We start from the raw sequence: 1,153,433 nt of genomic DNA, 5'->3' as shown, positions 1-1,153,433 counted from the left end.
ACTTTGATGGAACTTGACGTCTGATTAGATGAAGGTTAAACCTCTTCTGCTACTCCATGGTTTAATCTTAAAATTTACTTTACTAATCCTGGATATCCATGTATGTTGGCTGTCAAAACGCCCTGGAAATCACAGAGAACATACACATGACACAGAGTAGATCAAGGCATCCTTTTGAGATGCCTTGATTTACCTATTAGCTATGAGGCCAAAATGAGCCGCACAGGATGACTTCACATGCCCTAACAGATATGTTTGAGATGTGTGTGCCACCAGAGGTCTATGTTGATTTGTGCATACTAACAGGTACAAGAGAGTCATGTTGAACAACCACCATGTCATGTTATGGTACGCACACATCTGCTGTATGAACTTGAGTCCGGAAGGATATGTTTTGCATGGGCACAGAACCATTATACAATAGTTTTTGAATCATATGTTTCTTTTTTTTAAGTAAGATGTATGTTTATTACATCTAACAAATCATGTCGTTCTAATCATTTTTGTGTTCATGAGACCAGCTTGGCTAGCCAAAAAGGGGCCTGGTTTATTCCAAGGAGGGATCCATTTGCTATTGGCATGCATCACCATATTTGGAAATATGGAAGGGTAACTTGTACTCCGGATGTAGGTATGCATTCATACAAGTTAAGCTGTGCATTAATTGCCACATTCTGCCACTCTGACCTGGAATGCATCAGTGCATGATACCTTGGCTGGATTCAGCTTGCATTGAGACCTCGCGTCTGTGTAAAGGTTGCATGATCAGACTCTTTGTGGTGTGTTTTGACATTCAGATATAAAATGTTGTTAGAGGAGCTAACCTATTGTTTGTATCTGAGTGCAACACAATAACATGATATGAGACATCCGTTCTTGGCCCATTTTCAAAATCGCCTAGTGGGGCTTCTGTGGCAGCATTGCTAACAGATAGACATCTTATACTGCCATGTTTGTGTATTTTCCAGTGATATGTGTGCTGTGATGTGTCACAATGTTTTTATATTTGCCTATGTCAATTGTGTGGGTTGGACTGGGTTCCCATGCACATACTATGTCCTCAGCGGACAGGCATCAGACTATGAGTTAATTCTATTATCCTTCACAAGTATGTGGCTGTACAAAGGGGTAGCTGAACAACACACAGATGGTAATTGGACAATATTTACTTTTACACATGTTTTGTAAGTGTTTTGTTATCTGACATTATTTACAATGCAACATAACACAATATCATGAGCTGTAGAAAATTGCCATATTATTACAATAGTTGGTTGTGATCTGTATTCCCAACAGATCTGTATTTGCTACAGGTCATTGGCATGGACACTATTTTAGTTTACAAGTTGTTGTCCAGCCCTGTTTGTTACGCATTGCTACACACCTTTGTTGTGTTCCAATGACTAGCAGATCTGATTAAATGTTTTAGTGGTTTACAGTAACTTGGAAGAAAGAATGCTTACACATTGTAAGTGGTACAAAATATTTTTTATTATTACTCTTTTGTCAGGTAGACAGTACATTTGTCATTGGCTTGAGTAGTCTTATGCATCTGTGAACAAAATTACTCACAATTAATCTCTCCATTGTGTCCCGGCAATTGATGAGAGATTTTGATGTTGGCCCTAGTCTCCCTCATCAGGGCATTCCTGCTCCACATTTTCCTCATCTCGTGGGACTTTGGTAGGCACACAGATATCATGCAGAATGCAGCAAACCAGGATGATTTTACAGACAATGGGGGGGAAGTAGCACACTCTCCCCCCGGTCAAATCAAGACACCTAGGGTCTGATTTATACTTTTTTAGTGCCGCATTAGCGTCATTTTTGGACGCAAAAGTGGAGCAAACTTACAAAATACAATTATATTTTGTCAGTTTGCACCGCTTTTGCGTCAAATATAATGCAAATATGGCGCTCAAAAAGTATAAATCAGGCCCCTAAAGCATGATTTGAGAAGTCCAAAAGTCTGCTCGACAATGGACCAGGTCCTTCTGAGGGCATGATTGTAGTTGCGCTGTGCCTTCATCTGGGGCTGTGCATTTGGGGTCATGACATATGGCTGCTGACTATATTTTTGGTCAGCTGTAAAGACAGGAGGGTAACAATCAGACATTGTTCATAATGGTTGCTGTGCCCACATTAAATTACATACTATTTTATGTCCTGATTGGCTCAATCACTTTTCACACAGCACAGGAGGTGTACTGACATTGTTTGACATACACACACTTTAATTTGTGTTATTAGTGACACTGTACCACACATACAAGTGTACTGGCCTTGGTGTTACACTTATTGTTTGTCTAACTTCTGAGTACCAATGCCGTGACTGTGGTGAGTCATTAATCTTATGGATATTCAGTTAGCAATTGAGCAAACACACTTCTAAAGTATTTCTTTTTGGGACTTATGCTGACATTTCTCACCTCACACATGTCAAAATATTCAAAAATTGGCAAGTGTTGCTGATGTTGTCCCATTCATTCACACATATTTAGATGTGACAGTAGTGGTTACTGTTGTTCATTTGATACTGCCATGGAGAGTTTATAAGCACGTCATTGTGCTACATGATAGTCTACACATGGCAGTTTACTGTTTTCACTGTGTTAACAGAACAAAACTTGAGAGATGTTTTTGAGTTTTGCGCTGTCCAGTGCAACTGTCAAACTCTCAAAACTAGCTTGCCTCACTTATTGAACACAGTGTTGGAAACATTTTGCTACATGATGCATTGTTGTGGATTTGCCTTCAGCACTTGCAGTCAATTGGCAGCAATACACCAAGACACACAAATTATGGAAATGGTGAATGTGTGGCTGCATGCTCTATGAGCTAAACCTTGTGCCCAAGGGCCTACCTTTCTGCACATTGTGAAGTCTTGGATGACTGTTTGATTAGGTTTTTGTATACAAAATGGAGCAGACACAGAATGGCAGATGTGTGAATATGTTGAGTGACGTACTTTCCCAGGGTGCACATGTGCTGGGCTTGGTCAAATATTTGATCATCTTTAGGTTTCACAGGTATTGGATACATGACATGCCTTGTGGCCATGGGAGTTTCCCATGGACGTGCAGACATCAAAAACAGAGGTCCTTCCTTCAACCCAGTATTGTAACACAGCATTTTACATGTGGGTGCATTGCTGAGGATCTTTCCACCCTTTTGAGGCACACACAGGGACTCCTTTCCAGGATGTTGCCACAGGACAGCACAGAGAGTCACTTAGCTGCACTGCCCTGCATTAAATGCAAGGGCATGAATGTGTCATATTATTGAAATACGGCGTGTTTCTTCTACATGCACAATATCACAGATTGATGAATGGCGGCAGCACATGTCCCCTTGCACCATGGTACAGGTGTGTCTTCATTGTGGACTCACTTTTATATGCCATAAGGGAAACCTTCATGTATATGGACAAACAAGGTAGGCTTACGGCACTTTGCATGTGTGCTGCTTAATGCAGCACACAGATGAAGAGTAACTAATGATAAAAATTAAGTTATGTTGTCCTTGTTACATCTCCATGGGGGAGCCATATAATTGTGGAAAATGTGCAGTTCATCATGTCCTTGTACATCTGGGAAAGTATCAAATGCAGTAGGTGTTGCATAGATAAACTCAACATGAGGCCCATGTGACACATTCTTGATGCAGAGTAAGGTAACGCAGCACTTTGCACTGTCTTGCCTTTGTCCATATCTATGAGTTAATGCCAAGGCACACAGGGTGACTTTGCGTAGCCTCATATTTACGACTGGGATACCTGCGTCACCAGAGCATCTTAGAAATGGTGTAAAAGCAGAAATCTCGGCTATATTGTTACGCCTAACTAGAATTCGTATTCCATGCATGAGGTCGATGAACCGACACAGATCTGCTTTAGAGCATAAGCATCAAATCAAATATCAAACAACACCAAATACATTGTCAATTCGAACACAAATGACCACACCAGTTTATTAAAAAGTTAATACATTTATTCCCCTATATTAACAAAGCTAGGGTCACGAAAATTATTCTCAAGGACAATTGATACTTGTAAAGAGCAAATATAGGCTGATTTAATTGATTAATCAAACGCAACTTAATTAATACCATGAATATGATCATCTCAATAGAGAAAACACAAATCAACAACAATAAAATCTGAGCAACAGTAATTGAATATATTGGAATCAACAAGTAGAATAATCAACAACCAATTATGAGCATGAGAGAAAAAAACACCTCACCAACCACTAATCAGCATTAGCATGTTGGACTTCATGCAAAAGATTTAGAAACACAAATTTAGAAAAATAACTAACTATGGTACTAATAAAATAAGCAGCAGTTCTACTACCTGTAAAACAAAAACAAAGTAAAAGACTTTCACGAGGAGAGGCACCTATCCTAAGGAGACAGCAAAATAATTTTGCTTCAGCAGGGGGACGGCAGCATCAGCATCAGAACAGGAACAGGATAAGGGGGAACGGTTTATAAGTTTGGACGATAAGTTTACTAAACCATTAAAGCATTAGTTCAGTATTGAGCAGATGTAATAAACTCAGAAAATAATAAACACCAGAATGTCAATAGACTATCTGGCAAAAGTATGAAGTGAAGTCTCTGGAACCCAGGAAAGTAATGAGCAAAAATGAGCAAAATGAGCCACGAAACTCTAATTCCCTAACATTATATTAAACGTATTTCCTTAGTTTTCATGTAGGCCTCACGTTAGCTGGTGGCCAAATTAAGAAACCACATTCTACATAATATATCAAATTTAACATGTAATACTCTATATATGGAAATATAAGCATGACTACGCACAAGGAAAATATTAATACAGAAACTACGCACTCTCAATGGACACCCCAGCAGTACAGGCTTCTTGTACATGAGGCCCACAGTTGTTTTACAGATATTGACATGTGTGAGTTGCAGGGTTATATTGCACATGCGCCATGTGTTAGTTTGCAAGTATGATGTATGCACCTGCTACATTTACACTGCCTCATTCACCCAACCCAAATATGACTAAATTGAGCAACATGATTGTCTGTAATGAGGTGAGTCATGTGCCTGAAATTACTGACCAACCAGTAGGCCATTCCGATATCGCCCGTTCGGAAGCACTCGTTTTTGATGGGATGTCGGAAGACGTATTCATCATGAGCACTTCCAGGGTACTTTGCCAGCACATTTATGAACATCCCCAGATTGTCAACTGTGGCCTGCATGTTGATGGAATATGTGTGCTTCTGGTTTCGGTACAGTTGGAAGGTAGCTGCAGGCGGTACCAGTTGCACATGGGTGCAGTCCATTGCCCCCATCACATGTGGAAGCCCATCAATGGCACAGAAGCCCTGCTTCTTTTCCAGTTGTTCCTGCTGTGTGTTGGGGAACATGAGGCACTGTGTTGTTAGGCTGATGATGACATCAAGGATGGAGGGGATGAATGCAGAAATTTATGGCTGCAATATTCCTGCCAATCTGGCTGTTGTGGTTTGGAATGAACCAGTATTAGACAGTTTGATGTTTTTTTAATTGATGTTCAACTCCTGGTTAATCTCAACTATGTCCAAGTTCCTACAGCCTGTGACAGAGGGATTTCGTCCCTGCTGAGTTGGTAAGCCTTACTTTATAAACCAATATTTAACTGAGATCGTGCTCTACCAAAGGTGGTAGCGAGAGGATAGTTTACGTATTGAGAAAGTAGATCTGTATTAATTGCCCTGGTTTACTTAGAAAGACAGAGGAGCTGTCCTGATATAGAGAGATTCCCAAGCTTGAAGACTGACCGAGTGTTTCTAAGGCAGATGGAGAATTGGAGATGTAAGTATTAATAGGGTTATGCATCCCTGTTGTTTTGGTTATTGTGGATTTATTCAAGTACGGCTGTATGCATGATGAATGACGTAATGATACTTATGTGCTTGTTGTCGAGAAGTTGAAGAGGTTATCGAACTAAGCAGTCTTAGGATAAAGAAATAAGAGTTGATTTATGGTTTTCTTGTCTGTGAAAGATTTGTGGGAAGGTCGTGAGGTACTGTTGTCTGCACAATTGAAATAGGGACTGTAACGTTTTGTTGTGAATGTACTATTATTGATTAATGTTACTAGAACCTAATGCGCAAAGGTGACGCTGCACTGATTAGGGTGATTTCCCACTGGCCGAGATTTCGTTCACATGTCTGAACATCCTTTTGAGTGAGGAAAAGTCAGAGGGTGTAGAAACCTAAATTTTCCGGTTGCTGAATTGTTCTTTTTTTTTTTCTTTAGAAGAGCTGACAAAGGCTGACATTTTATGTTGCACTGAGTTGTAGAACTGTAGCTTGTGTGCTTACAGAGAAATTGCAAAGGAGGGTGAACAGCTGCAAGCAGACAGTTGTTGCATCATATTTTGCCGCTCTGAGATTTAACAGTTTTTGTGAAACACTGCACAGTGATTGGTTAGTCTGTGTGAAGAGTTGCATAGTGGTTGGTTGATTGGTGTGAAGAGACTCACTGACATTGGTAGATGTGCTTATGAGTTTGGTGGCCTGACTGCAAGACAGCCGTGGTAGAGGCCGCCAAAAGTCCGCCATGTTGGCGGTCACACAGACTGCCGTTCTACGAGTTATATAGCCAGGACTGGCAAAACCAAGCCAAATAAACGACACTGTCAGGACTCAGGAGGACAGGAAGGAGGTGGTCCAACCACCAGCACTGCCAGTCAATCTACCACTGAGCTTATTATGAGTCACAAATCACAATGGCGGTTATTCCATGACGGTCCCCCAATGGCGGTCTAAACCAAGGCGGTTCGCGGTCATTTCCATACAGCACAACAACACATTGGATGGATTAGAAAACAACACAGCTGTCATATATACACACTGGACACACCCACAAACCACAGTATAAAACAGACCCCTTCATAAACCACAGTCCATTGCAACTACTACGTCACACACAGACATACAGAGGCCAGATACAAAACCCAAAACAAAAATTAGGCACCCCGCCAATTTTCTCAACCACATATCCCACAACCGCACAATACACATACCACTCACAATAGCACCTCTACATCCCATGTTATAGTCATTAGCCCCTCACCACACAGCACCTACACCCCATCTCTTAACATTTGTCTTGTATCCAACCACCATGTCCCCACAAAAACATCCAAGTTTCACAGATGATGTGTTAAGAGTTATGGTGGATGAAATAATCAGAGTTCAGCCTTAACTCTTTAGAGCACAAATCCAGCAGACCACTATTGCTAGGAAAATGGAAATGTGGCAAAGGAGAGTTGACAGGGTCACTTCAGTAAGCAGCTATCCAGGTACAAGATAGGACATCAGGAAGAGGTGGAATGACCTCAGGCAGAATGTGCGTTCCATGGCCACCAGGCACCAACTGGCGGTACACAAAACTGGCTGTGGTCCGCACCTCCTCCCCCACAGTTCACATCATGGGAAGAGAAGGTCCTGGATATACTGCATCCAGAGGGACTGACAGCAATACCTGAGGGAGTGGAGTTGGGTAAGTCCATACACCAACAATGTCCCCTAATTGTATTTGCATGCATGCCCATTGATCACCGTTTGCCAAATTCACTTTCACACCACTCACCACCCCTATGTATAACTGTCCAAAGACTCCTGTCTGTAATTTCACATGTAGAGAGAACTCACCTGGGGGAACAGTATCTGGGTGTGATGTGGGTCCTTTTGCAAGGACTGATAGCACTACAACTCCCAGCAGGCACTGTTTCACCAGAAACAAAATCACAGCTATGTACCAATTTGTAATAGCCATGCTCAGAAACATAACAATCGAGGCTACTCAAATGAATAGTTCATATCAGTATACATGGTGGGAATAGGACACGCAATGACAACAATGTACTGGACAGCTGCCTCTACAAAACCACTTGCATACTGCTATAACTGTGTCCTCTGCTACACTGTCCCTTTTAACTCCCATCACCCATAGAACTGTGCTCACCTGTGGGGTTGATAAATGTATAGTCTGTGGGCATAGGGAACCTAATGCCAGGAATGCTAAGGACAGCTGCTACTACTGTGTCGACTGATACTCTGGCCCTTCTAACTCCAATCACCCGCAGAACTGTACTCACCTGGGGAAATAGCACATATATATGCAATGTGGTGTAACTTGACTCATATAGCCAGGTAGAATGGTCAATTCAAATATAATGTACACAGCAGTGTCCACCTGGGAATGTGAAGCTGCCTGTAAACTTAAGGACGTTGTTTATCCAACTGAGAGGTAGCATGAAAACGATGATGCTCCACTACTGCCAAGATGTAGGCCTATGAACAGAAATTCAAGTGCCAAAATAGCCAGACTTCCAGTAGCAGGGTGACCTGAAATAAAATCCCCTGAAACACCAAGGGCAGCATCGTGATCGAAAGCTGAGGTCCCTGTCACATAAGGGCATCAAGCAAGGCCAACCTGTACATGTCCCAAATCATAACTAACTGTTAGGAAAGGGTGACACATGTCAACATACAAGCAGTAACAGTCTGTTTCGCATCTTCAAAAGGTCTACCTGCCACTGGGACCATTCAATCCACTCCTGAGACAGCTACTTCCCCTCTGGATGAACTCAATGAGGAAACCACTCCTGGCTGTGTGGATACTGAGGACGAATCTGGCCCATCTGGGGAACCTGGTTAGATGACAACTCTCTCTCTCTTACCCTGCCCTCATCAACGCCTCCCAGCCCTGTTGCATTGACAACACAGGCAACCAGACGCACCCAAACCTGTGTCCAGAGAACAGTTACCACCATCTTGTGCTCCCCAGTCCAGGTACTGGAGTCACAACTCCAAATCCCTGACAATAATGGACCTGGCACTAGTGGCAATGGTCAAACTGTGCCAAGAGCACAGGCACGTAGGGGTAGAGGGCATGGGAGGGATGGTGTGGATCAGCGACATGAGGCTGCCAGGGGCAGTTCTGACCAGGACATAATCTCCCAAGCCTTGGTAGCATACCAACAATCCCAAAGCGTGATGGGCCAGGTACTTGCGTGATGAGGGAGATCCAACAGAAGCCAAGGGACTACCACCAGGAGGTCATGCAACAGTGTTCAGCCCTCAATGGCTATGTGGCCTCCCTCACCGGGGTGCTGAAAGACAATAACAACACCATGAGCAGGGATAGACAACAACACCACGTCCCTCCCATTGAACATGTCACACCAGCCCCATTACCTCTGTAGTAACCAGTGGAAGGGAGGCCTTGCCAGGGGAAATATCTGCCTTAGACACCCCTGCCACTGTAGCTGGAGAACCCCCCGCAAGTGTGGATGTCCACCAAGACAACCAGGAGGTGCAGCTGCCAAGATACCAACCACTGCGAGGAAGTAACATCTGACTGATAGAACCCTTTTGTCTGCCACAGATGCACCCTGATGACGTTTCTTAAATAACTTCCATTTTCCATGATAGTGGGACACTGGAGTAGGGACTTCAAATGTTGTGGCTGCTACTCTAATGATCACATCCACCATGACTGATCCCTTCACTGTTTGACATTTTTGTTTCACTTATCAGCCTAATATCCTGTGCAGAAACAAATAAACACTACAAAAACACCACCTATGTATTGTGATCATTTTTCACCAATTTGAGTGAATGTTTGTGAACTGTTTTAAATCCTCCTGATTGAAACATAAGTAGGAGATGTCATGAGGGACATGTCACAAGTAATGCCATGCTGAGGATCCCTAACAACATAAATACCAAAGTCTAAATCTTCATAAAAACACCTTCATTACACTGTGCAGCACGTAGGCAGCACAATTGTCAGGCCTGTCATAGTCACGTCTGTCCAAATAATGTACACTTTAGCTCAGGTATCTGTGAGTACCATCCCACTAGTCAATGAAGTCATGGACATGTCAGGCTGTGTCCAACTGAATAGGTCAACAGAATTATTGGTTTTGTCATCAGCTCCACCCTTATCACATAACTATGCCATGCCTAGCAAAACGAAATACCCCATCAAACAGCCAGAGAACAGTACTGCAGTCCCTAGTCAGAGGTCATTCCACTTACAATAACCAGACATCCGTGGACATGTGACACACTTATGTCAGGGTTGTGCCACAGGCAATGTGGCCTGCAATGAGGGAACACAGTGACAGCTACATACCTGTCACAGAGGATAATTGTCAACACAATGTGAAGGTAGAGGGAATGGTTTGCACTGGATTACATGTGACAGGGACACAAAATCACAAAAAGTAACCTTTTTCTACCCACTTAACATGACAAACAAGTTCATTCTGTAGCACAGGTGTCTGCCCTCCAACTGTCCTGACAGCCTGGGCATGGAACTCATAAAGCCCAATTTGTTATAACAAAGTACCTGCATCAATCCACGTCCACTTCACATGTCAGACCAGCTCCATCCATCTTCCAATGACACAACTCAGATATGTCCACTTGAGGATGGCATAGTGAAGAGACCTTTGAGGGATAAAGTGTAACCTTAGAATGTTAGCTAGGTGAAGGCATACTTGGCCTACAAGTTACCATGACATTTTGTTTGTTAACTTAGACTGTGCTTTGCAATGTCCCAAACTAAGGTGTTCCTCACGAAAGTCTCAAGTGCAAGTCAGTGAAACCTTGAAAATGTCTGCTGCATACGTGCATAGCATCATATGACCTGTCAGATGATCACACAGAGACCCTTCACATACAGCCATGTACCCCTCGGAATCAGTGAAATCACAGATCATCACATACTTACACTCAGGTGAGGTATTGATTTTTGAGATTAGCCTGTATGTCTCCACCTTGATCCACATCACTGTCATCCCCATTTGGCATATCTGCAATCTTACCTGACGGCACTGCTAGCTCCTCCTCATCTGGCATGTATGATATATGTCACCTCAGGGCAAGATGGTGAAGCATGCGGCAGGCCACAATGATGTGACACACTTTAGCAAGTGAGTAGAGGAGGGCTCCACAAGACTTATTGATAGAGAAAAATCTTGACTTCAGGAGGCAAAAAGCCCACTCCACGACACACCCTGTCCTTCCATGAGCCTCATTGAAGCGGACTTCCCCTGGCGTGATTGGGTTCCTCACTGGTGTCAACAACCAGGACAGTTTGGGTATGCATAGTCCCCTGTAGGGAAATGCAACATGGGTACAAACATAAGTTCCGGGCATCATCGCCTGTGGCAGCAGACATAGCATACTAACACACATAACATGTGTGACTCACCAACCAGCCAGGCCCTCTCTGGGTACAGTTGTGTCATCAGTTGGGGAATAGCGATATTCCGCATGATAAGGCATCATGGACTGACGCGGGGTACCGGGCACATACTTGGGACATGTAGAGGTTCACCAAACAGACTACCTGGACATTTATGGAATGGAAGCTTTTCCTGTTCTGATAGACCTGTTCATTGTCATGTGGAGGACCTAAGGCTACATGGGTACTATCTATAGATCCCATTACATGTGGGATTTGTGCCAAACCATAGAACTCTTCCTTCACATGGGCAAAATCCTCACCTTTAGGAAAACTGATGTAGCTGTCCAAGTGTTTTAACAATGCAGATAGTACATCTTTCAAGACAAGACTAAACATAGGCTGGGACATCCCTGCAGTTAGGGTCACTGTGTTTTGGAAAGAACCTGTAGCCAGGAAATGCAGCAAATATATGACTTGCAAAATGGGTGGTATGCAATTTAGATGCCTGATGGCAGACATGAGATCTGGTTCCAAATGATAACAGAGATCCTTGATTGCATGCCTATCCAGGCGGTAAGTTTGTATCATATGACGATTCTCTATTGTTTGCAAAATTGCCAGTGGACGGTACACAGGAGGTTGTCTCACTCTTCTTATGCCAGAAAAAATATGTGAGAGGAAGTAAGGAGGTATTACCATCAATCATTGTGTAATTTGTATGTGACAATACATTATTCACATAAAAACATTGACCTGCCAATTGAAACAGTGTAAATATGTCACACATGACATACAGATGGAATCAGTGACACCATACTGACATTTCTACACATTGACCAAATAAACAGATATATCCATGACATCATACCACAGCGACAATTTATTTAAGTTTACATTAGACATTGGCTGTGATTAATTACCCAATACATATCAGCCCATGGGCGAGAGGGTGGTGACAGTACCCCCCTCGATTTCTCTCACATGAGCATGCCAACATTACAATATGACCCAGCTATCTGTAAATACACATATTTCTAGTCAAGGCCAACACAAATGTGCAGGACGTAGTACTGTTTAATATGTTGTGATGCATCAAATATTCCTTTTTACCACCATGTAAAGGCATTAAAATGGCGACTGCCTGACGTACTCCACTGGACAATGTTAAACGACTGCGACCGCCGGCGGAAGTCATCATGTCAGTAGGCATCTGCTACCACAGCAGACATAACCATTGGATAACATTGCTACCTATGTCAGTCCTTGGCCAATGGCAGTGTCTGCCAGTGGTGACAGTCATGATCGTGGAAGAAGTGAGAGCCATCTCCTGCAGAATCTCTTACTTGACCCCTGACACTGCTGCCAGCAAGACCTCCAGAACTGCAGCTGCTGTGTACTGCCTCTGGGAGCGATCATGCCACGTCCTACAGGTTAAAGGGCTGCTGCCTTCTCACAAGATGAGCTGGGGAAGCTTGTGGGGGAGATCTCCCCCTGTATGGACAGCTCTTTGGTGCACCAGAGGAGCAAGTAAAAACGCCATGTGCATTTCTGTTACAGTTGCTCACCTCCAACAATAGTTAGTCCTGCCCAGGCATATGGGTTAAAAGTTAGATTGTGCCATGTAATCCCTGTAGATGCTAACAGTGTGCATACATGGTAGGGTTATGTGCATGTAACTACGTGAGGTGACATGTTTGGAGTCCAGACACAACATGTGAAGTAAACAATGACTGTTCTCTGACCCACCATGGAAATGATACACATATGTAGCTAAGGTGTGTGATGGGCACCCTTATGGTGTGTGTGTGCAGTGATTTCCCTCTATCCAATGACTACTATGTGCCACAGGTGGGCAGGATTTTCTTGACAAGTTCTAAGTATCTTGTTGACATTAGTTTTATATGACACTGACTGTACTTGTGTGGAACCTGTGTACATGATTTCCTTTCTTGTCTTCTGCGTCCTTGCAGGTCAACACCATCAGAAGAAGGGTGTTTGGCCTTGCCATCACCTAGAAGGTGTGGACCCTGGGTGTCCTCAGCCAGCGGAGAAACCACTGTCAAAGGGTTGGGAGGACCTAAGATGTGGGGCATGGAAGATCGCAGCAGTCCAGCTGGGGCTGTCCTCCCAACGAGGACCATGACCCCACTAATGGCTCACATTTTGTCAGTGGCCTACCCTGAGTAGGATGGCCGTTTGAAGGCAGCATGGCAGCCACAAGCAGGTAAGTGCAGTCCTAACTCAAGTTTGACCACTTACAGGTGAATGAGTGTTGGTGTGAATCTGTGGGAAGTGTCACAGTTGCACACATGCACACAACATCCATTTAAAAGCATTTTTTACTTACCTCAACTGCTGGGGGGGCATATTCTAGCTAACTGTACTCCATTTTTATTATACTAATAATGAATAATATGTTATTATTCACTATTAGCATCATAAAAATAGACACACAACAAGGAGATTGCAGACCCAACTGATGTTCATTAGGACAAGCTTCTCCTGTGTTTCTGGCATTGATTTTGCCACCAATGAGGCCGGAGGTTGCTAATGCAGTGCCAGGGGTCAGAAGCGCCAAGCCAGGGGTCTCAGCTGTGACCCCTGGTGACCCGCAATTGACACCCTTTGTGGATATATCTAAGAAAAGCAGTTACATTGAGTTATGTAGGGTGATCAAGTAGTCCATTCAAAAGGATGCAGATGGATTTTATCAAAATGCCTGTGTGTAACTGGTTGAGATATGTCCTGGTTATAGTGTGCATTTTCTTTAGATGGGTGGAAGCCTACCCAACACACAGATAGGACAGTCACAATATAGCAAAACTACTTTTGTGAGAAGTAATACCTAGATACGGATTGCTGGTTTCTCTGGAGTCAGATCATGAGACTCATTTTAACAATAAAGTCCTGAGGAAGCTGTGTGCAGCTTTACAAGTAGAGCAGAGATTTCATTGTATTTATCATCTGAGATAACATTGTACTTATCGTCCTGAAGCATCTGGGATAGTTGAACAGCTAAACAGAACCATAAAATTCTGTTGGTGAAAGTCTATGCATCCACTTCATTGAATAGGCCTGATGCTTTGCCCTTGATGTTAATGAGCCTTCAAATTACATCTGACAGGAAGAAATGACTATCACTGCATGAAATATTGATGGGGGGTGCAATGAGATTGCCTACTGTACCTGAGGATGCACTTGTAAACATTACAGATGACATGATACTCGGTTACTGCAACGGATTGGCTGATGTGGTGTGTTCTGTTTCTCGACAGGCTGAAGCTGTCATTGCAAATCCGCATCAATGTCACAACCTCAACCCCAGTGTGAAAAATTGGGTTGTTGGTTGACTGGGGAGTGAGCCCTGGTCAAGCAACAGCCACAATCCCTTGAAAGGTGAACCACAAAAGGTCACTAAATTAACCTGTGCTTACGCCTGGGTAACTAGGCACAAAAAGCAGTCAGGCTAAACTTAGAGTCAACGTGTTAAGTATTTATGGAGTACACAAACAGCAACATAATGAAACCACAACACAATAAAAATCCCAAACCAATTTAGAAAAATAGAGAAAATGTTAATAAATTATTTGACACCAAAACCATCAAAATCCAATCACTAAAACCGGAGGTATGAATTTTGAAAATTTAAGGTTCAAAATAGCAAGTCCTCAGTTTTAGAAAATAGCCACCAGGGCAGCTTTAGCACCACAACCAAAGGTCCAGGAGTGTGTAGAGATCTCTTGGGTGTGCAAGACTCACTCAGGCTAGGTCCAGATGCAGGGTTAAGATGCTGGGAGCCTGTTATGTCCCTGTGGCTCAAAAGAGGAAACCAGCTGAACGAGCCCTTGAAGTCACTTCTGAAGACCTAGGTATAGGTGGTGATGTAGGGCTCTGCTGCAGTGCTGGTCTCTGAAGGTAATAAGCAGGCTCCAGGCAGCAGAAGCAGTACTTCCAAACACAGCAGCAGCCTAGCATAGTGCACAACAGGTCACAACAGGAGACAGTCCCCTGAGAGTACTTCCACAGGTCCAGTAGTGAACTGAGGAGCAGGTCTGAGAGTCCAAATTTTATACCGTGGTACCCTTGTCCCTAGAAGTTGGGAGAAGTTTCCAGAAGAGTCCTCTAAATTCTAGGAATTCCCTGACTCCCCTGCACTGGCTCCTCGCTGGCTGCACTGCCAATGCAGGGTCATTAAGCATATTGTGGGATGGTAGAGCAAAGCCCATTCAGTTGCAAGTGGGGCTGTGCTTAGCTCCGCCCCCCCATCAAGTCAGTTAATGGCCCATTCAGGCTCTGCTAATCCCCCTATTGTGGGACTCTCTATGGTGCATTCACAAAGTCCCAACTGCCACTTACACCCAGTCATGTGACCCAAGGCATATTATAGGCACAGAGGGCTAAGGGCAGCAAAATGCCAACTTTTTAAAAGTGATATTTTCAAACTTGCAATGACAAATCTGACTTTACCATTAAAGAGGGTTTATCATTACAAGTTTATAGGTACCAAACATGACCTATGTACCACCTCTGGTTTAGGAATTACAGCTTATTATTTTGAATAGGGAATCCCAAATGTTACTCTATGGGAGGGATAGTCCTCTCAGTAGTGAGAAAACACATTTTAGAGTTTTGTCACTACTAGGACATGGGAAAATAAAAAGTGCATGTCCTACCTTTTAACTACTCAGCACCCTGCCCTATGGGCTACCTAAGGCTTACCTTAGAGGTGACGTATATGTAATAAAAGTGGAGTTTAAGGCTTGTCAAGGGGTTTTAAATGCCAAGTCAACATTGCAGTGGGACACTGCCTTCAGGCTTCAATGGCAGACCTGGGACACATTTAAGGGGCTACTTAAGTGGGTGGCACAATAAGTGCTGCAGACCGACTAGCAGGATTTAATTTACAGGCCCTGTGTATATGTTATACCACTCTACAAGGGACTTATATGTAAATTAAATATGCCAATCAGGTATATGCCAATCTGACCATGTTGGGGGGAGAGAGCACATGCACTTTAGCACTGGTCAGCAGTGGTAAAGTGCAGAGTCCTAAGGCCAACACAGCAAAAATCCAGACAAAATGGAGGCAAGCAGGCAAAAAGTTTGGGGGAAGACCACCCTAAGGCTGACAGGTTTAACACCCTTTGACTAGGTGCTGATACAAAAGCATATAAGAATGTCCTATCTGTAGCTGAGGTGGAAAATGCCCCTATTGAGTGATCTGAACCATGAACACTGCTGTTAAATGTGCCAGAGCACCAAACTAGGTGCATGCATTACATATCCATAGAACAAGAGATATGTATGAAGAAATAATGTTCTTTAACACAGAATCTAAAGCATTGGTGACTGTACCACAGCAAGCTGTACAAGAACAAGGAAAAATACCACACGCAGTAGAACAGCAAGGAGGCTAAAGGGGTGAAGAACTGCACAGGTTCATCAGTCCAGTTTCCTAAAATCTCACTAAGTGGCATTGCAACTTTTGGTAAAGAAAAAAGAGAAGCAAGAGCTCCACCTGAAGTGACAGTTGTTTAAACACCAGAACAAAAAGAAGAGACATGTGAAGGGACAAGTACTGGATCAAGAAGAGTCACTTACAATGCTGAATAGCCAAAACCTATGGTCAGAAGAAAATGAGGCCAAATGTGTCAGTTGGACGCATGCCGCCAACAATTGCTGAGGAGACAGAATCAAGTGGTATAAGTAACACAGAAGGAGAAGATCAACAGACATCCAGGAGATCAAAAAGAGTGAGACTACTTTGTTGGAGGTATTCTGCACCTGAATGGACTCACTACGTGAAACAAATATCAGATTTGATTGATTTGAGTAAAGAGCTGCCAGAACCACCTTTATGCTATGTTAAGGCTCTAAATTGGGAAAAGCTGTTGAAAACAATTTCTGAAACAAAAAAAAGTTGTCTGGATAACTTTATTGAATGAGAAATGCAATAGACTGAAATAGAAATTCATAGGGTGGTAAACAAAAAAAATTAAGAGGATGTCAATAGGCCCAAGGATGCAGTAGAAGAGTAGGGATCACATTTTAGGAGAAGACAGAGTATGGTTAAGGATGATTATAGGAAGATTGCTGTAAATAAAGCCGAAAAGAACTAACTGAACTAAAAGAAAATACTTATTTGAAAAGCGGTTTGTGCAATAATTAACTTTTAACACAAACTCCTTACACTTTTGCTATTACACTTTTCCTTTGAAGGGATCTGTCTTTAGACAAACATGTTTTATAACTATAGTTAGAAGCAAAATTATTATAGGTGTTACATTTTTAGTAGTAGTATTATAAATAGCAATAGCACTGGTGATATGCTTTATACCAGAGAAGGAAAAATCTGTATTTTCATTTACCGACATGACATCTGCACATGCCATAGATGAGGATAAATTGAAAGCCTTATTTGTAGATTACATGAAAGAAGATTACACAACAAATGTTTGTTCTAGATTAGTTCAAGAACATACACAAGCTGTAGACTCAAAGGATTGTTATGTTTGTGCGCACGTATCTTCATTGGCAATGGAGGAAGCAGCATATAATCACATACCTTTGTTGTATGTTATTATATGTAGTACTTTGCTTAGCTTAGTTTATAATTATTTTTAAAAAATGATCCCTAAATAGGTAAAAAAAAATTATATGTGCATACGGTAGAACAATCAAACCCTTATGCACAGTCCAATCAACACAAGATATATTTTATTAGCAATTAGGTTACACAAAGAAATATAAGTGGAAAAACATGTTAAATAAGAATAGACTAAGGCAAATTTGTGACAAAAATAAATACATCTGATAAGTCACAACTCAACAAAAACTCAACATAGCCCTTATACTTGTAATGAGCAATTCACATGGGGTCAAGGTGTCAAAGTCGATGACATTTCAGTCCTTTTAGCAATACTAGGATCATCATCGGGACTAAAATAAAAATAAGCCTGAGGACAGTTGATATGGAAGGGAAACTACATTAATACGGACTAACAATGAGCAATAAAAAGTTCAAAAGCGGTGCTACCATAATAGAGGACACAACCAATGAACTTAATAGGAGGACAAAGGCGAAAATAACACCGTCATGTCAACCAACAAGGAGAATCAGGATAGGGCAATGCCAATGTCATTGCCCGACCCCGAGACAGAAGAGATTACACATTGCACACAGTAAGAACAGAGATTAATATTTTGTGGAAAATGTTTGGAGAAAGGATGAAGATGAATATAGAAGGAACAGTACTTATCCAAAATTTAAAATAGACAAAAGACAAAAAAGAAACATTTGTGTTTTCAGAAGAAGAAATCAACTTAAAAAGAGACCTGTAATTATTAGTAATTGTGAACACATTTGAATTATCAAGAGGTTCACGGCAATTTTACAAGGTGACAAACCAGTTGTTCCAGGAGTTTATTTTATGTGTGGATAAGACACTTATTTCAAATTACTTGCTGATTGGGAGGGCACTTGCTTTTTAGCTTTGCTTTTTCCAAAGAAGTATCATGTGTAAAGTATAGATGCTTTAACAATGACACCAGCACACAGACACAAATGTGGTTTTAGTGAAGGAATACAATTAGGGGTGTTGTGTAGCCATTTTAGGTATAGCTTCATGCACAATATTTTAGCAGATTAGGCCTGTCACTGTGCACTTTAACCTAGATATATTTTATTCAGCTTTGTTTATTTTTTTAACAATAGCCACTTTTGCGGTCTTGTTTTATTTATTTCTATCTCGCTGTTTTTGCTTAGGCCAGCACTACGTTCTCAAACAAGACATTCTTGTTCATCCTGTGCTTCTTTCAAGGCTGCAGTAAGATAGGTTTCTGGTGAATGTGGTAAAAGTTCTGTCTCTGGTGTTCATAGAAAAACACACATCCTTACCTAGGGACAGTTTCTCAGAACATCAGCTGTTTTATTATATAAACACTTCCCTGTCCCTTACACGTTAGAGGGAGATTCCAGCCAGAGGACCACGACTGTATGCTGATTGCTGATTGCTGAACGCTTCGCTATAGCTGCTTATGCAGACTTCAGGCCTTTGCTCAAGTATGGGGGATAATTTCTTCCCAGGGGAACCTGAAGGGCAGAACTAGAGCATAATATGCTGTGCTCTATTATAGCCTAGGTAGGAATTAGTCTATTTACTCTAGTGACAATATGGTAGCATTATTTCTATGCTTCACTCTCCTTATCACCATTCTAATTCTGTCTTGCTGTATCGTCCTAGTTATTGCAGTACGTGCTTTGTTATCTAAGATGCAGTCGCTTCATTAAAACCCCATTAAAACATATGCTGCCTCTGTTTGTCATTGTGTATGTGAGACTAATGTAACTGAGAGAAAACGGATGAGACCTGAGTCACTACGATTTCCTTGCGGAGTCAATTGTGTCATGCGCTTGCATGCCCAATCATCCCTGCTCTTGAGTAGAGATGAGGCACTGCTAGTTAGCCGGAGCAAAACCCAGATTAGGGTGACAGGTGCCATCTGTAGTGGGTTAAGACTCAGGGGGTCATTCCAACCCTGGCGGTCGGTGTTAAAGCGGCGGCCAAACCGCCAACAGGCAGGCGGTCAAAAAAATTGAATTCTGACCCTGGCGGAAACCGCCACCACAGACCGCCACTTTAACACTCCGACCGCCACGGCGGGATAAACAAACAGCGCGTCGGTCACCGGCAACAGACAGGCGGGAGACAATGTACCGCCCACCCTATCACAACTCACCAATCCGCCACCTTGTCCGGGGCAGGAGCCCGCTGATAAAAACACGGCGGAAACAGACTACGAACGGGAAAACGCTCACCTCTACACACTCCACGAGGAATCTGGACAGCATGGAACCAGAACTACACATCCTACCAGCTATTGTCTACCTGCTCCTCTACCAGGAGCACGAACGCCGGCGCAGAAGACAACGGTGAATACTGCACCTACGATACAGGGGAGGGGGGAGGAGAAAAGATTACGGGCACACACATACGCGACACACCCACCCTCACCCACAACTACCTACACATCAATGCAGGGCAACAACTCAGAGTGACACCCCACAAACCCCCCGGAAGAATGCCAAGACAAAATAAAATGATCATGAAATTCAAATATATTGTAAGGCTAAGTAAAAAATAATTTCCAACATCTATAACTATATACACATATGTAAATTGTCCTGTCCAAATTGGGTTTCAGTCATTGTACGTGGGCCAATGGGCCTCAACACATGGGCAAAGCCCACACAGGAGACCCAAATCCATTGGAGAGAACACTGCAGGGGCATCAGATAGAAAAACTACAGGCACCTCAGGGGGAAGGGAAGGGGCGGCACCTCAGCCACATGAGTCCACGACGCCAGATCCACGAGGGGCCTCCATGGCCACTGTCCCATCCTGGGGAGTGCAAAGCCACAGTCTCACAAGTCTCTACAGTGGGTGGCTTGCCCACTGTTACATCCTGGGGAGTGCAAAGCCACAGTCTCACAAGTCTCTACAGTGGGTGGCTTGCCCACTGTGCCATCCTGGGGAGTGCAAAGCCACAGTCTCACAAGTCTCTACAGTGGGTGGCTTGCCCACTGTGCCATCCTGGGAGTGCAAAGCCACAGTCTCTCAAGTGGATTACAGACTCCACTGGTACTGGAGGAGGCATGGTGCCCAGAGTGCATCGTGCAGCCCTGCCCGACACAGATCCGGGCCTGCCCCTTCTGCCAATGGGCCAGCGGTGCTTGACTTGAAGGGCCCAGCGGAGCGGTGCTTGAGATGAAGGGCCCAGCGCAGCGGTGCTTGAGATGAAGGGCCCAGCGGAGCGGTGCTTGAGACGGCGGTGCCCAGTGGAGCGGTGCTTGAGATGAAGGACCCAGCGGAGCGGTGCTTGAGATGAAGGGCCCAGCGGAGCGGTGCTTGAGACGGCGGTGCCCAGCGGAGCGGTGCTTGAGATGAAGGGCCCAGCGGAGCGGTGCTTGTCTTGAAGGGCCCTGTTCAGCAGTGCTTGTCTTGAAGGGCCCTGTTCAGCGGTGCTTGTCTTGAAGGGCCCTGTTCAGCGGTGCTTGTCTTGAAGGGCCCTTTTCAGCGGTGCTTGTCTTGAAGGGCCCTGTTCAGCGGTGCTTGTCTTGAAGGGCCCTGTTCAGCGGTTCTTGAGACGGCGGTGCCCTGTTCAGCGGTGCTTGTCTTGAAGGGCCCTGTTCAGCGGTTCTTGACTTGTGTCTCCAGGGCACCATATCCGGCCAATATATGGAGTTCACTCGCCATCCGACTTCTCGCTTGCGGGGCCCTCCTGTGCTGGAGTCCCAGGTCCGTGGGTGTCCTCCTTCACACCCGGAATGGGGCTGGTGGGGCCCTCCTGGGCAGCTCGCCTGCTGCCGGACTTGTCGGCCGTGCTGCCCTTGCCATCCTTCCGTGATTCTCTGTGGCCCTTGCCTCCCTTTGTAGATGTGCCAGGTGGCACCCCACTTCCTGACGGTGCCAGGGTAGTGCCTTTGGAGGCTGCCGTCTCTGGCCTCTCGCGCCGGGCCTTGCCTTTCTTGTTTTTTTCCCCAGGGGGTGGGCTGGCTGTCCCTTTACTGCTGGCCGATGTAGCTGCCCTTGAAGGTGGTGGACTCCAATATCCCTGTACTATGGTCCTTGTAGGTCCAGGGGTTGTGGTGGCTGAGGTGCTGATTGGACTCTTACGAGATGGAGGGGGTGGGTCAGGTGATGGAAAGAGGTTAATTTTGGACAGGAAAAACTTTTAGGAGCAGTGGGAAGGGTAGGTGCAGTGGGTATGGGAGTGGAGGAAGAGGATGTGGTTGTAGGAGAGTCAAGTGTGGTGTCTTTGGGTGCAGGTGCTTGTGACGGAGGCTGTCGTGAGGTGGATGGCTGTTGGGTGGGTGGCTGCCTGCGTTTGTGTGGTTTGGAAGAGGGGGTGACAGACACACTGGGAGAGGACACAGGGGACGTGTAAATGGCAGTGGGGGTGGTGACTGCACGTGTGCGGAGTGTTCTGGTGGGTGTGCTGGTGATGGACGTAGTGGCTGATGATGTTGTGCATGCAAGTGTGAGTGGAGACGTCACAGGGAGGGAGGAGGGAGACGAGGAGGAGGGGGACACAGAGGAGGCAGTGGCTGTTGGTATGTCTGCATGTGGCTGTTGCTTGTGTGAATGCTTGTGTGATTTGTGGTGCTTATGTCTGGATGAGCTGCCCTTGGGTGTTGAGGTGTGTGCAGGCTGGTCTGTAGGTGTGTCTGGGATAGGCAGAGGAACAGGGGAGTGGGACTGGGTGGAGGAAGTTGGAGGAGGGAGGCAGGAGACAGGGACAATGGCTGCCGTCAGTGCTGAGGCCAGAGCGTTGAATGATCGCTGATGGGCAGCCTGACCCGAATGAATGCCCTCCAGGTATGCATTGCTCCAGTGCACCTCCCTTTCTACCCCCTGGATGGCATTCAAAAGGGTAGACTGCCCAACAGTGAGCGTCCTGAGGAGGTCAATGACCTCCTCACTGAGGGCAGCAGGGGTAACTGGGGCAGGGCCTGAGGTGCCTGGGGCGAAGGAGATGCCCGCCTTCGTGTGCGAGCGGGCACGGGGCGAACGCTGAGGGGCTGCTTGGAGGGCGGAGCTGGTGCGCTGGGTGGCGGCTGTACCTGTTGTTGCGGTGGGCACGGATGTTGCCGCCACCACAAGGGAGCTCCCTTCCGAGGACGTGTCTGTGTCGCTGATGTCTCCACGTGTCCCCGTTGTGGAGCTCCCCTCGCCCTCCGTCTCACTGGTGAACTCCGAGTCGGTTGCATGGCCCTCCAGGGCCATGTGAGATGCAGCTCCCTCGTGCTCCGATGCCACTTCTCCTCCGCCTGATGATGCTAATGCACACATGAACAGGAAGAGCAGCAGAAAAAGGGGGGGGGAAATAAAGACATGTTGAGTGCATGCATTGGCAACACAGTTGCCGGAGAGGACAGACACAGAAGCCCCCTGCACTACGCCGCGCACTTGGGGTACACTACTCAATCATTGGGACTTGGCCTACAAGCCTATGGACGACAACTGCACACATAGGTGACACAGGGCCATGGATAGCTGAACTTGGCACCCTACAGAGGTGGGGGGCGGGGGCACAGGGCCATGCCTTACGGAGGGGCCTAGCCTACAGAAATCGCCCTGGTCTAGGGATACCCACAGCCCTCCTCCCCCACCCAGACACCTCCACTGCGCGCTAAGATAGCAGAATGTGCTGGTACTCACCCCCTTGTGTCTGCTGTGATGTCCTCACACGCCCATCCAAATCTGGGTAGGCCACCGCCAGGATCCGAGACATCAGGGGGGTCAATTGACGAGTGGCACCCCTCCTACGTTGGGAGGCCATCCCCAGCAGAGCCTCCGCGGTCTTCCTGCTCCCGCGGCGGATGTCCTCCCACCTCTTGCGGCAGTGGGTGCCCCGTCTGTTGTGGACCCCCAGGGTCCGGACGTCCTTGGCGATGGCACGCCAAAGGTCGATTTTGTGATGGGCACTGACCTATGTCACATGTACAGGGGGAGAAATAACATTGTCATAATTTTCTGCATGCTCGATGTGAGTGGCCCCCCATCCCCACCCTTGCCATGTGGCACATGCTCTCATCCGTCGTTTGATGCATGCCTCAATCGCTCCCCTCCCCACCATCTTTCATCCACCGACTCAACACAGGCATTGCCCCCAAAGCATGCTCCCAGTGTACTTACCTGTTGGTCTGGAGGACCGTAGAGTAGCGCATACTGGGGGAGGGCCCCATCTACGAGTTTCTCCAATTCTTCAGAAGTGAAGGCAGGGGCCCTTTCCCCAGTCGCAGCAGCCATTGTATCTTCCAGACCGAGGTCACAGCAGCACTTGCAGTATAGGTCCTCTCCTGTGGATGATCAGGTCTCGAGTGATTAAGCAGATAGAAAATGGCGGTCACGTCCGTGGCGGTGCGTACCGCGGCGGTGCGTACCACGACCGCCGGCGCACTTCGTCATTGGCTCCTGAAACCCAAACGGTTCAATGTTAACCAATGCGGCTTTGCGCCGCGGTCTTCGACCGCCTACCGCCATGTTGTGCCACACCAGCGCATTGACCTCACATCCCACTGTCGCACTTCACAGGTCAGGCAGCCGCCATTTCAAGGGCCCGCATGGCTTAATTTCTACTGCGTCACACATGCCTAGGCCTTGCATCGACACTCATACAAGCCATTCAATGCATAGAGAATCGTGTACTGTGCAAGCTGTGGGAACGTACCTGTGGGTTGATTGACTCTGTGCTCGCTGTTGTCCTTCCTAGGCATCGTCCGCTGGGACTTGCGAGGAGATGGAGGAATGTTCCCGTGTGCAGACCGCTGGTGGACCTGTCGACAATGGAGGAACGACATGTCATTCTGACATACAGGCTTGACCGAGCCACTATACAGGAACTGTGTGCCCAGCTGGAGGCAGACCTGATGTCACCCATCCGCCAACCCACAGGGATCCCCCCTCTAGTGCAGGTGCTGTCAGTACTCCATTTTTTGGCAAGTGGGTCATTTCAAACAACAGTGGCCATTTCATCAGGGATGTCTCAGCCTATGTTTATAAAGGTGTTGTCCAGAGTGTTGTCTGCCCTGCTCAAACACATGCGGAGATACATCGTTTTCCCTGAGGTGGGGGATTTGCCTACAGTGAAGGGTGATTTCTATGCCCTTGGACATATTCCCAACATCATTGGTGCCATTGATGGGACACATGTGGCTTTGGTACCCCCCAGAGAAAGTGAACAGGTGTACAGGAACAGAAAAAGTTATCATTCCATGAATGTCCAGGTGGTCTGTTTGGCTGACCAGTACATCTCCCATGTAAATGCCAAGTTCCCTTGGTCAGTGCATGACGCGTACATCATGCGAAATAGCAGCATCCCTTATGTGATGGAACTACTTCAGAGACACCGTGTGTGGCTAATTGGTGACTCTGGTTACCCCAACCTGCCCTGGCTACTGATCCCAGTGAGGAATCCCAGGACAAGGGCAGAGGAACGGTACAATGAGGCCCATGGGCAGACTAGGAGGGTGATTGAGCGGACCTTCGGCCTCCTGAAGGCCAGGTTTAGGTGCCTGCATATGACAGGTGGATCCCTAATGTACTCACCAAAGAAGGTGTGCCAGATCATCGTGGCCTGCTGTATGCTTCACAACCTGGCTTTGCGACGCCAGGTGCCTTTCCTGCAGGAGGATGGTCCAGATGGTGGTGTTGTGGCAGCTGTGGAGCCTGCGGAGAGTGAAGAGGAGGAAGACAAAGAGGACGACACAGACAACAGGGACACAGTGATACAGCAGTATTTTCAATAACACACAGGTAAGAATCAACACCGGCATTTTACATTTACTTACCTTCTCCTGCCTCTCTACTGTCTGTCCTTTTCACCCAGTGTATGCTAACAGAGTTGTGACTTTCCCTTCCAATTTCAGAGATGTGGGCCCCACTGCGTGACCTCTGCTTTGTTTGCCCATGGACTACAGCTGTGTGACAGTGGTATGTTGGCATCACAATGTAACTGGTCATTTTGGCACGTTTATGTCTAATACATATTTTAAAAAATACAGGCAGACTCCAGATTATTTGTGTGCAATAAGGGTGTTTATTAAAGTGCTCAATTTTGGGACATGGTTGAAAATCGGTGATGGGTGATGGTGGAGGAATGTCCATGGCAGAGTCCAGATTTTCAGTCTCACAGGTGCATTGTCCATATGCCTGTGGAAGGTGGAGCAGGGGCAGTTTAAGGTTGGACAGGGTGACAATGTGGGACAGTGGGATGACATCAGGGGGTATCCTTTCCTGGCGGGGGTCTTGGCATCCTACTCTGTCTTCTTCCTAGATCTCAGGCCACGCTTGCGGGGTGGTTCTTCTTCTGCAGGAGGTGGGGTTCTGGTGGCCTGTTCTTGTGTCGGGGCCTCCTGTCCACTAGCGCCGGCGGAGGTGGTAGCCTGTTCCTGGTCAATGCTAGTGACAGGGGCCCTTTGTGGTGACACATGGTCCCGCAATGTGGTGACAATCTGGTTGAGAGCCACAACGATGGTGCCCATTGCGGAACTAATGTTTCTCAGTTCTTCCCTGAACCCCATAAACTTCCTCCTGCAGTACCTGGATCTCCTGGAACCTGGCCAGGACCGTCGCCATCGTCTCCTGGGAGTGGTGGTATGCTCCCATGATGGAGGTGAGGGCCTCGTGGAGAGTGGGTTCCCTGGGTCTGCCCCCCCCCCTGTCGCACAGCAGCCCTCCCAGTTCCCCTGTTTCCCTGGGCCTCTGTCCCCTGGACCGTGTGCCCACTACCACTGCCCCCAGGTCCCTGTTGTTGTTGGGGTGGTGGGTTAACCTGGGTGCCCTGTAGTGGTGGACACACCGCTGATTGACTTGTCCTGGAGACAGAGGCATGGGCCCGCTGGGTGGGTGCTGTGCTGATGTTCCCAGAGGGGGGTAGGTCTGCTGTGGCCTGTGGCTGTCTGAGGGGAACCGACTGTCCCGAGGTCCCCGATGGGCCGGGCTGGTCATCTGGGTCCAGGGAGACAGAGCTGCTGTCATCACTGGGGGCCTCTTCTGGGGGTGGAATGGACATTTCTGGACCCTCCTGGGCGGTGTGGTGGCATTCGGGTCCTGCAGGGGTATAAGAGTATGGTTATTGCTTCTGTGTGTGCCATAGCGTGCAATGGGTGGGTGCCCGTGTACCCCAGTGCTGGCATTCCTTTGTGGGGGCTGTTGTGACAGTGGTTTGTGGGGGAGATGGGTATGTGCAGTGGGCATGCTTAGGTGATGGGTGTCGATGGTTTGTGGTGGCATGCAGGGTTTGGTGTTGGGATGGGTGGGTTGTGATGGTGAGACATTAGCAGGGAGGATGTGTGATGGGGGTGGGGGGGAGGGTGGAGGTATGAGTTGGCATGCTGGTGGGTGGGGGGGATGAAGTAGTTGAGATTAGACTTACCAGAGTCCATTCCTCCGCCTACTCCAGCGAGGCCCTCAGGATGCAGGATGTTCAAGACTTGCTCCTCCCATGCTGTAAATTCTGGGGGAGTAGGTGGGGGTCCGCCGCCAGTCTTCTGCACTGCGATGTTGCGCCTTGATACCATGGAACGCACCTTCCCCCGTAGGTCGTTCCACCGCTTCCTGATGTCGTCCCGATTTCGTGGATGCTGTCCCACAGCGTTGACCCTGTCCACTATTCTTTGCAATAGCTCCATCTTCCTGGCAATGGTGGTGTGCTGCACCTGTGTCCCGAAGAGCTGGGGCTCTACCCGAACTATTTCCTCCACCATGACCCTGAGTTCTGCGTCTGAGAACCTTGGGTGTCTTGGGGGTGCCATGGGGTGGTGTGGATGAGGTGTGGGGTAATGTTTGCGGTGATGAGTGTGGTGAGTGTGGTGGTGTGTGGTGTTTTGTGCGTGGTTGTTGTGTGGGTGATGGTGTAGTGTGCCTCTGTGTGATGGTGTTCTCTATTCTATGCTGTCTCTCTCTGGGCTTCGTCTCTGATTTGTGGTCATAGGGGTTTGTGGGTGATGTGGGTGGGTGTTTTATATTGGATTGGGTGTGTGGGAGTGTTGTGTGTATGTGTATCAGGTGTGTGTATTTCAAATTGTCCAATGTGGCTGTGTTTTGTAAGTGTGTGTGTATTTTGACCGCGGCGGTGTGTACCGCCAATGGAATACCGCGGTTGAAAGACCGCCGCGTGGATTCGTGGGTCGTAATGGAATGGGCGTATTTCTGTTGGCGTGACAGTGGAGGTTTGGTCTTCGCCAGTTTAACGCTGGCCGTTGGTGTGGCGGACTTTTGTGGATGTCGGGTTTTTGGCGGTTTGCCTCTTGAGGGTCAGAATGACCGTGGCGGTTTACCGCGACCGCGGCGGTGTTGTGGCGGCCTTCTGACCGGCAGTAAGCACCTTTTACCGCCGAGGTCAGAATGACCCCCTTAGTCTCCCATACTGCAGGCGATTCTGCTGCTCAAATCCAGTAGTCTAATTAGATTGATGAGAGCCTACGCGACAGGTGAAGACATTTTTGGTGCAATTACCCCATCTGAAGGAGTGATTTTAAATGATGAAAAGATTAGAAAACTTTCAACAGTAGTGGACAAATTAGGAACTAGTACTTCAGGTGCTTTACTGGATGATAACACAGAAATAGTAGTAATTAGATCAATTATTTTGCAAAATTCATTAGCATTAGACATTTTACTCACAGAAAAAGACAGCAAGCCTATATTAGATTTCGGCTGTTGGGTTACACCATCACAACGGTGAAAGGTAACCCATGTGCTGAAATATAAATCCCATTATTTCCTATGGGATTTATATTTTGGTGGACAGGCTATCCTTCACCGTTGGGACGGAGTAAAACGCCCGCTGAAATCTAAATCAGGCCCAGAGTCTGCAAGATGCTGAAATCTCAGCTTTGTTGCACTTCTATTTAAGACGAGAGAAAGAAAATGTTAAAGTACACGAGAAACATTACTGACCTGAAACCTGATTTGGAATCATTACAAACCTCTAGTGTATTAGAAAGTTTTGGCAAAGGATTTTCTCCAATTGGCAACAGGTTTGCAACAGCTGAAAGAGGAATCCTCAAAGCAATACTAGTACCCATATTAATTTTTGGAGTTTGTTCGCTGACATCATTAGCCGTTTTCAAAGCTATCAAATGTTATCTGAAAAAGAGAACGAACAGAGAGAAACCGTTAGATATAGAGACAATTAGAATTGAATGATCAAATCAATAGAGAGTTAAAAAGCTGAAAGAATCTGTGAGTCTGAAAAGAAAAAGGAAAGACTTAAGTAAGGTGAGAGTGACCTTTAAAAATTAATTTGTAAGGAATTTATGATGGTTGGAAACTATCAAAAGGCGATGGTTCCAGAAGCATTTCAAAATACTGAAAATTAATGCAAAAACATGTACAATTTTTAAGTAGACATTAGACGAAAATGTAATGTCTTTTAATCCAATTAACGGGAGTAGGCTGTCACATTTACACATATTAAGCTTGTATAGCTGAAATTGCACTTTTCTGCAAAAGCTGATCTAGAATGGGAAATGTTAAACTTTCCACAAGCTTACATACTGAAATACTATGAAAATTATAATTCATTGTAAAAGAAGTTAGTTTTGACCTTCCTATTTGCATATTTTTCATAGGATATAACAATGTATTGAAATCTTTTAGACTAACTTTGCAAAATGTTTCTAATCATAAAATGGCTTGGTATAGGGAATCAATAGGGAGAAGATCGTTTTAGTAAAATGATGTAAAATTTTAACCATGAAACTGCAATTTTCTTAAGCAAAGTGAATGATGAGAACCTTCATGTATTTATACAATGTATTTGATAAAAATGATTAATTTAAACATTGTTGTCTATGAAGGTTAACAGCTTAATTAAATCGGCCTCCAAAACTGTGATTTGATATACAATAGAGCTGAAGATTCTCAGGACTAAGGGCCAGATTCAGAGTTCGGTGGGCAGGTTACTCAGTCACAAACATAACTGATATCCTGTCCCCAATATTACAAGTATATGACATCAAATGGCACTTGTAATATGGCAGGCGGGGGTATCTGTCATATTTGTGACTAAGTAACCTGTCTGCCGAACTCTAAATCAGGCTCAAAGTCTTTCAACTAGTTAAGAAACAAAAGCCTGCGTGCATGAACATTTTTGATAGGAGGAAATTTAATACATTAGTTTACTGCCACAAGGTGTTGGGAAGGAAACGTCTTCTGCATGGTTATGGGTGTGCACCCCTGCCCTGAGTGCCCAACTGTACTGATGTCAGGATCCCTAATTCTGATTTTTGTTGTCATAGGCAAACATGGATTCTATATGTGCATGGTGACATAGGCCTGTCTCACGAATTGCAGTCTTGTTGGTCCAGGAGGGGTGCCCAAAGTTCTACCCTCATAGTGGTGGAAGACTTTTACCTGCACCAGGAGTTAAGCAGCACAAGCGTGGTGGTGGCAGCATACCATGTAGTGAGCAGTAGTAGTGAACAGGTCCTTTTAAACCTGTGTCACTGGATTGAGACCTACAGGGTCACTCATTTTTAAAGCTTAACTCACCCTTGCCCTACAGAGGGTTGTTGTGATGTAATGCATCTCCACTGGGTGTATGTGTGCCCGGGAAGGGTGCAATATAAGGATAATGCAGTACTGGGCAGTGCATGTATGTTGAATGCATTTTTTTGGATGTATGTATTCCTATGAGCGGTACAGTACATAAGGGATACAATGCTGTGCGGTGCATGCAAAGCTAATGTATGTGCTGGATGTGTGTGTGCCTATGAATTGTACAGTACATGGAGGATACAGTATTGTGCAGTGTGTGTGTACACATGGTGTGTGGGTGCCTGTTGGTGGTACAATACACGGAGGGCCCTGGAGTTCCATTTTGGGAGTTCCAGGCCTGTATGGTGAAACATGAAGTAGAGGTAGGGAGATCCCCCCAGAGAGGGAAACGGCCTTTTCTACGCAGCCAGAGAAACGCATAGGGTAGCCATGCAAGCGTTACCACGCTTGCCTGAACCACGCATGTCCATGAACCATGCAAATGTGTGGTTAAGGTACCAAGCATATGCACAGTGTAGGCACACAGCAGGAGCACCCGGGAGTGGAACGCGGCTGGCGAGCAGGTAAGTGTGGCTGGGGCGGGTGGGGTGATATTTAAGGACAGGACAGGGTAGGTTTTAGAGTTCAGGGCGGGGTGGGGGTCGGGTCATTTTTAGGACAGAGTGGGGTAGATTTTAGGGTTCAGGGTGGGGGATCAAGTTTTTAGGACTGAGTGGGTAGGTTTTAGGTTTTAGGGTGGGGTCAGGGTAGTTGTTTTTAGGACAAGGCAGGGTAGGTTTTAGGGTTTAGGGCGGGGTTGGCATAGCTTTTAGGACACAGTAGGATAGTTTTAAGGACAGGGTAGGTTTTAGGGTGTAGGGCGGGGTCGGGGTCATTTTTAGGACAGGGCGGGGTAGGTTTTAGAGTTCAGGGTGGGGCAGGGGTCTGGGTAGTTTTTAGTATAGGGTGGGGTCGTTTTTTTAGGACAGGGTGGGTTTTAGGGTGGGCGGGGGGGTCAGAGTTGTTTTACTGACAGCGTGGGGTAGGTCTTAGGGTTCGGGGCAGAGGCGGGACGTGGGGTAGTTTCTATGACTGGGCGGGGTAGTTTTTAGTACAGGGTGGGTAGGTTTTAGGGTTCATGGCAGGTGTTCGGGGTAGTTTTTAGGACAGGGCGGGCTAATTCATTTATCATGTTGTTTTATCTATGTTATTGTGTTATCTTCAGTTATTAACTTTAGAGATTTCGATAAATGCTGCTACATTTTCACCAAAAAGCAGCAGATGCTTTTAAGGTTCCTGTGACAAGCAACCATTATCCACTGACCAAAGAAATAAAATTCCCCTACTCCAACTCTTCAACTATTTATGTCACCCGGTCAGCCTAAAAGGGTGGCGGTGATTTGTGCTAGATTAGAGCTTTGAGTGCTCACTCCTGAAAAATAACAGCCCCTTTGTGAAATTATATAATATGCGATATTTTTCTCTTTGTCTTTTCAGCTGGCCTCTTACAACAAAAATGTAATCCGTCTCCTTTGCATGCTCTCATTTAGGATGGACACAGATATTGCTTTAACTATTACAATTACTTCCCCTAAAAAAAGACCAGAGCTCTAGGCCTTGTTGCTTCTTCTGTCGTAAACAGCCTGCAGACAAGACCTTCCTTGCACGTACCTATGATTCAGTAGCCTGTCCGAACGCAGTTACATACCCTAAATAACCCACCAAAAAAAAGAAAATAAATATTGACATCTTCTATGTCTGGGAACCATTCCATCACATTAGGTAAAATATATGTTTTTAGTTGCTCTCTGTGGGATATACATTGTTTCTCCCCGCCTCTTTCAGTTCACCCTAATATTTAAACGTCCTTTCTTTTCTTCATTCAGGAAGGCTTAATTCTATTCTGTTGTTATTTTTTTAGGTTGTTCTTCAAGAGGTCAATTTTCTCCGAGTCTCCCACAATACTTCTGCTTTGCTTCTCATGTAGCAATTACAGCACTTTTGTGTGGGTAGTTTTCTCGTAAAGACCTATTTTCTTGAGAATGTGTTATGCCACAATTACATACCATTTACTTGTACGAGAAGATGGATCACACTATTCTTACACTCGTGAAAAGCATGAGTTAGCCTCACTGATTGAAATAGCGACATGTGCAAGTTACAGTACAATTTGATTTGTTTTTCTGAATCTTCAAAAACATTGACATCACACATGGAAAGTGATTAAACAGAGTAATGCGTTTAGCTCTATTGTATGAGGGGGCATGGTGCAGATATATTCCTGGGGCCCAGTGAATACAATATGTGTATGGTGAGTCATTATGCTCTATTAAATGACATAGAGCTGGGTGTATGCCACCTCGCCGGTGTCTGACTGCACAGTCTGTGACTGAGCGACCTTGACTGTACTTGCTGGGCAAGGGCAGAAAACGTATCATTCTCACAAAGAACTTCAGTGACTCACACAAAGTCTATCTAGCCTGTACTGGTACACTGATGCAGCTCATAATTCACCAACGCAAGTATCTGGAAACCGTTTGGGGAGGGGTCAAAAGGTCATCCTTGGGTAGCACTTCCGTAAAGTGAAACATGCAACGTTAGGGCTGCCTCAGTGTCCCCGTTTTGTGAACTTGGCGAAGGCGGATAGCAGCGTGGTAAATCCTTGTGAGCAGTGCTTAATTTGTAAATAAAAAGCTCTCCTTTAAACATGCGGCTGCTGCAATGAAAAGTGCGAGCACATAATACTGAGGCAGGAGCGTAATCCTGAAGCCACCTCGGGCCTCTTCAGTCCATTTATAGCCACTCGCTGCCCCTTCAGCTCACTCTGTCAGCTTCCTGCTTTTCCTCTTTCTGACACTTTTTCGTTTTTCTCTTCCTCCGTTTTTCCCACGTTTCTTTTGCTCGCAGTAAATGCTTGAGACAGAAAACTAAGCACCCGCCTCAGAAATAAGTGCCGGTGCTCCGCACCGGAAACAACAAGCACAAATTAAGCACTGCTTGTGAGTTCAGCACAGCTGGTAATCTGATTGTTCAAGGCAGCATCGCCTGCCAGGTGAGGTCCTGCAAACCTCATCCAGTGGGGAGGAGGGATAACATTGCAGGTAAATTGTGGATTTAATGTCAAGTATTCAGGATAGCTTCGGGTGCCACGTGGCCCAGTTATTTCAATGGAAATGTAGGGGAGCACTGCCATCACACATTTTCAATTGAAGGTTTATCAGTGCAGGAAGGTTTTCAGATCCTTCATGTGTGCATAGTGTGCATCAGTTGTGTCTGCAGGGTCTGAGGCACATTGCTCCAGCCTCGCAGCCCCAATACCATTGGAGTTCTGCATCCATGCTGTTTTCCTTTCTTCATCATCTGGCAGATTAGAGGTGCTTTGGTTTAAGTGGAGGTTTCTCGCTGGCGTGTAAACAGGATCAAACATCTGAGAGCAACGGAAGCCTTTCCCTGTAAACGTTCTTTGGAAATGTAGAGCATCTTGAATATCTACGCCTCACGGAGAGCCAATGAAGTGCCTTCTGGCCTGGAGTGATATCTTCACTTTAGCATAATAATAGGCACAGTCTCGCTGCTTTCTTGAAGTGCAAGAGAGGAGGAGAGAGAGAGGTACGGGGAGGGAGATCGAGATGCCAGTAGCAAAAAATGTAAATATGATTAATAAGAGAGTGGAGGTTATATAGAGCATTTAACCCAGAGGCTGTAGAGTGTTGATGGCATAATAAAGGGAATATGAGAGGAGGGGACAGAATGGAAAGGAGTAGAATAGAAACTAGAAAGGAGCATCTTTTTGGATAAAAAGTAAAGAAAAGGGATACAGTTAGGACAAGGAGGATGAGGCAAATTTAAGTTGATGGAAAGATTGATTATTGGAGGGCCACAGGATCACCCTTCAGGGTTTGGATGAATTTTCAAGAAAAGGGTGGTTATTACTCAAGATTGATTTTACAATACTGGCTGAAAATGGTGTAGACAATAATTGTCAGGTCGTCACAATCAATCTGCCATGAGCAAACTCTACAGGCTGATATTCCTCAGAATAACAAAGAACTGCTGAATGAAGTGAATACTGCAGATCTACATTATATTGCATAGGGCCTCTAAACCGAGGAACATTTTGTGATAATGTGAGAAGTATATTTTTTGGTACACTGTAATTTTATTTGGAAATCATTTTCGGTGCAAATCATGAATCCACGAGCAAAGTTGTTATGGGATTCGAGAAAAAAACGATATTTTTTAGACTTGTAAATTGTGTATCGTTGCTTATTTACCAGTGTTAAAGGAAGCTCTGACGTGTTTTGCTTTTATTAATGTATAAAATATGCATTAACTAGACAATACAAATGGAACAAAACCAATTTGGGCTCAGAGGGAAGTACCCAGGAGCTATGCAAAACAGAAAAAAAGGAACTCTAGAATCCAATGGCGGAACAAGTTCCTCTGCAAATTTAACATGGCTGAAAAGGGCCAGCTTCCCCTTCTGCAATGTCTATGTCCACTAGAACATTTCCAAGCCTTATGCTTGTTTGTAGCTGGGGCACATTATGTACTATAGTAAATTTTTATGTTTATTCTCTATTGTGCAGTCTATTGAGTGCACTTTCAATTACAAAGAATAGATAGCTACTGAATGCCTAATATTGGACTCATTCACTAAGCTGTTTTTCTCTGATAAAGAACTTGTAATTGTAAAGGTTTACTGTTTTGCAGTGTAAAATGGATACAATGCATGAACATGTGCATCTTTAGTTTCTAAATATCAAATTTACATGACTACATATAATGCATATATTTCCCAAAACTGGCACATCTTGACCGCACAGAGTCTACATAACATTTCCAATGCCAAGCAGGAGCAAAACTGGAAATTTCCTTGACCAATTGCTTCTGTTTGTCAGATACTATTGAACAAATGACATACCAATGTCATACCCAATGATCATGTAAAGAAGGTTTAGGGTAACTAACACAAATGTACATCAAATAAATAGATTTACATTTTCAATTACATGTAAAATGGTAGAGTATAAATCAACCCCCACCAGTGAAATATGTTTCATTACTACTAAATTGTGAAAGTCCTAAAAAGTAATTAAATGGGTGTTTACATGGACAAAATTACATGATGGCATAACATAATTGCACCTTCTCTACACCACACAAACCAGTGGAATACTTCTGTTACGGTCAATGGAGCTTGGTGGGCTGTGGAACAGCTATATGTAAGAAACTTGGGCATTAGGTGGGAGGGGCGGAAGTCCCACTTAAATAATAAACACAGTCCTTGTCAGGGTGAACCACTAAAGTCACCAAATCAACGTGTGCTGGCTTGGCACAAAAGCAATCAGGCTTACCTTAGAGGCAATGTGTAAAGTACTTATGCAGCACAAAAACAGTCACAGATTGAAAACACAACAGCTGGTCGTCACTGGAGCTTCACCTTGCTTGAACGTCGCAGACAGCTGCTATCTCCCACTGGAGCTTTGCCTTGATGGCCATTATGGGCGACTGATTCTTGCCAAGAAGAAATCACTGTGTTAGTGAGGAGCCCAAACTTAAGGATTTTCAGCTTTTCATGAGAAGGAATTCATACACTGATGACAGCCATGGATCCAGGAGCTGGTGGGCACTTTTTGGGGATCAGGACTCACTCCATGAGAGGCCAGCAGTAGGGCTCAAGCAGGTCTAGGCAGGTTCAGTTGGAGCTGGTCAGGGTAGCCTGGGCTCAAGGCAAGCAGGTCCATTCTTCCTTCTTCAGTCAGCAGGGCAGTTCCTCTTACTCAGAATGTAGGACAGGCCTTCTTCTGTATCTTCCATAGGTTCAGGAGTATTCTGATGAGAGGTTCTGAAGGTTCCATTTTTAAACATTGTGCCAGACTGTGTCTGGGTAATTCCGTGATATACCCTCAACATTGGTTCTTGTCAGTTCTTCCCCTATTCTTGGCTCCAGACTGTCTATGGTGACAAATGCAAGGGCATGCCTGGTGCCAGGTACCTCTGTGTGTGGTGCAGGGAGAGTCCTTTGAAATACTCCTCCCCAGCCATCCTGTCAGGGAGGCCCTCTTCCCTCTCACGTAGGCTTCCTTTGTCTCACTGTCTAGATACACAAACACAAGAAGACAACCATTCACAGTTATGTAACTCTGGACACATGCAGAAATCACATTTGGTTTAGGGCAGAATAATGCCAACCTACTAAAAGTGACATTTTCATAATAATTACTTAAAATCTGACTTTTCTACTAAACAGGAATGTAAATTACAATTCATTGGAGTGTAAACTGTCTTTCTACAGCTGCTCCACATAAGAAGTTAGCACTTATTAAGTGTAATAAGGTAACACTGTATTATTCTATGGGTGAGATAGCCTTGCAGCAGTGAAAAACGACCTCAGGAGTGTTTTACTAGCAGTAGATGTAAAACGTAAGTACACATGTCCTACTTTTTAAATATCATGCACCCCGGATATGTGCTGCCTTTACGGTCTTATAAGATAGGTTTAGGCCTCGTAAAAGGTTAATTGTGTATCACAATTTAGAGCCACAAAGTTTATTTGCTCTGTGTTAATTACTGGCATTCAGCATTTGTAGATTAACCTCATTGCACAAGCTTGGTGCTTGCTGAAGAACTGTTTTGTCGCTGATGTGTTTCTCACCATAGAAATTAACGTTCTGCTTCAGGTACTGTGCTTACAACTTACGATGCCATACATAGGTAAGTTGATTAAATGCAACAATGTAAGCGGACTGTATACTGCTTCATGCGTTGGCAACTGTGTTGACATGGCAATGGAAAATCCATAGATGTACTGCCTTCGTACTGTGGAGATTCTGTGGCAGTCAGTGGCCCTTGTTTCATTTTGCAAGTTCAGTCCAAATCAAGAAGAGTGAAATGTTGTAGAACATTGCCATTGGTTTTCATGAACCATTACGACTATTAAGTCTGTTTTCCTCCGACATGCTTTTTGTAGCAAGCAAAGTGTGCTACATTTGATAATAACACACAATGTTGTATGCAGCCAGAGAGTTTTGTCCTTGATGTCGTTTGCTTCATTGTAGGCACCTGAGCATTTATTTCCACAGTGCATGAATGAGCATTTATCTCAACAGTGCCAGGTCATGAATGTACTTATGAATACCTTGTTGCACACTGGATCTAGGCGCAAGGCGCATGGGGACAAGTACTACATTCATAATGGAAGTTTTAAACGGCCCATAATGAAATGTTGCCATTTTAAAATCTTTCTCCCCTCCAAAAGTCAATACTTACAGTTATCTTTAAAATATGCTTTCCATAATTTTGTGGTTTATTTATGAAGCATTTCCACTCCAGTAAATTCCGAGACCCCAAACCAACCTCAATCTCTCCCTTCAGATATCCTCCTCTTTTTCCAGACCCACGGCCTAGTAAATCCTCTTTATAATATAGGCATAGGGTGAATCACAAAGAGTATTTACTGTTAAAGTGGCCAGAGAATAACAGCATATAATTATTATTTACAACTTTTGCACTGATCAAGTCTACTTGTAGCTAGCAACGTGTATTTAAGATGGCCAAAGACTGACTTTCAATATTTTTTACTTTGTTATAAAAAATAAGCTATTATATTACTGAGCCTGCGAGTGGGTTATAATGGTTGTATGCAGTTTTCTGGCTCCTCACTTTGTATTTTGTTTGGCTGCTGTCTCTCAGCTTCAATCCTTCACCATTTTTGAAGCAGTGCACAGCAAACATATGGAAACTGCTGACAAGACTAATGGCTGTGAAGTGAATGTACGTGTAACATTCACTAATATAAGCTGTATGTCTTAGACTTGCAGCATTAGAGCAACATCCAACCTGAATCATGTGTAAATATGGAGATGTCCTGAGAACTACTAGTGTCCCCTGTGAAACATGTGCAACATCACGAGTGAAAGAAACAGCCCTGAGGCAGAGCCTAAGTCATAAACATGCTAGTAACTAAGAAATAGGGACATCAACATCTGGTATATTTTGCTTGCAAACTGAGAAAATGCACGAACGTAGGGACTAGGGCCTTGTTTAGAGTTTAACGGATGTGATACTTTGTCACAAACGTGGCGGATGTTGCGTCCTCCAGGGCCGGCCTGGGAACAAAAATCAGCCCTGGCAAAAATGCTTAAACCAGTCCTGCTCCTTTACTCCTCTCTAATCTCTCTCTATCCTTCTTCCTTTCTCTCTCCCTCCTCTCTTTCATCTCTCATGCCTCTCTTTCCTGCTGTAGTTACTCGGGGGAGCTGGAGAAAGTGGCAGAGGCACCAGCAGCAGACCTCTGCGTAAAAAAATCTGCCTCCTGGGGAAGTGCTTGATGCAATAAAGAAGCAGTCCGGCCCCACCATTCAACATATTACAAGTGCATTATAATCTATGGTACTTGTCATACCTCTGACCTGATATCTGTCGTGTGTTGACGAAGTATTCCTTCTGCCAGAATCTAAATAAGGCCCCTACTTCGGAACACTTTCGCAGCTATGCAATCAGAGCAGGGCAGCGGTCTCTCATGTGACAGTGGTCACATAGTAGAGTTCCATGTGACATGTCCAGTCTGGCCATTATATTGGAGGACATGACTCTCTACATGCTCCTTTCTGGTCACATAAACACACCCCAACTGGCACCAAAGTCTGAATGACACAGATGAGCGATGGGGCACTTAGAGAAACCACATAATCAGGCACGGTACAAAGTGAAAATTGAGGTTAAAATGTCCGTGCCATGACCCATGCATATTAGAATCCTAAAATGGCAACCGTAGGCAGAGTGAGCATAAAGGTAAAGCTTCACCAACACATGCAAGACATATTGAAAATAACGTGCTATTGTTAGAAGGCAATTCCAAGAAGCTGTGATGTGAAGGATGTTATTGTGTGATGGATGACTGAATAAATACCACAAACAGTAGAGACAGGAGAAAGGCAGCCATACTTAGACCAGCTAGGTTACCATAGAACCTGGGGAAGAAATCTGCATGCAGGTTGAGTGAACAAACAAAAGAGTTGTGCAAAAGAAGGCACGGTGGTGCAACAAGCCAATGAGACACCCAAGTGAACAGCTTTACAGTACTGGAAAAGCCATCTTCCAAAATAGCTTGTTAATAATTGTGCATTTCCTAAACATTGACTCCATAGAAATCAATATTTAAGAAATACTAAATGATTTGTATGCATTTACTAATTTCCTAAAGTAGCAACCACAATTAGAAAATCGCCATTAGGAAATCACATGACATTTGTTCCAATGGACCGGGTTTGCATTTGGGAAATGCAAAACCAAGAATGGCCATGGACAATAGGCCCCCTTTGATGCATCCCAAAAATAGTGGTGCACTTGTAAAGCACACATATGCCCTAGGGGCTTGTGTGATCTCTATTGCACTTTAAAATAACATCTTTGGGTGTTTTTTTTTTAATTGCACATGGTTACTCATCGACTTAGAGTCGATTATAATCACATTTCCTAAATGCCCAATTTGCATTTAGGAAATGTTTGTACATGTGCTTTGGAAATAGCAACTAGGAAATCCATATTTGCGACTTCCTATTTGGGAATAATAAAATGCGATTTCTAAAAGGTTGAAATCGCATTTTGCGATTCCCTAACTGGCTTTGTCCATCTCAAAAACCCATTTAGCATTTCTTAACGGCCCGACTCGGACCGTTGAGAAATGCAAAATGGTTTTGTACATCTGGCCCTTAGAGAATTGTTGAAAAGTAGAAGGATATCATACACTAGTCAAATTTTACTGAGTATGAGCTTGTAAGCCAATCTGAAAGAGGTTGACAGAAAGAAAGCACATTGATGCAAAAGTTTATCACTCACAGAAGAAAAAGGACATTGTACCAGCTTGGTAGTACAGCTCACTTAAAAGATATGCTGGTTAGTGGGTCGCTGTCCAGGCCTGTTGGGCCAGATCTTCCTATAGATACACTGTCTAGAGGGTCACTGTCTAGGACTGTTAGGCCAGATTCTTCTGTAGATATTTTGACTAGAGGGTCACTGTCCAGGTCTGCTGAGACAGATACTCCTATAGATATACCGGCTAATACAGAATATTAAAATTCACAGCAGGTGCTGCCATCACTTAGTGAATAGTGCTAATTCTTTTCAGTATACTTTTATGGTAACAGGACCAGCACTTCTCACCAGCTTACCAAATCTGTAATGGCAGAATGCAAATATATCTTAGCAGGGCTATAGGAAAATGCCTCTTTTTTCCTGATCATCCATATTTTTTTAGACTGATACTGCTGCTTCCTTTTTTAATCTGCACTTGGATTCTGCTAACCAGGCCACAACCCCTTAACATGTCACAATTGGCTATATTCCTAAGTGGCATATTTGCTGTTCCTCTAAGTCATTAGTATATGGTACAACATGCACCCAGGGCCTGTAAGTTAAATGTCACTAGTAGACTGCATCACACATGCGTTACCAATAGAGTGACCTTGCAAAATATAACTGCAGGCCTACTAGTGTAGTCTTTCAGTGCAGTTTTAAAACTGCAATTTCGACCTATCAAAATAACCACTTTTGTCAGGCCTGAAGCCTCCTTTTAATATTATTAAGTCATCCCTATGTAGATCTTAATGCCCAATAAGGCAGGATGTATGGTATTTAAAAGAAGGATTTGTAAACACTAGAATGTAAAACATGTTATTACAGTGACAAGGCCCCAAACACTATTTTCACGGTGGCAGGGTTAGCTGTTGCATAGGAAAGCTTTGGGATATAGCCGTAATATTAATTAATATTATTTCCACTTAAGAAACAGCTACTGAGTTAAATTTTGGACTTTTAAAAATATTTATTACAAACTAAATCCATTGGTAAAATTGGATTTATGACAAAATATTTTGCAAAAGGTACTTTTACAAAGTCACCTTTGACCTGCCTAAAGGATCTAAAAGCTCATTTGCATAAGCTTTCAACTGTCATCTAGGAGCAGAATACCCCTTTTATGAGGTGTGAACTTTCTCCTAGAGCTAAGCCAAATGCCTTGGGTGTAGGGAGGTGTTCTGTTACTCTGTCAGAATGACCATATGAGCAGTGCCCTGGAACTTAATTAGCTCCAAAGAGGCCTACCCTTTCAAAGGCAAATGTAGCTAACACCTAGGCATGCTGGTTCATTTGTTCCTCTAATGAGCCTGACACTAATCCCAGTGGGAGAAGAGTTGCCCCCAGAACCGGTTTTGAGTGACCACAGAGGAGGGGTTGCTCATGTCCCTGGCCACACCTCTAGGCACAGAAGCTCTGTACAGGGAAAGAAAGGTTCTGCCTTGTTGGATTTAGGTACTGAGGAGCACTGTGGGATTGTTTCCAATCGGGCACACGGGAACTGCTGCAAACACAGGTAAGGTTAGCCCTGGGACATTTTTTCCTGTTGGTTACGGAGGGACCAGGAGTCAACCTCACCCAGAGGCTATTGCCAACACAAATGTGCCACCCCTGGGAACCCTCTTCAGAATGCTATTGAACCTGTGGAAGACAGAAGAAGGACTGCACTAGCTATTGACAGCTTTGATGATATCTCTATGGGTTGGATCGCCCCCTTACACACAGAACAAAGAAGTGAACTCTAAGGATCAGTTGGCAGCCCTGGTGAGCCACAGAGACACAAAAGCTACTAGAAGTCGCCTTTCCTGGAAGATACCAGTTGAACCATTTAAACTGGACCTGCCCTGGACCCTACTGGTGGTTTCTGCTGGACTGGGTACTGGCCCCCAACTATTGTTCAGTAGATCCTGGAACCCTAGACTGTTGTCAGCGTCCTTCTCCTTCCTAACCCTAAATTTTGGGACTTGAAACGTTTTGCTCATCTTTTGCCTGCAGAACTGTTGAGGGGTCAGGACCAAACCTCCAAGCCAATCTGACGAGAGTGCATTGCTAGTGGGCCTGATGATGCTGCAGCTCCTGCTACATTCTCCTCTAAACACAGGAATCCATTGGCGTGAGCCCTCCTTGGTTCCTAACTGCCATTTCATTGGTGCCGCTGTCGAAGCAGAGCTGATCTATGCCACAGACATTCAGGACATGAATTTTGAAATTCTCCTACGTGAGCTTTTCCCACATAACGCAACGTTTTTGCTAAGGCTCCATCTTGATACTGGAATTAATAGAAGTGCAGCCCCCTTCCCTCAGCACCTGACCACTGCCGTCTTCACTGAAAATGTTGTGTAGCCATTTTAGTTATAGCTTCACACATGTTATTTTATCAAACTAGGCCTGCCGCTGTGCACTTTAACCTAGACATATTTTATTCAGCTTGGTTTTATTATTTCAACAATAGCCACATTTGCTGTCTTGTTTTATTTTCTCTATCTAGCTTTTCTTTGCCTAGGCCAGCACTGCGTTCTTAAACAAAACATTTCTTTCACTCTGTGCTTTCCTCAAGGCTGCAGTAAGATAGGTTCTTGGCAAACGTGGTAACGCTTTGTCTCTAGTGTTCATATAAACATTTACTATTATGTGGGGATCCTTTCTTGGAACATCAGCTCTTTTATTATAAAAACACTACTTTGGCCCATGTAGGGAGATTCCAGCCAGATGGCCACGACTGTATGCTGATTGCTGAATGCTTCGCTGCAGCTGCTTATGTAGACTACAGGCCTCTTGCTCAGGTATGAGGGATGATGTCTTCCCAGGGGAACCTGAAGGGCAGAATTAGAGCTTAACATGCTGTGCTCTAACATAGCATATGTAGGAGCTATTTTAACGATCCTAGTGACAATATGGTAGCGTTATTTTTCAGTTTCACTCTCCTTGTCACAATTTTAATCCTGTCATGCTTCATCGTCCTAGTTATTGCATTACATGCTTTATTATCTAAGATGCAGTTACTTCAATAAAACCCTATTTAATTATATTCTGCCTCTGATTGTCCTTGTATATGTGAGACTAATATAACTGAGAGAAACAGATGGGATCTGAGTGACCACGATTTCCCTGAGGAGTCAATTGTGTCATGCGCTCAGTTGCCCAATCATCCCTGCTCTGGGTGGAGATGAAGCACTGCTGGTTAGCCGGAACAAAACCCGGATTAGGCCGACAGGTGTCACCTGTAGTGGGTTCAGACTCAGTCCCCCACAGTGCAAGTGATTCTGCCACCCAAATCCAGTAGTCTCATTAGGATAATGAGAGCCTACGCAACAAAGGCAAGTGACACCTGACACCAGGGGGTAATTTTTCCACCTAGACAAACCTGGTCTCTGTACATGACCCGTGCTCCATCACTGTCGGCCTTAAGTTGCACCTAGGTACCGGTCAAGTGCAGCCAGATGACTGCAGTTGATGCACTATTTTCATTTAAAACTTCATATATCTGGTTTCTCTTATTGCTTTTTTATTGTTTTGGTGTCCTTTTGTTGATTGAAATATTCTCTATTTTTATAAATTGGGATTTTTATTATGTAGTATTTTCAACATTTTAACTGTTTTGATACTTCTAAATGCTTTACACATTTCCTTAAGTTAAGCCTGTCTGCTGCATGCCATAGCTACCAGGTGTCGAGCTTAGGTTTAAGTTACTGAAATGTTCACTGAGCCTAATAAGAATAGTGACATTATTACTTGGTGTGGTCTACCATCCACCCCAACTAATAATCCACTTTATCACAAGGGTCAACATATCCTTTATTTGGGCATGATCAACACTTCTCTCTCAGGGAGTCTGCAGTACCTTTCATGGACAGTAGCAGCCTTTCGTAGCTTGTCTATTATACTTTCAGTGGCCAATACAAATGCTGTTTACTCACTGTATGTACCATTGCAGCATTCTAGCATATCATAGCAGTGTAGGAATGCTTCTGTTTTAGACTAGCAAAACATTGAAGCAGGGCTGCAATAATTTTCATGGAAACATAAAACACATCTCAGGAGGACAGCCAAACAGTTTAGGGAAAATCAGCAGTTTCAGCAGGATCACCATGACCTTAATGGGACTTCATTAGCATTTGTCTTCAAGGCTGTAATACATTTTATGGGCCACAAATTGTTAACAGGGATACCAATTTATCTGAAGAGTATTGACAATTATCAGCATGATTACTATTATTTTATTGGACATACCCAGCTCTTTTTAAAACATCAATTATACTTTTCTTATACTTTACAGATGTTTTTCAACATGGTTAGTTTGATATGAAAACATGGTGCTATACATTTCGAGTTTTTTTGCAGGAAATTGCTTCTTCCTGCACAAAAACAATCCTACATGGAAACAGGCTCTCTTGCAGCATGGTGCAAGGGTTACTGCATTGGTGCTAGGCTGCCAAAATGGTGCCAGCATAGGGGGAAAGGGCAGGAACGGGCCGTATTGTATAGATACGGCACATTCCTGCACTTTCCCTTTGATGAAGGGCAGCGCAGGAAGGTGACTTGCTGCGCTGCCCTGCATCATAAAATTGTATATATGCCCCCAATTTCATGACTTGCTGCGCTGCCCTGCATCATAAAATTGTAAATATGCCCCCAATTTCATAGCATTTTCTGTCTTCAATGATGTCCTGCAACAATACTATCCTACGTCCATTTAGCAATGCTATTCTGCAACACTTTTATACTTAATAATTTTGCGCTTCAACACCAGCCTTCTCCAACCTGAAACTTTGCTAATGTTTCATGTTCTTGCCAAGCCTCTTGGTCTTCATCATGTGTTCCCTGGATAAAGGTGCAGGGATACCTGAGTGAAAAATCTATGTTTCTGGGTAGCATCTCAACACCTATATCTGGGGGTTATGAGACATTTCCTCAAGCAAGAGGAATACCGTGCAGACAGGGAATACCTGGTCTAATTCAATGTTTTTCCCATACCACTGCAAATAACATGCCACAATCTGCACAAATTTGCCACCTGATCACAGCTGCTAGGGGGGTGGGGGAACAGTGCATGTTTTGCTGCAGTCGGAAGGAGCTTTCCTTGCACCCAAATGCAGTAGGATGTGGCTGAGTGGAGGTCGGGCGCAGCAGCTGCTCACGACTCGCAACTCCTCTTTTCTTGTCCAGGCATGGTATCTCTGGGCCAGGACTTATAGGGGCCGGAGTCTGTGGAACCAATGAATCCCGATCTGGAGAAGCAGAGAACCCCAGAATGGTATTCCTTCAGGAGATCCTGCTCCCAGTAAATAGCAAAGAGGCCCCTACTGGAACCAAAGGCACAGTGCACACAAAGCAATCACGTAAACAGATATTGATAGTGTTTCAAAATAGATAATTTTCAACTTCTTCTGATCAGTATATTTCTCTGTTCTAGGTCCAGGAATAACCTTGGCTTTGTCATTATTAGTTTGAGGAGGTATTGTAACAAAGCAACATTTTAATAAGTACAGAACCCATCAAGCTTGCCTCATATTTAACACACCAGGGGCCAGATGTAGCAAAGGGTTTTTTTCCATTCTGTGTCAATGGGAAAATGTGTTCGTACATATGGCCCCAGATGTATTGTTTTAAAAGTTTTCTCAGCTGACCACTCACAGCCCTCCAACTATTGTTTCCAGTGTAAGCAGGGTTCTTTAATGACTTGCACCATTCACTCGCCCAGAAAGGACTAGCACTAGAAACAACGCTACATCTTCAAGTAATGAGTTAACAGTGTTTCACTGGCAAACTCTGAGGTAAGAATGCGTACACCTAGCTCATGAAATAATCTAATTGGTTTGACAAGTGAACAGAATACTCTCTTACTTGTGCTACCAGTGTTTTTTTTTCACTCACAGAAAGAATGGCTTTATTTTAATTTTAAAAAGTAAATGGTTGATTCGAAAATAAATCTTCTGTATCATGTACCATGGCATGCATCTCGGAATGTCTTTTATGGGCTTGGGTGACATCCAATCCAAAACTGCTTATAAATGACTTCTATCTGTTGCAAGCTTTCCAAGTGAAATGACGTAAAACATATCTCTACTCACTGAGCCCAAAGTGCACATTTGTCGTGTTTATCCTGTAACCGCTCCGCGCATAGTAATTGCCCTGCCATAATTCATTCATTATGTGTGTTTATTTTGGACTAATTAGTCCATAAAACAGCAAACAACCAAGAAGATAAATTCCCGTTGTTTTACAAGTCTGAAACTAATACATAACAATAAAGGTTAGAATGAGTAAACCATTAAATGTACTTTCTAAAACAGCTTTAAAATCCTACAATACAAACTTCATGGTAAACTTACGAATGCCTTAATCAGACTCAATAAGAAAGCGTTATTCCCTTGCACTTTAAGAATATAGTTACAGTGCTTTGTGACATTCATCATAAAGTTTGCAACAACTCATCGGACAAAAGGTGCGAAGATTAAGCATCAATATTTCTTAGCATAACGTATTGTTCTGTCCTTGATGTCTCAAGTAGGAATATTTTTGCCTGAGTTATATATAAACAGAACAAAATGAAAAATGTAATCCCGATTCTACTGATAGAACACAAAAATGAAAGACCAAAGATTTATCCAGGAAGTTTGCGAGCCAGTAAAGAAACCCTGATTGGGTGAAGGGGGCCAGCTCAAACCACAGACCCCTATTTTGGTGTGGAAAAGGCCACTTTATTGATAACAGGTGCGCATCACAGAATGCAAACCTAGGCCTTTGTCTATACAAATCTAAATCTCACTATACACAAACCACCTAAAGTCACGGATTCCCACCTCTAAAGTACCAGTCCCCCTTTTACATATTCATCCTACAACTTCTTAACTCCTATCCTGCTGTTAATATTTGAACCTTTTAACTCTCCTACCATGTAACCTACATCTATTACTATCTAGCTATCTACATTCCTCTGTCCTCATTTTTTATTCCTTGATTTCTCCATATTTAACTTTTTATTGACACACCCCAATTCTCCTGTTCACCTATGGCAGCAACAATAACCTTGCTCTAGAATCACATCAATTTGACTGCGAACCGCCACGCACCTGCTTCAAGAGACAATAAAACATATGACCCCTGCGCACCTGAAACCACTTAAAGCTAGCCAAACCTAAAAAAAATATGTGACCAAGATGCCCAATTAATGGGGGGGGCTGAGGGGAGAGAAACAATTACCGCACTGTCACAGGACATATTTAGACTCCGACTGCGCCGATTGTGCGTCAAACATTTTGACGCACAATCAGCGCAATCATTGCCCCGTATTTAAACTTTGACGCCCGAGCCCACGGAAGACAAAAATTCCGCTGTGTGCATAATTTTTTGGATGCGGCAACCCGCCTTGAGTATATGCAAGGTAGGCGTTCCCGTCCAAAAAATGGCTTAAAGGGCCGTGCGTCGTATTTATGCTTTCGGGCAAAAATGAAGCACGGCCGGGAGGCGGAGCTAGAAAATGACGCACAGCCCGATTTGCGTAAAAAATTAACGCTTGGGTCAGGGCAGGCGTTAAAATGGGGCAAACACACCTGTATTTAATCAGAACACACAGAACAAACAGCAGAGCAGCAGAGCAGCAGCAGGGAGCCATGGAGGTGATTCTAATACAGCGTGCACGCAGACGCAGAGCCCAGCAGCAACAACAGCAGCTACAACAACACCAGCAGGGACCCCAAAGGCAGCACAGAAGGCAGGAGAGGATATTCCGCCCAAGAACAACCCTTCAGGGCCTCAGGAAACACGACATCATACAGAGGTACCGGTTGAACTGGCAGGCCATTCAGCAGCTGCTGCGAAACATTGAACAGCAGGTGGCCCCCACTTTGGTGACACCCCGCACCATCCCAACAGAAACAAAGCTGCTTGCCGTACTTCACATGCTGGCAAGTGGCTCTTTCCAAACAACTGGTGCCCTGGTTGGCGGAATATCACAACCATCATTCTCCGCCTTTTTGGGATGCCATCATTCGACTGACACCCCGCCACATCTGCTTCCCTAACACACTGCAGAAGCAGCAGGAAACAAAACAGGGGTTCTACGCAATCAGTGGCTTCCCACACGTCCTTGGTGCAATCGACTGCACACATGTATGCCTTGTGCCACCTGCTGCAACTGAACACCTCTACCGCAACAGGAAGCACACACATTCCATCAACGTGCAGGCCATAGTCGATCACTAGGGATTGATCACCAACATCGTGGCTAAATATCCTGGGAGTGTACATGACTCATACATCTTCCGTCACTGCACCATCAATGAACACTTCCAGGATGGACGGTATGGCAATGGACTACTTGCTGGTAAGTACAAAAACCTACTTATATTCACACTGCACAGCAACCCTCTAGGACACACAACACATACACCACAACAGCAACATGTCAACAGGAACACATTGAGGTCCTGACATCACTAGCCATGTTTCTTAAGTCACCATTCAACCTGTCACACATCGGAAATTACTGTACAGCCTAATGTTAAGACGTTAATGAGTGTGGTTGCCTAAATGTCACCTTGCAAATTGTAAGTGTCCCAATGACCTTTACATTAATACATTGCATACGTTTCAAGGTATGGGATGTCCAGGGTACTTTGATATGAATGTGTTAACAACACTGGTAACTTTAACTGTGCATGGAACTATCATCTCACCCGCAGGGAAGACACACGGACACCTGTATCACAAGTCACAATGCTAGGGAGGGCACACTGTACTGCAAATCCCAAAACATACTGCTGACAAACGGTTAGCATGCAAACACTCATTCAGCCAAGGAAACAACACAATGCAGATGGTACAGCCTACAAGCATAGGATGTCACATTAGTACACAAAAGAGTCACAGACAACACAAGACAACTACTGCCATGAAAGGTCTTTTCAATAGTGCCAGCTACATCAACATGATCCCTTTCATTTTCTCTTGCAGCTGATCAGGGGTATGGCATCCAGCCATGGATCATGACACCATTTGGCAACCCAAGTACAGCTGCAGAGCGTGCCTACAACGAGGCCCATAGGAGGACACGCAGCATTGTCGAGCGGACTTTCGGCATCCTCAAGTCAAGGTTTCGCTGCCTCGACATCACTGGTGGTAGCCTCTTATATTCCCCCGAGATGGTCTGTAGGATCATCCTCACATGTGCAATATTGCACAACATTTGCATCAGAAGAAACATTCCCCTCCTGGAACCAGAGCCACACATGCCTGAAGAGGAGGAAGATGAGGATGCTGGCCTGCAACAGGAGGGGGAACTACAGAACACAGCTGCTGGTATACGCAGGCGGCAACAGATTGTAAATAATTTCTTCTGAATATGATCACCTTCACCACTTTAGTTAACTAATTTAAATAAACAGCTATTCTAATCACCATACCATGGTCTGGCTATTCCTTTTTGCACACCTTCATCTCTACTTATCAGAATAAGAGTGTTGCCTCATGGAGCATTGCTGAGATACTGAGTAGGACACAGAACATCCCAGAGCTAATTTGATGCCTAACATACAATGGTCACATACACACACACTCTTAATGACATATATCATGTACATATCTCCTTTGAAGGCCAATAGCAGAGGACCACAACTATTTCACACATACATGTTGAAAGCAAGGTCCAACGCAGCATATGGCACACAACTATGACACCATCACTCAATAAGGGGAAAACAAGCCTCATACATGAGGCAGTCAATGTGCTTTGGCATCACTAACAGGAATGTCTGACAAGACCCTTGACAGCAGTTAGTCCAACTGCATCCAATATTTGCAAGGAATATCTGTGACTAGAGTTCCATAGAAGCAGAACATAGACAGCACAAGTGCCACACATATGACATACATTGCGCACATGACATTCCATGCACATGTCAGCCCATTTCCTAACTCCTGACACACCCATGCACCTGGTCACAACCCACCTGTCGGAAGAGGTCCCTGGAATACCAAGATGTGTACCCTGATAATACCTCCTCTACACACACAGACCAACATTAGCAAACCAGTGTGCTACACCCTTTCCTAAGGTATGCCATTGTCATATAACATCTCACTGCATGGACGTCAGGTCAATTTATACACTGTCTTCTAGTTTCAAGGCCCTGTTAGCACATGTAGATTGCTTCCCCTTGTGAAAATGTCTGTTGGCCCTTAGAATGCAAGTCTCACCTACAGGACTGGTGAGAAACAGATGTAGCCCACACCTGTGATCACCTCCATGCCCACCACCCATTTAAAAAAGCACTGCCCCTGATGATGCCTGGAACAGCATAGAAGTTGCCATTATGTCAAATACACCGTCAGCCATTGATACTAATTAAGCCGTGTAACACAGCCCTTGGGTTCATTTGTCACCTTCAAAAACACAGGACATACACAGTTTGACATGTCAACTGTCTAGTTTGTCCTCCAAACAGTCTCAGTCAGACCACTGATTATGTAACTTGTCCAGTAGCTGGCTCCTGAATCACCTTGCATTCTGTCAGCCTGACTGACAACTGTCTGTGCGTCACACTAAAGTATCCCTGTGTCTACATATGAACCACACGTGCGTAAAAAAACCTCCCATTCATCAGGGGGCATTGGGCATGGGCTTCTTCCATGCATACCCAAATACATTGTATAGCATCATATGCCTTTTAACTGTGCCATTTGAGTTACATCCTCTTGGAAATGCAAAATCCATGGCCCATCCCTTGTCTGGGTTGCATATATGCTTGAATGACAAAGTGTGACAGTGTCCCAGGGTCATAGGCAGGGATTGGGTCTGGGGGTTTCAGCACAACCAGCAACCTCTGATGATGTCCGTGAATAATACACAAATGTCAAAACCATGACAGTTCACACACAGCATCACAGTGCACACAACATAGTGATGGGCCGTGTGTGGTAAATAGCTGTGAGAATAAACAGCACAGAGGCTATGATGTTCCCAGATGCAGTGGGAAGTGCAGAGGCCAACCTGTGTACAAATGTTGTAATGACACCTGCCGGAACATGACAATTGAGACATTATCTCACTCAGCACACCAAGGTTGCCCTGTTGACTGTCACATTACATGTCTTTAGTGACAGGGTGTGACCATCCACATGTTGGTTCACATGTTCACATCTACTTTACTCACATTGATCAACCAAGGATACTCAGTAGTTACAGGAATAGCTGCCACTGACTCATGATGAGTCCTGGTCCGAACTGTGACAAATTACACCCCAAACAATCTACAGGATCATCATTGGACCACACACATGAACAAGACACCTATGTGCAATTGATCACTGGAAATATGTGGACACGTGCTGTCTTGTATGCTGGTCCACCACAGCCACTTGATAGTTGGCGCTTACTTCTATGGCCTCAACTCTTGTGTCATCATCCATATGAGATTCACCCTTGTCTGTCTGTGCAAACAACATGGTACCCACTTCCTCAATGCATGTGTATGACTCACTGTGGGATTCATCAACTAGTGCCTAGGAAGCTCTTACCAATACTCTAGGACATAGGATGTAGAAAATGTGGACCACTGACATGAACATGCGTCTGCCATCCATCTGGTGCATGCTATGTCACATGTGGTGTCTACGTGACCCTAAAACTTGGAAGTATACTTCACGGGTGTTGTTACATGTATGACCAACACATGCCCTTGCTCATTCCAAATTTGACTTGCATCTTAGGGTTGGACACATGGACGTCACATTCATACAACCATATGTACAATAATGCTTCATGTGATATACACACACACTTGGTCAACCAACACATTAGTTGTCAAAGCACACACTTTGAGCCAAAGGCATTTAGGTATTGTGCGTCACATTGCTATCCTCTCCTCATGACAAACATGCACAATGTGTGCCACACATATATGTAGGCCACACTTATGACCATCTATGACATCAGCCAACAGTGAACATACAGTGAAGGGTGCAGTGGATGATGTTCCGCTGCAGTATGATGTCACACATGTGAACATACACCATCAACACCATACTGTCTTCAATTAGCCAATCTCTGATGTGTTCCAAATGTAAAATAACCCAAAAACAAGTAAAAATGCCTCAAACCAATTAATGCACTATAATTTTGACGTCCCTAGCTGTGTGCGTCATTTTTTGTTTACCAAAACTGTATTTGCGTAATTGTTTTTGACGCACAGGAGTGAAATTTAGCCCGCATCCAGATATTTGTACAGTCCATGTATCATTATGTGGATGCGGGTTAATATTCACGTCTGTGCGTCAAAAAAAATGACGCAAATACAGTTTTGTGCAACAAAAAATGACGCATATCGCGAAAAAGGTGGGACTTTTCATACAGGAAGTGATGTAATAGGATATTCTGTTTACAGATCATGTACAGTGGGTGTACTTTCACTTTCACTTTGCAGTCTATGATCCTTCTAGACTGTGGCTGTGTAGAGAGTGTTGTCCAGAGAATTAGTGCTGTATTTGTTCTGTGTGCTATCTGTAAAGTCCTTTTGTGAATTAAATATTGTTTGTGTATACTGTACTACTGTGTTTTGTCTACATTTGTCCATTTATCTTGTGTAGTTCTTGTTTGTGGGAGTCTCTTGTGGGTAGTGTTAGTTTGGGGATAGTTGGGCTCTTTTAGTGTTTAGGTTTACTTTATTTCTGTCTTTTTACACCTACTTTCACCCTTTTCCCCTTTCTATTTCTTTTACCCCTATTCCTTATCTTCAACTATAAGTATGTCTGGTAGGCCACGTCTTGGCAGGATGGGGGAAGAGGAGTTGGGGGGCTTCATCTGGCTGGTGACACATTTCTTGCAGCTCATGATCCAGGCAGGGTCATACAGGGGTACCCGACAGAGGCACACAGAATCCGGTGGGGAAAGGTGCTGCATCACCTGCAGCGTGTGTGTTCCAGCCAGAGGAGTGACCACCAGCTGAAGCACCGGTGGGCTGACCTCATCACCAGGGAGCAGGATCTCTTGGACCACCTGGGAATCATGATTGGTGGCACTGTTGGTGAGTACGACAATTGTTAATGTGCACGATTAAATGCTCTGTAGTGACATCAGGGGATTAGTGCAATGTCTGCCAGCTAACTTGATGACTGTGTGTAATGCTGGGGAAATATAAGGGGATCATTGATGCACTATGACAAGAATCACAATTGCTAGCTGTCAGGAAGCACGTGCTCAGCAAACTTACAGGTAACTTTACAATGAAGGAAATTGGTGTGGCCTTTTTGTCAGCACAGCTAACAAAATAGGAGCCAATCATGTCTATATAGGGTATTATTGACAGAGAAGTACAGATGTACCAACATTTAGGCCAACTATGTTGACACAATTGCTAGACTGACTTTAGAATCACTACATGAGGCTGAAAATGAGTGCTGCCTTCACGTCAAATGATAATAGCAAAGTGGCTCAAACGTTTGTCTCATGTTAATCTGGTGAGTGTGGAAGGAAAGCGTTCACAGAAGTACTATGAATGTGTGGGATTATTTGGTTTCTTGATCTTTTTGGATACATGTCAGTTCAGGATTTTAAAACATTGTGAAAAGGTGTAAGGTGCCCTCAGCTAACATCTTAAGATGTTTGTTGGAATTAGTTGAGCCACAATCCAAATATGGATGGCAGTCCAAGTGTATGCACATGGCTTCACGTCTCCATGGTTAGTGCAAATCACCATAGCTGGGCCACAGCAATTGACTATACTGTAACAACAGGATGGCTTACAGGAGTCCCTGCCCCTCCCTCTGTACATTGGGCCTATGTGCAATAAATGTGTCATGGCCACAAGGCATGTTTGACTGGTAATGCAGTCCTCAAGTAACCAGGCGTTGGATGTTTCTCTTGGATGCACATGATAAGACGATTACACTCCATATGTTTTCGTGCTCACCAATTAAGGAGCAAGTTTGCAACCACATGATAGCTAGGGCCAATGTATGTGTGCAGATATGTGTTTAACTGTCACAGGAGACCCATGCTATGTACAAGTTGGCCGTGAAATATCAGATGCAGTACCATCATGTCTGAATGGCTGCCATGTCCTTATTCAGCCTACACATTGTAAATTATCATGAAATTGTTGCACTGTGCACATATTTTTAGCACATTTCTTCCTTCCATACCTTACAGGTGGACCGGCACCCTACACTGTGGGAGAGGTGGTGACATTTGAGGACCCCGACCACTCCAGTAAGTGTTGATATGTCTGTTATGTGTTGTGTTTGCTGGTTATGGACTCATGTGAGTTGGATGCATAGCAAGGTGTGATGCGTTGGGCAAGTTTTTCACTTGTTCCATGAGTGGGAATGCAGTTCTCACATGTTTTGAGTTTGCCAATGCGTATCCAATGGTATCATGTAGGGATTGTAGGACATCCCTGTAGGCCCCACTGTGAGTATAGGGGATAGTCATGTGTCTGACACTTGTATCACCAACAGTCGCACTGGAAGTCATCCCCTATTTAGTCAGCCTGTCAGACCTACATTCTCTAAGATTGGTGGAGCTAACAGCTTCCCAATAGACATCTGCTTCACTATTTACCTACGTTAGTTTGAAACAGTAGGTAATCTATTATGATCCTCATACATCAATTGTGACACAGTTCGGCATATTACTTATTTGTATGTTAACTCAGACACCTTCATTTATGCAGTTTTTTTAGTGTTTACTTAGATTAGTGTGGCATGTTTATTGTGTTATTTTTGCATGTTTACAACACTTTGAGGCCACTATTTGATGACTTAGTTATTCCCTGAGGAAGTATTCTTCTGTCCAACACAGCATGATGGTGTATGGTTTCTCACTTCATGAGATTTGTCCCTCAGGATGGGCAGAGTATGATGCAATCATGGTCACTGTGCAGATTTCTCTAACTACATAATATCAGGACAGTTGTATTGAGAAGCTACGTAATTTGACACTAGGCACATTTCAGTTATCTACTGCACAGTTGATATGTCACATTACCCAGAGACAGATTTGTTGTGTAAGTGCTATTTATTGAAAAGTGCTGTAGTGCTATCTGTACATTGTCCATGATTGTGAGTCCATTATAGTGACATCTTCCATTGTGATCCAACACAAGGGTTTACCAAAATGCTTTTGTCATGCTGGGGTTGCTGTTTCAGACAGTGCAGAGGGACAGACTTAGCCAATGAGTAGGCGAGAGAATCACTGGGCTGGGTGACAAGATATACAGTGGTTAGCAGCACAGTGCTTGAGTACAGTTGTTGTAAGACTGTCATGTTTCAAAACGCAGGACTTTGGTAATAGTTGGCCATGTGGCAGGGACTAGTGCTTCCGGGTACTTTTCCTTGTGAATGTGATCTGTTCCATGTCTTCTTCTTCTGATGTGTGTGTTGCCTGCTTTGTCCTTGTTGTTGTTGGTTGTGAAGGGGCAACACACACCTCAGTGTTAGAAGACGTGGAGTCATACATCCCAGTCGCTGCTCCCTGTGAAGGTCTTAAGGGCAGTACTGCTGCAAGGAGGGCCTGCTGGTTCTTGAGAATAGCAGCCACATCACGATGGCCGGCAGCCAGGTCGGCCCTGAGGGGTTCAATGTTGCATTCGTGCACGCGTTGACAGGATTGCTGTTGTAGGTGTTGGGTCAACTGTATTACAGCTGTGCTGATTTCCTTCTGGGTTTTCTGCAGTTCCTGAAAGATAGATGTTAGGGCTTGCATAGCTGCTGCCTGATCTGCAGATGACATCATGCACGAACGCACCCCCTCTAGGCTGGCTGCCATGTTTTGCATCCCCACCCGCACCTCCTTGGCCAGCTCCCGCTGTACTCCCACTACAGTTCTCTCAAAGCTGGTGCCAGTGTCGTCTGAGTCCTCAGCTGTTTTGGAGCTGGCAGGTCTTACAATTGGGGTGGTGGGTGGTTCCTCTGCGATGGCTGCTTGTTCTGTGCTCCTCCTTGTGACAGAAGGTGGGGTCTGGAGGGTTTCAAGGACCTTTTGGATAGTCTCCTGGGGAATGTTTATCGGCTCGTCATCCATGTCATCAGGGAAATCTGGGACAGGCATATCGGCAGGAGATCCATCTTCCTCTGCAATGAAACAGGGTAAAATTAGTGTGTCTGTGTTGTGGCAATTTTGATGTGACGTGCCTGCCTTTTGATTAATTCACTTTGTGATCTTGTTTTGTGTTAAAATCTGCAGTGCTTCAGATGGGCATTGTTTCAGGCCTATGGCCCACCTGTGTGTCACATGTATGTTATTGAGTTATTGAGTTATTAGACTTGTCAGCCTCATCGCCTATAGAATTCCCACCTTCTTTTCCTACTCCGTGTACATCCATTCTCATGGTGAGACCTTTCACTGGCTGTGGGTGTTCTGATGGCCCTGGCAGCACACTTAACAATCTGGACCTGCCCCAATCCCTGATCGTTCACATCGACTTAAATGTAATTGACATGTGGCATATCCTATGCATGGCAATGTTATGATCCAATATGGATGTTGACATTGTTAATAGGTCCTGCTGATGTTGGGTAATGTGTGTTACATTGGATTGCCCTGATAGTCGTATCAGTGTCCTATTTCCTCCTCTGACTGTGCAGGTGTATTTCAGTGACCAGTTACATGTGTCCCCTCCTCTATGCTGTTGTCTGAGGAGTATGACATTTGGGATGTTGCCTTCTTACCCAGGCACAGGATGGACCCTGACATATGCAGCATGGGTGTGTCCTTAGTGCTGTGTCGCTCCTATTGTTGTTTACTTTGGCTGATGTTTGTGACAACTATGGGCATTGACATTTGAGTGTACTGGGGCCTTTGTCTTGTTTCTGGGGATTGTTGCAGATGTCATCCTCAACCCTCTAATTTAGGTGTGTATGATCCATGGGGACGTTACTGCCATTGGCTACTTGAGCTGCACACAGATCAGAGGTGGTAGTGGCAACTGTTGTCGCAGTTACATTGCAGTTGTCGGTTTGGCTAGATGATTGCTAATAGGGCCCTAGTTAATGTAGGAGGTATGTTGGCTGACGAGTGCCAGGATGTAAGTTTGACGTAGTGGCCTTCCCTCCTGTCGTGGCTTTCCCTTTGCTCCATCGTTGGCATGACAGCATGCCCCCATGGGACTGTTGTTGGTGTAGTGTAATGGTGTGCCCCAGCTTCTGTCTGTGCAGGCCATGCCCCAATGCAATGCCCCTTTACCCATGCCACTCCATGTATATGTTGACTTCCATGCATTTTGTGGTCGGTATCCCCCCCCCCCGCTTGCAGTTAACATTAGTGCATTTTAATTCCCCATGCGACTTACCCTGCATGTGCGTTGTCTCCTGGTAGTCTGCGCTGTCCTGTCCTTGAATCCCTGTGACGATCTCCTCAGGGATGACGTCTGCGACCATCTCCTCCATGTGGTCCAGGGCCTCCTGGTGTGCTGGACTCCCCCCTCCAGTCTGCAGTGCTGCCTTCCTGTTTCTTGCCATCTTTTCCTTGGTCCTGCGTTTGCAGTCATGCCAGTGTTTCTTGCACTCGATGACTGTTCTGCGTACTTCAGCCACACTGTTAATCTTGTTGACAATTTGTTGCCATATTGCCTCTCTCCTACTGATTGGCAACTTTGATGTGACAAACAGTTGGTGTTGGTGTTCTGTCACCTCTTTAATCAGAATTTCCTGCTCCTCTGCACTAAAGCGACACTTTCTTTTCTTCTTAAAAGTGTCCTGGTTCTTGTGTGGCTCCTCCTGGCTGGTTCCTGGTCTGCTGTCATCTTCCTGGGGTCTGTAGTGGTGTCTGGGATCCATTTTGGCTCTCCTCTGGTGAAATGGCTGTGTTCGCTGTGTTTTTTGACGTCAAAGAAAACGGCGAATATCCGGTTTGCGTTGTCGTAAATCGACCCACAGTCATTTCCGCCGCGTTAACGTCGTTTTCCTTTACAACTTGACGCCGCGGTGTGCGTCAAAAATAATGACTCCCACCTGTTGTTTGCGCTGACGTGCGTCAAAGTATAAATATGACGCCCGCATGGCGCACCAAAATGGCGTTAGCCGGCGGTAATATTTTTGAAGCACACCTGCGCCGGCGCAGTTTTGCGTCAAAAAGTATAAATATGGGCCTCAAACTTTCTAAAAGAGGGTGCCAGCCACAAAATGGCCGTACTTATACATGGGCTGTCTGCCTAAAAGAGGGAAGCCCAAACACAGCCCACCTATAACCAGGGCTGAAAGACTAATCCAATCACCCCGGGGGGCAGACCTCCCTCCCAATGGCTGCCCCCCAAAATCCAGTGTGAACCAGGCATCAAATGAATGAAGGGAGAATTAAGCTCCTCTCATTTCAAATGTTATGCTTCGCAGTTCTTAAATCAAAATACAAAATCATTTTAGGACTAGAAGAGGCATTGGTCATCTTTGGATTATCAGCACAGGAGTACTAGGTTCCTTTAATCAATACTTTATGTAACTAATGTGCTTAAGCTTATCGCAGAGATATTCAAGTCTGTTGTTATGAAGCAAGTGTCTCATGTTTGCTAACTGGTGCAGATGTTATTGTTCCTTTGTCTCTAAGAGATGTATTGAAACTTCTGTCAATAGCCTTACAAGAAGGTGGTCCATAAGCGGACCTAGGTGGCAATATGCTTTCCATAGAATAAGCGGCCTGCAAGCCCCTAGATGAGCAAAAGCTGTTAGGCCTATATTTATACCTGGTTTGTGCTGAATTAGTGTCATATTTAAAAAAAACTCATTCAGCACAAACCTAACTCCATATTTCTACTTTGGCACTAGACACGTCTAGTGCCAAAGTTATGGAATTTACGTCATTTTCTGGAGAGGAAAACCTACCTTGCGTCAATGAGATGCAAGATAGGCGTTCCCGTCCAGAAAAGGACGATATGGCCTTTGTGCCATATTTATACCCCCTTTATAAATCCAGCATAGGGGGATGGGGGCCTTAAATAATGGAGCTAAGCTTGCTTAGTGCCATTATTTAAGGCCTTGGTATGGGCAGGCGTAAGGGGATCTGTAGGCAGATTTCCATGGTCAGAGACCATGGAATTTGCCCACAGGTACCCTTTCCTGTCCCCAGGGGCACCCCCACCCACCCCTACCCACACCAGGAAGTCACCTAAGGATGGGGGACCTATACAAGGTAAGTCCGAGTAAGTATTTTTCTTTTTTTTTTCAAACACCACTCAGGGGCCCTGACTTGGGGCCCCCTGCACGGCGCTAGTCCCAATGGCCATGCCCAGGGGACATTTGCCCAGTCATAACAGTTGTTGTTAAATATGTGATCAGGATAATCAGTGATTTCCAAAGGCAACAGCTAAAAACTTGAGAAGCCTGGATAAAGCAATTGTAACAATGCCCAGGTATATATAGGATTGAAACATTTTTTTTGGCTTCATTTTCTGCAAACACAGTCTCTTGAAAAAGTTTAAATTTGAAGGGCAGTTTGACTAAAAGCCTCACTGTTTGTGACAGCTGATTAACCTTGTCCAGTTCCTGTAATAATAGTCAACAGCAGGTAAGAAGCATCCGGAATTACTTCCTTAATGGGCACATTTATGAAAAGGGATGTTTTGGGAAAATTAACCTTTCAGTCTTGTAGTGGATCTTAGCATAAGTATCTGAGTGCAAAATCTGCAATAGGTCAGCCACCAATAGGTTTATGAAACAAGGATTTTAAATCTAAAAACGAACTGATAGAAATGAGGGAAAATCGGCTTCTCTTCTGGTTCATTTTCAGCGTGCTTTGTGCTAAAAAAAAAAATATTACCTCAAAGTGATGAATCATAAAATGTCACCTAAAATTATACCATAAGCTGCTCAGCAGAATTTAGTGATAAATTGCTAATGATTCACCATTTCTCCAGCTTTAAACAGCTTTTTATAAAAGAGACTGGAACACAAGATTAGACCCTGCATAAACAATTTCCAGATTGTTTTTGAGCATCCAGCAAGAGATGCATTATGAAATTCCTCAATAATTTATCTTACATGGTTTTTATTATCTTTAATTAGATAATTTAATTTAGCACATTGTTCTGCCATATTAGGTAAGACATCAGATTGCCCCTGATGAATCCTAATGGAGTTTGACAACTCTACTTGCAGGCCTATTATTATATTTCAGACTAAAGGATGTGCATTGCAACATATTGAAGTTGTTTACACCAAAGGTATTTTAAAACAACACACTTTAAAATACACATTACACTATAACAGCTGATAGGAGAATGCTAACTGCAGATAAATAAATTATCTCAATAAATGAAGCTATGAATACAGACATACTATTTTTCACTGATAATATCACAATACATATATTCCAAAATTATTCAGTGTCACAATGCACCGTAATACCACAGGGTCAAAAACACGGAATGTCAAGTTATGATACCCAAAATTGCGAATTCCACATCTGCTGGCACACCCAGTTAACAATAAATTACAAACACAAATCTGTCTCTTCAAGAAATAATATCCCACCTTCCATTTCTGAAATCAATTCCAGTTTGGTCTTCCTGCAACCTTCCTTAAACCTGCTGAAAGATTGCAAAGATAATACAGAGCAAAATAGTGACTTCAACTAAACCCAACATAGAAACATGTAACTTAGGGCCAGATGTAGCAAAGGGTTTGCGCCTCGCAAACGGCGAAAATCGCCGTTTGCGAGGCGCAAAAGCCTCTTTGCTATTCAGAAATGCATATTGCGAGTCGGGACCGACTCGCAATATGCATTTCAGAATCACAAATAGGAAGGGGTGTTCCCTTCCTATTTGCGTTTCGGAGTGGAATGCAATTCCATTTGCGACCGCATATGCGGTCGCAAATGGAGTCGCAGTTACCATCCACTTGAAGTGGATGGTAACCCACTCGCAAATTGGAAGGGGTCCCATTTGTGAATGGACCCACAAATATTTTTTCAGAGCAGGGAGTGGTCCAAGGGACCACTCCCTGCCCTGAAAAAATACCGAAACTAAAGGTTTCGTTTTTTTTTTTAAGTGCAGCTCGTTTTCCTTTAAGGAAAACGGGTTACACTTAAAAAAAAAAAACTGCTTTATTTAAAAGCAGTCACGAACATGGAGGTCTGCTGACTACAGCAGGCCTCCATGTTTGCGAGTGCCCATAGTCGCTATGGGGCCGCAATTTGCGACCCACCTCATTAATATTAATGAGGTGGGTCTTTGCGACCCCATACCGACTCGCAGACGGTGTCTGAGACACCGTTCTGCATACCAATTTGCGAGTTGCAAATTGCGAGTCGGAAGGACTCGCAATTTGCAACTCGCAAATTGGATTTTTGCTACATCTGGCCCTTAATCTCATCTGAATCTACCCTAACAACTGCACTCTTGCAATACACTGACAACAATAACAGGCAAGAAAGGATCATGCTGGTAGCCCCAGGCAGCGAAAGGTCACTAACACAGACATATTCCCTATCAGGATCACATAACAGCCTTCTGGATCCATCCATTACTCAATGATACAGATCACAATGCAGAACCTCTTCCACCTAGCCTTGATCTTCACAGATGCTATAAAAGGTCTGACTAACAAACCTAGCTCTATAAGATGCTCCTTACAAAATTCATCCAAAAATAACACCTATTGTATAGTTAAACACACGAAAATTCTTGACCAAATGTCTCTACTTACTTCTTAGAAGCATCACCTCCATATCTCCCCTTCTGTGCCGTGGATGTAATGGTTACGTCCTGCGGCACAGTGCTCGTGTGCCCAGGACGTAACCATTATGTCCTGGGCACAGAGCCCAGAGGGAGCGCTAGCGCTTCCTCTGTGGGGTTCCTCCCCCACCCCCCCAAGGCAGGGATGGAAGGGGAAGCCCTTCCCCTTCCATCCCCGACCCCCCACCCCCCGTGACGTCAGCGCGCGACTATCACAGAGGCCTCCTCCCATCGCGCTGGAAGCTCAGCTTCCAGCGCGATCGGAAGAGAAATGCTGAGCATTTCTCTTCCGATCACGTGGAGGAGGCCTGAGAAGCTTCAAAGGGAAGGAAAGGAATTTCCTTCCCTTTGAATACTCTCAGAGCATTTCAAAAGCCGGATTGTAAAGCAATCCGGCTTTTGAAATGCCCACTAGACACCAGGGATTCATTCATTACAGGAAATTGGCATAAGGGAAGCGACCCCTTGGGCAAGGGTCGCTCCCCAGGGGGGCATTTTTTTAAGGCCTTTTCTGCCCCCCGGGGGCAGAAACCTCTAGGGACCAGGGATCATTTTTTTTGGGGGGGGGGTTTAAGAGGTGGGGAGCGACCCCTTAGGCAAGGGTCGCTCCCCTAGGGGGCAAATTATATTTAGGCCATTTCTGCCCCCCTTGGGAGCAGATTGGCCTATTTTTATGAGGCCAATCTTCCCCCAAGGGGGAAAGAAACCACTAGACACCAGGGAGTTTTTTTTTTTCCATGAATTTCATGCAAGGGGAGTGACCCCTTAGGCAAGGGTCGTTCCCCTGGGGGGCAAATGTATTTTAGGCCATTTCTGTCCCCCTGGGGGCAGATCAGCCTATTTCAGGTCAATCTGCCCCCAAGGGGGGCAGAAACCACTAGGCACCGGGGATCTTTTTTTTTGCGCCAATGTCACGCAAGGGGAGCGACCCCGTAGGCAAGGGTCGCTCCCCGGGGGGGCAAATTTATTTTAGGTCATTTCTTTTTGTTTGTTTGTTTCTTGAGATGGGGAGCAACCTATTAGGCAAGGGTCACTCCCCTGGGGGGCAAATTGTATTTAGACCATTTCTGGCCCCCTCGGGGGCAGATCGGATGATTTTAGGTCAATCTGCCCCCAAGGGGGGCAGAAACCACTAGGCACAGGGGATCTTTTTTTTTGTGCCAATGTCACGCAAGGGAAGCGACTCCGTAGGCAAGGGTCACTCCCCAGGGAGGGGGGTGGGGGGCAATTTTTTTTAGGCCATTTATGCCCCCCCTGGGGGCAGATCGGCCTATTGTTATTAGGCCGATCTGCCCCCAGCGGGGGCAGAAGCTTCTAGGTGCCAGGGATACATTTTTGGGGGATTTTTGTTTTTGTTTTGTTTTGTTTTTTAGAGGTGGGGAGCGACCCCTTAGGCAAGGGTCGCTCCCCGGGGGGGGGGGGGAATTTATTTTAGGCCTTTTATCGGCCTATTGTTATTAGGCCGATCTGCCCCCAGGTGTGGCAGAAACCTCTAGAGACGTGGTTCCCAACCTGTGGTCCGGGGACCCCTGGGGGTCCGCAAAGCCTCTTCAGAGGGTAAGCGAATGCTTAGAAAATTAAATAATATTAACAGATTAGGTACCCAGCTTTCTATAATGACTCAGTGGGTGGTCCCCAGATTCCAATAATGATTCAGAGGGGGTCCCCGGATCCCAGCAAAGATGAATTAGTGGTCCACAGAAGTCAAAAGGTTGGGAACCACTGCTCTAGGCACCAGGGATAAAAATATATTTTATTTTTTTAGAGGTGGGGAGTGACCCCTTAGTCAAGGGTCGCACCCGTGGGGGGCATATTGTATTTAGACCATTTCTGCCCCAGCCGATTTTTGTTAGGCCAATCTGCCCCCATGGGGGCAGAAACCTCTTAGGCACCAGGGATTGGAGTGTGTGTGTATGCGTGTGTTTTCTTTAGGGGGGCAGCCCCTTGGGTAAGGGTCGCTCCCCATGGGGGCACATTACTGTTGGCCATATCAGCCCCCCATTGGGGGCAGATGGGCCTATTCTTGGAAGGCCCATCTGCCCCCAAGGGGGGGCAGAAAGCCCACCAGAGGCCAGGGAAGTTTTTTTTTTTTTTAAATAAGAGGGTGGGGGTATGGCCATACCCCCACCCCAAATAAATAGGGCCAAAGTTGTTCTGCCCACCAGTGGGCAGATGGGGCAATTTCCCCTGAATCACACCCCGGGGGGGCAGAAAGTGGACTAGATGCCAGGGAATTTTTTAAAAACAAAAAATATTGGGGTGGTGGCTACCAACCAGTATGAGCCTGGTTACGCCCCGACCTCAACTGAAGGGGGTAACAGTCTTTCAGCTCTCCCCCGCACTCTAAAACATCTTATCCCACAGCAAGCAAGAAGACATTTGATTATTTTGAGCTTTAGTTTTATATTTGGGCCATGAGAGCTTGGCTTACTCTCAAAATCATCCCACTTGGAATGGTGAGGGCTGCACTTTATGGACTTTGGGACGCTGCCATGTAGAAAAACCACAAGACCTAGACACATCTGAAAGCTAAACATCTGGGTGATTCCAGGGTGGTGTGTTTCACATGCACCCCACACCATTTTTGTACCCACAATCCCCTGCAAACCTCCAACTTTGCTGGAAATCACACATTTTTCCCACGTTTTTGTGATGGAACCTTCCGGAATCTGCAGGAATCCACAAAATTCCTACCACCCAGCATTGTCTCATCTATACCGCTAAAAATTCTGCTGCACTTGTCAGCCTAAAAATGTTTTTTTGCAAACTGCTCTTTTGGATGCCCTTTGTTCCCCCTCAATATCGACATGTTTTTGGCTCTTCCCTTTCACAAGCACTTGGCCCACCTACACAAATGAGGTATCATTTTTACTGGGAGACTGAGGGGAACATAGGGTGGTATGAAATGTGTCCCAGTGCGGTGATCCCACATAGAAATGTGGGAAAAATGTGATTTTTTAGCTAAATGTGAGGTTTGCTGAGGATTGTGGGTAAGAAAACATTGGGGGATCCACGCAAGTCACACCTCACTGGACTCCCTCAGGTGTCTAGTTTTCAGAAATGTCTGGGTTTGGTAGGTTTCGCTAGAAGGCTGCTGAGCCCAGGACCAAAAACGCAGATGCCCCCCTGCAAAATTGTATTTGATAATTTTGATGTGTCCAGATAGTGTTTTGGGGAATTTCCTTTCGCGGGCAGTAGGCCCACCCACAAAAGTGAGGTACCATTTTTATCGGGAGACTTGGGGGGAACGCTGCATGGAAGGAAATTTGTGGCTCCTCTCTGATTCTAGAACTTTCTGTCACCGAAATGAGAGGAAAAAGTGTTTTTTTGGCCAAATTTTGAGGTTTGCAAAAGATTCTGGATAACAGAACCTGGTCAGAGCCAAACAAGTCACCCCATTTTGGATTCCCCTAGGTGTCTAGTTTTCAAAAATGCGCTGGTTTGCCAGGTTTCTCCAGGTGCTGGCTGAGCTAGAGGCCACAATCCACAGGTAGGCACTTTGTAGAAAACACCTCTGTTTTCTGTGAAAAAATGTCATGTGTCCACGTTGTGTTTTGGGCCATTTCCTTTAGTGGGCGCTAGGCCTACCCACACAAGTGAGATACCATTTTTATCGGGAGACTTGGGGGAACGCTGGGTGGAAGGACATTTGTGGCTCCTCTCAGATTCCAGAACTTTCTGTCACCGAAATGAGAGGAAAAAGTATTTTTTTTGCCAAATTTTGAGGTTTGCAAAGGATTCTGGGTAACAGAACCTGGTCAGAGCCCCACAAGTCACCCCATATTGGATTCCCCTAGGTGTCTAGTTTTCAAAAATGCGCTGGTTTGCTAGGTTTCCCCAGGTGCCAGCTGAGCTAGAGGCCAAAATCCACAGGTAGGCACTTTGTAAAAAAACAGCTCTGTTTTCTTTGTGAAAATGTGATGTGTCCACATTGTGTTTTGGGGCATTTCCTGTCGCGGGTGCTAGGCCTATCCACGCAAGTGAGGTACCATTTTTATCGGGAGACGTGGGGGAACACAGAATAGCAAAAAAAGTGTTATTTCCCCTTGTCTTTCTCTACATTTGTTCCTTACAAATGTAAGACAGTGTGTAAAAAAGACATCTATTTGAGAAATGCCCTGTAATTCACATGCTAGTATGGGCACCCCGGAATTCAGAGATGTGCAAATAACCACTGCTTCTCAACACCTTATCTTGTGGCCATTTTGGAAATACAAAGGTTTTCTTGATACCTATTTTTCACTTTTTATATTTCAGCAAATGAATTGCTGTATACCCGGTATAGAATAAAAGCCCATTGCAAGTTGCAGCTCATTTATTGGCTCTGGGTACATAGGGTTCTTGATGAACCTACAAGCCCTATATATCCGCGCAACCAGAGGAGTCCAGTGGACGTAAAGGTATATTGCTTTCAAAAATCTGACATCGCAGGAAAAAGTTACAGAGTAAAACGTGGAGAAAAATGGCTGTTTTTTTACCTCAATTTCAATATTTGTTTAATTCAGCTGTTATTTTCTGTAGGAAACACTTGTAGGATCTACACAAATGACCCCTTGCTGAATTCAGATTTTTGTCCACTTTTCAGAAATGTTTAGCTTTCTGGGATCCAGCATTGGTTTCTCACCCATTTCAGTCACTAACTGGAAGGACGATGAAAGCACAAAAAGTAGTAAAAATGGGGTGTGTCCCAGTAAAATGTAAAAATTGTATTGAAAAATGGGGTTTTCTAATTCAAGTCTGCCTGTTCCTAAAAGCTGGGTATATGCTGATCTTGCCACCGCAAACCCTTTGTGATGCCGTTTTCAGGGAAAAAAACAAGAGCCGCCTTCTGCAGCCCTTTTTTCAAATTGTTTTGAAAAAAACAAAATGTTCACTATATTTTGGCTAATTTCTTGGTCTCCTTCAGGGGAAACCACAAAGTCTGGGTAGCACTAGAATCCCTAGGATGTTGGAAAAAAAGGATGCAAATTTGGCGTGGGTAGCTTATGTGAACAAAAGATTATGAGGGCCTAAGCGTGAACTGCCCCAAATAGCCAAAAAAATGATCGGCACAGGAGGGGAAAAGGCCTGGCAGCGAAGGGGTAAAAGTGATGACAAAAGAGGCGCCTGATTCATGTCAGCCTGCCAACCAAATAAATCAAACCATTTATCCACAACCATCACAGCATCCATTGCGTCATATTGAACAGAAACCTCTAACTGGTCCATGGCTTGCACAGTCAATTCATCCAGCCATTGACAGGACGATTCCTGAAGGATATAAATTAGCGAAAATAAAACAAACAAACCAGATGCAGATTAGCTTTCATTTACAGAAAATACATTGAATATACTTTGCTTGCACTGCCCACAACGTATCCTTTGACTATCTGCTGAATGCTTCCTCCACTGCAGAACATATAGCTCTTTCATATAAACCATCACAGACACTCTTACACCTAAATGCAAAAAAAGTAAGAAAAAAAACAATGGTTCCTGTACGGACCTAAACACAAAAAGATAAAGCCTGTACTCATTAGAAATCAAACAGAGGTCGCAGCCCACACCAGCTGTAAGCAAACATTTAAATCAACAAAGGGAAACATGCAAAATAATGATCTAACACTGAAGCTGCTTTCTTCCAAGACTGAATTAAAGTAGCAAACATCAAACCAGAAAACTGCTCTAAATCGTTACACCTACGCCTTCTTTAACCTTTCTATAAAACCTTCTCTGCTACAGGGTCCCAACGAAATCCAAAATCTTTGATCATATGATACACAAAATATGTAGCAACATTGAAAAGCACAAAGACCTGATGTCCAAGTGACATTAATATCAACGAAAAGCACCAATAAGGTAGCTGGACACCCTTCAAGGCTTTCCAAGGGGGATATGTAAGAATAATTGCCTCAGCCAAATATCAGCTCCAAGTCTAACTAAATCAGTAATCACCTCCCTCTATCCAACAATGAGATTATTGTACTTGCCTCCTGTGACAAAGGTAATGGTAATTTCTCCAAAAAAGAGGGAACTAATCATTCCGATAATTAAAAGCTCTAATGGCAATGGAAATTCCCATCCTTTTGCTCGTCTACCCTTGTATTTAAAAAGCTGGAGAAGAGTGTAGCTAAACAAGTGATTTAATTGATCAATAAAATCACTTAATTAACTATCAAACTGATTTTTGCTCAGGGATAAGGACTGAGACGACAGCACTCGGCCTTAATAATGATGCTTACTGATTGCTGTATAAAAATGAAACTTGTCTCCTAATCTTGCTTGCCTTTTCGGCAGCATTCGATATGGTCAACAAAAACATACTGATGCACACGCTGTTCTCACCTCTTGATATGGATCGCATTTAGCCCATGCGTTTCTATGATTGCTGCCAAACAATCTGTTCTTATTTAAACTGTTAGCCCTCAGTATGCTGTAATACATATTCAGCCTTCTAAAAGTGCAATATGGGGTGGCCTTATGCTGGTGGCCTGCAACCCAATATGCATTCCATAGTCTATGGCAGTAGCCTTGGTAGTCCATCCTCTGCCACTTGTAGCACATCTACAATGCCCATCTATCATGACCCTCTGTGGTGGAGACTTCTACCAAAGCCACAGTGTGATTACTAAGAGACTCTAGGTAGTCATGCAATGCAAGGCCTTGCAGCACAGAGGCACCTGATGTTTTACTGGCCTCAGCAACAGAGGCATGGCTGTTGAATTGTGACTTGAGTGGAGATGGCTGAGGCTTCATCCTGCACCATTCCTCTCCCTCAGGCATTGCTTCACGCTGTTGCAGCAGATGGACACTGGACGAAGGCTCCTTTTTCATTATTGGCCCCTGGGCTCCTCACTGAATCTTCAGCACTCCTCAATGCATCACATGCCCTCTCCAAGTCCCAAGGAAATTGAGTTTGGGCCATAAAGCATGTCACAGTCTACAGCAGTTGTGGCCATCTTTATTCTTTTGCCTGGCCCACTGACTATACAGTGATGAGAAAACAGCAACCTTAAGGCAGCGCTTGTAAGAAACCTTGCAAAAACCCACATCTCCCATCTTCAGTGCATGTCCTGACTGCTTCAAATCAGCCTTTTAACTATTTCTCTACATATAAATATAATCCGATTTTAACACATTCACTGTCAAAATTATTATGCATGTATGTATGCCTCGCTAAATATAATGCCTATATTGGTATTAGTTTGTCACTATAATTTAGGGCATTTATTTAATGTTGGTAATGAATAAGTGAATATGATTGCATTTATTATATAATCAAGTACTGAACATTTTCATACGGCTTGAGCTTTTTTCTGTATTTTGCGCATTGTTCGGATGAAATTATGCTTTGAAGCTATCAGAGGACACCAATGTTGTAGAGAAATACAAGGACGTGCTGAACACGTCGGGCCAGATTTACAAAAGTAACTTACACGTTTGAGTAATTTAGACTTTTGAGTGAGTTCACTACATTTTGCTTGTTCACAAAATCAATGTGTAAGTTAGCACTTAAAAAATAGTATGTTGAGCACCACACATTGCCAACCACTATTATTGTAAGAAAACTCACATAGAACATAATGGAGGTGGGGAATTAAAATAAACCCCCAAAGATCAAAATATGAATACATATAATGTAATGTTTAAAATATAAAACATGGTACATATTTATTATTCAAGTATAAAATACGTGAATACCCTACTTTGAATGTAAACATTAATGCAGCAATACTTTTATCAACATATAGCTAAATTAATATTAATTAGTTCTAAACATCACTTTTAATAATTATTCATGGATAATAGACATTTTGTTTCTTCAAGAGGGAATTTTTTTTTAATTGAACTTTAGAAAACATTTTTAATTTAATTTATTTCCATTAATTAAAGATTTATGTAACAATTAAGTTAATTCTTCTGTAGCATTCTTTTAAATTCTGTTCTACAAAAAATATAAACTGAATGTATAATAATATTTATCATAAAAGTATTTTAATATTTAATTTTCAGTTGAATAAACATTTTTTCATATACCATGCAGGGATCTCTGCCTCAACTGCAAAAAAATAAATCCCCATCTAAGGTAAAAAAAATATCACAATCTTTCCAAGTATCTCTTTTCTCTTTTGGGGATATGTGGCGGTCTTAAATCATGCACCCAAAGATTATTGTGAAAGTGATGGGTCCAGCTCCACATGAGATTCTTAGATTTTGACAAGTTCAACTGTAAGTGGTTGCACATACTCACATATCCACTGTCAATTGCCAGGATCCTAACCCACAGCTGTTCTGATATCTCCAGTTTGAGGAAGACCAGGCTATCCTTTACTCTGCATAACTGTAGCAGGTGAGGTTGAAGGATGTGATCATGTCTGGGAGACACATGTGTGAGCCAGGAGTTGACTAGCAATGGTGACAACTTGAGGGACACTTGCATTGAAAAACAAAGAGCAGCACCGGAAATTAGGAAGGGTGATAAATTGAGACATTTCGAGAACATGCAACCTTTCTAGGGCAGTAGGTTGAGACCATTAAATTATTAAGGTTGGTGGTGAACCCCTCATCAGAACCTGACATCGCCATAGCCAACCCAGAAGGCTACAAAATCACCCGTAGAGACCGCATAAACAAACCAGGAGGAGGTATCGCCATACTACACAAAAACAACATCAAAATCTACACCAATGATACCCTAGACAACGCAGACCACCTACACTTTCTAATACACATCAACGCCAACACCACCCTTAGAGGAACCCTCATTTACAGACCACCAGGACCCCACCCCCCATTCTGCGACACCATTGCAGATACCATCAGCTCCCATGCCCTCACCTCCGCAGACTACATACTCCTTGGTGACCTCAACTTTCACCTGGAAAGCACCCACGACTGCAACTCCACAGCCCTGCTGGACAACCTCACAAACCTCGGCCTAAAGCAACTGGTTACCTCACCCACTTACTCAGCCGGACACACACTTGACGCCATTATCACCTCCATCAGCCACATCACCTTCACACACACCACCGAGCTCCACTTGACTGACCAACACTGCGTCCACTTCTCCTTCATGAAACCCCCCCACCCACAACAAACAACACTCTACACCCTACCGCAAGTGGAACAAGATCTCCAAAGAACACCTGATCGCCAACCCACACAGGCTCCACCTCCCATCACCAACGACCCCAACACCGCTGCCCACAACCTCACACAATGGCTAACAACCTGTGCAGACTCCCTCACCCCATTGAAAACAAACAACAACACCCGCACCGTCAAAACCGCCCCCTGGTTCACCACAGAACTCCAGGCTTTCAAACGAGAATGCCACAAAACTGAGAAAGCCTAGCACCAAAAACCCTCAATGAGCAACTTCTCCACCCTCAAAACAGCTATGCGCAAACACCACCAACTCATCCGGACCACCAAACGGTCCTTCTACTAAGAACGCATAGTAAACAATACACACAACAGCAAAGAGCTCTTTGCCATCGTCAAAGAACTCACCAAACCCAAATCCAGCACCATCGACCCTCCAGACTCCCAAAACTTCTGCAACTCCCTCTCCAACTACTTCCACCACAAAATCGCAGACATACACAACAGCTTCACATCATCAGCACCCACCATGACCACCACCGACACAACCAATAACACAACACCCTCCCGCACCAGCCAACTACACACCTGTACCCCCTCTAACGATGAAGAAATAGGCAATACCATGAACTCCATCCACTCAGGCTCCCCAACATACCCTTGCCCCCACCACCTTTTCAACAACGCCAGCCAAATCATCGCACCACAGCTCCGCGCCATCATCAACAGTTCCTTTGACACCGCTACCTTCCCAGACCTTCGGAAGCACGCCGAAGTCAACGCTCCCCTCAAAAAAAAACAAAGCATACCCGGAAGACCTCACAAACTACTGTCCCTTCTCCCCTTCCCTGCAAAGTTCGCTGAGAAGATAGTTAACGCTCAACTGTCTCACTTCCTAGAAGAAAACAACATACTCAACGCCTCCCAGTCTGGATTCTGCAAGAACCACAGCACTGAGACCGCCCTCATCGCCTGCACAGATGACATCAGGACTAGAGTGGACAAAGGCGAGGCCATTGCCCTCATCCTCCTAGACCTCTCTGCAGCCTTCGACACTGTATGCCACCAAAACCTCTGCGCATGCCTTTTTGACACCGAATTCGACACAAGGCCCTGGACTGGCTCACCTCCTTCCTTGCCGAAAGAACCCAAAGAGTTCACCTCCCCTCCTTTCCGGTCTCTAGCCACAAAGATCATCTGCGGGGTCGCCCAAGGATCCTTCCTCAGCCCCACCCTCTTGAACATCTACATGGCCCCTCTAGCCAACATCCTCCGCCCCCACGGAATCACCATCATCACATACGCCGACGACACCCAGCTCATCACCTTCCTCACCAGGGACCCAGCCACCGCCAAGTTAAACCTGCAAGCCGGACTACTCGACATTGCCAAATGGATGACAGCAAGCCACCTCAAACTAAACTCAAACAAAACAGAAATCATCATCTTCGGCTCCAACAAGACGGTATGGAGCGACTACTGGTGGTCCACCTCCCTTGGACCACCCCCTACACCCACCTCCCATGCACGCAACCTTGGCATCGTTCTAGACTCATCTCTCTCCATGACCCAACAAATCCACGCCATATCATCCTCATGCTTCAACAGCCTTCGCATGCTACGCAAGACTTTCAAATCGATTCCTTTAGAAACAAGAAGAACAGTCACCCACGCCCTCATCAGCAGCAGACTGGACTACGGCAAAGCCCTCTACGCAGGGACCACAGCCAAGCTCCAAAGAAAACTCCAGCGACTACAGAACGCAACCGCACGCCTCATCCTCAACCTCCCTCGTCACAAACACATATCCGCCCACCTCTGATCCCTACACTGGCTGCCCATCCACAAAAGGATCATCTTCAAAGTCCTCGTCCATGCTCACAAAGCCCTCCACAACACTGGAATGGCCTACCTCAAGGAACGAGTAAACTTCCATATACCAACCCGACAGCTCCGCTCTGCCGACCTCGCCCTCGCTAGAGTCCCCCGCATCCAACGCTCCACCTCTGGCGGCAGATCCTTCTCCCACCTCGCCGCCAAGACCTGGAACTCCCTCCCCACCTACCTACGCAAGACCCAGGACCTCCTATCCTTCAGAAAGCACCTTCAAACATGGCTTTTTGAGCAGTAACTGGCAACCCCCCCCCCCCACAGCGTTTGAGACCCTAACGGGTGAGTTGTGCGCTTAAGAAATTATTTGATTGATTGATTGATTGTATTATGTCAAAGGCAGAAGAGAGATCAATCAGTAGGAGAGTGGTGTCTCACAAGTTGTGCAGTTGAGGTCAGCCCAGTTGAAGAGGGTACCATGCTACAGCCAGAGCAGAATCCTTTTCTGCAGTCTGAATGTATGTTTTTTACCTTAAGGATGTCAGGCATCTATGCGATCATTGATCTATAGATAAATTTGGTTTAGGCAGATCTATTTGAGATCTGAATTAAGAGGCATGTGCTCGGTACAGGCCTTTATTCTTGAGGGCTGTTATGATATATAAGGTTGAGGGCACTGTGAAAGATGGCACAGAAGTAGAATACCTAATGATAAAACTAGCATGGGAGGGATTTCTGAGTGAGCCAGCTGTGCCACTGGAGATTGAACTGTGCAAGAGCATTGGCTGAGAACAGGTTAAAGAAGAGAAATCTAGGGTGTTGCAAGCTTGTGGTTTGCGTGGTTGGTATTCTTTGGGGGACTGGAGGTATCTATGGTAGACATAAAGACAAAGGTGTCCTTGTTAACTATTGTACAAACATGTAACCATCAATCCATTGTTCCTAGCTAAAGAGGTCCCATAAGATATTTATGCAGGATAGAATCATTTATTTCAGCAAATACTCCATTCCACATGTCAGAAGAAAACATTCAACACAGTACCACAGGAAAAAAAAACTATAAAGCAAGTCATCTATTTCTCAAGGCAGTTAATGTGTCCAGACCTCCCTATTTCTCAAGGTCTTGCAATTCAGATGTTAATGGTATTTTGCCATCCTTGCCATCCCCTGATGCCAGCTAATGGTGCTGGCCAAAGTGTGAGCTCCTTTCCGGTTTATCCATATTGTGCACCTCTGTGTACTATTAAATGCTTGAACTCCCCAGACAATTAACACAGAGATTTATGTTCTCAATACAATACAAGTCCTGAATCCTTCTCCCTGCAGGGAACTGTGGTTAATGGTAAGAACCCCATATTCTCATTCCCGAGGGCACCACCTCAGCAAGGTATCTCACACTATAAAGCCCACGTCTGACTGTTCACATTTATAGAGCTCTTAAAGGAAATAGGAATAACTTGTCTATCATCCTTGAGCATGGGCAAATGGTATTCATAGTTATGACCATGCTGTCTAATGGAATTCCAAATGGAACCAGGGAGAAATAAACCTCGTCATCTGTTTTGTCAGTGTGAGTCTTGCATTATTTATATTTTATTGTTATCTTTTTCTCTATTACCACGTAATGCGTTAATAGGCATCAGACTCCAAATTCAAATCAACATCTTCTTTTCTTTTTGTGTGCAAAGTACTTAGTACAATAGCCCTCAGACCAACAAAGCCTGTATATTCACTTATAGCTGTGCTTCACAAAAGAAGAGCACTGTGGTAGTTGGCTATGGTTTGGTTTAACAAAGGGAGAAGGCACAAGGAAATCAAGTTAATTTTATTATTGAGATATTATTAATCCATGCTTGAATTTCAAAGACTTTTAAAGCATAGTCTCACATACATTGTCCACTCCTTTATTCTAGGCCAAGATGTGGTAGAATCTCCTGTTAATCTGCTTCATTTCACCCAGAAAACGTACCACCACCTATTGGCCTCAGGGTAACATGAGTAAAGTATTAGGACTAGATGAATCAAGAATAAAGAAAATGCTAAACAAAGGCCTGAGGCGGGTGTTGGCACAATGTGATTTCTGCCCAGTGCTGTGAATGTCAAATTGAAGAAATTCATTATAGAGCAGGTAAACGGCAGGAGTAGTAACTAAGACTCTCTTAACCTCTTCTCAGCTGTAGTGGCCTTTACTTCCTAGTGGTCCAGCTGGTAACTATCTCTATACTACTATACTCTTTGTGGGGACGTTTGTAGAAATAGGCCAAACAAGGTTCTATCATGGCCTTGCGTATGAAAGTGAGAAATTGAAAAGCAAATGATCTCAATTCCTGATGGAGTAGTTCCAGGATATAGCAGACAGTGTGCATTCCAAAGGTGATGGGGACGGGGGCCCATGCACTGCCCATGCCATAAGCCCATGGGTATTGGCAGTGCAGAGGCCCCCATGTGGTCCCCAGCACTGCCTTTCCCCCAGCCTTTTTTAATGATAGGGACCCCATGGTTGAGCACACTCTGACCGCAGCCACCCCATCGGAACTCATGATCCTGGTGGTGGCAGCGGTCCCCTGGTGGTCAGACTTCCAGGGTCATAATTTGGCAATTGGGACCGCCTGGCATGCGGCAGTCTCACGCCATCATTGGTTTGGCGGTTCTCGGACTGTCAAACTCAAAATGAGGCCCTATCTAAGGAAATCTCACTGCTTGAAGTAACAGGTGCATTTGAGGACTCCAATTTGAATGAAGCAGTGGGGCCCGACGATATTGGCCCAAATGATCTTTTCAAAGTACAGAATAAAGAACCAAGGCTGTTGCCCAAAATAGTATTGACTTGGTTGACCATGAGAAGAGTCCCAGTTTATGAAAAGAAATCACTCAATCTTAATTCCCAAAAATGTACCAATTGATGAACTACAAATAGGCAATAGGAGAACGATTACAATTGGTACAGCATTCATGAAGTTCCTCACAAAAATACTTACCAAAAGACTCAACTCATTCATTGACCTCTATACGAGACAAAAAGGCTTCATGAAAGTTAGGGGGTGTCTTGAAAATTTGACGTTACTTCAAAACATAATTACAGGGGCACAAAAGAATAGACACTCACTTACAGTGATGTTCATAGACATCTTTAAAGCTTTTGACTCTGTCAGCCATGGTCATATTTTACGGAGTCTCGAAAGACACAGAGTTCCGTCGTACATAAGAGATCTAATTAAAGAATTCTATACAAATTCAGCAACATATTTTGAGGATAAAAACAACAAATCTACACCAGAAATAGCAAAGTAAACTGGAGTAAAACAAGGAGACTCTTTAGCTCCACTGTTGTTTAATATTGCCCTGGACTCTCTAATATGTGATCTTCAAAAAAACAGCAAGGACTTTGCATTTGGATCCAATTAACTTATCGAGCAAACCACTGCTTTTGCCTTTGCCGATGATTTTGCAGTACTCGGCAACACATGGGAATTAATAAAAAAAATATTGAAATATTCAGCAAGACAACAGGTCTCAAACTAAATGTAGAGAAGACACATGTTTTTTTTCATTAGCCACAATAAAGATACAATCCTGGTGAATAACTGTAAACCATGACAATTCTGAAAATAAAATATTGAAAGCATTCATCCAGGTGACAGTGAGACATACCTTGGATTGAACTTTAATCCCCACACTGGTCATACAGGAAACAGCAAAGTAAATGAGGTCCTAACAGGTTGGGCTCAAAAACCTAAAAAACTTCCACTCAAGTCCACACAAAAGGTTTAAATACTATGCCAATTTCTGGTTCCTAAGCTGTCATTTAAACTGTAAATGACAGGCACAGAAGTAAAAACTCTAATCGCTCTGGATCAGATAATTAGGAAATATATCAAACATTTTCTACACCTACCTGCATACATATGTGGTGGTCTCCTCTATTCCAAAAGAATAAATGGGGGCCCTAAATGTAACTAAGCTATGTACAACAATAGAACTAAACAAAATCTTCTCTATCTTAGAGAAACACCAGATTTATACATAGCCCACTCCTACATGTATGCAGGTGAAATAATAAATGACAAAATTGATAAAGCCATCAAAACCAAAAATTAAACATTTTTGGCAGTAGAGATGGTAAGGATGGGCCTTGAATAGTCTTGTGAGTGAGCCTCTTATTGTACTCTGGTGTGGATGGAATGTCAATGCAGTTTCTATATCATTGGAATCGTGATTACATTTTGTTGAAAAAGTCAGCAGAGCAGAGACATGGATGACTCACTTGATGGGGGCAATGCATGTTTTCCAACTTCAGAATATATTTCCTAAATATCTAAGGTACAAGCCTGGATAACGACAAAAGAAAACAGCCCAACTGGTGAGTGTTTTGTAATGATATATTTGATTCCTTCCACAACCAACAAATCAGTTCAGTTTCTATGATGCTGAGGATGCTGTAGGATCTTAGATGCTCAGGAACATGATGTACATAGACTTGCCCACAGTACAGTCATGGTATGTGTCTCTTCTATCTACAGTCAATGTGAGCAATAATTTGGCATGAATGGGGGGATAATATCCCAAACATGGTCCTTTCATAGTAAGTGTGTAAGCAGGGTATCTGCAGCACTTCAGATATACAATACATTGTGAAAGAGAACCAAAACATTTGGGAAGAGATCTACAAATATTTTGCGCTGGGTTAGCGTCACAAAAGTGTTTGTTGATTATGCACAAATGGTGCATTGACATGGAGCTTTCCATTGGACACTCTTGAGCATAGGAGACATGGGGGGTCATTCTGACCCTGGCGGTAATTACCGCCATGGCGGAGGTCGGCGGTAGCACCGCCAATAGGCTGGCGGTGCACCGCTGGGCATTCTGACCTCGGCGGTTCAGCCGCGGCCAGAAACGGAAAGTCGGCGGTGTACCGCCGACTTCCCGCTGCCCTTGAGAATCCTCCATGGCGGCGGAGCACGCTCCGCCGCCATGGGGATTCTGACACCCCCTGCCGCCATCCTGTTCCTGGCGGGTCTCCCGCCAGGAACAGGATGGCGGTAGGGGGTGCCGCGGGGCCCCTGGGGGCCCCTGCAGTGCCCATGCCAATGGCATGGGCACTGCAGGGGCCCCCGTAAGAGGGCCCCACAAAGAATTTCAGTGTCTGCTTTGCAGACACTGAAATTCGCGACGGGTGCAACTGCACCCGTCGCACCTTCCCACTCCGCCGGCTCTATTCTGAGCCGGCGTCCTCGTGGGAAGGGTGTTTCCCGCTGGGCTGGCGGGCGGACTTTCGGCGGTCGCCCGCCAGCCCAGTGGGAAAACCAGAATGACCGCCGCGGTCTTTTGACCGAGGAGCGGTCTTTCGGCGGGAACCGCTTGGCGGGCGGCGAATGCGGTCCGCCGCGGTCAGAATCACCCCCATGGTCTGTCTGCAGAATGCTGAGTGATATTATAGTAGCCTAAAGATGAGTGGCGTAAACTTTACTCAAAGGTTTTGCCTTGTTTTGTTATCGGTAAAAATTTAATAAAAAGAAGTTTGAGAAAAAACAGTTGAGCTAGTTATGCTGATTAAAGGGACCCTTCAATCCCTGTTTGGTAAAAATATAGGGTAAAGTGGCTTAAGCTGTGGGAGGATGGATATCGCCTTTTTTTTGTCCTTGATTTTTGCGGAGCTTTAATGCGCCTAATTTAACTTGATATATTTTTTAGGAGTTTTCACGCTTCTTTAAACTTTTGGCTCTCTGTGTTAGTGGTGCAGATTCATCACCACGCTCGCCACTCTCTTCGTTATCACCCCTGCCCTTCAGATTGTTATTTTTAGCGCAAGAATTATCCATTTTGCTCTGTTCTATCAGACTAATTTCAGTGACTTTATCTGTCTCCCCTCGGTAATCGTTCTGTGTATTTTCCTGCATTGTGCCCAGTTTGTTGGGGTTACCTAATTCCATCTCAGCCATCCTGCTCCTTTGCATGTTTGAGCCATTGCCTCATTGGTCCTCCAGATCATCAAATAGTGTTGCGAGTATAGTTGGTAGTGTTGCCCATTTTTCCACTTTGTCTGGGCAGAGACAGCCCTGTTCTGTGACCTTCTTTTCGATTTTGCTGATTTTTTCAATCTTCTTCCCCATTTCAGACATGGTGTGCACCATTATCTGCAAAGTCTCCATCTGGATTTCCAATTTATCAGATTGCCATGTCAAGGCGTTTGTAGCATCCATCAGTGAAGAGTTTATGGATCTTAATACCTTGACCTGTTTGTGGAACAGGTCCATGGGATGTTGAGTGGAGGTTGTCTGTAGAAGAACTGAAACAACGAGGTGAGCAGATGTCCATACATCCGTGGCGTTCTCTTTCCTAGTTTTAAAACTGAAAAAAGTGCAGAGAGGTGTCCCAGTCTAGCCCCCCGGCTAAGCTTGTGTCCTGGGGAGATCTACTAAGGGTCTGGCCACCTCCAAATTGTGGACAAACACCTGATGTACTCGCACCATGATTGGCCCACTTTTGTGTGCTCTATCATCTGGGGGGGGAGGGGCATGACATCCTTATTGCAACTGTGGCTTGCCATATAGTCCAAATTTCTCAGTAGTTGGTACCTAGAAACTAAAGGCGACACCTCTATAATAGTGCTCATATCCCTGATCTTTATGCAGAGGCTCAGACCCCCTCCAGCCTCTTGTCAATGAGGGGCTGACGTAGATGATGGAATTCTTGGGGGTGCATCACTGGAGACTGGAGTCCCCTTCTCTTTGATCAAGAAGTATGGGGTTATTTCACCCACTGCCTTTCAATCAGTGTTTGAGTTTTTTCTACTCCTCCTTGATGGATCATCAGGAGCCGTAGCTCTTACCACTTGGCATTGAGGCTTGGGCTCCTGAAGTTTTAGGGCCTCCTCTTTGTTTCTTGATGAGTGGTTTTCTCCAGTCTGTGACTCAGACTTGCACTGGCGCTGTACATAGGACCCCTTCTTTGCCTTCTGCCTCATCATCCCCGCTGTTGTCCTGCAGGTGAAGACCATGTATGACAGTCTCCATCCCCTCGACAGTCTATCATAGCGATTCTTATGTGACTTTTCTTCTGGCAGTTTGGTGTGCCTTTGATTTGCATCATCTGAGCTTCTCTATTTATGTTTTGGGACGTTTGCGTTGCCGTCAGGATTTTCAATTACCAGCAGTTCCCAATTTCTGACTGTTACACCACCCTAATTCATAAGGAGTTGCATCATCCAGGATTGCGTTGGGCGGAGCAGAGCAGGTTGGTACAGATGCAAGTTTGGCAGGCTTATCCTCTTCTGTTAGGGGTTTGTAGCAGGCATATGTAGGGCTGTCCCTCGTTGTGTTCTCAGCAGCATTCGCAGCAGCATTTTTCCTCCCTTTTCCAAGCTTATGTGACTTTATGTGCATGAACAGGCGGACTGGCAGCAGATGAACTTGGCCAGGGCTAGGGGGCAAGGAGGAACGGGCAGCCTATTGCTTCCAGACTCCAAGCCCCCAAACCTGCTTCAGCACCTGCTTGCTTTAGATTGCTTTTGAATATGCTGTGTGCTGCTTTGCTTGCTTTATGTTGTTTGGTTCTTTGAGCTGCTTTGGGTGCTTTGTGAGCTGCTTCTGCCAGACCTTAAGCTAACCATCAGGCTTGGACCTTGGACCTTGTGCCTTGCTCCTCCCCGGGGCCTCCACGGTCAGGTGAACTCCCCCGCTTACCAGGTTGCAATACACTGCATTTTTCTCAGCCTTCGCTGCTCCGTTCTCACTTCCACACTTGCGCTCTCCACTGCTGTGGTACCCTGGGCTGTACAGGCTCTGCGGGCTCGTGGTCTACCCAGAGGCCCAACACGGGGGGCAGCACTTGGGGGTGGCCGTCTGTGGCACGGACAAAACAGCGAGGAATACCTAGGCTTTAGCTCTGGTTCCAGGCTCCGATAGTTTCCAGCTCTCTGTCTGTAGTGTGTCTGTGGCCTGCAGTGTGGGGCATACCTTTATGGCTCTATTCAATGTTTTCTAATTGGCCTTGAGAGAAAGCTCAAAAAACTAAAAAAATGTAATCCACTGGACATTGTTCTTTAGGCATACTCATACCAAAGATATAAAAACAAGCCTTGTTTACTGTAATGAACCACCTTGACCGCTCTGTGGTGACTTTTTCCCCCAGATGTGCACTCCTGTACATCCTCTGGCCAGGCGTGGCCAGAGGCTACAAAATAAAGGGGTTGTAGACCGCAGGACGTGTAACACCCACACAGCAATGTGTGTGGAGTGCCAAATGCTTATTTATCCTTCTCTGCCTCCCTCTGTTGAAGTAGCATTTACATTTCTATAGCAAAATTCATTGTCATTTTAGAAACACAGATGAATTATAATGTGTACCCTGGGTGGAAGGTTGGTAACTGGGCAGCCAATAGGAATGTTTCCTTTGCAGGCAATAACTACTGGCATGAGCTTGTAATGTAGTGATATGAGGTTGCAGTTCTCTTTTTTGGTGGTGTGGGGTGATCCCACCTCTGGTGAACCAAAGCTTGACTTCACCCATTTCAAAAACATTTTTGCCTACAGCTTTGTGGCATATGAGCTTACTTATCCTCAGCAAGTGAATGTTGGGCAGAGGAGCATCACCCCGCCTGCAGCGAACGCCGCAGATAAACGAACAGAATAATAAAATTGTCATTACCATTTTTATGGGCGAGCACAAAGCGCTCCATCCATTCTGTAATCTCTCTTTGGGCTTCAAACCATGCCCATGTCACGTCAGTCACTTACATTGGTTTGTGGGCTTGCCTTTTAAAATCAGCTTGCTTTCATTTGTGAAAGGCATGCATACTTCATGCCTTTTCCAGTGTTTAGCCCACCTACACAGCACCGGTAAACTGCTAAAAAACATACAAAGCTCGATGTTTTCAGCCTGGGATCTGGACTACTTTATCTGTTTATTTTCCACGCAGCGTGATCGTGCTGCATTTTATTTACAACGCTAATAGCTCTAACTCTAGCAAATGCGTGACCCGTTGCATTGAACATGCTTGTGTTATTGTGTGAGCTGCAGTGCCGGCCCGTGCTGCGGTTACAGCATATATGTGAGGGTCGGGCCTGCGATAGCAGCATGATGACTGCTGCCAGTGCACATGTCAGATGGGCCTGCTGTCTACAAACAGCCTATCCGACATGGGCACTGTAAACCCAGCAATCCCAGAGCTGTGAAACAGATGGGGGATTGCTGGTACAGGCCCCCAGCCTCAAAAAGAGCGCTGGGTTAGCCTGCTCTGACCAATCCTGTAGCTGCGCCTATGCTGAAAACAGCATAAGAGCAGCTCCAGGATTGGCTGTTGGCATGATAAGAAGTCCTAAGACACCTTCCTGTTTATCACTCGGGACTCGAGAAGGAAAGACACAGCATGGGTGAATCTTTTCGCCATCGCGCACAACCCATTCCAACGTTTTTAGCTAATACTAGCTGCCAATGTAAAGCACAATGTGACAAAGTTAAGGTTTTTTTTTCTGTACTAGTGGTTAGCCAAGGCGCTCTGTACTGGTGCACAGCTGACAGAAAATCTGTTCTCTCATCACTGCTGGAGTGTGCCAACTCTGCCAAACCCCCAATTTGGTGAGAATTAAAGTAAGCGTAAGTGCTGGAGATTTAGTTGGAAAAACAACGTATTGGCTTATTCATTTTCTCTACTTCTCTCTGGTGATCGGGTTGACTCCCCCATCACAAGAAGCATTGTGCGAGGCAGGCATGGCATGCGGTGCATGCTAAGAGACTGTCGATTGAGTTTTGAGGGACTTCACGTGGGCCTGCAATATGACACCAGAGAGACTGAACAGCATGACGGGTACCATTTGTGGCAGGTGAATAGATACAGCTCCTGCTTCCACCACTGATTCGCTGCACTTTGCATCTTTTAAGTGGAGTGTCCATGGCTTTGCCAAAAGCCCTCAATCTATTAGCTGTAGGGCAGCAATGGCTGTAAATGAACAGTCCTTTCTTCATTGTCCTCATCTGTGGCTTATGTATAATTGCAGCAGTGGTAATTAACAGCTGCTTTTGTCCAGTGCTGAGGGCAATAACCTTTAATGAATGAAGCGCATTACATACTCAAAATTAAAGCAAAGTTTGAATAATCTCTACCAATGCTCATTTGCTGAAAAAATGAACATTTATTAATTGTTTCCTAGAATGCCATCTGGTGAAATTGTTCATGTTATATAACTAAATTCGATTGCACAGCATGTATTTGCTGCCGCATTGTCTTTTAAATTAGAGGTGTTGCTAAATAGCATTTTAGATATATAGCTCAATCCGTAACGAGGGAACAATCAGGTGCAGCTCTATTGCCTCCACAATGTTTGATACTGCGGGCCGCAATATTTTGCTGGTGGTCTTATGTTGCACCATTCGGAATAGAGGGCCGTAAATTGGAACGAATGCACTAATTGAGCATGCTGGCTATCACCTATCCTATGGTGCACAAATGCTTACCGTGGGCTTCTTTTCACAAAAATGTCGCAATGCTTTAACTGGCAAACTTCTGGTGAGAAAAAACCGTGGGCTGTGGTAATTGCCCCAAGACTTAGAACCCCAAATCAGGGGAACGTTTCTCTTTGTGTTAGGTTGAATAAATATTTTCATATTATTAACAAAGTCAATATAGATATTATGCTGTCTTAACTGACGAGTGTTTAACACTATGGCCTGATTACAACTTTGGTGGAGGGGGTTAATCCGTCCCAAATGTGACGGATATCCCGCCCACCGTATTACGAGTCCATTATATCCTATGGAACTCGTAATACGGTGGGCGGGATATCCGTCACATTTGGGATGGATTAACCCCCTCCTTCAAAGTTGTAATCAGGCCCTATTTGTTTATTATTCTGTTCATTACATAGTAGGACTAATAGTGTTGTACTTAATATTGGTTGTTTCAAACACAGTATATTATAACTGAGTGACATTTCAAGAACCAATATTTCTTGTTTCAAAGACACAAAAGTGTTATCTGACACATCCATGAACTGATGGTATCTATGAAGCCTGAGGAGGGGGACCAAACATTTCACGTTTCAAAAAAGAAATATGAAAATGTGTTACCTTTGTTGAGTATTTAATGTATGCGCAATGTATGGTGCCAGTGGCTGAATGGATGAATAGTCATTTCCACTGACTGAACTCTGACAAAACTAAGGTCCTAATGTTTGGCAGGGCCTCATGCTGGTCACCTTCCTGGTGGCCCAACTGTTTGAGGTCGTGTTCCAATCCTGTTACACAATTTTCGAGTCATTTTTTATGCTAATTTCTCCTGCAAGGTTCATATTCAGAAGCTTACTGTGACCCGCTATCTGATTATGAAGCTACTCAAAAAGGCCCTCCCTCTTATTCCCATTGAGTTCAGGCAACCATTCCAGTCACTTGTTACAAGTAGATTGGCTATTGCAATGCTTTATATTTTGCCTTCCCCTCTGTCTTACATCTAAACTACAAATTATTCAAAATGCAGCTGCACGTTTAGTGCTCAACATTCCTAAAGATCCAAGTACATCTGGGCATCTTAAATCACTTCATTGGCTTACAATGCAGCAAAAATGTCTTTCTAAGCTTTCTGGTTTAGTCACAAGCCCATATATGAGACCTTGCATAAAAATAATTATGTTGTTTTACTTTTCTTGAGGTACATTCCTGTTCGATCAATTTTGCTTCTGTTCCTAAGTAAGGTAAAGAATTGCTGGGTGATTGGTCTTTTGTGGTAATTACAGCTAAACCTTGGAACTCTTTTCTTCCAGATAGTGGGGTGGAAACACATATTCTCAGGTTTTGGAAATCTTTAAAAACACATTTTGTCCAATAGAATGTTTATTTCTGTTTTTGCTCCTTTATTTCAGATGGCAGCACCAGGATAGCCTTGGATAGACTTGCACTCTGTAATCAATCATAATCAATCAATCATGGTCAGCGAGGACATGTCAGGTTGCATATCTCTTTTCTAGATGCCTTGTGCTGCCACTTCTGGAAGCAGTCAATTCCGAACTTTTGAGTGATCTCGTTTGTTGTAGATGGCAACTCAGTGATGGCAGCTGATATTGGGTGGATCTAGGTGGGAATTTATCATCTCCGTTCCAGCACTCCACTTAAGCTTCTAGGATTTACAGGCTTACGAAAATCTAGTAGCTATAACATATGATACCAGAAAATCTCCTAGCAGTGCTTCCTGCTTGATACTCATGTTTGTGGCTGGTATGACAGACCACCAAACCATGTTATGCATGCAGCAAAAAATGACTGCTGCTGTCCTGAGTCATTTCACCCAAGGTATCTCTTTCCCAGACCTAGGATTTCATTCTGAAGTTGGAAGGGGGAGGAGCGAAAGTAATTTCTAGAAACTACTATCTACTTCTCTAACGCATATATCATATAAATAAAACAGAGGACAAAGATAAATGATGGCAGGGAGCTGTATTAACTCCATCTAGATCCATCTGTCATCACTTGGATCTGCACTGGGGAACCCAAGAGAGTAGAACAGTCCTTTCTAGAGTTCTTTTGGAAAGTGAAGGATGCCAAGTTAAGTTTTCTTGGGACTTCTTCCACTTGACATCTGAAATCATGTGTTCAGTGGAAAATGGCAAGTGCGTGCACTCTGTAAACTGAGAACTAACAATAGTGTTCAATCTAAAAGCTGAAAAAGGTTTGTAAATTAGAAACTGACAAGGATATACAAACTGACAACTGGAAAGGGTGGAAAAACTGGAAAGTGTCACACGTACAAAATACGAAATGGCAGGGTGTGCAAATTGGGAACTGGGAAGGTGTGATGACTTTAAACTGTATAACTTTAGCTCTCATTGATTTGTCAACTATGAAGTAAGAAATATGTGCAAAATGTTGGCGTGTCTGTACAAACCCGGAAATAAGGGTATGCAAACTGGAAAATCACAAGGGTTACAAAGTGTGAACTAGTGGGTGTTCAAGCTAGCAGGTGTGTACAAACCTTAATCAATCAAGGATATGCAAACTATAACATAAGAAGCGTGGGAAAGCTGAGAACCAGTAAGGGTGTAGAAGTGGGAAGTGGCAGCACTGTAAACTGGCAAGGCTGTACAGTTGAAGTCTGGGAGGTATGTGCAACGTGGTCTCTTTCAATGTGTGCTAAGTGGAAAAAGGATTGAAAATGGGAAATGATGAGGGTGTGCAAACTGGTCAGTGGCATGATCGCGCAAATAGGCAAATGTTTGTAAATTGAGAATTGATCGATGTGGGTAAACAGAGAACTGATAATGGTGTGAAAACTTGAACCTGGCTAGAGAGAAGAAACTTGAAACTAGTACTGCTATTCAACATCAGACTGGAAATATTATGCAAATGAACAGTTATTAAAACCGGTTAATCTGCATCAATTAACTGATTCCCACAAATATGACATAATTGATTGAGCAGACTACAACTCCCATGGAATCCTAAACAGCTTTAGAATATTTTTATCATAAGCTATGACAAAGCATCTTTCACATATTACTGTGATCAAAATGTTGTAACGAAATGCACGTTTGGAGAAGAAAGTCACACATATACGGCCTCATTACGAGGCTGGTGGTCTTCAGACCACCAGACCCACGGTGGTAGTCAGAACTGTGCTGCTGTGGTGGTCCGACTGCCACATAAAGACCCTGGCTGTCAGACCGCCAGGGTTCTGCCATCACCGCCGGGATCCATGATCCTGACAGCCATGCAGTGGCAGAGATCGTAATCCACCAGTGCAGCAGTGCATGCAGCGCTGCCTTTAGGATTATGACCTCATTCCCCGCCAGCCTTTTTATGGTGGTTTTACTGCCATGAGAAAGCTGGTGGAGTACAGGTGCAGTGGGCCACAGGGGGGCCCCTGCACTGCCCATGGTCTTGGCATTGGCAGTGCAGGTTCCCCCTGCCCAGCACTGTCACATTGTTCACCGTCTGCTGTACAGACAGTGAACATTGCGAGGGTGCTGGTGCACCCTGCAGGCTACAACATTACCGCCAGCTCGATTACGAGCAGGGGACAATGCTCTAGCCTGTTAGGCTGACGGGCGGAAAGTGAGGTTTCTACCTGCTGGTCTAGCAGGAAACTCCCAATAGGTCTGTTGGAGTGGTCGCTGCTATGGAGTTTGGCCGACAGGCTTTCCTGTCCGCCAAACCCAAAATAAGTTCATACAATTTCAAATAAACAGGGTTACAGTGGTGTGTGATGTGGTTCAACCCATAATCCAAACATATGCATGGGTAAGCTAAAGCCAGGAACTAAAAAAAAATACTGCAACTTTTAACAATTATTATATGAAGGGGTACAGTGTATAAACAATGTCTGTCTAATCAATGCAGTCCTGTGCGGCCCTGGATGATTTTTGTACTAAACTACTCTGCCAAGTAACTAAATTACCTGGAATTGAGGCATGTGAGGGGCCCTAAAATGGTCATCCTTAGTCTGCTTCCATTCGTTTTGTGTGTCTGGCACTATTGCCTCCGAAGATCGATTGGATGATCATTGGACTGTGTGATAGGGACCATGCCCACTTGGTGTTAGGCTTGAAGTCTGAACCTCCATTATAATTTCTCCTTTCTAGTAGTTGTTATGTAGTTTGCTACATATTAAATGGATAAGCATTTTTGGATGTGTGTTTATGTAGTGTCTTTTCTTTCTAACTCCAGTGGTGTGCTGTAATGGTTTCTTGTATTCAAACTACCCTTTGTGAATGGTTGCTTATTGTTCTAACTGAAAATTAATTAAAGTTTTAAAAAACATAATACAGGGTTACTGGAGTGTGGTCCATATCTTGTATTATAGCTTTAATTAATCCGTGTCAAACATAATTAGAACCTCAGATTTCTCTAGCACACTTTAGGGAACCCTATCCAGATAGATACTTCTGAAGTTTTAAATTGTCTAGAGAAAATTAATGCGATATAGTAACACATCTACGGTTGATTAGTAAACACTAATTGCAAATGCAAACATTAGGACATCTTAATGAACATTCCAACCGTTCATGTAAAGGTACAATATAATGAAAAAGAATTACAAATTGTGGTATTGTGATAATATTGAAATATGGATCTAATTTGCCCTCTTATTATAAAATGGTGCATTTACAAGCCGAGTATATGTTCCTAAATTACATCGTTATATTTCTGTAAAACTCCTTTAACTAATACAAAGAAAAACTATTGCATCATTTATTTATTGATGTTTTCAGTTATTTCATTTTTTTATTACGTTTGAGCAGACAAGAGCATTATAAGACATGACCAGGGAGGCCTCGATGTCCCTGGGGTAAAACGGACCCTCCATCCTGCCCATGGCCACCAGGCATACCATTGAGGTAGCCTGAGACCACTTTTGGAGTTGAGATTGAAAGACCGCAGGCTCTGTATTTTATTGTACACACGAAAACAAGTTTTCACCAAAAAATTGCACAGTAACCACTGTCATATTTACATGCTTGTTACAAGGAAAACCTATCCTTGACAGTTCCTCAAATATATAGAAGTCACCTAACCATATCTAATTCATTATATGCAGCCTAAAACACAGTTTCTGAGTGACATCATGACTGGCTCGGTGACGCTCCACACTTCAGCTTCCCCAGCCCAGAGTGGGAGCCTCCTCATGGGAGGGACCCACCTTACCTTTCTGAGAGTTCTCCTGCAGGGATCCCAGCTGGCCTTAGGATACCTACCTTGTTCACCGCCTGCACCCACCTTCTTCATCCCCCAAAGGGCCTGTGCTAGGTTGCTCCCACTGCGCCTGCACAGGTGGCTGACAGGTAAGGACTGCGTGTCAGAGACAACTCCCAGACCCAGCCCCAGCCCCATTGCCTTGCTGGCAGCACCGCTTTGAGGTTCCTGTGATGCAGATGTTTTGACCAATTGTTTTGCTGGTAAACGGGATGCTGTATGAGACAAGAAGAGTCGACGCCACTTATGACCTCACCCCAGATAAAATGCGACAAGTCTGTATCCAAATCACACACACACTTAACTTGAAACTCTGGAGAAGAAAACGTTAGACATGAAAATTCCCGTTTAACAGCACAAATAAGCGTGGTTTTACACCTGAAAGGAAAAAAACTTAAATACTGCCGTACAGTACCCAAAACCACATACAACGCAAATGAACTCTCTTAGCAATACAACACTCCATAAGCCCCCTGCCCTGGGGATGGTGGTGGAGAAAACAAGGACTCAGCCTGTGCAGCTCATGAAGGGCAGAGATGCGAGGGCCGGTAGCAGAGACGTTGACATCACAAGGTCGATCTACAGAGCAGTGCGGCTGCAACGGGAGCGAAGCAAAGAGGCCAGCTCCACGCCGTGCTACCCCTCTTAAAGACGGGGACCATGAGCCTCTAATACATAGGAGTCACCTAACCATATCTATTTTGTTCCTGTGCAACCGAAAACATTAAAAAACAGTTCCTGAGTGAGATCATGACTGGCTCAGTGACCCTCCCTCTTGCACCACCCAGTCCAGAGGCTGGGAGTCTCTTTATGGGAGGGCCCCACCTACCATGTTTAGCATTTCTTTTGTGGGGGGCAGCTGCCTCTAGGATACCTACCTTTGGCACCCCCTGCACTCCCCTTCTTCTTCCTCAAAGGGCCTGTGCTAGGTTGTGCCCACTCTGCCTGCATGGGTGGCTGACACGTAAGGACCGCATGTCAGTAACCGCCTTAGCCTATGTGCCACTGCAACTTCTTTATGCCTTGCTAGCAGCACCCCTTTGAGGTTCCTGCGATGCTGAATTTTTGACCCGCTGTTCAGCTACAACAAACCATGCCTCTGGGGAGAAGTGGTCCTGCCAATCATGACCTCACCTGCCACAGGCCAGCATCGTTCATATACTAGGTGCATTGGCACAGCCACGCCAGACAATTCTTCAGAAACAGTGAGTGTCTTCCTAGAACAAGTGTACACTATCTTGCAAGAAAAACCCTCGCCCTTGATGCAACCATAAGGTATAGCAGACAAACTGCCTGTAGTCAATAATTTTGCTACTTTCCTGGTTAGATGCTTCGTAGACTCATTGAGGCCCTGACAGACTTATCGCTTCTCAAATTCATTCTGGGTACAATGTGAGCCCATGCTATCGTAGCTCCAGGGTACCTTTTTATCAGCCAACCCACCTCTAAAAATTGCAATTTAATTCAAGTTTTTGCACCCTAGGGTGGCCAAATAATTGCCACCTCCTAGGTCGGAAGCGTCTGTGGCAGCAATCTATCCAGTGATGAGCTCAAGTCAGCTATGCAGAGGCCTCCTTGCCCGCAGAAGGTTAGACAAAATCCGGCCCTTCTGGCCCCTGTTGCGTAGTCTCCAACTGCATAGCACTCCTTTGCATGCTTCACATAGGAATGAACCAACACCAAAACTTCCTTGACAGATCATGTTTGCACGTTGACAGGAGAGAATGGATGATCAAGCAACAGCATCTCTTTAGCTTGTCCTCTTCCCATGTTGTCAGGAGTGTATCACAAAATGAATAGCAAAGGATTAATGTCAGGTCATCACAACATGTTTAACTTCATATATCGCTTATAACTAATAACTATCAGATTTCCACCTTTCTATTGTTAGAAATAGGGTCTCTAATTGGCAGTGGTTTTCACCTTGTCCTAGTAGGGACACTCACTATAGTCAGGGTAAGGGAGTCACACAGCTAAGATAATCTCTGCTCACACCCTTGGTAGCTTCGCATGAGCAATCACACACACCCCCACACACACACTCAGGCCCTCATTACAACTTTGACGGGCGGCGGAGGCCCCCCGCCAAAGTTGCGCCGCAGGAATACCGCACTGCGGTCTGAAGACCGCGGCCAGCATTCTGAGTTTCCCGCTGGGTGGGCGGGCGGCCGCCTTAAGGCCGCCCGCCAGCCCAGCGGGAAACAACCTTCCCACGAGGACGCCGGCTCGGAATCGAGCCGGCGGAGTGGGAAGGTGCGACGGGTGCAGTGGCACCCGTCGCGTATTTCACTGTCTGCAATGCAGACAGTGAAATACAGAGCGGGGCCCTCTTACGGGGGCCCCTGCAGTGCCCATGCCATTGGCATGGGCACTGCAGGGGCCCCCAGGGGCCCCGCGACACCCCCTACCGCCATCCTGTTCCTGGCGGGCGAACCGCCAGGAACAGGATGGCGGTAGGGGGTGTCAGAATCCCCTCGGCGGCGCAGCAAGCTGCGCCGCCTTGGAGGATTCAAAGGGGCAGCGGGAAACTGGCGGGAGACCGCCAGTTTCCCCCTTCTGACCGCGGCCAAACCGCCGCGGTCAGAATGCCCTGCGGGGCACCGCCGGCCTGTCGGCGGTGCTCCCGCGTCCAGCGGCCCTGGCGGTTGCAAACCGCCAAGGTCGTAATGAGGGCCTCTATCTTTCTCTCTCTCTCTCTCTCTCTCTCTCTCTCTCTCTCTCTCTCTTTCTCTCTCTCTCTCTCTCTCTAGTACAGTAAAAAGACTATGAAATACTCCTTACCAGTTTGGACAAATAACCAATAAAAACAAGACCAAAATGACAAAAATCCAACATACGCAATTTAAGCTATCACTTTTAAAAGTTTAAGCAAGTTTAGTCCATTGAAATTAATGGATGCGTTTATTTTAGGGCAAAGTACCTTAGATGAATCAAAAATCAAAGATGAGAACAGGTGCAGAGAAGGTGAGGCACCGGTAAAGCAAATGTTGCGTTGGTTCCTTACTGCCAGGGGAGGTCATGTGTGGGGTCTTTACTGTTGCCAGGAGGTGATGCGTCCGTTCCTTACTGTCAGGGGAGGTGATGTGTCGGTTTCCAGACACGCAGCCTCAGTTTGCTACTGCGGTTTGATGTTGATGAAGTAATTGGTGCCCAGGGACAATGCTTTGACAATCCAGATGTGCTGTGTTCGTCTACAGTGGTGAAGCAGACCCTGCATCGATTCTCCAGTGGCAGTGCAGGTGCTGCATCGGATCCTTCCAGTGATGCGTGAATTTACTCCAACACTGGGAGTCAATGCATGGATTGTCTCCTTAAGATCACCAGAACTCATTTCCAAGGGCCCAGAGACTGGATTTGTCCCGTCTGACAAGTCAGGACTCTCAGCAAGAGAGCCCAGGTGCTGGCAGGTGAAGCCTTTGATGGCCCTGAGATTTCTTAGCAGGAGGCAAGCTCAGTTCAGGCCCTTCGAAAACCTTGGAAAGCAGGATGTAGAAAGCAAAGTCCAGTCCTTTCACTCCCAGGACCGAAGCAGCAGGTCAGCACAACAGACCAACATGCAAAGCGGCAGTCCCTCCTACAACATCCAGCTCTTCGTCCCTGAAGAATGCTCTCAGTCCAGAAGTGTTCTAACTACGTGATGTCAGAGGTCCAGTACATATACCTATTTCTGTCTTTAAAGTAGGCAAACGTCAAAGAGAAGTCTTTGTAGTGCACAGTACCCTGTCTTTCCCTGACCTGACCCCAGACACACTCCAAGGGATTGGGGACGGCTTTGTGTGAGGATAGGCACAGCCCTATTCAGGTGTGAGTATCAGTTCCTCCCACCACTCTAGCTCAGGAAGACCCATTGGCCTCGTGATGGGCCATCAGGATATGCAGGGCACACCTCAGCTCCCTTTGTGTGACTGTCTAGAGTGAATGCACAAATAGCTCAACTGTCATCCTGACCCAGACATGTATTCAGCAGATGGGTAGAGGCAGAGAATGGTTAAGCAACAACATGCCCACTTTCTAAAAGTGGCATTTTCACACTTACAATTCAAAAACCAACTTCACCAAAAGATGTATTTTTAAATTGTGAGTTCAGAGACCCCAAACACAATATCTCTATCTGCTCCCAATGGGAAATTACACATGAAAGATATTTCAAGGCAATCCCTATGTTAGCTTAAGTGAGCAATAGGTCTTGCAATAGTGAAAAACTAAATGAGTGGTATTTCACTATCAGGACATGTAAAGCACACCATGACATGTCCTGCCTTTTAAATACACTGCACCTTGACTGTTGGGCTGCTTGGGACTACCTTAGGGGTGACCTACAGGTAATAAGAGGCAAGGTTTGGACCTGGCATGTGGGTACAAGTGCCACATCGACATGGCAGTTTAAAACTGCACACACAGATACTACAATGGCAGGCCTGATACATGTTTGTGGGGCTACGTATGTGGATGGTATAATCAGTGCTGCAGGCCCACTAGGAGCATTTGATTAACAGGCTCTGGAAACACACTGTGCACTGTACTAGGGGCACACTAGTAAGTAAAATATGCCAATCATGGATAAACCAATCACCAATACAATTTAGATAGGGAGCACTTGCACTCTAACACTGCTTAGCAGTGGTAGAGTGCCCAGAGTCCAGAAACCAGCAAAAACAATATTCAGCACAGGAGGTCAGAAGCGAAAAGAGAAGGGGAACCATGACAAGAGCTGTCAGGTCTAACACCTTCACTTGGACCGCTTGTCCATCCAGTCCTATGTCTGTCGGGGCTGTAGCTGCCCTGAGCCTGAAGGAGTGGGGGCTGTGCTCCGCAGGGCCCATCCCTGCCAAAGCCAGAGTCATACTGAGGACTTTGGCAAATTGAAACTTAGTCAGGGGCGTTCCATCCTTGTGAATGAATAGAGGTCCTTCCACCCCTTTTGGGCAGTGAGCAATAGAGGCCTGCAGGTTCCGCAGTGGGCAGCACTTATTGCCCTGCATCCTGTGCCGGAAAATATATTCTCTACCTGTCCGGTCAGTTTTTGAGCAAGTGATGGTTACTGCTAGTGAGCCGTTTGACCATCCAATATCCTCCACCTGCAAACCACCCTGTTTGCCAGAATATCACGGACTGGTTGCAGAACTCGTCTGCCCAAGTTGAGAGACCAACCAAAATGGGGAAGAGTTCTAGGAAACCTATATTTGCCACCAGCCCTGACTCCACCAAGTCTGCTGGCCAACACTGGGGACACCACGGAGTGCCTATGATGGTGCCAATACCTATTCTGTCTGGGGAATCTGAAAAAGAAACTGCCCCCCCCACTTAGTATTGGTAGGACAGAAACACTGACATCTTTCAAAAATACCACCTAAATTCCCATGTCCTGTCGCACCTCACTTGACGACCTTGTGTGATGGTGCATCTGTTACAGACCAGACACAGCCTGTGCAATGGACCTGGAAAATGGCCGACCCATAGGAATGATGTGCAATGCAAAATTCAGCTGTCCTACTAGTACCTGCAGTTAATGCAGCATCACTTTCTTAACTTCAGGACATTCTTTCAGGGCCCTTGTAAATGCTCTGACCTTCTCCTGAGGGAGCCTGGACACTCCTGCCTTGGAATCCAACTCTATTTCGAGAATTTAATTGTTGAGACCGGGCCACATGTTTTTGCTTGAGCTAAAGGCATCCCAAACCTGTCCATTGATACTTGAAATGCTTCTGAGGCATCCCCACATCCTTTTGTGTCTGGGGGGCTCAGAAAAAAGGAAATCATCTAGATAATGTAACACTCACTAGTGCCACGTCCTCTGCCAGGGGACATGCATTTTTTCAAAGTAAAAAGAGCCATCAATTTGCAAACCTAACAAATAAAAGTAATCCGGATGAACCAGCAGCAGCCTAAATGCTGATTCTTTATCAGCCTTAGCTAGCAATGTTCCAGGTCCCAGTTCCTGGAGCATCTTGAAGGCCTGATCTAGTGAAGCATACTTGACTGAGAACAGTGCCTCAGCAATGGCCTCATTGACCATCTGTACCCTAGGTGCTGACAGATTATGGAACAGGTGATACTCCCCTGGATCTGTTTTTGGCACCACCCCAAAGGGGAACATACAAAACCCTCTAGTGGGATGGAGTCAAATGGACCTGCCTCCCTCCCCAAGTTCTTTTCTTTCTGGATCTTCTTCTTGGCCACGTTAAGATTAGCCTGCATTGACTATTGTTTTTTGCAAATGGAACCCCTACACAGCCCACCATAGGGATTCTGAAACCATATTTAAAACATTCATTCAGTAACTGTGCTGCAGCTGCATTGCTGTATGCTTTCCACCATGTCACTATTGTCCACCAACTCACTGAGGAGGGGGCCTTAACCAACAAGGGCCGTTCATTCATGCTTCTTTGGACCCCTGTCTTTTGACCTCTTAAAACACTTGGACTCGGGGTGCGAGAGGAGGCCACAGAAGGAGCAGCATTGCATAAACATGCACGTCCCATGAGTTATAGAACATGACCTTTTGTTAAAGTCCTGGCATGACCCCTGCATTGCTCCTCACCCCGTGTGGGTAGTTGCACCTGATGCCCCCCACTGAAAGGGCTGACTAGTGGCAGTCTCCCTCTTCTGCAACCTCATGAAATGCAATCAAGTATTCACTTCAATCTGATCCCATGCCAGAGTAGGCCTACTTGACTTTGTCCTGTTAAATTCCTTATTGTAATCTCTCCAAACCGTACCCCCAAACTCATCATGTGCACACAGTATTCTATTCTGATACTAAGCTAATTGAGTTCCCAATGTAGGAATTCTCTCACCCATAATGGACTGAAATTTTTTAAAACCCTTGACCCAATGAAGCAAGGTTTCTTCCACCTTTTTCTTGTATGGCCAATGTGCACCACCCTAGAATGTGACCATTCTATACACCGCTTACTCTCCTCCCTTTCAAAATTATCAGAAATGAGTTTGCATATCTCAATATAACTCTCTTTCCAAATCTTCTCCTTTACTTTTACTGGTACATACCTGGCCAATTGGTCATGTTCAGAATGCACATCCCCCAAACTGATGTTCAGTAATGGCGCATCCGTACCTCCTGGCGTAGACTCCTTGGTAGGTGGCGGGACCACAAATGCCACCTGCGCAGCCTGAGCCAAACCACCTGCATTTTGGGTATTTGTAACTAATGGCCTCTGTGCCCCCTGCATAACTAGTGCCGACCCACCAGCAGCTACTTCAGGTGATCCACCCATCCCAACCTAAAGACCTTATCTACATTGCCCACTGGAACTTCCCAGATGGGTCACCAGCTTCCCAGCCTTGTCAACATTATCATCCTTCACCACTCCATCCAAAGGGGGGAAGATATCATCTCAACCTTTGACAACCAGGGCAAAACACTAGCAAGAAGTGCTCAGACCTAAGTGTGAAGTCCTCACAGGCTTGTTCAAAGGAGATTAAAAAAAAACAGCAGGCTACAGGTCCCCCAACAGATTGCAACCAGCATCCCTCCAAGCCAAAAAAGACATGTTTTCCATCATTTGCCACATCAGCACCAGAATCCATATTGGGAGTTCTCGGTAGAATGGGGCTTACTTAATTTCCACTTAAATGAAACGTTGACATATTTGCGCTGTTAGATATGGGGACTTTGGTTGGCAGTCAGGTTACCCCCTGCAAGGACCCTCACTCTAGTCAGGGTGAAGGCGAAACATACCTGGTTAACCCCCGCTCATTCCTTTGGTGGATTGGCACAAGCAGAAAGGCTTAACTCAGAAGCAATGTGTAAAGTATTTGTACCAACACACACAGTAATATAGTGAAAACACCACAAAATGGAAACCACACCAGAATAGAAAAATAGGCAATATTTATCTAAATCAAACAAGACCAAAACAACAGAAATTCAACATACACAAGTCAAGATATGAATGTTCAAAAGAAGAAGAGTCTTGCTCCATAGAAAACAATGAAAATGTTGATTTTACACCAAGTACCTGGTTTGCATCAGAAACAAAGCTGCACGGGTGAGCATGCATCAGAAAAGTCAGTGATGCAATGATTCCTTACTCACAAGTGAGGCCGTGCGTCATTTCTTCTCTGGTTGGGTAGGCGATGTGTTGTTTTTCTCCCTTGCATGAGAGCGATGCGTCAATTTCCAGACAGGGCACCTCAGATCCATGCAGGTTCACGATGACTTTGATGCTCAGTGACGATGCGTGTGAAATCTGGTCACACGGTGTTGGAAAACCATGCTGTGTGGGGTTTGCGTTGTTATTAGCAGCTGCGAGTGGGTGTTGCGTTGTTTCTCCAGCCGCGATGCATCGATCTCCCAGCTGCGATGCAGGGGGGGCGTTGGTTTCAGTCGCAAAGCGGGTGGCGCATCGTTTATCAGCCCTGTTGCAGATGGTGTGTTGCAAATTTCCCCCAACCGTTTTTTGTGTGTGGATTTTAGCACTTGTTCTGCCAACTTCAGCTTTCCAGGGCACAGGGACTGGATAGGGTACCACTTGGCAGGAGTCTCAGCAGAGAGTCCAGGTGCTGACAAAAGAAGTCTTTGATGGCCCTGAGACTTCAAAACAGGAGGCAAGCTCAGTTCAAGCAATTGGAGATTCTGCTCAAGCAGGCATGGACAACAAAGACCAGTCTTTGCCCCCTTTCACAGGTGGATGCAGCAGCTGCAGGATAGCCCAATTGTTAGAAATGGGGTCTCTAGTTGGCAATCAGTTTGCACCCTGTCCAAGAAGCAACCTTCACTGTAGTCAGGATAAGGGAGATACCCACTCAGATAACCCCTGCTCACCCCCAAGGTAGATTGGCACGAGCAGCCAAGCTTAACTCAGAAGCAATGTGTAAAGCATTTGCACATAACACACAGTAACACCGTGAAAACACTACAGAAGGACACCACACCAGTTTTAGAAAAATAGCCAATATTTAAACAAGGCCAAAACGATAAAAATCTGACATACAGTAATAAAAATATGAATTTTGCAAGATTTAACTTAAAAATACAGTTCCTTGAAGTCGATAGCTCCACCTGGGGTTATCACAGAATCGTGATCAACAAAACCAACAGTTCAGGCCGGCTGCAGTGTTGTGGGCCAGCTACGGTGTTGGGAAGACCCACAAACAGTACCTTTGGATTTGCAGGGCATTGTGATTCTCGCGGTGAGGTAGAGCGGCGTCGCTGTGTCTGTTCTGGAATCAGTGAGGGGATCGGTGGGCCCTTGAAGTCACACGCGTTGCGGATCGACCTCTGGGCTGATGAAGTCAGGAGCGCAGCGTGGATGGCGTCGGGGCTGGGGTGCGACTCACAGGTCATGGTGCAGGCATCGGTTCGGTGATGCCGTCCAGTAGCGTCAGTGAGACCAGGGCTGCAGTGTGAAGTGGGGCGGTGTGACGTTCAGTGTCACCAGGTCACAGTGCAGGCAGCGGTGTCGTCATTGCTAAAGCACTGTTGTCGGTAGGCCCAAGCTCTGGGAGGCGTCTACAGACACGGTGCAGACAGGGACATCTGTTGATGACACTGGAGTCGATGGTGCTGGCATCGGTGGACTGGGGCTGCGGTGCGGGATGGATGGTGCTTCGTACACCTCACAAGCGGTGTCTGCAGGCCACAGTGCAAGCAGCGGCGCCGGTGTCAGCAGGAGCGGCGGCGGCAGGGATACCCAGGCTGCGGTGTGAGCAGGCAATCCTGGAGTGCGGGGCCCACAGGTCGCAGTGCAAGCAGCAGCTTGGTGAAGTTGTCCGATGACGGTGTCGGTGAGACCAGGGTCGGGGTGTGAAGCGCAGCAGTGCAGATCCGTGCGCCATCAGCATGTCACAGTGCAGGCCAGCAGCCTTGTTGACGCGTTGAGGTGATTTTTCTCCTTGAACAGCACAAACCACTTAGTTCCTAGTGCTGTAGGCAGATGAAACTAAAGTCTTTGATATCCCTGAAACTTCCAACAAGAGGCAAGCTCTACCCCAAGCCCTTGGAGAACTTTCTCAAGCAGGATACACAGCAAAGTTCCCCCTTTGCTCTCTTTTAAGGCAGAAGCAGCAACTGAAGGCCAACACATCAAAGGGACAGTACTCCTCCTCGAGCTCTTCATCTCTTCTCCTTTGCAGAGGTTCCTCTTGATTCCAGAAAGATTCTGAAGTCGGGGGTTTTGGGTCCACTACTTATACCCCTTTCTGCCTTTGCAGTAGGCCTACTCCAAAGGAAAGTCTCTGTTGTTGCCAAGATCCTGCCTTGCCCAGGCCTGGCCCCAGGCACACACCAGGAGGTTGGAAACTGCATTGTGTGAGGGAGACACCTTTCAGGTATAGGCGGCCTCTCCTCCCTCCACTCTATCCTAGATGGCCCATCAGGATATGCAGGCTACACCCCAGCTCACTTTGTGTCACTGTCTAGAGGAGAGGTGCAGCCCAACTTTCAAATTGACCCAGACGGGGAATCCACAAACAAGCAGAGGCACAGAATGGTTTAAACAAGACAATGCCCACTTTCTAAAAGTGGCACTTTCAAACTAACAATCTAAAAACCAACTTTACTAAAAGATGTATTTTTAAATTGTGAGTTCAGAGATCCCAAACTCTAAATTTCTATCTGCTCTCAAAGTGAAACTGCACTTTAAGGATATTTAAAAGTAGCCCCCATGTTACCCTATGAAGGATAGGCCGTGCAACAGTGAAAAATTAATTTGGCAGTATTTCACTGTTAGGACATGTAAAACACAGTAGTACTTGTCCCACCTTTAACATATACTGCACCCTGCACTTAGGGCTACCTAGGGCCTACCTTAGAGGTGCCTTACATGTAGTTAAAGGGAAGGTTTGGGCCTGGCAAGTGGGTACACTTACCAGGTCGAATTGGCAGTTTAAGACTGCACACACAGACACAGCAGTGAAAGGTCTGAGACATGTGCACAGAGCTATTCATGTGGGTGGCACAACCAGTGCTGCAGGCCCTGGGCACCTCTAGTGCACTTTACTAGGGACTTACTAGTATCTGAAATATGCCAGTCATGGAAAAGCCAATTACACATACACTTTACACAGAGGCACTTGCACTTTAGAACTGGTCAGCAGTGGTAAAGTGCCCTGAGTGCCAAAAACAGCTAAACAGAATCCAGCACACAGTCAAAACATGAGAAGCAGAGGCAAAAAAGACATGGGAGAGCACACAGATGATGCCAGGTCTAACAAGCACTGTCTAACAAACAATATTATGCACGTCCCTAGCAACTCCCGCTCCTTCCATTAGCCCCACTGGTAGTTGATCTGCAGCTGCCAACCCTGCTACTAGGCACTTCTCCCAGATGTCATCTACATCCAACCACCTAGCGGCATGTTTTAAATGTGCAGCATAATAATACAAGCCAAGTCTCAGCACCTCTAAGCCCCCTTCTTCATACTGTCAGGTCAATGTGGCCGAGGCCACCCTGCTTTGGTGACTGGCCCACAGTAATCAAATAAGAATTGTGTTCAGTTACTTAAACACCTTCCTGGGTATGGAACAGAGCATGTTCTGCAGTGTATAAAAGCAACGCGGCAACAGCACTTTTTTGGCCACTGCCAGTCTGCCCATCAATAATAGCGGCAATGTGTTCCAGACAGCCACTGACTTCCGTAGGGCATCAAGGACCCTATCCATATTGTAAAATTGTTGCTGTTTCTTGGTATGGGTCATCTGCATCCCCAGGTATTGTAAGTGTGTCAACTCACAACACAGTTCCAGGGAGGGGAGGCGGTCCAGTGGCGTACCAAAGAGGGTAGCCAGAGGGAACAGCAGAGATTTATTTTGATTGAGGTGGAGTCCAGACAGGTCTCCAAACTCATCTAGTAGTTGCAACAGTATAGGCAGCGCTACCGACGGGAAAGCAAGATAGAAGAGCATGTCATCCGCATACAGCGATATTATGTGGTGGATGTTTCCCAGGCTTATGCCCCAGTCCCACAGCCTCTGATGCATTCAGATCACCAGGGGTTCTATTGCTAGTGCAAACAGGAGCGGTGATAGGGGTCATCCTTGTCATGTCCCCCACTCCACTGCCCACACCTCTGACCAGCTTCAACACACTCACGTTCAGGCACTGGGGTCGGTGTAGAGCAGCCACACACAACCCCGGAGCTGAAGGCCAAATCCCACTACTGTAAAGACTTCAATTAGGCAGCCTCAGTCCACTGTGTGGAAGTCCTTTTCTAGTTCAATGGAGATCAGCTCCTCATCATAAAGCTCCACTTCATGAAGGACATGGGCAAGATGTCTAAGGTTCATGCCAGTATTCAGGCCAAGTACGAACCCTCACTGGTGTTCGTCTACCAGCTGGGATGTGTGGTGCCAGGTGGTTGCAAGTGATTTCCAACATATTTTCACATCCGCGTTGATGATAGTGAGCGGGCGATAGGCTCCGGGGTCAGGCTTGTTACCACCCAGTTTGGGGAACATACAAATCTATCCCTCCCTCATGGATGGAGGCAGAACCCTGCTTTCCTGTGCCTCTAGTAGGACCTCAAGTAGACCCTCCTTAACTGTCGATGAGAACCTGTGATAGAACTTGGTAGGAAAGCCATCACTGCCAGGCGTCTTTGCCCGTGTAAGCATACTCAACACTGAACGTAGTTCATCCAAGCTAATCAGAGCGTCTAGGGAATCACCAGCCATAGGTGTGAGTCTTGGAAGGCCCAGACTCTCTAAGAATGGAAACTAGTGAGTCACCATTATTCCGGGGACCACAGCATATATTCACTGCAAATGCTGTTGAAATACACCCACTGTTCTAGCCCCGGTTGCAACACTGGTGCCATCCAGCAATAGTAGGCATGTCGTTTATTGTGGTGGGTGCCCCCTACGGAGTACACAGGGAAGCAGGGGGCCCAACCTATCCCCCTCCCTGTGTAGTCTCTGCCTATATTGTTTAGGTGTGTATTTATCCAACCTGTCCCATATGTCCAATATCCATCTACCTGCAGCGTGTGTCAGGGTGTAATTGCTCTCCCATCTGCAGTGAGGCCAGCCCGCCATCCTCCCTGCCTAGCCTCTGCTGAAGCTGACTATGCACTCCACAAGGTAAGGCCATACATGTACCCCTCATCACTGCTTTTAGGGCCTCCCATTCCTTGGCCCTGCTGGTTGTGGTACCTCAGTTAACTGCCAGGTAATTTGACAATGCGTGTGATAGTATCTCCCTTCTGTTGGAATCCTCCAGAATGTCAGCCAACCTAGTCCAGGACCTGGCCTCTCGTGCAGGCTCTCACCACTTTACTACACAACTGACAGGGAAAAGATCCAACAGCAAGCGTGCCAGGTGAGTCACCTCAATCTATTCCCCCTGTGGGAATCCTGCTACCGGTATCCTAGCCAGTCTACTGTGTGTTGATGCATGCCAGAATAACAGGTGTATACACACTGTGCAAGGTGGCTCAGATGCCAATATCATCAATGCACATGTTCCGCATCACTCTATATAGTGCCGTTGTCATTAAGGGTTTAGTGCCCGCCCTAGTGGATGCCCTGTCCAAGTCAGAGTCCAGTATGCAGTTGAAGTCTCCCAGTCACAGCAGTAGCATGTCTGCATCTTCTATTAACAGGTCTTGGATATTGTGGAAAAAGGTGGGGGTCATGATGGTTCAAGGAATAGGTATTTAGGGGTTCTTTTTGACCCTGGCGGTCCGAGACCGCCGCGGCTAAAATGACGGAAGCACCGCCAACAGGCTGGCGGTGCTTCGCCACGGTCGCACTGCCGGGGCCGGTGGTATTCCACCACTTTTGCCCCAGCGGTGATAATCCGCCTGGGCAGCGCTGCTTGCAGCGCTGCCCAGGGGATTATGAGTCCCCGACCTGCAGCCTTTTTCTGGCGGTATGAACCGCCAGGAAAAGGCTGGCGGTACAGGGAGTCGTGGGGCCCCTGGGGGCCCCTGCACTGCCCATGCCACTGGCACTGGCATGGGCAGTGCAGGGGCCCCCTGACAGGGCCCCATGCGGCTTTTCACTGTCTGCTATGCAGACAGTGAAAAGCGCGACGGGTGCAACTGCACCCGTCGCACGAACGCAACACCGCCGTTTGGAGCCGGCTCCCATGTTGCGGCCCAGCGGGGATGTCCAAATGGGCACTGCAGGAGTGTGCCTGCATTGGCGGCCGCCCGGCGGTTACAGCTTGGCGGGCAGCGGTAGCCGCCCGCTAAAGTTGAAATGACCACCTTAGTGTGCTCAGGTCCTGTCCGTCCAAGGTCCCTCACAACATGACAAACCGACCAACCGCATCAGCCTCCATATACGTGAGGGAGAACGGTGACCCCCGGAGCAACCCAGATTAATGTGTCCCTGGCGTATATTGAGTAGAGGGAATGAAATACTTGTCCTCACCATCTCTTGGCTAGGTGTGTGGTTCCTCTAGGCAGGCTATGGTGATTTTGTGTCTTTTAAAAAATGTAAGGACCTGAACCACTTGGTGTATGTCCCTAGTCCTCTGACGTTCCACATCAGGAGTCTGAGATCAGCCCCTGTCATAGTTCAGGGCATTGTGTAGGGGCCTCCCACATCCCCGCTGTGGTATGGCCCCCTCTGATTGCTGCAAACCTTGAAACTTAATAAACCCCTCTCCCCTCCCACGGACAAACATGGGGCCAGATTTATACTTTTTCACGCAAAACTGTGTTAGTGAAGTTTTGCATGAAAAAGTATAGCGCAGGCTAGCGCCATTACAAGATGCCGGCCGGGCGGCATGTTTATGGACTGGCACTAGCCCATGCTAATGCCCTGTTAGCGTCCTTGGAAAGGGCGCTAAAAGGGCTGGGGAGGTGTAGGGGAAACGGGGCTACACTGTTTAGCGGAAGAAAAATTGCCTCTAAGCAGTGTAGTGCCATTTTCTGGTGCACAACCCCCATGGACATGGCTCCTGTCTTCGTAAAGACAGGAGCCATGTCCACCATGGTGGGCCCCAAGTCCCACTTGTAGGCCCCAAGTCCCAGCTGTGTGCAGGGGGCCCCAAGTCAGGGCCCTGAGTGGGGTAATAGAAAAAAATATATATACTTAGCTGGGATGGGTCCCCCGTCCTGTGGTGTCCCTCTGGTGTGTGTGGGGATGGGTAGAGGTGTCTCTGGGGCTAGGGAAGGGCACCTGTGGGCACTTTCCATGGTCTCCGACCATGGAAATATGCATACACGTCCCCTGATGCCTTCCCATACCCAGGCGTTAAATAATGGCGCTAAGCAAGCTTAGCGCCAATATTTAAGGCCCCCATCCCCCGTGCTGGATTTTAGCACGGGGATAATTATGGTGCAAAAGCCATATCATCCTTTTCTGGATGGGAACACCTAACATGCATCTCATTGATGTAAGGTAGGTTTTCACATCCAGAAAACACCGTTAACTCCATAACTTTGGCGCTAGACGTGTCTAGCGCCAAAGTATAAATATGGAGTTAGGTTTGCGCTGAATCAGCATAAAAAAAGTTAGGCTAATTCAGCGCAAACCGAGTATAAATATGGGTAATTCATCCCAGAGCCTGCTCTCCCAGCAACCCCTGTGTGAAAGCTAATTCAAATCAGCATGCCATCGTGCTCCAGTAGGCAGCACAACAAAATCTGGTGTCCCATGGGTGTACAATGCAGTTATGCCACGCACCATCTCCTCCAGCCACTTCTCATATTCCCCGGAGCATTCACCGGATACACCAACATACTATCCATTGGATACTGATGTCCATTGTTCCATTCAGGCATCACCACTTCCCACCTCTGGGGCAACCAGGGTGTCAGGCACAAAGTCCAGCGTGGGGCTTGAGGCCCTGTCTCAGTTCACTCAGTTGCTGGCAGCATGTTGACATCCTGCACGATCCTGTGTCTCTGTTGCACTGAGCTGGATGGTGCACTCCTCATAGACCGTGACCCTCTTTCCTAGCGATGTGGGGTTGGGATTCTTCTCTGGCCTGGTGGTTGAGATGTGACCCACCCCCAGCGAGTGCCCTAACACAGCTTTTTGCTGTGTCCAGAGTATGGTGGCATCACCTCTCCTCGGATTTCTAACCATTCCCACACCCCCTGGCCTGTCGAAGAAGTGTGCCTTGCCTTGGACTGGGACCTTCACTTTCACCGGGTACAGTAGCATATACTGTAGTTGGAGCGCCCTCAGTTTTTGTTTAACTGTAAGGAAGGATTGCGTTGCTCCTGCACCTGTTCAGTGTGGTCTGGACAAATAGTTATCTTGCTGTTGCCAAAGAGTGGGTCCGGCCGCTTTGTGGGCCTCTTGAAGGATGCAGACCCTGTAGCAATAGTTGAGGATTTTGGCTATAATGGCCCTCAGTGAGATCCCCAGAGGCAGCACCAGTGCTTGTGCCCTCTTTCCACTACAAAGACATTGGAGAGCTCTGCCAGTTTGAGTTCAGTGCACACCCAATACTCAAAGAGCTTTTCAGCGGAGCGTCCCTCTGTTAGCCGGTGTCTTACGAGCAACCGGTTGTCTGTGTTACTGCACGCTTAGAAGAATACGCATTTCAAGGCTTATCATGGCCTACTACTTGAGACATAATACTGTATGTCTACATTAAAATATTCACTGCTGTGCCATACATTGTTTTCACAGCCACAGCTTGGCTTCTGATTTCTATGGGGACATAAAAATGACTCAATAAAGTATATGCTTCCTATTAGCCTTACTAAAGTCCGGAGGACAAAACAGGTGACGGCTGCTGTATTGCTGTGGACTTCACTGTTATGACTATTTGGAATAAATCAGCACGTCTACTTACCTTGGATCAATTATTTACTGGACTGTAAATGTGACTTTTACAGTTTGCTCTGGTGATCGGATATAATCAATCAACACTGTCTCTATCTTGTGTTCTAGTGCGGTTCTGGATCCCTGTATTGCTGCCAGTATTTTGGCTCAGGAGGGCTCTGCGCCTCTCCTCCGGTGAGTTCCCCACATCAATAGTTCCCGTTTGCCATGCTATTCTTTGAGTTGGGTGGCGCAGTGTGGTGTATTGGATTATGGTGTTAGCAGGATTTGAGCAAGCTGACTTATCTTTGCCGATGGTGCGCTATGAGGAACAGTCCCCCTCCTCCAGACCACAGATGAAGCAAGCACCCACTATCTCGTATGCCTCCAGGATGCAGAACTATACCTACATCTCTCCCGCTGCTTCACCAGCTGCAGGCACCCAAAGGCCCAGACGATAGCAGTGCCCTTCAGTGTCTTTGGTCCTGACATAGGCTCAGGTGAGTGCCAGCCACAGGCCCCCACGGGAACTCTCTGGTCTGTCCATCCAAGAGCACAGGCAGAACTCTAAGAAAGTTCAACTCCACTGGTTCACAATGACATTGTGTTGGGGCCCTCCGGGGCAGTTGTCACACGGGCAGTCAACATGCAGGCAGTGGGGTAATGTGCCTGTGACCCCTCCAGTAACAATTAAGGGGTGTAACCAGGACCCTGCTGGGGATGTCCAAACAGGAGGCACTGACAGGAGCTGGCACCCGAACACCATCCAGTGGAGCGCACCGATGTTGCAACAGGATCACCACAGTGGCAATCACGTGCCCCCCACCAATCCTCAGGGGTCTGCATCCACCCGTTAAGCTGCAGCCACCCACGATCTCAGGGGGCCAGGGATAATGCTTATATCGCTATCACAGCTGAGGGGTGGACCCCCTCACGGGCTGCGGACCAAACCGCCACTGGGGCACCTTCACAGTACACCGCACAAGAACTGCCCACAGGCCCATGACCCACAGGTCTGTGGATTGGGAGAGAGACTTCCTGGGCCCCCTATGGGCATGTCATCCACTTCAGAACACTGCGGCCCCCCATCTGGTTCTGTACTTGTTAGGGATTGTCCCACTGGCAGCATCTCTGGCCCTCCACCGGTTGCCGTCTGGGAGTCACAGCAGCATGGTTGGGGTGCGCCCTGAGGGGTGTGCCTCAGTAATGTGCTAGCGGTTTGCCTCAACAGCTATGGTCCTGCTCCTCTCTGACGTCTCACTAAGCTGGTAGTTTGGGCACTCTAGCCCTAAGGTGAATACCTGCGCTCCCATTTCAGGAGCCTCCACCCCGTCGGGAGCTCTGATTACCACAGTGCGGGTGGAGTGAAGACCAGGACTACCCTGCTATCACTGGTGAACCCAACAGACTCGAGCCAGTTGCTCCACATTCGCCAGGCCACCTCACTTATCCATCCAGCACCAGCCAATCCCTAGGATAGTCGCGGGGTCTACCAGGGGGTTCTCTGGGCCTCCAACGTGTATTTAGGCCAGCTGTGAAGGCCTGTCATCGGTCTTTCGCCACTCCTCGCAGCCGCAACATACCTTCATGCGCATGGCATAGGCCTCATCCGGGTCTCTAGGGTGGTCTGCTCCATTTGCACAGGGCAGATCTCTCAGCTGCTGCCTCTCATCACAGTACTACAGGATTCTGGCACCACACACTTTCCGCTACTCTGGGACAGTATACTTTCTTGTGTGATTATCAGGACTTTGCAGGATTAGAAAGCAATAAATTAAAGGGCTGGCCGGGAGCTCAGAGGCTTATGATGTCCTGTCAACCATGTTGCCTGGCCACAAAGTGTTTATGCTGTTCTAAACCACCTTTGGATTACTGCAGGCTACCACACAATCCTCCTACACTGACTTATCTCCATAGTTGCTGAATGTCAGGACATGAAGAAAAAAGAGCACTCGGTGTTACAAAAAAAGCCCCCCTCTCTTTCTGCAATTTACCAATGATCCATAGCTGCAGAAAAAAGACCCCCTGACTCCTTGTCCATTGCAAGAAGTCATAAACTGCAAGAAACAACACTCGGGCCACAAGCAAATCCCCTCTCACTTATGTTGAATCAGAATCTGCCAGAAACAAGCACTTGGCCACAAAGCATAATTCAATACAAATGGGCCTCAACTGCCCTCTTTGCCCCTCTTTCCATGTCACAATAACGCCCAAATGCTACCAGCCTCTTGAATGCCCTCCAGAGCCGCCATCAAATTTTGGGTCAGACAAGAAACAAGGACTAAGTCCATGTGGCTCCTGAAGGGCAGAGATGTGAGGGCTGTTTGCAGAGCTGCGGGCGTAATGGGGTCTGTAGATGGCATGATAAGGCTGCTATGTGGAACAGAGCAAAGAGGCCAGCTGCACGCTGTGCTGCCCTTTTTAAAGGTGGGGCCTCCGCACTGCTGGCCAGTCGTATATTAATTAACATAAGTGGCTTATATACTGACTGAAAGCAGGTGTGATTGTGAGGGTCTGGTGTGTGGTTAAGCTACTGCAGATTTGGCTTAAGGAAGACTGACTTGTACAACTTATTGGTGGTTCCCGAAGCAGTGGGTATGGCAAGCACTCAACATCTCAGAAAGCCCTCACTCCCTTTTTCCACTCAATCTCCCTCCAAAATGAAAGAATAGGGTGATTGAGATGATGAGGACAAGGAGAACTCGAATAGATAGAAGACTGCTCTGCAGACATGGATGTTGGCCCCAGTTGCATTTCTTGGATGAGATGAGTCTCTGTCACTGGCCACTTTTCTGGAGATCCTCTTAAGTACTGCCTTGTGCCATGCAGTTGCCACTTCACTAGAGATGTTCTTAAGCATTGCCTTGAGCCTACAACGGGTCGGACCACTGAACATCAAAACAGATTAATTTAAGTTACCAAGGCTCATGGGAAAACCAAATGGAAATCCTCCTGTGCTGTTTTTAGTTCTAGACTTTTAGAGACAGTTTATTTCTGGTCATAGTCTTATCAAAACCAGTGCCATTATGCAAGCAATCAAAATGAAAAGGAAAAATCTTCCAACTTCTTTCTACACAAATTCAAAAGGGAACAAGGTTCCCTCAGATGTTGTGAACAGTCCCCAAAATTACTAAAAATTACTCTTGAGTCTTAGTCGGAAAGCACATATTGTGTTCTCAATGACTTTCCCATTGAAGGTAATAACAAAGTTGACCACGGTACATGTGAGTTGTCATTAGTTCTTGCAGATTCATGGGAAGTGTGACATGCAACATTTAAACTTTGTTTATTTTTTTGAGAAGAGAAGAGTCCAGGCCAGAAATAGCCTAAGAGGACCACTTTTAAGATGGATCTCACAAATGATGCTCTGGTCTTCTGGTTATAGGACAGCTCTGGGTGTCATATTTCACTGAAAATAATTTCGGTTTCGGGGATAATGTGTTCCTTTGTTGGTACATATTTTGCAGATAGTGCTTCTGTGGTCAGTTGTGGCCTCCTCTGCCTTCTGCAACCTAATCTAAAGTGCCCCAAACAGATAATCCAGGTACCAGTGCTAAGAACTCCTTGGGAGGCTTGATTAGAGGGCAGTCAAACATTGGTGAGCCAGAGATGTGTAAGAGTGATATAAGATAAAAATGCACACTATGACATATCCTCAGTCACAGAAAATGCCCTGCTGTCCAGGAATGCTGCACTCATGCATTGTATCGAGTGATTGATGGTCCAGCGGGACATACATATACATGCTAATTTCGACTTTGTAACATGAAACATTGCATGTCCTCTTGCAGCATGTATTCTTGGTTTCTCATGCATCCTGTGATGACCTAGCTAATTGTGGATTTCTTATCAGTATAATTCATAGATGGCCATAGATGGCCCAATGGTCCATGATCAAGGACGGGACATAAAGGACCATCCAAGGAGTCCCACCAAGGCAGACAAAAGGTGAGAGAACCTTAATCAGTTCCATAAATGTCTTACACACAGACCTGAGTGATAACATTGGAACTGTACAAGCAGTGGTGAACGTGGCTAAGCAGGAACTGAAAGGCTTGGCAGTTTGAGTTTTTTATATTTAAAAATAACTAACCTCATGCTAGCAATATGCAGGTGGGTGTTGGAGAGCCAGTTACAGAGGCTACGTCTATGCTGGAGGCTGGCTTCCTTTGCTGATTGTGCAGCTCAGATGAAGGTGAAAGTAGAGATTACCAGAATTGAGCTACTGGAATGCCAAAGGCAGGGGCTTACTTCAGAGTGCTAGGGCTCCAATCTACAGCCACGTAGAGGTTGCAAAGGGTCAACACAGTCCTTTGAAGAATGTCTCTAAGCTATTCCAGAGCAATTCAAGACAATTCACCACAAGTTGGATGGTGACAGTAGTGCTACAAAATACATAATAGAGGCCAAAGTCTTTGAGCAGTGATCCAGAGGAAATCTGTGGCTCGTTTTACCTCTTTCCAGACCTGAGCCTTGATACACCAGCCTGAAGGAAGGCAGTGGTTCATATGAAAAAGGAGATGGTGCTAAAGTAGTTTGTGGCCTCGGTATGGTTTTCAGCAAAACTCAGAATGGAACGTTAAGAGACACAATGGTGGTCATTCTGACCTCGGCGGTAAAAGGCGCCTACCGCCGGTCAGAAATCCTCCATAATCCCGCCGCGGTCGCGGAAACCCGCCACGGTCATTCTGACCCGCAGAAGGCAAACCTCCGAAAATACGACCGCCACAACAGACCGCCAGACCTGCGGTCGGCGGAAAGGTGGAGGTGACCAAACCTCCACCGCCACGCCAACAGAAATACGCCCATGCCATTACGACCCACGAATCCACGCGGCGGTCATTCAAACGCGGTATTCCATTGGCGGGACACACCGGCGCGGTCAGAATACACACAAACGAACAAAACTCACCCACATTGGACGATTTGAATCCCACACACCTGATACACATACACACACCACTCCCACACACACAATACAATATAAAACACCCACCCACATCACCCACAAACCCCTACGCTAAAAAATTCGTAAAGAAGGCAAGAGCGAGACACCAGCATCCAAAACATAACAGCCACAGCCACTCAACACCATCACCCACACACTATCCACACACAAAACAACACACACCACCACACTCAACTCACTTAAATACACATACTCCACCCCACACATCATACACACCACCCCATGGCACCCCAAAGACAACCCCGCTTCACAGACGAAGAACTCAGGGTTATGGTGGAGGAAATCGTTCGTGTAGAGCCCCAGCTGTTCGGCACACAGATACAATACACCAGCATTGCCCGGAGGACGGAGCTATGGCAGAGGATTGTCGACAGGGTGAACGCAGTGGGACAGCACCCCAGAAATCGGGAAGACATCAGGAAGCGATGGAACGACCTACGGGGGAAGGTGCGTTCCATGGTATCCAGGCACAACATCGCCGTGCAGAAGACTGGCGGAGGACCCCCACCTCAACCCCCACAATTCACATCATGGGAGGAGGAAGTCTTGAACATCCTGCATCCTGACGGCCTCGCAGGAGTCGGCGGAGGAATGGATACTGGTAAGTTGAAGCTTCAATACTGCTTCCCCCCCACCTGCATGCCAAATCAGACCCCAACCCTCACCCCCATCCTCGAACCCCACCCTCACCCCCACCCCCACCCTCACCCCCACCCTCACCCCCACCACCATCCTCACCCCCACCACCATCCTCACCCCCACCCCCAGCACACCTATTCCCCGCCAATGTCTCACCATCACAACCCACACATCCCAAAACCTAGGCCTGCATGCGTCCACTAAGCATGGACACCCATCACCAAAGCATGCCCAATGCATATACACATCCCCCCCACAAGCCACCCTCACCAAAGCCCCCACACACGAATGCCAGCACTTGGGGACACGGGAACCCACAGATACACCCATATGCCACACATTGAAACTATAACCATACCTCTATACCCCTGCAGGACCCGACCGTCAACACACCGCGGCGGAGGGGCCAGAATTATCCACACCCCCCACCCAAGAGGCCGTCAGCGATGACAGCAGCTCTGTCGATCTGGACACCGATGACCAGCCCGGACCATCGGGGACCTCTGGACAGTCGGTTCCCCTCACACAGGCACAGGCCACTATAGACCCTAACCCCTCTGGGAACACCAGCACAGCTCCCACCCAGCGGGCCCATGCCTCTGTCTCCAGGGCGCGTCAATCTGCGGTGTGTCTACCACTACAGGGCACCCAGGATAACCCACCACCCCAACAACAACAGGGACCTGGGGGCAGTGGTAGTGGGCACACCAGCCAGGGGGCAGAGGCCCAGGGAAACAGGGCAACTCGGTGGGCAGCTGTGCGACAGGGGGGGGAGGAGAGGCCCAGGGAACCCACTCTCCACGAGGTCCTCACCACCATCATGGGAGCATACAACCGCTCCCAGGAGACGATGGCGACGGTACTGGCCCGGTTCCAGGAGATCCAGGTGCTGCAGGAGGAACACTATCGGGGGTACAGGGAGGACATCCGAGCCATCAACACCACCCTGGTTACCATGGTAGGGCTGCTGCAGGACCTCGTAAACAGCAGGGCGGACACTGAACAACACCCAAGGGCCCCTGCCACTAGCCTGGACCAAGAACAGCCATCCACCTCCGCCGGCGCTAGTGGACAGGAGGCCCCCGCACAGCAGCAGCCCACCAGACCCCCACCTCCTGCAGGAGAAGAACCACCCCGCAAGAGGGCCCTGAGATCTCGCAAGACAGAGTAGGATGTCAAGACCCCCGCCAGCAATGGATACCACCTGATGTCATCCCACTGTCCCACATTGTCACCCTATCCATCCTCGAACTGCCCATGCTCCATCTCTCCACAGGCCTCTGGACAATGCACCTGTGTGACTGTTACTCTGGACTCTGCCATGGACATTCCTTCACCATAGCCCCCACCCACTTGAAACCACCCATCCCATTTTGAGCACTTCAATAAACACCTATTTTGCACCAAAATATCAGGAGTCTGGCTGTGATTTCAATAGATTGTAATTGACATGACAGTGCAAATATGTCCTTGTACATGGTGAAGTCAACAAACAGCTGCCACAAAGCTGTAGTCCATGGGGAAACGAAGCACAGGACTCGTAGTGGGGACCCCAGATCTGAAATAGGGAGGGAAAAGCCAAAACTCAGTCATCATACACTGGGGCAAATAGACAGGCAGCAGAGATGCTGCAGAGTAGTTAACATTTACTAAATTATCTTTGAAATGTTACCTGTGTCCTATTGGAAGTACTGTTCAATGATTCTGTCCCTGTTGTCTGTTTCAGCCCCGTCGTCTTCCTCCTCGTCACTCTCCACAGATTCCACAGCTGCCACAACACCACCATCTGGACCATCCTCCTGCAGGAAAGGCACCTGGCGTCGCAAAGCCAGGTTGTGAAGCATGCAGCAGGCCACGATGATGTGACACACCTTCTTAGGTGAGTACATTAGGGATCCACCGGTCATATGCAGGCAGCGAAACCTGGCCTTTAGGAGGCCAAAGGTGCGTTCGATCACCCTCCTAGTACGCCCATGGGCCTCATTGTACCGTTCCTCTGCCCTGGTCCGGGGATTCCTTACTGGGGTCAGTAGCCACGACAGGTTGGGGTACCCAGAGTCCCCCACTAGCCATACACGGTGTCTCTGTAGCTGTTCCATCACGTAAGGGATGCTGCTATTCCTCAGGATGTAGGCGTCATGCACTGACCCTGGGAATTTGGCATTTACATGCGAGATGTACTGGTCAGCCAAACACACCACCTGGATGTTCATTGAATGGTAACTTTTTCTGTTCCTGTACACCTGCTCCCTGTCTCTTGGGGGAACCAAAGCCACATGGGTCCCATCAATGGCACCAATTACGTTGGGAATATGTCCAAGGGCGTAGAAATCACCCTTCACTGTAGCCAATTCGCCCACCTCAGGGAAAATGATGTAGTTCCTCACGGATTTCATCAGGGCAGACAACACTCTGGATAACACCTTTGAAAACATGGGCTGAGACATCCCGGAAGCAATTCCCACGGTTGTCTGAAATGACCCACTTGCCAAGAAATGGAGTACTGACATGACCTGCACCAGAGGGGGAATCCCTGTGGGTTGGCGGATGGGGGACATCAGGTCGGGCTCCAGCCGGGCACACAGTTCATGGATAGTGGCACGGTTAAGACGGTAGGTCAGGATAATGTGGCGTTCTTCCATTGTCGACAGGTCCACCAGCGGTCGGTACACAGGAGGATTCATCCGTCTCCTCGCCCAACCCAGCGGACGGTGCCTAGGAAGGACAACATGGAGCACACAGTCAGGCAACCCACAGGTACGTACTCACAGCTAGCACAGTATACGATTCTCTATGCAGTGAATGGCGTGTCTGAGTGGCTATGCAAGGCCTAGGCCTGTGTGACGCAGTTGAAATTGAGCCATGTGGGCCCTGGAAATGGCGGCTGCCTGACCTGTGAAGTGTGACAATGGGATGTGAGGTCAATGCGCTGGCGTGGCACACCGCGGCGGGCGGCGGGCGAAGACCGCGGCGCGAAGCCGCATTGGTTAACATTGAAGCCTATGGGTTTCAGGAGCCAATGGCGAAGGGCGCCGGCGGTGGCGGGACGCACCGCCGCGGTACGCACCGCCGCGGACGTGACCGCCATTTTCTATCTACTTATCCACTTGCGACTTGAACTTTCACAGGAGAGGACCTATACTGCAAGTGTTGCTGTGACCTCGGTCTGGAAGGGACAATGGCTGCTGCGACTGGGGAAAGGGCCCCTGCCTTCACTGGAGAGGAGTTGGAGAAACTTGTGGATGGGGTCCTCCCCCAGTATGCGCTACTCTACGGTCCTCCAGACCAACAAGTGAGTTTAATTCTATCTGGATTTGGGGCCACTGGCTGGCTTGGGGGCCTGGCGGGGATGGGGGGCATGTTGGGGCTGGCGGGGGGCCTGGCGGGGATGGGGGGCATGTTGGGGCTGGCGGGGGGCCTGGCGGGGGGCCTGGCGGGGATGGGGGGCATGTTGGGCATGGCGGGGGGCCTGGCGGGGATGGGGGGCATGTTGGGCATGGCGGGGGGCCTGGCGGGGATGGGGGGCATGTTGGGCATGGCGGGGGGCCTGGCGGGGGGCCTGGCGGGGATGGGGGGCATGTTGGGCATGGCGGGGGGCCTGGCGGGGGGCCTGGCGGGGATGGGGGGCATGTTGGGCCTGGCGGGGGGCCTGGCGGGGAGGGGGGGCATGTTGGGCATGGCGGGGGGCCTGGCGGGGATGGGGGGCATGTTGGGCATGGCGGGGGGCCTGGCGGGGGGCCTGGCGGGGATGGGGGGCATGTTGGGCCTGGCGGGGGGCCTGGCGGGGATGGGGGGCATGTTGGGCATGGCGGGGGGCCTGGCGGGGGGCCTGGCGGGGATGGGGGGCATGTTGGGCATGGCGGGGGGCCTGGCGGGGATGGGGGGCATGTTGGGCATGGCGGGGGGCCTGGCGGGGGGCCTGGCGGGGATGGGGGGCATGTTGGGCCTGGCGGGGGGCCTGGCGGGGATGGGGGGCGTTGGGCCACTGGAAAGGAAAATGCTGAGTAACTTGAACGTGGTATTTCTCCCTCCCTGTACGTGTCACATAGGTCCGCGCCCATGAGAAGATCGGGATTTGGCGTGCCATCGCCAAGGAAGTCCGGGCCCTGGGGGTCCACCATCGACGGGGCACCCACTGCCGCAAGAGGTGGGAGGACATCCGCCGCGGGACCAAGAAGACCGCCGAGTCTCTGCTGGGGATGGCCTCCCAACGTAGGCGGGGTGCCTGCCGTCAACTGAGCCCCCTGATGTTCCGGATCCTGGCGGTGGCCTACCCTGATTTGGATGGGCGCGTGAGGGCAGCACAGCAGACACAAGGGGGTGAGTCCAAGCATTATCTACTCTGTTGTTGCGCAGTGGAGGTGTCTGGGTGGGGGAGGAGGGCTGTGGGTCCCACTAGGCCAGGGCGATATCTGTAGGCTGGGCACCCCCGTAAGCCCCTGTGTCCCCAGCCACCACCCTCAGTAGTGTGTCAGTACAGCCATCCCTGGGCCGTGTCATCCATGGGTGCAGTTGTCAACTCTAGGCGTGTAGGGCATGTTCCACGGAATGCGTAGCGGACCCCAAGTGCGCAACTTAGTGCAGGGGGCATCTGTGTCTGTCATGTCCGCTAACTGTACCGGAGATCCATGTAATCAATATCCCTTTATTTCTCTCTCCCCCCCCCTTTTTGTTTGTCTTTCTGTGCTTGTGTGCATCAGCATCATCAGGCGGAGGAGAAGTGGCATTGGGGCAGGAGGGAGCTGCATCTCACATGGCCCAGGAGGGCCATGCCACAGAGTCAGACTGGACCAGTGAGACGGAGGGCGAGGGGAGCTCCACGACGGGGACGACTGGACCCTGCAGCGACACGGACACGTCCTCGGAAGGGGGCTCCCTTGCGGGGGTGGCACCATCCGTGCCCCCCGCCATTACAGGTACAGCCGCCACCCAGCGCACCATCTCCGCCCTCCCAGCAGCCCCTCAGCGTTCGCCCCGTGCCCGCTCTGCCAGGAAGCCGGGCATCTCCTTCGCCCCAGGCACCTCAGGCCCTGCCCCTGTTACCCCCGCTGCCCTCAGTGAGGAGGTCATTGACCTCCTCCGAACGCTCATTGTTGGGCAGACTACCCTTTTGAATGCCATCCAGGGGGTGGAGAGGGAGGTTCATCGCAGCAATGCGTACCTGGAGGGCATTCATTCGGGTCAGGCTGCCCATCAGCGATCGTTCCAGGCTCTGGCCTCAGCACTGACGGCAGCCATTGTCCCTGTCTCCTGCCTGCCTCTACTAACTCCCTCCTCCCAGTCTCCTGTTCCTCTGCCTGTCCCACCCACACCATCAGACCAGCCTGCACACACCTCAACACCCAAGAGAAGCTCATCCAAACATAAGCACCACAGATCACGCAGACATTCACACACGCAACATTCCGATGCAGACATGCCAACAGTCACTACCACCTCTGTGACCCCCACCTCCTCGTCTCCCTCCTCCCTCCCTGTGACGTCTACACTCACACCTCCATTCACCTCACCATCAGCCAGTGTTTCCATCACCAGCACACCCTCCACTCCAGTCCGCACACGTGCAGTCACCACCCCCACTGCCATTTACACGTCCCCTGTGTCCTCTCCCACTGTGTCTGTCACCCCCTCTTCCACACCACACAAACGCAGCCACCCACCCACCCAACAGCCATCCACCTCACGACAGCCTATCCCTCCTGCACCTGCACCCAAAGACAGCAAACGTGACTCACCTACAACCACATCCTCTCCCTCCACTCCCATTCCCACTGTACCTACCACTCTCCATTGTCCCAAGAAGCTCTTCCTCGCCACTACTAACTTCTTTCCTGACCCTGAGCCCCCCCCTCCTTCTCGTCGGGGTAAGAAGAGCACCTCAGCCACCACCAGCCCTGCAGCCCCCTTGACAAGGGTGCAGGGGTATTGGAGCCCGCCAGCCCGCATGTCTGGATCTTCGCCCAGCAGCAAGGGGACAGCCAGCCCACCCCCTGGGAAGAGGAGCAGAAGGCGGAAGGGGCGCCGCAGGAGCCCGCCTTCTACATCCCCCCCGGACACCACCCAGAGACAGTCACCAGCCACAGCTCCAAAGGGAGGAAAGGGCCACAGGCCGACGACTAAGGAGGGCAAGGGCAGCAAGTTGGAGAGGTCAGGCAGCAGGCCTGCTGCCCAGGAGGAGCCCACAACCCCCATAGCCGCTGCCCCGGGAGGAACCGGCACAGCTGCCCCGGGAGAGCCCACCAGCCCCATAGCCGCTGCCCAGGGAGGACCCAGCCCAGCTGGCCAGGAGGGCCCCACCACCCACAGCCCAGGTGGGCAGTGAAGGAGCACCATCCCCGCTGCCCAGGAGGGCACCACCAGGCATTTAGCAGTTGGCCATAGACCGTCCGCCGTCTCAAGAACCGCTGAACTGGGCCCTTCAAGGCAAGAACCGCTGAACTGGGCCCCGCCGTCTCAAGAACCGCTGAACTGGGCCCTTCAAGGCAAGAACCGCTGAACTGGGCCCCGCCGTCTCAAGAACCGCTGAACTGGGCCCCGCCGTCTCAAGAACCGCTGAACTGGGCCCCGCCGTCTCAAGAACCGCTGAACTGGGCCCCGCCGTCTCAAGAACCGCTGAACTGGGCCCTTCAAGGCAAGAACCGCTGAACTGGGCCCCGCCGTCTCAAGAACCGCTGAACTGGGCCCCGCCGTCTCAAGAACCACTGAACTGGGCCCTTCAAGGCAAGAACCGCTGAACTGGGCCCTTCAAGGCAAGAACCGCTGAACTGGGCCCTTCAAGGCAAGAACCGCTGAACTGGGCCCCGCCGTCTCAAGAACCGCTGAACTGGGCCCCGCCGTCTCAAGAACCGCTGAACTGGGCCCTTCAAGGCAAGAACCGCTGAACTGGGCCCCGCCGTCTCAAGAACCGCTGAACTGGGCCCTTCAAGGCAAGAACCGCTGAACTGTGCCCCGCCGTCTCAAGAACCGCTGAACTGGGCCCTTCAAGGCAAGAACCGCTGAACTGGGCCCCGCCGTCTCAAGAACCGCTGAACTGGGCCCCGCTGTCTCAAGAACCGCTGAACTGGGCCCTTCAAGGCAAGAACCGCTGAACTGGGCCCTTCAAGGCAAGAACCGCTGAACTGGGCCCCGCCGTCTCAAGAACCGCTGAACTGGGCCCCGCCGTCTCAAGAACCGCTGAACTGGGCCCTTCAAGGCAAGAACCGCTGAACTGGGCCCCGCCGTCTCAAGAACCGCTGAACTGGGCCCCGCCGTCTCAAGAACCGCTGAACTGGGCCCTTCAAGGCAAGAACCGCTGAACTGGGCCCCGCCGTCTCAAGAACCGCTGAACTGGGCCCCGCCGTCTCAAGAACCGCTGAACTGGGCCCCGCCGTCTCAAGAACCGCTGAACTGGGCCCCGCCGTCTCAAGAACCGCTGAACTGGGCCCTTCAAGGCAAGAACCGCTGAACTGGGCCCTTCAAGGCAAGAACCGCTGAACTGGGCCCCGCCGTCTCAAGAACCGCTGAACTGGGCCCTTCAAGGCAAGAACCGCTGAACTGGGCCCCGCCGTCTCAAGAACCGCTGAACTGGGCCCCGCCGTCTCAAGAACCGCTGAACTGGGCCCCGCCGTCTCAAGAACCGCTGAACTGGGCCCTTCAAGGCAAGAACCGCTGAACTGGGCCCCGCCGTCTCAAGAACCGCTGAACTGGGCCCCGCCGTCTCAAGAACCACTGAACTGGGCCCTTCAAGGCAAGAACCGCTGAACTGGGCCCTTCAAGGCAAGAACCGCTGAACTGGGCCCCGCCGTCTCAAGAACCGCTGAACTGGGCCCCGCCGTCTCAAGAACCGCTGAACTGGGCCCTTCAAGGCAAGAACCGCTGAACTGGGCCCCGCCGTCTCAAGAACCGCTGAACTGGGCCCTTCAAGGCAAGAACCGCTGAACTGGGCCCCGCCGTCTCAAGAACCGCTGAACTGGGCCCTTCAAGGCAAGAACCGCTGAACTGGGCCCCGCCGTCTCAAGAACCGCTGAACTGGGCCCCGCCGTCTCAAGAACCGCTGAACTGGGCCCCGCCGTCTCAAGAACCGCTGAACTGGGCCCCGCCGTCTCAAGAACCGCTGAACTGGGCCCTTCAAGGCAAGAACCGCTGAACTGGGCCCCGCCGTCTCAAGAACCGCTGAACTGGGCCCTTCAAGGCAAGAACCGCTGAACTGGGCCCTTCAAGGCAAGAACCGCTGAACTGGGCCCCGCCGTCTCAAGAACCGCTGAACTGGGCCCCGCCGTCTCAAGAACCGCTGAACTGGGCCCTTCAAGGCAAGAACCGCTGAACTGGGCCCCGCCGTCTCAAGAACCGCTGAACTGGGCCCCGCCGTCTCAAGAACCACTGAACTGGGCCCTTCAAGGCAAGAACCGCTGAACTGGGCCCCGCCGTCTCAAGAACCGCTGAACTGGGCCCTTCAGGGCAAGAACCGCTGGCCCTTTGGCAGACGTGGCAGGGCAGGATCTATCTCGGGCAGGGCTGCAGGATGTCCTCTGGCCAACTTGCCTCCTCCAGTGGCAGTGGGGTCTGTTATGGACTGTATGGACTGTGGCTTTGCTCTCCCCAGGATGGCCCAGTGGGCAGGCCACCCACTGTATGGACTGTTTGGACTGTGGCTTTGCTCTCCCCAGGATGGCCCAGTGGGCAGGCCACCCACTGTATGGACTGTTTGGACTGTGGCTTTGCTCTCCCCAGGATGGCCCAGTGGGCAGGCCACCCACTGTATGGACTGTATGGACTGTGGCTTTGCTCTCCCCAGGATGGCCCAGTGGGCAGGCCACCCACTGTATGGACTGTATGGACTGTGGCTTTGCTCTCCCCAGGATGGCCCAGTGGTCATGGAGTCCCCTCGTGGATCTGGCGTCGTGTACTCAAGTGGCTGAGGTGCCCCCCCTTCCCTTCCCCCTGAGGTGCCTGTCCTATTTTCTTTCTGATGCCCCTGCAGTGTTCTCTCCGTGGAGTTCTTGTCGTGGGACTGGGCCTTGCCCCTTTGCACAGGACCCCTGTGATCCACGGACAGTGGTTGGACTACATTTAGTAGCTGTATATATTTTGTACATAGTTTATTTATTTTTTGGGATTAATGGCGTACATATTTCAATATATCTGCCCGTTTATGATCTCTTCTTTTGGTCTTTGCATTATTTCGGAGGGGGGTGGTTTGTGGGTTGTGACAGTGATCTGTGGGAATGCATTGATGTGTGTGTTGTAGTGGGTGTGGGTGGGTGGGTGTGTGCCGGTAATCTTTTCCCTCCCCTGTGTCGTAGGTGCAGTACTCACCGATGTCTTCCGCGCCGCCGGGCGTGCTCCTGGTATATGAGGAGGAATAGGAGTGCGGGGATGACCTGTAACTCTGGCTCCATACTGCCGGAATCTCGCGTGGAGTGCGTAGAGGTGAGCGTTTTCCCGTTCGTAGTCTGTTTCCGCCGTGTTCTTATCGGCGGTGCTCCCGCCCCGGAAAAGGTGGCAGATTGGTGGGTCGTAATAGGGTGGGCGGTACTTTGTCTGCCGCCGGGCTGTTGGCGGGAACCGCCGCGCTGTTTGTTTGTACCGCTGTGGCGGTCGGAGTGTTAAGTTGGCGGGCTGTGTTGGCGGTTCCCGCCAGGGTCAAAATTGCATATCTTAGACCGCCGGCCTGTTGGCGGCTTGGCCGCCGCTTTATCACCGACCGCCAGGGTCAGAATGAGGGCCAATATGTCTCCACATAAAATGAATCATCCAAAGCATTCAATGAGTATCTGAACTTAGCACATGGGTAATTTATTAATTTAGCCGATTCTGATTACAACATGGGATGCGTTTTCAGGGGACAAGGAGGGTAATTGGCTCCTGAGTGGGATGGAGTACAGTTTCCTACTCCAGCGAAAGGTGAAGGATAGACGCTCATGGGAAAGGGATCTCATAGCATCATCAACATGTTGTTGTTTTTGCCGTTCTCTTGTCTCAGCTTCCTTTTCTTTTTCCTTAGCCTCATTACAAGGGATGCTGAGTTCTCTTTCCTGTGGGAGAGATGGTTTATCTAAGAGGTCAAACTTACTGTGTGTATTTAATGTGGTAGTACAAAGGGTACAATTGGTTTCTTCTCGTCGCAGAGGCGTTTATTAAAATGAAAGCATGGTCTCATCTATGAAATTTTGATCTTCATCGTTATTTCTCTACTTTGACAAACAAAAAAAATATTCACCACCATAGTGCCTCACTACCACTTTTACCGAAGCATAGCGTTGTCCAATCACTCTTTTAACTGAGGAACCTTAACATGTATCCCTTTTAATCCACTGCTGGACCTGAGGACCAGTCTGACACTACATCTTCTGTGACTTTCATGTTTTCTTTTTTGTCTCGTAGGCACCCACTAAAATACACCCCTTGTAGCAGGATCCCCTGATTCCAATATCACTCTTGCTTTAAGTTTCTCCTCACACTGGAACATAACTGAAGCAGTACAGGCAGCACTGTCTGCATCTCAAGAGATACAACGAATACAATATTTATTCTAAGACACGCAGTCTATGAATATATATCTAAACACAAACACTTTTAGGGTTATAGTACTTTTCATTCCTTACATTAAATTCTAGTAGGATAAATAAAAAATAAAATATATTAAAATGCAAATTGTTATCACATCCACACATTATTCTAGACATGCTTAAATATCATTTTTGAAATATGAGGGCAAATACTCTGGAGATACGTTTGGATAACCCACGTAAAAGGCTGAGTGATGCACTAAATTACGCCAAACCTGAGGCCTTCGGTTTAAAAACACTGCAAGAGTTTTTCCATATAAACAGTATACATTTATGTTGTACTTACATTTCTGACACCCATGCTTATATGCGAACATTAGCATTGGAAACCGTGATGTTAATGAAGATAAAATATGTGGGTTGAATAGTACGAAATTCCTGTAATTTCCTTTTGTGTAGTTATGCAAAATGTTGGAAAAATTGCACAAAATTACATGAAAAGCAACTCTAGAATTTCCCTCCATATTTTAGTGTGAAATGCATTCTCGCGTCGTTTTTTAGGTTTACATCTGTTTCATTGATTTTAGCAAAGAAAACCAACAATACAAATCAAAGCTTATATGCATAAACAGGAGAGGAAGGAAGAGATGGTAATAAAGGAAGGGGAGTTGGAAAGGGGGTACGGAAGGCAGCAGGTAAATCACACTCAGCATGCCTCAAGGATGATAGATACTATACAGTCTGACATACGAGGACAGTGTCACATTCAGGAATGAGCCGTAGAATCACCACTTCGATTGTGGTATACTGTGTGAGGCGGAGGACCCACAGGAACATCGGACAGTATAATTCTAGACATTCTTAGGACAGGAGGTGTATACATGGCCCCCAGGTTTTGTCAAATAGAGGTAGCTTATGTTCAGCCACTGTAGTCAGTTTCTCCATTCCCAAGAGACCCTATAGTTTGTGCCACCAGTCCAATCTCTTCTGTACAATATCTGTCCCCCATTTGGCCAGGATAAATTGTTTGGCTGCGCAGAGTACAATGGTGATGGCCAGGTCCGAGCCGAGCACAATGGGTACATTAGTGCATTATGAAGACCCAGTAATGGGTAGCTAGGAAAGCGAGGAATGTCTGTTTCATACATCTCATTGATGTCCGCAGTGCCCCTGACCAAACAGGCTGCATCTTGGGCAGTGCCAAAGAATTTGAGTTACTGTCCCACATTGACCACAGTGACCACAGTGCCTCCTGCAATTGCCGTTTCCACCTAGCCAGCTGTGCAGGCATGTAGTACCAGTAGTGAAAGATTTTCAACAATGTCTCTTTACCACCAATACTACCAGTGTCGATGCTTTGGTTTCTTGAGTTGCAGCACCACACTCACCTCCAAGGGCCCAGGACTGGATTTGGTATCACTTAACAGAGCAGGACTAAAAGCAAAGAAGCCCAGGTGCTGGTAGCAAGATGGAGGTGAAGTCTTTGATGTCCCTGAGTCTTCAGAACCAGGAGGCAAGTTCCGTCAGGCCCTTTGAGAAACTTTAGGTTGCAGGATGTAGAGAGTTAAGTCCAGTCCTCTCACTCTCAGGCAAGAAGCAGCAGGCAGCAGGCCAACACAGCAAAGCACACAGAAAAGTGGTAGTCGTTCGTGGCAGCAACGCAGTCCTGCTTCTTGGCAGAATGTCTTCAGTCCAGACATGTTCTGAGTATACGGTGGCAGAGGTCCAGTACTTATACCTAAAAAGTCCTTTGATGTAGGGGTGACTTCAAAGGAACTCTTCGAAGTTCAAAAGGATCTCTTTCAATCCAGCCCTGGCTCCAGACTACCAGTAGGGGGTAAATCAGCCCTATGTGTGAGGGCAGGACACAACCTGTTCATATGTAAATGTGAACGACTTCTCCCTCTCTCTGCCCAGGAAGACTCTCAGTATGCAGATGTGTCCTCTGTCACACCCAGCTCTTCCTGTCTTATGGCTATTTAGAGAGAATCCCCATTTGTAGCTGTCACCTAAACCCATATGTTTGTTCAGAGACAGGCTAATGCACAGATTGGTTAAAGTAAGAAAAATCCAACTTTCTAAAAGTGGCATTTCCAGACCTGCAATCTAAAAACCAACGTTACCAAACAATGTATTTTTAAATTATGAGTCCAGTGTCACCAAACTCCACACTTCCATATTTTCCCAACTGGAAATTACACTTAAAAGATGTTTTAAGGTAACCCCAAAGTTAGTCTATGGGAGAGATAGTCCTTGCAATAGTGAAAAAACAAATGTAAGAGTTTTTTACTATCTGTACATGTTACACTTGTCCAACTTTTTAAAAACATAGCATCCTGCCCTTTGGGCTAACTAGGGCCTACCTTCTGGGTGACTTACATGTAATAAAAAGGAAGGTTTTGGGCCAGGTAAGTGGGTACACTTGCCAGGTCAAAATGTCAGATTTAAAACTTCACACATAGACTCTGCAGTGGTAGGCCTAATACATGTTTGAAAGGCTACTGTAGTGGGTGGCACAATCAGTGCTGCAGGTCTACTAATAGCATTTGATTTACATACGCTTGGCACACATAGTGCACTTTACTAGGGACTTACTAGTAAATCAAACATGCCAACCATGGAGAGGCCCACATAGAGCACATGCACTTTAGCACTTGTCAGCAGTGAAAAAGAGAAGAGTTCTAAAGCCAGCAAAAGTTCAGCACATAGAGCCTGATTACGACTTCAGTGGAGAGGATTACTCCATCCCAAATGTGACGAATCTCCGACCCGCGGTATTACGAGTTTCATAGGATATAATGGACTCGTAATTCGGTGGGCGGGATATCCACCACATTTAGGATGGAGTAATCCCCTCTGCCGAAGTCAGAATCAGGCCTATAGTCAAAATAGGTCAGAAACCAAAACGTCAGAGGAAAGCACGCCAAAAGAACCCAGATCTAACATCAACAATAGATTGTGCTGACAGTGCATGCACAATGTTCACGCAAAAACAATAGTAATAACAAAGGAAATTAATCATCCCGGTTCAACAATGTTCCATCCATTTTCATTTAAGTTCATTCACACAAGCGTACAGATGTTTCAGGCTAATGGAAAGGCCAGATTGTTTTTTGGTAGTTTGGTCCAGTAAACAGCATTTAGCAGGCATACGTCTGTTCCAGGGGAATGATGTGCGGAGTTCAGTAGTAGAAAGATTATTTGGGGAAACTGATTACTGTAAGGCACCAGAGACTGTTTTTCTGTGCCTTGATATGATGGAAGTTGTGATACCAGTGCTTAATTTCCGATTAAATAAAATATAAGTACATGGGCAAAATGTTTTACATAAGAAACAACTGGCAGTTCTGCTGAATTCAACTAATCTGAATACCAAATTTGTCTCATTTTGATTCCTGCTCAGCCCTCATTCCTTCTCCGTTTTGCACTTCCTGTAACTTTATCTTACTCTTAATGGTGCTCTATTATCCCGTATTTTTCTCCGACATTATTCTGCTATATTTCTCCTTATCCTTTTCTGCGTTTATCTATTTTGACCTAGGTTGATGTCTGATGATGAGAATAAATTCCAGTGCCCAAAAATGAGTTCCTGTATCCACCACCTGCAGGCACCTGCGCAAATTAAGCCCTTGTGATGATGGTTGAAGTTACCAGTCTTTCGATGCAGTACTATTTCTTTTGAGAATACCTGTATTTTCACTCTCTCTGATTACTGGGACTATGGCAAAGTATCTAAAAATACACTGTCACCGAAGGTTCAAGGACCAAGTTAAAATAGTAAGGCCCATATTTATACTTTTTGATGCAAAACTGTGCAAACGCAGTTTTGCATTAAAAAGTATAGAGCTGGCTTGTGTCATTCCAAAGTGCCAGCTGGGCACTAAATTTCTGGAATCCTGCAAGCCAGCGCAAAGGGTGGGCTAACGTCTGGGAAAATGACTTTAGCAGGGTGGGGGTGGCGGTATGGAGGAAGGGCGTTTTGCACCAAAAAATGGTGTTAGTCTGGTTAGAGGCAAAAAAAATGCCTCTAAGCAGCCTAGCGTCATTTCTTGATGCAAAACCATCCATGCCACATGACACCTGTCTTATGAAAGACAGGAGTCATGCCCACCACCTTAATAGCCGGCAAGGGTCAAGTGGACAATAGGGGACAAGGGTCGTCTGGGCATGGCCATTGCACCCAATGCCATGTAGGGGGGCCCATTTCAGGGTCCCCAGTGGCACTTTAATTCTTTTTTTAAATACTTACATATACTTACCCTACTTACCTGGGATGGGGTCCCCCCATCCTCTGGTGTCCATCTGGTGTGGGTGTTCCTGGGGCTTAGTGTGGGTACCTGTTGGCTCTTTCCATGGTTTCTGACCATGGGAATGGGTCCACAGGTCCCCTAACCCCTGCCCTGACTCAGGCGTTAAATAATGGCGATAAGCAGGCTTAGCGCCATTATTTAGGCATGCCTCCCTCCCGTGCACCATTTTTGCACAAGAGGATAAATAAAGTGCTAGGGCCTTAGAGTAATTTTTTTGCTGGGAACACCTACCTTGCATCTCATTGACGAAAGGTAGTTTCATACATCCAAAAAATGACGTTAACTCCAATATTTGCACTAGCGTCAAAATATAAATATGAAGTTAAGTTTGCGCTCAATTAGCATAAAATAATTACGCTAATTTAGTGCAACACAGTATAAATATGGGCCTAACTAAGCCTATTTTTGAACAGACAAATTCCAGGTAATAGTAATTGAAATGTTTATGGTGAGTTTTTACCACGTTTTCTGTTGTGGAGTATTTTGACTATGTATATGTTAGCTAAATCTCGGGGGTTCTTGGTTTTAATTATCTGTATTTATTGATTATGCTATTTATTGTTAATGAGTTATTAATCTGTAAAATAAACTTTCTGCTACCACACGTGTGCACATCAGGAGCTGGCACATAAAGAGAAGCAGACCACACATTCAAACATCAAATTGAAAGTCAGAGAGGGGTTTCTGGGTGCTCTCCAGCTTCTGTACACACACTGTGCTGGTGCTTTTTTCTGTTGCTTGATGCCTTTGCAGGCCATTCATCCTGCAGCGCTAGTTAGTAACACTGGGACAGCCAGTTTAAAAAACACAGAGGATAGACTGTACTGGTGTGAGTTGAAATAGAGATGAGCAGAGGCAACATGGTGTAATGTCATAGAAATAAGAAACAATAAATAATTGCTTTTATCCAAGACAAATGTGTAACAACATGGTCTGGTGGATTACCTTTGAAGCATGCGCATAAGTAAATGATTATTGTACTTAGGAACATGGAGTCTCCATGATGGTCCCATCCATTGATTGCAACAGAGGACAGAGACATCAAATCCCAGTAGCTCAAGGTGAATTTAAACTAGTGATATTTTCCAATATATAGAACATAGTGCTAATTCAAGAACCCAGAGGTTCATTCACGGCAACTGTGACATATTACATATATTATGGTCATGCCAGAATTTGAAAATATTCTGAACAGAAGTGTGAGATTCATCGATAGAACTATTCAATGAAGACTTATCAACATCGTTGCGTATGGTCAAGGTCTGCATATTGTGGAGTGGAAATTATCTTTAGTTCTTACAGGCTGAATGTTGGCAGGAATAATAAAATAATGGCAACTCGTGAGAAATTCATTTAGAGGCTCAAAGATCAGTTGGCAGCCGATTTTTGACAGTTTCCACCCAGTAAAACATCCTTACACTTTGTACAAGATTCTGGCATTCAAGAGCAAAATAAGAAGATGACTTCACCCTGCCTTATGATTAAAAAAATACACTCTATAGTTTGTTGACCGAATAACATCAAGCATATATTGACCCTGGAGGTATTGATGTGTGTTTTAAAGGCATATTGAATAATTAAAAACAACTCACAATATATTTCAATGAATAATATATATATAAATTCAAACGTTTAAATAAATATCTATTATTGTTTTTTCAATCCAAACTATTCTATGTTGCGAAGCATTGTGGCTCCACCTGGCATGTGTGTACTATGCCTACTGGAAGCTAGCAATTAGTAAAATGATTTGCAAAACACATTACCCTGTGCAGAAGCTGGGCTTCCAGGCTGCTCCCCTGAGGAGAGCAGTACAGTAAACAGGACTACCCAAGAGTGCCCTCTGGTGTAGGATGTAGGAGACGCAGGAAGAGACGGTGGAGGAGTCGGACACTGGTTGGGGGAGGGAGCGAGGAGGACGCGGTATGGGCTGTTTGTGGGACAGGCAGTGGCAGCGGTCATGGTGAGTGAGGAGAGTGGGGGAATTTGGGGGTTTGGGGTGTGGGATCAGGAGGGCTCCAGAGGGTGATGAGGGGCTGGGGGGTTCTGCGTCAGCGGCTGGCTGAGCTGAGTGATCTGTCCAGTGGCGGTGTTGTGTGGTGGTGAGGGGAAAGTGTGGTGCGGTGAGGTGAGGTCAGCAGAGGTCGGCGCAGGGTTCATTTTTAATTTGCATGGAGCTGTGTGGAGCGGCACAGAGTGCAGGGTTGGTGGGCTTAGTGGGTCTTGAGCGTGCTTTTGGAGCATGTTGGAGCAGGTTGTATGGGTAGTCCACCATATCCGCCACACATCAGGTGCTCTGTGCACCCAGGCACTCGCCCGGGTCACACATTTCCCACACTGTAAACCTTGGTCCCTGTGCCTCTCTACTAACGACCTCACTCTTTGATTTACTTTCTGCTTCACCTTTGCTTTGCTTTGCTTCTCCTTCAACCCCCACCTGCTGCCCTCACATTGCCCGCCACGCCACACACCTCAAGCCACACCCGCACCCCCTCCCCGTGCTTCGCTCTCTGCCCTGTCCTGTCCTCCCACCCCTTTCCTCCCCCTCTTCCCTCTGTCCATCCGTTCCACTTCCCCACCTCCTGCCACCCCATTTCGCTGCTGCACCACTTGGGGTAGTTCCTGGCAGTTTAGGAGACCTGAGACGCACACTCCATCCCCCGTCATCGCATCGTTCGCTCCCCCAGGCCAGAAGCAGGCCAATTCAGCAGGAGACCATGCGACAGGGGATCCCTCGACTGGCCCATCCATCAGAGGTGAGAGTGGTTGTTCCAGGTAATAGCGAGTGCACCAGGTCCACATGGAAGCAGCCCATCTAGGTCTGGGTGCGGCTTGTGAGTGACCTGAGTGAGGACTCACCTCCTGTCCTAGAGCTAAAGATCCATCTGTATTTTGCCTCCAACAACCTCAAGATACCAGGCACAATGGAGTTTGAGTTACCAGAGAAACCTGAGACCGATTCCCCAAGTCATCATGAGATCTGGTTGAGTCAGGATTCTTCCAGAGGGCAAAACTAGGACCCAAAGACCCCAAAGGAGGGCGCAAAGGAAAGGGAATTGTTCCACACCAGGAGCACAAAACAGCGGACTCAACCAACTGGCACTGCCTCTTACTCCTCTTCAGGTGTACCTTAAGAAGTCAGGAAGCATAAATAAGTTTGCATTTTTAAAAGATCCAACTGCTGCCATTTTTTCAAATCCTGACAACATTGAGGGCCTTCCGGCACCACTGCTCCCGCAAATATTGGGTTCAGTGCAGATGTGGCAGGATGCATCAGGCAATAAAAACTCAACAAGAACTTTCACTTTCCCAACAGCCTTGATCCAGCATTTTGAGCCGGAATCGCCCCTTCAGGAGGCTTTAGAGGCGTAAACTGCTGTAGGACACAACGTAAACTTAGTCCGCAAGCAACCAAACAGCCCCCGGGATATGAGTAACGCAACAGCGCATAAGAACCTTCAGGTGAGTAGCACCCTGATCATGACTCAGGATCATGCTCCGGCGCAAAAAATTCCTCAAGGCGACATGCAATAGTACATGACAGTCAATCTATGCACAACTCAGTTTCCAATCACTCTCAGAAACGTAACAGAGTCATTCAATGACCCCGTGTTTGCTGGAACTTGCCAACAGTCAACTCCCATGTAACAAATGACAAAACCCTAGTTGAAGCATTGGACCTGAAAATGTTTGACTTGTAAAACACTAAAGAACAGTACCTGAGCCCATCACAACTGTCCGAGAAGGCTAATCAAATTCCAGCCGTACTGCAACAAGAAAGAATTTCCAACTCGGTAATTGAAGTCTCAAGTGACTTGAGCGAATTACAAGATATAGGTGCAATGGATCTTAGCAACTTGGATACTCCAGTCACTAACAACAGCCCTCCAGATGGAAGCAACACAAACAGCGAAACTCTCCCTAGAAGCCATCTTCCAGCTGAATTTTCCAGCTGCAAGTTGGGGGAATCTCGCCTGGCTACACGCCTCTCTTCTAAACACCCTCCACACTTCAATGATAGTCCTCAACATGCAATCAGACAAACTAGGTTTACAAATTGACCTAATGAATGTTATATCCACTCACATTGCAGAAATTAATTGAAAACTGGATATGTTGGCCATCTGGCCACTGGTTCCCAGGCTAATGTGGAAGATCCCTGCAAATGTGGACCGATCATCGACAAATTGAGTACGCTACCAAATATTTGTTAGAAAAATTAAAGACAAATAAGAGTAACATTTTTACTCCCAAAAATCCTAAACAAGGACTATGCTACTCAGCACTTCTGCAAAAGAAACTAGGAGCACTGCCAAAGAAAGATTACTGCTCAAGCTGTCCAATAAAAAACAGGGCAAATGCTCAGGGCACAACTTCTGTGCAAATGATGACCCAAAAGGTTGGAGTAGGCCACCTATAGCCTCAGGCACTCCAGATTTTGTTCATGCCAATGCAATGGGGACACAGATGGAAAAATCAGTGTTGACAAACTCAAATTGTACAGACGAATTTACACAGATGGGAAAAACAGCGTTGACTAATCCAAATTGTACAGATGAACTTACAGCACCAATACACAAATGTCCATCTAAAAGGCAAAAAAAAAACGAGCCAGAAAGGCAAGGAAAAAAACATATAGTAAACATATAGTAAAGACAGTAGTGGCAACTTTTACCCCATATTTTCGGCACAATCAAAGCCACAAACATGTATCTCCTGTTCCTCAAACAATCCCCAGGTTTCAAATTATGCGAAAATTACAAGGGCAGGGTTCAGTTCAGTTAATCTCTGACAACATACAATCTGCTGCCCCCCCCCCCCCCACTATCTGCAAAGCACAAATTGCACCGTCCAGACCTGAGAGATGTGGAGCTCATGGATCTGACTTCAGGTTAGGGGTGTACAATGTCAGCACCAGAAAACATGTTAGCACATATAGGTTGCGAAAAACCTGAGATGCATCCAGTTACCCAACTATCCATGCAGGTCCTTCCAGGGATGCCAGTAGCATTAGTACCGAAGTTAAAGGATGCTTTGCAGACAGTGGCATTGGGGGACAATCTGTTTCTTGGGAATCTGAGGCAGTCGGTGCATCCAAGGCCATCCACACAAGTTGACTTCTTGCAACTCGCAGCTATCCGTCCAGCTGCCACAATGGGCAATTCTCCAAGAGCCAAGTCACATTCACGGAACAACAGCAATGCAGAACAAATACAGCCTATTTGTCAGTCCAGCAAATCATCCCCCATAGCAAATCATCCACAGTCCAGCACTGAGATCGCTTGTTGGGAAAATATTTCAGAAACAAGCCTAAACTTGAACTACCCCTCCAAGGTGGTAACAATTAGTAATGAACACGGGCTAACAACCACAATATTTGCGTTACAGAATACACAAACTCTGACGACCGAAGTACAAAATAAGACTTCCTTAACCAGTCAAGTTGACATGCCTATGACAGTCTCACACACCAAACAGCGAGAGGGCGATCAGCCAAGAAAGCCAACACCACACAGAATAATGCATTACTCCCTTTAACCTCAGCACAGCCATTACTCAGAAAATCTGAAAATGGGTGGGAATCAAGGCAGGTCATTCTAACTTCACAAAATACATCACAGGGCCAACAAGACTGCTTGAACTTGCCTGCAGTGGAAGTGTGGGCCACCTTACTAATTCCGTTATCTTCGCTCTGTGCTATGCGCCAATCACCAACACAAAATCGGTTGGTGTCCTCAAGTCTATCAGAGAAAACTTTAAAATTAAGAAAGGAACTGAGGCACGAACTCAGAGTAACAAAAAAAGGTCCTTTCACAGAATCTACATGTGCCCAAATAAAGGCCCTTCGAAAAAACTATAAAAGTCAGGTATGGCATCAGCGCATTAAGATAGAGGACAACTTCTGGCTTAAATTACTCTATAGCTCAAAAATGGCAAATTCCAGGGCCTTTTCGGCCACAGTCAACGGCATTGACCAGCAGTCAAGAGTAATTAATTATTCATCAATTCCCGAAAATAAATGGGCGGATTACCTGGCCAACATCTTTTCTAAACAAGACTTACCTGAAGCAAATTCACACCTGAAGGAGCCTGCAAGTCCTAAGGAGCTCTGTCAGATCGATGTTGGATACAGCGCTAAGGCAGTCTCCCACATAATTAGGAGGGGGCTTAGGGATGGTGCCCCGAGCCCCAATGGCCTCCCACAGGCAATATTTAAGGCTGATCCAGAGTACTGGTCAATTTCACTGGCAATCCTTTACACTGAAGTAAAGGGCAATATAGCCATACCTGGCAGTTGGAGAGGATCTATTATCAATCCAATATTTAAAGGGGTGACAAAACAAATCCAGCCAACTACAGACTGATTGCTGTAATTGACATTGAGGCCAAATACTTCGCCTCGCTGATCTTGGATGATCTGCTCCACTAGTCCAAATCAAACAACCTTGCCCCCTGAACCAAACCGGCTTCCGGAAGGGTTACGGCACAATGATCAATATTCTTGCACTAAGTGACATTGCCGACAAAGCAAAACACCTAAAGAAAAAGCTACATCTATGCTTTGTAGACTTTAAAAGCGCCTTTGATCGGGTGGACAGAGAAATTCTTTGGTGCAAATTGCGATGCTGGGGCCTGCAGAAACGGCTTCTCTGTAGCATTGAAATGCTATTTGACAAAACCTGGGTGCAGATCAAGGTAGCAGATAGTACAAAAGTTTCAAGGAGGACTCCAACAAATATAGGCTTAAAAACAAGGATGTGTTCTCGCCCCGCACCTTTTTAACCTTTTTATTGCTGACTTCTGCCCAAAGCTAGACACGACCAACTCACAGTCTCCGAGGATGGGGAACCTGCTCATATCACACCTCTCATATGCGGATTACCTTGTTTTATTGCACCACACGAAAATAGGGCTACAGTAGCTAGTTAGCACCCTGGGCAATTTTGCAATGTCAAACAAATTAGAAATCAATACTACGAAGACAAAAACCATGTCCATAGGATACCTCTCTGACTCTGTAAATAAAATTAACTTGTGCGGCATTAGCCTAGAAGAGACTCGCTGTTATAAATATTTGGGTTTTACTATAGACAACAAGGCTAACCTTGAGCCGCAAAATCGCTCAGAAATGCAAAGCGCTGACATTCGCTTTTTTGCGCCCTAGCCAAAAGGTTAAAAGGGCCTTCATACAAACCTTTACTGTCTGTCATGTCGGCAAAATTCCTATCAGCCACTACATATGGAAGCGCAGCACTATACGGGAAAGACGCTTCGCTCCTGGATCAGCAAGAAATAAAAATCTACAAACAAGTTTTCAATCTTCCGCGTACTGCTTCCGCTGCCCAAGCTAGGCTTAAAAATGGCCTTAAACAACAACAGCTGGACAGGAAAGTACATATGATAAAGACCTGGTACAAAATAAGAGGAAACAACACCAGCCCTTTAGTCGTGGCTTTATGGAATTCAGTAAGCAATGAGTCAAAGTCAGTACATAACAGTTACTTGAAGTATTCGCTGTACATAACAGGTACTTGCAGTACTCGCTGCAAGAGACACAAATGACAAACCTACTGGACTCTAATATGTCATATCCCCTTCTGTGCCGTGTGTTAAAAAAGGAAATTAATCTGCAATCTTTGCTAGATGATAAAATCAAATTTGCACGACGCTCGCATGCCTGGCTTCTCATGCATACTTGCACTACCCTGGCACCATCGCAATATCTGACTTCAACATTTTCAGTACATGTCAAATGCCACCTGTTTGCGATACGGCTAGGGTTCATTCCATCAAGAGCAGATCAACCTCTGTGGAAGAATGGGGGAGAAACATCAGGCAGGCTATGCAATTCTGCCGGGGAGGACATGGTCCATCTGATCTGCATCTGCCCGGCCTTAAGAGAAGCACATCGCAAACTGCAGAAACCAGTTTTTAGTACAAATGGGAAACGCTCTTGTCGGCAAACAGTAATGAAAATGTTTGATTCAACTGACCTGCAGATAATCTGTAGACTTGTTAAATTTCTGTCTGTACAGACCAAATGCCTAAACTAGCAACCTGTGACTGTTACCATACCATAAAGATTTGGTTCATGCCCTGGAAAAATGCAGAACCAGGCAGATTGAAAAGTTTGCTCTTTTTAATAATTATTCAGTTACTCTTATTATTGTTTTAGTATAAATTCAAAAATTTTATAGTGGACATTGAATCTTAATTGTGTTTAGTTTTATCAAATATTGCTATCCCCCATATGTTGTTAGGCTGGCAACATAAGGGCAGCTTTTAAATGTCTAGCTGTGATAATTATGTAATTAGTTGACTGTTTTTCCAAGACTTTAATTAATCATGCAAATAAATATATAAACATATGGTAGCATTACCCTATGCAATCAACTATTGTAGTTCTTTAGACACTTCAATGTTTGTTAAATTTGGAACTGGGTTTAATTGCTGGAATGAGAAAATTACTACAGTAAATAGGCAAACTAGACAAGTTGTCCCGCATTATATTTAATGGCAATAAGTACAATGTATAGTTTATTGAATTTAAGGGTAACCTCCCCCTTTTTAGGTTAAACTTTTGAAGTTTCAAATAAGGAAAATATATTGAACTATATTATGAGAATGAAGTAAAAATGCAATCACCAACATCGGTGCAAATTGCTCAGAACACCAATTCTCCTTGACCTGCCTGCAACATATTACACCATGGATCAGGAAATGCTTTTGAAGTGCCTAAAGAAGGAGTCTGTGATCTCTAGAATTGCTTTTCAATTATGTTGGCCTTTTTGTCGAGTCAAAATCAGTAGTTAGTTCCTTATTGGAATCTGTGAAACCTGCGCATGCAGTGTCCCAAAGGAATCCGTACTATCTCTATTTTTCTTTAACATATACATGAGATTTCGAACCCAGCTGGGCTTGCCCCTTCATGCACAGTTTACCCTCAATTCACTAATGTTCCTCTATTCCTTTGGTTCATTTAAAAAGCGTTATTCATACTGCATGAGCAATGAACAAGTGGAGTCCTTTACTGAAATGTGCCACACTTTTTTGCAATGTGCCGCAATGTCCATTGTCCAGGGTAATCTGAAGATAAATCTTAAAACATATTTAATTGCAAAGGTCTGGGAAAAAACTGTAAGGCCTGTTTAGAAATATTACAGTACGTAAAGGAATGCTCATACAGTCCTCTTTTACATCCTTTCATGCCTTTGTGAACTGCCCCAATGCATCTATGATAGGAATATTCATATACAGTTAGTACAAATTGAAATGACAATGCCTTCTTGGCAACTTTACTAATAGAGAGGTGGACATTTCAGGACCAAATAACAAAGGCACATAAGAGTATGTAAAAGAGTACTTGTGTAGTATCACTTTCCATACTCCTAAATACTTTTATGAATTGGCTTCAAGATGGTTGCTGAATAATGATATTATCAGAGGCTCCTACAGGAGTTTCTTAATTTTTGGCTACTCTGAATGATATTCAGAATGACATGTCTTCAGTGCTTTCCTGAATCATGTATGGTTTTCGTCCTCCGAGGCAACTGTTGCTACCAAATGTAATCCTTTACAGAATTATTGTGACCCCTGTTGATTTGGATTTTCTTATTCTTGGTTTTAGTATGTAATTTACATAGGGCAGTGTCAGCATATGAGTTATGCCTATCTTATAAGGGCCCTAATACTATACACTGGACCTTTTCTCCAGAATGCCCTGTGAGGCAAAAACAGAACCTTTGTCAATTATCATAGGCACTTGGAGCCAGAGCACCAACAAAACATACTAACAACTTTATTCTATGTCTATTGAAGAGAGCTAACTGCATATGCAGATTGGAGCTGGTGTTTGACCTTAGCAGAAACATGCCGTTATAGCTCTGAATGAGGTCGCCCCAGTGTGTACTTTTCTGGGACAGCCAGTTGTTCTCTGAACTGCCTCTTCAATAGCCAGATGTACTCAATCTGCACCGCAGGATTTAATTTCCATGAAGGTGATAACACTGGACCCGAAGACAGCTGGCCAGCTATATAGAACAAATATAGGACAGAAATCCACACTGGCAACAAATCCATTTGCAGATATCTTTGATCATGCACTACAATGCTCTCCTGATTCCACATTTGCCACCTGCTGGTTAGAAAGAAAATATATTTGTTGGCTGAGTCAAATCATAACCATACAAAAGATACATTTTGAAGCGCCAAGTTAACAGTCCCATGTGGACCCATGTAGCACTTAGCAGCTTAGTAATTAGGTAAATCCTATATGGTTCCACATTCACCAATTGGTCACTGTCATTGTGAATAATTGGCAGACAGCTGAGCAGTGTGTTGCTCGGGAGATGATGTTCCACTATATCAAAGGCAGGTAGCTTGTTCATTAGTAAGAGGACTGCCTAGAGTGTCTTGTTCCAACCCCATGTTTCTCTAAGAAGTTTTAGTTCAATGTCTGTCCTCTTAACAAGGCTTGTAGCAGGTCTTGAACCTCTGTTTTCAGTGCCTTATATTTAAGGAATACAGTATGGTGATGTTAGCTGATTCATGGGACATTTGTATTGTAGGTTTACATTCAGAGGATATGACACCTTACACAAAGCAGTTAGTTAATAATGGTGGCCACCGCTGATGTGTTTTTTTAATCCAATTAATTCCTGTTAACGTCAGATAAGTTTCATGCCTGAAGGTTGCTATTTCTAGCGAGATAATGTTCCTAGCTATGTCATTCCTATTCATGGACTCAAACCTTAAGAGGCTCTGGAGTGCACCAACTAAAATGAATGAAAAACCCAGTAAGGGATATGAACACGTCTTCATAAGAGCAAAATAAGTTATTAAACTAACCCTCAGTTTTGTATTTCTTTCAATAAATATATAGTACTGTCTCTGGGCTTGCTGCACTCAGAGAGGATATATGGATTCTTATCTGTTTTTTAGCTGTGAAATAGAAGACATCCACTTACAGACTTACAGCGGGTGTGATACAGATGGCTGGTAGTGCAAAATACTTCAATATCTGGAAAAATGCTCAACCTAGAGTAGATTCCACCTGCTGAATTTGCTCTCCCATGCCATCGCTATTTTAGACGAAATTTCACCATTGTATTGTCCTCTGAATTTAGTATTTCCTACGGAAACATAGGATTTTCCTTATGACCAATGCTAAATTAGGCTCTTAACATAATAAAAATAAAGAGAATGAAAATAATTCCTTGTCAATTTTAACTTATATTTTCATTACACACCTTAGACCCTGCAACCTTTTGTACACTAAAATATGTATATCATGCAAGAGCTTTGTTTACAACTCACACAGAAAATCAAAATAAGAAATAGACATAGGATGCTCTGATAATCTCTGCATTAGTGGCAATGATAAAATAAGAGATCAAATATTCAAGAATGATATAAGATAATGAGAATGAGAGTCCCTCTAATGCCCCAGGTGCAGCCCATGGCAGGCTAATTTGTTTCGGGGACCGCTGTCTGCAGGGGCTATTTAGAGACCCAAACCCAAAAAGGATGGTAATAAATGTCTTGACGTAGCATATATACTGCTCAAGAGGAATATAGCAAGGATGTGGAAAAAAGAGAAGCCCATCCTAAGACAGATGGGCGAATGAAGTTATAAAATGGCCTAAATTTGAAAGCACTGCACTTAATGGGGAGTATAAGAGGAGTGTAAGGAGGCGTCCTATTGCACATCTATGGGGTGAGGTAGTAGAAGCCTCTGAAGGCCAATCCGGTGGAAGGAAAGCAGAGGAGGTGGATGGGAGGGGTGGGGCCCACGGACAAGCAAGAGTGTAGAGCACAGGTGTAGGAAACGTTGAAGTGCCTATTAAGACAAGAACAGGAAGACATCAACTAAAGCAACCACATGTACTAAACGAATATAACACACGAGCCAACCATCGTTTTGTAAAGGATTTATTTTGAAACCCTAGCGGAAATCTAATTACTGAAACAGATGGTACATGGAAGGGAAATTAACATGTGATACTATACATTTAGTAGATATACAGAAGTGCATGATATTGTAATACCAAAATGCTAAAATCAATAAATATCTGTTTAAAAAAAGAGGCGTGATAGACCTGCATGACCTGGGGCCAAAACGGAACGTGGAGTTCTCTAGATACTGCCTCCGATTTTGCCAGGTGAGATAAGTTACTAAATATTGTTTTTAATAAAATGCAAAATTATGGTGTCTGGCGTCATCTAGTGGTGTGGCCACACAAGCTGAATCATTATTGATGAAGATGACAATCTTAGTTTCAGTTAAATTAAGCAAATGCTACTGATGGAGAGTAGACCCTGCAAAGTGCGAATCTGGGGAACAATGCTCCTAATGCCCTTCTAGTAACAGACATCCCTGAACTTTTCTGTTTCAGATCAGCTTGTGTGCATTGCATAATAGTAAAATGTGTATCGTGAACTCATTGTAAACTCCCTATCCCAGGCTCTTCATGTGTGCGTCCTGTAAACAACCCCCATAGTCTTGGTCTATTTAAATTAGCAAAAATGTATATGACCTCCTGGACTAAAATTATGACTAAATAGCATGAGATTTTTCTCCCAAAAGCTACATTTGTGAAATACATAAGTGTTTGTCGCACTGGAAAGGATACAATCATGATAACAGGTGAAAGAAAACAAAATGTTGATGTCTCTGGATTGACTGCTCAATGCAATGTCTCTTTGTGGTCCAAAATATGAGTGAGGATTCTGTGCACAGCATCAAATCCAAAGAATGAGTCAATTAAAAACAATGAAAATAAAAATCGAAGGCTTCAATCCTGTGTTGGAACATCCGATGAAAAAGTATACATGAGTAAGATATAAGCCTCTGTTAATAAGCACGGATATATTTAGTTAGATACTATATTCATATCCTGTGGCAATGAGGTAATAATTTATAATCACGGGTCTTTTCGTCTAGACCCTTCTTAATGCCCTATTGAGTTAGGCTGATCAATACAGCCTCTATCCACTTAGGGAGCGCCTGTTTCACGGTCCATCCCTGCAATCAGAAGAGAGAGAGAGCTTCTGTCAGGGCAGGTCCTTTCATGCCAACACCACTCCACAGATTGCTAGCACTTTTTTACCCTTGGAACTCCCAAACCTCCTTGCTACTATATGTTAGGGTTGTGCACCATTCCCAATTGTTCTCAGGTGCTGCAGATAGACGAGGGAGAGCTTCTTTCTACCGCCATCTGGAGTTGTTTTGCACCATAGATTGGCAAGGGGTGGAGCTTTCCACTGACAGCCTGTCCTCCCTGCCTGCTCACTGGTGAAAATCAGTGTTGTCGGCCTGTCAGCTCTGCCTCTCTTTAGGACTCATATTCACTTGTTTTCCTTATGTTGTTATGTATATAGCGACAATGTTGTTTTATTACATCACCTGCTGTGGGAGCCAAACTAACCCTAATCTAACATAGGAGAATCATACTCCTCCAAAATAGTGCATTCATGCCTGCCTGGAAACACAACACTAGTTAGATTTACCAGCTGGTAAGTATAGCTAGAGTATTATGAAACTGGTCATGTCTATCAGCCCCTCTTTATAGCACTTGGGTAGGTATATCCTCAAACTGTGAGCATCTAGTTCTTGGTCCTATTTGGGAGACACATGTATATCATCTCAAAGCAACTTTATTTCAAGAAGTTGTATATTGATTATCAAATCAAATCAAATCATAAACATTTATAAAGCGCGCTACTCACCCGTGCGGGTCTCAAGGCGCTAGGAAGGGGTTACTGCTGCTCGAAAAGCCAGGTCTTGAGTAGTCTCCGGAATGCGGAGTGGTCCTGGGTGGTCCTGAGGATGGTGGGGAGGGTGTTCCAAGTCTTGGCCGCCAGGTAGGAGAAGGACCTCCCACCCACCGTGGAGCAGCGGATTCGAGGGACGGCGGTGAGAGCGAGGCTGGTGGAGCGGAGAAGACGGGTGGGAGCGTAGAAGCTGAGGCGGCGGTTGAGGTATTCTGGTCCCTTGTTGTGGAGGGCTTTGTGTGCGTGGGTGAGGAGTCGGAAGGTGATCCTTTTGCTGACGGGAAGCCAGTGCAGGTGTCTCAGGTGTGCGGAGATGTGGCTGTTGCGGGGTATGTTGAGGATGAGGCAGGCGGAGGCGTTTTGAATTTGTTGCAGACGTTTCTGGAGTTTAGCGGTGGTTCCTGCGTATAGGGTGTTGCCGTAGTCCAGGCGGCTCGTGACGAGGGCGTGGGTCACGGTCTTTCTGGTGTCGGCAGGGATCCAACGGAAGATCTTCCGGAGCATGCGGAGGGTGAGGAAGCAGGAGGATGATACGGCGTTGACTTGTTTGGTCATGGTGAGAAGTGGGTCCAGGATGAAACCGAGGTTGCGTGCGTGGTCTGAGGGGGTCGGTGCAGTGCCAAGGGCCGTGGGCCACCAGGAGTCATCCCAGGAGGTCGGGGTGTTTCCGAGGATGAGGACTTCAGTTTTGTCTGAGTTCAGTTTCAGACGGCTTAGTTTCATCCAGTCTGCGACGTCTTTCATTCCGTCTTGCAGGTTGGTCTTGGCGCTGGTGGGGTCCTTGGTGAGGGAAAGTATCAGCTGGGTGTCGTCGGCGTAGGAGGTGATGATGATGCTGTGTTTGCGTTCGATGTCGGCGAGGGGGCTCATGTAGACATTGAAGAGAGTCGGGCTGAGCGAGGAGCCTTGTGGGACGCCGCAGATGATTTCGGTGGGGTTTGAGCGGAAAGGTGGGAGGTAGACTCTTTGGGAGCAGTTGGAAAGGAAGGAGGTGATCCAGTCTAGGGCCTGTCCTTGGATCCCGGTGGAGCGGAGGCGGGTTATTAGGGTGCGGTGGTAGACGGTGTCGAAGGCAGCCGAGAGGTCGAGGAGGATGAGGGCGACTGTTTCTCCGTTGTCCATCAGGGTTCTGATGTCGTCTGTGACTGAGATGAGGGCGGTTTCTGTGCTGTGGTTGGCTCGGAAACCGGACTGAGAGGGGTCGAGAAGGTTGTTGTCTTCAAGGAAGTTGGTAAGCTGCTTGTTGACGGTCTCCTCTATGACTTTGGCAGGGAAGGGGAGGAGCGAGATGGGGCGGAAGTTCTTCAGGTCGCTTGGGTCAGCCGTAGGTTTCTTTAGTAGGGCGTTGACTTCAGCGTGTTTCCAGCTCTCGGGGAAGGTAGCAGATGAAAAGGAGCTGTTGATGATGGTCTGGAGGTGCGGAGCGATGATGTCGTCAGCTTTGTTGAAGATAAAGTGTGGGCAGTGGTCCGAGGGGGCACCGGAGTGGATGGAGTTCATGGTGGCTTTGGTCTCTTCTGTGTTGATGTGGGTCCAGGCATTGAGGGTGATGGCTGGGGTTGTGGGTTCTGTGGTGGTCGGCTGGGTCTGGTGTCCGAAGCTGTCGTGTAGGTCAGTGATCTTACGATGGAAGAAGGTGGCGAGGGAGTTGCAAAGGTCTTGTGAGGGTGTGATGGCGTTGGCGTTGGGGTTGGAGAGCTCTTTTACGATGTTGAAGAGTTCTCTGCTGTTATGGCTGTTTTTGTCCAGTCTGTCTGTGAAGAAATTCCTTTTGGCGGCGCGGATCAGGTGGTGGTGTTCGCGGGTAGCATTCTTGAGGGCAGTCATGTTATCTGCGGTGTGGTCCTTACGCCAGGCTTTCTCGAGAGTGCGGCAGGTTTTCTTTGATTCCTTAAGGGTGTCAGTGAACCAGGGAGGTTTTTTGGTGTTGGTCTGTCTTGGGAGGTGTCTGAGGGGAGCGAGGTTGTCAGCGCAGTTGGTGATCCAGTTCGTGAGGCTGAGGGCTGCGTCGTTGGGGTCGGAGGAGAAGGTGGGTTGGTTGTCGATGAGAGTGGAGAGAAGCTGTTCTTCGGGGATTTTGTTCCACTGTCGACGTGGGATGGGTTGTGTGCAGAGGTGGCAAGTCTCGCGTCGGAAGGTGAAGTGGACACATCTGTGGTCGGTCCAGTGTAGAGCGGAGGAGTGGCTGAAGGATACGTGGTTGCTGGCGGAGAAGATGGGGTCGAGCGTGTGTCCGGCAATGTGGGTGGGGGTGTTCACCAGTTGCTTGAGACCGAGGTTGGCGAGGTTGTCGAGCAGGGCAGTGGTGTTGGGGTCGTTGTTCTGTTCCAGATGGAAGTTGAGGTCGCCGAGGAGGATGTAGTCCGGCGAGGCAAGGGCGTGCGGGGAGATGAAGTCGGTGATGGAGTCGCTGAAGAGGGCGCGCAGTCTGGGGGGACGGTAGATGAGAGATCCTCTGAGGGTGGTCCTGGGGTCTGTGCGGATCTGGAAGTGCAAGTGTTCGGCGGCGAGGGGGGTGTCTTCGGTGGAGGTGGTGACGTTGATGGAGTCCTTGAAGACGATGGCGATTCCTCCTCCTACTTGGTTGGTGCGGTCTTTCCTGGAAATCTTGTAGCCTTCGGGGATGGCTATGGCGATGTCGGGGGCCGAGGAGGCGTTCATCCAGGTCTCAGTGATGAAGACGACGTCTGGTGCGGTGGAGTCCAGGAGGTCCCAGAGTTCAACGGCGTGCTTGTGGACGGAGCGTGCGTTGATCAGGATGCATTTGAGGCCGGCGCGTGGGCTGGCGGACGTGGTGGTTTCGTGGTGGAAGGTAAGTTTGCAGGTGTGACATACGAAGGGTCCGTGGGTAAGTTTCGGGTTGGCTTGGAAGCAGGTGCTGGAGCGCCCCGGGTTGAGGGCGTGGAGGGTGATGGGGTCGTAGCGGTGCAGCGGGGTTTGGGAGTGCTGGGAGCCAGGGGTCGTGGCGCTGGGCGCGGGCCAGGCACGGACGGGCGCAGACGGGCTTGCCTTTGGTGCGCCTTCGGCGCACCAGCGGCGCGCCCGCTATGAGCGGCTGCCATAAGAGGGAGGAGGTGGGGAGGGGTCAGCTGGGGGCGGGGGACGGGAGTGGGGCGACGAATGGGAGCTGGGGGGGTGGGGGCGTGCAGGAGGTGGCGGTGGGAAAGCGGAGGGAGGGGGGTCAGGTAGAGGGGAGAAAAGATAGGGGAGGGGGGGTTAAGGGTGGCGGGGAGTTAGGAAGAAAGATAGGAAGATAGGGGACGGGGGTTACAGAGGTTGAGGCGAGTGAGGGAGAGAGATAGAAGGATAGAAAGATAGGAAGATAGGGGGGTTACAGAGGAGGTGGCGAGTGAGGGAGAAAGATAGGAAGATAGGGGGGTTACAGAGGGGGTGGTGAGTGAGGGAGGTCAAAGAGAAGAGTCAGGAGCGGGAGAGCAGACGAGAGAAGATCCAAGAAGAAGGTAAAGAAGAAGAGGAGCAGAAGAGCAGAAGAGAGAAGATCCAAGAAGAAGGTAAAGAAGAAGAGGAGCAGAAGAGCAGACGAGAGAAGAGCCAAGAAGACGGTGGAGAAGAAGAGGAGCGAAGAGCAGAAGAAAGAAGAGCCAAGGAGAAGGAAAAAGAAGAAGAGGAGTGACGAGCAGCAGAGAGAAGAGCCAAGAAGACGGTGAAGAAGAAGAGGAGCAGAGGAGAGAAGAGCCCAGAAGAAGGACACAGAAGAAGAAAGCACACGCAGGTCGCGGTGCAGAAGAGAGAGAAAGAAGCACAGATGGAGTACACAGAAGAAGAACACAGATGAAGACAGACGAAAGAACACGCAGGACGGGGTGCAGGGAAGAAAGAAGAACACAGATGAAGAGTACAGATGAAGAGCACAGAGGAAGATCAAAGATGAAGAAAAGAAGCAGGAGAGGAGGTGAGTAGCGCGGGGCAGGGCGAGGGGCTGGGCGGTGGGGGGGTACTTACTGTGATTTTACATTAGGTATGCATTGTTATTTGATTGATGACAATCAAATAAAATATTTAACTACAAGTGGTGTAGTGTCTGGTGTTTTGGTGTAGGATGCAAGAGAGTAAGTTAAAGATAATGCAAAGAAACCCTATGTACCAGTTGAAAAAGCAGAGGGAACAGTTTCCATACTGTTCACCAACTACTCTGGTTGGTCAGGGTCTTCATGTCAGATAGAAGACCTTTGGAAAAATAAGAGCAGCTATTAAAATATCATCTCAATTAAAAAGAAACAGAATATACTTCAAATCAGTGGCGGTCGGTAATTTTAGGAGGGACACACAGACACACACACACACACACATCCATTCACAACACTGATGATCAAATATTCAAACATACAAGAACGCACCAAACATTAATTTAAAAAAAAAGAACACACACTTACCTCCAGCTCTGCCTCAGAGGTTCCAGAATGGTTGGGACTGCTGCCTTCCCTCACTGGTTAACCTAAGGTCAGCCAATGAGGGAAGGCAGTAGTCCCAATTCGTCACAGAGTGGGATGGGGTCAGTGAGACTGCTGACCCCACCCCACTCTGTGACGAGGTGTCACTGACTGACACTCAGGCCTTGGCACTTTAGGGCTTAAAACGGAGGCTTCCAAATCCAAAGCAATCAGTGATGTTCCCCCTCGTCATGAGGTGGAGGGCCTCGAGGCGCCTTTGCTAGGCTAAAGAGTTCACACCCACAGGGCTGTAACTTCTTCAGCCCAGTAAAGTTCAGCTCAGGCAGCTGGGAGTCTGCTCAAATAGCGCATGTCCAGCTCCTGGCTGCCTGACCTGAAAATGAAGACTGTCTGTGAGACTGACCTTTGCTCAGCCTGACAGACACTCTTCTTGAGGGGCTAAAGGTGAGGGCGTGGCCCCTCAGCCTTAAAGGAAGGGCTGTGGCTGCTTCAAATGCTTCAGAATGTTTGAGAGGTGAACAACCACAGAAGTGTTGAAAACGGCATGTCTCTATAAAAGACACCTCAATGACCATAAATATTTTTTACAAAAAAAAAAAGGAAAAATTAATTAGTTGTGACCTGTAAGGTTTCTTATTTTTTCATTTAATTGTTCTCAACACTATTTTATGAGGAGACTAATTGCAACGAAAGAATGCATACTGACTTTTATTGCTCAACTATTTCGACTCTCTACAAACTCTACATAGTCAATGTTAGACCATGCAAAAACTTCCTTACCTTACATTTAAAGTTAAGGGTTCCTGAGATTGAATAATCTATACACAATTTTCTACAGTCTAATTTTGATCCCTGCCTACTTCAGGGCTTCCCCTGCACATCTGTCCACAATGTTTATTGGTGAACGAAATTGTTTCCATTATCACATGATATGTGATGTTGTATGGTATTTGCCTGGTAAATATAGTAAATATTTGCTTTTATCTAAAGTGTGACATCGAGGGAAAAGCACGCATGATTTGAAAATAATTTAATTTAATTTAATGAACAACCCTTACAGGTAACGACTAATCTATGTTTTCTATTTTTGAATGCTTGTCTATTTATGATCAGTGAAAGTCTTCTTATAGTTATGTTATGGATTAGGGTCAGAACACCCCACTGCATGTCAAATTCAACCAGGTCCCTGACTATACATACTAAACTGCAAGTGGTCATGCCCAAGGCATTAAATCGATAGTGCCTTGACTCCTTAAATTTTAGTCTGATTTTAACACCGCTGTCCTTGGCCATTGCTACCTAGGAAGGGGAGACAGAGAAAATATCAAACTAACATAAAGAAGACAGTTTATCAGCTGATTTCCAATCAGTATTTCCTCTTTGCAGGGGAATTGAAATTGCAGGGGAATTGAAATTGCAGGGGAATTGAAATCGACGTTGCTCAAACAACTTTTGTCTGTACGTCCAGTGACCTGGTGTGGTTGCAGTTATACTTGTAGGTGAGATGATGACAAGTCAGAGCAGAGGAATTTCTTTCTGGCAGGACAGCAGTCAAATGTGAAGTTTTACACAGAATTAAGCCTTCTTCACTTTCCCATGTAACACATCTTGTTTAACATATCTTTGTTCTCTGACCCGGTGGTTTGAAAATATTAGTGAGTGAATGAATAATTTATGCATCTGTAGTGCAACAGACTAATAAGAGTTGGATGTTTTGCCTTGTGTTTTCCCGGTTTCTTTGACTTATTTCTCTCACCCCACAATTACCATTTATATTGCTACCATCCAGTTACATGATTATATACTTGTCTTCTTGTATGTTCACTATAGCATTTCTGTTCTAAATATTCATGGATCCATTAAATACAAAACTCAAACAACTTTTGATCTCCTCCATGAACTAGGCTCAGGTGCACTATTCACAAATGTTCTATAAACATGTGTGGCTTGCTGTAACATTCATTCCAATAAATGCAATCACCAGGGGTCTGCAGAATAAGCAGCTGGGAGCCAGTGGGGTATTTAACATTACAGAGGAATCTGACAAAAGTTGTTTTCTGTTGAGACATTCTGCCTTTGCAGGATTTAATGCTTTAATTATAATAGAGCCTTCCAATTTTAAATCTATCTACCAGAATCTCTGAGATTCTTTTCTTCTCTACTGTTGTGCACATAATTACCCACAGTTAATTTGAGATATTGTGCAAAATACAGATTGGAAAATATAGATTGGAAATTCTAAGTGTAAAAACAGTGATAATAAAATTTAAAATTAAATTATAACCTACAATAAATAATGATAGGCACGAATAGAACATTTTATTGAGCCATCTATGTGTAGCCTACAATATTTGTTTGATAAAAAATATTGTATTTTTCTCCAAAGGAAACATTTTATTGCATTGTGAACTGAAGAAAATCTATATGTTTTCTTGTATAGAAAATTCTACCTTAACATATAACACACCTGGAACTTCATTGCTAAACTTGCAACATGGCCAATGAGAAATTACTTTTATTTCAAATGAAGAACTTTTTGTTCCATTTAGAACCTGATGCTTCTCTTTGTGATCTCATTTGTAATACCCATTGCTAGGTTATGTTGACAATGAAAACGTATGCAGTACGTGCTCCCAAACACAAACTCAACAAGTCTATACACAATGCTTTCATGAGCCAAATAGCACAAATTTGTTCAGCATAACTAAATCAGATGGCTTACTGTCAGATAGAAGCTCAAAGTGGTGTATGTCACAATTACAGCACTACTTCTGCATTGTATATTTGTACAAGTGAGTGTTAGTCAAGAAGTTACATACTCAATACACATACCTTTTCATAACATGTTCAAAAGAAAAGTACTCAAACAGAAAAGTTAATAATGTTTTTATTATTTAATTCTACTCTTTCCTTTGATTTTTTTTAAATATTATTTTACAAATGTAACATTATTAAAATTTTACCATTGTTAAATATATAACAACCATGCACAGTACAATGTCACGTTCACATTTGTTTTAGTAGTGAATCTTTGTTTTCGAGATAGCTCTCCCTGATTACATAATACATGTATTGCTATGTTTTATAAGTATGAATGCTATAATCTGTGGAAGTGTTGTATTGTATTAAATAGCATTTAACCAATAACACATGTATTTTTGAATAACACAATGGTAACTGAATCACTATACCGTATATGAAGACTATGACACTGTACTAGCTCATTTAAAACACAATTAAAATGGAACCACATACTCATTAGATGCTCCCAGTGAAGCAAAGCTGATGAAAAAAAAATGGAATTGGGATGATCAGGAAAAGAAATGAAAGATATATAAGACATACACAATACTGTGTAGGACCTTGAAATAGACATAAAAACAAGGCTGACAACACAATGTAATGGCTCATTTAAAAAAACAATTGTTTGTCTTCATTTGAATGTAGGTACACTTTTGTATAAAAAAAAATAATGGTATACAGAAATGTATTACATCATGTAAATATGTAACAAACCATATTAACAATGTTAGCTCAGACACTACTTATACACATCACTGTCCATAGAATATAAATACATGGCTTAACAAATATGTACAATGTAGTATACATTTTCTTTTGTTTTAAGTACACACTTTTTGCACCTGCAAAACAGTTATTGAAAACGTATAATAGTTGTTAGTTGTTAAACTATATTAATGCTTCTTTATTTTAATTGTAGTAACTTATAAACTGTTTAACTCTGTAGGAGAAAAGGCACCTGAAACAAAATGCTTCAGGATTCCGCATTGTTCTGATTAATGTTATGATGCAAAATACCAATAGCTCTCCAAATGAAAGAAGCTATCAAATTCTGCTTTTTTGTTATTCTTTACAGAGAGGTGCTTTAATCACCAATAAATTACAAAAATGTCACAAAAATGAAATGATAAATTGAGTTTATGCCTTACGGGACATGCTTTCCTTCCTGGCTAACTTCAGTATGCTCGCCTGTTTTTGGAGCCCTGTACAGACATTTTAAAAAAAGGAAATGTCCAGCAACTCAAAAAGAATAAAATGTTGACCTCCTCATGATTACAAGTAATATCTATTTTCTTTTGGACATTTTGTACTTTGTACTCTGGAGCTGTGCGCTTATGCTTCTCATGCTGCTCTGCCTGTGGACTCAACAGCAATAATGTTCATGAATATGTAAATCCTGCATGCATAACCACAAGCAAATTTGCATGAAGCTTGCTGCTAAGAGGAGCGCCAAAATTTTTTCATCTCGTCTATGAAAAATAATGACATCATCTTTCTTAAATGCTCAGGCAAATTTTAAAATAATCAAGGCACGACAAAGCCGCACATGCTAGAAAGCTGCAGATGCTTAAATGCCTTTTTTTTTTAAAATGTGTATTGTGTTCATGTTTACAATGGATGGAGTACATACAGTTTCGTTGGGTTTTCTTTTAATGATACATCTGATTTCTTACACTCCCACAATGACTGAAAAAAGGTTTTCTAAGTTAATGAGGAGCTTGTTAATTGCTTCAACAAATGAAAGTGCCACCTATGAGGTATTTTGCACAACATAAATAATATACTTGTTTTGTGAAATAAATTGAGTGTTTTCATTGTTTAAATAAGCAGGCAATCTCATGCATACTAACATGATGTGCAGATTTCTACGACTCAGGTACGACTCAGCGAATGTTAATACTTCAGCTTCGAAGCTGTAAGCAGTCTGATGTAAGAATGAGAAACAAACAAGATCATTAATGGTGATGGGACTTATAACAATACATATGCGTATTCCACTGCACATCATTTGAACCTGCACTGCTGACAAGGTCTTACAGAACACTGTGCCCAGTGCATCTATTATGTCACTGCTGTGAAAAGCAGCCTGCTGATTGGTCACTTTCTACATCACATAATGCTGACTGGTTATAAAGGACCTGTCTAGGAGAAACCCTGTAGGTGTTCCATTGTCTGGTAAAGTTGATATGGCTGCCTGATTTTTGCAGAAGGTTAGACAGATCAGCTGCATACACGGCATAAATGTTTCTCTTCCTCTTCATGCAGGATTTTCCCTAAGCCCCGATCTTATTGGCTAACTCAACATTAATGTTAATTATTTTTGCTTGCCTGTGAAAAAATGACTTGATCATGAATTGTTATGCGGTACCATTGTCAAACTGGGAGGTGAAATCTTTTCAGGAGATAGGAACAGCAATTGAAGATCTGGAAATTTAAGGTAAACACACAAGATTTATTTTCATTTTTAATTATCTAATGATATTTCTTTGGATATCAGAAAATGTTGTGTACAAAAAAATCAGTACTCTAAAAAGCCGAAAAGTAATTTGCAGTCTGTGCGCCTAGTTACACTGCTTAGTTTTAGCGAATAGGCTTTTTGAAAATTTATTTTCGTTTTCTTTTCTTGTAATATAGACGGATCTAATCGTGAAGTCTGGGCTTGTTGCCAATGACTGGTATTTCACGCCAGCGACCGCCTTACAGACAAGAACTGTGGGAAGCAGGAGGGAAACTCTCCTAGGGTGCCAACGCCATGGAGACACAGCTGGGCTGAACAAGATTCACTTGAAGCGACAACAAGAAAGGGAGAATAGAGTCTGACTCGACCACTGCCCTGGCTGGCAGTAACTAAGAGAGCCGGCAGCCAATCGTGCCATGCTGCAGTGCTCAAGACCAGCGTTGCATCTTAGCCAATCAGTGACATCATTGGTGAGAAACTCATTTACATCATGCTGTAATGAACGTTGTCTAACATATTTTTTTCCTACAGATTAGTTCCCACCATTAATTATTCTGCTTGCATAATTTGCAGTGCTCTGTGCAAATAGGCATCTATGTTCTCAGCGATTGGGCTTAGGCGTACCTTATCTATAGAGGCGGATTTGATATTAATGCCTTTGTTAGCACCTTATGTACCTAACAATCCTTGCCTTAGTTAATATTCGCTTTAGACCATTACAAATTTTATTGTCTGCATGAAATAATAGGAAACATTGGATTATGTTTGAAAATGTTCAGAATTTATACAATCGCTAGACCACAGACTACCACAAAGAGCTGCAGAGAATAGGCATCTTCTGAAGAATTATTGTCCACGCAGCAGTTATAATTCTTCTGAATACGATTCTCACAACCGCTCTCTGGACACCGTTTCTTCTTGAGGCTCCATGCGCCTCTGTCACAACCAGTTGTAGTATGGCAATGTCATCTTTCATTCTTTTCTTTTTACCCACTTTCAGGCATATGCCATTTGATTAATAAATAGGACTGGGCTTCACTCTGTATAAATATTCTCCCCACCTCCCAGTTCACATTGTGCACAATCTCCTTGATGTGCATCCATTTGCCCAAGGAATGGAACCAAAGTAAAGGGGGGGGGGGCTACAGTTAACCTCATCGCACTGAGTACGGTTTTTGCCGATGCTGCAGTGGATGTGCTCAACATTTTTAATTCAAAATTAAGAACCGTTGTCTTTGAATATCAAGTTTTCTGTGTAAAAGTTTTGAAAAATATTAATAAAAAAATATATAGTATTTTTGTATTACTTGAGTCTTTTCAAAATGATGCTGCAATTTTCTCTTAACCTTTTTGGAAAACTAGAAACTAGAACTGTATTCAAGTCTGTGTTGATCTTTTTAGTAATTTTTGGTAACACTGGTGAAATCTAAGGTTATTAAAGAAACGGGTCCTGCTACATATAGCTGAATTTAGGCATAAGGAAATTAAGTGGTGTATTTCATTAAAAAATTGTAATAAGAAAAAAATGAGAAAAAGAAATCGATCAGTTATCATTTTTCTTAAGTAGTAGTAAAGCCATAAATAGGGAGTTTGTTCCGGGTGAGGCTTGGGCATTGTTCTCCATTTGCTTTATGAAAATTCGGTTGAATAATCGACCATGCAGTGGCCTTGAAAAGAACAGAGGGGTTCAGTACAGACCCCCAGCTCTTTCAGTGCGCCTCGCATGCCCGTCGCTTCATCAGTATTCTCTGTTCGGCTGCTCGGCTAAAGCCACTGTCTCTCCTGCTGCAGATCTTATCCTGTAATTGTAATCATGCGTAATAATATATTAGCCTAATGGGCCCCTCTTTCAGTAGAAGAGTGGTTTCATACATTTGGCTCCAAGAACAGACCTGGCTTTTTGCCAGTTCGTAGCCATTATTCACACAAGCAATCACCAGACCTCTGGAAGAAAAAACATCTGCACAAATGCTGATGCCAAAAGATATGCACCCCTCTACATAATGGTGGTGGGGGGGGGGGGCTCTTAAAAACGTAGTTCACGAAAAAGGACTGCATATACATTATATCTTTTGACGTTTTATAGGGTGCGCGATGAAAGAAAAGCGATTGGGAAATCCATTGTGGACTGATCTGACTGAAGAGAAAGAAATTCTCTTCTTTTCAGCTCGGCACGTTCATGCCTGGAAAGTGCCTTATTATGTCGCAGTTTCTCAAAGAATTGAGAATTGTGTTATTGCCCTGGAACGTGTGTTCGTTTTCACAGCCCTAATCTTCGTAGGTCCTCTCATGCCTGAAGAAACGCCCAGAACGCTCTCTTGGGGCGGGAGCCGCCCTTTGACCTTTACCCATTGGCTAGCAGCGCCGGGATTTTGTTCGACTGCGGTGAATGCTGCATCCTGATTAGGCGGCAGCGGGCGCCACTGCAGCGGTGACCAACAGGACCGCGTCCAAAGACTTCACTGGTTGCCGCAGGGACGAATGAGGAAGAGATATGGCTAAATTAATAATTGTGCTTACATTATAAAATATTTTTGATCCGTTTGCAATGAAGACTATATAACCACAATGGAGAACTGTACATAGGTTAGTATCAACAAATCAGTTGTATTACACAGCAAAAATTAGAAGTGGCATCATAGACAACAAAGGCAGTGCTGGAGTTTTATGTGATGTCACTCTAAATGCCAAGGTGGAAAACATGTAATTAAGGGGTTTTTAAACTGAACTTCGTGTTGTAGGGTTTGTTTGTATATTCTGAAGTATAACGTTTATTTTGGAGCGTTCAGCAAGGGGCAGGCATCCGCGTGAATGATTTTGTGATGTAACCTGCGAGGCGCCAGTCTTTAAGGTGCCTAGAGGGTTTATACAACATGGTGCAAGTTTCATTAATATGCTGTCGGTATCATTGCCAGAAAGCCGAATTCACTTAGTAAGTCAGAATTTATACAATGACTATTTATGAGACATCATCCCAAGCAGCCAAATCTAAGAGGCGCAACTGTTATTTACAAAAATTAATTGGTTATCATTAAAATGCCTAGAGTGAGACATACTAGTGAAGAGATCGTCAATAATGTTTTAATTCTGTCATGCAATTGCAATTAAGCACACAATGCCTGATTAATAAACGTTTTCCTTTCTGAAAAAAACTTGCAGCTGGATACAGTGAAAAACTAAACATAAAAAATGTGATACTTTGTCAAAATGTGCATATATTTGCATGTAGAGATACCATTCACACAAGTAAAATATCTGCCAAGTATCCACAGATATTCCCAGAGCTCTAAGTGATACCTTGTGGATATTCCCAAGAGAATGCTCAGGTGTAGAGCAATCCAAATGAAGTAAAGATTACAGAATCATACCCTTGTGGGCATTCACAAATATTCGATAGCTCTCCCAGGCTTGTTTGTGTTTCAAAAGTTAATTCCCAGTGTGTTATTGGTCCACAAACTTTGACGAAGTGCACGAAAGTCACCTCACTTGGAAAAAAATAATTCTGTGAAACATCACCAATTTCCCAAACCTATGCAGCACATTTTCTGCACCAACTCCCACTCATGTTGCTATTGTAGACCATTACAGAGTTCTAATGACAGAGATGTCTACTGCATCGTATACAGGTGTGCCCACCTGCCCTGAGTGCCCACTGTGTGAATATCTGGTTTTCCTTCATTTTTGTTCTGGCCCTGGCATCATACTATCCTAATGTGAGTGCAGAGCCCTAAGCGTATCCTTGACTATGCGAGGTCCAGGACCTGTCCTGTGATCTGGATGATGTGCACCAAGTGTACCCTCTGAGTGGAAAGAGGACTACTAACACTGTCCTGAGTATAGCACATAAAACGGGGCTGGACGCAACCATGCAATACGATAATAACATCCAGGAATTGTAAAATGTGGTAAATCACTTGTGAGGGCCTCAAAGCACTGAATTGTAGGCACGGATAAATTGAGTGATTTGCCCAGAATCACAGGATGTTGAGCTGACATCACTACTCTAACCTGGCTCCCCCAGCTCCGAAGTCAGCAGCTCAGGCCGTTATACCACATACTCTCCCCCTCCAGACATTTTTCATTGAGGCAGTGAAGTTGCCTGACTGGACTACTCACGTAATATTTAGCTTTTATGTAAATGTCCAGAAACGTGTGCTGACATTCAGCGTGTATGTCAGATGCATGTATAGCGCACAGGACTCTTTTTGAGTCTGAGTACTTAAATCAGTGGGATCAATCTCGTATGATCCTGGTTTACCATTTTAACAAGATGGATGAGTAGGACAGCTTCCCCAGCCAGAGGAAGTGTACAGCCTGAATTTCTCTGGCTGGAGGATAGAGATTCCGACACTAAAATAAGCAGAATGGATCTAGGGTTGCCTTTAGATTTCTGATGAAGACTTTGTTATCAAGGTGCTGCTAATTTGGTGGGTGCTGGGTGTAAAGGGAGGGAAGAAGGGGGGACTACAGTGTCTGCTGTTCCAGTTAAGGACAGTACTGTGTCAGGCCTCCCTTTTTGTCTTTTCCAGATTACTGCTTCAGGTGGGCTGGTAACAGCCAGGTGAAGAAATCTCTCACTTCATTGGGCTCAACTTTTGGCTGCTACAGTATAGAGACAGCCCCAGTGCTACTTGCTGTGAGAAAAATTACTTTAGTCAAAGGTTGTGTCTGGGACACTTGAAAGAGACTCACCTCAAATCGATTCCAAATACTCAAAGGATTGCTGTGCCACCACAGCTGGTATCTGCTTGATAGCAAGCCTGCCAGGGGTGAGTGAGAATCACATGAAGTCTGTACTATCTGCTAGAAGAGCTGTGGTTCTGCCTAGTGCGTAGAGGCCTGCCTGCTGAGAGATGAAAGGAGCCTATATACCCTTGCAAAGTAAGATACTGTCGAAGGGGCGAAGTCCAGAGTGTTGCTGGTTGGAGGAACACCCAAAGAAGGCATACAATCGGAGAGAAAAGCCTGGTACTACCCATGCTGGAGCGGATCTCTTAGTCTCTCTGTTGTTCCTGGTGTGAACCACTACAATTGCAGTGAGGCCAGGAGTGGCCTAATTGGGTTACACATGCCATGAGGATCACAGCAGCCCAAAGAGTGATATAAGTACTGGCAGGATCACAGTGGCCACTCAGGTCTGCAACTGCTGTGAGGTTCACAGAGGGCTTACTCTATTATGGGGTTAACCTAGACCAAATGGGGCTACACCAGCTGTGGAGTTCACCTTGGTCCAGTCAGTCTCCAACAACCGTTGAGCTCACATCTGCACAGTCAGGGCTGCCTCGGTCTCCTCAGCTGAATGGGCCTACATCTGCTGAGCCAGTGCCCACATGAGTACTTGTAACTCTGAGCGGCATTGGATTCATATAGGCAGCCGCATATAGGCAGCAGGCCATTCCAGGCCCCTTCCGTGGTCTACAAGTGACTACAGTTGAGAGCCATGGGCCTCTGCCTGCAATGAAATATAGCAACTGTATTTGTGATAGCTGAACTTGAGGGACTGTAAAGTGAAATCCTACCTGCTACACCACAAGGAGTAAGAACTTGAGCACATGTTTGAACTAAATATGTATTTAACTTTGTAGGGCATGCATCATCTGCAATTGAGCCTTACTCTATAATTACTGGGAGACAAGTTCATCTTGGATCACCCAGTTAAGAGACAGCGCAGCGGGGGAAAGGGGTGTAACAGCAAAAGAAAGTAATGACCAAGTTCACTGCCCTGTATGTTGGACTGGATTGTGAAGTACTGAGTAACACTGTGAAATTAAAAAAGTACTTTATTTTCTAAAACAAGACTAGCACTGGGATGGACATTGAAATTATTGGATTATTGGTGAGTTCTGAGCTCATGCACCATCCTCCTCCTCCCTGAGAAGTCAGTGACTGCTCGCCCGCAATAAACTGACAGTCAAGTGCGGAAAAGGGTATACTTCACCCAGTTTGCAGAGTCACAGTAGGACTGACTCCAGGACATCAGTGGCAAATTACCTCAGCTAACAGAGTTGGCCCCCAGCAGCCCCTGCCTGCACTGAGGCCCACCTAAGTGGAGTCTGATAATCTGCATGAAGAGCTCCTCGTGCACATGAACAGCTGCACATTGTATTACTGCATTTGTGAGCAGCAGTCTACCTCACTGCACTGTAATTGTGTTGACATATTTTGAGGGAGAGGCCTCAGAGCAATCTCAAAATTGGAAGCAGACTCAGCTTCACTCATCCTTGTGGGATGGAGTAAACACCCCTGAACTAATATGTGCACATTTTCCCTAATGCAGACCCAGGATGCAAACCGATGACCAAGCAGCCTGTATCAACATAAAGAGTATCTGCATCAATGTCGGAGGGGTCCTGTTGCAACAGAGAGGAGTAGTACTGGATTGCAAATTTTAACTTTCACACACCAATAGTCAGACCATTGAATTTCCCTGAGTATACTGTATGCACTCTTTTCATACCCCTAGCCCCGTGAGTGTACAAAATGTCTGCCACTTCATATGTGGGGGGCTTTCTGCACTTCTATGATGCATGTTCTGTAATAGATCAATGAACCAGAGCGTCCACACTTACTGGTATACATAGAGCATTTTTTCAAAGATCCTGACCCACTGCTGAAACATGCCCTAGTTTCAGGATATCCATTACATTTAGTTTTCCAGAAGAATAAATTGCATCTGCTGGCTTGAACGTCTGAGCCTGGGCCTTCAAGTCATCTCCAGAACTTGGGCTGGCTGCTGGAACTACAGGTGCTCCTGCATAATAATTAGGTGTTGACAACTTGTAAACATTCAAAAAGTTCCATTCTACTTTCAAACAACCTATTCATCAAACACTAATGTACTTAAAGTGCCAAAAATATTTTTTTAAATGCAAACAGTATATCTAACAAACTAGATAAGCAGACATTACCCAAGTATACATCTCCTCTCTTGCAACCCTAAAAAACAAGTTAAAGTGCAAATAGTGCTCATCCATCCCTTTTATTAAGCTAGCTGATTTTCCTATAAACTATCTCAATTCCAGCAGCATCTTGTACTTTAGTACGTTCCCCAAAGAGCCCTCTTACTCCTCCATAAACCTCCTCCATCAGCCGAGTCCTAGTCTAGCCAAACACCTCCCACATCATATTAAATCTCTGAATGGCCCCCACTCATTTGGCATAAGCCTCCTCAAAAGTCCAAGTGCTGATCATTTTACTATGCCAATGCGCATAAGTGGGAGCCCCTCCCGTTTTCCAACTTTGAAGGATCAAAGAACACACCACTGCTACTGCTATGGAAAAGAAATATTGACTATATTTAGTTAGATGATAAATTTCATAGCCTGACCCAAAGAGTGCCAGCATTGATCAAGAAGGGAATCCTACTCGCAAGATTTCACAAATTGCTAGAAAAACCTCTTCTCAAAAAATTTGGAGCGCTGGACATTCATAAAAGAAATGAACCCATCCTCCCCCATTTACCAATCCACATCGGGAATACCAATCCGGACATGAGGATATCATTTTATGCAACCTTGGTGGTGTAACAAGCTGCCCAATGAGATGGGAACGCCATTCTCTTGAAGTTGGTTGCTCAAATGGACCTATAGCCTATCTCTGAGCAGTATTACCGCTCTTTGATACCATAGCTACAATTTTCTAGTTGGTACACCTTAAGCAATAGGTCAGGAAGTGTAGCCTCACCCATGTGTTGGTGTAGTAATCTGTACCAATTACCTACACCTTTCAACTTTTTTTAAATATAAATGATGGGCAATATCATGCACTTTTTCTTTCACTGGGGTATAATTAGTCTTCAAAAAAGTGGATATCTGAAGGAAGCTGAACCACAATGGAATAATCTGACCGCAAATTGTTGGATTAATGTATCCCACATTATCAGATTTGAGTCTTTGTAATAATCCCTACATTTACTAAATCCTAGATCCTGCCATGTCTACACTGACTTACTGGAAAGATTCAGTCCCCAAAATTCACCATCCGACAGCAGTGTATTTACATTGGAATTTCCCAAATGTTAAAAAAGATTTGCAGAGGAGAAGCAAGTATCAGAAGGGTCTTATACGGCATTTTCTTGGAGAGTTTGGCCTTCCTAGGAAAAATGGGTAAACGTAGGTGGCTCTTCCCAGCCATGCCACTCATTAAAAATGATCACAGACTGAGTTGTTTACTAATATGGGGACCGCCTGACCAACTAAGGCAGCTTGATAATATGTTTTAAAATGTGGCAAAGCCAGAACCCCCCGGCCTATGATCTAGTTGCAAAGTTGACATTGGTTGTTTTTTGCCAGATAAAGCTTCAAATTATAGTGTCTACCTCATTAAAATAAGCACCCAGAATTTTGACAGGGAGATTTGATAAGAGGAATAAAAACAAAGGGAGAATAGACATTTTCATTAATGCTACTATGCCCATCTTTCCAACAGTTCTTTAGTTTTGGCAAGGGTTGCGCTATAATTTAATGAGAATAACTGTGAAAAATCATCTGTCACATAATACCTTGCAGGTCACTGTGGAACCTTCTGTAGGTCGAGAGAAAGCTCAGTGCAAGGCACATTAAATAAGAAGACTTCAGTCTTAGCTTGGTTAACATAATAACCTATTTGCGTGAAACAATCAGTTTCGTTCATAGCATTCATAATATTGCGAACTTCATCTTTTAAATATAGAATCACATCATGAGCGAACAGCTTGATTTTAGCCATCCCCTCCAAAGATGGTAAAATCATCTGTCTCCAAAGGATCCTGGAGGCCAGGGGCTCCAAAATAAAGAAAAAAAGTAGTAGTGAAAGAGGGCAGCCGTGGCAGTTGCCTCGCTTGATAGTAACCACCCCGCCTCGTCAGTGTTGATAATGCTTTTAGCATCAGCTCCCTGATAAAGCCTCTGAATCATCTTGATAACTAACGTCAGGATACCAAACTTGCCCAAAATATAAAAAAGAGCCCCCCAATTAACAAGGTCAAAAGCCTTTTCTATGTCTATCACAGGCATAACTGCTTTTTCCTTTTTAACAGAGAAATAATTGATAGCTTGCATCAATTGATGGCTATTCGTAGCCATAAGCTTTCCTGGCAAAAAAACACTATTCTGGTCAGGATGGATTACTGACTGTGCACATGACGTGAACCATATCTTCCCAAACTTTCATGGAAAGTTTATAATCAGCATTGAATAAGCTTATGAGGCGGTAGGAGCTAGGGTTTGTAGAATCCTTACCCTGTTTAAAAAGCTGATCACAACTGACTCTTTAAAACTTTTAGGAATAGCCTCTCCTGCTTGAATACTGTGAAAGAGGGTTAGGGGTAATGGCAACAGTTCCTGTAAGAAAGTTTTATATACTTCTATAGGAATTCTGTCCTCTCCACAACCTTAACATTAGCCATGTTATTAAGGGCTGTAGTAATATTTTGAGGCAATATTATTCCAAGTAATCTATCTTTATGAGTATCCAGGATTCATGGGAGCTATGGCTCCTCAAAATACCTTTCCAACTCAGACTCAGAGACCATCTCTGCTTCCTCTTAAATATGTTTATAACTCTTTAAAAGACGTCTGCAGTTCTGGTAGATTCTGTCTCAAGGGTCCCGGCAATGGGATCTCTAATTTTATTAACCAGTTGTTTAGTTTCTTCAGGAGTTAGCCGTCCTAGCCAGGAATTTCCCCACCTGCTGACTATCTTCATAGAGTTTCTGCTGGTACGCCCTTCCTCTTGCTATTTCCTCGAAAAAGAAAAAAATCCCTTAATTTCTGCTCTGCTTTGTGCACCTGATCCTGAAATGTCTGATAGATTAATGTAAAAGAGAAATGCCCTGCTAACCCCCGTAGGCATCTCCGAGCATCCTCTAAGGCTCCCTGACGCTCCTGAATCCTGACCATCTTAGCCTGACTCTGTTTTGCCTTATACGCAATAACCCACCAGCTAAAAGTAGCTTTAAAAGCTTCCCAAACTGAGAACAATGGAGCTGAATTACCATAAATCATAAAAAATGTGTGAATAAATTGCTTAGCATCCTCCACCCATGTCTGGTCCGAGAGCAATACCCTGTCAAATTGTCACAGAGGCCGGGGCCTTGGTTTAATATCTAAAATTAAGTTTAAATAAACTATTGAATGGTCTGAAAAAGGATTCACTGTTATCTCAATAATGTCCTTCCCCAGCATTAGTGCAGGGGAGGCTTCTAATAAAATAAAATAAATAAATATAAACTATGTTTATTATGGTTTTATTGTAAAAGGGGTGGGGCCAGGGGTGATGACAGGGACGGAGGGGGAGTGCACTGCACACACCCTCAGTGTGCAATTATGTTTGGCCGGTCATCTTGGGACCGGCCAAACACACATGCGCACAGGGCTCTCTTCAATCCTGTACTGTGATGCCGGGTGGAGAGAGCCAGCAGAGGCTCCCACTCTGCCTCGGAGCACCCAGCCAGGGCGCTCTGTCCCATCCTAATGCTACTTTCATGCCAGCAGCATGAAAGCAGCATTAGGATCGGCCGCAGGGCAGGCTTGGAGCCTGTGCCTGCAAGTATTGGAGCCAGAGGAGCAGAGCGTCGCGTTGCAGCGAAGAAGGTAAGTTTTTTGTTAATTTTTATTTTTTTTCCCCCAGTGAGCTACTACCGCATTAGTGGAACAAAAAAATATCTAGCTGAGGGTGTGTCAGAAATCTTGGAGTAGTAAGTATATTGGGAAAATCTGAGAAGAGCTGCCCACCACATATCTTCTAATGCTAGGTCTTGTTCAATTATGGCCATCGATTTGACAGTTCTGGGTTTTGCTTGTCTCCTATCATTATTAGAAGTATCAAGGCTCAAACATTGAACAAAATTAAAATTCCCACCTAAAACGAGAGCACCAACTGCCTGAAAAAAACAGATTGTATATTTGTTGCAAAGCCTCTGTGTCATCTACTATAGGCACATAGTAATTACAGAGATTAAGGGTCTCCCCTGGTATACTCACTGCAACCCAGATCCACCTGTCCTTATGATCCCTAACTATTGACTTCATCTCCCAGGGAACTGACCTTGAAAGCAATGTAGCCACCCCTGACTTCGCCACCACTGCAGAGGAATAAAAAACAGCCGATATAGTGTGTTTCCTGTAAATAGATCACCTCGGGATTAAAAGAAGCAAGCCATTTCAATAGTGCTCCTGCCTTCTGCTTGTTCAACAGCCCATTCATATTACGTGTAATAATTTTTATGGCCCCTCCCTCCCCTTGCAAAAATCAAGCCTCCTGCTGAATATACATTGCCTTGGTGCAACTACCATTTTCCAGTCAGAGCATGTGTGATGTTAATGGAAAGGCATGACGAGATAAGTCACTCTGCATATACTTAAATCACAATCTCAGCTGTAGATAAGTCTAGAGATTGGACTACAGCAGGATAAGCCAGACATTGCTTTTGTTTGCCTCTATTAATCATGTATATGCCTAATTTTTGTTATTTCTAAGTGCAGACTGTTTTATGGGTAAGTGGACTTGTTTTTACTGTTGATTTTCCTGATATTACTACAAACATTACCTGCAGCAAACACAATGCATGCAGTTCCCCCATACCTTGCAAAATACTCATACAGTGTGTCTTTACAAGTTCAGATCTTGGCTGATTCACAAATGTGGGGAACATTTTTAGCTATTTGGTCTGCTAACAGGGGACACTTTTATTTTGGTGCTTGGCCTATTTTTTGCCGCAGCCCATCCCTGGGTGCAGCTTGGTTTCAGTTAAATTGGCAGTAGTTAGACTCAAGCTCCCACCAAGCAAAAGCAAACACTCTGCTTTAAACAAGTGGGAGCTGTCAAACTGCTCCTGCTTGCTAAAATTTGAGTTTTCATCTCTTTTCCTGCCCACTGTCAAGGAAAGTGATGAAACCATCGCTCCTGGAAGCAGGCAGCTGCTATTTAAAGCAGCTCCCTGCCTCCTGGAGCAATGCCGGCTCCGGCAGGTGACAGGACCCGACTGGGACCACAGAGGCCTTGAGGCTCCCCCTACAGGCCCAAAAGCATTTACCTCATCAAAGTGTGTTTTCTATGCAGTTCCACCTTGTGAAGTTATTTGATGAAGATACTTAGACCTCACATCAGTTGGTGTGATTTCCCCTGTCTTTTTTGCTTCTTACCTCCTGTTTTGACTGTGTGCAGCATTTCGTTTTTGCTGGTCTTAGGACTCTGAGCACTTTACCACTGCTAACCCGTGCTAAAGTGCATGTGTTAACTGTGTACATTTTATTGGGGATTGGTTTATCCATGATTGGCATGTTTGTTTTACTAGTAAGTCTCTAGTATAGTGTACCATGTGTGCCCAGGGCTTGTAAGTAAAATGCCACCAGTGGGCCTGCAACACTGATTGTGCCACCCACATGAGTAGCCCTGTAAACCTGCCTCAGACCTGCCACTGCAGAGTTTGTGTGGGCAGTTCTAACTGCCATTTTGACCTGGCAAGTACACCCACTTGCCAGGCCCAAACCTTCCCTTTTACTACATGTAAGTCATCCCAAAGTTAGGCCCAAGGCAGCCCTGTGAGAGGATTACAGTACATTTAAAAGGCAGGACATGTACTGGTGTGTTTTACATGTACAGATAGTGAAATACTGCTAAATTCAATTTTCACTATTGTAAGGCCTATCTCCCCCATGAGGTACCACAGTGATAGCCTTGAAATATATTTCAAGTGTAATTTCCCATTAGGAGCATATGGAGATATGGAGTCTTTGGTGGGGTTGATTTTTAAATTGTAAGTTTCAAAATGCAATTTTTAGAAATTGGGCATTAACTTGCTTAACCATTCAGTGCCTCTGCCTGTCCGTGGCCTGTCTGTGGAATACACATCTGGGTCAGGATGACAGTTGGGTTGTTTGTGAATTACCTCTGGGCAGTCACACAAAGGGAGCTGAGGTGTGCCCTGCATACCCTGATGGGTCTTTCTGGGCTAGAGTGATGGGAGGAGCTTACACTTGCACCTGAATAGGGCTGTGCCTGTCCTTACTCAAAGCAGTCTCCAACCCTCTGGAGTATGCCTGGGGCCAGGACATGAAAGACAGGGTCTTGTGCACTACAAAGGCTTCTCTTTGAAGCTTGCCTACTTCAAAGACAGAAATGGGTATAAGTACTGGACCTCTGACCCAACTTAGAACACTTCAGGACTGAAGACATTCTGACAGGAAGAGCTAGATTCTGTAGGAAAGACTACCACTCTGCCTGTTATTTTGTTGTGCTGGCCTGCTGCTTGGTGCTTCAGTCCTGGGAGTGAAGTGACTGGACTTTGCTTTCTACATCCTGCTTTACAAAGGTTCTCCAAGGGTTTGAACTGAGCTTGCCTCCTATTAAGAAGTCTCAGGGGCACCAAAGACTTCATCTGCCAGTGCCTGGGCTCTTCTACGGGGGGCCTGACTTGCCAAGTGGTACCAACTTCTGTCCCTGGGCCCTTGGAAGTGTAAGCTTGTGACCTGGAGGACAAAATCCATGTACTGATGCGCTGCAGCAGAAATATTGACGCAGCGCCTGTCCCACGGCTGGAGAATCAGCACAGTGCCTGTCTCACTGCTGCAGAAAAGATACATTGGCTGTTTCAAGCAGTTCCATCAATAGTGTGTGCCTGGATTTTCAGTGCATCGTCCTTGGAGTATCAATTTCTCACTGCCCCCGCACCGCAGTAAGGAACCGAGGATGTGTGTCCGGAAGTCAAAGCATTGCCTTTCCTGTGAGGAAACAATCGATGCATTACCTCCTCTGCCAGTAAGGAACTGTTGCATCGCCTCTCCTGCGTGTAAAGATTCAACACATCACCTCCCCTACACAGTAAGGAACCGACGCATCACTTTGCTTTTGAGCACCTCACCTCCCTTTGGCCCACAGCTTTGTTTTTGATGCATCCCGGGTACTGTGTGGTAAAAAGATACAATCACTGTTTCCTATGGATTAAGACTCATTTCAACCTTTAAAAAGTTACATCTTTACTTGTGTATGTTGGATTTTTGTTGTTTTGGTCTTGGCTTCATCAGATAAATATTGGCTAGTATTTTTACTGTGTTACTGTGTGTGTGTGTGTGTGTGTGTACAAATACTTTGCACATTGCCTCTGAGATAAGCCTAACTGCTTGAGCCAAGCTACAAAGCAGGACAATAGGGTTTATGTTAGTTGTGTTACTCCCTTACCCTGACTGGAGTAAAGGTCCCTACTTAGACAGGGTGCAAACCACTCAAGAAACAATCACATTGGCAAAGGTATGGGCACATAAGGTCACTGAAGACATTTCCTTTGCATCCTTTGCATCCTTTACGCAGCTGTAGGGTAGGAGATGCACTCATGGACGTCACTTAGGGGTCACCAGGAATAGCAGCTGCGACCCCTAGCTCGTCCCTTGCAACCCCGGCTACTGCCTTTGCGACCCCTGGCCTCAGAGGTTGTAAAATCTGTGTCAAAAGCACAGGAGCATCTCACATTTCCGGTGTCCACTCCAAACTCATTTTCTGCTCATTTTTATTACAATAATAGTGAATAACAACCTTTCCCCACTATTAGTGTAGTAAAAGGTGGAGTAGCTGAATCTGGAACAGACCTTCACTGAAATTTAAGATAAGAAAAATAAAATAGCTTTAAATGTAAGTTGTATGCATGCATGTGGGTGGGAGTGAATTTGTCCGAGAGAAGAGACAGTGTTTACATGTTCGAGCCTTTGTGTTTGCGTGTGGAATCATGTGTGTGTGTATCTGTGAGTGAGTGAGTAAATATAAGTGAGTAAGAGTGAGTGAGAGAATGTGAAAATGAAGGAGTGCAAGTGAGTGCCGAGCAAGTCTGAGTGTAAGTGAGTGTAAGTGTAATAAAGTCATACATCTGCTGCTGCCATGCCTCCATCGTACATGGATTAGGTACATTCCAGGAATGCAATGCACAGGACTTGGTTGGCCCAAAGAAAATACCTTATCTTGCCTTGGATCTCATCAAACCATTGTTGGGGGAATTCATATGGGTAATTTTGTTGTAGTTGTGCCCATTCTTTGGAGGTCCAATGTCAGCTGGCACATCAGCGGGGCAAGATTCAAGGAACAGGTAGGCTCCGGTAACAGTGATATATGCACAGCAAGGTACTGGGAACTCAGTCGACGGATTGGTGTCTTTGCCTACCAGTTCGTAGTCCCTGGTGGGCCCATTACTGGTACTAAAAGGGATTTTGTCCAGTATACCTGCAGCCCTGATGCCCACCCATACTGAGTAAGCATTTAAAGAATACACATCTTCTGCATAGAGGGCAATACGATCCTCTACCCCTTCAACCTACCAAAAGCCCTCAAACTGTGCATCAGATTGCACCCACATTGCCAAGGTCTCAATGGCCAGAGCAAACAATAAAGGAGATAGGGGGCAACCCTGCCTTGTACCCCTCTCTTTTTGAGGGTATAGGAAATAGTGCTGTTCGCCCACACTGTTTCTTGGGGTGCGCATAAAGCAGTTGTAGATATGTAATAAATTCTGGCCCAAAACCCATGTGATGTAAGACACCCCACCGAAAGTCCCAGTCTATCAAACTAAATTCCTTTTCAAAACCAATTAGGAAAAACACATTATCCCCTCGTAGGTGCTCCCTATGAGCTATCACGGTTTGGGTTCTGAGTACACAATGTCTGGTACTCATGCTGTGAAATAAAGCCAAATTGGGGGGGCGGGGCATGATGCTGATGGAGTGAGAGGTGTCTCTCCGAGCTCCCGGCCACACTCTGCCATCCAGCCCCAACCTGACAGAAGTCCAGCTGGTCTTGCCTTTCAGTTACTGCTTCCCCTGGCTACAGGAGTGTTCCGCATCAGGGAGGAAGCAGTGGATGCGTGGGGGCACATGAACCACGATGCGCTTCACAGAGCTGGCTGCTGGTGCAGAGACTGACCACAGATGTTACGGGTCAGAGTGGGAGCCACCTTCAGGGAGGCCAGACCATGCTGCTACAGCCCACTGGTGTTACGAGTGGGCCACCCTGCTATCCTGAACTGTGCATGGGTGCAGTCCTTGCCCTCCTTTCCTCTGGCTTGTCAGGGTCCCTGGGCCAGGCGAAACGCAGCTGGGATTCATGGGCAGGCACTGACCTACTCTGCATTGGCACATCCTTCTTTCCAGTGTCAGCGGATCGGCCCACCATGTCATTGCAGTGGTGGGTATCCAGTGGGGTCTTGGAGGGGCGAGTATTCTCTAGGCTGCTGTGCCTGAGTGTTGGGGCCGGAGTGCCTAACCCTGCTGCCCTCACCTGGGTCCCTGATGGTTCTGGACCCTTGCTTTCAGCTGCATTCCTGAAGGATTGCTTACGTTCACCAGAATTGCAGCTGTGGAAGGGGTTGGGGTGCCCGGTGGTGCCACAGGCAGACAGGACCTCCAGGTGATTCCCTTTGCTTCGGATGGTGGCATTCCCTCCCTCCTGTGTTGGAGAGGACTAGAACTGTGAGTGAAGGGGGCTCACATTGGGGAGTCCATTGACGCCCCATAGCCTCCAGTAACTGTGGTCTTGTGCCCCCCAGGGGGTCTGGTGCTGAGACTACTGTTTCCTTGTTCTTCCTGGGCCTGGCCCTCATTGTGGTTTGTGACCCCCACCATTGCAATAGTCACACCATCATGGGCACGCATTGCAAATGGCGGAACCCTTTTCGTGAATCCAGGAACACTACTGCTCCAGCGGAGATTGGTGCTGCAAGCACATCTGGGCCTTTGGGAAGGCTCCATCAGTCACTCTTGAGCCTATTATTTAAGACGCTAGGGAGGCCCTGGAACTCAAAATAGACACTGTTGTGGTGGATATTGGAATCCTCAGTGATGACCAGTAAAAAATGTCTGTGAAACTCTCTACCAATGAAAAGTCTTTCACTGACTTGTGGCCTGCTACTGGGGCACTAAAGGGCCAAGTGCTGGAGACTGAAGAGAGGTTATGTAAACTGAGTAGAGGGTTGAACACGCTAAGGGGCTGATCCAAAGGGATAACATATGCCTGGTGGGACTGCTGGAACAAATTAATGGTACAGACATTACTGTTTTCCTGGAAGGATGGATATGACACAAAATTGTCCCAGATGGCCTGCCCCCTTTCTGTGCTCTGGAGAGAGCGCATAGGGTCCCAGCTCAACTGCCACTACCGGGGTGCCTCTGAGACCACTGATGGCTAAACTGTTAAACTGTCAGGATGGAGACCACATCCTGAGACAGGCGTGGCGGGCAGGGACATTGATAACCACAAAGTGATGCTGTTTCCGAACTTTACTTTGGCTTTGCAGAAACAGTGTGCATCCTTCCTGGAGGTTAACAAATGCCTTTGCCAGATGAAGATCCATGCTGTTTCTTGTGAACCTTCGGCTCTTCGTCAGTGCGGGTGCACAATACTTTACCAGTCCGTAGGATGTGTGGGGTTGGATTGACCTGCAGTGGCAGGATGCTACGGCCTTGCCCCTGGACAGCAGGCGGGGCATGAGTGGTGGCAGAGTCTGCAGCATCAAATCAGAGGTATATTCCCTCCAAGCCCCAGTGACAACAAGACCAACAGTGAGGAGTGGCAGCAGCTGCGAATATAGCAAATTCTCTGGGCGAGCTGAGATAGATGGTACCCTCAGACCTAAGGCATGCTGCATTTATGGATCCTGGGTTGGACTCCGTGATGAATTTGGAGCCGGACCAAGAACTTCCTCACATCACTCCAAGGTCGAGGATGGCATTATTTAACACTACCTAACCATTGCCACACTGTGTGCCTCTGCATTGGATGCTGATGGGTGCTACGCTATGTCCAGTGGGGACTTCCTCCTCTAAGGGGGGTAGCAGGGTGGACAGCCTTGCCTCTAAACATTGCTTGTCTGAGCCGGATGGTGAGTAGTGGGGTCCAGGGGTAGTAGTGACTACGGTTCATGCTAACCCCACTGCTAGCTTCAGAGGGGGCCTTCACCACAACAGTTTTTTTTTTTTTTCTTATTTAGTTTGGATAGGGAGGGTGTTACCTTATTGTCCTAGGGGGTGAGGAGGATAATGTTGGATATTGTTTTGTTTAAGACTTTGTCTGTTGTCCGGTGATGGCATCTGTCTAGAACTGAAAGGGGAAGAAGGTATATAGCTCTGGGTACTGCCTTTGTTGTGCACAAAGTGACCTTTATATATACTCATGGCAGGGGACTACATGCACTATACATTTATATCCTGGAATGTTTGGAGCCGTAATAGTATGGCTAAGCGGTAAAAAGTGCAGGCTTATTTGAAACCGAGGAGTATGAACCTCGCTCACTTGTAGGGGACTCATTTGACTGAAGCTGATGGGGCCGCCCTCCATAAGCAGGGGCAGGGCCAATCATAATGCATGGCCTACTCAGCGTTTGCAAGGGGGTACTTATATTGGGGCATCCTGCGGTTCCTTTCCAAGTTCTGTTGACCCAGCAGGGTGCTTTGTACTCCTTAAAGGATGTCTGGGAGGTGGGGACATTACCCTTGTGAATGTATGTGCTCCCAATTCTGACCAGGAGCACTTCCTAGATAGTATCTCTCAGGTAATTGCATTACATATGCCTTGTGTGCTGGTTGTTAGAGGGGATTTTAATGGACTTGTCGGTCTTCAGCTAGACCACTCCCACCTTCCTCTGCCTGGGGCTCTGATTGTTCTGTTGGGTGCCTGGTGCAGAAGTTTGGAGATTGCCAGAAGTACTGTAGACTGGTGGACACATGGCAGGTGATTCACCCACAGACTCATGACTATTACTACTTCTCTGCACAACATGAGCTCTATGTTTGACTCAACACCTTCCTCTGTATGCCGGATGTATGTGTGGCAATTGTCCAGTCTGAATATTTAGCTAGAACTATCTCAGATCACAACCATATGGTCATAACCCTAGCTGGGGTCAAGTCCCCCACCAGTATTCCTAGTTGGCGCTTGAAGGTTGAACCCCTGGAAGATCAGGTGTTTCGCCACACCACAGGTGAGGGAGTTTGGACTTATTTTGAGGACACTGCTGGCAGAACCACCTGTGTCTTACAGGGATGGGATGCTTTTAAGACGGTGATCATGGGGCAGTGTATTGCAACACTGGTGGGGGTACGCAGCACATTAGTGTCAGAGGTTAACACTGCGGAAGAGATCCTATGAGCTGGAGAGAAATCTGCCTGAGCACCAGGATTTGCAAACTGCTAGAAGAGAGGGGATGGCTAGCAGAGAAGGTAGAGTGCCTCCGGTGCTTTGACTACATGGAACATATGGTGAAAATTCACGGGGAGAAGGACAAATCAGGGGCAATGCTGACATGGTTGGCAAATGCCGTTAGAGGAGGTTTGTAGAAATTGGAAATAGACAATGCAAAGGGGACCCACGTTGATGAGTAGGATGCCATTAATTAGTTTTTTAGGTGCTATTACGCAGACTTGTATGCCAATCCACACTGTGATAATGGTCGGGGGTTCGGGACTTTTTACATAATTTGCCATTGCCGACTTTCACTCAGGAGATGAGCAGTGACTTAACCCTCCAGGAAATTGCACTGGCAGTTAAAAGCACTGCCCGGGGAAAGATCTCTGGCAGCGACGGGCTCCCGGTGTGTTTTATCGAACATATATGGAACTCCAGGAGCAGCGTTTGGTGGAGGTTTTTGGGTGGTGCGGTGTGACTGTTCCTTACTGACTTTGGCTAATGAGGCATTGATAGTGCTGTGATTGAAGTCCAGGTGTGGTCATCATGATGTCAAGGCATATAGGCCCCTATCGATGTTAAATGAAGACCACTTGGTGCTGAGTATAGTGTTGGCACCTCGCCTATTACCATATATGCCTCACCTAATAAATGTGGACCAAGCAGTTTTATACAGGGCCAAAATTCCAGGTTAAACATATGGCGGTTAGTGGCTATGTTGCTATATTCTCCGAATATCACCACAGACGCCTTGGACATGTTCGTTGACATTGAGAAGGCTTTTGATAGTCTAGACTGGTCCATTTATACACTGTGATGAAACAGATGGGCCTAAGCCACTGGTTTATAGCATGGATGCGATTGCTATATTTCAACCCTACAGCGGGAGTCAAGACTGACTGAGTGATTTGTGGTGCATAACAGGTGGAGTTAGGCAGTCAGCAGGGCTACCTGTTGTCCACACTGTTGTTTACCATTGCTGTGGAGCATTTGGTAAGTGCAGAAGGAATGGGCTGTTCATATGTGGGAGTGATCAGTTGTAGCTTGTTGCATCATATTGTATGTGGATGATATGTCATTCTTCCTCAGGGATAGGTGCATGAATCCTGACAAGGCCATACAGATCCTCAATCGCTTTGGGATCTTGTCAGCCCTCAAGGGTAACTGGCAGAAGACTAACTTGTTTTTGACTCACCCGGATCTTGATGCCCCCCCAGTTACTCAAAGGGTAGCATGGGAGCCCCTCACATTTGAGTACCTTGGTGCCCCTGTAAACAGAACATGGTGGAGGGTAACATAGGGTGGCCTGGTGGAGGGTAACATAGGGTGGCTATACCATCGCTGTGAGCGATGTCAGGTTTCTGGAAGAGTCTTTCACTGTTGGTGTCTAGGAGAGTGGCAATTGCTAAAATCACCATTTCCATGGCTCCTACACTTGTTTGGTGCCCTGTTGGTTATTTGGGCTAGGGCAACCTTTTGTAAATTTGGCTCCCTCCTTACTGGTCCATTGTTAGGCATTGGATAGTGCTTACTAAGCTTCAGCGACTGGTGACTGAGGGGCCTGGTGGCCCCAGATCTCGAGTCCTACTATCTTGCAGACCAGAGCCAGTGGGGATGGCGCAGTGGGTTAACATGAAGAGAACAGGGGTGGCCTAGGACGTCACTGAGGACCCACAATACTGGTGGTTTGCTCAATTGCTCCTGGAGTCCCATTGGGTAAAGGCATCACCAGGTGACCTATGAGGGTGACCTAATACTGCTGGACACGTTGGCTGCAAAAAACTATACCACCGAACCCATATTCCCCTGATGTAACATTGTGATGGCTGTCCACCCTTCACCTACTGCATCACCGAAGCAACCTAGCTGAATGGGCAGAGCTAGATGTTGTGCAGTTGAGTGACGTATTTAGGGCTGGGGTATTGTTTTCCTTTCCGATTTTTGGTGTGCCCTGGGGTCACTTCCTGTTGTACAGAGTGCTGGTGGCCGCACTGAGCCGACATTGATCCTGTGATCTGGTCGAACCTATGAATCATCTGGGTTGCCATTTTATTTGTACCAATTAAAGTGGAGTATAATCGTCTCTCTGGCCTCTACTGGTCCCTGAGAACTGATATGGAGGCACCTCTGGCTGCCCTAAAAGATTTGTGGGACACTGATGTATGGGCACCCATTGCAGAGGAGGCTTGATTGAAGATGCTGGAGCATGCACTGAAAGTATCCAGGAATGCAAGATTCACATTGATCAGCGTCTATATTTTACATATGGCATACCTCACACTAGAGAAAATTATTAGATTCTTCCCTACTGCCCAGGTAACGTGCCCCAGGTGTGTATCATTTGGTGCAGGGTTGCTACATATGATTTGGAACTGCCCACAGCGTACTGGGGAGCTGCAGTTGATCTTGTCAATGATAAGACAGGCCGCAGCATTTCCTTGTCATCATTGGTATGACTCCTGGGGCTATTCCTGTGCATGGCTAAATCCAAGGTGACGTCCACATTTTTGGACCTCTGCCTTATCCCAGCTAAACAGCAGATTACCCTCAATTCGAAGTCAGCTTTAGGGCCCACACTTGCTAGGTGGGTCAGGGAACTGACTCAGTGGGGGAGCACGAGAGCATTGCGCTCATTACGGAGCTTAAGAGGGGCCAAGGTTCCATGGAGGTGGCTAGAGCATGGGAGGGTCTGGTAGCGGACCTTTGACAGTGACTCAGTCCCAGGGGGTGAAGATACAGTTGAATCACAGCCACCAGCGGAGTAACACCCTCGATGAGATGACTCACTATTTCCTAGGGACTCCTTGTGTACCTGCCAGTGAGCATTTTCCCTCCCTCAGGGTTCGTCAGACCTACAGCAGGGGCCTATAGAGCCATAGGACTTTACAAGCAAATTGTTTGTCCTTTGCCCTGTACTTTCACTTTCACCTAGTCAGTCATCACTACAGCCAGCATGGGTTAGATTAGAGGTGGGGGGTGTTAGAGGGAACGGGTTATTACTGGAAGTATGACCGGGTCGTTGGCCTTTATTTGGGAGGGTAGCAGCTACACTAGGAGAGGTATTAATCCTGTGTACACCAGTATTCTGTTTGCTGTTGGATGCTTAGGACCTCCCAACTTACCACTGTAGCTCTGCAGTATTGTTTCTGAAAATGGCAATTACATTTATTTACAGCCACATGGATCAGGTAGAGCATCTCACGAATAAGGCGGTTGGCCAGCACTTTGTCATAAAATTTGAGATCACAATGTATGACTGATATTGGGTGGTGTGAGGTGCAGTCGTCCAGAGCTTCCCCCTCTTTATTTAAAACCACTATTGTGGTCAGATCTAACCCATCAGGCATATGGTTGACGGCCGTTGCTTCGTTGTACATATCCAAAAGAAGCAGAGAGAAGAGGGCCTTTACGTATTGCCTGCTTGCTTGTCAGTTAATGCAGCTTCTACCTCCTGTCTTGTGAGGGACTATTCCATGTCTCTTCTGCTGGAAGCAGTCAAGTGCACCATGGGTAGATTTGCGATAAGGAGAGTCAGAGACTCCCTTCTGGGCTGCTTACTTCTGCCATACAAATGTCCATAATAGCCTGCAAAGGTGTTAGCTATGCCCCATGCTTCTACTGCCATTCCCCCAGCTGAGATCGCTACTGAAGAGATCCCTCTCGTCTCAGTCTCCTCTGTGGCTAGCTAATATAGTAATTTGATGAACTTATTTCCTCACTCATAAAACTGACTTGGGGCACAGTTACCTCAGGGAAATCTTATTGACTAGGAGCTGATGATCCCCTGTGACATCTCCACTCCACTTCTGATCCAGCTGCCCAATGCATGTTTCTAAATCTACCACCTGCTGCAATGTTTGATGGTCTAATGCACTAATATGAAACCTTACCACAAGTGGCAGCCGGTAATTTTAGGAGGGAGGAGGGCAGGCGGGCAGCACACTCACACTTATTCATTCACACATGCAATCACGCACACCCATTCACAACACTGATCAACATTCAAACATACATGCGCACAAAACATTCATTTAAAAAACACACACACACTTACCTTCAACGCAGAGGTCCCAGGAGGGATTGGGACTGCTGCCTTCCCTCTCTGGCTGACCTTAGGTCAGCCAGAGAGGGAAGGCAGCAGTCCCAACTTCTTCACAGAGTGGGATGGGGTCAGTGAGACTTCTAACCCCACCCCACTCTGTGATGAGGTGTTACTGATTGACACTCGCCCTAGGCGCTTCTGGGCTTAAACCTGAAGCGCCCAGGTCGAAGTCAATTGGTGACGCTTCCCCTTGTCACAGAGGGGAAGGGCCTCGAGACACCTTTGCTGAGCTGAGGGGGTCACGCCCATAGGAGCTGTGACCTCTTCATCCCAGCAAAGTTCAGCTCAGGCAGCCAAAAAGTTGCGCAAATCACACATGTCTCGCTCCTGGCTGCCTGATCTGAACATGAAGAGTGTCTGTCAGGCTGACCTTTGCTCATGCTCACTCTTCATGAGGGGGCAAAAGGTAGGGGGCATGGCCCCTCCTGCCTAAAGGACGGTCCGTGGCTGCTTACCACCCCCACATATATGCCTTAGCGGCCTCCCAGAGAGTCCCAGTGGATGCAACTGTGCCTTTGTTCAAGTCCATGAATGCAGTTAGTTCCTGCAACAGGCTATGAACCTCATCCGTGTTTGCTAGGTGTGATGCGCACAATTGCCATATTGCTTGTGAGCTAGAAGGAGACCCACAGCTTCGCCACCATGGGTGAATGACCCGAGATCCCTCTAGGAAGTGTATATGCTCTAGTTGTCTGGGTCATTTCTGTAGCTGGTATAAAACGTTAGTCTAGACGCGAGAGCATTTTATGTGCTGCCGAAGTGTGTGTTGAATGCCTTCTGCCTCGTTGCCAAACAGGCCACACGTTGCATAGCCGGAGGCCTGCTGTCCAGGTTTTGGGACTGGCCACCTTTCACGGGAAGGAGGTCGGATTGTGTTGATTTGAAACTGTCCTCGCATGGGGTCATGACCATATTAAAGGCCCATATGGGTCTGTAGGGCATCTCTTATTGCCTCTTTTAGATTTTCTGTATTTAATAAAGGATTACTAGAAGGGTTACAATGAGCATTCTCTACAAACATGCCAGGAACTAAAGAATGCTAATTGGTAAATTCTGAAGTGATGTATATGATCGTAAGATTTATGTACATTTTGCTTTGATAACAGCTTATATTTTATATAACACACTTTTTCCGTGTCTGTGCACTGTTAATAACAGATGCTACTATTACTCAATTCAAGGTAATGAATTTACTGAACTCTGGGAGGATTGACAACAGGACTGCCCCGGCCGAGATTCGAACTCGTGACCTGCCAATGACATCTTTGTGATAGTGGTATATTGGCAAGTCAACCTAGGCAGTGCTTGCGTGCCTCTATTGGGTATTAGGTGACTCGAGAGGACGGTTTGCTCCCAGGTTGTTAGTGGGATTAAAGACTCAAGAATGTCCACTAATCAGACAGCGGGATCCCTCCTCGCACTATGGGGCGCTGAGCACATACACGCTTGGTTTGGGCCTGCAGTCAGCTGACTGGAATGTGACTGGCCGGAGTTCACAGGAGTAACATGATAGGGTAGCCGCCTGTCAGTGGTTTGAAGGCCTAGCAGCTGCTTCGTACATCCATTAAGTGCATGAAAGTTGTTACTGAACATGCGATTGACGTTAAAAAGGGTGAGAGGGTGTTGACATGGACATGGTAAATAAACGACGGCTAGAGCTTTCATTTTTTATTTCTTTTTATTTTTAACAGATGTATGAAGATTCCACAACTCTTCGGGACACGTGAGTCGCCATTAATTTTTATACAGAAAACGGGTGTGACAGCATAAGCTGGTTGTGACGGGAACCCTTCTATTAAACAGCAAAGTTACTGTCCATATTATAACAATGTAATTTTCTTGTGTAATGTTTGGGGGCAAACTTAAAACTATTTATAAATATAAGGAAGACGGTTCATCAATAAAATAAAAATGCAGCAGCCTAACGACTACTAAATGCCGAGATTTCTGATCGTTTTTTATTTACAAATCTTGCCGAGTAAAAAATCTATAACTTTCCTATTTTTTGTGGGTATGTTTGCTTTCCCTAAACTTCTCCTGTAGATTTGGAATCACAGAGTTAGGACAAGTGTACTTTCTGATGGAAGACAGTTTTGCATGCTATCGCCGAAAATAAATGGGGGAGGTTGGAGTGATTTTTCCGTGTAACGTGCACACTTACACCTAGTTTTTAGCCGATAGTTTGGAAATGTAGTTATTGTGTGGGAAAGCAATACAAATGTAAGTAATGTGTGTGAATACTCAAAAAGTTAGAACTTCGTGGGAATTCCCAACCTTTACAATGGTCACTCCCTAGAAAATGCCCATGTTCCAAAAGCTGGTAATTTCTAGCTCACCCATTTTCCAAATTGCCATGTACATTCTATGGAATGGGAAGCTCTGCAGTGCCTGAATCTGTCAATCGTGATCTTGGAATTCTGGGTATAAATGGCACAAATGTAAATCTAAATGAGATCTCATATTTATTTAATTAATGCTTGAGTCACAATATCTGCTATGACTTTTTATCCTAAAATTAAAAAGCATTCTTTTAATTATAAAACTGGGAAATCAAATGGCGTTGTAAGAAGGTAATTAGGCTGAGGGAACTCGTTTCTTTTTGCAAAATATCAGGCTTCAACGTGAACTTTACAAAATCTTGTGGAAAGGAAATAGTTGACCCACGCAGTAGCCTAGAACCACTTGTTAACCTTAGTGTAGTATAATCACAGTGTAGTATATTGTTTATTTAAGACTGAATGGCATCCTTAGAAACTGTTTAAAACCAACTCCAGGAATGATACATTTATTTACTATGTCAATATGATGTTGTTTGATGTAGAATTTGAGAGAAACTTAAAAAAATAAGTTTTAAATTAAACGTTACTTGCAATATTAATTCTTATCCATAAGCAATTTAACTATACAGTTATATCTGCTGCTGTACCGATGGCCTTATTAGAATACTTTGGCATTTCATTCCTTGGATTAATCAGTTTCATAAGTTTCGTACAACACCTAGGACCTTATTTAGAGTTTACCGGATGGGATGCTCTGTCAAACCATGGAGGGTATCCTGTCCATCGTATTACAAGAGACGTATGCTAGAATGCACTTGTAATATGGCGGACAGGATATTTGCTATTTTTACTATGTGACGGAATACCTTGTCTGTCAAACTCTAAATAAGGTCCTTAATCAACATCCACAAAAATTATTTCACAACAGTGGTTCAACAGTGATCAGTACGTAAGTACAACACCATATAGGTCAATCTACAGGGAAAGGTATGGTAGGTAAATGTTTGTTTATTGGGCAGTTAATCCATAAACATCGATTAAGACAAGGATACAATACAATCAGTATCAAAAAGTCACCTAATGCAACAAAAATTTACATAGCGAGTTATGAACGTGACATACTTAAGAATAAATAAAACAGAGATACAAATAAAATAGGCTAGTCAATCCCAATATCTCATCATATGCACATAGCGCATATAGTTCGGCAACTAAAACATATACGATTACGCGTAAAATGCAAAATAGTGAACATGTGGGATGGGCACATAAAGTGCAGTTCATGCAGCAATAAAAAAAGAAAATCTTCATTTGACTTCCCATTAATAATCGCCCCCAGCCAGCCAGTGTCCATCACCTAGCATATAGGCTGACGTGTACCCTAAACAGGAAACACACGGTGTACACCACCTAGCACATAAGCTGACATATAGCCTAAAAATGAGATAACTTTATGAAAAAATGATGATACGAGTTATAGCAAAGTCATAGGCAAGTACATGTTAGATCCAGCATTTTAGCATGTGCATTTAGTGCACATTGTGCGACCATTGATCTACCAGTTTGGTGCCTGAATAATAATAATAAAGTGCTTTCTAGTGCTCAGCCTGATGGGATAGGAGCCTATGAAGCATCCAGGACCCTAGCAACCTATCAGTTACGAATACTTATGACTTGTCCGGGCACCCAGTTGCCATTCGTCTGACCTCCCCCCCCTTTGTGGCATACAACAGATTTGGTGAACAACTTAAACATTTCCAGGAATTGTGTCAGTCTAATGTTCATATAGCCTGGAAGGGAAACAAAGTAATGAATAAATAATAATCCAAAATATAATAAATCATAAGCATGTACATGTCCATCCCAGCTTTTTGTGGTGTGCAAATAGTGCAAATTGTGCAAATCAAGCAACCATTAATCTTTTCGATGGTGCCTCAAAAATAATAATAAGGTGCTTACTAGTGCTCAACCTGATGCAACCCATCAGGTGCGAATACATATGACTTATCTTATCTGGGGACCCAAAAGCCATTCCCCCTCTCCCCTTATTAGCACACAATGGCCTTGGTGAGCGCGTGGAAAATTTCAAAGAACTGTGTCAGTCTAATATTTAACCTTGTGTCTTGGATCCAGTCACTCCACCAAAGCTGATCTGGATGACCTGAACCCTAAGTTATTAAATTATTTTTTCAGCAGACTGCTTTGCTGAGTGGCCAGTGCGGGCAGATACATATGATATGCTGTAACATCAATTCTACCTTGTGACATAGACGGCATTTCTTATCCCCAATTTGGCCCTCTGGTCTCCATTTGGGGCAAAGATCTAATGTTGAAATATCCCCCAGTCTTAGTGCCAAGAGTTTCTTTTCTATTTTCCAATGATAGGTGGCTTCCAGGAGAGGTGACACTTTCACAACTATATAAGATTTTCAGAACGAACTAGCCACCCATGGGACCACTTCACCACCTGGTATTTGTCAGCTATTCCACTTTGCATTTTCTCAGATTTATTAACAGCCTTTTTAAAGGCAGAGATGGATATGCTGCGTTTCCATAGGTTGCCCGGGTCAAGCGTCTCAAGACTTTCCTCAAGAAAATATTGGTACTTGGCATTCCCTCATTTTATATTGATTTTGGCCCAAACTAAATTGGCCAGCGTACCCTCAGCGTCTGTCCTCAGTTTGTGGCAGCTTTTAGCAAACGCCACAGGCCTGTCAAGTGACTACTTCGTTAGTGAAAACTCCAACCTTACCTGGGCAGGCAATGCAAATTTTTATTAATTCCTCTCCTATCTTATCCTTTCGGGTGTTGGGGGCAAACTCTTTTGCAGTAGATGCCCCGCAACTTCCACATGCTCCTTGCTTGGCTACTGGAAGAGGTTAGGGTTAATTTTTCCCAAAACTAACCGTTACAATGGATGATAAGTGTTTTTTTTATGTGGAGCACATTCCCTACAGGCCTTTCTATCAGTGCCGCTTTCCCCTTGGGATTAACATATATGTTTACAAGAGTCAAGGATTGGTGCAAACGCTGGGACCACTCATCCAGTCACACAACTAGAAGGCCTGGATCTTCAGTGTGAAGTTCTGTACTCTCTATTAGCAAGTTAATGGTAATGTAAATTGCAAGGCCACCCTTTGCCCTGCCAAAAATGCGACTTTTCTCTGCCGGTTTCCTGAATTGCTTCTATCTAATTAGTGGTATACTGTCTTGGGACCAGGTTTCCTTGAGCATTATTATGTCAAATGTATATAAGAATTGCAGATCCTCAGGATCCTCGGCCTTTATTGAAAGCCTACCTATGTACCAGGAACAAATGGTCAGTTCTTCCTGTGCAGAGGCAACCGGTAGTTACGCTACTCAGTCTCTACAGTTTCCCTTTTTGAGCTAATACTGATGGCAACCAACACCAGTTACTTTGACTTTAATGATTTATCATTACCTTCTGCTGTTGGAATGATCACTCCTCTCCTCCTATCACGTACATTTTTACAGTATGCTGAGCTGATACATATTTAGGGCCAGATGTACATAATTACTGAATTGCAACTCGCAAATTGCGAGTCCGAGAGACTCGCAATTTGTGAGTCGCAATTCAGTATGCAGGATGGTGTCCCTGACACCATCTGCGACTGGCAAGGGGGTTGCAAAGGCCCACCTCATTAATATGCAACTCGCAGCACTCACAGGGATGGTGGCCTGCTGGAGACAGCAGACCACCATGTCTGTGACTGCTTTTAAATAAAGCAGTTTTTTTTTTTTGTAATGCAGCCTGTTTTCCTTAAAGGAAAACGAGATGCATTACGGAGCAGGCAGTGGTGTATGGACCACTGCCTGCTCTGAAAAAATGTTTTCCATGCCATTCACAAAGGGGAAGGGGTCCCATAGAGACCCCTTCCCTTTTGCGAATGGGTTACCTTTTGCGGTCACAAAGCAATGCAGCATCGCGCTGCGACTCGCAATTAGGAAGGGGAACACCCCTTCCCAATTGCGACTCGCAAAACGAGGATTGGGCATCGCAATGTGGTTTTTGCACGTCGCAAACAGCGAAATTCGCTGTTTGCGACGTGCAAAAACTTTGTTACATCTGGCCCTTAGTGTGGTCTGAAACAGGAGGGCCCCCAATTGCTCCTAATAATACAGATCCAATGGTACCTGTCTATTTATCAGGCTGCTGCTCATCTACTAGTGGGTGGCGATATCTATCCTCCGGGTATGTTATTACTTCGATGCCCCATGATTTCATCAGCTTTTTCCTCTAAAAATGGTATGTTTGCATGCAATGTGTTGGGCTTGTGTTCATTTCTTTTTTATATTTCAAAAGGCTGAGCAGCACTGGTAATTGATTGTGCCATCCATAGGTTAAATGAGCAAAACATGCCTGCTGTACCACTCTGAAAATACGTGTAAACCAATAAGGCGTCGAACTGTAAGTTGTTGTCACTTTCATTTGGCTACTGAGGTGACAGAAAAGTGGGTTTTAGAATAATAAAATTATCTTATGACAATCAAATTAATAAGTACCAGAATGGAGAATTCTTAGTCATCATTAAATCCAGGGTTAGGGACGGGAAATAGGATGGAAGTCATAAAAAAGAGAAACTAAGGGCCAGATGTAGCAATCTCCGAATTTGCGATTCGGAAATTGCGACACCGTCTGCGAATCGCTATGGGGTCGCAAAGACCCACCTCATTAATGTTAATGAGGTGGGTCGCATTTTGCAACCCCATAGCAATTCCCTGCACTCACAGGGATGGTGGACTGCTGGAGACAGCAGACCTCCATGTCTGTGACTGATTTTTAAATAAAGCAGTTTTTTTTTTGTATTGGAGCCTGTTTTCCTTAACCCCTTCTGTGCCGCGGATGTAATGGTTACGTCCTGCAGCACAGTGCTGCTGTGCCCAGGACGTAACCATTACGTCCTAGGCACACAGCCCAAAGGGAGCGCTAGCGCTCCCTCTGTGGGGTTCCCCTCCACCCCACCAAGTCAGGGATGGAAGGGGAAGCCCTTCCCCTTCCACCCCCGTCCCCCCCCTGTGACGTCAGCACACGAGCGCGCGCTGATTGTCACAATGCCTCCTCCTTCGCGCTGGAAGCTCTGCTTCCAGCGCGTTGATCGGAAGAGAAATGCAAAGCATTTCTCTTCCGATCACGTTGAGGAGGCAGAGAGGCTTCAACGGGAAGGAAATGTATTTCCTTCCCTTTGAAGTCTCTCTCTGCATTATGGCAGCCGGATTGAAAGCAATCCGGCTGTCAAAACGCCCACTAGACACCAGGGATGTCTTTTTTGAAAAGGAAACTGACATAAGGGAGCGACCCCTTGGGCAAGGGTCACTCCCAGGGGGGGCATTTTTTTAAGGCCTTTTCTGCCCCCCGGTGGCAGAAACCTCTAGGCACTAGGGATAATTTCTTTGTTTTTGTTTATTTTTTTGTTTTAGGTGTGGGGAGCGACCCCTTAGGCAAGGGTCGCTCCCATAGGGGGGAAATTATATTTAGGCCATTTCTGCCCCCCTAGAAACCACTAGACACCAGGGAGGTTTTTTTTTTGTTCATGAATTTCAGGTAAGGGAAGTGACCCCTTAGGCAAGGGTCGTTCCCCTGGGGGGCAAATTTATTTTAGGCAGATCTGCCCCCAAAGGGGGCAGAAACCACTAGGCACCAGGGATTTTTGTTGTTGTTGTTGTTTTACAGATGGGGAGCGACCCCTTAGGCAAGGGTCGCTCCCCTGGAGGGGCAAATTGTATTTAGGCCATTTCTGCCCGCTTTGGGGGCAGATCGGCCGATTTTAGGTCAGTCCAAGGGGGGGCAGAAACCACTAGGCACCAGGGATCTTTTTTTTTGCGGAGTCACGGCAGGGGAGCGACCTTGTAGGCAACGGTCGCTCCCCGGGGGGTGGCAAATTTATTTCATGCCATTTCTGCCCCCCGCGGGCAGATGGGCCTATTGGTATTAGGCCAATCTGCCCCCAGGGGGGGCAGAAACCTCTAGGCGCCAGGGCAAATTATTATTATTTTTTTTTTAGTTTTTTTTTTTTAGAGATGGGGAGCGACCCCTTACGGAAGGGTCGCTCCCCTGGAGGGGTAAATTGTATTTAGGCCATTTCTGCCCACTTTGGGGGCAGATCAGCCGATTTTAGGTCAATCTGCCCCCAAGGGGAGCAGAAACCACTAGGCACCAGGGATTTTTTTTTTGCGCCGTCACGCAAGGAGAGCGACCCCATAGGCAAGGGTCGCTCACCTGGGAGGGGTGGGGGGAGGAAATTAATTTTAGGCCATTTCTGCCCCCCCTGGGGGCAGATTGGCCTATTGTTATTAGGTGATCTGCCCCCGGGGGGCAGAAACCTCTAGGCGCCAGGGCTAATTTTTTGTTGTGTTTTTTTTTTGTTGGTTTGTTTGTTTTTTAGAGATGGGGAGCGACCCCTTAGGCAAGGGTCGCTCCCCTGGAGGGGCAAATTGTATTTAGACCATTTCTGCCCCCCTTGGGGGCGAACTGGCCGATTTTAGGTGAATCTGTCCCCAAGGGGGTCAGAAACCACTAGGCACTGGGGATCTTTTTTTGTGCCGTCACGCAAGGGGCGCGACCCCGTAGGCAAGGGTCGCTCCCCGGGGGGGCAGGGGGTGGGGGGCAAATTTATTTTAGGCCATTTTTGCCCCCCCTGAGGCCTGCTGAGCTAGAGGCCAAAATCCACAGGTAGGCACTTTGCAAAAAACACCTCTTCTGTAAAAAAATTTGATGTGTCTACGTTTAGTTTTGGGCCATTTCCTTTTGTGGGCGCTGGGCCTACCCACACAAGTGAGGTACCATTTTTATCAGGAGACTTGGGGGAACATAGAATATCAAAACAAGTGTTATTGCCCCTTGTCTTTCTCTACATTTTTTCCTTCCAAATATAACAGAGTGTGTAAAAAAGACCTCTATTTGAGAAATGCCCTGTAATTCACATGCTAGTATGGGCACCCCGGAATTAAGCGATGTGCAAATAACCACTGCTCCTCAACACCTTATCTTGTGCCCATTTTGGAAACACAAAGGTTTTCTTGATAGCTATTTTTTACTGTTTATATTTCAGCAAATGAATTGCTGTGTACCCGGTATAGAATGAAAACCCAAGGCAGGGTGCAGGTCATTTATTGGCTCTGGGTACCTAGAGTTCTTGATAAACCTACAAGCCCTATATATCCCCGCAACCAGAAGAGTCCAGCAGACATAACGGTATATTGCTTCAAAAAATCTGACATTGCAGGAAAAAGTTACAGAGTAAAACGTAGAGAAAAATAGCAGATTTTTTTCACCTCAATTTCAATATTTTATTTTTTCAGTTGTTGTTTTCTGTAGGAAACCCTTGTAGGATCTACACAAATTACCCCTTGCTGAATTCAGAATTTTGTCTACTTTTCAGAAATGTTTCGGTTTCTGGGATCCAGCATAGGTTTCATGCCCATTTCTGTCACTGACTGGAAGGAGGCTGAAAGCACAAAAAATCGTAAAAATGGGGCATGTCCCAGTAAAATGGCAAAATTGTGTTGAAAAATTGGGTTTTCTGATTCAAGTCTGCCTATTCCTGAAAGCTGGGAAGCTGGTGATTTTAGCACCGCAAACCCTGTGTTGATGCCATTTTCAGGGAAAAAAACACAAGCCTTCTTCTGCAGCCCCTTTTTCCCATTTAAAAAAAAAAAAAAAGAAATTCTCCCTGTATTTTGGCTAATTTCTTGGCCTCCTTCTGGGGAATCCACAAAGTCTGGGTACCTCTAGAATCCCTAGGATGTTGGAAAAAAAGGATGCAAATTTGGCGTGGGTAGCTTATGTGAACAAAGAGTTATGAGGGCCTAAGCGCGAAATGCCCCAAATAGCCAAAAAATGGCTCGGCACAGGAGGGGGAAAAGGCCTGGCAGCGAAGGGGTTAAAGGAAAACGAGTTGCAATACAAAAAAAATAACTAAACCATTTGGTTTCTTTTTTTCAGAGTAGGCAGTGGTCCAAAATGGGAATGATTATCGCGATGTGCATTTTGCATGGCGCAAACTGCGATTTTCGCAGTTTGCACCATACAAAATGCTACCTACATCTGGCCCTAAATGTGGAAATCTACATTTCTGCTTATTTACTAATGCAGAGTGCTTCAGTAAATATTGGCCAGTGAAAATATATGATGTCATTAAAAGCTATCAGGTTCTTCGATCCCGAGTACTACTGGGAATGTTTCTAAGTCACCCCGCCCCAAAAGCTGTGAATCCAAAGATATAAGGGAACATGCAACAATAGATTCAAAACTTTTTTTTTTAATTAGGGCTTTTTAAAACGAGTCATCTATATGCAACAGAATGCATGTCTATGAAGGACATTTGTAAACAAATTTAATTACATTGCAATATAACATGGAACATCTACGTATCAATAGTGTTAATGATTTGAACGTATATTTCTAAGAACTCTTCAATGTATAATGTATTACTATGCCCTCATTTTTAAAAACTGTTTTTTTAATTAAGTATAGAAAGGTCATGATGTTTTCTCAAAATTTCGAATTATTTACCATTGTGCCGCTGGCATTTTGGAGGTATTTTGAAAAGGTAACACCACATAATCTTTGTTGTTAACATATACCTAATTGTAAATATTATTGATTGGATTACAAAACATTTTTGATTGGCTCTATTTCATGTCCTTGTAGTTAAGCAGAGCCTGCTGCAAACACCTTTTACCTTCGTGTTATGAAAGCATGTTTCTGGTGGTAGGAATATGTTTGAGCATTTGTTGTGCACTCTTTGTTGCAATTATGCTTTCTCCTGTTCTTTTGTGTGGTGTGTTTGGGGCTGCATTATTGGAATGTGATGTTTTTGTGTTCTAATGTGGCTTTTGCATTGCATTCTGTTTTGACATGTTAGTTTTGTTGCACACTTTTCTGTTTTAATAGAATTCTGATGTTGCTATACATACGTGATTGTATTATAGTCTGTTGTTTAATGTAGCTATGCCAACAAATGCTGCTACAATTCCACCCAAAAGAAGCATAAGTCTTTAAAGCTCCTGTGACAAACATAATTGACAACTGTCTAAGGTGATAAAATAGCGCCCCTCCAGCCCTTTAACGAATCACAACAGCAGTTAGCCGAAAACAGTGCCAGACACCCTGTCTTAAATTAGCACTTGTAGAGCTCAATTTATGTAAAATGGCTGTTTGATTCTGTAACCACGTGTGAGCAATAGGAAAAGAGAACCTTTGTCCACCGGGCCACTGAAATGACAACATTCCAAGTCTTTAATGTCTTTGATGTGATGATCAAAGCCTAAACATAGCTTTGAGATCTCCGTGAGGTCGGTTCATTCTATGGCAAAACAAAATACAGACTTATTAATTAGTATATTATTAATTAATTGATTAATTTGGACAGCCATTGACTTGTTGAAGCATTAGCAAGATATACAGTGAAAATGCAATTTGTTGAGAGCTAATATGGCTGGGGGTTAAGGAGGAAACATGTTTGTGGGAGTAGGGTTAATCCAACCCCGCATCCTAATTTATGAATTATTTTGGTAAAACAGGGCTTGCCCTGCAGCCTATTACCTTTCTTTCATACAAAATATCATCCATTTGAAAATGATTTAAAAATATTGCAATCCGAAACATAAGTTAACAGTACCATTTGAAGCATCCGAGGTTGTCCTACAGTCTATTTTTAAAAACCTGGCTCTCAAGTGCCGTTTTAGGACTGGGCAGTTAAATGAATGTGCCATTTGTTGAATACATTTGCAAAACTCACAACTGATGTCTTCTTGTAGTTTCCTTCATAAACCATCATTTCACCCATTTGGAGACATTCCTGTCGGAAGATTTATCATGCACATGCTTAATGTCTCCTTGCAAATAGCCCTGAGGTACAATAGCATTTTCGCTTTTTTGTGGTCATCATCACAGGCGACAGACGTCAAATCGAAGTGCAACATAAACAGTTGTTGGTAAAACTTTTTTTCAAAACAGTATTATTAAGGCACTTTTATGAAAATGTAATTTGATAGATACTTCTTGTAGCTCCTCAGCATTATTCACAGTCTTGCAGCTCCTTTGTTAAAAGCAAAAGCTTGATTTTTCTTGACATTTGGCGCTACGAGTGCTTTATATCAATGACCTGAAAAGGAAGCTTCCAGTGCTGCTTATAGAACATACAAATACTGTTTTAGTGGCCCACGCTCTTCATATAGTACTCATACCATTCCTAAATCCAGCCTTAATTCTGCGAATGCTAGTGTTTATTTAATTGGTAATAAATTATTGTACAATGTATTGTGTCGTATTGCAACATTTATTTAGCACTTACTGCCCCTGTGTGGCATGCTGAAGTGCTCAGCAATATGGGCCTGCATGCAACAACGTGCAGAGTGTGTGGTTAGATGGGTGTTGTATTTCTTTTGATCCTATGTGAAAAGTGTTTCCCTGTCGTGCTTGAGGAACACTGAGGTGCAGTTGTCAGGTCGTGGAAGAAAGCGCCTAATAGCGTGGTGGGTGAAGTGGTGTGAAATATCGACATATAAATGATCGTTTTCAGTAAACCGGAAGCTTTGAGCAACTCTGCAGGTCCCTTTATGGAGTTTCTCATGATCCTATTCCTCTTAGTTGGCTACTGCATTGGGTTGTTCATTTTACTATATTTTTTAAGTTTATGGTCCTGAGTAGGCATAGGTAGGAGGGGGAAGTCGTGGATAGATCTGATGAGATGGGGTTTGTTACTATCATCTCCTATCTGGTTATCCTCATGAGATGTCAAGACACAGTCATAGTATGTGGCATTTTCGGACCTGCAGCGGTGGTCTAAATTAAAGTCATCGGTCCAATGGAATGTGACAGATAACTTCACTTATTCCATAGCTTTTGGGATTGTTGATGAGTGATTTATTGATGTAGTCCTGTACAGTATTGGGTGATGGCCGTGACCCTTAACAGTTTTGTTTTATGCGTGAATAAAAGTGTAAAGCAGCATAAGGGAATTATTATGTAGCCTGTATGAACTACAATTGGCTGCCCTACCCACTGAGTGTTAAGGTATTAGTATTAGTGTGTGCCAGGAGGGTTCTATACAAATGGACATTACTGCATACTACTAAAGCTAGGCATAGGTTGGCTCAGTGCTTAATTTACAAAAAAGAATGAGACATGATGCCCAAAGCTTTGATGAAAAGCCTGCGGCCGGTGCTATTAAATGTCAGCATGCCAAAAACCAAGACTTAGTAGTCTTGAATCCACCCAAGGCCTCTTTAATCCACTGCCTGACACCCCCTTCCCCTTTATCTCACTCCTGCATGCCCCTGCTTTCTCCTTTTCTGATGGTGTATCACTATTTCTCTTGCTCCGTCTTTCACGTTTGTGTGTTTTTACCTCTCTTGTTCCCGGGAAATTTCTGATGTGGAAAAACAAGTGTTGCTCCCCAAAATTGAGTGCTGGTGGCCTCCACCAGGGACCACCATCTCGAATTAAGCACAGGGTCAGCCCTTCATTACTTAACTGGACGTAGAAAGTAGTATGCTGATTGTGTTGCATACAATCTGTACATTTGATTTCAATCCATGAAGCAGCACCTGATACACTTTGACTCGTATTTCTTCTGAAGTGCTGATATGCCTTTTTGAGCAATCACAAAATATTATGTGCCATGACCTAACTTCAATATTTTAGCCTTTTGATTTACAGCAGCCTGGTTTGGCTATAAAGTATCAAAGCAAGTCCTCACACTCTTTTCTTATTTGGCCCATTTACAACCCTGTCCTCTCCTCCCCTCTCTCCAACAGGAATTTAAATGAAGGAGAAGGAAGAGCGAGTCACAGAAGTTTCCCCACGTAAGATATAAGGACAAACCACTCTTCAGGATGTTTCTGAAGTATTCCACCTTCAGTGTTCAGGAGTTAAGAAGTTAGATACTTTTTAAGTGGATTTGTAAGTCATATTCAACCAAGTTTGAATGAAAAAGAGACCTCAAATAAGGGACATTGATGCCAAAAACTTCATGAGATAAAACTGGAGCAGCTGCATGCAAAAGTGTCTGTTCATTCTTGATCTTGGATTTCCTTCTCTTGACACCTTGGTGTGCTATGCCAGCAACTTAGGGGAATCTGAGTGCAGTGAAGACAACACCCATTAAGGTTAGAGTTGATGATTCCTGCATTGTGATGCTTTTTTTAAAAGTGTGATGGAGAGTATTCATATACTTGCATATACAAAGCCTGGCAGGGATCTCTAAATGAATAAATAAATACTTTTTAAGCTCAAACATTCACCTCCAAGTGACATCATGGCCCTAAAAGCAGGAAATATGTCATCAAGGATCACAAACTGTGAGGTAGTTAATAAATAAAAAGAAAGTCTCCTGAGCTGTCATGAAGGCCTTATATAATTTAATTGTTCCAATTCCTGAAAGAGTATTTATCTGAGACTCCATAGCAAGATTGGTATCTAGATGAACACCAAGAGACTTAACCTTAGATGATAATGCAGGCGTGTGTCCTAAGAAACTACTCCAAATGGAGCCTTACATCTATAAGGCTGATTTCCTGCTAATTAAATTGCTGTATTGTTCTTTTTTTTCCATTAGTTTTGCAGAAAAATAAAATCAAAGTGTACCACAACTTTGGCTGCAAAGGCTGCTCATTCGAGCGCTAGGCAGTTAGCATCATAACAGCCAATCCACTGTAAGTTGGATGCGTTTCCCATTCCACAAACTTGTAAAAAGTCCTACATATACACAGACAGAGTCTCATATGCCCACCTTGAGACCATATCAGTTAATTTGGCCCCTATAATGAGTCCAGGGTGTCCATAACCGCTCAGATTTCTGTGGGACTCGTATTTTTTCTACACCAGTTTCTCCATAGCTGCACAGTAGCCCAGGCCACTGACCCACTCCTGCAACGGCGGTGCCCTCTCACCAGTCCAATGCTTTGCCAGATCTCTGTTGGCTACAATGTAGGCCATAGCAATAAGGAGTCATGTGGCTACCCCAGTAGATCCATAAATCACAACAGCACAACCTTGGGGTCCATGGGTAGAGGCTGGCCCAACACCCACCCAATCGGTAAAATTCCAAAAATCGCTGTTTTGTTAACGTTCAATGGCAGGAAATTAAGGGATATCCAAGACTGAAGTGCAATTATACAGGAAATTAGACGTTCACCTAATCATGGAGCTTGTAGATCTAACTTGGCAATCAGTTGTACATCACCAGCACAAGAAATGACTTTGCAGCTAAAAGATTTGATGAGTAGCATTAAAGGATGAATATTTATGTTAACGAAGGCTGGCAAAAGAAATGAGCTCTGAGGGACACAACAGCACATCTCCTGTGAAACCAAACAAAATGGGGTCAGCACTCTCCGTTTGTGAGTTAGAGGACAGTACTCTCCAATCCTTCATTGGCTAGATGCTCAATTAAGAGGTTGTGGGCCACAGTGCCAAATGCAGAAGATAAATCTAGTAATATACTTGTTGCTGCATCACCTTCATTTACAATTATACGGAGCTCACCTAAAGTGAAAACCGTCACTGCTTTTGTGCTTCTTCCCAGGCAAAACCCAGCTACCAATCATCCAAAAGTGCTGTCAACTGCTTGTCTTCAAGCCTTTCATGTTTTTTTTTTTAAATAGGCACATGTGTGATACTCCTGTAGTTTTCCATGCTAGCAAGATTTCTCTTTCTGAGGAAGGGTTTTACAACAGCTCTCTCCAGTCACCAGTGAGTAACCAGTTCCCCAGAGACACGTCAATCAACTTAGTAATAGCCAGAACCACCAAAGATGCCTATATGTGGCCATCCTCCGCCAGTGGAGCACAGCCCAGAACCCGTACCTATTCCTGAAATCAGAAGATCAGAATATGCTTCTCTATCCCCTCACGTTCACATGAGATTGTGGGTGAAATTGACAAGCATCACCTTCCTGCATTCAAAGTTTTCTTTGGGTTCTAAATTTACAACGTTCATGAGTTCCAAACTTTTTCTCATCCTTTAGGGACAGTTGCATTTCGGCCTGAAAAAATCCCAATGAAAGAAATAATCCATTTATCATAAGAAGACTATATTAGTCAAAGGTTATTTCAACACCTAGTTCCCCAATCATACTAAATGTCCATATTTGACTACCAAATTCAGAAGCTCCTCTCAATTTTCTTACTAACACTATGTGTGAACCACAAAAGTAAAGTACACAAGCCATCTTTCTTCTCATAAATGTAGACACCATGGACGTATGGCTCCTTATTGGCTGACTAAACAAGGAAGTTGGTGTTTCTTTTTTTCAAAAAAGTTCATGAAACACTACTCCCCGAAATTTCCGAAAAAGTGAATCAGGAAAGCAAACGTCAGCCAGACACCATTGTTTTGAAAGGCAGAATTAGAAAATATGTGGTCTTCCATGGTACTTAACAATGGGGTAATCAATCAATCAATCAATCAATCACTGCATTTGTAAAGTGCGCTACATACCCGCGAGGGTCTCAAGGCGCTGGGGAGGGGGGGTGCTACTGGTCGAAGAGCCAGGTCTTGAGGAGTCTTCTGAAGGCCAGCAGGTCCTGGGTCTGTCGTAGGATGGTGGGGAGAGTGTTCCAGGTCTTGGCGGCGAGGTAGGAGAAGGATCTGCCGCCGGCGGTGGTTTTTCGGATGCGGGGGACTGTGGTGAGGGCGAGGTTGGCTGAGTGGAGGCTTCGGGTGGGTGTGTGGAAGCTGAGTCGGTTGTTGAGGTAGGTGGGTCCGGTGTTGTGCAGTGCTTTGTGTGCGTTGATAAGGAGCTTGAAGGTGATCCTTTTGTTGACGGGGAGCCAGTGCAGGCCTCTCAGGTGGAGTGTGATGTGGCTGCGGCGGGGGACATCGAGGATGAGTCGGGCAGAGGCGTTCTGGATGCGTTGGAGTCTTCTCAGGAGCTGTTTGTAGTTCCTGAGTAGAGGGCGTTCCTGTAGTCGAGTCTGTTGGTGATGCGTGCCTGGGTAACGGTTTTCCTCGTGTCGAGGGGGATCCATTTGAAGATCCTGCGGAGCATACGGAGGGTGTTGAAGCAGGACGCGGAGACGGCGTTGACTTGCCTGGTCATGGAGAGAGTGGAGTCGAGGTTGACCCCCAGGTTGCGTGCATGGTCCGTGGGTTCCGGGGCTGTGCCTAGTGACGTGGGCCACCAAGAGTCGTCCCAGGCTGATGGGGTGGGTCTGAGAATGAGGACCTCCGTCTTGTCTGAGTTCAGCTTCAGTCTGCTGTCCTTCATCCAGTCGGCTACGGCCTTCATTCCTCAGTGGAAGTTAGCTTTGGCGGTGTGGGGTTCTTTGGTGAGGGATATGATCAGCTGGGTGTCGTCGGCGTAGGAGATGATGTTGAGGTTGTGTTGTCGAGCGACGTGGGCGAGGGGGGCCATGTAGATATTGAACAGTGTCGGGCTGAGGGAGGATCCCTGTGGGACGCCGCAGATGATCTCGGTGGTTTTGGAGCGGAAGGGTGGGAGGCGGACGCTCTGGGTTCTGCCGGAGAGGAAGGATGTGGTCCAGGCCAGGGCCTTCTCTTGGATACCGGCGTCATGGAGGCGTGCTGATAGGGTGCGGTGGCAGACCGTGTCAAAGGCTGCTGATAGGTCCAGGAGGATGAGGGCGGCTGTTTCTCCTTTGTCCATCAGGGTCCGGATGTCTCAGTGGCGGCGATGAGGGCGGTCTCGGTGCTGTGGTTACTGCGAAAACTGGATTGGGAAGGGTCCAGGATGTTGTTAACTTCGAGGTAGCGGGTCAGCTGTTTGTTGACAATCTTCTCGGTCACTTTTGCCGGGAAAGGGAGCAGGGAGATGGGACGGAAGTTCTTGAGGTCCTTGGGGTCCGCCTTGGACTTCTTCAGAAGGGCGTTGATCTCGGCGTGCTTCCAGCTTTCTGGGAAGGTTGCTGTCTCGAAGGAACAGTTGATTGTTTTCCGGAGGTGGGGCGCGATGGTTGCGCTGGCTTTGTTGAAGACGTGGTGAGGGCAGGGGTCCGATGGGGATCCGGAGTGGATGGAGTTCATGGTTTTGATGGTGTCTGCGTCGCTGACGCTGGACCAGGCGGTCAGGCGAATGGTGCGAGTGGTAGTCGCAGGGGTGGTGGACTCGGTGGTGGGTGCGGGGGGTCGGAGTTGAAGCTGTTGTGGATGTCGGTGATCTTGCGGTGGAAGAAGGTGTCCAGGGAGTCGCACAGGTCTTGAGATGGCGGGATGTCGTTGGTGTTGGAGCTGGTGTTGGAGAGTTCTTTCTCGATGCTGAAGAGCTCTTTGGTGTTGTGTGCGTTGTTGTCTAGGCGGTCCTTGAAGGCGGTCTTCTTGGCGGTCCTGATGAGTTGGTGGTGTCTGCGGGTGGTGCTCTTGAGGGCTGTGTGGTTGTCTGGTGTTCGGTCGTGGAGCCATTTCTTCTCCAGCTTCCGACAGGTGTGCTTGGAGATCCGGAGGTCCTCTGTGAACCAGGCGGCTTTCTTGTTGGTGTGGTTGGTTGTAGTGGTCTTGAGAGGGGTGAGGGTGTTGGCGCAGTCGTTGATCCACTGTGTGAGGTTGGTTGCGGCGGTGTCTGGGTCGGTGGGGTCAGTGGGTGGTCTCAGGGCGAGGGCGGCAGTCAGTTGGTCCTCGGTGACTTTGCCCCAGCAGCGGCGTGGTAGCTGTTGGGTGCGGTGGTGTGTGGTGGGTTTTCTGAAGGTGAAGTGGACGCATCTGTGGTCGGTCCAGTGTGGTTCGGTGGTGTGCTTGAAGGAGACGTGGGGGCTTGCGGAGAAGATGGGGTCGAGCGTGTGTCCAGCGGTGTGAGTAGGTGTCGTTACGAGCTGTTTAAGTCCAAGGCTGGCGAGGTTGTCGATCAGGGCGGTGGAGTTGGCGTCGTTGTTGTCCTCGAGGTGGAAGTTCAGGTCCCCGAGGAGGATGTAGTCCGTGGAAGCGAGGGCGTGGGTGCTGATGAGGTCGGCGATAGTGTCACTGAACTGTGGGCGGGGTCCGGGAGGTCTGTAGATGAGAGTTCCTCTGAGGGTGGTGTTGGGGTCGGTGTGGATCTGGAAGTGCATGTGCTCGGCGGTGGTGAGGGTGTCGTCGGTGTTCGTTGAGATTTTGATGGAGTCTTTGTGGATGATGGCGATTCCTCCTCCCACTCCGTTGGTGCGGTCTCTGCGGGAGATCTTGTAGCCCTGTGGCATGGCTATGGCGATGTCTGGTGCCGAGGTGGCGTTCAGACAGGTCTCCGTCAGGAAGGTGACGTCGGGGGCGGTGGAGTCTGGGAGGTCCCAGAGTTCGATGGCGTGCTTGCGAGCGGAGCGGGTGTTGAGGAGGATGCAGCGGAGGTGGTTGGGTTCTCTGGCTGGTGGTGTGGAGGGTTGGATGCTGGTGAATCTGCAGTTCCGGCAGGTGAAAGGCCCCTGGGTGCGTTTCGGGGTGGCCCGGTAGCAGGGGTGGTCTCGTCTGGTGTTGAGTGCGTGGAGGGTGCTTGCGTCGTAGTGCAGTATGGCATTGCAGGGGTGCGGGTTCCAGGGGTTCTGGTGCTGGGTGCGGTCCAGGCGCGGACGGGCGCAGACGGGTTTGCCTTTGGTGCGCCTTTGGCGCGCCAGCGGCGCGCCCGCTGCACGCAGCCGCTTCGCGGCCTCCATATGAGGGCAGAGGGAGGGAGGAGCCGGTGGGAGCGGGGCGTCCAATGGGAGTGAAGGGGGCGGGGCAGCAGGGGCTCAGCGGCGGGGGAAAAACCAGGGGAAAACCAGAGGAAAAAACGGCGGGAAAAGACGACGGGAGAGGGACAACAGAGCACAGGGGTACAGAAAGCAAAACACAGGGGCACAGAATGAAAAAACAAAGTGGCACAGAAGCCAAGCGCAGGGGTACAGAATAAAAAAGGGAGCGAGTAGTTAGGCGGCAAAAGTGGCAACGGAGGTTCAACCCACAGGGGGCTGCGTGGCAGATGGGGGGTGCGACCTGCCTGGTGACATGGCTGCATCTCTCATGTTAGCAAGGGGAACACCTATTGGGATGGCCAAACGATCAGAAGCAGGCAAGGACAGGAAACTTTCACACATCTAGTTGTGTGTTAAATTGCCTCATACTCAGGTGACCCAGTAGAAGTATTCTGGCTCCACAGGTGCTGCAAATATTTAAAAATTAAGGAAGGCCTGCTAGAAAGCTCAGACTCCTGGGGAGCTCCAAGAAAAATACAGAAACTGTATATTAAGTCATTTCATTTGCTGATAGGTTTTTCGGGTGTACAGAAGTAGACAATTGAAAGGTATAGGGTTTCCAAAGTGGCCCGTAGAAACAGGTTGGGCCCTTACCATGTCTGCAATTATTATGTCCACTAGTGACAGAAATCGTGGATGTCACTATTTGCATCCATTATCCAAAAACTAAGGATAACCAGTTGAACATGTGTGTTGGTTGACTTTTGCTACAGTCAAGCTTCTGCATGAGGGAGTATCATATATTGAGCAATTTGGCACAAAGAAAGAAAGAAAGAAAGAAAGAAAGAAAGAACCATCATTCCAAATGAAATGTTTCTGTGGGAGAAGGCTACATGACAGTTGCTCCATGTTTACAATTTTATTTAAAAAATGCATAAAGTACCAATATTCCAGAATCTCCACTGATTAGTCAATCCGTATGATAAAGGTGTGGCTTCAACAGGAAGCTGTACAAGACCAGAAACTATATAATACTAATAGTTGTCTTGGGGTCCTGACATTGATATCTGCCTTGAGTCAAACAATCATGTAGTACAACGTGTACAGAGTACAGATCTAATTATGACATTCATATATCTGATATTGCCAGACTCTTGCCATTTAGGAGAATATTCCATATTTGGTGTTCAGTGATATTCAGCATTTCTTTAAAAGTACCATAAAAATAATGGCCCATATTTATACTTTTTTTGCGCCGCATTCAGCGGTGCAAAAAAAGTATAAATATGGGCCAATGTGTTTATATCTCCAGCTAGTAGAAAGATGCTGACGCACAGGTTGCACAAATATCCCTGAATGTGCCAGACAGATTATAAAATATGTATGTGTGCACAACAATGCAACACAAACGAGGAAAGTATTTGATAAATCTTATAGCTAAATTGTGAAAAAGGTTGTGGTAGAGGGATATGTAAACACAAAGTCAGTGGAAGGTTGAGGACAACTAGGATCAATACACAAACAAGAGAAGAGAGGATGCCCTGCTTTTGCCAATTATTTGTAAGGAAACTGCAAAATATAGTGTATATGCCCTAGGTGACTAATTGAAATATTAGTTACACATTTTTATGACCCTACTTTTGTGTCCTTAATTGAGTGTACAAGTGGTCCACACGACCAGCCTACATATCTACGGTTTGCCTTAATTTGAGTGTCATCTTGGAGGTAATACAGGGAAAATGTGGGTGTAAGGTAAACATATCCATTTGAGTATTACCCACACATCAATCAACTCATAGCTATATTGGAATATTATTATCTTCAACATTATTTCACCAATCATAAATAGGAAAATGCTAATGAGCAATGCACTTGAGACAAATTTGTCATATGTGAAAATGAAATGGAGATCATTGTATAGACACTGGAATTAAAGCAACATTGAGCTTATTTGAACATTTAAATTCAGTGTTTGTGTTTATAGTAATTCTATACTCTGTGGGAAGAGAAACATACAGTTATGACACTAGCTCGTGTTAAGCAGTGACAGTAACAAAACACAGCTTTGCCCCCGAATCTGTGACATTGATGTAATTAGACAAAATAACATCTCCATAATCACTATCCCATGTCTACACCTATTGTGGCGCAAATTAGGTCCCATTAATAAGTATTATTGAAACCCTCCTTAAACAATAATAAGCTTTTTTTTACATACATTTTCTATTGACTATTAATGCCACGTATACTAAGTAGTTAAAGCAGTGTATGCTTATGGGACACCTATGTCCCATTTTGTACAGTTATGTAAAGTATGTTAATACAGATGCAAGTTTCTCTTTTCAGAACCATGATAATGTTTGAGTCGTTGATCCCATTAAAAAGAGAACGGCGTAACAATGAGATCTCAACAGGGTTTTCTATAGAATTCATTTTAAATTAATGAGCTGACATAGGGTCTTTTTCGACTCTTTTTCATACTGTTACACATAAGGTTGTGGTATTTCTGTCACACAAAAATGGCAGGATCACATTTTGGTGGGTTAGCAAGGTTTGTTGATTGCTCATGTGAGATGTGAAGCATTCTTCAGCACATATAAGCAGTTATGAACATTATGACCAACTAAAACTCTATGAATCATTGCTGTTCTTTAAAATATTATGTCATTTCTGGTCTTTAAATGGCTGCCATACATTTTGTGAGTCAGAAAAAAATGTATTTCAATATTTTTAGCAATTAAAGGCTGTGGGGTGGGAGTGAGAAGGTTTCAGGGTGAATTTGTAAATGAGAGTCTTGCTCTTCGGTCATCTGAAAAGCGGTGGAATGGAAGGTACTAATGGCCGGTATTTGTCTCTCTGACATACTGGGATAGTTCAACACTAGCCTAATCCTTCATTTTCTTGTCAATTAAATAGGTATCTTTATGCACTGGTTCACTTATCTGTTACTCTTGGTGTGTTAATGTTAGTGCTTAAAAATCGTTTTGTTCCAGCACATAAAGGACCATTGAAGCTGCGCATTTTTTAAGACTCCGAGACTGCCAATTTTGCAATTAGTCTGAGAATGGCACCAAAGATCTGTTCCCACAGGAATTACTTATTCCTGAAATGGTCGCCAAGGAAGGAACTTGGAGAAAAAACATTTCCACCATTTGCTTATTACCGGACATGTTCCTCTGAGTACATTGCGTGCAGCTGCACAGTCCGAACAATGTTACAGTATCATGGAATTAACATGATTCCATAGAGCACCAGAGAACTTCTTTGGTGTTGTATCTTAGCAATGTGCGTACGTTATTCTTGTGACTGAAGGCATTTCACATCATTGAGTAACTCTATGAATCTGTACCTATTGTGTGTTCACTTTACAGGCTGTTGGCCCTGTAGATAGTTTGCATTCCAGATTCTATACAATGGCGCGTGGTAAGCATAATTGCAAATACAACTATTCTTCATGCTCTGATAGTCCCATCAAATTTAAAGACTACTTTGAGGATATTCATTAAATCCGATTCTTAACTTAAAAAATTGAAACAGGAATACCAATGATACCTGATTGCTCAGATCAAGTCCCATGTTCCCTCTATCTACTCTATATCAAAAGGCAAGGACAAAGGGAGAATGGATTTTAAACATAATGACAAGTTGATATCAGAAATTTCTAGGCCCTTTAGAAAGCTTTTCCTGCATGGCATGAGTGGTTCATTAAAACCTATATGTTCTGTTGTTTTTGTAGTCTGGCACCTTGAATCCCTGTTGGATCTCACAAGGGAGCATGGAATACCAACAGGTCATGTCAAGGCATATGACAGACTCGTGAGGACCCTGCACTAAACATGGTACGAGGACACAACACCTGAACTACCCACATTTGCAGTACACAAGCTGCTGCTTTTGCTCGGCACTTTACAGAGTCCTCACAAATGAGTTTAGAAGGTGGGAGCTGGACATTGGGAGGGACGTAAAGGAAAGTGTTTGAGACTCAACATTAAGCCACCTACCTGAAACATCCAGCAATGCGAGATTTAAAATAGCAACATTTCCATTTTGTACATAGAACGCCCCGGGCTCCCAAATGCTAATCAAACATGTATCTGGTCATGGTACTGGACTGTAAGAAATGTAGATAAACCACAAAAAAGGGAGAGTTACCTTTGTGTGCCAAAAGGGACAGGGTTACACCATCAACTAAAAACTATTTCCCTTTTGTGATTATCTTTCTCATAAACCGTTTCTTAAAGAATCAAAACATACCTTCCTATTAATCCAATTAAACATCCAAAGCCAAAATAAAATCTCTCTCTGTCCAAAACAATACTATTTATTATTCGAAATTAAAAGCACAGCAATTGCATATACAAAAAATACATTCCATAAATAAAACAATCTGTTACATTCATATAGTGTTCAAATACATAACTGATTTTATATGAACATCAATTCTCTTCAAATATCTGTCGGAGTGGAATTTCGGTGGGATCAGATATGGTTCACACCACCTTTACCACTTAAGGCTATTCATCATTTATGAGTGTAAATTTACTACACGGTGCACCCTTATATCCTTCCATCCCCTCAATTTAGGGTTTTGGGTTGGCTCGAAAGCACAAAAGGTTGTTTACCGTGTAAGAAGACAGAAATTGGCAAAGTGCTCTATCTAGTTTGAGCCTCTGGACAGCTTGAAAAAGTTTTCTCATCCCATCCATGCGTATCTCTGGCTTGGTGCAGAGAGATCCGGAGTTGAACATCTGAAGAATTTGCTGTTTCTCTCACAATTGCCATTCCCGAGATGTCCTCAGAGAAGGTAAAGCAACATCAGAGGTTTTTTAACATCTAGGCAATTGTGCTATTGATACCGATTCTACTTAAAATGTTTACACTTTAGTTTCCAATATGCTGAGCAATGTTTAAGCAAGTGAGTTATCTAGTCCAGTCACTGGGTGTTAAAGATTGTTGAGTCATGTAATACAGTTGCAGGATTTCTAGAAAAGGAGGATATTTCCTTTCTGGAGAATCAGAAGGAGGAGAGGGTTAGAGAAGGCTTTTGAAGGGTCTTTGTTCCACTTTCTGGATGCACACACCCTGGCAAAATGTGCAAGACAGTCTGTCTCTTAGGACTAGTATTACATGATTTCACTGGTTAGGCTTTTTAATGTTCTAGTGAAACTGCAGACAAGAGATAGTTGGATAAACACGTGACAGTTCAACACAGTTCCAGAGCCAGTACGATAAACTGCAATCCTGTTGCTGTTCGAAAAAACAAAAACTCTCCAAAGAAAAGAGGATGCTTCTACTGTAGAAACACAAGACAAGTATAAGGCAGAGTTATGGAGAAATACTGGAGGAAGGTTAAAAGGAAGGCTGTTTGCACAACACATGGTTCCATGAATAAACCAGGGTGTATGTACCCACAAAGGAATCTCTTGTTAGAATTTCCAACCCTTTGATGATAATGCACATGCTTCCTGATAAAGTGTTTGTCAGGCATATCCAAACATCTTGATACTCATTACATGTGGGTAGCAATAGCTGAATACTCCAGTGTGTGCACAGATGTTTGTCAAGCACTTGTCCATGCACTGTTGTCTCTCACTGACCCTCCAGGGGCCAAACAGTAGTTGGCACCAACATGCATATCATCTCTCTTCCCCTGATTAGAATGACACTTGCAATGTAGCCTGAGTCCAAAAGTTGCAAATTATATAGATGGAGTACCCTGTCCCCTAAACCGATGTTCCACAAGCCTTTTATAGGGTCCGGAGGGCCACCAGCTACCTGTTAATGGAGCCCCAGTTGACTCCATTAACAGACAGATTCCTTCAGTGGCATGATGGAGTAGGGGCTGTCAAAGGAGGGGAATTACACCGCTCCATATTTAGGGTGGCTTGTGTGATGTCTTTTTTCCTCTTTGCCACTGTCAGGGAAAACCTGGCAATGAGGGTGAAATGAAAAAACAAATAATGACCTCCAAATCAAAGAAAAAACCTCCCTCATAGTGGGGATCTTCAGCTATTTGTCTTTCAATAACAAACTCCCCATTTAGGAGTTTGTGTTTGAAAAATAAAAGCTTGGGTAAATGTAGTAAAAGGCCATCGAAACTGATGATGGCTGACCATCAAACATTATGTTTCTCACCAGGTTTCCTATCATGGTGCAGAGAGGACCCCTGGGTAAACAGTGATCTCTAAATCCTACAGTTGATAGTCCATCAGGTTGGCAGATGTAATGTCCTCTGACACCCTGACAGAGTGTACTCCACCCACCAAATTTTAGCTCAGACCCTAAGGCCCTGATTTGTACTTTTTGGTGCAAAACTGCACTAACGCAGTTTTGCACCAAAAAGCTTAGCTCCAGCTTGCACCATTTCGGTGCACCAGCTGGGCACCATATTTATGGAATGGTGCCCGGCCGGTGCACAGAAATGGTGCAAAGGGAAGGCTAGCATAAAAAAAGGATGTTAGTCGGGTGGGGCTGGTGGTATGGAGAAGGGGGTTTTGCACCAAAAAATGACATCAGGCAGGTAAGAGTAAAAACAAAATGACTCTAACCTGCCTACAGTAATTTTCGGATGCAAAACGATGCATATCACATGACTCCTGTCTTAGAAAAGACAGGAGTCATGTCCACCACCCCAATGGCCAGCACAGGGGACGAGGGCCCCCTGGGCATGGCCATTGCACCCAGTTCCATGTAGGGGGGCCCATTTCAGGGCCCCCAATGGCACTTAAAACAAAAACTTACCTGTACTTACCTATACTTACCTGGGATGGGGTACCCCATCCTCCGCTGTCCCTCTGGTGTGGGTGGGGGTGTCCCTGGGGCCTGGGCAGGGCACCTGTGGACTTATTCCATGGTGTTTCACCATGGAAATAGGCCCACAGGTCCCCTAAAGCCTGCCCTGACCCAGGCGTTAAAAAATGGTGCAAAGCAAGCTTTGCACCATTTTTTGACCCCTCCTCCGTCCTGTGCATGATTTTAGCACAGGGGATAAATATGGCACTAAGGCCATAGAGTCATTTTTTGAACAGGAATGCCTACTTTGCATCTCATTGACGCTCAGTAGGTTTCCACGTCCAAAAAATGACTTTAACTCCATAAATTTGGTGCTAGATAAAGTATAAATATGGGGTTAGTTTTCCACCGAATTTACATAAAAAACAATTACGCAAATTCAACACAAAACAAGTATAAATATGCCCCACAGTCCCATCTGAAGATGTTGCTGCAACATGAAGTAACACAGAAGATATTAACTTTTCCTGTGACTGCTTATTTTTTTTTTTTTAATAAATTGTAAAACCATTAAGGTCTCATGTGAAACACCTCCAGATGATCCTATTTCCCATCTATATGACATTACATGAGTTTAGACTCACAAAAGCTTATTTGCATCCTCGCTGTTCTGTCAACATCTAAAATCAAGAGAAGGGCTATTTGAAATGGTTCATATGTTAGGATCTTTTGGCATTAGGACCTCCTTCCTCGCACCATTTTCTTCCAAAGACAGCAAATTATTCCAACAGATTTTTCAAGTGACACCTTGCTCAGTATTCAGGCTACAGCAGCAAGCTGGTTATCTCCAATGCTTTAAGGCCTTCTGAGACTGACCCTGACATTTCTCTTCACCAAATAATTACCAAGTATTTTGTTGACAACTCTTTGGTCTCTTCCTGCTTATTTTAATTGTTGAGATTTGAAGAACTTATGTTGATGAGTCGAAAAATAAACAGGGGGCTTGTAACCTGTCTGAGCCACAGAAATGGTTCCAAGACCCCAGGCCCAAAGAGCTTTGCCTGGGCCACAAAGGCCTCCATCGATCAATTTAGCTCCAAGCTAACAGGATGTTGGACCACTGCCAATGCAGTAAGTTAAATGAAGAACAAAAAAAAGGTCATTAAGTAAGGAAGTGTGCTTGCGAGGACAAGAATGTACTTTCTGTACTGCCCATCCATGATTACTGGTCTAAGAGGCTGTGTCTTTATCCGTGGCCCTCTTAGGTTAGCTGGAGGCATCCATGCAGGTAAACATAAGTCACTCAGCTCCTCACCACTCTGAAAGCACTAACAGCAGCAAGATCTACATTGGAAGTTGGAAGTGAAGCTGCAACTCTATGTCGAAGATCAGGGAGTTTGACCTTTTCACACAGACAGTCTGAGTCTGTACATTCCCTGGCTCCAAAGGTTTCAGTCAATCATGTTACAGCAAAATTTCCATCCTAAGACAGGAGTTGGGCAAGGCCCTCCCCCCTGACAGAAATGAAGCAGTCCCTTCCTGCGTACAGATTACCTGGTTCACCTTCCAGGGGGTGCTGTATTGAGAAACCCTACAATTTCCCTCCAAATTGCCTTGAAAAACTGGGAACATCAAAGCTAGAAGTGTGAATTGAGTTGTCACCAATAGGCAGTACTCTTGATCCATCTTGCAAACATTAGTCTTAGATAAATGAATGTTCACAAATATCTACAGGTAACCTCCCCCATCAACAAGTACACTGGCAGTGTTTGAGAAGAATGTACTGTATGCACAATGTACGATCATCGTGATCAATTCTAAAAGTTATACTCATAATGTTTATAAACATTCCATTATTTATTTGAATGCTTTCTTGAGTGTCGGCTTGTGTTGGGAGCCACTTCTTAGATTGCATTTTCGCAAGGTGTTTGACATTAATCCTAATTCCATCCCAATAAAAATGACAGGCCGTTCATTGTTAATGACCAGTCACGATTGCCTACATGATATACATTTGGAATCTCCCTTTATGGTTTCTTTGCACTATAGGGCTCTGTAGCTTGAGGAGGGGTGGAGATCTGGATACTCCAAGATACAATGGGAAAGCCTCTTTGAAAGTCTCATTTCCATTTTCTTCTTGAACGAGGTCAGGAAAACACAGTTCCTAGGTCTGAGGTGAGTAGGTACAGAATGCGTACCCAACACTCTGATTAACCTCCCTTCATGATTTTTGCAATGGAACCTAGTTTGTGAAAGCACGTTTGCATTGCTTAAACTTAGGTAATCGTTGGACATGTAAGGTGGAAAAATAGCCCCAAGAACACAAATTGTGCTTCCCTCTTTCTTTCACCCATCTTTGTTTGTCATCCTTCAAACCCCCTGTCTCTCACATATCTGGCTGACATTCTAAACTCCCTCAGGCACCTTCTCTGAAGATGATGTCTTATCCATGTCTTTCATGGAAGCTCTTTCCAGAGAGGTTCTGTCACCCCTAGTCTACACTGTCAAGACATCACTCACTCAGGCAGCTCTCTAGAAGCTCTCACTCCTGAGAACCATGCCATGAAAAACAATATGTTCTTATACCTAACCAAGTAGATATCCATAAATGCGTGTCATTTATGGTCCTCGAATGTTATCCGGAACTAATTGGGTTATTTTATACTAGAAATCTGTTTATTGAGATTTTTTCATGACATGAAACAAGACATGGTTTCAAAGTGAATTCTACAGCGCTTACACATAGCATGTCACTTTAGCAAGCGCCACAACAGGAATGCTATGATATGGAGTTAGAAACAGCTGATGTGGAAGACATTACAGGTATTGGCAACCAGCTAGTGTACATGTCATGGAACAACTAACAACAAAACGAAGAAAGCAACAAGTACCAGGACATGATGCGTCCTCTGAAGAGACAAGCCCATGCTACATCACCTGGGGGGTGGGGGGTGTGAGTTGGGACCATCCCAGGGGATGTGATTTGAGCTTGGGTGGGGTAAGCAGGTATGTTCAGTTTAGGTGAGATGGTTAGTTAGCTGCCAGGCACGCATGACATTTTTATTCATGTGAGCCTGTTTGTGGGATGACTGCTCCATTGCTACCACATTCCAGAGCAGGCGCGGCCTGTCCTTTAGGGCGGAAGGGCCACGCACCCCCACCTTTTGCCCCTCATGAAGAGTGCCAGTCAGGCTGAACAAAGGTCAGCCAGGCAGACACTCTTCATGTTCAGGTCAGGCAGCCAGGAGCAGACATGCACGATTGACTCCTGGCTGTCTGAGCTGAACTTTGCTGGGCTGAAGAGGTAACAGCTCCTATGAGCATGACCTCCCCGGCACAGCAAAGGTGCCTCGAGGCCCTCCCCCGGGTGATGAGGGAAGCATCACCCATTGACTTCACCATGGGCGCTTCAGGTTTAAGCCCTGAAGCGCCCAGGGCAAGTGTCAATCAGTGACACCTCGTCACAGAGTGGGGTGTGATCAGCAAACTCGGATGTGGTCAGAAAGCTCACTGACCCCATCCCACTCTGTGACGAAGTTGGGACTGCTTGCCTTCGGTCAGCCAGTGAGGGAAGGCAGCAGTCCCAACCCTCTGGGACCTTCGAGGCTGAAGGTAAGTGTGTGTGTGTGTGATCTTTTTAAATGAATGTTTAGTGCGTGCGTGCATGTTTGAATGCTGATGAGTGTTAATGGATGTGCGTGCATGGGTGTGTGTGAAAGAATGAGTGGGAGTGTGCTTCCTGCCCGCCCCCCTCCCTCCTAAAACTGCCGGCCGCCACCGTTCCAGAGATGCATGAACCGGGGGCTACAGGAGGAGCTCTGGGTTTCTTCCATGCAAGGGATATGAGCTGTTTTGAAGTGCCTAACATATGATTAATAAGCCACCAGTCTGCATGTGTAATAGCTTCAAGATTAAGGGGTCGTCTGACTAATATGACTGTGAGATTGGACGCAGGAATTGGAAATCCTACAGTGCGTTTTATGTGCCAAAGAATCTCCTTCCAATATATTGTGATATTTTTTATGTTGGTTCTCCAATAACTTCCATGTCAGAGAGAGATAAAAGTTTATGTTTTAATGCTGACCTTAAAGCATCAGATGTGCACAATCTGGCAGTAGTAAAATAGTTCTATTAGTATTTTATATTGTGTTTCAACACAAAGAAGGCTAGGTAAGAAACAATATTTTCTAGCTTTTACATTTGAACGTTTTAATTCTATAAAAGACACAGGTGATCTTTATGCATTCTCTCTCTCAAACCACAGTAGCCATTAAACACACAATAAAACACTGCAAAACCCAGGAGCGTTTGAAATAACCAAAAACAATGAACCACCAATCTAAATCCAGACAGGTCTCTCTTTGCCTGACTGTGTTGCAAATCTCTTATTGTGATTTCACTGCAGCGTTTTCACAACTATTTTTTACTCCAAGGTGTTCTGGGCCTAGTCATGTTTCCCAGGCAACCAGTCAGCTTTGTATCTGACAAACATGAAAAGAAAAATACAAATTAGGGTAAATAGGGAGATAAGGTGGCATGAGTGGAATTGGGGTATTGTATGCTGAATGTGCTGTGAAATACGCTGTCAATTCAGGAACTCAGTGATGTACCATGCTCTCTCTGCTCAGAACCCTGGTGATGTATCATTCTCTATCATGATCTCTCTGCTAACGGAGTCAGGAATCTTATGCTAGTTTCCTTTTTTGGATCCGGCAGAATGGCAGAGGGAAAGAGAGAGATGGGGGTGGGGATGCGGGAAGGATCTAGAGCAGAGGTATCCAACCTTTTCTATTATGAGAGCTACTTGTTGTTAATGAAAGTCATCCTGAGCTACTAATATTACTGATGCTGTAACAGTAGCCAAAACATACAGGATTATATTAGTGGCAGCCATGTGCAAGATTACCAGTAGTGAACAGCTTTGTGCAACAGGCACGGTTGACAGCAATAATGTGAAAAGTGATTTGTTGATTTAGAGTAACTTTACATGAGTAATACATAGCTTAAATGTTCCTGGCCCCAAGGTAATAATATTAGTAATAAATATCCTAGTGCTACATTATTTATCGGTCAAACATCAACTTTAAATATATTTTCAAAATTCAGAGACTTTCCCCCAAATGTTGGTGTACATATATTAATTCAGCCAAGCAAAGCTTCAAAATGAGTGGGCTAGGCTGCACACAGGACAGCTACTGATGGGTCGCTCATGAGCTACTCGTTGGAGAAGCCTGATCTAGAGATTTTGTTTACTGTTAGGAGAGAGGGAGCAGCACATATCAGTGTCACTCTGTTATGTGAAAAAGGCTGCTTTATTGAAACAGGAGCACAATAACAAACGTTTTCATGACCAACTGCCTTGCAAAACTAGAATCTCACTATACATCAAGTAAATTAACCAATAATCCAGCCCCACCGCTACTGTCTCACCCACATGTCCCACAACTGCCTGATTTATTTACAGTGCATTTCAACAGTTTTCCACCTTCTATTTTCCCCTACAGCATATGACTGAAAGTATGAACCTCTAAGCATCCAAGCTTCATAACATTGACCCTGAACTTCTTGCCTACCCTCCCTTTGCACATGGTTTCCCAACCGTCAACACCAACCAAACTTCTGTCAAATCCTGCCACACTTTCCAGTCGCCGCCCAGAAAAAAGGAGCCTGGTAAATGTTTCTGCCCCCTCAGCCCCACTCTTCATGTCTCACTACTGTGCAACTTGACCTCCTAATGCTCAGTGTTCTTGATAACACTTCCCTCAATTCCAGCAAATACATTTCCATCCCGACACGTGACAAATGGACTCCATCTCCCTGTAAGAACTCCAGCTCCACGAAAGAATTCCTGGGTCTCAAACTTGATGTCTGAATGAGAAATACACCCAAAACCAAGTTGCCTGCAAAAACAAGACATTTCCAGATTCACTTTCCTCCATGCCCTATCTATGTCCAAGGGCTTGCTTGCCAATCTTCAACACATCCTGGGCATGAACTCCATCCATCTAACAAAACAACCGGCCCATCTAGTTGCAACTAATCTCTTTTCATTGACCTCATAAGTACTACACTCTTTTCCTTCACCAGATAATTTTCCCGAGATGTAAAACCAGCATATTTGGGCACCTACTGCCCTCTAACATAATATTCAAACATTGCAACAACTCACACCAGTACATACCCCTTTTTCCCCTCTATGTTATCGGAAACATATCCTGCTGAAAACCCAAATTCACCCTAAAACCCCTTTGTCGTGCTTGACTTTCCACCCATTGATGAAAGAATGACCACCACCCAAATGGCCACATCCTCCACTGCAAGGAAAGAAAAATGCAGTAAAAAATCAAACAGCATGGGCCGCAGCACTACCCCAACTCCCAAATTCCACACATAAAGACTATAGCAATTAGAAGACCAGCACCTCAGCCGGATAATATCTTCATACACCCAGCTTTTATTTCCTGCTTATGACCATGCCCCAATACAAAAGAATGGGTACTGAAAACTGCTGGAGGCACCCCAATAGCCCAAAGCACTTTGCGGAGAACTGTTAACAGGTAAAAAGACATAGGGCCTGATTACAACTTGGGAGGAGGGTGTTAATCCATCCCAAATGTGACGGATATCCTACCCACCGTATTATGAGTTCCGTAGGATATAATGGACTCGTAATACGGCCGGTGGTATATCGGTCACATTTGGGATGGATTAACACCCTCCTCCAAAGTTGTAATCAGCCCCATAATCTTTGCCCCAGACTGATGTTTGAAAACCAAACCGCTGCCCCTCCCTGCAGCGAATAGCCCTTGTTTCGCCCTATCTTACAGGACAATGCACAGCCCCCTGTATAGTGTGTAGGATTACTTTCTTCCCCTGAGCTCGTCGGTCCATTTTGGAATGCTGGAGCCATATCTCCTGCCTACCTCCCCTCCTGGAAACATACTCCCACCTGACCCCTTTCTAACCCCTGCCACTCAATAATTCTAACACACAGAAAGCACTGAAACACATCCATGACATAAGTGCAGAAATCAAACAAGTCCTCACAGGATCCCTGCATACCTGTGGCAGCTGCTGTAAAACTGAGCAAAATGAGATCAAAGATAGTGGTTCCCTGGTCTTGCCCTAAGTGTCCCTATTCTTGTACCCACCCCTCCAGCAACTTGTGTACCAAATCAGTCACTTAAGGGGCATAGCCTCAGAACAGTTTCGCCATAAATGCGACAGTAATGGTAACCCTTGACAAACCCTTCTTGAATAGATCCAGCATGAACTGAACCACATCCTCGGCCTGCATCCAAATCTCCCCCCGGCGCCCCATAAACCAAAAATTCCACCCATGCCTGACCGTGGGTTTTTCGAGTCGACTCTGTGAGGGACTCTACCACCATCTGCAACATCCTGCATTGCCTGTGGATCGCAACTTCTCCAGCATGGGCGTCAGGTCTCTGTAGGCATCCTTGGCCAACCCACAGAATGAGACAAAGCATCCGCAATGCAATTGTCCAAACCCAGCACATGTTGCCCCTTGAAACAGATGTCATGTCACAAGCAGCTCAACACAAAAACCCTCAGTAATTTCAAAACGTGTTCAACCCTTGCCGATTGCTTCCTGTGCACCAGCTCTTTCCCCCACACAATGACTGCTACTACCAGTGAAAACAGTTCTAAAAAAGCTATGCTCCTGCCTCTGAGCATCCACTGCTCCGGCCCCATCTCTGCACACCACCTACCCTTCCAGTACACTCCTAACCCCGCACCCCCAGCGGCATCTGAAAAAACCTTCACATTCCGGTTCAAGTCATCCTGTTGCGCTAAAGGTATCCTATTAAAGGGCTGCAGGAAGAAATCCCACATCCGCAGGTCTTCCTTAACCCCTGCTGAGAGCCACGCATGCTGAGGCTGCAGAGACAAACCCCAAAGTGCCAGCCCTAATCTCCTACAAAAGGTTCTACCCGCCCTAACTACCCTGCATGCAAAGTTCAGGTAACCCAGTAAAACTGAAACTCTCTCACTTTCATCTTTTCCCTCACCAGCATATCAGTCAACAGCTTCAGCATTGTTTTTTGTTTCTCTTGTGGCAAACACACTGTCATCCTTTGGGAGATCAATCTCTATGCCCAAAACATTCAATACTGCTACCGGGCCTACCATTTTCACTAGTGCCAAAGAAACCCCCAAGTCCTCCATGAGCTCCTGGAATCTTACCAGCAGCTGCTGGCACTCCACCGAGCCATGTGCCCCCACAAAAAAGAAATCATCCAAAGAATGCGTCACAAGTTGATGTCCTGTCTGCTGTGTAAACAGCCATTGCAGTAATGAGCTGAAGCATTCGAACAGCGCACATGATATGGAGCACCCCATGAGAAGTGCCTTTCCTATGTACCACTGCCCCACAAAATGTACACCCAATGTACCGGCAGCAGTCAAAAAGCTGACATCATGTCACTCTTTGCCATTAAAGCTCCCGGACCGTCACTAGTGACATTGCCACATCTACTGAGGAGTATGACACAGAGGCCATCTCTTCTGAAATGAAATTGTTCACCGATTCCCCCCTCCTTCTGGCCAGGACAAATGTTGTATTAGGTGAAACTGTCCCTGCTCCTTTTTGGGCACCACCCCTATCAGGGATACAATCAAGTCTTGCATAGGGCAATCATCGAAGGGGCCCTCCATCCTGCCCTCCAAAACCTCCTTATCCAGTTTGCCTTACACTGCCGGTTTGTGCTCTTTAGCGAAACGCAGATTGTCTTCCGCCACCTGATACACAGCCCCATGTATCTCTGTCGGAAACCCCACCTGAAACCTTCCCATAGAACTTTCGCCTCCTCCATACAACTGTAGAAACCCAGCCAGTACTCCAATTTGTCCAACTTAACCAGAGAACAAGCCATTTGTACCAGATCTCTGTGTCCCCTCCCCCCCCTGTTGCTGTATGACCGCTGCTGCTGCTGGGAACTCTGCCCTCTAAAGTGTGGTTGCCACTGTCCTGAGGTCTGACCCTGCTTCCCAGGCCCGTGCCGAAAAAATGGATAAGGGCATACTGGCCTAAACGTTTGGAGCACTCGTTGTGAAACTTACAGTACTCACAAATGCACATCCCTTTATTGAAATCCCAGTAGGTGCCCCCTGAACGTTTCTAGTTTTTGAATGCAGACCCCTCCCCTCCCCATGTGGGGCGCCCTCGAAAGGAGTAATGCACAATCGACAAACCACTTGCTTATAGATCGTCTTTCCTGATTTTGATGCCCCCATGGTGTGTTGCACAGATCTGAGTCTAAATCTTCCCACTTCGCCTCAGAATCCCACAACAGGTGCACATAAACTCCCAATCATACTGCACCCATGGCTACACAGCACTCCAGAAATTATTCACAGTAAATGCTGGCATACATTAAGAATGGTGCAGTCCAATTTGCAATTGTCAGGGGCTCTTTCGGTTGATTGGCGAGCCTGTACTCTTTTTCCTTCGACCCCTCCTTGGGGCGCACCTCCCTGTGCAGGGGTTTCAGCATTTCCACATAAACCCCTTCCACATTTTCTCTTTTGCAGCCAACATTAAATGGCCCCCTAGTGGTTTTGTGACCCGCATGTAAGGTAACTTCTTGATCTTGAGTTCCTTGTTCTCTAACCACCCCCTTTCTCTTCTGCTTTCCCATCTGACCCTCCCTCACCATCTGAGCTTTTTTTCCTCGCTGTCACTTGTTATCTTCTTAGACCCTTGTTCACTCTGTCACTGTGTTCAAGCCCACACCCACATCCATGACATATCTTCCTTTTCACAGCCTCACTCTCACACCTCTCCCTGATCCACTCTAGCATCCATCCCATGAACACCATCACTGGACCACAACCAGCTGCCTGGTCCTCACCTGGCTCCAAGGTCAGTGCCCATATTGCTGCTTGCTGCCTCACCAGGGGCCTCTGGATCTCTGCCTCCCTGTTTGGTCAGGTCCTGGTTGCCTGCAACAGACTTAACAAAACATTAGTTGTACCCCCTGTACTGGGCCCTTGTTGCCAATGCCGGTCCTTCATCCTGGACCTCTCCCTCTTCAAGGCTTTTAACATCATAATCCACCAGCGTGACCCCCAGCAGGTCATCCCCACGGTTAGAAATGGGGTCTTTGATTGGCAGTCAGGTTATACCCTGTACAAGCAAGGACCCTCACTCTAGTCAGGGTAAAAGAGAATCACCCTCAGCTAACACCCGCTCACCCCCTTGGTAGCTTGGCATGAGCAGTAGGCTTAACTTCAGAGTGCTAGGTGTAAAGTATATGTACCTGGTCTGCAGCCTGCTACTGCAAACCCTCCAAAGTAGGGCATGTCCTCTGTGCTGCACAGAATGCTTCTCTGGTGGGCCCCCTTCCTGCTGCCACTGCAACAGCTCAGGGACCTCACCCAGTTCAGCCACCTCTTCCGCTGTAGGCTCCAGGGCGTCACCCTCAGGCTCTGCATCCTCCCGGACCGTGGGAACCTCTGGGGCCGGTTTCCCCCACCCCCTGCCTCTTCTTGGCAGTCCTCTGGGCCACTGTTTCAGGCTCCAGGGGCTCTTGACCACCCTGACGGGCTGCCATTGACCGGGTGGATATGCATACCCACCCAGTTAGACCCAACATCTCTAAGTGACTGTGGTCCATCTTCTTCCAAGGGGAATCCTCCAGGTCATTGCCTAGCAAATAATCTACAGGCATGGTTGGATTCACAGCTACCTTCAAGGGACCTGAGACCCTCCCCACCATTCAAAGAGAACCTGCGCCACTCTGCACAGGCGCTCTGAATTGTCCACTGCAACTACTTAGTGAAGTACCCGGGGATTAATCTGCTCTTCAGACACCAGCTGACTCTTCACTGTAGTCACACTGGCTCCTGTGTCTCTCAGAGCCTCCACCCCTTGTCCATTGATGGTCACCCACTGCCTTTACTTCTTAGTGTTCTCAGGCAAGAGGGTTCTCTGGACCATCTCACTGTCCCCTAGTGAGACAAGGGACATCTCAGCTGGCTCCCACCCACCTGGAACCAACTCCTCCCCAAGCTTCACACTCGCCAAACCTTGGGATGGCACACCAGTGGGTGCCGATGTACTCTTGGGGCATTTAGGTTTCCCCTCATATGATCCACCTGGTCACATGCATAGCACTTACCTGGGGGACCACCTGCCACTGGCTTCCCTTTGGAGAACCATGGCTTCTTCTCACTGGGGAGATGGGAACCCTAAACATGGGAATCAGTTTAGGGCCCTTTAGAGAACTCCCCCTGTTTACCTTTACCCCCCTTTCTTCTGAGAGGGACCCTGCCCACCCTTGGCGTGGTCTCCCCATACCTCTTTTGGACCATGGTGCTCTCCCAGCGGTCCACATCCTGTGCAAGTTTCCTGAGATCAGTCAGCTTGTTGTCAATCAGGTGCTGGCGCAGCTCTGGAAAACATAAACTGTACAAGTGCTCCCAAGCAATCAGATTTTAAAGCCCCTCATACATAGTTACCTTACTGCCTCTCACCCAACCATCCAGTGACCTGCCATAAGAATCAACACATTACAACCTTGTTTGGGATTCCTTCTTATAGGACCTAAACGTATCCTTATACTGCTCAGGGGTGAGACCATACCTTGTGAGTAGGGCATCCTTCATGATAGTGTAGGTGAGATTCTGAGCCTCCCCTAAGGCTGTCAGTGTATCCCCCCCTCTACCTCAAAGTACTTCTGCAGACCGCCCCCCAATGAGCAGACTCATACCCCTTAAACCACAAGTATATGTCATCCTCCCTTTTGTAATCCTTCACAAGATCTTTAGGAATGTGCACCCTCCTCTCAGGCTGCACTGTGATGTGGCTGCTACCATCCCTACTAGACTGGCTCCTCTGATCCAGCTCCCTCAAGCAGAGCTCATGAGCCAACAACAACTTTTTCTCCTGTATGGCCATCCTCATTTTCTCCAACTCCCTCTGGGGCTCCCTCTATGCCTGTCTGTCCTGCAAATCTTCAGGGCGCAGACGCTTAGATGAGACACTGCTACCTCTCCTTGGACATAACAAGCCCACCCGCAATACCGTTGTGTATGGAATGCTCTTCCTCGTCCTCTCCTCCTCATCCTCTGTGTGCCCTTCAGTGCTCTTGGCTGTCATCCAGGCCCTCAGCACCTTTTGCAGTTCCTCCTTCATGGATGAGCTCTTAATGGGACAGTCAAAACTTTTACAGAACTGTTTCAACTGAACCTTTATATAGCTCTCTAACTTCTCTAGATCAAAAGCAGCTCCAACTGATGCATCTCCAGATTGGGACATGTTGAAAAGTCATCAAAAGTGCAAAGTTCCAAAAGGCAGAAAACAAGTTCCCAATGGAGTTCAGAACTTAATCAAAAATTACCACAAAAATGGATGCAGGGAAAAATCCAAGAAAAAGAGAAAAAGCAAAAATCACAAGACAAGTAGTATGTGGTCACGTAGTGGTCTGCACTCAAAACAGTAGTGTACATTAATCACTGTATGTCAAGTACAAATACAAGTCCAATCCCATCGCTGCTGCCAATGTTAGAAATGGGGTCTTTGGTTGGCAGTTAGGTTACCCCCTGTCCAAGCAGGGACCCTCACTCTAGTCAGGGTAAAAGAGGAGCACCCTCAGCTAACCCCTGCTCACCTCCTTGGTAGCTTGGCATGAGCAGTAGGCTCAACTTCAGAGCTCAAGGTGTAAAGTATTTGTACCAACACACACAGTAACTTATTGAAAACACTACAAAATGACACAACACACGTTTAGAATAATAGAAAATATTTATCTCAACAAAACAAGACCAAAACGACAAAAATCCACAATACACAAGTCAAGTTATCACTAAGAATGCAAAGAAAGTCTTCATGTAAGTTTAAACATGTCATTAACACTGTTAGCGTGAAAATGTACCATGGATGCATCAAAAATAACCCCACACGGTCGAGTGTGCGTCAAAAAGGTCTTGTGATGCATCGATTTCACTCACGAGCGCAACCTTGCGTCATTTCTCCTTTAGTCGGGTCGACGTGCAACATTTCTTCTCTCCACAGGAGAGCGATGCGTTGATCCGGTCAACACTCTCGGGTCTGGGCAGGCCTTGCGTCGTTTTTGCAAGCACATCAGTGTCTGCATCAGAAATTCAGCCGCACGATGGTCTGAAAACCACGGAGCGCAGGTTGCGATCTCACCAGCCTCCGTTAGCGATGCTTTGTATTGTTTCTCCAGCCGTGTTTCTCCAGCCGCAGGTGTTGATCTTCCAGTCGCGTTGCAGGCGAGCGTCAATTTTCAGCCGCAAAGCCGGCGATGCATCGATTTTTCAGCGGTGTCTTTTGGCGGCCGTCGCCACAGAAGTAGGTGGCATTTACCACCAAAGTTATAATGTGGGCCTTTGTCTGCTTGCACTCCTTTCATGTTGCTCCATTCAGAGCCAAGACATATTCTCCCCATCCCCTCTGCAGCATGCATTTGGCTTTGCAAAATTAGTCCAGCGGGCGGTTCCCCATAATCCACCGACTGTGCTCCATTCCTCCATTCTCCTGGGGCCCAGCTATAAGCGTCGTACCATTCCAGCCCGCCTCCTCCACACTTAGTCTCATCCCCCTAAGCTGCCAGGGACAGGTCAATGTACATTGCATTCTTCTCTGCCTCACACGCTCCTTTCTTAGGCCCTGGCCTTGGGAACAGCTCCACTGATGTCTCCTGAATCCCCTCTGCCTTTCTACCTGCTGCTCCACATCTTCTTCTTCCTTTGCACTCTGAGCTGCTGTGCTGATGAAAGCTCCACCGCATGCTGCCTTGCCTCCTTTCTGCATGTGCACTGGCCCACTCCCACTAAAGGTGCTCTACCCTGCCTAGCTGTACACGGTGCCACTCCCCTTTTCACTGGACGGCCAGTGGCACTAACCCTCACTGCATCTTCCTCAGCTGCTCACCATGTATGTGGCAGCAAGCGTGCTGCCACAGCTGCAGCTATCAGAGCAGATGCTCGTTGGGTTGGTCGGGCTACTCCCAGTGACACCTCAACACTCACCAACAGGTCAAGGCGCAGAGTCTCCTTAAGAAGCTGCATCGCCTCGGCCACCTTATCAACAACTGCTGCCATGTTCCCAAGTGAGTGGTGCACTCACTTGGAAGTGTGAAAACAATATCTCACATATACAGGCCACGAGATCTGAAAAATCGCTGCCAATATGCCTCTCTGCCACCAGTCACCAGGTCACCTTAATCTAAAATGGTGGCAAGGAGCCCAAAGCGATCCACTATATAGTCTTGGGCTACAATGGACAATAAATGTAGCCTGAACCAAAATGCAAGTCATGTACTTCACCACCCTCCCAATCTGCCCACAGGGCAGATCTCCCTGTGGCCAGCTGCCCCTCAAACCCTCTTTGTCCTGTCTCTGCTGGATACCTATATTCTGAGTGGGATGGGGTACTCTCTGATAGATGCGGAAAATAAGAGAACCCTGTTGTTAATTCCCAGTGTGAGGGGGTAGTGTTTCATTCCGTACATCTGGAACTTGTCTGTAAGGTATAATTCCTGGTTGTACTCTGTGTCAGTTACACACCTTTTCTGTTCTAAAAAAAAAATCTTGCAACTTAGAGTAAGCCTATGGGGACTGCTTATGTAGGGGAAAAAAGCTATAAACTGTTGGGGATCTGTTCAAGGACTCAGTTTTGTTCGGGTTGGTAGGTTATTTACCTGTTATCAAAATAATGTTTACTTACTAAGAATTCATTTGTCTTTTTCGGTGTAGTGATTCACTTATTATTTACAGTCATAGATGGCGTGCTGTTTACTTACTCTTCTATTGCTTGAACATGTGGTGCAATGTTAATGTTTACGTAATTGCTTGTAATTTTCACACATTATTCCCAGGAGGGTAGATTAATATATGTACAGTGGAAGGTGTTCATGTTTCACATAATGTATGCAAAGACAAATTTGTAATGATCATATCTCAGCAGCATTTCCCTTATTGCCCTGTGCTGTGAAGGAGCATTTTGTTTGTTGGTGCAGTATTCAGGTTACACTCCATGCACGGGCTTACATTTGATTACATTTCAGTTTGTTTAGGTTCAATTTAGTTTCTGACTTATTTTGCTGTGTCAAGATTGCACTGCATATTTTGAATACCTGCTGTATTAGTTGTAGATGGTATTATGTAGTTGCTGTTTGTCGTGTTTATGAGAGAGAGGCGATATGAATTTGGTAACAAATGTGTGGGACAATAGGCTCCTCAGTTCCTGAAGCCTCTTAGGGCACCGGAGTTGACTAGTGCCTACATAGAAAATACATGTTACAAGGTACCCAGGTAACAAATAGGTGCCACACACCCAGGATATCAAACAGGTAAGGTGAGCTCTGGTGTAAAAGTCTTAAGTGATGCTAGTACCTGGGGGTGCAAGAGAAACCAGCAACACAACAAGATGATGGATGGAGTGCTGAAACGTTTCACACACTCACCCCAAGTCATAGATCTGGGTTAAATCTATTGTTATTTTGCTCACCATGCCACAGGGAGTGTTTGACAAGTTTCAGCTCTCCGTCCATCATCCTTTTGAGTTGCTAATGTTGCCCTAAGTGGCAAGTGTATGCCGAGATGTGGGTCCCTTGCTCACTGTGCCACTGATGAGGGGTGATACCCCAAAACTGGTACCAGGATGCTTGTTGCCAGTCAAGGGAGGACCTGGCATTTCGGGCTTGACTATTCCCATGGAGAGCAGGGTCAAGACTGATTTGCAGATGGCTGGGTCCAATCTGCGGTGGCATGGTGAGCAAAAGAACAATGGATTAAACCCAGATTTACAACTGCGGGTGAGCGTTTGAAAGTTTCAGCACTCTGTCCATCATCCTTTTGTGTTGCTAAAGTTGCCCTAAGTGGCCAGGGTATGCCCAGACATGGGGCTCTTGCTCACTGCGCTACTGGATTCAAGCTAGCCTGGCTGATGAGGGGAATACCCCAAAACTGGTCCAAGGATGCTTGTCCAGGGAGGACCAGGACTGGCAGTTCGGGCTGGACTTTTCCAATGGGGAGTAAGGTGAAGACTGATTTGCATATTGCTTGGTCCAAACTGGGGTAGCATGGTGAGCAAAAAAAATAATGGATTAAACCCAGATCTGTGACTGGAGGTGAGTGTTTGAAAAGTTTCAGCACTCCGTCCATCATCCTTTGGTGTACAAGAAGCCCCAGAACACAAGCTGTTGCAAGCATGCATGAAGCAGAAAGGATAAAAAGTTGCAAGATAAAATATTGTAATTGGTTCTGTATATTCAGTCACTGAGGGATATGAGGTATCCAGGTACAGGTGGCCTTACCATACACCAAATAGTTTCAAGGGATCAGAGATGTCAGGTGTCATTTATGTTAGAAATGTGGGTTGTCCCTAGGAGCGATGCATTGTGCTTGGTAGCTGTAATTGGCGTTTCTTGGGGTGTAGATAGTTTAAGCTATTTTGTGGATCTTACTGGTGCCTGGGTGACGTTTGTAAAGTATAGGTGTATTTTTACTTACTGCATAGTGCCTGCAACTTACCTGTAATGTACTGTGGCCCCTAAAGAAGCTCCACCGCTACACCTGACTTGAGCAGTTGTAATCTTTCAATGTAAATCCATATCTACTAATGTTAGTATGTAGGGATTTGTATGAAAATCCATAGGTGGTTTCATGGGAAGATCTATATACCACCCTTAGTACACCCACATCAAACAAAATAACACAAAGTAGTGAACGGAGTTGTGAACTTCAGCACAAAACAATATTTTTGCTGGAAAGTAAACCCCAATTCAGCACTTTGCACCAGCTTGTGCCACTTTTGTGACTAAAATCCAGCCAAAGATATTAGTTTTTCTGCCCTGACTTCAGGAGAACTTACCTATACCTCAATTTTGTTCTTTCCAGGGATGAAGCGTTTGCCCTTTAGACTTCAAGAGCTTCCTGAGATCATAAAGGTTCACAAGATAAGCCACGATGTGAATCCATAGAGCTCAGTATGGTAGCACACTGTACGTAAATGCAATTTATTCATCCAACTAAGGACAACTAAATGTGCAAGCTCCTGGCTGACTCAGCTGAGCTTTGCTGGGCAGTTCACAGCTCTTGTGGGGGACCTCCTCACCTCAGCAAAGATCCTCCAGGCCCTCCCCCTCCTAATGAGGGAGACTATCAGTGATAGCCTCATATCTGGGTGCTTCATGTTTAAGCCTGAAGTACTCAGGGCAGAGTGTCTATCACTGACACCTCATCACAGAATGGGTGGTGTCAGCAGCAGTCTCTCTGACCCCCCCATACTCTGTGACATGGTAGGGACGGCTGTTTCCCCACATTGGCTGGCCTAATGTCAGCCAATGAGGGGAGGCAGCAGTCCCACCCTCCTGGCATGCTGTGGCTTCTCTTCCTAAGAGCTGCAGCAGATAAGTGTTGTTTTTTCTTGACTGGGGCATGTGTGTATGTATAAATGTATGTTTCTTGAGTGAGTGTTGTGAATGAATGTGTCTGCATGTCAATGCATTGGAGTAAGGGAGTGTGCATGTGCGTGTGCACCTCCTCACTCCAAACACCCTCTCATTTGTACTTACTGGCTGCCACTGTCTTGGTCAATATGACATTTTTAAGTGTGGTGCTTTGCCTATTTTCAATGGTTCAGGAAAATACTCTTTTGCAAGGGTAGAGTTTATGACTAGCACTCATGTTCTGAGAGGTTAAAAGAAGCTTTCCACTAACTAAAATAATAATCACAGTGAGTACACTTCTCAAATGCCTATCACGTGGGGTACTAGACAAGGATACCCCTTGTCCTCGCCTTTCTTCTCCTTAACAATGGAGCCCTTTATCCAAAGGGTGCAGAATAATCCAGCCAACAATGGGTTCAGGGAGTAGCGTTTGACAGAGAAAACACTCAAGCAACCCTAGAACAAAATGGCCTCACATTGTTATGCAGTTCCTACTATTATCATAGGACTACATGACGTCCCACTTTAGGTGCCATGTTATGTGGTTCCTATTATGACAATAAGACTGCATATCAATACAACAGAACTATGAAATGTGGGAGACTAAGCCCGTCCATATTATCAGAAACTGTTGGCCTAATTCCTGGCTAGGTCACTGTGCCTCACCTAAACCCCAAACTGACCAGGGTGGAAGGTGATTGTGACAACCTGAACATGACACTCTGACTCCCCAGGAAAGTCATGGAAACAGATCTTACCCTTTTGTTTATCATGCATGCATGCCTAGGTGAGACACAAAGAGATGTGAGATAAGTTTTTAAATACATTTATTGAAACAATCGCAATCTAGCATAAAGCAAATGAGCTGCGATAATAATTCAAACGAAACAAAGCAAAGTAATCAGTATTATAAACATGGTAAACAAGATAATCCAACCATGGTGTATGTGATTCTAGATGGTCTAGATGTTCCAGACGTTCCTGCTTAACCCTAAGACTATACTCAAGAGCATTGCAGGTGTACCCTTCAGTCTAGCCTGATCTAAGAGATTAACCCAAGCCTCATACCTGAACACAGTGTCAGGAGTCGGCTTGTGGTGTAAGTGGCAATCCTCTCAGAGGGTGGTAGGTTAGCACCAGTTGAACATCATTCATCCCAGGACGGTCATGGCTGGAATGCCCTCTACCCCTCCTGAGTCAGTGCATCACTTATATAAGAAAATCATACTACATAGGAAGCATAGTCCTGATGCACTGCTGTGTCTGGGTGTTAGAAGCTGTTGCCTGAACAGGCAACATAAACTAGCATATCATGTACAGTGTTCTTAGCCTTGGACATAAAGTACTGATCACATGTCGTGCAAAGGCTTACTAAACAAGCAACGCATTCTCTATATCCCAAGAATAAAAGTCAGCTCATAAAATATTTAAAAATTCATTGCTAAAAGCAGCCTAACTAAAACGAATAAAATATGAAATGTAAAACGAGGCTAAATGAAAACTAAAACAGAGGGACCAACATGGGGTCCAAGAGGCCCTCACAACAATATGGGCACAAGGATCTATTTAATACCTGGGCATCAATCTACCAAGTCCCATGAAAAATCCATTTCAATGCAACATTTCTCTCCCTCACCTCCTTTGAACCCTATCCCTAATGCTGGGGTAGGCTGGAGATCTCCTGGCTAGGCCGGATGACCTTGGTGAAAATGAACTTCTTGCCAAGGTTCATATACACAGTACAAACTCTGCCCCTCAGACTTTCTAAAGATCCACAGATTAAATTTAAAAAAAAGTTTCTTTCTTTTGTATGGATGGATCGACCTTCCAGAAAGCCCAGGGAAACACTATTCAAAAATACAACTGAAGGCAACCTAGGCTTCCTGAACATCAGATCTTACATCATGGCTACACAGATTCACCCAGCCATGAACTGGAATCATAATCCAGGGAACAAAGGCTGTGTTGAAGTTGAACACATTTTTCTGAAACCCCATTTAACATCATTCATTGACTACCACAGAGGGCCTGGTCTTGGCAAGCAACCTATGTTAAGAACAACCCTTACACTCAGGGACGGCTTTAGCACCGGTGGGTCCCGGTGCGACAATCATTTTTGGTGCCAGTCCCCCTGTGACCTCCTTCTCGGATTCCCTCACTACCACAAGGCAAAAATGCCACTCATCACTCTATACCCAATCCAAGACCTACGGACTGACTGGCACCTGTGGTGGAAGGACGAGTTCTGACTCACCCAACTGTACACTGGGTGGGCTCAAGTGAAGTAGGTGACGGCAATAAAGAAGTCACCACAATCAAAAAGATATTTGGGGTCAAAAGTTAATAACATAGTTACAGCAAGTACACATAGACCTAGGTCCTAAAACTAAGCATAGCTATATAACACAATGAGGAAGAGGTCTAGTACCCGAAATATCAGAAGACATATGGAATGAAATTTGGCAGAGTGCAGCAAAAACCTCTACCTGCGTTTCGCATAAAGAAAATGCAAAAAAGGTGGCTGTCCGGTTGTATCGCTCTTCTACTTGACTGCATGCAATGTTTGGCAGCCTGGACAGTTTTTGGAAAAATTGCGGCGAGAGAGGTACAGTTTCGACATGTGGTGGTTGTGCAGGTTCACTCAGGCATACTGGAAGGAAATTCTCTCACAAATAAGGGGCATTTTTTGCTTCCAATCCCCAGGGCACCCCTAACGATACTCCTAGGTGACCCTGGAGAGAACAGCTCATACCCACTAACCACACTAAGAGGTAAACTAATCTCACATCTGCTAGTTTCTGCGCAACCAGCTCTGGCTCAATTTTGGAAGCAACCAATCACTCCAGCCATGCATGTGTAGTGGCGAAAAGCATGGACTATTTTGACTGATGGCAAATGTATATATTAGACGAGACAAATTTGAAGCCACCTGGCTCCCTTTGAAAACCTTCATGCAGAGACAAAGTCATGGAAACCAACCCAATGTATGTACCTGAATTGATTCGAAAGGCGGATCGCATCTAACAGCTATCCGCATCAGGCAGCGCATCAGATACTTTTTCCTCTTCTTAAAATATTTGAAATCATTCAGCCTGTGACTTCCCCAGTGCATGCCGTAGCCTAAGTGTCGCGGGTGCTGATTCATGATAGTAAATAACATCGAAGGCATGTTAAAAGAGCAATGTAACAGTAGTAAAAGTTTCAAAATAAAGTGGGTAAAGAACAGATCTTCCAAAGTTGCTGTCAAATGGTAACATTGGATATGTGTTTTCAAGTTTCCGTTGACTTTTCAAAAAATAATTTCTGCGGTGGGCAGAGTTGGAACCATTTTTCACGACTTCATGATCAAGAAAGTTTTTGTGGGAGCAGAAATACTGTCTGTGATATGATTTATTTTATATGTAATTGTAATTGTATTTATATAGCGCTTAGTACCCCTGAAGAGGCATCAAATCGCTTTTTGGTGAGAAGCATGCTACCCTTGAACCCAAGAGGAACTAGTGGTGGATTAGTATAGGGAAATATGAGTACAGTATTAGTAGTGGAGTTAGAGGAGGGAAGAGCTTAGGCAGGGGTATTTTGGAGATCAAAGTAGTAGAATGGGTTTGGGATGAGTGAGAGTGGGGATGGAAGATAGATATACGTAAAGTAGTTAAAGGAACGTGGCCCATTTTTTAGAGGTGCTTAGAAGATGAAGCGGGCATTATGCTTCATTGTGAGAGAACAGGGCTGATTGCAGAGGCCCCCTAACTTTTTGCCTTTCCGCTTTTTGCTGGTGTTTTCCTGACTCTGATGTTGCCCTGGGTACTGCTAACCAGTCCCAGGGCCTGTGCTCTGTGTAAAATCAGTATGCAAATTAGGCTAATTATAATTGGCTAAGTCAACCTACCTATAAGTCCCTAGTATATGGTAGGGCATGGAGGTTTAGGGACCCCAGCATAGGTAGTGCCCCCATAGGTGCACTGCTGAGGTGCCAATGCCATTTTAAAGGCAGGCCTGCCTTGCTGGCTGCTTTTAAATTAAAGTTACATGCAAATTCGACTTTGGAATTAAAAGTAGTTCCAAAGTCTTAAACTACCTTATTTTTACATATACGTCACCCCTAAGGTGTGCCCTATGTGCTCCTAGGGCTGGGTGCCATGTAACTATAAGCAGGGACCTTATAAAAATAGTTTTATAAGCCCTGGTGAGGTAAAACTGCCAAATTCATTTTTCCCTCATTGTAGTGAATGGCCTCCATAGACTAGAATGGGGAGACTTAATTTTAATTTTAAAAGTCCCCTCAAGTAGCAGATACCAGAAGTATGGTATCAAATTAATTGTTATAATAAATCCTACAACTTCCAGTTGTTGGCTTTAATATAACTTGTTCAGGTAACTGGTCTTCAAAGGCAGAGAAGGACATTTGGAGCAACCCAGCAACACCCTCACATCCTGCAAGCCCAGACAATTAGGTGTCCCCTTGATTAGATTAGGAGAGGGCAGGAGAGGGGTGTGTTTAGGATTTTTAGCCACACCAGTGGGTGGGCTCAGCCAGATGTAACCTCCAAAAAATCACTTTCAGCCATGATGGATTTTTGAGGAATTTTGCTCCCTGGGATTGATTTTTGCCACACTTCCAGGAAGTGGTCATCACAGGGGGAAGGACCCTCCACCTGATTGGAGAACCAGGACCCCCCTGTTTTTCACCCAGGAGCAGGGATAAACCTGGCTGACCTGCACCCACACCTCAGATCCCTATCAGATTCCAACAAGGAAGAACTACAGGCGAAGAAGGACTGCCCTGCTGGACCCCTGACCTGCACCTGGACACTGCACTCTGGAGGACTGCACCAGCTGCACACTTTGGCTTCACCACTAAAAGGACTTTACCTGTCTTCTACTGCTTCAAGAAGGGACTCCCTGTGTGCTACAGGTACAAAGGAGCTGCCCAGAGTCCCCTGCATCAAGTCCTGCAAGCAGAGCCCAGCTGACCAGCGTCCAGTGGCCATTGAGGATTCTGACCAGGTACATTCTGGGAATTTTAGTCTCAACTCCCAAGGAGCAACTCAGAGCTTCAGGAACCTCAGATCAAGTTGTGGACACTTCAAGGACACAAAAAGGACCTCTGGAAGAAGATCCAGAAGTTTGGAGACGTTTGGAGCAACTACATAAGTTGAAGAGGTGCATTGTGGGAGTTGTGTTCACAGATGCCAAGAGGCACACCAGAGCCTCTGAACCCTCGGCTGGTGCTGTGGACCACTTTCCTGAATCAAACACTTCCGAAAGTAAGTGTGACAGTGTTACCTCGTGGGTGGCCTGAACTCTGGACTTTGTTCCTTTCCAGTGTGACCTTTTTTTTTTTAACCCTTTGAGCGCTAGTTGCTTCTATGCGCTAGAAAGCATTAATTCTTTAAAAATTTCTATCTCCAGTTCCCCGTATCCGATTCTATTCGTTTTGGTGTCATTTTAAAGATACAAATATAATCTATTTTAATAAATTGATTTTGGATTTTTAAACTGTTTCCTGTGTTTTATTTGATTACTGTTTTGTGATGTTTGAATGCTTTACGCTTTGTCTCCTAAGTTAAGCCTTGTCTCTCGTTGCCAAGCTACCAAGGGTTGAGCTGGGTTTAATTTACTGAGACCTGACTGGACCTAAGTGGAGGTTGTTGGCCTATTGCTAAGTGTAGGTACTTACCTGCCCTTACCAATAACCCATTTTCCAACATTCATACTGCAGTGAACTATTAAAAACTGAACTCTCAAACAGTGCACAGCATTTTCCACTGACTTAGGATGTAGATGTACTTGGAACATGTAATATTTATTTTGTAATTTTATTTTGCATCTCACTCTTGTATTCAAAGGTGTGTTATTTTTGTTGGCCGTGGTTGAAATACCTGGGGAACCACATGCCCCTTGAGATCAGACAGGCAATGTTTTAGGGAAAGTGATGCAGGATCTTCTACCATGTCTAGAATTCCTTTACAGGAATTGACCACAAGTGTTCAAATATTGCTCTCAATATTTAAGGTGGAAAGTGATGTCTAAATAGAGACTAGTCAAGTTCAAGGAATACTTTTCTATAGTAGTAATATAACAAAAGGTCACACGAAGTAAACAGCATTGATGTCCATACATTTATATAGATGTAAATGCCTATATGTTGATGCATTTCCAGCCACTAATAAATATGATCGGATAAACCTCTTAGACCCATTTTCTGTTCATTTTCACATCGATATAACTGACATTGTTGCATGTGGTCCTTTCTGGAGAGGACGTCACCTGGTAGTTTGGGACAAACTGTTCCCACGAGGAGCACAGTTGGTGTTGATTTGCATAGGGCTGGCCTTTTTCTACAGTGAGCAAAGAAATGATGGACTGGAATGCGGTCTGGAGGGATTGCCAGTGGCTTAGATTAATTCAAGCATTCCTTCCATCAACTTTTTGTTGTTTGACATTGTTGCATCCACTTTCAGATGCTGGAGTGGCCACACGTCCGTTTATTTTGCTAGTTTTCAGCTGTGATGCTCAGAAAGCCCATTGTGACTTTCAAGCAAAGTTTATAGTGGGTCCAATGTTTCATGTACTCTAACATCAAAACAGCCAACATGTGTTTCGTCACAACAGTGACTTTCTCAAGGCTGTGAAAATACAAATTTTGCATGACAAAAATTACTATCATGTTATTTGTCACTAAGAGAGTTTCTTTAAAAAGAACAGGGAGCAAAACACCAAGAAAAGACGCAAAAAGGTAGAATCCCGAAGAAGTTTTTTTGCAGGAAAAGTTAGTATCAAAACTTGCAGATAACATGCCACATATTGTGGAGTGACTAGAATGAAAAACAGGTGAAAAGAAAGTATTTTTAGAAATGCCACAGGATCGAGCAAGAACCTTTAAGAAACTGTGCAGAAGACGAGGGAGATACCACCAATCCCTTGAATGGGGAAATCAAAAAAGCTTGTCAGAAAACCAAGAATTTAACAGCTCATTAGGTGATACTGTTGGGTACAGCGAGGTGAGTCTTACCGCATTTATATTCTGTTGCCACTAAGCATTAATTATAGGTCCCAAACTAAGGGGGTCATTCTGACGTCGGCGGTAAAAGGCTCCTACCGCCGGTCAGAAGACCGCCATTCTACCACCGCGGCCGCGGAAAGCCGCCATGGTCATTCTGACCAACAACTGCCAAGCCGCCAAAAACCCGACATCCACGGAAGGCAGCCTCATCAGCGGGCAGCGATAACCTGGAGATGACCAAACCTCCACCGCCACGCCAACACAAACACGCCCATGCCATTACGACCCACCAATCCACGCGGCGGTCTTTCAGCCGCGGTATTCCATTGGCGGTACACACCGCCGCGGTCAAAATACACACCCAGGCTCCAAAACCCAGCCACATTGGACAATTTGAAATACACACACCTGATACACATACAAACACCACTCCCACACATCCAAGCAACTATAAAACACACACCCACATCACCCACAAACCCCCACTAGTTGGAAATCGGAGAGAAGGCGAGAGAGAGAGAACATCAATCTAAAACCCCAACACACACAGGAACCCAACATCATCAACCACACCACATCTACGCACACATCACCACACACCACCACTCACATCACCGCAAACACCACCCCACACCTCATCCACACCACCCCATGGCACCCCAAAGACACCCCAGGTTTTCTGACCAAGAACTCCGGGTCATGGTGGAGGAAATCATAAGGGTAGAGCCCCAGCTCTTCGGCACACAGGTGCAACACATCACAATAGCCAGGAAGGCGGAGCTATGGCAGAGGATTGTCGACAGGGTCAACGCGGTGGGACAGCATCCCAGAAACCGGGAAGACATCAGAAAGCACTGGAACGACCTACGGGGGAAGGTACGGTCGATGGTCTCCAGACACAACATCGCTGTGCAGAGGACTGGCGGCGGACCACCACCCACCCCTCCCAAATTCACAGCATGGGAGCAAGAGGTCCTCAACATCCTGCATCCTGCGGGCCTCGCTGGAGTAGGCGGAGGAATGGACTCTGGTAAGTCTAGTCTCAACTACTCCCCCCCCCAACCACCAGCATGCCAACCCACACCCCCACCCTCACCCCCAACCCCCCAGCACACAGCCTCCCTGCCAATGTCTCACCAGCACAACCCACCCAACCCAAAACCAAACCCTGAATGCCAACACAAACCATGGACACCCATCACCTATGCATGACCACTGCACATACCCATCCCCCCCACAAACCACCCTCACAACTCCTGCCACAAGGGGATGCCAGCACTGGGGGACAAGGGCACCCACAAATCGCACACCATGGAACACACAGAAGCAATAACCATACTCTTTCACCCCTGCAGGGCCCGAACGCCAACACACCGGCCAGGAGGGTCCAGATATGTCCATCCCACCCCCAGAACAGGCCCGCAGTGAGGACAGCAGCTCTGTCGACCTGGAACCTGATGACCAGCCCGGACCCTCGGGGACCTCTGGACAGTCGGTTCCCCACACACAGACACAGGCCACAGCAGACCTAACCCCCTCTGGGAATATCAGCACCGCTCCCACCCAGCGGGCCCATGCCTCTGTCTCCAGGACAGGTCAATCAGCGGTGTGTCCCCCACTACAGGGCACCCAGGCTGACCCAACACCCCAACAACAACAGGGACCTGGGGGCAGTGGTAGCGGGCACACCGTCCAGGGGACAGAGGCCCGGGGAAACAGGGCAACTGGGAGGGCTGCAGTGCGACAGGGGGGGGAGGACAGGCCCAGGGAACCGACTCTCCAAGAGGCCCTCACCACCATCATGGGAGCATACCACCGCTCCCAGGAGACGATGGCGACGGTAATGGCCAGGTTCCAGGAGATCCAGGCACAGCAGGAGGAACGGTACATGGGGTACAGAGAGGAGCTCAGGAACATCGTCCAGGCCCTGAACCTAATAGTCACCACATTGCGGGACCATGTGGCACCCCAAAGGGCCCCTGTCCCCAGCCCGGACCAGGAACAGCCTACCACCTCCGCCGGCGCTAGTGGACAGGAGGCCCCCACACAACGACGGGCCACCAGAACCCCACCTCCTGCTGAAGATCAACCACCCCGCAAGAGGAGCCTGAGATCACAAAGGAAGACAGAGTAGGATGCCAAGACCCCCGCCAGCCTAAGATCCCCCCGGATGTCATTCCACTGTCCCACATCGTCACCCTGTCCAACCTTGAACTGCCCCTGCTCCATCCTTCCACAGGCATATGGACAATGCACCTGTGCGAGCGAGAACTGGACTCTGCCATGGACATCACTCCACCCCCACCCATCACCGTTTTACTATCATGGACCTATATGTAGCACTTTAAATAAATCACTTATTGCACATAAAACACTCAGGAGTCTGCTTGTATTCTTAACAAATGTATTATGCATAACGGGTCAAAAACGTGCAGTTACTTTGGGATGACAACATACCAATGTCAATTTGCTTTACTCCATTGCCGAACAAACCAGATGTCACGCAGTGGGTCATACAGCTCTGAAAAGCCAAGGGAAAGTCACAATTCAGTTGAAAGGAACTGGGGGGAAACACAGAAAGTAGAGATGCAGGAGGCCAGAAGGAAATGTAAAATGACGTGAGGGATTCTTACCTGGGTGCTACTGAAAATACTGTTGTATGACCGTGTCCCTGTTGTCCGTGTCGTCCCCGTCGTCTTCCTCCTCTTCACTCTCCACAGGCTCCACAGCTGCTACAACACCACCATCTGGACCATCCTCATGCAGAAAAGGCACCTGGCGCCGCAATGCAAGATTGTGAAGCATACAGCAGGCCACGATGATCTGGCACACCTTCTTTGGTGAGTACATGAGGGATCCCCCTGTTATATGCAGGCACCTAAACCTGGCCTTCAGGAGGCCGAAGGTCCTTTTTATGATCCTCCTAGATCGCCCATGGGCCTCATTGTACCGTTCCTCTGCCCTGGTCCGGGGATTCCTCACTGGGGTCAGTAGCCACGGCAGGTTGGGGTAACCAGAGTCACCAATTAGCCACACACGGTGTCTCTGTAGCTGTTCCATCACATAGGGGATGCTGCTATTTCGCATAACATACGCGTCATGCACTGACCCAGGGAACTTGGCATTTACATGGGAGATGTACTGGTCAGCCAAACAGACCACCTGGACATTCATAGAATGGTAACTTTTCCTGTTTCTGTACACCTGCTCATCCTCTTTTGGGGGTACTAAGGCCACATGGGTCCCATCAATGGCACCAATGATGTTGGGGATATGTCCAAGGGCATAGAAGTCAGCCTTCACAGTGGCCAAATCACTCTCCTCTGGGAAAATTATGTAGCTCCGCATGTATTTCGTCAGGGCAGACAACACTCTGGACAAAATCTTAGAAAACATAGGCTGAGACATCCCTGATGACATGGCCACTGTTGTCTGAAAAGACCCACTTGCCAAGAAATGGAGGACTGACAGAACCTGCACCAGAGGGGGAATTCCTGTGGGTTGGCGGATGGGGGACATCAGTGCTGGCTCCAGCTGGGCACACAGTTCATGTATAGTGGCTCGGTCAAGTCGGTAGCGAAGTATTATATGACGTTCCTCCATTGTCGACAGGTCCACCAGCGGTCAGTACACAGGAGGATTCATCCTTCTCCTCGCAAGTCCCAGCGGACGGTGCCTAGGAAGGACAACATGGAGCACAGAGTCAAACAACCCACAGGTACGTAACTACAGCTTGCACAGTACACGATTGTCAATGCATTGAATGGCTTGTATGAGTGGCAATGCAAGGCCTAGGCCTGTGTGACGCAGTAGTAATTAAGCCCTGTGGCCCCTGGTAATGGCGCCTGCCTGACCTGAGAAGTGTGACAATGGGATGTGAGGTCAATGCGCTGGCGTGACACACCGTGGCGGTAGGCTGTCGAAGACCGCGGCGCAAAGCCGCATTGGTTAACATCGAACCCTATGGGTTTCACGGGCCAATGACTAGCTGCGACGGCGGTCGCGGAACGCACCGCGGCGGTACGCGCCGCCGCGGGCGTGACCGCCATTTTCTATCGGATTAATCACTCGAGACCTGATCATCCACAGGAGAGGACCTATACTGCAAGTGCTGCTGTGACCTCGGTCTGGGAGATACAATGGCTGCTGCGACTGGGGAAAGGGCCCCTGCCTTCACGACAGAAGAATTGGAGAAACTTGTGGATGGGGTCCTGCCCCAGTATGCGCGACTCTACGGTCCTCCAGACCAACAGGTAAGTACACTGTGTGCACGTTGCATGGGCTATGCCTGGGGTGTGTATGGTGGATGTAAGATGGTGGGGTGGGGAGCGAATGAGGAGTGCAAGGCACGACAGATGAGAGCATGTGCCACATGGCAAGGTTGGGGAGGGGGGGACAATCGCATCTATCATGCGGAAAATTGATGATATTTTAATTTCCACCCTGTACATGTCAAATAGGTCAGCGCCCATCAGAAGATCGACATTTGGCGTGCCATCGCCAAGGAAGTCCGGACCCTGGGGGTCCACAACAGACGGGGCACCCACTGCCGCAAGAGGTGGGAGGAGATCTGCCGCGGGACCAGGAGGACCGCCGAGTCACTGCTGGGGATGGCCTCCCAACCTAGGAGGGGTGCCAGCCGTACCCTGACCCCCCTGATGTCCCGGATCCTGGCGGTGGCCTACCCCGATTTGGATGGGCGCGTGACGACATCACAGCAGACACAAGGGGGTGAGTACCAGCACATTCAGCTATCTTTACACGCAGTGGAGGCGTCTGGGTGGGGGTAGAGGGCTGTGGGTGACATTAGGCCAGGGCGCTTTCTGTAGTGTAGTCCCCTCCTTTAGGCATGGCCCTGTGCCCCCGCCCCGAACCTCCTGTACGGTGCCAGGTACAGCTAGCCATGGTCCTGCATCACCCATGTGCGCGTTTGTTGTCCCTAGACCTGTTGGCCCAGTCACAAGTACTCAGTAGTGTACCCCGATTGCGCGGCTTAGTGCATGAGGCTCCTTTGTCTGTCCTCTCCGCCAACGGTGTTGACAATGCATGTACTCAACCTTTTATTATGTCTCCCCCCACCCTTTTACTTTGTCTTCTTGTGCATGTGTGCTTCAGCATCATCAGGCGGAGGAGACTTGGCACCGGAGCACGAGGGAGCTGCGACTCACAAGGCCCCGGTGGGCCATGGCACAGACACCGAGGCCACCAGTGATACGGAGGGCGAGGGGAGCTTCACAACGGGGACCCGTGGTGAAACCAGCGACACCGACACGTCCTCAGAAGGGAGCTCCCTAGTGGTGGTGGCAACATACGTGCCCCCGCCTCTACAGGTACAGCCGCCACCCAGCGCACCAGCTCCGCCCTCCCAGCAGCCCCTCAGCCTACGCTCCGTGCCCGCTCGCCCAAGAAGGCGGGCGTCTCCTTCGCCCCAGGCACCTCAGGCCCTGCCACTGTTACCCCTGCTGCCCTCAGTGAGGAGGTCATTGATCTCCTGAGGACCATCATTGTTGGGCAGACTACCCTTTTGAATGCCATCCAGGGGGTAGAGAGGGAGGTGCATCGTAGCAATGCATACCTGGAGGGCATTCATTCGGGTCAGTCTGCCCATCAACGATCGTTCAATTCTCTGGCCTCAGCACTGACGGCAGCCATTGTCCCTGTTTCCAGCCTCCCTCTTCTAACTGCCTCCACCCTGTCTCTGTCTCCTGTTCCTCTGCCTATCCCATCCACACCATCAGACCAGCCTGCACACACCTCAACACCCAAGGGCAGCTCTTCCAGACATAAGCACCACAGATCACACAAACATTCATCCAAGCAACACCCAGATGCAGACATGCCAACAGCCACTACACCTCTGTGTCCCCCACCTCCTCGTCTCCCTCCTCCCTCCCTGTGACGTCGCCACTCACACCTGCATGCACACCACCAACAGCCAGGACACCCATCACCAGCACACCCTCCAGTACAGTCCGCACACGTGCAGTCACCACCCCCACTGCCGTTTACACGTCCCCTGTGTCCTCTCCCACTGTGTCTGTCACCCCCTCTTCCAAGACACACAAACGCAGGCAGCCACCCACCCAACAGCCAACCACCTCACGACAGCCTCCAGTCCATGCACCTTCACCCAAGGACAGCACACCTGACTCTCCTACAACCACCTCCTCTTCCTCCACTCCCATAACCACTGCACCTACCTTTTACCTTGGTCCTAAAAAGTGTTACCTGTCCCATCTTGACCTCTTTCCCTCACCTGACGCACCCCCTCCATCTGCTAAGAGTCCCAAGAGCACCTCAGCCACCACCAGCCCGGGTTCACGTGTCAGCGTCGTCCATGGATTTTGGAGTCCCCCCTTTGCCAGCAGTGAGACATCGGTCAGCAGCAAGGGGACAGCCAGCCCCCCCCCCCTGGAAAGAGGACCCGGAAAGTGAGGGGCCGCCGCGGGAGGAGTGCCACGGCTGCCCCCAAGGACCAAAGTTCGGACACTTCACCTGCCACAACATCCAGGGGAGGCAAGGCCCAGAGAGCCACAGCGAAGGAGGGCAAGGGCAGCAGGGCGGAGAAGTCAGGCAGCAGGAGCGCGGACCAGGAGGGCCCCACAAGCCCCTTCCCGGGTGTGAGGGAGGACACCCAAGGGCTCAGGACACCGTCACCGAAGGGTCCAGCAACTGCACGGTCGGAGGGCGACTGAGCAGGGAGTCCTGCCCAGGTCAGACTCCCTGGAATTACAGGCCAGGCACCTCTGAAGAGGGCCCGCCGTCCTGAAAGGCACCGCTGAAGAGGGCCCCGCCGTGCAGGAAGGCACCACCGAAGAGGGCCCTGCCGTGCAGGAAGGCACCGCTGAAGAGGGCCCGCCGTCCTGAAAGGCACCGCTGAAGAGGGCCCTGCCGTCCTGAAAGGCACCGCTGAAGAGGGCCCCGCCGTCCTGAAAGGCACCGCTGAAGAGGGCCCCGCCATGCAGGAAGGCACCGCTGAAGAGGGCCCCGCCGTCCTGAAAGGCACCGCTGAAGAGGGCCCCGCCGTGCAGGAAGGCACCGCTGAAGAGGGCCCCGCCGTCCTGAAAGGCACCGCTGAAGAGGGCCCCGCCGTCCTGAAAGGCACCGCTGAAGAGGGCCCTGCCAAGACAGGCCCCGCTCCGCTGGGCCCCGCCGTCTCAAGCACCGGTCCGCTGGGCCCTTCCTGTCAAGCACCGCTCCGCTGGGCCCTTCATCTCAAGCACCGCTCCGCTGGGCCCTTCATCTCAGGCACCGCTCCGCTGGGCCCTTCATCTCAAGCACCGCTCCGCTGGGCCCTTCATCTCAAGCACCGCTCCGCTGGGCCCTTCATCTCAGGCACCGCTCCGCTGGGCCCCGCCGTCTCAGGCACCGCTCCGCTGGGCCCTTCATCTCAAGCACCGCTCCGCTGGGCCCTTCATCTCAAGCACCGCTCCGCTGGGCCCTTCATCTCAGGCACCGCTCCGCTGGGCCCCGCCGTCTCAAGCACCGCTCCGCTGGGCCCTTCATCTCAGGCACCGCTCCGCTGGGCCCGCCGTCTCAAGCACCGCTCCGCTGGGCCCTTCATCTCAAGCACCGCTCCGCTGGGCCCTTCATCTCAAGCACCGCTCCGCTGGGCCCTTCATCTCAAGCACCGCTCCGCTGGGCCCCGCCGTCTCAAGCACCGCTCCGCTGGGCCCTTCATCTCAGGCACCGCTCCGCTGGGCCCTTCATCTCAAGCACCGCTCCGCTGGGCCCTTCATCTCAAGCACCGCTCCGCAGGGCCCTTCATCTCAGGCACCGCTCCGCTGGGCCCTTCATCTCAAGCACCGCTCCGCTGGGCCCTTCCTGTCAAGCACCGCTCCGCTGGGCCCTTCATCTCAGGCACCGCTCCGCTGGGCCCCGCCGTCTCATGCACCGCTGGGCCAATGACTGTGCCGGTTCTGTGTCGTGCTAATGTTCACGCCTCACTCAGCCCACCCTGCCTCCTCCATTGCCTGTGGAGACTGTTATCCACTTGATGGACTGTGACTTTGCACTCCCCAGGATATGACAGTGGGCAAGCCACCCACTGTAGAGACTTGAGAGACTGTGGCTTTGCATTCCCCAGGATATGACAGTGGGCAAGCCACCCACTGTAGAGACTTGAGAGACTGTGGCTTTGCACTCCCCAGGATATGACAGTGGGCAAGCCACCCACTGTAGAGACTTGAGAGACTGTGGCTTTGCACTCCCCAGGATTGGACGGTGGGCATGGTGGCCCCTTCTTGGATCTGGCGTCGTGGACTCATGTGGCTGTGGTGCCCCCCATTCCCTTCCCCCTGAAGTGCCTGTAGTTTTGTCATGTGATGCCCCTGCAGTGTTCTCTCCAACGGACTCAGGTCTCGTTTGTGGGCTTTGCCCATGTGTTGATACACTTCGGCCCACGGACATTTGCATTTTCTGTGACTGTGCGGGACTTTCTGCCTCTATTTCTCGGTCACGCAATGTTTACATTAGATAATATTTCCATCATTTTCCTATTTTGCCATGTCTTCAATGAACCTATTTTGTACATAAATGTTGTTTCTCACTTGTATCATATCTTTTCGTTATTCCGGGGGGTTTGGGTGGGGTCACTTTGACTTGGTGCTCTGCATTGGTGTGTAGATAGTTGGGGGGTGGGTGTGATGCGTATGTGTGTGCCCGTAACCCTTCCTCCTCCCCCCCTCCCCTGTGTCGTAGGTGCGGTACTCACCGTTGTCGTCTGCGCCGGAGTTCGTGCTCGTGGTAGATGAGCAGGTAGACGAGAGCGGGTAGGATGTGTAATTCGGGCTCCATGCTGTCCTCCGTCCTCGTGGAGTGTATAGAGGTGAGCGTTTTCCCGTTCGTAGTCTGTTTCCGCCGTGTTTTTATCGGCGGGGCTCCCGCCCCGGATCAGGTGGCGGATTGGTGAGTTGTGATAGGGTGGGCGGTACTTTGTCTGCCGCCTGCCTGTTGGCGGTGACCGCCACGCTGTTTGTCTGTCCCGCCGTGGCGGTCGGAGTGGTAAAGTGGCGGGCTGTGTTGGCGGTTCCCGCCAGGGTCAGAATTCCATTTTTTGAACCGCCAGCCTGTTGGCGGATTGGCCGCCTCTTTATCACCGACCGCCAGGGTCAGAATGACCCCCTAAGTCTTGGATCATCAATGTATGAGTCTGTCACTATGCATTGCTATGCTGACAGTAGAAAATTGCAGGTGTCACTAATGATATAACAAGATGTGAAAAACATCAACTGCAAAAAATAAACCTTAGAAGGAAAAATTGACTAATGGTATTTTGGAAGGAAGTGTAACTCTCCAAGTAGATAAATATTGAGGTTGCATTAAAAGATATCATCCCCTCAAAAATCGAAAGAGTATTCATGGTTGTTCAGAAATAGGTAGGAATCCATGGTAAGCTCCACACCTGAGAATGAGTGACCAACAACTGATTGGTGTCAAAATGGGTCATATATTAGTGGTATTAAAAACAACAATTTAGTAAATTGCGAAAGAAACTGTCATGTTGCTAACCTGTATGGTGTGTTTCCATAGTCCGATCAAGTTGTTCTGAGATGGATAATGAAGGACTCCGAAATAGCATGTGTGGCGCAAGCCATATATGATATAGCTGGTAAGTCGTACAGTGCAGTACACTCACAAATACCATATTGGGTCAAGTGAGGTACGTTTACTTAACCTTAGCTCAACTCTGGATAGCTGTGGCTTCGAGCATTAAGGCTTAGTAAAGGAACAATGTGTAACGCTTTTAACTGCACCAAACAACACAAAAAGAAAGTCACAAGGCAAGAAAGAAACAAGACGCCAATTTGTAAACGTAGAGCTGAATTTTTATAATTCTTTTGAGACCTTAATCATCAAAATCTGCCAGAGGGATTCAAAGATACAGATTTTAGAAATAATAAAGAACTTTTATATCAACCACAAACAGGCATTGGCCAAGATCCAAACTTTACAGAATGACCGCCATAGACAGCAATGGATTGGTCCTGATACCGAGGGATGCAGGGTCAAAGATGCTCAAGGATACTCCTGATGCCGTGTGGTCGATGGGGGTGAAGTCCAGTTGAGTCCTCGGTCCACAAGTGAGTGGGGGTGACTCTGTCCACGGATCTCGGGGTCCCAAAAAGTTATCTATGCAGGGTTCCAAGGGCTGCTGATGCAGACCTTTCGCCTTTGCGACACAATGGTCACAATGCAAATTTTTGCTGGAGGCTGGTTTCCCTCTCGGTTGACAATTTTGGTCACAACCAACAACCACAGTTCCAGCAGACATGTGTGCATCATTTGGCTGTCTCCGAATAGTCCTCTGGACTGCCGGCCTCCGATAGCTGCAGAACGTCTGCAGTGATTACCAGATATGCAACTTGGGCTCTTTCAGCTTTAATGTCCCCAATGCCAAAGCTTACCCTTGGAGTCTCTGCTTCAGACTGGGACTGGGAATCAGCTCTTACCCAAGCCAGGCAGGCAGATCAGGGTCCAAACTCTGCTAGCTCAAAATGCAACAGGTGCAGTCGCTCTGGTGTTGCATACTCTCTTTGTGCACTTCCAACGGGTGCACAGTAGTTTTCTTCTAATCCTCCTTCCAAGTCCAGCAAGTACTGAGGGTAAAAGTGCCAAGGGTGCCATATTTAACACAGAAAAGTGACCTGAGGGGACAATGTGGTCAATAGGCAATGGACTACCAGGTCCCCTCCCACCTAGTGATGACGTTCCTGTGATCTTTGGCATCTGGCTATCCCAGAATGCCACATTCTTGCCCCTTTCAAGATAGCACAATCCTTACCCAGGTGCCAGGAGCAAGATAGCCCACCTTCGAGGTGTGGCTACCTGAGGGCAAAACACCCATGGTAAAATGGAGGCGAGTTTTCACTCTCTGGTCCTGTCTCCATGATGTCTACAGGAACAAAAGGCATCCTATTAAAGGGTGTTGAGTCGGCCGGCCCATCAAAGGCGACTTCCCCTTTGAAGCACGCCTCTTGGCTAACTCCTGAGTGACTATCCTAGCAGAAGAGGTGACACATCGCTGCTGCAGCACTGCCTTGTACCTGAGTCTGGAAGTTGTTCACACATCTTCCCAGGTGGTCAGAAGCATGTCTTTGTGGGTATGCCTTTGCAAGGCCACTGGACAAGAAAAGCACAGAGTGGCAACTTTCTAAAAGTTGCCTACCTTTAATAGTGACACTAATTTCGACCTGGGCATCAGGTTGCATTTAATGTCACAATTAATTTGATATCTTACATGACCCAGTATGGTAATCCCAGTCAAAGGTTAGCAAGGTTGTCATGCCACCCTGTAACTCTGTATTAGCCAATGGGTCTACGAACTGTACTTACAGCAAAAAGACAATTTAGAAGTGTTGCTACCAAGACATATTGTGAAATACATGTCTTACTTAGCAAAATATTGTCCCCTGCCATAGGACTCTATAGATCTTCCATAGGGTGGACTTACATATAATGTTAAGAGATAGGGTGGCTTTGCTATTGGTTTAAATGGCAAAGTCGGACTGACAGTAAAAACACTGCCCTTCCAGTCTACAGTAGCATGCTGGGAGCCATTTTGTAACTTTTCACATGAAGGGAGGCACAAACAGTGCTGCTGCCCTGAGTGGACACTCTGGGCCTGATTACAACTTTGGAGGAGGTGTAAATCCGTCCCAAAAGTGACGGTAAAGTGACGGATATACCAGCAGCCATATTACGAGTCCATTATATCCTATGGAACTCGTAATACGGCTGGTGGTATATCCGTCACATTTGGGACGGATTAACACCTCCTCCAAAGTTGTAATCAGGCCCTCTGTCTTACCTGCCCTGGGTACCATGTACTAGGGACTTCTAAGTAAGCCAGGCCTTGCCAATTCGGTGTTTCTAATTCAAAATGCAATGTGTATAGGGTTAAACACCAGCACTGAGGTCTGGTTAGCAGGCCTCAGTGCACTCTCCGAATCAAGAAACCAGCAGTATCAATCCAAAAATGTGAGGGGTGAATGTGCAAAAAGAGGTATTTCCTTACAGTGCAGAAAAATAGAAAAGGGGCTGAAGCAATAACATGTAAAGGATATGAGTAGCGTCGCCATGTTGGAGAGGGACGGAATAAATATGCTGAAAAAGTACTGACACCATTGTGTGTACACATTACAAGTATTGTCGCCATGTTAGAGAGAGACAAATAATAAATGAAGTAACAGACTATGGCCCTCATTACGACCCAGGCAGATGGCGGTATTTTGGAGAAAAGTACTCCCAACAGGCTGGCGGTACTCCTCCCCAAAATATTACATTGCCTGTTTGGCTCAAGCCAAACCACCAATGTACCAGTCTGTCCGCCAGGGCTGTAACAGCCCCCGAGCGGGAGACTTCAGTTTCCAGCCAGGCGGACCTCACTGTCCCACCTGAGGGATTATGACCCCGCCTACCGCCATGGTTTTCGTGGCTTCCTCACCGCCACGAAAACCTTGACGGTAGGCACTATCAATGACAGGGAATTCTGTCCCTGTCACTGATAGGAGTCTAATGCCAGCCCCCCGCCCCCTCCCCTGAGTCCTCCCCCACCTGCCCACCCCAAGCTCCCCACGACAGACACACACATTCACGTACCATCATACACACCCATACACACACTCATATCCACATGCATCCACACATACTTACATTCATACAAGCGCCCACGCATTCACACAACACAACATACACGCACACTCACGACCATGCATGCACATACGCATTCCACACACCACACACCCGCATGCATGCACACACAAACATACACACACACACAACACCCACTACCCCCTCCCATGTCGGAGCACCCGACTTACCTGTTGTGAGGGGGTCCTCGGGCAGGAGACAGGACAGGGCGCTGCTGCCAGCAACAGCGTCCGCCAGCAGAACACCGCCAGGCCATATCATGTGTCATGATATGGTCTGCGGCGGTCTACTGGCGTGGCACTGCTGCTGGCAGCAGCGCCACCTTACCACCATCCGCCACTACGGCCGCAGCCAGAATTCCGCCATCCTTCTGCCGGAATTCCGGCTACATCATAATATGGCGGATGGCAGGTAGCCGCAGCGACTGTCTTTTGGCGGCCGTCCGCAGCGGTAGGCAGTCTATACCGCCATTGTCATAATGAGGGTCTATGTCTATTAATTAAGGAGCCAGGAACTAGATTGAAACAAAAATGCAATTCCAAAATTATTGCAAATCAGACCAGTAGTGAGTATCATCTCCATGTTGGAGAAGGGCAGAAAAATTATACATAGAAGAAGGACTGGAGCCATTGTATGTAAGCAATATGAGTACCGTCGCCATTTTGGAGAGAGCCAAAAAGTAAATGAAGTAAACTAAGGATGTTGTCACCTAAGAAGTCAAAAAGGGGTTGGGTTGTACACCAATGGAACTGCAATCAAAAGTTAGCCCCTTTCCAAATGCAGGGACTAACCCAAGGGTTGGTCTAATGAGGGATCTACAAGCCTTTAAGTACTATAGTAAGACACGTACCGGGAGTGAGTGAATGAACTTTCGGACACTGCTTCTCAAAACTATGTGGCGCTCATTTGAAGAAACCTCTTACAGAAATAATAGAAGCTTACACCATTGGCCACTGATCATTAGGGAAGAGACAGAAATTAAAAAAAAAAAAATCTTCAAAAATCACAATGGAAAACCAATTGCTATTATTTAATCAAAGACTCTTAGCAGAGCAACTGGCAACAATGTTTCCAAATACAAGACTAGATTGCAACCGTAGATGGCTGATTGGAAGACTGTAGTCGTTTTAAAGCATCCCACTCAGCTTCTATGTTGTCAGGCAATGATCAGACAGAGCTAGCAGAGAAGAATGGGGGAAGAGGATCATTGGAGATCAAGGGGAAGAACTAGGAATTCTACTGTTGTGATGTTTGTCAGCAATTTAAAAAAAAGAAACCAGAGCCATACATGAGCAATCAGGATTATCTATATTGCGTGTCTCTTTAACTTCCAAAGACCCAAGAGGAGAAGATAGATCAGAGAGGAGCCACAGATGAGCCAGGATTGACGACGTATGCATTGGTCTAACTTCCTGAGAGGCAGGAAATGTACTGCATGGTTGACAGATACTGTCCCACCAGGAGAAGCTCCATGCAGTGAACCTGCTATTGATGAGGTGAGAACCTTGCTTAATTGATCAGGAAGCCCATTCTCTGTCCACATGAAATATACTTGTATCAGAGATAGATGTGTTTTGTTCAACTGAAAATGTAACCAGAAACACCTATTAAAATGAGACATCTCATGTTCATGTAGCGATTCAGGTAACTCTTGGCCACCTCATGGCCAGAGATAATTAAAACTATCCGTTGTTGAAGTGGGTGAAGAAGGTACTGAGTGACCATGGCCTCCTCCTATGAAGTTCCTCTCATTGATGAACTGATTTGAGGTCCTCAGATATCTTTCCTAATGAAGAGAGTGGTACATTAACATTTCTCTAGATGCCTCAAACTGCAATCTATCATTATGGCCTAAGGTTCAGGGAGCCCCATTCTAAAAGTGGCTTGTCCCCAGACACACACAAATACAAAGTAACTCCCTTGAGTTACAAAATGTAGACCTCTCTATCTGGCATGTAAAGGAGGGCCCATGCTCAGCTGCAGCAAGGCAATGGCAAACTGCAACCATTGAGTTGCCAAAGTCAGCAATCCGAGCCTCTTCTCAAGCCAAAGAAGAGCAGATCAAACATGAGAATCCATACCATATAACCCCTAGTAGTAGCAGGGCTGCAGAGGCACACAAAAGCCTCAACAAGAGGCCATGAGACAGGAAGCCAATGCACAAATTCTAAAAGACCAGCAACAGGCACACAGGAAGCCCATGCCCAAAACCCCAAACACCAGCCGGAAGCACTTAGGAAGACCAGCCAGAAAAATGAGGGGCACTCACCTGATCTCAAGTGATAGGAACCCTTGAGCGTCACCCAGAGCAGAAACACCCAACCACATGCCCAGCAGGAGCATACGGAGGATTTCCCACTTTCATTCTCCACAGTATTGGTCGATGGCAGAACCCCACTTCTATTGATGGAAACTCACAGTAGTTCAAAGGAGAGCAACCTCAAGCCCAGTCCAGGCCCATCAGGATGCCAGAAAAGGGCCAGCTAAACTCTGGAACCAGCACTACACAGCCCAAAGCCAGCACAGCAGAGAGGCATGGGTATACACATTGTCAACTGAACCCAGGGCACAAGCCTACCAGAGGCCTAAGGAGTGAACACAAAATTGGAACACAACACACAAACTGCTGCCGGAAAGAAGAAAAAGAGAAAATACCCAAACAGTGCAAACTCCCATCCAGATACAGGAAGCACAGGGCGAATGCCTTTCAGGGGAGATAGACAAAGAAAAAGATTCTAGGTAGATGTGGTCCTTTGGATGCACATCGGGAGGGAGAGGAGTCTATAGAGCCTATTCACAAACTGTTTTGTAGGACGTTTAGTAACACTTAGAGGTAGGCAAGCCAACACATTTTACAGAAAGACCCAAACCAGCGCTGAGCCAAGATTCTGCCTCAGCACTTAGAGCCCACACACAAGCCGAGCCCTGAAAATGTAAATCACCCATCAAACATCTCATAAAATATGATAAAGTCTCTCCAAAATTCAAAATGTATTTCTTCAACATGGGGAAGCTTTGACATTGATACGTCACAGTATAGCACTGCACTGTGAAATACTTGTTAAAAATGAAAGTTTTTAAGCATGAAACATTAGTGAACTAAGAGGGTAGACAGTTGTCATGTAAACTCTGTACATGGCCCAGTTTATTGTACAGCAACATTATAGTCTATTAAATCAAACATAATAAGTTTTGGTACGGCTGGTATTCTGAACTCACATATTTGATAGTGCTTTCATATACGATAATGAAGCAAAGATTTTGGTGAAATAAAATATTTACCTGAGATTACGTTATTTAAGTGGGTAAACCACAATTTAACCAGGTTTTCTAGTTTCACTTTGTACAAATCAGCCAGTATATGAATATTTATTTTCATTCCTTATCTTGATTCTTCCTTTTTACCTCTTTCTGCAATTGTTATATAGTGCAAACTTGACCTGAAGGTAGTAGAGCACATTACGGGAGCCCTCAGTTACATTACAGAAGGTCACATCCAGTGTTGATAGGTACAGAAAGATTATGTGATTTGCCCAGAATCACAGGATATTCAGCTGATGCTGAGACTCAAACCTGGTTCCCTAGTTCCAAAGTCAGCAGCTCTGCTGCAACACCACATCCTCAGTAGAGCAAGGGTGCAGGCAGAAGCTATATTTAGGCTTGGCTTGTCATGGGCTCGAAGTTCCAACAGTACCTTGGGCTGAGCCGGAACTAGACTTCAGGCTCAAGCCTGGCATGAGCTTTCAGTGGCTCACCCACCTGTGGTAGTACTACAATAATACAACTCACATACCACACTAAGGCATTCACAAACTTCCAAGCAGAGCTCTCTGCATCCGCCACTCCTATTTGTTCTGTGCAGCGATCTCCACCCTGACTGCAGAGTTATCGGCACATTGATGCATATATTTTTGTTTTAAATGTGAGAGGGACAGGCGGCTGGAAAATAAGGAATACTCACTACTAAATGGGAAAGGTAAGGAGGAGTTAAGGAGGGCTCTAGGGGAACAAAGACCCACCCACAAAAGTATAACAATTGATATTCACAAACTGCACTTCTAAAGGTACTACAGCTGAAAGACGGCCCAAACAGTAGCAAATATACTTCAGCTCAGCCTTGGAGTACATCCATTACCACACATGGTCAACCACTGGTATTGAAAAACACTCCCATTGAAAACAATGAAATCAGCAAATAACTATAAATATACAAGGTAAAGTAAAGGAACTTTTTTGACTTTTGTATTTACAAATTACTGAAAGTGTATGAAATGCTGTGTAACATATATGTTTTTTTTTCATTTCCCAGTCTCTCTATATTTTGAAATACAATCCTGATGAATTTTACAAGCATACATTTTTGTAAGATCATATTATTTTCTTAAAAGCAAATATTTTTGAGTAATAGAACAAGGATGATTATTTTAATTTTTTTATTTGCATTGTTTTTCCTTTAACAGCAAATACCATTGAATTATATAACAAGGTTAAAAAACGTGCAACACTCCTTGTAATGAAACAAATTTTGATCTGAACTCCACCACCCTTCTCTAGCTGAAACACATGTTATGTACAACCAATCACAGCCAGGCTTACCACAAATAAGTGAATTCACACAACAAACAACTATGTTAGAGGCCATGTTTTTTGCTTTGCCCCTCATTTTGGAGATTGATATCTGTGGAGGAGAAAAGAGGGGGTTTACAGGCAAAGGATCAACATCTCTGGGACCTCCAGGGAAGCTGGCATTGCCGGATACCACTTCTCACCTGATGTGATCCTTGACATGGCTGTAATCTGGGAGCAGGAGCTAGATTGACCTACAACCCACTCCCAGACTGTGCCAGCCTACATCAAAATTCTGGCTGCACTGCATTTCATGGTCGTTGGATCTTTCCAAAGGGTCACTTCTGACAATGTGGACATCTCACATGCAAGCCAGCCTCTACACTTGCATCAGGTACTGAGATGTATCAACAGAAGAGTGTACTAGTTTATCACCATGCTACAGATACTGGTGGAAAGAAAAAGAGTGTAAGGGAAGTCTGTGCCTTTGCCATTTCCCTCATGTATTCGGTGCCATTGACTGCACCCATGTGGCACTTCAACTTCCTCACCACACACCATGCCTTTACCGGAACTGACACCGCTGCCACTCCATTAATGTGCAAGCTGTCTGTTATGCCAAGGACTGCTTCATTGATGTGTACTCTGCTTTTCCTGGCAGCACACACAACAGCTACGTCCTATAAAAGTAATCTCTCACAAGTTGCTTGGTTGCTGGGAATTTCAGTGACAGCTGGCTTTTCAGTAAGTGACAACGCCTCACACTGGGGCTACATGTGCATTTTAGGGTTGCATCTCTGACATACTCAATAATCAGTACAACTCAGTACACACATATTACCCTCACATCCACTGCATGGTGATAGGCGTAATGTATTAAATTTATATCATAGCCCCCCATTTTAAATATTTCACATGTCCTTCTTGCTGGTGATAGGGGGTTTGCTCTCTCACCCTATCTCGTCACACCCTACAGACATCCAACCACACTACCTCAACAGAGGTACAATAGGACACACATATGTATAGAAGCCATAATTGAAAGTACTTTTGGGGTACTTAGGTCATGATTCAGATGCATTTACAGTACAAGAGGTTGATGGTGTACTCCCCAGGTTTTGTGTTGAAGACTGTTGACCCTTTCGTGTGTTGCACAACATCACCATGCAATAGAGCTTTCATATAGATCTTCACCCTGATCTACACCCATGTATGATGGGTGGTGTTTCCAAAGTATCTGCAGATCCACCAAGTATAGAGAGAAGAATTATGTTCAATGGATATTGTCTATCTATAAAGGTCATCATGACCACAAATGCTGACACGTCAGAGATACATAGAAGAAAGAAAAAACAAACATCAATAATAGATATTTTACATTTTGATATGCATAAAAGATTGAGATAAATGAGTTCTTCACAGGTTTCATGACAAGATGCAGAAGTTAACCCCATAGGTTCCCAGGCTTACCTGATCTACGGATCGCAGAGGGCCAGGATGTCCCCTGATGTCATTGGTGTTCATATACTCAAGGTGGGTAATGGGGATGGTTGCATTATCAAAGGTGATAGAGGAAAGACACATATACATGAGGAGTAAGTCACTGTAAATCATACATGAAGATAACATTTATTTGGCTTTAATACTCATTTTGAGACCCATAAAGTTTGCTTTCCAGCAAGTTAAGACAAAGCCTAACAGATTACTTATAGTGCTACAATGGCGAGTCTAAGGTCAATTTTCTGAGACAATTCATAACAGCTAAAACAATAGCATTATATATTGAGAATGGTGTGAGGAGGGATGTGTGACAAAAGAGATCTAACTACCCTGTCAGTAATACATAAAGTGGGTAGATCCAAAGGCAAAAGAGTTGACATTCAACTTACCAGTGTCTGCCATCCTTTTTCTGTGAAGTGCCATTTCTGGTTGTGGTGCATTGCTAGGAATGGAAGTTGTAATTGTAGTGGTTGGGACAACAACAAAGGGCTCTAAAAAGGTTCAAATAGGAGGAACCTTGCAGCTTCAATTAAACAAATATGACTAGCAAGAATAACTTACTGTATGGAGGTGGAAAGAACATCTATGAGAGGGAGAGGCTACCTGAGAAAGTTTGTAAAAGTATGGGCAAGCTGGGTTTATCATGGCGTGGATTCCAAGTCTCAGGTTACTCCTGGAATCAAACCTATAGAGTCTATGCATTAATACACAGGCTAAGCAAAGATGGGATTGGCCGAGAGAAGGAGAAATCAAGGGTGTACATGACTGACATCAACAATGAGTGTTGTGTGCTCATGCACTTACCAATCCTACCCCCACTGTACTGATCATTTGTACCACTGATATAGCGTATTGTTTATTGTTATTTGATGATATAAAATAAAAATGACAAATACAGTTTAAAAAATGATAAATACAGTTTAAAATATAAGTATGTATATGTAAACATAGTACTGTAACAACATAAATACCAAGGTTGCATTTAACTACATTTAAAAGCCATTTCAAACCTCATTGTCAAATATGGTGTGAAGATTTTCTCTATAGTGTGTTAGTCAGACTGCAGCCATAAGGACATACTTGTGAGTGGTGCTGGGTTGTTTTGCAAGACCTGCACAGTGTGGTGCCCTGCTGAACTTGCAATGACTTGTGCCCCAGCTGAAGCTACCAATCTTCTCAAAACAGTGGCTATATGAAGAGTATAAAAAATAATTAATTGCATACCATGTTGGATTTTATAAGGCATGTATAAGAGGGTGTTTTAGAGTTGGAGGGGTATACTTGTCATGTGTGTCTAATAATACAGATATGAGCCCCTCTTCCCGTGCCTCAAAGACACCCCAGGGACCCCATCCCCAGAGCGGACTATTCAATGAAGAGCAGGGGGGTGCCTGGCCATCCTTCCTGAGCCTGCTTAGGCCACGGGGTCCCCATCACCAGCACCAAATTTCCTTTTAAAGGAGAGAAGGTCAGGTCTGCATACCCCCCCCACACCCCCCCCCCACCCCCATCTGGATACTGGTCCCCGGGACCTCATCCACCAGGGTGCAATATTTCACAGCATCCCAAGGAGCTCACCCTTGGGACACTGTCGTGCCCTGCCCGGGAGAGGTCGGGCATACCCTACCTGCACTTTTCCAGGCAGGGAACAGAGCTTTGCTCCAGCCAGACGGGAGCAAAGAAAAGGTGCCAGCTTCTACCAGCACCTACTACTGTATTTAGATCTATGGCTGTTCAACCACCTTCCGCATCGACAGAATGTACTCTGTCGTGCTAGCTGTATCTGGCAGCCGGCATGGCCGACTACAATGCTGCCGAGTATTATTCCATCACCATCAGGATGGCACCATTGCACGAACCATATTTAGAAAACACAGTCATTCTGGAGGTGTACCAGCGGCAGTCCCATGACGGCGGGAGTCTGTGCGGGACTGGTTCAGCATTGTAATATGGCTGGAGCAAATATTGCAAGAGGTAGAATGACCTGCGGGGAGCAGTCCATTCCCTGGCCTTCAAGTGTCACCAGGAGGCCCAGAGGACTGGTGGTGGTTCTCCCAGCCCCCTAGTACAACTATTTCCCTGGGAAGAGAAGGGCTTGCAGATCCTACATCCCAAACGCTTGACAGGAATCCCCAGGGGAGTGGAGACAGGTAAGTAACACCTATGTATGTCTCACTAATCACAAATGGAGTCCTTGACTTTAAGTTAGCTGTTCTGAATGGTTCTAGATATCTATTAAAACATATATATGTAAACTTCAGTTTCAAAAATATCTTGTGCTATCCAAATTAGAAGCATCATGGTTGTTTTTCCATATTTAACAATGAACACTATATATTGTCAGATTGTGTGTTGTTCTCCATGGAGAACACCTTATATTTGCCCAGGCCCTTGCTTTATCTCAATGTAGGTTGATGTATGTCAAAAAACAGGTTCTGGTGGTGTGGTCTGGCCACGAACAATGATGGGTCACCTGACTTGGGAGCTCTGTGCAAGGACGAGCTCCAGGCGGAGATGGAGGCAGCGGGGGGTCATGCTGACACATGAGCGTCACTGGGCCTCGCAACTGTTGTAGCACGTCTGCGAACTAGATAGACGGGCCCGGTCCCCTCTCGGGCTGCATTACACCATGGCGACGAGAGGTGAGGTGACTGAGACCTTCCTGCGAAGTGTGCACCGGGCTGGCGTGCTGGCTGAGGCCGGCACAGAGCTCGGGGAAGACGTGCTTTGGACTCAGTGTCCCCCCGCCCTGACTGCACGGTGACTCCACTAGCCTAAATCGGACTGACACCCGAGAGCTTCCCTGATGCCCTGATGGTGCCTACTATGAGGAAGCAACCCTGAGTATAAACATGTAGAGCGGACAGCGGAACTATGCGCACACGAGGCTGCCCCATTGAGGAGGCTCAGTTCCTGCATGTCCATGCCACTGGGCAAGGAGGCAATCGATCCAGAAGAGAGGGGGGGAACACGACTGCGGTAGTGGAGCAGAGGGGGAGAGATACAGAAGCGGAGCCTTCTACCCCCCTTCATCCTCGTATTTTTCAATGCCAGCGTAGGGGGGAGCGCGGAGGGGACCTCCTCTCCCCCCTCCCTGCCCCCTAATACACCCTCAATGCTAGACGCCTGTGACCACCATCATTAGATGCCTTAAGGGGATACCCCCTCATCCACTCAATTTATATCTACGGCGGGGGTGGAGGGGGACACCTGCATCAAGATGCTGGAGTGGGCCCTAAGGAGAGTCAGAAGAGCCCCCTCCCTGACCCCCCATAAACATATTCATTTTTACCTTATGAAGCACTGCATCTGAGGTGGAGATTCTCCCGCCCTCCTCTCTCTCTTTGCTCAGCTGTATCACCACCCTCTCTGTGCCACAATGAAGTGCACCCACGGAGAGAAGGTCACAGAGAACGGGGGTTATCATGGACAGGCATGCACTTTAGCGCAGGGACGGCCGTGAAGCAGGCCCATATCACATTGGATCATTAACTCTGTGCCCCCGTACCCTTTTTCTGATCCTATTTCTTCAAATTTAACACGGACCTCTGATGCCATTACTGTAAAGTCTAGCGAGACGCAGGGCAGAGTGATAAGCTGCTAAGACAACCCCTCCCCTACACTGGTATCCTTGCAGCTAGCTGTGGAGGTATCGGGGCCAGCCCCTCCTCCGCTCCTCCATTCTCCCCCCCCCCAGCAGGGGGGAGGGTTTGGAGGGTTAGGGGTGGGAGTTAGGGGTGGGGGGGAATGGGGCGATGCAGATTGGAGGGGAACAGATTAGAATGGGTTTAACATTAATGGTAGGAAACATAAGCATTCTGGCCCTTTCTTTTGCCCCTCCACAGGGAATGTTCTCATTCTCTAATAACTGACACCGCTGTCGCCGGCTTTCAAACATCACTCTTGTACTCTAGAGTGATGCATGCCTCCACTAAGGGTATGAGCGGCAGGATCCCACCCTGCGCTCGACCACTACGGATTATATCCTGGAATGCAATGGTCCATCCCATTATGTGAAAAGAAAGAAGGTGCTATCCTACTTGCAGTAAAAAAAAGTGGACGTAGCTCTTCTTCAGGAGATGCAGCTCGATGCAGCTGAATCCAGTAAGTTATGGCGCGACTGGGTGGGGAAGGCGATATTTAGTTGCTGTGTGACACCTAGGCCACAGGGCAGCTGAACCCTACGGAGATGTAGAGTGGTGATTTTGATTCGCAAGACACTGCCAGTGACGCTGATCAAAACAAGGTCAGACCCTGAGGGGAGGTATGTTTTCACAAAATTAAAGGTAGGGGACTCCTCACTATGCGTTGGTTCCATATATACACCCAAAGGCCCCAAAAAGCTGTTCTTCCTTCACATTACCTGTCTGCTTATGGAGATAGGCGCCTCCCGTAATGTTATAGGAGGAGACTGGAACTTGGCTCGAGGCGCAGTGCTAGACAGAACAGGGCCCATGGATGTATGTAATAACCAGGACAGAGCCATTCTCAAAGGCATGTCCCTAGATCATGAGTTAGTGGATCATTGGAGACTAATGCATCAAACCAATAAGGAGTACACATTTCTGTCGCAGGTCCATGGGACCCAGTCCCACCTGGATTACTTCCTGGTGTCACAAAGTTTGGAGGCTAAGGTACAGGATTCTCGTATGCTGGAGGGAGGCCTATCGGATAACTCCCCTATACTGTTAATGGTTAATACAGGACTTACCTCACCGGGCCGAAAACCCTGGCACTTTCCTGTACACTATTACCGCACCCTTCGTGGCAAAACACTACTAGTGATGCACCTTACCACGTATATGTGAGATAATAAAGATACGGTCTCCTCTCAAAGGATCCTGTGGGCGGTGGCAAAGGTGACTCTGCGTGGACAGATGATGAGAGATGCAGCACAGTCCAATAAATAATGCTTAGCACTTAGCACGTCAAGTGGAACTAGAGCGTAGTACTGCACGCCTCACCCAACTGTATACAGTCAGCCAACTATACCAAATCGTCACCAATTCGAACAAGCCTGCATGGCCCTTAATGAGCTCCACACTTCCCAGGCTGAACATGCCCTACAATGTATGCAAGAAAGGCACTACAAGCAGGGGGAAAAAGCTTGTCGACTCTTAGCGGCTCAGCTCCGACAGAGAGCAGCAGCTCAGGCCATCGCAGCTATCATATCTGGCAACGGGGAGGTCATTAGCCGGCTGCAGGACATTGTGAATGAGTTTGTGACTTTTTACCAATGTTTATACACCTCGGAGGAGGCAATGAATTTGGAGCGAGTGGACGATGTCCTGGACAGAGCACACCTCCCCTGCTTTTCAACTGAGGGCCAAACCCTACTAGAAGAGGAGATAAGTAAGGCTGAAATAGCACAAACCATCTCTAACCTCCCTTATCATAATCAGTACGACAGGACGAATTTCCTGCAGAATTTTATAAATAGGCAGGTATGGAAGTGGTCGATTCCCAGTATGAGGCCTTCCGGGAGGCAGACCAGGAAGGGACATTAGGTGCAATCTCGAATTAGGCAGTGATCGCAGTACTACCAAAACCCGGGAGAGACTCCCCTCTATTGTGGCAATTATCGACCCATATTACTGCTGAACGGTGATATCAAAATTCTGGCCAGTGTCTTAGTGGCGCGGTTGCGCAAAGTTATCCCATCCTTAATACATCAAAACACAGGTAGGATTTGTCCTAGGATGCACCTTTGGAAATCACCTAAGAACTCTCTCACATACACTATGGGAAGCCAGGGACATGCCAGCTGAGGCTATAGCCTTATCTCTAGATGCAAAAAAAGTGTTTGATCACATAGATTGGGGATATTTCTTTACAACCTTGCGAAAATTGGGACTAGGTGAACAATTCATAGCAGAAATACACCTACTGAACTATAGCCCCTGGGCACGGGTTAATTGTTGGGGAATTCTCTCAGATCCTTTTCCCATTCCCAGGAGAACGACACAGGGCTGCAGTTAGCGTATATGCTCCCTGACACTCTGGACCCACCACAATGGGTCATAACGGGACGCTCTCACACCAGGGAGGACTTAGAGGCAAATTTGGTACTTATACTATGAACGCCCGCTCTTCTACACAGCTCATCAAACCGATGCTGAAAGCAATGTGAGTAGGATGGTGTAGAGCGCATTGGCTCTTAGGAGTAAACCCACTTTTTCATGACGAGCTCCTATTTGGGGAAAGTAAGGCATACGGATCAGAGGACGATCTCTATTTTGGGTGCAATGAAGCGTGGCGGGCATAGACACACTAGACCAAATCATTGAGAATGGAGAGCTGAAACTGTTTGAGCGCCTACAAGGAGACTTTGGCCTCCACCCCAATCAAGCTTGGCGATACCTACAACTCAAATACTGCCTGCATAGCAGTATGGGAGCAACCACATGGGTATTACAATCATACCCATATTGTTTTCTATCTCAAAACATGGGGCCACCTCAAGGTCGTGATGGCGGGTATTTACAATGTCCTCACACAACACCTCTACACACAACACCTCCTTGAAGCTCTACACCTTAAATGGCAACTATGCCCCCAAACGGACCTAGAAGTAGAGAGCTGGGCAGCGACAATGATGACCCTAGATAAAGGCCTCCGAGAAGCCCAACTGAAGTTTTGCCTTTTTAAAATAATTCATGATTGGTATTGGACCCCAATAAAGCTGCAGAGGGTAGGGCTACTCCAAGATGCGGAATGCTGGTGGTGCACGGAAACCAAATGTGAATGTCCATCGGTTCCACCCCTCTAGAATACCTTCTGTGCCACTCTTGCAACTTCGATGACACTAGAGACACCGCTCTCTCCCTCACTTATACTGATCCACGACATGGAACAGCTTCGAGACCTATCTCAGCCACAACAGCGCCTGTTACCTACGGCCCTAGCGACAGCCAAGATATGCGTGCTACGAAATTGGAGATCCCCTGCACCCTCCACCCTGGAAGAATTTATGATAGCAATGTTCCGGACTGCTGCCTTTGAACTCCCCATAAACAATATGCAGGATCAAGCCACCCTTTTTCAGCAAGTGTGGGCACCCTTTCTTACTGACACTCCACAGGGAGTTCATTACTTAACTCCCAGCTTCCCTGTAAACCTCTCACGATTACTGACACAAAACGCACTCACCCCCTCCCCCCATGTACCCATCCCATCCTTTCTCCTATTCCCATCCCCCGACCCCACTAGCACCTTCCTAAGCAGGGCACTGAGTGCCCTTCTTCACCTTTTTTCGTCGTCCCTTCACATCTTACTTTCTCATCTTCTTGCATCCCGCTTACTCACTCTTCTGTCTCCCTACCTCCTCCATCATACAAACATCTTTCCCCGTCTCCTCATCCCCCTTTCCCAAATCCAGCCTTATCTTACCCTAGCCCAGTGTCAACTCGCACAGCTTCCCTGAGTCCTTCCCCCTCTCCCCCTTCCCCTCCAGCCCCCCTTCACCGAAGCACTATCTACAGTAGCTTGCCTCTCCCAACAACCCAGGCATCTTTTCTCTGACCTGCATGAAATCACTTTTGTGGATGATCACACCTTCCTCTTATTCATAACAAACTATTCATATCACCTCAATAATAATATGCTCTGTCTTTTTGTTCCCTGCTTATTAAAGACACACTTCCCTAGATCAAAACCATACTCTACATTTTTCAACCCTACTGTGCACTACACTAAAACGCAATGCCTACTGCTGCAGAGTGAGTTTTATAGTCACTGTTTATACTACTTGCCCAAGGGGTCATGCCTACCACGCCTCCAGCCCAAGTGGGATTGCCCTCCACAGTCTCTCCTCCTACCACAATCGGTGAGCATGTTGTAAGTGTCATTCTAATTGCCTCGGAAGTGTGATTCACTGTCCAATGGTAAACATACTCACTCCTCCCTCCCCTACACAAGCGAATGGACATCCATACGACAAAATACCGTCCCTACTCCTAGCGCTTAAGCAAACCAAGGAGACAAAACCATTATCCCGCCTGATCACCCTCTGATCTGCCAGATGTTGAAAGTGACACAGAAACTCAAAAAGAAGTGCTAAATAAGTCTCTGAATTGTTGAAATGCAATAGGAAAAGGAGTTGCATGAAAACCAAATATCTGTATCCTCTAGAACAGATGCATTGATATGTATAGCATGTGCCTTCATTCCTCACATGAAGGTATGGGCGATTGTGACCCTACTCCTCTTTGTGCAAGAAACCTAGCCCTCTCCTTTTCATTTCTTTCTTCTTCCTTTCCTGTCCCCCACCATCCTTGCTATCCTAACCTGTCCGACTTAGCTGTTGAGATACAAATGTTCTTTATATGACAGCCACAGAAACAATGAGGCAAAATGTTCAATGTACTTGTATATTTTAGCATTTTCTCAATAAAAAATTACAACACAAAAAAGCAGGTTCCAAAATCCATCCATGTGCACCTGAAGGTAAAGAGCTTGTGTTATCTCAACACATTCACATTATACACATATGTGTGTACATATCGTAAATGTGTGTTCATTTTCGCAGTATTAATTTATATAGGTATGGGTTACTCACTTTTTCACACGTACTGGCAATAGTGTTTACAAATGACTACAATTACCATGATGCCCTGCTTTTGTCTCTGCAAAACAATAGTGCAATGTGATGTAGCTCAGCATCCCTTTTCTTCCACATATGCACAAAATTCAAAGCTTTAAGTAGTTGTCATTCACATTTCATGGTATGTATGAACATTTCACATGCTGTGTTGATCCAGTATGTTGTCACCTTATTGTCACGAAATGTAATTGATCTACGTGCTTGCATAAATTATAGTTTGTGGATTCAAAGGTTTCCAAACCTGTTCTGAGGCAAGCTGATTATAAGTAGTATTGATACACAATTTACTTTGCAGTGTTCATATGATGCCCAGTGCCATTTAGTCCAAGATGTTGTGCCATGGTTTGTTTTTTAGGCTGCTAGGCCTTGAAATGGCTCAGCTCTCGAACCTCCTCTCTACTGTGTTGCGTTGCATGTTTGGTACATGAAAAGCACACTTTCTAAAGTACATTTTAAATTTCAGGACATCTCTCCATCATTGTTATTGAAGTTTGCATCTGTGTACATTAACCTGCACGAGTAAAAAGTTAAATATCACACAAAGGCCTAAACATTCCATTAGACATCATATATTTTTAGGTTGCTTCATTTATAGCTGAAGAAACATTTGAGGTACAAGAAAGACCTTCAATGTCATTTTTTGTATTCCATATTAGCTCCAACACCCAAGACCAGTGGTCCTCTATCTGCAACCGAAGACACCTCCACTCCAGGCCAGGATCAAGCCTTCAGTGAGGACACCACTCCTGAAAGTCCGGCTGATGAGGGAATGCCTGGTCCATTTGTTCTGTCTGGGCAGAGAGCCCCCGTGAGTCACACTCAGCCCACACCTACACATCCCACCCCAGTTGCTACAGCAACTCAGCTTCTGGATACCTCCACTTCCTGTGTCCAGAGGAACACAACTCCCATCTTGAGTCATCTCAGTCCTGGCTACTGTTGAGCAGCCACCAACACCTCCACGTGTGCCAGGACCCAGTGTGATGGGACACACTGCCTCATGGGCGCAGAGTGCTGGGGGGTAGGAGGCATGGGAGGGAATCAGTGGGCCAGCAAAATTAGGCCACTGGCATCATTGTCACCCAGACCACCATTGACAGAGTCTTGGAAGCACTACAACAGTCCGAAGATGTGATGGGCCAGGCCCTAACAGAGATCCGGGACCTTAAGCAGGTGCAGAGGGAGCACACTGTTGAGCTAAAGAATCACAACTCCAATGTGTGCTCCTTGATTGGTGTGATGTTTGACATTCATCATCATATGTGCAGGGCTTTTCCTGTACTTAACCCTGTGTGGTTCTTCAACATCAGGACAAAATATGCCTTCCTTAGCCACACACAGGTAGGCCCTGCCACAACAGGAAACTGCTTCACCCACCCCTGTCCCTGTACATGTGACTCCCCTTCCAGTCCACCCCCACCCCCAGAGAGGGGAAATTTAGCCAGACCAGCAGGAGAGGATGGCAAGACATCCACCACCACCTCAAAGAGATGCCAGACCTAATGTCCTCCAGTGTGTGCAATCTATTGCACTCATTTGTTTCAAAATAAATGCAGATAAAACAAAGTCGAAGACTGGTGTAGTATTTATTGTGGTAATTCCTTTTCTATCTCTTCCATACACCATAGTTTGTTAAAGATGTCAAACAATATGATTCAAAAACAAATAATAGATACCAACTTGGTTATGTGTTTCCCATTTATAAAAAACATGGAAAAAGAAACAATGAAGTCACAATGTATTGGTGTCATACATTTGTAGGCAACACGTTTTTGACAATATCAAAGATGATTTTCACAAATCATGCATAACCTAAACATTCTGTGCCTTTTAGAAGCTGACACTCCAGAACCTTGGCATAATGGAAAAAAGGGAATATTTAAAAAAAAAAAAAAATTAAATAGGCAAACTATTATTGATTCTTCACCTCAGCTGGATCCATAATCCTACCCTCACAATAGAAATCCTACATCAATAACACCAATAGTCTCCATCATGGCGGCAACAAAAAATGAGGCCACATGACCATTTCAGGACACTGTGGCAGTATCTGGTGCAGTGCCACAACCATTATTCAGTGGTGTGCTACAAAAAGTTCCTTCGCCTATGAGGAGATACAGCTTCCTACACTTAACACAAAATGAAGATTTAGCCAGTGTGAAGTGAGACCAGTATGCTATGGCTTGAGATATACATGTGGTCACAACAAGCTAAGCAGCGCATATTGCCTTGGTGGCAACATCCAACAGAAAACAGATCTGATACAATCGTAAGAACTTCCATTTAATCACAGTGCAAGTTGTCTCTGTACAAGAATTGTCCATCCAAAGTGAATGTCTGCCCCAGGATCAACCCATGTTCCCTTTGAACTTTCCAACAGAAACATATCACTGCAAATGTCACAACTTTGAAATATCCAAATGAAGATGACATGGTGATGATTTCTAGTAAAGAATCACAAGGGAAAATTAATTATTTCACATAGGAAATTTGATCTAAATGATAAGGTAGGAGGACATGTATACTTAGCACAAGGAAAGATAATCCATGTCAATAAACATAGTAGTCAATGTAGGGAAACTTTGATCTACAAAGATCTTTGCCTTGCACCTTCCTGAACTGATCAATCCTATTAAATTACTATCACAGACTGATATGTTCAGTATATCACAAGTTGTTCTGACACTGGTTGTTACAATATGAAAGGGTACACTTACACTCAGGGGAAGAAGTGGTCAATAACATCTTGACGTAGGTCAGTTCCTTCTTCTTCACCAGTGGGTCTTCACTGTCTCCATCCTCTGTAATGATTGGGATTAGAATGTTCTGTCACAGTGCAATGTTGTGCAGCATCCAGCAGATTTGGCACACTTTATCAAGTGAGTAGAGGAGGGCTCCACCGATCTTGTTCAGACTCTGAAATCTGTTGCCCATCAGGAGCCTAAAAGCCCACTCCACTGGCCTCCGTGTTCTTCCAGGGGCCTCACTGAAGCCGACCTCCCCTGGAGTTGTTGGATTCCTCAGTGGTGCTGTTGGGCTTTGCCCTTTTTGAAGGGTCATCCCCAGACTTTTTGCCTCCTTCCTCCTCTATTTTTTCTGACCTGGTTTTGTTGGCTTTAGGCCTCTGGGCACTTTACCATTGCTAACCAGATTTGCTGAAGTCCTGTGATATTGTGAGCCCCAAGTGCTGTGTCACCAATGTCCGTAACACCTGACTTCGTTGCAGCGCCGGTAGCCCCATGGTGTGACCATGACCCCAAGAGGTTGCCTGATGCATCCTGACCCGCTGTATTCATCAACCCCGCCAGATGGTAAGGAACCAATGCCTCACACCGATGCTGCTTCACCTCCCCTGCTCTACAGTAAGGAACCCACGCCACACCTAATGCAGCGATGCCTCATGTCCCCAACTTCGTGCACCGGCTTGTTCCTCGTTACCAAAGGTACTGTACCCTGGGGGTCTATGCGACTCCATGACCGGCAACACCTTCCTCGCAAGTGATGTTGGATTGTTGGGAATGACTCTGTCAAGGACACGTTGATAGCCCAAGTTGGTGCTATTGTGTTTCTAAGCGCTATACTGAAGTTTAATCTTTGAAAATGTGTATCTTTGCTTGTGTATGTTAGATTTTTGTTGTTCTGGTCTTGTTTTACTCAGATAAATATTGGCTATTTTTCTAAACTGGTCTTGAGTGCTTTTGTGGTGCTTTCCATGTGTTACTGGTGTGTTTGTACAAATATGTTACACGTTGCCTCTGAGATAAGCCTGACTGCTTGTGCCAAGCTACCAAGTGGGTGAGGAGGGGTTATCTGAGCTGCGTATTTCCCTTACCCTGACTAGACTGAGGGTCCCTACTTGGAAAGGGTGTAAACTGACTGCAAAGCCATTGTACATTCCTAAACTAGGATTAAAGCAAATTGTCCTCAAGTCATATTGTACTTACCAACAAGCCAGGCCATTTAAGGTTCAAGTTGTGACATTTGTGGGGGTATGGTGCTGTTCGGTAGTACAAAGGAAATATGTGTTGACCCTGGAAAGCGGGCACACACACATTTGAGATGTGCAAATCTGGTAAGCAGACAACTTGCACACGGATGGAATGGAAGTTCTTCCAATTGCTGAAGACCTGTTTCCTGGCATGTAGTGGCACCAAGGCAATATGAGTGCCATTAATTGCCCCAGCCACATGTGGTAGACCACCCAAAGCATAACATTCTCCCTTCACATTGACCAAATCATGTTGTCTTGGAAACTGAATTAAGCTGTTGATGTGTCTCATCATTGAAGCAAGGCCTTCTTGTAGCAAACCACTGAAAATTGGCTCTGACATGCCTCCAGATACTGCCAAAGTGTATTAAAAAGATTCAGTGGCCACAAAATGAAGTTTCCACCATGGTGGCAAAGTTTGTAAATGGTCTGAAGACTTGAGGACATCTTCATCTACCTATTCCTGGGTTCATATGTCTGCATGGAAGGAAAATAGACTATCACTTAAAATGGTCACACAATACTCTCACAGTCATCACACATCCTATGTCTAGGTTAGATTAGTGATCTTATTGTTTCATATGTACATGAATTTTAAACATTTTTCAGCTTCAAATCTCAGGGGTGGCAACGCTTAGCGAAGATGAGGTATAAACATCAGAAACGAGTGCCATTCGAGCATAAGAGACCAACCAACTACTAGGAGACAGAATGAGTGACCCTAATACGGAGCTTCCCACACACCCCATAGTCACCTGGCACACACCCAGTAAAGACACTGACAACAGGTGACTGAATCCATAGTAGAACGGAGTAGGATCCTCCTGACCTGCAAGAAGAAACCACACGGAGAACAGGTGAGTGGGTGCTTGTGGCAGCCTTTATTCTTCCTTTGTATACATGTAGTGGATGTCCACTCCATGCCTCCCAGTATATATAGTCAGCCCCTCACTGACTGGAAGTGGTGCCGGGTTCTTGGTCTGGTCAGCAGGCAGTGGATGCGTGGTCCTAATTGCTCATTCTGACAAACAGTAACACAAGAAACCTGGAGATCGCTTATAAGGCGGATGTAGTTATAAAGTTGTAGTTTAGTAACATTGAAATGATTAAGATACTTATTCCAATACGGCATGCATGTATTCTGGAAAGGAACTGACGCCCCTAACCTTAAAAGAAACACAAACTACTGTAGGAATGATAAACATGTGTAACTTACTAGTGCGCTAATACTCACTTTAGAACAATACGATCCAAACAATACTATGAATGTTTTAGAAATAAACGATTGACCTTTTGTTCCATTACCCTGTGAGAAAAGGGCTTTGTAATAACTTGGAAGTTGATGGATATACTGTTTTTGTATACTTGAAATGCCAATAAAGAAAATGTTTTTTTTTTAATTCTAACTGTTTACATCTGACATTTTTTTTTTTACAAATAATGTATAAATAATACATTTGAGATGTATTATTTGCACATTTTTAAAAAACATTTTTTTACAATTACCGTCAACAGAAGTATAACATACACCGAGGCACTTTCAATGTCAAACATAGTAACAGTTCACTTTTTAATGTTTCATATTTTGGCAAAAAACAATGTACGTATCTGACATTGGTATACAAATTAGCCACCATTTTGAGTGCTGGTGACACACAAACAATTTAAAAATACACAGCTTCACATCCTAAAATGGTGGGTGCCTGACTTTGCCATCAGAGCACTGGCTATCTGACGGCTGGCAGTGGAAGTTGACAGCGTAGTAGGTGTAACACTCCACAATGGACATTACCATAGGTTAGCATGTGTGATGTGTAATGGCTAAGCACAAAAGCCAATGGTTGTGCCCATCTCCATTGCGGAGTGCGTATTCCATGTACTTGTATGCAGCATCTGGAAAATATCTCACTTGCTTCCTAACACTGCAGCCAACAAAACACCTCCTTGAATTTTGCTGCTGTTTCTGCACTCTGGGAGCCAGGATGCCGGGCAAAGCAGGTGATAGCGCCCTTGCCTTTTCCCCTGAGGAATTAGAACTTCTCACCAGGGAGGTCCGGCCCCGTACAGCCAGCTGTCTGGGAACCCAAAGGAACAGGTACATGTTTGAGTGGGAAATGTTTGTGAAAGTAGCTTGCTTCACCATTGTACACACGTGTATTTGTCCCTTTATGTTCATGAGTAAAAAGTTGTTATTGGAATGTAGTGAACTGAATGATTTACCTGGGTACAGAATGTTGCTTGGCAGTGTTAGAAATGTCTATACATTGAAATGAAAAGTCACCTGAAAGAATAAGCTGTATTTTCAGTTCATTTTACTCACAGTTCCAAATGTAATTGGGCAAACTGTAGGGCCCTTACTTCCAGTGGCCAGTAGAAATGGAAGTTTATTTCACATAGATGTTGAGTATCCCATCTTGAAAAGTCAACATCAGGCCCAAAACGGGAATGTGAATATATTTTTGCTCTGTACTGAATTTGGTTAGTAATGTATCAAGGCCTATGTATTTACTCATGCTGTCAAGCCATTTGTCAATCCACCACAAAAATATTTGAGTAATTATGTTCGCCAACATAGGTATGTACATAGCACGTAATACATTGCTAAGCTAGTGCAGGACAGATTCCACATGATATGTGGTACAATTGAAATATACTTTAGTTACTTGAAATAAATGTTACGATTGTGAAATGGTCAGACAAAGTAAACAGGCTTTCAGTTCATAGACATCTTGGTAAACATTGCAGTATGTGTGGACACACATTGATACCTATGTAACTTTTGGTGAATGTACATGATGCAGATTATTTGATCTTGTAAACACACTGTGCAGATGTATTTCTGGTTAGTGTGAGCTTTGGGGACATAAGTTCAGTATTCCAAATAACAAAGCCCTAGCAATCAGAGGAGTGAAACAGTTCCTGCAGGGAAATAAAAGTGGATCAGAAAAAAGGGCATACATGATATAGGAGCTAGCATGGGGAATTTCTAGACTGTGAGCAAATGGTTTGTGGAATTCTTCCCTAAACCAATCAATCAATCAATCAGTGGTTTGTGAAGCGCACTACTCACCCGGAAGGGTCTCCAGGCGCTGGGGGGGAGGTGGCGGGGAGTGGGTGCTTCTGAGGTCTTGAGGTGCTTCCTGAAGGTCAGGAGGTCCTGGGTCAGACGTAGGTTGACGGGGAAGGAGTTCCAGGTTTTGGCGGCAAGGTGGCAGAAGGATCTGCTGCCGGATGTGGTACGGTGAATGCGGGGGACGGTTGCGAGAGTGAGGTTGGCGGAGCAGAGCTGGCGTGTAGGGATGTGGAAGTTGAGATGCTCATTGAGGTAGGCCGGTCCGGCGTCGTGGAGAGCTTTGTGAGCGTGGATCAGCAGCTTGAAGATGATCCTTTTGTTGACAGGGAGCCAGTGGAGGTCTCTGAGGTGGGCTGAGATGTGTTCGTGGTGAGGGAGGTTGAGGATGAGTCGTGTGAGGCGTTCTGGATGTGCTGGAGTTTCTTCTGGAGCTTGGCCGTTGTTCCCGCATAGAGGGCGTTGCCGTAGTCCAGTCTGCTACTGACGAGGGCATGGGTGACCGTTCTTCTGGTTTCCACGGGGATCCATCTGAAGGTCTTGCGGAGCATGCAAAGGGTGTTGTAGCATGAGGATGAGATGGCGTTGACTTGCTGGGTCATGGAGAGCGAGGAATCCAGTATGAAGCCGAGGTTGCATGCATGGGTGGTGGGCCTTGGAGCTGGCCCCAGGGTGCAGGCCTCCAGGAGTCGTCCCATGCTGATCTGTTTGGGGACATAAGTTCAGTATTGCAAATAACAAAGCCCTAGCAATCAGAAGAGTGAAACAGTTAATGCAGGGAAATAAAAGTGGATAAGAAAAAAGGGCATACATGATATAGGAGCTAGCATGGGGAATTTCTAGACTGTGAGCAAATGGTTTGTGGAATTCTTCCCTAAACCAATCAATCAATCAGTGATTTGTTAAGCGCACTACTCACCCGTAAGGGTCTCAAGGCGCTGGGGGGGAGGTGGCGGGGGTGGGTGCTACTGAGGCCTTCAGGTACTTCCTGAAGGTTAGGAGGTCCTGGGTCAGACGTAGGTTGACGGGGAAGGAGTTCCAGGTTTTGGCGGCAAGGTGGCAGAAGGATCTGCTGCCGGATGTGGTGCGGTGAATGCGGGGGACGGTTGCGAGGGTGAGGTTGTCGGAGCAGAGCTGGCGTGTAGGGTTGTGGAAGTTGAAATGCTCATTGAGGTAGGCCGGTCCGGCGTCGTGGAGAGCTTTGTGAGCATGGATCAGGAGCTTGAAGATGACCCTTTTGTTGACAGGGAGCCAGTGGAGGTGTCTGAGGTGGGCTGAGATGTGTTCGTGGTGAGGGAGGTTGAGGATGAGTCGTATGAGGTGTTCTGGATGTGCTGGAGTTTCTTCTGGAGCTTGGCCGTTGTTCCCACGTAGAGGGCGTTGCCGTAGTCCAGTCTGCTACTGACGAGGGCATGGGTGACGTTCTTCTGGTTTCCACGGGGATCCATCTGAAGGTCTTGTGGAGCATGCAAAGGGTGTTGTAGCATGATGATGAGATGGCGTTGACTTGCTGGGTCATGGAGAGCGAGGAATCCAGTATGAAGCCGAGGTTGCGTGCGTGGGTGGTGGGCTTTGGAGCCGGCCCCAGGGTGGCAGGCCACCAGGAGTCATCCCATGCTGATCTGTTGGGGCCGAAGATGATGATCTCAGTCTTCTCCGAGTTCAGCTTGAGGCGACTTTCTTTCAGTTGGCAATGGCGTGAAGTCCGGTGTGGAGGTTGTTCTTAGCGGTTGCGGGGTCCTTCGTGAGAGAGAGGATGAGCTGAGTGTCGTCTGCGTAGGAGATGATGTTGAGGCCGTGGGGTCAGACAATGTTGGCGAGCGGAGCCATGTAGACATTGAATAGGGTGGGGCTGAGTGAGGATCCCTGGGGAACTCCACAGATGGTTTTGGTGGCCTTGGACAGGAACTGGGGAGGCGGACTCTCTGGGTTCTTCCAGAGAGGACGGAAGTGACCCAGTCCAGAGCTCTGTGGCGAATTCCAGCGTTGGTGAGGTGTGTGCGAAGGGTGTGGTGACAGACGGTGTCGAAGGCTGCAGAAATGTCAAGGAGGATGAGGGCAATGATTTCCCCTTTGTCGAGCCTGCTCCTGATGTTGTCTGTGCAGGCGATGAGGGCATGCATCTGATGATAAAGGAGCCAATTTGTGGGGCTTAAAGCCTGTGTGAAATATGTAGACTTGAAAAATATTTGGTGGTAAAGTTCATTTTTATTTCTATTTACATAGATACACTCAAACGATTGTATCTGTGTTTTCAGCAGCATCTGGGCAAAGCAAAAGTGACATTGGCCACATAGGTGGAGAAAAAGCTGGGCACTGTGGTTCTTGTGCAGACACCACTGACACCGAGATCCAGCACCACAGAGGGTGCCACAGTGGCCACCAGTGATTCATCATCATCTTCGGAGGCTCTCCACAAAAGACCAGTCCCTAGTGATGGCAGACCCGACTGTGACATTACTACCTGCATCGTTGTCCACCACCCACATTCCCTTCTCCACCCTCCCTCTTGTTCCCCCTCAGTTGGCTGTACCTGCCCCCCTAAAAGGGGTGGCATCACCTGTGCTGCAGGCATCCCCCACCTTCTCCCAGGCTGCACTCGGTGAGGAGGCTATTGACCTCTTGCAGACTATCTTTGTAGGCCAGACTGTACTACTGAAGGCTATCCAGGGGCTTAGTGGCCAAATGACACAAATGCTAGCTTACCTGTATGACATACACAGTGTCATGTTTGGCCTACAAAGGTCATTCCAAGGCCTGGGTTCCTCACTGACCGCAGCCTCCCACCCATCCCAGCTTCGTGCCCCAACTCCGACCCCTTCCCCATCCCAAATCCCAAATCCCTATTCCCGGCCCTATCCAAAGCAGACTCACTCCTTTACATGCACCTCCTCCAAAACACACACAAGCAGAACATCCACACATAAACACAGACACAGTACAAAACACAGACACAAACATAAACATACAGACCCACACTCACCACCACCGCAGACATACCCACAGACACCCCAACCACCACAACACCCACATGCCTAGACACCACCACCAAACCCACTGACACCACACCCACCATCACACAAATGTGCACAACCACCATCACCACACCTGAAGCCACCACACTCATCAGCACACAAACATACTCAACCACCACCACTATACCCGGAGACACCACACCCACCACCACGCAAAAATCCACAACCACCACCACACACATGCACCAGCACATCTGCAGGCACCACAACCACACACAACACCGCTACACCACACCCATCCACACAAAAACATACATTAAACATTACATACACTGTATACAAACACTCACCCGAACAACAGACACCCAGAAAGAAACACAAACCAAAACTTACACCATATACAACAGATCCACATGCAACTGCACCATCAACAGACACACACTGCCTCTCCATCTACCTTCCAACCCAAATTCCATGCCAACCACCCTACCCCGTTTCCCTTGGAAGACTTTTTTATTTGCCCTGGCAGTGAACCTTTCCACATCCCAAGCCACAGAAAATTGACAGCGGGACCATTACCGCCGAAATCTAAATCAGGACCTAAGTCTCCTGGGTCATTACATTGATGACCTCAGAAGACCTTACAAATTGTTTTAACACACTCCTGGTTAGAGCTCTATGCTCTTCACCTGGAGTGCAGAACTTTCTAGTGGATGATCATGTGTGGGGAGCCCCCTGCACGTGTGGGCACTAACTGTGCACAATGCAAAAAAATAGAAATCTACAGAAACAAATCAAAGCTTAAAGTGAGATTATCAATGATGTCATTGAACATGTTATGAATGATGTAATATGTGGGGTTATTAGCAGTGTATGGTGAGGGTGAAAGATATAGTTAGTTTACGGCATGAGTTATATTTACATGAGATAATGTAACTGGTGAATTTCAGTGGTTTTGTTCATTTAAAACTGTATGTTTTAACTGACATTTTCACCAAACTATAATGTCCCTTTAACCTTTGTATTTTTAATGAATTTCTGAGGTTTTCTTTTTAATACATAGTAAGAAATGATTACCATACTTAACTATAACATCACTTTCAACTTTATTTTTTTCAGTGAATTTCTAGTTTTTTTTTATTATAAGTTAATATTTTATCACCATAGGCAATGCCAACCCCATGCTGCGCAAGGCCTGGCCTTGAGTCCAAACCCTCACGGGTAGCCAACCCTACACAGCACGTAGCCTTCAGCCATGTGCAGCATGAGGTTGGGTATAGGTCAGGCCCTGCGCCTTCCTTCCCCGGGTGCCTACATCCCCTCTGTGCACAAGCCATTCATAGCAGGAAGATGGGCACAGGGCCTGACACCTAAACTTCTGTAAGTGCAAATGTCTGAATATAGGAGTTGTATTTTAAGTAAGGCAGATCTACTGACTTCAAAGGGTCAGAGCACCAAAAAGCGGACATATTGACTTTATGGAGTGTCAGAATATCAATATATATGAAGCACATGTCTTTGTCAAAACATGACCAATAATTATAATAAAATGTATATTTCATTACTCCTCACAGTTCAGTGTTTAATAAAAGTGGTTGTCTTTAAAAAAATGTATAAAGCTTGAAATAAATGATCCATAAGTCTTTCATTTTTTTTAGCATTTTTCAAACTACAAAGTGAAGCTATAGAATGGACCACAAGGACGCTCTGCACACCAGCTAAAAAGCATAGAGTCGCAGCCAGGAGTGCTTTAAAAAAATATGGTAAGCTCTCCTGCGTTCATGGGTTTAATGACTCAGGAGACTTACTGTTTTTTTGGTAATGTTGCTGAGTGGCTGCTGCACTCCCTGCAGCACCGCCCACACCATTAAATAAAATGCTTAGTGGTGCCCCTGCCCCTTCTAGGGACACCACAAGGCTCTAAAATAACACAGGGCATTATGGGGTGCTGGTTGCAAGGAGCAGTAAATCATAAAAAATAATATATATATTTTTTTAATTTATATTTCGGGTGACATGTGCTCACCCACCTTGTATCTTTATTTTTTGTTGAAAGCCATTGGGGGGAGCCCCATGGACCACCTGGCCTCACTGTCGTCCCTGTCAGCACCTCTGCCAGCACTCATCCTGTGTGGTGGTAGGAACCACCAAAACACCAAATCTTTTTTCTTTTTAAGAAATATTGGGGCCATCTTCAAAATACCTCACCAAGGCTTACCGAGCCAACAATGGCCCATGGAACCCAGTCTCCCACAAATGAACTTTATTTAAATGGGAGTAGGGTGTGCAGCCCCCCCTTTCTGAGCCCACACTAGTCCAGTGGATTCCATCCCCCAGTGCCATAGTTAATTTAAAGTGGGGGCATCGTGGGGCCCCCTCCCTGAGCAAACACTGGACCTGTTAACCCATCCCCTGGGATACATTTATTTAAAGGGGTAATGCAGTGCAGCCCCCCTCCCTGAGCCAACACTAGCCCTGGGGATGCCATTCCCGCAGCCAACATTGGTCCCGGGGACCACATCCTCTTGTGCCTAAGATGAGTGCCCTGGTGCCCACCTGGGGTACCCACAACATACAACAGTGGGGGCTGTGGGAGAGCCACAGGGTACCCGTGCGCTGACAGATGCCCTGCATGCACCCATCCAGGGTGCAGTGGGAGCTGGCTTTGTAGTGGGAGAAAGTTTTTTCTCAACTCCCGCTGGAAGGAGCAATCTCTGTTTCTCTACCCACAAGGGTGCAAGCAGGGACAAAAATGTGTGTTGCCACAAGGCAGGAGCATTTTTGCAGCTCTGGGTAGGGGCACACATTTTTTTTCCCTTCCCACAAGAGTGCGGGCAGGGAATTAGTGTACAGGGGGAGTCCCTGGGACACAACAACTGAGGTGGTCACATGGGGTCCCTGGGACCTTTGAGGCTCAGGGAGAGGTGCCATGCCTCCTTACCAATTATTTTAAAGATGGCCCTCAGGGTGAGTTCCCCAGGGCTTCAGACAGGCTTGGTGAGGGGAGCCGTTTGCCCCCCTCACCATTATTATTTTAAAGATGGTACAGGGGTTGGGGTCATCTAGGGCCTCAGAGAGGCTGGGGAGAGGGGGGCACAAGCCCTCCCCTCTAAAATTGATCACATTGCCCCCGGGCCGTGGCCTACCCAGGGTTTTTTGTTAGTTTTAAAGCAGATTTGTGGATCCACTGTAAATCTGAGGTAACATTTTGAAAGAAATATGTTTCTTTCCAGGTGGGGGGTTCCCCCACCATGCCTAAGGGGGGCAGGGTAAAGTTTTTTACTGAGACAAGGGACTGAGTCCTATGATGGTTGCCACCACATTGTTGTCATACTCCCTCACAAATTAAAACAACAGCGTCCATGCTCTTTTGTCAGTAAAGGATCACAAGGCAAACATTGCTGTTGCTGCAATTTCTTTCTTCGAGAGAGACCTCATTCTCCCATCTTTTGTTGCCCATTCAATTGCTGCCTTGAACTAAGTTGATGCTATATATGTACATTGTATGCTGAAGTGCTCAAAAGGAATACTAGACAAACATTGCTGTTTCTACATTTTCTTTCTTCCAGGGAGACCTCGTACTGTCATCTCTTGTTGCTCATTTAATTGCTGCCTTGTATCAAGTTGATGCCACATATGTGTATTGTATACTGAAGCTTGTAGCTAATTGTAATGCAGAACGTTGCATCTCCACCTTTCTTTCTTTCCACTCCTGGAGAACATCCCATCAAATGGGTAAAATGGAAAAAGGTTTTTGAAAGATATGCCAGGGTTTGTGGTACATCCTTAAGTAATGAAAGAAGAACAGCATTGTTGCTTCACTGTTTGGGAACAGAGGGTCAAGAAATCTTTGATCATCTTCCCGATCTTCCAGATAGTGAAGCTATCAGTCTCGATGAATATGAGATATGCATTAGAAAGTTAGACCTTCATTATCTCCCCAAGGTTAGTACTATCCTAGAAAGGTACTACTTTGGCAAGAGGCAACAAATGGAGGGTGAAACTGTTGAAAATTATGTTACAGAATTGAGGCGTTTAGCGTCTTCATGTAAGTTTGGATCAACTTTGGAGGAAAGGATTTGTGACCAATTCATGTTGGGTTGTAATATTGAAAAAGGACGCGACGAATTATGGTTATTAGATGATCCTCAAATTGATCAAGTGGTATCACTTGCTAAGAGAATTGAGCACTCCCTTAAATGTGTCCAAGTTGTCAAAAGTAGTGATTCAACAGATATCAATGTGGTTGGTAGTACAAACTTTAAACCTAACAAGTTTTCTGGCAGAGAAACAACTGGTACTAGTAGAAAGAAATGTTATAGATGCAGCAGAGAAGGCCACTTAGCAAACAGCAAACTTTGTCCAGCTATTAATAGTTCTTGTCTATTTTGCAAGAAGAAAGGACATTTTTCAGCTGTTTGCAATCTAAAAAGATCTAAGCAGACACTGAGTGTCATTGATGATCACTCTAATGAGGTCAATGATGACTCAGACTTTGCGTGTGGCCAAATAGTTCTACAGGTTTCAGAGAAGAGTTTGGGTGGGCCTCTAGATTATATCACTGTAGAAGGAAGAAAAACTAAGGTGTTATTTGACTCGGGGGCAAAGATTACTATAGTCTCTAACACATTTTATCAGAATGAGTTAAAAGGTAAAGTCAAATTGTTGCGGCCAGATATCACCCCGTGTGCTTATGGTGGTGAGCCAATAAATCTTCATGGATATTTTGTTGGATTAATTGAATATAACGACGTTACGCTTCAGGGAAGATTTATGTATCTAAAAAGGGGGATAGTATTATAAGCTGGTGGCACCAGAAAGAGCTGGGAGTGATGCTTGACCCTAACATTTCTCCCCCTATTATATTAAGACCACTACAGAAGTCTGCAGAGGGAAGCATTATGTCTGCTTCTGTTCTTTCAGAGGAATTACACAAAGAGTTTGATAAGGTCTTCAGTGGTAAAATCGGGTGCAGGAAAGGGTACTCCCATAAAATCAATCTACTTCCAGGTGCTGTGCCTTACTGCAGTAAGGTTAGGAACGTTCCTTTTGCGGTGAAGGATGAATTACGTTCTGAACTTGAGAAGTTGAAAGGTCAAGGTGTCATTGAGGAAGTGGAGGGGACTGATTGGTTGTCCCCTATTGTTATTGCTCAAAAATCTAATGACAGCATTAGGCTTTGTGTGGACCTACGTAGGCTTAACAAGAATGTGGTTGTAGACAAATACTCGCTTCCTAATATATCTGAATTGTTGGCTATGGTGTCAGGGGCCAAGGTTTTCTCCACGATCGATCTAACCTCAGCCTATCACCAGATAAAACTAGACGAATCTTGCAGGGACCTGACAGAATTTATTACTCCTTTTGGAACGTACATATTTACTCGTCTTCCTTTCGGTCTGACCTCTGCTTCTGCATCTGTATTTCAGAGGGCTATGGAACAGGTATTAAGAGGAATTAGTGGTGTCTTCGTTTACCAAGATGACATTTTGGTGTATGGTAAAAACAATTGTGAGCACAATAAGACTCTCAGGAGAGTCTTAAGTAGAATTTCTGAGCATAATTTAACCATTAAGGCTGAGAAGTGTAAGTTTGCGGTTGATACAATTGACTACCTAGGTCATACCATTACTGGAGGTGGATTGATACCTAAGAAAGATCTTGTTGACACCATTCGTGGTTTGGCCTCACCCGCATCCAAAGAGGAACTTATGAGGTTTCTAGGAATGGCAGAGTACTACAATAAGTTTGTTAAAGATTTTGCTAGTTCTTGCTACAATATGAGACTCTTACTAAAAAAGGGCAAAGAATTTGTGTGGAATGACAATTGTGAGAAGGAATTTGTCGCACTAAAGAATAGTCTGTCTAATGCTCCCAAACTAAAAAACGTTGATCCTACCTGACAATCTATTCTAACAACCGATGCTAGTGGTAAAGGCTTAGGTGCAGTATTACAACAAGGTGTGTGTTGTCCTGAGAACACTATTGTGTTTATTTCTAGAAGCTTGAAGGTAGCAGAAACTAAGTATTCAGTGATAGAGAGAGACGCTCTAGCGGTATTTCGGGCGATTAAAAAATTAAAGAAGTTTCTGTGGGGTAGGTCCTTTGTAGTGAAAACTGATCATAAACCTTTATGTGAAATCTTTAATTCCAAAGGTATGGAAGCGGTGTCGAGCAGGGTCACTAGGTGGATAATAGCTTTGCAGGAGTATGACTTCATGGTGAAGTATGTTCCAGGTTCAGACACCTATTCTGCTGATGTCTTATCCAGATTAGTGCCACCTGCTTCATCTAATCCTGATGAGCCTAGTTTGGATGGGGAGTTGGAAGAGTGTGTGAAGTAGATTACGAAACTATTTCTGAATAAAGGTGGTGTGATGAGACCAAATCGGACATGGTTTTACAGGAGGTGATGAAGTTAATACAGACAGGTTGGAGAAGTAAAACCCAAGGTAGTGAAAGATGTGGAGCATTCTGGTGTGTGAGGGATCAATTGGCAGTAGATCATGATTTACTTCTTAGAGGTACGAGGTTGATACCTCCGTCCAGTGTGAGGAATCAGTTAATTGATCGTGCACATAGTAGTCATTTGGGCATGTCCAAAACCAAGGAAAGGCTGCGGTCATCCTATTGGTGGCCCGGCATGGATATTCAAGTTGAGAGGGTGGTTCTGGATTGTGTGCACTTTGCGATAAGCGAAAAAGCCATGAAACCCAGGGTACAGCCTATGTTGATAAGAAGTAAGCCTAAAGGACCATGGGAGGATATAACTTTGGACATTGTGGGTCCTATACATAGTGGAGGATCAACTGATTATATCATTGTGGTGGTCGACATGTATTCGAGATGGCCTGAAATCTGCTTCACCAAAGGCATTGAAACAGAGAAAGTAATTGCTTTTCTCAAAGACTTGATAACTAAGGAGGGCATTCCTAGCACACTTCTTACCGATAATGGTGTTCAATTGGTTTCAAAAGAAATGGAGAGTTTTCTTAGGGGGTGTGGTATCAAACACATATTGTGTGCTTTATATCACCTTGAATGTCATGGTTTAGTCGAAAGGTTTAACCGTGTCATTAAAGAAACAATCACCATGGCTAAAGACAGTCAGCTGAATTGGTAATAAGAAGTGATGAAAAAGATAGCTGTGTATAGACACACTCCTCATACCACCACGGGTCAAACGCCTTTTGTTCTATTTCGAGGAAGAAGAGGCAATACGGTTCTTGAGCCGAAGTGGGTCAATGAATTTTTGAGTGGAAAAAGGGAGAATGTTACAGATGTTAATTGGAGAGGTAAGGAACAAGAGAAATCCATAATAAGCAAACAAAATTTTGACAGAAAGAACTCTGTGAAAAAAACTGTCGTCAAAATAGGTGATTGGGTCATGATCAATAGTTCTTAAAGGTTATGGGAAGAAGTTATCATCTCCTATGAAAGTCCTGAAACTCTTCACCAATGCGGTGAAGACTGAAGATGGTCGAATTTGGAATTTAAATAGAGTCGTCAGATTTTGTGGCAACAACGTGGACTTGGAAAATTTCAAAACACGACAAAGTAGAAGCTTGCATTCTCCGGAGGATGAAGTTTCAACAAAATCTAAAAGGATTGTTAAGGTGCCTTCTCATCTTAAAGACTATGGGGGTCATTATGACCCTAGCGGAAGGCGGTAAAGCGGCGGTAAGACAGCCAACAGGCTGGAGGTCTTTTTTTTGGTATTATGACCATGGCGGTTACTACCATGGTCATCTGCCGGTTCTCCGTTCCGCCCGCCAGGGCGCAGGCGACCGCAGGGCTGGAGACCTGGGTCTCCAGCCCGGCGGCCGGCACTATACCGCCGGCAGTATTTTGACCCGGCTGACCGCCATGGATTTCATGGCGGTTTGAAACCGCCATGAAATCCATGGTGGTAAGCACTATCAGTGCCAGGGAATTCCTTCCCTGGCACTGATAGGGGTCTCCCCCACCCCCCACCCTGACTCCCTCCCCTACACCCCCCTCGCCCCTGCCACCCCCCAAAGGTGGCAGGGCCCCCCTCCCCACCCCAACCCCCAACATCACATAACTCACACTCACACGGCACGCACGCAGGCACCACCAACACACACACACCGACATACATGCCAACATCCAGACACACAGTCAGACACGCACACCCACATACAAACATACACTCACACATCCATACAGACATACCCACAGACATACACGCACTCATTCCCAAAACACGCAACACCCCCGCAAGCATACACGCACTCACACACCCCCTCTACATACACAGATGCACACCCCCATGCACCCATACAACACACAACACCCCCCACCCCCATCCCCTAACGGACGATCGGCTTACCTGTTCCGTCGATCCTCCGGGAGGGGACGGGAGCCATGGGGGCTGCTCTGCCGACACCACACCGCCAACAGAATACCGTGATTCGGTGGGCGGTGTTCTGTTGGCGTGGCGGTGGAGGTGGAGCAACCTCCACTTCCCCGCCGCCCGCCAGTATGGCTGTTGGCGGCTCTCCGTCGGAAAAAGGACGGAGAGCAGCCAACAGTCATAATACGCCGAGCGGCAAACCGCCACTACTGGCGGTCTTCCGCACGGCGGTCCCTCGGCGGTCTTGTAAAAAGACCGCTGAGGTTGTAATGACCACCTATATTTTGACCTGAAAGGTCTAAATGTAAATATTTGTATATCAAGTTATAGAATGTACTTTACTCTTTATAAATGTTTGTTTTCCTGTTGTTTCCTTTGTTAATTCAAATGGGAGGGAGATGTGTTGTATTGGATGTATTCATGTTTCTCATGGCTCAGAACTTTCATCTGTAGCCATGGTTTTAGAGCTTGGAATCTTGGGGTTGCTAGGAGCAGGAGGCAAGGAGCTTCAGAGGGAGAGAGATGTTGAGGACTGGAGGTTGGGATGTTTATATGTCTTGATTGTATCTTCTGTTTCTGCCATTAAAATTGAAATAAACGACTTCCTTTTGTGGACTTCATGCTACATTACACAGATGTACACCAAATGACAAAGGTCTAGCTTCCCGACAAATTTGGTGACATTCTCTTCAATCGTATTGGTGGTAGCTGTCATTTACTTTTGTATGGAAAAATGAATGGGAGAAGCACATTTTGGGGCCCCTCCTTCTTCACAGCCCTCAGTATGGATCACCCTAAACATCAGAGGAAGGAGCTGAGGTGAAAGAAATTATTTTTGGAAAGTTTTGTGAAGATTTGTCAAAGTTGAAAGCAAACCAAAGAGGGGGAGAGAATGGGAGGAAGAGACGGGGGAGTGAGGGAGGGAAGAATATATATTTGTCTTACTTGTCCGAAAGAGGCAGCCCATATAACAGGTGAGGTTGCACTGTGGAAAGGATAGCCTTCTCAGTGGTGGTGAGATGCAGAGAAGATGGGATCCAGTTAGCTCTCCAGGAACAGTTTCAGACAGCAGAATCCTTGAGATTTTTCACCCACCTCCTCCCATCTTGCCACTTCCTTTTAATATCCCTGTGGTTACTTCCTCTTCCCCAATCCATTAAAAGAGTCTGTCACCTCCTACCATAAGATTCCCCTATGTGCTCCACTGAGGTTGAATGGAGAAAGTCCATGTAGCTTCTATTTAATGTTTTATCCCAAATTTGACTACAAGGGCTGTTTCTTCATCAGTGAAATGTATCTTCACCTTCAGAATGTGGTGGCTGCAGCATCTGAAAGTTGAAGAGGACAACTCAGATCCTATGGCGTGGGAAGTGTTTATGCTGCTGGAAGGGAATGGCTGTCAACTATGTATGACTTGTTTCAGGAGTACATAATTCTCCTATCCCCTTTCATGCGGAGGTTTAAGCCCTGGTGACAGAATTTTGCATGTTGGGTACAGAGGTCTTTGCCTCAAGTGCAGAGGTCTCCCTGTAAGTGTGAGAAACGTAAAATACAGTCATAAAGTTACTTGTAGTAGCTTTATGGTAATACATTACCTTTATTTTGACTCCACCCCCTAAGCTGAGGGTATGGAGGTATATAAATTTGCCTTTGTGAATCTGTCTACAGGGTGTGATCACACCTCCTCCTGTAAGGTCTCAAATGAGAAAGTGATGATGGACAAATGACCGGTTTCCTGGTTGGCATGTTTGGCCCTGAGCACTGTTATAAATTGCTTGTTTTTTAATAATACTAGGACCCAGATGTATCTACTTTTTGTGAATGGATTTTAATTAATAAATCAATTCTCATAATACCCATTCAAAGCCAGTCGCAATCCGACCTACCTCACGAAGATTAATGTGGCAGGTCGCAAAGTACAACTAATTCCGATTCAAGACCACCGCAGAGATGGTAACCTTCTAAAGTCAGCTGATCATCATATCTGTGCTCCCTTTCAAATAATATAAACTTTTAATGCTTTAATCCTTAACGAAAATGGGTCTGCTTCTCAAATGAAAAGTTCACTTTTTTAATAAACTTTGCTTGAGGGTTGGCAGCGGTCCTGTGAATTACTGCCTACTCTTCAGCAATTTTTTTTAACATTCACGCCCTGTTTGGAATGTCTGTAACTTTCCGATGGTTTGCAACCAAAATTGCACTCGCAAACCATTGATACATCTGATACCGAATTGCAATTGGGAAGGGAAGCCCTAAACAGGTCACTTCCACATTGTGATTGAGTATCCAGTTGTAAACCCAGTTTGTGATTTGGTAAGCATTCACTGAATCACAAAATTGGTTTAGAAAATACCAAAAAGCCATTTTGCTGTTGCAAACTCTCTAAATTGGCAAATTATAGAGTACGTGACCATAAAATGGCTTAGTATATCAGGCCCTATAGCTCTATCACTTACTGAAATAAATCACTCCTTCTCAATTTGTTACCGACTGTGGTGATCTAAGGTAAAGACAAACAATTTCTGCTTCTGCAGCAGAGCAAAAGCATGTCTAGACATGTTGTGACTGTCAAGCTCCACCAGAAAATGCATTAAAGGGCAGCTTTATTTGTGGACTGAGAGATGAAACCAGGTAAGATGCTTGAGGATAGCGAATCTCGCATGTTGAACAGATTGCATTAGCCAAAGAAATTGCAAATAGAAACTCTTGAATTTAATGGAACTCAAGTGCCATCTGTTTGCTTTTTGTGTAAACCCAAAGTACTGCAAAACCTCAAAAGTTAATCAAAGCTGTACAATGCTCATGAGCCATCATTATAGGTTATAAAAAGGTGAACTTGTGTTAAAAGGATTTCATACATTTTCTTTGTATTTCTGAACTTCAACATGTTTCTGAAACTTTTATGCTACGTTGTATTAAGAAAAACAAGCAGAAAAACATAAGTGGACGTTCAAGCTACTCAGCACCACATTTAGTAAAAAGCTCCAGCAGTCAACCAAATGTTACATATATTTTACAGTGCGAAGCATCTGAGCGTTTAAAGCAGGGTTTCACAATGTTGGTGCAGGAGGGCCTGCTCTATCTCTGAATTTCAGGATATCCAGAGGTAATCAATTTACATACAAGTGGAAATGTAAATTATTTATATAATCATTTGTTATCCTACAGTTCTGCCATGGTTCTGGCCCACATTGACCAACGTTGGACTCCACCAGAGTAGGAGTGACTCATGGGCCATTGGTAGCTTCTGGTGAGAAACAAGTTTGCATGCTAGCCATCTCCTCTGCTAAATGGGGTTACTAAATGGGTGTCGCATAACATACAGTGTTTCAATGTGAAGGAAGACTGGGAGAGGGACCTGACTTACATGAGACAATGTATTGGGGATGTGTAGGTCAAACTATGTACCAAAAACTTTAAATTAATCAAATATACCCATAAAAGCCACTAATGTAATGAGAATCCTATTGACAAAGACTTTTGTTGTCCCAAATCACAAATCTTTCATCACAGACTCAGGCTAAGTTGATTTTTTGACCACCAATTCTACTTGATTAAATCTCCAAGTATGTCAAATTTTCTGCAACTGTTAATGTAGGTGGGAGAGCCAGGAAAGAGGTGGTTAGTTGAGTGTCATGGATATATGGCATGCAAGAAGGTTACTGCGACCACAAAGTGGAAGATTTGTGGGTTTCCACACACACTTATGGCCCTTCCCAGCACTGGAATCACATCTACAATTACTTTTACAGAAGCGAGAAGTAAGTGTTTTCCAAAGTGGGAAAGGGTGCTCAACCCTACCATATTTCAGCAGGTCTTGGGTTGTGAAAATCCCTTCCCAAGTAGAAGAAATGTACAATAAGAAAGTTATATGTGTTAATCTTCATGTCAATTAAACCCACTCCAGATTACTGTTGCAAATCCTCAGGAGTATGTATAGGCCAGTGAGGCCATATCCTTCAGTATATGTCCATGTGTAATCCTGAGGATATTTGTGAAGCCCTTACAATTCAGAAATCTATAAGGATTTATTATTGATAGATTTTCTACTTCTTTGAAAATCAGACCCTTGATAATATTAGTACTATGATGCTCACACAGGTTTTTTTTTAGCCTTCTCAAAGTTAAGTGACTTTTCATAAGAATCTGTTTTGATAATGTCAAAGACAAGCACATAGGATACATACATACATACTCTTGAGGATTTCCAACAGGGCAGTGCTCTCTACTAAGTTTATGTTAAGGTCTTGAAGTCCACAGTAAAGTGAAAATTGATCCTGAATAGATTGACTGAGTTAGGAGCTTCAATTATTCTGTTTTAAATTACACATTTCATTGGAGGGTTGGACAGAGGGTGAAGACCACTTCCTCACACACCTTTTTATTTTATTCTATTTATTTTTTAAATCCCATGTTCATTTTAAATTATCAAAAAAGGTTAACATAATAAGGAGGCCGTGAGTATATAAGGTCACCTATACTGGAAACAACTATCTTAGTGCATGCCACTAATGATCACCTGATAACTTTTTTCAATTACACCTCACAGAACTGGCATAAAGAGAGAAAAGTTATCAAAATCCATGGTCCAGGTATTACTTCTTTAAGCCTAACTTGTGTTAACATTTGTATGCATCATAGAGAATTGGGCTGCAAATTTTATTTAAAACTCCACATGGTATACTATAGCCTGTTTTGGAACCCAATGCCTCTACAGTCGGCCAAAAAAGTAGAAATGTACACCATAGCCAAGATTGTCTAACAATGCAATTGCCTACAGCAGATTCACATGTCTATCATGCAGTCGGTGAAGGCTAGCTCTTGTATGGCAGATCCCTGTCCTTTTAAACATGTTACAATGTGATAGACCCTTATATTGGGAAGATTATCAATTGTTCACTCAAAGAGGGCATTATTCAAGCTGCTTACAGGAACATTAGATTACCCTCTCCTGAAAAGGTGGAGCTGTATGTTATTGCACCCTTTAAATACTTCTTGGTTTCTAAGGTTCTAGAATATCAGTTGTAATCCAGATTCAGGAATATCTAGTGCTGAATAGGATCGCTGGAGATGGACAATCAGGTTTTCCCCCTGTATATGTATTTGGATGGAGTTGATTGTTGTATATTCTGCCGTTCTGAACAATGTTGATGTTAGGTAATCAGCGCTTTTGTTGCTGTTGGTTTTTTCAGCAAATATTGTTTTCCTCCGCCACCCTACACTGTTGCTGAAACTAGTTGGGATGTCGGGCTTGGTGAGATAATTATGAATTGGTTGGACTCTTTTCTCTTCAAAAGAAAGCAAGGGATATGGACGAGTTGTCTGCTAAGATAATGATGGTATAACCAGAAGCACCAAAGGGATTCTTCTTTAAAGGGATCTTCTTTCTAGCATACATCTTCTGCTATTACATCAGCTATTGGTTAGCCTGAGGGTTAGTTTTCAGAACGGTGCTGGTGACAGCCAAGTGGCGCTGCAGTTGTCCAAAGATCATGAGGCATATAGACTGAAAGCAGCAAAAATGTTTAAGGTTATCCAAGAATAGATCATGAAGAGCTGACTTTCTTTGAATGTTTCTAAGCTTGAGTTTTTGATTTTGGGCTCTGATCACTGGCAAAACAAATTTAGAGTAGTACATCACTTTTTCCACACAGTTTGTCAAGCAATTCAGTCAAAGACCTGCCAAACACTCTTGTGGTGTGCTTTGATGAATGCTTGTTGATGAACGGTCAGGTCAATAAGATCATCTAGCCGTCCAAAAAACTTCTTAATCTTTTTTGCAAAAACTCACTATCTTCCATATTAATAAAATCGAACTGTGAGATGGCTGTTTTCTAAATTAGGTTATGGTAATGCTTTGTTGGCAGGGACTTTGAAATCTTATATAAAAAAAATATAGATCCAAAAAATTAAGCTGTATGAGCATCTGTAATCTACCTAAGGCAGATCTTGTTTCTGTATCCTGCTGGGACTTCATTGGCAACATATTGCTTCTCATATCAAATTAAGACTATGACTTCACCTCAGAATCTGAACTATAGGTCTTCCACTGCTTTTTTTGAAGCAGAGTGTTACTTTGTGTTGCCCCATAAGAAATCTGATATCAAATGGGAAATATGTAAGCTTGTTAGAAAAAGCACAGGACATATGTCACTCCTGGATATTGCAAACTCATCGTGGAACTCATTAGTGGAGGACCTTACAGTAATCTATAATCATCTACTGTTCAGGAAAGCCCTAAAACATGTTTGCAGAGATTCTGCAGATCTTCCTTCTTGGAGCAGCTTTTTCGCACTTTATCACTTATTGATTTGAACAGAGTGGTCCTGGAAGCTGAGTAACTCAGGGTTCACTTCTACACACAAAAGCTTATGAAATCACCACAAATTACTTTATGACTAATGAGACATGAGGTGCCACATGGGATTCTTTTTTGTGAGGTCAGCAATGCAGTTATCTTGTGTAAAACTGAAATCAGAACTAAGTCAGTGGTGGCCTGGGCCGCCCAATTTACAACATTCTTCCTACACATTTTTTTGTTTCACTTTTGACTTGTGATATGATCTCTGTTTAGGAAGCCTTACTTTCCCTCTGAGGAAGGTTCAGGAAACCCAGCTGCTCCCGAAGTCTGCTGCCCATGTGTGAATTCAATTAGAAATTATGTTAGGGTTTATGCTTCAGTAGCTCTTCAGAACATTAGAAGTGGTTGCTGATATCCAGTGGGCCAGTGGTGCTAACTAAAGGTAGTCTCTGGCATTGCAAGTAATATCCCTGCGTGAGACCGACGTCAGGCATGCCACTCTTTACCTGTCCTCAAACGGTGAGGTTGGTTAAACAAGCCTTACTGAACCCAACACAACTGTTTCAAAAATGGGAAAATGTAGGGTCAGCACCCCAGTGGTCCTTTTTTATTGTTAGTGTGCATTTTGACTGTAAAAAAGCATCTTTTTATTTACCAATCCAAGTGGTGTCTGCCATCTTGGATTGGTAAACTATAAAAAGGAAAATAGCTTATGTGTTATTCTGTAAGCATATGTAAGCATGATGGCACGAGGACTTGTTTGTAGAAAAAGATGACCAACAAAAGTGTTCACATCATTGCAGCTCTATAGTGTTTTATTTTTGCAGATGCTGTTCAGCATCAGCAAAAAGCATTTTGCCGATGCTGCACAAGACCAAGAGTCTGAAAATGACAAAGCCAATAAATTCAATAGGTGAGACTTATTCCCTTACAAATGCCTGTCTCCCACTCTATTTCGCTTTATTTTCAGTCTGACTCAAACCATTTCCTTCTAGTAACCTCCTTTCTATGTCTCTCAGTACTGTAACTGCTGAGAGCCAGACCTCCTCCATCACTCCGACCTCTCTATCCTTTAATCAATTCCATGGATCACCTCAATATTCTGTCTGAGCCACATCACACAGAGTAAGCACTGCAAGTGTTAATTTAAGACACTGTCTCTGCCACTGTTTTGGCCTGACTGATGTCTTAAATATTTGAAGAGCTGGAGCAGAGGTATTTTACTTCTTAAAACAGTGGTAAATGTTTGCTTGTTACAGGAACCTGCTGGAAATGTATAATTGCTTGACAAAGCTGAAGTAAACTATAGAACTTAACAGAATAACATACTCTAAGCAATATAACACAAAGAAAATGGATCAGGGCAAAATACAACTGTCAAAACAGAACACAACAACCACAATACAACACAACATCACATTGGAATGGAGCATAAGAATACAGCGGCACGAAAATAAAACAACTGAACATCACCACCACAACAAAATGGCATAGAGCATATCTGCACCAACATTCTTGTCACACATTACCACCTTTAGACCCGGCTTTCATAACATGGTGGTAAAATGTGTTTGCACTGTCTTAACTTACCACCAAGGACGTGAAAGAGTCCCAGACACAAATGCTGTGTGAGGTGGCCCACTATCTTCGTTATCCATCCTGGCTCTCTCCCTTTCACTAAAGGTTTAATACTAAACTGAAATGTTGAAATATTATCAGCATCTACACTACCTTTTCCGTTACATACTACTATTCCAACCAAAAGCAAATGTTAAAGACTGGAGAAGGGGAAATCGATTATACACAACACTATTAGCGAGTGTGCGACTTAGGTTTGTTTTAATGCCACTGCTGCTTCTCTAAACCATTTCCAGTTTGTAGGATGCTATTGCCGAGTGCTGGGCATGGCAGCGGCTCCAAGATAAGCTCCAAGCACAGGTGGTAGTAGCGCCACAGACATGCCATTGATATCATTGCCACTTGGTGTCCCTGCAGAAAACAATGGCAGTGGAATTTTACTGTCACCGTATGGCTAGCAGAATGTGCTGCCTCTGCAGTATCAAGGCACAACCTGACACTGTGCATAACGTGCACAATTGTAGGGCACTGTGTATAGTGTCTTAAGTTAAAGAGGGACATGTAAATGGTTCACTTTAAAAAGAGCATATTTACATTGCTCTGCTCTTGCCACGTGTTAAGGAGGCGGTGAAGACCTGGACCCACTGCCCCTTTCCTTGCTAGGCTGTTCAACGATCTTTAAAATGGTCTCATTTCCATGCATGGTCTACCAGATGCAGAACTTTCCCTACCCCATCTCTATTGCATTGTTTCGACAAGTTGATGTAATCTTGAAATATTTCTTATGGGACGGTGTCCAGCTCGCATAGCTATACGCAATTGCTTTCAGTCTACATATTGTGGTGGCATCGTGTCAGCAGACATACATTTGTATTACATGGCGTCATATCTCCTGGTTATTAATGATTGGTGTTATAATTCTCAAGATGATCCTGCATACGGAATTAAGAGGTGGGTTATGGGTCACCCATCACTATCAGACCTCCTCTATAGTGGACGTGGGCTATCCTCTCTCCCCTCGGCTATGCAGGTCATCATATCTTTCTAAAGATGCTCCTTACTGCTGATGAGGTGGTGGGGAAACTAACGTGCTCCACACCTTTGTGGAGGGGTATATATCTCCATCAGTGGCCTCACTCAGAGGGTTCCAATGATGGGATGACATCAGGATATCTACACAGGACAATGTCATGTGACAATGACAATGTCATGAAAGGCATGGTCTTGAAATCATTTCAGGATCAACAAACTGACTTCCATCTACATCATAGCCAGTTCTTCAGTTATCTTTGGTTCCGCCATGCCATTACTCCTTTTATCGGTGGTCTTACTGAACTCCCTGACTTTAATCCAATGCAGGGCAATCTACTGATGGGCGATTTAAAGACACATAAGATCACACAGATTTATCGATCTCTAGTTACAAACAGCCCCACTACATTATCTACATTACAAGCAGCATGGCAGAAAGACTGAGGTCCCCTAGACGCTGAGGAGTGGACAGAGGCCCTGGAGGCCCCACAGTAGGTGGCCATCTCCTCTCATCTCCTCTTGATCCAAATTAGGTATTTACACAGAGTATATTACACTAGACATCGCCTTTGGGATATGGGAGTCGTGGACTCTCCCCTCTGACTTCGCTGTGGTAGAGCACGTTCCTTCACACTGTATGGAGTTGTGGATCACTGCAGCAGTTCTGGAGCGGTGTGCCATCATGCCTTTTGGAGGTGCTCTCTTGGGATATTCCCCTAGACCCCAAACTCATTCTTCTGCACATCACAGATGGATTGGGGGAAATCGATATAAGCATCATTTATTGCTTTTAGGGCTTAGCGTAGCAAAGTGTAATATTGCGAAATCATGGAAAGCGACAACTCCACCTATGGTGGATGCCTGGAAAAAGGGGTCGACCACTGTATGGGCCTTGAGATAGCAGTATTCCAGGCTCGCTGCTGCCCACAGAAACACCAGAAGAAATGGCAACTTAGTGCTGACTATAGGGGACTGGTTTTGGCCCCAATAAGCTCGGCAGTGCCCCACTTAGATGCCGATATTCAAGTATGTAATGTCCTGCTGTTAAAGACTCTATGTCACTAGCATAATATAAGTGTATGGTAGTGGGTTGGGATTGACAGCTGAGGGGGCCAGAGGGACAGTGCCATATCTACTGTATGTTTACCTGTTGCTTTTGGGTATTTACCCTTCAATTAATGTATCATGGGCCGTCCTGGCTCCTGTATAGTGTCAAAACCCAATAAAATATGTTAAAAAAGAGCATATTTTGCATAAAAATGCTGAGTTTATTTTTGCAGAATTCTTTTAATATGGTGCAGTTTTCACCAAAATAGTGTATATAAAACGTCAATCATTACTCTCCAATCTACAAAGTTTTTTGCATCAAAGCAAGGTTATAAGATTGAGGTAGACATGTTAAGATACAGAGCTACTGCCTGCAGCTCTTGCCAAGATCATAGAAGCAGCTGCTTAAACTCCTCAGCTACTTTACCCACTCCAGGTTACTTCTAAAACCAAAAGAAGGGTTTGGGAACAGGGACTAAAAATTCCAGATAGCCATTGGGACAACTTCTGGCATCCCACTTGGATTTTGCTTTTAATAATGTAAACTTTATATTTGTATAAATAGCTAAACATGGCACTTCCATCATTTAAAATCACTGTAAACTACAGATGCTACTGTTTACAATACTCAATTAACCAAGGAAGGAAGGAAAGCTAAGTTAGTCTTGCTGGAATGCAAATTCATGACCTCCAAAACATAGTATTGTGTTGGTCGTGAGCGTTCAGTCCAGTGAGTCATCCTCCTGTAGTATTTTATTTAATTTCTCAATTTTTTTTACTAGGTGTTGAAATTTAACAGCAAGTGCCGTGTTTTTGCACCTACGGCACGATCCATAATTGCAATGAGCACCCCATATTCACCTTGCCTCAACCCCAAAAGAAATGACTCAGGCTCCCTGACAGAAGGTGTCACATAGTATATCAACAAAGAGTTACAGGGAAGATGATACAAATCTTCCCAGACAGTTTCTTTCCTTTACCCGCTGGATATTCTGAAAAAAAGTAACCCCGTTATCCTCCACTGGAGCAGACACACCATGTTTTAGAACCTCTGGAATAAAAAGTCACAAGTAGTACCTCCACAAATCTTCAAATTGTAAATGAGTTCACCTGACATTACTAGTTAGACGTTTTAAGTGCTAGAATGTTCCAGATCCTCCTATGCTACTGGGTTTGTGAAGGAGGTTCCATCTTTATCCACTGAAGCTTAGCAGCTCCTATAAACTGCCACATAAGATACATACCAGATCTAATCATATACTTATATCCAGGTTGGTCTCAAACCTAACATCAAGGCTCCTTTGTCTAAGAGACAGGAATATCCCAAATTGTCTTTAAATTCTTTTGACACAGCTTCCAAGACTATCAATGCTTTAGGTCATTACCACCATATATGAATAGAACCTCCCTTCTCAGTGTATCGTCTCCGGTATACGTCAATGCTGAAGAAAACATATGGTGCAATCTGATTTGTGTAGAATGTCAATACGGATAACTTTGTAATTTATCATACAGTTTCAAATAGAAGCCGACCTTTTACGTATATCTGCCTTAATTAATATCCACATCCAATGGAACTATCTACTAGTTCAATATTTTGTCCCAAAACTACATAGAGGACCATCTAGGAGAAGGGAACGAATGTGCATAAAGCACACATATTCTTGAAACATTGCTCTTAGAGCCCATTCATCTAGGCAACAGAGATTCCAAAGGATGTCTCTTTCTAGTGGCTGCTCGTTTCACCTTAGGGTGGAGAATCCAAAGTCTCAGACAGGGCTATTGTATCCTTTCTGTCTCATGTAGACAACAATCCCATTTACATTGCATATGCGATTTGATGGTGTCCTCCTGAAATAGGTGTGCAAGCGTTTTACAGTTCCTTTCTCTCTATTTTTAAAGCAACTCTTCTCTAAAGCGAGATAAACCTATAGATGAAATATATTGAAGTGTCTAGAGATGGGAAGGTAGGGAGAGCCAGTCATACTGCCAACCTGTTCCATATTTACAGCAGACTGTCTCTGCCCCAACCAAACCAGGCCCCAGAAAGATCTGCCTATTATGGCATGATCCCTCATCACCAAGGGCTTGTGACTTTGAGGGCAGGGGCAATACAGCATAATTGTAACTCTGGCTGTCTCATAATACCAGAAGATAGGAGATAGAAGAGTAATAAGCTAATGGAAATGTCCTGTGTCACATGTGTCCTTGATCCCTATTCTGCAGAAGCGTCTTCAGTTAACAAATTGGTTGGTATGCCAACAATTTCCTCCAAACTGCACCTCTCTTCATGGGAACATTAAGATCTTTTTCTTTTTAGAGGTACACATTTCATCAGAATATAACAGCACTTATCAGTTTCCGGGAAAAAAATCTCCATCCCACCAGTATTCACAACATAGTCCTACTGTAGAGCACAACTGTGTATCCCTTTGTCCCCCAAGGTGTAAACATTCAGTGCATTCTAGTTCCAAGTATGCCCCCAACCAAAAACAAGCCTACCCAAACACACAACTGCAAATCTAAAAACCCAAATTTTGAGCATGCTACTAAAATACAACAGAAAAATTATCCCACTACTCAGGAGAGACAAGAGGTATCCCAGATTTCCCAAACAATATCTCCCAGTCTCCAAGAGAGCCCAAGTTACTGTCGTAGTTGGGCCTGAAAGCAAAAGAAGAAAACAGCACCCCTTCCATTCCATGCATCTTATCTTCAAATGTAACAAAATGTAGATCATTACTACCGCCCCCCCAGTCAGATCCAAATCACCAACCCCAAAATACAAAATGGGGTCAGTACCACATGTTACAGGAAGCAGCTACATGACCCATCCATGGAACTCTGTACAAGGGTTTGCAAAGATTTCCATCAGTATCTAGGTTGTAGTGCAGCCGTCTCACTAGCACTGTCCCAGCTACGCTTCCCTTGGGACCCAAATCATCCTCTCCAAGTCTCTAATTTGTAACGATCTTTACAGTGTTTCATACTTGTGCTGCACCCACTCCTTTCCCTCTGAGCCACTATCTTTTGCAGCCATCAGTGGTTCTTTTGTCTAAAGCATTTGAGTATACAGTAGTACCAGGCCAATCATGTGCACCGTCACCTACAGAAAGGTCAGGTACTACTATCTTTGCTGCCTCCAGTCTAAGTCCAGGAGCATAGGCTACACCAACAGGATAGGTCTAGATGCATTGCACTTTCTCTGTTCTAGGTTTCTCCATTATTGGTATAAAGGACAACCTTCTCCAAAATGTTGCCTGTGAAATGTGTTAGAAATGGTACAGGAATTTTTTTTTAAAGATTCCTCCTCTTTTTCCGTAGTGACTGCAATATCTCTTCCTTTCTAGAACCAGATTTGATACTGCAGCTGTTGTTTGTGATCAACCAAAAAAAGAGTTTGCTGAATACTACTGAGAGAATGTTACATGCTTCAGCCACATGTTGGCACTCCTGAGTACAGGATTCGATTGGACAGATGCTGTATGCTTCCACTGAAAAGAGTGCAACTTCTGACGTGTGGCTTATACTCAATACAGCAGATTTGATTTGCTTATGGTGGGAAGCTAATGATTCTGACAATGGGCCTGATCTTTTTATTATGAAATGTTACAATAAAGGCAGTAGGCCTGACATATTTGTTGTGAAAAGGAATATTAGCATCAATTGATTTAAGGATGGATTTTTATCACTCTATTAAAACCTGTAAAGAAGGATTTTGTTACATAGAATCTCATAGATTACTGGGGTAGGTAAAGATATTTGTGTTGATTACCCCATAACAAACTGTGGTTATAGAAGATTTGTCCTGTGAGAATCTTTGTTGCGCCCTCTTAGGATATATAAACCTTTGGTTAGCCAACTGTAATTTTGTGTGCCTAATGGCTGCCTTTTGGGAACGTTTACACTTAAAACAGTAGGGCTAAATTGGTTATTGTGACAAGAAAAGGCCTGATTGGCGCAATTGCACAATTTATGTCAGATGACATATTATTGTGAAAGGTTATGACAAAGGAAGTAGACCTGACAGTTGTAAAAAAAAAAAAGTGTTAACGTCAATAGACAATTAAGGATGGATTATTATTACACTGTGTTGAAGGCAGTATTTTGTTACTTATAATCTCACAGATTGTTGTAATAGGAAGGCAAGGGTTTTGGTGTTGGCCACCCACTCTGACAAACTCTCAGGGTTTTCACTGTGATGATTCTTGTTAAGCCCTATTGAGAGGGGTTGTGTATCATTTTGCAACTGTAGTTTTCTACATATTTGTAATTTTACAACTATATGCATGATAGTTGCCAGTTTACTTCCACTTATATAGGCCTGTGTTGGTTATGGTGTAAAGCCAGTGGTAAAGGCAATAGGCCTTATCTGTTCACTGGGAAAAGTCATGCTATACTCTATAGATTTGATATGTTTGAAATGAAAAGGTATGTCAAAGCAGGTAGGCATGAACTACTTATTATGAAAGCATGTGCTAAAGGTGATAGGCTTTCAAGGGTGGATTGTTATTACACTGCACTAAAACCTGTAGGTATGTAGGTATTTTTTATACAGAATCTTGCAGATTACCGCAGTGAGCAAGGGCTTTGGTGTTGGTGATCCACTTGAACAAACCATGAAGGCAGAAGATTTGCACTATGGCAATCCTTATTAGGCTCTATTAGTAGGGATTGTATATAGTTTAGACAACAGTAATCATGTACATATACAGGTAATTGTACTGATAACGCGTCCCTTTATAACTAATTTATACACTCGGGGACTCGTTTTAGGCCACTGAATTTTTTGACCCTGATTGAAGACACCTTAGGACGAGATAGCTAATCAACATGTCAATCAATATATCAATAACGTCATCAATATTTATGATAACAAGGCAATTCACTTTAGTCAAAGACATTAATAAATTCAAGACACCACCATGACCTTTCAGTCATGAATAACCACACCAGTTTAGTGCGATTTTGTGATATTTATTCTCTATTGATTACAATTCTATTAGCAAATTTATTAGTCTCAGCAGCAATAAGCTCATCAACATTATCATAATTTGGCAACTCGAATAAGATTTCATCAAAGCAAGAATTATGAGAATTAGAACATAACACAACATCAACATAGGTAACCTTAGCAGAATAACATTAGTGCATTATTCAACAAAGCATAGATTCAGTCATTTGTCTATTTGCATTCATTTAGTGAACCCCTTAACTATCCACAAATTAGCATTGGCATGTTGGGCTTCATGCAAAACAATTTAGCAACATCAATTTGGAAAAACCTCTAACTATGGTCTCTGTCAAAAGAAGCAGTTGGTACCTAGAAAGGAAAAGCAAACAGACAATTACAATATCATTGTCATATAGTTACCCTCCGTATTGGGTCAGCATACAGACTCTGTCTTCGTCTTCAGGACATCAGGTGATTCACCATCAGTCAGGAACTCAGCTCGGCTTGGGCAGGTAGGGCAAAGGGATACTTCCCTCATAAGGAGGTAAAGTATAAATGACCAATATAAGGATTTAGGATGGTTCTAAGTAAAATTAGCAAGTCACTAAGCAAAGTGACAAAGGCGGTCATTCTGACCGCGGCGGGCGGCGGTCGCCGCCCGCCATGCGTTCACCACCAAATGGCCGATCTGCGGTCAGGAGACCGCGGATGCTTTTCTGGCTTTCCCGCTGGGCCGGCGAGCGACCACCAAAAGGCCGCCCGCCGGCCCAGCGGGAAAGCCCCTGCAACATAGATGCCGGCTCCGAATGGAGCCGGCGGTCTTGCAGGGGTGCGACGGGTGCAGTTGCACCCGTCGCGATTTTCACTGTCTGCAAAGCAGACAGTGAAAATCTTCATGGGGCCCTGTTAGGGGGCCCCTGCACTGCCCATGCCAGTGGCATGGGCAGTGCAGGGGCCCCCAGGGGCCCTACGACACCCGTTCCCGCCATCCTGGTTCTGGCGGTGTAAACCGCCAGAAACAGGCTGGCGGGAAGGGGGTCGGAATCCCCATGGCGGCGCTGCAAGCAGCGCCGCCATGGAGGATTCCCTGGGCCAGGGGAAAACCGGCGGGAAACCGCTGGTTCCCCTTTTCTGACCACGGCTTTACCGCCGCGGTCAGAATGGCCCTGGAAGCACCGCCAGCCTGTTGGCGGTGCTTCCGTGGTCCCTGGCCCTGGCGGTCATGGACCGCCAGGGTCTGAATGACCCCCAAAGTGTCTGGGTCATAGCAAATCGCATCAGCATCTCCCTAACTAACTAACTTATTTCCGTGTGTCAAGGGGTTTTATCCCTTTTTCGGTGTCCATTACCCTAAAGGTTCATTGGTTAATGGGTTGCACCCCACTATCTCCCTCCAATAGAATTGCAATTATCTCATCAAATGTGTCACCCCATAACAGTTCTCACGTAGTTTATTGGTCCTTGTGATTGACGTCTTCAGGAGGTAGAATGTCCGGTATGATTTCATCCTCTCGTGGTTCTTTGCACATCTTCAGTCAGTGGCTCCATTGTCTGTACCGATTTAGGCGACCTTGTACCTGACAGTAATCTACACTGTTGCATTCAGCTAAAATGTTTCTACAAGCACGTTGAATTTCATGAGAACGGTCTACTACATTTACATTCATCTCTCAGCTTTTAGAAAAACAAGAGTTCATGTCCTTCAGCGAGTCAGCACACTGCACGTTAGAAAAACACATTTAATATGAGAGCCAGGCAGCTAGGCCTCAACTCATGCTAACTAAGACCTAATGATTTATTAGCAAAACTTTAGCATAAAACCTTTAATTATTAGTATAAAACCATACATTATCATAACATTATATTATTATTAGTCATTTTATTTAGTCCCCGTATATATTGGCGGCCACTCCCCGTGGGCACATTTCAAGCACGCGTTATTGCAAAATACTTTAACACATTTTCTATGCAGCATTATTACACATTAGTTCATAAACATTTCATGTCAATATTGATTATATAAGCTACGCTCTCTCAGTCCCTCCTCTGATGACACTTGTCATCACACAAAACCTATCCCTTCACAACCTTTCATTTCCTTCAGGGTTCGCATTTCAATGTTTTCTTCCCTATGTGATTTTTCCCATATTTCTTTAAACATTTTCTACTTTTCTTTTTCTTCTTTTCTTTTATTTCGTTTTGCCAAACTTCTCTTGATTCTTTTATTAATTTTGCATGAGTCCCACAGTCCCAATGGACAAATTAGAACAATCAGTATACCCCCTATTATTTTTGCAAATACCCCGTTCCAAATATTACTAAACCAGTTACCTACTTTGGTGATTCCTTTCCCAACTTTTTCCCACACTCCAGGTTCTTTCAATTCTTTCAAATCTGCACTGTCTCTTGTTAAGTTAGTAAGCATACCTTTTTACTATTATCCGGAATAAATATACAACAATGGCGCTCATTAAGCATCCTACAGACTCCGCCACTCTTTGCTAAAAGAATATCTAAAGCAAGCCGGTTTTGAAGAGTCATAGCTCTTTCCGCAGCAAGTTCAGTATCCATCAGGAGTATAGCCCCTGTGAAGTTTGTCAGCATGTTATCCACAATAGTAGACAGCTTTCAAATCTTTATGGAGTTTAAGATAACCCCTACTGAAGGAATTATGGCTCCAAATATGTCACCTGATGTAATTCAGACATTTTAGGTAGTTGCTTTATGTCATCAATCTGGTAGATCTATGGAAAAGCTATTCCCAAAAATCATGCCCCATGCCAGTCTTTAGGAAGACGGTAATAAGCATTAAGCCCACATACATAATAGATCCCAGGGATCGCTGGATCCTGTCCATTTAACATGAATGTCCACTTACTCTGAAGCAAAAACACATGCCTACACTCACTCGTTCCCACAAACAAAGTGTCAAGCTCAGATTTTAGCCTATATTTTCAAAGTCTACCTACATGCAATGCGTCTATAGCTAATTTACCTTGTGTCTTTATTGCGGTGTAAGCATAATCATTTGCAAATGTGCGTTTTTCTAAACCCTTTTCTAGCCTTTCTTTCAGCGCTTTGCGCCTATCATCAGTGTGATCTAAGAAGCTTTTTGCTACAGGTGTTAGCAAACAAGTTAGATTATTGCGGTGCGCATAGGCTGTCCCAAATGTTAATGTTGGCTTAAAGAAACCCCTAACTAACTTTATGCTGTGTTCTTTTAGCTAATTTGTTTAGAAACTCAATTACAGGCACAAAAGAAAACACTACATCCAAGTTAGAGTAAAAATATTGCACATGTTCTTAATGATAGAATCTTGTTAATAGCAAACTACAGCTTATCCCGTAAGTTAATGGCAAACTATGATAAGTAACCCCTTCTTGTACTTTGTGCACACATAACAATTTCTCGCATCCATCGTGTCAACGTACTAATTCAGCAAGCTATAGAAATCATTAGTAGATAGCTCCCCCTTTGAATTAGTACCCTCATGCAAGTATTTAGTATCCCGCTCAAACTTTTCCCACGGTGTTAGTGTAGCAGTTTCAGGAGTTGAAGCATTGTTAGTCACTTTCATATCCACCAATGGCATCCCCACAATCACACTTATAATTATTATCGCACATATAACTCCCACACCTACAACCAAACATGCACGAGTCCTACTCTGACTACTATTATCTCTAGCGTAGCTTGTGATTTGTAAACAATCAGAAGGTAGATTAATACAAAGCAAACAATCAACTTGAGGACAATATAAAACTCTTTTTTTCCCCCCAATGCAAAGTCTCTTTTTTCCAGCAAGTATTTACAGCGTTTCACTCACTCCAGGACCCTTTTGTCGAATCAAGTTTAGCAGCATGTCATAATCGGTTTTTCAGAGTCAAATCAGGTTAACAGTGTCACATCAGGTAATTTATCAGTCTCTTTCCTCAGCTTTTCAGCTTTCAATCTTAGTTTAATTTCAACTTTAACACAGTTTCTTTCTAAGGTTGAATTCAGGTGCCGTAGTATTGACCTGGAACCTCTCGATCAAAACAGAACGCCAAGAATTCTTGTTGCCATTCAGCTGATGTTGCGTACACCCATTCAGGACCTGCGTATCTTCTGTTTGCAACTCTTTTTCTTTTCAGTTTGCGGTCAGCCTGCAACTCTCCTTCACTGAAATCTTCCTTTCTGGTTGTATCAACTTATTCCTCTATTACGTCATTAGGGATCACTTTCTTCCTTGCAGCTTGTGATTCCGGCCAGTTATCTCCTTTAAGCGTTTTCTTTCTCCTTGGCCTTTCAGGACGTTGAACAGCTCCCTCCTCTTGTGCTATGGTGTTCCCTCTTGATGGACCTGCAAGCGGCTCAGGAGGAGTCAAAATACCTTGACTTCCTTCTGCCTCACTTCCTTTGCCTTCAGGGTCTGTTATGGGCTCAACTTCAAAACCGTATCCGTCTGCTTCTGGGAGAACCTCTCCTTGTCTCGGTTCCCCTGTTGCCTCAGCTGAGATAAGCTCACTGTCACCTATCTGGAACTCGTTTACTGTTTGAGTGGCTAAGCCATCCTCAGCAGGCTCTCCTTCAGTCTCAGTTCCCCTTTGATTTCTCTCCGGCCCTGAGACTTCCTTCTCTGCAGCTGTTGTTTTGGACAATTCAAGTTCCTCATCAGTTGGTCACGTCACATTCTTTGTGTGACTGGCATGTATCCAATTCAGAAGACCTGCACATTTCACAGCTGTGGTAGTTGTCAGTGTTACTTGGCACAGCCCCTTCCAACGTGGCTCCAAACACGACTTCCTCACATGTTTCTTGACAACAACCCAGTCACCGGCTTTCAGGATGTGAGCTGGATCACTTATCGGTGGCAGTGTGGTAGCCTCCACCTGGTGAGAGAAAGAGCGGACCACGTCAGCCAGACCCTTGCAGTAGTCCAGCACCATATCATCCGTGATATTCACAAGAGCATTTGCAGGCACTGCGGGCAATCTCATAGCTCGACCCATTAGAATCTCGTGGGAAGACAGTCCTGTTTTCTTGTCGGGTATGTTTCTGATTGACATCAGCACTAAGGGCAATGCATCTGGCCACTTCAAATTGGTAGCTGCGCACATTTTTGCCATTCTCAATTTCAGGGTACCATTCATCTGTTCCACTAGTCCTGATGCTTCAGGGCGATAGCTACAGTGCAACTTCTGTTCAATGTTCAATGCGGAACACAAGAGCTTAATCAACTCATTGTCGAAGTGTCTGCCCCTATCTGATTCTAAAGAGATCAGAAACCCGAAACGTGGTATTAGCTCCCTAAGCAGCAACTTTGCTACTGTGAGGCTGTCATTTCTACGTGTAGGGTAAGCTTCAATCCAGTGGCTGAAAACACACACAATCACAAACACATACCTCAAGCCTCCACACACAGGCATCTCAATAAAATCCATCTGCATCCTGCTAAATGGACCACCAGCTCTCCCTATGTGGCTCAAATTCACCACAGTTCCTTTTCCTGCATTCATCTGCTGAAAGATGATACACCTGTGACAGATAACTTCTGCAGCTTGTCTGAATTTGGGATTGAACCAATCAATTTTGAACAACCTGATCATTGCGTCTCTCCCAAGATGTGCTTGTCCATGATAAAACCTCGCAAACTGTGACAAAAGACTGTTTGGCAAAACCATTTTCCCCTCGTCTGAGTCATAAGATCTCTGTACACATTGCATTTTCTGCCAGGAGCATTTCTCCTCCTTGCTGGCATGTCCCTGCAAAGAATTTAACTCATCTAATGTGTCATCCACCCTTAATGCATACCCTGTGCATGTTTCATTCTCAGTTTCAGGTAACAATTCCCACTGATCTTGAAATGATATAGAGTTCAATGCACAAAACCTCGCGACTTGATCTGCATATCCATTTCCCATTGACACAAAGTCTTGTGACTTAACATGGGCATTGCATTTCACCACGGCAATTTCAAGAGGTAACTGAATCACATGCAACAAATCCTTAATTTTCTCGCCATTTTTCAGTGGAGAACCAGAAGAGGTCATGAAACCCCTCTGTGACCATAGCTGGCCAAAATCATGTTCAATTCCAAATCCATTTCTGCTGTCAGTATAGATAGTGACTTTCCGGTCTTCAGCTGTGTGGCATGCCTTAGTAAGAACAATTAATTCAGCCACTTGAGCAGAGTACACCGGTGCTTGTACACACAGCATATCCAGCTCTCAGTACTCCTACTGCATCTCTCAGGCATGAGCCATCAACAAACATAACGTAATCATTTTCCTCTAATTGGGCATCTTTAATGTCAGGTCTTGGTTTGGTGCACAGATCTGTTACCTCAAGACAATCATGTTCGACTTCCTCAGCATCATCAATGTTCACATTTCCAATAGGAAGCAAAGTTGCCGGGTTCAATACAGTACATCGTTTCAGGGAAACATTTGGTGACCCCAGAATAACTGTTTCATATCTGGTAAGCCGTGCATTTGTCATGTGTTGTGTCTTAGTTTGGGTCAACAGGATTTCAACCGAATGAGGGACCATCACTATACCTTCACACTGAGTGAGGCTTTGACAAACTGCTGCAACTGCACGCAAACAACCTGGTAAGGCTGCTGCGACTGGGTCCAAAGTAGCTGAAAAATATGCTACTGGGCGATTTGCACCTCCATGGACCTGTGTCAAGACCGACAAAGAACAGGCATCACGTTCATGACAAAACAGTACAAATGGCTTTGTGTAATCAGGCATACCTAAAGCTGGTACCCTGCTCATACTTTCCCTCAATTCCATGAATGCCTTTAACTCTGTCTCGGGCATGGTTATAGTACCCGGGTCATCCGGTACTTCCTTAACTGTCAACTTCATTAAAGGTTTAGAGATAATCGAGAAGTTGGGGATCCACTGACGACAGTAGCCCACCATTCCCAGGAACATCCTGACATCTCTTTTTGTTGTCGGGGATTCATCTGCAGTATGGCTGTCACTCTTTCTTTGGATATCCTTCTAGACCCCTTCTCAATCAAGTGGCCCAAGTACTTTACTTCTTTCTGGCAGTATTGCAGCTTCTTAGTTGACACTTTGGGCCAGGGTGGAGGCCGGCTGACCGCGGTCGCCCAGCCGGGTCCGGCGGTTTCCCGCCGGATTTCCCCCGGCTGGGGGAATCCTCCATGGCGGCGCTGTTTTCACCCCCAGAAACAGGATGGCGGGAACGGGTGTCGTGGGGCCCCTGGGGGCCCCTGCACTGCCCATGGCATGGCAGTGCAGGGGCCCCCTAACAGGGCCCCATAAAGATTTTCACTGTCTGCTTAGCAGACAGTGAAAATCGCGATGGGTGCAACTGCACCCGTCGCACCCCTGCAACTCCGCCGGCTCCATTCGGAGCCGGCTTCATTGTTGCAGGGCCTTTCCCGCTGGGCTGGCGGGCGCTCCTTTGGCGGGCGCCCGCCGGCCCAGCGGGAAAGCCAGAATGGCCTCCGCGGTCTTTTGACCGCGGAGCGGCCAAGTGGCGGTTCCCGCCCGGCGGGCGGCACCCGCCGCCCGCCGAAGTTAGAATGAGGGGCTTTATGTCCATTCTTTCCAAAATTATTGAGCAAGGCAATTGTGTCATACCTGCAGTCATCTTTTGTCCTGGACGCAATTACCAAATCATCAATGTACTGCACTAGAACTGAAAGGCAATTCTAGTGACTCCAAATCCTTCTTCAATATCTGATTGAAGATGGAAGGTGACTCAGAAAACCCTTGAGGAATTCTGCACCAACTGTACACCTTATCCAGAAATTTGAAACTGAAGAGAAACTGGCTATCCTCATGAAGAGGCACCGAAAAGAATGCTTGTGACAGATCCACAACTGTGAACCACTCTGCATCACATGGAACCTGGAACATAATCACTGCTGGATTTGGCACTATGGGGCAACACTTTACCACAATCTAATTTATTTTCCTCAGGTCTTGAACAATTCGAACCTTCCCACAAGGCTTTTTCAGACACATTATTGGTGAGTTACACGGACTGCTTAATACTTCTTTCAGAACTCCTTGCTTTATAAAATCTGCAATTATCTGCGTCACTTGTATAAGGACATCTTGTGCCATGTGGTACTGCGGTACCTGAGGAAACACTGCATTTGGCTTCACCTCTACCTTGACCGGCTATACTCCTTTTATTAGCCCTACTTCCTTTCCTGTCAGGTCCCACACTTTCTCTGTCACTGTTCCCTGCAAATCGGCTGGTAAGTCATTCACTGTGAGCATTGGGAATAAGGTTATCAAAGGGTATTCCTCATTTGCCATTTTCGTCTCTATCTCAGAGATCTGAACATCGTCCCCCTCATCATCACTGTTTGTCTGCACCTCAATCCCTTCATTGGAACAGGTAATTGAGCACCTTGTCTTGCACAGTAAGGGGGTGATTCTAACCCTGGCGGTCGGTGATAAAGCGGCGGCCAACCCGCCAACAGGCCGGCGGTCCAAAACATGGAATTCTGACCCTGGCGGCAACCGCCAACACAGCCCGCCACATTAACACTCCGACCGCCACCGCGGTACAGACAAACAGCGCGGCGGTCACCGCCAACAGGCAGGCGGCAGACAATGTACCGGCCACAGTATTACAACTCACCAATCCGCCACCTTTTCCGGGGCGGGGGCCCCGCCGATAAAAACACGGCGGAAACAGACTACGGACGGGAAAACGCTCACCAAAACACACTCCACGAGTACGGAGGACAGCATGGAACCCGAATTAAACATCCTACCTGCACTCGTCTACCTGCTCATCTACCACGAGTACGAACTCCGGCGCAGACGACAACGGTGAGTACTGCACCTACGACACACGGGAGGGGGAGGAGGAAAGGTTACGTGCACACACATATGCGACCCCCACGCCCCCAAACTATGTACACACCAATGCAGAGCAACAATGCACAGTGACACCACCCAAACCCCCCTGAAAAATGCAAAGACATAATTAAATTGTGAACCAAAATTTTATATAAAAAATAGACTCTGAGATGTATCGGCAACTATGCAAAATATCCATAACAAAATAATACTATACACACTGCCATGGAGAACCGAGGCAATTAGTCCGCTACATCAAAGTCAAATGGAACAGTCCGTGGGCTACAGTGTAGCGACACAAGGGCAAAGCCCACACAGGAGACCTGAGTCCTTTGGAGAGAACACTGCAGGGGCATCTGATGAAAATACTACAGGCACCTCAGGGGGAAGGGAAGGGAAGGGGGCACCACAGCCACATGAGTCCACGACGCAAGATCCACGAAGGGGCCACCATGCCCACTGTGCCATCCTGGGGAGTGCAAAGCCACAGTCTCTCAAGTCTCTACAGTGGGTGGGTTGCCCACTGTGCCATCCTGGGGAGTGCAAAGCCACAGTCTCTCAAGTCTCTACAGTGGGTGGGTTGCCCACTGTGCCATCCTGGGGAGTGCAAAGCCACAGTCTCTCAAGTGGATAACAGCCTCCACTGGTCAAGGAGGAGGCATGGTGGGCACAGTGAACCATAAACAGTGCTTGAGATGAAGGGGCCCAGCGGAGCGGTGCTTGAGAAGAAGGGGCCCAGCGGAGCGGTGCTTGAGAAGAAGGGGCCCAGCGGAGCGGTGCTTGACAGGAAGGCCCCAGCGGAGCGGTGCTTGAGACGGCGGGGCCCAGCGGAGCGGTGCTTGAGACGGCGGGGCCCAGCGGAGCGGTGCTTGAGAAGAAGGGGCCCAGCGGAGCGGTGCTTGACACGGCGGGGCCCAGCGGAGCGGTGCTTGAGACGGCGGGGCCCAGCGGAGCGGTGCTTGAGATGAAGGGGCCCAGCGGAGCGGTGCTTGAGATGAAGGGGCCCAGCGGAGCGGTGCTTGAGAAGAAGGGGCCCAGCGGAGCGGTGCTTGACAGGAAGGGCCCAGCGGAGCGGTGCTTGAGATGAAGGGGCCCAGTGGAGCGGTGCTTGAGATGAAGGGGCCCAGCGGAGCGGTGCTTGAGAAGAAGGGGCCCAGCGGAGCGGTGCTTGAGACGGCGGGGCCCAGCGGAGCGGTGCTTGAGATGGCGGGGCCCAGCGGTGCGGTGCTTGAGATGAAGGGGCCCAGCGGAGCGGTGCTTGAGATGAAGGGGCCCAGCGGAGCGGTGCTTGAGATGAAGGGGCCCAGCGGAGCGGTGCTTGAGAAGAAGGGGCCCAGCGGAGCGGTGCTTGAGACGGCGGGGCCCAGCGGAGCGGTGCTTGAGATGAAGGGGCCTAGCGGAGCGGTGCTTGAGAAGAAGGGGCCCAGCGGAGCGGTGCTTGACAGGAAGGGCCCAGCGGAGCGGTGCTTGAGACGGCGGGGCCCAGCGGAGCGGTGCTTGAGATGAAGGGGCCCAGCGGAGCGGTGCTTGAGATGAAGGGGCCCAGCGGAGCGGTGCTTGAGACGGCGGGGCCCAGCGGAGTGGTGCTTGAGACGGCGGGGCCCAGCGGAGCGGTGCTTGAGATGAAGGGGCCCAGCGGAGCGGTGCTTGAGACGGCGGGGCCCAGCGGAGCGGTGCTTGAGACGGCGGGGCCCAGCGGAGCGGTGCTTGAGACGGCGGGGCCCAGCGGAGCGGTGCTTGACAGGAAGGGCCCAGCGGAGCGGTGCTCTTCTGCACGGTGGGCCCTGTTCAGCGGTGCCTATCTTCACGGCGGGCCCTGTTCAGCGGTGCTCTTCTGCACGGCGGGCCCTGTTTAGCGGTGCTCCTCTGCACGGCGGGCCCTGTTCAGCGGTGCTCTTCTGCACGGCGGGCCCTGTTCAGCGGTGCTCTTCTGCACGGCGGGCCCTGTTCAGCGGTGCTCTTCTGCACGGCGGGCCCTGTTCAGCGGTGCTCCTCTGCACGGCGGGCCCTGTTCAGCGGTGCTCTTCTGCACTGCGGGCCCTGTTCAGCGGTGCTCCTCTGCACGGCGGGCCCTGTTCAGCGGTGCCTATCTTCACGGCGTGCCCTGTTCAGCGGTGCCTATCTTCATGGCGGGCCCTGTTCAGCGGTGCCTATCTTCACGGCGGGCCCTGTTCAGCGGTGCTCTTCTGCACGGCGGGACCTGTTCAGCGGTGCTCCTCTGCACGGCGGGCCCTGTTCAGCGGTGCTCTTCTGCACGGCGGGCCCTGTTCAGCGGTGCACATCCAGTAGGTTCAAGGGAGCCAGACCTGGCCTGGACTCCGTGCTCAGACGCCCTCCGGCCGTGATGTTCCTGGGCCCTTCGGTGACGGAGTCCTGGGCCCTTTGGTGTCCTCCTTTACAGCTGGGATGTGGCATGTGGGGCCCACCTGCTCCGCGCTCCTGCTGGCTGACGTCTCCGCCCTGCTGCCCTTACGCTCCTTAGATGGGGCTCTCGGGCCCTTGCCTCCCCTAGACGTTGTGGCTGGTGAAGTGGGCGAACTCTGCTCCTTGGGGGCAGCCGTGTCAGTCTTCGCACGGCGGCCCTTGTGTTTCCTGGTCCTCTTGCCGGGGGGGGGGCTGGATGTGTCCTTGCTGCTGATGGAGGTGTCACTGCTGGCAAAGGGTGGGCTCCAGAACCCATGCACAACAGTGACACCCGAAGTTGGGCTGGTGGTGGCTGTGGTGCTCTTGGGACTCTTTGCAGATGGAGGGGGTAGGTCATCGGAGGGGAAGAGGTCAAGATTAGCCAGGAAAACTTTTTTAGGGCCAAGGTAAAAGGTAGGAGAAGTGGAGATGGAAGTGGAGGAAGAGGATGTGGTTGTAGGAGAGTCAGGTGTGCTGTCATTGGGTGAAGGTGCAGGTGCTGTAGGCTGCTGTGAGGTGGATGTCTGTTGGGTGGGTGTCTGCCTGCGTTTGTGTGTCTTGGAAGGGGTGGTGACAGACACAGTGGGAGAGGACACAGGGGACGTGTAAATGGCAGTGGGGGTGGTGACTGCACGCGTGCGGACTGTACAGGAGGGTGTGGTGGTGATGGAAGCACTGGCTGATGTTGGTGTGCATGCAGGTGTGAGTGTCGACGTCACAGGGAGGGAGGAGGGAGACGAGGAGGAGGGGGACACAGGGGTGGTAGTGACTGTTGGGATGTCTGCATCTGTGTGTTGCTTGGGTGAGTGTTTGTGGGATCTGTGGTGCTTGTGTCTGGATGAGCTGCCCTTGGGTGTTGAGGTGTGTGCAGGCTGGTCAGATGGTGTGGATGGGATAGGCTGAGGAACAGGAGACAGAGACAGGGTGGAGGCAGTCAGAAGAGGGAGGCTGGAAACAGGGACAATGGCTGCCGTCAGTGCTGAGGCCAGAGCATTGAACGATCGTTGATGGGCAGCCTGACCCGAATGAATGCCCTCCAGGTAGGCATTGCTCTGATGCACCTCCCTTTCTACCCCCTGGATGGCATTCAAAAGGGTAGTCTGCCCAACAATGAGTGTCCTGAGGAGATCAATGACCTCCTCACTGAGGGCAGCAGGGGTAACAGGGGCAGGGGCTGAGGTGCCTGGGGCGAAGGAGACGCCCACCTTCCTGGGTGAGCGGGCACGGAGCGTAGGCTGAGGGGCTGCTGGGAGGGCGGGGCTGGTGCGCTGGGTGGCGACTGTACCTGTAGGGGCGGGGGGCCCGGATGTTGCCGCCACCGCTAGGGAGCTCCCATCCGAGGACGTGTCGCTGTCGCTGCTCTCACCAGCGGTCCCCGTTGTGGTGCTCCCCTCGCCCTCTGGCTCACTTGGGCCCTCAGTGTCTGTTCCTGTGCCCACCGGGGCCTTGTGGCTTGCAGCTCCCTCGTGCTCCGATGCCAAATCTCCTCCGCCTGATGATGCTAATGCACACATGCACAAGAAGATGAAGAAGAAGGGTGGGGGGAGAAAGAGAAGACCTGGTTGAGTGCATGCAATGTCAACACCGTTGGCGGAGAGGACAGACACAGGAGCCGCATGCACTAAGCCGCACATTCGGGGCACACTACTCAGTACTTCTGACTCGGACAACAGGTCAGGAGACGACAAACGCGCACATGTGTGAGGCTGGACCATCAATAGCTGGACTTGTCACCCTACGGAGGTGGGGGCCGGGAGCACAGGGCCATGCCTAAGGGAGAGGACTACACTACAGAAAGCGCCCTGGCCTAATGTCACCCCCAACCCTCCTCCCCCACCCAGACGCCTCCACTGCGCAGAAAGATAGCTGAATGTGCTGATACTCACCCCCTTGTGTCTGCTGTGATGCTCTCAAGCGCCCATCCAAATCAGGGTAGGCCACCGCCAGGATCCGGGACATCAGGGGGGTCAGGGTACGACTGGCACCCCTCCTAGGTTGGGAGGCCATCTCCAGCAGTGACTCGGTGGTCTTCCTGGTTCCGCGGCGGATGTCCTCCCACCTCTTGCGGCAGTGGGTGCCCCGTCTGACGTGGACCCCCAGGGCCCGGACTTCCTTGGCGATGGCACGCCAAATCCCGACTTTCTGATGGGCGCTGACCTATGTGACATGTACAGGGTGGGAAGGAAACATTCATCAACTTACTGCATGTTAGATGTGATTGGCCCCCCCTCCCCAACCTTGCAATATAGCACTTGCTCTCATCTGTCGTGCGTTGCACTCCTCATTCGCCCCCCACCCCACCAACTTACATCCACCCCACTCCACACAGGCATCGCCCATTCCATGTGCACCCGGTGTACTCACCTGTTGGTCTGGAGGACCGTAGAGTAACGCATACTGGGGGAGGACCCCATCCACGAGCTTCTCCAACTCTTCAGACGTGAAGGCAGGGGCCCTTTCCCCAGTCGCAGCAGCCATTGTCACTTCCAGACCGAGTTCACAGCAGCACTTGCAGTATAGGTCCTCTCCTGTGGATGATCAGGTCTCGAGTGATTAAGCAGATAGAAAATGGCGGTCACGCCCGCGGCGGTACGTACCGCGGCCGCCGGCGCACATCGTCATTGGCTCCTGAAACCCATAGGCTTCAATGTTATCCAATGCGGCTCCGTATAGCGGTCTTCGACCGCCTACCGCCACGGTGTGCTCCGCCAGCGCAGTGACCTCACATCCCATTGTCCCACTTCACAGGTCAGGCAGCCGCCATTTCAAGGGCCCACATGGCATAATCTCTACTGCGACACACAGGCCTAGGCCTGGCATTGCCACACATACACGCCTTTCAATACCTATATAACCGTGTGCCATGCAAGCAGTGGTGAACATACCAGTGATTATCTTGACTCTGTGCTCCATGTTGTCCTTCCTAGGCACCGTCCGCTGGGATTTGCGAGGAGAAGGATGAATCCTCGCGTGTACCGACCGCTGGTGGACCTGTCGACAATGGAAGAACGCCACATCATACTACGATACCGACTTGACCGTGCCACTATCCATGAACTGTGTGCCCAGCTGGAGCCAGCCCTGATGTCCCCCATCCGCCAACCCACAGGAATTCCCCCTCTGGTGCAGGTGCTGTCAGTCCTCCATTTTCTTGCAAGTGGCTCATTCCAGACAACAGTGGCCATGTCATCTGGAATGTCTCAGCCAATGTTTTCTAAGGTTTTGTCTAGAGTGTTGTCTGCCCTGACGAAACACATGCGGAGTTACATTACATTCCCAGAGGAGGTTGATTTGCCCACTGTGAAGGGTGATTTTTATGCCCTTGGACATATTCCCAACATAATTGGTGCCATTGATGGGACCCATGTAGCCTTAGTCCCCCCAAAAGACGATGAGCAGGTGTACAGAAACAGGAAGAGTTACCATTCTATGAACGTCCAGGTGGTCTGTTTGGCTGACCAGTACATCTCCCACGTGAATGCAATGTTCCCTGGTTCAGTGCATGACGCGTATGTGATGCGTAATAGCAGCATCCCTTATGTGATGGAACAGCTACAGAGACAACGTGTGTGGCTAATAGGTGACTCTGGTTACCCCAACCTGCCTTGGCTATTGACCCCAGTGAGGAATCCCCGGACCAGGGCTGAGGAACGGTACAATGAGGCCCATGGGCGAACTAGGAGGATCATAGAAAGGACCTTTGGGGTTCTGAAGGCCAGGTTTAGGTGTCTGCATATGACAGGGGGATCCCTGATGTACTCACCAAAGAAGGTGTGCCAGATCATCGTGGCCTGCTGTATGCTTCACAATCTGGCATTGCGACGTCAGGTGCCTTTCCTGCAGGAGGATGGTCCAGATGGTGGTGTTGAAGCAGCTGTAGAGCCTGTGGAGAGTGAAGAGGAGGAAGACTCAGAGGACGACCCAGACAACAGGGACAGAGTTATCCAACAGTATTTTCAGTAGCACACAGGTAAGAATCACACACGCCATTTTAATTTTCCTGAATGCCTAGTTTTTCTCAACTTTGTCTATGACCCCCCAGTTATTTGAAACTGATGTTTGATTCTCCCTTCCCTTTTCAGTGCTGTATGACCCACTGCGTGACTTCTGCTTGGTTAGCCCATGGACTAATGCTTATTGATCTCGGTATGTGTTCAGCACAAAGTTTACAGAACATAATTGATCGGTAATGTGTTTTACATTTGTAAATAATACAGCCTGACTCCAGCATGATTTCAGTGCATTGAGTGATTTATTTTAGGTGCTAGATAATGGTACATGATATTCACACGGTGATGGGTGGGGGTGGAGTAATGTCCATGGCAGAGTCCAGTTCTCAGTCTCACAGGTGCATTGTCCATATGCCTGTGGAAGGATGGAGCAGGGGCAGTTCAAGGTTGGACAGGGTGGCAATGTGGGACAGTGGGATGACTTCAGGGGGTATCTCATGCTGGCGGGGGTCTTGACATCCTACTCTGTCTTTTTTTTGGATCTCAGGCTCCTCTTGCGGGGTGGTTGTTTTTCAGCAGGAGGTGGGGTTCTGGTGGCCTGTCGTTGTGGTGGGGCCTCCTGTCCACTAGCGCCGGCGGAGGTGGTAGCCTGTTCCTGGTCCGGGCTAGTGACAGGGGCCCTGTGTGGTGCCACATGGTCCCGCAACGTGTCTTCTATCCGGTGGAGGGCCTGGACTATGCTCCCCATGGCGGTAGAGATGTTGGTGAGATGATTGTTGAACCCTATGTAGCGTTCCTCCTGCTGTGCCTGGATCTCCTGGAACCTGGCCAGTACCGTCGCCATCGTCTCTTGTGAGCGGTGGTAGGCTGCCATGATGGTGGTGAGGGCCTCTTGGAGAGTCGGTTCCCTGGGCCTCTCCTCCCCCCCCGTCGCATAGCAGCCCTCCGAGTTGCCCTGTTTCCCCCGGACTCTGTCCACTGGACGGTGTGCCCACTACCACTGTCCCCAGGTCCCTGTTGTTGTTGGGGTGGTGGGTTAGCCTGGGGCCCTGTAGTGGCAGACACACCGCTGATTGACCTGTCCTAGAGACAGAGCCATGGGCCCGCTGGGTGGGAGCTGTGCTGTTGTTCCCAGAGGGGGTTGGGTCTGCTGTGGCCTGTGTGTGGGGAACCGACTGTCCAGAGGTCCCCGATGGTCCGGGCTGGTCGTCAGGTTCCAGGTCGACAGAGCTGCTGTCATCACTGGGTGCCTCTTCCGGGGGGGGGGGGTGGACATTTCTGGACCCTCCTGGCCGGTGTGTTGGCGTTCGGGTCCTGCATGGGGTAAGAGAGTATGGTTATTGTTTCTGTGTGTGCTATTGTGTGCGATTTATGGGTGCCCTTGTCCCCCAGTGCTGTCATTCCCTTGGGGGAGGTGTTGTGGGGGTGTTTGGGGGGGGGGTATGTGCAGTGGTCATGCTTAGGTGATGGGTGTCCATAGTTTGTGGTGGCATGCAGGGGTTGGTGTTGGGTGGGTTGTGCTGGGGAGACATTCTCAGGGAGGATGTGTGATGGGGGGTTGGGGGTGAGGGTGGTGGTGGGGGTTGGCATGCTGGGGGGGGTGAAGTAGTTGAGATTGTACTTACCAGAGTCCATTCCTCCGTGTACTCCAGCGAGGCCATCAGGATGCAGGATGTTTAGTACCTCTTGGTCCCATGCTGTGAATTCGGGTGGAGTGGGTGGGGGTCCCCCGCCAGTCTTCTGCACTGCGATGTTATGTCGCGAGACCATCGAGCGCACCTTTCCCCGTAAGTCGTTCCAACGTTTGCGGATGTCCTCTCGATTTCTGGGATGCTGTCCCACCGCGTTTACCCTGTCCACGATCCGCTGCCATAGCTTCGCCTTCCTGGCTATAGTGGTGTGCTGCACCTGTGAGCCGAAGAGCTGGGGTTCGACTCTTATGATCTCCTCCACCATGACCCGGAGTTCTTGGTCCGAAAAGCGTGGGTGCCTTTGGGGTGCCATGGGGTGGTGTGGATGAGGTGTGGGGTGGTGTATATGGTGAAGAGTGTGTTGGTGTGTGGTGCTTTGTGCTTCTATGTGGTGTGTGTGATGGTGTAGTGTGCCTCTGTGTGATGTAGCTCTCTATTCTGTGATGTGTCTCTCTCTCCTTCGTCTATGATCTTCGGTCGTAGGGGTTTGTGGGTGATGTGGGTGTGTGTTTTATAGTTGGTTGGATGTGTGGGAGTGTTGTTTGTATGTGTGTCAGGTGTGTGTATTTCAAATTGTCCAATGTGGCTGGGTTTTGGAGCTGTGTGTGTATTTTGACCGCGGCGGTGTGTCCCGCCAATGGAATACCGCGGTTGAAAGACCGCCGCGTGGATTCGTGGGTCAGAATGGCATGGGCGTGTTTGTGTTGGCGTGACGGTGGAGGTTTGGTCATCTCCAGTTTTCCGCGGCCCGCTGATGAGGCGGCCTTCCTTGGATGTCGGGATTTTGGCGGTTTCGCCGTTGTGGGTCAGAATGACCGTGGCGGTTTACCGCAGCCGCGGCGGTAGAATGGCGGACTTCTGACCGGCGGTAAGGGCCTTTTACCGCTGAGGTCAGAATGACCCCCTAAGTCTCTTCCCAGTAGGGATACGGGACTCGAATCACAGACTACAAATTTATGTAACTCCTGGAAGTTACCAATCTCGACTTGAACCGGATCTGTAATCGGGTTTATCAGGAACTGATTTGCTACTCCTACCACCCTTATGGTACGCCCCGAAAGTGGCAACTTTGGACCTTCTGCACTTCTGACTGTGGAGCGTGTAGCTCCTGTGTTAACCAGGAATGAAACCTTATGTCCCATCACCTTTCCCTTTTAGGGACTCCTCTGATCTACTTCTAGGGACGCTGCAAGCCTCCACTCCTCACTGTCTGAACAATCATCCGACCATTCATCGTTTATTCCATCCTCACCACGCAATGGGAATTGTTGTACTGTTATTTTGACTCATTGTTTGACCTGTGACCTGTTGAGGAAGCATCACCTGTTGCTCTCCCATCGGAGCTAATGGTATCTGCATTTGCTGTCTAGGTACCATGGGAATCTGCTGTTGTACTTGTTGCACCTTGTTGCACCTGTGCTGGTTGGACACGCGGCATTTGTATCTGCTGCATGGGCTGTAACCCCTGCATCTGAACCATGTTATTCTGGAAGTTCTGATTTTGTCCCCTTATTTTTGGACCCCTAACATTTTGAAATGTACCGACATCATTGCTTTGTTGAACAACACCATCCTGCACCACCATTGGACATTCCCGCTTCCAGTCCCCCCCACCCCCGCACGCGTGACATAGCGACACCTTTTTCATCCCATGCACATTATTTTGAACCACAACGGTATTCAAATCTGGAACACGGTTCACAAAGCCTCCACGACCTCGTCCTCTTGGCTGAGCCTGAAACATTCCATATCCCTGCCTGCCCTGCCTTAATCTGCATCACCATCACTTTCTCCTTCAACTTTCTCTGTTTCAGTTCAATCTCGTCACTACAGTATTTGGCATACTGCAACACCTCATCAATCGGCTTTGCTTGCCAACAGATCAAATGATTCTTAATCATCTGACTAATCTCTGGTCTCAGCCCTTCAACAAATCTGAACACAAGGTGATTCATGTCTTTCGGTTCTATGACTTCAGTGCCACTATAGTGTTTGAATGCTTTCAACAATCTCTCATAATAAGCATCGACTCTTTAGCCTCCTGTGAGGTTCGATCAATTTTCTGCCAATCAGTAACCTTTGGTGACGCTTTCTGCTTCAGGAACTCAATCACTTTATGAAAATACTTCATCACCTCTTGTGATGGTGATCCAGTAACCTTATCCCTTGCGGGCTCCTCTGTTGGCCAGGCCACATCTCTCTTGCACTCAAGCCATAAGTCGGGTGGAACTATAATCTCAAACAGGATATTCAATTCCTCCCAGAGACATTTCGCAAGCTTCACAAACCTATCCGTCTGCTGATACCATTCTATCGGCTTCTCCCTCAACCTGGGATAATCATTTGTGAATGAGAGCATGTCACCTCTAGACCACGGTACATGAACTAGAACCCCTCCAGCTGTTTCTCTCATTGGTAACATTTTTATTGTTCCCATGTTTGGTGCGGTTTTAGCCTGCTTTGGTTCCGGACCATCACCTTTCTCTTTATCTCTCATCTTTGCCCATCTGCCTTCCCATTATTCTAAGGCTCCCCAAATCTGAGCACTTTGCAGTATCTCTTTAAGATGTGCTTTCATTCCAGTAGATCTCATGTGTTCGAAGTCTTTAGGCTCAAAGTCTAACCTGTAGCTCCTCTTCAGATGCTTAGTATTTTCTCTGTCTATACCATCTTTATCCGCCAGGTTTGCCAACCTCTGATGCACTTTGCTCACTTCTCTAGTTATTTTAGGGCACAAATACCTCAATTCTGCCTCTGTGTATGACTCCAATCTATTCACTCCCATTGTCCCTTCTACTAGTTCTGCGGCTTCCCCACCCAGTCTCACAAAATTCAGATACTCATCTCTTTCTGACCTTTCCGTAGTCACTGCAGTAGCCTGTGGAGTGTTAAGCTTGTCTAACCACTCATTCAGTTGTTGCACTGTCAAGCCCTGCAACAAGACATTTCCAGACTGCACCATTGGTGTCTGTGTCATATTTGTACTCATTACCTTTGGGGTTAGCGTACCTAACCCTGCTTGCCTCATAGTCATAAAAGGAACTTTGACTTCCCTGTGCTATTCCCTGCAGGTTTCCGATAGACCCTCCTCTTATCGCCTCTTGGGTCATTACCCTCTGATCACATACGCCATGTTTTCCTTGTGCATACAGCGGTACTGGTGGACTGACAGTAATTGCCAATGATATAGCAGCTGGTGACTGTCCAAGTCCGAAACCCTGCGATGCATTAGCTCCCATAGCTTGATTCATCATGGGTGCTGTAGCTACTGACTGTGATCCTACAACAGAAGTGTAATTTGGAACCATCTGTTGCTGCGGCTGGGGCAGCAATTGTGGAGTTGGTTCAATCTGCACTAGCTTTGATCTAGTGTATACTGGATCAGGCGGCACCATCAGGCTCGTAGTTGTTTCTAGTACTGGGACATCTGGAGAGAGCCTCTGAACCGGCGGAGGTTGCAATTGTATCTGCGTATCTGGCGCAGTGGGTACACTGACACCATTCTGTATCAAAACTGTATCACTCGTCTGCACTGTATTTGTAATTCCCTTACTTTGTGTCAGATCTTCAGGACCCGCACTAGTGCTCTGTGTATTGTCAGTTATGGCATATGGTGGCGGGCAATCATGTAATAACTGATTAAGAAACTCTTCATCATCTGAGTCATCTTCATCTACCCAAGACCTCTGGGTCTCCTTTGTCTTACTAGAGCCCTTGTCTGTTTTACAAGTGGCTTTCTTTCCCTGTGTCTCATCTTCTTGAGTGATTGCCGGAAACAATTTAAGTCCGTCAACTATTCCCCTTCTCCACATCCTGGTCTCGTTATCCCATCTAGCCTCAGCTAAAGCCTTCCCTGCTCTTTTCATTCCCCTTTCAAATTTCTGCTGTCTCTGTCGAATGGCCATTAAATCCCAGATTGCTAATGCCTCATACTGAGCTGGACTAGGAGGCGGTTTTTGTATACTTAACATCCACCGCAAATTCTCCAAAATTCTTGTATTAAACGTTCCATACTCCGGAAACGCTAAACATCCCTCCTTCTCTGTCAATTTGCACCACTGTTTTAACCAAAGACATGGCGCGACTCCCTTTTCCTCCATTACAATATAAGCTGGTGTACCCTCAGGCGGTGGAGGCTCCCCTTCATTTGCTGCAATAAATGTATCTCCCCTCAAGGCACACTCTAAAGCATTGAAAAACTTCATTTTTGTGTATTTTATTTGGCTTAAAATCTAATCAGGAAGTGACTTTAATTCCCAGAACACTCTTAACCCACCTTTCTCAACCAATTGCCTCTCACGGACGGCTGCCAATCCAATTGTGACCTCCCTCAGCAACTGACCTATCCCAGCACGGCTCAAATTACATCACACTCACACACACTGCAGCTGACAAAGCCTTGAGGCTTGTCCTCCTCACACAAAACTAATGCAATATATTGCGAGCACCTTTACCAACAAAAACTCAAATTTGCCGATTTACTACAGGAAGGGTACACAATCGCTTCAGAACTTTACAGAGATTTCACTTGAAGCCTTGGCCGCTACTGTCTCCTTCTCAGCTCCAGCACTTGCAAGCAGAATTCGACCCACAAATCCTACTCTCGACTTGTCAAGGGTTTGTTCTAGTGCACTTTAGAACTTGCCAAATCTCCATCGAAGGTTTCATTCACACAATTTTGACTCAAACTCGACTTGTCAACCACGTCCGATTGACCTATTAAACCGCACAAATTACAACATAAACCCAAGTGTCTCCTACACTTGTCAATATACTCCGGAGTCTTAGACCACGACGGGTCCGTACATTACCAACCAACCACGTGGATAATTTTTTAGCACAAAGCGCCACACTCACATGAAGTTCGACGACTTCCCTACTCTCATACTGCGGAGTACGCCCACTCCTACTAAAACAACATTACCTGGCCTAAATTCATACAAACCTCACAAATCACCTGCAATATGCAAAAGCTGAGCAAGCGCAAATTCTTCACCACACATACTAGAACGCCGAGAACATACCCAACTCACTTAAGCAGGCTCCGAGATTCCGGGAAAGTCATGGTGAATTTAGAAACACATAATACCTCCAATTTGCATTATCTCGAAAAACAAATCTAAACAATGATCCTCCGTCCTAGGGCCCCCAAAGAGCCAAACTGAACTCTGCCACCAGAAGTGATAATGCATCCCTTTATAACTAATTTATACACTCGGGGACTCGTTCTAGGCCAATGAATCTTTTGACCCTGATTGAAGACACCTTAGGACGAGATAGCTAATCAACATGTCAATCAATATATCAATAACGTCATCGTCCTGTTTTAGGAGAGATTGTATTTTGATATGCCATCTGAAATTTTGTATACTTTTGCAATTTTATTACTAAATGTTTGATGGTTGCCTTGTGGAAAAGCTCATACTCAGTACAGTAGGCCCGAGTTGGTTACTGTAGCAAGCCAACAATAAGAGTTACAGGCCTGATTGGTGCACTGGGAAACGTTATGTCAGATGCCATAGGTCTGATATGTTTATTATGTAAAGTTCAAATAAAGGCAGAAGGCCGGATTTATTTGCTATGCAACATATATGCTAAGGCAATAGGCAGATTGCTTTGAACAGTGTTAAATCCAACCCTCACGTATTTTGTTACATGAAATCTCATAGATCAGATTTGCAGGAAAGAATAAGGGTGTGGGTTATCTATTATGACAAAACCTAGGGGTAGAAGATTTGCACTGTAATAATTCTTGCAGGAGTCTCTTCTGGGGTCCTGACAGGCTTAGCTGTCTGACAGAATCGAGTAATAAAGAAAAATCAATAACTAATACATACATCCAGAAATCAAAATATAGGCCTGTATCCATGTAGATACATACACGGCCTATGGTTCAGCCCTCTACTGTGATTGGTCTTTCTGAATGTTCCATCCATGACAGTGTACTAAATGGGATAATGGTTCATTCCACATCAGCTATTGGCTATTTTGCCCTGTGCACAATGGCATATTCTGACCACATGTGCACACCACCTAAAAATGAGTGTCAGGGTTGGTTGTCCAGAACTTTAGTTTTCAACTTTCACTTTTTATTGTTTCCCCTTCATATTTTTGCTTCTCCTCTTTTTATTTTCATTTTTCTTAAGAGAATACTACAGTTTCCAATGCAGTGCTAACAAGGCTTTTGTTTGCTGCTCATTTCATCTGCAGTGTGTTGCATCACTTGTGGCAGTCCCCACTAAATGAGGGTGACCATTATGGAATGTTGTTGTCAATAGTGTATCATTGTTTTACCATTCCAAGATTGCCAACAAGTTGGTTCTTACATGGTGGCCATGAAGGAACTTTAAAAGAATAATAAACTCCACTGCAAGACCCACACACGCTGCAATGTTTAGTTTTATTAGTGCAAGCATATGCCTGCTATGTTTGGATGGCAGCACGTTTTCTTTTTTCTACATGTATCCTTTTAATTTATGTTGCATTTTTTGTTGAGTTTGTATGCGTTATATACTGTTGCGTCGCTGGGTTAGTGGATGGATGAAGGGATCCAAAGTAACCCACGAAGAATTGGTGAATTGTACTCTAAGTAATGAATCCCTGAGTAGGTCGACAGCAGCATTCTGAACTAACTTAAGATGACTAAGTAGTTTGTCAAGAAGATCTTGATTGCATCCATTGCCAAACTTTAATCACATAAGTGCAAATGCGTTTACAACAGGTACATGGAGGTCATGGCAATGAGAGGGAGCAGGTTTTTTCATAGTTTATGGTACCAAAAGCAGTTGTCTACTACCTTTGTTACTTGGGAATCAATTTTTAGTTCCACATCAATAGTTGCGTACTCCTTTGGAAAGAGGCGGGCATGAGGCGATTATATCTGGCCTGATTGAACATGGAAGTACAGATGTTGCATTTCTGACTATTAGGTATTCCGTCTTAGAGGTATCAAACTTGAGAAAAAACTTAGCAATACACTTTTGTATAATAAAATGAATGAGGGTCCATGTTGACACAGATGTAGAACTGTTAACATAAATGCCTAAACTGACGTTGGAGAAAAATGATCTCAGTATCATTTGACGTCTGGGACCCCTTATGTCCTGGTTTCAGGTTTTGGTTCAAAAGCTGGCAGTGTGACATATTCAGTTTGATTCATTAGAAAGGAGGTGAAGCAATTTAATTATTGGTGGTCACAAAGTTATTTCTCAGGACAGGATATCAGTAAAGCATGATGAATTGTATCAAATCTAGCAGATAGATCTAAGAGAAAGAGTGCAGCTGCCTCACCCCTATCTGCCTTCCATCTGAGATCATCCAGCACAGATGTAATTACCATCTATGTGCTGTACCATGCTTTAAAACCTGTGTGCTGGGAGGAATGTAGAATAGATTGTGTTCCTGCAAATTCCTGAAATCAGTTGAAGACTAATGTTTCCAATCTTTTTGACATAAAGGAACAAAATTGCATGGTAGTCATTTGGGTCTAATTCTGCCAAAGTAGTTTTTTTCCAATAGAGGTTTTACCAGAGCAGTTTTAAAGCAGGAAGGAACTTCCCCTTCCTTTAGTGATAGATTGAATAAGGAAACTATTTTAGTAGAAATGGTGGAGCTATCTGTTTATTACTGCCATCACGAAAGCTTCCTTACGTGAAACTGAGGGTTTTGCTTTCTCAATAGTCGCAATTATCTCAGCAGATAAAAATTCCTTACAAGAAGGCATTCTTAGTAGTACTGTTCTCCTGAGAGTTAGTACCTTCAGCCTTGATGATCTAATCTGGTATTAGCTCGCTGCTTACTCTATTCCAGACACCTAAACCCATATTTTTCAAGGTTTTGCTTTGCCCCTGCGCAGGAGAGGGGGCGCTAGGGCGAGGCAAAACCTAAGTGAGATTTATCACCCCACGCAAGGCCACCTTACATGACCTTACATGGCTTCATAAATCTAGACCAGCCATATAATGATGTAGCCTAAACCCCACGGTGGAAAACACCGCCAGCGGTAAGCCTGGCTGTGGCAGTGTTTTCCTATTTGCCAGGGCAGCGCTGCCCTCCGGATAATGATACCCATTCCGCCAGCCTTTTCCTGGCGGTGTAAACCGCCACGAAAGACTGGCGGAATGGGTGTCTTGGGGTGATGTTGGGGCCCCGTGCAGTGCCCTGTCGCGCAGGTCAGTGCCCGATTTCCGGGCAGTGATCTGCACGACGGGTGCTGCTGCACCCACCGCACACCAACATTGGCGGCAGCTCCATTTGCAGCCGCCGTCAATGTTAAAGCCCTGTTCTCTGCTGGGCCGGTGGCCGGAAACACTGTTTCCGCCTGCCGGTCCAGCAAGGAAAACATTATACAGCCAGCGGGGGGCCGTCGCGCTGGCGGGCTTCAGTTGCTTGCCAGCACTGATCTCAGTGGTTTTTACCGCCGAGATCATAATGAGGGCCTAAGTGTGGCTTTCAGTGTCCTCTCCTGCTTGCCCCTTGAATCTCTCCAAGTACATATCCCATTCCAGAGAGATGATTGTTTTGTGCAACCCCCTGTACTCCTCTCTGCACAAAGCACTACTGTCTGCCAATCGCCACTCAGTTACCTCCACTTTGCAGTGCGTTGTTTGTGGGGGATATGAGGATTTCCAACACCTCATTATGGAACATCTAGCTAGCAACAAGGCAAGGTCTGTGAAGCGGGTGGATACTTTGTCTTTCTTGGCCCGGGACGACAGCCCTAGTATGTTAGCTTCCAGTGTTTGCCAGTAGGAGTGTCCAGTTAGGTCTGTGAGTGAGTGTGATATTTCTAGCCAAACGTTGGGCAACATTGGGCAGTGCCATAACGTGTAAAAAGTCATCGTCAAGTCGGTGACTGCGAGGGCACTTTACTTCTGCATTCGGAACCATTTTATTTAACCTATGCAGAACGAGATAAGCCCTATGAAATATGGAGAATTGGATGAACTTAAATCTATAATTTCTTGAAACACCTTTGGAGGCTGTCAGGAGAAACTTCCATTCAGTGTCAGGGAATACACGGCCTAGATCTGCCTCCCATAAAGTGCGAAGTGCAGTTAGGGGTATACCCAAATTTGCCCTCATGCCACGATACAGCCACGAACCAAATGGCTACTATGACCCATGGTATGCAGCACCCATAAGAATTCAAATGTGGTGGGTTCAATCCTGTCTGGAGCCCTGTATTTTCAGACCTAACGCACTTTGCCTGCATGTACTAAAAACAAGGAGTCAGGCAGTCCATGTGTGTGTGTGGAAAGTCCAAGTGTGTCATCAATGTGCTGTTTGCAAACAGTGCGAAGACTGTCAAAGGTCCAGACTGTTTCCAGGCCCCTAGACGTTGCGCTGGTAGTTTGCCCAGTGCCAGGGGTAGACCCTGCAAGGGTATATTTAGGGAATAGGGGATGGAGGTGTTCGTGTATCGTAGTGACATGTGGCAGTATGTTAGGGCCACAAGTAGTAATAAAGAGATCTTATGGGGAGCCACCGTTCCCGGGCAGAGAAGTATGTATAACTTTCCGCTGAGCACCTGGTGGAACGTGAATCCATTTTGTATAAATTATGTCCAGCAACCCAGTAGGCCAGCCATTTCAGCTGACCTGCAGTACAATATGCTTTAAAGTCTGGGCCTCCCATACCCACTCCAGCATGAGTAGCTGTAACTTTGCCAGACCCACTCTGCGGCGCCAATCCCCCAAGCCAATTGAATCAACAGGTCTCAAAACAATAAAGCTGGGATCATCACTGGTAAGTTAACAAAGTAGTATAGTAGCCTGGGAAGAAGAACCATCGTTGCCAGTGCCAGTCTGCCTGCCACTGAAAGAGGTAGCATGGTCCAAAAGCTAATTTGGGGCCTTAGAGAGTTAATCGTCCATGTAAGGTTTCCATCCAACACGTCTTGTCTGTCACTGTATATATAAACTCCCTGGTAGCGAAACATACGTGCTGCCACCGGATTCGAGATATCTCCAAACTCCAGTGCCTCCAGCTCCAGGTCAGTTGTTATTGCAGATGCACAGGATTTATCCACATTAATCAGGAGGCCAGACAGCTGACTGAACTCAGACATCCTACTCACTACTTTCGACAAGTCTCTGCTTAGGTCCCTTTGATATAACATCATATCATCCGCATAGAGTGATACAGCCTGGGTCCCATCCTTCACTGGAATACCCCATTCTATAGCCTCTTGATGTAACAGCTGTGCTATGGGTTCAATCACCAACACAATAACAGAGCCAACAGTGGGCACCACTGTTGTGTGCCTCGGGAAATCGTGTAGGGTTCCAAGATACAGCCTCCTGTCTTTGCCCTCACCATGGATTGGGAATATAATAGTCTCTGGTATACCCTAGGGGGCTAGGGAAGCGAACATGACATGAAGTCCCAGCCTAAAGTATCGAACGCATGACGGATATCTAGAGACAGACATCCAGCATAGGGACTATGGTCATGAGAATCATGCATTCTGTGTAATAGGCGGCGTATATTTAGGGAAGTATTTTGCTACCATACAAAACTGCTTTGATCTGCATGTAGTAATTGTGGTAGTTGAGGGAGTAACCGTTGCACTAAGATCTTACTCAATATTTTAAACCTGGTGTTCAATAGAGACAATGGCCTATAAGAAGAAAGCTCAAATATGGCTTGCCCGGCTTTAACAGTGATGTAACAATAGCCTGTCTCATTGTAGGGGGTTAATAGCCGGCCTGAAGTGAGGATAAGCATCATTCCTCCAGTTGTAGGGCCAATCCACTCATGTATGTAGAGTAAAACTCAATCGGGAGCCTGTCTGAGACAGGTGTTTGTTGCAGGCCAATTCCCTAATTGCACCTCTAATCTCACTTGCTGAGATTTTGGCACATAGGTGGTCATTCCGACCCTGGCGGTCTAAGACCGCCAGGGCCGCGGGCAACGGAAGCACCGCCAACAGACTGGCGGTGCTTCAGTGCCCATTCTGACCGCGGCGGTAAAGCTGCGGTCAGAAAAGGGGATCCGGCGGTTTCCCGCCGGATTTCCCCTGGCTGGGCTGAACCTCCATGGCGGCGCTGCAAGCAGTGCCGCCATGGGAATTCCGACCCCCTTCCCGCCAGCCTGTTTCTGCCGGTTTTGACCGCCAGGAACAGGATGGCAGGAACGGGTGTCGTAGGCCCCCTAACAGGGCCCCAGTATGATTTTCACTGTCTGCATAGCAGACAGTGAAAATCGCGACGGGTGCAACTGCACCCGTCGCACCCCTGCAACACCGCCGGCTCCATTCGGAGCCGGCCTCTGTGTTGCAGGGCCTTTCCCGCTGGGCCGGCGGGCGCTCCCTTGGCGGGCGCCCGCCGGCCCAGTGTGAAAGTCAGAATGGCCGCTGCGGTCTTCTGACCGCGGATCGGCCATTTGGCGGTTCCCGCCCGCCCGGGTCAGAATGACCCCCATAGTGCTTCTTGATCCTGTGCAGCTAGTCTAGGTAAACGTATGCCACTCTTGTAAGTGTCCAGTCTTTCGGGTGTCTGGGGGGCAGGAGCAGCATAAAGGTATGCATAAAACTCACGAAAAGCAATATTAATGTCTAGTTGCATAGAGACTATGCCTCGAGTCAGAGAGCGTATTGTAAGTACTAGGGTTGGGGACTGGGCGTGGCGTTATAATCGAGCTGTCTGCTCCAGTGTGTGTTGTTTGTAGGTAGGATCAAAGGTTAATTATTCTCAATCTTTCTAGGCCTTCTGCATGTTCTATCCTTTTTGGCAGCTTCATCTCTAGTCACGGCTTGCTCTATTTTTGTCATTTGGTGTTCTACTCTTTTTAGGGCCTGAAGTGCTTTGTGCCGAGTTCCCACCAATGTGCCTATGGAGGCGCCATGAATCACCACTTTGAATGCTTCCCATACATGGAGAGTGGACGAGGCTGTCCCTGAATTCTCAGTAAAGTAAGAGTCAATGGTGTTATTCAGTGATTCCCTAAAGTCTATGTCCTCTTAGTAGGTAGGCTGTAGTCTCCAGGTGGGTATGGGTGTTGTTTTTTCCCCATCTTAAAGACATCTCTAATGGATTGTGGTCAGATAAAGTCTTCACAAGGTATGTAACATGTGTGATGTTGGGTTGGAGTTGCAGGGAGCACAGGAATCTGTTGATGCATGTGTGGAGCATGTGTGGCAAGGAGCAAAAGGAGTATTTTTGTAGGCCTATATTAGGGGATCACCATGGGTCTGCTAAGGACCATCCTGCTGCCCAACTCTTTAGGGCTGCCGCTTGGCGGGCCAGCGTTGTTCTGGGCAGAGGGGGGTGGGAGCGACCTAAGGAGGTGTCCAATACTGCATTACAATACCCTCCCTGAACCCAATCCATTAGCACAGTTGCTAGATGTGCACAGTATTTCTCCTACTCCGTATTAGGCAATACAAACAGCCTAGAACTAGTGGCTCGCCTTCCAGAGTGCCCCTGACAAATACATATCTACTGTGTGTGTCTATGCGTGTCTCCTGTGCTGCGAAAGGAAGTCCCGTATGAAGCCAGATAGCAGGTCCTCGGGCATAAGCCAAGTAGGTCGTATAAAAAAGTTGCCCACTCCATTTCCTTTGTAATTTTTCAGCCTCAGTTGCCAAGAGGTGGGTTTCCTGTAAGTATACTATGTGTGTGTGTCTTCTATGTAATTGGGCCAGTATTCTATCTCATTTGTGTAATGTGCCCAGCACCCTCAAGTTCCAAGTTCAAATGCTATAAGAGACTACAACTGTTGCCATTGTGTAATGAACCGTTTGTAGTGTAACTGGGGCCCTGTGATTAGAACTCTATAGTCATATATTATAGTAGTGGTGTCTGCAATGTGCACATAAACATAATAACCAAATTCTCGGTCCAGGGTTATTTTGACGTTCAACCAAACTATATATCTATATCTTTATATATCTATATCTCTATATATTTCTCTCTCTATATATATACACAATGTTCAACATTATACATAACAAACAACTTGTGTCTATGCACATTTAGTGGTTGTAAGCTGAACCCCTTACTGGCTCCATTTCACTCCGATGAAGTTGTAAATCTCTATTTGCAGTGAGGCCTCCGGGCCCATGCCCCCACCAAAACCACTATAAGGGACTATGGACATGACTATAAAACTATAACAGAACTATAATAGATCTAAACTTAATTGAGAGCAGTCAGCCCTCCCGGGCTACTTCCACTTCTACGAAGATTCGTACACATATGTGGGCATATACAAGCTGTGGCCAGTTCCGGAAAGAAAAACTCGACTTGCCAGTATGATGTGTAGGTAGTCAAGAATCATAGCTCGTCAGCAGTTTGGGGTGTAATAGAAGGAAATAGTGCCATGCTGCCCATAAAGTCAGAGTCAGATTCACTGTCCTGTGATGATCTGGAACTAATTAGGTTGGGGTTAGCACAGAGCTGGGAGGCCAATCTAGTGGCTTCAATGGGTCCCAGCAGCTCCTGCTGATGGGAAGGAGTCGCTTCCCGAGCTGCGTTGTTGGACACCTCTCAACAGCATTGTCATCCCCTTCTCTCCGGTTTGGGGCGATCATGCGTCCTGCATTCCAATTTGGCTATGTCTGGAAAATTCTTGTCGAGCCACTCACGTGCCACCTCCGGGAATTCAAAGAAGCTGGCTCATTTTTAATGGATGACCCTGAGTCTCTCCAGGAAGAGCAGAGTGTAGAAGAGGCTAGCTTGTTGCAGGCGTCGCTTTAATTCTTGGAATGAGGCCTGACGGCATTGTACCAGAATTGTGTAATCCTGAGAAAGGGAGATGTTTGCGTTGTTTAGTAATATTGGAGATTTTTCACGAGCTGCCCTAAGTAGGACATCACGGTCTCTATAGTTTAATTTTTGGGACACCAGCAATCTGGGAGGGGCTCCCAAGATTGGCTTTTTAGTGGGTACTAGATGGCCCTCTTGACTACAAATATCTCTGGAAGACCTTCTGGCACGACGTGGTGCTGAGCCATTGTTTAATATACTACATCGTGTCTGGCCCTCAGCGCCCTCTGGCCTATGATTCGAATGTAGTGCCTTCTAGCACAACCTTCTGCATCATCTGCCCATTCCTAAAGGAGTTCGACTTGATGTTTTAGTGTGATGATCTGAATGGCTTGATCTTCCTTAGCGGGTTCCAGGACTGAAGTACTTCTTTCAGTCATCTTGACTCTCTCTGCCAACTTGCGGTGCTCATCCTTGAGTAAGGAGATGTCTGTGGTAAATTACTCCCAGACTCTGTTCGATAGCAGCACAAGAGTCTTTTATGTCCTTCAGAATAAGGTCAGGTTTGTCCAGAGGTGGCGTGTCACCGGGGGAGGAATACAGGATTCAGGGGCTGTGCCGAAGTACGTTCTGAGGCCGGAGAGCCAGAATGTGTTTGAGGGCCCTGGGTTCCTGTCCTGGATTTAGTCCTCTCCATCACCTCAGCCAAACAAGATGATGTCTCCTCTAAGTATGTGGTCCAAATGATTACTATATCTGTGACAGGAACTGATTGACTATGCCTTACACTGTCCACTGTACATTAGGCCTGGATATAGAGGGTATGGCTAGGCGTATTTCTGTTTTTTAGGTGTCCCTGGACAGGTCACCACCTCCTCCCAAGAGGTCCCTACCGCCCAAACAAGTGCTCATTTTGTAGGCCAACTAGCCCACGTGTCCTCACAGGGCAATCATAGGCCACACCAGTGATGTAAGTGGGATGCGTTGCTAGCTCGCTACAAATCCAGTTCATTATGTGCGCTATGAAATTGAATTGCAACTTTCAGGCTTCCGTCCGAGACCCCCAGTCCATAGCCCCCCTCTGAGAAGGGGAATCTCACTGTCTCTCCTCACTGTGGCACTCTGCTGCTCTTTGTCATGCGAGCGATTGGGAGCAGTCTCGCGTCAGGTGTGAGAACTGAGAAGGCCTGCCTTACTGCCCCTGCCGGCAGGCTGGCTCTACAATAGCTAAGTTCAAGGTGAGGAGCAGGGCGGCAGAGCAGCGCCCCTAGTGCAGGCCCGCCCGCTCCCACTCACCTCAATAGAAGGCAGTCAGTTGGTCCACAAAATCAGACTCAATCATTCTCCCCAGCTGGGGAAAGGACAGCCCTCACCGAAGCGCAGCTGTTCCTTGGCAAGGCTTCACTGTCCACCTCTCTGACCTCTGAGTGCGGATGTCGTGCTATTGCTGCCGCTCGGGTTGACGCAAAGAGGCACATCCTAGCAGCCTTACATGGCAATACAGCAAAGGCACAACGTAATGTGATAGCAGAGCCAGGACACAGCAGGGCCGTGAGAGCCCAGGGGACTACTGTTCCTTATTATTAGAGGCGATATCCAAAAATCAGTGTAGGATTAACGTGGATTGCAGGGGCATAGCCTTAGAGCCTCGCCACTATGCATCCGCTATCTTCAACGTCAAGCCCCGCCCCCATGTATGTGCCAGGCCACAGTTTCAACTTACACTAGGTGCTCTCTTGACTCTGGACAAAGCTATGCTTCTCAGATGAGCTTGAATAAGAACAAAGCACATGAGTCAGGAGCTGCTTATACTTTTTCAAGGTTGGCTTGGATGTTTTTTTACCAACCCAAAGCTGTAATACTGTGCCTGGAATAGTAAAATGATGTTGTCATTTTTTAGCTTGAATAGCAATATACATTAACAAAAACGCCTACTCCATGCACTGCCTATACCCTTTCATAGTACATCAATTATATCATCTGAAATTAGAGCATTTATCACAGCACTTTTGACATCGCAAATCAGATAATTTGTCACAACACAGTCCATAGTATAGAAGTGCTCTAGTTCTGATAATTTGAAGGTGGTGCGTAAATTATAAAATTAAGGTATAAAATAATTTTAGAATTTGCAATGTGTGTGTAGTTTAAGTTTAGTTTGTATGGGAAGAATTAATAAAGATATAGCAATTTAAAGGTGGTGCGTAAATTATACATTTAAGGTATAACTATAACTTTAGAATTTGTAATGTTTGTGTAGTTTAAGTTTGGTCTGTACTGAAAAATAAATAAAGTTTCCTAACTATAACTAACTTTTAACCTTTGCTTTTTCATTGAATTTCAATACTTTTGTTTTTATTTTTAATAAGAAAGTGTTTGAAATCATAGAGGCCAGTGTAGCCGAGTGGACGTTCACTATGTGGAGTGTTGTAGAGTACAGTGGAGGAGAGTGTTGCACAGTGTAGCTTCATAGAGTGTAGTGTTGTAGAGTGCAGTGTCGTAGCTTATAGTGGAGTAAAGTCTGATAGACTGGAGTGGTGTCTCACAAAGTGCAGTGGCATGTAGTGCAGTAGAGTGGAGTGGCATAGCTTAGCGTCAAGTAAAGTGCCATAAATTGGAGTGGGGTTTCGTAGAGTACAGTGGAGTGCTATGTTGTAAAGTGTTGGTAAGTGTTATAGAGTGGAGTAGAGTGTTGTACAGAGGAGTGTACTGGGATAGAGTGGAGTACAGAGTTGTACACTGGGGTGTACGAGAATACAGTGAAGTACAATCTCGTAGAGTGCTATATAGTGCCATATAGTGTACTGAATTTTGTCCAGTGGAGTTGCATAGAGTCGAGGAGAGTATCATAGAGTGGAGCGGTGCAGAATGGTGTGTCGAATGGAGGCATAGAATGGGGTAACATAAGTGTCGTAGAGTGCAGTCTAGTGGAGTGGTGTAACATAGAGTGGAGTAAAGTGTCATAGGCTGGAGTGCTGTTTTTAGAGTATAGTGCGTAGAGGTCCGTACTATAAAGTGGATTGAAGTGTCACAGAGTGGAGTGGCATGTCATACAGTGGAATGGTGTGGCATGTTGTAGAGCATCAGAAACTGATGTAGAATGGAGTAGACTGGAGTGGCACAGAGAGGAATACAGTGTTGTACTGTGGTGTGACGTAGGAAACAGTAGAGTGTGGCAGAATTTGGTAGAATGGAGTGGCATAGTAAGTTGTAGAGTCGATTGTTACAGAGTGGAGTGGTGTCAGTGATGTCATAAATGATGTTATAGACCACGTCATGAGCGATGCAATATTTGAGGTCATTAGCAGTGCATTTTGAGGGCATAAAGTTATAGTTAGTTCTGCTAACTATAACCGGTGAATTTCTGTAGTTTTTTTTAGTTCAAAACGTTAATGTTGTCACTGACATATTCACCTAACAATAACGTCACTTCAACCTTTTTTTATCAAGTGATTTTCTAAGGTTTTTTTTATACAAAAACAGATCTTCTTATCACGCCTAACTGAAACATTATTTTAACCTTTGTTTTTTTCAGTGAATTTCTAAGGTTTTTTTTCTTTTTTTAAGCAAAAACAGATCTTTTATTAAACCTAACTATAACGTTTCTTTAACCTAGGGTTTTCTAATGTAAAGTAATTTTTATTTGCCATATGTAAAGCCAGCCCCACACTGCGCACAGTCTTTGGCGATGCGCAGTTGCTGTTTGGCCCTGTGGGCAACCCACTCCGGAATTAGACATCCCCCCAAGCAACCAACCCAAACCTGAATACAGCCTTTCTTGCCTGGAGTGGGGATGTCTGCCCCACGAACACCCAAAACCACGCTAAGCATGACCTTTGGTCCTGCATGTCGTGGGATTGGCCATAGGATCTTGCTTGCAGCCAGCCCTGCCTCCAATTCCCCACAGGCAGCCAACTCCACACTGTGAACGGCCTTTGGCCATGCATAGCAAGTCGTTGGCCACAAAACTTGGCTTGCCACCAGGCCCTGTGCTTCCCTCATTCCTCATGGCCAAAACACATATAGTAAGGTCTATATTTCACTCTCTGACTACCTTGTTTTGAACTTTTACAGATGGTGAGTCTCATCAACTGAGTCTCACTAATGATAAATTCTGTTGAAATTAAATGAGAGGGCTAATCACCATTGTCTGCCTTTTAAAATAAGGTATGCTGCTGCACAGCTGGGTAACAGGCTCTGGGCTGGTTACAAATGAACACATGAGCACATTTGTGTGCACAAGTATGTTGTGTACTACCATCTAGCTCAAGAAGCCTGTTGCAGAAAGAACCCTTCATTGGTCCTGACCTGGTGGAGACTTTATAATATGAGTAAGCAAGTCGGTTGTCCTTACAGAAAGACTGTGTGCTCACTGGCTTATACCATATGGGTGAAATCTGCTCCACCACACAGTTACAGTTTTGCCATTCTTAGGCTAGATATACTGATCAGGTATCAATTTTAGTGTAAACATGTACAGCAAGTGTAGATTCAATGTCACTTTTGTGATAATTGTGGTCCTTAAGGCACTTTAACAATTGTCATATTTCCCTGGCTCAGCCATACTATATTCCAGGCCTGCTGGACCACAGTGATTAGTAATTACTCTGCTGGCCAAAAGGAGAATCAAAGGCCTTCCCTCACAATAGAGTCATTAACAATGCTTGGCCCCAGTGCTATAAATTGGCTGATACTGTCTTGAGTAGCTTCTCTTTGATAATTTGAAAAGCGAGAGTACCTGCACTTCTCAGCACTGCTGCAACAGAAGTACTAGTACTTCTCAGGAGCACACACTGTGGGAAGAGAATACCACCACATCTATATTTTCAGTTAAAGCTCTGCTTAGCCCAGTCCCTGGGAAAGGAACGGATGGCAAGGAAACCTGCATGTGCTACTTAACTGTTCGCACTGTGGAAACTTTGGCAAGCCCAAGCTCACAGAAAGAATTGAGGAAGGCCAGATCGCTACAGCCAAACACAGTAGGGGCTACTCTTTGAAGTTTTGGTGGTTCAGGTTTAGGGAACTTGTATCAGTTGGGGGTGGAGCTGAGGCTCCCGGGGAAAGTCATTTCCATAGACCATGCTAAACCTCCATGTTGAAAAGTCTCAGAGTGCTGTGCAGGAGAGTTCGGAAAAGGGTGGTGTTGGACCTGGCCCTTTCTACAGGGTTATCCCTAGAACTTTTGCCTTCTTCCTCCTATTTTTGTTGACCTGCTTTTGTTGGCTTTAGGACTCTGGGCACTTTACCACTACTGACCAGTGCTAAAGTGCCTAAGCTCTCTGTCTAAAATGTATTGGTGATTAGTTTCTCCATGGTTGGCATATTTGATTTACTAGTAAGTCCCTAGTACAGCGCACAGTGCGTGCCCAGGGCCTGTAAAATCAAATGCTACTAGTTGGCCTGCACCACTGATTGTGCCACCCACATGAGTAGCCACGTACATATGACTCAGGTCTGCCATTGCAGTGTCTGTGACTACAGTTTTGAATTGCCATTCTGACTTAGCAAGTGCACACACTTGCCAGTCCTGAAGATTCCCTTTTATTACCTGTGAATCTCCCCTAAGGTTGGCCCAAGGCAGCCGGTGCACAGATTGTAGTGTAATTAAAAGGTAGGACATGTACTGGTGTGTTTTACATGCCCTGCTAGTGAAATACTGCTAATTTTGATTTCACAATTGCAAGGCCTATCTCTCCCTTAGGGTAACATGGGGATTGCCTTGAAATATCTTTTAAGTGTAATTCCCCTTTGGGAGCAGTTAGATATTTGGAGTTTGGGGTCTCTGGAATCACAATTCAAAAATATATCTTTTGGTGAAGTTTGTTTTTGAATAGTAAATTTGAAAATGTCACAGTTAGAATGTGGGCATTTTCTTCCTTAACCATTCTATGCCTCTGCCTGTCGGCTGAATACACGTCTGGGTCAGGATGACAATTGGGCTGTTTGTGCATTCATTCTATACAGTCACACAAAGGGAGCTGAGGTGTGCTCTGCATAGCCTGATGGCCCATCACCAGGCTGATGGGTCTTCCTGAGCTAGAGAAGTGGGAGGAGCTTACACTTGCAACTGAATATGGCTGTGCCTGACCTCACACAAAGCAACCTCAAACCTCCTGGAGTGTGTCTGGGACCAGGACAGGGAAAGGCAGGGCCCTGTGCACTGCATAGACTTCTTTTTGAAGTTCGCCTACTTCAAAGACAGACATGGGTATAAGGACTGGACCTCTGACATCCCATAGTTAGAATCCTTCTGGACTGAGAAACTTTTGCCAGGAAGAAGAGCTGGATGCTGTAGGAGGGATTGCCACTTTGCCTGTTGCTTTGTTGTGCTGGCCTGCTGCTTGCTGCTTCTGTCCTGGGAGTGAAAGAACTGGACTTGCCTTCTACATCCTGCTTCAAAATGTTCTCCAAGGGCTTGGACTGAGCTTGCCTCGTGTTAGGAAGTCTCAGGCATATCAAAGACTTTACCTGCCAGCACCTTGACTCTCTTGCTGAGAGTCCTGACTGTCAAATCCAGTTCCTGGGACCATGGGAGTGAGTTCTGATGCACCAAGGAAGAAAGTAGTGCATCGACTTCCAGAACAACTTTGAAACTGGTGCCGCTGTCTCACTCTGCACCGCTGCGTGCGCCGGACCTGTGGTGCCCACTGAGCGTAACAACTGCTACCTACAACGCAGGCCTGATGCCACCGCAGCACCTCTGAAGTCCCACCACAGTGTGAGTGCAGAGTGTTGTGTCACCAACGTCCATGGCACCCGACTCTGACTTCACTGCTGCACCTGTGGCCCCATGGTGTGATTACGACACTGCGAAGTTGATGCCTCACATCATGACCTGCTGGATTAATTGATCCTGTCTTGTCGTACGGAACAGCTGCCTTTCTGCCAAAGCCGCATCACCTTCCCTGGAGCCATAAGGAACTGATGCCTCACCTCCCCCACCTAGCAGTAAGAAACTGACGCCTTACCTCCCCAGTGGAAGTATGAAACTGACGCCACCCCAGCTCCAGCAACGACTCACCTCCCTGACGCCGTGAAACATCTTTGTTTCCACCTCGTTTTCCAAAGTACTGTAATCGCAGACTACATGACTCTGTGGCCGGCTGCTCTCCTTCGCAAGTGGTGCCAGACTGTTAGAAGTGGCTCCATCAAGCCATTTTGATAGCCCTAGTTGGAGCTATTGTGTTTCTAAGCGCTATGCTACATTTAATCCTTGCAAATTCATATCTTTGCTTCTGCATGTTGGATTTTTGTTGTTTTAGTCTTGTTTTTCTCAGATATATATTGCCTATGTTGCTATGGAGAACTTTTGTGGTGTTTTCTCTGTGTTACTGTCTGTGTGTGTACAAACACTTTACCCATTGCCTCTGAGATAAGCCTAACTGCTTGAGCCAAGCCACCATGGGAGTGAGCAGGGATTATTTTAGCTGTGTGACTCCCTTACCCTGATGACTAGAATGAGGGCCCCTACTTGGACAGGGTGCAAACCACTGCACACTAGAGACCCCTTCTCTAAGAGGTGGAGTGATTGGACAGAGGTGGCAACCATCCAGAACTTTCCACCCTCACATAAAAACCCCTGCACAAGGAGAGACACTTGAAAAGACGCTCAATCTGGGGCTACATTGCCAGAATTATGCCCATCTGGAAGGAAGAAGGCACATGAGCCTTTGCAAGGATGGACTTTGGGGCTCTGAAACTTCAGCTGGCATTGGCTTTCAGAACTAAGATAGGTCTCTCCTGGTGGCACAGGCCCCTGTTTCCCCCCTGTAGGACAATAGGGGTAATGGATCTTTTGGGGACCCTGGAGGGCTCCTCTGAGACTTCAGTGAACTGGCCCTTAACTTTGTTAACACACAGGGGCCTTGCAAATAGCCAGGAGTCTGTGAAACATGGGGCGTGCAGCAGGGAGGGTGTTCTGCTTGATGGCCATGGATGGATTTTGGATGGTGCCACCCCAGGCAGAGGACATGACTCACAAGGGAGCATCAAGATCAGGCTCACCAAAAAAGGTAACCTTTAAATCCCAGGAGGCCTGAACAGAATGCTCCTGGTGGCTAGAGTCAGCCACCAGGAGAAAATGAGAGCAGAATGAGACCAATATCATTACAATCAACCCTAGAGTGCTGGGGATAAAACACCTCTGTGGCTCGGTTCCCAGAGGGTCTGAGCAGGAAACTGAGTGAGTAGTGACCCACTATGGAACTCTAATGTTCCCCCAAGGAGGGCCAAGCCCACTGGGACAAACGCAACCTCCTGTTACATTTATCATAGGTAGGGGCCTATGTGAGCCCCATCTGAATCACCCTTGGCCCTGGGGACCCCATTTCCCCGTGAAGATTGTCTAGGGGGACCTCTTCTCACACGACAGAAGGCAGAAAGAGTCAGGCATCTCCAGAACATTTCCCTTGAGGAAATGGTAAGTTGCAGCACAAGGCCAGATGAGTAACAAATTAAAGCACTCCAGCAAACAGCAAAGCCACTTATTTAAAAATCACCACTTGGAGGAAAGGAGCACCCTAAAATCCTCTGCAGTATTCCCAAAATTTGCCTACTTGTGTTCTGTGGTCCCCAAAGAGGGGCAGGGGCATAACCAATGTTGTTGTAGTTTATTTAGGGGGACGTATCTTAGACAAGGAAAGCAGGGAGATTTTGATCGGCCCATCACATATCCTTCCTCTCAATACTTAAAGAAATAAAAAATGTGGCATTCCATAGTATTATCCATGGCCTAACAGTCAAGCAAGGTTTAAGTGAGAGGCATTCTATACACTGTGTCCTAATGTGTGACACACATTTTTATTTGAGGCATCCCTAAATTTGGATTTTGAACACTTTCCCACCTAGGTGGCATGCTTCATCATTGGTTTCAGCTCCACACTAAGTGGGAACTGCAATTCCTAGTGGACCCCACACCCCAAAAAAGGAGGGGGGGACTTTCAAAGTAAGATCTTTTCACTGCCTTCATTTGTGGTATGTGCATCAGTGATGTGGTGGGCAACTGTGTGCAACAGGTGAAGTAATAGTGAGCTTTTAAAATTGAAATCCCACATGCACCTGCTTTATTCCATGGGAATTCATGAATAATTCAGTGGTTCAAAACCATCCGATGTAGACTCACGTTGAATAGACCTGATGGACTTAGAACACAAGGACACACAATAATTATCAAATTATACCATCTGCCCAACAAACGTGAGTCACATTCTGCAGTAATGTTTTAGTTTCAATAATTAGGCAACATTCAGGATGTACTTGTCTCATACTTATGCCCACAAAAAATGTTTTTGTATTCACACCAACGGTAGAACAAACATTGTGAGTCTTGGGCAAGTGCTTAATATAGTTCTACGGGTGACAAAGTGCATGCATAGCTCGCAATTTATGCATACTTGAGGGCACACTTACTCTACTCGAAAAAGATCTATGGCCTCTATAGGACTCTGATAGAGTAAGGCGAACCTTTTAGTCAAAAGACATGGTAGGTGGAAAAGTAAAAGTCGTAAACCCTTTAGGGCTAGGGAGCAGTAAGGAAATCACCCAGGACACCGATATACAGCATCCAGCCCCACTTAGTGTATCCCTGGGACAACCAGTCTTGTTATCTACTCTTGCTCCCCAGTTCCAAATTGTAGTATGAGGCAGGCTGGGGAGATGTGTATATCCCATAAGAAACCCTCATTATATAGCGGAAAGACAGGTGACTCCCATGTAGGCATGTGGTGTTGAAACGTATAGGTACAGTACTCTGACCTTGGTGCCCATCTTGGAAAGGTGAACTGATTTTCATATATTCAGTTGAAAAGTAACTGAAGTCAAATATAAACAAGACAATGGGAGACAGGACTCAAATAATGGTGTCATAGGTAAACAATGAAACAGTGCAGAGCATTTCTTCTAGCACTTTTTTCAACTGTATTGACTCTCAGCGTTAGAAGAAATACTCTGCACAGTCTCATTGATTAACTATACAAGATGCTATGAGCCATCACTGTAGGAGGCTGGACTGGCTTGTAGTGAGTACCAAGGGGTACTTGCACCTTGCACCAGGCCCAGTTATCCCTTATTAGTGTATAGGGTGTCTAGCAGCTTAGGCTGATAGATAATGGTAGCTTAGCAAAGCAGCTCAGGCTGAACTAGGAGACGTGTGAAGCTACTACAGTACCACCTAGTGTCATATGCACAATATCATAAGAAAACACAATACACAGTTATACTAAAAATAAAGGTACTTTATTTTTATGACAATATGCCAAAGTATCTTAGAGTGTACCCTCAGTGAGAGGATAGGAAATATACACAAGATATATATACACAATAGCAAAAATATGCAGTATAGTCTTAGAAAACAGTGCAAACAATGTATAGTTACAATAGGATGCAATGGGGAAACATAGGGATAGGGGCAACACAAACCATATACTCCAAAAGTGGAATGTGAACCACGAATGGACCCCAAACCTATGTGACCTTGTAGAGGGTCGCTGGGACTATCAGAAAATAGTGAGAGTTAGAAAAATAACCCTCCCCAAGACCCTGAAAAGTGAGTGCAAAGTGCACCAAAGTTCCCCTAAGGACAAAATAGTCGTGTTAGAGGGAAAATGCAAGGAAAACACAAATCAGCAATGCAACAACGATGGATTCCTGACTGAGGGTACCTGTGGAACAAGGGGACCAAGTCCAAAAGTTACAAGCAGCTCGGAGATGGGCAGATGCCCAAGAAATGCCAGCGGTTGGTGCAAAGAAGCTCTTACTAGGCTGAAGAACTGTGAATACTGCAGGAACGACAAGGGCTAGAGACTTCCCCTTTGGAGGATGGATCCCCCACGCCTTGGAGAGTCGTACAGAAGTGTTTTCCCGCCGGATGGACGCCAACAAGCCTTGCTACACGCAAATCGTGCGTTTGGCGTTTTTGGACGCTGCTGGGACCCAGGAGGGACCAGGAGGTCGCAACTTGGACCTGCAGAGAGAGGGGACGTCGAGCAAGACAAAGAGCCCTCACTGAAGCAGGTAGCACCCGGAGAAGTGCCAGAAACAGGCACTACGAGGATGCGTGAAACGGTGCTCGCCGAAGTTGCACAAAGGAGTCCCACGTCGCCGGAGACCAACTTAGAAAGTCGTGTAATGCAGGTTAGAGTGCCGTGGACCCAGGCTTGGCTGTGCACGAAGGATTTCCGCCGGAAGTGCACAGGGGCCGGAGTAGCTTGCAAAGTCGCGGTTCCCAGCAATGCAGCCCAGCGAGGTGAGGCAAGGACTTACCTCCACCAAACTTGGGCTGAAGAGTCACTGGACTGTGGCGGTCACTTGGACGGTGTCGCTGGATTCGAGGGACCTCGCTCGTCGTGCTGAGAGGAGACCCAAGGGACCGGAAATGCAGCTTTTTGGTACCTGCGGTTGCAGGGGGAAGATTCCGTCGACCCACGGGAGATTTCTTCGGAGCTTCTGGTGCAGAGAGGAGGCAGACTACCCCCACAGCATGCACAAGCAGGAAAACAGTCGAGAAGGCGGCAGGATCAGCGTTACAGAGTTGCAGTAGTCGTCTTTGCTACTATGTTGCAGGTTTGCAGGCTTCCAGCGCGGTCAGCGGTCGATTCCTTATCAGAAGGTGAAGAGGGAGATGCAGAGGAACTCGGCTGAGCTCATGCATTCGTTATCTACAGTTTCCCCAGAGACAGAGACCCTAAATAGCCAGAAAAGAGGGTTTGGCTACCTAGGAGAGAGGAAAGGCTACTAACACCTGAAGGAGCCTATCACAAGGAGTCTCTGACGTCACCTGGTGGCACTGGCCACTCAGAGCAGTCCAGTGTGCCAGCAGCACCTCTGTTTCCAAGATGGCAGAGGTCTGGAGCACACTGGAGGAGCTCTGGACACCTCCCAGGGGAGGTGCAGGTCAGGGGAGTGGTCACTCCCCTTTCCTTTGTCCAGTTTCGCGCCAGAGCAGGGGCTAAGGGGTCCCTGAACCGGTGTAGACTGGCTTATGCAGAATTGGGCACACCTGTGCCCAACAAAGCATTTCCAGAGGCTGGGGGAGGCTACTCCTCCCCTGCCTTCACACCATTTTCCAAAGGGAGAGGGTGTCACACCCTCTCTCAGAGGAAGTTCTTTGTTCTGCCATCCTGGGCCAGGCCTGGCTGGACCCCAGGAGGGCAGCTGCCTGTCTGAGGGGTTGGCAGCAGCAGCAGCTGCAGAGAAACCCCAGGAAGGGCAGTCTGGCAGTACCAGGGTCTGTGCTACAGACCACTGGGATCATGGAATTGTACCAACAATGCCAGGATGGCATAGAGGGGGCAATTCCATGATCATAAACATGTTACATGGCCATATTCGGAGTTACCATGGTGAAGCTACATATAGGTAGTGACCTATATGTAGTGCACGCGTGTAATGGTGTCCCCGCACTCACAAAGTTCAGTGAATTGGCTCTGAACAATGTGGGGGCACCTTGGCTAGTGCCAGGGTGCCCTCACACTAAGTAACTTTGCACCTAACCTTTACCAGGTAAAGGTTAGACATATAGGTGACTTATAAGTTACTTAAGTGCAGTGTAAAATGGCTGTGAAATAACGTGGACGTTATTTCACTCAGGTTGCAGTGGCAGGCCTGTGTAAGAATTGTCAGAGCTCCCTATGGGTGGCAAAAGAAATGCTGCAGCCCATAGGGATCTCCTGGAACCCCAATACCCTGGGTACCTCAGTACCATATACTAGGGAATTATAAGGGTGTTCCAGTAAGCCAATGTAAATTGGTAAAAATGGTCACTAGCCTGTTAGTGACAATTTGAAAGTAATGAGAGAGCATAACCACTGAGGTTCTGGTTAGCAGAGCCTCAGTGAGACAGTTAGGCACCACACAGGGAACATATACATGCACACCTATGAGCACTGGGGCCCTGTGTGACAGGGTCCCAGTGACACATACATATAGGCCACAAACCTATGAGCACTGGGGTCCTGACTAGCAGGATCCCAGTGACACATAACAACCATACTGAAAACATGGTGTTTTCACTATGAGCACTGAGGCCTGGCCATCAGGATCCCAGTGAGACAGTGAAAACAGTGACAAACACCCTGACATACACTCACAAACAGGCCAAAAGTGGGGGTAACAAGGCTAGAAAGAGGCTACCTTCTCACACAACCCCCCCCCAAACGAAGGACAATAAGGCTAACCTTGGCCAGTTGAGACTTTATTGTCTAAGTGGTGATAAGTAGAGAGTAGCTCTGCAATAGACTGGTTACTCCCTTTATCATCCACTATATGGTTACTTCCCTGTGGGGATGTAAACCACCCTGTTTTAAGTTTTTTAGCTAAGCAACAATGTGAAGATGTATTTTCAGAGTTTCTATCAGTAAGTTTTAGGTTAGAGCAGTGGGAATTGTCCACTGAACCTATTTGTAGTGATGGAAATGCCAGACAGGGATGCTGTCTCAGAAAAGCCATAGCTGGGCAAAAACTTTGTCCATCTGGCTGGAAGAGAGAACAGGGATGCTGTTTCTCTTGAGTTGGAGCAGGGCAGGGATGCTGTCCTATGAGCTCCACACTAGGGCAGGGATGCTGTCCTAAGTGTTGTGAGGTAGTGCAGGGTTTCTGCACTAAAGTTTCTCTGGGAGGGTTGGAGGGATGCTCCATGTTAACTAAAATGGTGCTGTTTTTCTCACCAATGTTAGTTATCCCACAGAGAGGTACTTCCACCTCAGGGAGTCCAGCTTTGCCAGCTGATGATTCCCTTGGAACAGGTGCCACCCCAGGAGAGGTTTCTCCCACCACAGGAATAGTATCCTGAATGGTAGGGTGGTTAGGGGATACTGTGATACCCTTTTTACCTGTTGATGGAGAGGGATCCTGAGTTTTCAGGCCTTCTCTCCTTTGCTTTTTCATTTCACTTGAAATGAGAGGGAACAATTCCTCAGGGATGCCCAGCATGGCTGCATGGGCATAAAACTCTACATCAGCCCAACCTGAGGCCTCTAGGTCATTACCTAAGAGACAGTCTACAGGTAAGCTAGGTGATACCACCACCTGCTTAGGGCCAGTAACTCCACCCCAACTAAACTGAATTATAGCTAAGGGAAGAAACTTAGTGGAGTTATGGACATCAATAATCTTATACTGTTGTCCAATGATGTGTTGTTCAGGAGGCACTAGGTTTTCAGTCACCAAAGTGAAACTGGCACCTGTGTCCCTGTAGGCCAAGGCCTCAACACCATTTATTGAAACTGTCTGCCTGTACTTATCCATTGTAAGGGGACAAGCAGCCAGTGTGGCAAGGCCAATGCCACTAGGTGTGACAGAAACTGTCTTGGGACTGATTACATCAGTTTCCACTATGGACCCATAAGTGAACCCAACTACACCCTTTGCTTGACTGTTGCCAGCAGTCCCACCACTAGTACCACTACTGCTAGGGGCACTAGAGCTTGATGTATTAGTGGTGGTAGGCTCAGGGGGTTTACCTGGACAGGACTTATCCCCTGGCCTATGGCCTCTGTTTTTACACACAAAGCACCAAGGCTTTTTAATGTGTGCAGGTTGGGAAGAAGAGGAAGAATTTGTTTTATCCCCACCCTCTGAAGAGTGTTTAAGATTTGAAGTGGGATCTTTGGTTTTACCCTTATCCCCATGCTTATCTTGAGATTTTTCACCATCTTTCTTCTTATTGCCATCTTTGTCACCCCCTGTATGAACTTTTCTGTTCACCCTTGTTCTGACCCATTTGTCTGCCTTCTTTCCCAATTCTTGGGGAGAGGTCAGAACAGAGTCTACCAGGTACTGGTGCAACAAATCAGACACACAATTATTAAGTATATGCTCTCTCAGGATTGTGTTATACAGGCTTTCATAATCAGTAACTTTACTGCCATGTAACCACCCCTCCAAGGCCTTCACTGAATGGTCAATGAAATCAACCCAGTCTTGTGAAGACTCCTTTTTGGTCTCTCTGAACTTTATCCTGTACTGTTCAGTGGTTAAGCCATAACCATCCAGGAGTGCATTCTTAAGAACTGTAAAATTATTGGCATCATTTTCTTTCACAGTAAGGAGCCTATCCCTACCTTTTCCACTAAATGATAGCCATAGGATAGCAGCCCACTGCCTTTGAGGGACATCCTGTACAGCACAGGCCCTCTCAAGTGCAGCAAACCACTTGTTAATGTCATCCCCCTCCTTATAAGGGGGAACTATCTTGTGCAGATTCCTGGAATCATGCTCTTTTGCAGGATGACTATGGGGAATACTGCTGCTGCCACCATGGGTATCTAAACCCAACTTCTGTCTTTCCCTCTCTATTTCTAAAGACTGTCTATCCAAATCCAGCTGTTGCTTCTTGAGCTTCAGTCTGGTTTGTTCCACTCTCAATCTATTGAGCTCCCTTTCTAACAATCTGTCATCAGGGTGGGTGGGAGGGACATTTCTAGATACAGAGGTATGATGGGAATGAACAGAAGGAGACCTGTCCCTTACAGAGGGCACCCTAACAGCTTGGCTACCAGCATAATGTGAGATCACATCATCAGTATGGTGTGATTCAACCTCTGTACCAACTATGCTAGACTGTCTAGTAATGGGCAGGCTGAGAAGTTTCTTTCCTGAACCTTTTCCTGGGGGAGTCCCTGGATCAGATTGAGAACCATTAGCTACTTTTTCTACAGATTGGGCACTTATGGCCTTATCCTGTACTCTAAGCATATTAATTAACAGTTCTAAGGAAGGATTCTTCCCTACACTCAAACCTCTCTCTATGCAGAGACTCATTGCTCCTTTCCAGCTAAGGTGATCATATGCAAGTTTGGACAGTTCAACATTTTGGCCTGTGCCAGACATTTTTAGAGAGAGTTAAAGTGATAGACAAAGAGAAAAAAGTTTTCAGAACTTTTTTTAAAGACAGAAAAAAACTTTTTAAACTTTTAAGAACTTTTTGAAAGTTTAGTAGTACTTTTCAGCACTTAGAAAAGAGTGAAAAGAGGAAATGCAAAACTTTTTGGCTATGTGTATATACACTGACCTTGTTTTGTATATTTTTCTCTTATGAAAAGTACAATGACAAGAGTGGTAAGTAGTCTCAAGCACTTATCCCACCACTGCACAACCAATGTAGGAGGCTGGACTGGCTTGTAGTGAGTACCAAGGGGTACTTGCACCTTGCACCAGGCCCAGTTATCCCTTATTAGTGTATAGGGTGTCTAGCAGCTTAGGCTGATAGATAATGGTAGCTTAGCAAAGCAGCTCAGGCTGAACTAGGAGACGTGTGAAGCTACTACAGTACCACCTAGTGTCATATGCACAATATCATAAGAAAACACAATACACAGTTATACTAAAAATAAAGGTACTTTATTTTTATGACAATATGCCAAAGTATCTTAGAGTGTACCCTCAGTGAGAGGATAGGAAATATACACAAGATATATATACACAATAGCAAAAATATGCAGTATAGTCTTAGAAAACAGTGCAAACAATGTATAGTTACAATAGGATGCAATGGGGAAACATAGGGATAGGGGCAACACAAACCATATACTCCAAAAGTGGAATGTGAACCACGAATGGACCCCAAACCTATGTGACCTTGTAGAGGGTCGCTGGGACTATCAGAAAATAGTGAGAGTTAGAAAAATAACCCTCCCCAAGACCCTGAAAAGTGAGTGCAAAGTGCACCAAAGTTCCCCTAAGGACAAAATAGTCGTGTTAGAGGGAAAATGCAAGGAAAACACAAATCAGCAATGCAACAACGATGGATTCCTGACTGAGGGTACCTGTGGAACAAGGGGACCAAGTCCAAAAGTTACAAGCAGCTCGGAGATGGGCAGATGCCCAAGAAATGCCAGCGGTTGGTGCAAAGAAGCTCTTACTAGGCTGAAGAACTGTGAATACTGCAGGAACGACAAGGGCTAGAGACTTCCCCTTTGGAGGATGGATCCCCCACGCCTTGGAGAGTCGTACAGAAGTGTTTTCCCGCCGGATGGACGCCAACAAGCCTTGCTACACGCAAATCGTACGTTTGGCGTTTTTGGACGCTGCTGGGACCCAGGAGGGACCAGGAGGTCGCAACTTGGACCTGCAGAGAGAGGGGACGTCGAGCAAGACAAAGAGCCCTCACTGAAGCAGGTAGCACCCGGAGAAGTGCCAGAAACAGGCACTACGAGGATGCGTGAAACGGTGCTCGCCGAAGTTGCACAAAGGAGTCCCACGTCGCCGGAGACCAACTTAGAAAGTCGTGCAATGCAGGTTAGAGTGCCGTGGACCCAGGCTTGGCTGTGCACGAAGGATTTCCGCCGGAAGTGCACAGGGGCCGGAGTAGCTTGCAAAGTCGCGGTTCCCAGCAATGCAGCCCAGCGAGGTGAGGCAAGGACTTACCTCCACCAAACTTGGGCTGAAGAGTCACTGGACTGTGGCGGTCACTTGGACGGTGTCGCTGGATTCGAGGGACCTCGCTCGTCGTGCTGAGAGGAGACCCAAGGGACCGGAAATGCAGCTTTTTGGTACCTGCGGTTGCAGGGGGAAGATTCCGTCGACCCACGGGAGATTTCTTCGGAGCTTCTGGTGCAGAGAGGAGGCAGACTACCCCCACAGCATGCACAAGCAGGAAAACAGTCGAGAAGGCGGCAGGATCAGCGTTACAGAGTTGCAGTAGTCGTCTTTGCTACTATGTTGCAGGTTTGCAGGCTTCCAGCGCGGTCAGCGGTCGATTCCTTATCAGAAGGTGAAGAGGGAGATGCAGAGGAACTCGGCTGAGCTCATGCATTCGTTATCTACAGTTTCCCCAGAGACAGAGACCCTAAATAGCCAGAAAAGAGGGTTTGGCTACCTAGGAGAGAGGAAAGGCTACTAACACCTGAAGGAGCCTATCACAAGGAGTCTCTGACGTCACCTGGTGGCACTGGCCACTCAGAGCAGTCCAGTGTGCCAGCAGCACCTCTGTTTCCAAGATGGCAGAGGTCTGGAGCACACTGGAGGAGCTCTGGACACCTCCCAGGGGAGGTGCAGGTCAGGGGAGTGGTCACTCCCCTTTCCTTTGTCCAGTTTCGCGCCAGAGCAGGGGCTAAGGGGTCCCTGAACCGGTGTAGACTGGCTTATGCAGAATTGGGCACACCTGTGCCCAACAAAGCATTTCCAGAGGCTGGGGGAGGCTACTCCTCCCCTGCCTTCACACCATTTTCCAAAGGGAGAGGGTGTCACACCCTCTCTCAGAGGAAGTTCTTTGTTCTGCCATCCTGGGCCAGGCCTGGCTGGACCCCAGGAGGGCAGCTGCCTGTCTGAGGGGTTGGCAGCAGCAGCAGCTGCAGAGAAACCCCAGGAAGGGCAGTCTGGCAGTACCAGGGTCTGTGCTACAGACCACTGGGATCATGGAATTGTACCAACAATGCCAGGATGGCATAGAGGGGGCAATTCCATGATCATAAACATGTTACATGGCCATATTCGGAGTTACCATGGTGAAGCTACATATAGGTAGTGACCTATATGTAGTGCACGCGTGTAATGGTGTCCCCGCACTCACAAAGTTCAGTGAATTGGCTCTGAACAATGTGGGGGCACCTTGGCTAGTGCCAGGGTGCCCTCACACTAAGTAACTTTGCACCTAACCTTTACCAGGTAAAGGTTAGACATATAGGTGACTTATAAGTTACTTAAGTGCAGTGTAAAATGGCTGTGAAATAACGTGGACGTTATTTCACTCAGGTTGCAGTGGCAGGCCTGTGTAAGAATTGTCAGAGCTCCCTATGGGTGGCAAAAGAAATGCTGCAGCCCATAGGGATCTCCTGGAACCCCAATACCCTGGGTACCTCAGTACCATATACTAGGGAATTATAAGGGTGTTCCAGTAAGCCAATGTAAATTGGTAAAAATGGTCACTAGCCTGTTAGTGACAATTTGAAAGTAATGAGAGAGCATAACCACTGAGGTTCTGGTTAGCAGAGCCTCAGTGAGACAGTTAGGCACCACACAGGGAACATATACATGCACACCTATGAGCACTGGGGCCCTGTGTGACAGGGTCCCAGTGACACATACATATAGGCCACAAACCTATGAGCACTGGGGTCCTGACTAGCAGGATCCCAGTGACACATAACAACCATACTGAAAACATGGTGTTTTCACTATGAGCACTGAGGCCTGGCCATCAGGATCCCAGTGAGACAGTGAAAACAGTGACAAACACCCTGACATACACTCACAAACAGGCCAAAAGTGGGGGTAACAAGGCTAGAAAGAGGCTACCTTCTCACAATCACCCAAAATAATGGTGTTTTAGTTAATTAATGAGACAGTACTGAGTATTTATTCTAGCACTTTTTCCACTATATTGCCTCTCAGTGATAGAAGAAATACTCAGCACTGTCTCATTGATTAAATTTGACACCATTATTTGGGTGTTGTCTCCCATTGTCTTGTTTATATTTGAATCAGGGAACTATGTTCTAACAACATGTGACTATGTGGGAGTCGCCTGTCCTGCTCTTTCCTTGAAGCTGTTCTCCATGCCAGTCTATTCATTCAATATTGTGCTTTTCAGGTATTTGTCTGCAAAGCACGGTATGTCAGAGGAACTTCTCTGTTGTTTGAGGCTTCTCCCTAGCCTTGGGGAGAACAGCAATAGGTTTTGTTCTGGTCCTCTAGAATTCAATCTCCTCGTTGGTGGTGCTGCAGAGCTTTAGGACGAGATTAAGGAAGTTATGAGATACTGACTTTTATAGGGCAAAGCAGTACTCAATGCAAGGGATATGTCATAGGCCAGATATCTCAAGTGTGGTTGAATTATTCCTTAGAAGATGGGTAGATGGCAGCCAAAACTGTTTCAGACAGGCACTGTAGCAAAGTTGGTCTCTAGGCTCAATGTACACTGCAGGCCAGAAACTTGACCATGGTGAAAGTGCCCACGGCTGTCTAACGTGCAGATTCTGAGGACAAGTAAACTGGCAATGCCTTAACTTCGATGATGGAAAACCCATTTTGTTTGAAATGCAGTATATACCAGATGAGGACACTTTTATAAAGTGCATGATATTGAAGCATGCAAAACATATTACTGTCAGACAGTACACATTAATTGGTACAGTGATGACAAAACAAAAGTTGAAAGTCTTAAAGATTCTATGGTTTTGCATATAGTTCCTATTCAGAATCACATCCCTCTAAACAACTGCTCAAGTTTACTGATTATTAAAATGTATAAAAAATTAGAAACTTTGTCAGTTTAATCTCGAGCTTTCAGCTTCGATTACACGTTATGCTGGGTCAAAAGACATATATAGTGGTCTCAGCGAAAGAATCATTGTTGCTCATAAGTCTTACAAGGCCTATAAGTCATTTTACCAAATGGTATGAAGCATAATTGCAGAACATGAAGGATTATTTACAGGTGGAGAAAGTTCAAGATGGTTGCAACCTACCCAGAAGTGGGCATCCCAGCAAATGTTTGGTATGTTTGTGTATTATGCATCACACAAAAGGGTCAGGGGACAAACGAAGTCCAAGTCTTAAAGGGCGGGGACTTTCAAGACAGTAAGTAGAGGGTGAAAGCTTCCTTCAAGAATTTTATTTTCAGTACTCTTTTCAAGGCTAGCCGAGCTGCCACGGTTCTGAGGCAAATGTCAAAATCATTCAACAGGGAGATTCCCTGACCTACTATGTCTCTCCCTTATAGTTCTTATTTTTGTATTTCAGTGTATAAATTAGATTAGTGTTGTTTTATCAGAGCGGATACAAGGAGCACCGTGCAGGTAAACTTCTGAAGGTAGGGAGGACTCGCTCCTTGATACGATTTGTACATTGTACAGAGGACCTTGAAATTGATTCTTTGTGGTACAGGGAGCTGGTATCATTGCCTTAATACTGAAGTGATATGCTCCTGTCTAAGTAAATTTATGTATGGTTTTGCATTTTGGTTCTGAATCTTCTGGAGTTTGGTTTGTTTTCTTTGCAGCACCCTAATATATTGAATTGCTGTAGTAAAAGTAAATGTTGGTAGGATTAGGACTCCTTTCAATTCTATCTTCTTGTTAGTTAGTTAGAAGCAATAGCAAAATATTTCTAATTCTCATCAAGAGGAAGTTGGTATGCTCTATGGTGCATATCTGGAAACTGAAAGAGTGTTCTTGATTGAAACATTCTCCCGGGTTCTTAACTTTATTTACTGATTTTGGCACACTTCAGGAGAAACTTAATGGGTTTCACTAAAATGGTCTGTAGACACCTCTTCCTATGGTACAGGACAAAAGGAATTAGCCACTTGCGTCTAGCAAATGAAGGTTTACTTTAGATGTGGTGCTTGCCCAGCAAATTCTAGCTGTCTACTTAGGGAACAATATAAAAAGCATGAGCTTCTCCGAATAGTCTTGAGCTGCAAGGCCCACACAGCAGAAAACAAGACAGGGCAGGTAGGTCAGAACATACAACACTGAGGAAGAATATCCCAGTTATCACACCCCGGTCAAGGGGCCACAGACCCTTTGGCTGTTAGGCCTGTGTGCCATTGGTGTCCAGGGGCCCATACTACTATTGCTCTGTAAATTGGGCAAAAAACACAGTTTCCACACTTGACTCTCAGATTAGAGAGGGCGAGCAGTCAAAGGCTTCACAGAGAGGTAGTGTATGGGTCAGATTCTCAAAACTCGACAGTCAAAAAACAGATAATAAATCACTGCCCAGCCAAAGCTTGTCTTTTTTGTAAAATAAAATGTTTTTAACATCACAGCAGTACGGAATAGTACACAATTAGATAAATGTAAGAACACAAGGTTAAATGATCTCAGCCGTATCTCAGCCTTATGCTTTTAATGAAGAGCTACACCATCTACAGTGACCTACACCCTGCCATAAGGGGTCCACAAATTCTTTGGTGACAACCCTTCAAGTTGAGTTGGGCAATATTAGCATAGGTACAAGCTTCATACCTCAGCCAATTGTAGGTCAGCTCGGCCAGCTCTTAGCCCACAGTGTTTCAACCATAAGTACAACTACCTATTGTGGCTTTTCGTGGTTAGTGTTGCAGTCTTTCAGTTTCTAGAAACTGGACCTTACATTAACCTCAGCAGCAGTTCCGCTCCTCTCGATCAGACCTCTGTGGCTATCAGCGTGCAAGCCAGACTGGCAGATGCATGCCTTCTGCAACTGCTGCCCCCAGATGGGGGTGCTCTGCTTCGGCAGACGCTGCCTCTGGGCCACACTGGTGGGTACTCGTCTTTAGCGGTGGTGGCCTCTGGGCTAGGACAAATCTGCTTCAGTGGTGCCAGCTTCTCTGAGGTTGTAAGTCGCAAGGGGAACAAAAATCATTCAGGCTGCATGGATGCCAATTGGCACATTTCTTCACTTAATTAATCAGAAGAAACATCATGTGCTGGATGACAAGGTAACCCCTCACAACACAAGTCAGTTCTGGTATTGCTGCCATTTAGCAGTCAACTTCTTCTGATTGCTCCAGACACCAGAAACATGGAAGGGCTTTTCTTTCAGGGCAGCTTCTTTTTGTGCAGCCTCAGGTACTCTCCTTCCCTCCCAGAACAGGCAGACAGATTTCCAAGTGTTTTTTTTAATTTTTTTGTTTTAGCTGCTCCCACTTGGCAGCCAGCGTCTGGTTATTCTACACACCAGGAACACTGAAGGGCTTCTCCTTCTGGGGCGCCGGGTACTCTCCTTCCCTCCCTAAGCAGACAGGCAGATTTCTAAGTGCTATGCAGACATACAGCATCACCAACAAGCTGTGTAAGATTCACATGATATCCATCCCTTCATAGCTATGGCACTGGCTACCATGCAAAGTAATGGCTCTCTAACATATAGTGATGATGATGGTGGTATCAAGTCTGAGTATGCAAAACAAGGCCACAATGAAGTGTTAAGATTCTACACCTGGCTATCATTGATGTTCCTGGCATATCATCCAAGAACAGATAAAAAGGCAAGACCTACCTCGAAACTTCCCCACCTTTAACAACAAAATGTGCTGGCTCACCCCCTCTCCCCTGCAATCATTCAAATAGCAAGGCCCAGGAAAATATGATCAGCAAGCACTTGCTCAACAGTCCTCTCAAAATTTCAAAGAGCAGCCTTGTCTCAACCCTTTGTCACTTCAGTGTCTGAGTTGCCACTCTCTAACTTCAGGAATGTAAACAATACAAGGCTACGGTCTGGCAGGAAACTGTCTCCACCTGCCGTCTTGTGCTATGCTAAACCATGGGCCATCCAAAATGGATGTACCCTACTGGTTCCAACAAAAACGCCTCACACTGCACACAATCACACTGTTTTGTATGTGGCACACATCTACAATGTACCCACTCACTTGACACACAGGTTTAATAGCAATGGAAGGGTTGAGGTGCACATTAAAATGGAACGTTTGACGAAATAGGGCGCCTGGGCCATGCATCTTTAGGAGAAAGAAAAAAGATCTGATTAGGACTATTAATCGTAATGCATTATATTAAAGTACTTATATGGCCCTTACAACCCCTATGTGTGGTGCTGGGATGATTTCCGTCTTTAGTAGCATACTAAGAGGTAATTATCATTGAAATGGAGTGAAGGGGTCAGAGATCTGCTTCAATAGATCGTGTTACAGCCCTCCTTTGCTCAATTGCCATTATCAGATGCCACTTTAAGAGATTTGCTATGACGTACTATCTTATTGTCTTCCTTTTGTCATTATAGAATGTCAATGCTCAGATTATGTGACAATTTAAAACCTTCACTGCAGCCTCTGTTAGAGTTCTCAGTTGAACAAATAACACACAGAGTATGGGGTATCACATGGGTACAAAATGAAATTAAATTGTACTGGACCGTCTGTATCTCCCGGAATTCTGGACCTATATGTGTGCTGAATGTGGTTGTCAGAAGGGGCTAAGGGGAGTTTCTCCTTACAGACTAGGTGGTCCCACACACTATGTAGTGTCATGCTTCATCATATGACGACCTACCCCCATCCAAGTAGGACAGTACCACCTGGACGGACTCAACCTTGTTGTTAAAAGAACTTGAAGAGAGTGTGGAGATAAAGTTTATCTTTATAGGATCAGGATCCAGTTGTACTATAGAGAGTCTAAAATAACCTAATCAATCACCTGTGTAATAGTACACCTTTATTTGCAGTGATTGTTGGTGAGATTAAAAACAGAACGGGACGCTTCTAGAGAATAATGACTCGAAGAGTCATCAATAAATCACATTCCTCAGTTGACCAGCAATTTGTGGCAAATCTCTTTGGTCTCAGCAGGCTGTCAGGTTAGTACTGAGTGGTTACTTAAGTGTACTTCTCTAGCCTGTGTCTGTGGCTGCAGGGGATTCCACAAATAATGGTATTCTGCAACCACTGCTTCATGTCAACAGCCCAGGACACCAACAGTAGTCTTAAGTCATCAAAAAGGCCATGCTTGGTGCGTCCTTCCAGGCCGAAAAAAAACAAAACATTTCTGGACCTGGACAGCACCAGAGACAGGCCTAGGAGCTAGCACGTTTGTTAGATTAGCATGTTAGCTGGGCTGGCAAGACATCAGGAAACCAGTTTAAAGTGACATTGGGTCAATGAAGGCAGCAGTACATGACTGCATACTATGCAGGGGACATTGCTGTTCCAACACCACCAGACTTTGTCTCAACATAGGGAGACATTGGGGAAGTGGGGCAAAGGTTGGAGACAAAGAGTTAAGGGGTAATGTAATGACACAGTGACATAGACTCTTGAGAGAGTATGCTGTTTGATCAAACTTAGTATGCAGGGGTAAATTCTGGGATGTCTAATCTATGTATCATGAGTGGAATGTTTCCATCAATTCATACCTTTAATAAGTGGACTGGCGGTGGAACCGGTTAGAAGTAAAGAACAGGCTTGTTGATGTGGAAATTCCCCTTTATAAAGTAATGGTTGATTTTATATAAGTTAGCTGACAATTATGTTGTATGATTAATTTCCATTACCTGCCCCCTAAAGTTCTAAGTAGCAGTGTTTTGTTCTGAGCAAACTATTCATCATTAGAAAAGACACCTGAGTTTTTGTTCCCATTCACCTTGACAAACTACTGCTAAACCACAATGCATTGTTTAACCGATGCATGAAGTTTCACAGATCAGGCTGAACGGAGGGCATGGTGCTGTGTCATGAGACTGAATGGGTAGAATGGACGAGCATACATCTATAGGTCATAGTTAATTAAATTGTTTTTAATAAATCATCATTCACTTTCTAAGTACATTATGCCCTCTTCATCCGCCATTTCTTAATTGGCCGTTATGCCATCTATACAAAATAAATCTTAATTTTATTAAGCGCTGTTTAATCATAAATATTTTGTATTGGTGTCCAGGGTCTTTCTTCCATATTACATGTTTGTTTTGTTTGTAGGAGGGCAATGCAAACACACTTACCCTCTTGTGTTTTCTTTCTCAAAATATTTGCTTTAAATATGTACATATGTTAAAGCTTGGGGAACTGAAAGTGATCACTCACTCACAGGTGACTGGAGTGCAGTATCTCTCAGAAACCACACTCTGAGAGACTGTTCTTGAGCTCGCCTCAGCCATGGGATTGCATGTAAGACAGTAGGTTGCTTATGTTTCCACTAGTATTAAAAAAGGTTATAGCAAGATGAACCCTGGGTACTTTATTTTGCTTGTATAGCGGGGAGCTTCTGGACAATTGAAATAAGCCAGGGAATGGTCTTCTCTGTGTTAAAATCAATGCCAATAAAAACAGGTGGAATGGTACATGTTAGGTATTTATTTCATGAGCAGTGATACTTATTAAATATTAGAAAATGCTTTGTGAATCAGACCTCCAGAGTCGTGTAATTCACACCTACACCTGGAGTAAGGCACACCTGCTCATAGAGGAATCTTTCTGAATCTATCCCACAGCCCTACCTCGCTAGGTGGGCAGGGGAGTACTTTGCATATACTATGAAGAATACAAGTTACATGGTAGTAAACAGTAGTATACAGAGTTGAAGAGGATAGCTTTGAAAAAGAGAGTCAGCTATACAAGAAGATCACGAAAAGGTGCACTGCCTGGGCCTTCCGGGTGGATAGCAAGTTTAGATCACCACAGTGCTTCAGTTAGGAGTTTCCCGAATCTTGTGTTTGCAGAAGGCCTCGTTTCAGGTTTTTGATTTTCTCAATTGCAGAAGGCCAAGAAGGTGTGATTTGCTCTTAATTTCTCTCTGGGCTTGTTGTATATTCACGCTAACATTATCGACCTACTTTCACTGAATGTCTTCTACAGCGAAAAAGATGATGATAGATAGTGGATGTATTTTTTAGAGCACTTCGGTCTTCAGTTAAACTCACTTAAGGGAATATTTAAAATACGTGTGTCTTATAGGGTTGTAAAAAAGTAACTTTATATAATCGTTCCCCTTTGTGCTCCTGTGCAACTATAAATGTATTAGGAATTTAAGCTACAGTTAAACAGTATGATAAATTCATGTTGGTGAACCACTTACTCCGAAACTAACCCGCCAAATGTGAAGTGATTAGTGGTGGATGAACGTATTTGGCAGAATGAGGAATAGGCAAAATCGCTTATGGAAGAACTTGAGATACAAAAACTGGGGAAAGTCATTCCGCAGACGATTTTAATTTTTTTTTTCTTTGTGGGTCTTTTTAATTCAATTGTAGCGGACGCAAATAAGAATGTTTTTTTTTTTTTTTTGGGCGGGGGGGGGGGGGGTCCACATACTGCAGTATGAAAAAAGTGTTTCCTCCTGCACTAGTAAAGAACCACCCGAGAGGGACACCTTTATTTAGCCATCAGTGCCAAGGGCAGTAAATTGATAGGAACATTATCATAGTTTGCAATGTCTCGGCTTCAGTTTACTAAATCGCAGAAAATGTAGTTAACATACATATTTTGCGCTACTGCATATTCAGTCATGTTACAAGAAGTTGTTTTTATTGAAGTGAAATGTTAAACTTGAAAAACAAATGGCTACTGAGTGGATACACTGCAGCAACCAGGCCCTCGAATATGTCTCGTTTACAAAATGTTTGTGAAATACATTTTCGCCTGATGAACCCTGAAGGCACACCCAGCATTCTCCTATGTTGGGTGACCCCGGGTCGCAAGTAATGGCTTCAAGCTAATTGATCGAGAAAGGCTTGCCTGACTGGGCCCCTTGGAGTCCTCCCTGCACATTCCTAAATTCTGTGAAGGCGGCAGCTTTTGCTCGTGGAGGGGTGGAGGGAGGGGGTGCCTCTCTGAGTGCAGATGATACGCAGTTTCCTTGTGGTAAGCTCTGCTTCTCTCCTCCCATTCTCACTAAGCGCTCCTTAGCCAGGACACTGGCAGCTCAAAAGCCTGGGAAAGCAGAAATAAAAAAAAATGCGATTTCGGTTTTTATTGACCCGAAAGAACAAATTGCCTGCTCCGGGCAGCAGGGAGCTTATGGAAATTTCTATTGCAACTTTAGCAAAGTGCACAGCTGCAGAATGCAGAAAGTGGGCTCGAGATTGACAGGCAAATAAGCCAGTTCATTGAAAGAGAGAGGCCTCTGTTTGGCAGGCTTTCAGCGGGCGAAGAACCTGCAGGCAGCACGTAAGGCCGGGGACAGACCTGAAAACAGACTCACTCCAAGCAACTGGTCCTCCGCGCGGCGCGGTGAGTCAACCCATCCGATGCTTACTAAACACCCCGACCTGTTTTTGCACTGTGGTGGTACCGGTGGCAGGAAGAGGCAGCAGTGTGTCGAGCTGTTGCTCTGTTTACATTTTTGTGGGGTGGTTGGTGGGTTCTCCGAGTCCGCGCGCAATGCAGCAGCGGGTGTTGTTTAAAAGTGGGACTCCTCGGGAACAGAAGGAGACGAGTCTCCCTTCCCCTGCAGCGGCCTGCGCAGCCGCCGCCGCCTTATCTGGGAGCGCTGGCCGCCGGCAGCATGAAGCGAGCTTTGTGTTTGAATTCTTGGCAAAGCGAGGGGTCAGGGCCTGGGAGCTATCTGCCTGCCAGCAAGACTTATTGCTGTTTTTTTCTATTTTTTTTTTCAGCCTAAAAATAGAATAAAGGGCTCTATTATCTTATTTTACGATTAAAAGCTCTCAAATAAAATTGTTTAGGGTCCATTAATTCATTCTAATGTGTGCTATTGTGTAAGGTTTAAAATTGAGAAGGGTCTGGTGCACTCAGCATAGCCACTTTTTATATTTTGTTGGAAACATGGATATTTTGTGTTTTTTTGATGCTGTCGTAAGTTTTCCCTTTTTTCGAAAGCATGTCAGTGTACAGCATTCTACACCCGTGTTTGCATAACATAATGGTGGAACAAAGTGAAACTAGGCTAATTTCTTGTGAAAACCGCATAGGCGGTGGGACAGGTCCACACACGGAAAAGCTGCGGTCTTATGCCGTCATTAAAACGCATTCCAAGTCCTGCTTTTTGTAATGCTCATGCATAAATGTAATACATCACCTCAGCCGGTGCTTGCAACCGTAGGGACACTAAGCATTTGGGACATATTTACAAAAAGTAATCAGAGTGCGTTTGGAACACAAATGATATGAAAATCAGATGAAGTGGAATTTGAAATGACAGAGCTGAATAAAAATCCTTCAGTTGCATTCTTTTTCAAATATATCTTAAATAAATATTGTTTTTACAATTCCTCTTGAATAAATACAGGTGGGGTAGACCCGGTGTGGTTTTCAGTTTGCACTGTAGAGAAAGTATAATCAGGGTTTGACTCTGCAACAGAACTGTATGCATAGTAAGAATCAGGCGCAGAAATGTTTTTCGGGGTTATTTCACGTTTATATTGCACCTTGTTTTAGTATTAGATTTGAATGGTCTGTGATTATATTGTATAAGCAGTGGCCTCGTTTGAAATGCCAAAAGCCGTGTTTAGGATTTCATTCTTTTCAGAACACGTTTGTTATTGGACAAATCGTGCTAAAATACACCCACTAATGTAGAACATCAGTAGTAGAGATGTTGTGAAGATGTGTCTGATGTTGGAACAAGAGGAGCTCAAGACCAGCTCATGCATTTTGTGTCTTTTTTTTAAGTGTTTGAAGCTAGGGATCCCAGAGGGTTGCTTAAGTTCAAGGCTGTGGTTAACCTTTGTGGGGCCTCTTTCTAAGTTATCAGTCCAGTTTTTCCCTAAAGCAGGCCGCTTCTTCTTCAAATACGAGTTTCAGGAAATGTAGTTCTGCAAATTAAGTGCATTTGTTGGTAACTGCTTATTTTAACTCTACTGAAGAACAGGCGTATGCACTAGACTCACACAAGGCCACATAATTACCCAGAAGTTTAAACACTGCAAGTTTAATCAATACCCCTTTTGTCATTACCTATGCTCATTATCTCAAAAGCCACTGACATTTACTGTTTTCAAACACAGGCTAACTTTATTTAATTTTTCTATGTAGCTATACCATTCTAAATATTTGTAAGATTGCTTTTTAACGCTCTGCGCTCGCTTGTCTGCAGTTCATGTGACTCCATGTTTAGGGAAGTGCTTGAAAACCTTTCACTTTCTCCATTTTACTAAAGTGCATTAGCATGCAAAGACTCAATATTATGTTCCTATTAGCTTATGTTTTTTTACCTTTTCAGCACTGTACTCTTATGTCCAAGAAAGTTAATAGCATTTAAGGAATTCAACGTGAACATATGGGGGAGAATTGATCCTAAGGAGTGGTTTAGGTTTTAGAAAGCCTCTAGGGAAAATGTACTGGTTGACATTATTACTATGTTCTATATGCAGGGCCACTAGAATTAGGCAACTCTGTGGATGCTGTGTTTTAAGCATAATTATGAATTTGCTTCATCTGCCACATAATCTGTAATCGGCTGTTTAATCTACCGGTGTTAACAAAAATGTTTTTAGATCAAACTGAGCAAAAGTTACTTCATACGTTGCCGCACAGTGAAAGGCCATTTGCAAAGGTTCATTACCTTTCAGTTGCTTATTGCAGTATCTAGGTGTTAAAATGCTACTAATGAAACCTTTTCAGAGACAGTGTTACAATGTGTACAAATGACAAAATAACGATAATGAAGGAACCGTCCCATTTTATGCCACATAATTTGCCTTTTGTTGCCACATAATTTAGTCAACCCTGCTGAATAATTTGTTCCTCCTCTGTTCCATAGTTCCAGTGACCCTGTCTCTATGCTTCCTTGTCTTCATATATCTGTTTTATCCATGTGGAGTGGTAATTGAAGTTAGACAACACATAAGTACGCGAGTGTTACTTACTAAAGCACCCAAATGCTCAGTATACATAATCGATTTAAAAGTATTACGAATGCGAAGGGAGGACTCCAAGGGGCCAATCTAATTACAGACACTTAGAATAAGATGCTTCCAGGACCACTTGCATATAAATTCAAAACCTTCCCTACTAAAACGTCTGTATCTGCTGTTGGCCTGAGGTCTCTTGTGATTAATTTAAAAAGTCCCCATTGTATAGGCTCTATTAGTCCTTTAGAATACAGATTAATCACAACATTGCTTAACCTGGATGCCACAACTGTGATTTAACTGTGATTTTCACTGAGTTGCATACTGTTACTTAGGGCCCCATTGGCAGGACTTTTTGGACACTTTGGTTAATATTAGGTGATCAGAAAGTTTTCACTGTGCTGAGGCAAATTCTCGGTTGGTTGATTTTCATCATTGTTAATTATGGAAAAGAGGTGGGAAATGGGTGGATTAAGGGACGCGTACGTGGCTGGCCATTGGCAATGTTGGGAAGACTCACAACGTCAGTATGTTGCACTTTTCAACAAACCTTGCTAATGACATGGGCCACATTAAAAGTGCACTTGAAGTCATTAAAAAAAGGTTTTAGTAAGGGGGAATATAGGGTGCGAAAGAGCCATGAACACCCCTATATTTTTCAGTAATCTTGGAGGGAGAGGGGGAGCTTCTCAGCATTAAACCATACTAGCAGGCACTTTTTATCCTAACTGAAAACCTGTGAAATATATGCCAGCAAGCAATCTGCCAGATTATCACCATAGGAAATCAGGGTATGCCTGGAAATCTATGATGCTTCTAGATTTGAAAAAGCATTCCATGGGATTTTGTGACTCCCCCAAAATGCATGAGCCAACACCAGTTAAGGATTACATATCTGTTAATTTATGGCCCAGATCTCACAATATTACATGGTTTCTAATGTCTAGATTTTCCAAGTACTTTTGGCAAATGTCTTAATGTTGAAGAATTCAACCAAGGATTCTCTTATTCTTTGTGTGCCCCCCTGTGAAATGTGTCCCTCGCCACTTCAGAAGGGTAAATTGAAGTAACTTAAGCAAAATAATACTTTAGAGACATTATTGATTTCTTTATGTATTTGAAAAAGCTAGTTTATGCTTTCTCAATTTACACATTTTCTTGGTATATTTACCTTTGAGAGGAAATTTCATTGGACTTTGATTTGAAACGTTGGGCTGTCACTCCATGCTCTACAACTAACCAAAGGAAATAATATTTTAAAGAATGAGATGAACATTCATGGTGGTATTCGGTGCATGCAAATCTTATGATAAAATGTTAAACACGTTTTTTATGCGTTCAGGGTATGCTGGCTTTCAATAAAAACTAAACAGATTGTTGAGCATCCGATTTACTTTTTAAAAATGTATCATTATAGACACATACAACGATCTTGCAGCGTTGAGACTCAGGATTTTTAAAAGTATATCTTGCATCATCTTGGTTGCAAAAATTTTCACAAAAATGTATTTACACTAGGCAGCTCGGTCCCTAGTTTACACCAAGGTGTAAAGAGCAGGAGGTGCAAAGGTAAGGCATGATATCATTTAAGAATTTGGTAATTAACATTTTAAGAAGGCATCAAGTGGGGTTTACTATTAAATGAATTTGGAATTTTACAATAAAAGACACATTTATATTTAAAAAAATGAATTCCGAGTAGTCACTTTTCCATCTATATACATTTTGTATCTATTTTAGCCCTCGGGTGTACGTAGGCGAAACGATGCTGTAGTTGTAGTTGAAAGGGGCACGAAGGAGGGGATAGGGGTTTCCCGCTACAAAATATGTAATCACCTCAGCGTGATAGGCTCCGACCTATCCAGCTGTGGAGGAAAAAAGTAGCAGCCTCGAGACCTTCTCGTCCGCTCGTCTCGTTCTTTTTCACTGCAACGCGATTTTACGTATTTTTGCAAACCCTCACAGAATGGATTTCCTAGTTTACATCCTCAAAATGGCGCGCGCACCCCGGAGCATCACGAGTGAAACTGATGTAATGTAAGTTATTAACAAAATATGGTGCTAACACACAGGGCTTGTCTAGTAGAAGACGAGAGATAGAAGTTGTTCTTGAAAACAGGATGACAGATATGGAAGAAAGCTCTCGCTCCGACACATTTGCTGATAGATTTTTCGGCGCCGGCTCACTTACTAGAGTTTGGAATGCACACAGCACCCCTCCCCGACAAAACGTGGTCTGTGGAAAGGCATTTTAAGCCAACTTGCGCCCAAAACATTAAATTAGAAATGACTCTAAGTAGCTGAAAAATATACAAACTTCATAGCAAGGGAGAGAGGGAGAAAGCTTGCACATATGTGGGATTTCTAGTCAAACATAAAACAGAGCACTGACGATGGTGGCTGTTTTCTACCACGAGCTCAACGAGGCTTTAGGATTCAGAATTAATATTTCTGAAGTATTTAGAAGGATAACATGCGGAATCGACCCTGCCAGGATTTATATTTATGACACGAAGACTATGCACAGACCTCAGAGGCAAGTTCTCAGTCGCTGAGCTATCTAACTGGCTTTTTCTTTAATCCACATTTAAAAATGACCGCTTTAAAAATAGGTCGTGCTTCATAGATTAGCAACTCTTTTTATGCCAGTGTTTCACCTTATTTGAAATATGTATGTCACATTATTAAAGGCGTTTATCTGCAATAGAATGCTGTAACGTCATTAGTTAAAACATGTTAATAATTTGTCATGGCACATCACACAACTAACACTAAAAAGATCTTCACGATGTAATTCCTGAAACCTGGCAGTGTGAATTTGGACAGATTACTTTGGTATAAATAGAATCTGATCGACAAAAAGGCAGCCTCCAACATGTTATCCCAAAGGATGTTGGAAATTGTATTTCCAAGGTGGCAACCTAACTTCATAGTTTCTTTCAGTTTCTTTTGGGGAACATTGCTTCCGGCACCATGGAGTGCCTGCTTGTAGGCAAGTCAAGCTACTGGACGACATGTCATACATGTTCCTGGAGAATCTGACTGGCAGATTTATGGAAAGTGGCGCTGCATCGAGTACAGCACCACTTTCCCTGTGCCCCGCTACCGCCACCTTGTGTGCGCCGTATTTAAAATGCAGCGCACATTGGCGCAGGGTAGGGGGCAATAGCGTCATTCAATGTGACTCCATTGATGTACTCCGCAGGAGTAGCGCCAAAATGTTGGTGCTACTCATGCAGAGTGCATAGGGGCCCATTTTATATAATGGAAGCCCCCTTTTAGCGCCTGCTCCGGGCAGGTGTTAAAAGTGCTGTAAAAAAATGGCGCAAGGAAATCTTATAGATTTCCTTGCGCCATTTTTCCGGCTCCCCTAACGGGGGTATGCCCCTTTGCATACAATATGCCTGGAGCAGGCATAATGTAGTGCAAAGGGTTACAGAGTGGCACAATTGATGCATTGCGCCACTCTGTAAATACGGTGCAGGGATTTCGGCCTCGTTGGGCCACATTAGGGGCAAAGATAATGACGCTAATGTGTTACAAGGTGGCGCTAGGGGATTATAAATATGCCCCTTAATTTGAAACCAGGCTGAAAACGTTCTAGGACTAAGATAAGTATACATTTGTGAGCCGGTGTTCATGCATTCAGTACTGCAGCGTCTGGTTCATGAATTGTGCACCCTTCCTGGTAATACTGTATTTAGCAGTGCAAGTACTGGTGTGTATGGAATTCTTGACATTCATCCCTTTGGATGCACTAATGCGCTTGCAGCCTGTGGAGCTCCTTGCTCTCTGAGTCCTGAAGTTCGTGAGGCAGGGGTAGACATCAGCTCTATGAGTGGGAGGCAGCTTTGAGGTGCTGTCAGTCCTGGAGTGCCATTTCTGACAACAAAGACCCCTTACTCTTACCATACCATTCTTTTTTTTTTAACCTTGATATTTCATTTTCAGCTTATAATACATAACTAGCAGCATTGGAAGTTGTATACGTATTTTTCTTCCCACAACATGTCAGGGGTTTTTAATAGTACATCACCTGTCAATCCTGAATTTTGTTGATTCCAAGTTTCAGATAGGCATTGCATAATTATCACAAATTCAAACCCTCCCACATTTTTCGGGGGTTTAGCTCCCCTCACCATACCATAAGGTACTTTAGGGTAATCATGTATAAAAATAAGAATAATAGTCTTTTTCCGAACGACACTTCCAAGATGTGAAGAGTGTGTGGGAGTGCATCATAAAGCAGGAGTCTCTACTGCCAGACATCTTCCCTTAAGTAATAGGTTCCTAAGGTGTCAAATGATGATAATTACTAGCATTTAGACCTCTTGTAGGTTGTTAGCGGCTCATCCTTTGCTTCAGGTACATTGACTCCAACTACCATGAAAGTGAAACATACAGATGTGATTGTACAAAGTTTGATGTTTTCAGAGAATCAAGTGTATCCTTACATATTTTGTGTTGTAATCTGATTTTTTTTAACTGTAAATTATCCGCACTAGTACGTCATTTGTTTCCTTTATTGTATTGGTGTTCCCTTGTTTTCATTATCAGATGACTAGGAATAGGTATTGACCCTTGTCCAACAAATGGACACGGGGAACCAGGTGTAAGGCCTATGTGGTGTATGCACATTCAGCCTTTTTGGAGCAACCAGCCTCTTACAAGGGGCATATTGAGGGACACATTGAAAAATGCTGGAGGAATAAGGTCTTCCACAGAACCAGAAAATATGAATGGATTGGTTACAAACACTGCAGTAATTTGGTTGGTTAGTGTGTTACAGGTAAGGTTGCTTGGGGTTGCTGATTTGACCCGGTGCACAGGGAAACAATTAGATGTGCTTAGCCAAGATAGTCTGAGAATGGAAAAAAGAAGAATAGTTATGGTTTTGGCATTTGCATAGTGCATATTCTGCCATTAACACGGTCACATAGGTCAAGTCATTTAGTTCTATCAATAAACCCTAAGGAGAGCAGACAAGAAGGCTTGTGGTAGCAACACAATGTCAGTGCTTGAGCTTTTCAGAAAGAACCTAACTGTGTGGCTACTTCTCACAATACATTTTGCAAATGTCCAAAGAGACGTCCACAGAGAGGTGGATTTAGTGAAGGTCTTGCCCTCATGATTGCTGTTCTACTTTTGTGGGTCTCTGAAGCCACAAGAGGACACCATCATGAAACCTGATATTTAGTGCAGATAATGTTCTAGTGAGTGGACTGTTTTTTTAACTGCCAGAAATTGAGGAGATGGCTAATTACCTCCTTTTTTGTATGACAAAGCCTCCCCTCAAGCTCCTCCTTTGGTAAGAAACCTCATCAGAGCCAACTGAAGTTGAGGATCTGGACTTGAAGATCCAGATAATTCCAGATAATTACTGAGTTTCGTGGCAGAATGAAAAACAAACTCCTGAAGAGTCATTAAGGTTTATAAGTCTGTTGAAAAATATTAAAAATATGAAGTATTTTAAGTGCTGTAATGCAGGCAATGCTTGAGGACGTTTCTAAGAGGAACTATTAATCTATGCTTTATCTATACTATTCAGTTTTTTAATTCTTTCATTGGAAGGTATTATCCTAAAGAAGCAATATGAATTATAGGTATTCACAGCCATTAAAAATAAATCTTGTTTCTCAGCGATGTGGTATCAGTATGGGAGATTTCCTCCAACCCCAAAATTTAATCTCAGACAATTTTATTCCAAACAAAGAGATCAATAGAAAGTCTGTGCTAATGTAGTACCGTCCATGGGCCTTGGGGAACCAGAAGGAATTAGAGGAATGATGAATAACAAATGGCCAGCTTCCCTTCTTTCTCTGTTCCTTATGGCTCAGGTGATGCTGTACTGTAACTAATCTACCTCAGCCCTGGCTCTTGTTCTTTGTATAGACTTGTGAGTGAAAGCAGATCTCTGCTGTACTTCTCAATTCTGAGAAGGCTGTGACACGCATCACAACTGCTTCTTGCACCCTAAAAGAGTTCAGAGAGCACAAGTGTCAAACAAGCAGTGGCAAGGCCAATAGGTCTGGTGTTGGCCGCCTGCCTTTTGGCAGTTCATGTTTTGTCACAGTTTTTGCAAAATGTTATTGTTTGGGAAGTTGCTGGACCATCATCAATATAAACAAAACATTGGCTAAAGGCAAAAATGTTGTTTTGGTCTCAAAAGCAGAAATTGCCATAGTACTCCCTGGCACTGGAGGGAACTTCTTTGTGTATTGATGCGCTCCTTGTGAAAGTGGAGCAAGCAATGGATTAAGTGGGGTGGCACATTGCTCCTTGATGGATTCTGCAGTGGGTGGAATTCAAATGTGAATAACAGAACCACTGACTAATGAATGAAGTCTGGCTGAAAACCCCTATAGGTAACTATATTATACAAATAATTTTAGTAAAATGGAAAGGTCTGGGCTTACACAGACTTAAAAAAGCCAGTCATTCTGGCATTGGCAGCCAGTAAAGAAAGGAAACAAAGAGGAAGTCATGAAAAAGAAGGGCAAGAAATAATGAAGGAAAAGGAAAAGAAGGAGGGAAAGAAAGATAGAGGAAGTCAAGAAAGAAAAAGAAAATTTAAAGAACGAAAAAGGAAAGAAGCAAGAAGGAACAAAAGAAGACAAGAAAGAGGAGCAAAAGAAAGACCAGTGATAAAGAAAGAAAAGAGGAGTAAAAGAAGAGGAAGAAAGATTGAAAGGAAGAAATAGGAAAGAAGCAAAGAGAGAAAGAATGAAAGAAGGAAAGAATACAAGCAAAATAAAGAAAGAACATAAAAGAAGGATGGAAAGATAGATATGGTTGCAAAGATAGAGCACCCTCATGAGGTTATTTTCAGAGTTCATGTGAACATTTGATATAATCTGAAAAAGCAGCAGTCAGGTGATCAAATGCCATTTCAAATGAAGTTTAAAACAGAATTGACAAGAGAAAGCAACTGATAAAGTTGGACTGTGCCTTATGCTGTCATCTGGTAGAAAGCGTCCTGCTATCACACCAGGCTCTACAAACAAAGACAATACTAAAGTAGTAATAAAGTTAAAACAAAAACACTACCACTAAAGGGAACTACCTTGTGTGTGAATGTGCTTTTTGTGAAAGGGCTAAAATCACTCAAAATGAAGTTAGCCAATGGCTGAAGTTGACTAACACATTGCCCTATGCCATATGCTGTAGTGGACAGAAGCAAAATGTGAATGACACAGGAACAGACCAATGGATGAAAAGAGGTGGCTGTGAGCTCCTTTATGTAATACATTATATATAAAAGTTTAGTAAAATCAAGAGGTCTTGCCTAACACCAGACCAAAAAAGGAGTGGGATGGAAGGCCAAAGTGAGGGTGAGGGGTGTGGTAGGGCAGTCAGTCATATTGTAATATTTGGGAAGAGTGTGTTATTATAGTAGATCTTGGAGTGGGATTAGACATAATTTTTTTCATAAAGAAGGAAGATAGAAAGCCCAGAAGAGGGGACGAGCATATGGTCCAAGTAAGACTTTTTTCACCCAGTGCAGTTGATCCCTCGGGTCAGTTTATGGAGGGCTTCCTCTAGAGGGTCTTACACAACATAACTTTGTGCATGGGTTAGGGATTGATAAAAGTGGGGCGCAGTTCCATGGGGAATCCAATGGTGGAGTACAGCATGAAATACTTATAATGTCACATGCAATGACTCAGTGGGAAACAACCCTTGTATTTAAACCTGTTCCATCAGTATTGCTTTATGGATTGGCACCTTTCTTTATTTTGTAGGGATCTTTCTGACCCAATTCCTGCGTTGTTGCTGTACTGATACCAGTGTAGAGGTATGTTAAAGATCTGAGATACCGAGGCATTTGGGTATGTTCACTGCTTTTTTGGATGGTGAGAGATTGCTTTTAACTTACCCTTCCTTAAAAGAGCTTCAGAATAACCAAATCTACAAAGACCCAGAATCTAATTTCTACCATTTTGGGAAAGGCTGGTGAATTATCTCTTGTATATTAGCTAGAGCAACACAATCCCATTACAACATCCTCTGTTGTATCTGCCTAAGATTGCTCATGTACCTAGCACAAAGGGATAGAAAGTTTTTTCTGAGGAAGCCAGTACAACACATTTGGACCTGGTTGTATAAGGTAAGGGGATATGATGCAAAGAATCCAGTATAATGCCACTGTTTGAATTTGGAAATGTTGGTATCTATAGTCGTCCAGTATCCCCCAGTTACATTGTATTATGTTTTCATTTGAATATAGGATGATGGCTATAATTTAGTGTATATGGAAATTACATTGTTTTTAAAATATAGACGTCGGCTAGACAGAAGTCCTTTTTGCTGTCCATTATTAATCTAAGGTTTTGTACTCTTCCAACTGGGCTGGAGGCTACCATCCAAGGCTGTTGGCCATGAACATATGAATGTTCGAGGTTGTATATTACCTGCCACTGAAATCCCAGTTGATGCTATATACAAGTAGTACTGCTAGGCTTAACTGTATGTTAGTCATTTATGACTAGCCTTAGGGGCATAACTGGCCACTTTCAAACGTAGCGCCAACTACGCTTCATGACCGATGTGCAGGTACATGGCATGATGGTGAACAACAACTTCCAGAGGCCACATATACACATCAAACATAGTATGGGGATCTGCAGCCAGCTTATCCCGTTGGAGTGTACTGTTTAAGAATGGCATAATCCATAAGTGGGACCTACCTGACACTGTCATAAACACTTCTCATTCTGCTCCACAAAAATTGTCAACTAAGTCTAAGACACATAACAAGTCTAGAAATACCAAAGCTGGTGGCATTTCCTCCTCTACTGCTGTAAATTGTTAGCTGATAAGATAGCCTTAGTAATGACAGCCAGTTGTAAGACACTGAATGAATACATATTTTATAAGCTCTTAATTGTCATTTTTATTTAAGTCTTATATAACATTACTAAACTGAAGGTATTGGATTAGTTTATGATAAATATATGTACATATGAACAACACTCAAAGGTGGTAGATGAACTAACTGACAGTTTTATTTAGGTAAATACAATTTTCAAGTAAATGGAGTATGATAGATATGAGTAATAAAGGTTTGGTCTATATACAATTGAAGAAATGGCTGAAGAAGAAACATTAATTGTGGTCGGTAGTTCAGTAGTTAGTGATGTAGCCCTGAGTTTTCTTTGAAGATTTTTTTAACAGGTACCTGAAAGATAATGAGATGCAAAGCACAGTTTTCAGGGAGACTTAGGCAAGATTGTGGGAGCTATGCTTGAGAAAACATTTGCAGAAGTTCCCACTGTTTATTAAACACTGAATAGTGATTCTGGAAACGTTTTTGTAAAAAATGTGGGCACCTGTTTTATGGCAGGTCGTTAAGTTTTTGGAATCTTATGGCCATAAATTTTATACAGCATAATTTCAATGTGATGCAGAATTTAATGATGAGCTAAAACTAGTCTTTCGGGTGTCAGAAATGTGGTCAAATATGCATAAGTTTGCAATGAAATGAGCTGACGTGAACAGCTATAGTGAAAGGAAAGTTGAAACAGTTGGACATAGCTGTTTAAAGTACTTTAATGGAGTCAAGTCTGGCTAATGGATTAAACCATAAAGGGTAGTTCGGAGGAATGAATGATGGATTTGAAATCTTAATAGATTTTAATATTTTGGACTGCATTTTTACTCACGATGCAATTACTAAGAGGGACCAATCATAGATACACAGTCTTGACTCCATCCTGAAACGGACAGTCAAAACAAAAAACGAGGGATGGGTTAATAGATACAGCATTTGTAGTTCAGAACTCACAGAGACAGGAATGAGTGCTGAGATAATCAGGTGAATTGTTGTGCCCACTGGCTGCTTCGTTCATTTCAGGATCTCTGCAAACTGAATGGTCTATTTTATTTTATGCTACTTGCCTACTTGCCTAGCTTTGTGGTGTTGACTCTAGAAGGTTTACTCCTCTTCCATAGATTGTTCTTTTCTATTGTGTGGTATGTTGGCCTGGCCAAAGTGTGAAGTTGCTGTTAAAGAGAGGAAATGTGATCTTCCTGCTATAAAGAAATCTGTGTGACTGTACCCATTTGTTGTGGTTCTATTCTAGCACATCTGTTACTTAAAGAAGACCACCACAGAAATTGATCCCTCAGTTTGTTACAATAGAAAGAAACAAAAGCGGTTGAGTGAACTTTCAATGTACCCTAAAAATCAGCACCTTCAGATTTTCCTAGGTGGCGGCCATGGCTCCAACTTGAAACCCATTTGTGAGTCTCAGGGAACTGGTTCTAGAGGTCTTCCAGAGAGTATCCCAAACTTAAAAATGTGAAAACTAACAATGTTTTCCCTGTATTATTCTCACAGGTTCTACAACTTAAGGATTATCAATTTAACCAGAAGTTTAGAAAGACAGAGTCAGGCCCAACAACGTCAATTAAATGTGACCACTCTGCACCTAACATGGACAAGAAGGATTTACAGCGAAGGGGAAGAGTAGAGGGCAAGAACTTTGAAAAATGCATGCAGTCATCATTTCTAACTGAATAAGTGGAAATAGAATGGAGATAAAAGGAATGTTTGCAACATAACTAGAGAGAGGGCGGGAAGATTAACAACTTTTTTTCTGCACCTATTGCCTTGTTTCTAAGTTTACCCATATTAATAAATTGGATTGGAGGATGGACTAGGCTGGATGGCCGCTAAACATAAAGGTTTAAAAAAAAATCCTCATTCCTGAGAGGTAACCGAAAAGTCATTGTGATCAAAGTATGTGGAAATTGATATTTTCCTAAACCTTTATTTGAATTGCATAATTTGTTTCCTACAACACTCCAACTTGTATGAAGTTGTAAGACTGAGAGTAAGACTGTTTGTCCCAGTTCACATGTATAGCACACATTCTCATTTGAAAGGTCTCTGTCTCTTCTATTAATCCTTGCATCAGTTTTATATTATGGGCCTGATTCTAACTTTGGAGGACGGTGTTAAACCGTCCCAAAAGTGGCGGATATACCACCTACCGTATTACGAGTTCCATAGGATATAATGGACTCGTAATACGGTAGGTGGTATATCCGCCACTTTTGGGACGGTTTAACACCGTCCTCGAAAGTTAGAATCAGGCCCTATGTATTCCAAATACTTCTATTTGATTTATGGGTGGCATTATCTGATTTCTAAGTTCTTTCCTTTCTATTCAGCTTTGTTTGAACTAACGTGCCCGTCTGTGAAAAATGTTCAGGTAGCTGGAAATATTTGATAAATACTTTAAATTACTCTTATATTTCCACCAGGACAGTGTCGTTCTTGTCTGACATTTTGAAGTACAGTTTTGTGCAATTAGCATATTGTTGAATGTTGACTCCTTTGGTTTTCAGAAAGTCTCTTAGCGGTTCTCTGTTACTCTTTGAAATGTTTTTGAAAAATTGAGCCGTAGTGCACGAGGCATGATCAAGAGGATTCCTTATGTACAAGTTGAATGTGGTCTTTGACAGACAGTGTGAACTACTCATGGATGTTTGCCATGATTTCTCAAACAACAGGGCAGAGTTCAAATCAGTATACCATAATCAAGTTTGTCAAAAGTCACTGACATACCCAGAGGGTGAGCTTGCAAGAGTCTCCATCATAAGGCGTGGAGACGGCATTGCCAATCACTTGTTTTTAATTTTATTAAATGCCTACTGTAGTGCCCAACATTAGTCCACAAATGCCAGACCCATAACAGATTTTCAGGATGCACACATATGTACGTTATGACTTTGCATAATTTACATAGCAAGCACTTATTTTGTTAATCTACTATAGATCCACTCTCATGGATCAACGTTGGACAAACATGATCTCATATTTTTCTTATTTCTCAAATACGCATACCTTGTTTTCAACATGGATTACGTTATTGGTCACTGGTTCCTTTAATTTGCTTCTGAATTGAAGAATTCTGCTTCATTACTCTGTGAATAAAATTTTCGAACTGGCTTTCTGGTTTGTGGTTGGTGCTCAGATGATTTGTAGAAAGCAAGTTTTTAATGTTATTTTCTGAAATAAATAGGTTAAAGCGTTGGGCTGGTGTGTATGATACAGAGAACATGTTCTTAAGGTGTGGGCCTGGAATACAGAATATTGTGACCAAAATAGGTAACATGTTTCAGGTAACGTTTGTATAGTTTTTTTATACCTAATTCCAAATATATGTACCTTAATGTTGTATATATCGTCAAGGTTTGTAGCTATGCAGTTAAAAGTGATACATCTATGCTTCCCTACATGCACTTACATCCTCGATATTTTGATTTTCAATATTTTGCTCACAAGATTGTAGTTTTTCGATATTCTACACCAGGGGTCATCATAATGGGGGTGCCCCCCCGAGCGGGGCCTCAAGTGATCCCTGGGGGGGTGCCAGGCTCTGGCCAAAAAAAACATTATTATACAGATAACTGTGCTTTGTGTTAAGCAGAAACATGTTATTGCATTTTTAGGGTCGAGCCTGCGTTGCATGCGCTCACGCATGCGTATCGCAGCAGGACTCTTTTGTATTTAGAAAAGGTCTCGGAGCCCTGTCTACTTCACGTCAGTGTTTTTTATTGGTTCGTGGGCTTGCCTAATAAAATCTGCTTGCTTTCATTAGTCGAAGGCATGCATACGTCATGCCTTTTCTGGTGGCTAGCCCTCCTCGAGCGCAGCGACCAAGTACAGAAAACATGCTAGGCTCGCTGTTTTCCATTGGGCTTGTGGACTACTTTTTCTGTAATTTACGAGCGCGATCTCGCTTGGCAGAAGTCGAGCGCTTTACATTGTTAATTTCACTTTTTCGGGTTGTGTACATAAATGCACTTTTGCCCGATAGGTGAAAAGTCGGGTTAGGAGTTTACAACGCGATCAGCTCTAACATGAGCAAACGCGAGACCCGTTGCATTGTAAATGCTTGTTTAAAATGGTAACAGTACTTAACTGCAATGTTTAAATAAGTCTAGAAATATTTAAACATTGCCATCTTAATAAAATAATTGTGAAAAATTCAGAGGTGGGCAATGATTTTTATTTTTCAACTGGTGAGGCGCAACATCAAAAGTTTGAAAACCACTGTTCTGTACTTAATAATCCAAACTACACCCTGTTCTGTAGCTAGATTACTAGAATGTATGTGCTTTTCTGTTGCATAATTAATAGACTTTGGTACAGTGTGTGGGTTTTTTTTGTAACAGATTTTATTGGTTTTCTGCAACACGAATCATTGAAGTTATGCCAACTTTGACAATCTCTGTTACATATTTACCGTAAAGGCATAACAGTTGTCCTTAGAACATCATAATCTCATTCTGTACTCTCCTCCCACCTCCCACCTCCCCCCATCGTGCCACTTGATAAATTGTCATGTGATGGCAGTATAGTTAATAAGTAATCCCCTTTGTGTAAGCAAATCTGGAGACCCCACAGGTTGACCATATGATCTGGTAGCATTCAGTAGGGTCATCTGTTTTAATAGGTGCTGTGGTAGGGGGGCTAACCATTCAAGGAACGAGTCTCCTCTAGGGGGGGCCCACCGACGTTCCTGGTGATGAAGTTTCCAGGTGTGTTACATAGTCCACCAGTGCCTTCCAGGCCCTGGCCAGTTCCATTGACCCATGGACACATCTGGCTTCTTCGAGCAGCACTGCGCATTCAGATCCCACCCATCACAACACTTTGCTTTGCCACACTCCCACCCGGCCCCCTTTTGGAGCCTTCCAATTTTGTGCGACTTCTTGTTTTGCATGGATGAAAGATAGGTCTTGGAACCTACTCATGGTTTTGGTTTTAGCAGTGTGTTGGAACCAGTTCAGTAGGCAGTGTTGCAGAGTTATGGTGACCTCCCTCTGGCAGTATTGGCGAGCACACCAGTGATTTCCTCCCAGTAGGAGGTAAGCATTGGGCAACACCAAAATATATGTATAAATTCTACTTCCTCCTCCCCGCACGGGCACCTGGCACTTGTATTAAAGTATCTATTGATCCATCTGGGAGTGAAATATGCCCTGTGTATCATGTAAAAATGTATAAGTTTAAAGTGGCGTTCTTTGATATTTTGGGTAGTCTTTCCAATATTTCTGCCCAATCTCTTTCAGATATGGGGTTCCCCATATCTTCTCCCACCGGGCTCGGAGTGTAGTCAGGGGTTGCAACATGTCCTTTCTTATAGGCTTATTAAGGCAAGTGACGACCCTAAAAGTCCCAGACAACATAACAGTGTATTGGCAGGTCTTGTGGTGTTGTGGTTCTGTCATGCTTGTACTCCAGTGTTTGCATACCGCAGTCGTCACAGCACCATGGAGTAAAAAGTGCCCTCCAAGTAAATCATGTTCTGCTCAAAACTCCTCTAATGGGAGGAGTCCCTCAGTACCGAACATGTCACCCATCATGGACGCTTCGGCGGCTACCCACTCCGCTAGTTCATGCCAATCTCTTCCATGCTGTAGCAATTCTAGGAGTGCCATTGGTATATCCGGTTAGTAAGGTACTCTTGCATATGTTTTCTGCAGACAGCGAGTCCAGCAGCATCGCAGCAACTGGAAATCGGCTGTATTATCCATGTCAGGGCACTTAAGTCTTATTAGCTCTTTAATGAATCTGTGGTTGTCAGGGACAGTATGATCCATCTCACGTCCTTGCTTCAGTCTGCCCGGCACTCACTGCTTCAACCACTGGAGCTGTGCTGCTAGATAAGACTCCAGAGTCGGGAACAGATAGGCCCTCTGTCTCTCACAGGCCTCTGCAAGGTGGCCAGGGCCATTCGTCTGCGGCCCGATCCCAAAATAATGGTTGAGATAAGTAGGTCTATCTCCCTTAACAGAGCTCGGAGAATCCATACCGGTAACACCATGAACTAGCATAGCAGCCACAGGACCATTACCATTTTTAATAGTGTGACACAGCCCACGACTGACAGGGGGAATGTCTTCCAGAAATCAATACTCTTTTTAAGATCCCGGCTCGCCTTTCCGACATTCCCCTCAAGTAAGTCAGTGGGGTATTGAAAAGTCCAAACACCCATGCCCTGCAAACAGCAAGGCTCCCATTACAACCCTTTGAGTGCCCTCGGAGGTTCACGACCTGACAACGTGGGGAATAGATGCAACTTTTGCCAATTAACTCTCAGCCTGGAGAAAAATCCAAATTGGTCTAGCAGCCCACCAATGCCCTCCAGGGCAACTGCTGTATCATGTAAAAAAATCATGAGATCATCACCATAGAGGGCAATGTGATGGGTCTGTCCACCGCACTCTATGCCCTGGTAGGTGTTCTCAGTTCTGGCATAACTGGCCAGGGGCTCCATACCCAGGGAGAACAAAAGGATCAATGAAGGGCACCCCTTCCGAGTCCCCAACCCACCCGATGACACTCCAGTACTGATTGCCCCATATGGGCTCTGGCAGTGGGATCCCCATATAACAGCCTGGTCTGGTCACAAAGTCATGACCTAGGTGGAAGGGCTTTATGATGGCTTAGAGAAAGGCCCATTCCAGGCTGTCAAAAGCTCTTCTCTATATCTACCGCTAAGATCACTGCCTACGTTTGGTCATATCTGTCAGCTTCCAACAGTGTTAGAAGTCTCCATACATTAGGTACTGTGTTGTGGCCGGGAATGAACCCTTCCCCATCAGGATGTATGAGCTTGAGCATGTGGGGGAGGATTCTGGTGGCAAGGATCTGGCTGAGGATCTTATAATCGATGTTTAGTATCGATAGTGGTTGATAGGCATTTTTGTAGTGGGCCAGTTTCCCTGGTTTTAGCAGTGGGACTATTAGGAGCTTGTGACTGGAGGGTGGTAAAAAGTCCTTATTTTTAGCTGTGTTATAGAGAGCCACTAGTTTGGTAGCCAGCTCCTCCACCTAGGCATCATTTAGTTCTACTGGAAGTCCCATCAGTTCCTGGCATTTTGCCCCGGGCTATGGCTTTTATAGCCGCTCTAATCTCTGACAGAGTGATCACCCTTCCAAGCTCTTCTGCCTCCCCAGGTGACACTGCTGGGAAAGGTAAAGGCACCAGGAAATCATAAATTTTGGCCTCAGATTGGTCAAACGTGCTCCTTTATAGGTTGGAGTAACACTTATAGAATTCCTGATTAATATCCACTTGTTGGTAAAGTCTTGTACCCCAACCGGTTTCTATCATGACTATAATGGAGCCCCGCTTTGATGAATTCGCCAGCCAGGCTAAGAGCAAGCCAGTGTGGTCCTGCTCTGCTATTACCCTGGTCTTGTAGTCAAAACACTTCAGACTGTCTATTTGCTCTGTAGCATTTTCCTTATCTTCCAATAATTCTGGTTGTACATCACGGTGGTCTGGTCTAAACAGCTCAACTCTCCACAATGCCTCTTCAGAGGACAAGATATCAACCAATAGAGTGTGTCCCATTCCCATTGACTCAGCTGTGCACCTGCCCTGAAGCATGACCTTGGAAGCTTCCCACTCGACCTGAGGGGACAAGGCCATGCCAGCATTCTCCTCGAAGTACTGTTGAAGGCTGCCTCCCACGGGATCCTGAAAGACCGGGTCTTCTAGAGACTCTGGTTTCAAGTTCGACATCATGATGCAGGGTAGCGTCCAATTCAAAATCAGCATTATTGAATTAGGGCCTGATATGGTCCTGGATAATTATTCAATTGCCCATATCGAGCAGTGAATGTCTAGCATGAGGACGAACACATCCAAATGCACATGGAGGTCATGTAGAGTCGAGAAGAAGGAGTACTCTAGCTTATGTGGGCATATGAAACACTGGGAATCAAGAAATCCCCATGCCACCTTCCAGGCAGAGAATACTCAGGCTACTCTTAAGAAGGGGGAGCCTCTCAGTGGGGGTGGGAATTATCAAGTGCAAGATCAGCTATACAGTTGGCTGTTAGGTGTGTTTCCTATAAGAGTGCTATCTGGACCCCTCGCCTACTGAGGTGTGAAAATACTTTATATCTCTTATCCATGGTGTGCATCCCACTAATATTCCAGAATAAAAATTTGCAACTCATGGGGGTTGCCATCTCATGCATCTAAAGACAGCTAGTGAATGCCACCAGATCCTGATCTCACACATACAGATTGCCATCTGACATTAGAACAATGAGTAAATCATCCATAGGGCACGACTCAGAAAACTTTCCTCAACAGATAAACAGCAAACAACCCAGCTCCCGCACCCCAGGACAAGCAGGTGAGCTCCCCCCTTCCAAACCGGCCGTCAAAATGCAGGCACTTTAATAATAGTGAAAATAGCTCAAGTCTTACATCATGGTGTCCACTTCATATGAGTTCATCAGCATTGCCAGGTGTTACTTTAGGCCAGTGGTTCCCAACCTGTGGTCCGGGGACCCCTGGGGGTCCGCAAAGCCTTCTCAGGGGGTCCGCGAGAGCCTAGAAAATTGAAAAATATTAACAAATATTGACAAATTAGGTCCCCAGCTTCCAGTAATGACTCAGACGGGGGTCCCCGGATTCCCATGATGATTCAGTGGGGTTCCATTAATGTTAAAGTGGGGGTCCACAGAAATCAAAAGGTTGGGAACCACTGCTTTAGGCAACTTAGAATCAGAATCGGTGGATGAGCTAGTTCCTTGCTCCAAGTCTGAGTCTTGGACATCCTCCTCCTCCTTGGTCGAGGTGGGGCTCATACCTCTGCCGCTAATTGCTACTACTACCTCCACCGCTTTCTGCTGTTGTCACTGGGCCTCATCCCCCAAAGGGATAACCCTATGAGTGTTCCTGTCTCTGGGCTTTAGGCCTCTGTGCCTGGGATTCCAACACAGGGAATTCTGGCTAGGACCAGTTTGTGGGTGGAGGTCAATTCATTCCCATACCCCCTGGGGGGCTGAAAGAACTGCACCCGGTCTGGGGTTGCGACCTGCAATATGACAGGGAACATCATAGCGCAGGTTAAGCCGATTTGTCAAAGATGTCACTTTGCATAGGAAAGTTGCCTCTGCACTTCCTTAGTGAAGTCTGGAACGATCATGATTTTATTGTTGCCCACTTCCATATCTCTTCTTATGTCTGGCCTGGGCCAGGATATGATACCAGTAATGCAGCAGCCTGGCAACCACTGGTCGCGGCAGCACCCCGGCAATGGGGTCGTCCGGGAACCCTATGAGCCATCTCCAGAACGTAAAAGGATGAGAGACTCTCAGGGGCCACCTTGTCTCACAGCCATCGTTCCAAGTATGTCAACCTGTTGCTCCCCTCCACTCATTCCAGCAAACCTAGAACTTGGATGTTATTCCTCTGCGACCTGTTTTCGGCGTCCTCTGCACAACTTTCTCTGCCATGAGTGTGAGTCATTAGCGCCAGGTTACCAAGCCTGAGGGGATCTTTGTTATTGCCCTTTTGGCTATAGTGACCCTTTCGGCCAGGCATCAATGGTCATCTTTCAAGATACGCCGATCTGCTTCCCGCGTATAAATCTTCATCTCCAGTACTTCTCTGGAAGCAGTGATGGCCTTCTTCCTGGTCACCTTACCCATGGTAGCTATCGAAGAGCGAGAGTTATAGATGTTAGGGTAGATGCCCACAGTGCCACAGCTCCAGCACAGCGGGTGCCCCAGCACTCATATGCTGATTGGGGTCGTGCGTAGGTCGCCCATGCCAGCTGTCACAGCGCAAAGTAAGAGAGGTAAATGAGCCAGTCAAGGTACCTCCTGTCTTATTGCAGGCCACCCAGTCCCAGAAAAAGCTGTGTTTGAAGTAGTGGTTAGGTCTACTAGAGATGCTGCCCCACTCAGTTAGGGCCAAGCAGGACACCACTCAAAGCCATCGCCATGGGGAGCTCTAGCGCTCTTTTCAAAAGGCAAAGCAGCCACACCTTTGGTCCCCAATTAGTGTCTGAGGGTTCGGGCAGAAGCAGGGGACAGGCACACTTACTTACAGTTCTACAAACACAGGGTAAACCAGGATCACCAGTGCTCCTCAGTTCACAGCAACAGTCTGCCCTGCCCTATCTCAGCTTCAGGCACAGGTAGTGGCTCCCAGTAAGTGCCCTCTTCACAGGGGACCCAGTCATCAGCCCAACACTTCGCACTGCCCCAGTCCCTACAGTATGGACATTCAAGCACCATCACAAAAGTCTCTGTGCAGTAACTTCTTCTGTTGTAGCACTCACCAGCTTGTGGCCCAGTAGCTGTGTCTAGATCGGGGGCCCACAGGGGTAATCAAAGCATCACTTGAGCTGTGCAGTGGACGGCTGCCAGCCAGTGCCCCAGCACCAAGTAGTGGCAGTTCTGTTGCCCTCATCACACATCGATCTCCTTTGGAATGTCCAGGAATTGCCTCTGGAACCACACACTCATAGGGTGGGTGCAGTCATAGAGGGTAAAGCAGCCGGGCCTCCTAGCAGAGCCGTGCAACAACTTGCCCTGCACATCTCTACAGGCCGTCCACTGCGGACCGGCGCTGCCGCAGGCAGGTTCGTTGTTGTCGCACGTGAAGGAGGGCCAATCAATTCACTAAGCCCTCTGGTTTATAGGTCAGAGCGTCAGCTGCTTCGGGTCCCGACACACAGGCTGAGAGTCTGCTCCTGCTGTGACTCGACTCCACCCCCGTCCTGCACCACTCCAAGCAGCACTTTGCGGCCTGCAGCTATTGCCTTCTTGGGGTCACTACCGGGGCACCTGCTCCCAGTCATTTCTCACAATAATTATGCATTTAAGGCCTGAGTTTTGGCTTCTCCACAGCCCTCAGTCGCTGCCCGCAGCTGCCATTTTGAAGGCTACATGAGCATAGTTGACTTCTCAAGTGAGTGGTGAGGTCCGGGCAGGCTCCTCCGGGTCACTGCGTGGCACGGGCGGGGGAACAGTGAGGCACAGAACTGACTTCAGGGTCCCCCAAGCCTCACATTGTCTGCAGGATGTTAATGAATAAGGGTTTGCCTGCAGAGCTTCGAAGGAGCACTTCTTACATCATCCCCACCTCGCCATGCCCCCCTGGTTCAGTGGGTGTTGGGAGTAGCCAAGAATATTATTTAATGTAGTTATTGAGGTAGTTTTTTTTTCTATAGACCTGCTAGTGTATAAGGCAGAGTGGCCTTGTAGTTGGAGAAATAATCCAAGTATTATTTTCAAATGTCAGTCTGGCCTGGCTTCTGAATCATTCAGAAAGTAAAGAGCTGATGTTTTGCTGCCTGTGTTACAAGGTGTTAGTGTAAGAGAGGCGATAGTTAATGAAAGTCCTGATTTAAATAATATACTCCCGACGTATAAAAGTAGGGGTAAAACGCAAAGACTGTGTAGTATTGATAACTGAGCAGGTCTGGGCATTCGCTGTCTTTTTAAAGATGAATACAACTCCTTGGCATTTAACTTTGGTGCTTGGTGTAAATGACTGACCAGTATCACCTGTAGGGATTGACAGTCTATTGTATGGTTCTGTGGGTCATTACTTCTGGTTTGAAGCAATTAGGATTCTGTAGCATTGTCCTTGTGGCAATCCATGATTTTACTAGGCGGTGGGAGGGGTAGCCTGTGAAGAGTACAGGTGATGTGAAGTATCCTTGCATATCTCCACTAAATACTTAGCAGATGGAATAGTCTTGAAGTTTCTGGTAATATTTGTTTCCATGAATTGCTTGGAGGCTGGTGGGATGTAGAAGTAATGCATAATAATGACATGTAAGACCGACTAGAACCTCTAAACTGCATTTATGAAGAGTTATCAGTGTGCTAAGAAGCTTGCATATGTTAAGATTGTATGGTGACTTGGTGTTACTTGGCAAGGAACATCTGTAGATTTGTGAAAATGACTTTTGTGGGAGGTTGTTTCTAAAATAAATTTGTAGATGCTTCTCTATTACCATTGATTTGTGTGATTTTGTTGTTATGATGTGAGACAGTGTGTTGCATAAATTTAACATGTTTTAAAAATAGGATGGCTTGTAGAGAGAGCCATTGTTAGTCTTTCAGAGTGAACTAAGTTGCTCAGGACTGTTGACTGGTTGAGCAGTGAAATGGAGTGCCATTCTCGCAATAGTCAGTTTGTCAGTTGGAAGTCCTAAGAGAAGGGTATTGCCATCATCTTTGTGGGATACGACCATTACCCACGCAGATGCATTGATGTTGGAGGGAGTTTTTTTCAAATTATACATTTTCTTGGCATAGTTGTGGTTAAATATAAAACCCAGTTCAGGGATTAGGGAAGGGTATGAAGCACTGTAGGTCTAGAAACGTAAGTCATGCTTGGATGTGGATACTGTATTTGCTGCTGTTGAAGCACTGTAGATCCATGGCTGTAAGCTGTTTTTGGATTTGGACGTTTATTTACCACTTTCGACTACCACAAATTGCTAGAGGAGTTCAGTTTGAAAGAGACTGTGAGGTGGATCAGGAAAGAAAATGTTAACATTTAAGTTTGGATAAGATAAAGGCTAGACCATGATGGATATACTTTAGGGAAAGTACTTTGACACAGACGTGCTTGCACAATTATATGGATGTACTGTTATCCTTTACTCTGCACTTAAGACATCCAGAGTTTTCATGCACTGATTGAATAGAGTTGGAATATGATGGAGCCATGTAAGTCTACACATCTGATATAAAATGAAATACCCGATGGATGTGCGTAGAATACCAGCAGAGCTATGCAGCCACATCACACGTGTGGCACAAGGATGCAGACAAGAGTTTTATGACTGACTGTGTTGAATGAGGTGGGTGTATCCTTTAGGATGTCTAGGTATAAATTCCCTCTGCCTAATGTCAATGAGTATCTTAGCATGCCTGCGTGTATTTGAGTGATTTACATTTCTCATCTGGGACTGACACCTGACTGGTAGCTTTGGAGAAGGTGAATTTGGTCTCTGTGAGCCTCGAATTCACTTTCATATATTTAGAAGGTAGGATGAATAAGGTGATGGCTGCTAGATCATTTAGTCTGAGAGTATTTAGGATCTGCTTCTGCTATGGAGCTGATGGTTTGGGTTTGATATTTTTGTGAGGAACAGGTGCGTGTATGTTGGTGTAAGCAAGCAATGATTGTTTAGTGTGGTCATCAGGCTGTGACTATCTTGTGTTGTGAAGTCAGAGACTGGACACTGCAAGTGATTCAACTGGGAAGTTTTTAAAGGACCCTAACCAGCTTTTGATGGGTTGTTCTTAGTGCAGAATTAAAGAGCTGTAAGTGCAAGATCTGACAAATGAAAATGGAAGTGTACAGAGGCACATTTGGCAAATTTGAAGGGCATAGGTCAATGTGTTGCAGCTTTACTTATTTGTTAATGAGTTCATTGTCAAGCAAGGTGAAATTATGGAAGAATTAATTCATGCTTTTTGAGGCGAGGTGAGGAGATTGAAATCTCTAAGGGGATATTAGAGGTTCTAATGATACTTGCTTGTTGTAGATATGAATAATTAAACTGTTCAAGATGCATGTGTGAGATTTCAAAAGCAAAGATGTTTTGTGATTTCGTTAGGTTTTTGTTAACACAGTCTTTCTGTTGCAGACATTAGAAATTGGTTAGCCAGGGTGGGGTTTCGGAATATTGATGAGAGAATATTGAGGTCACACTACAGCATGACCTGAATATTGGGTACCAATATATATATATATTTTCTATATACCTAATTGCACAAATACATACCTGATAATATATATATAGGAGAATCACTGAATCCCCGCTTAAGTTAAACAACAATTTGCATGTTCCTGTGCTATTAAAAACACCCCCAGGGTGGCCAGTGCCTGGGGGTGCGCACATTAATTAATTAAGGGGAGGAGGGCACATGGCCTGGGGCTGACATTTTAATAAGGGGAAGGGGAGAGTGCAGCAATTGTACAGGACTTACTCAGTTGCTGAGAAACCTCAAGGCAGAGGCAGCAAACGCTTTAGAAATCCTCACATAGCTGTTTCTTAAAGGGCTCTGTAATGAAAAGTCTACTCAGCTATGTAATGTAATGTTATACACCCGAGAAAAGCTATTAATGAGGAAGTTACAGAATGTAGATGTTTTTGTCTCACAGAAGTACGCCTTCATTTAGTTTATAGGCACGTGAAAGGCAAGTTCTAGTGGGGTAGTGATGCAAGCAGATACTGCCTGTTGTAGATGGAGGCACTCTGGTCATGAAGGAAACACAGATGGCACTGCATACAGGTCTGGGGTGGACGCAGGTGGACGGAGTACCCCCACTGGTTTTAAAGGGGAGACTCTGTTCCTCCTACCAGAGTTCAGAGGGGCTTAGAAGTGTCACCACTTTGTGCCTCAGTACTGCAGCAGCAGCATTTACAAACCCAGTGTGTAGTCTGGCCTAAAGTTGTGTTAAAGCCTTCCTTCCCACTGCAGCATCCTCTTTACTAGTCAAGAAGGCCTAGTAGGGGTTACCTTTGAATCTCTTATCCGAGATGTTTCTGGGAACTTCATATCATTAACCCTTTCATCATCTAATGAACTGATGTGCAGCACTTTTGTGCTTTGGAGCTGGTACAGAACATCAGCAGAAAACAAATAAGCCTTAGCACCAAGTAGTTTTATTGTTAAGAACAAAACACCCAGCAGATTTGTTGATTCTCTGATTGCCATTTAAAAACGTTATAACAAATTACATTCCACCGTTTACAAATTGTGTCCCTTTCCATCATTTCTAAGCTCAGTTACCCATTGAAATGGGGAAAATCTATACCAAATGTATAAAATATTAAAACAAAAAAACATTTCATATCTTTGTGAATAACTTAACTTGTTTTTCTATGTTAAAGGGTATGACTTTACTTATTCTGACACCACTTCCTGGATGTCATTCTGAATTACGTATGCTGATTAGTTCCTGCACTATTTCTCTTAGAACTTGTGTCCTGCCCGCAAATGATGGCTACTGGCTGCGGGGCACCTCCAAGTCAGCAGACCAGCAGAGCCAAATAGCTAGTTAGTGGAGTGTACGGTCTTTGGGACCTTGAGATGAGTCATAGGTTGAAAAGGAGGCGAGTACCCTGAAACTATGACTCCAAAATAAGCATTGGAAACTTGGTGTCCATAGGTGGATGCAGGATGAGCAGCAGAGAAAGATAGGTAGATGAGTGCAGGTGGTGCCGAGGAGGGAGTACACAGTTGAAGCTGGAACTCTCTTTCTTATACACTATAAGGAAAAACTCTACACCATGCTCAAGCCAACAGGCATTATGGCACACATGTACAAAAAGCAAATTATATAATCCCCTTTGAAACAGATCTGGAAGGAAAGATGAGCCTCCTTTTCTTGGCACACATCTGAAATATTTTGCCATTTTATGTGCTACTGCTCTCCTAGATATCAAAAAAGTAAAATAATAACAACACCAATGGCTCCCCTAACTGTGCTTCGATGTGCCATGCACTTTTTAAAATGTGCTTGTCATCGCTTGATTAAGAGACATTTCACACCTTCAGCTTTGCAAGCAAGAGTAAAATCTAAATTTGTTTCTACAAAACCAAACCATATTTAGGTAAAGACACGTTGAACACCAGGGGTTTTATTCCAGTAAGCGCCCCTTGGCGCAGCGGATGTCTGTGCCTGCTTTATGCACCCGTTGGGCACTTGGCATTATAGAAGCGGCTGCACACGCTGGTGTGCCCCTTCTGTAATACTGAATGTGCTAGTGCACATGTAGCTCCAGCACTGTCGTGAGAGGGCGCTTCCTTATTTGTATGGCACAGTGGCCCCATGCAAATGAGGAAATCACTTTGCCTCTGCGCCTGTTACAGACGCAGGCACAGAGGCAAACATCCCCTTAGGAGGCGCACTGAAAGTGCACCACAAACAGATGGCGCACTGTCCTGATGACAGACAGACATCTCCCTGCAGGCGGGTGCAGTCACTCACTACACCCACCTGCAAGGGGATCTCAGTCTAATCGCTCTTCATAGAGGAAGCAGGTTGCCGCCTGCACTATGAAGCACAAAGCAGCTTTGAAGCAGCCGCTCCATATTTCACTCGAATGTGCTGCCCTCAGGGCATGGGTCTGCAGGTGGCCTGAGGCAGCACGTTCATCATAATATGGCGCACTCTCCCTGTTTGCACCTGGCGCACCTATTGAAAAGGGCACGTGCCGCAAACAGGTAAGTGCGACCTATTAGTAATACAGGCCCAGATGTTTGTTCATCGAAGTCTAAATATTGAAGTTGAAGTTTATATGTGACTCTGGAACTTGATCCAATACTGAATCAATACTATTGTGCTGTGATTTAGGGAAGAAATATTTATTCCATTGACCAAAGGGTATTGTCACTGTGATGCTTTTTTTTTATATAAGCTTTTCAAACGTATGTATATTCCATCCTCATATAGTGAAGGTAAAGTAGTGCCGCTGAGACAGACCGTCTCCTTGTTCATTCCAACAGTCAATGCCATTGGCAGTTCATGGTGACATTATTTCATTGCGCAGCAACTTTTATTTTATACATTTGTGCATGTGACAGCAGTTTTTCTGGTTTTTAATGCTGCCTTTGCGCAGCCACATTTCTTTCATAAATTGAAACATATGAGTAGGCGTTTTTCTAGTTTTTAATTCTGCTTTTCATATTAGCCTACGTTAGCTAACTCTTAAAGGCCTTGTTGAATCTTCCTTTTTTAGGTCACATTTGCGTTTATATTTCATTGCCTGGCAACCAGTTTCTGATGCGCAGTTTACATGAATAATGAACACAGGACCTTTGAAATGATCTGAGGGGCACCTAAGCAAAAATATTAAATGAATGTGCAGTCCATTAAAGCGAACCAAAAAAGTTTTTGCAAATGTATGAATTAAAACCTATGACAAATAGCGTTGTGGACCAATATTGTCCCCTTTACATGATGCAGAGTACAGCTGATATCGTGTTTGATGATAATTCCGTTTTGTGGATGAGCTACTGTCTTTTGTGTACCACCAACCCGGCTATTTCTATTTGGCGCATTAGAAGATATGAAGGCGGGTATGTCTTTTTTTTTATTTTGTTGTGAAACGAGGATATTGATTCACTTTTTTTTAAGATACCTAATGGTTCACTCAGAATAGGCTTGTCCACGTTGATGATAGGTGTGTTTTATTTACTTCACAGCGCTCTCCATCAGCTAAATTTGACTCTTGAACACATGATTCATTTGTCTACACAGAATTTGATTTGGGAAAGTAAAGCCCCTCGTAGTGTTTCTGTGCTTTTTCTACCCAGCCTTTCACCCTTGCTCACAGGTTGTTCAGGGCTACTTAAATCTGTCCTGGGGACTGGCTTACATCAGTGGTTCTGTTGCTGAAAGGATCATTACTGACTTATTTTGCCCCAACCCTTTTAAAATGGAAACCACCACTGCTGTTGAGGCAATCCAAAAATAACTTGCGTTTTCAGAGCTGCTTATTATTTTCAATGAGGAAAAAAATGAGGATCCATCAATCAGGACTTGTAAAGCGTGGCTAATCAGCCATAGGGTCTCAAGGCACTGAATGAAGGTGTTGAAGAGCCAGGACTTGAAGTTCTTCCTGAACTGCTTCAGTGATGCGGTCTGCCTGAGCTTGAGGGGAAGTGCGTTCCATGTCCGGGCTGCTAGGTAAAAGAAGGATCATCCTCCTGCTGTACTTTTCCGGATCTTGGGGACTGCTGCAAGGGTGAGCTGGGAGGAACGGAGACATCCGTTGGGTGCATAGAAGGTGAGGCGGTGGTTGAAGTATGCTGGCCCTTTGTTGTGCAGTGCCTTGAAGGTGTGAATCAGGCGTTTGTATGTGATGCACTTGTTGACTGGGACCCAGTGTAGGTCTCTGAGGTGGGAGGAGATTCCGCTGTGCAAGGGGATGTCCCGGATGAGTCTGGCTGCTGTTTTCTGGACTCCTAGTCTTGATTGAAGTTTCTTGGTAATGCCGACATATAGTGCTTTTCCATAGTCCAGTTTGCTGGTGATGAGTACGTGGGTAACCGTCTTCCTCGTGTCGGGGGGAATCCCTTTGAAGATCTTCCGCAGGAAATGGAGGGTGTGGAAGCTTGATTAGGAGATGGCTTTAACTTGGCGGGTCATCGATAGAGTGGAGTCCAGGATGATGCCCTGTTTGCGCGCCTGATCCGTGGGGGCATTACCAAGTGCAGTGGGCCACCAGGAGTCATTCCAGGCAGAAGGGGTAGAGCCGATCACGAGGATCTCTGTCTTGTCTGAGTTGATCTTGAGGCAGCTGGCCTCTGCTCTCATCCCGTTGTGGAAGTTCCTCTTGGCTTGCGCAGAGTACTCGGATGAAAATTATGGCAGACTATATATTTCCACGTTTGTAATTTGGGTTTGTGTGTCTGGGCATTATTTTCCATTTCTGTGCAGCTATCATGGCATAGGGTGACTACCTCACAATGACATATAGAGGTGTGCTTGTATATTTATTCACCTACTCATTTACTTCATTTCTCCCTCATCCTGGGTGTTTTATGGAACCGTGTTCACATCCCCAGAGATCGCAAAAAGTAATACTTGTTCCTCGGGTTTAAATACAGTGAACAAGCTTCTGCTCCTGTCTTGGCCAAAGAAGTTCCAGTTATCTGTTTTCCTTCTGTATTATCTTACACAATGTAGGGATATTGTCTGACACCTAAATTTAGGTCCCTCTGTCACATTGCAGCGCAGACTTTAATCAGTGACTGATTACAGTAATTTAGTTTGATTTAACTGTAGTTCGAACATAATAGTGTAAAAAGCAATTTGTAAGAAAACAATTGGTGAGATGGGAAATTAGTTTGAAAAGAAGTTAAAACAGTTAGGGTCAGGGTAAGGCTTGGGTAGGGAATAAGGTTTACAGCTAACAGTAGTTTCAGTCTGAGTTAGAGTAAGTGGTTAAAGTTGGGGTGAAAGTTAGATTTAGGACAGTGCAACTGGAATTATGCAGAAGGGGAGAACCAAATTATGCAGCAAGGAAAGGCAAATTATGCTACATAATGTTGCACATTTTTGATAGTATTACTTAGTAATTTTGTAATTTTTACACAAAGTAATAGTGTTTGGGTACATATTTCACCTCATTAGTAACGGTTTAACAATGATTTAACAACTAAATACATAAATAAGCAACCTTTGTGAAGGGTCTTTCAATGCACACAAACACATATTGCCCCGATCCGTCTGAGCTAGAAACAAAGGGCCATATTTATACTCTGTTTGCGCCAGATTTGCGTCGTTTTTTTTAACGCAAATTCGACGCAAAACGAACTCCATATTTATACTTTGGCGTTAGACGTGTCTAGCGCCAAAGTTCATGGAGTTTGCGTCATTTTTTAGCGTGGACACCTACCTTGCGTTAATGATATGCAAGGTAGGCGTTCCCGTCTAAAAAATGACTCCGAGGCATGTGCGCCGTATTTACACTCACGTGCAAAAATGACGCACGGGAGTGGGCGGTTCCAAAAAAATGACGTCTAGCCGCGTTAGCGTCATTTTTTAACGCCTGCTCAGGGCAGGCGTTAAGGGACCTGTGGGCTCGGAAGGAGCCCAGAGGTGCCCTCCCATGCCCCAGGGACACCCCCTGCCACCCTTGCCCACCCCAGGAGGACGCCCAAGGATGGAGGGACCCACCCCTGGGACATTAAGGTAAGTGCTGGTAAGTATTTTTATTTATTTTTTGTGGCATAGGGGTGCCTGATTTGTGCCCCCCTACATGCCACTATGCCCAATGACCATGCCCAGGGGACAAAAGTCCCCTGGGCATGGGCATTGAGCAAGGGGGCATGACTCCTGTCTTTGCTAAGACAGGAGTCATGTTAATGGCGTCTGGGCGTAAAAAAAAAATGGCACAAATCGGGTTGAGGCGATAATTTTGCCTCAGCCTGACTTGCCCCATTTTTTGACGCCCAAGCTCCATTTTCCCCTACGCCGGCGCTGCCTGGTGTGTGTCATTTTTTTTGATGCACACCACTCCGCAGCGCCGGCTAACGTCATTGAATAAATACGGCGCCCGCATGGCGCTTCAGAATGGCGTTAGCCAGCGTTAAATTTTTTCACGCACAACTGCGTTGGCGCAGTTGTGCGTCGAAAAGTATAAATATGGCCCAAAATGTTTTAGTATGAGGGACAGGATCAGGATTAGGCTTGCTGAAAGAGTTTAAGGTCACAGATAAGGTTAGGGCAGTGTTTTAAATATTTGGATAATTACACCAGACAGTTACCCACAGTACTCTAATTAGGAAGAGAGAGTATCAATACTTCTTACTACCCCTGCAGTACTTTTAATCAGAGAGTACTCATATTTCTCAGTAGCAAACAGGTATTGAGAGACAGTGAGTACCTGCACTTTTATATTTCCATTTCAAGCATTGGATTAGCTTAGATTTAAAGGGTGACAGAGGTGAACAAGAACATCATTGAACTGCATGTACATTGAAATAAAATGATGTGGAATAAATGTGCTTTTTTAACAGAAGTGGGCATTACACCATTTGCAATTTACTAGCTGTTTCTTGTCCCAGTTCCCTACAACTCTTCACTTAAAATCAATCCTAGTTCTAGTTTCAGCTTTATTTCGGTAAAACAATACCATAAAAGCATACTGACAAAATTCTTACATTTCTAAAAGGAACAAAGACACTTTTTAAGAGAAAAAAAAGACAAAAAAACCACTAAAAACAGATCGAGACCAGAGCTCCCTCAGGGCCATACAATACAAATAGGCAAATTATGGGTATAAATGTTATTAAAAATCAACAATTAATCAATAAAACACTATAAAATATACAGTACACATCATCATGCAAATAACCATATAAATATTATAAAATTTTATAAAATACCCCTAAAATATAAACCTTTATACAAAAAACAGTTAAAATTGCTATTTTACTAGTAGTAGCATTAACTATGGACTAGCTCAAAAAGTGACCATTATGAAAATAGGATATATGCTTTTGAATGATTATTTGCCTCCAGTAGGCTCAAGTTGCCTCTACAATCTTAGCAATATAGATACCATCATCACGTGAGGGGTTATTTGACTAATTTTTAAGAGATGATTAACAGTCCCTAGGGCCCAACGATTCCTTTCTTTCTTGCGTGCCTATATTACTTAGAGGTCATATACGATCAAGTAATGCAAAAAGGCACATTGTTCTAGCAGCAGCTAATATTCACTTAACTACTAGAAACAAGTTATCTGATGTTGGTCTTAAAAACAGTAAAAAAAAAGTCGATTACAGTATTTCATTTGTAAGACCCATAAAATTTACCTCCCGTGCCATCAGGCACTTGTTTGCCTAACTAAGAGGAGATTTTTTGGGATAAAAGTAGATAAATATCAGAATCCAGGAACAAGTTTCATAAGTGACAATGATCATTCTAGGTAACTTAATCAACCTCCCAGTAACTACGGTCCTCCCGGGCATAGACAATGTCCCCTGGGCTAGATATATCCTTAGCTGATTGTGGGTCCCAAGGCCATTGAATTGCAGAGGGTGACTCCCAATTATCGATTTCAGGACCATAGGTTGACTTTGGGAGTTTTGCCTGAATTAAAGCGCCTACAACCTCAGGCCCGCCTTGTCTCTGATGAATGAAATTGCTATTAAGAACCGGCTTAGACCAAAAACAACATATGGTATCGAGCTGGATCTCAAGAATCTGGCAGCTTCATTGTAGTTCCTGATTCCAACGTTCCTGCAGATGGGTCGGATCCATTTCTTCCTTAGTTTATCGTAGGCAATGCAATTTAGAAGGACATGATCCGTCGTTTCTGGTGTCTCCATATTACATAGCTCGCAGGTCGCCTCATGATTACTCCCATTCAGGAGGCCCCATTTAAAGGTAAAAGCCTTGACCTGGAGAATCCCATATCGATACTTCATAAATAAAACTTTTGCTCGTCTAGGTTGAATAGTATCGATCCATTCCTCAGCGCTCGGTAGTGGTTTAAAATCCAGAAAACTTAAGCTTAGTCTACCTGAATCCTTGCTATGAAAAGGACTATTAAAGATGAAGTCCCAAAATACTTGCTTTAGTCGGATCTTTGATTGGGTTGTGAGAATATGCGGTTCATCCCAATAGAATTTCAGCCCTAAATTGTAAAAGCTTTGCCTGATATAATGAAGCCACGGGAGGGAAATAGTCTTGTCCAAGCCCATGATCTCAATTAATGCTTGCCTGTATTGGATCAGTTCAGAGGTTGTCCAAAGTCTACACCAGTAGAGCAGGGGCCTCAGGGCTGCCAATTTGCCTATTTGTTTCATATTAGTGTCATAGGCTAAGGGAATCAACGGAGTGGATGGAGGGAGGCCCAATACCCCCCTCATGAAATTATTTTCCTGAGTGGCCAATGGAGTTAGTTTTGTGAATCCCCAGAGTTCTGCGCCATACAGAGCAGCGGCCTGTGCTTTGCACCTATAGATCTCGAATACTGGTGACACAGTGCTCGACCTTGAACATTTGTAATTTTTACTAATTGCCATGGAGCTATGAGTTAAGGAAATAGCAGCTTTGTTGATGTGCGGCGCCCATGACAATTTGGCATCAAGCAGTATCCCTAGGTAGTTGAAATTTTTAACTCGTTCCAGTGCCTGCCCTCTAATCCAAATGTTTCTCTTGAGTGCTTTGTGAGGGTTAACAGTTAAGTATTTAGTCTTGTTTGCATTTATTTCTAACCCCTTCAAGCTGCAATACTCACAGAATTTATCTAGTAGAGTTTGCAGGCCCATTGGAGTTTGAGACAATAGGATGGTGTCATCTGCAAAAAGGAGGGCGGGGACTGGATCATCATTCAATCTTGGTGAGTCGTGGTTACTTTGTTTCAGATGATGAACCAGATCATTGATGTATAATGAGAAAAGTGTTGGGGCGAGCACACAGCCCTGTCTCACCCCCCTCTTGATAGGTATTGGGTCTGTCAACTCTCCTTTTGGCCCCCACCGGACCTTTGCGAATGTATTTTCATGTAGCCTCTCCAGCTGGCCCAGGAGGTTCCCTGGCATGCCCTGGTTTCCTAATGCTGCCCACAAGGAGTCTCTCGGCACCAGATCAAAGGCTGCGCGCAGGTCCACAAACGCGATATACAGGTGGCCTTTCTTTAGTCTAGTGTATTTCCATATTATTGTCAATAGCCTAAAGGCCTGGTCAACTGTACTGGTCTGTTGTCTAAAGCCTGCTTGGTATATAGACATTATGCTGTTCTCTTCTATCCAGGTATTGATTCTATTCAGGATCTGTCTAGCATAAATTGTTTGTGTGACGTCTATGAGGCTAATTGGTCTGTAGTTCCCTGGGTCTTCCCTGGACCCTTTTTTGTGGATTGGGATTATTTCTGCCCCTGTCCATGTCTCGGGCATTAGGCCTCCCCTTGCTATAGCGTTATTTAGAAGGTTTAGATAAGGTGCCCAGATTTCTATGCTATGTTTGAACAAATCCCCCGGGATCTTATCCAAACCGGGGGCTTTTCCTGGCTTGATTGCTTCAATGGCAATCACCGTCTCCTCCAGACTAAACTGTAACTCGGGTAAAATACCCCAAGTAACTGGGGTTTTATGTCTTGAGGGATAAAAATCGAAGGTGGGGGGGTCAGAGTAAAGATATGTAAAGTAGTTAACCCATGTTTTGGGGTCTATGTGATGGTCTGTAGTAAATATCCCCTCTTTGCTACCATGGGTAACTATTTTCCAGAAGGTCCTTGCATCATTGCTTTTTGCTGCTACCAGCAGGTCTTGCCATTTTTGGTCCTCCCAGTTGCGTTGGGCAGTAGCCAGCGTTTTCTTATAACTGGCCCTTGCCTGCTATACGGCTAATTGATTTTTTTGCTTTAGTGCCTCTACCAGTACTCTTTTCCTCACTCTACATTTGATAGTATACCATGGACTGTTAGGGGTGGTTTGGGCCTTCTCCTTTTTGTGCTTATTCTGTAGCTGTTTGGTCAGGACAGGTCTTAACATAGTGCTCAATGAATGGTGGATAGCCGTAATAGGAATGTCACTAGGTTTATTCTCTGCATAAGGCTCCAAGAGATCAGAAAATATGTTGTAAATATTTATCATAGTGACATGATTGCCTAGTATTACTGGCCATTTTACAACCCTTCTGTTGTTACTGAGGGTGGGTTGTAACTCCACCTTATCCTGTTCTATATATTTCGAGTCCAAACCTAAGAAGTGTGCCTTGAATTCAATTATTAGCGGGAAGTGATCGCTATCCCTTCTTTTATCAATTTTAAAGGTCGCTAGTCTTTCCCATGTGTTTATACTATGCAGAATGTAATCTATTTTTGAAGTTGAGTTGCCTCTCTGGAAAGTAACCAGATTAAGGCCGACTTCACCCACTCTGCCATTGCATGCCCTCAGTCCATGGTTTAATGTAAGGCTCATGATTTGCAATGCGGCCACTGTGCCTGGGACAGTTTTTTCTATTGTTAGGTAAGGAATTGTTCTCATTCGGTCTTCCTCTTCTGCTAAATGTTCGAATCCAGTTATAGGTTCATAATTACAATTAAGGTCACCCCCTATCATAATTGTCTCACCTACTGGAATTTTTTTGAGCAGGTCGTCTAGTAGAGTTATTTCAGGAGACTCCACGTTTGACTTTCTAGGTCTTATATATACATTAAACAAGTGGGTTATTATCTTATTTTTTTTCCCCATTATCAACCATAAAATGTCCTCCGACTCAGTGGCTTGCATGCGTATCTCAACATTCAATGAGATCTTCGCCCATACAACCAACCCCCCAGACGGTCTCCCTCTGGCAGCTGAAGTTGCACTGATAAAGTAGGTTTTATATCCTACTTTATACAGTGGTTCTTTAAACCACGTCTCCTGGAAGAGACAGACATGGTGTCGATCAATATAGTCCTGCCATTCGGGTCTATAAGCTTATTTTTTAAGCCAGCTACATTCCATGAAATCATGGTGATAGGACCCCTTCCGTTTAGGCTTGTGGCATTGAAAGTATGGCTCGGATAAGTTGTTAAATTTTTCCTACCATACAAAAGCTCCACTGCGCTCCCTGCCCCTATAGCATGAAGATCATTCCCTTCATGGGGCTCCCCTACTATTGCGTCCCCATTGGGTTCCACTTGTGCCTGATCTATCTGGATGAGTCAATCTACTCTCTCAAGGTTTGAATCATAATTTCTCTTTTGCAGTCCCTCATTGTGATTGAGTTTATGCCTTTGTACTCGAAGTTTGGTAATTAATGGATCCAAGCTAAACCTCATGGCATTGGAATTAGGGGCGGGGGTTCTCTGTTCCATGTCAATCAAACCTCTGATTAATCTTCCATCCTTGAGTGTTAATGCAATAACGTCAAGTTGCCCCCTCTCTCCAGGGATTCTTTCTGCCCCCCTAATATCTGATCGAATTATGGATAAACAGTGTCTTTTGGCCCTAATCCAATGTATAAGCTTGTTTTTTAAGGAGTCCTCATCTTCTCTGCTATTTAAGGGCAATTTTGGAACATTTAACAGATGAACAACATTGGTCCTAGTAGGAAACCTATCCTCCTCAGAGTATGGATTCCATATAGTGTTTTTGTAATAATCATTAGATACTTGGGGATAGGAGTTCAGAGTAAGTTCCAAATTTCCTTTTTGGGGACCTTTTACCAAACGGAGATCTCTTTGTGGTTTCCCTGTTCCTTGGCATAAGTTACTATCATTTCTTCTCTGGGAATTGCGTGAACCAATATGTTCCACATTGACCCCTATCGTGCATCCCTGTGGTTGTTGTGCAATCTTAGCTGTAGCTGGGGTAAGGTTAGGGTTAGTAATCAAATTTTGAGGATATGTGGGTCTACCTTGTAGATGGAGTGATATGGGGGGGGACTCCCTTTCGCATTGGCCTCTATAGGTACCCCTACCCCCCTCCTTTTCCACAATATCTGTTAAGGTTCTTACTTCAAGTTTCAAATCCCTAACTTCCTGGATTAATCCGGTGATTAGATCATAAAGGTCTACTATAGATCTTGTTTTATTTTTTAGAGGGTTCCCTGATTCTGAATTGAGAGGAGTGGTCCTTTCACTATCTAGCTGTACAGTTGGGATAAATGGGTGTAATTCATCCACGGGTTCCCCCTCTTGTGCATTCTGTATGTTACTACTATCGAGTTCTGCCAGGACTGCATATTTATTGGAGCACCTAACTTCGCACTCCTGAATATGGCCCTTCTTCCTACCATTATCAATGGTGCATAGGTGTATGGGTCTAGTTGCAGCAACCCTAGGGCTATCAGTCCTGACATCAGATGGTGCCTCCCCCTCTTGCTGGGAAACAATCTCTATCGCTTTATCTTCCACTGGTTTGATTTTCTTCGCGTAATAGGAGGTAATCTTTTTGTCGGGACCCTCCCGAATAGTGGTCCTACTGCATAGTAGTGATTCTACCTCCTCGATAAGATCGTCTATTTCAGCTATTGTGCAGTTCTCACCCGCATTCCTAAGTTTTTTTACAGAATTCATCTTCCCCCTTGGGGGTTCTGATGCCTTGCGTTTTCCCATGGATTAAGCTGCCTAAATAGTGCTTTGGCTCTGTGAACCAGTCCCCAATATGTAATTATAAAGGAGAGTAGGAGAAGGGCTGGTAGGGATAGACCTATTTAGTACAATTATCTTCACATATAAGAACGATAGCTATATGTTTTCCACTATAAATATAAGCAGACCTCTTGCCAGTATAAAAAGGCAGAGGCCCAGCCTGGCCCCACTCCAATATTTATCGGGTAATGGAAAGAGCGTCGCAACAATAGGTGGAGAATACGGTCCAAAGGCCCTCTATAAAAGGACCTATTTAGGAGTAAGTATCAACACAGTACCTTCAGGCAGCCATACGTGTAGATTGGCATGTCCATGCAACTTTGGATGAATGTCAGGGGGGTGGCCCTGCCCTGCCTCTTCCTGGCAATGACGGGCAAGGACGGGCCCGCCCTTGGCCCGGGCTTTGCCCGGGCGCGTCCCGCGCGGCGGGAGCGCGATAAGAAATTTAAAGGGCTCCTGCCCTCGACACGCCTCCCGGGACCTCCTTGCGCTTCCCGCGACGGCGGGAGCGCGATAAGAAATTTAAAGGGCTCCTGCCCTCGACATGCCTCCAGGGACCTCCTTGCGCTTCCCGCGACGGCGGGAGCGCGATAAGAAATTTAAAGGGCTCCTGCCCTCGACACGCCTCCCGGGACCTCCTTGCGCTTCCTACCTTATCCATCACTAGCATGCAGTCCTGCATGTTCATAGATTTGTTTTCTCCTCGTGGGTCCTAGAGGAACTGATCCTGTCACCACTGTCTTCTAGTTCACTTCATTCTGCTTTTTTCAAGAATGGAGAGAAAGTGATTCATTATGGGAGAGACCATTTTCATCTTTTCCTATTTATCTTGTTTGTGTTTTTGCCCTTGTTGAATTTGAGGTATTTTGGTGGCTTTGGGAAAATTACTTTACCTGTTGTCTCCTCGGGCATTTTCTTCAACATTAAGTAGTTTTGGCCTTTAGCGAGTCTGCCGTAGAGGTGTGGTAGCTGCTGCACAGGGAGTCTGCATCTGAAGCTGCTGAAACTGTGTGCTCCTGGGCCTCACCTCCAACAATATGTTACAGAACATTCATAACAAAAGTATAGTACAAAAGTAAAGAGTGTTCAAATTAACATCACAAATCAGCTAATTGTAAATCTTTAGACCCCTATGGGCCAGATGTACGAAGATACTGTTCAGAAAAGTAATTGAAAAATGCAATTCTACTTTTTGCCACCAATATCTTATTTTGTGAACTGACCTATGTACTAATAGGTCGGTTTGCAAAATACTGAATCTTGAATGATCTACAAGAGTTTGTATGCAGGTATGAGTGGGTGTGTGAGTGGTTCTGTGATTTATGTAATCAGTGATGTAATTTGAAATCAGTGATGTCACTGACCATATCATGAGTGATGTAATATGTGAAGTCATAAGCAGTGCATTACTGGGGCACAAGTTATAGTTAGCTCATCCATGTATGGCTTCTCAAGGGGGGGCCGCGCAGCCTCCCTCCAATATTATAGCCTCGGGAGGTGGTGGTCCCCGGGGCCAGGGGGCCCCAACAGACAACCTATTTGTTTTAAAATTAGCCCCGGGGAGGTGGCAGTCCCGGGGCTGTGGATGGACCGGGTGACCCCCCTGCATTCTATATATTTACTGCCTCGGGGAGGTGTCAGTCTCCAGTGCTGTGGGGGGCCGAGTCCCCCCCTCAACATTTCCTAAGTTTACAGCCCCGGGGAGGTGGCTGCCCCTGGGCTGCGGGGGGAGGGGGAGAAGGGTCACTCAGCCCCCGCATTATTTTGATGAAGTGCCCCAGGAAGGTGGTGGTCCTGGGGCTGTGGGGGGCCATGTGCCCCTGAATTATTTCCATTCAGCCCCCGCATTCCATATAATTAGTGCCCCAAGGAGGTGGTGGTCCCTGGCGGACTGCGGGGGGCAAGTGCCCCCCTCATTATTTACAGTTAGTGCCCCCTAAGCCCCGAAAAGGTGGTGGTCCCTAGAGCTGCAGGGGGCCGTCTGTCCCTCGCATTATTTTGATGAAGTGCCCTGGGGAGGTGGAGGTCCCCGGGGCTGTGCTCCCCCCATATAGAAAATGTAAATGCCCCTGGGACCTGGCCCACCCGGGGGCTTGTAAAAAACAAGCTCGGGAGCCTGCGTTTGATTTTGTTTCCCCAAATATTCACAACGTTGTTGCGAATTTGCTAAACATATAAAAAATATATTTTATTTTGCTCTGGGGGTCCCACTGGGACCCTACACCAGAGCTAAGGGGTCAGAGTGACTCTACCCTGGCCCCTTTTTTTTAATTAACTTTTTTGTGGGCAAGATGACTGCCAACACTTCCTGGTTTGAAGTGTTGGCAGCTAATTAGAGCTGTACATTTCCCTGCACAAGCTTGTTACTTTTCTCAAAATTGTCACAAAGGACCCGCGGCTAAAGATATACAAATTTGTTTTCCCTTTAATATCTCCAAAACTACTGGACAGATTAACATCAAATAAGTGAAAGCGTAATCTGTGTACCTATAGTTAGCTTTCTGTCAAATTTGGTGTAATTCCACCCAGCGGTTTGGGCTGTTGTCGTGTTCAAAGGTCCTATATGAATTAACATGGGAAACGCATTTTTTTTTACACACTTTTTTTCTCGGCCGCCGCTTGACAGATCACCTTGAAAGGTTCCATGCACAACAAGAAGCACTGGGGCACTTTTTGGGGCAGTTTGGTGAAGATTCGACAAACACTGCCAAAGATATAGGCAAGTCAAAAAACACTTCTTCTACGGAAACATGGTCCTAATTATAACTACCTAGTGGCAACTGCCACTAGGTAATATATATATATTTATATATATTTAGATATATATATATTTTTTTTTTTTCGTTCAGTGAGAATTGGCAATAGCACCGGAACACTGTCTATTCCTCCTGAAGCTCCCGCCCCTTCCCAAAGGACACATGATTCAAAGGTTACACTGCCACTTTGGGAATCATTTACCACTCCAGCTTGTGAGTTGATAACTTATAAATGGTTTGCAACCGGATTTATGGTTGCAAAAACATTGGTACACATGGTACTAAATTGCAGTTTTGGAAGGAATGCCTGAAAAACGCCCTTTCAAAATTGCCGTTCAGTGAAAAAACTGTAAACTTCATACTTGTATAGCACACTTTTACCCTGCAAGTTGGGCTTCTTGGCGCTGTATGCATACCACTGTGGAACCCTTCCTGGCTTTCCCTGTGAAGTGCCTACTCCTGGGCACCCCCAAGGTGAAGCCAGGCATCCCAGCACTGTTGGGGCTGTTGTGGAGATTAAGCAAGCTATTGCCCAGAGTTACACCCATGATTAGAATGGCACTGAGGTGAGAATTATCAGGTCTGAGGAAATTGAGCCCAAGACCCACCGAGGCAGGAGTTGGACCCTGGTCCCAGGACAGACCTCTGCATCAGGGTCTGCCGCTCTAACCATTGAGCCACACTTCTCCACTTAACCAATTTTAAACCCATTTTTGGAGTCAGTAAACTGACTTCTAAAATAGGCTTAATGCATAAGAAATCGTTTTTTAGCAATCTTCCAACTTAGCGAATAGGAAGGTTTGTAACCATTAAACGTTTAGTACATCTGACTGGATATTATGGCCCTCATTAGGGCTTCAGAAGTCTTTTTTCAAGACCGCTGAAGCCACTGCAGCAAGCATACCACCAGTGCTGGCGGTATGCTGGCTGCCCTATTAGGAGTTTTCAGCTGAGGCAGCGGGTGAAGTGGGCATTTCCGCCCGCTGGCCCAGTGGAAAACTCACCACAACATATCGATTACGAGCTGGCGGCAATGTTGTGTGGTGCATCGGGTGTGACAGCACTCGTCACGCATTTCACTGCCCGTAATGCACGACAGGGCCCATGGGGCCGACGACACACCGTTTCTGCCAGCCTTTGCATGGTGGTGAGACCGCCATGCAAATGCTGGAAGAAAGGGGACTCATAATCCCCATGGCATACGCTGCTTACAGCGCTGCCCTGTGGATTGTGACCACGTAGACTGCAAGGCAGTTGACAGACGGCATCCTGGTGGTGCCGGCAGTCGGACCGTGGCCCATCTGCCATGGTCATAACAGGGCGGTCGGACTTCAGACTGCCACACTCGTAATGAGGCCCTATGTCTCAAACATGAGTTTTCTGAACATGTAACGGTCAGCTGGAGATTTTTACCTTGGTAACTTGTGGGGTGGGAAATAGTGAAGAGGAGAAAGTTGTTTGAGTCAATAGTAATCAAAATATTTATACTTTTTATGCTGTCAATAATATTCTGTTTTAGATTGGATAAAAATTTAAATGGGCTCTTTGTCACAGAAGCAGAAAAAAGTGCAACATAATCATACATGGTTGTAATTTCCAAATGCATTAAAAATGTGTTGTGTTACCATTAGTTAACACTTCAACCACACCTTCACCCAGTCGTGCACAGCAAATCAATTTGACCAGCTGTCAAGCGTCTTGAGGCTCCCTCAAGGGGTATGAAAACAATAGTACATCACACAGCGATTATTTTAGTTTGATAGATAAATAATGGGCTTTGTCAAAACAGCATGCAAAAATATAAAGGCTTATTGAGATTATTGGCACTATGGACAGGATATGTATGCATATATCAGTGCATTCAAATCAGGATAATAGGTTTAGCATGAGTTTCAGGTCATGTTGAAGTAAGACAAACATAAACCGACATATTAAGAATAAACAAAACGCGCATGTCCATGTTAGAAATACAGAGCAGGTAAAAAGCGAAAACGGTTAGGGCAACAGTGATCATGCTGCCCTTCTGCAATTACGAGCTATATTGTTTTGAAACACTTCATGAAATAATGAAACTGGTTTGGTTATGTTGTTTTGTAATATGTGCATAGTTCTGGTACAGCAAACCTTTCACTAACTCCTTGACATCATTTGAGGACTCAGAGCGCAGGCTGCCGTCTGCAGGTTTTTGTCAGGGGCATACACCTTCCACCAGACCCATTTCAGATTGGCCATCATCTTGTTGTCCCATTGACACTCCATCACTGTTCCTTATGCTTTCCTTGTACCAGCCTTTGCTCCAGCTATTCTAATAATTAGAAGCTGTGATGGGTGATCGAACGTGTGAGATAAAATGATAATCACAGTTTGTACTCCTGCACCTTTGTCACCTCTCATGTTGTGTTTGATAACAGCTTGTACAGATTCCCTCTGCTTCATACACTCAGTGCTGAAATTTCCATAAGCTTTCCAAGCATGAATATCACAAATGTCCTGGTGGGAGTAATCAGTGTAGTATTTTCTAGATTGAGGGCTACAGACATATGATCTGCAAGATTTATCGGGCACATTCTCATCTGTGTAAGAGATTCAGTTGTCAGAGATAAAATAATCATGTTGAGTGCATACTTTATGATTTAAGTTGTGATAACTATAGGACAAGTCATTGAGATGCTGCTTGTGGCAGACATCAACTAGCTCCATAGTTGTGCATAGTTCTTGTATATCTCATAGTGTTAGACCCTGTCCTCATTATATGTGGGAGAGAGCAACCAAGACTGGCCACTGCATACAATATATGAGTCATCAAATCTAGTAAGCTACAACTTCAGCAGAGTCCAGAACCTCACACCGTCAGAGTGTGTGAATAGAGTTATTGTTCTGTAGAATTAATGTTATATGCCTGCAGAGCTAAAGTGATCCAGTGCCCAGTCAACATTGATAAGTTAATTAAAGCAATAATTGATGCTCCCTTAATGTGCTTTGGTCAGATATAAATAAGAGGAGTCGTGAACATCTAGTTTCTCTGACGTTGGGCCCATTTCTCCAGTCATCTGCAGATGAGTTGCCATATCACAGAGGTTTTTGCACTGGTGTAAAATTATATAGCAAATTGTTAATGGTTGCATAATGCTGAATGGAGCAAACAAATTCTACTCTAATAGGGGTAAACCACATAACATTTGCACCATGGCAAAACTGAAGGAAATGTATTCTGAAACCATATGTGACATAGGCCTCCCCTGAGGTACACAAGATTCCAGTCGACATGTTTAAATCTGAATTTACAATCTGGGACACTAACTGCTTGTCCTGTTCAGTGCTTTTATTCAAAGTGGTTCTGTTCCACCTACATGACTTGGGCAAGAAATAGTTCCCATCCATGAAAAAGGTTTGGAGGTACAGACTGGCATATTATAGGCCCATTAGACTTTTTGACAATATTCAAAAAGTCTTTGGACACATATTATTAATTTGTATTGAATGCTGGATTATCTGTAATAATAAACATTTGCGCATTCAGGTGGGATTCCACAATGGAATCACTTCTATAAATCAAGCTTTTAAATTACACTTTTAAGTGAGAATTACTTGAAACTAAGATGAGATTGACATTTATTTGACCTCAAATTGACTTTTGATAGCTTTCTGTGTAAATGTCTTTAGGATGCCTGGCACTCCGTTCAGATGCCACCAGATTTGCTTTACATTTTAATCTGGTTCCGTAAGGACAACTTTGCTAGAGTATAATGGATCCCAAATGGGAAAATGACTAAACCTATCCCATTAAATCATGTCATTCACTGCAACTGTGTTTTGCACACACCATACACACTGTGTTAATCAGCGGTGTGATGGGCCGTTTAAATACTTGTATCAGTTATGCTCCAACCTTGGGAGGTTGTAGGATCACTACTCTCTTATTTGCAAAAGACACTTCATCAGAATCTTTTAAATTCTTATCAGAATTCAGAATCAAAATTATTGCACAGGGAGTGGGCTAATCATTAATAAAACCCCAATTGATTACATTTTACCTATAGAACCATTTTTGTGGTAGGTTAACTCCTAATAACACACATCTGGAATGTCCTTCACACTTTAATTACTTTTGTGCAAGATTCAGCCATAATGGGAAGTGTGCCAATCAAGTACATACGAGCAAAACTCTCCTCTTCCAGAGTAGTAGATACTTTTGCAAATAATGTGGGTGTTCAAGCCATTTCACCAGTGACAACAGTATACATAGAACAGGCCTTTAAGGAATCCACCTGCAGTAGAGAAATTGTGAGATATGGAAATACCAGTGTGCATACGCTACAGAGAATAGATTTTTGAAAACACTAATGGCACTCCCCCAGAGCATACCTAATGTGGCTAACTACTTTAAACTGGAGTTAACATCCATTGAAAATATCATCATTCTCAATGATGAATATTGGATTTTTTTTTATAGGGGAATGCTGACCTGGAAATTTACAGATTTGCATTAAAATATTGTTCTACTTCTAAAAGGTAGTGACAACGAAAGATAGCTGAATTTCTCTATCCCCGTCTGGTGAAAATGAAAGGAGGACAATGATTATTTGAAGCTCGCACATAAAAAAGTGGAGGGAGTACATGATCTTGAGACACCCAAACCTGGGCTGGCTAACAGACCAGTATCTCATGCTCAAGAATTGTCTAGCTATGAGCACTGTTTAGGTCTTTTGGACCCTCAACACACTAAGAGACTGATCTTTTTCTGTTTATGGATATTAACATAAGCCGACCTAGCAAAAATGTGGGCTTTGCATCAGCACCGAATTGCAGTTTACATTTGCCTTTTACAGCAGAAACTGAGCGGATTTTTTTGTTTTTCTGCCTTTTTTTATAAGAAGCTTAAATAGAGTAAATATTTAGCGTTGTGGAAGAGGTAGACTGGAATAAATGAGTATGAGGTATATAAATCTGCCACCTCCTCACTTGTAATTTTTGCAGTCTCGACATATCTGTCCTCAGCCTCGCCACTGTGCTCCAGGGATGTTACTTTAATCTATGAGCAGACAGCTCAGGTGATGTACATCTAAGAATGCGGACATTCGTTTATCTTTTAGGCATACTTATGACCTATCAGTGCTTGCTTGCTCCAAAGTTATTCTATAGAAGGTCTATCATATAATAATATAAGTATATAAACGTGCGTTTATATATACACACATATATATATATATATATATATATATATATATAGAGTATGTTGTATAGAATACATTTGGATTGGACTGTAAGGCTGCATCAACGGAAGTGATAACGTAATGCACATTACACCAGCCAACATGAAAATATAGAAAAGTAATGTTTTCATTGCTTTCTACATCTTAAACTTTTACCATAGCCACTCAGGCAAAAGTTGATTGAGTTGCCTGCTGAATACTGCTAAGCGCGATCGATTGGCATTGTCAGTTCTTGTTTTGTACCAGTTCGTATTTATGGTTACATTTGAATTTGTGTTCAGAAAGATCAAAGAGGCTGTTGCACTCATACTTCTCTTGCTCTCTGAAGATATCTCTGGCAGTTCCTGTTGATGTTTCTGTGAGGCTCTAGCTGTGACGACTTGAAAGGAAGCATGAACATGCCCAGTGGCACTTAAATATGGAAGCTAACCTTAAGCTTTCTTTTACCCTTAGAGCTGGATTTTCAAATTCAGCAGAGCTTTTGACACATTCAATTTTCCACTTAATGGTGCAGATACACACAAGTTCTCTAGGTGCCTTGCGTTCAAGCCCTTTGGATTAGGTAAGAATTTTTAGATTTTTAGATTTCTCTCATGTGCACTATAAAAGCTCCTTCTGCAGTGTTGCTTTTTTTTTAGATGTATCTGCAGTGGGATGTTTAGTTTTGCTTTGATTTCCTCTGTGCATCCAGAATAATGATTGCAAGCCCATTGTTTTCATTATCAAATGAAAAACATCCATTTACAGCTTCTTTTAGTTCCCAGACATGTTTTGCAGGGGTAAATGAAGTGGACTGTTTCACCTGTCGGTTGGCTGGCTGAGGGGTGTAATTGCTACATTGTACGCAGTACAACCAGGGTCGGCTCCTTCGCAGTGGCTAAGGGGCGACAACGCCCTGGCTGAGCCAGCAGATGAAAAATAAAACAATAGCATGCTATTGTTTTATTTTTCATCCTTTTTTTCTTCTGCTGGCTTAGCCAGCAGAGTGCACAGGGATGGGTGGGGCTGGGCCACAGGAGGTGGGAGAGGGAGGAGGAGAGAGTGCACTAAGTGCGCATGTGTGTTTGGCTGGCTGTCTGATGCCGGCCAAACACACATGCGCACTTAGGTTTCTCCAGCCCGGCTGTGCACACAGCTGGGCTGGAGAAACAGCACAGACCCCAGGCTTGTGTCATAGCAGCACTACGAGCCACTCAGACCAATCCTGATGCTGCTTATATGCTATGCTTAGCTTGTAAGCAGCGCCAAGATTGCTGAGGAGCATGTGCTGGTGTCCCAGCGAATGTTGGAACACCACAAGAGCAGCGAGGCGGCTCGATGTGATGGGAGATGGGTGGCACATGGGAAACAGTGTTTTTTTTTTAATGTTATTTTCTCCATTGCCCCCCTTGACATAAGCAGCAGCCGCTGCTGAGTACCACCCCTATTCTCTTGATGACTTTGTATCCTCCATCTTCTTTCTGTATTTCTTTCATAAGACCTGTATCCCCTGTACTCTTGACTTGAAGTCTGAAAAAGATATCAGGACTCTGGACACAGCATAAATTCCCAATACTTACTCAAAGTCCAATTGCTGGTGTCAACCATGGGGTCTATGCTATTCATCGCTAGGGTTATTGTGATCCTTGGGATACTCATGCTCTTGACATGATTCAGTCCCAGGCCGAGGATCAGATATATTTAGTGCTGGTGTCAGTAGTTCTTTAGAGCCATAAACTGTATTATTGTTTCTTCCACTGAATCTTTGTCCTTGGGAGTCACAAGGTGCAGGCGTGAGAAGGAGGGCGTAAGTGAGGGTTGCTAGGCTTGCTTTCAAGATAAACACTTTTCTCTAAAGTTTCACTAAATGGATTACAGCCATCTTAAATGTGAGTAACATGTGCCCTTATGAGTCATCTTCAGAACATTTCAAAAACACAACCCTGCCTCTCATATCACCCACAGGAACTAATTGAGAACTGTGAAAGTGGAATTAGCAGTGGTCATAACCAAATAAACATCAGCAGCGGTCATAACAATTGTATCATAAAGTATGAAACATGGGGATGGAGCATAAACTGTAGAAAGGGTTTATATTTGTCTGGTTTATCACACTCCTAGGATGGCCCTAGTAAAAATCACCACCACGTCTGTGTTTACTTTGACAACATGTGATCATCATTACAGAAGGGAACAGAGCTCTGCTCTAGAGGCAGTGGTTGACAACTCTATCTGGGCCTCCAGGTGCTCTGCCTCCTGTTTGAGACGTGTGTAATTTATTCTCTCTGGCAGCCAGTCAAGCTGGCAGAGAGAGCATAGCTGATGACCACCAAAGGTCCACTGCAGTCAATACGAATCCTATGCCACAAAACCCAGAAGTCACTAAACTCATGAGAGCCTCTCAACTTCAGGAACTGAGTGGTGCCCCCCTTTTGTATGTGGATGCATATTACTGCAACTTCTCTTTTGCTGTACCTCTCCACTTCTTTCTCATTGGACTCAGAGTCATGTTTTTGTACAACTTATTAAGATAGTGGGACTGCTCTTTGTCTCAAAATGCTGCAAGCAGCACTACAGCTGTCACATACCATGTGATGAAAACAGTACTGCTGCGTCACACTTTCAGTAATATGTGTGCAGCTGCTTTCCCAGTCTTTCTTTAGGTATCTTCCTTGGAGGGCTACTTCATCCTTGGGCGCCTAGTCACAAGCTGAATTTTGTTGTGCGCTTAGCAGTGCTATGTGCTGATAAAGCCCAAGAAGGTATCAAGGACTGGGTGGTTTTATTGGGCAGGGTCATCCATCCAGAGGAGATACATTTGCCCTTGCCATCAGAAGATTAATGGTCTTCGGACCCAGCTCATGTGTAGCATGACTATGTTCTTACCCCTTTAATACGCTGGGTGGGATGGACTTATTCTAAATGTTATGTTCATTTGACTGCAATGTGAGAATTGAACCCTTACTGTGGTGTTTTGGAATGCAGTACATTGTTTGGTATCTGCTGGTGCCAGTTTGTATTTGATAAACCAATAAAATATTTATTTATTAAATGTTTAGTAGTACTACAGTAGTACAACCAATGTACTACAAAATGCTTTTCATAAACATACAACTGGAGGTCTAGGGGAGGTGCTTTGTAAGGAATAAGGAGAGGTTAAGGAAGGGCATGGGGTTGTTTAAGTAAGGACATGCACCCACCCACAAAAGAATAAGACCATTGGTGTTCACAAGCCGCACTTCTATACTCACTACAGCCACAAATGACCCAAAGTGGTAGTAATTGTACCCCAGCTCAGAGTTCGAGTAAGCCCAGGTCCACACTTGACCAAACATTGGTACTACAACATCTTCCTATATATAATATTGGAGGCAGAAGCTTAAACCCATAAGAATTATTGTTAAATTAAATAAACGTACTTTAACTTTTTTTAAATATATATAAAATTACTTTAATGTTACAAAATTTAATTTAAACAAATAATAATTATTAGCTCAAGTTTAGTTTATTCAGTCACATTATGGCCATAAAATACATTTACACACATAAACAATAAATATAGTACACAATATAAAATACATCATGGAAATTTTGGGATATAACAATAATTGTAATTCATATTATTCTCCAACCAATGCAGTAATAGGGCACTGGAGCAGGAATTTGTAATACAATCTCTCATTAGTGCATTTTAAAAACTGTCCATCATTAAAGTGCAGGCCCATACGTTTATCAACTGGTATAACAATAATGATCAACAATTAATGATATCCATCTAATACTTCAGGCTTACAGAAAAAACTGAAATGTTTAAGAAAAATAAGTATCTGCAGCTTCCCTAAAGTCAAAAGCAATAATCTATACATACAATAACCTTTAATAGCAATCTTAAAAACTAACCAATGTGAAAAATACATGAATTTAAAATTATCAGTTTTCATAAAGCTATTAATCAGCTTTTAATATTTTACATCTAACGCTCCAAGCATGCAATAAATACCTTGATACTGGGAACACAACCCACTCTGTGTTTTCATAGCTTAGTATGTGAATAGTGTCTGTGAGTCGAATTATAGAATGCAGCTGGCAGACTGGGATTACCCATGTCCTCCTAGTTTTCGCATAGACAATACAAAAACATTAAAATGTTCCACAGATTCAGTGTCAGATTCACATGCCAGACTTGATGATGTAACGGAACCCATCTGCCATTTGCTTCTGATAGCATTCACAGGCAAGATTCCCTATCTAACTGTTAAGAAAATAGATCCTGCTGGGGGGACAGGGGGTTCTGTCCGTTCCATAAACTGTTCAAAGACCAAAAGTGCCCCGTTAAAGTGCCATGGATTGGTGTTGGCAACCAGCTTTCCAGGGTATATTCCTAATATCTATTCTACAACTGAACTACCATTCCTCTGGTCAAACTCTTCAGGTTATCTCAGGCTTCACGAAGGCCTAATATGTAATTGTTAGTTTATTGCACAGTGAGTTAATAACTCTTTAAATTTAAAAATAATTGCACTTCATTGTTTGTTAAAAAAAAATGAAATTAATGAAAACGAATGCTATTCATAAATTTAAGTAATGCTTACAACATAAATAATAAATATAATTTTTATACTTCAGTTTTTTATTTAAATCTTAAGAAAAAGAATGTAAATGACTATATTAAAAATTATTAAATACTTAATTAGATTTAAGCTAATCATATTGTAGCTTTTTAGTTTGTTGTGCATGTAAAATAAATATTTCAAATTAATTTATAACAATATTTAACAATAAGGTATTTTTACTTTATTTTTTAAGTTTAGTACATTTTTAAACTTTTCTGTATACTTTACCAATCAGGGATCTCCGCCCCATTGATGGAGACCTCCTCCTGCATGTGAACATTTCCAAGTAGTAACTTTGCATTTGTAAATTAGGCTCCACAACTTTGCTTGTAGTAAATATGCAAATGTAACTTTACCTTTGTGCATAGGGACCTTATTGTTTGTTTAAAGACTGTTTGTAATGCTGCTGTCACAATGGGTCTGTGCATTGTTATCTTTCACTACTGCCTGTCGTTAAAGCTGACAATGGCAGTAATACCGCTGCAGTCCTGTTCCTGTACAGCTGGTGCAGATAGCACTGACGCTACCCTACTGTATGCATACTGTGGCTCTCATACTATTTCTTTTCTATATGTATCTTTATGTTTCCAACTATCCAACATGATAGCAACACACTTATTCACCAAATAGCTCATTATACAGTATACAAAACTCCGGAGTCATTTTTACACTGCCAGCATCTGCACAAGTAAGCTTATATATACAACCTGGATATTCAGAGGAGGTCATCCCTCCCCCAATTCTGCATTCATCCCCTACATCTGTAAACTTCTGCACTTGGTTTACAATGGGAATATATCCATCTGTCAGCTGTTTCGTTATTCCTGCTTTTTCACATTGCAGTGGCAGAGGATCGGGAACCTCACCCCTCCCTCCCGTTACTCCTCTTCTGATCTAGATAATGCAGGCATTACTTTATATCTCACATATCAGCATCTTCAATATTATCAACCAAATCATTTATTATTTTTGCACAGTCCCTTAGGTCCTCTTCTATTCTCCCACCTGTCCTAATCAGTTTCAAGCGTAGTTCTTCTGCTAGCAACCACTTCATCATCTCTATGCTGCAGCTTAACATTGTAGGTCCCATTTAGACAACCAATGTATCGCTATCCGATGTTTAGTCAGTAACAGTCCAAGGGTTACAAATTTGTTTTGCACTCTTCCTTGTTTGTGTATAGGTATTACACCCAATGATGATTACATTTGACATTCATCACCTGTGTAAGCTGTGTCACCGCCTCTACCCAATACACCAGTAGTACCCTGAACATCAAGGTCATGTGTAGGAATGTTGCCTCCCATTCACTGCATTTTTGGCACTTCGGGTTTCTGTGGAGGTATATTATATGTAGTCTAGTTGGTGCAAGTTATGTACTGTGCCAATAATGAAAATGTGGCAGCTTGAATCTGGCATTGCTTGCTATACTTTGTACCTGTGTGCAAGCCCTCACCCATTCTACATCCTTTAGAGAAGTCTGTAGGTCTCTATCCCATGCTTGCCTTGCATTGACTATAGTCAGTGATCTATCCGCTTTCAGTGCCTTATAAGTACGTGAAACAAATCCCCAATCCTGTCCCCATTCTAACAGCAAGTCCATCATGGGGTAAATATTTGGCGCAGCTAGTTAACTGATGAAGACCTTCCTAGATGTGCAAGCACTGTAGGAATAGCCCAGCACTACCCCAAAGGTGTCTTGTGACTCATCAAATGATAAAAGTGTATCCCCAGGGTATTCGTCTCCCAATATTAGGCCTCTACCCTCCCTCCAAACTGCCAGTGACATGGTGTCATGTAGCTGATGGAACAACTTCAGCTGCTCAATTGGTAGGGATCTGCTTAAAGGAAGATGTGTCAGCACCCTCTTGACCGCAAGTTCCCATGCCGCAGCAGCCCATAGGACTACCTGGGGGGTGCCATTAGCTGATTTGTGCCCCTCATTAAGAAATTGGCAGAATTCTGGTCCGCCCAACGAGCCTGTTTTCCCCAGTTCAGGTCTTCTTCACACCATTTAGCTGCATGTTGGAGCTGTGTAGCAATGTAGTAGAGCTCCAAGTCAGGAAAGCTCAACTTGCCCACTTTATTGATTCCCCAAGGCTGCATTCTCTGTCTCAGTCATTTGGTCAGTGGTTCCACCACAAAAGCAAACAGCAGTGGGGACAGAGGATATCTCTGCCTGGTTTCTCCCTTTACATTCCATCTCTGAGATTTTACTACCCGATCTAACCCCTGGCACATGGTCCCTGTAAAAGAGCCTAATCCAGCTCACAAATATAGGGCCAAACCCACCCTTTTAAGGACCTGAATTATGTACTGCCAGCTGAGGGAGTGAGATGCCTTTTCAATATCAAGGGCCACGAAGGTGCATTCCAAAGGGGATTCCTCCATAGAGGTTATGAAATGTCTCAGGCTTCTAAGGTTCATATTGATCCTCGTGTATTATGGTCCAAACTCTGGTCAGCAATCTATTAGCTAGTATTTTGGAGAGTACCTTGATATCCACATTTAGCATGGATAAATATCCATAAAAGTTGAGCTCTATTGAATCTTTATCAGGTTTAGGTACATTGACTGTGATAACCTCCCCCCTCAAGGTCTCTGACATGGCTGCCTTCGGCTTGACCTCAAGTTGATATACTTCCAGAGGTTTGTCCTCTACCATACCTGTGAACACCTGGTAGAACTCCGGAGGGAACAAGTTCCCACCAGGGGTTATTCCCATTGGGACAGTCATCATATAGTAATGATCAGTTCCTCTCTAGTGATCTCTGGCTCCAGCTTTTCTCTGTCATCTTGAAACACTCTCAGGAAATCAAGGAGCTCCAGGAATGCCTCGGTCCTTTATCATGATGTCTCAGTGCCCCAGAGTGTTGATGAACTGGCATCACTTATTTTACTGTGCTTGACTACACAATTTACTAGTAAAGTAAAAGTACACATCCATTATTTTACTTAATATGAATATTGTGTTGGAGTGTAAACGTGATCTTGAATGAATAGCAACAATTGATTAGAAAACAATTCTGATCACAATAAAAAAAAACATTAAGGGCCTGATTATGACTTCAGCTGAGGGTATTACTCTGTCTCAAATGTGACGGATATCCCGCCCTCTGAATTACGAGTCCATTATACCCTATGGAACTCGTAATATGGCGGGCGGGATATCTGTAACATTTGGGACGGAGTAATCCTCTCTGCCAAAGTTGTAAACAGGCCCTAAGTCCATTCATGGGACAGCTTATGCTTTTTTCAGCCTCACCAATCTTTTTTACAGAATGAACAGAAATGGTAAACACCTCCACAAGTCGAACTATTTCAGACAGTTTACTTCACCCCCATCTAGGAATGCCCTGCATTGTTATTACGCTTAATAGATTTGCTCTGCTTTGACAAATATATCCGAGTTGTTTTCCAAAAAAATGGAAAATGGTTTTCTGTTAAATAAATTCTACTGCTTTATTACAATCAATGTTTTATAGAAAAGTCACAGATGAACACACATTTTAGAGTTGAAAGTGTAAAGTCATTTCAGTTCTCGTGACTTTATTTGGGTCATTCTGCAGCAAATGTGGAACTGTGCATATTACAGTCACTGCTACTGATTTGCTCCTTAAAATGAATTACGTGTACCCCATTCTCCCTTCTAGGAACTGATGCACTATAATAAGAAAGAGCGATGAACCTAGACTAGACTACATAACAGGATGATAGTAACATCTCTGCAATAGAGGCACAAAAAAACAAGCATTTTGCAATGCAGTGGGTCTCGCGTTTGCTCGAGTTTGAGCTATTAGCGTTGTAAATTACTAACTGGACTTTTCTTGCCACACAAACTTAAAATAAACAGTAAAACAGTTGACATAAGCGAGCCAATTCAAAGCACTGCAGTGAGAGGGACGGAGACCCACAAGAGGAAAAACAAGTCCGCTAGCAGTCAAAGTTAACGGCAGAGGTGCGATTATCCAAGTGACAGGTTCGGTCCCCACAGTGGTAACAAAACCGCCCTTAGGAGGGACAAACATAATGCATTTACCAATGAAAAGAAAGGATTTTTGAAAGGCAAGCCCATGAACCAGTGGTGGGCGTGGTTAAAAGCCCAGATACATAACAACCTGTTGGAAAAGCAATGCTTGCGTGCTCCTACGCTCAACCTAAAAACATTGGGACCAATAATGTGCAACAATGTGTTTAGTGTAGTAGTTATTCTATAGATTGATCAGGGTTTTTACAAGTCATTAATGTTTTTATATTTATTGAGTGTCAAGATAGACTGCAGTATAAACTGTTTATTAATGTGCTTTGACTTGGGTACAGCATTTATAACCATTTTGTTTGGTGCAGATATGTAAAGAATATTCTCTAGCAAGATGTTGGGAAGCATAGGCGTACCCTGATATTCTGTCCTGAATGAAATATTTAATACTTAACAAGTACTTTTAATATACCAGCAAGCATATACTGGTATGTTTCTGCGTTCTTTGTGATTCCTGGTCTCATTTCTATTAAAGCACCTTAAAACAATGCATCAACATTTTGTAACAAGGTAAAATGTGCACAATACTCCATGTTTACAAGCTGTTTTAAGGTTGTGCATTAAGGGCTATTTTCCAGTACAATTGTAGGAGAATGAAGGCGATTTTATAAAGTGCAAAGCGATCAAACAGCCTGACTTTAATAAATAATGACCATCTAATTTCCTGTCTAAGTCCAACCTGTATGTACTCTCAGAGCTATGTAATAAGTATTCTTAGTGGTTAGAGTATTTTTACACTAATACTTTGTCTCTTGTCAGATTTATGTTTTGGGCTGCAGGCTTGGTCATTTTTAGGTTGAGCCTACTAGGCAGCAAATGCGCTGTCTTCTGGGCAGCATATTGTGGCTCCTCAACAACATAGAATGGCTCGGAGCAAGCCAGTTAGTTATCATTGGCTGGCTTTCCGTGTCACTCTCATTTGCCTGCTTCTTATTCGTGCCGCACCTTGTCAATCTTGTGATTGTCCTTCCCATGGTTCAATCTCTTGGGTGGCTGGCACTTCTGCATCCACTGCTTGATTTTGAAGCACTACTTTTATCTTTTGTGTTGAGCACTTCATCCGAGTGCATGTGTTTTCAAGCTGTCTCCCTCATGGACTCCTCTACTTCTGCATTGCTCTCTGTTGCCTGCCCCTTGCCCTGTTTCTCTCACCCATGGGCTTCTCCCCATTGACTCCCCCCACCCGCACCCTCTCTGTTACTTTCCCATACCTCCCTCCCAACCGCGTGTTTCACTCCGGTTTGTTTTTAGTTACTGATCCAATTCAGATCGGTACAGTTGAATACCATGGGTAGCTAAGGCCACAGTTATTGAGGTGATCACTCCCCACAATTAGTCCCTAAATTAGTACTACATAGAGGTGCTCTTTGTTCTGGTACCAAGCCGTCAAATGTACTTCTGCTTCCAATTCCCGCAGCAAAATCCAAATTTACATTTGAATCGAGCACCCTCCTTTCTTAATTCAGTGTTAAAAAATCATGATAGTCCACTTACTGAGTTTATATTGCATATTACAAAACCCAACAGCCAACGCATTTCATTACAATTCTTGGAACTTCTTCAGGGCTGCAGGACAGATTAAAAAAAAAATAGATCTATAAATATGTTTAGAAGCAACATACACAGTATGTCTTACAATTAAAAATCATACACATAACATATGCTTTATTTTGTCTGCTAAAAAATCAAGAAGAAGAATTTAACTCATTCTGGACTACTTTACAGAGAAAAACAGAACGTGACTAAACTTATTAAATGTAACCATATGTGCAAATCAACAATTCACAAATATATGCACAAGTTACAATTGATTTAATTTTCACAAAAACTTCTGGAAAATTGAAGTACAATGATGTGCTAGGCGGCATATGTTATAGATTTCCCTTATTCTTGTTACAGTGAAATTATTAACCCACTGGGCATGCCTCTTCCTCTCACAATGTTTGAAATATTTCAATTTGCGTACTGTAAAAAGTGTGTTGATTCTTTACATGTTCCAAACAAGCTGGTACACATATATCACTTTACACTTCTTTATTGTATCCAAATATAGGTTGCAGTTGCTAAACAAAATACATTCATTATCAAAAAGCGTAATTGGCCCACAATTTTTTATCTTAGAGTGTGTGTAAACATCCACCCATTAAATACGCAAGTCCCCATTTCAATTGTACATACCCCCTCCAAACAAGCAACCTCTAGGTAATTACCATCAGGACAACTTTTCTGATTTTCAAGAAAACAAATTGCATACTATCATGTCAGTATTGTATAATGAACCGTGACTTCACATCCAAATTCTATTATCCCAACATAACATACATGCACGTACATCATCCAAATAGCCAAAATGGTGGCTCCAACAAATCATTTAAAAAAGAGGAGGGACAGGGAGACTTAACCGGTCCTGTGCACAGTCTCCCAATTCATAGTCTGCAATACTTATAAGTATACTGTTCTGAGATAGAAGAACTCAATTAGACCCTTCTTCTTGATATGGATCAACTGGGCACTTTTGTGCTTAAAAGCAAGAGCCCTCACACACGCAAATGGGTGTTATGCTTCATCATCAGGCCTGCTCCATGTTGGGCCGGTGCTGCAATGCCCAACGGGCTCCACAAGGGGGCTCTTTACTGGAGATCTTTTGATGAGTGCCTTTGATGGGTAGAGGAATAGATTTAGTCCTGCAAATAAAGGGTGTTAAGGATTGGAAAGTGTGTGTTAAAATTGGCTATAGGCCCTAAAACATCTACGTTTATTACTCCTTGAAGGGACTATGGGCCAGATGTAGCAAAGGGTTTTACCCATTCTGTGTCTATGGGAAAATGTGTTCGTACATATGGCCCCATGTCCTTACCGGAATAAATCAATTCCTATACAAACAGTATTTATGTCTCCCCACATAAGGACTACTTATCATACAGTTAAAACTTCAAAGAGGTTAACTGCTCGAGAAATAGATTCAGACTGGTAACTAAAAAGAATAATTTTGCACAGTTGTGCATTGGTGGTCCATGCGCCTACAAAATGATTCGGACAGCCGGTGCCAAGACATTATTTCATTTCCTTAGCCATGAATTGGAGATACTGTGCAGTTTGACAAAAAAACTATTGGCTAACCCAGAAGGTCTCAAAGGCCAAACCTATTGGTTTTGCCAATAGTTGTGTATTTGTGTCTCCCTTCCCTAGCTTAGCTACACTTGTGACCTCCTGCTTAATTCTGGTGCAGCAGCAGTGTGGTATTCTTAGCCCTCTTGTGAGACCTTCACAAACCAGTTATCATGTGGCAGAGAACATATATTCTCAGGTACACTCGGTCTGTGCTGCCATTGTCTCTAATAGCTAGCCTCACAGCTTCCCATTGGTCCTTGGTGGGGCGTCCCCTGAACAACCTCCAGTACCTGTGGGCAGCTGCGTTAAAGAGTTTTTTGCTTTATTTTTTTTTAGTAATCAAGGTTGCTGTGAAGCGCAGATAAAAAACATTTCCAAAGCCAGTAGGTCACAATGCTGAAGCCTCTAGGCCTTGCCAATGCTTGTTTACAACTGCTAGTATGTTGAGATCCTTTCCTGTCCCACGGTTGATCTTGCACACACCTCCAACACAACCCAACATTACACCATTGGATGATCCAGCAAAGTTATTAAATGGAACATTCCATAGCTCCAGTTGCTTTTTTAAACAACCATGTTACAATTAATATTATATCTTTAATATATCTTCTGAGAATGTAAACAATCAGTTCTGCAAGGTTTCTCCAGTGAACTCATCTCCGAGTCGCTGAAAGGTATGTGTCTGTTTTATGTGGCTTTCATGAACATATGGATTTAACTTACAACATTAGTTAACATTACTAATTATCACTTTGACTTAAATATTCCCTTTGCTTCCTCAATGGGTTATCTATTAGAGCCTATTGTTTGAATCCAGATCCTAAACTACAGCCTCTAATTGCTTCACACCTCAACCACAAGGCCTTCAATTAAAATGAGCTAGGGCACTCGTTTTAATGCATTTGAGCTCTATGATATCCACAAACACCCAGTTGGCATTCTGGCATTACTGGGACATTTTGGTAAGCTTCAAGCAGACAGTGCCACAGTGTGCAAAACCCATTTTTCTGAAACTATTTTTCCCACTAAGTGCATACATCCCATAAGCAATTTCACTGTATGTCTGATATCACTACAAGGTGCCATGTGACTATATTAGAGGTGTCTTTTGTGGATTTGCTTGCTCTCTAGACATCCTTCACTTGTGTGCAGAAGTGAAATGCTGCAGTGAAAAGACCTTGTAGCTCATTGACTTCTTGCTTTACCACCGTAAATCGTAAATAATGAAGTACTATTACTTGTGCTTTCTATATTGTAGTAGTGTTTTAGAGGATTGTAGAGCTGGATTATCTTTCTGCATCTTACAGAAGGGCAGTTGATGCATCTTCTTAACTGAGTAACCTCTGCTGAATCCTCCTTATTTCCCTCTGGGTGTCCTGAGTGTACTATGTGTCAGGATTGTTAGCTTGACACTGCATGCGAATTAGCTGGTTCGATGTAACAAAATGGGCAGATTTGGGACGGTGCCTCAAAGAGATTATTTACCACTGTTAGTGCCGGGGTTAAGGTGGGTGTATTGTGTCAGGTATTCTCATTGTCACTCTGTAGAATGCTTACACCCCAAAGGTATCTCCTCATAGATGCTCCCATTACAAGAATAAATGATAAGGCTACATATATATAACTGCGTAAGAAGGCATTTTAATCCCTTTTGCATTCTGACTTCCAGATCCTGTTCAAAAACAGAAAATGCTTGTATATCCCAGGACAGGCCTGGTTTACAGAGGACTGAGGTCCAAAATTGATGCAGCCTCTGCTACCTAAGTGAATGCATTACTTCAGTGTTGACAACCCATCTTCTATTGTGGCTGGTGTGTCAGAGACATGCCCTAAGAATGGCACTAGGCGAAACCTGGCTTGATACATCTGCAACTCCTTCGGAGCTAAATTCTCTGTAAGAAAAGTGGGTTATTGGTTTAGGAGAGTGGAAGCCCCACTCAGGCAACAACCACAATCCTTGTCAGAGTGAACCAGAAATGTCACTAAATTAACCTGTGTTTAACCCTCTGGAGCTTGGCACAAAATTAGTCAGGCTTAACATTGAGGCAATTTGTAAAGTATTTATGCAGCACACAAACAATAAGAAAATGAAAATACAACACAAGAAAAAATCTAGTCCAATTTAGATCAATAAAGTACATTTTAATCAATAAAATGATACCAGTATGAAAAAAATCCAATCAGTAAGACCAGAGATATGCAATTTCAGTTTTTAGTGCAAATAGAACGTAAAACCACAAAGTGCTACTCACGGTCGTCTGGTTGCGCTAGACTGGTAGAAAGTCACAAGTGCAGCACGGGACGGATACAGGGATACTGGGACCAAGTTAGTCCTGCTGGAGAGTTATCTTCTGAGTTCAGCGCAAAGAGATACGTTCTTGCTGGAGGAGGCCGTGAGGACCAAGTTGAGCGTCACAGATGGTTGTCAGTGTAGCACGTAGAGCAGGCCAGGCGTTGCAGATTGATGTCACTGTAGTGACAAGAGCTGGTTGGGCGTCGCAGGCGGTTGTTGCAGTAGTTTCAAATTGAGGGTCACAGTGGGATGTTGTTGCTATAGCGTGAAGAAGGGCTGTTGTGTTGTCGGTCATCAGTGGTGGTTGCTGAAGTGCAAAGAGCAGGTCTCTTTTATACTGGGGCTTTGCATTGGTAGTCATTGTGGGCATCAGAGTCTCAATGCAAATGTGCCCATTCAGGGCCTCAAAGATCCCAAACTTCAGGATTTTTACTTTGTCTTTCAGAGGAATACACTCTGACGCCAGACAAGGGTCCAGGACCTGAGGAGACTCCTCTTGGGGATCAGGGACTCACTCCAGCATAGGCCAGGAAAGCCTAGTTGCAGCTTGTCAGCTGGGCAGTTCAAGGAAGGCGTTTGAAGCCTGCTGCATTCCTGTAGCTCACGTAGGAGGTCAGCCGTCTGAGCCTTGAAGCCACTCTGGGTTAGCCTGGGATGAAGGTAATCAGGTCCAGTCTTCTTTCCAGGCAGCAAGGCAGTCCTCAGCAGCAGGGCAATCCTCTGGCAGCAGGACAGTCCTTCTGTCTCCTACAAGTCCAGGATTGTGCTGAAGAGTGGCTTTGGGCGTCCAATTTTATACCTCGTGCCGGCCTTTGTGTGAGGGGATAATCTGTCCTACCCCCACATCTGGTTCTAGAAAATTCTCTCCCTTCCCTGTCAAGGCTAACTGTCTTGTGTGACAAAAGGCAGGGCAGGCCTTGTATCAGGGTATTTTGTGTGTGTAGGAGGCAAAACCCTTTGAGGTGTAGGTGGGGTGGGGTACTGATCTTCCCAATCATCCTTCCAGGATGGACCATCCTTGCCCACACCTAAGCCTCCTTTGTGTTACTGTCGGAAAGCAATAGACAAACCCCAACAGCAGAACAATTCGCATTCATGTGACCCAAGATATTTTCAGAAGGCACAATTGGTTGAGACAAGAAAACATCAACTTTCTAAAAAGTGGTATTTTCAGAATTGTGACTTAAAATACAACTTTACCATTAAAGAGAATTTTAAATTTCAATTAATTTGATTGTAAAGTATATTTCTATTTGCTCCCAATCCAGAGCTAGCATTTTTTTAATGTAATAGGGTAACCCAGTGTTAGTCAATGGGAGAGCTAGGTCTTACAACAGTGAAAAATGACTGTAGAAGTTTTTCACTGCCAGGACATGTACAACTTACATACACATGTCCTACTTTTTGAGTACAATGCAACCTGCCCTATGGGCCTTTAGGGTCGACCTTAGCAGTGACCTATAGATATTTAAAAAAGGATGGTTTAGGCCTGGCAAAAGATGTATTTTGCTAGGGTAAAATAGTAGTTTAAAACTGCACAGGCATTAGGCATGTTTTAAAAGGCTACATAAGTGGATGACACCATGAGTGCTGCAGGCCTATTAGTAGCATTTAATTTGCAGGCCTTGGGTACATGTAGTACCATTTATTAGGGACTTGCAGGTAAATCTGATGTGCCAATTAGATGTAGGCCAATTTTACCATGTTTAAAGGAGAGAAAATATGCACTTTAGCACTGGTTAGCAGTAGTAAAGTGCACAGAATCCTAAGCCAACAAAAATGAATTCCGCTAAACAGGTGTAGTGAAGACAAAAAGTGTTTTGAAGAACACCACACCACTATGTTAGGTCTGATGCTCTCCTCACCTTTTGAACCTTGATTCTTGGTGTAGTCTGTATATACTTAGCAGGAGCAACATCAAATTAATCTAGGTTTTCCAGCCAGATGGATGCTCTTGATTCCTCAGATAAAGTATTTAACCTTACTTCCTTCCTGGATAAAACACTCCCCCTATGCCTTTGGTGGAAGATGTAGAAATGTTATTCAGATACCCTTCAGTGCCGCCCTTACGTAGAGTTTTGTTTGGCCTTTGTTTTGTGGGAAGGAACCTTACTCTTTCATTCCTGGGGCATATGTACATGTGTAGCTCCCAGATCCAACAAGACACCCTTCCTACTACTCCCCCTGCTGCTACTAAATCTTTTGAGGTCACTACTCTTGATGGCAGTCCCTAGAAAGGCTTCCTTGCATTCAGCAAGGTACTCTCTGATATCTCTGAAGAACTGCTCCTAGTAGACTCCTGATTCTTACTCCATCCATGATTCTAACACCAGCAGTGTCCTGCATTTCCACCTCATTGTCTACCTTTATTTCCAGAACTTTCAAGATGTCTGGTTTACAGTTGGAGGCCAGGTGAGAAGTCCTGGGTAAAATAGGCAGAATTCCGTCATTGTGATGAGTTTTCAAAATGAAGAAAGTCAGATTGATGAGACTTCTTTTTGTAGAAATGTCACAGTGGTGATGTACCTTTCCCAAAAAAATAGGATGTTTTCATACAAAATGTATAAAAGACCTCCAGTACCACGAAAAAGAGATTGCTGTAGTCTTTCTTTCATGTCTACTGTAGCTCGGTAGGCAAGAAGAGAAAGGCATCACAGGAAGAAGGAAGAGGCGAGCATGATGAAGGGAAAAGACTGGTGAATAAAGGATAAAGTGTGGTGTGGGTAGCTTTGGGGAGGTTGTAAGAAGTTTTCAAGAAAAAACATGGGGGTAAAATAGAAGATGGAGCAGCAGGGGTGAGGGGAAAACAATGGAGAGGTATCATAGGTAAAAGGGTGGACTCCTTCCTCTAAAGTACAAAAACAAAACAGTATGAAGAAATACATTTTTCTTCAAAGAAAGGCTTTCAACAAGTTGGTTTCGTCAACCAGGTGAAAGCAATTATTAAAGAAAACTTTGTCAACAATGGTTCAACAAAAAATAATTATTTTCTTTGGGTTAGTTTAGCACCAAAATCACACACAGCCCAGGTAGGTATTGTGATGCTTAGGCCTAAAGATAGAGTCCACTGGATTTTCCTGTCCTGTCACTTATCAGAGCACAGCATGCCGCACCTGGTTGGCTACCAAGGAGACCTACTTCTCTCAAATTTTATCTCTTATCTTCTTCACATAGCAGTCCATATACTTAATGTAACCACATGACATACACTACCTACCTTATTAGGGTTACTAACAAGACAATCATTGTAACACTTAATTACCAAAAGACCCTAAAATCAGTGTGACTAAGGAGCTGGAACCTTTTTAGATGTACTGCAGTTGCTAACCTTGTTGGGTGTACTGCAGTTGGTTTGAGGGAAGAGGCCTGCTAGCTGACCAGATGAGCTTTTAAAGAGTAACCTGATAGAGAATGTCATCTAGATCACAACTGTCCAGGATGGACAAATAACTGACACCATCTGGAAGGTCCTAATAGGGGTTGCCCTGCTGGGCAAAATTCTTGAAATCGCTTGTAAAATGGAGTAGTGGTTGTCAAGATATTGTGTTTTGAAGATTTTCTTTTTGTGAGACTTTGTTATGCATGCCCTGGTCCCCTGAAGCCAAGGTACAATCCACAACCCTACACAGTCACCTGTGAGCAAGCAGAGCAGGAGGAAGAGGCAGCGACATGCCCCGGACTGTAGCAGGATAGGGAGAATTACTCACATCCAAGGTCTCTTAGGAATGAGAGTTCAAATGTCTGGTTTAAAAGGGCACCTGCTTTAAACCACTCATTGGAGCCAAGCTTTTGTAAATGTCCTGGAAGTGTGTGATCAAAGGCATTGTGGGTGTCAAGAAGGTTCCTAGGCAACCAGTTTTAACAAAATTCAAGCCATTGCCCCAGCATAGAAAAAATATTTCTGGGTAAAATTTGTTTAGCTTTCAGATCAATTCGTATTGTTTGTGTTTAATATTGTTAGGCAAGGCTGGAAGAAAGGTTATCTCTGTAGTGATAAACTAATGCGAATGATTGTGTTGTTACCAAAGTCAATAGATTTGAATATCATTTATTATAAAATGATTTGTTAAAGACCGTAGGCATTGCTTTTGAATTTTGAAAACCTAGTGACAAAGTCTGTAGGTTACTTGTATGAGTGGAAGATCAAATGCTAATTCAAGGATCATTGCTCCTTTTGCATGTTAGGGACTACCGGCAAGCAGTTTGTCACTAGGAACCTTGCAGATAACAGAAATATCTAGGGTTAGGGGTTAGTTCTCCTGCTAGGTGTTTGATTTGCTTTGCATGCTTGTTATTCTTTGATGACCCACTTTTAAAGGGAATTGTTATAAAGAACCTATTTGATGTTTGATATACTGTTGTGACAGTTGTGTGTTCTAAAGAAAACGAGGTACACTGTTCCAAACAAGAAGAGGAAGAAAAGGGAGACCTAATATGACAGGAGCGAGAACCCTCAAGCATCTCATTGGATGACTGGTTTCATCATTGGGAAAGCTCCTCGTTAAGCCGGTGCTGCAATGTCTAACGGGCTCCCCAAGGGGGGCTCTTAACTGTATTGCTCGAATAGATGAAATTAGATCATATGAATGAGTAACCAAATTCAGGTACTCAAGCAACAGTGGAGAGAATGAAATCGTAAAATTGGTTATCTTTCAAATAGTATTAATCACAAGTTTTAATCAGTGCTAATAAGATGGAGACCAAGATTAAAAACGGAGTGAGAGTCAAAGGGTGAGTGGTGATGCTCACGTGCTCTCAACAATTAAACAGGAGGAATAAACCAATTATGGCGCCTCTAGTCTACAGGTCAAAAAAAAAAAAATCAGGAGCGAGAACCCTCAAGCATCTCATTGGATGACTGGTTTCATCATTGGGAAAGCTCCTCGTTAAGCCGGTGCTGCAATCCCCAACGGGCTCCCCAAGGGGGGCTCTTAACCGTATTGCTCGAATAGATGGCATTAGATCATATGAATGAGTAACCAAATTCAGGTACTCAGGCAACAGTGGAGAGAATGAAATCGTAAAATTGGTTATCCATCAAATAGTATTAATCATAAGTTTTAATCAGTGCTAATAAGATGGAGACCAAGATTAAAAACGGAGTGAGAGTCAAAGGGTGAGTGGTGATGCTCACGTGCTCTCAACAATTAAACAGGAGGAATAAACCAATTATGGCGCCTCTAGTCTACAGGTCTACATGTTTCGCGTCTAGTGGTCCAGCCGGATCCATTGACGCTTCATCAGGACCAAAAATGCTCTTACAACTTCTCACAAAAAATATATAATGACCCTACTCGGGAAAGAAATACAAAACAGTCACTTACTTTTATCTACATGCTATGTCAAATAAGGTCGCCCTAAAAATAAAAATAAAAATGGAAAACGTGTAGTATAAGGTACATTCAACATTGTGAATATAGTACTTTAGTGCATAATTAGCGTAAAGGTGTGAAACAAATAGGCTTCCAATCCCCGGTATCAGGATAGAGCTCCTAGGAATCGCATGCCAGGTACTGGAGCTGACATTCTATGTATAGGTAGTCATAAAAGAAATAATAATGATCACAGTAATTATCACATAAATATGGAAGTGTACACCCAAAGTGAAGTGTCTCCCCTAGTCGTCTGATACTTTTATAAGGACTAAGATCCATACTCATGCCAACTCTTTCACCATCCGGTGAATTAATAGTCGAAATACATTAATATTGTCATCTATGTAACGTTTCCATAATCTTATGTTACTTTGAAAAGGATTTGATTGTGGCAAAATGTGTTTTTTCTCAAAGTCAAACATATATAAACAAGCTAAGCTAGGCGCAAACGTACTACCCATTGATGTACCCCGAATCTGATGAAAGAATTGTTCTTCAAATTCAAAGTAATTTTCTGTTAAAGCCAGTGCTGCGCACTGCATAATGACAGAAATGGGTGTAGACAAGGGTGTGGAATCATGGCACTAATTTTACTGTTAGCCAAGTGCCCTTACGTTCCGACTGGTGCCGAAAAAACACACTTTTTGTATTAACGTGTTGGCCGAGCCCAGCATTATTGATATTGGGACGACGTTCCAACGATCATAGACAAATGGTTCTAAGCTCTCTATAGCAACTGGTTTGGCACTAGATTTTCGACAATAGTCGAGTGTCTTTGTGAGTGTATTGTTTTTTTAGGGGGTCTGGCTGGACACACACTTTTACTATTGACAACAGTGCAATCGATTTTTAATGACAATATTAATGTATTTCGACTATTAATCCACCGGATGGTGAAAGAGTTGGCATGAGTATGGATCTTAGTCCTTATAAAAGTATCAGACGACTAGGGGCGACACTTCACTTTGGGTGTACACTTCCATATTTGTGTGATAATTACTGTGATCATTATTATTTCTTTTATGACTACCTATACATAGAATGTCAGCTCCAGTACATGGCATGCGATTCCTAGGAGCTCTATCCTGATACCGGGGATGGTAAGCCTATTTGTTTCACACCTTTACGCTAATTATGCACTAAAGTACTATATTCACAATGTTGAATGTACCTTGTACTACACGTTTTCCATTTTTATTTTTATTTTTAGGGCGACCTTATTTGACATAGCAAGTAGATAAAAGTAAGTGACTGTTTTGTATTTCTTTCCCGAGTAGGGTCATTATATATTTTTTGGGGAGAAGTTGTAAGAGCATTTTTGGTCCTGATGAAGCGTCAATGGATCCGGCTGGACCACTAGACGCGAAACATGTAGACCTGTAGACTAGAGGCGCCATAATTGGTTTATTCCTCCTGTTTAATTGTTGAGAGCACGTGAGCATCACCACTCACCCTTTGACTCTCACTCAGTTTTTAATCTTGGTCTCCATCTTATTAGCACTGATTAAAACTTATGATTAATACTATTTGATGGATAACCAATTTTACGATTTCATTCTCTCCACTGTTGCTTGAGTACCTGAATTTGGTTACTCATTCATATGATCTAATTCCATCTATTCGAGCAATACGGTTAAGAGCCCCCCTTGGGGAGCCCGTTAGGCATTGCAGCACCGGCTTAACGAGGAGCTTTCCCAATGATGAAACCAGTCATACAATGAGATGCTTGAGGGTTCTCGCTCCTGTCATATTAGGTCTCCCTTTTCTTCCTCTTCTTGTTTGGAACAGTGTACCTCGTTTTCTTTAGAACACGTTTTGGGAGACTGTACACTGGACCATTAACCTCCCGGTCCCTCCCCTTTGGTTTTGTGACAGTTGTGTGTTCTGTACCTATTTGTAATTTTAGCTGTAGAATTTAGTTGTGCGTGCGTTAAGGTACTTAAAAAGTAAACTTCATGACTGGACTGTAAGTTATTGTATTTTATTAGGTCTGCAGCTAGACAAGACCTTTTGATTTTCTAAAACACTTATAATATACTTACAGATAGGGGCTTTCAGCCACCTCTCTACATACATTGGTCTGTTGTTGTCATTCACATTTTCCTTCTGCCCACTAGAGCTTAAATCAGCCTACTTAAGCCACTGGTTAACTTCACTTTGAGTAACTGCATTTTGCTGTCTCACAAGGAGCACATCCGCTCACAAGATAGTTCCCTTCAGTAGCCGTGTTTTTGTTGTTTTTACTTTATAATTACTTTACTGTTGCCTTGTGTTTAAAGCCTGATGTGATAGCAGGCCACTTCTGATGCACATTCCATCTTTATCAGATCCCAGCTCCTGCCAATACTGCTGTAAATTCCTTTTGGAGTGTTTTGCTTTCATGACTGCTGTTATTTCACAACACACCAGAGTGTGTCCATTTGAAACTGTTTGTATTGTTAACCTCTTTTGACATTTTTTCTTTCTCTTCTTCTCTTTTTCTTTCCTGCTTCATTTCCTTTTTTTGTTTCTTCCTTTATTTCTTCTTTCATTCTTTCTCTTTCTTGCCTTTCTATCTCTTCTGTTTCTTCCTTTCTCTTTCTCTTTCCTTCTTTTTTCTTTCTTTCTCTTTCTTTTAATTTGTGCCTTCTTTCATTATTTTTTCTCTTTACTTCTCTATGATCTTTCATTCTCTCTTTCTTTTTCTTTCTTTCTTGCCTTCTTTCATTGTTGCCTTCCTTTATCCTTTCAGACTACTTTCTTTCTCTTTCCTTCTTTTTTCATCCTTTCCTTCTTGCCTTTCTATCTCTTTTGTTTCTTACTTTCTCTTTCCTTTCTTCTTTCTTTCATTTTTTCTTTCTTTCTGTTGCCTTTCATTATTACTTTCTTTCATTTCTTCCTTCATCCTCCCTTTCTTCCTTTACTTATTTCCTCTATTCTTTCTTTCTTTCTTTCTTTCTTTCTTTCTTTCTTTCTTTCTTTCTTTCTTTCTTTCTTTCTTTCTTAGTGTGGCACAATGGTTAGATCGGCAGACCCTGATGCAGAGATTTGGCCCAGGACCAGGGTTCAAGTCCCGCCTCTGCAGGTCTTGGGCTAAATTCCCTTGGCCGAGATAATTCTCGCCTCTGGCCTAATCTAATTAATGGGTCCCACTCTGTAACTCTGGGCAATAGCTTGCTTAATCTCCACAACGGCCCCAACAGCGCTTGGATGCCTGGCTTCACTCTGGGGGTGTCCAGGAGGGGTTCCATAGCGGTATGCGTACAACGCCTTGAGACCCTAACGGGTGAGTAGTGCGCTATACAAGTGCAAAGTTTACAGTTTCTCTCTCTTTCTTTCTTTCCTTCTCCAATACTAGCTGATTTACTTTTTATGTAGCACCATTCAGCACCATGGAATACTATGACATTGTGTGTGTGTTTTCTTTAAACTAATAAAATGTGTGTGCATGTAGAGATTTTTTTTTAGATTTATGAGGGCCCAGCATAATCCAAAACAAAAATGTTTAGCAGAAACCAGGACAAAACAAGAATTGGCAAAAGACTGGTAGTCATGGTTGATGTGTGCTAAACCTCAAGGCTTTGCCAGTGTTTGCTATGTACGTTTCTGGGTGTTCAGTTTCCAACCACATGACCTAATCTAACATATAGGACTGTACCCTGGAAGCCAGTGGTAAACGACCTTAGTTCACAGAATTGAAATCCAGTGATCCATGGATGCCCTTGGGCCACCAAATCAATCTTCACGTGAGCCTTATGATCCCCTTCAAAAATATGAAACCCATGTGATTATGAAAACGTTAATAATTCAGTGAATTCTATTGATTTCTTCTGTTCAATATTTAATCATTAAATAATTTAAAACAAGTTCAACATTAAATTAAACACCCAAGCGAAGAGTACTGTTGTGTCTGAAATTAATAAAGTTTGTTTGTTTAGAGCACTATTCTGCATGAACATATAGCGCACAAAGCCACTTTGCACACAACCTTAATATGACATCTTAACAATGGTCTTGTTGTTCAAGATAAGGGGTAAAATAAACATTAGCAATTGTCAGGGTCTAACAATTTTTGGATAGGTGGACACCCAAAGTTTCTTGTGAATTGTCACACACAAACCTTCTTACACCCTTATCTGTTTTCAGGTCAAGAACTGTTATTCTCAAGTTCACTGTTCATCATGTTAATTGTCCCCATTCTCTTCAAAAGGCTACTGCTGCCCCCATAAAGTGCCCTGAAAATAGCATTTTGTCCTCCTACTCCTCTTAATTAGCCCACTTCTTCTGGAGATTGCACTGCTCTTCAACAAGCCTGGTCCTCTCATCGTGACATCATCCTTTTTAAGTCTGCATTGAAACTGGCCCTGAGAAACCTTTTGTTGTATTTCCCTTCATTACTTGAAATTCAAAAACAGAGGACTATATTCAATGAGGAGCTTTGGTGCTGCTGTGGAATCTCGTGTGATGCAAAAGTACATGCGACTGTGTAAGGAGGCTGCTGTGAACTAAATCTTGTCTGTGCTGCTGGGAGGTGCTTCAGCTGAGGTTTTTCGTGAGCAGACTATTCATAGAAAAAAACACGAATAAATGGATGTTTATTCCTACCTTTTTTTTTATCTTGGCTTACAGTTAAAATTGTTTGTCAAATATGTTGGTAAACCACATCTCAATCGATTAGTCCAGATGAAACAATGGTACTATTTGCAGCCAAGTGATTTCATGTGTCCTGATTTTAATTTTGCTTTGTAATCTTTATATACCAGTGCCCCACACTCTTCTTTCCCAGAAACCAACCCCCCTTCCTCCACACTCCCCACCCCCTGTTCCCCTTCAGATAATCAACTCTCCTCTTTCGAAATGCCTGGCTGTGGCCATGAACCTAGTATGAACCTAGTATGTAACACCTCCTATTGGCCATTAACCTAGTATGTAACACATCCTATCCTATTGTCTATGAAAGGAATACACCCCTCTGTGGGACTTAAGTGCATGTTACATTAAAAAGTTGAAAGAAGCCTAGAAATATCACTAATCATCCTGCTAATATTTATCCATACCAAGTACCATCATACATATTGCACATGATGTCCTCAGATATATTTATTCCCTCTGGTGCTTTAGAGATCATGGGTGAATTGATTTATCACCCGCGGATAATGTAGATAAGGTGTACAAAAATAGTGTTTGCCTGCAAATTAAGCTTTTATGAAATACTAGCTGGACCGTATTATTAGTTGCTGAGTTACTGAGATGGAAACAAAGTTTTCAGACTTTCGTCCCATTCTCTGGGGGCATTGGGACAAATTCTGACATAGGCATCATTATTTGATTAATACTGGTAATTAAATGGAAAAGAGGGTGCTAAAAAGTGCATTGACATGGGATAATGTACATCAAGATAAAAGTTGCCCTGAAAACTATAGAGTCCATTCCTTGTGAATCAAACCTTGCTTCAATGAATAGCTTTTTACCAGCTTCACATCTGCCTGCATAATTTCTGATGCAGCACATTAATTTGCTAAGTAACAGTCTAGTTAAAATAGGAGTTTTTTCTCGCCCATTTTCTGTTTCTTGTTAATGTGTTCCCAAACCCATGTTGGAAATGTAAGTGAAATGGGTGGCTGTGGTATAGACGTTGCCACACTTCCCACAAGTGACAGGTATTAAGGTCAACTCTAGACAAAGGGCTCAGCGTGTAGTGACACTGAGCCACCAAAGCAGTGACCAACAAGTGTAGGGGCAACCCCTGCATAAACACAACCAAAATGTTCTACTTGGAGCATCTCACAAATGCCTTCAAAATTGCCCAATGCCGCCGTTTGATTATATTAGAATAACGCAGTGCACTAGTAGATTAAGATGTTTTTATTCCAGAAGAAACACAGGCAGCCAACTTTCTCAAGGCTACAAAATTAACATCAGAAAAAAAAAAAAATAAGTATGTACATAATTAATTATACAAAAAGGGACCTTAAACAAATCCCCAGCACTCCATTGTGTAAACTCAGACGTGGCAACTGCCTAGGCCCCTTTTGTGATACTTCTCCCTCTGGCACATCTGCTCAAGGCAATATTGTTTCACTTACCACTTTCTATTCGTTTTTGTTTTTATTCCATGCAAGTTACATTGTTGTGTCCGATGGAGAGGCCATATTTTTATCTCCAACATGCCCTGTTTACACTTCAGTTCGCATTACTCACGAAGAAATCCATCATGGTGCTGTGTTTTTCTGCCTGGGCACTTCCCAGCATGAGAACAGTGTCCTTTCTTCATAGCTACTATCCGCTTCTATTTAACTTTCCATAACGGCGGGGCCGAGCTTGCTGTTACCACCCACACTTAGGGCTAGATGTATCAAAGGGTTTTACCCATTTTGTATCCATGGGAAAATGTGTTCGAACATATGGCCCTTAGACACTGCAGGTCCATGGCATATCTGCGTTCGGCTGGTTTCACTCTAGCATTTTACTCTATTGGTGCACTTCAAAATATTGTAATTTTGATACTTAGTACTTGCGCTTTCATTTTATAGACCTTGGGGACCTACCATGGTTTCCCTTTCTCTTATACTTCTGGCTGGGTACGAACGGCTTTTCTAAAAAATTGTGATATTGCCTAGAGAAGCCTTTTCCATCCTTTCAGGTATGCGTATTACCCTGCGCACACAATTGTACGCTCCTGATATATGTTTGCATAGTATCCTGGATATGCTGGCTATGCTTATACACTTCACCCATTTCCACCCCCACCAACCCCTTTTTTCTTTATACCCCACACAAGATGCATACTCTGGCATGTTGGTGACGTTAATCCCGCTCCACCAAATGTGCTGCTCGCGCAGCTACACTATGCGCATGTGCATACAGGTGATTTTACCAACTGATTACTTTTGTTGTTGACAGCACCGCTCTTGACTGCACTTTGCATGGGTGGCTTCCATTCAGTTTACTTATGCACTTGGGGGTGGTGAACTTACCACTCTTTTCTTCTCTCTTTATGGTCATAGGTCCTCTGTACTACCCACACCAGATGTGGTGCGATGGGCTCTGACAGTATATGGTGATAGCTGCTTCTCTGTTGCCTCGTTTGAGTTTTCACAATGTGGTGCAGGTGAATTGGTTAAGGTCATTTTTTGTGTATTAAATTAAGTGCATAATTAAAAAGTATTAAACGTCATGGCAGTTTAAAAAAAAAAAAAAACACCATTTATGGTCAAAGGTGAATTAGACCAGCAGTTACTACCACTGTGTTGACTTTCTTTTCATAGTTTTAAATCCTGTGTTTAGTTTACATTTCAAATAAGTGAAAGGCAGTTTCAATTGCTAGCAGCCAATCGTGATGGTGTTAGCCCACCAAGTGTTGGGTCCATTTAAAAGGGAAAGCGGCCTTTGTGTGCCCTGTGTAAACAGTAAGACCTGCTTGTCTGGTGATTGATTGGCGACTAATGGAGCGCTGTTTACCGTGTGTCCTCTGATGTCACCGCGCCTTGTAGAGCACCTAGGAATGATGCACCACCGTGCTTATTCATTATTTAGGCACAGGTGAATTCATTATTTAGGCACAGATTTCACAGCAGACGTGAAGATTCTTTTTCACGTGTATATGGATGTATAGGAGGAAACTTAAATAGAGCATACTTTTTGGCTTAGAACACAGCTGCCCAATTCAAGACATCAGTTAGTTAATATGCATTTATGTATCCATGGGCAGCCTTTAGTGTGTGTGAGCTGGCCCACGAATTATGTACAAATTTGGTGCCCTTGTCTGATTTTTCCTGTTTTTACCAACTTTCAATACTTACACAATTAACGAGTGGGAGGGGGGGTTGCCAAATTTGGTTTCACCCAAGGTGCTTTTTGAGCAAAGGCCAGGTCTGTATGTATCCGTAGGGACCAATAAAATCGTGGGTTATCGGGTGACCAAGTCATGCAACGACTTAGTGAGTACCTCTGCATTTAAAACTAAATTGTGCGGAATAATAATTGATTAACTGCAAAATATGCTGCACATTTTGCAGCAACATCATATATGGATTTTGACATATTTGTATAAATAGTGGGATATATGGATATAAAATGGATTGTAAGCCTCTAAAAATACCTAGGACAGTGGTTCACAACCTTTTGACTTCGGTGGACCCCCACTTTATCATCACTGGAATCCGGGGACCCCCACTGAATCATTACTGGAATCCGGGGACCCCCCCATTAAGTTATTACTGAAAGCTGGGGACCTAATCTGTTAATATTATTTAATTTTCTAAGCAGTCGCGGACCCCTATGGGTCCCCGGACCACAAGTTGGGAACCACTGACCTAGGATGTTGTGGCGTGGAGCAGTGTTCCCTCCACCCACCCACACAATCAAAGGAAATATTCAACATTTTGAAAACTTAAGACTGCAAGTAATTTATATTTTAACAGAAATATATCAAGAGGCGTCATATGTATAAAATAACATTCACAACTTGTGTGCCAAAACATTGGTGATATTTGTAGCCTAATTTATTTTGAGACTGTTTAAGCCATGTTGCTTTCTGCACCCTTTTGAGTAACAGCATTGGGCCCACAAACGTCCTACCGTGCAGCCCAGACCCGCAAATCCAAGTACTGGTGGCCACCAGTGTGGCACAGCAGCCTTTCAGACCCAAGCAACAGTCTGTTTAACATGCTATTCACCAACCTATACTGATTTTTAACTTATTGAAGGTGTCAGTACTTTAAAAAGAGGAAAAGCATGTGCAAAATCATCCACAAAAGTCTTAACTAAATAAATATAAAGAAATGCTGATGTACTGAAGCTGGGTGGAGTGTAATGACACTGTATTCCTAGTGAACTCCAGATGCATTCTATTGCTGCTGGTGCACCCACTGTTTGTGGAAATGTACAGAATAGTGAGTTAGCACATTTGCAAACACGTAAATCCGGATAAGTCTGTATAAATGTCTTTAGGAACTGTTATGCCTGTTATGACTTATTTTTTAATCGTGCTTGCAGACACGCAAGTCATGCTTGTAATTGCACAAATTGTTAATTAATTGATTCAAATTTGTTAGAGTAGCATGTGGTTTGCCTTCCTATGTGTTGGGCTAGCTATCCTAAGGATCAATGTAGCTGGGAAACGTTTCATGCTCTTATCGTTACAGTGTTTCATCTAGTGCAGTTCTCAAATGAAAGGGAGATAGCGGAATTCTATTGTATTTCTGTGGTATGTATATACTCCTTTACATACCTCGTATGAGGTCTTTATCTGGGTAGCCAATTGTGTTTAACAGCGCTTCATACCACTGGTGAGGTCGTGAAGTGTACTGATTTGTATCGGGGTCTTACGCACCTTTCAGAATGCATGGTTGGAAGGGTGTTGTTTGTACTTAGGCCTATATGGGTTATGTTGGATGAGGCATGTAAAGTTTGAATGATTTGGTGGAAGCACAGTGCACTTAATGTGGCTGACACAAAAGGGCAGGGCGTTGCGGAAAGTGTAATAATAGTGCTGTCATGCATATAGGTACTTATCAAATTTATGTCGCACAGCATCAGCTGTACAATTAGCTGATGAAGGGCATCAGTTGGATTCATTAAGGTATAATTCAATTAAGTAGAATAAATGTAGTCAATCATTTGGTGGCACTATTAAGCCACAAAAGAGGCACTATTAACAGTTCATCCAGGAGCGACAGAGACCCAGCTCATTGCACCTATTGTTGTGGTCACCAAGAGAGTACAATATGGAATCAATCTGTTAGCAACTAAGGGTCCATGCATTGAAGGCTTTGTTAAACCACCAAATGAGTCCTGTATGGAATGCGCCCCAGAGCGACAGAGGGCCAGCTTATTGAAGCCACTATTAAACCCCAAAAAAGATTGCTTATTTAGTCTAAGGTGCGAACTCAGAGCCTGGCCACAGTGTGTATTTTATGAAGTCCTCCCACTGACAAAAGAGGGTCCACCTCCGAGGCAATCTGGCTCATTACATTACATTATTAAATGTTACTTCATTAGCTAGGCTTTGGGTAACCTCCCTTGGAATGCGATGCATTTGGAGGCAAGGAAAACTGATGTGCGGACGCCCCTGCTAAGTAGGAGTGCTCATGACTGCTGCCCTCTTGAACTGCTGTTCTATAACACCCAGTGCTTAATTTGTTAAAGAATAAGTGCCGGGCAGAAAGTTTTTCTCAGAATACCGATGCTGGTGCAGCCAAATATCAGGATTGCTGAGTACTAAGGCGGCATAGTCTTGATTCCACCTCTTGCTGCTTTCATTTACCACCCTACATGCCCTTCATCTTCATCTCACAATTTAAGTTCTTTTACATCCCTACTCTCTGCCTTAGTCACTGTCCTACTATATTTCTCGTCTTCCTTCTTTCCACTTTTTCTGCCTTTCTCTTTTTCAGTCTGGGTCAAAATCTGATGATGAAAAATAAGTCCTGTGCCCAGAAATGTGTGCCAGTAGACCTCATCTCCCACCACTGGCTCAAATAAAGCAGCAGTGGAACCTTATCTTATCCATCTCAGATATGGGCATACCCTAGGCTTGTAGTTGGAAGGGACTACATGAAAACGTACCCTCAGGTTTCTCTCCTCAGTCACTCCTCTTTGTCTCAGACTTATACTCCTCTCCCTTGTATCCTTGTGTATCTCTTACTAACTTTTTTCCTCTTCAATCATTGTGTCCTTCCACTTCCACTAAACCCTCACACATGCTGTTCTTTAACTAGAATCCACACACATTCTCCTCTCATTTTCCTTCTCCTTTTACTAACACCATCCCCCGTCATCCACCTGCTCTCCCCTCTCAATTACACTCTCATTCCTCCTTCTCAGTCACTTACCCTCACTCATTCCTCTGAGGTGTGATTCTGTCTGTCTCCATCAACTTATATTGAAATAAAGACATTCTTTTCAGGAAGGAGGCGGGTAGGACAGCATCATTGTTTGCCTAAATAGTGAAAAAATATCTGGGTGAATTTCAACAGTATTTGCTACCAGACCCTTATAACACCAATGAAATCACTCCGGCAAATCTGACAAATCCGTTCCAACCCTTATGGCCAGGAACGTTTAATATGCCCTTTCTCACACCTCCCACAAAGACTCCAGCACAATCTCACTCATTACTCCTACCTCAGCCCAGCACCAGATGGTCTTCGAAGTGCAAGCCTGTCACTGCTCTCTCCCCTTACACTCTCAGGCCCCTGGGGATTTCAGTCTACCCCTCCCCCCCAACCCAGCAAGAAAGTCCCCTCAATTTGAACATTTCTCAGTATATGAGCCCCATATGATCACCATCCATGCAAGAACTGAAATACATTAGATCAGTGGGGCGCAAACTCTGACCACCACTGGCAGGCACATAAACATACAGTACCCTCTTTCACCACCTCCGGCAGCAGCGAGAAGATGTGGTCCATCCAGTGTTTTGGGAGCAGAGGAGACTCACAGGGGAACCTCAGAATCACAAAACCCACCAAAACGGCATGCAAAGATGCCTATGCGGGAATTATATCCCAGAGAGGCCGGGACTAAGTCATGCAAAATTGCTGTCTCACGGGCACACCAGATGACCAGAGAGTCATACCTGCACTTTGATGGATGGTGCAGCAGAAAGGATAGCTAAGGGAGGGGGCTCACTGTGTGGCAGGCCTGGAGCTGCCATGTGGCACCTTCAGTGGAGATGAGTTATGGCTGCCAAACATGACCTAGTCCAGCCAAACTGCAGAGAGCAATCTGGTGAATAAATCTGGTGCCTCCTCTGTGTGGGGAAGGCTGGGGTTGTAGGAGAGAGAGGATATAAAGTTGGAGCCACCATCCTCCATATTACCTCTTCTTCTTGGCCTGACACCAAATAACACAGCAGAACTCTGTCCAGGACACCCAAAATGGGAACATGACAGAAGGAGGATAAAGGATGATTTATATATTTTTTTAAGTAAATAAAGAGGGACTCCTTTAGATTGGTTAGTCCTCGGGATAGCGCCACTCAGAGGTTTTTAGCTGGTGGCCGTCTTGGGTGTCATCAATGTTTGCTGGGGGTTTATCCACGTTTGCTGTTGAGGCATTGTACAGTAAAGTGGTGTAGTGAACTGGACTTAGATTTGAATGATAGCCCATGCTTCTATTAATCTACTTCATAAAGCCTGTTTGCTGTTAGAATGAAAAAAGACTTGTGGGTTCTGGCACTTGGATGAGTTCTAAAAATTCAACGATGCTCGACAGCTTTCATATCTAACTCCTGACCTTTGCACCTCCCAGAAACCATTGTTCAGTCTTATCCTTTTGATGTACAGATAGTGTTATATATGGGATTGTCTGTCAATTTAGAGTGCAGAGAAATAGTAAGTGGTTGCCATTCAATTAATCTGTGCAAACTCTATAATGCTTTCGGAGTTGCGATTGCATGTGTGTCCATGATTCCAATTTATAGAGTATTTTGTGGGAGAAAACTATTGGGTTGCTAAGAAGGTAAGATATAAATAGAACTGGGCTTCTTGAATCCGACATCTAATTACCAAAGGAGCCTAGTGCACATATATAGCGTCAGTATGTACAACGTGAGCTTGTGAAGTAGTTCAATGGGCTGTGTGCCCGCACACCGGCATATCCAGGGTCTATTATTCAAGTGTCTACAAACACTCTAGCGTGTGCTATGCACTACCCATTTGGTTGTTACTTCTATACAGCAATTAGATGTGAGAAATAGATCTGTATCATCCCCAAGCACCTTCACTTGCAGAGTCCTTGTGTGATTAGGAAAAGGTATACAGATATTTTCTGACGAAATTAAATAGTACATTTTCAATGTTATGCAAAGTCTGCAGGCAGGCAGTGAATGCTCATTTTAATTTCATCAAGAGTTATGGTGATTTAAGGTAGTTTCATGATTTAGGATGCGTTGTCACTAATGTCTCTTTGTACGCCGAGTTTACAGCTGGAAATATGGATAATAAAAGATTTTTTCTGAGTAGGCAAAAGTTTCATAAAGCACGGTTTGTATAGCCACGATAATGATGGCATTGATCTGCTAAACACGAATGCGTTAATGGTTTCATTTGAAAAGACCTTTAGATCTGATACGCCTAATCCCTGAATTCGCGTTGTTTCCCATACCGGAACAAAGTGACCGTTCTCCGGGGTCAAAGGGTCAAGCGGCTGTCTCGATGGGTGTTGCTAAGGGTCACAGAGCTTTCTGAATATTGAAATGGAGATGTTTACGTGAAAAACGTGGGAAACGTTTTTAAAAGTCTTATGTCATTCCAATTGTATATCTTGCTCACTCGTTTTTCAGAATTCACTTAAGGAGAATAGAAACGTGTTCACACCAAATACAGTATCTCTGACGTCATTCGCACCTCTATCTGCCTATCTTAAATGTCGAAATGACACGAAAGGATGACTGCGTGGGTGCTGGGTGTGGGTATAAATTTAGAATACTCTTAAGAGCTTAGAATGTTGTGGAAGGAAGAACATTGTTCTGTAAAATCTGTATTTGGAACACTGGTTTAAAGGAATATGCAGTGAACATTCTCTACATATATTAAAGCATTTTAAATAAAATTGAAACATTTAAAAATTAAATTGTGAACCGTTAACGTGCCAAACCCCTCCGTAGCACTCATGTTGTTTGCAACTTTGCTTTGAAATGTTTAATTTCATAGTTTTTACAATATTCACAAACTCGTTGCGTTATATAGTCTTAATAATGAAATGCATTCGAACTCAAGACACCCAGGGCACCACATTTTTGAGCAGGAGTGGTCAGCTCACTGAGCCACAGTTGCAGTCAAATAGATATGATATCATTCCTAGTGTTTAATTGGACTGAAAAGGAAATTCATCCTGATGTCCAAAAGGGCTCTCTTTCAGATGAGTTATTGATGTCTATTTGTATACCTCCGTGCATGTATGTTGTAAATGGTTTCTAATAGAAGACTGTGGCCCAGATTTATACTTGTTTGCGCCAAATTTGTGTCATTTTTTTTAATGCAAATTCAGTGTAAACCTAACTCCAAATGTATACTTTGGCGCTAGACCCGTCTCGCGCCAACGTTTTGGAGTTAAAGTAATTTTTTGCTTGCGGGAAACTACCTTGCATCAATGAGATGCAAGGTAGGCGTTCCTGTGCAAAAAATGATGATATTGCCTTAGCGCCATATTTATCCCCCGTGCTTAAATCACGCATGGGGAAAGGGGGCCTTAAATAATGGTGCTAAGCTTGCTTAGCGCCATTATTTAATGCCTGGGTCAGGGCAGGCGTTAGGGGACCTGTGGGCCTATTTCCATGGTCAGAGGGCCTACAGATGACCTTCCCTATCCCCAGGAACACCTCCACCCACACCAGAGGGACACCACAGGATGGGGGGACCCCATCCCAGGTAAGTAAGGTAAGTACAGGTAATTAATTGTTATTTTATTTTAAAACTGCCATAGGGGGGCCTAACTTGGGCCCTCCTACATGGCACTGGGCCCAATATAAAAAAAATGACGCTAGTCTGGTTAGAGGCTTTTTTATGTCTCTGACCATACTAGCGTCGTCCTTTGACACACAACCTTCTGTTCCCCCTACGCCTCCCCTACCCTGCTAGCGTCCTTTTTCACAACGCTAGCCAGGCCTTACCACCGGCTACCGACATTTCATTAATATGACTACCGGTGTCTTGGAATGGCGCTAACCGGCGGTATACTTTTTCACGCAAAACTGCGTTAGCGCAGTTTTGCATGAAAAAGTATAAATCTGGGCCTGTGTGTTAAAACTGATGCAACTTAGAAAGCTTAGTAACATGTAAAACTTGGAGTATATTCCACTGTTCGTGGTCTGCCACGGTGGATCAATTGAAAAGCAATTTACTTCTGTATGTAGTACAATTTAGATATCACTTATCATGCAGTACATCACAAAACTGTGAGCAAAGACCGTAAATTAATTGTGCTGATGCGCAACCCTTTGTTAAGTACAAGTTGGAGGCGGCTCTTTCTTATTACATCATGTTTGGCTTATGCAAATGGGATGCAAAGAAAGGGCTCTCCATTTTGTGAAAGTGACCTATGCAGTGACCCGCGGGCACCCTTTGTAGGATATCAGAGGAGTTAACATTTGTCTTGGGGTGGATTAATGTAAAGCTTCCCCAGGTTATTAGGCGTTTTTTGTTTACTCTTGGCGAGACTGCTAAACCTTACTAAAGCTGCTCCTGTTTTTTACGCGTTTGTTGTTTGCTTAGGGTGAGACAGGTAAAGTCATTGCCAGGCTGCACTTTGAAGTGGAGATGACCCTGTACGCGGAGAGAGTTCTCACATGTGCACATATGGATTCCAAGCTGTTTTCACTCCTTAATGGCTAAAAGGAAGGGTGTGCTTCACCCTTATCCAGTCTAAACCACCACGGGAGCACACGGCGTCATCTTGCTGTCCGGGAGTTTGAGTTGGAATTTTCATTGTTTAATTTGCATCAATGCTTAGAACTTGCCTTTGAGTGAGTGACTAAGATCACGTGTAAAGCATACACATTTTCTTGTTTTCCCCATGTGATTAGTTATTTATATGTGAATTTCGCGCGTATGTCTTTTTGGGTATGTTTTATTTTCTTAAGTCAGGAATGTTTGTATTTTTATCTTTTTTCTATTTTTATTCTTGACTTTTCACTCTTGAATTTTGCTTTTCTCTTCTGTCCCAGAACCAATTCCTCACTGAGACGGATTATTTTTTTCATTTTTTTTTTTTTTTTTTTTTGCTTGACTTATTTATCTCTTCTGTCGCAGAAGCCCTTTGCATGGTAACTAATGAGAGGCATTTTGGGGTCTGTCCCTTAGTTACTACTGTGAGTCTACCCATCTGCGCGGTTGAAACTTCGTATAGTAAATAGGCCTGGCTGAAAGGGTTGAACAACAGTTGAAGCTTATTTTCCTCTATTTTTATCAAACTTGGTTCCTATTATAATGAAAAAATCATTTTTGATAAACGTATCGAATTTTGGATGTGCACTATGGTTCAGCTACTCCTAAATGCGTTAATATCTAAATTCTGATGTCTTTTTAGCTTCTTTGGTCCATCTGAGAACCACTGTCTGGTTTTAGCCTCCAGATTGCCAGGTATTTTTTATAGAGTCAGTGTGATAATATCCAAATTCTTGGTTTTCCACTAGGGATTCTGTGTGGTGTGGTACTTTCTTAAGAAACTACATTCTTCAGTAAATGGGTCATGCATGTCCTGGCAGAGGGAAGTCGCAGACATGGAGTTTTGGGGGGAACAACATTTTCCACCACGTGTGGCTCCTCCGCAAGGGCAAAGGATCGTCGCCCAACTGGCCAAAAACCAGCAGCTGAAAAATTTATAATATTTTACAATGGTTTTATTTTTCAGTTGCTGGCTCAGGCAGCATGTGCAGGGGAGAGCCCGGGCTGGTCCATGGGAGGGTGGAGGAGTAGTGAATTAGAGTGCACTAGGTGCGCATGTCAGTTTGACCAGCCGTCTTAGGCCAGCCAAACTGACATGTGCACTTAGGTTTCTCCAACTCGGCTGTGTTGCACTGAGTTGGAGAAACAGCACAGACTCCAGTGCACTGTCTTAGTAGCAGACCAAGCCACTCAAACCAATCCTGGTGCTGCTCTCCTGCTAGGTATAGCATGAAAACAGCGCCAGGATTGTGTGGGGAGTCTGTGCTGGTGTCTCAGGGACTGCTGGGACACCCACACCATTGGGAGGGAAGAGGAGTGAGGCGGTCTGCTGCGGCAGAGAGGTGTTTTTTTTTTCATTTTAGTGTCCCTTCGTCCCCCCTTGAGATTTATGGTGGCCGCCACTGCTTTCCACTGTTATAAGGGTGACCTTAACACAAGGTACCTGTTCTGTAAGGAGTATGAAACATGAGTCAGCACTCACGATGTTCTGCAAAATAACCCCATCAGTTAGGAGTCTCTCAATTTAGTTCATCCCAAATGTCAACCCCTTAGGCATTAAATTACCTAGTGGTGGCCCGTGCAACTCTCGCTGGGATGCGGAAATGCCATAAGCCCATCTGCCTAAGCTGTACAGCTGTTGAGGATTTCTTTTTGTCCTGAATGATTCCCACTGTTCCTTGCAAGGGGATGGGGAGGGAGAGCTGGTAATATTCATACCCTTACATATCAACCTACAGAGCCCTTAACACCCCATGCTTTTGGGAGCTCAGATCCCCTTGCGGCCATGGTGACCATGCCTTACTAGCCACTGGAGGCATACATTGGCTATTTTATGGACACAGCCATTGGGAAACACTGAGAGATTGTCCTTTACGGGCAAAGTGACTAGCCACCTAACTACTAGGACAGATAGATGCAAGTTATGAGCAATTTAAAAAATTGAGTCACAAAGCTCTTTCTGAGAATAAGTATGTTTTACGTCAGCCATATTTGAGAAGTACACCTGAGTAGCTATGTCAGCGTCAAAAAAATACTGGGAGCTGGAGTAGATTAGCCATTAACTAGTTATACAAATGCTCTCCTGCCACAACCACCGCTGCAAATCACTAGTTGAAAGTGTGCAGTGAAAAGGACGTCCTACCAGGCTGCCTCAGACTTCAGGATCCACGTTTGCAGTAAGTAGTTGTATTTTACACCAAGCTTGTTTGTGACTTAAGAATCTCCTGGAGTAAGCCATGTTTACTCATGAAAAGCAAAGTTTTTTGATTCATCAGAAGTAAGCATGTCTTACTCCTGTGGAAACATGAGGAAGTCACATTAATTACAGAAAATGCTTTGTGAATGAGGTGAAAAGTTAAGCGTCATTCACATTTAAACCGTAGTGAGATGCAACTGTTAATAGAACATTGTTTATGAATTGGGCCCTAAAAGTTTTGGTAGAATCGTGCATACATATTGTTATTGCAGGATGAGCAGAACAGAAAATTGCTGGCATGTTCTTTTGGCATGTTACATTTGAATTGTTCAACATGCCAAGGGTTACAGGCTGTCATTTCAGTCATTTTAAGATATGCAAGGTGCTTTTCCACACCTCTAAGATGGCCGACTGAGGCCCTGGTTTGGAAAGTCACACGTGTGCAGGTTGTACGTGGAGGCAGATATGGAGCGCATTTTAGGAACTCAAGCCACAGCCGGACCTTTCTTCAGAGAAGCTGTCTCCCGTCCACACCCACGGGATGGAGGCAGCAGCTGAGGAATGCAAAGCCGGCCGTCTGATCTCGCCCTCCTTGTGATTCGCTTGCAGTTCACGCTGCTTTTGCTGTCTGCAGAATAATGAAAAGCCAAGTCAACCGCAGAGGATTTGAACCCGCAGACCACAGCCTGGCAGGAAGCCAGCGAGCTCGTGTTAAGACGCCGGGGGTAGCATGCTGTCGAACTGGCGGGCGAAACACTGAGAGAAACATACGCTATTTATGTAAGGAGGAATTCTGTTGAGGTCGTTCGAGAAACTTCTGCAGCCTGGGTATGGTAAATACTTTCATCTGATTTCCTGCGTTGACCAGTAGAAAACGTCAGGGCTTCATAAAAGTAGTCGCGGTTTTTATTGTCAAAAATACTCCTATTTCGTCCCAGCTTGTTTCGGTCGTACTGCATTTTTGCAGTAAAGCACCTTATTTTTATAAACGCGAGACAAAACGCGTTAATCTCTTCTAACAGTTTTCAAAGACCGAGCCTTCCTTTAAGGCAAATACCGCGACTCTCGAACCGAATTAATAATGCCTGGGACTTGAAACACAAGGAGGAGACATTTGAAATGCATGTTTCATAAATACTTGGTGTATGATTTGAGCCTTGTTCCAACGTCTGGTGATGTTAGCAGAGCAGCGCAACTTGCAATGGCGCACCAGGTGGAGTGGCACCAGGCCCAAATGACTTGAAGCACCCTCTGAACGCTCTTTATTGTTGTATTTTGCTGCTCATCCAGTGGACAGGGGCCCATTATCCATACCTGTTCAAGGGAGCACGACCACAGGATCATCTCACGGCACTTGGTAGTGCCCTCAACTCTGTGACCACACTGGAGTTCGTCACCATCTTCAGTTTGCTCTTCTCTTTTGTCCCCACCACCTGTGTTTTGCTTCCATTTGTTCATTCATCACATAGGAAAAGCATGAGTTTTACTTTGGATATGTTGATCACGTGGTTTGGGTGTATTTGAGGTGACATGTTTGCATCAGCTAAAACTTTGAATCAGGTGAATGCTCACTATTTTTAGGTTGGGGTATGGTGGGGGCTGAGGAGGATGTTCGGTTTGTGCTAGAGAATATCATGAACAGTTCTATGCATACCTTTGTACCCCAGGCCTCTGAGCCTCTGGTCTCTTTGGCATGCATTGTTATTTATTTGGCTGGAGATAATGTGAATTGGGAACTAACGTCAGAAACTGTCAGGCTTATTTATTTATTGGTGTTATAAGTTCTAGCAGCCTTTCACGCACGCACAGCAATCCACACTTATTTTTAAAGGCTCTACTGTAAAAATTTTTATTGCTGACTAACTTAAACATAACTGCAGAAATCAATACAACTGTAGCAATAGCTTAAGCAAAAAAATGTATTAAAAAATCTGCACCACGTCATCATACATGGTGCATTTTTAAGAATCCCTACGTTCCAAATATTTAAGCATCAAAAGTAATGCAATAATGAGAGTCATCATTCCAGTAGAATCAACACATTTTTATGCGAGTACTTTGCTTTCCAGTTTGTAGGTTACTCTGCCTGACAAGGCTAAATAAATTATGTCTCTGTTCGGGGTGTAATTTGAGCATGTGGTACGCAGGTGGTACGCACCAGCACTCATTTTTGCGATCTGGCACTTATTATTCATTAGCAGAGTTTCATCAAGAGCAGAAGAGAGAAAACACAAAAGGGGGCAAGAAAGATGAAAACAGAAAAACAGTGACAAAGTTTGAAATCAAGCATGAAAAAGAACCTAAAAGAGTGAGATACAGGGGCAGAGAGTGTCTGGTGATGGATTAGAGTCCTGAGGTGGCATTAAGACTACGTGGCACCCTGATTTTCGATAATGCCGACCATAGGCTTCTGAGCAAAATGTTTGGCCCCAGCACTTATTCTTTTACAAACTAGGCTGTGTCTCTATTAGCAAATATGTTATGAGAATGGCCACTGGAATTCTGCACCCCTGCCTATTTTTGCATAATTATTGGTTTGCCACATTTGCCACATAATCCTTCACCTGCTGTATAGTCTGCAGCTTGCAAGAAAAAACAATTGTTTCTGACTCAAACGGATCAAAAGTTACTAAAAACGGTGACGTGTTTGCACGCAGTGAATGGCCCTTCACAAATTAACTGGTCATTTTTCAGTTGCTTTTTTGTTTATTTAATTGTTAGGCTGGTTTTAAGGAGGTGAAATCTTTGCCCAGGCAGTATTACCATGTGAAAAAATGACAAAATAATGAAGTAATACTATCAAAAAATATTCTGCATTGGCACATAATTTAGTCAACCTGACACATAATTTGGTGCGCCCCTGCTGCATAATTCCAGTGGCCCTGGGAATGAGACGCACAGCCCAGATGTCTTTGAATATCACAAGTCGGAGCCATGCAGCCCTCCTGCCTGGAATGCTCAAGTTTTAATCTCTGTTACCAAGAGGGCTGTGAAAAGCTCTAATAAACTATTCAAAGTGCTTTTTGTGACCAAGATGAGAGAAATAACAAGAGAATTCCATTGTTCGCTCTTGTCGAAGCCTAAAACTATTAAGCTTTTCCCTAAGCCCTGTTTCACTAAATGAACACACAAATGAAGCAGCTAAATTGAAACTATCAAAACCCACAATAAATGTTATGCACATTTTTGTATAGCAATGAAATTGAATGCATCAGCGGTTTCAACCGAATAATGACTTGTAGGGCCTAAACAGATAAGTAAATGCATAATGAGGGTAGGTGGGCAGTGCTTAATTTGATGCAGTGGTTGCAGGTTGGCCCACCAACACTCATTTTTGGAAACCAGCAGTTGTTTTTCCACATCAGACTTTAACCTGGAGCTAAAAGAGAGAAAAAGATAAAAGGGAGGGTTAAAAAGACAAATTTGGAAAAGCAGTCACAAAGCAGTGATGACGAGGAACCTAACAAAGTGACGTAACACGGGCAGGGAGTGTCTGGTGGTGGCTGAAAGAGTTATTCAGTGGAATCAAGACTACACATCCCGGTATTAGGTACCCTTGACTTTCGATAGTGCTAACCGCAGGCTTCTGGGTAAATCTTTGGGTCCAGGCGCTTATTCTTTTACAAATTAAGCACTGGGGGGGCACTAAAAGACATATAAGTAAACTATATGAAAGTACGTTTGTGGTAAAGTAAAACCCACCTTTTAAGGAAAAGCCTTGAGGGAATTAGCAGTTGAGAAAGGTGTAAATGAAGCTCTGAGGTAGAAAGGTGCACACAAAAGGTACATTCTATGGAGAAAGTAAGCAGGCGTAGTTTCAGAAAATTCATGGCATTTGGATCCTGCCACCGTTGCTGCTCGAGATGAAACCCTTTGAATGATTTCCTAACATGTACTAGTGAGCACATTCAGTATACTAGTATGGCTACAACACAAGATAACACTTACATTTGTATTGATTAACCAGTGCAGAAACCACATTTGCAGCAACTGACTGGTGTAAAATGGTGCTTGCAAGGACACAATAGTAGGTTGAGCAGTTGTTTGCATATATTGATCCATTAGTCAGTGCAAAATTGTACTGCTTCAGTGCAAGAGTATATGATCAGGCTGGACTTACGAGGTAACAGATCAGCATAGGTTGTTATTCAAAGTAGCTTCCTATATAAAACGTTTGCAGTGTGTCCTTTGCAGTGTGCCTGTTTCTGGTAATATATATATATGCATAATAATACTCATATATCTGTTTGAATGCTAGGACTGAATCATGATACCACTGGTGCCACTTTAACCTAAATATTCAGTTAAGAAGCGTACTTAAACCGGAAAATAATTAAAGAAAAGAAAAATATTATGACAATAGGGGCAGACTGTGTGGAATTTTGAGTACGATTTGACCACTGGCAGCTCTATTTTTATACATACATTTGTTTCTGAATTTTTGTATACTGCACACCAGGCTGGATGCCCAAAGGAAGTGCAGTTGACATGCTTGAACTATTAGCTACAATGCATGAATGGCAGAATGTTGTGTTTCAGACACAGCATTTACAAGTATGCTGCATTTCTCATATTTCTTCAGCAGAGGGCCAACAATCGTTTACGTCTGGGCGCGTTCAAGTTCATACATTACGTATATCAATCAATTTGTGCATAGAAATTTACAGGTATAATTTAAACATTTCCAAATAGGGTAGCTAGATGTAAATCTGCTTTATAGAAGGAGTCATACCAGCCACTTGACGCAAAGGTTGTGAGTGGCTAGTGGAGTGGTGAGACTTGGGGTGTTTCTTTTTTTTTTTTTTTGTAAAAGGAGGATCTTCAATCCTCAGCGAACAATTAAAGAAGATGACTCAGGAAATCAAAAGTTTGGTTAAGGAGTTGGGGGAGGTTCAAATGAGAGGAGTACAGTATGAGATTGTTCAGATGCTGGCCTTATTATTATTATAGAAACCTGGGTAGTCTAGGAGTTGGATGTTTGCTTCAGGGGAGTAGGTTCTACTATATTGTCAGCTATTCTTCTAGATATGCTAGTCGTTTCTGTTTGATTTCCTTGTGATAGAAGCATGGTAGATTAAGAATGATTTGAGCTTGAAGTGGGAACCATTGTAGTTAGATTAGTATGGATTGATGCAATCATAATGCTTGGCTTATAAATTGTGGTGGATGATATCATTGAAGGGTTTCTTTGAAAATAACTTTAAATGAGCAGAGTGAACGCTAACAAGGGATGGATATCAGTGTTTTTTCACAAGTTGAGTTCAAGTGAATTAGGACTTCAACCACAGTTGTAAAATGAGGTGGGAAAATGCTGTTTTTAGTTTCTTTTATTGATGGCCATTTTTGTTGTGTTTTTGATGGAGACACCTTGGGAGAGGTTGAAATTTTAAATGAATCACGACAATGTCGCCTAAGAGACTTTACTTTAGAATGTGGGTTGGTGAATAACACGAAGAGTCAATGTTGGGTTTGGTGTCTGTTTTTTGTGGGCAATAAGGAGCATGTTAACTGTTGAGGAGTAAAGCTGCATGTGGTATCAAGTGAGCCCATCTGCATTGGTGGTATGACATTACCTGAGTGTCTGGATTTACTGCAAACAAAGTGCTCATTGTGCCCTAAAGTATCACCTTAAACTTGTTACAGAATGTTGAAGATTAAAAGTCATTATTTTGTTTCTACATGCAAATTGTACTGTCCCTGCTAACGACGGCGTTACTTTAAAGCTATCAAGATGCTCACTTCCTCAGGGATAGATCAGGCATAGTGTTCCTTTCAAGAAGGGCAGGATGAACAAATATAACAGAAGTACAGTTCAGTGTAGCTGAAAATATAGAGATACAATCTCAGGCTTGTGCATTGCCCTGTTCTTGGCACTACGTAAGTTCTCACTGGAGCACCTCACTGGCTTTAACACAGGAAGTGGAGTCGCAGGTTGCTATTGGACGGTCCCCAGCAGTATCGGAAGATCCTCAATTTTGTACCTTAATTGGTAACACCATGAACCTTCTGTGCTACATTTAAAGTTCCCAGATACCACAGCAGTAGAAATAACCTGCATTCAAGCTGTGCTGGTGTGTACACATGGCAGACCAGGGCAGGCAAGCGGCTCCATCTTTCTAACATTGGATGCCGTCTGCATATGGGGCGTTTGCTTGTATACCACAATGGGCAAATAAAGAAGCAGGTTTGGAGCATGTTTTCCTATCTCTCTTGGTTTAACTTTTTTTTTTTTTTTAAATGTGCTCATTCATTGGCTTATTTGTGAACTGGCCACTCTCTGCATCCCCATTCTTTCTCCTACTTTAACTTCCTTGTGAGTTCCATATCATATACTTCTTGCTTTCATTTGCTTGTGCTCCTTGCTCCTAAATTATGGAATAAGCTCGCGATTCAGGTTAGAAGTGTTACAACTCTGTTCTCGTTGAAGACACTGTTGAAAAAACATAAGATCACTGGTTAACTAACAATGATTGTAAGATGTTCTTTTTCTTTCTTGAATCTTGAAACTTGTCTTCTTTGCTTTGGAGAAAAACACTATTATACCTAATAAAAAATAAACATCACACTGATGTTGCAGGGCAACCACGTATTTTTATTTGATTCCAAAGTGTTATGTTTTTATGGGTAGAATCTGTTGTTTTAATCTTCCCACTCCCGCTTATCTTTATTGTTCACTCACTTGCTCCCCCGTAACTCGTTTTTTCTCTTTATCCATCTTACTTTGGCAACCTCCCTCTTGTTTTCAGTCTACTCTTGTTCCTCATTGTCCTTTTCTCCTTTTGCCAGCCCTTCTGGTATACATCCTCCACCTACTTCCACCGTGACTAATTGGAATCGCGCCAATATTGTTCCATTTCTTTTTCCTAACATTGCAAAATACCAGTGGATAGACAGAAGCTGTTCATGTTTTTTTTGCCAGTCAGTTTTCTTCTCATGACATTTTGACTCATGATTTCAAACGTAATTATAACACACAGTTCAGTTTTTAAGCAGGTTAGATTTGTTAAAATATTTGCCTAGTAGTGAAAAGCCTTTCAGTATTTTTTTTCAGATGTCCCAAATAAGTTGTGCTGTACAGTCCATTTAAGAATCACGAGGGCCTTCTCAACCCTCCTGCTTTCACTTCTACATATGGCTAGCATGCTTAGACTCATGAACGTTTAGCTGTTAATTTGTGTCTTTCTTGCTTGTTTCTATTCTGCTTTGTTAAGATTTTGTTCTTTCTCCAACATCAGCTTGAACCTTTTTTTGCACCCTTCAGTGACATTTACTTGAGTCCACGCACCGATCTTGTTCATGGTCCACAATTGTGTCCCAGTTCTAATAACTTCCAGCAAAAGTATCCCTGCTGCTTCACATTGAATGGAGGGCCTATTGAGAAGCATTGACCACAGTGACAGGGTGGGACCATATTATGAGCAGACATGAAACGTACTGACTTAGGTTTTTTCTAGGTTAATATGGGATACTGTGTTGTTCGTTCATGACATCATTTAAAAGATGTCGTGTACAGCCTCTTGGACCATGTGACTGAAAGAAAATGAATGTGAGACTATCTACCTCTTCTTAAACAGAACATAACAGCTATATTTCTAGAGCACACCTTCATCCCCGAGGAGACTGTAAGTACCATTGACGGATAACCTCAGTGTTGTTTCTGAACTCAGTAGTAATCATTTAGTCTACTTTGGAAGGATAAAAGTTGAGTAAACCCACCCACAATTTAATATTTGATCCATGCAGAAGATGCATTAACCTGCTTAGGTACCAGGCTCTGTCTCTCAATAATTGGATATGGACCTCTTCTAACAGATTACTTTTCACAGGCTACACTAGTATTAATGCTTCTGTACACTACTCCTGTAGAATAACAGGCACCAGCAAAGCCACTACATCCAGGTTTAAAACATGAATGTAAGCACATTAAAGCCAGACAGAGAAATGAAAAGTTGAAAAGTATGAAAAGTATTGAAGAAGAATAGGGGCTGAGGAACACCCATGCAAAGAGAGAGGTGTGAAGGAAGAACACAAGAGGTTGGAGAATGTAGGGAAAGTAAGAGGTAGTAACGAGGATCACACCACGGAAAGATGGAATACTAGGATAGAGGAACATTAGATGGTGGTGGATGGGCGGAGGTGATGAGTGCATAGTGGAAAAAAGAAGAGATGGGTGGGACAGCATAACACACAGGAGAAAGCCAGCAGTAGAAAACAGAGAGGGTTACAGATATAAAGTAGTCCATCATCCAGTTCACTGCAAACACTGGAGTGGAGGCAGAAGTATACATCCAAACTGCCTCTCGCAATAGGTGAGAGTCGAATACTTCACTGAGCCAAGATTTGATTCACAAAGTGCCAAGCCAATGGCGGAAAGAATCTGGTTGAAGAAAGCCAATGGTTGAAAGAGGTGGACTAACACTCCATTAGATATCTATTGGTGGCAGAAGGTCTGTTTGCCAGCTGCACAGTCAAGACCTTGACCTAAATAAAAAAGGGTAACCTTAAAAACAGACAGTTTTTCTGTCACTCCTGGGGCATGTTCACATAAAGTGTGATGGGTATATAAATCAGCACAAATTACCATTGACTCTATTTTGTGCACAGCTATTGTGCTTCTCCACATATAAGAGGCTGTGCTGTGTTGCTTTACTGCAATTTGAAGGCATACAATGAGTTTGTTTGCCAGCCATTACTAAAGGGGGTGTTATCCTATTGAAGTTTTATTTCAATGCAAATGAAGGATTCCCAACTTCTGCAATGGCATGTTGCATTACACAACATGCACTGGAAGTGTGAGTGCTGCTTATAGAAGAGCCACAAATGTAGAACATCCCATGTGGGTAAAATGTGCAATCCCATACAGGAGGTTTGACAGTGAGTCCTTCACAGGAACAGAGAGCTAAAGCTATTCTTTGCCTCTTTCTTGAAATCATTTACTAAAGATGTATGTTATGTTATGTTGTATTGATTTGTATATCACACTAATCACCTGAGAGGGTATCCAGGCACTTGGTCAGGTGTGTAGGTGTGTAAGTGTGAGGTGCTCAAGGTGCTTCTACGAAGAGCCACGTCTTAAGGTTCTTGTAGAACTCAAGAAGTTAGGAGGAGGTTCTGATGTATTGAGGGAGGTCATTCCATGTCTTGAGTGCAATGTAGGAGAATGCCCAACCTCCAGTTTTGCTTTTGTGAATGCGGGGAATGTGTGCAAGTGAGAGTGAGTCAGAGCGTAGGTGTCTGGTGGGTTGGTGAAAGAGTATGTGGCTGTTCAGGTAAACTGGTCCTATATTTTGGAGGGCTTTGTATGAGTATGTGATAAGTTTGAATTGGCTGTGCTTATGAACGGGGAGCCAGTGAAGCTTCTTGAGGTGCGGTGTGACGTGGGTGTGGCATGGGAGGTCGAATATGTGTCTTGCAGCAGTGTTCTGGATGGTCTGGAGTCTCTGTAGAAGTTGTGTGGAGATTCTGTCGTAGAGAGTTTTGCTGTAGTCCAGCCTGCTGGTGATAAGTGCTTGCGTGACATTCCTGTTGGTGTTCTGAGGCAACCAGTTGAGACCTTTCATAAGATGCATATCATGTGGAAGCAGGAGGTGCACATTGTGTTGACTTGAGCTGTCATGTTAAGCTTGTCCTCTAGGGTGATCCCTAGATTTCTTGCGTCGTCTGTGGGTGTAGGTGTTGTTCCTACCTCTGACGCCTACCAGGTGCAGTCCTATGGGGAGGTCTTCTTGCCAAAGACCATTACTTCTGTCTTGTCAGAGTTGAGCTGCCCGCATTTGGCTCACAACCAGTCTGTTACCATGGTCATGTAGTTGGTGAAGTGGGTCCTGGTGGTTGTCTTGACTGTCACAGAGAGGATGAGTTGGCAGTGTCATCGGCTTAGGAGATGATGCCTTGTGATCAGATGGTTTTGGCGAGCAGTGTCTTGTATATGTTGAAACGGGTGGGGCTGAGGGAAGATCCCTGTGGGACTCCGTATGGTCTCTGATGTGAAGGGAAAGAGCCTGACCTTTTGGGTTCTTCCTGTGAGGAAGGAACAGATACATTTTAGAGCAGATCCTTGTATGCCATTCTTGTGACAACTTCTGATGAGGGTGTTAAGGGAGGTTGTGTTGAAGGCAGTGGAAAGGTGAAGCAGAATGAGAGCCGCTGTTTCTCCTCGGCCACAATGAGTGCTGTTTTGGTGCTGTGGTTCTTTCTGGATCCTGATTGAGTGTTGTTGAGAAGATGGTGAAGTTCGAGGAGGGTTGTGAGTTGCTTGTTGATGACCTCCTTACTCACTTTGACTAGATAGGGGAGCAGGGAGATTGGTTGAAAGTTGCTTAGTTGATTCGGGTTGGCTGCAGGCTCCTTGCGGATGCCGTTCATTTCTGCATGTTTCCATTCACCTGGAAAAGTGGTAGACGTGATGGAAGTATTGATGTGCGTCAGAGTGGTGCTGATTAGTGATGTTGCCAGGCTGTAGATGCAGAGGGGCATGAGTCTTTTTGGGGCCCTGAGTGGATGGTCATGTGATTGCTGCTGTTTCATTTCTGTTAAGGGTTGTCCATTCAGTCAGGTGGCCGTCTTGATTGGTGATGGCTAGGTTAGCAACAAGTTCTCTGGTGTTGAGTTGTTGTGTGAAGTTGCTGTAAATGTTGGCAATTTTGCTGTGGAAGAAGTTGGATAGATTGTTAGAGTGTTGTTCGGAGGCAGCGATGTTGTTGACAGTGGCTAAGGGTAAGGTGAAATCCTTAACGATCGAGAAAATCTCCTTGCAGCTGTTGGAGCTTCCTGTGGTACTGTCCACAAATGCCTTTTCCTTGGTGGCTCTTATTTGCTGGGGATATTTTTTAAAGTCATACAAGCAACTGAAATAGTGAATGCCGTAGTGAAACACCTGAGGATGCACTCTTTTAACCCTTACCAAGAACGATCTGGCCACCCACCCTTTGATCTAATGGCAAGGATATGTATACCACAACTCCTAATTTCTGGTTGGTGATAAGTCGTAACACACCTGCTAATGTATAGTGATAACCCAGCACCAGAAGTTAGCGGTCAGGGAGACAAGGAGCACATGGAAAATGAGTGAAGTATTAGCAGGACCACAAAGTCTTAAACAATAGGAGCAAGTAATTCACACAAGAAACAGGACTGGACTAGCAACCATTTCGATATAAGCCCCACCCACTTACTCTCTCTTTCCATTCTTTCTTAGTCCCTCTCTCTCTCGCTCTCTCTCCCTCTATCGTTATGTAGCCACTGTGCCTGATGCCATAGACACTGAGGAGTCAATGACATGGGGTTGGCAGTCAAGCTTAAAAAAAACGTCCTTAAGTGGCTAGAGCCCACACACAACACCTGAGGAAATTCCTGATGAAGTAAATAGCCAGTCCAACCCTGACTGGGCAAACAGTTTCGAATGCTCTCGGCATTAGATGCCACAATTACATTAACGTTGTGGCATGAGTCCTGGTACACCAAAAGATTACCCTTTTGTTTGGGCCAGCACAACACCAATCTTGTAAGTTTCAAACAGCACCGAAGGACTTTGGAAGAAGTTATTGTCCTTTATCGAATTAGCTTAAAACAACACAGACACATCTGATTTGGAAAATGGGTTAATTAATACTGTGTTTGAAAACAGGTAGGTTTGCATTCATTTTTGCATATTCAATTATTTTAGAAGCTTCAGAAAAAGCTATTTTTCCAAAAGCCTTGTGCCATCAGTAGAGGTGCAGCACACTGTGCAATTTATTTGGGAAAAGTTGGTGAACATGATGTATAATTAAACTTTGTGTATAAAATTTGATATGCTTGTATCTAATGTAACTTTTTTGTCACAAGAGAGTATATCGTCCATAAAAAGTGTAGCATGCCAATAGTCAGGTGACTAGTTCAAGCAGAAAGCGTTAAGTTAAAACACAGTTTCGGTCATATTTTTGGCTGACTGGTGCTCCAACAGTTGAGGAGTTGGAGTTCTGCTATTTTACCACCTTAGACAGTGATTGCACAACAGGAGAACTTTCAAAGCGTGTGCTGCTTTTGACTGGAAAAATAGCAGCATTTGTTAACATATCTAAAGCAAACAATTGAACATAATACAATAATATATACACAAAGCATCATGGAACAATTAAAACATAACAGACATATCACAAACAAACATTCAAAACAGACCGTAATAAAACAACCACAGTACAAGAGAACAGAGCTACATTGCAACAATCCAGCACAAAGCACATCAACACTACAATAAAATGCCACACTACAAATGTGCACAAACCTTCTTGGCACTTATTCCTGGCTCCAGTGTCCTGTTTTTATAATACGGTGATAAAAGTTATTGGGATACTGTAAAATTGTTTTGCCGTCACTAACAGGGCTTGTATGAAAAAGGAAAGTATAATGTGTCCTGCCTCAATCCTCTTCTGATCTCTACAGAATTTTTTGGCGAATCAATGGGTGTTTGCCAAATCCCTGTCCAATCGATAACATTTTAAATTACTTAGTAGTTGGCTGTTGACCTGATTTCAATAGGCCTAAACCATACTTGTAAACGTCCAATCTTTTATTGGGCATTGAATACTGGGGTTATTTTATATGCAGTACTCATTTGGCATTTACGGTGACTGTGAAAAAGAGTGCCAAAATGATTTGGTCAGGATCATTTGAAGTTGGAAGGCGAGGCAAGAATGTGGTCTCCTAGTTCCAAAATCTAGGTTACAGACACTAGTACATACTTTACCTCAATGTCAAATATGAATATTTGACGCAGTTGCACTGCATTATATTCCCTTAAATAATTTTAAGAGACCCTTTTAGACCTTAATAGTGTATGATTAGTAATGTACAGTCTCCAGCATTTAAGGGAGTAAGATGCTGTTTTTTCCTAGCATTTAATGCGCCACCGGCTGCTTGTTAAAGGCATAGGGCTTTCTTATTTGGTAAAGACAGGAATTAAAGAATTAGGGTATCTAATGAATTTGCCTCTGTCCTACTTCAGATACAACAGATGTGAAAAAGTGGCATGTACCAAGCTTTTGTTCAAAGAAGCCTGGGAATCGGGTAGGGAAAGTGCTGAACTGCCTTTTATTCTACACTCTAGGAGCCATTCAAGGAAGGGTCGAGCTTGAGAACAGTGAGGTTTCAAAGAGCTTTTTAACACCAGGATTTAGAAGCAGATGAAGAGCTCAGCCTCCTCCCATGCTGAGTTACGCTCTCCTGTCATTATTGAAAAACTCAAAATGATAACAAATCCGAATTATCGGACAAGAAATGTATTCCAAAATGCAGTAGACATTTTTATAAGTTGGAAAAATGCTGGTGTGGGATATGGAATGCTTGTCTAACAATTTTTTTACTTCACTTTTCTAGATTGTGGGGGAATGCTTTCTGCTTAGCTGACAACCATGGCAGACAGCCTGAAAGTCGACTGGTAAGTCAAAGTCTCTTGTTTTTACTGTCTATATGACTCAATTAGTCTAAAGCCCATAACTCTAATAAAAGAAGTAGCTGCTTTGTCAGACTATCTTTCATATTTTAGTTTACTATACAAAGAGGAAAGTTGTTTTTGTGTTTCCTTGGTACTTTCACAAGGGACAATTACTGTAAGTCAGCACGCATTAGACTAATACCAAACATTTTGCATCTGTAATGTTTTAAATTGGAATAACTTTTGCCTGAAGATCTGAAGCGAGGAGCACAGTTTTCTCAGAATTTAAAATGCATCTTCACAAATCTGTTTCCCTTAATTGCTGCTGTCATAGCAGCAGCAACACCTGCATTCCTGTACGTGCTGCAAGAATTCCATGGAAGCACAATCTTTTCCCCATTGGTACATTACTTAGTAATTGTGACACACTGCATAAGGTGCTTTCTGGTATAAGCAGTGGTGCACATCATGTCAACAGAAATAACCCTTTTATTTTACTGCACCTTATGACGATTTAGAGGACGCGGATCACACCCTTTGAGAAGTGTCCTTTTATGCAGACTGACAGCAGCACAACATTCATGATATGCTTAGTCCAAGACATACATAAGTGTATTTAGTGTGAAAAATTGAGTTTAAAAGGAGGCTTCTGACTGACATTCTTTTACTCTACTCAATTTGATGAGGGATCTAGCATGATATGAAAATATTGCTGCACATCAACTGGTATGCAGACCTACTGCGCGCGAGAAAAAGGGGACAACTCCCCCAATAATGCTTGTTCCTGTCTTGGCAAAACGCATGTCCAGTAGAATACTATTTGTCGAAGAAATGTTTTTTTATTTGCACTCAAAAACTATGTATGCATGTCAACGTAGACAATTTTCGAACTATACCCAAGGTAAATCCTTTTTTGTGATACATCCTTTGTAGTAATGATTTTGTATATGCATTACATGTCATACAATTGCATCCTTTTCCCATTACATATCGTATGATTGCATCACTCTCCATAGCAAATAGAAAATTATGACATTACCTAATTTGCTAATGCATTTTGGGCAACGGGTGCCCGTCGACAGGGAGAAAAAGCTACAAAAGATTTGTTAACAAATATGTTAAAAAAGCAAACAAAACCTAACAGTCGAAACCACCACCGTTTGTAGGATGCCAGTGTGACTTTAAGATTAACTCCATCCAAAAAAAACTAGGACCCATATTAATGAAAAATTATACACAACTGCGCAGTTGTGCGTCAAAAATTGTAGAGCAAGCTACCGCCATTCCTTAGAGCCATTTGTGTGCCATATTAAATGACCCACGATGGCGCTAAGGAATGGCTAACGTCATGAAAAATGACATTAGCCAGGACAGGATGGCGATAGAAAAAAATGGCGCTAGGCAGATTAGCTGCAAAATAAATCCCAAAAAGCAGCCAAAAGATTATCCTGTCTAACTTTAGAAAGGAGTCATTATCACAACCCCAGTACCCACCACTGGGGACCAGTGTCTCCAGGACAACCCCAACAGACCCAGTGCCAGCCAGGGGGCCTCATGTAAGTGGTCCCCGGTGGCACCTAACAGTAAAACACATATACTTACCTAAACGTATCTGGGAGGGCTCCCTCCTCCAGTAGTGCCCCTGTGGTGTGGGTGATGCTGGGGTGGGCATCTATGTGCCCAAAATAGGGACACCATGGTGGAATCCATGGTGTTTCCCTTTGAAAATGTGCCTAACTGCACTTTAATGCCTGGTCTGACCAGGCATTAAGATTTTGACTCCAATCGGGCTTAGTGTCATTTTCTGGGTCTGCTATCTAGGTGCACCTAATTTTAGCATCAGGAGGTAAGTATGGTGCTAGCGTCATTTTTAGGGCGGGTGAAATAATAGAACTGTGATGGAACTCTTCAGATAGAAGATCATTCTTCTGAAGTGATTACTGCTGCAGGTATTATTAAAGCCAAACAAGAGATATCTGACAGGTGAAACATATAACAAATCTTCCATTACATCCCCATCAGGATCACAACCCCTCCAACCATCCTGTAATTCAAAAGGCAGTAAGACTAATGTCTTCAGAGAGCACTACCATCTTACATAACAGGAACACACTTGTTACTTGCCTAACTACAGATGATCTTGAATCATAAATCTGGCATCTCACCTGCTGTTCAGCACTTTGTTGCTTGCCGCTTCGATGTGCTCTATATGTACCCTTTAAATCAATCAATCAGTTTTTATAAAGTGCAACTACTCACCCATGAGGGTCTCACAGCGCTGGTAGTGTGGTATGGTGACTGATGGACTTTGTCTGAGATGTGTGGACAGGTTGTTCCAGCTCTTAGCTGTGAGGTAGGCGAAAGATCTTCCTCTGGGGATGGTTTTCCGGATGTGTGGGATGGTGGCTAGCACCTACTGGGGGGAGCAGAGGGGTCTGGCGGGGTTATGGAATGAGATGCAATGGTTCAAGTAGGCCAGTCCGGTGTTGTGAAAGGCCTTGTAGGTGTGGGTGAGTAGTTTGAAGTTGATTAGCTTCTCCACTGGGAGCCAATGAAGGATCCTCAGGTTTTGGGAGATGTGTTCGTGGCAGGGGAAGTTCAGGACGAGTCTAGCGGCGGTGTTTTGGATGAGTTGTGGTTTCCTGATATTCTTTGATGTGGTGCCAGCATAGAGTGCGTTGCCGTAGTCGAGCTTGCTTGTGACTAGGGCGTGGTTGATTATCTTGTGGCAGTCAACTGGGATCCATTTGAAGATTTTGCGTAGTTGGGATAGGGTGTGCCAGCAGGAAGAGGTGACTGCATTTACTTGTCAGGTCATTGATAGGGAAGAGTCGAGTATGATTCCTAGCTTGCGGGCGTGGTCAGTCTGAGTAGGTGGTGCGCTGAGGAATGTGGACCACCAGTAGTCGTCCCAGGCTGAAGTAGATTTTTTGAAGATGATGAGCTCGGTCTTGTCTGAGTTGAGCTTGAGGCAGCTCTCCCTCATCCGGCGGCAATGGCTTTCAATCCGGTGTGAAAGTTCCTCTTAGCTTTGTCCGGGACTTCAGTGAGGGATATGATGAGTTGTGTATCATCGGCGTATGAAATGATGTTCACTCCGTGGTCTCTGACGATGGCTGCAAGCAGGGCCATGTAGATCTTGAAGAGCATTGGGCTCAGGGAGGATCCCTGAGGGACTCCGCAGCTGACTCCTATTGGTTTGTATATGAAAGGTGGGAGCCTGACTCTCTGTGTTTTTCCGGTGAGGAAGGAGTGAATCCATTGCAAGGCTTTTCCGCGGATTCCTGTGTCGTGGAGTCTGGTGCATAAAGTGCTGTGGGAGACCGCGTCGAAGGCTTCTGAGAGGTTGAGGAGTATGAGTGCTGCAGTGTGGCCATGGTCGAGGAGTGTGCAGATGTCATCGGTGGCTGCAAGAAGAGCTGTCTCCATGCTGTGGTTGCTGCTGAAGCCAGACTGAGAGGTATACAGAGAGTTGTTTCCTCTGAGAATTGTCGCAGCTGTGAATTTATGGCTTTTTCCAGGGCTTTGGCAGGGTAGGGTAGCAGCGAGATGGGCCAGAAATTCTTGAGCTCTGATGGGTTGGCTTTGGGTTTCTTCAGGAGGGGGCGGACTTCGCCGTGTTTCCAATCTTAGGGGAAGGTGGCTGTTTGGATAGAGCAGGTCAGAATCTTGCGGAGTTTGGGGGTGATGGATGCACTGGCTTTGTTGTAGATGTGGTGAAGACATGGGTCTGTGGGAGCTCCGGAGTGAATACTGTTCATGATGATTTCAGTCTCTTCTGTGGTGAGAGTGGCCCATCTGTGGATGGTTTGGGTGAGTTCTAGGGGGCTGGGTCAGTCGTAGTTTCTAATGCTGGGTTGGTTCTGTGGGAGAAAGCTGTCATGGATGTCCTCAATCTTGTGGTGGAAGAAAGTGGCCAATTTGTCACAGTAGTCTTGCAACGGCGGATGTTGGTGACTTCGGATGGAGGATTGGTGAATTAGTTGATTACCGTGAAGAGTTCTCTCGTGTTGTGCGGGGAGGTGTTGATGCGTTCACAAAGTGTTGCTTTTTTTTTGCATTCTTGATGCGTTGGTGATGGGTGGCAGTGGCGGCTCTGAAGGAGGCGAGGTCTTCTCTGGATTTGCTGTTTCTCCATTTCTTCTCTAGGCGCCTGCAGGCGCATTTGGATTCTTGGAGTTTGGTGGTGAACCAGCTGGCTTTTTTTGGGATGCACTTGACCGAAGTTGATCAGAAGGGGGCTAAAGAGTTGGCGCATTCGGTGATCCAGGAGTTGAGGTTGCGTGCTGTGGCATTGGAATCGTTGGTGGGTGGTGGGGGTGATTTGGCAACCATCGTGGTGAGTTGCTCTTCAGTGTCTTCATTCCATTTCCTGTGGGGGGCCTGGAGCACAGGGAGGCGGCTGTTGGGTACAGTGATGGCAAAGTGTAGTCAGTGATGGTCGGTCCATTCCGGAGTGGAGATATTCTTGATGGTAATGCATTTCTTGAGGTGAAAATGGGGTCTAAGGTGTGTCGATGAAGGCTGGGAGGGGGCCGGGCATTCTGTAGACCAGGGTGCCACAGAGGGAGGAGTTGTGAGTGGCGTGGATCAGGAAGTGTAGGTATTCCATTGTGGTGCAGTGTTCCTCCGTGTTGACCGTGATGCGGAGTGAGGACTTGTGTACGATGGCCAGTCCGGATGGGAGGGCCGGTCCTTCCTTGGGATGTTGTAGCCGTCTGGGATTGCGATGTCTGGTCCGGAGGTAGGGTTGGTCCAGGTCTCGGTTAGGAATGCGATGTCTGGATGGGCGGAGTCGATCAGGTCCCTAAGTTCGGTGTTGTGCTAATGGAAGGAGCGTATATTCAGAAGGAGGCAGTTGATGAGGTTGTGGCGGGTGGCGGTGGTTTCAGGTTTGGGTTGTTCCGGTTGTTTGTTGTGGCTGAAACGGAGGTTGCAGTTCTGGCAGGAAAAAGTTCCCTGGGTGTCCTTAGGAGATGTGGTGCATGAGGCGTTGAGACTTCTGGTGTTGAGGTGGTGAAGGGTCTTGGCGTCGTAATGGAGGGCAGCTAGGGAATGGCTTATCGGAGATTCGAGGTTCCTGGTGCTGGGTGCGGACGGGCTTGCTTTTGGCGCGCCTTCGGTGCCCCAGCAGCACAGCCACACTGCAGCCACTAATAATAACAAGAGGTATGCTGGGAGGCGGGAGGGTGGGAAAAGTACTTCGAGGGGGGCAGGGCCGCGGGGCAGCAGCAGCGCAGGAGGGAGAGGGTAACAGAAGAGACAGAAAACTAAGAGAAGGGACCAAAAAAAGAAAAACGGAGTAAAACAGAGGTAAAAGGCAGAAGTATAAAAGCAAGAGTAAGAAGAGGCAGAGAGAGACAGAAGATACTTACTTGTAGATGGCCACTAGATCACCAGGAAGGAGGCACAGTCAGGAGCCTGCGGGTGGACGAGGGCCTCAAACTGAGAGTCAGGCAGGCTCTCAGTTCGTTCCCAAGGCAGAGACAGCATGAGGAGCTGGGGAGGGCAACAGACGCTGACCGGGAGGTCAGTAGAGTCGCAGTGTATACAAATAGATTACTGCAAGTCCAGTAACTATCATCATATATCACAAGCTGAAAATCCATTGTAAGTCCAATATGTACATTATGGAGGTAAGCTGGTCCACAGTCAGACGTCACATCAATGCTGCAGTAATTTCTTACACTCCTTATTCTGTATTAATGTTTCAGTTTGATTTCTGTCCATTAAGTGTAGACTCTGACTTTGGATGGATTTGCCCCCTCTCAGTCCACCAGATTTGCCACTTACGCCCACCTTTCTCCAGTTGGTCATATTCTTTCTGTATTCTTTCTGTATGCATCCCCCTTTTCTTGAGAATGTGGCCCCCTGTTAAGAGGGATGAGATGATTTTCGATAAGCAAACTGATTGGGTGCAACACCAGACTATCATGGTCAGAATATTATCTGGTCCAAAATATCATCAACAATAATATTGCACAATTTGAGTTACAGGTAGAATATCTACACCCTTTGAGAAAATATATTTGTAAACGTTGTTTAGGGCACAATATATATGTCTTGCCACCACTGATCGATATTTATACTCCAGTTGCCGAAGCCCTGCAGAGCTTACAGAATATGAAGACTGACATTGATATTAATATTTCTTATAAAGCGCGTGAATACCAATCTGCATCTTGGTGCTAAAGCTGCAGAAATGGGAGGAAGCAGAGAAACAAAGCCAATTGCTGGAATCAGTAAAATGATTACAAACCGGAAAACAACCAAGTCGTGAGGAGCTTTCTAAAACACAACAAATTTGACTGGATTTTTAGATGAAGAGGTAGCTTATTCCATATTTAAGATGAGATGGGGAAAAAAGCTCCTCCCTCCCCAGCAACTTCTTCTGAATCTTGTGAAATGAAGAGACTTAGAAGAAGCTGAAATATCTTTGAAGAAAAAGAATTGTATGGAAATGATCATGTTTACATTTTATAGTATAAAACATTATCTTGTATCTTTCCATCTTTCTCTTTCAACAATTACCTTCATTACATTAAATATGTTTGGACACTTTCCTGGTAAAGAGATCCACCATCATTGTGTGTGATACATGCAGTGCTCTGGGGCATTTGTAGTTTACAATAAACTTATTAAAACCTGTTTAGTTCATTCGTTTTTAAGAAAGTCTTGTGTTAAAAAAAAACTAACACTATTTTCGAGCGACTTAAATCTAAAATTTGCATTGACTTTTGGCTTTATTCTTCATATTCTGTGTAGTCTATGTGTTACATTGTCATTCCCCTGCATGGTCTCCTCAACCACTGAAGTAGACATCCTATTTAATCATCTCATGAACATTTAAATAACAAGCATTTACATATCAATTAGAGCTGTAGCAGTGCAAGAGAACTTTACTGTGGGTGTTAATGTGGTGCTGAGCACTGGTAATGCATTATATTGTGGGTTGGGTATTCTGGGGGTTGTAGTTCAATGCTAGGGCATGATATTGGGTTGTTGCATGGTGGTAGTGCATTGAGACGGAGATGGTGTTATAGGAGGGAGGACTGTTATACTGGGTGGTAGTCAGGTTGTAATGTGCTAGTAGCTGGATGTACAGTGCTGAGAAGTTGAATTTTTTATTGGGGCGTCTTCACAGCACGAGTCTGCAGTAATGTAAGGCTGGCAATATTGAGCTGTAGTGTGCTGGTGGTGAAGATGAGATGTGTGAGTGCTTATGAAGATAGTGCACTTCTAGGTACTATTTCAGTGGTGTGAGGTGGTGATGCAGTAGCATTTGGTAATTCTGTGGTTATGGTAGGTAGCATTATGGTGCATTAGTGGAAGTCAGATTGCGGTTGATAGAGAAAATATGGGTAGTTGTGCGTAAGTAGTGATGCGGGTGTATAAGCTTTAGGGAAAGAGCAGTGCAGCAAGAGTTATTGCAGTGATGGGGATTGCAGTACTGTAACGTGTGGGTTGTCATGGTATATCTAGGTTGGTAAATGTGATGGAATGGGTGGCTCGCTAGAAGTGGAGGTGATAGTCTGGTGTATGATTTGGAAGTATAGAAGCTTGATTGACAGCATGATTTTGGTGATACTGTGGGAGGTATTGCTGCCCTGATGTAGGAACTGTGATGCTCAGTGTTGGTGCTGCTATACTAGAAGGAGGGTGATATCGATTCTGCAGCAATTCCTTTCTTTATGACTGTTCCTGATTTTACCTTCCTTCAACACAACCCTGTTTATTTTCCTCCTCTTTTTCTGTGTTCCTGAACTCACAACCTAAGAATAATTTTTGATTCTGCTCTCTTTTTCTTGTCACATGTCTGCCTCTGCTCATACTATTCATACCACATATGTAAAACCCCCCTTTTATAACCTGTTTTATTGCTAAACTCCTTATCACAAGCCTTGACTTTTCTCGATTGGTCTAATGTTATATTCTTCTTTTTGGTCTCCAAATCTGCTTCTTACCATGCTTCAATCAATGTTTGATAGCTCTATTTCTATTTTCCAGTTCCTCCTGACTGGACATATCTCCCCCTTTGTCATTTATCTTAACTTGGTGCCCCTTCGCTCTCACCTCTGTTTCATTTTCTGTGAACTACTTTGAACTATGGTCATGGGCATGCCCTTTGTGCACCAACGAAGGGTGTGTCGACTTCTTGCAGCAACAGCAACCTCAGTTAACACATCCAAAGTGCCTCCCTCTCTTTGTCGAGAAAGGTACTGGTGATGCCCTCAGAAACTGCAGAGTGTTGATTTATCAACCAAATTTATTACTACCACGAAAATAATTGTATGCGTTTACGCTGACCCGCAGGCTTGCTCACACATAGTGTGGTGTAATTTTCCAGGTTCATTTACGTGAACACCAACCTTGACGTAATCAATGCAAGTGAAAAACATAATATAATGTAAAATATAATTCATTGAATTAACATTGACCCCAATACTCAACATCTCAATTACAACGCATTCATTTACTCACAACTGATGAAATGTAAATTCATGCCTTCATGTAATCACAGGTCGCTGTCCATGAATAGTGGAAGCACATATTCCAACGCCAAGTGGGTGTGCAATACTTCATGTACTAACCATTTCCTGGATCGTTCATAATCTACAACACCTTATTTCATAATAATCCCTAGTGCGTGAAAATAATGTCATATGTTGGATGTTAATAGAGGAGCTCATACTCATGCTCACTGATAGCAGGATGTTAGAAAAAGCCTCCATACTCTCCCAAGCTGATCCACAGGACATGCATTCCTGGTGTCTCAACTAATTAAACCACCCATGGTGATCTCAAAACTAAATCAATATTACAGAACAAGCCTCAGGTTCTAAGGGGGGATCACCTATAAGTGCGCGTACAAATCCTCCTTGGTATTGTGACCATTAGGAGTCTTGGAATTCAATTCCAAGATATACCTGGACTGAAGCTGTCTCAGTTTCATTTCTCTGTCACCTCCTCTACTATTGAGGGGGGCAGCATCAATGACAAAATACTTAAACAAATCTGCATTACTCTGGTGTCTGTCCTGGAAGTTCCCGGCAGCTGGATATATCTCCTTGTGTACTGGGTGTACAGTTCTATTAACATACATCAACTTACACGGGCATTGTAGGGCATACACTGCACAGTCAGTTTTGCAATGATAGCTGTCAGATATTGGTTTACTTTTTTTGGCCAAAAGGTGTCTTGAAAGATGACATGTTGACCCCATGCCTACATGCCTTACATCTCCCACATTTTCTGAACCCCTTCTGATTACTCAGCCATGTGGTCCAAATTGGCTTGCTGCATTGATCTTGCCTTTCTGAATGTTATCCCTGGTCTGTTGGGTGCTACCTTCCCTAAGAATGGATTGTTCTTGATTAGATGCCAATATTTGTAAAGGATCTATCTTATTGCCCCTTCTTGTCTGCTGTATTTAGTGATAAATCTGAACTGGGTGTCCGTATTGTCTTGTTTCTTTGCTTTAGGTTCTCTGGACTTCTTAAATAACACCTGCTCCCTGGATTTCATTCTAGCTCTTCTTTTGGCAACCTCAATAATTGTTTGTTAATATTCTCTAACCAGGAATCTGCTTGTCAGCTCTTCTAAGGCTTTGTCTTCTTCTGCAGCCTCACTGCAATTTCATTTAACTCTCAGACTTTCTCCATATGGAATGCTCCTTACCAAGTTACGGGGATGAAAACTTGAAGCATGTAAAACTTAATTTCCTGAGGAAGGTTTCTCAAACAGTTTAGGCTGCAGTCTGTTGTTCTTTATGTATAAAGTAAGGTCTAGGAAATTCACCTCTGAGCAACTGATCGTATTGGTAAACTTTAAATTAACATTGTTGTTATTAATCTTATCAAGGAATGTTTTGGCACTGATTTCTGTGCCTCTCCATATAAAAAAAAAGGTCTTCTCCATATGGTACTCTGCCCACTCCATATGCTCCTTCTGGACCACCGGCTCCTCCCACCCGCCCAAATGGAGATTAGCATAGCTGGGAGTGAAGCAGGTGCCCATCGCAGTGCTGCATTTTTAATGAAACAACTCATTGATGAACAGAAAAAAATTGCTTTCAAGGCACCTTAGTATCACTACTAGTAACATTTGCGTATGTTTCCATAGCTTGATCAGTCTTGCTCCCAAAAAAAGTCTCATGGCTCTAAGGTCATCAGAATATTGTTTACTGGTATACAAAGCTGTTACATCTATAGTAATCATCATGTAATCCTGTTCCCAGGGTACATCATAAAACTTTCTAAGGAAATCCCCTGTGTCTTGTTTATATGAGGGCAAATATTTCACAAAATCATGTAGGAAGAAATAAACATATTTCAAAGTATTTTCAAAAGCAATCCCAATTGTAGAAATAATTGGTGCCCGGGAGGGTTGTTTTTATCTTATTGAATATTAGGAATTAAATACATGATAAGTTTTGTTGAAAGCTCAACTTTAAGAAATCAGTATTCTTCATAACTTATCAGGCCTGAACCACGCCAGTCAACCATTTGTAAATTGAAATCTCTATGCACATTCTTCATGATGGTTGGAGACACTCTATAACACGCTGTCATTCATTTGTCTAAATGCTTCCTGCATGCACTTTACTTTAAGTCACAACACCAACTTACCCCCTTTATCAGGGTTCCTAATGATACAATCAGTGTCTGTTTTCAACTTTTCCATCAACAAATAATATTCTGTGCCATACTTCCTTTATTAGTCCTCTTGTTGACGTCAGTGTACTATTTCTTTAATTCTTCCACTACTAATTTGCTGAAAGTAGTGCATCCTTTGGCATAGACGGTAAAAAGTTAGACTTTGGCTTAAAAAATATAGTTGCTTCAACACAGATGTTTATGTTTTGATCCTCACTGGCTGTGTCCACAGTAATTGTTTAATTGAACCCAAGATTTTCATTTTCAAGCTCCTGTATAACCATCATCAAGTCCATGTCCACAACGTTTAGGCTGATTTGTTCAGTGTTTGTTGCTGGCCTATATTTATCTTTTTGTTGGGCTGCAATAAGAAAAACGTTTTCAATTTTATTGTCCATATAAATTTGTATAAGTTGATTTTGGTTTGTGCATAATGCATATCCCATGGAGGGCAAGAGGATAGCTCCAGTTGGAGCATCTTCTCTTGTTTAGAAGATAGTTGAATGTCTGTTAAATTAACAATTGCATTATTGCTGTCCCTTTTAATTGCAGTTTTTTGCCCTATGCTGCTTGCTTCCCCTTGCTTTGTGGTATGTTTTTTTGTGGGGTCCGTCTTCTTTTTTTTCTTCTCCTCTTCCTCTTTGTTGTCTTGGTGGATACCAAGGCCACAGGTTGAACCTGTGGTCTTGTCTTAAAAAATACAGTTCTTCCACTACGGAGGGAGCACTGACCTCCATTGGCCCAGAATCTTCCAATTCTGCATCTACCTCATAACTGGGGACACTACTATGCTCATGCAGTTGCTCTTCACCCCCTCAGTTCCTATCGGACATGCGTTGATGACGTAAATTGTCGACTTTCTTCGCAAAATCGAAAATTTGCCCACGTTCGTAATCTATGTTATCTCTCTTAAATTTCAGTGTTTTCCTCGCCTTGATTGAATCTTCCAACTTTGTCAATCGTACTTTAAGCTCACTAATGAATTTCTCAATACCCTTGAGATCTTTCTCCTTAGTTAGATCAGACTGAATGTTTTTGTTTTCCAGTATTATTTTCTTTCTATCTAACTCATCATATTTAATCAAAATGCCCATCATCCGTCATGATGATTCATTGTTATTTTCTGCCTGTTCCTTCAGCATATCAGAATTGGGATTCTCATAGCTAGGTTCCACTAGTATTCTCAAACCATGATGGACTCTTACATCTTCCAAATATCGTTGCAGTGATTTGCTTTTCCACCACTTACAAACCTCACTTCTTTTCGATTTCTCCAAACGATTCAATTTAGACATCAAATCATTGCCACTGACTGCTGCTGCTCCTCCATCATTGCTATCACCAGGCACTGAATCACCATTGTCAAACACTCTCAGTGCTTCCTCCTCTCTCTTCCGAACCTCGGTGGCTGACATGCTATCAAAGTTTGTAACTGTAGTTCTTCGTTTTTTGCTCCCGCACTCTGAAATGCTCCCTGTGTATTCGCACTGCAAAATCAACACTGTATTCTATTCACTTCAAGCTTCCTGCTGGAATACTGTGCTTGACAACACCACAACAGATTACTTCCTCATGTTGCTGGTTTCAGGTGTCCCGCAGTGAACAGAGCTATCAGTTTCACAATGCATCCGTTACCCCCTTCTCCCACTGTGCTTCTTCGTGCAGTGTTACCTGGAAAGGAGCTTGGTCCGCCGCAGGCCCTCCGACTCTCCGGTTCCCATTTCCTCAAACCAGCACTTCTCCTCCTTTGACAATGGCGGGGGACTCAATGGCAAAACATCTTCTCAAAAAATTGCTGCCTTCGTCGTGCACCAACGAAGGGTGCGCCGCCTTCTTGTGGAGACAGCAACCTCCGTTAACACATCCAAAGTGCCTCCCTCTATTTTGTCAAGAAAAGCGCTGGCGATGCACACAGAAACTGCAGAGTGTTGACTTATCAACCAAATTTATTGCTGACACCTAATAACCATCTTATGCCTTTGAGCTGACCCACAGCCTTGCTCATTTTCCCAGTACATTTACTTGAACACCAACTGTGACGTAATCAATGCAAGTGAAAAACGTCCAGGATCATGCTTCATTAATTACTGAAGATAGAAAATTATTTTTAAATTACACATATCCATAATGTAAAACAGAATTAATTGAATTAACATTGTCCCGCATGGCTTTTCATCTTATTGTAAACTTCCAATACTCAACATCTCAATTACAACGCATTAATTTACTTGCAATTGATGAAATGTAAGTTCATGCCTTCATGTAATCATGTATGCAAAGCTGTTACATCTATAGTAGTCAAAGTATCCCATAGATCTTTCTAAGGAAATACCCAGTATCTTCTATATATGAGGGCAAATGTTTCACAAAATCACGTAGGAAAAATCAATATATTTCAAGGTATTTTCAAAAGCGCTCCCAATTGTTTGGGCGCCCTAGAGGGCTGTCTTTATCTTAATCTTTAATGAAATGAAGTGTTGTAGATTATTAGGGATCCAGGAATGGTTAGTACATTGGGTATTGTACACGCACTTGGGGTTGAGATATGTTCTTTCAGTCTTCATGCACAGGGACTGTTAGAAATGGGGCAGTCGGTTAGCACCCTGTCCCAGTAGGGACCCTCACTCTAGTCAGGATAAGGGAGATACCCAGCTCAGATAACTCCTTCTCTTTCCCTCGGTAGCTTGGCACGAGCAGTCAGGCTTATCTCAGAAGCAATGTGTACAGCATTTGCACATAACACACAGTAATACAGTGAAAACACTACAAAAAGACACCACACCAGTTTTAGAAAAGTAGCCAATATTTATCTGTGTAAAACAAGACCAAAACAAGAAAAATCCAAAATACAGTTATGAAGAGATGAATTCGGCAAGAATTAACTTCCTTGAAGTCGATAGCTCTGTCTGGGGCTATCACAGCATCGTGAACAACAGATCCAACAGTTCAGGCCATCCGCGGTGTTGCGGGCCAGCTACATTGTCGGGAAGACCTGCAAACAGTACCTTATAAATGCAGGGCGTCGTGATCCTCACGATGAGGTCCGGAGTGCGGCATCGATTGCGTGGATAGCGTCAGGGCTGTGGTGTGAAGCGGGACAATTCTACGTGTGGTGCCCACAGGTCATGGTGCAGGCAGCAACTCAGTGACGGCGCCCTGAGGTGTCAGTGAGACCAGGGCTGCGGTGTGAAGGGGGCAGTATGACGTGTGGTGACTCCAGGTAATGTTGCAGGCAGTGGTACCTGTTAACGACACTGGAGTTGATGGCACTGGCGTCGGTGGACTGGGGCTGCACTGTGGGACGATGCATTGTGTATCTCATGAGCGGTGTCCTCAGGCCATGGTGCAGGCAGCGGCGTCAGTGTCAGCATGGAGTGTCGTCATCGGGGATGCCACGGCTGCGATGTGAGCAAGGCGATGCAGTGTGCGGGCCCACTGGTCACGGTGCAAGCAGCGGCTCGGTGAGGGCGTCAGGTGACGTCGTCGGTGAGTCCAGGGTTGCGGTCCGACATGGGGCACGACTCCATGTGGCGTCAGTCATGTCACGGTGCAGGCAGCAGCATTGTTGACGGCATCACAGTGTTTTTTTCTTCTGTTGCAGCACTAAACACACAGTTCCCAGTGTTGTAGGCAGATGAAACTGAAGTCTTTGATATCCCTTAGACTTCAACAGAAGGCAAGCTGTACTCCAAGCCCTTAGTGAAACGTCACAAGCAGGATACACAGGAAAGTCCAGTCTTAACCCTCTTTAAAGCAGAAGCAGCAACTGCAGGCCAACTCAGCAAAACACACACAGCAAAGGGGCAGTACTCCTCCTCCAGCTCTTCAGCTCTTCTTGGCAGACGTTCCTCTTGATCCAGATGTATTCTACCTGTCTGGGGTTTTGGGTCTACTATTTATACCAGTTCTAGCCTTTGAAGTAGGCAAACTTCAAAGGAAAGTCTCTGTTGTTCACATGATCCTGCCTTGCCCAGGCCTGGCCCCAGGCACACTCCAGGGGGTCGGAGACTGCATTGTCTGAGCACAGACACAACCCTTTCAGGTGTAAGTGTTAGCTCCTCCCTCCCCACTCTAGCCCAGGAGACTCATCAGGATATGCAGGCTATACCCCAGCTCCCTTTGTGTCCCTGTCTTGAGGGAATTCACAACAGCCCAACTGTCAGTTTGAACCAGACGTGGAATGCACAAGCGGGCAGAGGCACAGAATGGTTTAAGCAAGAAAATGGCCACTTTCTAAAAGCTACATTTTTAAACTGACAATCTAAAAAAAAACTTTACCAAAAGGTGTATTTTGAAATTGTGAGCTCAGACACCCCAAACTCCACATCTCAATCTGCTCCCAATGGTAAACCACACTTAAAAGATATTTAAAGGCAGTATCCATGTTAAACTATGAGAGAGATAGGCCTTGCAGCAGTGAAAACCGAATTTGGCTGTATTTCACTGTCAGGAAATATAAAACACATCACTACATGTCCTACCTTTAACATACACTGCACCCTTCCCATGGGGCTACCTAGGGCCTACCTTGGGGGTGCCTTACATATACAAAAAGGTAAAGTTTTGGCCTGGCTAGTGGATACACTTGCCAGGTCGAATTGGCAGTTTAAAACTGCACAAACAGACGCTGCAGTGGCAGGTCTGAGCCATGTTTACAGGACTACTCATGTGGGTCGCACAATCAGTGCTGCAGGCCCACTAGTAGCATTTGAGTTACAAGCCCTGGACATGCATAGTGCATTTTACTAGGGACGTATGAGTAAATCAAATATGCCAATCATGGATAAACCAATCACCAATACAATTTACATGGGGAGCCCTTGCACTTTAGCACTGATCAGTGGTAAAGTGCGCAGAGATAATAAACCATGAAAAACAGAGTCAAGTATACTATAAAAAGAGGAGGTCAGAAGGCAAAAAGACAGGGAAAACACACCAAAATATGGCAGGTCTAACATTTAGGGGGTCATTCCGACCCTGGCGGTAAAACCCGCCAGGGCCGTGAACGACGGAAAGCACCGCCAACAGGCTGGCGGTACTTTCCTGCCCATTCTGACCGCGGCGGTAAAACCTCCATGGCGGCGCTGCTTGGATTCCGACCCCCTTCCCGCCAGCCTGTTTCTGGCGGTTATTACCGCCAGGAACAGGATGGCGGGAACGTGTGTCGTGGGGACCCTGGGGCCACTGGCATGGGCAGTGCAGGGGCCCCCTAACAGGGCCCCATCATGATTTTCACTGTCTGCATAGCAGACAGTGAAAATCGCGACGGGTGCAACTGCACCCGTCGCACCCCTGCAACACCGCCGGCTCCATTCGGAGCCGGCTTCTGTGTTGCAGGGCCTTTCCCGCTGGGAAGGCGGGCGCTCCCTTGGCGGGCGCCCGCCGGCCCAGCGGGAAAGTCAGAATGGCCTCCGCGGTCTTTTGACCGCGGAGCGGGCAAGTGGCGGTTCCCGCCAGGAGGGCGGTGCCCGCCGCCCGCCGGGGTCGGAGTGACCCCCTTAGTATTCATTTGGATGAGTATCATTTTCTGGACATAATCTTTGGTGTCCATTAATATAATCCCACCTCTTTTGTCACTACTCTTTATTGTGTTGTCTTTATTACATGACAAAGCTTCTAGGGCTGCCTCTTCCTGTGTCTCCAAATTGAAATCAGGCTTAAGGATAAATCTAGTAGCCCCCTGCAGTTTATTTTACAGCACTCTCTCAAAGATGAACACTTCCGGACCCAGCTGTTTTAAAGTTGGAGTAAACGTATGTACAAAATCTAGGCACACGTCTTCTTGCATATCTTGTAGATACAATTAAATTCAGTCCCAACAAAGTCCAAAATTTTTTCTTTATTTCTTCTTATTAGTATCACTCCAGCCAAAGCCAACACGTGTTTCATCTGGGGTGTGTTGCCCCACGACTTCATCAGGGCTTATTGCAGCTGTGAACAACACATAGTGGCTCATTCTGAGCCCGGCGGGTGGCGGGAGCCGCCCGCCTGGAGGGAGCCGCCAAATGACCGCACCGCGGTCAAAAGACCGCGGCGGGCATTCAGACATTTCCTATGGGCCGGCGGGCGCTCTCCAAAAGAGCGCCCGCCGGCCCAGAGGAAATGCCCCTGCAACGAGGACGCCGGCTCAGAATTGAGCCGGCGTAGTTGCAGGGGTGCGACGGGTGCAGTTTGCACCCGTCGCGTATTTCAGTGTCTGCATTGCAGACACTGAAATACACAGTGGGGCCCTCTTATGGGGGCCCCTGCAGTGCCCATGCCATTGGCATGGGCACTGCAGGGGCCCCCAGGGGCCCCGCGGCACCCCCTACCGCCATCCTGTTCCTGGCGGGAGACCCGCCAGGAACCGGATGGCGGTAGGGGGTGTCAGAATCCCCATGGCGGCGGGAAGTCGGCGGGAGACCGCCGACTTTCCGCTTCTGACCGCGGCTGAACAACCGCGGTCAGAATGCTCGTGGGAGCACCGCCAGCCTGTTGGCGGTGCTCCCGTGGTCGGGTGCTCCCGTGGTCGGTGGCCCTGGCGGCCACCGGCCGCCAGGGTCAGAATGACCCCCATAATGTATATTCTTTAATACATTGTCCAAATTAATATCTAAGTGCCACCAACCAGTTTTGTGCTGTAACATTGATCACTTAGGGCCAGATGTAGCAAACAGTTTGCACGTTGCAAACAGCGAATTTCATTGTTTGCGACGTGCAAACTGCACTTGGCAATGCACAAAACCCCTTTTGCGATTCAGTAACCTGGTTACCGAATCGCAAAATGGGTTTGCGAGTCGCAATTAGGAAGGGGAGTCCCCTTCCTAATTGCGAGTCGCAGTGCAATGCCAGATTGCTTTGTGACCGCGAACGCGGTTGCAAAGCAATCGCAGTTTGCACCCATTTGAAATGGGTGGTAACCCATTCGCAAAAGGGAAGGGGTCCCTATGGGACCCCTTCCCCTTTGTGAATGGAACTGCAAACATTTTTTCAGAGCAGGCAGTGGTCCACTACCTGCTCTGAAAAAATGAAACGAAAACGTTTCATTTTTTAGTTTTGTAATGCATCTCGTTTTCCTTTAAGGAAAACAGGCTGCATTACAAAAAAAAAAAAAAACTTTATTTCAAAGCAGTCACAGACATGGAGTGCCGCGAGTCTCAAGGGGGTCGCAAATTGCGACCCACATCATTAATATTAATGAGGTGGGCCTTTGCGACCCCCTTGCGAGTCGCAGATGGTGTCAGGGACACCATCCTACATTCCAATTTGCGAGTCGCAAATTGCGAGTCGCTCTGACTCGCAATTTGCAAATCGCAAATTGGAATATACCTACATCTGGCCCCTAATGTACATTAGGTGGAGACCTAGCATTACATTATTTCTTCATACATTGCCTTAGTTCCGCCACATGTGGTATTTCAATCTCTTCATATTCTGTCTTTCAAGCTATCTCACCCAGGTGTAAACTGCATTCACTCCCAAATGAGCTTATAACCCCATTTATGGAGATCTACTGAAAAGATTTGTGTAGAATCTGTGTTCTGCAAACATCCCCTCTACCTATCTTTAATTGTTACCTCTCCTGTCTGGTATTCCTCGTGTGGTATTGTTTCGTCCGTAGTATCTATGTTGCGATTACCGATCTACTCCTTTTGTTATACAGTTCTTAAAAAATATCTAATCTTAAGTTGACGAATGGTACTACCTACATATATTCGTTTACACTTGCAAACCAACATGTATATTACATATGTCGTATTACAGTTTATGTATGTTTGGATTGTATATTTATTATCTCCAAATTCATGAAAGTCTTTTATCGCTCGCCATATCCATTTGCACATTCCACAACTTCCACATTTGAAAAAGCCTTTATTATGGGTGTCAAGCCAATTAATTTCCCTTCTTCCAATAGGATAACTGGGACATAGAATATTACTCAACGTTTTCCCTCTATGGTAGGATGCCTTCGGTTTTAACCTAATATACTTCTTCAATGTCTGATCTTGTAGTAAAATGCCCCAATGTCTCCTCATACTTTTCATTAATAAGGCAGAGTTTTCTGTGTAGTCCAAAATTATTCTTATTTTCTCTTCCCTATCTTTAATCCTAGTCTTTGTCTCTAAGGGTTGTTGTCGGGGTATTTGGATTGCCTTACTCAAGGACTTATTCACAAGTTCTGCCTTGTATCCTCTCGCTATGAAGCGTCTTTCCATATCTTGTATACATTCCATAAAGTCTTTGTCTCTGCTACAACTCCGTCTCGCTCTTAACATTTCTCCATATGGTATAGCTTCTATCTGGCATATCGGATGTGCACTTGTAGCATGCAGTATTGAATTGCAGGATGTCTGTTTGCGATATAGTTTGCTCTCTATCTTATTATTCTCTATATATAGTTCTATATCTCAGAACTCTATACGTGTCAAACTATGTTGGTATATAAATTTAATATTCACCTCATTACTGTTCAGATAGTCACAAATTTCTTCTGTTTTTCCAAATTACCTGTCCATATCATAAAACAGTCATCTATGTATCTTCCCCAATAAAGGATATATGTGTGCCACTCTGCCGCTCCCCGTCCCCAAACCCAACTCTCTTGAAACCATCCCATACACAGGTTAGTGTACGAGGGAGAAAATCTCGACCCCATCACCACTCCCTGTTTTTGTCTGTACCATTCGTTATTAAAGAGAAAATAGTTATGTTGGAGAATAAGGTCCATCATCTCTAATAACATTTCAGTATGCTCCATCAAACTTGCTGATCTTCTATATAATATGTGTTTCATTGCCTGAATTCCTGATTCATATCTAATACTAGTATATAAGGCCACCAAATCGAGTGTCACCATTATCATATTTGGTTCCCAGTTTATGGGGGTCATTCTGACCTTGGCGGTCCATGACCGCCATGGCGGAGTGCGGCGTAAGCACCGCCAACAGGCTGGCGGTGCTTCCTGGGCGATTCTGACCGCGGCGGTAAAGCCGCGGTCGGAAAAGGGGAGCCAGCGGGCTCCCGCCGGTTTCCCGCTGGCCCAGGGAACCCACCATGGCGGCGCTGCTTGCAGCACCGCCATGGGGATTCCGACCCCCTTACCGCCAGCCTGTTCCTGGCGGTGTCCACCGCCGGAACCAGGATGGCGGGAACGGGTGCCGTGGGGCCCCTAGGGGGCCCCTGCACTGCCCATGCCACTGGCATGGGCAGTGCAGGGGCCCCCTAACAGGGCCCCACAAAGATTTTCACTGTCTGCTTAGCAGACAGTGAAAATCGCGACGGGTGCCACTGCACCCGTCGCACCCCTTCAACTCTGCCGGCTCCATTCCGAGCCGGCTTCATTGTTGAAGGGGCTGTCCCGCTGGGCCGGCTGCCGGTCTTCTGGCGGTCGCCTGCCGGCCCAGCGGGAAAGCCGGAATGACCGCCGCGGTCTTTTGACCGCAGTGCGGTCTTTCGGCGGGAACCGCTTGGCGGGCGGCGACCGCCGCGGTTAGAATGACCGCCCATATCTCCAAGCATACTTAATAAATGTTTCGTATCTCTGATATATGATGGAAGGTTCTCCACCAGAGGTTGCAAAAATATGTCTACAAATTGTGATATCCTTTCTGTAGGACCCGCAATCCCCGATACTATCGGTCTTCCTGGAGGAAATGGAAGATTTTTGTGTATTTTGGGGAGGGTACAAAAACAAGGAAATCTCGAACGATCCACCTGTAAGTACATATATTCATCCTCGTCTAATATACAATTATCATACCACATTTTCAACATCCTATTGATCTTATTAATTAAATTCAACATAGGATTATTTCTCAATTTCTCATAACATTCTACATTATTTAGTTGTGTATAGATTTCTTCATCATAGTTACAACGATTCATGATCACAATATTTCCACCTGCTTTTCTTCATATTTATCTGTTTGTTTTTGTCTAGATCTTCACATACCAATTTGTAAAAGACATCTATATTGTTATCAGTAGCTTGTTTGGGTATCCATGTTGATTTTAATTTAAGACCACTAGTTATATGTACATCTGATACAATATTCAATTCCTGTAATATTCTTGAGGTGGTAATGGGGAATTCCGTTATCGACAACAAAGCTACTGTATCCTTTATGTCTTGTATTGATAATTCACTCTGTGACCTCCTATATAGTGATAAATCCCTACTCTCATCTCATTTGTTACACAATTCAAAATATTTCTTAAGTTTCAATCTTCTCACAAATTTGAATAAATCAATTTTAGATTGACAGACATCTTCCTTATTTGTGGGACAGAATCCCAATCCTCTATTTAAAACTGTGACCAGATCAGGTGTTAGAACTTTATTTGATAGGTTTATTACAACATTCTCTTGTTCTGTAGGAAAAACTACACTTTCCTCGAACGATCTTGTTTTCATGCCCATATGTTGCTCTTGTGTTCTTTCCTCTCTTCCCTCTTCTGGTTTTCTTTCTCGATCCTTTCTCGTATTTTGTTCCCGATTGCCTTGCTTTATCCTCCACATTTCTTGAAAAAAATCGTTCTTACTTGTAGTCGAAGTTAAAGTGTGTGTCTCAGTATTTTCTGCTTCACTATCACTTGTAGACGGAATACTTCTTGATGTTGCTGTTGAACTGATTGAAGTTGTGGATTGTACTCTAGATATCGTTCCCTGAATCAAGTGATCATATTTTCTAGAGAACGTAAATACCCTACCGTTTAGATAGTCTTGTTTATCTCTCTTAAGTTTTCTTGCTTATCTCCTCTTGAAACCTAGTCATGATATTATTAAGAATATCATAATTCTTTTCTGTCACAGTTTTTAAATCAAGCTCTTCTATTTCCTTCTCCAATGTATTTGTTAGAAATGGGGTCTTTGGTTGACAGTCAGGTTACCCCCTGTTCAAGCAAGGACCCTCACTCTAGTCAGGGTAAAAGAGAATCACCCTCAGCTAACCCTTGCTTACCCCCTTGGTAGCTTGGCAGAGCAGTAGGATTAACTTCAGAGTGCTAGGTGTAAAGTATTTGTACCAACACACACAGTAACTTAATGAAAACACTACAAAATGACACAACCCCAGTTTAGAAAAATAGGAAATATTTATCTAAACAAAACAAGACCAAAACTACAAAGATCCAGCATACACAAGTCAAGTTATCAATAAAAATGCAAAAAGAGTCTTTAAGTAGTTTTAAACACACACTAGCGCTGCTAGAGTAAAAATGTACTTGGTGTGCGTCAAAAATAACCCCGCACGGGCGGGTGTGCGTCAAAAATAACTCCGTACGGCGATACATGAGTCAAAAATCCACCCGCATGATGATCTGAAAATCCCGCAGCGCAGGTTGTGATCTCCCAGCCTCTGTCAGCGTTGCTGCGCGTCGTTTCTCCTGCTCCGTGCGTCGATTTTTCGGTCGCGTTTCCTGCGAGCGTCGTTTCTCAGCTGCGGAGCCGGCGGTCCTTCGTTTTTTCAGCCGCAGAACAGATGTGCGTCAATCTTTTCCTCGCACGCCGCTCTGTGCGTGGATTTTCTTGTCTTTAGGCTGCCAAGTTCTCCTTTCAGGGTCCCAGGAACTGGATGGGCACCACAGGGCAGAGTAGGAGTCTCTCCAGAGACTCCACGTGCTGGCAGAGAGAAGTCTTTGCTGTCCCTGAGACTTCAAACAACAGGAGGCAAGCTCTAGATCAAGCCCTTGGAGATTTCTTCTCAAGATGGAAGGCACACAAAGTCCAGTCTTAGCCCTCTTACTCTGGCAGAAGCAGCAACTGCAGGATAGCTCCACAAAGCACAGTCACAGGCAGGGCAGCTCTTCTTCCTCAGCTTTTCAGCTCTTCTCCAGGCAGAGGTTCCTCTTGGTTCCAGAAGTGTTTCTAAAGTCTGTGGTTTTGGGTGCCCTTCTTATACCCAGTTTCTTCTTTGAAGTAGGCTTACTTCAACGTAAAGTCTCTTTGGAATGTGAAATCCTGCCTTGCCCAGGCCAGGCCCCAGACACTCACCAGGGGGTTGGAGACTGCATTGTGTGAGGGCAGGCACAGCCCATTCAGGTGCGAGTGACCTCTCCTCTCCTCCCTCCTAGCACAGATGGCTCATCAGGATATGCGGGCTACACCCCAGCTCCCTTTGTGTCACTGTCTAGTGTGAGGTGCAACCAGCCCAACTGTCAAACTGACTCAGACATGGAATCCGCAAACAGGCAGAGTCACAGAAATGGTATAAGCAAGAAAATGCTCACTTTCTAAAAGTGGCATTTTAAAACGCACAATCTTAAAATCAACTTCACTAAAAGATGCTTTTTTAAATTGTGAGCTCAGAGACACCAAACTCCATATGTCCATCCGCTACCAAAGGGAATCTACACTTTAATCAGATTTAAAGGTAGCCCCCATGTTAACCTATGAGAGGGACATGCCTTGCAACAGTGAAAAACGAATTTAGCAATATTTCACTGTCAGGACATATAAAACACATTACTATATGTCCTACCTTAACCATACACTGTACCCTGACCTTGGGGCTACCTAGGGCCTACCTTAGGGGTGTCTGACATGTAAGAAAAGGGAAGGTTTAGGCCTGGCAAGGGGGTACACTTGCCAAGTCGAATTTACAGCTAAAACTGCACACACAGACACTGCAATGGCAGGTCTGAGTCATGATTACAGAGCTACTTATGTGGGTGGCACAACCAGTGCTGCAGGCCCACTAGTAGCATTTGATTTACAGGCCCTGGCACCTCTAGTGCACTTTACTAGGGACTTACTAGTAAATCAAATATGCCAAACATGGATAAACCAATCACATACACATTTTGTAAAGGAGCACTTGCACGTTAGCACTGGTTAGCAGTGGTAAAGTGCCCAGAGTAACAAAAACAGCAAAATAAGAGTACAGCACACATCAACAACCTGGGGAACAGAGGCAAAAAGTTAAGGGAGACCACGCCAAGGATGAAAAGTCTAACACATGTCCCCCCCAGCTGAAAGTGGGGAGCAACTACCCACCTCATGGGAGTTCTCATTACTAAGGCGGAAGAACCTGGACAGACCATCAGCATTGGCGTGTTCTGTACCAGGACGGCGTTCCACCGTAAAGTCCATCCCCTGTAGGGAAATGGACCACCTCAACAGTTTTGGATTCTCACCCCTCATCTGCATTAACCATCTGAGGGGCCTGTGGTCGGTCTGAACTCGGAAGTGAGTCCCAAACAAGTATGGTCTTAGCTTCTTCAGTGCCCAGACCACAGCAAACGCTTCACGTTCTATGGCACTCCACCTACATTCCCTGGGTAGTAACCTCCTGCTAATGAAGGCTACGGGTTGATCTAGGCCCTCTTCATTAAGCTGTGAGAGTACTGCTCCAATACCATGCTCTGAGGCGTCTGTTTGCACAACAAACTCCTTGGAGTAGTCAGGTGCCATCAGCACAGGTGCTGTGCACATGGCAGCCTTCAGGGCATCAAAAGCATTCTGGCAAGCCTCTGTCCAGATCACTTTCCTGGGTTGCTTCTTAGAAGTCAACTCAGTTAAGGGGGTAACAATGGTACCATATCCCTTAACAAACCTCCTGTAATATCCTGTGAGACCTAAAAAGTCTGGGTCTTGGGAGGCTCCCAAGCCAGAATCGTGTCAATCTTAGGCTGTAGGGGTGCCACCTGGCTACTCCCCACCTGGTGTCCTAAGTACACCACAGAACCCTGCCCTATTTTGCACTTGCTCGCCTTAATAGTGAGGCCTGCCTTCTGCAGGGCCTCTAACACTCGCCAGAGGTGTTTCAGGTGTTCCTCCCATGTGGAACTAAACACAGCAATGTCATCCAGGTAGGTGGCACTGAACTCATCCAGTCCTGCCAACACCTGGTTGACCAACCTCTGAAAGGTGGCAGGGGCATTCTTCATCCTAAATGGCATCACTTTAAATTGAAAGTGTCCATCTGGTGTAGGGAATGCTGACCTCTCCTTGGCCCCCTCAGTTAAGGCAATCTGCCAGTACCCAGATGTTAAATTAAACGTACTGAGGTATTTGGCAGCTCCTAACCAGTCAATGAGCTCATCAGCTCGGGTGATGGGGTGTGCGTCAGTCTTGCTGACCGCATTGAGTCCCCGGTAGTCCACACAGAACCTGAGTTCTGGGGTGGCACCAGGTGCAGCAGCCTTTGGGACCAATACCACTGGGCTGGCCCAAGGACTGCTGGAGTGCTCAATAACCTCTAGGGTAAGCATTTTGGATACCTCATCCTTAATGCATGCCCTGACCCTGTCAGTCACCCTGTAAACCTTCTGTTTAATAGGTGTACTGTCCCCAGTGTCCACATCATGTGTGCACAAGTGTGTGACTCCTGGGATCAGGGAAAACAGTGAGGAAAACTGTCCCAACCTGTGGCGACAGTCACCTTGCTGCTCCTCAGTCAGGGATGGGGAGAGGATCACTCCCTCCATTGACCGATCTTTTTCTCCTGCAGACAGGAGGTCAGGAAGAGGCTCACTCTCCTCCTCTACCCCATCATCTGTCGCAAGGAGCATGGACAGTTCAGTCCGCTCAAAGTGAGGTTTGAGGCGGTTTACATGCAGGACCCTTAAAGGGTTCCTTGGAGACCGCAAGTCCACCAGGTAGGTGACTTCACTCTTGCGCTCCACCACCTCAAATGGCCCAGTCCACTTATCCTGGAGCGCCCTAGGCTCCACTGGTGCCATCACCCACACTTTTTGACCAGGTTGAAACTCGACCAGAGTGGCATTCTGGTCATACCACCGTTTCATATCCTCCTGGCTTGCTTCCAGGTTCCCCTGAGCGAGACTCCTGAGGCGGGCAGTCTGGTTTCTCAAAGCCAGCATGTAACTGAATACATCCTGGGGGGGTTTACTAGGAGCTTTCTCCAAAGCTTCCTTAACCAGACTCAAAGGTCCCCTCACAGGGTGGCCATAAATCAGCTCAAAGGGACTAAACCCAAGTCCCTTTTGAGGCACCTCCCTGTAAGCAAACAGAAGGCATGGCAAGAGGACGTCCCACTTCCGCCTCAAGGGCTACGACAGGCCCATGATCATGCCTTTTAAGGTGCGGTTGAATCTCTCAACCAGACCATTACTTTGGGGGTGGTAAGGGGTGGTGAACTTGTAGGTCACCCCACACTCCTTCCACAGAGACTTCATATACGTGGATATGAAGTTGGTACCCCTATCAGATACCACTTCCTTGGGGAACCCCATGCGGGTAAAACCCCCCATCAAAGCACGACCCACCACAGGGAAAGTGATTGATCGCAAAGGAATGGCTTCTGGGTACCGGGTGGCATGGTCCACCAAGACCAGGATAAACCTGTTGCCCATGGCTGTCTTGGGATCCAGAGGCCCCACAATGTCAATGCCTACCCTCTCAAAGGGAGTACTGACAACAGGCAAAGGTTAGAGGGGAGCCTTACATTTCCTCCCACTCTTGCCACTTGGCTGACAAGTCTGACAAGACCTGCAATGTGCATCTGAGTGCCTGCGCATTAGGGGCCAGTAAAAGTGGGTGACAAGCCTCTCAGAGGTCTTGTCCTGCCCCAAATGTCCAACTAAAGGCACATCATGAGCCAGCCCCAGTAGGAAGGCCCTGAAGCACTGGGGTACCACCAGCACACGGGCTGACCCAGGCTCAGGAACCTTAGGCTCGCTATACAGGAGGTCATCCTCCCAATAAATCAGGTGTGATCCTGGCTTCTTGCCAGCCGCCTGGTCTGCAGCCTGCTGCCGCAAACCGTCCAAAGTAGGGCATGTCTTCTGTGCTGCACAGAATGCTTCCCTGGTGGGCCCCCCTTCCTGCTGCCACTGCGACAGCTCAGGGACCTCCCCCAGTTCAGCCACCTGTTACCCTGTAGGCTCCAGGGCGTCACCCTCAGGCTCCGCCTCCTCCCGGACCGTGGGAACTTCTGGGGCCGGTTTCCCGCACCCCCTGCCCTTCCTCTTCTTGGCAGTCCCCTGGGCCACTGTTTCAGGCTCCAGGGGCTCTTGATTACCCTGACGGGCTGCCATTGAGCGGGTGGATACGCACCCCCACCCAGGCAGACCCAACATCTCCAAGTGAGACCTGTGTTCCACCTCCTTCCAAGGGGAATCCTCCAGGTCATTGCCTAGCGAACAATCAACAGGCATGGTTGGACTCACAGCTACCTTCAGGGAACCTGAAACCCCCCCCCATTCAAAGGGAACCTGCGCCACTTTGCACAGGCGCTCTGAGTTGTCCATTGCAACTACTTGGTGAAGTACCCGGGGATCAATCTGCTCTTCAGACACCAGCTGATTCCTCACTGTAGTCACACTGGCTCCTGTGTCTCTCAGAGCCTCCACCCTCTGTCCATTAATGGTCACCCACTGCCTGTACTTCTTAGTGTTTTCAGGCACGAGGGTTCTCTGGACCATCTCACTGTCCCCTAGTGAGACAAGGGTCATCTCAGCTGGTTCCCACCCACCTGAAACCAACTCCTCCCCAAGCGCTACACTGGCCAAACCCTGGGACGTCGCACCAGTGGGTGCCGGTGTACTTTTGGGGCATTTGGGGTCCCCCCTCACATGACCCACCTGGTCACATGCATAGCACTTACGTGGGGGACCACCTGCCAAAGGCTTCCCTTTGGAGAACCATGGCTTCTTTTCACTGGGGGGTTGGGAATCCTTACCCTGGGAATCAGTTTGGGGCCCTTTAGAGAACGCCCCCTGTTTGCCCTTACCCCCCACTTTCTTCTGAGAGGGACCCTGCCCACCCTTGGAGTGGTCTCCCCCATACCTCTTTTGGACCCTGGTGCTCTCCCAGCGGTCCGCTTCCTGTGCAAGCTTCCTGGGGTCAGTCAGCTTGCTGTCAATCAGGTGTCGGCGCAGCTCTGGAAAACATAAACTGTACAAGTGCTCCCAAGCAATCAGATTGTAAAGCCCCTCATACATAGTTACCTTACTGCCCTTCACCCAAACATCCAGTGACGTGCAATAAGAATCAACACATTCCAACCATGTTTGGGATTCCTTCTTCTTCTAGGACCTAAACTTATCCTTGTACTGCTCAGGGGTAAGACCATACCTTGTAAGCAAGGCATCCTTCATGTTAGAGTAGGTGAGATTCTGAGCATCCCCTAAGGCTGTCAGTGTATCCCTCCCCTCTACCTCAAAGTGCTTCCACAGACCCGCCCCCCAATGAGCTTCAGGGGCCAGATTCATGTGGAGAGCAGACTCATACCCCTTGAACCACAAGTATATGTCATCCTCCCTCTTGTAATCTTTCACAAGGTCTTTAGTAATTTGCACCCTCCTCTCAGGCTGCACTGTAAGGTTGCTGCCACCATCTCTACTGGACTGGCTTCTATGATCCATCTCTTTCAAGCTAAGCTCATGAGCCATCACTAACTTCCTCTCCTCAAGGGCTAACCTCCTCTGCTCCAATTGGTACTCCCTTTCTGCCTGTCTGTCCTGTAACTCCTCAGGTGTCAGACCCTTGGGTGAGACACTGCTACCTGCCCTGGAGACCTTCTCCCTGGACATAACAGGCCCACCCACAATACCATTGTGTACTGAACACTCTACCTCATCCTCCTCATCTCCCTCATCCTCTGTGTGCCCTTCAGTGCCCTTGGCTGTCACCCAGGCACTCAGCGCCTTTTGCAGCTCCTCCTTCCTGGATGAGCTCTTAATGGGACAGTCAAAACTTTTACAGAACTGCTTCAACTGAGCTTTGGTATAACTCTCCAATTTATCAAGGTCAAAGTCAGCTCCAACTGATGCATCCCCAGCATGGGACATGATGAAGATTCAAAAACGAGTGCAAAAGTCCAAAGGCAGAAAAACAAGTTCCCAAATGAAGTTCCAAAGAAAGTCAATCAAGTAATCAGCGAAAAAAAAAAAATGGAAGTAGAACAAAAACAGTCCCAAAGAGAAAAAAATCAAAAGATCACCAAACAAGTAGTATGTGGTCACGTAGTGGTCTGAACTCAAACAGTAGTGTACACTTACTCACTGTATGTCAAGTACAAATACAAGTCCAAATCCCAACCGCTGATCACCAATGTTAGAAATGGGGTCTTTGGTTGACAGTCAGGTTACCCCCTGTTCAAGCAAGGACCCTCACTCTAGTCAGGGTAAAAGAGAATCTCCCTCAGCTAACCCCTGCTTACCCCCTTGGTAGCTTGGCAGAGCAGTAGGCTTAACTTCAGAGTGCTAGGTGTAAAGTATTTGTACCAACACACACAGTAACTTAATGAAAACACTACAAAATGACACAACACCAGTTTAGAAAAATAGGAAATATTTATCTAAACAAAACAAGACCAATACGACAAAAATCCAGCATACACAAGTCAAGTTATCAATAAAAATGCAAAAGGAGTCTTTAAGTAGTTTTAAACACACACTAGCGCTGCTAGAGTGAAAATGTACCTGGTGTGCATCAAAAATAACCCCGCACGGGCAGGTGTGCATCAAAAATAACTCCGCACGGCAGTACTTGAGTCAAAAATCCAGCCGCAAGATGATCAGAAAATCCCGCAGCGCAGGTTGTGATCTCCCAGCCTCCGTCAGCAATGCTGCGCGTTGTTTCTCCTGCTCCGTGCGTCGATTTTTCGGTCGCGTTTCCTGCGAGCGTCGTTTCTCAGCTGCGGAGCCGGCGGCGTGTCGTTTTTTCAGCCGCAGATCGGATTTGCGTCAATCTTTTCCCCGCACAACGCTCTGTGCATGGATTTTCTTGTCTTTAGGCTGCCAACTTCTCCTTTCAGGGTCCCAGGAACTGGATGGGCACCACAGGGCATAGTAGGAGTCTCTCCAGAGACTCCAGGTGCTGGCAGAGAGAAGTCTTTGCTGTCCCTGAGACTTCAAACAATAGGAGGCAAGCTCTAGATCAAGCCCTTGGAGATTTCTTCTCAAGATGGAAGGCACACAAAGTCCAGTCTTTGCCCTCTTACTCTGGCAGAAGCAGCAACTGCAGGATAGCTCCACAAAGCACAGTCACAGGCAGGGCAGCTCTTCTTCCTCAGCTATTCAGCTCTTCTCCAGGCAGAGGTTCCTCTTGGTTCCAGAAGTGTTTCTAAAGTCTGTGGTTTTGGGTGCCCTTCTTATACCCAGTTTCTCCTTTGAAGTAGGCCTACTTCAAAGCAAAGTCTCTTTGGAATGTGAAATCCTGCCTTGCCCAGGCCAGGCCCCAGACACTCAACAGGGGGTTGGAGACTGCATTGTGTGAGGGCAGGCACAGCCCTTTCAGGTGCGAGTGACCACTCCTCCCCTCCCTCCTAGCACAGATGGCTCATCAGGATATGCGGGCTACACCCCAGCTCCCTTTGTGTCACTGTCTAGTGTGAGGTGCAACCAGCCCAACTGTCAAACTGACCCAGACAGGGAATCCACAAACAGGCAGAGTCACAGAAATGGTATAAGCAAGAACATGCTCACTTTCTAAAAGTGGCATTTTCAAACGCACAATCTTAAAATCAACTTTACTAAAAGATGTATTTTTAAATTGTGAGCTCAGAGACCCCAAACTCCACATGTCCATCCGCTCCCAAAGTGAATCTACACTTTAATCAGATTTAAAGGTAGCCCCCATGTTAACCTATGAGAGGGACATGCCTTGCAACAGTGAAAAACAAATTTAGCAATATTTCACTGTCAGGACATATAAAACTTATTACTATATGTCCCACCTTAACCATACACTGCACCCTGCCCTTGGGGCTACCTAGGGCCTACCTAAGGGGTGTCTGACATGTAAGAAAAGGGAAGATTTAGGCCTGGCAAGGGGGTACACTTGCCAAGTCGATTTTACAGCTAAAACTGCACACACAGACACTGCAATGGCAGGTCTGAGTCATGATTACAGAGCTACTTATGTGGGTGCACAACCAGTGCTGCAGGCCCACTAGTAGCATTTGATTTACAGGCCCTGGCACCTCTAGTGCACTTTACTAGGGACTTATTAGTAAATCAAATATGCCAATCATGGATAAACCAATCACATACACATTTTGTAAAGGAGCACTTGCACTTTAGCACTGGTTAGCAGTGGTAAAGTGCCCAGAGTAACAAAAACAGCAAAATCAGAGTACAGCACACATCAACAACCTGGGGAACAGAGGCAAAAAGTTAATGGACACCACGCCAAGGATTAAAAGTCTAACAGTATTGATCTCTATTTGTAATTTCTGAACTTTCCTATCTGCAGTCTCTGTTAAAATATCCATTAATTTCAAAGAGTTAGATTTCAATTCTTCATCCCATTGTATCAGTAGATCAGTGTCTAAATCAGCATAGGTGGGAAAAATATGCGACCTAAGACCCCTCGGTATTCTATTTAGTTTTTTATATTGTTTTAAAGTCGCACTGTCCGACGATTTAGACATTTCATTCTTTTTTAACCTTTCTAATCTAATACATTTCTCTTGTAGGCCTTCTTTTCTTAGCTGATCTCCACCTTTAATAACTTGTCTAACTATATGTCCACTATTTAAATTCTTAAATAGTTCCTCTGCTAACTTGTCTCTACCTGTTTTTTCACTCATTGTGTATATTTGTATCTAAATGATCACCTTTGAAATTTCAACAAGAAAGGGGGCAGCCTCTTCTAGTAAGTATTATTATGACAAGATTGGGGTGGTAAAATGGAGAATTGGCGCTCACCTTTACAAAGTATGTTATAGTTTTGTGCGAATCAAATCTTATTAACAACAGACGGTGCTCTTGCAAGGTCTCTCCCCTTATAAAACCTTGAGAGTTCGACAGTCCGAGGATTGTTAACCTTATATGTGCAAAATCTAGGCACACTTCTTCTTACAAATCTTGTAGATACAATTAAATTCATTCCTAACAAAGTCCACAAATTCTTCTTTATTTCTTCTTATTAGAATCACTCCAGCCAAAGCCAACACGTGTTTCATCTGGGGTTTGTTGCCCCACGACTTCCTCATGGCTTATTGCAGCTGTGAACAACACATAGGGGGTGATCCGCCGCCCGCCAGAGTTCCCCCCTCCAGAATACCGCACCGCGGTCGTAAGACCGCTGCGGTGATTCTGGCTTTTCCACTGGGCTGGCGGGCGACCGCCAAAAGGCCGCCCGCCAGCCTAGTGGAAAACAACCTTCCCACGAGGACGCCGGCTCTGAATGGAGCCGGCGGAGTGGGAAGGTGCGACGGGTGCAGTTGCACCCGTCGCGAATTTCACTGTCTGCAATGCAGACAGTGAAATTCAAAGTGGGGCCCTCTTACAGGGGCCCCTGCAGTGCCCATGCCATTGGCATGGGCACTGCAGGGGCCCCCAGGGGCCCCACGACACCCCATACCGCCATCCTGTTCCTGGCGGCAGAGCCGCCAGGAACAGGATGGCAGTATGGGGTGTCAGAATCCCCATGGCGGCGCAGCGAGTTGCGCCGCCATGGAGGATTCTTTTGGGCAGCGGAAAACCGGCGTGAGACCGCCGGTTTTCTTCTTCTGACTGCGGCCAAACCGCCACGGTCAGAATGCCCTGCGGGGCACCGCCAGCCTGTTGGCGGTGCTCCCGCCAACCCTGGCCCCGGCGGTCCATGACCGCCGGGGTCAGAATGACCCCCATAATGTATATTCTTTAATACATTGTCCAAATTAATATCTACGTGCCACCAACCAGTTTTGTGTTGTAACATTGATCACATAATGTTGGAGTAAACGTAGAAGGAAGGGAAAGGCCTAAACTCTTGTTGTCTCTAGTGTCTTGATTGTCCATGTCAGTAAAACCTTTTTTAACCGTATCTTTCTAAAGAAGGATCGGAGGTCTTGATGTAACTCAAATCTATATGCATTGGTGATAGGGACAAAAGACAAGCCTTTAGATAAAAGGTAGGTGGTAGCCCCATCTACCTCCATTTGGGAGAGATTGAAGATAAATATGTAATTTATTGTCTCAGTACTGTCAGTTTCTCTTTTTTAGGTATTGGTATCCATTGTCCTGAGGATGATAACCCCCCCAATAGTGGGGTTGATACTGAGATCTAAGGGTCTCCTGCGCCCCTCTCTGTCCTAACAAAAAGCAGGGGAGCTCATCATGGGCCCCTGTTCATAGGTAAGCCTCTTTCCTGTGTCGTCAGACTGGTTGGAACACCCTTCAATGTCTGATTCTGAAGTGTCTCACCCATATTAATTCTCAGATAAGGAAGGGTAGACTCCTGTGTAAAATAGCAGATTTTTTTCTCAGTGTGTCCGTCTTCTTCTTGATCAAGTACTCAATTAAGGAAGTGAGGTCATTTTCTATCCCCTCTAGCTTAATTTCTAGCTTCCTCCTGCACACAGTCTTTCTTATGCTTGTCTTTTAGTTCCAAAGATTCCATTGATTAATGCTAATTCACCAATTCCCTCATTGTCTCTACGATCAACCTCATCCAGTCATGAGAACATCTGTTCCTTTTCAGAGACCCTTTTTCCAAAAATGTACTCTCCTGTACAAAAATGCCTGGTATATTCTGGAATCTGAGCCCCTGTGGTTCGGTTCCTGCCTTCAAATATTGTAAAATAAAGTCCCAATGGGACTCTATTCTTTTTACCTTCTTTCTCAAAAACTGAAGTTTATTCCAATCCCCAAGCTGGATTGGAAGAGGTGAACTGATTATCAAACATAGTTTGATTCCCTAGAAGTTTAGGATATTCCTCATTACTTAAACCGAATGATTTCAGCAATTCCATTGCTTTTCCTTGCACATAACAACTACAGTCATGATCTCACATGCACGCCACAGTGATGATTATCAAACTATGCACGCTAAGAATACCCAGGGATGGAGGATAGTTTTTCCCTGTAAAACTAAAATGGTACCACACAGACAAGCCGTAAAGTAAATAAAGACAAAGTACCTCCTGTATTGATAGGGTACTAGGGCAGGGAAATTACAAATTCGTGAAAACACACCCGTCTAACCCTCCTGCATTTAAACCTTACCAATTAATTTATGCCAAGCACCCTTAGACATGCAATAAAAACACATAGATAGGCACCCAACCACATAGGCACCCAACGAATGAATGTAAATGAATTAATTGTGTAATCATTTAAGAAATATTTGTGGTCCACAGCCATTACACAACCTTGGAATAAATTGTTATGTCATTTTATGAAATGTATATGACCAAGATGTATTGAAGAAAAGATTGGTAAAGTATCATTAACTATTTGATATTATTGTTCCTGTTTCATTCATTAACTTGTGAGACAATACTTCGGATGTGTTTTTATTGAATGTAAGGGTGTTTGGTTGTGACGATTGAAGTTTGTGAATTAACTGCAAGTGAGAATGTAGGTTTGTGTTTTAATTATTAATTTGAGTTGCAGGGTTTGATTTATTACGTCTTTATTATAGAGATTAAGAACCATTAAATTTGCTTTTGTTAAAATGTGCAATTGTTACTGCGCTACTAATGGAAATTAATATTTATGTGTCTATATAAAATTAATATAAAAATGAATTATGAAAAAATAAAAAATAATGTGCAATAAAATTTATCTATGAAAAATGTAACCTTTTAAGCGTGATATATATGGGAATTGGCAAGGCTTAAATGCAGGAGGGTTAAACAGGAGTGTTTTTGTTAATATGCCAAAAACCTGTCAGAGATGGAGAGTTGTGTAGATGATCACTTCTTCATTGTTCCTTCTCTAATATGAAAGTTCATCATCAAAGAACGAATTGGATTTATTAGCGCAATGAAACTGAAGCTAAAAAGCAAAAGATGTTGTAACCTAAACTGCTGGTGTGTCTACGTGTCTGCACCATACAAATAGAACCAGTAGAGATGATCAAGGCAGACAGTTTGAAAATAATGGCCTCCCTTATTCAGGTTGTGAGGATGCTTGTTGCCCATAACCAGGGAATTCCAGGTCATGTGGCAATCTTCGACACCATTCAGAGATGCGTAATTAAACTTAACACCACACATATCATAGTTGAGGGTGTGAGGAACTTGGCAAACGTCCATGTATGCAAGACTATGAAGAAAGAATCAACAGTTTCCCTATTCATCAAGAGCCTGCTGTGGCTTAGAGACAAAGTGGGTTATAGCTTAGTTTGTGCACAACATTTCTACTTAGCAAGATGTGTGAGTATTCTAGAATTGCGGCAAGATAGACACTATCATATTAGTGTATGGTTAGAATTATTTGGGCAAATGTTTAAAGAAGAGCTGAAACCACCAAAACATATAAACTATCTTGAAACTATGGCTTACAGTCTCCACTTCTGGTTATTTAGTGCCTACATATGGCAATATTAAGCACTGAAAAGAAATCAACCTCACTCTTTCATGGACTTCGTACACCTACATTTTCTTTTGAAGATTTACTTTAAGCCCGAGTGTATCTATCCAAAAGTGTCTAACTAAAAGATCTATGTTATATATTGCTCAGTTGGTATTTCTTCTAGAATGTGCTGTGAAATTGTTCTCTTCTTGAATGTACTCTCCTCTTAAAAGTGCTCTGAACTTGTTCTTAGCTTCAACTGCAGAGTATGTTATGATCCCCTGTCCCAGACTGTGCAATCTTGTTTTAAAAAGCCCGAAATAAATGTGAAACTTCGAAAGATGAAATAATAAAGATGAGTGTGGGTAAGGCAGGAAAAATATACCCCACCGTTTATTTAATAAGAAGATAACTTTTTCTCACAGTAGCAAATAAAGGCCAGTATTTAGTAAAATACCCAGAGGCGACAATGTTTGACTTTCAAATCATGTGAATGATTGCATGACCAATCATACAAATAGTCTTAAAGATTGCTTCGTCTGATAGACACATCTTCCTACAGATTCCTCACCTTAAGACTATCCTACCTGAAGACAGATTGGTGTGCAAACACTTTCCCCCATCAGTAGCTCAGCAGCACCAATAGGTGGGTCCATGCTATTTCAACTGCAATGGCGTCTGCCGGATATGAGGACACATTATATAAATGTCATCTTTAAAAGTGTAGTGGTAACCAATGAAGTGGATGTAATATTATTGTAATTCTCAAAATATTTTCATGCACATTTAGTGGACAAGAGAGGGCTTTCCAGAAATGAGACAGAAGCTGAAGATCCAGAATCCAATTTATGTATTCATTTATTAATTTTGTAAAGTTGTAAGTATAACTTCTAGGTTACAAAAGTTCAATTGAGTTGGTTATAGAGGCATATAGACAAAATAAGGAGTAACCTAGACCGATTGGGTGGATAGTAAATGGGTTTGATTTTCTTTAGTCATAACCCATGTGTCTGAGCAGTGTTCATTTGAAGGCTAGTATAAATAGTTTAGTTTTCAAATGTTTCCTAAACTGCATGTGATTAAGTTTAGATTTGAGGTTGTTGTTGTGGGCATTCTACATATTTTGTCCTTTGATTTCAAAGGATCTGCCTCCTTTGATTCACCCATTGTTGGTTGATCAGGGCAAATGCTCCTTGAAACTCAACAGAACTTTCTGAAAGGTGTGTAGCGAGGTACCAAATTCTGCAAGCCTACCAGACCCCTTGCCCAATTGCAAACTATAGATGTTGTGGAAAACCTTAAATTTAATTCTGACACCAACTGGGAGCCAGTAGAGTGCTTCGATGTAGATTCAGTATGGTCGAGCGCGCAGATGTTTAAGCACAATCTAGTTCTCTAGCCTTTGTAGTGTGATAATGAGGTGGGACCAGTACAATTGATGACTCAGCAAATCAATGCCATATCATCCTCCTGCTTCAAAACTCTCTGCATGCTACGCAAGACTTTCAAATGGATTCCCCTAGAAACAACGTCACCCATGCCCTCATAAGCAGCAGACTGGACTACGGCAATGCCCTCTACGCAGGGACCACAGCCAAACTTCTGAGAAAACTCCAGCGCATCCAGAACGCAGCCGCACGTCTCACCTTCAACCTCCCTCATCACAAACACATCTACGCCCACCTCAGATCCCCACACTGGCTGCCCATCAACAAAAGGATCATCTTCAAAATCCTAATCCACGCTCACAAAGCTCTCCACAACACCGGACCGGCCTACCTCAACGACCGCATCAACTGCCACAACCCAACTCGACAGCTCCGCTCTGCTGACCTTGCAACAGTCCTCTGCATCCAACGCACCACCTCCGGCGGCAGATCCTTCTCCCACCTCACTGCCAAGACCTGAAACTCCCTCCCCACCCACCTACACAAGACCCAGGACCTCCTAACTTTCAAAAAGTACCTCAAAACTTGGCTTTTTTAGCAGTAATCCCTCCCCCCCAGCACCTTGAGACCCAATCGGGTGAGTCGCATGCTTAATAAATTTGATTGATTGATTGATTGATTGACAGACAGTAGTCCACACATGCTATGACAAAAGATCTTGTCAAATCCACCCGTTGCTAGACGTAGAGCAGTGGTGGGATATTTCAGAGTAAGGAGAGCTGGAGATTGGTATCCTTAACAGAAGTATCAAGGAAAGATCTGAGTCAAATTAGAGGTCTTATAGGAACACAGGCAGTCCTTCAAATGTCCAGGCGGCCCACCTCTTGGGCGATTTTGGCCCCGCCCAGCCGTGTCACGTGGGCGCCCTCCAGGGCACCTAGTCACCACCATTGGGGACCGTAGACGGGAGCCTCAAGGCACCTGCAGTCGCACCAAGCTCCCGCCTCCTGCGATAGCCTGCATTGATGTCACAGGCAGGGAACTGCTAAAGCTGCAGCTCCTTGTCTGTGAGAGCAATTGTTGGAACCTCCGCTTCCGGCAAGTAAAAGCTGTTTGACAGCTCTCGCTTCTGGAACCAGAGAGTCATATTTCTGTCTTTTTATAGCACACCCATGCGTTTATGTTCCATTATGACTCAGATATTGCTCGCGATTTGAACTGACACACAAATGTTGTTCGTTGTTCATAAAGGTTTGAGACTCCTGGATTATTGGGTCTGGACCAGACAATTTAAAAGTGTTGGCCCTGCTAAAGGAGATGTAAATTGTGCAGTGTCGAAGTTGGCATCGGCTCACCCCTTAGTCTGTGGGCCTTGTGGGCATGACTCTATACCCAGGGGGTGAAAGTACTTCAGCAAGGAGTTGTAAACATAGTTGGCCTGGAAGCACTATTGGCTTGGTGTGTTTCCTGGCTTTCTTCATTTATATACAGCCTTAGGATGAGTCAGGTGGGAGGAGGTGGGCTGGAAAAGGCTGACGGGTTCCCATGTAGATGCAGAGTGGACGTCTGAATCTTCAAACAATGTTCTTGAAGCAATGAAAAGGGATTATTGCCTAATGTTTTTTCACAAAGGTACAAAGATAGCTTTGATCCGCCGAGATATGGACCTGAGCAGTGGGATGAGGCATGGAGCTCTTTATTTTCTTTAGACAAAGTGCAAAGGAAACAGTCTGCTTTTAAGTGCAATAGCTACCATTAGAGCAGCCGATGCAGTGGCACCATAGACCAAGGCTTTAAAGTACCCACCACTCCCATATTATGGAACTTTTATTGCCCAAGATGGGACTGGATGCCCATTTGCCGTGCTAGTGTAAGCATGCCCTGGCCCCCTGGAAATGCTAGTACTGCTTCAGATCCTGGAGCAGTGGCCCAGGGAAGAGAGGAGTGCTCATTTTTTTCAACAGGGCAGCGAGCCTGCGTGGACATCTGAACTTGGAGAGAAGGCTTGTCCAAAAGGGTTGAAAAGAGGAAAGGAGACACCTTGCTTCACAGGACTATTGCTGTAATTGGTGCAGCAGGTGCATTGGCACCATAGCCCGTGGTTGAAGGTCTCCACTACCCCAAATTATAGATGTTTTACTACCCAAAAGGGGAAAGGGGCACATTTTGATTGCTTGTATTAGAGCCCAGAGCACCCTTGCTGGGCCAGTGTTTCTTCATTGCTTGAAACGATGGCCCAGTAGATGGGGAAGATGGATGCAGAGGAGACAACTAAGCATGTGCTTCAGGCAGATGGCCAAGGGGATGTGACAAGATGTGGAGGCCCGTTTTTTGCTTATTAAAATGAGAGAGGAGACAGCCTGATTCCGAGGGCAGTAGCTATCTTAGTGCAGAAAGTGTGGTGGCATTGAGGCCTAAGGGTGTGAGAGACCTATTGCACTCCAACTATGGCTGGCATATTTCAGAAAAAGATTGTTGGGGGCATTTTCCTAGCTATCATTAGGGCTTTGGGCACCCTTGCCACGGAGAGAAAGTGAGATGTAGGAACTCATTTATTTAATTCTCCAAAGGTCACAGTCTGCCTGCTCAGGGAGTGGAGTGATGGCCAGCTGGATGAGGGGCAAAAAGAGGCATAGGAGACAGCCTGCTTCTCAGGTGCTTAGCTATCATTATTGCAGCAAGTACACTTTCATTGGGGCCAAGGAGTGTGAGAGGTACTGCACCTCAGTTATGTGGAGGGTGTTCTTTTGGCCGGATTCAGTTTTTGATTAATATATATGCCCTTTTGCATCTTTCACATTTAGATTGAATAGGGACCTCATAAAATGTACCCATGCAGTGATTTACTACGCCCGCCCCTTCCCCAGTCCTTCCCTTCCCATCACCCTCTTCCTTACCATAAAGGTCTGGTGAATGGACTGACTTCAAAACATTGTGATTAGAGGGTGGAGGGAAGTGCTTGGAACAAAAAAGTTTGAAGATCTATGATGTGCTAAAGGATGTACAGTTTTCCATAGTTTAGTAGTGGACTGACGTATAGTTTGTTTGAGCTCAGTGTTATTAACTGTGGAGTAGACAATGTTGTGGTTACTAGTGATCTTGAGAAGAGACAGAAGGGGTTCTTTGCACGTATCATGATGAATGTCTCTTGATATGGTCATTTTGTAAGTTGTTTTATGCTTTATTTGCCTAGATAAAGATGGAACCAGAGAGAGAGGTGTTCAGAGGAGTGTCTAAGCATGGTTTGTGATCTGCCGGATTGATTTGATATTGCTATTAAATGGCTGGGATGAAAACTGGATTCAGGTGGGTTTAAGAGGCTGCTTCTAATGAGGTGGGATTGCAGCCCTGCTACCCTTGATTTCTTAGGAATTGTGCATGGTGGTTCAGTAGTGGTGAGTTTTTGGTTCTTGCAATTTTTGTCATCGAAGGTGGAGAAGGGACATGTCAATGCTGTCTTTGACACTGCACAATATACATTCCCTCTGGAGAGCCCACTGGCACCTCTGTGCCTGTTGCTACAGATAGGCACAATTAAATATATTGGCCAGCATGTACCCTAACCTGAGTCGTCACAACAGCTACCAGTAAGTCTGTGGAACTGGATTTTTTAGCCCAATGCTCAATTGAGTCTCAAACTGGTGGCTGTAGCAGTCTGATGGAAGGACAATACCATCTTCTCTCCCTAAAATTACAGCCTGGGTATGTTTAAGTCTTATACTTTCTTTGATAACACTGATACAATGGAGTCAAATAAAGGTAGCTGTCTGAACAATTCTCAGAAACTTCAGCGATACCCCTCCTTCCTTAAAAAATCCTCCTTGGATCACTCTTGAAGTCAAAATGAATTTTAAGATGGCTTGTAACAACTTTTTTGATCTGCACCTCTGGCACGGAAAGACCTAGTCTCCTCTCTTCACGAAAAACAAATTTGTGGATGCTTGATAATTTAATAGTGGAACTCAGAAATCTTTTATACAAGCTAGAGCGGTTTCTTACCTTTGGAACGCTTCCCAGGTCGCCCTCAGATGTTCAGGGAACCTTCTCCGAGTCTTGAAAAATTACTTTCAGCTTTTTCTGGGCAGGCTTGGGCCTTCATTCTGTTGACCCCCTCTCTGCTAGATCCTGTGTTTTACACTCTCTCTCTCTCTTAGTTTCTCTGGGCCTTTTGCAGTTCACTAAACCTATGCCCCTAGTTCATCATGATAAGTTTCCCCTTCTCACACTTCTCAAATTCTACTCTAATTCACCTCCCATCTCGTTTTCTCCCACTTCTTTGCTTTATTACACCTTCACTCCCTCTTTCCTGATTGCCTCTCCCCATGATCCTCCGTGTCTTTCATGTCTTCACATTTCTTTGGTCTTTCTAAACAGACTTATCTGGATCTTGTAAGCACCAGTCATATATTCTCCTTGTTATTTTGGCTTTCTTCGTTAATATATATTGGTCCGAAGACGTTGTTTTCCTTGGACGTTTCTCTGCTGATTTCATGCTGTCACTCCAAGATGGTTCTTTGTAATGGATGTCATGCTTCTTCGTGTTCTCTCCCTTTACTGAAGTCTTACTGGGAGTGTAGCGCTTTATAAAAATGTAAAGTAATGATGAACAGTTCACTCTCAAAAGTTCATCTAAATTTGAGCAGATTGTTAGCCCCTTAAACATCCCAGAAAAGAAACATTAGGTTTGTACCGGAAGCAGAGGTTCACCTTCTCTCCCCTTTACCTGAACCAGAATCGAGGCATTCAGTGTATAGTTCTAATGGATTTTAATTCACTTTTAGTACTTTGGGGTTTTTGATCGTGCACTGAGGGGAAAAGCTATGACTGCTTCTAGATATAAATCCCATTTGGCGCCGATACAGTCCTTTCATTCATGGAGCAAACTCCTCTTACCCACGTTGACCTGGACTAATTCATGGCCTGTGTCATCGCTCGGCATATTCACAGCAGGAGACAGAAACTGCCTTATGAAAAAGTAAACATAATTTGTTGATTCCGGGAACTTTGTTTAAATAGAAACCATTCCGGTGTTTCAATAACCTGAAAATGCAGTGTAATAGATCCACATAAAGATACAGTATATTAAGTGATCACTTCATATTACTCGTGTGTACCATTTCCTGTAACAATCCTCGAGTTTTTTTGTCCGTGGTACTTTACAACTTTAATGCAAAAAGGTGGGCTATATGTATGTATTTCAAATCATAGCTGCAAATCATTACATAAAACATACCAGTGTCTGTATGCGAGTGAAAGCGCTCATTAGTTATCAAGGTAAAGCACCATTTAACCCCAAATTTTGCAGTCCTGGTTCAGGGGGCAGACCAAGGCAAAGCTTACTGTTGCAGAAAGGATCAAGAGAGGAACCACTCTACTTTGTGTGAAGCACTGGGTAGGTACTAGTAGACATTTGGAAAGCTTCAAAATAAACAAGCATTTGTAATGCAGTGGGTCTCGTGTTTGCTTGAGTTAGAGCTATTAGCGGTGTACATTCCTAACTGGACTTTTCTTGCCATATAAACTGAAAATGAAAAGTAAAACAGTTGGCATAAGCAAGTCAGTTCAAAGCGTCATGGCTGCCATGAACGTGAGCGCGAAGGAGGGGAACAAAAGGAAAAAGAAGTTTGCTTGCAGTCAAACATATCGGCAGTCGGGCAATTATCCATGTAAGAGGGTCGTCCCCAAGGCGATAACAAAAAAGCCCCAAGGCGGAACAAACAAACCATTTACCAACGTCATCAAAGGATTTTTCAAAGGCAAGCCCACGAACGAGTAAAAATGATGGGTGTGAAGTGGGTGTGGTTAAAAGCCACATAGATACCAACACTTCGGAAAAGCAGCGTTTGCGAGCTGCTATGCTTATTTTAATAAGCCTGTAAAATTGCAAGCCTGGTCTTCTGAGACTTTGATGATGGAATGCGCTTACAAGCTAAAATTTTAAAATGTTCTTCTGGTATGTGTTAATGTACAAAGGTACAGAACCACACCGGTAACTGTGCCATTTCAGTATCTTTTTGAGCTGTTATTGTAAGGTTTCCTTGGCTTTTTGCTCTTTTGGCAGAGTTTGTTGGACCCCACAAACTGCAGAGCAGATGTTTCGCAGATCCCTCATTTAACATCTCTCTGCAAGCCTAGCGGCGTGTATTTATTTTTTACGATTGAAAAGGTTCACAAACATGTGTATGTAACCTTTGTAGTGACTGATCGCAATCTTTGTAACATGCACATAAGAAGTGATTTGCAAACACTGCTGACACTTGGTTCCATGTTTGAGAACTGGTGTGGCGGGTGGAAAAGGTTGCTGCCAGTGTGGCCGCCTTTCCGCTGGCCCCATTACGAGTTCCCCGCTGGGTTTGCGGGTGAGCCGCCTGATGACCCAGCAGGGAACAGCCCACAACATTGACACTGGCTCATAATTGAACCAACAGCAATATTGAGGTGCGTAAAATGCAACAGGAACCGTTGCGCTTTTCACTGTCTGCAAGTCCATGGGGCTTCCTGCACCCCATCTCCGCCAGCTTTTACATGGTGGTGCAGCCACCATGTAAAATCTGGTAGAGAGGGGGGACGTAATCCCCAGGGCGGTGCTGGTGGTCCGACCGTGGCGCAACCGCCATGCTCATAATGTGGCGGTCAGACTGCCACCAAATCGGTAGGACTATTGCTTTGCTGACGGTCAGACCGTAATGAGGCCCATACTGATTTGAACTGACTGCAGGATGAATGTGTCTGAAACTGACTGATTCAAGTGCAGATGCGCTGAGCTATGACTGATTTTTAGAGCGCACTCTGTCTGCACCACCTTTAATTATTCATTGACTGTGCATGTTACAGTTGTCCAGGACTTGGTTGTCTTGCTAGATTGGTGGATTAAAATGAAAGTCACAAGTGTAGCATGAAACAAACCTTTTTTGTCATTGGGACTTTAATCCACTTATGTGGTTCAGCCATGGTCTGACCCCAGTGATGATCATAGCTGGTTTCAGCAAGTGTGGAGCCACTTACACAGGATCACTGGGGCCCTCACGTAGTGAGATAGCCCCATTTTGGGTGACCAACACCTCTAGGCATAAGCTTGGGTGGTAAAATTATACTACTGGAGCCAATTGATCCCTTTTATGAACTTCAGTACACTATTGTTGTCTTTTGCACATCACCAGTTACATTGCCAATCATTTGCCATTACTTTCATTTTGTTCTTGCCATGTTTTCACGTGTTTCCTAGCACTGGATGTGCAAACAAAAAGTTAGCATATTCATAACAAAGTATCCATTATGGCAGGGAAACTGTGAATCCTCCATTCCTCTGTGTTGCGCTCTAATCTCCAGCTATTATTTACAATAATCTACGGCTTGCAAACACTGCTTAACCATTTCAAAGGTTTCCCTAAGGTTACCATAACTTAATTGTTGTGGTATTGTGCTTTCTGTTGCTGAATTCTGCCAGGATTCTGTCATTTGTCAGGATCATCTAATGACTATGTACCGTTTATAGTATGTAGAGCCAGGATTGCTTGGCTCACTTCCAAATTGTTTTATGCTATTGCATAGGATACTGTGTAGTGTACTTTCTGTGATGTACAATTTGTACTTTATATATACTTATAGTTTCTTGAGTTTAACTTTTATTACAGAATTGCAGACCTGCCCTTTCCTACTTCCCTTCCACTAGGCCCGAGTCTTCATCTGTGCCTACTTGGAGAACTAGAGATTTTAGTAAGGCTAACTGTCTGTGGTGGACCCAGTACCTGTTTCATGCTCAGTATGGACTCCATAGTATGCTCCCATTTACAATGCTTAATGGCCCCGCAGTTGCTATCTGCACTCCTATCTCTGCTGCATTTAAGTTGTTTTATATTACATATTCCTATAAAGGCCCTTGTGATTCACTAGAATGATCTGTTTTAAGGGCCAGTTCACACAGGCTTGATGGCAACCCAAGTTGACATGACTAGCCTGTAAATTAAAAAAAAGTGTGTGTGTTTGGCCTGTAGCAGGTTGGTGGACGTCAGGAATCCCCTAGAGCCACCTTTGTTGTGAATTGCATCATGATGGACTAAGAAGATAGACCACTTTGCTCCTCTGCTTTTGTGTATTTTCTGCATTTACTTTGTACACTGTTGCTTGTTTGGTTTATCCGTGGTCACTTACTTTTATGCTACAAGATTAAAAGAGCAAAGTATTATATTTGATGTTGCGCGCAGAACAGGATCTGTGTGCCATATTTGGACCAAATTGCAACGCAACAAAGTACACAACAGTAGCTAAGCTTCATGTCCCAAGCCTCGCTTAGTGCAGTTGTTTCTTCTGAGTGGGGAAAAAGGCATCAGTGCTAAAAGTATGTCATTTACAAGGAGAGAAGTTCAGAAGGAAGCAATAACTGAGTAAAAAATGTCTCATTCAGTTCTACTAGCGTGAAAGATAATTTAAACCCATCCCTTTGAGTGATAGTTCTGTACACCCATGGCCATTACAACTAAAACATGGGCAAACAAAGTGCCCTTTGAGAATGCTTAAGCAGTTGCTATGTCATATGTGTTGGCTTATGGTTGTGGAGACAATGTTGTTGCAAATTTTTGTTGAACGAACAGGGACATAAATATTGGCACAAGAACTGTGCATTATAGTTGCCATTCCACCTTCCATTTAAGTTACCCCCTTCTCTCCATACTACACATTGTAGCACCATCTTGTTGACACAAAGTGCCAGCTGGAGGATGCACCACCACTAATGCCTTCACTTCCCTTGAAACCCAGTAGCCGTATGAATGTAACAGGTAGCCCTCTCTTCCCAACCTTTATTAACAAATTTAAGTGATGGCGCAGATCTAAGTAGTGGAGCCTGAGATATGGCGTAGGAGTTATATTTCCTTTTCATTACTCTTTCTCTAGCACAAAATGTTTTGCTAAGATTAATAGTATTCAAAATATTCCCTAATCCTGCATTCTGGTATTAAGACTAGGAGCTAAGCATGTTAGAGATACGTAATCATACACCTGTTGATGAAATGAAAAATTCTCAGCACTGGAGGATGTTTTTCTCTAAATACTGGATTGGAATTTGTAGATTACTGTGCTGATTATTATATTTTACATCCATCCCCTTTGAAATAATGCCAGACTATTCGGTTTCATAGATCTTTCTTCTCATCTAGTGTAAGTGCAGGAAATTTATTTAAGTTATTATTGTTAAAAATACATATTGGTTTAAATTGTGAGTGAGTGGATCAGCAAAAGACTCAGTAATTATGAAATTTGGAAGGCATGTATGACACCAAATGCCCAGTTAGAAAAACCAACACACACAACTACACACCTACACCATTAACTACGCATGACAACAACATGTAATTTGTTTGCAAAAAAGTTCAGAAGGTGTCACAATGGGGCTAGCTAATTCCTGAAATTTTCAGGGTTGCTATTTGCAATTAACCAATGGATGCCTGGAGCCCATAACTGTATCTTCGACCTAACTACTTGATTGATTTTCCTGTGTAGCATAGTTGTAAGCCACATCCCTTTGCACTTCTATGATTGTCCAACATGCAGTGCTATAATAGCACTTTTAAATATTAGCTCAAATGTCTAGAAGAAGATAGCTTAACAGAATTGTCAAATGTATTTTTGGATTTACATTAACCGTGAATTGTAATGTAGGAAAAGCATCAGCAAAGCAAATAGATTTGACCTGCCAAGCTTCTAGTGCTTTTTCTATGTATTTCTTGGAAACAGATGTCAAGGACATTAACAGTTTAAAAGTAATAACAATATTATTACTGCTGCCTTGTAACGGAGGCATGCAAACCTTTGCAAAAATAATGCCAGATGTTTGACAACAGAAAGAGGATTACTCACCTTGTTGAAAAGGTATTTGTAGATGCATACAAATAGGAAGAAAATATTATATGTTTAATTAGATTGGATAGTGAGAAGGCTTTTGACTGAGTGAGCTGGGCCTTCATGCAGGAAGTGATGTAGAGGGTGGTAGAGGAAAACATTTGTAAGAATGCTCGTGGCTTGTTACCAAATCCAGAGTAGTAGTGTAACAATAGTCCTTGCAGCCAGTGCGGGCCCCACAGTGCGAGGGGGTTCCTGATCTCAAGGGGACCCCCTCAGCACAGCTCGCACTGCACTGGCCCTTAGCCTGAGAGCTACTGACTGGGTCTGGGGGTAGAGGGCCCCTCCATGTACTTTGCAGGGAAGCCCTCTCAAGTTTTGTTACGCCGCTGATCCAAAGTTCTGGTTAACATGGTGCTATTGCCATGGTCCGAACAATAGCAAGGGGTTTCAATGTCTACACTCTTCTTTGTTTTGGCAATAGAACCTCTGGCATTTATCTGTGCAATTTCTGCATTAATAAAGGGGATGTTGAGACACATAGCACCGTATATTGTTATTTGTAGATGATGTGAAGGGAGTCACTACTTTCAGGAGGGGCAGGCTGTGAGAAAATTGGATGCAAGGTGACTGCGGACAATCAATCCTACTGACGATCAATCTGAGCCAAGAGGAAAGCTTATTGAAGACCCTCACACCCTTTAAAAAAAATCAAAAGCTCAGTAAAATACCTGAAGTGTATTTAATTAAGGCTATATGGGAAACAATATCCCCTCATTAATTAGTACCATCCAGAAGGATCTATGGAAATGGAAACACTTTTACATACCTTTGATGGGCAGAGTAGCGGGAATACAATGAATATAGTCCCAAATTTTTTGTACTGTTCAGACTCTTCCAATTTGTGTTCACAAGGATGGCTTCAGCAGATTCTGAAAAGTTTGATTGGCTTTTTATGGTAGGGGAAGGTCTCAGAACTGTTCTTTAAAAATAAACATGAAAGCTTTCCCAAGACCCAGAGTGCTGGGATTCATGGATATTGGAAACTATTATAAGGCTGCCCAACTTGACATAGTGATTGAATGAACATAAAGCTAATAAAACTTGGCACATCTGGGCAAAGCAGTAGTAGGCCACACTGGTTGAGGTATGGTTTTGTCCACTAAACACAGCTGACCACAAAGAATATATTTTAGCCAAACCACAAGCGCTTTCTGGAGTTACTGTACTTAGTGGCAAACTCGAAGGGGCTCACGATCCAGCCCCCCCTTAACGCACAAGCCGCTAAAATGAACTCCCCAAGGTAGAAGCACTTAGAGATGGGCCAATCCGTGGGTGAATGCTATAAAAAAGAACTTTCTCAATAGCATATTGCCTATGTGTAAATGCCAGTTGTAAAAGAATGAATATTTACGTTGAGGCTTAACATTGTTTCACCAGAGATTTCCTTTGTCCAATTGCCATAAAAGAGTAGCTCATTCATGTAAGGTATTTCCCTGCCTGTCACTGCCCTTCCCACATCACTGGTGAGAGGCCATGGCAGATCATTATAGCACAAATCTTATTAAGCACATTGTTGCCAGCTATAGGCTGAGTAGACCTAGTAGAATTTCTTATGTGCCTGTTTCTTACGGGACACCGGGAAAGCATTCAGGTTGCCCTTGACCTCCTACACCTGCCAGGTATTGTGGGGGAAGGCAGTTGTTGTTATAGACATTAGCCACAATGTTCCACGAGTGTGTTTGGAATAAAGAAAATCATTAAACAATGCACAAGGATTTAAGGTACGGGGGTCTGGCATCTCCTATAGTTTGAAAAATGCCACAAAGCTCTGTGGGACTTCTTCTGCCCCACAGAGCATGGTAGAAGAATGCTTGGAAAGGAACGGGGTTAGAGCCTCTGAAGAAGCAGCATCCTCTAAGTTTGTCTTTTTTAATCCTGAGGTTCACAGTCACTGGGAGAGATAAACAAAACCTCAATATTATTGTGACATGTAAAGAAACCATTGTGTTGGTGATGGTGTAATGTGTGCATGAGCAGAGCATAGCATATATGGAAAGTAAACTTGTGTAGATAGCTCCACTGTGGAATTTATTCTTGTTTTAGTTTTTTTGTCATTGAAACCTTACTACTATATGTGTCTGCCGACACTGTCCACCTCTTTCAACACAACCTTAACAAAATCATAACTAATGGCCTGATTTAGACTTTGGTAGACAGGGTACTCAACACAAGCCATTGACATGTCAGAGTACCCTTTTACCAAATTGATGGTCCTCCTGCTCTACATAGGGTTGGGCAGACTGTCGTTTCCAAAGGCGCCTCTGATTATTCTGCCAGCTGAAACCTAACACTGACTTGGGGCCCTTGGAGTAGGTTCATCAGAACATTTGCCCTATTAAGAGCTTATGGTCTGATGTACTTTTCCTCCTGCTTGCATCCCTCAACAGAAAAAAATGGCCCTTACACCCTGATAGAACATTCCTAGTGTGTCTATGTCATTAGTTTTGTTTTTCAAGAACAAACTCACACTTTGCAGTTTATTTTTTTAAATAAAAAGGTTTGCTCAGCGGCCACCTGATACATAACAGCCATTCACCAAACTTTAGTGTCTTCAGAGGTAAACACGGTGACAGCGGCTCCTCTGGAGGCACAGAGATCTCCACATGGCCAGTTGAGATCCCAAAAAATGATGGGCAGTATTCCACCTAATGTGCCAACCTGACGATTGGTGAGTGTCCTCCAATGCTCAAAATAACACCCTGTGTTTTTTTCAAGACTGTGCACTTGCCCCTGTTCTGTTTTACATTAAGGTTGACCTACTAGATGAACTCCTACTTAAGTATTGGGTGCTCTTTCAACAACACACCGTTGAAACACAGTTAGTTTTAAAAATAGATTACCAAATCTTAACTACCTGCCTATCTGAAATACAAACCTATATGAAAAATACAAAACCAAATCTTGAATTCCAGAAAACGGTATTTACTGTTCTTTGAGACAAGCAAATTACAACCTCCTTATCACCTAGACGGAACACCTGATCAAAATATGATTATACCTGTAATAATTATTTGGAGAAAAACTTGGTTAACGACCCATTGCCTAACTTAGACACCCACAGAAAGTCATTTGCAGGGAGCACCAGCTACCACCTCAGATGGTTACGTAACTTCAAACCTTTCCTTCTCTGATCAGATTTGAAGATGTTATGCAAAACCATGTACTTGTCCAGAATCAAAGGCAGTAATTCTTTATTCAAAGGCCTCTGCAAGACTCCGCTTGTTTCAGTAAAAGCAGTTCTGCACTACACTGCCCATCTCATCTTTAGAACTAAAATATTCAATCCGGTCACGCCAGTCATTGATTCACTAAAATGGCTGTCACGTAAGGCATAGAGCACAATCAATATCACTTTCTACTACTCATGGATACCCCGAAATGCCTCACAAGCAAGATGTTCTTAGTTGGAGGACGCAAAGACCTACACAGTAAGGTTTCCTCATGCCTCAATCGCACCAAATTCAAGAAAATCCCCACCTCAAAGTGTGCCGTCTCCAGTAGAGCTCCACATTTTAAAACTGCCTTCTACCTTAGATGCGCTTGGTCCCTTAATCGGATTAATCAAATTGAACCTCAATAATCATTTAGTACCTGAATGCTAACGGAATGCTTTAGTTACTCTGCCTTCTGTTAAATCATGCAGACAAGACTGTTCTGCAGCTCAGCTGAAACCTCTGAAGGTACTCTTTATTGCATGCACATTTACAGCTATAGCTGTTATTTTTGGGAAAGTTCATAATGCCAGCTGTGTACCAATCTGGCACCCATTTCATTGGAACAAGATTGAATAAAATGCATACTAAAATCAATTGGAACTTATTTTTTGATTTGCTAATTCCTTTGGTGTAGTTTTATGAGTCTGCATACAACTTGACAGACCCTTGAAGCGTCCAGCTATAATTCATTATTTCATATTTTGCGCAGAATCATTAAAGGGGTGTAAAATTATCAGTTGCACCCATTTTTAGTCGCATACATTTTTTATCTGTCTGCTGTGGTAAACATTATTTAACCGAATTGCTACAAACATGGCCAGAAGATAGACTTTTGCTCTAAGTAGACCTATCTTGTGACTTGGGTACATGTGTTCAGTAGTTTTCAAGATGTTCGTGTTACAAAAAAGTGCTTCAGTGGCTTTGAAAGGTTACATTTTTATTATCCGAATCGAGGAGAATCGGAAGATGAAGATAAACAAAAATGAATGGGATTGGAAGAGGAAGCATGTTTTCCCTTTCTGCTGTTCGGTAGGATCCATGTGATCGGGGGGGATGGCCCTGCCTGCCGACTTTTGCCACAGCTGTCCTTCTGTTTTCTGTGCCTACTTCCGGGCTGCATGTAGCAGGGACAGTGTGAAAGGGGCCGAGACTTATACTTTGGCCACCCGGGGAATCAGGGAATCGGGGAGAGTTACCGGGGAACAGATCCTGACTACAACCATGCATAGTTGTGAAGACAAGTGCATTTCAACTTTGTGTAATCATTTTTAGAATTTAGATAAGTCAACTAGTGTAGAATTGGTGAGGGTATTTTGACAGTTGATAAGTAAGATCCTCTGCACAAGTAAGAGAAAATACCCTCTGCCATTCAGGGTCGTGGGGGGCTAGCCCGTGCTGCTCGGCAGGTGCACTCGAGCGATTGTTGGCCGCAGGAAGTACTTATTGAAAGGACCTTGATGCAGAGGAGAACATCCAGTATATGGCTGCAGAATAGCATTAGTTTTACCTTCTGTCGATCCGCTGTGGGCAGCAGTGAGTAAACTCGAGCTGGCAGCCAGCCACAAGGCTGGGACATTCTGTGGTTTGAAATCCGGAAATGTCACTGTAATTCATGAAAGGCATAGACCTCCTACTTTCCCAACTTAGTGGATGACGTTTTTTGTTTATTTTGCACACCCATAACCTACCTTTAATTTTAAAAAGAAATATTTTGCAGCGTGTTAACCTTAGATTCAGATGAAGGACTTTTAGATATTGTGACATGCTCACTCCCAAAATACTTGCAGATCCAGCATTGCAGGAGAAAAACATTTAGAGGGATTAAACAAGTTGTTGGTAGAAACGCACAAATCCAGGATGTGGAAGGATATGAGATGGGCCCCCTCCAAAAAATAAAAAATGGCACAACAGTTTACGTGAATGCAAAAGGAGATGTGCAGTGTTTGAGGTACTTCACAGGCTACTTGAAAAGGAATAAGAAAAAGGGACTAACGTGCGGAGGGGGCATGATTTGACTTGGTTTGCCAGCATTCAAATTTTCAGTGCTTGTGGGGCCTGAACTACAAAAGATCTATAGCCTACTCTTATTTACCTGAATTTTGGGACCATTAGTAGATTTGGAGAATTACATTGTAACCGCCTCCCTGGGACATAGGGTTTAAACTTCTCATTCAGGAATAGAAGTGTGCACCCTGGAGTGACCAGCGGTATAAGATGAGCACTTTCAGGAGTCGGGGGAGGGGAGGTAGGAAATAGTTTTCCTTATTATATATCCATCGTACTTGCCCAAGGGCTGGCATGTGTTGGCTTAATTCCAGCATCTCTCCAGTCTTCTGAGGCCATTGTTCACTGAGGTTCCTCCTTTGGGCACTTGTTGAATTTCAGGAAACGGAGTCCCACACAAATGACACCAAAGAATGTGGCAGCTGCCTTGGTATCATGATCACAATACCAATCATAATAAAGGGGCATCATTCAGGTGCCATGGGGGTGGTAAAATTACTGATGACATCCCTTTCCCGAATACTGGGCAATGTCAAAGATGCATGATGGAGTGAAACCTACCTTCCACTTGCTTTGGGGAGGGTGCAAAAGGCATTAAAACCCTCCTAGTCATGGTAGAGGGTGGCTGAAATGTAGTCTGAAGGGGTATAATATCCTCTGCAAAATTAAAGTAAATAACTGATTCTCTGTGGGGGTTTCTATCCCACAGAGCATTAAAAGATGTTTATTCTAAAAAAAAAAAACTTTTTGTGGCTTAGATCTTTTTAAAACAATTTTAACATGTGAGGAGGTTAAACATCACAATGGGATTGTTTTCTTTTATTTTGTAGAAACCTACTTGGTAAGGGAATGGACCCGAGTCTAAATCTGAGCTACCATTGAAGCTCATTACTGCAATTGATGTTCAACATTTTTTAGAACAGGTGAGTCTCCTTGCTGCCTTGTGCTATTGATGCCCATTCTTACTTTGGGACTTTGATGCTGTTTAGTTGAGGGGCTATTGAAACTGGTTGCTGCTTGGGGCCATTGATCTTTATTACTGCCCTAGCCGCTGAGACTCTTTACTGCCTAAGGCCATTGGTATACCTTACTACTCTGGGCTACTAATGCTTCTTAATGCTGGGCACTTGAGGCATATGATTGCGTGGGGTGTTTGCGTTTATTATCACCTGGGGCAGCAGTGGGTGGGACGAACCATCAGGAAAAGCCTCCCTGCAGCTTGGTCAGATCCTGACTGGATGGGAATGTTTACAAGGCACTCAACACTTTAACAGTAGATATGCACAACGACGTCTGTTAAAAAGCAATAATCAGAAAATAAGTTCTACATATTTAGAAATACAATAGTATAAACTATCCATGCAATTCTATCGACTGCAATGTGATTTTTTATTACAGTTGTTGAGGAAAGGGAGCTGTGTTCTGGCCCACCTAATGCCCCTATCTCACCCCATCCTCAGCAATAGTACTAGCAAATTACACTAGGCACATATACTTTATATATTATAATGTGTTTGTTTTTTACATTTACTGCAAGGCCTCTGTGGTGAAGTGAGTTCTCAAGCAGCTTTTATTTCCCTTTTTCGATATTTCTTTTCAACCATATTGTGCACGGAGTTACCAGGGGAAATATGATAAATATGTTTTACTTGTGAACTACCACAATGGTCTTTTCCTTGCAGTGTAAAAGATTCAGCCCTGGTTTCCGCACAGCACTTGCAGCTTTTTATTGAGGGTGCTAACATTTAAAATCTTGGCACGTTTAGGTCCTGTGGTTAAGCATGTTATCACTAAGAGACTGATTTAATTTGCAGAATGCACTTAAGGAATTCGGCCCTGGTGATGAAAAAGCAAATTTTGACCTCCGTGAATACAAAATCAATTACAGTATAATACAATAAAGGGGCAGCCTCAGGGTTTTGTTCAAAAACATGTTCCTAGATTTCTGTTTAGTGGTAATGAAACCACAAAAAAACATACACATGTAAACCAATGAAACAACTCTTAGCTAACGGTGTTGAGCGCCATTGTATTTTTAAGAGAATGACCAAAACCAACAGGCCACAATTATTCATTGCTACACTACGTGACTAATTGTGGCAGCTAATAAATCTGACAAACCAGCAACTCCAACCACAAACCTTCAGCGTAGGGTGCAGAGGTGCGCTGCCCAAATACAACTGCACAAAAGTGACCACAGGCAACCCGAAAATAAAAATAAAACAAAGGCTGCTTTGAAGAACGATTGTTTCGCTCGCTATTAAAGCAACAGTTTGAGGAAATACGACCAAATAGCTGCCGGCTTTGGAACAGGACACCTAGTTTGCAGTCTTGGTGATTTCTCTGCAGCTTCTGATTTTGGGCAAATAAATTTATCTCCCCATGCCTTAAAAAAAAAAAAGCTGACCGTGTGTAGTGTAATTTGGTGCTCATGTAATGCACTCTCAACACCAGAGGAGATGTGGCTTAACTACCAGAACCACCGACTTTGATACTGGGGACCCAGTTTGAGTTACTACATGGCAAAACATCTTGTGATTCTGGGCAAATCACTTAGGGCCTGATTTCATCACCTGTTACTCCGTCACAAATATGGTGGATATCCCGTCCTCTGTATTACAAGTATATTTTATCAAATGAACGATATCGGTCCCGTTTGTGACAGACTGACCCATCCACCAAACTCTAAAACAGGCCTTTAACCTCCCTTTAATTTCTGCAAGCTTAAAACAAAAGTCATACATAGGGACCTCCAGCTGAGATGGAAATTATTTATTGCTGAAATGTTTTGGGATGTGATCTAACATCACTGATTCTACAGCTTCACGGTTAGAGGTGGGAGAGCCACTGAAAGCTCTAGCTAGATTGCAGACTTTCTCTCTTCTCGAGGTCCTCTTGGAACCTCGTGCCCAAAACAAACTGAGTTTTCAGAGGAGGTGATGTGGCTCATTGGCCACAACTGCCTACCATGTAGCTTGGGGATTCAGGTTCCAAATCTCAGTGTCAGCTCAGCATCCTGTTGGCAAACCTTCCTGTGCGAAAACAAAATAAACATAGTCTGTGTCTCTTATGAAGCACTCTTATGTCCTTGTTCATGGTTCATGCTATGTAAAACTGCCATAAAATACATGCATTGGCAAAGCAGCTGCTCAGTATGGCTGAAAGTTGGTGGCGTAGAGGAGATTGGTGTTGAGTGTCCTCGAGTGAAATTGCGAAGACTGGAGTGGCATAGAGTGTTGTGTATTGGAGTGGCATTGAGTGGAGTCTTGTAGAGTAGAGTACAGTGGAGTGGAGTGGTGCAGAGTAGAATGGCACATAGTAGAGTGACATAGAGTATAGTGGTGTAGAATGCATTGATGAGTAAATTAAAGTGGCATAGAGTGCAGTGGTACAGAGTAGATTAGAGTGCTGTACAGTGGATTGGTGTAGAGTGCAGGGGTATAGAGTTGAATGTTACACAGTAAAGTGCATTGGCTAAGAGTGTATTGATATAGAATGTAGTGGCGTAGAGTTGAGTGTTACAGAGTAAAGTGCATCATCGTGGAGTGTATTGACATAGAGTGCAGTGTTGCAGTGTGGCGTAGAGTGGACTTTTGCAGAGTAGATTAGAGTTGCGTAGACTGGAGTGGTATGGAGTGCAGTGGTAAAGAGTGCATTGGTGTAGTGTAGAGTGATGTAGAGTGCATTGGCACAGAGTAGATAGGCACAGAGTGAAGAGGCAATAGAGTGCAGTTGGTTAGAGTGGAGTAGAGTGCAGTGGCGTGGAGTGGTACAGAGTGCAGTAGCTTGCAGTGGCATAGAGTACAGTGGCATGGAATGATGTAAAAGTAAAGTGGTGCAGAGTAGAGTGCAATGGTGTGCAGCAGTCCAGAGTAAAGTAGAGTGGAGTATGCATAGTTTGGTTGCACACTGCTGTTACAGACAACGCATTTTTAATTGAAATGACCATTACTTCTGAGCTATACAGCACACAAACGATAATGTGTGAAAGTCGCATCACCTACTGTATTGATTTGTTTTGCTCACATTAAAGTATTTGTTTCCAGCACACTTCAGAATTAACAAAAATGTGTTTCATTTGTGCTTTTATAATTCTGATATATTCTGAAATACATGCACTGCTCATTTAAATATTGTTTGGTAGAAAACAACTGTTTCCTACCCCCAGTATCCAGCAATATTGACACATAAAGCCTCTCACTTTGAAGTCCGAGAAAGAAAAGTAAACACCATGCTCACTCAGAAGACAAAGCCTGACATTTGACCTAGGTTTTTGAATGCACAGCAAATGTAAAAAGATAAGAACAACATGTACAAGTCTGTTTACAGAAAGGAGCACTAGTGGAAGAATACACGGGGAGTTGGTGTGAAAAGGCTTTGGACCTTGGGAGGGACAAACTCACCATGGACAGCATAAAAAAGCCAGCAAATAGAAAGTCAGAAATTGTGAGTTACAAACCCCTAAACCAATGGTAATCAATGGATGGAATGCATTCCCAGGGAAGCTTTCTGAATGCCCCCAAGATGTCTTTAGCTAACCAGAACAGCAGTCAGTCTGAAAGACTTTGACCTTGAAATGTATTCTGCATGCCACTCACGCTCTAATCTCCTCCAGTTGAACAAAACTATAAGCTTTGGTGCTTGAAAGAGATACTGATTTAGTGACTGAATTGCACCGCGTGAAAATGGAAAATCTGGCTCAAGCTGGTTTCCCTGCTTGACTAAATTGTGTGATTCTAGGCAAATACTTTATTTCACTGAGCCTCCCTTTTCTTAATCTTCACATACGTGAGTGCCTTCAAATACACAAGTCCAGCATGTGCCCTGTACAAAAAAACTCTCATGTTTGATTTAATAGCCTATAATATTGCTACATGTATAATAAGAATCTAGGCCACATATAGGGTGCACATGGAAACTGACTTGCCTCCTACTTTACTAATAGCATCATTATCAGGGCAGGGACAGGAATGTTTCTCAATTCATATTTAGAAACTGTCACATTTAATAAATACTTCTCAGTGCAAAAATAAAATCTGATGTATGAAGGTAAAACAGTACCTTTTTGATTTTTGAAAACACCTTATTATATTCTAACATGATGTATGTTGTATGGTTTATATGCCAGATATTTTCAAGGCTAGTCTCATCCAAAGACTCTTAGAGATAAAGCCTACCCTTCACTCGACTCTGGCTTGGCCCTCCCTGTTAATTTGTTGACTCTCGTACATCGATGCTTTGCATAGTTATCGTCTTGGAATGCCGTATCCTTTGCAGACCCATGATCTTGGTTGTGCTACTTCAAGTGCTCTACTTTTTTTTGTGAAAGAGTTTTTATTTTTTATTTCATCAGACAGAATTATGCCATCGGGTAAGTACGGTTATGGAGAATCAATCTGTACATGTGCACCCACACCCAAGTTATTCATACCTTTTTATCTAACAGTATTAATGATCACTGATAAAGTTATCACAGAAAATGATGATGAGCTTCCGTGGAATCCTTGAATTTCTTTTGCCTGCCCCATATCCTAGTAGTTTTCCAGAGACGAAATTGGCAACATTATTTTGCCATAATTCAAACACTGTGGGTCATGACTACCATGATTCTAGCAATAGCTCACAGAAGTACCACATGCTTACCCCTACATATGCTATGCAGGAGCATTATTGTGGCACTTAAGGGTACAGGGCATTTCAAAGTCATCACCAGGTAATTTGTAACATTTTACTTGGCCATTTTACTTGGCCATCACAAATGAGGGGGGGCAGCAGGAGCATTATGGCCCAGACCCTGGGCTTTCCTAGGCCGTGCAGTGCTTTAGTAAAATGTATTTATATGTTTTTTAATTTTAAAGAAGTCTGTCATCTTCATTCATAACGAAGAAGCTTATGTGACCACGCCACTTCATGTTGCCAAGTACCATGTTTTCGCTTTATAAACAGACAGAGGCACTACATAGCAAGAAATACTGCATGCACCCGAATCTGTGTGATTAGGAACTGGAAAATCAGGTTTGACTGTGACCCAGGCTTTAAGATTCCATGTAAGTTTCTTTATGTTTTGCAATCCGTAGGGAAATTGTATCCACAACATTTTACCTAAAGTGCTTACATGGAAAAATGTCCTAAACAGTATTGGCATTTACCAATTATTGCATGAAAATAATAATAATAACAACAGTAATGAAATAATAATAATAATAATAGTAGTAGTAATAATAATAATAATAATAATAATAATAATAATGATAATAATATTAATATAACATTTCAAATGTTGGTATTGTTATGATTGTTGTTTTTGGTATTGTCACCCTTATCATCAATGTGATTGTTATTGCTGTAGCGTCCTCCCCAGTCTGGGTACACGCTAATGACTACACCACACATGGAGCTGTAAATCATACTTCATCATATTCCTCTGTGTGTCCCTGTAAACTGCAACATTCTAATCCAAGCTTTAGGAGTCCGAAAGGTTCCATTCTAAAACATGCAAGACACTATGGGGGTCATTCTGACCCTGGCGCCAGGGCCACCGACCACGGGAGCACCGCCAACAGGCTGGCGGTGCTCCAACGAGCATTCTGACCGCGGCGGTTCAGCCGCGGTCAGAAGCGGAAAGTCAGCGGTCTCCCGCTGACTTTCCGCTGCTCGTTTGAATCCTCCATGGCTGCGGAGCGCGCTCCGCAGCCATGAGGATTCTGACCCCCCCTACCGCCATCCTGTTCATGGCGGGAAAGCCGCCATGAACAGGATGGCGGTAGGGGGGGTCGCGGGGCCCCTGGGGGCCCCTGCCGTGCCCATGCCAATGGCATGGGCACGGCAGGGGCCCCCGTAAGAGGGCCCCGCAAAGTATTTCAGTGTCTGCCTTGCAGACGCTGAAATACGCGACGGGTGCCACTGCACCCGTCGCACCTTCCCACTCCGCCGGCTCGATTACGAGCCGGCATCCTCGTGGAAGGGAGTTTTTCCCTGGGCTGGCGGGCGGTCTTTTGGAGACCGCCCGCCAGCCCAGGGAAAAACTCATAATACCCTCCGCGGTCTTCTGACCGCGGAGCGGTATAATGGGGGCGGAATTCTGGCGGGTGGCCTCCGCCGCCCGCCAGAATCAGAATCACCCCCTATATCTCCCACTTTGTTAAGTAAAAAATTGCAATTTCTAGAGAATTCAGTATATATATACCTATGTATATCTACATCTATATGTATCCTACTGGCGGTCGCCAGTAGATAGCTATAGTGAGGACCTAGTTTCCAGTGGAAAAGCATTTTTTGTTTTGCCAATAACTGAGGTGCCATTTTCCGAATCTACACAAAATTTTCAAAATTAATAGAACAGTCAGTTTAGCTGCTGTCTTGAAAGTTTTGCTGTGATCCGTTAAGAGGGTGCCGAGAAAAATGGAGGGTTCCCAAAATGTGTTTTTCCCCCGCATTTTTCCATAGGGTCTTTAGACATGCCTACAGCCCGAACTGCTGGACAGAATTACACCAAATTCGACAGGAAGCTAGAGGTTGGTGTGCAGACTGTGCTTTTTGTGATTTGGTGTAAATCCGTTCAGTAGTTTTGGAGATATTTAAGGGAAAATAATGTAGTTATCTAAGGACTCAGATCGTCCGTGGATCCAACAGTCCCCATGCTCATATCTGATTGGCTCCCAACAATTCAACCAGGAAGTGTTGGCAGCCATTTTCGGGCTAGGCTTCAGCTGAATCCCAAAACAAACCACAACAAAAATACATTAACCCCTTAGCCTTGGTCCCGGGGTCCCTCTAGGAGCACCAGAGAAAAAAAGTGTATATTTTTAAAATTTGCCACAAAATCCACAGTGGATCAGCAGATTTTGCCGAAAATGTTTAAAAAAAAGCAAAGCAAGGTCTCCCGTGCTTGTTAATAATTTTGCCCCTGGGTGAGCCAGGTCCCTGGGCCCCCCTCATAGGGCTCTTAAAAGCCCCAGGGACCACCACCTCCCGGGGCCAACCTGTGCTAAAGGAAGAAAGGGGGCCAAGCGGTCCCCCTCCTGGAGCCAATTATAGCCCTGTGGACCACCATCTCCCACTGCCAGCTCCTGCTATCTCCTGAGGTGCCCACCCTCGGGATGTAGCAAGGTGCTTTTGCTTGATCAGAGCTGTGACATCTCGTGCCAATGAAAAGCAAACACTGCTTTCAGCAAGTGGGAGCTGTAAAAGTGCTACTGCTTGTTGGAAGTGGAGTTTTTATTTATTTCCCTGGGCAAGGAAAGGGATGGAAGTATTGTTCCCGCAAGCAGGAAGCTGTATTTGCAGCAGATCTCTGTGTGCAGGAGCAATGCTGGCTCCAGTGCTTAATTTGTAAACTAAAACATGTGGGTGCTCAAAGCTCTCCTTTGAAACATGTGGCTGCTGCAATTAAATGTGCAGGCACAGAATACTGAGGCAGCATAATCCTAAAGCCATTTCAGGCCTCTTTAATCCATTTACACCCACTCCCTGTCCCTTCAGCTCACTCTTGCAGCTTTCTGCCTTCTCCCTTTGGGATGCTTTTTCATTTTTCTCTTCCTCTGTCTTTCCCATATGTGTCTTTTGCTCACAGTAAATGCCTGATGCTATAAAATAAGTGCTGGACCTAAAAAATAAGTGCCAGTGCCCCCCACTTCAAACCACTGGTTTAAATTAAGCACTGACCGGCTCTCACAGGAGGGAGGCCGGCTGGGACTGCGGGGACCTTGATGCTCCCTGTGGTCCCTGAAATTTATTGAAAAATGAATACATCCAGCCCTGTGTATTTACCTTAGATAAATACAGAGGGCAGGACTCATTGTGACACAATGCTTATCTCACAGAAATTAAATCTCAACGAGAAGCGCTATAAACAAAGCAGGTGCCCATTTTGAATCTCCTTTTCTGTAAAGTACTAATCCTAATTTCTTGTTCACGTTCAAGGCAAAGCAAGTATTTTTTTCTGCATTTCCAACTTGAAAAGGTATCTGTATCACTTGATGGAGGTGTGATGAGTCTGTTCTTCTTGTAATCGGCTGCTGAGACCAGACATCGTGTTTTCTCTTTTAAAAACTGCAAGTATGTAACACGGACTAAAAGCCCTGCCATTTTGGCCCCACTACATATACATTAGTGGTACTCAACATCTTCCCACCATTTTCCCAGGATAATGGACAGCTTACTAAAAGGATCCCCTCCCTCAAAGGCTGTGCGTGGCATGTGGTTGTGTAGTTATAGGGGTGGGCCAGGCCCTGCGGTCAGTCCCCGCCACACACGCCAAAGGCCATGTGTGGCACAGGGTTGAGTGGTTAAAGGGGTTTGGCCACAGGCCATGCAGCCAACCCTCAGTCATGAGCAGCAGTGTTTGGATTAACATAAAGTAATTAAAATTACTTTTTTTAACCACTTTTTATTTATTTTCTTATAGTACAAACTACAATATGGCCATGACAACATAGAAATGTAGTCAACAGTAATGTATATGTTCCCAGAGGGTCCAAACATTCTAAGTAGTGGCATTTGTCACAACAGGAGACATTGGTTCAGTTTTTACATAATAAAAAACATTAATTAAAACATATTGATTTGGCAAATCATAACAGATATGCAGTCACTCAAGTAACTAAAATGGCTTAACATTAAAAATTGCATAGAAATTCACTGAAAAAAAACAATGGTTACAGGGACATTATAGTTAGGAAATAGAATTTAAAAAACATAGAAATTCTATTTCTGTGTGGGATCACGTACCGGGACAAATGTCCGACCACTGAACGTTCCCCTCAGTCTCCCAGTAAAAATTATACCTCACTTGTGTAGGTGGGCCAAGTGCCTGTGACAAGAAAAAGCCAAAAACATGTTGAAATTGAGGGGGAACCAAAGCGGGTCCAAAAGGGCAGTTTGAAAAAACACATTTTTCATTTTTAGGCTGACAAGTGCAGCAGAATTTTTATCGGTATAGATGAGACAATGTTGGGTGGTAGGAATTTTGTGGATTCTTGCAGATTCCAGAAGGTTCCATCACAAAAATGTGGGAAAAATGTGTGATTTCCAGCAAAGTTGGAGGTTTGCAGGGCATTGTGGGTAAGAAAATGGTGTGGGTGCATGTGAAGCACACCACCCTGGAATCAACCAGATGTTTAGTTTTCAGATGTGTCTAGGTCTTGTGGATTTTTCTACATGGCAGCGTCCTAAAGTCAAAAAAGTGCAGCCCTCACCATTCCAAGTGGGACGATTTTGAAAGTTACCAAGCTCTCATGGCCCAAATATAATTCAAAACCCCAAATAATCAAATGTCCTCTTTCTTGCTGTGGAATAAGATGTTTTAGTGTGCGGGAGGAGAGCTGAAAGACTGTTACCCCCTTCAGTTGGGGTGGGGGCATAACCAGGCCCATACTGGTTGGTAGCCACCACCCCACTATTTTTTTCTTTAAATCCCTGACATCTAGTAGACTTTCTCCCCTCCCCCCCCCCCGGTGGGCAGAACAGCTTTGGCACCATTTATTTGGGGTGCGGGTATGGCCATTTGCACGCTGACATCATCAGATGTCAATGGGGGGATGCGATTTCCCTTCCATCCCCGACTGAAGGGTGTGGGCCGGGTGCAGGATGAGCTGGTCTCGTCCTGGCCACATGGGAACAGGCTAGGACGAGACCAGCTCACCCCAGGCACCCTGAGGGTTAATTGCTAATTCAGTTTCTGACTGAACAGAACACCTGTTCTTTGTCCACTCACCAGAACGGTAGAGTAAAATCTAAAAATAGCTGGATCTCATAAAGTAAAACTGGCCATAGGGACTGGTCAAGTAGATTTTTCGAGCCCTGTATATATATATATATATATATATATATATATATATATATATATATATATATATACACACACACAAAGTATATATATATATATATATATATATATATATATATATATATACACCTACACACAACTGTATCTCTTAGATCAGTCTTCTTGGTGCTTTGATCATACGACCAGAGTTGGTTACTGTAAGCTGTCTTCTTCAGTGTCTGGAATTTTTATAGTTGATAAGGAGTCAGCAGCAGTCACTGAATTTTCAAAGTCAGTCTTTCTTTCACCCTTTTGAGTTGAAAACTGTTGAAACACAGGCCTAAATGGAGGAGAGACTCTCGTAACAGACTTTCCAGGGTGCTGGGCAGTCACCATGTGTCCTTTAGAGGAGACCACTTGGAAAGGTTCAGCATTGTAGGGAGCATCAGATTTTCTTTTATGCATCTGTCGGACGATCACCAAATCTCCTTTTCTAAATGAGATGTCCTTTGATGTTGCCTCTTGTCTGCATAAGCTTTCATTAACTGCTTGTTAACCAAGTCCCTTCTGTGAATCATGTTTTCACTTTTGTACTTTTTGGTGGTCCGTTGAGGTGACTTGTTTGTCATTGCTCTCCTAAACATTGGAGTCAGAGGACTTTCACCTGTGGCCGAGTGAGGTGTTGTACAATAAGCTTTGTAGAATAGAATTCAATACTGTTTTCAAACTGAGCTTCTTAAGAATTGCACGCTGTACTGCTTTCTTTAGTGTGCTCATAAAACACTCAACAAGTTAATTGGACTGTGGCCATAAAGGTGTACTCTTTTGATGCTTGATGTTCAGCTGCTCCAAGAACTCTTTGAATGCTTTACTATTAAGGGGTGGGCCATTATCAGACTTCATAATGGCTGGAATGCCCCATGTCTAAAATATTCCATCCAGTTTTTCAATAACTCGTTCATGAGTTGTAGATGGGAGATCTTTTACCAAAGGGAAAACGTGAGCATTAATCTAAAATCACCATTAGATGATGTCCATTATCAAGTGGAGCAAAGAAATCAATGGATATTATCTCCCATGCATGTCTAGGGAGTTCTGACATGTTCTGAGTATGTTGAGTAACATTGATTGACAGGCAATTGCATATGTGACAGGCCTTGAGTTCCTTTTCAACCCTTTCGTGTAGGTATGGAAACCAGACTCCGTCTCAGAGACCTCTCTTATGACAACGTCCCACAATGTCCTTGAGTCACTTCATTCACTTTCTGTCTCAGACTCTCCGGAATCGGTATTCTTGACCCTCGCAGTATACAGGAGTGTAGCTCAGTCAGTGAGATTAGGGGTGTGTGAATCTCACATTTCCCAGTGAAACAAATTGGAAAAACAAAACAGGCATAGAAGACCCGATTCTGGGCCCCCAGACACAACTGCTGAGTCAAGACTGCATTTGTTTGGCGGGGGTATCACACCCCAAACAACTCCCTTGAAGCTATGCCCCTGCCGGTATAACTCCTTCCTGAGTTACGGACAATTCATCTTTGAAATTTTTCTATTTTTTATATTCACCATCATTATGAAGAGGTAGAATGTGTTTGTTCCACGACTGATGTGCAGTTATGTCCTTTAACTTCAGCAGGTCACTATCATGGTTCATAACAGTCACAATCTGGGCTAATTATATAGCAGCTGGTTTACTTGAATTGACAATGAAATTAATGTAGACCTCGGCCGTCTTAGATGGAGTACCATGACATTGTATAGACACTCTCGGAAAGTAGTCAGCAGGATTCTGATCTTTTCCTGGACAATGTACAGTTGTGCAATCATACTCTTGTAATCGTAGTCCCCATTGTTCAATGCGAGGAGACATCTTGGCTCTTGAATTGCCAAAGATGGTCATCAGACCTTGATGATCAGTTACCAGTGTGAAAGGCTTTCTATACAGGAACACATGAAAATGTTCACATGCCCATACAAGAGCCAAACTTTCTTTCCCAGGTTGTGAGTAAGCACGTTCTGCCTGGAACAAACTTCTACTAGCATATCCACAATATGCCATTGAGCATTTGGGCATCCATTAACCTGTGCAAGGATAGTGCCTATCCAACTGGACTAGAATTAACCAAAAAATATGTATGAAGCTTTGGATTGAAGTATGCCATTTCAGAACCATTTTCAATGGCATGTTTGATTCTTTTGAAACTTTTCTCACATTCTTGTGACCATTGAAAATAAACTTTCTTCTTCATTAAATCACTTGCCATGCCAAGAAAAGAACACAGCATTGAAACATCTTGTGGGGGATCAGCATTTGGCATAGCTTGTACTGTTGCAGGATCAGGCATCATACCCCCATCAGAAACGATAAGGCCAAAGAATTTCAGTTTTCTCTTGTTGAGCTCACATTTGTTTGCATTTAAAGTCAAACCTGCATCATTGAGTAATTGACATTCTTGTGTGAGAGCATTCTCCCACTCGTTCTGTGTATCTTCAAAAACTCAAATGTCATTGCTGTAGTTGAATGCATTTACAACAGGCTGTATGCTAGGACGAATGATGTATTGGAAAGGCTCTGCAGCCAATGGCACACCAAAACGAAGTCTCTTGTATCTAAACACACCAGCATGTGTAGAAAAGGTTGTAATATACATGCTGCTTTCTCCAAATTACAACTGATAGTAACCTTTATTTAAGTCAAGTTGAGAAAATACCTTGGCACCATACAATTGCGTTATCATGTCAGCAATGTGTGGCCCTGGATGCCGTTGTCATTCATTTGCTTTGTTTGCCTGACGTATGTCACTGCATATGCACACAGCTCTTTTCCTGTCCTTTTTAGGCCCTACTACAGTAAGAGAAACCCATGATGTTGGACCAGTGGAACACTCAATAATGTCATGCTTAAGTAATGAATCAAGTTTTCCAACAGCTTCTTGTAAATGAAAAGAAATTTGTGTATGTCTCTGAGCAGCCGGACGGACCTCTTTATTAATTTGCAGTTTTACTTTCATAGTCTTTAGAGTTCCTACACCATGAAACAATGAAGGGAATTGACTTACTACTTTGTGATGAGCATTCATGTTGTAATTCACAGAAATCAGCCCCATATCAGCAGCTGCGTTGAAACTGAGCAAACAAGTACTTGATGCTGTACCTTAAAGCACATGGATCGGTGCTTGTACCTTTGTTTTCCTATGCTTTACTGGTGTTACAAATGAACCTTGACATTTTATAGGCTTCAATGCAGCCCAAGTATACTCTTTGTTCTTCAACACCGTAAGCCACGGTAATGGAGATAGTTCATTGTATTTCTCTTCAGGCATTATGTTTATCGATGCACCACTGTCAATAATCATTGGATATTGTTTGTGTGATTTGGTTGCTTTGGCATGACGACTTTTCTTTGACTGGCATTTTTCTTCACATGCGACCAATCCGACGTGCACGTTTCTTTGAAGTATACATTGACATGGTACAGTCACTTTCCTCACTTTTACTTATTATTGAGGCAGTGGACCTGTTTGACGATGATTTAGATGACGATCGACTTGGTTTACTGTCCATTTGACTCAACTGATGCCGACACTTGGCCTTGTGAGCATGTATCGAACATTGCTTCTGGAACAAATTGGCTGCCACTTTGACTTTGCACCATGACACACTTTCTTCATCCTTCGCTATACACACTGTTATAAAATGTTTCTCTTTCCCACTGCCTTTACATTTTTTGTCAAATGGTGGGGCACTTTCCTTTGTGTGCAAACAAAAATCCACATCTAAAGCAACTTTTTTTTATGTGTAGACATCACTTTGTGTCCTTTTTTTTGCTTTGGATTACTCATCACACTCATGACTGACTCATCTCCAGCCTCCATGTTGGCAGCTTGTCTCTCAGCACACTCCTCTGCTCTGGTATCCATCAGCACTAAGCATTTGTCTCAGCATTCGTCGTCTGAATGAATCCGACAAACATCCATCACTAACTCTAAGACGCATGGCTTCTTCATCATTAAATTAATTGAACTTACAATGTTTGTTGAATGCATCAAGTCTTTCCACAAATTCATCGATTATTTCTCCAATGACGTTTGGAACTGGATTGAACTTGAGATTCAGCGCATTTTTAATCTGACAGTATGTGACTTCTCGTCAGTTATCAGCATTTTCTTTGTGACTTCTTTCACACCATCATCAGCATTTTGAGATATTTGAGAATCTTCCTGTTATCATTCTCCTCAAATGCATCAATGAAATCTTCAAATGTCTCTATCTAAGCAGTCCATCTGTCACCAATATTTTGCTATTTGGCAGCATTGAAAGGTGGTGGTAGTTTCAGGAAGGCGGAAGCATTGTAACTGTTCATGGGAGTGGCTGGCAGTGAGAGTGGAGCTTTGTCGGGTGCCCTTGGCTGTCCCTGGGAATCTGCATCATCAGTGAGGTCCAACAATGGTTCGGCCTCTAGGTCATCCAGGGCAGTCTTTGAAGTTTTGACCACCTTCTCCATCTTCTCCATCGAAGCCCCGTCAATCGCGGAGACCTCTGGAGTTGTTCTGAGCCTCCACCTGGCAGCTTTGATGACGTGCCGCTTCAGGTATTGGGCAGCTCAGTAAGCACAGCTTGGGTCTCCCTGGCTGATGCTGAGGTTCTTACACTCCACTTATCAAGACTCTGGTAAGTGTAATAACAGTATGCTTCCTTTTACTTGTTCTCTCTGCCAGTGTAATTATCCACAACTGTATGCGGTAAGATATGATTTTCCTTGACTGCACTTTGTAGGCCTTTTTATATCCAGCTTCAGCTTTAATGATCCGTACAGTGTATATCTTTATTTTGCATAGCTGCATGGTACCTTATAGTAGGGTCTTGATCGTAGCTTCTTGACCAACAATGCATAGACTTCTTAGTAAAGGCCCTCTTTCCATTTCAAATGCTCCACTCTGGCTGGAGTTGCACTTTGACTCCACATATGCTAGCTGTCGACACAGCACTTCGACTAAGGCACACATGGCACACACAAACAGTTGTTTGGACCACTGCAAACTCTCCAGGAGAGCACTTTCTCCTTTGGGTTCCTTATACCCTTTCTCATCGCCAGTTGTAAGGTACTCCCCATCCTGGGTACCCGCCAATGACTACGCCACATACTGAGCTGTAAATCACGTCTTTATTACTTTGTATATGCCTGTGAACTGCAACATTCTAAACCAAGTTTTCATTGTGTTCTGTTCTAGCTATTATGTCACACTCATACAGAGTCAGTTAGGAGTTAGAAAGGTTCCCTTCTAAAACATGCAAGACACTACAAATCACTATTATGGTTGATATTATTAGTATTATTACTCCTAATATTGGTATGCTAACATCTACAGCAAACAGGACTTACTGTCAAAAGTAAATTGACCAGTAGACATTGTACTCTGAAGTATTTAGTCATGAATATCCTCATACTCAGGAGAAAGGAGCACAATGCTCTTAATAGTAGAGGAGGTTGGTGTCCCCTGGAAGGAAAATAAGTGAATTGGGAATTCCCTGATACATTGCTACTTTAGAAGTGTGTAGGTGGGTGTATTTCACTAATTAAATTTACTGAGACGGATGGTGAGTTGCATACATGGTGATGCCTCAACCAGTGCCCCTGGGCAATTAAGTAGACATGGTAGGTGGGAATCCTTCGCCAGCACATGCTTCTGGAAGGTCATGTGCACAAAAGGATGGGGCAGAAACAGGAAGCAAATGCCAGGGAGTCTCAAGGGCAGGTAAAGTCAACCTTCTCTAACTGGTTGCTCTCTGAAAGAGGGACTATGGTGGGCTTCTTCTTTCTCCCACCACAGAGGCATTTTAGGAGATGAGAAAAAGTGGCCCTTTGCCCAGGGCCCTCACCTTTCAGGGGGAACCTGGGAAAGTGAAAGTTTTGTCTGTATTACGTCAGTCTTTTTCTCTACCTCAACCTTTAACCCATAATTAAATATTGTTTAGCATCATGGGCCTTAAATTATCCAAAAATGGGTGAACACATTTAAAGTTGTTCCGAACAGGGGTTCCCAAACTATTTTTTACCCGGGACCCCAAAATCCTTAGGATAACACTTTCACCAGAAAGAGAGAGAGTTGCAGGGGGTGTATTCAAATGCTGGTGATGGCCATTCCTCCTGTTAACTGCCTATTGATAGAAGGAGCAGTAAGGGGATTTTCCTGCGTGATGGGAAGAAGGGAGAGTATGTGCCTACAGTAGAAGGGAGAACGAAGAGGTATACCCCTACTGGGGGCTGCATAGAAGGGGAACAGGTGAAGAAGATTGCAAAAGTGTAGTGCCCTTAGAGCAAAGCAGTAGATGGGGATTTTTATGCCATTTTCAGTGGGAAGAAGGAGAATTCCTCCGGTGCAGTGATGCTAGTGACAGGAGCTCTAATGGGGTTCACCCAGATGGTCCCATATCAACTCCTCCCTAGAATTGGATTGCCTAATTAGTCTTTAATTTCATTCCCTAGTTTTAAAGTCATCTAACTGTTTTCTTGTTCTCTTTACTGTCAACAGAATAATAAAAGATTGAGTCAACCGTGCCAAGTTACAAAGTCATAATATTACCCACTCAAAAGAATGATTTATATTAAACTTTGACAGGGTAAAACACAATGTCCACTTCCTGTAGTTTGGAACAGCAACCTTTTGACTCACACTGTTTCTTTGTTGACACGTTATTTTAGCAGCATTGTCATCAGTTTGTTTTCCTTCAGGGATCCACTTCCTGTTCTGAGTTAATTTTGCAACTAAGTATTTTTACCTAATTTGTATGGTTGCTGAACACCTTGTGGACTAGGCGTCAGCGTGCTTAACGGTGGGGGGATGAATTGACATAATCTCAGGTTATTCCTCTGATGCTGTTTGTGTGTTAGTTATGTCATGCTGCCACAATTTAGTCATATCAGTTACCTTGCTTTTACTTACGTTTGAAAATCACTGCTCACTTGTAATCGAAAGTCATTATTACCTCGTCGGTCGTCTTCCTTATCCCAGTCCTCACGATATAAGCTCTGCAGTTACAGGAGTACAGTCCTAACCTATACTCATGAATTTAAAAATCTACCTGATTACATAGCTGAGCCATTAAAATCCCCTTCCTGTACTGTTTTCATAAAGTGGGGTTAACCTCCCCTGGACCTATTCTTTCAGTTACTTCAGTACGGTAGAGATTCATCTGTGCTAAAGCAACTTATTTATTTGTTTTTATGGTTTGTATTGAGATAAGCATATAGGCCTAGTCTAGTAGCCTTCCTTTGCTATATACCTTTTGCTAATTTTTAGGGTTGAGCCTGCGAGAGCAAGCACCAGCGAATGCGTCTCCCTTGAAAGACAGTGTTGTATACAAGAAGGGCTTAGAGCCCGCCCATTCCTTTACCGTTTGTTGGCTCCACATCATTCTTCTTTGTAATCTGCATAATTGGCTCATACAGCCGAAATGTCATTTCTGTTCCTCTCTGTGGAGCAGGAACCAAGCACAGTCAGCTGCTCCCAACTTGATTTTGGTACTATTTTTCTTTGTTGATGCTTGCCTCTCCTCGCTCCCCCATTGTTGCTTGCATTTTTCTGCTTTTTGCTGACGTGTAGAGTGCGAACTTGCCCGAAGGTGTTGTAGCTTGCATGAGCACAGGTCGAGTTGCCATGCAAGTGCTGATTTTTCAATGTAAACTTTTTTAAATTTGTTTCAGTTTGGTATATTAAAACTCGACTTGCAGGTTTTGCAACTCTTCACATGAACCCCAATTACATTCCTGAAGGTCACAGTCACGTTTTCTTTTATGCACAGGCACACAAAGTGATTTGCCCAGAATCAGAAGATGTTGAGCCAACACCGAGACTCGAACATGGTTGCCCGCATTCCCAAGTCAGCATTTCTGGCAGTAGCAACACTTCCTCTCCTTTTCGATACATCTTCTATCTCGATGGCTTTCCCTGCTTTGAAGATTGTGAAAGGGCCCTGGTAATGGGTGATGTGTTCCCAGCAATAAATGCAGATTAGGCAGCTAATTTAACACCCCCGATTCCCCATCTCCCTTTCCTGTTTCCAATCATCTGAGGAGCGGAGGAGTAGGGGCAAACGGAAGGGGGAACAGTAGCCCACAGGCTGCAAAGCTCCTAGCCACGGCATTTACAACAAGCACTGGCAAAGCCAGTAGTCTCACCTACAAGAGATCTATTGCTGTTCAACATAGCGTAAAAATATTGACAAAGTCAATGGATCTTGTATAGGAAAGACCTTTTGGCTTTGCCAATGCTTGTTTTCTCTTGTGACCTGTGTGTAGAGACCCAAGTGTTGATGGTCTTTGACTGTCCTGGTTGCCGGGAATCTAACTAACAAATGAGTGCCACCACTTCCACCCTGCAAACAGCGGTGATGCACAATATCAGAAATGATAGAAATAATTTTTTCGAAATAACAAACAGCAGGACCACAACTCCTGGCTCCAATGTAGCAGCCGTGCAGTGAGACTTCTATTGCGTGTGGCTTTGTCATATGTAAACAGGTCTATGAGAAGCCCTCCTTGATTTTCTGTGATTGGTTGTGAGGAGCATGAGTGGAATGCCAATATGGAGCATAGGAAGCTCTTCAGTAATGCGAGGCACGTGGACATATTTCATCTCGGGAAGGGATGCCCCATCATTCTAGAGACTCTGCCCAGCTGTCTGGTCAGCCTCCAATTAAATTGTTGCAGTCTATAACAAAAAAGAAATGGAAGCTGCTTTTCAAGCAAGGAAGGGCCCTCCTTCTTCCAAGATGACCCCTGACCAGTACTGAGATACAGCTGCAGAAAAGGTAGATCACAAGTGCAGATATGTGCAGGGGACAGAGTTAACAAGTGATCAGACACTTGCATAGTAATTTCCCCTGCAAGTCCCTGCTGTCCAGGATGACGAGGAGGATATCTTATCGTAGTACAGGTAAAAGGAGCTTGATTTTTTGCCAGTTCATAAGGTCATACGAGGCATCCTTTCTAGAGAATAGTGAGTTGTCAAGAATACTAGTTTTCCATGATTCCATGATTCCATTCTAGGACATACCCCCTGAATGGATTTCAGGGTGAATTGCGGGGTTGGTCAGGGTTATTTCCTTATGGCTGGTATGTCTCGCCAGGGATCCATTATTCCAGGAGCTACAGCTACATCAGTTGCAAAAGATTAGAAGGATTGAAGGTGCCATTAAAAAGTATTATACTTAGGGCCACTAAAATTATGCAATTCTGCGGCCACTATGCAATATGTTGCATAATTTGCCTTTTCTTGCTGCATAATTTAGTCAGCCCTGCTGCATGATTTGTTGTAACCTGCTACATAATTTCAGTAGAACTGCTGCAACCAATTTTAGCTTGTGAGCACAAACCTGTATGACCTATACTGTTCAGTTGCTTCTTCAAATCTTTCAAGCATCAGCAGAGGAACTGCAGCAAGAGAAAGCTAATGTACTTACTAATGCTCTGTGATGGAACAGCAGGGCAGACTTTTATCTAATATATGATTTATAGACCTCTGTGCAGCTGCCTGTGCCTCAGATTCAGCGATTGCAAAACCGAATCTGGGCGAGGCTGTGGAGAGCAAACAACTCTCAAAAGGCCTTATTGAGTCATCTCCTTTTTAATGGAGTGAAAATGTTTGATCCTTGGCAGGAAGATCTTTTATAGAAACCACTGAAGAATCAAAAGTTGGTAGCACCAGTTTGCCCTCCTTCTAAAGGTAGAGGTTTCGGTTTTCACTGTGCTTTTGAGACACACTTGCATCATCTAAGGGGTCTAGTTAGACCTTCATTGACCAGAGAAGCTTCTGCAGTGACATGTTCCAGGTCCTGCCTGATATTTCTTCCCCCTGTTCTGCCTGTAATCTTTTCCCCTGCCCTCCAATATCATGACTATGCCTAGAGAGTTGGGGAGGCCACCCACATTTCATTGGAGTCTGGCAAACCCCAGTAACAGATGCCTAATTTCTTCAAAAGTAGAAAGTGATTATAGCTTCAACTTTCTATACCCTCCAAAGGACATTTTTGTTGGGACTCTCACCCCTAGTTGTCCACTCCTTCGTCGAGGGCTGATAACAGGTACTCAGAATTTACTCCCCAAAGGGACAGTGATTCCCTTGTGAGAGGAAGAGAAGGGCCATGGATTTTATTACTTGATCTTTCTGGTACATCATGAACTTGACAAAAGTCAATGCTTTCCTCCTGTAACAATGGTTCAGGATGGTCACCCTTCAAAATACCTCTCATTGCTCCAGGACTTGTTTCTGGCCTGTCAGACACTGATTTACAGCTCTTGTTCATCCAGATTCATTTATTTGTCATGGGGTCAGTTTTCTGTGCTTCCATTCAGACTAGGTTTGGCCCCAAAAATGTTTACCAAAGTGCAGGCACTTTTGCTGGGAAGCCTTGCTCCGTGGTTGTTGGTTTTCCCATACCAAGATGGCTGGTGCTTAGACATTTTCGAAAGGTGTGGAGGCAGTTGTTGTGGTATGCAACACAGTAACAAAGCACACATTTCTGTTCACGATCATCAGTTCCAATGTGCATTTTGCAGACCGAATCTACAAGCTGTTTTTCTTCTCCTACCCCCTCCCAAAACCAGAGAAATTGATGTCCCTGTTGAGGGATCTTCTCCAATATCATGTGGCACTTGTGAGACAGCGGTTGAGTGTTCAGGGACACATGACTGCTTCTCGTTTATTGATCCTTTGGGCCTGATTGCTTCTGCCCCCCCAATGAATCATCTTCTCGTTGAGACCCAAAAATAAAGAACTTAGCAGTTTCTCAGATGCTACAGTGGTGGTTAAGTCCTGCCCATCTGGTGAGAGGAGCTCTCTGCGATCTACCTCGCCCTCTGGTTACGATGACAGATGCCAGTAGAAGGGGAGGGGGTGGGGAGCAACATTACAGTAGCAAGCAGTTCAGGATTGTTGGTTGCTGCAGGAGTTGGAAACTTCTTCCAACTAGAGGGAACTAGTGGCAGTATAAAAAGGCCCTTCTGTCTTTTGTTCGTCTTCTCCAGAACCCAGACTGGTCATGTTCTTACAGTCAGGCTGCACACGCTTACATAAACCATTTGGGGGGCTCCAGGGTGCTGAGGCTAATCCACCTAGCAGAGTTGATAGGGATCAGGACAGAGGAGAATTTACTTTCTCTGTCTGTGATTTATCTTCTGGGAACAGAGAACGGGCAAGCAGACAATTCAAATCTGATTTTATTTTTCTGAGTGTCCCTGTGTCTCTGTCCTCATCTTTTTTAGTTAATTCAGGGGAGGTTTAGTGCAATGTTATTGGATCCTACAGAATTCTCTCCTTCCCAGGATTGCTCTCTCCATCCACTTCTGCTGGACTGGGGAGATGGATGCAATGAACTTGGGGTGGCCCAGTTAACCGCTAGATGCTTTCACTCCCTTTCCTCTGTTCAGCATGGTGCTTTGCAAGATTAAGAATGAGTAAACTAAGGCTCTGTCGGGGGCCCAAGGATTGGGCCGACACTGTGGTTGCCATTACTTCAGCAACTAGTGGTTCAGCTTTCCTGAATCTTCATGATCTTTGCATCTCCTCCCAGTTGCCCTTAGCTGTTGGGAATATCTCTCTATTGTCATCTATGAGGACATGGAAATTGAGAAGTTGAGGCTGAAGACTTTGTGTTGCTCTACTGAAAGTTTTCCTTCCAAACAGACGTTTAGGAGAAACTCGACGTTTACACAAGACACAGAAAACATTTTGATTTTTGGTGTGCTTTTAGTGCAGGCTACCTCTTGTGAGAAAGAAACATTCTGGTATTCTTTAGAGACAATATCCTTTTAGGACTTGCTGTTTCAGTTATGTAATCAGTGGGCTGTCAGCAAAGTAATAAGGATTTCTAGTCTTTCTGTCCTTGATGTTCTAGCTGCCTGTCTTCTGAAAAGCTTATTTTTGAAACAATGCGTTGCACACCCCAGCTCCATCCTCGAATCTTACTCTAGCACTTAATATGTTTCAGGAGTACTCTTTTGAACCCCTTCAGTCTGTCCCTTTGAAATGCATTACAAATTCGGTTAATGAAGAGCGCATTTCATGAGGACAGTGATGAGGAAGAATAGAACACAGAGTAATGAAGATTATTGGGAAGTAATCTGAGCATTTAATCACACCAGGTATAAAAATAGTCTGAAAATGATTGTGTGCCATTTTTTCTTTTATTTTTCACTGACCATAAACTTAGCACACATATTTTGGTTTACAAGATTTGTTATACACAATATCTATGGACCTTATTCACAAATGTATATTTGGTCATAAATGTACATTTGTGGCTGAATTTACTTTTTTTATGTCTGCCTGGAATTCACAAAGTGATTCCTGGCACACATAAACCCATTTAGGAGGGTGGAGATCTCTACTTTGAGTGCTGAGATCTTATCCGTAAATCCTGCTTAAGCCGTGGGAACAGGTGTTCCAAGGCATGGTTTACCTTGGAAGTTTGGGAATGCCCAGAAACATTTATGTTTCTGGGCATTAGCAAACTCCGCTCTAATCTTTACCACCCTGGAAAGTGACAGAGATTTAATCAAGCACATTGTTGGAGTACCTCTCCTTCCAGGGTGAGAAGGGGAACGGATCATCCCCAGAGCTAAGGGCACATAGGGGAAGGATTTTCTTCATGGGAAAAATAATATGCACAGGTCATACTATTAGCCCTGTGTGGAGTTTTCCACTATGGAGAACTTTGGACAGTGGAAACAGGATCCTGTTGAAAAAGACACATGACCTTCCTAGGACTGTGCCTGGAAACCCGCACTTTTGTGTAATTTTTCCGGTATAACCCTGTGATTGTTTTTAAATATTAGAAAGTAGGAAATTTACTCTGAAGGGGAGGCATGAGCCTAATGAGTTACTGTATGAGCTTTCATAGCGCCAAACATTTGATCAAAGAAGCAAGTAACGTTTATATATTTCCAGGATGAAGCCAAAGACATTATGTGCACATGTAATACTTAAAGTATTTGCTTAAGAAGGGAGCATCTCCAATAGAAAGTCCAAGTGGAGCAAGGCTCACTGTCCACCAGTTTGGGTGGACACATACAGAGGTGGTGATGACGCACACCATGTGGTAACTAAGTATTTGTTCCGATTATCCTGCTGATGCTAAATCATTCTAGTTTTGTACCGACCGACCAACCGAAAGGCGGAGCTGAATTGAGAATGGACTCTCAGTGGTTTTTACGTATTATGTTGTGTACTGTTATAAACAGGGGCAGATACGGATCTGTACATGGACGTGTGGTTATTTTTTCATGTAGTTCTTCTTGCCAGATGTCTAAATGTGAAGTACGTACCCAAAAGGTGTTTTGAGAAGTGCAAATCTGGTTTAAATTGATTCCATCCATTGCTAAGTTTGTATTCCACATAAAGTGTTCAACCTCACTGGCAGGGAAAGCACTTAGTAATGATACGCCCTGTCCCTGCTCCCTCAACAGCATGCAGAGGCCCTCCCACTTCCCGCCACCTCGTAGGAAGACTGACTTTCATGCCCCCTGCCTCTCTCCAGACAGGACTTTTGTCTCAGCTCTTGTACTCTCCATATTTGAATGTTCACCTCCTCGTGGCATTTAACCAGATAGTCCTACGGTTTTCATTCTGTCAGCAGATCAGGCTTGTGATGACTGGCGCTTCTCTACCCTGGTCCTACTGCAAGGCATACCATCTCACTATTCCACCAGGGTCTCCAGGACAGATGAATGGCGCTTTTACTCGAAGTGCCCTCCTGGGTTCTGACATTTGGCTTTGCCTGAGGAACCCGCTGAGGCCATTCACTGGACTGTATTTGAATAGGCACTAGACCTCAGCATAATTCAAGTTGCCATTCAAAAGAAAATGTAATGCTGCTTTGCCTAGAGGGACTTCCATGTCCAATCAGGCAAGACTAATTTCACCCAAGATGGGTCTACATTTTATTAAGACTGGGCCCAACTTGCCATTGACTAACAAAAACATTTTCCCTTTCGTGCTTGCTAATCTCTTTACACCTCCATTGGACACATCAACATTATATACAAATGCGTACACATTTTGGGCAAAATACAACAATATTAGAAAAACACAGTCTCTGGCTCACTATACTTCAAAGGATTATCAATTATTCTGCAGTTAAAAATAATATATATTCCATACATAAATGTAAAAAACACATTCATTAGTCGAAAATGACTTCATGCAGGACAAATTCTTTTTTGATAAAATAATTTTAATTAGTGCAGTTGTTGAAAAGGGAAATTTATTAATGTGCTTGAATATGATGTGTATGTATGAGGCCCTGGGTTCCTCTTTTGAAGACCCCTCGTTCGGCCTTACCTTTACCTCGCTCTGAGGTGCTGCTTCAGGGCCTCTTCTATGCTGCACAGGTGGAATTGATTAGGATGGGTGGACTTCCGTTGATCTGCTTCATTTATCCTTAAGACTTTTAACTTCAACTGTGGTGGCTGTTTGTTTTGAGAGCAGCGTATATTCAGTGCATAAACTGAATTGTATTGGTGCCATGCTGTTGTTCCTGTTAGGACCCGCTCGAGGTCCGAGTGGTGTAACAAAACTTGAGGAGGTCCCCGTGCAAACTACCTGGAGTGAGCTCCCTCTCACCTGGACCCAGTCAGAGGCCTTCCGTTCGTGCACAGTGTACTGTGCGGAGGGGGCCCCAAGCTCCACGCCCCTCACCCCGGCACTGCGGGGGCCTTTGTTACTCCACTGCGAGGTCCTGTGGCTCTGCTCTTAAGTTTGTAGTACACAGCTCTGGGAGTAATAATTTTTGGACCCATCTTGCTGTCCTATCGGACCTTTCTACAAGGGAGAAGCCAGAAAAATAAATAAGCCCCACTTTGACCCATATATAGCAATAAATGCGTAAGTAAAGTGAACAATCCCTACCCTTCCTATGAAGCGTCATAGGAAACGTACCTCTGCTGGGGAAAATTTGTAGAAAATGATGCAGAATGATGACAATTATAGCATGATTTTAAAGGAATTTGGTCAAAAAGTACACATTTGCCTGTATTGACCTATTTCTCTCATTCATCCTTTAAATCCTCTTTCTTTCTTTTTGTGCTTCTTTATTTCCTTCTTTCCATCATCTTTTTTCGTTTTTGTGTGTTTCATTCTTTCTTACCATCTTCCTTTCCTTCTGTCTATTCTTCCCTCATTTCATTAGTTTTTCTAGCTTTCTAGCCTACTTTATATCTATTTATTCTTATGTCACACGTTCTTTGCTTCTTTTTGTACTCCTTCCACTCTATTCTTTAACTTCTTTCTCTCAATCACCTTTTTGTGTCGCATTTCTTCTTTGTTCTTTCGTCATGTTTTTCTGCCTACCTTTCATTTTCCTTTGTTATTTCTTTGATCGTTCCTTTGCTTCTTTCCACCCTCCATTCTCTCTTTTCTCCCCCCCTTAGCTTCTTTTACACCTTTTCTCCTTATTTCATGTGTTCATTTGTACCCTCTTTCCTTCATGCTTCCTTTTTCCATAATTCATTATTTGCATTTTCCTTGCTTTCCTTTGCATTGTCTCACTCAATTGACCTCTAACTTTCTTGTCATTTTAATCTTGTGTCTTTTTCTCTGTCACGGTTTTTAGCTGCTTTTAGGTTTTCTTTTTGTCCCACCCACAGCTGTGTTATCATCGTTTATTCTTCTGGAACATATAAGTTTGAACCTCTGACTTGTGGTGACCTGCGAGCCAAAGTTAAATGGATCATTTAACAATTTAATTTGCTCCGGGACCACCCAAGCTTAAGCTGGTATAGCTGGTGGTTCACTACTCCCTTGCCTTTCTACAAGGTGTGTGACTTCTGACTTGCCCCCAGCTCTAACTTCGAATTTTGGGCCAAATGTCTTAGGCTGTGTTTGTGGCTTTGCATTTGATGCCCCTAGAGGGCGCTTATTTTCTGTACACATCCTTTTTTATTAAATGTTCTTATTAATACAACTTCGGTCTGAGTTTATAGTTTTTCCACGGTTTTTATGATGCTAGATAGTAGCAATAAAAACAAATTATTTCCCTCTCTGCCTTCCTCCTCCCAAACTGTCTTCTCCTCGGTTTGCAAACACAATGAATAATAATACACTCCACAGTCTATCAGTATAAGAGCAAACAACAATATGTTCAGCAGTGCTGCCTTCCAGTGAGTGGCATTCCTAGACCGCGGCCATAGCCATTTCCCTTGCTTTCCCCAGCCTCCATGCTGCAGTCGGATGTCCAGTTGGTGGTACAGTGAGCACTGCTTCTGAGTCAGACCTTTAGCTATCCAAAGTGGCTCTCTATTGGCGTTCACTCTGTGGAGTTTCTGTGCACCCTTTTCAACTCTGTTGGATTACAGATATTGTGCATAATATGAGGTTTACTCCCTCAACTGATTGTACTTTCGCCGCATGCACGTATTAAGGCTCCCAGTTTTCCGTTTTTACCGATTTTTACAGATAAATACAGATGGAAAACATTGTGTTTCCTGTCTGTATTTAATTTTGAAAGTTGAAAAATACTGAAAATTGTGCTTCTTGTGAGTGACTCTCCATGTGTCTTTTGTGTATTCCTGGCCAACACCTGAGCAGATAGACAGCATGGCGAGCTCAAACAGAATGAAAATTCCTGAAATATAAGCATATGTTAATGTATGTATGAATTGTAATGATAACATCTACTTGTGGGTATAATGTTTTGTTATATTTGGCAGCTTAATTTGCTAAAACTCATAGGCATTTAAGTATGACTCTATATCATCAGTCAAATAAATGTGGAAATATACCATTTTACAGCTTCATTTATTCTCAAATCACAAAAAATATATACGGATGTGTAACAGTAAGACGTCCAGAAAATAAAAATGGATAAATACAGATGGAAATGTTAAAAAAATAAACGCCATAAAACCGGTAGCCCGAATGATGATCTAGTGCTGCTTTTTTACAGTGCCTTGTGACTGAGAATTTCCGCTCGTGCTTTGGACAATGAACTTCATACTTTAAATGTCCCCTTGCTTGGTAAGAGCTAGTATCCCTTTTGGGTAGAATTTCTTGTAGTCTTGCTCATGCCCTCGCCATCCACTCTCTGGGTCATGTAGCTCTGTAGCACATTTGTACTGACTGAAGACCTTCTGCATCCAGGCCTCTCTTTCATTTCAGCGGGCTTGGTCCAAAGTCCATTCAGTGGTGCTGGAACTATTTTCAGAGTGTGGGTGCCGCTGTTAATGTTACATCAGTAAAGCCATAGTGATTGTGAAAAATCTAAGATTTACACCAAAAACAAGTGTAGCAAATGTACCACGCCAATGCAGCAGGATAGTGGTAAGGGTGTGCTATGTAGCCAGTGGTGCATTTTTGAATACTATTGTGTTTTTTGTTGAAGTGGCCACTTAATTTGCAAAAACTTACAGTTTTACTAATAAAATTATATAGCACCCAAACGGTAATGTCTGAAGATCGGTTTTCAGCACATATTTATCATTTAGGCATCTCCAATAAAGTGTCTTGATTTGTTTTGATCCTAGAAAAATCTTAGTTTTCATTACACTTCAGAATTACAAAACAAATGTGCTTCATTAATTCTCTCCTAATTGCTTATATATTTTGAAGTATGTGTGTAGTTCACAGGTGTTTACATGTTAATGTATGTTAGAAAAAATAACTTACATCCTTTTCTTTCACTTCCTGTACCCCAGCAAGATTGTCACATAGGTCACGTTTACAAAGTCCTCTCACTTTGCAGTCAGAGAAATAAATGTAAAAGCAGCAATTTGTCAGAAAGCATTGCATGGCATTTGACCTATGTCTTTGAGCGCTCAGCAAATGTGACAAGATAAACACAAAATCTAAAGGCATGTTTATTTTCTCATTCACATTCTGAACTCCAAATTGGATATTTGTGGGGCTGCTACAGCAACCCAACAATCCCTCCTTCAAGTGCCTCTGATTGAATCTGGCTTTTGCCTAGAACTCTACTGGTCTGGTGGGTGCTGTTTTCTTAATGTTTCTTTTCCTTCATGTTCAGAGATTGTGACCAACCCATACTGCCTGGACATCCATGAGCTTCAATAGTGGTAGTCTTCAGGAAAGTTTTTCCTTCCTTTTACCCCTTTTGTGGGTCCTGATGATCCAGGCATGTGCTGCCATCCCTTTCATTTAGGCCAGAAAAACGGGGAACAACAACACACCATTCAGGTAATTCTGCTGCTGTCTTTAGGTATTCTTCCCTTTAAATGTTGTTGAGGGGCTCTTTTTTCTTACCAAGTCTTGCAAAAGTCCCCTAGAATGATATTTGTGCTCTGATGGATCTCCACTTGGCAATAATGGGACAGTGCTTCCTCCACCCTTAAGGGGTGTAGGGACACCAGGACTACTTGCGGGTCTGACACAGAGATACTGCATTCCCATCCACCTGGCCCCCTATTTGGCTGCTAAACCTGGGGTCTGTTCTGAAACCACTTTTAGCAATCATTGTCACATTTCCCAAATAGTTAACACATTCTCATAGGTGAATAAACTCACTATTCATGTGGCATTAGTAGAGGGAGATATGGGTCATACGCCAACCATAGTGTTTATTTCCTCTTGGGGCAGTGACTTGAGTTTGCACAGCAGCTTTCAGTGTCCAGCTTCTATTCTTCACCAGCTGTGCATTTAGTGACTTGCTCTTCATGTGTACGTCCACTGAATGGTTCTCCTAGTCTTCTGAGAGTGAGATGTTGAAGCCACTGAGGGTTGGTTCTCACCTCTCCAGTAGGATGTGGACACACACTGAGGTATGTTGACATTCCCTCCTCCTAATGATACCTTTAATTTCCTGGTTTAGTTCGTCAATGTTTCATTTTAATTTTTTCTACAAAATTCAAGACAGAAGGATCAAGCATTTTCTAGGAGGTCTCATAGCTAAATCCAGAACCTTGCCCCATTAACTGCAGGAGTAATTTTGAAGCTGAAGGAGAATAGTGTTTTTCCACCTCCTTTTCATATGAGAGAGACAGTGAGGTTCCCTCCGTTCTCCATGGGTAATATGATATCCCTACTCACAGCTTGCGCTAATCGCATGAAATTTCAAGACTTCCTGCAACCTCTACAGTGGTTCCCCCAATGAACTTGGGGAAACCAACAACACCTCATAGTTCTCTTCCCTGATAATCTATTTTTGCTTCTCATTTATCTAGTCTAGTGGAGTTTAACTTCACAAGGTTTCCCACTCAGGAGCCACTTCATTTCATTCTGCATTGGTGTTACTCTGACTCTTGTTTTCTGCTTTTTTGCAACTTTTGAATGAGCTTTTTAATTTATGGTATGGCAAACCTCTTTGGGCCTGATTTAGAGTTTGGCCGAGAGATTACTTCGTCACAATAGTGATGGATATCCCCTCCACCAAAATATAAATCCCATAGGATATAATGGGATTCTTATTTCGGCAGACGGGATATCCGTCGCCATTGTGATGGAGTAACCCCTCTGCCAAACTCTAAATCAGGGCCTTTGTCTGCTTCCATAACCTTTTCTACTACCTTCACCACACTTCAAAGCAAGACTGTTATGGGAACTGTTTTTCCACCAATTCTTTGGTTCTCCTGTTACTATTGCGGACTTGATCTAAAGCTATTTTTTAAATTTTCTATAGATGGAGGCAATTCACAGAATTGGGCGTAACAGCTATTTTAAAATAGTGATTTCCAGGTGCATTTTCTTACACGGTTAGTAAAATTACTAAGGCATGAGGGAATGTTTTTAGTGGTTGCTACTAGGCTTTTTAAATGGAACCAACCTTTACACCATTATTCCAAATCGCATGACATTCATAAACACTTAAAACAAATCTAATTTTGTTTACCATACCAGTCTGAGTAAGAAAGTTAGCAACAGCAAAGTAAAATGAGACATCACTAATAACCACAGACAGCATAATCAGTAATACCCCATTAGTCGGTATTAGCAACAATAACCTTCCAAGCAGTAAAACCAACATTGATCCATCAAGCTGTATGAAAAAATATAGTTACAAGCAGTAAGAACAATATGGAACATGGCTAAGTCACATATTAGTTATTCGGTATAGCAAGCTCTCCCCGCACATACTGCTGTGTGCATGCATATGCCCTGAAGCTTTCCCCTACTATCGAACCCTTCAGCACCAATCTCTTGTCACCTTGACGTAACTTACCATTTATGTTTGCTTACACTATTTTCCCAGATGCTTTTCCCCTTGAAGCCCTCTTGAATTAGCTTAGCACCATCACATCATATGTGCAGCCAGTACCATTCCTCATGTACTATCTTGTCAGTTATATCCTAGCAACTTTCCCTCAGATTTTTCTCAACTCTGCATGTAACGTTTTGAATCAAAACAGGACTATGTTAATTCCTTGTTGATGTTAGGTCAATATAATGACGACCATTGAGTTGGTTATTAGTAACATCTGCAGGCAGGTCGCTCCCCGCTCCGCCATCCGCGCCACCTCCACTCCTTATTTTATTCTTCCTTTTCCCCACTGCTGCGTCCCCTGCGGCCCCTCCCGCATCCCCCCTCCCCCCTCCTCCTCACCGTTTTAGATTGCCTTTTTTCCTTGCCTTTTTTCCCGCCGCTGCGTCCCCTGCAGCCCCTCCCGCCTCCCCCCTCCTCCTCACCGTTTTAGATTGCCTTTTTTCCTTGCCTTTTTTCCCGCCGCTGCGTCCCCTGCAGCCCCTCCCGCGTCCCCCCTCCTCCTCACCATTTTAGATTGCCTTTTTTCCTTGCCTTTTTTCCCGCCGCTGCGTCCAATGCGGCCCCTCCCGTCTCCCCCCTCCTCCTCACCGTTTTAGATTGCCTTTTTTCCTTGCCTTTTTTCCCGCCGCTGCGTCCCCTGTGGCCCCTCCCACCTCCCCCCTCCTCCTCACCGTTTTAGATTGCCTTTTTTCCTTGCCTTTTTTCCCGCCGCTGCGTCCCCTGCGGCCTCTCCCGCCTCCCGCCTCCTCCTCACCGTTTTAGATTGCCTTTTTCCTTGCCTTTTTCCCCGCCGCTGTATCCCCTGCGGCCCCACCACCCCAGTCTTCCCATTCGACAAGCCCACCTTCCTCCCAGTTGCCACTCCCACCCTCCCCTCCTCTTATGGCAGCCTTGGCGCGGTAACAGGGAGCAACTTTTGACCCTGCTTCTGCAGGCAGGTCGCTCCCCGCTCCGCCATCCGCACCACCTCCACTCCTTATTTTATTCTTCCTTTTCCCCACCGTCTTAGATTGCCTTTTTTCCTGCTGCTGCGTCCCCTGCAGCCTCTCCCACCTCCCCCCTCCTCCTCACAGTTTTAGATTGCCTTTTTTCCTTGCCTTTTTTCCCGCTGCTGTGTCACCTGCGGCCCCTCCCACCTCCCCCCTCCTCCTCACTGTTTTAGATTGCCTTTTTTCCTTGCCTTTTTTCCTGCTGCTGCGTCCCCTGCGGCCCCTCCCGCCTCCCCCTCCTCCTCACCATTTTAGATGGCCTTTTTTCCTTGCCTTTTTTCCCACCGCTGCGTCCCCTGCGGCCCCTCCCGCCTCCCCGCTCCTCCTCACCGTTTTAGATTGCCTTTTTCCTTGCCTTTTTCCATGCCGCTACGGACCTGTGCCCCACCACCCAAGCCTTTCCATTCGACAAGCCCTCTCTCCTCCCAGCTGCCACTCCCACTCCCACTCCCACTCTCCCCTCCTCTTATGGCAGCCACGGCGCGGCCGCGCCGCTGGCGCGCAAAAGGCAAGCCCGTCGGCGCACTTCCGCGCCAAGACCCCGCCCAGCGTCAGTTCCCCTGGCCCTCTCAGATACACCTACTCCCCCCTCACCCTCCACTCTCTCAACCCAGGCCCCCGCCCCACATGCACCCCATCTAGCCCCACACACACTCATGGTCCCTTCACCTGCCACACCTGTCATTTCTCCTGCTCCTCATTCCTCACACCACACACCAACTATAGCGACCCCACCTTCAACAAACACAACACCCCCAACACAAGACTCACCCGCTCTGCCCCCACCAGCCAACCCCGCTGCACCCCAGCCCACAACCAGAACACACCCTGCAACAACACCCTCACGCACCACACCAACACCACCCACCACAACCACCTCAACTGCCTGCTCCTCAACACCCGCTCCCTCCACAAACATGCCATAGAACTCTGGGACCTCATCACATCACACTCACCTGACATCGCCTTCCTCATGGAAACCTGGACCAACCCCTCCTCAGAACCCGACATAGCCATCGCCACCCCCAAGGGATACAAACTCCAACGCAAAGACCGCCTCAACAGGCCAGGTGGTGGTATCGCCGTCCTACACAGAGACACCATCAAAGTCACCACCAGCTCCCAAGACACTATCAACAACACAGAACACATGCACTTCCTGATCCACATCAACAACAACTCCACCCTCAGCAGTACATTGATCTACAGACCACCAGGACCACGCCCCACCTTCTGCGACACCATCGCCGACACCATCAGCTCGCACGCCCTCACCTCCACAGACTACATCCTCCTCTGTGATTTCAACTTTCACTTAGAAAACCTACAAGACCACAACTCTACCTCCCTCATAGACAACCTCACCAATCTCGGACTCAAACAACTGGTCACTGCACCCACCCACTCAGCAGGACACACGCTCAAAGCTATTTTCACCGCAAGCCAAAACATAGCCTACACCCACACCACCGAACTCCTCTGGACTGACCACCACTGCGTCCACTTCTCCTTCACCAAACCCCCCACACACTACCATCAACACACCACACCCTACCGCATGTGGGACAAGATCCCCACAGAACGACTAAACTCCCAGCTGGCCCATAAACCTCCCCCATGCCAACAACCCCAACATAGGAGCACACAACCTCTCCAAATGGATCACCACCTGCGCAGACACACTAGCCCCCCTCAGAAAACACATCGCCACCCGCAACATCAAGAACGCCCCATGGTTCACCTCTGAACTCCAAGACTCCAAGCGCAAATGCCGCCAAGCTGAGAAAATATGGCTGATAGAACCTTCTACAACCAACTTCTCCACCCTCAAAACCACCATTCGCACCCATCACCAACTCATATGCACCGCCAAAAGAGATCACTACAAGACACGCCTTGACAACAACTCTCAAAACAGCAAAGAACTCTTCACCATCATTAATGAACTCGCCAAACCCAAAGCCAGCAACATAGACCCCTCACACACACAGCCCCTGTGTGACGCCCTCTCCAACCACTTCCTCCACAAAATCCTGGACATCCACAACAGCTTCATACCACACACACCCACCACACACACCCCTCACTCACCGAACCCAACCCTCACTCTTCACCCCCCCCCCCACCACTCTCTCCACCTGGACCCCCACCACACACGAAGAAACGGAAAAAAACATGAACTCCATCCACTCCGGAACCCCCTCCGACCCCTGCCACATCGCATCTACAACAAAGCCAGCCCAACCATCGCCCCCATACTCTACAACATAATCAACTCCTCTTTCGACTTTTCCACCTACCCAGACCCCTGGAAGCACGTGGAAATCACCGCTCTCCTAAAACAAACCCAAGCCGACCTGGAGATCCTCTCCAACTACCGCCCCATCTTCCTCCTCCCTTTACCCGCCAAGGTTGCCGAGAAATTAGTCAACGCCCGCCTATCCCACTTCCTCGAAGCAAACAACACTCTTAACCTCTCACAATCCGGGTTCCGCAAGAACCACAGCACGGAAACCGCCCTCATCGCATGCACTGACGACATCAGGACCAAAGTCGACAAAGGCGAGACCGTCGCACTCATCCTCCTAGACCTCTCCGCAGCCTTTGACACCATCTGCCACCACACACTCCGCACACGCCTCCACAACATAGTTATTCGCCACAAAGCCTTAGACTGGCTCACCTCTTTCCTCACCAACCGGAACCAGAGAGTCCACCTTCCACCCTTCCACTCCAACACTACCAAGATCACCTGCGGAGTCCCCTAAGGGTCCTCCCTCAGCCCCACACTCTTCAACATCTACATGATCCCCCTAGCCAACATCCTCCGAGCACACGGAATCACTATCCTCTCCTATGCAGATGACACCCAACTCATCCTCTCCCTCACCCGCAACCCCACCACCGCCAAAACCAACCTACACGCTGCTCTCCTCGACACCGCCAACTGGATGACCACTAACCACCTCAAGGTCAACTCCAACAAAACCGAGATCATCATCTTCGGCCCCAACAAAACCACATGGGACGACTCCTGGTGGCCCACCGCCCTGGGCCCCGCACCCTCCCCCGCAAACCACGCACACAACCTCGGCATCATCCTGGACCCCTCCCTCTCCATGACACAGCACATCAATGCTCTAACCTCCTCCTGCTTCCACACACTCTGCACTCTAAAAAAATCCTTCAAATGGATTCCCTCAGAGACCAGGAAGACAGTCACCCACGCACTCATCAGCAGCAGACTGGACTACGGTAACGCCCTTTATGCCGGCACCACACTCAAACTTAAACGCAAACTCCAGAGAATCCAAAACACAGCCACACGCCTCGTCCTTGGTTTCTCCGCCACGAACGAATCTCACCACACCTAAAATCCCTTCACTGGCTCCCGATAGACTAGAGAATCACATTCAAGATCCTCATCCACGCACACAAATCCCTCCACAACACCGGCCCAACCTACCTCAACAAAAGAGTGAACTTCCACACTCCCACACGCAACCTCCGATCAGCCGACCTCGCACTAGCCACAGTCCCCCGCATCCAACGCACCACCACAGGAGGCAGGTCCTTCTCCTACCTCGCCCCCAAAACCTGGAACACCCTCCCCACCAACCTTTGCAAAACCAAAGACCTCCTGCTCTTCAGAAAGAACCTCAAGACATGGTTGTTCGATCAGTGACCCTCCCTGCCCTCCCCTTGTTTTTTCTCTCCCCCCCAGCGCCTTGAGACCCTGACGGGTGAGTAGCGCGCTCTACAAACTTTTTTGATTGATTGATTGAACATCTGTTACTTACAGTATCACATACGTTCTAAATATTTGGAGGCTTATTTAGAAGCCCTTGCACCATCAGTGTGTCACTTTTTCTGATGCCCCGGCGGCACATAGTGCAGGTCCATATCTACAAGGCCACCCAAAGCCACTTTGCTTGCTTTTCATGGCCTTGTATATATGGTGTAAGGCAATGCAGTGCAAATTACTGTGTTGCCTTACACTGTGTCAGTAAGGCGTTCCATGGGTGTTGCATTGGGTTTTCCCACGCAACATCCATGAGTTTTGGCACATTCCCAGATCTACAAGGCATTGTAAACCTGGGAATACATCAAAATCTTATGCCTCCCCAAAGGAGGTGCAACGAGGAGAAATATCTTTATTTCTTCTCGTTTTTTTCCTCTTTCTATGTGTGCTGCATTCTGCATTGTGCAGCACACATAGAAAGAAGAAAAAACCTCCATGAATTATTATTTTTTTCTAGTAAGGTGTCACTTCCTGCACAGAAACAATCCTGTCTGCGATGCAGACATACTTGCTCCATGGTGCAAGAGTGCCTTCATCGATGCTAGGCAGCCCAGGGGTAGAAGAGAGAAATGTGTTGTATCTTGTAGATGCAGCGTATTTCTGCCCTTTCCCTGTGACACAGGGCAGCACAGCTAGGTTTCTGGCTGCGCTGTGCTGCCCTGCACCTGGGGCTTGTTAATAAGCCTTTTGGTTTCAGCATATGGAGCACCTGCAAGTGAGGGGCGAAGGCACACAGCAGTCCCAAGGCTATTACTGTATAATTTGCAAGTAGTTAACAATATTGTGACTTATTTTCATGGGGACTTTGCGAGTGGTTATGTGTGTACCCTGCAGTGGGAATCTGGGGATCTCCTTGCATGATATACTTCTGGGTTGGGTGTTAGGCAAAGTACCATGAGATGACAGAGCCTGCGGAACAAGATGTGCAAGTGCTGTGGTTTGTTGGCCTTTTTCTGAGATATTTTTATGGATTTGATTATTTTTATTTGTAGTAATTTCATTTTGTGCTGGAAACAGATGTTCTACTTCCTTCTTTCTTGTCTGGCCTAATTTCAAAACAGACCACACAATCCTTTGTTCAGTACATTTAAAACTGATACCACAACTGCCTAAATGTGCCTCTAACCTGCCTCAAACCTGCCTCTAACTTGAATCACAAAGTCCAGTTCCAAAAGAGACCACATATCCTTAGGCTGCTCCATTTATGAATTAGTTTCACTGGCCCCAAAATTACCAACTTTGCCTCTAACCTTGGGCTATCTGATGACCAACGATTTCACATCTATTAAGTCTGGCAGTAGAAGGTACCTCAGTACATGCTTGGTATGCAGCTGTTTGTCCTTGCACATGATGTACCAGGTTTACCAATCCTTGGCAAGCCTCGAGCAGACTTGGGCAGGGGTACCCTGGCCAGGGCTTCTGATTGTCCTGCTCAATTCTAGGTGTAGTGCCATGCAGGGGTGGGAGGCCACAACTCTCAGGTCGTGGGACACCATACCGTTCATGAATAAACATCTCCATAACCCTGAAGCTGTGTCTCCTTCAGTTGTTACCACTGCTGGTGTATGACAATTGAGATAAATGTTATACTTGTGATATTTTTAATTCCAGCACCTATGTAAATTCAATTACATTATTGTAATTACATCTCCCAACCCCCCAAAATCATATTATGCATATTCTTAATGTTATGCTGCAGTTCTTTTACTGAATTTCTTTCATACATTACCATCTTGTTAGCTCTACACCAAGTTATTTTTTTATTTCTTCTCAGCTGAAGACATTACCATTTATGTCCCTTTTACTTGGTGATAATCATAAAAACCCTGTATGCACTAGAAAACCATACAAAAAGGTCCCAACTGGCTGTCCCTTCCTAAACCCTATCTATACCATGGATCAAGGTCAGACAAGAGAGTAGGATAGATGGAAGGACAGGGCCTCCCTCTACCTTTTCCTGATCCTTAATTGAGGCAACAGGGATGTGGAATTCCTATTTTCTGGGACATATTGTTAGGGGTCAAGGGCAACACGTTTTCATGCTTATTTTGTCCTTGGGACATGTAGGCCTAACCCCCCCCAGCACAAACCCTTAGACTGCGACCTTACAGAGAAGGAAACTTCTCTTCTTAATGCTGTTCAAACTTGTATTTATGGCTCATTAATGAAAAGCCTTCATTATTAGGGTGAGCTCTGTAGATAAACGTTTTAAGGTCACAATGAACAGTGGTTCCAGTTAAAACAAATTACACATATGTTTGAAAGGTTTATCAATATGAGGCTAAGTATAATGCTTCCAGACTGCTCTCTGATTAGATGAAAAATTTTGCATAAGCTTGTAAGTAAGAGTGATGATTCTTTGCTTTCAAAATAAAATGTTCAGAAAAAAATGCAAGTAGGAAAAAACCATTTTACTACTATGAAATTTTAGGTGCTATTCCTTTAAAGCGTCATTTAGTAAAATGTGTTCATGCATGCTAGTATTTCCTAAAAATATTCCTAATCAAAAATCAGTCTAACCATTTTCAACAAGATTATGGGAAGCATGAAAATAATTAATAAGCACGGTCAAAGCCAACCGATCCAACATTTTTTGTGAGTCTTTTGGGTTCGTCAATGTGTGTCGTTTTAACATGACTTTTGTAACACTTCATTGTTGTGGGAACTGCCAGGCCCTCGCCATTGTGACAAACACTGGCAAAAAGAAAAAAAATGTTTTTGGTCTCAAAAAGCACACATTACCACCAGTGGCATAACAAAGGCCCCGCAGTCTCCCTCCATGGGGCCCCTCAGCACAGCACCTGCCCTGAGTGAGCCTGATGGGGGGCGGGCTCCATGTTCTCTGCGGGGGGCTCCAGTTTTGTTACACCACTGATTGCCACAGCAGTTCCTAGAACTGAGCTAAACTACTTTATGTGGCAATATGCTCCTTGTGGAAGAGCAGAATGCGATCACTCACAGTAAAACCAGCTGATAGAAAGAGAAATAGAAGTTTAATAAAAACAAAATGTCTTTGTTAACGCCATACCCAATTAGGGACCCAATTCTTAAAGAAAGTCACAAAAGTGCACCAATGGTATGTCTTTGAATTAGTGGCTTTCATGAATTCATAAGAATGTTCTAATTTGTGCTCAGCAGAACCTCTGAAGTGCAGCACAGTAGCAGGAGATGCTTACAGTTTGTACCTTGTTAGCTTTCTGTTGTCTTGCATTCCCCTCCTTTAAAGCCCTCCACCTTCAGGTCCTCTCACCACTTTGTGCCCACTGCAGAAAGCCCAAAACGGGGCACTCCCCACAGTTTGAAGACCACTTACCTAGAATCTTTGGAAGCTGCACCAAATCTAATAATCTGAGGAATGACTGTGGAAACCACTTTGGGAAAAGCCATCTTGCACTTGATGTGCAGCTAATAAATCAGCTTCTAAAGCGCCAGGACCCTATTTGCAATATAGACATTGAAGGCAGAAGCCTCAGGCAGGGTGGAGAACAGAGCAGTGCCTACATTCCATGAGTCACATGACTGGTCACTGCTAATGGGCACAACCTTTTGAAAGAAAGAACGCTCAAAGGCCCTTCAGTTATGACCTGAACAGATTTGACAGAAGGGCTTAAAGTGTTTCCAATGGTGAAGAATGGCCCTGTTGGAAGGGAAAATCATTCCATCGATTTCCAGAAAATGGGACTCATAGCCCCTATATGGGAAGGCTAAATAGAAAGGGTAAGCTCCAGCCTCTGGAAGACTTTAATTGTCACCCACTGGACCCTCATCGAAGCTCTAGAAAGCCCCAATAGAAAAACATCACTCAAAATAAAAGAGACTGCACAGCATCACAGTCCAGTGGGGACAACCACATCCTGAAGACCAAGCTTGTTAATTCTCACCGGTACATGTCATGTGTGAAGGGTTGATAGCCTGTTAGCTCTACTGCTGTTGCTGTGCCCATCAAAGGGGCTTCTATTGAAGGTCTGACCCACAAATTTCTTAAGAGTCCCAAGTTGTTGTGATCCCACAGTTGGAGGCACACTTTTAGCAGGACGTCAGCTGGGATAAAAAAAAGATGATGACCCCATTCACAAAGGTACATTTACACATGTAGATTTACTCACATGAATATTTACTCTTACACTTTGGAATAACTTTACTAATATTGGCTTGTCAATATTTCCAGTTGTAAAGTTATTCCAAAGTGTAGACATGACCTTATACCTGAAACCAGGATGTGAAGCCAAATTTACTTGTGTAAAGTTACTATTAGTAAGTTTACATGTGTAGGCAGGAGTTTTCGTCACTGGGGCAGAGATCTCCCTATCATAAAGTGAGGGGAAAAGTAAAAATGTTTATTAAACATTAAAATTATTCAGTAAAAATATTTTAATGCTACATATTAATGTAATATAACTATATATATATTTTAAACCTAGAACAAAAAGGTTACATCACTATTATATTCAAATGTATTAAAATGATTAAATTAAAATATATTTAAGGTGTAACTATTTATTTAGAGATTTAATTTAAAAAATCCCACTTACTCTAAAACATATTTTGATTTAATATTTATTAAAATTACTAAAAGATATGTTCAGAATGAATTTAAATTAATTTACCTTTTTCTGCGCAAAAATATGTTGCATTTATTTTAACATTTTGAAAGGTGTGTTTAAAACATTGTAATAAAACATTATTTCGTTTTTAATTCTGTATACATTTTTAACATTAAACTAAATAAAATGCATATACATGTTTTATTTTAAGTACTTGCCTCGGTTATTTTCAGTGGAAGGTTACTGCAGTTCCAGTGATGGGCCATGTGTGGTGCTGGATATATTCCAGGTCTGAGCTGAAGAACCTATATGACTGTTTGAGGGCCTTTTTGGCTGTAATCACTTTAAAAGTGCAGAAAGGGGCTAACTCCTTTGTGGGTCTGTTTGTTCCTCCCTTAACCACTTATTATCTCCTCATTAAGCCTCACTATGCCCCTCCCATTTTATAGAAAATATAGCACATTTCCAGCCTCTCCCCTGTCCCGCTCATATTTACAACAAAAATGTAACCATATGTGTGCAGAGATCTATGTAATCAGAGCAGAGAACTCCTTAGAGAAAAGACAGGAGAGGTGGAGGCAGACATCTCCACCTGAAGGTTTGTGAATAACATTAGTAGTACAGGAATAGTACTACTGGAGTACTACGGTAGTACTGCTAAACACTAAAAAACTGTCTCACAAGCAATATGCTCGTGCTTGTGCATGCTGTCGCAGGCTTGACCCCAAAAATAAGGCATTGCTAGGAGGATGTAAACTTTTGGATAGTTGTAAACTGTGCCACCATGAGACCAACATCCTAATCCCCCCTCGTGGACCCTGCTTTTGGAATTGACAGTGAGACTAAGTCAGTGCCAGCTTGTCTCTTCCAGCTCTGCCACTACGTATGGGCTGTGACAGTAGGAATATGCACGTACATTTACATAAAAGAACACTCAAATCAGCAATTGCAGCAACCTTCAATATACTTGCTTACGTCTTTGTGGGACGCTGAAGCATTTGCCTACATGGGTAGCATACCTCCCCGTGTATGATGTGCAGTGAGTAGGATGTTGTCTTTGATTTGATCCTATGTGGGAAGTGTTTCTATGTTGTGCAGTGGTAACCAACACTCCCCCCGCGCCCCAGCGCGGTTATCTTGTTATGTGACACAGCGCTTAGCAGTGTGGGGCACAGCTCCTAGCAGTGTGAGACGCAGCGCTTAGCAGTGTGGTGGATGAAGCAGTGTGAGTGACAGGCACGCAGTTGTCGACTTTCTTCCTTGCGAGATAATTTCTGAAACTATTCCATAGGTCAACATTCTTCCTAGCTTATTCCACAGACCGAGCAAAATTGATAATTCCTTTTCCCCTCTCAGAGTGTCATCCATTCATAATTTTCCTGCAGCATAATTTTTGTCACATTGGAAGCACACAGATGGACACTTGCCACGCGCATGCTCCCCTGCACTGCCTTGAGCCATGAAGAGGCTATTGTCAGTGACTGGATACTTAACTGAACAGTAATGCGGTGTGGGGCGAGTATTCCTGTCATTATTGTAATATTTCTGACCCGGGGTCATCTTTCCCCTGGATGACCATGTGCAGGGCCCTCTGGCTGGCAGACTGGGCCATTGTCCACTCGGCCTTGCTGCAAGTCATTGTTTGCCCGGACTGACCTTGGGTCACTTTTTCCTCGCGCCTGCTCCGGGTCACCACTTTCCCATGCTTTTCATAGGCCATTCATTTCTATTAGTATTTGTCTCCTCCTCATCTCTTGACTCGGCCCTGCTGCCGTTGACAGGCTATGGATTATATTTCTCTGCTTGGGTTATAATGTGCAGCGCTGTCCCCTGGGCCTTGGGTTTCTGTCACTGCACATGCATCCTTCTTGCTTGTGCTGTGCCCTGCTTCTTTGCTCTGTCCCATATACTCATAATGATGGCCTCCCATGGGACACCTTCGGGCACTCTTAGTTTACTGCAATCAGACTTTGTCTCACCGAAAGGCATGTTTGTGGTTCTGTGTCTAGCCAATGTCTCCGTTGCATGTCTGACTTACAGCTGCACATCATTGCTCTTGGCAGCATCCTCTTTGTCTCTCTTCATTTGGGTTGTTCTTTGCCTAGTTATCGCATGGCATTATCCTGTTTTAAAAAACTTTTTTCCATTCATTTTCAACGTCAACCAGCCATGCAGCACATACAGCACGAAGGTCACAGCACATAGCCAACATCAAATGGGACATTGCATTGTAGTATCAATAGCAGGTTCACAGGAGCCAAGTGTTCAGTCACATGACATTCTCCTTAGTTTTTGCTACTCCTGTTGAAAAATGTGGTTTGTTGGCAAAGCACTGAAATAAGGAGACTCGTGTTCTAATCAAAGCCCCCTCATACCTTTCCCAAATGTAATAAAATGTATATAAAATAGTTGCCATCTGGTGCACATAGAGCTCTCTGTGACAATGAGGGACAAAGCCACATTATTTCTGTTAAAGTATTCAGTAGTGTGAAAAGTGTATTTAAAAACTGTTATATTATCGGCAAGTGTATATCGCCTTCAACACTTAGTATGACATCAAAGTGCTTCTGAATCTACTCACCATTTTGGTATGGTAATGGAATTAATTCCCATTGATTGGTTATGTGTGGTATTTGGTTGTGTATGGTTGATAGAGATTTGTTAAACGCCTCGTAAGGCTTTGTGCTAGGTACTTTTGAAAATAAAATAGTTTGATCCTGCTAATGATCTTTGCAGTGTGGTATGTCTCCGAATGGTTGTGCTGAAGAACTTTGTTGTTTTTCAAAGAGCCGATTTTCCATGGCCCATCCTACCCAGATTGTTTTCTAGGCAGCATCACTGCAAGGCAAATAGCTATGATGAGATGCTCACATAAGAGTGTGATACACCTAAGTAACTTAATCTGAATTACTTTAAACTGTATGATGGTGTAGGGAAGTATTGTGTTGGCAGCTATAATGTTTTGATGTTATTTTTGTGCACATTAAAGTGCTAGAGGATCTGTCTAGTGCAGTGGTTTTTAACCTTGTGACTTGTGTGAACGCCACTTAATCACTACTGGAATCCAGGGACCCCCACTGAATCATTATTGGAGTCCGGAAACCCCCAGTGAATCATTATTGTAGTTGGGGGACCCCGGCCTAAGCAATGTTGATAATATGAACTGCAAACAAAACACAAAAATACAGAAGCAAGCATTTATCAAACAAATATACAAGTGCTGAAATATTTTATTTAATTCACAAACAAATATAAAACAAAATCAAAGTTGTAATTTGAATGGAAGGTTAGAGCTTTTCTAAACTCGGTTGTAGACACTATCTTCCATACTACATTCTCTTTGATGCACTAGCAGTGCTCCACAAATCAGTCTGAGGATACCAACTTAATTTTTAGTCTCCAATTTCAAATTCCTTCACATTTACAGAAATGTTTAAAACGTTCAAATGTATATTATGCTTCTTTATTTATATACATTTTACTAATTTCTTATTATTTAATTTTCTAAGCTGACGCTCTGAGTATGTATCGCCAGGGGTTCCCAGACCACAGGTTAAGAACTCCAGGCCCAATGTGTTCTGCTTGAGAGCAGCCAATTATACATGCACATGGAAACATGTTGTGATTAGCGAGTGTTGTGTCGAAGGTAATGTTGAGGGTTTTATGCTAGCAGAAGATGGCACAGTATACCAATGGGGTAGTTGACTGGTCTGTGTTTGATCTTCAGTGATATCAGTAGCATACTATGGTGGGAGAGATAAAACAATGGTTGGGTGTGTTTGAGTCTGTTGGTCTCTGTTTGTTTGTCTTTCAACCTGTCGGTCTGATCATGGAAACTGTGCAAGTCGAGATTTAAAAAAGTAGTTTGTTATAGAGATGTGACGCACGGGAGCATTTCAGGGGAGTGGGAGACTGGCATTTCCTCCCCACATAGCAATGTCTGCACTCAGACCACAGCTAGTTGCCTCTTCCAGATCAGAGGGAGATGGCAGAGGTTACAACTGTCTAGGATATGTACCTTATATAAACGTGACATGGTACATGAGCTTTATAATTGTGGCTGCTGGAGTGCTATGCAGAAGTAACACATAAAGTATGTGATCAGAGACAAAGGGCCTCATTAAGACCTTGGCGGAAGGGATTACTCCGTCCCAAACATGACGGATATTCCGCCCACCTTACTACAAGTTCCATTATATCCTGAGGAACTTGTAAAATGGCGGACGGGACCCCCACTGAGTCATTACTATAAGCGGGGGATCAAATATGTTAAAATTGTTTAATTTTCAAAGCAGTTGCGGACCCCCTAAGAAGGCTTTGTGGACCCCCAGGTGTCCACGGACCACAGGTTGGGAACCACTGCACTAAAACATGTAAATGGACATTTTGTACTCTGCCATTGACTGCCTCAAACAGCACTGTTGCTAAATTATTTTACACAAATGCCCAGGTTCGTTGTTTCTGTTGATTGTGATTAAGTGTGAGCTCTTGGTCTATTTCCAAAAAAAAGTATAAGCCTTTGTGGAGAACTAGATGCCCGTTGTTTGTGTAGTTTATGCTGCAGTATCGAAAAGATCTCCTGTGAGAGCGCTGCTTGCATAGACATTCTTTGTTGCTGTACCCATTTTTAATGAGATATGACAGACCAGTGCTTCAGAATAGTGAGGATAGATGACAGTACCCAAGGAACACCCCATACACTGAGATGTGCCAGTTTGAAGAGGACCTTTATTGGTCAAGAAATCTTACAAAGCTCAGTCAGAGAGGGCAGAGCTCCCTCGTACTGCAGCCCTGAATTCCACTCTCAGCTGGGATGTCAGGAGTGTCCATGGTATATATTCTTTCAAATATTGCAGTAGCACCATTCCTCCTCCTGCCCGTATGAGGCATTTGTCAAGATATTGCTGATGGTTTATTTTGACAAGAAAATTGAATAAATGGTGGGAAATAATTTCTTCATTCTTCTGCTGGTTTCCATTTGTTGAATGTACTCATAGTTCCATGCTCTGCCACCTCTACCGAGCATGCCAAGGCATTTCAAGCTTGCACAGCGATATATCTTTGACCAGATTGTCTCGACTCCCGAAAATAATATTTTCACAAATATTCGAGAACTTAAGTTATAATAGTAACTTAATAACTATTCCTCAAATACTTGGACTCCTTTCCAAGTCTCTACTCCTATTTCCATGGGAAGCATAGAAATACATCTTCTTCCAGGAGGTATGGTCATACGGTGTTCGTTTACATCAAGTCAGGGCTATCATAACAATGTTGTATTTTGGTTTGACATTAGCTAAGACCTTTTGATTTTAAAAATGTTATCTATGTATAATATACCTATTTATTGGGCTTTCAGCCACCCCTCTCAATCCTTTGGTCTATTGTTGTGGCATTCACACTTTTATTCTACCCACTACAGCTTTCAGCTTAGGGCAGCTCAGCTGGTCAGCCCACTTCAGCCACTGGCTAACTTCACTGTGGGTGATATCATTCTGTTCTTTTATAAGGTGCTCATAACACAGAGTAGTTCCTTTTATGCTAGAGACTTCACTGGAAGTCTGTGCTGCTTGAGACCCAAAATATTTCTGCATATAGACAATTTTTAGGTCGAGCATTGCATGCGCTGCTTTTCCGGCGTGTTGGTGGGTATCTGGGTTTTTAACAACGCCCACCTCACGCCCATCACTACCACTCGTTACTGGGCTTGCCCTTCAAAAATCCTTTGATTACATTGGTAAATGGTTTACCTTTGTCCCTCCTTGGGGAGGTTTTGTTACTGCCTTGGTCATCGCCCCTGTTACATGGCTAATTGCACTTTTGCTGTTAAGTTTAACTGCGAGCGAACTTCTTTTCCTTTTGTGTATCTCTTCACCTGATGCTCATGGCGGCCGTGGCGCTGTGAATCGGCTCCCTAACTTTCAATTTTCAATTTATGTGACAAGAAAAGTCGGGTTAGGAGTTTATAACGCTAATAGCTCTAGCTCGAGCAGATGCGAGACCCATTGCATTGCAAATGCTTGTTTTATCTATTGGTGAGAGCACCTCCCCTTAAATAAGGTTCTACAAAACCAATTTTGAAACAATCAGGTACTGGCAAATCCAAAAGGCTGGCAGCCAACATCATACTTGCTGCCTCAGCCAGTGCTTGTTTGAACATTTGACAAATCGCATGTCAGTAAAAAGCAAAACGAACTTTGCTTCGGAGAGCGCGGGAAGCCCCTTTTACTTCTGAATTTTCACCGTGGGTGCACAACCAGCTAATCACTGGCCGCACAATTTTCTTTTCTGAAAATCTTTAGGTCGACATTTTGTAAACTTTTCAATATGGTGAGAAATCAACACACCAGGGCCTCCTAGGGTTCTGATTTTTTAACCTCATATTTATTTTGGAATGTTTTCTGCTTTTAGAATGACAACCATCAAAGCAGTAGTTTTTAACAGTATAAAACCATAATTTGCAGTCCTCCGATGTATTTTTGTTAATGTAGGTGTCTGCAATATATTAATTTCCCTTTGCTCTGTATCTGAGGTTTCACTACACCAAGTTACGTACAATACATAAAATAAATGTTCGTACAACAACATATGTTCCTAATAACCGATGTCTTGAATTCAGTGTTAGCAAAACTATGACAGAAAATAGCACATTTTTAAGGGCTAGTTGGAAGTAAAATCTGGCATATTTCATATGCATTGTTTGTAGTAGAGGAATACTACAACAGTTTGTTTATCTGTTTATTTCTTGTTGTTTCTACAGTACAACATTGCACGCAAGGCTGTGTCAGCTGTGATTGCTGCACCCACGACCCACTACGGTCAAACGAAAGTGAACCGCCCAGGCCCACGGTAAGTGCCTACACCTTTCCGCCATTTTTAATTTAAAAAAGGAGCAATGTTTTATACTACATAAAAGAGAAAAAAATGTACACACTGTTCTTTGCAAAGGAAGACAAATGAAAAATAAAAAATGTCATTTAGTGACTTCAGTTGCAAATCTCTGTAGACGCTGCTTGTACATGAGGACGAGCTAGCATGTCCGATGCTTGGCTTTCAGCCTTATATGTGATAATATTAAACATATTTGTATGCTAGCCGGCTGTCAGCTGACCTGTCAAATCATTGGTCATACAACGCATTCATGGCCTAGTGGATGTGTGGTTGTTGTGGTGAATTCATAATAAGATGTTGGTATATTGTGTTCGCTATGTGTATTGAACCCGATGATGTTGTGTGAATTTGGGTAGATTTGATGCTAGAAGGTGTTTTGACTGTCACTGACTGCACAGGCGGTAGACAGGGTTTTTAAGTGAGTGTGAAGCTGAAATATATGTCCATACAACAGCAGAACATCTCCAGCAGGCGAGTCCACCAATCCTGTTTTGTATTAACATTGTCCCCTCAATTTACAAAACACCACTCTCTGTGGATCCGCCTTCAGTCTCGGAGTCGATATCTGATCTGTGCTCATTACCCAGTATTGCCTGTTCCTGAACGGTTAAATATTGAGATGTGTCTAATGTTCCATTTCTCCTTGGTGAGGGTGGTTCGTGGGGTACCGCTGTTTCCTGCACCTGCTTCTCCTTCCACGCAGGCCAGTGATGTCCTTGCTGTCGGCGTCGTTCATCTCCGGGGACTCCGTTGAGTTATGAATCTCTCAGTGTCGGTGCCATTGACAATCAGTGCGCCTGTAGCTGGAGAGGTCTCCCTGGGGAGCATCTGATGAGACCAGAGAGGACAGTCTAGACGTTGTGGCCCTGGGGTTAATAAGCTGCGTGTGGAGGGAGATATTGCCTTTGGGTTGAGGCAGATAGCAAGGGGGCTTGGAAGCTCCCCATTCTCGTGTTTCCATGGCCATTGCAGCAAAAAACACTTTATGGCAAAAAAAGACCCTGGTGTTTGAAGTGAAATATTTAGATTTTTTGCGTGCCATTCAGTTATTTCCAATATAATTATTTGTAACATTTTTTAACATTCAGTGTAGGTCATGAGTTTGAAAAAAAAAAAGTATTTCCCTTGTTTTTCCTTTGCTGTTCAATCATACATTCATTGCTTTCATATTAAGGAGAGTTTGCTCCCAGTAAAAATGTGTCCTATTAAGGTGCCGCTTTTAGTTGCTGTACCGTCTCTGCAGCTTAACGCATGTGCAGGTCCTTCCACCTTACTCATGTACCGTGTGCACGTGGTCTGACTTGCCTCTCTTCTATGTCTGATGCTGCATCGATGCGCTGTGTGTAGACAGAACACCTTCCCTTTGTAACTCTACTCTTTTCTGGGTGTTGTCTTTGATTCTTAGTGAATGCACTCAACCCTATCCAGCATACTGATGCTGTCCTTACGGGGCCGTGTGTCGAGAGCATCTTCTCCCTCTCCAGTGTGTTGTATGTCGAATCCATCCTCGGCAGTAGGGCTCGTCTCTCTTCTTGTGGGCCATCTTGCGGTGAGGAGAATGCGCCCACCCTTTCCATCTCACTGATGCTACAGTCATGGACCATATGCATACATTATCAGTTGTCTCATCCGTGGTGTGTACGTCTCCTCCGTTCCGGAGCTGCAGTCATACATTACAAAATGCCTCGTCTGTGGGGTACAGTGTTATCTTTGTCAGCATTCTCTAATGAGACGTCTCCTCAATTCCCAAGTGTGTAGTCCTGTACCACATGGACACTATCGTCTGCCTCTAACTTGGTGATTTTCCATTTGTAATGCTGCATTTATGAACAATATCCCCAGCAGTATATTCTTATACCTGCAGCTCCTCTGGTGTGCACCTCCCCTCCATTTCCGATGGTGCAGTCCTGGACCACACGCACACAGCATCTTCTTATCTGCCTCTTGTGTTGTACATATCCCTTTAGTTGTTGATGCCGTTGTAGATACTGAATAGCTGGATACATGCGCACAGGATGGTATCATTTGCGTTTTGTGCGGTACATGCCTCTCCATGGTGGTGCAGTCCTGGCCCACACGCACACCGCATCCTATTCTCCGCTGCTCTTGTGTGGCGCTCATCCCTTTCTCTGTTTTAGGCACTAAATAGCTCGATACATGCGCACAGGAAGGTATAATTTGTCTTTTGTGGGGTACATGCTTCTCCGTGATGGTGCAGTCCTGGACCACACGCACACAGCATCTTCTTATCTGCCTCTTGTGTTGTACATGTCCCTTTAGTTGTTGATGCCGTTGTAGATACTGAATAGCTGGATACATGCGCACAGGATGGTATCATTTGCGTTATGTGCGGGACATGCTTCTCCGTCATGGTGCAGTCCTGGCCCACAAGCACGCAGCATCTTATTCTCTGCTTCTCTTGTGTGGCGCACACCCCTTCGCCGTTTTAGGCACTGAATAGCTCGATACATGCGCACAGGAAGGTATCATTTGCCTTTTGTGCGGTACATGCTTCTCCGTGATGGTGCAGTCCTGGACCACACGCACGCAGCATCTTATTCTCCGCTTCTCTTGTGTGGCGCACACACCTTCGCTGTTTTCCGCACTGCAAAGCTGAACACATGCACACAGCATAGATTAATCTGCCTCCACGCGCTATACGCGCCTGCGGTCCTATGCTTGCACACTGACCGCAAGTTCAGCCCTCCCCTGTGGTTTCTTATGTTTTTTCGGCCGCACTGTGTCTGCTGCTTAGTGAATGCACGTAACCCTTTCCAGTCTGTGGGAGGTGACTTCCTCCCAATTACCGAGCGGCACGGGGCCCTTGTTCCCATGTGCTGGGGAGGGATTGTGCGTTTGTTTTACCCTGTATATAGCCAGTGGGTGTCTTTTTGTCGGGACCACTGGGGTGCATTCTAATTCGGAAATAGTCTTAATTAAACGTTTTCTGTGCCGAGGCCGCCGGCCTCCTTTGTGGCTGCCGGCAGCACACCCCACGACAAAGGAGGAAGACACATATTTACAGAAGAACAAAAGATTTCCAAGAGGGTCTCAGAAGTATGTTTGTCCTTGATGAGTGCCTTTTAATGGCATTACAGACCCCTTAAAGCTCCCCTTCCAAGCCATTCTCCTGCTGAGAGTGCGTGTAACCAATAGTCGCTTATTTGTTCCGGTGACAAAGAGGGGGCCGCACTTTCAACAGCTGACACGGAGGTGCACAACTGCGGGGCGTTCTCGTCTGGGGGGCGGAGCCTTTGCTAAATTTCAAGTTGGTTTCTCATTTTAGCAAACCAGCACCCTGCAACACCTGATTCAGCAGTCTGGCAGTGAGCCGAGCATGCGGGCCAACATATTATTTACCGCGAATGGTATGTGCAGCTCAGTGAAACACGTGTCAATGAAACATTTGCCCAGAGCCTGCCGACTTCATTTTTTAAACCGAAGCAGACGGTCATTTATTTATTCCGTGATGAAATACCGGAATGTGAATTTCAAATATAGGGGGAAAAAGGTGCTACGTGTGTTTAAGTGTAATAACATCACTAAAGTCTACCTTTGTATTACCACAGCCGCTGTGGTGTATCAGTTGTCCTCGCGCTGAAAAATCACTCTTGTTAAATTTAAATGAAGATTTATTCTGAATCAGTTGCTTCAATTCTGTGAAGTTTTTTTGGGTTCAAAATAAACATAAAATATGCAGCCTCACGTATCACGCGGATGACGTGTGCCGCTGTATAATAGATTGACGATGTATTACAGAATTTTACCACCCACAATAAATTGTTGCTCCGTGGTAAGACTTTCTTCCAAAGGGACATTTATATATACACCGAAAGGCAATCATTCAATTTCACTGACGCACATTGGGAGACCGGGGTGGGTTCGCTGCTTCTTGTAAAGATGCTGTTTAGCGTTTTTCATGTTTATGGCTTATTAGAAACGTTCTTTCGTTTAAGGTAAAATACACCATTAAGCCTGATCTCCGTAACCAACAGGTGGCCAGTACGCACAGACGGTGTTTGTCAGATGGTGTAATATTGGAGGTACACTGCTCAGACGGAGTGCAAGCTCGCATGTTTATTGCACGGCACAGCTAGTCAGCGACTGAAATTAGTATATTGGATTATCTGCGTTTTCCAGTTTATATTGTAATTTAGGGTCTCTCGTTTTGTTATTATCGTTTCGTATGGTTTAATTGATGTACATGACTCCGTCAGCCATCGAGCATAGTAAAAAAACAAAATGAAAAGAATTAAAAATGCGTTAGAAATTCCTCAGTTTCAGAAACAAATGATTCGACGTTTTACATTCCGAACCCTTTAAAATATGTGAAACTGCCCGGACTGACCCTTGAAGAGTTTACAGAGCTAGACTTTAGCCCTGCTCTACTCATTAAATTGGATGGGGGTAGAAGTGACTTGGGGGGGGGTATGGAAGGAGGTGGGGGAGCACTGGTGGAATCAATTCCTCCGAGAGAGAGATAGAGAGAGAGAGAGAGCATAACTTTGTGCTACAATTCTTCCGTTTCCTCTGTTTCTTTCTCGTCTGTAACTTATGAAAATGTTTGTGCAGAAGGGGATTCTGTGGTCGGCAGTCTTTTTGTGCATGAATGGAGCAGAACGCTTTCAAACTGCTGGTCCATGGGAGCGGTTCTGTGAGTTTGTCATTTTCACGTGGTTGTGACAGGAGCGTTTTGTATAAAAAAAATCTGAAGATTTGCTGGAAACTAAAGAAAGGAGCCAATATTACCATTTTATTTGCACCAACATATTTTCGTTGAATTTGTAATGCTAGCGTCGCATAGCCCTAAAAGTAAGATTATTCATCAGAGGTTTTGCTTTTTATTTTTTTAAAGAGTGAGTAGACCAGTAGACATAAGAGGAAATCTTTTTAAATTGGTTATATTTCTCTTTTAATAAACCGATAGAAGTTATTTTATTATTTCCTCAATAAATTCTAGCAAATTAAAGAATTTAAATGTTTTATTTGAACTAAATTATTTCATTTTGAATTAACATCGCACTCCTATAGCTAGCGCTTTGGTTGTGTGCATTTAATGTGCCAGTCAAGTGGCTTTTTTGTAACAAATGACTCACTAAATGATCTAAAAAACGAATCGAACCGTAACAAAATAGAGCAGGTATGTACGTTGTGATGTTATTGCGTATTGGTGAAGGGATAAGCATTTGTGTCCTACATTTCAGAACACTCCTGCATTTGGAAAGAAGGATGCTTAACCCTCTTCGGTGGTTGTTGTGTCTCCTGTAAATAAGATTTTGGAGAACGAGCAACAGGTGGTGCTGTGCCGAGACGTAGCCCGATACCTGTCTCTGCCATACTAAGGTGTGGGGGGGGGAGGGGGGAGCATAGCATTGACTGCGATTACCAGGTGGTGCACCCTTTGCTAACCATTGAGTCTGTTCAATGAATGGAATGGATCTTAGTAGAACCCCCTCCCCGTATGTGGTACCTGTCTCCAGTGAACACTGCACAGTGACCATGAACACACATCACACTGCCAAGTAGTACACGCATAGTAAGGTGACCGCCGGGTTTTGTCTTGGTGTGTATTTCTTATTTTTATGGTGTATGCTGTATTAATTCCATACTTATAACAAAGGTTTGCCCTCTATATAAATTAGTATATTACGACGACTGTAGGCACATTTTGGTGGGTACTGACTCCGGACTGTGAAGGGCCGTCATAGTCTGAAGCTGCGCGTCAGCACGTATTCCAGTCTGATTTATGAGCCCCACAAAGGCACTCATCTCTCAGTGTTAGACCAGGGGAAGGAAAATGTTCACATCCTATGAAACAAAAGTCCGTTCTGCTCCAAAACAATCAAAATGGTAGAGGAAACGAAGCTAACAAAATACTTGTCAGAGGAGAAGGAAAAGACGAGATGGGGTATACTTTAAGAATATTTTCGGCCATTCGCATTTGTTTTCGGCCAAGCTTCCATTTCATCAACTTCTTTTCTAAAAACATTTATTCGGTTTCTTTCATATCCACAGATAATGGTATCAGACATCTTAAAACATCACATGATGTTGCTCTTCTCGCATTTCAAGTGATAACGTCTGACATTTAGCCAAACTCTTATCAAAAGCCTTCCGTCTACAGAGTGTTCCGTCTCTGGAGATATCACTGCAACGGCCAATTGAAAAAAATATTCCATATTTTAATTTAAATTATGGAATTAAACTGATGCAGACACTTGTTTTAGGAGCTGTTTTAATGTGCATCGGAAGGCATGTTATACCCACACCCACACCCACACCCACACACACTGTATATGTATAAGCAGGTGAATACAAATTAAATGACACCTTTATAGCTAGAAGCTCGGCGTGCCTGCCCTTGCCTAAAGTAATTGATTTTGTAGTTTTTGTTAAATGACAGTTTATGCATTTTTTCTGCATAGCTTTCACTGTGCTCAGAGTTAACAATCTGCTCGAGTTGATTGCATCTATCTAATTCCAATTACCCCTTAAGAAGTATAACAACATATATAGTAAAGATCCCTCACCTGATTTTTGAAAATCGTTTGCCGTAATATACATTTGTATAGTACTTTAAATGCAATCCACTTATGTTTTATCAGCATATCATTTCTGGTGCACCTTTGGGGTGGGGAACTGATTGAATCCTTTTATGTTTGAACGCTAAATCGCTCTAATTATAGTTTAATATTCCCACATTACTGTCTTTAGATAGATTTTTAGTATTTCTTTTCTTTCACAGTTTTAAAGAATTGTCACTCTACTGCATTATTAGGTTCCATCCAAATGCATACACGGAGGCTGAAGAAATTAATTTCAGACAGCATTCACTTGCTTGTTACAATCATTAGGTGCAGCCTTTTTGAAAACACTTTAAAATATTTTGATCAGTGTCTGTCATGGGTTTTACTCATTTCCATGTTCAGGAGTATTTAAATATATTGAATATTTTTGTTGCAGAAGAAACAGGTGAAGATTTTGTGTTACAAATAATTATTGTTTTTCTAAAACAATATTTGCCACCAATACTTGAATTAAATGTACTTGTACTCCTTGCATTTTGTAGATTTCGTTGACACACTAAACGCTGCAATCTGACATATGGAGATGTCTCTCTTACATATGTTTTAATAACCACACTTTAATAACCACACTTACTCTAAGACGTGTTTCATGCTACAAGACAATTACAGAACAGTCCTGGCACAGTTAATGCGTCTTCCTTTTGTTTGCTGAAGGTTAATCATATGAATGATGATTGTTCACCTAAGTCTAGAGTCTCTAGACAAACACAAATTACCTCTCAGCCATTTCTCCAGATATGTAGAAAGAAGTATGGATCTGTACAGTTCTTTTTTATTCTCCACATTCTATGGAAAACGTAGACACCAGTTCTGAAAGGGTGAGATTTAGTTGGCAAAATATAACAATGACTGAGATGCAAAGTAGCAGGAGTAAACATATGTGTTATGTTTAATATTTGTAAATCAAGGCGATTTGTAAAAAGGTCAGGGTTGTTAGAGATGTTTTCAGTATATTGTACTGAAATTTTCCACCTAGGAAGATTGGAGTGGTTAGTCGCGTAAGTAGAAGGCTAAGTTGAGATTTCACACTTCTTTCAAGGAAATTAAATATGTGTGTAGCATTTCATATTCTCGAGCAGTACTCTATGTATTAATACACCAACATGGAAAACAGTCACCAGTCAGAGTTTATGCTGATAAATACACTAAAGTGTGGCAACATGGAAATTTTACAAAGCTAAGATCAGGGAAAGCCATTAACTCCACTTCCTTGTGTAGGTGTAACTCAGTACCACACTGCACCACACAGAGACATACCAAAACTAATACAACGCGCCATCCCCTATTGAAAGTAAGGCAGACAAGGTTGCTGATAGTGGCGCAAACAAAAGTGCATTAGTGGTAGTCTGTGGTGCATCTTATTTCCTGCATGTGGCATCAGTCTGCCATTCTGTCTTCGCTGTTGCTTGCATTGTCTCTGGATTACCACAAGTCGCGACTCAATGCCGAGTGCTCAGACTTTGCATACCCCCTTTCTTCCCTCTTCCACCCCGGACAGCACACATCACCATGTTTTTCCTTGCCACACTGCTCTTCTTAATGGTTGGTTATTGCTAAAAGAAATTAAAGTGTGGGTTTGTTGAAGGAAATGTTGGACTTGTTGTTGCATACTTTTCTGTAATGTGGATAGCTGCTAGCAGGAGGTTATTTATTTTTTATAGCATATTATTATTATTATTACATACTCTGTCATTGATGATAGATAGTTCCTGGGGGCAAAGAGGCTGGATTTGGGTCAAGGAGGGTTCAAGATTATCACATGAATAGGAATGTCCCTTAAGAGGATGTCAGAGGTGGTGATGGTCATTTAACAGTAGAGCCCTCTGCATGGTATTATTCGTGTGAGATATCCGTGGTCATATTTGCAATTGCTTGTTTTTAATTTTAGTTTTTCGTGTATTGCAAATTATACCTTTTAGGATGTCCCTATTCTCTGACATGCAGTGTCTTATTTTTTACAGAACGTGAATTGAAAAACAGTACTTCAGTTTTCCTTAAGCACACAATCTTAATTTCACATATTTAATCATTAGTAGTTCCCAAGTAAAGCAATCATTTCGATTTTTGTTATTATTCCCTGTGTAACAAATGGTGTTTATTTAAGTCAGTTTTTTAATTAACGTTTGTTGCATATAAGTGTGTTTTCTGAAATTACTCTTGCATGGACAACTTCCAACTGGCAAATCACAAGCATAATTTAAAAAAAACTCTTTTAGAACTTAACCAATGAGATTTTGAGCTAAGATGAGAATAAATCCTTCCTTAAACTTAAATAATTGACAGTACTTTGATGAAACTTTAGAAATACTTTTGTGAAAGCATTACTATGCATTAATATAAATATGTATACTGCGTAATCAGTTTAATTATCATTTTGTCTGATCATTAAAACATTATTTTCAACGAATTAAAATACAGAAGGAATATTTAATTCCATACGTATGATCAGAAATTGGCTAAACCCATATGGCAAAAATGGTACAAATGCTACCACCAAAGTTCTGGCTATATTATCAGTGCTGAATATGTGATGTTGGCTGCAGGATGTGGGCTCCAAATTGCATTTTTGTGAACGAGGACTCACCAGTCTTTGACTACGGCTAAGAAAGAAATCCAAAAATGGGAGAAAACTGGAGAACGAGAATGATAGGGAAACACAGACAAAGGGAGAAAGCAGGGGGTGAAGAAGCGAAGGGAGCTAAGGAGACAGGTAGGATGTAATGAGTGGTTTAATGAAGATGTGAGGGGTAAAATCAAGAATGAACACAATTTACATTCAGCAGCAACCTTGGTGGGCTTCTTAGAAAGACCTTTAGCCTCTATAGTTTGGGGCATATGCTACTAGGAATTGGCGTAGGGCATCACTGCAAATCTTTCTTCTCTGCCCTACGCCAATTCGAAAGGGCAGACATGCACTGTATTTACAAAATACATTGAATGTCTGTCCTTTCCCCTGTGCTCGCACACAAATTACTGCCTATTGCCAAAAGCAGACACCTTGCACCATGGTGCAGGGTGTCTGTGTTGTTGACAGGATTGATTTTGTGCAGGAAAGGACACTTTCTTTCACAAAAACAATCCAGAGAGGCACTTTCCTTTTTCTATGTGTGCTGCAGAATGCAGAGTGCAGCATACACAGAAAGAGGAAACGAGTAGAAATAAAGATGTTTCTCCTCGTTGCGCCTGCCCTGGGGAGGCGTAACGTTTTGACACATTCTCAGATTTATAGATTCCTGTAAATCTGGAAATGCGTCAAAACCCATGGGTGTTGCATGGGAGCACCCACCACAACATCCATGGTATGCCCCTCTAACGCAGTGTAATGCAACGCAGCGACTTGCGCTGCATCGTCTTACTTCATATCTACGAGGCCATGAAAAGCCACGCAAAGTGGCTTTGCCGGGCCATGTAGATATGGGTTTGCACTGTACGCCGCCGGTGGGTCACAAAAAGTGACGCACTGGCGGCGCATGGGCTTGTTAATATGCACCTTTGTTTTTAACAAACGAATCACGAGCAATGCAGTTACACTCTTAAGGATGTACTCAAGGATGACTTTCAGTTATAGAAGAAACACTTTCACACTTAAATAACATTATTATATTTTATTATTAACTGTCAAGAAAGTGTGTTACATTTTCTGATGAAATCTAAATCCCAGTTTCCCTGCTTATTTAAGAGTAGATTTAGGCATAGGCATATCATGCTAGGGTAGGCTTACATGGTGTTCCAGTGTGGCTGGGTCCCAGTAATAGTAGTAAATGATGAGCAGTGTCTTTATCCAGGCCTTAACAGATCAGCTATGGAGAACTGGAAATGCAGAGCTATGGGTCAGATCTCTACAATTCAGTTAACATAATCACACCTATCCTTCTAAACCATCAACAATTTTGAACCTCTAGTGTTGAATTCCAGCTGCATCCATGATCAGCTTGGCATCAGTGTTTCTCAGTTTTGAAGGCATACCTTTTTCAGACAAAGCAAGAGGTTTGAGGATTAGAGATTTTGCTGTTGGCCACAAGTTAATCAAATCTCATCTTTATTTTCTTTTGCACAGACACCACTAACTTCAAGCTCTGTGTCTGCTAAACACCTGAAAGACCATCAAACAACTTGTAGTATGTGTCATGTCTATTTGTCTTCAGCCTGTTCCTTTAAGTGAGTTGATATAACTTTGCATAAAATGTCTTTCTCCAGTCAATTATAGTATCCATTCATCACTGAAAAATAATTGTAATTGATTTATATAACATTGGTTGTCAAGTAGAATATTGATGTTATCTATTCAGTCACAACTGTGGGTGTCAAGAGCATGGCAAACAATGTTGTATACAAGTGTAGTAGACTAAGGGACCTATAACAGGCCTGGTCTTTAGAGAAATGTACCTCTTTCAAAATAGTTCTGACTTTCCTCACAAGAGAAGCAAGATATTAATAATTATAAACTTCTTTACTGGCCCAATTAACAAAAGTGCCATGGGAAAAGGTAGAAATGTACTCCTGTAGGGTTCCTCATAAGCTAGGGGTACATTTTCCAATTTTAGGAATTCACAGAGAATTCCAGAAGTAATAGCAAAAAGTACCAATTATGATGGTCCAAACCACACCACTAATTGATTACAGCACTTTAGAGAGTGAACCACAATGCCACATTCATTTTAGTTTCCTAGAGAGGGGCTGAATCATTTGACAACAATGATGTGTGTTGGTTCGGTTATGGTTGTCGCTCTTTCTCTTGATCAACACTAGAAGCATGGAATACTCTGTACAGATGATTCCTTGTCTGAAATGCCTGTGTGTTTACTATCCTCGGCAGCCCCCCACTTGGACATAGGTCAGACTGCCACTGTGCCTGCAATGGTTTGGAGGTGAACTAAATTTAAACCATGGCAATATGGTCTGCCTGTTTGGGCGAATGTTACAACTACTATGTGTTTGACATTGGGTTACTGGTGGATGGTGATACAACAGATCTTGCTTTATTGTTCATTTGTTCTTGTATGTTAGAAAACCTTTTATAAATAAAAAAAAAAGAATTTCCAGGTCCAATCTGGCACCTGGAGAATATTCTTCTGTGAGGAATCTGTGGTTAGATAGAATATTCAACAGAAAGAGTGTAATTGAAGGTAGTAACTTGTCCATTTCAGACACCAAGAATGGGAATTTCAGTGCCTCTGATCAGTGGTGGTTGACACATTTTCTAAAACCCTTCTTATTTATCACAGCCCTCATTTTATGACAGCCATCTTTTCTACTCATGCACAACATAGGAACGTGGTGTGTAGTGAATGATTCTTCTTTGTACACAATTGTGAGAAGGGCCACATAAATGTGATGTTGAAAAGGGATTCTGATCTTGCGGTCTCTGGCAGACATCTCTTAAATTTACAGTTGGCTTTTTTTTACCAGCTACGTTCTTGGAAAATATGAACTTCTTTGGCCAGAATGTCTAAATGAATTCTTAGGAGTTGTCACACCATCAAAATCTTTGCCAGGAACAGATAGTTGAAAGTGTTTGGGTGCTCATTCACACAACTAAATCTTAATTTATTTTGATAAGTAGTGGGAACAGTTTCATTGGGATTTAATATAATCATTCACATCTGCTTGAATGACGTTTTCAAGTTTTTATCTTTATTTTACAGTTATAGGATTATTTTAACTTTTTAAATGATGTTACAATGTTATCTTGGTAAAAGGTCAAGTCTTTTAGGCCAGTGGTTCCCAACCTTTTGACTTCTGTAGACTCCCACGTTTTCATTACTGGAACTTGGGGACCCCCACTAAATCATTATTGGAAACCAGGGACTCCCCACTGAGCCGTTACTGGAATCCGGGGGCCCAGGCCTAAAGATTGTTGATGATTTGAACTCCAAAACAGTACACCAAAAATTCAGAAGCTAGCATTCCATCAAACATACACAAATGATAACATATTTTGTTTAATTTTCAAATGAATAAAAAAAAAATGTTAATAGGAATTTTGGAGCTTTTCTGAATTAAATTGAAGCAACACATTGTCCATACTATATTCTGTTTGCACTGCTCCCACAAATCAATCTAGGGATACAAATTCAAATTACTTGACATTTACAGTATGTTTTTAAATTTTCAGTTATACATTTACCCACTTTATTTGTATTCATTTTATTGATCTGTTAATATTAGTTAATTTTCTAAGCAGTCATGGACCCCCTTAGGAGGCTTCGCAGACCACGGGTTCAGAACTACTGTTCTAGACTTATCCGAGTTACAGGCTGCTTCATGCCTCTAATGCCACTCTTCTACATTTAATTAAAGGACATCTTAGGAACTTTCATAACATACATACATTTAAAAGCAGATTTGAAGATATTGCTTTACATAGCTAGACTGACAGCAGAGTGATTGATTCTATTAGTTTTTGGATCTGTGCAAAATAACATTAATTTTGATTTTAGGGACAGGTCTTGGTTCAGATGAATCTGTAACTTGGCAGTTTGGTGCCCATCAGAAAAAACTGTTATTATTAAAATCGAAGGAAGGATTACAACAACACAAATACCTTATTGGGAGCATAGATTTTAGCCCATCTGTACAAGGGATGTTATTTTTTAATCTTAAAAATGTTTTTGCTTAACTTCTTAATTTTAAGTTACATTTTTACCACACTTTTCTTCTTTGAAGGTTGATGAATGGATAACTCACCATCAAAATCTTCCTTCTGCCTTGATTGCAGAGTATGTACATGAACGATCTAGGTCTCGCCTTCAAAGACAGCTTTAGCTGGCGGTTGCTGAAGACATTTTGTGGACAAAACTCACAGTTACTGTGGTCTTTGATTTAGCATATTGCTTACCATTGGTTGTCAATCTAATCATTCTCATTCGTTTTTGCTTCTTATTTGTTGCTTTTCGTTCCTCTGCACATGTTTGTCCCTCTCCTGAAACATAGTTTCTTTGACATCCTTTTGATTGGATGACTTATAACCTTCCATTGCTTACGTTACATGGAATTACTTTTTTCTGCACTTTATTGAAATACATGTATTGCTCCCTCTTGTATATTTCCACTTTGTCTGTTTCTTTTCCACCCCTTTCTGTCTGGCGTTTTTGGCTTATATTTTATTTTTCTCCTCCCTCCCTACCTCAAGCTGCTCTGTTGCTCGCCTGCCCCCTTTCCTGTCCCTTTACACCTCCTGTTGACTTCTCCGACCCCTCCCATGCTTCTTCCTTGTCCTTTTTCTCAAGGTCTTTTAAAAAAATATATTTGTTTTTTCTTTAAAAAAATGGTCTTCACAGCTGCTATATTCTGCCAGGCCACTCCGTTTTCAAAATGCACTTTTGAGCACATTTAAATTATCTTTTTTGTTTATTGCTCCAAGATTAGTGTCCACTATCTTGGAATCGTAAATAAAAAAAGGCAGATGTCCCATGCCATATGTGTGCATGTATGGTGATGCATGCACACGTATATTTCATTGTGCTGGGCTATTGTAGCGCATTGAAGCATACACTTGAATGCGTTATGACCTATTGTTGCGTTCACATCATCAGTCTTTTGCTTGCTGGTGCTGTATATTGGTATAAAGCATTTTTCCCTTTTTACGGATAATGAACAGCAATGGTAATAAGCATTGGCAAAGCCAATAGTTCTGATTTGGCAACCAAAAGGTGCGTTCTATCGGTTTTGCCAGTGCTTGTAAAGTATTGGCATAATTGGCATTTTTAATCCACCAATGCAAAATGTATTGTAATAATACAAAAAACTGCTGTAGGACAGGTTGACTCATGCACTTCCTCCAGCCTGTCCCAGGTGTAAATGAATGTCTGTTGCAATGCTTCTCATTGCATCTTGTTGCGTCACACTTTTCTGAAGGTATGTTATAGCAATTTCTTTGATGTTCGTGAACGCTGTGGTTTGTAGATAGAGCGGCAACCCAAACCTGACCCCTCCTGAAGCACCCTACAATGAATATCATGTCTGAAGAATGCTTTGAAAGGGGTCACATCTTCACTAACCATCCACCAGTTTAAAGGTTGCCACTAGCTTTGTCACAAAATGTAAAAACAAAAGTCCCCCAAATATAACTGAATATGAAATCAAAGCGAGCCCAGTGCTTCCCTCCAAGTAGTGCAAGAACAGTTTATACACATATGCTTTTTTTGTAGTATTTATTTAATTCCTATCTTCATATCTGACCATTGAATACCTAAAGTGTACAGGGAATCATATATTTGGCTGTAAGAAACATATGAGCCTTATAGGAGCCCCAGATCATTGAAACAATGTCTGTTACAGTGTGGCACACTTACCCTAAGTAAAACAAGCACTGGCTTTGGCATTAGGCCTGACATTGTCCGTAGAACTGTTGGCTTTGCCAATAATGTTTTTATTTGCTGTAGTTTATAATTAGTTTACTATTTCAAGGAACCAAAATATAGGCCAGCTTAGAAAAGCAAACTAATGATAATGTGTAGGAAAAAGCATTCTAAGATGGCTGTCGGTGCATGCGTGTGACTCCATGTGGAGAGGCAGGTGTCCATGTTTGAATGGTTTTTACAATACTTTCTTAATAATAAAGAATGGGAAAATCCCTTCAAAGATGGCATCCACAACAGTGCTTGTTTTGGATGGAGCACACTGCTAGCAGCAATGAAGGACCAGGTGGCAGTAAAGAGGAACTGCCTGAGCCGTTGCAAAAGTAAAAGATAAAAATAAATACAAAATACTATGTAAGAGGAAAACAAATATTTTTCTAAAGAAAGAAGACTTTAGTCACCAGCACTAACTCTAAAGAGGACCATTTTTGAGGATGAAGTGCACATTTTCCCCACTTGAATTCCATACGTCTCTGTGAGGGGCGCCAGTGGCTGAAGAGGGCTGACTTTTAACCCTTTCCTGTAGATAGAGTTGCGCGGAAGAAAAATGTGAATGTCAATTTAACAGGCCAATGAATGAAGAACACTGACCAAAAGCCCCTACATGTATCTGTATTATATTTTTGTTTAAAAAACAGTAGGCTGGTGAGACAGCTAAAGCAGTTTCAAAGGTCAAACCCCAAAAATGGCACTCATGAAGCCATCAGAAATTATATAATTTCTAAGTTATGTACCCTGTTGCAGTGATTATATATAAGAGCCCATTATAAGGTGTTTCAGGAAATAGCACCTAACTTTCAGATACTGCAGTCTCCACCTCTGGTTGCCTCATGGCAAGTATGTTACGCTCATCCAGTACTGCTTATGCTAGCTTTTTGGAATAGTTTATGTCCATTTTTAGCAGCAAATGCTCAGCTACAAGATCCAGTGTGCAAAGTTTGCAACCAGCACCCTAGAAGCTACACGCGCTTGACAATAAACAATGTGCCCCACTTTCACATTGCTCACTTTCGCACTGCTTTTTCTATATTACTCAGATGTTACACACTTTTTGTGTAATTTTCTGTTTTCTGAGGTGAAAACCATACGTGACTGGGAATTACTTTTTAGGTCTGGCTTAAGAGAAACATTAGCAGGTCTCCAAGCACATGTAATCACAAAAAACAAGCAAAGGAAATACAGAGAGAGAGGGGTTTTGGCTCAGCTCACGATTTGATATTCATTATGGAAATTTGAATGGGTAGACATTGTATTAGCCCATCTATGAAGTGGACGCCGATCACCTTGTAAAATACTTTTGGAAGGTTGTTTGAATGGTGTAATCCTGTGACAAATACAGTAGGAAGTGGTGTTACCTTGTGATTTGTCTGACAAATGCATTAGTAAGGGTATTTACATTGTGGACTCTGAGAAGTACATTAGGAAGGAGTTTTACATTGTTTAACACTGAGATGCCTTCTTACTCAGATAACTAGTAAAGGAAGGACTATTGAGTCTGTTTTTAATGTATACATTGTATGGTATTTAGTTGTGTGTGAATAAAAGTACATTATCTTTTTTTTAAAGTAAAAGTGCTGGATGAACTTTGACTTATTTATTGTGTTATTGTGTGCTTTGCTTCAGTTCTGAATTTTTAACCTGCACTGCCTTCCTGAGTAAGACTTGGTCTGCACTGCTTCACTACCCGAAGGTCAAGGGCTGCAGGAGCATACTTGGCTCTCACCTTGGGCCCAGTGGAAAGGCGGCCACAGGGCACCAGAGGTGAAAGACTGTAATTGTCACAATTGGAGCCCAGCAACCCCTGATTGCCCTGGGACCCACCAAACTAGTCTCCTCATTCCCACTTGAACTGCAGTGGTTGTACACTGTCATTGTTCTTTGCTCCCAGAAGACAACAGCCTGGTATTGTCTATCTTTCCCAGATACCCAGACGTTGCACTACAAGCTCCAAAAGCAGCAATTGTGATTGCCACTGAAAACACAGCAGTAGGTGCCATGCTGCCTTTACTAGCAGCAGCAGCAGGGCTCAGGTGTAAATGCAACCAGTTGTGGCCATTATGTAGGGATCAGTGATCCATGTGGGGGCTGGTAGGCGGGAAGGTGTGCCTTTCCAGTTGGAGAAAGAAGACCATCAAGGCTCACAAACATAGGAATAGGACACTACTTAAAAACAATAATTAGAGTGTTTGTTCAAGAGTAACACTAGTCTATCCTGAAATAAGCATCTGCAAAGCCAATGAGTCTCGCCTATACAAGAGCTATTGGCTTTGGCAGTGTGTTTTGCCATGTTGTACATCAGTGTGGCTGCTGTTCAGCATGGCTAAAAAGTTAGTGGCATAGAGTGTCAGAGTGGAGTGAGGGGAGTAAAGTGTCACAGACTGGATTTGTTGGAGTGTTGTAAAATTGAAAGGGGGAGTAGAATGTCGTAGAGTTGAGTAGAGGGGAGTAGCATTCATTGGTTCAGTGGCAGAGAGTGTCGTAGAGTGGAGTGGAATAGGGTGGACTGGAGTGGATTGAAGTAGCGGGGTGGATTGAATTGGAGTAGAGTGGCGTGGATTGGATTGAAGTAGAGAGGGGTGGATTGAGTACAGTGCAGTGGAGTGGATTGAATTGGAGTGGGGTGAATTGAAATAGGGTGAAGCGGATTGGATTGGGATGGATTCAAGTGGGGTGGATTAGATGGGGTAGGTGGTTTGGACTGAAGTGATAGGGGTGGGGTGGGTGAGGGTGGATTGGGTGGGGTAGATTGGATTGGTGGAGTGGGGTGGATTAGATGGGACTGGAGTTGGGGGATTGGATTGGTGTGGGTGGAATGGATTCACTGGGTTGGAGTGTAGTGGATTGGGCTGGGCTGGATTGGAATGGGGTGGACTGAACTGGGATGGGGTGGAGTGTATTGGATTGGGATAGAGTGTGGTAGGTTGGAGTGAGTAGGATGGATTAGGAGGGGGTGGATTGGAGTGGAGTGGATTGAAATGCAGTGGGGTGGGGTGGGGTGGATTGGATTGGGGTTGGTGGACTGCAGTGGGATGGAGTGGGGTGGGGTGGATTGGAGTGATAGGACTGGGGTGGAGGAAAGTGTGTTGGATTGGATTGGGGTGGACAGGATTGGGGTGGATTGGAGTGGGGTGGATTGGATTGAGGTGGATTGCTTTGAAGTGGGGTGGATTCGAGTAGGGAGGTGGATAGACTGGAGTGAGGTGGAGTGAACAGGGATGGGGTGGGGTGGATTGGAGTGGGGTGTATTGTAGTGGGGTAGATTGTAGTGGATTGGCCTGGGGTGGAGTGGATTAGACTGGGGTGAATTGGATTGAAGTGGGGTAAAATGGAAGGATTGGATTGGAGTGTGGTGGACTGAACTCGGATGGGGTGGATTGGATTGGGGTAGGATGGGGTGGATTGATTTGGAGTGGGGTGGATTGGGGTGCATTGTAGAGGGGTGGAGTGGATTGAAATGGGGTGTGGTGGATTGGGATGGGGTGGCCTCAAGGGTGGAGTGGATTGGAATGGCGTGGGGTGGATTGGGGTGGGGTGGGCTGGAGTGGGGTGGATCAGATTGGGGTGGATCAGTTTGGTGTGGGGTGGATTGGAGTGAAGTGGGGTGGATTGGAATGAGTAAGGTGGATTCGGTGGGGTGGATTGCATTGAGTGGTGGATTGGATTGGGGTGGACTGTATAGGGGTGGGGTTGATTGGGATGGGTGGATTGGAGTGGGGTTGGGTGGGTTGGATTGAAGTGGAGTGGAGTGGATTGGATTGGAGTGGGGAGATTGGATTGATATGGGGTGGATTGCAATGGTGTGGGGTGGATGATTTGGAGAGGGATGGATGGGATTGGAGTGGGATAGAGTAAGGTATTTTTGAGTGGGGTAGATTGGACTGGTGTATGGTGGATTAATCTGGACTGGCTTGGACTGGAGTGGGTGGATTAAAGTGGATTGTATTCGAGTGGGATGGATTGGGGTGTTGTGGGTGGACTTGATTGAAGTGGGGTGAATTGGAATGGGTGGATTGTATTGTATTGGACTGGAGTGGGGTGGGTTGGATTGGAGTAGGGTGGCTTGGATGGAGTGGAGTCGGGTGGGTTGGTTTCATTGGGTTGGAGTGGGGTGGATCAGACTAGAGTGGGGTGGATTGGACGGTAGTGAATTAAATTGGATTGGATTGGGGTGAGGTATATTGGATTGGAATGGGGTGTATTGGCCTGGGCTGGATTGGGGTGGATTGGATTAGTGTGGGGTGGATTGTGGTGGATCGGAGTGGGGTGAATTGGGATGGAATGAAGTGGATTGTATTGGGGTGAGGTGAGGTGGATTGGTTTGGAGTGGTGCGAATTGGAGTGGGGCTGATTGTTTTGGATTTGAGTGGGTTGTTTGGGATTGGAGTGGGGCAGGGTAGAGTGGGGCACCCTGTTTAGGATTACAGTGGGGCACATTGAAGTGGGACAGATTGGATTGGGGCAGATTCAAATGGATGGGAGAGGGGTAGATTGATGTGGGGAAGATTGTTTTGGATTGGAGTGGGGCAGATTGTTTTAGATTGGAGAGGGATGGGATGTTTTGGATTGGAATGGGGCCGATTGAAGTGGGGAAGATTGCTTCAGATTGGAGTGGGGCAGATTTGAATGGGGAGGATTGGGGTGGGGCAGATTGGAGTGGGGCAGATTGTAGTAGGGTCGATTGAAGTGGGGTGGATTGGTTTGGAGCGGGGTCGATTGGATTGGAGTGGGCTGGTAAAATCACAGTTACACCAGTCTGAATTGGAGTAATGCCGAGTTGTAGGTATGCAAATCACAACAGTCTTCTAAAGAAGGCCTCCTTTACTGTGTTCCACAAACCTCAAAGCCTCTTTTCTTCTGGAAGGCAAGAATGAACATGTCATTGTGCTGCTTCATATCCCTGGTGTCAGTGCTTAATTTGAGCTGGTGAACGTAGGTGGGGCCCAATGGCTCTTTTCATCATCAAATGGTGACCCACAGCAAGAGAGGGAAAAACACAAACGGAGGAAAGGAGGAGGAAGAGACAGGTAGAAATCAGTGAGAAAGGGAGAAGGCAGAGATAAAACACAACATTCAAAGGTGAGATAAAGAGTATTTTGATGAACCAATGCATTTCGCTCCACCTGCAATATTTAGAGCAGACTTAATAATGAAGGCCCTACAACCTGTTTAATGAGGAGAAATAATTACAATTAGGGTCAGGAATAGGATGTAACTTTCTCAAAACAGAACCAATGTGTGAGAGGATTGGACCTGGGGAACTAAGAGGTACTTGTCAATCCTTGGGACATACTCCCTAGACCTTAGTCGCTTAGGTACCACTGACCACCTTTCTGAAATGGCATGAACCACTTTATTGGGCTCTGACACTCAGTGGACGGTACAGATGAGCAGTAGAGGCCTATTCTTGGAGGGTAATTTACGAACTCAAATTCAGGTGGCACATACAAAGCACACAATAATTTCAGTGTCCATTCAGTGCTACTACTTTATAGAAAATATATAGGACCTTTTAACATTAAAATGATTGGGGTGAGGTGGATTGCATTGGAGTGGGGTGCATTGTTTTAGATTAGAGTGGGGCAGATGGTTTTGGATTGGAATAAGGCAGATTGGAGTGGGGCAGATTGTATAGGGTGGATTGGATTAGAGTGGGGTGGATTGGGTTGGAGTGGGGTGGACTAGATTGGGGTGAGGTGGATTGGATTGTAGTGGGGTGTATTGTTCTTAATTGGAGTGGGACAGATTGGAGTGAGACAGATAGTTATGGATTGGAGTGCGGCAGATTGTAGTGGGTGGTTTGGAGTGAGGCAGATTGTTTTGGATTTGAGTGGGGCAGATTGGAGGGGGGCAGATTTGAGTGGGACAGATTATTTTGGTTTAAGGTGGGGTAGATTGGCGTGAGACGGATTTGAGTGGGACAGATTGTTTTCGATTAAGGTGGGGCAGATTGGAGTGTGGGGAATTGGACTGGGGAAGATTGTTTTGGATTGGAGTTGGGCACATTGGGGTGGGGTAGATGGGAGTGGGGTATTTGTTTTTGGACTAGAGTAGGGCATATTGTTTTGGAACAGAGTGGGTCAGATTGGAGTGTGACAGATTGTTTTGGATTGGAATGGGGCGAACTGGAATAGGGCAGATTAGATTGGGGTGGGTTGGGAGGATTGGATTGGGGTGAGTGGTTTGGATTGGAGTGGGGTGAATTGTTGAGGGGTGGATTGGAGTGGGGCAGATTGGAATGGGGTTGATTGGGGTGTACTGCACAAATATGTGTTAAAGCATTTCAGAAATTACACATATTCAAACAACAATATTGCTTTTCAATATTTAGAACAAGATAAACATCATATTTTCAGAGCAGCGCCCAGGAGCAAAAATCAAAAGAAAACATGAGTGTAAAGTGAGGAAAGACGACTTGGCAAAATAAAAGAAAGTTCCCTATTAAAAATAAAACTTTGGAATTTTGTTTGTCCTGATGGGCACGTTTTTGCCAGTCACAAGCCTTCTGTTTGCAGTTCGATAGAAGTTAAAAAGAACAAAATAGTACCTCAATCATGTCAGGAGCAGCAGATATGCACTGATTAAATTGAATCAATCAGGGATTGGTCCCTGCTCCTCAGAGAGGAACAGAAATGATGGTTGGCCTGCAGTCTGTCAGTGACGAATTACGAGGCAAGAAAGAAGAGTGCCATGCAAGCTAACAAATGGTAAGCGACAGGCGGGCTCCAAGCCCTTTAAAGTACACAACACAGTCTTGCAAGCGAGACACGTGCACTTGCAGGCTCGACCCTAAAAACAAGAGCAACTGTTAAAGCCTTTATTGGTGGCAAAAAAAAAAAAAAAATACCCTGAACTCTCACAACTCAACAGTCATACTCTACTGGAAGCACTCTCACCTCTTTCATAGCATACCAGTAACACACTATTAGAAGCATTTATACACCCCTCATATACTAGAAATCTTGCCCTGTCAAAAACACCCCAGGACCCATGAGAGCAATAGTCTCTAATACCCCTCACAAACGATTTTAACACATTTCTGTCAGCACTCAGATCCCTTGGAGAATAGCAGGCTACCACTACTAACAGCACTCTCATATTAACAGTCTCACACCACTCACAGATGTGGTTTCACACACTACCAACAGCACATATACTTTCCTCACAAAATAGCAGTCTGGCACCAGTGAAAGCAGTTTCACAGCCCTCAAAAACTAGCAGCAAAGCCAATTGATCCAGCTGGCTACTGATCCTGTCTCTATATTTTTGTCAAGTTTGTGTGTGGTATTGAGGATTGGCGAGGGGTTGAATGCAAGAATTAGTCAATGGGTGCACTGATATATGCATAATTGCAAGAATGAGTGGTTGAGAACATGGATAATGAGTGATGGAAATCATGAATGAGAGACTGCATGTGTGGAAGTTTCCAGGCACTTTCTTGTATAAACTTGATCCTTCCACTTTGACAGTGCTTGCAGTGCAGACAAAGGATGGCCAATAGGTACAAGAAGCATTGGCACAGCCAATAGATCTTGCCTATGCAAGAGCTATTGGTTTTGCCAGTGCGTTTGAGCCATGCTGTACAGCAGCGTGGCTGCTGTTCTGCAGGGCTAAACGTTAGTGGCGTAGAGGAGAGTGGCATGGAGTGTCATAGAGTGGTATGGTGAAGAGTGGAATAGAGTGCTGTAGAGCAGAGTGGTAGAGAGTTTTGTGTATTGAAGTGGCATAGTGTGGAGTCGTGTGGAGTGACATACACTGGAGTTTCACAGAGTAGAGTGGACTGGTGTAGAATGCATTGGTGTAGAGTGTTACAGAGCATAGTGGCATAGATTGCAGTGACATTGAATTCAGGGACGTACAATGCAATGGTGTAGATTAGACTGGTGCATAGTAGAGTGGAGCAGAGTAGAGTAGTGAAGAGTAGAGTGCTGTAGTGTAGAGTGGCGAAGAGTAGAGTGGTGTAGAGCAGTGGTCCCCAACCTTTCGTCGTCGGTGGACCCCCCCTTAATCATTACTGCAACCTGGGGACCCCCACTGAATCATTATTGAAATTTGGGGTCCGCCTCTGAGCCATTACTAGAAGCCAGGGACCCTGGCCCAAACATTGTTGATGATGTAAAATGCAGAACAATACACAAAATATACAGAAACAGGCATTCATCAAACACATACACAAATAATAACACATTTTATTTAGTTTGCAAACAAATATAATAATATATAATTAATAGGAAGGTTGGAGCTTTTCTAAATTCAGTTGAAGCCACACATCACCTATACTATATTCTGTTTGGTGCACCTGCGCTGCTCCCATGAATCAATCTGAAGGTACTAATTACATTTTTAGCCTCCAATTTCAAATTCCTTGACATTTAAAGTATGTTTTAAAATGTTCACTTGTACATTTACCCTCTTTATTTATATACACATTATTAGTCTGTTAATATTATTTTTTTATAAGCAGTTGCAGACCCCCTGAGGAAGCTTTGCAGAACCCCAGGGGTCCTCGGACCTCAGGTTGAGAACCACTGGCATTGAGTGCAGTGGCACAGAGTTGTGCAGAGAACAGTAGCATAGAATGGTACAGATTTCAGTATAGTGCCATAAAGTGCAGTGGCATAGAGTTGAGTAGTGCAGAGTAGAGTGGCGTAGAGATCTGTGGCGTAGAGTACAGTGTTGCAGATTAGAGTGTCAGAGTTCATTGGTGTAGAATGGAGAAGAGTGGCTTAGAGAGCAGAGGCGTAGAGTACAGTGATGCAGAGTAGAGTGCAATGGCATAGAATGCAGTGGCATAGAGTGGAGTGGTGCAGAATGGAGTAGAGTGGCGTAGAGTAGATTGTTTCAGAGTAGAGTGAAGTGTTGTAGAGTGGTGCAGGGTAGAGTGCAGTTACTTAGAGTGGCACAGAGTGTAATGGGATAGAGTAAAGTGGTGTAGAGTGCAGTGGCATAGAGTGCAGTGGTGCAGGGTAGATTAGAGTGGTGTACATTGGACTGAGACAGAGTGCAGAGGCATAGAGTTGAGTGTTACAATCTAAAGTACATTGGTGTGCAGTGTATTGGCATAGAGTACAGTGGCGTAGAGTACAGTGGCATACAGTGGAGTAGTGCCTAGACTGGAGTGGTGTAGTGTGCAGTGGCGAAGAGTGCAGTGGTGTAGAGTGGTGCAGAGTAGAGTGGAGTGGCGAAGAGTGAAGTATTCATGGTGTTGTAGCACACTGCCATTACAAACAACACATTTTCAAGTGAAATGACCATTACATTTTGCACAGACATACAGTTTTACTACTAAAACTATACAGTGCACAGACAAAAAAGTGTGGAAATTGCATCGCCAAGTACAATGATTTGTTGTACACCTAAGATCAAGCGGGTGATTGGGATACATGGCTCTCTCAATAAGTTTCCACTGTAAGGACAGCAATCATAGCAACTGGTGCTCAAGAAGGGAGGAAAACCTCCCCAGTTTCCTCAATTAATCGTAATGTTTTATTAGCTTCAAGCACACATTAATTAGGCCATGGAGTGTTCATACATGATAGTTCCAGCTTTAATTCTTTATCTCAAATATTCAAACCACTTCCATGTGAAGTCAGCAAATCAGTCAATATCTCTCAATTAATGTCTCCTTATTCATAGATCACATAAAAGAGTTTATAGGTTTCAATATGCAAGTCAATGCCAACACGTGTTTCATCAATGCTGCAAAAGTAGCAGCTGACTTCTTCAGGGCTAATACTTGTTGTCACACTTCAGATATAGCAAAAAATGTGCTTCATTTCTGTTCCTAATTATGATATATTCTGAAATACTTATACAGTTCATTTAAATGTTGTTGCGTGGTAGAAAACAACTCTTCCTTACCCCCAGTGGGCAGCAAGATTATAACATAAATCCTCTCACTTTGAAGTCAGAGAAAGAAAAGTGAACAAGCACCCTCGGAAGCCCCTGACATTTGACCTTGGTCTTTGATTGCACAGCAAATGTGACAAGATAAGAACAAGATTTATAGGCCTGTTTACAGAAAGGGAGCACTCTGAATGATAATGTAAATAAGGTTTGGGCAAGGGAAGGTACACACTCAAGCTGGACAGCCTGAAACAAGTAATGTCAGCAAATGGTAAGCAGCAAAAGATGAGTTACAAACCACGCAGCCAATGGTAAGCAATGGGCAGAATGACTTCCTAGGTCAGCTTTCTGAATATCCCCAAGATGTCTTCAACAAACGAGACAGCTGCGCTGTCTGGTAGGGTGTGACCTAAAAATGGCCCTGTCTTTGATCTTTCATCTCAAATATTACATTTTGATACTAAAGCTGTGCATGATGTTCCTTTCACAACACATGGCGTCTACCTGAGGAACAAATTAAGCTTTTCCAGAATATTGATAGTTGAAACTGGGTGAGCCGTAAACATTAGAACATAAGGAGTTTCATGGAGTTCATAAAGAATATTAGTGAGCGCTCACAAAATGTGATAGATGGCCTGGCTAAATTGCGGTGTGCTGCAGAGTCTAAAGTGGAAGAGTTGTAGCAGGTGCTCCTACTTAGCTTTTGGTCTCTTGGACTTCCCGGAGTGGGCAGGTATGTGATACATTAAAAGGCATCTCTGCCACTTGCATGTCTTGCAGGTGATTCAGTGTAAAGCATAAAGAGAGAATGCAAATATTTTAAGGGCAAGTTTTCATTTAACTTTCTCTCTGACATCGTGTCTTCTCTCTCCGTCTCAAAGACAGGTGAAGGTCAAAGCATACTACTTTCAGGTGATAGAGCAATTGAGGGCACCTGCAGCACCTACATCCGTGATTGTCATTTCATGATCCTTGCCTTCTCCCAGGGCTTCTTCTTACCTATGTAGTGCATTGCGTGGTCTGACCCAATGACGAGTCTCAAGGGTACTCCGCAGGTTCAAACCAGGATTGGGTCCAGGGCTGGCAACATAGTCCAAAACCTGTCTGACATTTTTGAGATGGCTCTAGATGTGGTTACCTGCCAAGTAAATGTTTAAGTTGCAGTTGTTAAACAAGTGTCCCAACTGTGAGTAAAATAACCCCTAGCAGTTTTCAGACAATACCCAAGTATACTCGGTCAAATTAAGATGACACTCTTTGGGTGCCGAAAGAGTCTCAGAACCCTGAGGGCACCTATTCTCTTTCCGGTAATACCTGGCAGATTAAACATTACTCTGTGTAACCCATCCATCCTCCCTGGACTAAGCCACTCTCTTCTCTCACAATCCCTTAGAAGCCACTCCTGTTCTGCTTGTCAAGTTTAGAAGTGCCATCTTGAAAGCAGTAGGCAAAGCATGTTTCTTACATGTGATAAAATAAGCCAGGAACCTGTTTCTGCCACTCTTACGATAAAAATCACAGAGCACCTCAAGGAAATATGAAAAAGAAGTTACCATAAAAGAATGTTATTAACCTATCTGCATTGCTGCACAAAAATCCATTCTCCAATTAAAATTCCACGAGCTACCACGTTGCATGCTTGCTAGTCCTGCTCATATCACTTGATACATTGACAAGCTGCATCTTGAGTGGAATCAACAAGCTTGTGCAGTCATGCGTACTACTCCAATTTTTAGGACCATAATGCTGAAAATGAAGGCATCCATCCACAACAGTGGCTCTATTATGCAGAACTGGCTTGAAGTGAATATACCAGAATCAAGCACCTATTGGGCACTACAACTGCATTTTAAAAAGTCATGATAAGATCCCTCAGGATGCGAAATGTGCAAGTAGTATTAATGTTGGTACTGGGTTATTGTTCCCATGGAAATGACAAAAACTATTTTGTTGAAGCATTGGGTCATGGCAGCAAAGAGAGGGTGCAGATACATACTGAATTTTCTTGGTAGTGTCAACCCCATAAGAAGCTGAAGACTTGGCTTTTTAAGTAGTCCCACTAGGCCTTAGGTATGCCTAGACTCACACCTTCTCGAGCCAGAATACCTCCCGGGTAACAATGGGCTTTACAAATCTGCATAACATAAAGCTACACCCAAATCCATGTTTAGGATTTCATGGAGTAGAAAAGGTCAGCCGGCTGGGCTGACAGATTCTGTAACTGCAAACTCCTGATTCTGGCTCATTAGGGAGAACAAAGAGCTTACCAGGGTGGTTGTAGACAAGGGCTCTACCATTTCTGTGGCGACGCCAAAACATTGAGCCCTATTCACAACGGTAAGATACACTTTTGAGAAAGTTTTCTCTTTGTAATAAGTTTACTGCTTTTGGTATTCACAAACTCTGAGTGTAAACTTACTACAAAAGTGTAGGTTAAATGTCTCCACCCCCACAGTACTTGCAGTTGGCTCACTCTTGTGTGGGTGGGTGACATCCCTCCATAAACCTGTCCCTGACTCTCCCTAAACCTCTCTTACTCCTCCCTAATCCCATCCCCTTTAGTAGTAAGGCTGCCCTTTACCCACCCACTCCACTGTGTCCCTCCCTCCATTATTACCAAAATCTATACTTGCATGTATGGACACTCCGCAGTCTGGGTGGATAACCCTACACATTCCAGTATAGACGAAACGTACACTTTGTAGTACATTTGTACGATTTGTAGTACTACGGAATGCAGTTTCTAATTCAGGCCCATTATGTTCAGTAAACATAGTCTAGTGAGACAATATTAATACAGACCTGCTATATCTCAGTGAGGTTGTTCATTCCTGTCGAGGCTGGGGGAAAGTGACCCCGCATGAATGTCACTTTTTGAGATTAATTCAAGAATTCCTTCCATCACCTTGTTGTTCGTTACTGTAAGATGCGAGTTATACACCATTGACTATACCATGTTGCACTGTTTCACTTACTATGTGTGGTGACAATGTACCCCTCATGCGTTTTGTCGATACACGTTTTTTTTCTGTATATTTATCAAAAAGGAAAAACCCAATAAACTTGTTAAAAAAGCTTTTTTTAAAGTACATAGCCCAACGCTGATCAATGTGCAATGCAGATGTAGGCCATATCTGACCCTCGCCTGCTTTGCTATTCACCTGTGCTTTGTGAGGTGTACTTTTCTTCCTTAATCAACCTTTTATGTAGAGTGGAAGTGGAAACATGCATTGGTTTGGCAGATATTTAAGACCATTCATCTCCCCTTTGATTACATCACCCACATATGTGGAGGGTGAGAGGCCTGCTGAGTTCAAAAGGTCCCTTTCTCTCTAACCCTATGGAAAATATAGGCTAGTGAATAACTAAATGTAGGGCAAGTGTGCAACACATATGTATTGACAGCGGGTAGGCACAGCATCACTTCCTCTCATGGGCCAGCATCCCACTGCGCACACATCTCCTGTGTGAACGAGGGCATCTGTACTCTAAGCTGACGTGTTGTATGCTTGTGAGGCATGCTGCGAACATCTCAGATTTGTGACAGGCCGTGGGTGTGGCAGACCCTAGATGTGCAGGCCCTTAGTGTGCAAAATAACGTATTTTTTTCTGCTGATACCCTGGCATATAAGTTCAAATATGTACTCGCTGCAAGTTGATGCATGTAGTGGACATCGGATATTCACTGCGTCTCTTACAGTCACTCAAGAAAAGGTGTCTGACATTTTTAGGTCTCGCATTGTCTAATACCTTTTGATTTTTCTAAAAATGTATATATAATTAGGGATCCCGGTTTTATGGTATTTATTTTGTTGACAGTCCCCTCTATATTTATCCATATTTATTTGTTGGTCATTTTTTCTGTATTTATCCATTTTTATTTTGTGTTTAGTGGATAAATAAAACTATAATTGGTATATGTCCATATTTATTTAACTGATAAATGTATACTCACATTTGAGCCCCAACATGTTTTAGCTACTATATACAATACTGTATAGTCACCTGAAAACATTTGCATTTTAGAATGGTGTTATAAGCTGTGGATGTGTACTTATTTAAGCTTCATTAGAGAATCTTTTTTGTCTTTTTTAACTCCCCCAGCTGTCAATCTGCACACCTATTGACCTGGCACTCGTGATTCATGCTAGTAAAAATCATCTAAAGAAGACCTATTTTCTTTATTTAAAATTAAATATTTTTCTGTCTGTATTTATCTTTAAAAATCAGAAATCAGTAAAATTTGAAATGTGGGATATATATATATATATTTCTGCCAGCTCCCAATAGGGCCAGATGTACTCCCCCGAGTTTTGCGACTTGCAATTTGAGACTTGTTTGCGAGTCGCAAATTGCGAGCCACAAAACCTTATGTACAACAGTGTACTTTACACTGTTTGCGATTGGCAAGGGGGTTGCAAATGACCTACCTCATGAATATTCATGAGGTAGGCCACAATTTGCGACCCCATTGGGAATGGCCGCCCTCACAGGGATGGTATCCCGCTGGAGACAGCAGACCACCATGTCTGTGGCTGCTTTTAAATAAAGCATTTTTTTTTTTAAATGCAGCCCGTTTTCCTCAAAGGAAAACAAGATGCATTTAAAAAAAAATATGAAAAGTTTTCTTTTCATTTTTCAGAGCAGGCAGTGGTCCATTGGACCACTGCCTGCTCTGAAAACATATATTCGCTGCCATTCACAAAGGGGGAGGGGTCCCCAGAGGGACCCCTTCCTGTCGCGAATGGGTTAGCACCAGTTTGAAACTGGTGCTAACTGCAATTGTTTTGTGACCGCATTCACGGTTTCAAAACAATGCTACATCGTGCTGCGACTCGCAATTAGGAAGGGAACGCTTCTTCCTAACTGGGACTCACAAACCTATTTTGCGATTCGGTAAATAGATGACCAAATCGCAAAAGTGGTTCTGTACATACCAAAATGTTTTTTTTCCTGTTGCCTGAGAATCGGGCCGTTTGCGGCAGGAAAAATTGTATGTACATGTGCCCCTTAGTTTTGTGATTCACATTTTTCTGCAGGCTGAAGTCACTGCGAGTGACAGCATTCCGTTCTTTCACAGAGAGCATATCCACACAAAGCAGTTCCTTTCAGCACCAAGGTCTACTATGACAAAGTGTACTTTGTGAGTCAAAAACATTTTTTTTTGCTCTTCGACAATATTTATTTGTTATGTGAACGTAGGCCCAGCAGTTCCGCAAAAATAGTTTTACAAAATCGGAGGTAAAGCAAGCATTATAAGGCCAGATGCTGGTAACAATATCAGAATTATTGGCTTTACCGGTGCTTGTTATCTTGACGTGATAACCCTTTTTGTCTGTACTAGAAGCTTTTTATTGGAAAACTATGTCTCGCTAATACCTTAAATACTCCACAGTGACTTCTGCAATCGCCTAGTGTAGCATCCACATTGCCCTACGCCTTTAAACAAAAAGCTTTGTTTCTGGGGAGTCAAAGAGCAAACATGCTTTATATACATGTTTTCTTCGAGTGATGTCTCCCATTGTTTCTGCCGTCTGAATGCTGTCGTTGGAAGGCTGGTTATTTCCCAGTTGGGAATCTCATTGAGAGCACCTGGGGGTCTGACACTTTTTAATTAGATTCATTGATAAAGAGGGTACCTATAGCTAAAACAATTATTTTGTCTTGCTTATGTTATTGATTTCTGAGCACAGCGCTTTACATGCCTCCAACCTCTCTGCCTGCCCTTTTATTATAGTCACTGACTTCATATTATTCATATGCTTGTTCAGCAAATTCAGGTAGAATTTGTGTTATTAAGTGTTTTATACTGTGTTTTGTAACTTGCGTGTTTTAATGTCTTGTCAGTGTCTGGTGAGCTGAAACTATTGGGATGTCTTAGTATGCAAGTTGCAAACCCATCACTGTATAAATGGGGTGCAGTTGCTGTATAAGACAATTAAAATGCTTAAACCAAGTACACACAGTAAACACACATGCTCTTTTGCCGTGATGTATGCGTACAATAGGGTGGTAAGCTACACAGTAACCTGTTGGGCTTCTTCATTATTTTTTTAGGTTTGCCCCAAAATGGGTGAGTTGGCTGTGTCTCTTTTATAAATGGTTCTTCCCATCTGGCGTCTTTCCTTGGGCCAAGTAGTACTGCTGCCATTTTGTTAAGCTCGCTATGAGCCAGTACAATGTGTACTTTATCAAAAGACTGTACTGTGCCGATCCACTGGTAACAAACAGACCAGAAGCTGCATAGTGTATGATGGCATTATCATTGACTTTATGTGGGAACGTGTATCCACACTTGGGGTTGACTGACTATTGGGCTGCTCTGGCAGTTCCATAGGGGGATGCAAGATAGGGGGCTCCTCTTAGGGCTCGGGGGGCTACCACAATCCAGCCTTGGGTTGTAATTTTGTTGTAACGTGGTCCATTTGGACCAATTTTGTCCTACACTAATCTTTGTAGTTGGAAATCCCCGACCCATTTCTACCCCCCCCCCCCCACCCCACACACACACACACACAATCGTTTGCAGAGAGCCAGGCTTGTTTTGTTCACTTGCTAAGAGCAATGTGGGTCTAGTTTGAAGATTTTTTTCCAGAACTGTCTTGGTTCCCAGTCCGGACCTGATGCACACAAAAAAACACCAAAATCTACTCACACCCTTCTCTGCCAGGACGTTGCAGTCTTGTCACTTGACACATGTATCAACCCAGGGCTAATGCACACCTTGATCGACCCACGCAAATGCATTTGAAACAGCTTCAAAAGAATACTCCCTGGGATAATCTCCATTACACATTACTTCTCTACACGGCCAAGAAGCTGAAATGAGGGCTAATGCAACATACTTGCAAGAGAAAAGCACAGTAATTGAAGTACTGGAGATAGAAAGGCCCAGTGCATTTGTTTGCTGCTTCGCCTGTCTAGGTGTTGGTCTCTGAAGCACAAAAAGACGCAGGGCTGAAAACACGCACACACACAGACACTCTCTCTCTCTCTCTCTCTCTCTCTCTCTCTCTCTATCTGTCTCTCTCTCTCTCTCTCTCTCTCTCTCTCTCTCTCTCTCATTTAATACAGCATTTAACCAAGGAAGTTAAAATTCGTACTTTCTCAGAATGGTGTCATTAAATTTAAATAACAATTCGTCATGGTTTTTTTAACATGCTAATGCGAATCCGCTGCTTGCACCTTGGAATTTTGGTGAACATCGGATCTGTATTTCCTCCTATTGGTTCCATTGACTCCGCCATAGAACATATTACATACAACACAGTGCAAAACACATGGGGCCATATTTATACTCCGTTTGCGCCGAAATTGCGTCGTTTTTTTTGACGCAATTTCGACGCAAAACTAACGCCAACTAACGCCATATTTATACTATGGCGTTAGAGGCGAATAGCGCCAAAGTTCCCGGAATGTGCGTCATTTTTTAGCGTGAACCCCTTCCTTGCGTTAATGATATGCAAGGGAGGCGTTCCCGTCTAAAAAATGACTCCCAGGCCTTTACGTGGTATTTATACTCCCGGGCAAAAGAGACGCCCGGGAGTTGGCGTGGCTAAAAACGGCGCATTTGCGCCACTTTTTAACGCCTGCTCAGGGCAGGCGTTAAGGGGCCTGTGGGCTCAAAATGAGCCCACAGGTGCCCTCCCATGCCCCCAGGGACCCCCCCTGCCACCCTTGCCCACCCCAGGAGGACCCCCAAGGATGGAGGGACCCACCCCAGGGACATTCAGGTAAGTTCAGGTAAGTTTTATTTTTTATTTTTTATATTTTATTTTGGTGGCATAGGGGGGCCTTATTTGTGCCCCCCTACATGCCACTATGCCCAATGACCATGCCCAGGGGACAGAAGTCCCCTGGGCATGGCCATTGGGCAAGGGGGCATGACTCCTATCTTTCCAATGATAGGAGTCATGTTGATGGGGGATGGGCGTCGTTAAAAAATGGCGCAAGTCGGGTTAAGACGATTTTTTCGACGTAACCTGACTTGCCCCATTTTAAGACGCCCATGCGCCATTTTCCCCCTACGCCGGCGCTGTCTGGTCTACGTGGTTTCTTCCCACGCAAACCAGGCAGCGCCGGTCTGATTGCGCCGTCTAACGCCATTCCATAAATACGGCGCCCGCATGGCGCTTCAGAATGGCGTTAGACGGCGCAAAACTTTTTGACGCTAAACTGCGTTAGCGCAGTTTAGCGTCAAAAAGTATAAATATGGGCCATGGAATCTATCTGCATTTCATGAAAAACCTAGGTTTCACGGGCCCAAGTTGTTTGAGTTAACAATGGTGAAAAGTGATAGGCAAGGTTTTGAGAAAGAAAGTGATAAATGGGGACTGCGTTTATTTAAAGTTGGTGTTCAGTGACTGAAGAGGAAACATGAAATATACATTACTTGTACAAACTTTAGGAATTCAGATAAAGTGAAATGCCCAATCGGTAATTATGCCAGTTAAAATATATATATATATATATTCTAGCTTTCCCAACACTTGGAAATGAGAGCATAACAAATCTACATTCAGTGAAAATGACAAGCCTTTTTAGGTAGAGTAGTGTTTCTATTCAAGGAAAAAAAGCTGAATTGTAAAACAGAATGACCCCACTTTAAATTATGTGTTAAATTGAAAATGTCTTTCTGTCATAGAAGCAATTTTGGAAGTAAGAATATTTTGTAATTCACAGAACCTTAATAAAATTCATTAAGAACAAATGCTGATGTCTTTGGTGAATCCAGCCCATGGACTGAATAAGCATTGGCAATGCCAATAGGTCTTGCTTTAGAGAAATGTTGTATGGGAATGTGATGCATTACGAGCAGATAGCTTGGGAATAGATATATACTGTAAAACAAAACTTGTGTTTGTTGACAATTAAACCATGTAGGTTAATGACTGCCCTCCTCCCATTTATGTTGCTGCCAGGGACAAACAGTATGAATGATCTTGTTATCTAAGATACTTTAATGGCATTCCAATGCTATTTGTGTGCCACTTAAAATTCATGCTTAAGCTGTTGAATAAATAAACAAAATGATCACAGCTACATGAAGGGCAGGCACTTCTTTATGGAAGCCCACAACTTCTGCCCAGTCAAATCATATAATCCTGGCTCCCTACATGTGGGCAAAGCCAAAGCCCCATCTGGTGATGCTCATATAACTGTCTATCGACAGCTGTGCTGTCAAGCCAGACCACAAAAAGGACCAGGTTGTTGAGGGGTCTCTGACATCCATGAAGGATTCATCCGAGGCCTCCCCTCATGCCTATCAGAGGAGTCTTCTCTCGTAGGCATGCTTTAACAAGAACCTCCTCTGGTTTCTCTTTCATGTCCCACTCTGGACATCATCTTAGGGGAGGTTTAGCTCATGATGACAAATTCCATGTGAGGTACAAGGCTATAGGACTTTCCTCATCCCACTACTTTAGATCAGGGGTGTGGAATTTAATAAAATATCTTCTTGTCCATGGTATGTGTTGCTTATTAAATCTACTTGTCCTGTGAAAAAGATCTACTTGTCCCTTTGATGCCATGTAGTGCGGTGACAAATTATGGCAGCAATCTCATTATGTAAGAGCTCTGATGAAAGCCTTTCTGATTATGCCAGCGCTAATACTATAATAGGGCTCAAATACTAGCAATTTCAAGCCCTACTATAGCACTCTCCTTATTTTTCCACCTTTCGACTGGTCTACATGTGGGGGCTGGAGGAAGATGTAAGCAATAGTTACAGGGCTGGACTGCATTTGAGTCTGTGCAAACCCACTAACTTGCATATTTCAATATTTTTCTTCTTTTTTTTCTCTTTTTTCTTTTTCTCTAATCTTTTCCCATACTGAAAAAGGTTGAAATTGTATGCCTGACAATGGCAGAAGTAGAAGTTCTTCCAGGGTTGTGGACAAAGTGGTTAGAGATAAAGGGGGTCATTCTGACCCTGGCGGTCTTTGACCGCCAGGGTCGCGAATGACTGAAGCACCGCCAACAGGCTGGCGGTGCTTCCAAGCCCATTCTGACCGCGGCGGTAAAGCCGCGGTCAGAAAACCGGGACCGGCGGTTTCCCGCCGGTTTTCCCCCGGCTGGGCGAATCCGCCAGGGCAGCGCTGCAAGCAGCGCTGCCATGGGGATTCTGACCCCCTTCCCGCCAGCCTGTTTCTGGCGGTTGTCACCGCCAGGAAGAGGCTGGCGGGAATGGGTGTCTTGGGGCCCCTGGGGGCCCCTGCACTGCCCATGCCACTGGCATGGGCAGTGCAGGGGCCCCCTAACAGGGCCCCATGAAGCTTTTCACTGTCTGCCTAGCAGACAGTGAAAAGCACGACGGGTGCAACTGCACCCGTCGCACGCCCGCAACACCGCCGGCTCCATTCGGAGCCGGCTTCTGTGTTGCAGGCCTCCTTCCCGCTGGGCCGGCCGGCGTTACTTGTTTAGCGCCGGCCGGCCCAGCGGGAAGGTTGGAATGCCGGCAGCGGTCTTTTGACCGCGTAGCGGCCAAATGGCGGTTCCCGCCTGGCGGGCGGCAACCGCCGTCCGCCAGAGTCAGAATGACCGCCAAAGTGAGCTTGTAGACACTCAATAGATTTTCACTTGAGTATATCTACACATGCATACTTGCTTGTGCTAAATTACAGTTCACATATATTTTCTAGGTCTACTTCTGTAAATTTTTGTGAATTCATGAAATCCACTAATGCAAAGACATATACTATGGTTTCACTTTTGCGATTTTCTTTAAGTATTGGGCCCCCAATAATCAATCTATCTATCTATCTATCTATCTATCTATCTATCTATCTATCTATCTATCTATCTATCTATCTATCTATCTATCTATCTATCTGTTGGCTTTACTGTGAATTATAGCATTCTGCTCTTCCACAAGGAGCATATTGGCACACAAATTAGTTTTGTTTAGTGCTGGGAACTCCTGTGGCAATGTGTGCTTTTTGAGGCCTAAAAACTTTTCTGTTTTTGCTTTTTGACAAAGTTTGTTACAGTGGTGAGGGTCCAACAGCTCCCACAACAATAAAGTGTTGCAAAAGTTGGATCGGTTGGCTTTGCCAGTGCTTGTTTATTTTCATGTTTCCCACAATCTGGTTTAACATGGTTACACTGATTTTCCACTGTGAATATTTTTCGGAAATGCTAGCATGCACCAGTACATTCAACTAAATGAAACATTTTTTTCCTACTTTTTTCTGAGCTTACAAGCTTCTGCAAACATTTGCATCTAATCAAAGAACATTCTGGGAGCATTATAAGCAGCCCTATATTGTTAAACTTTTCAAAATTGTGTGTTTTTTTTTTTTTGACTGGTCAGTTGTGCAGTGTGACCTTACGCTGTATATTTAGAGCTCTCACCTTAATAATAAAGGCTTTGCATTAATGGCCCATAAATCAGTCAGAACAGCATTAACATATGGACACATATTATCTCAACCGCAGGCAGTTCCCTTTCCTGTAAACTGGAAGCCAAAGGGTATGTGCTGCAGGGGGTTGAGCCTACATGTCCCAAGGAAAAAATAAATATGAACATTTTTGTCCTTGACTCCAAACAATATGTTCTGGGCTTCGGGCGATAGAAATTCCACACCCCTTCTTTAGATCCTGTATCCTCTCTATCTAACTTGTACCCTTCTGTGCCATTCTCTTAGATTCGCCTTCAAGTTGAGAGCAACTTTACGGGTAATCAATGCTAGCATGAATTTCTGCTGGCTTTTTGAATCCTTGTCAGGGAGGTCTTCTTTAAGGAGTTATTTAGAGGAAGATAGAAGAGATGTCACTGATTCCACCTTCCTCAGCTTAAATGCTCTTTCCCCCATTTGTTGGCCATATTGCATGTCACGCCTGTAGCAGCAATTACTTATAGGTGTCTCTACATCCCCTCTGGTGCGTGCCTCACCCTTTCTTCTGCTGATTATACTTGTACTGGACTCAACTGTCAGTTTTTGCTTATGAGCGCTCAGACATTTTACACTCCGAGCCTTTCTTAATACAATGATTAGATCACATGTGTTTTGGACTTAGAAACAGAGCTAAAATAGAGGGCACTTTCAAGGAGGGCAAGCATGGGGGGTATGAGATCACCCAAGTAAAACTTTATTATATCATGATCTCATGGGAAATGTTCTTTTTTAGGATGAAGACCAACAGAGCTATCACCATTGAAGAAAGGTGCCTGCTTGCTATTTTGATTTCTGAGTTGCTCAGGGATCATCTGTTCCCTTCCACACACAAATATAAAATGGTGAGAGAAAGCAGACATAGGGCTACTATGTTGGAGACTCTTTAAGTCTGTTTTTCTCCGCTCCTCCTAGCAAATGTCTAAATGACAGTTAAATGCTGATTCAGTTCCAGCAGATTATAAGCCTCTTCTGCAGAAGTGTATGACAAAGCTTAAAGGACCTGATTCTTCTCTTGTTGAATGAGTCCAAAGTCAAATTTACTGAGGGTAATTTTAAACAGTGGCATCCTCCTGAGGTCTTGCTGGTACAGCAGAGAAATGCATGGCCTACTTGCCTCCTTCCTCTCAAACCCAGAAACCTCATGATTAGGTAGTATCACCATTTTTTTTTCATCATTTACAGATAGAGGTGTGAGCTAGTGCAAGGCAGGAATAGTAAAGATCAAATTGTTATTAAGAATTTCCTTAAGGCACAACCAACAACGGTCCAGCCTTAATATTGTTCTGCATGTGCGGATCCCTCCCTCCAGAATGTCCCAGTATTTTTGTTGCTTTTCTAATTGGTTCACCATGACCAATCTTCAGGCAGTTTCAGAAAACATTTGACTACTTCTTAGCCTACATTTTTGCCTTAGAGCTTTTGCAGGAGTGAAAGTGTTTTTGGAGAACTTTCCTTGTTTTCAGTGGCCAGCCAAGGATTTAGATTTCACATTCCGTCTGTTCCCCCCACCATTGTTTTTGCTCACATACCACGTAACAAGAGTACAGCAATATTGGCTGGTTATATCTGCATTAATAGGGACATGAGGTTCAATGCAATCTCATTTCAAAGGCATGTCCTCTGTTGTGAACTAGGACAAATAGTTAATTCGTCTTTGTTATTTTCAAATTAGTAGCAAATCGAATCCAGGACTGAACGCAATTATTATTGACAATACGTGTCCTCAAGCCAAGCTTGCCTTGCTCACAATTTATGTCAGTGTATCTAAAATGCTAAGTTGTGTTGTATGAAGGTCATGATTAAAAGAATAAAAATAACAGGATTCAATTTATATTTCCTTGGCATTTAGGGAGACGGATACTGTTTACCATTTCCCTTCACCGTTACTTATCGAAAGAGATTGTTATTAAATATAAATATGAAATGTTTGCGTGGTGCAGATCTGGCCTAAATTTTTTGTATCTGGAAGGGCAATGAAGAACCGTGGGTGGGCTATAAGGTTAACGTGGAGGTCCAAGTGATCTACTATGTTAAACACTAACAAAACCTGTTCAAGTTTGAGGAAATTTACAAAGGAAGTTACATAGATTTGGTTCCTGTATCTCACCTCAGCAATAATGTTGAATGGATTTGCAGATTGGATGTTCTTGACAAAGCTCTGCACAGAAGGCGTGATTGCAGGTCATTCCCTGATGATGCTGTGGATACTAATACTGGTTACAGACATGACCAGTGTCTGCCCAGCGATTACTGCAGTCAGATGTCTCTGGTACAGAGCACTTCTTAAGCTTGTGATCATGAACTTGATAGGTGCTATAGTAACATACCTGCCCCTAACTGGCAAAAGTCACTGTATGTTTTGGATAATCGTGTACAAAGTGAGTGGACCTTAAAATCAGCCATGTTTATATAGAAAGACTAAATATTCAGGATGGGCATCTTAGTCAAGTGCCCTACTTAATTATACTCAATCGGTCACTGTGGTGCACTTAATGCACAGTTTTCAATAATAGTTAAGACTAGATTGGCTGCTGAATGCACACCTTAGAACTACTGGAATTTATCAGTCAAATGTGCTTTTGAAATAAAGAGAAACACACCAAAACTGCACAATGCATACCATATATGTATGCTGTCCTGGATGCATTAACATACATGTTTATCGCTGTGAGTGGTTTTCTTCTAAAGTACCATAACTTGTGTATGCCAGTTTTTTTGAGAGTTTTGAAGTATTGTAGTTTGCATCTGACTTCCAGTTTTCCATAAATAAGTGCATAACTTCTATTTCATGTGGCTCCTCCCACAACAGATACCTTCGTTTTTTGGCACTGCGAAAAAGATGATACCTGCAACTCGACTCTGCGTTATTGTTTTAGTCAACCTCACAAATCATTCAGATTAACTTAAATGCGCTGCAACCTGTGTGGAATATGCATACACGATTATTTGTGAATACCCACTAAGTTACGAATACGTTTTCAACATTTGCATGGGATTTCCCTGTACACCCCTGGGAATGCCCTTAGTGAAGGTTCTGCTAAAAACTGCCACTTTATAGTCTACTCTTGAGGAAGAAGATTTCAGAGCCATAGACAGGCATACTTACACCTTTTTCTCAGTTTGTTAATGAAGGGTAATTTAGGCATGTGAAATATATGTCCTTTTTTGAGGCACAAGGTCAGATTAAAACATGTAAACATTGTTTGTCACTGCCTTTTGGCTAGGTGGTACAAAAAGTACATGTGTTCATGCATGCTGAGAACATTTATCTGTGCCTGATACAGTAATAGCAATACCTTGGTGGGTACCACTTAGCACTGGACAAAGGGAATATTTAACTTTTCTTATGATGATGTTCTGAGATCCCAACAGATCCATATGGCAAACCATTGTCCTGGCTGGGTCACATTTGACATTGTCGAAAACAGGGAATACCTTTGGGCTGCTGCATAGGCAGTTGTTATATGTGTGTTTTTAGGTCAAAGCCTGTCAGATTTGCGGCCGGTTTGCTAAAGACATCTTGGGGACATTCTGAAAACTTCCCTTGGAATGCATTCGTCCCGTTGCTTACCATTGGGTTTGTAGATCACATTTTATGGCATTCGATTTGCTGAATGTATTTATTTTAGGCTGTTTAGAGTGTGTTTGCCTCTCCGAAGAAGCTAAGCCTTTTCACACTACCTTTCCATGTATTCTTCCATGAGTGCTCCTTTCTGTAAACAGGCCTGAAAGACATTATCTTTTCACATTTGCTGTGCATTCAAAGACAGAGGTCAAATGTCAGGTTGTGTCTTCCGTGGGAGGTTGGTGTTTACTTTTCTTTCTCTGACTTCAAAGTAACAGTATTTATGTGACAATCTAGCTGCATACTGTGGGTAGGAAAGGGTTTTTTCTAGCACACAACAACACTTAAATGAACTGTGCATGTATTTGTAAACTGTATAGGGTTATTAGTAAAACTGTATATCTGTGCAAATTTAATAGTCATTTTAATTGAAAATGTGTTGTCTGTAATGGCAGTGTGCTATCACACCATGCATACTCCACTCTGCAGCACTGCACTGTACTTTGCATCACTCCACTCCACTGCACTGTACTCAGCACCACTCCACTTTACATCACTCCACACCACTGCCTCTGCACCACTCCGCGCTGCCGCACTCTACACCACTTCATGCTACACCTCTGCTCTACCCTGTACCCCTCTACTCTAAGCCAATGCACTCTTTGCCACTCTACTCTATACCACTGCGCTGTTTGCCACTGAACTCTACACCTCTCCAGACTAGGCCACACCAGTCGACTTTGCCCAACTCCACTCTCTGCCGCTATACAGTACACCACTCCACTCTATGCCACTGCACTCTATGCCTTTCTACTCTACACCACTCTACTTTATGCCAGTGCACTCTGCACCACTCTGCTCAACACCACTGCACTCTACACCACTTCAGTCTAGGTCACGCCATCCCCCTATGCCCAACTCCACTCTATGCCACTATGCAACACTACACTCTACTTCATTGCATTCTATGCCAGTACACTACGCCAGTGCACTCTACTCTGTACCACTCAGTTTTATGACCCTGAACTCTACGCCAATCCATTGTATGCCACTAAAATCCATTCTATGCCACTGTTCTCTATGCCGCTTCACTCTGCACCACTTTACGACATTACACTCTATGCAACTCTACTCCAGTGCATTCTACAGTGCACCACTCCACTCTGCTCTGAAACAGTCTACCCTACACCACTGCACTCTACGCCACTCTACTTCAGTCTGTGGCACTCCAGTCAATGCCCCTGCACTCTATACCACTCTACTCTAAATTACAATCTCTGACATTGCACTTTATGTCACTGTACTCTACTCTGCACCACCATACTCTGTGCCAGTGCTCTGTGTCACTCTACTGTATGACACTTCACTCTACAACAAATGCACTCTATGCCACCCTGCACCACTGCACTCTGCGACACTCTATTCTGCAACACTGCACTCTACACCACTCCACGCTGTACTACTGCATTCTATGTCTCTGCACTCTACGCTACTCTACTCAATGCCATTCTACTCTGCATCACTGCACTCTACTCCACTGCATTCTGCAGTACTCCACTCTACGCCGCTGCCCTCTATGCCACTGCACTCTGCACTACTCTGCACCAATGCACTCTGTGCCACTCTACACTGCACCACTCTACTCTGCAGCACTGCACTCTACTATGTACCACTCATATCAATGCAACTGCATCCTACAATGCTGAATTGTGCACTGCTGAATTCAATTAGGTCGGATCACATAAAATTTATAGGCACTGGTGCAATCCCAAAGGGCATGGGTGTAGCACCAGACCAGTAGTTATTTTGTAGAAAAATAGGAGGGAGGGCCTAAAGTATTTCTTAGGTGACTGACACTGATATTGCCAAATGTGGAGATTCTGAATACCAATGCTTCCTACTTTTACTTCCACCTCATGCCTCTTCCACGACCCTTTATTTCTAGTCTGTTTATCTCACTTCTTCAGTTTGTTTCCATCCCTGATTTCTCCCCTTGTTATTGTTTCCGATTGTCCACCTTCAGTCTCCATTTTCTGTCTTTCCTGCTTTTGCTCTGCATCTGAAGATAAAAATTAAGAGGCTTATTTACAAGGAGATTGTGCCGCTGTTACGTCATTTTTTTATGCAGCAATGCGCTGTGCTAGCTCCATATTTACACAAAGTGGCACATTTGCCCAAATGTGTCACTTTTCCTGGCCCTGTGTTAAAAAAAACTGTGGGATACAGCTGCGTCACATACATTTTAATGTATGCAGAATGGGTGTTTAGTTGGAAGAAGTCACTTACAACTGACGCAGTGGTATTTACAAGATTTTCCTCTTTTGACGTTTCTTCAAGATGGGTCACGCATAGCCTGAAATGCATCAGAATTCTTATGCCACTAAAACTCAGGTGTATAGACTGATGCAGTGGCTTTAAAACAGGAATCTGGTCATTTGAAGTAAATTCACATCCTTGAAGATGTTTGTATTGCACCTCCCCACTGCTTGTAGTAGGTCTACACATGTCCTAATCATGTTGTAGGACCCCTTGATCAACCTGGGACCATGGCACCTATGATCCCATCAACCACCGCAGGAAGGCACTGTGACGTTGTGTACTTTTTGCAGGGGACAGGCCAGGATTGTCACATCTCCATGGAAGAATGGGCCCTCAAGTCCAGGTCTGCGTACTCCAAAGGACAACAGGTAAGTACACACATAATATAGGTAATACCTGTATTTCCACTTCACATTCCAACATATACTTATATTCCTTTACATTAGTCCATGGAAGAATGGGTCCTCAAGTCCAGGTCTGCGTACTCAAAGGACAACAGGTAAATACATACATATTATAGGTAACACATGTATTTCCACTTCACATTCCAACATATACTTATATTCCTTTACATTAGACTATCACTCACTATGGCACACACACTCAGGTCTCTGCATACACAATGGTAGACTAGGCCTCCTGTTATGTAATACATAGCCATACTTCATACATTGCCTCTTGCATCCAGGACCAATGTAAAAGTGTAGAAGGTGATATTCCACCATTTTGCAGTCCTTTACATTGGTCGTCACACATTAGGCTCAATGCATCAATCTGAACTGACGCATCACTCCAGATTTTTTACGCATTGCTGAAGTTGCGTCAGTTCTGACATCAGCTTCATTAATGCATCAGTTTTTGAGTGGATGCCTTTTGGCACCCTTCCCTCAGATGCATCAGTATTTCTGACGCATCCTGGAACCCTGCGCCATGGAACTCCGTATTGTAAATATAATGCATCTATGGTGCTGTAAACTTTCCTGACACAGCACAATTTTGTTTTTGACGCATTGCTGCTACAACGCAGCGATGCATCAGTTCTCGTAAATGAGACCCTAAGTGCCCCCCAAATATATGTGCTGGTGGCTACCACTTACAACTTTCTGTACTAGTTAGGCATTGCCTAAGTCCAACACAAGTTAATGGGTGGTGATTTAACACAGCTTTCCACTCCTACTTTTTGCATATTTCCGAAGGTGTTTCAATTATTTTGTCTTTTATCTTGATTTCTTATGCAATTGATTGAAGCATGGTGGTCAGTTGACGGTAACAGCTGTTACTCATGTCTTGCCTCAGGTAAGCCATAGCTGCTTTTGCTATCCCCATGAAGGTAGCAGCACAAACATAGAATAAAACACGTCTATGAATCCTGTTTATTTTATGTAAATGCCACTACTAAGTATTCCTTAACCCTCTAAAAACAGATAGGAGGTTGTTGCGGTACTGATGGTGGGACAAGAGGTTGACCCAATTGTGAGAGTTTTTTTGAAGTCCCAGGGCAGATTGGAGTTACATTGGCTCAGATAGTGACAATCAGAGCCTTTAACCACTAATGCCCTAGTTCTTACTCTTGCTATTGAGCCCAACACTGATCACCAAGTACACCCCTTTAGGACTTGCCCCTCAGAGTAGCTATGCTGTGTAATCCAAGACTTTCTCAGGGAGATAGTGTGAGAAAAAGACTCAGAACTCAATAAACCAACCAATGCAAGTTATAACTCAATGTCCAGCCTGTGCTTGGCATTTGGAAAAGAAGAAGTACTTTGCTCAAATCACACACTATGTAATACTGTACATATTATTTCAGAAAGCGCTAAATAATGCATTATGCTTCATTGATTGTGGAAAGAGCATAGGCTGTTCCTGTGGGACAAGTTCTTATGATGCACCTTGTCTGCATCACTATCAATGGAACTTACAATATGGCATTTAAAATTAAGCATTTCAGGAGCCTGCATCTTTTGAAGCCCAAGAACTCCTTATCCTTTGGTGTTTGATCACACACACTCTCCATTTTTTTTTTTTTTTTAATTAATTAGTTTCTTCAACAAAGGAACCTTAATCTTTCCAAGAAGAGTTCGTTTTGGAACACAAGGCATCACATGTTGTTGAAGGTTGAAACCTCCCCTCGTCCACAGTCCACCCCTGTTGCGTAAATCCCTTCATTGCATCATCCCGCCCCTTACAGGCCACACTCTCCATTTGTAGATCTCTTTCTATACCTTACAACAATGGTCCCTGCCTCGAAACCATATCTACATAAATCCTTTGTTTCTGCCCCATTTCTTTATGAACTCTGGTTCTTTGGCACTCTGGAAAAGTCTGGTGTGATGTGATAATATAATCTGATTGCTAGACAGAATCATACTTTTGTTGCTTTCTCTTCTTCTGGGCCCACTCTTTATTGACAGATATAGCCCTCAAACTTTACCATTAGTTCTGGATGTCCCCTCTGTTTATCAAATCTAACCTAATTTCAGAGGTAGGTGTCTCTGGGTCTAGGACCAGTTTTCATATGCAGGAAACAAGCATTGATTCTAAGCATTGGGATCGCTTCCCTCACCTTTCGTGTACCAGTGCTTGACCCTTTGTTTCTCATTGTCTTGCACATGCATTTGTCTTGAACCTCTTCCCAGGTCTCATACCTCTCCCACCTCACCCCACTCCACCCCAAGTTACCCTCCTGCCCACAGTTTCTTTTGCTCTAATGGTGTATGGTGTGTGAGACTTTTCCTGGCCTCTTAGATAAACTAACATCTATTTGCAAAAGACTAGGAATAATCTTTACTTTTGGCTTAGTAAGGAATATCCCAATGTACTGAAATGTGTTATAAAAATAGAAATATTTATGTACTGTAGGCTGGTTCAAACTGTGCTTGGTCTGCCTCCTGTCACACAAGCAGTAAACGCAGTGCAAAAGAGCATTTGCTTCATTTTTGTATGAGACAAAGTTTATGTAACCTGCCAGGCTTTGCACAAATCTCCTAAAATACAGCTGCACATAAACCTTGAACTGGGCTGCACTTGTCAGTGCTGGGAACTCCTTCTGCTCCGCACTAGTCCGAGTAGGGGGCCTCGCCTGTGAAGCTGTGTCCTGAGGATGCCTTGAAGTGAGCACGGTGTGCCGAAGATGGTAGAATAGGGATGGCGACCTCTTCACTGGCGCACATAGGCTCTGGAGCGGGAAATTGTTACTCAATTGCACACTTGTAGCTGCAGAAAAGGTGTTATTTTGACTTGTTCACAATCTTTCGCCCTTACAATGTAACGCTCACAATGCACCTGAAATTGTATCGTGTTCTTCAGAGCAGCTGACCCAAATATCCTACAAAAAGCAGTTCTGTGCCTTTCTGTTTGGTTCGCTTTCCTCTGTGTAGCTAGAGCTGAAAAAGACGAGTCGATGGCAAAGAGTCGAAAACCGCAGAGTAATGGAAAACATCTGCATTCATTCCCTGACGGCCTTTAACCCTTTCGCTGTCACATAATTGGAAGCTTGTATGACTGAGGATAACTGGTGCGGCTTCTACCAAAGACTTTCAGACAAAAAGAACACGTATTGTAACCGTATTGAAGTTAATACAGCATTGGTTGATTTTCTTTTTGTACATTTCTTTTTGCTTTTTTTGTTTATCCAATAAGTGAAAAGTGACTCTATTACCCTTAGAAACATTCTGCCCAGCACACAGATTTTTAAACTTAGACTCATGCTTGTTTTGGCATAAGGCGTGTCACACTGCTGAATTCCTTTTTAGGAGATTCTTATAGTTTTGAGTTTTCCTCCTTTGAACTTCTCAGTTTGCATTTTTCATTGTTTAACTGTGATCGGAGGAAACATAGTTATATCAAGATGGCAGTGTAATCATACTTTGCATGTGTGGTGAGTTACCAGCATTGAGCCGCATACATTGCTTCTTGCTGTGATTTGTCATCACATTGAGCTGAAAGATAGATCCAATATGACACCATATTTTTCAGTTATTGTAAGTACATTGCTCTTAACAATACATGAGAATGACCTTAACACCACCACCTACAGATGAGTTTGATCATTTTACTAGGGGAGCCATCACCACAACAAAACTGCAGAAGAATTGCAGACACACCAAACGCATGATCGATCTCGGATCAGCTCCATACTGGCCATGTGATGATGAACAGTCAAAGTCCAAGCAGAACGAGAGATGTTCCTTTGATGGAATTCTGGCCACCATGTTAGTTCTTAATGTAAAATGAGTCTTAAGGACTCCAATGGACTTTCTCCTCTTAACCGTTAGAAAGTAAATGCTTTAATCATTGTGAACCTTTTTTTATATTCTATTGATATTTAGCTTGTCTATGTCATTACCAGCAGGGATGAACTACATGCAATTCCTACAACAGACCCAAAAATGGTAGTTCAACCCGAATAGCAAAGGGATCACAAATCAATAAAAACATGAAATAGAATGTGGCCCATAGTATTTTCATTGAGTACGATTAGTTTTATCATGTCCGTCCATCACATTTTGTTTTTCCCCTGTAGGACAGAGCAGGCATCTGTGACTACGCCACATGTGGTTTGTTTACTACATAAAACTGACTAGCAATAGCACTAAACACACCTGCCTAAATGGTGAGAAGTAGATCCCCCCAGGGCCAACCCATAAATATGGACAAAAGAATGAGAGTTAGCCAGCGTTGCTCCACAGCACGTCGGTCAAGGATATCCCTTTGACTTTGGCCCAGAGAGCCACCATACAACTGGTTGATTACAGCAAGTATGGCATCTTCCTACTGTTTGTCTTCTGTAGTTATGGCAGTGATGTCACTGGCATAATGTAGGAATAGACATCCTTGACCTTGCGATCTCAGGCAATAAGTAACAAATTAAGACTGGTAGGTAAGGGAGAAACCTGTTCCTTACAGCCAATCTAGTGGAGTTACTGTTCCTCAGGTGACAATGGATTTTGCATAAAGGCTGACACAGCAATATCTTGAAACAAGTGAAATGAAAGTGGACATTACTCAAAGGCACGGGCATAATTCAGTTGATGACCATGTGTTTTCCTTCAATGAGAAGCATTATTCATATCCTATTCCATTACATTCTGGATTAACTGAGGCAATATTGTGGACCACCAAAACTACATGCTCTTGTAGGTAAGTGTTGCCATTGTAGATCCAGGTGAATGAACTTCACAGCACTAGGACTTTCCTGGCAACTGTTTGATCCTTGATGCCAGTGTGAGGCAGTGCTCTTGTTCAGCAGAAGGGCAGCCTCCCTAAATTGATTTATGCACCTTTTTGCACACCTTACACATTTTAAATACGTTGACATCAACAGCCATTCAATGTTCCATCCTGTGTATATTGGTCTCCACCATGGATGAACTCAGGCACAGTCTCTGTAGTATTAAGTACTCAAGAACTAGATGTGTGTCTGGTTCTTCGACATTGTTGAGAAGGATGGGCCTACTACCTTACATTGTGGTGCCACAGCTGCCCATTTGCAGAAGACCCTTTGGTGCACTAGAGTCTTTCACCAAATTAAATTAGTTAAATTTAAATTGAAGTTAAATCCCAGCAGAGCTAAGTTATCATTAGCGGGTTCTTCGAAACAATAATTCACTAGAGAAAAATGCTTCAGGAACTGAGATGTCTTTATACACCCCACTCCTCAGTGATCAACTTTGGTTCCTTAATTGCTGAAAACTGCCTTTGGCTGGGCAAATCTCCCATGCATTGTCCATAACTGTTTTATTTTTTTGTGTATCCTGAATAAAATGTGACCTATTTGGAAAATCCCACAATTTGTAAAAGCTCCTTTGGCTCTTTTTCCGGCACTTACAGATTATACCTGTAAATGGATGCCCCAAATGTCAGATTGTGGAACAGAAAAGATCGTAAAGTGCAGCCCTCCTAAGGCTTCCAGTGCAACTGTGCTCCTCTACTGGCTTCTAGTGATAGAGAGAATCCAATTCAATAATCTCGTTTCGATCCATAATGGCTCCATCAGCATAGCCATATAATCCTACAAAAATCAATCACGATCTACATACCAAGCAGAAACGTGAGATTTCCATGTCAGCAGAAGCATGTGTTCTCTAAAGCACACAGGCAACATGTTGAACTCAGAGCCTTCTTGGTGCAAGCAGACCAGGTCTGAAATGTTCTGCCTTGAATAAAAATAAAAAAGGGTGAGCTTCTTACTGCTCTGGGAGAAAAGGAAAGACAGATAGAAAAAGAGGGAACAAGATAAAGAGAGAAACAGGGAATGAGAGAGCGGGGTGATCATGAAAGGCTGTAGGATGAACAACGACGAAGAAGGTGCAGAGAAGATGCCAGTAACGGAGAGTAAGTTTACAGGCAGGAGTAAATGAAGAAAGTCAGAGAATGAAAAGCAAGATGCTTTAATGTACCTTACTAAAGGTCAAAATGTGTGTCATTATCTATCTGAGTACTCCAGTACTTGGACCAAGAGACAGAGTAAAAAAAAACGAAAGGAAGTGAGCAAAACTGGAATGAGAAATAATACGTGTAGCGACAGCTGTCATCTGACAGTTAACATGACAAGGAAAGTTGCTCTTCTGGGTGTTCGAGATAAAGACAGATATGAACACAATAATGAAGAGAGGAAACGAAATGAAGATAAAGATGCAAAAATCCAATTTAGAGATAAAAATTGCCTTGAAATATTGGCTGCATGGATTCTACATTCATGCTACTTAAAGACAAATTAATACTTTTAAAGAATGGATAACTAAATGAGCTGTGGTTGATTTTTGTAGCACCAGTGTACATCAGTGGAGGTCAGCCTTTACTAATAAAAACATTTTGATATAAAGATCGAGTAATGATATCTAAAAATTGTAAACGTAAATGTGATGATTGAAATTTCTGGTGACATCTTGATGAAAATGTAATATTATTGATATTATTGATTATTGTCCTTTTATAAAGTGTTGTTCCCGGAGTTCCAGTTTCAGAAGAATGCCTTGGAGCGCTATAACTCAGAACTATTTGAAACAAGGTTAAATGATATCCTACTGCTAACAGTTACACGTCAACTTATTTAAATCTGTTGGCAATACGTGAGCAGCCCACCTTGTCTGCTTCTTTCCTTGGCTTATTCTACCTTGATAAGTCAAGTTTTAAAAGTGTGTCATGTTTGAAAGTGTGTATATATTATCTAGATAGTTTTGTTACTCAAACATTGTTTCATGTCTCAGTCGATGCTGTTTCCAAGCACAGTAAATAATAAAAATTACCCAGTTTAATGGTAGGCAACACACCAATTCTGGAACCGTTCAAAGCGTCTTACCAGACGTCATACTTCTGCCCTTGTTTTAAAGGTGACTGGACTAGTCCTCTTTCTTCCTCTGCCTTGTACCTGGATGCAAAATGTTGGTAAATGCAGGTAATCACCCCCAACCAGATGTGAAGCTCGAAACAAATGTATGTATCCCACACAGATGCTGTTCAGGACAACTTTGAGGCTGGCCTTTTCATAGGAAGTAAGGGATTTGATCTGGAGTCCAATAAAGTTGGTTAATAACAGTGTAAAGGCAAATATGTTTTTCATAAAAATGTAGTAAAGCAAGCACTGTGAAAGTATGTATGTGTATTAACCAGCATTAAATTAATGCTTCAAAGGATTACAATATGTTTCCCGTTAAGGATGGAATACAGGTATGGGTGTCAACATGTCTAAAATGCCTTCAGTGATTCCACTTTGAAAAGATGACTGGAACAAACCTGAAAGTGGCTTTGCCCTAAGCAGTGGTTTGGCTGGTTGCCATCAATGGTATCACCCAAAGAGGGAGTGTGTGGTGGTTTCAGAAATCTAAGTTTAACACATTTCTGATGGAGCCTCTCAATGGGACAGGGAGCATTACATTGGTGCCTTCTCCCATCAATTGTGAGTCAGCAACACTTAGGGCCAGATGTACTAAAGTTCTGGTCACAAATGCCTTTTTGAGGCTGGAAGCTTATTTTGTAAACCAACGTATGTCCTAATAGGTTGGTTTTGCAAAATAAGGAATAAGACTGAGTTGCAATCTGACCTACCTGTATAAAATTAATTAATTAGGCACTTCTCTAATGCAAATCAACCTGATTGGCCTTAATCATGGGAATTGTGGCTTGCCAGGGTCAGTAGATCACCATGTTTCCGATGGATTTTAAATAAAAAAATACTTTTTTCTTAAAGGAATAGTGGCTGCATTAAAAATATATATATATTTTCTAAAAGGTTCATGTGAGAGTTGGCAGTAGTCCAGTAGACCACTACTTACTCCCCTAGAATCTTTCTCCACAAATCCTAAAGGGAAAGTGGTCCAAAGGGGGCCACTTCTCTTTTGCGAATGAGTTACTACACCAACCTGGGTGTCAGTAGGTTTTCAGTGGTTTGGAACCGAAACTATGGTCAGAAACCATTAATACATCTGATGCCGATTCGGTATTTGCTCACAATATGCCCCTTCCAAATAACAAATGGGTACCCGTTCGCAAATCCTTTTTAGGAGCCTATAATTATTTACTGACCCTAAAATTGTTTTTGGCCTGAAATGTTTGTTGCATTTGCAAACGCCGAATCATTTTGCAAAAACGTTTACTACGTCTGGCCCTTAGTTTGTAGCGCACCATGGTATTTCTTCTGTATGCAAATCCATTTCTCAACAATCTGGAACACACCGAGAATTTATTTAGCATCCCTTGTCATGTTAGGGAATTTCTGAACGATGGTAGACCTTTTGCAGTCAAACCTCTTTTTGGTGTGGCCTTTTAAAAAGTATTCCTTTCTGCAGTGGCTTTTTTTGGAAAGCCCATGTAAGTAACTGTGAAAATCAAAAATGGTCACATATAGGTCCACAAGGAAAAGGATGATGTGAATTAAAAAAAAAACGTTTTTGTCCTTTGGGACTCTAGGTTTTTTAAATCAAAGATTATAAAATCCAAAAGGCTGTTAACACATTGTACTAAAGTGTTTTTTCAAAACCATTTTTATGAGTGAGCAAGAGGAAGGCAAACTAAGTGATCAGTGCACTGCTTGACTTAATCTCGGCCACTGGTAATTACTCTGGGCCACAATTTGGCTGAACATTTTTTTGCTCAGCATGCCACCTCAGACAGGAACCAGCCATATGCAAAATGGTGCACTGGGATGTGGCCTTGAATATTTACTTATGGGTAAGATCAATTTACGTATTCTGCCCATCACTTTTTTGTTTTCATGATTCTGTCCTAAGGAGAATGTAGAACAGTTTGCGACACTTCCCAGGTGCAGATATCACACGACAGTTCAGCAACCAAAGTTGCTGCACTGCATTGCATGAGACGGGAAGAGCTGCATATCTATCTAGATATTGTACTGTCTTCTGCCATCCCGGTAAAGGTGCAGAGTTAGGTTGCCTAGCGCCATGCACAACCTTTGCACCATAGTGCAAGAGTGTATGTATGATATATAGAATGGATACTCAAAGTACGGCCCGCAGGCCTCATGCGGCCCCTCTGACCTTTACATGCGGCCCCTTAGGCAACAGGATCCCAGGGCAGCTGTTTGCCCGACTACACACTAACAATACAAATATCAAATAGACACACAATCATTTATTTCAAACTTAATTGGTGTTAGAGAAAGGAAGTAACTAGGGACTCCTGCACTTAACTTTAAAAACGCCTTCATTTTTTCTTGCAGCACAAGTGTAAAACTAAGACAGTCTCTTCAAAATTTAAAAAGTGTATTTAGTTAACCTGCAGAACCTTTTCACCTTAGTACAATTTATTTTATCAGTGCATTGAAATGTAAACATTAATTATTTCCCTTACCCTGAGAACATCACCAATAGTAAATTAAAGAGACAAGTCACTTGGTATGTGCACTTTATGGGTGGCCCGGGTTCCTATCATACATTAACAACATTATAGTTAAATAAAACAAACATAGAAGCAGGTTTTGTGCAGCGCACACCATGAATCATGTATTTCAAGGTCATCTTAAATGTGATAATGCAGAAAAAGGAGGGAAAGTGAGACTAAACAATTGCCTAGGATCATACAATTTGGAAAAGTGGGTAAGCCGGGATTAATTCCAGGTTTTCTGGTTTCCCATTGTTTATTTCAGCCACTAGATGTATATAATTTGCTTCTCCTACACCTACCTTGCCACCAATCCCCCAAGCCACCCCACCCGACCGTCACTGCCCTGGCATCAATGCGGCCCCAGGCACGTCACAGACCAAACTTTTTGGCCCCTGGGAAAATGTTTGCGAGTACCCATGATATATATAGTGTAGGTTTTGAACTGAAAAGCTACTTTTCCCGCACAGAATACTATGCCTAGACAAACTTTAAAACATTTTCCACTATAGATGAGTGCTGTACAGTGCAGCACAAACGCAAAGTCGGAAAAGCTCTCAAGAAGGCATTATTTTGGGCGCAAACCCTGTTTACTGTTGTTAGTCGATAGGGCTTTGTGTGAAAACCCCTGGCGGGTTGCATTGGAGTGCCCATGGAATGTCCCCCTGATGCAAAGTAATGCAAAGCAACGCAAAAACCACGTGACTATTGTTCCTTGCTTGCTTGTAAAGCAAGCAAATAATACAAATGATATATCACTTATCTACCACCTTGCATAGCTGTTTGATTATCTTTGCGCAATATGCTCTTACGCTCCGTGGAACATGGAACTCTTTTGCCTAATTTTCTGCCAGAAGGAGTGAATGAATAGCAACTGATGGCATATGATTAACCCTTTAACTGGATATTGGTGCTTATAAATAATTGTGCCATTTATGCTCTTTTGTGCTTGTTCCTTGATTTTCTGCAAAATCATTAATTGCCAAGAAAACAAGGATACATCTGAAATGTTTCTGAAAGCTCAGCTGGTTCAAGCAGCAGTTGAGACTCTTAAAGGCTGGTGTAGTTTCAGCGGTGCAAGTTTTATTTGCAGCAAATCCTGCTTGGTGTATCATCAGAATTAAATTTAAACGAGTACCCTCTGTGTTAGGGGATAGTTAATTCATGTGACACGTTATCAGAATTCTTGAAGGCATTCTCACTTGTGCAGCGCTCTGTCTACGGGACTTGGCGTAATGTTAGAGACAGAAAAGAAAATGTGTCCTGGCAGTGAATACCCACAAACATTTTGCAAGTCACTCCGCCCTACCCCGCAAACACACGCACAACTACTCGTGTGAAAAGTGTGAGCAAGTACGTCTCGAGGACGGGCAAGGGTAGAGACCACCTCGCTATTTATTATGAGAGCCTTTTATTCTGCTGAAAAGAAAAGAAAATCTTCTTGGTCTGATATAGACAAGTTTAGACGATTACTTTTGCTTTAAATTGCCTAGATAAATGTTTTGCTTGGAAGAATAACTTGAAAGGTTGGACTCTTTAAAATAAAACCAAAAATGCTGTGACTTCGGAGTTCACCCCCACAATTATGTACTTTTGTTAATAAATCAAACCTCTCAGGAAACTGACCTTTCTACAAGATAAGATGCATGCAGAGTCACATGTGAGTCTTATAATTGGTCAATTACGTTTCTCGCTTTAGCTTGCTGGATGAGTTTGTTCATAATATCCAGTCTTCGTGCTGTACTGTTAACGGACGAGCTACACGAGGGTCATTTTTGTGACTCAGATACAGTTTTCACAGATTGAGGTGAAACATCGCCTTGGATCGAGGCCATCATATCACAGCTCCAAGAAATCTGTGCCGTAAGAGAAAATGGATGTTTTATTATGTTGTAGTCTGTTAATTTGTCCCTGCCCTTGTCTGCTATCCAGCCTCCCCATCCTTCGTTAATTACCAGATGCCATGTCTAGCATATTGACCTGGTCATTCCCAGCATTGGGAGGGAAACAGGGGTTGTAAGGACAGTGATGAGAAAAAGTTAGGCCAGGAATGATATAGAGTCTGCTTTAACACCAGAAAAGTGTGAGCAAAAAAAAGCCGGAGGAGTTAATAAAAACTACGGTAGACCCCAGACGTAGTACCCCGCACTTTACAAAAGGCACCAATTACTGCTCATGAGTTAAGACCCTCGCACTGAGAGAAGCCTTAAGGCCTTCTTCCACCAGTTTGGAATGAGAAATGAAGGTCTCTGTAGATTTTCTTGTGGCAGTGCTCCAGAGGTCCTAATGGAAATCACTCTTGAGACTCAGCTTAAAAGGCAGTCACGCCCTTGAGTAATGAACTGGCAAATGATGCTTTACATCATTATAGGCCAGAAGAGATGTCTATATGGATAAGAAAGATGAAGTCAGTGATGACTTTTCAGAATTGCTGACCCAGGCCAAGGAGAGCTTTTCCTACAAGAATGGCTCTATTCCATACAAATAAACAGATACAGCCCAGTGCACATCAAACACATAAACAAGTAAGTGTTAGAGTATTTTCTGGTGCTGAAATACTTGGTGAAAAGTAGTAAGTAGTACATCCCACTACACTCCAAATTAGAAATGGTTCCTGTGCAGAGACCATAGACCCTGGCAAGAGCATCAACTTGGTGGGAAAAGCACCACCTTGTTGGAAAAACGCCCTGGAATGTATTTGCCTTGCCAGCTTCCCAGGTCGCAACAGCCTAAAATAGAACCTTTGATGAAAGTAATACCTACAATAAGTCCTTTAGAAGTCGAATCAGACTGACTAGTGAAACTTAACACAAAAAGGATGATGGACAGAGTGCTGAAATTTTTCAAACACTCACACTCACCCCCAGTCACAGATCTGAGTTTAATCCATTGTTCTTTTGCTCACCATGCCACCCTGGTTTGGACCCAGCCATATGCAAATCAGTCCTGACCCTGTTCCCAATGGGAACAGTCCAGCCCAAACTGGACTTGCTCCAGGACGCTTGTTTCCAGTCCAGGAAGGACCTGGCCTGGCAGTTCGGCTGGACTGTTCACATGGGGCGCAGGGTCAAGAATGATTTGCATATGGCTTGATCCAAACTGAGGTGGCATGGTGAGCAAAAGGACAATGCATTTAACCCAGATTTGTGACTGGGGGTGAGTGTTTGAAAAGTTTCAGCACTCCATCCATCATCCTTTTGTGTTACAAAAGTCACCCTGTGTGGCCATGGTATGCCCAGACGTGGGCCCCTTGCTCACTGTGCCACTGGGTTCAAGCTAGCCTAGCTAATGAGAGGTGGAAGCCTGAAACTGGTCCTAGGATGCTTGTTTCCAGTCCAGTGAGAACCTGTCCTGGCAGTTCGGCTGGACTGTTGCCATGGGGCGCAGGGTCAAGGCTGGTTTGCATATGGCTGGATCCAAATTGGGGTGGCATGGTGAGCAAAAGAATGATGGATTTAACCCAGATCTGTGACTGGGTGAGTGTTTGAAAAGTTTCAGCACTCCGTCCATCCTTTTGTGTTGAGGTGAATCTGAATCTTCAAGACAAGAGTGGGGATTGAAAAGTTACATGTATATGAGCAAAACTGCAAAGCAAGCAGGGGATGAGCTGTTCAGTGTTGCAGATCTCTTGCAGGGAGCCCTAAAAGCTCATAATCAATGGCCATTGGCTCACTAGGAAGTGCTCTGAAAAGGGTCACAAGGTCTTGGATGCATATCTCTAAAAATGAACCAGGAAAAAATGGAAATTCAGTGTTAGAAATATAACTGGCTGCGTGGCAGTCTTGCTGGGGACAGCCACTCCCCTGGATCAATACCCGTTCTGGAGCCACAGCCTCTCATCCTTCACACCCATAGTTATAAACATACTAGAGTCACCTGATTAATGTCTGGGTGGCTCAAAGTCGATGTTGAAATGGCTAGACTTTGTAGGTCTGCATGAACATCTATGACCAGTTAGGAGAATCTCAATTTTCTTTTTCTAAATCCTGTCCAGATCATGGTAACTGGGATAATGGCTGAAAAATATGGAGCAGGTTTTTCAGGCTTTGTAACAACCGCATTAAATCAGTGGAAACTCCTTTCTTCTTTGTTGCATACATCCACCCAGTAGGATTCAACTACGTGTTAAATGGACTGGGAAACCTAGGTATTAAGGCACATGGACATTGATGAAGAGAAGAACCTCCTTAAATGATTTGCTAGCACATTGTCCCTCTGAAGGTAATACACTACACTTTGGGATACAAGATTATGTTCTGCTCTGAGCCTAATATTTAAGTTGGATTGGTCAGGCTGCTGCACCTGCCAACCCTAACAATTGATGTAAGATATTTCCACCAGGCTGTTGGTTCTGATCAATAAGGCTCTTTCAGCCAGGTGGAGAGAATCCGAGAAATCCCTGATAATATCTGCCAGGTTCTTAAAGTTGGAGGTGTTGCTTGTTCTAGAACCTCCACATTTCTAGGGAGCACAGTGTGGCTGCCCACCCCTTCCGAGTGCCGTCTGATATCACATTCAAGAGGAAGAAAGTAGAGGGGTACCTCTGTACCACTGGGATTTTGGAAGGACAAGCACAGGATGTCTCAGAACTTGATTGTATTAAAATTCTGAGTAGCGTAACTTATGATTTAAAAAACTGTGATTTTGAGATGTGCTTTTGCTGACTGGTCCATGTGACTGCAAGCTACTATTTTGTCCTTGGCCTGCAACCATTTCCTGACTATCCCTTCTGAATTTTTACAAGAGGCACAGATAGCTGAGTATGTTACTTAATTTGCTGCAGGGGAACTCCTGCCCCTGAGGTTGGCATAAAGTCCAAGTCTTCAGGAAGTCAGATGAGTTGTTGTGGAGAAACTGTAGGATGGTACATTCTCAACTTCCAAACAACTGACCTAGCTATTGGAAAAGAAGGCGGAGAGATTATCAACTTGTCAAGATAGGGAAACATAACAGAATCTTGTTCATATAACGTGTCCACAAAGGGAGCCAAAACTTAGTGCTCACTCTTGGCATTGGGAGAGCCTAAAGGGAATGAGGGTGAATTGAAAATGTTGACCTGTAATTTTAAGATATTGCTGAAAGCCTGAACGAAAAGTGTAGCGTCTTAGAGCTGTAAATGCTAGTACCCCGTGACTAAGGACAGACTTAAGAAGGACATTAGTTAATTGAGCAGGGAGGTTTTAGAGTGTGGTCTTTAACAGTTATTGGTATATTGAGAGTTCAGTTGAGTGCTGTACGTTGACGAGTAAAAATGTTAAATACGAGCTCCGTGTGTGGTGTGTTTTTGTGCATGCTACTAGGCTGGGGAGGACGCGACAAAAAGAGACTCACATGGAAGTGTCTCGAACATGAGTTGCAGTCAGGATGTTTCCTAACTGTGTTAGTGTGATAATAGTTTTCATGGAGAACAATTCGAATGGATGATGCAGAATAAACTGGTTCCCTCTTGGATTTGTAGGTAGATAGTGGACAGCTTCTGTAGTAGGAACAGAGGTTAGTATTTTCTTCGTGGTTTTTATTTTTAGAACTGAGTGACTGTTTTTGTTTTGTTTTTTACTGGTCACGTCCCTGACTTCAGAGTTCACTGAACTGGACTTTGACCATGTGCAGCAAGGTGGAATGCACCAGGCATGTCCTTGTCACTTGTATCTGGCATCCCTGGCCTTATTGACCCCAGCACAAAGCTTTTGGCTCATAGCTCCAGAACGTGCGGTCTGTGGATTTAGGCCGTGCTCCGAAGGCACTGGGCGAAGGCCCGTCAGCTCTTTGCCAGTGTGCCACCTCCAGCGTGGGTATACAGTCCCCCTTAAAGTATTGAGACTGATTATATTTTTTTATGCATGTATAAAATGTTAATTTTACAAACAGTCTGTAGATCTGATATGCGCAGAAAACATTTTTAAGAATGATGCTCTCTCTACAGTTTGTTTGCGGTCCACATCTGAACCCGCTCACTATTGTTTTGATTGGCAACCCATGTTGATTTTAATCATGTTTCTTACAGTAGCGAAGGGCCCTGTTCAATATATATATTTTTTATGATCTACTACTTTTTGTAATCATTCTTTTTGGCGAGCCATTTAATATTGTTGACAACAATCATTTGTTCCTACTTTTTAATGCAGCATGGTTCAGTAACCGCTTTCGCCATTCGCACCCTTTACGTTGCAGTTTTATATTTTAGTATTTAAAAGGGCGATGCCTGTCCTCTGGTGTCTCAACTAAAGCTCCTGTTTTATTTCTGCACACTACGGAATTCGTCGGAAGATTCATCAGCCATTCATCAGCTGGCTCAATTTGCAACATTTATTAGCCAAGCATATTTTATATGGTTGAAGACACTGCAAGTGATTGTTGAAAAAACAGATGTCTTAGCTGTTCAGAAAAACTTTAAATGTTGATTACCATTTGCGATCCATCATAGAACCTAAAGTTGATTAATCCTTCCTGAATTGACCTAGCTGAATGAATATTTTCATAAATAATGCCAACAAAATTTAACAGGTTTACACACAGAAGAAATATTCTTTCAAGCTAAAAATTAGAAGGGAGTTACCATGGAGAAATCAAAATTTGGATATCTCTCTGTAACTTTGACTGCTTGATAGCCCAACAAAAAAATACTTTTTTGGAAAGTTTTGTGTAGATTTATGAAACCCGCTAAAATAAATAGCAAATTAACTTTTACCATTCCTATATACTAAGTAAGTTGAACCTTGCTGCTGAGCAAACATGTCTGTGCCTGGTGCGGCGTTCCCCCTTAAATTGAAGGCACATTGATGGGTGGTGGACTGAATTGTCTGTTGTGCTCCATTACAGTTTGTTTTAAAATATTGTTGCCAGCTCTTATTTAAAATTACCATTAACAAAATTGTTTTTCTATGTGAATTTGTATTTATCTGTTACAGCATTCAGTCATCCACCCAACTGTAACACATGAACACTTAGTCAAATTCCATTCTTTTTTCTATTTAGTATTAGTGCCTCTTACTTTCTGACTTCAGAGAGCCAGATCATAATATTGAGATTTCACTACAAACTACTCCATTGCAGCCAATGCATGCATTTTTTAAGTCTCCTCATATACCACCAACAGCTGGTTTGGCCAGGTCTACTTTTGCGATCATGTAGTACATCAAAGAGAAAGGGTGCTGTTTTGTAACCTTATAAGGTAATATTCTCAAATGTATGTGTGAAATGCAAGTTCCCGTTACATCAGTAAAGGTAATAGCCTGGTGAACTATTTAATATAGGAGAAGTATTTAATGTACATTTCAGATTTTTAGACGTTATTGCTCCCTTATAATTTTATCTTCGCTACAAGATGAGATTTTGCAGTTTTTATGCTCTACTTGAAGTCAAATCTAGCACTACGTTTGTTACCAAATTTTATCATGTCACATTTTGAATATGCATTCGTCTGTGAAAGAAAGAAGCAATGTAATGCTCTGAAAAAGTGCCCTTACTTTAAACTACCAAAAGTGTTACAAAAATTATTTATTTTGTTTTTTAATTTAACTCACCACAATTGTACATCCAGGTAAAAATTAACCATGGTATTGTATTGGAGCGATTTACATGAGGACCAGTTACAACTGACAAGACGCATTCATTTTTTTGTTCAGGCACGGGGAGATTATTTGAGCCAACGCCAACACTTAGAGTTGGTCCCCTGTTTCAAAGTTTTCCAGATATGGCCCTTACGCCACATCCTCTCCTCTGTTGTTATCAGTACTTGCCATTTTTTCATATGATTCTGTGTCATCAGAGGTTGAACCAGATGGCAGATATTCAGGCAGAGCTAATTCTTTTTTTTAATGCAAGACTTTTTTTTGGTTGTCATGTAAGCATTATCAGGTACATCCGAAATGAGTGCAGAATCTCTAGGTACCGAAGGACCAAGCACAGTTTTTTTCATCTTAGACTTACAGCCATTCTCCCTACACTGAATTTGTGCATCATGTTAAGTTTTGGGTCCATCTAGCTTAACTAGTGAAAATTAACTGAGTATTATTTGGGTCCTTTTCACTTAAAAGTATATTTAGAGGCTGAATGTAGACGTGCTAAATTATTTGCAACCAAATAGGTACTGGAAGCAGATTACATGAACCAACCACATGCGTTCTTTAATTCTCCTTTCTTCATAACCAAATGTTAAATTCATTTGCATGCCGTCAGAGTTTTTGTGGAGCTGCGTAAGGGGCCAGGTTTGAATCCGGAAACCTTCTCTGAACAGTTCTCAAAGATTGTTTGCTGCTTTTTTACTGGAGAGATTATGAAGGTGCCTTCAGCTCCTCTGTTGGACTCCAAAGTCTTTACATAGATTTGGCATTGCTCTAGTCACTTCACCTTTCTCCTGAATCCTCTCTTTAAAAATTAGCTTCTCTTTCTTTATCACCGATGTGGATACTCTTTTAAGCAACTCTTAGGAATGTTGGTTATGAGTGATGAGAAGCAATTTCAGTACGCTTTAAAAGATGCTTTGAAATTTCAGAGCAAACTTTTGACTGTAACATGGCCAAGTTCGAGTTGTACGGAAGCATGGTTGTTTCTCTCGGGGGTATCTAATGTTAGTTTTGTTTATATGAGGCAGTTTTAAGACCAGGTCATTTGACTAATAGGGAGTTTATTAAGGGTACATTATGAGTTATGAAAAGGTCATAAGTGTAGAATACTCCCTGAGTTGTCTGTATTGTGTATTTAAATATGACGGAGGCAACATGATTTAGGCACCACAATGCCAGCAGATCCTGGGGGGGGTGACTCGAGATGCTCCTTTTTATTACTGCAGCTTGGAATTTCACATTGAGAACTGAAGGTGGTAAGATAAATTGTGCTGTTGTCCTCGCTTTAGACTGACTGATACAAAGAAAAAAGCACAGAGGACAAAAATCGGTTCTTCTAGCTCTTCTAAAGGAGTTTTCCTGAGGGATTTAATTCTGAAATCACTAGGTATTTACTGTAAATCATTTCTGTTCTCTTTTTTTATGGTCTAGCAGCACAGCTAAAATGTTCGAAACAACCCTAATCTCTTCTTTTTTCATGCTTCCCTGTCTCTCCCTTGCTGTGTCTCTCTCTGTCTGTTGTACCTGCTGTCATAAACCTTGGGGAGCTAGAAACAGAGCAGCGGCCATTGCCCTTCTAACACCAGCCTCCAGTGCCTGTGGACTTCCAGGGAAATGCCCAAAGGAATAAATTGCCTTTCCGGCCCTGACAGCTCCGAGTTTTTGTAGGGTATTTTCAGTCTTTATTGGTTTACAAACATAAAGTAGATGCCGAGTACCATAGAATGAAATAGAGATTTCTTGACAACAGATTCTGATTGGACACATGACATAGACCTTGAATATTTATAACTAAATGGTGTGGCAGTATCTTTGTAATGGTGGGTGCATGTGTGGAATACTGGGTTCTGATAGAAAAAGTATACACTTCTAGTACACCATACCTTCAGACAGGTGGATAGCTAGCCAGACACCTGCATTAGACTTGACAACTGAGACTGTCCGATCCTATGTGATACATTTGACTCTTTTGAGCTGGGAGGTATCAGCATGTTGAGACCTGTCTTTAAACAAAAACACTACTTTCCAAATAAAAAAATGGTTTCTGTAAACATTTGTGGTGGTGAACACTATTTATATTTAACAACTTTTGGAAATAAAACATTGAAAATGAAGAAAGATGAATAGATGTAAATATTGTTCATTACAAGTTGACTATCTGAGTAGGTTGGAGAAACAGATGCCTCAATGGACATTAGCCCAGACACATGAATACTGTTACATTTTATGAGAATTTAACTCATCTCCGACCTACATGGCATCATAGAAATGAATTTTTAACATTGATGACAAACACATTATATTAGGTTGGGGTGTTTCTTGCCTCCTCAATCCTGGGGTGTGGAATTTAATAAAATATCTACTTGTTCCTGGGACAGGTTGCTTCTTAAATCTAAGTGTCCTGTAAATAAATCTACTTGTCCTTTTGGTGCCATGTAACACAGTTACAAATTATGGCAGCAATCTCATTATATAAGTGCTCTGGTAATACCCTCTCGGATTGCCAGCGCTAATACTTTAGTAGGGCTTGAATACTAGCAACTTCAAGCCCTACTATAACAATTTCCTTATTTTGCCACCTTTCTGCCGATCTACATACTGGGATTGGAGTAAGCAGTAAGCAATAGCTCCAAGGCTGTAATACCTTTGAACCTGTGCCAACCTACTAACGTGCATGTTTTAAGGATTTTCACCAGCTCTCCTCGTCTTTTTCTATACTGAGAAAGGTTGAAAATTTGCTCCTGACAAGAGCAGAAGTAGAAGTTCTTTGAGGGTCAGGAATAAAGTGGTTGGAGGGAAAGTGAACTAGTAAACGCTCAATAGATTTCTGCATGAGCAAATCTACACATGCATATTTGCTTGCTCTAAAATACTGTTCACAGATGTTTTCTAGGAGTACAATTCTTGGTCTACTTCTGTAAATTCTCGTGAATTCAGGAAAGTCACTAATGCAAAGACATATACCATGGGTACACTTTTGTGACTTTCCTTAAGAATTCGGCCCTCAATTAGGTCTGGCATTAACCAAGACATTTTGTTTTTATTAAAATTCTATTTCTCTCTCAATGCATCTATCGGCTGTTTTCACTGTGAGTGACAGCATTCTGCTCTTCCACAAGGAGCATATTGGCACACAAAGTAGTTTTGTTCAGTGGCAGGAACTATTGTGGCAATGTGTAGTTTTTGAGACCAAAAACGTTTTTTGCTTTTTGCCAATGTTTGTTACAATGGTGAGGGCCTGGCAGATCCCACAACGAAAAAGTGTTACAAAAGCCATGTCAAAATAAGACACACATTGACAAAACCAAAAGACTGTCAACCAATGTTGTATCGGTTGGCTTTGCAGTGCTTGTTTATTTTCATGTTTCCCATATTCTTATTGAAAATGGTTACACTCAGTTTCCATTATCAATATTTTTTGGAAATGCAAGTATGCATGAGCACATTTTACTAAATGATGCTTTAAAGAAATAGTACCTAAAATTTCACAGTAATTTAGCAAATCTTTTTTTCCTTCTTTTTCTGAACATTTTATTTTGAATCATCACTCTTGCTTCCAAGCTTCTGCAGACATTTGCATCTAACCATCGAGCATTCTAGGAGCATTATACGTAGCCTCATATTGTTAAACTTTTCAAATATGTATGTACAGTTTTTTTTTACAGAAACCACTGTTGGAAGTGCAGTGTGACCTTACAACGTTTATTTGGAGGGCTCACCCTTATAATAATGGCTTTGCATTAATTAACCATAAATACCTGTTCGAACAGTATTAGCATATGGACTCAAATAATTACCTCAACTGCAGACAGTTCCCTTCCCTGTCAACTGGCAGCCAGAGGGTTTGTGCTGCAGGGGATTGGGCCTACTTTTCACAAGGAAAAAAGAAACATGAAAATTGATTGTCCCTGAACCCAAACAATATGTCCTGGGCATCGGGCTATGGGGATTCCACACCCCTGCCAATCAGTTAAAATATGTGTGAAAAGGGCCCCAAATTCTACCTTGCCTTTTTTGCCTTGTCATTCACAGCTGCTGTAAGCTTTTCCATAGTTTCGACTTTCGAAAGTCTGGACCATCATCTGGTTACTGGTGGGGAAAATAGGGACTTCCAGCACTGTGGACAGGTCATGTATACTGCCACAAAAACAGCTTGCTCATAAATGTTGCAAATGGTTGTTCATCATTTTTTTCATAGTGGAGCCTAAAAGTGCATGCGCTAGTCCATGTGTCTCGCTTGCGAGATTGTTGTGTACAATCAAGGTCTTGGAGCTTGCATGTTGCTTACTATTTGTTGGCTTGTATGGCACTCTGCTTTACAGCCTCGTAATTCGTCAACACAGGCTTGGCATCATTTGTGTTCTACTGTGTGGAGCAGGGACCAAGCACTGATTGATTCAACTTAATCAGTATCTGTCTACTGCGCTCAACGTGATTGAAGTACTACTTTCTTCTTTTTAACTTCCAGTCCCCTGCAAACAGAAAGCGTGTGACTGTCAAAAATGTGCCCAGCATGAAAAACAAAATTGCTAAGCTTTATTTTTTATAGCTAACTTCATTTTATTTTGCCAAGAGGTCTCACCTCACTTTATGCTGATGTTTTCTTTTATTTTTGCTCATGGGCACTGTTCTCAAAAGATGACGATTATTTTGTTCTAAATTTTGCAAAGCGACATTGTTTCTTTATTATGTGTAGGTTACTGAAATGATGCTTGAGCACATAATCGTGCATTACACCCCAATCCACCCCACTCCAACCCTTCCCACTAAAATCTATCCCAATCCACCACACCTCACCCCACACCATTCCACCTCACTTCACACCAATCTACTCCAACCACTCCAATCCACTCCAACCACCCCACTCCAATCCTCCCAAACCAGCCCAATCTAAGCTGCCACACTCCAGTTTGCCCCACTCCAATCCAGAGCAATCTACACCACTCCAAAACAATCTGCCCCATTCCAATACAAAACAATATGCCTCCAATCTGCCCCACTCCAATCCGAAACAATATGCTCCACTCCAATCCAAAACACTATGCCCCACTCCCTTCTATCGCATACCAATCTGCTCCACTCAAATCCCCAAAAATCTGCCCAATCAAATCCAAAACAGTCTGCTCCAATCCAAAACAATCTGCCTCACTTCGATCAGCCCAACCCAAAACAATCTGTACCACTCCAATTTAAAACAATGTGCCCCACTTCGATCTGCCCCACTTTAATCCAAAAGAATCTGCCCCACTCCAATTAAAAACAATCTTCCCCACTCAAAGCCGCCCCACTCCAATCTGCCCCACTCAAATCCAAAACAATCTACCCCAATCCAATCAGCCCCTCTCCAGTCTGCCCTACTCCAATCCAAAACAATCTGTCTCACTCCAATCCGCCCCACTCAAATCTGCTCCAGTCCAAAAGAATACCCGCACTCCATTCCAATCTGCCTCACTCCAATCCACCCAACTCCAATCCACCCCACTCCATCCAAATTCACCCCACTTTAATTCACCCCACTCCCATCCAATCCACCCCACCCACCCCACACCAAACCAGTCTAATCCACCCCACTCCAATCCACGGTAATACAATCTGCCCCACTCCAGTCTACCCCACTCCAATCTGTCCCACCCCAGTCCAAAATGATCTGTCCCACTCTAGTCTTCCTACTCCAATCCAAAACAATCTGTCCCACTCCAAACTGCCCCACTGCAATCTGCCCCACTTCAATCTATTTCATTTTGCCCCACTCCAATCCATTTTAATCTGCCCCACTCTAATCTACCCCACTCCAGTCTTCCTGACTTCAATCCAAAACAATCCGCCCCTCTCCAGCCTGCCTCCCTCCAATGCCAAACAACCCACTCTAGTCCAAAACAATCTGCCCCACTCCAATTCTCCCCACTCCATCTCAATTCACCCCACTCTAATCCACCACAATCCACCCCACTCCAATCCAGTCCACCCCACACCAATTCACCCCACCCTACACCAATCCACTCCAAACCATCCCAGTCCACTCTATCTACCTCACTCCAATCCAGTACATCTCACCACAATCCACCCCACCTACATTTACATTTACATTTACACCTCACCTCACTCCAATCCACTAAACTCCAGTCCAATCTACCGCATTCCAGTCCGATCCAACCCTCTCCAATCCAACCCACTCCAGTGCAACCCAACTCACTCCAATCTGTTCACCCCACCCAAATCCAACCCACCCTACTCCAATACAACCCAAACCAATCCAATCTAACCTATCCACCCACTCCAATCCACTCTTCTCCAATCAGGTCCACAGCTGCCCAGACCACCTCACTCCAATTCAGTCCACTCGCACCACCCCAATCCATCACACTCCAATACAATCCACTTTGATCCACCCACTTCTGTCTAATCCAGCTCACATTAATCCACCCTACCCCAGTCCAATCTACCCCACTCCAAACCACCTTAATCTACCCCACTCCAATCCAGTTTACCCCTTTCCAATTAATTCCCCAACACCAATTCAATCCACCCTGCTCCAATCCAATCCACTACACCCCACCCCACTCCAGTCCAATCCACCTAAATCCGCTTCAATTCACCCTACTCCAGTCCACCCCATTCCAGTCTACCCCACCTCAATCCAGTCCTATCCACCTTACCCCTATCCAATCTACCCCAATCCAATCCACCACACTCAATTCAGCCCACCTCACCCCAGTCTAATCAACCCCAATCTGATCCACCCAATCCGATCCACCCCACGCCACCCCACTCCAGTCCACTGCTCTCCAATCTAGTCCACCCTACCCCAAACCACTTCACCCCATTTCAGTCCACTCTACCCCACTCCAGTCTACCCCACTCCAATCCTCCCCACTCTACTCCAATCCACCTCTCTCTACCCCAATCCAGTTCACTCCACCGCATCCCAGTTCAGTCCACCACACTCCAATCCAATCCATCCAGCCTACCACACTCCAATCCACCCCCTCCAATCCAATCCATCCATATCCAGTCCACCCCATACCAATCCAATAAACCCTAATCCAATCCACCCACGGCAATCCATCCCACCCAAATCCAATCCACCCCATCCCAGTTCAGTCCACTACACTCCAATCCATCCAGCCAACCCCATTCCAATCCACCCCTCTCCATTCCATCCACCCCACTCCACCTCAGTGCAATCTACCCACTCCACTCCAACCCACCTCACTCCTATCCATTCCACCCCACTGCAATCTAGTCCATCCCACTGCAGCCCACCACACCCCAATCCACCCCATTTCAACCCACCCCACTCCAATTCACTCCACCCCACCCCACTCACTCAATCCACCACACTCTACTCCAATCCACCCACTCTTCCCCAATCCAGTCGACCACACCCAACCCCAGCCCATCTCAGTTTAGTCCACCTCACCCCACTCAAAACCAGTCCATCCTTTTCACCCCACTCCAATCCAGTCTACCCCACTCCAATCCAATCCACCGCACTCCAATCCAATCCAATCCACACCACTCCAATCCAATCCACCCCACTCCAATCCAGTGAATCCAATCCACCCCACTCCAGTCCATTCCACCCGACTCCAGTCCAGTCTAATCCACCTCACTCCAATCCAGTCCACCGCACTCCAGTCCACCCCACCCCACCCCATCACTCGAACCCAAGCCACCCACCACAATCCAATCTAATCCACCCCACTTGAATCCACCCAATCCAATCTACGTCACCCCATTTCAATCCACCCCACTCCAATCCACCCCACCCCACCCCATTCCCTCACTCCACCACACTCTATTTCAATCTGCCCCACTCTATACCAATCCAGTCCTCCACACCCTACTCCATCTCAGTTTAGTCCACCCCACTCAAATCTAATTCATCCTGCCCACCCCACTCCAATCCAGTCCACCCCACTCCAATCCACCCACTCCAGTCCATTCCATCCCACTCAAGGCCAATCTAATCCACCCCACTCAAATCCACCTCACCCCCAGCACTATGGCTCCAGTCCAATCCACTCATCCCAATCGAACCTAATCCATCCCATTTGAATCACATAATCCAATCCACATCACCCGATTTCAATCCACCCCACTCCAATCCAATGCACCCCACACCAATACGCCCCACTCCACTAAGTCCACCCCACTCTACTCCAATCCACCCCACTCTACTCCAATTCAATCCGTCCCAATACCTCAATCAACTCCAATCAACTCTACACCTGTTCCACCCCACTCTACGAAATGCTCTGCCACTGAACCACTGAAATCTACTCCCCTCTACTCAACTTTATGATACTTTTCTCATCCTACTCCACTCTACGACACTCTAACAAATTGACTCTACGATGCTCTACTCCACTTTGACACTCCACACCACTAACTTTTAGCCATACTGGACAGCGGCCACACTAGTTTACAACATGGCAAAACACATTGCAAAAGCCAAAAGCTTGTGTATGTTTGCTTTGCCAGTTCTTGTTTCCTATGTCACTTACCAGAAATACCAATTGATTTAAAGGGAGGGTAATCCCTGTAATATCTTTAATGTGGGCCAAAACTTCCTTCCATTAAATCTTAATATATGTGCAAAGCCACCACATGTGTACCATATTACCTGTTAAACCACATCCGCCCCAACATAGGAGATTGAGAGCCACCAAATGACGCTTGTAGTCTGGCTGGAATAAAGTATTAATGGAAGAGGATCTTCAAATCATTAATATTGTGAATATATTGTCATAGTAGCTGTGGTTGCCCATATTTTTGTCCATGTCTCCTCATTTATTTCCAAACCCAGTTTCTGTTCCCAACTTTTCATATATGTGAGTTTGTGCACTACATCTTTTTGACCCAATATCTTCTACAACTCAGATACCCTTCTTCCCCAAGCCTGGTCTAAACAGGATCTCCAGTGGCATCAGATTTCTTACTCCACATAGATGTACCTTTTCAGATCTTTCACAGTGTAGGGCCTGTATCAGTCTATAAGTAGAATTGCTTACTAAACGTTTCAATGCAGTCCATAGGCACAGAAAGTCACTAGGCCTCACGGTTTATCTCCCAACCATTTCCCAAACTCCATCATGAATGCCTGATATAAATATCTGAATTGCTCACTGTAGAAGTCAAAGGAAATGTCAAAACATTACCAGTCTGTTCTAGCCTGTTCCTATATTAAAAATGTTATAGCTATAATCAAGTTAAGGACTTTTGTGTTTGCGGTGTTTCGGGGAAGCCATAGTGAATGCCTTAGAAGGAATGCCGAATGTTCCTGTTCAGTCAACATATGTGTGTTTTTTTAATTGAGTACAGGACCTTTCCCGTTATTTTTCAGCATCAAATGTGTAAATATGTTTCTTGTTCAATAGTTTTTATTTTCAGAAGCATCTGCAACAAAATACTTTTTTCAAATCTGTATGCATCAGTTTGCTTATACAAATTAGCTGCTTAGTGACATGCATTTGACAGATTATGCAAATGTTGCTTATGGAATGTTGGTAGGTAGAATAAAATCTTTTTTAGCTTTCCATTATCTGTCTCAGAAAATTGTTGCTAACATATTGAAGAACCACAATGCAAAAACATATTTATTTCTAGCAAAATCATATACTCCTGAATAATAGAGATGAGTGCCATGTGATTAACACAATTCTGCAAATAAGTGACTTACAGCCATGTAAAGCTCTAGAATGTGAAGTGTTGGTATGGTATGGTGTTAAAGTAAAATACTACAAAAATAGGTTATTTTTAGTTTTTTTGTTGCATGGTGGCATAATTATGTGCTATTACTCGATAACATATTTTTGATAACACATAGAATTTTAGATGGGTGACACTGAATTACAGCGTTGTTTTTCACCCAGGAGTTCTGAGTGACATCAAATAGACAAGGAGAATGAAACTTGAGTTGTCTATGTTGTCACTCAGAACCCAGAGGTGAAAAAGTTTCCCATAGTTCACTTTTTATCCATCTATAATTTTATGTATTGTATGGTCCCCAAAATCATCTGCCCTCTGCTTTCAACTGCTACGCAGGGGGACAGGAGTAAAGAAAGAGCCATATAAACCATGGTCTCTCCTCCCTGACCAAAATTGATTTAAAAAAATATGTGGAACTCCCACCGCTCTCTGTGCCTTCCCTTCCCTTCGCTCCAGAAGCTGTACTCCCTGCTTTTTATCACTGCTCTGACGAGCTGTCAGAGAGCCCATTGATAGGACAAGCTCTGTAACCCACTGTTGCTACATCATAGCAGTACATTGCTCTTTTTAGAATCCAGTCATTGATGCTAATGGCAGTCTATGAGAGCCATGAATCAAAAGGGACTGTAGTCCTAGACCAGTAGTGAGGAGAGTCATTTCCTACTCGAATTATATCAAAGGTGGCCCACAAAATCAAGAGACATACTATTTTGAGTCTTGATTTCATTTTTTGCTTCTTACCATGAACAAGGATTTTTGTGGTGCCATTTGTATGGAGTTTGTGAGTCCTACACCGTCCTAAGTCCTGATTGGTGTAGAAAAGAAGCACCTTTATATGAGATAGTACCTTTCATTGGCCCATAGATGAGCCAGTCCTGGGTTCGACCATATATCTCCCTCTTCCTTTATTGTGAGAACAAAAAGAAGAAATGACCCTGTAGACTGGGCATTCACAGGTGGATGTGATAGTGTTGAAAAGTAGTTGAGAACAGCTGGGTGTATTGGGTGTCCTATGTTGACCTGTCTCTCTTGTGGGCTGGGCTAGCCATATGGGTGGCAGAGAAATCCTTTGTTCTATGCAGGGATGGAGCACGAGGCTATCTGAGAGTATGTCATTTTGACTATAGTTATTATTATTCAGGTTAAGTGTTGAACTGTTAGATCATTTATTTACCAATTACTGATGTTATATAAGTTTATTTTAAACATGGGTGTGATTTATTTGTGACATTGATATATGCACTGTTGTAATGTGCTTTATACATTACATTTATGAAGCTTTTTAATCAAAAAACTGCCTGTGAAGCTTGTGACATTTTAAAGACTAACGGCCCTAGTCACAAAGGTAAATTTCCAAGTGTAGATTTACTAATGTGTAAATGTCCTCCTCCACTTAGTAGTATCTTAACTAATTTTGGCTAGTCACCATTTCCAAGTGTAAAGTCACTACAAAGTGTAGATGTATATGTCTCCATCCCCTGAAAGTAAGAATGGAGCCAAATGTATGAGTGTAAAGTTCCTACTAGTAGCATCTTACATGCAAGCAGAGGTCTCCACCACAATGGTGGTGATTTCCCTGTGGTGAAGTATGAGTAAAAGTGAAAAGACTAATAATCGTTTAAATAATTTTGTAAAAAATGCTAATGCTAAATATTAAGGTAAAATAATTGTATATATTGATGTAAACCTAGAACAAATAAAAAAGTGACAACACTATAATCCTAAAAGTGTGTTACAAATTAATTAATTTCAATATATTTATTTAATGTGTAATTATTTATGTGAAGATGTATTTTAAAAAGTCCCAGGTACAGTAAAATATTTATGTTGATTTCATCTGTATTAGAAAAATACTAAGGGCCTGATTTATGAAAAGTTTGTGGCGCCTTTGCGTTATTTTTGGATGCACTAGCGGCGCAAACTTACAAAATACAATTATATTTAGCTAATTTGTGCCGCATTTATGTCAAAAAGTGACGCTAAGGAAGTGTAAACTTTTCATAAATCAGGCCCTTAGTCTTATGTATAGAATGATTTCAATTAATTTAATTATGTTACAAAAAATCTTACATTTGTTTTTATTTCAAGAAGGTTATTAAACAAATGTATAAGAAAATAATGCATACTTTAATTATACTTATTTTTAACATTAAATAAAATGCATATACACATTTCAAAAGTCATGATAAGTCAATTTCATGTTAACATTATTTCCTTTGGCGTTTTATTTTCAGTCCCTGCATTCGTAATTTCTTAAGGAATGGTTTTGCACTCCCAGTTGTTAGCCATATATGGTGCTGGACTTATTCCAGGTCTAAGCTGGGGTACATTTATGACTGTCTGGGGAAGACTTTGGCTGTGGTACCTATCACATTGCTGTTTGTAAAAAGCAATGAGCTTACTCTTGAGAGTGGGTGTTTGCAGGTCCGACTTTAGCACTGGTGGCGACCAGTGCGACAATCTTTGTTGGTGCCCCCCACCACTGAAAACCTCTAGAACTACTCATACCAGTGCAGGGTTTCAGAGCACTTTACACCTAACACACATAGTACAGAGCCAATGAATCATAAGTGTGTAAATTAGTCATTATGAAATGTCACTTAAGAAAATGAGGATTACAAGATGTAGGGGCCACATGCCACCGATACTAGTAGGCAGTATATCTTAAGAGTGATTGGTCTGGAGAAGCACAAACTCAGAATGTGCTGTAGTGGTTGGCTTTACTAGTAAGAATGTATTTCAACCCAAATTAACCCTTTTAGCAACATTAGGATAATGAAAGACTTGGGGAAAACATAAGTGTTGAAGTAGTTGGCAGGGTGGGAACCTGTACCATGCTGTTTGCATGCTGTCCTTTGATGACAGTTCATAGCTCACTGTGCTACATATGGGATGTAACTTATGAACTGTGAGTAAAAAAAAGGATCTCTGTGACAAAAGCAGTATCCCACTGAGCTAGCCTCATAAAATACAGTTCCGTGATTTGCCTGGTACTCGTTCTTTGCAGCAGGCATATTAGCCCTTTGAGCTACTGTAACACGAGTGGAAACTGCCAGTAGATAACGTTCTGATTGCTCTCCAGCTGGCATTTTTATTGTTGCCTCAAAACTGCAGGAAGTACAAGTAACTCTGCAGCAGGGCTTTTAAACAGGTGTTATTTGTAAACACCCTTCTAAGTCAGTGCTAGATGTGGCTGCATTGGTCGCATCGCCCTAGAACTGATCCTGGGAGTTTGTCTAACTCCCCCCACCAACACCACCACTACTCAAATCCTTTTGTAGTGAATGATTCCCATTTTACTATTGTTGTACTGCTAAACGTACTACAAAGTACTGTTTGTGCATAGGCCCATATATTCGTAAACTTATGCTGGATATTGATTCGTTTGGTCCTATATTATGGAGCGTAGGAGCTCATATGCACCAATTCTCCTACAGATTTTCGTATTTGCTCACTACACGTGCTTGGTGCAGTATGGGAGTGGAAGAAAAATATTTTGCCACCTGAATTTAATTCCAGCCCGGCATCACCATTATTTCCCGCCCACAGTCATCTTGTCGCCTTGATAGAGCTGGTGGGTTTGAAAAAGTGGAAGGGATTTGTAACTTTCAGTTGATGAGATATTTCTTCTGTTCAGAGCTTTAAGCACAGTCTTGTTATATATTATTCTGGTGTCCAGTCTTTGCTTTCATAGCCCATAGCGTCACGGCGCACCCCCCCCCCCCTCTCCGCCCCCCACCACCCCCTGCCCGCTAAGGGAAGTAAAGGACCTTGTTTGTGTTAAAAGCCATTTATAATTTCATATAATGTTTTCATCCTTTGACATCAGTTCGTTGTGAATAACTAAAGTGTTAAAACCTATTACTCTGGGGCAGCTGGTGTGTGAAAGGCGCGTGGTGTGGGATCATCACATGATCAGGTACCTAATTGGACTGCGCAGCCAAGAGATGACAAACACTTGAGACCCGGTGGGTTACATGTACTTCATTACAGACACATTGAAACGTCCTGTGCCCTTCTTTTCAAGTAAAATGGTAAGAACTATGACGAGTTTCTGAAGCCAGTGGGTATGAAAGGCAGGTGTCGAGGAGGATGTGATGGAGGAAGCGAAGGGAACGCTGATTGGAGGATGAGTCAGGCAGCTAGGTACTTGAATAAGATAACGGGGCGGTTATTTTGATGCTGTGAATTATAGTTTGCCGACTCCGAAATGTGATTTTTAGATTGCAATCTTTTGATTGCAGGCAGTCGGCGAACTTGTCCCACCAGCGTCTGCCTCTGAGAGAGCCGGCCGCCGGATTCGTCACAAACATCCCTTTCCGTAACGCTGGAGAACCAAAGGTCCAGTCCCTTGCTGGTGTTTGACCCGCCGTCACGTGGGTTGAGGCCTCCTAATATAGCCGAATATTGGCGTTCTTGGTGTTATTTTAAGCCATGAAGAAATTGACGTTTATCTGTTCTAAATCGGCTGCGAGGCTGCAGTCTTTGCTAGCAAGAGTAAATATTTCAGGGTCCTTCCAAGATGTGATATTCGTTTTCCTGTGGATGAAATTGTTAATGTAGAATGCCGGGTAATTATATTCCCCTTCGTGCTTTAATCGTTCTCTGACGTCTTGCTTCCCCTGCATATTTTTCCTGACACAGTCTGCTTTATTACTGCAGGCCTAAGACAAGATTGTGCACAGGTTTTAGAAAGTTCAAAGAACTCGCAAATATGAATCCGTTTTAGATAGGGTGCCAGTGTTAGGGTTTGGAAATCCTGTTTTCAGGCAGCTTACCCTGCCCAGTAGATCTGTGACCCCATTGGCCAATGCCACTGCCACTCAATTGGTCTCATGGGTTGTATTGAGGCGCCAGTTCACATTTTTTCAGGTGTTGACCTCGCAAAACGTGAAAAAATGAATACGTTATTCGCGTGTAAGCTAGACGGAAATCAGAATTGGGAAAGTGATGCATAGAAAAGCAAAAAAAAACTCAGATTCTCGTGCTGCACTAACTCGAGTATTACATATCTCACTTTTGAGTAGGATGTAAGAATTTGAATTGCACAGTTGTCCCCATAGCATCATCTACTCCCTGAAATTCAGGAGTAGACCACCCCGACATCAGGAGTAAGACCGAACTACCTACCGAAAAGCATTTCTGAGCTGGATCCGCATTCTGAATCACTTGCAAACTCGATTTGGTCACAACAGTACCTTGGCCTGGAAATGACAAATTATGCAGGAAAGAATGTGCATCTGATAATCTTCCTTGTTCGTATTTCACCAGGAAAAATAGCCACCCTTTCGTTCTCCTTGTTTACTTTACACCAGGAAAAAATACACGTATGTTCATATTCCTTGTTCACATTTCACCAGTAAAAAATGTGCAGCTGTCAATCTCCTCTGTTCTTATTTCACCAGGAAAGGACTTTATCCATCTGTTAATCTCCCTTGTTTATATTTCACTTAGGAAAGGTCTATGGGGAAAACTGCGTGGAAAGAGGGACATTGTTCTGTTATTGGTGTGCAAACCTCTGGTTCTGCAATTCATGCTGCATTCTGTACAACACCCCTCATGATATGTAGGGATTACTGCACCTGCAGAGTCCTCCACCTTCAGTTTCTCTATGTATTGGGTGGGAATGACTGCACCAAAGACCACAGGACTGACGAAGACCTGCTAAGTGTCGAAGCCAGGAAAAGGGGGAAATGTCAGGGCAGGTATTACAAGTGTGTAATTCATTGGTTGTGAATGCCCACAGTGTAGTAGGTTACAGCGCTTTTCACACATAAAGGGGCAATTAAAAACGTGTATGTGGACTAGACAGAGAAGAATAGAAAATGAGGTGAATTCCATCAGTCAGTTCGAAATACACAGGTCTGGTGTTGATAAGAAGGTAGCTTTTTTTAAATATACTAAACCTAGATAGGAATAAGTTACACGAAGATTGTGTTACATATGTTTAGATCATGTACGTGTTTATTAATTGTATATGAAAAATGTCACAACTTAAATGAAAAAGCAGATAGAAAAAGTGAGTACGTTCCTGGGCATGCTTTTGTTTCTGGCCTTGGTCACTAAATGGAGACCTGGAACCAGTTCTCTCGAACGTGTCCAGTGGCTTCTCAGACTAGCACGGTTTGGATGTGATAAGAATCTTTAGAACAACAAGTCTGTTCCTGGTGGATCAATCATGGCTTAGTCCTCTCTGAGCAGCCTTAATGCACCGTTGAGTGGTGGTCGTCCGTAGAATAGCAAGGGTGAATTGAATATACATGCGGCATATCGTGGGAGATGGGCAGAGACAGAAGTTATATCTGTAAGTACACTTGATACTTCAACTCTAGGGCTGTGCACTTGCAGCTAGAATGGGATTTAAGGAACTTGAGCATTGTTGAGCAGAGCACGGAGGGACTGGGGGACTTGCGCAAGCAGAGGTTTAGCATGATTAAGATTGAATCGCAGGGGCCTTATTTTAGTGTTTGACGGATAGGATACTCCATCAGAACATGACAGATGTGCCATCCGCAGTATTTAAAGTGCTATAGGCTATAATGCATGTGTAATACAGTAGAAAAGACATCCACATTTGTGGCACAGTATTCTATCCGCCAACTCTAGATAAGGCCCATAGTCCTGGAAGTAGATACATGGCAGACATATAAAATAGAACATGTAAAACTTAATTTAACATCTCAGTAGTGGACATCGTGTAGTGAATTATTGTGCAGTGGTGTAGACATTGATATCAATTTCTAGTATTCAATAATAGCGACTGCAGAGTGTCAACCTTTTGTGGCCTTGAACACACATATTACAGAAAACTAGCTTATTTTGTTGTTGATAAAGATGCATTTACAATAATTAATTGACACTGGTAATTCTAGACTTTGATAGTGAAAATGTGCTAAGAGGTCAAAATACATTTTGAATGATTTGAATGAACAATATTTACTATCACTCTCCTGAATTAGCCATGGTACAAGCAATTTACGTTGTGTTGGGAAAGCCAAAAATAGGCCTAACTTGAAATGGCAGTGACAGGAAGGAATTGTGAAAGAAATTGTGGAACACTGTTAGGTGAATGTGCTTTGCTGTAAACGTTACCACATTGAAAAGAGGTGTACCCATAGCTAAACATAAATATGGGGGGCCGTGGTGGCATATTATATAATACACTCTAATTGCACGATGGGTTGATGTAGAGTAAAGGCTTAGTACCTTTAATAAAAAATAATAGCTTGCAAGTATACCAGTTTTGGTTGGGACAGCCTAATTGTCTGCTCCTTCACTGACGCCGGTACTCTCCAATTAAAAGTATTACGTTTTTCTTGAAATATGCCGGTACTCTCCCTCTCAAAATAAAAAAGTGCCGGTACTCAGTACCGGAGAGTACCGGCCCATTTAAAGCACGGCTCTAACTGAAAACCAACACCCCTTTTAACCCACCTTGGAGGACAAGCTGGGACTTCACGTTTTCGTCCCTCAGCCCATCCCTCCAAACAGCGTTCGATATTGAAACAGTTTGCAGAGCGCCGAGTTGTAAAAGCCAGAGCCCCTCTTCCCCCTGACGAGGTTAGGAGGTGCGCGGAAGATGCCGGCAGCAAGCCGCGCCTCTGGGTCCTGGTTCTTCGCGTGGAGGCCAAGTTAATTAGGGTATGGGTCTGTTCTTTGCTTTCTGTGTGACCTCTTATTATCCTAGTGGCTTTCTGGTTCAGGCGGTGTCACAAGGCTGTGGGAAAGTCTTCACCCCACCGGTGTCAGCTGCGAGGCAGGCGCTTTGTGTTTTAAGCTCGGTTCAGTATTCCCTGTGAGCGACCGTGGTGGTGGTGGCAGCCAACTGCCAGGCGAGTGGAGTTATTGTAGATGGTGCCTTTTGGCTCCAGGTGTCAGAAACGCTTCTTTTGTTTCTGCTCAGTTATCACAAGCTGTTCGCTGGTGATCAGGTGTTGTGCTGTGGACAGGCTCCGGGTGGGGGAGCAGAGGGTGCTCCAAGGGGATCGTAACAGCAGGGGTTTGGGCTCCTCTGGGGAGGGTGGGGGGTTACGGGGCCTCATTCCCACGAACGCACAAGGAGAACGAAAAACGATAAAGCAATTTTGTTTTTGTTTTTCGGTGATGGAGGATTCTCTGCATGACTTCCCCACTGATGGGATCATGTGCTTTCAGCTTTGGATTTTATTAACAATTCATATGGAAATCGAGGGCAGGGGAAGAGGAGATTCTCACATAAACTTGATCTGCCCATGAATGAAGTCCTGTGTTTGCCGTGACCCGGCGTGGCTTGAGACACTGCCTGTGAGGCCGGAGCGCGGGGCACAAAGAGGACTGAAAAGCCAGCACATTCCTCCAGTTCGCACAAAGGCTGCGGAGCAGGTTTCACGGCCTGTCCCCCGAGAGGGATCTGATCTCCTGGTGGCGAAGAGCCTTCCCAGAGCTTCTTTGCGCGCCAGACGCCCAAATCATTGGTTTCATTGATACGGGAGATGACTGAATTATACGAGCCGCCCGGTGAAGGGCTCTTATAAGACGCGCCCCCGGCTCTCGTTCGTGCCCGGGGCAGTGGTAGCTGTTTGGAGGTTGTCTGCAGGCTGCGTAGCTTGTCCCCGTGTTATCGGATTGGGTTGCTTCACGTGCAGGAGGCACTTGGTAAAATGGCGGAAAGAGACTGTTTTGGGTGAAGTGTGTGCTGGAGCCGGAGAGGGGGGTGCGAGTGGCAACTGTAACCTTATGCAAGAAATGACAACCGTAAAGATCGCCTAGAAACCCTTACCAAGCTCTTGTACATATCTGATACCTGTTTTACCACGACATTCGTTCTGCGTCATGCCTGTTGTGTTGTTACATACTGCGCATGGAACAGTCGGAGCAGACTAAACATACCGCCCCTTTCCCGTTTCTTAAGGTAGCATATGTTTGCTGTCACTTGTATAATTACGCGGTGTTCTTCGTATAGCGCTGCCTTTCTGTAAAGGTTGTTGGCGCTGCGTCTGGGATGGTTGGTACCAGCTACCACCACTCGTGTGAATGTTGTCATATTACATGCGGCCTAAATCGTTGTTTTTGTAAAGGAAGTGAGTACATGGTCGGTACTGGCGGTTAGACCAGGCCAAGGTGGCATGTGCTCTCGCCCGTGATTGTGCAGGACGGACGGCACCGCAGACAGGGAAGCGCTATAACTGGGTCAAGGTATAGCTCTTAAAGCAGGCAAACCCGTGCATTGTTTCCACCGCACGTTTTGTAATAGAGATGCGATTCTTTGCTTTAAGAATGCAGATGTTCTGAATTCAGCTTCTCTGTTGTGATGTGGGGAGTAAGTGATAAGGAACTTCGCCGAACTGGCGCTCACATTACGTGCATCTGTGCAACCTTAAGATGCCTGGCTGTTTCTGAATTCCAAAGGGACTGCCATTGCAGCTTTAAAAACACCGACACACACTCAACACACAGAAAGCGCATTCTTGTTTTCGCTACTGAAATATAGGACCACACTGGTTTGACGTAAAGCGCGTGCCTCCTATTCAGTGGGTTCTCTACAGCACGCGCATTTTCACAGGCACCGAAATATATTGTAGGCCCATTACGAAATGGTCATTTGCTGCCAGTTTTGTCATTTTGCAGCACTGTAAATAAAAGTTGTTCCGTTTAGAGCGCCATCGGCCTTGAAAGCATAAAGGACTTAGCCTTGACAGAAATCCGACCCCGTGACCTGCAGACGACGTAGGACTCTCAACAGCGAGCGTTTTACTCGCTGAGATGTTACCAACTTGGGTCGTGGGTGCTCACATCGTGCTCCGAGTACACAGTTCCACCCATTGCCTCCGACAGACTTAGGTTGTTGCACAAATCATCTTACCACATGGCCAACTTACCTCCAAGGATGGGTTTTACGCACTGTGTCTCGCAGCAGGATCCCTGTTTGTGTGCTAATTTGGATAATTGGAAACAAATGCGCTTAGTTGCTTTTGTTTCATGTTATTATAGGTAATGGCTTAACAGTTGTAGTCTCGCAATCAGGCCTTTTGTGCAGCCTCCTCTTTTGTTCCTTGTCTGAGTGGTGATGTGCCAGACGCAAGCCTTCTTTTAATTGAATTTGCTCGTGTGGCAGAACAACTGTGCGGGCCGCATTAATTATAGTATGTATCTAGCGCCATGCGAAAAACGGGTGACATGACTGTAATTTGGGGCTTGTATGTGCAGAGTGAATTTCGTGCGGAAGAGGCCCGCGGGCCCCGCCGCCTCGCCTGAGGCGGGGATGCGAGCTTAGCACGACCTGTGCGGAGGACACGGACGGAGCCGGACAGGTGCCCTCACAGGCGCCCGCTCTCTCCGGCAGCGTTTCGGCGTCCAGCCGCTGCGCGGGGATTGCGGTAACGAATGCGCTATTTAGGGCTGGTTTTAACTTTCCCACTCGATTCCGGCGCAGACAGTATAAAATGCGAAATAACACAGGGACCTTGCAAGAAATATAAAATGCCTATCGTCCTCCTTACACGCATTATGCATTTTTCTACATGACTATGGCTTCACTGACAAAAATATTTTTCCCTTAGCAAGGCGAAGCGCTTTCAGATTTCTTTTCTTATTACAATATCAACATTTCTGATTACGATATCAGCATTTCTGGTAGATTAAATTACTTCATTTTTAATCATTAATAATGACGTGCGAAGCAAGATCAAATGAACACAGCATCCTCTTACATGCAGGGTTTTTTACACAACCACTACCAATAAACGTGGAATTTTCAGATATCTGCACTGTGTACTGCAAGTATATCTCTTCACGTCTTATCATTTTACTAAGGAAAAAGTCTAGTTAGGGTCGCTGATGTGCACATTCAAGCTCACTATTGGTTTCAACAATCCACATAAATCTTCTTTTACAGTTACTATTAATGTCGTCAGCCCATTTTAAACGAATCTAGTTTCCCTATTTTATTTTTGTTGGATTTTTTTTGTTTTCAGTAATGTATTTTTTATTTTATAGTTTACTGTTTCTTCAGTATTTAGTCTGTGTTTTGGTAGCACAGATGTCAAGTAGACCAATTGCTAACAATATACCTCCTGCGAGCTTCAGGCCCGCCTCTTTCAACCATTGGCTTTCTCGGACTAGCCTCTTTCTGCCAATTGCTTGAGACTTTGTCAGTCAAGTCTCAGCTTATCCGAGTGGACTATTCTTCTCTTATATATCGCTATTGGCTGTTTGGGAGTTTCCTCCCACCACTTCTCTAAAGCTTTCATTGTACAGCATGAGTGCCTATTTTAAATACAGAATTCTGGCACCTCCTGCTGTCTCAGTCATGAGTGTCTCACTCTAATGTGCTAACACTGCATGTGTTACCACATTGACTCAGACCTATTGGCTTAGCCATTGCTTGTTTGTTTTGTTACTCTTGAGTTTTGTTTTCCACTTTTGATTTGAAGCCACTCGACAGTTTAAAAGGGCCCTTCTTTAAGTTGATAATCTTTGATTCCATTTGCATGAGCCAATGAGAATTACGTTTTCAGCTCCCCCCACCATTAATTTCTGGTTTGTGTTAGCTTCTTAGTACCCAAAGAAGACTAGTCAAATGAGTCCAAACTTGACATCAAAAATATATTAAGAACACATATCAAATAAGATGAAATAAATATATACAAAGCTATCACAAAAGCACATGCAATAGTAGATAGTATACAGTTCTCATATTGTGTTTACAGTTTGACCTTGCTTAGATTTTTTTGTTCAAAATGTCATTGCGTGTCAACAGCTGCTTTGGTTAAAAAAAGGTCATCCAGCTTTTTAACTGTCATCTTGGTTAGAGCTACTGAGGCTTCCGGAGGGGGGGAGGGGTTGTGAGAGTAATCACATTACCCTGGGTGCAGGAGAGGCTATAGGATTCACCCCTAGAAAAAGAGAAAGGGGCCCCAACTGTGGCATTTCTGGCCCTGCTTTTGTCCATCAGACATATCACCACGTGGATGGCATTTCTGACAGCATGGAAATACCCAGGGCCACTGGAATTAGGAGATTGTGTGGCCGCAGTGATTTTCATATGATTATAGATTTGCCTTATTTGCCACATAAGCCAAAAGAGAACTATAAACCCACCTCCACATACACGCTCTAAAAGTAGAGTCATTAATGAAATATAGTAACACACAAACAATGCAATGGGAATATCTCTATTTCTTTTGGTTATTTAAAGCATATAAACAGGTTTTCAAGACAAAGATTTAAGCATAAATTAATATACAGGCCGCCTCACCCCACAAACAAAGAAAAAGGGGAAGAATATATATAGCCTAACACAATCAAACTGCACTCATACCTCTGATACCTGGCATATCATCCTAAAACACAGTCAAACCTTTAAAACGCACATGTAATCAGCCTTACAGAGCGCAAAGATCCATCAAAATAAAACTGTTCAATTAATAATTGTAACTTTGATCTTGGTGCTGTGTACGGCTGAGTACACACGTGTTTTAAAGGTCTGACTGTGTTTTAGGATGGTATTCCAGGTTTGAGTGTTATGTGTGTAGTTTGATTGTGTTAATCTATCTATCTATCTATCTATCTATCTATCTATCTATCTATCTATCTATCTATCTATCTATCTATCTAGCTATCTATCTAGCTATCTATCTATCTATCTATCTATCCATCTATCTGTATATTCATTGAAAAAACAAAGGGTACAGGGACATTATAGTTAGGTTCTTAATTTACTCGCACAAAACCTTAGAAATTCATCAGTTAAGGTAACTATAACTCGCGCCCTCGCCACGCACAGTTTTCTGATCACGAATTTTATTGCAAATGTTGCAATGATAATATCAAAGATGCCATAGAAGGTGTCATCAGTGATATAAAATGTGGAGTAATTAGCTCCGCATGACGAAGGCGCGAGTGATAGTTACCTTAGGGCGCAAGTTATAGTTAGTTGAAATAACTCTAACTATAACTGCCAAATTTCTAAGGTTTTGTGCGAGTAAATTCAGAACCTAACTATAACACCCCTGTAACCTTTGTTTTTTTCCGTGAATTTCTATGTTTTTTTTAACCCCGGGTTGCGCATGTCCTTTGGTTTGAGCAGCAGGAGTTGGCCACACGGCCTGTCTCTGTCAGTGGATCTGTGAGTGGGTGTGTGAGGGTCTGATTGGGTCTGAAAGTGGGTGTGTGAATCTGTGAGTGGGTCTGAGTGAGTGTCTGATGGGTGTGTGAGTTGGCGCACGAGCCCCTGAGTGCATGGATGAGTGATTGAATTAGTGTATGAATAGGTCTGTGAATGTTTTTTTTCATTTTTTAAACATATTCTCGAATATCCTTGAATATTTGAGACTATCCTTGAATATTCAAGAATATTCTCGGATATTCGTGAATATCGCACATGGTGAAGTAAAATCATTGTTAACACATCAATTGACCCTAAAAAATCCCTATAACACACACCTGGGGTCAGGGTACCTCCACCCTGACCCCTTATACCTCTTATCATTTCTATTTTCAGCCCCAGGGACCCTCCCCAATAACATGAAATGGCGGCCACAACTTTCTAGTCAGGTTGTGGCCATCCAATTACTGTGCTTCTATTCGCACACATAATCGTGAAAATTCATGATTTATTCGCGGCCAGAGATATACAAATTTGGATTTTCCTTAGTTTCTCATAAACTAGTGAATGGATCTACACCAAATACCCATTGGATCCGGAGGACTCCAAAACGGCCCAAACTCCCCCCGCCAGGAATACACGAGACGACAAGCTTTACTCATTGGAAGAAGTATCTTTTATTTTCAAAAAGACATAATTCAAAATAACTCATAACTTCAACAAGCCAAACATCAAATAGCAAGTATAGCAAGGTTAGTCAATAGGGAAAACATTTTTATTTACATGTTACTGAGAAATTCTTGTGACCATAACCAATCTGACAGGATCCCTTCCTGTCCTGAACCACCAATTGGACCACACAGGTGACCCATGTCTCACCTGTATCCATAGGGGGGACGGTTACCCTAACTACACGGTACCTTGTCCTCCAGTTTCAGGTTCCGCCCCCCCTCCAAACACCAATCAGCCCTGGGGTGTAATGGGGGGAGCCAAGAGCTGGAGCCCCATGTTCTCCCCCAGCGATCTGAGGTCTCTTACCCCCTGATCTGGTGTGTACATCCGCTGGTTGGCTCAGAACTTCAGGATCCTATCCCAGATGTCCTCCTGGGTGCCCCACCTTGGGGACCCCCTCCTATTGTTTCTAGTCACATTTTTTATCTCCATTTCCCAACTTCTTTCCAAACTACTAAACATAAAGGAGAGGGTGGGTGGAACAATCGCGGGCCGCACACCAGGTCCCGCCGCCGCACACAGGAAAAGAAGGTCTAGCCTTCTTGGGGGGGCCTTTAAATAGCCCCCCACCAGTATGCGGCGGCCGGAACCGGTGCACGGCGAACGTCGGCCCCCACGTCATGCCCCCTGCAGGATTGACTTCCGCCCTAACGCCTCGCGAGGCGTCAGGGTGGAAATCCGCCCGAACTCCGGCACCCCCGGCAGAAGGAAAGGGGGGAGTGCCCCACGGCCTTGGAGGCCCCGTCTCCTAACGGGACGCGCCCCCCCACTGCGGAGCGGGCGCTTTTCCCTAGGATCCGGAGGACTCCAAAACGGCCCAAACTCCCCCCGCCAGGAATACACGAGACGACAAGCTTTACTCGTTGGAAGAAGTATCTTTTATTTTCAAAAAGACATAATTCAAAATAACTCATAACTTCAACAAGCCAAACATCAAATAGCAAGTATAGCAAGGTTAGTCAATAGGGAAAACATTTTTATTTACATGTTACTGAGAAATTCTTGTGACCATAACCAATCTGACAGGATCCCTTCCTGTCCTGAACCACCAATTGGACCACACAGGTGACCCATGTCTCACCTGTATCCATAGGGGGGACGGTTACCCTGACTACACGGTACCTTGTCCTCCAGTTTCAGGTTCCGCCCCCCCTCCAAACACCAATCAGCCCTGGGGTGTAATGGGGGGAGCCAAGAGCTGGAGCCCCATGTTCTCCCCCAGCGATCTGAGGTCTCTTACCCCCTGATCTGGTGTGTACATCCACTGGTTGGCTCAGAACTTCAGGATCCTATCCCAGATGTCCTCCTGGGGGCCCCACCTAGGGAACCCCCTCCTATTGTTTCTAGTCACATTTTTTATCTCCATTTCCGCCACAAGGGCGACCAGGGCCCAAAAGGTCCTTCGCCCTCCCCACCCAAAAGGAGGCTGCAGGCACAACACCACCTGTCACGGATAAATTGGTTGGTTCCTTCGTCAGATAAATGAACCTGGTCACTGTGAAACATGTGCGCGCCTTTCAGCAGTTTGTGGGGGATAATCCATAAGCGCCCTGGGCCCGGGCAGAGTTGAAGGCGACCAGGGGCCCAGGGTTCTTCGCCTTCCCCACCGGAAACGAACCATGGGAAAAAAGGCCCCAATGACCTCACTGCATCGGTCTGTGCCCACATCAGAGATATGTACCCTGTTCTTAGCATCTGACTGCACCACCACTAGTCTTATGTAGGGTATTCCCCGTACGCCCTGAACCGGGCAGTACCATGGTAGGCTTACCCTTCCATGACAAAGTCTCACCTGTATACGGCACTGAGGTCTGGGAACAGAAGTCCCCCGCCCCCTTCCACCTTCAGGACCAGTCGTTGTAGGTGAGCGACTCTCAGCCCAATGATCACCACTGCGCATGCTGTGCAGCCCATGCCGGCCTGGGCTTACGGAGCGGAGGCAACCTGTAAGCCGCCTGCCAGACCAAGGAGTGACTGAGCACTCATAACCCGTCCAGCTACTGAAATAGAAGATAACAAGCATGAGTGTGTTTTACAGAAGCGAGGCATAAGCGAAGCAGAATAGCATGTGCTAATGCATCACCGGCTGAATACAACGCCAGCAGCAGACAGGGGGGGCCCTAGCCGCTTGCTCCTGCTTCCTCTGAGAACATACCAGTGTTTGCTGCGGCGGCAGCCGGCCCTTGAAGAAATGACCGACAAATAACCAGTTGGGGGCCATGGTTATTCCTGAGTCCGCCGCCCTGTCTGAACTGCCCACCAACAGGATGCCTTAATGTCAAAGGAGCAGCTGCTCGCTGCGGTCTCAGCAGAATGTTGCTGAAGCAACATAGGGTTCTGGCCGGAACAGGCCTCCTAGGGAGTGGGACCACGGGTGTTCCAGCGACAGGGCGAGAGTAAGACGGCCCGCTAAGAACAGAGAGAGAGAGACAACCTGTAATTGACCCAGCGAGGGTTTGCTATGGGAGGGACTCGTGTAAGCTGTGCAATGACACCTGAGATGTGAGTGCAGTCAAGCTGGCGCACATCGGTGCCCCTCTGCCAACACCACCATGATGAAACAGCACCAATTAATGGAACGAAGAGATATGTATTTGACAAACATACCTATGAACCCAAGGGCAAGGAACTGAACAGGTATCATACGGGTGCCTCTTTGAATTGCCTGAGTCATTTACTGGCTCACAGTAGCTTGGTTACTGTAAAATTGGTATTCATTGTTCTGACCTCAAAAGGATAAAGGGATGGGCTCCCAAATGATTAGGTATCTCACTCGCCATAGGTGAGAGATAGGGTGGCCCGGCCACAAACTGCTTCACCCCCCCCTCAATTCGATCCACTAGGCAATGAAATATGTTCGTGTTTTAAGCCTTTCACCCCACGATGCAACCAAAGGTCAACCGAAGCTCCATCTACCAGCTCCCATTGCTAGTTACCTAAGATGCAGACATTAGGAGCCTTCCCACCCTATTTCTTGCCAGACCTTCCTTAAGTGCCGGTAGTGCGATCGCCCCGGCTGTGCCTACAGGTAATAATGCAAACCCTAGCTGGTTGAGCTATCCCAGCCCCAGGAGCCACCTTAGAGATTCTGTATATGACTAGGGTTCTTTTTCCTACTGCCCAGGCTTTAAAGGCTGGAGAACACCAACAGACGCAGAGTAGCATCAGGTTCTATGCAAGTCCTGCGGTGAGCCATGATAACTTGGCCCACTAAATTACGTATACTTAATGCCCTTTCAAATTATTGCTGAGGAAAATTGTTCCTGTGCCAAGAGAGTATTTGGTGCCGACATTGCCTTCGTGAGCCCTAACCGCTGACCCCGTCCCTGCCCCGAGTTTACAGCAGGAATCGGGGATCTACATTATTGCTATGTATTAATGCTTGCCCGCGACCAAGCCCGGCCCCCTACATGCTCTCTGAATTTGAGTTTGCTAACAAGGATGAACTACCCCGTGAATGAATTCCATGCTTATTAACTGGTAATGCCTAATTCAGTTGTACCATTCATTCCACCTGATGGTACTTCTCACACACTTCTGCAAATTATGAGAAGCGAAGAGCCGAAAGGAACAGTACCATAACCACTGGCACAAATACCTATTAACTACTTTTCATGTTACATAAGCACCCCCACGTGGAGCCTGCATGGTTCCTGACCAGTGCTAACATGACCTACCAGACTTTAGCAACGGAACATTTCATTTGTTCCCTCTTCATACGCTCCTCATTGAATTTTCACCATGCAAATATCTACATTAGAATCAGAATGACCAGTAATTGGCACGACCAGTATCTCCAACCTGCTGCTCCCGGAAGTATTGGTCACTAACCGAGTTTTGCGACAACTGATGAGACCTTGAAATAAAAAACCCAGGACAAACCATCGCTTCCCATGAAGAAATGCTCAGACGAAAAGGCCCCATCACCCCTTATCACCCTTGTGATCAAAGCCCCTCCAGCCTGGGGACTTTCGTCCCTCCCTAAGAAACAGCGAGGCGTCTCGTCTGTTTCGCCGAGAAGGTGAACCTTTGACAAAAAAGGCACCAAATCTATACTCGGGAACGGGGATGCTGTTAAAGTATATATTTAGACCCAGCACCAAGGATTCATACAGTATGTGTGTTGATTATGAAATGATTCTAACCTGAGAGCGAACTACCTCAAAGGAGAGTAGTTAATTCAAAAGAAACTGTAGACCAAATGTACTTACGCGAAAGGCAATTACACTTGATGATAATTCATAGAACACTATTTATTTCGTTGTTACCTATGAAAGGATGTGACTGTTCGTTAACCAGCCAAAAGAAGGAGAGAAATGCCTTTCTTAACTAAGAAGGAAGCGTAGTCTGGGCGAACTTAGATTGGCAATGCAAATCCAGTGCAGTATATCAGACACCATAACAAAGGCCCAGTACACATGAGGGTACGGACCCACCTTCCCATACTCCGATTCCTCGTTCAAAAAGTATACGGACCCCTGACCGGGGCGGGGTGGGGTCTGCCCAGAGGCCCTGTACCATATGCCTGAAATTGCTGCTAATTGTTTTTTTTTTTTTTTTTTTGACCCGACAGCATTCCAACCATACCGTGCTGATGTACTATCGAACAACACAGCACAGGTACACCACCTGGTTGGGTGTCCACATGGTTGCTACAACAATTTCATTGAACATGACTAATGCAGCACCTAAGAACAAACACCATAGGGCAAACTAGAACAGTAAAGATGCCCTCTTTTGGGTTGGTAGCCATAAAAGTACCACAACATGCTCCCCTTTGATCACCAAGTACCCCTAGACACCGGTACCTGTCTTAATGACAGTCATAACACCCTCCCAGCCCAGTATGGCTCAGCCACCAGACTGCTGTGAGGGATCCCTGGCATCATCCATTACGCGCCACGGATATCAGCTCGCGATGGTTCAAAAACCACCATGACAGTAAAGAAGCTATATAAAATAGAATATACTCCAGGAACCGTTGAGATTTTGACCTCAGGATCTCCTCCTTATGAGGCAGGCGCTTTAGCGACCCAAAACCACAGCGCTCCAAACCAAACACCATACTTCCAAAAGGCTACTAGGGCAGCTGACGCCCCGCCTCGCAAGCCAGGGAGCATGCCAAGCCTAGGCACGCGTTCGGAGCCCGAAATGGAGACCTTAGATGTGGGAGACCAATCAGATCGGAGACTGCCCCGGAACATGGCCCTGAACTCTTAGGCTTGATTGACATAGCAATCACCGCCCAAACAGGCCCGGAGTAGCGTGAGAATTAGCTCACCCACGACAGTAAAAACGGTGTAACATAAAGATGGTGATTTGTCTCTGCGACCAACATGAAGTTAAAGCCGAAGTAATAATCTTTTTTTTTTTATTATTTTTTTTACTAAGTACAGCACCGACGAGCCTTCGCTCTAGCAAGGTAAGGAGCCTAACGATAAAGCCTTGCAGATCGTAATAAACAACCGTACATTCTTAACCCGGTAGGGGCGGTCTACCAAAACCAGGCCGGATTAACCCCTGCAAAGTAATAACAATCTTAAAGCAGAAGTAATAACGACCTTTGTGAAAATAACCTCACAGACACGCATTCGTTCTAGCACATATAGCGATTTGTCTCTGCGACCAACGTGAAGTTACAGCCGAAGTAATAGCCCTCATTGTATTTGAAACATCATAGACACGCATTTGCTCTAGCAAGGTATAGAGCCCAATGATTAAAACCTTAGTTTCCACATACCCCCCCGGCAGCACGCGCGCCTAACGATGTGGCCAGAATAACAAGCATGTTGATGCCACGCTAATACTCAAACCCCGATCTCCAGTTGCAGAATCGGGAGCTCTGCCCATGAAGCCAAATTCCCCATGTGCTTACCGAGACGGGGCCAATACGCCAATGAAAAAAGGCTGCCCAGGGGGAGACCGGGGACCCCTCCGACCCCCTTTCATATCGCCAATGTTTTTTCCGCCGATCCCGGCCACGAGAAAAACGTGACACCTGCGCCTTGCCCCTATTTCAACAGGAAGTCCTTAAATGCTGCTGCTGATTATAAGACTATACTTGTCCTCTCAGCGCTACAGGCTGCGTGGACGCGTACACGGCACTCCTGACGCGCGGCTTAATTTAAGACCATCAGGGAAGAAGCGAGCGCACCGCCTCCACAACAAGCCCCAGAATGAAATTTTTACAGCGAGCGCTCTAAATGTGCGAACAAGAGGCGCTTCCGGAGTCTTCCCACGTGGGGGAGCCAAAAAACCTAAACTACACGCGACTACAAAATGCCTGGCGCAAAAACCCCGGGCATTAAAATTTTACAGCGTTAATGCGTCGATGCCCAAGGCAATACCCGGTGTTTCCTGGAGCCAAACACTTGGATTGAGACAAGCCCACCGTGCTCTGGTTTCGCCGACCAGTGCCTGAGCAGCAAACAAAAGGAAATACAACAACGGGCACTCTGGCGCGTGCCCCCAACGCTTCCTCCCTTTTGCGGCAATACTTACAAGGGCTCCGCGGAGACTTCTCCGTGCAGACTTCTTCACCGGTCCTCGAGATCCCAGCACGAACAGCCCGGGTCGAGGGGGTCTCCACGGCGAGGGGGGAACAACTGTGAACGACAATCGCGGGCCGCACACCAGGTCCCACCGCCGCACACAGGAAAAGAAGGTCTAGCCTTCTTGGGGGGGCCTTTAAATAGCCCCCCACCAGTATGTGGCGGCCGGAACCGGTGCACGGCGAACGTCGGCCCCCACGCCATGCCCCCTGCAGGATTGACTTCCGCCCTAACGCCTCGCGAGGCGTCAGGGCGGAAATCCGGCCGAACTCCGGCACCCCCGGCAGAAGGAAAGGGGGGAGTGCCCCAGGGCCTTGGAGGCCCCGTCTCCTAACGGGACGCGCCCCCCCACTGCGGAGCGGGCGCTTTTCCCAAAGCACAATCTGCGTCTTGAAAGCTAGCTTTCTGTCAACTTTGGTGTCATTCCATCCAGCAGTTCTGGCTGTAGTCGTGTCTGAAGGTCCCATGGGAATTAACATGGGAAACACAACTTTTTTGACCCCCCTTCTTCTCAATCCTTGCTTGACAGATCACCCCAAAACTTTCCATGTGCAACCAAAATCGTAGTGGCACTTTTTTTGGAAAAATTTGTAAGGCTTCGTCAAACGGTGTCAAAGATATAGGCAAGTCAAAAAAACACTTTTTCTATGAAAATATGGTCCTAAATATACCTACTGGCGAGTGCCAGTAGGCAATATATATATATATATATATATATATATATATATATATATATATATATATTATTTCTTCAACAGATGGACTGATAGCCATCTGACGGCTGCACCGATCCCATCACGTATCTCCCAAGTGTCGAAGTCAATTGAGTCCAAAGCGCTCGTATTTAGTTGATAAATTTATTTATTTAGCTTATATAGGTAATTCAGAGTCCCGAATGAGATGTCTGTCAACGCGTTTCGGCAAAACGCCTTCTACTGGACAGTTTGGCTAATCAGCCGGCATCATTTACATATAGCTATTACGTCCTACATTTATTTCTATAACACTGTGATGTACTACAAACGCGGCGGCCATTTTGAAGTGTGTAATTATAATTATTATAGATACAACAATTAATAGAGGAATAAACCTACATTGATGCCAATATTTACAGATAACATCAAAGTTAAAATTGGACAGTCATAAGGAATAAATATTGAATAATAAATATATTAGGAAAAAGGACAATTGCTTCCAATAATTCATAATGTTTGATCATATAAAAACACTAATTAAATAACAAGAACAATAATAGTATAAATATAAACGAAGAAACGGTAATATCAATTTTTTCAATTTTACAATGTTTAAATTATCATTCGTTATATATATATATAATCATTTATAATTAATTAGTATCTTATATTAAAATCATGTTTAGGTAGTGACAATAGTTATGTTTTAATACCATAGTTTTTATCGGATGCCCGTATAATCAAATCTAGTTCCTCACTGTCCTTATCTGTATACTAGGTAATTCCATACACAAACATATAAATATGTTGTATTAAAATGAGGCCTTGGCGTAAAGTGTAATGTGCTGAAAAACTAAACTAATAATAAGTGCAAAAGAGCATATAAAGTGCATAGAAGTGTTACAAAAACTCCAATTAAAAACAGTCAGATCTATTGATCTTTTGGTCCATGTTATAATCTAGATGTGCATATATACCTCTATATATGATATTTAATATTCTTCAGTCGCCAAGTTATAGAAGAATAAAATGGAATCAAACATCATCATCAATGGTACAGTACAAATCTGTATACGAACTAATTCCATCTATGTTTCATCAGTTTGTGATATAAATTCAAACTAGGAAAAGTTATTAAATCATGTCTATTTTACAGATTACATCATGGCACGATCATTTGAGTAGATAAGATCTTATCACCCATCTTCCTAAAAAGGAAATATAGATAACATACTACCAAATTAGCACTACTATTTTTAGGAATTGAAACACAGGGGGAGTCTCCATCTAAAAAGAAATGAACAGTGTGTTTTCATCTAAGATGGACATAGAGCTCAGCATCAAGATTGTGCCCCAATGGGGACTCAGATCCCAATAATAAAATCATCTTGGATTCCATTTGTCTGAGCTCGAGTGTTCTATTGCCACCTCTGGAGTTGTTTTTAATGTGTTTGATGCCATAGAAAGCTAAAGTGCCGTATTCTCCTTTGTGTACTTCCCAAAAATGTTTAGCCAGAGGATAGGTCTTGTCCTGATTTTTAATGGCTCTAAAATGCTGTAAGAACCTAACTTTTAATTTATGAATGGTACTTCCAATGTATTTTTTCTGGCATCCACATTCGATGACATAAATCACAAATTCAGTGTCACATGTAATCCGATCTTTGATCTCGCACTGTCGACCATCAAAAGTTTGGTATTTGTATGTGTTTTTAGCATACTTGCAGGCCTTGCAGTGGCCACATTTCCAAAATCCCAAACTTTTTTGGCTCAACCAAGAAGTATTGGTTTTTACTGAAAAATAACTTCTAGTTAGATAGTCTCCCAAAGAACGTGCTTTACGAAATGTTATGGACGGATGGGTTTCTATGTGATCATTAATGATGGGATCGTTCTGTAAAACATGCCAATTTTTTTGGAGTATAGTTCTGAGTGACTCATGTTGTTGATTGTACTGGAGAAATATTCTAGGTGCTGAATGTTGGAAATCATTACTAGTTACTGTGTTATTAAAAAGTAGCTCATCTCTGCTTTTATTCCGTACTCTGTGTAAAGCATCATTTAAGATTTTTGGAGGATAGCCTCTACTTAAAAACCTGTTCACCATAGCCTTAGATTCCAACTCATATTGGTTTTCATCAGAGCATATTCTGCGGGCCCGCAGTAGCTGGCTATATGGAATGCTCCATTTCAGTGAGTGGGGATGTCCACTATTGGCATGTAATATAGAATTACAAGCCGTGGGCTTTCGATATATGGATGTGTTTAAATGATTGTTTTCTACTTGTAGTAGGACATCCAAAAAAGAGATGGTATCTCTATTGTAGATGGCATCTAGATAAATGTTGAATTGATTATTATTTAATACATTTATGTATTCCAACAGCAGTTGTTCTGTGCCATCCCAGATAATAAACAGATCATCGATATATCGCACCCACAATATCACTCTATCCATATAGATGTTATTGCTTTCTGACCATGCCACCTCCTTCTCCCACCAGCCCATATATAGATTGGCATAGGTGGGAGCAAAGTAGCTGTCCCTTGTTTTTGTAAGAAACTTTCATTATCAAAGAGGAACAGGTTATGTGTCAGGCAGAATTGTAGCATCGATAGGAGCATATTGGTATGTTCCAAAAATTCAATGGATCGTGTTTGTAAAAAATACCTACATGCCTGTAATCCATATTGATGTTTAATGGATGTATATAATGATGCTACATCCATGGTGACCAATAAATAGTCTTTATGCCATGGGATGTCATGTATCTTGGCCAGAAAATCATTGGTGTCACGCAAGTATGAAGGTAATTCTGTGACAAAGGTGCATAAAAACAGGTCCAAATATCGTGAGGTATTCTCAAGTAGTGATTGATTCATACTAACTATTGGTCTACCTGGAGGATGGGTTTTGTTCTTATGAATTTTAGGTAGGAAGTAAATACAAGGAATTTTAGGATGATCAATTTTCAAATACATAAACTCATCATAATCCATCAATTGCTTTGTGTACCATTCATTTAACATATCATGATATGTCCCTTGGTATTGAGATAGGGGGCTGATCTTCAACTTCTCATAATGCTCTCTATTCATCAATTGCCGATATGCTTCCTTAGTGTAATCAGTTGTGTCCATGACAACAATGTTGCCACCCTTATCTGAGGGCTTGATGATGATAGAAGAGTTCGACCTCAGTGTGTTTAGATCATGCCAATCTTGTTGATTAAAATTAGGTCTAGTCTTTCTCGATATCTTTAAAGTGTTCTTATTGCGAAATTTGTCAATATCGTTGATCACTAGCTCATGAAATATATCTATCATGTTACCACTGGGTAGTGGAGGATTAAATCTACTCAACAATTTTAGATTACTTTTTTCATAGAGGTTAGTTGTAAATCCCATCTGATTAAGCATATCAGTGCTCTTGTTTATATCATCATGTATAGAACATCTAGCTTCATCGCTGTCACGATCCAACTCATTGATGGCTATCAATTCTGAGCTTTCAGAAATGTTGAATCCAGAGAGTCCAGCCCTCTGGTTGATGTTGTCTGTCATTCGATTTATATCTTTATTTGAAAAGTGTTTGATGAGACGTAGTTTACGAACAAATTTGTACAGTTCAATACGGGTATTAACATAATCCCATTGTACATTGGGGCAGAAGCTTAATCCTAAATCAAGCATGTGAAGCTGATTGTCTGTCAAGGTGCTGTGGGAAATATTTACCACTGTGCTCAAGTCATTCAATTTATTGACTGATCCAGGATTAGGTTCTAATTTGATAGTTGATTGCTTCTTCTTCTTGCCCCTCCTCGTCTTCCGCTTCCTCGGCCACGCCTGCGATTTTGCCCAGGAGGTGGCGTGATCATTTGCATAAGGCGCATTTCCCCCTGAAAATCCAGCTTATTGCGCGGTATCTCATCAGCAGAAGACTCTACTTCTGAACTGTCATCTGCAGATGTCTGTATATATACCTATATATATTTTTTTTCTTTCTTTCCCGTTTTCTTTGTTTGTGGCAGTGAGATGGCTTTTATATTAATTTATGCTTGAATCATTGTCTTGAAAACTTGGTTATATGCTTTAAATAAACAAAAGAAATAGAGATATTCCCATTGCATTAAGTTAGTGTTTGCTATATTTCATTTATGATTCTACTTTTAGAATGTGTATTTGGAGGTGGGTTTATATTTCTCTTTTGGCTTAGTTTTCCCTATCCCACTCCAATGTCAGTTGTTGCTTGGGGAAACCTCTTTGCTCAATTTTGCGTTTGCCACATAATCCACCATCTGCCGCAAAATCTGCAGCTTTCAACCAAAAAAATGTTTCTAGCTCAAACAGTTTAAAACTTACTGAAAATCTGACAACATGTGTTGGCATGCAGTGGAAGGCCCTTCGCTAAGCTGGACTGGTCAACCTTCTTAGTGCTATATTTGGGTGTTAAACTGGTACTGATGATGTGGAACTAATGCCCGCAGATTGTTGCCAAGTTTACAAATGATGAAATGAAGTAACACTATGACAAAAAGTGTCACATTATGCCGCATAATTTGCCTTTTCTTGCTGCATAATTTACTCAAATCTGCCACATAATTTTGCCCTCTCCTTGCCACATAATTCCACTGGCCCTAGTAATACCCCCTGCTGTTCTGTAGACCAGCAGAGGAGTTGCAGACATTTAGAAGTACAGGGCATTCATAATTTGCAAGTGGCTTGGCCCAAGATAATTAATAATGCAAGAGTGTGGATTCTGGAGCAGTAAAAACTGAGCTGTTTTCCATGTGACTTACGTTTATATTGCTGCCTTCCAGTCATTATTGGGTGATAAAATTCCCCCCTCTTTGCATTACACATCACCAAGGGGCCAGGTGTAGGAAGATATGATTTTGCGACTCGGAAATTGCGAGTCGGTGCGACTCGCAATTTGTGAATCGCAAAATCATATGCAGAATGGTGTCCATGACACCTCCTGTGAATCGCAAGGGGGTCGCAAAGACCCACCTCATGAATATTAATGAAGTGGGCCGCAATTTGCGACCCCCTTGCGATTCCCTGCACTCACAGGGATGATGGCCTGCTGGAGACAGCAGACCTCCATGTCTGTGACTGCTTTTTTCATAAAGCAGTTTTTTTTTTTTGTATTGCAGCCCGTTTTCCTTAAAGGAAAACAAGTTGCAATACAAAAGAAAAAATGAAACCATTTGGTTTCGTTTTTTCAGAGTAGGCAGTGGTCCACTGGACCGCCTGCTCTGAAAAAATATTTATGGCGACATTCACAAAGGGAAATGGGGTCCTATGGGGACCCCCTTCCCTTTTGCTAATGAGTTAGCACCCACTTGACATGGGTGCTAACTGCGAATTGCTTTGCGACCGCGTTCGCGGTCACAAAGCAATTTTGCATCGCGGTGCGAATCGCAAATAGGAAGGGAACATCCCTTCCTATTTGCGAGTCGCATTCCCATTTTGTGAGTCGTTACCGACTCTCAAAATGGGAATGTGCATCGCGATGCGCGTTTTGCATGGCGCAAACTGCGAATTTCGCAGTTTCCGACATGCAAAACGCTTTGTACATCTGGCCCCAAGTCTCTTCATGAATGTCTCCTTGGGATTGTTGTGTTTCTTGATATTTTCTTGACCCATGTAGTGCAAAATGAAGGCTTGTTATAACATGGTTCTTCCTAAAGTTGAGGCTTTGATATGGTACTCCTAGTTGTCAAGTTTGCTTGCAGTAAATTCAACATAACACACAGAATTGACTCAAGACAAAACATAGCACAGAACGACACATCTTAACAGAGTTAACCATTGTGTAAGGAAGGAAAAGTTCCCCAATGATTACGATTCGTATAATGTTCAAAGGCACTGAAAATGAAAAGCATAAACCTGCTAATGTTAGGGCAATGTTGTAATGAATACCACTTGCATTTGTTAATTATGTAATGTTTATTATAAAATAGTTTTTAAAATAGTCCATTTATAACATCAGCAATATGTGCTACTTGTTTTTTTATAAATTGGAGGCCACCCGTCTCCATGTGATTTTGTGAAAAGATGCTGTGGCAGAAAATGTGATAGTTACAATACCGATCTTAAAACAGATTACTAAAGAATTTTAGTGCAATCCAGTCCTCATCCTGCTCGTGAGTGGCACATTTACAAAGTTTGGTTCTCAGTATCCTCTGTATGGCCCCATGTGAAATTTATTTTTTGCGTGATCACATTCTTTGAAGGGGAAAACACAAGAGGTTTGAAACTGACTGGCACATTTTGTCTCTCTTCTAGTTTATTATTGTTGATGGGTTTTGAACTTCTGCTGCTTTTTCTTGCTGGAGGTCTTTGTCAGGACTAGGGCCTGTCTTCTCTCCTCTGGGCCTTTATTGTTCCTTAAGTATTCTTCACCAGTGTTAGCTCACTTCTTCCTGACAGTCAGTGATCACTACCTACTGCAATGTGCTGATTACTGCTCTGTTGTGGTAATATGTTGGACTTGTGTTTTGGTAGTATAGTTGAATTTGGAGGTTCACTTTTTATGTTACCTTCACCATGGTCTGGGACTTCTTGAATTTCTCAGAACAACTGTCTCCCACCACTCCCATTTGCCTCACTCTTCCTCTCGCCTGCCCCCCAACCCCTCACAATCTTCCAGTCCTCCTCTCGTTGCCTAGTGTGCTCCTCATTTTCCCTTGTCTGCCATCTCTTCTTGTCCTCCCTGTCCCCACCCCTTCTTACCTGACTATCTTCCACCCCTTTCATTCCTTTCTTTAGCCTACCACTCCATCTTGTTTCTGTAATCCGCTACTCACTTCCCCCCTCTGTGTTATTCAGTCCCGCCACCCCATCTAATTCTTCTTTCCTGTCCATCCCTCTATTTCCCCTGCGTACTCCGCATTACCTCCACCCATCACTCCTTTTCATTCCCTTTGGTCACTATTTCACCATGCAGCTTATTATTATAGCTGACATGACCTAGTCATTTTTTCTCCATTTTGTTTGCTAGAAACATGACGTCTCTTTTGAAAGCTCCATTGCATTCAATATAATTGTTTTTTTTGTTTCTATGTCAAAAGAACATCCGGTGGTCAGGGAGCCTTCATTTTAGTCTTTCCTTACTTTCTGTGACACACAAGTTAAAGCGGACTGTAATGAAGCTTTCCTTGCCATTCATCCTCTGACAGAAAAAATATATGATTGTATGAAAGGCAAGGTAGCCTTCAATAAAGATATCCTTTTGTTTCATTGTCTCGGTTTAATGTGCTAACCCTGAAAGTGTTAGTATAGTGAACTCTGGCATATTAGCTTGAGGAACTTCTGTAAGAAGAGAGTTGACTCTTTTTTGGCTTCACAGCTCAGCTGTTAGCAGATGTAATGTGATCAATGTAAAAAAGAGCTTTCATGAGCATTACAGATAGAGGCTTTGGCTCTGCCCACATGTTGGTAGCCAGGGGTACATGTTTTGATAGGGCAGACATTTTGTTCTTTCACAGAAAAAAAGTGCTTCCCCTCCACAAAATGTGATTATTTTGTTTGTTTATCCAACTGCTGGGCCAGCGACAATGTGACTGCCTAAGCTTGAACGTTAGGGGCACACACCTTGTAGTGTTGTGTGAGTTATGAATGACGGAACCCTCTTGGCTCCTGAAGGACTCCATAGAACTGTGACATAATTGTTGGTACATGGCGAAGTGAATGCAGGTTTAGAATGTTAAGTTTGTGGTTACACGCAGACCAATAAAGACATGTAATGTACAGCTCTGTGTGTGGTGTAGTTATTGGCGGTACCCTGGCTACGGAAGACACTACAACTGGTGGCAAGATATGGGGAAAGATTGGCCAAAGATCGACAGTGCTCTCCCAAAGAGTTTCCAAGGTCCAAGCAAACTTCTTTTGCGTGCAACATGTGCCTCAGTTTAAGTGTAGAGTCGACGTTTGGCGTATGTGGAGTAAAAGTGCAGCTCCAGCTGGCATGAAGCATTTGAAGATAAAGACAGCTTCACTGAGAAGTCTACACATTGTTGGCAAGAACCTGCTGACAAAGCTGTAAAGAGAGGTACTGCGCTACTGCGCAGTCTAAAGTTATACTTCATACGGAGTGATAAGGCTAAAGGCAGATACAATTAGGTTTTGAAAGTGCAGTGCTTGAAATGGGGTCTCTAGTTGGCATTGGTTTGCACCCTGCCCAAGTAGTGACTCTCTCTCTCTAGTCAGGGTAAGGGAGTCACACTGCTAGGATAACCCTTTGCTCACCCCGTTAGTAGCTTGATTCAAGTAGTTAGGCTTATCTCAGAGGCAATGTGTAAAGTATTGGTACACACACATACCACCCACACACACACACACACACACCCACACAGACACACACACAGTAACAAGGTCAAAACACCATGAAAGTACTCCACACCAGTTTAGAAAAATAGCCAATATTTATCTGAGTAAAACAAGACCAAAGTGACAAAAATCCAACGTACACAAGCAAAGGTACACATTTTTAAAGAATAAATCTTAGTTTAGCACTTAGAAACACAATAGCTCCAACTGGGGCTTTCACAACATCTTGACAGAGCCGTTTCCAACAGTCTGATGCCACTTGCGAGGGAGTGCGGGCTGGTCACAGAGTCGTACGGACCCCGGGTGCAGTGCCTTGGAAGACAATGAGAAGCAAAGACTTTGCACGGAGTTGGGCAGGTGAGGTGTAGCTGGAGCCAGTTCCTTACTGCTAGGCAGGGGAGGTGAGGTGTTGGTCTCTTACGGTTGCAGGGGAGGTATGCTGCGTTGATGACGAGGCATCAGTTACTTACAACAAGGCAGGGTCAATGAATCCAGCAGGTCAAGACACAAGGCATCGACGTTTCAGTAGCGCAATCACACCACAGGGCCACAGGTGCTGCAGTAGAGCCGGGTGTCATGGACGTTTGTGTCACGGCGCTCTGGACTCGTGCTGTGGCAGGACTTCAGAGGCACTGCAGCGGTATTGGGCCAGCGGCGACGGTCGCAGCCATTGTGCTCAGCGGGGACCATGGCTCCGTTGCAGGCAGCAGCATGAGTCGGACACCGGCGCCAGTTCTGAAGTTGCTCTGGAGTCGATGTGCTTGGTTTCTTCTTGGTTACACCAGAACTCACTCCCAAGGGCCCAGGAACTGCATTTTGCACCACTTGGGAAGTCAGGACTCTCAGCAAGAGAGCCCAGGTGCTGGCTGATGACGTCTTTGATGTCCCCAAGACTTATTAAGAGGAGGCAAGCTCAGTCCAAGCCCTTGGAGAACCTTTGTAAACATGATGTAGAAACCAAGTCCAATTCTTTCATTCCCATGACAGAAATAGAGTGGCAGTCCTTCCTACAGCATCCAGCTCTTCTTCCTGACAGAATGTCCTCAGTCCAGAAGGATTCTAACTTTGTGGTGTCAGTGGTCTAGTACTTATACCCATTGCTGTCTTTGAAGTAGGCAAACTTCAAAGAGAAGTCTTTGTAGTGCACAAAACCCTGCCTTTCCCTGCCCTAGTCCCAGACACACTCCAGGGGGTTGGAGACTGCTTTGTGTGAGGACAATAACAGCCCTATTCAAGTGCATGTGTCAGCCCTACTCACCACTCTAGCTCAGGAAGACCCACCAGCCTAGTGATGGGCCATCATGATATGCAGGGCTCACCTCAGCTCCATTTGTGTGTCTAGAGTGAATGCACAAACAGCCCAACTGTCATCCCGACCCAGGCGTGTATTCAGCAGACAGGCAGAGGTAGAGAATGGTTAAGCGAGAAAATACCCACTTTCTAAAAGTTAAATTTTCGAACTTACAACTCAAAAACAACTTCACCAAAAGATTTATTTTTAAATTGTGAGTGCAGAAACCCAAAACGCCATATCTCTATCTGCTCCCAATGGGAAATTGCACTTAAAAAAATTTGAAGGCAATTCCCATGTTACCCTGTGGAAGAGATAGGCCTTGCAATAGTGAAAAATGAATTTAACAATATTTCACTATCAGGACATCTAAAACACACCCATACATGTCGGCCTGGCAAGTGGGTGCACTTTCTAGGTGAAAATGGCAGTTTAAAACTACACACAGACACTGCAGTGGCAGGTTTGAGACATGTTTAAAGGACTACTCATGTGGGTGGCACAATGAGTGCTGCAGGCCCCCTAGTAGCATTTGATGTACAAGCCCTGGGCACATGCATTGCACTGTGTTAGGGAATTATTAGTGAATCAATATGTCAATCATGGAGAAGCCAATTACCAATACAATTTACACAGAGAGCAGATGCCCTTTAGCACTGGTTAGCAGTGGTAAAGTGCCCAGAGTCCTAAAGCCAACAAAAACAGATCAGAAAAAATAGGAGGAAGAAGGCAAAACGTTTGGGGATAACCCTGCAAAAAGGGCCGGGTCAAACTTGCAGCAAAGAGTGACAGCAAATTTCAAGATAATGTTACAGTCAGAAGCACTGCGAGGCAGTGATCAACCAGGAGTCAAACGGTACAAAGAGATGCCAAAAAGCAAAGCTATTCAGATACAAGAAATGATCATCTGCTTACCAGAACCGACTAAAGAGAGTAATCATACCACAGCACTGGGAAGTGGCCCAAGGAGAATTGCCCAGAGTTGTGCTTATGAAGCTGTCCGTACCTGAAGAGGTGATCGGAAGAGTCAAAGGCTCTTCGTTCAATGGAGACCAAGAAAGAAGCTGTGTTTCCTGCAGTTAATAAAGATGACCCAAAAGCCAGCATATTGAAAGGCCTCAGAGATGGTGTGCATGAACAAGTTCACCAAGACCGCTGAGTTGAGTCAGAGAGAACTCCATCCTCAGTGTTAGACAATCCTGTAAAAAGTTATAATGCTGCCGCCTTCTTGAAACCACAACCACCATTTGATACTGCCAAAAAACAGGATATTGGAGACAGGTGGACTGGCTGGATAGAGACATTAGAGAATTTCATTGATGCGCTAGATGAAACTGCTAACAAGAAGTTATTAAATTAAATGGCAGTATGTGAATGTGAGCACAGCTTTCAGAGAATCAAACAAGCTATGGAGAACACTACCAAAAAAAGCTCCATACAGAAGTTGTTGACGCTAGCCCAGGCAAGTTAGGCATAATCCTTGCACAGTACAGTGGACACCCAAATGCTCGAAGACACATTGTGGCATTTGCCAGAAAATGTTTGTCCCAACTGAACATGCTTATTCACAACCTGGAAAAGAACGTTTAGCAGTGGTGTGGGGTTGTAAACTGCTAACAAGAAGATTATCAAATACCTCAAGAATCTTGCCTTGAAGGTGTAAAAGAAGTCATATAGTAAATGACACAAGCTGATGCAGGTTACAAAATGGCAAATTAAAGATGCTTTGAATCTCAATTTCAATCCAATACCAAATGTAGATTACGAAAGGTATATTTTCACTGAAAAATGACAGAGAGTTGGTGAAACCATAGATGAATTTGTTGAGAGACTGGATAAGCTCATCAAACACTGTAAGTCTAATTAACTTAATGATGAGGAAGCCATACATCTTGGTGTTATTGACAGATGTCTGTCAGATTAATTCAGATGATGAAGGCTACGAGAAACTCTTAGTCGGGAGTGAGTTCTGAAGGCTACCAGAGCTGAAGAGCGTGCCGATCGACAAGCTGCTGACATGGAGTCAGTCGTGAACATGAAAAGCAAGCAGAAACACAAAGCTGAAGGACAGAAAGTGATGTCTCCATGGAACATGAAGATGTGGTTCAGGTGTGGATGGCTGTTTCCACATAAAGGTAAATGTCCCGCCATTGGACAGAATTGCAAAGGCTGTGGGAAGGAGAAACATTTTGTAACTGTTTAAGGTAAACCGAGGTAAAAAATAAGTGTGTCACAGTGAAAAAACAAAATGGCCACCCAAACGTTCCAGAAGCAATGTTAAACACAAGGCCAAGCAACAACACCAGTTGAGACAGATCAATACCAAATGAAGTTAATCGTCATCTAAATCATCGTCAAAAAATTCTTCAGTATCAGTATCAAGTGAAAGTGAAGAAGATGATTGTGCAATGGCGATGTATACCTCAGGAAAATGTGTGCACGTGGGACTAGCCACATGTGAGGAAAAATACCAGTCAAAGAAACGTCAACATGAATGAACCATCTCCATTACCACAACTGATGCCATAGAAAACTAAAGTATACAAAGGGGCAATCAATGTCATTGAAAAATCAAGGTTCTTTCTAAGAGACAAATGAAACACAAGAAGACGAAAGTTCAAGCGCCCATTCATGTGCTTCAGGGTACAGCGTTAAGTGCCTGTTTACTCAGTTTCGGCACAGCTGCTGATATGGGACTGATCTCAGTGAACAGCAACATGAATACTCTTCAAGAAGTAGTAAGTCAGTTCCCTTCCTTGTTTCCTGGGTTAGGAAAATTTAAGACTATGAAAGTGCAATTGCATATTAATGAGGCTGTGTATCCTTTTGCACAGACACAGAAGAGTTGCATTTCATTTACAAGGAGCTGTTAAAAAGGAACTTGAATCATTACTTAAACATGATATCATTGAGCATTCTACTGGTCCAATGCCATGGATTTCTCCTCTAGTGGTAGTACCCATAAAGGACAGTGAAGGAGATGTATGCTTCTGTGTGGATATGTGTCAAGTGAGCAAGGCAATGTTAAGAGAATGACATCCAGGTCTGCACATTGCTGACATCATAACACAATTGAATGGTGCGAAAGACTTCTCTCGTCTTGATTTAAATAGATACTATCAGCTGGAACTCAAGAAGAATTATAGGTACATTACAACCTTTTCTACACATATTGGTCTATTCAATATAAAAGGCTATGTTTTGGTGTGTCATCAGCTGCAAGGATTTTTTTAAGATGTCAATCGACGTATCAATGCAGAATCTCATGACTGCTTTTAATTATAGTGATAACATATTAGTCTTCAGAGCTGCACAGAAGGAGTACAACAAAGCTCTCAAGCAAGCATGTCATTTACTGGTTGATGCAGGTTTTACTTCGAATGCATAGAAATGTTAGTAAAACAACGCTTAATTTCTTTGGCCATATCTTTTCTGATAAGGTACGATACCTGATCCCGCTAAAGTGCAAGCGCTGTCAACTGCAAGGCTGCCACAAGATGTTTCCATTTTATGTTCATTCCTTGGCATGGTCAGTTACTATTCCAGATACATACGAGACTTTGACACTGTGAGTGCTTCATTGAGAGACTTAACACACAAGAATGTTTTATTTCATTAGTTATGTGAATGTGAGCACAGCTTTCAGAGAATCAAACAAGCTATGGAGAACACTACCAAAAAAAGCTCCATACAGAAGTTGTTGACGCTAGCCCAGGCAAGTTAGGCATAATCCTTGCACAGTACAGTGGACACCCAAATGCTCGAAGACACATTGTGGCATTTGCCAGAAAATGTTTGTCCCAACTGAACATGCTTATTCACAACCTGGAAAAGAACGTTTAGCAGTGGTGTGTGTTTGTAAACATTTCCACGTGTTCTTACACGGAAAGCCTTTTATGCTTGTGACAGATCATCAAGCATTGTCGACCATCTTTAGCCATCCTAAGCCAAGATGCCTCCCCACATTGAACATTGGGGTCTATGATTACAAGAGTACAACTACACAATTATGCATCATCCAGGGAAAGATCAAAAACCTGACAACTACTTCTCCAGAGTGCCTGTAGGGTGTCAGGGTACCCCTTTCAAGACAGCTGAAGTCTACATAAATGTCATTGTGAAATCAAACTCACTAGCTGCCATATTGTTGAAGCAAATTCTCACTGCCATAAGTCAAGATAGTGACATGTTAAAACTGAAAGACATTATTACACATCAGTTTTGGACCCAGCACACTCAACCTCTTGCCAGTGGCAGCGAATACCAGAAGTTCAAAAATGTCAAAGATGAACTGTCCATGACTCACGAAGACATTATCCTGAGATGTTCAAGAATTGTTATTCCGGAGAGTCTGCGACAACAGATATTTGAAGTGGCTCATGAAACACATTGTGGAATCATTGCTACCAAGCAAGCTCTCCGAAGCCAAGTTTGGTTCCCTCATCTCAAAGAAAGAGTTGAAAAAGCGTTGAAGGCCTGTCATCTATGCAACTACGTGTCATTGAAAACCACTCAGCACCCCTTAAGCATGTCAGATTTGACAAAGCATGCATGGGAAAGAATTGCTTTTGACTTTTTTGGTTCCTCTTAACAATGGACATCACCTCATGGTGATTGTTTATGAATACCCCCATTTCCTATTGGTAGAAGATCTCTCATCTATCACTCAACAGAGAGTCATTGAGAGATTAGATGGCATCTTTGTGTCATGGGGTAATCCTGCATTCTGAAAATCTGACAATGGCCCACCTTACAACTGCCGGCCGAGAATTCTGAGACTTTCTCAGTCATCTTAATATGAAGATTCAGAAGATCACACCTCTTTGACTACATGCTAATGGCCTTGTCAAACGTTTCATGAGTACATTAAAGAAAGCTGTTCAGCATGCTGTAATGGAAAAGCTTGACCTTAAACCTGTCTTGAATTCTACTGTATGAGCTTAACGCTCAACTCCTCACTCGACCACTGGTTCAAGCCCTGTTACTTTGATGCTCGGGAGAACAATGACGACCAAGTTATCTCAATGGACCAACACAAGTCAAGTACTGAGGAAGAAACTCGTACCAAAGACTTGGATTATAAAAAGAAAACAAAGGCCTAGGCAGACCAACAACAACATGCAAAATGCATTGTTTTCATAAGAGGACATCAAGTGCTTGTCCATCAGCCGAGAAGATGTAAGTCTGATGCTCCATTTGATGCTGAGCCATTCCATGTCGTAACCAGTGAAGGACACATGGTGACAGCCTAACATTCTCGAAGATCCATTACGTAAGATTCCACGCATTTCAAACATATGGCTTACCACTCGTCAGATATTGATGTCAATGTAGAGACTGGTTCTGAAAAGAAAATTGAAAAAAACACAGACTGCTGTTGCTCCTGCATCCCCAACACAGGTCATGGACACTCCTATTGTCAGTTCCCAGTTTCCAAAGACAAGATCGAATTGAGTAATCAGAGTGCCACAAAGGCTCATCAAGAGCTATAATTGTGTATACATTTGTAAAAAGATATATTTTTTATTCAACAGAGAGGTTTATGTAGTGTTGTGTGGGTTATGAATGATGAATCCTCTTAGCTCCTGAAGGACTCCAAAGATCTGTGACGTACGTGTTAGAATGTGGTGAAGTGAATGCAGGTTTGTAATGTTGGATTTGTGGTTACACACAGATGAATAAAGACATGTAATATACAGCTCTGTGTGTGACGTAGATATTGGTGGGTACCTCGGCTGGGGAAGACGCTACACACATGACATTGTAATGCAGTTAAAATGTCATAGCTAATTAGATACTTTACAGAGTTTGTGGTTTTCTCACAGCAGCACAGATGGTGGGATGGCAGTCATGAGGAATGTATTGCAGTCCCAGCACCCTCCTCTCACCTTCCATCAATAACGTTAGACTTCAGAGTGTAGTTTTGTGTTTAAGAGCAGTATGGGATGCCCACATAGATTTTCAGGCATGGCTTGACAATACATCTGTCTCCAGACCTTATATGATCAACAAATAAGACCTTGCACAGTACTGAAGTGGGGTGGGCTAAGGCTGCACCCACATGCTGTTTACCCTGAATACAGGATTCGAGTGGGACAAATTTGTGTGCTCCTATTAAAAATACTGCTTTTATTGTACTCTTGGATTGTAGCAAAGCATATACTTGATACAGCAGGAATGAGCTGTTTATGGGGCAAGCCAATGATCAAGGCTAGAGGCCTTGTCTGTTTATTATAAGATCTTATGATAAAGGCACTGGGCCTTACATATTTATTGTGACAAGAAAGTCAATATGGACTTCAAGTGTTAATTGTTATTACTCTACATTAAAGGCAACAGATAGCTATTTTGTTACATGGAAGCTCACAGATTACAATAGTAGGCAAGAGTTTTGGCATTTGTTACCCTATGTGACAAACTGTGGATTTTATGTGGCAGATTTATGAAAAGTGGCGCTGCACCCACTACCACTTTTTTTGCACACACACCCCCATGCCACCATGTGTGCGCCACATTTAATATAGGGCGCACCATGGTGGTACTTACGGAACTAGCGTCATAATATTTGACGCTAGTTCTGAGCTTTGCAGCATTAGCATAAAAAATGTTGACGCTAATCCTGCAAGGACCATTGAGGCCCATTGTAAACAATGGTGTGCCTCCTTTTAACGCCTGCTCTGAGCAGGCATTAAAAGCTTCGAAAAAAAATACGCAAACAAATCTCTTAGATTTCTTTGCGACATTTTTTCGGCTCCCCTAACGGGGGAGTGCCCCCTTTGCATACATTATGCCTGGTGCAGGCATAATGTAGCGCAAAGGGTTACAAAGTGGCGCAGTGCATGAAATGCGTCACTTTGTAAATTTGGCACTGCGTTTTTGGCCTTGTTGGGCCACATTAACGTAAACAAAATGATGCTAATGTGGTGCAAGGAGGCGCTACGAGTTCTTAAATCTGGCCCTAAAGGTTTCCTCTGTAGTAATGTGTTAAAAACAATAGGCTTTGAAGGTTCCATTGTTATTAAAGTGTGCCTGTCGATAGGTATTTTGTTACATGGAATCTAGTAGGCAAGGGTTTTGGTGCTGGTGAACCACCTGAATAAACCAGAGAGATAGATGATTTGCACTATGGTAATCCTTTTAAGATCTATTAGTTAGGCTTTTATATTGTTTTGACTACTGTACTCTGTACAGATTTTTAGTTTTATTAGAGTATACCTGAAGGTTGCCTTGTGGGAAGGCTTTTGACCAACACAAGGTGTTAAGTAGAGTGTTGTAGAGTAGAGTGGTGTAGAGCAGAGAAGAGTGGTGTAGAGTGGAGTAGTATAGTAAAATTAAATGGCATAGAGTGGAGTAGAATGTTGTAGAATGGAGTGACATAGAGTGGAATGCCATAGAGTGGAGTAATGTAGTAAAATTAAATGGCATAGAGTGGAGTAGTGAAGTGGAGTATACAGAGAAGTAAAGTGGCATGGAGTGGTGTAGAGGGAGTCACGTAGTAGAGTGGGGTAGTGTCATATAGTGATATAGAGTGGAGTAGAGTGTTGTGGAGTGGCATAGACTGGAGTATTGTGGACTGTAGTTTTGTAGAGTGGAATGTCAGAGTGGTCTAGAGTGAAGTGACATAAAGTACAGAGTAGATTGGACTATATAGACTCTATGGTGTGCATAGAGTGCATTGGTTTTGAATTAAGTGGTGTCGAGCACTTTGATGTGGAGTGGCAGAGGGTGGAATACAGTGGTGCAGAGTAGATTGTTTCAGAGTAGAGTCAAGTGGCGCAGAGTAGAGAGGTGGAGGGTAGATTGCAGAGGTGTAGAGTGGCATAGAGTGAAGTGGTGCAGAGTACATTAGAGTGGCATAGAGTGGAATGAGAGAGTAGTGTGACGTAGAGTGAAGTGGCATAGAGTGCATTGGCATAGAGTGGCATAGAGATGAGTGGTGCAGAGTAGAGTGGGATAGAGTTCAGTGGCTGAGAGTGCAGTCTTGCAGAGGAGAGCATCATAGAGTGCAGTGGTGTGGTGAAGATGCATTTAAGTAGTGTGTAGAAACTACAGTGCAGTGGCATAGAGTAGAGTGTTGTAGAGTAGAGTATAGTGGCATAGAGTGCAGTGGTGCAGAGTTGTTGGCAGAGTGCATTGGTTTTAAGTAAAGTGGTGTAGAATACATTGGCGGAGAGTGCAGTGGTTTAGAGTATAGTGGCGTGGAGTAGAATGGTGTAAGTTAGAGTGGAGCAGCATAGAGTGCAGTGGCATATAGTTGAATGGAGCATACTGCAGTGGGTAGAGTAGATTGTTTCCTAGTACAAAGAAGTGGCATGGCATGGAGTGGTGCAGGGTAGAGTGGGGTGATGCAGGGTAGAGTGCAGTGGCATAGAGTAGTGCCAGAGTGCACTGGCATTGAGTGGTACAGAGTAGAGTTAATTGGCATAAGGTGCAGTGGCATAGAGTGCAGGGTTACAGAGTTGAGAGGCATAGAGTGGAGTATCATAGAGTGTAGAGTAGAGTGGGTTAGAATGGAGTGGTGTAGAGTGCAGTGCTGCGTAGTAGAGTAGAGTAGGGTAGAACACATTGCCATAGAGTAGAGTGGAGCAGAGTGGAGTGGTACAGAGTACAGTGTAGTGATGCAGTGTGGTGGGTGTAGAGTGCACTGGCATAGAGCAGAGTGGAGAGGTGTACAGTGGAGTGGCATAGAGTGGAGTGGTACAGAGCAGTCTCCAGTGGCATGGAGTGGTTCAGAGTAGAGTGAAGTGGGATAAAGTGCAGCATGCATAGTTTGGTAGTGTACTACCATTACAGACAACACATCTTCAATTGAAATGACTATTAAATTTGCACAGACTTACTGTTTTACTGTTCAGAGTATACAGCACACAAACAATAATATGTGGAAATGCCATAACCTATTGATTTTTTTTATCCTATTAAAAGATTTGTTTCCACCACACTTCAGAATTACTAAAAGAATGTGCTTTGTTTGTGCTTCCCTAATGCTGATACATTCTGAAATACCTGCACAGTTCATTTACAGACATATACATTTTGTGTGCTATAAAAAAATAACATTGAACAGCCTTCCATCCAGTATACCCCTAGTAGCCAGCATGATTGTCACATAAATCCTTTCAGATTGATGTCATAGAAAGAAAAGTAAAAACCAAGCTGTCTCATAAGACACAGCCTGACATTTGTCCTCTCTCTCTGAATAAACAGCAAGTGTGACAAATTTAAGAACAAGATTTAAAGGCCTGCTTACAGAAATCGAGCACTGGTGGAAGGCTACTGTAAATAGGAAATGGGCCACATAAGGCACAAACTCAACCTGGACAGCCTGAAACAAAGAAAGCCAGCAAAAAGAAAGCAAGCAAATGTGAGTTACAAAACACAAAGCCAATGGTAAGCGATGGACAGAATGCATTCCCAGGGAAGATTTCCAAGTGCCCCCAAGTTGTGCTGTCTGGTAGGCTTCGACCTAAAAATAAACTACATGTGTTCTTCCACATGTTGCTTATTCCTATGGCTTGTGCACATTACAGGCAATCCTTGGCATTAATTGAGGGAATAAAGAGCAGCACATAAACTTCATATAAACTCTTTTTGTACTCCTTATGATTTTGATTACACCTTTGAAAGTAGAAATTCTACACATATCACAGGGGGAAACGTTTGGGCATAGATTTATGACGGTTCATTTTCATGTGATTAGCACATTGGAGTTCGAGTCACTCACCTGAACATACCAGTATGCGAACATATTTTTTTATAAACAAGTATGCTTTTATTTAGCAATTATTTCTATCTGTTACACCTAGCACTTTTTTCTCTTCCGCTTTTTTCTCTTTCTATTAATTTTTGCATTTCCGACTTTCAGTTGTAAAGCGACTCTATCTGATAGCATTGAAAGGTTTTTTTTTAAATATTTTCTCATTGAGATCCAACAAACAACTAGATACCGGAGATAACAACATAGTGAAGAATATCTCTCAGCAGTCAGCCTGCCGCCTGTCCAGACAAAATGGAAATCTGACATTTCATCTATGTCAACCTGGGATTAACCTGCGAATGCCTTGAAGGCATGGCTGCGCCCCGCATTAACAGACCAGATTAACAGCAAATGAGATGGCATGCAGAATGCATCATAAGTCACTTTAGACTCCCTTCTCAGTGCGCGTGCTTAAATCTGCAACCTTTAAAACAGTTTATAAAGAGGTTCATTAATGAATGAAAGAAGATGTTGTGCAGGTCATTTCTACATTAATTGTACATAGTGTGTGCCAACTTTCTTAGGAAGACCATGGAAATCCTCAAACACTGACGACGGGGAGCCACTTTGATGCCTCGACTGCTGAAGCTAGAAGTCTAGACTTTTAACAAAGCTCGCGCGCCGTAACTTTGCTGTACAGCGTGTTACAATGTGATTAGAAAGATAGGGCATGATGGTGACCTTGGTAGCCACACTGCATGTTCAATGCGAGTACTGTACCCGAGCGTGACTCGGCACGCACATGTTGGCACAACATCTCTGCACCTTCTTCTTTGAGCAGATATAGAGCGTGTTCCGGGTGACAGCAGGCCCGGCGCATTGGGTATGCGCTGCAGCATTTGCCATATGAACGTCTGCGCCTGATCTCCATTTTACTTCTCAGTCCAATCGATCAGCGGGCATTGCCTGAGCCGTTGAGGAAAAGTCTGGGATTAGAAGACTGTCAGCCTTTGCTTTTAGCCCCGTGACGAGGTTATCAATAATGCAAGGCAGACCACAGGATCCTTGTAGGGAGGGAAATCACAGCTGGCTGGGGCTTATTGTACAACTTGGATATTGCGGCTGTGAGGTCATACCCGAATGCTTGTCAGTCAGCCGGACTCAGAACTCCGGGGGAGGGGAAAGGGTGGGTCTTTACTTATAGCGATGGAAACCGGCTGCTTACAACGCAGCCTCGTGTACCACTGCGATAAAAAAAAGGTACTTCTGCTGTCAGGGAGATTGAATACCGAGGCAACTCTAATGCTAGAAGTTGTCCAGTTTTTGTGGCCTCTAGACACTATCTGCCTAGCAACACTGCAGCGCGGCGCTTCTGCTTTCTTGTCACGGCGATGACGGCTGGGAGTAATAGAGAGGGGGAATAAGTGAGTGTGGAAATGCAAAGCTGTCTCTTGTTACATTTTATCGATCTCATTCTGGTGTCATTCAATTAAGACAGAAATGTGATGGATAGTCTCAGCATGGATTCCTCGTCTGCACAATGGTCACCCCAGACAAAGCCTTGTTTTATTTTCCACGTGGGGGTGCAGTCCATGGCGGCAGGTGGGGAGGAGGGGTGGGAAGCGCAGAGGAACTCTGGGGTGGCGTGAGTGGAATGACTGACCAAAGTCAATGTCCCAGTGTCCTTCCCAGGGCTGTCTTTTGTCCCAGACAAATCTCGATGTTCATAATATTTGGAATGGAAGCTCTTCGGGTTTTGGCACCATGTGGATTGGTTTGTTGCAGTTAACGGAGGTCATGCACTTAAACACACGCGGTGACGCCTCTGTCTTCTCCAAGTGGATTAGAACTTCAAAAGTTACATTTGTGACATTAATGTTCTTTTCCAAAAATTCATTATAATTCATTGTGACATCTCTAGTAAGACCACTTGGCTTTTACTTTGTGGTAATTTTCACAGAGGACAAGGAAAATGTATCTGTCATTACAACAAAGGATTAATTTAGTTCTTTACTCATTAAGGATATCAAACAATGTAAAGCTTGCATGTTATTAGGTGTTTTGGTGTTTTGGCTAGTGCGAACATGCTGGCTTTCTACTGATATTTTGATAAGATTTACGCACATTGAAATACATAATACTGCACATTTCAGAAACCAGACAACAAACTACACATCAAGGGCGTATCCAGGCCAGGCAACGAACTGGAATGTGGCTTATGGGGTTCTCGGTGATTGTGTGGACAATTGTTACTTAAATTAGTGGGTGTTAGTATCCGTCGTTCTTGTCTTTTCTTCATCGTTCATTTTTCCTGTCATCGAGGGCTAATATTGCCATCCGCATCAGTTGTGGTTTTATTATGTTCATTGTGCAGGAAAGCATAGTCATCACATTAGTCATGCGTGGAGATTCTTCATGGGAAGAGTGGGTCGTGCAGGGCCTCAAATGGGCAGGCACTGTCCCGGAATGAGTACCTGCACTTCTTTCATTTGAAAGGGAGACTACCTACACTTTTCATCTCTACTGCAATATATATATATTGGGAGGGATCCGGCACTTCTCTGGAGCAAGTAGGCACTGTGGTCATTTAATACCAGCAGTTGTGTATTTCCATTTAAAGCACTGGGTTAGTGTATAGAATTGTCGTCCATCAGTGAAACAAAATCAAAATCTGCACAAATCTGAAAGACCTCTGACTCCAGGCTGGGGAGTAATAGCGGGGTGAATCCAGACAGAACTGGCATGCAAATGGCCAAATCAATAAAATAGGAAAGCAAGATAGGCAGAGAGAGTTTTCTGCAATCAAAAATCTGTGCACTTATTCATGTAAAAATCTCCTGCTCTGAAGTAAACCATACTCATGTTGTCATTACTCTCAGACCCTGAACAGATACATTATTATATATAAAAAAAGAGGGATTCTGTGTATGATTTCCTGCTTACTTTCCACATTAGTAAATTGGACGATATGACAGAGCAGATGGTCTGTCAATCTCAAGCACGGGTTTGGAAAAAACTTAGGGGCATTGGATGCCTCCATTTCATGCTTGCACCACCACTGACCCCTCCATTGGACACCTAATGATGCCCTGTCCCTTATATTGCATTTAATTAATTCCCGTTAAGGTGATGAGTGTTGTATTTCAGTAGTGCCCAGCAGTATTTGTTAATTCCAAGTTCTAAGGACTCAAAATGGTGCCTTTAGTTTCTTCATCGGGTTCTGGCATCAGGTATCCAACCATTGGGGCAGTGGATGAGAGCTTCTCCGAGCTGAAACTATAGGCGCTTAGGCACAGCCTCTTGGAGGAACATGTTGCACCCCGTAGTTGCCACCCTGAAGTATTCTGCATGGGCGCAATCCTCTGACTTTGTGTTCTGATGGCATATAGCCATGGCCAGGATCATTGACGTGCTTCTTTTCTTCCTTGGGAAATTCATCTAGAATGATACATGCTATTCCACATCAAAATGTAAATAATTTGCATATTCCTGAAAGTCAAGAAAGGAATAATGTAAACTGCAAAATGATCATTAAACGTTTGTGGAATCTCAGTTCCACTCTTCAGCTCCAGTGAATTTATTCTTTTGTTCCGGCATTGGTGGCCATATAATTTTCCCTTGTTTTGTTTACTATACAAGTTACAGATGGACCACCTGACAGAGAAGCAACAGAAATATGTGAGTAAATGTCATTGTTAAAAGAAAAATATACTAATTTATGATAAATGCTAACAATATCTTGCTTTTGCTCAAAATCAGCTAGTCTTGCCCCAATATTTTCTTATAATCACTTAGCAATGACTACTAGAGGGTCCTTGTTTGTCGATTTCCCAGTCTAACTGTAGACACAAATAAAAGTCCAAAACAAACTCTTCAGTGGATCATTAGATGATCTAACTATATGTCCATAGAATCACCATATTGTTCAGTGTTTGCAGTGAGGCACAACGAGTGGAGCCTAAGACATAGCCTTCTCTCTTTCATAATACACACATACACATTCCTTATGGCTACAGTTTAAGGGGTAAAAGGCACAATCCTCATAGTTCACGGCATAATCCTTGGTTTCCAATTTTGGCTTACCCACCTGGTACACTATGATTGTGAGCAAACAAATGTACTGCGTTGTTCCTCTGAGTGTATGGAAATGCTTATATCTGTGATGCATGCTACACAAGACGGTCCCCAAAAGCTATAGTGGTTCATTTATTTGCCTAAGCGGGAGGGCATATCATAAAAGTTGAGGGTCTTAAAGGGTTAGTTTCTAATATTTTGTGTTGGTACTAATGTGGTACACATCAGTGTGAAGTGTTGCAGCCATTCACTTACCATTTAAAAAAAGGCTCATGGAATCTGGCCGTATTTGCGCAGTGCCATGGAAACCTTCATAAATCAAGGACTGAATTTCATCCCGACAACAACCACTAGTCCCTATGTCCATGAGACCTACTGCTATTGTCCCACATGAGTGCTATACGCGAGCATGCTGACAATCTGCACGGTGATAGCAGCTTAACTGCATTGCTTGCGCTCCGGTCTGTGCACAGAAACAACACCTGAATTCACCTTTATTAAAACTATGAACTACAGAAATGGACGCCTGTAGGGATGCAGCCTGGGGCCTGACAGGTTCACATTACAGCAATCCCCGAGACGCACCAATGTGACAGACATGTTACCCCCATGCATTCCTACCTCTATTCTATTTTTATCATTTATTTAGGGAAACATAATAAGGCATTGTCAATTTCAACTAATTCCTATTAAGTGTGATGGGATCTTGTTAGGGTTACTTGCTATATAATATGCCTATTCATTTTGAATTTATTGCAGTAGAAGTCTTGCCACATGGAAGAAGAATTCCGCAGCAGGAGGAGGTTTTTTTCCTCCAAATTTATTTTGTCCTTGGACTTGACTGTTGTATTATGCATTAAATTAAATTGATTGCACGGTTGTAATGAAAGTAAGAGATTGATTTCAAGCCTGTGTAATGGCGAGTAAATAGAATTTTTTTTACTGCCTTGACCTGCAAATGTAGCCACTGGGATTTGGTGTCTTTAGATCAGATCCTTGGAGTAGAGTAAGAAATAAATATTACAAATAACGCCGATCTGTCCAAATACATCTTTTTCACTCTTTCCCCAGAAACACACATGCTAGTGAAGTGTGATGTATCCCAAATAGCTCTATTAGAAATAATCAGATGAAGTATTTTGAGCTTATTCTCACCACCCTTCACATGTGTTATCTGAATCCTTCATTTGCAACTTTTACTCAATTGACTTACCATTTATCATGATGCACGGATGGGTTTCAAAGAGAGCCGAACACCAGGATAAGCCCTTTCAAATAATTTGGCTACTGATCTATAGAAATGGCGCAGGATCCATTCCGCGCGGTTTCTGTGTCTCAGAATACGCCCTGTGAAGTACAGCAGCTTTTAACATTGACAATAACTAACAGTTGGAGAGCCATGGTTGCTGGCGATGTTTTCTTTTGTACAGGCCACTCTACGCGGAAACAATTGTTACGGCTCCCATTCAAGTGCGCAGCTATCATCAGGGCTTCTCAGGCGCGAGATGCACTGAGGAAGGCATTGGGCTTTGCAACTACGATAACGTGTTTAAGGATTCCCAAAATGCAATCTATATAAAGCTGTGGGTGATAGTTATCTGTTCTGTGTATGTAGGCCGGACCTTTTGTTCTTGCTTCTTTGGTCACTTTGCATCTGAAGAACTGTAAAAATTGTGGAATGTCTTGTAGACTGCACCTTATCTCAAATGAGGGACAAACGTGAGACGGTTTAATGTTCAGTGCAGCCCTTTGCAAAATAAAACACATTTCTGAATAGTGGACAGCAGGCATACTCGTGAAATTATTAAAAAACAAGCTTTGTTTAAAGATGTGTGTTTTATTCAACTTGTGACATAGCAGACCTCCCCTCCTGCTCAAATGATGAGTGCGAAACACGCGCTCGCGCGCGCACACACTTTTGACTTTTGTCGTTCCTCAATTGTTTAGTCCTAGAGGACTCTCTACTTCGTCGGCCTCCTCGATCTCCTGCAGGTTGTGGGCCAACAATGCACAGGAAAAGCTTAGGCATTGAGCTTGCACGCTTCTTGACTTCATTTTAAACCCTTTGTTCACACCAGGGCGGCATTTTTTTCACCCAGCGTGTGGCAGCTTTGACTCCGATTTCGCTTGTCTCATAAAATCAAAGTCTTGGTTCCTGTTCCTCAGCTGCCCTCTCACTCGGCCCTTGCCTGGCCAGTCAGGCGCCCACATGTGTCCGACTTTAAATACAACTAATTCAGGAGACGGAAATGGTGACAAAAAATGTCACGTTTGTAAAGGCTGCTTCTTTTTTTGTTTCATAAATACATTCAAAGCCGGTAAGATCATCAAAGCTGCAAGTAGCATGACAATTTACTGTTTGAATGGGATTCGAATTTTGTGTGCAAAGAAATACGGGTTTTTTCTTCCTAGCAGTGCGCATATATTTTGAATATTTGTATTTTAATGAATGCATTAATTGTAACAGTTTGGCATCTGCCTTCCTCTGTGCACAGTGTGTGTGTGTGTGTGTGAATATATATATATATATATATATATATATCTATATATATATATATATATATATGTGTGTGTGTGTATATGAACAGCGGCAAAACCCTCTTATGGGCTAGCTTTCTTTTCTAACGCCCAACTCATCAGTGACTGTCTTGTGTCATATTCTCTTGAAATAGCAAATTTTAGCTAAATTTATTGTTTCTTGAGTAATAGGAAAATAAAGAATGTGTCAAGGAAAAATGCAGGTTCTATTTTAGAGACCAACACAGTTAGTGCTCTCAGTTCCATAGAGAAAATACACATTGATATCACTTTGTCCTACAATCCTGTTTTTCACACCTAATAATCAGTTTAGCATTTAAATTCTGTTGGGAAAATATTGCCATGTTGACCCTTTCAGCCTTTTCTGTACATAGTATGTATAAGAATTTCAGAAATCTGAATAGTAGCTCTTTGTAATTCTTGACCGCAAATGTGACATTATCTTGTGGCTTACTTGAAAAATGCTGTTTTTAGCTCCAAAAAAGTAGGATTGTAATGTATGACATCATACATCTTTTACCCTACAAGAGGATTACATTTTTTTAAGAAACATAAGGATGTACATATATTATTGTGTGCTTCTCGTCTGTTTTACATCAAAAGGGAATTTATTGTATCTGTTGTTGCTCACAAAAATGTAGATACTATTTGTAGCTGTTTATTTGTAGGGCATTGTTATAGTCTTGGATAAACACCTTCTGCTTTTTGATGTTCCTGTTTGTTAGTATTTTTAGTTACATTACTTGTGTGCTTTATCATGAAGTATCAGTTGATGAGAAGCAGTACTACAGGAGTACCCTTTCTGTGCCCATTACATGCCTTTCCGAATTTGCTGGAAACATCCCATAAAAGTGAAAAGCGAGTACACTTTTCTATTTGTATTAATTGTATATGAATATGACCTGAACACTCCCATTTTTCCCATGATCCTCAAAAGCATGTAAGAATCCGTAGAAGAGTACTGCAGAAGAACTCTTTTACGTATACTTACATGCGATTGTTAATCAGCCCTATTGTGTTTTGGTTGTTAGGTTAGTCTGTACATTCATATTATATAAGTTGCTTGTAGATAATAGACTTTTTGGATTAATTATGTATCAGAATAGAAGACTATTGAAAAAAAAACAATGTCTCATCGCACATCATCAAAATAGGTTAACTTCACATCATATATGTTTCTAAATTGTTAACATAAATGCTCTAAGGGCATACCTGCTTGTCTATGTTTGTTTGGAAACTTATAGGCATAATATGCTTATATTTTCTGTTTACTGTCAAAGCTTTAAGGTTCAATCATGCGACAGAGGTTTCTTGCTGTAAACCATGTACCAATATGAAACAGGTCTAGCAATTATTTACAACATGATAAGCAGGATATGTTGGCAGGACTGTGCAGTATTGAGTCAACGAGCACTGGCAGGTGTTTGATTATATGTTCGTGGACATACAAGTTACATGTACCAATGATGCAATGTATTGCTGAAGCAGAACAGTAGCATCATGTAACAAGGTTTCCAAAATACACTGGGGGCTTATTCTTGTTAAGAAGAGAAAATTCCTCTAGACTCCATTTCCTTTGAGGGTGCAATTGCTGTAAGAAAAGTACAGGGGATTTAATTTAGTACTAAGAATATGCCTTTAACTGCCTCTGGTATTCTGTAAGCTAATAGCTAAATATTTTATTAAGAATACAAAACATTTATCTAGGTATTTACCTATGAGTATCCAAAGCAGATACTGACAGAAGCCACAATTATTCTCACACCCAAGCTCTCATGTCCTTATTTCTCTCCTAAGCAGCTAACAAAATAAATTAAATGCTAATATGTCAAGAATGTGTTAAACTGGTTTCAATAAATGTAGTCACCTATTCATCTCCTCAAAAGCAAATTAAAAAAACACATACAATAATTGTTATCAATACATAGTTACGCGGATTGTAAGGTCTTATTATTTAGCACTATACAAAAAAAAAATGGTAGACGCTTCGAAAGCTATATAGTCTCTGGTGCTTTCATGTAATGTACGTTCATGAAAAATATATAGGCTTTATATACATGGGCTATATATGATGTTGATTATTGAAGGAACTTAAGTAGATGTTAATACTACCTTATTATTTATTACAATAACGTTTTCATAATATTTTAATTAGACACACCGAATACAGTTGGGTATTGAGGCAAATATAAACATGAATGTATGTATGTGTATACATGTACATTTAATCCCCAAAACATATACAACAATGTTCGTGAGTGAGAACATGTAAGCCCACTTTTATTATACATTTATTCCTCTCTCTCTCTCGTGCACTCTTTTTATGTGTGTATATATATATATATATATACATTGCATGGTTATTATGGATGTTTCTTCAAAGTAATTATCAGGTAGAGATCCAGTTCATAATATAGGTCTTGTATTAAAGGGAGTGCTCTGTTTTTAAGGGGGAGGAAAATGTGTTACGTTTTTTTACATAGAATGTATGTGACAAGCACTAAATAAGTCTGCTTTGTGTGGGTGTACGCTGCAGATCCATTTCAGCATATCTTGTATTGATCTTATCACTGGAAATTCCTGATAATTCCAAACTTGAATGCTGCCCAAGTCCTATTTATGTCTCCTGCCTCTGAAGAGCCGTCAGGCATCATTCCTTCTACCTCACTTCAGTAGGGAAGTAGCTCTTCGGGGGCATCATACTTTGTATCCAGTGTTGTTAGGCATTTGGCGGAGCCATATGCAGCTCAATCAGATCATTGCACCACCGCCTCAACTCTGCTGTTGCATATAACATGAAGAAAATAGCCCTTTCCTAGAGCAGTTATTATCCGTCACATTAGCCATCTTCTACGCCGCCTCTTTGTACATAATAGTGCAAAATAATACTCATCCCTGGAATTATGAAAAGGCATTGCCTTCAGAATAAGCATTGCTGTCACCTACAGACAAGGGTACCCTCGCAATACACTTAAGATAATAGTCATTTTGATGCAGTCAGATTTGTATTAAAGCATAAGAGAGGCAGATGTGATTACAAAGTAGCTGGCGTCGATGATTCCCTCTAGAAGGGTCCTATTTTTCTCTACCATTCACTAGTGCATTAAAATCTTTCACTAGAAACGAATTATATTTCTCTATAATGGGCAGGTCTTTCTAATTTGTTTTTACCACATTTTAACAACCGTATTATGAATATAGTTTTACAAAGACTATGTGTTTGATATGATGTGTGCTGTATAAAGAATTGGCAGATTCCAAAATATTATACATATTTGAATATATTCTGAATATTTAAAAATACCGTTTTAGGCAAATAATTTGTGTACTTTTGTGTTTATATTTTTTGTATTCTAAGAAAGCATTAAGCATTAATGAAGTTTTGAAAATACAATCTTTTTTATCGAATCTTTGTAGTAATAGTTTTATAGCAAATACGCATAATTGCTGCATTTCAATATAACTAACATTGTTTCCGAGTGATTTCATAAATGAAGGTGGCAATCATTTGAAACAATACCTACTTTGTGATTGTAAGCGATTACTTAGAGCATGATATAAAATACAACCTTAAATGATCCTTGAATCCTTTAAAAGCCAACAACCACTTGCCTACAACCCTGGGAAAGGTCAACAAACGTAAGAGGCATTAATGGAATAAATTAGCATATCCTTGTAGAATTTGTTTAATTTCCAAACAGTTCAGTGAAATGGCTCCAAAAGTATATGTCGAAACAGAAATGTAATGGGTTACACAGCAAAGGATGGGCAGAAGCAGTTGGCCCACTGTACAGGTTTGTTCAGGAAACTGCTTGCTAAGCTATCTGTTTCACACATGCAACGACAGAAGGTTCGATATTCATTCGATCGATGAGCGAAAAGGCACAATGGCAAAATCGGACAGACTTCTTTTCAAATCCAGATCTCCGAAGTCCCCCCTCCAGTCTGCAGTCGCACGGCTGGTGGTGTGTGTGGCAGAGACGGAGCGGGGGTTACCTCAAGGCTGCTCCCTGGACCGCGTACACAGTCTAGACCAATGACCTGCTGCTTCGTGCCCTTTGAAGAGGAGGCAAGTTCGGTCGCGAAGAAGAAAAATCAAGGCGCACCCCCCCTGGTAACAATGGGGAGCAGCTCGTGGCTGCAAAGAGGTAAGCAGGGGTGAGCGAAAGAGGCATCTGCTCCCATGGTTACGAGGCAACTATGAGAAACTTGCTTTTCAAGGCAGCCCGTTCTCATGCTCCCGCGCCGGCTATGTCACGCATTATGAGCGGAGGCAGGTTGAAGTGAAATCCGCGTGCTTATTTGAGAGTGAAATGATATGCTAGGACAAGGCTGTTGGCAAAAAAAAGTCACATGACCGGAGAGGAACAGATTTCTGCTGTTTCAGGCGAAGGTTTTTTTTGCCTCTTTTAGCTGGGCAGAGATGAAGGAAATTGTCTGTGATACGCGGGGTTCGCTCTCCCCATTCTCGTGACAGAGGGAAGGTTAAGGGTGAAAGTGTGCGGACCATTTTGGTAATATTCCTGCAGCGGATGGCCAGCAGATGCGAGATTATGCAGTTCTCTTTGAGTTCTTCCGCTATATCGAGTTTCATAGCGCACCAAAGTAATGCATTTCTATCTGCCTGAGCTTGCCACCCCCTGGTATTTGACTTTTTCGTATTTCTTCTGCTTCAGTTGAAGCAAAACGCACTCTTATACAGAAAAACAAGACATTCGCCGACCGCCTTTTTCGATCTAACCCGCTTAGAAACCGAAACCCTCCCACCTGCCCTTATTTCTGAAAAATGTTGTGTGCATTGGCGATTGCTGAAAGCGCGAACCTGTAATCGCTAGAATATGAGAATTCCTATCCCTTTATGAAAATATTGTTGAGCGTTGCTCAATCCTACCCAAATGCGTCCTCTTTCAGTTTGCCGACTTTAATAAAGATAATCAGATTAAATACAAAAAGACACGTATTTTGAGGATTGTTTTTAAATAGAGTTCATCTAGAAATAAGGCATATATGTGTTTATGTTCGTATTTCTCTGCCTGATACATACTCATGAAAATCTTGCATTAGCCGCAGCACATGCTCGCAGGTATATATATATATATATATATGTTGCATCATGACAATTAGTTGTATCTGTGGATGTGCTGTTCCTCTCTGTATTTCACATCCATCGTTCTCATCCCATTAATTAGATCGTGTTAATTTGCCTAATTTCTAACCAAGTATGGCTTCCGACACATTATTTGCTTCTTAATTATTGCTCATTCTATATATAAGAAAACTTTTTTTCAAGAATATGAATACGTGCCTTTCTGCTAAAGTTATGTAGATCCAGCCCACAGCTGACGCTTTTGAATTCCAGTCTTTATGATTTCTAAATGTATTTGACAAAATTAGGCAGTGGGCACATTTACTATTTGTGTACAGGGCAGGGGGCTCTAGTGCAAGAAAGGAATAAACATCTATTTGTCTCTCTCGCTCTTGCTCTATGGAAAAAATACATAAATATATATGTATATGTATATATATATATATATATATATATATATATATTATTTTTTCCCACTGGGCAAAACCACTAAAACTCACCAGTTATGGAAGCACACAACACATGATACACCTCACGCATCTGCCATGATGGTCTCCTGCTAACTGCTTTTGCATATCTGTGCGAATGACAAGTAGGTGTTTTGTGCATGGCGGGCAATGTGAGTTATAGTATCTTTTGGGTGCATTCTTCAGTATAACAGATATATTTCGACAATGAGTTAAACGTCTGTTGTGTGCATTCTCCAGAATAACGGAGACATTTCAGTGGTTTTGCATACTGGAGTGAGAATTATAAGTCCATTTTTAACTGTGTTTTTTTGAGCTAATCTCATTGTTTTTTTATGATGCCTTTAATTTCCAACCCCTGCTGTGCACGGCCTTCAGCCATACACTGCGGTGGTCAGCCAAAAGGCCTAGCCTGCGACCAGGCCCTGTGCCCAACATGTAGCATGTGCGGCTCAGCAGGGGTTGGGCGTCAGCATACATCTTGCTTTCCAAGCAAAGCCAGAAATGTTTGGCTTTGTTTCTGCCTGTATTCCGTCACCTTAGGGTCCAGTCCCCATTTCTGTGGATATTTTTGTTCCACAGAGCAACACTTGCAATTCAGAGGTGACTCTCTAGTTTCAAGACAATGGGAACAAATATTCAGCCCTAATCCAACCAGTCATAGTTTGTAATAATTTCTAAATGTGATTGACAGGATCTGTGAGTCATAATTCACAAGTTAAAATGGCAGATATGTACAAATGTGTTGACCCTTTAAATCTCGCTTGGCCACATTTTAAGATGACAATTCCTCAAAAACTAATGAACGGCTTTACATTAAAAACAATAATGCTTTCTGAGTTAAGATATGCTTTCATGCCAGTTTTGGTGTACATCTGCTCAGTGTTCTTTCTATATATTTTCTCCCTTAACTTTTTCTCATGTGTGTGGATGGTCACGAGTATTGATATTCCAAAACTTACTTGACTGAAAGAGTAGATTGCCATTCCCTTCCTGGGGGGCAAAATTACAGGGAAATGGAAAAATGCATTTTCAAAGGAAAAACCATCTAAACCTTAACAAAACAGTAGCTATTGCTCCCAGTATAATAATGTGAATATGCAAATGCACAGAGCGTAATATGACATTCAATAAAGTTGTATGTGGGAAGTGGCATTACTCATGGGGTTGAGGTTTTTAGGGAAATTCAACGAGGGGCTTAGGTAAGTGCATGCTAATACAAAACATGTACCATACAGCCCAGCCATGGAGTAAGTCAAGCACCACACATGACCACTGACAGGTACTGCAACACACTCCCATAAAAAAACAATTGATGTAAGTAAATAAAATAACACCTCTGAGGAACTAATGGTAACCGGCTGAATTAAATTATTTCAACTTTTTAATTTGTATGGTATGCAGTCCTTAACCCACAGTCTTTCCCCCCAGGCCACACCTACCTCTTTCAGGTACTTTACCCCTGCAGTACTATACCATAACTGAGTGATCTGAGTGAGCAGAGATTTCCTTTTTTGGGGATGTGTTTAGTTTCCAATGTGCTCATTCAGTGTCCACTCCATCCCTAGTGGCTGTGACCGCCGCTGGAGCGGTGTATATATATATATATATATATATATATATATATATATATATATATATATTCACTTAAAAAACCTAAGGTTACAAGGAGGTTGTAGTTATGTTCTGAATTTATTCACACAAACCATAGAAATTCAGCAGTTAGAGTTATTTCAAGTAACTATAAGTCGCTCGCTAGGGTAACCATAACGTGCTCCCTGCCATGCACAGTTCTTTCTTCAATAATTTGACTGCTAATGTTTTATTGATATTTTTATTGACATTCTAAAAGTTTTTGTGTGCTGTAATAACTGGGGTAATTATCAGTGCATGTTACGGGCACGAGTTATAGTTACCTTAGGGCGCGAGGTTTTCCCCACAAGGCTGTACGCACCCAAGGACTCTTGTACATTAACCACCGCCTGAACTTCCACAAAACCTTCAGGAAGACTACTCTCTGCCTCCCTTTCACTTGCCCATACTCCCCACATCTACCGAAGCAGAAGTGGAGGATGCTTCTTCTCTCACATCACAACAAAGCCTTGGAACAGCTGCCCCATGCACCTCCAGACCTTCACCTCACTTCTGGGATTTCGAATGGCCCTCGAGACCTGGCTGTTTGAATAAGCCTCCTTGGCCTGCAAGCGCCTGGATACCCTATCAGGTGATTAACTGTGCTTTATAAATCCTGATTGAATGATATCTATCTATCTATCTATCTATCTATCTATCTATCTATCTATCTATCTATCTATCTATCTATCTATCTCTCTAGGTATATGTATGTATTACACAGTTATAGTTAGGACCGTGTTTCCATAGGAAATTAATTTTATGGTCTGCTAGTAGCTTTGGAGCCATTTGCTAGCTCGGCCCCTGCTTGACAGTTTTCAGCAAGGGGTTGAAATGGCCATGGCTCAACTGGCTCCCCCAAAGACCTGGGGGCACTTGCAGTTGGAAGAAGCTTGGTCAACCTTGGTTTACAAGAGAACTTAAATCTCTCCAGAGAAAGTACCGACAACAGGAGCGCCGGTGGAAATTAAGCTCAGTCCCAGAAGAAAGGGCTGTATTAAAGTCCACCCTTAAGGCTTACAAAGCGGCGCGGTTTAAGGCCAAATCTAATTTTTATACTGCCAAAGTTAAGGAGGCATTAAATGCCCCTATAGAACTATTCAAGGTGATAAAGGCATTATCCACTCCCCGTAGGCCATTAGATCTGGAAAATTCTCAGAAGTTTTGTGATAAGGTTGCTAGGCACTTTGAGAATAAAATTCTCCAAATACACGTTAATTTTGCTCCTCATGAGATCCCTAGGAAACTCCCCTCTAGGGTATCTACCGATTCCAAAGCTAGCTGTAAAGTTTTATCTGATTTTCATATCCCTACTCATGACAGTCTCAGAAAGAGGATCCTAGAAATTAAGTCACGTTCCCCTGTGGATCCATGCCCCCCTTGGTTTTTCAACTGGCCCCCGACCTGATGGCACGGGCGTTAGCTCCTATTTTTCAAGAGGTTCTGATATCTGGGGTGTATCCCTCCTTATGGAAAGAAACTATAGTGGTTCCCCTTAAGAAGAAGCCAGATGGCGACAGCCAAGACCTAAACAATTTACGGCCAATAGCACTTCTTCCCTATCTGGCAAAGATTTTAGAGTAAATCGTGAATTTGGAACTAGCTGAATTCTTAGTGGAAGTGAGAGCCCTTGACACCTCGCAACATGGTTTTAGAAAGGCGCATAGTACGGAGACGGCCTTGATTTCATCCTCTGATGCTATTCGGAAATTGGTATATGAAGGTCAAGGGGTCATCCTAGTACTATTAGACTTATCGGCGGCGTTTGATACCATCTCCCCTCACCTACTGACGTCCCGTCCCGCCTTTGCCAAGTAGGGATTAGAGAGAGAGCCCTTAAGCTTCTGGACTCTTTTCTTACTAACAGATGGACCACTGTAAGTTGTGGTGATTTTAGATCCACACCTTATTTATTACCATGCGGGATTCCACAGGGATTTTCTCTTAGTCCTACTCTGTTTAATGTGTATGTTGCCCCGCTGGCTAGTCTGATTCGCTCCTTTGGCTTCATCCGGTCCTCTTATGCAGACAATACTCAGCTCATCATCCCAATTAAAAAGCCTTGGGAGGAGGTTGCGGACCGGTTCAATAACTGTTTGCAAGCTGTTAGCAATTGGATGAAGACTAACTGGCTTAAAATGAATGCCACCAAAACCGAAATTCTCTGTTTTGGATCAGGAAGAGAGTTATGGAGCTCACGCTGGTGGCCTTCAGAATGTGGCACGCTTCCTGTCCCCTCCACTGTCAGTAGGAATTTGGGCATTACTTTTGATGATCGCTTATCTTTTAAAAATCAGGTAAACCACACCTTAAAGACATGCATTTGGTTCATTAAAATGCTCAGGAAAATTTGTCCTTATCTTCAGCATGAATGGAGAGTCTCTGCCATTTTAGCATTGGTGATGTCTAAGGTAGATTATTGCAATGCCTTAGTCCTTGATCTGGATAAGGCCTTGATCAACAAATTGCAATTGGTCCATAATGCAGCCGCTAGAGCGGTTCTCAACCTCTCACGGCGGGTATCTGTCAGAGAGAGCCTTAAACAATTACACTGGCTTCCAGTGGCTCAACGTATCATTTTTAAATTGCTCTGTCTGACGTATAAAGCTACTCACGGGATCTGTCCTCGCTACCTCACCACCAGGCTCTGTTGGCATGCTCCCAAGAGAAACCTGAGGTCCTCCAAAGCCTATCGAATTCCGGCTCCCCGCACTTATAAAGTTAAATGGGGGGGATAAAGCTTTCACTGTGGCTGCTGCCAAAAGTTGGAACTTGCTCCCCTTGAATATCAGGCAAGAACCCTGGTTAAAACATGGCTCTTCCCTCGACAGTATCCATTTCGCACCACGGTTTGTACCTTCAAGTAATTCCTTTTTTTCTCTTTTACTATTAGCCATTTCTTGGGTGGGTTCCTAGGATCCTTGCTATCTCCCTCTTTTCTCTCCTTCTACATTAGCGTTTCAATGCTCTTCGTGAGTCGGAATGCGCTTTACAAATACAACATACATACATACATACATACATACATACATACATACATACATACATTTGACGAATCTTCATGACATTTTCCAGAAGAAAAGCTTATCCATCTCAGCTCCTCCCGTAAAGTTTTGGGGTGATCTATCTAACGGGAGCTGAGATAAACAGGGTGTCCCAAAACACATTTCCCCCATGCAGTTTTCCATTGGAAAATTGCACAGCAATACTGTAAAGACAGCTGAATGAAATTACACCAAATTTGTCAGAAAGATAGATCTTGGGTCAGAAAGCTAGATGTTGGGCCACAAAGCGTGTTTTTTTGTGATTTGGTGAAAAATTGTTCAGTAGTTTTTGAAAAAATAAGGTTAAAAATATATGTCCCTGGATCCAACACATCAAAAGATATGATCTGATTGTCTGCCACCATGTCAACAAAGATGTGATGGTAGAGATTATAGGACTCAGAAGCTCAGTCTCCTGCCCTGCAAAAAAGTGAAAAACAAAAGAACAGTGAAGGGGGAAGGGTAGGGATACCCTGCCACCCTAGGCCTGGTTCCCCTTGAAAAAAAAAAGTGTACACTGAATTCACGGAGGATCTGCAGTTCTGCTGTACATTATTTTTATGAAGTGTGGACTCCTTCTCTTTTTGAAAAAATCCCCTGGGGGTGGCTCAGGCACTGGGGGGTGGGCAAGATATCTTCTTGAGAGGAGGGGGTCACCCCCACGGCCAGTATCAGCCCCACGGACCTGGAAGAATGTTTGCTTCCACTGAAGGAGCAAAGGAAAAATCTGCTCACCCGGGGCAAGAGAATACTTGTTGCTGGCTCCTGCTGGTTCCCAGAGTGGGTGGTGGCTGGGAAGACAGCAGGGGCCGCGAGGGCCTTGGGGCTTCGTCTGCAGCTCCAACAAATTGAAGAGATGTGGGTGCCCCAGGCGGACCCTTGTGGACCCTTGGGCACCCGCAAAGACAAAAAGTGGCCAACTCCCACCAGCACCCGCAGTGGGTGCTTCCGGGGAGCCGGCAGGGACTTTTAGTCTCACCCTGAGGCCCTTAATGGATTGAAGAGAATGGGTGCCCCAGGTAGGTACTGTGGCAGCTACAAAAACAAAAAGTGTCTAGCTGCCACCCGCAGTTGCAATGGGTCTTGGGCAGGGAGCCCCAGGGGCCGTGGATGGACTGGGACTCCCCCTGAGGCACCCCAATACCAAAAAGCTGTGGGTGCCTCAAGTGGGACCGAGATACCCACAAAAAATAAGCCCCCGAAAAAAGGGGCACCATCAGCATATTTTTTAAGTGTTGTGGGGGAGAGTGCAGAGAGTACAGCAGCCCCCAGAAATACTTAAAAATACTCTATAGAATTTGACTCCAAGAAAATGTATTGCAATTTCTAAGCATTCCCAAAGCTGAAGCTTTTGCTCATGGCAGATGACCCTCCACCCCTCCATATCGAGGGTTTATTTTCTTTGTTTGTTCCAGCTACCCCAACTTTGGCAGGCCGGGAAAAAAGGGTGGCTAGCAGATTCTGATCTCTAATCTATTACCTATAATGACTAGAACATCTTTTTCGCCCTCCACGTCTTATCCGTTTTTGCAGTTGAGATTTAAAGGATGGTTTGAACGTGTTATTGTTACTATAACAAGGTGTTTAATTCAGCTCAGGTTGATGTTGTCAGAACTTTACATACTGAGCTTGATCTATTTCTCAAGCAAACTAAGCCACCCTGCCCGATAATATGGGCTGGGGATTTTAATATACAAAGATGTTGGTTCTCTGATGGGAGGGTGTGTGGACTTACCAACTGGGGTGTTGCAGATGTTTTACACTTTAGTCATAGTGAGTATGGGGACTCTTGGAATACTACGCTTTATAAAACTATTTACTGTTGCTGGGAGATTCCAATAGTCTGAGCTCCTGTCAGATACATACAGGGAGTGCAGAATTATTAGGCAAATGAGTATTTTGACCACATCATCCTCTTTATGCATGTTGTCTTACTCCAAGCTGTATAGGCTCGAAAGCCTACTACCAATTAAGCATATTAGGTGATGTGCATCTCTGTAATGAGAAGGGGTGTGGTCTAATGACATCAACACCCTATATCAGGTGTGCATAATTATTAGGCAACTTCCTTTCCTTTGGCAAAATGGGTCAAAAGAAGGACTTGACAGGCTCAGAAAAGTCAAAAATAGTGAGATATCTTGCAGAGGGATGCAGCACTCTTAAAATTGCAAAGCTTCTGAAGCGTGATCATCGAACAATCAAGCGTTTCATTCAAAATAGTCAACAGGGTCGCAAGAAGCGTGTGGAAAAACCAAGGCGCAAAATAACTGCCCATGAACTGAGAAAAGTCAAGCGTGCAGCTGCCACGATGCCACTTGCCACCAGTTTGGCCATATTTCAGAGCTGCAACATCACTGGAGTGCCCAAAAGCACAAGGTGTGCAATACTCAGAGACATGGCCAAGGTAAGAAAGGCTGAAAGACGACCACCACTGAACAAGACACACAAGCTGAAACGTCAAGACTGGGCCAAGAAATATCTCAAGACTGATTTTTCTAAGGTTTTATGGACTGATGAAATGAGAGTGAGTCTTGATGGGCCAGATGGATGGGCCCGTGGCTGGATTGGTAAAGGGCAGAGAGCTCCAGTCCGACTCAGACGCCAGCAAGGTGGAGGTGGAGTACTGGTTTGGGCTGGTATCATCAAAGATGGGGTTGGGGATGGAGTCAAGCTCAACTCCCAGTCCTACTGCCAGTTCCTGGAAGACACCTTCTTCAAGCAGTGGTACAGGAAGAAGTCTGCATCCTTCAAGAAAAACATGATTTTCATGCAGGACAATGCTCCATCACACGCGTCCAAGTACTCCACAGCGTGGCTGGCAAGAAAGGGTATAAAAGAAGGAAATCTAATGACATGGCCTCCTTGTTCACCTGATCTGAACCCCATTGAGAACCTGTGGTCCATCATCAAATGTGAGATTTACAAGGAGGGAAAACAGTACACCTCTCTGAACAGTGTCTGGGAGGCTGTGGTTGCTGCTGCACGCAATGTTGATGGTTAACAGATCAAAACACTGACAGAATCCATGGATGGCAGGCTTTTGAGTGTCCTTGCAAAGACAGGTGGCTATATTGGTCACTGATTTGTTTTTGTTTTGTTTTTGAATGTCAGAAATGTATATTTGTGAATGTTGAGATGTTATATTGGTTTCACTGGTAATAATAAATAATTGAAATGGGTATATATATTTTTTTGTTAAGTTGCCTAATAATTATGCCCAGTAATAGTCACCTGCACACACAGATATCCCCCTAACATAGCTAAAACTAAAAAACAAACTAAAAACTACTTCCAAATATATTCAGCTTTGATATTAATGAGTTTTTTGGGTTCATTGAGAACATGGTTGTTGTTCAATAATAAAATTAATCCTCAAAAATACAACTTGCCTAATAATTCTGCACTCCCTGTACTTATGTAGGAGGGGGTAACCCGTTCACAATAGATCACATTATGATTACTTCTGCTATAGAACAGTATATCATCAGCTATGGAGTAAGGCAAACAGTCTAAGTGATCATAATCCATTAGTATTAGTTTAATCTTTACAAGCTAACGATGATGCAACCCCTGCCAAAATTACAGCGATTGAGCCCACTAGACTGACAGGAGTGCGCATTAAGGGGACAGGAACTGACCCTGTTGGCATATTATGGGACCCTATGATCTTAGTCCCGAATGAATTTGACATATGCTTAGCTCCTGTGGTGGATAATGTGTTAATGGTGTCGGCATTTGAGCAGATTTTGGTGGCCTTTAATTCCCTTTTGGTACGACCGGTGAGAAAAGGTCCCATTATAAGACAAGGTTGGTTCAATCATGAATACACACAGGCTTTAAAGAACTGAAGGCTGTCTTATATCATATCCCTATAGAACGGGCCACTGTTAAGGTATTAAGGAAGCACTATAGTGAGACCTTGCTTGTTAGGGCGGTGGAGCTGAGGGAGGAGGCATGAGGGAACCTAGTATAGGCTGCACATACTAATGATTCAACATTGTTCTGAGAGACTGTTAATACACTCCTTCTGAAGGATTCTCCTGGTCTTTCCCTGACACCCTTTGTTCCATCACAAGCTTGGATCAATCATTTTGTGAGAATCTTTGATTCAGAAAGCATGGGTGAGCAAGCATTCTTCCATTTGTCTTAAGCAACAGAGATGAAAGCCCTATCTCAGAGAGCACTCCACCTTTGGTTTTTACATTAGAGGAAGTACTGGACACAATGCTAAATGTGCTGAAGGGAAAGCCCCAGGACCAGATGAGGTTCCGGACAATGCCTTTTTGGACTCGGCAGAGTTGTGGGCCCCAAATCTAACCTTTGTTTTTAACATAGCGCCAAAAGGTTTCTTCCTCTCTTCCTGGGCTAAATCCATTTTAGTTACAATTTATAAGAAAGGTGATAGGGCTGATCCGAAATGTTACAGTCCCATCTCCCTCTTGGATTCTTCAGCCAAATTATTGGGTAGGGTTCTTTTGAGAAGATTAGAGGACTGGGCAACTGATAATTCCATTCTATTAGGGGCCCAGTATGGGTTCAGGAAGGGACTTAGGATGGTGGAGCAATGTTTAAATCTGGAATTCATGATAGGAAAATATACAGAAGTAAAGCCTGGGACTTTGCTGATCTATCCAGTGGTTTTGACATGGTGGACCATTCTATTCTGTGGCATATCATTTTATCCTATGGGGCACCACAGGAAATTACTAGCCTTCTTGCACAGTTCTATGAGAACCTCTCCAGCCAATTTTGCTTTGGCCTTAATTGCAAACGTATGTCCCCTTTTAGAATGAAACGAGGTGTGCAGAAGGGGTGTGTCTTGGCCCTCTTATTGTTCTCTCTATTTATAAATGGGGTAGATAGTTTATTATGGTCCCAATAGGTCGATGCACCAGTGGTTGCTGGTTGCTCGGTACCTGTGCTTCTGTATGCCGAACATGGGGCCCTTATGGCAAGGACTGCAGTAGGGCTGCAGCGAATGATGGATCTCTTTGTAGGTTTTATGGACTCAAGGAAACTTAGACCAAATAAGACCAAAACATTCGTAATGATATGTGGGAAGTCCCCTAAAAATGAAGCTCATTTTACCTTGATTGCATTTATATAGCCAAGATCAAGTCTTTTTGCTATCTGGGAGTTCCTTTTTACTGGTAAGGGTTCATGGGCTGAACATATTCATAACACTTGTTTGAAGATAAAATGGTCAGCGAAGGGGTGTTTAGAGCTCAAGTAACCTTGGTAGTCGACCTATTAAAGAGATGATAACCATCTATAAAGCAAAGGTCCTATCTGTTGCAACCTGTGGTGGATCTGTGTGGGGTAACTCATTTTGTAACCCTTTATAGACTGAGGAGAACGCATTTGTGGGGTGTTTGTTATGTACGTCAGTCTCATCGTCGTCTTCTATCCTCCATTGGAAAGTTGGTCTGACTCATTTGGAATATATATTATCATCCAAACTTATTGCCATGTGGCGCTCCATCTGGGCGAGGAAAGAGACTGAGCTCACAAAGGCAATTATCCAGGATTGCTTAAGTCTGGATTTTTTTCCTTAAAATGTCATGGTTGTTATTTATTAACAACACCCTTAAGACGGTGTTTGGCATTCCCCACGTGCAAGCACCAGCCAAGATCTTGACATTGGAAAGGCCCATCATGAAAACCATATTGTTGGAAGTAGGGGAAAGGAAGAGAGCTACTATTGACGAGATGAAGCAAACAGTGGCGATGTATACTTCCAGTAATCTCCCTGTAGGTTTTCAACCTTACTTAATATGCGTGATGCACAACATCGCTTTGTCTTGACCAGATTGAGAATAGGTACTGTTCACCATCTTGTAGCATTTCCCACCCTAAAAGTAATGATGTTGTTGGCAGAACCTTGCCCCTCAGTTTGGAATTTGCAGGCAGTGCACCTTACATTTTGTGCTGTTGTGTCAGTTGTACTCTAATTTAAGGATTAATTTATTAAACCCCATTTTTATTGCTTATAATATTAGGGATCGCATAGCCGTTATGCTCCTTTTGTATGCCTTTGAGTCGACAATTATTTGTCTCAACAGTGCAACTTTCATTTGTGAATCTCTACGTGTTAGGAAAATAATGTTGTAATATATGTGTACTTAAATTACACTGGGAGCTTGTTATGATGATCTTTTTATTTTTCAATGCGCTATTTATTGTTCTTATTATGTGTTTTTATAGCCTATGCTGATAGCGCCGAAATAGAGATTATTTTTGTCTTTGAGCAAAACTGCTGTAATTCACCAAGTAACTAAAACTTGTGCCCTAAAGTAGCTAACTTGCGCCCTTGCCATCCACTGCTAAAACCCTCACATATTACCTCACTCATGACATTATCTATGACATCATTGATAACGTTGCTGCAACATCTGAAATGTCATCATTTGTGACATCACGGTACATGGTAGGGAAGCTAGTTATAGTTATTGTAGGGTACAAGTATGACGTTTGCACAAGAGATTCAGTCTATGCCATGCTGTGGCGCAAATACACATTGAAGAATATCTAAGAGATACTACAGATCAGAGAGATGTTGCATGTTACTAAAATTACTGCTTGGTTACTCTATAGAAAGAAAGTTTCATTAACAGCTTTATGGAGACAGTCAAAGGAGCTATCAAAAATGCCCTTCTTACATATTGTTATTTATTCCTTTTTATGCTAAGTCTCAAGTACTGCTTGCTGCATGTCTGCCTGTGTCAGCTATTCCTATGTGTGTGGCTGTTGGTATTCCCCGCTAATATGCCACATATTACTCACTGACTCATGTTTGCCTGTGACTACCCCTGGGGTTTGCAATGAATCAAACCGTGGCGTTCTTCATTGGCTTTAATTTGAAATGCCACAGATTTGATTAATTTGTTTCTATCTAATTGTAGAATGCATTTCTGTATACGGTTGTTTACACATTTCTCTGACTTAGAGATAGGTACGTTTAAAGCCTAAAATATGAAGCTTGTATGACGGGCTTGATTATCAGCCTATTTAGGCACCTTCTGTTTTTAATGTTTCTTGGAACTTCCCTTTTAGCTTTAGATGGCACAGATTTATAAATGGCATAACTCATATTCTAAATACATAGGGGAGCTAAACCAAAGATGTACACAGATTTGAGAATCCCCCCATGAATCTGTTGATATTTGTTTGCTTTAAATTTGCCTTCATTAATTTGTCAATCCCCAAACTCTGACATGATACATATGATCTTCCACTTCATGACACCAGAGACTAGCCGGACTGAGAGGAGGGCCTGCTGGACCAAAGTTCTTATAAGCAGTCTGTGTCTGCAGTTACAGCAGTTGGACCTGTCATAGGCTGCCCAAGTTCTGCAACAAACTGCCTGTTTTTGCAGCAGTGAATGTGTACATCAATGGCTATACAAAGGAGCTGGATACAGAGAGAGTTCCATCAGTTCATCCCATCCTTAATGAAGACGGGCATATGTATGTGTCTCCTTATGAGTGGGTTTAGATGAAAATGGTTAACAATTATGTTTGGAAAATATTCTGAATTAGCTGTCCAAAGGCTTGTGATTTTGCTGCGTTTTCCAACATCTACTTGTTACTCTCAATTAGGTGCCCCAACCGCATGTCACTTGACTGGAATCCACATTTGAATACAGTGAACTATTAACTTATATCCACAGAGCCAGCTATAACGTGGTACAAGGACTTTGCCAATAAAAATAATTTGGCACCTGTCTATTGTTTTTTTTTTTTCTCGCTTTGTATTTTTTTTATTTATCTGGAAGTGAAATTACACATTTTTTTTGGTTCCCGAGGCAGGAGACTGTAGGTGATATATAACAGCGGCATCTCAATTTTCATCATTGAGTAAGGTGAAATTGGGGGGCGTCAGTAACTACCTGTTGTTTCATATTAAGACTATTTCTTGATTTTAGTATTACCCGGGAGGTAATTGTTGGCATGTGCACAATGACATCATTGTTAATCCTGTAGTGTTCAATGTGTCCTGGAACAGGAAAGTTAGCATGTAAATTTCTGATGGTGGTTTTAGAAAAATGTGTGCTTTACAATTATTTGCGGCTATGCGGCACAGTGAGTTATACCCAATCTGTCTTGAAATTCATACCTGTGTTCTGCAAAAGCCTTAACTTGACAAAAATGATGATCATCAGTGATCTTTCAAGTGGTTACTATTGTATCCTTGAATTCTATTCTATGTTTGAAAGTTTAATTTGAAATCCTGCACTTATTGAACTCAGGACTTAATGGCCCCTGTTTTTTCTTTGAGTCTTTGAATCCATGCTATAGGCGATCCATTTCACTAGCCAATCCTTCTGTTGTTGCTATCAAACTTCACAAGCTGAGAAGATTCTCCAAAAAGTAACCACAGAAAGTTGGAGGGAAAGGCCAGTGACATAAAAAATCTCCAGGGGGGTATGGATTGTAGAACAAGGATGTAGGCTAAGGGAAACAAGCACACAATGGGATGAGAGCATGGAGAATCCCACATTCATAAAATACTCTGCAACTCTTAGACACCCAGGTGGGGAGCTGGGGTTTGGGCTGAAAATCAAAATCTGCATAATACAATACATTTACCTCTTCTATCCAGAGCCAATAATGAGAATTGTTATTGAATTTTAATGTTTTCTTTCTCACAAGTCTTGAATCTTTTGTTACAAGTCAATTAAGGTTTACAGAACATTGCATAAAGCGCGTCTCGCAATCTATCCCTATTATAGTATACTTAATCAATAAGAGTAAATCATTTTAGTCAGAAATAGTAAAAGGAACTAGGTTTCTAGAGACAGTCTAGTCAGCAAAGCTATCAGTACTCAAAAATAATATTGTAACAGACTCTGGTAGAGGATAGACTAGGCTGAAAGCAAAGTCTGTCTGAGTCTTGCAGAGAGAATGAATCTGAATCTGTGAGCATGAGAGCTCAGAGCTTGCGTACGTAACGATTGCTGTTGCTGCTTCTGCTATCACCATTCCCACTGTTGTTTCCCTGGGATACGTTTATACATAAAATACAAAGATCCACATTTTCTTTCTTTTTTTTTTTTTTAACCTCTTTATTGTAAGTTTCAAGACAAACAGGATACACAAACTGAGTATCATGGTCAGTGCAGAAAATAATATGCAATCTTGCCTTAAATTGTGTTCCAATCGATAGACAAATGCGTTCAAAATATACATGGCAGGAACTTAAATCTCAAGCCTCGTCTAGTGACGCTGGTCATAAACAAACATTATTAATCTGAGCTCCACGTAATTAGTGGGGGGACAAACCATGGGTGAGGAAAGAAACATAACAGCTAAGGATAAACAATGACCCGAACAAAGACAGTGTAGGTAGATATTTCAATAGGAGACACAGGCAGGTTTTCATTCAGAAGTACAGCCACGGGCATGTATCATTCATCAAGTGAATATTTGCAGTGCTTTGAGTCGTGGGGAGTTGAAACAGGTGAATTCAGTGTGGGTAAAGTATTGTATTAGGACGCACCAGATCTTATGGAATTTAGCATTAGAGTCAGACAGGTTGGGCAACAGTTGTTCCATGGCTAGTACGTGCCACACACTGACCATCTATTGTGCAATGGATGAGGTTGCCATTTGTTTTTAGTGAAGTTCTATTAACTGTCTGCCTGTCTGCCTGCAGCATATAGCTAATAGCCCAATCATAGTGTGATATAGCCTTAAATGTTGGAGGGCGGACCCCCAAGATCACTGTATGAAATGAAGCTGGAATGGGGTAGCCCACTGTGGCCTTTAAATGGCTAAGAATCTCCTCCCAGAAGGCCCAGAAGGTGGTGATGGAGGAGCAGGACCACAATATATGTTGGAAGTTGCCTTGAGCACCTCAACAGCCCCAGCAAGCATCAGAAGTGCCAGAGAAAAAGGTCTGTTGCTGAGTGGGTGTGAGATACCAATGAAACACGAGTTTGTATGCCATTTCCCGTACAGAGATACAGTGGGGTCTTGGGAATATCTCACCACAGTGTATCCCATTGTTTACGTGTCAGTCCCTCTGTGTTAACCGTGTCCCAATGTGATTGATAGGGATAATAGCAAACAGGTGTGGAGTGTTGTTCAGTGCTGTAAGTGTTAGAGACAAGTCCTTTCATGCCTGTGTATGTGTAGGCTAATGTTTTGAAGGGGGTGTATGGTCAAATAATCTCAGGGTAGACAGAAGGGTGAAGCGCCTTGTGCCGCAGCTGAAGGTATTGTAGCTTGGCAGAGTCGGGCAACTGGTACTCCTCCTTACATTGTTCAAACGCTTTTACAGTAGATCCTGTAAATATGTTTCAAAGCATCTGGCAGTCATTGTAAGTCCATTGTTTGAAAGCATGAGAGGGCATAGCTGATGGAAACTCTGGGTTGCGGGCGATCAGTGTATTAGGAAAGGGGAAAGTAGTCAAGCCCTTCTTAAAGGACAACTGATCCCAGACCTCAAAAACTGGTTTGGTTGGCTATGTACATGCTGCGTGGGTGGGCATGTTTAGACAAGCAGGCTAAATCCCATAACGGCTTGCATGCCACTGCTGTATCCATATGGAACCAATGGGCTACACTCTCCTTAACCACTCAGGCGGAGATGTATCGATGCTGCGCTGCCCAATAGTACTTTAATAAATTAAGATAGGTTACTGTGAGGTTGCATTAAGGGAGCATTAGAGAGCCTAAGTTTCTTCCCATTCCAAATAAATGCACAGATGTGTTGTTGCAAGTTGCAAGATAGCATCTTGAGGAACGAGGGTGAGTAGGGTTTGAAACAAGTAGAAAACCAGTGGAAGGATGTTCATTTTAATCATGTTGATTCTCCCCAGCCATGAAATAGGAAATGGTCTCCACTTCCTAAGAGCCTCCAGGATCACTCGTCAGAGCAGCGGACAATTAGCTTTCGTCTAAGTAGAAAGTGTGGGCATGAGATTTAGGCACAGATAACAAATGGTATCTAAGTGCTATTAAAAAGGGGCCAGGCCTTGTAGCTGTGATATGTCAGCCTCTGGCACAGAAGTATTAAGTATACTCAATGTTGATAAATTAACTTTAAAGCCTGACACCGCTTCGAAGTTATTAAGACATGACACTGCTGCTGGGATGGATGAAGCAGGGTTTGTAAGAGTGAGGAGTAGGTCGGATGCAAATAAGTTAATTTTGTTCAGTTTTGCACCATATTGAATGACTTCAATAGTGTCAATACATCTGATTCTGATTGCCAAGGGTTCTACTACGAGGACGATTAGAAGGGGTGATAGAGGGATTCCCTGTCCTGTTCCTCTACTAATAGTGATGGGTTTAGTGTGACATTCACTGATCCGGATGGTCGCTCCTGGGGCTACAAAGGAAACCATGATTTTAGATAGCATTTTAGGACCTATCCTTAACTTAACTAAGACTGCTCGGAGAAAGTCCCAGTTCACCCAGTCGAATGCTTTCTCCACATCAAGCGACAGAATGTATGTTGGTATGTGGTAGCGATGTGCCTTCTCTACTATGTGCGCCACACTACAAATGTTATCCGCCCCTTGTCTGTTGGAGCAAAGCCTACCTGATCCAGGTCTGTGAGATATGGCAGGTAACAATCCAATCTGGCACCTAAAATCTTCGTAAGAATTTTTGCATCTGTGTTTAATGAAGTATTAGAACGGTAGGAGGAACAGCATGTCGGGTCCTTCCCCGGTTTATGAATAAGCAAATAAGCAAGATTGCGGCAGTAGCCATCGAGGGAGAAAGACCGGTTTCATGTGTAAAGGAATTAAAATAGTTGCACAAGTTGCTCCCCCGGGTTGCGAAGGAACAACCTGGAGAAAGCAACTGGTAAGCCATCTGGTCATGATATTTTGGTCAGTTGTAGTGCCCAGAGTGCTGGTGGAGGTATTCTAAGGTTAATAGGGCTTCCATATGCTCTATGTGCTGGTGGTGGGGGCAGGGACAGTCAGTTACATGCCTCGAGGAAAGCATCTACCCGTGTGGTAGAAAACTCCTCATTATTATAAAGGGTTTGAAAATAGTTGAAAAACTCCTTTTGCTTTCCCCCTTTGATATTGCCCATCTCTCTGCTGGTCTCTGGAGTTTAGCAATATGGGCCTGAGTTTATGGGCCAAGAGGCTGCCTACCTTATTTCTGTTCTCATAGTACCATTGCTATAGCATTAGCAATGAGTGCTCTGCCCTGTTTATCTGATGAGTGCGCAACTGCCCCCGCAGTACCGGCAACTGCCTCTTAAGGCATGTGATAGGTGCCGATTTGTCCTGATGTTCTAGGGTCTTAATTTCTGCGGTCAGGGTGTCTTCGACTAGGCGCGCCTCCTGGTGTCTAGCTATGGCTTCTAGAGGTTGTAACCCCCTAATTGTGATCTTAAATTCGTCCCAAAGCACTGGAAGTGGGGTATCCCCCCAGTGTAGTGTGAAAAATAGTCCTTGATGCTCTGGCGTACCTCCTCCACACCCACTGGGTCAGGTAGGAGCCGTGCAGGTAATTTCTACCGGCGAGTCGACCCCATGTGGTGAATGCTGAGGACCAAGTTAATTCAATGTGTGCGTGATTTTGGATAGAAATATTGGATATTTCGGCAGTGTCTATGGCATGAAAGAGAGAGTGTTTCACAAGTAGATAATCGATCCATGAGAACAATGCATGTATATGAGAATAGAAGGCGTAATCTCCAGTATCAGGGTGTTTGCAACCCCATAGGTCTAAGAGGCCCAGATCTGTTAACTCCCATTTCAACTGAGCTGACTTGGTTCCCACTTCTTGATAGGAGGCAGTGCTTCTGTCTGTTGGGGGGGGTCCCATATCAGGTTGAAATTACCACCCACTATCATGTCCCCTTCCACATTCTGTAGTTGTTCTTGTAATATACGGTAGATGTAGGTATCCTGTGAGATGTTTGGAGTATAGATATTGAGTAATGTAAAAGGGCGATTCCCCATGGTCGTATGCAGGGTCAGAAATCTGCCTTCCCTGTTGCACACTACTTTAAGAATCTGTGAGCCTATATGTGCTTTGCACAGAATCCCCACTCCCAATGACCTAGTACCAGCACAAGCCCAGTAGCATGTTGGGTATTTTGGGTGCACCATCCTATGCCTATCTACCCCTTGGAAATGAGCCTCTTGCAAGGTTATGATGTCAGGGTCGCATGTCAGGATGTAGCTCCAGACCTGCCTGTGCTTATTTGGTGAGTTAAGTCTGTGCACATTTAGGGGAAGCAATTTTATTGCTTTACTAATTATACAGACAAGAAGGGTATACTAGTACAAAACAACTGTCTCAGTAGGACCCATAGGGCCTGTGCCTCCCAAGTATGAAGTACATAGAAATCCAAAGAGTGCTTTCCTACCAGCTTAGAAGTGTCACTATATATACAATAGCTATGAGATCTGTAGGAGCAAAAGGGGGTCATTAAGAACCAATCAACAAATGCAGACCAACAGGGTCCAATTGGTGTGCCCGCTGCCCACAGAGACTGGAACCAAAGGCCCTGCATTGCATCAGAGGAGTCACCTTCTTAGGTGTTTAACACCTATGGGGGGGCTCTTCTTGTCTAGTCATCTCGCATGTCCCCACAGCTGTCCCCAATACAATCTCATTGCAGTGTCGGATCAAACACCGACAAAACACAGCCATAAGACGATATGAACCTGTTCTTAAATGTGCCTTTCTTCCTTAAAGAGATCCAGCAACAGAGGGAGTCTGGGAGGTTTCCTTTGTTATATTGCATAGGTGCTGTATGATGTCCTTTTTGGTTTCCTGTGGGGTTAACTCTGCTCAGCCTTTGTCAGAGTGTTGGGATCCCACAGTCGTCCAAATAGGCTTCAGAGTGTTTCCATGTGTACCTCGGGTTGGGGAGGAGGTGCCCTCTGTCTAGTGGAAGATATCCCCAGCAGGTGCTGTGCTTCCGCCAAGGAGCGCTGGGATCTTCGCTTCCCCCCAATGTAAAGAGCAAAGTAAAGGGGTGATCCCACTGGTACTTGATGTCCATAGAGCGTAACTTATCCGTTATTGGTTAAAAGTCTCTTCTGCGCCATAAGGTTGTAGGTGAGCGATCCTGAAACAATTGTATGGGATGCCCCCCCTGAAGACTAAATCTACTTTCTTCCTTACTGCCCCCAAGATAGCCACCTTTTCTGTGAAATAGTGGAATCGTGCTAGAATATCTGGGGCCATGTTTGGGCTGTTTGGGACGGAAGTCACACAGTGGGCCCTATCAAGATCCAGTGGGGATGCATCCGGCTCCCTTTGGATCGCCCGGAATAGGGCCGTCACAAGCTCCAGGATGTCAGAGCCTTCTTGATTTCAGAGCCTTTTTGACCCCTCCAGCCCCCGTAAATGGATGTTATTGTAACAGCTGCAATGCCCTCTTGCGTGACTTGCAGTTCTATATGTTGCTCTTCCAGGGCAGTGGCCCGAAGCTATAACATCTCTTGTTCCTCCGATCTGTTGTCCATGGTGTGTTCAAGGTCATCTTCCCTCTCCCCTACATCAGACACCTCCTTCATGTTTTAAAGTCTTCTTTTGAGCGCTCCAATCTCAGAGGGAATTTCTTGTAAGAAGTGGTTCATGTAATCATGCGTGAAGGGTGCAGGTGTCTGGGTGTCCTCTGCGGCAGCAAGATCAGTGTTGATTTTAGCTGGTTCTGGAGTCGTCATCTTACTGCAGAATGAAGTCACTGACACATCCTTAGCAGGCTTATTGCAAGGCATATTGACGGGAGAAAGGTGCGTGGGCTCCAACTTACCTCTAGCCCCGGGAACTCCCATCAGCTCAGAACCAGTCCCGACCGGGTATGTTCACAGTGTGCCCAGGTGTGTCTATGTCCAGGGTGGGGTGCTCCCAAGCAGGTCCGGGTAGTTCCTGCAGCGATCAATTCCATTGCCCCAAAATGGGCAATTTCAGGAGCCCCACCTCATGGGCTGGGTGGCTGTCCATGCCAGGGGTAGCCACTTCAGTGCTTTCCATGCAGACTTCTGAGTCATCGCCACCTATCCTCCCTGGGGGCCTTGTGATGCTGGGCGTCGACAAAGGCAAGCGTGCTAAGAGGTCCCCCAAACACCACAGCAACCTATAGTATGAGCAGGGCAGTAATGGGAACGCTGGCCTGAGGCCTCCCTCTGAGGGATCGTCTCCTCCAGTGTGTTTCCAGTGCAGTGCTTTAGCAGGCCGGTCCCCCCTCACTCTTGATCAGGGTGAATCTTTTGTTTTCAGCTGGTGGGAGCACTGTGCGTCAGAGCTCACCACGCTCCACTCAGGGGGCCATCACCAGCCAATTCAACCTCCAGGTGCTGGCAGCGTGGCTCTGCTTTCGCTTTTTGAGTGGCCGCAGCAGGGTTCAGGAGCCACAGACAGAGTCCGTTGTACACTGTCGGCGCCGCATCTCCCCCAGGATCACAGAGGGCCAGGGCGGCAAGTACTCAGCAAGAGAGGCAGCGTGCAGTGAGTAGCGTGTGAGAGCAAGGCAGGGTGCAGGCCGGTCCGAGTGCCGTAGGCCCTCCCTTGCCTCTGCAGAGACCAGTTCTAGTCACAAGATGGCACGCGCTGTGTAGCTAGGCCGTCAAACTCAATCCGGTCGTTTCTGCCGGGGCTGACATTTTCCACTCCTGTGCGTTGTCACCACTGCACAGGGGAGATCCCCAGAGCCCTTCCCCCAACAAGTGTCACAATCTCGCCAGCCCCGGTGCTTTGGACGGCGGCAGTTGAGGACAGTAGTCCGGAGAGACTGTGAGCTCGCATCTTACTCCATTGCGAGCCAAGCTCCTCCCTCAAGATGCATATTTTAATTTATTTGTTTCTTTCAGGATATTAAGCAGCCAATCTAAAGTGACAGGGAATCATAGGACGAGGTCAGCTTCCATGGAGATGGCATCTTCTAACAAAGACAGTACTACTGCAATATACATTCAACAACAATTCTACCTCACTACTACTCGTTAAAATATTTTCTCATTAGTCTTGGTCTCTGAAAGAGAAGACACTCCCGATAATATTGTTCACGAATAAACTTAGGTCATACTCATTCCCATAGCTCTCCACACTAAAGCCTATTCTCAAATAAGCAAGTTTAAGATTAGTTTAGAAAGTTTTGAAATTCTAAAGTGGGTCAAGCGGTCAAAAAGAATAGTATAATATAGCTTTCTTTGTTAGCATAGGAAGTTTGCATCATGCAAAAGTTACAATAGAAACATTTATGCTGAATTAAAGTTTGTTGGAATTTGTTAACGTTAGCAAATCAAGCAAGTTAAGCAAATACGGGTCATGCAAAGTTTAGAAAGGAAAGTGCATATTTAAATGCAGCTTTTGGTTGGGCCTACATTTCATTCATATGGGTCATTCATTAAATGGATATGTATTTTAATGAGATCTCTAACATTGACTACGAGGTAAACTGCAAGTTCTGTGGTTAATGATTTAATTCAGTATCCAGAGCTGAGTGGGGAACAAAAGGGACAAATATCACAGGGACAAATATAGCAGCAGAGAAGCGACGATCCCACCAGGAAAAAGAAGCAAGAAGACTACGAGTTGTGGTGCAAGCTTACTTGATGGCAACATTTGTTTAAATGGAAATTAATAGCAAGTAACATAATTTGTCAGGAAGAAAAATAAACTGCCTTTTGAATTTGAGTACGAAAGGCCAATACTGTGAACGGGAGCTATCTTGGTTTGAGTTGATGGATATAATTCCTCCTATAAGGTGACATCACTTTATAAGCAAGACGAGCCTCCACTTGGAGTTTCCCCTCAATGTCTTTCACTGAAAAGTCATGTGAAGGCAGCACAGTGTCCCAGGACTTTACCTTTTACGCAGTGCCGCACACACAAGACTGCTGCTGCCTGTCATGGGGGCATGGACTGACACTGCAGTGCCATGACATCTATACACTAAGACAAGAACCCACATGTGTGGCCCTTTGGAACCTTAACCAGCCTGGGAAAATTTAGGCCAGAGTTCCAGCACCGACTAATAACTATGCATTCCTGGTTGCACTTCAAGGACAGAGCGACAGTCTGAATCCCCTTGGAACACAAACCTGGGCTGCAGGGCTCCTAATACCACCTTGGGCACTGAGTAGTTATGTAGTCATGTAACAAAAAAGTCTTCAGGAGGCATTCACTAGTGCAGTGATTCCCAAACTATGGTTCGGGGACCCTTGGCGGTCCGCAAAGCCTACTCACAGGGCCTGCGATTGCATTAAAAAAAAAAAAAACATTAACAGATTAGGTCCCCAGCTTTCAGTAATGACTCAGTGAGGGTCCCCGGATTCCAAAAATAATTCAGTGGGGGTTCCCGGGTTCCAGTAATGATAAAGTGGGGGTCCACAGAAGTCAAAAGGTTGGGAATCATTTCAGTAGTGTATTGTCATTCGTGAGGTAAACAAATGTATGTTTTTATATTGGAGATGTGTGTTGTCCCCTGTTATGAAACTAAAAGAGATTAAATACATGTTTACGTAGTCATACCTTCATTCTTCTCAACAATTTTTCATTGGGTCAGAACCTTGGGAAAGTACCAGAAAAAAGCAAAATGTTCTCTGCAGCGAAACAATTCTTTACTTCGCAGCATTTGAAAATAAAGAACGGAACACTTTTAATGACTCCACGATAATTCTTCAGTTGAATACATTTGATCATCAGAAGATAATGTTGGATGAATGCATTTAGCATTGAAAAAACAATGTTCATGCAATGAGCAAACACATAATTGCTTCTGTATTTTCTGTATTTACAAATAATGATGGTCAAAATACTGTGGGAGGAACATCTTTTACTTTGGCAGGATCTCTTCTACTAAAATAATCTCATAAGAAAGCCTGGCAAATTCACAATCTGGGCCTTTTTATGGCCAGAAAGCTGTTTTGTTACAAGTTTACATATCTGCAGTTTGATGGTTGTCGTGTTATTATAAGAGATATTTTAAGCAGTGATAACTCGTATTACAAGTAGTCTGATAGCATTCTGAATTCAGGATTATAGTTTTAGGTAGTTGCTGAAATCTTCAAAACAATGTTTGCTGATATTTAATGTGAATACATACATGTTTATTCTGCCTGTTTCATAAAAAAGAAGCAATTGCAAATCTAAAGATTTCAAAATAACTGTACAGTATGTGCCTCACAGTCAAATATTCAACCGTACTATCTGTTATTGAACGTAGATGTACAGAATCTAGGGCCATATGTACTAACACATTTTCCCATAGGCACAAAATGGGCAAAACTGTTTGATACATCTGGCCCCTAATCTCTAAAATAGGATTGTTAATTATGGTTATAATCTGTCTGAATTTTGAGATTAATATCCAATACTAGACTGGCTATTAAATGCACTCTTTATTTAGTATTCACATTCTATAACATCTAACCTCTATGGAATTCTTAATAGTAAGTTTAAGAGGTCACTTTATTTAAAAAAAAAAAAAGACTTTTTAATGAAAACCAGTGCAACTGTAAAAAAAAGATAAGTTAACAATCTTTTACAATGCATATCAATCGTGGTTAGCTGAAGGATCAGTAAATATTCTGTTTCTGTCTGTTTGTGCTGTAGCCTCAGAACGTTTTCATTGAGGATAGCTGGCACAAAAGAAAAGTAACATAAAATGAATTAACAGATTGATTAAACAAACTGAGAGCCAAACCATGAGATGTTTGCAGGCGATTCACCAGAGTTATTTATCTTCAACCATTTAGTGTCTAAGCCCATTTAGAAAAGTCATAGAGTTCTGTCATTAGAAAATAGGTCTGTTGTTAGGATACATACCCTGATATTATACAAGAGGAAGTGAGTATAGAAGGGACCTTAAGTGTCATTGACGTTTTTGTCTTGATTATATAGCCTGTACAGAATCTGTCACATGAACTTTAACAAAGTTTGTCATCCCCAGCTCGAAATTGTGGCCTGTGTGGTTCCCACTACTGACACAAAACACGCTGGCCCATATTTATACTTTTTGACGCTAAACTGCGCTAACGCAGTTTAGCGTCAAAAAGTTTTGCGCCGTCTAACGCCATTCTGAAGCGCCAAGCGGGCGCCGTATTTATGGAATGGCGTTAGACGGCGCAATCAGACCGGCGCTGCCTGGTTTGCGTGGGAAAAAACCACGTAGACCAGACAGCGCCGGCGTAGGGGGAAAATGGCGCATGGGCGTCTTAAAATGGGGCAAGTCAGGTTACGTCGAAAAAATCGTCTTAACCCGACTTGCGCCATTTTTTAACGACGCCCATCCCCCATCAACATGACTCCTATCATTGTAAAGATAGGAGTCATGCCCCCTTGCCCAATGGCCATGCCCAGGGGACTTCTGTCCCCTGGGCATGGTCATTGGGCATAGTGGCATGTAGGGGGGCACAAATAAGGCCCCCCTATGCCACCAAAAAAAAATATAAAAAATAAAAAATTATACTTACCTGAACTTACCTGAATGTCCCTGGGGTGGGTCCCTCCATCCTTGGGGGTCCTCCTGGGGTGGGCAAGGGTGGCAGGGGGGGTCCCTGGGGGCATGGGAGGGCACCTGTGGGCTCATTTTGAGCCCACAGGCCCCTTAACGCCTGCCCTGAGCAGGCGTTAAAAAGTGGCGCAAATGCGCCGTTTTTAGCCACGCCAACTCCCGGGCGTCTCTTTTGCCCGGGAGTATAAATACCACGTAAAGGCCTGGGAGTCATTTTTTAGACGGGAACGCCTCCCTTGCATATCATTAACGCAAGGAAGGGGTTCACGCTAAAAAATGACGCACATTCCGGGAACTTTGGCGCTATTCGCCTCTAACGCCATAGTATAAATATGGCGTTAGTTGGCGTTAGTTTTGCGTCGAAATTGCGTCAAAAAAAACGACGCAATTTCGGCGCAAACGGAGTATAAATATGGCCCGCTGTTTTACTGCCATTAGGGCAGCAATTAACCATTCTTGCATATCATATGCACTTTTCAAAAAGGCGTGGAGAAAATCCTGGGATGAGATTCTCCGGGTTTCAGATCTGATCCCAGGGTTTCCCTCCATTCTGGAGTGGGGGTGACTCTAGAAGTCATGCAGGGCTGTCCAATCAAAAATAATTTCTAATATATCACACACCTTATCTGGCCTCCACCAACACTAAGTTTGTGATGTCAGGCTCACACCCATCACCTTGGCTTGGGACCAGTGGCAATTATTCAGTATCTTAAATTATAGGAATTTCAATGAAGTCTCCCCTTTTCTACATTTTGTGTTGTTATCTGATTGTTTCATTGTTACTGGTCTAAAAAAGCCCAACACGGAACCCCTCCTATTTATCACTCACAACTACCAAAGGTGTTTTGGAGTTTGCAAGGTGCACTGATATAAAATATAAAGGAAACAGACCTCTAATGTTCCCCCTCATTACTGCTGGGTAGCTTTAAAGTTCTCCATTTTTAAGGTGCTCAGACATTTTATGGCATTGGCTCAGCTGCACATTTATTCAGCAGTCCCCTTGTCTTAAATAGAGATTCCCTCATCTTATCGAAGATGATCACCCTCACTAACTCCTTACTTGAGCGAGTTGATTCCTTATTCTGTTCAGTTATTCCAATTTAACAGCTTCCCTCTATGTGAGCCTTGCAGTTGTGCCAACGTAGGGCTTCCAGGTTTATAGAAATATGTCTGTGAAGTATGTGATGTAACCTGACCCTGCAAAAGATACTGTTGTCAAGAATGATGTAGATACACTTCAGTCTTCTACAGAACAGTTTGAGGGCACTAGCAGTCTATCTCAGGGATAGTTCAGAAATGGTGCAGCTTGAATTCCTTCCTATCTGGGACATAGGGTGGCTCATTCTGATGCTCTAAATTATTTTCAATATTATCTCCTTTCCAGATAATGTGTGCTGTTACAGAGATCTGAGGTTTCATATCTAGGCATGGCCATGTTCTTAATTAGGTCCAGAATCTTAAGCTTACTTCTAGCTAGTTAGAAAAGTATATTGTTCAGTGTCTGAGCTACTGATAATGAAACAGTCTGCAGTCTTGCTAATAGGGATGCTGGTAAGGTGTTTGTGCACCCTGAACGTAAGGAGATTGTCTCACAAAATGAGTACAGGGTGTTGTGGTTACAGCCTAAGAAGTGTGAGACATGGTTTATTATGTGTAGCAAAAAAAAGTGGAAACCTAAGAGACCGCTTTGGTTAGTAAAATGCAATTAGCATATAACATAAATTATGGTTCCCCATCTTTGTCTTGATATATCTAATGGTAACATTGTTCCTGGCTGCTGTTGGCAGGGATTTTAAAGCCATTTGGAGGAGTAAGAGAAATTAAGAGCATCCTTGTGTTTTACCGCTGTCTGTAAGTAAAGAGTCAGCGAAAAAGACAAGGAATGAGACATTGGATTATAATACAGTTGTCTCACTTTTTTTCAGCTTTTTTAAGTCAAACCAAGGCCCTTTCAGGGTTATAGTGACGCATGTGCTGATCCTATGCTTAAAAACTTTGCTAGATAAGCAGACATTTGAGATGAGCAAATTTAGAGTGTTGCTGGTGTTGCAGAGTGCTCCTTACTAGAGCAGCTCTCCACCTAAAATTGGGAACTTCCCAGAGTTCTCCTTTGTTTTTTGCATATATATATATATATATATATATATATATATATATATATATATATATATATAGTTGTAGTTAGGACCTAATTTCTATAAGAAAAGTGTTTTCGTATTGCCAATAAGTTTGGCACCATTTGACAAATCTTCAGCTGCTGTGTTGAAAGTTTTAGGGTGATTCAATAAAGTGGGGGCCAAGAGAAAGAAAACAAGGGTCTCAAAATGCTTTTTCACCTACAATTCCCCATAGGATCTTAGACACGACTACAAGCCAAAACTGCTGAATGAATTGCACTAAATTTGGCAGAAAGATAGATCTTAGTCCAGAAAGAGTGCTTTTTTTTAATTTGGTGTAAATCTGTTCAGTAGTTTTTGAGTTATTGAAGAAAAAAGATTTATAGATATCTGGGGGGGGGCATGGAGAGATTAAAATGAGATCTGAATGGCTGCCACCACTTCAGCAGGAAGTGGTGGCAGCCATCTTGGGACTATAACTGGCCCCAGGAAAATGGGGTCTCTGGAGCCAGAAATCGGCCTGGTAAAGGGAGCCCGGTGGATGGGGAGGGGGGACTGCGTGCTCCTTTACCTATTCTTTATATGGCTGGGCCCTGTGAGATGGTGTCCCTGGGGCCAGAAATCGGCCTGGGCAGGGGAGGCTGTGTGCCCCATCCCCTCCCCATTTACAATATGACCATGCTCCCTTAGTGGTATTCCTGGGGCCAAATACGGCCAGTGAGGGGGGGGGGCTACGTATCCCCCTCCCTTAGACTAATGTGTAGGGGCCCGGGGGATCTGGTCCACGGGGCTGAAATCTGCCCAAGGAAGGGGAATGCATACCCCCTCCCTTGCTGACTGCCTTTAGTTTGGTTGACCAGGCCCTGTGGGTATCCCTCATCATACACGGCCAAAGTTATGGTAATTATTGTAATTGTAATTATATAGCACTTCCTACCCCTGATGGGGTGACAAATCATTTTTTGGCGAGTAGCACGCTACTCCAGAACCTAAAAGGATTAGTGGTGGAGTTAGTAGAGGGAAATATGAGTACAGTATTAGTTTTAATATAGGGAGGTATGAGTTAATTTGAACGGAGGACATGTGAATCTGTTTGTTGGATTGAATAGAATAATGGAGGGATAGAGGAGGGAATAATCCAGAAGTATTAACTGGGAGATCATGGTAGTAAGATAAGGTTTGGGATTAGTAAAGGAGAGGTGGAGGATGTAAGATTTTGTAGAAAGGGATTAGGCAGGTCATATTAGTAAAATGAGGTTTGGGATGAGTCAAAGGAGAGATAAATGACAGAGAACTTAGTAGGGTTGTTTGGGTGATCATAGTAGTAAATTGAGGTTTGGGGTGAGCCAGGAGGAGTAGAGGAAGAAAGAGTCTAGGAGTCTAGGAGTGTTATTTTGGAGATAGCAGTAAAATGGGGTTGGAATGAGTCAGAGGGTAGAGATATATGCTAGATTGATAGAGGTATGGGATGATGGTGAGACACAGTAAAGCTTTCAAGAGAGATTTTGTTTGCCTCTTGTGCAGTCGTTCTAAAGTGGTAAATACATAGATACATGATTACATAGTAAGGGAATATATGTGTAAGGAATAATATACTGGGGCTTAAGTTGTGAGGTCATAAGTAGCGCATTGCAGGAGTGTAAGTTATAGTTAGCTCAGGTAACTATAACTGCTGAATTTCACTGTTTTTTTGTACGACTGAAATGTGAGCCTAACTATAAAGTCCCTGTAACCTTTGTTTTTTCCGTGAATTTCTAAGGTTTTTTAATTCTATTTCCTAACTATAACATTCCCATAACCTTTGGCTTTTTCAGTGAATTTCTAAGTTTTCTTTTAATGTTGTTTCCTAATTATAACGTCACTGTAACCTTTGTTTCTGAAGTGAATTTTTAAAGGTTTTTTAAAATTTTATTTTCTAACTGTACCCACTAACCTTTGATAGTGAGTGTTGAGTGAGTGCATAAGTGTCTCAGTAGGTCTGTGAGTGGGTGTGAGAGTGTCTAAGTGGGCCTGTCCGTGGGTGTCTGAGTGTCTGAGTAGGTCTGTCAGTGGGCACGTGAATTTCTGAGTGCGTCTGTGATTGGGTGAGTGAGTGTCTAAGTGGGTTTGTGAGTTGGGTGCGTGAGTGTCTGAGTAGGTCTGTGAGTGGGGTACATGAGTCTCTGAGTCCATCTGTATGTCTGTATGTGAGTGCATGAGTTTCTGAGTGGGTCTTTGAGTGAGTGCATGGGTCTCTGAGTGGATCTGTGAGTGGGTGTGTGAGTCTGAGTGTGTGCATGAATGTCTGAGAGGGTCTGTGAGTGGGTGTGTGAATGTCTGAGTGGGTGCATGAGTTTCTAAGTGGGTCTATGAGTGGGTACTTGAGTGTCTGAGTGGGTCTGTGAGTGAGCACGTGAGTCTCTGAGTGGGTCTGTGAGTGGGTGCATGAGTGTCTGAGTGAGAGTCTGAGTGTGTCTATGAGGGTGTGTGTCTTTGTGGCTGTATCAGTAGCTGTGTGAGTGACTCAGCCACAAAGGAACTGCTGCTGCCCAAGAGTCCACAGTTTTGCACAAAATGAATACCCAACTGAAGTACTTTCTGCTGCTTAGTTAGTAAAGGGCTACCTCGTTGGGTAAATATTTAGTGTGTTTTATACGCTACAGCTGCATAATGGACTGCAAGTCAATGTCTCCAGCGACCTTTTGTACATTTGGCAATGCGATTGTTCCTCGTGCGTCTTTCTCCAGAATTCTGTGATAACATGAATCCTTCTATAGAGAGGCCAACGAGACTACAAACATGTAAATCTCCACCAAACCAGTGTCTTTCCTCTTAGCTATAGGACGTAAGTGCTTCTTTGTTTGGTGGGGATGTCCTCATATTCTTCTGCATCATGAACACGCCACCAAAATCATCAGGGAACTCACTGGAGGGTCCTGTGGTAAGCTGTCCACCCTCCTGGCAAAAGGAGGAAAGATTTGCGTGCAGGGAAAGACATGAGACCTCCACTTCCAGCAGACGGGAGCACTTTGACAGCTCTGGGGTGTTTGCTCTGACTTGGTGGGAGCCGTCAAAGCTCCTGCCAAGTCAAAGCAAACAGCTACATCCCGGGGGTGGGCACCCTGGGACATAGCAGAAGCCAGCCCTGGAGGTGGTGGTCGCAGGGCCATTATTGAACTCACGAGAGGGTCTGTGCAGCCCCCCCCTCCAACATTTAACTTAGCCCCAGGGAGGGAGTGGTCCCCACAGCCTACTTATCCTTTATTATTTTATTTAGTAGCCCTGGGGAGGGGGGGTCTGGGGTCTGCAGGAACATCCTTTTATAATTATAGCATTTTTCCCCAGGGAAGTGGTGGTCCCCAAGGCATAGGGGAACATTTGACCCCCCTGCATACTATCATGATTAAGCCCCGGTGAGGTGGCGGTCCCAGGGGCATAAATAATCCCTGGGGGTGGGAGGGGGGGTGATGTAGGGGGGGTGATGTACCCCCTTCATTTTTTTAAAAGCACTGCTTGCTCCTGGGACCTGGCCCACCCGGGGTCTTAATTAAGTCAGGCCTGGGAGACCCCACTTGTTTCTTTATTACATTATTGCTGCGAATATGGCAGCAAAGTCTTTTTAAAAAAATGCTTTTTGCCCTGCCGGGGTCCCACTGGCATCCCAAGAACAAGGCTTGGGAGTCAGGGTATTCCTACCCTGCCCCTTTTTCTTTTTTTTTCACGTTCTGTTGAAGGGCTCAACTGAAGCCGAGTCCCAAGCTGGCTGCCAACATTTCCTGGTTGAAGTATTGGCAGCCAATCACAGCACTGCATTTCACTGCACATGCTTGTTATTCTTCGTGAAGTCGTTGTGAAGGATCTGCAGCCCTAGATATACAAATTTGGATAAACTTACATTTCTCAACAACTACTGAATCAATTTACACCAAATAACAAAAAAGCACAATCTGCGGAACAAAATCTAGCTTTCTGCCAAATTTGCTGTAATTTCATCTAGCGGTTCGGGCTGTAGTCATGTTCAAAACTCCTGTGTGAATTAACATGGGAAATGCACATTTTTTACCTCCCTTTTTCTGGGCTGCTTGACGGATCACCCCAAAATTTCCCATGAGCAACAAGAATCTACGGCACTCTTTTTTGGGAAGATTTTGTGAATTTTGGCACCAAAGATATTGGCAAGTCAAAAAATGCTTTTCCTATGGAAATCTCTTCCCAAATATAACTACCTACTGGGAACTGTGAATAGGTTATATGTAAAAACCCAAAGGTTACAGGGACGCCATAGTTAGGAAATAGAATTTTAAAAAACTGTGAAATTCACTTAAAAACAAAAGTTACAAGGAAGTTATAGTTAGGCTCACATTTTAAACATACAAAACCCTAGAAATTCACCTCTTATAGTTAGTTATCTCACGTAACTATAACTTGTGCCCTAAGGTAACTACATCTTGCGCCCTCACCATGCACTGGTAATTACCCCACAAATTACAGCTCTTATGACGTCTTTGATAACATCATTGATAATATCAATGTGATATTTGAAGTAACATTTTTCATGAATAAAATGTGCATGGCAAGGCGAGAGTTATAGTTACCTTAGGGCATGAGTTTATGGGCCACATTCATTGTTAGGAATACTGCTGTAAACAGTCTACACTTAAGTGTTGAATTATGTTAAAAGAGCAACTTATCATTGCCCCAAGGTGCAGTGGAAGGCTTCCAGATGGAGGCTAATGTGTGTACTAAAAATGTGGCGCACTTACATCTTTTGAACTATCTTATATTTGTGAGAGTATAGGTAATGCAGAACATCCAAAGTGCTATTAACAGTGACAATGGTGGGGGCATGGAGATATGTCTTTGACTAGTGTAATGATTGTAGACCATATGCTTAGGGCGTATACTGAACTTTAGGTTTTTAAAGTCTGGAATTACAGGTTGTGATAAAAGGCAAGGTTGTGCTATCATGTTGTGAATATTTTAAAACAATTTATAATGATTATCATGGCTCGACAAATCCAAAAAAGTTTACTAGACCTGCAGGTCGAGTAACTTAAATAATCTACTCAACCTAACTGTAATGTACTTGACCCGTAAACGGGTCTTAAATTGTGTGATCCTAGGCAAATAGTTTATAGAGTCGCCTTTTTCTTAATTCTCACATATGATTGCACCTTCCAATATGCGAGCTCAGCATTTCTGCAGTACAAAAAAAACTCTTTTGTTTTATTAAGTAGACTAAAGTTTGCCTCATGCATCACAAGAATCTAGCCCACATACCCATGAGGTCTAGCCCACATAACCTCAGACTTCTTTTAATTTACAAACAACATTGCCATCAGTGCAGGAGTGTTTCTCAGTTTGTTTAAACACTCTATTTTAACAAATATATTACTAAACCATGATGTGGTACCATATTGTCATCTACACAGAGTAACTTTCCAAGAAATGTCCAAAAACCTCTCCACTAACTTGCAGCTTTACTGATAAAACTATGTAGTGTATTAACAATCTGTGAAAATTGGATTTCAGAAAACATATCCTTTGCACATCAACATGAAAGTATTCTGATTTGCTTTCATCATATTAAAATATTTTTTCATCACACAGAAATATAAAAAAAATGATTTAACAGCTGAAATATATTTTGAAATGTTTGAACAATTGACTTAGTCATTTAAATGTTGTGTGTTAGGAAAAATCTGACACCCTCTATCCTTTTATTTTACATTCTAAGCAGCAGGTCACACAGTTCATCTTACAAAGGCCTGGCACTCTGCAGTCAGAAGGAAAATTAATTGTAAGAAAAACTGACTTTTGACCTCTGTCTGTGAACAGAGAGCAAATATGACATAAAAACAATATTTAAAGGCATCTTTTTTTGCCCCTCCACTTTTTACCTAAACAGAACACCTGTTCAGTGTCAACTGCCAGAAGGGACTAGTAAGTATTAAAAATAGCTCAACCTTATCAAATAAGACTCCCCAATGTTAGTGGTCCAGTAGATTTTTCGAGCCCTGATTACTAAAAGGCTGACATTATCCATCTGTATCAAGTATTGAACTCTTCACCTGAGCCCTCCCCTCGATGCGAGTCATTCATTGATTGTCATCAGTAACCTAAAGGAGGAACATGTAAAAGTACATCCATTGACAGGTGGTGTGGAAAGTTTAGCTGAAGAAGACACTGTTACTTATTGGTCTGGCCATCAACAGGTCACTGGAAATCATGCAAAATGGAGGAAATGCTTGTTTCAAGAATACATTTTTAAAGAGGCACTCCGTCATCATATGTTGCCTAGCACCTGTCTCATAATTCTCAACATAACAGGTATCTAGACACTACGGCCCTCATTATGACCCTGGTGGTCGGCGGTAATATGGTGGTAAGTACTGCCAACAGGCTGGTGGCACTTTCCACCATATTATGACATTGGCCACACCGACCGCCGCCGCGGTAATGGCCACTGGACTGGAGACATCAATTTCCAGCCTGGGGGCCACCACTGTACCACCTGCGGGATTATGACCCCACCTACCGCCATGGTTATCATGGCTCTCTTACCACCATGAAAACCATGGCAGTAGGCACAATCAGTGACAGGGAATCCGTTCCCTGTCACTGATAGAGGTCTTCCCAACCCCCTCCCCAGAGTCCCCCTCAACCCTCCTTCCTCTCCAAACCCCCCTACATTCACGTCCCCCTTCACACATGCACACACACATACACACCCAATCCTACATTCATCCATGCATGCATACACCCATTCACACACACTTTTAAACATACAAGCAGACACTCATTCACAGAACACAACATACACGCACTCGCAACTCCATACATGCACACACATTCAACACGCAACACACACCCACATACACACACACACAAACATACACACACACACAACATCTCCCTCCCCTGTCGGAGCACTCACTTACCTGTGTTTAGGAGGTCCTCCGGCAGGAGATGGGACGGGGCGCTGCTGCCACCAGCAGCGTCTGCCAACAGAACACCGCCAGGCCGAATTAATGGTCATAATACGGCCGGCGGTGGTCTACTGGTGCGGAGCTGCTGCTGGCGGCAGCGCCTCCTTACCACCATCTGCCAGATTTCCGGCTGTGGTCATAATACGGCGAATGGCTGGTAGCCGCAGCGACGGTCCTTTGGTGGCCGTCGCCACAGCGGTAGGCAGTTTTTACCACCAGTGTCATAATGAGGGCCTATGTGTGAAGACTTATGCATTTACTTTCTATGTTCTTCCTAAATTGTATAGTGTCAAGGCTTATGTGTTTACTTTCTATTGTCTTCACAAATTGTATATGTTAACTCTAAAAACCTATATATTCTTTATTAGGTCCTGGCTGATTTTTCTGAAGAAACGCAACTTGCTGTGTTGTCATACTCTGGCACTTAAAGTAAGTCAGTTAAAAAATAATTTGTGTGTGTACGCTTTTAAGTTAACAGCTTATCCCTATTCCTCCATTTGTTAATAAGATTGTGTTTTCTCTGTATTGGATGCTTTAAGTACATTTTTGTGTGTTAAACCGCCATACTTAAGTTATGCCCTTGTTCCCTAATTTTTCTGAAAAATAATAAGATATTCTCATTTGTATTCCATTTTTTAAGAGTGGATGATCCCAAATATTAACAGATCTGCAGCCCATCTAATGCATAAGCCTAAATTGCACTCTTGAAAATGGCTAGCTGTCAATCTCCTTAAAGAAGTACAAATAAAACCTGATATATGTAAATAGCTGTTATAGATTAGTACTCGCTATCAAAATCCTCCAACACATATTGAATGGCAAACTTCTTGACTCGTATATCTCCCACTGTTTTTGATGATCTCCCAGGAAAATGAAGATGAATGTGCTTTATCATTCTTCAATCTATATGCTACATTCAATATCATAGCCTACACAATCCTGCTCAACCCTTTAACAATAGAATAGGCTAGGTAGCTGTACACTGAAATGCACTGACAGTACACAGTGTTATCACTAGTAAATTCAAGAAACCCGTAATGTGCTTTGATCCCAGACACCTCTCCCGTCCCTCCTGATTTTTATTTCTGTACATGTTCCTATCTGTGCCACTTATATGGCTCTTCCACCTTGACACAGCCAACATTTGTTAAATGGATGGTATCAGCAACTTAAAAGGCCTCACAGTCTATCTCTCAACATTTCACCACCAGTGTCTCTTGAGTGGCTTTGTTCTGGTGACTCCGAATGAGAGTACTTGTGGACAGAGGCAATAGCTGAAACCATCAAAGCGCAATTGCTGCTTAACAAACCTTTCTTTCTCCACCCTTTTTTATCTGTTGCCCCCAGGTCACCAGCACCAAGGAAATCATGCTTTGAACTCTTGATTGTTGCGTTTTCTTCAGATGACTATCAATAACTTACTTGGCATTTTGAATCCACTGCACTTCTGGAAAGAAATCTCCCTAAAACTAACCTCTTTGGTACCATTCAAACAGTCGTCTCGAATGAATTATAAGAGCTAATTCTGTGAAGAAATTAGGGATGGAGAACTAAAATTTGGACAGTTCGTGTGAAATACCAGTGATGCTGATAAACCTAACCAGAACATTAAAAACACTTTACCAGAAAGCCACTGGATACTCGGAAGTGTTTGACCTTCAGATGTGTCTGCCTTGTATGTAACACACTGCAAACAAATCAGCCCTCAGCTTGCAGAAAGATTAACCAGTCTAGTTCATGTCTGCTGTTGCTGAGCAGGTTCTTTCCTCACCATCTCAATTCCTGTAGTTTGGAAAAATACCTCTGAAGGCATGTCCCTCAACCCTCTCAAAGCCTCCTCCACATTCCAAAATGGGGCAAGAGAGCACTCTCTGTTTTGAACTGTATACTAAGCAGAAACAGAGAAAGCATCTTTATTGGTATCATGCATCATGTACGTTTGTGAAGTGAGTATTTTGCCAAGCACATTGTTATGTTAGCAATATGTATAGAGCACACTTACACCTGTTGGTTTCATGGTGCTTGGACATTGTGATCCAAAATGTAAATACAAAATATCACATATATTAAAAGTGTTTTTTTTCTTTTGCATGTTTAACAGAGTTTAAAATTAAATAGATTTTGTTTAATACATACAATTATACTTAATGGAACAATTTTGCTACTTAGCACTATTGTTGTAAATGCATTGTTTGAGTAAATATAGTTGGTTTGATCCTTCTGTCAGATCAGCACCAACGTGTTTTTTAGCAAAAATGTGAGCCATTGTGTAGCATAGTGAAGCTAGTGAAACTGCTCTTCAGTGTGATAATATTTTAACTGTCAGGAGCTGTGATAATGGAATGTTGGGTTGTTGTGAATGAGGGAGTTCAGTGCTTCGTACACATGCAATTCTCCGTCCTGCATTAAATGTATTTTTACTCCTGCGACCAAGTCCATCTAAACAGTGACTGCAAAATAGCCCTGACGTTCTGTTGGACTCAATGTTCAAACAGTATTTTGGTAGTAATGACCGTGCCCTGGAAGGAAACGTGTCATAACCCATAAGTCTGCTCTGCTTATTAGATAAACAAACCCACAGAAGGATGGCTTCTTGGATGAAGGATAGTACCCCTTGGTCAGAAGATGCTGTGAAAACCTGTGTGTGGGTCATTTATTTTACAGGTAACAAAGCATGTGGACTCATACCTGGAGTCCTTTGTCCAGTGTATTTCAAACATCAAAGCTGCTTTCATGTATGAGTTATAAAGAGTACTTTTGTCTCTGCCATGCAGAAAATGGGTCAGAGTCAAATGTATTCTAGTAGATATGGAAGATACTGCTATCTTTCCTTACTGGGTAAGGCGGCTTTGGCTTCATTGATTCCTTGAGTAAGTGTCTGAGGTTTGTAGAAATGTCTACAATTGTGTCTGAAAACATTACTAGCCTCTCCAGCAGCATTCTGTCTGTAGGCTTGGTTTGTACCATCGGCCCCCATCTGTTTCTTCTAGGCCCTCTGAAGCTTCATTTGGCCAACTACTATTCCTCCTTATCACTGAAGCGAAGTCTTTCATTCCTGAGTAACTGACTGGAAGGTGGAAGGTTACATCATCGAGCATGTGACCCAGAAGTGTGTCTTAATGAAGCACTGGCCTCCAGGACTGTATTCTCCTCTCTGTTATGCAGCAAGGCTATGGATTTGTTCCATCCCATCTGCTTTGTCTTGCCTGTTGTTACACATGGCTTGCCATGCTTCCTTCCTGTTTCCGCCTCTGTTTGCCATCAGAGCCAGTCCCATCAACTCTGTCTTTTTGACCGGATAACAGAACGTCTAGAATTCCACTACTTGACTGAGAAGATCCTCATTAGTGTAGTGACCTTGCACAGACATCCTATTAATAATGAACCATTAAGGGCATTTGCATGGGCAAAGGGTGAATATCTGATCTGTTTTGCTTAATCACCCTTTCAGCGTTCTTTGAGTTCTGTTTTCCATTTAATGTGTCCAGTTCAACAGCATATCCATACTATTAGATATTGAAGTCGCTCATGCAAAAATCAATCTGGGGAAGTTTGCATTCATCAAATAGTATTCTGATGGGTTACAAATAGAACATTCAGAACATCAGACATCTGCTTTTCGTCTTGCTGCTGTTATGAACTATTACTGTGGTCCTGTATACACACCCCATAATGCAGACTTTATTAATACCTGTGCCAGTGATCATTAATCTTTTCCTGAGACCTAGGATTCAACTACATCACTCTGCTCTTAAGAAATGCTGGGCAAGAATTGACATTTGTTCCATCTTGAACACTACTAAACATGGAGATGAGGCAGCCTTTGTTTTGCTGATGTGTGCAAATGCAATCTTGTCTCCCCATCGCCGTTCCTTTTTTGCAATGAAAGTATGTCTAGCAGCGTTTCTAAGTCAGTTACTGTTCAGCATCCGATTTGATACATGGACCTCCAGGTTACTGTCTCAATTCTTTGAAACTTTTCATGAATTTGCCTCCTTCATGCTTCTACCATATATAAGTAACATCTTCAAGGGTGATTTCAACATTCCAAATACACTTATTTACATAATATTTTATTAATGTATTTGTTTAATTTCAGTCTGCACTTGGTTTATACCATAAATGTCAAACGCTGCACACAAAAGTGGAATATTCTTTATTAGATCATGCTCATGTGATATCCTTTCCTCTTCGCTTATATTTGATGTGCCCGTTCATATGCCCTTAATTACATCCCATTCTATTGGACAATCCAGTAATATAGACCAAATTTTTATTTGCAGTTTCAGAAAATTGACCAATTATTTTCTTCAGAGTACTTTTATGTACTTTGACCACTTCTCTTTTATGGGACGCTGATGTCAGTTCTGTTTTTCTCACTCTCCCCCTGCTGTTCATGCCTGCCATCTCCTAGCCTCCAACAGCTGTCCGTGCTTCATTTTCCATCCTTTCTCTGCACTGTGTTTGCAGATATTGGATAGCAGTGCAGGCGGCTGAGCAACATGGTTTAAGAAGAAAAGTTCTATGAGGCGGTCAATGCTGGCCGCGTCATAAAGTTTTCTTTTTCTGCTTTAAGGCATGTTGCACAATAGCGCATGCTACTGTGCAGTAAGTCTAAAAAAATTATTTACAAAGCCAATAGATGTTGCATAGGTGAAACCTATTGCCGTTGCCAGTACATGTTGCTGTTTACTCCTTGATTTTCCCAACACCTGTCCATGGTATTTTGAATGTTGTAGGCATTGGTTGTGCATTTACTTCATGCTAAGTTATTTTCTGATCTGTTAGCTGTTCCTTTTATTTTTGTGGATTGCATTCTCCTGCTCGTTTGTCTGTTCACTGTGCTGTACCTGTGCCGAACCTTTCTGGGTCACTGTGGGTGACCGTTTGGGGCATGCAGGATTACTGTTTGAGGTAATGTGGTAGGAGTATTCAGATAACATTTTTCACTGGTGTATTATTGGCAAATATGCGTTTTTGATACTGCTCAGGATTCCTTCTTATGCTATCAGTGCATTTGCTCTTTTCTCTTAGCAATGAAAAAATGTGTAGTGTTCATGCCAAACTCAATTGTCATAAGTGCAGCCAAAATAGAGATGCAGAGACAGGTCATATAGGATATATATTTTGCTGCTAGAGGTGGGTCCGTTTTCCTTGTTTTGTGTTTTAAGCACCTGGAGATGCTCAGAGAGGACATTTCCTGACCTGACAGTTTTTTTTTAACTTCCCTGGTGTGATGACAGTTCTCTTGGTTTGATGAAGATCACCTCTGATTGTGATCAGTGATGCATTTGACAGATGTATTGTGAAGGTCATGCATGAGTGAAGGGCGGTGTTAATTAAGGTTTTTTTGGAACATGGTCAAAAACTTACAAGCTGACTTTTTTTAACCAGTGCTATGTGTGTATAAACTTGTTTATTTTTTAACCTGGCAAAAGTATAGAGATAGAGTGACCACTTTAAATTGTTTAACTTTGTAGATGGCATAAGGCAGGCTGAGTGGTTGATGGCTATGTGTGCTTATCTTATGACTGATGATCTTGGAGATTCCTTATCCCCGTTGAGTTTGAATGATGGATTATCTTAGAGTAGAATTAGCTGGTGCAGCAATGCTCATTAGTGCATTGATCTGCAGTTAATTGGGAGGCCTCTGTCCAGCATACTTTCTATAGTGAGCCCTTCTAGAAACCAATATGATGGAAGAACCTAAAACGCATTGTTATCCAGCTGATTGAGTGTTCGAGGGGCCAAAAAATACACAATCCTTTTTTTAGTGTAAACCATTGACATGGCATCTGCTCTCTAACTCTTGCTACAACCAGTTTATGCAACAGAGGTGAGGGTGTCTATTAAAAGTCTTAAGGCACGTTTAAATAGTAGATGATTGAATCGCTGAATTTAACCCACCCATAAGCTGCTATCCTGGCTATCCAGGTTATCCAGGCTATCCAGGTTTTCTTCTACTAAGGAGGGCATGAGGGAGCTGCACTGTCTTCCAATTAAGAAACAAATTACCTTTAAGACGGTGTGTTTGGCGCATAAGGTTTTTCATGCTCAAGGATCAGGATATTTACAAACTGCAATCAATTAGTATACACCTAGTCGCTCCCTAAGATAGCAGCTGCTGAATTATGGAACTCTCTTCCAATTGAGATTAGAGGAATCTCATTCCCGCTTCCATTTCGCAAGCAACCCAAGACCTGGCTATTTTCCTTTTAGATGTTGGAATAGCTCCTGCCTTTTCTTACCTGCTTAGCGCTTCGATACTACTGGGCTGAATGCGGTCTATAAGAAACGTAAATGCAAATAAGCTGCTGAATCCCAAATCTGGACTGACTACAAACCTATAATATAATTTTTTTCCAAATGAGCTTTTGCAAGGAGTGACCATAATTCAACAGATTTCTTGCTGATGTGGGATTATGTCAATGAGAGTTTGAAGACGCATAGATAAAAGGGAATGTGGGTGTGAAGCAAGGAGGCAGAAAATGAAGGGGGAAGCACTTGGTGGGAATAGCAGGATGCAAAATGTGATAAATACCTTTTTATGCATGACGGGTGTAGCAAGGTATTAAACATTTCTAGTATCTGAGGGAGGTTCTTTTTATAGAGATCAGTTCATGACACATCAGAAGCAGCTCCTGAAGACAAGGGCGTTCTAACGAAAGCTTTGAGATCTCAAACAATACAAGGTAACTTTATGGTGGATTAGAAAATGTGCTTTCTGTAGCATTGACTTCATAGGATGATTCTATAGTTTACCAGGAAATGTAATATATGGACAAGCAATCAACAACTTTTCCTGTGTTCCATTAAAATTTGAAACTTCATAAATTGCAAGTTGAGCAGAGAAAAAAGGTTTCTTATTCACATTATCAACTACCATGATTTTATGTTCACTTTTGAAATGCTCTGAGGGTTCAATCAACAAACTTCCCTTAAACATTGCTAATTATATCATTGTTAAGTTCCATTTTTATCAAACAGTGATTTATTTGTCATATGTCCCATTACATTGATTTATCTTTTCTTGAATTCTAGTGTTCATATTTATGTTCTAAAATGCATATTACCAGGGCAGAGCAGTTTGTTAAATTTGTTAAAGTTGTAGACTCTATTTATTGAGGAATTATGTAATATGTTGCCAATATTAATCAACGTAATACAATATACATAAAAGTTATAGAGAGAACATATCTAACTGACTTTTCTTGTCAATACAACCTCTGTGTTAAAAGAACTTTTCAATTCTCCTTCATTTTTTGTGTGCAGACTAAACAATGCCCAGCAGGCAGCAGCAGGTTACTTAGTAACATCGTTGTCATGAATAAACTTGATAGGCGAAGGAGAGGACATTACATAGGTGTGCTACCAGAATACTGAGGTTTAAATATTGCGCATCCAAAATACTATAGCCAGAATATCTACTACCGAAGTATTGTGAAGGTAAATGTATATAGATATGCCTGGATCTTTTATAGTTAAATCCACACTTGCCTCTTGCCAATATGTAAATCTTCAAGCTACGTAAGTGTGGAGTTAAGAATAGTTTACCTATACTTGCAGCTGTGATATAGACTTAGGCCTTAGTTTGAAGGGAACTGAAACTTCTTTAGTTTTTGAAGGAATACAATAACAATAGTGTTGTGGAGTAAATTCAGTCAGTAGTTTCCAAGTATAGGGCCTCATTTATGAAACGTTAGCGCTGCCATTTCGTCATTTTTTGACGTGAAAGCGTGGCAAACTTTTGCGTCAAAAAGTGACGTGATGGCGGCCCTAGCTTTTCATAAATCAGGCCCTTAGAGTTTCTTCCAGAAATTGGACGACTTTCAGTTTACTATGAATTCTGAATGAATTTCTCAGACTCTTCCAGTTTAGCACAAACTATGGAGTAGTTAGTTATCCATTCACTAAAATGCATCTAGGGCCTTGCATGTGGTCCGAAGTGCTATATCAGTGATAACTACAATATGTTGCCTCCTGTTCACTATGCACCTACAGTGCATATATGGACTTACTCACTGCAAACTAATTTAGGAAGAACATTGGGCTGCTCAGTCCAGCATTTCCAGGGTCGGACTGGCCTGTAAGGCAACCTGGCAATGCCTGAAGGGCTGGGCTGAGAGGTCAGTGTGTGGGCGGGCTTTTCTGGCTGTTTGTGGGCCTCTTTTATGGTCTGGTGGGCCAGTTTCTATTGCTGATATTCCTGATATTACCAAAGACACTGTCTGCAGCAAACACATATGCATGCAGCCTCCAGGTACACATTAGTGCTTCCTTATCTCCTGATGAGCAAATTATTTTTATTGAAGTTTCAGTTTTGCATCTGCGGCCATATGATAGATGTCCGTAATTTGATGCCATTCTGATGTGCTCTAGAAACTTCACATTGAAACTGGAACAAAGATGTGACTCGTAGCTCACACTGGTACTGTACTAGTGAATGTAAATGAGTGAACAATAGCTTAGGAAACAATGAGTTACTTACTGGTTTTAAAGTAGACATTTAGAAGTAATTGTTTTTACCCCATATGTATTTTTTTTTTAATGGTTGTAAGGTAATTTGGACATTTGGAGAGAATTAAAGAGGTTGGTCTCTGTCTTCAGCTATCTTAATCATCCACATTAAAATGTGTGCCTTTTCCCAGTGACGAATTATGCTGTTGGAGTTGCTTAAGGCATGGGAAAAGCGGACAGAGGCCCATGGCCCTCCCCTCTCTATAGGGTCCTTGGTCAGATGATATATCTCTGTTTCTTCTCATTCTATCTCACTTTTATTGGTTTCTCTGTCCGAACCTCCCTCCCTCTCTCTTCTTTTCTCTACATCTGACTCCCTCTCTGTCTAGTAAGTGTCATTTTAAGGACTTTGGACACTGGGCAGGGCATATTTCATCTGTTCTGGGTGAACGTTTAAGCATAACATTGTTGGGCTTCCTGCAGGCCTGGCAGAATAAGTAACAAAATTCAAAGTTGCTCTGAACTGGGGGCCCAAAAATATGTCTAGCCTGGGCCCAACATTCCTTAAGATGACACTGGTGTTAATATCCACACCGTCGAGTGTATATTGTTTATTAGAACTTGTATAATACACAATTCGCCTTCAGTGTTGCATCGCAGTGCCCTTCTTTATTCAGAGTACAGCTTTCCAGGTGTTATAATGTAGACCAGAGTCTGATTCAGTTTTCTGGAGGTGCTCTCACTAGGTTGTGTGCCTGTTGTAGTGAGCTGTAAGTTTTTTTGTTCATGGGACCGGAGAGGTTTGCTAAATCACTTATGTATTCCTTGGTTTACAGACATGTTGGTAAATCTGCATGTATGATAAGTAACTGATGAAGGCCTTAACAGCCAGTTAATTGCATATCCACGGTTTATTGGGTGCATGGTCAGAGTTCTCTCTGTGTGAGGTTGTCGGTATTGTGTGGTATGTTGTGATGTGCAGTGCTTTTGTAGTCACTTTGACACACATCTATATAGTATGCATGTGTTGTGCTGTTTGTGTATACGGAGTTCTGCATAGTGTTCTGTGTGAGGTTGTGTTATTGTTGAGTGTTGTTCTGGTCCATGAAAGCACAAAAATAGTAAATAGTAGTAAATAGCAGTATTTAAATGAATCTTACTTTCAACCACAAAAAGAAGGCAAAGCAACTCTACGTGCAAGGACCAATCTGCTTGACTTGGGGGCCCTAGAAACTAGCCGTCTAGAAACTCATTGTTCTCTACTACTTAGTGGACACAATGACCTTCTATTGGTAGTTCTTGCTGGGAACAAGGTGGTTCTTTTCGTTTATTTTGTTACAACAGCAGGAAGTACAACACTTCATGTTTTTAGGTTGAGCATAGCAACGCGCAAGCGCTGCTTTTCCGATGTGGGCTTTTAATCACACCCACCTCATGCCCATCACTATCACTCGTTCATGGGCTCGTCTTTCAAAAATCCTTTATCACTGGCAAATGCTTCACGTTTGTCCCTCCTATGAGCAGTTTTGTTGCCTCCTTGGACATCGACCCTGTTACATGGATAACTGCAGGATTCCCGATATGTTTGACTCCGAGCGAACTTCTTTTTTCTTTTATGTCGCTCCTTCTCACTCATGATCATGAATCGGTTCGCTTATGTCAACTGTTTTACTTTTCATTTTTAATTTATGTGACAAGAAAAGTCCAGATAGGAATGTACAGGGCTAACAGCTCTAACTCGAGCAAACGCTAGGCTCATTGCATTGCAAATGCTTGTTAAACATGCTACCAAACTGCAGGCTATTGGTCTGACAGTCATGACTGATAGTAGAGGGTGGGGTGGAAATACTCAAAAATCAGCCTGTTTATGTTCTGCAATTAAAAACAAGTACGACAGGAAAGCAGATTGTTTGCGTCCATCTCTAGACTTAAAAATCATTAAAACGTGAAGCCTTGGCTTTAAACAGAAGATTAGCATATCCTGCTTCTTTATAACTTGGAGTAGTTTGGAGCACAGCATTTCCCTTAGACTGATACACAGCTGCGGTTAGCTAAGAAAGTCCAAGTCTGACAAAGGGTGTCTGCTTTCACATGACTGTAGGAAAGAATGGGAATTACAAGATCAACCATGAAAGGGAGTTTGTTTTATACTCAAGTGAATTTGTGAAGTGGATGAAAGAAAGTCAAGTGCCTTAAACCACACAGGACGTGCAGTCAGATTCAAGCACATCTGATGTCACCGCTCAAATAACTTGTGCGAATAGCATTTTAAAATCCAGCCTGAGTTTAGAATTTCCCGAATTGCATAGTTCACAAGAAATTAACCCTGCTCATTGTCCAGGGCACAGTTCTCCAAGCAATTCCCACATAAACCCTTGATATAGCAGTGGGTTTCAGGATCCAGAGGCTCCAGCCCACCATGGAAATACCCAGGGGAAACAAGCACTGGCAAAGCCAATAGGTCTCGCCTGTGCAAGAGCTATTGGCTTTACCAGTGTGTTTTAGCCATGTTGCTCACCAGCGTGGCTGCTGTTCAGCATGGCTACAAGTTTGTGGCATAGAGGAGAGAAGCGTGGAGTATCATAGAGTGGAATGGCGAAGAGTGGAGTAGAGTGTTGTAGAGTGGACTGGCAGAGTGTCCTGTATTGGAGTGGCATAGTGTGGAGTGGCATAGAGTAGAGTGGACTGGTGTAGAGTATTTCAGAGTATAGTGGCTTGAAGTGCAGTGGCATTGAATGCAGTGGCATTGAATTCAGCAATGTACAATGCAGTGTTGTAGAATGCAGTGGCATAGATTAGAGTGGTGCATAGTAGAATACAGTGGCGCAGAGAGAAGTGACGCAGAGTGGAGTGGTGCAGAGTAGAGTGGCGCAGAGTACTGAATCTGGAGAGCCTAAACCAAATAAAGGCAAACAAATGGAAACCCAGAAAGTGTGAGTTACAAACCACAAAGCCAATGGTAATGAACGAGCAAAATGCATTCCTAGGTCAACTTGCTGAAAGTCCCCATGATGTCTTCAGCAAACCAGACAGCTGTGCTGTCTGGAAGGCTGTGACCTAAAAAGGGGCAGACAGGCAGGCTTGCCAAGACACTATTAGCACATGGAAATGACAGAGGTAACACAGAAATACGTAAGCACATATTGACTACGAAAGCAGATAAGACCTACCAAATCTGTTGAAATGCATAATTTTGTTTGGCATTTATAAATTTCTTGGATGTTCTAGCACTTTTCCACAGCCTCTTCTGCACAAAAGTATTATAGAAAATGTTATTCCTTTAGCTATTTAGCTATGTCTGTAACACCATTCCTACACAGTTCACATTCTTTTTCATGCACGTTGACCACTGTGCTCAACGCCTTAGCCCCATCATCTCCTTCCTTTGCATTTTCCTTGATGGTTTAAATTTTTTCACTTTTTGCTACAAATGTTTCACTGGTAATTGTCAGTAATCATATTTTCCTTACCTATTTGTAGGTAGATTTTTCATATGCAAGATTTGCTATTCTGTAACCTTCCTACGCTTTTTATTTTTTCCTTCAACATATAGTATGTTCATAGGATACATTCTTTACTATGTTTCATTCCTTTGTATTATCTGCCTTGGTAAATACACTCACAGAAGTCATTGTGCTTGGCCCCATTACCTCTATGTTGACATTTTGCAAATTCTGAAACAAGTGCTAATCAATGGGAATATTGATCTTACTCTCCGTTATATATATATTTTTGTTTTGTTTAGGTGTGTTGCAGAATCACAGTTACTCTTCTGAACTTCTGTGTGAATTCCATGAAAGTTGGAAAGATTCTCAAAATGTAGGCCTAAACCTACATTATAAAATTTCAAACTTTTAACCTTGGACATTTTTTAATCTGCCACAAATAATTGTAGGATGTTTTCGAAGACTCTGCAGCTCTTCCTTTTAATTAATTAGATGAAAAAAAGACTTTTCCCTATTACGATTTGATAGCGTAATATGCAAGTGACATCTATATCTCTGGAATACATGCATTAATCTACTGAGATTCCTTACTGGGGGATGGATTTTAAGGTGTAACCATTAGGCTCTGCACAGATGCCATCAACTACCTCACCGAGCTCTCAGATTGCAGCCTGTCATCAACATCTTAAACGTATACCTCTGCAGCTGGTGCATTTACCCACTGAACTACTTTACTTGGATTTGAAACAGGGCATGCTGGTGAAGAGAACAAGCTGATATATTTGTGGAACAATCTTACTAGAGTAGAAACCCATGATCAGCCAAACGATAAACACACATACAAAGGAAACACACACAAACACATCCCTCTCTCTCTCGCTTGCCATATTGGGTCACTGTCCTATTTTAATACAAAATAGAGCTAACAAATAGTAAAAAATGAAAGAAAAGCATTGGCGAAGATCGCAGGTCTCACCTTTTGGGTGCTGATGCAGACCTTTCTGCTCATGAATGCATCATAATGCAAGTGCACTCATAGGCCATGTCGTGGCCACCACTTTTTTTATATTTAGCATTCCAGAATATCTGTGTGGTTTGGAAAAGGAACACCCTGACAGCAAATTGCACTCTCCAGGCCCTCCCAAAAGTTTAAAACAGCATTCTGTCTTAAAAAACTCAAAAACCACAATGAGAGTGGCAGCAGAGAAATGGAAAAGTGGGGTTTGGGGGAGAAGTCAACACAAGGGAATAAGGGAGCAAAAGATTTTCAAAAAACAGTTTTTAAAGAACACAGACACCATGATTAGAGAGACCGGGGAGCAACAAAAGAGTGGGAGGGGAAGTCATCAGCATGTGGTGAGCAAGAGAGTATCTTGAGGCAGGAGGAGGAGTAAAAAAAATAAACGCAAAAAAGGCAGGCCAGCGAGGGGTGAAGTAAGCAGCGGATGAGCTGTAGGTAGGAAGGAAGGAGCAATAAACAGTGTGTGTTGGTGGGGGGGTGTTTTGGGAGGCAAGCAGCACTTGAGGGAAAGCATAAAAATGACATGCACTCCCATGAGGTCCTGAAAGAAAAAGAAAAAAGTAATTTCCTGAAAGTGAGCAGAGTAGGGATACAAGTCATCCAATCAAAAGGGTGGGGAAACATCTATGTACTAGAATAATGACAGACCTAAAAAAGGAAGACAAGGTATTAAATAAGAGACAAGCAAATGACGTTGAATGAGATTGACAAGAAAAGCATACCATGGTAAGTAGTTTGGTGGCCCAAAGTTCATTGTAAGTACTGTTATGGTCTCCCATAGATCTCCAAAAACAGACAGCTATAAGCTGCCTGTATGTAAGACATAAAAAGAGATTAGCACATTCCGGGCAGCAAGAAAACTGTGATGTTTCCCTGACATGCCAGTGGAGGTCAGTACCTAAGAAAGGCCTGTAGGTTTGGGACAGCTATTGAATTCTCAGGCTGTGACTAATCTATCCTTACACTTACTGTTGTTTCAGAGGGGCTAATTTCCGGGAAAATCAACTCAATCTGAGAGGAGCAGTATATCTGATTCATTATCCAACACGTACATGGCATGTCCTGACTTTTAAACGTGTCTAACAAAAACATTAAAATTCTTGAAGGTAATTTGGCATAATAAAACAAAGCATAAACTCTGGGAAGCACCACTACAGGGAGCATAGTAGAATGCCTTCTGTATATCTCTTGAAAGATTCTCACACATTCTTTTACTAACCTTAATGGCTTTCTATACAAATTTGACATTTGCCAACAATATCAAAATTATGCATTTCATGACTTTGCCACATTACATTTTACAAGGAAAATGTTTGGCTGTTCTTAGATGTCAGGAAGCTGCTTTATTCAAGCCAGACTTAAGGAGGTCCCTGTTTGCATGTTCAACTCTTTCTTTTCTTTTAGAATTTATTTCTAGATTTTCTGGTTGCAGTCTGAGAATTACACAAGTTTTTGTGGTTACCAGGGGGCGGGGAGTGAGGGGTTCTGGGGGTTAGGGGGTTCTCTCTTGGGGAAGCCTGTCTGTGTTCCAACAGAATGAAATCTCTGAAAAACTGGTATTGCTGGGATAAAGCCGTCAGCGAAATAAATGCCTTAGCATATAACTTCGTTAAACAGTGGGGACAGTGCCCGAGGCTGTCCGGGGTTTGTCCCAAGGGTCACACGGAGGCCGGTGCTCCCGGAGCCCGGGGCAGCCGAGTGAGATGCCTTCCCTGCTGCAGCCAACTGCCTGCGCCGCTGACACCTTCTTCCACCTGCTCGCGGGCCGCGCATGCTCAGTGCTCCGACTGCGGTGGGAGCAATAATGAGGCAGAGCTCGGACCGTGCTTGGGAAGCGGGGCAGTGCTAGCCGCCCATCCCGCCTGCCATGGAGGCCGAGCCCGCAGCGGGAGCTAGCTGGAAAAGTTGTCCTCGAATGGCAATATCTCATGATGACCCAAGAGTGTTGTTGCAGCCATTATGAAAAATTAAAGGGGCTGTTTTAGGAGCCCCTGGTGCCTCCTTGTGCCACATTAGCATCATTTTTTTACACCAGTGTGGCTCATCGAGGCCAAAATCGCTGTGCCAGATTTGCAAAGTAACCTTGTAAGCTTTTGTTCTACATTATGCCTGCGCCAGGCATAATGTGTGCAAAGGGGGCGTTCCCCCATGGGTGAGGGGGGGGGGCGAAAATATGACGCAAAGAAATCTAAGAGATTTCTTTGTGTCATTTTTTTGCACTTTTAATTCCTGCTCAGAGCAGGTGCTAAAAGGGATGCACACCATTTTTTTCAGTGGGCCTCAATAGGCTTTGCAGGATTAGCATCAGAAGTTATGACGCTAATTGTGCAAAGCTCCGAACTAGAGTAAAAAAATGTGACACTAGTTTCCCTAACTACCGCTATGGTGCGCCGTATCTTAGCCATGGTGCACACATGGTGATGTTAGGGGGGCACTAAGGGGCGCAAGGAAAGTGGCGCTACACCGGGTGTAGCGCCTCTTTCCTTAAATCAGGCCCAAGTGTCAAGTTGAAAGATTCTGCACACAGTATCTGTGTCTCTGCAGGTGTGATATCTCAGTCAAGTTTGACTTGGCTTGTAGTTGCAGGTCAGCCATCATTGAAAGTTGAATGATGGAGCAATGGTTATTTAGCCTTTCAGATATCTTCTTTCAGTTAGACACGTTGGTGCAGAGCAATTTTTTCTGTGGCTTTTTCGAATAAGAGCAGCTATTGGTTGGAAGCTATCTGCAGGGTGCATGGGCACATGTCCATGACAGTTGGAACGCGGTGCCCTGTCACTGGTCAGCACCGTATGAACATGCAATGTTTACTCTTACACACATGGCTTTCCTTCCATACAATAAACACCGTGCCCTCCTTTATTCCAAGATCTTTCAATTCGTTCTTTGTTTTGATTTCACCAAAGCTACAACAATTCACAAATAACCGCTACTTACCAAAAACTAAGATTGTGCATTATCCTCTAAATTATAATTATCCTCTAAATTATAATGTGCTACCTAACACACGAAATTAAGTCCAAAAACCTGAAACCAAAACTAGTGTATCATAGTCTTCTCTAATACATACACTAACCTCCCAGACCAACAATAGAAGCGAGAAACACATACTTCCGAACACATACATCCGATTTCCCTAAACCTAGTTATCACCTCTCATACATAGAACTGAGTCACTGACTCTACATTTCATAATGTATTCCTAAAGCACGATGGATGCTCTTCATAAACCGGAGTCTTTTGCCAGCATCTCAACCAGGCCCCGATTCCGGTCGCTTTCACTTTACTCTATTCTACTGTCAATGCTCGTGTGTGTTTTTCAAACAACAACTTAAGGTTGGCTGGACGCGTTCTTTGTGGTGGAGTTGCACTGATATAGAGCAAGTTCAAATCCCTGATTGACATAACTTATTCACTGAGTTCGTGTCTGAATATTAAATACTGAAATATTCAGTAGCCAGTGGATGTCACTTGAAATGTTACCTTTTTAAGTGCACAAGGGCGTATTGATTTAAAAATCTTCGTTCATTTTTTTAAGCAAGGAGGCTCCATAGTGCTTGAACAGTAGCCCATGTACTGAGAAAATCACACACATGCATAGTTAACAAAACAAGAACACATGTCCACTGCCCCGCGAGTTAAGAACAATACCTAGTCACTGCTCACAGAGTTAAAAAGAAAGTTTAACATCTGCTTTTAAAGTCACTCTGTGATTGCTCCATTTTAGCAGAAGCTGAAAGCCTTGGCTTTTGAAACCTCTGTCACGAGGCCTGCTTTTTGTGTGCCAAGAAACCACGGGTGTAAGTCCGTTGCGCTTTATAAGTAACAGGACCATCACAGTGTCTGGCCTGTTTTACATAGTGCGCATGCACTTGATTATGAAGGCTGGTTCAGGCGATAAAGAGCTTGCATTCTGACATTAATTAGGTCCACATGCTTATTGAATTTAATACATTTTTACTGGCAGTTTTCTTTCATAATTTCACAGCTCTTCTACTCATACCCAGTTAGCCTCAAACGAGCCACCTATATAGAAACATTGTATTTCAAGTTCCTTGAAGATAGATGTGGTGTCTGTTTTTACAAGCCATGCACTTGCAAGTGTTTGATAATTAAAACATCGCATTCTAGCTCCTTAGTTAGCTGAAGTAATCTCCGCCAACCACAGGTAAACAGCACTAGTCCATGGAAGAACTGCTTCAATCAAAAGAGTTCCTAAGTTTGCTTCATTTGGCTGCTTTTCATTAAGTTGCAGTTACTGCCATCTGGTGGAGAAGGTGGGTAGCCACAGCCTCAGATAATATTTACATGAAGGCATTTTGCCTAAACTCGTGATTACAGAAACCAGATGATGCAGAGAGCTAACTCAGAGAAAACAGGTGAAAGGTTGAAAGGGTAAAGATCACAGCTGTTTAGTGTCACTTAAAGAGTGCTGTGAAAGAGAAAAAAAGAGCAGGGAGAACTCTAACTCGAATCGAAATGGGAAAACTGCATTTAAGTGCAAGTGTTTTTAATAAAACCAACAGAAAATATATCTCATACAACGGTTGTACTCAAATGTTGCATGGGTTGTGTTGTAATCAAGCACTGCCATTCGAGTTGATGTACCAAGTGACGCCACGTAAGAGCTCATTTTGGTAGGTGTAGCAGACAATAAATGCAAGTAATTATCGATCTCAATGTTTTGGAAACTCACCTTAAAAATCGAAGTACAGACACAAACAGCGGCCAAACAACATGACATATTAGTTTCACGCTGAGCTTAAACTGAGAATAGATGCAAGAAGCAAAATATTAGTGAAAGTATGTTTATATGATTAGCAAAAAGCTCTTGTTTACAATGACTAAAACTTCACGCGAAATAGACTCCTGACAAGGAAATCAAAACAGAGCTTTGAGAAGGCCAAACCTTAGCACTAATAATTCACGTGGAGCTCTGATGAATACAAGGTCTTAAGTAGAAGCAGGGTCATTGCTCCATTTGGAGAAGTAACTGAAAGATGTCATCATCTCAGAACTTAAATTCGGTCCACAGTGCAGTTTAATGTAAACTCGACTGTTTAACTGTTTTGTCATTTATGCATGGGATTGTAGCAGGAAAATAAAATGTAACCAACCATTCTTTCACCATTTAAATTAGATGTAACATACTTTGGAACAACGGTAATGCCAAACAGTTGAAAGTTCTGTTTTAATGCGCCGTTTCTACGCTTCCAAAAGTGGCCACGTGCAGCGGTGGTTAGATAGATAGAAAACCAGAGAGCAGGATCTCTTAATGACATCCCAGTGACATCCCAATTCTCTAGCTCTGCTGCAGTTCAGGAAAAGCTGAGAAACATCTCTCCAAGGAGCATTGCCCCCACTCGGTCCCTCCAATTGCTATCTGATTTTTTTAAAGAATCTGAAAATATCCTTGGACTCTATCCATTGTTCGCTGCTCTGTTGCTTTCCAGCTAGGTTATGTTATACTAGTACCTTACATACATACGGACCGATGAAGTCTGCATGCGGAAAAGACACTGGATAGTTTTCAGAACAGCCAGCTATTACAAATGTAGCTATGGAAACCTGTTGCATACCCAGTAAGGTATAATTAGGGCCTGGTCTTTTAATAGCAGATTAATGTAGACACTATTATTGAATATTAGGCATGCTGTACCATACGCGTACCCCACAGCGTAGATCGGTGCCCTGAGTGGTCTCATTCATGAAAGCAAAGTTGGAAGCACTCCAAAGCTCATGAACCGGTTAGAACATACACAGCAAATCCAAAAATTGTAACAAAATAAAAACAGCTTGTTTATTTCAATACAAATAAATAGTTGTACACAGTCTGGTATTCATTCTTGACCATCATGAATACATGGATTTCTTGATTAGCATCTCCTGAATCTCATTGGTAAGATCACTGAGAGAGCTGACATGTTTCATCTTGAATGATACTCTTTCAAGTCCCCCTAAGCATGCGGTAACAGTTGAAACAGTTAAAGTCCAATGATTTGAGGAGACTGGGTGAAGAACAGACTCAATCTGGTGTAGGGATCACTCAGAGATCCAGTAGACCGCAAGTTTTCACCAGATCAAATGTTAATACAAAACAGTGTTGATATCGTATTGCTTTGTAGGTGTACCAGCCTGAAGTATTCCTTTCATTCACATTCATCTTCTCCGTTTCATACTGTATCCCTAGAGATCTACCATTTCATGGGCTGGAAAAAGGTCTCAGAGATATTAGGGCAGGTGTAGAGGGATCCCCTTTGATAAAAGTGAGCAAAGTTTCTCTTCCTCTGTGGGAATGAAACCTGATTGGTTACTGTGAAGTGGATTGCGTATTTCACCCACTCCCTGTTGGTATTTTAAAGGAACTAAGTTTTTCAAAGGCATATATTTTCTTTCCCAAAATGGAAAACAGTGTCACCACTGTCTCTGAATAAATTATATTGAAAAGTTATCTAGCTTTATAACACAAGTAATGACAAATCACAGGTTATTGGTTTTATTATGCTGTGCTGTATGCAGTTTCTACAGTGACTATTTATGTCACCGGTCTGCTGTTTCTGGCAAATAGGCTAAACAGATAAAAATCTAGAAAGTTCTTGAATTTCAACTATGGCCAGTTTGCAGTCTTTCAACTGGAAGTTCAGCATTGTGCATTCTATGTTGCCTTAAATGTTTACAGTGTTAGGTTTTTTAATAATCCACTGTATGAGGCGGAACTTTGGGGTCATTGCAAAGAAAAAAGATTGTCCTTCATTTAAAACACATTTCTTAAATCCTTAGCACCTCATTTAGAAGAACTGAAGCATCACTGCATTGCAGCAGTGATGCGTCAAAAATACTTGTGCTACAGCAAGAAAGCTTATGACGCCATGGATGCGTCGTATTTACAATACGGTGCACCATGGCGTATGGTCCCAGGATGCATCAGAAATACTGACGCATTTCAGGGAAGGATGCTGCAATGCATACACACAAAAGGTCACACATTGCTGAAGTTGGTGTCAGAAATGACGCAACTTTGGCAAAGCGTAAAAAATCAGAGGCGATGTGTCAGTTCAGAATGACTCAAGGAACCTAATGTGTGAGGGCCTAATGTGTGAATGTAAAAGACTGTAAAATGGAGTAATATCACCTTCTACACTTTTACATTGTTCCTGGAAGTACGAGGTAGTGTATGCAGTAGGGCTGTATTTGTCACATTACAGTGGGCATAGTCTGCTTATGTGTATGTACAGACCTGAGTATGTGTGACACAGTGAGTGACAGTGTAATGTAAGTGAATATAAGTATATGCCGGCATGTGAAGAGGCAATGCATGTTTACCTACGTTTTGTGCGTACTTACCTGTTGTTCTTTGGAGTACGCATACCTAGACTTGGGGACCCCTTCCTCCATCGAGAAGTGACAATCCTGTCCCTTACAAAAAGTACACAACATCCAGAGCCTTGCTGCACTGGATGATCGAATCATAGGTGCTTTGGCCCCACATTGGTCAAGGGGTCCTATAACAGGATTGGCACATGTGTAGACCTAATACTTCTAGTGGGGATATGATAAACAGACAAACTCCAGAGTGTGAAGCGACTTCAAATGGTCAGATTCCTGTTTTAAAGCAACTGCGTCAGTCTCTACACTTTGGTTTTGGGGGCGTAGGGATTCAGACGCATTGCAGGCTATGCATGACGCATCTTGAAGAAGCATCAAACAATACAAAACTAGTAAACATCACTGCGTCAGTTGTAAGTGATTTTTTTTTTGACGGAATGTCTACTCAGCATACATTTAAATCTCTGTGATGCAGCCGGATCCCGCACCGTTTTTTTTTTACACAGGCCACGAAAAACGGACAAATTTGGCCAATTGCATTGCTTTGTAAATATAAAGCAAACAGAACGCCGTTGCTGCATCAAAAAAAATATGCAACAGCAGCACAAGCTCCTTGTAAATCAGCCCCTAATCGCTTTTTTGCCTAAGCCACTCTCACTTTGGTTGTGGATAAAGAGTTTGGGGCATCTTAAGTGTTTCTCTCCTCACCCAACTAAAAGTGCTATTGTTTTGCTGGACTTTGGACTAACCCTGACTGAGCAGTCTTTAGAGTTTCTTTGAGAGATCTCCCAAAGGAGGGCATTTGATTGCTCTAGTGGTTTAAACATATCTAAATCCTAGGCTATAGCTTAAATATTTTTGAGATGTGCTAAACCAAAGTCACATGCTTTTTGGTAATACTTCAGTCTTTATTTTTTTAAGTTTGAGTTTATTAAGAACAATAAACAGCACACAATTATTGTCATAAGCAGAGATAGTAAAATACAGCAAGTAATAATTATAAAATACAATAGTTAGTACATGACATACCTATGGAAATCAATGGAATATGAGAGAATACACAATCAATGCTGTAAAACGTTGTGGAGCTGCAAAAGGTGTATGGAGGGGTGCAAATTCAGCTACACAATACAGATTTAAAAGTAGTAACAATAAAAACTGTAGACATTTTGAAGAAGTGAAAGAAAGAGTATTGCATATACATATTTTGAAGACATGCATACAGTTTTAATAAAATAAAAATGCAGATGAAAGAATTCAAGGTGGTTTCTTTAATTCAGAAGACATAATAATGGTTTTATTTGCAAGTAAGCTAGAATGTGATTAGTAAGTAGTCACTTGGAGCCTTAATATGTCCCTCTTTATGGCTAAGGATATAGGAGAGACATAATTTGTATCTAATCTATGATGAAAGCAGACAGCATTCCACCAAGATCTAAAAGTAACGTTGTGAGCTTGTTTCCGAATGGATGTTATTAAATGAAAAGCAACAGCCAACAGTAAATCTATCAGACTTAGAGCTAAGTGAGAGCAGAAGGGGGCCAAACTGCCCAAGAAAATATTGGTGAAAGAAAATGAAAGAGCAACCTTGAAACTTGTATTGATTTGTTGCCAAACCAGTTTCCAAACCTGGACAATAGAAAGACATTCAAAGAACATATGTTTCTAATTAGCATTTGAGCATAAACAGGACCAACAAGATGAACTTAAGGTTGGCAAGAAGGGGATTAGGGTTAGATTTTTCTAAAAATATCCATGGAGTAGTCTGGAAAGCCATTGGGCAGAATGTTTTAAAGAGAAACCATACAAATATTGTTTACAATTTGAAAATTTATGGCCACCTTTGGATTTATCTCTTTTTAGGGTTGATAAAGCTATATGAGATGATCTACATTTCCAAAGAAATTGTGATAAAAGGGAGTCTATTCTTTTCAAATAGTAATCAGGAATATGAATTGGATTCATAGAAATAATATATAATATCACAGGAGCATGCATCTTTTTAATAGAATCCATCTTGCCCCATCAAGAGAGAAATAGTGTATACCATCGAATAGTAATATCATTGAGAGTTTTATTAATATGATCAAAATTCAATTTGAACATGTCTTTAATGGTCTATGAAAACCACAGTCCCATATATATTATTTTATGTGGGTTGCCATGTAAATCCAGCATGTGCAAAGAGCTGTCTGTTACACAAGATATTTAAAGGTAATTTTTCAGATTTATCAGTGTTAAGCCGATATCCTGATAAATGGGAGAAAATAGTTGTTCAAGACTTGTTTAAGAAAAGGAGGAAAGGAGGTGTTAGGGTTGGAACAGTTTAAGAGGAGTCATCAGCGTAAACTGACATTTTAATTTGTTTTGTCTGAGGTTGAAATTCAGAAACCTGTAGGTCTTGTTGAATTTTAGATAGAAAGGATTCAAGGGGAATAATAAACAAATGAGACAACGGACAACCTTGGTGTGTGCCTCTAAAAAAGAAAAGTAATCAGAAAGCTTACCGTTAAAAAAAATCACAGCTTTACGGCCCTTGTATAACAAGTAGAAACATAAAGTCTTAACTTATCCTGTCAAAAGCTTTTTCTGCGCCTAAAGCAATGGCAGCAATAGAAAAGTCCAGTGTGTGGAAGGCTTACTCAAGATATTTAAAAAAGACTCTGGTATTATCAGATGCTGAACAGCCCTTAACAAAACCAGATTATTCTGGTGCTATGTCAAAATAGGGTCAATCCACAATGGCAAAATCTTTAGCGAACATTTTATAATCAGTATTTACTAAAGAGATGGGGGCAATAATTTTACATTGTGTGAGGTCTTTATTGTCTTTTGGAATTAAACAAATCATGGCGTCTTGGAAGGAGCCCTGAGAAGCAGCGTTCTTGATGACGAAATTAAACAAAAGTAGACATTTAGGGAGGAGGAGCTTTGGAAAGTGGTTATAAAATTCAATGGCAAACCCATCAGGTCTAGGGGCTTTCCCTCTTCATAGTATGGAGACTACATGAGTGATTTCTGGTAGCAAAATACCTGCATCCAGCAGGTCAAAATCCGTGTGCTGGGATTGAGGGGGTAGGATGGATTGAAAATAATTCGCCAAATCTGAATGCAAGGGTTGTGTCTCTGGGGAGTAAAGATTTGTATAAAATTTAACAAATTAATTTAAACTATCTTTGTCGTTAAAAAGAATAGCATCAGTATTGTGTTTTAAAGATTCTGTTCTTGTTCTATCTTTTTAAATTTTCTAATAATTTGCGAATAATTTTCCCATTTTATTTTGGACCCCATAGTATTGTGCATTTCTTTTTAATAGATATGAGGAAGCGGCAGTTGCAGTTAATCTGTTAAACGTGAGTTTGGCATCTTTAAGATGTTGTAGGCAAACCTTGTTTTTGAGTCATAGCAAGTGTACTCCTGTTTTTTATTCTGTCAACTAATTGATTTGATTTGGCTTCCATAAGTGTTTTCTTCTGTGAGACGAAATATATTATACAAAGGAGGAATCAGGTGTAATGTTAAGAGAAAAACATTCGGAGGCAAAGGCTTAGAATTGAGAAGTAAATTTAGGGTTTAATAGTAGAGAATTGTAAAGCGCCATCTACCTGGATGTGGTGAAAAGGGTATAAGATCGAGATCAGTGTATACTGGTGCATGATGTGGTATTAAAATTGATCCTATGCCAAGGATTTACTAAGGAAAAGGTCGTGTTTTCAGGATTGCAAATGATGTGGGGTGGAATAGAAAGTGTATTCCTGAGGATCCAGATAAGATAGTCTCTTCAGGTATGAACTAAAGACTTAGGTAAATAGTGGATTTAAATTGAGAGTACATTTTAGTGTGTACAAATTTGACTGTTGAATTCCTAACCAATAAGGAATCATGGATTTGATTGCAGTCACTGCCAAATATATTATACTCATCATCACATTGAATTTGTCAGAGGTTGTGGTTCAGAATATATTATCAACAGAAAGTGGACCATAAACATTAAAGGTGGGTTTGTTATCAACAAGGAGTCCATCTGCCGTCTGAATCATGTTCTTGATGTGAAACTGTAATATATAATGTTTTATGCCAAATGATTAATACTCCATTCTTCTTTTCCTTAGCAGGGGAAACAAAAACATTTACTACCTAACATCTTTTTAATTTGTCGGCCTCTAATTGAGAGAGATGTGCTGCCTAAAGGAGTGCCACGTCTGTTTTGAGTTTGGCAAAATTAGATAATAATCTCTGCCTTTTAATAGGCTTTCTTAAACCCTTGATGTTCCATGTAGTAACTTGGAATGCAATACTAAACAAATGCATGTACAAATGGTACGTCTACAGTGGCAAAATTGATAAAACAAAGAAAAATAGGGATAATGCATAGTAACAAAAAAAAAGAAAAGAGAAGCAGATGGGGTAGTAACATAAGGTAGGAGGAAGAAAAGGAGACAGTAGAACAATGAAAGAGAACATAGAAAAATGTATAGTGAAACTAAAAACATAGAGTCAGTACAAGTCATACAAATGACGACTGAGAACAGAACCTAAGATACAAATAAGATGAGAGGGAATGCGATGAAACCGAAAGACAATGGCATTAACACTCGACCTCCAGAGAACAAAAAGACATCCTTGACTTGGGTAAAGACATCATATATGAAAGGGGCCATAAAGGAATGAGACGTAAAAACAGATACCTGTAACACAACAAAAAGATAACATGAATGTTGAAACTTTTTTATAATTTGAGAAATAAACATTGTAACAATACATCCTGAGAGAAACAATAATAGTCTAATAGTTGTAAAGAAAAATAAACAGGAGAATAAGGTAATATCAAATAATTCTTGAAGTGTCCATATCTTCGCCTCCGTGCAGCTGAAGAAGTTTCCTAAGTGCAGCAGGCTTCTCAAAAGTAGTAGTTTTGTCTTTGAAAGCCACATTGAACAAGCAGGGGTGTATTAAACCAAATTCGGCATTCATGGTTTTCAGTTGTGGATGCATATCCAGGAATTGTTTCTGATGATCCGCCATGAAGTTAGCCACATCTTGGAAGAAATATAGCCTATGACCAGCCCAGCTAATTTGCTTTTTAGATTTAAGAGCAGACATCAACTGTAAAAGATTGGTATATTGCGAGAAAAATAGGATAACTCCTCATGGTTTTGTGGAAACTTTGGGGCCAAGCCTGTGTGCCCTTGGTATATTAAGAAGGGGTGGTTGTAGACATGTCAAGATGTTTTGGAAGAAAGGACTGAAAACAGACGTTTGGATCAGAGCCTTCAGTTTTTGCAGAGAGATGGTAAATGCGAAGATTATTTCTGCAATTTCGATTTTCAAGATCCTTAGTGTGCTTTTTAAGTAGAGAGATTTCTGACTCCAGGTGAGAAATATGTGAAGTTGTAAGTTGAAGGCACTTGTTTTTTGCTCTACTACTGAAAGTCATGACTCCAGAGAAGACCATTTATTATCCAAGTGTTGTAAAGTCTTAGTAGTCTCCTCCCTGAAGGGTTTTAATGCACGAATCTACTCAAGGATCACATCCGTAGAGGCCAGGGTACATTTAACTGGCAAAGGGGATCGTTTTTTGGCATCTTATTTTATCCCAGTGGTATTTTACACTGTAAATTTGTTTTTGGAATAGTCCCTGGGCGGGAGTCAGCTTTCATGAGAGATAGCATCATCCATTTAGTTGTGAGTAAAGTCCGAGTCTGATAGTGCAACATTGTTGGAGGCACCAGATAGTTTAAGGTTTCTTGTTTTCCCTCACAAAATGGCAGGTGTGATCTTATATCATGAGGAAAAATCCCGGGGGCCGGCCATTTGCGAAAACAAGGTGAAGCAGGAAAAGAAACTAAGCCAGTGACTCACCGGGTGTTCAGAAGGAGACGTATTGGAGTCTTCTCCACTGGTGAGTGTTGTAATAGCTAGCAATTTGTAGATAGCTTCCTGTGTCGGCCAAAGCTCAGCGAGGCACCATCATCTTGATTGGCGCCGTAACTATTCCCTCATAATAATTCAATTTTACCATGCTCCATACTATATTTCCCTTCTCTTACAGGGTTTGGGACTAAGAGCTCAACACAGCAGCCCATCGCTGGGCCTCTAAGAAGCTTTATTCCTGCGCTGACTCAAGTGCTGCATCAGATGATTGTCAAATACATTCTACAGTGACAGGATGGAGTAGAGCTTCCTCTGGGTGTTACTCTGTTCCCCCTAGCACTCTATCTTACAGTCCTCAATAAGAAAGACACATGCACAGCTTCCAAAACACAGAGCTGGTAGTTAAATGATCAAATCTCACAATGTCACTGTAATTAGGCTATTAAAAGCAACGCTGATTTCTAAAATGTTATATTCTGTTTAAGATGGGATGATAATAGCATTTAAACATCTGAAATGGCTCCCTGTATGTGCAGTGATTTCATGGAAACAAATGTCAAATTATAATGTTTCTACAAAGAAGTGTCTTTCTGCATTTAGCATTAGATCTGCATCTGGTCAGGACCAGTTTGCACTGGTCCGTTGCACCAGTCATGCACAGTGTGTGGTATGTTGAAACTTCCCATTTATTCATGTCCCAGGGCCTCTGCAGGACTTCCATGTACATGCAGAAAATAATCTTAATGAATCTGCCATATTTTGGCACTATCACCTCTCCAAGTCATGTGTACTTCTGGTGCATATCCATGCAAATAAGTACATTTATTTAATGTTTAAAAAATCTCTAAAATTTGGTTTGGATTCTAGGCATTCTACAGTCTGAGGCCTTAGACACCAAAGAATATGCCAGTGTTTTCAACAATTTGAAGGCTTGTTGATGGATTAAATGTGCACTTGCTAAGTGTAAGTTCCTGGCTGGCTTACAATAGAAGGCTAATTTGTGGAGGAATTTCGAGCTTTTGTCCCAGTGGGCTTTCTGAATCTTCCAGAGGACCTTGAACTTGATCCTTTCATGTACACGCTGGCAGTCTCGTTTTGTAACCTTTGCAGCCTACTGATGAATGTCTTTAGAGGTCTTGTCTAGATAAGGTTGCTGTAATCAACAACACTGTTATTTATTTATAGAGCAGTGGAGGACCAAATAATGAAACAATATATCGCAGAAAACGCAAATCGGGCACCATAATGTGGCACCTTTTCAAGAGTATTATTTTGCTGTTCTGGTACATTAATAGTGTCTGAGCACAGGTTTTATCTTATTAACACTACATCGCCTTTCTGCACCTCACAAGGTGTGTGAAGTGCTACAGAAAGACAGTTACAGTTGTAATGATTACCATCTTAACTCCTCAGTGCAGAAATCTGGAACTAAAAGATGATCAGTTAACCTGTGAAAAGAGTCTACCACTATGTGGCACCACATGTAGCACTTTCTGAGCTCAAATAAGGATAACATGTTTTTTTCTTTTTGTTCAAATCTAATAATTGTTCATCAGAAAGTGAATTTTGTGGCAAGTGTGGTAAATGCTGCTGAATCATGGAATTCCAAATTCTCTGACAATAATCTCTTGATTCAAAGAGTGGTACTTAGCTGAGTTACACACAGTACAAGCTAAAGTAGTGAGAAGATTTCCTGGAGATGAGAGAGCTGCACTTTGGTGTCTCTAGCCATTGCATGGGCTTGTGATGCTGAGGGGAGGGGAGCTAGAAGTCAAAGATAGTTCCTAGGTTACATTTGAAGGTCCTGTTGAAAAAGTGAGTTAAAGCATCACCAATCCTTATGGCCAGACCTGGCAGTGAGGCGGGATTCTGATCCTCCAAAGATCAAATGTTGGTATTATCTCTGTTTATACAGAGAAAACTCTCTTTGATGGAATATATTGTGTAGTTTAGCTATCACGTAATGTTGAGTTGGTTATCTACTGCGTGTTTAAGCTAGATCTGGATTTAAATGTCTTTCGCATGTATTTGGAACTTTTCCTTGTATTGATTAAGTGCTGTGCCAGGGGCAAAAATAGCATTGAAAGGTAAGCAAGGAATGGAAGATCCCTGAGGAATGTTGGGTGACATGAGGACGATTCCATTAAGATGATCCTTATTTTAGGTTACATTTATTGATAATGTTGTTTTTTGTTGTTTATTTTTTTTAATTTTGAAAAGACATCCTGCTCCCAGAACCAAATAATGAGTATCATTGTGGCTCATCATAGCAATGCAGTCTGCTCATAGCAAAGAAAACGGTGCAAACAAACATTCCTTTGCTGTACACTTCTAAAAATAAGTATAGGGAACATTGATTGCAGGTCTTTTTTGGAATTCATGTACCTCCCCACACCCTCACACACTAAGGAAGTGGAACACTGTTGTATCCTGATCAGGAGGTTACAATTGAAAACTGTTTTCACTTTTTACTATTTTATCCTTTCTGTTTGATTATACCAGCTGAAATGTCTGTTACCCTTTTTAGGGCGTTTAATGGAAAATCAGTAAGGGATGCTTTTGACTTGATTTATTTCACTGAGTTTTCTCCTTGCAGTTTGGCAGTTTCTGAATATTTAACTTCTGCCTGACAGATTCGACTAGGTTCTCAGAAATTGCAAATCTGTGAATTTATTATTGGTATTCTTTATATGTGCTGCAGTTACGTTTGTTTACCATGTTTTTCATGTGTTTTAACTGTTTTGTTTATTATATGTGAACATTGAATTGTTTTATGGTTTTTGTATCGGAATAAACCAATAAATAAACTTCAAGTTTCTTCAAGTGAGTTTGGGATCTACTAGTATTGCTCAGTTTGTCCTCAGGTAACCTTTCAGAAAGAAAAGTGTGATGGCAGTGCAGGCAAATTTAGGTTTCAGACAAAATAAAACGTAATTTTCTTCTAACTGCTGGCAATTCCTATTTAAAGCAATCTTACAAGGAAGAAAGCCTTTTTTATCTCATGAATTCAGCATTTATATCCAAAACTACCCACATGACTAAGTAAAAATGTCTAAATAAAGCCTTGTCTTTCTGCAAAAATTTCGATGAAAAACAAAGAAAATCAGTTAAGAATGAATAGTAGTAATCAAAATATGGGCATGAGCAATAATCTATCACTCTCCAATGTGAATGAAGTATATCAAAGATGAAGGAACTTAAAACTGCAGGAAACATAGGGCCAGATGTATCATCACGGCCCTTTGCGAATCAGAAATAGCGATTTTTAAGAAATCGCTATTTCCGACTCGCAAAGTGCCATGTATCACATTTCTTAAAAATCGCAAATGCTATTACCGAATTGCAAATTGCGATACCGGCCGCATTCGCAGCGATGGGCCTGTTGCCCCATATCTGCTAATTATTTGCATTTCCAAAATTGCGATTTCTGAACCAGAAATCGCAATTTTGGAAATGCAAAACCCCAGGGTGCTGGGGGGCTAAGGCCCCCTCTGCTGCACCCCAAACATTTTTTGGGGGACATGTAAGGTGCACACATGCCAAAAGGGCATGTGTGCTTTACATGTACAATTTAAAAATGCATTTTAAATGCATTTTTAAATTTTGCACATGGTTACCACCAAGTTCAACTTGGTGGTAATTAGCGATTCCTAAATGCCAAAATCGCATTTCGGAATTGCTTCATACATGTGCTAAGAAATCGCAAATAAGGAATCCTTATTTGCGATTTCTAATTTAGAGAGTCGCAATTTGCGACTCTCTAAACAGGGTCGCAATTTTAAGGAATCGCTATTTTAGCGATTCCTTAAAATTGCGTTCAGAATGTATTTCATTCATTCTGAAATGGCATTTTGCATTCGCAAACGGGCATTCGCACCGTTTGCGAATGCAAAATGCTTTCATACATCTGGCCCATAGTACCTATACAATCTTAGCCCCTCTATGGAGTGTCCTGTAGAATAGATGTCTTGTGCAAGAATGAAAGTTTCTTCCATACATGCTACTGGAAGCATTGAGTCTCTAGACTATCAGGTCTTTCTAAAAAAAAATGCAAAAATGCCATATCTTTGAAATATAAATATTCTAGACAAATTTTTAACTTAGCAGTGTGCCGTGTGTGTCTTTAAGAGTGCACAAGTGTGAGTATTACACATACAGCCACATAATAGACTCTTGGCCGTGGTAAAAAATATCATAGTCTTCAGCGACACATAATTGAACACATTTGTGACTGGATATGTAATTTGTAATAATAGTTAGCTTACAACTTGCTGATTATATTTGATGTAACTCAGTTCTAGTATATTGGCCTGTCAGAAGTTGCAGGCGATATGTTACCAGGAGCAGCACAGAGACTCTGAATGGAGCACCATTTTAGCAAAGCACTTGAAACTGAGGGTGGATGGACAGGCTGACCCAGTACATGGAGTAATTAAATAAATTGCGGAACCCCGTGCACATAACACATTTTTCTCAATTACCTTCTTTTCCTGCTTATTTCCAGTGTACTGATGTAGGTTGAAGAAGAATAAGTTCAGATATTGCCAGTCGTTCACATTCATTTTCAGTTGGTCATTGGTTGATTTCAGTTGTGTTTAACACTGAGGGTGAATTTTATGCTGGAGTATATTTATGGCTTAAAGAAAGATAACCTTAGTTTAGCGCTAATGAATATGATCACTCCTCTAGTTTATTTTTACCTGAAGATCTCCTCTAAATTTGGGGAGATCTCCCGCCACGTAGGTCTGCATATCATTAGTAACTTTGGATGGAAACTCAGGTATTGGCTGGAAAATGCAGAATACGTACTATTGAGTGGGAGAGGCTTAGGTGGAAGGAGGGATTTATTTAGGGACATGGAACTACAAACATCTACCCTAGCCTATTTCTGTTCCCAAACTACACTTCTAAGGTTACTACATCCACCAAAAAGGAACCAAAGTGGTAGTATATGTACTTCAGCCTTGGAACAAGGCCAGCACCACACTTGACCAGTCACAGGTACTGTAACATACTCCTATAGAAAACAATAGTGTCAGGGGCTTAAAATAGCACCCCATAAGACATTATTCCTGAAAGGATTAAAAATTCATACCTCCCCTCACATTTTACTGCACTGGTTTAATGCCTGCATTAGCTTTCCAATGCTCACCAGTAAAGGCTTTAAATTCAGCATTTCCCATTCCAATAAAATGGCATTCATGAATGCCTCACTTTTATCTTTAACGCAAATTGTTAGTATTCTAGTTGTTCTTAGAACTCTATGGTGAAGCTGCAGTTGATACTAGGGAATTAACTGACAGACTGCTTCTGGGTTGGAAATACATGTTTCATTCTGCATTTCAGAGTGCTTTTTTAACATTGATTAGATAAATATTTTAAAACTCACAGAAAGTGACCTGTTTTTAGCTTTCTAGAGCACCAACCATAATTTTCATTACAAAAAGAAAACCGCAGTATTCTCTGTGTAAATGCTTTCAGTTTTGCTTTCATGCATCATGATGGCACTAAGATGTGACAAGCTTTTGTGATAAATACAGAATGTTAGCATTCTTCTTGTTCATTAGAACACTGTGGTGAAACTGTAGTTGGACATTAGGGAACTGACAGGCTGCTGCTGGTGGTGGAAGCAAATGTTTTACTCAGCATGGCATTTTTTGTTTCTGACCTTGATGAAGATAACATTTAAGATTTTATTTTAAAAAAGTGTCCTCAGTTTAGTTTTCTAGAGCGCTAACTATAAATGCTATAACAAAATGAACCACCTCATTTCATTCATTTTTAAACAAAATGCTTTTGGTTTTAGAGCTTTGATTCCAACAACATGGCATTTAGGTATGCTACACTTTTGTCATCAATACAGAATGTTACTGCTCTTGTTCAGCAGACGTCTGTACTGAAGCTGCAGTTGAACAACGGGAAATCAAGTGACAGGCTGCTGCTGGTGGAAGTATACATTTTCCTCAGAATGTCAGATTGTGTTCTCACATGGATGAGGAAGATGGCGTGAAGGTATTGAAAATGAGTTCTCATTTTAGCTTTTGGAGCACCATTAATAACCTCTAAAAGAAAGTCATGAGAGAAAACTGTTTTCTCTTAGACATGGTTCATTAAATACTAGCAGAGGATCAGCATTTTTCACAAGGGGAATCCACCTTAGAACATACTACAATTCCTAAAATTAGTATGATAGCACCAAATATTTGCATTGTGACTATCATCTGTTATCACTCTTCTTATGTGTTCCTTTTTATGACCTTCAAATGCAAGCTTTCACTACACAGCACTTCAGTGCGGGCCATGAGAGTCCTCTAGTGGCTGCCACAACATGGGAGCCCCCTACATGTCCCTTTGGGGTCAGTATATGCACAGCCTGCCCCATTATATGTTTTTTAAATTTATTTTCAGCACTCAGGGACCAAGGGCCTCATTATGGGGTCACGTTGGTGGTCTGGCCGCCACCAAAGAGGTGGTCTGACTTCTTTGGCGGCAGTCAGACCGCCACATTACAACCATGGCGAAAGCGCCACAGTCGGACCGCCGGCACCACTAGTTTCCCTCCACAAGAGGGGCTGGCAGTGCCGGCGGTCCTAATCCTCCAGGGCAGAGCTGCATGCAGCGCCGCCCTGGGGATTATGAGTCCCATCTTCACCAGCTTTTACATGGCAGTAGCACCGCCATGTAAAAGCTGGCTGAGATGGGGTGCAGAGTGCCACATGGTGGCCCCTGCACCGCCCATGCACTTGGCAGGAGCTCCCATGTACAGCCCTGTTGCGCTTTTCACTATCTGCTATGGAGACGGTGAAAAGAATGACTGGTGCTGTTGCACCCTATGCACCACAACATTGCCGCCGGCTCACTTATGAGCTGGCGTCAATGTTGTGGGCTGTTCCCTGCTGGGCGAGCGGGCGGAAACACTGTTTCCGCCTGCTGACCCAGTGGGGTACTTGTAATGGGGCATGCGGGAAAGCAGCCACACAAGGGGCTTCCTGACCGTGGGAGTTTGGCAGGCAGACTTTTCCCCCACCAAACCCGTAATGAGGCTCCATGTCTCCAAGTCATCTAATAGCTACCACAACATATTGTTCCTGTTGTGGTCACCCAAACAGAATTTACCAATCCACTTCAAACTTACCTATGAGAGCATATCTAGACACTAGTGGCTTAGAAATCACTGACTTTCCCTGGTGGTTAACACTTTCATGGCCATTACCAGCACCTTTTTAAACGCTAGTTTCTTGAAAATTGCTCAACTGATGTACACCAAATAATGAAAAGCATGCTTACCAAGTAAAGTTCTTACACTTTTTGCCAAATTTGGTGTAATTCTGTTCAGCTATTTTTTTAGTACTAGAGAGCAAACTTTCACATGGGAATTAAAATGTGAAAACATTTCAGTATTCTCCTCCATTTTTCTAGGCACTCGCTTGGCGGATTATAGCAAAAGATTCCATGAAGAAAGCAAAGTGAATGAACATTTTTTTGGAAAGTTTCATGCCAGGTAGTGGATCAGTTATTAAGAAAAAAAACGGCTTTTCTATTGAAAGTCTGATGCAACTATAACTACTCTGGCGCTATCACAGCTAGACTGTATGTATGTATATACACATGTACATTTATTTATACAAGTATTATCTTTGGAGACTTTTGAGAAAGGAGAAGAGAGAGGAAATATTCACAGAGCAGGTGATGGTATTTTTCATTATGGTGCAGGAGCTTTCTTTGTAGAGTCCCTGCCTAAAATGGATTCCTCTTTTCATCTCAAGCTGTTTTCAGCACTTTGGGAAGTAATCCACGAGGAACATAAAACACACGTAGCTCATCAGTTGTTATCATTGAGCTCCTGAAGAATTATCCACAAGCAAATTATAGTATCATGTAAAGTCAGCAATATTACAGGGTTTGATTTCAAAGTAAATGGGTAAGGCACATATGGGATTTTGAGGATTCCTTTTTTGAGTATGTGCTTAAGTTGGTACTTGAATGTTTGATGCACCCAATTTGATTGGAGCAGCACCATACTTTGTGTACTTTAGGCCATATTATTACCAGGCTGAAGCAGCAACATTTCCTCACCACAATCAAACTTCAATGAGCTGCGTTGGAAGCACAAATGAGGGAAACGCTGCAGCTCCCCCATGTTAACCTTGCAGGAGGAGAATGGCCAGTAAAGAAGCCTTTAAATTCATATTACATTTTTTGTGCATTCAAAAACAAAGGTCAAATGTCAGGCGAAATCCTCTGACAGATGGCTGCTTTTTCTTGAGCATGGAGATCACTGTTTACTTCTCCATTAACTGCAAGTTGAGAGACATTTGTAAGGTGAACCAAGAGAAAGTAAAGGGCGTAAGATGTCAAATGTTTCCTCTAACAGTACAACATTTTAATAGCTGTAAATGAACCATACAAAGATTTCAATGTGTATCCGAAGATTGCAAAGTACAAATGAGGCATGTTGGGTTTTTGTAATTCTGAAATGTGATGGAAAAAAAGATTTTAATCTGATGAAAATAAATCAAGACTAATCAAGACACTTTACTTGAGAGATGCGCAGATGATAAATATGTGTTGAAACCTGATTTTCGCGTGCTAGTGTTTGTGCACCGCATAGGTTTAGTAATAAAACTGTATGTCTATTGCAAATATAGTGCCAATTCAAGAAGCCCTTTCAATGGAAACCTGGATTTTTGTAAATGGCGCTACCTTTACACATCATGCTTTAATCATATATCCAGGATAGTGCTCTGAAATTCACCCCTGAAAAAATACTTCTTCGCTACCACACTCCTGGTGAATGGACGCGTCTCGTTTACTACACTTGCGTGACGCTTGGATCTTCACACTCTGCTTATGACTTTGGTGCTGTAACATTGATGGCAGTTCTGCCACTATGAACATTTTTCAAGCACCTTTGACTACAATAGGTGTAGACTTGAAGGTACACACATACATATACTGGCCACATGTTGACCAGTATATGGCCAGCAGCTAGAGATATTTTAACTTCTGTTTGAGAGGAAGTGAAGCCCAACGTATCACATTTAGTTTCTGGGGTTAATGAAAGATTACAAATAGGGTGTGGTTTTGCTAGTGTGCCGCAGCACAGTATGTTTTTCCTTTGTATCAGAAGTGGTGTTGTTCATTCACTTTAGGTAGAGAACTTGTGAAATCTGTTTATTTCTGTGTTTAGGAGAAAGCAATCAATTACATCTACAATTTGATTGTATTTTGAGTACGATTTAGAAGGAAATTATGAGAAATTGGGTTGTTGGTTAACTTCGGTGTGAGCCCTGGTCAAGCAGCCACAACAATCCTTGTCCGGATAAAGCGCAATCAAGCCCCAAATTGACCTGAGCTCACCCCCTGGTAGCTTGACACAGAGCAATCATACATCGCTTGGAGATAATGTTTATAGTATTTGTGCAACACTTCAGACAGTAAAACAGCGAACAAAACACAAAGATCCCACACCAGGTTAGAAAAATAGAGAACAATTGAATAAATAAAACAAGACCAAAACAAGAAAAATCCAATCAGTAGAACTGGACATATGATTTTCTAAAGAATAAAGTGTAAAATAGCACATAAAAGCAAAAAGCTCCAGCTGCGGCTATCTGGTCACGCTGGACCATGTTAAAGTGAAAATTTCAGGCCAACCGCAATGGAGCACAGGTCAGATACAGTCCCAGATTAGTCCAGCTGTAAGTTTTACCTTCTCAAGTTTTGTCCCAAGAGACCTGTTTGCATTGGAGAGGGCCGCGAGGAGAAAGGAGAGTGACGCAGGAGGCTATCAGTGTGGTGCGATGAGCAGGCCAGGTGTTTCAGGCAGGCAGGCTGGAACTTTGCATTGGTAATCCCCCACAAATAGTCGATGCTGCAGTGCAAAGAGATGGGCTGGCGGCACTCTGCTGTGATTTTGGTGCAAGCAGCGTGGTGCGAATGGGGCCATTTGTGAAGAGCCCAAAAGCTTCATTTAAACTCGCTAGGCCAGACGAAGGGTTCAGGACCTAGGGTTCACCACTTGGGGAGGTGGAGTCAGGATCCCGCAGCAGCTAGGTCCAGGAGCTAGTTCATGCAGCTTTTATGTCCCTGAGGCTCTAATCAGTAGGGCAGCAGACTAGCCCTTGGAGTCACTCTGGGGTCCGAAGTTGAAGATGGAGTTGCAGGTCCAGTTCTCCTTCCCCAGGCAAGAGGGCAGCAGGCAGCAAGTCACACAGCAGGGCAGTAGTTCTTTTAGAGCAGCAGTCCAGCAGTTTGACAGTCCTAGTTGATGTCTGAGGTCCAATATTTATGCACAATTGTTCCTTTGAAGTGGCGCGAAGATTCTAGAGGCAGACCATTGACATGCACTAATGCCCTGCCTTCCTGGCCCTGCCTCCAGACACGTGTCCCCCTAACTGAAAGTGGGGAGAACTACCCACCCTCTTGGGAGTTCTCTTCACTAAGATGGAAGAACCTGGAGAGACCATCACTGTTGGCGTGGTCTGTTCATGGATGGCGTTCCACCATAAAGTCCATTCCCTGTAAGGAAATGGATCACCTCAGCATCGTCTGTGTTAACTATCTGAGGGATTGTGGTCTCAGAACCCAGAAGTGAGCACCAAACAGTAATGGCGTCTTCTTTTTTAGCACCAAGACCACTAAAAAGGCTTCCATTTCTGTTTCACTTCAGCTCTGTCCCCAGGGAAGTAACCGCCTACTAATGAAGGCTGCAGGTTGATCCAGGCCGTCTGTTTAGCTGTGAGGCACAGCCATTATGCCATGCTCTGAGGCATCTGTCCGCACAATGAATTCTTGTGGAGCGTGGGTTCCCTGCACTTGGCCTCCTTGAGTGTGTCAAAAGCATTCTGTCACGCTTCATCCAGATCACTTGACATATCTGCTGCTTAGAAGTCAGCTCTTTCAAGGGAACAATAATGGTGCCATACCTTTTGACGAATCTCCTTTAATAGCCAGTGCAGCCTAGTAAGTCTCTCACTACTCTCTGCCTCCTCCCACTTGGTGACCCACGTAGACCACTGAACCCTGCCCTATCTCGCGCTTCCTGGACAGGCTAGTCAGGCCTGCCCTCTGCAGAGCCTGAAGCACTTCTCTGAAGTGGCACAAATGGTCCTCCCAGATAGAACAGAAGACCGAAATGTCATCTAGATAAGCCACACTGAAGATCTTCAGTCCAGCCAGAACCTAGTTGACCAACCTCTGGAATGTGGCAGGGGCATCTTTCAGCCCAAAGAGCATTACCTAGAAGTTAAATTGCCCTCCTGGGGTCGAGAACGCAGACCTCTCTTTGGCCCCCTTGGTCAAGGCAGTCTGCCAGTACCAGACGTTAGGTCAAACGTGCTGAGGAACTTGGTAGCTCCCAACCAATCTATGAGCTCATCAGCTGTGGGGATGAGGTGCACACCAGTGTTGCTGAGGGCTGGCACCTGGAGGGGCAGCCTTCAGGACCAATACCACTGGGTTGGGCCAAAGGCTGTTTGAGGACTCACTAACCCTAATTCCAGCATCCTGAAGACTTCCTCCTTAATGTAGATTGATGAAGATTTTACTCTTCATCCGTGTGATGTCCCCAGTGTCCATATCATGGGTACAGCATGTAGTGAGTCCAGGGGTAAGGCAGAATAAAGAGGCAAACTGTCCCAACCCCTGCCAGAAATGTAGGGATGAGGATGACACACTCCACTGACTCATCCTGCTCCTTGGAAGAATGCAGGTTGGAGAGAGGTTCACTCCCTTCTTCCAACCCATCATCCATGACCAGAAGCATGGTTAACTCAGACCTTTCAAAGTGATGTTTGAGGCAATTGAGCTGCAGAGGAGTCTTGAGGTCCATGATGAAGGTGACCCCACTCTTGAGTTCTTTCACCTTTTTAGGTGCAGTGAGCTTACTATCAATCAAGTGTTTTCACAGCTCTGGAAAGCAGTTACTGAGCATATGCTCCCTTGCAAACAGTCCATACAGCCCTTTGTAATTATTCACCTCACTGCACTACACCCAACCATCCAGTGCCTTGCAAAAGGATTCCACTAAATCTACCTAGGACCACTGGGACAGCTTCTGACTGTTTCTGAACGTCTGCTGGTACTTCTCCGGGGTGAGGCCATATTTTATGTCAAGGGCTTCCTTCTCTAGGACCAGTAGGGTGTACCTCCCTCACTAGGGTTGTGTTTCCACAGACCTGCCTCCCAGTCCTCCTCAGGGGTGTTGTGCATCTGTAAAGCTGCCTCACAAGCTTCAAACCATTTTTCAATGTCATCCCCCAAAACAAAGTCAGGCACCGGACCATTAGGGATGTGGACCCTCTTGTCTCTAGTGGGAACTGTAGGTATGCTGCCACCATTATTGCTGGACTCCACTTGCTTAGCTCTGAAGTCCAGCTGTCTGAGACTTAGCCAATGGGCCAATCTGCTTTCCTCCATGGCTAGTCTTCTCTTCCAAGGCTCTCGCAGCTTTCTCCTTTTCTAAGGCACTGTAAGCCTCACTGTTATCCTTTGCTGCCTCCATGGCCCATTTCTTTTCCTCATCCTGAGTCTAACCATCTCTAGCCTGAACTATCTCTCCTCCATCTTCTCTGCCAGCTCCTTTGGGAAAGGCTGCAGGAAAACAAACTGCACCCACTTCAGGGGCCAAGTCATCCCACTCTGCTAAACAATGAATCTGAAGGAGTCTCTCTCCTTATCTTTCCATCACATCATTCCCTTCTGTGACTTCCATCATTAACTGGTAAGCTTCTGCCTAGGCCCTCAGCACCTTTTGGAGCTCCATCTTCCTGGTAATGCTCTTTGCTGGATGTCCCCTCTCCTTGCAGAACGTCTCGAGCTGCACAGCGACAGTGCATGCATCCATATTGGCCAGCTCAAATTTGTATCCTTGCAGGTGTAGTTTCAGACACAACAAACAGTCAGGGGAAGAATTTGGACAAAATGAAAAGCCACTCAAGGAGAATTTAAACTTAACTTGGTCTTAGATATGTGCTGGTAGTGGGCACTAAATCTTTGTATGACACTGCACAAATGCAAGTTCTATACTCACCACTGATCACCAGTGTGAGAAATTGGATTGTTGGTGACTAGGGTGTGAGCCCTGGACAAACAGCAACCACAGTCCTTTTCAGGGTAAAGCACAAGCGAACCCCAAATTAAACTGTGCTAAACCATGTGGTAGCTTCACGCATAGCAGTCATACCTAACTTAGAGACAATGTGTAAAGTATTTGTGAAATACTTCAAACAGTAAAACAGTGAAACCCCCCACAAAAAGATCCTACATCAGGCTAGAAAAACAGAGAACAATTTAATAAATGGAACAGGCCAAACAATGAGAAAAATCCAATCCGTAGAACCAGAGATATGACTTTTTTTAAAGCTATAGTAAAATAGTGCCTAAAAGCACAAAGAGCCAACTGGTCCAGTTTGGCAGTTCTTGAGACTGTGCCTGCTTGGATACAGTGCAGCAGGTAACTAGAACCATCAACAGCACACCCAGCGGTTCACAGAGCACTTCATGTAACCTGCAGCATTGCAAGTCCTCCGTGGCTAGACTGCATCCCATCATCCAATGATATAGAGGAGTGCTGAGGTCAGGTGGATAAAACTGCCTGCATTTCATTGACCTGTAGACTGTCATTTGTTAAGATTGATTCTCCGGCTGTTCTCATCTGCATCGCTGCAAGTATCATTTTACCCAGGCATTAGCCAACCACCACTTAGAGAATTCATTATAGATTCCAGGGTAATGGACATTTGGCATCTGATCGTCAGGCTTTTACCTGAATCATGTAAATAAGCCTCACCCCGAGGGCCTGCTAGGAGTTGCATGCATTAACCAATCTTATATACACTGAAGGCAAAACATGGACTTTTAAGTGTGAGAGACCAGGAAAGGCAAGTTTACTACTATGAAAAAAGAAGGGCATATAAAGTCATGTGACTTTTTTCTATGATAGGAAACCTGATTACTACATTTGGAGCTTTTTATATCACAAGCAAATGTGCTTTGGAAATAGAGTGCACGTGTATTGATTTTCTTAGGAACAGACCTGGTTTATTAGTTAACTGTGCAATAGATCATTTTTAGGTTGCAGCATGCCAGACAGCACAGCTGTCTGATTTGCTAAAGACACTTTGAGGACTTTCAGAAAGTTGACCTAGGAATGCATTCCGCCTGTGGTTTGTAACTCACGCATTCTGACTTTACATTTGCTGGCTTTATTTGCTTTATGCTCTCCAGGTTCCGTTCATTCCTCCTGTTGCCTAAACTGTGTTTTCTATATTCTTCCACAAACTCGCTTTCTGTTACCAGGCCTTTAAATCTTGTCCTTATCTCATCACATTTGCAGTAAATTCAAAGACCGAGGTCAAATATTAGGCACTGTTTTCCGAGGGCACTTGTTTAATTTTCCTTCTCTGGCTATAAAGTGAGAGGATTTATGTGACAACCTTGCTGGATACTAGGGGTAAGAAAGAGTTTTTCTAGCACACTACAACATTTAAAAGATTTGTGTAAGTATTTCCGAATATCTCACAATTATGAATGCACAAATGAAGCACATTTTTTGTTAGTTCTGAAGTGTGTTGGAAACAAATACTTTAATATGATTCAAACAAATCATTAAACTAGGTGATGCAATTTCCACATGTTTGTCTGTGCACTGTATAGTTTTATTAGTAAAACTGTGTGTCTGTGCAAATGTAATAGTCATTTCAATTGAAAATTGTTATCTGTAATGGCAGTGTGGTACCACGCCATGAATTTGCACTCTGTGCCACTTTACTCTACTCTGCACCCCTCCACACCACACACTCTATTCTGCACCTCTCCATGCCACCTTATTCTGCACTACTCTACTCTACAGCGCTGCACGCCCCACCTCTACACTTTACTCTGTACCACTCTACTCTGTACCAATGCACTCTTCGCCACTCTATTCTATACCACTGCACTCTTTGCCACTGCACTCTACACTGTTCCAGACTAGGCTTCACCAATTAACTCTGCACATTTCCACTCTTTGCTGCTATGCTCTACTCCACTCTAATGTACTTGGCACCACTGCACTATATGCCAGTGCACTCTATACCACTTGACTGTATCCCATTACACATTATGCCACTCTATGCAGCTGCATTCTACCCTGCAACACTACTCTCAATGCCACTCTACTCTACTCTGAAACAATCTACTCTAAGCCACTGCAGTGTGCGCCACTCCACTCTATGCCACTGCACTCTGCGCCACTCCACTCTTAACCACTGCACTCTGTGCCAGTGCACTCTATGTGACTGCACCCTATGCCACTACACTCTACTTTGCATCACTGTACTCTACGCTACTGCACTCTGACACTCTACTCTGCAACACTGCACTATACGTCACTGTACACTGCAGCACTCCACTCTATACCACTGCACTCTATGCCTTTTGACTCTAATCTGCACTCTATGCTGTTGCAGTCTATGCCACTTGACTCTACTCTGTGCCACTGCCCCTGCAGCATTCAACTCTATGCCACTCCACTCTGCACCACTCTATGCCACTGTACACTATGACACTACACTCTATGCCACTGCACTGTATGCCACATTAAACTTCACTGTGCGCCACTCCACTCTGCACCACTTCACCATGAACCACTGCTCTCTACTATGCACCACTCTAATCTATGCCACTGCATTCTACGACTCTGCACTGTACACCACTGAAGTCAATACCACTACACTCAATGCCACTGCAACACTCTACACCAATGCACTCTAAACCAGTCCACTGTACTCCATGCCACTCCAGTGTGTGCGATTCTGCGCGACTCCATGCTATGCCACTGTAATACATGACACTGTGCCACTCCACTCTACAACACTCTACTCCACCCTTCACCCTTCCAGTCTACAACACTCCACTCTTGAGTATGCCACTAACTTGTAGCGATGCTAAGCAGCAGCCACGCTGATGAACAACATGGTTTAAAACACCTGGCAATGCCAATAGCTCTTGCATAGGCGAGAACTATTGGCTTACCAGAAGTGGTTCCACTGCAGTTAGTAGTCGTGCTGTATCGCCTTAAGGGCTTTTGTATAAATGCGTGCAGGATTGTAGGGAATAATGAAGATATTGCGTACAGTTGGAGTCAAGTCATCTTCTCTTATGTTCTCTTATGTTCCCTCATTGAGTGAGCTGTATGATTGTTGTGCTGCACTTTGAAGCTCACTCAGTTCTTACATTTCAAGACCATTACATTTTTTAAAGTACTTTGACAAATTGTGCTAGTTTGGGCATGACTAGAATATGCATCAAGTGGATCATCTGTAATTCATTTGCAAAAGTTTTGATTTTTTTCGATTTTTAAATTAGGGAGTGTATTGTGTATTATGCTACTAACATTTTTTAGAGAGGTCTCTTTTGAGGCTTCCTCGACAGGAGCAAATAAGGGAAATCCAGTCGGGCAATGAATGCACACCTTTGTTTCGCTTGGGTAGGGAATATAAATAATTCAGCAGGCATAATTTCAGAGATTGTATCTGAAAGATTCATGTTCTGCAGAAATTGACACTAGAGTACAGAGTGTCAGATGGAGGAAGGGCAAACCTGCTAGTGTTACAAATGTAGGGCTATTGGTGGGAACTGTGAAGATCCTTAAGATGGGCATGAAAAATAAATGGACCGCCCACATATTTTAAACTTAAAAGTAGTCCAAAAACTTTGCATAGCTGTTGCCACCATTCTTGAGCATACATTTATCCCCAGTTGCTGTGCTTCTGTGGATTTGCTTACCTACGGACAATTGGCTGGAAAATGTGTAGGATGTAGGCAACGCACGTAGGCAAAGATTAGAAGGAGATTCTGACTTTTAAAATACTTTCTTTGATTCAGACTCAATCAGTCTTTTCTTTCATCCTATCAAAATTAAATAGTGCCTTGAAATATTTCATAAACTGTTATTTATTGTAATTATTTAACCTTGAAGTGTGTGCATACGTATTGTTTTCTTGAACATTTCATAGATTGCAAAATATGCATTTTAGGACTGCAGGGCATGCTATTCTTTCGACATTCCATATACAGACCTGCCAACTCACACGGTGCCACCCTGAGTCACACGTTTTCAGCTCCCTTCACATGGTCACCCTGTGAGGAACCAAAATCACACAGTGGTAGGCAAGGTGAGATGGAAACCACTGCAGAGAGTGGATTTCTAGCTCGTCTTTTGAGGCTGAAATTAGATGATGTCCATTTGGGGTGTGAAAACAGCCCTGGACATCACCAGCAGCCTCATCAGCCTTTTGTTCTTGTGTTTTTGGTCAAAGGAGGCAGTCGATGTGAACAAGGCACAAAGGGAGACGGCCCTTTCTGGACATTTTCAGCATGAAGCCCCGCCCCTCCAAGGCCACACTACCATCTCACACGGCCGATTTTGTTTGCTAGTTGGCAGTTTGCATTTATATTTAATATAAATGTGCGCTCATGAAATGGTTTTCGCATGGTTGAATAGAAAGTACGACAGGAAGAGTTAAAAGGTCGATCAAGCTCTTAAAATTACCTAGCTCAGTCGGGAATTTCACTTTTAAGTCAAACTGCCTCCTGGACTTGTTACACTGAAGCCAATGAACCCCAAATTTCCATGTCCATCGCCGACATCACAGCAAGTACAGCCCTTTAGGTGAACCATGATGCACATTTTTGACTCTTTACCAGTTGCTTTCAGACCCAAAAAATCTCCAGGAGCCTCTTGTCAGGCTTGGACTGGCAAGTCTGTTTTCATTGCAATCTATGCCCCTCAAACACGGATTGGGTTCTGCATTGACTCAAGTGCCAACTTTAGTTCTAGTGCCACCTGCTACTCCGGATCCTTTTGCAAGGATGCCAGTACCGATGCTGGAGGAGGATTTACAGCCCATTGCACTTTCTGACTTAGAGTAGAATCCACTTCAACTTTGACTGAGGTCATTCCCAATTCCTACTGGCGCAGCCAGCGGACAATCTCTCTGATTCTGATACTTTGCCCCTAACACGCAGTAGGGCCCAGACTTTGTCTTTTTAAAGTGAGGAATGTCCGGTTAGAAGCCTCATTCAGAAGAATTTATTTGTCTTCAGTAACACTCCTTATAGAGAATACTCTATTTAACCGCAGATTCCTCACCGACCCTTCTTCCTGCTCATTATGTAAACTGGGCTTCTTTTCCATCTAACATGGTCCTAAAATAGAAATCTGCACAATCTGCCAAGAGGCTGTGCATCTGAGAACGCAGACATCCTAAGAAACCAACTGATGTCAGCGCACATGGGTGGCACTTATATTCCTCTCTGCTCATCTCTTCCGGAGCAGAACCACATCAATGCAGAGTAGCACCACACCACCTACTGGTGCACAGGAGTACTGCTTTAAAGTTTTCAACCCCAGGGCCTTATTTACAAGTGGCCTCGCCACCAATGCGTCACTTTTTTGACGCACTGGCAGCGCAGGCTGCAGGACCATTTTTACAAGGACACTCAAAGCCCCGTTGCGTGGCTTTTCATGGCCTTGTAAACATGGCCTGCTTTCACACATTACTCTGCGTGAAAGGGGTGTTCCATGAGTGTTAGTGTTCCCGTGCAACACCCATGGAATCCGACGCATTCCTAGATTTACAAGGTTTTGTAAACCTGGAATGCGTGAATGCGTCAGTTTCCTACACTTCCCTAGGGGTGGCGTAAGGGTGACACAACTGGGAGGAATAACATTATTTCTCCCTGGTTTTTATCATTCTGTGTGCTACATTTTGCAGCACACAGAGAAGGAGGAAAATGCCTCTTGTGATTGTTTTTGTGCAGGAAGATGTCCCTTCCAGCACAAAAACAACCGTCCCCGCAACACAGGTATCCTTACACCATGGTGCAACGGTCCCAGGGGGCCTGCTTTGGTGCATGGCAGCTATTTGTGTTCCAACGTAGGGGACAAGGATAGGAATGTGCCGTATGTTGTAGACATGGCACATTTCTGCTGTTTTGTTTTGACACAGGGCAGTGCAGCAAAAAAGCCTGCAACACTGCCCTGCGCTAAAACTTTGTAAATGAGGCCCTAGGTATGGTGTCTGGGGAATGTTCATATGGTGAGGAATATGCTTGTTCATGTAGTGCTTCCTAGTTTTTATATAACTCATCTTTCTTTCTTATTTTTGGTTAGTTACTAGTTTGGTTAGTTCATTAGTTGATTTCTGAGATATGTAATATTGTTTCTGCTTGCAGGATTGTGGGCCTGATGCAATAGCCTATTTTGCGGGCGGAAACGCTTTGATTCTCAATTCTCAAAATAGCAATGTTTGTGACTGCATAATTATTTCTTCGTATGTACGGAGTCTATTTCAGGAGATGGTGAGCTCTTACTAACTCCTAAAATGATCTTCCAAATGGATACTAGATCACAATTTGGAATGACATGCTGTAGACTTCGCATCCACATTGCAATTCAGTAGCATATGTACAAGGGGTCTGCAACCATAATTCCAGGTCCAAACCATTGGAAAGTTGCTGACTCCCAAGTTGGGGTGGTAACACATTCACAAAGGGAAGGGTTTCCATTTTGGAACCCGTCCCCTTTGTGAATTGTGGAAAAATGTTTCAAGGGTAGTAGTCAGTGGTCCAGAGAACCACTGACAACTCTCTCAGAAAAGTTTAAAGTATTTTTTAAAGCCGCCTTGTTTCCTTTAATGAAATTGGGCTTCTTTAAAAAAGCTGTAGTAAAAAGCCATCAGAGACACATGGGTCTGTTGACCCTTGCATGACACTACCACTGTGATTTTCTTGAATCGGAATGAGGTACAATATCTGACCTACCTTATGAATGTTACTGTGGTATGTCAGACTTTGAACCACTCTGATTTGCAATTTTGCAGACCAATATATTTGTTATATTGGTTAGAAAAGTTCTGTACTGGCCATAAAAAACTGACTGTTAAAAGCAACCAGTTTTTGTGACCAGGAAAATTATACATCTAGCCCTGTGTGCCTTTAGCGCAGAGAGCAGTTGTTATTCATCATTCCTGCATGCACTATCAAAGCATCCCTGTCATATGTCTGTGTGTTCTCTTTTTACCATTATGGATTGTCTTAGCTGAGTGTCAGACAACCTTTCCCATGAAGTATTGGTGAGCCTTCAAAATGGTTGTTTAGTTAGTTGATCGTGTCAGGGCTCAAAACAATATTGCAAATGTGATAGAACTTAGTGATTACTGTCAATTTCTTGGCATCTTCATGATTACTGGTGCTGAGCGAGCAGTTTGATACCCCTTTTGATTTCAGTGAGTCACTCATGAGATGGGGTTCAAAGAGCTGGGTATGGTGGTAGCACTGCTGATAAGCTTACCAACGGAATGGTTTGTTTATTTGTGGTTGATAACCTAGGTATTTAGGATTGCGGTGTGGGGTAAGACTGTTATCTGTATAGAGGATTTGTTCTTGTCCATTCTCGAAAACATATTAATTTATGCTTGTCAGAACCACATTCAGAGGGCCACGGGACAAGTAAGCATTAACTGGGCCCAACCATGGTGGCTGAGGTCTTTTACTCCCGATTTCCCGAGGCCCACCCTACTATGGATCCTGCTCAACTGGGCTAAGCACCCTTTTTGCACCTGACTTTCAGTTAGGTAGCATTGGGCGAGAAATCAAGGCTCCTTCAAGGGACATGCAAGCCTCCAAAGTTGATTTACCCACAACAAGATTCTTTGGAATGACCGGAGTTCACACCTGGATGTCAGCCACAGTGATATGTGCATCAAAAGGTTATTCCGGGCTCCATGCCATGCTCTTTATGTTTCTCTTTTCAGACACATCTCTCTTTTCCTGAGATGTGTCCAGGCCCCTTCCTTGTGATCTAGCATTGAATCAAAGAACCCTTTGAAATCCACAGAGAGAGCCTGGCTCTCCCATATTCCAGAGCATGTCCCTCTCAGCTTACAGGAATGCAGCAATAAACAAATGTGTCTGGGAGGATTCCTCTGCTCCTCATGTTTTCACCAAGCAGGCCCGGGCTTCCCAAAATGGAACCCTAGGTCCGTCATGGAATGTACCAGTGCAGACATACTTGCACTCATTGTTCATCCACAGCACACACTCATTGTTCATCCACATACGCCCCCACAAGTATAACAACATGCAGCACACACATTCAGTTTGCACGCAGTGCTCAGTACTGCACCTTTTTGTATCATACTAGTGTGTTATGTTAAAAACACACACTGCCAGCATATACAAATTTACCATGGCCACACCATACTACACTTCCCCCCTTGTGTAATGTACTTCTTGCAAGCACATATACACACAGCACACATTTCCATCACGCATGCACTCCCACATCTACCTGATGTAGGCCAGGGGTGAGTTAAGCACATCGCAGCAGAACTTTTAAAAAGGTGAGTGAGACGATAGGGCTTCCTTTAGTGTCGTAGGGTAAAAATGATCTGTTTTCTACTACTGATCACTACACCGTATGTTTTCTCCACCGTGCTTGTGCTGCCTAACTCCTGGTGAAGACAGTAGCCTTCCACCACTATGAGGGCAGTAGTTTGGGCATTCCTCCCAGTCCAACAAGACTGCAATCTGTGACATGGCACACAAGCATGATCCATGTTTACTTGTGGCAAAAAAATCTGTATTAGGAATCCAGACAACAGTATGGTTGGGCACTCAGGGCAGGAGAACACACCTCTTACCACGCAGAGGACTTTTTCATCCCAACAATGCTTCATGTGATTATTAAATGTGGGAACTGTGGCTGTTTGTATTTCCAAGAGTGAGGGTGTTCCGATGGTGGATAGCCAGGCAGGTAACAGGCCTAAACTTGTATACTGAACAAGGTGATTTTAGGATGGTGAAGAAGTTAAAATTCTGTAATTTAAAAGAATGAATGTGGGTGTAGTAGGAGAGTTTACCTTTTAGTTTCAACTGTCGAAGCTATTCTACCTAAAGCTCTAATAAGCTTGAACATGCTTCTAGTAACTAATTTAGATTAACCCATTACTTTTGTACATTATGATTATGTAGATGATACTTAAATCACTATCCTTAATCACTATCCTTTTCAAATAAATGAACCCTATCAGGGGTTGCACATAAACTGTATGCTTCTTATGATGAAGATGTGAACCTCATCCCACATCTCCTGCACTAAATTGCTGCGCTTGACTTGGTGTGGTCCATGCTTCAAAAACTACAAATGGTCTTATACTTAATATCATAATATCTTTAATTTAGTCTTAGGTGCCTGATTCAGAGGTGGGCAGTACCAAGACAGACATCTGAAATAGGAAGCAGTTACTTCTATCCATTCTCTGTATCCCCACCTCAGTTAGAGGGTAGAGCATGGCTATTCTCTTTATGGCAGAGTTGCCACCAGTTCTGGCATATTAAAAGTGTTATCTACTGGGCTTCTGCCACTAGATATAGCATTGGTTAGACATTTAGCAGGCATTGGCAGGTTGCTAATCTGTGATTTATGGCAAATACTGTTAAGAAGGTCGTGACCTGTCATGTTCAAGAACATCTTGAGTCTGATGACTGTTTAGGGTCATGTTGGCAAAAGAGCCCCTGCAGCTCAACATATGTTTGCACCTATTTTGCTGTCCCGGGACATGTTTGTGTGCAAAAGGGAACACAGTCATTTTGTGACCCTTTTTATAATCTCATTGGGATGTTGCAGAGATAAAACCTTTAAAGTGTAAAGTGGTGTCCCCTCTTTTGCACATGATAGTGATCCCAAACAAATGAGAGAATGCAAGCTCATCTGTGCCATATTAGTTACGTAGGTGCATAGGCAAAAAGTCATTGGCATCCCTTGAAAGTGGGCCTGGGCATCCCACAGGTGTTGCAGTCACAGACTGCATCTTTGTGGTGATGGCTTTCTACTCCCTTTATAGGATATGATGGGTTCAAATACAGAGACACTCAAAGGTCAGTAAGGGCCATGCAGTCAGAGTCATTGGTGGGAGAGCCTGGATTTCACCTATAATAAGGGTCTTATAAACCACCACTCAGGCGGGTGTAGTCTGTAACCATTTTCAGGTTGCTGAAGACATCTTGGGACATTCAGAAAGATGACCTAAGAATGCATTCTGCCCATTGCTTGCCATCGGCTTTGTGGATTGTGACCTACATTTTCTTGCTTTCCATTTGCTGAATTTATTTTAGGCTGCCCAGCATGAGTTTATAACTTCCCTTGTCCCAAGCTTATAGTATCCTTCCAAGTGCTCCTTTTCTGCAAACAGGCCTGTTCTTATATTGTCACATTTCTTGTTCATTCAGAGACCGAGGTCAAATGTCAGGCACTGTCTTCTGAGGACTTGTGCTTGCTTTTCTTTCTCTGATGTCAAAGGGAGAAGATTTATGTGACAATCTTGCTGGACACAGAGGGTAGGAAACAGTTTTTTTTCTTGCACACAACAACATTTAAATGAACTGTGAAAGCATTGTCGGAAAATGATATAATTAGAAACACAAATGAAGCACTTATTTTGTTATTTGCAAGTGTGTTGAAAATAAATACTTAATATGATCAAATCACATGTCCACACATTTTCGTCTGTACACTATATGGTGTATTGGTAAAACTGTAAGTGTGTGCAAATGTAATGCTCATTTCAGTTGAAAATGTTTTACCTGTAATGGCAGTGTGCTACCACAACATGAATACTGCACTCTACTCCACTATTCTCTGCACCGTCCACACCACTGCACTCTACTCTGCACCACTCCACTCTATGTTACTTCATTCTACGCCTCCCTACTCCACCTTGTTCCACTCTATTCTATGCCAGTGCCACTTTTTGCCAATGCACACTACACCACTCCAGTCTAGAACACACCAATCTACTCTGCACAACTTCCTTCTATGCTACTGTACTCTACACCACTGCACTCTATGCCAAAGCACTTTACTCTGTAACACTCAGCTGTATGCCCCTGTACTCTACACCATTCCACAGTATGCCATTCTAACTTACTCTGCACCACTGCATTCTATGTCACTGCGCTGTACAGCACTTTACTCTATCCTATTAAATTCTTTGCACTCAACCCTGCACCACTACACTCTAGGCCACTTCACTCTACCCTGAAACAATATACTCTAGGCCATTGCACTCGATGGCACTCGAATCTGTGCCACTGCAATCTATGCCACTGCACTCTACTCAGCATTAGTGTACTGTACACCACTGCTCTCAATGCCAATCTACTCTACACCACTGCATTTTGACACTCTACTCTGCAACACTGCACGGTCTGCCACTGAACTCTATGTCACTCTACTGTGCACTACTCCACTTTATGCACACTATGCAACTTCACTGTATGCCACTGCATGCTGTGGCACTATACTCTACTCGGCGCCACTCTGTTCCAGTCTACTCTACATGACTCTACTCCACTGCACTCTATGACACTCAACTCTACTCTATACGCTACACCACTGTACTGTATTCCACTCTACTCTGTGCCACTGCCCTCTGCATCACTCAACCATATGTCACTCCACTCTAAATCATTCTATGCCACTCTACTCTATGCTACTCTAGGTCACTGCCTTCTACACCACTTTAATCCACACCACTCTGCTCTGCACAAATCCACTCTGACCCACTCCACTCAGTGCAACTTCACTCAGCACCACTGCTCCCTGCACTACTTCACTCTACTATGCATCACTCTAATCTACACCACTGCATTCTACAACACTGCATTGTATGTCACTGAATTCAATGCCAGTGCACTCAATGCCTCTACACTCTATGCCACTATACTCTGCAATACTGTATACAAAGCACTCTACACCAGTCCACTCTACTCGATGCCACTTCAGCGTATGCCACTCTACACGACTCCACACTATGCCACTCCAGTACATGACTCTCTCTGCCACTTCATTCTACAGCACTCTACTCAACTCTTCGCCATTCCACTTTACGACACTGCACACCATTCTCCTCTACAACACTAACTTTCAGTCATGATGAACAGAAGTCACTCTAGTGTACAACATGGCTAAAACACATTGGCAAAGCATCAGGGCCCAGTCAAGAATCAGAATTTCACCTATATGCAAAGCGGAACTGTGAGTGGACTGTCACATTGTGCAACTGTGGTATGTTGTGTGCAAGGTATACATTATGCACTGGAGATAGCACTGATTTATGGTATTGAAGCAGCCTTTATATGTTCGGAACTAAAGAAGACTTAAAGGTGTAGTCTGATATCAAAATTAAGTTCACATATAAGGTTTGTGAGTTTACAAACAGGTGTCCTGATCCTGGAAAAGTGAATATTTGCGTGGGATGATTGAATATACATCTGTAAGCAGACAGCTGCACACGTTTTAATCTATATTTTATTCTATACACATTTTGGTCGGAGTGTGTTTTTAGTTGTGAGCGTTGCAGTTAGTATATATTGTACATGACCTATAGGTCACACCAGTGGCAGAGTAACTTTCCCACACAGTGCAGCTCCAAGGCGAATTGAATAAAAAGAATTTGGGCCAACGAAGAGGCGGAGGTCAGTAAAGTGAAAGACGGATCGGTGCCTATTATTACGACAACAATTTGTATTCACACGACGAGCCATCTGTTAAACACTTCCTTCTCTCAATGAGCAGTGCACGAAGAAAGAATTTGCCATTTTTACCGAAAGTGAATAGAATATGACTATAGGTAATCTCCCACTTAGTGTAGGACAGATGGTGTGAGTGAATGAAATGCTGATACCCGTGTAATGGATCCACGATCACATCATTTTAACCTGGCTTTAGGGCTGTATCAGCTTACTCTACATCTGCTTTGTTTTGTAAATGTTTTACTCAAAATGGATGATTTTTGCTGTCTCACTGTAGGCAGTATTTTATGTTTTCTCAAAAGATGTTTTACCCCCGGAATTACATATAACTGGTTAAAAAATAATGGCAACTAATAGAAGCCCTGTGAGAGGTTCACAACAACACATTAATATAGTTGAAAGCAGAAAAAGCAGAAACAACCTCGCTCTCTTTTCTTCCTCTCTGTCTCTCTCTCTCTCTCTCTCTCTCTCTCTCAATAGAACATATATATATATATGTATATATATGTATATATATATATATATATATACATATACACATATATGTATATGTATATCTGTATATATATACATACGTATATCTGTATGTATGTGTATATATATATATATATATATTTAAATATATATATATATATATATATATATATATATATATATATATATATATATATATATATATATATTAGCCACTAAGTACTTATAGTTAGGGCTGCCTTTCTTTAGGAGCAATGGGCCTGATTCACACGTCTAAGTTTAGACCAAAAGTCTAAGTTTATGACTTTTTGGTATTCACAAAGGTAAGTTACGTGCAGAATCTTTAGTCTGCACTCAGGACGGAATCTTTGCCTGGAGTGTGGAGATTCCACTTCGCACCTGGAGTGTAATCTCCGCACCCGCTGTGTACTCTCCGCACCCGGAGCGGAATATCTGCACTCGGGCGGATCTCTTTCACCCCGAGTGTGGACGTAAAGATACTGCTTCTAACTTACCTTTGTGAATACCAAAATGTTGTAAACTTAGGGGGTTATTCTAACTTTGGAGGAGTGTTAATCCGTCCCAAAAGTGACGGTAAAGTGACGGATATACCACCAGCCGTATTACAAGTTCCATAGGATATAATGGACTCGTAATACGGCTGGTGGTAAATCCGTCACTTTTCCGTCACTTTTGGGACGGATTAACACCTCCTCCAAAGTTAGAATAACCCCCTTAGTCTTTTGGTCTAAACTTAGACCAAAAGTCTATGTTAACCCTTGTGAATCAGGTCCAATGTTTTTTAGTTTGCTAATAACGTTGACAATGTTTGACGAATCTTCACAAAATCTTCAAAAAAAAAAATCGGCTACCTCAACTCCTTCATGGAAATCTTCGGGGTGAAATGTCATGCAGGGGCAGAGAAAAAGTGGTGTCCCAAAACACAAAATCCTCATGCATTCTCCATAGGCTTCGTTCGGGAGAACTACCACAAAAACCACCGAACTGAATTATACCAAATTTAGCAGGAGGTCAGATCTTGGTCCGAAAGGGGTGCTCTTTGTGATTTGGTTCAGATCTGTTCAGTAGTTCTTAACATTTTTTAATTAGGGACAGTTGGGTTTGAAGTACTGTTGCAAGAGTCCCTTGAACCCAATTTTTAAAAATTAGTTGGTCCTGATTGGCTCAGAGGGCTTTTTTCCCTTGGACCAATTCTTTCCTATGGGAGACAAGGTCCTGCAGGAGTGAGTACTCTGATTGGCTGCCTGCAACATGAAGCACTATATGACAGGTAGCCATTACAGGACTTGGGGCCTTAGTCCCCTGTCATGAGTTGAAATGTAAACAATTAGCTGACTATAACTTGCACCCCACCATGATGTGCGACATCTTATATGACCTCATTGGTAACATAACTGATGACATCAGTGATAAGATATACAGTGCAGAGTTGCTGGGTGTACGCATGTGGGTTGAGTGCCTGGAAATAGTGTTAGCTCTTGAGACAAGTGTAATTGTGCATTTTAAAAGTTATATGTATGATGCACCATTTACAAATCACCAAGTTTGGAGGTAAATACATATTCCAGGTTAGTCACTATATAGGTTCTGTGCACCTAATTTGGGTTGTAGAGTTATGTTTGAAAGTAGGTTGTGGCTTGAATCCAAACCTGTTCCAAAAAACTGTGGGAAAGGCCAAAGATTAACTACCCGTGGATATCTAGGCACCTGTCCATGTTAAATAATTGTAATACAGTTGTAGAGGCAAATTCTGTCGGCTGTGCATGTTATTTCTACAACTTCAATGAAGATAAGTTATTGTGGATTACTGAAAATATACCAGGTAGGGGTGTCCCACTTAGAGGTGTTCGTCTCATGTTTGTGTTGTAAGCAGGGCTATAAGGTTGTATGCCAATATGCCCATCTAAGGAATGTTTGTAGTGTATTTTACTAAGGTAAGCATGTCCATAGCTGTCATGGGTAATCTCTTTGATTTTAATAGAAATGTGCCTACAGGTATAGAGTGTTAAATTACAGTGACAGTCACCACTTTGTAGTTATGGTTCAGATGCAGTTTTCATTTAAATGGGAATTTTGATTTACTTACAACTTTGGCTCCCGTTGATGAATATGCACAAAATGTAGCACATCCAGCTAAAGTCCAGCAAGCCAATTTCTGTGTACTTCGACACTAGAAAAACAAGCATGGGCAATGCCAGTATGTGGCCTTGGGAAGCCTGCTATATTTTTATTTTGTTGCAAAAATATGCAACAGTTAACACAGTATAAAAGTAATAAACACACTGCATTCTAAATATAGAGTTTAAGTGTTTACAAAAAAGGAAAAACATATCTTATAACAAAATTAAATGAAAATTCAGGAAATTAAATCAGAAATTAAATAGACTGGCCTCCCAGCTCTGGCACTGAAGTGAACTTCTGTTCGATGGCATATGTTGCTGCAGATACACATGTTTGGCACAGTCCGCTGCCTGGTGTTGGGCTCGGAGTATTTCAAGTTGTTTTTCTTCGAAGAAGTCTTTTTGGTCACGGGACCGAAGGACTCCTCCCTCTTTGGCTCCATTGCGCATGGGCGTCGACTCCATCTTAGATTGTTTTTTTCCGCTGTCGGGTTCGGACGTATTCCTTTTCGCTCCGTGTTTCGGTTCGGAAAGTTAGTCAGAATCTCGGAAGAAAGCGTCGGTATTGTTCCGTTCGGTATCGGGATAGTTAGGTACATCGACACCGATCATCGGAAGACTTTGGGGCAGTTTCGATCCCCCATCGGGGCCTGGTCGGCCCGACCGCGTGCGACATCGAAGCCGATGGAACGGACCCCGTTTCGTTTCTGCCCAAAATGTCACAGTAAGTATCCTTATACAGATCAGCACTTGGTCTGTAACTTGTGCTTGTCCCCCGAGTACAAGGAGGATACCTGTGAAGCCTGTCGAGCCTTCCGGTCCAGAAAAACACTCCGGGACCGAAGAGCCAGGCGTCACCAAATGGCGTCCACGTCGACAAAACAACGTTTCGACGACGAAGAGGAAACATTCTCGCTTCCGGAATCAGAATCCGGAGACTCCGACGTCGAACAACAGCAACAAACTGTGAGTAAGACGTCGAAAAGTAAATCCATCGACAAACCGAAAGCCCAGGGGACGCCACTGCCAACAGGCCATGGCTCGACCCATAAATCAGGCGACCCGTCGAAGGGGCCGAAAAAGGGCACGCCCATAGCGAAGACACCCGACTCCGGTCGAGGGACCGCCATGGAGCAACCTCGGAGCCGAGAAAGCGGCTCCGAGAGACAAAAACAAGATACCGGCACCGAAAAACATCGGCACCGAGAATCCATGCCGAAAGGAACAAAAATTCTGTCGGTGCCGAAACCGAAAAAAGATTCTCTCTCGGCGCCGAAAAATACCACACCTTCATCCTACTCAGAGGAACAAGGACTAAGTGGCCAAATGCACAAATTTGGACAAGAGCTCCAAAGTGTAGAATCGGACTACACACAAAAGAGACTGTGCATCTAGCAAGATACAGGGAAGATATCAACCCTTCCCCCAATCATGAGGAAAAGAAGGATCGGACTTCCAAAGGATGACACACAACCACAAGCCAAAGTGGTTAAAAAAGTCACGCCTCCGCCCTCTCCTCCACAGGCATCGCCGGCACAAACACCGCCACAAATGCACTCACCAGCGCAAACTACCATAAGTCATGACGATCAGGATCAAGACGCTTGGGACCTGTATGACACCCCAGTGCCGGACAATGATCCCGAGTCATACCCCACAAAGCCGTCACCGCCAGAGGACAGTACCTCATACTCGCAACTGGTGGCTAGGGCTGCAGACTTCCACAATGTCCAACTGCATTCCGATCCTATAGAGGATGATTTCTTATTTAACACCCTCTCGGCTACACATAGCCAATATCAATGTCTCCCAATGCTACCAGGGATGTTACGGCACGCAAAACAAATTTTTGAGGAGCCCGTAAAATCAAGAGCCATCACCCCAAGGGTGGATAAGAAATACAAACCACCACCCACAGACCCAGTGTTTATTACTTCGCAGTTACCACCCGACTCTGTGGTAGTAGGGGCAGCTCGCAAAAGAGCAAATTCACATACATCTGGCGACGCCCCACCTCCGGACAAAGAAAGCCGAAAATTTGACGCGGCAGGGAAAAGAGTGGCGTCACAGGCAGCCAACCAGTGGCGCATCGCAAATTCACAAGCGCTGCTGGCCAGATATGACCGCGCACACTGGGACGAGATGCAACTTCTCGTAGACCATCTTCCCCAGGAATACCAAAAAAGGGCGCAGCAAATAGTGGAAGAGGGACAAACGATCTCAAACAATTAAATCCGCTCTTCACTAGACGCAGCCGATACTGCAGCAAGAACAGTCAACACTGCTGTCACCATAAGGAGACACGCTTGGCTACGCACTTCAGGCTTCAAACCTGAAATCCAGCAGGCTGTCCTTAATATGCCCTTCAACGAGAAACAACTGTTTGGCTCGGAAGTGGATACAGCCATTGAAAAACTTAAAAAGGACACAGACACGGCCAAAGCCATGGGCGCACTCTACTCCCCGCAGAGCAGAGGCTCTTTCAGAAAAACTCCATTTAGAGGGGGGTTTCGTGGCCAACCCACAGACACCACCAGCCAACAATCAAGAACCACACCATATCAGGGTTCCTTCCAAAGGGGAGGTTTCAGGGGATATCGGGGGGGTCAATTCCCAAGGAGTAGGGGAAGATTCCAGACTCCAAAAACACCTCCACCTAAACAGTGACTTTCAAGTCACGCAACCCCTTCACTCAACACCAGTGGGGGGAAGACTAAGCCAATTCTACCAATCTTGGCAACAGATTACAACAGACAATTGGGTATTAGCAATAATCCAACATGGCTATTGCATAGAATTCCACAACTTCCCACCGAACATCCCCCACAAAACACGCAAAATGTCACAACATAATTTAGAACTTTTAGGACTAGAAGTTCAAGCACTACTGCAAAAGGATGCAATAGAATTAGTACCAGTACAACAAAAAAACACAGGAGTTTACTCCCTGTACTTTCTAATTCCAAAAAGAGACGAAACATTGAGACCAATATTAGATCTCAGGACACTAAATACCTACATCATATCGGACCATTTTCACATGGTCACACTACAAGACATCATTCCACTGCTCAAACAGCAAGATTACATGACCACATTAGACCTAAAGGATGCGTACTTTCATATACCAATACACCCTTCTCACAGAAAGTACCTACGGTTTGTATTCAAAGGAATACATTACCAATTCAAGGTGTTGCCATTCGGAATAACAACTGCACCAAGAGTGTTCACAAAATGTCTAGCAGTAGTAGCGGCACACATCAGGAGACAACAGATACATGTGTTCCCTTACCTAGCCGACTGGCTAATCAAAACCAACACAGTAAAAAAATGCGCAAACGACACCACCTTTGTCATACAAACCCTTCACAAACTGGGGTTTTCCATCAACTACACAAAATCACACCTAGAACCGTGTCAAACACAACAATATCTAGGAGCAACCATCAACACATCAAAAGGAATTGCCACTCCAAGTCCACAAAGAGTGCAGGCATTCCACAAGCTAATAAGTGCTATGTTTCCAAACCAAAAGATACAAGCAAAATTTGCGCTAAAACTTCTAGGCATGATGTCATCATGCATAGCCATTGTCCCAAACGCAAGACTACACATGCGACCCTTACAACAGTGTCTAGCATCACAATGGTCACAGGCACAGGGTCAACTTCAAAATCTGGTGTTGGTAGACCGCCAAACATACCTCTCGCTTCTATGGTGGAACAGCAAAAATTTAAACAAAGGGCGGACATTTCAGGACCCAGTGCCTCAATACGTTATAACAACAGATGCTTCCATGACAGGGTGGGGAGCACACCTCAATCACCACAGCATTCAAGGACAATGGTGTTGGACTTTTGGCCATACGCATGGTCATCCCTAGTCTTTTTGCCTCCTTCCTCCTGGTTTTTCTGACCTTTCGCTGTTGGCTCTAGGACTCTGAGCACTTTATCACTGCTGACCAGTGTTAAAGTGCAGGTGCTCTCCCATCTAAAGTTGGTATGATTGGCTTATACCTGATTGGCATATTTAATTTACCTATAAGTCCCTTGTACAGTGGTATCTCTATACCCAGGGCCTGTAAATTAAATACTACTAGTGGGCCTGCAGCGCTGCTTGCGCCACCCACTGAAGTAGACTTTCAAACCTGTCTCAGGCCTGCTAGCGCAGGGCCTGTGTGCGCAGTTTTCTGCCACAGGGACCTGGCATCTAAATTTACTTGCCAGGCCCAGGACTCCCCTTTTACTACATGTAAGTCACCCCTAAAGTACGCCCTGTGGGCAGGGTGCCATGTATGTAGAAAGGCAGGACATGTGCCATATTGCATGGCCTGTCCTGGTAGTGACAAACAGCCTAACTTGGTGTCTCACTGCTGTGAGTGCTGCCTTCTCATAGGATTGCATTAGAAATGCCCTGCCTTATGTGTAGGGGTATTGTCTGATTTATGAGGGCTAGCGTAGGCGTGTTTGGTATGGTTGTGATGGTGATAATAAATACTGCTTACTGGTGTGGGTGTATTTTTTATTACTATCACAGAAATGCCACTTCTAGAAAGTGCGCATTTATCTGTGCTTATGATTCTGGTGTTTTGCAGCTTGACTCCAATCCACGTCTGGGCAGAGTGACAGTTGGGGCTTTGTGCATACTTTTCAGACAGCCTGTACACAGGGAGGGTGGAGGTGTCACTGAGGTGCATCTACATACTGAATAGTCTTCCTGGGCTGAGAGAAGGGAGAGGCGGGGCACACCTACATTTGTAAAGGCTGTGCCCTGGCCTCACACAATAGGGTCGTTAACCCCCCACTGATGTTTGGAGCCTGTGCTGAAAGGAGAGAGGGGGCACTCCCAGAACCAGTTGTAACTGGCTGGAACCTCCTCTCCCTACCACTGTAAAACACTGTAAGAACTGACTATAAGTACAGGGGAATTTTCCCCACAATTTGAACATTCTTGGAACTTGAAACTGGACACAGAACGCTGATGAATGGACTCACCAGGAAACCGCCATGGACTGCTGCTGCTGTGCTGACCTGTGACCTGCCTGGTCACTAAGAGGAACTGCCACCATCTGCACCCCTTGTGCTGGCCTGTAGCTGGGCCCACCAGCCCTGTGCTCTTTCTTGTTTGGTTGTTCCCAGGGGCAGGGTGCTGTGGCCCCTGACCCCTGCAACGCTCTTTTTAAACCTTGGCGCAGAACGCTGTATCCAGGATCCAGGCATTTCTTCAAATTGCTGGGCTGTTGATGTGCCATAGCGCTTTGAAAGCGCTTTTCTTTTCTTAAAGGAAATCACCGCCGCAGCCCGGGCTTTAAATTATGCCCTTGTGCTTCCTGGTCGGCATCTCTGTTAAAAGAAAATCACCGCCGCAACCCGGGCTTAGGGGAGGCCCTTTGCGTCCTCTCCAGCACTTTTGTGTGGTGCAGAATCACCGCCGCGGCCCGGGCGCCGCATCGAGAACGGTCGCAAGGACCGCGCTGCTCATTGTGCCCCCGGGGCACTTGCCGGAGTTACAAAGAGGAGCAGGGCCGCTCCTGTCGTGCTCCCGGGGGACGCGCGCTCTACGGAGCGCCCCCGGGGCACACGCCGGCACCAGCTTCCAAAACTGCCTCCCTCGTGGACGAGGGACGGCAGGGGAGCGGTCCGTGCACCAGACCGGGTGCAGCTGCCGCAGGAAGCCGGCGAGGGACCTCAACGGAGGTCCCTGCCTCTGATACTTCCTTTTGGGGCAGCCGCACCGCGGACAAGGGCGGCTGCCCCCTGGCACGCAGGACACGGGGAGGAACGGGAGTTCCCTTCTCCCCGGTCACTGCCCTAGGGGCGCGATCGCCCCCTCCACCCTTTAAACTTATTGGGCGACCTGGGCCCCCCTCAGGAGGGCCGGTGGAGGTCCAGGGGGGGCCCCAGTGATCACGGGTCCCAGAAGGGGCCCGTCAAGAAGTCAGAGAGGGTGCGTGCCGCCCCTCTCGGACTGCCATGATCAGGGAGGCCCCCGTTTTGCGCAGAAGAGCGCCGGGGGCCCCATTATTCGTTTTAGGCACTGGAAGTGCCTCTTCATCAAAACAGGTACTTTCTAAAGGGACCAATATACCGATACTCTAAAGTTCTTTTTACAGACTTTATTCATTGTGTTATATTACCTGCCTGTACTATGATGATTTTACATATGTGTGCACATGTTCCTTTTATGGGCATGACTTGCTAATATGTTTCCCTCACTTGCCATAGGTTTTCTAATGTTCCTACTATGGGCGTTTTATGATATCCTTATGACAAGTGTTCTAATGTAATTACGTGTTTCCTGACTACTGCTTATGTTGCAGAATACTGAGTAACCTGTGTGTTATGTGTGACTACTGCTAGTTTGCAGAGTAACTAATGTGTAAACGTTCTGACAACTGCTAAGGTAGCAGGATAGTACTGTTATGTGATGTTGGTCTAATAATTACGTTGTGTACAATACAGTGTATTTTCATATAATCTGGTGTTGTGTTTCCTTTGTGGTGGGGATATTGCGTCACATGTATGTGTGTGTTGTGCAAACGCTTTACGCATTGCCTCCGGGTTAAGCCTGACTGCTCGTGCCAAGCTACCAAGGGGGTGAGCAGGGGTTATCTTGGACGTGTAACTCCCTTGCCCTGACTAGAGTGGGTAAGTTCTGCCTGGCTGAGGTGCATACCCTAGCCAACCAGAAACCCCATTTCTAACATTGGAAGTCAGCGGTGAGGATAGGACTTGCGCTTGCACAATACCATTGTGACTCATTATTTCACTACAAGGATTGCGTTTAGACCATCACATGTTTGGCTTCTCTTAACTTTCTCTCTTTGGTCATTTTTCCTGTTTTCAGTTCTCACGCTTGGGTATTGTGGTTGTCACAGTTGAGTTATTTGTACCTTTTCAAGATGGGGCTTACCTTTGATTTAGAGGACCTGCCGTTTTACACGCAGGAGGAATTAGAGGGGTTCTGTAGAGAGAGAGGGCTGCCTGTAGAAGGGGACCTCAGGAGATCTCTGAATTTCTTTGAAAGGTTTGTGACATTTACCCAGGGAGGGAGTGTGCTTAGGGGGTACCCAGAGGATCCTGAGTGTAGCGAGGGTTCCCAATGGGAGGGCTCCCAGACCTCATCCCTAGAGAGTGGTAGAGAGACTGATCAGGAGGGTGAGAATGACCGGTTGGGGACGCCAGTTGACAGGGAAGGCCCCAGTGATAGGGAGTCCCTTGCTGGGTCCAGTGTAAGAAGCAGGGCTACCTCTCATTCCTTGACGCCTGATGAGCTAAGAGATAGGCGGGAAGAGAGGGACCTGAAGTTGCAGTTAGCACGCCTAGCTGTTGAGGAGAGAAGGGCTGAGGTAGAGAAGGCCTTAGTACAGGAGAGAATGGCAGAGGCAGAGAGGGCCTTTGCCAGAGAAAGACTCGCTCTAGAGCGCAGTCTGAAGGTTCTGGATTCACCAGCGCTGCAGGTGGAGTCCAGTGGTGGCAGCAATGTACAGTGCTGTAGCAAAGATGTTCCTCACATACCCATAGATCTGGTACCTAGGTTCCAAGAGGGGGGTGACATACGTCAGTGGTTAAAGGAATATGAGAGGGCTCTGGTAGAGCGCAGGATCCCTGAGAAGGATTGGGGAACTGGCCTAGGGAGTTTTATTCCTGAGGAGGGGAGGGATGCCCTACTGACTCTAGAAGAGAGTGACAGGGAGGGGTACTCCGCTGTGAAGAACGCACTGATTGTGAAGTATGGTTTTTCCCCTGAGGAATACAGAAAAAGGTTTAGGGGTGCTAAGAAACTGTCCCACCAGTCTTGGGAGGAGTTTGTGGAGGATTGCTGCATTGCACTAGATGGATGGGTGAAGGGTAGCACAGTAAACAATATTGAAGGGCTGTTTAATCTGATTCTCAGAGAGCACCTGTTTCGTTGTTGTTTTTCAGAGTTACGCCAACACTTGTCAGTGTGTGAGCTCTCTGACCCCAGGGAGCTTGCAAAGGAGGCAGACTTCTGGTTGCGTACCAGAGGGTCTGGTGTGACATTAGGGGGTGTTCCTAATGAGAGGGGTCTAGGTGTTTCCCAACAAGGTGTGGTGGGAAAGGAATGGAGTGTCCCAGGTAGGTCCCAGTGGACTGGGATGGGTGAGGGACCCCATGTCCCGTCTCTGAGGAGAGGGAATGGGGCTGGGCTGAGGCCCAAGGTGCCCAAGATACCGCCCCAGGCCCCTGAAGGTTCCATGAGTGAACGCCAGGAGGTGAGCCTAACCTGTGCCGTAGGGCCAGCTGTTCAGAAGGATCCCATTTTGTCATTAGGACTTAGGCGGGTGGCTGGTGATAGCGTTCCGCCGGTCCTGGTGTCTGGTAGTCTCGCTCTACAGCGGAGGAGGCGGAAATCCAGGCATAGGGTTGAGAGGGGGCTGCGGGCCCCAGTGGAGAACCTGGAGGGTCAGGGGTCAGCTCTGAGTGCAGAGCCCCCCAGGAATGACCTTGGTGAGACCATTTCTGGGCTGGGGGGAATCCAGACTCTGTCCGATGGGCAGAGGTCAGGAGACTTGCGCCAGCCAGACTCTTGTGTGGCCCTTGGGGAAAGTGTTTCCCTGGTGGGGGGTAGGTGTGCCCCCCAGGAAGTCCTGGTGCGCCAGGCAATGATTCAACCGCAGGGTGGTGACTCTGGGTTGGATGATCAGGTTCAGGGGGTAAACTCTGACCTGATGGGGAGTACGTGTGCTCCCCAGGAAGTCCTGGTGCGCCAGGCAGTGGTTCAACCGCAGGGTAGTGACTCTGGGTTGGATTGCCAGATTCAGGGGGTAAGCTCTGATCTGGTAGGGGGTAGGTGTGCTCCCAAGGAAGTCCTGGTTCGCTGGGCAATGGTCCAGTCTAAGGGTGTCGTCCCTGGACTAGATAGACAGGTTCAGGGGGTAAACTCTGACCTGGTTGGGGGGGCGGTTAGTGTGCTCACCCCCCTGTGTGAAACTTCTGGTGGCTTCTCCCGAGGTGGGGAGATGCAGGACTCTGGAAGTGGGGGTCAGGGAGGGGGAAGCCCGCCCTGGACCCCGGTGCAACCCAAGGGTGTCGTCCCTAGGTTGGGTGGTCAGTCGCCAGGTAGTGATCCTGGGCTGGCGAGAAAGTTGTGCAGGGCTGCTGTACCCAGCACCCTGGCAAGTGTGGATTCTGGTGATACCCCTCCTAGGAGAGGAGGGCGGGATCCTAGAAGGAGGGGTAGAGGGAGGAGAGCCTCGCCTCTAGCCCCTGTAGAACCTATGGGTGCGGACCCTAGGTTGGTGGATCAGTGGCAGGGTAGAGCCCCTGAACTGATCGGAAATGGAGTGGAGACAGGTTGCTTTGCACCTGGGGCTACCGCCCCCCACTCATTATGGTTTCAGAGACCAGAGGCTCCTAGATGGCCTGGGGCCTGGTTCTGGCCATTGGCAGCTAGAGAATCCCCGTGGGTTGGTCTAGGCTGCCTGGGACGCATTGACAGAGAGATCCCAGTGGAGTCAGGAAAGCGTAGAACTGGAACATGCCCCTGCTGTTGTGGGCCTGGGTCCTTGTTCTATCGCCCCAATCAGGAAAGTACATCAAGGTATTGATTGTTCTCCCCTGGATTTTGGCTGGTAGGGGGTTGTGTTGGACTTTTGGCCATACGCATGGTCATCCCTAGTCTTTTTGCCTCCTTCCTCCTGGTTTTTCTGACCTTTCGCTGTTGGCTCTAGGACTCTGAGCACTTTATCACTGCTGACCAGTGTTAAAGTGCAGGTGCTCTCCCATCTAAAGTTGGTATGATTGGCTTATACCTGATTGGCATATTTAATTTACCTTTAAGTCCCTTGTACAGTGGTATCTCTATACCCAGGGCCTGTAAATTAAATACTACTAGTGGGCCTGCAGCGCTGCTTGCGCCACCCACTGAAGTAGACTTTCAAACCTGTCTCAGGCCTGCTAGCGCAGGGCCTGTGTGCGCAGTTTTCTGCCACAGGGACCTGGCATCTAAATTTACTTGCCAGGCCCAGGACTCCCCTTTTACTACATGTAAGTCACCCCTAAAGTACGCCCTGTGGGCAGGGTGCCATGTATGTAGAAAGGCAGGACATGTGCCATATTGCATGGCCTGTCCTGGTAGTGACAAACAGCCTAACTTGGTGTCTCACTGCTGTGAGTGCTGCCTTCTCATAGGATTGCATTAGAAATGCCCTGCCTTATGTGTAGGGGTATTGTCTGATTTATGAGGGCTAGCGTAGGCGTGTTTGGTATGGTTGTGATGGTGATAATAAATACTGCTTACTGGTGTGGGTGTATTTTTTATTACTATCACAGAAATGCCACTTCTAGAAAGTGCGCATTTATCTGTGCTTATGATTCTGGTGTTTTGCAGCTTGACTCCAATCCACGTCTGGGCAGAGTGACAGTTGGGGCTTTGTGCATACTTTTCAGACAGCCTGTACACAGGGAGGGTGGAGGTGTCACTGAGGTGCATCTACATACTGAATAGTCTTCCTGGGCTGAGAGAAGGGAGAGGCGGGGCACACCTACATTTGTAAAGGCTGTGCCCTGGCCTCACACAATAGGGTCGTTAACCCCCCACTGATGTTTGGAGCCTGTGCTGAAAGGAGAGAGGGGGCACTCCCAGAACCAGTTGTAACTGGCTGGAACCTCCTCTCCCTACCACTGTAAAACACTGTAAGAACTGACTATAAGTACAGGGGAATTTTCCCCACAATTTGAACATTCTTGGAACTTGAAACTGGACACAGAACGCTGATGAATGGACTCACCAGGAAACCGCCATGGACTGCTGCTGCTGTGCTGACCTGTGACCTGCCTGGTCACTAAGAGGAACTGCCACCATCTGCACCCCTTGTGCTGGCCTGTAGCTGGGCCCACCAGCCCTGTGCTCTTTCTTGTTTGGTTGTTCCCAGGGGCAGGGTGCTGTGGCCCCTGACCCCTGCAACGCTCTTTTTAAACCTTGGCGCAGAACGCTGTATCCAGGATCCAGGCATTTCTTCAAATTGCTGGGCTGTTGATGTGCCATAGCGCTTTGAAAGCGCTTTTCTTTTCTTAAAGGAAATCACCGCCGCAGCCCGGGCTTTAAATTATGCCCTTGTGCTTCCTGGTCGGCATCTCTGTTAAAAGAAAATCACCGCCGCAACCCGGGCTTAGGGGAGGCCCTTTGCGTCCTCTCCAGCACTTTTGTGTGGTGCAGAATCACCGCCGCGGCCCGGGCGCCGCATCGAGAACGGTCGCAAGGACCGCGCTGCTCATTGTGCCCCCGGGGCACTTGCCGGAGTTACAAAGAGGAGCAGGGCCGCTCCTGTCGTGCTCCCGGGGGACGCGCGCTCTACGGAGCGCCCCCGGGGCACACGCCGGCACCAGCTTCCAAAACTGCCTCCCTCGTGGACGAGGGACGGCAGGGGAGCGGTCCGTGCACCAGACCGGGTGCAGCTGCCGCAGGAAGCCGGCGAGGGACCTCAACGGAGGTCCCTGCCTCTGATACTTCCTTTTGGGGCAGCCGCACCGCGGACAAGGGCGGCTGCCCCCTGGCACGCAGGACACGGGGAGGAACGGGAGTTCCCTTCTCCCCGGTCACTGCCCTAGGGGCGCGATCGCCCCCTCCACCCTTTAAACTTATTGGGCGACCTGGGCCCCCCTCAGGAGGGCCGGTGGAGGTCCAGGGGGGGCCCCAGTGATCACGGGTCCCAGAAGGGGCCCGTCAAGAAGTCAGAGAGGGTGCGTGCCGCCCCTCTCGGACTGCCATGATCAGGGAGGCCCCCATTTTGCGCAGAAGAGCGCCGGGGGCCCCATTATTCGTTTTAGGCACTGGAAGTGCCTCTTCATCAAAACAGGTACTTTCTAAAGGGACCAATATACCGATACTCTAAAGTTCTTTTTACAGACTTTATTCATTGTGTTATATTACCTGCCTGTACTATGATGATTTTACATATGTGTGCACATGTTCCTTTTATGGGCATGACTTGCTAATATGTTTCCCTCACTTGCCATAGTTTTTCTAATGTTCCTACTATGGGCGTTTTATGATATCCTTATGACAAGTGTTCTAATGTAATTACGTGTTTCCTGACTACTGCTTATGTTGCAGAATACTGAGTAACCTGTGTGTTATGTGTGACTACTGCTAGTTTGCAGAGTAACTAATGTGTAAACGTTCTGACAACTGCTAAGGTAGCAGGATAGTACTGTTATGTGATGTTGGTCTAATAATTACGTTGTGTACAATACAGTGTATTTTCATATAATCTGGTGTTGTGTTTCCTTTGTGGTGGGGATATTGCGTCACATGTATGTGTGTGTTGTGCAAACGCTTTACGCATTGCCTCCGGGTTAAGCCTGACTGCTCGTGCCAAGCTACCAAGGGGGTGAGCAGGGGTTATCTTGGACGTGTAACTCCCTTGCCCTGACTAGAGTGGGTAAGTTCTGCCTGGCTGAGGTGCATACCCTAGCCAACCAGAAACCCCATTTCTAACAAATGGGATATACACGAAACAAAATTTCATATCAATTACCTAGAACTGTTGGCAGTATTTCTAGCGTTAAAAGCCTTCCAACCCATAATAACACACAAATACATTCTTGTCAAAACAGACAACATGACAACAATGTATTATCTAAACAAACAAGGAGGAACACACTCAACACAATTGTGCCTCCTAACACAAAAAATTTGGCAGTGGGCGATTCACAACAACATTCGCCTAATAGCACAATTTATTCCAGGAATACAAAACCAACTAGCAGACAACCTTTCGCGAGACCACCAACAAGTCCACGAATGGGAAATTCACCCCCAAGTTCTGAACAAGTACTTTCAAATTTGGGGAACACCCCAGATAGATTTGTTCGCAACAAGAGAAAACTCAAAATGCCAAAACTTCGCATCCAGGTACCCACACCGCGAATCACAAGGCAATGCTCTATGGATGAATTGGTCAGGGATATTTGCGTACGCTTTTCCCCCTCTCCCTCTCCTTCCATATCTAGTAAACAAGTTAAGTCAAAACCAACTCAAAATCATACTGATAGCACCCACATGGGCAAGACAACCTTGGTATACAACTCTACTAGACCTTTCACTAGTACCGCATGTCAAACTACCCAACAGGCCAGATCTGTTAACACAACACAAACAACAGATCAGACATCCAAACCCAGCATCATTGAATCTGGCAATTTGGCTCCTGAAATCCTAGAATTCGGACACTTGGACCTCACACAAGAATGCATGGAGGTCATAAAACAAGCTAGAAAACCTTCCACTAGACACTGCTATGCATCTAAGTGGAAAAGATTTGTTTACTACTGCCATGCCAATCAAATACAACCAGTGCATGCCTCTACTAAAGACATAGTAGGATACTTACTACATTTGCAAAAAGCAAATCTCGCTTTTTCATCTATAAAAATACACCTCGCAGCTATATCTGCTTACCTACAAACTACTCATTCATCGTCTCTATTTAGAATACCAGTTATTAAAGCATTCATGGAAGGGCTAAAAAGAATTATACCACCAAGAACACCACCAGTTCCTTCATGGAATCTTAACATCGTCTTAACAAGACTCATGGGTCCCCCTTTCGAACCCATGCATTCCTGTGAAATGCAATATCTAACCTGGAAGGTCGCATTTCTCATTGCAATCACATCCCTCAGAAGAGTAAGTGAAATACAGGCATTTACCATACAAGAACCATTTATTCAAATACACAACAATAAAATAGTTCTAAGAACAAATCCAAAATTTCTGCCAAAAGTAATCTCACCATTCCATTTAAATCAAACAGTAGAATTGCCAGTGTTCTTCCCACAACCAAATTCTGTGGCTGAAAGGGCACTACATACATTAGACATCAAAAGAGCACTAATGTATTACATTGACAGAACAAAGCTAATCAGGAAAACAAAACAACTGTTCATAGCTTTTCAAAAACCACACATAGGAAATCCAATCTCTAAACAAGGCATTGCTAGATGGATAGTCAGATGCATTCAAACATGCTATCTTAAAGCCAAAAGAGAATTGCCTATTACACCAAAGGCACACTCAACCAGAAAGAAAGGTGCTACAATGGCCTTTCTAGGAAACATTCCTATGAGCGAAATATGTAAGGCTGCAACCTGGTCTACGCCTCATACGTTTACTAAACACTACTGTGTAGACGTACTAAATGCACAACAAGCTACAGTGGGCCAAGCTGTACTAAGAACATTATTCCAAACTACTTCAACTCCTACAGGCTAAACCACCGCTTTTAGGGGAGGTAACTGCTTTATAGTCTATGCCAAACATGTGTATCTGCAGCAACATATGCCATCGAACTGAAAATGTCACTTACCCAGTGTACATCTGTTCGTGGCATTAGTCGCTGCAGATTCACATGTACCCTCCCACCTCCCCGGGAAGCCTGTAGCCGTTTAGAAGTAGATCATAAACCTTAAACATCTGAACATTTGTAAATAATTATTAGAAACTCTTATCATACATACATATTCACTCCATTGCATGGGCACTATTTATACAAAACAACTCCATCCTCACCCTCTGCGGGGAAAACAATCTAAGATGGAGTCGACGCCCATGCGCAATGGAGCCAAAGAGGGAGGAGTCCTTCGGTCCCGTGACCAAAAAGACTTCTTCGAAGAAAAACAACTTGTAATACTCCGAGCCCAACACCAGGCAGCGGACTGTGCCAAACATGTGAATCTGCAGCGACTAATGCCACGAACAGATGTACACTGGGTAAGTGACATTTTCATTTTTACGCGGCTGTGCTCAAGCAACATGCCATCTCTTGCACTAAAGATATTCAAAGGCTGACCCATTCCCCATGCTGTAATTTGTGGCAGTGGAAGCAAAATGTGAATGACACTTGAAAAGACAAATGGATGAAGAGTGCTGGTGAAAAGCCTAAATTATAATACATTTCGACAGCACTTGAACTTGGTGTGTCTAGGCCGGACTTAAATTAAAAAATAATGCCAACGTGCGGCGGCCCCATCTTTACCATATAAATATTACTTACAAACAAGTAATGATCACTTATAATTTTAATAGAAGAGTGTTGTTGCTTCCTAGCAGGTGGGTCTGCTTGGAATAGGTATAGAAAGCCTTCTTAGTTTTAACACACCTAACGCGACATTGTGATGTGTACAGGCTCAAAGAAAATGAACTATTGGTTTTGAATCACAGTAACATGAAAGTCTACTTGAAACATACAACAACTAAAAAGAACAAAAGAAAAGGGAATAGAAAGCAAATGATATTGGAAAAGTAAAATGGTCCATGATCCTTGGCACTGAATTGCGCTTCTTTAGTTGAATGTGCACATTTAATCAGCCAAAACACCGCCACTCAATGCAAGAATGCCAGCGGTAGGACTCAATACCCCATGCTGCATGCGGTGGTGCAGTCAGACCTTAAAGAAAATTATGGAAAGGAACAGTATGGGTGATAGATTGAGGACAGGACACTCTTCAATGGCGTTGAGGACAGGGTAACTCACCCAGACGTGAGATGTTGGGAAATTGGACAGACAAGCAGCGTGTTAGAGTACAAAGGGGGGAAGGGTAAGTCATGCAAAGAGGCAACACTTTTAGCCTGTGGTCTCTCCTAGGGTGCTGTAGATGCCTGTGTACATCACATGCATAGAATAGGTGTGAGTAAATGTGGTTTGGTGTTATGTAGTGTTGTGAGCTGCATGCCAGGCAGATTCAATCCACACAGGTGATCAATGTAATAAACGTTCCAACGTAAGCATCTTACCATCGCAGACAACAATGACTTCTGTGTACAATTGATATTTGTTCATTTCTGAAAAAGGCACTTGCATGAGTTAAAACAGCATAATTCAGCGTACTCAATGAAGTGCACCTGACAGTCAGTGATGAAACGCATAAACCTACAACGGTCCAGAACTCTTGGAGTTTTGCAATGCTTGTTTTAAAGAATTAATTCCTTGCTATTGATGTGTTGTTCTTGCCTATACTCACACCTTGTTAAGAAATGTGAGGGTGAATGGTGGGCCAGCAAGAGACCGACCAAAGATCTTTTCCTGCTGGATCATTGTCGCAGATGGAGGATGTTCCAATAGGCAATTCAAAACATCTTGGTACATTACACTTTTAATAAATGCAAGTAGACGAAGCTGTGAGGTATACAATGACAATGCAAACACCTCTCAGCCTCCCTAGGCCCCAAGTTAAAGGAAATGGAGTTCTGCATTTTAAGATAGTGGGTGGGGGGGGGGCTCTCTACACACGTGTCCACACCTGACCTATGCCCCGCTCCCAACTTTTCATAGTCAGCTTACATTGTTTATCTTGATTAGATGGTCGTTGTGGAAGCCCATCACACAAACACATGGGGTCCACAGAGCCTAATATCTGTAGACCCGTTTCTGAGTGCCCCTTCTCATAGCACCCAATCACTATTGATATTCAGCACACAATCATTCTGTCCCCCACCCTTACCACCATGTCACTATTGGTTTCTATCACACTCTGCCCCAAACCCTCTGCATCTAACATCTGTGGGCTTCCAGTATGCATCATTGATGTGAAGCTCCAGCACAGCATCCTGTTACCATGAGACCCATGTTCCCGACATCACAATGCCAACTACCTCCAGCACACGCCTGCTGTGGGCAATTGTGAGACACTTTTGTACAGCACCTTACAATTAAACAGTTTGGTCAAGCAGGAAAGACAGGATTGATCACTGGTTTTCCAGTTTCACACTGTGCATTTCAGCCATCAGCTTGGGATCTTTTTCTGACACAAAAGGTTCATGCTTTCTCCTGTAGAACGAGACTGAAGCGTAGGTGACAAATAGAGCCACCTTTTATTGTTGACATTTCTACATGTGCGAACCATGTCCAAGGACATACAAGCACTTCACAATGGACGCAGTCTTAATTCCATTATTGTCTTCCAGTATTGTTTCATGGAGTTTGCAATGAAGTCACTTACGCTCAATTGATCCGTGACCTGCACAATATATATACATGTTTGTTGCCATTGATGGATGTGGGATAGGATACTTCGGGTTGCTTCTTGCCTTTCAACTGACTGGATGGTGCAGTATGGTGCAGTGGATGGTAGGCGGGGCCAGTGGTCTGCACGAGTCAGACTTAGGACATGAGATGGTTCAGAACCAAGGAGAGACATACTATGCTTTGCAAGGTCATATGTGATAGCGTTTTGTCCCTATCGGTGATTGATGACCCTGTTACACTGGTGCCTGGAGCTGGGCAGAATCTCAACATAATACTAGGTGGATGGCACCAAATTTTAAAAACTTTATGCATACCGTGTAAATTGCAGGCCAAATTGTCCCTCCTGCCAGAAGAGACAAACATCGGCCATTTGTGTAGGAAATAGCCAAATCTGCGACACTGGATGAGGTTAGCCTCTGCATGCATATTCTTAATGTTGTTGTTGGCGTCCCCGTAGGAGCAAAACAAGACAATTTGTTAGAAAGGAGAAAATACATTTCCATAAGGAACATTTGTTTTTTCAAACAAGAAAAAACCTAGAAACGAATCAGTAATTTTGTAAAAAAACAGATCTCATAGTCTTGTCATAGAACATGTGAAACAATGCCAACCATATTGGATTGGGTGCTTAAAGATGAGAGAAAGTCGGAGCTGAGGTGCCGTTTCTTCTCCTAGAACAGAACTCCACAATTTGTACCACTTGTCTGTGTGGACCTGTGCTGCTGTCTCCCCAATGCTGGTGCAGCACAGAACTAGACCCTGGAAGACCGCCGTACATTGTGGTGGTGACTTCCGGACACAATGCAGCAGTGGAGTAAAGTGCACATTGTTTCTTTGAACAGCTGCCACAACATGATGGCATGAGAGAAGCGAGTGATCTGATACCAGTCTATGGTGAGTCTCTAAAAACACATTGACAAAGTAAACAATAAAAGCTTAGTTAAAGTCTAAATAATAAAAAAGGGATGCCATTCAAGTGAACTTGAAAAAGGTGCTGGTGGGCTTCAAAGGATTAAAAAATCTGTCATATTGAAAATGGCAAATTGATTTTGTCTTCGTACGTAAGGGCTGTGGACAGAATAGCTTCCATGAACAAGGAAAGGCGCTATAAGAAGTGTCTACCCCAAAGGCAGAAGTAAAGGGACCTAGAGACATGGAAAACCAAACCTGAGTAATAAGCCAAGAACAAACAGTAGACTGCCTCTGCCGACCTCAACTTTATATTAAGTAGTGGATTTGTCCACCATTTTGTGTAAGAATTGCAAATCAGATTCACTTTGTGACTTTCACAAAGGGTTAAAAAAGAAGAAGGGATGTGAATAAAAGAGATACAAATTCAGAGGCAGAGAAAACATGACGCAGAGTGAGAGAGCCAAAAGGCGTGAGCAGCAGGGGTTGTTCAAAGCCAGGGTTGGGCACCCAGTGTGGTTTCAGTGCAGGAACAAACAGCCCCCAAAAGTTTTGTGCAGCAGGGGTTGGGGATGAAGTAAGTTATGAAAAAGTCCTTTTTACATTCACTGAAAAAACACAAATTAAAAACTGATTTATGGTTCTAGCTCAAACATGCAAAACTGAAATTTTACAACAATTGCATTAAACAAGGTGGAATATCTGCTCAAACAAAAGGTTTTGCAGAATTTTTCACAGAAGTTTGCCTTCAGCGAGGCTGCCTTCGCTAAGCAGTTGCTCACTTACTGGAAGAGTTATCTGAGCATTTTACCCTTTGAAATGTTCTGCAGCGTTCTGATCAACACCACCTAATAACTCTAAGTTCTTTTGAAGGAGGGGAGGCACATCAACGCAGACCATTATGTTGTCAAGAAAGTATCTTAGTGAAAAGTGATTGAATATAATTAGACTGCCACAGTGGAAATAGGTCAGTCTTTTGCTGTGGAAACACAAATATGCAAGCAATGCATCTACCATAATGATATAGGGCATTCCCGAAGACAAACACCAGTGAAAAGTTCTAGTTTTCTTGAAAAAGCTGCTTTCTTCAAATTGTAGCTGATAGTGGGCACTGATTGCAGTTTAAATATGTATGTTTACCTTTCATAAATAAGTGTTAACGATCTACTAGATAATGGTGAAGGCCAGAGGATGTGCAAGTCTTCGGCTGCAGTGTTTAGCAGATAAATATGGCTTTAATAACTTTACCACCTAATTGACCACATAATTTGCAAAAGTTTTATATTTCACAAATAATTTTATTCCTAGCCAAATTGGATGAGAATAATACTACAAAAGTATGTGCTGCATGATTTGCATTTTGTGTGGCATAATTAAGAAAACCTTGCTGCATAATTTGGTCCTCCAAGCCACATAATCTTAGTATCTTGACATTGGTAAATCTCTGCAGAGAGATATGCGGTCTGTCACTGTGGTTATCAAATTCCTATTTCACAGGGGCCATGAAATATTTCCGATACCTAGATTTTGTGGAGTAAAAGTACCAAAACATGTCATTCATATATGTTTAAATTCATTTGATTGTAGCTTTAGTATCATTTGACAGATGTTCATGAAAATTAGCAGACAGCATGTTCAGCTCGCTATTAGTGTATTCAAATGTGTGCTGATTCATCAAGGGTGGTACATTTACAAGAAGGTAGTATTAATTATACAAGGGTAACCACAGGATTCACTAGTGACTTGGGGTAACTTAGCAGCAATATAGATGTTGGGCCCTAATACCAAATCCTCAAATATCACATAACAAATTGGTATTTTTAATCAACAGACATAAAGATTTCTCATAAAAAACATCAGCCCATTGGGTGCTTATGCAGAAACCTGCTTCGGGGGGCTCTCATGTACCTGAAACACAAGTGATTAAGTGTGATCAACATGTGTATCAAAAAAACAAGAAGAGCACAGCCCGTGAAAAAAATAATATGCAATGTGTTAAGTGTCCTTGTCATGGCCAACAGCGTTTCAGTCCATACATAGCTACCGGGATCATCATCAGGGCACAAAGTAATAGGGGAGCCCGAGAAAGAGAGAAACACAGGCATAGGTCACACGACTGACATCTGGGTAGTGGAATAATGGATGGAATTGCTCTAAACTGGCCAAGTAATTGGTCCATTTGAATAGAGTTAAATGGCTCCAAGCTGCGGCAGTGCGGGTAAGTTACCGATGGCTGCAGGGACCACAGCGCAGTAAAGCGGCCAGCCTTAAGAGCGAGTTCCAACATATGGACTCACAAAGGGGCAAACCTTCAAATGGGACATGATGTGCCTCCCCTCCTTCAAAAGTGCTAATAATTAGCAAATTTCCTCGGATTCAGTGTTCCCACGGATTTTTATTTCTAGTGAGGGGGTCTGCAAACCACCCCAATTTGCAAACTTCACTAAATGGTAGGCCGAGCAAAATCATCTGATCTTCATAGCCAATTAGATTTAGAATTCGAACTGAAGTCAAAGGGATTTGCAGCTTTTTCACCCAAATATTGATTCTTTTTTATGTGAGAGCGTGAGGATTTTCTAAAAAACGCTATAGGGAAGCACTTTCCTCTCTGTCAGTGATGTATCTACTTAAAAAGAATGCAGTTACATACAAAGATGTTTGCTGGGAAACAAATACAAAAAAAAAAGCCTCAGCTGCAATTTTTTTATTCACATTAGGTCTCCCAAAATGTAACTGTGTCAATAAGTTAGTCTATAAGTAAAATGCATTTCATCCATTTTCCCATCAACTTGTCCTAGCCCTGCCCTTCTTCTTAACCTGACTCCTGATTACACAAAGCCACATCTGTAACCTAATGTCCTATTAACATCTCGCTTTGTATAATCTTTATCCACTTTATGTAAATGTTTCTTTGTTTAGCTAATCCCGAAATCAGTTTTTGTTATGGGTTTTATTTCTCTTTGTAGCAAGTTGAAATTATTTTTCTCTGTAATAATGTTTCTTTGTAGTAGCTTCCATGTAGAACGTATTTCTGTTCTGGTGTTAAAGAGTGAGTACGAGTCAACGTGAAATGGTTTGTGTGAGAGAAGCAATGAGAACGAGTTTGGGACTGACCTTTTTCTGTAGTGGTGTTTCTCTTCATGTGTCTTGTTTTTCTATGATCCTGTTATATCTCCTTTGGGGCGAAAAATAATTAGTTGTTCACTTCATGCCTTGTAAAATGCAAAATAATTTGAAGCGCTTATGTAAGTATTAGATGTAGGAAAGGTCTTGCCAGCTCAGTTTCTTGCAGATGGATTTTCTGCACTGATGCTCCCTCCGTTTAACAGTCCAAACATGCAGCCATCACATCCAAGAAGTAGAGCAAACTACCTAACTTTAAAGTTAGCTTGAGTTTAAAACAACCTGTTCATTCCTCGCTGTTTGACTCAAGATTATAGGGCCAGAAGTAGCAAGCCTTTTGCGCCACGCAAACTGCAAAAAACGCAGTTTGCGAGGCGCAAAAGGCCAAACGCGATGCACAACTGCAAATCTCGCAATTTGTGGCTGCGACTCGCAAATAGGAAGGGGTGTTCCCTTCCTATTTGCGACCGCATCGCCATGCAGAGTTGCTTTGGGACCTCGAATGCGGTCGCAAACCAACTCGCAGTTACCATCCACTTGAAGTGGATGGTAACTCATTTGCAAAAGGGAAGGGGTCCCCATGGGACCCCGTCCCCTTTGTGAATGCCAAAAAATATTTGGCCTATGGACCACTGCCTACTCTGAAAAAACCGAAACTAAAAGGTTTCGATATTTTTTCTTTTTGCAGCCCGTTTTCTTTTAAGGAAAACGGGCTGCAAAAAGAAAAAAAAACTGCAGCAGTCTCCAGCAGGCCACCATCCCTTGAGTGCCTAGACTCGCTATGGGGTCGCAAACTGCGACCCACCTCATAAATATTCATGAGGTGGGTCTTTGCGACCCCATAGCGAGTCGCAGAAGGTGTCTGAGACACCTTTCTGCATCTAGTATTGCGAGTTGCAATTTGCGAGTCGCTATGACTCGCAAATTGCAAGTCGCAATTTTTTACTTACCTACATCTGGCCCATAGTCCTCTAGATTTTTGATACCCTACTTCCTGCTCACTGTATAGGGCAGTCTATATTCTGAAAAAAATCTACAGGCACTCAAGGAGTTATTGTGCCTATTGCACCCTCTGGGCACTTTCGTGTTACACATGTGTCTGCAGTTACTTGCACGATTCCTTCTGTAATATCCCAAATTGGTGGCTGTGCAATAAATTTACAAATCCCTCAAAGCAAAATAGTCCAATTCAGGGAATGCTTTATCCCAGCTGAAGCTGCATGTGCACAGGAGCTCTGTTGCTGAGCCCCACAAGAGGTATGGGGGGAGGCTGGGGGCAGAGCCTTCCTGAAGCTTCAGGGGAGAAGGCACATGCTGAGAAACAGAGAGAAAAGAGGTACTAAGTTAAAGAGTGAGACGTATCATTATTCTTCAGGTGTTCTAAGGATTTTGTGTTTTTTTCCCCAAAAATGTAACAGTATTTATACCTTTACCATTTTATTTTCACAGAGGCATAGTAAGATTGAAACACCTCAAACAAACCATCCATATTACACTGAAAAGGTAATGTATAAAGAACTAGAAACATGACAAAAAAGCTAACTGTATTAATGTTTTGCATGCCAATGAAGATGTTAGGAAATCCCATAGATAACTGGCCAGATTCCTAAAGCATACTTTGTTTAGCTGTAGAATCTATCTGTCAGCTGTTGCAGTAACTTCAGCAAAAGCCTAAGTTTGTTTCCGGGTCACGACCTAGATACACGTTTTATAATGAAATTACCAAAGCGCATGAGGAGAAAGTAAAGTCAGTTTTGGTTTTCTGAGGACTCAATTTGATAAGCCTTTTTTCTTTGGGGTACCACTTGCCAAGGAGACAAGGAATATTAGATAAATATAAATACAAAACCTTTCTGAGAAGATCATGTACTACACTGTTTCTTCATAAAGCATGATCCCTGTTTCTAGATTTTATGCATTGTAAACTAGTGCCTTCAAATCAGCAGTATGGAAACTAGCCTGCAGACACTGCTTTATTTTTTGGAGTAACAAGATATTTGCTAGTTATTGGTGTTGCCCATGCTATCTCTGTATGCAAAGTGCCAAGACTATATCTGCATTGCCTCAGCAATGGAAGCAGCTTAACCCGCGAGGTTCTGCAATGTAATGGCATTTATATAGAGCTTACTACACCTCTTGTAGTGTCTTTCGGTGAATAGCATGCAACTCCAGAACCCAAAGGATTAGAGGTGGATTAGTATAGAGTAATATAAATTGTTAATTTGAGTGGTGAACATGGAGGGATAGAGGAGCGAAGAGTTTAGAAAGGGTTATTAGAAAGATCATATTAGTAAAATGCATTAGGCACATAGGTCCTCCTTACAACCTCGGCGGTCTTTTGAAAAGACCGCCGTGGCTGCGGGGGCCAGAATACCGCCAGAGCCTGCGGTATTTCTGGCTGCCCTGGGGATTATGACTTTTCCGCTTGGCTAGCGGACGGTAACAGTGGAAAAGTCACATCAGCATTGCTGCCGGCTCGTAATAGAGCCGGCGGCAATGCCGATATGCAGCGGGTGCAGTAGCTTACGTCATGCATTTCACTGCCCGAAATTCAGGCAGTGAAATGCGCAACGGGGCTATGCCTGGGTGCCCCTGCACTGCCCATGCTGAGTGCATGGGCAGTGCAGGGGCTCCCAGAAGCACCCCACGTCCCCCTTACCGCCAGCCTTTCCATGGCAGTGTTTACCGCCGTGGCCAGGCTGGCGGCTGCCCTGGGGATTATGACCACCAGGCGAAAGCCTAGCGGTATAGTGGAGGGGTCGACGGTATGGCCGTGGCCATTGCGCCAAGGTCATAATAGCTGGCGGAACACCACCAGCCTGTTGGCGGTGTTACCACCACCTTACCGCCGGCCGCGAGGATCCTTATGAGGCCCATAATGTGAAAACTGACCAGGTCAGAAAGTTTTACATATTGGCATATGATTACTGTATAACTTCATCAATTAATAAGGAATGCAAGGTTGTAATGATACCTGTTAACATGAAATGATATAAACAGTATGTACATTTATTTGCCCACTTAAAGTGCATTAAAAAACCCTGCTGTTACCAAAAAGTATCTGTTCATAATCTAATTCAGTGTGAATACATTTCTCAGCATCAAGTGTACATCATGTAAAGTGTGTAGAGTACGTTTTAGTTACTGGAGAATATATATTTTAACATTTTCATAGACGTTTAACTATAACAGACAAATATGGAAATTGTGCTGTGGCACAATCCAAAAATACCTCTTGTTCTCTTGGCACAGAGTTTTTATTGTTTTTTTTCTTGCAAGGGGATCACATTGTATCCGACAGACGCTGTTCCTCATAAACAAAAAACGCTTGTCCTTTGTGCGTCCTGTGTTTTTTATCTGGTGCTCAGTCCTTTTATGGTCAGCACACAGGCTTCACTCCAGCCGATGGAAAGCGCTTCTAGATATAGTGACAAACTCTGAAGTATTGGGATATTTAATTGTGCACCTTGGCAGGTGCCTGTTAAAGCTGATGTTGTTTAGCCACAACACTGTAAAACGCAATACTTTGCTTAACATAGTCTAAAGTTTCCCCAACAAAATACTGAGTCGATTTTACCTGATGGCTGCGCTCTCTCTGAACTTTGCTGCTGTTACAATATTTTAGACCATGGCTGCTTTTAGGTTCCAGTGTAGCACTTCCACAAAACTGTTCTCAGGGCTATCCAATGGTGACTACAGTGGCAAACTCAAAATCTATAATAAAATTAATTTAGCTCGAAAATCATTTCCAAAGTTGCCCAATGTTTTTGAGGGTCTATCATACATTATGTGACAACTATCCATTTCCCCTCCTAAGGATGGGGTAGATTTAATTTTCGTTAACACCAAAAATATTCTTCAACATTCCAATACACTCTGTGTATGTTTTTCTGTTGTATTGGGTTAATATGTTCCTCAGCTGGGCAGGCAAGATCGTGTATCAGGTCTCCAGAATCTAGTCACTATTCAAATCCTAAAGACATTCAACTCTTAAAGTGAGACAATACTGTTTTGAAGGCTTGTACAGATAATTCTGTATCAGAGCTGTCCTCAATTTATTTTCCTTAAAGGTTTCCGGTGACTAGCTGCCAGTGTATTATTCAAGTTATCAAGAGTATTTAGTTGCAGTTGACTTCTTTGTGTCCCAGAAATGCACTAGTGTCTTCAGCTTCACAATTCTTATTTGAAGCCCCTCCCATCTTCTTCATTTATCTTATTTTCCACTTACCTACAGTCTCTTACAGAATTTCTACCTTCATTATCCTACCTCAAAATCTCAAATGTTACTACGATGTTCATATGAAAGAATGAATTATTGTCCTCCTGTAACTTTTTAACTGTATAGTGATATCATTGCCATCTTCCTTACTTGTCCTTAGAGTCTATACTTCTAAGAAATTTTTACATTGGTATCTTGTCCTGCTTATTTGTGAATGTACAAATAACTGAGCCAGATACATAAAAAAATGATTGACCAGTCATAGGCTAATAAACTATTATGCATGGATACTGACACACTTCCCATGACTGGTTGCAACATCTCTACCTTTGATTTCATACCCACATTGTTAGAGATTGGGTCGTTAGTTGGTAGTGATTTGCACCCTGTCCTAGTTGGGACCCTCTCTGTAGTCAGGGTAAGGGGGTCACACAGCTAACCCCTGCTCTCCCCCCCTTGGTAGCTTGGCTCACGCAGTTAGGCTTATCTCAGAAGCAATGTGTAAAGTATTTTTACACACACACACACACAAACACACACACATAGTAACACAGTGAAAACACCTCAAAAGTATTCCACAGCAGTTTAGAAAAATAGCCAATATTTATCTGAGTAAAACAAGACCAAAATGATAAAAATCCAATGTACACAAGGAAAGATATTCATTTTCAAATTTGGATTCTTAGTGTAGCACTTAGAAACACAATAGCTCCAACTGGGGCTATCACAACGTCTTGACAATTCATCTACAACAGTCTATCGTCACTGGCCTTGCCTTACCCCATCTAATATGTGCAGTCAGGAGGCTTTCAAGCACATTTGTGTAACTAAATGGTATCTTGTTCCATAAACAGACCCAATGAAGTCAGGGTCTGCCAGTCTGTGGGCACCTAGCAGACTAATGTGCCATAAACGTGCAGCGACATTTGTGTCTTCACATTAATAGAATGTCACAGATCACTACTGCCTCTTATAAAATGGGCTAATGGTCAGATAGGAACTGCTGCAGAGACTGATACTATTAGTTTTGTCAAACGTGAATGTAGTAACATCAGTTAGTGATGTTTGTGTTTATCTTTTATCTACAATAATGGCCCCCAAAATGCTTAATTCCTTAAGGGATTTCATGCAGCTAATATTCTTGGCCAACTGGTATGCCTACGTGGATACCAAAGAAAGTTCACCTTGCTAGCACTAATACAGGGACCTAAATGACTTCTCTTCGAACAAATTCAATACAAGATTGCTTGCTATACATTCCTGAATGCAAAGGTTTTTAGTAGAAGGTATTGTAAAATGTACATATTAACACACTTCCAAATCAGTTTCATAAGATCTGGAGATTAGCCATGCCTTGCTGTAGTAATCTGTCAGATGAAGAAAACTGCTAAAGCAGTCCTGGGTCTTCATTATACGTTTTTTACAGTAAACCCCATTTGTTCATTAATCTAATGGTTTTCCTAGCGCTACAGACTGTAAATTACTGTTCTAATATTGTTTTATTTTGCATGGAAATTAATTACAATTAACCAAGAATTTGGTTACCATACAGTTTTATATCCATGCCAAAGCTATATATTGTACCTCCTACTTCTCCTCAGCCAGATTTTTAGAAGTTGATATTTCTAGAACGGTTGGTGCCGGTGCTCCTATGACACAGACATTTGTGTGCTAATTTCTTGAGAAGGGGTCCTCATTGTCCACACACTTCTACTCGGAGGTTGTCTTAATGCTCCATACCATTATGGTCTTACAGCTGAGATGAATCCTGTCCCTAGTAGATCTAACCCCGAAAATGAGGGTGAGAAGAAGCAAGTCCAGAACCAGACATTGTCCTTGAAAAGGCCCAGAAATCTGTTTGATTGGTCCTGCAATGTTGTACACTTGGGAGCGAAAATTACCTAATTGCTTACTAGTAATCTTTGATACCCCTAGGATAGTCCTCTTCATTATAGTTGTTATTTATGATGCTCCACCTCCTGCTAGGGAAACACTGCGCAAGCTTTCTTTTACTTCTATTTTTGTATTTTTATCAAAAAGCATAAAGTTTTCTCTCTTGCATTTCCTGAGAATACTAAAGCTGATATTATTGCGTGTCAGGAAGGGAGGGGGTGGGATTCTGCTAAGACAAGAAGAGCTATCCTAGGGGTAATGAACATTACCAGTAAGTAAATGTTTCATTACCCCCACATCTGTCCTCCTTTTCATAGCTGTTACTTGTGATGATATAACAACGCAATAAACAGACTGACACAGTTATCTGATGCAGAAGTATATGTCATTGGATAGAACAGAAAACCCAAAATTGTCATTATCTGAAGAAAACCTGTCCAACTTATAATGAGTCCGAAATGTATGTGCCATAGCCCATATAACAGCACAACAAATTTCTTGTAGGGAAACGTCCCCTGCCTCAGCCCATGTGGCTGCAATAGCTCTAGTGAAACAAGGCAAACACTTCCTGGCAATTCCAAACCCACAGAATCATTAGCCTTGGATGTAGTTTGCCTAAACCATCTGCTAATGGTGGGAACAGAAGCCACAGGAGACACTGTGAATGTTTTTTCCTGTCTAAATAAAGTAATAAAGCTCTTCTGACATCCAGTAAAGAGGTAATCCCTTGAGTTGAGGAAAACATTGGAAAATAATCTCTTGACTGGAATGAAAACAGGATTGTATCTTGGGCTTAAAATTGGGATCTGGATGCAAGACCAGTTTGTCAGGGAATTATTTCACACACAGGAAAGAACTTATCAAAGAAGTCAATTCTCTCAACCTCCTAGTCGAGGTAATGGCCAGTAAGAATGCCACCTTAGCTGTAAACCAAGAGAGATTAACGTTCATCAGGGGTTCAAATGGATACTTTTGTAACCATTCCAATACCACCAAAAGATCCCATGAAGGAAGGGAATGAGGCAAAACTGCTTTCTTGAGCTATATAGCTAAATATAGTAATCAATGAGAGAATGGAAGAAAGAGCCCCTTTGATTCTCTGCAGGACTTAATGGCCACCCATTGAGAACCTGAAGTAGAAGGAGAGTGCCCTTTTGCAAAACATCACTAAGGAAGTCTAAAACCTTATTAGGATCTCGTATAACAGGATCAACACCTGTAAGTGGACACAATGAGCAAAAATGCTTCTCATGCTTAGCATACGACTTCAAGGTAGAAACCTTCTTCTCTAATTGAATATCACATGCCATTTCTTGTGAGCACCCTAGTTGTTGCAACTCATACCTTTCAACTTCCAAGTCGCCAAACATTATTGACGTAGCTGAGTGAAGGACAAGGTCAGATGTTGCAGAGGACTTGCAGAAAATGGCAGAGGAGAAGGGGGTTCCACTGCCAAGTGAACTAATAGGGAATACTCTCTTCATGGGCAGTAAGGAGCTTTAAGAGAGACTAGATTGTTTTCCCTCCAAAACTTCAGAAGCACTTCCTGGAGGAAGGGAAACGGACGCAGGCATGCAACTGGTCCTGTGGCCATGGACTAATTAAAGCATCTGTTCCTCAAGCTTCTAGAAATGGATACTGCGTGTAGAAATGTGGAAGAAGAGCATACAGAGGGGAAACAAACAAGCCTGTGAGTGGAAGACTGAATCGATCTATAAACCACTGAAAAGTCTGAAGAGATAGGTGAAAGTTTGCTGAAGAAGGAAGATTACGATTGGACTATCTGCATGTGCATTTGCTGACTGTAGGACAAATACTGCCTTGAGGTAATATTGGTGGAGAGAATCTCCCTTCTTACCACAGATTATTAACCTAGCGAATCTCACTAGGGACTAGACTACTCTTGCAATAATTAAGTTTGCTGGTAGATGGCTACATCGGCCTCTACTACAGTTTCATCCCACTTCCATATAAGTGAACTCAGAGCCACATATAAGTGCCAAACCTGTGCGCTAAAGTCATTTACTCTGCATTTTAGTTCAAATTACTATTGGCAGTGTGCAGGGATGTTGCATCTGAAAATGACAATCGTTAAATCATGTCCCAATTGTCAAAATCTGATGTCAGTCATGGATCTGCTTGACGTCTGCCAATTGTGATTTTGCACTGTTTGACTACACGTAGAAGACTAATGCTCCCTGATGAATACTCCTAACTGCAGATTATTCATCTTGTGCATCTCACCAGGTGCTAAACTGGCTCTGAAAATTCTTGCAATAGTCCCAGTGTTGAGGAAGATGGCTTCATCGGTCTCCACTACAACTCCACCCCGCCTCCATATAAACAAACACAGATCCACCTATAGGTGTCCTCAACCCCCATGCCCTAATGTAATTTACTCTTTTTACCTGCTCTTCAAACTATTTTCAGAGCTTTGTTCCAACTAATATTGGTTCTTAACTGAGCTTTTTGGTTCAAATTAATTCTTGCAGTGTGCAGTGATGGTGCCCCTGAAAATGACAATCTTCAAATCATGTCACAAGTGTCTAAATCTGATGTCAGTCATTAATCTGCTTGATGCCTGCCAGTCGTGATTCTGCACTGCACCATGTTTGACTACAAGTAGAAGGCTAGTGGCCCCTGATTCATCCCAAAGCCATCAGAGATCTTCAAGCAACTGTCTATGCCACTAAACACGAACAATGGGGTGTTCTCGATCCAGAGATCAAGAGGCAGGTTACGATCCAGGTTGCTCTCTTCAGGTAAGTAGTAGGCAAACTTGAAAGAACAAGCTAAAAAAGAAGAAAAGGAAAAGTAGAGAAGTCACTTTGCTATCCAGATTATCTCTCACTTAGGAGAGGTTCTACAGTCAGCAGCCTGGAAGCAGACATTGGCTTTCCATGACTCATCAGACCCTCTGCCAAATCTGGAGCAATGCGTCCTGAGTTTCTGGTCCATTGTCAGCTCTGCAATAGGGTCAGGCATTCAATGAGCCCATGCTTCAAGGTTATCTCTGCACCCTCTGGTGCACCTTCTGGTCTTACAGATCCAAAAGGGCCCCCAATTGCATTTCTGCCAATGGGTCCTTCCTCAGTAGAAATGACCTCAGAAGAAATTAGACTGCTCCGCTTCCAGCTCTGGGCATCCACTCCTACACCTATGGCTTTGTCGGCTCCTCCTTCTTAGGCACAGCCTTTGGATTCTGGTTGCGGCTCCACCCTCAGATTCAGATCCATTTTTGACTTTGGAATTCACCCTATAGTTATACTATATCAAAACTAAGTCACAGCCAATTGAGATGACTTCCATCTGGTTGACTTGGCAGCACTATTTAAAGAAGATGGAGTCTATTTTTGGATCTGACTCAGATGCTTTCCAATATCTCCAGCCTGCCAAAAACGATGAAGATTTTGATGAATAGACAGAAATCTTGTCACTCCCTCATTGTACTCTTTATGGCTTGTAACTTGATTTACAGAATGCCAGCGTACTAGTTACTTTCTCAGAATGCTGATATATGCAGACCTCTGGGCTAAATTTGTCACCTGGCTTGAAGAGAAGCAAGTTGATCCCCTACTGGTGCAGGGAATGTCATTTTCCTGCACGTTTCTGTGAACTTCCTTGTGTAAGTCCTCTTCTCTGACCCTCCTTCCTTGAAGGGGGCATTGCTTTAGTACTGATTCACAAGGTAAGAAATCTGCAGTTAGAAGTATCTCTCTTTGGGATATTCTATCTAACTGCAGCTTTCTCACCTCCGGGCTGCCTCTTTGTACTTGGCACAAGTACAAAGCTTTCAGTATTAATAATATGGTTCCAAGTTAGTTTTTGCATTCTAACAGTGCAATCTGTCAGCCACGCTCTGTGCCTAAAGGACGATCTCATGGTAGAATCTGCACTCTAAAAATCAATGGATCTACTGGGGTTCAAGAGAATTGCACTGAAAGGTTTACTTTTCAGGAAGGGTGATCAAAGGAAGGAGATTTTAATAGGAAGAAAGAGGGAAGTTACTGGGAGGCGTCCAGTAACCAGGTTGTCAAATTATTCTTGACTGAGATGTGAACAGTTTCATCTTGTCCCAGAACTTTAAAATTCTGCATTTTTTTCACGTACTGGCAGCAGGTCAGCACAGTGACTGACTTTGTCCAGTGTGCATGCCTATAACACAGACATTATATTTAATTTTGTGTAAAAGACTACAACACAGTGCAAAATGTTTCCCTTTGGTTCTAGTGCAGCAAATCGGTATTCACCAAACTATGACAGTGTTCCACAACCAGTTTATCAAAGAATCCATTCTTTCGAATACTCAACTGCTCCTCCTTGTTCTTCCCTTTTCATCAACAAAATATCTGAGAATGCATGGTTGGAAAAATTTATATTTCATTATGCTGAGCTTGAGATTTATTTTTGCAGTTGCTACGAGCACCCTGAAGCTTGACCTTTGATCGCCCTTGTTGCTCCAAATGTTGTTTTATTAAATTCTTTAGACGGTGTGTCCAAACTTGAAACATTTCTAAGATTCTCATTGGATTGTTGGTGCTGAATATTGTGGAGGAACTTGATATGCCTAATAGGTATATAACCCACTGATTTCGATATTTTGGAAAGACATATAGCAGGGTTAGTGGACTCTAAAAATGACTTCTAGTTACATTGCATTCCACCAAATATGTGGAAACAAAATATCATCCATGGAGAGCAATGGAATCCATGCAAATGTGGCTGGTGAGAAATAGATGCAGATAGTAGAAAAGCAGAAAGAGAACATAGCCTCCCAAGTGTTTGATTTGAATATGGAATAGGAACACCTACAGCACTTTGAAGTGTTTGCCAACATATTTATTTGTACTTAAAGCCAATAGTTAACTGTATGTCAGATGTAACAAGAGCTTCAAACATTTGCAAGCAGGAGTTCCCAGTGATCTTTGTTCAATCATTTTTATTGAATTGTTCACACAAATAGGCCACTCATCTTGTATCCATGGCATTGGAATAAAAGTATACTGTTTACATGACTATAGATCAATATCATAATATCCACATTATAATCAAACATTTGGCAATAATTGTATAAATCAAGCATCTTAAGGATAAAAGCTGGAGGTGAGCTCCACAATCATTGGGCCGTACCCTGGTGTTTCTAACGTAGGCCCCAGACCTTCTTAAACCTATTTGGGAACTCCTACATTCATAGACAGTTTTCTGTTGTCCTAGACTATGTATATTCGCTATCATATACCCACTGCTGGTCTTCTTGACTGTCCCATAGCCTTCCAACATTATGTTGTCCTAGCACAAGGCCCAATTCATAAAGCAATTGAAAGGATTTCAGGCAGATTTGGGTTGAAGGGGTAGAGAAGAGCTATATTCAGAGTAACCCAGGTTTCTCTCCATCCCCTTTTGTGACATGAGTAGCACTTTCAAGGCAAGACCGAACCCCTTCTAAGAGCAGTTCTGAGTCAACCCTCCCAAATCGGAATGATTGATTCCCGGTAAAGTACATTCTATGCAGAATGTGTACATGCATCAATCTGAACTGCGTTCTAACTGTGCTCACTCTAAAATACTGAAAGGCTTCCCTCCCATTCATCATCATCCAAGTCACACAGGCTCAGCATCTATTTCGAACATAGGCTTCCAGTATGTATTCAGCTATTCTTGACAATGAATATAACAAGGAGGTAGCTAGGGACTTCTTAAGGTTTGACGTTTGGTTGGTGCAACTAAAAGCTACACCTGAACAATCAATGTGCAGTAGTGAAGAGGAAGAACGTGTCCTATCATTCAAATAGAATTTTGCAGTTCCTGGACCTCCTCTGGAGGAGACAATATCCTCAGCAGGTTTAGTGTGATCTTGTGATGGTGGCATTAGAAGCCTCAGTATGGTATGCTGAGAGATTACAAGTATTACAAGAGGGGAAGATCAAGACCTTTTCTGAAGTAGAGTCCACCCAAATGTTTAAATGGGCAGTGGCAAGCAAGCCCAACTAAAACTTTAGTGTGTCCCTTTTTTCTTCAATCCTTGTTGTTGAACATCCTTATGTGTCTCAGGGCTTCCTGTAAACCAGGGAGAGGTCACTGAAGGTGGCATTGATGTTCTCTTGGGACAAATTTGAAGAGGTTAAGATGATTCTCTTCCTCTGCTCCCTCAAAGAGAAGTATTTGGCCACAGTTTGTTCAAGGGTCTTGCAATGCTAATATATTGATGAATATTGAGCCTTCATAGTCAAAGTGCTGTAAATTCTACGTTTTGGAGGGGTCCACATTTGTACTATAGTGGGATGGATTTATTTACTATTGAATGTGGAGTTAAAATATCATGTTGTAGTGTGAACTGTGCAATGCTATATTGTTCAAAATGCATTTGTTTTCTGTGGTGTACATTAATGTATACAATCTTCTGTACCTTAGTGATGGACTCTTAATGAATGTTGCAGCATGTGCTGTAGTTTGCCTTTAACCAAAAAATATGTCCCTTGACTTGGCTTAGCTTGCCATCTGTAGTCCAGAACCAACTGGAAAGAGAGTGTTGTGCTGCTGAAAATTCGAAGTAAAGCATTTTTGTTAATGCCCCATGAACATGTAATTACACTGGCCCTGTATAATCTGCTTGGTCGACTCGTTTCTTAAAACTGTTTGATCCTCACCCTCCTCGATGAGGGCATGAGTCATGGCCTTTCTTTTAGCAAGAGATTTACCAGAATTTTTTACATTTTTTTATAGTGTAGGTGTAATCCAAAAGGAGCACTTTACAGAACAACCTGCCTCGGTGCTGCGTGCCAGGTGCTGTGGCTGTCAACCAAGTGCCAGAGATGGCCATCATAAACCTTGAACGGTTACCATGATATATCAGGGATTGCTTATGTGTTGTCATAGTCAAGGGATCTCCATTAGGTTCTAAAGATCGCCTTCAGGTATCAGTCATCACCGTAACGTGAAGGGCATTATCATCATATACTAACAATCACCTTCAAGTTCATTCTTCATAAGAAGAGTTTTGCCTTGATGTACCAGTAAGCACATCAATCTTATATTCACATTCAGACAGACAGGCTGATACACTACACACGTGCTGACACACTCAAGCAGAAAATAAGAAACAAACACTGTGAAGCACACATACACACATGTCTTGTGCTTTTGATCTAGAGCCAGGCTGGAGACCTATCACTGTAGCTCGTAGTTATCCAAGTAAAACACTACAAATCTCCATTGTACCATTTTGGCTGCTAGGTTTAAATGGAGTGTGGCACATGTTTACTAAATGATTACAGATAATTTCTGCAATTCAAATAATTTGTAGTGGAAGAATACATGTCATCTGCTTCTTAAAATACCAAATATGGATCAGTGATTGAGGCAAATCCATTACTTTAGTAGCAAAAATTGGACAGGATGAGTCTTTATTCATGTTTTTTGTATTCCCTTGTTAAAATGTCTATATTTTACATAAACTGATTGGTAAGCAGTATCTGTACTGTTTTGTACAATGCACAAAACCCTGCACACCTTACCACAAGCTTGCCAAGCCCTCCAATTTATATTAGGTTCTTGGGCTGCCATGACAGAAACTGTGAATGACAGGCTGTTCCAGACCCTAATCTTCATATCCAAATATCCCTGATCACTCTTACTTTTTTCTGCCCCAAATTAAAGATATTACTTTTTGACAAGTAGAGCTTGGGGAATAAAACAGGTGGGAACAGAAAAGCATACAATAGTCTTTGTCAACTGTTATGTTTAGTGCTTGAGAATCTGACTAACCGGAAGAATGTCACAGTTTTCCATTGTAAAAAGTCTACTCCAGGGACACTGAGCATGGCTAAGTTAATTTAGGCCATGCAATTGGAAAACACTGGAGTGAGGTGAACTCCCAAATATTTAGGAGAATGAGAGAAGGCTGCCTAAAGGACCCATTTGGGTCCTCTCTGTCACCAACTTAACTGAGGTAATCACAATTTCCAGTTTTGTCAGAGATTCAGATAGAAAGGTTGACCATATCTACATTTTGGCAGAGTTGAAGTTACATAATCCAAAGCTATGGCTCCAGAGAGAATATGCATACATATTGAGACTATGAATAAACATCCTAGTAATATAACCTCCTTCATCCTAGAACTATCTAGTAATACATTTGGGGATAATGTTTTGGATAAGGAGTAACCCTAACAGTCACTGATACTGCAAAACAGAAGTGCAATTTCAGACATATAGGTATTCATTTTGCTAGTTAATTACTTTTGAGGAATTGTCCCACTGGAATACATTCTGTTATGATTACATCAGACAATTTGAGATCTCCTGTAGCCTGGAACATGTTTTTAATTCTCAAAAGATTACCTCAGTGCAAAACCTACAAGGACCATCAAGATACACGTTAGATGTGTGTTCAGTTTTTTTCCAACAAACGTGTCATTTTTCATTCCACTTTTAACAGTGGCATATTAAATAGATTGAATAATTATAAGGGGTTACGTAAGTGTGTATCTTGTCACACATATTTTATTATTTTCTTGTTTGAAAACCGCTTACCACCTGTTGTTGAGACAGCACATCTGAGGTTGAATTATTAAGAATAGGTATTGTTTTAGTTTCAGGACCCAAGTGTGTAGTTTCAATATTGCCTGGATTAGATGAAATTCAATCAAAAAATGAACCTACAAAATTACTAATTAAATGACCTTTTCACCCGCTGTAGAACAATAAAACCAAACACCATTTGTGAGTAACATGGCTAATCAGTGTGTCATTGCAAATTGTGAGAGGAAAACCAAGTAAGATTAGTTTTGAGTTGCAAGCAACTGCAATATGAGTTTCCCAATATTGTGTACTAAATTTTGCTTAGCTTCTTTCAACTCCTTTAGATTGAAGATGTTTTTGTAGTGGCATACCTAAAGGTCCCAGCTAGTGTTTGTTGCTAGAAATATCTTATGACTCTTTTTTTTTTATTTCACACATCCAGGGACTTGCTTCAGTCTTATGATGGACTTTGTGGTCAACTGTGCTTGATTCATAAAGAGAACTTGATCCACAGAATCTGTATTAGTTTGTCACTCTTGATTAAACTGAAATATAAATTCTAATCCATAATCCCTTGTTGTGCTGATGCAATGAACTGTGCACTTAGTGGACAGGACACTAGAATGTTCGATCGTTTAGTTGCATTTATGTAAGTAGTTGTTAAACAAATAGCAAGCTGTAATGTTACAAAAAAGATTAAGAGGTCTAAGATTTGAATTCTGAAGATGTGTGGTCAGGTGTTTGTCACTTAGGACTACATTATCTTACATTCTTTATTTTATGGTCAACCGGACTTTGCAACCATCTTTTTAATGGCAGTTTCAATTTTTATTGTGTATATTACAAGGCATTGTTAATGGAATTTGTGAATGAGGCCTTTTTAATGATCTTTATTATTCAACAATAGATTCAATTTGATCTGATTCTTAATTGAGTTAATAATAGAGTGATCAATAAAACTAGTTGCTGAAGCCTTTATTCAGACAAGATATGTGCATATGTGAGATCCCTAGCTTAAACACATATCTGTGTTAAACCAGCATTATCGCCAATTTTTTTGACAGTGTTTTTAAGCTGTAGGTGATTTAATTGTCTTTTTGTTATTGTATGTTAATGAAATCTTCTCACTCGTTAATAATCTATATCTTATTGTTAGCCAAATGGCATCATTACTTGCTTTTTGTGTGGGCAAGTTTCAGTGGTAAACTATATTACATATACGTTTGCCAGGTGTGGGCTTGTTATGGTCCAAGTCCTCAGGGTAAAATTTGATGTTAATTTTAACTTACTGCATATAATTTCTGTTTGTTATGACATGTTTGCTTAAGAAAATGTATTAGCTAAAGACTGGATATCACCCTCTTCTTTTAAATAAATATTCTGTTACCTTTTGTGTAGCAGGTTTTTTTTGCTCAAATGTAAATGTCTCACTTATAGGAGATGCAAGTGATTTTGATTTGTTAATCATGCTCTCACCTGTAGTGGGTACAAGTACTTTTGTTATGTCAGTCAGGCAACTGACCCCCTCAACTGTATTATATATGTGCTGACATTACTTCTTAAAAGTACTGTGCCATTCTAACTAGGTGTATGGCTGTGGCTGTCTGTGCATATGGGAATGTGGGGCTCAACATTCACCTGGGAGCCATGCCCTGTCCATTGGTATAAGACACACTACATGTGGTATTTTGGTGTCCATCTACCACATGAACTGTTCAAAGAGAATAATGTAAGATCGGCTTGAGTAAATCACTGCTGACATTAAAGGAGCATGTACTACTTAACAAGGAGCATTTGATGTATGTCAGCAATACAAGCCATAAATATGTTTGATATAAAAGACAAAATATTTTAAATTATGCTGAAGGATTTCAGATTAGCTATAATTTAATGAGAAGTTTTAAATTGTGTTGAAAGTCTTCAAATCAGACATACTGAGGGAAGTTTGGTTATAAATGTTTAGGATTAGTGTGTGCTTTGCACTGTTTTAATAATGTAAGCCATTTAAAAGTGAGAACATAGTGATAGAAGAATTAGATTAAAAAATTGCAGTTACTGATGTATTGCTCGTTTAAATTTGCTGCCATTTAAATACGCAATTAAATGCCCTATATACCAGCAATATATCAGTTGTGTACCTCATACCACAAATCTTTACAAGTTTTGCAAAGCTGTCACTGTGAAAACTCAGCAGACAAATCCTCAAGTGAACAGTTACTGATTCACAATCAGTTAATTAAGGAAGATAATGTCAGACCAAAATATTTGGAATAATACAGTCTAACATATTGATTACATGAAATATACCATTTGATATTCCCCTACGAGCCTGCTAACCATCCTATTTCATTCAGAATTTAAATTTTCTCTGTGGGCATAAGGTGGGAACACACAGTATGTATTGTGTAGCGTACCTATGTTATATTAAAAAAAAACTTTAAAGAGTAAGTACATAACCAACAAGGCATCATATCACTTGGCCAGCGAGATCGTGCTCAGGCTATAAAGCTGTCCTTACATAAAACTGGATTGTGTCTACAGTTGGGGAATCTGTTCATGACTAGTAGAGGCTATTTAGAGGTCTTAGATATTTTTGTAAAAGCCATGATCACTATTTTATAGTTCCACACTTGTCTTTAGGAACGTTTTCTAGATAACCAACATAATATGTTAGACATACGTAGGGTTTGTGTAGTACATTGGTTGAGGCCAACCATGGGTTAAAATTGCAGTGAGAGAAATTGTCTGAGAAATAATGGTTATATATTTGTTCATATGGATGTTAATAAACAAAGGAAGACCCTCTGGCAGATAGGATGAAGTGCATCAAGCGGACATGATTAATTTTTTGTGCCTTTGGGATCTAAGATTACTAGGCACAATTAACTTCTGTACTGTCCCAGATCTGCTGATTGGAAAAGGCAGAAACTTTACATTTTGTTTTAATAGACAAGCATGGATAAAGCCTCTTACAATATGATTTGTCAGACACTGTAAGATTGCCCTGCACAGAAGAGGAGCTAAACAGGATTAAAATGTGCTAGACTTTTGCAGTGATTTGTTTAGCCTTTAAATGGATGGGACCAAAAGTGTTCTAGGTTATCTCCCATGACAGCAAATGTAATGTTCGCACTGTGGTGTGCATAAGATCATGTGGCTCATCATCTGATTTCAGGGAAGTTAATGATGTCACTATTATGCTAGATATTCTACCTTGTCAGGATTGACTGATTATCATATCCTGCTTCAGGATACTACTCAGACAAGGGGCCAGCACATTCAGCATTGGTTCTTCACTGTAGTTACTGCATCCATTTCAAAGGAAGGCTCAAAAGTAGTATATGATGTCGGAACATTAGAGCGGTTAAGTTTTCTAGGTGTGCCAAGTGCCTAGCAAGAGACAACAGGTCAAAGGTTTGAATCTTTCCAAGACTAACTTAACCTTCAGTTATGTTAAGGTTAATAATATGTGTACCCTTTGATTGTGTAACAGTAACTTCTATTTATTAAATGCCAAGCAACGGCTCATTTGTGGTGTGTACAATCAAACCATAATAAGAGCTCAACTTTGGTCATCAGTCATGGCATCTGAATATTTACCACATAAATCACATCAGAAACTCAAACACTTCCAACAAAGCACACGATGGAGATGTGTACTACCTCTTTACAGATGCACTTAAGTATCTCATAAAGGACATGAAGCACTACATAAATGCAAAATACTTTACAGAACAATTCAGACCCAGCATTTCTTTCACTGAGCTGTGATCTAAAAGACTAAGACATCTAGGTTGGGGCAGCAGGTGTTGTGTTTTGTGAGGGTTGTCCTGTATCTCAGTACCAAGATGCCACCCTGTTGGTGAATGATGACCAATATGCTTCACTTCATAAAACAGAACCTTTATCTGTGTTGTTGAAGAAGTTGATAACCTCATTACATTTCTGTTCATGACTTCTGAGTATGGCTGAGAGATTTGCCACCTCATGGATAACAGACAGATGGTTGTACAGCTGGCCCAAAGAAGATTGCACTTTGCTATAGTACTGGGCTTTCACATGAACAGTCATCTGATTGTACTGTATAATATTAACCCATATTCTAGAATGCTCCTTCGGTGTGATTGGGAGCAAAATACATTTTCTCATTTTAGAGACCTGAATTCCTCCATGCACATTGTGAATACTCTTGTCTGGAATACACAAGTATTCTTCTATGATGGTGTCATTACTAAGTTCTTAAACATGTTAAAAAATTAGGAAAATGCAATGCATTATGTTATGTTTGGAAATACATTTATGCTCTGTTCCCATTTATCGAAACATTTTTTTACTGTATCTTTTGCAAGGAATTTCTTCTCTGCTGCGGATCTCTTCAGTGAACCCGAGAGTGTACGAGAGTAGATTGCATATGTTCCCACTAAACTTAGTACTTGGCTTGAGTACTCTAACACACAGTGCCCCCATGATGCTGAAACATGACATTGCAGAGCTGCAAAGAATGCTAAATCACTTTGCTTCACTCATATTCATATAAGGTCCGAAGAATATCATCGACATCCTGCATGATCTGAAAACCTTAAGCACCTTAAGCTGGATTCTAAACTAAGATATCACAATAAGAACATTATGCCTCATGAACAAGCCATACCAGGCTCTGCTCCTGTGTGTATTTATTTAGACTAATTCTGTCTTACCAGCTACTGAGGCACCTGCTCAAACATTCTTGATATCCATCCAAGTTAAACACAAATGTGTTGTTGATTGGTCTCTCTGTTTTAAGGGATCTACATAACAGGGCCCACTTATATCATACCTTTGGCCGACCCATCAGAACCAAAGAATTTCCAGCCCATCTCGTTGCTACCCTACCCCGCCCAAGTACTAGAGAAAGCAATCAGCACACAACTACGGAATTTCATTGAGGCCAAAAACTCCCTGGGCAGCTCTAAGTCCACCTTTCGCAGCAATCACAGCACAGAGACAGCACTCCTGGCAGCCACTGCCGACATCTGATTACTCCTAGACCGCAGCCACACCGCAGCACTCATACTCCTCGACCTCCCAGCAACTTTCGACACGGTCTCCCACAGCACTATGCGCACCCGAATCCATAACATAGGAATCCTCGGAAGAGCCCTGGAATGGATCCACTCCTTCCTCCCCGGGAGGACGCAGAGGGTCAGACTCCCGCTGTACACTTTCAGACCCACAGGAGTCAACTGCGGAGTCCCCAAGGAACCTCACTGAGTCCCACACTGTTCAACGCATACATGGCCACCTCTTGATGCCAACGTCAGAAGCCATGGTATGAACATCGTGTCAAATGCCGATGACACACAACTCATCATTTCCCTCACCGAAGGCCAAAAGGAACTTTCACGCAGGAATGGAAGCCTTCACTACCTGGATGAGAGAAAGCTGCCTCAAGCTCAACTGCGAAAAGGCGGAGCTCATCATCTTCGGAAATGCCACCTAAGCTTGGGACAACTCCTGCTGGCCCACATCCCTCAGCACCCCCCGTGCACCGACTGAGCACGCCCGCAATTTAGGAATCATCCTCGACTCCTCCCTATCCATGACCCACCAGGTAAACTCTGTCGCCTCCTCCTGCTGGCACATACTCTACAAACTCCGGAAGATCTTCAGATGGATCCCAGCAGACTGTCACAGGACAGTCACCCACGCCTTAGTCACGAGCAAGCTTGACTACCGCAACATCCTGTACACCGGCACCTCAACTAAGAACATCAAAAAACGTCAACTCATCCAGAACACCGCCGCCAGACTCATTGTGGACCTCCCTCGCCGAGAACACATCTCCCAACACCTGAGGACCCTCCACTGACTACCGGTTGAGAAGCAAATCACCTTCAAGCTTCTCCCCCCTACGTACAAGGCCATACACAACGCAGCATCCGAAGAGACGTGACTGTTCAGATGAGGCCCCTCCTCCTGACCGCAGCGTCTTGAGACCCTCGCGGGTGAGTAGCCGCGCTTTAGAAATACTGATTGATACAAATACAAAATACTGGATATAGACTTCCATAAAGTTTAAAGTATGGAACAGACTGGGGAACCAAAACCAGTCCTGGCAAAAATATTCAGTCTAGCTCTGCTCCATTCCATTTGTCATTCTGTTTCTTTCTGTCCAGCAGTTCTCCTTCTCTCTTTCTCTCAGATCCCCATCAGGTCTCTCGACCTCTCTCCCCATCCCTGTCACCCTCTTTCTTTCCTTCTCTATTTTGAAGTCTGTTGGGCCTCTTGCAGTTAGTCTCGAAGAACAGTTGAAAGTGACAGAGGAGCCAGCAGTGGCTATGGACTTTCAAAACCTACCTCCAATGGCTTCAGCCCAAGGTAACGCCTGATGGGGTAAAAGGCCAATGTGGCCCTAGACCTGCCTCTTGTGGATGGCCTTCAACTTTTAAATAAGTGCCTTGTTTGGCATGAACCTTCAACCATAGCTTCTTCAGTTGAATGATTGCCCGTCTAAGACCAATAATGGCACCAGAATGAATAACGATCAAGGGCTCATGTCTTCAGTCACTCCACATCCTCTACTTTTTATCATCTTCCACCCAGCTAATCAGTTATTAAGAACTTCAGCCAGGGTGACATCAGATATTACTGAGGTGTTTGTGTTTTGTTGTCTGGGGGCCCTTCTGGCATCAGGTAGGGCTACCAGTCAAGCCCAAATACTTAAAATACTTTAAAAAACATCATATTAGACTCCACAAACCATATTACTCTGGGTAATATTATCATATTACACTTACATATTAGTATGTTGTTTGCAAGCTGAGTTTTCCAAGTGACACATAGTTCCTGCAATGTACAAACACCAACAACTGGTACATGAATTGATTTGAAAGGAAGTGTCAGACTTTCTCAGGTTTATAATGATTTCCTTCTAACCAACCAGGGCACGTTATTTTAAACGGCGCTCTCCTAAATGACAGATCCAATATGAACATAGTTCTGCAGATCAGCCCCAACTGCGCTGTGTGCTTTGCAGAGTCATAATGGCTGCTGAGCACAGCTCAGAGCCGGAAAGCAAACAGCTGCAGCGGCCTGATTTGAGTTAAAATAGTGTCAGTGTTTAGTCTGGCTCAGTGCTTGGGGTGAGACTGGCAGCTGGGTCAAACAAAGTCATTCCATTGGCTCATGTCCCAGTACGCCTCTGCTCCTATTGAGGTACTAGGGCAGCCAGCGCCCCTTTTCCTGGGGATGGCCCACCATCATACTGCACCCTGGTAACTTCCTTTACAAAATGGCTTTCAGTATTTTGTACACATATATATCAAGCATTCCTTATTCAGGAGCGCTATCTGTGCTTAAGGAAGTTATGTATATTTTTTGGGGATGCTGACGCTCCCTATTCGCAACACGTGTAGAAATGAAGCTGCCTTACAGGGCTTCCTTCAGTAGAAAGGGGCCTTTATGGTGTCTGAAAGAATATCTCTGTGTCTGGGCAGCAGCAAACTGTTTTTTGATCCGTAGAAAAGCAGACGACGTTAAGTAAGGTTCACTGACCACCCTCTCCCGAAAACGCAGCGCCTAGAATCATTTTAATTTCCTACGCTATATAGGTTAGCTTTCCGGGCCTATTGCGTGTATTTTTATTTTAGTAACTATGCATGCAGTGACGTTGCGACACAACGGTGTGTCCTGCAGTTAGGTCGCGCTGCTTAAAGTGGATGAAATCTTTACTTCATGATAATGTCTGCAGCCACGCGTTTTCAAAAACTTGATTTAGAAATCGAATCCACGACTTAAAAAAAGAACTTCGTGAGGACCCCTGCTAATTAAAGCCAGCGCCGAGATACAGTAAATGGACCTATTCCTGCAAATAGTTACGTGCTTCTTGGAAGGAATATTAAGTGAGCTGTCTTTGTCTCGCACTTTTTAATTTTAGGCGTTCATTTAGCCTGTTGGGTCACATTTTTGTTAGCGCTGAAGGCTGCTATGAATTGGTAATGAGGCCCCTCTTTGCACATGAATTTTGGCCCCGCGCCAAAACCAACTTTGGCTTTCTGTAAGAGAACCCGAAGCTTTTTTTTTTTTCTTTTTCTTTGTGTGTGATTCGAAATCCAGTCTGAAAGCTGCCTCGGCTAGTTGTGTAGGCATGTCAAAATGACTCTATGCAGCGCTCGGGGAGCCGTTCGCTTTCTCTGGATTTTGTCCTGTTGCAAAGAACTTTTTCCGCTCTCCTTTGCCACCGTCGATAGCCCTGCTGCAAGTCCCTCCTTTGTGTGCACAGAATAGCTGCTCCGAACCGCGGTCTGTACGAGACTCACACTGTATTCGTCCTCCTTCGCAGAAAAACAATGTTGCTGCAAAGTCCCGCTCAAAATACTCAAACGGAAGGTGCAACGTAAGTAAAAAAAAAAAAAAAAATCTCATGCTTCTAAAAGTTTGTTGCTGAGCGCGGGGATGATTTGTTTCGATTTTGTATGCAAGAGCGACATACATGTGTTGTCACCTGCTTTGCGCGTAACTGATGGAAAATATGTACACTCGTGTGTTTACTTTGGTCAGTGATACTTTAAAAAAAAAGTTTTGTACAGCTTTCAAGAAAGGTTAACAAGTTATGGGCCTTTCTTTATATAAAAAAAAAAGGATCAGGTTATTTGAATCCACCTAGATGTGAAGTATTTGACCTTTAGTTACATTTTAATACGTGACTTTCCCTTATCATCGATGCTTCCTCCGCCGCTGTGTTCTCTCTTTGTATCGTCTGTGTCACCGCTGGATTACTTTTTCTTACAATCCGAAGTGTTACTTTCAATATTTCATTGTCCACCGAGTTGACGCTTCATAATATGTAATTATACTTGCACTTTAATTTAAGGGAAATTAAAAAAATATGACTTAACAAAATAGAAAGAAAACGTCACCCTGCCACATTAGTGCTCTTTCAAGCAAACAACAGGCCTAACTTGGGTGAAGGGTCTTCATGTGTAGCAGGGGAGCTGTGCTTGCAGGCGAACTTGAAGGCAGCGAGTGTTAAGAACAAGCGCTGCATTGTAGGGTGCCTGTAAAAAAGCCGCGTTTCGTTGGCCGCTGTTAAACGCTATGAACATATCAACTGTGGTTTTGTGGTTGTGTTTTCTGTGATTGTGTGAGCTTGGCTGTGTAAAGCGGCGCAAGGACTGCATACCTTGATGCTTTCTCATAAAGCACTCGGGCAAACAAAGCACCCCGTGGCCCACAAATAGAATAGTAATGCGCTGTGCAATTCGAAGTGTCTTCGCAGTTGTAAAAGACTAAGCGTGGTTTATGTGGCTTCGCGTTATACTCAATAAGTTACGTTCTAAAGCTTCCCTTATTAACCACGCGGGCTACGTGCTCACTGTGTGGTAAAGCATTTAAAATGTCTGGCGTTGATTTACATTTAAACTGCATTTGTCTTTGGTTAGCCGTGGTGAGTAATGATGTCATTTTAAGCAGCTTGGGTGAAGCGCGCTCACTCCCCCCTCCCCCCTTCTGCGGCCACATATGCTCTGCCCGGCTTTTTGTATTGCAGTTGCGTTGTGAAGTTTAATTGTGAAAAGTTTAGCTATGCTGCGACTCACAATTCTCATTTGGGCCTCCAAATGGGAATAGCGTTTACACATGTTTGAGCCACGATAAAAAAAATACAATATAAGAATGTATATATATATACAAATATGTGTGTGTAAAATGTGTAATGGCAGCCCCATTGTGAAGTTCAATTAAGAATACGAAAGCCGTCTTTCAAACATTGATAATTATTATGAAGTCTCCTTTCAAAACTATTTATTTCAAATGGCTTGTGACACTTTTTAAACCTATCAACCCACGTTTTTCGCTATAAATAACGCTTACTGTTTCAAACAGAAATGTAGAAAGTGTGAAGTTAGACGCACTTAGGAGATGAGTCATTTGAAGACAATTCTTCACTTTTACACAGAAAAAAAGGGGAGAAAGGCACACACCTGCACACAGATATTAATAAAAACTCATAGCAAGACAGAAAAGTTCACTTCATGTTTTGTTTGGAATAAGTGAGATCCTATATGGAAGTTCTGTATTACTATTTTGGAGGCATTTCGTAGAAGAAAGGAGTCTGGAGTTTGAGGAATTAGGGGTAATTTATATTTTGCTGGCATTTGTGAACAGCTACTGGGTTTGCCTTGCATGGTATTTGACCTGATGCACTATTTGAGAGAGAAGCCTTTAATGTTCCTCATAAAACTATAGCCTTTCAAAGTTCACTACCTGATAACTGGAAGAGTTATGAGTTTCTGCCTGCGGCAGTAATATTTAAAAAGTTTGGTACACTGCTACTTGATAATTTCCCTTTAGGCTTGGTATTTAGAATAGCAAAGACAGAAACATTTTCTTCATCATATTTTAACATTGCCCGCATGTTGGTAGTGCTGCAATCATTTATGGTAATATTGCTATTTCAATCTGATTTGTTTCTTTGTGAGACTTTTTTCTCCCTAATACATACTCATGTTGGTGTTGAAAACCAAATGCACATGAAAAACATTGCAATTTCACTTTCTGGTCTTCGATAAACATAATGTAAATTCAAACATATATATACATACATATATATAAATATTTTTAGTAAAATGCGTATAGTATTTTTCATTACTTGAAATCCTTCAATAACACAAAGATATCGAACCTGAGAGAGCCTTATGGTATGATATAACGAGGCAATGCACACAGCAGTTTAAAAAAGAATTTTTATCATAATCAATAAATCATTCCTTCTAACACGTCCAAGTAGCCAAACACCGGTTTTAATATTTATATCAGTCCTGTTGACCTGGAAACAATAGTCCATAAACTGTCTTTAAGTATAAAGAGCAACCGTTCCTTCTGCTGTGAAATGCATCCGGTTTCATGGGACTTATTAGGGCAAATGTCATATGGAATGCACTGCACCCCAAAAGTCTGATTCCACTCTTTAGTGAGGGTGATTGTAGCTGGTTCAGAGTGCGAAAGCATACACGAAGCAGATTCTGATGTGGGAAAGTAGTATGCTAGCACTTAAGCCTGCACTCTTTCTGTTTCCCCTGTCTTTTATAACAGTGTTTTCGTACAGGTCGGCTGAGTGTTGGCCACATATTAGCTTGACATGCATATTCAGCTGGTCATGCAATTATTATAGCCAAAGCCTGATTGTGATCTTAATGGATGACACTACCTGAACTAGTGCCATTTCTACTCCATAAGCTTTGCCTGACCAATATGTTTAAGAGATTTAGATGCTGGTGGTAAAGACAGACTTTCTCCAGGATTGTTGTTGCTGGAAAATAAGACTTACCTGTACGCAAACATCCTCCTCGTGGCAGAACAACTGCTACTTGGTTCGCAAGCACATTTAGGCAGCTCTGATTGAGCGACTGTCAGTGTAGAAGGTGGGTGGCCGGAAATGTCTAGCACATAGCCCATCTTTGTAGTACATGGGTTATGCTGGAGACACCTGTTACTAGACGTGGCGGGGTAGAGCCACAGCGGTGTCGGAGCAGTGTTGGCGTGGGCCTTAAGCCCTAATGTGGCGTGGCTGCCACTTGCTTGACAAGTTTCCCTGCCCAAAAACTGATCCCTTCATCATCCAGCAACCCTTTCTTTCTGACATGAAGGATTTCTATGAGGAGTTGTAGCAGGTTCAAGGTGAGTCTACTTCTGCAGTCGCTTGCGTTAGGTCACCTTCCACTCACACCTTGCAGAGCCTGGCTGCTTGCCATATTTCATATTACTAATGCCCAAACGAGGCCCTCATTCTAATACCTCCACTTTTCCCTTGCCACCCCTCTTGCAATGGGGTGGTTTAAAGCACAGGTTATTCCTTTTCTATGCTTTCTTTTCTGATAGCAAGGATAATTTCCACAACTGTTTCAACATCTGTGTACCCAGTGCACCTGATTTTCATTCCCACCTGTAGATTTGGAAATAGCACTTTTTCAAGTTTTCATTGAGGCATCCTCCGTCAGTAACCCCAACATAAATGTGATGTTTAGGATAGTGCTACTCTAAAATATACACTTGTTTTCATCCAAGAAAAGAAGTTACTGCCAAGAAAGTCGAAGAAAGTCTAGCATACGCTTACTTGTATTGCACTTTTTTATGTTTGATGTTATATACTAAGCTTGCTTGTGGTTTTGTGCTGTCCACATTTTCTAATCCGTCGAATCTGTTTTGTTTGCTGTCAATGGCAAGCTTTCTTGAACTCCAAGTAGATACATTTTTTTTAGCAACCACCAGTTCAGAATCATATCTGTCAAATTCATATTACCTAATTTCTTTGGAAAAATGACTGGACTACTTTGTCTTCACTCTTGGTACATGGTTCAAGTTAGGCACGAAGCAAAAAACATCCGATATTATACAAACCTAGTCTGTAGCACTCTGACCTAATACAAAAGGTTCATAGATCCTCTGAGGAACTGGCTGCCTCCTCCCGCCGTAAAATTTCTAAGTTATTTTATATAGTACCAGGTACATATTGCAGAAAATTTGCTCATGGGCAAACGCTAGACTAATCCATTTGCAGCTTTTTTTTACTATTGCATAATACGGAATGGAGAAAACTGATGCTATTCCAGCCCATTACACTGAAAGGTTTCCACACTACTTTTGGAAAATGGTGTAAACAGATTGTAAAGTTATATTTTAAGAACGTATTGCTTCTAAATCTCTTTAAAGTAATAGAGATCCCAGAAAGAAAATCCTAGCTCATGAACTGCTCTATTTAAAAGCTCTAACAGCATCCTAATTTTGCATTGTATTTGCAATTTATGAAATAAAAGACAACAGACGGATTCTGGCTTATCACACAGTTTAATCATTCACATTGAAAAGTCGAGAACATGTATTTTTTTCTGTACTTCTTATTGTGTAAACACAGTTGCAATAGTTTGAAATCTGTTTGCACTAACTATGCGCTGGGGCCCGTACGTTTCCTTTATACCCAAGTGTATGAAATGGTACAAATTAATGTGCCCTGTTTTGTTTGTCAATGCAGAATCTGCATTACAGTCGCTGCTGTCCAGTGCCTTGCAAGAACTTACCTTTATGTGTATAAGATTCCTTAGGACTGTGGAAATGTGTACTTTAAGATAACATATATCTGAAGGGTCTGATAAAAGGAGAGCTGTTATTAACTGTGGCCCAGGAATGTGACACGATCAACACTGCTGAAGATGTAGTTGTACTTTTCAGCTGTGGACGTGAATATTGTGTTAGTAAATTAACTTTATTGAATATTCTAATAGACCAAGAAACTGCAAAAATGAACATTTTGATGTTAGCAAAAGGGACCTGCCAACTTGTTCTATAATGCGTCAACGGCGATTTCAGTGATGCTTTGTACTAATCTAACATCTCCCTTAATTTAGTGTTGTATTTATTTAATGAGCCATAAACACATTTGGAAAGATTTTTTAGAATAATTTATATTGTGCTTTACACATGTGATCATTCAGCTCTGCTGAAAGAACATACTCATTCCTTTTACATCTCATAGAATTCTTGAAACAATAATTGCATTTTATTTGTCTCTTTGCGCTTGCATGAAAGTAAACCAGACTGGGGTTGATTCATAAAGCATTTATGAGTGCAGGAAAGAGTGCTGCAGGAGTATTCTTTTATGTACTCATATGACTTTGTGAATCAGCCCCAAAAACGTCCAACTCTTTAGTAGTAAAAGTACAGAACGGACATGGTCGTTTCTGTGTGTGTGAATTGTGTGTGACCATTCTCATATTATTCCCATTTGAGATATTTTGAAGCCAATTCACAAAGTCATGTATAAATATGTAAAAGAGTACTTAAGGAGTACTACATATCATACTTCAGAATGTCTTTGTGAATAGGCCTCATTATTTGCATATCATCCACTATGCACATTGAATCGTTTATTTATTTGATTTCCATGCCAATTTACCATATTTATATTATTTTAAGTTATGCCCCTGACCAAGTTTAATCAGGTCTAGCATGCTTCTTCTAATTTGATTCCACTAGGCTGACACTTCGGCCCCAAGTGCTAATTCAGTCAACCAGGGAGATAATGACATAAGTTGAATATTAGGTAATGCAGAGTTATGCTGAATGTTTTGCTTTGTACTGTCTTTTGTCAGTGTGTGTCTGAAAGCACAGAGGCTGCGTGCACGTGTTTATTAAGCTGAAACTATCTGCATTTTCTGTTGCAGCCTCATACTGGGGCAACACCTGGATTATAGCGCTATGCAAAGGGTGGGATTTTAACCATACCAACACATTTTTACAAAATAGCCAGGACGATCCTGCACAGGACCTTCCTGCTATGGTGTGAGCATGAAAATGGTGGGATTTAAGAGGGTCAATTACATCAAAGAATTGTGAGAGTTCTAAATCAGAAAGCAGAAGTGAAAAGATAAATCCTGGAACTGACAATAAGCACATGGCTCCTGAAACTTACATAAGACTTGTTTTTTTTTTCTGCAGACTTTAGTGGCACGACTTTGGATGCATTTCAAGGTGTAGAACAAGAAGTGCTCTGTCTGTCTTTATAGGTTAGGGAAAGGCTTATTTTCAATACAGGTAATGTTAGATAAGGTGCAGGGACATTGGGTGAAAGTACAGGCAAGTAAGTCTCTTAAGGATATGTGTATGTTGGTAGGCAGCCACACATTTTTACTTACACATCACGTGCATCTATGATCTAAAACGGTGTTTTTACTATCCCAGGCTTAGTAAAACTGAATAGGTTCAAAAGAAGAGTATAAGAAAGTGAAGCATACGTCAAAAATGACAAACTTTTAAAATCCCTTCCACCCTGGTTCTTTGTATAGCCTGTTGCCTGGGCCGGTCTCAGGAACCATAAGCAGACCTGCCAAAAATGTCTAAGCCAGCTCTGCTCGGTTCGCCTCCGCGTGCTAGCTCTTTCTTTCTATCCATCCTCCCTCTCTCCCATGGATGTCATTCGCCAAGGGGTCGCGCTTGTCCTTTGCTACCCCTGGCACTGCCTTTGTGACCCCTGGCCTTAGAGGTGGCAGATTCGATGCCGGAAACACAGTTGCTGCTCGTCCTTGTGGAGGCCAGTTGGGGCTCCACTCTCTTTGTTTTTTGTCAATTTTTTAATACACGAATAGTAAATAATAATATTTTATTCACTATTAGTGTTATAAAAACGGGGTACTGTTAGCTGGAATATGCTTTTAAGTGGCAGCTGAGGTAATTAAAAAATGCTTTAAAATGTATTTTGTGTGCATGCTTGCCGGTGAGAGCGTGAGTATGTGAGAGAGTGTATGTGGGTGTGAATTTGTCGGGCTGTATACGTATGTGTGTGTGAGTGAAAGTGGAGGTCAAAGGCCGTGTGATGTCACTTCCATTACCCCTGGCATTTTGGAGAATTTACGGCCATGCTCTCTCTTCTCACTCTGTCGTGACTTTCTTTCTACTTCCCCATCGCTCCCTCTCTTTTTCTCTCTTTTGATGGCTCCTGGTGCCTGTTGCAATTAACCTCCAGGAGCTTGTGGAAGTGGCAGAGGCTCCAGGAGCAGCTGTGGGCCTTTTAAACCACCCTCCAAGGGCTCCAACCCTCCTGGGAAATGCTTGGTGGAATGAAAGACCTGTCCGGCCCTGTTTGTTGCAGTAATTGAGTCATCACAAACTCCCCCTAGAACTTTTAAAAGACAAAGAGCTCTTCTTGGCATGAATTGAATTTATATTCCTAACATTTTTCAAGTGCATCTCTCGGAAAGTCTAAAGAAGGTGGAACATACAAATCACTTACTTTGCTGGAGAACATCCAGTCTAGGTATTGACAAAAAAATACGCAAATTCAACTGAAAAGCTGAAGTAAGACGTACCACTGATTGCTTTCAGAAGAACTACATTAAACAATACTTTGGGTGGTGCATAATCGCAGTACATAAAAGGCAACGCTAATCTTGGCTAAGTGAGTGGTTTCTGTAAGTTTTTGGTGGTGTGATCCACCGCAGACAGATTTCAGACACTCATCACTGATGTATTGTAGAACAAGGAAGACCTAATTTGAAAGAAAGTAGGCCGGTTACATTGCTCCATTAACACAAATGCTACTTGGGATTATGAAGCTGGAAGTGGCTAGGTGAACACATACAGGGAGTGCAGAATTATTAGGCAAGTTGTATTTTTGAGGATTAATTTTATTATTGAACAACAACCATGTTCTCAATGAACCCAAAAAACTCAAATATCAAAGCTGAATATTTTTGGAAGTAGTTTTTAGTTTGTTTTTAGTTTTAGCTATGTTAGGGGGATATCTGTGTGTGCAGGTGACTATTACTGTGCATAATTATTAGGCAACTTAACAAAAAACAAATATATACCCATTTCAATTATTTATTATTACCAGTGAAACCAATATAACATCTCAACATTCACAAATATACATTTCTGACATTCAAAAGCAAAACAAAAACAAATCAGTGACCAATATAGCCACCTTTCTTTGCAAGGACACTCAAAAGCCTGCCATCCATGGATTCTGTCAGTGTTTTGATCTGTTCACCATCAACATTGCGTGCAGCAGCAACCACAGCCTCCCAGACACTGTTCAGAGAGGTGTACTGTTTTCCCTCCTTGTAAATCTCACATTTGATGATGGACCACAGGTTCTCAATGGGGTTCAGATCAGGTGAACAAGGAGGCCATGTCATTAGATTTCCTTCTTTTATACCCTTTCTTGCCAGCCACGCTGTGGAGTACTTGGACGCGTGTGATGGAGCATTGTCCTGCATGAAAATCATGTTTTTCTTGAAGGATGCAGACTTCTTCCTGTACCACTGCTTGAAGAAGGTGTCTTCCAGGAACTGGCAGTAGGACTGGGAGTTGAGCTTGACTCCATCCTCAACCCGAAAAGGCCCCACAAGCTCATCTTTGATGATACCAGCCCAAACCAGTACTCCACCTCCACCTTGCTGGCGTCTGAGTCGGACTGGAGCTCTCTGCCCTTTACCAATCCAGCCACGGGCCCATCCATCTGGCCCATCAAGACTCACTCTCATTTCATCAGTCCATAAAACCTTAGAAAAATCAGTCTTGAGATATTTCTTGGCCCAGTCTTGACGTTTCAGCTTGTGTGTCTTGTTCAGTGGTGGTCGTCTTTCAGCCTTTCTTACCTTGGCCATGTCTCTGAGTATTGCACACCTTGTGCTTTTGGGCACTCCAGTGATGTTGCAGCTCTGAAATATGGCCAAACTGGTGGCAAGTGGCATCGTGGCAGCTGCATGCTTGACTTTTCTCAGTTCATGGGCAGTTATTTTGCGCTTTGGTATTTCCACACGCTTCTTGCGACCCTGTTGACTATTTTGAATGAAACGCTTGATTGTTCGATGATCACGCTTCAGAAGCTTTGCAATTTTAAGAGTGCTGCATCCCTCTGCAAGATATCTCTCTATTTTTGACTTTTCTGAGCCTGTCAAGTCCTTCTTTTGACCCATTTTGCCAAAGGAAAGGAAGTTGCCTAATAATTATGCACACCTGATATAGGGTGTTGATGTCATTAGACCACACCCCTTCTCATTACAGAGATGCACATCACCTAATATGCTTAATTGGTAGTAGGCTTTCGAGCCTATACAGCTTGGAGTAAGACAACATGCATGAAGAGGATGATGTGGTCAAAATACTCATTTGCCTAATAATTCTGCACTCCCTGTAAAGTAGACCATCCTTTGTGTGAGACATAGACTTGTACCACATTATTGCTGTCATAATATTGACCTGCAGATACGTAATACACATATTAGCTCCTAAAATATTGTTAAAGTGGAATTAATAATCATAAATGTAGGCTTACTTATTTTGGTAGTATGGCCATATTTAAATACCTATTTTAAGATATGCTGTTAATTAGTTCATAGTACCACACATTCTTTTACACATATATGACACTAACATTGGACATTTATTGTATTTTAAATATATACACACATTAAAGTATTGTGGTTTTACCAGTGTCCTAAAACTTGACCTGTGTTTTTTTTTCACCATGGGGTGAGGTACTGAGCAGTGACCTTTTCCCCTCTGAATGGCCTACTATTGACAAGATCACAGAATGGTAAAGATTCTAAATGCCAGGACAAGTATCCTAGAAAAACGTAAATGATTAGGCACTTTCTAAGCAGCAAACTGGATAGTAATATATTGTGGTAAACATAAATGGAAGTAAAAATATTTAACTAAGGTGAGAAACCAACTGTTATCCCAGTAAAATACATTTATATAACAAATTTGTAGTATTGAACTTAATGCACCTCTTTGTTTCAGATGTTTTCTTAAACCAGGATTTAAGGTGCTTTGTTCAGCAGGCTAACTGTCCCTGTAGCAAGCCCAACACTCCATCACATGCACCTGAACTTGTGACTTTGTCCCGGTCCTGCACAACCAGATTTCCAGAGTTGGCACTTTGTGCTTTTTGTCACTATTTTCACTGAAAGTTTTAAAATTGCACACTCCAGTTATACTGATTTTTTTTTTTGTTGTTTTGGTCTTATTTATTGAAGAAAGCTCTATTTTTCTAATTTGGTGTGAGATTCTTTTTTGTATGGTGTTTTCACTTTCTTACTGTTTGAAGTGTTGAACACATACTTTACACATTGCCTCTGCTCTGTGCAAGCTACCAGATGGTTGAACAGAGGGTAATTTAGAGTTGGCGTGTGCCTCAACTTGACAAGTGTTGTGGCTGATGCTTGACCAGGGCTCACACCCTAGTCAAACAACAACCCACTTTCCTGCAATTTTCTAGTAGACTGATAGTATGTAGGCATATATTATGCTTATTTGTTTTGTTGCCCTGAAATCTCCAGTTTCCTGTAGTTTTCTGCAGCTGTAAACGTTTATTCATGGCCAACCTCTAACTTTAAATGCTACTCTTGGGCCACGTTTGTTTTTTTCACTTTGAAATGTCCTTGCTCAAAAATGCTTGGGTATTGAATGAAGCAATGAGCTTCATCTTGTTTATTTATTAGATGTCATCTTGTGTTTTCAAATAACAAGAAATATGCTTGTTGCAGGAGAGGAGATGTCAACTTTGGAGTTTATGGATCTGGGTTGTATTCCTGGTTTCCTCACTTGACAGCAAATTACTGGCATTGCCTGTGCCTAAACATTGTAAAGATGTGAAATGTCAGACAATTAATCTGGCCCAAAACCTAACTTAAGTCAGTGAAAGCGAATGTTATGCATTTGCATTCTTTGTCAGAGATTGCGTTTTTATTTTCATAATTTACAACTTGCTATTATACATTTTTTCAAAGACACCATTTGTGTTTGATGGTGTGTTAACATGTTGAATTGGCATGCAGAGAAGACATTGTTTTAGTTGGCTTTATGTTATAACACATGTAAAGAAACCCTTAAACTGCTGGAGATTTAGAATGTCATTCTTGATAAATTGGACCTCACAGTCCTCAAGATGTAGTGAGTTGCTTGCATTGTCTGTGGAATTGAGAAGCTGATGTGTTTGATGGATGCAAGTGAGGGCCTTCGTGGCTTGGATTTCACACCCAACTATGGAAACCAGTAAAAGGACAATGCCTCATGAAATGGATAAGCGACATGAGCAGGGCAGGAAGCACAGGAATGTGTAGAGAACTTGATGCACCCTTCACACTGTGTGTAATTGTGGAAAGTGTTTAACCCTCGGAAGTAGAGCCATTTACTTCCTTTGTACTCCAGTAGCGATCTTTAAACACAACTGCATAGTTCACAAGACTTCCTCTATGGTGTATTCTCGACTAGGCATCCATAGCAAGTATAATTTTTATTTACATTCGTTTTAGAATTTATTTTGCAAGTGGAATCTTGACGTATTTTTTGAGCAGGGAATTTTGAAAATTACATGGAAACTCTACTTCAGCTTTGCAGTGTCTGAAGTACCAACACCGACTGCAAATTTACTCAGACTCAAAAGTAAACACTAGCGGTAGGCACGTTTCATGATCAGTCATTTGTTGTGTACTGCTTCGTATAAACGAACACTATTACACCCAAATTGTTGAAGTATGCAGATTACTGTGATGTGTTACAACATAGATGCACATCTTTCTGCCAAAAGTATATTTGTTAACAGCACAAAGAGTTGTACATTTTCCGTTATAAAAATGAAGATGTAGTGTGTTATAATCGCATTCATTGAGACACAGCATTGTCACATATTGAGAATACATAAAACCCAAACATACCTTCTAAGTTCCCTGTTACAGTCGAGTTGTGGTATCACTAGTTACCTGTAATAAGAAAATGGCATCTCTACTTTACTGTAGTGTTATTACAGGTCATTTGTATCTCCACATTGTCTGCCACCTGAGTCAGTGCATTTTAAAAGGTAGGTCTTTGAGCAGAATTGCAAGTGGAGGTAATTTATGAACTCTTTCTTTTGAACCAGGGGCATAACATGCCCTACTGTCCCTGCTTTGCAGGGGCCCCCAACCTTTCAGGACCCCCTCAGTCCTCCGAGAGGGCCCCATATAGCCTAAGACCAACGGATAACTGTGAGACATGGGAGACTAAGGAGCCCTTTTTTACATTCTGCAGGGGGCGGGGGAAGGGGGCGGTGCATATCATTTTGCGTTAAGCCACTGTTTTGAACATTTTTTATGTAAAAGTACACCTTAATTAGCATACATGAAAGCATTTACTGTGTATGTTTATGTATTGTACCCCAGAAATTCATTACAAGGAAAACGGAATTTATGTACAGGTTATCAGTTCCAAATTTGTAAAATGAATTCCAGCTATCCGCGCAGCATACATGTTTGCAACAAACTGCTTCTTGGAGGGGTTATCTGTTCCCAGCACAGATAATGATTTACGTATCAGTAATCATACGATGTATTTCCTTAAATGGAGCAAGAGATCAGGATTTTAAGAGTGCAGCTTTGTACTAAAAGGAATAAAATCCCCTGCTGCATAGATAAAAAGGATATTGTAATTCACTTCAGAGTTTATAACCTTAAAAAGGAAACCCCTTGGTGAGATACTTTGTTCAAATAGTAAATGGTAGGGGAGCTTCAGACGATTTAACACATACACATCAGTAATGGCCAATAAAGCATAGGTCATCTTTTTCAGTCTCTCTAGACCTAGCCGCTAACGTGGAGAGCCAGTTGTGCTGCCGCTTAAACTCCATTCCTGGTTTTGAACCAAAACTCTTGAGGAAGGGCCTCACAGTGGTAGGTGACCTGAAGAATGATAAGTGCAGCAAAAGGAAAACAGCTGAAACATGGTACCTCGTAGAGTGAGGAGGAAGCTCCAAGCTCAAACGGGAGATTGGCGAAGTGTATGCTTTTATTGCGGGAAATCTTTACTGTTTCTGCTGGAGGTGCAGTTTTTTGTTTATTTTGGAATGTGCTTGGCTCGGGGGACTGCTTTTTCAAGTGTGTGGATGTAGGAAGGGAAGGTAAACATTAACAAGCACTTGGCCCACACAAAAATGATAGGCATTTTGAGTGCATCGGAATGTGCCATATACAATATAAATCCAATTGCAAATCAACGCAATAACATATAGGTATGGTGAGGGTTAGTGTTACACCCTCTTTAGTGGGAATTACTGCACAGCTTCTGGCATCTTTTCAGTTTGGGAGCTTAAATGTGCTTAAAAATATTATTTCTTGCTTCCTAACGATTTCTCGGCTCGTTTTCGCAGTTCAGTTATGTGCTCGTAGACATTCAGAGTCTGTTTTCACCTGTAGGGGAAATAGTTCTAGGAACATTTTCAGTGCCCTGAAGACATGTGTCTTCACAATGCCAAGCCATTAATTGTCCTAATAATAGTTGCAAAAACCTAAGTGGTCCGAGTTCAAGAATGTTTAGGGTACCAAGACATTTCCTGGTGCTTCAGATGTTTTTAACTGAAGCACGGACTTCAAATATCCTACTATGCCCCACTATGACTGTTGCATCTTCTTCGGTACTATTACACGAAAAGAGAGTACTGGGAGTACATCAACCCCATACAATCTCCCTTATACTTGAACCTATAACACAACATGTATGGGGGTTACCAGGAGAGGGCTCCTCTGGCCCGTTTTATAGATGAGTAGGTCACTGACTTGGTGATCTAAACAGTAGACATGGAATTCTGTAGGACACCTTGAACCATTATGTTCAAGATTGTCTCATATTGTTTTTAATCTTACCAACAAACACCGTCATTAAAATATTGAACTATACAGGTGATTTGTGAGGTAATTTTAGAATTTATTTCTCTTCAACTGGATCCACGCTTTATCAAATTTCAGCACTCCCTCAGAGTTCATTTAACAACAAGTTTGAGTCCGCCCAGATAGTATTATCTTACCTCGGTGGGGATAGGTGGTCAAATGATGAAGCATGACACTATAATGTGTGTGAGACCTCAGCAATTAATTGGGGAAGTATTCAGTGAGTATAGAGGCGCTACCTTTCCCTGGTTCCAACTGGCTCAGAAGGTGCACTAGTCAGAGCGAATACTTCCAAAAACTCCATCTACCAGCAAATCAAACTGGCAAGTCATGTATTTCTTATATTTACCAGGCACTCAACCCACCAGAAGTGTGTGAGACCTCCTAGTCCATAAAGGGCACTCCCCGCCCGTCTCTGAACACTCGAACGTCACTATCACTTTCCATGCCTACTATTTAGATCACCAAGTCGGTGACCTACTCCCCTGTGAAATCGGCCAGAGGGGCCCGCTCCTAGTATTCCCCATACACATTGTGTTAAAGCATCTTCTTCTGTGTCATCCAAAGTTGTTGGGAGTTTTAAGCACCACATCGCCAGCCAGTGTAGGCCGAGTATTTTAATAAACTCCATAAGTACAACATCAGAAAGTGTGATCTAATACGTAAAGCATACAATTACATTTTCCTTTAGAAAAGACATGGTTTCATACTTTCCTTTAAATTGGCCAGCATTTTAGGGAACTTTTATAATATGAGGCAGAGCTGTCCAGGACCAAGTTTATTGTAGGCAGAGTTATTTGATCTTGAGAGACATGTTGCAATATATGGAAAACCAAGCTCAGTCCATAACTTACTTATAGGGATGTATTTGGTAACCAAGTGATATAAACACTATAAAGAGGAGGCATGGACATTCTGGAGCTATTAACTTGAAGCCAAATTGACACTTTTTGATCTTTCACAAGGTGCATTATATTCTTCTGCCTCTATTTTCTTAACTTTGTATAAAGGCCATTACTAATATAGTTGCCCAAAACAATTCTTATGAGATATATGTCCCCTGGATGTCTGACCCGATTGGGCCTGAGATCTCTGAAATGGTGTCTCAAGGTCGTAGCCAATTGAATCTTTGGCAAATGGCCAGTTTAATAATTTGTGGGTCAAGGATTATTGTATGGCACCATGCTCAACCATTGATAGTTTGCCCTATGTTGCTAAAAATATGTACTCTGAATATTCCTCTCCCGTTTTAGGCTAGTAGGTAACTGATGTACCTTCAGAAGATTACAGGCTTGCCTGCATTAAGCTATTTCTGTTTGTTGAAACCTTTTTTCTCCTAGTATGCTAGTTACTTACCAAGAATGTGAATTATATGCTCTAGTGGGCAATTTATTAGCACAAGTTAGTTAACCTCATTAAGCACCATATTTTCATTGTGGGGGGCATGCATTTTTCCTGGCCTCTCACTCATTATCCAGAAAAGGTCACTCATGGACCCTCTGAACCATAGACGTGACCATTGAAGGTACTGATGTCTCTTAAGTTGTTGAAGTTTTACCCCAACTTGGGCTTTCTGAAGGTCAAAGAGCAGTAGAAGGGTCTTTAACAACTGCTACAGCCCTTGGCAGCAGGCACAACTGCTTCAGTATTAAAGGTATGCATAGTATTACTGGTGAACTCCCCTTCTCTTATAAATGTTAAGAAATCCTATTTGTATTTGAATAAAACGAATTGAACTTCTGGTAATGTGTCTAGATTATTGCCAATCTATGTGATGGATATTGACATATTGCCACAGTGCCTAGGAATCAGGCCTCCCTTAGACATGGCAAAAAACATTGATCAAAGCAAATTATGGCCACAAAAAAGGTTTTCTGTTCCCAAAACATGACCTATTTTGTCCAGAACTTTTCTATGTAGAAAGAAGTAAATCGAAAGAATGTGCTACATGCCAGGTTGCTTATGTTTGTAACTGCTTCAACTGTGGTTTGTCAACATTGGACAGCCAGGATAAGTTTTTATTGTATTTTCTACTGGACTTAAATTGGGTCAGCATGATGCTTTATGAAACAGAACAGGAACACACATGGTTAAAGGTGTAAAAGCTCAGTCTGCATTAGTTCTTCCATAGCTCTATATAGTTGAGTGCTGTAGAAAATATTATGACTGAAATTTGATGTGGTTTTAGAAAGCTTTAGAATTCTAACTGTTTTCCAAGTACCAAGATTTATAACATTTAGCTCAATGTAGCAAGACTACTTTCTGCCCTGCATCAAATGGAGAGAGCACGAATGCACCATATTTACTCAGGAAAGACGCATTTCTGCTCTCTCCCCGATCTGGCGCACTGAGTGTTGCCTTGCACCAACACAGGCACCTTTGTGCCATGGTGCAAGGGGCCTGCAGAACAGCCAGGATTGTTTTTTGTGCAGGAAGGTACATCTTCCTGCACAAAAGTAATCCTCAGAGACATATTGTTTTCTTTGTGTATGCTGCAGAATGCACCACATGTAGAAAGGGGAAATAACGAAGAGAAATGAACATATTTATCATCGATACGCCTCTGTTGGGATAGCATAGCATTTTGACATATTCTCAGGTTTACTATTTTTAGTACATCTGTGAATGCGGCAAAATCCATGGGTGGTTGCATGGGACCCCCCCCCACCCCCAAGAAACATGTAGAACACCATCCCAATGGAGAGTAACACACGGCAGCGATTTGCACTGCCTTGCCTTACTCTAAGTCACATAGAGCTGTGCAAAGTGGCTTTGTGTGGGTTAGTAAATATGACTTAAAGGCTTCCATTGCCTTGAGAGACACAAGGGCAATGCAAGCCCTTAGTAAATCTGCCCAAGATTTCAAGGGGCATTTACTAAAATTACTTAGAGTAAAAAATGTGTTTAGTATCCTTATATGGAGCCAATGTATCATTTTAAGACAAGGCTAACTCAGTATAGTTTATGTTGTTCATATATTTCTGGTTTGGATTTAAATATTTAGGGCCTTATTACAACTTTGGCGGAGGGGGTTAATCCGTCCCAAATGTGACGGATATCCTGCACGCCGTATTACAAGTCCATTATATTATATCCTATGGAAGTCGTACACAGCGGGTGGGATATCCGTCACATTTGGGACGGATTAACCCCCTCTGCCAAAGTTGTAATCAGGCACCCAGTTTGTTAGATGATGTGAAAACAGATTTGGGTGATTTGTATTTTAAATCTCAAAACCTGCCCATGACCTTATATAAACTTGCCACATAATTTGTTTCTCCATTCAGCATAATGCTAATCCACTTAGTCTTGAGAATGGTAAAGCTTTGTTGAGCTGTTTGATGGTTCCCATTGTGATTGATAAAACCCATATATGTATAGGGATTGCTTTAGTGCTGGTGGAAGTCAGTGCGACAATCTTTTTTGGCACCTTTTCCCCATCCATGACTGGCTCCTCGCATTTCCTCACCACCACCCTGCTAAAGTGCCCCTCATCTCTCCAAAGCCCCTCTCTCTCTTACATTTAATTTGTTTTAAAGCACAGGTAAAGGGCTAATCTACTGAGCTATCCACATAAAATACAGATCTATCCTTGCAGCAGGCATATTAACAGTCTGTGCTACTTTATGGTGAGTCAAAACTGCCACTAGACAAAACTCCAACTCTCTCTCTCTAGCAGGAGCACTAATCACAAGAGTTGTCTTAATATTTTTATTTCTGCCCGAAAGCTGGACCCATAAGGAACTCTGCAGCAAGTTATTTAAAATCAAAAGTTATTGCTCAACACAGCACCCACCGTTGATGACCTTGCCCCCCTTCCAGGTCAGTTCCCAGTGCGGCTGCACCAGTGGCACACCCCTAGAGCCTACCCTGCATACATAAATTGGGAACAACATTATGTTTATTGAGTTTATACCACTGCAGTTTGTGGAATAAAACACCAAACCATATTATTCTTGTGTTTGTGTGGATGTGTATATTTATTTGAATGTGTATAGTGTAGACAAAAATCCCCAACCAGTTATACTGCCATTCCTTCCCTTAACAACAGTAATACACAGGAAATTACTTATTGTGGAATTGCTTAGTTTATTACACGCTGCATTTTGAGGAGTAGAATTTATTTAAAAAGGCATTTAACTAGAACGATGAAACAAGTGGTTACGTGCATCCTATGAGATAGAGTGACATAGAATATGTTCTGATATTATTGAATTTGTTTTCCTGTGTAAAGATATTGCAGCATTAATCTGTAAGGCAGTAAGCACTGTTTGTGCATGCCATGGCGATACCATGGTATTTGATCTTTGCACTGTACTAATAAGCTTGTGAATGTCTGTGTATTACGGAAAATAATGCTTATAAAGTCGAATTTGCTACTGAAAGCAAAAGGAAGATTCGGGGTAGAAATAAGCTAAGGATATGTGTGTGCCAGAAAGTAGAGTTAAAAAGGGTACTGAATATCAATGGCAACCTGCTAAAGTTTAAATGAAAGGGGACAGAGAGAAGGATCCTTAAGAACTACAAAGAGGAAGCTGCAATAGTAAAGAAAGGAGAAGGATGCGAAAGGAGCTACTTGAACGGTATCAACTTGAGCTGTGTTTGCAGATGTTGTGAAGTTTATGCGTCCAAGTGCTTAGACAGGAAGAGGAAGGGAAATAATATTGGTAATACTACTACAATTTGTAGATATTATAATAATAGCTACTATAAAGATGAGTACATATTTTTCATAAATACGTTAGAAAGCGACAACGGTTACACTATATTTATTTTTAAGATGTAGTATTTTATAATTATGTTGCTAGGTAAATGTGATTAAACAAGATGGAGATAGGAAAGTGTATGAAATTGCTTTACAGATAGAAAGTAAATAGTTTCAATAAATGATTGTCAAGATTCTTTCTAAAGGTAGATGATGCAGAATTTTATTATTATGGAGTAGCAAATGCAGGAGCGGTCCCTCGAGAATGTTTTTCAAGGCTCTCACTTCTGTCCAAGACTCCTGTCGCTATGTGAAGAATTTCCATACATACTAATCAATAGTCAGATTCCGAAGTGTGTAATTTTTCTGCTAGTTACGCACATTGTTTTGGGTGTATTGTTTTGTGACCAGCAAATTCCATTTTGAGGAGAATATGGACTTTAGGGGACACTATTTATATAAGATCACTGTAGAGTGATGTGGTTGCAGCATCATTGTCTGCTAATGAGGTGGTGGAGAGATCATGATTGTGCTTGGTAGAAGAGTGAATTTAGCATAATAGAACAATATAGTCTCGAAGTCTAGGTTGCACATAGGCTTGAAGATTGATAGCTATCACTGTCCAATGGTGATCAGTTTATACTGAGAAATCCTTGAGGTGTGCCATTTTGTAATTGTCTTTTAATATTGCAACTCCCAAATGCACCTAAATTCTGTCTCCTGGGATTTGAATAATGATGGTCAACAAACCAATAGACAAGAAGATATGGATAGATATGCCTGTCTGTGAGCAATACAAACAACATGGGCATGAGGATGGATCCAGAGAGGTGTATTGAAAGTTTGTGGGCACTGCTGAATTCCTTAGGTGAGATGAAGAAATGTTTCTGAAGTCAGAGATTGTACATGAGGATGAAGTGGCAGCGAACAACCCAGATTTCATGTTTCCTATACTGGTTACTTATCAGTATTAGCAACACTGGTCTATGCTGAATCAAAACAGAAATGGCATTACATTTGGTAGAGGTAATCGCCCTTGAAACAAAGTAAGTTAATTGTGCCAAACATGACATGGAAATACAAAAAAAGGAAAGGACAAGGAAAAATAAGCCTCTGTGGGTCTGCAGGAATTGCAATGCAGACTTAAATAAATATTGCTATATATGTATATCTATATTCTGTGTATATATGTATATATATATATATATATATATACATATATATATATATATATATATATATATATAGTGAGAAAGGATCCCTCACAGAAGCCAGTTACTTCTGACACTCAGGGCCGGTGCGAATCACAGGTGTGAGAACTCGTGTGCATACACAAAGAAATTCTGCATCCCCCAGTCTGGGATGCAAGAAAAGTCACAGTCTAGGACTGTGTTGTCCAGTAAAGATTTATTCTTGCTGGCAGCGCGTTTCCAACTTACGGTCTTTGTCACAGCCTAAAATCAGCAGGTGTCATTGTCACAAGTGTTCCAACAATAATGAATATAGAAAACAGACACAGCGTGTCATTGTCTCCATAAACATAACCTGCAAACCTTGATAGAAGCCTGAAGACAGACCCCCGACCAAAGGCATTAAGGGAGAGGGATTCATATTCACACATTATAGATAGGGACTGCACAATATGGTAAATACTGTCATAAAAACATATAACAAATAGGTATTTCATACTGTCCATATTGTCTAATCATCATTACATTAGAGACTCAAGTTGAAACACAATTAAGGTCAGGTGACCTAAAATCATATCAGCAGCCCCTTAAATAATCAGGGTTTAAGCAAATTAAATCACTTGTTTGAGATCGAGGTCAAGTGACCTAATCAAACATACCCACTTCCCCCTTGCATGAAAATTGGAGTCTTTCAGAGAAAAAACAAAAATAACACTTCAAACTAAAAACACAACATATATCTATCCACATAAGGTATATTGCATCAAAGAGGGACACTGCATGTGAAGGGAAGGGTTAAAAAACAGAGGAGTACATAGAAGGTACACAATATGCAAAAGTTGACTGCTTTAGGAAATACAGAAAGAGGCATGGAAATGGCCCTAACCAGTTGCCAAAATAAAAATAAAATACAGTTGCATCATCCACAAGGAGTCAGAACACAACGTCAGGAATGCTTAAAGTAATTCAGGTACTCATCCAATGTGTACAAACACCTCTTTATCCTTGTTTAAACCATTTAGAGATTTGTTGCCTAGGAGAATGATGTATTCTGACTCAAGAATCCTCAGCTTCTTCTCCCTGTTCCCTCCTCGTGAGGTCAAGCCCACCCTATCAATGCCAAAAAAAAGATACAGTTTCAACATCTCACGGAACTTGCTCCAGTATATATGAAATCAACATTTCTGAAAGCTCTCAGATGCTCTAAAAAAAAATTCATCATGGGGAAGACCATGCTCCCCACTTTCTGGAGGCCACAAGGACACTGTAAGACTTAAACGCAGTAGTCAGTACTACATGTGATAAACATTTTACATTATACATCACTGATGAGATGTAAAATGACATCATTGACTTAAAATAGCTATTTACTGACTTTTAATAGACAATGCTAACTAATTCTTCATATGGGATTCATATTAGACTTTTTGATGTCCCTGTGTGGTGTAAATTCCAGATATTACTATTACTCAATCTAATTATACTCAGTTTATTGACTTTGGAGGGTTAGATTGTTGGCCCTGTCAGGATTCCAGGTTGAGACCTATATGTCCCAATAAATGTCTGCCACCTTACTTCACTTACTTGGGGTGGTATGCTCCTGAATTTTAATAACCTTTCAAGATTCATCGCTGCTCATGTTTTTGATGAGAATGCTTGAGTTTTCAGTGGAATGATATTCCAGTCTCTGATAGCCAGATGATACTGACGTTTCCACCTGAAGTGGAGTCCTAGGCATCATAACTTGTTGAAAGCTGTCAATGAAAAAACCTCAAATGTATTGGACCACAGTGTTGAGACACATGAGGTTAAACATCCTTTTCTGGAGCTGCATTTGTTTAATCTCTCTTAATAGAGTATCCAAGTGTGAGTTTGTTGTGCAGCACTATTAAAGTTGTACAGACATGTAGAGCAATTAATAATCCGTTGATGGAATACTGGCCACGTTCACGAACATGTTTTAGAAAAATGTTTTGGTTAAATAGCGTGATGGCAACACTTTACCCTCTAACAAATCTCTAACCTTGGGGAGCACAGATTCTTTGCCATTGTGCATTTCTTGCAGAAAGCTGCTGAACCTGTTTGAGAGAGGGGATAACTCATGCCAGTGATTTTTGTATTTCCTATCATAAGAAAACGCAGTAAAAATAAATATAAAACAGAGTTGTGTAATAGACGAGATTATCAAGTTCTGGACCCATTTTTTGTAAACAAGCTGTGAGTTATTTTGCTTTAAGTGATATAATATTAATATTTGATCAAGTATTCAAACATGATTTTGAATATCCATATCTGTTAGGCTTTCTGTACTACAAATTTTTGCATTATCTGTGCTGAATGGGTCTCTTCCCAGTCTTTTCACTTGGTAGTAATATGTCAGTGCTTGTAAGCTTAGGCGATTCTCAAAAAAATATGTAACCTAAGTCGCATTTAACATCTATTAAATCTGTGTATGAGTAAGAATGTTTTTGTAACTATTAATCATATTGCAGTTTCTAGAAAAAATGCTATATTAAAAAAAACCTCAAAATCTCAATTTTGTTTTACAGAATACAGCTACTAAAATGACGCAGTAAACATCTTTGTAATGCTATCATTTGGTAAGTAACATCTATTCATTTCATTTCACAGTATGCATTGTACAACAATGTTCTTAAGTGTGTGCATTCTGGAACAATTCTCAACATAAACACAACTGGAATAAGGGGTGTCGAAAGTAGATGAAGACAAGACTTGCATATGCCATTGACAGGCACCATAATTTGACAGTTGAGCCCACTAACTTCCCATGTGTGGATTAGCTGTATTGGTGGAATGGTAAAAGTGTGTGGGAGGCACAGAGCATGGCGAAGAAGGGGTGGTGAAGCAATGGAGTGCCCATGATATTTTGTGGTGAAGTATGACTTAGATAGAAGTCTTACATTTTTCTGTACCTTGCTGGCGAATCTGTGTAATCTTAGCAGTGTCCATTGGTTTTGCTGTACCTTTTGGAATTGGGATCCTTTATTTTAGACAGACATGGCATTAGTATATCCGACTGCTTCATGAGCAGAATGTTGTTTCAAGTTTTCATGTGATTATTGTAATGTGTATTGGAGTGTAATGTCATGCCACACACAGTGACACTGTAGTTGGAATATAATTTACATCAATCTGATTTTGCTTATGATAACCCTTTCTGTCACGAAGGATTAATAATATTAGACTTTTTATTTTATGTACTTCATAATCTTTGAAATCTTAAAAAAGAATAGGTGAATTTGGCAGTGCTGAAGATGTCCCTTTGCTTTGTATAAGAAGTTAAGAGCAGGTTCTGTTTCAGAATCAAGAGCCTGTCTAGTGAGCTGGCATATAATGGAGAATGGGTTCAAGCACTACAGCGTCTTACTTCATCATTTTGAGAAAAACACAATGAGATGAGATTGAGAGCATAGACTTTTTTTATTGTTCACTATGAAATCTTACCTTACCATACAGATTGTAATATCCAAGCATAGAAATCAATACACAGTATAAATGAGCCACATTGAAATGTTCAGTGACAGTCATTAGCTAGTGTAACCCTCTCCACTGATTCCCAAAGAGTTTGCAGTGCCTTACGGTTTTAGAACTCCTGAATTCCAGGTGTAAGCCAGGATTACCCTTAGCTTACTCCTGAAAGTCATATGTAGGGTAGGAGTACTACAAGGGCTAGTCACAGTTACTCATACATCAATATTTGTTACTCAGGCCCTCAGAGTACAAACAAAAATACAGTCTTGTACAGAGAAAATTGAACTAATTACGTTTTATGTGATATTATGTACTCACTGAGAATGCTGAGAAGCTCCCTCAGCCCTGGGGGCCATCCATTTGATAGTACGTCAGATGTCCATTTATTTGGTGCTCCGTTTTCTATTAATTAGACATTTTAAAGCAAGATTTAAAATACTCAATCACTTGTATTCAGTGCCTGAATTTCCCTTGTGAAATTGTGAGGTCTGTGAATTTGAGAGAGTGTGCAATACCCATGGTAGCCTGAAATGTTATGTTCATCATTGTTTGCTCTACAAAGGTAACTGTACGGTGAAATATACAGATGTACATCTTTCCTTGATTTTGGTTATGTATTCATGGAGTTGTTAGTTCTGCTTCCTTAAGCTTTCACCTTACAGGTGCACTTGTTACTGTCTCTTGCCTGTTGTGTTTCTTGCGAGAGAATTGCATATATATCTATGGTGTTTCTAGAATGTTCTCTGTTTTACTGTTAGCAGTAATCATGAAAATGCATCAGCACTGAAGTGTTGCATGCTTGAGTAAAATATGATTTGGTTATCAGATCTTATGAAAGCCAAAGCAAAGGACTGTAAACTTGGAAATGTAATGAGGGAAGTATTTTTTGTAGGTTAAATGAAGCTAGAAGACATCTGTGATGTGTTATGGGATACGATTCCTGTTACATGCAAATGATATTCATGGTTCTATGCCCCGAAATAGACTAAAGGTGTCAATCTATGTGTACTTTGTTCACTCGGTTGGAAACTGGAGCAAAATATATATTGCTTTTCTTTTTTTCAATTAAGGAATATTGCTCCTACCTCACACGGAAAAGGTGTCACCTCTTGACCTCACCTGCTTGTTGACTTTTTACCTTGCATTAATGTCTAGGTTTTCAAAATTAACATAATGCTCTCTTTTAAAGTATTTTGACAGTTCGGTCTCCCGCCTTGATCTGTTATGTTCAACTTCATTTTTATTTCTTTATTTCTTTCAAAATCCCTATATACATTAAAGCATTGATTCCAAACCTTTTGACTTATGTGGACTCCCACTTTATCAATACTGGAACCTAGGAACCCCCGCTGAATCATAATTGGAATCTGGGGACCCCACAGTGAGTCATTACTGAAAGATAGGGACCTAATCACTTAAAATTATTACATTTTCTAAGTAGTCGCGGACCCCACGGGTCCCCAGACCACAGGTTGGGAACCACTGCATTCAAGTATTAAATTATAAGTCAGACCAATATGAATCAAAACCAAGTTTGTATGTTTTTTGAGCAATACGAAAACTGACAGGACAATTTCTTTAAACCTAAAGATAAACACATTTTAGGAGCGACAGGGAGCTAGGGACTAGTGAAGCCATCTGGTAAATGATGTCACAGTAATCCCAAAACTCAAACACACATCATCAAACAAAGGAACACTCTAAAGTGTTTTTTCTTTGTGTTGACAGTAAAGCAGCATTGGGTAAAGAAAACAGTTTTTTTCCCTTCACTTGATGGCCTCTTTACAAGATCCACAGTGAATCATCTAGTTGGAAAGAAAACAGAATTGATAAATAAAAGTTCCTTCAACAAATGGAGAAATTCACTGTTTCTGTTTTGGGTAAAATCCATGATATTACAATAAAAAATTGTAACTAAGTATGTAATTGTATTGTGTTCTGGGATGCCTGCTTCTTTCTAACTGACCAACAACATTCTATTTTGTGGAGTGTGGTATACACCCATTTTGTTTTCTGGAGCATTGCAGAAAAAGTATTGAACATTCTTTTCTAATTTGCTTCCAACCCATATTCTTGAAGACTTTGAGGATCATCTTTGGATTCTGCAAGTGTCACACTTTAACCTTTATAATTACCAAAGCTACTGTTTTTTTAGTTGTAATTAACTTAAAGTCTTAGTAAATTAGAAAACAACTAAAATGTGTAGCTCTACCCAAATTCATTATTTCATTGGAAATGTTCCTAGAAATATATTGTCCTGAGAAAAGTAGATTAGTCACTGTTGTTTTACTTTCGTAGTTGCAATGGGTGGAAGAACCACAACTTGTTTTGTTGTTTTATTGTTCGCTCAATTTCACTGTAAGCCGGAATCGTTAGGTCTGATTTTTACAGAAAAGATAATCACGCCCGAATCACATTTTCACATTATAAGTGGTTACAATTTAACAACGACTTACAATATGAAAATGTGATTTGGATTATATTTGACCCCTTTGGTCAGTTTTGGCTTTTTGCCCAGTTATATTCTGCAACATGGTTTGTCTCCCCAGTTATTTGTGCGGGCTTCAGAATCCTATCATGCAAAGTGATGCAGTAAAAGGCTCACCCACCAAATACACTACTCAGAATCTCATGCATCAATCAATCAATCAATCAAAAAATGTATAGAGCGCGCTACTCACCCGTGAGGGTCTCAAAGCGCTAGGGGGGGGTAGTGCATGCATGGGGTGACAGATGAATTTACGAATTACACCAAAGACATCACTGGTCATTACATTTCACCTTTCAGTTGACATTATGGATGGCATCACTATGGATATAGTGTCCTTTCTTCGTTTAGATATGGGTTATTATTTAAGAGTCTTAGGATGTTAATTTCTGTTGTTGTTGGTATACATAGTGAACAATGCATTTGGTGGGTGAGTTATGGTTCATGTGTTGGAAGCAGAGTCTCTTATCTCATATACCTAAGAAGACTTCTTTTATGTACTTGAAGAGTTTGTGAATATGAGCTTGGGTTCACAAACCAGAACTCCACTGCACCCTAAAGCAAGCTGAAAGAGTTTGTGAACCTAAACAGTGCATGTGAACCTAGTACAAAACTTTCAATTTTTTAAAAAAAATCATACTTTTTTAGGCTGCTTGATGGGATCCATTTAGTGGCCTAGGTATGATTTTCATTGCAAAGTGTGACAAACATAGAATTTCTAAATTTGGCAAATTTGCACTTTACAAGACGGCAAAAAAGAAAATAATTCATTAATGCGAATTACAGAATACATATGTTTTATGGTGGCAAAGTCAACTCACCAGATAAACAGTGTTTACCATTTCTGTCTGCCCATCATTTTATTCAAGTGCAGCAATCTCAAAATCTATTGGATAGGTTTGCACCAAGCTACAAAAAGCACACTTTCTGAGTAAAAGTATTCTTTCGTACCAAGTTTGGTGTAAAGCCAATCATCAGTTTTTGCTGTAATGGAGAGGAAATGTTCCTATGGAGCTTGAAATGCTTCTTATTTGAACCCCGTTAACTTTCTTCCCACGCAATGGATCTGCAAGAAACTTGGCATGCACACCTATACAGATTCATCAAGTGTCACCAAAGTCATTAATAAAAGCAAAAATGCCTCTTTAATGTATAGTATGAATAAGCTTTAACTACACTGGCGCCCTCCCCGTAATATATCTGTATATAATAAACCATGAAGCCAAAGGGAAGGTAATTGTTGCATTTTACACTGCTTTAAAGTGTGTTGAGCATTTATAAATCTGTGTGACAGGCCTTATAAAATGTGGGAATGTCTTTCGCAACATTTACAAACAAACAAAGTAAAAGTAATATGATGCTCCCCAGTTGTATTTCATGGCACTATCTTGCACCCCAAACTCCATCTACTGCATCATGAGCTGACAATGCCTAGAAGGGAATTTCCTTTGATTGACCAGCAGAATGACAATCTTCCTTGAGTCAAAGGGTCAACTCTATTTTACGTGGGTCACCAGTTGTGAGGTTCTTAGAAAAATGTGACTTTAGAATACCATAATGATATGTTGAAAAGCAATTTGTTGTGAATGATTGTTTTCAAAGTTGTTGATGTGAGTTGACTCAAATTGAAAGCGCTTCGGGATCCTGTGGGCTGGATTTCCTTTTACCTCAGAATTATAAAGGCAGCATTGTGTCACAAACATATTTCAGCATATTTGCTGTGTGGCCTTTTGTTGTGTTGATTTGTTGTTTTACAGTTGTATTTCTGTGCTGTATTATTGCAATGTGATGTGTTGTATTGTGTTCTCTTTTTGAAATTGCCTTGGATAGTACCCTCTTGTGTATTAATGTCAACAGATGCTGCTAATTGTCCAGCCAAATGCAGCACATGCTTTTAAAGTTGCAGTTTACAGCTGTCTAATGTGGTAAAGAAATGCAGCTCCAGTTCTTCAGATATTTAAGACACCAGTCAACATAAAAGTGTGTCAAAGAACAGCCCTCAGATACCACTTTCATTGCTCATTTTGTGCGACATGGCCGTATGTATCACTCAGACTTTTTTATCTGCACCATCCAAACATAACTTTATCGTTCACCGTTATGAAGTATGCATTTGTTCCTTGCCTTATGTGTCCTACTTCAAACTGTTGAGAAGTATGTACAGAATGCATTACCTTTGCAAAGTGCAATCTGTATCCAATAATTTGGCATCATTTTTTTCTTCACTGTTGCTGTACTCTTTTCTGCTAACCTTCTGTGACGTCCATTTCGCTGCCTATTGCCAGACATTTTATGCTTTTCCTGGACTTGACACATTGCATGTGGTATTGTGTCTGACTTCGGCTGACCACACTGGCACCTTGCTTTCACAAGAGAATTGAAACCCCTCTGGGATACGCAGAAACTGCACATAAGCGCACGTCTGTAAGATTCACTGCACTCTTCTTGGACCTGCTGGGCCGCAGTAAGGCCACGGCAAGTTCATGGCCATTTCTCACGCTATCATCTGTTAGCAGACATAGGCCGCTTCAGTAGGAATGGCCTGAGGATGGCCATCACAGAAGGAACGCTCTCAGTTGCAGGACTGAACAGCACTCACTGCTAGTCCAACTCTCTGCACACTCAATGTTCTATCCTGTCTGGAATTGGAAAACTAAAGCAACCTAGTGAAAATAGACGCTGAGGTCTGCACCACGTAAATTTAGTACTGGAAGTGATAATTGAGGGAAATTATCTGCCACAGTTTTGGGTTGTCTTCTGTGTTAAATAGCCGAAGAGCTGGATCAACAGAACATAAAGCAATCCCAGAGACAAAGCATCATAACACAATTAAAACGTAGCATGCTATAGCAACAAAACAGTCAAAACAGAGCACAGTACAACAACCACACACCAGCACACATCCACATTGCAATAGTGCACCACAAAAATATCACAACATATTTCGAGCACAACAGAAAAAATACATACATACACACATTTTCTTGTCACAGATTACCTCCTCCAGAAACGCACTCTCATAATATGGTGGTAAAAGGTGCTTGCACCATGCACTGCTCTACCTAGCACCAAGGACATGTAAAAATGTTTTATGATTCGACCCTGAGAGTCATTTGTGTAAAAGTTACCCTCTTTATTTATTTTAATCCATCATTTTCCATACTCTTCTCGTTCTTCTCACTTAGGCACCAGTCCTTAGAATAATACCTCACTGTTATTAGTCTTTATCTCTGTTTTGCTTGCAGTTTTATTCAAATTGCAAAAAATATAGGCCCTTCAAACTTTTATGCTATTGAAAGGTATTGTCAAGATACAGATGTTTAGTTCCGCTCCTTATAACTACTGGGATATCACATCAGTCATGCCTCAATACTTACAGCAGGATTTCACATCCCTCAGCATATGCTTTAAGACTACCCATGACACCCTTCTCACTCATTACTTATTGTTGGGCTTGTAAAGTGAAACATATTGTCCCCACAAGCCTCCTTCCTCCAGGCACTAAAACTCAGATTAGAACTTCAGTATCAGTGTACATGTTGCTCTCACTACACCTTCATTGGGCATGGAAAATGATCATTTGCAGTACTTTAAAAATATTACTGTGTTAGGAAAGATCCAAAGCTTTGTGGCAGACCATTCCAGTCCTTGGAAGCGACTATGAGCCAGAGGAGCTTTGCAAAGACTGGGGGTTTAAGATCCCAGTAGTTCCAAGCTCATTGACATTTGAGCCACCACATTTTCTGCTCATTTGAGTGTCTGCACTGGATACTCTGGCCATCATAAATAATCTTTGTTTCAACTGTCCAAGTTCGGGATGACCAATTGTAGGATTGTCTGAGCACTGTGGTTGATTCTTAAAAACTAAAGGATTTTCCATATGAGCCTTGGATGAAGGAAACCAGCAGTAGCTCGCTGTCCATGATGAAATACAGTTATTTTACCTCAGACACTATACAGAGAGGGATACCTAAGTACGATGGCCAAATTTAGAGAAATGAATTTACAAAAATCTTAACAAGAATGATATCTGTTTGCTCGACTGTGAGCAAACCTCAAGATGGGGTATGTGAAAGGGACAGAGAGAACCATCCACAACAGAAAGCTTTACATAGGTGCCATCAAGAAGCAGTTTTCCTCATTAGGGTTCCATGTTGCAGCATCAATAACGTGAGCGTCTGTCTCTTTGCCTATTATGCCACTTCCAACTCCTTGGTGGAAAACAGCTCCATTGTGTATACTTTATCTTATACAATTTGAGTTTGGATGATGGTACAAGGCCGATCTCTTTAGGCAAGTATTAACAAATATTTACTACTGTGAGGTGTACTGCAGGCAATGAGTGGCTTTGCTTTGTGGAGACTTACTATTCTGGTTCACCTGAAAGTATCACAATTTGCTTAAGAAACATCTATCATGCATGAGATATTACTGAAAGTAAGACCAAAGAGGCATAGTGATATCTACTGGATCATAGTGTTTCATCACCTTTGGATTAGGTTTGATATTTCACTGTTTCATTGGTTTAGGTAGATGTTGAAAGGTATATGTTTTCACACAGGAAAGTGCTTTTAGGAAGCAGTTGTTTGAATATTGCATTACAGTATTTGGTAGTCCTTATTAAGAAGATTACCACAAAAAGCTTAGTAGGAAGATGTTTACTGAAGACCTTTTTAATTAAAAAACACTCATTAACACATTTGGGCTGTAGGAATGGGGCTGAAACAAATGTTGTTAGCAATATTGCACTTACAATTGACCGCTAATTGTATGTTTTTTTATTTATTTTTTCATTGATAGAATGCTGAAGAGACAAAGCTAATTGTATAGTGTGTTTTCACTATTTAAAGGCAATATTATGCTTAGTATATTTTTATTATTTACATTGGTTATTATGCTTGAAGAAAGAAGGCAATGTTCTCATTACATTGTATTCACCACCCACAGAGGTGGGTGTCACTTACGGCCAAAGATAGGGCACTGACCAAATCCAAAAAAGTATTTTATTTCTGCTAATGTTATATGAAAAATAGGTGGTGGCTCCACTCTTGCACCAACAGATATCCATCTGGCTCTCCATGCTAAACACTGGATGGAAATATTTCTTCTCAGTGGAGACGGGCTAAATAGCTCTCATTCCCCCCAGGTAGGTAGGGGGCCCTCTGTCCTCATGCGCATGACTGGTAATCATCCCACATGATATCCTGACCTAACTATGGTCCCTGGAAGGTACACCCATGATAGGATCATTCCCATAATAGGATCTGGGGCAGATTTTTACTTGTGTTTCTTTAATGCCAATCCAGGTGACCATGTCCATGCAGTGAAGGATGCCTTGCCACCTGTGGGCAAAGGAAACATTTGGGTGAATGGTACTTCTTACGCTGTTGTGCTGAGAGATGTGTGTACTATCTCACAGTATGCCCTCTTCCTACCGAGGGTACACAAAACCTGTTACTGTGGCAAGGTTCACATTGATAAGCAGAAAAAGAGTAGAGTTATTAAGGTTGGTTGCAGGTATTTCTGTGTCTGAGGTGAGGCTTTACCTCACTTGGTAATGACTGTGATGTGTAAGAGAATTAGGTAGTGAAGTTGTTTCCTAACAGTAAATTACAATGTGCATTCCGTAGAGTCCCTGATCAACCTCAGGATTCTTATATTTAGTGCACTGCATTCTGTGGATTTCTTGTGAAGTCATTACTAGCTTTCATCTCTATTTTCTGCTTTCCATGCCACTTAAACATTAATTTAAGTTTACTCTTGTTAACATCCTGTGTTAGCAATGCAGCTATCAAGAGATGTTAACAGTTTTATGCTTCAGAGCATCCACTTTAATCAGGTTTACAGTGTACCGCTTCTGTAACTGTGGTTTTCATGTACCTGGAATCTAGTGATTGTACTCCCCCTTTATAACCGGCCTCTCTATTGTGAAATAGCCCCTCTTAGTTTAGTGATGAAAATTAGTGATTACACTGAAACGATAGAATCTGAAAACAATGCTTTGCTTACATTTAAGCTATTATCAGCTCTTTTTTGTGGAGAAATCGAAGCAAAGAAGGAACACTCGTAAAATAAATTAGCCAGCGTGATAAAGGTACAATTTTTAAAGCTGACATCTGTTGCACTGTATCCCCACAGTCTAGTTAAATAGCTCTCTATGTAAAGGCATTAAGGTTGGGACTTTTCATGAGTCATGGAACCACCAAAATCTCAAAAAGGAGGTTCTACAGATAATAGTCACAATAGCCACATGGATCTGATAGAAAAGGAACTTTGCAAACTGAAAGTGAAGATAGTCATGCTTACTCTTACACTTACTCCTCAATGTTTTTGGAAAATGGTGCTCACTTGTTCAAACAAATCACTTGAAGAAGAGCTTGAGAATTATCAAAGCAATACAGAAAAGTGATTGATGGAGTGCTTAAATTAAACTCAACCGCTGGTTATTACTTGTGCCACATCCCAGTCCATTGTTATTTTGCATACCTTGCACCCTCAGTTTGGACCCAACGATATTCAAATCAGTCTTGACCCTGCTCCATTAGGAAAAGTTCAGCCAGTACTACAAAGCCATATCCTCCCTGAACCAGAAAACATGCAAACCAGGACAGGTTTTTCCTTATTAGGGCTTTTGAGCCAGGTATAGTTTGGTTTCAGTGGCACAGTGTGCACACGACCCACGTCTGGGCATACCTGTCCCACTTAGGGGACGGCCATGCCCACTTAGGGCAATTGAGTATTACGGTCACAAAAAACTATCATCATTCAGATCTTGTAAGCTGTTTTAGTTGAAAACTCAGCATGAACCTACCAGCAATTTTACATTTCGGATTAAATATGTGACAACAGCACCATCCAGAGGTTTAGATCCTCTTTTTGTAGAAGGCTGGGCTGAATCCCGTAGTATCGAAAATTATATCTGTGTGCCATATTAATGGAGTAATAACTGTTACTACTGGCATGTTCTGTCTCATCAGTTTTTCAGTTATGATCTTGAATCTCCTTTGAATATAGTTGTAAACAAAAGATATAAGTGCAAACAATTATTTAGAACATGCAGAGCTTTTTATTAAGTAAACTATACAAATATACCAAGTACTATACAAATATACCAAGTATCCCAAACAAGTTACTAACATGTACATGGCCTCTTTCCTTCCCCACTACATCTTTCTTGCCCCATACTATATCTGCCCATTTCATCACCTTCTCCCTCCCTTGCTTGGCTAGGATCCCCCTTATCTGTCCTTAGTCTCACTTCAGCCTGCTGACAAAGTTTAGCACATATTTGACAAGACCACGCTCTATTGACATTACTCTCCATTGAAATATGTGCATACCATAGATACCTTTTATGTTTATATTTTAAATACTTGTGATACCATCAGCTGGTGGAAAGAAAATACAAGATTATTATCGGAGGTGTTGACAAGTATAGAACTCTTATAACTGTAATTAGAAATGTGTCAGTTTGGTTCTGTGAATGCCAGTTTTACTATCCAATCTTTCTGTCAGGATACGTGTCAAACTGTTTTGGTTAATCCTTTACTTGTTTGCTTGTCTGAATACCTATTTGTGAATGAATGTCTGTGTTTTTCTTAATCCACTTGTATTTTTTTTTACTTCACACCTCAAGGGTCTAGAGTTAGCATTCTCTTTAGAGCTGTATTTCTACCAGGTGGTTTTCACACATCCTCTGTCCCTAAAGTTGTAGCTCGTAACAGGCAACCTTGGTATAGTACAGAACCGTAGTTCCCAAACTTTTGACTTCTGTGGACCCCCACTTTATTATTATTGGAATCCGGGGACCACCACTGAATCATTATTGGAATCCGGAGAGCCCCAATGAGTCATTACTGAAAGGTGGGGGCCTAATCTGTTAAGATTATTTCACTGGTATAGAACAGACCTTTTTTTATAAATAAAACATCAGTGATTCTACTTCCAAAAACCTCAAATCATTTGGCTTCGTAACAATTCACATTGACAGTAATTTAGTGGCAGATCTGGTATTCAAGGACTAATGAAATATCAGTCATAAATTTCACATTTATAGACCAATTGCAGTTTAGTTATTTTCTACAGTTACTTCCTTCCATTTCTTCAAGCCTACTGGAAATTGATAACTTTCAGTTCTTTTTTCCGTATACCAACTGCTTTTTCCCCTATGTTCCACTTCTTCAGATTATTGGAAACCTTTTTAGAGTGCAGCTAGAACGCTTGTTCGTAGTTTATTCCCAGATGAACGTCAGAAACATTCGGCCGGGATCAGCCATGTCTATTCAAGCTAAATTACTTATCTAATGATACAAAAACACAAATCAAAAATAAAAATCTCTGGACAACAATTTTTTACGGTGGTATATCAAGGGGCCAGGACTAAGGCCACCATTATACTATTGCAGTAATCCAACTTAATCAGAAGCAATGCAGCTGTAATGTTTTAGCTGTGTGCAAGAAAATATGGGAATTACTTTTATGAATGTTGAATGAATTCTTGGTATTTGCCCGCCACATCTGATATAGCGATGACCAATTCTAGGCTCACTGTTTGGTTAACTTGAACTCTAAGGTTTCTCACGTATTATGTTGGGATAAGGATGTTTTGTGGAAAAAATAGAGATTTCAAATTGAGATGATGCTAATATGAAGGTAAGTGATATCAGTCTTAGAAGAGTTAAGCATGAGGTGAGTGAGTGTCATCCAGTTACTGGTACCCATGAGGAAACTAAACTGAGGACTAGGAGAAACATTGAAAAAGTGAAGAATTATGTGTGATCAGAATAGAGGCAATATAGAAAACCAAATGTTTGCCTAGAGCTGGGCTAGAAGAGTTGCTTCCCAGCACAAAACATTGTTGGGCAGAAAATAACCAATCAGAAAAATAGGAGAACAAGTTGAATGCTTGGTTGGTGATGCCCAAAGTGATTAGTGTCAAAATGTTTGGGTGGGCAACGGAATCAGAAACAGCTCAGCGGTCTAGGAGTGTGAAAATAACAAGTTCACGATGGTGACTTTACTATCCACCTTGAACACATTTCCGCTTTTTATTGATGTTGTAAATCGCAGTTAATAACCTCCCAAATTTTCACTTAAGCTTTTAAAAACACTAAACCCTAATGAATTCACTAATATATTGGTCTAGTGATTCTGATGGGTGTTCTCAAGAACTTTGTTTATCTAAATTGAGGATAGAACTTACCCTCTGCGCTTCCAGAGATTTTCTTTCTCTTATCAAATGAACTTTCTCTACAGAGGCTCATCCTGGTAATCTGATAAAAGTAAGTGTTGTGCAGCTGCTAAATAATCCCTCCTTGTTTCTGAGGAACTTGGGCAGTTTTCATTCCATATTTCAGCCAGTTAAGTACTTGAAATCACCACTAAGCTATAGGTGTATGCAGAAGAAATGCTTCTGAAGTGTACAGAGGATAAGAAGTACCTGCAGGGGAATCACCATTTTGTGCAGATCCACATGCAGGGTCCTTGGTGAATATCATTCATTTAACACTTTGTCTTCTGGTACATACAAGACAAGAACATAACTGAACACAATGCACATCACGCTCTAGGGAGCGCAAAGACCTCAGTTACTGGGAACATTTCAGTTTTCATATTGCAAGGTCTGATAGACTGCCTATCTCAAACACCAAATATAAAAAATACCTGTTGAATCAAAACTTATAATCTCCTGCCTTCAACCATCAGGGTACCTTTTGAGTGCATCATCTAGCTGGTATACTTCCAGTCGACTGTCAAATGTGTAAACATGCCATTGAGCACCTCCATAGAACTCACAGATTGTCAATTCCATTCCGGAAAAAGTATACAAAATGTCACAAAAAAGACAAACAGGACAATGTAGTGTAGCATTTCAAGTTTTAGATCATCTGTCCCTGAACCTGATTATTGGAGGTGTTTCTTCAAGAAGTCACCAAACCAATTTAATGTCACAACCTACTTATCTACAGGCATCCAATCCGTGAGGACATGGTGATCCATGGCCTTGGACCAACTAGCAAGATGATAATTACAGTCCTTTGGCATCATCCACAATAGATCATCCTTGGTGTCTATCAAAGTTTTTTCAGGTTTTTTTTTCTACAACTTAAACTGGAATGCCATCTTTCTAGATTGTTGTGTCCTTCCAAGTATGACCTTTGACAGCATGATTAAAAAAAAATTCGCTCTATATTTGCATAGTATAATGGGACTCCATGACTGGTTTTCTTGCTTGGTTGATGGGTCATCAATCCAAGCTTGAGGCATTTTTACACTAATAGTTCAGGCTGAACGTATTGACGATGAGTGCCACCATTGAAGTCACAATATTAGCAAACTCTTTAGAATGCCATCTGAGACTAGTGCCAAGCCCATTTTGTTGGCAATGGAAGCAGAGGAATTCATAGATTTGTGTGTGCATGTATGTGCATGTGTGTACGCATATACATTTTAATTAAACTTTTGAAACTTCCTCTGTGTCTGCACTTCTTTCGAGATGTAATACATACTCTGGTGTATCTGGTAAAGACTCCCTTTTAGCAATCACAAGGGTTTCAATTTCATTATTGAAGTAGTAGTTTGAAGAACGCACATCCTACATCAAGCTGCAGTGTAGGGCAAAGTATAGGATTCACAGTGTTGTTATGCAGGTGCCAAAATGGTATTGAGTTCCTTCCTCCCTAAGAAACGTACTCAATAACTAGGACAAAAAAGTACCACAGCAATCATAACACAACTTCAGTTACATAGTAATCAAACGTAGATACAAAGATCCAAATACGTGGGTGTTCCATATCCAAGCAAAAAGCTTCTATTTCGTAGTAGTGCAATCCTTTGTATATTTCCAAACATTGTATGATAATAGAACAAGGCAGTCAACACATGTGTCGTCACCAAAACATGCCTTTTTCAAGGCTAAAGAACCAGTAAATATGTTCATACACTCTAGACATGTATTTATATACTGTAGACGTGACGAACTATAGTAAATACTTCATAGCCCACTATACACTCGCTATGGATCAGTTCCTTAATGTAATGTAATCTGAAAAATATCCGAAAAGGGTAGAGACTGTGGGTTGACGGAAAATATCCGAAAAGGGTCGAGACTGGGTTGACGGAAAATGATGCTCCTTAGTGTGAGCTCATAAAAGTGTATGCAAATTGCTGTGTATAATTACTGCTTATAGGCCATGGTAAGCCACCCCTGGTATGGAGGAGAGAAATGTTGCTGTGTCTGTATAGCTCCAATTATACGTAGCATTTTCCATAAGCATTTATGGTGAAAATTTGCCGCAAATTTGCACCAAATTTCCTGCGAATTATACCTAATTATGCAAAGTGGTGTCATTTCTGGAATTTCGCGTACGAAGTATAATGTGAAATCCCTGAAATTACATCAGCATAATTTAAATTTCACACTGGCCTACTTTCAAGATATTTTCCAGTCTTTAAATGTAAAATATTGTCAAATCTGATCTTTTTTCCCAGCCCAAGGGTCTTTCCGGGAAATTACATACCTTGGTAATTCTTAACAAGACCAGCTGAACCTGCCTAACTTCCACGAGGAACAGGTTTGCCAGTTTCCAGATGTTCTGGTGTGCAGCCGGAGTTTGTGAAAGTGCTTATGGTTATGGTCGGGGATCCGAATAAATTGGAATCCTCAGAATCTCTGTCCAATGTTAAGTTATGTTTAAGTATGTGTCGATGAACATTTGAAAACACGAGCCAATCCAGATTCTGAGCCTGCAGTTCCCTTAGTATAGTATAATGTATACACTTTGGCAACTGCATTTGTCGGAAAAGCTGAATTGCAATACTTGAAAACTAATTATTTCAGCAGCAAGGTTAAACAAATGGTCCCCGATATACTCTCTGAGGTAATGTGCTCTGAAGTTTGTGTGTTCTAACTCTCTGTCACAGTTCCAGCTACATTCTTTGCACCACAAACCCCAGCTGTTCCTCTCCAGTGTCCTGAGCTGACATTGAAAAGCTTCACAGCAGAACTCCGAAAAAGAACCAAATACAGAACACATGATAGATTGAAACACATGGGAGTAAAAGCCTTTTTGTGAAAACTTGGCTGAGAAGTGCAAAAAAATGAAAAGTGCAGCAGTTCTTACTATAATTTTCCGGCACGCACGGCACCTGCTTCTGAGACCAATATTTACTCGTCTCGCATTTTAAGTGCAACATTAGCTCGGCTCACCTATGATTGATGGTTCATGCCAGGTTTATTTGAAATAGTTGACATGGAATCTAACATTCTTTTTTCTTCTGGTCGGTACATTACATAATTTTTTTATTTAAAGTCTCCTTCTGAAAGAGGCATTTTGTTTTCCCCTCTGCCTGGAAAGACCTAGCAATTTCTTTTTTTCTTTTTTCGGGTGACAGGTATCATGAATCAGACACATATTAGTTTTACCATGTTGCTGAATGAAGCTATTGTTGGTCCAGTTTTAAAATAGGAAACTTTCAATTGAAATCCAATTTTATCCCTATAAAGTATTCACATTTGATGAGGCGTTTTAGTTTTTAGTATTTTTTTTGAAGGTACATAAGTAAGGCACTCGCTCTCTTTCTGTTATGGTCTCCGTCTTCAGAGTTATCTTTTCTGGCAGCATTTAGGATACATTTTGAGGGTCAGTGTTTTGTCGCGTTCCATAACTGCTGGCTTTCGCTGTTAATCTCTAAAAATTCCCAAATAATTTAGTGAAAGTGACTGGAGTGCTCACTAAAGTGCTCATTGCAAGTTGGGAGCAATAAGGTACGTTTTTTTTTTACCACAAGTGACAAAAAAACGATACCATAGGGTCTATTATTCTACTTCTTCCAGGGTGCTTCCATTGTAATGCATCACATAGTAAATGGAAGGGACTATTTGGCGAATAGAGACACCATCTTAGAAACAAAGCTTCGAACACTAACAGCAACAAATGCATGATAACTCAATGCAGTAATCAAATCTAATGTACGAAATGGAAACATAAATGTAAACTAAGTGCAGTATATGAAAGTGAGCGCACTGTTTTTCAACCACAGCAAAGACAACAGTTAGTTCACATCCTGAATTTAGCAAATAATCTTACAAATAATAATGGCAGCTAATGCCACAATAGCATAAACACTAGACACAGGCTAGAGTATATTATCAAAACAATATTCATGTTCATTTTTTAATTTGTAATAATCCAAATTAATATCAGACATAGTGTGAGAGAGTGAGTCGGACAGTGGAGATGACGCAGTGCTCACATATAATTACACATAAAGAAAACAACATATAATACACTGGTTCCCAATTGTTTGAAAAATGAAGTTTTTATTTTATCTGGGAGAGCCTGTCAGGGCTTCTTCCGATTGTAAAACTGAGTTCTTAAACCATGTGGGAAACCATAGTTGACGTTTCAATCTCTACCAATTTCCGAGGTCTCCTCCTATCTGATATTAATTTGGGTCATTACAAATTAAAAAATGAACATGAATATTGTTTTGATAATATAATCTACCCTGTGTTTCGTGTTTATTTTATTGTGCCATTAGCTGCCATCATTATTTGTAAGATTTCCTGCTAAATTCAAGATATGAAATAACTGTTGAATGATTTCAGAGTTTCTAGACCTTTAGGTTTCGAACTTGGTCCAAATGAGTCCTACGTGACATTTGTTAGTATTCAGATATAATAAAGTGAAACACATAAATAAAACAATTAGCTTTTTTAAGTAGTTTTGTTGTATGTTACATTCTGCTGAGTGATTTATATGAATCCCATTGCAGGATTAAGAGTGCCCATCCTAGTTTCAAGGGCAGGTACATATTATGGCTGCACCAGTCGTTCACCATAGACACTGGATGTGCCTGTGCTCCTGTGTTTTTCTCTGCTGACTTGGGCTCTCTGCACACTGCTGCTGCCTTGACATGTATTGGTTATTGGTGCCATAAGATCTGTGCATGCACAACACTTCGGTATTGTTTTTTGAGCTATGCCTCTGTGTGTATGATAATGTGTGGGTGTTAATACCTTATTGAGGTTTCTCCTTGTTAGTTTATTCTGATGTAACATACATTGTCAAAACTTGCCAAGATGTTTAGGGGAAACTCCATTGTTTATAAAGACACAACATTTATTAGTACTTTTTCGCTTGAACATGTGCTAGGAATAGATCACCTCATCACTATAAAGAAATCAGCTCCTTTGTAAATCAGCACCTACATATCACTGAGTGTAATATAAACACATTGTGATGTTACTGCCCTGTTTCAAATAATAATGCAAGCCCCCGGAATTTCCTTTTGGTACTTTTCTGGTAAAAAAAGATGAATGTGTAGCCACTATTTTTACTTGTCATCACATAATCTTCAGACTTCTTATGACATTTTCGAGTAGGCTGGAGACTAAGATCTTGTCACTTTGATGTTCACTCTAGTATAGTGGAAATCCTTTCCACTTCTCCATGCACCATGGAGGGTATGCTGGACAACAGTTAATGCCTCCCTCTAATGCGCTAACAAATGCAAACCACATTTCTGCATTCCTGATTAGAACGTCCAAGGCAAAGTTATTGGCTTTGCCAATGCTTGTTTTAACACCCCCCCCCCAAAAAAAAAAAAAAAATAGCACAGAAACGTCCCACACATGAATCGATTTCAAGTTAATTGCCATACAAGACAAATGTAGCCATATACAAACAAACATGATGAAGCCAGCAGGCAAATGAACTGTCTCACTCCCGGGGATCACAGTCTGTTCATCCCTGAATCCGTACACGGCTTATTTTGACATCACCTAAGACCAAAGGCTCGTTCTCAGTGCCGAGGATCACAGCTTAATTCACCACTGCATCTTCCTTGATATTGCTTGAGAACAAAAGCAAGGCACAGATGCTTCATTCACCCGCAGTCCCAGAGACAACTGCAGAGCTGTTGCTCTTTTTCACCACAATGCACACTGCAGTCTTGAATATTCTAACATATCAGCAGCAGTACAGAGGAATATTGAGCAGCAATAGAGTGCAGTATCACCTGATAAAATCACTGCTACAATACTGATAATGTATACCAGCCAGGGCACTATTAGCTAAACCCCACCCAGGGGATGAATCCACTTTTGATGTACATTTGTCATAAGCCTCCAGGTTACTATTTAATACCATCCACTGAACAACCGATGAGACCTCAATCAGTCTGTAAAATGGCGGATAACTGTTTATTAATGCAGAACTTGACAACAGCTTGAGAAACCAGGGTCATAGGGTTGGATTCAGAACACCGCACTCGGGGAGAGCCTCGTAACAGCAACCGGGCCTATCGTCCAACATCAGTGCGATCAGTTTTATGTTCAGTATTACAGGAAATAAAAAGGTGTCTTTCGTCCCTGAGGAAAATGTAATTCCTCACAATTAAGTTCTCCAAGAGCTTGCGTTTTTCAAATGTTCCTTTTGCCAACACATTGACACAAATTGTCTTTCATGCCAGAAAACAGGGAGATTAAACTAGAAAGAGCCAATGTTAGAAGCAAGGCAATCCGCACATAGCAATATCCGAACCAATCTCAAGCATTGCCGGAGGTTGTTGATTTTAAAGTATCACTGTATGATCTCATTATATATATATATGTTTAAAATTTGTGATGACAAACTATACGAGCCTTGAGATTCCCACTTCATCTGATTAGTTTTGTTTAAAAAAAAAAAAAGATGAACCAATTTTCATTGCTTTTGGAAAGCGCCAAGAGGCCTATTTACAAAAGCATTTGGGAGTAATTAACTGTAGTCCTCGTTTACGTACTCTTACATGCCTTTGTGAATTAGCCCCAAAACATTTAAAAGGGAATGCAATGAGAATATTTAGGGATTATCATATACAATTAGTACAAATAGAAAGAACCTCGCCTTATTTGAACTTTTACTTATCGGGAGTTGGAAGTTTTGGGGCTGATTATAATAATTTTTACAACAGGGATTGTATGCATGCCACTATGGTTTAATGTCAAGATGCTGCCTTGTTTGGGTATTTTATGCAATTATTTAATTAAGTGCCCCCCTCCATTTATTGCTGCTTAATTGTTGTATATTCGCGATAGTAAAATAGAGCCATGTGTCAGGCATGTTGGGCTTAAACCGATTTGCAGTAGGTTCAGTGAACACATACAACTTACATGTGCGCAGCTATGAGTCAAAAGAACTTTAACCAGATTGTCAGGAAGGGGGGAGAGGTGAGAAATATTATGGCAGCTAGCCGACAGGATTAACACTATCCTTCCGTTCTGTTTATATGCCATTAAATACCCTTTTCTCGCCTTCTTTTTCTGCAGTACTGGTTAAACGATTGTCAATTGCCTTCAGCTCTAAAGGTGCATGCAATTAATAAGTGGACCAGTTTTAATTCAGATTCTGTCATCATGGCAAAATGTAATTGCAGTGGCAAATCTTCTGACTTGTTTTTAGGTCTGGGTTTTAACATTACATCTGTCAAATCTACCTATTGCTAACAGTATACATGAAGTAGGCTTTGCCACCACTCCTTTCAAACAGTGGCTTTCTTCGAACACCTTCTTTCAGCCATTGGTTGGCGACTTTGTTAATATTAACGACCTGACTCAGCCCAGTGGAGTATTCATCTCTCACCTAATGCTGTTGGCTGTTCGGTTGTGTCCTTCTGCCTCCTCTCCAGTACTCGCTCTTGAGTGCCTCACTTCAAAGTGCCATCGCAGCATGTGTTAGCACAATAAACCCAGACCTAGCGGCTTTTCCAATGCTAGTTTATTATTGCAGAGACAGGCGGAGTTAAAGTCCTCTCAACTATTCAAAGACTGGAGGATTGTTGGACTCTTAACAACATTTAGAATTTATAAATGTGGGCCTCCCTTGGAATTCAAATTGTGTTTCTTTCATCCCACTGAATTTTAAAATGTCAGAATAAAAATGCCTTTACTGACTGGTGGCATTTGAAGACTTTCTGATATGCAGTTTTTTCGGAACAATATTAAACTTTGAAATATCATATATTATTTAGGAGTTCAAATTGTACCTAAACTTTAGAAACAGTTGCTATAAAATACAACATAGGCCTACAAACATCACTCATATTTCCTCAGTGGAGACAGTGCATTTGTGAAGTGGTATGTCTAGTTCCCTGTATGGCTGGTTAAATATAGAATCTGGTACGAAAGCACTTGCACGTGTTACAGCTGGCAGGATGGCTCAGTGAGCTGAATGCTCTCCACAGACAAATATAGTGTCTGTGAGTTTGAACCATGGCCAAACAGACTTAGCCTGTCATCGTACCTAAGTAAGTACCATAAATTGCAAAGCACTATCATTTGATATTTACAGTGCCTAGACATGGCAGAAGTGCTGAATGTAGTACTATATAAAGAACACGTTATTATCCTTTTAGGGACAGGCATTGACAAGAGCCTTGTTTTCCTTACTCGACCCAGACATGATTTCCAGGAGAAACTTAAGTTTGTGTCCATGAATGCATATCTATATCATAGAAGCCACATACATGGGAAATGTCTTATGCCTTATCATTGTTTCATGATTTTGCGAACAAATACATAACGATAACTGTTCTGGTAAAAGAGAACCTGTTGTGGATGAAAATAAAAGAGAGTATGCTACTTTCATTTTGCTTACAACCTGACTGAAAACATATTAATACTGTCTGATTACGGGAATCCGGAGGACCCCCATTGAATCATTATTGGAATCTGGGGACCCCCACTGACTCATTACTGGAAGCCGGGGCCCCCACCCTAAGCAACATCAATGATTTGTACCAAACAGGACACAAAAATACAGACACAAGATTTAATCAAACAAATACACACATGATTAAATAGTTTACTTAATTCAAAAACAAGTAAAATCCCAAAATTGTAATTTTAATGGGAATATTCGAGCTGTTCTAAATGCAGTTGAGGCCACCTGTTGTCCATTTTGTATCCTGTTTGATGTACTTGCACTGCTTCCACTAATCAATCTGAGGATGTCTTTTAAATTTTTAGCCTCCAATTTCAAATTCCTTCACATTTACAAAACGTTTTAAACATTTCAGTTTTACATTTTGCGTCTTTATTTATATTCCCTTCATTACTCTGTTAATAAAATTTACATTTCTAAGGAGTTGCGTGCCCCATGAGTAGACATTGGGGGTCCCCAGACTACAGGCTAAGAACCCGTGCTCTATATGGCTGATGCCATTGCTGAGAGAAGTGGTGGTCACTGCAGAGAGGCTGTTATTTAGCACAAGTTAGTACCTTTGTGGTGGAAACCTGTGCACAGGCTAAACCACAATAACTGGGAACCCTAGTGCTGCGAACACCACAGTCACTCAGTGCTGCACCAGCCAATGGTAGCATTCCATGGCAACCTGCTCAGCAGCATACTTTGTCAATATTGTGGCCTGGGCACAGGAATTGTGATATGAAGAAAGCTGTTCTGTGTGGCTCATCATTTCATCATTATTAATCAGTTGCATTGATTAAGTGCAAATACTCATAATGGAAACTATGTTCTTCTTCAGTTGAAGTGTACATCAGTTCATAATGGCTTTGTTTTCAAAGACATACCTTGGTTGATGTTTCTGATACCACCTGGCAGCGAAGATCTACAAGGAACACCCTTCCAGTGGTCTCCTTTCTGATGCTTTTAGGTTGACTGAGAAGTTTTGTTCTTTGAAGACCACAGTTTCTTGGTGGATTGGTACAAATTACTGATTCATATATACTCTAGCTTTGCATAATAAATAGTATGCGTGATTGTCATACTTTTATCGTGAATTCATGAGGCTACAGGAAGCCAGTATAGCATCTGTAGTTCAGGGAAATCTGTTCTCTATTGGGTCAGTTAAGGATATCCCTGGCTGCTGTGTTCTGTAGTTAGTACAGTAAACACTAGTCGAGAGTTGATATGATCAACTTTGCCTCCTATCATGACAGATGATTGATCTTACTTGCATGACTGTCCATAGGCAGATGAGAGAATCCAATGACCCCAGGATGTTTCTCTCATCATTTACTGCATATTTAAAAGTGGCATACCTGTTGCCATTTTATCCGAGACTGTGATCAGCCCTACTTGCTTGAAGCCTCCTCTTGAACTTGTTGAACTTGAGCCAGTTGGCCATCCAACCTTGATTATTTTGGGAATAACTTGTTCATCTGTCTTTGGGTCCTAAGTAGGATAAAGGTAGACGTGAAACACCACTTGTGAGTGACTTCGGAATTCAGCTTCATGGGTATTTTAAAGATCCGTGACAGCCCTCCTATTTAACAGTGTGGGCTCATTCACTCGACAGCTTGTACAGTGGCATAACAACTCATTTAATTTACCCTTCCAATATTTTCAGTGTAACCGAGAATCTAACTTTTCTTCAAAGTAGTATTCACATAAATTTTTTGTTGGTAACCATATTGCCATCACTTGCTAGCTTTCATAAGTAAGTAATAATATCTTCAGTTCGATCTCATCTCAGTTGTTTTCAGACAAACCTGAAGTCATCAGCCTAATACTACTAATAAACTAATAGTAATATTGAATATTCTTATATTGCAGGTAGTTTTAATTTCACAACTAAAATAACCTGTATGTATATATATTTTTTATCAAACGTTTCTTAATTAGAACTTTTTTATTTACACTTACAATTGCTTTAGCTCATATTGTTGCCCATTCAATTAAACGACCACTGGTGGTAATCTCATTTGCATTTAGTGCTTTGCAGACGGTAGGCAAATGTGTCTAAAATGGATGGGTAAACGGAAGGGTAAAGCTGGAGACCACGTGGAGCTGCATTCACATCGAACAGTAGGCCAACGGGTTGTCTGGAAGCAGAGACTGCTAGTACATATCCGCCACCTTTATTTTTGTCTCCCCGTGGCCCTTTATTACTGAACTACCCCACAGACACCAAGAAGACCTTGAAACTCCTCCTTCTTGAGCTTATTTGAATATTTATTTGGTGTGCCTTATGGAAATGAAATGTGATGTGCGCAGCAGAACCCGAAACCTTGTGTGAAAAATACCAGGACTTCTAAAGGGTTACAACTATTTAACTAGGCCTGTGGAAGGAGGAGACACGGAAAACATGTATGCAACCTTTCTAGGAAATATATTAACCAATGTGTACTAATTACAGGACTTGTAAAAGGAGATCTGAGTAAAGCTTAGTAGCTCTAGTTGTATTTTGTGCTCCTTTGTGCATAAACTGTGCGAACTATAAATCGAGATAACGCATTAGCTAGCGGTGAGCATAGTTTACATTTTCATGGCTCGACATGTTTAAGACTCTGTGGCTTCTCATTATGAATGTGTTTATGCTGCATGTCATATCTGAGGGCTCTGCTAGCTATCACACTCCGAAGGAGACCTATCAACTGCGATTGTAGCATGCCCATTGGTTACCTACCCTGGGCCAGGCTCGAGCTCTGCAGTTTTAAATCTCTGTACATATTAAAATTAGCCATTTTAAGCCAGTATTGCAAAGTGGTGTACGTGTCAGACACTAGGGACCTGATTACGACCATATGTGATGGATATCCGCTGACATATTACAAGTTCCGTTATATCCTATGGAACTTGTAATACGGCAGATGGGATATCCGTCACATTTAGGACGGAGTAATTCCCTCCGCCAAAGTCGTAATTAGCTCCTAGTTGTCCAGAAAGTATGCGAGTCAAAGCGTGAACTACTTTGTACTTTTTGTACCTGTTAATTTGTATGTGTGTCTGTGTGTGCAAAGCACAGAATGTGTGTAGGTGTGTTTTTTGTGAAGCCTTACGTCCCTGTATGCAATCTCCTTAGAGCCTTTTTTTCCTTTCCCCCTCCTTCACTTCCTTCACAGCCCTGAAGAAGGGGGCCAGATACATTGTAAAGCTGTAGAGTGAGGGCTATAGGAGCATTTGACGACCTAGGACCAGCACTTTGCATCTGTAGTTCAGATAGCAAACTCAACAATCAACATACATATTTTCATAGCAAACCTCTTACAGGGGATGCAATGCATTAAGTTTAGAATGATAAATATCTACATAATGCGAGTCAGTGGGTGATAGTGGATAAGCACATATGTTATGCTGATGATATATTGCTTAGTTGTGCTGTATTGCTATGCTTGTGGTTATGTGGTGATGTTTGAATGTAAGAATATTTTATCTTATTAAATTATAATGTTATTGTATTTTGTAGTTTGAGTGTTAATCTGTCCCAAAAGTGACGGTAAAGTGACGGATATACCACCAGCCGTATTACGAGTTCCATAGGATATAATGGACTCGTAATACGGCTGGTGGTAAATCCGTCACTTTTCCGTCACTTTTGGGACAGATTAACACCTCCTCCAAAGTTAGAATAACCCCCAGAATACCTTGCCTAGACACTCACTTGCCTTCTTCCTTCTCGTAGTTGATTCTATGTCTAATGCAGAAATCTATATAAAATTCTCATCTTAGTATTTGCAGTCAGTCAAGGCAGTGTTCTCTCCACCTCAACTACTGGTGTTATGCCACACTCTTATCTGCTCCTAACAATAAAGCAGATTCTACTTCTTAACAATACCCAAGCTCAGTGTTTGATTTGTAAAAGAATAAATGCTGGGGCTCAAGGTTTTACTTACAAGAACACGAATGGCAATACTGTATGTCAGCATGCCCAATACCAGGTGTGGTTAGACTTCATTAAACCTCATGCCTCTTTAATCCACCACTGTACATTCCTTGCCACTTTATCTCATTCTTTTAGGTTCTTGTTTTCTTCTTTTGTCAAATTTTTTCTATCTTTCTTTTCTTCATTTTAGCCCCATGTGTTTTTCACTGTCCTGTTCTGGGTGAAAGTCTGCATAAGAAAAATAAGTGGTGGTGGCCCCCACCTGCAACCACTGGCTCAAATTAAGCACTGCTTAAATCTCTCTACAACCACTTCCTTGTTGAGATTTTTCAGTCTCCTTGATATAGTAACCTGGGTAGCTCTCACATACCATCTCAGTGCTATGTCATCTTTTTGTTCCGTTCAAAGCAGACAAATCTCCTTGAGCCCTCCATCCCAGGCTCATAACACAATCCCATCTAATGTACTTTATAGAAGCAGTAACCATATGTAATTCAAATATCGACATCCCTACACTCAAATCCTGCACGCCCATAATACAAAGTAGACTGAGAGGTATGAAGGCTTGGAGTTGACAGACGTTATTGCCAGAGCAGCTCAAGGTGAGAGCTGTCGAAATTGACAGAAACTATTCCAAAAAAGGTTCCGCAAAATTTCCAGGAAATATTTGGTGGTACGATTTTGTGGTGACATAGTAGCAGTCAACAATTTAGTCATTTTGAGCATGCTAAGGAGAGCAGATTACGTAATTTTTCCTATTTATATACCTTTATGTTTGGTTTAAACAAACCACTCATAACTGGCAAGTTTCCCACGAAAGTGGAATGAGCGATGTAAGGAATTTTGAGAAGAGCCATTTCGATTTTAAGATTATATTTTCAGAAGATGTAAGTCGCATGGGTGAAGGTCATAAATGTACTCGCTTAACTGGAAGGCTTCTTAGAAAACAAAAGAGAAATGTTTGTGTGAGTAGATAAGAGAGAATGAACACAGATATACTAAGTGCAGTGGGACAGTGAGCTGGGGTATAGCTCTCTGGAGGTTTAGAACCTGTCAAACTTTTGTTGGACTTTCCGATAAGAGTTACTGTATTTATTCTATGGAGAAAGTATGCCTTGTGTGTATAGTACCAGTCCCTCAGAATTAGCTGGCATGGCACACGTTACTGTTGAACGACATCTGGTGAACAGAAGTGATAATAGATGATGTGTGCGCTACACACTGAACCGCATCCAAATTGGTTTAAAAGTTTTAATGCAATGAATTTTGGGAAATAAAATAGTCCATTAGAGTAATGGTGTGCAGATATGAGTAGGGAATATTTATAGTTCCGACAACGTGTTATAACGTTAGGAGAAATTATTTCCCCACACAAGAAGTCATGCATGAGTTTTTCAGCAGAAAGTTTTGGTTCCTAATAAGCCAGTTGTCTTAAGCTGACGTATACTTTTATTTTTTTAATTTTATTCGTATTGATTTTTTTTACAGGTGACGTAAGCACCTTGCTCCAATAAAATTGTTTGAGAGTAACAGTAACGGTGTATTTCACTAGGCAAAGTTGATTTAAACCTAATGTAAAATGGAGACTGATGTGCCCCCAGCCGTTCCTTATTTGATGCACATTTATGCAAGAACCGTTCAAAGGTATGAGCCAGCACATCTCTTGTGATTGTAGCCTCTTCACGAATAAATGAAAAAGAGAAAAGCCGACTGGCAATCATAAACCTTTAACAAGGAAATTCCACAGCCTTATCAAGCAAACATTAGGAGAATTAATGTTCTTAACTTGTGCCCTGGAGCAGCTATTCCATTCTTTCGCTTATGTTTTGCATTTAGCAGGGTACTTTTTCCTGTATAATACCCCAACATTCACAACCGTGATATACTGAAACACCGTCTACCATCAGCCTACCAAAGAATTTTCTGTGCTACTTTAAGTTCACTGAAGACATGGTTATTAGGTCCATCTGCATCCTCAAACCCTTCAACTACGTAAAAACAGGACAGAAGGTATCTCGGCTGGGTCCATGATCATCTTTAAGGCCCCATGACTGGTGCCTAAGTAGTCTCAAGAACTATGCAAATGTGTGTATATATTCACCAAGTTCCTTCCTCCAGTCTGCTATCAGTGGGCCCATTATGCGTTTACCAAGAGACCTAAAGTACCTTACCAACACTGTGCACAAACTGTACTCTTTCCAAGCATTTGTGATAGTAATTGTGTTAATTTGTATTCGTAATATTTACATAGCAAATTCATACCTGCTGTTGCTTCGCGAAACAGTATTTTCTTGATTTTGCCATAATCTTGTATCAAAGTTAAAATACTTTTTAACAAAAACAAAATAGTGCACACGATTCATGAGCTAATCAATGACCATCTGCTCTAGAAGAATTGGATTCGATAGTCACTCATAGCGCATCCAACTAACTGAACATTACTGTGAAATGCTGTAAAAGAGGTATAGTTGTGGCTTATTTCTCTTTCCATTTTTCTATCTTCAGTGCAAGTGCTCCTCAGTTCACCTCCCTGTGTCAAATTTAAATAATTAGTAGGTGTAGGGCTAAGATCGGAGAAATAGAAATAAACACACGTATCTACACTTTCCTTCTTAAATTTCCAAATAATATATTAAAGAAATTGAGATTTAGAGAACTACGCTACTTTTATTATTTGATCTTGTTGTACAGTTTTGTTTTTTTGGTGCCATTTAGATGGCTTAGAAACGGCATGTGCAGTGTGAAGCAATATATAAAGAAGTATGTATTATTATCCCGCAAAGTGGAAAATGTGAAGCTTGGGTAATTGACACCCATTATTGCTCACATGTTGAGCAATAATGCCTAATTAGAACATTGAAATGTTGAGAGCACCATTGAGCGGCTCAGAGCTAAAAATGACCATTATAGACTTTCTGCTCTGAAATTCCAGTGCTTGTTTTGTGTTTTTCTCTTTTTATTTAAGCTTCTTCTAATTGTATGGGTGGAATGTTATAATAGCTCTATAGCCTTTACCCTCTGGTTTTGAATTGCTTTCTGCCCTTAGACAGGCCCTTGCCTGGTACTCAGCACTATAACTCAGGGGAAGGGCTTTTAACAACAAGTATTGAGGCTATAATGCTATATTATTCCTTCTTTACAAGTAGGATGGGTTTCTGCAGTCCAGTTACCCACCATGCCCCTGAGTGTGAGTATTCTTGGCCCATCATGGCCAACAAGATAGTTTTGTCCTCAGTTGCCTCTCCACCCAGATCTTGAATGCCACAAGGTGAACCTTTGCATTTCCATCCAGTATTGTTTCTCCAATCTTTCAATCAATCAATCAATCAATCAAAGAGACTTATATAGCACGCTACTCACCCGTGAGGGTCTCAAGGCGCTGGGGGGGAGGGGGGACGGGAGATCACTGTTGGAAAAGCCAGATTTTAAGGCCCTTCCTGAAGAGTAGGAGGTCCTGGGTCTTGCGGAGGTGGGTGGGGAGGGAGTTCCAGGCTTTGGGGGCCAGATAGGAGAAAGATCTGCCTCCAGTGGTGGTGTGTTTGATGCGAGGGACTGTGGCGAGAGAGAGGTCGGTGGAGCGGAGGTAGCGTGTGGGAGTGTGGAAGGTCACTCTTTCGTTAAGGTAGGTTGGACCGGTGTTGTGGAGGGATTTGTGTGCGTGGATGAGGATCTTAAAGGTGATCCTTTTGTCTATGGGGAGCCAGTGGAGGGATTTGAGGTGTGGTGAGATGTGTTCATGGCGGGCAAGGTCGAGGATGAGTCGTGCTGCTGCGTTCTGGATTTGCTGTAGTTTGCGCTTGAGTTTGAGTGTGGTGCCGGCGTAGAGGGCATTGCCGTAGTCTAGCCTGCTGCTGATGAGTGCATGGGTGACTGTCTTTCTGGTCTCTGTAGGGATCCATTTGAATGTTTTTTACAGTGTGCGGAGTGTGCTAAAACATGAGGAGGTGATGGCGTTGATTTGTTGGGCCATTGAGAGGGAGGGATCCAGGATGATGCCGAGGTTGCGTGCGTGGTTTGTGGGGGTGGGTGCAGGGCCTAACGTGGTGGGCCACCAGGAGGAGTCCCAAGCATTTTTGTGTGGGCCAAAAATGATTATCTCGGTTTTGTTGGAGTTGAGTTTGAGGTGGTTGGCTGTCATCCAGGCAGCGGTGTCAAGGAGTGCAGCGTGTAGGTTGGTTTTGGCGGTGGTGGCGTTGTGGGTGAGGGAGAAGATGAGTTGTGTGTCATCAGCATATGAGAGGATGGCGATACCGTGCGGTTTGAGGATGTTGGCTAGTGGGGCAATGTAGATAATGAAGAGTGTGGGGCTGAGGGAGGAGCCTTGTGGGACTCCGCAGGTGATTTTGGTGGCGGAGGATTGGAAGGGTGGGAGACGGAATTTTTGGGTTCTGTCGGTGAGGAAGGAGGTGAGCCAGTCAAGGGCTTTGTGGCGGATCCCAGCGTTGTGAAGGTGTGTGCGGAGTGTGTGGTGGCAGACAGTGTCAAAGGCTGCGGAGAGGTCCAGCTAGATTCCTTCTCCAACTCTTCAGGACATATACCTACCACTTGGCACGTGGATGTGATGTTCATTATGCTGCAGTTGCGTTCCCTCTGCCAGTGCTTCCCACCACAACCGTCAAAAGTGGAGTGCAGACTGTGGACTTTTCACCATCCCCACACCTTTAAGAGAACCAACAAGGCACACTATGGGTGAAACTGTCAGCAAGTATTTCATATTTCACAGTGCACATCACTATAATCATAGCCCACTCTATGAAACTGTCTATTCCCACACTGACTAGCCATGCTTGCATCTGGTTCTGGGTGGCAGTTGTGCGTAGCCCTTGAGATTGTGCATCATGTGTCCACCCAAGGACATCCCAATTTGCTACCAGCGCCAGTAGGGCAGTGATCAGGAGGTGGTTACGGCTGGGTCCTATAATTCTCTTTGGCTCCATATGCATTGCATCCTGTCTGGAAGAGCTATGCCACGGGCTGAGAAGAACAGCCCTTAGTTCAACCTGAATCTCTTACCCAGCTGCAAAGTATCACTAACTGCCACTTATTTTCTTTTTTTTTGTTTTAGCAAAGGTACCAACTTTTATAATAAAAAAGAGTATTTTTGGCACACATTATATCACTGCACTAAGTGGTGTTTATTGGAACTAGTGAGCTGCATCCCTTTGTGACTGATTATTCAATTAATGACTCAAGAAGCTAGCCATTCGTCATGTTGTTCTTTATGAAGCATCAGTTTTGTCTATTAAACCATGTACAAGTGAAAGTTTTGTACAGGATGCACAGCGAACCAACATTTTTCTCAGTCTGCAATATTTAATTGGCGGAATACCCTTCTGGGTGAGATGTGTGCTATACAAATACACATAAGATACAAAACAACATTTCAAAGTACTCTCATGAGGCATAGTGAAGAAACGTAATTGCCTAGAGTCACGCAGGTTACTCAAGCCGGGATTTAACCCTTGTTTCCTGATTACACATTGTGCAGTACAGCCACTGAACAGGTATCACAATTTTTCCCTTTTGTCTTGAATTTTATTAGTGGCCCAAGCGGTAAGTCAGTTGTCTTATGCCCCCATACAAGGCCTTTGTTGTTGTTATAGATGAAGAAACATTATGCTTGTTTAAACCATACACAAGAGAGGTTTCTATGCAGTTCGCATTTTTAACTGAATTATGTCAAGGTGGTTTGAGATGTGGTAATCAGGGAAAAGGAGGCACAGTGTAGTAATTGCCCTGGGTCACACTGATTAGGCCTCAAAATGTGTTTTGCCCTGGGTTCGTCAAAAGGTTCTGACTGGCCTGATACACAAAGTACAGACTAGCCACAGTTTTGTGCATGACAAATGTGTTTCATGTTGCTCAGATGCACCTTTTAGGCTCCCCACTCTCCATCAGCAGCATATGCTGGCTCCTCCTCAGTCTCATCTGCAGACTCCTTCCAGCCTTCAGCCTCATCTTATTGCTGAACCTCTGGCATCAGTATCCATTTTAGTCCCATTCTTTAAGCAAAAGGCATCCGTGGAAACGACAGGCTGTTAAGATTTTTCACTATGTTTATGCAACTTCCTATTAAAGATGCCTTCTTTCAGGAGAGTACGACTCACAAAGCTTTTCAGCACTTCTGTCTTGGATTTTCAGTCACTTAGGTGGTGACCACTCATGGTGTTCAGCCTACTCTATACTAAGAAACTGGGCCTTTTGAAACTTTCCTGTCTTAAATGACTGCGTTACCTTAGTGTTTCAGGCACAGGATCAAATGCAGATTTGTTTGCAGAAATACCCATTACATGTTTCTTAACCCATGCATAATCCTATGGCCCTGATGAGTACTGTGTCAGATGAACCCTCATCAACATCAAAGAGAGATCTAGCCACTACTCTTCAGAAAAGGTTTAATCAATCATCTGCCATTATTATGCTGCTACAAATGGTGAACATAATGATTTCTGTGGGACTAAAACCACATTTTTTACAATTGATTCAGTAATAAACTACCTATATAGGTCATTACACGCTATTAGCCTTCTTTTGTGCCTTTAAGTTGATAAAAGTACTTGCTTCTTTGTTTTTATACCCTGCACACAGTCTTATTCCTGTAAGCTGAAATCTCTACAGACACCAGACAACCTCTCCCCCCACACACACATGCACACACACACTATCCCGCCAAACACACATAGTTCGTAGTTCAGTATCTGGGAATATGTGTAGCATGGAGTTGGCTTTGGCGAGTTCTGTAAACAGACAGCCATGGCGGTGCTCTTCTTTTTATCACAGTATTATATTCCTCTTTGTTTGTTAGCCTTTGCATGCTGTAAAGATAAACTGTACTTGGGTAAGGGGGAAAAGTAATAAAAGCTGGATAGAGATTTGGGATGAAAACAGGCATGACCATAGAACTTCATTGAAAAGACCACGTAGTACTTGATATCACCAGCATAAAACTCTCCCTGCCTCTCTTGTGGCTGCTTCATGCTGCCAGTCAGTTATTTGACCCAGCATGATATCACCCAGCTCAGAGCAATTCCATTCACTAGTCTCTACTTCCCGAGTACGTGGGAATTTTATGAAGTGTGGTAAAAAGGGACACATCCAAATCCAAGCTTTGAGACATGAAGCATACCTCCCAGTGCGTTTTTGGGCTACCATATGATGTCAGTACCAGGACTTTTGTTACCCTAGCAGCCTCCTCTTTGGTGTTGTGAAAGCCGCTCTGAAGTCAGAAGGTTGCCGGTATGAAGATCTCTTTCAGTAGTGTCTGTACGGTCTGCAGCTATTCTTTCAAGGTAGTTGCAAGCAATGTGTCTCTACTTACCAGTTTAAAAAAACTTAAAACTGGGAATTAGGGTAGCCATGACTTCCTTATACCTGATCCTTCTAATGCCTATTTGAAAATGAGGGACACAAATTGTCATTGAAGAGTCACTCCTTTTACATGCTATAGAACACCTTTGCAGATGGAAGGAGGACTACATCTTTTTGATATGTTGTAACCATTTCTACTGACTTAACAATTGTTGCATGATGTAGATGAACCTATGGAATTATTCTTGATGGTAGCGTATTTGAGAAATGTATTTCAAAACAAGTCATGGATCCCCTTCTAAACTTGTGGCTCCTGTTGTAACAAGCAGTTGCAAGCATCCTTGATGCTTGAGTGTAGGACTGTAAATATATTTCTCATGCTGGTCACTGGAACTATAGCCCAGGTGCTCAAGTTTGACATTTGTCTCTTCTGTGCAAGTACTGGTTCTTGTAAGGTTTCACATCTGAGAACCATTCCAGAGCAAGATAGACAATTGAGTAATGTACTGAGTCACGTGTCAGGGGGATAGCCTTCCTGAAGGGCCACCATTTTGCACCTTGTGAATAAGAAGATTGGGTGCTTACATTTTTAAAACTTGATCAGGGAATAAGAAGTTGCCAGGAGTCCTAAGCATGTGATTATACTTCTGCCACCTTCTCAAGGGCGGTGGCCTGCATTATATTACCTAAATCATAGTGTTATGCATTATTTTGAGGTTTACTTAGGTTGTCTGTAGAACAGGCTATCCTTTCCCTAGTACTTGCAGAAATGTCTTCATTGTAGATGACAAACAGTCTCTGCTCTTCAGACCCCACAATCGAAAAACCCAGAATGCCAAAGGCTGATTCATAAAGTGCTAATAAAGGGAGGTTCAATCACTTTGTTCTTTCAGTATGTCGTTGTTTTCATTCTTAAAAGCGGAAAAAAAACAATGTGAAGGTCCATGTTGTCATCTTTTACAGCACTTTACCTTACTTTTTTAAAATTGCCCCACTCCCTGCATTGGATAACCCACTCCCCCTCCTTGTCTCAAGTTTGGAATTGGTCGTGGCTTAACAAAGCGATAAAGAGAAAGCACTGAGGTAGCCTATTGTAAGGCAGACTTGAAAAGGACTGTCATGATCCTAACTAGCTGATACCACATTTTTTTCATAAGTTTAGCAAAACCCTCAATGTGCATGTGGACAAACCCCCTGAGTTGTAGGTCCGACCTTGGGTGCTTATCTTGCCTACTGAGTTCGCCTGATGTTGCAGGTTATCTTTAATTGATCACACTTTCCAAAATAATTTATTGTTTGGCCATGTATGTTGCTTCTGTGTTGACAACATCAAGACATTACAGGGGCTACTTACTCCATATCTCAGCTTATGAGGTATCGGTGAAGTGTTAAAGCATTGAGGCAACAATGTGGACCCCAGCACAGATGATTGTAAAGCTTGAATGATTCCCGGAGAGAGTAGCAAGCTAAGCCTCTTATAGTGATAAATCAGATTTTAGCTAAACTCAAAATGCTACACCTACTACTGGTCTATTGTTTACTGCTGGTAAACAATAGAGGTACATTGTTAGGCACCACATTGACAACATTGATTAGGTGATAAATACGTTGTATATGCAGGATAAAGTATAGAACGATCAGTAAATTGTTTAAAACTTGAGTTCTTTCTATGAGAAAGTCCATTCACCTCTCCGCCTCATTATCATCTACATTAGATTTTATTTTCCAATGCCTTCCCTTAATATTTTGGTCAGCCATAATGAGTTTCTGTCCTTGTCACGATCTTTACCTGTCCACTGTATGGATACATGCTGAGGATATGGAGTTCTCAAAGGCAAACAATCTCTGAACCACTAATTCAGGGAAAAATATAGCATAAAAATCATGAAGCAATCTCTTAATTCATGTGGTCAATTAGAATGTCATAGCGGTCAAGGAACAGTCATTGCATAGAACAAAAAGTGTTATGAAAAAAAATCGAAATTACATAAAACAGATTAAAAACCAAGTGCAGCACTGCAGTTGGATGCTTTTACATTAAGTTTGTTTCTTCACATTGAGAGTATATTTTAGAAGATCACCTCAAAGGAGCAGGTTTAGTCTCTTCAGATCCTTCCTTGAATTTGCCAAAGAAATGTTGTAGTATAGCTATAAGCATGAACAGAACATATATATTGCATGAAATTGCTTTATGCTATGTAATGCATCTAATCATTGGTGCAAATGTTTTAAAAATTAAATTGAGGTTTCTCTCAATGTAATGTTTAGAAAGAGGGGGCTATGCCAGTTAGCTTTTAAATGAGATGATTGGAGATTTATGTGTAGGCTGACACTGATATTCTAAAGACACAAACAGGAGCCCTTTAAGGGCAAATGAGACACTTTACAACTAGGACCGTCACATCTAATCATATTGTGTATTTTTCCCAAAACATTGATTTCTAGTAGATGAAACTTATTTATCCTGTTGTTTGAAATTGTGGACAATGGAAAAATCATGAACTCACAGAAAGGGTACATTATTTCACACTGCTATAGTGCGTCTTGGTCTCTTTCGGAATATCTGTTTGAGGAGGACTTTTGCAACACAATATGCTGAGTACAGTCGGTAGATGGTAATTATAGCCTATTATTAAGGTTTCAGAAGGTGAAAAGCCGTATGAGCAAAAGCTAGACTGGTCTTTGTTAAATCTAATTATACTGAGCCTAAAAAGAAGGAGCTTTTACTGTTGTTTGCCTCTTTGTAGCTATGTTCGGGCTTTGTGAATCCACAAACAAGCAAACACACACTGAGCAATTCAGACTTCCTAAATGGAATTCTGAGCAGAGTAAGCAAAAGAGTGTAGCACAACTGGGTTAGCCTTAATTGTTATTCGCATCACAGTGATAATTTTGGAAATATTTGAAGCCGTGTTAAGAAGGGAAAATGCATGCGAGGCATGCTCAAACTGTTAACTGTTGCTTTCAGCCAACAAAGTCTTTTTCTATACAGAAGAAGCCAGTGCTTTGTTGTGCAAATAGCACAGCCAATGCAGGAATCAGATTCACCGTGGACGACTATTCACATTCCTAGTCATCATTATATTAGACAGCACAATCTCAACGCTGGTTCATGGGCAGGAGAAGTGGGCAGCTTGCCAGGTAGATGTTTCCATGACTCCCAGCCCCCAAAGGTGATGCATTCTTTAGCTAATTCAATGAAGAGAGGGCTGAGCTTGGGGTATAAACTACACAATAGCTGCCTCCGCAGCATCAGCAGAATACTTTATGGGAATGCACTCTGCACTTGGCTCCGCGTCACGTGACCTTATGACTGAGATTTTGTAATGGTGCCAAGAGAGACTTGGAAAGCAGCACCCGTTCTGAATTCTTCTCCTTTTTTACCTAGCTTGGAAAATGGCGGATCATAATACTTGACTTTAGCTAGACTCAGCAAGCGATGGAGCTGTAGGGCACAGCTTTGCCTTTTTTCTGGCTTTTTGGCTGACCACCAGGAGGAGGCTGTCCCTTTCATGCCTGATACATTCAGCTGCTCGTCTCGTGTCTGGAAAAGGAGATTCAGCGCAGAATACCAAGAAGCAGTTTTTATTATAAAAAGTCATAACTTCTGACTCCATTTTTTATCGAAGGTCTTTTTAAAGCAAGCTCTTTAATATGCAACAAAGAAACTTTTATCTGCCTAGAAACAGGCGCTTCAACTGGGCGACAGTACCGAACATGAGATCATTGCAACGCAGTGTAGGATACTGGCACCCTGCCTTTTCACCCTTTAGCTTCGGCAGATCTGAGTGAATCACATTTATAACATCAGCACAGGCTCTGTGAATTTTCTGGTGTCTCCCACACCTACAACCATGCAGACAGTAGCGGTAAGGATTGGTGCAGCTTTTGCGCAGTGCTTTGTGTTTAGAATTTTGAAAAGAATAACCAAAAAAGCAGGCGGCAACCTACATTCTGTTTCTACGTAAAATGGAGGATGCTGGAGGAAAAAAATATGAGTCTGGTAAAACACAGCATTATTGAAGAAAGAGAACCTCTCCCCTTTTCAAGAAGGAAAATCGCAAGTGTGAAAAGAAGAAGATGTGGTAGATCTCCTCCAACCACAGTAACTCAACGTTGCCGAGGGATTTTTAACCGTTAAAGCCTTCGCGTCAGTATTGCAATGCCATCAACCTGTTGACAATGTTCCAATATTTCAGGTATATCCTTGTCTTTCATTATTAGCCAGCTGTTTTTACATAAATTGCTTTATAATATTGCTATATTTAATTTGTTACACACATTTTACTAGCAGGCTTTTCGTATTTCATGCTATTGATATATTACTGGGGAATCAGAATTAAATGAGATGAAATACAGACACCAAAAAAACTTTCTTGTCTAATGTGGCAAAGTGATTGTTAGTTCAATGATTATAGCTTTGAGCCCCAGAGAGAATTAAATGTAAAATTGTATCTAGGTTTTTTTTTTATTCTTGGTTACACAAAAGAAACTTCTTAACACTTAAATAAATGTTTTTCATGCCCTCCCCAATTAGCTTATGAAATTGGTTCTAAACCTTTTCTAGTAATTGAGGTTCTGAATGTAATTCTGGTTTGATAAATAAGGTGATTAACTTTAGTTATCTTTTTCCAGTAAAAGTTTTTTTTCAGAGAGAACATTTGTCAAAGTGGTTTGGTGAAAACATGTTGAATACAGTTTGCAGAAGGTGGGCAGCAGACAAAGCTGTTTAAGAAGTGTCCAAAATGTAAACTAAATTGTCTACTTTAGGTTCACTGTGATAAATAAAGGGCTAGCCACTTCGTGTGTATAAAAGAAAATGAAAAGATATAATTGTTTGTTAGAACACTACAGTGTATTGTCAGGACAGTGCGGCTATTGTAGTATGAAATACTTGAACACGATAGAGGGAAATGCAACATGTTTTTTCGTGTGCTCGTAATTCATGATGAAATGGCTAGAAAACACTTTCATCGCACTCTGTTCCTTATTGTAAAGTGTCATTACAAAGATATTGACTGCACTGAAAATATTTATATATTGTTTTAAACTTTTCCAGTGTAGCCTCACAGCTCATAATAACAAGCAGCACTTTCTTCGTACTATAAGAACACAATGCATTCGGCTTTGAGGCGGCAGCGGTGTAGTGCACTCTGGCAAATAGTGTGGCTTGAGTAGGATGCTGTTAGTAGCAGTGCGTGCAGCAAACCTCTTTAATATATTTGTGGCGTTGCAATTTTGCTCCTTGTCTTGTAAAAAGTACAGTGTTCTCCTGGTCTTTCAGTCCTCTAAAACGGTCAACTTTATCAAATATAGGACTTTGGGATAGCGTTAACTTACTTCAAACTGTTTTTCTCTTTTTTGATTTGATAACTCAGTACCCCACGTGTGTAAATGTTCCCCAAAGTAAAATATTTACACTGGCCGTAGTGTTTGTTGTCAGAGCTCTTCATCCCATAGAAATGTTTTTCTAATAATTTCTTAGCCACCTTTTGTTTCTTGAACGAAATACTGTCAGGCAGAAGACACATTTTCTTATATATTTTGTTTGTAACCAACTATTTTTAATTGTTTCAGCATTTGCAAAACCTGGCAGTAAGGTTGAAAACAGAAGGCCTGTTCGGTCAGAAGTTAACCAAGGTAAACACATTAAGTTCCTAAATATTAAATGTTTTCAATGCGAACATAAATGACTGGAACCTTATTGTCGTTTTTAAAGTCGTCTGAATGGTTTTTTACTGGGCAAAGTGTGGAAAGGTTCCTAAATGATTGTAGCTGTGCCCCACTTGTACAGCATTCACGAGCTGATAGTCACATGCCCATTTCCATTTCTTGCATTGCAAGCCGGAACTCGTTTTTCAGACGTGCCCCTTGTTATTAAATTCACCATAAAGATGGTACAGCACGCATGCTGTTAACGAATGCAGCCAAAACCTTGCATCTGTGTCAGTTTAGCAACTATGACATTTTTTATGACAGTTGATTGATCAGGAGGAATTTGTAAATATTCATTAGCAATGAAATAGCACCATAATGCAATTAATTATGAAATCCATTCAGTGTGATGTAATAAAAGGCTGCTTTTTAGTACGAGTCAAACTTGGAACATTTTTTCTATCTTTGGGTCTCATCTGAAAATATAGATCCTGTTTTCGGGTACAGATTACACAAATTGAAAAAAAAAACTGACCACACAAGGAAAAAGCTTAGTAAAGAATATACTTGCAAATATGTTTTAAAATATGGTTTCAGATCATTTAAAATAAACTGGACTTTCTGTAGCTGTGAAGCAAAGCAATGATTATCGATATATACTACTGATATATTATACCACGTGGTAATGTTTGAAAGACATATAGTTTACAGAATAGTTTTGCCCTTTCAGATGTTGTATTTAATGATTTATGGTCGCTGTTATTCAAAAATCATTTGACTGACACATCAAAATGGTTATGTACAAGATCAATTTAACAGAGTGCTTTGTTTAAAAAAAGTTTGAGACGGGACATGTTGCTAGTTAAACTTTTCAGAGTTATGTTTTGAATATGAGTGGTTTCTTTTTTTCCATTGACCAATTTCAATTCACATTTCCAAACAGCGCAAAATGAGCTATGTTGCATTGAGAGGTGGAGGACCAGATATATGCTCCCAACTTGTTTATTTGACTTTAAAAGGTGTTAGAAACAATCGCAGTAATACATTTGCTGTTAACAAAATAGTCAAAATTTAACCAAGTAGTGCACACAAGAAATCTGAATTGTGATTCGACTATTTTGCTCAATTTCTAGGCCTAGTCAGACAGGTCAATGCAGGAATAATAACATAGTATCGAGACTTCAAACATAAGTGCTATGCAAACGTTTCGTAATAACAATTTAGTATTGTTTATATATATTCAATTAAATATATTAGTTTTCAATTGTTTATATGTCTAATGTCATTTTTAAATAAAATCACTAGCATAAATGTGTACAATCTTACTAAAACTAAAATGCCCAGCTTGCCTCCATTAGTGTTGCAACTAAACAGATGTTTAAACAATTATATGATTTTGATTGTCTGTTTTATATTTCATAATTTCTAAAAGTGTATGTTTACTGTTTTTGCTCCTTCCCCTTCCATGTCATGTATGCTACTGCACGTTATTCCCTCCTTTTGCGTCTGATCACGTCTGCTGGAACATGCTGTGTGATGCCAATTGTCACTAACCCGTAGATCCGATCTTGTGGTGAATTGTACTGCACAAGTTCGCTTCTATGGGTCTGTGTCAGTGAGGTAATTTGGCCCAACCTTGAGCATCAAAATGTCTTCTGATACCTTAATAAGTAGTGGGATCTGTTTAAATGTGAAATGCCTGTTTTTCTCTTGTATTATTTTTTCTGGATTTATTCTTGTCATAATGTGTCCAGTAACTTTGATTTAATACTGGTTAACCAAGGGAGGGTTATTATTATATAACATGTTTTCATTTTTATGTACTGTTAATGTTGAATAAATGATAGTTTCTTAAAAACATCAAAGTCAATCATTGTACATATTAGGAGAATTTTGTGTTCCTGTTTCTCAACCACATTTGTAGTAATCGAAAGGAATGTTATAAAATTAAATTTTGGGTGGGTGAGGTCATCTATCAAGACATGACATTCGATTTATGTTTAATTCTATGTCGAGAGTACCCACCTATTAACCTTTTCTTACATTTTGAATTGTAATCATACAGGTGACTGCACAGGAACTTTTATTGCCTCGTTTGAAACACTTGGAACAATGTAAAGCAGAATTTATTTCTCAGCATTGGAAGCTGTGTGCATCCGGGTTGAGGTAGTAGGTTGTATGGTTTAGAATTACACCCTGGGAGTTAACTGTACAACCTTCTAGCTTTCCTTGGAGTACACTTGAGCCATCAGGGGATAGCTCATCACAAACTCAGAAAGTAAAATTAACTACAAATAAAATGATGATGCAACAATCATGTACATAAGAGGTTACTAATAATGAGGCCTCCATTGTTAGTGACACTGAAGAGTGCCATTTTCTTGTCTCCTCAGTAGTACATTTCTCCTTCCCAAACACAAAAACATACATATTGGTCAGAAAGTCGTCAATCATATCCAATTATCCCATTGCAGTTCAGAAATGATTTCCCCTAAAACCTTAATGAAAGCTTTGCACAATTGCTTTGGGTCAATCCCATTCATCAAGACTTGCTGTAATGAAAACTAAGCCATATTATTTTTACTTGCCTCGGTCATTCTCTAGCAGTTTATTGAGTTGCCTTTTTCCAAAAAAGGTAAATGTGCTTGATTTGAGAGAAGGGGAAAAGCATACTTATAGAAAACGTGTGTCTTAAGTTGACCTAATCCTTAATTCGTATTTTGTTTGTGCTGTCCTACTGCAAATGGAGTATATACACAAATGTTTGTAAGTCCAGGTTCCCTGACCCCTGCAGTGGAGGGCGTCGTGGGTGTTTTTTGTGGCTCTCATTGGTCTGTAAATCTTGGAACCATGATCTGCTCTAGAAATGTTATTTGAACAAGCTTTGAAGTCAACAGCATTTTCAGGATGTTGTTGCAAGACTTCTTTTCTTTCTCTTTATTTTGAAGAAGCTACAGAAGTTATTTTTTTAACCTTCACATAGGTCTGTACTAATAGTGTGCACATTATCTTATTAACCTGAAAATGTGTCTCTCAATCACAATTTTCCAAAATGAGCTGCCATGCCATTAAGTTTACATAAACGGGTTGCTTTCCCTTTGTGATCTCCATGTTTTAGTGAAGCGACTTTATTGTAGGCTAGAAATTAATGCACCGTACACAATCGTCAGAGTAGTCCACAAACAATTATTTTAATTGTCAAAATAATATATTATAGCATTGTGCTGTATTGGGCTATCTTCACTAAATGGCCTTCATTTTGGAAAAGGGAACTATCTAGACATTTTAATGCAAAAATGGAGACAACATCTAAGTGCAACATGATATGTTACATAATGGCACATGTACAAGAGTAAAGCAGGTGGTCAGACTAGGAAAGGGGAGGGTGCAAAATTATACACATCATACAGTCGTAATGTGCCACATGTTAACAAACAGATGCAAAGAAGAAACAGTCTAAAAATGTATGTTAGAAATAATCTTGTACAGGTGCAGATGAAGATGCAGCATATTTTCAAACAGAACAGGAACATGAACAATTGAGAATGACTTCTCCGCCACAGGTCAAACCGTTGTATCTTTTGCAACAGTTCATTCAAATTGAGAAGATTGAATGTACCTAGAAATTGCTTTTGAATCTCTTGCACTGTAACTAAAGTCTCTATGGTTTAGAAACACCTGCTCATTAGCTATTTGCCTTGTTTGGATTTGTTGAGATATGGGCTTAGTTAAATATACAACTGCGGCTCACCACAGGTAGCAATCTTCAGTAACATGATGACTCATGTTTGTCAGGTGTTGTGATTTAGAAATGGAAATGGAGAACCTTTCAAATGTATCGTGTGAAATGTGTGGAAAAAGGTTTAAGCAAGTTTTTGACATCACAATACACTAGTAGCAAATAAAAAAGGTGTTGGGTTGATTTCCTTTAAGCCAACATTAACATCTGGAAAGAGATTTAAAACTTATATCTCCATAATGACTGGATCGTAACATATTACTATAAAAATAGATGAATAAGAATCTTATTATTCAATATTGGCCTTGTCCCACATGTAGTTGTTCCTAATAAGGAGTATAAACAAGGTGCCATGAATGTGTTTACCTGGAGCTGGTCTGTACATTTTATTATTTTTATTATATAAACTGCTTCATATTGAATGTTAATAAGTAATATATAGGTACAGTATCGTAGTTTTCTGTAAGATATATATTTGGCAAGGTAAATATATAAACAGTAAGATGAGGCTTGGCATATCCTCTGAAGCTCTAACATTTGAGAAAGTTTGCTAGCAAAGACAAGTTCAAAAACATCTTTTACATCAATAATTCCCATTTTCATCTACTCAAACTTTTCACTGGCAGTTAACAGTATCCTTTCCAACCAGTTGTTTAGTTATACAGGACATGATCATTGAAGATTCGTGCCACTATGCAAAATGTAGTTATTTCTACAGTCGTTGGTGGAACCATTTTTTACGATACTGGCTCAGATTGAAATTAACTTTATTTGCTGCTTACGAAATGTTGATAGATTCCATATTTGTCTGATCTGTGAAGGCAAAGCATTCCAGAGCTTGGATGCTGCTACTTCAAATTCTGTAGCTGTAAACTTGGCTATCCTGGTTCTTGAAATGTATAGCATGAGGGAGTGTTGGGCCAAACAGCCTTTGGAGGCTGAAGGAAATTTAAATTATATGCTAGGATGCTAGAGCAGCCTAATGAACAATTTTATGTAGATTGCATTGAGACTTACCTATGGTCAGTTGAGCCATGGGCAGTACATACATTTTGGGTAATGCCAGTGTGACCTGATCGTAGTTTCCCTGATGGAGTGGGACTCTTGTTGTGGGAAAGAATTGTACAAGTTACAACATATTTGTGATTAAAAAATACAACTTGGCTAATTAATTTGGGGAAAGGCTGACAATATCAAATTTATAGAGAACAAATGCCTCAAATCCAGTCCATTGTTTTTCAGTTTTGTTGCTTCTTATTTGTTATTTGGCTCATATAAACTAAGTTTAACTCTAAGCTGTAATTGGCCCCAGCATTGTGTTTGTCCTTCCATTGAATAAAAAGCACATCCTTTAAGCCATAAACCTGTACAATTATTGATTTGTGTCTTTGGCAGTAGCATGGTCCCATGCTTGGATCAAAAACTAAAAAGTCTAATTAATTAGAATACAATGCACTTAGAACGAATAGAACATGGGAACCCCTTTTATAATGTAAACCAAGTTAAATTTAGAAAACAACTGTATACTACAAGTGAAAAAAATGATAAAACAATAAAAAAGCAGTTCATACTTGAGAGTTTTACGTTTCTCAGCGGCAAAAAATGTAAAAAATTGATAAATGTGTTAGTGAAAATACACTTAAAAAGCAGTATGAAAAGTGGTTACACTGGATTCAAGATATTAACACTCCATACGTATATCAAGCAACAACAGCTTAAGGGGAGCCAGAACGCCCTAGTTACAACAGGAAGCAGGACCATGGAGTAGAAGAGGAGGAGCAGCCGGTTCTCTTGAAACTCAAGGATCAGACATCAGATCAGACTAATATATATCACAGTTACAAACTTTATAGCACTGAACTGCAGTAGATAATAGGTAGCTAGTTTCATATTTAATACCATTTTGTTATTCTGATGGTCAGTATTCAGTGGATTAAATGTGTTCCTTTAGCCACCATATGCATTTTATAAACATATTATGAAAACAGTACCTGACAGAAAAATGTATATATATTAGTGTAGGGCTAGACATTTTCTTTAGCTACGTTTTTAAAATATAGAAACTATGCAGTTTGCCTGATCGATTTAGGTTCTTAAGTACAACGTTAAAATATAGGAGATTGTGAGGATTAACACTAGGCGTGCCATACAAAGGTGTTGGGGTAACTAGTCTGCCAATGTAGAAACTATTATATACATGAGCGTCTTTAGATGGTTGTAGTTTGAGTCTCTTTCTCTTGCTTTCTATCGATCTTTGTCTCTTTTTTTCTCCCTGCTGTGGAATCAACCCACACATTCAGGCAGGGTATAGTTGTACGATAAGTTAGCTTATTGTGTAATACATTACCCAGGTCAGATATGTGATCAAAAACAATGTTTATCCATAGATGATAGGAAAGAAGGATTTCTGGCGCATAGGTTCTCTCCCACTCGCCTTTAGCTTAAATTAAATCACTAGTTAACTCCTTTTTTAGACCTTTTGATTTTAAATAAAATTGTATCTATATTATGCTCAAATGGGTTTTCACACATCCACCTTCACCCATTGGTCTGTTGTTGGGTACTTCATATTTGTCTTCTGCCCAGTAGAGCATACAGTACAGGTTAATAGGTCAGCCCACTTCAGCCATTGATTAACTTCCCTTGGAGTGACGGTCTTCTGCTCTTTCAGAAAAAATACATTCACATGCAAAGTAGTTCATATCTAGTGTTAGGGAGGGACTACTATAGCAGTGTATCTGTTTGTGCTCAAAAATATTTTTGCATTTTTCCACTGCTTTGATTTTTAATATTGGCTTGGGAAAGGCCGATCCCCAACAATGTTTCATAAAAAAAAATGGCAAAGTAAAACAAACATTGACAAAGGCAAAAGACTGGAAGCCAGTGACAGCCGAGTGAATTTGCCAATGCCTTTTTTCAAATGGGAGCCTGTAGGGTGCACATTTGCGTTGTGGAAGAGGGTGTGACCGCATGCATTGAACCAGGGTCACCAACTCTAACTAAAAAGTCACAGACGTATTTTCTAGCACTGCCCCTGCACCTTTAGGAAAACACTTTTGAACTAGGAGTAACTGAGTCACCATAATGATAAGTGTATCTTTTTTTGCACTTGGGCAAAGGTGTAGTTTTTTACAAAGAATACTTAGTCATTGACTGTTTGAAAAGGTAAATCCTTCCGGAAATGTTGCTTTTCAGCTTTTCCTATGGGGATGTTTTTGTTTTAATCAAAGTAATTCAGTTTTGTGTATAGTTCGTATATTGATTCTCTTTGTAGATCAGCATATTCAATTTTTCATTTATTAAGCCATAAGAGATTGCTATCGTTTTTTGTGGTAGATGTGCTAGGGGTGATCTAAAAATGAACACAAAAACATTGTTCTATTAGTGTGAGGAGAGTTACCAGTGTGAATGATCATTTGTTTAGCTTTAAGATTGTGTAACTGTCATGTACATTGCCTTGTGGTGCTGGTCTGTTCATAAACACTTGCAGAATGCATTTCCCCTGCTCGGGCTGGTGCACTGCATATGATTACAGATGTTTTGCAGACGTTTAGAGCAGAACGCAATAGCCTTTTCAGTCCACTACATTTTTGGCCTCGCAGCATAAAATGGGCCACCAGGGACTTGTGTGACGTGCCGCCAGGAAAGTGAAGACTGTCCTTTACAGCCCCATTGGCACTAAATTAGTGCCTGCAATTGAGAAGATGGTACTCAAGATGGAAGTGATTACCAAAATCCTAAATCCTACAGTATTTTTTAGGCCGCTCTGCATTTTTAAGACTAGCTCTAGTCCTGAATGTGAAGTTAGTCAGCAAATATAGCAGAAAGGGTTAGTGGGATCACTCATCTTTCTCCCGTAGCAAAAACTGCAGGGGACATCTTTAGAAATATCAGGCGATACGTGATTTTACCAATATGAATCCGGTGTTACGAGTTCTGGTATTAGCAGTTTATTTTCCTAAAACATCACAGATGTGCACATTATGATGCAGAACAGAAAACATGACTGGAAGCCTGTTTATTTGATCTAAAACATTGTCTGGTAACCCTATCAGTTATGGTTTTCCAGTCTGCACAGTTAACTCCAGGAGTATAATTGGGGCCCTTCTCTAGGCCACTAAACCATTGCCACGTATGTTAAACCCATATAAATCGAACTGAATGTCCGGTTCGCAAGCTTCTAACTTCCTCTGCAGTATTGCTAGCAATCCCCAGATTTAAGAAGGGAGTAGTGGGTGGCCGCACCTCCTCTTTTGTGGCAGCCTACTTTTGGAACATTTTGGAATACATTGCGGTCGCAAACTAATTATGTTTGTTAGGAAAGAGCTAAAGATTTGTCTTTTTAAAGGCGCTTACTCCCGTACTAAATTTCATTTTGTGATTTTGTTCGTTATGCACCCCACAGTGCCAAGAAACCACCGATGACCGAGAGCGTAAAATATTTTTGCTTTGGTTTTGCGTACAAACCCATCTAGTCACAAAAGCAGAACGAGGACCTTAAAACATTGAAAGAAGCAAACACTGATGGGCATAAACAAACATAAGCAAAAACCGTAATGGGAAAATGTGTATTAGAAGCCACTTGATTACTGGAGGGAACATTTTTCACGGATGCTTGTGTTATTGCGCAAAAGAGATTGTGATCCATTGGAAAAACAGATATTTTGCTGGTGTTGAAAGATGAATTAGCAAACAATTCAACACTTAAAACATTCATGCCAGAGTTGTCATGTATGTCTCCAAACAAAACAGAATTGGCTTCTAAGCCTTAGAACACTGCTGTTTACTGGTTCTGTGTCAGAGCGGGAAGTGGGTTTATTATAGGTCTCAAGTCGATTCTGGTGCCAGGCTGAGAATTTTTTCAAGCTTTGCTTTTTTGCTATTTCTCTGGAAAAAAGCAGAGTTATTATTCCCAGATTTTTAAAGAGGCTTCCATCCTTTACAAGCAAAGAAGTAAGGCCTATTTTTATTTGTTAGTGGCAGATCTCATACATTAATTCTTAGAAATATTTTTATATTTGTGTGGGAAACTTTCAAAGGTTTTTAGCAAACTTGAGGTGAGAGTCTATTTTATTCCTTAGGGGCTGGTATGACCCAAAGGTTGCCGGAGGTGTTTTGATTGCACATAGGGCCTACTTCAAGTGCCCAGGAGGTATGGTGGAAATATATCACTCCCCAAAAATATTGGCACTACGTGGTCAAAATTTACCTATTTCAATGTAACTGTTTCAACTTATCAATTTCGATTTACCTATTCCGACTACTTTGGGGAGCACACACATTCTGCTGCTTACTGCACCAAAATCTAAATCGCCCGTTAGATACCAGGCTGTCCTCTGTTAAATCCCAGCAAATTTGGGCTGTGGGAATGTAAGTGTGCGCAAACGCAGTAACTACCAGATGGGTTAAAAATGCCAGCACTTATTACAAACCCCGCACAAATAAGTGTTTGGTCAGGGATTGCAATCTTGTGGACCAGTTGTAATTAGTTCCTTATTTGGGATACGATAAATTGATTGAGGAGTGCTTCTTTTGTCAAGTATTTGGTTTAGTGCCTTGAATTATTTGCTATGAATGTTTTGCAAATAAGTGCCAAAAATCTGATTTAAATACAGGTGAGTTTTGTTTTGCCCATCAAGTTCCTTTTTGTATTGACTGGGAGAGTATTCAGAATGTCATTAGGGGTTTAACATGTATACATTTGCTGGAACATGTCAAATTGTAACTGGAAGATGTCACAGATATTTGTTACATTTTGTTTCATGACTGTGGTGGGCAAAGTCTTCAACCAAATACCTTGACTTTTCCTTCAATGCTGGCATTTAGACTGCATGAAGAACGGTTAACAGTGTACCCTCAGCTTTAGAAAATGATACTGCAGGCGTGGGAACATTCATTGCTTTGGACATGTTGCGACTAAGCCAATTGTATTTCTTCCAACTCACAGACGTGGTTAACATTTGTTTTTGAAAGAAAGCTGAGTTATCAGGATAACCGTGAAAGTTCAATTTAGTTATCTGAATTAGATTCTCTTAGATTTGCCAAAACTTGTTAAAACTTGTTTATGAGCTGAACCTTGTAGTATTACCCGTGTGACTAAAATGGCCCGGGCTTAACTGAAATAATGAAGAGGGTCCATTGCAGACCCCCGGCTCCTGGGCCACCACCTCCCTGAGGCTATTTTACATTGAGGAGCCATAGATGGCCCTGGGGACCGCCACCTCCCAGAGGTCAAACAGCTCTCACTTGCAGAATGCGGAGCAGAACTACGCCAAATTCGTCAGGAAGCTAGAACTTGTTCCACAGATTGTGCTTTTTGGTGTAAATCTATTCAGTAGTTTTTGAGAAATTATGGATTAAAAATTGGTGCTGGCACCAATTTACAAATAGAGCGTTCCGATTGGCCCCCCGAGAGGGAGGGCTCCGATTGGCTGCTAGCAACATGAGAAAAATGTTGCTAGCAGTCATTACACGACTTGGGGACTTAGTCCCCTGCCCTGAAGTTCCAAAATAAAAATGATACATGGGGACAGGGTAGGGATACCCTAACCCCCTGGGGCCAAAATAGAAAAATAAATAGCAAAAAATGCCCGCCGGACCTGCTGTATTGAAAAACCATGTGCGCGGCGGGGATGGCATTTATGTATGGTAATTATGTATTACTTTACATTCGAAAAACCCTACAAATTCACTCGAAAAAACAAAGGTTAAAGTAATTTTATAGTTAGATGAATTTGTCAATGACAGCATTAATGCTTTGAGCTAAAAAAAAATAGATATTCACCAGTTATATGTAGCAGCCCTATAACTTGAAACCTCCACCATGCACTGCTTATGACCTCACATAACCCATGGCATGTTATATGACATTTCCAATTACATCATTAATTGAATCACTGATTACATCATCCAGGCTTCATTTGCCCGCATATTGGTCTATAAATTAGTATGGCATTAGAGTACTAACAGTAAGTACAAATAGCCCAGGAGAATATCAGCCGTCATTACCACCATTATAGATAACATCTCTCTTAGGTGTAGAAAGCATGCATTATGTGCAACATTGACCCTGTACCATACACTTTACAGCTAGTATAGTTTACATTAACAGTCAACCACAGACATATAGGAAACCCTAATTGGGTACAGTGTACATTCTGTATACAACTGTTCACAGAAAAACAAGTTTCTAAAAATTGTGAATGTCAGTTCCAAAACAAATGCCCTGCTACAGACAGCTTTTATCTGTATCAAACCACTGATACTCACCAAACCTACATTGAGAATTGGAATTGATATCAACAGAGAACTGGTTACTGTAAACGGTGCTTACTCTATGGAGAGGGTTTACCCTAAACTACACTTTTGCAAACAGTGAACCGTTCATGAGAAATACAATACAGAGTATTAAAAAGTATCTACTAAGAGTGTACACCCTGTGCAACAGTTGTAAAAAAAAAAATTGCTAAAAATAACCAAGATTTAAAGGTGCTAAATATCAAACTACTTGTACCCTTCATACTTCATCTTCTCAGGCAAAACAAGCACATGATTTGTACCTGGTGTACACAGTCTTCTATGTTATGTAGACATTGCCATGCTAACATAATTCTGTCTAATAACTCAAGGCTGCTTACAAAAGCTAGTATCTACTATGTAGAATCTTACTCCTGTTGAATGCTTTTTCTGCAGAACATGTGGAACATAATGAACACAAGTCAACTGACATCTACAAAGAAAATTACTCTTGAATACAAAGATTTATAATGTGTTCAGTTCCTCTACAGATCTATGGTACATTATGAGCACATATGTTTTGTACACACACCCATGAGCTGGAGCCAGACTGTACAAAATTAGGTAGACAAGTAATATGATACTTACCCACCATTATGTAAACTATAAAACAAACCGGCACACTCATTGCATGGAGTCATCAGTGATGTCATTAGAGTTGTCATCAGTAGTGTCATAAATTATGTCATAGAACATCTCATGAATAATGTCATATGTGAGGTCAAAAGCAGTGGATGGTGGGGGTGCATGTTATAGTTAGTGCTGCTAACTACAACTGGTGAATTTCTGTGTTTTCTGTGTTTTTTTTGGTTCTAAACAAATCACTGGTAAAGGCTTTGCGTGGTAAAAGCAACTGTGGTAAATGCATGCGTTGTATTGTCATACAACCACTCAGTAGCAAGCAAATGTGTGAGAGCATGTATTCAGCCTGGTGTTTTGACTAGGTAAACAGAGTTTTGATTTTAAACTATTTTTATTATGGTAGAAAGAAAACACATATCATTGTAAAATAGTGCTCTTTACAGAAGAAGTACAATGAACAACAGGTATTTAGTAATACCCACAAGCAACATTTTAAAAACTATTAGCATCCCATCAAACATGGCATCCACAATAACAAACCGCAGTCTAATTGTAATTTACCTCATCTTAAAACCATTAAATGAACACCATCATACTGGGTCCATGTCACCGGTCATCCGGAAAATACCTCTACTGGGACAAAATCTCCACCCACATCAAGAACTAAAAGCTATCACGCAGCATGACTCTGGAGTTGAATAGAATGTGAAAGAATAAACCGTGGCTACTGTCATTTTCTATAGTTATCCATAACAAGTTTCTCCAAAAACACTTTAGCTGCTTAGACCTGAATAAAGACAAATCTTTTGTTTTGGGAGTCCAGTGTTGGCACCTCTCTGTGGAAAAAGACCAAGAAGCAACCCATGACAAAACCAAGAAGGCAGGAGAGAACTTAACACATGGTCAGAAGCAGCACACCTTCTATGCTATCCCACTCCACAAGAAGCATTTTCTTAGTCAAAGGTTATCAAGGGCTGAGAAATGAAAATATGGCTGGGTTATGAGGCAGGAAGCCGCCATCATGAAGACCTATAATTTCTTCTTTTGAGCAAACCGAATTAAAGCAAGTGGAGTAACCTGATTTTAGGATTGTGAGAAATGCTAGTCAGTTGCTTGTCTTAGGTTCCCAAAGCTGAACAGAAATCATATTGGGAATAACTGGTCAATTTAACATCACTTTCTTCAACTCATTCATATTGCATAATCTGTAATTGCAGATTTGCACTTTGTGCACTGGCCAACGTGTGAAAATGACATTTCTACTGATTGGTGGCTAAATGCAATTTTTTGGCCAGTCTACCAGACTGAATATGATTTTTTGCACCAACAAGTTGGCTCTAGTGCTGTTTTTGCCCTGATCAATCAGTGTACATATCTATGCATAATTGCACTTGATCAGTTTGCACCTTGTTATTTGGCCCATTGAGTTTGAAAGATTATATTAGTGTTAAAGCAATTGCACTGTGGTAAGGTGCACGGCTAGGCCTTGGCAAAGACAGAAGCTCTGTTGAAGCTTGTGCTCCATATGGTTATGCTCTCAATGCACTTGACTGAGAAAACACGGTGGCAGGGTCTAAGTCTGAAGACATGCGCCCAGAAGGTTTTGTCTACTTCATGTTCATTTGGGAACAGGTGACTTAGTAGCGTGGTTGTTATGAGAGAGCAGTAGTTGGGCTTTTCCATTTGTGCTCACCATTGATTCATTTAATAGGGGAGGCAACCAACAGTGAGGAGCTAGGAGGTTAGTGTCACAGTCTGATGGCTGAGTGGCCTGGAACCTCCTTTTTTAAGCAGGTTCATGGCTCAAATTGCTCTGTGATGTGTTTACTTATGGAGAGGAACCTGTCAAGGTGCAGTGGTATGGCAATAAATCTGTCTTCATCGTGTAACATTTAGAGAGCATCACTTTTGGAATCATGGTATTGCAGGCAAGTAGGCTTGGGCCAGGATCATATTAAGACTTCTTGAATGACTTTCCAAGGTGCTAGAGGATGTACATTAGAGAAAGGCTTCACATCACTTACGACAAGAATCAGGGAGTCTGGAGACTGTGTGAAGAGCCATGCTGGCCACTCCTAAATGAAACGTTTGGTGTTATATTATGGAGCTTGATAGGTTGCCTCGTAGAGCAAGGAGGTCATGACATTGCTTCAAGATGGTGGATAGAGCCTTTGAGTGAAAGAAGTGTGTGTTGGGGCCAGCAGGTGCCCTAATGGTGAGTGGACTGCATACACATCCCATGGGCCATGAGCGGTGTGGAGTGCCTGGTTAGGTCAGGCCCAGTATGCACCCCATGCTTGCTTTTTTGTGTTAGATGAAGGACCAATAAGCCACGTCTAGGGCTCTGATCGTTGTCGGGCGATGGTTGCTACTGGTGAAAGGGGTTGCACAGCCCTTAAATGGAGGAGCTATAAAGATGAGGCAAGACCATGGCACATAAGTGTGTCATATGTACAGAAGTAAGTGAGACTTGTGCTGTCTGGCTCCAACTGGATCCAGCTGAGAGTCTTGAATGTGTGGTGTAGTAAAAACACTCTGCTTTAGGTCTGGAAGGCATAGCCCAAGTCTGGGACCAACTGGAGAGGGAGATCAGCTACTATGTTCTGCAGAACTAGTTTGCTGATTAATGGCATTATATCTCCAATTTTTTAATTAAAGGTCATCGTGCCCTTCTGGTATTCCTGAAACGCTTTTAATGTGTACTAGGACATGGCGTGGCGTTGCTGTGAGCAAATTACTCCTTGGAGCTCGATGTTCCAGTTTCACCATGAACAAGATAATTGTGGTATACAGATAGTTGTAGTTGGGATTCCACTTGAAACAGTTTGTCCCTGGGGAGAGGTGGAAACCTCCATGACTGCCATTCATAGATATCTGCAATCATGGAGTACAATAACAATTCTTTGTGAGATCCTGTCAAAGGTTTCTTGAATGAAATGTAGTAATCATTTAGTGATAAAAGTAAATTTATCAGATTATGAAACACATGACTATCCTGTTCTTGCCTAGTGGGTTCTTTTCTGTCACACCTAACTGTAACAGGAATGTCCTTTGCAAAATAATACTGGCTTGTTTTATTTGGGATAACTGCAGCAGGCACATCATTATTTCAGGCATACAGAAGGCAAGGACGCCTAGCAGTTTCTTAGAAACACAAGTTAACTTATCTAAAGTTAACTTGGGTTTCTAGGAAACTGCTATATCTTTATCTAGAGTATGTTTTCTCAAGAAATCGCAAAAGATTGTGTTTTGCAGTGGAAACTATCAACTGATAAATGCTCAATTCACGACTAAATAGCATAGAATTACAATACTTTGCAGTTTACCATACGCATTTTTGCTCTGGGCGTTTCAGGAATATGCACGTGGATTTTCTAGATAGAAATGGAGAGTCGACCACTGGCTGACTTTATTTAAATAGCTGGCTTTTCACCTTTGAACCCAAACGTCTTCTCCAGATGTACAAAAAAGAACAATGCAAAAATCTTGCTGCTTCAGCAGAACAGGATCCAGCTGGCGGGGAACTGGATCTGCAAGTCATTGGTTGCAGCTGTGTTTCGATTTATGTGCTCCTTGGAAAAATAAATCACCGGATTAAATAGCTAGAAAGAGGTCTCTCTGTTTAGTGCCTGTGTGGGGATTGAAAGTGTTTAGAAAGCTGTATGCAAAGGACGCCGGACAAAAGGACATATTGAAAAATTCTCAGAAACGTTGCCCTTTCCGCTTTCTTTCCAAGAAGTGAGTGTATTTTTGGAAACCCAGGTATCTAACATTTGAGACATCACTTGCCCTTTATAACAGCAGTGGCATTCTGCCTTGTTAGGCAAACCGTGCTGTCTTTTGGTCACTTAAGTTCACTCTTAATCTAATGTAGAAATATCTTAAGCACCGCCTTGCCAAAATTAAATCAGCGCGTGAACTTTCCCTGCTTGTAAAGAAAATGCAATGTTTAACAATTTCTCCTACTGTGAACAGCCGCACAACACTTAAAATAGTAAAGCGAAAATAGCAGCAGATTTGGTGTCTGACTTTGTGCAAACACCAAGACTAGGAACGCTATTTTTGACTACAGGAAGTGGTACTACTGGAGTATTGTTTTTTTTACTTATTCTTGCACAGCTATGTAACTCGCCCTTAAAATGTCCAATTCCCTATTATTAAAAGTTCAAAGCGGGCACAATTCATTTTATTTCTAATAATTTTATCTGAATATTCCTGTTTTATTTTCATTTTAGATCTTTTGGGTACAATCCCCAAAGGAATTTTTGAATAGGTATATGTAAGATAGTATTACCGGTTTCCTTTTTTTGTACTCCAAAACACCTTTGTGAATAGGTCTCATTATATGACCAAATCTCCCAGGCTGATTTTGGGAAAAGTTCCTGAACCCGCCAAACTGCCCTAAAACGCAGTAGTGATGACACAAGTATTCCATGGCAGATATTCTTAACTTGAGTCACTTCCTTAGGCCTACCACATTTTAAGAGGCATTTTAAGAGGCAGTGGTCTGTCAGGATATCTCCTCATCTTCCACTGAGCAGTCAGCCTCTATCCCTTTGTGCTGTATGTTGGTAGTAGGACAAACCAGTGGTTTAATCTACCGCTGTGGAGATCTGGGCAGCCTGAAAATCGGAGATCTTATAAAGGTCTTACAGCGATGTGTTTGAATAGTGTAGATCTCATCTGCCAAGTCTGCTTCAGGACTGGTAGAGAAAATGCTTGAATTGCAGTAGAACAGCTGGGGTCATGCTCCGGAAGCAGACATCCTAAAGCAAATAAGCTAGCTCTGTTGGTTATAGCACATGGTGTGAGATCATTGTGTAATATTCAAGTCATAACTTTGTACGGCAGTCAGTTATTGCAACCCTGCTGTAAGGGTGTTCATGAAACACTCAGATCACTGAAGCAAGCAGTAATTCTTAGAAGTCTCTATTTATTGCAACCTGTTGTCCTCCGTTTTGTAAATAATCTTTAAATTATTATTTTTAGCAAAGTTTATCATTATTACTAATATCTCAAAAATATCTTTATTTTTGTTGTGTAAAAAGCCCAGGCTAGCTATTTTCATTTTGATGGGAAGTTAATTAACACATTTCCAGAATTTTAGCGGTACTGTTGCAAAATACTTGACAGCACAGACCATTTGGGAGCAGTTTGTCTCTTTCAACTGTTATATATTTGAGGGTCAATGTTGTTTTTCATAATATTTTGGCTATTCCTTTAATGCATCAAAGGAGCACCAAAGTGCCTGAAGAGGAGGCATCTTGCTAATACTTACAAGTACATGCTCTACAATGAGGTTTATTATAAACACAACATGACGTGTATTTGTGAAGCTCACATTCACCCTTTGGTCTCTAGGCTCTGAAATACCAGATGTTTATTGTAACCCAATCCAATAATACTCATTCTTATCAACCTCAAAAGGATTAAGGGCTGAGTGGACCCACCAGAATTCAAACCTGTGACCATGAAGTTAGACATAGATTCCTGGAGTGGATGCATTAGTCCACTGAGTGACCAACCGGGCCTAACAGGATTGGAGACAACAGATAGGAGTTCAGCTTTTACAGAGAGCATAAGAGACGTGAAGAGTGGGTGAAATGGAGCCACAAATGATGCTCTTTAAACTGTTTTATATTACAAACTGAGTACAGATTTATTGATGCCCACTTGGCTAGTCAACAATAACAGATCCCTCCCTTCTCTCTTGCTCCACCCTAGTGTGGCTTGCCCCCGCCCGCTTTCTTTTATCCTATTGCACAGCAGCTTGGGCTGCATCTTAGCGTTTTGTTCCTTGACTGCTGTGCAACATGCCTAAAAAGTATTGAAAAAGACAATATATTTCACATACGGGAGACCGATTGGCTTTCCCAGTGCTTATTTTTGTACTTGTCTATCCACACTACCTCAGCACCAAATGTCTAACAAGCAGAGCCAAACCCAGCAGGTATCACCTGTGTGACCCATTGATTTTGCACATGCTGTTAAGCATTGGCAAAAAAAAAAAGAAAATCTGTAATGATTTGAACACATATTTTGTTGCTTCAAAGGAACTGCCGTGATGGCGGTCCCTCTGCGAGTACAGAGGTGAACAGTGAGATAGTGGCAATCTGGAAATTTGATGGGTGATAGCCCATCAGGGTGGTAGACGTTATGTCCTTCTCCACATTCACTGAGGAACTATCACCCTCCAAACTCTAAATGTGGCCCTCTTAAAAGAAATAGGGGAAAGTATAATTATTAGTTCCGATTAATCCATATGCGGGCAGCTAATGATAGCAAGGTCACTTGGCATTCATAATATTAGATTTCACCTTTGAGATATAGAGAATTAGCACTCTTGTCAGGCTATTGTTCTTCTAAAAAGACCACACAAAATACACATGCACAGAAGAGCTTTTGGTCAGCAAGCTTCATTTATTTGTCTGTTAAATTCACATTAACATTTTGTTTCTGCCCAACACAGCGTATGGCATTGGACAGTGAGTCAGCTCTCTTTTTCCATTGGCTCCCCTCTGTTTGAGTCACTACGCAGTCTGCACACATTTTTTAAATCCACCTTAAAATAGTTCCTTTCTTTTCAGTGGCAAAGCTAGTTGAAATTGTCCCTTTTTAGTTATATTTAGTTTTCTATTGTTTTTTCAGACTAGCTGTTTATTTTTCATGCACTTCGGATGCCCATTTAAATGGCGGTTTGTTATCTGTTGCCTTCTTACAGTTGCTGTATCATTGTAGCTCCCTGTGATTTGACTACTTGGTTAGGTGGTGATTTATTCTTGTCTCCTTCACAAATAATAATAAATGCATGAAACAGAGGCTTCTTAGTTAAAGAAAACATCACTAATAAAAAAGCCACATCAGTGAATGATTTGTTACATTCACAATTTGTATTGGTAGCATGCATAGAGCAGTCATGTTTAGAAGGTGAAATATTTTCTTTTTTTTCTTTTTCTTTTTGTGACATAAAAATAACCATTGTATCAGCTTCCCAAAGACAGACATTTTGGTTTCTCAAATGCTTATTTACCAATTAATGAGTAAAATGTATGGTATCTGCTGTATATTGCTGTTTATAGGTGTCGCCTACAGACAGTTTTAGTTGTCTGTTTGTGTATGGCCACTTGTGGACAATATACCAACAATGTACAGGGGCTTAGAGCCAGCTCATTGCTTATCATTGGTTGGCTTTCTTGTCAGTCTCATTTGTTTGCATGCTTATTTGATGGCTTTCCTTCTTTTTGTGTTTTTCACTTCACTAGGACATAGCTTGTTTAGCGTCCTTTTGAACATCGGGGAATTACTTTTTTCCATTCAGGCACTCAACGAGAGTGCATGTGTTTCTTGCTCTCTCCCTTGTGTGCTTCCCACCTCAAATACCTTCCCCTGTGCTCTTAGTATTGCACCCCATCCCACCCAGCTTGTCCATAAAAGAACATCAGTAGAGTATATTTTTGCCAGGGTTTGAAAAAGCAGACTTTTATGTGTTGTATTTGTTTTACATTCTGCATTTCTCATTTTACATGAAAGTGCATGCCTTGGCACAAAAAGTTTTTTTAATGTACAATATTTTGCTGAAAAAGAAAGCAATACCTCTTACAGTGCACATATGCAAGTACTTGATCCGGAGGGCAGATTTGTCCTGCTCCAGTGCACCTGAATGATAACCCCATATTAATAGGAAGCATATATGCCCCAACACTGATCAGTCTCAGTTCCTGCAGCGACTCTCCCCCAGCCTCGCTAAGTGGGCCCATGTCCCGTGGCTATTGAGAGGCGATTTCAACACACTTCTCAACCCACTCCTGGACTGATCCCATCTGCCACTTCCCACAGCCCCTATGGTTACCAAAACCAGAAATGTACAGCTCTGGCTGCAGCAGTGGGCACTGACTGATGTATGGTGTCACCTCAACCCAGGTGTCAGGCTCTACTACTTTTACTCTTCAGTCCACCAGCTTGTTGTGCACCTGGACAGAGTGGTCTGTTCACATTCTAGTTGCCCCCTATTGTCTCACAGGAATATGTGAGCAGAGAGCTCTCCAACCACAACCCATTGCTACTGAGCCTCCTCCAGGGGGAGAAAGGCCTCCCTGGTCCCAACCAGAAGACTGCAGTCTTCAGCTGTGGACAGCCCACCCTTTAGGGACAACTAGACATGTACAATCCAGTACATTTAACCTTAATGAGGGCACAGTGGGCTTCGCTGTGTAGACTGGGAGGCCTTCAAGGTGGTGCTTCAGGGTGAATGCATACAAACCTTATTTGGGGTAAAACCCATATTCCTTTGAGTGATAGATGCCGATGAGGGGGAGTACATAGAATCAGAGCAGTGAGCAGCGAAGATTTCTGGCTGCTTCCTGCATTGAGACCCTTCTTTGAGAAGAATGCGCAACTCCTGGAAGAAGGTGCAACTCCTGGAGCCTCCACTGTTTAGATTATGCTACCTACGCAGCTAGAATTCACTTAGAAGATGGTTGGTCTGGTAGGCTGCTATTGTGGTTGGCCATTAGGGAGACCAGGCTCTCAGTAGAGGCCTACTCCACACTCAGAGGGCACTACATAAGGCCCTTACCGCCTACTATGAGGATCTGTAGAGACTCCAGACAGAGGCACCGCACACTGATTTAGAAATATTTTTTGAGTGAATACCTCTCCTGAGGCTTTCTCTGACAGACCGGGAAGACCTTGATATCCCCCTCATGATCCAGGAGGTAAGAGCGGCAACATCGGCATCATCTATTGGCAAATCTCCAGGGACGGATTGCTGTCGGCAGAATTTCATAAAGTCATTCAGAGAGAACTGACTCCTAGACTATTCAAGTCATTTGAGGCTGCACTGTCGACGGGGACCTTCCTACTACAATGAGGGAGGCCTCTGTGTTGTCCTTAATAAAAAACAGGGTGGGACCCCCCTAGATTTGACTGTGATTCACCCTATTGCAATACTGAATATCGACGACAATATTTTAAGCACTATCCTGGCCCTGCGCATGCATCAGATACTACCACTACTGTTCCACAAAGACCAACATGATTTTATCCCAGGAAAGAGCACCTCATTGTGTATTGGGCACCTGCTTTAGATCATGGAGGAGGCATAGACTGCATGGCCCAGCGCCCCTGCACTGGTGCTCGACATTCATAGAGCCTTTGACTACCTCGACTGGATCTACTCGTTCGCAGTCCTGACTAAATGTGGCTTTGGTCTCTACATTATAAAAATTATTCACTCACTGTACACCTTCCACATCACAAGAACCCACCTTGGCGGGTGCCTATCGGAGTCTATCCTGGTGGAGAAGGGTGCCTGATAGGACTGCACTCTTTTGCCCCTTCTCTTCACTCTGATGGTGGAGCCACTGACGTCCTGGGTGCAGGCTTATGGAAAGGATTGGGGAATTCCATTGCTAGATGGCACCCATGCCATCTCATTTTATGCAGATGATGTTATTTTATATCTGAGGGATGTCATGTCTGACCTCATGCCCACAGCCATTCTTCTAACCAAGTTTGGTTCGGTATCTGGAATAGTGGTCAGTTGGTTTAAATCATGCCTGTTGCTCTATGGGGCGACCCTGTGGAGAGTCAGCCTGGAAGTGGGGGGCATTCGCTGAGAGCTGTCTGCGGTTCGACACCTAGGGATCTGGGTGTTTCATACTCTCCAGACCTTCTTTAATGGTAGCTTAGGAGCAGCGTTCACTGCAGTTAGGTGCCACCTGAGCTTTTGGCAGTCCCTCCTACTTTCACTGGTGGGCTGATTGGCAGTACTGGCAGTATTGGCAAAATAGTTATACTTTCTGGCTTCCTCCATTTCTTCGGGAATCTCCTGGTAATTCTTCCCGGAACCTTCTGGGAGCTACATGTCCTCTTGGGAAAACTTGTTTGGCACAATTCTCTTAGTCGGGTTGCCCTGCACAAACTACAGCTCCCCTCAGATATGGATGGATTGGGGGACTCCCATTTTTGTATACTATTACTTGGCTTCCCACTTGCAGTTTCTCTCATTCTGACCCTGCATCATGAGGAGACCAGAGGCCTAAGACTCCACCTGATAGCCCAGGTTTCATAGACATTGCTCTCTCAACTACTAGATGCTCCCTCGTAGTCCCATGGGTCCACAGCCACAGGCTCCTAACCTTTTCTCGGGGCTGTGTTGAGATGGTCTCTAGTGTCCGGAGGCCCTAGTACTCATTCCTTTTAATTGTAGGACCCCTTGGCCCCTCTTCCCGTGTCCCCTTTTGTGCCTGCAAAGGAGGACGTGGATAGAGAGACCGTGCTTCCTCTCCTGTCAAGCTACCAGTGACCCTGAGCTAAGAGGCTGATTTCTTAGTGTTCCTCCCCCTGACTCCTACATCACCCCCAGACAATCCGTAGTTGGAAAGAGCATCAATGTTATTTGCTATTTGATATTATTACAAAAGGTAATTTCCACAGTGGAACAGTGCCTTGTAACTTTAAGATTGGCCAAACCTATTGTAACCTTGAGGTTCCTTGCTGTATTTATTTAAAAAAATGTAATACACTTGTTTAAAAAAACATTCCTCTCAACCTCCCTTCATCCTTTACCTCTTCACTATGTTATCCTAACTCCTCATCCTAACCTCTCCAGAAATAACTCTTATCACCTAGTTCACTTTCTTGTCAATAGTCTGTCCCCAGTATTATCTGTGTAAAGTGCTTTGTCATCCTTTGTTTGCGGATCTAGTTTGTATTATATACAACCATATATACATTGGAAAAATAATTTGTGTTTAACATTCTAGGCCATTATCATTACTTTAATGTTTGCACAACATTGTTTATATTCAATAGACCTGCATTATTCCCCCCCCCTTTTTTGCAAGCTAGTTCCTGCTGGTGCACTCCTATTGCTGCATTAGTCTGCAATATAAACCCACCCCTAGCAGTTGGACCGATCTCTTGTCCGGCGGGCATCTGTCAGTGTAATTGTGTGACGCTATGGCATTGTGCAAAGCCGAGGTCATGTGCATCCAATCAAGCTGTGTAGGTCTTTTGCATAAAATATTTAAAAAGGAGGAAGCCCGGTTGTACGGATGACCTCTGAGCCTGCCTATACTTCACCTTCATGAGAGATGCCAAATGAGATCCACACTGACCTTTCACATTTTCTAGTCAATGGAAGACAGACAGGGCTCAGCTGGATCCTTGTCCTCAGCACTGTGCCCCTCTCCCTCCCCCCACTACATCTGTGTATGGTTCTGGGCTACCAGACAGTATGTCATTTAGACGTGCACAATTTCTGTGTAAAAGAGACAACACTAGGAAGCAAGTTTTCTACGAATACATTGATTCACACACATAGTCAGAAATGTAATAAACGGTGTGCTCAGTTTATGGCAGATTTCACTAAGCACGGTCACTCTTCAAACGTCAGATCATAAAATCACCATGTTCATGTTGTGTTTATAGAAAACCTTTTTGAGTTTCATCACTAAATCATCCCTGTCATTTTGTCTGAACCAAAAAATACCCTGATAGGTCCGTGGTTCAGTTTCCCTGTGGACCACGAGACTCCCATCCTACATAGAGTTGTATTTCTTTACTCTTTTTCACTAAGACTCCTGCTCTAACAAAGTGTTTTGTATTATGTTCATTAAGGCCCAGATTTATGAAAAGTGGCTCTGCACATAGTGCAGCACCACTTTTCTTGAGCCCCATAGCGCCCCCTAACGCCACCATGTGTGCACCGTATTTAAAGTACGGCGCACCATGGCGGTAGCATCATAATTTTTTACGGTAGTCTGGTGCTTTGCAGGACTACAGTAAAAAATGTTGACGTTAATCCCGCGAATCACCCAGAGTCCCATTGAACACGATGGGAGCTCTTTTTTATGCCTGCACTTAGCAGGCGTTAAAAATGCAGATAAAAATAGCACAAAGGAATTTATATTCCTTTGTGCTATTTTTATGACCCCACCTAGCGCCCTCACGCCCTCCTTGCATACATTATGCCTGGCGCAGACATAGTGTGGCACAAGGGGATACTAAGTGGCACAGTGCAAGCATTGCACCACTTTGTAAATATGGTGCTTCCTTTTCGCCCTTCCAACGACACATTATCATCAAAACAATGACGCTAATGTGGCTTTGGAATGGGGCTAGGCCACCATAAATCTGGGCCTAAGTGTTCTAACTCAGGTCAAATGGCTGCGTGCACTGTCGTGGTCACCTGAGGCAGTCTTTAGTAGTTACTCAGGTGGTGGTGACTGCCAACCCCAAACCTGTATTCTGAGTAGCCAAGTTGACCCCATCTGCCTCACATAATAGCTTAGTAGTTTATTTATGTATCTATTTATGTATTCATTTGCTTATTTATTTATTTGAGGGTATCGATCACCTATATGGCCTTTTAGACTTCTCACTGATTTGCAAAGGGCAGGACACTGGTAGCAATGTACACATGGCGTAGTAAGCCTCAGTGGTACTTTGTAATTATTAAAATGGCTTACAGTTGTGCATACATTGAACCAAACACCCACAACAAATGTAACTATATGTTCAAAGTGCCATTTTGTTCAGCAAAATAATTTGCGTTAGTTGGGGGCGAAAGGGACTCGTAGAATTTTCACATTGAATTAAATCCTACAGTTTTGCTGATCTACAGCAAATAAACATAGTGCATCAGACATAGACAGTGGAGTGATTGATCTGTCTGGAATGGGCAGCCTATTCCTCTGTGTGGGGCTGGTTCTTTAATCAATGCAGTCTACCCTCTGACCCTCGGAATGGATCAATATATTGATTTCGCAGGGACAAGGGACAGAGTGAAGGCGATTATAAATGATAAAATGGAGGTTAGAGGGGGTCGAAGACGGCAGTAGAAAGGGAATCATTCATGGTGCAGAAATTCACCTAGAAAACCGGACGTTTTGGGGTTTTGCATAAAAACATGCAACGTGATACCCTACATATTCCGAAGAATGTGTTTATTTTTCTTTCCTCCACTTTTAGAACATTGCAACACACTGCTCTTGAAATAGTCCAAAGGGTTTTCGGACGGATGCTGGAATGAAAGACTATCCTTTAACAACATTGTTCACCATCTATTTAAGTGCACACTGCCAGAGAGTAAACAAGTTATGCTAAAAATACCGATGCAACTGTGTAATATTTTAAAGGCAGTGGTAGCCTTGCTTTGGGACCAAGGTTGTGCAAAGAAAATATATGAGACATGGATTAGGAAGGGAAGTGCATTGTGGCAGAGCATTCATTTAGTTAAAATGCTGGACGATGTTATTAATCATAGGATGTGTAACTTTAAAATGCCCACGACATTTCAGTGAACATTGATATTTTAGCAAAATCAGTGAATAAGCAGTATACAAGCCTGCTTTAAAACTGGATGTTTTTAACATATTCGTACTTTTAGACTCTATCACTGTGATCTTCTCCAATTTAAAGTTTAAGTTATTAATGTACTTTCTGTATTGTAGCCCCTTGGAAAGTCACTAAATGTAATAATGTACTACAATTCAGTTGTCGGTCACTTGGGCACACTTTATTGGATCCAGCACAGTCCTTTGTGTGATTTTGTTAACATAATTTCTAGTAATTCTTGTAACATTAAGATAGCTTGATAATAGAGCCTCAACTAGTGGCTTTAGAAAAACCCACTGACAGTATCTGAAAGAGTGCAGCTCCAGCCTTTATGGGAGCTCTCGCTGAGTTCCTACTCTGCCCTCAGTATTTCACAGCAGAAAACCCCTTTGGTAGCCTGGCTAGGGCAGCAAGACAGTCCCCATTATGTGTAACAAACCAGTCAGCAAACAAAAATAATATTAAGAAAGCAATGAATGTCAAATTAGATTGCGATCTTTAATGACTAGAAATTAATGTCATTCATAAACCCCCCAAAATTAAGAATTTCTGGCAAGGGATTCAAAAGTTATGTTCCATTTAAAACAATTGCAAATGGCATGGCGTTGAAGGACATTGAAAAAAATAACAGAAAATATTAAAGTGTCTGTTTTCCGTAGGTCCAGTTAGACTTAAGTATTTCAAGTTACTTGGTGCAAGTGCATGCAATAGGATAGGAGTTAGACAAGATTCTTACCATCATACCTAGAGATAGGTTTGGTGCCAGGAAACATAGAGAAAGACCATTCTTTAGGTTACACCCGAGCATAACTCAGTGAAGGTGGAACATGAGATGTGGAACCTTGGCAAATGCTGGCTTTTGGGTGGAAAAAGCTATAAGAAAGAGCAGATGAACCTAGTGAGACCAAATGTGGCAGTCAGTCCAGCTGAAGATTTCCGCACTAGAAGAACACTCCTTTTTTTTACTGGAGCTTGACTAATTCAGTGGACCAAAAGCACAGACTGTAATGACGAAGTCCTAACCAAGAGCCCTGAGATTCCTATCCATGATCTTTGGCAGTTTGTCTTTTACATCCAGGTTTTTGGTCATTTTAGTACAGTAGGTTTACCATTTGGTACATGGAAGCTGAATTCCATGCATATCTAACTATTCTCTCCTTATTTGGCAAATTAAGGTTAGCCACATTGACCCCTTTTAGATTGGATTTATTTTATTTATTATGTATTTGTTTATATTTATATATTTTTCATTCTTATACAGTACACCCACCCGAGTATCAGGGCACTGTACAATAAATAAGCCATAGATGACAACGTCTGTTACAGTAAAACCAAAACACATCCTAAAAAGCAGCAAATTGCATTATTTCATTCAGAAGAGTATGGCGAGTAAATAAAGATCTGTTGGGAGTCACCAGAAGCAAGCATACAGGTTGAGCACTGGTAAAATGCATACTAACTTAATGGATGCCTGCAGGGTATTCAGAAGGTCTTGGTGAGAGTTTTCATTTGTTAAAACTCTTTAGTTGGTGCATTTTATAAATGCCAATGGCTACTTTTATCAAGTATATTGAGATGATTTTATATCATCCAAATGGTCGTTGACTTGCAGCATCAACCATTGAGTGACCCTATAGGTGTATAGCTGTCAATGGTGCAGGCGAAGTAGTGGCAATAGGGCCCCAAGGTCATTAGGGGCCCACAGCACCCTAATTATAACAGTTTTATTTTACCAAACTAGAGGATGGGGGCCTATTTCCTTGCTTGCATTATGACCCATGGCACCGATGCTATGGCACTGTCATCCCACCATACAAATAGAAATAATATTGAATGCAACATTTAAATGGCAAGTACAAAAGAACAGCAAGGTTGCACTGTTAAAACATTTTCAGTGACGCCTGGATGGGAAGGTTTGTATGTTTTGGCAGCAACCAGCATTTCAGTAGGTCCAATTGTTCAGCGTTTTTGGTGGCATTCACAATCTGGAGGGCGCTGAAGGACAGCCGGTAGATCCACGAATACCAAGAGTTCGACATTGATTTAACAAACAAATGCAGTTATGCTTTGCCATAGTTCAATGTGAACCTTGTGCTCATGTGCTCATGAAATTGTATCAACTTCTTGCCAGCACCGCGCAGAAAGCATGCTTAAATATCCATGCTAAGCATCCTGCCAATGATTTATCTTCCCTGGTATGTATTGACCCTAACCACAACATATTGGACCTAACTGAGGTAAGCGTTGGATCCATTGGACATGTTTTGCTCTCCTGCTCCTCTATGGCTACAAAGTGCAGACATATGAATGTATGTGCTGTATTGAGTTCATGTCCCCAACCTACCATAAAAACGCAATATATTTGGGGTATTCTGTATAGCGTGGAACGAGGTCCAGGAGCATTTAAGGACAGTATTTTGGATTATGAACAGATGTACATAGAGCTGCAATGTGTGGGATTCAGGTTATACCAGAGTACATAACACTACTGCTCAACATATTTTACATATTTGCATTAAACTCATTTATAATTTGAACCAGAGAGCCAGATTTACATTTCAGCGGACGGGTTACTTCATCACAACTGTGACGGACATCCCGTCCGCTGAAATATAAATTCCATTATTTCCAATGGGATTTATATTTTAGCAGACGGGGTAGTCACCATCGTTGTGAAGGAGTAACATGTCTGACGAAATCTAAATCAGGTCCAAAGTCAGATAATGCACTTTTGCCACACTCCCAATATCTTTTGCACAAGGTTTTGTGCTTGAACCAGAATCCAAGCTTCTAGCTCGCAAGGAGTGTAATTTACTGTTTTTGCAACAGGCAGACAAGCCAAACGGGTGGGAGAAGTTGAGCTTCCTCCAGGTCTCTCTCAGTCTGCCCATTAAATCAATAGTCCCTGCTACTGTGGCAGGATATTTTCATAAAACATGCTTCCATTGACATACATAGAACACTTTTAGCGAGACATCATGTTGGGTGAGCTACCATTTGATGACAGCCCTTATGTATTTTTTGTTTTTTAAGAAGCAAACCCGAAGGCAGGTATATGTTACTCCAAAATAATTCACGGTTCTTAATTTTCCCTGTTTATATTAACCATGCCCTAACAAGCATTAAAGACCCCAAAAACCATAAATGTACCTTCTCTAATGCCTTCTCTAAAGGAGTTGACCATCTTAAGTTGTTTCCCAGTGACCATGGGAAGGATGGGTCAGTAGAAAAAGAGATTATGATTGCTTAGCCAACTGAAGCTATGATGTCAGAAACCAGGCTGTTTCCTGGTTTTTAAATAAGTTAGTGGAAAATGAAGGTGAGCATAAAGGGACCTCTCAAGATAAGCTATCATGTACAACACAACCTTAAGGGGTGCAAGATGAGCTCTTGGTTTGTCAGTGAAAGAACAAAGTCTGGTTCTAATGTCTTAAGGAATTGTTCTGGTGTAAACGTACCCATAGCAACCTTAATTTGAGCTTGGAGGTTAAGTATGTTATCAGAAATGAAACCTATGATTTAGCTTTTCCTCAGTTAGCACTCTTATATTCCAAGACAATATAGGAATCGGCTCCTGACTACACAGGTAGCTTGGAATCTTAAGAAATAGCAGGAATTCCATTAAATCTCAAGTATTGGATATCCACCCATCTTTTTTTGCCATCCTCAAGATGTTAGAGAGAAGGGAGAAATCATTAGGAGGAGCAATCTTGTCAAACACCTGAGTATCATCAGCATGATGATGATAAAAGATCTCTGAATCAGTAAGACACAATGCAAGTAGTTGCATCAGAGTGTGTGAGACAATGCAAAACCTTGCAGAATACTTTGCTGAAGATCAACGCTGCTAGACAGCTACAGATTTTAAATGATTTTGTTTAGCTCTGCATTTAGGAGATGAATCAATTTAGGAATATGCTGTTACGCGGTTCTCTTTTTGGTGATAGTATGGCGTTTTTAGGACGGCAGCACCACTGAGTGTGTGAGACTGAGTCTGTCCCACACTCCTAGGTGGCTTTCGGCCTAACTCTTGGCTACCTCGCAGTGCCTCACCCTGGCCACCAAACGTGTTGGGGTAAAAGATGACTACAGCAGCCTGAACATGTCACTCTGACTCCTCAGGGAAGAATGTGAAATGGATTTCAATGCACTTTAGTGAAGCAGTTACATTCAAGTATAACAAGCATGTGCTGCGATAACTAGGCCAATGAAACAGAGCACAGTAACCAACATGACAGCAAGAGTGAAGGAGATAAACAACCCTACCATATTGCATGTTTCAAGAGAGCCTAGATGTTCCTACTAAAACCCTGTTTTTAAATGTGAGAGCATAGTGGTTATAACCCTCTGCCTGGCCCGACCTAAAGGATTCGCCCCAAACCCATACCTGAATAGAATAGCAGGGGTCTGCCTGTGGTGCAGTTGGCAATCTCCTCCAGAGGCTGAGATATCATCACCAGCATCTTCAAATCTATTGGTCTAAAGGAAAACACCCCAGGATGGTCATGACTGTAATGCCCTCTACCCCCTTTCGGTCTAAGTGTATTTTATATAATGACCCGTGCCTCATTTAGCTGGCAGCTCTGATGTAATCTGTGTCTCAAAGATAGAAACTGACTCCTGAACTTGCAAATACGAGTTGGCATCATTTCTTGTGCATCCTAGCCCTGACAAAGAGTACAGGTTAAGTACAGTACAAGGATGATTAGAAGGGCAGCATAAACTCTGCCTTCCTAGAAGAAGCAGCTGATAAAATATAAAAAACTGCTACAGGCATATCATGCTAAAATATGAATAGAAAATATGTGTAAATGTAAAATTGGGCACGAGCTGTGAAACTAAGCTAGGACAAGGGTGCCCAACTCGGTATCTAAAAGACCCTTACAACAACACCATCAATGTCAATTTGTTCTTTGAGAATTTAGAGATGAAAAATATGATTGAAAGTGTTGAAGGGAGCAGATCTAGAGGCAAACGCAAGCAAGAGTTTCCATAGTCGAGAAAGCAGATATCATCTGCAAACATTATTTTTTTAACACACAATTTTATTCCATTTTGTTAGACATATCTTCACATACTAGCAAATCGTACAATGCTGCATTTTCAGGGCATTTGTCAGTACAATGCGTTGATCTATTCAAGTCGGTAACTTACAAATCAACAACATATTTCTCCCTCCCCCCGAGTTAAGCATGTCACCTGGTTCAGTGTTAAGAATATGTCCATATTTTAAAGGGAATGCAGAATGGACAGCTATTAAGAGAAGGAGGCATTTAGAGACAATGTACCTGGTTTAAACAGTTTACAGGAGAGTGCACAGTCACAATATTGTTGTTTGCAGCAGTTACGTGGGTGAGGGTGACTTCAACTGTATTTTTGACAGGCATTACAGTGGGGCTCGAGTATTTTCCATGCAGGGTGGCATTTATTTAGTAGGGTCACTCAATCAGGTACTTCATCCTGTGCTTTAAACCCTCCCAGAAGTGCATCCCATTCTAGTGAAATGGTTTGCCTGCGGAGGCTGCGATACTCCTCCCATTGAAGGGCATCACTGCCCCCAAACCCCCAGTGGGCCACCTGATCACACCACTCGGTCACCTTCGGAGCTATCGAGGATTTCCATTGTCTAGTTAGTAGTCTTTTGCCACTAATAGCTCCAAGTCTACAAATCGTATAATTACCTTGGAACGTGGTGGTCGCGGATGAAGGCCAAGCAAGCATTGCATTGCTGTAACCCATTGGTCAAGCCTGTAACTTCAGAGAAAGCTGCACGTACTCCAGCCCAGGATTCAGTTAATCGGGTTAACGACCACAGCATGTGTAAAAGGTCAGTGTCAGGGGCCTTACATCGGGGTCATTTGGAAGAGGCAACAGGAGACATTCTAGAAAGCATGTAAGGTGTTAAATACGCCCTGGTAGGATGGAAAACTGGATGAATTTAAATGTAGAATTGCGGGAGATGCCTTTAATTATTTGTGTCCAGTCTTTGTCAGAGATTTCGTGAATGAGATCAGTTCCCATGTCTATTTTAATGAGGCTATAGAGTCCATGGTAAAGCCAGTGGACTAAATGTCTCCCAGTCTCCATAAGCCGCATTGCCCCTCTGGGGGACCCACTATCTGGAAATTATTCCTTCAAGCTCTCCCTTCTGCATCGTCTATGTGATCTTGGAGTCCATCTCTTGGCTCAGTTGTAGATGTTGAGTGGAATTTTCTGTTTGAGGATGAGCCAGCATGGAGAAGGCCATCTGCAACCTCTGTAAGAAAACTGTTTCACCTCTCTGACTGACTTGAGAATGAAAGTTACCTATAAGATCATTAAGTAAAATATGTTTAGGTGTCTGGGTAGATACACAACCTTTAATTTCTAAATCTCTAAAAGGCAGGCATGATAGAGGGTGGACACTATAAAAAACCTCTAGCATCATCAGGGGTTTTCTTCAGAAGAGATGAGACTTGGCCATTTTTTAATGAGTCTTTGAACATACCGTGTGCAAGACATGAATTAACTAAAATGGTGTATTAGGAAAGCATTGTCTAGTCGAGTCTTTAGCAATGTTTCCAGGACCTTTATCATTGAATTAGTTTCAAAGTTTCTCCTTGACAATAGTATTGAATAAATAAATCTCAGATATTTCTGTAAAGTGAGACCAAGTTGTTTGAGCTTTGCATTTTGATATCAATTGAAAGTGTTCAATGGATTTTACTTTCTCAAAGAAGGAATGCACAAAATATTTAGATTTTGCTTCTGGGTCAACAGTAAAAGCTATTGATGGATTATTAGGCAACTTTCAACTTCAATGGCAAGTTTAAAGCAGTGTTAGAGTTTGGATTTAGACCCAGATTTACCAACATTTTGTACCACGTTTGTAGTGGGATTTACTTTCCAACGCATCTCATGATTTGCTTTGGAAAGTTGCCTAATGTAGGGCTATGCACTAGTTTGCGCCAGGGGAGTATATCATAGATGGTTCATAGGAATTTCCATGCAATCACTCATTGATTTTTACACAAATCCCTATCTGTTAACATTGAAAGATGCAGATTTGCACACAAAAAATTACCTGTCCATGAGGCAGGCATAACAGTGGAGCAACTTTTAAAAGTCTCCACATTTTTCCGAATTTGTGTGCTGCACTGTAGAGCACACATACAAAATGAAAAGGTATTAAAACATACTTTTCATACTAGAAGGGGACCCTTCTAGTACAAAAGCTATTCTTAACAGAAGGCACACACCCTTGCACTATGGTGCAAGTGTGTGTGTTAGTGCATGGCAGCCTAAAGTGCCCCAGCACTGAAGGAGAGAAAGCCAGCACCATATCTTAGTAGACATGGTGCTGTTTTTCTCTCACCGTTTGGTGCAGCTCAGAAACTTTGTGCTGTACTGCGTTGCTCCAAACCTAGTAGATCTGCCCCTTGACGTGGTTATCGTAAGTATTTTTTGTAGCTACTTCTGGCAGCCCTAAGCTGAGGTAGATTGGAAGTTGATGAAAATCATCTCCACTTATTTTCCAGTCTCTAATGCTGAGGGGTTCGGTCTCTGCTTTTTGCACTTTAGAGATGTATTTTCATCAAGATGGGCTTTCATGCAGAAGTAATACCTACCGGTTGAAGTATTAATATCATGTTTGGGGCATAAAGGAGGAAGACTAGGCACTCTCCTAGTTGCAAGAGAGTTGATGTCCGTGTTTTTCATACCACACAACTATGGTGTCTTCTTTTTCATCTCGCCAAATGTTTTGCAATGTGACAAGACTGTCAATCCATAGAGATGGGATCTTCAGTAGCTGTTAAGGCATATTTGGAAAAGATTAGGTCAAACATAGAGCCTTTTCTATGGGAGGGTTTGTGGCAGCGTCTCATTACCCTGAAGGAATGCAGTAAGCAAATTAGCAGATGTTTCACTAAAATCATCTGAATGAAGGTTAAAGTTGCCATGCAAAGTATTAGAACCACAGATAATCTGCTAATATGCTCTGTGCATTTCTCTGAAAATGGTACTATATCATGGAGGGTGATAGATGGCATGTAATCTGATTGCTAGTGCATTCCACAAGAAAGCTTTCAGAAGCATCTACTGAAATGAGGACGAATAATCAGTAGGTAGCATTTTGCACTACATAGAGTACTTACGTATTACTGCTATTTCTCCACCATATCTGCCTTCATCAGCGCATCATAAAAGAGAGAGGACGTAGGACTATAATGTTCCTTGCTGTATCATTGATCCAAGTTTCAGTCAAAACTGGGAACACTAGACCAAAGTTAAGGAGGTATCAGGCTGTTGTGTTCAGCCTTGTTAAGTAGTTAAATCTTACGTTGTCTATGGTCAATGATTTTGGGAATGCATAAATTACAAGGAGCCTTCTCTGAGCAAAGGTTGGGAACGGTTGGTTGAAATCATAACTTTAAAGGAAGTCACATACTTTACCATGGTTACTCCTAGGCAGTGTAGACCACGCAAAGTAATTGTTTGAAAAAAGGGGAAATACGGAGGCATTTAGAAGACAAAGATTTCAAGATGATCAGTAGTATGTGATTGTTCATTAAGAAACATAGAAAATACATTTTTGTGGAGATCAATGAGCCAGGGTGGTTGATTGGTTGTATTCAAATTTGGGTTGGACTCAAGTAACTCATATTTTACTTAATGATTAGGTACATTTGAGGCAAACTAGAGCTACCATTCACAGCGTGAGCAACAGGGTGAAAACTGCTGGGAAGTCTTGCTGCTGGTAGCTATCTTGACATAATTTACTTAGCGATAGGCATGCATAGTGTTGCAGTGTCAGAATCAAGTCATAAATGTTTCATGATTTTTCTGAAATTTGAGTTAAGAAACAAGGGTTCATGGATTATTTAGTGGGGGACTGATAAAGAAAGTGAGCTGGAAAACTGCTCTAGAAGGGAAGGACTGCTATCACACCCTTCTGCATGAACAAAAGTGGAGTGGAGCTCGAATGAGGAGACAAAATGGGACATTCAAGATTTGGAATGACTGGAATTACTGGAGTAGGCGGGAAGATGGCATTAAGTGCAAGATCTATGAAGAATAGAATGAATAAGTTAAAGTGAAAATCAAATTGAGCAAGTTCCTCATGATCCAATTGAATCATGATCTTACCATTATTTAAGCATGAAATAGAGTGATTGCCACTGTAAAATGGGGAAGGAACACAGTTAGCTTTCTTTTGGTTCTGATACAATCAAGCGTGCACATTGAACCATTGTGATGTTCGCTCTAAAAACAAAGTGAGTGAAGGACAATGAATGACAACATGAAAGCTCACGTGAGGGACAAAAGCAATTAAACTGCCAGCACAAATTGGAGATAAGGGCCATAAATCCCCTAAAATATCAATAAACCAAACATAAATGATACATTGCAATATAGTTTCAAAAGCAAAGAAACTAAATTAACACAACTGGTCATCCCTCCAAAAGAGCACTGTAGGAAAGTCCTCCTTTTTCCCTGGTCACACCCAAACTTTTTGGACAGATACTGGTGGCTACTGGTTCTTGGCTGTGCCCTGGGTGCTGCTTACCAGTCCCAGGGCCAGTGCTCTGTGTAGAGTGGATATGCGAGTTAGGCTAATTATATTTGGCAGTATCAACCTACCTATTAGTCCCTAGTATATGGTAGGGCATGTAGGTTTAGGGACTGCATCATAGGTAGTGCACCCATAGGTGCACTGCGAGGTTCCCATGGTCATTGTGAAGGCAGGCCTGCCTTGCTGGCTGCTTTTAAACTAAAGTTACATACAAATTCGACTTTGGAATTAAAAGTATTTCCAAGTCTTAAATTACCGTATTTTTACATATATCACCCCTAAGGTGTGCCCTAAGTGCCCCTAGGGTTGGGTGCCATGTAACTATAAGCAGGGACCTTATAAAAAAAATGTATAAGCCCTGGTGAGGTAAAATAGCCAAATTTGTTTTTCTCTCACTGTAGTGAATGGCCTCCATAGGCTAAAATAGACAGACTTTATTTTAATTAATAAAGTCCCTATAAGAGCCGGATATTTTGAGTTTGGTATCAAATTAAGTGTTATAATAAATCCCACAACTTGCTGTTGTTGGATTTAATATAACAAATTCAGGTAAAGAGTTTTAAAACTCTACCTGAAAGTTGCCAACTTCAGCTCTGTAGTGCCCTTCTCTGATTGGCCAGGCTGCCTTGATGAGGTGTGAAGTGGCCTGGGCTTAACACAAAGGATGTGCCTGGGGGAGGAGATCTGCCTCAGCAGATGGTGAAACAGGATTGGAGGAGAGCAGCCAAACTGGTCTTCAAATGAGGGAAAGACATTTGGAGCAGCTCAGGACCTCCCCCATTTCCTGCTACCCCAGACAGTTAGGTGCCCTCTTGATTAGATTAGGAGAGTGCAGGAGAGGGGTGTGTTAAGGATTTTTAGCCACAACAGTGGGTGGGCTCCGCCAGACCTAATTAAAAAACTTCAGTTCCAGCATGTTGGATTTTTAAAGAATGTTGCCCCCCCCCCTCTGCTTTTCACCCCACGAGCAAGGATAAATATAGCAGAGCTGCACCCACACCTCAGATCCCTACTAGGAACAAGACAAGAAGAAGAAGAAGAAGGAATGCCATGCTGGACCCCTGACCTGCACCTGGACACTGCACTCTGAAGTACTGCACCAGCTGCAGGGCTTCACCACTAAAAGGACTTTGCCTACCTTCACCTGGTTCAAGAAGGGAGTCTCTGCTTGCTACAGGTGAAAAATAGCTAACCAGAGTCCCATCAATCAAAACTTGAAGGAACTGACCATTGGCTAGTGGTCATTTTTAGATTTGAACCAGGTGCATTTTAGGAGTTGGAGTCCTTGCCCTCAAATAGCAACTCAGAGCTTCTGGAACCTTGGGGTGATCTGTGGACTCTTAAAGGACCTTCAAAGGCCTTCTGAAAGACGACGCAGAAGCTTGGAGAAGATTGAAGAACTTTTTGTAAAAAAAACTCCATAAAGGGACCGACCCGCTGTTGTGAGTCAAGCCGGCTTACCTCAACCGCGACCCGGCCTGACTTGCAGGTTCATCTCGCTAAAAAGCTGTGGAGATTCAGAGTTCTAGGATTTCAGCGGGGACTCTTGGAAAGGTGATCCGATGACCTTGAATCGAAATCCACTTGCTATGGAGGATCGACCCCTGTCAAAAGGGAAAAGCTCCAAAAAAATGACAAAGTCCAAAGGTGAAAAGTTGATCGGGAATTCCTGCGCAGCGTATCCGAGGAGGGCTCCAGGAACATCAGATCAAGATTTAGCTTGTCCCGGACGAAAATTTTCATCCTGAAAAATGGATTAAGTCCAAACGTAGAATTCTTCACCAAGGTCTCCTGCAACGCATATCCAAAGAGGGCTCCGGGGAGGTCGAATCGGATTGGTGATTTGTCCCGCTGAAGAAAATCTTCAAGAAAAAGACTAAGTCCAAAGGTAAACTTTTGACCAAGGCCTCTTGCTTGCAGTTGCCAAGCAGGGCTCCATCACTGGCAGCCTTAAACTTTGACTTTGCCCTTGTCGGCTTGAGTGGTGCTTTTAGTTTCTATGCACTAAAAAACACTAATTCTTTAGAAAGTCATATCTCTTGTTCCACGTATCCAATTTTATTTGTTTTGGTATCAAAGTAAAGATACAAATATTTCCTGTTTTTGTAAATTGGTTTTGGATTTTCAAACATTTTCCTATGCTTTATTATATTACTGTTTTGTGATACTTGAATGCTTTACACACTTTGTTTCCTAAGCTAAGCCTTTTTTCTCTTTGCTACCAAGGGTTGAGCTGGGGTTTATTTATTGAGACCTAACTGAACCTAGTGGGGGTTAATGGCCTGTTGCTAAGTGTAGGTACTTACCCGCCCTTACCAATAATCCACTTTCCAACAAGCACTGATTAGGAACATTATTAAACAGGTACACATACACAACCTTGTATAAAATTACAAGCCTGAGACCTGAACAGTCCAAGTCTACCAAAGGCTTGCAAGAATGTCTATGGTGCATCTAATGAAGGTTAGCTACAATATACTACAGCTAGTAGGTAGTCTGTTTTCAAAGTCTGTAATGTAGAAGCTTAGTGGCCTGTCTTCATTAGCATTCTGCCTGATAAACAAGATCACTTTGATGAAAACTTGTACATTGAATGCCTTTATGTTGTAACTTGTTGTTCAGAACTTTCAGAGAACTGCTTTTCGTCTTTTCTCCCAATCAAGGCAGTAAGCGTGGTTATAGGCTTATTACTGTTCCTATGGGATCAGGCTTGAGCTAGGAATTAAGTCCTACTACTCTGTTGCCTAGGTCAAGCAAATACAATGGCTTCCTTCAACGAGATATTACACTTCACTTAACCAACCACCGTGGGAGCCAGGGGGAATCAACTGGGTTGGGAATTGAACACAGAAAGATGGTCTATCCCACATAACATCCCAGCTGCATGATAGTAAATACCTGTTAATGTCATGTAACCAAATTAAAGATATGCAAATGAAAAAGTAGATTCATTAGCAAAGAGACCCAAAACATGTAATAGCATCAATAGGGAAAAGCCAGAAATGCCACTCTGAGGGATTCCTCTCTCAGTATCGTCTACATCCACAGCAACTAATTTATTCAGGCACTGCTAAATAGTATTGTCTTCTTTAATTGACATAGAAATATCTTTCTAAAAAGTATGTGCGATTAATTGAGTGTGTGACAATGCCGCCTTCAGCTATGTCTTGATGACCATAGACATATGTGGCCTATGTCAGGAATGACCAAACCATGCTTTACCAGATGATACTTTCCATCAGTTGCATACTAATACCTTGTTTTTTTACACACCTTCATAGTGCTTCTATGTCATGTTCAAGTGCAGTAAATACCGTGTGTTACAATTACCACATTTAATACAACTCAGTTTGCTGACTTCTGAAGCATGGGATCGAATTGATTGAATTGAACAACAATGTAACAGACGTCTGTGGTGAGAGCCCACTCACTGACCAGTTTTGCCTGCCAGTGCAGTGCTGGTGCTTCTTTAGTGAGGAAAGCCACCAGTCTTAGTATGTTAACTAGTCATTAACCCATATTAAAAAGCAGGTATAGCAATTTTGACTGATAGTAAGTGGGAGTGCTTAAGTGCCAAAATGTTACTTTGCCAGTGGCGCTGATAGTCCTTGCACCATTCTATGGATTTCCTTACATATACCGCATACATCTTTCTTACTAGCTAACGAAAAGGAAGTGAACCAAAGATAAAAAAACAACACTGGTAACGTGATTGTCCTCTTCTTTGCTTCATTGTACACAAAGACGCCACTGTGTGAAATGCAGCATAGAAGCATGACAAACATTTTTGCTTCTATTGCTAATCTGTGTTGTAATATAACTGACAACGTTGCCTTTCTTTGTCAAAGTCACAAGTGTCACATTGTGCCAAGTCCGCTTTGTCCATGCGACCGGCCATCTGTAGGAAATAGTCTGGCGATACCAAGCGACCATTCATGTCGATTCCTGTTTTTTCCCCTTTAATAATCATTTGCCATGGTATCTGTCAGTGTGAAACTAGCAGCTCCAAGTTTACACTGTTTGATGGTCAGCGTGAATGAATAAGTGCCGGCCACCACAATCCCCTCTTTCATTGGTGTTCAAATGAAAGGAGACTATCACACTGCACCCCCACTCTCATGTAACACTCCTGAGGCTGTTTCTTTTAAAATCCCTCTGATGTGGGAAGCAAGAGGCCGGCTGCTGTCTGGAAGTACCTAAGTGGCTATTAAGTTCATAGCGGAAGCATGTAGTTTAACGTGTGTTATAATTTTAAGTTTTACTTGTGGGAAATGGAAGGAATGTTTCTCTGTTATTCCTTGGATAGGTAGGTAAGGTGGCGGACTGGGAGAGCCTGTTAGTTACGTTTTTGATGGGCTCTTTCTATTGTAGGAAAAGCTGAGTTTATTGCTAAATTCTTGTGAAGAGGCTGTTACTAGCCATACTTTATGAAATGAACTGGTTCTTTGACATTGGTAAATAGAGTTAATGATGCTGTCCATTAATTATTATGGGAAACTTCTGAAATCGGAATGTTCCAACTTTTTTTTGTAATTGAACCTCATCCATTCATGAGTTGCAGTTGAAGAATACTGGACTCTAAATTCCTATTTTTTATCTCTTATTCGAATAGCACTCTGAAGTAATGAAAAGCTAATGCACTATGCACAATAAAACTACTTATTAATTTAAAAAAAGAAATTGGTTGTGGTAGGTGGTAATTTTTAGTGGGACAGTATTGTCCTTTTTATGGTCTTGCTTGACAGCGCAACTGTCGCCAGACAACTATGTGAGTATTTCTAGAGAGGGACTTTGGCTCTGTGAACATGTTGGGAACGAGGAGTTAGTTGTGGTTGGGCATACTTTGAGTGCTTCCACAAAAAAGTGCTTGCTCGCTACACAGTTGTGATCAGTTTGTTTATTTATCCAGGTGCCTGAGTTGAACTTTCAGGAGCACACACATGGCATTAAAAAGCTATTAAAGCTTCTTAGATAACTAGATCATTTATGTTTTTTTCCCCCTCTGGCAGCAGCACGATGGGAGAAGGGCAGAGGACAGTCTAACCTCAATGGGTTGTTTAGGTCTGGTTTGACAGTGCAACCTTCACCTGACCTTTTAACTTACGCCAATATTTTTGTTTACAGTTCTTTGCTTCTACGCAATACATATTCATTCCATTTTCTTGTAATGCTTTACATCACCAAACACCATTATTTTAAAGTCAGACCTATTGTCATTGCTAATGCTTGTTTTTCACGTTTTTGGTAAATCTTTAAGGATTTTCCACGAAGTTTCAAGCTTGAGCCATAACTGTTTAGCTATGAATAGGTCACCCAGCATCCAACCTCTCCCCAACTAACATTTCTCTTCCCTCTGATGGGAGTGAGGGAATAGGTTAAAGTTACTAAGGCCTTGATGTGGTGTTGAAGCAGTTTGTTAGAAGGGTATCTATTGAGGGCAAGCTGATATTATGCTGATAGGCTGCATGTACACAGCGTATTACCAGTCACAAATTCCTTAAAAAGATTTGAAACTGGTATACATATTTTGCTAATATGCAGAACCCATTTAGCAGTTTGGAAACGTTTTTTGAAATGATAAATGGGTTTAGAAATGGATTCTTAATCTCTATTTGGAAGGGCCATGTTTTGAGCATTCAAAAGCAATTTGTACCCGATGTATCAAGAATTTGTAACCGTAAATCTGGTTGCAAACTAGCTACTGACCTCGAAGTCAAAGTAGTAATTCAGGAGGATTAGGCAGTGTCAAGGGAACCAGTGTCTGCTCTCCAAAGTGGAAAACTTTTTTTGTTTTTGTTTAACAGTCACAGTTCCTTCAACGTGCCCAGAGTGCTTTAAATAAAAACTATTCTCAGGTTTAGAAAGCAATCATAGCTCTTTTACCGCATGTAGGGCACCATGTAACCAGTCACAGGGGGGCGCAAATTGCAATCTACCTAATGTACATAATGACTGCTAGGGCGATTACATATCTGTTGCCCTGCATTAGGTTTAAGAGAGCATCAACCCAGTTAAAGATGTACCATGCAAAGAAGCCATGGATTTCAAAGTGGTAATGGCCTGTTGGAATTTCAGTGGATTCAAATAAAATCACACACATATATGGCAGTCACTGCTGCGTAATTGTAGTTATGTCACTGTTTCCAAAGAAAGATAATTTTTGTGTCACTTATAATTTTGGGAAAGATGGACGAATCTGATTGAAACTTCCCCTAAAAAAGGTCATCCACCTCAGCTTCCTTCTGAAAAGTTTCAGAGTAATTAATGAACTTTTGATTTCCCATGTTAATTACCATAGGAAATGTTTGGGAAACGATACAGATAAAAGGCTGAATGAAGGTGAACTAAATTTGGCAGAAAGTTACAGCTTTACTTTGAAAATGTGCTTTTCGTTATTTGATATAAATCCATTCATCCTTTTTTGAGAAATTTGCATTTCAAGAGGTGCTTAGGATAGGCTCGGACTGGACAATATAAAAGGGCACAACTCAATCCTGATTGGCTGGGAACAACCTAAACAATATGTTGTAGCAGCATTACAGGACTCAGGGACATATGTGGTATAATAAATGGGGACATAGCAGTTCGTGATAGGGGCTCGAGTTATAGTTAGTGTACAAAACTATAACTGTTGTACTGTAGTTGCGGTTTTTTAATGTTAGCAGAATATGTCTTGGTGAAGAATTTAAATATTCTCTCTCTCTCTTCTACTTGTTTGCTGTCCTCCTCACACTGCATCTCCTTTGAAAGCCAGCATTTCCAAGAATAGAATTACAACCTTCTCCTTTTTCTGGTCCCACTTATGGCTACTCCTTGCCATATGAGGCTCACTCTGCAAGGGTTGCAGGATTCATATTAAACATATACTAGATCTTCTTTAACAGTGCTTTCAATCTCTGGTGTTGTACAGCACAGCATTTACCAGTTCCTTTCAGTTCTCATTTTCAGACACGTCTCCAGTTATGATTGTATCGAATAGAGGGTCTCCAGGAGGATGGGGAGCATTCACTAATCCCTTATCCTGAATAATTGTGAGTTTGTAATTTGTCAAATGAAGAATTTCACAGTAGTGGTATTTTTTAATGGCGGTATGGGTCTTGTGACTCTCCAACCTCCTCAATGAGAGTGAAAGGTACAGTTTGTCATGGGTTTTCCCTGTGGCATGCTGTGCAGGAAAGTTTGTGCATGATGGCCTCCATCTTTCCCAGGCCTGCTTTGCAGTTTTGTCACATAAAGGAAATGGATCTTGTGCCCTTTAAATCACCATTTGCCAGTGAATATCAGAGTATTGGTAGTGCATAGTGTGTATGTTTCTTCTCTTTCAGTAATTTACTTAGGTTGTGATGGACCCATGTGGATCTGAGTTCTTGCTTCTATTTTCTCTTTCCCTGTCACTGTGTGCGTGTTTTTCCCTGCCCAATGTCTAAGTGAGAAGCTCTCTTCCTAGTGTTTTCCTTTGTATCTTTATTTACATTGTCCACATCAGTCTCATCGTCTCTGATGAGTTCCTGTCTAAAGGCACTTGTTTTCTGGATTGCTATCCCACAAGAGTCCTAGTCTGTGACAATAAGAGTTCTACAGTTCTCTCGTATAGATGTATGTTGACCAACAGATAAACACAGAGATAATGAGACACAAAGGTATGTACCTACTCAGAGAGAATATGTGACAGAACAACAAGGTTTTAAACAACTATAGCCTAAACCACTATTGCTAAACAACTAAAAAGTCTCTACAACTAAGTACGGAACAACTACTGTCTAAACAACAATTGTGCCTAACAACTAATATACATATATATATATATATATATATATATATATATATATATATATATATATATATATATGTGTGTATATATATTCTAAACAACTAATAAACCATAAAAACCAAAAAGAAAACCTTACCTTAAAATTAGTTGACAGTAGTTGTTCAGTACTTAGTTGTAGAGACCTTTTAGTTGTTTAGCAGTAGTGGTTCAGGCAAGAAGTGGTTTATACCTAGTTGTTCAGGATGTTTCCAACTCAGAGATGAGTTAGCATATCAGGCCTTATCTGGCAAGTGAGTGACTACTTTGGTGACTTTTAATCCTAATTTCTAGCCAAATTGCAGTCTGTTTCCTGTCCCTTGACTGCACCCTTACACATATAAGTACTTCTTTCAGCAGGCATGGACAGGCCTTGTTGCTTCCTTTCACTTATCAATACTTTTATCCATTGTGCCTAGAGCTGTAGAGTGATTTGAAAGGAGGGATAGCTAGGGGAGTGTTCATCGTTCATTTTCCTCAATTTCCTGAAGAGTTTGGCTTTTCATAGAAAGAAGACCATAGGGTTTGTGAGGTAACCCCTCACCAAGGTGCTATAAGGCAGTCCTTACGGTTTGGGTATCAAAGCCGGGGTTCCTCGGCGTCTGGACTCTATCCCTAACTCTGGCCTGCCAGTTGCTCTACTTGCATGAGCAAGCAGTTGTCAGGCTGTACCAGGATTGTGGATGCATTGGAATATGTAAGGGTGTGATAGAAGGTAGAAGGTAAATATGTTGTCTGTTTTACATCATTACTGCAGAAGGAAAAGAGAAGAAAGTAACAGTAATCTGCCTTTCTCAAGTGCTGGGGCTTCACTTAGACACAGGCAGACCGAGATACACACAGACCTTACCTGATGCCTTGACCTTTCCCAAATGGCCATATTCTCTAAACTGCCATTCCATTGTGGTTGTGTCATGGTCCATAAGGCACCCTGAACGGTCTCAAATAATTTCTATTGAATGTATATCAGTAAATGGCTGACATAAATATATTCCAGTGAAAATATATGGTTTTCAATTAAGCAAGTCACAAGTACATAACTGTGACATGTCAATTGATGATGTAACTTGTGTTGTAGTCTTTGACTTGAGGTGTAAGTCTAGAGCAGACTTATGGTTGTGTAGCTCACGGAAATAATCAAATTTCACCGTTTTTAGGGAGTCAATCTTAACCTTAAATATTCGTTCAACTGAAGTATAAGGGAATTGCTATGTTATTTCAATAAAAGTACTTTGTTTTCTAAGGAGACTAAAGAACTGTTCATTACTATGTTTTTTTCACCAAGTAGGTTTTTTATAATTTGCTTTGGAACATGGCAGAGTAAAAGTACACTGTGCATACCCTTAGGCATTCTCAGTGGGCACAGGGTTTAGACTTCAACCATGCTCTATATGCAGTAGCCCTCTCTTCAGTACCTACTGCATATGGCCATCCACAGTAGGCACCGCTAGCAGGTCAGGACCCTCTGCCTCACTCTGTGCCCATTTCTCTTCTCCCCTGGAGTGTGCTGCCCTTGGTCCTGTTTGGTTGCTTAGGAAAGGCCATGGCCTTGAGGGCAAAACCTATGCTCAGTCCTCTTGTCCCCATTGTCTGCTAAGCAGATCTTTAACTGTGCTCAGCAGGCATTAGGAGCAAGATATAGGCCCTCATTATGAACACTGGTGGCTGAGCCCGCCATGCCGGTGGCGGCGATAATGAAGGCTGTGGGGACAGCCACAGGCGGCCTTCCACCACCGCTAGGCTACCAACTGGCAGGCTGACGATGGTGGAAATCATTGTCCGAAAGGGCAGCGCTGCCCTCTGGATAATGATCCCTTTTCCTCCAGTCTTTTCCTGGTGGGTTCCCCCGCCAAGGAAAGGCTGGTGGAAGGGGTGCTCTGGGGCCCCGCAAGGGCCCCTACCCTGCCATGCCCTTGGCATGGGCAGTGGAGGGGCCCCCGTGCAGGGTGCTGCTCCATTTGGGGTCATCGTCAATGTTAAGGCCCTTTTCCCTGCTGAGCCAGTGGGCGGAGACAATGTTTCCGCCCGCCGGCCCAGCAGGGAAAACATTATACGGCCGACGGGAGGGGTCGTTGCGCTGGCAGTCTTCTGTTGACCGCCAGCACTGATCTCGGCGGTCTTTACCGCCAAGATCATAATGAGGGCCATAGTCTTTCTCAACACCATGTGCCTAGTATTACTTTCCTTGGCATTTGCTGCAGTAATAATGTACTCCAGTTGATGTAATTTACCAGACTTGCATGAAATCTGGTCTATGATTGGTCCATCCAGCACAGATTTCTTGCAGAAGAAGGAACAAAGTTATTAAGTAGGGTTTCTCACTTTGTCTAATTGTAAATGTTGCTTTCTACTACAGCAAAAACTGTTGAATCCTTCCTTAAATAGGCATCCAACCCAAGTTGGCTTAAATTTCAGTTGATTCTTGAACCTGTTCTCTAGCTGGTTGGTATTTAATGCCGAAGATATAAAAAAGAAAAAAGATTAATCCTTCATTGCCGCTAAACTAGCATTTACCCCTTTTGACCAAGCAGCAAAAGCACAAGACAATTCATTACAAGTATACAACAACACAACACTGCTGCACAACACAGATATATATGAACACAATTCAGCTCAGCAGCACATCAAAAATACAATATATTGCTGCACAATAGAATTTAGAGGATGCGTTTAATACGCTTTCCTGGGAGTTTCTTTTCCAGGTGCTATCCTGCAGGGGCATAGGACAAAGATTGCTAGAGTACACTGAACTCCTTTCCACTAACTAGTCCTCCAAGATTCACCAAGGATGCCCTTTCCGATCGAGTGTGGCTCTTCCTACTGTTGTTTGCAATGGCAATGAAACCCGTAGCTATATGACTGCATTGTGAGTGTCGGGATTAGGGCATAACTGTGGAACACAGAACACATGTTGTATCTTTATAAGCAGACAGTCTCCTACTTTAACTCCAAGGTTTAACGGCTGGCCTGTCCCCTATTCACTACTTTTGCTGAAGCAGCAGGACGCTGCAGTAATTAGACGTATTTCGCAATATACCTTCTTTCTCCAGATCACCCAACTCTACATGTCATAACTTCAGTGGTGTCACAAGGTGGTCCATTATTTAGGGGTGCTCCTGTCTCACTCCCCATCTGATTTCTGTGAGGTAAATTACCGCAGGGCCTTAGCTGGAATCCGCTTGTTGGTGTGCTTCTGGCAGCCATTACCATTGGCCCCAGTCAGGAAAATTGCACTGGCAAAATTGGTCCTCTTACACTGCCTCTTCTACTTCTTTGCAAACTTACCTGTGATACCTCCGAGGGCATTCTTTACCAAGCTTGACTCTCTCTTGGGCATACTGATATGGGGTAATGGACAACGCCACGCTGCCCTTAAAGAGGTCCAACCCCTGGTGGGAGACAAAGGACTCAGTGCCCCCTTCTTTGAAGCATATTTCCTAGCTGTCCAGCTACAATGGCTTTCCTGGTGGATAGGGTGGAGACATATGGGGGAGGCTGCCAACGAAGAGGGACCCATTCCCGTAGCCACCCTCCATGGTTTCTTTTACCTAAGGCTGTACCCATCTCACCCTGGCCGTTACAGGTGGCAGTAGCAGTCTCTTGTATGCTCTACATACATCACTGGACTGACCACTAGGTAACCAAGGTGATTGACATATATTCGAAGGGCCACTTTCTCACCTTTGAGCAGCTGGCCATGGACTCTGGCCTTCCCCCAGACAATTTCTTATTCACCGCCAGCCCCATGCCACTTTCTGAGCCCTATTGGGCTTGTTTGACACTGAACCTCCCTCCCACCTGGTATTATACGCAATACTCTTCATGGGCGACGGCTGTCATCAAATAACACTTCATGACAAAGACTGGACACAGGCGCTAAAACACCCCCAAAAAGGTTTTATGTAACTCCTGATTCAAAAATGTTTAATTCTTCATATTACACTGAGCTTATCTTCCCCCGCACAACTGAACCTCTATTACGCGAATGCACAAGTGGACTGCCCCTGATGTCACATGCCTGATGTGAATATACAACCTACAACACTACTGGCAAGCAGTACACTACACTTTGCAGGAGGTCACAGAACTACCAGATATCCGCACCTGAGAAGCCACAGCCCTGGGTATCTTCAAACATTGAAAGCAATATAAAAGTGTGTGTCTGATTTGCTGCGTTGGCACTTCTACTAGGCAAGCATACACTTACCCTTCACTGGCGATCACTGATGGCCCCGTCAGGGACAGCCTGGCATGGGGCGCTGCACAAATGTACACAAGCAAAGGAAAATGCCCTTCACTACGAGGAGGTGCAACATCTACGCAAGCATTTCATCTCTACACAATGGGCCACATTATATATTAAATTCCTCCAGCAAGCTGAACAAAATGAAGCCCCACGTACCATGCAATGAATGCTCCAATACCCAAAACATGACAGATACTCCATACACCACATAACTAACTTACGGAACTAGACCGCTGCCTGCCTGCTATTCATACCTCTGACCTAGAGTAAGTGTAGACACCCAGAGAGGACGCCCAGAGAGGATACTCCTTGCCTTCCCCATCCTTCCTCTTTCCTGCCACCTGACCAACCATGCTTTTAACAACAACTTCCACGTTACTTCCTTGCAACCATATGCCTGCTGCTGCCAACGCCTGCAAATACTCCCTTCTCCTCCAGTTCTTGTTTACCCCCCTCATTGCTAATCGTACGGCAGAACACGCGTAGTACCATCCTGTCTTTTTCACTAACTTGCACTAGCTGTCCCCTACCATTAGATCAGCTGTCAACTACATGAGACTTTATTTGTATCTTTGAGTATACTACTGGACTGCTTTCTGAATTATTGTTTAATTCCCATTTTGTATCGCAGAAGCCTGTTCTGGTATATCTGTTGTTTGCAATAAAAAAAACCAATGAAAATATTTTTTCTGCAAAAAAAATAATGCTACACAATTGAGAAACACACCATAATACAACACAATATCATAAGGGTACAAATCAGTGTTAAAACCAAAGACAGTCGTCACACACCAACTCAACACAAGACTACAATAAAACAGCTGCAACATAACAACACAAGAAAAAACACAACAGCACAATAATACCACAGAACAACAGATTGATTAAGCACAACATCATAACACCTCACAGCAACACAGCACAACACCATTTAACAACAACACAAAAAAGGCTGCAGCAGGTTTCATACGCAAAATGCAACATTGCATTACTTGCAAAACCAAATATTTGATGTATGTCCTGACATGCTTGTGCAGTTTAAAGTATGTGAGGAGTAATACATGCCAGCAGAATTTTTTTTATCCTAGAGCGCACACAAGATATTAGCAATAAGGATAGAAGCTATGCCATAGCAAACCATATGGAAAGCAAGCACAACAGCAACTGGCAATAAATGGAGTTTTATGCAATATACCCTTTTCCCAGTTTAGGAAAGAGGAAGTAATCAAGGACTAAAACTCCAGCAATAGGAATAAAAATACATTCTTGAATTGAGAATCATGTTTCTGTGAGGTCTGAAACAGAATGAAGAGTTATATGTTCATCTTGGGTAATTGTGGGCAACCGTGTTGAAAAATACGAAACTGGAAAACAACTGATGATCTTGGAGACTGTGATGTAGGCGAGTCATATAGGAACATTAACAACAACACTTCCTCAAATGTCAGAGGGAAATACTTTCATTATGACAACTGGCAAAACAAACTAGTGAGAACGGAGCAGTGGGTAATTTAAATAACCAAAATGCACTAAAATAAAGGCAACAAATAGAATCTACTCGCTAGTGGTCATGAGCTTTAGGTCGTGACAATCTGGAACCAACATGAGCTATAGAACACTATACCCATAGAAGCAAGAAAGGACTACTGTTAAATGCAAACTTTGTGTTTGAGACTTGTCTAGCCCCTACACTGTGAAATGGTTAACCAGTACAATCATTACTGCAGGAATGCGAGACCAGCAACAAATAACACAACCCCTTGGACGGTCCAAGCATGGAGCTATTCTGATTTTAAAAAATGATACGAGGCTGCAGAAATGTGAGACCAACAACAAAAACAAACCCACCATAGGATCTGAGCAGGAAATTATTAAGATCCAAAAAATGTATATGAGGTGCCATATCATATAATTTCATGATCACGAAAGCAGCATTGTGGTAAAAAGGAGAAGAAAATAAAAGATCCCTTGTCTTTTCTTTATGTGTTTGATTGAAAAGTATATGCAGTACTTTGTAAATACAGCATTGCCACAGACTGCATTGGGGGCAGACACAAATCAAGTGGGGAACTTGCCCTCCCCAAAAACAGAATTAATATTTCAAAACTGAACAATTAATGAATGATCAGACTGTTTAAACATGCTGGTATCATGTTCAAAAGAGTGAGCAACAAACTGGACCACTAGTAGCACAATGCGTTGTGATCAATTAACTGGTGTAGAAATACGGTACGAGTAAGAAATATTAGGATCAACTTTAATATTGACTTTATAACCCAGGCATTACTTTGTGACGCCGATTGTATTCTCTATGTTTTTTTAAATCTCACAAGCGCATTTGCACTTTAGATTAATACTTGTTTATTTCATTGAATATTTACTTCTCCCACTGATCCAGGGGTCAAGAGGGAAGTGATGTTTTAAAAAAATATGTAATAAACAATGTGAAAGGACTCAGACAAAATATCAAGTGAACAAGGCCAAATTGCCCATGTTAGGTCAGGGCACCACCATCACAACTTCCCCCATTTTAGCTCTTTTCTAGAAAGACTTCGGTGATCTGTCAGGTGGGGGCTGAGAAAAAGAGGATGTCCAAAAATACAGTTTCCCCCAAGTATTGGGGTTTTCTGAACAGCACCAAAAATAAAAGACATTATGAGGAATAAAATTAAAACAATTTTATGAGAATTGCCACCATTCTGTGAGACTTGTGGGAGCCAGCGTAACCCCCTCCCCCTAACTCCTGCGAAAGTCCTGTGGGGACCTGGCCGCCACCGCAGGGGGTTAGCCGTCTGCAGGGGGTGCGATTGGTAATAACCTATTACTTCTGTTAAAAAACCTTAGAAATCCTCTTATGCACTTGCCATGCACTGTTTATGTCATCACATATTACCCCACTCATTCATGTTCTATGATATTATTGATTGCGTTACTGATAAAAGTTGAAATTTCATCATGAATGGCATCACTGTGCATGACGAGTGTGCATGTTATAGTTACTTCATTTAACTATAACTAGTGTATTTCTCTGTTTCTTGTGTGTATGTGTATATATATATATATATATATATATATATATATACATATATATATATACATACAATGAATATATATATATATATATATATATATATATATATTCATTGAAAAAAAACAAAGGTTACAGGGATATTATAGTTAGGAATTAGCATTTTTTTTAAACCTTAAACATTCTCCCAAAAAATAAAAAGCTGCAAAGACGTTATGGTTAGGATCAAAATTTACATTCGCAAAACCATAGAAATTCAGCTGTTTAAATAGAGTTTTTGCAAATGAATATAACTCATGCCCTAAGCTAACTTCAAATCGTGCCCCACCATGCACATTTTTTAGATCAGTAATTTTACTGCAAAGGTTGCAACGATATTATCAATGATGTCATAGAAGATGCAATTACTGATGTAATATGTGGGGTATTTAGCAGTGCATAGCAAGGGACAAGTTATGGTTTATAGTTTTTTAATGCACCGGGGGTTGGCTGCAGGACCTGGCAACAGGCCAATTCCTTGCAGCTGACCCCTCAGCATTCCTCCAACCCAACGCCGTGAGGGAAAAGCAAGGAGAAGGCAGTTAAAATAAGGGAAAAACAAGGAGAAGGCCCATGAAAAATGGGGGTAAAGCAAGGAAAAAGCAGTGAAAACTATGGTGAAACAGGTAGAAGGCACACAAAAAATGAGGGAAAAGCAAGAGGAAAGCAGTGAAAATGAGAAGAAAACAAGAAGAAGGCACACAAAAAGTGGTGGAAAAAGCAACGAGAAAGCTGGGAAAACCAAGGAGAAGGGACACAAAACATGGAGGAAGAAGCAAGGATAAAGCAGTGAAAAGGAGGGAAAAGCGAGGAGAAGGCACACAAAAAACTGGGGGGAAAACAACTAGGCCTTGGAGGGGGGGGGGGGTTCAGGATATTCCTGCCCCACCCGACGTGTTTTCTTTTTTTTTTTCAAACTTTTTTCTTGAGATTCAGGCTATAGTTAGGAAATATAATTTAAAAAAATAGAACTTTACTTAGAAAACCAAAGGTTACAGGGATGTTACTGTTAGGCTCAAATTTTAAACATACAAAACCATAGAAATTCACTTGTTATAGTCATAGTTAACTCAAGTAAGTATTACTTATGCCCTAAGGAACAATAATTCGCGGCCCTGCCTTGCACTGCTAATTACAGCACAGATTTCAGCACTCATGATACTTTTGATAACATCATTCATAATATCAATGTAATATTTGCAGAAAAATGATTGATGAAAAAACTGTGCATGGCGTTACTTGAGATAACTATAACAGATATATATGTGTGTGTGTGTGTGTGTGTACATATATATATATATATATTCAATGGAAAAAACCCACCAAAGGTTACAGGGACGTTATAGTTAGGTTCTGGATTTACTCGTACAAAACCATAGAAATTCAGCAGTTAGAGAGTTCTTTTAAGTAACAATAATTCGCACCCTAAGGTAACTATAACCGCGCCCTTACCATGCACAGTTTTCTTAGCAATAATTTTATTGCAAATGTTGCAGTGATAATATCAAAGATGCCATAGAAGATCTAATCAATGGTAGAATATGTGGAGTAATTAGCTGTGCATGGCGAAGGTGCGAGTTATAGTTACCTTAGGGAGTGAATGAAAATTAGGGTCCGACCGCCGGCACTGTCACTTTAAGGCTGGCCGACAGCCTGGCGGTGCCGGCAGTCTTAATCCGCCAGAGCAGCGCTGCACTGGGGATTACGACTCCTGTGTCCGCCAGCTTTTGCATGGCGGTTCCACAGCCATGCAAAGCTGGTGGAGGCAGGATAGCAGGGACCCAATGGAGGCCCCTGCACTGCCCATGCACTTGGCATGGGCATTGCAGGGGCCCCATGGATAGCCCCTTCGTGCTTTTATTTCCTGATTTACAGGCAGTGAAAAATGCGATGGATGCTGTTGCACCCGATGCACCGCAACATTGCCGCCAGCTCAATTACGAGCCATTGTGAATTTGTGGTGAGATTCCCGCTGGGCTAGTGGGTGGAAACGCTGTTTCTGTCCGCTGGCCCAGCGGTAAACTCATAATAGGGCCAGCAGTAGAAGACTGGTGTGGCGGTCTTCTGACCCAAAAAGTTTGGCGGGCGGCTGGTCTGCAGGGCAAGCTACAGAACATTTTATACTTGAAACATCAAATCAAATAGCTAATAATACGTGTGCAACACGTGTCATATGATTGAAACTCCCATATGGTCCACATGTTTGTGTGTAGGTTATATTCCCATTTGTCTGTGGGGTTTTCTGACAATCTTTTTGGAAGAAGCCTCTGCTCTTGCATAGCTGCATGTTGCATTGCTGGCTTTGTAAATCAGCACTGAAGCTGCTGTATTTGGATAAAGACAAAAAGAACAGATGATCGACAGAATGCAGAACAAATCAAACATTTACCCCCAGTCACAAATCTGGGATTAATCCATCATTTTTTCTGCTCACCATGTCACTAAAGTTTGGACTCAGCCATATGCAAATCAGGCTTGACCCTGCTCCCCAGGGGAGCAGTAAAGCCCGAACTGCCAAGCCAGATCCTCCCTGGACCGGAAACAAGCATCCTGGGACCGTTTTTGGGGTATCACCCCTTATCAGCCAGGCTAGCTTGAATCCAGTGGCACAGTGAGCACATAACCACATCTGGGCATACCCAAACCACTTAGGGCGACAAAAGCCAAAATAAAAGATGATGGACGGAACGCAGAACAAATCAAACATTCACCCCTAGTTACAGATCTTGGTTTAATCCATCATTGTGTTCTGCTCACAACGCCACCCCAGTTTGGACACAGCCATATGCAAATCAGGCTTGACCCTGCTCCCCAGCCCGAACTGCCAAGCCAGGTCCTCCCTGGACCAGAAACAAGCATCCTAGTGCCAGTTTCAGGATATCACCCCTCATCAGCCAGGCTAGCTTGAATCCAGTGGCACAGTGAGCATGGGACCCACATCTGGGCATACCCTTCCCACTTAGGGCGCCAAAAGCAAAAAGAATAGATGATAGTTAATGCGGAACAAATCAAACATTCATCCCCAGTCCCAGATCTTGGTTTAATCCATCATTTTTTCTGCTCACCATGCCACCCCAGTTTGGACCCAGCCATATGCAAATCTGTCCTAACCCTGTCCCAGTCCAAACTCTCAATCCAGGTCCTCCCTGGACCAGAAACAAGTTTCCTGGGATAAAGGGGCTATCCCTTTGCTCTTAGCATGGACTGCTTTATGTAGTGTGCACTTGATCTGCATGCTTATACCACTTCCAACAAGAGTCTATTTTGGTTTCCATACCTCAATCTGGTCTTTATAAAGACGTCTATTCGAAGTTACACCTGTCTTTCAAAATCACACATTGAACTACGTGATGTGATCCCCTGATGTATAAAAAGTACTTGCGTCTCTTTTTTTCCTGCACCTTTGTGGATTTTTTTCACATATTGCATAGTTGTTCAGTAACAGCCCCGATTATGGTAAACAATGTCTTTATAATTTCCAGATGGTTTTTTTTAGAATTTGCAGGAGAGGGTACAGTTACAGTTACTTATGAACTTTTAAATTTAAATACTCATTTGATATGAGTGATTGTAATTGTACATTCCCTGAGATTTCTTTTAGAGTAATAAACACCCCTCATCTCCCAACTCATAGTTGTAGCACATGATGTTTTTTTTTTATCTAAAATTTGCTTTGGTGCAGATCTGATTCACAAACAGACTCAGAGTCTGTGTTATAAATGATAATTCCAGTTTCATTTTCTAACTCCAGACTGGCTGTGTTGTTCCTATCTCAATCTTTTTACTACTTGTCCATCTGGAATTCCCTCCAATTGAAGACCACTCTGCCTGTCGATTTTTCATTTGTCTTCCTCGTTGCCTTTGTCATTCTCTCCCTATGTATGTTTGTCTATTTCTCATTCAATACGCTGTTTAACATTTTATGTCTCTTTTGATGGATCTCTGCTGCCCTACCTGCCCCTTCTTCTTCATCTGCCTTTTGCATTAATTCCTCAATCTCTTTGTCCCCATGTGTCAAACCTTGCCTTTTTGTGTGTATGTCTGTTTGACGTTGCTCTCTTGTTGTGTTGCTGCGTTATAATCTCTGAAACACTATCACTGCTTTTCAGTCTTGCCTAATTAGCGCCATTGGAAAATTCTCACCACAAATAATACATAAGGATCGAAAACAAAACAAGCTCATATTGCAGGTATCTTTCCTCTTTTCATACTATATGCTAGAGAAAAACAGACAGGTCTGTTTGTACTCTATGCAATCTTCCATACCCTTCTCCCTCATTTGGAAGCCATTCGGCTTTGTTATTTTCTTGTCTTAAATAGTTGTCAATCTTTCTAACAACCTGAGCGGGAACTCCCTAGAGTTCCACTGGCAGTGAGACGGAACTGATATCACCACATATGATTTCTCTAAGGGGAGCTGAATCTTCTGTTCAGCTGCAAACAAAAAACCCAGACTACAATGTCAAGCTAAGGAGAAGACTTGAAAGAAAGGACTCAGCTGAACACCAATATATGTAAATATTTTAGAAAATAATCGTATCAGTCAAGGATGGCAGGACTCCATTCATGCTAGTATAGACACTAATGGAGGAATGCGCGAAAAAAAACTCTACTGGGATTTAGGTCTACAAATAGTAAAAAATTGCCAGATCCATTTAAATTGCTGATACTTCTAGAAAATAGAATCCTGCCAGTTGTCCACCATTGAAGCCTGCGAGTGAATGAGGACATTGTCAAGGAGGCCATTGGTTTGTTGAGTTGTCTTGGTGCTATATACAGTGGTTGCGAGTTGCTCACTGGGTACTGTTAATACAGTATGGCCTGCTATATCAACAAGAGGAGAGAGGGTTCGCTTTCTGATAGTTGCTCGCTGACTGTTAAAACTTGGTGCCCTTTTGGTATGGTCAATAAACTTCTTTTGCACACATGCTCCCATCGTGTAGTCCTCACAACGTCCTCATAAAAGTATCTTGTACCTTATCCCAAGCAGGTAAATATGCCACTAATGGAGGGAGGCTTCTGTACTACTCCAAAATCCACTCAGCACCATCATTGCAGAAACTCTTGATCCGCAACCAGAGTCACTACTCTCCTGTGTACACAGCTCCCAACAACCAGTACTGAAGAGGGACATCACCCCTGCCTCAGATAACAAAGAAGGGGGGTTCGTACTGTACTGCATGGAGGTAGATTCTGTGGTTGGAGTTCCCAGAGTGAGCAGCAGTACCAGTGTGTACTGCAGACAGCTGTGGGTCTATGCCACAACAATCCACTCTTTACATATATGTTTTATAAGACACGTGCATGTGTCAGGATGCACTAATCTTGTTCTGCAGAATCTCTTTGGGTCTATGCCCCGTTCTGTCTTTCATCACCTTCACCAGTGACTTAATAAACAGGAATATGAAATCCAGTTGTGGAAACAGGGAAAGGGAAATGGGATAAGAGAGAATACAGAGACACAGGACTCCACCACTCTAACTCGCCACTCCACAGGTGTTGGTGTGATGTCGTGGGTAGGTATAAGGCTAAGAGATAGCTTAAGTAACTTGCCATAGCAGGTTCTATTCTTAGTTGTAATAGTGAATGAATATACTCTAGCAATACCTCTGTGTAACCAACTTCCTGTACTGTGATGTGGAAGTTGCATTTTCTGAAAAATAAACACAAAGAATAAACACCTATGTATCCTCACTAACTCTTTTCACTATGATTCGAATAAACTGTCTCTGTCATCACCGATGTGTGTTACCTGTGGATAATGACTTGCAGGTTCTGCTTCATTAGAACTGCAAGATAATCCACAGTGTCAATAATCAGTTGCTCACTTATTTTAGCAATTCATATTTTCATAGCAGAACTATAATGCCTTACGCTTTACATTAATGCATAACATGCACAATATAGTCCAGTCTAAGAATCCTTCCTGTTCTGTCACAGACCAATCCTTACCCAATCTAAAAGTCCCAATCTAAGAAGACTTTATACAAGTGTTCATAAAATCGTTCAAAGTTTGTTTCCATCAACAACATGATTTTCCGAATGCTTCTCTGCGTTCCTAATGTCCTTCAATACACATCTATAGGAAAGTAATGAGACTTGGCAAGGAAACCCCAGATCCTAGTAGTAGGGTCCTGGATGCAGCAGGATTGTATTACAGTTGGCGCCCTGGACCACAAGAGAAGTTATATTATCTATACAAGATAGTCGCTGTCTCTAGATTGTTTGCAAACACATGGCATGCTAGGAATTACACTTCACTGCAGGAATACTGCTTCTTTACGTGTCCTGTACTCATATAGCATACAGAAAGTACCAAATCTACTTTCGGTACCCTATACGTACACTATTCGTATAAGCTGCAATCATTTCCAGCTTCTCTTTCCATGAAAGAAACCTGAAAGAAACCAGATTTGGGGTATCGCTCTCACGTGCTCTTTGAGTACCAAGCAGTACGCTATGCCTGCAGCTCACTTCCTAACAGTCAGGTGGACAATTGCTGCTTTTTTCCGACCTGTTTTTATTAATTTTCAAATGCATACCGGTAATGTCATCTGATTATTCATAAAGATAATCTTTTTACATATACATTTTTTGTGTAGACATCACAGTTATGTTAGACAATTTATAGTAACTTGCATGTATAGAATTTTACTGTTACTGACATGCATACATGCGTTGTAACTGATAAGAAACAAAAAGTGATGGACACGTTAGAAATCCTGCAGCTGTTCTTGCTGAGAGTGGAAGCAAAGGGTTGGTATTGCGCTTTGGGCCTAGCTGGGAATTGGTAGGAAAATAAGTGGTTACAGAGGGCAGTGCTTTCACTTGTGGTGTAGCTTCCCATCTCTCAATGCCATTGTCTCATTTGTAGGTCTATTGCTGATCACCAGGACATTGTTATACCTCTTTTGGCCAGGTACATAGCTAGATCAAGGATCCTAATTTGAGCTTTATTCAGTTTGGGCTGATTGAATAGGTCAGTAGAAAATGTGACTAATTGTGGGTCAGTGTTTTCTAGTGTTTCCTCCAGATATTTAGTTACTTATTTCCTGTATTCATTAATAATGAGGCACTTGCATACCATATGCACTTGCATGCTCACATCTTGAGCATAATAGTGTTGTTTGTTCGTACGTTTTGTTGAACCTCTTAAAGTTTAAGTATGGTCTGTGGGTGTAGTTGAGTTGGATATACTTAAACCGACCGTTCCTGGAGCTTTTGTGGGTATCTTCTCTGTATGCATTCCCATTCCTTATCAATTAAGTCTTGGTCCCATTGTTTCCCACACTTTCCATTTGGGTTTTGTGTTGGCTTGTATGGCCTTGTATGCCCCTGTCATTTGCTTCCTACTTTCCCCATGAGTGAGCCTTGTGTTTAGCAACTCATGAGTTTCAGGTACATCCTCTCTGGTGTTCCACTGCGTACATATGGCCTTAATGATTGTGTTAGAAATTGAGCTGCTGGGATCTTGACCTCCTCCATCAAGGGATCTAGGTTTTTAGTACCCCTGTGGAATAACAGTCACCTGTTCTCTCCACTCCAGCTCCGGTCCAGGCCTTGAGCTGCTTGATTTTTTAAATGACCTTGAGGTCTTGGTAGGTGTGTCAGTGGAAGGGATGAATCACATAACTGGAAATGTTTAGTTAGAATTTAGCTTCTCTTCCAGCACTCGAGTAGTTTCAGCTCGGGATCCAGTGTTCCTATCCCACTTAAGAGAATGTTGTGGATTCTTCCCTCAGACCTGTCATCACCATGCAGTCCTGTTTCTTGTTTATGCTTTCCTGCAACCTCTTGCGCTATCCATTGCAGTTGTGCTGAAAAGTAATATTGTTAAAGGTCCCGTGAGTTCTAGCCACTCACAGTTATCATAAGTATGTGTGGCAAGTGCAGCCTAATGTAAACCAAACCCCCTGTTTCACTGGGTCAGCCATGATTCCAGTTCCCTGAAAATCTGTCTAGACACTCTGGCCTAAATGTTGCTTTGTACTCACTGAATGCATTTGTATTGCAACCATTTACGTGATCTTGCCTTGCATTCTGTAGTCCTCTTGAGGCTTTCTGTACAAATGCTAGCACTTCCATTTTGTCTTGCGATGTTCAAAATCGTTTTAAATTTTTATTTATGTAACATTTTTCTAAAGTGTTGCTGCACCCAGAGGCATTAGTGCAGTTTACAAGATATGTAAGCAATTGCACTGTTACTTGTGAGGTACGTAGTAGTAATGGAAAAAATGCATAAACCTTCCAGCAGTTTTGGAAGACGGTAGGAAAGGTTGTAGAGGCAGAACGGTAGGAATGCGCTGTACGTGGCTAGTTCACATTGCCTTGAAAGATAGGCATTTTCTTCAAGGATAAGAGGACTGGTTGAGATTTTTGCACTATTGGGAGAGAGAGCTGAATATTGGTTGCCACACCAGGAAAGGTATCAGCCAAGACCAACATCGTTTTGGCAGTAGAATGATCTTGCTCTGGATGCCTTGCTGTCCTCCAGAAATGGTCAGATGTTTGCACAGGCATGAAGGTAATACCAAGATAAAGGTCCTAGTATGTGAGTCAACTCATTTTAAATGTGTAGGTCTTGTAGAATTGGTGATAGGTGCTAGAATTGTTCCCCATATGCGAGATGGCTTGTGCCATGGAAAGGAGCTATGATATGAATAAGCACTGCCTGGGAGACACTCTAGAATGGCTTTACCTCCACCAAGTCATGATGTGATCACTTCTGGGACAGCAGTCCTCAGTTGTACAGGGATCAGGAAGTGCTCGATATTCAGTTATAATCGAAGAAGGAAGGTGCAGATGGGGCTACCTTCCTAAGGTAAGGTGCTAGTGATAATGTGTTATTTATCGTGATACAGCAAGGGTAAGAAATCAAAGAGACTGAGATCAGTCAATTCTTGAAAATGGTATCAATGGGATTGGTTTGGTTCTTGAAAACGGAAGCAATGAGGATGAATTCAGGCTTTTAAAGGTGTAGCATTAGAGATTTCTTAAGCGTCCAGTGTTTGAATGATGATGATGATGCTTATTTTTTTGCATGCTTCCTAGCAACTCAGAATGGGACTTTTAGAGGTAATCAGATAAATATTTCATTACACTTCCTATGGCAGGTATTAACAGAATTTAATTCGGATCACAAAATAGCAGAGTCAGAGAATCACAGGTTTTGAGGGAAAAAAGTGAAAATAGATATAGGGCCTGATTTAGATTTTGGTGGATGGGTCACTCCGTCACAACGGTGCTGGATATCTTGTCCACCAAAATCTAAATCCCATTATAGCCTATGGGATTCCGATTTCAGCGGACGGGATGTCCATCACCATTGCGACAGAGTAACCCATCCACCAAGGACTAAATTGGCCCCATAGTCCTTTAAAAATAGGGATTATTGTGTCCTCAGTATATGTTGCTTATAATCACGAAACTTGTATGCAAATAATAAAGCACTGGTTCACAAAATGCTTCATAATGTGCTTTTTCATGTTTACTTATATTTATTTTGCAATGTGATCTGCGTAGACTTCAGTTTTGCAAATTCTGGTGAGTGTTTACTTTGAACCACAAAAATGTTCACACTCTTGTATTTTATTTGTTGTTTCTCATTATGCCTGATCTATCTGTCTTCGTAAAGGAAAGTGCTGAACATCTGTTAGATAGAAAGAAAAAAACGAGTGCTTTATTTAAAATGTATTGAAAATAGACAATTACTGAAGTGCCACATCTGTTAGCATATTGAATAGAGTGTTTAATATTAACTTCCTATTTCACACTAATGTATTTTGAAGGAATGAAAGTTGTAATCCATTTCCTCTCTGTATATGGCATGGTCAATATGCAAGTGTTCCTGATGTACTCAGATATTCAGATTGTATGGGTTGTATTACTCAATTTTCCCCTGACACCTGTACTGTGTGCAGAGCAGTGGGTTGGCACCAACTTCTGATGACTGATCCATTATGTACGTTATGATGCTGTCAGACAATCAGGGGCATACTGCTTAGATGTCCCTATTCCCCATTTGCAGCACATAGAGAAATTATGGCAATTGCTGGTGTAGAGAATTTGGGGCCTTCGTGGTCCCCTGTTCAAGGATCCACTGAAGGTCATACATTGTAGACCTCTCTTTGATTGGCCTATAAACTGCCCTTCTCTAGTGAGATTCACTCTTCTGGGGCTCAGTCCATAATCAAGGGTTCTATTTTATTGATGCAGGAATGTCCCATTTAAAATACATTACAGCTGAGCCAGCTCATTCCATTGAAAAAGGAGCCACATGCCACCTGTGTCAGATATTATGGTCTGTTCTGCACGGTGTACTAGGCTCATGTGCAACATGATTGTGATGACTATTTCAGTTTTTGTGTACAGTTCAATAGGAAATTTGATGTCCATTCATGACTTTAGCCTCCAGTAGTACACTGCTTGTACTTTCTGAATCTTTCCTCTACCTGTGATATTAACAGGTTCATGTAACTCGTCAGGCAATAAAGACATTGGTAGTTTCTTGTATTAAATTTAAAGCAACACACACAGAACTTCTTCTCATAGGACAAAATATTAAATCTGTGAGGACGCAATGGTTCATTTGGTCCTGGTTTGTGTTTTATGTATTTCTTTCTTGAAAGTGACTTCTTATGATGAAGCAAGTAAATTCTGTAGGTGGATCTTGTCTGCACCTATTGCCACTGTTAGTGAAACATACACCGCTTCTCACTGTTTTTAGAGCTGTAACTGAGGTGATAGTGTTATCCTAGATAGATTATGAGGAAGGCATTTTGTAGATGATTTCTTTTCCTGGTAGACAGTTCAGAAATAGTCCAAAAGATATATGATTTCTAGAGAATATGTTGATTTAATATTGTAGTTGTCCAGCCTGCATTGGGTTCCAAAGAGGCAGCGGACCGAATTTCAAGTGTTTTGACTCATGCAAAAACTATTTTGAGAGGGAACCATTGTAAGTGGCCAGTTGGGCAAAGACAGCCTGTGCAAAAATCTACTTGAAACAACATCTATGAAGAGCCGTGCAAAATCACACCTTTGTCATGTTTTGTCTAGCACAATCGAAGTGTCTTACGGCTGATAAAGACAATACATCTCTTCCACTTCTAGGACAGGGCTTACAATATGCATATTAGGCTGTATGTATGAACACTATATACACATTTTATTTTTATGTGAATTTAGAATGAATACACTTGTTTTGGTATAGCTGACCTGTGGTGTTATAGGTATAGTCATTTATGGGTTTAGTCACTGTGGTCAGACCTAAAACGGTGGTTTCTTAGTAAGTTTTTGAAGCTCTACGATTGTTTTGGGGGTAGATGCACCTTTATCTAAAATGACATACGATACCGCACCGGCTGCTTTAGGGATTAGTACAAAACCAAACCAAAGATAATTATGGGCTACGACCCACAGCAAAAGCCGTTACCGTTTTCCCACTAAAGAAGCAACTGGCATTTACTTTAAGTATCCCTGTGCTTTGTGTGGCGTTAGCTGATGCCCTAATTACTGCGTGACCAATCAGGTAATCTCCTTAATCTCAGGGAGAATTGGTTGATGAAAGAAAGCGTTTGCATTCCATGATCCTGCTTTCACTGCAGTCTGCAGTCGGTTTAGAAGCCGCATATACCCATAACCCATTATGAACCCCAGCGTTTTTTATTGTTTTTTTTTTTTTTTTTAGAAAACAATAGTTCAAGTGTCTTAAACAGTTGGTAGCACACTTAATAATGTGACTCTAATGTGGTTAGTGCGGTTAGAGGAAAAAGAGTTTTGGTTGGAGTGAAAATATCTCCATCCAAGTCTCATTCCTGACTTGACATGATTATCCTCTTCCCTTTCTACAGTCACAATATTCCCCTATTTTTTTTTTTTTCTGTGAATCACAAAAACCTCATAAACTAAGTATGTACTCTAGGATATTTATGATGAGGTCCTAATGCATTCCCAGAATCTCGAAATTCATTTTTGAAGGCATTTTAAAGTTTTTGGCCTTGATGTATGCACAGATTCTCAACACACTCGTTCGAGGTTTTAAACATTTTCAATTTAGCAAGTTAGAGGTTGTGATAAGGGGTTTACCAAGAACAGATAACTGGTATGGTGCAAGATAGCACATTGGATTTTCACATCTTACTCGTTTACCACCAAAGTAATTAAAAAAAAAATCTTTCCAATGGAATTGCTACCATGGTAGAAAACAAATAATAATAATAATAAAATATATATATATATATATATATATATATATATATATATATATATATATATATGTGTGTGTGTGTGTATATATATGTATATGTATATAGATAGGATGAAACACATTTGTTTTTTAAATAACTTTGGTGCCGTTCAACTAATCTGTCTAAAACTCTAAAACAAAGTTCATCCACTGTTGGTCCTTCATGGCAAGTTTTGTACAGATCGGTCTTGAGGCAGCCATGAAAACTGGGGGTCACACAACTGCAGTTTTTCATTTTAATTGCAACAGAGGGTTTTGCTCTTCAATCAAAAAAAGACCAAGCTGAACATAATTACATCAACTTTGGCATGAAGTTCTCACTTTACTCAATGAAGTACTTTTTTTGCTTTGGCATAAATCCGTTCAGTATTTTTGCACAAATTGCATTTAAAGCAGGGCTCAGGTTGGGTCTGAAGGGGATAAAGCTCAGGAAAGTTAAGAAATATCTAGGTCTCCTGGTGTGATTGGCTGTCTCAACATTGAAAGAAAATATTGTGGCAACTATGACAGCTCTTAATCAGTCTGCCCCCAAACCCTGAAAAGATATTTAAAGGGGGAGGATGAGCACACCCTGATCTCCAGGCCCATGTGTGGAAGGAAAACACCCCCACCCCCATGTTTAAGTAAAAAACAAATAGATTTTCTTGCAGTATCTGTGGTCCCTCGAAGAATCCTTGAATCCCAGCGAGGCCTCTCTATTCACTCCAGGATCCGTGGAGGATCCTGAAATCCGGCTCTGGCCTGGGAAGCTTGCACAGTTCTAGACAGCAGGGTGGGTAAGCTTGCCCTAGTTTTGCCTATCCCCTGTTGGACCTATTGATGCCCCCAGGAAAAATTTGCAAAAGGAAGAAGGGTCGTCACAGACCAGACCTTGTGAACAAGTGCTATTGAGCAGCCCATGCGAAGTGGGGTTGGCTGCCAGAGGAGGGTTGCATAACTGCATAGGACATCACAATCTGTACACCAATAAATAACAACCCCTAAAAGCGAAATGCAGTTAAACAACAACAGATAGTCAAACCATTTAATTTTAATGCATTCATAGGAATCACTATTATAGTAGTAAGTGAAATATGATAATTTATGTCCTCTGTAAGTTGATGTACAACATTTTGTAAGACCATCTGATTCTGTTTCATTATGGGTGAGGTCATGAGCGATACTTTTGGTGTGAGTGTTATGGTTTACATGTTATGTGACTTTTGGATTCAGATTCTAACTATGAATTGGGAATTTCAATGTTTTTCAGTTTTAATTCGTAACCATAACTGCCCTTTAACAGTGGTTTTAGGTACATTTCTTATTTTAATTTGTTAAAAAATGTTAGAGCTGTAACACACACATAATGATAATTTCATAATTTCACTTTAACCTTTTTTTTTCTTTGCATGCACATACACATACGCGCACACATATTACATTGGTGGTGATAGCAGCAGAACAGACTTACCCCACATTTGACAAAAAGTTAAAACTTTACTTAGAAAGCGTGCTTTTTGTCATTTGGTATAAATCCATTCTGCTGTTTTCAAGAAATTATCATTTAAAAAGGTACTTGGAGTGGCATGAAGGGGGTAACAGTGTTAAAAAAAAATAGTGATAACAGAACCCTTGCTGTCCAGATATCCTCTGGTTATATCATTCAAAGTGGATTAGCAGATCCTGATTGGCTGGCCACTACATGGATATTATGGTGTGACCGCCATCATAGAACTCGGGGACTGACTTTCAAAAATCAAAGGCCACATAAGGGGACAGAGTGGGCACACTTCACCAAAGGTTCATGTGGGGTGGAGGGGCCCAAAGTGACCCTCTCCTTTAGGTGAAGTTAAATAAATATATATATTTTTTATTGCAGGTACTGCAGTACCCAGTGAGGCCTCTCCATGCAGTATTGTGGGACCAAACGTACCAAACCTGCTAATGCAGTACCGAAAAACATGTCTATTCTGAAATGTTTGACTGTGAAAATAATATTAATAATGAAAAAGAGAAGCTTAAACATACTAACTGGAAACGTCCTGCTTGGCTTCTGAAATCAGTTGCGCTCTGGTACATTGAGGGTGGTAGGACCGCAGTTATGAAAGCCTACCATTTCCGGTTTCTTATGCTGACATAGGCACAGGCTCCCAACCTGCTGCTTCCATCCTTTGACACCCCTCTTTACCAAACGTCCTCCTTTCTGCACTCTCTAACACATCTCTGACACACCTGTCATAGACAGCCAACGCAAGGGATAGCAACCTTCTTGTGCATGCCTCACACTTTTTAGGGGCGAGCGCAAAGCGCTCCATCCCTCTTCTAATCTCTCTTTAGGGGGATTTTAACCATGCCCATGTTACGTGAGTCACTTTCATTGGTACGTGGGTTTGCCTTTTAAAATCCATGTGTTCTAATTAATGAAAGGCATGCATACGTCATACCTTTTCTGGTGTTTAGCCCTCTTTGAGAGCACCAGTAAACTACTGGAAACATACGAGGCTCCATGTTTTCCGTATGGTTTCTGGACCGCTTTTTCTCTTTATTTCGCAGCACACTCGCACTCATTTTTTTTTTTTCATTTAATGTGGCAAGAAAGGTCCGGTTAGAAGTTTACAACACTAATAGCTCTAACTTGACGTAATGCGAGACCTGTTGCATTGCAAATGCTATATCACAAAATAAATTGATGGTTGGAATGATGAAACTTTTCAAACACTCACCCCAAGTCACAGATCTGGGTTTAATCCATCGTTATTTTGCTTGCCACGTCACCCCAGTTCAGACCCAGCCATATATATGCAAATCAGTCTTGACCCCTCTCCCAGTAGGAGCAGTCCAGCCCGAACTGCCAAACTGGAATGGCATGGTGAGCAAAAACTGATGGATTAAACCCGAATCTGTGACTGGGGGTGAATGTTTGATTTAGTCTACATTCCATCCACCAACTGTTCTTTTTGCATTTGTCGCCCTAAGTATGAAGGGTATGCCCAGACGTGGGTCTCGTGCTCACTATGCCACCAGGTTCAAGATAGCCTGGCTGAAGAGGGGTGATACCCGGAAACCGGTCCCAGGATGCTTGTTTCTGGTCCAGGGAGGACCTGACCTGGCAGTTCGGGCTGGACTGTTCCCATCGGGAACAGGGTCAAGACTGATTTGCATATGGTTGGTTCCAAACTGGAATGGCATGGTGAGCAAAAAAATTGATGGATTAAATTGAGATCTGTGATTGGGGGTGAATGTTTGATTTCGTCTACATTCCGTCCATCAGCTGTTCTTTTTGCATTGCAAATGCTTGTTTCATATGTGCCTCCCCAGGCCCCAGCACTAGCCACAGACAGCAGCAACAATGCAACAGCTCAAGAGCTAACTGCAAGCTCTTCTGCGCTGTGCTTCTTACAAACAGCCTAATGATTTTTCTTATTCACCAGTGGACACTAGGCACTCAAAGCAGTGACAGTTTGTCATTATAGAGTTACAGGCCCAGAACCATTCTGAAATGTTTCACCTTTAAAAGAACATAGTGATGAAAATAAAAACATGCATTAGGGAGGAAGGACAATAAGTCTGTGCTGAGTGGCAGAATGCCAACAGAGACTGATATTCCAAAGCAGTATTTTATTCAAATTGCCACTAGGCCCACCATCCTTGGCTTCAGAGATCCGATGGGACCAGGCGCATTGAAGATGGTATGACTGCAGTCATGAAAGACTGTCATTTCCGCTGACATTGGCGCCAACTCACAGTCTGCTGCTTCCATAACCTTTCAACACTGCCCTTTACCAAATGCCCTCCTTTCTACATACTTGGACATCCCTGATACCCTATTACGGATACCAAAACCACACACTTACACTTGTTTCATTTGTGCATCCACAGGGACTCAGCCATCACTCTTTCATGTCCAGGCACAGGCAACTGCAGCAGCAGTAACGCAGCTCGATAAGAGAGGGTTGCCAGCCCGGCTTCCCTGTGCGTGCAACAAAAAGCCTAATGACTTTCCTTGGTTACCAGTTGGATCTAGGCACTTGAAGCAGTGACAGTTTGGCTTTAAAAAGTTAAAAGCCTGGGCTTATTCTGAGATGTTTGACCTTTAAAAAATAATGCCGTAATAATTAAAAACATGAATTATGGAGGAAGGAGATGCGCGAGCGGCGGGGTTAAAAATGCCTATAAAACATGATATTTGCATGCAGTCTCCCATCCCAGTACTCACCAGACCTGCCCTGAAGAGGGTATTTTCACTGACAAAAAACATAGGCATGGTAATAAGATCTTGACATAAGGTTAAAAAAAACAACTCCATAAGTTAACTGGGATAAACAAACACAGGTTAAAGTGATATTAAAGTTAGGTGTTGAAATAACACCACAACTTAAGTTTAAAAACCACTTATATTTGTCCATTATAGTTCAAGTGAGCTAACCATAACTCCCGCCCAATTCCCGTAGTAAAGGCAAATTAAGCGACATATTTGCTGACAGTATTATTTTTATCCATTTAAGACTGAATCAACATTTTTGGTGCAATATGCACATTTTGCAAAGTATCCCAGAACCTTACACCTCATATGTCACTTTGTTTATGGATCCAGGCTTAAGAGCCTCGCATCCTACACCAAAAATGTTTAAATACACTCAGATCGCCTCGATCCTCAAATAAGCCGAGCGTCCACACATTCAGCATCGGATGAAGAGACCTTCTTCATTTTCCAATATTTTTTTTTTTTTCAATTTACTATCCTAGGAAGATTGTTAAATAAACTACAAATTAACAGACATAATTTCCAAGAGCGTCTGGCTTATTAGCCCTAATAGGACCACCTGACATATTTTAATACAAATATTTCAAAAACTACTTAATAAATGTACACCACACCAACCTAATGCACACAGCTGAGAACAATTGTTTCTTTGGCCACGTGTACTGTAAGTCCACTCAGATATTTTTGCTGCAGTGGAAAGGAAAGTTTACTGTCTGAGTTAAAATTTAAAACTCGCATTTTTTGGGGGGCCCACCACTTTATTTCTTTTGTACTCTCTGGAAGGACCTGAAGGAAACATAACATGCCGACACTTTGTTACTTACTTATTTAATGGGAAATGTGGAGCTACTATTTGAGGTCATTGCCCAGGTACTCTCTGGGACCCTGTGGCGCTGTTGGTAGACTTATTAATATGATACAAAACTGACTACTGCAACTCGCCAGCGGTAGTACAGATGAAGTAAATACTCTAAACTTCACGTTTGACAGACTGTGACTGTTAAGCTCACAGTAGACATTCCCCCAAAAGTCCCTCCAATCATCCATGAACTCCACTGGCTTCCAGTGCAGGTAAAGAATAATTTTGACACAAAATGAGTGATTGTGCAGCGATTTACGTGGAGCACAAATTCACACAATCACATCCTCAGTCGATGAAGGTACAGTAAGCTTTTGTTTGAAATCTAGATTTAAAATTCATGTGTGCGCTGGCATGAGTTTTGAGCTCTATCCGTGCAAGTTGTATAAGTCATTGTTTTTTCAACTGAAGAGACGAACAACCATCTATGGTTTAGGAAGCTATTACAGACCTCTGATATTGCCCAGCCTGCAGATTTCGTAACGGACACTTGGATGCCCGCTGTGGGTTTCTTAGTGCTTTTTACAAAACCTTTATTGCGGATGCCAATGAGTGTGACATCTTGCCCCCTCATACACCTTTACATTCCAGGCACGAATAGTAAAGCTGACTCTTTCTGCAATAACAGCAAATGTCTACTGGTGTGCCTTTGCACGTTTACTTAAATCATTCTGACAGTATTTTCCTAACATGTGCCTTGGACCTTGGCAGAATGAATGTTTGATACACGACGTTAGTGGTAGCTTGAATTTAATAAAAGGGTTGACTCTGCTCTTTGACTTTGTCTTCTTCAGAGTTTAGAGAAATTCACAAGGCAGTTGATATTACTAAAGTGTCCTTCTGTGCCCTTTAGTAATACTGTGGAGTGTTAGGCCTATGGAATCGAAAATAAGTGTATACCCTAGCATACCTTATGTGATTGGACCCATAATGTCTTCTCCTAAATCAGACCTTTTCATTTCTGCTCCTTTTCAGAATGTAAAAATAGTTAATTAAACTCTCTTACTTGTCCATTATTATCTGTGGAATGTTGAATCCCAAATTGGGCATTATGCTTGTTTCTTATTCAGTTCCAGGAATCTATTCTTGATTGATTGGCTTAGGGATTGCTTGGGCCATAATCTAATTCAATGGGGAATACATAATTTGAGACCTTTTATAGCTTATTGATAATAGCTCCAGAAATTTACAAAATTCTCTGCCAGCAAAAGAAATGTCAAAATATGTCATTTATGCCCATTGTATGATAAATGTTTTTTGTTTGGTTAGCTTCACGAAAACCATAATTACCTCAAACAAGCAAATACCTGCAATCCCACCCAGGCATGTTCAACAAAACATCGAATTCTAATTACACTTTATTTTCTCTTGTCTTGTCTACTTGTTCACCGTATCTTCAGTTTGTCTTTCATTTATACCTTTCTTTTCCACTCAGTGAATTTCCAGATATATTCTCCTCCATCTTGTTTCTCTACCATAACAGAAATGAGCTGTGTGTTCCACCAGTGTTTTTGAACATGGATACAGCAGGTCCCACAACTACACACGAGAGGCAGGAAACTGCATTGCAGTACACCCTATCATAGTATGACTCAATCCCAGTCTCTAATGACTTTATAATAAGATGAACTAATACAAATGTACACAATAATTCAGAGACAGTGGGAAAACATCTTAAAATGAGACCAGCCTTTTCCACGTCTAAGGATGTGCATTTGCACGAGGAAACAGATATTTTATCCTCAAGAGAACTACTTCCCATTAAAAAATACTGCACCTCCCTGGTGCACACTTGACCTAGGTACGGCAGATGCAGTGTTCATTTTTGATCCCCATACTGGTTATTGATTGGTTATCTAGATAGCTTATGGTTTCTTCTACTGATTGAGTTTTGTAATTGTTTTTTTTTTTACAGTTACAGTTTTCAGTTTATATTACAGAATCTTCATTAGACTAAGTGCCTCATTTGTGCTCTTCAGAGCAGGTATTTTTACACTTTGAAAGTAACATTAGCTTCCTTTTCAAAGGTTTTTAAATTGCTCTCACTTGGAATGAACGTTCGCCAGGATTAGGAAGGCTTTTTCTCCCTGAATGGTAATCATTTGAGTTCATACTGTGTTAGTGCTTCAATAGCTTAGGTGTGCATTTATACTAATGCGTGGTTTGATGTGTATTCACTCACTCTAAAATATATTATACTAGCCCATTGAACAGAGTGTACTTTTTGCCTCTCATGCTCATTTTACAAGCTAATTTTTAGCATGCAAATTTGGCTTCAGTGGATTGCAGCTCCTGCACAATTGAGTATGTTTTGCAATGTCACCAGGTGATAATATTAATTGACCGAGGTTAAATAATTTATTCAGACCTTTTATTTTCTCGAGTCATTGTGGTGGAAATTGACTTTGGCATTTGTTCTGAGCAGGACCTCACCCACTAAACTTAAGTGTTGAAACATCAACCAACTGGCATTGTCACATTGTCTGAACTCCAACATAATCATGTCATCTATGTACGGTTGTGTCTCATGTATCATTGTCATTGTTTTTAATGGTACATAATAATGTTCTTTTCTTCAAGTTTTGCACTTATTCACGGTACCTTTGCATTGTTTTTGTATATTTCCACAATTCAAGCTGAAAGATATCAAACAATTTAATATAACTTTGTCTCCTGTACAGTTTGTCTTTTTGTGACTTGAACTTGACTCTATGGTTGTCATTATTGTGAATCACTCCCCTTATGGCTAAACACCATCTACCATGATTATACTCTACCTTAGTTCCCTTGAAGGGCTACTGGGATTCCCTGTATATTTCCAGTCTCCTCCGAATAGTGGCCTAACCTCTGCCTCATGCTACAGGGAATTCAAGAACGAAATCAAACTGTTGGAATATAAAGGTGTAGGGGAGAATGTTTCCTTTCTGTCAATTGTTATTATTATCATAATCAGGTGCTTGGCGTTTCTCTCAGTGTATTCTCTTGCTTTGCACACAAATGTGAGACCACTGCTATGACTACCTTTACTTTTGATAGCACAGCATTATTTTTTGGCCTCTTGTTATCCCTCTCTGTGCTTCCATGTAAAGTCATATCCTTCAGAACAGATGTTCTAGATGAATGCAACCAAAAGGTGTACTTTAGTACCTAATTCGTTTGCACATTCCTAAATAACCACTGCTTATAGCACACTGGGCAATAGTATGGAAGCCTTCAGATGTATTTTACTTATATTCGAGGACATGCAGCTCCGTGGCTCTTGTGAAAAGGTGTTGATTTAAAGGCTTGAGAAAAACAAAACTAGGTTATGGAACTTCGACCCAGTAGCTCAGGGGTAAATAAAAGTTGGTGATATTTTTGGCACGTGACTTTAGTTCCTAAGTCCTCTCGACTGTAACCAGTGGTTGAGTTATAACATTAGAATATATGTGTGAATTTTAGTATTTACTTTCTATGTTGCATTACAATTTTAAACCTTCTGTGACAGCGTATCCACTTGGTGAGTGCTGATTGACTAATTCAGATTTAAAACAGATACTACCATGGACCACATCACAAATTGTTCCTACCTGGGCAGAAACAAAAGATTTGAGTATCTTGTAGGTTGCTAAAAAATGTGTGTGTGCTATGAGAGATTTCTGCTGGTCTTTGAATGGGAGTTCTCTTTGTTTACCAAAGGAATATTTATACTGTGGATGTTTTATACTAAGTGTTCTACTTGAATGCATGGTCCTGGAAATTCAGTAGGTTAGAGTAAAGATCTCAGTAATGAGAATGAAATATCCAGAGCCATGTGTTGCCTAGCAGATAATGAGCTACCTCGCAACATAGTCTGCAGATGACACTATATTAGAGAGGATATGGTGAAACTGTCATAGTAAAAAACATTTTTAAAGGGGCCATATTGGATATTACCCAAATACTGGTCGCTCCTTAAGCCACCAGAGAAACACAACCATGGTAACACAGACAGGAAAATGTATCAACCCACAAATATTTATCACATTATAAACCAATTGTAAGAACCTTTGAAACCCGAAGAGAGAGTCAAACATATTTTTCCTGCTTGTTTGTCTTTTTTTCTGATTAGAACACAAAGCCAGATTTATTTGTGGGTGGTGCATCCACTATAAAGGGAAAACACTGATGCACAAATCCATTCCGATGTGTGAAAGGGTTAATTCTTGTGGGACTAGAATCAGACCAGACCTTAGGCTCGGATCTATGACAGTGGTAATTGAGCTGATTGATTGGGACATCTTTTTTCAGACGTGTATTGATTCCATCTAGTTCTTATTCTCCTTGGAGCCCAAGGTGTCCCAGCTGTATGGCTCGGTTGCCATACAATCACAAATTTATTTTATGTTGGGTTGCTCTCCGTATTACCATTTATTTAAACGTGTGTATGCACAAACACACCTATAGACTCAAACAAAACTCCATATTTTGTATACGTTTTTATAAATATTTATAATGTATGTAAAGTACACATGCATATACACACACACTGATATGTAGATATGCATGCTGGCACACATTAACATACGAGTCAAGAAGAATACATTTATAATTACCTACATATATTTTTCATAAATATTTCTTCTAAATTTTCCCACAAGCAGTCACATTTGCTCAGGTATGCACACATCTAGAGTTAAAAAATAAGTAAGTACTTCATTGATAATGTTTTTCCTAAGAAATATGTTTCCTTTGTTCTCATTATTCTAAGTATTATGTACTGCTACAGCAAACAAAGAGCAAAGGTAACTAGGTAGAGAGGAGGGAAATGGGAAAAGTAGGTGTTCCGCGCTCAGACATTGCTTGTGCTCTGCAGAGCCAGGAATGGCTGCCCCGAGAGGCAGTCTAGACAGCAAGAACAGCAGCAAGCGATGTGCTGTATGAGCGTGCTCAGAGATTCCATTGGTAGACGTTTTTCTTCTGCTGTCTGATGGCCATCGAGAGGTCACGGCATTAATTTATCCAAGGCGCTGTGGGTAAGTGTACAGAGAAAGGACGCGTAAAGGGCAAAAAAGCTGTAGCATCTAGAAATGATGGGTCTGAGCAGAGGGAGATTACGAGGCGATGACCAGTCTTTTGTGCGTACTGCAGTAAGGAGCGGGCATCCATCATAGACCATCGATGGCCATGAGTACGGTCTGCGAAGCATTAACTATAACCATTTTGAAGTGATGTTGCTTCCTATTCTGTAAGTTTGCTAACCAATGTTCATTTCTTTTACTGAAACAGTGTTATAAGTTTTGTCCACTATCTTACTTATCAGACATCTTGATATGTGTTACTTTTCGCTTCGCAGTCCTGTAGTTTTTTTGTTGCGGAATGATGTTGCTTTTTCATTGTCTTGGTGTGCAATGGTGGGGCTTCTATCTTTCTTGGTTTTGAAGTACATTTACTTTAATGGCATTGTTGCTCCTCCTGCAAGGTGCCCGGTATGTGTCTGCTAGCATGCTCACTTCAATGATACTGCAGCTCTGCAAGGAATGCTGGGATATATCTGAGAGCAAGCGACATATTTGAGCAGGTGTCTGCATGCTGTGTTGCTGTGCAGCTATTAATTTCCCTTTGTCAGTGTTTCTTCCGTACTCAAATCTTACCGGCATATTTGAGAAGAGTACTTAACAGATACTATTCTAATTTGACAAAAGGAGTCCTCGTATCACATCCATGGCAGCCATGACACACCCTGTAAAACAAATAAATCCCGCTGAAGGCACTAAACCGTTCATTAGTTGAATAAATAGTGTACAGTATACACTTTGCATTTTGTACATTTGGTTTTGTCTGTGTATATGTGTGTGTGTATATATATATATATATATATATTGTGTGGACATCTAGTGTGCATGCCATATTAGAGAGAATAAACGCAGTAGATTAAATGTCTTTAAGCGTTAGATAAATCTGACCTCCAGCTTTTGTTATTATTTTTTAAAGTTGTGGTATGATGCACATTCTTTGCACTGTGGTTGCACCATAACCAGTTACGGCCCTATAAATATATATATATATATATATATATATGTGTGTGTGTGTGTGTGTGTGTTTATATATATATATATATATATATATATATATATATATATACATACACACATATATATAGCGAGAGATAGAGAGATTTAGAGATTTGCAGGGATAGATATATTACCAATTTTTACTCATAGAAACACCTGCTAATTACAAGGCAGTATCAATTGAATGTCTTTTCAGCCGCTCCTGTAGGTCATCTGATGACTGGCTGGTTTGAAATAATTGGATTCCTGCGAGGTTAAGAAGGACGCAGCAACAAATGCCAAAGACATTCCTTTGATAAGAACTTGTGATTTTCCCTTGTCTTCCTGCCTTCACAAAGGGACTTGCTCACTCCTCGCATTGTCTGCAGAGGTCCACAGTGAGGATCCATTGTCTCCAGCAGTTTTGATTCGGCGAGGGGGGGAGGCTGGAGAAGGCGCGGAATAAGCTGTAGGACTGTTAAAGAATCACAGGCATTATTCGTCTCCCCATCACGTGTGTGCCTGCTCTGCCTGCTGCTCTCGAGGCTGGGGTTGGGGAGGAAAGCCTGTGTGTGTCTGTGCTGGCAACCGCGCTCAGAGATCCGTCTTATTGATTAGGGGAAAAGGGAGGGGCGAGCGAGAGTGCGAGGTGAAGGGAAGACCGGCTGACTACCGGCTTATTGCAGCACAAAGCTTTTTTTCGGGAGAGATGTCAAATAAATGAGACCCGGCCGCGGTGGAACTAGAGAGGTGGAAAAGAAGGAACCTCTGGAAGAAAAGAAAGCTGGTGTGGTGTGGCGGTCACCGGATCCGTGTATGTCCACCCGACGGTTGACCTGCAAGGATGGGGTGACAGCATCCTGCACATACTGCGGTCCGGCAGGTTTGTGGGAGAGTGGGCGCCGGAGAGTGAGCCCATGTGAGTGCGGTTGGTGAAAAACACCATCTGGTGCCCAGAACCTTATCAGAATATCTGCACAGAGACTGCAGTTGTTTCTTTGTCTCGAGTGTCTCTGCTTGAGTCTGAGTGTGAGAGTCGGGGAGTGGGTGCAAGGGAAGTAGACGCCAGTCAGTCAATGCAGAGCTGCTTAAAGCTGATGGATTTCCATCATCAGAGCATCAGATGTTTTCCCTGAGGGGGTGTATCCATGCGGCGGGATAGGGTGTGGTGTAATTACCTTACTGTTTTATTATAGCTCGGACAATATTATCTTTTTAATTGTTGGTTTAAAAGCACTGGTCAAATTGCGTTTCCAAAGCTGCTCCACTTCATGAAAATAATGGATTTTAATCTATCTTTAGAGCCAATGGAGGATGGTTGAAGTCGTTTCTGTATTAAAATACATTATTCTTAGCCGTGTTCGACTGGAAAGGGTGCCCAACTGTGTACTTGCACAGGACACCCGCTGTAAAAGTACATTCAGATGTAATGCAAAGAAATAGTCAATTAACAGAGCTGTTCTAACATTTATGTCATTTTCCTGAGCATTCTTAGGATAAATCACCTATTGTGAAAACTGACAATCAAATACCTTTCGTCCACTAATTTCTTCATTTCTTTTTCTTTTAAGGCTGGACCCCATAGAGAAGAACGCTGAGTTTGTCTACAGGCTTCACCTATAGTTGCCACGACTGGATGGACACCCAATTTCCTTTGGTCTATGAAACAGTGTGGTTCGCTCCCTCTGAAGCGGAACTCTTACATCGCCAGAGTCACAGCCTGGAGCAGTACGAGAACATGGGATGTTATTACTGAGCAGCACCCATGTACATTTTTGGCAGAAAATGTCCTTGTTTAAAAGCAATTGGCTTCGAAATCCAACAATTGGTATCTTGTTTTACGCCAGGTACTGAAGTGTTGCAGGTTTTTCTTTCATCAGTCCACTTGATAAGCTCCTTGCCTAGTCATCCTTAAAATGTATGATGTTTGGGAGGTGGTGTAGGGTTTAGTGGAAAAATATCCCTTTTAATGACAATTAGTAGATGCATAAACATTGGATGCTACATGAGCGGGTCTGGCAAGGGAGTAAAGATGCAGCGATGAACATGGAATCATGGGGTGTCCCTTCACTAAGGGACACCCTCACAGTATTTCACACCCACAGGCCCATCTTCAGAGTTTGATTACGAGTGTGACATTGCAAGTAAAAAGGTTTAACCGGAAAAGTGACCATGCTTGAAGCATTGCAGGAGATATTGATTCAAGCCGTATTTCTGCAACCGCGCTGAAGAGAAGATTGCACACCATTTTAAGGTTGCTTTTCCTTTGATTGTGGTTATTGCAAGATGCAACAGTGATTTTCTTTTTTCTACATTGTTTGCGTTGATAAGACATGTGGACAAATGTAGTTTGTGCATGTATGCTATGCTGTTTCCAACCGCTGATTTAGTTTGCTCCAAAGGTCTACAATAAGCCGCAGTTTTAACGAATGTGCATAGGATCGTTAAGGCGTGGAGATAAAAGGAGGACGAATTCTACAGGATCATATTGGACTTTTCCTAGTCCCTGAGACCCTAACTTGTGAGGAATTTTTGGTGATGATCACAAGTTAGGCTCTTGGGACCTAGGCGGAGGGGAATCAGCAGCTTTGAAGTTTATTGACTGTGTGCCTGCAATGTCTATGATAATATGAATAGAGCTATTTTTAAAGCCCAAGACCTTTTTTCTTTCTACTGTGAATATATATTTTCCTTAAGGAACTGTTCACTCTTCAATTTAAAGCCAGGCGTTCACTGTATCAGTGTTCTGATGTGTGTTGACCGTTAAGTATGATGGGATGTCTAAGAGCAAATCCGTTTCAGCCTGATGTAAAGTGTAAATGTTTAGTACATCAGTGGGCCCTTTTTGAAGAATTTGGAGAAATAAGTGCTTTCTTTAACACCGTCATGCCAGGAGAGGGGTTTGATAGAGGATACACTAATGTTTCCTGTGTGTTACTCTTCAGATGATATCCTGTGTTCTTGTGAGGCCTATCATGGACACCAATTCACAAGCGTTCCAAAAGCAGTGCCAAATAAAGCTGTTGTTTTGTCTGTTTAAACGTGAAACTCAATCTGAACATTAATTTTAATTGGAAATAACAACCTGTTGCACATATAGTGTGAATATTCTTGTATATAGAATTGCATTTCTTTTTAAAGTTAGTATAGGCTGGACATAATGAGAGAGAAGCGACCTGCACACATCTTCCTGTATCACTGACCATTCACAGGATATCCATTTGTTTGTACGGTTACCTCCACATCACTGACCTCATTCCTCAACATCGTTTTCGTTGGTTAAGGTAATTCATTGGTGAGTGCTATGATTAAACAAAACTCCAATGTCTTTCTCTAGAAACTCCTGCTTGTGAGAGAATATGGATCTTATACATCAAAGAGAGACAAGTCACTCATAAGCAGTGCTGTTTTGAGGCACTTAATATCACTGACGTTTAAAGGATTTGTTTTTTCACTTTTAAAAAAATGTCTCAGTGTTTGGAAACGTCATGTTGGGCATCCACAAACATTGAAAACTGTTGCTTAGAAGACTTCTTGACCTGACTTGTAAATGGCAACATTCAGCCAAACACAGGGATTTTTACGTTTTTACATCACTGTGGAGGATTTAACTATCTCCTAGATATGATTTAACTTCAGTTTTCTCCTCTCTATGCTCAATTTATTGTGTGATAGGACACCCCAAGGGTGTGTAGTTGTTACATTCACCTGCATGACCTTCCTTGCATTCTTTTGAATGAGTCTGAGCCTTACATTTGTCGACCCATAGAAAGAGGTTTCCGGAGCCCATGCTCTCTTCAGCTCGTTCTAGCAAAGCATAGTTAAACTATGAAAACAGCTGCAGCTGCTTCTGTTACTGCATCGTGTGCCGATGCTCCATTGTGCAGCATAGACACCAAGGACATGTTATGCTGTCAGCATTTCCAGAGTGAATTTCTATCATCTGTATAGTGTATATGCACGGCCTAATTATGCGTTTCTGAGTATGTGTCTATATATATATATATATATATATACATGTGTGTGCGTATTTCTGTAGATTTATACTAATGCATTAAAATCCACATGCAATGGGTATTCATGTCTCAGCGTACCAACACTACCTCATTTTCAATAGAAATACTGATTAAAGCATAATTTCCTATTTGCTTTCCTGCTGTTGAAGACTGTTTTAATATCAAGATTGTAAAGAAATGTGTTTAATTTACATCATTGCTTCTAAAATGTTTTTCATGTACCAAAAAATGCTATTGTACAGAGAATCGTCTTGTACCATATTCCAGTGCCAAAAGTCAGTTCATAGCTCTGTTACAGTTTACCAAAAGTATAAAATATTGATTGGTATTTGTAGTTTTATATATAAATATATGTACACACACGCACCCACACACACACATACACACACAAACGAGTATTCCTTACCAAGGTCCAAATGCATACATTTTCCTAAAATTTGTGCATCTTCGTCAATATAGTTTTAAACGTGTGCATGAAAGTACGTTCACATATACCTACATTTACAATGTATATGCCTCCCCCTTCTTTGTGTAAAGATAGGTCGCTAGATCACTATCATAGGCTTTATATTGCATGGTGGGTTAAATGTGTTTTTTTCCTCGATGCTGCATAATGTGTGGTTTTGGATAATCGGATCATGCCGCGACTAAAAGAAAGCGTTAGCAGCAGAGGCGGGGAACACGATGCGAGTTGCATACAAAACAGGGCAGATATTAGCAAGGCGATGAATTTCGAGCCGCCAGACCAGACTGAGCCAGACGAATACATTAACTGCTGTCTGCTGCTGACGGCTGCCTGCTCGCTGCAGTGGAAATGAGGGATCACCTGTGCTCGCCACCAGCTGATTTGTGCATTTTAATTAAAAAGGAGGGAACCACTGTGTAAAATAAGAACCTTAACCCTTGCACGTGGTGCTCTTTCTGCAGGAGGCTTCTCGCATTGTTTACTAATCTAGGGCAATTATAAATCAAGAGTCCATTACTCTCTCTAAAATCTGTTTTTATGCCTGCCTCGTAGAGCGCTATTATTAGCATTTCCCGCAATAATGTGATTATCACCAAGTGGCAGTTTAATCTGCACAGGTTATATCATGTGTAGTCTGCAGTACCTTTTGAACACGTTTTAAACACAGTTTCAGTTGCGGCGTGGCTAGTGCTTTCTATGAACATTATTGCAGCGTTGCACCGCTAACTGTATGCAGCAAAATGTGCATCCCCTACAGGGTAAGTAACTCCTCTGGTTCAGTGTTACATTTAATATTGTAAAGTTCTCAATGCTATTGGTAAGACATTGAAGATACTTCAGTAATATAGACGTTAATACATATATTTGGCCTAATTCACAAACGTAAACGTACACTTTTGTGTAAGTTTATGATTCCTTGCTTTTCACAGAGGTATCTTACTAGTGGTAGCTTGACAAATGCGGAGTCCCCGCACATAGAAACATAGAGCAGTCCTATATGGTCTTCATAAGATCTAAAGTTGCCTATGCGCTATTGGTGTTCCTACTTAGGTTCTGTATTATAACGAAATGTTATTAGTTTATTAAGATTGATTTGCAAGTATTTTTGACTGTCTTTTTACTGAGGATTTAGATGCTTTCAATAAAATCCAGAAAATAATATTCACTTCTAATATCTGTCTAAAATGCATCAAAATAGAGACCAAGTGAACAATTGATACTTCACAAGGTTATGATCTCAGATCTAGGAATGTTATTGGGGACCCCAGGCAATATGTTTGGCGAGTTTTTTTTTTTTTTAAAGTCACAATATTTGCATTTTTGTTTTTTCCTAGTTTTATACAGGAGTGACTTCTGAGGTACACATTTTCTCTTCTTTAAAGGGGAACTCAAGACTTAATTAAAACATTACTATTTGGAACTTTGCACAAAAAATCCTTATATTGAAATGAGTTAATATATGCACACATCACACACTTCAGTAACTGTGAATGGAGGTTATCTAGTCACGCAGGAAAGGTCAACAGTTCAGGCCAAACATGATGGAGTGCAGGGCGGGGACAAGAGCGACGCAGGCCCGGTGAACAGAGTACCATGATCCTGGTCACAACAGTGAGATGCGGGATGCAGGCGAGTGATGTGTCAAGCGATGCATTGAGGCCTGGTCTGCAGTCATGGTGATGTGTTGATTTTTTCCATGCAGTGGTGGCTATGCTTGGGTTCTGATGACAGGATGCCAAGCTGAGAGGTGCTGGTTCGAGGGGTGATGTGCTGGGTTTCTCTGCACAGTTGGTTGGGTGCTTCGACTGTAATATCGCTGAATCTCACGCAACAGGAGACAAGCCAACAAGCCCCTGGAGATCACTTGGGCTGCAGGGTCAGAGAGCAGCAGGGTAGTACAGCAGTAAAGCAGTCCTTCTAGGTCAGCAGTCCAGCAGAGTAGCAGTCCTTGATGCAGCACAGCAGTTCTTCTGGCAGAGTCCAGTTGTAGGTCAAGAAGTATATGATTTGATGGGGTCAGACACCCAGTACTTATACCCAAATGTGCCTTTGAAGTGGAGGTGACTTTAAAGAACGGTATTTAAACTGCACACGGATCCTTTCTTCCTCATTCATGGTTCCAGACTATCAGTAGGGGGGTAATCAGCCCTTTGTGTGAGGAACAGGCACTGTCTTTTCAGGTGTGTCATCCCTCTCCTCCCTGCCTGCCCAGAAAGAGCCATCAGAATGCAGATGAGTTTTCAGACACACCTAACCTTCCTGTGTTTTTGGCAGTCTAGAGGGAATGCACAAAGTGTAACTGTCACCCACCTCAGACGTATTGGAGACATGCTGCGAGCACAGAGCTGTAAGAGCAGAGAAATGGCAATTTTATAAAAGTGGCACTTCTAAAATAGTAATGTTAAATCTGATTTCACCAATAAAGAGGATTTTCCATTACCATTCCAAAGTTATGAAACATGAGACTTCTTTCTTATCTGGAATTACAGCTTAAAAGTGTGTTAAGGAATTCTCAATGTTAACCTATGAGAGAGGTTGGCCTCACAGTGGTGAAAAACGACTTTGGGACTTTTTCACTACCAGAATATGTAAAACTTAAAAGTACAGGTCCTACCTTTTAGTTACGTAGCACCCTGCTCTATGGGCTACCTAGGGCCTACATTGGGGTGACCTATATGTAATATAAGGGGAGTTTAAGGCTGCACAAGAGTTTTTACGTGCCAAGTTGACATGGCAGTCAAACCACCCACACAGGACCTGCAGTGGAAGACCTGAGAAATGTTTAAATGGCTACTTAGTGGGTGGCACAATCAGTGCTGCAGGCCCACTAGTATAACGTAATTTACAAACCCTGGTATATTGCATACCCCTTTACTAGGGGCTTACAAGTAAATTAAATATGGCAATTGTGGGTAAGCCAAAGTTACCACATTTTCAGAAGAGAGCACAAGCACTTTAGCACTGGTTAGCAGTGGTCAAGTGCACACAGTCGTGAAAACAAAAAGATGAGGTCAGAAAAAAAGGAATTTTCCAGCACGACCCACTCCCTGCCTATTGTCAGGGTAGACTAATCAATACTTTGATGGATTTCCCTGCTTTGGGTGATTGAACATTGACAATAGCCCACTACTGCAGGGACACTTGCCAGTTCTATGCCTCTCTGAACCTAGTTGAACTCCCCTCTCTAACCTGTCTGGGTCTACTAAACTGACCCATGGAGAACACTTCTCACTTGTGGACCCTGTCTGTGCAGCACTAACCTTAACTTGCTCACAGATGCATCCCTGTAGGTAGACAGTACCACCATGGGCAGCAAAGTGATGTGGCCCATTCAACTGCTTGGATTAGACTGCCACAACCCAAGGACTAGTGTCCATAAGGACAGTAACAAACAGAGGCCATTGAAACTGTCAGGGTCAAGAGCCAGGCTCCAGGCCATGCTGGACCCTCTGTCCTCTGTGGTTTCTCAGAGTGGGGGGCAGTAGCCCTAGGTGTTTTGCATCATTTCTCCCCTTTCCCTCCCCCAGTTCAAGGGTGGTAGCCGGAAACTGATCTTTTAACCTAGGGTCTATACTCTTAGGCTGAACATGTGCCTGGTAAGCCAGGATTTCCAGAAAGTACACCTACCCTAACCCATGGAAACACATGCTGCATGTGTTGTGCAAGAGTCTGCCTGGCATGGGACCCCAGCCCTTTGTCCTTGTGACAGTGCATTGACCCCTCTCCCCCCGAATCAGAAGAGGCCTCAGCAGGATCTGTCTTGGGTGCTCTGATCTCAGAGCTGCCAACCTCTGACCAACTGGTTCTCCCACTATGGACTGTTTCCACCTCCTGCCCTTTCACCTGGTCCTCTGCACCCTGGCTGTGGAGTAGTACCCCCAGAGAACAAAACTGATAGGATGCTTCTGGCGTCTGCCTCCTCCCAGTTCTCCTGACACTGTGGAACTCCCACCAGTGAATGGTCTTTCGGTACAGACCAGGTTACCCCACGGATGTCCCCTCTGGGTACAGCCACGCTCTGGGCCTGACACTAGGGCACCCAGGGCCTGTGCCCACCCCACCTCTCCTACTATGAGAAGGGACATGGGACCCTTTACTCCCCCACTATACAGAGACTTGTCTGGGTCACTGCGAACCTCCCTCTCACCCTTTTAAGGGGAACCTGAGACACCCTCCTCAGGATCACTCTGCAATGCCTTCTCTAACACTCTGGCACTCACCCAGAGGTCTGCCTCCTTTGCAAGTTCCCTGGGGTGGGAGAACGTACAATCAAGCAGGTGTTGGCTTAGCCCTGGAAAACAGAACTGAACATGTGTTCTGTGGCAATCAAGCTGTACAGCCCCTCAAAAGTGTTTATAATACTAACCTTCATCCAACCACCCAGGACTGGTGAGACAGTTCTGACTGCCACTGAATCTGAACCTGGACTCGTCTGGGGTGAATCCATACTTCTTGACAAGGGTTTATTTCATGGTGTGATACCTCATCCTGTCTCTCCCATCTAGGGCCAATAGGGTGTCCCTCCCATCATAAGGTATATTCCTCCTTATACCAGCTCGCTAATACTCCTCAGGTATCCTGTGCACTTCTATAGTGATCTCATATGCCTCAAACTACCTGCCTATGTCATCCCTCTCCTTGAAGTTGGTGCCAAGTCCCTAGGCATGTGGATCATCTCTACACTACTGGACCTGTAGTATTGCTGTCACCAATTCTGCTAGACCTTGCCTGCTGTTTAGCCTCCAAATCCAACTCCTTGAGACTGAATTCATGAGCATACAAGGACTTACTTTCTTCCATGGCTCTCTCAGCCTCAGCTGCCTCCATGGCAAGTTGTTCCCTGGCTAAGGCACTGTGAGCCTCAACTCTTCTCTCCTCTGCAGCCCCAGGTCCCTCTCAGCCTAACTGTCCTCGAGCTCCTGAAGGGACATGATTTAGGAGGAGACACTGCTTCTTGCATAGGATCCAGCAGGGGACTCCCTCTGTGTGGGACCCCCTCTCTCCCCTGGAGCCTTTGCCCAGTCATTACCAGCTCCTCTTTCCTTCTCAGGGCCACTGCCCTCTTGGGACCCTGGTTTTGAGGCCAGGTGCAACCAAGGTTCTGTATTCTTAAGAGTACTGAAGTAGTCCTCTTCAGACTCTTCCTGTGGTGCAGATTGTATTCTGCGGATTTCCTCCTAGGCTTTAAGGCCTATTTGGTACTCAAACTTTGGTTCACCCTTAGGGATTTTCAGTCCTCTCTCTCTCTCCACAACTTCCTCAGCTCAGCCATGCTGCAGCTGTCAGTGTACTTGATGTCCAACTCCATATGTGACTGGCCCCTGGTCAATAAACTACACCCTGCTCTATCCTGGGTATCTCGATTCCCCTTCTGGAGGCAGGGACACCCTTCCCTCAGCTCAGGGTTAACCTCCTTTGTTGTTCTTTGCAGCCTCCTGTCCTCCTCATAGGCCCGGAGGGCTATCTGCATGGCTACTTTGAAAGCTTTCCTGCCCACATTCCATCCCCTCTCCTTGCAGAACTCCTTCAGCTCACTCCCAGTGTAGTCGGCTAGGTAGTTGAGATCCATGTACATACTGACAATGTATCACAAGTGCAACAACCAAAAGAGTTCCAAATTGATGAAGCAGGAGTCACATTTACAAAAATTACCAATTGAGAGAAAAAAAAGAGAATTTAAAATGGTCTTAAGTATGGACAGTAGTGTACAGCAATCATTGTATGACACTGCACAAACAGAAGTACTATCCTCACCGCTGATCACCAATGTTAGAAATTTACTTTCTTGTTGTCAGAGTACGAACCCTGTACAAACAGGAACCACAATCCTAGTAGGGGTAAGTCATATACACACTAAAAGATAACCTGTGCTCACCCTCTGGTAGCTTGGCACACAGAAGTCAGGCTTATCTAAAGAGGCAATGGTAAAATATCTGTGCAAAACACACACACAGTAATGAAAACACCACAAACAGACTCCACACAGATTTAGAAAAAAGATATTATATTCTGGACAAACAAGACCAAAATGAAAAAAATCAAAGAAGTCAAGTAATGAATGTTTAAAAAATAAACAGAGATCTAGCGCTTAGAAGCAATAAGCGCCAATGGGGGTTATCTGGTCACACTGGACCAGGTCAAGGTCAACAGTTTAGGCCGACCATGATGGAGTGCAGGCCAGGTACAAGAGCCATGCAGGCCCGATGAACAGAGTACCTTGATCCTGGTCACAACAGCGAGATGCACCGTACAATCAAGGGTTTCCTCGAGCGATGAGACAAGGCCGAGTTGAGGTGATGTGTTGATTTTCTTCACACAGAGGTGGCAATGCCTCGGTTCCTGTGATGGAGGGCCGAGGCAAGAAGTGCTGGTTCCAAGGTGCAATGCGCTCAGTTTCTCCACACAGTCAAGAGGATGCACTGATCTTTCCAAGCTCCTGCAATGTGCTGCTCAGAGTGGTGGGCTCTTAATGGTGAGGTTTTGGTTCCAAGAGCAATGTGCCCATCCTACTCATGCAACATGGTCAATGCACCGGTTCTGCTCCAAGCTGACTGTAGATGCATTGATTTCTCTGGTATAAGTATTTGGGTCCACTTCGAGTGAAACAGAAGCAGGGGTAGAAAGTTTGATATCCCTGACTGTCATGCAACAGGAGGTAAACCAACAAGCCCATGGACATCACTTGGGGTGCAAAACAGAGTTCAGGAGGTCTTCCTCAGCAGAGTCAGAGAGCAGCAGGCAGCAGGGTAGTACACTAGGAAAGCAGTCCTTCCAGTCCTTGATGCAGCACAGCAGTTCTTCTGACAGACCAGTTGCAGGCAGAAGTATCTGATTTGGTGGGGGCAGAGACCCATACTTTATATAAAATGATGCCTTTGAAGTGGGGGTGACTTCAAAGAAGGGTCTTTGAAGTGTACAAGTATCTTTTCTTCCTCAACCCTTGCTCCAGACTATCGGCAGGGGGTAATCAGACCTATCTCTGGGGATAGGTACTGCCTGTTTTAGTGTGTCATACCCCCCCTTCCTTTCCAGAAAGAGCCATCAGAATGCAGATGTGTGTTCAGACATTCCTAATCTTCCTATGTTAGTGGCTGTCTCGAGGGAATGCACAAAATGTAGCTGTCACCCACCCCAGACGTGTATTGGAGACAGGCTGCAAGCACACAGAGCTGTAAGAGCAGAGAAATGGCTGCATTCTAAATATGGCATTGTTAAAATAGTAATGTTAAATCCGACTTTACAAATAAAGAGGATTTATCATTACCATTCCAAAGATTAAAACATGACACAGTTACTCTTTCTTATCAGAAATTACAGCTTAAAAGTGTATTAAGGAATTCCCAATGTTAACCTATGAGAGAGGTAGGCCTCACAGTAGTGAAAAATGACTTTAAGAGTTTTTCACTATCAGGAAGCCTAAAAGTACATGTCCTACCTTTTAGTTACATAGCACCCTGTTCTATGGGCTACTAGGGCCTAACTTAGGAGTGACCTATGTGTAATAAATGGGGATTCTAAGATTGGTAAGAGGTTTGAAATGTCAGGTTTTCATGGCAGTCAAACTGCACACAGATGTCCTGCAGTGGCAGGCCTGAAACATGTTTAAAGGGCTACGTAGTAGGTGGCACAATCAGTACTGCAGCCCTACCAGTAGAATTTCATTTATAGGCCCTGGGTATGTGGTATACCTCTTTACAAGGGACTTACAAGTACATTAAATATGCCAATAGCAGATAAGCCAACAGATTTTTAGGAGAGACCACAAGCACTGTAGCACTGGTTAGCAGTGGTAAAGTGCACAGAGTTCCAAAGCCAAGGAAAACAAGGTAAAAAAAAGAAGAGTAAGGCAAAAAGTTTGAGTTGACCCTTCGGAGAGGTCCATTTTCCAACACAAACCTCTTCTGATTTCCTTTCATATACAATCTATGGGCCTGATTTAGAGTATGGAGGACAGGATACTCTGCCAACACTCTATTTGGAGTCTGGCAGACTGTGACACTTCTGATGGCAGTGCCTCCACAGGCTCGACTGTTGAAAACCATACACTGATACCAACAGTTACAGACTTTGGTGTTGGTGCATTAGAGTGTCCACTCTATTTCGAGCAGATGGTCCAATGTATTTTTTTCAGTTCAAGACCTTCAGGGAAACCCCTGCTGTCCTGAACTGTTAAAAAATACAACAAGCATTTGCAATGGAATGGGTCTCGCGTTTGCTCAAGTTAGAGCTATTAGCGTTTTAAATTCCTAACTGGACCTTTCTTGCCACATAAATTAAAAATGAAAAGTAAAACAGTTGACATAAGCAAGCTGATTCAAAGCACCACAGCCGCCATGAGTATAAGCACAAAGGAGAGACACAAAAGGAAAAAGAAGTTTGCTTGCAGTCAAACGTATCGGCATTCGTGCAATTATCCATGTAACAGGGTTGATGGCCAAGGCGGTAACAAAACTCCCTCAAGGAGGGAGAAACGTAAAGCATTTACTAATGATAACAAAGGATTTTTCAAAAGCAAGCCCATGAAGGAGTGATAGTGATGGGACTGCGGTGGAAGTGGTTAAAAGCCCACAGAGATTACAACACGTCAGAGCGCTTGTGCGCTTGACCTAAAAATTACTCCCACACTCTAGGAGAAAGCTCCCAAAATTTTAGGGTAAAATATTTTTTGTTTGTAAAAAAACAGACTCCCACTGGATTGTTTGTTTTGAGAAATAAAAACATTTGATGAGTGGCTACCTTAAACATAGTGGCCACTCAGAAAAATAGAGCCTTAAGTAAATCGACAATGACAATGGCTCCGCTGTAGGCACAGAGATCTGTGTAGGGCTGACAGCTACTCTAAAATAGGGTGGGTGGTAATGCAGCCTTGGTGGTGGAGGAAATGATCTCCCTTGGCGCTATGTTTGTCTAACAGCAGTGCATTGTTAGGTGCTTGTTCTATAGCTTTTCACCCTTAAGCTTTGGAGGAGATACCTAGGGGCAGATTTAAGAAAAGTGGCACTGCACCCAGTGCAGCATCTATTTCCTTGTGCCCATTAGCGCCTCCCTACCGCCACCATGTGTACGCTGTATTTAAAATATGGCGCACCATGGCGCTGGGTAGGGAGCAGTAGAATCAGAATTTTTTACGCTATTAATGTACTGTTAAGGGTTAGCACCAAACTTTGTCTCCAGAATCAAGCTGGTCTAGATTTGCAGGCAGTTTCAAATCATATACCTGTGAAGCCACACCTGAAACCACTCAGGGGGTTATTCTAACTTTGGAGGAGTGTTAATCCGTCCCAAAAGTGACGGTAAAGTGACGGATATACCACCAGCCGTATTACGAGTTCCATAGGATATAATGGACTCGTAATACGGCTGGTGGTAAATCCGTCACTTTACCGTCACTTTTGGGACGGATTAACACCTCCTCCAAAGTTAGAATAACCCCCTCAGTGTCTGCAAATAATTTAATGTTACCTACTTAAATCAGTCATTGTGTGACAGTCTCCTGAGGTATAAGAGTGGTCCTTCCCTTTCCCATAAGTGAAGTTGCACTTTCTGTCACAAACACACCTCACTCACAGAGGGATTTATTCTACATAGTGAATATTGGATAACAGGTAGTATAGAAGTGTTGGAGCCTTTGCCCCACACCATAAATTGAAAGAGCTCTAGCTTCCCGTATTTGAGACATTAACAGCCACCTGAATTATGTAGTCATAGAGCAAAAAATGATCCGCCGGGTTCTGGTGCTCCTCCCTTACTTTTAGGAAAATAGACAGTATACCCTACAGATAAAGGCCCACCACATGATCTGAAATCTGCATTCAGTTAATTAGTAATATTTGCAGTGTGTGCTATCATTACAGAGGGAGATAGTGCCCACAATATGCAATCCTAACAATTTTGGGTTCCTGCAACTAATATTGGGACACAAATATCAGGGCCACTCTTGTGAAATGGAACCAAACATATGTGTATTGGCCAAACCCTTTTGGTCAACAGTGTATTTTATAGGGCACTAGTTCTGGACATGTATTGAACTACATATTAGTGCTTTTTACTTTCACAAGTCCAATATGCACTTTTCAATGGGTAAACGTAACTTAAAAAGAGCGACCGTGTGCCTGGTGGGACCCCACGCTACACCTGAAAGTAAAGAATTTAGTGGCAGATTTACTAAGGACTTACTTTCTCCTTGCATGACTCAAACCATTGCGAGGCAACCAAGTCTTTAACTGGTATTTACTAAGCCATGCAAAGCCACTTTGCATGGTTTAGTAAATATAAAGTAACACAACAAAGCACATTGCACTGCCTTGTGTTACTTTGCTTCGGGTAGGCATTCCATGGGTGGAGCATGGGCGTTTCCATGCATCCACCTGTGTATGTCGAGGCAAACCCAGATTGACAATGACTTGTAAACCTGGGTCTGTGCGGAAATGCTGCACCTACCTGACAGAGGCATTACAAGGAGAAATATTTTTAAGGACATGGCCCTAGTGGTTGTACAACCTACTCTGTGTTTCGTAGATGTAACTGTGATTGTATGAACGACTGAGGTACAAGTCAATATGGTGTGGGCAGATTTCACCATGATTACCTGGCCTGTCGCTGTTAGGTGTGACCATGGATAGCATAATATGTCACAAAAGACATTCGCTAACTTTGGACAACAGGCACTATGACCACTGCGGTGACTCAGACCTTTGGCCATGCTGGATCCATGTGGAGCCAAGTGATACCAAACCATGTAGAGTAAGCGGTCCAGTGGCCTAGTTCTGATCCCACTATCTCCAGCTATATAACAATGATGGGCACAGAGTCAGGGCTCACTGAAACAAGCCAAGCCAAAAAATTAGACCCTGAGCCTCGCCCATGGGGGTACTTCTTGTACCCCATAAATAAATGTATTGGAACCTACTACACCTGCACATCTTGTGAGATTTGCTTTCGAAATAACTTAGAGCCTGATTTAAGATATAATGGGATTTATATTTCGGCAGACCGGATGTTTGTCACCGTTGTGACAGAGTACTTCGACCACCAATGTCTAAATCAGGCTCTTAGTTGCAGTTTCTCCTCAGACATACCTCACCCCTCTGAATGTGTTGAGGGAGGGGTACTTTTACTAAAGCTAACTCATAGTTAACCATTTATGCACCTGTAGTGCTAAGAGCAACTTTGCTCATGGATTGCTGGTCCCCTACTGTGCCTGGTCGGGATTCTCCATTTGTAATATTCATGCTTCATTAATTCCTTTGTTTCTTGACACATCCAGTGATACTGACATTAGAATGAGGTTCTGACTACTCTGTTGCCTTTTGGGAGCTGCATTTAAGGTCTTTCTCCTAGGGTTCACCCTAAAACAAAGACAGCAGTATAAGATGCTGAACTGAGGATATCATAACAATTGTCATTTCACTGAAAAATCTTGAACGTGTAGTTTGTCTGTTGGTAATCAAATGTGTAAAAATTCATGACTAGTGCCTAGTTTCTACCACCGGAGAAAGAAGCACAGGAAACCTCTTAACCCAGGTTTAGAGACTTACCTCACATACAGCTGAATAAATACCCCAGGGAAAAATATTTCATGAAAGTACTGCTGTCTACAAAAATAAAGATTGCATCAGTAAAGGAAATCTTATGCAGGGTTCCCCGCTGATGTATTTATTTATTTTCAAGATTTGTAAAGCCAGATCAAACCAACAGATCGTCAAGGAGAAAATGGACCTTCTTAAATCATAGACAAGTCAGTGGTTGCTAAAATTACAGATGGGAACATAAATAATCATGGGTATTTATAAATGACTGTATTTTCAATTTTTCCTTGAGTGATTACTGTTTGCATTGCTGTACAAGTAAGTCCCTTCAAATAACAAGGTCAACCTTAGCTCTCTTTATTTTCAGGGGCTAAAATGATTTGGAGCTACTTGTGAATGTTAGCGATTGGGTTCAACACCACCCTGACCTCTAATTACACTCAGGTTTATGGGTTCAGCACTTACCCTTTCAACAAGACATATTTGTTTCACAATCAAGCACAGCACTGACTGCTTCTTTACTGACTGATCTTTTTTCCCTTACAGTATGTTTTAATCCATTCCCTTCCTCTATATATTAGCGCTAATTTAGCAACCACTACAAAGAGTATGACAATTCACAGAGTACGAAGATGGCCATGTAGTGGTAGCTGCATGGACCCCCCCTCCTGTGGCTTTTTTATGCCGCTAGGACCATCACCCCTGGGACTTATTAATCACTAATATGGAGGGCCACACGGCCCTCAGGGCCCTCCACCTCCCCAGGGCCAAAGACATTTTAAAAAAAGGGAAAGAGCTGCGCGGCCCTCCTCCTAGTCCATATACGGCCCCTGAGACCACCACCTCCCTGGGACTGACCTGTGCTATTGAAAGGTGGGGGGCCTCAATCCCCCTCCTGGAGCCATTAATGGCTCTGGGGATGGCCACCCCGTGCTGGCTCTTGCTTTCTCCTGAGGTGCCCAACATCTGTAGATAGCTGTTTGTTTTTGCTTGCCGGGAGCTGGCGTGATAGCTCCTGCCAAGAGAGAGCAAATTAACTGTGCTCCCAGCGAGAAAGAACTGTCAAACTGCTCCCCCTTTCTGGGAGCAGAGATTTTATTTGTTTTCCTGCCTGCTGTCTTGCGGGTAGGGATGCAGATGAAAGATCACTCTAACATGCAGGGAGATGCATATTTAGCTGCTGTCTGTGTGCAGTAGCAATGCTTGCGCCAGCAGGAGGTGGGGAGCCAGCTGGGCCTGTGAGGGCCTTGAGGCTCCCCATGCCGTCCCCAGCAGTGTAAACCGGGTGCAGTCCGTGCGGCCTCCTGGCAGTTTATTTAGCTCTGGGGAGGTGTTGGTCCCAAGGACATATAAAAGTAGTAGGAGGTGGCCCTCACAGTCCCCCTCACATTTCTTAGTAAAGCCGTGGGAAGGGGGTGGTCCCTGAGGCTTAAAAGAGCCCCCTCCACCATTTTTACAATTACCCTCATGCCCCTGAGACCTGTCCTACCTTGGGGCTTTCTTCTATACTAGCATGGGTGACCAAGCTTTTTAAAAAAATTTGCTGCTGATTTGCCGCAACAATTTTTTAAAAGAATACCTTTTTGCCCTGACTGTGTCCCAGGGCCTTGTGTGTCCCAGTGCTGACTGTTTAGTGGGGATTTGGCTGCAGGGGCTGGCCATAGGGCAGGCCCTGCAGTCAACGCCTGCAGAGCCAAAGGCCATGCGTGGCATGGGGCTGCATGTAAAAGGCACATGGTTTGTGGTTATAGAGGGTAAGCCGCAAGCAAGGCCCTGTGGCCAACCCCCACCTCACACGGCTAAAGGCAGCGTGTGGCATGGGGTTGGGTGCATATAGGGGGTAGGCTGTGTGTACTTAACATTAAAAGAACCATAGGAATTCACTGAAAAAACAAAGGTTACAGGTACGTTATAGCTGGGTCCTGAATATACACGCACAAAACCATAGAAATTCAGCATTTATGGTTAAATCAGGTTATTATAACTCCATTTCCATACAAAAAAGCATTTTATTGGTTTACTTATAACTTTGGCGCTGTTTCATAAACCTTCACGAAATTTCGCAAAAAATACACCTCAGCTCCTTCATGGAAAGTATCGGGGTGATCCGTCAACCAGGAGCTAAGAAAAATAGAGGTCCCAAAACATGTTTTCTTTCTTAATTTTTTCATAGGAAATTAAACACAGCTACAGACAAAATGACTGAACCGAACTACACAAAATTAGGTAGAAAGCTAGATCTTGGTCCAGAAAGCTTGCTTTTGGTGGTTTGTTGTAAGCCCTGGACAGTGGTTTCGAGAAATTAATGTTGAAAAAGTTTGTATATTTCAAGCTGCGGAGGATTCACAGAGCTAATAGATCAATAGATGAAATGTGATTGATTGCCAGCACATTAAGAAAGATCTTAGGACTTGGGGACTCAGTTCCCTGCCCTCAGAAAAAGTTTTTAAAAAACAAACATATTAGGGGGCAGGATTGAGATTTCCTGCCCCATAAGCATTGTGGGGAGGTCCTAGAGGAACAACCCTCAGGGCCATAAACAGGATTATATTTTTACTGGTGCCACAGATCTGTGCATCAGATAAATAAAATGGCAGTCTCTCACCTTTTACAACCCCGCCGCCAAAGTGGGCCATGGCCTGAGCGAGTGGTGCATTTTAATTTTTTGGGGAAGATGTTGTGGCGCCCTCTTCCCCAAGCCTTCGTGAGGCCTGGGGACCACATCCCCTGGAGCTGCTGTTCTTATAATGGGGAAATGATGCATGCCTCCATCCCCCTGCCACTAAGATGCCTCAGGACCAATGCATTATTAAGGGGAGAGGGCCATGCAACCCCCTCGTCCCAAGCCTTGAACAGGTTCCAGGGACCCAATTTCCCAGGGCTGCTACCTTATTATTAGGGGGAGAAGCAGAGAGCATCTTTCCTCAGTCTTGAACAGACCCCAGGGACCCCATTTCCCAGGACCAATAAATCAAATAAGGGTGTCCACCTCCCCGATGATCGGCCATGGTAACCACATTCCTTGGGGCCAGTGTGTTAGAGTGTCTTGGGGACCCCATCCCTGGAACACTGTTGTCCCCTCTCAGGAGAGTATGGGCATACCAGTCGAAAGCAGCTCCCACCTGAGCAGGACCAAAGTAACAGAGTCTGCTCCCACTAGCACCCAGCATAGTGTTGGCCGGGGTGCCAGCATGCGGCTCCAAAGAAGCAGGCATCGATAAACAATGTTGCCACCTTCCGCTAGGAGATTCTACAGGTGCTGCAAGGACCCTGAGGATCCTCCTTACAGCCCCCATTGAATATTATCTTCTGGGTGCACAGATCTATTTTTTTACAGAGTGCAGCAGCACCCAACTACATAAAAAAATGAGTGTCCCAGATCATTGGCATCATGATCCTAAGAGAGCTTACTATATTTTTTAAAGCATTCCAAGCTGAAACTGTATGTTCTTCAGCTGGAGCTTCAGCTGGAGTGCAGGGAACTCTAATGGTTGGTTTTATGGCTGCACTTTGTGGCCTGAAATATTTTAAAGCAAAACCCAAACACATGGACTTTATAAATGTTTTTATCATTATCATTAATCACTGCATTGTGGAAATTATTGAAATGTATATTTACATTTTTGTTATTAGTGACTTTTTGTTTAGAAAATCAATAGGTCTGCTTTATATATGTTAATGTGGGTTGATATAGCAAATAGGTCCTGCCCGTATTAATTTGTTTTTTTGAGCCTTTTGACAAAGCTATTCAGTCAGCTGTACCTAAAATGACACCTTTTATGTTGTTGCATGATATAGCCAGTCATGTGCAGCGGGGGCTACTCTCAACCTCACACCAGGCATGGAGATGGACATCTTAATTTACATAAAAAACATATAAATTCACTGTAAATTCAAAGGTTGAAATCACAGTTATCATCAGGAATTTAAAACAACCTTAGGAATTCACAGTAAATAATTTTATACGTTGTGCAGGAATGATATAATGATTGAATCAATCCTTGTATCTAATGAGGAGAAGCTTGTTTCTCCAATTGTATTTTTGTAGTATCATTGGCACAAATAATGTGGTTAGTTGTTTACCACACAATTGAGCAATAAAGAATTTTGAACACATTGTATGGATAGTGGGTAAGACATAAGTGGAGGATTAGAATACATACTGAGAAATGTAACCTCTAACCTTAATCTGGAGTGCTTTACTGTATGACCAGAAGGAACTGGGGATTCTTAAGAGTATGGTGTGAGAATAAAGGATGGTGGGTGATGCCAGGCATAATGTGTTCTGAGGGCACATATGCCAATGGTACATTGTAGGGGAATTATGAAAGCAGAATAAATGAGATGCTGAAGACTACCAGGCAGGGTGTGGTGGGTGGCAAACGTCCCAGAGCTCTTAAATATCCCAGGTCTACATGCAGTCAAGATTATTCTTTGCCATTTCCTATTTGGTCCGGCCATGTCCAGGTCCAGAATTGAAAACAAATGGCTGGGTGGTGTTCATGGCTCTCAAAAGAGGGGATAAAAATGCCCAGAAAGATAAATTAAGTGCATTGAAGGATTGTAATGACTGTTGCTCACCACTGGCAGAGATAGAACAGACATTATTGAGACAAGCCTCTGCCTGGCTTTCTTGTTCTGTCCTTGACATTGCTCCTCAGCATAAAAATCAAGATTCCAGCTAATTAACTTAATTTAGTGTGTGGGGAAGAGTTGAGTGGGGAAGGAGGACATAGAGACTAGAACCCCAAGGGAGCACTATGAGTACAGGACAAGGGGGTGCTGGCTAGGACCTGGATGAATAGGTTTAGACGTTCAGGTAGTTCAAGGACCTGAAGAAGGAGGATGAGGAAGAAGAGCAGCATGATGAGGAGGAAGACCAGCATACTCAGAACCTGGAGGACAAGGATGAGGAGAACCAGAAGGAAGTGGACCATTCTGTTTTCCAGGAGGAGAAAGTCTCAAAGGGGAAGAACATGGGCCTGCACCTTGATGGCCAGCACCGGGAAGCCAGAATGTGGAGGAACATGATCCTGAGGTTCTGCTGATGGGGTTGGGATCCATGGGCTACCTGGTGGTTCAGCAGGTCTGGCTGATTGGCCTTGAGGTTTGTCAGGGGCCTGAGGTATGATTGGTGATTGCCAAGATGTGACTTGTATGATTGAAAGCACTCCTTCTTATACAAATCTGAAAGTCCGCCAGTACAAGAGCCAGCACTAAATGGTTCTCCCCAGAGATTAGGAAGCTTAAACAGAACTGCAAATGACTTAAAAGAAAATAGTTACTTCAATGCAATAAGGATAGGAAGTCTGAATGTAAAAAGGCTCTGAAAATTTACAAGCATGCAATTCATAAAGCAAGACTGGAGAACTTTGCAAAAAGGATTCAGCTGTCCACACAACCCTCTAAGGAGATTTATGCAGTTGTGAACCCTAAAACTTCAAGAGTGAGTCCCCCTTCTGCTAAAGAGCGATGCAAGCAGTTTCCCAATTTCATTCTCAGGAAAGTAAGTCTTATTTATGACTCCCTGGTAGGAGACTTGGCTTCACCTTCCAGCATCAAAGAGCCCAGGCCAGCTAATAAGGCATCAACAGGCTTTTTAAACTTTCCTCCAGATAAAAGTGACACTATCAGGACAGCTGCGGAAACAGTTAAATCTGGTTCCCCATGGATCCTGCTCCTATAGATGTACTTTTGAAGGGAGGTGACACTGTCAATGCTTCTTTGACGACCATCTTCAACATCTCCTTGGGAACTGAACTAGTCCCCAATCTTTAGAAACATGCGGTTATCAGTCGCTACTGAAGAAATCCACTTTGGCCCAAGATCTGATTGACAACTACAGACCAATATCATTGCTCCCAGACATCAGCAAGATCATAGAAAAAGTGGTAAATGACTAACTGAGTTCCTGGGGGTGCATAACCTCCTGCACCTGACGGAAATGGGCTTTCAGCCTGGCAACAGTACTGAGATAGCCCTTTTAACAGCTTCAGAAGATCTAAAAAAACATTAGACCAAGGAGGAATAGTTGCACTCATTCTTTTGGGCTTGAGCTCAACTTTCAACACCGTCTCCCACGTTATCCTTCGACATAGACTGGAGGCAACAGGTATCACAGGAAAGGCACTAAGGTGGCTGACCTTATATCTGGGCAACAGAAGTTTCCAGGTTAGAGAAGGGCCCTGTCTGTCAGAAGTAAATCAGCACAAATGTGGAGGGCCTCAGGGCTCGTCTATCAGCGACACCCTTTTTAATGTTTATGTGCGCCCTATAGCAGTCATTATTTGTTCATCAGGGCTTAACATGGTGTTGCCTGAGAAGACATTTGGCGGCATTCCAAGGAAAGTCCCTAGTCCACGCTGCTGACTGCTGATGGCGGGCTAAACCCAGAAACATGTGTACAGGAATATACAGCCCTTGCTGCAGCTACGGAAGTGAAAAACTCTTTTTACTTTCTGAACAGACTACGAATGGACTACATGTACCATGGTGCTTTGGAGTTATACTTTGTTGCTGGAGTGCAGGCAGTGTGCTCCCTCTCTTTGAAACATAGTGTTGTATGGTGACAAAACCCAAATTGTTGTCTCCTTATCTCCCAACACTAGTTTATCATCAGAGACTCTGTCCAATGTGCTTGGGAAAAGTTAACGATTGGACGACAGACAGCTGTCAAATTAAATGACGAAAAAAAACGAAGTCATATTGATAGGTAATAATCCATTATTGTGGGATCACATTAGCTGGCCAGCGTGTCTGGGCAACCGCCCAGCCCCCAAATCGGAAGTGAAGAGCTTGGGGGTACTAATGGACAAAGACCTCACCATGGCCAACCAAGCAAGGAGTCACAGGGCCTAGTTTTGGTCTACTGAGCGCTCTTAAAAAGGTGATTAAATGGCTCCCAATGGACACTCGGAGGGTAGTTGTTCCATGGACTTTCTTACTTAAATGGTGGCAACTTTCTCTACGTAGGCAGCCCTGCTTATGTGACTCAAAAACTGAACGTTGTTCATAAAGAGGCAGCCTGCATACTTCTGGGTCTGCCAAAAACATAGTCTGTACGTTCGTCTCTGACTAGCCTTCATTGTCTGCCAGTGAGTAAACTTCGTATTCAAATCTCTTTGAATTGCTCACAAGGTAAAATATGCACAGGACCCAAACATCCTAAGCCATATTGGCAGACCGTAAAATAATGCGAGAGAGCTAAAATCAAACAGTTTCTCTCTTTTGGTCATTGTTAGACCTGGAAGCTTTTTGGTGTGTCTCCCCCTGTCTTTTTGCCTTCTGACCTCCTGGTTTTGGACTCTGCTTTTGCTGGTTTATTGTCTCTGCACACTTTACCACTGCTAATCAGTGCTAAAGTGCAAGTGCTCCCTATATAAATTGTACTGTGGATTGGTTTATCCATAATTGGCATATTTGATTTACTAATAAAGTCCCTAGTAACGTGCCCTTGAGGTGCCCAGGGCCTGTGAATCAAATGCTACTAGTGGACCTGCGGCACTGGTTGTGCCACCCACATTAGTAGCCCTGTAAGCATGACTCAGACCTGCCATTGCAGTGTCTGTGTGTGCAGTTTTAAACTGTCAATTCGACTTAGCAAGTGTACCCACTTGCCAGGCCTCAACCATCCCTTTTACTACATGTAAGACGCCCCTAAGTCAGGCCCTAGGTATCCCCAGGGGCAGGGTGCAGTGTATGTTTAAGGTAGGACATATACTAGTGTGTTTTATATGTCCTAACAGTGAAATACTGCCAAGTTCGGTTTTCACTGTGCAAGGCCTATCTCTCTCATAGGTTAACCTGGGGGCTGCCTTTAAATATCCTTAAACGCAGATTCCCTTTGAGAGCAGATAAAAATGTGGGGTTTAGAGCCTCTGAGCTCACAATTTAAAAATATATCTTTTAGTGTAGTTGGTTTTTAGATTGTTAGTTTGAAAATGCCACTTTTAGAAAGTAGGCATTTTCTTGCTTAATCCATTCTGTGACTCTGCCTGTTTGTGGATTCCCCGTCTGGGTCAGTTTGACAGTTGGGCTGTTCACACCTCTCCTCTAGACAGTGTCACAAAGGGGACTGGGGTGTAGCCTGCATGTCTTGATTAGCCATCTGTGCTGGAGGGGAGGAGTGGTCACTCACACCTGAAAAGACTGTGCCTGCCCTCACACAATGCCGCCTCCGACCCCCTGGTGAGTGTGTGGGGCCTGGCATGGACAAGGAAGGATCTTGCAAACACTTGAGACTTTGCTTTGAAGTTTGCCAACTTTAAAGGCAGAACTGGGTATAAGAAGAAGACCCAAAACCCCAGACTTTTAGAATCTTTCTGGAATCAAGAGGAACCTCTGCCCAGGAGAAGAGCTGAAGGAGGAGTACTGTCCCTTTGCTGTGTTGCTTTGCTGGACTGGCCTGCCGTTGCTTCTTCTGCCTGAAAAGAGTGCAAAGGGTGAACTTTGCTGTGTGTCCTGCTTGAGAAAATTCTCCAAGGGCTTGGAGTAGAGTTTGCCTCCTGTTGGAAGTCTCAGGGACACCAAAGACTTCAGTTTCCTCGACCTGCAGCACTGGGAACTGTGTGTTTTGTGCTGTTCAAGAGGAGAAACCACTGCGATGCCGCCAACAACGCCGCTGGCCTGCATCGTGACCGGCCGATGCCACACGGAGTCGTATTGCCCCGCTTTGCACCACAACCCTGGTCTCCCCGACGCCGTCATTGGACAACTTCACCTAGCTGCTGCTCGCACCATGACCTGTGGGCCCGCACTCCGGCATCTCCTGCTCACACCGCATCCTGGGCATCCCCAACGATGACACTCCTGCTGACACTGGCGCCGCTGCCTGCACCGTGGCCTGTGGACACCACTCGTGAGGTACACAAAGCACCGTCCCATCCCGCATCGCAGCCCCGGTCCACCGACGCCAGCAGCATCGACTCCTGTGTCGTCCCCAGGCATCCTGCTGCACCGTGGCCTGTGGACACCGCATGTGAGGGTCACGAACCACCGTCCCGTTCTGCACCGCTGGCTTGGGCCTACCGATGACACTGCTTCATCAACGACGACGCCGCTGCCTGCACCGTGACCTGTGGACACCGCACGTTGCACCACCCCGCTTCACACCGCAGCCCTGGTCTCACCGACGCCGCTGGACGCTGTCACCGAGCCGCTGCCTGCACCGTGACCTGTGGGCACTGCACGCCGCATCGTCCACTTCGCACAGCAGCCCCGACGCCATCCACGCGGGCGCACCTGACCTCATCAGCCTGGAGTTCGATCTGCAACGCGTGTGACCTCAAGGGCTCGACGACTCCTCCACCGACTCCGGACCCGACACCATGACGTCACTAAAGCCTCCCTCCGGAGCTCACTGCGAGGATCACAACGCCCTGCAAATCCAAGGTACTGTTTGCAGGGCTTCCCGACACCGTAGCTGTCCCGCAACGCCGCAGCCGGCCTGAACTGTTGATTTTGTTGATCACGATGCCATGATAGCCCCAGGTGGAGCTATCGACTTCAAGGAACTGTAGTTTTGAGTAAATCTTGCATAATTCATATTTTTCTTACTGTATGTTGGATTCGTATCGTATTTGGTCTTGTTTTATATAGATAAATATTGGCTATTTTTCTAAAACTGGTGTGGTGTCCTTTTGTAGTGTTTTCACTTATTACTGTGTGTTATGTGCAAATGCTTTACACATTGGTTCTGAGATAAGCCTGGCTACCAAGGGGGTGAGCAGGGGTTATCTGAGCGGGTATCTCCCTTATCCTGACTAGAGTGAGGGTCCCTACTTGGACAGGGTGCAAACCGACTGCCACCTAGAGACCCCATTTCTAACAGTCATTCCCAGAATAAAGGAGCGAGAGGATTTGGCCATTCGATTGGCTATCTAGTGTTTAAGCTCTGGAACACTCTGCCTGGTCACTTCGGATCTACTAGAACCTGGTAAGTTTTAGAAAGCAATTGAAGTTGTATCTTTTCTCTTCAAGCAATGTTCTGCTTTTCATGATCTCGGTAAGTGCTGGGAAGGCCGTTTTTGGGTAGCTATGTGCTTTACAAGATTCTGTAACATAACATAACTGGTGGGTCATGATGTTAGGCTCATGGATCATGTGGTCCTTCTGGTTTCAGCTGAGATACAGCTTCTGGGACCCAGAGGTCAGATTAGTGCATTCCAACTTTTAAGTCATGTGTCCTCCGTTCTGACTTGTAGGTTGCAAGATCTGGCTGGTGGAGCCCGAGGTCTGGCTGTTGGGCTTAAACAGAGACACTATTTGATATCAGGATCCAGCTAGCTGGTTCTGATGTCAGGATGGAGGGTCCTTATGCCTAGTGTATCTTATACAGCTGTGCCTTAGAGTGGTGTATATTACAACTTGGCTGGTGTATCCTGTGGTGTGTCATGAGATCTTGCTGGTGGGATGCACGGTCTGGCTGGTGATGGTTAAGGTCTGGCTGTGTGGCTCTAATGTACAAATAGTGAGTTACAAGATCTGGCTAGTTAGACATGATGTCAATGTAGTGTGATTTGTAGATTGGCTGGAGGTTTTGAGGCCTGTCAGGTGTGTTCTCTGCCCTGATGATGTGCCCTAGTCACAATGTCTGGCTGACTGAAGATCAGATATGGCTTGTGGGTAACAATGTCTGACTTGTGGTTTGGGCTCTTTGGTTTACGTATGGTGAGGTCTGACAGGTAGATGGGGAATGATGACTGGGGCAAGCTGAGGTCTGGCTGGTGAATCCTAACACTTGGCTGGGTGAAGCTGAGGTTTGGTGCATTTATGCTGATGTCTGGATGGCATTTGGTGAGGGCTGGTAGGTGGGACTGGTAGGTGAGCTTGAACACAGGGCTATTTCCATTAGGTAGATGTCATCAGGATCATGTGTCTGGAGCCCTAGATGGTGTGAATTAAGCCAGGCCAATAAAGCCAGGTCTAGCTTGTGGCTGTTAAGGTGTGGCTGGTGTTGGTAAGGTATATTCTGTGTGTTGTGGGCTCTGGTGTGGAAGTCACCAGGTCTCTCTGGTGAATTCTTCCCTTTGGATGGTGGGCGGTCTAGCTGAAGTCCTGACATTTTGGATGGTGGGAGCTAAGAAACGACTGGAGGAAGCTCAGGTATGGCTGGTGAGAGTTTTGGTCTCTCTGGCAGTTTCTGAGTGATAGCAGGTGGGACATGTCTTACAGGTGAGAGGTGAGGCCTTGTAAATTTGGCCAGGAACCCTGGTACACTGGACCCTAAGCTCTGCAGATCAGGCTATGAGCCCTGGAAGATCAGCCTAATCTTTCTGGTAACCTGAGCTGTGATCGCTGACAGATTGATCTGTGATGTGTGGCAGGTTGGACCATGATCTCTGGCAAGCTGGGGTTGTGATGTTTGGGAGTTAGCAGCTGAGAACTGGCTGGGGAGAACTGAGATTTTGTTGGTATGAGTTGAGGTCTGGCTGATGGATTGCAAGACCTAGCGGTTGGGTTCTGACATGTCCCTAGTGGGTGCTAAGACACCTGCTTGTAGGCTCTATTGCCAGCTTTGTGTGTCCTGTGGCTTGTCTGGTATGTCATAGGGTCTAGCTGGTTGATGTGTCCTGAGGACTGTGCATGGGGTGAGTTCAGGCTGTTGAGAGGTGAGGTCATGAGATATCACTATTGCAAGATGAAGTCTGGTTAATGAATGGCTGGTTGGAAATGAGTTCTGACTGGTAGAATACAAGGTCTAGATAGTAGATTGAGATCTCTGGCTGATGCGTGGTGAGGTCTGACTGGTAATTAGAAAATGATGGCTGATGTAAGCTGAGGTCTGCTTGGTGAATTTTGACATTTGACTCAACAGAGCTGAGCTCTGGCCTGTTTGTGCAGATGTCCGGCTGGCCTTTTTCAGAAAGGTAGTAGTGGGGGCCCAGGGTCTGGCAAAGGAACTTTGAGACAGGGCTCATAGATACCAAGATCCAGCTGGGAGATTTGTTTTATGTTTTTTGCATAACTTGCAGTGGTATGAATACACCTATTTCACAGGAAACAGTGAAATGTGAAAAATATTTCACAGTTCCCTGTGGCATAAAAATTTCATCATCTTAATGAAAAAATGGAGATGACCCAACTAACCCATTGGTAACATATTCATCTAGATACAGTCTAACATATTCTGTTTTTGACTCCGTACATGCATACCATCAACTACAAGGAATTTGTGCACCTTCTTCCAAATTGATCTTGCATTCATACCTTCTATACAAAGAAAACACATTTGCCTTTTTCTTACCAAAAGTCACTAAATTCATCATAACTAGGCATATCCAAAATATCCACTCAGCTAGCATTTTAGAAGAACTCTCATGATCATGAAATCATGAAAGCGTTCTGAAAATCTACCACTCCCAATCCCCAGTTGCAGTTCAATTGAACTAAATTGGTGGCCCAGTCAGCAAGAGGATTATGTAAGGTTAACTATGGCATTCAAAGATTTAACTTACACAGAGGATTATATATCAAATAAAAACACATTTTCTCACTGTGACTTTCAAAACAAACCAATAAAATCATATGCATATTAAACTTCTCTAAACCTGTGGATAAATTAGAACAACCTACTACCTTAACATCCTCATGAATCTCTCTCTTGGTTACTGGAACCTGCATGGATTGAGCAGAAGTAATAGCCATTTAAGTCCTAAAAGTTCCAGACTTTAAAAGTCTAGAAATCAACTTTCCTTACTCTCTGACAAAATTATCCTCATGTAAATTATCTGTGAAAAAACTAACTGGACCATATTCATAACCAATCTGGGAGTGGACCTAATTTCTTTTTATTCAATGAAGCAGCTTCTTATTTTGAAGGAATCTAGTTTTCCACTAGTTGTGACCCTTCAATAGGCAACATTGTTTTTGATAGTCTTGAATGTTCTTCTTCAGTCTTTTACAACAATATATGATATTCCCCAATATTAAACTGAAATCATTTACACATTGTCTATCTCTCTTATTTAGGTATGGGCCTTTTTAAGTTGCCAAATATTTTGGTTTGAGGGTCTCTGTAATTCCGTTCTCTTGGACCTTAGGCTACACTTTTAAGACCTTGGTCTTTTCTGAATGATACTCAGAGGGACAATATTTCAACTACACTAGTAACTATGAGTTCATCACATTTAGAATAGGGATGCCAACTTCTCATCTGCCAACCAGTCAAAACTATCAAGTGAGTCAATGTGGCAATGTAACTTAGTACTCCATGTCTTAGGTTTAAAAACTCATTATTTAAAGTGACTCCCTATTAAACAATGTCCGCCTCTCATCACAAAAAGTGGAAAAAATGATAAAGTAAAGGATCATTCCTCTCCACCAATATAATATTCCAGTTGCCCACATTTCCACTCCAATAAAGTAAAACAAGAGCCACCCTTGTTTGATCTTCTGGGAAGATCACTTGTTTGCAGAAGAAATGTAACTGACACTAATTAAGAAATAATATAAATTTCTTTGGGTCTTCAGATAATCTGGAGGTGCTATGTGTATGTGTTGACAATGCAGGGCAAGAATGTGTAGGACACTTGGGGCCTCATTACGACATTGGTGGTCTGAGGACCGTCAGTACCGTGGTGGCGGTCAGACGGCCGCACTCCCGGTGGTCCAACCGCCACATTACGACCGTGGCAGTTGGACCACCAGGGGACCGCCGTCCCCTCCAGGAACATGGCTCCTAACAGGCCGATTGCGCTCTGACTTGTGTTCAGCCATGGCGATGCTGAGTCCAGCACTCCTGTGACTGAGCACGAGACTCATTTCTACCAGCGTTAGATGGCGGTTCAACTGCCATGGTAGGGCTGGCGGAATGGCTGTGCTAGGGACCACATGGGGGCTGCACTGCCAATGACCATGTTGTGGGCAGTGTAAGGGCCCCCATCCCCAGCACCCTCGGAATGCGCACTATCTGCTATGCAGACAGTGCGCATTCTGAGGGTGCTGTAGTGGTATGGTATTGGCCTCGGTCCCTTGAGGAAGCCGAGGCCATTACCGTAGCACTGTTTCCACCAGTCTGACTGGCGGGAATGTTGTGATACAATGTTCCCACCGATCAGTCTGGTGGGATCATCGTAATACAATGGGGATGAGGCTGCCGAGTTGGTGGCGGGCTCATCCCTGCTAGTTTGATGGTCGTCCTGACTGTCAAACTCGTAATGAGGCCCTAAGTGTCTCTCAATATGAATTGCTCTGAATTCAACAAACTACTTATCCCATTTTTCATTACAGCTAACTCTGAATGAAGTGTATAATTATCTGACTTTGGTTATGTAGTTATGATTTCCAAAATCTGAACATAGTGGTGTCCAGAACAATCTCTCAGGTTGGATGACATCATGGGCTAGGCAATCTGTCAGGATGCACTAACCTTGTGCTCCAAATTCACTAGGAGCAATGCACCTTTCTGTCTCTCACCAAGACAAGTTACCACATAACAAGGATATGAGGAGCAGTGATAGAAATTAGGGAAGCGGATTGAAATAAGAGAGAAAGCAGAAAAGTAGGACCCACTACTCTGACTAGTCACTTCTGTTGATGAAGAATGTCATCAGGATGTAGTGCATATCTACTAGCAGGCCTCAAAAAATCTACTCGCCACTCACTATGGCTGGTAATATTTTATCAGGTCGAGCTATTTTTAGAACCTACTCATCCTTCTGCCGAGTTGACAAAGAATAGGTGTCCTGTTCAGTCAGAAAGTGAAGGAGCAATAAAGACACCTTCAAATCTTGTTCTTGTCACATTTCTCTGTGTTTGGAGACATCAAAAGTCAGTTTGTCTTACAATTAATTTTCCTTCTGACTGAAGAGTTCCAGGATGTTGTCAGGTTTTTCCTAACACACAACATTTAAATAGCTAGGTCAACCGTACAATATTTCAAAATATATTTCAGTAGTTGTGAAAGCCCATTGTTTGTACTTCTTTGTGATGAAAAAAATGTTAATAGGATGAAAACAAATCAGAACACTTTACTTGGTGATGTGCAAAGAACAAATATGTTTTATCAAACCCGATTTTCACAAAGTGTTAATACATTACAATACTCTTGTAGCTTTATCAGTAAAGCTGCAAGTTAGTGAGGACGTTTTTGGATATTTCTTGGACATTTTCTGTCTGTAAATGACAGCGTGCAACTGCATCATGCTTTAGTAATATATTTATTAGAAGTGAGTATTAAAACATAAACCTAGAAAAACTCCTGCTCTGTTAGCAATAATATTATTAAACTAAGAGGCAAATCATGGATCATGTGCCCCCTGCATGAGACTAGATTATTTTTCTACATGGAGCAAACAATTAGGGCCTCATTACAAAGGCGGTCCAAGGACTGCCACACTCGTGTTGACGATCGAACTGCCACACTCCGGGCTGTCCAACAGCCCAATTCAAACCATGGTGGACGGACCCGCAAGGGGACCGCTGTCCTCACCAGGGAACATGGTTCCCAACGGCCTGGTAGCAGTCAGAGATGTACTCAGCCAGGGTGGAGCTGAACTCAGGGCCACTTGGCTGATTTCATCTCACCTCACCACCAGCTTTTCGATGGCGGTTTTGCCAACATGGAAAGGCTGCGGGAGTGTGTACTGGGGACCATAGGCATGGGCAGTGCAGGGGGCCCCCTGCCCAGCACCATCAGAATGTGCACTGTCTGCTTTGTAGATAGTGTGCATTCCGAGGGTGCTGGTCGGCCCCCTCTGTGCTACGAGATTGCACTCAGCTCTTTTAAGGGAGGCGCGTGCTATCTCAAAGCACTGTTCCTGCTGGTCTGCCCAGCGGGAATGCTCAATTGCAATGTTCCCGTCGGTCATACCGGCTGGAACATTGCAAATAGGGCTGGGGGTTGCCACCGCCATGGGGTGGTGTCCTCCCTATGAGTTTGGCAGTCCTGCAGTCAGGCTGCTAAACTCGAAATGAGGCAGTTAGTCTATTTAATCAAACAAGGAAGTTTTTTTGTACAGCAGAAATGCTGAGTTCACATATTTGAAAGTACACTCGTGAGAATGAAGAAAAAGGGGACTCTGTAAACTAAAATATTTGCCTAAAATCACACAATTTGAGACCTGTTTACAGGTCAAGTACATTACAGTTGTGGTCAAGCGTATTATTCAAGTTTCTTGACCTGCAGGTTCAGTAACATTTTTAATGAATTTTCATGGCCTGACTAGACAGAGAGATATCTTAAGTAACTTGTTATAAAAACTTGAAACACAAAGATTGAGTACGTCAAACATGTATAATCTAGCACTTCTACCTATATGTGACTGACTACTTCTAGCTTCATTACTATGCATTCATTTGTGGAAGATGAGTTATAATTTTTAAGGTAACCAACAATGTTAGTATTCAGCTGTTCCACAATCTGGGCAATTGTTAAATCACAGGATAGTCCTCGTAAAATGTAAAAACCCCTGTCTTAAAAGAGTTAATTTATTGCTTCAAATACAAAGTTTGTCTTTATCCACAACACAACTGTCTGGATAATTCTGTGTAACCCAATGTCCATCAGTACCAATCCATAGGAAGCAATAGGTCTTGGCAAGGAGCTCATTTATATTTTGTAATTTTCTGTGTTTTCATAGCGAGGAAACTCTTATATTTTTTCAATTCTGTGTTTGCAAAGTATGATTTTTCATGGTTATATCAGTTTCATTCTACAAAATATTTGATGTTTTCTAAATGAACATCACAAAAATACATTTGTTTTCAACAGAGAACACTTCAGATTAACTACTAAAAAACCACACCTTTTCCAGAGTGCCCTGAATTCCTTCACTGAGATTACAGCCATGATCCATTATAATCTTCAGACCATCCCACCTTGAGTTTGTAGGTAACTCAACTATTGAATCACCTAGATAATCTGGTGATTTGAGTTAATTAAGGCTTGGTTTTCCTAAGACAAACAGTAAGCATACATTGCCAATTCCCACATGCATACCTATTCAATGCACATTATACAAACAGAATGAGTCAATACACGCATCCATGTCCACTTGTTTCAGAAATGTATACTTTGTCATTTCCGCTAAGGCTCTGTAAAGTACATATTGCCTACCTTCCCCAATTGTCCCAAAAAAACGACTACTGTGCAGTTTTCACATTGCTTCTCGTCATCCATTCTCCATCTCACACACACTGTACGGCTGTAAGTTGTGCATAATAAATATAGAGGAACACTGATTGCTCTTTCTATCTCTCTGACCAGCTATCATAAATTCAATATCAGCTAAGTTCTTATTGTCACTGAATCTAACAAGCCACTTAAGTGGATTCTGCTTGTCCCATGGGTATCCCCGACAAATTACATTTCAGAACAGTCCACCATTCATAAGTCTTGGGTTCATACGGGGTCATTAAGAGTTTGGCGGTTCCAACTTGGGACCCAAGCTCGTGGGGAGGATGCCACAGCCATGGCGAAGCAGGAACATTGTACTAGAGCATTCCAGCTGGTCAGTCTGACGGGAACAGTACTACAAGATAGCAGGAGCCGAGTGCTATCTCGTAGCACAGAGGGTGCTGACCAGCCCCTCATCGTATTACGATGTTTCCACTGGGCTGACCAGCGGAAACATTGTATTACAACGTTTCCACTGGTCTGTCCGGCGCAAACAGTGTGGCGGCATTGGTGTTGGGTCCCTTAAGGGAGCTGAGGCTAGTGCAATCACAAACCAGCACCCTCGGAATGCCAAGGGTGCTGGCTGGGGAGCCCCTGCACTGCCCACAACACCCCTGCACTGCCCACCAGCACTGTGGCCTCCAGCACTGGCTTCCACCAGCCTTTTCATGCCGTGGATCCCACCATGGAAAGGCTGTCGAAAAGTGAAGTTGTGATCAGCACGGCAGTGCCGAACTCGGCACCGCCGTGGCTGACAACCACGCCAACCCGTTGGGATCTATGTTCCTGGTGGCGGCTGCAGTCTCCTGGCGGTCTAACTGTCAGGATTGGAATCTGAAGGTCAGACCACCAGGAGTGCGACAGTCTGACCACCACTGCGAGTTTGGCGCTCTGAAGACTGCCAAACTCGTAATCAGACCCTACATTTTTTCCCCTATTACATTCCAGCACGTTTGACCCGCTAAAATGCAATGAAGGATGAGGTAAATATCACCAAACTGTTTATTATTTTTGTTATATTGAACTTTGACCCCTGCACCAACTGGGAATGGAGCGGGGAGTGTTAATACACAGACCCACTCATATTTAGTTCTTTGTGCTCTACTTTTAGGTTTCCATTGAGAACCGGAAGGAAAGCCATGCTGAGCGAAATGAGCCCTAGCTGGTTTCAGTGGCAGAAAAGATGTCCCAGTTCTTCCCCACTGCCCTCTCCATAGGCCATTGTCCTTGTGCGTAATGTAATTTTGAGTAGAGTCCCTCACAGTAAAAGGTGTGTTAAACATTTTGAAGACGAAGTTCAGCCTGAGTAGGTGTAAAGACATTCTGAGTTGTTACAAGCTATCAGGTTTGTTTTCTTCTTAATGACTTTATATTCCTTATATTGCAAATATGTCAATAGAGATTTTTTTTAAAACGTCCCTGACTGGACATTGAATACGTTGAAAATTGTCACTGTGTCATAATGTATAAATTTATTTATGTAATAAAATGCAATATAAACAATTCAACCAGTGATTTACCCTGGCTGCCATCCCTCTGGCTTGGCTCTAGAGAACAGATTGACAAAGTTTCCTGCTCTGCTATATCTATGCTGGCTTCTTACAAGTATTCTTTCTTGAACCTTGGCCATTGCAGGAGAGGGTGGTACCAGTGATATAGAATATGGCAAAATCCAACTGTATGATAATCCATTCTACTTCAACGTTTAACACATTGCACGCAAGATCATGACCAGTTCAGCATAGTTGATTATTGTTGGTTAGGGGCATCATACATCTAAAGTAGCAAAAACATTTGAGATGGATCTGTTAGACCTTTTACTCTCACCATCAGATGAAGTAGAGTCATGGCAGCTGGCTACCTTCATCTCTGATTTGATGGCTAAGCAGAAAAGTTTGTCCATAAAGGGCCTCATTACGAGGCTGGCGGTCTTGAGACCACCAGCCTCGTGGTTCCGGTCAGGACTGCCACTGCTGTGGTGGTCTGACTGGCACATTAAGACCCTGGCTGTCAGACCAACAGGGTTCTGCCATCTCTGCCAGAATTGGTGATTCCGAACGGGTTGACAGCGGGTGGAGGATGCAATCAGCAGTGCCGCCTTGCTGATTATGACCTTGTTCTCTGCCACCCTTTTCATGGCAGTTTTACCACCATGAAAAGGCTGGTGGATAACATGTGCAGGGGTCAGGGGGGAGGGCCTGCCCTGCCCATGCAATTGGCATGGGCAGTGCAGGGGTCCCTGTGCCCAGCACCATTGCAATATTCACTGTCTGCTGGGCAGAAAAGAACATTGCAAAGGTTCTGGTGCACCCTGCAGGCGACAGCATTGACGCCGGCACGATTTCAAGCTGGAGACAATGCTGCCTCCAGTTTCCCACTAGGCTGAAGGTTGGAAACCTCAGTTTCCACCCAGCAGCCTAGTGGGAAACTCGTAATAGGTCTGATGGGGTGTTCACCACTACGTCAGCAGCCACCCTTTCAGGAGTTTGGGAGAAGGGTGTTCCTGTCTGCCAACCTCATAATTAGGCCCAAAGTTTTGAAAGTGTTCTCTGAAGTCAACCTGTGTCAACTATCACATAAACCCTCTCACGAGAAACATCACAGACCCTATTCATAAGCTGCATTTTGTAATATGTTTAGTAGTATTATTATAAAAAGTACTTCTAAAGTACTACAGAATGTTATTCACAAACCAGGAAGTGTAAATCTCCATCTCTTCTATCTTTCCTATAGGGGATACTGGCACATGTAAGTTTACTACTTAAGGCCTCATTACAAGGCTGGACTGCCAGCCTTGCGGTGGCGGTCAGGGCTACACCTGCTGTGGTGGTCCAACTGCCACATAGAGGCCCTGGGGGATCGACCACCAGGGTTGCGCCAGCACTGCCAGGATTCATGATCCCGACAGCTTGGCTGTGGTGGAGTTTGTAATCCGCCAGGGCAGTGCTGCATTTCTGCGGATTATGTCCTCATTCTCTGCCAGCCTTTTCATGGCAGTTTCACCACCATTAAAAGGCTGGTGGAGAACAGTTAGAGAGGGGCCCATGCGCTTGGCATGGGTAGTGCAGAGGTCCCCCTGTCGAGCACCGTCTGGCAGGCAGTGAACTTTGCGAGGGTGCTGGTGCACCCTGCGGGCTACAGTATTGCCGCTGGCTCGATTACGAGCCAGAGACAATGCTGTAGCCTGTTTCCCGCTATGCCGGCAGGTAGAAAGGGAGGTATCCGCCTGCCTAGCGGGAAACTCCTAATAGGGCCGGCAAGGTGGTCGCCACAAAGGTGGCAGCCACCCTGTCAGGAGTTTGGCAGATGTGCTTTACCATCCGCCAAACTCAAAATGAAACCCTTACTAGTAAATGTGGGATGTTCCTGGGTTAATGGCTGGGGAAAAGGCCATTCTTACTGTCTAATGGGAGTAGTTAAAGGGAGAGAAAGGAGGGGTTTAGGGAGGTGTAGGAAGAAATAGACACCTCGCAGAAAAGCGTTAGCCCATTGCTTTTCAAAAACTGCACTTCTAAAACTACTACATAGAAAAAGGACCCAAAACAGTAGTAACTTACTCCAGCACCTTCACATAGCAAATGGTACTTCAATACCCTCCCACAGTGGTGTTACAGACTTAAGGTAGACCCACACAGCACATAATGTTACATTGAAGTAAATAACTGAAAATAGTGAAAAATATAAGTTTAATGTTAAAATATTCTCCATAATTAAACCATATTGTACATTTTATTCTAACATATTTTAATAACAATTTTAGTACAAAAATAACATACATTTGTATTAAATATAATTAGATTAGTTTTGATACATTTTTACATTACTATTAATAATAATTTACACATAACAAAAACAGATGTTTCTTACTTTAGGTGGGAATATATTTTTCTTTTGAGTGTCAGAAAAATAATTAGAATCTAATTCATTACATTCAAAATAATGATATTTTGAATTTCAAATTGTTTTTATTGCTATAACTGTTTACAAAATAAAAAACCTACATTATTAATTATTGCAAGAGTATTTTTATTATTGTTTTTCGAGTTTAATATTTTTTTTACCATTCCCTTTAATTTAAGGTAGGGAAACTCCACAGTTGGAGCGGAGATCTCCTGTTGGTTAAGATTAGGGGAAAATATAAAAAGTTGATTCAACATTATAATAAATTAGTACAAATGTGGTTTTATTAACTATTATTGTAAATTAATTTTATAGTTTTATTTTGATGATAGAGCAAAATAAGGAAATGCTACAGGACTATTAACTTAATTTTCATGGGAAGCGCGTTTGGGCTGCAGGAGGAGGCGGCGTCTTGAGCGAGGGCAGGAGCCCTTTAAATTCCAGTTTGCGCTCCCGCTACCGCGGGAAGCACGTTTGGGCTGCAGGAGGAGGCGGCGTCTTGAGCGAGGGCAGGAGCCCTTTAAATTCCAGTTTGCGCTCCCGCTACCGCTGGAAGCGCACGGGCGGCGCCCGGGCAAAGCCCGGGCCTGTCCTGCGCCCGTCAGCTCCTGACAGAGGCTGGGCTGGGCCACCCCCTGACATCCTACTTTCGGAGGGCTGTAAGGAAAGGTGTGAGGACTCAGACTTGCAGCTGTGCCGGCTCTGTGGACAGGGGATCTTGCTTACTTTCGCGAGGCAGGAGCCAGGCCCCCCTCGCTCATTGGTCCTTGGTGTTTGGGGCGGGGACAGCCCCTTCAAGACACTTTTCACGCCCGCTGTTGCGGGCCGCGCTTACAGGATTTTGCTGACTTTCGTGAGGCAGGGGCAGGAGCCAGGCCCCCCTCGCTCATTGGTCCTTTGTGTTTTAGGGCAGGGACAGCTCCTTCAAGACTCTTTGCGCGCCCGCTGCCGCGGGTCGCGCCTACAGGATTTTGCTGACTTTCGCGAGGCAGGGGCAGGAGCCAGGCCCCCCTCGCTCATTGGTCCTTGGTGTTTGGGGCGGGGACAGCCCCTTCAAGACACTTTGCGCGCCCGCTGTCGCGGGCCGCGCTTACAGGATTTTGATGACTTTCGTGAGGCAGGGGCAGGAGCCAGGCCCCCCTCGCTCATTGGTCCTTTGTGTTTTAGGGCGGGACAGCTCCTTCAAGACTCTTTGCGCGCCCGCTGCCGCGGGTCGCGCCTACAGGATTTTGCTGACTTTCGCGAGGCAGGGGCAGGAGCCAGGCCCCCCTCGCTCATTGGTCCTTGGTGTTTGGGGCGGGGACAGCTCCTTCAAGACTCTTTGCGCACCCGCTGCTGCGGGACGCGCATGGGACCGTCCTGCGCCCGTCCGCGACCGTAAGAGGCTGGGCCAGGCCATCCCCCTTTCTTTTTGCTCTTGGGGGTTCCTCTGTTTGCTTGCCTTCTGCAGCAGGGGTTGTGGAGTGTACAAATTTTCTCACGGTGTGGGGTTTCCAACAGTAGCAAGTGGGGCTTGTTTGCATCCCTATAGTTCGGGTTTCACCCCAAGGACCCAAGATCCCAGCAAGAAAGATGGGTCGACGGCGTGGGGGGGAGGTTGAAGAGAAGCTTGGATCAAATAAAACCCTAGATGTTTTTTTACAAAAGACCGTCGGGGCTCTAGAGAAAGAAATAGAGCTGGTGCAGTGCCGTTTAGCAGCTCCATCTTCTCCAGCCATTATTGCAGCCCACGACGACCTTCCCATACAGTACCCCTCGCATACAGGATCTCTACCTATATCGACCACCCTCTTCCTTTCCCCTGTAGGTATCCTCCAGGAGTCTCAGGGTGAAACGCCAAATGACTCCATTTCACCTGCATTGCTGATTCCGCCGACTAGGAGCTCTTCCAAGAGAGAGCCCCCAACCACCGTCGTTCCCAATCCCAAGGGCAAAAGGAAACGTAGGGAGCCCGTCATTATAAATAAACGTACCAGGACTCTGAGCCCCCCTCATCCGACCCAGCTCCCTATCAAGGTTATGGATCCATCCTCCTCGCTCCTCACCATTGACCAACAGTTAAATGGGTCTATTAGGGATCTTATAAGAGAAGAGATCTCTAAGTTGCTTCTTCCAATTTCAAACCGCCTTCAAATAATAGAGGAGAAACTAGAAGTTTTTATTAAGACCCAGAAGCCAGTACCCTCCCCTACAATAGATAACCCAATTCGTACCATTCTTACCCAACTCAGGAGCAGGTTAGTGTTAATAGACGACCTGCCCTAATGAGCAAGAGCCACTTTCCCTCTATAAATCAAGATACAACCAGTTCTGCCAGAGCACCAAATACTCTGATTATTTTTCCGCTGATGGCTCCAGTCCATCCTCCAGAAAGGATATCCCTTCCGCTAAATTCAGTGCCTAGTATTGGTACCTCTAATTCCACTTGTGATCATGTTCCCTCTGGCTCCTTGCAGAGGACCTAGACCATTGGTCCAATTGAACTAAGAGCATTGCAACTTCCCCCGGAGTCATGCCCATATGTCTTGGTTATTTCTAATGTGCCTGTACTTAAAACCAAATCCCCGGAATCTTTCACTGAGCTCAAAAACAAGGTTATCCACTGGTTGCATGTCAACGCGGGGTTTGCATTTTCCATGACATCCTCGATTTTGATGGTGAGAAGGGTTGGGTGGGTGGGTTCTCTAGAAAAGATCGGTACAGGGGACTGTATTGTCATCAATTTCAACTCCCCTGTTCTTGTACGGCAGCTTGTGTTAAATGCAGATAGACCATATCCTTCAGTAGGCATGGTCTCTCTATGTAGACTACAAGCGTTTTATCCGCCCGCACGGCCATCCATGAATAGGCAACCATTATTGTTTCGTAAAGTTTCCCTTGACATTGAGACACGGTCTAGCCCTGACCTTGGTCCCAGACATCCATCGCTGTCGCTCTCGGAGATAGATTGACTGTGATGGTCCGTGGGGAGAGGATTCCAACACTCTTGTTTCCGAGCACACTAACCATACTGTCCTTAATGTTCCTATTTTAGCAATTCCATTGTCTCTGACGGACCCTGATAATCGGGGAACCCCTGTAAATATTTTTCATTTAGCTAATAAGGAGGGGCTCCTCTCCCTGAAACCACTTCTAGGGATCCAGGGCTCCACTGTCTAGATACCTCACTAGATATGAATTCATTGGGTTCACCACTTTGCGAAGTGTACATCACACAGGACAATACAGATACAGGCAACTATATGTCAGCGGGGAATAGCACGATACCCTGCTGTACTGTCCCTAGCATGAAACACCCCCCAAAGGAAGCTAGACACCTAAAATCTAAGGATCTTGCCAAGGTTCTCAGTTGGAATATAGCAGGGCTGGAAAGCAAAATGCAAAATCCGGAATGGGGTCAATTTATCGACGAACATCTACTATGTCTATTCCAAGAAACTTGGGCGATGGGTCCCAAACACAGATTAGGTTTTAGAAGCTATTGGGTTCCAGCTCGAAGGTCGCCCTCTGGGAGACCTTCGGGAGGGCTACTTATATGGCTAAGTAGTTCTCTCCGATGTAAAGCTGTAGCAATGGACACGGGCTGCCCTGATCTACAGGCCCTATTGTTAACGATCTCCGAGGAAAGATCTTTACTAATAATTAACGTTTAAAACAGGAGTGAGGGCAGCCTCGTAGATCACAATGCTCTATCTTTATTGGATAGCTTACTTAAAAATAATTTATCTAATTTTATTCTGATCGGAGGGGACTTCAATGTCACATTTGAGCCCAACCCCCTGGTTCAAGAGATATATCAAGAAGAGGATGCCTACTGGGGGATTCCACAGCTAGTCTCTAATAAAAGGCCGAGATTGAATAAAACAGCTCGTTTAGTGGCTGATATTACAATAACATATGGCCTTCGAGCCTGCAATGGTTGCTCCTGCTCTGATACAAATCTGCATCCCACTTTCAAACGAGGAGAGTCTAGAAGCCAGATTGATTATATACTCCTCGATATCCGATTGGGGCCACATGGCTGATATGAGAGTACAAGAGCATGTAGAGAGTGACCACGACCCATTGATTCTATCGACTAGGGGCCTATTCCCTTTACTTGAGATACCTCACTCTAAGGCTTATGCCCAACAGCTAGCTTTATCAAACAATAGACGTAATATAAAATGGGAGTCTGTTATCACATCCCCCTGAGCATCTTTCATCAATATACATTCTGCTAGCCAATCAAATGGATTGCATGCTTCATTATAAAGAAGATGATGAGGGTGATAGGCTTTTAGCAGCCCACAGTAAACTGTTCGATTCCCTAAAACATCTTTTCACAAAAGAGATCACCAGTAACCCCAAGAAAAAGTGCCGGGCACGGTGGTTTAACAATTCATGTAGGGAAGCACAGCTCAAATTATGGAAAGCTCTAAAAACAGGCCAAGTTGAATCTATAAGAACAGCCAGAAAAGATTATAAGAACGAATGCACCAAGTCATGCAGAAGTTGGGAAGAGGCTAGATGGGCTGCTATTCTGGAAACCGCTAAATCAAAAGATACCTCCAGGTTTTGGACATTAATAGCAGAAAGCTGTGGAGATTCCGCCTCTGTACCTGGCACAGCAATTCTCCCTGCAGCCTGGGTTGAGCATTTTGGCCAATTATGTGCAGGTCCACCTGAGGCAACCTTTAGGTCCCTTGATGTTCCAATAACCCAAGACGCTACACCGATCATATTTACCTTAGCTGAAACAAGTGCCGCTATAGATTCACTAAATTGGGGAAAGGCTCCAGGTCCTGACAAGATTCCGGGCGATTTATATAAGACAAGACCTGACATATGGGCTCCTTATCTCAATCGAATCTGCAATGCAATCGCAGCAGGAGCCCCTATCCCTCTCTCATGGAAAGGGGCTGAGATAGTCCCCATCTTTAAAAAAGGTAGCCCCAATATTCCAGCTAACTATCGTCCGATCAGTCTCCTGGACAATTTTCAAAAAATTTATGCTAAACACCTTTTGTGCCACCTCGATGAATGGATCTCGGAATCTAATGCCCTATCTAATCTACAAGCAGGGTTTAGACCTGCTGTGAGCACTATTGACCAAGTCTTGAGATTCTTGGCAATTATATGAAAGAATGTGGACTTAGGGGGGGAAATCTGTATGTGGTCTTCATAGACCTGAGAGCTGCATTTGATCTGATCTCTAGGAACATGCTATGGTCAACACTCTCTAATATGGGGGATCCTTCAGGTCTTCTGAATCTTATCACCCGACTTCATGACAACACCTATGCTCTAATTAGATGCGGCAAGGAGGGTGAGCTGACAGATCCTGTGGCTATTAACAGAGGAGTCTGGCAGGGGTGCGTTCTGGCTCCTACTCTTTTTTTGCTTTATATTAATAACTGTATCCGTTATCTGGAGAATTGCATAAATGACTCGCCCAAATTGACCGGGAATAAAATCCCTTGTTTATTGTACGCGGAGGATACAATCTTGCTAGCTAAATCACCCATGGGGATCCAAAGTTTGGTTAACCAATTTTGTGTTTTCTGTAGGGATTTTGGGCTTGACGTTAATGCTAAAACAACGAAACTTATGATATACAGCACTCTAAGAAAACGACCACGTGCCAGAATTGAAATGAATTCAGTCCGCTTGAGAAAGTGGAAGAGTTTGACTATCTGGGAATTAGATTATCGACCACAGGAAAATGGGAGGCAGCCATAGATAAAGGGGCACTTATCTTAAGTCAAAGAGGTGGGGCCCTAGTACGTAGGTCTAGAAAGGCTCTGAGTTCCCCTTTGATCATAATCTATATGCCCAAATCCGTGCGGCAGCCCTGTATGGAGCGGAACTCTGGGGATTACATAGAAGATTGGATATTTTACAAACAAAAGAAAACAACTTCCTCAGACAGGTCTCCCGGTTAGGGGTAGGTAATCCAATGATTCCTCTCAGGCTCGATTTAGGATTAAACAGCATCAAAATCATAGCAGCCCTGAGATCGCTTTCCTATTGGATCCGTCTTTGGAAAACTGCCGAACTCGAACCATACAGGGCGGCGGTGAGGGAACTTATAGCTACTCCTCAGGGCCCGATCAAAATCCAATGGCTGCAGGAGATGAAATCCGCCTGGGTTAAAATAGGTCTCTCTCATTACTGGGACCATCCGGAACTGATTCCCAATAACGCGAGACAACTTGTCAAAAGAAGATACTGGGAAAAAGTCAACGAAGATACACTGCGTCAAAACGGGCTGGGCAGGTTTACAACAGAATTCCTCCAATTCAAACATGAACCCTGGCCCGAGACTTTCATGTACCTCCCCACGCCACCATATGCTCGTGCCCTCTATCTACAGCTTAGATATGGTTCCCTGCCTATTAATAATCATACGGCCCACTGGTCATCCAGAGACCCCTCAACTGACAGATGTATATCTTGCCCTCATTATAAAGAAACAACGGAGCATATTTTGTTCTTCTGCCCTTTATATAAGAGTCCTAGAGGAAAGTGGATTATCTTATCCCCCTCTGTAAAAATGTATCACTGTTGGACAGAGCTAATGCCACCAGAATATGCAAATATGAAACATCCACACTGGTAGCCTCCTCAGTTACCAAATTCTTATCGGAGGCTTGGTGTATCCGTCGTAGGCTCATTTCTGTGAAGGGCCCTTAGAGCTCTAGGCTGAGCCTTTGTTTGTTTATAGAGGGAGATTTTAACAAGATTCATATTCCTTCGTTCCTCCTCCTATTTTCTAAACGTGCCACGAACCCTGTCATTATTTTGAACCTATTAATTCATATGCGACATCCTTTTTGTATTTTAGTAAGAATTCGTGGCCCTTTGTAGGAGCAAATTGAGATCGCACAAGCTTACAGAGATGTATTTTTTTTTTTTTTTTAATGCCAAAATTTGCTAATTGTCATATTTTAAGCCCGATTTTAACCTTAGTTGTAAGGATTTTACTGAAATATTTCATATGTCAGTTGATTATTAGATTTTTACAGTATCTTGAATGATTGTTATTATGAATTATGATGAGTTATTGCGATCCCAATGGATTTTATACAAGTATGTAAGATTGTTCTTTTCTTTTTAATTACAAATGGTCCAAAATTTTCTGGACCGAATGTATTTAAATAAAAAAAAACTTCATTTTGATATATATTAAATTAATTTAGCATTATGATTCTTAAGTTTAAGGTAAAAAAATAAATTTCCACATTAAGTACATCATTTTTTAAAATGATGATGCATAGAATTACCAAATGGTAGTCTAATTATATCTTGATAAATATTATTGTTACATCAAGTTGTAAATTACCAAATGTTAAAATATACTATAGCTAAATGATAAATGTTTATTTTGTAGATTTATTTAAATAGTAATTTACAACTGATTATATTATTAACATTTACAATAATTTAATTTAAGACTATTTAGAATGGATATTATTTTAAGTCCCTACCTCTACATTTTAAATTCATTGAATATGTAATCCAAGATTAGGTTATTATCAATGTAGTTTTTTTTATGTTGTTTAACATTTAAAATAAATATATAACAGTAGCTTAAATTATTATTTAGCATAAGCATATTGTTACTCATTTCCCAATATATATATATATATATATATATATATATATATTCCCTTATTTTACCATAGGGAGAGCTTCACCCGGACTGTGGATTCTTCCTATGTTGAAGTGTAGGGAAAATTAAAAAAGTTTATTCAACTAAAAAAAGTTAACTTTTTTTTATTTTAAATATGAATGTAAGGTTATGGTATATATTTATTTTAAATGTAGAACTATTAACATCATTTTGAATAAAATAGTTGGTTATTTAAATATATTAAAATAAATAAAAAATATTTTACTGAAGTTTTAATAAAAAAATGCATTTCCACCCAAAGTTAAAAAAAGAGTTTTGAATGTGCAATAATAGCTATTACAAGTAATGCATGAATTAACCACATTTTATTTATTTATATTGTAATAAAAAGCAACATTACATTAATTTATAAATTCAAATAATGTTAAGCTATTTTTAACTGAATAACACATCTGTTTTTTATTTTTTAATATTGCATTATATTTATTGATATTTGTAACTATTGTAATAATTTTATTCATTTTATTTATCATTATTTCTTTTTTGGAGTTACTCCCTTTGGGATGGTGTTGAAGTACCATTGGTTGGCCAATCACTGGAATCTGAGCTGCAAGTAATTTTCAAGTGTTTTGGCTGTATCAACCAGTATGCTAATAGCAATGGGCTTACTCTTTTGTCTGTGCATGCATGCCCTGGCTAAACCTCTATCTAATCCACCTTAAACACCTCCCTATTCTTCCCTGAAGCCCACTCTCCCTGTTTAGTAGTAAGTATGTTTTTTTCCAGCCACTCCCCCTCGTCCCACCCACATTTAATACTGAATAGTAAACATTCATGTTTGAGGATCTCCCCATAGAAAAGGAGAGGTGGGGTGGAGATTTACACTCTTAGGTTTGTGAATAGCATTCTGTAAAACGTTGCTAGCAGTATTTGAGTGCTACTACTGTACTACAAAATGCAGTTTGCGAATAGAAATTTGATTATTCATATTCTTTTGTGGGTGGGTGCACATCCCTCCCTAAACCCTCCCTAACCATTCCTTAAGCTCTCCTTACTCCTCCGAAGTCCCACCTATTTTGTAGCAAAAGCAAATAGATTAGATGATAGACAGATGCTGAACAATGCAAACATTCACACCCAGTCACAAAGATCTGGGTTTAAGCCATTGCTTTTTTGCCCCCCACACCACCCCAGTTTGGACCCAGCAATATGCAAATCAGTTTTACCCTGTTCCCCATTGGAACAGCCCAACCCAAACTGCCAAGCCAGGTACTCCCTGGACAGGAAACAAGCATCCTGGGATTGGTTTCAGGGTATCACCCTTCATCAGCCAGACTAGCTTGAATCCAGTGGTGCAGTGAGCACGGGACCCATGTCTGGTCATACCCTTCCCACTTAGAGTGACAAAAGCAAAAAGAATAGATGATGGACGGAATGCTGAACAATGCAAACATTCACCCCAGCCACAAAGATCTGGGTTTAATCTATTGTTTTTTTGCCCACCATGCCACCCCAGTTTGGACCCAGCAATATGCAAATCAGTCTTGACCCTGTTCACTATGGGAACAGTCCAGCCCGAACTGCCAAGCCAGGTCCTCCTTGGACCAGAAATAAGCATATTGGGACCAGTTTCAGGGTATCACCCTTCATCAGCCAGGATAGCTTAGTTTTAGGCCCAGATCTCTGTACTGGGGGTGAATGTTTGACATTGTTCAACATTCCGTCCAACACTTGTTCTTTTTGCAACTTTTAAAAAGTTGGCATTTTTCTGCCCTTAGCCCGCTGTGCCTGTAATCTGCCTTATGTCACATGACTGTGTGTAACTGACAGGACTTTGTGAATTCACCCCAGATTGTCACACAATAGGGGGATTAGCAGAGCCTGAATGGCCATTAACTGACTTGATTGGGGGGGGGCAAAGCTAAGCACAGACCCACTTACAACTGAATAGGCTGGGCTCCGCCACAACACAATAGGCGTAACAACCCTGTGTTGTCAGTGCAGCTAGCTAGGAGCCAGGGCAGAAGAGAGAGGAAATTCCTTCTCTCAACTTCAAGGAGCAGGACATCAGGGTATAAAAAGAGAGCTCTCAGACCTGCTCCTCGGTTCACTACTGGACCTGCAGAAGGACTCTTAAAGGACTGCCTGCTGTTGTGACCTGCTGTACACTCTTCCAGACTACTGCTGTACCTGGTAGGACTGCATTGCTGCCTGGAGTCTACTTTGGACTGTCAGAGACCAGTCCTCTTGCAGAGCCCTGCATCACCACCTACACCCAAGACTCCAGAAGTGACTCCACGGGCTAGTTCAGCAAGTCTCCTGTTTTGATCCATAGGGACATAACAGGCTCCCACCATCTTAAACCTGCACCTGGACCCAGCTTTAGTGAGTCTTGTACCCCCAACAGTCTCCACCACTCTTGGTCTCTTGTTTACGGTGCTAAAGTGCTCAGGCTGCCATTTTCTAAAACTGAGGACTTGTTATTTTTCGCATTAAAGTTTAAAAAATCATAACTCTGGTTCTACTCATTGGAACTTGATGGCTTTGGTGTCAAATAATTTATTAAAATGTTCTCTATTGTTTCTAAATTGTTTTGAGATTTGTATTGCGTTGTATTTTCATTGTGTTGCTGTTTGTGTACTGCATAAATACCTAACACATTGCCTCTAAGTTTAGCCTGACTGTTTTTTGTGCCAAGCTACCTAGGGTTACGCACAGGTTAATTTACTGGCTTTTTGTGGTTCACCCTGCAACCAATCAATCAGAAATTTGTAAAGTGCACTATTCACCAATAAGGGTCTCAAGGCGCTGCAAGGGACTGTGGCTGTTGCTTGGCCAGGGTTTACACCCCAGTCAACCAACAACCCAATTTCTAACAACTACTTGTTAACACCACACTTCTGTGAACCCTAAAAGCCCTTACTACTGCTTAAGGCTCTCATTTTTTTAACCTTATATACTCCCTACTATCCCCTAACACTACCCATCCCTGAACCGTAAAACACAATTATTACCTGTAATGCTGCTCATCCCTGACCCTAAAAACCTTACTACCCCTTAACGCTATCCATGCCTTAACCCTTAATATGCTATACTATCCCTAATGCTACCCTTCCTTGAACCGGAAAACCTCACTAGTCCTTAATGCTACCCATCCCTAAATCATAAAACCCCCTTAGAACTCCTTAACATTACATTTTCCTGAACACTAAAAATGTCTTACTACCCATAAAAGCTACCCTTCCTTGGACCCTACAGACCCCTTAAGACTCTTTATAGTTAACCATTCTTGAACCCTGAAAGCCTTACTTGTCCCTTAACATTACTGTCATTGATCTTTAAAACTCTCTTTCTACCCTCCGTTATTAATTGTACCCTTCCCTGAACCCTACAAACCATAAACCCTAGTGTTAAGCGCTACTACTTAACACTAATCTTCTGTGAATCCCTATAAACCCTTACCACCCCTTATCATTACCCATCCCTGAAACCTTAAAAACCATTACCATCCCTTAAAGGTACCCATTAGTGAACCATAACAACCTTTAACAAGACCTTCCTGAACCCTACAAACCCTTAGCACTCCTGAACTTTGCCCATCCCGGAACCCTAACAACCCTTACTACCCTTAATGATTTCTATCCCTGAACCCTAAAAAAAATCCTTACTACACCTTAGCGCTAACTTTCCTAAAAAAAAAACTTAATGTACGTTAATGCTACATCCCTTAATCCTAAAAAACTTTAAACTTTGCACTTGTATAGCGCACTACTCACCCGTTAGGGTCTCGAGGCACTGTACTCATACCTCTATGGAACCCCTCCTGGCTTTTCCCTGTGAGGTGCCCACTCCTGGGCACCCCCAGGCATCCAAGCACTGTTGTGGAGATTAAGCAAGCTATTGCCCAGAGTTGCACCCATTAATTAGATTAGGCACTGAAGTGAGAATTATCTGGTCCAAGGGAATTGAGCCCAAGACCTGCCGAAGCGGGACTTGAACCCTGGTCTTGAGCCAGAGCTCTGCTTCAGGGTCTGCCGCTCTAACCATTGTGCCACACTTCTACACAGAATCTTGCTATCCCTTAGTGCTACTCTTCCATGAATGCTTTAAATCCCTCGCTACCCCTTAACACTACCATTCACTACTGCACCCTAAGAATCAATTGCTACTCCTTAACACTGTCTTCCCTGAACCCTAAAAACCCCTTATCACTCCTTAATGCTACCCTTCTCTGTAGATTAAAACTGCTATGACCCCTTACAATCACTTAACAGTACTCTTACCTGAACCTTACAAATTGTTTACTACTACTTAATGCTATCCATCCTTGAACCCTAAAAATCCCTAACTACCCCATAACACAATCCTCTTTTGATCCTAAAAAGCCCCTTGCTACCCATTAATGATACTCACCCCTGAAGTCTAAACCCCTTACTACAACTCAATGCCACCCTTCCCTCAACTCTAAAAAGTTCTTACTACCATTTATTGCTACCCTTCCATGAATCCTCCTTACTACCCCTTAACACTTAACTTTGATGAACCCTAAAAGCCTATAGTATCCCATAATACTACCCTTTCCTGAACCCTACAAACTCCTTACTGCTACTTAATGCTCTCTCAGGCACCCTGCCTACTAAAAGAATGTGAAGTGTAAGTTTGAAACACTGAGAAGAATTGGGAATCAATTTCCCTGGTAATTCATCATTTCTAAAGTGGCCTTCAAGGTCTCACTTTGATCCCTGTTCTTTATATCGCCACCTCCCTCCCCACAGTTATCAATGCCCTCATTATCAGTAATTCTGAGGAGTGGTTACATGGTGATATCTAGGATGCCATTATAAAGTCCTGTTGGACCTGGCCCTTTTTGCAGGATCATCCCCAAACGTTTTGCCTTCTTATTTGTTCTGACCTGTTTTTGTTGGCTTTAAGACTCTGGACACTTTTACCTCTGCTAACCATTGCTAAAGAACATATGCTCTCTAAAATGTATTGGTGATTGGTTTTCCGTGATTGGCATATTTGATTTACTAGTAAATCCCCGTACAGTGCACAGTATGTGTCCAGGGACTAGTGGGTCTGCAGCACTGATTGTGCCACCCACATGAGTAGCCCTGTAAATATGGCTCTGGCCTGCCATTGCAGTGTCTGTGAGTGCAGTTTTAAACAGCCACGTCAACCTGGCAAATGCACCCCTTTGCCAGGCCCAAACCTTTCCTTTTATTACCTGTAAGTCACAACTAACTTAGCCCTAATGCAGCACCATGGGCAGGGTGCAGTGTATTTAAAAGGTGGGATCTGTACAGGTGTGTTTTACATGTCCTGATAGTGAAATTCTGCTAACTGCATTTTCACTATTGCAAGACCTATCCCTCCCATAGGGTAACATGGGGATTGACTTGAAATATCTTTTAAGTGTAATTCCCCATTGGGAGCAGATAGAGATATGGACTTTGCGGTCTCTGAACTCACAATTTAAAAATACCTCATTTGGTGAAGTTGGTTTTTGATGTGTACGTTTGAAAATGCCACTTTTAGAAATTGAGCATTTTCTTGCTTAACCATTCTGTGCCACTATCTACCTGCTGAATACACATCTAGTTTTGGATGACAGTTGGGCTGTTTGTGCTTTCAATCTACACAGTCACACAAAGGGAGCAGGTGTGTGTTCCCTGCATTTTCTAATGGCCCATCACCAGGCTGATAGGTCTTCCTGAGCTAGAGTGGTGGGATGAGCTGACACACATCTGAATAGGGATGTGCCTGTCCTCACACAAAGAAGTCTCCAACCCCCTGTGGTGTGTCTGGGGCTAGGGCAGGGAAAGGCAGGGGCTTGTGCACTACAAAGACTCCTCTTTGAAGTTTGCTTACTTCAAAGAGAGAAAAGGGTATAAGTACTAGACCTCTGACACCACATAGTTAAAATCCTTCTTCTGGACTGAGGAAATTCTGCTAGGAAGAATAGCTGGATGTTATAAGAGGGACTGCTACTCTGCATGTTGCTTTTTTGTGCTGGCATGCTGCTTGCTGCTTCTGACCTGAGAGTGAAAGGACTGGACTTAGCTTGCTTCATCCTGCTTCCAAAGGTTCTCCAAGGGCTTGGACTGAGCTTGACTCCTGTAAGAAGTCTCAGGGACATCATAAACTTCACCTGCCAGCAGCTGGGCTGCCTTGATGAGAGTCCAGTTCCTGGTCCCTTTGGAGTGAGTTCTGGTACAACAAGGAAGAAACCAGTGTATGGACTTCCAGAATGACTTCAGAACTGGTGCCTCCCTCTGACCCTGCGCCACTGCCTGCACCAGAGCCATGGTCCCCACTGAGTGTAATGAAGGTGACCTACAACTCAGGCCTGATGCTGCTGCAGCACCTCCGAAGTCCCACCACAGTGTGAGTCCAGAGTGTTGTGTCACAAACTTCTGTGGCACCAGATTCTGACACCTGTGGGCCTGGGTGCGATCGTGACATCGAGAAGTCGACGCCTCGAGTCTTGACCTCCTGGGTTCATCAACACTGCCTCACCTCCACTGCAACCTTAAGGAACCAATGCCTTAGCTCCCATGCCTAGCAATAAGGAACTGACGCCTCACCTCCCCAGAGGCAGTAAGGAACCGATGCTGCACTGGCTCCAGCAACGCCTCACCTCCCCAACTCCATGGAATGTCTTTGTTTCATCATCATTTTCCAAGGTACTGTCACCGGGGTCTATACAACTCCATGGCCTGCCGCGATCCCTCGCTGGTGGCGTCGGACTGTTGGAAGCAACTCCATCAAGCTGTTGTTTTAGCCTCAGTTGGAGCTATTGTTTTTCTAAGCACTATACTATACTATACTACATTTAGAAGGTCATTACGAGTGTGGCAGTCTGAAGACCGCCAAAACTCGTGGTGGCGGTCAGGGCTGCCTGGGATGCAGCGGTCTGACCGCCACATTACAACCCTGGTGGTTAGACCACGAGAGAACCGTCAGCTCTGCCAGGATCATGGACCTGGTGGCCTGGTGGTGGCAGAGATCATAATCCGCCAGGGCTGTTCCTGTGGATTTTGACCTCGTACTCCGCCAGCCCTTTCATGGCAGTGAAACTGCCATGAAAGGGCTGGTGGAGAACAGGTACAGGGGGGGACCCTGCACTGCCAATGCACTTGGCATGGGCAGTGAAGCCCCCCCCCTGCCCAGCACCATTGTAGTGTTCACTGCCTGCTTTGCAGGAAACTCAGAATGAGTCAGGCAGGGAGGTCGACATGTAGGCGACGGACACCCTGTCGGGAGTTTGGCAGAAGGGCTTTCCCATACGCCAAACTCGAAATGAGGCTCTTAAAGGGTCATTATGAACACAGCAGTAAAACAACCGCCGTGTTCATGCTGGCGGTCAAAACACTGACTGCCAGCGACCCCGGAACCCGCCAACCAAATAATGAACATTTCTGTGGGCCGGCGGGCGGAAACATTGTTTCCGCCCACTGGCATACAGAAAGGCCCGGCCGGGACATTGACGGCGGCTCCACGTGGAGCTGCCATCAATGCCTCTGTGCGGCAGGTGCAGTTGCACTCGTCGCGCAGATCCCTGCGTGACTGGGCTCTGCACCGGGGCCCCTGCACTGCCCATGCAAGGTGCATGGGCAGTGCAGGGGCACCCCCTCTGCCAACCTTTCCCTGGCGGGATATGGAAACATTATCTGCAGGGTAGCACAGCTACCCTGGGGGATAGTGTTTCAACTCACCATCAGGCTGACGGCGGGCGCCTGGCAGTGGGTGAGGGCTGCCGATGGTGGCCCTCACCATGTTCAGAGTATGGCGGTTTGGCCCGCCATGCCGGCTGATGGCTTCAGCTGCCAATGCCGGCATGGCGGGCCAAATCGCCATGTTTGTAATGAGGCCCTTAATCTTTGAAAATTCATATCTTTACTTGTGTATTTTTGTCGTTTTGCTCTTGTTTTACTCAGCTAAATACATGTGTGTGTGTGTGTGTGTGTGAACACGCCGGACTGCTTGTGCCAAACTACCTGTGAGACTCCCTTGCCCTGATTAGAGTGAGGGTCCCTGTTTGGACAGGGTGCAAACCTCTGGCAACTAGAGATCCTATTTCTAACAGGTCCTTAGTGATGTTGTTCAACAAGCAAAAGTTTACTTCTTTAAAGAGTTAGAAGAACGTTTTAGAGCATCATTGACAGGACTACAACTTGCTGTTTAAGTATAGTGGAGCTTTGCTGCTTTGCGTTTTAGGAAAATTAACACTGCCCCACTAATGGAGTCATTTACATACTGTTGGATGTTTTGCTGTCATACCACAATTCAGTAATAGTGTTACCACAACAAGTTATCCTGACATAATCACAGATTTATAGATAAATGTGGATTCTTTCTGTTATTTTTAGCAATTATTGATGTAAAATTATCACCAGTTTAGTGCATGTGCTGTGGTGCTACTAGGCACAGAAGCCCTTTTCTCTTAATGCAAAATATGATTTAAAAGCACTGTAAACACTTTGCACACATTTCACCTACATTTATACAGCTTCCCACATATTTTAAACGATCCTTAAAGCAGTATGGCCACGAATAACAAATTGCACCAAATATTAGTGTATGACTATTATACATTTGCGGTAATAATGAGGTAGGTACACTTCCCCTTTTTGGTCTGTCTTTACATTGCAGCTGTCTGGATACCATATATTTTAGCAATTCTTTAAAATATGCACTGAGTGTGCTTTAGCTCGGCTCCACCCAGAGGAGGAGTACTTTCTCCCCTTATTCTATCAGCTATATTATCTGTATCATTCTGCCTTCTAGGAAGTCCTTTAATTGGAATACACCAGGGATTAGTCTAGATCTGAAAAGTAAACTCAACTATACTGTTTGTCATGTCTCTTTCTCCTAAATGCAACCTAAACAGAAAGCAGTATATTTGCTACGTTTTCCCAGAACTGGCAAAGCCAGGAGGACAACCTTCAATGTGAAGAACAATATTTCTGCATTTCTGAATACCTGTGGTTGTTCATGCAACATGCCAGACCGCTTGTGTCTCTGGAGCCCGGCTGTTGCTTAAAATGTTTTGATTAAGTACTCCTAAAAAATCGTATTTATCTGATAACTGTATTTTACTTTTGTCTGCTGTTTCATCAGGTGGAAATTATCAAAGCCAAAAGTGCACCATGGATGAGTTCATGGCCCCTATCCTTTAACATCATATGTAGTGACTTTCTGCGCCTGATTTATGGTGTGATGCCCTATTAGTGTCTGTCCACACCACCCCGACGGTACTCTATCCTTCAAATTAGAAATTACCGATGCCCCAGAAGTCATCTCTGTACATTGAAAGGAACGACCAGCACATCAGTTCTTTTTAATATACAAAACGTTTTCTAAGGTCGTGCGAAACACGTTTAACATTTGGGATGTGGGAGTTTGTTTCTAAAAAAAAAAAAATAATAGTGAGCTCCACACTCTCTTAGTTTTCGTCCAGGATAAGGGGGCCTTTACTTTTGTTTTTACCTGTCCTTCACCATCAGGTTTTTCTTGCAATGACGGTCAGGATAAAACAGGCAATACACCATCCATCCCAAATACTGCAGGTGGTGTAATGTCCTTAGTGTGTTGGGCCCTACTCTACTGGGCCATCAGAGGAGTATTCCATCCACAGAGTCAATAGAGGCTCCGTCAATGGAATATTTAAGGTCCGCCCATCTCTAAATGCTGAAAGCTGATTCAGGTTTTCACACACATGGGTACTTGTTTGCCTACGTGATGGAGTACTCTGTCCATCAAACTGTAAATTCAGCCCCTGGATTGTTCCTTGGCTTTGGCTTTACTTCATTTTACCTCTAGGGGTGACCATCATATCAGAACTCTGTAATATGCAAAAATAATGCTATATTCTTTTACACACCCAGCTCTAGGTGTACTGCAAGCCTTTGGCACACCTGTAGTGTATTATTTGCACAATAGACTTGAACTCAATTTATTAAAAAATTGTAGATTTTCCTAGTTTTATGACAGAAAGTCTTAATTTTATTAAAGACATGGAGGCAAGTATTATGCGTTTCTTTTCTTACTTTACTTCAATAGAAGCAGACAAAATAAACATACTACAAATCCCAAGAGGCGAATAAAAAGAGCCAATGGGAACAAAAATGTAGTCATAACATGGTAACCAATCAGAATACATGTATAGTATTATGACGTCACTTGACTGCGAACAGCCCTCTTTTCTTGCGTGATAAGTCAATCAGAATTAAATAGAGGAAAAATAGAAAATAAAATAAGAATAGCCATGATGAAGGACAATAAGTCAGAACAAAAGTTCAAAAATCCAGGGAACTGAGAATGATCCGGGATGACAGAATCAGCAGGCATTACAACTCTTGTTGAAGATGAAGAATTTTGTAGTCTGGAATTCCAAGCAATAGATGGTGCAATAAGTGGAAGGTTGAGTAGTGGACGTTGACGCTAAAGGGTGGGAGAAAACAACAATTAAACAGTTTGGTGGGATAATCCTCGCCTCCATGTCTTTAATAAAATTAAGACTTTCCGTCATAAAACTAGGAAAATCTACATTTTATGTCAAGACCGGAGGCTCCTATTATGCGTGTTCAAAGCATATTAATCACATTCATTGAAACATTATCAACAGGTTTGCAATAAAATACTTTAAATACATTATCATTAGACCAGTCTGCAGATCTAAGAATATCCTCTAAACGGGAACCCGCCCAGAAAGCTTTGGAAGCCATAGCTCCTCTGGAAGAGTGCGCCCTGAACATGGAGGTATCATTACCCGCCAAGGACATAATCCGTTTAACCCAACAAGCCAGAGTTGTGGCAGAAACAGGATTATAGGGTTTTCTAAAGGTTATAAGAAGTTGGGATACAGAGGGCACTCTTAAATCTGCAGTCTTTTGTTCATAAACTTTTAAACATTGCCCAACACATAATTTAGGATGACCCGGAAAATAAGGATTAAAAACTGAAGTTAAATTGGTTTTAGTTCGACGAACCACTGTGAATAACACCCCAGATGGAGTAAACTGGCGATTAGAAATGTCTAAAGCTTTAACATCAGAAAGGCCCTTGATAGAAATAAGACATAACAGCATTGTCAACTTGGCAGATAAAATTTTCAAGGAAAGCATGGTATTATCAGGCCATGACAACAGGAAATTTAAAACTACATTAACGTCCCATAATTGTCTATATTTGGGCATCGGAGGATTAGAAAACTTTACTCCCTTCAGAAGTCGGCAAACCAGAGGATGTTCTCCAGCTGGTTTTCTGTTCACATAGACATGGTTGGATGAAATAGCTGATCTATATAGGTTAATAATGGTACGAAAGGCTTTGCCTTTGCTGGCTTCAGCAGCTAGGAAATTAACGATAAAAATCACATCTGCTGAAAGGGAATCAATGTGTTTTCCCAAACACCAGCTGTGCCATAAAGACCAAGCTGATTTGTAAGCTTTCTTAGTCCCTCGAGCTCAGAATTGTGAAGCCTCTGACGAAATGAAAGGGAGAGGCTGGGAATTCCTGAAATTTGCCACGCTGACAGAGTCAGGAGATTGTCCAAAATGAGGTTGTGAGGACGGTAAAGCGGATCTAACAAGAGGTTTGGAAAAGATGGAAGAAGGAAAGGAAAATCCATTGAAAGATCCAAGAGGGTTGGGAACCAAATATGGGATTGCCAAAATGGAGCTATGAGTACTAAAGTGGCTTGTTTTCATCTCACTTGTGCAAGTACCCTGCTGATCATGAGGAAAGGCGTAACTCAGGGACTTTGACCAATCCTGTAAAAAGGCATTGGATGCCAAGGCCAACGGATCCGGCCGCCACCTGTAGAATTCAGGAAGCTGAGAACTGAGACAGGATGCAAACAAGTTGGTTATTAAAGGGCCCCATTTGTTCTGAATTGTTAGAAAAATTGAGGGGTGAAGTTTCCAATCGCTCGAATCCCGAAGATCGCACGAATACCAATCTGCTATTGAGTTGACAGCCCCTGGAAGATACCCAGCATGAACCGAACTATGGTTCGAAAGGCAAAATTCCCAAAAGCCCTTTGCTAGTTCTGCTAAGGGTTTGGATTTCATATCCCTGAGATGATTTATGTAACGGACCCCTGAAATATTGTCCATCCTGAGAAGGATAGCACAACAAACTTTGTTCTTCTTTGCGAGGCTTCTGATTGCAAAGGAGCCGGCAATCATCTTTAAGCAATTGATATGCAGTTTGGACTCCTCTAAAGACCATGTACCTCCAGTCGATATTGGCCCACCTCGGGCCCCCCAACCTGTGCGGCTTGCATCTGATTCTAACACAAGATCTGGGGCTGATGCAAAGATAGTTTTTCTGTTCCAGGCATCTAAATGGTCTATCCACCATTGAAGTTCTAATCGCAAATCGAGATCTAGCGGGATAGTGTCTGAATATGATAGGCCTTTTCTTAAATGTTGAATCTTTAGTCTCTGTCGAGCCCGATAATGCAGGGGACCTGGGAATATCGCTTGGATAGAGAAGGAAAGAAGTCCAACTATTTGAGCCAGCGATCTTTGAGAAATCAATGAGCTGAGTAAGATCTGAAGAATCTCTGATTTTATGGATTTTATGGATGAAGCATTATGGAGCCGATGATAGACCAAAGGGTAGAGAGGTAAAATGAAAGTGTTGGTCTAACCACCGAAATTGGAGAAATTTCCTGAAATCTGGATGAATTGGAACAACTAGATATGCGTCCTGTAAATCTAACCAAACCATTCAATCGTGTTGGAGGAGCGTATCTCTGAGATGAAGGATGGTTTCCATTATGAAATGTCGATAGACCACAAAATGATTGAAATACTTGAGATTGATTACTGGCCGCACTGTTTTGTTCTTCTTTTGAACCAAGAAAATAGAGTTGGTAAAACCTGAAGGATCGGGGTGGGTAAGAGAAATGGCCTGCTTTTGCATGAGAGATTGTACTTCTGAAGAAATGAGATCGGACATTTCTGTTTGGACAGGGCTTGAATAAAGTTAGATAATATAACCTTGTACCGTGTTTAGAACCCAAGGGACTGAGGTGATTGACGACCATTTTGGTAGAAAATAACAAAGACGACCCCCTACAGGAATAGGCCCAAAAGGTAGGCTTACCTGATTGATTGGAAGATCTGGAATTCCTGTACCCTCTGGAACGGAAACCTCTGCCTTTCTGTGGGTAGAATTGCGGCCTATATTCCTGGTAGGATGCATTGTAGTAGCCTCGGGAACCTTGGTTGGAATAACCACATCCGACAAAGCGGTTCCTGCCTCTGCCAGCCCTGGCAAAAACACGTTGTGTGAACATTTTCTTTAAAGATTGTTGAGCCTTATCCAAAGATGTAAACGTGGCCACATATTTACTCAGTTCTTTAATGAACATTTCTCCAAAAAGTAAACCTTCCGTTTTAACATCAGGATGTATGGTCACCAAGTTAATCAATTTTGGATCAAGTTTAAATAATAAGCCTTTTCTCCTTTCATGAGTGAGCGCACAATTAGCGTTTCCGAGGAGACAGACAGTCCGCTGAACCCATAAAGAGAGTTCTTCAGGATCGATAAAGGTACCATCAATTCTGGCCACCTCCGCCAGATCAAAAATGCGTGTAAGGGGACCGACAACATCCAAAAGTTTATCTTGGCAGGATGACCATGCCTTGTCCACCCCTTTCCGGAGATCTTTACCTAGTTTTGTAAAAACTTTTAGTAGAGGTTTGTCAATAGAGGGAGTAATTGTGGCTTTTTGGGAAAGGGAAGGGCGAGGGCATTCAGATTTTAACTTGGCCCTGGTCTGTTTATCTAAAGGGCAATTCAATTTGGCGGATACATATTCGCCCACATGGTCTGCAGGTACCCACTCTGTAGAGTTGGGGTGAAGGATGTGGCATGGGTCAAACATTGGTAGCCCTTCAGAATCCATGAGTGGCTTGGGTTTAGAAGCCTCCAACGAATATAACCTGGTTTTTTTTGAAGGAGGGGGAGATGAATAACTTCCGTCATCCTTGTCAGATAAGTTAATATCTGAATCCATGTCAGGCATATCGTCATCTGTATCAGGAATGGAAGTAATGACTATAGGAGGCATAATATTTTTAGATTTAGATTTGCGTTTTAAAGATGATTTAACACCCAGATTTTTATTCTCCTTTGTAGGAGCCTTGTGAGGAACCGCTTCCTCTGCCATGTGTGAGGAAACCTCACTCACCTTTAGCGCCACTTTCTGTAATTTCTTAGATTGTTTAATAGGTGAAAGGTGCTGACTGCTTTCCCCCGCAGACAGGGCTGAAATCATCTTGGTAATCAAGTTAGAAATTGAAGATTCAAAATTTTTGACAATTTTTGGATAGAACAGGAAACTGCCTGTTGTACAGAGTTTTTATTGAATTAAGCTCTTGTCTAATTGCATTAATGTCATCAGGGATATCCTGCACTAATGGAGAGCTCTCAATCTCCATACTGTGATGGGAGATGAGAATACACTCAATAGAATTGAACAAACCAGCAAAAAAGGGGTTAAAACTGAGGAGGGAAGGCTGAAGCTGAAACTCCACCTATGGGTGGTATGCCAGAAGCTGAGGAGAGGTGGACGGAAATACACAGAGCCTGAGCTGTTGCTGTGAAGAAACTAGCAGCGACGAGCAAAGGCGAGGGAACACGAGCCAACGAAATCCAGACGGGGAAAGGGAACCGAAAGACGATATCAACGCTTCCTCAGATGCGGTGAAAATGATGACCGCAATCTGAGGAAACAGATGAAACCGTTGGTGAGTGAGCGCGAGGAGAAGCATTCAAAATGCATGCCGCAACTTGCCGGCTAGGAAGGGAAATCGCTAGTGACGCGATACAGCTGAAATATATAGTTGAAAGCAAAGCGATAAACACAAGCTAAGCAAATACTGCGGTAATACGAATAAATATTGAATAAGGAAATATAAAAGCACTTAACTTGACTGCGAGCAGCAAGAAAACAGGGCTGTTCGCAGTCAAGTGACGTCATAATACCATACATGTATTCTGATTGGTTACCATGTTATGACTACGTTTTTGTTCCCATTGGCTCTTTTTATTCGCCTCTTGGGATTTGTAGTATGTTTATTTTGACTGCTGCTATTGAAGTAAAGTAAGAACAGAAACGCATAATAGGAGCCTCCGGTCTTGACATAAAATCTAAGTTTAGCATAATGGTTTAAGGGTCTTTGGCATCGAGCTCGTATGCAATTGGATTCTGTCATCTCTCATTGTACTTGGGCCCATATTTATACTTTTTTAGCTCCGCTGTTAGCGCCGATTTTTGCTGCAAAACGGCGCAAACTTACAAAATACAATTGTATTTTGCAAGTTTGCGCCATTTTTGCGACAAAAAATGACGCAAATGCAGTGCTTAAAAAGGATAAATATGGGCCTTGGTACCTTAGGTGACAGCAGGATTTAATGGAAGCCATTACCCCCCTGGTCTGACATCTCATCCCCGTCTTTGTAATTTAAAGCTTGTCTCTCACCCTAGACAACACTTCCTTACCTCAGATAAGCCATTCACAAGACTAAATTATTAATAGTTTGCTGACTTTTGCCCCACCCCAGTACTTGCTCCTAAAAACGGAAACAAAAGTTATCGCTTCCTGTTTTGTTTGATTATATATGTGAGACATGTTACCAGCTCCCGGTGTTCAGTAAGTAATATTTATTTGCATACTGCTTAGTGTTTCATTTGGTTCTGCTTTAGTGGTTCCATAAAGTAAGGAAACTTAGTGCCACCTTTGTACCATAACTTTTGACGGAAAAGTGTTGCTAACCTAATGCCATATTTATATTTTTCGCTAGGCCCGTCTGGCGACAAAATATCAGAATTTGTGTAATTTTTTGGCAGCACCTCTCCACCTTGCATCGTTTAGCGACAATTATATGCAAGGTAGGCGTTCCAGCCCCCAAAATTATGTTAGCTGTAAGAAAAGGGGTTTCTAGTTGGCAGAGGTATACACCTTTGTCCAAGTAGGGATCACAATCTTAGTCAGGGTAAGTCACACACAATCCAAATGATCCTGTGCCCACCCTCTGGTAGCTTGGCACTGAGCAGTCAGACTTAACTTAGATGGCAATGTGTAAAGTATTTGTGAAATAAATCATGCAATAACACAGTGAGAACACAACAAAAAAGACACCACACAGGTTTAGAAAAATATAGGATATTTTTCCAATTAAATTAAGGTAAAAAGCGATCAAGATTTGATAATCACAAGTTTAATTATATCACTTTTGTAATGATAAGAATAGTCTTTAGTTCTTACACGCAACAATTATCACTTGCAAGCACAAAGTACCTGGTTTGCATCAAAATTACACGCGCGAGGACCACAGAGGAGGAGATGCGTGCAAAAAGCATTGCTGTGTGTCGGATTTCTGGGCGCACACAGACGATGCGTGAATTCCTTTCCACTCTGCAAGGGCTTTGCGCCGAATTCCGGCACGCAAGCTTGAATCCTGTTTGCGATGCGGGGTCTTTTGACGTCCTGGGATGATATGTGGAAATCCTGGGCATGCAGGGCGAAGTCACAGGTGCTGTGTTGATCCGGTGGGCAATGCCTCAAAATTTCTGTCGCATGGCAGAAGCTGTGTCGATTCTTCTCCCAGGAAGTCGGGCTGCCTCAGTCTGGCTTGGTGATGCGTCGATCCAGTGGGATGTGCGTCAAAGTTTTGGTCACAACGCTGGCACAGCCTCGTTCTCCACTCGGGAAGCTGGACTGCGTTGTTTCTTGTTCATCGATGCAGGGATTATATATCACCACTAGGCAGGCTGTGCGTCGATTCTGGCAAGCTGTGTGTTGATTTTTGCCACACAAGGAGTTTCTTTGCAGAGATGAAGTATTTTTGGCCCTGAGACTTGAGGAAGGAGGATGCAACTTCAATCCAAGCCCTTGGAGAGAACTTCTCAGCAGAGCCAGTGGCCAGCAAGGCAGCTGGGCAACAGCAAGGCAGCAGTCCTTTACAGCAAAGCAAACCAGGTGAGTCCTTTAAGCAACCAGGCAGCTTCTCTTGGCAGGTTGCAGATTCTGGTGCAGAGTGTCTGTCCCAAGAAGTGGTAGGGTCGGGACGCAGTTTATATACCCAAAAGTGCCTTTTAGTGGGGGAGACTTCAAAGAGTAGTTTTGAAGTGCACAAGGTCCCCTTTCAGTAAAACCCTGTCTGCCAGGGTCCCATTAGAGGGGTTGGCAGTGCATTATGCGAGGGCAGGCCACTGCCCTTTGAAATGTAAGTGTCAGGCCCTCCACCCATCCAGCCCAGGAAGACCCATTCAGTATGCAGATGTGTGCAGGTATGACTGAACATCCTGTGTTTGTCTGGGAGAAATGCACAAGGGACCTGTCAACCAGCCCAGCCCAGACGTTGATTGGAAACAGGCTGTAAGACACAGAAGGATTTTAAGTGCAGAGAAATGCTCACTTTCTAAAAGTGGCATTTCTAAAATAGTAATATAAAATCCAACCTCACCAGTCAGCATGATTTTGTATTACCATTCTGGCCATACTAAATATGACCTGTCTACTCCTTTCTGATCAAAATCTACCAATCAAACAGTATATGAGTGTAGCCCTAATATTAGCCTAAATCAAAAAGGTGGGGGAGGGACCGGGAGGTTATGTGGTCCAGTGTACAGTCTCCCAACTATAATGAATATGTATAAGGTACACTGTTCCAAAATTGACTGACAACCTAGGAGACCGAAGATCTCAGGAGCAAGAACCCTCAAGCATCACAATGAATGACCCGCATCATCATCGGGAAATGCTCTTCGCCAGGCCGGCACTGCAATGCCTGACGGGCACCCCGGGACGCCGTTTCAGAGGGTAGGTCCAAGGTTGTGGACCATTGACTAATATTGTCAATTTGAGTCCTTTGGAACGTGCCTCCCAAGGTACCTGTTCTTGACTTGGGGATGGGCGACCTGACTTAACCAGTTTACTTAAATGTAAGTGACCGTTTTTTTCTACCCTAATTTGAGGTTGTTTTTTTTTGAAGAAGAGATGACTTCATTTTTTTTGTGTTTGGTCCTGATGAAGCGTCAATGGATCCGGCTGGACCGCAAGACGCAAAACATGTCGACCCTAGCTTAGAGGTACTATAATAGTTAGAGTCATCTGAGATTTATCTGTTCATTTAAAGTAATTGAGCATTACAACTCAATCTGTGACTTTCATTTCTGGTTTTTAATCTTGGTCTTCATCCTTTTTGTACTGATTAAACTATGATGTAGATTGTGTGATGAATATCCAATTTTAATATTTTTTTGTCCTCTCTTATGTGTACTGGTGCCTGAATGCAGGCATCTTGGTCTGTATAGTTGAACTTACCAGTCACTATCAGAGTAGTACGGTTTATAGCCCTAATATTAGCCTATGAAAGGAGCAGGCCTCACAGCAGTGGGAAACTAATTTAGAAGTTTTCCACTACCAGGACATATAAACCACCCAGGTATATGTCCTGCCTTTTACCTACACAGCGCCCTGCCCTATGGGTTACCTAGGGCCTACCTTAGGGGTGACTTATGTGTAGAAAAAGGGGAGTTTAAGACATGGCAAATATTTTAAAATGCCAAGTCAAAGTGGCAGTGAAACTGCACACACAAACATTGTAATGGCAGGCCTGAGACGTGGTAAGGGGCTACTTATGTGGGTGGCACAATCAGTGCTGCAGGCCCAGTAGTAGCATTTAATTTACAGGCCCTGAGCACATGCAGTGCACTTTACTAGGGACTCACTAGTAAATTAAATATGTCAAATGGGAAGGAGCCAATGCCACCATGTTTCAAGGTAGAGAGCATATGCACTTTAGCACTGGTTAGCAGTGGTAAAGTGCGTAGAGTCCTAAAACCAGCAAAAACAGTGTTAAAAGTGGAGGAAGGCAGGCAAAAAGTTGAGGGTGTCAGATCTAACATGTGTCCCGTCCCAGCTGAAAGTGGGGAGAGCTACCCAACCCTCTTGGGAGCTCTCATTGCTAAGGCGGAAGTATCTGGAGAGACCATCAGCATTGGCGTGGTCAGTCCCCGGGCGATGCTGTACTGTAAAGTCCATCCCCTGAAGGGAAATGGACTACCTCAAGAGTTTAGGATTTTCACCCCTCATCTGCATGAGGCATCTAAGGTGCCTGTGGTCTGTCTGAACCCAGAAGTGAGTCCCGAATAGGTAGGGTCTCAGCTTCTCCAGTGCCCAGACCACAGCAAATGCTTCTCTTTCAATAGCTCTCCACCTCTGTTCCTGTGGTAATAGTCTTCTGCTAATAAAAACTACAGGTTGGCCTATGCCCACCTCATTTAGCTGTGCTAGGACCGCCCCAATGCCATGCTCTGAAGCGTCTGTCTGCACGATTAATTCTTTATAGTAGTCAGATGCCTTGGCACGGGTGCCGTGCACATGGCGATGTCGTCTAGGTAGGCTGCGCAGAAGGCATCCTTGCCAGTTAGGACCCCATTAACCAACAGTTGGAAGGTAGCAGGGGTATTTTTCAGTCCAAAGGGCATTACTCTGAACTGGTAATGACCCTCAGGAGTAGAAAAAGCGGATCTCTTTTTTGCCCCCTCAGTCAAGGCAATCTGCCAGTACCCTGACGTGAGGTCAAAGGTACTAAGGAACTTGGCAATGCCTAGCCTGTCTACAAGCTCATCAGCTCAGGGGATGGGGTGAGCATTTGTCTTTGTGACAGAATTGAGACCCCGGTAGTCCACGCAGAACCTAAGCTCTGGCTTGGCACCGAGAGCGGCAGGGACTGCTGGACCTCTCTATCACCCCAAGTGCCAGCATCTTGACAACTTCGTCCTTGATGCTGGACCTCACCTTATCTGACACTCTGTAAATTTTATTATTTACAGGGAGACTGTTTCTTGTGTCAATATCATGGACACACAAGTGTGTGAGTCCAAGGGTGAGGGAAAATAGGGAAGAGAACTGCTCCAATAACTCGTAGCAGTCTCCTCTCTGATCTAGGGTCAGGGAGTCAGAGAGATTGACACCTTCCACTGACCCATCAACTTCCATGGCAGAGAGGTCGGGGAGAGGCTCACTATCCTCTTCCATGCCCTCATCTCTCACCAGAAGCATGCTGACTTCAGACCTCTCAAAATGAGGCTTCAGTCTGTTTTGATGAAGCACCCTTAGGGTGTTCCTAGGGGATGTAGTGAATCCTAGTTTGTTTTAATGGGATACAGGAGTTAGCTTAGCCTTTGGCTTGCAGACTCGTGCCCCGTCACCTAGTGACTTTTACCCTACTTAGCTTGCTCTGTTTCAGCACATTTACTTAATTAAGGGCCAGATGTAGAAACAAAGCAAATTGCGACTTGCAATTTGCGAGTCCGTGCGACTCACAAATTGCAAGTCGCAATTTGCTATGCAGAAAGGTGTCGAAGACACCTTCTGCAACTCGCAATGGGGTCGCAAAGACCCACCTCATTAATATTAATGAGGTGGGTCGCAGTTTGCGACCCCATTGCGAGTATGGGCACTCACGGGGATGGTGGCCTGCTGGAGTCAGCAGACCACCATGTCCGTGACTGCTTTTTAATAAAGCAGTTTTTTTTTCCATCTGCAGCCCGTTTTCCTTAAAGGAAAACAAGCTGCATTTGGAGAAAAAAAAACGAAACCTTTAGTTTCTGTTTTTTTCCAGTCACAAAGGGGAAGGGGTCCCATGGGGACCCCTTCCCGTTTGCGACTGGGTTACCATCCACTTCAAGTGGATGGTAACTGCGATTTCATTTGCGACCGCTTTCGCGGTCGCAAATGAAATTGAATAGCATTGCGAGTCGCAAATAGGAAGGGAACACCCCTTCCTATTTGCGAGTCGGAAATGCATTTTGCGAGTCGGATCCGACTCGCAAAATGCATTTCTGCATAGCAGAGGGGCTTTTGCGCCTCGCAAACGGCGTTTTTTGCCGTTTGCGACTCGCAAACCCTTTGCTACATCTGACCCTAAATCTTTTAAGATGGCTGCCTTGTTTTTAGTTAGGTCCATGTTTTAGTTTGCGTTATCAGTGCCACCGCGCTAAGGCGTCAATATCAAACTGCAAAGATAAACAAACTGTAGGTGTTCACATTAGGTACTTTCCCTCTTCATGCTTTCGAGGGAATTGTTTATATAAATTACCTGAAAGGTAATTTATATAAACAATTTCCTCGAAAGCGTTAAGAGGGAAAGGGACAAGCATGTCTTGTTATCTATTGTTTGGGAACAGACCTACGCCAGGGGTCCAAGCAGATCTGTATAAATACTCTTCACTTAAACAGATAGTTAGAGGGATTCTGACCAGATGTCATCGATGCTATCGATGCTATACGTTACCTTGACACTGACCAAGTCTTCATGTCCCTACAGAATCTGAGCTAGAGACCTCATTCCAAGGTAATGAGGGTTGGGGGCTCTTCTCATGGACATGGCATTGGTGGATTAGGTTTATCACATCTAGCTCTCTTTTAGGCTAGAGGTTAGGCTCACTACGCTAGGGTATTAGGGCATATCTCATACTTTATGTAATTATATGTTATTGCAAAATGGTGGGGGTCTTTGTATTAATGACTCTTGTCTTTACCATTCTGTTTCTTGCACTGTTCATTATCCTAATCATTGCAGCCCATGCAACTTATCGCAGATTGCAATTTTGCTAAATAAAACCTATTGAAACTTTACTGCATCTTCTTCATTGCCTGTATTTGATTGAGACATGGGATGTGAGAATGGGGTAATCTTTAACACTCCCTATGATGTTACACTCTTGAGTCCATGCGTAAAGGCTGCCACAAATCACCTTTTACTGTTAGGGTTTTTGGTGAGGTGCTGCTTGTGAGCCGGGAGGGTTGGGACGACAGTTGCGACTTGTTGTAAGACTGGCAAAGTTGCCTACAAACATAAGTACTGTCATCATTAAACCAGCAGCATAACGCCGATTCTGACCCCTTGCACCACTTCATGGCTATTCTAAGAAAGATGTATGCCAGGTGGGCGTACAGATGGTGGTGGCTGTATCAAAATGGTGTACTTTAAAATAAGGAACTAAACTGTGTCACACCTTAGGTGGGTAGCTGCAACGCCTGCACTGAGCAGGTGTGACAAGGCGGAACACCATTGTTATCAATGGACCATCATGGACTAGTCAGGGTAAGGGACAAAAGTTGTAGCCTAACCCTGCACCGTATATCAATGGTGTAACATACTGTGAGTGCTATTGGCCCCAACCCTGCCACATGGTGTACTGACTGACAAATACAGCACACACGTGTTGGCTCTGGAGTGCACTAAGAGTAGCAAGACAAGTGGAACAGCAGTGGGTGCTGATCCACTCTCCACACATATTCCCTATAGCCAGAAATGATCAATAAAATGGGAGAATGCACCACCACATGAATGTGTGGGTGGAATGTAGGCAGAGTCTGCAGCACTTCCAATGTACATTCTTACACACATTTCACAATTGTGTTGTCTTGACATATGCCTGTAGCTAATCTGGAAATACATGTGAAGACTGGTGTATGGCCTAGGTAGGAAAGGGTTAGCAATTACCTACAATGGTTGAGATGTGTCTGCAAGGTAACCCAGTATAGCCTGCATGATACCATCACAAACCACATATGAAAACACACCTCTCATTGACACTCACATGCCTGACCAACAGAAAGTGACCTACTGGGACCATACCATAAAATGTCTATGTCTCCCACATGGCAATCTGGTTTGGGATGAGCATGTAAATCTAGCAATGTCCAAACATGTCACAGATCTATCCTAAATTGTATGGGTGAAGAAGAAGAAAGAAATGTTGCACGTGGCAATTCAACTTTTCTTAGCTGAGATGACTTCACACAACAACAATATACACTCATGATGAATGTGACATAGGTTGTGGAATGCAGAAATGAGTGCATGCGCATGTACACCAAGGGATATGGAAGAACATCTGAGAGACTCCCTCATACACTTGGAGATATAACATGGGAGGTCACTTGGACACTACAGAAGTGCTGTTGCTGGGGTACTGTTGTGTGTGTGGAACTCAAGTTATCTTGCAAAGTCTGGAAATAGGAGCAAAACTATCACATAGCCAGTAGAAGATGTGTACATCTTCAAATTACAGAGTCACACATAGCATCTTGTCCATGTATGACCGGAAAATGTTGCTGTAGAAGATGTGTATAAAGGGTAAGCAGCCTAAAGAATGCCTGCTATGTAGGACCAAATCTGTTCCAAACAAGATATGCTGGTATTATTGGAGAGAGTACACACAGACCAATACTGACTGTGCAACACAACAATGTTACCATGTGATCACCCAACATTTATTCACAGAGGATGTCTAGGTCAGTACATTACCCATTCACGTTTGCAACAACAACAACAATGTAGTTGCCCATTACATGGTATTCTAAAAGAAGGCAGTGACAGATGGCATCATCTGTCCCCTGGGAAGGAAAAAATAAACTAGTCACACTAGAGATACATCCCCATACCCAGCTGCATATGTAAAATACAAACAATGTATAACCATTTGTGTCAGACCATGCCAAATGATGAGACATGTCCTACATGAACAAACAGCCAGTCCCCTGTACATGATGGGGCAGGCCTGACATCGAGCACCACCCCAAAGAAAAAAATAATGCCAGGCCATGGAATCACATTTATGCAGGTCTTTGTCTGCAGGGGACTGCGCATTGTGCTGTTGAAGAGCTATCATGATGAGGGGAGATCCCCACCCAACACCCCCGAAGTCCCATGCTGAGGCTACATTTATACATGACACAGTCAGAGGCCTGATTGCATGTGCACAGTGGACTGAGCTGAGTGGAGCACCATCAACCTGCATCAAAACATGCAACCATGGATCTTTGTAGGCACACAAAGTCCCTCAGGAGCAGTGATGACGTGGGTGCCACCATTGCTTGGCTGCAACGTTGCTACACAGTTGTATGCCATTGTATGTAACAGTCATAACAAATGTTGTGGGCGATTGTATATACCAAGTTTGTGGCTTGCACCCATATGTCTGAATTCTCAGCACACATGTACCACTTCAATGGTACAGGCCTGGTATTGTGAACTGGAGTATGCACAAAAGTCTACTTTCCACTACAGAACATGTATTTGCATCACATGATCATACATACACTTAAATTACCTTCAGATATGTTCCCATACAGGGAAACATGGGTGCATTGATATGACTACACAGCCATGGAACTATGGCCAACATATGGCCATGTTGGAAGATAGATTTGTGTGGTTTCAAATCATATTAACACACCGCTTTGGCATTCATTACACATATCACACTACACACACTACACATAACAACCTTCATTGACACATGTGAGTACACCATCTCCTGCATCATAGATGCATGGGGAACCATTTGTTATATGTGTAGCATAGTATCATGAACTCTGAACCATACAACACACCACAGTGTGGATACACTTGCACTCACATTGCCATGGGTTACGTTAAATCATCCCAGCCGTAGTCCACTGCATCCTCTGAGTAAGATTTGTCAAGGGTATCACATACATGAACCTCTATTGGACATAGCTCATCATACCTTAAGTTGTGTTGTCAAACGTACATTTGGAAATCAGACATGACAATGTTGTAGACCCACAATTATGTGATACATCACATATGTACACTCCCAGTACACATGTGGTAACATGTATATGGAAAAAGACTACCAACACATGCACATATGCTAATGGTATCAGTCATCGCATGCATCACACACACATGCAAACATATGGTAACACATTCTGATGTTACAGTTGCAATATGAATGCACATGCACACACACATGTAGCCATACCATACTGATTATTTACATGCAGAGGCCCTGTAACAAAGTATGTGAATCTGGGTGCACTGTCAGCCTTTCCAACAAAATCCACGCATTCCCATCATGAGCCATAATTAATGACCAAATGTCAATACTCCAGTAGTCAAAAATATGATGCCTGGGCTCTGTGTGTCAATCGCAAGTCGACACGCCTTGTCAGCCTTCATGGGGAGGAATACCACACATCAATCAATCAATCAATCAATCACAATATTTATAGAGCGCACTACGTACCCGTTAGGGTTTCAAGGCGCTGGGGGTGGGGGGGGAAGGCTGCTGCTACTGGTCGAAGAGCCAGGTCTTGAGGAGTCTCCTGAAGGTGAGAAGGTCCTGGGTCTGTTGCAGGTGGGTCGGGAGGGTGTTCCAGGTCTTGGCGGCGAGGTAGGAGAAGGATCTGCCGCCGGAGGTCTTGCGTTGGAAGCGGGGAACGATGGCGAGGGCGAGATTGGCGGAGCGGAGTTGGCGGGAGGGGGCGTAGAAGTTGAGTCTGTTATTCAGGTAGGCTGGTCCGGCGTTGTAGAGTGCCTTGTGAGCGTGGGTGAGGAGCTTGAAGGTTATCCTCTTGTCCACGGGGAGCCAGTGGAGGTCTTTCAGGTGGTGGGAGATGTGGCATCGGCGGGGTACGTCGAGGACCAGTCGGGCGGAGGAGTTTTGATTGCGTTGGAGTCGTCGGGTGTCTTTTGCTGGGATGCCTGTGTATAGAGCGTTACATGACCGTAATGCATCAAAATATTTGCCACAAACGCCAATACTCCATACTTACCTATGCAACAAAATGACACCTGGCCCCTGCGCGTCAATCGCAAGTCAACAGGTCTTGTCAGCCTTAATGGAAAAAAAACACGCATGACCGTCATGCGTAAAAAAAAAATCAATGCATATCAGAAAATGTGACGCACACGTCCAGGATGTGATGAAACAGGACTTCCTTGCTGCATACATAGTACAGTGATTTCACTTTCACTTTACAGTCTTTTTGTCTGTGATTATGAGAATGTGTGTGGAGTTGGTGCTGGTCGAGCAGTGGTGGATTTGTGAGAGTTTTGTGCTGTGTCCTGTTGCTCTCCTGAGGATTTTGTGATTTTGCTGTGTCCTGTGTAGTTTATTTGTCTTGTCATTGTTATTGTATTGCCGGGTGTTTGTCTTGGGGTAGCAGAGTCTGTTGGGGTATTTGGGGTTAGGTGGGGTAGTACGTTATAATTTGGGGAGCTATTGTGATTGCAGTGGAGGGAAACTGCAACATGTCTGTGAAGGGGAGAGCACAAACGATGAGTGGAGATGAACTGGGAGGTTTAAGCTGGCTGGTAAAACACTACCTCCCCATGATGTTGAGATTGAGTGGCTGGGTCATCCAAGGCTGCCCACAGACGCACGGAAGCTGTGGTGGGGCAAGGTGCTCCAACACCTTCACCCGATATTCAGTGTTGTGCGCACCGACCACTGACCACCAAATAAAGCACCGTTGGGCAGACCTGATTGCACGAGAGCGAGATCTCCTCGATCACCTGGTGATTCGTATTGGTGGACCAGTTCTTAAGTACCCCATTTGCATTGCAACTTCCTCATTTGTATGTGCGTGACAGGGACATAAGGTTGACTGCATCATGTTTTGTTAAGGGTCAGGACAAGAAGTTTGTGTCTTATCAAACAGCATTTAAGAGAGCTTAGGTATGCACTGGGTACAGACTACTTGCACATTCCTGTTTGTGTACATTGAGTATCACATATACCCCAAATAGTGTAAAATATCTGACACACATGTGCAATGGTGCACAGGTACGTTTCATAAGCACAAAAGTACATATGAATCATGGTCATTACAACTGTGTTATTGGGGTAAGTAAAGTTGAATTGGTTGGAAATTTGACACAGGAGTATTGTCAGTCATAGGTATGTGTGCCGAAAGTCATGTATGTGCAGAGTGACATGACATTTACACATATGTAAGCAGGAGTGAATGCCTCATGACACATCTGTGTCTAAGTTTTGTTACAGGTAATGTTGCCAATGGAGGCAACTACTACCTAACCATATGTAATATATTTGACAAGTGCAAGCATTGTGGCAGTGTGAAAAGCTGGTGCCATATGACAGCAGAACCAGGCCTGAGGAATGGAAGGTGTATTTCTGCTGTAGGTGGCACCCAAAACATTTAGCCTCAACATCAACTTGGTTATAATGTTCCTTCATTGGAGTAAACGTATATATCTGCCTAAGGCTGGTTGATCACATGACTGTTCCCATGTCATCAAGTAGCCAATTTCCACTTTGCATGTGTAGCATATTCATGTATGGTGCTAAACATGCCAAGTGCAACCATACTGACAGGGTTCCCAACATGAGTGTCCCGATATACGCCATGGAGTGCCATATGTTACATATGCATATGGAGGTATGTGTTAATGCTATGTGTATCAAAATAGGCAAGCATCTGAGTGGTTGCCTGCTTCTTCACATAGATCAACTACAAGAGTCAATATTTTAGCCAATGGCCAGTATCCTGTCCCCCTACATAGTTATACATATGTATCTGAAACACATACATATGTCTGGCAGCCAAATCAGTGCATGTTCTTGTGTGATTACTACGTGACACATATGTGTGAAACAGGTGCAGCACAGTGCTGTGCCAACATCAGCAGCACTGCACTGTGCTGAATTTGTAACACAGCCCTGCCCAGAGTACGGGTCAGGCCTGCATCTGCGCCTGCACTGGCACATAACTTAGCAGCCTGCGCCAATGCAGGCATACTTGGACTACTGTACAAGTGTGTCTGTGTTGAGGAGAGTGTCTATGTGCAGGTAAGTGTTTCTTCCTAGACATAAACAGTCTACAATAGCAATAAGACATCCATTTTGTTATTTTGTTAATGTGCAAGAAGGGACACCTACGTGTACATAAGCAAACATCCATGGCGTTTACCTCTATTGTGTGTGGTTTCAAATGGGGAATACATATAAGAAGCAAGAAACCAGGACGTGTCAATGCATTCCTCATCACTTTGCTATGCTTACACCGCTATTGGGCTGTTGTTAGACTTTTAGCGCAGTCAACAAGTAAGATGTCTTCAACATCTGGTACAGCCTGAAAAGCAATGGGTGTTACAATGGGACGGCCACCTTAACACCATTGCACGCTCCCTGGTGCAGAATACTGTGTCATGCTGCCCCATATGTACATGGAGGCGTTATGCTACAAACAGCTGCATAACAGATTCTTGTACATATGGTGCAGTGAAAAGCACCACAGGGGAGTCAGGAAAAGTGACGCTCTAGTCGTGCCAGGACCTCAATTATCTGGACCTTTGACGCACAGACAGAATTGTAATGTTTGGCACTTGTTTAGTCTCAACACAGAGATTACTTTCTTACTCAGCTTAACAAGTTGAATGTGTAACAGTTGTCCATGGACATAAATGTTAAAAAATCACAAAGCTATATGTTCCTGTCATGTCTTGCAGTTGGACTCGCACACTACACAATTGGAGAGGTGTCCCAGTTTGAAGACCCAGATGGAGCAGTAAGTGTCACGTTGTGCATCACATGTATCGTTCCTGGGTTTTGTGTGAGAGGGTATGATGTGTGCAATGCAATGTTGAAATGGCTTTTGTGACCAATGAGATGACATCATCTCAGTTAGGATATAGGCATCATGTCTGATGGAATGTTGAGGATGTAGAATACGTAGATTGTTGCACGAGTGCCAAGCTGTGCTGTAATGGAATTGTGGATGTTAGGAAAAGGGAAGCATGCCTACATATTCAGCGATGTCAGTCAAGCTGTGTGTCAGAGGTGCTGTTTATCTGATTAGCATGCCTGTTGCCAACACATTTGTCACAGCGTTTTTACAGCACTGTGTGCCACAAATTGCTTTAAGTTATTCAGGAAATGGTACAGATGATGTACATGTGTTGAGGTCTCTAGGGGTTTAATGTAGGAGACACTTGCATGACCAGTGCCTCACTACTCTTCATATCTTGAGTGAGGCAGTGGCTGTGCAAGTAGCCTTATTGCGCTGGCTATGTGGGACATGTCTATGGATTGTAGCAACCTAGATGTGTGCAGATTTACCAACATGATCTACCCATCATGATAATTGTGAGTGAGCTTGGTCACATCACATGTGTATAGAATGTGGGTGCAGAGTGTATACTTGGTACTTTGGAGATGTTAGACATGCATATGCACAGGTAGTTCAATAAGAAGGAATACTGTATCTGCACCCAGTGCAGTGCCACTCTTCCTGTGCCCCTTAGGGCACCCATACAACCACCATGTGTGCACCACAGAAAGACATTTCATCCCATACCACAGGGTAGGGGGCAATAGGTACAAAATCTGTAGACAATATCGATGTACTGTTCAGGCTTAGGGCAAACGATATGGGCACTAACCCTGCGCTGTAAATAGGGGCCCATTGTAAGCAATGGTGTGCCCCTTGTAATGCCTGCTCTCAGCAGGTGTTGACCCAATGACACGTGATTGATGCATTTCACATTCTTTAGAATTCCTGGTGCCAATTTTTCCAGTCCCCCTACCAGGCCACCCCCACCTTGCATCCATGATGCCTGCCCAAGGCTTGATGTAGTGCAAGGGATATCAAAGTGGTGGAATGCATGCATTGGGCCACTTAGTGACTATGGTAAAGGGATTTGGGACTTGTTGGGCCACTTGATCTTCACTGGTATGATGACACAAATGTAGCACAAGGAGGCAGTAGTCCACTTATCCCCGGGCCCTAACGGTCAACAATGGATAGCTGTTAACCCAGTGACATGCGCATGATACGGTAGATGGCTGGTAGGAAGTTTTATCTGGAATTGGAAATTGACATTGTTGTGGAATGTCTGGTGGAGGGCATGTGTCATCGGAGGATGCATGTTTGGTCTACCTCTACCCAATGCAGTATTTGATGCCATGTTCTCCTCATGTTTTAGCTGCGACTATGACCACAGCACAGAAGTGTGCTTTTGAAAAAAGGGCTGAGGGTTTCTGCCACATCATGGAGGTACAGGCAGGGTACCGGAAGACGGCCAGGAGGTATTGGCATGAGAAATTTTCGGGGGCTTGGCTTGCATTTCAAAATGGGGGACCTCCAAAACAGGCCGCAACTGAGCAGGGCACATCGAGTACAACATCTGGGATCAGGGGGCTCAGCTGGTCCAACCCCCTCCTCATCAGCACCACTGCCCACTCAGCCACCGCTACAGCCACCTGCAGCAGCCACTTCCTCAACTTTGAGGCAGACATGAAGGACATGCAGCCATAATGGCAAGGTTGGACCAGCTGGAGAAGGACAATGCAAGGAATTACAAGTTGCTGAGGTTCTATAAGAAGTTGAAGAAGGTCTGAACATGTTGCTGCACAGCCTCCCAGTTCCTTCCCTTCTCCCGCTGTATATTTTTATCAGTTTTAGTGGGTTTTAGGTGGGTAGTGATAGATTAGTTAAATAGATTATGTTAGATGTTGGATAGAGAATGTATAGTTCAGGGGTGGGTTTTAGTATTGTTTTTTGTTTTGAGGGTTGGGCGGGGAGTTATATATGGGGTTCTATGTTTATTTAAAAGAATGTTAAGTCTTTTAAAAAAAATCACAAAAAAATATATTTTTTTAGGACATAGGTTAATTTACTATATGTGTAGCCTTAGTTTATGTTGTCATACTAGTATCTTATCTCTTAAGGGGGGTGGGGGAAAATGTGTAGTGTGTGGTGTTAAATGTTTAAGATAAGTTTAGGTTAGGATAGATATCTGTAGGGGTAAGTTTAGATAAGTTAGTGTAGGTTAGTTTAGTGTAGGCTAGTGTATAGGTTAGGTTTTCATAAGGTGGTGTTTTGATGTTGTAATAAATCCTGTTAGTTTTAGACAATTAGGTCTACATGTTGATTGAATGTCTGGGTGTTCTCATGTGTTACACTGGCCAAGTTACAGGAATGCCTTAGGGTATGCTTTCTGTATTGCTTTATATGCATGACTATGTGTATCGCCTATGACCAAGGAGCTGTCAGATTGGCTGCAATATGACATCAGCTACTCAAAACATTTTTCATCCCCAATTCCTGACACTCAGGTTGTGTATGTATACAGAATCTTTGACAGTTAAGTATGGAACTTCAACTGTCATTGGTGAGGTCTGTCAGAACAAATCTTGTAAAGTGTGGCACGTATATCTCGAACTTATTTGGGGTATGTATCCTGGCACACTGACAGCTGCCCGTCACTGATCTAATTTGCCTCTTCTGTTCTTGACATATTAGTTATACTGGTGCTGTCATCAGGGAAAATTCCAGACTCTTGGTTCTGACCATATGTCAACTTGCATGGATATGTGAACATTACATGCATTTAAGGATCTGTAAGTTTGTTGTAGCTGACAAAACACCATCAGTCACCTTTTTCATGTTAGAGTCCTAGTGAGTGGCAGTGTGTCTAACAGCAAGCCAAACATGTAATTAGGTTCTGTTCTTATTAACATAGCTTCACACAGTACATACATTTAGATGAGTTGATGGATCACAGTAAAAGTTGACTTGTTACATGTGTATATCAAGATTTACTTACATGTGCAAGTGTATTTTCCAAAGCAATACAATTTCCAGTTCACAGACCCCACAAGAGATCCTGAGCCATTTGTTGTACATTCAGAGTCCAGGGGTAAGGGCCATGTCATGAGTCATGGGTAGGAGAAGTGTGCATTAGTGAGGAGGTGTCCAAATTGACCATAGGTAGGAATTGAGATAATGATAGTCCATAGCAGATAAGTCAACAGTGGTTGAGTGAAGGGGGCACACTGACAGCTATCACAACACTGGCATGATCTTAAACACAGAACTGAGGAGATACAGTCCATGTGGCACAGACTGGTGCTACCGGGTTGTTTTCAGTGTGAATGTTGTTCTTTCCACATCTTCATCCTCTGATGTGTGTGGCACCTCCTGTGGCATGGGTGGTGCTCTCGTAGACATTGAGGGGCCAACCACACATTAGGGGATAGAGATGTGGAATCAAAGGTCTCGGCAGCTGTCATTTGTGGTAACACATAAGGCTTCACTGAAGCAAGGAGGAAATGCTGAATTCTCAACACCGCAGCAACATCACGGTGGTAGGCAGCCATGGTTTCCCTGAGAGAGGCCACTTCCCGCTGTATGGACTCCAGGGTATTTTGTATAGCCCCCAGCCTGTTGTCTATCATGCTGCCGCCACTTTGGGAGGGCAATTGTTGGAGCCTCTGCCTCATGACAGCAGCTATGTCGGCCAGGGACTGCTGGAGTCCATGTAACAGGGAGTGGGTGCCTCTGATGGCAGCTGAGTTGTCCTTATTTGGACTGAGGCACCTCTGCACTCCCTCTAGGTTGCCTGCCATGGTCTCCATCCACACCCAGACCTGCTTGGCCAGCTCCGGCTGGACTCCTACTGCTGTCCTCTGAAAGGTGATGTCTGGGTCCTCGGAGTTGGGTGGTTCATGTGGAGACCCCACAATGCTGTGTGTCCTCCCTGCTACTGGAGGTGGTGTCTGGAGGGAACCTAGGACATCCTGGAGAGTCTCTTCATTGAGGGTTGGCAGCTGGTCATCCATGTCATCTCTAAAATCCAGGACAGGCATGTTGGCAGGAGGTAAGGCATCATCTTCTGCAATGAAATGGTGACATTTGAATCTTTGATTGTAGTGGCTGTTGACATGACTCATCATTTCCTTGTTACTGGAGGCTCAGTGACATGCTACAGACCGCAGGTTATAGTTGTTAGTTATGTGTTGCATTGTGCATCACACATGGGGCAACCTTTCAGGTATTTTGTGCATTGATCCCACACCACCATCTTCCTTACATGCCCCTTGCACCTGACACTGATGTGTGTTGTCACTCTTTTGGTGATTTACTGCATTGGCACCATGAATGATGGCACTAGTGAAGCAAAGCAGAGATAGGTCCATTGCTTACAATGCTTGTGTAACTTTGTTATCTGCCGTTAGCAGGCCCCATACATGTGCTAATTGGATGGGACAGAGCAACCATTATGGATTGTCAGCCCCATTGGTTGGTCCCTCCCTATATTTGGGACATTTCCTTCCATGCTGCATAACTGCCACAGACATATGTTGGTGTGTGGATGTACAATGTGGATCAATGCATGCATTTTGAGACTTTCTTGATGTGGCACAAGGGAAAAGGACAGCTTGTCTCCACATGGCAACTATTTCTATGATGGTACAGTTGCAGAGATGTGTTAGAGGTGTTGTATAAGTTCACTTTTGTGCCCATTCCCAAATGGCGAATGGAGATGTGTGAAAGCTGTTGTTGGGCCACCCTGTGCTTGTTGTGTTCCACATGTTGCACACTGAGGCCCTGATTTTTTCTTAAGTGGCGCAGCTCGGTGCAGCAGCAATGATAGTTGCACCGCGCTGCGCCACTTTTGTAACGCATGGATGCGCTGTGTTTTCTGAAATACGACACACCCCTGCGTTTCTCCTAGGACCTGGGCAGACTTGCTCTCCCTGCACCAACACAGGCATCCTTGCATTGTAGTGCAAGGGTGCCTGCGTTGAGGGGATATATTGTTTATATGCATAAATTTGTCCCTTCCTGCACATGAACAATCTATTATGGCAAGGTAGCATTTCTATTTTTGCTGCAGGGTGCAAAACGCATGAAAAGGGCAATGACACGAGGGGGATGGGAAGCATTTTGCCTTGTTGCATCATCCTGACACCACCTCTTGGGTGGCGTTGACTTTAGTCACCGTCTCTGGTGAACATTTTGTCTCGTGCTTGCAAAAGTCCCAACGCTTCTTGCAATCAGTGACAGTCCTCTTCACTTCTGCCACACTGTTGACTTTATCTACTATTGCCTACCATATAGCCTCTCTCCTACCTATTGGCAATTAGGAGGTGACGAAGAGCTGGTGTTGGTCCTCCGTCACCTCTCTGACCAAGATGCCATTCTCCTCCTCACTAAAGCGACACTTCCACTTCCTCTTCTCCTGGGACTTTGCTGGACTCTCTTGGCTGGTACTTGGCTGATTGAGATCTCCCTGGGTTCTCTCCTGGCCTACATTTTCCATATTGTCTTCCCACAAGTTTTTTTTCTTGGTCTCACATTTTTTTTAAACTAATGCTGTTAAATATGGCGCTAACCCGTTTTGCGTCAACAAACTTTCTGCAAAACTTTCTAACGCCACTTTTGCAGCATTAGCGTCAATTTTACTTACAGCATGTCGCAGTGGTTAGTGTCATTTTTTTACGCTAACAATGCCTTAGTGCCATCGTGCATCATTTTATAAATATGGCACACAGATGGCGCTAGGGAATGGCGTTAGCTCGCAGTAATTTGCAGTTATGCATCATTTTTCATAAATACGGGCCTAAGTCTTATGTCACCCTGCAAGTAGGTAAGGTGCTTAAACCCATGATTTCCAGGGACCAGCTGTAGCAGTTCCTTTTTGTTTAAGTGGGTGTATCCCTTTGGCATGTCTGGTTCATAGCTCTTTAGACTTATGAATAAGGCAGCCGGGATCTGTGCTAGGAATACCCATGCTCCATAGGGAGGCCGTGTTTTGTTTCCACGTTGGTCAATGTGTTTCTGGTGCCAATGTGGGTTGCTGTTTTAGGTGTTTTTCAACTTAGCTGCAGTCCTACACGTTTGATAGCAAATGAGAGCTGTTACTATAAGTAATTGCTTCCAACAGGCAATCCAGATCAGCATTATTGTTTATGCCAGAGAGCCCCACAGTTTGCCATAAAGGGAAATAAGACATACACCACTAAGTGCAAGCATACTGAATTCGCTCGTTCACTTATACTCAGGCATTAAATGAAAGTCCTTCTATATATGTTATGCAGAAAATGATAGAGTCTTCTGTGGCTGCTGCTAGGCTAGGCAGCCAAAACAGCCTAAAGGTGTTGAAGAGACTCTACCATAGAGTGATGACCCAGATGAAAAGCAGACTATCAGAGGATGTTATATTCTAGGGAATTGATCTTAAAGAGGTTGTATGGCACCTTGGAAAAAATGTATCCTTCATAGATCTTGTAGAAGAAGATCAATCAATCAATTAGAGTTTATAAAGCGCAGCTACTCACCCGTTAGGGTCTCAAGGCGCTGGGGGGGGGGGGAGGGTGTAGCGTGTACCGGAGGTGGATTAGAAAAGCCATGTCTTCAGTTCCTTTGTGAAGCTGGGGAGGGAGGTGGTTTGTCTGATGTGGATGGGTAGGGTGTTCCAGGTGGTGGCGGCGAGTTAGGAGAGGTAGCGTCCTCCTGTTCTGATTTTCCTGATGCGGGGTACTTCTGCGAGGGAGAGCTTGGCCGAGTGTAGGGTCCTGTGGGGTACGTGGAAGTTGAGTCGCTGGTTAAGGTAGGCAGGTCCGGTGTTGTGGAGGGCTTTGTGTACGTAGGTGAGGATTTTGAAAGTGATTCTTTTTTCAATAGGGAGCCAGTGCAGTGTGCGAAGGTGTTGTGAGATGTGGCAGTGTCGGGGTAGGTCGAGGATCAATCTGGCGGAGGCGTTCTGGATGTTTTGCAATTTGTGGGTGAGATTGTTGTTAATTCGGCATAGAGTGCGTTGCCGTAGTCCAGTCTGCTGGAGATGAGGGCGTGTGTGACGGTCTTTCTATACTTGAGGGGGAGCCATTTGAAGGTCTTGCGTAGGAGGCGGAGGGTGCAGAAGCAGGTGGAGGTGACTGCGTTGATCTGATGGTTCATGCTGAGGTCAGGGTCGGGGATGATTCCGAGGTTGCGGGCGTGGCTGGCGGGGGTGGGTAGGTTTCTGAGGGGGGGTGGCCACCAGGAGTTGCTCCATTCGTTGGGTTGGGGGCCCAGGATCAGTACCTTGGTCTTGTTTGTGTTGAGTTGAAGGCAGCTATCTCTCATCCAGTTGGCGACTGCTTTCATGCCCTCGTGGAAGTTGTGTCTGGCCTTGTCTAGTTCTTTGGAGAGGGAGAAGGTGAGTTGGGTGTCGTCAGCATAGGAGATGATGTTTATTCCGTAGTTTCTGACGATGGTGGCTTGCGGGGCCATGTAGACGTTGAACAGCGTGGGGCTGAGGGAGGATCCTTGGGGCACTCCGCAGGTGGTGGGCGTAGGTTCTGCAAGGAAGGGGACGAGTCTCACTCGTTGTGTTCTGCCGGAGAGGAAGGATTGGATCCAGTCGAGGTCCTTGTCTCTAATGCCAGCTACGTGGAGTCTTCTTATCAGGGTGTGATGGGAGACTGATGGGGATGATGCTTTCTTCTGGCAGTACCAGAGGAGCGAGCCAGACTCTTTGCCCTTGCACGCTCCTTTTTGAAAGCTGCTATCTAGAGTCAGACTGTCTTCTCAGGGTCCATCACATCAGAAGACGTATCTCTAGCGAACATTGTGACTGAGAGAGTTGAGTTCATAGCCAAAAGAGCTTATGTTTTTCTATTAGAGCTACTGTGCATCAAATGTATGTTAATCAGTTGTTTCTCAGAGACTTTTAGGTTTTGACAGACTACATGCAACAAGTAACAAATTGTACAGATTGTACTTATATTCTTTCTCTTATGAAGCAGCAAGTAAAAATCTTATTGTATATTTCCTTTGACTATCTTTGTGCAGTTGCTAGTGGTTCTGGTTTGTCTTTTGATGCCTGGCTTCATGTTCGGATGTGGTGTTGGAGAGCAGACAATTCCTATAAGTCTCACATCATTCGTGGGCCATTTTCTGGATCAAAGCTATTCGGACCTCAGCTTGAGAAGTTGGTCTAGAGGTCTGCTGAGGATAGAAAGTTGTTGACTCCCATTCAATGGTTCTCATTTGTCTATCTGGTAGAGGTCAAGCAGGTGCTTACAGAGGACCTTGTGGTCCGTTCCTCTCTACTAGACAGCAGACTCATCCTTTTGAATCAGAGCTTAAGGTCAGCAGCCCCTCTGGTTTGTAGGTTCCAGACCCAAGGAGCGTCTGCACCCCCAGCTCCAAGTGTATGACTGTGCTACAGAACAAGGGAGTTGTAGGAGGATGATTCCTGAAATGTATGAAGGTGTAGGACTCCTCCATCATGAATGCTTGGCTTTTGTGGTTAAAATATGTTTTATCAATTTGTTTTAACCGAGTACATAAGCACTCACCTGCAACCATCGACCTGTGAGGTAAACGGGGGAAAAGGAAGAGGACGTAAAGAGAATGGGCCAGAGGGCGGAAGCAGTGGGAAAGGGACGGCGAGGGGGGGTGAACTAGAAGTGATGGTGAAATCTCCTTTTTGGTGATATCATTAATCTTTTGAGTATGGCATTGCAAGTTTATGAAGTGGTAGCTCTCTGTCCCTCATCTCGGAGGAGTTAGAGAATTTGGAGCTTTTTTGGGTAAGTGAGTTCCTGGAATTCACACTTAAAGAAACTAATGCATGGGGCCCTAATGCAGTTTAACGTGTATGAATGCTATGAGCTGCTCCATCCCCAATATATCACGTAGTTTATTTCACCAGTCCTGGTAGTCCGAGATGGCGTAGTGTCCATTTAGCTGTGATGATCTGTTTAATAGCTTCCCCTTCATAGGAGTGCAGAGGGTATGTTAGAGCATTACGGAGTCCTAACAGGATGTAGCTCGGGAGATTGTTGACATCTGTATCAAAAATCTCATTAACATCCTTCAACACTGCTCTCCTGTATCTCTTGAGCTTGGGGCAGCATCAAAGGAGATGGGTCAGGATGCCCACCTGTCAACAATTTCTCCAACAGAGGTCTGAACTACTGTGCTTCAGTTTTGGTAAATGCTCAGGGGTGTAGTACCACTAGCGCATCACTTTAAGCAGCGCTTTCTTCCCTGCTGCACTGAAGGAACACGTTCTATGGAGGATATTCGACTCTTCCTTAGTAGTAAAGGTGTGCTTCAGCTCCACTACCCAACGTTTTTGGGTGGGGGATTTTCCAGTGTGCTCCGTTTTATTCAGAAAGCAATATACATTGGAGAGTAGGCCTTTATTACTAGTTTTAGTGATCAGCCATTTCTCAGATTTGGTGAGAGGTCTGCAAGCCATAAGGTGAATATAGGGTTGAGTAACTCAATGCTGAACTGTATTATGGTGTCTGAGTTCCTCTTCCAGTAAGTTGTAGATTTCCTGTAATCAAGTCTAACAGACCTGAGTGTTCGAAGAGGTCACCAATTCTCTTGCAATTGCCTTCTTGCCAGTTGTGGTATGCAGTACCATTCAAGGTGGGGGGAATACTGTATTGCCAAGGATGTAGGTGAGTGAGGAGATGTGGGTGGATAATCCTTTAGAGATTTTGACAATGTTCCATGCAGTTACTGTGGCCCTTGTGACTGGTGAAATGTAGACTCCTGATGGACGGTGCGTTTAGGAAGCCAGGGAATTTTCCAGATATGGAAGCTGGTTATAGCTTGATCTATGAAGCACCAGTGCTTTTCAGTGCGCAGTCTGTTCCAGTCCGCAACGTAGTGCAGTTGGGCTGCCATATGGTAGTGTGTGAGATGCAGAATGCCCACACCACCCTCTCTTATGGGTACGTAGGCTAGTTTCTTTGCCATGCGTGATTTCTTGTCTCCCCAAATGTAATTTTCTGTTGTTTGCTGCACTTTGCTGTGGAGACACTGCGGGGCTGGAGTAGTACAGTCTGCATGACATAGAGTATCTTGGGGAGGAGGGCCATTTTGACCACCCGATTTCCACATCTACAAATCCAGGTGAGCTGTGTCAAGATAGTCAGTGTAATTGTGGACTGTCTCCTCAAGATGGAGCATACCTTAAGCCCCAGATACAGTTCCCAGTGGCTTATCCATGGTTAGGGGAACCACTCCTACAGGAGGTGTTGATCATGCTGCTGTATAGCAATGATAAGGGCCTGTGATTTTTAAATGTTTACCTTGAAGCCAGTGGTTGTGCCGAAATATGTTAGTGCTTGCAGCAATGTAGGTAGGCATGTGAGTGACTGTGATTGCAACCATAATGTCACCAGCATAGAGAACTATTTTGTGTTCCTGGTGGACTACAGTAAAAAGTTTGGATCAATGTTAAGCAGGGATATGAGGCAGTAAGAGGGGAATTTTGTTGGGTCTTCTAGTGTTTGGGAATTACGGTGATAAGTACTTCGCACATACTGTCTGTAAATGTTCCCATGTCCCCTAAACAGATGTATAGGCGATTGAGGGTGGGCGCTACATGGGCACCGGGGTTTATAGAAGTTTGCAATTAACCCCTCTGTCCCAGGGGCTTTACCCAATTGTAGTCGAGCAATGGCAGAGAGGACTTTGTCTATCTGAATGTCCATTTCTAAAGCGAACGCCTCCGGCTTGGAGAGACATGCAATGTGAAATAAGGAGAGGTAAGTGTCAGTCTCTAAAGTGTCTTTTGCCTCTGCAGTGTATAAGCTGGTTTAGAAGTGTTCAAATGCCTGAGCTATGTCTTGGTCACTATGTGCTCTGTGCTCTCTGCCCTGATTGTGTAAGGATCACCTGTATTCTATGCTTGTGTGCATGGGTTTTTATGCCAGGAGGCATCCCCCCTTGTTGCCACCGGCATGGTATTTCTGCTTTGTATGGACAATGGCAAATTCAGATCTATCCATATATAAGGCCTTGAGCTGCCTTTGGGCCAATGTCAGCTGTCTCCTCACTTTGTGCATACTGGTTTGTTTATGTTTCTTCTCTAGGTCCTCCACTCAGTCCTCCTGGGTGATGCATTTGTCTCTTCTCGTCTTGTAAAGTCTAGCGGATATGGCTGGGTGAAGGTGCCTCATAGCACAGCTTTCTGAGTGTCCTACAGGTACGAAAGTGGGTTGAATTAGGTGTTGTTTGACTGCTGGAGGTGGTGGATCCCCTCCTTTATCTCATTTATAGTGGATACATATGATGAGAGAGCCTCATTGGAGCGCATCATACTGTGAGGAATCATGATCCTAAGCATATAGAAAGAGAGTCCGAATGGGGGGTGTGATCTGAAAGTGCACAGATATCTATGTGAACTAAAGTGTTGGCTGTGGCGATGCAGAAGGAACAAGGAAGTAGTCTATGCCCCCTTAAATCTGGTGAGATGCGGAGAAAAAAAGAGTACACCTTAGTAGTGGTGTATTGAGACCGGCAGAGGTCAATTTCCACCTCCCCCAGCCTTCGTAGGCCCTTCTCTGTAAATACTCTCGTCTGTCCTACCCTTTGAGCTGATCTATCAAGGTCAGTGATAGTGATGAGGTTAAAGCCCATACTGACAATGATTTCGGTGTCTAACGATGAGGTGAGAAGGCTCAAGGCCTGGGGTTTGAATCATTCTTATTGATAGTATGGCGCATAAAGTGCGCTGAGTGTGAAATGGTAGGTTAGCAATGAGATCCTCAAGGAAACAAGTCTTTCTGTCACTTCCGCTTGCCTCTGCATCACTCACCCTGAAATTTAGCAGCCACTAAAATTTTAGACATCATTCACCAGGGTTACACAATCCAGTTTTCAAAAAATACTCCTACAATTTTCTGAAAAACCTCAACTCCCCATTGTCCTTTTTGATGCAAAGCTCAGCTGGAAGGTATGAAAGACTTCGTTGCCAAATCAGGACTTTATTCCATTTCCAGAAAACAGATATTTTCAGGAGTGCTATTCCATTCTTTTCCTGGCACAAAAGCAATCAGGAGATTTTTGAGCTATCCTATACCGCAAGAACGCCAATATTTTCATTCAGCATATTCTATCAATGATGGTGACACTTGAGGCAATTCTTTCATTGCTCTCTCAAGATTTTCCTACATCTTTGGACTTAAAGGAAGCTTACCTCCAGGTTCCTATGCAACCATAATCCGAAATGTTTCTGTGGTTTTGTTTTGTGGATCACCATTATCAGTTTCAAGTACTTCTGGTTAGACTTTTCTCTGATTCCAGTATATTCATGAACTTTCTTGTTCCTCCGGCGGTGCATTCCAAATTTCTGGGCATTAATGTGGAACAGATTTTGGATTTTTGATCAACTGGATGCAGTCTCATCTGGAATCCTCTTAGACTATGCAGTTTATCAGAGCAGCTTTCTGCAACAATCTGGGGCAAGATTTTCTCCCTCCATCCACTAAGGAGAAATTGACATCCTGTCTGAATTCTCTTCTGGAAAGAACTGCTAGCTTCGGCACGTCAGTGGTGCTGAGGGAGATGGTGGCATCTATTCTGCTGATATCTTAGTCTGGACTAACTTTCAGGCCTTAGTCAGACATCTTCTAACCTATTGGTCTCCAGCATCCCAGGTTTATAAGGCTTGGATATCTAGTAACTTCCTGAATTTGGCATTCTCTTCAGTTGTGGCTGAAACCACATAATTTGGTTTAGGGAGTATCCTTTGCCCTTCCTTCTTTAGTAGTAATCACCATGTCAGTATCACTTAGGGTGGGCAGTGGTGAGGGGCAGGTCAATTCATTCCTGCTTGCTTTTGCCTGAGAATTTGCATTTGTCCAATTAGAGGGAACTGAAAGCCATCTTCTGAGTTCTCCTGACGTTTCAGTCAGAGGTTCAGGGGCAGGCTGTTGATATAGATTCCTGCACCAGACTCCATCTTAAAAAAGTACTTAGAGTTAGTCTGATTCTAATTATTCCCCATGGGCAGATTTAAATGAGCTATTTTGTACATTTTCGTGACACCAGAGCCCATTCAGCTTGAACATTTTCCAATTACTTTATTATTAGCATATGAGACATGAGTCTGACTGGGGTGTCCGAGATTATCTATATTACAGGGTCGTCTAGTACATATATGAGATATAACATTGATATGTGCAAAGAGGTGATGCCTCTAGAGAATACTGGTTCTGGCTGGAATTTTCTATCACATTACTATCCTGTTTGTGGACTACAATCAGTTAGATTAGGCAGTGGTTAGTTTATTATATAAACACTGGGATTGGATGATTCAGGTTAGAGCCGTCTTCACCATAAAGTGTCTAGAGAGACATCAGATTCTAGATCACAAGCTGCTGTACTTCTTGGACCTAAGTTGGGCCCAGGGAGATAAAACAGAGTTTGTCTGAACTCTGATGACAGAAGGCTCCTACCTCCTTGCCTTGCCAGCTGAAGGTCTGATAACCCTGAGGCCCTCTGTGCTGCAGATATGCAAAGCGACAATCATAGCACTTTCCTTTCATTCAATATTAGATCACGTTCATGCTCTCAGACTAGTGAGTCGAAAGTAATAAGGTTGGGTGTAGGAGTTAGAGAATCCGTAGGAGTTATTGAACTTTCATTGCATTCTCTGATAATAGCAATCTTCTTCATATGCTCCTTGGTCTTAGCATATGTACTAATTTGTAGACTATTGCAATAAATATTTTTAAACATATATTGTGTTATTACTAATGCAGATGCTTAAGTGTGATATTCTAAGCATGAAAAGTGTGTTTCCTGAATACCACTGCATCTGTGTTAGAGGGACTGTTCTGTGTACCAGAATGTACATCTCCTCCACGAAACGGGCAAGGTGCAGGCCTGTGGTAAACCAGACCCGCCTTTTTTACACATGGAATCTATACCATTGGAACCTCAACCCTGTTGACCTGAAGTACCTGCGTGTGAAGGATCCATTTTTAGTTGCTATCTATTCAGAAAGAAGGATTGGAAAGTGAGGTGCCTTAGTGTCTGAAGAACTGTTTACATGTTTTTTTCCAAATAATGTGATTTCAAGGCCTTCTCCATACTTTCTACTGAATATTATATGAGTTATTCAGTATTCCCAAGTCCTGGTTCTCCCAGTCTACTTTCCTTCTCCCATTTCTGAGACTGAGAAAGAATTACACAGTTTAGATGTACATCATGCTTTATCGATCTATATGAGTAGAACTTCTATTTTCTGAAAGCCAAGTTTTTTGTTTATCAATTTAGTTTCAGCAGGACAAAGAAAGTGCCCTACTTTAAGCAGTTGAACACAGTTTGTTATTTCTACTTTTTCTCTCCTGGGCCTAATTCAAAGAATTTCAACCAGCATTATTTCAGTCTTTTAGGTAAGCTTTAAGTGGGCTTCCATAAAGTATAAATGGAATGTGGCCATCTTATCTACACCTCACACATTTAAAACACATTATAAATTGAAGAAAGGGGGGGAATTGTCTGCAGATTATCCTACCCATGTTTTGAGTGCTGTAAACGTTTGATTCTTTCCAATTCGGAATTGGAAGCCTTAATACATAAGTTGAGGGTGCGGTGAACCTGTGGCATGTCTTAAGGATTACTTCGAGGTGTTGGTTCTCCAGTGTCTATGCCCCCTACTACTTTTTCTGAAGTGTGCTCAGTTTCATTATGATTGATTAATAATGCTGTAATTGCTACCAGATTTCATTAATTGTTTACAAATACCAGCTGCTTTAAAGGGAGATTGATTTGTCCTGTCACCCAGTTGTCTCTCCATGTAGATCTGCCCATCTATCAAGAAATAAATTTATATTGTCCTATTTTAACTATTAATCCAATTCTTAAAAACCATTTAGTTGTCATTTACATGCATTTTAGCTGCCAGGCTGGGGCTCATATCATCACACACAACACACATTATACAAAACCTACATATACACTAGGATAAAGAAAAGGGTTTTCGGAAATCCCCCTTCAGCCATTGGATATAGTTGTTCAGATGGCTTTTGGAATGAGTAATAGGGTTTCCCATCAGCACAGGTATCAGCATATGGCATTTCACAGATGTGGACACAAAAGTAGTTCATAAACACAATAAGTTAATTCCTTAACTGTTTTTTTTCCTTCAAAGGGCTCAGTAGTTGTAAAGTGGTACCAGGCCACCTGCTTCACTTTAAAGTGCTCCCATGTGATTTACAGCTTACATTTTCTGAAGGGTGAAGCTTTTCCCTCATGCGGCACGTACTTTGTCCCAAGAGCTTGCATGCTGTTTCTTTTTGCCTGGAATCTAAATCAGGCATATTCCACTTCAGGCAAGCTAATGTATGTCTGGCAACATCTTGTGCAGGTAGCCTTTTAGCTGAGAGGACCTCTCCAAGAAACATGAGGGGAAGTTGTGCTGCCGTGGTGAGTGAATTTAAAGTGTGCATGTACTGCTGACAGACACGCTTTAAATCCTTGCTTCTGTGCGTAAAGCAATGCCAGCTCTGTTAGAGCCACAGACATAGGCAATTTGTACTACAATAGCACTATTAACGTACTACAAAATGCCATTGACATATCTGCATGCAGAGATCTACACCTCCAACTGTGGAGATCTATACACACGTAAGCACACGTTTTACTGTAAAATATGGGAAGGAGTGGCTGTAAAATTCGGAATACATATGAGTAAATTTGAGGGGTAAATGGATTAATAATGAGGGTTTTGGAGGGCGGGGTTTAGGAAAGGTTTTAGGGATTGACATCCATTCACTTAAGAAAGAGTGAGCCCGTTCCTAGTCACAAACTTCTCTTCTATATTTACTACAGTCAAAATGAACCAAAACAATTGTAAACCTGCTCCAGCACCCCACATGGCTAACCACTGGTACTGCAACATCCTGTCATTGAAAATGAAAGTGAGGACTTAATTGAAAACCCCATAGTAACTAATGTTAAAAATTTAATTATTTAAACTATTTAAAAATATAAGTAATTTGTATTTAATATTTACAAATTCTATAAATAAAACAGAATTATTCATTAAAAAAATATTTTATTAACCATTTTTCAATGTAATAATTCATGTGATATCAATATTTATAAAGTAAAGTTAATTACGTTTGATTCATTCGATAATTCCTTTATTCATTTTCAATACATAATAAAAAAATATTTTTTACCTTTAGGTGGGAATTTTTGTAACTTAAAACTTGAGAAAAATAATGTTATTTAAATTTATTATATTCGAAATAAATACATTTTCAATTTAGAATTGTTATTAATGTTATAATAGTGTTATATTATTTTATATTTAAAATAAATGTATAGCCTTATTTAGCAATAATATTTAACATAAAATATATTTTCTAATTTGTTCAGAGTTTAATGAACCTTTCCCTATATTTTACCATAGGGAGATCTCCACCCTGATTGTTGAGGTCTTGGCCATGTGTGTGGAACATTAAAATACGGTCATAAAGTCCCTTCTGGAAGTAATTTTACAGTGGAATTTGATGGTTTTAGTGATCAGGTCCCCTTTTGGGTTTGGGAACATGTAAGACTACTCTTTTGGGAAATATGGGAACTAATAGTCAACAAATGAATCCACTGTACTTCTGATGTATATATATATATATATATATATATATATATATATATATATATATATATATATATAAATAATCAAATTAATAAATAAGAATTTATTAGTGCAAGGTCCCGAGCTCATGTTGCTCCATGTTGGAATCGTGATTAACTTTTTAATTTGCCAAAAGTAGAAACATCAAGACTATACATATATTGACCTATGTAAATAATTAATTACATATACTTCACACAGACTAAACATGCACAGACATCACGTGATTTCATAAATACATTTTATACATAACATAAATGGGTAAATGTCCTTTTTGTCAAGACATGCTCCAGTCTTCCAGTACAGTCTTTGTGGTTTTATAAAGTAATCGATTGCATCAAGTCCACAGGCTGAGATGGTCCTATACAGCGTACAGACTCTCAAGACTCTTCAGTCTCCTATCCTTCCGCTGCACTACACGTAGCTTCTGAAAAAAACGTCCAAGCTTGAGAGACCCCTCCAAGCAGAATGTTGACGCATTTTGGCTCTTCTCGGTATGGGCCTCTTCAGGACGTAGGAAGAAGGAACACCTAAGGAGTGTATGCACAAAGTCTATTTATTATATTTGATAAAACTAGGAACAAGGTACATCCAGACAACCATGAGTCACGTGGTGCTTCTCATCCCTGATACACGTAACCAGGAGTACACTACGTATACACAGAGAAAGCACGTGCAGAGGCCAGGTGCCAATACACATTCAATTTGAGGGCCATATTTATACTTTTTGACGCAAAACTGCGCTAACGCAGTTTTGCGCCAAAAAAATTAGCGCCGGCTAACGCCATTCTGAAGCGCCATGCGGGTGCCGTATTTATTGAATGGCGTTAGCCGACCGGCGCTGCCTGGTGTGCGTGAAAAAAAACCACGTACACCAGGCAGCGCCGGCGTAGGGAAAAATGGCGTTTGGGCGTCCAAAAATGGGGCAAGTCAGGCTGAGGCAAAAAAATCGTCCTAACCCGATTTGCGCCATTTTTTGTTGGCGCCCAGACGCCATTAACATGACTCTTGTCTTAGCAAAGACAGGAGTCATGCCCCCTTGCCCAATGGCCATGCCCAGGGGACTTATGTCCCCTGGGCATGGTCATTGGGCACAGTGGCATGTAGGGGGGCACAAATCAGGCCCCCCTATGCCACAAAAAAAAATTAAAAAAAATACTTACCACAACTTACCTTGTCTTCCCTGGGATGGGTCCCTCCATCCTTGGGTGTCCTCCTGGGGTGGGCAAGGGTGGCAGGGGGTGTCCCTGGGGGCTTGGGAGGGCACCTCTGGGCTCATTCTGAGCATGGCCATTGGGCAAGGGGGCATGACTCCTGTCTTTGCTAAGACAGGAGTCATGTTAATGGCGTCTGGGCGCCCCAAAAAAATGGCGCAAATCGGGTTAAGCCTGACTTGCCCCATTTTGGGACGCCCAAGCGCCATTTTTCCCTACGCCGGCGCTGCCTGGTGTACGTGGTTTTTTTTCAAGCACACCAGGCAGCGCCGGTCGAATAACGCCGGCTAACGCAATTCAATAAATACGGCGCCCGCATGGCGCTTCAGAATGGCGTTAGCCGGCGCTAATTTTTTTGGCGCAAAACTGCGTTAGCGCAGTTTTGCGTCAAAAAGTATAAATATGGCCCTAAGTGTGCAGAGCGTTTACTCCAAACATGAATCCCTGAAAACCAGAAGGTGCACTCCCAAACAAAAGACCCATTCAGAGTGCGAATTAGCATGCCACCCTATCAAAAAATAAAAGGTGGCAACGCGGGAAAGCAAATAAATTGCCAGACATTTCATAGCCTCTGACAGGGAAGCCAGAGGGGTCAGCACTAGTACCTCAACTGGCTGAAACAAAACAAACCCACAATGAGGTTACATTTACTTATCCAGAACACGTGAACCAGGCAGATAGGGACCTATCGAGGCGGAAACTCTGTAAGACTCTACACAGGGGCTCCAACGACCGCAAGCAGCGGTCGGTCGGGTATTAAATCCCGACTGAAAGTAATGGTTTGGGTCAGCAGTGGCATTAAAGATTACAGCATGAGAGGATGACTTGTTCGAAAAAGCTACTCCGCCCTGTGCTGACACACTGACATACCAGCCATGCTGCAATGCTATGCAGAAGTGGAAAGGGCAAAAAACAGGAGAGGCTAGGGGCACATGACAGATTGGTCCAATGAGCATCACGCCCACCATGTTGCGAAAACCAATAACATAAAAAGACTATGCTGTGTCCCTCCACTAGTCTAGAGACGGGAAGAGCCCACCCTTGCCTAACCTCGGGGGTTGTAAAATGCTCGGAGTATCGCATTTATATTAGAGTGCACAGTAAACTACAATACTCAATTTGCAATCAAAACATGTTGTACATTCAGTCATCCAGATGCTTCAAAGTTAACAGAATAAGACATACACACAGCACGAAAGCCAGTTTAAAAGCAACAAAATATAGTGGATATGACACTAACACCCACATTTCATGTAGGTCACTTAACCCACTCCTGGTTGTCTCGTACCTACTTTTCAATTAGCTGTGCCTCCATTGTCATCAGTGTATCAATGATTACAGAACTCTTAGAACTCCTCTTTACCACGTATAAAACCGTCCAGTGGACATCATTCTCTGTGTGGTTGTGGGTTAAAAAGTGTTCAACCAAGGTAGCTTTGCCCGCTGCACATCTTATTCTTGATCTGTGTTTTGATATCATAACCTTTACAGGTTTTGTGGTATGTTTTATCATTGATGCTGATGCTTTTAGTATTGTTCGTATAGGGACAGGCAGTACGATTATGGCATTTAAAATGACCATTTAAGAGTGGCAACCCTATCATTTCACGCAGTTTGTTTTTCTTTTCTGTAGGTCGATCTGCTCTTACTAAGTAACTGTGAAGGTTTTTTCCTTTTTCGAAGGCAAGCAAAGTTTTAGGAATATTTAAAGGAGTCAAGATGTTCCAATATTTCCGAGTAATGTTTTTGATCTTGCTAGCATTCGGGTTGTATGTAATCCCACATGTAAAGGGGCTAGGCTCTTGTTGTGTCTTAGGTGTCAACAGTGTCTCCTGTAGAGTAAACCACGCCCTTCTGCACAACAATGTAACCCGCTTTTACAGGTAGCCTCTATGTACCAATTTATCAAGCAATTTATTGGCATTTTCAAAATAGCCTACTTTGTGTGTGCAATTTATCGGATACGAAGGAATTGTCCAAAGGGCAAATTCCCTTTCAATGTACGAGGGTGGCCATTTGAGAAATGAAGCAGAGTTGTCGGATCTGTTGGTCTAGTAAACACACTGATTTCTATTTTCCCTTCTCTGCGCTCTGTCCAAAAGAGTCGAGAAAATATATTCTTTTGGTGCCACTTGACATGATGAATCTCTAATCAGGGTTGCGTGTGTTGAGCCAGTTTAAGAAAGAAGTCATCTAGACTGTGACTTTTCCCTTGCCACTTAGGAAAATGTCATTGATATATTGAAACTAATTTGTAATGTATGCCTTTATATGGATTCTAGTTGGTATATATCCACCGTTTTTCAAAATATGACATAACTAAATTAGCTACCTCTGGTGTAAAACAACCCATAGCTACCCCTTTGACTTGTAGATATAAACTTTTGTTTAAAGAAATTCTTCTTAAGACATAAAGGGCCTCTCTGCCGCCCGCCAAAGTACCGCCGTCAGAACACCGCTGCGCGGTCAAAAGACCGCCGCAGTAATTCTGAGTTTCCCGCTGGGCTGGCGGGCGACCGCCAGGAGGCCGCCCGCCAGCCCAGCGGGAAACCCCCTTCCATGAGGATGCCGGCTGCGAATGGAGCCGGTGGAGTGGAAAGGGTGCGACGAGTGAAGTTGCACCCGTCGCGATTTTCAGTGTCTGCTATGCAGACACTGAAAATCTTGGTGGGGCCCTGTTAGGGGGCCCCTGCAGTGCCCATGCCATTGGCATGGGCACTGCAGGGGCCCCCAGGGGCCCCACGACACCCGTTACCGCCAACCAGGTTCTGGCGGTCAAAACCGCGAGAACCAGGCTGGCGGTAAGGGGGTCGGAATCCCCATGGCGGCGCTGCCTGCAGCGCCGCCATGGAGGATTCCTCAGGCCAGGGGAAAACCGGCGGGAAACCGCCGGTTTCCCTTTTCTGACCGCGGCTTTACCGCCGCGGTCAGAATAGGCCTGGATGCACCGCCAGCCTGTTGGCGGTGCATCCGCGGTCCCCGGCCCTGGCGGTCCATGACCGCCAGGGTCGTAATGACCCCCAAAGGGGCTAGACTGATCAAGAATTCAATCAGGACATGGTGTGATCTTGGTCTAGAATCTAAAATATCTCTGATCACCAGGAGCGCTTCATCTTGGGGGATATTGGTGTATAGAGACTCAGGGGCATATTTATACTCTGTTTGCGCCGGAATTGCGTCGTTTTTTTGACGCAAATCCGACGCAAAGCTAACTCCATATTTATACTTTGGCGTTAGACCCGTCTAGCGCCAAAGATCTTGGAGTTTGCGTCATTTTTTAGCGTGGACACCTACCTTGCGTTAATGATATGCAAGGTAGGCGTTCCCGTCTAAAAAATGACTCCAAGGCATGTGCGCCTTATTTAAACTCCCGTGCTAAAATGACGCAAGGGAGTGGGCGGGTAAAAAAAAATGACGTCTAGCCGCTTTTGCGTCATTCTTTAACGCCTGGTCAGGGCAGGCGTTAAGGGACCTGTGGGCTCGGAAGGAGCCCAGAGGTGCCCTCCCATGCCCCCAGGGACACCCCCTGCCACCCTTGCCCACCCCAGGAGGACACCCAAGGATGGAGGGAACCATCCCAGGAAACTTAATGTAAGTTCAGGTAAGTATTTTTTTTTTTATTTGTTTGTGGCATAGGGGGGCCTGATTTGTGCCCCCCTACATGCCACTATGCCCAATGACCATGCCCAGGGGACATAAGTCCCCTGGGCATGGCCATTGGGCAAGGGGGCATGACTCCTGTCTGTGCTAAGACAGGAGTCATTTCAATGGGGGTTGGGAGTCAAAAAAAATGGTGCAAATCGGGTTGAGGCCAATATTTTGCCTCAGACCTGACTTGCCCCATTTTTTGACGCCCAAGCTCCATTTTCCCCTACGCCGGCGCTGCCTGGTGTGGGTCATTTTTTTTGATGCACACCAGTCAGCTGCGCCGGCTAACGTCATTCCATAAATAAGGCGCCCGCATGGCGCTTTGGAATGGCGTTAGCCGGCGTTAAAATTTTTGACGCACAACTGCGTTGGCGCAGTTGTGCGTCAAAAAGTATAAATATGGCCCTCAATATCTAATGTCACTAGGATTTGCTTGGTCTCATGAAATGGAAGCCCTTCAACCTTATTAATGATTCCCATAGTTTCTCTAAGGTATGCCTTGGTTTCTGCAACAAAGGATTTCAAAAACATGTCCACATACTGGGCTAAGGGCTCAAGTACCGACCTGCATGTAGTGATGAATGGTTTTCCAGGTCGGTTGATTGGCTGTTTATCTACATTGGGCATTATGTAAATATTTTGGGTTCTGCAGTTCTCCCTATTAAGGAGTTCAACTTCCTTTCTGCATAGCCATCCTTCAGCTAATGGTTTGGAAGTCAACTCATGTATTTTAGCAGATAGCATTGTGGTAGGATCTTCCAGCTTAGGGCGACAGTGTGCACGAGTATCGAGTTGGTGCATCACCTCTTGATCATAGAGCTCACTATCCCATACTACGATTCCACACCGTTTATCAGCTAGTTTGATGATTATAGATGTCTTGTTAGAAAAATCATGCACTACTGCCATCAATTCCTTGCTACAACTTTGCTTGAACCTCAGTTTGTGGCTACAGAGATGGTCAGTCTTTCTGATTACTATATCTTCAAAGATTAGGACTTCTGGAGGGTATTGCTCTTATCAGGACAGAAGGAGGATTTAATCTTGAGACCACTAATATTTGTTTCGGGTGTCTTATTGTGCTCTGCAAAAATTCCTTAAGTCTGATTTTACATGGAAACTGTAGTACTTCAGTTTTAGTTTCTACTGGCTCTTGAATTTGCATAGGTACGAAGGAGAGACCTGTATTTCAGACTTGTTTCTCAACCTCTGTGAGTGTGTGTTCAGACAAATTATATATCGGGATGGCCTCTGTGGGGTTCTCACCTCTCTCCTCTACAGTCTGTCTATTCTTCTCCTTGTTCTTAGTTCTCCTTGATATGTCCCCTGTCCCCTCCATCCTCCGCCTCGTCCCCTCCAATCTCCCACTCCCGAAAAAAGGTTGGGCTGCTGGGTTCAGGAAGCTTGGGGCAGATGTTCCTGACACGATCTTTTCAGAATCAGGGGAAAAATCCAAGAAAGTAATAAATCTCACCCCTGATCTGCCTTGATACAGCAAATTTAAACTGTTTAAATTATTGTTTTTATGGAAATTTTCCTTCAGATATGGATAAACGTTGCCTAATTAGAATTTTTTTATATCCCTGGATACCTATGTGTTTTTTTGGTTTGTTGTATGAGTTTTAAAGTCTGCTATAGTTTTTTGTACTACTCTAACAATTGTTTGGCATCTTTAATGGTGGAATCCTGTGGCTATTTCTCTTTCAAGGTTCCCGATTTCTTTTAATTCTGCCTCACTAATACGTTAAATGGTCTTAATGGTTAATGCGAGCCAATCACAGGAACATTTAGCTATACAGTAGCTAAATGAAAATTAAAACTTATTACAGCACATAATTAGGCTATCCTTTGCATCTAAACCCCTCTAAGGAAACATGGATTCTCCCAAAGCATGCACATTAACTTGAGAAATATTTGGCTTAGTGGACTGTTGACAGTACTGTTAATGTGTTAATGGGCCTCAGCAATAGATACAGTATTCCACATTCTAGGCTCTACCAATACTCTGTACAGTTTCTTTTGCGTAGTTCCACCAGATGTTGCACGTAATTGTTGACAGCTATTTCTAATGATAACATAAATATATTTTTAAACAATCTCCGTGAGATGTAAGTTAATTTGAAATGTATGTGAAATGGTGTCATTATTTACTCACATGCCACTCAAGAAAATAGTTACATAGTGGGGCTTAACAAAGACCTGTTTATTTTTACTTAGAGTGCTATAATCTTAGGCATATGATCCATTTTTACTAAACATTTTACTCAAAATTAAACGGACCTTTGATGCTTTGAGTCAGGGTGCTAAAATGGAAATCTTGGGGGCCTACATTAGCTATATCTCGGGCGTAGCGAGTGACATCCAATCTCTCAGCAACTTTATTGTAAAGCTGCAGGGTGGTTGGACCAATTTTGCTGCCCCTCTCTGTCATTCATAACGGATGCATGGTGAAGGCAAGATGAAAAAAAAATATTTTCTTAACTTGCCGCAGTCTGCCTCAGGACTAGGGAGCAGCTCCTATACACGGACATCTTGTTAACTCGTTCTGTCTGGTTCTTTTTTCTGAGACATGAGATCTCTGCAAGAAAAATATTTTCTTACAACATAGTATTATTTTCTATACAGCTCCTGAGAATATTGGAGCTGTTTTTGAGACTACACACTATTTGCAGTTCTTTCCCTTGATTCATTTGAGTGTATTCTTTCCCCCAGAGAATTGCTTGAGGTGCATACCAAGATTTCTATGATTGTTTAAAGAGTTACAACGTTGTAAACCAAATTTTCTTTGTATTTGTATCCTGAACACTGTGTGAGTTGTTTGTACAAATGTTATTACAGTACATTACGTTTAAACGGTTTCATGAAGTGTAATTGAAAGCAGCCAAGACGTGTTGGACTGCTAATAGTTTTAAGAGGTTATACCAGTGTCAAAATATACGTAAAGACCAGTGACATAACAATACGATGTACACTGGCATACATTTTGACCTTTTCCTGGTTTAAATATAGTTTACTTTTGGAAAAAGCTGAACGAATCGGCCCCAAAGTGTCCAAACATGTTTGTATTCTAGAGGTGTGCAAAGTTGATGAACTTTACTTTTTGCACAGTTTGGAAAAAATTAACAAAATGTCAATCTGGCCTTTAGTGCTTTTAGTGTGAAAACGCAAGTGTCACGAACAACAGCCACTCACGTTTTGTTAGTTCCTGCGTTCTTGGAGTAGAATGTTTACACTAATGGACTTGAAATTACGCAATGTGGCGTAAGGGTGTAAGTTCAAGAATTTTGCGCAGTTAATGTAACACAAGTGACAAAGTTATACAAAATTACATTTTAGTAGCAAAACTTTGCCCTAGTATAATTACCAGCGTTTGTGCTTGTTCTTGAATAAGTCAACGACTACATTACATTTAGCATGTGAGCACGGAAAGACAGAATTTGCAACATGTTATGTGGTGTCGTTTTATATTAAAGTTTACATACATGTCATCAGTTAAGGTTAATGTACACCATCATTAAACACGGAGAAAATGTACCAAATAACTGACATGTTTCAGTGAATAACACCGCAGTTCTCTCACTTAGCATAGCAAAAGATTTAAAGGTACCTGAAACCTAGAAACTGGATGATACAGGTTGTGTAATTCCAACAACATCTCAGCTGAGAAGTTCAACTTGTAACATTCTATGATTTGACACATATTATCGTGAAATACACACAAGTTACTGCAGTTACCCATCTCTCAAATCATTAAACTGTGCTGGAATAAATTCAAAGCTTCCTATCACTCAGCTGAAGTCTGCTTTCTTCCCAGAATCTCTTTTCACACAGCGACTAACGAACTCGTCAAAGCTCCCAAGAATGTAATTAAAATGTAGCTTTGATCAGCATAAGATTTTCCTGCGAACAGCAGACACCAGTCACGTAAGGATTGTGCACAATAAGCTTTCATTGACGGGGCTCCGCGTTTGACTGACTTTCCTTCTAAATTTCCTTCAGCCCAGCATGTATTTCGTTGAAAATACATTATTAAAGGTTCTTACGCAACGCCGGTTTAGAGAAGGCTTAGTCAGTGGCTAATTGAGCTGTTGCATGCCTGTCACATAGGATGGCTTAACTTAGTCTGTACACAGAAAGTATATCTTTTGGAAGCACCACAAAAGACCATTCTCAATGTTTCAATGCAGAAGCACACGCTGGCAGCAAAATCAAAACTATGAATGAAGCAGAAGGGTTCAGAGGAGTTTGGGACCACAACTAAAACAAAAAGGGAAATCTGAAAAATCTCACTTTTTAACTTGCATGTGATTTGAGGGTGCATACCAGCAATCCCAGGAAAAGATGGGGCAAATAATCGCCAACTTGGGGGGAAACCAAAGGCTGCAGAGGGAATACCACCAGGAGGCCATGCAGCAGTGGCAGACTCTCAATGCCTCCATGGCCACTATTGCAAGGGTGCTCAGGGATCTCCCCAACATCCTGCATCCCACCTCCACCCACCAGCAAGCCCCTTCCAAACCAGCATTGGAGCCATCTACTACTGCGGCAGCCAGTGAATTGAAGGTCCTGCCAGGGGACCCACAGGCCACTGACACCCCTCCATCTGTAGCTGAGGAACCCCCCAAAAACGTGGTTGTCCATCCAGGCATTCTGCTGGAGCAGATGCCAAGACAAAAACCACCGCCAGGAAGTAAACCTAGCTCGAACAGTCTCCCTTGTGTGCCACTGACACACCCTGTTGACTGTTCAATGCCATAACTCACCTGTTCCTATGGCCCTTGAACACTTGACCTGTAATACCTACAGCTAGGCCATCTATCATGAGGATTCCATCCAGCATGACCTCACTCATCAACTGTTGAACTCAATATGCACAATAAACACTATAGAGCACAGTAAATGCATATGTGTCTTCATTGTATGATGTGTAAATGTTAACAAACTTAAATGACATGTCACGTACCATCCATCAACCCACATCCAGTGCACATCACAGTAGAGATATACATCCTCTGCAGGGAACTTAGGACACCACAGATGGCTTATTAGTGGTATTAAAGGAGAAACAGTAGCCCAGGCACACACCAGAGTAGACCCAGTAGTCCAATCTGTAACAAATACAACAAAGGGACACAAAGTAGGATGTGACTCAAGGTGCCACCCTATGCACATAGACAGGAACTTGCCGTGATGGCCATTGTCATATGCCTAGGAAACAGGGCACATCAAATTACACCTCTACATCAAAACATACATTAATTTCATAACCAAAACATGCAGCTGATATCTGGAATGGGTTGTAAACAACACCTCCAACTATATGCAGACACAACTTGCCATCAATGCCGCAACCAAGTAAGATATATACGATGAAACTCTTCATACAGTCTGTGGCCGGCCTCACTTCTGGACAGGAGATGACATGATACATTGCACATAAGATGATTGTTGCAAGTAGATGTAAACCTGCCAACCTATAGATGGTCACAATGGCAGTGTGTTGACCACTTACACTGCTCCAGACATACAATCAATTGTCCTTAAACAGCCACATATGGGAAGGGTAAATGTGGCATCCCCACTGATAAACCTGTCTGGGATGGACACTTTATTGTATCCACGTGCTAAGATGTCATTTGTAATATCACACGAACAACATACCTGTAGGTCATTGGAAGTACTAATTGATCAACTTCGCCCTGGACTCAGCTGCCTTCTCGTCACTCTCCATGTGTCCATCACCACCCACAGGTCCAGCAGGCACCTCCTCATCTGCCAGTAATGGGATTTGACGTCTGAGGGCCAGATTGTGGAACATGCAACAATTATCTTACACACCTTTTGGGGACTGTAGAGAAGGGCACCTCCTGAGACGTGGAGACATCTAAATCTTGACTTGAGAAGGCCAAATGTCCTTTCAGTCACATGCCTCATCCTACCGTAGGCCTCGTTGTAATGTGTCCCTGCATCGGAGGTGGGGTACCTCACTGGTGTCAACAGCCATGGAAGGTTATGATATCCAGAGTCTCCTGTGTGAATAGAGGCAGGACCTATTAGAAACCAGATACAGACACATGGAAGATTGTGTTGGCAGGTTCAACAACAGAGACACACATTCACACAGATACCTACCAATTAGCCAAGCCCTCTCTCATTGTAGACATGCCATCATGTTTGGGTTATTGCTGTTCCTCATTATGTTACAGATGCCTCATCACTCATCACAGATCCCGGAAACTTGGCATTCACCTGGGAGATATACTTGACCGCCAAGCGCACCACCTGCACGTTTATAGAATTTAAGTTTTTCCGTTTCCGATAAACCTGTTCATTGACACTTGGAGGAACTAAAGCAATATGGGTGCCATCAATAGGCCCTATTACGTGAGGGATGTGTCTCAGCTCGTAGAAGTCAGCCTTCATAGTGGCCAAATCTGCAGGTTGGGGAAACCGGATATAACTGTCCAGGTGCTTTAGGAAAGCTGACAGGACATCCCACAACACAGTGCCAAATATGGGCTGTGACATCCCCGCAACCAAGCCCACTGTAAACTGGAAGGACTCTGTAACAAGGAAGTGCAGCACTGAGAACACTTGGACCATGGGAGGGATGGCATTGGGATTGCAGATGGCAGGCAGTAGATCAGCCTCCAACGGAGTACAGAGTTCCATGATAGTGACACGATTCAATATGTAGGTCTGCATGATGTGTCTGTTCTCCAAGGTGGCGAGGTCGACTACCAGACAGTACACTGGTTCATTCCTCATTCTCCTCATTACATAGTATCTAGAATGGAGTAGGAAATATTGTTTCATGTGATGTACAGGTCAAACATGTTATCAGTCCAGTATATCGTGATACACACTAAACAATGCAGACATGACTGGACGGGTGACAGGAACTACATAGGGTATGTAGGAGTGTCTTTAATGGCATGCATGCTGGCATTAACTGGTCCTGTACATGGTATGTGTCAACCAATACATGTGTGATTGTGCAGGTCGTGTGCACATATGTGTCCTGCATGGGACATGGATGTACATATGAGAGTGATATAGGTAGCTAAACAGCCAACGGGCCAGCATGTAGGGGCACATTTACTTCATGTTACATACGTGTTGTGTCAGACATGTATGTGGCCCTGTATGATGTACAAACATGGGCCTGTTCACTAATCGGGACATTTCAATGTCATGATGCACTTACATTTCTCAGATAAACCTATTAATTGTACATAAAATGGCAGCCGCCTGTCCAGCAGCACAGGACAGGTGAAATGATGCAATTCTGCCAGCGTATGGGGTCATGGCGGTAGACTGTCGTAACCGCGGTGTAACTTCTCATTGGTTGCCATTGCTGCCAATGGAGGTTTGGGACTGATGATGATCATCGCCGGCGGTGACGATCCTGTATGTGGTGGTCGTGGCTGCCATTTTCTGCAAACTATCTCACTTGACTCCTGACAGTCCTCAAGCAAGATCTCCACTTTGTGAGCTGTTGTTTACTGTCTCTGGGAGCCATTATGCCACATCCTGCTGGTGAAAGGGCCCCAGCCCTTACCCAGGGTGAACTGGAAGAAGGGGTCCTACCCCTATATGAGCAGCTGTATGGGGCAACAGAGGAACAGGTGAGCCCCATGCTATTGGCATTTGTGATAGAGGTGTGTCACTCTGTGTGGCGGTGCCATACTGGCCACGGTGTGCATGCATGCTGGGGTCATGGATATATGGAGTGTGATCCGTTTGGATAGATGTGGATGGAGATGTGTATGTGTGATATACATAGGCCACTGCTGTCGATGTAGTGCCACTCCTAATCACATTCTCCTCCTGTCTGTGTCACCCATCAAGGTCAGCACCCATCAGAAGAAGGGGCTTTGGAGGACCATTGCTAAGCAAGTGTGGACCCTGGGGGTCTGTAGCCGGCGGAGCACCCATTGCAGAAAGTGGTGGGAGGACCTGAGATGGAAGATCGCGGAGGCCCAGCTGGGGATGTCCTCCCAACGAGGGAGGGGTGCGCGTCGGACCCAGACCCTCCTAATGGCCTGCTTTCTGGCAGTGGCCTACCCTGAGGTGGATGGGCGCTTGAGGGTAGCACAGCAGCCACAAGGGGTAAGTACTGATTGTAAACTCGCACTTGACAGGCCTTGAATGGGATTGGGTGGCTACATACTGGCATACAGTGAATGTGTACACTGTATGATGCACATCGACAATATGTATCAGTGACCCTGCCAGGGTAACCATGGAGTAAGTGTGACAAGGCAATGGTGTTAGTGAAGTGCACTTCCTAACTTGACATGGGTGGGCCTGTTTTGACACCCTATTCATTCTGTCTGTCCGGCTCCATACAAATCAATTTTTGTATCAGAGCTTTCAATGCTATTCCATCTATGTAAGTCCCCTACTGCAAATGCGTTTGCATTGGCATGGTACAGTAGCTGTCATTGACTGTATGTGGGTCTGGCTCAACATGTCCTCCATGAGAAGGGCCTCAATGGGACAGTAGTATTGGACTGATAGCTGATTATGCAATCATGCCTCACCGTCAGAGTTCAGGAATGTGTTGTGACACAACAATGGCTCTGAGATGAGGGCTGATGGTACAGCAAGTGCTGCTCATTTAGATGTCAGTGTGTCGACTAGGCTCTACTAAAATGATGTGACAACTTAAGGACTCCATGTGAATTGCCATACGTTCTAGGCATATCTTAGCAGTACAGCAAAGTCACAGCCTTCACATGTCCATATTCGTAGCTGTGTGCACATATGATGTCTACTAAGACTTACAGCTTTGCATGTGCAATAGGTACTGGCAGACTTGGAATGCCTTGGCAATGGCATTCCCTGACATGAGATATAAAGTGTGATATGTACATGTTCATATGTGTCAATGAGAGTTAGGCTTTGACCATTTCCCTACCTCTCTTTTTCTCTCCCCCTCTTTCTCTCCCTTTGTGTGCATCAGCATCATCTTGCACAGGAGAAGGGGCACAGGCGAGTGGGAATTCAGCAGCCCACAGGACCCAGGAGGCTAGATCTAGCGAGGCTGAGGGACCCAGTGGGACAGAGGGTGAGGGGAGTGCCACAGGGATACTGGTTCTTCAACATCATCATCGGATTCTTCCTCCAGTGGACACTCTCTGGCGGATCCATCGGGGACCACCCTTGCAACATTGGTGTCCACCACCCCCCTTACTAGCACTGCACTCCCAGTAGCTCCCTGCCCAGTTGCCCGTGCCTGGTCACCCAAGAGGGTGGGTGTCTCCTTTGCCACAGGCACCTCTGCCCCTGCCCCCAACACTGCTGCCCTCATTGAGGAGGCTATTGACCTCCTGAGGTCCATCTCTGTGGGTCAGACAACCATCATGAAGCCATCCAGGGACTGGCAGCTCAGGTACAGCAGAGCAATGCGTTCCTGGAAGGCATTCACGGTGCCCTGCCTGGCCTGCAGAGATCCTTTCACACTCTGGCCTCCTTGCTGATGGCAACCAGTGTCCCTTCTTCATCAGTCCCCCCTCCAGCTATCCCTGCCCAGTCCCATACCCCTCTCCCCACACCCATCCAGAGCTCACAGTCAGACTGCTATTCATCCACCTCAACAGACACAGTTTGCAGTGACAAACACAAGCACCACAAAACCCACCACCGGCATGCACACAAGCAACACCCACCTGCACATAAAACAACATTCACTCCCTACACTGACCCCCACACCACCCCCTCCACTGACACTACATCACCCATATCTGCTGGCACAACACCCACACTCCCTGATCCAGCCACTAGTCCCATCATACCCACAGTCACCACACTTCCAGACCGCATACATCCACCCCATTCACCAAATTCACTCTCACCACAACTACCAGCATCCCCACATGCAGCACATCTACCTTACCTGCAGGACCACCCCAACAGACAGTCACTCATCCACCATGGCATCTCCATGCACCTCCTCCCCCCTCTCAAAACACCTACACAGCTGCAGTCACACCCAACAGACACCCAGCACACACTTGCCTTCTACCCACGCACCTGCACCCATGACACTTACACCTACACACCTCACAACCACTCCCTCTCCCTCCACTCCCAAACGCTTTGCCCATGACCCCCCTTCTGTCACTAAGAAAAGATTCCTTTATGAGTTTTCCCTATTCCCTATCACTCTTCTACCCTGTGATTCCCCAAAATGCACCAAGTCCCTCCCCGGTCCTAGCCCTTCCACCTCCCAGTCCTCCCTTGCACCCCCTGGTTTCCCATGCCCCTCCTCCTGCAAAAAAATAAATCTCCCCCAAACCAAAGCTCCCCCTCCCAATACAAACCAAAGAAGTCACAAAGTAAGGGAAAAGCCAGTCCCACCCCCCCTCCAAAACCAAGGGCAAAGCCAAGGACCCCCCTCCCAAAGCCAAACCACACCCTCGACCACCACCCCATCACCCCTGAGGTGCCTGCCTGCCCCCTTGATGCTCCTACCATGTGGAGGCCACTTTGCAGTCAGGAGTCAAGTTGGGACATTCAAAAGTCCCATATGTGCCTGGTGGCACATGGACTATTTGGACTGGCCAGTTGGCCCTATTTGTACATTTTTTGAGAATTTGATTTGATATCTTTCCATATAATATATGTGGGCCAAACCGCCTGTTGGTTTTGATGGAGACATACTTGTCCTGCCTTTCCTTCGTGATGGATGTGTTGTATTTGTGCGATTTGATATGTATGTGAGCTACCACCAGCAGAATCCCGCAGGCAGGACACCGCTAGGCCATCTGGTTGGTCAAAATACAGCTGGCGGCATTCTTTTGGCGGGGTGGTGCAGGTGGTAGCACCGCCCAGGTGCCTCATCTGTCAGCATGGCTACTGGCGGATTTCCACCCTAAATGTGGTGGAAATCCGCCAGTATCCATATTATGGCAGGCAGAGACCGCCAGCACTGGCGGTCTTCTGGCACCCGTGGCTTTGGCGGTCTTGGTTTGAGACCTCCAAACTCATGATGAGGTCCTTGGTGTTATGTCATGTATATTTGAGACACATGACACATAGTTCTATATGTCTTTTGGTAACAATGAAAACGACAATCTGAGTCACACACATGGTGTATTGTGTTCAATGCAGTCAAGGACATACATTCACAGACATTGAAGTTATTACAGGTCATGTGCACATATGTGAATACACTATATAGCCTTGTTTGAACCACAGACCATTTGTATCCATGCTGCATATTCCTTAGATTACCTTTGTTCTTACTGCACCACTATGGTTGTTTATGCTGTATATCTGAAGTAACATTCACAATATTGAAAACATCGGTAAACCAAAGTACAGTATATTATTTTATTCTATTGAACGGTTAATGTACTAGCAGTCATGTACAGACATGCCCCTAAAACTCTTCTTATATGTGTGGGTGTGTATACATTTCTTAGTTGTGTCGGATCGTGGTTTGCCATGATACACAGGTAATGTTTTATTGTTACAAGGTGTGTGAGTTATTTTTACAGTTCAACAAATGTGAGCCCATACCTTGTGCAAAGTAAGCCTTTGCTGTGCCCTTGTCTCTCCCAAGGTGACAGGATTAGCTAGACAAGAGTTCAGTGTTATTTAGTACACCATGCAAGCCAACATTTGAGTGTCCTTTGGTAGTTATACATAACTTTCACTTAAGGCAGAATCCTTCTATGGACTCACATTACACTGGATCATGACCATTCACAAGCATCAACTCAATATTTTACACTCATTGGCAGACTGATAGTATCTAATAAGTATGTGAATGCATGTTAACAGTGTTAATCCCAGACAGTGACCTAACATTGTGACACATCATATGTACTCCTAGTTATTTTGTCTGTCAACAAGGATTAAATCCTCTATTTTTAAAAGATTTTAGCTTTCCCTGGTATTAAGGAGTTTGCGGCCCATAACACTATGGTGCAAGGGTGCCTGTGCTGTTGGTAGACTGCACACGGTGCTCCATCAATGATAGACAAAAAATGCCTACATGTTTGCTGATATGGTGGATGTGTCGTCACTCACTTTGGCATGACACAGCACAGCAATTTTGTTTGGTGGTCTGCATTGCATGAGGCAGTATATCACTCCCTATGTTCCACAATTGGCTAGCTGATTGGTTTCATTACATCCACTATGTGTAAATTCTAACAGTTTCTTATTGTTCTATTTGGATATTGTTAAATGTATTAGTGACCCACATATGAATAATGAGTTGTGCAAATTGACTTACCAATCAGTGGGCCATTGCCATATTTCCCAGTGTGGAACTATTCATTTATGGTGCTAGGCCTGAGTATATATTATATGCACAGTTGACCCATGGGACCCATTCATTAGCAGACACCTTGTGTAACTTCAAAGTCAGAGTCCTTTCAGCATTTCTTTATTTCAACGTACAGCAAATGCTGTACTATTACTAGATACAAGGTGAAGTCACAGTACAGAATGCTGATTTTCTGTCGATATATATTATCCATTGTACATACTAACCATTCACTTGCAGTTACACATGGAAGGGTGAAACAAGTGCAGACGACACAGTGTTTCAATGTGAAAATAAAAAATATTTTTAAAAACAACTCTTACAAAAACACAAAGGGGGTCATTCCTACCCTGGCGGTCCGAGACCGCCAGGGTAGAGGACGGAGGAAGCACCGCCAACAGGCTGGCGGTGCTTCTTGGGCTATTCTGACCGCGGCGGTAAAGCCGCGGTCAGAAAAGGGAAGCCGGCGGTTTCCCGCCGGCTTCCCGCCGGCTTCCCGCTGACCCTGTGAATCCTCCACGGCGGCGCTGCAAGCAGCGCCGCCATGGGGATTCCGACCCCCTTCCCACCAGCCTGGTTCCGGCGGTTTTCACCGCCAGAACCTGGCTGGCGGGAACGGGTGTCGTGGGGCCCCTGGGGGCCCCTGCAGTGCCCATGCCAATGGCATGGGCACTGCAGGGGCCCCCTAACAGGGCCCCACATTGATTTTCAGTGTCTGCTTGGCAGACACTGAAAATCGCGACGGGTGCAACTGCACCCGTCGCACACCAGCAACTCCGCTGGCTCCATTCGGAGCCGGCTTCCTCGTTGCTTTCCCGCTGGGCGGGCGGGCGGCCTTTTGGCGGACGCCCGCCAGCCCAGCGGGAAAGACAGAATGACCAACGGTCTTCTGGCGGTTCCCGCCAGGCGGGCGGCGACCGCCGCCCGCCGCGGTAGGAATGACCGCCAAAGACACTGAACACCCCCCTGTTTGCACACAAAATTGTTTCCTATACATCTGTCACAGCTATGCAATAAATTGCAGTTTCTCCTGCATAGGAATATATGGCGAGGGGTATGCTGCTGGACTCCAAGCCAAGGGGGATTTTTGTTGGTGTTTCAACCCCATTTTATTTTTATGGTCTTCTCAGGCTCAAGTCATCTGACCTTTCAACCACCTAGTAGGTTTTGGTCGAGCCTCTCAAAAGCTTCATAGCCACGTACATTGAATGTAATATTCACTTTTCTAAGCTCAGCTCATGAAGCGGATTGTTCTGAATGTAGACATCGGCCCACTCATCTGTGAAGCACTTGTGGCTCAATTGAAAATGCCGAGTATACTACCTACAACGTAAATGACTATGGGGCTTTTGTGAGGCTCAAAATATATGAGTATTATTTCTAGCTGTTTCTTGAGCTTCTAAATTTCAGCATTTTTGTCTCTAGGATTGGTGACACCAGTCGCCTGCTGACCCACATCATTGAAAGGGGCAAAGGTCCTTCCTATAAAGCCTGCTTGTCATTGTGAAACTTACGGCCTGAGTTGGAAAATACAGAAGGTCCTATGAGACTGATAGTAGTTGTTATGTGCCGGAAAAGTCACAGTGGATTAGTTGGAACTGACATTTCACATGGACCTGAAATAAAACTAGTGGAAACCGTCTTGCCACAAGAAAATCCAGTGAAGTCTGAGGAACCATTCTCAAAAACTGAAGTTTGTCTTCAAGACAACTATGGTACTAGAACAAGAGCACAGCTTTTGGACTTTATGGGCCTGGTTAACAAACTTCATTTTGTTGTACGAAAATAGTACTACAGTAGTACTACTAACTTACTATAAAATGCAATTCTCAAATTTACAAATGTAAATCTACACTTCCACCTCACCTATCTTTTCTTTGGTAAAATCCTTAAACATATACGTTTTCTAATTAGTAGTAAATGCGGGTGCAACCAGGGGAATGGCTAAAAAAAAGCCATACTACTAAATGGGAGGAATTTTGGTAAGAGTAAAGAGGGGGTAAGGGAGGGTTGTGGAATGATTATGCACTCACCCACAAAAGAGTAAACCATTTGCTATTTACAAACCATACTTCTTAAGTTACTACAGCCAAAAAGGATCCAAATGGTAGTAAATGTATTCCAGCTCAGAGCTGGAGAATGTCCAGGACCACATATGGCCAACCATTGATACTGCACCACCACCCCCTCCTCTGTAGAAAATAATGGAGATGGGGTATTAAAATAAAATCTCATAGAAAATAAAATAAAATTAAATTATTGAAACTATGTAAAGAAAAGAATTTCATGTAATGTTAAAAATATCTAAAAATAAAACATAATTATTATTTCATTTTAAAATATTTCAATAACCTTTTTAATTTCGCAATTGTTGCAGCATTAATTTCAATTAAAGTATAACCTAATTACTTTTACCTAATTCTGTACATCACTTGAAATAATTTTTGATGAGTTGTAAAAATTATTTTTGTACTTACCGTGGGCTTTTTTTTTTATTTGAACTTGTGAAAAATAATGTTAATTTAAGATTTTAAAAAGAATCGAATTTTGAATTCAAAATTAATTTAACAATGTTGTAGCAGTATTTAAGAAAATAATTATATAAACGTAATTTACATTATTATTTTACATACAAATATTGTATTCATTTTTTTCAAGTTTGATAAACTTTTTAACTTTTCCCTATAGTTTACCATAGGTGTATCTTCACCATTGTCCTCTTGAAATCTGATGTTTCCAGGAGGAGAGTGTCAGCAATTCAAAGAGAGTGAAAGCCCCTAGAGATTTTCACTTTCATAGAAAGTTATTGGGATGAGTCGGTGCTTATGGATTTGTGTGCCTTGGAGGCCAGTTTGAATAAGATTCTAGCCTTGATGTGGAGCCAACTGAGTTCTGGTAAACTTGGGATGGTGTGGTCGAATTTTCTTTCATCAGTGATTTGGTAGGCCATGGTGTTGAGGGATGGGTTCAATGGGGCAACGGGAGAGAGATTCCATAGTCCAGTCTGGAGAATACGAGGGTTTGGACCACAGTTTTAAAGTACTTGGAGAGCCGGGATTAAAGATTTCAATTCTCTGAGGATGTGAATTTGGTAGTGTGCATTCTTAGCAATGATGCTAATGTGAGTTTGAAGGTTCAGGTTATGAAAACTAAGGGCCATAGTTATACTTTTTTAGCACTGCATTTGCGTCATTTTATATGTCAAAGAAGCGCAAACCTTCAAAATACAATTGTATTTTGTAAGTTTGCACTGCTTTTCCGTAAAAAAATGATGCACATGCAGTGCTAAAAAAGTATAAATCAAGCCCTAAAAGAGCAAAGTTCAGACTTGACAACTAGACAAATAGGCCCTCATTAGGACCTTGGCAGTCGGTGCTATAGTGGCGGTAGTACTGCCAACAGGCTGGCAGAACATACCGCCGTATTATGACATTGGCGGTTTGGCAAAAGCTGAACTGCCAATATAACACACCGACCGCCACTGCGGTAACAACTGCCGGGCTGGAGACTACAGCCCACTATGCCGCCCAACGGTAATATGACCCCACCCACCGCCATGATTTCCATGGCTTTTTTACTGCCACGAAAACCATGGCGGTAGGCACTATCAGTGCCAGGGAATTCCTTCCCTGGCACTAATAGGGGTCTCCCACTCCACCCCTCCCCAGAGTCCTCCCTCACCCTCCTCCCTTCCAACCTCCCACCGACATACACACACCTACACGCACAGACATACACATGCATACACACATGCATTCCTACATTCACCCACGCATGCAGACATCCATGCACACACACATCCACACACACTGACATACATACAAGCACAAACGCATTCATACATCACACACGCACACTCACATCCATTCATGCACACATGCATACAACAAGCCACACACCAACATGCACGCCCACAGAAACATACACACACACACCCACAACACCCCCCCACCCCTCCCCTGTCAGAGTACCCGACTTACCTGCTTGCACGGAGTCCTCCGGCAGGAGATGGGACGCGGCGCTACTGCCAGCAGCAGCGTCTGCCAGCGGAACACCTCCAGGCCATATCATGGATCATGATACGGTCTGCGGCAGTCTACAGGCGTTGCGCTGCTGCTGGCAGCAGGGCCACATTACTGCTGTCCACCCCCATGACCGTAACCGGAATTCAGCTTCCCTTATGGCGGAATTCTGGCTACGGTCATAATGTGGCAGACGGTAGGTAGCCACGGTGACGGTCTTGTGGCGGCCGTCGCCGTGGTGTTAGGCAGTATTTACCGCCTATGTCATAATTAAGGTCATAGGCCCTCATTAGGACCTTGCCGGTTGGTGCTATAGTGGCGGTATTACCGCCAACATGCTGGCGGTACTTGCCACCATATTATGACATTGGTGGTTTGGCAAAAGCCAAACTGCCAATGTAACACACTGACTGCCATGGCAGTAACGACCACAGGGCTGAAGTCTACAGTCTCCAGCCCGTCGGCCATCACTAGCTGGCTCACGGTATTATGACCCCGCCCACCGCCATGATTTCCGTGGCTTTTTTACCTCCATGAAAACCATGGCGGTAGGCACTATCAGTGCCAGGGAATTCCTTCCCTGGCACTGATAGGGGTCTCCCCCGCCTCCCTCTCCCTTCCCAGAGTCCTCCCCCACCCTCCACCTTCCCACCTCCCCCGACATACAGACACCTACACGCACAGACGTACACACATATACACACATGCATACCTACATTCACCCATGCATGCAGATATCCATGCACACACACATCCACACACACTGACACACATACAAGCACACATGCATTCACACATCACAAAATACATGCACACTCACATCCATTCATGCACACACGACATTTAACACGCCACACACCTGCATGCACGCACACAGAAACATACACACACACCCCCACACACACTCAATACCTCCCCACCCCCTCCCCTGTCAGAGCACCCGACTTACCTGCTTGCAGGGGTCCTTTGACAGGAGACGGGACGTGGCACTGCTGCCAGCAGCAGCATCTGCCAGTAGAACACCACCAGGCCGTATCATGGATCATGATACGGTCTGCAGCGGTCTACTGGCGTTGCCACCTTATCGCTGTCCACCTCCATGACCGTAGCCGGAATTCCACTATCCTTATGGCGGAATTCTGGCTACGGTCATTATATGGCGGATGGTAGGCAGCCACGGCGACGGTCTTGTGGCGGCCGTCGCCGTGACAGTAGGCGGCATTTACCGCCTATGTCATAATGAGGACCATAATACTTTTCACGCTCTTCAAGGATTAGCTAGCATATACATAGATTGGGGTAGTGAATGGGAGCAACTGCTACCCATGACTTGCCCTTAGGAACCCCTGGCATTCCCTTGTGACCACTGGCTCAGAGGCGGAAATCCAGCACCAGGACAAGAAAGAGAATATGATTCTTTTAATCCAAAGTTTTCTAAATGCATTTTAAAGTATACTCAGCTAAGGTAAAGGAGATAACGGTGGAATCTGTGCAACGAAGGAACCATACAGTAATAAAAGAATTGCAAGATTACAATAAAGATGCACCCAAGTGTGCTTCTTTATGTGAATATGTGACCTGTACATCCGTTAGTTATGCCATATGTCCCTGAGCTCCATTGGCGAAGCCAGTGAATAATGGCCTGGTATAAGTAGTTATCCGCCAAGAAGTGGGTCTGGTCATCACTAAGGGGCATATTTATGACTTTGTCACGCAGTGCAGTGCTGCGCAGCGCAGCAGGTCACCTTGCTGCACTGCACTGCGTGATAGGGAGAGGGCAGGAATGCGCTGTATTTAAGTCAATATGGCACATTCCTGCCTTTTCCCCTGCACTGGCGCCCTTTTGACAGCCTAGCGCCAATGCAGGGACCTTTGGACCATAGTGCAAGGGTGCCTGCATTGTCAGCAGGATTGTTTTTGTGCAGGAAGGGGCTCCGTCCTGCACAAAACAATCCTTTGAGGCATATTCCTCTATCTACGTGTACTTCAGAATGCAGCATACATAAAAAGAGGAAATAATGAGGAGAAAAAATATATTTCTCCTTGTTTTACCTCCTCTGGGAAGGCGCAGCGTTTTGGTGCATTCCCAGGTTTACCAATTCTGGTAAATCTAGGAATGCATCAAAACACATATGAGTTGCATGGGAACACCCACACAGTGCCCATGGAACACCTTCCCAGGGCAGAGTAAGGCAACTCAGTGATTTGTACTCTGTTGCCTTACTCCAGATGTATGGAGCCACTCAGGATCAAGCAAAGTGGCCTTGCATAGCTTCATAAATCACATTTCAGGTTGTGTTGCACATGTAGCAGGTTATGTGGTGCAAACATGACGTGAACCTGCTCATAAATATTCCTCCTAATCTAGATACCTAGTCAAAGCATATTAGAAAGGCATTTAATTATTCAGAGGAAATTTCAGTGTGTCACTGTCTTTAAAGGCTGCTTCTTCTAAAGCTCAATCTCTTGCCCATTCTATGCAATCCAAGAATGAGGATTGGGGGGGCTCCAGCAGGATGGTCAGAATTCTCTTCCCCAGGCTGTAGGTCTGAGATTTTGTCAACATGCAATAATTGTGGATGGCTAGCATGTATTAAAGCCTCTTGATGTTCTCCTAAAAACGATTAAGCTCTCCAGGGTCATGAAATTTATTGGATTCACATGATGATTGGCTCCAGCAGCCCATATCTGATCTCTTGCTTCTTCAGTATGAGCTGAAGTGTCAGGAATTTCCAACATAGAAGGTTTGCTTCTTGGAAACAATCAGCCACAGTGATGATTTTCTGACTCTTACAAAGGTAAAAATCATGTTTTCAGAAGCATAGAGGGTTTCCAGAGCCTGATGGTGTCCTAGTAGACAGGTCATAATTGGGCCTCCTCATTATTTAATCTTCTCAAATGTACTCTATGTGCTGTCTGGAATTCAATGGATGGTCAGAAGTTAACTCCCAGTAACCTTGGAATAACAATAGAGAAGAATGTTGTCACTGTGTTCCCTTCCTCCAATACCGAAACTCAAAAATGTGTGCATTGTCCCTCTTACTCCTAACTTTTAGTTCTGTGACCTTCTTTCGCAAGTTTCATAGATCATCACCCCATTCAGGCTTATTAAACACTTTCTTTCCATGGCATTTAATCAGTGCCTAATCTGTAAACAAAGAAGTTCTAGGCCAAAACTTATAGGCTGCATTACTGAATGGAACTGTCATTACTGTCACATGCCAGCATGAAAGCTCCCTATTAAAATCACATTCCCATAAATGTGACAGTTTGGACAATGCCTGGCCATCCAAAGCAGTATGAATGGCCTTATTTTTTAAATGTGCACTTAAAAGTTAATTTTTAGGTCCAGCATACAGAAATAGACAGACAATGCCACTAAATAGTGGGCTATCATAAGTAAATGTCAGTGTGAACAATTAAATGGTGGTGCCAACACCATTAAACACAGGCAAAAATTAAGCACTGATGATCGCTTGTTTGTCTTATCCTAATGCATTTTTGGCTTGGCAATTCAGCATACATAAATTTTAGTGCTCAGTGGTAGAGGGTTCAGCTATGGTGATTGAAGTTTCAAGGTCCATCAGCTCAGAGAGAAAGTCTAATTTGACTGAAACCACTGTGCTTTCAGGAGAAAGTATGTTTTTTTTCCAACTAATGCCTCAGGAAACAATAGTTGTCTCGAAGACTTATTTTTCGAAGTAAGATAGGACATCCATCTGCAGCAGGCAGTGAGCGAGTTCACAGGTCACAGTGTAACTCACCAAGAATGAAGGCAAATCACTCTCTGGAGTGTACAGGCCTCTGGTGATGTGGTAAAAAGAATGAGTGATGGGCTGTAGTCTCTAACACTGCCCCGCAAAAGCAGAATTACTTGGAGCCGATCAGTACATGGAATGAGACAGAGGTCACCAAAGCAGACTGGAATGAACTGTTCAAGTATAGTGAGATAATGTGGTCAGGCTCATCCAGTCAAAAGGGAAAGTCTCTTGCATTGGGCTGAAAACTATTGTTGAGGAGTGTAAGAGGTGCCTCTTTCGAGTGATCATGCCATTCAGACATCAGCTGAAAAGGAAAATGGCATTGACCACATCAACGCCGCAGAGTGTCGTAAGGCTGACTATTCCAGTCAAAAAAGGCACCTTTAAGCAAAGAAAGTTGGTGATGAGGGGGCCCGTTATCACGGTGCCTCAGCAGAAATCAAAGTTTGTTGTTAACTACAGTGCTATAAAGACTGTAATGAGCTAAAAAGAATGCCTGGTTTCATGTTCTACGCTGCCTTTTCCAATCAGGGATTCTGCCCAGGTACGGCATGACTCCTGGACACTGGGCATAGCATTCAGCCATGATGATTCAGGGAGCTGACTGACAATCTTAAGGTGAGATGCTACCTTGGTAGCTTCAGTCCGGGGGTCCTGTCGACCTGATGTTGGTGAAGGTGTGGGGAAGCTCCCACTGACCGTCCAAAAACATTTGGAAGGCTTGTTTCGGGGTGAACAATAAGTTTTTGATCTACAAATGTGAAGAGTATTAAGGATTTAATACATCATCACAGCATAAGATATCATCAGGACCAGTGGCGCAGCTGAGTCCTCTTACAAGTTAGCTACCTTTGAAGACTACCAGCTCTTCCTCTGTAAACGTGGCATTTAGCTAGCCACTTTGAAAATTTCACATCCTGTGATGTCACTTAGATCAAAAATGACATGACTACTAATGTCTTCATTGTTAACAATGGTGTGACACAATTTCCTATGACATCATCAATGTCAAGTATCACATGATGGCACTTCCGCTACCCACGGTATTTCAGTAAATTGACATCCATTTTAGCCTGATTTTACAGCAAACTTATGTCAATGTCTTTGACCATGTCCTGCATGTTATTCCTATGTTTTAACTTTAGAATTATTTATTTTAAAGTAAAGCCATGTATTCTGTATTTTGTGAAGAAACCAGGAAAGAATATGGTCTGATCATTAGTGTGGCCTAACCTGGTGGGACTGTAGGGAAGAAGTGCAATGTATTTCCGGGAAAGCAAGGAGACACAAGAGAGGTGCTGTGTGAGGCATAGTTCTGCTAGGTCCAGCAGCATACCCCCTCAGACCTCGATATCTCACGTCCCTGGCACCTGGTTCTCCCGCTTGGACCCCCTTGGAGCTGCAAATTGGGGACTAACACGATGCAGGACCAGGTTCAAAGCCTCAAAAATATCCGCTTTCTTCTTGTCACTGAACGGTGATGTTGCCTAATGTTCCAACCACAGCAGTAGCATCAGGGTGGGGGGCAGCATTGGAGTGACAATCCTATCTCAAAGTCCTATGGGATGAACCCAAAACCAAGAGTCTGGCTGTGAGGACAATACAATAAAAACCAGGGGGTCCACATCCTATTCCCTTGTCCCAAACGGTTTTGTTTATAAAAAGAAGGATCCCCCACTTGCCTACCCAGGATGCTACTGTCTCAAGAAGTCCATGCTAGGAGACCCTCAAACATGCCTGGTCATCAGCTATCCCACAACAAAAACTGGCTACCGATACCCCCCAATTTCGGCCCCTGGCCTTGAAAAACCCTCAATTCTCATTGTGCTCATTCCCAACATTTAGGGAGGCCTCCACCAGTTGTGTAACTCTACCGGCACATGCTTATGGATCCGATAGCCTATCTCGGGAGTAGGGCCATGGCAAAGCAACTCTGTGGTATGTGCATGTCTTCATTACTTTATACGTTATTGTAGTATTACATTTTACATGTTTTATTTCATGTAAGCATGATGTTTACTTTCATTCATGTAACTGTTTTTAATTCGTTAACTCTGGGTAGAACCCTGCTTGAGGTTCTAGATCTCACAGGAGGCATTTGCGCTCTGGCTGTCATCCTGTACGGACGCCTGTGCCTGCTGTGCACCCGAAATAAATACAGTGCTTGTTCGCTCCAGATTTTACATCGTGTTTGAAGAGTTTGTTTTGCTGGAGTGTTTCTCTTTCTACGTCATGGCCATTCCTACATTATATGGTACCAGGAGTGGGACAGCGCCAAGGAAGTAGTGACCGGTTCACCGACCGGCACTGTTTGCTGATTTGTTCGGTGTTTCATATTTGTTTTGGATATACAATTACCTTGGACAACGTTATTTCCAAGTGTTTTGCTGTTCAGAGGAGGCTCAAGCCGGATCGTTGGTTGGAGGTAGGATCGCGAGTACGTGCCTAACAGTGGTCATGGTGACGTTGGTTTCACTGGACACTTACCACCTTTCACGTGCGTTTCCTGTCACATCTATAGGAAGTCTGCACGGAAGTCTGCACGCATTTGTGGTTGCCAGAATACTTACGCTCGTCTTCTCACGTACATAAGCCGGCACGCGTCTTGTAGTTACCAGGATACCTACGTTGCACATTGGAAACGCACACCACGTGGTGAGTGGTCGTTAGGAAACTGTACACGCGCTTTGTAGTTGCTGCTTGGAAACTGTACGCGCTCTGTGGTTACCGAAAGGATCTGCTTTGAGCGTGGTAAACGTGCAACGTGTGGCATGTGGTGACTATTTTATTGCTCCTACTTTGGCAACGCAAACTTTTAGCCTGTAGTTGCCAGGACACCCGTTTGAGAAAAAAAAGGGGAAAAAAGGGGGCTTTGGTACACCAAGTAGAACTCTTTAAGGGTTGAATTTCTATGAAAGCTTGTGCAACATGGCATCAAATCACATTGTTGTTCAACCACCACCGTTTTTACCAAGGAGAGGAAAGCCGGAAATTAAATGGAGCAAGTGGTTGAGGATGTTTGAAAACTATTTAATTGCAATTGATGCAAATGATTATTCATCAGCAAGGAAGTTGGCTCTCCTGTTCAATCATCTTGGTGTGGCTGGGCAGCGGGTATTTGATAACCTGCCTTCTATTCCTCCACCAGCTGGTGATAGCATCAATGGTGATAATATTGTATGGAATGTGTACATTGAAGGGAAAGAAAGGATTGGAAAGCAATATTCTGATGAGTCTAATGTGTTGTTGGAGAGATTTAACTTTGCAATGTATAAACAGGCTGTGGATGAACCTGTAGATGAATATGTGGCTAATCTACGTGGGCGTGCTGCAAAGTGTGATTTTGGCAGCAATGTAGATATGCACATTAGGGATCAGTTTGTGTTTCATTGTCATTCTAAAAAAATCAAGAACGCTTATTAGCGTGTCGAAATCCTTCTTTGGATGAAACTGTTGATATAGCTAAGGATGTAGAGAGGTCCATTGTTACATCAAGAGTGGTGTGTGGGCAGAGTGAGCAAACAGCTGTTAATCAGGTAATTCGGAAGTCTGTTACATTAAGGAAAGGGCTGTGAAACAAAGCAAAAATTATTTGTCCTGTTTTCGGTGTGGTTCGCGGAATCACGTTAGCAATAATCAGTCTTGTCCAGCATTAAGCAAGAAATGTTTAAAGTGTCAAAAAGTTGGCCATTTTCAAGCAGTTTGTAGACAGTTCAATTGCAACCAAAAACCTGTTCATGGGTCAAAAATGAAAGTTAAGAATGTTTACACTCAGGATGAAAATCTGGTCCAAGAGTGCACAGGGAAATTATCCAATGTTGTATTGACTTTAGACATTCCTATTGATGGTGGGGTGAATGTGGTCAGGAACATTAGAGGACCAATTTGTCAGGCAATCATTGACACAAAGGAAGTTTCTGTTATGAATGATTCGGGTGCACCTGTCACCATATTAGCAGATGCAACATATAGTAAGCTCTGGCCGGTAACAAAGGTATTACAATGTGCTGACATTAATCCCAAAGCTTTTGGGGTTCATGATATTGACTTACTAGGATACTTTCCACTACTCTGTCTATATTGGGGAGGTGCATTGTGACTAAAATTTATGTGGCATTGAATGGAAGAGACTTTGTTGGATGGAGAGATCTAGCCAGATTGGGCATTGTACTTTGTTCTGGGTGCTATACTCCAATAACTTTAGGTGATATAACTAAGACTGAATCTGAGAAATTTAGGTTATCTACCATCACTACTGATATTGTGGTAGAGTCCTTTATAGCAAAGTTTCCCAGTGTATATGCAGATAAAGTTGGCGTGGTGAAAGGCTTTGAGCATTGTATTAGAGTCAAGGATGGGGCTGTCCCTGTTTTGCCTAAAGTCAGACCAGTTCCTATTTCTGTGGGGGGACAACTGAAATCTCTTCTTGACCAACTGGTTGATGATGTTTTATAGCTCCCACGGACTCGTCGGAGTGGGTTTCACCTGTTGTCTTAACCAAGAAAACAAATGGTGATTTAAGGTTATGTGTGGATCTCAGATCATTAAACAAGAATATACTTGTGCATTGTCACCCTCTTCCACATATCCAAGAACTAATTTCTAGTATGGGCAATTCGAAAATTTTCTCTACAATAGATTTGCATTCCGCATACCACCAGATTTCGCTCAGTCAGAGCTCTCAGGAACTTACTACATTTGTAACTCCATTTGGTGCTTTTAAATATCTCAGGCTGCCTTTAGGTTTAGCATCTGCGGTGAGTGTCTTTCAAAAAATGATGGATTCTCCATTTGGACACTTAAGCAACGTATGTGCTTTTCAGGATGACATCTTGATACATACTGAAAGTATAGACAAGCATAGAGTTTTGCTTGATAAAGTTTTCTCCATTCTCAAAAACTGTGGTATGACTATCAAGAGTGGGAAGTGCAAATTTATGGTTGAGAGTGTAGAATATTTGGGTCACACTATATCTGCGGAAGGTATTAAACCTAAACAGGGGAATTTGGAAGAAATTAAAAATGCTCCTTTTCTTACTAACAAGGATGAGCTATGCTAATTTCTCGGACTTTGTGAATATTACTCAAGATTTGTTAATGGTTATGCGTTGATGGTACAACCTCTCAGGTCTTTGTTAAAGAAAGGTAACAAATTTGTTTGGGATGAGCAAGCAGTTGATGCGTTTGCTGCCATCAAACAAGTTGTTTTGTCTGCTCCAGCTTTAAAATCTTTTATACCTTCAGCAAAGTCTTTTATAACAGTGGATGCTAGTCTCAAAGGCTTGGGGGCAGTTTTTGGGCAATGGGTGGATGGACAGGAACACACTGTTGCTTTTGGGTCTAGGGCTCTCTCAGAAGCTGAAAGCAACTATAGCACCATCGAGAGAGAGGCTTTAGCCTGTTTTTGGGCTGTGCACAAATTTAAGACGTATATCTGGGGTACTTGCTCTGTTCTTTATACTGATCACAAGCCTCTCGTGTTTCTCATGAGTGGTAATGGTCTGGGAAAAGCATCTGCCAGGCTAGTAAGGTTGCTTTCAAGGTTACAAGAATATAACTTTGATGTCAGGTATGTATCTGGCGGAAAAAATGTTTGGGCAGACTGCCACTGCCATTCTCTCAGTTTAATGATGAGGATGAGGACACTGAGTGCGTGGTGGGAATTTAGATGTGGTTTCTGCATCGGAAGGGTTATTTTCTGATCAGGATTGGAATTTAGCAATGTCTAGGGATGTGTTATTGTCAGAAGTTTTGTACCATATCAAGCATGGTTGGCCCAAGAAAAAGAAATACAAAGGTGAATTTAGCACTTAGGGCCTGATTACAACTTTGGAGGAAGGTGTTAATGCGTCCCAAATGTGACGGATAAACCACCAGCCGTATTACGAGTCCATTATATCCTATGGAACTCGTAATACGGCTGGTGGTATATCCGTCACATTTGGGACGGATTAACACCTCCTCCAAAGTTGTAATCAGGCCCTTAGTGCCGGTTGGCTACTGAATGGTCTTTTGAAATTGGTGTTTGTATGAGGGGTTCTATTTGTATTCCTCCTAGTGATCTGAGACCCATTTTGATCAGGGCTGCGCATGAAGGTCATCTTGGTGTCTCGGCCACTTGCAGGAGACTAGAAGAGTAATATTGGTGGCCAAGTTTTGATAAACATGTATCAGATTTTGTTGATAAGTCTTCCTCTTGTGTTGTATCTGATAAACACTGGAAGTGTCACACAAAACTCCTGTGTACAGTTCCTTTTCCAAGTAAAGCTTGGGAAAGTGTTGCTGTTGATTTTTCAGGACCCTTCCACCTGTTACCTAGGGATATTAAGTACTTAATTGTTGCAATAGACTATTTTGCGAGGTGGATCTATTATACTTTTGTTGAACATGCTGACACAGAGTCGGTGATCGTTTTTTAAATCTAATCTTTTCCTGTTAGAAGGTCCACCATCAGTTGTTGTCACTGATAATGGTGTACACTTTACTTCTACTAAAATGGAAACTTTTATGAATAAGTTTAATATCAGGCATTCACGTGTGGCTTTATATAGTCCAGCCTCAAATGGTTTGGTTGAAAGGGCCAACCGTATTCTGAAAGAAGGTGTACAAACAGCTTTAGCGACTAATTGTAATGTAATTGATTTTCTGAAAGAGAAAGTATGGGCATATTTGAATACATAACATTCTACCACAGGAGTCTCTCATTTGTTCTTTTCAGAGGTAGAGAGTCCAGATCCAAATTACTACCAGCCTGGATGGCTTCACTGTGTAGTAGGGGTGTGGATGTGGATGATTTGAATGGGTTGAGGCACAGAGTTTATGAGAAACAGGTGTTGCAGAAACACAATTATGACACCAGAAAGAGTGTGAATGGTGTTGTATTTAATGTACATGATTGGGTTTTGATAAAAAAAACATATACAGTGTCTAAAGGAGAATCAAAGTTTTCTCTACTTGCTAAAGTGATTAAAGTAACAAAGACTTCTGTTCTTTTAGAGGTTAAAGGGTGTTGAATAAGAAACAGTGTTGTTTCTATATCTAGTTCGCAGGCAGAAATCTTCAGACGTACGTACTCAGGAAGAGAAGACAGTGCCAGTTCTAGTAGCATGTTCCTTGAGGATTTATCGACAAAACAGACAGAGAACAGAGGAACAAATAGAGAAGATTGTGTTAACTCACGTTTGGTGGAGAACGCTCTTTATGTCAATGGAGCTGATGTTACTTCTTCACTGACTTCAGAGCCCGTACGCACACGCAGTCACAGACTGTTGAAGCTTCCATCCAAGTTTGATGATTTTGTAATGGGTTAAATATCTTTCTTTCTTTGTTTGTTTTAAAGGAGGGAGATGATGTGGTATGTGCATGTCTTTATTACTTTATACATTATTGTAGTATTACATTTTACATGTTTAATTGCATGTAAGCATGATGTTTACTTTCATTCATGTAACTGTTCTTTAATCGTTAACTCCCTGCTTGAGGTTCTAGATCTCACGGGAGGCGCTTGCGCTCTGGCTTTCATCCTGTACGGACGCCTGTGCCTGTCGTGGACCCGAAATAAATACAGCGCTTGTTCTCTCCAGATTTTACATTGTGTTTGAAGAGTTTGTTTTGCTGGAGTGTTTCTCTTTCTTCGTCATGGCCATTCCTACAAACTCCCTATGAACCCTGGTTTTGCAACTGCCTGTCTGGAGGTGACGATACAAAAGCCACAGCAACAGATTCTAACAAACTCTGGGGGGATATCTTGAATCCATGCATGAAACCGTGATGACACTTAATTATCACACCAACAAAATGGACATACAAGCAGACATACTCAACACTCTGGCAGTCTTTGTGTCAGTTATAAATAAAAAGCTAGAAAAATTGAATGGCCTCATAATGCAAATTTAATCAAAGAACGCTACCAATTTTATCATATGCTCATGTAAAGAAGTAATTGACAAGCTGGCACAGCTACCAACAGTACTAGAACAAATCTTGGGAGAAATAAGAAATGTCCCAGCCCAAATAGTGGGCAGCCTACCTGGAAAATACTAAATATTGCGCTAGACAATATAACTGCCTCAGGAAGGTCCAAAGAGTCAACACTGACATATGTAGAGTAGACAAGGTGGGAAGCCTCGCAAGGAGTACACCGGATCCATAGGGTTTATCAAGATCAGGAACTCAACGGAAAGGGGAAAGAAACCACAAATTCAATACTGAAATGTTCCGTGTGACGGCTATCACATTCTGGGCCCACCAGGCTGACGATCCTAGCTACAATGGATCTAACGGCTGCCGCACAGTGAAGAAATTTAATCAAGCAAAATGACACAGATAGCCTGCTCCCATCCTCCCTGACAGTGGATTATGCCAAGGATGGAACAGCGAAGAAAGCTACGATAAGTACAATGGAACAGGGTTACATAAGCATATGTTCTGGGAATCTGGGAGTACTGCTAGCAAAAACGAAGGACACCTCCCAGCTGGATTATTTGAAACATTTTGATATAATAGCATCCCAAGAGATGTGGGCACTATCTAATATATCCTTTGATATGGTTTGTTGAATATAGCAGGTTTGCTCAAATAATTAGCACCTTTGGGAGAGCAAAAGGGGGATTAACCATTTTTATGAGTACCAATCCATTAGCAAAGGTTACAGTGATGGGCATATAGGAACTCTGGCTATTGGCTCTTCGTTTGGATGGCTGGTCGCAGCAGTTGGTAGACCCTTTGATCCTTGTCAGTGTCTACAATTGCCCAAAAGGAAAATCTTTGATATTGGGCAAGCTGATCAACCATTTACAGGAGCTGAAAAAGGACTGTTTGGCAGCTAACCTGTTTATCACCAGAAACTTCAATTCAAACTTATTCCAGCCCCCTGATGAATATTTAAACAATGCACCTGGGGCCCTGCTGGATCAAAGCTATCACATCATAGGTGTCAAGATAAGATCAGGAAAAAACTGCTGTAAATTGCCTGAATTAATAGTTTTGAATGGCTGCCTTCCTGGAGACACCACACCAATATTGACCAGGTCATCGGGTAAAACAGTCCCCTATCTTAACTATTCTGTGGCAATCTATAGTCTGTATGGTTGAGTCACAGACTTTAAAATCTATCACTGTACTGAGAGTGGTCATCATAGGGAAACCAACTGGATTTAAACCAACATGAACAGACTCAGACTAGCTAGAATCCTGCAAGAAGATGCTCATACCGAAAACCTAAAGTGCCTAACGTGGAATGCAGATACCATCCGCAACCTGGTGGTTGTTGCAGCAGAGATCCTCAAAACTGCCACAACCAATTACTTAAATCCAAAAGAGGCTTAGGGACACTTCTCCAACTGCTTGATAGCTAAATACCTGGCCAAAAGATCACACAAAGGTGCAAGCATCACCATGAAGAAGAACTCCTTTGAGCCGAGGGCAAATCGAATCATAAGATAAAAAATCAGCAGATTTCTCAAACAACTGCAGCATTTTCCTCAGAACCCAGATATGCTAAAACCCTATGTGATGATTAGAGAAGTCTTAATAGAGAGTTTTGGGCTTTCAAGAAAAATAGGCACAAACCTCTGTAGGGCAAGTTCCGATATTCACCAAAACAAAAACACTAAAAGAAGTTCTGGAAGTTTATCAACAAGACTGAAAACGGCCCAAGGGCGGCAAATAATACAAACATTAGTGAAGGTGACTGGGTGGAGTATTTTGAAATCACACTGCACAGGAAGCTCGGATAGCTTAAGTCCTCTTGCTCCATTCCCAGAGGATTTCCACCTGGTAAGCGATGTCCTCATTCCATTCGAATATTCTACATCATGAGTAATTAAGATCATTGAGAATTCACTCTCCAGTTGTGCCCCTTGCCCAAACTGTATCTCTCGAGCACTCCTAAAACAAAATATACCATGCTGGGCGAATTTCTTGGCCGTGATGCCACACAGGCCCCTGAAACGAACCATACAGTTAACGAGCCTCAAATATTCATCCTATTTTCAAAGGTGAGATAGCTTCATCCCCAAGCAACTATCATGTGTTAGTGCTGTTAGATGTGGACCTCAAATATTTCTTACCCCTGTTGGTACAAGACCTCTCTGAGTGGGCATTAGAAGTTGGAAGAGGGATCCTAATTAACCTGATGGCAGTGGGCCTGATTGTGAAAAGAGTGCATGACACCAGCACACTGTGTTTCATGTGCTTTGTAGACTTCAAATCAGTTTTCGGCTGCTTCCCACGTGATAAACTGGGGGAAAGGTCCAGAGCTGGGGGATCCCGCAAAACCAAGTGAAGGCAAAAAGATTATTAAACGTGACAATCTGTGTTTCAGATCTCTTGCCTGCTCTTGATAGGATGGTGTCCCATGCTCTGAGCCTTGGTGGTCTGCCTTTGTCCAACATCCTTTATACAGATTATCTGCCCCTGCTAAGTAACACACAAGTAGACCTACAAAAATTAATCAACTGCCTTGTGGGATACACTGATGAAAAACAGTTAGAGAGCAATCTCAAGAAACCAAAAGTAATCTCTCTAAATCGGTGCAGTTTCAAGCATGGCAAATGGCTACTTAAAGGTTCACCAATAGAAGAAACAACCAATTAAATCTTTCTGAGTGTTATGCTGGCCTCCTGGGATAGGGCCTTTTATGTGCCACAAAAGAAAGATATTAGAGGGAAAGCAATTGCCCTAAACTTTGCCTTTTTAACCCTAGTGAATAGTCCCTGGGGGCATAACCTCAAGCCCCTTATTGAGGTGATCAAGTCGAAACAGATCCTGACTTTATTGTTTAGAGGTGAGATAATAATTGGTCATGATGCACAGCTCATAACTACGAACCTCTCAGCTGCCGAGGGCAGCCTGCCTGTGCAAGTCAAACTTGAATTCTCCCTGGTAGAGCAATATTTAGCCAGTCTGAGGCCCTCGTAAAATACTGTCACATAATAAGGAACGCCCCCAAAGATTCCTTGGCACATTATGCATGCTCTGAAATCAGCTTACAAAGAGGGAAAGGCTGCTTTGAAAAGTATCTACAGGACAGTATAGAGACCCTCTGCCTTAGTGAACTATGACACCTGGACTTAAGTGAGCATATTTTTAAGAAAGTCATGATCAAATGTATCAGGCCGAAAAGTCAGTGGGAGGACAAAATGACACTAGCCAAGTGATCATACTGGTGTCTGGTGTGAAACTCTTACCATGTCCAACATGAACTGTCCTACTTTGAAGCTGCTTACTCTGTGAGCATCAACAGGAAATGTATGGTGATGAGACTGGGGCTGTTCCCTAGCCTGGATTTCAAGCCCAAGAGGCAGGAGGAGGGACAACCGGAGGACAAGAGGTGCCCTTCATGCCATCTGACAAATGAAACATTGTTGTATGTACTCTGCCTCTGTCTATAACTACTTGTTTATCAGGGTCCGGCTATGTAACAAATTTACAATTTTAGGAATTAGCACTTGCTGGTCAGCAGCCAGGGGTCTTTAAATCCTCGAAACATCAAGTTGAACATTCAGCTGGTGCAGTTTCTTGAAGTTTTTAAAAGCTTGTTTACGGCCAAAGACCCTCCCAAGTAGGGCTCCACATTCCCTGAATCTGGAAGGTGCCAACGGCAGGGTGCGGTTGTGCACACATGGTGCCTGAAAGATGGTCTGCTCCGAGGTACGTTAGGTGTGAGAACGAGAAGAATACTGTACCTCCTACCCTGTCTGTGGAGGTCCGAAGGGGGTTGGGAGCGTACTGAAAATCTCACATGCTTGCAGCTGTGGGGGCTTAAAAGCTCATGGGAACTGCCATGGCCAGAACCTGTTAGTCTCTCAGGAGGGGATCGGTTGTACCCTGAGCTTGTTATGCACGACACACTTTACCGCTCAATGTTACAAGGTGATGTTCTATGCTTCACTGTTATCACGGGGGAGAGGAATCGCAATGGTGCCTAAGGCATAAACCACCTGTGTATCACAGATACCATTCAGTTGGATCGGATTTAGCCAACGTTTTATTATGTTTTTATATTTGAAGTGAATAGGTCGACAAAAAACTGCCAGAAAACTGCTATGGCTGTCTATCAAACCTATGGGTAAATCTCGCTGTATGTGATGATCTGGACCCGGGGGGAGCGGGTTGCATTATGCATTATGCACTTTACAGAACTGCAGATATGCAGCCATGCCCCAGGTTTTCTAATTTTTGCTTCTGTTACGTGGGGTATTCTAATCTTCGTTGCTATTACGAGCCGGAGGCACCCTCAGAGGTACACTCTACTGTGTATTGTGCATTGTACAGAATAATGGATAGACAGCCATGCTCCAGGATTTCTAAACGTGCTGCTACCACATGGGGAGGTGGGAAGGAGGCACCCCCAGAGGTACTTTCTTGTCCAGGCTTAAGCGCTCTTCAATTCTTTTAAACCTTCTGCTTTTTTTACGTTTTTATATTTCTTATTAAATGGGTATGTGAAACTGTTTGCTGTATGTTCTTATGTATGTGACTTTTAATAACTAATAAACTTAAATTTCGCCTTTCACTGGTTTTGAAAACGTTTTAGGATATTCTGTTTACCCAATGGTCAATATAATTTAATCCCCATGTATTTGTTATTTTGAAAGTACTGAAATACAGTGGCATTTGCGCAGCTTCATTTTAAATAATAATTATAAAAATATTTTCACACAGCTTGCATTTCTATGTCCAGTACATGAATTTGAAAAAAACCCAGCGATGAAGCCAATTGTCTTGGCTTTTGATTACTATAAATATTTGGTGTGCCACAAGCGATGCATTAGTTTAACGGTGTAAACACTTTACCAGAGTTGTGAAATTGCAAACGGCTGAAATTCCCCCTTATGTACATATATATGTGTGTATATATAGATATACATTTCGTCAAGTTTATCAAATGGCACCAAAGTTATTAGCAAAACAGAAAAAGCTTTTTATATAAAAACTAGGTCCTAACTGTAACCGTTGCCACTAGGTTTTATATATATATATATACACTTAAAAGCACAGGGAAATTATAGTTAGGTTCTGAATTTACTCGCACACAAAACCGTAGAAATTCAGCACTTACGGTTATCTCAAGCAACTATAATTCACACCCTAATTTAACTATAACTCACGCCCATGCCATGCACAGTTTTCTCTTTAATAATTTTATTGCAAATGTTGAAGTGATAATATCAATGATGTCATAGAAGGAATGTATATCGGAACAACGCATGCTGGAACATCGCATGCCTGAACAACGAGGTCAGAACAACAACCGCTTTGTTACCACTAATGCCTTTACCACGAATGCCTTAACAACAATTTTTCGTTGTAAAGGCATTCCTGGTAAAGGCATTATTGATAGGCATGCATGGTTCCACCATGCGTCCCCCTGGCCCCCCACCCCTAAAAATTACTGCAACCCCCCACCCCCTCCCCTAAAACCACGCCAACCCCCACCCTTGCCCCTAAAACTACCCCAACCCCCACTTCATCCCTAAAATTACCGCGACCCCCACCCTGCCCCTAAAACCTAAAACCAACCCAACCCCCCACCCCGCCCCTAAAACAACCCCAACCCCCACCCCATCCTTAAAACCTAAACTACCCCAACCCCCACCCCTAAAACCTAAAACCACCCCCACCCCTAAAACTACGCTGAGCCTCCCAACCCGCCCCTAAAACCTAAACCCCCCAACCACTCCACCCTGCCCCTAAAATTACCTGACCACCCAACCCACCTCTAAAACCTAAAACCACCCCAACCCCCACCCCTAAAACAACCCCAACCCCACCCCATCCCTAAAACCTAAACTACCCCAACCCCCACCCCTAAAACCTAAAACCACCCAACACCCCTGCCCCTCAAACTACCCTGAGCCCCCGACCCCGCACCAACACCTTAAACCCCCAACCACCCCACCCCACCCCTAAAATAACCCGACCCCCCAACCCACCCCTAAAACCTAAAACCACCCCAACCTCTAAAATTACCACAACCCCTCACCTAACCCCTAAAACCTAAAACCATCCCAACCCCCACCCCTAAAACCTAAACCACCCCGACCCCCACCCCCAAATACAAAAAATACCCGACCCCCACCCCGCCCCTAAAACAAAAAATGCCCGACCCCCTCCCCGCTCCTAAACCTAAACCACCACGACACCCCACCCCTAAAACTAAAAATACCCTGACCCCCCCACCCTCGCCCCTAAAACTAAAAATACCTCTCCCCTCCCTCCCCTAAACCTAAACCGCCTGACGCCCCTCCCCTAAAACTAAAAATACCACGACCCACCCTGACCCCTCAAAACTAAAAAGACCCCAACCCCCACCCTGTCCCTAAAACTAAAAATACACCGACCCCCCAGCCCCTAAAACAGCCCCACTTACCTGACTGATCGCGTCGTCCTCCTCAGTTGACTCCCTTCTTCTGTGCCTTAACCACACATGTGCGTGGTTCAGCACATGCGTGGTTAAGGCACAAAACAATAAAGTCGTGGTTAACGAAAGCGTTGTTCCGCTTTCGTTGTCCACAACTTAGTTGTTCCGGAGTCGTGGTTAAGGCCGTTTCCCCCATAGAAGATGTTATCAATGATATATTATATGGGATAATTAGCAGTACATACTGAGGGCTCAAGCTATAGTCATCTTAGGGCACAAGTTATAGCTATGTGCAGTATCTTTAACTATAACTGCTGAATTTCAAAGTTTGTGTGCAAGTAAATTCAGATCCTAACTATAACATCCCTGTAACCTTTGATTTTTCAAGTGAATTTCTATGTTTTTTATTATATTTCCTAACTATAACCTCCCTGTAACCTTTTTTCCACAGAATTTCTATTGTTTAACGTTAAATAATTTTAGTTACTTTACGTTACTCCACCGTTGCCGCGCACAGCCTAGACTCCTTTAACCACTCAATCCTGCGCCATGCACAGACTTTGGCAGTGAGCGGTGGGATTGTCCACAGGGCCTGGTCTGCCACCAGGGCCTGTGACCTAACCCTAATAACCACCCAACCCTGCCCCACTCATGAAGTGCTTCTTTGTTTGGTGGAGATATGATAATATTCCTATGCATCAAGAGTGTGTGCTCAGGGGATCCTTTTAGTAAGCTGTTCATCATCCTGGGAAAATGGTGCAAAGATGTTACATACCACTAATGTATATGGGGCAGGGCCAAAAGGGAAGGGTTTTTTGGACATTTTCATACTTGTAGTTTTTAAAAGGGAGAAACGAGGTCTGATCTCAGCAGCAGATGAGAAGAAAGTACCTACTCATCACAGCCACTACATGAGATATTGCACTCGAAAAAAGCAAGGATGCAAACATCAAGGTTTACAGATAAATTTTCAAGGTGGAAGTGCAAATAAAAAAAACACTTGCTTTCCCTTGATCATGCGCAAGAATTAGAATGATTAGTACTTTACATAAGTCGAGCATCAACTTGGACACCTGCTTTGTTTATATCTGTAAATGCTTCTCTTTGAGGTTTAATTTTTGTAAAAGGAGCATCATGCCAGAATGAATCCTGCCCTGCATATTTATTGAAGAAAAGGCCACCGTTTTGTGCAGAATGTCTACCCGACTGCTGTACTTTCTACTGGCTAATTAATAAGTACTACCTTGTTGGGTAAATGTATACTGCATCTCCTGCACTAAAGCTGCGTAAATGACCACGATGTAATATCTTCAGTGACCTTGTGTGTCTGTAACATTGCCAATGTGATTATTGCTTGAGCGTCTTCATCAGATAACATTTCAATATGGAACTGCAAAGAAAACGCACTTGAATGATTTGTACTTTACAGACGTGTTCCTCTGCAAGGGTGGGAAGACGTTGCATACCACTAATGTATATGGGGGTGCGGACCAAAGGGATGGGGCGTCTAAGCCACTTTACATACTTGTCGTTTTTAAAAGGGAGACCACGATTTCTGGTCTCAGCAGCAGATGACAAGAAAGAAACCCACTCTTCACAGTCACTGCATGAGCTATTTCGTGAGAAAAAGCAAGGATGCCGACAACTTTTCAAGGTGGAAATGCAGAGAACAAATACTTGCTTTGCCTTTACCATGCACAGGGACCTTGGGGGGAGCCTCAATGCTCCCGCAGTCCCAGCCAGCTCCTTGCCTCCCGGTGGAGCCAGCTTTGCATTTACAACAGCCCCCTGTGCGCAGAGCAATACTTTCATCTCTTTCCCTTCCCCCATATTTGCAGCAGGGAAAGAGATGACAATTCTGCTTTTAGCAACTGGGAGCATTTTCACAGCTGGAAATACAGCTGGAAGTGTTATATTTTGCTTGGCAGGAGATGCCACAGCAAACAGTTATCTCCCAAGGGTATGAACCTTGAGATATAGCAGGGGCTGGCACTGGGTGGTGGCGGTCCACAGGGCCATAAAGGCTCCAGGAGCGGGGCCGCATGGCCTCCATCTTTTGTTTTGCTCAGGCCGGCCCCATGCGCTCTCCCCTCCTTTTTTTAAAATCCTCCATGGAGGTGGTTGTCCCAGGGGGTCTGAGTGGCCCCCACTATAAATTTCTGTTATATGTAGCTCCATGAAGTGGTAGCTCCTGGGGTATAAAAATGCCCTTGGAGGCGGATCTCGTGCACCCCCTTCATTTTTTAAAATAAACTGTGCATGCCCCTGGACTTGGTCCACCTGGGGGCTTTATTAAAATCAACCATGAGAGACCGCTCTTGTTCATTTTTTTTTTTTTATTTACGGCAAAATTCATTAATTTCACTGTGAATTAAAAAAAAAATGCTTTTTTGCCCTGGCAGGGTCCCACAGAACCCCAGGACCAAGGCTAGGGGGTTAGTGTATTCGTACCCTGTCTCCTTGCCCTTTTTTCCCCATTTTCTTTTTGGCAAGTCAGCACCTATTCAGCAGGGGTGCCTCTGGTGACACCATGCCACTGTGTCTCATCATCCACTCATTTCCTTTTGATACTCCAAAAGATGACAGGCACTCCACGTGCATTCTCTGCAATTGTTTAATCCATATAAGTTACATGGGAAACAGAACACTTTTCAGCAATATCTTTGCCTTTCTCAACCTGACAATCACCAATTGCTTCTTATTTTTGAACCAATTGTGTCATGCCTGTATCATCAACAGTGCAACATACTCTCCAAATATTACACCAGTGTTCAGAATGCATTCCATAATGTATCACTTTGAAAACAGAACTTTAACCTTTCTCCTTGTAACCCCAGCATGCCCAGGTTTATCATCAATAATTTTACCGCAAATGTTACAGTGGTATTATCAATGATGCTATAAAAGATGACATGTGTGCTGTAATATGTGGAGTAATTAGCAATGCATGTTGAGGGCTCAGGATATAGTTACCATAGGGTACGAGTTATAGTTATTTGAAACAACAATGACAGCTGCATTTCTATGTTTTTGTACATTTGAAATGTGAGCCTAACTATAACGTCTCTGTAACCTTTGAATTTTTAATTGAATTTTCTATGGTTTTTTAAAATTCTATTTCCTAACTATAACATTCCTGTAATCTTTGTTTATTTTCAGTGAATTTCTATTTTTTTTTTACGTAAAGTAATTTTAATTACTTCACGCTAATCCAACAACCACCCTGCACAGCCTTTGGTTGTTCAAAGCGGGGTTTGGCCGCTGGCCCTGGCCTGCGACCAAGCTCTGTGCCCAATCCTATCTACCCACCCACCCTCATGCCTACCCCACAGCACTCATGAAGTCTTCTTTGTTTGGTGGAGATGGGATCATATTCCAGTGCATCAACAACACATCTCCAACATCGGCAGAAAATGCACTTAGGGGTCCGTTTAGTAAGTTCTCCATCTTCCTGGGAAAATATAGGACAAGACATTGCATATCACTAATGTATATGCAGTGGGGCCAAAAGAGCATAGCTTCTAGGCCATTTTACATGCTTGTAATTTTTAAAAGGGATAACAAAATCTTTGGTCTTAGCAGCAGATGACAAGATAAAACCCACAAGTGACAGTCACTACATGAGATATTGCCCTCGAAAAAAGCAAAAATGCAAACACCTCCATCACGATTACAGATAACTTTTCATGGTGGAAATACAAAGAAAACACACTTGCTTTGCCTTGACCATGTGCAAGCAGTTAGGATGATTAATACTTCACAGAAGTGAAGCTTCAACTTGACATCTGCTTTGTTTTTATCTGTAACTGCTTCCCGTTGAGGTTTAATTTCTGTGGAATGAGCATTGTGCTACAATGAATCCTGCCCTGTGTATTTATCTAATATAAATATGCACAGAAGGATTCATTGATTTTTTTGTTTTTTGAGGTCAGTGTCCTCGGGAAGCATCAAGGCCCCTGTGGTCCCATCCGGCTCCCTGATTGTGGGAGCAATACTTTCATCTCTTTCCCTGCATGCATGTCGGTCCGTGCAGCCCCTGCATCATTTTTTAAATATAGCCCCTGGGAGATGGTGGTCCCCAGGGCCCGGGAAAGTCTGCATGGCCCGCATCATTTTATAGTTTTAGCCTTGGGGAGGTGGTGGCCCCCAGGGCCGGTCGGGGTCTGTGCAGCCCGTTCATCATTTTGTAATTATAGCCAGGGAGATGGTGGTCCCAGGGGCCCAGGAGGGTCCATGGAGCCCCCACATCATTGTTTACGAATAGACCCAGGGAGGTGGTGGTCAATAGGGCCTGGGGAGTCTGCACCACCCTGTAAATGTAACGCTAGGGAGGTGGGGGTCCTTGGGGCTTTTAAGCGCCGTAGGAGGGAGGCCCCATGTGCCCCTCTCCTTTTTTTTTATTAAAGGTGAAATGCCCTAAGGACTGTACCCACCCAGGGGACAAATATAAAACAAGAGCAGGAGACCATGCTTTCTTTTTTAAAATTCACAGTCAAATTTGTGAATATTCTCAAATTTAGCTGTGATTTTTTTTTTTTAATGCTTTTTTGTCCTGGCAAGGTCCCAAAGGGACTCCAGGACAAAGGCTAAAGGGTTAGGGTATTCGTAGCTTGCCCCCCTTTTTTGGGGGGGACTCGACTGAAGCCATGTCCCAAAATGGCGGCCAACATTTCCTAGTTGAAGTGTTGGCAGCCAATCAGATCTCTGCATGAGATCAGGACTATTCACAAATTATTTGCATTACTGAAACCTACTGAACAGATTTACACCAAATAACAAGAAGTGTGCGTAGTGGACCAAAAGCTACCTTTCTGCCAAATTTGGTGTAATTCCGTCCAGCGGTTTGGGCTGCAGGCATGTTCAGAATCCAAATGGGAATTAACTTGGGAAGTGCACTTTTTTGACCCCCTCTTTTTCTCAGCACCCCGCTTGACGGATCACCCCGAAAGTTTCCATGCACAAGACCCAACTTGACACTTTTTTGGAGAAGATTTGTCAGATGGTGCCAAAGATATAGCCAAATATTGTGATACAAAAATATCGTTTATGCAGAAATATTGTTATCTAGAATACAGTTTTTTCAGCTGATAAGGTGGTTTTATTCAAGCAAAATTTACCTAGTCTCTAAATAATATTAGCAAAGCTAGGCTTAACTGGAAGCTGCATTTTAAAAGAGCATTTCTATCTGAATGCTTTGCATGGCCAGTGTACGACCTGAATCTGTATTGCTAAAGCTAACAATTTCCAGCATGTGTTAGCTAATATGAAATGTTTCTATTGAAACTTCAACATGGCCGCAGCATGACATATATGTCCTGCTAAAACAATGAAAACTGCTTCTTTTACTTCTTTTCTATCTAACTAATCCTTGGCTGGTATGTTAAACTTTGCTGAATTAACACAAATTTGTTCTTTATAAATAAGCTTGTAGAGTGGAATACATGGGAAGGGAAGTGATGAACTTGGAAGGCATCATGAATTCATACAAGTGTTTTGTTTTCTAGAGGCTCAAGTGAAAGTTAAAATGTAAAGTGTAACTTAAGTAGATGAAAAGAAGATACTAAGGGGCATATTTAAGAAAAGTGGTGATGCACTTTGTGAAGTGCCACTTTTCTTGACTCTTTACCGGCCCCCTACTGCCAGCATGTATGCGCTGTTTTTAAAATACGGCGCACCATGGCACAGGGTAGGGGACAATAGCGTCATTTTTCATGACGCTATTGATGTACTCTGCAGGAGTAGCAACAAAATATTGGCGCTACTCCTGCAGAGTACATAGGGGCCGAGTATAAATAATGGAAGTCCCCTTTCAACAGCTGCTCGGAGCAGGCGTAAAAAAGTGCAGTACAAAAAACATTGAACAGATTTCCTTGCACCATTTTTTTGGCCCCCCTTATGGGGGAACGCCCCCTTTGCATACATTATGCCTGGTGCAGGCATTATTTAGCACAGAGGAGTACAAAGTGGCGCATGCTTGCATTGCACCACTTTGTAAATGTGGCGCAAGGATTTTGATATGGTTGGGCCACATTAGAGTAAAAAACAATGACACTAATGTGGCACAAGGCGGCACTAGGGGCTTATAAATATACCCCTAAGGCTGATACCCTAAGCCTGTAACATTGATTGAAGACTTTCTCAAGAAAATTCCTTCACAAGTGTACTCGAAAGCTGATTGGCTATGAGCTCATGTTTGAGATAATGAATTAAAAGTTTGTTAATGCTCTTTTCAATGTATAAAAGACGTCTGTGGGAAAATACAGGCATTCTTATGATTGGAAGGGCTCAGACAGACATGATGATATAGGGCCTTATTACGACAATGCAGCAGTGACCTGCCAACCTACTGCCATCCCGCAGGGGTGATGGCGGGCGCAGGATATAATCAGCCAGGGCAGAGCCAGGGCGGTGCTGAAGTCAGCGCTGCCCTGCTGATTACAACCTTGTTCTCTGCCAGCCTTTTCATGGTGGTACCACCGCCATGAAAAGCCTGGCAGAGAAAAGGTACAGGGGGCCACAGTGGGGCCCCTGCACTGCCCATGCCCCTTCACAGCACCCTTGAAATGCGCACAATCTGCTGTGCAGACAGTGCACATTTCGAGGGTGCTGGTGCCCCGTGCGTGTGGCAGCATTACCACCGGCTCAGTTATGAACCAGGGGAAATGTTGCTGCCACTTTCCCACTGGGCTGACCAGCGAAAACCTTGGTTTCCGATGGTCAGACCAGTGGGAAAGTCATCATGGGGCCGGCGGGGAGGTCGCCAGCAGGGCGGCGACCACTCCCGTTTGGGAGTTTGGCAGACGGGTGTTCCCAACCCCCAAACTCGTAATCGGCCTCATAGTATTCTTCATGAGTACTGATAACTCTTCTGACTAGACTGCTGTGAAAATATTATTTTATAGATTTAGGTCATTAGAATAGGGAAAGACTTGGGACTTGCTTCATATACTGTCCTTATATTATATTGACTAATGAAATATTGAATACTAATGATGAAAATTAAGCTTTTAACCTACAATCAACTCTCATTATTGACTACATATTCAGGTAAAATTGAATGTTTATCTCTAATTTGATGTTAATGGGGAATTGCAGCTTACTTACACCAATATATTTGCTGCAAAGATATCTCTGTGTCTGATCGGTGCAGAGTATCTTAACTAAATTAGATCAGCTTGCGCTGATTTATATTAGTTATACCTTAGTTGCAGGCTGCTAGGTTTGAAGGAGTATAGTATAAGTTAATTAAATAATCATTAAAACATAATAATTTATAATGTATAATTAAATATTTAATGTTTCATAATTATGTAAATTGCGTAAATATAGATTTTAATTATATTTTAATAATATTTTAGATGTGAACTGCTGAATTTGTAGGGTTGTATGGTGGGAATTAAGTAAGAATTATTTAACAATGAACTATTTATTATGTAATTGATTATCAGTTATAGAAATTGTGCTACACTTAGTAACTTTCATTATATTTTAGATGTGGGTTGCTAGGTTTGTAGGGATACAGGGAGAAAAGATTAAGTAATTGTCAAGACCCTTCAAACCTGTCATGCCATAACTATGAAAGGTGCCAGAAAAGTAATCAGAATGCAGATGAAGAAGTATCCTCAGTGGAGACAGCGTTGTCCAGGCTGGAGGAAGATCTGCCAAGTCGTGTTACACCTTTTACAGAAAGGAGGTCGTGAACAGGAATCCAAGGTGTGTGCTGTTTAGGAAGACAGTGAAGTTGCTGCTCTAGTGTTGCATTAGTCCAGTTGCTAGGATACGCGTGCGAAGCCTGAGAGCTTCGCACTTCAACTGCGCTTTGACAGGATTCAGGTGTTCGGAGAGAGAGCACGTCTGTGAAGAAACATTCTGTGAGGAAAGTTTGTCTTTGCAAATATCTTGATAAAGAAAGAAAACTCAAGCATCACAGTGAACGAAAACCCAGGAAGCAGAAAGCAAATTCCGTAACCGAACTTTGTTGAAGGTTTATGAAAATTCTGTGGTAAGAAAATATACAACAATTCAAAGAGCATGTAGAGACTATAAATATATTAACGACTCAAATAATATAGCATGCTTGACATAACCAACTAAACACAAGAAAAGCTATACAGACAATATTTACACTTATTTACCTTACGAGGAAGCTAATAAGAGACAGTTAACTAAACTAAGAGGTAATTCCTTTTTACCTGAATTCAAGATAATAAATAACTATATGTATATATATATATATATATATATATATATATATATATATATATATATATGTATTTATATATATATATATAGCAACATTCTTGAGCAAGGGAAAAGAAAAGTACCCAGAGGAAAAAAGACTCAAAAACTTTCTCAGTTAAGAAGCGGACAATTCATCTATTGAACTGAGAGTTCATTTTCTAAGAAACTTATTTCCATTTCAATAACAACAGTAAGACAAACAGAGAGAAAGGCAAATTTCCCAGAGAGCTCAGGGCGAGTGATTTTAGTATTGCTGATTTGAAACAATTAGTGGTTAAGTTAATTAGTATATAATAGTGTGTCCTTATTAATTGTGACAATAATCTTTCAGGTGCCGTTTACCAGCTAAACCAACAGTGAGGTGGCAGTCCGCGCCTTGATGAAGCATCATCTCTGTGACCGTTTCTCTAAATCCCATTCCCTTTTCCCCTTCCAGGGTGCTCAATACGGAGATTAGGGTTGTTGCGAGTACTCTGGGTTGGGATAGAGGACCAATCTTCTGCCCCTGAGGAAATCAACTCCAGGTATCTGACAGTAATAAACAAATAACCATTATTTTGAACTGAAGATTAATTATTGTATTGTTTATGAATTGTTGTTTATTTTTTCATGTTCATGTATATTTTATGTTGAGTAATAATGTTTATATTTAGAGTTTTATATTTTTTGTAAATTAATAGGGCTATTAAAATATGTAATGTGTTTGAAGTGAAGTAGTTTACCTACTGTTGCTGAGACTGGAGTGGTAATAGTAAATTTAACCCCTCTCCAGTCTAATGCTATCTCTACTGTCGCACTGTTTGGAGTGGTAATAATATATATAACCCCTCCAAAGTCTTACAACCTCTTTACTGTTGCATAAACTGGAGTGGGAATAGTATATTTATTATTCATAAAATCCAATAATTGTCTTAAAATTGGTAAACAATTTTTTTATTAATATTTGTTTATCAATTTAATTTAATAATATTTCTTTATATTCTTATTTGCTTTTTTAATGTTCTAATATTTTTTGTAAATGTGTTTTTTTTGTTTATTTTTTGTAATTGATTTGTTTGGTAATTTTTTTGTTATGCTTTGGAATCGAATTGCTAAAAATGTTTCTGTTTCACGTAATATACACATATAGGTGGTCATTACAACCCTGGCGGACGGTGTTAAAGCGGCGGTAAGACCGCCAACAGGCTGGCGGAAAAAAAAGGGAATTATGACCGTGGTGGAAACCACCAACATAGACAGCCACTTTAACACTCCGACCGCCACGGCGGTACAGACAAGCAGCGCGGCGGTCACCGCCAACAGACAGGTGGAAGACAATGTACCGCCCACAGTATCACAACCCGCCAATCCACCACCTTTTCCGGGGCGGATTCACTGTGGATAAAAACACGGCAGAAACAGCTTTTGCAATGGGAAAACGCTCACCTTAACACACTCCACGAGGAAGGAGGCCACCATGGAGCCCGAACTACAAATACTCCCTGCGCTTGTCTTTCTGCTCCTCTACGATCACCATCTACGTAGGCGCCGAAGACAACGGTGAGTACTGCACCTATGACATAGGGGAGGGGGGAGGCAAAAGTCAGGAGGACACACACGCAACACCCCCACCCCCAACCCAACCCTCACCCACTACAACACACACACCAATGCATGTTCAAACAGCACAGTAACAACCCGCCCCCCCGGAAAAATACAAAGACAAAAGGAAATCAGTTCAAACATTGTAATGTATCAAAATACAGTAAGCTAATATATACAGATATATATGCACATTCCAGAATTTATACATTACGATTAGTAGTGCAGGTATGCACATATCAATGTCCGTGCACCACTGGGCCCAAAATGCATGGGCGAGGCCCACACTAGATACCTGTCCACAAACTGAGAGAACACTGCAGGGGCATCAGATAGAAATACAACAGGCACCTCAGGGGGAAGGGAAGGGGGGGCACCTCAGCCGGATTACAGCACCATGCCAGATCCACGACGGGGCTCCATGCCCATTGATGTATCCTGGGGAGTGCAAAGCCACAGTCTCTCAAGTGGATAACAGTCTCCACTGGTTCTGGAGGGGGACTGGTGCCCAGACTGCATCAGGCTCCCCGTGACGGTTCCTGTTCAGTCACTGTCCCAGCTGCACATGGGCTAACGATGCTTGATTTGGCGGTCTTTTCCCTATTCAGCTGTGCTTTGCTATGTCAGTCTTTGCCCTGTTCAGCGGTGCTTTGCCCTGTTCAGCCGTCTTAACCATGGCGGTCTTTTCCCTGTTCGGCGGTGCATTGCCATGGCGGTCTGTGCCCTGTTCAGCGGTGCTTGACTTTGCAGTTTCTGACCTGTTCAGCGGTGCTTTGCCCTGTTCAGCGGTCTTCACCATGGCGGTCTTTTCCCTGTTCAGCGGTGCTTTGCCATGGCGGTCTGTGCCCTGTTCAGCGGTGCTTGACTTTGCAGTTTCTGACCTGTTCAGCTGTGCTTTGCCCTGTTCAGCGGTCTTCACCATGGCGGTCTTTTCCCTGTTCAGCGGTGCTTTGCCATGTTGGTCTGTGCCCTGTTCAGCGGTGCTTGACTTTGCAGTTTCTGACCTGTTCAGCGGTGCTTTGCCCTGTTCAGTGGTCTTCACCATGGCGGTCTTTTCCCTGTTCAGCGGTGCTTTGCCCTGTTCAGCGGTCTTCACCATGGCGGTCTCTGACCTGTTCAGCGGTGCTTGCCTTTGCTGTCTGACCTGTGCATTGGTGTGTGGCATGACGGTCCCTCATTGCCCAGTAGGGCTGTGGCTGCCGGGGCCCTCCAGGGCACTGACGCTGCCGGTGCTCTCCGGACCAGTGACTACAGTGCTGCCCTCCAGGGCACTGACTCTGGCGGTGGTCTCCGGACCAGTGACGATTATGCTGCCCTCCAGGGCATTAACTCTGGCAGTGGTCTCCGGACCAGTGACGATTGTGCTGCCCTCCTGGTGCTGCCCTCCTGGGCACTGACTCTGGCGGTGGTCTCCGGACCAGTGACAATTGTGCTGCCCTCCTGGGCACTGACTCTGGCGGTGGTCTCCTGACCAGTGACGATTGTGCTGCCCTCCTGGGCACTGACTCTGGCGGTGGTTTCCGGACCAGTGACGACAGTGCTGGCGGTGGCGTCCCGGCCGCCGGGGAGGATGGCGCCCTTCTCCGCCGTGCTGCTCTTCCCAGACTGTGCAGACTTCTTCTGGCCCTTCACCACCTTTGGAGGAGTCACAGCTGACTCGGCACTCCCCCTGGGACCCTTGTGAGCAGTTGTGCCACCAGGAGTCTTCACACTGTCCCGTTGGCCACTTTCCAACTTAAGGTGCTTTACAGGGGGTGGACTGGCAGTGCTTTGGCTCTGTGTCTCACTGGCTGCCCTGGTGGCCGTTGCACTCCACACACCTTTAACACGCACCACTGGTACTGGACTTTTTTTGGCTGAGGTGCTACTACGGGACCTATGAATTGGAGGAGTGGGGGTGGTGGCAAAGAGGTCAACGTTGCTGAGGAAGAGTTGCTGACGAAGACTGGGATGGGTAGCTGGAGGGGGTCTGGAAGTGGAGGAAGAGGAGGTGGTTGTAGGAGGTGTAACTTTAGGTGATTTGGGTGCAGGTGCAGGTACTGGAGCTGTCGTGAGGTGGATGGATGTTGGGTGTGTGGGTGCCCGCGTTTGTGTACTTTGGGAGGGAGCGTCACAGACACACTGGGAGTGGACACAGGGGACGTGTAAATGGTAGTGGGGGTGGTGAGTGCAGGTGAGCGGGGAGTGGTGCTGGGTGTTCTGGTGCGAGTCCTAGTGCCTGTAGATGTAGTGCATGCAGGTGAGATTGTAGACGACACTAGGAGGGAGGAGGGAGACGACGAGGAGGGGGACACAGTGGAGGCTGTGGATGTTGTTGTGTCTGTATGTGGGTGATACTTGTTTGAGTGCCTGTGGGTTGTGTGGTGCTTATGTTTGCCTGAGCTACTTTTGTGTGTTGAGGTGTATGCATGCTTGTCTGATGGTGTGCTTGGGATAGGCTGGGGTACATGGGACTGGGTCTGGGTGGAGGAAGTTGGAGGGGGGAGGCTAGACACAGGGACAATGGCTGCCATCAGTGCTGAGGCCAGAGATTGCAGGGTTCGCTGAAGGGCAGCCTGACCAGAATGAATGCCCTCCAGAAATGCATTACCGTGTTGCAACTCCCTTTCTACACCCTGGATGGCATTCACAATGGTAGACTGCCCAACACTGAGTGACCTGAGGAGGTCAATGGCCTCCTCACTGAGGGCAGCAGGGGTGACAGGGGCAGGGGCTGAGGTGCCCGGGGCGAAGGTGATGCCCACCCTCCTGGGTGAGCGGGCACGGGGCAAAGGCTGAGGGGCTGCTGGGAGGGCGGTGCTGGTAGGGGAGGTGGCGGCTGTACCTGTAGAAGTGGGGGGCACAGATGGTGCCGCCACCACAAGGGAGCTCCCATCGGCGGACGAGTCCGTGCCGCTGTTTGGTGATCCGGTGACCGACGTGAAGCTCCCCTCGGCCTCCGTCCCACTGGTATATTCAGAGTCTGTGGTGTGGCCCTCCATGGCCATGTGGGATGCAGCTCCCTCGTGCTCCGGTGCCACTGTACCTCCGCCTGATGATGCTGATGCACACAAGAACAGGGAGAGCACAAAAAGGGGGGGGGAACGACAGAAGAAAGACAGGTTGAGTGCATGGCATACTGCTACCGTTGGCGGACAATACAGACACAGCAGCCCCCTGCACTATGCCGTGCTCTTGGCCTCTACAGATGCAATTCCTGGGATCTGCCCTACATGGCTATGGTGGTCATCTGCACACATAGATGACACAGGGGCATGCATAGCTGTACTTGGCACTCTACAGAGGTGGGGTGGAGTGCCACATTGCCTGCATTACGGAGGGGCCTAGCCTACGGAACTCGCCCTGGCCTAGGGAAACCCACAGCCCTCCTCTCCACCCAGACCCTTCCACTGCGCGCAAAGTCCGCAGAATGAGAGTGTACTCACCCCCATGTGTCTGCTGTGATGCCCTCAAGCACCCATCCAACTCAGGGTAGGCCAGCGCCAGGATCCGGAACATCAAGGGGGTCATGGTTCGACGGGCACCCTTCCCACGTTGGGAGGCCATCCCCAGCTGAGCCTCTTCCGTCTTCTTGCTCCAGCGGTGAATGTCCTCCCATCTTTTCTGGCAGTGGGTACCCAGTCTCTGGTGGACCTCCAGGGTCCGGACGTCCTTGGTGATGGCACGCCAAATGTCCTTCTTCTGGTGGGCGCTGACCTACATGACATGTACAGGGGAAGAAGAGAAGTCATTAACAACAGCACCGTCGAAGTGGGTGGCCCCTATCCCTACCCTTCCCATGTGGCACATGCATTCACAGTCCTTCATGTTCCCTGACCTCTGCCCCCTTCCTACTGACATCCAGCCCTCTCCACCCAGGCATAGCCCATACAACGTGCTCCCTGTGTACTTACCTGTTGGTCTGGAGGACCGTAGAGTAGCGTGTACTGGGGGAGGACCCCGTCCATGAGCTTATCCAACTCCTGAGCAGTTAAGGCAGTGGCCCTTTCCCCAGACGCAGCAGCCATTGTCTCTTCCAGACCGAGGTCACAGCAGCACTTGCAGTGTAGGTCCTCTCCTGTCGAAGATCAGGTATCGAGTGATTGAACAGATAGAAAATGGCGGTCACGTCTGCGGCAGTGACATCCGCGGCGGTGCGTCTCATCACCGCCGGCGCACTTCATCATTGGCTCCTGGGACCCATAGGGTCCAATGTTAACCAATGCAGCATTGGGCAGCGGTCTACGACCGCCTACCGCGACGGTGTACAACGTCAGCGCAGATAACTCACATTCCATTGTCCCACTTTAGAGGTCAGGCAGCCGCCATTTCAGGGGCCCACATGGCTTCATTTACTACTGCGTTACACATACCTAGGCCTACACTCAACACACATACAGGAAGAGTTTTGTATTTGGTGTTGTGTTCTGTGTAGCTGTGGGTACATACCTGGGAATTTGTTGACTCTGTGGTCGCTGTTGTCCTTCCTAGGCACCGTCAGCTGGGACATGTGAGGAGATGGCGGAATACTCCGGTGTACCGACCGCTGGTGGACCTGTTGACAATGGAGGAGTGACTTTTAATCATCACCTACAGGTTTGACCGTGCCATAATCCAGGAACTGTGTACCCAGTTGGAGCCAGACCTGATGTCACCAATCCGCCATCCCACAGGAATCCCCCTCACGTGCAGGTGCTATCAGTGCTCCATTTCCTGGCAAGTGGGTCTTTTCAGACAACAGTGGCCATGGCATCAGGGATGTCCCAGCCTATGTTTTCCAACGTGTTGTCCAGAGTGTTGTCTGCCCTGCTGAAACACGTAAGGAGCTACATCGTTTTCCCTCAGGTGGAGGATTTGGCTACAGTGAAAGGTGACTTCTATGCCCTTGGACATATCCCCAACATCATAGGTGCTATTGATGGGACCCATGTAGCTCTGGTCCCCCCCGCAGGAGTGAACAGGTGTACAGGAACCGGAAGAGTTATCATTCCATGAATGTACAGATGGTATGTTTGGCAGACCAGTACATCTCCCAGGTAAATGCTATGTTCCCTGGCTCAGTGCATGACGCCTACATCCTGCGGAATAGCAGTATCCCGTATGTGATGGGTCAACTCCAGAGGCACCGGGTGTGGCTATTAGGGGACTCTGGTTACCCCAACCTGTCCTGGCTATTGACCCCAGTGAGGAATCCCAGGACCAGGGCAGAGGAACGCTACAATGAGGCCCATGGGCGGACTAGGAGGGTGATCGAACGCACCTTCGGCCTCCTGAAGGCCAGGTTGAGGTGCCTCCATATGACAGGTGGTTCCCTATTCTACTCGCCAAAGAAAGTGTGCCAGATCATCATCGCCTGCTCGATGCCTCACAATCTTGCTTTGCGACGCCAGGTGCCTTTTCTGCAGGAGGATGGTCCAGATGGCGGTGTTGTAGCTGCTGTGGAGCCTGTGGACAGTGATGAGGAGGAAGCTGAGGAAGAAGACATAGACAACAGGGAGTCAGTCATACAGCAATATTTCCAGTGACACACAGGTGAGAACATTTTTTTTTACTATTACATTCACTTTCACACTTCTACCTCTATCCTGTCTGTCATTTATTAGCAGTATTTGGTAACTGAGTTGTACCTTTCCATTACGGTTTCACAGGTGTGGTTACCAACTTGTGTCATCTGCTTGCATCCTTCATGGACTTGTGATGTGTGACATAGGTATGTTGGCATTACAATAGAAAACGCATTTTGACACTGTCATTGATAATACAAATTTACCAAATCACAGACTGACTCCAGATTGTTTTGTGCTTCAAGGGTGTTTATTTAAGTGCTCAAAATGGAGGGGGGTTGTAAAATGGTGATGGGGGATGGTGGAGGAATGTCCATGGCAGAGTCCAGTCTATTCGTCTCACAGGTGCTTTGCCCATATGGGCATAAGAAGTGGAGCTGGGGCAGTTCCAATCTGGACAGGGTAACAAAGTGGGACAGTGGGAGGACAATCAGGGTGGTCTCATTTCCTGGCGGGGGTCTTGCCATCTTGCTCTGTCCTGTTCCTGGATCTCAGGGACTGCTTGCGGGGTGGTTCTCCGTCTGCAGGGGGTGGGGTGCTGGTGTGGTGGTCCTGTGGCAGGGCGTCCTGTCCATTAGCACCGGCGAGGTGATGGGCAGTTCATCGTCCATGCTAGTGTCAGGGGCCCCTTGGAGTGCCACGGTGTCCCTCATGGTCTTTTGTATGTCCTTCAGCACCCCTACAATGGTGCCCAGGGCTGAGCTGATGGTTCTGAGTTCCTCCCTGAACCCCAAATACTGCTCCTCCTGCAGGCGCTGGGTCTCCTGAAACTTGGCCAGGACCATTGCCATCGTCTCCTGGGAGTGGTGGCATGCTCCCATGATGGAGGAGAGGGCCTCGTGGAGGGTGGGTTCCCTTGGCCTGTCCGCCCCCTGTCGCACAGCAGCCCTCCCAGTTCCCCTGTGTTCCTGTGCCTCCTTCCCCTGGACCGTGTGCCCACTACCACTGCCCCCAGGTCCCTGTTGTTGTTGGGGTGGTGGGTTATCCTGGGTTCCCTGTAGTGGTGGACACACCGCTGATTGACGTGTCCTGGGTACGGTGGTATGGGCCCGCTGGGTGGGTGCTGTGCTGGTGTTACCAGAGGGTGGAAGGTCAGTGTTGGGCTGTGCCTGTGCGAGGGGAACCGACTGTCCTGAGGCCCACGATGGTCCGGGCTGGTCATCTGGAACCAGTTGGCCAGAGCTGCTGTCGTCACTGTGGGCCTCTTCTGTGGGTGGAGTGGAGATGTCTGGACCATCCTGTGTGGTGACGTTCCGTAGTGGTCCTGCAGGGTTATAAGAGCATGATTATTGCATGTGTGTGTGTCATGGTGTGCAATGGGTGGGTGTGCGTGTACCCCAGTGCAAGCATTCCTGTGTGGGGGTTTGTGTGATGATGGTTAGGGGGTTGTTATGGGTATGTGCAGTGAGCACGCTTTAGTGAGGGGTGACCATGCTTAGTTGTGTCATGCAGGGCTTGGTGTTGGGATGGGTGGTTTGTGTTATTAGTACATTAGGGAGGAGTTGGAGTGATAGGGGAGGGGGTGACGGTGGGGGTGTGTGATAGCATGCAGGTAGGGTGGGGGATATGATAGTTAAGATTTGACTTACCAGTGTCCATTCCTCAACCGACTTCTCCGAGGCCGTCTGGATGCATGATGGTCAAGACTTGCTCCTCCTATGTTGTTAGTTGTGGGGGAGGAGGTGGGGGTCCGCCGCCAGTCCGCTGTACCGCGATGTTGTGCCTGGAGACCACAGAACGCACTTTCCCCCGTAGGTCGTTCCACCTCTTCCTGATGTCCTCCCGATTTCTTGGATGCTGTCCCACAGCATTGACCCTGTCCACAATTCTGCGCCAGAGCTCCATCTTCCTGGCTATGGAGGTGTGCAGCACCTGTGAGCCAAATAGCTGTGGCTCTACCCGTAGGATTTCCTCCATCATGACCCTGAGCTCCTCCTCAGAAAACCTGGGGTGTCTTTGGCGTGACATGGGGTGGTGTGGGTGATGTGTGGGGTGGTGTATGTGTTGATGTGTGTGGTGATGTGTAGTGGTGTGTGGTGTTTTGTGCGTGGACTGTTGTATGGGTGATGGTGTTGTGTGCCTCTGTGTGGTGGGGTTCTCAATTGCTGTGCTCTCTGTCTCTTGGCTTCCTCAAAATTTCTGGTTGTAGGGGTTTGTGGGTGATGTGGGTGTGTGTTTTATATTGTGTTGGGTGTGTGGGAGTGGTGTTTGTATGTGTATCAGGTGTGTGTATTTTGAATTGTCCAATGTGGCAGTGTTTTGGAGATGTGTATTTTATTTTGAGCGCGGCAGTGTGTACCGCGAATGGAATACCGCGATTGAAAGACCGCCGCGTGGATTCGTGGGTCGTGATAGCATGGGCGTGTTTCTGTTGGCGTGACGGTGGAGGAATTTTTTTCGCCAGTTTATCACTGACCTTTGGTGTGGCGGACTTGTGTGGGTGTCTGAATTTCGGCGGATTCCGAGATGTGGGTCATAATAGCTGTGGCGGAATTCCGCGGCTGCGGCGGTGTATTGGCGGTCTTCTGCACGGCGGTAAGCGGCTTTTACCGCCAATGTTGTAATGACCCCCATAATGTGTATATATATATATATATATATATATATATATATATATATATATACACATTATGTGCTTTTTATAGTAGTAAATCTAAAGAGTTAAACAATAAAATGAATATAAAGTAAAATGTATTTTAATAATTGATTACATTATACATGTGTATACATAAATATACACACATATATATGTAAGCATGTTTATATGCATATATGGTTATATTTAGTATTAAATATTAGTGAGATTAATTTAACTAACATAATAATGGTACATATTAAAATATTTAAGATTTACTACTTTCACTATATATATATATATTAAGAAACATTATTTTGTATGTTTATAATGATACTGATGTGAAACATTGTTTTTCATGTTTTTGGACTTGCTATTATAAGGCTAGGAAATCAATATTTTTGTAAAGATATTTTTGACACAATATATCTGTTACAGTTCTTGTTGACTTCAATTTTATGTCAGTGATCCAAACTAGCAATGCCACATTGGGCTTCATCTAATGACCCAGCATGAGTGGCGAAGGAAGCACTCGCTGGCATCTTGCAAAAGGGGAAGTGGTTGCCAGAGCGTACTGCGCCGGTGACCTACCCCATCCTTTGCTCCCAACAAGGAAGCATTTGGGTATGTAGCCTAGATGTAGGACCTAGAAGCATGACAGAGGTGACTTTGTCCTGACTTGTTTCTCATAATATTGTTGAGCACTTCAGCAGATGCTAATGCTATCCTTTGGTGTTTTGTTTACTTTTCAGGTCAGTTCTTTTCTTTGAAGGTACATTTTAGACCATTTTGTTCATATTTGGGGTACGATTACAAGCATCCCCCACATTTTGGCACCCATTTCATGAGTAGATTAGGGTTTTGGTCCTGATGAATTGCTGTGATCATTACTGACATTAATAGGCATGAAACATGTTCACCTTTTCACATAATTCATCTGTTGCGCCAGCTAGTATCATTGTGCACATTTCCGGCTAGTGTCATTTTAATCATGACAAAGGTTCCTGAATATTAAATAAGATTTGGACATCTCTTAATTATTTTTCATCATCACTTCACACCAGTCTACTCACATCCCTGCACTTCACCATTCACATCAAAAGACAATACTAAAGAACATCGATAAAGAGCCCTTGAGCGGGACCCATTGGGCATTGTAGCACCAGTCCAATGTGTAGCTGCCCGATGATGAAGCAAGCATGACAACCTTTATGGTGTGTGAGGGCTCTTGCTCCTGGTCAATCATATCCTCTGATCATGTGGCACAGGTTGTTCCAACCTGTTGTGCTGTTTCTTCTACCCTAGGAACTGCATACCCTTTCTGTTTTATGCACCTTAAATCTGTGCCTGTTTTACAATTGTGTTGACTCATCTGCCAACCAGCTATACCTTTGTTCTTCCCTTTGCAAGCGGGTGACACAGGGCTAAATGAAGGAACATGTAAGAATCATGTTTGCATAATTTTTTTAAACCATTTGATAGCTAATTTAACTTTGATCACTGAAAATTAAGGGGCTGAATATGACTTAAGCAGATGGAAACATCCGTCTGCCAAACACCCAATGAGGAGGTCGCCCGGTGGTGGCGACCTTCCCACCGGCCCATTACAGCTTTCCCACTGGGCTGACCGGCGGAATGCAAGGTTCCCGCCAGTCAGCCTAAAGGGAAAGGTGCACAATTGCCACCGGCTCATTATAGAGCCGGCAGCAATGCTGCTGCATGCAGTGGGCACCAGCACTCTTGAAATGCACACTGTCTGCAAAGCAGTGTGCATTTCAAGGGTGCTCGGCAGAGGGTCTGCCCGGCAACCTCGTAATGTGGTGGTCGGACCGCCACAGCCACGGAGGTCTCACCGCCACCACGCGTCTGGCAGTCCTTGGACTACCAAACTCATCATCTGGCCCTAAGTGTTCAGGTTTTTAGAGTTGTTGATGGTCTGCGCAGGAAAGGAAAGTTTCTAAGGTAGATTTAGACGAGGTGTGTATAATGCGATCCACAGGCGAGTTGGAAAAGATTCTGGGGGTCATTACGACCCTGGCGGCCGGCGGTAAGTTGGCGGTAACACCGCCAACAGGCTGGTGGTGTTCCGCCAGCTATTATGACCGTGGCGCAATAGCCACAGCCATACCGCCGGCCCGCCACTATATAGGCTTCCGCCTGGTGGTTATAATCCCCAGGGCAGCGGTGCAAGCACCGCTGCCCTGGGGATTATGAGTCCCCGACCGCCAGCCTGTCCGTGGCGGTAAACACCGCCATGGAAAGGCTGGCGGTAAGGGGACTTGGGGTGCCCCTGGGGGCCCCTGCACTGCCCATGCACTTGGCATGGGCAGTGCAGAGGCCCCCAGGCATAGCCCCGTCGCGCATTTCACTGCCCGAATTTCGGGTAGTGAAATGCGCGACGGGTGCTACTGCACCCGCTGCACATCAGCATTGCCGCCGGCTCTATTACGAGCCGGCAGCAATGTTGATGTGACTTTTCCGCTGGGCCAGCGGAAATGTCATAATAGGGAGCCAAGAATACCACCGGCAATGGCGGTATTCTGGCTACCGCAGCCTCGGCGGTCTTTTTAAAAGACCGCCGAGGTTGTAATGAACCCCTCTGTCCTTTATCACTTGAATAATTTGTTTTTTCGCATCATCTCTTTGTATTTAACATTTGTATACAGGTTAAATGCCTAACTGCATTATTTCCTTTGTAATAACTTCTTATATGTGTAACATCCTTTGCATCTGGGGCCTCATTTGCAAGGCTGTTTCAGCACACTGCGCCACTGGAGCCTCACCTTTTTAATGCCCTGGTGGCACAATGTGCCATCCAGGCAAAGCCACCTAGCGTGGCTTTTCATGATCTTATAAATATAGGCCCCCTTCATGCAGAAAACTCATGAAAGGGGCATTCCATGGGTATTTCTGTGGGTGTTGGAACACTAATGAATCTGATGCATTCCCAGATTTACAACTCTGGAAATGAGCCAGATTGCTACACAACCTCAGAGGTGGCGTAGAAGTGACGCAATGGGGAAAATATATTTATTTCTCCCCATTTTTTCCTCTATGATAGAAAGAGGAAAACACCTCTAGTGATTGTTTTGTGCAGGAAGGTGTGCCTTCCTGCACAAAAACAATGATCCCCATAATGCAGGCATCCTTGCCGCATGGTGCAAGGGTGTCTGCGTTGGCACTAGGCAGCCCATTGTGCGCCAGCACAGAGGGAGAGGATAGAAATGCGGCACATTTCTGCTCTTTCCCAGTGATAGAGGACAGTGCAGCAAAGCACTTGCTGTGCCACCCTGTGCCACGGAGCTTGTAAATAAGCCCCTTGGTCTTTGGTAAGTTTTTGCCTAGCATTTTGAAGATTTCTAGAACCCTAAAGGAGCTCATCTGTTTATATTTTAGTTCCAGATCTTGTAAATTTAGCTTGAGGTCTCTGTGTTTGAAATTAAGGGGGTTATTACAACTTTGGAGGAGGTGTTAATCCGTCCCAAAAGTGATGGTAAAGTGACGGATATACCACCAGCCGTATTACGAGTTCCATAGGATATAATGGACTCGTAATACAGCTGGTGGTATATCCGTCACTTTACCGTCACTTTTTGGACGGATTAACACCTCCTCCAAATTTGTAATAACCCCCTAAGTGTTTTCATCAATGCATGCTTATTGTTTTCCTCAATGCAGAGGTTAGCTTAATGGTTTTACCATGTTAACTTTGCTGCTTCCTAGATTGTATCCGTTGACATATTCTCTAAGATCGTTTCATGGAAAAGGAGGGTTGGTTTTCTCAAGGGCAGGTTACTGAGCTTCCAGGGCCTATTGAATTGATTTGAAGCCTTAGGAATTGCAGAGAGATTATCAATGGGCCACAGCAGATACAATGTTTTGTCTTCTTTCAATATTGCCACCTTTCCCTTAATGCTTGTACTAAGAAGGAAAATTCATGTTGTTTAACCTGCACCCACCTCTTTGCAGAGTTACCCACAATCCTTTACTGTTACCCTCCACTTTTTGCTGGCCTAAGGACTCTGTGCACTTCACAACTGCTAGCCAGTTCTAAAGTACTTGTGCTCTCAGCTTAAAACATGGTAGAATTGGCTTCCACCCAAATGACATATTTAATCTACTTTCAAGTCCCTAGTAAAGGGCCTGTAAATGAAATGCTACCAGTGGGCGTACAGCACTATTTGTGCCACCCACTTAAGTAACCCTTTAAGAATATCTCAGGCCTGCCTTTGTGTGTGCAGTTTTAACTACCATCTCGATCTGGCAAAGTATACCCTTAGCCAGGCCAAACCTTCCTTTTTAAAACATATGTCACCCCTAGGGTAGACCCTGGGGACTGCAGAAGGCAGGGTGCAGTGTATTTAAAAAGTAGTAATGTAGTATTAAGTTTTACATGTCCTGGTAGTGAAAAGCTCTTAAATTTGTTTTTCACTCCCTCAAGACCTACCTCTCCCATACACTAACATTGGAGTTACCTTATTACATTTAATAAGCTGCAATTTACAAATGGGACTAGGTAATCAGTTAATATTTGGTGTCTTTGGAATGGTAATGAAATATCTTAACTTATGGTGATGTTAGATTTTAGATTACAATTTTGAGAATTCCACTTTTAGAAAGTTGGCATTTTGTGCATTAGCCCTTTAATTCCTGTAGCCTATCCCTGTGCCATATAACTGTGTGTAATTGACAGCTGGGCTTTGTGTATTCCTCCTAGACACCCACACACAATGGGGAGTTTAGGTGTGCCTGGATGGGCCATCACTGGCAGGATTGGAGGGAGGAGCTGAGCATGGACACACCTGAGAAGGCTGTGCCCTGCTCGACATAAAGAGATACATACCCCCTGTAGTTAGTGTGGAGCCAGCACAGGGAAAGCAGGATGCATGGGGACTTCAAAGGGAAACCTCTAGAAGCTTCTCTCCACTTCAAAGGCACAACTGGGTATAAATACTGGCCCCTAGACACCAATATGTGCCTCCAGTGGGGAGAGGCACACTTTTGACATTAGAAATAGAGGATCCAACAAGTGCATTCCCATGAAAACCATCCTTCTAGCTAAATTTGACTGACCCCTGAGATGTATCACGAGAGGTTAAGGGATAGTCACAAACTCCACAATTAGCTTTGGATGGATCTCTTGGATTACTCCAGTAAGGTATGGAAGGGCCGGGTAAAGGGCAGCAAAGTCAAAGACTATGATGGGCTGTACAGTTTGATTCCATGCTGAGTACATGCTTTACAGAGCTGCCCCAGCGCATAGTTGACAGCAAACTGACTGATCCAAGAAAGCTTGCTGAGGAGATGGACCTATGGGTTAGTACCAGAGTGTCCAAGAAGGTAACTGGGAGTAACTCCAAAAGGGTGGGTCAGATTTCCCCCAGCAGATGAACAGAGAAGTTAAAGTTCACCCAGAAAAGTCCTAGAGTAAAGCAAGGGGGATAGCATTTCCAAGCCCCTTCTGAGAAACAGGGTGCTGGTGGGTGGTTCCTACCCGCTGCTCTGAATTCTCCCAGTTAGAACACTAGCAGAGTGACTCTGTCTGTATAAAGTGACCAACCAATGCTATGACTTCTACAGGGGTGGCCAATGTGGCCTTAGTGGTAAGTAGTCACCAATGGCAGGTCAGAGACCAAGCCAGGATCTCCCTTAGCTGGGGGATAGACTCAGAGGGTTAACCTGTGATCCTTGAGGGTGGGAGTAGTCACTTCCACCAGGTAAACGTTTATGGGGTCTGTGACACTGCTCTGAGGGACACCAGGGATAGCCATATCATGATAGTGGAAAGACTAGTTTCCCCCAGAGCAGTATCCCTGCCAGGTGTGTACAGTGATTCAGGCCCATTTCACAGGACTTTTTCTGCCCTATGGCCCTGGTATCCCTGGATGTGGGGTGGGGAGGTGACCCAGAGGAAGGTCATAGTTAGTCCTCTGATGCACATAGACATCAGTCTGGGGAATGAGTTGCCCCAGGTATCAGGAGAACTGAGAGGGGCAGCCGCTCAGGATGACCCAACTGTTCAGTTTTTTGGGGGTTTCCATCCCAAGCAGAGGGTATGGGAGCCCAGAGGTAGGGAAGGGTGAGGGAGGATTCACCTTCGTCCCCTGTTCACCTTCAGGGTACAGATCATGGGCTTAGTTACCAGTCTCAGAGTACCACCGCTGAACTGGAGGGAGGTAGAGTAGAAGTAGGGTGTCTAACACCCAGGCTGTTGCCCTCCACTCAGAGAAACCTCAGAGGTCAGAGAACCATCAGGAGCACATAAACTCCTTGCCAGCCCCAAGGCTAGAAGAGAAGCTTACCCAATAGTCCCCCTTAGAGACTCTACCTGGTAGTGGATTGCCCGGAACCTGGCTCCTCACACTGACTAACTCTAACTCTGTTGTGGGCTCCCTTTGTTGTGTGTTGCCATTGTGTTATTGTGTGAAGTGTTGCACAAATATTCTACACATTGCATCTGAGTTGAGCCTGCTTGTTCTTTGCCAACCTATCTGAGAGTTGACCACAGGTTAAGTTAGGGTTTGCTTGTGACTTCACCCTGAGAAGAATTGTGGTTGCTGCTTGAGGAAGGCTCAAGCAGTATTCCAATTTCTTACAAATGTGATTAGTTTCCCCTGTGTTTCACACACACAAATGTTGACAAGAGGAATGCTTGCATTTGCCCGGGGTAGCACCCCAACTATTGGTATTTTGCTCACCATGCCACCTCAATTTGGACCCAGACATATGCAAATCAGCCTTGACCCTGCTCCTCATAAGAGCAGTCCTGCCTGAACTGCCAGGTCAAGTCCTCACTGAACCGGAACTAAAGCAACCTAGGACCAGTTTTGCCTTGATAACTGTTCATCAGCCAGATATAGCTTGGATCCAGTGGCTCAGTGTACACAGGACACAGCATATCCATGCCTTGGCACATTTGTGTATTTGATGTGCCCCCCTAAGTGGCAAGGACACGCCCAGACTGAGGTGGCTTGGTGAGCAAAGAAACGATCGGTTGGGGTGCTACTTCTGTGTATTGGAGTTTCCTCTGTGTACATCACATGGGGGAGGTATGTAAAATTACTTCCATCTAAATGCCTGTTTCTCCTTTCACCAAAAAATGACGCGTACTGCATACCTTGCTTCAATGACAGAGGTGCTCTTCAGATGACACAGGCCATTAGGTTAGACCAGTCCTTGAGACATGCTAGTAACAATAACACTGCCTTTTGCAAATGCAGTTATTTTTGTGTCTGAGTAAAATCAATATTTAAGATCATTTGGAACGTATGATTAAAATATAATTATTGTGTGGTAGTCGAAGAAAAACATAATCCCTACCATGATACCAAAAGTCTGCCCTTGATCTTGTGATGAACATGAAATTAATGAATGAAGACCATGTCCATGTTTAGGTCTCCTAATCAAGAGACTCACCAAAACTGGAGAGTTATAGGCCGTAGCATAATAAAAGGTCCGTTAAGGGATCTACACCAAGATTTTCAGCTTTTAAGAATTTCATTTGGCTCATGTTGCTTCTTCCTTCCCCTTTTTGTATATGGTACTACAATGTGACCCCTCTTCCAGATTGGTCTGTCCCTGTAATGATCTGAGAAAGAAAAGTGAAAAAAAAAGAATTAAATAGAAAGAAAGGTGTAAACTAAGTATGGCAAAGCTTTTAACTTGCCTGTCCTGTTTTATCAGAAAGGAGGTGGGGGCATATGTAGAAAGCTTTTTTGCAGTGGAAATCGGGCCTTTTTGCAGAATTGACCCTTTTGCACCCACAAAAAAACACTTTCTAATTTACATATATAAAAATGTGACTTGTTACCCAGTGGTTTACCAATTCAGTATTTGGGAGGGGCGTGTTTAGGGTGTCACTTCAAATGCAGAATTATGGTTGCAAAACATTCATGTTTCACTGACATCCCAAAGAAGGTGGTAACCATTCGCAAATGGAAAGGGACTCCCTTCCCCTTTGTAAATGTTGAAATAAATATTTTTTGAGAGCTGGCCATGGTCCCACTGATCACTGTCTACTCTTAAAAAATGAAACTTCAATGTTTCTTTTTTTTTTTTTTAATGCATCCCATTTTCCTTAAAGGAAAACTAGCTGCATATCCTAAAAAAGGACTGCTTTATTTGAAAGCAATCACAGACATGGTGGTCTGCTAACCTCACAAGGCCAGCATCCCTGTGATGGCTGTGATTCTTAATGGGCAGTAAATTGCAACTTACGTCATTGGTATTCATGAGGTAGGTCAATTTGCGAACCACTAGGAATCACTATTTTTAAAAGATGTGAGCTTTCTTACATCATGAATTACAATTTCCTAATTGTAATTTGGTAAGAATCACAATTAGGAAAGTTCACTCAGTAGAAATCCACAAGGACAGCAGAGCGTGTGAGGAGATGGATGAAGTAGTGGCATGAAAGCAGAGCTGAGAGAAGAGTGTCACTAGTGAGAAGTGGACAGCTGAGAGAAGGAAAGCAGATGGATGAAAGATCCCATGGATGCATACTCAGGTTAAGAAGAGGAAGATAATGAGAGGTGGTGGTTTCCTCTCATGGCAGGGAACCAAGAGGACATACACCATTTGGAGTTCCTCAATTCAGTGATGGCCCATGGTTAGGCAAGTGTTGAATGTCACAGAGTCACCCCTATTTGAGTAGCCACCCCCGTTTTTTCATTATCTTGTGGGACTCACCTGCTTGTAATCTTGAGCTTTAATATTGAGACACTGATACCCAGTATGTGTACACCGACTCCTAAAACATGTAACAATTGGCCTAGAACCTATGTGGCACATTTAAATCTCCAATAAGGCCATAGTATATGGTGCCGAAGTACACCCTTGGCATGGCAAGTTAAATGCCACCTGTGGACTGCAGCACCTATTGAGCCATCCTCTATAGTGACAGTGAAAACATGGCTTTATGCCTACATTGTGTAGCCTGACAGCAGCAGATTGAACCCTGCAACACAGACCTGTCAAAAATCATCTGTTTGACAGGTAGGAAAACATGATGTTTAATATTTAATATGTCACCCTCAAGCGACCTTGCTGCCCACAAGGTAGTATGCATAATATTTAAGAGTGGTACATGCGTGACATTAGAAATGGCTTGCTCCCCCCAGTGATTAGCTCCAAAACCACATTGTTATGGATCAGGCTGTAGCTGGCACACTCGGAGAAGTCAAAGTATAGATTATACACTTTAATCTATAACTTTTGACCTGGACCACTCACAAACTCCATTCAAATACTTATTTTTACATTTAATAAAAACCCATGCTAATGGTGAAGTCGGGTATTAAATATATTGAAAAAGTACTTTTTCAAAAGTTGTCTTTACCTAGCCTGCAGCTGCTGGAGGCTAATTTGCATTATCCCTCCAGCCTGTACTTGTCCTGAATTATGTGTGAAAGTGGACTAAAAACTCCTAGAGAAGAGACTGGCCTGGGAGCAGGGGATATTTCCTTCCCTTGGCAGAAAAACCAATTGGGGGACCTAGGAAATAACTTCAAAGGGGCCTGCATGTTACAAGCAAATGTTAGGTGACCCCAGCTTTTATGCCCCTGGTAAAGCCGGCACCAAACCGAGTGGGAGGGAAACTACCCTAAGGACTGGTTTTCAAGAACCAGAACAAATAAGTGGACTTCAAGTGTCAGTTGAGAGTCTCTAATTACCCTCCCCTCCTGTCCTGAGGGCCTCAGCATGCATCCTTATGGTTGTTTTGGCACCAGAAGAAAGAAATGAAACTTCAGAAAACTATTCCATTTGTGCGGCAGAGCTGAAGGAGGACCTGAGGGGAAAAGGTAACTGAATGGCAATTCCAAGGCATTAGATTGCATTTTAGTTTGTTCTGCTTAAGGCTCCCAGCACCTCAGAAATTCCCATTCTGTACTTGGCCTGAAAATATTCAGTGAGAAATTTCCAACGCTCCAGATCTCCAGCAGGACAAACCTCCTTCAAGTATATGGCTTTGAGTTCCAAATCAGTGGCTACAATTTCAGCTATGGCCATCTCAGAGGATTTTTCTTTTCAAAAAGTGACGAAATCCCTTTCTGTATTTTTCTTCAGGAACATGCCAAAGTCCTATTCTGTGGTGAGACTTGGAGACTTTTTGGAACTTTTGACTTCTAGACATTCACTAGGACCAATCCACTTGTTGTATCTGACAGGAGCTCCATTGTGGGCAGCATCAAATTGCACCTAGGTCCCGGTCTACCACTTCCATACTCTGACATTGGTTCTTTGTGCTTTTTCTTCATTTAAATCTTTAAAAAGTCTTATATCCCGTTTCCCTTATTAGACTTTTATCATTTTGGTCTTATTTTACACACAAGTGTTTTCTCTTTCTTGGTCATGGAGTATTATTGGTTGTGGAGTTTTCTTGATTGTGGGCTTTTATTGTGTGTTGTGTGACGTTTTCTACTGTGTATACACTTCTTAAATACTTTAAATATAGCCTTTAATTTAAGCCTGCCTTGTTCTGTTCTGTTATCAAGGATTGAGCACAAGCTTATTTTATTTCATTTGTGTGACAGCTTTCAGGTGATGGCCTTATCTTGTGAGATGGACACTTGCCTACCCCAAATAATAATCCACTCTCTTACATTGGGGCATCCTATTCTTTGTGTAGTCAAAATGGTACAAAAGCGTATATCAAGGAAGAAGGAAATCAGGGAGTCCAATGCCAAAGCTATTGATTTGAGCTTAGATATATTTTTCTGTGAACAGTGATAGAATGTAAAAAAGTTTAGCTATTGTTATTTTGTTTATTTTTTGTGGGTTGTTTTTTCAAATTCCAAATAAAAGAGGAAAACATGACATTTTCATTTTAACAAAGGATAAAGAACATTTTAAAGAACCATACAGAGAGGTACAAAGCGGGTATGAGAAACCTATGCTGTGAAATGCTCTGATTAACCCGTAGGAGATAATGAACACCATAAGAGCGAGAGAGATGGGACATAGTTGAATAAGAAAGAGAGAGAAAGAAAAGGGAGGGAGGAAATCAAAACCATTGTAAGAAGTCTGGAAATAGAAGCAGGGATAGAGATGGAACAGAAAAGAAGGATAGAAGTAGAAAACGTAATTTGAATCTATGAGGATAGACATTTACTTGTTCTCTTCTGAGACTTGAAGGACTCCTGGAAGACAAGGACAAATCAATCAGAGTACCAATCTGTTCTGCCCACTTACAAGTGTGTGTCAGAAGTGACTTTCAGTACATTAAGTTTTAAGCTCTTGTACTACAGATGCTATTAGAAGTGGATGTAAGATTTAAATATGTTCTTTGAGCAGTATATTCACAATGAAGATGGAGAGGAGTGCCCTTTAGCAAGTGATGCAAGTTCAGGAAGACAGATTGACTCAAAATGCATTGGCAAAAGGCAATGCTATTGTTAGGTTAACAGACGCAGTAGCAAATGCTACATGTATAATCAAATCAAATCCCCTGGAATATGAATCATATATCTACATGGGACTATAACAAGTATCCTACTGCTGTAGTCCTGTTCAGACTAGAGACACAAATCATGGATGTGGAGTTTGGAACAATTCCTCAGTTTTAAGGGGATTTATGTTAGTTATTAAAAAATCAGAAGAAGATTGGAGGAAGGAGGTGCCATATGCTCAGGAAAAAAATTCAAAACTTTGCCCAGGAGGAAAATCTTGATGATGGCAGAGAAAACCAAAGACGTAAAGGTATCATACATAAATAGAACAAAACAAAGCTTTAGTTTAATTGACTTAGGAGATGGATGGGAGGTAGAAGGGCATTTCTGAGCAGTCTTTCATAAACATGAAACTTTGACAAAAGCTTTGCGGAAAGCCTTAGAGGAATGGAATCCTTCAGAGGTAGAACCTTATTTTATTTGAGAAAAAGGTTTGCTTTATAAGATTCTGGCCAACACTGATCAAAAACAGTTAATAGTCCCAAAACACTTTAAAAAATGAATACTATATTTGTCTCACACTCATATGGAAGGTGGGCATTCCACATGAGGAAAATGTGAGTGTGCCATTTTAGAATGATTCTTTTATCCATGACTGTGTTAGGACTCAGGAGGAAAATACTTGAGACAAGTTCTGACAATATTCCACCAGTCTCCTACCTGTGAGAACAGACAAGTGAACACTTAGATAGAGCCTCATCACTAGTACCTCATCATGGGGTAAAAGGGATAGGAGATTTGAGAAAGAAACGCATTCCCAACACCACTTCTACAGGGCTGTATGGCAATCCGACACAGGCTATTGATGGGACAGCTCACTGTAGATAAGTGACATTTTTGAGGAAAGAGTGAATACATAAATATTTGCTAATAAAAGTAACCACAGATAATTCCTCTCAAATGATAGACCAGGCCTATCTCGTGCTCAAGATATTGGTCCCTTGACAAAACATGGACAACCAGATGACCCTCTCCAAGTTTGGGAGCACAGGAGACAGCAGAGTTAATGGCAAGGTGGAATCACTAGCCTCAACTGAATTTGTCAGGTCACAGCCCACAGAAAAGAAGCATGAAGAAGTAAAGAAAAAACGACAAAGGTGCCCAATGCTAACAGTGAATGAACTAAACAGAGCAGGAACCTTACAACACAGACAGCTGTGAGGCTCCAACTGTTTCCTGCTGCCTCTGCAAAAAGTCACCTGGAAGTGCCTGCCTGACCCTGTTTATTGAAAGGGCCCAAAGTGATCTTGGAGGGCAACAGGTGTTTGGGCCCACTTTGAGTGCCCTCATAGCACTTTGATATTACAGAAGCAGCCGCAGAAGCTTGTGCCACCCCTTCTGTAATACACATAATGCTGGCGCACATGTAGTACCATCCCTATCAAGGGAGGGTTTTACTTCATTTGCTTGGGGGTATTACTTTGCCTCTGTGCCAACGCTATATTACTGATCTTGGCTCAGAGGCAAGCATCCCCTTAGGAGCCGCACTGAAAGAATGCTACAAAAAGGTGGCGCACTTTCAGCGTGCCTCCCAGGGGAACAATCTCAGGGGATGAATGGGGGTCCCATGGATCCCCCAGACATCCACCTGCAGGTGGGTGGCGTCACTCACTGCACCCATCTGCAAGGGAATCTCTAATCCCTTTTAAAGGCAGTTTGATGCTTGCACAGAGAAACACAGGGCATCTTTTAAACAGCTGCTCTGTATTTCTCTTGAATGTGCTGCCCTAGGAGCAGTGCGAATTCACAGCTCCCTTGAGAGCAGCACATTCTTTATAATAGGGCACACTTTCCCTGTTTGCACCCGCACATCTGCTTTTTGTTTTTTTAATTGTAATTTCTGCAGCATAAAGCAAAATTAGACTTTAAGGGGGTCATTTTGAGTTTGGCAGATGGAAAACTCCTCCCATTGTGTGCTCAGTTTGTTTCATCAAATGTGTTTCCTGGAGAAAGGCAATTTGGATGTGGGGTCTTCCGAAATAAGTCAAGAAATGTCACATTTTACGGGGGTTGTTGGGTGCACATTCCAGGTTAGAAGAGATAGTCAATCCGGTGTGTGGGTCAGCATAGTGTAAGCAACAGTTGAGTTGTAATAAGTTGTATACTGAACAATAAATGTTGTTTGGAATGTGGTCCGGTGGCAAAGATAGGGGCTAGCCGAACTAGACAACAACCGGTAACATTTCCCACTCCCAGTTCAGCAACCCAAACTCTCCAAAGTCATTCCCAATCCTAAAAGAAACAGTAGAAACTAGTATTCCTGACAACAACAATATGAGTAATCATGTGGGGTGTACTCTCAAGGATGCAGGCAGAGAGTCACAGACCCTCGAGAATGCTGAGGGGGCCCAAGAGATACAATCAGGAACAGCATCCCAAGGGGTATCTTTGGGTGGGAAGGTAACACATAGGGAAACAGAGTACCAGAGTACCTAGTGGTTGGCAGATAGCATTGAGTCAGGATCCCTGGTTGTGCATCATGGTCCTGAGACAAGCAGGGTGACCTTGTGCAGCAATGCCCAAGCTATGAACAAGTCATGGTTCATGTGTCATATTTGCTTGTAAAGCATGAGCTTATCTGAGACAGAGGCCCTCATTATAGATCTGACCGCCGGGCGGCCCCCAATGCGGCTGCACTCCCGCCGTAGTCATTTTGAGATCCCCGCTGGGCCGGCGGGTGGAAACCTGGTTTCCGCCCGCCAGCCAAGTGGGGATCTCGCCCGCAACACAGAAGCTGGCTCCAAATGGAGCCGGCGGTGTTGCGGCCGTGCGACGGGTGCAGTTGCACCCGTCGCGCTTTTCAAAGCAGACAGTGAAAAGCTGCACGGGTCCCTGTCAGGGGGCCCCTGCACTGCCCATGCCAGATGCTCTCTTTCATCTGCTCTTTCCACAGCAAATCTTCTTGCAAAGGGGTCTTTTGTACTCAGGATTTCAGTTGCAACTAGTCAAGGTTATTATTGGGAACAGAGTCTACTACTTCCTGTAATCGATGATTTGCTCTTTTGCATGGCAAAAGCCAGATATTCACTCTAATCACTTTGTAACTGGACCTCTGAAGTTTGAAGCTCTTCATCTGAAGTGTCACTGACTTGAAACTGGTGCTTTACATTTTTCTTTGAGTTTTTAACTTGGTTTTCAACTTGATCCTTAGTAGTTACAAATTCTTCACCCCTCTTGATACACTCTGTGAACTTGACCTGAATTGCCACTTGAACTGTCACTTTGTTCAGCAGTCTTCTGCCTCTTCCACGGTTTCTGCTTTTTTAACTCACCTCGTGTGAGCAGCATGGATACATTGAGCCACTCCTGCACACTTGACATTTACTATTAGTGATCAGAATAACTTGATAAGGGTCACTCCACCATTCATCTAAACATCCATTGAGGACATATTTACGGATGAGATTCCAGATGGGCGTTCTGGCTGTGGCAGGGACCGCTTCTATAGTCTTATGTGACTGCATCTACCCGGTGAGAGGCAGATTGTTCCACATTAGCCAGACCTCTGCAATAATCCAGAACAATATAATCAGTTAATGAAACTAATGCAGCTGAAGGTGCATGTGCAAATCTCATTGCTCATCACAAGATGATTTCAAGAACCAATAAGCCTGTATTCCTGCTTGGGGTTCTTCTCATATCCATCAACACTGGAAAGTTCAGCAGGTCATTTTGAAGCCTTTAGAGGCACAGCCGTTTGTAGTTTGTTCTTGAGGATACCATTTTTTCTCTCCACCAGACCAGAGGATTATGTTTGATGACTGCAATGGAATCTTTGCTTGATCTCAAAAGCTGTTCAGGTTATTTGAAGCACTTAATTCCTAAAGTGAGTGCCAAAATCAGTCTCAACAGAAGTCAGGAACCTAAATTGTAGTATCAACTTCCACAACAATCAATTTGGCTACTTTAAGGCTACCTGCTTTCCTATTAGGAAATGCTTTGACCCATTTCGAGAACAAATAGACTACTATCAAGACATAGCTAATGCCACTGCAAGGTGGCATCTCAATAAAGTCTGCTTACAATCTTATAAATGGGCCTTCTGATATGCCAATGTGATTCATAACAGTAACAGTCTTTTTACCATGATTTTGTGGCAAAATAGACATCAGTCACATACATCTTCAACTACATGTCGAAATCCATTATTTTCCCAGTGCTTTTTAAATTAAGTGATTAGGCTGTCTCCCCCTGCATGAGCTTGATTATATAGATGTTTAAACACAGGCTGTAACATCGAATTAGGTACAATGGGCCAGATGTACGAAACATCTGATTTGCAATGACCAAATTGCCTTTTTTTCAAATCACTATTTGGTAATCCCTAATCGGCATGTACGGACACTGGCCATTTACAATTTGTGTCTCCCAAATGAGTTGCTTTATCATTTTGGAAATTACTTTTAGGGATTACCAAATAGGTCTCAAATTGCGAATGCGGTTGCAAATAGCGACCGCATTGTATAAACAGCGATTCTGCTTCCTGGTTGAGGGAGATGACCCTTGAAACAGGAAGTGTAGGATCCCAGAAGCCAAGAAGAAGGGCAGAGAGATTCTGGAGACCTGTGGAGCACAGGCTGAACTGAGGACCCCAATCAACAGTTTTCCCAACACCAGGAATGGCCAGCCAGGAGCAAGAGAAGAAGGCGGGGGGAATAAACAAAAATTAAAGTTCTCAGACCATGAACTTGAGATACCGATTGAGGAGTGCTGCAATAAATACGACCTCCTATTTGGCCAGTCATCTATGACTGTGCCTGAGACACAGATGCAAAAGATATGGAAGGAGATGCAACAAAAGATAAATGCTGTGGGCGTGGCACAGCACTCTGTAGAAGAGATTCGTAATAGGTGGTATGACCTGTATTCTCGTACAAAGGAAAAGGTCGCAACACACCTGAGTGAGTCCTATGCCACAAGCAGTGGACCTTCAACTGCACCCCCACCCACTACTTTGGAGGCAATGGTAGAGACAACCCTGGAGCCAGAGGCAGTCGTTGGTTTTGCAAACCTGTACACTTCTGCGCCTGTACCATTGCAAAGTAAGCACAAAACTTTAGTAATTGTAACATTTCGGACCTTGAAAATGTATCCACATGCATGAAAAAGAAATGTAAACAGACATAACAGTATGGGATTATTCCATGTAAAAAAAGCCATCATGGTGCATTATGGGACTCGTAGTCAAAGACAAACACAGTGTAGTCAGTGTCAGACATTTGTTAAATTGATTTCTACAAACAAAGAGAATTGTGTTTCTCATGTAATGCTTTTAATGGTATTTCCATTATCCAATTAGATGCACCATGGGAAGACATTGAAGGCCCAATTGATGAGGGTGAGGGTCAAGTACAAATGGTGGAAGAAGAAGCAGTAGCATTGGAGAGTAAGCTCACAACACCTCATGGCCACTCTGGCACTGTGCCTTTCTCACTACAGCCAGCACCAGCGGAGGACAAGGTTGCCATACAGCCAGACACTCCAACCTTATGACCAGTCAGGCCCCAACACCAGCGCATGCCCATAGGCACTGTAACACTTCGCAGGCTTCTGGGTTTCAGGTGACTGCCGAACAAAAGTGGTGTATGGTTAACTGAGGTGTCAATGCTGCAGATTCAGCACCTGCGGCACATACAAATAAAGATGGTCAACAGGAAATTGCAGACAATGCAGCAGCTCATTACTAAGAGGTTCAACACAGTGTGCAATCAGTTGGCAGACAATCAGACTAGGATGGACACACAAATAGACAGTTAACAAGTACCCTTGAGAAACTCTGCACTCAGATGTCAGAGGACAATAGCACTCAAAGGCACACAGAGAGGAGCAGTGCTGTGAATATGGATGCCTTGACCAGGTCCATTGGAAGGCTCGTCCAGTCCCCCACTACCCTATCTAACGATAATGTGAAGCTACATGTGGAAGTGGGCCAATTCAGTGGGGATGTATTGGGGGGCCTTTGCCAGATAGCCGCTGCAGTGAAGGCAATCCAAACTGTGCAAATTGCTACTGGTGCGGGTGCAGAGGCTCCTGATAGTGAGGAGTTGGCAAGTGTCAGCACCATCTCTTCCACAAATGCACATGTGCTACGCTGCTGTAGCAGCCACACTGCTCCTGAACATGGTGGCACATCACATACTGGACACAGTCACAAAAAGAATGGAGGGATGCTAATCAGGGAGTGACTACATTTGTTTTTTGTTTTGTTGTCAGTGCTGCAACCAATGTACATGCCGACTTCTTGGTGTGAAAATTCATGACAATTACGGCTTGTCTGTCAACTGTTTAGTAACACCCGGCATTAAAGGTAGCTTTACTTTGAGCAATCAATCAAGTGTAACGCCATTTGAAAATGTCTTACCTTGAGAAGTAATGTGTGCCTTCTCCCCTCAACTCACTGCTCTGCTGTCTTCTGTTGGCTGCTGAACAGGTGGGCCAGGATCTTCCTCCTCTGAATCAGATTCCGTCACTTTAACGTGTAAGTCTCTCCTGTGGGCAATATTGTGTAGGATGGCACACGTTGCTACAGTCTTATAAGTGGTTTCTAGTAGATACTGTAAGACGCCCCCACTCTTATGAAGGCAGCAAACACGTGATTGCAGTAGTCCAGATGTCCACTCTATCACAGTCCTGGTGCAATGATGTGCAGTTTTGTAATGCCTTTCATTTTGGGTGGTGGGAGAAAGGCAGGGTGTGAGGGTCCAGGGACATAGGGCATAAGTACTGTCACCTGAAACACATATATTAGTGTGAGATAACATGTATATTGTGAGGAGTGGGCACTTACATTCATTGTCAGTACCTAATAAGTATCCATCATCAAACTCCCCACTTTCCAGTCGTCTGTATATTCCGCTGTGTCTAAACATGCAGTTGTAGGTGTTCTCTGGATATTGTGACTCAATGTCAGTTATTATGTTGTGGAGATTGGATATTTTTCCTGTTCCTAAAAAGGTATTTAAGATGGGATGGAAGACATATGGGCACATGTGTCCCATCTGTACACCCTATGACACATCCATACACCTTATGACCTAGGGAAAATTTGCAATCCTGTAAAATTGCAATTTGGTAATTCAAATTTCCTCATCATTCCTGAGCATGTATATGTGGCGGTGGATGATGAGAAGCATGGCATGGAGGAATGAGAGGAAGAGACGCGGAAACACACTTTGCGACACCCCACCTGCAACAGCTACCACATCATGGTAACTGCCAATGGCTTATAGGTGTAACAAGTACCTGTACATCAGTGAGAATGGAATTGCTGCACAGCATACTGCTTTCTAGGTGTGGCTTTAAAAGAGCAAATAACTCCAAAATGACAGTGCTACTTAGCCTGTATTTATCATATATCTCTCCCTCTGATTGTTAAAAAATGGGCAGACTGACTCTGAATATCCTCTCTTGTCTCTGCCTCCCACTTCTGCAGAGAAGCCGGTATGTGCATCCTCCTTGCTATAACGTACAGGGCAGCCATTGTGGACAGCCACGATGTGTTCTGGGCCTGCATTTATAGTTTGCACCCAGTTACCACCTGGTTTGAATTGGCGGATCAAATAGCAACGAATTGCTATTTGCAACTGTTTCAAACATCCCATTTGCAAATCGCTATTTAGGATTTTCTATTTCTGAATCACTATCTCTGTTCACAAAACAAACCGAATCGCAAACCAGTCGCAATACTATTTTTGGTTTGAGAATGTTTTTCATACATGGCGAAAGGCCATTTTTATGTTCGCAAACCACTTTGTGACTGTTTTCCTAGTCGATTCCAAGGGATTTTTTTTTTGTAACCCAATTTTAGCCATTTTAATGTTTCAACTTCAGGAGCATCTCCATACAATACAGACCTCTCCATTCAGTCAAAGAGGTCTTCAATTAGTCCATGAAATAACACTTTACTTTCTTTGAATCCTGTGTAGCATCATCATTTGTGGAACTCTCATCTTCATTTCTCTGAATGATGGTCCCTTCTTGAAAGGCACAATACCTTGATATTGGGTCTGCATACTTGGGACCAAACCCTTGCCAGACTTATGGCCTGACACTTCTTTTGGTTTCTGAATTGTGTCTAACAATTATAATATATACATGCTATTCTTTACCAGAGCACCAAAGATGTCATGTACTCTCGTGGCAACCAAAATTGACCATAGTCATGCGCAAATCTTACTCATATAGGCCGTCTGCATATATATATATATATATATATATATATATATATATATATATATATATATAAATAGTCACATTTAAATCATCATCCAAGCAGCAAGCTCTCTCTGCTACTTGTACTGACATCACATTTGGTAAGGAGGATGCCTCCAATGTTTCTGAAACAGAACGTAGTGCACAAGCAGCTCTCAATCATCAATATGGATTTTCATATAGTAACCATCAACAAACAGTGTCATATCGGAGTCCTCAATTGGGACTTTTTTAATATCCGGTGTTTGCTTTCAGCATCACTTAGTCATGCCCCAACTCATCATCAACAATATTTACCCTGCCTTTCCATTTGTCTGAAATCAGAAGCAGTGTTGCTGGGTTCAGGACAATGTACCTTCAAGTTGAAATCTGTTGTGTTTTGGATCTCGTCATTACAGCGATTTTAACAGATTGTGGGACATAAACAATTGAAGAATAACGTATTACAGGTCCTGAGCCTGAGGTTGGAGGATCAAACCAAAGCTCTACGGACAGGGGATGAATCATATACACCCTGGAAAAAAGTAAGAAACAGGTAACTGAGGGAAACTTCAAGAGAGCAAGGCCTAAGGTCACTAGACAACTCGGCTCCTATTCCGACCTTGAAAGACTCCTACCTGGTGGGGAAGCTGCAACCATAGCTCCTGGAAGCCATACATGCGCAGACACATAGGAAGATCCTGTACATGTGACTGCTAGCGCTACCAGCAGGAGACTTCAACCCAGCTTGTGCTGGCCAAGGTGGAAATGGGAAGTGTAGGTTGTGCAGGTACAGACAAGAGTTGTGACTGTACCTATTGTGTTCCTGCCCAAACTAGACACTCAGGAAACATCCTTCTTATGTTTCACACTCTCTGCACCATGGGTCCTGCGAGATGTGTGAAATCCATTAATGAACTTAAGTGCCAGGATTGCTTGCCACCCAACGGTGCCCCCTGCAAAAGCAAAATCCAAAAATTGGTAACACACTGTTTCCACCGTGCTGGACTAACCTGCAGTCACGGGGTTGACATAGCGATCTAAACATGCAATGGGACTGTGCAGAGTATTTTTAAAGCAAGTCTGTGGGGGCATAGGTGGGTTGCACGTATTAAATCCACTTTTGGTACTAAACCGTTATTGAGCATAATTGTGGTGTTGACTACTAATCTGACATTTTAAGCTTGGTTTTTGACAATTCCTTGAATTGTTATAATGTTTTTGATATTAAGTCCTGCTACATCGTGTAGAGGTAAATCAACTTGCCTTCCAGAAAAAATACTACCCTTTCTTGAACAACGTACAAATGCACTTTAACATTGTGAGGACATGTATCAGTAGATTGACATTGGAAAATGCAACAACAGCAACTTTATCTTTTATTAATTAAATATGTAATTGCTTCTTGTGCACAGTTCTTACAGTTTATATTTACCAAACAATAAAGTTTAATACTACCCAGGAAAAAATGACCACGTAATTCAGTCCTGGTCCAGTAAATAGATGTACTTTTATTACTATCTAAAACAAATGAGAACTTCAGACTTGACACCATTGCATTGTTGAATCATTTCACAGAAAATGGGCATAAAATGTTACTGATAAAAATGCAGTATTGTGCGTAGGAAGTTATCCATGTTGGGCACCTGATAGAAAAGGGTATGAAAAAAATCTCAAAAGAAAGTGTTATTGCAATTTTGAAATTAAATTCCTCATGCACCCAGGGGGAGGTTTGTATGCTTCTGGGAATTGTTAGTTATTGTCGCCAGTGGATTTCCCAGAATGCTAAGCCTTTAGTAATGCTAACATGTAATGATGTTCAAGATCCTGTACTATTTGATGACAAGGGCCTTAAATCAAACTGAAGGATAGCTTGTGTCATGTGCCCACACTTGGGATGCCGTATTACAATATGATTTTCTATTTGTTTTGTCATGAAAAAGATGATTATGTACTTTCAATTCTTGCTAATAAACATGAAGGGCTCGTGCATCCCATTGCTTATATTTCAAGAGTTTTAGATCCAGTTACTGTAAGTCTTCCCGGATGTCTAAAATCAGTTGCAGCAGTTTGCTTGGCCATAGAGCAAAGTGAAGGAATTGTAAACTTTCAAAATCCTTCTTGGGTATGTGCGAGAAAATCAAAGGACTCTCTTTATACACTCATGGGATCCTACACCACACAAGAACTTTTTTCAAAAATTGAAACGCAAAAAGGAACTGAGAACCCTCAAGCAATGGTATTGAAAAGAACTCTTGCCACAATTACCGTTTACCATTCCTCTTCTTCTGGAATTTGGAACAGTACTACATTCTAACTATAATCACATGTCCAACATGGAGTAACTTCACAGAACTGAAGGGCTCATAGTATTTGAATTAAAATATCCTAATGCATGCTTTGATGCAACATTTTTAAAGGGTGCCAAAAGAACTTCTGATTCCCAACTGGTAATGTGCATGTATGTATGAATGGTAATATGTATGTAAGTATGGATGTAGAGTCTTGCCAAATTTCATTTTCCCTTAGATCATTGTAATGCTGTGCCCCTTCTTAGAACTTATCCATCAACCTTTTTAAAATGTTGTCTATTCTGAAAACAGAACAAACTAAAGGGAATATCTACAAATTATAAAAATACATTGCAGAAGTCAAGGCTGATGTCATTCTCATCTATCTTTACGCTTTAAATATTCCTTATGTACCTTACTTATTCTTACAACAAACTATGAAACAGAGAACAACAGTATACCAATTTGATTTTTCACATAAGTTTCTACATTTTAAATCATCTCAACTCATAGTCCTTTGATATATATTGATTGCAGGTTCTTAAATCTAACTAACAGTCTAGTTAGAATTTTTCCCTATTTCTCAACTGACCACTAACGCTGAACGGACTATTTTGACACTGATATGTTTGAGCCAAAGATTAGCAATGGGGCTATAACTGCCTGTCTGCATATGTAACGACCCTTCAGTAACATTTAGTGACATTAATTTCACTACTCCTACTATTAGATTGCAGAGAGGGAGACAAACTGCAGAGCTGGCAAAATGGTGATAGGCCTCACTTGAACACACATAATGAAGAGTGCTGCTATACTTGTTCTACGTTTGGTGTGCCCCATATATAAGGTCTGAAACATTCATGACATTTTATCAAGGAAGACTGTATGATGTGTGCTCAGGACTCCACAACAAAAAGGCGAAGTTTCTTTAAGAATTCTGTTCTAATACTACAGTAAGACTCTTTCTTGGACATAATAGAACACCCCACTGCATTGTATTGATGGTGATTTGAGTGGTAAATGTATCAAAATGCCAGACATTTCTATGTTAAATGCCAGACAGTTCCAAAGGTATAATTAAAAAAATTATCATTCACTTTTTGTACGTAGCTAAGAGGTAAGCTCAGTTCCCCATTTGACGACACCAAGGGGCATAGTTATACTCCATTTGCGCTGAATTTGCGTCTTTTTTTAATGCAAATTCTGCGCAAAACTAACTCCATGTTTATATTTTGACATTAGACCTGTCTAACGTCAAAATATTGGAGTTTGCACCATTTGTTAGGTGCGTGAACCTACCTTGCGTCAATGAGATGCAAGGTAGGCATTCCCATCTAAAAAATGGTGCTATCACCGTAGCCCCATCTTTATCCCCCGCGCTAAAATGAAGCACAGGTTGGAGGAGGGGCTAAATAATGGTGAAAAGCTTCAGACCAGGTGTTAGGGGTCCTGTGGAGCCATTTTCATAGTTAAACACCATGGAATGGGTCCACAGGTGCACTCCCCAATCCCCAGGCACAACCCCACCCACACCTGAGGATGGGGGACCCCATCCCAGGTAAGTAGGTTAGGTATTGGTAAGGATTTGTTTTTTAATTTAAAGTGCCATTGGGGAACCAACTTGTCCTCTGTGTTGGCCATTGGTGTGGTGGGCATGACTCCTGTCTTTTATAAGACTGGAGTCATGTGGTATCGATGGTTTTGTGTCAGGAAGTGACGCTAGGCTGCCTAAAGGCATTTTTTTTGCCTTTAACCAGCCTAACATCATTTTTTGGTGCAAAACCCCCTTCCCCCATATAGCCACCCCACCAGGCTAACATAATTTTCCCAGATTTTAGACCACCCTTTGCACCGGCTTGCGGGAGTCCATACATTTGGCGCCCAACTGGCGCTCTGGAATGATGCAAGCTGCCGCTATACCATTTGACGCAAAACTGTGTTTGCGCAGCATTGTGTCAAAAAGTACAAATATGTTCCTTAGTATGCTAATTTCAGAGTGACAATTAACACAACGTTGAGTCAATTATTTATAAAAAAAAAAGTACATAAGTTGTTCAAAAATACAATTTTCAATGGAAGAAACTCATTAAGCAATGTGTTGCTTGAAGGTGCTTATATTTTTTGTTTAGAAAGACCGAAAGCAAAAACAACAAAGAGTTCACATTTTATTGAAAGGATAAATTGCTTACCATTTTCAAAACAGGAATTGGTTCTAACAATATGAAATATTGTAACAACTCAAAACATAAACAAGTTTGGTTTAATAGTGAGCTAGCCACCAGAGAGTGAAACACTCTTGCAAGGTTACTAAGAAATAGATTTGGTTTCATGATGACAAAATATAGCAGAATGGGAGCATTAGAAACATATCAATAAAATTGAATAAAGACAAATAAAGTCCAAAGAGAGGTGAAATATAGTGCTGGCAATTAAGGAACAGGATAAAGAAAAATCATATAGCCACTTGTGAGGACAAACGTGTAAGAAAAAGCAGTAACTTATCAAAAGTATATGGAGGGGTTGGTAGGATTTACGATAAAAGGGGCAAACCATACAGCTTTACCATTAGAAGATAAGTTATTACGATATGTGAGTCCAGTTAAGGAGAAATATTTTCAAAGCGCATAAAGGGATTAAAAAGACTGCGGCTACTAATAGCACACATGCTTTTGGCTTTAAATGATAAGCAAATAGCCTGGGAACAAATGTTCTAAAATATACTTGGACAGGCATGCACAAAAAGAAGTAGAAGGGGGCTTTATTACTCCCAAACCATACATAAGGCAATACTTTTGTAATTATCATAGCGTGTGTCCTTCATAAGGTATATGCTAGAAAGACTCAGTTCTTGGATCACATTTTGTGGGTTTCAAAAGGGAATGTATTTCTTTGGCGCACCTAGCTACTTCTTTATTCAAGCACTTCATCTCATCAGCATTATACATCAGTAATTATTCAAATCGACATTACCCTGAAGTATCTCTCTGAATTCTATTTTAAGGATCCCAATGCAGATCTTCTTGGATTGTGGCTCCTTCTCCACTGTCTCTGCAGTGTGCTTTATCCCACTTGTTCCAGGCATTGCTGTTGTAACTGGATCTTTTATCGAGACAATTGGTACAACTTCAGTAGGTGCTTGCCCCACTGGTGTGTCTCCCCCACCATAAATCCCAACAGAAGTCTGGGTCTGTTCTGCTTGTCTGTCTGTGTACAGACAAGATCTCAAAATCAGCAACTCAATAAAACATTTGTCATTATCATCATCTGATTCTCCGTCATTTTTCTTCTCTTTTGAATTGTCTGTTATAACCTACTCACCTTCTGTAACTATAGCAGGAAATGTTTTAACACTTTAAATGTTTTCGACTCTCCTAGCTTTCTCTTCATTGTCTAGCCTGGACTCTACCTAGCCCCTGAAGGATTTCTTAATAGATCTAGCTTTTTTCTCTTTCTCTCTCACCATATGATCCCTTGTATTAAGTGCTTCAAACTGTGTAGTTCTATGCTTTGGACTCACAAGTATATGTTGTGTCTCAAGAAGCCTAATTTATCAAAATTAAAAGCACTCTATATGGAATAGTATAATTTATCATTGTGTACTGTATATTTATTCCATTTGGGAATCTAAACCCATGTGTAGGACCCAACCTATTGGCTATACTGACTAACCGCTAATCAGAGCATAGCTAGTGATGAAGTCACAACAGTTCCAGCGCAGCTCCATAGCTGAACAATCAATCATGGCACAACTGTTCTGTGAACAGGAAAGCAACTACAGAAACACAATAAACCTTTAGAAATTAATAAACCCTTTGTTGCTTTACTCTAGAAAGGAAAATAAACCAATATCTCACAAGTCAGAATACTCACAGTCGTAGAAACTCAATTTTGAGCAAACAGAGAAAACAATTCTAGAAAACAAGATTTAATGTCAAAAAGCTTACAGAGGTCTTGATAGGCAAACTTCTGACCAGCATATTCTACGACCCCAGGTTTATGTACATAACTTGTTCATATATTACACACCATGGCCTGTGGGCTTAGAAGGCATACTTTACAGCTAACCTATTGATACATAAATATAGGGTTTCCTATGTGGCCAAGGCACCTTTCCTTGTCATTTGTCACTGCAGTGCTTTTAAACTACAGCCCTGCCAGGTCATAGTGGTGCTCCTGGCAGCCATATAGTTTTATCTTATATGCGTGTGGTATAAATACACAATGCAGCCCAACTATGACATTCAACATCTGTGGTGTATTTTCTGCACCATCTCCAATGGTCTTAGTTGAAAGGTAACTAGATTAGTTGAGTGAAACCATTTTTTGTCAATACCATTTTAGGGGTAAAGCACACAGAACGTAAAGCTGAACAGCAGTATCACTAAGCACATGGTTCTAATACCATTACAAATAGGGTCCAGAAAATGGTGAAATATCAGCTGTAACCGTGCATCATACTCAGATTTCCTCCACTTTGCTGCAGTCTCCAATTCTGCTGCCAATATTTCAATCCACAACAGGTACTGTTTCAATGAATGTGGAGTTTCACCTATAATTTAGGACACTGAAAAGATGTGTTGCTTTGCACCGAACTCAGTTATTTGCATTAAACGTTCCCACTGTGCTTGATTCCATATTATCTTTGTTTAGCCTTCACTGCCTGGCTTCCAAATTATTGCAGTTCATTTAGAGAAACACATTCTGTAGGCACTGTGACTGCTCTTGTTTTTCTTCTTTTTCCTCTATTGTTTGTTTGCTTATCTATTACCTTAGTATTAAACTCTCTAACAATTTCCCTGGTGTAGGCCTAATTGTGCCTTACTCAAAAACCCTAATACAGATGTAAAGGCATGTGGTGTACATGCCCTGGCTAATCACTCCTGTGTAATCTACTCTCAGGGTCTCCTTTTGGCCTAGGGCTCAGCAGTCCTGTGGGTTTCGTATCATTTCCTAGGACAGCATTTCCTCTAATTTCCTAGGAGAGCATTGCTGTTGCAAATAACAGGAAGAGAGTCATGTGAGGGAGCTTCGATATCAGCAAATCACAATGTAAAGGCCCTGCAAACTGTGTGCCACAGGAATTACCGTAGGTGATGTTTAGAGCAGGTTAGGTGGTGGTGATATACTGAATTTTTAAGAAGTGGGAAGGGCCAACTACACCACAATTAATAAATCTATAAGTAAGAAATGCTGTCACTGAAATAAAAGTTACACAATCTCATTTATTTGGATAATTAAAAAATTGATGATGAAGTAGGGTATGTTGAAAGTTACTCCTTATTCTTGTTGATCTGGGGCAAAGGCATCAAGATCAGTGTTATGTGTAAAAGTAATGGGGATGAGTGACAAGGGTGACTATCTGGGGTTGATATACCACTTAGATTCAAAGGGTCTTAAATGGGGTGGGGGCTAAAAAAATACCAGACAAGGTGAAGATTGGAAAAATCTGAATTTCTGAGCCGTATGAAATGGTCTAGGGTCATCTGCTTTCAGTAATCAGAAGATGTGGGGTAATTCTGTTTGGTACTCAAGTCTGTCCCCGTTACTTTAATTAGAGTTTGGTGGGACCTGTGAAGAGATGAAAAAAAGTGTTTCCATTTATCTGAGGTGAATGAAGCTTATAGCTGGGTCAAGGAGACACATCATATCAGTGGTGTTACGGTAGCATTCAGAAGTCATATACCTTAGTTATGCAGAGGTTGTGGTTGGAGGTTCTCAACATCTCTGTAGTTTAAGGATGGAAGGAGACAGGAGAAATAGACAGAACAAATGGCCAGAAATAAAACCAATATATGGTCTAGGTAGGTTGGATTTAGTTCCGTCAGGTACTTGCAATAATGAATCCAGGAACGCTACCTCAGTACAGATGGACTCTACCATGTGTGAAAGCTGTGGACATCTTCCCTCATCTATTAAAGGAACAAGAAACAGGAGCTGGGTGAGGGGATAATAAATGTGTTCCAACATTTAGAGGGTTGGTTATTTTGGTCGCATAAAGAGGTAGGTTATGCAACAAACAAAAATACCCCTTGGTAAAGTGTATCTGTGTACTGAAGAATATAGAGGCTAATGAGTAAGATAAAGAGAAAAATGAAAACTAAAGATAAAGGGAAATGAAGCAATGCAAATTTAGAGCCCATCCTTTTCACATCAATCATTGCACAAATAAGCATTTATATTTGACATTATGGCCCTCATTACAACCCTGGCGGTCGGTGTTAAAGCAGCGGTAGTACCGCCAACAGGCCGGTGGTACAAAAAATGGAATCATGACCACAGCAGAAACCGCCAACACAGACAGCCACTTTAACACTCTGACCGCCACGGCGGTAGCAACAAACACCGCAGTGGTAACCGCCAACACACAGACAATGACAATGAAGACAATGTACCGCCCACCCCATTACAACCCTCCCATCCGCCAGCTTTTTTCAGGGGCGGTACCAACACCATCAAAAGCACGGCGGAAACAGTACTTTGGAGGGAAACCACTCACCTCTCGACGCTCAAGAAAGAACCAAGATGCCATGGAGCCCAAGCTGTGGGTCCTCCCCACGCTGGTGTCCCTTCTAATATACCAGGAGTACCAACAGCGGCGGTGACGACCACGGTGAGTAATGCACCTAGCACATAGGGGAATAAAAAGAGAGTGACACACACACATGCAACACGCAACATCCCCAACCCCAACCTCAACCCCACTCACAACACCATACGCACAAACACATGCAACAACATTACATATAGACCCCGTAATCCTCTGGAATAACGCAAGGACAAAAGGAATTGAGTCAAATTAGTGTTATATTAGAAATAGTCAGAAATATGTCAATATGTCAAAAACTGTATTTACAAAATATATAATATGTACAAAAGGTGGGACAATGTCCACTCAAAATGTCCGTGGCCCACTGGGTCCCAGCAGAGAGGCCAAGCCCACACTTGACTCCTGCCTCAATACGGAGGGAACACTGCAGGGGAATCAGGTCGAAAACACACAGGCACCTCAGTGGGACAGGGAAGCGGGGGCACCTCAGCTGGAAGATGGTACAACGCCACTGCTCCTTAAGGGGGCACCATGCCCACAGCTATGTCCTGGGGAGTGCAAGGCCACAGTCTCTCAAGTCTATCAAGTGGGTGGTTTGCACACTTCTTGGTCCTGGGGAGTGCAAAGCCACAGTCTCTCAAGTCTGTCAAATGGGTGGTTTGCCCACTGCTTGGCACGGGGGAGTGCAAAGCCACAGTCTCTCTAGTGGGTGGTTTGTCCACTGCTTGGTCCTTGGGAGTGCAAGGCCACAGTCTCTGAAGTGGATGGCTTTTCCACTGGTTTTGGAGGGTGCTTTGCGCCCAGTGTGCTTCATCCTGCCAAGCATAGGGTGAGTGGATGCCTTTCTCCACTGGTTCTGGAGGGGGCTTTGTGCCCAGTGATGCAGCACTTGGGGGGTGCCAGGTCACAGTCTATCACCTGGGTGTCAGAACCACGAGATTTGCAGTGACCAAGATGCATGATAGTCCATGGAGGCTGGGCTACAGTCCATCTGCCGGCAGCTACGGCTGCACAGTGGTGGTAGTGTCGGTGCTGGTGGGGGTGCTGCCAGTGGTGGAGGGAGGCTACAGACCTTCTCCTGCAGCCTTGGACAGCTGCCCACTAAGGCTGCTGCTGCTGACAGTAGTGGTGCTTGCGGCGGTGCAGGTGTCGGTGCAGGTGGCAGTGCTTGCAGTAGTGCTTGCGGTGGTGCAGGTGGCGGTGCTGGCTGCGGTGCAGGTGGCGGTGCTGGCAGTTGTGCTGGTAGCCACCAGGCCTTCACCTGCAGGCTCGAATGGCTGAAGTGCCTTGGTTGGTGTTTTGTGCCCCTTCCTGCCCTTGGCAGATGGTGGTGTCCCCTTGGGTCTGGCAGCTGGAGTCTTTGAGGTGGCCTTGCTGGGTGGTTGAGGCTCCTTCCCCTTGCTGGATACTGTCCACTTCTTCACCATGCCAGGTGGCGGAGTGTTCTTTTCCCTGGCAGGGGTTGGTGCCACACTGACTGGGCTGACGGGTGCCCCCTTTGAGCCTCTGACCGCTGCAGGAACCACAGTGGACGTGGACTTAGTGGCTGAGTTGCTGGGCTGGGTTTTGGCCACCATGGCCCGAGAGGACGGACGGGGCGGGGGAGGAGGGTGAGGGAAGACGTCAATGTTTGCAGGAAAAGCTTCTTCGGGACAATGGGGCAGGAAGAGGGTGAAGGTTTGGGAGTGGAGAAAGAGGGAGTGGTTATAGAAGGTGTCAGTCTGCTGTGTTTGGGTGCAGGTGCATGAGCTGGATGCTATTGTGAGGTGGATGGCTGTTGGGTGGGTGTGTTATTGCGTTTGTGTAATTTGGGAGGAGGGGTCACAGACACAGTGCGAGAGGACACAGGGGACGTGTGCATGGATGTGTGGGTGGTGACTGCCAGTGAGGGGTGTGGAGTAATAGGCGTGCTGGTGATGGAGGTAGTGGATGAGGATGTAGTGCATGCAGGTGTGAGTGGAGACACTACTGGGAGGGTGGTGGAGGACGAGGAGGGGGACACAGTGGAGGCAGTGGATGTTGGTGTGTCTGCATGGGGATGGTGCTTCTTTGAATGCCTGTGAGATGAAGTGTGGTGCTTGTGTTTGCCTGAGCCACTTCTGTGTGTTGATTTGGGTGAATGCTGGTCTGAAGATGTGGTTGGGATAGGCTGGGGTTGAGGGGATTGGGACTGGGTAGAGGAAGTTGGAGGGGGAGGCTAAAGACAGGGACAATGGCTGCCATCATTGTGGAGGTCAGAGCCTGAAATTCTCTCTGTTGGGCCACCACGCCAGAGTGAATGCCCTCCAGGAATGCATTTGTTTGTTGCAAATGCCCTGGATGGCATTCAGAATGGTTGACTGCACAACAGTGAGGGATCTCAGGAGGTAAATAGCCTCCTCACTGAGGGCAGCAGGGCTGACTGGGGCAGGGCCTGAGGTGCCTGGGGCAAAGGAGATACCCACACTCCTGGGTGAGTGGGCACGGGAAACACGCTGAGGGGCTGCTGGGAGGACGGTGCTGGTAGGGGAGTGGCGGCTGTACCTGTTGTTGGGGTGGGCACATAGGTGTCTGCCACTGCCAGGGAGCTTCTATTGGAGGAGGAGTCGCTGTCTGTAGTGTCCCCTCCTGACTCCGTCATGGTGCTCCCCTCGCCCTCTATCCACCGGTGCCCTCACCCTCGGTGGATTCGGCCTCCAGGCCCATGTGGGATGCAGCTCCCTCCGTCACCGGTGCCTCTGCTCCTTTGCCAGATGACGCTAATGCACACGAGGACAGGGTGAGAAAACATAAGGGGAGGGAGACACAGAGGACACACTTGGTCAATGCCAGCAACAACACTACCGTTGGCGTACAGGGAGTAGCCCTATGCACTAAGCCATGCTCTACCAGTTACAGAGCTAGTCACCAGCCCATGGGGTACGTAGCATAACGCGATCAGCTGCACACCTGAAACAAACAGGGCCCTGACCAGTGTAGATGCCCACTAAAACCATTGGCGTTGGAGTGCTTCAGAGCCTGCCTAACAAGGGACCTACCCTGCCATGTTCGCCCTGGCCTAGGAGCACCCACAGTCCACATCCCCTCCCAGGTAAAACCTTAATGCGCGCAAAGTCATAAATCTGAATTTGTACTCACCCCCTTGTGGCTGCTGTGATGCCCTCAAGCGCCCATCCGACTCTGGATAGGCCACCGCCAGGATGCGGAACATCAGGGGGGTCAGGGTACGATGGGCACCCCTTCCTCATTGGGAGGCCAGCCCCAGCTGGGCCTCCACCGTCTTCCTTGCCCAGCGGCGCAGGTCCTCCTACCGTTTGCGGCAGTGGGTTCTCCGCCTGTCAAAGGCCCCCAGGGTATGCACCTCTTTGGTGATGGCACGCCAAATACCCTTTTTCTGATGGGCGCTGACCTGCAGGAAAAATACAGCAGAAAAGGGATTAGTCATACCGTCCGGACCATGACACTCATGGCCCACCAGGTCCATCCCATCCCCTAACGCACATACATTGAACACCATACATGCAGCACCCTGGCCAGGACACCTCAGCCCCCCCTACATGTGTCTTACACACACTGCACTCCATACGTTCATGGCCCACGCTTCACCTGTTTGTCTGGAGGACCATAGAGTAAAGTGTACTGGGGTAGGACCCCATCCACCAGTCTCTCCAACTCCTCCGCAGTGAAGGCAGGGGCCCTTTCCCCAGACACATGAGCCATTGTCGCTTCCAGACACAGGTCACAGCAGCACTTGCAGTGTAGGTCCTCTCCTGTTGAGGGTCAGGTAGCAAGTGAGTGAATAGATAGAAAATGGCGGTCACGTCCGCGGTGGTGCGTACCGTCACCGCCGGCGTACATGGCTCCTGGAACCCATAGGGCCCAATGATAACCAATGCGAAGTTGCGCAGTGGTCGTCGACTGCCTACTGCAATGGCGCACAACGCCAGTGGAATTACCTCATTTCCACTTGTCCCTCTTCACAGGTCAGGCAGCCGCCATTTCAGGGGGACACAGGGCCTGGCACCTAACTGCGTCACAGCAGACGTTGGCACATCAACTTACTCTCGGATTAACATACTTTTTCTGTAAATGAAAAGATGCATTATTATTTCAATAGATGTGTGAAAATGACCCTCTGCTCACCGTTTTCCTCCCTAGGCTTCAACTGCTGAGGATAAATATGAGATAGAGACATCCTCCAGTGCACAGACCCCTGGTGGACCTTGCGACAGTGAAGGACAGACGCATTATCCTAACCTACAGACTTGATCGGGCCACAATCCAAGAACTGTGTGCCCAATTGGAGCCAGACCTGATGTCAGCTATCCGTCAGCCCACAGGTATGACCCCTCTAGTGCAGGTCCTGTCAGTGCTCCATTTCCTGGCAAGTGGTTCCTTCCAAACAACATTGGCCATGGCATCACGGATGTCTCAGCCAATGTTCTCCAAAGTGTTGACCAGAGTGTTGTCTGCCCTGCTGAAACACATGCGCAGCGACATCGTATTCCCCCACGTGGATGATTTGGCCACAGTGAAAGCTGACGTTTATGCCCTGGGACATATCCCCAACATCATTGGTGCCATTGATGGTACACATGTAGCATTTCCCCCCTATCCCCCCTTGAGAATTGAACAAGTGTTCAGGAATATAAAAAGCTATCACTCTCTGAATGTGCAGATGGTGTGTTTGGCGGACCAGTACATCTCCCATGTGAATGCCAGGCATCCTGGCTCTGTGCATGATGCCTTTATCTTGAGGAATAGCAGCATCCCATATTTGATGGCTCAACTCCAGAGGCACCGGGTGTGGCCAATAGGTGAGCCCAAGGTCCCCACCCAGTATATGTTGGTGTCTGGGTATGGGGCTGTCCCTAAGGGTTAGTGTGTGTCTAACAGTTGTCCCTCGATATTTGCAGGTGACTCTGGTTACCCCAACCTCTCATGGCTACTGACCCCAGTGGGGAATGCCAGGCAAGGGCAGAGGAACGTTACAATGAGGCACATGGCCGAACAAGGAGGATAATTGAGAGAACCTTCGGCCTCCTAAAGGCCAGGTTCTGGTGCCTCCATCTGACAGGTGGATCCTGTACTACTCACCCAAGAAGGTGTGCCAGATCATCGTTGCATGATGCATGTTGCACAACCTGGCCTTGAGGTGCCAGGTGCCTTTTCGGCAGGAGGATGAGCCTGGAGATGGTCTTGTGGCAGCAGGGGAGCCTGTGGACAGTCAGGAAGAGGAGGCAGAGGATGAAGATGTGGACAACAGAGGCTCTCTCATACAGCAGTACTTCCAGTGACACACAGGTAAGGCACTGTAATTTCACTTTACATTTCAGTTTTCTGTTGGACCTTGGACATGGCAGCATGATTTCCCTATGTCTATGGCCACTTAACGTACCCTTTGGCATCTCTATTTTCAGATCTCTGTGCCTACTCTGGCTCCAGGTGTGTTTACTGCTGGCCACTACAGGTCATACCAATGTATATATAACTGTACATATGAATTGCAATGTTTTCAGACTGTTGTACTAATACTGTTTTTAAACAATTGACAGACTCCAGATTTGTATTTGTTCCAAGGGTGTTTATTTAAGTGCTAATAAGTGGAGAGGGATGTGCAATGGGCTGGGGTGATGGTGGGGGAATGTCCAGTTAGAGTCCAGTCTCTTGGTATCACAGATGCATTGTCCAATGGGGCATAGGAAGGGGAGCAATGGCAGTTCAAGGTGGACAGGATGACAGAGTGGGACAATCAGGAGAGTCTTATTTCCTGGCGGGGGTCTTGGCAGTGTTCTCTGGCTTCTGCCTGGATCGCAGGGACTGTTTGCTGGGTGGTTCTCCTTCTGTAGGGGGTGGGGTGCTGGTGGCCTGTTGGTCCAGTGGCGGGGCCTCATGTCCACTAGCGCTGGCAGAGGTGGAGGGCAGTTCATCAGTGTGGCTAGTGTCAAGGACCCGTTGTTGTGCCACTGCTTCCCTCATGGTGTTGGCCATGTCAGACAGCACCCCTGCAATGGTGATCAGGATGGTGTGGATGTGTTTGAGGTCCTCCCTGATCCCCAGATACTCTCCCTCCTGCAACAGCTGGGTCTCCTGCAACTTAGCCAGTATCTGGCCCAAGGTCTCCTGGTAATGGTTGTATGCTCCCAGGATCCAAGCAAGTGCTTCATGGAGAGTCGGTTCCCTGGGCCTGTCCTCCCCCTTTTGCACAGCAGTCCTCCCAGCTTCCCTGTTGTCCTGTGCCTTTGTCCCTTGAACTGTGTGCCCACTGCCACTGACCTCAGGTCCCTGATTTCCTTGGGTTTGTGGGGCTGCCTGGGGTCCCTGTAGTGGGGGACACACTGCTGATTGACGTGTCCTGGGGACAGTGGTATGGGCCCACTGTGTGGGTGCTGTGCTGTTGTTTCCTGAGTGGGGAGGGTCTGTGGTGGTATGGGATTGCGGCAGGGTAACCGACTGTCCAGAGGTCCCTAATGGGCAATGTTGGTCATCGTGATCCAGGCGTGCAGAGCTGCTGTCATCACTGTGTGGGCCTCTTCTATGGGAGGACTGGATGTTGGTGGCACCTCCTCTCTGGTGATGTTGAGTGGGGGTCCTGTGGGGATGACAATGCAGTGTTAATGTATCTGTGTGTTCCATTTTGTGCATGGGTGTGTTTCCCTGTATGGTTGAGATTGCCCTGTTAGATTTGCGTTGTGTGCGTGGTGATTTTGTGGGTTAGGTGATTCTCTCTAATAGGCATGCTGTGCTGATGTGTGTCCATGCAGGTCTGCGATGGGTGTCCATGCATTGGTGTTGCATGCAGGGCTTGATATTGGGATGTGTGGGTTGTGATAGTGGGGTATATGTGAGGTGGTGGATTGATGGGGTGAGGGTAGGGGTAGGAGTTTCTGATGGCATGCAGGTAGGGTGGGGGATATAGTAGTAAAAATGTGACTTACCAGAGTCCAGTTCTCCTGCTACTCCTGCGAGGCCCTCAGGATGCATGGTCACCAAGACTCGCTCCTCCCATATTGTTACTTGTAGGGGGGAGGAGGTGGGGATCCACTGCCAGTCCTCTGTACGGCTACCTGGTGTCTTGCAACCACGGAACACAACTTCCCCCGTGGGTCGTTCCACCTCTTCCTGATGTCATCCCTTGTTCTGGGGTGCTGTCCCACAGCATTGACCCTGTCCACGACTCTCCGCCATAGCTCCATCTTCCTTGCAATGGACGTCTGCTGCACCTGTGATCTGAATAGCTGTGGCTCTACCCGGATGATTTCCTCCACCATGACCCTAAGCTCCTCCTCTGAAAACCTGAGGTGTCTTTGGGGTGCCATGGATGTGGTGTGAGTGGTATGTGTGAGGATGTGTGGGATGGTGTATGGGTGATGGTGTTTTGTGGCTCAGATTGAGTGGGTGCTCCTGGCTTGTCTCTCTCTCTGTTAGCAATCTTTTTTTTCATTGAAAGGGTTGTGGGTAATGTGGGTGTTTGTTTTATAGTGGTGTGGGTGTGTGGGTGTGGTATGTGTATGTGTGTCAAGTGTGTCTACTTTGAATTGTCCACTGTGGTGTAGTTTTGTAAGTGTGTGTGTATTTTGAGCGCAGCGGTGTGTAGCGCCAATGGTTTACCGCGGTTGAAAGACCGCCACGGTGATACTGTGGGTGTATTCCTGTTGGCGTAACGGTGTGGGTTTTGGTACCGCCAGTTTATCACTGACCTTTTGTCTGGCGGACTTGTGTGGGTGTCTGTATAGTGGCGGATTTCTCTGTGTGGGTCATAATACCCGTAGCGGTATACCGCCATGGTCAGGGTATGTTGGCGGCTGTCAACACGGCGGTAGATGGCATTTACCGCCAAGGTTGTAATGAGGGTCTATATGTACTGTCTATTTAATAATATTAACATATGTGTATATCTTGATGCACTAGAGAAATGTGACCAATGACAAACTGAAGGTTTATAATGTGCATACTGATGTTAATTTAAAATGCTTTCACAAATTCATTATTCACATTTTAAATTTACACTTTAAGTTACATTTGTTTAAGTAATATATTTTTCTCTTTTCCATATTTTGCATGTATTCTGAAAGTTAAACATGTGCATATGAATAACCCTGTATTCGAAATGCACATTACATGTTTAGTTAAGGTTACTATGACTAAACATCTTAATTCTGAAATGCTGTTTTGTTTAGTTAGTGTGTTGTTTATTTGCAGGTGTGTTGCAAGGCTTTGGTAGCTAGATAAATGGAGTACAACTTGTGTATCAGTTTTGTCTTAGGGCTCTCGTCATGGGGACAAGACTGCTGGTTTGGGGCAGCAGCACCACCATTTGTAGGTGACTGAGTCGGGCCCACACTGTCTGGTAACTGTTGGCTTAACCCTTCCATCTAGCTAGCAGCACCTCACCCAAACATAGAAAGTAAAGGTGATTCATGGCAGCCTGATGCATGACATTCTGTGACTCTTCAGGGAAGTCATGATCACTGGATAATACCCTTTTCTCTCATTAGCATGTCTCACACGGGGGTAGGCAAACAAAAGATGACATTTTTCAATACATTTATTGAAAGGACTGCAATTTATGATAAAATATATGAGTTGCAATTATTAGGAAGATATGACATAGCACAATCAGGAATGTTACAATGAATGAAAAGAAAAATTAACAACCCTTGCATATTGGAATAATGTGCCTAAGAATACCCCCCCATACACACACACACACACACACTTCCTAGCATCCATGGAAGCGTTTTGCAGTGTTAGCCTTTTCCTCTGCTCGTACTCAGTCCATGGAAGGAACACCTTTCCCCATACTTGAAAAGCAAGGTTTGGCCCACTGTCTTCTTGGTTGGCTGTAAAGGCAAGGCTGAGTTCAGCAACTTGGACAACGAAATGGCATACAACATAGGATGGCCTTCTGGTTGGAATGACCTCTCTAATCTTCTTCCAGCCTGTGTGAAGTTTTTATAATAATACAAGTTTTTAGACTGAGAAATGGGCCTGACACGAGCATGTGCCTAAGTGTTGAGACTAGCTACACACTCTTGCGCCAGCAATATTAAATAGAACATCACGTACTATACTGGGCAACCTTGAGCAGAGGTGCACTGTGAAATGCTGTGTACTGAAAGCAATAACAACGCATTCACAAAACCCCTCTAAAAGCTAGTTATGCTAAAATTAATTAAAATGATAAATGAAAATAGAGCATGTATCTGGGTAAAAGGACACAGACCTAGGCTAAAATACATGTGCCCAAGCAAGGCTCTAAACTGAACCCACACCAGTTTCAGTGATAATAAGGCCTGAGAAGATAAAATGTTGTCACGAAATGTGAAGATTTTATGAGCAGCTGAAGTCTCCTATTCATTGTGTACTAGGAATGTGGGCTGTTCAAGGTTGCAGAGACTGTTTGAGTTCTGTGGAATGAGAAAGCTGGGCAATGTTACAATTTATGATGTGGATGAACATCCCATTGGAACCTGAAAGAGAGGGGAAAATTCCACTGATGTTGAAGGTGCTTGAACTGTTAGAAGTTAAGGCAGATTCCCTTAGACTTCGAGGGGTACAGACCTCTCTGTTTCATTTGTTTGCAAATATGGAGCTTCACGCTAAGCACTTATTCCTTTTTAGAGGACTTATACTGATGTCGTCACTATGCTGATTCCTTCTCGCATTCCCAAATTGCTGTAAGCAATTCTCCACTCATCCATGAGCCTTTATTCCACCCATCCATAAAAGTTGATTATGAACCATCCTCATTTCCTCACTTAGAATTCTTACTAGATGAGTTTAGAATTATTTCATGGTAAAGAGAGAAAGAACTGGAGTTTCTTTATAGAATACTTTTTTCAAATTCTCAGCTTCTGTATTGCTGTGATTGTAATTGTTCTGTATCTGTTTCTACATCTATTGAGACTGAAGCTGTTACAATATTTCAGCTTGCCAGCTCCAATTCTGTATCTTATCAATATTTTCATGACATGCATACGTATTTGATTGATTGTTGATTGAGAATAAATCAACTTAATCTCTATTAGTGATTCTGGTTCCTTTTTCTGGGGCCACATGTGCCTCACGGAAAATTAATTTGCTTCTTAAGGTGATTCTCCTGTGCATCTCGACCAACGTAAAAATGTCCATTGGACAAGAGTGTAAAATCACTTTCCTGCACGTTCTCAGAAACACAAAAAAATGGAAAAGAACATATTTTAGGTGAAATGGCTTAAGTAAAAATCCCTTCGAACAGGTACATTCAGGTCAGGATACCAGGTGAGAAATATTGAGCGAACCAAGAAGGTCGAAGGAGTGGCCCCACTAGGAAAGCATACCCTGCTTACAGTTAATAAGGTGCAGGAGACTTTCTTCCAAGGTCTATTGTAGTTGCTGCAGTCCTTGCTGGAATCCTGGAATGTGCTCTGGGACTGGCAAAGTGTACGTAGCCCTTGCATTTATAAGGGTTGTACTATGCACAGGATGAGTCATAGAAGGGTGGAAAAGTACTTGCTTGGAAGCATATGACAGCCATGTTGGTGAGATCAAATGAGCCCTCAGATGTCTAAATCAATGAAGATAAAAATCTGATGCTCTTCAAACGAGTCAGGATTAGAGCACATTTGTAAGGAATAAAAGTGAGAAATGTTGATACTCACAAGTATAAGTGCATCCTGTGACAGTAGGATAGGTCTTAAAGCATAGGTATAGTATCTGTTCAGACAACTGAGCAGCATATTGAAGGGGTATGATCATTGTGTATTAACACTCAAGCGTGATGAGCCACAGTGTTGAAATCAGCAACTCGCTCTATTTTTAACCTCAAAATGAATCCTTGGTTGCAATTTCTGATCACAGTGCTTGAGTCCGTTCAAATTGGCAGTTTTAATATGCTAGTCATTTTACAAACAGCCTGTAAAACGTTTCTGAAAAAACAGATCAGATCACTCTCTATGACAACAGACTTGGCCAAACTGAAGAGCACACCAGTGGTAGCAACTGTGGCATCATCTTATGGCACACACCCCCATCGGCTGCCTTTGCAGCCGTACTTAAAGTGTGTGATTGGGAATGCCTGCTTGTCACAAATTATGGATGCAAGGTTGATTAATTAAAGATTAAAGAGATGGATCTAAAATGTCTCTCCCTTTCCATGATCACCAATTGCAGGTTATGCGGTTATAAACCTGAATCGTTTAACCATATACTCTACTGCTGCCCGGGTGTAAGAACCTGTGCACAAGCCAGGAATCTGGTCTTTACTTTGAAAGAACCATCTGATCTAGCCAAATTAGGAAAGTTCACTCATCAAGCGCAAAAACTGTTGAACAATAGTATTAGGATTGGCTAGATTTTGGAAATGCCTTATTTTTATCATCTTTTTTAGAGCAGTTAAGTGACTCTTGGATAGTGGCCATAATAGAGATTTATTTCTTTGCACATGTCACTTTAGCCTTTGAGATGTTGCTCTCTCAATCTGCCTCGATTTGCACTTGTTCTGTTTCTTATTAGAAAATCAACTATACGTTGATGATTTGCACTATTATTCTTGCTCAGCCTCTTCCTTTTTTTCTTTCTCTTTTAAAATTCTATTCTACCTAATGGTTTTGAACGTATGTGCCTTTTCAGTGGTCTTTTTAGAGCATATAAGCAACTGTTGGATAGTGGCTATAATAGAGACTTTTTGTAACTGTCACATTAACGTACAAGATTTTTCTCACTTGATCTACATCGTTTGTACCTGTTTTTTCCGTTATTAGTGAAACAGCTATATGTTGACGATTTGCACTACTATTTTCACTCAGCTTTTTATCCTTTCAGTTTGAAGTTATATTTTGGCTAACCATACTGAATTTATGTGCTGTTTTTAGTCAACTAGATATTAATGAGTTATTGTACTTTTCTTTTTCTGAAATTATCTAAAGTTGTAAAGATTTTGGTTAATCATACAATAAACTTTTAACACACAAAATGTTAGTGTCCCGCCTTACCTCATAATGTATCTTCATTTATATCGCTTCGGAGTGATGAGGCTTTGAATCAGTATTAAATAGGTTGGTAAAATGTACGTTTGTACGGGTGAAGTTGAAGTCTCTAATACTGTTGAGGCATCTTAGATCAGATTGCTTGCCAATGCTTAATGCTGTGGTCCTGAATACCTTGATGTTCACCTAAGATGATTTCAAACTAACCTACATGCAATCTATATGCAAGAATGTCACCTAAATGGGAATAAAATCAATTGTAAAGGACATCTTGAGCCTTTATCTCTTTAATTTTGTGGAGAGGGAGCTTTGAAAAGATCGGTATGCATCAAAACCTAAGGGGCATATTTAAGAGCCCCTAGCGCCACCCGAGCATCACTTCTCGTGACGCTCCTGTGGCGCAATGCCCTGCACCGTATTTACAAGGTGGCATTAAGCCATTTTTTATGGCTTAACTCTACCTTGTAAATATCGCCCCTTCACACACAGCACTTTACGTGGAAGGGGTGTGCAATGGATGTTGCTGTGGGCGTGCTTTGCAGACAGTCAACATTGCGACAGGTGCTACAGCATTGCCACCAGCTCTATTATGAGCCAGTGTCAATGTTGTAGGGTGCTTCCTGCTGGGCCAGCAGGCAGAAACACCATTCCCACCCCCTGACCCAGCAGGAAACTCTTCATGGGGCCCGCAGGAAGGCGACCGCACTGGAGGCAACCTCGGCGGACAGTGAAAACTGTCCGCCGAAGTCAAAATGACCCCCTGAGTGTTTTAGGTCATCATTATAAAAACACCTATTCTTTGGTATTTGCTCTGGGGTTTGCTCTATTCCAAGCAAACCTGAAGTTTCCTTTATGTTTATGATATTGCAAAAAAAAGTTCCACTAATGACAATTCGGTGTTAAATTTGTGAATGTTTCAGTAAAGTCTCTGTATTGGGATCTTTAGTTGCCTGGTCGTGCTGCCCACAAATATTTTATGTCATGGGCATTGAATTATATTATGTAGGTTACATGCGTGCTATTGCATTTAATCCATCTGTTAGAAATTGGGTTTCTGGTTGGCAGGGGTGTGCCTCCTAAACAAGCAGGAGCCAAAATCCTATTCAAGGTAAGTCAAATGCACACCATAAATGAACCTGTGCTCACTCTCTGATAGCTTAGCACAGAGAAGGCAGGCTTAACTTAAGAGGCAATGTTTAAAGTAATTGTGCAGCACTTCAAACAGTAAAACTGTGAAAACACCACACAAAAATCACCTCACCTGGTTAAGAAATAGAGCTTACTTTTATGAGTAAAACAAGACCAAAACAACAAAAATCCCATTAGTAGAAGTCAGGATATATGGATTTTTGAAATGCAATATAGTGCTTCAAAGCATAAAGCGCCAACTGGGGCTATTTGGTTGCACTAGATGAGGTAAAATCCAGAAGTTCGACGGGCTACAATGGAGAGTGGCTCAAATAAAGACCCAGACAAGTCCCACTGACGGTTTACCATTTCAAAGTTGAGCCAAGAGTCCCATTTGAGAGGGAGACGTTCGCCAGGAGCAAGGGGAGCATTGCTGGAGGTAGTCCAAAGGTACAAAGAGTCAGCGGACAGGCAGACTGGGGCCTCAGGTTCGCAAGTGGTGATGCTTGCTGTGCAAAGAGACAAACTTGTGGCGGCTCTCACTGATTCTTGTGTGAGCGGTGCAGTTCTGGTGCATGCAGGCCTGTTCGCTGTCACTAAGAGCCCTAAATTTTGATTTCATGCACCACCCCACTTGAAATGTTCTGGCACTCAAGCTGAGCCACTTGAGGGTCAGAAGCTGGTTGAAGAAGAGTCTGGGAGCTGTAGCAGATGTGTTGGAAGTCTTGTGTCCCTGAGACTTCAGAAGAACAGGGGGCAAGCCAGCAAGCCCTTGGAGTCACTTTGGTTCCTGGGATGTACAGATGCAGGCCCAGTCCTTCTAACTACCAGGCAAGGAGGGCAGCAGGCATCAGGGCAGGCAGAGCAAGGCAGGAGTCCAGCAACGTCCAGTAGAGGTCCAGCAGTGTGACAGTCCCTTCAGCAGCACAGCGGTCCTTCTTTCTGGCAAATGCTCTGTTGTCCAGATGTGTACTCAAGTGGTGGTGTCTGAGATCCAGTACGTCTACCCAGTTGTGTCTTTGAAGTTGGGGAGACTTCAAAGAGAGGCCTTTGAAGTACACGTAGTCCTTGACCTTCCGGCCTTAGCTCGAGACTCACTACAGGCGTCAATGCAGCTCTTTGTGTGGAGATGGCACAGCACATTCGGATGCATGTGTCAGGTCCTCCCTCCCTCCCTTCCTGCCCAGGATGACCAATCAGGATGTCAATAGTTCATCAGGATGTGGATGGCCCACCAGGCACACCTAAGCTCCCACTGTGTATGTGGCTGTCGAGAGGGAATGCACAAATGTCAGCTGTCACCCCTCTGAGGGAGTGTTTTGGAGATAGGCAGAGGCACAGAATGGTTAAAGTAAGAAAATGTCAACTTTCTAGAAGTATAATAGAAAAGTGGTCTGGCATCTTAGACATTGAGGATAGGCCAATATAAACAGATGAAGAAAACAAAAACCAACGCTGTCAGTGCTTTGAAAAAAATCTTTACATAGAGGAAGCAAACAAATTACTACTCGCACAATTTAATTTTAAACTTTGTCCAAGAATTTCTCAAATTGTATCAAATGTACTTATCATACACAAAAAGACAAGTAAAGCATTATACAAATGCTTAATGTGATGAATTGGCAATGCAAAAAACATTTGTAACATACAAAATATATGTGTAACATACAAATTACAAACATTAAGGGGGTCATTCCTACCCTGGCGGTCATAGACCGCCAGGGTAGGTGACGGAGGAAGCACCGCCAACAGGTTGGCGGTGCTTCCGGGGGCATTCTGACCGCGGCGGTAAAGCTGCGGTCAGAAAAGGGAAGCCGGCGGTTTCCCGCCGGCTTCCCGCTGCCCCAGGGAATCCTCCACGGCGGCGCTGCAAGCAGCGCCGCCATGGGGATTCCGACCCCCTTCCCGCCAGCCTGGTTCTGGCGGTTTTCACCGCCAGAACCTGGCTGGCGGCAACGGGTGTCGTGGGGCCCCTGGGGGCCCCTGCAGTGCCCATGCCACTGGCATGGGCACTGCAGGGGCCCCCTAACAGGGCCCCACATTGATTTTCAGTGTCTGCGTGGCAGACACTGAAAATCGCGATGGGTGCAACTGCACCCGTCGCACACCAGCAACTCCGCCGGCTCCATTCGGAGCCGGCTTCCTCGTTGCTGGTGCTTTCCCGCTGGGCGGGCGGCCTTTTGGTGGTCGCCCGCCCGCCCAGCGGGAAAGTCAGAATCACTGCGGCGGTCATTTGACCGCGCTGCAGTGTTCTGGCGGGGGAACTTTGGCGGGCGGCCTCCGCCGCCCGCCGAAGTTAGAATGACCCCCTAAGTGACACACATTACTAAAAAGTGAACATCCAGGTTCTGAACAAATTTTGAAAAAGAAAAAAAAACAGGAGCTGAAATTATGCACAAATTATTCACAGCTCTACAGTAGAGAGCCATAAATATATGTAGGCTCTGGTTATGTCTTTTTAGTAGCTCAACGAGGGGTGGTGTGTGTTAAAGGACATTGCTTTTAATTCTCCCTGCAGGCTCTATCCTCTTCAACTGCGCTCTCCAACTGCTCTATATTGTCGATGCGTTTCAAACCCACACAAATCAAGAGTTCTCTTCAGGACACAGAAAACCTGGATATGACTGTAACAACAGAAGACTTAAAAAAATAATTGTATGCTGATCACTTAGTTAAATAGAGTGCCAAAAGATCAACATCTAATCTCAATGCCCTTCCAAAAAACCTGAAATACCTGGTGAGTAGGGGCAGCCTTCTTTACAGGTGGCTTGCTGCTTTAGCAGTAGTCGTGTCAGTTTTCTAAACAAAGAGAGAATAAAACCACTGTAATGCATCACAACATATCAAAGTTCCAGGTATTTTAACCGCTTAAATAACCCAAAGAGTAAAAAACGTCATTTTAGCTGCTCATGTTTTCATAGCAATCTGTCATTCTTGTTTATCTAAAACTGTCGTGAATGGCGTGGTAAAAAAATGCACAAGCTAAATTGTAAACGTAATTGACAGCCTACTTCTGTAACTTAAAAGAATTCAAAACCCAGGCACCAAAGGAACCAAACCCGAAATGGTTATTGTGCGGCCAAAGAAACAATGTAAAAACATTCAGATCTTAATGCGTGCAGCTGCCAACAATGCTAGATATAATGTAACATCCGTCTTACTCTGCCAGCGAGAGGATATCAACCTTGCCAGCCTGCGTTGAGATATGGATGTCTATAAACACGTGTCCTGTAAAGAAAGTAAAGCGTCAAGGTCCATTTTGCATCTAATCAAGAACTCTCACAATCTAAAATGGAATCATCACCACCTTAAAACGAATGGAGCGTACCCTTCTGAATGCACTGAATGATCTCCATCTGAAACACCTGCCCCTCGAGCAAAAGCCACCCGAGGCGTATAAAGGAATAAACAGAGTCGGGCCTTTATAAATGACGTGCAATTAATGCACCATGTCCTTGCTCTGAAAAAATATATAAACATTGGAAATGTCAGCTAAACCAAAAATAGTAGATTTTAAAGGAATCAAGAACTGAAATCAGATGGACCATGAAAGAATTTTATTTATTTAACTTCAACCTGAACTTTTCCTACGGGACATACCTGAACTAGTGTGGGATTGTAGGACATGTAGTGCAATTCCCTCAGAAAAAGCAGCATATTTTGACCGTGCCAACAAATTGTGTGATAAACTGAGAGACAGAGGTTACCCCAAAAAATTGGTCAAACATTCTATGAAGCGGGTGTGGTGAAATCCAAGAGAAACACTGTTGACAACTCTCAAGGTCTTGCGCTTTGGGACAGGGGTAGGCAAGGAGCCTAATTCACTGGCCACCCTGAAGGCTCCAAGTTGGTGAGGGGTACCAAATATGATGACCTCAGTTTTATCTGAATTGCGCTTCATTCAGTGTTTGCTCATCCACAACCTGATGGAGAACATGCAATCATTTAATTAAGAGGAAACTAGCGGGTAATCATTGAAGGCTGAAACAACAATTTGGATATTGCCAGCATAGGATGTTAGTGTAAAGTTAATTCATTTAATCAGGTAGGCTAATTCTGTGACATAAACATTGAATAGTGTAAGAGTAAGCGAAGACCCCTGTGGGACTCCAAAAGGCAGGGTAAATGAAGATGATTTGAAGTGGCCGAAGGCCACTGTATTTTCTCTGCCTAAGAGAAATGATGTAAGGAGGCACAGTGCCTTGTCCCTAATGCCTAGCATCCTTAGGTGCTTGATCAAGAGCTTATGGTCGACTGTATCAAATGCTGCTGATAGGTCCAGGAGGACACAGGCCATGGCTCCACCCCTGTCCAGAGCTGCCCTAATTTCCTCAGTAGCTTTGATCAGGGTGGTTTCTGTGCAATGCCCCAGTCAGAAACCAAATTGTGATGGATCCAACAATTGGTAGTCCCCAATGAATTGGGAGAGCTGAGCATTCATTTCTTTCTCAACAGTCTTTGCAGGAAGGGAGAAACGAGAAATTGGGCAATAGTTGTTAGGGTCAGCAGCATTCAATCCAGGTTTCTTTAGAGAGGGAAAAACCCCCAAGATAAACGTAGAATTAAAAATAGTAGCAAGATTGGAGCCTACTATCTCCGCAGCTAGCTTAAGCGTGGAGGGGAGGCAGGGGTCACGAGGAGACCCAGACTTAGGAGAACAGATACTTTTCTAAGGTCGGAAGAGACAGGTTGAAATTCCCCAAAAGTAGCAAAACCTGAATCATAATGGGAGGAATGATCATTAGTTTCAGAAATAATGGACGTCTCAAATTTAGAATAGGTTTGATTGACCTTATCTCTAAATCCACATGCTAGTTTGTCACAGAAAAGTTGAGTGTGATTGATGTTTCTGCTGTCTGGCAGGGTGGTTAATTCTGATACCAGTCTTAAAAGCCCCTAAGTGGAGTCTTTGGCAGACTCAATCTGCGGGGTGAAATAGCTGCTTATTTCTTTGAGCAAGAGGGACTTGTAATTGGCCAGTGCAAGTTTGTATGAATTTTTATCAGCGTTCTCATAGTGAGTGCACCAGTGCCTTTCAAATCTTCAGCACTTTTTCTTTCTAACCTAAGTGCTTCAGTGTACCAAAGGGCTGAGGGTTTATTTCTGTTCCCTGAAATATGTTTAGAGGGGGCTAATATATTAAAGGTTGAGTCGGCCACTCAGTATAATGCAATAAGGCTAACTCCGAGTCAACTGAGTAATCAGGTTGGGATTGTAACAATTGTTGGTTTAATTTTTCAGAGTCAATTTTATTCCAGGCCCAAAAGGAAGTGGGACCTTTAGTACAAGAGTCCAGAGGGGAATTGTGAGACGTTTTAATGCTAAAAATTATAGCATGATGATCTGACCAGATCAAAGGCAAGACCTCCTTAAAGGCGATGGCAGCAAAGTTTGGTAAATAAACCATCCAACTTGTGGCCTGCTAAATGTGTGGGGTTTTTAACAAGCTGTGCTAGTCCTAGACTGTTCATTTTCTCCAGGTGTGCCTCCGTGTCTCTATCTAATGCAGTCTGGAGAAGAAATTAAAATCCCCGAGTATGGTTATATGTTTAGCACATGCGGTAGATTCAAGCAGTGTGCCTAAACTGTTTAAAAATCTAGCTCTGGGGGCCAGAGGGCGATAGAGTAGAATACCTAGAAAGGATAGTTTGCTATTAAGTTTAAGGTTAAACAGAAAGACCTCACAGTCAGGGGAAGGGATTGCTTAAAAAATGGCAGTGATTTTGTCACGAAAACCAGAGCTACTACTCCCTTTTTTAGATAATCTGTCATGTCTATAGACTGAGATCTACCAGGATGGACTACTGACACGAAAAGTTGGGTGGTAGCTGCATCTACCCAAGTTTCTGTAATGAATAATAGGTCAAGTTTCTGATCATCAATAAAGTCAAAGACATTAACTTGTGTTTAGGGAGGGATCAGGCATTAACAAGGGCACAACACAGTTTAGGTATCACCTCTGGTGAGCAAGATATATAAGGGGCAGAGTGATTCCCCCAAGGCGCTAGAGTTTGACCGCTAGTGTGCACAGTGAGGAGAAATCCGCAATTAAGGCACTTATCCTTTAAAAATGTCAAAGGGGTAGCGAACAAGAGATTAAAGCAGGCACATTTAGTGTTGGTGTTAAACCTATTAAGGGCAAAAATGTCCACACATAAGTAGGACTTTCTGGCGACTTGAATAGTAGTGGAAGGGGCAAGGGTCCTTGGCGTGATCCGGGCAGGGACGGGAGTAGATGGGCTTCCCTTTGGTGCACCCGCTGCATGCATCTGCTGCATTGATGCGCTGGTTGGTGATTTAAATGTGCTTCCATAAAGGGGCGTGATAGCGTGCCGATCCTGCTGAGCGCGATCACCAAAACAGTGGGGCAAATTAAATAGGTCCAGAAACTGGGGTCCAGCAACCCCTACAGTTCTCACAGGCTCCCTTGTGTGCAGAGCTGAATGCTGGTAAAAGAACAGTAAGTCAACAAAAATGTGTTGAACACTAAAATCTTAAAATGAATAAAATGCGGGAGAGCACTCCCTTCTAAGATGTCACCCAAGCTTCTGGAGCCAGGTTGCTCCACAAACATGGCACCCAGTGCTTACAAGGAAACCAAAAGCGGGCTGACCAGGATAGCTACGGAGGAGTTGCGTGGACGTGCTGGTTGGTGATATAAATGTGATTCCATAAAGGGGCATGGCAGTGCGCCAATCCTGCTGAGCGCGATCACCAAAACAGTGGGGCAAATCAAATAGGTACAGAAACTGGGGCCCAGCAACCCCAACAGTTCTCACAGGCTCCCCTGTGCAGAGCTGAATACTGGTAAGAGAACGGCAAGTTAACAAAAACATGTGAACCCTAAAATCATAAAATAAAATAGAATAAAAACGGGGGAGCACTTCCTTCTAAGATGTCGCCCAAAATACTGGAGCCAGGCAACTCCACAAACATGGCACCTAGTGCCTACAAGGAAACCAAAAGCGGGCTGACCAGGATAGCTCAGGAGTCAGCATTTAATCAGGCAATATGCTTTAAACTGCTTTGCAGGTGTCAGGAGCAGAAGGACTGTCAGTGCCCAATACATTGTTTTTGACATAGCAGAGAAACCTTCTTGAAAGAGGCAGCCATCGATACATTTGAGGTAGTTGTACATTCATCTATAGTTGGCGGCCATCTTGGATTTGGGATGAGAACAGAACCATCTGTGTATGTATGTGTGGTAATATAAGTTGAATGCATATAATTGCTATGGAACAACTCATCTATATCTCCAGAGTAACTCTCAATATCTTTTCGCCCTTGTTCCTATTCAGATTGCTGTGTCACAAAGTAGTTTTTCTTTTATCAAGGACTTGCCTGCTGACTCTCATTGACATCATTTAGGGGTTGCCAGGAGCGCTGCTGCCCCAGGCTTGCCCCTTGCATCCCCTAGCACTGTCTTTGCGTACCCTGGCGTCAGAGGTGGCAAAATCAGTGCTAGAAACACAGTGGCTGCACGTCTCTCGGTTAGGTCTGCGCTCTCTTTGTTTTCTCTTATTTTTTCATTACATTAATAGTGAATAATGAGACATTCTTCACTATTAGTGAATTTAAAAAAATGAGAGAAAACAAAGAGTGGAGCCCTAACCGACGTCTATTTTTTTATTACACTAAAAGTGAATGTTGTTTCATTTTTCACTATTAGTGTAATTAAAAAATGAAGTAAAATTACTGGAATATAACCTTTCCTGGCAGCCGAGGTAAGCAAAAAAAACGGCTTTAAATGTATGGTGTGTGCTTGCTTCGTTGTGATTGTGTGTTTACATGAGAGAGAGAGAGAGAGAGAGAGAGAGAGAGAGAGTGTATATGTATGTGTTGATGTGGTTATGTGTAAGCATGACTGCATGTCATGTAAGCATGACTGACCCTGACTGTCCAACTGTTTTGTTTAACATTCTGATTACCTTTATTTCTTTCACCTGTCAACTGTGTTTCTCTATTTTGCACTCGGCTAAACTGAGGACCTGTGTACTGACAAGATATATTTGAGATGTCTTCTTAAATCCTCTTATTTCTGAAAAAAATGGTAAAGCAACTGGTATACTGTTCATGGTGTGAAGAGCGTACACCCTCTTTCTAAGTTCTGATGTAGAGTACTGCAGCTCTTCATGGTTATCATTGTATTTTTGCATTCTCCTTGTTTTAATGACTAGTTGAGAATTCGCTGTATGCGACTTTCCTCTGTCCTTGTGTGAGGCTGTTCAATACTAAATTGACTTTCATTGTTGGGTAATTACAGACTAAACTATATACATAGTTATAAAATCAAAAGTACGGCTTCCCAAGGTCAAGGTCTCGATTTTATTGGTGCTGTCTGGAGACTTATCTTGGGAAATAAACTAACACACATTGCTGCCTTTATACAATCTGTGTGTATGTGGTATTTGTGCAGCATTTGTGCAGCATATGCTAACTGAAAGGCAGCAGAGTACTGAACATGCTGAAAGGAAAGCAGCAGTCAAAAGGGATTGGATGGGAGCAGAATTCTTAGAACAGAAGTGGCAGCTACCGCAGCATGATATAATCTGGTATTTTTTAAAGAGATGTTTCGGCAGTTAGTTATTACATTGAAACAGGGTGGGGTGGTCCTGATAGTTATGGGGATGTCATTCAGGATCTTGAGTGCATCATTCAAGATCATGAGCTCTGTTCTTCTTCTGCATCCTCAAACTGATGGCGTCTTGGCTGTGGGTATTCTGAGACACCAGGCATGAGGAGGTTGTTAGCAAAATAAATGTGAGTGTTGGTTGTGATGGCTTTGTAGATGATGCACCTGATTTTGAAGATACTGCAGTCTCACAAATGGAGCCTGTAGAGTTCCATCAATGTGGGATGATGTCATATTTCTTCTGGCCTATAATAAGCTGTGATGTGGTGTTTAGGACACCTTTTAGCAAAAGCCATTGTGGAATCTAGTAGGGTTCCTTGCAGGCATGTCCATCATTCAGATATGGGAGAAAAAGAGCTTTTATGGCAGTTCTAAACTTGCTTTCTGGTAGGAATGGTATCATTATCTTTACTGGAGAGAACTATTACCGGGCTATCTTCGTTTTCTTGGAAATGTGTTCGTTGAGGGTGAGGTCAGTATCCAGGGTGAATCCCAGTCAATTGGCAAAAGTCCAGACCTGGTTCAACAATATGAACTTAAACAGATTCATGTGCTTGAGCGAGGTTTGTACTTCTTCCAATATTCTCCATTGGGAGCATACACATACAATATGGAATCAGCTGCCTATGATATCATTCTGACATTTGGTCATTAATAGGATATTGAGTCTTTAAATTTATCGAGCAGTGGAGAGATGTACTCAGTCATTATCCAAGAGTAAAATTACAAGTCCCTTAAATAGTACCTCTAACGCTCATAAAATTAAGCATGCCGTTTTCTGACCACATTGCACTGGTTGGAGTTATTCCTGCCTCACTCTGTCCTGTCCTCGTCCCTTACAGCATTTTATCTTGTCTTGCTTCCTATTTACATTTCTGCTCCAATACCTATTCTTATTGTTCTCTAATAGTTCTTCAGTGACACTGATTGCTATCTCCTTCTTGCTTACGTGGGCATATACTTGGGAAAGTAGTGCTATTTGTTTTCAGTCGCTGATTAAGATTGATCCGCGGCCACCATCAGAAGCAGCACAGGTTATGTATTTGTCCATCCAGACCCCCCCAGTTTCTGCAGAAACCTAATGATGCAACAATGGACACAGACACATATGTACCTGTACATACAGAACACATGGGGGGCATGTGGAGCACACCCAGCAGCTGTGTAAAAGGTCTCTCATAGAGAAAATGTGCAGCACAGGCAGACGCTGTGTGAGTGTCCCTGAGGCACAGGACATGTACAGCACAGCTATCAGCTGTGCAAGTAACTCTCACTCACAGAACAAGTATAGCACAGGCAGCAGCTGTGTGTGTCTGTCAAGCACTCCTACCTTGGGCACTGGACAAGTCTAACAGCGCCAGCAGCTGTGTAAGTGACCCTGAGGTGGAGAAAATATGCAGCCCAGCCATCAGCTCTGCAAGTAACTCTTACTCACAGAACTAGCACAGCACAACCTTCAGCTGTGTGAGTGTCCCTGAGAAACAAGACATGTACAGCACAACCATCAGCTGTGTGAATAACTCTCAGTCACTGAAAAAGTACAGCGCAACCATCAGCTGTGTGTGTCACTGAGGAACAAGATGTACAGCACAGCCATCAGCTGTGCAAGTAACTCTCAGTTGCTAAACATGTACAGCACAACCATCAGCTGTGTGAGTATCCCTGAGGAACAGAACATGTACAGTACAGCAAGTACCTTTTACTCACAGGGCAAGTACAGCACAACTATCAGCTGTGTCTGATTGTCTCTGAGGAACAAGACGTACAGCACAGCCATCAGCTATGCAAATTGCAGTGTCTTTAAAATTTTAGGATGGAACCCTTTTGGCTCAGAATGGACTCTGTAGCAGTGTGACGTAAGCGCTAGAATAGAATATAATGAAAGCTTGGTTTAGAATGTTGGAGTTCACGAGTACACGCAGAGGAATAAAGATGTGCGATTTACAGCTCCATGTGTGGCATAGTCATTGGAGAGTACTGAGGCTGGGGAGGACACTATAACTGGTGACACAATAGGGGATAAGTAAGCCTTTCGTAGTTGAATTCTTGCTCTAGGCAAGACTACTGGTTTAGGGATTACAGCACTTTTGTATGTAGGCAAGTAAGCCAATCATACAACAAGTCTCTACTATCGGTCCAACCCTCCCGGCTCACAAGCAGTACCTCACCAAAAAACAAATAGTAAAAGGTGATTTGTGGCAGCCTTTACACATGGACTCAAGAGTGCGACATCTCAGGGGAGTCGTGGTTAAATGGAGATGACCTTTTTCGCACATGAGCAACAAGTCTCAGTCACACACAGGCAATTAAGGAGATGTAGTAAAGTTTTCAATAGGCTTTATTAACAAGACTGCAATCTACTGTAAATTGCATGGGCTGCACTGATTAGGAAAAAGAACAATGCAAGGCACAGAACTGTGTAAACGAGAGTCATGAATATAAAGGCTCCAACCATCTTGCAGTAACCTGAGATGTAAAATAGGTGTGAAATGACCCCTAATTCCCCAGCATGATGAACCTAATCTCTAACCTAAAGAGAGCTAGGTGTGTTACCCACTCATACACCCATACAACCACTCACACACCCACTAACAGACCCATACAGCCACTGACACACACACTCACTCACTCACCCATACAACCACTCACATACCCACACACTCAGACATAAGTCACTGACACAGCTACTGACTCACCGATACATGTGCTTACACACCAGTCATTCACCCATACAACTACTCATATATTCACTCACTCTCCCATACAGGCAATCACACACCCATTCACTTACCCATAAAGCCACTCGCACACCCACTCACTTACTGATAAAGCTACCCACACATCCACTGACTCTCCCATACAGCCACTAACACAGCCACTCAGTCATGCATACAGCCACTCATACAACCACTCACTCACCCAGTCAGTGACTCAGCTGTTCACACACTCATACAGCTACTCACACACCCACTCATAGACCCATACAACCACTCACACCCCCACTCATACACCCATACAACCACTCATACACCCACTCACTCACCCGTACAGGCACTCACTATGAGAAAGGGCCTCTTTTGACATGATAGCCCCTACTTTGTGCCTGCAAAATGATGTAGTTTCAAACTCTAAGTGCCCTGAGCTCCTGCAAAACAGGTTCCTAGGGCCAGATCTATTTCCCCAAAACTGTACTATGTTTGGCACTTCAGCCACCCTTGTAAGTCCCTAGTAAATGATACTCCTGGTACCTAGGGCATGGGTACTGAAGAGGGCCCCCAGAGCTTTAGCACCAATTGTGCCACTGTGAGAGGCCTCACACAGTTCTCATGCAGACCTCCATTGAAGTGCATGACAAGGTATATTTAAAAGTTGCATACTTGACAAGGCATTCACCGAGAGTGCCATGTCCACCAACATTGCATGCACTATAGGTAAGTCACCCCCTGGCATGGTGCATTATAATGCATGTTAGGGAATATGTATGCATGACCAAATATGCCCCTCCTGTGTCTTTGCAAAACCTTAAGACATGGTAAGCGTACTGGGAAGCCATAGCAAATGCATTTACTGGACACTGGTCAATACAATTTCTTTAACTACATGATGGTCTCTGAATACTGGGTTGTTTGGTATCAAATAACTCAGAATAATAAACTCACACTGATGCCAGTGTTGGATTTATTATAAAATGTACCCGAGGGCACCTACAGGTGCCCCTGCAAAACCTAACAGCCCTGGCATGGTTGCTGACTGGTTTTTAGTTTAGTCTGGACTTCTGGGGTGAGAGCCTCTCTCAGGAGCCAGAACAGAAAGCCTTTCCTGGGTGGAGGTGTTGCAACTCCTCCCCAGACAGGCACCCTGCACTAGCGGTCAGCTTCAAAGGCTTTACCGTCTTTGAAATCTGATGTCTGACTCTGCTGCAAGAATCACATGGCCTCCCAATGGTTTTTCACTCACCTTGAGCAGGAAAACCGATGGGAAAACTTAGCAACAGTAGGAGGAGTGACCACCCCCAGCCTACGCCACCCCTCAGGTGTGGCAGGTGAGGTGACTACTCCATTTCATTTTCCTCCATCTTGGATGGTAGGAAAATAGCCACTTAGGGTTAGGGATGTGACCCCTTCCCACAGGAAGTGGTCACATAGTGCGTGTAGTCACCTTGGGTAGGTGGCCCATTGGCCACTCCCAGGTACTCCCCCTAACACCTACTAAATGCAGTATTTAGTGAGCATCCCTTGACCTACAGATCAGATGTGTTGGATGCAAGAAGACAAGCAACAAAGAAGACCCAAGGCATGAGAAAAGAAGTCCTGCTGCGAGAAGGAAAAGGTGCCAAACCCTGCCTGCTGCATCCAGGACTCAACAATCACCACTGAGGGGTCGACTGGACCACAGACGGACTCCCAGAGGGCCTCCAGCCTTCTGCAAAACACCAAGAACCTCCCTCTGAGTGAAAGCATCGCTACTTATACATCCACTCACTCTCCCATACAGCAACTGACTCAACCACCCACTCACCCATAGACCCACTGAGACACTCACTCACACATTCATACAACCATTTACACTTACTGGGTGATGTCATCAGTGATGTCACTGACCACGTCAGGAGTGATGTAATATGTGAGGTCATAAGCAGTGCATTACAGAGGTGCAAGTTATAGTTAGCTCAGTAGTTAACTGCTAAATTTCTATGGTTTGTACTTGTGAAATGTGACCCTAACTATAACGTCCCTGGAATCTTTGTTTTTCAGTGAATTTCTAAGTTTAACATTTTTTTTATTTCCTGACTATAACGTCCCTGTGACCTTTGGATTTTTCAGTGTGTGTATATATATATATATATATATATATATATATATAGATAGATAGATAGATAGATAGATAGATAGATAGATAGATGCCCTAAGGTAACTATAACTTGCACCCCCGCCATGCACAGTTTTTTCGTCAAACAATTTACTGCAAATATTACACTGATATTATCAATGGTGTTATCAAAGATGTCATGAGTGCCATCATTTGTGGGGTTATTCCCAGTGCATGGCAAGGGCACAAGTTATAGTTACCTTAGGACACGAGTTATAGTTACTTAAGATAACTCTTACTATAACAGGTGACTTTCTATGGTTTTGTACGTTTAAAATATAAATCTAACTATAACGTCCCTGTAACCTTAGGTTTTTTAAAGTGAATTTGTCATTTTTTTAAATTCTATTTCCTAACTATAACATCCCTATAACCTTTCTTTTTTGTCAGTGATTTTCTATGGGTTTTTTAACATATAGTAATTTTCATTGCTATACGTTAATCCAACCACAGGCACTCATGGCTGTGCACGGCCTTTGCCCTTTGGCTGTGCACGGCGGCCTTTGGTGGCCAACCCCCTATAATCACACCACCTTGCACCGCGCATGGCCAAACCCTGCGGCCAACTCCTTTAATCACCCAACCCTGAAGAGAGAGAGAGAGAGAAAAAGGGGGGGAAAGTGAGATACTGAGGGAGTCAGCGATTTAGGCTTTGATGAATGATACTCTTAGAATGAGATATTTCCAGACGAATTGAAAAGAAAAATGTTTTTGTCAATTAAAAAGAGTGGAATCACCTTTCAGAATGTAACTGAAATATTTATAGTTGACAAGAAGCTAAAGCAGGAAATGACCACAGACACCCCTAGACTAAGAACCCTTAACTTTTAGTGGGAATGACTGAGACCTTAACCACTAGGCCAGAGGTGACTCATTATTGTGCAGTGTCCAAACTTAGCTGTGACATTCAACCCAGATGTTTTGAGGGGAAAAAGACTTCAATGTTCCATCTATAGGAATGTTTAACAGTGAAAACACTAGAAAACAAACAGACACACTGCCAAGCCATACTAGGACTTTAACCTTCAGCCTACAAAATGACAACACAAGACCGTGACCATGAGGCCAGAAGTGACTCTGTTCTGCTCTGTACCCAAACTTAACTATAACGCTCGTACAAACATCTTGCTAGTGTGACTCTTTGAAGTCATTTTATGGTGAGACCATTGCAATAACAATCTCTCTCTCTCTCTCTCTTCCATCCCCTTTTGGGGTTAAAGAGAGGGACAGAGTGACAGGACTGCAGGGGGAGCTTGAAGGCCCCTGCAGTCCTAGCCAGCTCTCTGCATCCTGAGGGAGACGGCTTTGCTCCCACAAGCAGGGAGCCGCTTTAAGCAGTTGCTCCCTGCTTGTAGGAGCAATGTTTTTAAAACCGTCACTTTCTGCAAGTGAGAGCTGTTTGACAGCTTTCACATGAAGAAAGTTAAATGTTTGCTCTGACTTGGTGGGAGCTGTCAAAACAAACAGCTCTGTCCCTGGGGATGGATACTCTGGAACATAGCAGGAGCTGGCCCTGAGAGGTGGCAGTCCCCAGTGCCATCTGTGGCTCCATTAGGGGAGCCGCACGGCCCCCCTCCACCGTTCAATTTACGCCTGGGGCGGTGGTGGTTACAGGGGTCTGAATGGACCCCCTTCATTCTTTTATTGCAGCCACGGGGAGCTGGCAGTCCATGGGGCTGCAGGGGGCAGGCTGCCCCCCCTCAATTTCTGTATATTGCCCTGGGGAGGTGGTGGCCCCAGGGCTGCGGGGGGGGATGGGGCAAGCGGCACATTATGCAGAACACATAGAAAGAGCAAAACGCCATCAATGATTGTTCATGTGCAAGAAGGTGTCCCTTCCTGCACATAAATAATCATTAAATAATGACAATTTGCTACTTCTTCCTTCTGCACATAAACAATCATTAAATTGTGACAATTTGCTACTTGTATGTGTGCTACAGAATACAGCACACATAGAATTAACAAATCACCATTATTGATTGTTTATGTGCAGGAAGGAACAACTTCCTGCACATATACGATCATTCCCTGCAATGCAGCCATCCTTGCACTATGGTGCCATGGTGCCTGCATTGGTGCTAGGCAGCTAAATTCAGTGCCTGTGCTAGAGAAAACAAAGGGGTGCGCCATATTGCCATAAATATGGCACATCTTCTGAAGCGACGCAGTGCAGCACTGCCAAATTTGGCGCTGCGCCGCACTGCACCACTTTGCAGTAAATGAGGTCCCAGGATTTTCTCTCAGCATTTGCCATCTGAATGAATCTGACAAGCATCTAACAAAAACTCTAAGATGCATAGCTTCTTCATCACTAAATTCATTGAACGTACAGTGTTTGATGAGTGCATCAAGTCTTTCCACAAACTCATTGATGACAATTCTTTGACGTTCTTGACTAATGATGTTTTATTCATAATCAATGTTTGATGTTGGATTGAATTTGATATTCGAAACATTTTTTATCTGGTAATACATGACTTCTTCGTCAGTTCTTGGTATTTTCTTTATGACTTTTTTTTTAATCTTCACCAGCAAGATTTTTGATATGCTTGATGATCATTCTATTATCAGTCTCTTCAAGTGCATCAATGAAGTCCTCAAATGTCTGTATCCAAGCAGTCTATCTATCCCCAATATTTTGCTTTTTGTCTGTATCTAAAGGTGGTGGTGGTTTCAAGAAGGTAGCAGCACTGTAACTATTCATGGCAGTGGCTGACATTGAGGGTGGAGCTCATTTCAGATGTTAATGGTTGTCCATTAGAATCTGCATCATCACTGAGACCTAGCGATGGTTACGTCTCTGAGTCATCCAGCACAGTCCTTGGGGTTTTGACCTTCTTCTTGTTCTCTTTCAGAGTCTCATCACTTGTGGAGATCTATGAAGCTGTTCTGAGCCACCACCTGGCAGCTTTGGTGGTGTGCCACTTCAGGTATTGAACAGCTCAGTAAGCGCAATCTCTCCACCTGGTGCTGAGGTCGTAACGTTCCACTTTTCAAGCCTCTGGTAAGTGTAACAACAATATGCTTCTTTTCTAATTGTTCTGTCAGCCAGCACTTCCATTCGTAACTTTCTTTTGCAAATATTATTTGTCTTTGACTGCACTTTGTAAACCTTGTTGTTATTATGACCATTCACACTCACCAGCACAAGCACAACACCTGAGCTGGGTCCCCCATTTGTAAGCGCACGTGGAAAGGCAAGGCCCGCCAATGGCACTCTAGGCGCAAATGCCAAATACTCTGATGAATGGTTAAAGAATTTCAAAACAAGGTAACATGATGTTAGGGCATGAATGCTTGCAGTACATTTGCTGTGAGAGGCTTACGGAGACTTAAATGCCTTTGACTCTTACACATGTGTACTCTTGTACATATGTTTAATCATGCTCATAGGGACTTTTCAGTGTCTTTTTACTACAGCACTGCATTTCCCAGCATGTCCTCAGCTGATTCAGCACTGAGCCATGAACATGTGTTGAGTGGCCATTGTTACTGTTGAGGGTTTATATGGCCACGCGAAAACCATACCCTGCTCAGCCATCGTATCCAGGAAGCAGACGATCGCCAAGAACTTCAGATGCAGGAAACCCACCAAGAGCCTTCCTGCTGCAGCTACGCATCTTCAGACTCCCAGGCCAGGGCCCGATGTTGGCTGCCAGCTAAGTGTACCAGACACTAACGCATGCATGAGCGCATGTTGAACAACTCTTTCTGACCGCGTCCTGGGCTCTTCCCTGGCTCTGTCCTAACGTATGTCAGTGTCACTTGTGTGTAAGCGAAAAAACATAGACACGGGCCAAGAACTACCAAGGCATAACTTGATTTGTATTTTTTTGTTTATTCATGTAGACTTTGGGTCAAGGACTACAAAACATATTTGACTCTTTAATTGTTACCGTGCATGGCTAGAATGCACGCAGGTTGCATAGCACTTTGACCATAGAGCACGAATGACTCAAGGTGTTGCGTTCGATTTATGATTGCGAATTCTAGGGCAGAAGTGAATGATGTTGCAGGAGGGTAAGCTCATAACTGACTGAACAGTGTGCATGACTGAATATAAGCTGTGGCATTGAAGTGGTGCAAACCTCCAGTGAAACCTTCCAATACTCTGAGCAGCTAGGTTCCATTCATTTGTGAAGCCCTCGATTTAGAAAAAGTGCGTAATCCAGACTCCTTGGTAGCTGCTATCCAGCTGTACAGCCAACATCTCTTTGTGAGTGCTCTACTAATCGCATGTGTGAGCGGAATGAATGAGGAAAGTGATAGAGAGTGTTGACTGTTCAGTTATACTATATCCTCTATCTCCCTTCATACAGACACCAGAGGGTACCAAATCCATCCAGGGCACACTTAATCTCCAGAGATGCGCCAGGCGACACACAGAGGTAGTGATCACGGAATACCGTAGAAGGCTGTCTTTTTCTTATTTTATCCCCATCCCATCCCATGAGTGGGATTTTTGGTGAACAGTACTGTTAAACTTTTCATCCTTGTCATGGTCTCCTTAACTTTTTGCCTCTGTTCCCCAGGCTGTTGATGTGTGCTGGACTCAGATTTTGCTGTTTTTGTTACTCTAGGTACTTTACCACTGCTAACCAGTGCTAAAGTGCAAGTGCTCCTTTACAAAATGTGTATGTAATTGGTTTATCCATGATTGGCATATTTGGTTTACTAGTAAGTCCCTAGTAAAGTGCACTTCGAGGTGCCAGGGCCTGTACATCAAATGTCACTAGTGGGCCTGCAGCACTGGTAGTGCCACCTACATAAGTAGCTCTGTAATCATGTCTCAGACCTGCCACTCCAGTGTCTGTGTGTACAGTTTACTGTAAATTCGACTTGGAAAGTGTACCCACTTGCCAGGCCTAAACCTTCCCTTTTCTGACATGTCAGACACCCCTAAGGTAGGCCCTAGATAGCCCCAAGGGCAGGGTGCAGTGTATGGTTAAGGTAGGACATTTAGTAATGTGTTTTATATGTCCTGACAGAGAAATATTGCTAAATTTGTGTTTCACTGGTGCAAGGCCTGTCCCTCTCATAGGTTAACATGGGGGCTACCTTTAAATATGATTAAAGTGTAGATTCCCTTTGGGAGCGGATGGACGTGTGGAGTTTGGGGTCTCTGAACTCACAATTTAAAAATACATTGTTTAGTAAAGTTGATGTTAAGATTGTGTGTTTGAAAATGCCACTTTTAGAAAGTAAGCATTTTCTTGCTTATACCATTTCTGTGACTCTGCCTGTTTGTGGATTCCCTTTCTGGGTCAGTTTGACAGTTGGGCTGGTTGCACCTCATGCTAGACAGTGACACAAAGGGAGCTGGGGTGTAGTCTGCATTTCAAGAATGAGCCATCTGTGCTAGGAGGGAGAGGAGGAGTGGTCACTCACACCTGAAAGGGCTGTGCCTGACCTCACACAATGCAGTCTCCAACCCCTGGTGAGTGTCTGGGGCTTGGCCTGGGCAAGGCAGGATGTCACATTTGAATGAGACTTTACTTTGAAGTAGGCCTACTTCAAAGGAGAAATTGGGTATAAGAAGAGCACCCAAAACCACAGCCTTTAGAAACCCTTCTGGAAACAAGAGGAACCTCTGCCTGGAGAAGAGCTGAAGAGCCGAGGAAGAAGAGCTGCCCTGCCTGTGACTTTGCTTTATGGAGCTATCCTGCAGTTTCTGCTTCTGCCAGAGTAAGAGGGCAAAGACTGCACTTTGTGTGCCTTCCATCTTGAGAAGAACTCTCTAAGAGCTTGATTTAGAGCTTGCCTCCTGTTGTTTGAAGTCTCAGGGACAGCAAAGACTTCTCTCTGCCAGCACCTGGAGTCTCTAGAGAGACTCCTACTCAGCCCTGTGGTGCCCATCCAGTTCCTGGGACCTTGAAAGGATAAACTGGCAGCCTAAAGGAAAGGAAATCCACTAACAGAGCGCCGTGCGGGGAAAAGATCACCACAACTCCGATCTGCATCTGAAGAAACGACGCGCCGCAAGCTCCTCGGCTGAATATGGACGCTCGCCGGAAACGTGACCGAAGAATCGATGCACGGAGCAGGCGAAACGCATCGCTGACGGAGGCTGGGAGATCGCAACCCGCGCTGCGTGGTTTTCGGATCATCGTGCGGCTGTATTTCCGACTCAAGTACCGCTGGGCGTGGAAAAACAACGCAAGGCCTGCCCGGACCCGAGAGTGCTGACTGGATCGACGCATCACTCTCCTGCGGAGAGAAGAAACGACGCGCCCGACCCGATGAAAGGAGAAACGACGCAAGGTCCCGCTCGTGAGTGGAATCGCCATATCGCAAGCCCTTTTTGACGCACACTCGCCCGTGCGGGGTTATTTTTAAGGCACCCAAGGTACATTTTCACACTAACAGTGTTAGTGTGTGTTTTAAACTACATAAAGACTCTTTTTGCTTTTTAATTGATAACTTGACTTGTGTATTGTGGATTTTGTCTTTTTGGTCTTGTTTTGTTTAGATAAATATTTCCTATTTGTCTAAACCTGTGTTGTGTCATTTTGTAGTGTTTCCATTGAGTTACTGTGTGTGTTGGTTCAAATACTTTACACCTAGCACTCTGAAGTTAAGCCTGCTGCTCTGCCAAGCTACCTTGGCGCACATCAGACATGATTACTTGTGAGCAGTACGCAACTTCTGTGTAGTTTTGATATTTGTGGAAAACAAACACATAACTTATAAATACTTATTTTAAGGTAAGAGGTTCAGTGATATTGTTAAGTAATTACTGGAGCAATAGAGGATAAATATTATCATTGTTGTTTTACTAGTTTTTAGGGAGTCGTAACGTCATTGTGCACCATGCTGGCATGTATTTCCTGAGTCGCACAGGGGACGCAACTCCGATTTTTCAAGATTAGTAAAAAAACATTTATAAACACTTTCAATGTTTAAATTAAAGAAAAGAAAGTAGTATAATTAGAGAGGAAATATATGTGAAATATCATTTCATTACATTTTACAGCATTACGTTTCCGCCCCAATGGAGCTGGGGGGCTGTTGCGCATCCCATGTGACACAGAAAAAAGGATTTGATTGGTTAAGCACCTTTTTATCTTCCATACATAAAGGCCACACCCATACTTCTGTTGTTTTGGGAGTGGCTGTGAGTTTTCACACTTCTCTTTCCCAAGTCACCATTTTGAATTTTGGTTTTCTTTGTTGTTTAATTGCTAAAATGGCATCTGCATCAGAACACCTTGCTGAGGAAGAAGAGGATGTTTTGGAGGAAGAGGAACCAGCTCCTGAGAAGACAAAGGAGGTTATTGTCTCAGAGTTTTTTCCATCCTGGAAGGCAAAAAAAGAATATTGCATGGAGAGTTACATGTACAGTCTACAAAAAGGTACTGTGATGTGGCAGTGAAAGAATATTCATGCTGTACATCTAGCATGTATAAATATTTTAGCCCCATCCATCAAACCCTTCTAGCTAGAGCTGAGATGCAGAGGCTAAAAGCCCAGCAAGAAGGTTCTAGAGTTGTAGAACATTGATATTCTGGCCCTCATTACAACCCTGGCGGTCGATGATAAAAGCGGCGGTAATACTGCCAACAGGCCGGTGGTAACAAAAATGGAAATATGATCACAGCGTAAACCGCTCAGACAGACAGCCACTTTAACACACACCGATCGCCACAGTGGTAGAAAGAAGCACCACGGCGGTAACTGCCAACATCCAGGCAGAAGACAATGTACCGCCCACCGTATTACAACAGGCCTATCCGCCAGCTTTTCTGGGGCGGTACCAACGACATCAAAAGCATGTCAGAAACAGAACACAGAAGGAAAACGACTCACCTCTGGACACTCAGGGAAGCACCACGCCACCATGGAGCCCGAACTGCAGGTGTTCCCCATGCTGGTCTACCTCCTCCTACACCATGAATACCAACGCCGGCGAAGACGACCACGGTGAGTACTGCCGCCTAGCACACAAGGGAGTGGGGAGGAAAAAGAGAGTGACACACACACGCAACACCTCCACCCCAACACCATACACACAACCAGATGCAACAACATTACATATCCACCCTGTACACCTCAGGAATAATGCAAGGACAAAAGGAAGTGATTAAAGTTATTGTAATAAGATAAAATACTAGAAATAATTCCTCAAAAATCAAAACAGTATATACATATATACAAATGGAGTGACACTGCCCAATCTGTGGGCCACAGGGCCACATTACAGAGGCCAAGGCCCCACTTGACACCTGCATCAACACGGAGAGAACACTGCAGGGGAATCAGGTCGAAAATACACAGGCACCTGAGGGGGATGGGGAACGGGGGGTGCACCTCAGCCGGAAGATGGTACAACACCACTGGTCCTGGAGGGGGCAACATGCCCTGTACGATGTCCTGGGGAGTGCAAAGCCACAGTCTCTCAAGTGGGTGGTTTGCCCACTGCTTGGTCCTGGGGAGTGCAAAACCACAGTCTCTCAAGTGCGTGGTTTGCCCACTGCTTGGTCCTGGGGAGTGCAAGCCCACAGTCTCTCAAGTGGGTGGTTTGCCCACTGCTTGGTCCTGGGGAGTGCAAAGCCACAGTCTCTCTGGTAGGTGGTTTGCCCACTGGTTGGTCCTGGGGAGTGCAAGGCCACAGTCTCTCAAGACGGTAGCTTCTCCACTGGTTCTGGAGGGGGCTTTGCGCCCAGTGTGCTTCATCCTGGCAAGGAGGGGGTGAGTGGATGCCTTCTTCCACTGGTTCTAGAAGGGGCATTGTGCCCTGTGATGCAGATCTTGGGGAGTGCAAGGTCAAAGTCTCAGACCCACATGATTTCCAGGGGTCAGGATGCATTACAGTCCATGAAGGCAGTACTACGGCGACGGCTGCTCAGTGGTGGCAGTGGCAGTGCTGGTGTCGGGGCTGGAAGTGGTGCTGGTGGCGGTGAAGGTGGCGGTGAAGGTGGCGGTGAAGGTGGCGGTGCAGGCGGCGGTGCAGGTGGCGGTGCTGGTGGCGGGGATGCCAGTGGTGGGGGGAGGCTCCAACCCATCCCCTGCAGCCTCGGACGGCTGCCCAATGCGGCTGATGCTGCTGGCAGTGATGCTGGTGCCGGTGATGCCAGTGGTGGGGGGAGGCTCCAGCCCATCCCCTGCAGCCTCGGATGGCTGCCCACTGGAGCTGCTGCTGCAGGCAGCGGTGCTAGTGCCGGTGATGCCAGTGGTGGGGGGAGGCTCCAACCCTTCCCCTGCAGCCTCGGATGGCTGAACTGCTATGGTTGGTGGTGGGGGCTCAGAATCAATCCCAGCACCAGGCCTCCTTTCCTTCCTGCCTGCAGGTGCAAGCCCTTTGCCATTGCCCTGGTGGCGCCTCCTTACCCTTGCCAGCTGGTGGTGCCTCCTTGCCCTTGCCAGCTGGTGGTGCATCCTTGCCTTTCCCCTTGGCAGCTGGTGCAGGCACACTGCCAGTGCTGATGGGGTGTTCCTTGGAGCCTCTCACACCTGCAGTAGCTGCCGACACTACTGTGGCCGTGGACTGAGTGACTGAGGTGCTAGCCTGGGTTCTGACCACCCTGGCACGACGTGAAGGACGGGGGGTAGGGAAGAAGTCAATGGCGGAGAGGAAAAGCTTCTTAGGGACACTGGGGCGGGAGGAGGGTGAAGGTTTAGGAGTGGAGGAAGCGGGAGTGGTTGTTGGAGGTGTCTGTCTGCTGTGTTTGGGTGCAGGTGCATGGGCTGGATGCTGTTGTGAGGTGGATGGCTGTTGGGTGTCTGAGTGCTTGCGTTGGTGTACTTTGGGAGGAGGGGGCACAGACACAGTGGGAGAGGACACAGGGGACGTGTGCATGGATGTGGGGGTGGTGACTGCCAGTGAGGGGTGTATACTGATAGGCGTGATGGTGATGGAGGCAGTGGATGAGAATGTACTGCATGCAGGTGTGAGGGGAGACACTACTGGGAGGGAGGTGGATGATGAGGAGGAGGGGGGCACAGTGGAGACAGTGGATGTTGGTGTGTCTGCACCTGGATGGTGTTTGTGTGAGTACCTGTGGGATGATGTGTGGTGCTTGTGTTGGCCTGAGCCACTCCTGTGTGTTGTCTTGGGTGCATGCTGGTCTGAATGTGTGCTTGGTATAGGTTGGGGTTCAGGGGAATGGGACTGGGCAGAGGAAGTTGGAGGGGGGAGGCTAGAGACAGGAACATTGGCTACCACCAGCGAGGAGGCAAGAGCCTGGATTGATCTCTGTTAGGCCGCCATGCCAGAGTGAATGCCCTCCAGGAATGAATTTGTTGGTTTCAAATGGTCTGCCAGCCCCTGGATGGCATTCACTATGGTTGACTGCGCAACAGAGATGGATCGCAGGAGGTCAATAGCCTCCTCACTGAGGGCAGCAGGGCTAACTAGGGCAGGGCCTGAGGTGCCTGGGGTGAAGGAGATGCCCACCCTCCTGGGTGAGCGGGCACGGGTAGCTCGCAGAGGGGTTTCTGGGAGGGCAGTGCTGGTACAGGGGGTGGCGGCTGTACCTGTAGTTGGGGTGGCCACAGAGGTGTCCGCCACAACTAGAGAGCTTCCATCAGAGGAGGTATCACTCTCAGAACTGTCTCCTCCTGTCTCCGCCGTGGTGCTCCCCTCGCCCTCCGTCCCACTGGAGCCTTCACTGTCAGTGGAATTGGCCTCATGGGTCCTGTGGGATGCAGCTCCCTCCGTTGCCGGTGCCTCTGCTCCTCTGCCAGATGATGCTAATGCACAGGACAGGGTGACAAAACAAAAAGGGGGGGAAGAGAAAGAGGATACACATGGTTAGTGGCAGCAACAACACCACTGTTGGCGTACACAACACACACATACACACAGGGAACCTCCCTACGCACTAGGCAATGCACTACCAGTCACAAAGCTAGTCACCAAGCCATGGACAGGAATTCCTAACGCCAATTGCAGCATACCTGAGACCCACAGAGCCTGCCCAGTAGTGGATGCCTACTAGCTTGTTTGGAAGTGGTGTTCATCAGCCCCTGCCCAACATGGAACCTACCCTGCAATGTCCGGCCTGGTCTAGGGGCACTAACAGGCCCACATCCCCCACCTGAATACCACTCCACCACGCACAAGTAGTAGAATGTGAAACTGTACTCACCCCCTTGTGGCTGCTGTGATGACCTCAAGTGCCCATCCAGCTCTGGATAGGCCACCACCAGCATGCGGAACATCATGGGGGTCAGGATTCGACGGGCACCCCTTTCTCGTTGGGAGGCCATCCCCAGCTGGGCCTCCACTGTCTTCCTTGCCCAGTTCTCAGGTCCTCCCACCGTTTGCGACAGTGGGTGCTCAATCTGCGTAGACCCCCAGGGTCCGCACACCCTTGCCGATGGCACGCCATATACCCTTTTTCTGATGGGCGCTTTCGTGCAGGAAAAGAAACATAGAAAAATGTATCAGTCATACCGTCCGGCCTGTTACACTCATGGCCCACCATATCCCTCCCATCCCCTTACGCACAGACATTGCCCACCATACATGCAGCACACTGCCCAGGACCATTCAACCACCCCCCCCTCACAGGAGGCCCTCACATACAGCACTCCATGCATTCATGCCCCATGCATCGTGCTCACAGTGTACTCACCTGTTGGTCTGGAGGCCCGTACAGCATTCGGTACTGGGGTAGGACCCCATCCACCAGTCTCTCCAACTCTGCAGTGGTGAATTCAGAGGCCCTTTCCCCAGTGACCCGAACCTTGGTCGGTTCCAAACACACGTCACAGCAGCACTTGCAATGTAGGTCCTCTCCTGTTGAAGGTCAGGTAGCAAGTGAGTGAACAGATAGAAAACGGCGGTGACGTCTGCGGCGGTGCATCCCGTCACAGCCGGCGTACATCACCATTGGCCACTGTAACCCATAGGGCCCAATGTTAACCAATGAGGAGTTGCACGGCATACTCGACAGCCTCACGCAACGGCGTACAACATCAGCGGCATTGCCTCATTTCCACCTGTCCATCCACACAGGAAAGGCAGATGCCATTTCAGGGGGGGGGCAGGACATGGCATCTAACTGCGTCACAGCACACATAGACACCATTTGGGCCTATACAACAAGATACTGTTTCAGTCACAACATGCAGTGCACTATACATCTTGGAAATGTTGAATAGTGACAAGATGCTCATAGTTTTTCCCCTTAGATTGCAACTGCTGCAGATGAATAGGAAATGGAGACATCCCCCTGTGTACAGGCCCCTGGTGGACTTGGCAACAATGGAGGACAGGCACATTATCCTCACCTACAGACTCGACAGAGCTGTGTGCCCAATGGGAGCCCGACCTGATCTCTGCTATCCGTCACCCCACTGGGATCCCCCCTCTTGTGCAAGTGCTATCTGTGCTCCATTTCTTGCAACTGGTTCTTTCCAAGTGACAGTGGGCTTGACAGCAGGAATGTCACAGCCAATGTTCTCAATAGTGCTGACCAGAGTGTTGTCGGCCCTAATGAAACACATGCGCAGCTACATTGTTTTCCCCCAGGTGGAGGATTTGGTCACAGTGCAAGCTGACTCCTATGCAATGGGACATATCCCCAACATCATTGGGGCAATTGATGGTACACACATTGCCTTTGTCCCCCCCGGAGAAATGAACAGGTGTTCAGAAATCAAAAGAGCTTTCACTCGATGAATGTGCAGATAGTGTGACTGACGGACCAGTACATCTCCCATGTCAATGCAAAGTATCCTGGGTCTGTGCATGATGCCTTTATCCTGAGGAATAGCAGCATCCCATATGTGATGGCTCATCTCCAGAGGCACAGGGTGTGGCTAATAGGTGAGCCCATGGTTTCCACCCAGTATATGTTGGGGTACGAGGTTGGCCCAAAGGGTTGGTGTTTGGCTAACAGTTGTCCCTCGATATTTGCAGGTGACTCTGGTTACCCCAACCTCTCATGGCTACTGACCCCAGTGAGGGATCCCAGGACAAGGGCAGAGGAACATTACAATGAGGCACATGGGTGAACTAGAAGAATTATAGAGCGAACCTTTGGCCTCCTGAAGGGCAGGTTTTGGTGCCTCCATCTAACAGGTGGTTCCCTGTGCTACTCACCCAAGAAGGTGTGCCAGATCATCGTGGTATGTTGCATGTTGCACAACCTTGCCTTACGTCGCCAGGTGCCTTTTCTGCAGGAGGATGAGGCTAGAGATGGCCGTGTGGCAGCGGTGGAGCCTGTGGACAGTGACGAAGAGGAGGCAGAAGATGAAGATGTGGACAACAGAACATCAATCATACGACAGTACTTCCAGTAACACACAGGTAAGACACTGTAACATCACCTTCCATTGACAGTTTTGTATTGGATATTGTCACTGGCAGGCTGATATTCCCACTACTATGGCCACCTTTGGCATGTCTATTTAGAGATATCTGTGCCCTACTCTGGCTCCTGGTGTGTTGACTGCAGAAACTACAGGTCATACCTATGTATGCATTACTGTACAGTTGAATTGCAATGTTTACAGGTTGTTAAACAAATACATAGTTCAATCAATTGACAGACTCAATATTTGTATTTTTTACAAGGGTGTTTATTTAAGTCCTAATAAGTGGATGGGGTATTGCTATAGGCTGGGGTGGTGGTGGAGGAGAGTCCAGGAAAAAGTTCCAATCTATTTGTATCACAGGGGCACTGTCCAAGGGGGCATAGTAAGTGAAGCAATGGCAGTTCAAGGTGGACCGGGTGACATAGTGGGACACAAAGGTGACATTCAGGAGAGTCTTATTTCCTGGCAGGGGTATTGGCAATGTTCTCTGGCTTCTGCCTGGATCGCAGGGACCGTTTGCAGGGTGGTTCTCCTTCTGCAGGGGGAGGGGTGCTGATGGTCTGCTGTTCCTGTGGTGGGGCCTCCTGTCCACTAGTGTCAGTGGAGGTAGAAGGCTGTTTATCGGTGTGGCTAGTGTCAGGGGCCCGTTGGTGTGCCACTGCCTCCCTCATTGTGTTGGCCATGTCTGCCAGCACCCCTGCAATGGTGACCAGGGTGGTGTGGATGGCCTCAGGTCATCCCTGATCCTCAAGTACTGTCCCTCCTGCAGCCGCTGGGTCTTCTGCAACTTGGCCAGGAGGGTCGGTTCCCTGGGTCTGTCCTCCCAGCTTCCCTGTTGTCCTGTGCCTCTGTCCCCTGAACCGTGTGCCCACTGCCACTGACCGCAAGTCCCTGCTCGTCCTGTGTTTGTGGGGTGGCCTGGAGTCCCTATAGTGGTGGACACACTGCTGACTGACGTGTCCTGGGGACAGAGGTATGGGTCCGCTGGGTGGGTGCTGTGATGGTGTTTCCTGAGGGAGGTGGCTCTGTGGTGGTATGGGACTGTGCATGGGTAACCTACTGTCCGAAGGTCCCTGATGGGCCCGGTTGGTCATCCTGATCCAGGCGTGCACAGCTGCTGTCATCACTGTGGGCCTCTTCTGGGGGGGGGGGAGACTGAATGTTGCTGGCACCTCCTCTCTGGTGACATTGTGTTGGGGACCTGTGGGGATGTAAATGAAGTGTTTCTGCATGTGACATCTTGTGCATGGATGTGTTGCCCTGTATGGTTGTGATTGCTCTGGCAGCTTAGGCTTGTGTGAGTGGTGATTTGGTTGGATAGGTGATTGTCTCTAGTGTGCATGCTTTGGTGATAGGTGTCCATGCAATCTATGATGGGTGTCCATGCATTGGTGTTATGTGCAGGGCTTGGTATTGGGATGGGTGGGTTGTGATGATGGGGTGTATGTGAGGTGGTGGAGTAATGGAGTGAGGGTAGAGTTGGGAGTTCATGATGGCATGGAGGTAGGGGGGTGATAGTAATAGAGATATGACTTACCAGAGTCTAGTCCTCCTGCTACTCCTGCCAGGCCCTCAGGATGCAGTATTGCCAAGACTTGCTCCTCCCATGTTGTTAGTTGTGGGGGAGGAGGTGGGGGTCCACAGCCAGTCCTCTGTACTGCTATCTGGTGTCTTGCTGCAATGGAACATACCTTCCCCCATAGGCCGTTCCACCTCTTCCTGATGTCATCCCTTCTTCTGGGGTGCTGTCCCACGCGTTGACCCTGCCCACGATTCTCCGCCATAGCTCCATCTTCCTGGCAATGGATGTCTGCTGCACCTGTGATCCAAATAGCTGTGGCTCTACCCTGATAATTTCCTCGATCATGACCCTTAGCTCCTCCTCTGAGAACCTGGGGTGTCTTTGTGGTGCCATGGGTGTAGTGTGGGTGGTGTGGGTGAGGGTGTGTGGGGTGATGTTCTGGGGTGTGTGCTGTGAGGTGCGTGGATGGTGTATGGGTGATGGTGTTCTGTGGCTCTGGTTCTGTGGGTGCTCGTGGTCTGTCTCTCTCAGCTGGCAATATTTTTGGGTCGTAAGGGGTTGTGGGTAGTGTGGGTGTGTGTTTTATAGTGGTGTGGGTGTGTGGGTGTGGTGTGTGTATGGGTGTCAGGTGTGTGCTATTTAAATTGTTCAATGTGGTGTTGATTTGTATGTGTGTGTGTATTTTGAACGCAGCGGTATGTCCCACCAATGGTTTACCGCAGTTGAATGTCCGCCACAGTGATTCGTGGGTCATAATGCTCTGGGCATAGTTCTGTTGGCGTAACGGTGTGGGTTTTGGCACCGCCAGGTTATCACTGACCTTTGGGCTGGCGGACTTGTGTGTGTGTCTGTATAGTGACGGATTGCTATGTGTGTGTCACAATATGGGTAGCGGTACACTGCCGCCGCCGCGTCATAATGTCAATGTCATAATGAGGGCCTTTGTGTCCAAAATGTACCAAAGTTCTTAGTGTAGGTGAACAAACTCTTTTTTTTAGTTGCAGCACATGTTGTGTTTTTGTGTGCTTGCTGTTCGAAGCGATGTTCCTTTTTTTCTCAAATAACAAAGACAAGACCAAAAAGATCTAAATTGTAAACCCCCCCAAAAATCAATTTAAAAAAAAATAGTTCTTCTTATAACCGCCCCTTCCATTTAAAAAAGAAAAATATGTTAGTAGTACTGGGTGTGTGAGCGATTGTATGGCTGAGTGAAAGGGTGAGTGAGTGGGCATATGGGTGAATCCGTGAGTGCATGAATGGGTGAATGAGTGTGTGAGTGGCTGTATGGGAGAGTGGCTGGGTGCATGACTAGCTGTGTGGTGAGTGATAAGGTGCATCAGGAGCTGTATGGGTGACTGACTGGGTGCATGAGTGGCTGTATGGGTGACTGATAGGGAGCATGAGTTGCTGTCTGGGTGAGTGAGTGGGTGTATAAGGGATTGTATGGGTGAGTGTGAGGGTGGGTGAGTGGTTGAATGGGTACCTTAGAGGGTGCATTAGTGGTCTGTGGGTGAGTGAGAGAGTGCATGAGTGCTTGTATGTGTGAGTCACTGGGTCCATGCTGGGTGTATGGGTGAGTGCATGAGTGGCTTATGGTGAGTGACAGGGTGTATGACTTGCTGTATGGATGAGTAATATGGTGTGTTTAAGTAGCTGTATGGTTGAGTGAGAGGATGCATGAATGGGTACATAGGTAAGTGATGGTGTGCATGAGTGGTTCTATGGGTTAGTGAGTGGGTGCATGAGTGGGTATATAAGTGAGTGACTGAGTGCATAGTGGTGCATGGGTGTATGAATGAGTGCATGAGTGGTGTATGGATGAGTGAGTTAGTGCATGAGTATTGTATGGGTGCATGAGTGGCTGTATGGGTGAGTGACAGAGTACATGAGTGGTTGTATGGGTGAGTGAGTGGGTGTATGAGTGATTGTATGGGGAGTGAGAGAGTGTATCCGTGGTTGTATGGAGAATTGACTGGGTGCATAAGTGGTTCTAAGGCTGAGTGACAGAGTCACTGGTTGCATGGTTGGGTGTATGGAGAAGTGAGTGCATGAGTAGCTGTATGGGTGAGTGTCTGGGTACATGACTAGCTATATGGGTGAGTGACAGGATGTGTGAGTAGCTCTATGGGTGATTGAGTGAAATATGAGTGGCTGTGTGGGTGAGTGATAGGGTGCTTGACTGGCTGTATGGGTGAGTGAGAGGGTGCATGAGTGGTTGTATGGGTGAGTGAGTGTATGCATGAGTGGATGCATGGGTGAGTGAGTTCATGAGTTGCTGTGTGGGTGAGTGACTGGGTGCATTAGTGGCTGTATAGGTGAGTGATAGGGTGTGTAAGTAGCTGCATGGGTGAGTGAGTAGTTGCATGAGTGGGTGTATGGGTGAGTGAGAGGGTATGTGGGTGGTTGTTTGGGCAAGTGAGTGGGTTTATGGGTGAGTGACATCATGAGTTGCTCTATGGGTGAGTGACTAGGTGCATGAGTGGCAGTATGGGTAAGTGACTGGGTGTTTGCATGGACATGTCGTTGAGTGAATGGGTGCATGAGTAGACATATTGGTGAGTGATAGGGTGCATGAGTAACTGTATGGGTTAGTGAGTGGGTACATGAGTACTTTCATGAGTGAGTCATGAGGTGCATGAGTGGCTGTATGACTGAGTGATTGGATGCATGAGTGTGTGTATAGGTGAGTGACAAGATACGTGAGTGGTTGTATGGGTGAGTGAGTCAGTGCATGAGTGTGTGCATGGGTCAGTAAGCGCATGAGTGGCTGTATGGGTGAGTGACTGGATTCATGACTGCTTGTATGGGGGAGTGAAGGGGTGCGTAAGTGGCTGTATGCGAGAGTGAGTGGGTGCATGAATGCCTGTACGGGTGAGTGAGTGGGTATGTGAATGGTTGTACAGGTGATTGACAGGGTGAATGAGTGGGTGTATGGGAAAATGAGTGTGTGAGTGTCTGTATGGGTGGGAGAATGTGTGAATGATTGGATTGGTGAGTGAGTGGATGCATGAGTAACTGTATTGATGAGTGAGAGGGTGTCTGAGTGACTGTATGGGTGAGTGAGTGGGTACATGAACGGCTATATGGGTTAGTGACTAGCTGCATGACTGGCTGTATGGGTGATTGACTGCATGGGTGGCTGTATGGGTGAATGACACAGTGCATGAGTGGTTGTATGGGTGAGTGAGTCGGCATATGATTGATTGTATGATTAAGTGAGAAGTGGGTGTATGAGTAGTTGTATGGGTAAGTGAGTGGGTGCATGAGTAGGTCTATTGGTGACTGACAGGGTGCATTAGTGCTTGTATGGGTGAGTCACTGGGTGCATGGTTGGGTGTATGTGTATGGGAGTGCATGAATAGCTGTACGGGTGAATGATAGGGTGTGTGAGTAGCTGTATGGGTGATTGAGTGGGGCACAAGTGCCTGTATGGGTGAGTGATAGGGTATGTGAGTAGCTGTATTGGTGTGTGACTGGGTGCATGCCTGGTTGTATGGGTGAATGAGAGGGTGCATGAGTAGTTATATGGGTGAGTCAATTAGTGCATTCGTGGGTGTATGGGTGTGTGAGTGAGTGCATGATTGGTATATGGGAGAGTGAGTTAGTGCATGAGTACTGTATGGGCAATTGACTGAGTGCATGAGTGGTTGTGTGGGTGAGTGAGAGCATGGGTGGCTCTATGGATGAGTGACTGGGTGCATGTCTAGCTATATTGGTGAGTGATAGGGTACGTGAGTAGATGTATGGGTGAGTGACTGGGTGCATTAGTGGCTGTATGGGTTATTGGGTGATTGATAGGGTGCATGAGTGGCTGGATGGGTGAGTGAGTGGGTGTATGAGTGATTGCATGGGTGAGTGAGAGGGTGTATGAGTGGTTGTATGGGTAAGTGAATGGGCACACGAGTGATTCTATGGGTGAGTGAGTAAGTGAGTGCATGAGTGGTTATGGGTGAGTGAGTGTACCGGTGATGTATGGATGAGTTAATGACTGTATGAGTGCTGTAAGTGTGAGTGAGCGAGTGAGTGAGAGCATATCTATGTGAATGAGTGAGTGAGTTAATGAGTGAATGTATAAGTGGTGTATGTACAGTTGTGTGACTGAGTAGGTGTCAAGTACTGAATGCAACAGTGACAAGAAAACAAAATGGTGGCAAGGCATATGAAATACTATGGACCAAGACTGTCTCCATAAGTATCTGAAATAAATATTTCTCTGCCACTACTAGTATCTTCACAGATTTGATGACATATGTCTCCAAACACTGTTGAACAAACAAGAAGAGCATAAATATAAGTTTAGAAGAGATATGAAACAAAACAGTATACATTACTTATTCTGTATAAGTATATGACATTTTAGTAAAACATTTTATTTCCACCTTTCCTGTTCTCAGTCTTTATACTAATACATATAAACAGAATACTGAATAATCATCACTTGAATAGTGGGGACAAAACAATTATATAGATGTGACTTTGTGAGTGGTTGGGTGAGTGAGTGGATGTGTGAGTAACTATATTTGTGAGTGAGAGGGTTTATGAGTGACTGTATGGGTAAGTGAGTGGGTGCATGAGTGGTGGTATGGGTGAGTGACAGTGTATGAGTGGTTGTATGGGTGAGTGAGTGGGTGTGTGAGTGATTGTATGGGTAAGTGAGAGGGTGTATGAGTGGCTGTATGGGTAAGTGAATGGGTGCATGAGTGTGTCTATGGGTGAGTGATAGAGTGCATAAGGGCATGGATGGGTGAGTCACTGAGTGCATTGGTAGGTGTATGGGTGAGTGAATGCATGAGTAGCTTTATGGGTGAGTGATAGGGTGTGTGAGTAGCTGTATGGGTGACTGAGTGGGGCACAAGTGGATGTATGGGTGAGTGATAGGATATGTCAGAAGCTGTATGGGTGTATGACTGGGGGTGTGGGTGCATGAGTGGTTATATGGGTGAGTGCATGAGTGGGTCCATGGGTGTGCGATTGAGTGCATAAGTGGTGTATAGGTAAGTGAGTTAGTGAATGAGTAATGTATGGATGATTGACTGAGTGCATGAGTGGTTGTATGGGTGAGTGTGAGCATGAGTTTTGTTTGAATTACAGACTGCTGTCATTGCATTCCGCCCATCCAGTTTGAGACTTTAAATATATAGCATAATTTCCAGATGTAATATTAAGGCCTTTATGGAAGATGATAGCTAAAGTACAGTATATTCTCCTAGAAATTGATATTTGTCCAGCTTATTGCAATTTTGTTGTCCAATTTCAATCCATCTGCTCTGCATCATTGAAGCATTGCTATATTGTATTTACCACTTCTCTCTGTAAGCAATGTAGACAATAAATTTGCTTTACAGTTTGTACAGGTCATGTTTTGGTCACTCTTTTTTAATTATTTATTTAAAAAAACACTTTTAGAATCCGGCACAGTTAAGTAGAGAAATCACTCAGATTAGATTTCAGTGGTAGATGAGAAAGAGCAACCTTCACCCTCATGGTTTCACGTATAACCAAGTCCAAATATGTCAGCAATATTTACATATTCTCCTTCTAAAACTCCAAGGATCACCATAATACATTCCTGTGCATCTTGTTGTGTGTTGAGAGTAAATACTACAGATCCGATATATTTGTCTACTAGTTCATGGATGCCTGAAGCAGAATGTATTACAGTTCTATTACAAGTAAGCGTTGAAGGCAATAGAAGAGTGCTGTACACAATTTGTTCTTTGGTTTTTCTTGAATTGCATTTACAACATGTGGTAAATGGAAGAGAATATTGAGAACAACATTTGCATAGCAGTTTACTCCATTAATTATATTCAACTGATAACCTAAAATATCCCCATCATTTTCCAATTTTCGTTTCTTGACACCTTCTTGTTTATCCTTGCTTTCTGTCTTTTCAGTACCATGTGCAGAATCTTTTGTAGTTGCTGCTTAGGATATAAAACCTGTTTTTCATAAACAGGATACTGTCCTAAATGAGGAGCATATTCACTTCTTAATCTGTTGTACACTCTCACACATTTGCATCTGCACTAAGCTTCTTCTCATCAAAATCAACCAGAAACAAACCAGACATATTCAAACTCATGACAATGCTACATATGACATTCCATCTTTAAATACTGTCCTTCCAATGTTAATAAATGCAGCATCAACACTTAAACCTTGAGACATGTTGATAGTTACAGCATACACAAGACAGACTGGGAACTGCATTTGCCAAACGTATAAGTCTTTTTACAAGCAAAAAGTAAACAATACACTATCCAATTTGCTTCACTCCATCAACCTAATCAAACTTTATAGCTAAGCATTCAACCTCATCATGGTTAGGGCATTTAATAAAAACAACAACTTCATCTATTGCGCCATTAACTAATCGTTCTTCAACACTTAAATTACCTCTTAAAATTACTTTACAGTTTTTGCAAACACATAAACACTTATCCAGTCCAGCATCCTAGGCACAGAATTCTCCAAAGAGTTCAATTGTTTTTGTAATTTTCCACTGAGTATCACAGTTACTCCTTGGTGTTCCATTTTGTAATCTCCAAAATGTCTTCATTCTCTAGTTTTAGTAATTGTTCATTAAATTCAGCACACTGTTGAAGTGTAGGCATTAATTAAAGTATGGATTTCCCTTCTTTACAAAGATTATGTATTGGCTATGCTGCCGTGTTGTTACAGCAAAACAGTTTCTTAATAAGTCAGCTTTCCAAGATGTGTTTTCCCTTGTCTGTCAGAACTCCTACACAAATGTGCTTTAGCATGCTTCTGTATTCTATGTCAGAGATTTGATATATATTGTTTCAGATGTTCCTTGTATTTGAAATATTGCCAAATGTTTATATTACCAAAACTTCCCAATGAGTTCCGAATTTCTTCATGCAAAAGGGTTTTTGAAAACAGGCTGTCCTTTTACAGGGGTAAGTTGTAGTAGGTCACCAAAAACAATTAAATATTTTCCTCCAAACAAGACGTTGTATTCAGTTTTTAAAATCTGTTACATTCTCTGGAGAATAAAGGCAAGTATTGCATTTGAAACCATGCTTACCTCATCAATCATTGAAAGCTTCAATTTCTTCAAAACTCTTGTCACCTCATGACAAGTTTGACCAGATAACATCTGGTATTCCAGTTTATTATCATGTTCTACTGGAAGCATAAGCAATCTATGTGAAGTTATTCCTTTTATATTGTGTACAGCTAATCCAGTTGGTGCTGTTACTACACATGATACATTTGATTCTGTAGTCTTGTGTAGGTAGGTGAAGAGAACTTTAATTAAAAAGCTTTTTCTGGTACCAGCTTGGCCACTGATATCTAGAGGTATTGGCTTGAATGATGAGCAATTGTATTCTTTCTTCTCATGAAGAAATCCATGTTCTATTTTGTCTTTTACTTCAGTATAAATGTCTTTCTGTTCATTGTTGAGTTGTGCAATTAACTGGTCCAGATCCACAGATTTCTGTATCACTTGTTCCATTGTGGTTTCCACCTCATTCATAGCTATTGCAGCTTCATTTTCAATAATAGGTTGTCTAAGAGAATCCTGACTTAGTGGTGCTGAACTTTGGCTGGCGGTGCTTCCTGGGCTATTCTGACCGCGGCGGTAAAGCCGCGGTCAGAAAAGGGGAACCGGTGGTTTCCCGACGGTTTTCCCCTGGCCCAGGGAATCCGCGATGGCGGCGCTGCTTGCAGCACCGCCATGGGGATTCCGACCCCCTTCCCGCAGAACCAGGATGGCGGGAACGGGTGCCGTGGGGCCCCTGGGGGTCCCTGCACTGCCCATGCCACTGGCATGCGCAGTGCAGGGGCCCCCTAACAGGGCCCCACAAAGATTTTCACTGTCTGCTTTGCACCCGTCTGCACCCGTCGCACCCCTGCAACTCCGCCGGCTCCATTCGGAGCCGGCTTCCTCGTTGCAGGGGCTTTCCTGCTGGGCCGGCGGACGGCCTTTTGGCGGTCGCCCGCCGGCCCAGTGGGAAAGTTGGAATGACCGCGCGGTCTTTTGACTGCGGGGCGGTCATTCGGCGGTAACAGTATGGCGGGCGGCGACCGCCGCCCGCCGCGGTCAGAATGACCGCCATAGTCTCCAAGTAATTCAAATTCACTGTGCCAAGGCTTGAACAGTTGAAGAAGAGCTAAATAGAAAAACTCTGTTTTGTGAGGAGTTTGGCAACTATGTTTTCAGTGGTAAGAAGATTTTCTTTTGCATGTTTGACTAAACAACTCTCACATCGAAGTACTGCATATTTCCCTTCTTCTATGTTTTCATTTATGTTGCTTCTATATCTGCAGTTTTGTAGAATTTTATAAAGGCACTTGTCTTCTAGATGTGGACTTCTTCTTGGATAGTATGTATCCAACATATTAGATTTCACAATGTCTGTACTTTGTGGCTCAAACTCTGCTCTTTACTGTATTTCTGGGAAATACTTTAACACTCTGTTTTGTGCACTAGCTAGACCAAGACTTACTCAAACAATTCCCTTTGAGAATAAACTTGCCAAACTCTACCTGTCACAGGCTTCATAGGATCCTATTTCCTCATGAAAGCATTTTGTAGCTGAAGGAATACAATTTCTTGCTAAGTGTCTCCCTGCAGAAATCTTCCCTCACATCTCCTTCATCTCTGTCTTTTCAGATTTTGTAATGTATTATGTATCCACAGCGATGGAGTAGTCTGCAAAAATATTGTATGTCCATATTTACATCCCACATTTTTTAAATCATAGGGTTAAAGTCAGTAATATACATGGAAGCCTCTGTTCTTCTAAGGTTATATGTGTTATTTGGTGATTTCCATGTCAGTGTATGTCTGACTGAAAACAAACAGCTGTTCACTCTTCCTTTTGAAATGACATGTCGTAGAAATTCAAATCAACATCTTGTATGAAATTTTCCTTTGGATCTGTATTTGCAACGGCAGTACTTCTCACATCTATGTGTTTGGAAACGAAAAATGTGTTCTCTGAGATCTCTTTTACCAGTGTGTTTTGTTGGAACATGTCACACACTGTTCTATGAAAGATTGTACAGACTCATCAGTGTCTGCTCCAAATTTGGGTGCGTCTTTTATCCATAGGGGCATGTGAATATGAGGAGCACCTCATTCCTGGTACTCTTTCCACCAAACGAAATCAGTTACATTTCCAAGAGGAGGCTTGTTTTTGTCACAGCTAAAAGCCAGCATAGCTTGGAGCCTGTGGTTGCAATAGCTACAAATATTAGAGGGATGTATTGAGCAAAGTTCTTCAGCTGTCTTTACACTGATATATTTTTGGTTTGAGTTCACATCTCTCAAGAATTTTAGCAGGTCATCCCATGCATACTCAGTGCAACTGAGTGTCAGAAACCAGGTTGGAGCACCAAGGTTTCTCAGCATACATTTCAGTTCTCCATGACTATGGTACCAATATTTGTTGGTGCCACGTTGGCATGCCATTAAATCAATCAAGTTGTATTCTAAGTTTTCGTCCTTTTCATGTACTTTGTCGACAAAATCTCCGGCATACAAATTTTGAAGATTTACTCCTGTCTTAAAAAATGTGATTTACAGCCTACAAAAGTACACAGAGGACACTTTCAAATAGAAAGTGAAATATGTATGGGATACAGTGTCTGAATCTTGGATCCTCTGAATATAATTGTGCTGATCAGTATTCAGCTGCTGGTATTCGTATTGGCTGGTCATCATAGCGACCACCTACAACTGTGAAAAACAGCAGGCCTCTAAACCTTTTTTCCCCACACACTCATGGGAGCTCCCTTTGCTTGTTTCATTTGAAATAGCTCAATAGCATCACCAATGACTTATTTGAATGTAACGGATGGATGCTGTAGTGCTCATAAATGTCTTCTGATCAGGATTGATCCACTTTTACGATTTCCACTTGCTGGCAAACTGTCTTCTTCAACATTTGCTACATCATGTTCAACATCAACATTTTTATAATGAACAATATTTTGTACCAGGTATAAGGCTGCTTGTTTTACTTAATTACCATCAACTATCTCTTGCCAGATTTTTTCCTTCTTAGATGGCATACCATTTACTATAATAATAAGTGGCTCATCAATCTCCTTGTCTATCCTTACAGTTTCAATATTCTGTTTAAAGTCTAATGGCAAATACACTACTCTTACTTTAAGGCCTTTCTGTAACTCTGTTGAATGTAATTTACCTGTTTTTCAGTTCCAATCATATAATTGCTTGAAATGGATGTGCAGAATGTATAACAATTGATCCATATACATTTAAATCTTGTAGTTGATCTGGAATAGTCACTAGTGCCAACGTGTTATGTACTGCTCAAGCTGCATTTTATTATCCTCTAACTTATCATAGCAGTACTTGCATATAACTTGCAGCATGGACCAGTCTAACCTCTCCTTTACAAATAAATAAGCAGCAAAATCTTGACACGTTTCTCAGTTTTCCCCTTCAGTTTTGGAAAATACATCTACATTGCAATTTTGACTTTTGTAGTGAATGCGTCGACAACAAATACAAACACAGTTTGGTTTTTCAGAAAAAGCTGTGTTAAACTTGATAGTTTCTTGTTCAAAATTCTCAGTACGAATACCTGTTCTCTGTTCCTTAACACCTGTACCTACAAATTCCTCATCCTCCCTACTCCTCTTCAGGACCAAAGAAACAGAACTACACATCCTCACAAAATGTATCTATCTCTGCTACCGTACCATGGAAAAGTACTCCATTAATTTCTCTAAACATAAGGCTGGAATCTTCACATAGTAAAGGCTCCTAACTAAAATGTTTTTTGAGTGGTGAACTGCCAATATACTAAAGTGATGAAAGGCGCGTTGGCATACTTTCTTTGATAGACATGCTAGTGAATGTTCTTGTGAACTACTATACTTTCTTACTTTGCAAGGATCTAATCCTTGCAAAATTGACATTTTATGTGTTAGACTTCTCCATTGAAACATGAATACAAAAGTTCTTAATAAATCAATTGATTGCTGCCAAATATTACAAATACTGCTACAGTTCCATTTGTATTCAGGGGACTGTCTATGCCTTCCCGGAACCTCTTCAGTTATCACCTCTTCCACATTCCTAGGAGCAATCTCTTCTTTTTGAACAGGGCTCCAGTTCTTCTTCTCATTACATCGACTAGTTGAATCAATTGCATGCACTAATGTGTTCTCTTGGAAATAGCCTACTTCATTAAAGAAAGGCTCTGCACTGGAGGTATGCTTCCATTCACCAATAAAGGTTTTACAAAAATTACTCTTATTAACAAGTCTTTTTGTTTGGCTGCATCTCTTCATACCCAACACTGTTTTATCCAATGTTCTCATTCTAGTGAGAATCAAAATAAAAAGCTTCCTCTTTAAGGCAAATGCCTTATCAACTACAGCCTCAACACATCTTTTTGTTTCACTGCTTCTCTTCTTTTGTTTTTCTTTAATAAGATTCTGAATTTCCCTGGCACTAAACATTCAGAGTCTAATTTCTTTCAACTATTGCTGTCTTATTGTTAAACTATCTGCTTTCTTCAATGAGTTCTTACTGTTCATCTGACATGATTTTTGTCCTTTGTTGGCTGATTTTAAAGTTTCCTTTTTATTTGTGTGATTGTGCAGGCTTTGCAGTTTCAGACATACAACTTTAATAATGTTTTTGTTTTTCTTATTAGCAGCTCTCTCATGTATTCCCTTTTGTTTCTCTGTTGCAAGTAGATACTATGCTTTCCTCATTTTCTTTTGTCTTTCGGTTTTATTGGCATTTCAGGTGTCTGTTTTTAATACAAATAGATGTCTGAAATCAAACATATATATCAACATATTTACATATGCATTATATACTGTTCAATTATATATCATAATCATGTAATTCTAATACAGTTACATCACTGTATTATATGCACTCTATGTCTATTAGTTTTGATGTTTAAAGAGGAGCATTTGTGCTTCTATTATCATAGGCATCAGTGGTACACTGTATGCATCATTCTGTACTTTCGTGTGTCATTGTATGTATTGTATGTGTTTGTGTATCTTATCACATGCATTAGTGTTTCTGCATATGTTAGTGTATGCATTACTATGAGACTAGGTGTGCCAGCATCTGCATCCATCTGTTCCTGGTTGTATTACTGTATGCATAACTCTGTGCCTGGGTGTGTTAATCTATGTATGTATCAGTATGTGACTGAGTGTGCCAGACTGTTCTTGATTATGTGGCTAAGTATCTCAATGTATGTATCAGTGTGTTGCAGCAAACTCAGCATATGCAACAGAGTGTGCCTGGGTATGTCAGAATATGTGTCAGTGTGTACCTGGGTATAAGAGTGTATCTCTCTGTATCTGAAAGGGAGTGTCAGCATATGCATCAGAGTGTGCCTGGGGGTGTCAGAGTATTTGTCAGTGTCTGCCTGGGTGTGTCACTGTATGCATCGGTGTGTACCCGGATGTGTCAGTGTATGCATCAGCATGTGCTTGGTTGTATCACTGCATACATCAGTGTGCACTTGGTGGTGTCATTGTATACTGGAGTGTGTACCTGGTTTGTCACTATATGCATGAGTGAGTGTCTCTGCATGTTACTCTATACATCAGTGTGTTCCTGGCTGTGTCATTGTATATACCAGTGTATACGGGGGTGTATATGTATGTATCAGTGTGTACGTCAGTGTCTCAGCTTAGGTATCATTGTGTGCCAGAGGATGTTAGTGTATGCACAACTGTATGCCTGGGTGTGTTAGTCTATGCATGAGTATGTGCCTGGCTGTTTTACTGTATGCATGAGAGTAGGCCTGGCTATACTCTGTGAATATGTTTTCAAATACATAATTTCCTAAATGTCTTTTTAACTTGGTATGTGGATATGAATGTCCAGGTTTGTGACACATTATATTGGTGAGACACTGAACATATAAAACACAATGTGGAACTACAACTGCAGAAGTGATAAGCTACAACTGCAAAGTATATCTCTTATGTTATAAGTACATACCACCCTCCCTATAACCTACATACATCCTGCTTTAGACGTAACTTATATCTATTAAAAAAGAACGGTAAGTCTTAGAAAGTTGTTATAATTACTAACTCAACTTGGAACTTAAGGTGTGCATATAAACTCTGCTGTACCATGCAAACAACATGGTTTAAAATCTACTAGTGTTAATCATTTTCTGAAATAATACATACCTTACTACATAGGTGAATAAAAGTATGA

The 1,153,433-nt window shown here is 43.7% G+C and overlaps 2 long non-coding RNA genes across 3 annotated transcripts; both read left to right on the top strand.

Moving 5' to 3' along the window:
• Positions 1–149,173: 149,173 nt before the first annotated feature.
• Positions 149,174–252,104, top strand: LOC138249080 (uncharacterized). The gene is made up of 3 exons (XR_011194703.1): positions 149,174–149,388; positions 173,849–173,880; positions 251,210–252,104. It is a non-coding gene; the product is annotated as an uncharacterized lncRNA (long non-coding RNA).
• Positions 252,105–341,722: 89,618 nt separating this feature from the next.
• Positions 341,723–929,111, top strand: LOC138249898 (uncharacterized). 2 transcript variants are annotated; one of them, XR_011194856.1, is made up of 9 exons: positions 341,745–342,068; positions 438,352–438,412; positions 490,573–490,665; positions 536,811–536,899; positions 692,246–692,306; positions 768,672–768,725; positions 812,477–812,527; positions 850,402–850,464; positions 925,042–929,111. It is a non-coding gene; the product is annotated as an uncharacterized lncRNA (long non-coding RNA). The 2 variants fall into 2 exon arrangements; XR_011194855.1 differs by lacking the exon at positions 490,573–490,665 and having other exon boundaries at positions 341,723–342,068.
• Positions 929,112–1,153,433: the final 224,322 nt, after the last annotated feature.

This window comes from Pleurodeles waltl, chromosome 8 (assembly GCF_031143425.1).
Source record: "Pleurodeles waltl isolate 20211129_DDA chromosome 8, aPleWal1.hap1.20221129, whole genome shotgun sequence".
Classification (NCBI taxonomy): Eukaryota; Metazoa; Chordata; class Amphibia; order Caudata; family Salamandridae; genus Pleurodeles; species Pleurodeles waltl.
The sequence above is the reverse complement of the archived record's forward strand: the minus strand, read 5'-3'. Positions and strand labels throughout refer to the sequence as shown.